Source organism: Falco biarmicus, chromosome 5, assembly GCF_023638135.1.
Source record: "Falco biarmicus isolate bFalBia1 chromosome 5, bFalBia1.pri, whole genome shotgun sequence".
Lineage (NCBI taxonomy): Eukaryota > Metazoa > Chordata > Aves > Falconiformes > Falconidae > Falco > Falco biarmicus.
In genome coordinates, this window is record NC_079292.1 from 68,662,881 (window position 1) to 69,636,985 (window position 974,105).

A 974,105-nucleotide genomic window follows, 5' to 3' on the forward strand; every position below is an offset into this window, starting at 1 on the left:
TTTATTTATGGGTATTGAATATCTCGTAGCAAGACTAAGGCCTTGGGAGGTTAGCCTGGCTTCTGAATCAAATACCTGCCTACTCAAATTCTGTTTGCAGTTTCATATGGATAAGATATTCACACAATACGCTATTATATAGTATGTGCTGGTAACTGGCTGCCACATTCCAACCCTGAAGTCACTGCACTTCAAGGCTGATAGAAATGACCACCCGTAAGTCATGTAAAACTAAAATATTTTGGAGTTAAAGGCACTATGCAAATATACGGTTATTGCAAGTCAGTCAACATCAGCTCCTAAACGGAGCAGAACAGGATGCAAATCTGTCATCATTTTCCAACCAGCTAGTAATACATAAGTTACAACGTGAATGAATGAGGCCTTAGTATTTTCTGCTGCAAGGTAAGCCAAGCAATAGCTGATCCTAGAACAAACAGAAACTTTCATTTGATATCAGTTATGGTAAAAAGATAGTGTCAGGGTTGTGAGAATATTTAAATGAACCTTTTAATACCACCAGACTCTAGGCCATTTGCATTGTCTGCAGGCTCCCATTCTTTGTCCCCAAAAGCTGTGCCTACCTGGAGCTCAATATAACAGAGACTGCTGCCTTTTGTGATTCAGGAAACAGCCAAGTGGAACCCAGATACACACTGTGAGTGTAACTTACACTTTCTATATGGACCCAAGTTTTGTAGCCCGGACAAAGCATGAATGAAGCAGATCTTGTTCAGTCATATAAAATCAAACATGCAAGGGTCTCTCTCTGCTCACTTGACCCCATCCAGGGAGAAGCCTAGTAGGTTTAAATTACGCTGTGGGAGCAGTCATCAGTGGCTACAGAAATATAGACAGTATTTTCATCAACTGACGCAGACATAGAACATCCCAAGGAGACCTTGGGAAATAACTTCCAGTGACTAAAGGGCAATTCTCAAGTGTCTGTCACAAGGTTTTCCAGAACCACCTGCTTATATGGTCATTCATTTAGCTTTTGTTTAACTACATTTCAGGTTAAGTAGTTTCCAGAGGATACTCCACGAAATCGAGTTCGCTGAAGGGCAGGCTCTGAAGGAACTGTCATACAACAGATAGTGAGCAGATGTGAACATAATATTGGATCCCCTTCTCCTCAAATGTAGGCTCTGGCTATGTCTAACCCATGGGACCCAGAGATGCATCCCATCTCCTTGGTCCAGATATGTATCCTGGCCAAACCCTGCCTGCCTGCCTGCTAGGGCAGCGTGGGCACCAATACGCTGTGTGCAAAGGCTGATGGATGCAGAGACCATCGAGTGGGTAGCCTTTCCAGCATAGATAGCTGGTGGCTTTGGGACTGGGCCATGTCATGAGCATATTAGCTCTGAAGTCTAAATATAACCAGCCTCAAAGATAAGCAAAACAGATTTCCATGGCCAACAGGACACATAGCAGAAAGGACAAAAAGAGTGATGATCAGCTGTTGTAAATCTCCAAACAACAGCAGTAAAAACTGTTAATACATATTATTAATTAACTGTTAATACATATTAATAATATAAAAACCCCAGTATAGTAGAATGATCACAGCATACTCATGCCTTCCATCTGAACGACAACTGCAATCTATTCTTTTTGCATTAGAATTCAAAAAGGCATGACCTACTCACAGCATTTCCTCGAAGAGAGACAAAGGGGGAACAAGCAGCAGGGTTGGGAGTTCTCCCTGAGAGCTGGGATAAAATGCAGCAGCCATAAAATGGAGGACTAAATACTGCCCTGTGACACTCAAGTTGGACACCTGCCCTAAATTTCAGTTAGCTCTCCATACCGCCTGCCTAATGCAAGCTGGGCCTGATGGCCCCATGGAGCAGCAGCAGCTCTGTTTGGAACTTGGTGGCTGCAGCAAGCACCAGCCTTCAGCAGTTTGATAGGGCATGGGGTGAGAGTCAGGCCCTTGGTGATTTGGGAGGTGAAGAAGACTGTAATAAGGAAAAATTACAAAGAAAGTGAGCAGGCACTGCTTTACTGGGAGGCAGGGAGATTATAATACCACCCCCAGGCCCTTTCCCTTTTAACATTGCCCCATGGTGCTGTCAAATGGTGGCAGCCATCCTGGAGAATTCAGAAGGAAGCTGCTCAAGTGTGTTTGCCAATAGAGGTGAAGAAGTTTAAAGGCTTGTAGCAATAAGGCATATCCTGAAAAAAAAAAGAAAAAAGAAAAAGGGTGCAGGCTCTTCCTTATCCTAGGGCGGTTATATTCTGAATCATAATTTGTCTTTTGGCTCTTCCTGGAGTGCCATATAGCTGTGTCAGTTCTTGGCATGACTGCAAGAGGATCATGATCACGTGGGATGGACAGGATGAGGCATTACCATGCAAGGACACATTACAATCCTACTTTTCAGGGAAAAAAAAAAAAAAAAAAAAAAAAGATGTGAGGAAGACCCAGTGTCATTTAATGACTGTCACAGTCATTGTGCTGGAGCTAATTGTAGCCCTGCCTTGTTCACAGCCCGAAGGACCTGCACAAGTGCTTGGCCATTACCTTTCTCAGGCTGAGAAAACATCTAGACCAGGTTTTTAGAGCGGCAGCCCTCTGCAATTCACTGTGATGATTTTGCCCAGTTTCAGTTTCATTTACCAGAGGCAAATTTGTTTTTGCTTGCTCAGGAACAACAGCGGAGTTAACTAATAACCTTCCAACTTTCACAAAGTACAGGGCTATGCATGTAGGACAAAAACATTCAGAGATGGAATTAAGGCAGTGAACATTTTATATTAATGCTACAATTTCTAGAAATTCTTTATAAATTGTCAGGCATTACATTACTTAGTTTTAAAAAATGCGTCTTTCTGAATGAATACTTTGCCCCAAATGGCAAAGCACAAATTTACTTTTTGACTTCCAGGCTCCCAAACCTGAATAAACCACCCTAATTCCTTTTATTTAATATTTAATGAAACAGTCAGTATTCCTATCTCAATTTCTCTCTTAACTGGTTGCGTTATGGTGACAGGAAACGACAAACGAAAATGACATGCAGTTTTAATATAATTTTCATCAATGGATCTCAAAATATTTTAAAATCATTAGCACCATTTTAGAGATGAAATACTGAAGACGGAGCAGGAAATACTTCATCTGCCAGGCACGGGGTGGAGCTGGAGCAAGCACTGCAGCTGTTACTCTCCCTGCTGCTGCCCCACGGCTGTCAAAATACATTTTGATTGATGAGAGAAACTGTAGATACATATAATAGTGCAACTGTGCTGTTTGTTAACTACCTTCACAATAATAAAGACTGTAATGAATGTGTGAGATGGGATATATTTTAACTGAGAGAATAGGGAATCAGTTCTATAAACAGTTTTAAGGAACGGGCAATATGTATAAGTTGATGGGTATTAAGAATCAAAACATTTCAAATATTAGTTGATAGGGAAAATTTTGCTTCCATTGAGTATCTTGCTCACAGTCAGTGGTTTGAGCTAAAATTTCTGGGTGTGGGTACAAGTGTATTGATTGGGTTGTGGCTCAGCAAAGCACTAAAGTGCAGAGCCCACGAATTACGGATGGGTTCCTCCCAGGTCGTGCAGTTGTTTTTGGCAATTGTTAAGATTGTACTCTGACTGTATAGTGTTCCCTTAGTGCAGGGGTCCTCAAACTACAGCCTGCGGGCTGGATACAGCCCCCCAGGGTCCTCAATCTGGCCCCCAGTATTTACAGACCCCCCTGCCAGGGGTTGGGGGGGAAACCAAGCAGCCGCAGATGACTGCCTGCCACTGCATCCGCGCACCAGCCCCCTGGTTAAAAATGTTGAGGACCCCTGCCTTAGTGTTTTGACTAGTCTCACCGTACAACATGCAGGCATAGGGTTTCCACCATTTTCTCCACAGATGTGATTTCAGGAGCTGAAATCGCCACGTCACATAGCTTTTCCTGCTGCTCTGCCTACACTTCCCACTACTTCAACAGAGGAACTTCTTGTTCTCTTTGGAGTTCCTCCTCCATGCCTCTAGACCAGACATGGATGTTTGGGCCCTATCACACAAGCCAGGCTTCCAAGACACCTCCAGCACCATCAGGCCTGGTAACACCATCTGGTTTTCACCAGCTGCGGCCTCCCCACCCCACGCCACGCACACCAGCTCCAAGCGTCAATCCCCAGCCAGGGCGGCTCGGAGTTGTCACGACGGGTGGCCCCCTCGGGCCTATTCTGTCAGGTCGCCCGGGGCTTTCTGTGGCAGCGCTTTCTCTAGGAGAGCGCGGCTGCTGCTCTGGGCCCGGAGGCAGCGGTGTCGCAGGAGAACCCTCCGAGGTGCGGGACGGGGGTTCCGCCGTTCGCCGACCCCTCCCTCCCCGGGAGACGGGCCGGGTGCGCTGGCCCTGGCCCTGGCCCGGCCCTCCCTGCGGGTCCGCCGCCCCAGCCACCGCCCCCAGGCCGTGGCCGCTCCCAGCCGGTCAGCGCCAGCTCCTGCCACGAGCGCGGCGGCGCCCGCACGCGCTCCCCCATCCCGCGCGGCCGGGTGCGCGCCCCGTGCGCCTGCGCGGCCCCTCCGCACTACGCTGCCCGAGACGCAGCCGCGCTCGCTCCCCGCGCTTCCTTCCGCGCGCCGTGCGCAGGCGCGGTGGCGCGTCCCGCATTGGCGGCGGGGGCCTCGTGCGATGATGACGGTATAGGGCAGGGAGGAGGCGACGGGGCCGGGGAGGCGGCGGCGGCGGCAGCGGTTGCCGCAGGAGGGGGGCGGCGCGGGGCGGCGGGCAGCACCTCGCGGGCGCCGGCCGTTGCCAGGTGAGTGCCCGGGGGACCACTGGCCCCGCTCCTCACTGGAGGGGCTGTGCGGCCTGGCCGCCGCCCGCGGGGCCCGGGGGCGCTGGCCCGGGGCCGGGCGGCCGCCCGCTCGCCGGGACGGCGAAGGGGAGCGCCCGCTTCCCTCCCGCCGCTCCCCGGGGACGGTGGCGGGTCGGGGGTCGGGGCCGCGGCCGCCCCCGGCGCGGGCGGGTGGCCGGAGGGCTGGGGGGAGGCCGGCGGTGGCCGCTGCCCCCGGCCGGGGCCGGGTTTCGCCGGCGCGGCGCGGAGCGGGCCCTGCGGGCGGTTGGCCGGGGGCAGGGGTGAGCCGGGCCTGCGGTCAGGTCTTCGCTTAGGGGCACGAAGGAGCACTGGGAAGAGCTCGGCTGGAGGAGGCTTTAGGCGCTCTAAGTGGGTCAAGAGCGCTGTAAGTGGGTCTTGTTTGTAGCCTTCTGCACACTTGTTGCTTGTCAGGGCAGGCAAATGTGCTGTTGCTCCTAAAATCTTTTTATGGAGGCGATAAAAATAATTCCTCCACTTGCACAATATGTGTGAACTTTGCTTTGCCTGCAGAGCTCTCTCTGTGTGTGTTTATGTGTATGTATGTATAAAGGTTGGAGTTATTAACAGTAAATAATGTAAATATTCAACACTAGTGTGACCACAATTTGGATATTGCCGAGTGACAGTTAAATAAACTCTTTAAAAGTGGGGTTTTTTTTATTGTTATTCCTGAGAGAATTAGATATTCATGTCTTGTTTGCTTAGGATGTGCAACAAAGACGTTGAAACATATGGTAATCGACTAGAAGACAAAGAAGATATGACAGCTGTTGTTCTCACTGAGCTTTTCAAGCAGTGTTGGTTTCTTTTTATGTCTGCCTTAGACTTAAAACTCAGTTGATTTAGTGGCTGTAGTAGATGTGTGTGTTGGCATTTAAGAAAACCATTAACATTAAAGTATAACTTTTTTGACATATAAGCTTTGTCACTTTGTGCATGTGAACTATTGTATCCGCCTGTCATGCAGCAGAAAAGCTTTTAGGTATTAGTCTTTATTTAAAGATACGTTTTGTTCTTAGTATGGCATTGAAGTTCATGAAACAGTTGTGTATCGCAACTGTGTTGTGTATTTTTGGAAGTGGACCAGGTTTTATAAAATTAGCCAAGTCCTCCGAGAAAACCCTTCTGGGCATAATCTGGTGTTGAGGTCTTAATGTGTAATTCAAACTCTTGTTTTCACTGCCTTGCTGTAGTCAGTGTCGGGGAGTATTAAATTCTTAGTTCTGTTCTGGCTGTGGTCTTCACAGATCTAGTCTGGAAGTCAGTGAAGAGCTGTGTACTGTACAGTCCTCTCTCTCAGTACTGTTCTACAAATCTTCAGCTTTCAGAGGCCTTTTTGTAGTATTTCAGTAGTGAGGTGCTTGCTTTCTACAGAACCTTAATGTGACTACTTAAAGTTTGGTGGTAGCTGCTGTAACAGAGGAAAAGCATTTATGATCAACAGAAGTAGGTGTTATGTCATGGAGTTATGGGTGCAGCACAGTCATAAAACACAGTCTGTTTTCCTTCTTATCTTTGGCAATGAACGAATATTGTTTATGCAAGAAAGGAAGAGATTGTGTTTTGAGTTTGTTTTTCCTTTTTCTGTGGGGGTACTACCCAGTTTCAGCTGTGAACATTTTATGTTGTGGCTCTTATGTTATAACTTACTACATGTAAACTTTATCTGTACTGTGACACTTAATCCTATATGAAGACTGAGTGTGTGTTAGTAGGCAACTTGAAACAAATTCATTGTTGTGTTGGAAGTGTAAGATTTGTTGATAAAATACGGAAATAAGTCCCTTGTCTGAGCTGATGGCTAAATATGGTTAAATAAGCCTGCGGATAAGGTTGTTGGCAGCTTTGTGGCAGAAACCATGGAGAATAGTTGCTAATGTGGAAAACTGAATTGGAATTAGAGATGGAGCAGTTAAAAGCTGCACCCTGACTCAGGCCAGGCTTTCAAAATTATGCTTTCTGAGTATAAATCAGATAGACTCTTGTCCTTCACACTAGAGTTTTTTTGGTTTGGGTTTTTTTTTTTTGGGGGGGGGGGGCATAGTTAAGCAAAACCTTTCATGCTGAAAATTGCTTCAACTGATCCTTATCTATTATATGCATGTTCTCAAACATAAAATGAGATGAGTATAGGAGCTTAAACTGTATCAGGTCTTCAAGAAAGCTAGACACAAACGAAGGGCTCCCCCTTACAACTCCATCGGTGCAAAGACTGGGGTGGGGGTGTATCAGTGCTGTTGAACTGGTGGCATTACTACTGGTTTGCTCAAGTGACTAGTGAGCAGTAGTTTTGGCAATGTGGGTGAGATTCAGACTTGAAGCCTGACTTTTAGATACAAGGTAAAAAGGCTTGAGTTTAGAAAGCTTGTACTTGTTCTAGGCTAAGAGTTTCTGTTGATTTGTCATGAAGGAAATAATTGGGAGAGCATGTAGTGCCAGTGATTTTAATGCTTGGATCTCTGCTGTTATGTCTTCAGTTGCATGTTCAAGGAGCTGTGTCAAGCATTCATGTACAAGAGATAATTAATATTAGACACCAAGAATTTTGCAAGTTTTACAGGTTTCTAGTTGTTGAACTGTATTGACAAAGACACTGTGCAAAGAAACAAGGCTTGCTTTCGGCAGTGGAGATGCTGTCTATGCATGAGGAAAATCTTGATGAGGAAGCTTCAGGAGATCATTGGATTATTATGCAGTCAGCAATTCAAATGCTTAAATAGAAGTAGTTCTGAAATGGAAATAGCAGTTTTGAGTATTTATGATCTGAAAGTGTCTGTGTCTGAGTCATTCAGTGAATTTTCTGGCAGACGGTGTTGGTAGATTTGAAAAGATGTTACACAAGATAATGGTAGCAATTATGAAAAAGTCTTTGGACAGTGTTTAAGGGGAAGAATGTTACTTTAAACTGTATTGATCTCTGATAAAACTGGTTTTAAATACAATGTCTTGTATAAAGGACAAGGCATTTCAGCTGGTTGTACTTGACATGGTGACTGGCAGCCTCTGCTTTTCAAAGCAACATGTTTTTCAAGACAAGTTCAATAAAGAAACTGGTTTTCAAAATTATGAATAAGGAGACAAAGTACTATTTCAGCTTCTTCAGAAAACAGATTTGTGAAAACATTTTAACTTTCACTTGTTTACTTGAATATGCTACTACTACTAGAACATTTTACTTTTGAAGTAGGATGCTGCAGACCATTGTGTAGACTAATAAGCAAGAGGTGAATTGTTTCCACATAGTTCCTGTTGCTTTGAAAAGAACGATCTCCTGCCTTCTGTGTGGCAGACTTGAGAGATTCAGACTTTTATCATCAGGTAACTGTAAAACTGAGCTGGAGTTCTGACTTTCCCAGTGATTACATATGTTTTCTGAAAAGTTTATCTCAATGGTTTTCACATAAAAATAAAATCTTTATCCTAGTCCAGTTTGAAGATGAACCTCCAGGTTTCCTTTCAGGACACTGGCACTCTTTTTGTGTATGGAAGACTGCTCACCACGTTGGGATGTGGCAGCTGCTGCGGTGGTAAGCAGATCGCTCTTAGGAATGGAGGTGCACAACTTACACTGCTGTTTCTTGATTTGAGGAGAAGCAAAGAACTTGAATCAAGGAGGTGTTGGCAAAATTAAGGTGCTCAGAATTGTGAAGAGGAAATATTGTATGTTTAATACAACTTGCCCTCTGATTTAACATGATTTTAATTTATAACTTATTTGGAATTTTCAGAACCTCATGGAAACATCTCTGTCCTTCGCTCTGTTTTAAGTGGCATCTGTTTGACTTACATGGCCAGGGTAGGGAGAAAATTACTGTCTAGGTTTTGCTTGATTACTTTTATTTGTAGCCTAATGGTCTCTTGAGCAGATAATATGTTGTAGGGGTGGTGGGTATAAAAAAAAAAAAAAGTAGATGACAGTTGTATGTGTTGCATGTAGCCATCATTACTCTCACATTCTAGAGTTGCAGGTCTCTGCTGCTCTGTTAGTGGAGGAGAGTCTCTTTTTCTGGCCATGCAGGATTCTTTGGCCTTCTGTGAACGGCATGTGCGTTAACGAATGTTTTGGGATTTCTCACAGCTGTCTTGTAGCTAAATTGCTTGCAGAAAGGTGTCTTCAAATGTATAGGTAGGTAGATAGAAGGTTCACAGGACATGTAATTAATGGTGTAAAAAAATTTGCAGCATGATTCAGATAAATTTCAGTAGCTGTGAAAATGCAGTGGAGTCTGCTGGGATGTGCCAGCTGCTGTAGCTCTCTGTGAACAGGACTAATTAAGCCCTTGTGAGAACAGAAAATAGTCAGGCACTATTTACAGGAAGAGAGTGCTGGAACAGGCAGAGCTATAATCATTGGCTCTAAAGGTACCTTTAGACAGCAGTAAGCAAGAGAGTAGACAATTTACTTGCAGAATAGGTTGAAAGTCAAGCCTGAATACTTAAAATGGGTATTGCAATGTTCTGCCAGCAAATCTAAGTACATTACAAACTTCTGCAGAGACCTGCTGCAGGAAAGTCTACTTCTTCCCCACCCCCAATTCTTTTATTTCTGGCAGTTTTTTATCTCAGGGTGGTTAGTATTCATATTTCTTCATCTAGTGCTGAAAACCAAACTCACACTAGATACAGACTTCATAATGTTACAACACTGTCTGCATTTGAATAGGTCATGTAAAAGTCCAGCTGCCTTTGCCAACATTAATTGTTTTTTCTAAATATAGCTATGATCATCTGTGTGTATTCAAAGGTAAGATGTGGCTAGCCTGACTTTGTCATACCAAAGCCACTTTTCCTATCAGTTTATCCCATTTTCCTCCTTCTCTTCTTTACCAAATTAAATGCTCTTTTCCCCAACCTATTTGTTTCCATCTGCTTAGAGGATTGCAGAGACTGCTGTTCCTTGTTTGAAGCCAAGGTCAATTGTGCTGCTCTGTTTAGGTCTAGAAGATGACAGCTTATATGCTATAGATTTCATTAGGAGATCACTGCTGTGTTAAACAGTTCCACAGCTTTTACGTAAGAGTCGTTTTGTTGGTAGGATCCTTTAGTGGGCTTTTCTCTGTTTTACTGACAGCATTCTGGTTAGATTCCTGTTTTAGCTCCTTACTGATGAATGTTTATTGCTTGACTAGTATGATTTTCTCAAAACGTCATGTGTTTTAGTAAATTGGATTGTGTATGGGTATTTGAATAAACAGGCTGTTCTTCTTCTGGAGGGAACATGCCATGGACCTTCTATGAAATGTTTTCTTCGCATGATTCTGAAGACTTTAATAAAGGCACTTGTGGTCTTTTGATTTCTTGTGCAAACTACTTGGTGAGTGATACTAGGTTTTGGGACCTGTTACCGTGATAAGGACTTCAAGTCTGCCTATGGCTATATGTTTTTTCTGAGTTTTTGTAAAATGCATGATGAAAACGGGATCGTTGAATTCAGGTGGTAAAAGCTGCCTTCTGAGAGAAATACCACCTCTGTCTTCTTAGATTAAATCTGAATGGTAAAATCCCTTTAGCTAATCTTTAACTCATGCTTGAACTATAAATACTTAGATCTGTGTCTCCCAGTGTGCAGTAGGACTTGTTTTAAAAAGGTGTGCAATGCAGGGATAAGTATAGCTGAAACCAGCTGTACTCTCAGTCCTGAGAGTATTGGCAAGCTTTTACCTGCAGGGAAAGGGGTTTTAGCATTTGGAAGTGGATGGCTAGTAGGACTTGAGATGAAGAACCACTGAATGTGCATTTCAGCTTCTCTCAGCTGATGGTTTAGGTATGCTTTTGTTATGGAGAATATTGCGCTCACTGCATTTCCTAGTGGGCTGCTCATGAGATTTAGTGGTTGCCATTCCCTGGTGTAAACTGAAGGATGTACTTTCTCTGTTTTCCTTCCCAATGCTTTAATGTATGTCTTTGTCTCCATGGCTGGTGGTATTTGTGGGCATGTTTTACATAGACAAATACTGGTGGTGTGGAGATAAGTTAGTGGTGGTGGGTCAGGTGCCTTCTGACATGGCAATACAACCAATTTGCTTGTGAAGAAGTGTGTGCTTTGCAAATTGCGTTAGTTTAAGCAATTATTTGTGTGTCTGTGTATTCCCTAGAACAGCATATAGCACTGTAAGGCTGATAACAGCAATGTTCTGCTGTTCTCAATGTTAATCTTGTAGGCATTTTTTATTTTATTTTAATGGAACATGGCTGTAGAAATAAAAGGAAGAGCCTATTCATAATTCTTATTAAAGTAGCTATGTGACAAAGTGCCAGTTGTTGGCTTTCTGCCTGCTGTACCTTCAGTGGGGAGCGAAATGGACTATTTTCTGAAGTAGGTGTCCTGAGAGTTGAGAAAAGCATAATGGAGTCAACAAAAGCTTTACTTAGTGGTTTTCTGACCTTTATATAGTTCAAGCTAAGAGGAGGATGCTGAAAAAAGGCTTGTGTCCTGATGATCTTAATGTCCATGGTTAAGTGCAACTGTTCTGTGACTTCTTAATAAATGGCAACCATATGAATTCTGCAGCATTAAGGACATAGTTCAATAATAAATGTATTATAAAAATACTTTCCTTTTTGCAAGCTTTACTAATGCAGTGAAGGAAGTTGCTAGGTAGCTTAGACTTGATTTGTAAGATACTTCTTAAAGAGCAATTTTCAAATATGTTTTTGGTATAGAAGAGGAATGCTACATTTCTCTGACTACCTGATAATTATGAATTACTCATGTCACTTCTATGAAGGATATAAAGGAATTTTATTTTTTTTGGTGGTGTGGGTTTTGTTCTTAAGTCCTCTTCCAGAAACACAGAATGTAATTTGCCAAAGCCTCCTTTTCTTACTATGATTTTTCATATGTATACTGGCATTCTTTTATCAACTAGAACTGTAGAGAAGGAAGGTCAGTAATAAAACATCAAAACACTCTGAACTGCAGAAATCCAGTGTTTGATTCAGTAGGAGGTGACATTGCTAAAATAATTGACATGATGTATATTGGTTTTAGCTACTGTATCTGTAAAACTCCTCAAATTTGGCCATGACCCTATACTCTGGAGTTTAAAGGTAGGATATTTCCTGTCTTCTCCTGTGAAGGTAAACTCAGGATTTCAAGTTAAGCTGGATAGAGAGCGAGAGAGGCTGACCAAGTTTCATAGCACTTGCATAAATGTTTCTGTCCAAAACATCTAACTAGCGCGTGATGCTGTTGAAAATGCCAGTTATGTCAACTGATTTGGAAGGACTCCAGTATACGGGTCAGTGTAGTGAAATGGAGATGATAACACAAGGCTATCAGAGACGATACTGAAAAATCTCAAATACTTGGATAAGGTCAAGGTTGATATAACAAGTGCAGCTCTGCATGACTGTGGATAACCTAGGTCCACTTCAGGTTTTGAGCAGTGGAGTTTTAAAATGCTGTGGGAAAAGCAGTACAAGATGTTCTCAGGACGACATTGGTTTTTCATTCTTCCATGTAAGCCCTTTCCATCTGACTTTTTCTGTATCAGTTAACCAGTTCAAATACCCCCTTGTTACACATCACAGTAAAGTCATTGTGAAAAACAAAGCATGATCACAGAACCCATGACTGTTTTCCTCTGAAAACTCATGTCTTGGCTCTGTTTCAATAGTTCATTATTATGGAAGTGCCTGAGGGCTAGTCCGCCTGCAAGACTCACATGAATATTTTGTACATTCTAAGGTCATCCTTGAAAAGGTACAGTTCCACATTCCTGTTCTTTTAGCAGTAAGTATGATGTGTCCAGTAGTTCTTGTAGTACCACCTGAAATCTTACCACTCTTTGAGAGGCCTTATCCTATGTAGAGATTAAAATTCCCTGAAAACTCGATGCTTCTTTCTTGGAGATCCGGTTCTGAAGTAACAGAGTATTTGAACACTTTATAATTCCAACCCAAAGGAACTCCTGAACTGGGTTGTAATATAAGTCTTTGTAATAAATGAACAGTTTATGAGCATATTATTTGTTACAACATTCAAAGTCACGGGTAACAGTGGTGGTATTTGGGGTTGACCAATGCATAGTCGCATAATTCCTGTCATAGAATGACGTTTAACCATGCTAATGATGAAGTAATTGAGAATTGCTGGCACTTAAAATTAATTACTAGGCAGACATAAAAAGGAAAGCTGTAGAATGTATGCATTACTGCTGCTTGCATTGGAGACTGCTTCTTCAGGGGATGTGACAGGTAGTAGACCTGTATCAGCATATTGTGCTGATGGCAACCCAGTTGCTATGCAAGCATGTAGGATGTGTACGCTAAAACTGCTTCTCCTCAGTGATTGTCCAGCTGTCTTTATTAATCTTTGAACTTTGGATTTGATTGTGCTGAAAATCTTGGATCATCTGGTAAGTTGTCTAGAGAATTGGTTATACTAGGAGGCAAGTGGTCTGTCAGTGAAAACCAGTTCTATTTTCTGCTGGAAATACCGAGTAAGGAAGCCATACAACTGTAAAACTTTAAACTGTTGGGTGTAAGACTTTGTATAGAAATATTACCAGCACTTACTGTACATGATGTAATACGTGTAACATTTAAGCCAGCTTTTCTGTTTTGTGTCCTATTTGCAGGATGGATGAAGTACGTTGTGTAACTTACAAACCTTCCCTCCTCTGCTTGAGTGCAATGAATGTCAGTTTGAAGTTGGCATGTGAGTGCTGTATGCTTTACAACTCCAGTGACACAAGATCCTAAGATAAACTCAGCCTTCGTTTAGGGAAATTTTTAGGCTCTAACAACATGCCATCAAGTGAAGCAGAGAAAATGGAAATGGGTTACAGGAAAAGTCCTCTGCATTCCTTGCTGTTTTCATGCTGTAATATTTATGTCATAGAGGGTCTCTCCCAAGCTCTGATTTCAAACTTCCGTGTAGATCAAAAGCAACATTATATATGGCTTGACAGAAGTCCTTTCTGACTAACGTTAGGTGACCTGAGGCAGATTAACTTGCGGATTAATGTATTTGACAGTAATAAATCAGTTTTAACAAGTAGCAAAGCAGAGATTTGTTTGGCAGAGTTTGAATAAAATATGGAATCTGGAGTTACATTGAGCATTTTATGGAGAATGATGTAGCTGAGATAGTTAAAAAAAATTCCTGCTTTTCTTGGTTTTGTGCTGATTCCTCTTTATAAAATTCATATGTGTTTTATTTAAGTCAAAGTTGTTATTTTGGTGAGTGAGCCTACAGAAATCAAAGGTTTCTAATTTAAATGGAATGCATGCATTTGTGATCCACTGTAAATGTTTACAAGCTGCTGTATAATATATATACTCCTAAGGACTTTTTTTCCCCCTGTCTGTGTACATTTATTATCTAGTTTTAGGACAACTTAGAGAAACAGCCTTCATGTTGATTTCACATCCTTCTTGTAGGAATCTTGGACATTAACTTTACCAAGCTTTAATTCAAACGTCAAGAACCAGAGGCAAGTTTAAGGTGAGAGAAATTAATCTATGTTTCTTCATAGGTAGCACAGCTGTTTGTCAGAGAGTAGTATCAAGTTAGAGATTAGGAATACTGGGTGTTTTTGAGAAGTGTATTTTAGTGGTTGACTGTTGTATGTTTCCTTATTCATGAGAGAAGGTAAAAATCATTGTGTTTAATAATCTGTATGCAAGAACAAATACTGGGGCACACCGAGTGTTTTGATTTCCTTGAGCCTCTGGAAAAAGGCAAGTCATTCTATTGAAACTTGGAATTCCAAAATAGTTGTAATATAAACAAGGCTGGGTCAAACAAGAAATCCTTCTGGCTCAGGATCCTACCTTCATTGTGGAGCTGCTGCTTAAGCTTCTGCCCCGTGAGACTCAGACCACCCTCTTGTGTGTAACCCAAGCAGACCATGCGGTACCCACCAGGTCTGCCTACAAGCCATGCTACAGAAACATCTTTACATTCTCATGCTTGCTTTGCTCAGCTTTCTTGCCCTTGTGCCCCACCCATGCGCAAAGTGACAAGGCTCCTGCCTGATGAGAAACCAGGAAGCTTTGGACTGGCTTGTGCTCAGCAAAGTGTGTATTTCACTGGGGATTAGTTGATGGGTAGTGTGAGAGTTGTGCTAGGGGTGCACTCAGGGTATGATTCCCTTGATGTATCTCTCTGCTGCAGAGTGAGATCCTGATAAGCATATGCCAAATGTGCCAGGTTGCAGCACCTCCTACTGAGGCTCTTACTGTGTTTTGTCCCTAACCTTTCTATTTATACCCTTTGAGTCTGAAGCCTGGCCAAGTTGCGGGACCACCTACTGGTCCCAGCCAAGCTAGCTATTCAGGGGAGAAGGAGGAAACTTGGCAAATGAGGTTCTGGCAGCTACAGGGTTTTTCTATTCCCTTGTCCTCTTTTGTAAGTTGCTGGCTAAAGCATGTCTCCGATCCCTTTAGGGATTTGTTGGCATTGCTAGGGTGCTTTGCCCGGTGTCTCTGAGAAACGTTCTATTTCAACCCTCATCCTTTTTTCCATGGAGTTTTTCATTTTCTGTCTCATAATCATTTGACTTTTTCCCTGTTTTGTCTTGGTTTTATTCATTAGGCCCCTTGCTGTCCTTCCTTGGAGAGGACCATAAAGTTTTAGTAAGGATGCCCATCCCCTAAGGGAGAAAATAGCTTCTAGAGCATGAATATGCAAGCAATATAGGGTAGACATGCACTGGTATTTAGGGCCTTCTAGAGCTAGCGGTGGTTTCATGTGCTTGATACCCTTTGATGGATTCATCCTGTGTGTTTGTCCAGTTTCCCTGTGAATCCTCATCTTGTAGCAAGGAGTTCCAAGGTTTACCTGCTTGATGTGTCAAGAATAACTTATTTTTGTGTTTGAGGTTGCCATCTGCTAACTCTGTGACCCTACCTTGACTGACAGGCAGTGCTTGGTATTTTAACTTTTTCTTGTTTTGGGTGGTGGTGCTGTTGTAGGCATGGAGATTGGGAAACGTTGTGCTGTGTTGAAATCTTACTGCAACATTGAGTGGTCAGCTGCAAATCCTTTCTCAAATCATTTGGTAAATGTGTAAAATGTGATCTAAAACTTCTGAATTATTACTGATTGAGTAGCATGTGATAAAAATAGATACCAGGTTTTGTATTTCATAAATGCAAGGCTTGGGACACTTTGTACTCTTGTTTTCTGAGCTACAGTTGCTTGCTGGTCTATATAGGTCACGACTTGCCTGGTTGTCTGGCAGATCAGTTGTCCTCGAAGACTGTACTTATGCTCTCTTCTAGTGTACTAAATTCTCAGTGCTGATTATTGACTTTTCTTAGGGCTTAGAAATCTGTTGGTGTCTACTTTTTTTTTTTCCCCGAAAGCTTGCATGCCATTACTGTGCTGTCAATAATGGAAAAACCTTTTGTGCTTTTCATAATAGTATACCTGGGGATTTTAGAAATGGATAAGGCAGTGTTTATGCCTGTTTATATCTGACCTTCTGTATAGACTTCTTGGCTAGGTTTCCCAGTACATACATCTTTGGTATACAGATAAGTGGTTGGCTTCTACATATAGCATTTGGTCTCTACTGAGAAGCGTGGCAGGCATTTTCTCAGTATTGATGATAGCTGGCTGTCTGTGTACATCAGATGAATGTGAAGAGCTGTGTTGCCTCTCAGTCACAGCCACAGGCTTGATAGTCTTTGCATCGAAATTACACTAGATTATTCTCTTTCTGTAAGAAAAATAAACTTATACTATAATGCGATCCCTATTTGCTAACTCCTTGACAGTAGGAGTTTTGTCAGCATAAGGTATTCTTTCCACCTTTCCAGAGTAGTTTATCTGAATAGTTTTACATGTATTAACACCCCTTACAGATGCAGTTGGGCTAGAGTAAGAGTATCTTCAGTGGGTATTTGAAAACTAGGACAAATAACTATTCAGTAGTTTGCTGACCCAATTCTTGCTCTCTACTTGTGTTCCTTCTGTCTGGGCCCTTGTCCAGGAAATCAACCCAAATTCCTACCCTTCCTACTCTTAAAAGTGTGGATGTTTATCAACTTGGCCATGTTTCCTTCCTTTTCTTAGGGTTTCTTAAAGAAATTGAGTGTCTTCTGTGATGTCTATAACTTCTTTTTCAAACAAAGTGCAGACAGTGACTGCTTAGCTCAGTTTTTTGTGTTTAGGCATATATGAAAGGCCCTTTGGTACAAAACAATATTGACTGGGTCACCCTGGCACAAAGAGTTCCCTCTGGGGAAAGAATGTGTTACAAGTTCAGATGGCCCATTTGGTTGCTTTTCCTGGGGCTGTTTCAAACTTTGTTATTATATTGGAATTTTCCTGTGACATTTTAAAGACTAACAGTGCTCTTCAGAGTTGCAAAATGGGAGGAGGAATGGAGGACTCTGTCCACATTGTTCCATTTTTGTTTATGGGTGAAGGGGAAGTACCCGTTGTGTGTTTGTATACAAAAATAATGTGTGAAAGTAAAGCCAAGAATTTATTTATTAGTATAATAGAAATCTTAACAGTTTGACTCAAGAATCATTAGTCTAGGCAGTTCTTAAAGAAAAAATTAACAAGTTGCAGTTAGAGTACTTACCTGCATTTGACAACATTTTCTTGTATGTAAAATTACCACATATACTTTTTGGCTTCTGTCCCTTCCTCTGGAGTTTGTTTCACTCTTCCATTGCTGCTCTGAGTCTTTAAGTTAGCAGCTTTGGACAGCTAGAGAGGATAATGTGAGGTTGTCAGCCTTGGGAGTAGTTTGTTGGGAGGAGTATGATGTTAATGTTGCCTGTTTCTCCTTCCTCCCTCTAGGATGCACTTGGAGTTTTTTTGCTTGCTTGCTAACATGCTTTTACACCTCTTTTTTTCTTTCTTCATTGGTCTCTGCAGCTCCAGGTTATGTCTGAATTTACTAGATACGGTGCCTCTTATGTATGCTGGTTTCTATGTTTCTTGTTACCCCTAAAGTCAGGCTTGTTCAGCTCCAGGTCTGCATTTTTTTTTAACTGACCATTAGTGAATTGTCTATAGCCACGGGGTCTCTGGTGGCAAGCGTGTGCCCCACGTCTTATCCCACAGCTGCACTCCTCTGCACCACATCCCGTCTCTGCATTTTTCAGGGCCCCTGTTGCCATACTAGACCAGTTACTTCTCCACGTCATTGCAAAGGCCTCTTTCTGTGGAGGGTAGCTAGAGCTTGTGGCTCTATGCAAAGCTTATGGCTTGCTGCTGGCACTGGTAGTGCTGTATTTACAGGGCTGCATGGTTATGATTTCCCCCTCTTGTTTGATGTCTGCAAATCCCTGCTGACCACCCGTGAGTCGAAGAAGGGTGTGCAAACCCTCTTACGGCTGCAGGCACCCGAGCAGGACTGAGTGAAGGATCCTGGAGGCATCTTCTCTTTTCCGCTTCTCTTGCCTTGTGGTGACCTGTGTAGGTCTGAGGGTGGACAGTGGTGCTTTATTGTGATATATAGCTATTGTTAATTAGTGTAAGTGCTACACATAGTCTTGTGTCTTCCTTTATGAATTACAGTAAATGCTGTCTTCTGTGGTAAAGGTAACCTGGATGTCTTAACTGCAACTTTTCCTGTTTTATGCGAAATCATGGGTTTGTTCCTGTTTTGTAATAACGTATTTATAGGTATAAATATTGTGTCTATTTCCTTTGAGGATTTTTTTTGCTTAATCTCCTGTTGCTATCTTCTGTTGTGAGTTATCTACTGTAAATAGTTTGACATAACAATCTTCATTTTTCCTTTAATGGTGCTGATTGTCATTCATCCAATGTTACAGCCAATCCTCGTTTTACCAAACAAGCAGTGTAGCTCTGTTATCAAACTGTGGATTACACTTGCATAGTTTAAAGTAGGGACAGTATATATTTTCACTGGAAGTATATAGGAGTGAAGTATTCCTCATTGCCACAGCTCACTTACATCCCCCTCCCGAGACAATTCCAATGTGTATTTTAGGGGGCTTTTTTGGTTGTTTGGTTTTTTTTAGTTGGAAAAGACATGGATTGCACCTTCCCCCCCCCCCCCCCCCATCCACGGCTATCTGAATGCATCAGTAAGTGATATTAAGTCACATAAAACATCTAATGTTTTTATTCCCAAAATGTTTCATGGTTACTTGGAGCATATTTATGACCTTAAACTGTTTCAGACTTTACGTTTTTCACTAGCATAGCTGTGCTGATTAGACTACAGGCTGCAGCTATACTAGCAAAAACCTCCACAGGGAACACAGTTATGCTAGCAAAAGGTGTTATGCCAAGATTGTTAAACAAACCACAGCAAGATGACTTTGTGTGAGTAACTTGGTCTAGGTCCTGTAGATGTGCTTTGAGTTGAAGCTACATCCCTACTTAAAGGGTTTTCATGTATATTGATAATAATTTTGGTTCTTAGAAATTTAGCAATAATCTCACAGGGTATTGTAAGTAGACTGTGGGTGTTTTGCCATCTCTCCTTAGTTATAGGACTATCAAAAGTAAAAGATTAACTTAACATTTTGACTCTTGAATTAAATCAGTGATGTATTGTGATATCAGTGTCCTTGGTCTTGTTCCAGAATTTGAGATGATTTCAAAACAACGTTACTAGGAAAGAAATACAGATCTGAAAGAGTAGTACTAAATGTTCAGAGGCCAAAAGTTCATTTCAGCTGATTTCTTAACTCTCAACAATTATTATCTTTTAAAAAACAAATTATTCTCTGGCTATTGTATTAAGGAACTTAAGATATGTAATTAATGAGTAGCTTTACTTGGTCTTATCTAGAACTTCAGCCCTGTAACTAAATCTGCTTCTGACTGACGGCTTAGGCGTAGTCTAGTTACAGTAGATCTGCCTCTTTTGCTTAAGTCTCTGTTAAGAAAGAATTTGAAAAAGATACTGCACCTTTTTTTGATCTTAGACTGATAATGCTGTGGGTGTGGATGTTGGTTGTTCTTATAATGTAACATTTTTGCTACAGAAAAGTAGCAAATTGTTGGTTGTCTGACTTGTGGCAAAACAACATACGCTGTTTTCAACTGAAGAAATGCCATTGTTGAGCGTAAGTAAAGGAGAAAGTTTTCTTTGATCATAGTTTTTACAAATATGGCAGTGCAAACATGTTTTGTAGGCCAAATCTCTCAGCCAGAAAATAAAACGTGGATGAGCAAGCTCACAACCTCATGAATAAAGCTTACCAACATTATCAGCAAAACTAGAGAACAGGTGCTTTCGAAAACTGGGAAGAGTGTGATGGTCAGCTTTTTGCAGCCAAGCTTCTGAGATCATGGCTGCTGTACTAAAATCAGTTATCTTTGTGTGGTGTTTGATATGCCAGGTGTGGTCTGTGTCTGGTCAACAGGTCATAATAAAGGCTGTGGTATGTACATATATGACAATTAAAGGCTTGGACCAGCTGTCAGTCTGTAACAGGTTAGGCAAATACTGCCAGTAAATTACATAATTAAAACCTTGGGGGTGCGGTCCTGGCCTTTCTGTCATGTTGTCCATGCTGCTTCTCTGATAATGTATTGAGCCAATTCAGTTTGTTAGTCTTGATAGTAATCGGTTATCTCGTTCTCCTCCCTGGGTTAATGTTTTTCTAGACTGCCACCTGGAATGGGTTGTGACAAACATCAGTGCTTCTTGGGGGGGGGGGGGGGGGCAGCCATGAGAAATGAGAAGTGGGGCTGTTTGATCCCCACCCAGGGAAGAGTGGGGGCTGCCGCCTCTTGGCACCAATGAGCCCTTAAGTCTGCACAGTGATGGCATCTACATAAAGAGATGTCCAAGCAAACTGGTAAAAAGTACTGAAGGCATCTGTCTTAAATGCTTTCCTGCTTGAAGTTTGCAGCCTAAAACATGTGTATTCCTCTTTGGTTTTAAAAGCAAAGTGATAGTGTTTGGTTTTGTACAGTTGCTCTAGATCTTAGAGCATTTTCTTGACTCTTAAAAGATCTCGGTTTGGTTTCTAGGGAGATTAAAATTTATGCTTCCTAGGAGGGGAGTGTTGTATCTGCCAGGGCAGAGGAATGTTTGCACTCTGGATTGCGGCAGTTAATCTTGGTGCCATTTACATTCTTATGCATAGATACTTTGTGTTAGTGAGGTTAAATGAATGTAACTTCAGTGTAGTTGCCTACCTCTGGATTTTAGTGCCTGCTCCCAGGACTTTGGTTTCTTCATCTTCACCAAACAGTTCTGTGAATCAGATGTTGTTGAGGCAGTAGTTAAAAAGATGTTGTCTAAATTTTCACTTAAAAGGGAAGTAATGTCTGATTTCAGTCTTTCACTTTTAGACAGTCTGTGATCCAGAGTGTTAATAACAAACTGCATCTTTTTGTTGCTGCAAATGTAAAGTAAGTTGGTGTGAGTTACATGCCATAGAAATAACATCATAAAAGGGGGCAAAGATGGAATGTTTCTCACTTGGAGAAACTGAGCCATTTAATGAAAAATGAACCAAAAGCAAGTTTTCCAGGTCTGGGCTGTGGATTTTCATGGAATGTGATGCAAAAAGAACTTGAACTTCTGTTCCTTGTCTTGTACTGCTTTTGTGAAAATTCTCTTAGTTTAGTTTTACTCTTCAGTAAACCAAATTTACAGCAGTCATCCAGTCTGTAACAACCGGACTGACATTGTGTGCTGGGGGTGGGCCAACCTCTGACATAACACTTTAACCCAGTTAAAAAGCTGGGGTCCAATTTGCAGTACAAATTGGACGAATGTTGTAACAATGTAATGAGATCCTCTGAAATGGAAGCATTTTGTTAATGTAGGCAGGCTGCTGGCTTGTTCCCTTTCTTAGGATCCAAATGCATCAGAATGGGCTTGATTGTTTGCCTCTGCAGCCTGCTGTGAAATAGCTTAGGCTGAAGTGTCCAGTGACAGTTTACAAGTTACAAAGGCAGCTTTTTGGCCACTGACTCTCCGCGGGAGTCTAATCTTTGTTTTGTAGATGTCTCTTTATCTAGGGAAATTACATCTAAGAGAAGAGGTGCTGGATTGCTTCCTCATTGTTCCTCATTGTAAAAAAAATTACTTCCAAAGAATTTTTACAGCCTGGTTTGTACTTTAGGGTACATCAAGAAAACAAGGTTTTCTGTGATCCCCGCCCTTCTCACGTTCGTACATACATATGCTTGTTTGCTTTGTTTTGGGCTGTGGTTCAGGAGATTATCTGGAATGTTGCTATGGATGTTGAACACCTTAACTGAAAAAGACAACTGAATCATTGAAAGACTCTTGGAAAAAAAAAAAAGTTTTAAAACCCCCTTATTTCAAGTAATGCTCTTGAATCTTTCAGTATTACTGTTTTGTTAACTCTTTAGCTGTAGCCTTCTAACTTAGGGGCAATTCACAAATTACTTAAGATGTATGGATTTCTTGTATCTTCTGCTTTGCTCTATGCATAATGAAAAAAACAGCCAACTAGTGGATAGCCCATGTAGTTAATAAGTGATCCAGCATTGGTTAGCTGGGCCACATGTATGGGTGACTCTCAACAGCAGTCTTAAAGCATGTGACAGTGCTTGCTGTCTGAGGACAACTTCTTTCCCTTACCCAGCTGTATATGCCCGCCTTGTATTGGCACTGGTGCTTGCCCAGTTTCCCTGGTAGACAGACCAGGGTGCCATATAGGCAGAAAATTAAAGACCACCACCTCCCCTCAAAAAAAACCAAAAGCACAAAACCCAGCAGCTCGTTGTTGTTAAGCTCGGTTGCCCATCAGTAGTGGTGCTAGAGAGTAAGGGGACCAGATGGGTGACAGAATGATGCTAGTGTCACCTGAGACTAATTTAAGCTTTTGTGTGTTGTTGCTGAATACTGTTGCTGTCACTGTTCCATTTGGGAGGGACTACTTGTGACAGAATCTTCCTACCAGAAGATAGTAGTAGAAATACAGTGTGCTAAGAAAGTTACATTTTGTTTGGTATACCTTATTTCAGTTGAGGTAGTGAAGTTTTAATGAAATCAGCTATTTTGCAGGCAAAAAGTCCCCTCCATAGCTCTAGGTAAGCTCTGTTCTTAGCACAAACAATCTGCCTATGGGATGTGCTGGAAGTGCTTTGCCATTTGTACCTGTGCTAACAGTTCTAGAAATGGAGTTGTGCCCATTTTGTTACTAAGGCCTAGTCTAAACAACTTTGGATTTGGTAAAGTTACTCAGCTCTTGGGTGGATTACTGTTTGGTTAGCTTTGCTCTTCTACTGGCATGGATGTAGCTAGCCAAATAGTGATGCTGTTGTAGCTGTGATGGTGCATGGACACAGGTAAGGCAAAGTTTGTAGACTGAGGTGATATCTCTTACAAGACTTTTCAGGCACTCTGGCCTTTCATTCAACATTAATGAATGTTCTGAGAAATGATGTAGCCTGAGACTTTCATGATGACTTTTGTCCTTTTGATAACTAAGCGCGATTAGGGAGAATAAGCTAATCTTACAAAGATTGATCCAGTGTGTATACATTGCTTATGCTAGTTTAGAGGTGCTTTGAAGAGGACTAGCAAGGAAAGAGCATACACTGGATGCCATTGCCTTCCTGAACAGGAGTTTTTATCAGGCTTTTGGATGAATGAGAGGGGAATACAATTTTCATTCTTACAAATGCTGGCTACAGACAGAATGAAATACCGTTGCAAGGGATCATTCTTTTGCTGCTTATAGGAGGAATGTATTGAGAAGAGTTGAATGCTGGAGAGGTTGCTTTGCTTTAGGGGTAGTGAGAGGTAGTCTGGCCATCTGGGACAGTGTTGTATCCTAAAAAGGGAGTGCCAGATCTCTTGAATTTAAACTGCAAGCATGACCCTTAGTGGGCTTTCTTTGTTTTGCTACCATGTGGCATTGTTTAGTGGGTAGAAAACCAGTGCTCATGCCAGGTGAATTCTGTGAGGTTAGAAGGGCTGTATCACTTTTCTTGGGGAATATCCAGGAAAATTGTTCAAAGAATAGTAACATCATCTTGTGGTGCTTAACTTTTGTGGAACTACTGTTTCCTGTCATATTGAGGAGTGAAGCAGTGTCTTAAATATGCTGTAACTGTGGATGTTGACTCCTCTGACATTGCACAATTGTGGTGAACTTCTGAAATATTATTGCCTTGTGATTCTCTTTTCAGAAAGATGATGAGTGTTTGTCTATGGCCTGAAACTGGCACTGCCTCTCCTCACTGTGGTGGTGACTTCTGAACTGGGGTGAAGCAAGCAGCTGGGAGTGATGACCACTTAGGCTATTGTAGGTTATGTGGTGGCAGTGGCATATTAAGTTGACGAAAGGAGTGGTATGTTTTGTGTTTATATGCTATGTTTAGAACTATGGTAGTAATAAACTGGTATGTCCTTTCTAAAAGCTGACTTAGCCTTTAGAAATTTTCTGTATTAAAAAGAAAAAAATAACCCAACAAACCAAACTCTGTAGCTGCTTCTCTCAGCTGATTTTTCGACATGGCAGAAACTCACTGATTGATCTAGATGCTGATATTATGTTTATTATATATTCAACCATTAAGTAGATTTTAAGTTGTACATGGCAACTTCCTCTTTAAACGGAAGCTAATTTTAATGAAAGTTTTTAGTTTGTTGCATGCCACAGAAGAAGTTAAAGGAATTATATATAAGATTTATAATTGTAGTGGTACAAAACAATCTTTTCCAAGACCTCAAGTGTTCCATAGCTTTCCATTCTCTGGTTTTTGTTTTCATGAGCTGCCTAGTCTTGGAGACAGAATGGGGCAGTAAGTCTCTTCAGTGTTTCAACCATTGTCTTCTGGCTAGATGCTACTGACCACACTTAGGCTTCCTATTTTCTTAGGAAAAGGTAGTCATAGTCATTCAGACCCTTCACTGAACTGTGGAGTCATAGAAATGTTATAATAGAAATTAAAGACCATCTATGCCTTTCCTATTCCTAATCTCAGACTGCTTTCTTTCACTTGTGAGCAAACAGTTCTGGATACTAGCACTTTTCTGTTGGCAACTCTGTGCTGTATTCAGGCATGTGTTTTTGGCTTTTGTAGTACATTTTAAAAAAGGACTAAAACCCAGTAGTGATGCTTTTGGACTCTTTTGACTTGCTTACCTTTGCATGCTCAGTAAGGGCAAGTGTATTCAGTACTAAAAGGATCCTGCATGAAAGTCAATATGGAAACATCTTATTTCATTGAGCAATTCCACTGTTACATTTCTCAAGAAACAACAATTTCTATTTATGCAGACCTCTAAAGTTGAACTCTACTGCTGAATGCAAATCTCACTCACCAGAGGCGAAATGCATCTTTTATTTTAAACCTTAGTGATTGCTTGGCAGTGAGTGCTAGCGAAGTAAATATTCAAGGCCTGATTTAAGAAGTCTCTTGGCATTCTTGTATCTTTGTATATTAGAAGAACCTTTCGCAAGCATTTTGGTCAAATGTGGTTAAGCCTGTTGTGTTGGTTGTTACTGTGTCTCTTTGAGCATTGCTCCCACAATGTCATAGGGGTGATGTAAGGACATGCTCTTAGGCAGTATAGCAGGTAATGCAGCACACAATGGAAATTCTATTGCTTAAAGCTGGTAGAAAGAAAAACTAGTAAAACTTGCTGGTTAAATGTCCAATGCAGATTGAACAATCTGTGAAACTTAACTATGGCTGTTTCAGCTAACTACCTGTTTGAAATGTTGTGTGGAATATCAGGGGGTGTGTGTGTTTGTAACTTGTTTACAAACAGCTGCTCTGCTTGCTTGCATTTTTCTGGGTTTAGCTACATCTTCAAATTGGTACAGTGTACTATACTGAAATTGGTCTCTTGTAAGTTGCCTTTTAAGTTAAGACACCCAATAAGTTTCATTTCAAAAAACTTAGTTGAGTTTTGCCAAATGGCAATGTGATGATGTCTTGTTTCTCGCATAAAAGTAGAATTGTGAGTTGGCTGCTTGAAATACGACAAAAACAGTCAAGATTTTGGTTGTTCTGTGGCTTTCTAAATATTTGTTCTTGGTCTTAAAAACTGCTTGCTCAACTTCTTCATTGGGCTTCCTGTGTAATGTTGTTAAACCTTGGCTTAATTCTCACAGGGTGATAGTCCTGTGGCTCTGTGTTTACCAAGTAAACAGTTGTGGCCATTTTAGATGTTACTTCCCAGATGGAGGTTACTGACCCTGTAGTAGAGTTAGCAGGAAGGTGGGCATACCATCTGCTCTGCTGTCATATTGTAAACTTAGCTTCTTGGGTGATGAAAGCAGTGTGCCATACTGAACTCGGACAACTGAGGTATCATTTAGTTTTGCAAAGTCTGTTACCTGCTCATTAGCAGCTCTCTCTTCTGGGGATTGTCAGGCAGCTGGGAGGATATAATATTACAAACTGCTGCAGCAAAATTAACTATAGCACATTTGTCAGAGCTGAGAATTAGCTTGCAGTTATAATATGCAAATGAGATTAGTCCCTGAAAGGAAGGAGTGCATTATTTATTGGCGTTTTGGATGTGACATTTTATTACAAAACTGCCAATATCAATCCCCCATCTTATAATTTTAATTTGCCCTCCTGCGTTATGGCAAAGTTCAGAATCTTTTATTGGGCACTAAAATTCCAATCCAATTATGCACCCTGGCAAGTTAAAACATGTTAGATGGGTTATCTTAATATTATGTGTTAGTCACATGTAAGTACTTAGATGCTACGGTAATAAGAATGACACCAAGTGATTAGTGCGAAATGAACAGGTCCTTATTCAAAGTGATTCTGAAGCCTCAGCTGAGCACCGATCCATGCTGATGGTTTCTGGCACTCATTGCAGAGTGCGGTGGCTGTTGTGCCTCCCAAGGCTATTGAACATCGCACAGTGACGTACGAGATAAGTGGGTAGCCAACAGTAATCTTGGATAAGGGCTTACATTAACAGGTTGTCATTGGGTAATTTTCTGCAAATTTTAATTAAATCTTTAGCATCTTGAGTTACATTTACCTCATCTTTTTCGCAGTGTTGTAAGCATAAAATATATTTACATTTCGGAGTAGGAAGCATGGGTTATGGGTTTTTTTTGGAAATTACCTGTTCCTGATCGCAGTGATAGAATGAATGGTGTTTAACTCTGGTCTGATTCCTTACAAAAGTAAAGGTACAGACCCATTACTAGCAGTAATTGTGAATATGTTGTTTTAAGCGAGGGAACCATAATCACTGTGTGTACTACTGCCCTCCTTGCAGTCTGTCTAAAGTTAGTTGGTGCTTGAGCTCTGCTTGCTTGCTATTACTTGAGCAGCTGTACCAGTACTTAGTGTTCTAGTTTTGGTGACATCTAAACTAGATGATTGAGCTGGTAATTACAGAATGCCTTTGGTAAGTAGTTTATTTGTAAATAGCATTAACAGCTCAGTTTTTGCAATTCTATAAAAATAAAAATAAATTCTAAAAACATCACTGTGCCTTTTGTGAATTTAATGTTTTATGGAGTTCACTTTCTATCATGTTTCAAAGTTGTGATAGGATATGATAATATTAGTGGTTGCAGGATGAGAGAATTCATTGTCCAGCAGTGTAGAAGTCTATATAATTAATCTTGTGGGAGTTTGGGCACACATAAAAGCAGTTGTCATAGCTGTTCGGTAGCTTTTAAGCATGCTCATCTTCCAGCCAACTCTCATACTCACTCTTTGTTTTAACTTCAGTTCAGTTACACAAACTGTTTGCCTTTCAGAGCCAACACATAATCAGCCAAACTGAATCAAGAGGAAGGAGAATATTTGCGAAGGCTCCCAGCATCTCATGAATGAACTAACGGAACTCGATAATGCTGGTTCTCCAGAGCCAGGTCTACGGCTCAGAAAAGGACACATGTCTGACACTACAACACCACAGACAGCCTTTGAAGAGGACAGCTCTGAGCAGAGGCTTCTTTTAGTGGAGCCACCTCTGTCTTCTGACCAGGAAAATGTAAGTTATATGATTATTTGTCAGATTTGCTAGGAAAAATACGTTTTGACGTTAGTGCTTCAGTGCTTAAATAAGTCCCAGAAATGTGTACTGTGAGCCTACAAACTCTTTATGCCTGCTAAATAGTTGTAACGAAAGCAGGAAGATGCTAGAAATACTCGGTTGAATGTATGGGAACTTCAGTGACAAGACAGGGCATAAGTGTAAGTTTACTAGCTTTATAGTTTTTATTTTCCCCTCAAAGAGATGGGACTTGCACTGGTGTTTGTTCTCTGCTGGGATACTACTCTTAAATTATTTTTTTTTGTAATGAACTTCTGATTAATTATAGTGAAAGGAGAAGATCTACTGACTCTGACTGAATGTAATCTCAACTGTGGCTCGTTGCTGTTGGTTTAGCGATGAGGACAGAAAAACCTGTTTGCAAGCATTCTTGTTGGAAGATTGGCCATACTGGGCTGGACCAAACACACATAGTGCACAATACTCTATCTCGGGACAGTAGCCAGTAACAGACTCATAAGGAAGATTACAAGGATGGGGAATCATGTTGTGTTACTTCCCTAGGACACTATCCCAGCCTTTAGTAATTGGTGGCTCACAGATTTCCTGAGCCAGTGGCAATGTTTTTGAATTTTTGGTGCATGAGCCTTTGTAAATTTTAGCAGTCACAACATCCTGCGGAAAGGCGTTCCACAGTTTAATTAAGTGTTATACGAAGGTAACGTCCAAGCATTGGACAAAAGTACCTTCTGGTTAGAGCGTTTCAGAACTGTAATTAATGCTTCTCCCAGGATATATACAGATGGATATCAGCACAGTTAAGTAGAAGAGGCATTCATCTCAGGCTCACTTTAAATTTATCATGGCTTAATGAGTTTACTGTATCAGTTCAGTTATAGCAACTGTGTGATTTTAGCCAGCAGCAAAAATGTGCTGATCCTACTCAGTGTAGTCTTCTGTGCAGGAGAGCTGGGCTGTTGCTGTAACTGAATTTGCCACAGGTTCTGGGTGTGTGCACGGACAGCTATCGTGGCTCAACTAGCATGAGAACATGTACTAGACTGTTTTAACTGGGTGAGTTTGAGCCCTTCTGGAATTTAGTTTCAAGTGTCCTAGTAATAAGAAATCAGAACAGGTATTCACGGCTAATAAGCCAGGCCAATGCACTGTAAGTTGTACACTGCTATAACTTCTGTAGGGCATTATCAGCAAATACCCAGAGTCTTTTTTTGTGTGTGTGTTATGTGGAAGGTTGTAAAGCATGTATATGAGGTGCAAAGTCTTAGCCCATAGCTCATCTTGCTAAGGTTAGAAAAAAGAAAAACTGAGTTGTGCTAGCAGATATTTTGAACATACATATGTTTATCTTACAGTGTATTTGCCATCATCTTTTTTGGAGGCTGTTTTCCTTCTTGTCTCTGACTTTCCTGGTTGAATAATGCGAGTTACCTGTTGCCTGTAGAATGCTCCTAGAATCGGCTGGAGTAGAAGCCCATAGCTGATTATGTTCCGTAATTCTTTCTTTACATTTGCTTAATTAAACAGAAACTATTTGGATGAGTCAGTGTTTAATTTTAGAATTTTGGAAATAAATTGGTTAAAGTACTCTCATTCTCTCATGCTTTTTCAGACATTCTTAGCATGTGTTAGTGTTTGTTACGGTTTTTTTTTGGTGTGGTGGTTTGGTTTTTTTGTTTGTTTGCTTGCTTGTTTGCATTGATCCTTATGACAAAAGTATGTTTCTTTTTGTTTTGGCTCACTACAGATACTTAGCTGTCTTGTATTTCATGTCTTCTCTCTTTCTTAGTCTCCTAAAATGTTGCCACAGAAATTTTTTTTTGCCATTTATGTGTTGGCGTTCTGTCTTGGACTGTATCACTTTCTCTGCCCTATGTGGCCTCCTGCCTTTTTGACTTTTTCTAGTCTAAGCTTTTATTCCTTTGTGATTTCTTGTTTTTAATACTGTGATACCTTTAAATGTTTTTTCTTCTTAAGGGTTTGAATAATTGATGCTTCAGATGGATCATCCCAAAACATTCTGCTGTTAAAAGTACCAATATTAGCTTCCCACATGGCCTTTATTTTCTGACATACCGCAGTGTTCTAAATAGTCTGGAAAAAACATTAAGCTATATATCCTCTGTCTTGTGTAAACCTTAGCACAGCTGTTACTGAAATCCCAGCTAGGATTCACTTTTTTGCTCTACTGTACATTCTGGCTATGTGCAACTGCCTTAGAAGACATGACATACTAGTTGAAAAGCATGGTTTTCCTCTGGTTTCGAAGAGGCTGTTCTTTAGATGATGGTAATACAAGGTTATTGTTCTGTAGATGGCAGTAGTACTTGGGCACACAAGCTGAACATAGCCTTATAAAAGGACTCAAGCGATGGCTGCTGTGTTAGTATTCTACTGGCTAAATGCAACCAGGTTGAAGCTGATGGTAGCAATCAAGGAATTCCTGTGTTGAAGAAGGAAAGTCGATGGTCCAAGCACCATGATAATTTAATATGCTTTTAAATGCTGCTAGTTTTGACAAGTTAATCATACTGCCTTTCTTGAATATCATAACACAGATGTATTCTAGTAGATACAATACTTGCCCGAAATTTACTGGGCCTAAGACTTGAGGTATTACTGTAAAAATATGTGTGTATTTATCCTGTGGTAATATTGGATTGTTTACTTTTCTGCTTGCCTCCTATCACCCTATTTATATCATTGCAGCTCCTTTATAGAAAATCCATCCCAGACTCTCCTATACAAGATTGCTTTCTGTCTGCCTACTTGTATATCCACTTTCTGCTCCATGTGTAGGAGGAAGCAGTCTGAGCTCTTAAGAGTTAGGAGTTTTGATGAATTTGATGAATTATTTTAATAGCCTTTTCTAAAGAGGTGTGTGTAAGCATACCATTGTTTTGTTCAGAATTATTTTCCATCTCTCCTGGAGCTTGCATTGTATACTACCTGTTTCTAATTTTGATGGGCCAAAATATAGGTCCTCTTTAGAAATAAAGCATCTTCATGGAAAAAAATAGAAATGGTATTAAGAAATCAAATGTAGCCCCAGAAGTTTTTTCTTAGACCTTTGTCCCTGACACCAGTAACCTACCTGGATGGTTGCATAGCTGTGAACAAAAAATTACATTAGATATTACTTTCTGTAAATTTTGCCGTTCACTCAATACATGTAGCAAAGATTTACTAGCTGTGTTGAGCATGCTTATCCAAAACAATAAAACAGCTGCATTCTTCTGCCAGTGCTGTTAATTTGCCAGTTTTATGATGAGGCTTATGAGAAGATACGGATCATAAAATCAATATCCTTTTACACCTGAACCTTTTAGTCTGTGTTTTATCCCATAGCTCTGTCTTCTCTCCTAGAGTGCGTATATGTTCATAGATTATCCCCTCTTCCAAGTCTCTGTTCCAAAGAATAGATACACATCTTGCTATCTTGTTTAAACAATGCAATTAGTGTAGTGGCAGAGGAGTGGTGTACCTTCCGTGACTGAGCATTAGTGATCATTTATCTGAATGTCAAAGATTTTGTGGTGAGAAAAGGACCAGGCAAGCTGCATAGTTCTTCCCATTTTTTCAGCAGTTTAAACTTTTGGTTGTTCCCCTTCCCCCAGTTCATATGTGCTGTGTGTGTGCTGATAAGGCATTTTTCAGCAGATGCTTCCCTTCTGTAGCATGCTGGATTGCCTAGCCTTTGGGACAGCATTCATTCTCCTGTCCTAGAGTTTCTGTGTCTTAACTGCCTTTATAATTCCAGCAGTGATAGTTCCTAAAGAAATCTCACTGTGGCTTTGTTAAGCAGACACAATCAAATGCATGTGACTACTTATAACCTGATAAATGGGCTCTTCGTGCAGCCCTAAAACCTGTGTTTAGTTCTTTCCTTTTATGCTTTAACCTGTCAGTGACAGGAGATGAACAGAACTGTTTTCTTTGCCTTTGTTCCAGTCATCAGACTTCCGTGTTCCTGAATGATGATTTCTTTCATGCAGTTGAGCTGCATTGCGCAGTTGTCCTGTGTGGCACTGAAGTGTGCCCGTGGAGTGGAGACCTGTTGCTCTAAGTGTTTGATGACCTACAGTAAGGGTTTGGGAGGAGGTGTGCATAGCTCTGAAGTCATCTGAGTGGGCAGAAAAAAATTGGGCAAATACTTACCTGGATTGCTTCTTGGGGAGCATGGGTTTTGACTTTAAGTGGAACTTACTTGACCTCTGACAAAATTAATGATACCTGCATGTAGCTACAAGAGTCTTTCTAGAGCATAAATACCAAAGTGACTTGAGGGAGGGAGGCAGAAGGATGTAATGGATTTTAAGGTACGAAAGGATAGTTTTAGAATAATTGAAGGTGAGCAAATGACTTGAGGCTTTTAACTTGAATTGCGAACTTAAAGCCTTTTCTATTACAGAAGTGTGTACCTACTCTTTACAAAAATATGACTGAAAAAATAGTTATGACATTAACAGAAGGGTGTATGTAAACTCGTGGAATTGTCAGCTTGCCTTTATGGTGCCTGCTGAGTGCAAAAGATTTAGGCGAAGTCTTGAAGGTCAGAGATAGACAGTTGTCTTAACGGTCTTTCTGCAGCTGATACTCAAGTTCTGATTGCCTTAATTTTTTTTCTTTATAGATTTACTTGGAAGTTTCTTGCCCAGTTTGAAACTATTTAGCTTTATTTTCAGTCTAGCATTTTACTGTTGGTACTTTGGAGTTATGATTAAAAAACTTGGCATCTGCTTCTGTATTTGCTTTCTTCCTGCATTGCGTTACAGGTTTTGTTGGTAGAGGTTGTCTTTTGAATGTGTATGGTAGAGGCCTGGCATAACAGAATTTGGGGTCCCACCAAAACATGTTTGCTTTCATTTTAAAGCAGACTGTTCAAAATTTGTTGTTCTGTAGACTTCTTTATCACCTCTTCCTTTCTTCCATTTTTGTAACTCTTGGGAAAGAATGTTATTTCTTCGAAAGCATGCAAATTGACATTTTTACTTTGGATCAAAAAATCTTAACGTCTGAATTTCTCCTTCACTTGGTGTTCCAAGTAGTGGAAGTAATGTGTATTTTACTCAGACTGCTAGTCACTGAAGTAAGTGCTTGAATCTAGTATCTTTACAAATAGCTTTTTTTTTTTAATGGCAGAGTGTGGATATATCTCCACATATTCCCACTTAAACAGTATGAAACACGTGATATGTCTGTGGAGATAGTTTACAGGCTCCACAGGCCTGAGTGGTTGGATGCTGATGCGTCCTTCACTGACAGTTGGCATGCCTGGTTTATTAACAGGCTTTTAGAGCTTGAATGTCTGCAGAAAAGGCACAAACTGGTGACCTAGTCAACCGTGAGCAGACAGTATTCTGCACGGAAGTCTGGTAACGTGTAGGAAATGGCCATGTCTCTGTGTCTGCCCCATCTCCCAGAAAACTCTCATGTAAATTAAGAAAGTTGTAATAGGTTGTGGCTTGGTAAGTTGCAGCAAGGTTCAACTGTCTCCTATTAGTCTGAAGAGTCTTAGCTCTTTGAGAGGGGAGGTGTTGGTACTCTGCTGAGTTTGCCTGCCTGCCAGCTGGTTTTGTAACCACTGCTTGCTGTGCTGTGTGTTGAAACTAGGAGAGGGAGGGAGCAGTTTTGTTTATAATTCACTGGCACAACTGTTTCCCTGGCCAAGGGTTAGATTCCACAGGTTTTGCCTTTGTTCTCCTGGAGGTTGTATCAGCCGGATCTGGGCAGCAGTACAGGACATGAGGGCCTTTCACAGTGATAAGAGTGCTGTACTGGTGGGTTAACTTGCATCTTCCTTCAGCTGCTTTAGACTGATTGACTCTTCTCTTATGTTGAGTTCAGCAGTGCACTTTCAGTCTCTCTTTGTTTATTTTTTAACAGAGCACTTTTTTTCCCTAAGCCCAGCATGCTTGTTTTTTTCTGCTGTCAGGATTAACAATGACAGAGGAGCACAAAATGGCACATGTGAATCTTCTGTAGTAGAAACAATTTCTACAGGGTTTGCTCCCGAGTGTATTGATTAGCACATGTGGGCATCGAGGTCCTTGGCCCTTGTCAGGTACTGGGCAATGACGGAAAATCGGTAGTTGCTACAGCTTAGAGATTCAGCAAACCCTTTTCACTGAAAGATAGTCCTAATAAGGGTGTACTAGCAAGGTTGCTGAAGCCAAAATGTGAGTTTGTCCTAGGACTAGTTGCTAAGCGAGTGTTAAAGGTTAGACCTTGTTTTTAATGAGTGCCAGCAAGCAGGCATCTATGACCAGTTGTATAAAACCATTTCCAAGTGCTGTACTAAATGGAGTGTAGCTTTTTATAAAAAGGTGACCTACAAAGGAGAAATGCTCAACTCCAGGAACCTTTGAGTACTTAACATTTTGACCAGTAGGCTGAAAGGGTCTTTGGCACAGTGCTAATGAAAGACTTTTTTTGGTCCTGTGACAGCAAAAACAGCTTTGCGCACCCTGCGTAGAGGGTGAATGTAGTTAGCCTTTTGGAAGCTGTGGTGTATCTCTGTTTACAAGCCTGTCAGATTAAGAAAGAACATAAACTCTAAATGGCAAAGCTGTTATTCTAAAATAACGTGGTATGTGCGGAAGCTGGAGGAAGTCAGGGAAAGTTTTAAGGTGCTGTGCTTTTCCAGTTAATTGCTTACAATCCAAAGAACGTAAACTGATGAAATTCTGAAAAATGTGCAACGAGCTTTTAGAAATGGCATGGCACCAACCTATCACTGCTTTCCCTTTATGAAAGACGGGTTGGTAAAAGGTCAGTTGACAGAATGGGTACAGGAGCTGCTGAAAAAAGCAGTCTGGCTAGCTGAAAAGGATGTTACAGGACTATGGTTAGAAAAATAGCATTTTTATATTACAGCCTTGTGAATGTATCTTGGGCATTATGTTGAATGCTCTTGAGTTACTGAATCTGGCATGCTGCCTCAAGAAATGTTAAATGACTTCAGTGTCATGTTAAACACTATTAATCATTCATCTGATGAGATCAAGATAAAAAAGAGCAAAAATTCCAAGTCTTTGTGTCTTCAGTTTAATATGGGGGGTAACAGTGGTATTAGAAAACTTATGCCTGCATTTACAACTTGCATTTTCAGAATAGAATTGTATACAAGTACCGAGTTGTATGATTAACACCAAGGTGTGGGATATTAAGTAATTTACTTTCTCTGAACTGTCTTGCCTGTGTTACAATGACGTGTTCATACCAGGACAGAGTTCTGGGGGGAAGCCTCTGTCAGCTGAAGGAAGCAAGAACTTTAGAACGTATTGAGACTGCATCGCGCTTTGGAAATTCCTGTGACGGGAGCTTTAGGGCACTGGTGACATCTTGATGGTGAATTGCCATCACAAACAGTTGAGCTTTGAGACATGGGACTCTATGAACTCCAGAATTTAATGCTACATAGGTATGTGCGCAGTCAGTTCGGCCGTCGAGTAACTGAGCAATGACTCTGTCCAAAAAGGAACCTTAATACAGGACAGTTCTGCCCTTTCTGGGGTTTAGGGGACTTGTATTACGGTTACGAGTATTACTGGTTAATGTGTGTACTTCTGGTTCTGCGTCAAATACCTTACATGCAACCAATGAAAACTGTCAAATTTCTGAACGTGTGGTCCTGAAAGCTGTTGGAAGTTCTGTGAATACAGCAGCATTTTGAAGTGATCATTAGTTTAACCTTCCTTAATGCATGCCTAACTAGGTTCTTAGGCTCCCTTTCTAACTGATTAACACTACGCAAAGGAGGCCTGAAGATCATTTTGCATCCAACTAATATGTGTCAAAAAGAAACCTGGCCTCACACATGATCCCCAGAAAGTATTCTGTAGTGGATCTCAGTAAAATGGGAGCTGATGCTCCTGTTGTTTCTGTTGCACTAGCTTGAGCTCTTAAATTGCTTGGTTATTTGAACCAACTTTATTATCTGATAGGAAGGTCACCTAGCAAAAATGTGAGTAATTTCTGCCAGATTAGTATTGGATCAGCTATTCAACCCAAGGATCAGAGGGGTGCTAGAAGCAGTGTAAAGGAAGATTGGGATGAGAGAGAAGAGAACCCCTTTTGCCAGAGTAAGCTTCTTAGGTGGCTTCATTCAAGTGATTTGTTTCAGTTTGCACACTCTAGTAAACACAGGTTGATGACATTTTCTAGCAAAACTGCAGTCTGAAGTGATGAACAAGAGCTTGCTTGTCATCTGTGCAAGTAACATCCACGTGCAAACTCAGATTTGTAGAAATCTTTAAACTGACATAGAGAAACTCGGACCTCAAGAAACTGCTTTTACCATTGAAGTCCAAGTGGGAAAAGGATTTCTGGAATCTTTTTCTTCCATTACAACTTGACTTCTAACAGCCTTTTCCATTGTAAGGGCATTAATAAAAAGTGTGTCTGTTAACAGATTTGAGAGCAGTAGTATAAAAACTGTTTATCTATGTGAGAAGGATAAGCTGTTGTAGTAAACAAGAAGTATATATTGCACTTACTAGGGCAGGTTTTACTGAGATTTTCACTGAAACAGGATCTTTGGCTATGTGATCTGACTTTTGGACTGTATTCAAGCAACAAATTGTACTAAATTTAAACTTCTACAGCAGCTGCACAAGTTTAAAAAAAGTGATATTTTAATGTTAAACTTATTTAATGGTGGGCACTGTGCAATTGGGCTCTTAGGTTTCTTGCTCTTGTTTGCTCTGGTGCTCTAAGTCTTGGTTTAGGCATTGAACGTTTGCATACCTACTGAAGCATGCACCGAAATTCTTGTTTAGAAGATGATCTGTCCCTTGAAGTGTGTTGCGTGGATCTCTGTACAAAGTGGTATAATTAAGTCTGATTTCTACCTTTCTTTTACCTTCTTGTCTATCACTTACTACAAAAGACTCTGGAAAACCTCCCAAAATGAACTGAATATGGATCAACCAGTAAAACTGTTTTCATCTGGCCATTGTCACTTGTCCTTCAGGTTTAGTTTATTCTCTGGTACCATTATTCAACCTACAGATGCTTTTATACTTCTGTCGTGTAATTTCCATTCTTGTTAGGTATCTGTACTATGTTTGTTGGTAGCTTTAACACTTTGAGTTTGCAAAGGGGGTAGGATTAAAGCTGGAAGAACTGTTTGGCATTTTGATGGAACTAGGTGTCCAGACTCTCTCAAGTTTAAGTATACAGAAGCCATGATTTCTGATTTGTATGAGTGATTTACACATCACTGCATATGTGCAGCAGAATGACAGCTGATGATTGCAACAAACTTGCTTGTGAATGTGAATGAAACAAGGGAATGAGGGTTTTTATTTAAAGATACTCTAACATGCTCTAAAGATTTCACAGAATGATTAAGTCAAAATTTGAAGCTGCTTTTGAAAGAAAATGAGTAAATTAGATGACACAAAAGAATCTGAAACGTTAGCTGAGTGAAAATCCTTTTGGTCAATGATCTAGAAAGTACAAAGGCAAAAATTATTCTGAAAGCACTTGATCCAGGCTATACCACACCTCATTAAAAGTGTCAGTATCAGTGTTTTGTTCTGGGCTCTCATTTCTTGCGTGGTTTTAGGCAAGTGAGATTATTTACCCAATGCGTTCCCCATTTTAAAATGTGATTCTGTGGATAGAACTTAGAAATAGTTGAAAACAGGTCCTAAAGCATATGCTTGTTTATGTTCTAGAATTTTCTTGAATTTCTGATAAGATCAGCCAAAGAAGAGAGAATGGGGGGAATCGATACAAAGGAACTTATCACAGTGGAAATCTTAACAACGATATGCCTTCTGAACCAAAAAGTGGTATTTTTTTCCCCCTTCAGTCATTGTCTGAGGAATTGAAAGTCAATAGACTCCCTCAGGTTTCCAAGTGAAAACTGGCATTGGTGTTGCACTCCAACTATAGCTTTCCAGCTTCCAAGAAGCACAGTCTTCTGTTCTTTCTAATAGGATGATAAGGGAAGGAGTTGAGAGAGGGTGTGTATTCCAGAGCAGACCTCATTTTGCCTCCATAGCAAGAAAAGGACTAAGAAGCTGAGCTTTAGGTTTTTTCCTTGAATGCTAATTTTGTGGTTTGATGGCAGGAACGAGATAATAAAATCAGTTCCATTTTCTGGCAGTAATCTGGACTGTGTCTATGATATGAATTATTTTAATCACTAAAAGAAGCTCAGTAATGATTTATTTGTAGGCACGTTGCCAAAATGCAAAATTTTGGACCAGTTCATAAATAGCTGTGCTCTTCGAGCTTTACAGTCTGTTCAGATTTAAACCTTCCCATGATCTTAGAAGTGAAAGTACATGAAGAGGGGGAAATGAACATTTTTTTGGCTTTGAGTCACTGGGCAGACTGCAGTGAATACAGGCTTTGATTCTGTAAGGGACCTTTTTTCATTCAGTCCAACCCAGTTTTGTAAATTGAGGATTACTAAGTTGTTCACCCCATTCCAGCTGGTTATTGTGTGGTGCTGGGGGAGGGAATAGCTAAAAGGCATAGTAGTGCTTCTTGTATCAGGTATACTGGAACTTAAACACCAGCCTTGCTTTTCTGTAAGGTGTTTCTGGAGATGGAAATTTGTGCAGACTATCATGAGCATCTCTATCCAGACTCCCTGGCAGGGGGCTTGGGCTAGATGATCTTTAAAGGTCCCTTCCACCCCAAACCATTCTATGTTTCTATGGTTGTGAATTAATTATTTATAATATTGAAATCTGAGAACCCTAACCAGAGAGATCCATTAGTAGAAAAAGCCAATAAAATTGACAGTGTGGGAAATAATGTCAGTGAATGTTGTTGAGTCAGAATGAAACCAAGTTTGTTTGTTGTTAATACACTTTCTGGTCCAACAGGACATGTGTCTATCTTAGAGGGATATTAAACCTATTTACATTTTGATGTTGCCTGATGCCTTCCATGGACTTAATGGGATAATTTAGGCAATGAAAGTTTATTTAATACTGTCTTATAATGCTGTAGGATCTGGCTGGAACTGATCAATATTTAAATCAATAATCAGCTATAAAATATGAAATCGTTGCCAAGGCTTGCTCAGAGGTGGTGTTGACTGGAGTGGTAAACGAAGGTGAGTAGACAGTAAAAGGGACATGGATTATCTACAAAGATGCTTTTAGTCAATCAAGTTGTCCTAGTGTGGACAAGTGTGAGGTCATACATAAAATGCAAAGGATGTATACTATATATTACATAGCAGAGATCTGCATTCTGGATAAGTAAAACTGGGTCAAGAACTATGGGGGGACAGCTCTTCAAAAGGTGAAGCTTCAGTGGCTACTGCAAGCCTTGGGTACAAAAGCAAGTACTAGCATGTAATTTCTCTCTCTTGGAAAACTAAAACATTGAAATCTAGATAGCTTACTGTAGGTTGGAAGAAGTCTCCTTGTACTTAAAAAAATTAAACCTTTAAGCAATTTGTTCAGTGAACTTGTTGATGGATATAGTTAACAAGGCCTCACTTTAAGGAGGGAGCTATAATGTGGGACAAATATGCAGCCAGATCCGATCTCTGACTCAAAATTCAGGACATTAACCTGAACATTATTGATAATAATTCATAGATAAAAAATGTGAGGGTATATACTAGATTCTCAGCTGCTTTGGCATTTTCAGTAAGTGGTCTTGATTTTAAAGTTGTTAAACTTCATATGCAAATAGAGAGAAAAGTGGTGTGGTTTGTAATATGGAGGAGCCCAGTCTCAGAGCAGACTGTGGGGCTTTCCTGGCTTGGCCATAAGGTGCATAGCAGCTTTCTGTGGCAAGCCTGAAGGGTACAGAAGGCTCATTCTTTCTTTTCTAGCTTTCTCAAACTTGTTTACCTTGGAAGCTGAAGCATTGAGGGGAGTCTCTGATGGGCCATGAGCATTGTAGTAAGCAAATGGCAATCAATGTAGGACTCTTGTGGTCCCGTTGATTTTTTTTTTTTTTTTTTTTTTTTCCTAAACGGAAAGCTAGAGTGTATCATAATATGTATGTGATGTGATAAGTCAACATAGGATAGAAAACTAACAAGTAATTAGTGATGTGTACAGCTGAATATCCAGGCTCAGGGGTTTTATTTGTTTTTGTTTTCATAATTCTCTTGTTACACCTTGAAGATATGAATGTTTCTCCTTATTTGAATTTTGTTTAAAACTCTGAGGTCTGTTACTGCTTTCTTTGATAACTTGCCTTTTGTCTAACCAGCAGAAGTTTCGTACTAGTTTCTGAAGTATCTTGAAAGTCAAACAAATGAGTCAGTGTCCATTACTGGATTATGAGCTGAACAGAAGTGTCGGTTAAACAGAATAGAACCTCAGATTTGAACTAAAAATTGAGGTGAATCATTTGTAACAGGGTAAACTGATTCCTCTCCTTGGCTTGCCTTTTATTATCCTAAAATGCCAGATACATTGTAGAGGTACTAAGGCAGGCATAGTGATATTGAAGCATAAAATAGGAAGTAATCCTTCCCTAGAGGTGGGTAGGCTGCAAGCCTCGGACTCAGTATCTGGGCTTTAATGAAGCATAACATATAGAAGAACACTGCTTTCTCCCAAACCTGGTGAAAACATGTGCAAAATGGATTAGACATGTGAGTTGTTCTCAGATACCTAAGAACGTAATATTTTCTTTTGCTGGTTCTTTTGAATTCCTTCCTCAGTGCTGTACAAGGAAAGAAGACGTCTTTATTTGCCAAGACCTCAAATCGTAGTTTTTCTAGGGAAAACAGCATCACCTTTCTCTGTTCATCTGTCTACAAAGCATTTTCTCTATTTATTTATTTTTTTCCCTCCAGTGTTCTGAGGATTATAAACACAACGATGAGTCACCTCAAGAAGATGAAGGGTTTATGGGTATGTCACCTCTTCTACAAGCCCACCATGCTATGGAGAGAATGGAAGAATTTGTGTGTAAGGTAAGGTTATCTGAAAACTGCTGAAGTAGTTTCCTTGTTTAGGAAGCTCCAGTGGGCAAAAGGCTGCGCTACTAATGTGAGAGCAGGTACACACCATCCCTGCATGGGCATATCATCAAGATATAATATATCTTGTTATCACTAATAACACTACAGCTTCTCAGGATCTCAGTCTGTCATAAATGAATGAATTGTAAAGCATGGAACAAAAGGGATTACAAATGAGACTGTAAAGCTGATGATGCAACTGAGGAGTCTGTCTTGAGAAACACTGGTGAGTGCAAAGCAGAATAAAAGCCTTCTGGTTCAAGGCACTTTGATTTACAAGGTCATTTTTTTCTGAGGTTTCTTCAGACTTGCAAATATTTTGCTTTTCCAGCACCATTTGCATCCATTGTAGAATAAGCTTTGTCCCTCACTCGAAAGGAAATCAAGGTTGTGTTAAAACTAATCTAAATAAATCCATTGTAGATTTTGTAATTGCTGACCTTGGCTCAATTTTTGCTGCTACTTAGAGCCATGGGGCTGTATCAGTGTCTGGCCCTCCTTTCTTAGTGAAAGGAATGCTGCCCCTTTGTACACTTGTTCGTGCTGGTTTTAAAAACATCAAAGAATAGTTCATACTGAGACACCCTAGTTACTTGGTAGTCTTTAGTGTGGGGGCTGGTTTTTTTTGGTGTTTTGGTTTTGGTTTTTTTTTGTTTTATGAGTGTGGTATGTTTGTGTTTTGTGTTCTTTTTTTAAACTGTGCATCTTTTCCACTTTTCAAATATTCTGTAGGGTTAGTTGTGTAAAATTAATTCCCTCATGCTGTTCCTACCTCAATTCAAATTTTTGATTCATGAAGTACACCAGTTATTCTTTTTTTAATGTATTTAAGAACCCAGTCTTTAACTGGGTTGGTTATTCTGATTGGTTTTGTTTTGCTTCCATAAAGGATTTAAAAATTCTGGGTTCTTACTGTTGAAACAGAAATAAGAATGTAGCTTTTTAAACTTAGTGTTTCAGGATTCTTCAGGCTCGCTGCTGTGTTACTAGCCAGATGACAAATCCAAGGAACACTGCAGAAACAACCCCGGTACATAAAGCAATTCCCCGATACACCTCTGCTTGGCAGTGCTGCTTCTGTCACCAGACTGAAGACTCCATGTATTTTACGTTACTGAAGCAGTGCTAAGAACACCTGTGCACGCTTTTCCCATTTGGAACCAGCTGCAAGAATGGATGTGTGCACTTATGTTCTCTCTCCCTTTAAAGGAGAAATCTGATGGAATTGAGAGTCATGGATCTGTTGCGTTTAACTGATCTGTCATCATTTGTTTTGGGAGTGTGGGAGCAGTTGTTCTCCAACCTGCATCAAGGGATTGGACGCTTCTCAGTGGACTCTTGCCACTTCACGCTTTCTGGCCCATATTGGTGCTGATGCGTAGCTTTTTCGCTAGACTTCCCCAAATGCTAGCAGATGTATACTTGGATGGGCTTGTGGTTGGAAGACCAGGCTTTCATTATTTCTTGGAGAGAACTAGCTGCAGGCTTCTTCAATTAAATGGAAAGGATGATCTTTGAAAATAACAGAATGTGGAAATGAATTAAATACTTCATTAGCAGTAAAAAAGCCCAATAGATGTCCTGTTCAATGAAATGCTGAAGTATTTCTTTCTCTGGTAGTGTAGCTCAACTTCATGATATGTTTTCAATAGGGAACAGTGACTTAAGCATTATATTTCAAGTGTAAAGCCTTTTCCCCAGACATGTGTGTCCCATCAGCCCTTTTCTATATACTGTACTTACCGATAAACATTTCTGCTAATAAGGGTTTTTTGACTTTTGCCATACATCAGTTGAAGTCAATTCCCTACATTTAACTATAATCTTCTAACTTCTAGGTATGGGAGGGCAGATGGAGAGTCATTCCCCATGATGTTCTGCCTGACTGGCTAAAGGACAATGACTACCTGTTGCATGGACACAGACCACCCATGCCTTCTTTCCGGGCTTGTTTCAAGAGTATCTTCAGAATACATACAGAGACTGGTAACATCTGGACACATCTTCTAGGTATTTTCAGCTTGCTTTAATGCTAATTGGCTTTATTGCTGTCTGTCTTTGAGAGCAAGATAGAAAGGGATGTGGGGTGGTCAGCATTATCATTCCAGTAGTAACCTGTTAAATTAAAAGGTTGGTAACCCTCTCCTAATTTTTTCCCATGAGGGTTGAATGGGACTTTCTTAATTATGGCATTCAATACAAATGAATGGACTAAAAAAAAAATTCTGAATGTTAATAAATCACTGGTAGGTATTCCCCCCGCAGATGTGTAGGTGTTAATTGAGATCGCATTTCTTGCCACAGAAACACACTTAAATTGCAGCTTATATGAGTGGCTTTCAACTTGCAAGGAGCCTTGAAGGGAGGGAAAACTCTTCTCTTTGGACAGGCATCTTGGAAACCAAGTAAAAATGGAGAGTCCGTGCAAGTCTGTATTGTATCGGTCTAAGATGAAATGTGGTTGGGATGCGTAACTGAAGCAGGGCAGTACTTTATTCTGCATGTGCCTGCTGGTTGTCATGCAGCTCCTATGTTTAGTGCTCCTGTACATGACAGTTACACTTTTAGAAAGAAAAGCTTTCGGTGTGCATGAACTTGACGCCTTTCTGTCTTTCTGTTTTTCAGGATGCGTGTTCTTTCTTTGTCTGGGAATCTTCTACATGTTCCGGCCAAACATGTCCTTTGTAGCACCTGTGCAGGAGAAAGTGGTTGTTGGATTGTTCTTCTTGGGAGCCATACTCTGCCTCTCCTTCTCATGGCTCTTCCACACAGTTTATTGCCACTCTGAAGGTGTTTCCCGGCTCTTCTCCAAGTAAGTGCCTAGAGAGGCAGGGTAGGCCAAATACGAAACAGGTGGGAAAACAGGGTTAGGGTTTATGTCTGGAGCTCCAGTGTAGGAGTTGTTTGTTGCATGATGGCACATACTTTGGAGCAGAGTTGAGCAGAGATTCAGTGCAGCTTCTTCTAATTATTGTTTGTTTCAGCATGAGTTTTTGTGGTGCTGTTTTAGTCTTAACTCCTTCGTTTTCTGCTGTTTGGCAGGTGTGTGCATGCATCTTATTGCTGTAAGTAATAGCTTAGTTGCAAAACGTTGAATTTTTAATGCAACTGTCAGTTCTTGTCGTTTCAACAATTCTGAGTAACTCTGAATCTTAAACTTCTGTAAGGCAGCTCCACAATATGTGTCAGATGTCTTGGTCTTTTTGTTTTACTATGTGTTCTTATTTGGCTGCTCCTAAATATCTCTTACTTTCTAAGATTACTCAATCTAGGATTGTGTAATCTGCAAAACCACCTCTGAAGTAACCCAGCAATTAAAATCCCCTAAAAATTAACTCCATCTTTTGTAGGAGCATTTTGTCAATTTGTGGTAAAAAGCAACTGCTGTAGGAATTCCTTTTCTTCACTGGTGTTTAGAAACAGGGTTGAAAAAATGCAACATTATTCCCCAGTGGTCACTTTAAGCTGATGCCTAACTAACTCCTGCTTCTCAGATACTGAAGTGTTTGTATTGGCTGGCTCTCACAACATTGTGTGTGCCCTTTTTTGTGTTTAGAGGACTCTTTTTTTTGTGCTGCTTTTTTCCTCATCTGGAGCTTAAATCTGAGTTTTCTTCAAAAAGCTTTGGTCTAAAGGCTGCTGTAGGTATTGCTGATGGCTGTCCAAAAATGGCCTTACTAGCTGTCTGTCAAGGTAATCCATTATTGTAGGAGGGGATTGGTGGAAGAGTTGCCTTCAGGAAGAAGGTTGCAGTAGTGAAAATAAATTCATTTTGCAGTGAGAAGTAGACAGTTGGTCTACTAAGGACTTCCAATGGTTCACAGTTCTTATCAAACACTTTTGTTTCCTTCTAGGCTGGATTATTCTGGCATTGCACTTCTCATAATGGGCAGCTTTGTACCATGGTTGTACTACTCCTTCTATTGCAACCCTCAGCCTTGCTTCATCTACTTGATTGTGATTTGTGTCCTGGGCATTGCAGCCATAATTGTCTCACAATGGGACATGTTTGCAACCCCTGAATACCGGGGTGTAAGGGCAGGTAAGACCTGAAGTTAACTGTTTTGCTTCTTGACTGCCTTGCCTCCTTCCTACTTGCCACTTAGAAAAAGTCTCAGAAAGACTTAAGAGAGCATAACTTTGTAGAAAGCTAATGTTCTTGGATTGGGAGCTTGATTGATTTTCTTTCAGCATTTGTTATAGCCAGCTGGATGCACAGATAAGGGCTGGTGCAAGTCCTGGAAGTGCATTCCTGAAATGGACAGTAACACATGCAGTAGGAAAGGTAGTGCAAAGTATTCCTAGCTATATCTAGCAACTTTGCTCTCAAAAAATGATGGGCTGCTTGGTGTGTGTATGTGTACTTCTCCTGTTTGTCTTGTCTTTGTAGTACTAGGCTCAGACACTAGCAAATCATTGAATGATTGAATTAATCTGAGTGATTTGCCTAGATAAAATACATATTTAAGACAAAGAGCCTGAACAAAACCAGATTTGATTTCATGTTCTGAGGTAGGAAGAAAGAGAAAGCTTTAGGGGGTAGCTATGGAATGTGCACACAGCTGGGTTGAATAGTAGTATTTCTTGTTACTTAACCTGCACATGCTGTCTACAGTAAATCTAGATTTCCTGGACAAGCTGTAGGTATACTTTCAGAGAGTTCAGCCTTCCAAATTTAAAATATGTGGATGGGACACGATTATTCTGCGCCCACCCCCTGCCCCACCCCCTTTTTTTACAAGATATCTGTACTTGCTGATAAGATCTAGATGAATAAGCTGTGTTCTCATATATGGCAGATAAGATGATCTGCAGATGCTACTTTTCTGTTCCCTAGGACTACTTGTACAGTATAAGATAAATAATCTCTTTGTTGTCTCCCCTTGCCTTGCGTTTGGGAGATGATGGTAGAATGAGCCGTAGTTCGTGTAGTCTCAGTGCCCTCTACCGACCAACATGTGCAACTGACTCTGCGTTAAAGCTGGCAAACGCAACCAGTAAACGAAATATTTCACCATCTGCTGGAACATATACCTAGGTAGCTTCTGGTATATGAAGGAAGTCTGTGCATTCTTCAACTTCCTTTACAATAAAGCGCTTCTGGGGACCTCCGGCTTCAAGAGTTGTCACCTTTCTGCTGCTTTGGCAAATACTGAGTTTTCTTTCCATAGCTTTTATGTTTTCATTGTCTCCCTTTACCGCCACTGTGTTCAAACCTGACTCTCCCACATTTTCTTTACCTCCCAGGAGTATTTCTAGGTCTGGGTCTTAGTGGGGTTATTCCCACCCTGCACTTTGTCATCTCTGAGGGGCTCCTGAAAGCAGCCACAATGGGGCAGATAGGCTGGCTGGCACTCATGGCATGCCTGTACATCACTGGTGCTGCACTATATGCTGCCCGCATCCCGGAGAGATTCTTCCCTGGCAAGTGTGACATCTGGGTGAGTCTACAGGATGACTGGATGAGGAGACCAACATGAAAGCTGTTCCCCTTGAGGCTGGAGGATGTTGTGTCAATGTTTTCTAATTGCAAGTATCAAACTGCTGCACCAGAAGCATAGGTCTTCAGGGGCCAAACAACTGTGGGGTCTCTGAGCCCTGCTTACCTGGTGCCTGCTGGTCTGAGGTAACTGCTGGTGTGCAAACTCAACCCAGCACATGCACTAGATAGCTTTAGTAGATAGGTAAGCAACTTTTTGAACCTTTTTGTCTGTGTGTGTTGAGAATCCTGCAAATACATCTTAACCATGCACTACTCTGCACAGAAGCAGGGTATTTCTCTCATGTTCACTGTGTTCTCTGGCACCTTCACCATGTCTGGCAGCTCATCTTGTGCGGCCAGTGAAAGTGCTGGATAGAGATGGTAGACTTTGGAGGGATCTGTGGCCCAGAAGAAGGGAAAGTGGGGTGAGCAGGCGAGTGGGTGAAGCTTGGTATGAGGGAAAGGATCATGAAGTCTGTGGAGGAGGGATTGCATAGGGAAGATGTAAAGAAAGGAATAGGGTGAGCAAAAGTAGAGATGAGAGGACGGTGTGCCTTTGGAAGGCCACTGTACTTGCACTAGCATAGTTTAAGGCTGCTAAAAGGGACCAGAAGTGAGAATGAGGCCTGGGTTGTTTGAGTGGTTTTGCATGGCACCAGTTTGCTACGTCTGTTTAAATGGCCAAACAAAGCCTTGTTATGATAATGAGCTAGACTCCAAAAGCGCTGGTGTACCACCAACTCTTCCAAGCTTCCCATGGAGCCTGCAAATACACATCTGTAGAAATTTTTCAAGAGCATTATCCGTATTTTGGTATGGCTGCCCTCAGACGAGGGCATGCTTTGTCATGTAGCTCCCTTCTGGTTTTCATTCTGCTGTACTATAATCAATAGCATCCAGGGCATTCATTCAGAACATCTGGTTGTTTCTAGGTTTTAAAATAATACCATTTTTTTCTGTTCTGTTTCTCTGTGGCAGAGAAATAAAATAATGTTTAAAATCCACTTAGCAAAACTCGTGCTTGTGACCAGAGCAGAGTTTGTATCTTTTATCTGTATGAGAGCCCTTTTTACCAATAAACCACCTGTGTGGTGTGGAGGAACTAATTTTAAGTGTCCTGCTTTAGCCTTTTGCCCAAAGCTCTGAAATTATGCTTGTCCCTTCGCAGAGAGGTGTGACCAGCTGGTTAAGATGACTGAAAGAAATGGATGTGTGTGGGTGTGTAGAACTTGATTATTTTGCTAATGATGGGAGAGGGATGGACTTCAATACACAACCTGGAGAACTTTGCAGCTTGTGGTTTGAGGTACTGCTACGTGTTACTGTGTACTTCAGCTGAATGTGTGGCTTTTTTGGAAACAGGGTAGTGCTAGAACCCAAAGTACCCCGGCTGAACATAAGTGTTTTCTTTTCTGCAGTTCCACTCCCATCAGCTGTTTCACGTCTTTGTAGTGGCTGGTGCTTTTGTGCACTTCCACGGAGTTTCAAATCTCCAGGAGTTCCGTTTCACAGTTGGAGGAGGCTGCACAGAGGAAGAAGGGATGCAGTAAAACCAGCCTTCAGCCCAAGATCGTAACCAAAACAGTACCGCAAGTGCGGTTGAAGCATACAGGCTAGCAAAATGAATACCTAAGAAGAATCCATGTTTCAGCTGATGGGACACGGAGCTTCATGGGGATTCTGACTAACCAAGACAAATTCTATACCTCAAGCAATGGAATGAATCAATTTGAAGACCAGGAAATTCTGAAACCCTAACTTATTCTTGGGATCTACAGATTGAGCTACAGAGGACCCTTTCCAAATCGGCTTCTGTTCAATGCCATATTTATTTGTAGAACTGGGGAGGGATAGCTTAGCAGTTTCCTTTTTTTTTTTTTTTAAAAAAAAAAAAAATCTAGGTTAAATTTATATCCTCTTGGAGGGTTTGGGAGTTGATTTTAGATGCTCTTTTGGGAGAAAAACAAATTGTAAATAAGATTTCTAACTTTCTGTTTAAATAAAATTTATATAAATGTTTTAAACAATGGGATGGGGGGGGGGAAAAGGGTTTTTGTAAAGAATGCAACATGCAAGTACCACACACTGTTTCAATTTTGCACAAAATAAATGATTGCAGGAGGACCAGGTAAAATTCCCAGGAGTTAGGCATGTTGGCCCTGCAGGTTTTCCTGGTGGCCAGCATGCCCTGGGCAATGTGGGGTCCTGGCCAGCACTTGGAGTAGGTTCAGTACATGTGTACAAGGGTAGCGAAGGCTGGATTAATTGTGTTGTCATCCAGGTCTCAGTGTTAGCAAGTTTGTTTATTGAGCAGCTTGAAAGATACGTCTGTGCCCTGCCTAAGCATGTGGGACAGCTGCCTTCCAAGTTTGTGCGGCCTGTGTAGTTCTGGATAGTGGATCTTAGTTGGTTGGTTTGGTTCTCATCATATGAAGTGGAGCACGATGGGATAACTGCACATGAAACGGCAAACAGTCCAACTCCATCAGTGCCTGCCTATATCCAAAGGCCCCCGTTGAGTAGATGGTTGCCATTTGCGGGCCTGCTCTGTTTTGTCTGAACAAGTGATGGTAATACACTTGTCAAAAGATAGTTGAGTGTGTGAGAGGAAACAGAGGTGGGGTTAAGATGGGCTGGTAAGAGAAAGCTGTGCGCTCCAGGACTTGGAGTTAACAGTTACTGCAGACCTCAAGCACATTACCTTCTCATGTGTCAGGCTCCATGTGCCAAGGGAGTCTGCAGGTTTTTCTTTTTAAGAGGAAAAATCCACAATCAGCCCAATGCAGTTCCTTTTATTTTTTCTTTTTTTTTTTCTTCCTTAGGTCTGCTTCCCATCTGTGCTTTAGCAATGGGACTGCTGGTATTTCTTAAACCTAAAACTAAGAGTTCAGTTGGATTGCTGTGGAGCAGATGCACCTCTTATATAAGGGGAGGCATATACCCTTCTCTTTGTAATTGATGTAGCTTGATCTTTGGAGCCCAGTCAGAAGCCAGACTGAAGGAGAATCTTTGGAGTTGTAAGGTAAAACTTGAATGTTTTGTTTGTTATGGCACAGGTATTGCTTGGGGTGTTTAGTTGGAAATTCAGAGCAATTACCTCTCTCACAGGTGAGTTAAACAGCTCATAAAATGCTGTATTTCACAGGGAAGGAAAGTAAAGGGAGGGGTTTTTTTTGTTGTGTACGAGTTTATTTTTAAGACTTCTGCAAGTATGAATTTTCATCAGTCAAGAGAAAGTTGTGAATTGCAGAGACCTTCCCATACCTTGAGTGTCATGAGGAGTGTGTTTTGAGGAGTTACTTTGCCTAACGGAGTCAAGTAGAAGCAGAACGCCTTCCTAAAGTTGACTGGATTTTAAGGCTTCACCCCTTGAATGGAGCCTTTGTAAAGCATCCGAGAGCAAGGTCAGCTTCAGAAAGAGGTGCTGCAGGAGAGTCTGCAAGCTTAGAGGGATGTATTCTCAGTAGGATCACTACACTGGATGCCTGTAGGGCCAGAAGTAGTTCGTCACAGGTCTGTGTGGTACTGAAAGGAAGTAAAGAGCAGTATTAACTTGGATGTAAGAGCTAATAGCACTGGCATCCTGGTCAAAGATGTAGATTTGCTTGGCAGGAAGTATACTGGTGTCTGAGGAAAGCATGATGGTACATATCAGAATCAGAGTTGTCTGTAAGGCACTTCGGGACGCCTCTGTAACAGTACCAGCAGAAGTGGCAGTCTCCATCCTGGATCATCCCACGTTCACTCCTTGAAGGGTGATTGTAACCTGGTCCTACGCAGCACAGAACTATTACAAAAACACAGTATTCCACCTGCTATTCTTAACCCAGTCAGTCTCTCCGTTCAAGAAGTTTGTGTGTTCCAATAAAAACGACCTAGCTGTGCACTTTTCTGTAGCTCTTGCTGAGAACTCTTCCCAGGTTGGCACCTGAATGCCTTACTCTCAGCAGTCAGAGGCTTGCTTGCTCTGTGTGCAGGTTATTGCCATAGAATAGTTAGGACCTACAGCTTCTTTCCTTCCCCATTAAATAGTGGCCTTGTTCAGTATATTTCTTTTTAAAAATTGCTTACTGTTGGAAGCAATGAAGCACATTCTGGGGTTTTGATGGTTGGGGACTCTGGTGATGGTTCCATATAAGATGGGATCTTATTACTTGCTGTATTCTTAACTTCTGCTAATAAAAGAACCAAATGGATTATTGTCTAGTTTGGGTCTTTCCACGCTGTGTGTGAAGCTTGAAAGAGTCGCTTTCACTTTCTTCCTTCCCAACGCTTACAGGCAGCACTTTGTAGGTAAAAGATTTCTGCTGGTGCAGAAACCAAACTGATACCTAAAGGCTTGTTTACCTGTGTTGAACTGATGCTTGCTGTGTGCCTTCTCGAGCAAAAGCCAGTGGGTGGGGGACTTTGCGTGACTAAACATCAGTTCTGCTGTGTGGCATCCTCGTGAATTACAGACATCAAATCAGGTATGTGCCTAGTCTTGATGTAAGATTTCAATACTGTCTTGTGCTTGTAAGCATCGCAGCAGACACAGTTGTCTATGGATTGTGCTGCCTCTTAGTTTCAGTGCTAATCTTGAGGGGAAATTTCTTTTTTCCAAAGTCTAGACTTTTATTCAATGCCCAATGGAGTTGCCAGTTGTAGTATGGGGCTGGATAGTGGTGTGGGAGAAGGAGATCCTGTTAGGTGTGTCTTGTGCCACCGCTTCATGAAGCTGCTTGTCATAAGAACTCCCGTGACATACAGTTTTTTCTGAACTTGCAGAGAACAAAGAGTCTGAGACAACATGTATCCCATCCCATGTCTGCTTGTTTTTTGACCTCTGCCATATTTTAAAACTAACTTGATGAAGTGGGATTGATGTTACTGCCGAGTTTCATCTGTTTTGGAAAGCTTAGCTGGATCTGTGGTGTTAAGTGAGAGCATTAAGCTGCAAGGTGGACTTGGGGATGGCTAGCCTTTGTCTGGTCTCTTTCTCCATCCTCCAAGCCTCCATCCGAACCTAGGCTAGCTGTAGTTTCAAGTTACCTATTTTTGCATGTTTAGAGACACTAATTGTCGGTGGCTCAGTTTTCCAGTTCCTGGTCTTGCAGATTTTAGGGCAGACCATGTGTACTGTCCCCTTCCTTGCTCCGAGGTTTAAAAGGGCTTTCTCTTAGGGCTGCAGGTTGAGTGCCAGGGGCTAACAGGCAGGCAAGGTAAAGGAACAAGCTGGCTAAGGAGTCAAACTGGGTGGAGTGTGGTGAAAGGAGCAGTAACTGTGATTTATGGACAGTATTGGAAAGGTAAAGGTGAAGTGCTGGGAGGTGAGAGTTTGCAAGGAGAAAAATAGGCAAGAGGGATTGAGGGTGGGAGAACAAGAGCTGGGGGGAAGAGGGTGGGTGCTGGAGACCTTGGTGGCTGTGGCTGAATTTTTAGGTGAGTTGAGGTGGGGAAGAACTATTGAATTCCTGGTGTAGAGGAAAATGCCTCCTAGCTTGTACCCATGTAAGGGATTGATTGTAGTCTCCTGGTATGCAGGCTTAAGAGCTGGTAGGGGTGGGAAGGGAGTGGGTTTTGGCTGGGGAGGGAGTGGGGCCTTCTGCTCCTTCATTGCTGTTCCCTGGCTGTCAGCAAACATCTGTGAGCTGCCTGGGCAAGATATGCCTAATCCTCCTCTTGTGTTGGCTCCCACTGAGTCTGGGCATCTACGGCTGTGCTATTTATCAGTTACTTGATTCAAGATACATGTTTTGCAGTGACTTCTAAGAGAGCCAGTTCCAGTAAATGACCTGTGACAGCTTGAGGTCTCAGGATACATATTTTTTTTTATATGCAAAGCAAACTCAAGGGGCGTGGAGAACATCAGCATCAGATTACACACTTATTACACTAAAAGAAACTTGCTGCTTTAAATATAAATTGCATTTATTCTGTTTTCAGAAAGCAGAGTGGTACTTGAAGTTGTTTAGGCAGGCTAAAATTGTACGTCCTACCATTTCTGCTTGTCGTTGTGGCCATGCTTTGTCCTCTCCCGAGAATTACTTGCTCCATTCACTGCAAAGGGTGAACGTACCCTGAGTGTGGATTAAAGTGCTGCAGTGAAGGTGAACATCTAATGCCAGACATTAACTGGAAATAAATGAAGCATATGATTAGGGTGAAGGAGCTGAATTTGGGTTAGTTGAAGCTATTACAGGCTTCCCTGTAAAACTGAGTTCTGTTTTCCCTTTCTTTTCATTGCCTTCTGTGTGGTATCAAGCGATTTGTTTGAACCAAACTCTCCTGTTGGTCAGTGCTTCTGTATTTGTCTGGAGTGCCCAAGCTGAAATACTCCAGGCTGATTTCCAGGAGTGCTGGGCACTGATGTCCTCCAAATGAAGTTCCCTAAAAAGATACGCTCTGTGGAGAGGATTCCTAGGTCTGTATTGCTCTCTATGAAGAAGGAGCACCAGCTTTGAACTCACAGCAGCATCAAGTGCCTCACACCTGATCAGCTATTTTAACAATAAGCAATGTAGGAAAAGCGCATGAGGGAGTCCCCTGCCCAGCCTCACCTGGGCGGTGCTGCAGTTCAGCTGCTGCAAGAGCACCACAGTGTGACCCGTCCGTTGTTCACCATCTTGCTCACAGTCAGGAAGGTGGGCTGCTTGGGGGAGGGGTGGCGGGATGCGAGCCTAGCCCTCCTCTGTGTGTGCAAGGGCATGGTTTGCCAGCTCAGTATTACTTCTGGCATTTCCAGGAACTTTGCCTTTGCCCTTCTCTCCTCTAGTAAAATTCATGTTTGAACAACGGAGCTATTACTGTTCCTGAGCTGGGAAATGTTTGCACTAGAGATTCACGATCCTGCTTATTAGCAGCTTCATCTCTGTAGTGGTAAAACTGGGCACAGAGGCTCTTCGCAGTTGGCATAAAAACTGAGCTGGTCTAGTTGTAAATGAGATGGGAAAACCATGGGCCTGGCTGGGTTCCCAGAACAACAATGCGTTTCCCTGACAGAGGCAACTGATACCCAAGCCAGCTCCAGCAGCTATCTTTTGTTTTTATCTCTAACCGCACTGAACCTGTGCATACGGTTTGCAGTCTGCCTTAGTGTTGGATCAGTGTGCTACCAACGTTGCAACATGTGTGCATCCCTGTGCAACCTGGGCGCTGCTCCTCAGAATGCCAGCAGGAAGGACAGTGGTGCCTGACATCCCTGTTGAGCTCTGCCAAGGCAGAGACAGGGCTGGGTGCACTGGGCTGCTGCTGGCAGGGGCCTGCCCGGGGACAGGCAGCGTGCCGGGGCTGCCAAAAGTTGAGGTGGCGGCGGCAGCAGCAGCAGCAAGCAAAGCAGGAAGACCTGATGGAATTTCCTGCAGGGCCCACGAGGTATTTACTGAAGAATCATGCCTGGTGGCGTTCAAGCGGTGATACTACGGTTTGCATCACGCACTGATGACGAGCTGCATTGCTGTGGCTGATGTCATGGCAGGTAGCAACAGTAGTGTTTGCTGGCCGAGTGACAGGAGGTGTACAGGCTCCTTTCAAGTGCAGGCAGAGGCGGCCTAAGGGAACCTGCAGCTGGGGCAGGGCAGAGGCCTGGGGAACCGTCTGCGCCAAGGGATGGGGGAGCTTCCGAGTGTCTGGGGGGGATGGGAGCAGCAACAGTCTCCAGCGAGGGTCCAGCTGATGATGGAGTCATTCGGCACATGGGAGTCTGCCCCTTCCGCAGTGTTTTTGAAGAATTGCTTTGTGCAAAAGTGCATGCTGCGTTCGGCTGCCCTCGGCCCCCCTGCAAGCGGAGGCCTGTGAGCGCCCAGCGTTTCTGTGCTAAAGTACCATTGGGCTTTATCAGCAGAAAAAGCATCCTGGGAAATACTCCCAAGGAGCTCGAGTATGAGCGGTATGCATGAAACCAAGCAATGGTACTGGTCCTTCGCTGTGGCAGAGAAGAGCACACACACACCTTCCCCCTTAACCCACTTGGAGCATGTGGCTGTTTGCTGTGACCACTGTCATCCCCAGCCCAGGATGTGCCAGGCTTGTGCTAAATATAAGCCAATTCAGGCCAGCCTGCTGAAAAGCTGCTGCTTTTGTGCCTGCTCCCAGCTGCAAACATCTGCCGTAAATCCAGGGCTGATTTTCCTACTGTTTGTAGGATGAAGTCATTCCTGTCTGGCCATACTTGAAGGTCTAGTCATCCAGTCATCTGTCTGCTCTGTCCCAAGGCGTGAGTCAAGGGAGGGCACGTGTACATGGTGTTGTGCAAGGTGCGTGTCGCTGCCCACAGCTCAGACTCCCTCTGTGCCCACCGCAGCATTCAGGAGGCACCCAGGGTTACCTCAGCCTGCAGTGGGGTGTTTCTGACGCCTGTAAGGAGGGTAACAGAGAAGTTTCAGGTCTCTTCCCAACTCCCTCTCCACCTGCCTGGGAGGAAATTGGCTGCAGATTTAGGGCTTGTGAAGCTCCTGATTTACGTGGCAGCCCGATGTGGCTGGGTGGGTCTGACAGACACTCATCACTGCAGAGCACCGCTGGGGACTTCCCTCCCGTCGTGTCTTGCCTTAATAGAATAAACCCTGATGCCTGCAGTTTGCACATTTATGGGGGTGGATGGAATCTTGCAGGAGGTACAGCTGTGATTTATAGTGCCGTATCAGGACGGCAGCAGGATGCTGCTCAGTGGGAAGTGAGAGATGGCTCCTCTCACAGCTGCTCTGCTGCTGGTCACATCCTCTGGCTTCATCTCTGTTTGCTTTTGCTGACCTATTTTTGTCTGCTGTGCCCAGCACATGGCTGAAAAAGTTGGGAGCTAGAGCAGTAGCTCTTCCTGGAGATTTTTCTCTTACTGTAGGGCCGTGAGCCACTATCTGCCAGGTAAGAAGAGCATGTGGTGGAATTTGCTTAACCCCATGCTGGAGATCAGAAATGGGTAGATGTGCTTGGGTTCTGCTTTGCTGGCAAGGAACAACCAAGCCATTTGCCTTCCAAGGCTAAAAGCGTACCTAGGTGCAGCTCACCCCACTGTGGATCAACAGCACCATAGGAAGAAAAGGGCTGTGTTCGCCTCGCAACGGCTAAGACAAACCCATTATGGACAGAAGCAGGAGCTTCTGTAGCAAAACCAGGTGCTGCAGCATGCATGTGCTGGCTCCCCTGGGGAGCGCTGGCATGGGCCTCCTGCGAGCTGCTCCAGGGCAGCTGGGGGGGTGGGCAGGGAAGCTCCCCTCTTCCTCACCCCTTGCAGTGAGCCTGGGAATGGGCCTATAAATCACACTCCGGAGGGGTGCCTGGTACTGTCCAGGTGGTGCTGCTGTAGCTTTCCAGGGACCCTGGGGTCTTCTCCATCCTCCCCTACAGGACCTGGATGAGGAGGGATGCTTAGGACATTCCTATCAAGCATTGGGTACAAGTGTGGGGGCATCGTGGGAGCAGGTGGCCCAGCGAGGGGGCACAAGGAGATGTCTCCCCCCACAGCCCTGCAGCCAGAGGCTGAGGAGCTGTCCCCCAGGATTGGGGTGCCCCCAGCTCAGGTGGTGGGGGCCTGTGGGGTCATGCCTTACCCTTGCCCCCTCACAGAGGCCATTCTCCTCTGGAGACACACCAGAGCATCTCTTGACTATTAGCTGCTGTCTGGTTTCACACCCCAATCCCCAGCTCAAGCCCTGCAGCGGTGGGGTGGGGTGGGGGAGCTGTTTGCTGCAGGGGCATTTGGGGGGCAGCTGGTGAGCGCTGGAGGAGGCGGCACGTGCTGGCGGGTTGGGTTGCGATCTGTAGGACTCAGCCACACAGGCAGAGGTGAGTGCTTGGCACCCGTTGCCAGCCCAGCTGAACCAGCCAGCCGTGCCCACAGCCCAGCTCTCGCTGCCTGACAGGTGCCCGAGGAGCCCCAGCATGGAGGCACCAGCTCTTTTTGCTTTAGCCGGGTGCACCTCGGTGCCAGCTGCATGAAGCCGCTCACGGCAGCGGCTTGACACTTGGTGTGCAATGGTGTGAGTGGCTCTGCGGCCTGGTCCCCAGTGTGCACTCAGGTTTTAAGTCGGGGCAAACCTTCACCCTTAAACCAAAAAATAAGATATAATCCAGTTCTCAGCCCTATCCTATTCCCCCCAGTTACAACCTATGTGCAAATTTGCTGAGTTAATTAAGCCAGGTGTAATTCACATCTTCCCTGTCTCAGTGCAGGTCTCTTTACAGGACTATGTTTATTGCAGATTAATACACCTGAAATCAAATATGGATCGCATGTAGCAGGGCAATGTGTTTTTGCGTATTTTATTTTTTAAGCTGACTGGAGATGGGACTGCTAATCCTTTCTGACAGGGAGGTCACCCTTCAGAGTGGTGCCCCAGGAGGGCAGGCACCAAGGGCAGGCACGCAGAATGGGGGGAGCTGTGCCAGCCAACAGGGGATGCCCTGAGCTGGTGGCTCCTCAGTCTGTGAGGAGCTTTTGATTCCTCAGCCTTGACAGCAGCCCCTTTTCCCTCTGCACTGCCTTCATCTTCCTCGGCTGCTTCTGGCTCTGATAAGGTCACTGCATCTGAAGCCTGGAAACCATCTCCATCTCCGTATGTACTTCAGTACTGCAGTTGTTCCTCTCCTCTTTGCCCAAACACCGCCTCCAGCGAGGCAAAATCAGCCACGGCAGGAGCTGTAATGCCCTGAAAGGTCCCTACCAGGACCTGGTTGTGACCAGTACTGTCCCCTCAGCATCTGGTGACACTAGTGGCAAGAAGCAGCATACTGACCCTAGCACACCAGGGCTGCGTTTGTGGGCTCCTGCTCGTGTGGGGAAGGGGACAGCCCTGGTGCGAGGGTAAAGCCCTTTCCCATACAACTGCCCTTTTCAGCAGCTGCATGTGGGTCTAACGCTGGCAGCGGTGGCTGCAGGAGCGGCTGGCTTGGTGGGCTCAGTAAGGAGCCCTGCAGCTGTGCACAGCCAGCACATGGAGGGCAGCGAGCAAGGAGGGTGTGGGCACTTGTCCTGCAGGAGGTGGCAGCTTGGTATGACGAGTCACACCGCTCTCAGGGGGCCTGGAGCAGTGCAAGAGGCTCGCAAAGTGGCCCACTTGCAGAGGAGGCCAGGGCAAGGTTCTGCCCTGCTGGGCTGCTAGCCTGCGCCCCCGGTGCAGCCGCGGTGTACCCACAGGTGGCTGCAGATGGGGATGGTGCAGAGCTCAAGGTGAGACCCGGTTGCTGTCTGTAGCTGCTGGCTGTGGCATCCCCATTCCTGGCATGTACCCTGCCGGCGTCGGGACCCCCACCCTGCTTCAGAGGTGACAGAGCTGTGGGGTGCAGCTGGCTGCTTCACGGTGTTTGTGCTGTGTGGCCAGAGGCTCTTCTTCCCATGGCAGCACAGCAAGCAGGAGCTCTTCTTGGCACCCCCGTTTTGTGGGGGGAGGGCCAGGCCACTGCAGCTTCGTTTGCAGTCCCTCCACCAGCACCCTGTCCCTGTGTGTTTGGCAGAGAGAGGGTTTTCTGGGATGTAACGTAGTGCTGCGCTTTGTACCAAACATGACATGCTGAAGCTGAAGTATCTATTTAGAATATACCATATATTTGTTTTTAACGAGAGGTATGGAGCAGTTAATACAAAAAAAAAAAAAGGGGGGGGGGGGAAATCAATGCTCCCCACCTGGGGTCCATAAAGCGCTGTGAGAAACAGCCCGTGCCCACCAGCTGGAGATGCCAGGCTCAGGGCTGCTTGCCCTGGGACAGCCAAGGGCAGCTTCAATGAGCACGGCGGTGCTGCTCAGGGGGGGAAAGTGCCCGTTTCATAACCACTTCTGCAGTGAAATGAGCAGGCAGTGGGAAATGTACCTCCTCTTTTGGTGGGTCATACGTAACTCCTTCCCCGAGGTAAGTTCACATCTAGACAGGAATCTGGATGCCGTGCTAGCGGTGGGTCTCCTCAGCAGAGCTGCTGTAGCTGCAGCTAACTAGTCACGCTGTGCTACCTCCCGTTGTTGTCCAGTTAGGTGTTCAGTTACTGCGGTTCAGGTCAGGTGCCGTGTCCTGCCCCTGGGGTCCTGGGCAAGGACCACCCCCAAGACCAGGAGATGCTGCCTCCCTGCTGGGAACCACTAACGGCCCTGTTCTGGCACGGCTGTGCCTGGGCTGCTCCAGACCTGGGTGCTCAAAATGCTGGCGGCTCCCACCAAGGGACAGGCAGACGGTGTACCCTGCCCCCCACCCCGCTTTCCTGAGGTGCTTTCTGCCTCCGGGGCTCCAAAGTGGCTCCACAGGAGGCAGGCTGACGGTGAAATGCCACCCATGCCAATGACCTTGGCTGTCCTGGCTGTGAGCCGGTGGCTGGGAGGAGCAGCTCGGTAGGCGCGCGCCAGGGTCCCGCATGGGCCTCTTGGCGCGGGCTTTCAAGGATCGGCACCACGCTGGACCCTGTGGTGAAGGATGCAGGATGCACTGTGCCACGTCGGTAACACTCTGTCTCCCCAGGGAGCTGCAGTGGGCACCCCAGGATGGCCTGCGCCCCCACCTCCTCCCCTCCTGCCGCTCGGGCCAGCAGAAGCCCAGTCCTCCCGGTTCTCTGCCGCGTAAGGCGCTTTGCAGGCGGCGTCACCGCAGGAGCAGCACCAGGGGCAGAAGGAGCAGCATCGGTGAGACAGACAGCTCGGCAGTGCCACCGCAGTCCTGGGCATTTTCCTGGGAGATGGGAGAGAAGGCATCAGCTTGCTTACCCCCAGGGCGGCTGCCGGCAGAGGGAAGGGAGCCCACTGCTCGCCTTTGGAAGGGGGAGCAATGCCTGTGGCCAGAAGGAAGGGTCACCAGGTGCAAAGGAAGGGACTGGTTTGATGCCTGCAGGCCACGGTGGTCACCTGCAAGCTAGGAAGCCACTTGTGTCCTTGGCTTTCACCGTGCCCTGCCCCACACCCTGAGCCCCATCCCTCAGCCTCAGAGACCGCAGCAGGATCAGCTCCTGCCAGCAGGTCCCCCTTGCAGCTCCTTCCAGAGGCTGCTGCCCCTGAGCAGGTTGCCATGCCTGCTCCTGGCGCCGCGGGGCAGGGACAGGCAGCTGGGCTGTCCTGCACACTGCGAAGGTGCCCAGACCGAACCCCTGCCAGCCTGGCCGGGCGGGATAGCTGCCCGGCTGCACCAAGCCCGGGTTGCAAGGGCTAGTTACAGGGATCAGGGCTCTTCCAGCGGGTGAACCCCCAAAGAAACCCAGCAACCCTGTGATGTCTGAGCTCAAGTCCTTCCCAGGTGTCACTAGCGTGACCGTCCTCCTGCTAGGAAGCCCCTTAGGGAGTCAGGCGGCTGTGTCTGGGTCCAGCCAGCAGCATGGGCACGTGGTACACGCAGCCGGGGTGCAAGAGGAGGTGTGTGCATGGCCACAGGCGTGCCCGTGGTGGACCCAGCCGCGTGCTCTCCCTCCCTCCCGCACTGCCCCAGGGTACCTCAGGGTGAAACGCGTGGCACGCGTCCGGCCGCCGCCTCAGCTTCTGGGACCGCATCCGTTCACACTTCACTGAAGCGTTATGTGCGAGGCTGTTAAGGACACAGGCAGCAGCAGCAGGGAGGGGAGACGAGCGCTGCACAGACCCGCAGGGTTTGCTGCAAGTTGTCTAGGTGTAACTGCAGAGCCTCAGAGACAGAGCAGGGAGGATGAGGGAAGGGCAGGTCACCCTGCATGGGCTGGAGACGTCTCCTAGCACTAAAAGACAGCAAGGAACAACAGGCAGCTCAAAGCGGCGAAAATGCCAGGGCAGGGCTCAGCTTCACAGTGACAAGCTGCACCACATCACCGCCCTTATGAGGAGCAAGGGATGAGGACCCAGCAGGGATGAGTTACGGAAGCACCTGGGAGCCGTGCTGGGGAGCCAGCCCAGCTGCACCCACCCCACTGCTGACCCTTTCCTCTGGCCTGTCCCACCCTCACCCTGTACAGCACATCTGACAGCCAGGCAGTGGAGGCTGGCTTCCTCTTGTGGGGCTGGAAGGCAGAACTGTTACCTCCTCTCCACTGCACTGCAACCCCACCTGCTCCATGTCTCTCCCCGCCTGTCCCACAGTGCCCACCATGCCCGTGGCAATTGCCACAGGAGCACATTTTACACCCTAGCAAACACAGAGATGAAAGGGCCTGTGGAGCTGTGCGTCTCTGCTGTGTGTGGAAGGATATATTTGACCTCTTTTGCATCCAGCAGGACAGGTGGGAAGATGCTGCAGTCGCAGACAGCATCTGTGACGAGGAGCAGCAGGTTACTGTTGGTGATCTGCTGTGCCACAAACATCCTGCAAGAAAAAAAGCAGGTGGGAGAAACCACATCTCTCTTGCTGCAGTGCCAGAGCAGCTGCCCTGGCATCACCCAGTCCACAGCATAGAAATCAACAAAACTTCGGAGATCATTGGAAACGTGATGTCAGCAGAAAGCAGGAGAGACACAGCAAGCAGCCATACGCACGGGGAGGTGGTGTTAGCACACCTCTTCGGCTGCAGGATGCTCCAAAGTGGCTCAGATTTACAACTCCACGCTAGGCACAAAAGCCAAAATCAAACCCAAAATGCAAGAACCCAACCAAAAATACCAACCCACAAACAAAACCCAGCACAAGTCTCTTCCGAATGGGGCAGGATGTCACAGCAGATGACACCTGAGAAGGCCTGGTTTCCATCCAGAGGTGTGCCAACGCCCATTCAACTTACATTTATGCATATGCTTATATAATCCAAGGATGTATGTACTACGTGGCCCTGCAAGGAGCAGAGTTTTGTTAAATTTCATGTTGCTGGAGTGGGACATAGAGGATCCCAGTAGCACTACACGTTATGTTGGTGTGATGGGACTGACCAGCTGGTGCTTGGTCTTGCCTACTGCCACGAAAAACACACAGCTTCACTTTGCAGCCACGATTTTGCCTGCCCCTTCCCTTCCTTGTTGGACAAGCAGACTACGGAAAAGGGCTGGTGACAAGAACCAGCACGTGCCTATGGGGATGTCTCTAGATGCAAGCGTTTACCCAAGGATGTGCACGTGAGGGCTTGTGGCAGCGCTGCTGCCCAGTTGCGCAGGCAGCAGACGGCTTGCATGGGCAGAGCAGGATGAGGGCAGGCACGTGCTTCGGCTGTGTGCAGGGCTTAGGGCATGAGTGTGCGTGCGTGTGTGCATGCACAGGCAGCTCAGACACGTCTCTGTGCTCACGAGGCTGCATGTGCCTGTGACTGTGGGTTTGCACACTGGCACGTGCACGTCTACGGCACCCCTGGGTGCGCACGGAGAGTGGCAGGGGGTGCGTGTCCAAGCGTACGCGTGCTGGTGTCACTGCAAGGTGCCGTACATGTCTGGGCATCTCACCAGCCTACGCCTCCCCCCGAGTCTGATGCCTCGCAGGCATTGCCTGCCCTCTGCCAGCACAGAGGCTGCAGCCACCCAGAGCCAGGCTGACCTGCCTGTGCTGCTGTGCTCCACTGCCTGCTGGCAGCTGTGCTGCTGCTGGGGACGGGGCGGCCGTACAGCCCTGGCAGGGAGCCTGCAGGCTGGCCTGGGGCCACTGGACACGGGGAAGGCCAGGGATGTTGGGCTTGGCATGGCTGCACTGGTGGCGAGGCTGCAACACTGCAGCCAGTATGTGGCTCTGTGCACTCTTGATCCTGCTAAGCGCTTCTCAGCCCAAGGAGAGGGCTTCTGGATTAGAAATACAGGTTTGTGAGGATGTGCCCGCTGCACCGACCAGTCTGGCTGCACTGGAGGACCATCCTGTCTCCTTGGTTTTTCACCACCTAGGCTGGCTGCCTTCTAGCCTTGGGATTTCTGTATTCACATTTTAGAGGTGTTGAATGTCACATGCTGCAGCTCAACCATTTCATTAGTATTCCTGGCCGACGACTGTTTTGGAAGCTCTGACAAGCTGATTTTAACCCATGCACAAATTCAGTAACCAGGATAAAAGTGCTCCGTGCACCGACCTGCAAGCCAACTTTTTGGCCAGGATGGAGCATGCAGCCTACCCTGGCTCCTCTGGGAACCACCTGGACTTGTGAAACATGACCAGGAGAGCCTGTACACCTGGGCCTGCCACTGGCTAACGCGCCACAGAGCATGTGTCTGTCCCAAACACCTGCATGAAAGATGCACAAAAGATACGCCTGGAATCCAGAGGCTGCAGCTACACCTGCAACTAGGAAGCAGCTGAGCAGGATGGTGCAGCTGCTGCTGCCTCCAGCAAGGAGGGGTCAGCTCCAGGCTGCGTTGGTGGCAGCAATCTGTGCAGCAACAGCTCAACACACCAGCAGGGCAGTTTGGGGGACTCTGGATTGGCCCAGAGCTTGTTGCACCTACACAACACCCTGTTGTCCCTAAATCTGCAATCTCTTCTGAAACAACATTTGGCAAGGCCTGGTTTTCCTCAAGTCATGTGGACTAGCGCAGGCTGTTTTCCTAACCTTTAAGTCTTTCCTGCAGTTGATCCAAGACTGAAGTCAGACTAGGTAGGATTGGTTTTGGTGGTGTTTTGTTTTTTTTTTTTTAAGAGGGATTCCAGTCAGATCTGTTTGGATGCCTCATGTTAGGAAAAGCTGGACCAGTGGAAATTCATCCTTCTGTCAGCTTTCCGCACGTGATTGCTGATGGTGCTACGCAACTGCTAAAAACTGCCTGTTTTCACAACGACTTTTCTGTTATTTTGGACTGTTCATTCTCTTAAAATGAAAATGGAAAATAAAAAAGTGGACCTGTGTTTTCATTTTTTTTTCAGTTTATCACTTCTTTTTTCCCCCTTCCCTACTTTTTTTTTTTTCTGTAGAAAAACAGAAAAGAGGGAAAATAAAAAAAAGGAAAAGGAAATCCAAAAGCATTGCGAAAAAAAAAATTCTAAGCAGAAAACTTTTGCCAGAAATGTGAAAAAACAGAAAAAGCTTCTTTCTGAAATCTGTGGAATGGAAAGATCTATCTCTATCTCTATCTCTATCTCTATCTCTATCTCTATCTCTATCTCTATCTCTATCTATCTCTATCTCTATCTCTATCTCTATCTCTATCTCTATCTCTCTCTATCCCTATCTCTATCTCATCTTTATCTATATCTATAAATAAATACATTAAAAAAATGCTCTTTCCCTTGTTCTACAGTCACCTCTGCTTATTAACAGATGGTTTTAATTTTTTTTTCTCTTTTATTGAGAAGTGATAGCTTGGTCACTTCACCTCCTCATTGCCCAGCGTGGCTGTTTAGCTTTGCTCTCTGGCCACAGCTGTGGATGCGGCAGTGGCCACACCATGAGCACAGTGGCAGGGGACTCGTCTCAGGTGCTGTCGTCACCGGTGGGCTCTGTGACAAGGCTTGCATGCCATCAGGACCTGGGGAGCCCCCCAAATGAAAGGGAAGCTGCAATTCTTACTTTTGGCAATCTCCACAGTCAATCAGCCCATTGGTCTCCTTGATGGCCGGCTCATACACGAAAACGGGGTACTCGGTGTCACAGGGCTGCAAGGTGTCGTGCTTCTTGTGCCTGTGAGCTGCGATGGTAAGGAGAGAAGGTGAGGAATGAAGGGCAGAGGATCTTACCGGTGTGGTCTGCACAGATGGAAGCATTTAAGACTGGTGATGTAGGTTACAGAAGGAGCCCTGCATATGTGTGTGTCCCCCGACAGTGGCCAAGAGCAGGTGCCTACCAGGGAAGAAAGGGAAGGAGATGCTGCGGAAAGCAGCCAGACAGCAATTCCTGCTCCCACTAGGTGGTGTGGGAAAACCAACATATGTGAGAAATGAAATGCGCCCAGTATTCCCACTCGCCTTCCCCAAGCACGCCTGGATCCTGCCCTGCCGAAGCCACAGCCGTGGGGCCACAGCAGCCACAGCACCCCAGGGACCCCCATGGCCAGTTAGGCAGGGACATTTGGGCACCGGTACCCCTGAGTTCAAAGGACAGGGGGTGTCTACCAAAGCAGCAGCCTTAATAAAGTCCCTCCTACCTAACCCAGCCCTGGTTCATGCACTTTTTTAAATATTCAAAGCTGTGACTGAGCTGGTCCTTCATGCTGAGGGATCTGCCCCTGCGGGGATCCTGTGTGTCCATGGTGGGGTTCTCCATCAACCGCTGATCCTTCCTGAGCCCTCTGACGTTTCAGAGTGAGCCCACAGCAGGCAATCTGAGGGGCTGAGTATGTGTCACATCAAAAGAAAACACCGCCAGCTAACAGCTCTGGCCTGAGACCACAGGGAAGCAGACAACGGCTCTGGAGGACCAGCAGAGACCCAACTAACACAGAGCGCTGGCTCCTGGAGGGAGCCATCCCCTGCAGAGACAGGGAGCAGCTGCTCCATCACTCATCAGTTGCACTCTGTGGGAATCCCAAACTGATTTGGGGATGAGGGGGAGCTGAACCACTTTGCTGAGCCTCCCTTCAGAAGCAAGGGCATCCTTTCTAGGAGTTCAGCAAAGTCCGTCTTGCCTGAAACTACTGCCTTGGGCCCTTCTGGCAATTATTTTCTGCAGCTGGAGGTAGCAAAGCCAGCTCCTGCCTCTGTAGGACACAGGAGAATGTCGCTGCTGGAAATGTGAGGCTTTGTTGCTAGGGCAGAGGTGGTTGCGGCTCAGCTAACAACAAATATAAGAAATGGCTTTTACATCAGCTTTGGGTCTGAGCACAAAAGACTCACTCTGCAGCCCTGCACCCGCACAGCAGGCAGCCCTACCGGGGGAGCGGGCAGGGAGAGAGTCCTTCTGATGCGGAGGATGACCCTTGCAGCAGTGGTGCTGAAGATTTATAGAAAAATGCAGCAACATGAGTTTTAATCAGTGAACGTATGGTAAGAAGGCACCAAGAGGGCATCCATGATTCTGATGGGTAATTTGTATCACTGGAAAACCCTCACCGAAAGGCATGGTATCCTCTCCCCCGACACGGCCTGAGCACACAGCACGAGGCAGGCACCACCCTGCAGAGCCTGCCATGCAAACAATGCAGATTACACGAGAGAGGAAAGCTGGATGATCTTCTCTGACTTTTCTCTCCACTATGGCAATCGAGTGACACAAGACATCCATTAAGAGCCAGGAACTGCAGCCCAAGCTTCCCTCTAATGCCTTCCTCAGGTGAATATGATGGGTACTCAAACGCTTCCCTGCGGTACAGAGTGCTTGGTAAGTTGCACCTTGTGCTTTTCTTCTGAACGTTCAAAAAACATCATTCGCAAAGCAGCCTCCTACTTCAATCCTTCCGGACTGTGGGACCCACCTTTTGGTATCACGGTTAGGTGCATTTTGCACAGATCCAAAGCACGCAGGGTTTGATTTCAGCATGATGCTTTGTTCTGTATTCACCCTGGATTCACACTAAATTAATCAGCTAAAGTCATGCTTTCAGGGTCTGGCAGAAACCCTGCTGCCAGCCAGGAGCTGCCTGGCTGTGCTCTGCCACCATTTGCCATCCCTCTGTGCAAACCCGACACTGCAGAAGTATGGAAAAGCCTCTCCCATTTTTACTAATGGAGAACACCCTGGGTTAGTACCTGTCACAGGGATGAACAGTCCTGAGGATATTCTGGACGAGCAGTATAAGGCCCTGTTACCGAGGTGAATTTCAAAGGCTTAGACATTTCTGATGAAACACACAGAATGTTTTTTATGCTGTAAAGAGAGAAGCTGCAAATGCTTTCCAGCTCAGACTGGCTACTAACTGTATTCTGGCCACCGAAGTCCCTGATGGGCTAAAGGAATGTGAGGAACAGAGCGGGAACCCTTTCCCTCAGCCTTCATTCACTGTACTAGTGGCTGGGAAAACAGCTCCAAACTCTGAAACAGGTGGCTAGACTGTCATAGTCTGGGCCATGGACAGACCTTCTTAGGGACATGCTTGTGGCAAGACCATGCATTGGTCCCTCAGACACAAACCATCAGAGTCCCATTGGATCCCCCCTGGATTCACAGCACTGAGTGACCAGAGCTGTCACCACAGCTCAGCTGTTGGTGATGGACTGTGCTGGTTCTTGCTCAGAAGAATAGCTGTGATGACCACAAAGGTGACTTGATATAGTTGGGACACATCTGCTTGCAAGAATTTAGCGTGTTCCCCATGTCAGGAGTGGCAAAGGGTCCTGACATAGCAGAGACTTTATCCAGGTCCTCATTTTTCCCCTGTTCCCGGTAAAAAATTACGATCTTCACTAGCTCCAGCTTCCTGGTATAGTGTCATCAAAACAGACGGAGTAAAAGCAATATAAAAACCAGTGGTGTGAAAGACAGGGTACAGAGAGGGGGTGAATGAAACCATTGGCTAGGAAAATATGGGATGGAAGGAGATCTGAGGCCTCCCAGCCTCAGCCAGTGTTGAATCAGGGCTGTCATGCTGGACTTGGAGGGCTTGGAGAACTGAGCCTCAAGGGGAAAGTCAGCTAAAGAGATGGCATGATCCACACCTGGGACAAGCCTGACCTGCACGCAGGGGCCAGAGCTGTACCTCGGCTCCCAACACGGGACCAGAGAGGCAACGCCTGAGCCGCAGTGGCACTCGGAGGAGCAGCCGGTGCATCTGGAGGTGTGCAGTGGGAAGCACACCAGGTTTAGTCCCTTCAGGGGCACTTTTGCCACTGGCAATACGGGCTCAGTCACTCACAGAAGCCACGTTTCTGTCTGGGTCTCGCATGACCGCCTGCGACTTGACTTGCCCTGGGTTAACTTTATCCCGTGCACCAAGCTGTATTTTTAAACTCTGCTAAATTGGCACAAGTCCCCTCCACAGACCATCTTAAATCAGTTTTTGGCACAGGCTAAATGAAAAGAAGCCACTTTAAAATCTCCTAACTTCTACACAGAGACAAGACCTATGACAGAGATTATGCTTAGGCCTACCGCCACTTAATTTGCTCGGAAGCAACGCAGCTGCAGCAGTATCGAGAAGTTCAGAGAAGCCCAGCAGCATGTACATCATCAGCAAAACGCTTGGGCTGAGCCTTTGCATGCACATGCTGGACTTCAGAACATTATCAGCACTCTGAGTCTGGTGGTCAGGGATTAGTAAACAGCCAGAGGAGCTGATAACAAATTGCAAACTTTATAGCAAAGAGTGAGTTAATTCCAGGCTGTTGTTGCTACCATCTGCACTTCCAGAAAGACTTTGTCAGACATTTGGCAACTAATCCTCCTGAGTAGCAAAGGCAGCCGCCGCACCTTGTTATAAACTATACCACCCAGATTGTGAATTCTTTCTCACCAGCATAAATCATGCACCCAAGTCAGCGGATTTACTCTGGGACATGAGACAAAATCTGCCACTTAGTTACAAATACAAACCACAGAATTTAATCAATTATCTTGTAAAATATCCTCTGTGTATACTAGCATGCAGTGAAAAAGAAACTTCCGTGAGCTACGGAATTCTAGAAATAGTCCTTTCTAGGCTGCATGCCTTGGCTGGAGGTATTTTTGGCTTAATGAAAAGCTTTCAAACCTGTGGTGATGTCCATAAAAGCAGAAGCCCTTACAAACAGAAAGGAATGAGATGCTGAGAGCGGTAAAAAATCTGGGGAAGCAAACATGTCTTCCCATCGCTTCTGAAAACAGATTTGCATGATGCGTGCAGTCTGCATATATCATGCCCATATTCCAACAGCATGACTCGCCCTCCCAGAAAGCAAGAGAACTTGGGAAGCAGAAATAGGCTCAGCGCTGCAGAGCCAGAGGTGCACAGGTCAGGCAAGGGTGAGCATTAGCTCCCCGACCATTAATTCCTCTGCACATATCCCTGAATAAATGTGTGCTCAGTTTCCCTCTCGCAAAATGTCTCCTTCTCTTCATATTTTTTGCATACACCAGCCTTGGCATGCAGTCAAGAAAATGTTAACATCTCTGGCAAAAATCTACAGCCCTTTCTCAACAACACGTGCAATCCATTTCTTCCAGCCCCAACAGTATTCTTCCACTCCGCTCCACCCCCTACCCCCCACACCCCGCCACCATGGACACTAATTTTTTTCATCTGTAGACACCCTCTCTTTCTCTTCCTCTTCTTCATACAGTAAGACACATTCCAAATGTCTCTGTTTCTCTATCTCCGTCTCACACATACGTCTTGCTGGGCAGAGAGCAAATCGGCGAATACAGGCTAGATATGGAAGCAGGGAGATAGAGACACAGCCACAGTCTGGACTCTGTCTTGGAGGGATTTCTAACTTGCCTGTAGGAGCGGATTTATGAGCTAGAGCATACACTTATCAGCTGAACTGCTTGAAAGCAGTTCTGCATTATCCTGGGGCTGGGCTGGGATTCATCAGAGGGAGCTGAGCTGTGTAGTGTGGAAAAGAAGACTTAAGTTGCCTCTTAGTAACTGAAGTCTATGAGACCCGTATAGTTTTTCCTGCAAGAAAGCACGGGTTGGTCTTTGGTTTTGGCATAACAACAGGAAAGAATGGGACAGCTGGGAAGCAAAGTGAAGGACATGCCATGGTACATGGGCTATGGGCCCACCTACACTGTAGTTACGAGGGATGGTGGTGTTTGCGCCCACAGGTCTTGAAGCGGCTGGTGTGCCCCTTCTTTTATTGACATCTTGGTGACAGACCTTCAATCACCAGCTCAGCCAGCTAAACAAGCAAGCGTATCACTTGCTGCTTCGCAGTGCAGCGAAATAGAGCCAGGCACTGCTTTGTCCCTGCCGCACCTTTCTGCAAGCTCCCCATTGTCCAAAAGGTGGAAAAAAGTCTTTCCTAGCCTGCGATTTCTAGCTAAATCCTCCTCTCTTTGCTGTTAAGTGGTTCTACTTACAGTGATGGAAGACAGCCTTGGCTGGAGAAGTCGCACGACACACAGAGACACACAATGAAGATGGAACCACGTGAGAGTTGCACATGATGGCAGCGCAATGAAGAGATGAATTTTCATACAGCAGTCACGGGGGTGATGTGGGAGAGAGATGAAGAAAGCACAAAAGGAAATGGTGATGAGCAGGGCCGCAGTGAGAACCCCCCTCCTTTTTCCTCACATCTCCTCAAGTGAAGGCTAAATCAAACTGCGGTCCCCCAGGAAGAGCCACGCTGCCTCCTGCACTGCCACAAGCACTGCCCTTGCTCATCTGACTCTTCCTCACCGATTTCTGCCTGGGGCACTCCCGTTATCCTGATGCGTGTTAAGCAGCAGCCAGGGCTGTGTAGAAGAAGATAGCTGCAACTTCTACTGCCATCTCTGGCAATCTTCTTTGGAGGCGGTGAGTGGGACCTAAACAGCATCCAGACATCGGGCTGGTTCTCTGACTAGAAGGAACTCTTGCTTTCTAAAAATGACTGTTTCCCCATTACACCAGGGGAGTTCAATGCAGAAGACTCAGCGCTGCAGCCAGCAGGGAAGGTACCACTGTCACCACTAAAAGCACCATTAGTGCTGAATAATTAGTCAGGATGGAATAATGGCACCTACATGGCTGTGCAGAGCACTCCTCACTTTCCCCTTTGGGTCAGCTCAGGGCCATGAACATCCCCCCTGCCAGCAGGGGCAGGGATGGGGCTGCAGAGACTCCCGGGACGTTTCCAGCAGGCAGCACTGCAGCTGCAGGGCAGGTCACTGGATTTCAACCCAGACATACCGCTCTGCTGCACTCAGCTGCTGTGCAATGCCACGTGCTATCATCTTCTCTCCTCTAGAGAGGGTCCACTGGCCAAGTGTAGACCCTCAATGTGTTATGGAACCTTACAGGTTTCTGGCTAGCTTCCTGGGACCCCTGCTAGGCTCCGGAGAGCCTGCTGCTCCAGCCTTGCTCAGTCCTGTCTTGTAGGCCACCTTCAGGGAAGACTGGAAGTCATTCCAACTGAAGGGCTTTGCAGTTGATGCTCTTTCATCCCACTGCATGTAGGTTGGGAGTCCTTGGGTAGAAGAGCCTCCCTCACCCCAGCAGTTACCCTGAGGAAAGCAAGCAGTGTGCTCCAAGCTGCACACTCCTCACCCTGACCGCTCTAGTGCTGTGGCAGCCTGAAATGGGGGTGGAAATGGGGGGAGATGGGGTGGTGGTGGGACCTGGAAGCTGGCTTCCAGTGTTTGTGGAGGGAGAGGTGGCAGGGCAGACAGCAAACTCCTTGAACGAGGCCAGGCTCCCCCATACAGCTTCTTCTGCCACCAGTGGCTGTAACACGCACATGCTATGGGGCGGCTGGACTCTTGTGTACTCACCATCTGCCAGGTTGTCTGAGTGCCAGAAGCTACTCATGTTAAACTCCAAAAGGAAGCTGTCAAAAGAGCAAGAACAGAGGATGCTTTTTCAGCAGCCTGGAAGGATGCAGGTGTCAGGGAGATGGCCCCGTCGCCCAGCGAGTATCAGTTCTAAAATGTTTACTAGAAATTTGCTGGCAGTGGAAGTCTGAGGTTTCTTTTTTTTTTTTAATTTTATTTTTTCCTCTCCACATGATAGAGTGTAGCTCTGTATCATGGGATCTGTACTGTGCAATATCTGAATGGGCTTTTTCCTGAAGTACGTACTGTGCGGGGGCCTTGCCAGTGAAGGAAGGAATGAGCACAGCAGCCCCTGAGGCTGGGAGGGGATTCAGTCACTGCGAGACCCACCTGAGGAGCAGGCACGGATGGCCATCAGGGAGCCCATACCCTGGCTACTCGGAGGTACCTGCACATCACATTGAATTATTCTGTACCAATACACTCAAGCTCTAGGAGCTGGATCTTTTCTGCACCTTCCCTTTTGCACACCCAGCCAGCTGACCAGCGGAACTTTCATCCTGATTTGAGCTTGACCTCCGATTCCCCCCCACAGTTTGAGGTGAGCCCGAATCCAGGCTTGATTCAAGGCCTCCCCTCTCTCCTGCCTTGCCTGCCACTCAGCTCTGAGCTCCCTGGCTTCCTTCCTTCAACCTTCACCCCCTGCGAAACGACGGCGTGCGTTTGCTCATCACGGGCAAAGGAGACAGGCAAGAGGACTCGGCATCAAGGATCTGCATGAGGTCCCAGGAGACCCGAGTCCTATTTCTGACTCTGTCACTTTGTACTGAGTGACTTCAGGTAAATCCCAGACCCACTCCAGGCCTCTGCCTCTCAAAATGGGAATAGTAATAGCTTTCTGTCTCCCAGGAGCAAGGTGCTGAGCTGAATGTCAGAAGGCTGAGAGCAATGCCCTCCGCGGGGGGCTCCGCCTGCAGCATTCTCAGCTCTCGCCCCCATTGGTCTGAGCCTCCCAAACACCCCCATCTTTTGGTACTCACATGAGGAAATCACTTATCAGCCATTTCACTGCAGCTAGAAAGGCATAAATTGGCTGGAGAACAAAAGAAGAAATGAGAAATACCATAAGGATCTGGTCAGAGGGTTTATAATTGTTATGCAGGACCCCACGTTTCAGACCAATTCCCTCTACTGATCAGAGTGCTTGAAGACAGACTGGAAATTCAAGGTCTGGGCATCACTGGAAAATGTTCAAAATACATCAAAAGCCAGCAGAGCTGCCTTGCTACTAATAATATCTTCTCACCCCCTCCCCGTCAGGGTCAGGGAGTTTATCACAAATGTATGAAGGACTTTGAAGATGTAATTGCTTGATGATTTCTCTCCAGTATGGATGACCTTGAGAGCTCAGAGCAGGAGAGAAGCACAGCTAAATGGGACACCACCAGTTTAGGATGCTTTTATGTTCTGATAGCAAGTGGTGTTTCTGGGACAAGTGACAGCATTGCCCAGGATTTAGTATTATCTGCCATTGATTGATTATGCTTAACTGGGCTTTCATCCAGCTTTTCCTCAAGATGGCATTACTTCTATGATCTTCCTGCTTTTCAGCTACAAATTGGAAATCCAGCATTGTCCCAGGGACAATCCATCTGCAGAGGATCCTGCTGCTTCTTTTCTTCATGGCAACTGTGTCTAATTTTCATCTTTCCCTCTCATAATCATGCCTGTATCCTCAAACCCAAAACAGATGCAGCAGTCACAGGGCACAAGACAATGTTCCGTAACTTACTTATATTCACCTAAAATAAGTCAGCAAAGAGTGAAATGTATACATTGTTGGGAATCGGACCGATTTTTATGTATGTATATGAAAAATGGACTTTTCTTGATTTCTTCCTTTTCAAGGGTTTTGCTAAGATGGGAAAAAGAGAGAGGGAGGCTGAATTCTCATCTTTTTATTCTCTTCCCAATTCACCTCATTTTTGGCAGCTCATATTTTGTGACATTTCTTTCGGTAATCAGAATTGGAGGATATGATCGAGCAAATATTTTCACTATAATCACAATATTTTATCTATCCAGCTTAAGTATAGCCATTGCAAAGTTTAATTTTTTAATTGTTTAAATGATAACATGTTGTTAAAAAGTAGCATTTTGTTGAAAATTATTTTACTAGAAAAAAATGACAATGTCACACTGTAAGAAGTACTGCCATACCACATTTTAAAGTATCAAAAACCTGATCATAACAGTTTAGGATTGCTTCAACTAGTTTGAAGTGGCCTGCATGTTGAGTAATTACTTCTGTCTGTTCAAGGCCAGGTTAGGAAGGTAGAGTGGGATTAGGTTATTAGCTTGTATCAGCCTAAAGAGAGGTTGCATTTGGGTACTGCAAAAAGATTCACTCTGATAGTTTGTTCCCTGGGCTATCAGCATTTCTCTGCAGCTTTTACCCCTCTCTCTCTTGCTGCAAGCCCACTCATGCTTCCCTGAAAGGCTGACAGTTTTCTCCCAGTTGCTCTGTTCCCTGACAGTGCAACTCTCCCTTTTGAGCTGCTGAGTAAAACCGTGCCCTGTAAAAGCATTCCTGTTCATTTCAGCTGCTTGCTGGTTCCTTGGTTTTTAGAAGAAGCCTGGCAAAGTCTAGTACCTGTTCTCTCCCCGGTCCTTCTGATTTTCAGTGGGATCCTATACGCCAATGGAGAGCCAAATTGGAAACCACTGTCAGTGGCCATCACTGCCTCAGAAATCTGCCTTAGGTGAGTTTGGGCATTCCCATTACTTGAAAGCAAACATCTACTAAACTCTTTTGGGGAACGTGCTACATCCGTGTGTTGGAGATGGCCTAGGAGAAAGCCTCTGCGGCCAAGCCCAGAGAGGGCTGCATGCTGACAGATACGTACGCTGAGCAGAGGCCGGGCTCCACTGTGGTGGTGGTAGGGTACTTTGCACATTGCTTGATAATCATACATGGTCACCCTGCAATCAAAACAAAACAAGTGAGCAGTCAAAAGCAAGCAATGCAACTCCCTATGGGACGCACACCTCAGCTTTTTCTAAAACATTTCCTGTACGGAAGAACTAAAGCAGTGGCCTGCTTACACGTGCCTTTGCTGTTTGGCCCATCCTGGATCTTGCAAAGCGGGAAATACAGGCTCTGGATTAATGTCACTGGGTCAGTACAGGAGGAAATTTGTCCCTAATTCCAGACGGTGAGTAAAGCAGGCTGTGAAGGAGGAGAATTATAATTCTAACTACCTCAGGTTCCCTTAGTGCCTGTTTCCAAGCCACTGAAACTCTGAACTCTCTTTGACATGGGCGGGGGGAGTGGAGTGAGGCGAACAGAGATATATTTAGTAGTGAGAGAAATGTGCTCAGCCAGCTGCAACGCTACATCTGGGGGGCTCTCAGACAACTGCTCATAAAAGGGCTTTCTAAGTGGCAGAAGGAACTGAAGCACTTTATAGCCAAAATGCCAAGAAATGTTTCCCATAGCATCTTGCCCTGGAAAAGACAGAGCAGCAGCTGTTTTCCAGCCACACGGAGATCAGAGTTACTGTCCTTCTTGGTGCTTTGCAGCAGGTGGAAGGGCAGGAGATGAGGAGAAACAGGGTGTGTGGTGATGATGGCTGAGCAAGTCAGGGGAGAGGGCAGGTAGCTAAAGGAGCTCTTGTATCAAGAGAGTCACATGCATCAGCATGTGCATATTCCTCTGCTCAAGTGCTGCTTATGGGGACCAATAAGCTCTGACCCACACACCAGCTGAAGAAAGAGAAGTACAGCACAGAGATCCCCCGCTTACCGCCTGAACATGCCCATGTTTAGCAGCTGGGTCATTACTGAGCCTTCCACTGCACCCAAAAATTTTCCAGTCTGCAAGCATAAGAAAGGAAAAAACCAGAATAAACTGACAACAGTAAAATTTCCAGATTCTCAATGGCTCCAGCCAATCCAGTCTGTCTGGAGGCCTACTACACATAATGAGGGTTTTATAAGGAGGTAGCACCGAGCTTTGTCCTTTGGCTGGCTGCAAAGCCTGAGGGAGGACTTCCCCCATCGCCAGCTGGGCATCCTGCACCATTCCTATAGCACCTGGAAATTATTTAGCCCACGCAAGTCCCTACAGCTTGTGACAGAAAAAGGCAGAGACCCTCAAGCTGCAGAGACCAGGCATGTTGATTCACTGGAAGCCTGGGCTCTCCTGTGGGGTTTTGTGAATCCACGTTCTCTGGATGTGAACGCCTGAATCTCTTCCGCTTAAGCCTCTCTGCTTGCCCACAGCTTCAGGGGCTTCGGACACCCCTGCTCTCCTGCTGCCCCAGGCAGACTGGCTCACCACGCATAAGTGCACCGTACAGAGTTATTTAGGTAGCAAATGCAATTGTACAACTCACTGCTGCGCAAGTTCGAAGCAGACAGTAACCCAAACAACGTGATACAAACAAATTCATCCCTTAGCTTACACACTACACACTGGCACAGCGAGAACTGTAGCACAGGCCCCACCCTAGCAAAAGCTGCATTTGGGGGAGCAACAGCCCCCAAATGATGCTTGTGTGCCTGAACTGAAAGTGCAGCTTGTGGCCCTCTTGTCCCATTCACGTTTCAGAGTCAATAATCCCAATTACAGTCCCTGCTGCTTTAAAGACTTCAAACAAACAACAGTTCTGGCTTTCCTGATTAATAAACCATGACAAATCTATTGCAAAAATGCTTCGGATCTGCCAAGTCCACTGCTTTGTTTGCAAGCAAGTAAGTAAAATACTCATAAATAAAAGTGCAGATATGAGCTGTCCTCTGTCTGTTTTCCTGGCTCGTGGGTCTTGACACGGTAAATACCTCCCATATGTTATGGAAGTGTTTGTATATTGCAGTTTGAGGGGACATTTTACTTTTCCACTGATAGGCCAGCAGTCATTTAGCACGTATTAGAAGATGACAGATGACTTCACTTATCTGACTGGGGCACTTCCACTAAAAAAACCCAACCCTCAGTCAGATTTACCTAAGATCATACGGTAATCATCTAACAGTAGTGTTACGTGGTTATGAGCCTCTTCTCAACAGGCTTTAGAAGGTGTTTCACCGTATAAATTGATAACACAACATCAACTCCCCCTCGAGCATTTAGGCTGTAATCGTCTCAGACATAGTCAAATGTGTCTGAGCAAGCGCTAACTTTTTTCACCTCCCTCGCTCTTTCAATCTGATTAGGGTGGTGAGGAGGCCAGCTGCTTCCATTTAATACCCGTCTGCAGCCCCAGCGGGAGCCAGAGCAGTGGGATTTAGCGCAGTGCAAGCTGCAGCCCGTATGGTGAGGGGGCCACTGCAGGACTGCAAATGGGGCCCACCCTGTCCAGGGACACTGATGTCTGACCAAATTTCTCCAGGTAGAATGTTGTTCCTATAGGTAAAAGTATGAGGAGCTATAAGTGTAATTGAGAGTAAGGACTAGGGAATGTGTTCAGAAAAGCATCAGCAAACTGGCCTTTAACATCAAATCAGGCATTCAAAACTCAGCGCTGCCTTAGGTAGTAACACAGGAAAGCATCACTTGGCAGAAACCAACGTGGTCATATAATGAAGCAACATTTTGCAGAGCAGCAGCTCTTGTTACAACCCGCTTTCTCCAGTGATTGGCCGCTGCTGTCCTAGACATCCCTCTGCTGTGTATCTCCAAATTCCCAGCTCTGGGCAGGTTTCCACAGGCCCTCGCGATTTCAGCGGTTCACAGCACAAAGCATGGCCTCTGACATCCTCGTGACACATGCTGTATCACATACCCCTGCAGCTGAGAGCATACAAGTACACATGCAGGCTGTGCACAGGAAAGAGATGCATCCTGGAGCACACATGTGACTCAAAATGTACATCACTGCTCACATGTACATGTCTATGCTTTGCTGGCTTGTTGAGCAGTTTGCACTTTCGGTACACACAAAAGCAGTAGCCAAACAGGCTCTGCCAAATGGGCCAGGCTTTGGGTGAGGGGCCAGCCTCCTTGCTGCATGGCTCAAACAAAGCCAGCCCTTGCTTCTCCACAAGCTCTGCCCAGCCCTGGTGGGATCTTGGCCTTTTAGTTGCCACTTTGCACCCTGTCCCTGGAGTCCTGCCTGGGCAGAGCATGCAGGCATACCCTGCAAGATGTCTTAGGGAGAAGGCAGCAGTCCTAGAAAAAGAGGTTTAATGAGCCAGGGGACACCTGGATGCAGAAAGCTGAGGGAACTCAAGACACTGATCTGCAGCTGCGCCTCTGGCTGGCAGTGAAAGGTGGCTAAAAACTCAGGGGTGGTCATAGGACCATGGCTGCAAACATCAGCAGAAACCTAGCACGGAGCAGCCCTCGCTGCAGCCCAGCCAGAGCCTGCTATTTACTTTCCCTTCCTCCCCTGCCCTGGATCACCTGGTCCTGCCCTCACTCAGTCCCTTCTCCTGGCTCTGGCTATTAAGTCTTTGCTCCCTCCACGATGAATCTAGATGGGGAGATTAGCTCGAATTAAGAGATTACCCATTCTTCCCCAGGTAATCCTGCAGGGAGCTTCTAACTCGTCACTCATGAAAATCCTGAGTCCCTCTTTCTTCCCGGTGGCTTCTGGCTGCCAGTAAGCTTCCTGCTGCCTTCACATAGAGGTTATTGTAGCCGATCCCCCATACTGATCCCTCATCCCAAGGGCAGAGGAGATCAGAGCCTGAGCCAGGCTGTCCTTAGCCCATTCCTTCATGAAGTCGCTTTGCTTTCCAGCGTGGTCACCCAGGGAAGGTGGTGCGGGCAGCAGGCAGCCCCGGGCAGGCAGTGAGGCTGGGTGAAGCACCGCAGCTCCAAGGGAGTCAGATGGAGCAAAACACCTCAGAGCCCCCAGAGCCGGTCTCCAGCACCAGCTGCTCGCCCCGGGGGCTATGGGGACACAGGCATTTTGGCAGCTCTCCGTTATTCTTAGCTTGCGCTTTGCCCCAGGAGGCAGGTGGTTTGGACATGAAAGCTCCTCAGTTGCCTTCCTCAGGGAAGCAGGGATGCACGTGGGGCCCTGCTTGCGCTGAAGCTGCCACTGCCCATGTGGCTCAGCACAGCATCCTGGCTCCTTTGGCATCTGATAAACTCACTCCCATCCCGGCTGGTGGGGCAGAACAGGAATTGTGTGGGCAGGCTGCCCTTCTCCCTGCTGCTGGGCTGAAATGCTGGCCCAGGCAGCTGAGCCACTGGCATGGGGAAGGGAGGGAGGGCAGTGACTTAGCTGACTTCTCTAGAAAGGCAAAATACCCCCAAAAATCCAGCAACAGGACTTTTTTTGGCATTATGCTAAAGGATGCACTGAGGGAAGAGTGTGCAGGGGGGCAGGGAAGGCCACTTAGCAGCAAGTGATCCCATGCAGCAACATCCAGGTGGCAAGGCTGTGAAACTCAGGGTATTGATTTAATGCTGCTGCTGTCTTGAATTCCCTGTAGGGTTTAACGCTGTGGACACTCATGGTGCCACCAGGAAATAAAAGCAGTAACTGGAACAACATAAAGAAATCAGAAGAAAAGTAGTGGTGAACTCAGAGGTCAGGGAGGTAACAGCTGGAAGAGACCACAGCTGTGGTGCCAGCCAAAATGCTTGCTCTTGGAGGCACGTGGGTAATGTTTATAATTCACCTAAATCTACTATAATGTTATTTTTCTGCTAGTCAGATCTTTCAGAGATGAGATTTTGGAAAAAATTTTTTTCCTTAAGATGCAGGAAGAATACAGAGACAGAACCCAGGAGGGTGGTGCTGAGGACAAACAGCAGACATTAGCTGAATGGATACATGCCACAGGACTCAGCACAGCACCTCTGAAAATGCATGGGAGTCAGAGGAGGAAACAGCAACTCCTGACTACCAGCCCATCACAAACATACAGTAGGACCTGGCCTCCCAGAGTAGGCAGCCAATACAAATTTACAGCATTTTCCTCCCTTATTTTTCAAATTTTCTTTGCTTTTGTTTTTTTGGCACACCGCATCATTGAATGGGCACTTTTACTGGAATGTTCAGTGTGCCAGGTAGGTCACACTGTTTTCCCGACAGAAAAGAGGTTGGTTATTCCTTCCAATATGCTCCCCTTGATATCCGTCTGTATCACCCCCTGGTGCCACTGTGTTGCTGATTCATTTTGCCTTGTGAGTCTCAACAGTTCTCATCCTGGCCTCCCTGAATCCACTGTGTAGTGCCTGCAGAATTCACGATCTCACCTTTTTCTTTTGCCAGCCTGTTCTGAATATGCTAACCAACACAAGCCCAGATGGGAAACCATGGGACTCATATAGATGATGTTTTCTGTTTAAATACCAGTCTAAAAATTCCTCTTCTTTCTTTTCTGTCCCAGCTACTTTGAGGTCTTTGCTGCTACTTCACGTTTCACTCTTAAACCAGAACTTCTTTAACAGCTTCTTGTAAGGGACTCTGTTCAAGGCTCATAGAAAATCTGAAATGCAGTAGGTAATCCATTCTCCCTTATCTCCTGATTTACTCACACTGTCAAAGAACTATAGCTGATAAGATAGGTTTTCTTTCTTTATAGAAGCTGTGCTTCTTGTCCCAACCACATCCATTGGGTGTTCTGTTACTTTATATTTAATTTCCTTTTCATCCTGTTTGTCACATCTTGAAAAAAGTAATTTCTGGAATTGGATCTACTGACTTCTGGAAATACACACACTTTTTTTTACTGAAGTATTTTTTAACTCCAGTACTATGGCATTTTCAATGAAAATCCACACTTCCGTCAGTAACAAAACCACTTCATTTCCCGTTTCTTCTATAAGGCCACTGTTGCTATTGACTTATTGCTTTGTAGTTTATGAGACTGTTCCAACACACTACTTTCTGACATCCAAATCTATGGTCTTTTATTATTTTGAAACAAATAGCTTTGTGGTGAATTTACTGGAGAGCAGAAATGTATAGCTAAACCATGCAGCATTGCCTTTATCCAGGCTGCATGAAATGTCACAACACAAACTGTACTCCTTCATCTCTCTAGAAACGGTCAGTGAGGCACTGGTAGCAGGAGGAAAGGAAGCAACTTCTGTTGCTTATTTTTTATTACTATTCTGAGTCTTTTTCCTTACTCCTTTCACCTCTGTGAGTCCAGTAAATCCTCCAGTTTAGGTGTGCTTCTATTTCCAATTTGCTTAAATGATTTTGTCTTCCTTTTTGCTTTTGGTATTTTTCTCTTACCATCCCCTCAGTTTTCTTTCCTGAAAAGCACCTGCTTCGACTTCAGAGGCACTCAAAAATGCTGCTCCTCTCCCTTCCCTTCCCACGTCAGGGCATGCCTGTCTTCTGGGACTGTCTCTGATCATCTTTCAGTAGCATCTGTGCCAAGGGAAAGGAGTCTAATTTCCTCATTTCTAATAAAAAGATATTTTGACTAGTTTCTTCCTTATCACTGCAAACTTCTTCCTCACCTAGAATGTGCTGTCACTCTGCCTGGAGGCTTCCCCCTTGCTGCACAGCTGAATTAAATGACACCATGGCCACCCTTTTTACACAACTGAACTTCATTTGTTTCAAACAGCTCTGGTGGGTTATTTAGGAACAAGCCAAGCACACTCTCCTCCTTCTCTTATGCTCGCTTACCTCTGCAAGTCTTTTGGAAACAAGTATAAAGCCATTGTTATCAATGAGGAAGCAATTCAGTATCTGCAGAAATGAAAGAGAAGCAACATTAAAGACAGCTTTTTTCATGGTTTTCTGGTACGTACCGCTGTGTGCAGGATGGAGTGGTGTGGGCTTGTGCTTGTGGCAACAGCCTCAGTATTTCCATGCCTAGCCCCACGGCCCAGCTACTACTGGTTTTACACAATTTACTTTTCCTTCTCTGCCTCCATTTTGAGGTATTTAGCTCATGAGCTGTCTGTGACAAAGATTGTCTCCTGCCAGGGCTGTGTGCAGGCCTAGCAGGCTGTGAGCCATGCTTAAGAAGACAAGGCATCCTGCAGGAAGCAACAGTATATTTGGAGAGCACTTCTCTTTAAGTAAACAGTATCTACTGCTTTCCATCTTCAGATTTCAGAGATATAACCACCCATGAAGTAACCCTCCCCTCACTGCTGAGTATCAGTGCTGGTCTTATTTTTATCTTGCAGAGCAGGAAATGGAGGTACAGGTTAGGTCTCGCAGGGAAAATCTAGGATGAAGAGCAATTCCTATGTGAATACAGAACAAAACCTCTGCTGATCCTGCTCTGAAGGGCAGAGGACCTCCTGTCCCAAATATGCCTGAGACCAAGGCTGAAGCAGTGGTGTAAATGCAAAGAGGTATGCATGTCATGCTGGCAGCCACTCTCTTTGGAAGACCTGAGATGACAGGAAGATAGCCTTAGAGGAGACTGACTCTCCCAAGTCACTGGTGGGTATCCCCATGCCCCTGCCCAGGCTCAGCTGATGTCTCACAGCTGAGAGGAAGACCTACACTGGAGGTTTGTCTCAGCAGCACAAGGACCTGCCCCAGCTGTGCAACCTTTTGTGAGGAGACGATAGGCAATACCTTTTTTTTGAGCAGGGGGAGACAGAGACCTCCACAGAGCAGGCAGTCAATCACACCCATCACAGATACAGGGAAGAAATCTGGGCAACTTACATCATCCTGACAGCTTAGTGGGCAGGCACCATCGAAGGCACTACACTGGAGAGGAAAAACCGAGAATTAACCACAGTATGATTTCATCTTACAGTCTCCCCCTTGGGACTGCTGAGCTAAAGGTCTTTATACCAGCATCCCATAAAGCTCTGCAATTTAGCTGGCATTTCCACCAAGACGAGCTCTACAGCACGAACACGTACCACCCCTGACCTTGGCCACTCAGTGGCTCTGCGTGCTCCCCACCTCTCTGAGCAACATCTCCTCTGGCAAGGGCTCTGATCCTGCACCTGCCTCCCTGACATGCTTCCAGCAGTACCTGTGCACTCTGAGCAGAGGTGGCACTTGTAAAGAAAGGGGCAGCATCAAGCTCTGGCTGCGAAAGCAAAGGTTACTGTGTACCAGTGAGAAACCAGCATGCATTTCAGTGTCTGCTAGTATCTGGACTAAAACACATGGCATGGTATTTTAGATCAGGATTCTTCTCAGGCAGGGATTTTTTTGTTGTTGTTGCTGTTGGTTTCTTTATTCTCCAGACAGCTAATGATAAAATAGGATGTGAATGGTGCTCATGTAGCCCAAGGCACCATCCATTTGTTTCATTTAGGATTTCTGTGTACCAGACTTGACATGTGTTTCACAACAGTGAACTGGATGGGGACACGAGGGGTTAAGTGGTGAGTAACAAAGCCCTTCAGGTTGTTCTGAGTGTGCCGTGGCTGCATGTGTCTGTCTCTTTGTGTTATTTTTTAATGCTATTTTCTGTAGCAGCAGAGGGAAGAAATCTGACATGGTGTTGCCATTTCTGTACATGGGGTCCCCTTCCTGCCAGAGGTTTGCTGGGGTCAGGGAAGGACACTGATGTGTCACGTAGCCTGTCTGCTCTCGGCTAGCTGCCCTTTATTTCTGCAAAACCCTTATGCATAAACCTCTGCCCCCTTTCTGGATGATTCTCAGCAACAAGAGATGAATTTGCCATTTCAAATCACAAGACCGTTACTTTCAGTTAGAATTTGTTTCTCCTCTTGAGTTCTGCAGAACAAACCCAATAGCTTCAGGTTTCTGTCCCTCAGCTTCAGAGGAGGCTCAGAGATGCCTGGGTTTGTTTCAAGCCCCATGGTTTGCAATATTGCATGCTCATGCTCTGACTCCAACTGGCTTTTTGAGGCTTTAGGGATGACGGTTTAAAAACATCCCTTTACCCACAGCTGCAAGCATTGTCTCACCACAAACCAGCATTGGGTTGTTTTGTCTCTGTGGACATATGCATAGAGATGGCCCTGTGCTTCATCCCTGGTGGGTTCCTTCCTTTGGTCAGCAGAGAAATGTAGCCACGATGAACAATTATTATGGCCTTGGGGGATAGCAAATACAGCACCCAGAGATTGGAAATCAGAACAGAAACCCAGGTGAACCAAAGTGGTTTCCCACAAGAAGGGCCCGTGTCTCATGGTATCTTCCTCAGCAGTGTGAAGACCGAGACTTGCTGCCACTGCTCTTCCAGACCTGGAGATGCTCCAGCGGTGCCCGGTGCTGGGGTGGCCATGCAGCAGCAGCACTGTGGCGAGGAGCCCAGTCTGAGAGCACCAGCAGCTTGCAGGGAGCCCCTGGCAGGGGCAAAGCTGAACTTGAGCTCCCTGGTTGCTCTGAGACCACATCTACTGCGCTATAGGCACAGCTCCCTCCTCAGAGAGCAGCCTACCTCACAGCATCCTCCTGCTGTCGGTCAGGTCTCTGAAACGCTGCAACCCAGAGCGCTTTCAGCTTTGCCAAAGACACTTAATTACTGTGAAGACAAACACAGCCTACAACAGGCTTGGACTGCCTCCAGTGACTACAGACAAGGGACAGTGCCTATAATATGCTGGCACACAAGTGACACAATTACGAAGCTGAGCTGTGGCAAGGCATGCCAGGATGCCTCCCCATCCTCAGCTTTTGTCTACTTACATCAGTGTCATTGGGCTGGGAGATGGGAGGCACAGTATGGACATCCAGAGTGGCACAGCATGCGGTAAAGCAGGAGAGAGAGAGAGAACAAAAATCTGTTAGTCATTCCTGTCAAATGGTGGTCATATCCTGCGAAACTGTACGCAGGCTTTTTTCATACCAGCACCTCCAGGGCTGTGGCTTGCAGGCACCTGGCACGCAGGCCTCCTTTCAGCTTCTTTAATGAGGCTTCCCAGTTTCACTTAACACACATGCTCAGGCTTTGTTTCTGTGAGAACTGCCCGAGTATGGCCCTCAGGAGATTTTTTTTCAAAATGAAGCGTGCTCTGCTGATGCTTCAAGATGTGCTCACGTGCTTTGCAGAAGTCTTTTTAGCTCAGGTTAGGTTTATGTGATCTCCCACCTGCGAGGATGCTCTTGCCACCACAGCCAATTTTGGGATTTTCTGTTCCCTGTGTGGGCTCGCCTCCTGCCCTCCTATCTTCCCTGTCATCCCAGTCTGATGACAGTTCCCCCTCCTGACAGCAGAGAGCTGCTTCTGCTGTGTGCTGCTTCGGTCCTGTCAGTCTCACCTCCCCTGAAAGCAAAGCCTGGGGGGAAAGCCCCTGGGTGGTAAGGGAAAGGTGTTTCACTTTTCCTGCCTCCCAGGCTGGGGGGGGGCTGTTTTAATTATTCCATTTCTCTCAGTCCAGCAAGAGTGTCCAAAATTAGGACAATGCTGAAAGCTTATCCCTGGAGCAAATGATTTTTGTTTTGGCAAGCTGATAGCGTTTTGTTACCATCATCACAATGCTAAGAGAGGACAGTAGATTTTTTTTCCATGTGCCCAAAATTGCAGATTTCCATGAGGCTTCTGAAAGGCTGAATGAGCACAAACATATTTCCACAATTAGATGTGTCATATGCAGTAGAGTTAATGCCAGGCCAGGATGCTGACACTGTCAACACGGCATTTGTAGAACAGACTCAGGGCTCACATGGCATTAGTGCCGTCAAAGGATTACAGAAATGTGTGACTTCAAACTAATCTACTTCACAGACCTTTTAATATGAATTTCACAAAAGCCTTCCTCAAAATGCCATGGGATGTGATGTAATATAGCATCGACCTAGCTGACAAAGAGCATTAAATTGTCTCTCTGAACAATTGCTGATGCTCCTACCTGTTGCATGGCCATCCAAAACTTGCGTTGGAGCAACTCCAGCTTAATTTGCACACCCACAGCTATGGGAAACAAAAAGGGGGGGGAGATGAAAAGAGGAATGTGCAAGAGAGAGAAAGACAAACACAAGTTAGGAAAGGAGGAGTAAATATTCGCCTGAAGTGATGGGATGGAAATCACAATTGCAACCTGTTTCCAAGTGTGAACGATAAGCATAGGGGGATCAAAGCTGAGTCAGACTGCCAAGTGAGAGTCAGAGGTTTAACAAGGTAGAGGAAAAGAGGACACTGACTGCAATGAGGTACTGACACCTCCCTCCCATTAAATACCATGGAGCTACAAACAAATTAACAAACCAAACAAACAGACAACCTCCCCTAGAATACCACAAAAAAACCCCTCAGGAGATCGAGCATGTGAGCTTTCATCTTTGTCTTTTGTGGATTTGCCTGGCCAGGGAGGATGTTTCTGATCACCCCAGCCTCAACTCCTGCACCACACACCATCAATCAGAAATAAAGTAGGCCAGTGCAAGGAAGGGATTTATTCGAAAACCTACTTGTCTCAAGGGGAGACAACAGTGATTTAGATTGCTCCTAAGCCACTACAAAAGCACAAAAATATCAATGCGCTTGATGGAAAAGTGTCGATTAGAAGTAGCGCTTCGTTACCTAGTCCTAGCCTAGTGCACGCTGGGCTAAGCAAATGTGCATGTGTGTGTGTGTTTCTTAATGAAGTGCGTCCTAATTTCTTGGCTTAATTTCTCTTCTATTCCCAGCATCATGTTCCTGAAGTAAGGCATAGCTCCACAGGAGAAGAAATAGTGCAGGGTCTCCCCGACAGAATAACCTGGCTGTCCCTGGGTAGGTTGCCTACAAGCACACATAATAACCAGTGCGGTCGTGCGCAGCCTGGCACAGTGATAGGGAACAACAGGGCTGTATGTCAACTAGTTGAATCCAAGAGCTCTGCAGGAATTACAGCCTCAAGCAGGACCTTGAAATAGAATATAAAGTGCAAGCGAGAGAGAAAAAGTATAGAGAGGAAGTACAGAGAGGGAGAGTTTGAGCCTTTTTTCATAACCACCAGTATCAGGTGGATGAAGTGTTGCTGTTCCTACAGATTTCCTCTGAATTAGCAGGAGCTTCAAAGGGGGGAACAGATCCTTTAAATCTGAATCATGCCATGTGGGTGCTTTTAAGTTAACAGTATGATCTGATGCTCTAATTCAGATGGGTATGAATTAAAACCGGAGTATGCAATGGTATATTTTCTTTCAGCATGTACAGAGACCCTGGCATCTGGCATCAGCTCTGCCTTTTACACCAGTGTCTGTGTCACATTCCCAGTGCTGGTGTATCTTACAAAATCCCATTCACAGGCACACTTCTTACCCATCTTTCCCTGCTGTAGATTGAATCTCACTGCCTGTACACGGGGGAAAGGAATGATTTTGCAGAGCTGCCTTGCCCTAAGCCTCGAAGAACACAAACCAGACCAGACAAAGAATGCAAACAAAGGAGGAAGGACAGGGCTGAGTCCAGCCCGGGTGAAGATTCATAAGCTTCAGTGGGGCTATCGCAGGCATGTTTTGGCTCGGTGCCCCTGCTGACAAATCGGCAGTCCATGACAGAAGGCAAACAGTGCTGTTGCTGCTGAGTCCAATGAAGCCCACGCATCCGATTCGGTATGTAGCTTTAAATAAATTCATCATTATCCTTTGAAACCATCTCAAGAAAGAGTTATTTCCCTTATCACGGCAGATCACATCAATGGGACTGAGCATTACCAAGGACATAGTTTTTATGAGACTTGAAGAGGAGTTGATACCTACATAACTAACCTTGCAATGCAGAGACTTACTCCATGGCTCATGTTTGTGCCAGTGGGAACATCTAGCTTCAAATTGTTCTTTGAAAGGAGCTTAGCCCCTGGTTGTGAATCCTTGCCTCTGCCCAGGAGGCATGAGTAGCATGTACTGAACTTGGACAGAATTGCCTGCAACATGAAGAAGGAGAGTACCTGGGGGCTTGCACCGGTGGCCAGTGGCAGAGACAGAAAGCAGTCTCCCATTCTCTTTTTTCCTCTCTCCACCCTGCTCACAGCCATGTCTAGCCCGTCTGTGCCATCCATCAGCAAGCTTCTTCCTTTGGATCAATCTTTGCACCCCTAACTTCTCTGCAGGGCTTGTGCTTACTCACCTTCTCTGAACTAGCCCTTTCTTTCCTTCCCAGTGGTCCAACAATTTGCCCATTTTGCTGATGAATAAATCAGGCAAATTTATAATATGGATTTATAATCTACAGAATTGTGTGCCCATCCAGTGAGCACAGCTCTCCACATCACAGCGCAGTCTGAAGAGATCATTGAAAGCAAAGCTGGAGGCTATTCTGTATTGCAGTCAGGTTTGTCTGTCTGGATGGCACCTATCACAGGGAACCATACTTAGCAGGATTGCTCCATGCCAGTCAGTGTGGATTGGCAGCTCCTGGCAAGAACTGTGAGAAACTTCCACACATTCAGGTGACCTGATGAAGACATGGGAGCTGAGGGAGAAACAGGCCACAATCACCCTTCCAGTGCTACTAACAAATAGTCACCTGGGTGCCTTCAGGCTGTTGGTAAGGTCGGGGAGAAAAGAGGAAAGCAGTGATTCAGTCTGAGGTAAGGATGATGCTACAAGCTCAGGTGAGAGGGAGAAAACTGGAGTAAACCCCTGTCTGCTTGTTCCAAAGTATACTGATCGTTAACGAGCCTTTTTGCTCTGGTGGTAAAGAGTGTGCTGCAGGAGTGGGAAGATCTGAGGTCCATGAAACAATGAGTGGCCCTGGCATGCAGCACAACAACCGTAGAGTCCTCAGAGAGATCATGGCTAATAGTTTTACTCCTACTCATGTGCAAACAACCTGTGTAACTGTAGCATCCCAGCAATGAAATAGAACATAAGGTCAAGCAATGCTGCACACCTTGTATAGTTAGATGTTGCTTCACAATGCTGATGAGCTACCCAGACCTGTGCACACCTTCCCACCAGCAGCACTCTGCCTGCAAAGCCAAGCAGTGCCTGCTGCATGGCTGCAGCTGGCTTTCTCAGTCACATGCTGCCATTCACTGTGGAGAAACAAGTCTTCCCCTCCACCTGTTCATCCCTCCGTTGAGCATGTCTGCCTCATTAGCTCATCCTCTGCTTGTCTCGCTTTCGGTCTGCCTTCCCTGGCTTCTTTCTTTGATTATCCATATGCTGTTCTCAGAAGGAGCTTTCCCCAAGATTTAATTTATGGGCCCGCTGCACAACAAAAAAGCATAACAAAGTCTCAAGATTACATCCTATAGAGTGCTAACCAAGATTTACCTTGCCATTCACAACCTGTTTGCATGGCAGCTGGTCCAATGGTTAAATAAAACTCATGATTCAAATGGAAGAAGGTGCCAGAGCAGCAGAGCAGCTCTGCCCATACTGTCCTTTTGCATTCCTCATTCCCTGTTTCTGAAATACTCTCATTTTCCCTTCTTGAGCCAGCAGCCAAGCTGGCACACTCAGATTTCTACTTGAAGTCCCCTAAAAATTTTACTTAAAAAACAACTTCCAGGCAAATGAAAGTGAACAAAAAGCCCAAACCAAGGGCAGCCTGCTTATGACACTGGACCTGACAAAAGAGGCAGTTCAAGTGCATCAGCAAAAGAGTGATTCTCGCAAACCCGAGCTACCAAGGTCCTCAGCAAGCTAGCGGAAGGCAAGGAAGGGGTCTGATTTGGGGGAGGGGGGCAGGTTGCAGGAGCCCATGGGAGAGCACAGAGGAAAGCCTGACAGCGGCAGCGGGCTGGATCTGGGTGCTCACCACACACCTGTACTGGCAGGCTGTGTCAGGGAGGGCAGGGCACGCCTCTGTCACTGCATGGATGTAACTGCACCCGACACTTGTGCTGGACATACGGCTGAGCACGCTCCCCCCGCCGCACACTGAATTCAGTGGGTGCAAACACTCCTCTCTTCCACCCATTCCCCTCATCCCATCTACCCCCTACCAGCACTCCTAAAGTTTTCCCGGAACCCCCAAGGAAACAGACACCGGCTTGTGCTGCATTCAAGCAAGGAAGCATTACAGCAGCCTGTGTGCTCAGCTGGTGGGGATGCCCACTGTGGCCGGGCAGGATGCGGCCAGCCTGCGGGGGCACCTCCCCCCGCTGCCTCAGGAGCACCAGTGGAAAGGAGCTGCCTTGCTCCCAAGCCCCTTGCTTTCTTCCCCGCTGCCTCCACTTTGCTGCAGCCACTCACCTCACCCCTATACAAAACCCAGGGCTCTTCCTTTCTCCTCCTCGCGCCTGCCTCTCCGGCTTTATTGTCATCAGCCATACCAGGCAGGGGAGAGATGGAGGGAGGGGAGGAGGTGTTTGGCTCAGTGCCTCCTGTCATAACCTGTGCCTGACCAATCTGCCTCCCGAGGGGCTGTGAGGAGCTCCCCCCGCTCTGGCATCTCCTCACCCCTCCTTGAGCCCTTCAGCTCCCGGCACCAGAGAGGGATGGTGGCAAGGGGGAGAGGAGGGAGAGAGAAGGACTAACAGAAACTGCCCTTTCTCCAGGATGGGTTAAGAAAAATGAAAACCTCCTGAGCTCTGTCCTCTGGGTGTTTCGGAGCAGATCTTGCCTGCCTGACGGGGTGACTCCTCTGCACTGTCTGTGCGCGCTCCTGTGCGTGTGCTGCTGCCATCGCAGATGTACCCCCAGCTGTCACTTCGCTGCGCGCAGTCGCTCCCTCTCCCGCCTCTCTCTCTCTTTCCCTCTCCCTCTATTTATTATTTACGGAGGATTATAGTCCCTTTCCCACGCTGCCATCTCACTGCACGGCTCCTCTGCCCTGCACACAGGGCAAGCGGCTGGCTAAGAGGGGCTCCTGCCAGCTAGGGTCCACCAAGAGCCCAGCTGGCAACGGAGGGACTTTCTGCTGGATTTGTTTTGGGATTGTACTGGGTTTGCTGGAAGAGCTGCTGTTCTCACAGGAGGGTCCATCCCAGCCCGAGAGAGGTAAGTAAAGACTTCTCTCTTTTGTATTTTCCCCACTCCCCAGCTATGCAAGACCAGTGGAGCTGCCCCCCAGGAACCGGCTTCCCCAGGGAGGAAAGCGGGGGTCAGGGGCTGCACCGCCTGCCAGACAGCACAGTGCAGGAGTCCTGGCTGTGCGAGGCTGACGGGCAGCGATCTTCCCAATAAGGCAGAATGACAGCCCTGCCGCAGAGGCTGCTGGTACTGGTTCCAGTCCAGTTTCAGTGTGGGCAGTTGGGAGCAGCTTCTCCCAGCTGTGAATGGCACCAGCATTTTTCACTGCAGCACAGGCAGCTCAGGTGCAGCTTTGAGGCTAAGTGCTCGCTGCTGTGGTCACTGGGTACCGGCCAGCTCCTGGGGAGCTGTGGCTCTTGTCCCCTCCTTGGTGCCATGAGAAGGGCCAGCATGCGAGGTGCCACTCACCCGACCTGTGGTGGCTTTGCTGGGTATCAATTTGGTCTTAGCTGTCTTAAAGAACAACCTAAAATGGAGAAGCGAGGACCAAAATTGAGCAGGTCCAGCACTCAATACACCGCTTTAGTACGCCCCCCATATATATGTGTAAGAATGTGTGCGTGTGTGCGTGCACATGCATGTACAATTTCACACACAAAGCTCACGGACACGACCACAGGACATTAAGCAAAGGATGCCATATCACAAGTAGAGCCAAAAATAAGTCCCAAGTTGCTTCCAGCATCCTTGCAGGCTGAGCCTGCGATTTCTGAACTTTTGGGCAGAAGGCACAGGGCTGAGGGTGGGGGTAAAATGCAGCACAGAGAAACTTCCTCACCTTTTCTGCCTCTGCCTGGGGGGAAAGGGGGAGAACGAGGTCCCGAATGAGCTGATGTGAAGTCCCCTATGGATAGGGGTATATATGTAAGTGTTAGTGTGTATTTCTGTGTGCGCGCATATGTACGTGTATGCATATATACACATGCACAGACATGTGCACACATACATCCCACACAGGGCATTCTGCTCCCCCCTTCTCCCTCTGCTTGTCCAGTTTCTTACTGCCACTGCATCTCATGCTAATTAAGAGAGACATGTAAAATCAGAGCTCTCCTGGACTGGGGAGAGAGGATGCTTGGAGCTGTTGCTCCAACCAGGTCACGACCGAGCCAGGGCCCAGGACTGCCGTGTGGACTGTCAGGTAGCCTGAATGTGCCACATCCAGTGCATCCCTGATAGCAACAGTAACGCGCAGGGTACAGCACTGCTCTGCTGCTGGTGCCTGATCTGCCACCCAAGGATGGAGGGAGAAACTCAGATCTCATTTTGGAAAGGGCTGGAACAGCTGCTATTGCAGGGTTTAAAGAAGGAAACCCTTAAGAGACAGAGGGACGCTTAAGGGCACACAGGGACTTGTCACGAAGCAGGGGACATTTCTAGCAGTGAGGAGGAGGGGGTGCCTTCCAGAATTGCAGACCATTTTTCTTCTGAGCTTTGTTGCTCAGGTCTGTTGGGGGGCGGGGTGTATGTGGATCTTCCTCTAACTGCTGTGGGCAAACAACATTTGCAAGGGAATTATTCTACATGAGTGAAAGGCTTGGGGGAGTTGACTCCCTGTCAGACATCTGTGCAGTCTCTGTTAGTGTATCTTGCCCACTTGGAGGAATTATGGTAAATCTTGAGCAAAGAGGCTGTTTGTAAAGAGAAAGGGGGGAAGCCTTCTTATGTAATTTTTATACCAGATCATAGCTTCACCCTTGCCTCCAGCAAAGTGAATGCCACACGCCAGCAAGGTGCACTGCCCATTCAGGTACAAACTACTCTGGCTTGCTGCCCTTCCTCTGGCTTTTCTAAGCCTGATGCAGAAAGGATTTTCTAGGCTTTTCAGCACCACAAAAGTCTGATGAAGGCAGACCTGCATCTCGGTGCAGCAGGGAGGGCCAGTAGCAGCACAGGGTCATGAGGATACCTGGGCCGGAGCATCCAGAGAGCAGCACAGGCTGGAACAGGATGGGTAAAGCCTCAAGCCTGCAGGAGAGCATTACTGGGCAGTTCTTCAGTGACTCTTCAGCACTTGCCTGTTGCTGATTCAAAAGAGACCAAACAGTTTCCTTCACTTGCCATGTATGGTTACAAGCATCTGCTTACAGTGCTTGACATCTATCCCAGCTCTGGGTGGCTCAAGCCATCATTCAAGTGGCCATACTGGGACACTCCTGCCAGCTAGGTAATGCTCCAGAGTAGCACACAATGAAACACACTCCAGTTCTCAGTGGAAAGGAGCTGGAACTGGAGTCCTGGGCTGTTTTTGTCCCTACTGCATCAAAATACCTTGTAACACATATCTTATTCCTGCCATGGCTGTACCAAAATGCTGGCTCACAAACATGCTTTGTGTGGCTGAGGGTTTCCTAATAGCAAGATGCGTTTCTTCCCATAAACCAGTTCAATTCCAGGCTGGAGAGATGGAAATAAAAGTTGCTTCATTTGCGAGGGGTGGGATTATGTGAAATACAGTTTTATTCACATTGCAAAACCAAACAGTTGAAAGTTAGGAAACGCTGGGATCGGGGGCAGCGTGCCATCTGCACCAGGTTGCAGTCCTGACTGGTAGGATCACATGCTGTATTTTCATAAGCTGCCCCATTCAGGGCACTGGCTACACAGTGCTCAGGGAGTGAAGCAGGGGGCTATTATTTTTTTTGGTACTGCAAAGTGTGTGCCTGTTTTATTTGTTTACTGCCTGACATCTAAGCCCTGCAGGCAATACATCATTATTCATTGTCTTGTGGTGTTCTGAAGATGTTTGCTGCTATAGTTGCCTTGTAGGTGATGATAGAGAATTTATGCTCCTGATGAGGCAAGACAGACTGGTTATTTTTCTTGCTTTTGAAGGGAAAAGAGACTTCCCTTTTAGTCGCATGGGGAAAGCACGGCAGGTGCAGAACCAGAGCTTGGGGCCTCTTGGCTCTCGGTGGCATTGAGTCCTCGAGACTGTACTAGTTTGCTGGCTAAGCTGCCAGCATTTTGGAAAACAGCTGTGAGTGCTCAGCATTTCTGCAAAATGGCCTCTAGGGTCTCATGTTGGGCACCCGCAAAATTAGGAATGTACAGACTGCGGCCACCTGCCAAAACTGTGGTTTAATATTTAACGCTGACCATATAAAAATAGTCTTATTTATTACAACATCCTCATTGTCAGCTTGAGTATCATGTGTCATTTGCATTGAGTATTGGGCAGGGTCCTGTGAAAAAAAAGAAATAGCACTTGCTCAGGTAAGCAAAGGCTGTGTTATCATGTGTACGTGCAAGTGGTTGAATTAAGGTTGTGCAGGTATTAACTCACATTTAAGTGCTTGGCTTTGCAAGCCAAATGGCATAATTTATCACAGGGCAACTTTTCAAAAAAACCAAAAATGACACTTGGTTCTTTTTTATGAATGGGAAAGCAAGAGAATTTCTGTTAATTTTACATTGCAACGCCCCACACCTGTCACGGGGAGGACTAAGACTTAAGTTTACAGCAGGGCCATACAAGTCCAAACTTCACGACTGCAAGCAAAGGATATTACTTTGAAGCCAGGCCCTGCTACCATGCTCCTCCTCATTCCAAGGAGGCTGGGAAGTTAGGAAGCTTGATTCCCCATGGACCATGCTCTCACATGAGGAATATAAAAGTAGGACCACATCCTGAGTCTGGAGACAACCTGTTAGAGGCCACTTGACTTAGCACTCATCACTTGGGCTGTCTTTCCACTCCTGGTGAGGCTCTCTGCTGCTGGTGCTCCCCAAAGCAGGGTGTGCTGCTGCTGCAATTCTGCTGCAATGTATCTGTATGGGGGCAGAGGGGCTGAAGGTTGGGCCCTGCTCTCCACACCACTCACTTTTAGTGATTTTGATGGGATGTGAATGTTGCCATGAATGTATCTCTTCTGTGCCTGCAAACCCTCCAGAAAACTAAAGTAAAATTTGAAGACCTTCCTCAGCCTTAGCAAGCTCTGTAGAGTGGGGCTGTGATCTGTGTGCTAACCCAGATGCATCCAAGGATCCTGGCTGGAGCTCTGGGTTGTGAGAGCTGTCACCACATCTTGTTGAGCTATGGGCAATGTTCCCAGCTTATAAAGTGTGTAAGTGTGTCCCAGAGATCCTCAGGCATCACTGGAGCTGCAGGCAGCAGTCTGGACCCCATGCAGTTCATGTGGACTTTGCAGGGATGCCCCTCTTGGATGCTCTGGGAAGGTGATAGGGGGGTGACGGGAGCAGAATTAGAGTTCCAAGGTCTCTCTAAGAGGCAGCACCACCGACCTCATGCCACAGTGGCCACCAAGTGAAACAGATCTATGCAAGTCACTAAGGCAGAACAAGGTCTCCTTCAGAGTTCATTATAAATGCACCATGTATGAACAATGAGAGTCAGCCCTTCCTTGGGAGGTTTGCCAGGAGCCGTGTGCACGCTGGGTCACCAATCCCCTTACGATAAGAGCAGAGAGGATTTTTACTGCTGGCATCTTGTGCTCTGCCCCACTGCTGTGGACACATGGATGGTCCCTGCCCCTGTGGACATGCCCAGGGCACAGGCTTGTGAGGTGAGACAGTAGTGAAGTTCTTCCCTTGTCCCACCGTGTTTTCTACCTTCTTTCTCTCCTGCTCCAACTGCCAAAGTGGCAAGCCCCTACCCTTGCAGCCAGTGGTCTCATTCTGAGAGGCTGGCAGCCAGGAAAGCACAGCCAAGGTGCTGGGTGAGGAAGAGGAGGAGGGACTCTCTCACGCAGCAGCTTAGGTGGCAGCAGTTTTCTATCACAATGGCTTCTCCACCAGAGGCAAAAGTAACAAGAGTCAAGTACGAGGAAAGCTAGTGAGCTTGGGGTTCCAGCATATTTCAGAACACAGACTACGAAAAAAGGCAAAGCCACTTCTTGGGCTAACAAACACATGAATGATGGCAAACAAGCAGGTGTGGGACATTTTGTGTGCACAGGATCACCCAGGCTTGCAGAAGTTCACCTGATTCTAGGAATAAGGAAGCACAAGGAGAAAGGCTTATGGCTGAAGTGCCTTGGCCCCTGTAAGATATAACAGGGGCTTCTTGGTATTAATCTGGAAGCCCCTTGAGTTGGCAGTTCAGCTGTACTGTTTGATAGACATCTGGCTTAGCATTCCAGGGACAGACCTGTGAACTGAGATCCTACACTGATAAAAAACCTTACATTTTCCTATCTTGCTGCTAAACTGATGCCCCTCCATTGACTACTCTGTGCGTGTAAATGTATCTCTCATCTCAGACAGGCTGGCACCTTCCCTCTTATGGATCTGCCGCATCTTTTGCCCCCAGTAAGTGACCCACGGAAGGCACTGGGTCATCTCAAAATTTCTGAGCCCTTATAGAATCTTTCACAAATACATACCCTCCTTCTTCAATACTATCCAAATAAAACCAAGAAAGACAATACTTTGGGACTGAGAGCACCATTTGACTAAGAATTGTGGAAAATACCTGTGTGTGGGGCGGGGAGTGGAACGAGGACCACAGAACCGGGATTCTCCCACCAAGCTGCCTTCTCTGCCTGGAGCCTCTCCCTGGGGTGTGCCACCCACCCACACCCCCAGGGTACACTCGCCAGGAAGGGGGAAGTGGCATTTTAAATGCCAGTGAGCTGAAGGATGCTCATGGAGTGTAAAGGAGGAACTGCAAGCAGAAGCCTGCCTCCCTCAGACCTGCTGGGTCAGGAGTGGCCGCAGTCCTGTCAAGGGACTGAGTGCAAGGATTAAGGGCTTGAGCTACTACTGACCATGGGATTAACCCCCGCAGGAAATTAAAGCTGTAGAGAAGGCTCTTCACTCCACAGCTGAGAGAAAAAGAAAAACTGGGATCTGGATTAGAACTGGCAGGGCTGGTGACAAGCCACCACCCACAGCCAACTGTTCCTGGCTGGATCAGAAAATGTTATCTCAGCCTTCATGTAGAACCCCCCTCCACATCTCACTCAGTTACCAATTTTTGCCAACAGTGTGAGAAGAACAAAAACATCACTCTGTGGCAAGAAAAAGAGAAGGAAACTGGGCAGCCAGCTCACGTGTCCCTCCTCTGAGCCTCTCTCCCACTCTCTCACCCGCTTCCCTTCTCAGCTGCCTCCGTTTTGCACGGAGGAAACATTCACGTGGTCTGTCGCGTTCAATAATACTCGGAGAAGATGCTGGCACACACATGGCTGGATTTCTTCCTGTCAACTGCCCCCTCAGCTCTCCTCCTCCTGCTGCTCTGGGCCTCCTCCATATGCCACACTCTTGCTGTGCTGGGACTTTCCTGTCACTCCTGTGTTGGATATCCCAGTCTCCCCACCTGCTTCCACAGCTTCCTAAGGAATCCCACTTCTCCACAGCAGCCTGGGTGTTTCCCATCAGTGTTACATGCCCTGGCTTCCCTTTGGATGTTTTGTGCTTTCTCAGAGGGTTTGATGAGGCCTGATGCCCTTGGTATTTCCAGCCCCTCCAACATCTCCCAGTCTCATTACTGTGCATTGGTCAGGGAGGCTTGGGATGCAAATAACGTTTCCTGGTTAAGGAACGGGATGAGGAATCAAGAAAACTGGCTCCTCTCCCGATTTTGCCACAGTCCTGTCAGGAAACACTGGGAAAGCCCGGCCAAAACTCCTTTATTCTGTCTAACTTTGATAAGCCCTACAAATCATTTCTGCAGGACAGGAGAGTATTTACAAGCCCAAGTGATCCAGTGCGAGCACTGCACTTGGCAGCTTTGAGAATCCTGAGTGGGGAACCAAGGTGGTCTCATGATGAAGTATCAAAAGCTAGGCAGCTGAAATTTCAGCCAGCAAAGCTCAGCAGCCATTTTTACCTGTAACATAGTTTACCCCTCCATAAAATGGGGATAAAGCTGATCTTTCTTGGAGGGGCTTCAGGAGGAAACATTTTTTAATGCAAATCACATTTGTGTTTCAGAGGTGCCTACACATTGTCATTCCAAAGATCAGAAGCTTTTTGACCTCTTCACATTCCAGAGAATAGGGCGAGGTTTTTATTCACACCAAGTCAGGAATGTGGCAGAGTCCTTTACAATACTGAGTGGGTTTTGCACACTTTCTACTTACTTTACTGCTTTCTGTATGAGATGTTCTGCCGAGCTGTGATTGATCACTGCAAGTCAGATGGCACCATTTCTTCTGCAGCTGGGTGTCTAGTATGAATTTAAAATATGCTTTCCATTGATTGTGACAGCACAACACTAATGAATCCTGAACACATGTGTTAATAAATCAGTAAGTGGTGGAAATGAAGCCCCCAGCTATTTAGCTTAGCAGCTCACTGGGGCAGTGATGCAGACCGTACGTTTCTACAGTGCTGCTGAGCCTGGCTGCCACCTCTGGGTGCTTTTCCAGTCCAAATAGAAAATAAATGAGGAACTGCTGCTGAGACAATGTGACTTCTTGTGGTCAATCATTTACAAGACTAAATCAGGTCTGTTGGGGGACTAAGAATGGGCATCATCTCCGTGCCATCTAAACCCACTTGTGGTACTGTCAGCAGCACGATTCCCCACTAGGACTCATCAGCCAGGTTACTTTATGAACTTGCAGCTGCTGTGGTCAGGCTACATGGGTGATGTGTTTCCTGCCCTCCCTGACTCTTGCCCCGCAAAGACTGATGAAGGACCATACATAGAACAACATGCTTTAGTCACTGGATGCTAGGGTGCCACTGCTCCCCTCTGTTATGGAGTGATGGTAATAAAAGAAGAACCTTAAAAGCAACAAGGAAAGGGGAGGCAAAAAAGATAATCTCCTTCAAGTGTCCTCCATTCCCTCCCTTACCTTCCTACTTTTCTGATAAAGGCTGAAGCAATTCAGCATTGGAAAGGGGAAAGGGACTTTGCCATCGCTCGTCAAGGAGAATGTGGGGGAGGGATGAATATCTGTGTGTATCTCCTGATAATTTATCCCTGGCATCTGTTGCAGCCTCTGCTACCTACCCTTTTGTAATATAGGTCACCCACAGGCCCTGCCAATGCTCATAAGCCAGGCTTTTAGCAGAGTCTGATCCCTGAGCCGTGATCCAAGGGTTAGTGCAAAGGACTAGGAAAGAGAATGACAGCCAGAAGTTGCTGGGCTCTGTTTCTGGCAGTGGCTCATTCTAGTTACACAGTCACCTGTCTCTCTAGCCTCAGTGTCCCCATCTGGAAAATGGGATAGTTTTATTTACCTACCTAGAGCAGAAGCACTACTGGCTATGACCTCAGCCTTACTTCTGGGGGTCATTAAACACAAAATAACATCACCTACAACTGTGGTTAAGAGCCATTCGTGGAGCAGATGAAAAGCTTTTGATAGAAGGTACCACAGAATTGGGGAGTGTTACTAAAACAGTATGCGGATGCAGTAAACTGAAACCCTCCCCACCCTCACAGCATGCTCCTTGGGACCCTACTCATGAAAGCTAAAGCTTTAGAGTGATACTGCAAACATTACTGGTGTCTGGGCAGGGAGAAGGGAAGCACAAAATGGATAGAAAGCCTACTGTAGCTTTTATGCCCTGGCAAGTGATGCAGAGTCATTACAATCTCCTGAGCATCCCCCCACAGCAGTAAAGTTCCCTGTTCAAGCTAATTAGGGGAATCCTCATTAGAGAGTCCTCTAGAGTCTGACAGCAGGCCAAATGTCCAAGTGGCACTTCAGCTCAGTGTATTTTTGGCCACTGAAGCCCATGGGCCAGAAATGGATGATTTCATTCTGTTGCTTTGAGCTGAAACTAAAAAAGTTGTCTTTTACTGTCCTATATCAAACAGCAAGAAGAAAAGGCCATCACCAGCCCCACAGGCTACTCTGTTCATTTCTCCTGAATCTGGAAAAGGGATTCAACTCCAGGCACATGGAAGAAAGCTCTGGACACTGTGTCCCATGGATCACAGGGCATTCGGCTGACATCTTGCTCCAGGGAGAAGGAACCATCTAGTAAGCCCAGAAGAAAGCCTGGTTTGTGGAGCCCTTGGGTGACTTCAGAGAGTTCAAAGCTCCAGCAATGCTGATCAGCCTTGAGCCCCCAAACCCAGGCAATGCCATGCTAGTTCAGAATTGACAGCATGGTGCCTCTCCTCTTGCACTGGGGGCATATGGGGACACTCTTAGGTCTGACAGAGTCCTTGCTGCTGGAGAAGTCCCTGGCTGTCAGGCTGAAAACAGCCAGACTGATTCGGTGGTGCTCTGGAGAGCCTTGAGGTGTGGGCAGGTGCTAGTTGCCCCAGGACTACGGGGTTCCCAGTGCCGTGTTGGCAGTGAGCACAGCTGGCCTGGTGCTCTGTAGAGCAGAAGGCGTCTCTTGGGCCACAGTGAAACAGCTAATTAAGTCAGAATTCAAGACAAGTCAGAGAAAACCTTTAAAAAAGACACTCTCAAAAATCCTTTCTGCCTCCTTGCTGTCTCTTGGCTGCAGAATATTAATCACTAAAGGTCTAACATTCATGGGCAATAGATGCGTGGGAGAAACTGGGTTTTTCTGGTTCCTTGGAATTAAAATTTCTCCATAAACATACTCCCTCATGGTATAAATGCAGCAGCTCATTGCCCCTTGCACTTCAGCAGTCAGGAACCTATTCCAAATCCACTGCTCTGCCACCTGAGCATATGTTATACTTGGAGAAGCAGGCAATTTTGTGCAAGACATGGATGTTGATAAATATGGGTTACAGAAGAGTCCCTGGTACATGTGCAAGCGCAGCTCTGTGCACATATTTGTAAATGTGAGCTAGATTGGCAACTACATCTGCATACGTACATGAAGATATCCACTTTTAAGTCTTAGAAACGTGTATAAGTGCATGAAGGGTGGCTGCTATCTATGGGGCAGGGAGTGGTGTGTTTATGTGACATGCTTTTAAAATAACCTTGGGTTTATCAAGGCGCCTCCATCTTTGTGCATGTTGCAGCACAGGAGACAGCACTAAAGCCTGAACAGGTGTTAATCACTATGCACTGTAATAAATTCTAAACATAGGGAAAGGGCTTATTTATACATGGCTGCTCCTCCCACCCTGCACTCTGTACTTGATTCTTGGTGCTGCCTGAGAGAAAGAGGCGCCCGTGAGGTACCAGAAACGAATGCAAAAGCTAGACTTGCCCTGCCAGAGCAGAAGGAGCTAGGGGTAGAAACCCTGACCTCGTCACCGTCCTCACACCCGGGTATGCTGGTCCTGCTCTCAGCCCCCAACTGTTGCCTGGGGATGGCGTGGCTGAATTGCACAGAGCAGTGAGCAGGTTGGGGGACACAAGCCCATGGCCTGAGAGGGGGCCTGGGCTGAGGGGTGATCGCAGAGGGAACCCGTATCACGAAGCACCCAAGGAAGCTGGTTTGGTTTTTTTCTTTTTAAAAAAAAGCTTAGCCCCCCTGACTGGAGCTGAGCCAGCTGATACAGATGGGGTGTTACAAAACAGAGCCAAAAGGCAAGAACACAAGGAACAGAGCTATCTATAACCCTGACAAAGTTAGATGGAGTGAAGGTGGGGAAAAGGGAAAGAGAGCGTGGCAGGCAGCCCCTGATACTGAGAGCAAGGACGCGATTGTTCGGCAATGGGATTTGGAGCTGATTGACTCCCGCTATCCAGCAGGCAGATAAGGCTCTGTGGCTGTCAGCTTAACTCTGCCGTTTATTCCTGTGCTGTAGGGAGTTAAATAGAGCACACGGAAAGCCTGCTGCCGGGGAGTGAAAGTCAAGGAGGGAGAGGGAAGGAAGAGGCTGTAATCGGGCACTGCCCAGGGAGTCGGGTGGAAGAGGCTGTGGGCAGAGACCTCCAGGTAAGTGCTTGCGAGTTTTCATCCTCCTTGTCAGTACTGAAAGCTGGGGACAGGAGACTTCAGGGGGTGGCATTTAGGATTGAGGCATTGATATGGGGGATGCTGGAAGTGTCCTCAGTCAGGGCAAGTGCAAGCACTGAATGGGGACAGCTATGGGTTGCAGCTTCTCCTTCACCAGGGACTGCAGGGTAAGGGCTCCAGCTTGTTTTGGGGAGTGAGGGGTTGCAGTGGGTGAAGGTTGGATTGGTTTTGGTGCCGTGAGAGGTATTCATCTATTTGGTGCATTGGCATTTGGGTAAATGATCTAAATAGCCTTGCAAAATGTACTAGTCCAGGCACTGAACCTGCTCATCTCTTTCATTGAGATGCTACTTTAAATATTTCCTGGTGGTTTACATTCCCATATAAAACAAATCAGTCATGGGAGCCTGGGGGAGGGGAAGCAGCTGGCACGTGTGTGGGGAGAGTGTCCTGGTGGGAGTGCAGCGCCCAGCTAAAATAATGGCCGTGGATGTTGTCAGAGCCCCTCAGAAGAGATGGAGGATGGTTTATTTCTGTACCCTGGTTGAAATGTGTCCATTTACTTGCCTCCGTGACTGCGGTGGCACGTCAGAGAGCAAGCAGGAGACAGGAGGGTCTGTGGTGTTTCCCCTTTTTCTGCTTGCCTGTATCCAAATGGGAAGTGGGAGGGAAGTTGGAACCTGTTGTCAGTCACTTATTGTCAGGGGAGAGTTTATGGTCTTTGGGTTTCTAATTAGACTGAGCATTTTTCCTTCTTCTAATTAAGATGTAATTCCTCTCTTTTCAACACTCCCACTCAGTCTCCCCCGCCCCAGGTCCTCCCTTCTCCTCTGAGGCTTGCTCGCTCTTCAGCTCCTATAGTTGCTGCAGTGTGAAATCCCTGAGCTGAAGCCGTGCTCTGCTAAGCCCTGCTCTAGCCACCACATCCATTTTACCTTAAAAGAGAAAGGACGCACTGGTAGGGCAGGGAGAAGCAGCTTGGTAGCTGCTGGTGGCCAGAATTCAGTGAGCTTGAGCTGTGTGTCAGGGAGAGGATGCACAGGTGGTACCAGCCTGCGTGGAGGCAAAAGGGAATGAGCTGGAGCCTGCTGTCCTGGCAGGGTCACCTCAGCAATTCATCAGGTTAACCTTGAGCTGAGGCTAATGTAGCTACTGTAGCAGGCTACTCAAGCATAGGCTTGTCTCTTCAGCACTTGGGTGAATCAGGTCTTATTTCTGCACTGCGATGTTCAAAGCGAATTAACATTGTGCCTTTGTCGTGCTGCGCCTCTTGAAAAACCCTCCACCTCTCCTCCAAAACTAAGCTGGTGCAAGGCAAAACTCTAGTTGGGGAGGGCAAAGGACAACACTGAGCCCAGCCCTGTGTTCGGTGCCCCGGGAACAGAATCCCACTCGCTTTGCTCTGCTCTCCCCCTCCAGGATCTGGCAGGCAGGCTACAAGGTCATTCCTCCTCCCTTTGGGACCGTGTGCCAGGCTGGCTGGTGGATGTGAAGACACGCTGGAGAAGACAACAATGCTGCCTACAACTGCTGGCCACCAGTGGAGGAGCAGGTTCCTCATGAGATGGCAAGAGGCTTGTCGTAAGTAATGCCTACTCAGGTACTAAGTACAATGATCCTGTTTGTCAAGGGAGTGGAAAGAAAATAGGTCACATCAGGGTTAAGAATAGGGGAGAGGGACAGCTAAGAATGGAGATGTTTGAACTAATTCCTGATTCCTTTAGAGGCCAGGCTAGCTGGGAGGGAGAGCGAGACTCTAAAGCTGAAGATGGGCTTAAAGTGGGACAGCAAGTGATGATTGCTTCTGAATTCCAGTGGGCCTGGCAGGTGAGAAACAGCAAGACAGATACCACTGCACAAAGATTCACCCCAAACATTTCCCAGATTGGCATCCTGTAAGCTGCAGGCTCCTCTCCGTGGCAGGGGTTTATACATAGGTTGCTGAGCAAGGCTCCAGCCTTTCACAGCAGCAGTCATAACAGATCTTAGAAGGGATGCAGGATGCAAATGCAGAATTCTCCTACTGGGCATTGCCACATGTAGTGAAAATCAAGGAGTAAATAAAGACGATCTCTTTTAAATTAAATTGTAGAAGTTCAGCCTGTGCATCTTCCCAGTGGACTGGGGCATCTGCTACAGTATTCCTGAGTGCAGAGCAGAGACTGCTGGGGTGATGTGGGCTTCAGGGAATGTACCTGCACTTCAGAGAAGCATCTGGGGACTGCAGCAGAGGAAAGGGAGCACTTGGGAGAGTGTCCATAACTACTGCATGCCTTGGCACCAAGCAGGTCTGTGGCTTCCCATGTTCCTGTCCCCCTGATCCAATTTGGGGCTGCCACTATAAGAAGCTGGGGGAATTACTTCCTTCTCCAGAAAACAGGTATCTTTGTAATCGGAATCTTTGTAATCCATCCTCACAGACTATACTGCTGTATAAATTATTTATAATGAATGCTACTGAGTCTTGACTTAATCTGATATACCTGGCTCAGCTTTCTTCCACCTACTAGAGTCACCAAACACCCCACAAAGTAACTTCATCATCCCTTAACATAAAAACACATACTACCCATCCTTCTGTAGGGCTGCAAGACAGCTTCAAGTTCTGTCTACTGTTTCCCTGCCTCTCTTCCCTGTAGAGCTGCATCATAACCAGTGTGATGAATTCCTTGGCCTCAGCTCACATCCTACTGGATGCACCTCTTGTAGGGACTGGAAATGAAATCAGACCTTCTCCTCTGTACGATTTTAGTAAAATATTTTCAAGGGCATAAAGCAATATATGGGTAACAGGACATTTTTGGCACATCCTACGCTGCTGCAGAATTTTGGCATAGATCCAGTTCCTGAACATAACCACAGCCAGCTGCCTGGGACTTTGTTTATACCAGCCACTGCCAGCACACATACTGGTGGAACTCCACAGTGACCTAGTCAGGGCCGGTGGCTGGGTAGGCATTTTGAGAGATAAGCCCTGAACAGAATGCCACCTGTATAGCATTACACAGAGTCTGCTCTTGCCTTTCTTGGTGTACAATGCAGCTAAGTGTTATCATCACAGCTGTCAATCTATTATTAATACTGTACTTTTGTTAAGCATCCTGGAAAAGACAGGGTCACTCGAGTGACTCACAGCTTGCTCTCTTCCCCACTCTGGCTCCCATTCTTTTAATTCTCTCCCTACAACAAGAGCACGATGTATTCTGAATGGAATTAAATATCAGCCAGACAGACAGTACCTGCACTGCACCAGTCCACAGGCTATGATCTGCTTTCCCGGAAATCTCTGCTGTTGACCCCAACCTTTGCATGACAAGAGAGCACAGAGATTCTCAGGGTAAAGATCTCTCCTGTATTTCACCATAAGGATCCATAATTATCATTAAAGCAGCACACAGATTGGCACAGCCTGGGCTGATTTACACCTGAGATCCCATCTGTAGGACAGAAAAAAATTCTTGAAGGAATTGTTAAAGATGGATGGAATACAAAAGAGCAGGGACACTCCCTCTGAACACTTATCCCTTGGTCCTTAATGAAGTCACATAGCTTAGGATCCAAACTGTGTAGTTCTCCTTAGGCTACCAGTCCACAAACCTGCCAATTCTCACAAGGATTGCTGGGAACACAAAAAGGCCCTATGCAGGATGAAGGCATTTGAGTATGAAGGCAGCAATGCTGACAGAAGCCAAGCTGATATAAAAAAATGGGTTATGGGTTAGACTAAACTCTGGAGAGAGTGGTGTGAGGGAAGAGGGGAAGAGCATGGCTGACTGCAGAGCTGTTCCAGGCAGAGCTTTTCCAGAGCATGGGTCTCCACCAGCTCTTTCTCCTGTGGCAGTACTTTCACAATTAAGAAACAAAACACCTGCTTGTTGGTTCTTTGGAAAAAAGCAGGACAGAAGAACCTGGTTTCCAGTCCAGGAAAAAACAGTGAGACAATAAATGCATCCACCTTAGCTATAGCTCACCCCTAGAAAGACTCTACCAAGCCCAAGTGACTGCCTTCTCTGAAGAAAAGAAAGGGAAAGGACAGGCCATGACATACAAAGTTGCTTCATTTTTAGTCAAATGCTCAAACTTGTCACCTTAAAAAACAGTGAGGGAGCAGAATTTGCTTCCCACATTGAAGAAACTAATCTCAATTCCACAAAAGGAATTAAGATGAAGGATGCAAATGTTTTACATAGTCTGCTTAAACATAACTCCCACTTCTCTAATGACAGGAGGCACAAAGCTTACTTTCCAGTTGCTGGTACTTCTTTGTCACAGAAATGAGAGTTCTAAAAGCCACTGGCTCCCACTGGGCGTTGGTAACAAGTGCCTTGATGCCACTCACAAGATCTGGACCCATGTCTGGAATGGTGATCCACAACAGCTCTAAAAAATGCTGGTTTGTGGATTATCCAACTTTACCTTTGAGACACTGCAGGAGCAAGGGAGTATATGCTAACAGCTTTCCTAACATCGCTTTCTTCAACTACCAACCTGCAATTTTTATCCTCATCTTACTTGCTATGGGCAATTTTCTTCAGAGGAGATACTTGTGGGGCTATTGCTGTTGGATTTGGAGACAATTCTGAAAGCAATGGCAAGTACCAGGCGTTGAGTGGTTTAGGGTCTCATTGTTACTTTTTAACAGCTTTCTTGGTCATCCCTTTGTAATGTAATCTAATTCATAAAAAAGTCTCCTGCCACAAGGCCCATGCAACACACTGTGGGTACGGAAAGCAGATGATACCCTGATTTAAAGGCTAATCAGACCTGAGTCTAATCTATCACAAAGATTAGGATTCAAACTGCAGGAGCACCACTGAAATATAGGTTGTAGGTTGTTTTTTCATTTTTCTTTAACACTTTTCATTAACATGTCTATTTCTGAAAAAATAGAGCTTCTTAAATATATACCTGTCCCTCCTCTCTCAACCCTGACTGTTTAGAAAGACCTGTCCTTTACCAGAGGTGACACCTCCCACTGCTCTCTGCTCCATCCTCCTCTGACAGACTCCAGTGCTCTAGTATCTGGTGGCAAAGTCCTCTGGGATGCACTGTTCCAACTTCCTTGTGAAACTGGAAGGATATTTACTTGCTTGCTCATGAAGAAAACAGGCTAAGAAGAAAGCGATGCTGCCAGGGTGCAGGCCTGCAGTAAAGGGACGTAGCTGTAAGGAAGTTTGTTACACTGCAGGGCGTTGCAGCAGAGTCTCCTGCTCTGAGGGTCACATTGTAGCCATAGCTGTGCTCAAGGCAGAGATGGGTGAGGATGGGAAAGCACTGCTCTAATCCAGGTACTCTCTCTCCCCTGTTTTTTACCTACCAGTCCTTGGCTGTTGGCTGTCGCTATGCGCCGCTGAGTCCTTCTTTGCTTGTCCTTCCTCCTGCAAGTGTAACAGTGGCAACTTGGAAGTGGACTGTAGTGGCTTGGGCCTCTCTTCCATCCCCTCAGACATCCCCACAAACACCAGGACCTTCCTCTTTCTCAACAACAAACTCAGCATCCTGCCCGGAGCAGTGTTTTCCAACCTCTCTGCCCTACAGAGGCTGGATCTATCCAACAACTTCTTGGACCAGCTCCCTCAGAACATCTTCAGCGACCTGGGGAACCTCACAGAGCTCCAGCTGAGGAACAATAGCATCCGGGCCTTGGACAAGGACCTGCTACAACACACAGCTCTGCTGCGCCAGCTGGATCTCTCCATCAATGGCCTGGCCCAGATACCCTCGGGCATCTTTGATGACCTGCCTGCTCTCCGCTCCCTCTCTCTCAGGTCCAACCGCCTGCAGAGCCTGGACAGGGTGACCTTCGAACCGCTAACCAGCCTGCAGCAACTCCAGGTTGGGGATAACCCCTGGGAATGTGACTGCAATCTCCGAGACTTCAAGCACTGGATGGAGTGGTTCTCCTACAGAGGTAGGTGCTTGCGCAGCGGGAGCCAAGTGCAGAAGTACTGGTCTTCCATGGAAAGGCGAAGGCAGGCAGGGAAGAAACATGAGCAGATACCTCTGGCAGGTCAGGCTGACCTGAATGCCTGACCTTAGGTGTGAGGAGCATGAGGACCACGCTATGATGCTAAAAGACAAGTTTAGCTCCACCACACCTTCATATAGCAACACTGCCAGGCTGAGAAGTCCTCTGCAGCCCCAGATCTCCTATTTCCTTGTTTTGTTTCTAATCTGAAAGATTACTTCTTTTTTTTCTTAGGAAAGAACTCAAATAACACCAAAATTTTATGATTATGAGTTCCTCTCACCCTTTCTGCCTAAAGAGAAGAAATGCTTTTGATGCTTGAAAATAACCATCCAATTCTCTCTCTTAAGCCAGGAGAACTAAAAGCCAGACTTGGCTGTAAAGCATCAGGTTTGCTTTCAACAAAAGAAACATAGGAAACAGTGCCACTTAGGAAAATACTGAAACTAGTATTGGCAAGCCCAAACTAAAGTCCAAATTTACAAGCCAGGCCCCAAATCAAACTGGCTATAAAATCATCATTTCAAACCAAGCAGTTTTTGACAAGTTTGTATTTCCAGCTTTTCCCTGAAATATGGAAGGCTGGAAAGGTACATATCACTTAGCAGGAATGCCGACAGGATGACACGCTTTGAGGAGCTGAGACTCCAAGAAAGATGGCACATTTTACAGGAATGACGACTGAAGGCCTGACCTTCTGTCACTGGAGCCAATGAGTAGGAAAGGGTCTCAAATCATGCAGATAGCAACCGTCAGCTGTCACATCCCTGCTGATCACAGCCATGCCGCAAAGCGATTATCTGCGTCTATGGCTAGCTACACTGCAGTCTGAAATATGCATTTATGTGAGCAGAATCAAACAAGCATATGAGTGCCACTTTCCTCCTTTTTTTTTCTTTTTTTTTTGTTTTTTGGTTTTTTTTTTTTTTGTTTTTTTTTTCTTTTTTGACTTCCATATCACATAGTCTATGGAAAGCACATGGAGTTAATTTTGCTTTTATTTCCCCTTCCAAATAAATTGCCCTAACTTGCTCAAGCATTTGTTTCAACATCTGGCATTATCTTCAAAGAAGGGGGATGGATTTGTTGTTAGAAGATGGGACTGTGTGTCTTTTGCTGTTTTCAGAAGATAAAGCCTGGTCCTATCTTTTTGTTTAAATTTCTCCTTTTCTAAAACGGTTCTGCTGACACTTATATAACTCTCTAAACAGTATGAGGCTGACTTAATAGATGGTTTCCAAGGGCTTTCATGTCTTGGCCTCAAAGATGTCTATGCAGATACTATGCACCATGAGCTCTACTGTCAAATCCAACCTAGGCAGAAGCATACCAACCAGCTGCCGTGGTTGAAGCTGTTCCAGCTATAGAGGGCTAAGGCATGCAAAATGTCTCCAAGTTAGGCAAAACAATCATTTTAATGGATACTATGTGTGCTCCTTCTGCCTGATGCATGGAGGCACAGTCATTCCTCCTGCCCTCCACCTCTGACAAGCACTGAGGATCTGGCAGGCTCTCTTGAATACTCTCTCTTCTCAGCAATGCATTCACACAAGAAGGACTGGATTTTATGGCCCCAATGCTGTAATAAAGCAATTCCCCACTTGATAACCGTAATGCTGCTATGCCTAACTTCTATAGGGCAAAAATTTAGCAGAGTGAATGGAGTCATAGGAACTTATCCCACCTAAGGATCTAGCTCTGCTGTCAGGGTGAAACTGTGGTTCACTCCTATTATCTCTGTTGGGACAGGTGGGAAAATCGACCAGCTGGCATGCACCCTGCCCAAGGAGCTGAAAGGGAAGGATATGCGAATGGTGCCCATGGAGATGTTTAACTACTGCTCCCAGCTGGATGATGAGAACAGCTCTACAGTGCTGGACAATACCGGCCCACCCTGCACTAAAGGAAGCCCAACTCCTTCCAAATCTAAATCAGGACCAGAAACAGAAGTGGAGCCCAGTGTGGGATGCCCTCAGAAACAGCGATATAGGCCTGTGAGCGTGCGCCGGGCTATTGGCACTGTGATCATCGCAGGGGTGGTTTGCGGCATTGTTTGCATCATGATGGTGGTAGCAGCTGCTTACGGTTGCATCTATGCCTCCCTTATGGCCAAGTACCACCGGGAGCTAAAGAAAAGGCAGCCACTCATGGGTGACACAGAAGGTGAACATGAAGAACAAAAACAAATCTCTTCTGTGGCATGAAACTCTTCTAGGAAGGAAGGGACAGCAATGAACAGAGGTACCTGAGAGCAGTCAAGCATGGGGTCCTCCCAAAATACATCTTCCCAGACAGACAGACAGACTGTGCTATCGCTCCACTCACCCAAGTAGTGCAACATGCTTCTGGGGGGTCAGGGAATTTCTGTTCCCCTGCCCCAGCCCCATTTTGTGCCCTTTCACCCTTGGGCCCTCCCAGACAAATAAAGTAGAGTCAGACCTCGAGTGCTTGCTGTGCCTCATGCCCTTGCACAGAGCTTCCCTCGCATGCCTGCTGTGGAGGCAGCTGGCACCTTCTGGGAACCTGTGTCATCCTCTCAGCTTCAGTCCTGAGTCATCCTGTATCCTGTCAAGGGCTCTCTGCAAACAGAGAGCAGCTCTGTGAAAACTTATGTGAGGAGCAGGACATCGGAAGCGTCCATGCCTCACCGTTAGGGCCACTGCTGTTGTGTGACAGTAAGTTGCTGCCCATCTTACAAGTCAGTGCTGCCGAGAGCACATCAGAAGGGAGGGAAGGTCCCTAGGGGATGACAACAGTCAGGGGGAGATTTCCCTTCTCACTGTTAAAGGTGGAAAGATACCTGTATTACTCTAACACACTGTCAGGGAGCATAGTGTCCTTCTTTTTGCTCCTGGCCAAATCTGCAAGCTGACACACATCATCTGCTATAGGTTCACAAATACAAAGCTGTCCTGTACACACACACACTGACTCATTCTGATCCCAACACACACAGAGTCAGCCCCAGCTCCAGATATCCCACCTGAGCATGCACAGCCACACGTGCCCATATCAACCTGCCCTCTGCGTGCAGCCATGAATACATTCAGCCACTTTACCTTACTCTTATCATAACAGTGCATAGAACTTCCTGCTTCAGACAAAATACACGCGCCCTGCCACCGAGGAGCCAACAAAAACATCTCAGCCATAGTGCAGAGTCAGTGGAAACAGTCAGGAGAAGGTGGATAGAAGCAAAGTTATTAAGGTTACAGCATGAGTCTGGAAATAAGTACACAGCATGAAAAAAATAATGTGTGTTCTTGTTATCTATTTTATGTTTTCTATGATAAATGGAGAGGGTAAGGATATAAAGCTTCCCTTTGGAAATGTTTGATTAGCAGAGCAGAACTGGGTCATCAGCAAAGACCAGGGGAGGTGGCTTACCAGCCTCAGTAGTGCAAGCCATGCTGAGGAGTAGTGTGAGCCTAGGGGAAGGCGGCAGGAGAAGACACACAACCCAAGAGCTGGCATGGCTGGCAGAGGAGCAAACATGGTGTATGGAATAGGTTATGCGGCTGGGGTGACTGAAGAGAGGGGGCACAATCTGGAGGGTCATGAGGTGCAGGCTGAAACCTGGACCACAGTGTGGCACAGGTGGGAGAGTCCAGGAAGGGTCTGGCATGGTGAGCAGCACAGCCTGCATACACGCCCTTCACAATCACTGCTGTGTTCACTGCCATCCACAGCTGCACGAGTGTGCCCACACACACTACTGTGCACACTGCCACTGTCACATAGGGTGACTTCCCCCAACCAGGTTTTAAAGTCCTCAGACTGCAGTGCCTCCTATTAGTCTTAGCTCCTTCCAACCTGACAGGGAGGAAAAAAAAGAGTGAGAGGGGAAAAAAAATGAAAGGATCTCAACATACGGACTCATTTTGTATCACTGGAAGTGGGATAAAACACTGTCTCCAGGGGAGAGCACACATTGCCATGGTAACCTGCTCTAACCCGTCACAGTGGGTATTCCTGGGCGAGGAAGACAACACCGAAGGTCGTGCATCTGCAGTGCCTGTGGATGGTGTGATCCCTGCCATCAGGAAACAAGCTGGCAGCCAGCCCAGCTTTGCAGGGTGTTTCGCTAGCAACCTGTGTTCAGAGCCCAGCACGCACTGCAGCGGACCCTGCCAGGGCATGTCACCTCTTCCTTCTGCTCCAGCTGGATTCCAATGCCTTCGGACGTCTCGCAGCCCTCCTGCTCGCTGCCGCTGGATCCCTGTGGAAGCAATGCATGCTGGCTCCTCACCCCCTTCTGGTCCCAGACAGGTGGTTGTACTGACCCGTGGGCACACAATGCCAAGTCTTTAATCAAAGCCTTGAATGGCAAAATCCTTCCTGGCCTATCCAGGGCCACTAGAGGCAAAGAGACAGGATGCTCTGGACTGTTTCAGCATGACTTCCCTTTGACACAGGGATGCACAGGACAGGGAAGGATGTTCTTCAGGAAGCCGAAGACCAGGCTGCCCTGGAAGAAGGACTGGGAGAAGCAGTCCACCCACAAGTGTGTGCACACATTGCATCCCCACTCCTAGCACACTGCTTGTAGGGAAGAGGAGGAGGGGGCTGGCAAGATGTGAGGAGGAAGGACTCTTCCCCCATGCACTGTCTAGCCACTCCAAGCATCCCATCTGCTGCAACCATAGCCTGCTCTGAAGGGCAGAACTCTGAAGGGCAGCACTGCAGACTCCATCTGTGTGTTACTGCTGCTCCACATTCCCAGCAAGCCAGGACTAGATTCTGCCTGCTGGATCCAAACCTCTCCCCAACCTCCCTCTCAGGGGAACTTCTCCCTTTATCATACTGGACTCCGCAATCATACTTGAAATGGGACTTGAGTCAGAGTGGTATATTTATAGATCTATATTTTACTTGCATCAAATAATGGTGAAATATTGCACAAAACAAATGGGATCTATATGTGTGTGTGTGTGTGTGTGTGTGAGTGAGCAAGAGAGTGAGAGAGAGACTTTTTAAGGAGATAGACTAGAAGTAAAATGAGTGGGAGGGAGGCAGGGGACAACGCAAGGGTTGGAGGGTGTGAAATCCTCCTTTCCCTGTACCTTCCCTGTGACCTCCTCCTGCCCTGACCAATTTTTCTTTGTTGCTATTATTTTCTATATCTTGTGTTGTGGGGCTGATAATGACCTTGCCCATCCTTTCCTTTTTGGTTTCATTTATAAGGCAGAAAGTCTGGATTCATTTCAACCCTAGCCAAGGGACTGCTATGTTTAGAAACCCACCCAGGAAAGGAGAAAACAGAAAAGGGGAGGAAAGAGAGTTGCTGAGAAACATGAAGGCTGGCTGCTATGGGAAGTCCCACCAGAAAGCAAATACTGTGCTTGGAAGGACAAGGCCCTGTCCTCTTTCATGCAGAGCATAGTAACAGGGTTCACTGGGAAATGCCCTCTTTATACCACTGCTTGCAAACAGGCTATTAGTCCGTTCCCTAGCACACCTGGAAAACAGGCTGCCCTAGTGTGACTGAGCTGCTGTGCTGTCCACAGGCACTCTGAGGAACATGGTACCCAGCACGGTCAGAAATTCAGCTCTCCTGTGGGATACTGGATACACGAGACCCAGTGCTCCTCGTGTGCCCGGGCAACGGGTCCCTCTGGTGTGTGGGAACAGGGTCTCCCTTAAGGTATAGCTAGGTATGGGGGGAATCCCCCTGAATGCACCCTTGGCTGCAGGCAGGTCTACCAATGCTGCATGCAGGTGTCTGCCCTCAGGAAATGGTCTTCTGGGGCAGACAGGTCCAACATGTGCCAGGGCAATGTAGGGGCTGGCAGGGCCACCAGAAACACCCCTCCTGCTCCCCCCACTTCCCTTCCCCACACACCCACCTGTGGTACAGGCAGGCGTATTTCTTGCAGGGAACAGATGGCACTTGTAATTCCTTTTTCTTTTCCTTACTGTTTGAGGGAGAGCAACAAGATTTTCTAAAATGATTGAATGGAGGTTTCTTTGGCATGAGACAGAAAATTTTTAAAGGTATATTATATTTCTGGCTTGTTGTTACAGAAGAATAATAAAGAATGTATTTTCCTATGCTCCTTCTTGTTTAAATGAGATCTCTAATAGCAACCTTCCCTCTGTCTCCTACCCCCTGCAAAAGCAAACACTGCAGGGATACAGCTGGCCAAAGGAAAAAGCCCCTAAATTCCCACATATGTGTGCTTGCCTGTACATAGTGTTTGAACTTGGAGTGAGCATGCACGGACATACACACACTTAGACTGTATCAGTGTAAATCCTAGAGTAAATACTGCAGTGAGCATGCACGGACATACACACACTTAGACTGTATCAGTGTAAATCCTAGGCAAGCACTTACCCATAGCCAGGGCGAGGCTGTAGGACTAAATGCACAGTTAGTCAAGGTGAGACCCTAGATCTAGAAACAAACACACAGTGCTCCAGGGACACAGCCAGACAAGGGTGATTGTGTAACAAGGATAAGGTACTGTGGCAATCAGCTCATTACATAAAAGTAGAAAGGGCCAAATTAATCCCTAGTGTAAGAATGCAGAAGCCAATGGAGTTATATTCAGGTCAAATCTGATTCCAAAATTATTATTTTTTAAAAATTAGAGCATAATGTTCAATATAACAGTAACAAATAGTGAGCTATGAGTTCCTGCATTTCCAGATTCCTGACCCTCCTGAGCAAGGTTATTTTGAAATGAATGGAAATTGCTATCTAATCCTATTGCACCCCCAAGTACACAAGCTGTCACCCCTACAGCTAGAAGAGTCTCTCCACCAGCTGTTCACTGGCTTGGTCTATCCCACACAGCTAAGAAGTTGAAATTCCCCATTTTTCCATTTTTCCACTTTCAGTGCTAAGCATACACGATACATAACACGCTCTTCCTGTGAGAAAAAGCTCATCCTCATGCATGTGGAACCACCAAAGACGTTAAAACCTGCCATAAGCAAACCCTTGTGCCACCGTACTCACACTGTTACACGCGGGCACACTGTTATACTCAGTCTGATCTTCAGGGAGAAACTGGGAGCAAAACCCAGATACCCTTAATCCAGTAACAGCTGAGGCATCTGTTCTGCTGAAAAGGTATGTGCCGCAAGAGAATCACCATTATTGTTTAACAGTATGGTGTCTATGACACATAGTTTAATCTAATTTTGCCATGTAGGTAGAGGAGGGCACACAGATATTACTAAGTAGTTCATATAATACCAGAAATGAGAACAGAAAAAAAGCAAAGCCAACACACTCATCCACTGACTCTAAGCCTTTTCAGTGCATGTATTATCTGGGAGCAGGCTGTGATTTTCTGTGATTTGATAATTATAATTTGATTATTATTTGATATTGGCAAATGTATTTGCCCTGAATACATATCTACTCACACACATATGTAACACCCTATATATAAACATGTAATTATGTAAATATATATAATACATATATAATATATAAAACAGAATTCCTCCTCAGCATCTTGTTCAGCAGCAGCTTGCTGTGCCAGCTTGAACAGCATTTGCTAGCACTGATTGGAAGCACAGGTCAGAGGGTCAGCTTCTATACTCTGATTAGATAAATGCAGTCCTAGCATGGGATTTCTGCAGACCAAAAGCCTTCCCTCTGAGAACACTGCGTAATACAGACAAAAGTATAAGTATTCCCTGGCAAGTACAGTTACAGAATGGAGTGCAAGTAAATAAAGATTTCCTGTGTCATTTTGGGGAACTCTCCACATCAACAGCCATCCTGCAAATCTGGGGACAAGGCAGCACCATGAGAGCTTTTGTCCCTTTAGAGGGTGGGAAAGAAGCAATCAACAGGGGCTAGACCTCTCTTTCCCACAGCAGGACTGTGCTGCAGCCAGGCAGAGGCCACATGTAGGTCACCTGGAGCCAAGGAGAAAGCAAAGCGTGATGCTAAGAATAACTCTGCCTTGTGTGGAGCTCCTGGGCCAGGACAACAATGTGCCGCTCTTTGCTCAGGGCTCCAAGTTGAGGTTTGGCCCTTCGTATTCGCTTTTTCTGTGTCCTGACTTGGGAATAAACTTGTTTGTTAGAACAGCTGCAGAAAATCAACTCAGAAAGGGCACTGAATGAGACACAAATTCAGGTATTTCATTTGAGGAAATACGCACAGGCAATACACAAATATTCAACCAGCTCTCATAAAGCTCAAGGGAAGTATCCAGAGTAACAACAATGCTTTGCATTTCTATAGTGCTTGCCTTTGGCAGCTCTTTGGGAGCTTGCAAACATTAATGAATTCACAGAGGCAGAGATTCAGAAAGTATAAAGGCCAGAAGGGACTTTAGATCATTCAGTCTGACCTTCTGCGTACCACACGCTACTTGGAAAGTGTGCAGAAAAGAACCACAAACATTATTTGAGGGCGGCAGAAAATGCCTTGCTGTGAAAGGCTTAAAGAGCTCAATCTGTTTAGCTTATGAAACAGAAAATAGAGAAGCTATCCTGTAGAAAGTCCAACAGTGAGTGTTTACATACAGCTAAGGCGAATCTTCCAGAAAGGCATCTGCCTTTGATTTAAAAAACACTGAAGAGATGAAGAACTCCCTTTTCTCCTGGTACCTTACTACAGTAACTACTCATGCTCACCATTAGCATTCATGCTTACTATCTCATTTGAAACTGCTTTCCTGTCACAGGTTTTTGTCATGCTTTTCTCCCTTAGATTGAAAAAACAAATGTTCAGTAACCAGCACCTCTCCCTGTGAAGGTACCTCATACTCTAATCAAGTAATCTCCCAGTCTTCTTTTTGGTAAAATAAGCAGGTTGAGTTCATTAAGTCTTGCGCTGTGAAGCATTTCCTCACCTCTGGAACAACACTGTAGCCTTTTGAGTCAATTTTCCCTTGTCCTGTTTGAAGTATGCTCCACATCCATCAAAATCCGTGCTCTGTATTGTAAATACTACTTAACTATTGCCATACAATAGTAAATATAACCTTTCCCTACTCCTTGCCACCAATGTCTCAGAGCACACTCACCAGGCTGTGTGCATATTGTTCCTACTTTAAAGATGGAGGCATACGGAAATGCTAGGGCAAAACCCTAACAAGTCACTTTGAGGGAGCCAGATTATGGGAAACTGGTTCTGATCCCACTCATAACAACATTTATATTAGTATAAATTCACTGGATTTTAAACAAGAGTCTCCAGATTTTTGCAATTATTGGCAAAAGAAAAATCTAGCCCTTTATTTAAACTGATGGTCCCCTTCTAGCAGTCTCCACTTTCTCATCCACTCATGGTCTTATATGGTTATCTTTCACATCTCTCCCACTAGACATAAATGTCTTCGATCCCCCAGTTATTCTTTCTCTTCCCCTTATTTTCATTCTCTTGTGAGTGATCATCCCCTTTTCAGGGACTGCCTCTGACCAGCTGCTTTTCAGATTCTCCCTTTTCTGATCTCCTCAACTGTCACTTCTCAGCTGCCACAAAACACACCAGCCCCCACACGCCCATCTGCTTTTTAAAGGCTTGTTATCATAAGCAGGGGCTTCTCAGATCATTCTTCTTTACTTTGCAAAACCCAAATCAATCAAGAGAAACCACCACGCTGTCAAAGGCTAAGAGAGGGGGTTAGGTCAGCCCTAACTTCTGGCCTTCCAGGTGCTTGTGCTGGGGCTTTCAGCTGCATTAACAAGCATATTTTTATTCAGTCACGACTAAAATTATGGAGTGTGTGAATTATTCAGTAAAAAGGCCCGGCCTTGTACCCAAAAGGAGTGCTGCGATGAACAGGGATTGCCCTGAGTGACCGCCCTGTATCTTGCTTGCTGTCAACTGTACTGTAGCATGGTGAGACAAGGGACTTCAGCAGTTCCCTGGTGATGGAGAAGGGCTGCAGGGTAGCTGAGTCTCATCTCTTTCCATTCAAGGCACCACCACCTTCTTACAGTCTCTTCTAGCTCCAGCTAAAACCCATTTGTCTTTTTACCTCAGATTCCACCTAAAGCTGTATTACCTTATCAGCCAGAAACCCTCTTCTAGTTTTCTGTCTTAACTGTTTTCATGGCCTGTCTATACTACAGTGTCTTCATACAAGCTGTGTGCTTTAAATGCTTCCTCCAAGACGCGTTTATTACAGCAATCTATCCACTTCAGCCTTGGTTGCATGTGGTTAAACAAACGGGGTACTCCCAGGCTCCTCTCACAGAGTGAGGCTTCCTTTTCCTCTCATCATCTTTCTGGCCTGTGTGTACCCATCTCAGCCTGCATACTTTTGGCCAAAACTGTAACACAAACTAGAGGAGAGGTCTCACGGGGCTCTGTGTAGGAGCACCAATGCATCCCCATCCTCACTGGGAACACATCTCCAGGTATGTTCTAGGACAACATTTGCTTTGCCCACAACTACATCACACTATCACTTGCTATCATCCTACCATCCCCTAATACAGAAGTTCTCAGCATTTTTCTCCTGAGCTTTCTGAGGATACATTTACCACTGAATCTACCCAGTTGCCTTTTGGCAAGGATCCCAGGATGGAACTTGGCAGATGATGAAGGTTCCCTGAAATTTATGTGGGCGTCAGGGGGTAATACACTGAAGATCCTCACTGAGACTTGGCAAAATGGGCCCAACAGCTCCCATAAGACAAGGACTGCCTCTAGCCTTGCTTGCTGTGCTCTCTGCCAGATCTCACAGAGTTCCCAGCTTACAGAAAATTTCTAATATTAGTTCTCAAGCATATGACCTTGTCTGTCATACTACTGAAATTCATTCTGTTGCTGGTACTCCTGCCAAGGTCAAATAAGGCTTTCTCTACTATATCCTGGTCCTTCCCTGTACTAGCAATGCCTTCTAGTGTTGAATCATCTTCCTCACTACCTATTGCTAGCTGAGTGAGGGTCTCAGGTCAATGTAAGCAAAGCCTAATCCATGGGTGACCATGGGGGAGTGCTACAGGTAACCTTTTGCTAGACTTTGATAGGTGATCTTGCTGCTGCCATCTTCCCAGACTGACTTCTGCCTCCCTGCCCCTCACAACTCCTCTGCCTTTCCTGACCTCTAGTTAACTAATTGTTTATGTTGCACTGTATCACGTGCTTTACTGAAATACAGAGATGAAACCTTTGAAATTTCTTTTGTCTTCCAGGAACAATCATCTGAAAGAAAGCTTTTGGGTTAGTCTGGCATGATCTAGCGTTGATAAACTCATATTGCTTGACTCCCTTTCCCCCTAACTGCTTGGTAATAATTACATTTCCCTTCAAGATCTCCTCTAGCGTGCTACAAATGTTACAGAGGTCACACTTACAGGTCTGAGACTGACCAACTTACTTCTCCCCCGTTGTTAATCCTAACTGCTGAATTTTCACTTTTCCAGCCTGCATGGAGTTACCACTGCAGGTAGAGGCAAAAATAATCCCTCGCTACAAGCCTGTTTTCATGTGCCAGCTCTCCCAGGGCTGGAGGGAGGCTGTCAGGCCCAGCACTGTCAGTGCACTAAGCAGCTTGAGCTGCTTACTCCCCGTGGCCAGCTTGTTTCTTTCTCCAAGGACAATACTGCTGTCCTTATCAATAACTTGGGCACAGAGTCCTCTTTGGTTTTGGCCTAGACTACAGACTCCTTGACCTCGACTTCACTTTTCCTGCCCAGAAGTGGCCCCACTTCTTATTTTTCTTTCTATATTTTTTTCAAATAGCTGAAGAATATTTTGCTGTTTTAATCTTTTTAATCTCCTTTGCAAGGTCTAACTCAGCTTGCTTTGTAAGCAATTCTCACTTTATCCCTACATTTCCTGACCTCTAAGACCTCTAAGCTTTCTTTGCTGTCTGTTCTTTTCCCATTCTACGTAGGCTCTCTGCAGAGCCAGCTTAAGCAGCCTAAGCAGTTGCCTGTGGTGGCAGACAGATGGAAGGCAACAGAATCGGGCATTGCCATTTACTGACTCCTCCCAGAAATGTGGGCTCCATACTGTCCCCAAAAGCTGAACTGCTCCCTCCCCACACTCCAGGCTTTGCACTGCTGCCTGTGAAAGCAGTGCCAAAAGCCAGCAGCCAGACCACCCCTCCACACATCCTAGGCAGCAGTGTAGTCCACACCGTAGGTATTTCCTGCACACACCTTTCCCCTGCCTCCCCACTGCCTTGGGAAAGCCTGGCACTTCCCAGGTGTTGTGGTTTAAACCCAACCAGCAACCAAGCACCACACAGCCGCTCGCTCACTCCAGAGCTTCCAGGCAAGGGCTCCCAGCCAAGCACCCCGGGCAGAAGTGGGAAGACTACCTTCCACCCGCTCCTTCCCCCCGCCATCTATGCCTCACCATCCAACACTGAGCCCATATCCGCTGCAACCCAGCCTGCATTCAGCACCTCCACATTTACTGGCAAGCCACGAAGATTTGTTGATATTCCACACCGCAAGGACAGGGAGAGAAAAAAAGAGAATGACTATCAGTACAGCCTCTGCACGGTACAGATGGTGAGAGCACAGTGTAAGAGCATTAGGGAAGAACAAGAAATATTTCTGGGACTATTGGTGTGATGAAGCTCCAAGCAAACTGGTCTGGCCTCATAGCTGACCCTGCTTTGAGCAGAAGGGTGACTAGAGACCTCTTGAGGTGCCTTCCAACCAGAATTATCCTATGGTCCTATGAGTGGGGCTTCTGTATCCCAGTGAGGGAAAGGAAGAGAATAAAAAAGGTCTTAGGAGGGGAAGAGCTGGCAGTAGGAGAGCCATTACACAGCCTTGTGATGGGGACATTTGTGCCTTAGGTGGATAGGTAGGGCAGGAGAAGAACAACTCAGAAAGGAAACAGGCTGAGTTTGGCGGTAAAAGGAATGTACCTCAGGAGTAGACTGGAACTGCCCTCGGATCTGCTAAGTTTCTGTGGTTCTCACCCTGCAAAACTTGTCTGCTTGTGCCTTGGCTGAATTTAAGCCAAACCATTTTACAAGACGTTTCCTGTAATTTCCTCTGCTGTAATATTTACCAACTTCATCCCTACATCTACAGACTTCTTCTGTGATTCCTTGCAGCATCTTCTTACATGACTTTGTTCCTCTGAACTATAGGTCCTAATACAGCTCATGACATCAACCACACCTGTGCTATGGCCTATGGTCCTTGCATGGACAACATCGCTTTACTCCATGTACTTCAGATGCACAGACATGGGCTGTTGTGGGGGGACAGGTGTAAACAAGGTAATGCACTGGCTTTGCATTCACACAGGGATTTAGGTTTTCACCCTACTTGGTCAGAGGTGTTAATGCCACTTGCTTGGCAGTCTGTGGATCTTCACACAGCTCCAAACGGAAGGTCCTGGCCCATTTGTGTCCCTTGCCCTTTGTCAGTCCCCCTGTATGCTCAGTGCATACTGACAGACTCTACACACTGGGTACACTTCCATGTCCACAGGGATTATTCATGTACATACCTGCATGCACACAGAAAACACATGTGAATATGTAGCCCCACCACAGACAGGAGTAAGTGTAAATCACTCCGTGAGTACCTGTACCTGTGCACACCCCTAGTTACACATGCAGACAGGTATCACAGCCACACAACACACTGCAGAGAAACGGTTTGTGTATGCAAATATACGCAGGTATGCACAATTCCCTTCATAAACTGTGCAACTACACACACTCTACATGCAATGTGCTCCCATGGGCCCACGTGGCCCTGGGCACAGATACAGGACCCTGCTGGTGCTAGCTAGGTAAGAGTTAATGCGAGAGAAGCTGGGAAGGAAATTAAAAGCAAAAAAAAAAGTTGAAAGCCCAGCACATGATTCTTCTCCTATCACATCTGTGAATCCTGGAGCGCGAGAGTAATTGTCTGCAATGAGTCAGACCAAAAGGCACAAGGAAATGGTTGCTATGGCAACCTGTGCACTGCTCTAATTCGGCTCAGAATTAAAATGATATCAAATAATTTGCAAGCAAAGGGAACATGGCAAAGGCGCTGGGTGCCAATCTAAAAAATCCAGCTATACACATCTCTCCTGAGCCAGTGTCAAGGGCTCTTTTCCCTTCAAGCGTGACAACCATGGCAATCAGAGGAGCTATAGACGCAGCAGTGATGGATAACCTTAGGCTAGATGACTTCTGCTGCGCACAGGCAAGAACAGGCTCCTGGGCTGGAGCTCCAGCCTGGAACAGGCTCCAGGACCAGGGATGTCCTGGAGCAATACCTCATCAGACCCCACAAGAGAAATCCCATTGCTCACAAGTTGTTTTGGTGTCCCACTGAGAAAATTCCTTGAAAGGGCTGGTGAGGGCACGGTCTGGGCACAGGCACCCACCCACTGTGGGGACATTTGCTCTGTGCTGGGTGAAGAACCACCTGCATGGGCCAAGGAAAAGATGGCTGATTCACTTTTTTTAAAGAAGGTTTCTTCCTGGCAAGTGCTGCACTGTGCAAACTCTGGCACCCAGCTGAAACTACAAGGAAATATTTATTCTACAGAATTGGCTATTGTCTTAGCTTTCTCCCCAGCCAAGCGCTCATTGCAAGGCAATAGGTAACGTCCACACACACAAGGAGGAGGCACGATCCTCATACTGAAGATCTTACAGCCCATGCAGACAGCAGATACACCATGGAAGAAAAGGAAATTGCTGATGTCCAGCCAGGGTGGGCAGAATACTATGAGAGATGTCTCACATACCTATTTTTAACATTCTTTTGAGGATAAAATAAAAGTATTTGACCCCCTTGTCACTAGTTGCTGTCTGTGCATGGAGACATCTATATGGAGTTTTTCAGGCAGATACTTGCTCTCTTCGCCTGTTCACTGACCTGGCTGGAGGATAACCAGCTCTGAACAGGGAACCATGTGGCCCCAGCACTGACACCTTGGCAAAAGGCAGTCTTTGTAAGATCACAGCTAGTGCAAAATCAGGCAACCACCTCACTTTTGTCTGGCTCATAGAACACCTTGTGTCTGTTCCAGAAACACCCCAAAAAGCAACCTTTATGCTTGCTGGTCTCTCCCCCAAGGCTCAGTATGAAAAGTAGAATGCAGTGGATGGCAGGCAGGCAGATGAATGGATGAAGGATGCAAGAGACACTGGTTTTGGCACACCAGTGGCACCATGTAATATTGATACCCTGGCCCGCGGAGCATTGGCTCAACCCTTAGGCCAGCCAAATGTGTACCGACTGATAATGGCTTCCAGACAGGTGTCCTGAGAGGTGGAGAAGGCACAGCTGCTGTTAGTACTAAAATCATCAGCATTTCTGCCTTACTGAGTGCCCCTAACACTTACTATGACTCAGGTCCAAGGCACGGGCCCTTTCAGATGTCTCATTTTGTCATATCAAAGGGATGCCTGAGAAACTGCCTGGGCTTCAGGGATTGCCAGAAGGCAATGGCATCAGGCAGAAACCAGATGCTGCAGGTGATGGGCTGAAAACAAGTTGAGTCTTCCTTCTTTCTACCCCTGCTGCCCCTGGATGCTGGGGAGACTGTCATTTCCATAAAGGCATCTGGTGATGCCTTGAGAGCTCATAGAAGTCCCTGCACTGAGACAATGTTGGCACAGCCTCCAGCATTAAAAGAGGGACAGCATTCCTTCTCAATACTGCAGTGCACATTTATAAGATCAGCTGCTCTCAGGTTTTGTATGGCTAATGTGATGCTGGTTTCCAAGCCAGCCCAGTGAAATAATTTTAATTTTCCAGCATGGATAGAGCTATTCTCATGTAAAAGGTGCTTATGATATTGTAGGTTATTTCCATGCATTTCAGCAGCTTCTGCAGGTGCAACTGTCACTTTCTGGAGAGAAGATTGAAATGTTTTATCCACCCAAGCAACAAAACTGTAGGAATACAGACTTGTGTGTAGATTAGTTTGAAAAGATGCCACAGAACAGAACTGCTGAAAGCCACCTGCAGCTCCTCTCTCTGCCTGCTGGTAACAGACAGCAGGTAGCCAAAACTGGGGACCAAGGAAGAGGGTGGAGAGACATCAAGTTGGCCAATAATTGCTTTTCAAATGAAGAGCTTCCACCAGACTGATAGAGGTTGGATTTTAACCAGAGGTATAATGGCAGTAGTACTCCCCATTATCTATTTTTCAGACTGATTGATTTCAAATACTTTCGAAAAAACCCTAAGCTTTTTTGAAAACCTGCTCCTGCTGTGAGTACAGAGCTCTTCTGAAAATACTAGCCTTTAATAATTCAGTGTCCCAAAACTCTCTCTGTAAAATAAAGACAATATTTTTTTTTCCTCTCACCCTAGTTGGAACTTGCCTAGGACTCTCCCCAAATACATCTTTATATACGGCTGGTGTCATGAGATAATGATTTCAGTATGGTCCAATCACTGCAGATAAGAACTAACAGTAACTTTGAACATAAACAGAGGAGAGAGGTATCATATAAAATAAACCGGCATCTCCCAAGTGCCCATTTGGACCGTATTTTATCTGGCACCACAGACCCTGTGTGTGCCCCGTGGTTTGCTGGTATCGGCAAGGAACCTAATGGAAAGAAACCCCTACCTGTCCCTGGTGGGACTGGCAGCCAGCTGACAGCCACGTAAGTCAAATAGCGATAAGGTCAGGCATTGAAAGAGACGTCATACCACGGCCCCAAGTGACAGCTAAACTCCTGTGCAGATTCCAGAGGTTTCACTGAGGCTTTAAATCACTAAAAGCTTCTGTCAGCAACTACATGTGACTTCTGCCTCACACCCCCTGAGGACCAGAAAGCTCTAGGCTACTGACTCATGGGAAGGAGCAGATGACAGCGCTATCTGGGGCAGGACTTGGCTTGGGGAGAGTGCCATCACAATTCCTTATTTTTCATTTCCAACAAAGTTAGCGTGCGTGAAAGGTACTGGACTGACATCCCAGGAGAAAAGCTGCCTTCTAATTAATTATAATTAATCATTCAGGCATTACTTAATGGTTGCATAGTGCTTTGCAGTGCCAAAGCACAATATAGCAGGTAGATACTATAATTCAAAGATATAGCCAAGACAGAAGCAGAAGCCTGTGTGGCTTCCCACCAAGGAGACCACACCAACTCACGTCGCACAAGTGGACCCTGCCTTGGTTCCACCATGTCCTCTGAGACCTGCAGGTACCTTGAATCCTTTGTGCATCCCCTTCATGCCCCAGGTACAGGGGCTTGGCCCACAGCAGAAGGAGAGGGATGGTTGAAAAGGGGAGAGGGTAGGGCAGGACAGAGGACACAGCTCCTCCCTCCTGAATTTGCCCACCTCCCTATCTGTCCTTGTGTGGAGCAGCATCTCTAATGGTAAGAGGAGCACCTCATACTCCCCCCAAAACTGTTCTGAGCTAAGCCAGACTGAAACGGGAGGAAGGAGGCTCTTGCACTCCCCACCAGTCCCTGCTCTCAGCCCTCTAGCCCGGTCGCTCTCTAATCCCGACTGACTGCTCCGTCATTCCCTGACAGCACCCAGGCCTGTGTCATCTTCCTGGACATTTGATTTTTCTAGTTTGCCTTTCTCTGCCTTGGCTGGGGACTGCTGTTCAGCTACCAGAAGAAAAAGGGCCCAACACTCCCTGTCACTGGTGTCCTCCCCATGGGAGCACTGGGGGTGCTCCCTTCCCCACAGGCATGGCTATAAATCCTAGAGCTCAGTTTTTCACTGCATGCATAGCGAACATTTCAGAGCACTTACAAATCCCCCCCCAAGCACTGTCAAGTCAAACAAGTGACAGTAATGATCAGCAGCAGAATGACAGGCCGATTCATACCGCTTGCACTTTTATAGGGGCACTTAAAAAGTCTCTGTTGTTCTCCTTCTACAGAACTGTGACAGCATTTATCCAGAAACTACTCAGATATGTGGGTTTCTGGGAACCACTGCTGGGTACCAAAGTTCTGGTAGTATCCTAACTCTATATGAACACATATCAATCCCACCGAGGGCTGATGCCATCAAAATAACAATAACAACAATCTGCATCCCATTCTGCTCTGATTGCCTCTTGCTGTGTCTCCACTCATTCCCCTTCCTCCACCTCTCTCCTGCACCCAGGATGGTATTGCACCACTGCCTAGCATCATTTGTGCTGCAGCCTCTGCTTGTTGGGGGAGTTTGCCCAGAATCAGGTCCTAGCCACTCAGGATTATTATGTTAGTGTGAGGGGAGATGAAGAGAGACCTACATCCTTACTCTCAAAGCTGCTATCCTCAAGATCAAGCAGTATTGCAATAGGTAGTGTGACCACAATTATTTCCCTTTTTTTTTTTTTTTTTTTAAATTTAAAATTACTACTGGTACAAAAGATTCAGATGATGAATCTAGACACTACTTGAAACAAAGCAAACAGTAATATAGATATAGGACTTTTTTTGCTCCCTGAAACCTCCAAAACATGGTGTAAACTTACGCCCAAGCCAGCAGATGGGACATACCTCAGCAAACCCTTGCACTCCCACTGAAGTCAACAGGGGCTACAGTTGAGGGCCTGAAGGACTTTGGACCCTTTGGTCCATGCAGCCCATACTTTGGATGAAATATAGGTAGTTTTTATCAATGCATAAGGATTTATCAATGCACACATCCATCTGTGTGTACCATGTGTGGAAGCAAGCAGAAAATGCTTGTGGTCAGGTCACCCAATGTGCCTCCTAGTGACAGAGACCATGATACCTTTAAGGAATAAAAGCAATTGAGAATTCATTTCTGTGTCTCAACTTCTGTGGTTACCAGTGAAGAAACTGGTTTGTTCTGTATCGTTTCCACAAATGACAGATTTTTTATTTTCTTGTTATTGTTTTATCATGATTTCTTTCCCTACCCTCTGCTGCTTTCTCCACCCTCCTCTTCCCTCTGCAGAGGATCCTGCCCCTTCATAGCATGTCTACACAGACAGTTGATTCAACATAACTGAGAGGGTGCAAGTGTCCACAGGGTTTGTGAAAAGCACTGCTGACACAAGAGAAATGGCTCTTTCAGGGGCGTATCCTCCTGCCACTTGTTCTTGCTTCAGCTCTTCCATCCAGAAGTTTCCTTCATCGTATTTATGCTGTGCCAGATGAATTGCTTGTGTACCTCCACTCTAACTCACAGGTCAGGAAAGGGAAGGAAAAGAACCATGAAAAACAATCTTTTTTTAAAAAAGATGTTTTTTCTCCTCCCAAATTCATGCTTAGAGAAATGCTCCAGCACTGCACAGAGACCACTGGTACAGTTTCAACGATATTTCATTCTCTGCTGGGTATATTCATAACAGTGCCAGCTAGTATCAGTTTCGAGAGCAGTTTCTATGACCTAAGAACCTACTTAACATGAACTTCACTGAAACCATCTCTTTTTCACAGGGGTCTCTGGACAGACTTCATAATGATTTCCTGGCTTTGGGCTTGAAATGGTGGTATATCAGGAAAAAGTGCTATTTCATAACACCCCTCCTTCAGCTTGTAAGTACTTTCTCAATGCTCAGGTCATACTTAAGAGAGTACCAGTCTCAACTAGAACTTACTAAAAGCCTGGAAATTAAGGAACGCTTCATCAGATACACTTAAACTACCATAGTTTTACTGACCAGTAGTACTGAAGACCATTTGTTGTATCCCACCCAGCCTAGGCAAAAGCAACGGCTCTCTGATCTGAACGTACCTGTTATATGGCCTTCTATCGACTGGATACTCCTATAATGAAGTCACTGTTTGTATCTATTCTACTCAGTCATTCCTTCCACCATACAGGACTCCATTAACATTAACCATTTTTTCACAAGCAGCTTTGCATCTCAGCATATTTCTGGTGATAATTACTCCATTACCTGTTCCATCAACCTCTTCCCTTAATGCTTTCAGTCTAAAAAAAATTCCACTGAACTACATTTTCTTTTACCCCAATACTCCTAGACAGCATTTAAGTTGGCTATGATGTCAGCATTATTGATTAATGTTGCATTTCACTTCTGAGTTTACAGTACTTCCATAAAGGCTGAAGCATCTGCTGCAGAAAACGGTAACGCTTCAAAAGCTTTGAGGTTCTTGGAAATAACGTGCTTTACGAGTTTTCCAAAAGTAGACACAGAGACTAGTGAAGGTCTCCCAAAAGGGGTTTAAAGCTCACATACAAAGATAAGTTCGGCAATCCATACGTCTCACTTAGAAATCTAGCAACAAGCCCATTCCACCAGCAAGAGTTACTTTTTCAGCAGAGATAACGATGGAGATGCATGAACATGCTGTTCTTCCAAAAACAAATGTCTCCTGCAAACAGTTCAAAACCTGCACAGTCTCCTCAACCTACTCATGCTCCAGAGAAATAGTCTCAATCCACAAATTCACCAGCATTGAAGATGGGAAGCTTCCATTCAAATAGCCAATTTCCCTTTCAAAAGCCTATCTGCCATTCAGTACCTGTTCTAATATTCTTTGTTTAGCCTAGTTTTCAACATCACAAGCTATTGTGGCTCCCATCATTTCCCTTGAGTGACAAGCTAACAGCTCTCAGCTCCCACTCTCAATACAAGATGCAACCATTTCATGCAAGATAAAAAGAGAAAACAGAATGTCCTACCTGCAGCAATACCCATCTTCCCATCCACAGACACAGCCACAGCTGTGCTCACTGTCACCACTTTTGGTAGGCCACCTCCCTCTGTCAAGATACAAATACAGCAGGCTTGGTTAGCATACCACCAGAGAGGAGTGAAATGCAGCGGGAGCAGCTTGTTCACACATTTTCACATTCAGGCCGGTGTGTACAAGTGCCTCAACCATGAAACATCCATGAGCTTGGAAAACTGCATCTTTCAAGAAACATAAGCAACCTAAGGGACTATGAGTAGATTTTTTATTTTTTTTTTTTTAATTCTAGATAATGCCCCATGTTAAAAGTAGCATCCTCAGCATAAAACATGAAGGACTGGCCTCCTCAATTTCAGCCATATACAGCTTCCCTCAGGCCAGAAAGCTCCACCTTCATGCACCAGCAAAACTTTGTACACAGAGGAGAAGCAAGACAGGTAATTCTGACACTGACTCTCACACAGCAAAGGCCAGGCTTACACTTAGCTCTGTTACACAAGCCAGGCTAGCACTACAAACTGGAGAGACACAGGTACTTCCAGGGTTCACTCCATTTTAGAAACAAAGCCTTCTGGGATTTTGCTGCCTAAATTCTGTTATGCCCCAGGGTCCCCCAGTTATCCTTTAGCTGCTGCTTTAAGCGCCTTGTAGGTCCTGTGTCACATCTGCCAGCCCCATGCAGATCTGTTAGCTCCCACAGGGCATCTAAAATAGCACGGCTGGATAGGTTTAAGCAACTGAACCCTACCTCCCCTCTCTTTGTTAGTGCAGTTGTTTCAGCCTGCCATTGTCCATGTGACAGATTCCATTTCTGTATTTTTTTAAAGCGATTAGATTAGCTTCAGCTGGGGCACCTCTTTTGGAACTGCCAGGGGACAGTTTGAAGGTCAGCATGATCGATTTAGTCTGCAACTGATTCCCTCCTCGCGTGCTGTACAGACAGATGGTCAGGGATTCTTTCCCTCCCAAAAGCTCCAGCATTTGTCACTGCTTTCCGTTTCTGCCTTCCTCTATCTAGGTGGTACCCAGTGTATCTAGAGCACAATCCAGTGTCTACCACAGTTCAGTCTGGAGTCTCTCACTTACATTTTTTTTTTTGGACTGAAGCCAGATTAACTTGCTCAAGGACATCAGAAATAGTAAAGCCCTTGTGAAACAAATAACCAGCCAATTTATGCTCACATGCCTTAAGCTTGATATTGCCTCTGTCATGAACTCTGAAAGTCTTGCCCTTCCTTGGATGGGACAAAGAAGCAAAATGAGCTTAGCATGTCTAGAAAAAAAAAAAATCCACCCAACACATGACAGATCTGGGCTGTAAGAACAGCTCTACTTGACTGGCAGAGTTTTCCCTGCTGTCGTCTTCCCTCTGGGACTTTTGGGTACTGAAAGGAGGTGCCCTGGATAAATTATTCTGATGACCTGCAGTTGTTCCTTACTGGTTTCCTCCCCAACAGGGAGGTCTTTGGTTTTTTTCCTCTTACGTGATGAGAAGTAAATCTACCACAAAAACCCCTTGTCACTTGGAGGGGGGGGGGGGGGCATGTGAAAAACATGAAAAGGGGACCTCGGCATCTAATCATCAAGAATTTAATAAGAAACTGGCTGGTGACCTTTTCTGGCCAAAAGGTGGGGCACCCCTGCTTCATCAGACATCAAGGAAGGTCCTGAACTCTGCTCCAAGAGTGAAACACTGTGGCTCAAAAGCACTGAGTATTATTTCCTGGCTCTTCCCAGGCATGTCGTGTGATCTCATGGAACACAGTCTTTCTAAGCCCAGCTGCTCATCTCTAAAAAACTTAGTAATTTCCTTTACAGTTTAGAGCATAAGCCCTTCAAGGCCAAGTACTACTTCCTACAATGTGCCTGGAGGGTTATCAGGTGAATGGGGTTCTGGACTTGACTGAAGCTTCTGACCAATAGCCATGTAATACCAAAACCAGTGGCAGCTACTTGTCTTCTGTCTTTATCCGTGCAAAACTACCTGTGACTTCTAGGGAAGCCACAACCCTGATGTTTAGCCAGCCGTGGTTACTGTGGCCTGGGTAATGGTTACCCTTAGGAAGTCCCACAGGGCATCACTGCCTGGTTTTCGAACACATGACCTATTTCAAAGAGCAAATGTTGTGGCACGCAGGGGAGTAAAAGGTCCCTCCTGCCATGCCACCCCCTCTCTCCACACTTGCCTGTTAAGTGAGGTGTAAGGGTGCTGAGCAGAGAGAGGCTTTCATGGAAGGTTTCAAGTATTTTCGCTTTACATCCTGGTTCATCTCTTGCCTCCCAGTCTGGTTTTCTCCTCTTTGCTACTTGCTTTCCCACCCACCAGCCTCCCACCACTGTGCCACAAAAAGCTTTAACAGCTAAAGTGCTGAGCTCCTGACAGAGATGGAGAACTAAGGGCCAGGGAAGAGCACAGAGGGGATTTCTGCCTTCTGTGTAGGAGTCTCACGAGTACTTTGTTTTGATTGTTTCTTTCTAGGCTCTTCTGCTCTCTTTCAGCCTTCGAGGAGGTCCTGACTGGCCCTGCAAATGCACAGGAACCAACACCCTAAGCAAGAGACACTGAAAAGCCGCTGCTTGCTTTCCTCTTGTGTTTGAGCTCTTGAGTGCCTTAGTTAGGCAAGAGATGCCATATTCTAGCAGCATGATCAGAAGGACACAGGGCACCGATGAGACACTGTCACCAAGATGACGCCATGGAAAAGCCTTCCCCCCTTTTCTTCCACCATCTTCCACAACAAACCCATCCTTTTCTGTCATGGAAAGTGGTGATGGGAAAAAATGACACTCTCTAAAGTTAGACTTCCTGACCGAGTGCTTGCCGATTCCTCACCAGTCACAGCTGTTACTGTCATCCAGTATGCCTGATGGTGCTGCCTCCCAGGCCTGGCCACACCTTCGTGTGTCACTCCTTCTGTAACACCATTTCCTTCCCCTTCTCACAGGTTCACATGTTCTCTAGACCCACAAGCACTTTGTGTTCGCCTACCTCCTGCCTCCCTAAATCCTTAGGTCTACCCAAGCCCTGCATTTCCACGTGTCCTTCACCTCCTCTGCACCCTCATGCTGCGCCGCCCTGCCTGCCTGCCTGCCTTCCCCGCGGCTCGTAGCTTGGTCTTTGGCCACGGGCCCTCTGCTTCCATGCTGGTGTGAAGGTAATGCCAAGAAGCCAGGTCTCAGCACCGCACACTAGGCGGGAGGCGGCGATAAAGGGATCGGGATGCGTGTGGCGTGGGACAGACGTGAGGCGTGAAAAGCTTTCCCTTCCCCTCTCCTCTGCCCTGGTGTCCGGGCTGGGGTTACCTGAATCGTCTTCTGCCACAATGCTGTAGATGAAGCTCCCGGAGGGATGCTCGGCGGCCCGGCGGTACCACAGAGGGAAGTGGTCCATAGTGAAGATGCTTTCCTTGTCCTTCTGTGTCAGGAATTTCCTGCCGGGGAAAAACCCGGGGCAGCCTCTGCACACCGTGCGGGGGAGCGGCAGCCCGCCTGGGGCAGTGCAGCGGGACCCTGGGGCTGGGCACGTTACCTGCACCTCCTCACCTGGGGCTTCCCCTGAGGCACAGGGACCCCCGGGGGACCGACACGTGACAGCGCTTGGGTCCTCGCGGAGCACCCCTCGCCCCGGGGACGCGGGGCAGCGTGCAAGGCCCCCCGTGCTACAGAAAGGCGGGCACGCCGCCCTGTGCTTCGCACCCCCCGGCAGGGGCGGGCCAGCGCCGCACCGCGGGGCGGGCTCCGCGCTCCCACCGGCAGGCGGGCCGAGCCGCCGCCTGCCGGACCCCACCCGCCCGCCTGCGGCGCAACTGCCGCCATTTTCCGTCAGCACCCGGGGGCCCGGCGGCGCCACCGCCCCGCGCCCCGCCGCGCCGGGACCGGCGCCTCCGCCGGCCGCCCGCCAGGTGCCGCTGTTGCCCCGGCCGAGGCCCTCGGCGCCGGCGGCGGCGGCCCCGAGGGCGGGCGAGGGGGTGCGCGGGGCGGCCGGGCGGTGCCTGCCCCGGCTTCCCGCGGCCGCGGGGGCTTCGTCGCGGGGGCGCGCGGGGCGGTGGATGTCCGCCTGCCGGCGGGTTACGCCGTGAGGAACGAGGGGCAGGGCCGGCGGCGAGGCGTGAGGCGCGGGCCGTGAGGGGTGCCAGGCTGGCGTGTGGCCAGCCGAAGGCCATCATTTACTGCAGAGAATGGGGAGCAGGTGGGAAAAGGAAATTAGATAGTCTCCTACAAAAAAACCCCCAAACCCCCAAACACCAAAACCCAACCCAACCCAACCCCAGCCCCACACCACACCGAGGGCCTTGCTGCTGTGGCTAAATGCCAAACTCCTAGAGACGCAGGGACTGAAGTACTTGAGGAAACAGGTGCTCCTGAAGGCAAAAGGATGAGTCCTGAGGGCATGGTGAGACAGGCAGCGGGTGCTCAGAGACACCTCATGAAAATTAGGTGACTGGCTTCCCTGGAGGTCCCTACATCTTGCCTGACAAATCCCCTTTGTTTTCAGGCTCTTGTTTTAATGTACGTTTTGATGTAACAGTAATTATTTATACGGTTCCTTCTTTTCTGGGGATTCCAGAAGTACCTCTGGTGTGATATGTGGGGCTCTGACACTGCAGTGTGGTGACTGTGGCTGTTTAAAAGCACTGAACGATGCTCCTGATGAGCAGTGTGGGGTAGGGAATCATCATATTAGCCTCCTGCAGCACATGTTTTCTCCCTCGTTGCCAGAGCCTGACTATTCTTGACTTCCCATGGCTGTCTCAAAACCACGAAGAGTCACCTTTCAGGCACAGCAGAGCTCTCTGCCTTGGTCAAATGGCTCTGTGACCTGACCTTCCTTACAGCACCATGCACCAGTCTGCATATTCAAAAATGCAACACAAATGCAAACTATACCCTTTCCATGTCAAAACCCTCCACTGAACACACACTTTTGCCTTGAGGGAGAGGACAAGAGAATGAATCATATATGACAGATGTCAGTCACATCACTTAACGCCTCACTTGGGAGGCACTGGGATACTACTGCGATATGGGCAGAACAGAATAAACCTGGAAGAGGAATTGAGACAGAAAAATCAAACCTAGCCAAGCTGGAATATCACTGGAGTGCAGAGCTTCTGCACTGCAAAATGGTCCTGGGGGTATATAATGACTGTGGATATTTTCTCTGTTAGCTGACTGAAGTCAAGTTTTTCAGATTGAAGTTTTTCATTGAAATGAATGCACTTTGGGACAGTGTTTTAAGAAAAACAAAAAGACCAGAGAAAGACAAGGGACCTCTATCCTGACTATAAATCAGCACCAATGCCATCAAAGTGTTGCTTCTTTCCTTTCTGTTTCTGTCTCCAAATACGTTTCTAAGGCTGGCAGTGATTTCATGCTACCTCTTCAGAGACACTGAGAGAAACCCCTTAGTGCGGTTTAGGGACTTACTTGTTGGAAATTTTCTCAGAGCCCACGTATAGGGCACTCCTCATGAGTCCAGCCCGAGTGCCCAGAAATGCCATCTCAATACCTGTCTCAGTCTCCCTGTGGAACAGAAACACACAAGCAGAAGCAAACAGTTCTCAGAACAACCATCTCACTGCCCCAGGGTGAGGGGCTCTCAAACTAGAAGCTATACCTGGAGATGTGGTCCCAAGCTCACTTGCAATATAACCCATTGACACCAAGAGTGACACTGGCTCCTCCCTGCTAACAGCAACAGGTTGTTATTGGCTAACAATTGGCAGGCCTAGACTTGTACCTAGATTCACACCTTTGAGGTTTGCTCATTTCATTCTCTTGTAAGTAGACCATAAGCTCCTCTCCTCCTGCTAGCCCTGCCCCATGCTGCTTGCATGAGGCTGAAGTGAGGAAGAGGAACTGCAGAGAGAGAACAGCTGTATCAGGGATGTTTGAGAATGGGCAGGGTAGCAGAATGACTCTGAAGCAGTAGATTGATTCTGACACATCTTGATGGAGGTATCAAGGGCACAGCTACATGGTGAAGAGCCGGCTGCAGTGTGGTGGCCTTAAAGTGAGAAGGGTGTGTTGGTGTGGTTGTTAAAGATATGTTGATAACTGGGTGTGTTAGCATGGTTGCCACTGGCTTACCACTCTATTAGTGGTAGGGATCCTTGTAACTGAAATGGGGACACGAGTCCTGTGGCCACACATCTGTGTAAGTAACATACTATCTGCTGAAAGAAGATCTGTATGACATGATACTAGATAGTACACGCAACAGGTGTCTCAGTGGAAATAATAAAGTAGAAAGTTGTTTATTGAAGCCAGCCTGTCCACTCCCTTCCTGAGGCTCGATCTGAAGGCATCACCAATAGAGACAAGATCAAACTCCTTTTTCTTCAGCGCTTGTTAAAGAGCAAATTCCTTGCCACCTGAGATGGAAGTTCTGCTGCAGTCATGTGGGAACTCAAGCCAAACCACGCTGCTGCCGTTCAACGGCATAACTGATGCATGGGGAAATAACTCATAACTTTAAACTGAAATGCTCTCAGGTGCTCTGGGATACCAAACTGTCAACTAGAGAGGAAAATGCAGTGCATCTGAGTTAGGCGCTGCAAAGAACTGATGCTGAATACCCCTTGCAGTGGCATATGTGGATCACTGGTGTCCTCCAGTGATATTCAGACATGAGTTGTGTTCATGTTGCTTTACCAAAAAAATCCCTCACCAAACTAAAAGCTCTCCTGAGAAGGCCAGCCTGCTGAAGTCCGCTCCTGAGAGATACGTCTTGAGTTATTTCTAAAGCTATTGAGCTATTTCTATCAGCTTTTTGAGCTATTTTTAAGGTTTCTTATATGCTGTGCAAGGGTCTGTGATGGTTTTGGGCACTGCATAAGCCCATAGCATCTGGAGATGCATCTTCAATGGTGTTTTACCCATATTTATTTCTCATACACTTACACGGACATATTGAGGGCTAATGTTGTCCAGTAGGCCTCCATGGGTGCAGTAACCACTGCATCAAACAGCACTTCCTGGACCAACTCCTCATCACCTAAGAAGGGAGAACAAAAATCAGGAGAGAAAGACATGTTCCTCCCTAGATGTCTTAGAGAGTCCCTTGCTAAGGAGCACCTGCCTAGCCAGGACATTGGAGCGATATGGCACAAAAAGAGGCCACCTGTTACAGGGCTGAGAACAGGACTTTTCACCCTGGATGGCAGAGAGCACAGGAACAGATGTTCCAGCTGAGATCATCAGACAAGTTCCCCTGCAAACTCTTTGCCTTGCCAGGCCCCACATGTCTAGGATGTGTCCAAATCATATTTGATTTTCCTCCACAGCACTTCCAAGTCTTCATGTTTTCAGGCCCCCTGAAGCTTTCCTCCTCCTCCCCCGCCCCCACCCATGCCAGACTCTTAACTCATATATCTCCTCTTTTCAGCCTGCTCCAAACAGTCAGGAGGGGTCTGCTCACACTGTGTGAGAGAGGAACAATTAATGGATTGCACTTGATTTTAGTTTCAAGAGATTCCCATCCTAGTGCCAAAGGCCTGTACCTCTCAGGTGGAGCATTACATGCAAAAGCTTGTACTTGGCACAACTAAGGGGGCTGAAGCCATGGAGAGTGAGATGGGCTGAAGGACAACCTAAAGCTAAATTGCTGTAGGGAGTTTCCATGCACAGCTGCCCACCTCTGCCCCCTGACAGAGATCCCACTCTGTAGTGGTGCTATATCAGCTGCTTGTGTGGCTACACATCACCTGGAGAATGGGACCTGCTGCAAGGGATGAGCAGTGGTGGTGGCAGGAAAGCTAGTAATTCTGTAACAATTTTTTCCCTGAATTAGTTACCAATTGTGTTTGGAAAAGAAAATTAATAATCCATGTTCTGAAAGAACCCATCTGTCTAGATGGCACTGTGCAGCCCTCGGAGGATGCTGGCTGGGGCCCTGGGGAGCAGAGTAGTCACAGCAGCTTTTCTGGCTCCTTCTGCCACTGTCCCCACTAGCCCAGCTGGTCAGTGTGTCTTAAATATGGTGTGCAGCCCCTGCCAGGCTCCAATCAAGCAATCCACTTTTTAGTATTTCCTATGCTGAGACCTTCAGCAAGGCCGAGTTATGTGACAGATTGAAATGGAAAAAAATTTCTTCAACAGAGACAAGGAAGTGGATCCTCAGCTCATTTCCACTTGTGAATTAAGCTGGGCTTAGAGTTCAGTCCTGCCTGTGTGAGCAAGTGCCACAGGAGCTCAGTCTGACACCAATCGGTTTGTCACAGTCCCCTCTCCCCCACTATGGGCACAGGAAAACGCCAACAGGGCCCTTTCAGTGCCTGGGACTCACATTCCAGGTCAGGCTCCTCTCCGGTGAGGAAACGGATCACAGCTTCCAGCTGGTTGAGTTTCCGGTGGTCTGGATCAATGTCAGTGATGCAGTAAATCCTGGTGGGGAGGGAAGAAGAAGCCCACAAGGGCAAAGAGAAACCACAGTCAAGGAAATGCTTCTGGAAAATAATAACTGCAAACAAAAATTCAGTGAGAAACCTTGGGCTGCAAAGATTTTATGGCTGCTGTGTGCTGTGCCTGCTCAAAATCTAACAATGTGGCTGTAAGTCAAACCCTACCAATAAACCAAACACCAATTAATCTGACTGCTGTGCTTAGCAGGGCTGCTGTTATGTTCTCCAGCATAAGCTCACAATGTTACATAGCACTCCCAAATCCCTCCAGCAGTTTTCTTCATTATATGTTGTGTAAGGTGTATACCTGTATCTGTGTATACAAAACAATGTGATGGAGACACCTGAAAAGCAGTCATGTGTAATGTGGGTAAGGCTAGACTGGGAGCAGAAAAAGCAAGAGACAGAAACAAAATGTGAGATGAGGAACGATCTTGCAGTATGATACGGTGGCAATGAAAGCTGTCCCAAAGGGACACAGCTGCAGGAGCCTTAGGACACAGTTTGAGGAGAAGCAGGAGAATATATTAACAAATGCTCTGTATTATAGAAGAAACCAGTCTTCTAATTCTACTTCCAGTTTTGACCACTTCATTGTCAGGACAAGGGAGAGGAAGGGGTTATAAGGGAGATTTACAACTCACAGAGGGGCTGAAAGGAGTGATTTATGAGAGGAGTCTAAGAGAAATGAATATGTAAAGTGTGGTAAGCTGACACCCCAAGTTAAGAGTAGAAGAAGGAGAAGTCACTGCTTGTGTCACAAATGCACTGCCTGTGAAACTTGACAGTGCAATGAGAGGTGTGAAGGGCTGCAGGGCTTGAATATAGTTATTTTGGCTTTGATACAGGCTGGGTTCGTGTGCCTGAGTGTAGCTGAATGTTGGGTTCATGAAAATCCCAAACCTCACAGCAATAAATGGAAAGTGCCATGCTTCACCCTGTTTCATATCCAAACCAAGCAAAACCATAAATTATGCTGGCTATTGAAACAGGGGCCATAAATCACCTCCATGTTCACTAGAAATTAGGTCTAGGCTCAGTTCAGAAGAATGCTAACCAAAAATAAGCTAGGATTTGAAAAAACATTTCAAACTCTTGCCAAGCTTGCAACAAAATTTTCTGACAGGTCTGACATGCTGTAGGTTTTGTAGCACAATTCTGAACAACGCAAGGAGGAACAAAATGAGTCTGAGTGCAGAAGACTGAGGATAAATCTCAGGAGATGTTTCTTAGCAGAGGGATGTGCCAGGCCTTGATGCGTCTCCCAAAGGAAGAGGTGGAACTGAATTGCCTGGAGACAGTCTCTTTGCAGGTACAGCCCCTGAACAGCACTGCTTTTTCTCTCGACCACGGAGGGTGGTGAACTCAAGCCAAATTGCTGGCAACTTTGCCAAAATCTCATGACAAAGTCCTGTGTCATCGACAGGATTTCCCCCACTTACCATTCATTCGCTAAAGACAAGTCTGGCTGGAGCAGGTCATGCAAACCTGAAACCAGATAACACACGGGGCATTCAGTTAGGCAGCAGACAGGCAGAAACATACTGTGAAGGGGAAGTGAAGCAGTGAAGTTCAGAGTAGCTACCTTGTCCCTTAGGACAGCGTAGCTGTTTCAGATTAACCTACCTTCTTCCACTGAAGTGTTCCCCAGCAGAATGTACTCCCCGTGTCCCCTGGACAGTACAACACCCAGGCTGAAGGTAGGAAGAAAACCAGAGGGCTTGTCAGCAAGAAGAGGTGTAATCCCTAAACACGACACTGCGTTCCCTGAAATTACAACCCTTAAAGCCATTAACTCCCTCCACAGCTATTAAAGAAAAGAACATCATCAAAAGAGGATTAAGTGAGATCCAGCTTCAGCGCAAAAGGCCAAGGAACCTGTCTGTTGAGCTATGAGACATTTTCAGTGACAATTTTTTTTGCTAATGTTGAATGTTTAGGACAACAACATTTCTCAAATTTGTGCCAATTTCAAACCATTTCAGCTGGGGAAAAAACATTTATTTTTTTTTGCTTGATTTCTTATGTGATGTTTTATAACTTTCCGTTTATAACAATGTTTTGTTTAGCACCATACACCAGAACATAAAACATATTTAGCAGAACTGCAAATTGAAGATATCTCACTTCTCTGAAATGAAACAACGTGCTTCACCAGAAGTACAGCTTTTGGACTCTGAACTTCAGACAAATTGTAATATTCCCTTTGAGTTAACCCCAAACAATATTTTAATAGCTATAGGAACAAAGAAGTCAGTTATTCCCACTGCTTTACTCATGAGTTGTAGCCAGTTTTACGAAGGGACCAGTTTGCAGACTGTTGGCAGACTTCTAATACACTGTATTGGTGTCATGCGAGTCCTTGCTCACCTGAAGGGTGTGTCACTGATGTCCGTGAAGAAATAATCATTGGTGAGGAAGAGAACTCGTTTCTGGAATAACAGTATGAATAAGAAAGTGAGAGACCATCTGACAGACCAAGAGCATAGTGATGATGGGGACCTGGGATATAGGTCCCCAAGGCTAAGCAAAAGCAGTTGATCTTTACCAATGCTTCACACCCTGCTAGGGCTGGCTGGAGCCAGGGATGAATGTGCAGTATTCAGCATATTCAGCAACTTGTGACTTTCAGGATCCAGGCAGCCACTTTATCTTTCCATCTAGGGCTTCAGTTAAACCGTTCTTTGCTCTAGGGCTCCTTGCACAGGCTGCAGGAAGGGGTGGGGGGAAGCTGCCTTCCCTCCCGCATCCTTAACACACTGGGGGCTCTGCTGCTCTTTTGCTATACAGAGCATCCTTGATGGCTTTGCACATCATCATCATTCCCAGAAGGGGGGCTCAGCGGGGCAGGTAGGAAGGAGAGGTGGGTTGGAGGAGAGGCAGGATAGCAAACCTACCCACTGTGTGGGTGGGCAGTTGAGGCCACGTCTCCCCACTCCTGTGGGAAATGCTGATATTCCTGACATTTGCTTTCATGTCAAACTGGAACAAAACGTTAACATATTCTGATTTTGTTAAAAAATGTCATTAAAAAATAATTAAATTTTCAAATTGAAAAAAAGTGCTGATTCAAATCCAAGCCATTTTGATTCACATGAAAATATTTCTTTCAGACTGACATTTCAACTGAAGTCATTTCAGATTATTGAAAGCTGCTTCAGAACTTCAGCTGTTTGCCAGACTGGCCTTTTCCTGTAGGAAAGTGTTGATTTCAGTGGAACTCTTTTCCAAAGGAGAATAGTTTTTGGAAAGTTTCTATCCAACCCTTATGCCAGTATATGAACCCTAATATGTTTAAAATCCCAGCCCCAGTCTGAAAACGAGGTGAGAGGATGTGTGTGGGAGACAGGGAGTGAACACAGAAAACTCAGTGTTCCCCAGGGAAAGCCGTGCCGGCTCTAACCTGCTCGTGTTGTGCAGCAGTAGAAGTGAAGCGGGGCAGGAAGGGCGAGCCAGTGCCAGCTCCACAGCGTGCCCCAGGTTTGTGCACAGAGCAGATGGGCTGATGGGGATTGGGATGGGGTTATTGTTAGGTGAGGAGGTGGCAGATGGCTCAACCCCTTCCCTCCCTTCTCTCTCCAAGCATGGCAGTTGTGTACTGCTGAGAAACAGGGTTCAAGTCTTTTGCTGAGCTGAGATATTCCCAAAGCGCTGTGATATCCCCAGGGAACATGGCATGGTGGTGTTTTGGTGGCTGCGGGAAGGCACAAGAGGTATTAAGCCTCCCTTTCCTTGCCAGTCTGATCTGATGGCAGAGGTGGGAAGGCATGGGGAAGAACGAGACCTGGGGGCATAAGCCTGTCCCTGAAGGAAAGGGTGCAGTAGAAAATGGCCCAGAGGTGCCACTACTCTGAGACTCTTTCCTTCAGCAGGGCTTGTTCTGCTCATCCTTTGTTCCCGTGACCTGTCCCTCTTCTGCACATGCAGCCACTTAGCACTTGCATCTGGTGGGAGGGAGGTCAAACCCCTGTTTGGACTAGGGGAAGGGATGGTTGGCCAGCTCTCCCCAAGATAGCTGGAGGCATCACCACTTATCCATGGGAAGAAAGAGAAGCAGAGGCACCCTTGAGCCAAGCAGGGCTGAGCATGACCAGGCAGGACTTTTCTACATAGTGCAGAGCAAGGGAGAAGATGAGAACATGGGTGTGTTGACACAGTGATAGCTGACTACCAGCACCTGTGGTCTGGGAACACATGTATTTCCAGTTTTGGTACTGTCACTGTACTGGGCAGCTAGTCCTGGCTAATGCCATTATCAGTGGTTTGCCACAGCTTCTACCCATCTCCTTGCTATTTTGCTTTCACAGTCACAACCGTTTTGTACCCTAGGTGCAAGCAAAGGCATTTTTGCCACTAGATCTCACTAACAACCACCCCTTGTCTTTGGCCCTTGCTTTTCCCTCTCTATCTCACTCTGCTCTCAGTACCTCCCTGGGATCAACCTGGCCATCAACGTTTGTGTGGCTGACAGAATAATTTCTATCCCCTTCACTCAGCCCTTCTCTCTACAGTCTGCCTAACTCATTCTCTTTGTTTCAAATCTCTGTCAGCACTTTCTTTGTTTCAACACCGCTCTGCTTCATCAGCTAGCAGAGTACAAGTGGGAATCGCCAAGTTTTACTTCTGGTCCCCACTCCATGTGTATTCTGAGAATAGTAAAACTGTCACATACTCAGCTTCAGTCTCCTCTTATGCTTCATGAAGCTTGCAGAGTTGCAGAATAAAACAGGTAATATCTCTTACCAAGGCTACTTTTTGTTATTTTTTTTCCTGGGTAGGGGAGTAGAAAGATGTCCCTAAAGTATTGAACTAAAAAGGCATCTCTGGATGACTCAGAAGAAACATTATTGAGGATGCACAGAGACAGAGAAAGAGGTTAAGCTAGCAAAATAAGCGATCTAGGCTTACAAAGAACAGATCTTGCTGGAAAACCCTGATTGCTTTCCTGACAGAATAACAAAGGTAGTGAATAAACAGAATAAAGGATGTGCAATGTATTTGGATTTATATATAGCACTTGAAACAGCTTCTCATGAAATTTTATTCTAAAGAATCAGTTAAAGTGGACTTAAATAAGATGTGGAGTGAGAACCAGCTGCAGTACTGTAAACAAAAAGAAACGGTAAACAACAGGACATCAAGGGAAAAAGATTTAATGAGAGGCAAAGATAGACTGTCTTAGGAGCCTTTATGCACAGTGATCTGTAAGACAAAATAAAATAGTATTTATCTGCACACTGAGAAAAAGTCCCAACAGCCCTAAAAATTAGAAAGACTGGACAAAAAAGAGGAGTGGGATTCATGTGAAAAAATGGCAACTGGAAAAAATAGCTAACACGGAAACCAAGACAGCTTTTCCGGCACAGCTGTGGGAGGGAGAAAAAAAATGAAGGGACAGCAGAAAGGAGATCTGGAGCTCCTTGTTCAGAAATCTCCTATTGCAGAGAACAGATGCTGTCCACAGAGCAACAGGGAAACCGTACTCAAATAATTCAGTGATGCCCTGGTACCTGTGCATCAATGATACAAGAGGCAAAGGAAACAAAAATAATTGCTGAACTGCTTGGACTGAAAAGTGGGCAAGTTTTTCAAATGCAGGTGTTGGCAATGCCCAGGAGAGGAAGGGCAAAACCATTGACAGGTACCTGATAGTTGCAAACACCAAAAATAAAGAGAATTTAGTTACAAGATCTAGCAGTACAACCATTTGGAGGAAACGGAGGGGTGTCTTCACTAGGAAATGGCACCATTTCAGCAGTGGCTGTGAGCAGTTTATTGGAATTGGTGATGGCTGTGGCTTAGCATGGGAACAGTTCAGCCAGCCTGATTGCTGAAAAAAAAGCTCTCTATAAAAGATGGAAAATTTTCCTGAAATATGGAAGTCTTCTGGGCAGTGAAACTTGCAGGACTCTGGAATACTTCCTAACAGGAAATGATGAAAGCCAAAATCTTTAGGAGAGTTAAATAAACCTGAATGAAAAAGTACCAGTGAATGTAAATGTACAAGATAATTTTGCACTGATTCCAAGTGAAGATGTGTAACCCTGCATTAGAGCTGGTAGGGAACATTCAAAAGGCTCCATTTCACTAGGATTTTTCATAAAACGTCTGTAAATATTTGCATAGAAATTTAATCCTGGACTTGGATAAAGGAAATCACATTCTGACAGAGTGAGGGATAAAGTTTTCATGAGTGTTTTCAAAGTGGTTTCAAAACCTCTTTCTGTCTAGGTCAGCTCAACATAGTCTTCCCCATTCTAAACTCTTGAAGATCTCTGATTCATTTCACAGCCCTATAAACAATGAACAACATGCTTTTTGGCTTTGCCTGGAGAAAGCAGGGAGCTGTGAGGCATTTCCAATACCTTTGTAAGAGCAGAGTGCTGGTAGGTATAAAAAGCAGTTTTAATGATGTTCTATTTTATGTCTTTAGCACGTGTTATGTATGCGGTGAAACAATAAAATCCGCACACTCAGAAATGCTGAGAATTAAAACCACATCCTTCGTGGTTCTTCAGCACCCACTTCCATCCCCTCCCTCATGTGACCTAACAGAAGGATAATTTCTTACCCCTTTATCCACAGGGACCTTCACATCCATAGAGAGGTAGCCTGTTTCCCCATTGATCATGGCAGTTCTCAGCTGCAGAGATGAACAAGATTAGCATTAGTGTCTCCAGTCAGGGCAGGATAGGAATTAATAGAGCTGCTTGTCATTAACGTACAGGGGCTGGAAGAAAAGAGTGACTGTGGGTTCACCCCCACCCCCAGCTCTTTCTTGCTGCTTCAAATGAAAACCTGTTCTCAGTGGTCAGGATCCTCATTCAGTCAGGCTAAGTGACACAGGATAATAATGGCTTATGCTGAAAACTTGATATATCTTTTTAGCAAAAAGAAAGGATCTGGAAGCTATGAAGTTGCCAGTCCAAGTTTCAGACCGTTTGGCAGCCAGAAAGCCGTTAGCACAGTGCTTTGAGAGCCTGGAAGAGGAGGCAACCGAGACACCCACTAACTCCCCCAGACCAGTTCCAAAGCTCTTTGACATTTCAAAACTGATTTATAGATTATAAGCTGTATTCTGCACAACTTTTAAGGTGCGGCAAAGCAGCTGTTTAACACAGCACAGCAAGACTCTGTGATAGCAGAGCAGTGAGAAGAGCAGTTTATTCCATCCAGGTTCCAAAGGCAAAATGTAATTTTCACATCGACTCTCAGCCTCTTGCAAGAAAGAGCCAGGGAATTTTTCCACAAGCGCAGAGGCTTTGACTTTAGGTCCAGCTTGCCAGAGCATATCAGCCTATTACTTCAGCTTGGATAGAAAAAAAGGTGGGAAGTAACTTATTCATTCGCACAGATTGCTTCCTTACTTCCAGAGAAAGGCCTCCATTCAGGTGCTGGCCAGTCTCAACTGCATTTGCTTTACAAGGCCACAGTTTTGTTTATGATGACTGCTTGATGTGGGTTATTTACAGACCTAGAATATAAAGCTTGTGTTTCCCAAGGCCCATGCCTTGGAAATCAAAACACTGACTGGTACTATTACTCCTTTTTGGCTAAGAGTGTTTGACCTCCTGCCAGAGCCACGGCATATGCTCATCTGGTCTGACAGCCTGCAGTATTTGCTATGGGTTCTGGGTTTAGTTCAGATATTGTTGTTTCATCCATATCTTCTTGAATGTCAGGTGTCTTTCACTGCCCCATAAAGCAGTGGAGAAGTAAATGAGTGGATAACAGATCTCCTTGGATCTCCTCAGCTCCAGCTAGTCTGCAGGCAGGCTACTTGTCCTCTGCCCAGCCCCCAAGTGACAGTGGCTGTAGGCTGGTGCCGCAATCCAGGCTTGCTGCTTCTTCCTCAACAGCTTCAGCTTCTCTGGCATTGAGAAGTGTTGTGGTTTAACCCCAGCTGGCAACTAAGTACCACACAGCTGCTCGCTAACTCCCTGCCTGTCCCTGCCTCCAAGGGATGGGGAGGACAACTGGGAAAAAGGTAGAACTCAAGGGCTGAGGTAAGAATAATTTAATATAATAATAATAATCATCATCATCATCATCGTCATGAAAAGGGAAGAGAAGGGGAGAGGAGTAAAATCCAGAGGGAAGGGAGAAAAGAGAACAAGGGATGCACTATACAATTGTTACAATTACTCTCCACCCACTATTGGATGCCCTGCCAGTCCCTGAGCAGTGGTAAGCAGGCCTTGGCCAACTCCCTGAAGTTTATATACCGAGCATGACGTTCTATGGTATGGAATAGCCATTTGGCTAGTTTGGGTCAGCTGCCCTGGCTGTGTCCCCTCCCAATCTCTTGTGCCCCCACAGCCCTCTGGCTGGCAGGGCTTGAGAAACTGAAAAGTCCTTGACTTAGTATAAACATTACCCAGCAGCAACTAAAAATATTAGTGAGTTATCAACATTATTCTCCTACTAAATCCAAAACACAGCATTGTACCAGCTACTAAAAGGAAAATTAACTCTATCCCAGTCAAGAAGGCAATTACAATTCTGGTGTCTGGGAGCCCCCATAATGCTCAGTCCTTTTCAGGCAAGACACTTCTGGCAGCGGCTGGCCTCCACTTTGAAAAGTGTGTAGCAGAGTTTGCATGGAGGGGTGCTCTGGTGCATGCTGGAGCACTTGTTCCTGACACCCCGAACAGCAAAGTGTCTTGCTCCAGGGCAATGAGTCTGTGCCATCCCCACCACTGGTAACAAGTGCTGCTGACTCCTTCTCCTGTCTGTTTGTGTGGTTTCAAACCAACAGAGACATACAGTTTACCTGAGGGGTCTCACAACATCTTAAGTGTTTTGCCACTCAGTTTCAACATCTTTGCAGACTAATTTCTTCTTCAGTGGTTATGTCAAGGGTGAAGAAAATCTGTCTGGGTGACAGCTCCTAGGCTGCTGGGGAGGATCTCTTGACCCTTCTGATTTCCCTTCACACTAAGAATATCCTTGTGTTGCTTTTCAAAAGCCCAAACTTCCTTGCTGCCTCCCTCCAGATACTATTATCACGCATCAACTGGTATTTTCCAGATAGTGCCATCTTCCCTCCCCTAGATTTCTTTTTACCAGCTGGCTATATTACACATCATTAGCACTTGGACATATTTTTCCAGACTGAATTTGCTGCTTTTTAGTGTTGCTGAGATTATACTGCAACTGATGTTGAGTCTGTCATTGATCTAATACCATAGCTGCAAATCTAAGTGTTGAAATGTTGGCAGCTTTCTGCTGCAGTGGGTGTATCTTGAGAGTCTCTAGACTTGCTGAAGTCACACTGCAGATATTGATCGTGTCACTGAATGTCTCTGTACCCTCGGTGACTGCAACCTTTCTTTATTCTGGAAGATGCAGTACAGGAACACCAAGTAGCTTTGTTCTTCATGCTTTTTTTGCCTTTTATTTTTCACTGGATAGTTTTACTCTAATTGCCTGTGGACAGAAACCTTGCACTTTGCATCATATTTGCATTCAGGTATCGATGTTTTTTGGTCAGGCAGGAACATGTTAGCCAAATAAATATGACAGCAAAGTCATCATGTTTCCTGGATTTTTTAATATTTTTTTTTAAATAGCAAACTGGCTAAAGAGGAACACCTCTCAAAGTGGCTCCAGAGAGAGAGAAAATTGTAATGGGAGCAGAGCTCCTAGAAGACATCAGTGAACCCACACAAAGCCATTAGCAACCTGCATCTTGGTGGTTCCACTGCATGTAAAGCCTCTTACTTTGTCTTGCTTTCCATGTTTCACACCCAGTTCCATTGTGTTTCATTTGTCAATTTGCCATTCTTCCACTTCCCAGGTTCTTTTGGTGTGTCCTTTTGTACTTGGCCTGCACTGGTAGCAGTAGCTACTTCGATCCTCTTGCTGGGCAGTTTGTTTGTCCTAGCAGTTTAAGTGGATATCTATAGTATCAGATCCATTTATCTCAGCAGTGTCCCCTGTAATCCAGAAGTGTGTGTCCCACGGCTAATTCTATCTTACTCCAAATTCAGTTCTTAGTAACTTAAGTATCTCTACTCCCCTAATTCTTCTGAGCAAAAGAAAACCAGCCACAGAGGAACCTGTCTACCTTGTCATTATATCTGGGTTCCTAGTTGTGCAGTGCAGCCATGTCCAGGTGTTAAGGTGCATGCTGTATCTTGTTTATCACTTTTAAATAATTTTGCTCAAAAGACAGTAGAAAAGGTATTTTCTAATCTTTTCCCTCTGGGAAGCTGGTTTTTTTGGTGCCTCCACACCTGTGCAATAAGGTGAGTTCTGGAAATTTGTTTTTCCTCAAGTGTCTAAATCCCTTGTCCACCTTACCTATTGGTAATAGTGACCACAAGCTTCAGTCTCTTTTTGAATGTACTTTTTTCCTTGTTACAGACCTCATTAGCTGAGTGGCTTCAGCTGTATGTCACATACTATGTGCATGGGACACCACCATACTCCTAAGTTCTCTTGGCTTTGTATTAAGATAGCATCTGGAACAAGTACACACAGACTGGCTTCCTGCAGCACCCTCCAAAGTTATTCCTTCCCCCTGCCAGCGCTTTTCCTGCACGTTCCATGAGAAGGAAAACTCATACTGGGAATGAAGACAAGCACTTTGTAGGGAAGCATCATACTTGTCCTCTTTTAGAGCACTAACCTCTCTTAGGGCCAGTCAGGCACAGAAAAAAACAGGAATGCCTGCGGCTCCCCCACCCCTTCCATACAGGCACACAAAGTAATAGAAAGAAGGAGCTACAAAGGCAGCTAAATTCACTTTCTGATACTCACTATTTCATCCTGGTCTTCCCATTCCACTTCTGAGAGATCTACACTGTTGTAGTTTGGCTTAGGCTTCAGTTTCTTTCCTTCTTTATACTGGCATTTATTAAAATAAAAGAAAAGGGAAAAAAAGAAAAATACCCAAGTAAGTGGCTAGATAACTAACTTTCTAAACTAAGCCTTTAAGAATTGATAAGTAATTTGAAAACTAGGCGTGTCTCATTTATTTTCTGACTAGGAAGGCAGTGTTTGGGTGCAAGTGCCTTCTTGGTCTCATGCCATGTATTTATGCGGGCAGTGCAGGGCTAGGAGAGTTCAAGTGGGAGAGGCTGATCCAGGAGCAAAGGACAGGCAGGAACACAGGTAAACTTCCAGGTAAAGGCTACAGACCTCCTCTGTGACAGCATTCTTCTAAATAGATCAGCACAATACACTTGCCTCCAGGAAATGAGTTCTTTCCCCCAGCTAAAAGTGTAATTCCGTTACCACGATAATACCAGCAGGAGATCTTTTCTGAGGAGAATTAGGCTTTGACTCCACTGACAGAACGGTAGGCTTTTCACCTAGGGCTAGCTGATGCAAGAGAGCTATTTCCCTGTAATCTTCCAGGTAAAGGGAATGGTGCGAATCTGACTAAGAGAGGCCAATTTTACGTGGAAGATAAAGCAGTGCCCTCGCCTAGCTTTGCCGTGCTCCATCCTGGAAACAAAATGTGTCCCTTCTTTTCACATACTGAAGTAACTACCCGTCCGTGCCTGTGGTCTCCCTGTGCAAAGCTGCCTCTTTTGAAGACCACTGCTGTGAAGCCCTGTGGTGGCCCTCTCTCTTGCCAGTAACCACACTAATGCTTATAGCTGTGTGCAGGTGGATTTGTGCCAACAGGCATGTGTATGAAGTGTAAAATCATTGCATGCCTGGGTATCTGAGTAATGAGGCCAGCTGTGTGTTTGCAGACAGATGTGTGGTCTGGAGCTCCAGGTGGCACCATGAGGGAGAAATGTCCTTGTGTTGACTCAAGTTCCAGAAGGTCTTCGCAGCCTACTGGTCTCTAATTTATCTCTGACTTACCATGTTACTAGGGTTTGTGGTACCTGCTAGCCTCAGATTCCCAAAATGTCCAACACTACAGCTGCTGGGTAGCTATTATGGGGTGCTAATCATGCTGAATCTTCTCGTAGGAGATATGCCCGAGCAAGGGAAATTGTTCCTTCAGCCTAGCAGTGAAACCTTGCATGGACACAGATACATGTGCACCCACAGTACAGCAGATGCATACAAATATAGCCCTTGTGCACTCTTATGGAGGACAGACAGGCAGGGTACATTATGCTCCATACATATGTCTGCATATATATATACATCTATGTACGTGGAATTGATTTCTCTGGCCCTCATGCTCCTGGGTGCCTATATATCAGAGCATGGTAGCCTTCACAATTCAATAAAATATAAGAAATCAGGAGCATCCCTGAAAGTCATGGTTTCCAAGTAAGCAAAGGTTTTCAAATTCACAGCTGTACATACCAAAGGACGGAGGTCTGGGTGTGAAAGGATGTATCCGTTGTTGGTGTTAAGAAAGGCGTATCCATGGACACCCAGCTGGAGAAAGAGGCATTAGAATAATCAGTGCTTTAGCTAAAACCACTGCTGTGTAATGGATGCCACTGGTACCCTGGCACCACCAGGATTCAGAAATATTTTCCTTTTAAAGGTATTGACCAGCAGAATGTAGGGTCCATCTCAAACCGTTTATCTCTGGATCTCTGGCCGCTTGCTTTGAGCAGGCTGACTATGCCTGGACGCACAAAAGGATGGGTCAGGTAGTTGATTTGTGTACACATTCAGAAAAAGATGCCCTCCTAACGTCTTTTTGTCCTCGTGGACAATTACCACCCAGAGGCAGAATAAGCTCCACACAGCAGGCACAGCAGTGCTGCACATAAAATGGAAAACGATGGGGAATGTTGTAAACAGTACCGGCACAGTGGTGACAGGTCTGTGTGCCCGTCACTACACACACAGAGCAGTGAACAAACAAGTGAGTATGAATCTCACAGATGGCTTCCCTTGAAACCTGGTGAGTCTTCAGAGGAGCTCTGCATTATGTTTCAGTGTTGGCAAGACCAGACCTAGCCTAGGCCAATTGTACAAGCCTATAGTCTTAAAATGCTTGCTAAGGAATAGCATGATCTAAAGAGAGCAGGCACTGGCTGACCTGATCTGCAGGAGATTTCTGAGAGAGCAATGACTCAGATTAAGCCCATATATAATACAAATTCCAGATAAAACCTGAATTGCTAAAAATCTACTGATAGCCTGTGCTTGCCAAAACAAGAGGTGTCTCAAGGAAAACAAGAATGGCTAGGGTTTCTATCTTCAAAAAAATGTTGCAACTTTATATTCCTATAGAGACAATCCTGGAGGGATAACAGTAGGGAACTGGGGAGGTAAGCCATTTACAATCCATCTGTGCCTTTCTGGAGGGAATGAATTCTTTATTTCACACATCCCAGATAAAAACTTTGGACTCCTTCTATGTGAAACAGTTTTATGCAAAGCACACTGAGCTCAGCTCTGTGTGGTAAGAATAAAACCAAGACATTGGATCAGAACTATAGCAAACTTCCTTGTTGGCCTATTAAAGCTGAAATTTCCCAGCCCAGTAAGTGCAATCATAAATGTACAAGCTTGCAAGGGCTGTAACTCTGGAACTGGTCCTTTGTAACCCGTATGTCAGGGGGTTCAAGTGCAGGATCATAGGTTTCCGAACTGGTCTTATGTTGGAAGAGCTTCTGGAAAGTTGTGTCCTGCTTCTGTTGTAGAGAAATCCTTCAAATAATTTTCCCTCCTTCCGTGGCATTTCTTGGAGGAAAGAACAGTGTCCCTCCTTGGCCCAGAAGAAAGATATCATGATACATGGCCTTTGAGTGATGTGGAGGGAGGAAGGTGGAAAGGTATTGGTCTTATAGAGAAAATAAATGCGTATAAAAATTGAAGCTTCTAGACAAGGTTCTCCCAGATCCAAACCAGTTAGCTTTTGTATGCTAGTGAATGCACCCTGCCACTCAGTTCCTGGGTTGCCTGATGGATCATTTCCTACAGCTGCATGTGAATGATCTGCCCTGCATCCATGTGGGGAAGTGCCAAACATATTCATAGCTTCTGACAGCACTTTCAGTCCTGTGAGTATTCAGCAATCAGATTTTGGACAACTGCCTAACTGGTAGTAGTTGTCTGATAGTTATTTAAGAGAAACCGAAAACTTGAAATGATGGCTCAAATTGCCTGATTTCATGGTGATCCTCAGATGGGCTTGCTGTCTCCTGGTGTGCAGACTGATTGAAGAAAAGGACACTGCACAAAATTTACAGCAGAAACCAAATGAAACAGTGCACCTCTGGTGGGAGTTCCTATGGACGAATGTACTTTTTTAGATATATTGAACATAGAGTTAATGGAAAATTGCTGGACTGACAATTCTGGAGAGCGAATACTCTATCTAGGTACAGCACAAGTGAGTGAGAGCCAGCTTCCTGCACACTGTCCTGCCAAGAAATCTTCGTGCTGATCCGGAGAAAGTAACCTCTAAGCATGACAAAAGTTGGCTCGCTATAGTCCATTCAGTCCTCAGTTTTTCTGCTAAGAATATTGACAGTGAAACTAATTTATTTTTTGCCAGTTGGCATGGCAGCTTTTGTTCACTGGGAACTGGATATAAAACTTAATTCTGAGATAGGCTGTCAGATTCATATCTCTGAGGGATTGAGGTTGGTGATCATCAAGATGCAAGGTTTCCACAATCTGTTGCCAATCTACTGGATCATCCATTCCTTGTGTTTCTGAAGCAACCTAAGAGCTTCTAGTAGTGAATGATTTCCCATGTGCTATATAGAAACAACACATTACCACATCCAACATGTCTTGCTTTATGCTCATAGTTCTTCCTAGAGGCAGAGGGATGATTTTTCAGTCATGCCCACTGAAGAATGGCTAGTGACTTTGCTGTGCAAAATGACAGGTTGCATTAGCTCAGTCTTACCTTATACCGTGGAGCAAGTTTTAACAGCTCCCTCAGTGGTACGTCAGAGCCCACCACACCCAGGAGGATACCATGAGATCGCTTAAAAACAAAGGAGAATCCTTTTTCAGAAGCAAGGCCAGGGTAGTTTTCTATCAGAATACACATTATTGCCTCCCTACTAGTCTCACATATACTCTCTAGGCTTGTATGAATATGTTCATTCAAAACCAACTAATGTACCTCAAAAAGTCTAAAGAGGTGGCTCCAGTGTTTATGGAGAGGAGTATTTCAACCCAATACTAGTCAGCATTTTTCACTATGATTCAGAAGTAATATAAAATCACTGAAAACAAGTTTTGAGTGCAAAACCCTACATTCAGTATGTGTAAATAACAATAAGGACAGGGCAATCATGCAAGACAACATGGATCGGTTGACAACTTGGGTCAACTAAACCAAATGGCAAATACAAAATTGTTAATCTAGGAAAAAAGAATGCAGGAAATCCCCACAAAATGGGAAGCTGGTTGTTTAATAAGCATCTGGGAAGCATGATGGAAAAATGACACACAGGGTCCCAGTGCAGCGCTGTGCTGATACAGGTTGAGGCTAGTCTCGGGTGGAGAGGGCAGACAATTGTTTTTAGGACCTGGATAGCAAGTTTGTCCCTTGTACAGCAGTGGTAAGGCACTTTCCACCATTTTAAAAGGATGCTGAGAAACTAGAACTGGTATGCAAAACAGTGTCTAAAAGGTTTCAAAACTCAGAGGAAATGCCCTTATTTTATCAAAAAGCAGACAGATTTGACTTCATTGAAGTGTAGAAGATGCTTCCCAGGAAAAAATACCAAAAGGGTACAGGCTTTTTAATCTAGTAGAGAAAGCCATTACGACAAGAAGGTGAGGCCAGACAAATTGAAAGTGGAATTTAGACACCAGTTTTTAACAGAGAGTGGGAAACAATAATGGAGAACTTGAGGCTGGATGCCTTTCTTCAATGACACTTTTGCCAAACACAGGTTATTGGGCTCAGAAGGAACTGTCTATATGAAATGTAAAGGTCTGCAATAAAATGCACAGACTAGACAAGGTAATGATCTCTTTCAGCCTGAAACTTTATGGGTCTATGAATTAGGCTCAGTTTGAAAACGGAAGGGATAAAACAGGGAGAAGTGTCATATTTAAAGGGGTGTTTTGAAGAAATAGCATTCAGAGGAAATGACAGGCTATCATGTTGTCAGATAGATTATCAGCTGCCCATCCTGCCAGAGGTCCACCGCAGTCCCTAATGGCCGGCTGTTCTTTCAGAGATCCATTGGCTTTAAAAGCCCGTGAAGGGCTGCTGCATCCTTTCATCTGTGCTGGCTGGAAGGAAAGCGAAGCCTGTGTTGCACTCACCGTCTCGTTCTTTTTGCTGAAGACTGGCATAGCCACTGTTGTCATGAGCAACAGACTTTGAGCCTGAGATGCAAAGAGCTGCCACAGAACAATGAGCTGTGTGTTAGCAAATGCAATACCACAGATAACCCGAACGAGAGGCACTGGAATTCCCAAGGACCCCAGATGCTGATTACAATTAGCTGCCTCCATGCCTCCCACACCCCTTTAAAAACAAGATGGCAGCACTTTCCAATACTCTGTGTCCAAGAGGGTCATGAGATGGATGCTTGCTCGTGTGGGGTGATGAGGACGGGATGAAAGCCAGTGTAATGTGTTGAAGCAGGATAAATTAAAGAGCTGTTCTAATGAGGAGACAGGTACCTGCAGAAGTGGTGGCACAATTTATAACCACCATGTATTGGGAGTGTAGACACGAGCCCTTATACAACAAGTGTAAAAACCATCAACACAAGGAGCACAAAATAGAGAAAAGCAACACAAATACAAGCAGAATCACTAACAAGGTATCTTCTATATTGCAAACACATGAATACCACAAATGAAAAACACCACAGGCAAATATTTAAAATATGCACAAATACACACGAAGCCTGCTTATATATACTTGTTACTCAACCATCTAAGCTTAGGAAAAACAGAAACAAAATCATGATCCAAACAGATAAAACAAGGTGATCTATCTCTACAGAAGATACAGGACATGCATGTGTAATGGGGTAACAGATGCTCACAGTTCTGCAAAAGACAGGTGCTCTAAAAACACACATGAAAGGAGGTAAAACAGGCAAGACATGCAAAGGAATCTCCCAAATACGCCTATCAAAAGGACCTGGTCCCTCAATGCCAGTAGCATCCTCCTCCCATCTCTTATTTGGTCAAGTAAGTAGCAAGGCAAGAAATGACCTCCTGTCTCCATTACTATACATATTGGGAGCCATAAAGGAGCCAGTCAATAATCTATACAGTCACTTGATGAAGAATTGAGCCTGGCAGCTTGAATTACTGGTCTGGATGATTCTTTGTGGAAACTTGCCGTTCACAGCAGCAATTGCACTACCACACAGCAAGTAAACTTCTGTGGTGCTTGCTGGACATATGGAAAAAGAGATCCAGTGAACTAAGCTACTGCACAACACAGGCACCCCTACCTACTCCAAACCAACAGCACAACACAGCTCTCCTGTACATCCAGCATTTCCTCTCTTCTTGTGAGTGTAAGAGGGCTCCTTCAGTGCTGCAGCCCCCACCCCCCTCCAGATGTACAGGCCAGCTGTGGCTGAGTGCTGGCACCAACACACCAACTTGCACATGGGAGACAGCACGCTCACAAAACACAGGGGTGCAGTTACCTCCTCAGACTGTGGCAGCTAGTGAGAGACATGGATGAACAGATGAATGAATACATGATTGGAGGAATGAATCAAAGATGGAGAGGCTGGGGTGGAGGAAGAGCATGGCCAGCCAAGCCAAGAGACAAGAAAAGAGATGCAGCAAAAAAAGTGTAGCAAACAAATCCCTGTGGCTGCCTTGGTGCCAGTGCCAGTGGTGGTGTGCCTGCTAATAGAATAAACTTGCTGGGTAGTTAGTAGCATTTCTGGAGGTTTTGCTTAGCACACTCAAGTATCATGTCCCCAGCTTTCACTTGGCACAGCTCCTGCAGCAGAAGATATCTCCACGTCACCCTCATAGAGCTAGTGTGCCACAGCTGCAGCCTCAATGGTCAGCCACAGCGCAGTGGCGTGGGATGGTCCCTTCCCATAAGAGCCTCCTGAGTATAACATCTATGCACCGTGACAGTGCAAGCCTGGCTGCCTCAGAGGTATTTCTTGGGGTCTGTGTGGTCTAGACTCTGAGCATAACATCAAGCACTGCCATGTGTGACCTGGACTTCCACATTTCCTGCTACAAAGCTAGGCTCAGTACCCCTGGTTTTACTTCAGCTCAGAGAGTTCAGGTTTCTCACCATGGTTCTTAAACTTAAAAACTGTGGGTTCTCCCCAAGGCCATGGCAGACATGCTAAAGCTGCTGCTGGCCACACCAGAGCCAATAACTTCAGTCCCACAGTGGGATTTTGTATGGAAACACTCTCAATATTTCTAAAAGATTTCCCACCTCAGATAGTATAAACAGTCCTGAGACCTCAGGTTTGTTTCCGGAAGAGGGTAATCTGACTTCTGGTCAGCTGTAGCTGTCACAGTTATGCAGACACTTCTCTGGGGTGAAGAGTCCAGCACAGGAAAAAAAAACCTTTATCTCCTTGAAAGCATAGAAAGCCCCAAAAGAACTAACTTTCTTTTTTTTCTTTTGGAGACATAAAAAGAGTTGGGGATTGAGATTGAGGAATGTCTTCTATTTGGGGAGGTGCAGGGAAAGGTTCCTTCAGTGGTGGTCTACTACTTTGTCCTTCCCTTCACTCCTTTGAATTTCAAGGCTGCCTCGGCAACATACCACCGCAACAGCACCTGCCCATGGTCTGAATGCCGTCCAGTAGGGCAGACCTGAGACAAAGGGGGGGCACAGGGGTGCTGACTGTCTGGTCCTTTGTGATGTGTCCTTTACCCACATCTGTGGTGATGTTGGGCCTTGCTAGCTCAAGGAGTGAAACAGTGAGCCTGTTTCCCAAACTGAGATCTGTATCTTTGAGAGGCAAAGCGGTATGCATTTAGCTACTGGGCTGGAGGAAATAAATCTCTGTGACCTGTATCCTGAGCTGTAAATCATCTTTCCTGCGAATAATCCTTTAGAAGGTAACCTGCTTTCATAGAAGCACTACTTAAGTCATGCTGTGCCTGTGTGATTAGTCCTGGGCTCCTGGGTCACTGCAGGTTCAGTATTCAGACCTGAGTGTGCATACACATCTCAACACCAGGAGTGAGCAGAGTCTTAGCAGAGCTAGAGACCAGTAATTTCTATCAACCAACTCCTGGGTTTACATAAATTTCAGGACTTCATTTAGATTCTGATACACATAAGATATTTAGAGGGGAAGCTGGAACAAGTTATATGCCTAACATACTAGCTGGGTGTCTAACACCTTTGCCAGTTTGGCCATAGGCCCTGCTGTTTGCTGACCAAAGACTTGTGCTGTAGGTTCTTACCGCACTGTCCATGTAGGCTTCGGTCCAAATAATGTCATGGTCGTGGTTGATGACCATGGGACGGCTGAGCACATGCAGGTACTCCATCACGTTTTCCTGAACATCCGCCAGCGTTGAGATTTGAGTGTAGTAGCCTTCAGGGAAAAACAGAGATGTGAATCACTCTGCTAATGCATCTTCTGTATTTTTAAATGGCTGTCCGTGCAGAGCTAGAACACTGGATATCAAAGATACTATCTACCCAGACAGTTTACCAGACCTTTACAAAAAGTGCCTTCACATGTCCTGTAGCCACAAGCTTCTGTGGACACATGTTCTGTGGAAATCTAGAGTTTCAAAGCACTGTCTCTGTTCTTCTCAAAATACCAGACCAATGCTCAAGGTGAGAGTCTCGATATAACCAGAATCATGCTGAGCAGATATAAAATGTTGCCATATATATGTCCATAAAATGGACATATAAATGTCCACTAATCAGGCTGCTTTTGGTCCTAAAGGCCAAACATATGCAAGCAAAGTATTCCACTAGGCTACCCACTTGGCCTGCCCAATTTTATGTTAAGCCAAAACACGCAACTTCTCTTCCAAACTTTTTCTAGTGCTCTACTCTTCAGTTTGCCAAGCTTTACATCCAAGGATGATGACTACTTCCATCTACCCATTGGAATCAGAATGTGAATGTGCAAGTTACGTATTTCCACAGATTTTCCCCTGCAGATGGACCCGTAACAGCCTAACACTACAACAAAGAGTAGAGAGGAAGAATGTTTTCAAGTTATCAAAAATTCCTCAAAATTAGCTGCTTAACTGGTTAGAAATGCTAACAGTATAATGACACAAGGATTCTTCTCCTGTTTCTCACTACATGGAACTGATTGGTTGTACTTGGTATAGGATGGAGTATGTGAGATAGACGGAAAACTTTTGTTATCGCTAGGAAGACACTGCCATGTGAAAGGGCTCATGATCTGATAAGCTTTGTGATGTGAGAACAGATTTAGTGTGCTTGAAAACAAGGACTACAAGAGCTATACAATGTGTAGAAATAGAAGAACCAAAATCAGTGAGCCTTCTGCAGAGCTCAAGTCTGGTAAGTGAGAATTCAAGTGCAAAGAGCATATTTCTGTTCTCTGGTTATTCAAGAGAATCCATTCTCACATTTTGTGGCAAACCAACAGCACTGTGAATTCCTTGTCACTAATCTTATGGCTGAATATGCAGTCTGAAATCCAGGTTTTTGTTTCATCTAAGAAAAACTAAAAATATTATGTGTGATTCATAGTGCTAATAGATGACAGTTTGAGCCTTGAACGTCCCCAGCTCACCGACATTCTGCAGGCCAGCAACTCTTATCTTGTCAATTATTTTCAGTAGCAAATGCATCCATGCATTTCTTAGTCTGCTGGAGACACTGCTCAGACAGGAAAAGAGCCGATATACCCAGCCAGTCAGCCCCCAGCTCCAGTCTTCCCTTCCTTTTCCTTTTTTAGCAGGATACTTGATGTAGCAAGCATTGCAGACTGCCTCCAGGCACACTGAGGCCAAGTCATGCCCAAACAGGTAAGACTTTTTTTTCCCCTTCTCTTCCTTTACCCTTGCAGACTCTGATAGGGCTAACTGGACTTTTTAACTGGCCCCAAACGCATAGAGGTGACTCACCTACTCCGAATGGATTTTCCCGTTAATGCCATTTCCTGCCAGCTCAAGAGAATATTGGTTTTGGGGTGAGTTTAACAAGCTATTCTGGGACCTCAGTGAAACCACTGATGCACAAACAATTTGGCCAAGACTTAAGGGTTAACCTGCAGACCTTGTGAAAAGTGCTGTAAAATCTTTAAAGAAGAGATGTTCATTTTACATCTCAGCCAAAAGATGTCAGGCTTTCTGACAGGGTTTTAGACAGGTTGTCAAAAGCCAGCAACTGGGACACAGTAAGCACAGGGACTTAGGTGGACTACAGCCAACATGAATCTCGGTCATAGTGTCCCTTGGCACTGTGACAGGAAAATGCGGTGGCTCAGCACGGAAGGCTTGTGTTAGTTGAACACAGGCACACTTCACGTGGACTAGCAGGATCTGCTTTTTCCTTAGGTTGCCTTCCAACTAAGGGCTAATGGGCCCCAGTTGCAGTGGGTAAGCCTTAGAGGGGTCCAGGGCCCCATGGTGGCAATCCATGTGTGATGGGGGTTGGGGACCCATTTCCATACAGCACCTTTGTTGTTACAGGCAATCCATTTCACGTTGGGGGCAAAAGTGACTTCCCGTCCAATGAGGTAAGTGAAAACCCGGACCTGGGAACAAGAGTGCAAAGATAGAAGAATTAGGCTGTAACGGTAACGTGCTACCAAATCCAAATGGCTGAGCTTTGGCATCCTGTTATACACTGATGTGAATGCCTGTCTGTGGGGCACAGCAATAGCTCTGCCTTCACATGGAGACAGGAGCCTCTTGCTCCATTTGTTTTGCATTTTGTGGGCTGGAACTTAATTTCCAATTACAATAAGCCCAGAAAGCCAAGTAGCACACAGGATCATCTGAATAACAAGGCAGAAGTGCAAATTCTGTTTGATTTTATGATAGCAGCTCTGCCAGGCACTCAGCAACCACATGCGGAGAGGTTTATAGCTCACAAGAATCCTTTACCCAGGGGAACAGCTGGCCGCATGAATCATTTAGAGAAAGCTTCACCATTTCTCTTGTGTTTGACCAACAACAAAAGAGCCAGTCCTGAAATAAACTGCTTTAACAGCCCCATGATCTGGTCTCTCAGTAGGCTCCTTCTCTCCCTTTGTGCATTGCTGCTAGCTGCGATGAGGAAAACAAATAAATCAGGAGGGTTTAGGATGAACTGTGGTTTATTCCCCTTTCACAGTCTGCTCTGCCAGTACAAGCCTGTAATCACAGACCTTGACGTAAATAGGGCTGGAAGGCACCTAGAAGGGTTGTCTGGGCCATTCCCCTGCCTGCCATAAGAACTAGTAATAGCCAAAACTTTTCCAAACAGGACCAATGATATACAGTCCTGGATGGGATTAAAATTCTTTGCAAAAGTTTTGGTGTGGGTTTTTTTTTTTTCCTTTTCTTTTTTAAAATACTTGGGTCAGTCTTCATCATCTTATCAGGAGACTGTTTTGATTGCCCACACCTTTAGAAAACCAAGTGTATGGGGAAAAAAACACCTAACTGACCTGCAGATATCTGTCTGTGATCCTACTACCTCTAAAATCACTGCAGCAGGCTCCTGCCTGGCTACTTTTTTTTGTGTTTACAGCCGGATTCGCATGGGTATCGAAGGATGCGAATGCTCAACTCTGCTAGACGGCCCTGCTCACGCTCTTCTATTCCCACCATAGCAGAATAGCACCTTTCCTCTCCCTTTCTATTTATCATTTCCCAGACAAACCTTCCGATCTGGCCAGTTGTATTTTTCAAACACAGCTTCGTAATCCTCCACTGCTCCGTCTGTGATCAGCATGATAGCTTGGTTACACAAGCCTCCTTGACCAGCGTCTCTGAACTACAATCAGAGAGAAAGAGCATTAGTTATCTCAGCGTAGGCTCTTTGTGTGTAGTTGTAGCGTATTTATTCATGTTGGGCCAGATCCCGAGTCCCTCTTGCAAACCTCACACTGTGCTCAGAAAGAGTTCCGCTTGCATAAGGACTGTGTTTGTATGCTGCGTATAATTTTTTTATTTATACAGCCCTGCTTAACACATGTAGACACAGCAGGCTTTACAGAAGTAAAATAGTAAGGAGAAAATCAGTGCCGTGGAGGAAGGGTGTGATTCCCTGCTGCCTCACCTTTTGCACAGTCGCATTTGTTTATGCAAAATGACTATAGATTGACCATAAACACTGCAATTCTGATTTGACAGCAATAGCTGTCACTTTTTATGGCAGAAAATGCGAGAGGAGGGGGAAATCAGAGTCATTATTTCAGGGTAAATCCATCAATCTGCCAAAAAATAGCAGGGAAAGGCAGGAGCACATGAAAAAAGAAGGCTACGGCCATCAGAGCTGAAATAAGTTATGAATCTGTCAGATAGAAAGGCCATACATTGTGACGACAGATGACTGTCATTATTATCTGTGCACAAGTGATATTTAAGGTAGAGTGGAATTATGCTGGGACTCTAGTACAAGTGTTGATGTGCTCCCAAGGACACATGGAAAGGTGTTGAACAGGTATGTTCTAACATGCAAGCTAGACCCTGCCTGTTCAGCCAGTAAGACCAGTGTTTGAATGCTACTTATCTAGTGCTCCGGCATGCAGAGCCGTGTGCCTCTCATGCCCTCAGGTAAACCAGCTCTAGAGGACCAAGTGCTTTATGCAGCACCAACGCAGGTGTTGAATTAGCAGTCACCAGAGAAGGTAACAGAGGACATCAAGGCACAAAAATAAGCAGCTGCTTTGCCGCAGCTCCTAGCTCAGTGTCAGCATGCACCTTCTCCCTGCACAGCATCTTACTGCTTCTGTGCCCTGAGCAAGGAAAAGTCTAATCAACAAAGGAGGATACAGAAACTGATGCAGAGTGAAAAAATGTGGGAAGAGGAAGATATGTCAACTCTGCACAAGAGTTTAATGAGAGCCGATGGCATGAGATGGAAAGCATATGGGAGACTAACTGAAGGGTGACTAAGGTTATATCAAACACAGAAGCAATTTTAAACTGGAGAGGCTAGTTATATCTTATAAATGTGGGAAAAGGTATCCAAGTGGCAAGACTGCATAAAATAAAAGCAAGCACTGGATGGGAGAACAAGAGCACGGGGTGTGAACTGGGACTTTTTAGATGTTTTAGGCTTCAATTCACAAGTCCCTTCTGATTTGGTAATGCTATGTTAGGGCAGAAGGCAAATGTCTTTACCAACACGGCTGGTACTGTGGTTCCACTGCAAATTAACATCATGACCATCTATACCTGGAAGTCAACTCCAAGTCCAGACTTTCCCAGTCATTTCACCACTCCTACAATTACCTCTGTAAGTGTCCCTTGCAACGAAATTACCAGGTTCAGTGCTAGTATCACCATAATGTCTCCTTCCGCCACCATTCACATTATCAGTCCTGCCTCCTTCAATGTTACTTTTAGTACCACTGAAGTACCTGCTACTGTATTGCAGTAACCATGGACTCAACAGCTTCTGAATGACCACACGTATGAAAGAACCCATCTCTCCCAGTTTCATGATAATCCCATTACTTGTATCACTGACCAGAATCAGCACAGATGATCATGAGAGAAGGGTGGTGTAACAGCATCATTTCTAACTAGCTGTTCTCAGGCAAAACATCCGTGTGAATTCTTGAATCAGGATGAGGTGGTTGGGTGTGCTCATCCTCATTCATAGCAACAGAGCAGCACATTCAGGGGGAGACAGACTGTACTTCCCCTGCTGTGGTCATGGCACCCCAGCAGTGGGGATCTCCCATGTCTTTCTTTACAGAGTCCCCAAGGTCTGACATTTCCAGTGGTCCAAAAAGCTCCTACACCTTGTACCATGGAACAAAAAAAGAACACCAGTGCCAGCTACAGGGTAACTGGAGCTCCAGGAGGGGTCAGAGCACATGTGCCCCCTGTTCAGCAAGGAGATTCAGGGCAAAGGCTGAGGGTGCACAACAGGAACAAGCACGGGATGCTCTTAGGTGCAGACAAAAAGGGAAAAGCAGTTGACAGCAACATGGGATTCTGCTACAAACCATCAGGTTGGAAAAAAACCAAGGAGTCTCAAGTAAGCTACTCCTAGGACAGAGATCAACTGCATGCAGATTAACAGAGAGAATGGCTAGTGTGAGTGTCCATGAGGGAGACAAAGGATTATGATAGGGTGGGGGGGTCTGTCAGAGTGAGGTTCGGATCACAGATATGTGAACCTGCTAGTTACAAAAGCAACTTATTCCAGCCTGTTGCAATCTACGTGTTTTGACTATTATTAAATTAACACTTAATTAAGATCACCCACCATTTCATCAAACTGTTAAGACATCTCTTCATGTAGCTTACTTCAGACCTCATAATACTGAGATACGGAGAAATTAGATGCTGTGCCAGAACCAGCAATCTCCTAATTACAAAAGTAGATGATATTTTCAACAGGGAAAATGCGATCATCAATGTCATAGAAATAGAGATTAAAAAGACAGATTTAGAAAACAAATGAACAAGAAGTAATCCCTGATTTTTAGGTCCTTTTGTGGCTGGCTGCAGCTGTAGCAAATGATCTGACAGCATTCACAGCAAGCTCTGAGCATAATTCCCTATTCTGAAGTCTTGGGAGCATGAAAGAAAGGGAGATGAGGAACAAGATGTCCACAGAACAGATGTCTGTAGAGATGCAAGCTAGAGCTGCAGTCAGTGAATGAGGCACAGAGCTACATATTTTGTATAACTTTGGTCACGTTGCCAGGAGTAACAGGCATGATCTAATTAATTCAGGGTCACAGTCTCTTGTACTTCCTTGTTTGCTCACTGCCATTTACTTTGCAGTTATAGCCTGGCAGACATACTACTTGAAGCAATAGGAACCATCAGCGTAGCCCTGTGATGCGCAGACACGCTTGCCATTTATAACACATCTGGCCAGATGACTGAGCGGCTCCTCTCTGTCTCTTCCTGCCCCATTCTTATGCAGACCTGCCTCCAGAATTACTGAAAATTCATACTTAGTTGAAAGTGTGTCAGGGGTAGAAAATTAGTGGTAGAGAAGGAAACAGAAAGCCAGTGAAAAAGAAATGAGAGATGGCATTAAGCAGAAGGCATAAACTGGTAAACAGAAAATCCTGGGCCTTGCATATCCTGAACAATATGCTGCAGAATCCAGATCCATAAAAATGTGAGTGAAATCAAGAAAATATTTATAAAGGTTCAGAGAAGAAGCAAGAAAGGAACTAAAAAGAGTATGTTGCCAGATGATAAAAAACAGAGGAAAACGGTCAGACAGAGATGCTTTTATAGTCTCCATACCTCATCATCAAAAGGACAATATTGTAATGGCTGGGTACACTCTGAAGTGATAAGAAACAAAGAAAAGAATTCATGAATTACAGGCAGGGTCACAAAGTGGTAGTGTTAAAGACAAAGTTAATTGAAAGCATTTGAATAATCTGTGCTCAGCAGGAAGGGAAAGAATTGCAGAAGGTGTTGCTGAACTACTTGCCTCATGGGCTGAGACCTGACTGGGACTGTATTGAGATCCCAAAGGATGAAGAGGGAATCAACAGAAAACATGTTACAAGAAGGGAGGAAAATAGATGAATAAGTTGTCCTTAAACTTCTAGCACATTGCTAGAAAAATTAGTAACACAGTCCTCTTACGAATGTGCAAATTAAATGCTTCCCTACACAGGTGGGGCATAAGAGACCACAAACTCCTTTGATTGCTCACATCAGCATTATTTTTATCACACCCGTTTGCTCAATTTACACAGAATTTTACATCTCACTGAAATCCAGTTTGTTACATGTTTCACCATTTCTTTTTCACCTATAACTATTTTGGAGTGGCCTATCCATAATTAACCTCAACATTTGTATGATTTCTGAGCAGCAGCAAGTCGAGGCACCATTAAACCAGCTTGGTGTTAAGAGGAGACATTGTTCCAAGGTGGCCTCAGAGAGCAGAGCATGGAATTTCTTTTCCTCCACAGAGAACACAGAAACATCAGCTTTCAAAATACCTGCTTTGAGCAGATGCTGAGAAAGGAGGACCCATAAGAGTCACAGATTTTGTACTATCTCATCTTTAAAGATTCATGTATAACAAATACATGAATATATGTATGACTCTCTTAAGATTAGGGGGGGGTGTTTGCATAGGTATATATGAACACACGTGTATTTGGCATGTCTATAAAAATATACAGGAAAAATCTTTACAATTGAAGTATGTAGGAACAGATAGTCAGAGGCTCAAATACTGAACAGGAGGCTGAATACTGACTGGAGAGGAATACCACAGAGGCAGGTCAGCTGAATAGGAATTAACAATGTGACAGTGTCTGAAGAAACGTAGCTGTTGGCTTATGTTGTGTTAAGAGGACTATGGTGTGTAAAACAAGGAAGGTAATTATTCTGCTCTGCTTGGCATTTGATAGCTCTCAGCTGCAGCACTTCCAGACTGATGGGAGGAGGATGGTGTTTCAGGGAAGGCAGGCAGCTTGGAAACAGCCGCGAGCAGAGCAGCAGCCAGAACAAAGGGGTATAAATCCTACAGGAAAAGGGTGAGAGGACAAAACATACCGAGCTTGTTGAAACAAAGAAGACAGCAGTGAGATAGACTAAAACTGATAAACAAGAAAAGAGCTCAAAAGATAGCACTTGACGCCTGAGAATTTTGAAGCACTTTATAAATGTATGCGGAAGACCATGGTTTCCCTGGGGCACATATTTTATTGAAACCACTTGGTGTGTAGCTAAATTGAAATAGAAAGTTTAAGTAGTTTATTGAGCATGGCAGAGAGGGGTAGGGGAGGCTCTGGCTAACTGTTCTCCTGAAGCTGTTCTGCAAATTGCATCATGGATTAAAATATGTCCTGTCTATCCCAGAACATAATGCAGGAAAACAAAGACGTGAGAGACCATGCTCTTCTTCAGCCCCTCTCTGCTACTCATACCTCATTGAGTAGGTCTCTGCTGGGCTATTAATTCTATGAGCAATTGGACTGAGGAAAATTACCAGGGAAATTTTGCAATCGCTTTCATTACAGATATTATTACTGGCTGTCTATTGTAATCAGCAAAGCCTTTTCATCAGTGTGATGTAGCAATTTTCATTTTCTTGCGTATGCTCCTGTGAACAATAACAGGACAGTCTGTGAGGAACAGCCATGATTACAAGCTGTGAATGTGAATTTTGTCTAATGGGAAGGGGGTGGGCAATTCCACCTAAGTTCCCCCTTCTGCCACCTGCATGACTGCAGCAGCAAGATTCTGTTTCAGGGTACGCTAATGCAAACCCTTTTCCTCCCCTGTTATTCATATAAATGTAAGAATCTCTAAGAAAAGATGTCAGAGAGTCTTTAAAGCATACAAGCACTTGGCAGGTGGCACCCTTTTGCCTTAAGCTATGGCACTTGCAGAGCCTGTGATCATCCAGCTGGTGATATCAAGGCACTCTTCAGATGAGCCCTTGCCAGGGAAGCTACAGTGTGGGGAAGGCTGCTGCAGGACAGCAGGAGTGTTTCTACACTTGCATGCCTATGTATGTGCACCCTCTGGCACTGCTGCATGTGCACTGAGATACAACCTCTGTGTCTTCTGAATGTCACCAGGCAGACAGAAATCCTGGGATGATGCTGGAAAGTGAGTTGCAGGAGGTCCTGCAGGCCTCCTGCCATATGCACAGCCATCTCACAGCTGGCTGCAAACAGGGCTCCCTGCTGATGGCTTCAGTGACCTTGGACTGAGGTCCCATTTTGCTAAAGAGGCAATCATGGTCCACGCTGCAGTGAATGGCATGCTGCGAGAAAGCTGCGACCAGCATTACTGGGAAAGGAAAGCTGGGTGGAAGAGATACAAAGCCCTGCTTCACATCTTTCTTTGACAACAAAGTTACTGTTTCTGAACTCCTGTTCCATGGACAACATTTTCCAAGATGCAAAGAATTGTGACACCAGCAGTCACTGAGACAACAGCCACCTTTCCTCACCTGCAGATGCTCAAAGGAAATATGCTCAAATGCCTGAGTCAGTTGCCCTCTACCCAGACCTGAGGTGATAGTGAGAGGCATGAGGGAAGCAGCACCTTACCTTGGGAGTGACTAACATCAGGTTTTATCACCACTAGGTGCTGTACTGTCTAAGAGCAATGTCAGAGCTGTTTTGAGCTCATTAGCCAAGGGAGAATCAGCAAGGATCAAGATAAGTGATGACTGCTTAACTGTTGACTTCATTTTTGATGCCAAATAGAGAGGAAAAATATTTTCTCTATCTGCCAAACAGTTTCTTCTGTATTACTGCAGTGGAGTTACGCTAGTCCACTGGTCTGCATGGACATCATTCTCTCTCTGGAGGTATTTTTCATCCAGCTATGTCAGTGAAGGACAGTTTTTTCTGTCTCAGCTGTTCCACCATATACCTTCTATTTCCAGTGGGCGTGCCTGGCTCAGAGTATGCAGGGTTTTATGAAGGTCCTGCCTCCTGGAGGCTTGCGGATTGCCTAGTCTAGTGAACCATGCCTGCCAGAAAGGAGAAGTGAGGTCTGCTCATTAGTGGAACCAGACCAGTTTTGGTGTCAGTGCCTGGCATGATCAGCTGTTATCTCAGCTGGGGCAAGCAGGCTTGCTTTAGGGTTATGCTCCATTATTCTCCACTGAGACCTTCAAACCTGTGCCGATTGAGAGTCTGCAGTTGTACTGCATTGGGCTTCTTTAATCTCTTGTCTTGGTACATACCTAGTGCTACATCAGATATTAAGAAATCATTTTTCCCCAGTGGAAAAATTGTTCAAATATTCTGATTCATACAACGCAGGCCTATATAGGTTCTGGATCTTTGGTTTTAAAGATAAAGTTTATCTTACAATAAAGTGCAAGGATATATGCAGACAAATCTAGCAGGCATCTAGCCCATGTAATTGTTCTAGGTTTATATCATTACTGCTTCCCTGGTTGTCTCAGTAACTATCTTCCTCCAAAGATGTTGAACCACTACTACTAGGAGTGTTGCCAATGTATTACTGCAATGCCAAGGCTATACCACACGCTCGTCAGGTTGCCATTAAAACTGTTACGCTTCTATTACAACTGATGAGTCAGCTCAGTTACCACCATCCCTGGGTTCAACTCTGATCATGCTTGCACTAGCTTTAATTAGGAACAGTATTATACCATAGCCAGCAAACTTAAACTTTCAGTTTGCAAAATAAGTAAGAGTGGAGAATCCTTCCCAGAGTGTCAATACCTCTAGCATACTACCTTTAACATCAAAGCCATCATTATGGCCACTAGCATCATACTGTGTACATGTTTTTATCATCGCCAAAGGCACTGGCATCTTTAGGCCAACCCACTATAAACAATGCCATGAGGGGGTGGGAGTGTTCAGCTGGTTCTTGGTCCTTTTTTTGTTAACATTTCTTAAGAAACAGAGTTAAGTTGATGCTTACCTGTTTATTGAAGTCCCAACTGTTCGCATAAGGCAATGAATTACTTATGCTTCTTACCACAGGACATGATCAGGCTGACTGATTAATTCTCCTGAACCTGTGATTTCTTCCCCAAGCACGGATACTCAGCAAAGTAACATTAAAATAAATCTGAAGCCTGAGAATAATTTTTCATGTCTTCATCAGCATCCACTTCCAAGGCTCACTAATAACATTACTTATGACCAGAATTGTTGCCCTCAGCTGATCCATTATATTTTACTGCCACCACCTATAACCAAGGTGCCTGGGTGGTGCCCGGCTGTGGGGCTCATTAAGGAAACGCTCATGAGGCCACAGCTTTGTGGGCTCCTGGCCCCTGCTGGGCAGGGATTGGCAGTGCCAGGGCATCGTGCACAAACTGACGACACCTCCCCAAAGCCAGGTCACCCCTGCACACTGCTCATTGCAAATCTGGGGCCTGTGAGACGAGCTCATACCACCTCCCCCCTGCAGCACCGCCAGGGATGTGCTAAGTCATTAGATGTAGAGGGGAAAGCAGGGGTGGGCAGGGGCACTTGTGCTGGATGCAAGCATCAGCACCAGCTCTCTTACCTCCCTCAGGATTTTGAAGGACTCTGTCAAAGCCTTGTTCACTGTCCCCACTCCTTTTGCCTGCAGTTCATCCACCAGCTGCTTGAAGTGCTGGCAAGAAGAGAGAGCAAAAGGCAGCAGTGAGTTGCAGGCAGGGTGCTCCCTTTGACCGGGGGAAGAAAGGGTAACCTGGAGAAGTCTGTGCCATTGGGTTCCTGATCCTTCACCACTGCTGGCAGGGCAGTGCAGCACCATGATGGGTGGAGGTGGGAAAGTCAAACGGCCACTCCACTGGCAGTGCCATCATGTTGCGCCTCTGCCCTGTCATGGCAGACTGCATTTCTCAGCCTGTGGGCTGGGAACCATTGGCAGTCCATGAAACATCATGCAAGGGACAAAACTCTTAGAGACCGGACTTTCCCTTATCCACGCCTTCAGCAAAAAAAAATATTCCTGTGCATGCAAGAGCCACAGAATTGGGAAAAAAAATTCTGAATGCTTGCCTACTACTTAAGATAGTGTAAAATAGTGTCCAAAAGGCTTGGGGATCCTTTGGGAAACACTGCAGGAGACATCACCCCCTAGAGTCATACTCCATGACCCAGAGCTAAGCTGGGAAAGAAATCTGGTGAGAAATCTAGTTGTTGAAGACATGGCGGGATGTGCTACCTCTGTGGTATTAATACAGAGAGAAAAAGGCAGGAAAAAAACCGCCAAACAGTAGGAAGGTTAAAAATACAAGTCAGGGGAGGGCAGTGGAGCAGCTGGATGCAGGCTGACCACCTTGGGGCTGCTGAGCCCTCCTGGATCAGAACAGCAAAATCCTTCCCCAGAGCAAGCCTCCTGGTGGCCCACCCTGGCAAAGGATCAGGCCGGGCTGAGGATGTATTCATCAGGAAAGGGCTGATTTTTCTCTTTTCTGAGGGCTGAGGATGTGGGGTTGCAGAGATGGAGAAACTTTGCCCCCTGCACACTGCCTTTCCACAGCAGTCTGGGCCAGGTCCGCTCCTGCTCTGGCAGCTGTGGTGCCAAGTCTGTGTTGACACGGGGAAGCTGGTTGCTGCTGTTCAGCTAGCCAGCTGACCCCATGTTACAGTGGCTTCGTGTAAGCAAAGGTTAACCATGGAGCCAGCGCAAACCACTGAACTGGTGCCTGTTTCTGAAACGCAAAGCCACATGCTTCTGGGAGATTGTTGTTTCTTGTCCCTGGAGTTTCCTGTCACAGCATATTAACCCGATGTAGTTCTTGCATTAAGAGAGCTACCTGAATAACATTGATAGGAGCCTGGTACTCACCTCTCTGTTATCTCTGTCTGCTTGGACCAGGATGCCCTTAAAACAGGGTTCAATAAAATGAACATAATCATTATACTGCAAAGAGAAAATGAAAAGAAAGGGGTTGTAATGGGAGAAAATTCACAAAATGGGTTCCTGTGCTAGGTGGATGTTCAGAAAACAGTATGGAGCATTAAGCCATTTTACACATATTTCCCTTTAAGAATTGTTGTAGTGATCAGGGCAAATTCTAATTTTGATAAATCTCAAATTTGTTTAAATAACACATTAATTATGGTGTCTGGCTGAGTTCTATCTGGGCATATCTAAACATACAAAGCTCCTTTTTTTCACTCACACTGTAGAGAATTTCACACTGTATTAGCTTGTGCCCCTGCTTTGCTTCTAGTACTATTTGCACACATTTTTGACTTCCTGAGACTTTGGGAGTTCCCAGTCACCAGCTGAACCTTGAAAAGTGGTTTTGTAGCCCAGTGTCTGATGCCTCTGGAGGATGGCTGAATGATAACACATCAAGTTACCACACATCCACCGAACTGTGACAATTAGTCAGGTGTGTGCTTCTAGCCTGATACATATGTGAGGTAAAACAATCCCATGTAAACCTTTTCCTGCAAGGCTCGGAAGAGCATAATTCATAAGAGCATGACTAAGAGGCCACTGATACTTAACTGATCAACAGGAGTTTAGGTCAGGCTATAATGTGTCTGAGCCGGTAGGTTCCTGGTGTAAGTACAGTAAAGGAATATGCATTATATGTTCTTTCTGGGATTGTTTTTGAAGAACAGATGATATTTCAAACTCCTTAAATGACATCCCTTCCCTCTTCTGCTACACTGTTCACTATTACATCTATCCAGCTTTATAGAGACAGAGCTGTCACCACTGGAGTTTCTATCTTACTCAGTAAGAAGCTATTAACAAAAAGCAGACTTCATATCTCAGTGACAGTGCCCCAGCAAACTCGTATAGAAAAAGGAGCCTGGGGAAAGGTATAGTGCTTGAAGTAGGTTTGAAAATTAGGAGGTGAGCAGCCACTTGCCTTTCACCTGGCACCAAAGTCCCCAGTCTTGGAATGGATCATGGAAAAGTTTTGCTTTCTGTGGTCAGTGGTGCTGGTTCTCTGTGGGTAACCAGCCCATCCGCATCCTGGCCAGGGCTTAAAATGGGAGAGTAACACTGAGGCAACCTGGCCAAACTCCATGCAGACCTGTGCAGGTTGACTCTGAACCAAATTGCAGCCTTGCAGGGTGTTGGTGCACAAAAAGGCATATGGTGGTGATTTTCTGGCCTTGAAACATCATCCTGAGTGTTATACGGCTACCGGACGCAAACACGGTATTATGCTATGCTATGCTAGGTGCATTTATTAGCTCAGGTGTCCCTACAGCACTTTGTTATCTGTTGCAGTCACACTCCTAAGTGAGCAAAAAGATGTAGTTGACATTCTTCATAGTGGGGGTGAGATGACTTAGCAGCCACCCTACTCACCACACAAAGCTGACTTCCCAGGGCAATTGGTTTTAATCTCGCATCCAACGCAGGTGCTAAATGTTGTAGGTACCACCACTGTAATGCCTGTAGTTTGCCAAGGGGACTGAAGAGTTGGTATGAGGCACAAGGAAGACAACTCAGTGCTGGAAATGGGACATACTTACTGCAATGATGTTGACAAAATCGTTTTCTCCCAGAGTATCTAAAATGGTGGTGATGGTGTGTTTGGCAATGGTCATCCGCAGGCCCTTCATGCTCCCACTGACGTCCACAATGATGACAATGTCCTTGGGAGAGGTGGCTGCTTGGATGTACCTTTATAAAAGAAAGAATACAAGGAAGCAGCGTGAGCATATGGGGAGGAGGAACACTGGCTGTGCTGCTGTCACATAACGCTCGCTGCAGCATAACATGCACCACAAGCACAGCTACCCAGCAGGGTCGGGCTGGGCATTCGATGGGTCCCTTCCTACCAACCTGGCTCTCCTGCTGGCCCCAGCATTTCACTCCCCACATTGGCAAGTGCTGGGCCTGCTGCAGACATATGTCCAGATTCAGCTGAGAGTGACAATTGCTAAAGCCTCATTTAGCTGTGCTGAATAGTCTAACTAAATGCCTTGCATTTCTGGAGGCTGAACAGCTCCATCCCTCCAGTTGCAGAATTATAAGGAGGATGGGACTTAGGAAGGTTACACTGGTGGCAATTTCCGTGTGGCACATGTTAAATGCCATATGGAAAGCTGGGGCTGGCAGGTGGTAGGGCTTCCTAACCTGCTATTGCCTTCGTTTATGTACCCTTCATCTCTTGCAGGAGCAGCATGGGACAGTAACTGCTGATCAGCAATTCACCAAGGTGTCACCTTGGAAAAGGGGAAGAGAGGAAGACTGCTTTGGCCAAGTTTCTCCAAAACTCTTACCAGCCACGATTCCTGCAGTCAAAGGAGATGACTCCATTCTCATCTGGTAACCACTTTATTCCTGAAGGGAGCAGCAAAAGAAGCAATCAGCTCACACAGACAGGCAGGCATCTGCTCCCCGCTCCCCAGGCACCAGCACTTCTGCTGTTCACTGCTGAGACACAGCTACCCTGCCAGGGCATACAAGTCTGGCCAGCAATAGCAGCAGCCATTCTGAAGAAATACAAGCAGATCTGCGTGGTCTTTGACAGTTCTCCGTGAACTGTCTATTACATTTCTATTTCTATTAAAAAATGTACCCTAGGCATAGTCTGTTCAAATTTGGGGAGCAGTTGCACTTACTTTGAACTTTTTGCCACTTTGATGTAGTTCTCAACATCTTTTTCTCCCCAAGGGTGGCTGAGAGCATAAAAAAGCAGCAGCAGTGACAGGGATGTGTCCCAGATTCCTTACTAAAGGCTCTGTTCACAGTCATCTCTGCTTTCCCCTTCCACAACACGTGACAGGTCACAAACAAGGGCATGCAGCCATCTGACAAAGGGGCCACCAGGCCAAGCTACAACTGCAGAAGATCTCATGGGCTCCTCCGAGCATGGAGCCTCCCTCTTGTGCCATGACCTTATGTGCCGCCTGCGGTTGGCGAGTGGATAACAATTCAGACTGACCAGCTGCATCTGCCATGTGTGGCCTCAGAGATGAAGAGATGCTGTGGCAACCACTGAAAACCGCAGGGTAGCATGAGGCAGGGAGCTCTTCTGCAGCCTCCGCACCCTGCCTGTGAGATTTGCAGGTCCTACTATGGTGTTTTGTGAGCTTTTTGGAGGGCAGCCTGCCAGAGGCACACCCCTGCACACAGACTCCTCTGGGCTTGCAAGGGCAACACGCCTGGGGGGCTGGTCCACATGGGAAAAAGGGATTTATGCCTGCAGTGGACACTATTTCTTCAGCCTAACCAGCAACAGTCCGTGCATTGAGTATTTTGCTCACTGCATCCTGCCCTTCATGGGGCCATGCTGCCCCCAGCCTTCCCAGACTGGGCTCTTCAATGGCACGGACCCTGTCCTGCAAGGCTACTGCGTTGTGCTGAGAGACTGAAGCTGATCTCTGCTCTTTTACCTGGGTAGAGCCTGAAGAATCCAGTGGAGCTGCCGAAGTACTGCCAGGTCAGCGTGGGATCCCTTTCGAAGTTGTCCACAAAAATAGGATTCAAGGCTTCTGACATGTAAACGCCATTCAGAATGTCAGGGTCTGTGGGGAAAAGAAGAGAAAATGAGGAAAAAAGTGTGCAAAAGAGGGGAGGATACCCGCCACCCCCGATGGAGGAGAGGAATGGGAACAAAGGCAACCCCAGGAGGAATGCAGCCTTGTCCAAAGCTTTGACATTGGGCAGAGAATTGGATGCATCATTCACATAAATCCTGGAGGGCAGGTCACCACCGGCCACTACAGGTGATGATCTCAGCTTGGTCATATGCTATTATCCTCATTTCTCCTTCTGACCTTGTCTGCCCTTGGGCATTATGTCTGGCTGGAAGAGGCTCCAAGAGACCCAGGAAAACCAGCAAGCTGGTGTGCTGAGCACACTGGCACACCACACAAACAGGACTCAGCTGCTACCTAAGAGGGGCCATGTGGCTGTTTAAGGCAGCTAACTGCCTGATGCACCACTAAGTGGAACAGCCTTTCTACAAAGAGTGCTTAAATTTATGCTAGATGTAATTACCTAACACAGAGGAGATCTAGGATTTACATACTGTCTCTTTCTCTCTCCCTCCCCTCTTTTCCTTAGCAATTCTTTCTTTTCTTCTTTGTCTGTGCTTTCTTTCACAAAGCCCAGGCTGTCCTCCCTTGCCCCTGATCTCATCAGAAGCACTAGGAAGTTGCCGATTTGCAAGAACTTGTAAGAGGTAGTGTATATTTAGTGTCTTGTTGACTCATTGCCTCAGGAGACCAAACAGAACAGCAGCAAAAGAAACAGGGAATTATAAGAAACGGGTCATTGTGGGATTAACTGTATTAACGTTGAAAGGGATGGGGCTTTGACCTACCACTTCCTGTTAGTCACTTTACTAAGGGCAGTTTTGTTCAAAATAGGGGAAAAATTGAACTGGACTCCCCAGTGATGAGGCCGAAGTAACTCATGCAGGAAGGGAGCCAGAAGAGTTGTGGAGAGCCAGGCTTGTTGCTGTTTGCAAGAGAGAGAGTGAGTACTGCTGGGCACGGCTCCCAGGAATAGCCCTGGGCATGGAAGCAGTCCTCCTCTTCCTCTTCCATCTCCTGCTCATCCTCCAGCTATAGCCATAGCAGCTGGATGGTTTGTGTCAAGCTGTACAGGCAAGAAATCAGCTAGCTTGGGGAGTGCCTCTCCGCTGCCTCTGACAGCGACCATTTGGCCACCTCTTTCGGTATGCTGCTGTAGCTACCCACAGCCAGCTCTGCTGGTGGTTCTATTGTGAGCAAGATTTCAGTTTCTCCGCTGTGAGACCAGATGGAATTAATTTAAAATCATGAGAGAAATAGAACTCCCTCTATTGTCCCTCTAAATAACATAGCAGTTGTGAACACAGTCACCAGTGCCTGCCCCACCTGGTCCTGAAGATTGTAAATGAGATCCATCCATGAGCGAAGTAATGGTGCTTTTGTTTTCTTGCCAAAACTTATGCAAGGGGAAGAGCTGATGGGGAGGCAGGGAAGGAGCCAGTTCAGGCAGCTTTGAACATTGGCCAAAAAGAATGGTAAACTTAGGACAATTGCAACTGGTGCCTCAGCCTGCAGATGTGGCAGTGTGCTGACCAGCCTGGAGATGGACTGGTTTCTGGTGTGTACCTGGAGTGGTGTGAATGTGCAGGGGGAGAGGACACAGTCTGGGCACAGATGAGGCCATGTAAGCCTTGATGCCTCCCTGGGCTCCTGCAGCTGTCAAGGTGCCAAAGGCTTGCTGAGAATAAAAAATAGCCCAGAAGAGTCATGTCCCAGTAGCAGCTGTGAATTACCCCCAGTCCCCTACTGATATGCTCACTGGGAATAAAGAGTGTCCCTGTAAGGTGTTAGTGATTTCAACTGAAATCAAGGAGATCCTTGACACCTAAAGACTTTGATAGATCTGGCCCTTTGTGCAGAGTAACAATTGCCAATAAATTCACATCACAGTTTGTTTCACAGCATCTTTGGTTGGGCAGATGAGCCCTAGGCAATATACTGCCTGCCTGAAATGGAGGACTGTCCATCATTAGAAGACTTCCAAGAGCAGATTATACCTAAGCCCTTTCACAGTGACAGGCTGCAGCACAGACATGACTGTGCCTTGGGACAATACCTTTCCAGCCCTGTTTTCTTTTGTTAGGTTGGTTTTTTTTTTGTTGTTGTTCCCATCCTTTCTTTCAGTATTATTACTGGTAATTTCCACAGCAATCTACTAGTAGTGAGGAAGTAGAGGCCAATAGAGGCCATTACCTTTGTTGTAGACGTTGGTGGGAAGCTGGATATCACTGTATGTTGTGTTCACCAGCAGGTTATTGAAATGCTCATTTGGCTCCAAAATGAATTCATCTCCAAGATCCACGTAATTGTCATTTTCATCCTTCTCATTAATCAGGACAGAGTTATAGTAATCAAACTGTTGAAGATGACAATGGAAAAGAGAAAGGCAATAAGAGAGAATAAGACAATTACTAGTACTGCCTGAAAAAAGCCACTCTAATAAAAAAGGGACATCTGGAGAATTCAGGTTTCAAATAGGATCAAGACGAGCAGCAAACAAGAGCCATTACCAACTGAAAAGTGCTAAGCTGCCCAAATGGTGGTTTCTGCCCAGTTTCTTATTGTCAGGTGGCCACGTGACTGAAAGTGTGATCATAACCAAGAGCAGAAGAGCTACCTGAGAGCAAAGGGACACAATAGCAGACTCCTGTGGTCCCTCAGAGCTATTTAAGCAACGAGCCAGGGAGGTGGAGTGTCTCACTGGGTCCGGCTCCCAGGTTTGCTACAGGACATGCAGATGCTGACCTTACTTGCCCTGTCTCTACAGCTGTTGTTTACTAGAGTTAACTCCTGATGCACATCCAGCCAGGATTATCCCCTCACTCTGTCACTCCAAGCAGCCGGCACTCGTCAAGAGCAAAGGATAGAGCAGAAGGTGCTCAAAGACAACACAGTTTTTTCCCTACAAAGGCCATCAGGCATTTAGCATCTACAGTCACTTTAGTATCTTCAGGACACTCTCCACCCTTGGGTAACAGATAATCTTCAGATGTGTTGGTTGACTTTATCCGAGGGCAGACGTTATTTAAAGATTTATGTTCAAGCACTAACCACACTCAAGGGGGTGTGAATTGTGGGTGTGAATACAGTCATGTACCCCAACTCACCCATGACCCTTACTCTGACTGCAGCTGACCCAGACAGCACGCCTGTAATGTGATTCTTAAATAAAGAGGTAGGAGAGGTGAAATTGGTATCTAGCTTGATTTCAAAAAGCATTTTCATTTCCACTCTTTCCTAGAGTGGAAAGATGTACTTGCAGGGGTAGCCTGCACTTCTGCTAAGACCTCTGCGCTTGTACTGTGGACAGCAGACTTCCTTCATCAGAGTTTTCCCTCCAGTTCCCTTTACCAGCAATAATTCCATAGCTTGGCTACAACAAACAGTTATTAACAGAGAGCCAATTATCCAAATTGCGTGGCAGCACCAAACTTTCACCTAATGGGAAGTCCTGGCGAGTGTGTGTCTGCAAGGGCAGAGAAAAGCTGGGAGCTGTTGAGAAAGAGGGTGAGAAACTCAGCTCATTGGGATTAATGGTTTGCTGTGGGTATGGGTAACAACATCCTCCTCATTGCTCACACACTCAACTGTCAGCTCATTTTCCAGTCAAGTAACCCACAAAGCACCAGCTAATTTATGCTAACACATCACATAATGACAGTGTTGGTGCAGTAAATGTAATGCCAATAACATCATGCAGCCCAATGTCTACCCAAATCCTTCGCCTCCCAGAGCCATAGGGACTGATCTCCTTGGTGTTACTAGGTTTGGGATCTGCCAAGGCAGTCTCTTTCTTCTACTAGTTTCTAGACAAGCTGAGCATCCTGAAGACAAGGAAACTCCTAACCTGTCCAGGAACCTGAGGTGGCTAAGTGCAGCTAAGCCTGCCTTTTGGCTAGTCTCTCTGAGGATGCGTGATATATTTTGTTACTGACTGGGATAAACTTACCTCCAGTGAGGAGTTGTACTCATGGTTCAGATCTGCATCTTCTGCTGCTTCCACCAACCTCTAATGCAAGCACACAGAAAGAAAGATGAGAGGGTGCTGTGGAAAGCCCCCCAGAAGCTCTTTCTGCTGTATCAGCCATTCACACATTTAGTGAAAAGACACACGACTGCCTCCTTCACCATAACACAGAATCACGGGGCTATAAACTTCCCTCTTACTCTCCTTTTCTGCTGACCTGTCATTCTGCGCTGTAGCTTTACAGCTTGGAAGGTATATTCACAGCTATTTATTGCCAAGTATATTCACACCTACTTACTCCAGAGTCCCTACTAAACCCCCAAACAATCTTAGATATCACAGGACATATACAAAGAGAAACATGTCCATTTAGAGAAACAACAGCCAGAGATTTAATTTCATTTTCCATGGGCCCTTCCAAAAAGCCATGGGAAAGGCATTTCAGACCCAGCCTGTTGTCAGAATCTCATCAAAGGAAAAGGTCTTGTGGGAGTCTCAGTCTGGTATTGTTACCAAGACAAAGACCATGACTTTATTTTGTAAATGGCTTGGTGATGCTGCAGCCATTTATAAGCTCTTACCATTTATGGAAGGTAATATAATCAACTAGTATTCTCCACTGTGGTGCTTCAGGGCACTAATTCTCAACTGGTACAGACTGGGAAGGAATCCAGCCAAACATGCACATGTTTTCAGAGTTGCACAATCAGTGACAGTCTCAGCAAAACTACTTTTTGCTCCTTCACAAAGGATAAGGCAATCCAAACACTGGAAGAGTCTGGCTATGAATTTAATGTTATGGGCCAAAGCTCTGGGTCTGAATATGCCCACATTTCACTTTGAGATTCAAATGATGTGTTTCTGGATGACTTTTCCACATTAGACCTGTTAAACAGTCAAGGCTCTGTGACTACAGAAATATGCTTTTCATAGTGGGTAAATATAAGGGAATACGATAGAACCTTAGATGCAAGAAGTAAGAGGGGCCATAACGATTACCTGCTCTGATCTCCAACACAGCAACAGCTAAAGACTTCTTGTCACCTCCTCCACATTTCCCCATGTACACAGCTGGAAATCCAAGCGCCTTCCTTGTGGCTCATGTTCAGGGGCTACAGAAATTTCCCTTGAGCCACACACGCAGCTGAGACAAGCTACTAGTCTTCAATGGCCAGAGCGCAGGACGAAGTTTATTTTCACTTGTGAGAAATTTTTTTCTCTTTAAACAGCTCTTTTCTGCTAAAGGAGTGTTCCTTCCCTGATATTTATTCCTAGGCTTTGTTTTTATCTTATTTCCTACTTTGGGCTGAGGGAGAAGCCAGCGTTCCCTTGTCTGAACGCCCACATCCTCCCACCAGTGTCTACTTAAAGCTCAGAGTGAGCAGCCAGCTGCACCAGCAGGCATTTGGTTGGGCAAGGAAGTCCTCATGCAACCTCTGCACCCACACACTCCTGGTACAGGCAGGAGGCCTGCACTTACTGCGCCAGGGCTGACAGAAGAGGACTTCCTTCCCATAGCCCCTGTGGTCATACCTCAACGGCTTCGACCTTCCTACGGAGCATGCTTTCCATCTGCTCTGAGAACTTCTTCACCAGCTCCAAGCCATCCACCTCTTTGATCTTCAGAGTTGGCTCCACATCTTTGTACTTCTACCCAAAGGAAAGCAGAAAATCCTGCTGAGCAGGAGGCTTATAAGGAGAGGGGTCAATCTATTATTGTTAGCTGGGTATTGTCTTTGGTGAAGAAAGATGTGTTGAAAGAACTGGTCTCATTTATCGCCTTCTCCCATCTTTGTCTTTCCTCCCTTTTCACACCATAGTTCGGGTGTGTGCAGATCACTGGCCATAACACAAAACATTTTGACTGAGCAACTGATCCAGTTGTGAACCTGTGGCTGTTGAAAACAGCAGTGTACCTGAAGCTACAAGTAAGTGAGAAGCAGAATGCTGCCTTGGAAAAATACACATTGTACGTACATCCGTAGTAACATTATACAGGTGATCCTCCCTCTCTGCTCTGCCCTGGTGAGGCTGCACCTGGAGTGCTGTGTCCAGTTCTGGGCTCCCCAGTTCAAGAGAGACAGGGAACTGCTGGAAAGGGTCCAGCAGAGAGCTATGGAGATGACTGGGAGACTGGAGCATCCCCTTTATGAGGAAAGTCTGAGAGAGCTGGGCCTGCGTAGCCTAGAAAAGAAAAGGCTGAGAGGGGATCTTATCAGTGTATACAACTATCTTAAGGTTGGGTGTCAAGAGGATGGGGCCAGGCTCTTTTCAGTGGTGCCCAGCGACAGGACAAGGGGCAACGGGCCCAAACTTCAACACGGGAAGTTCCATCTGAACATGAGGAAAAACTTCTTTACTTTGGGGGTGACAGAGCACTGGTACAGGCTGCCCAGTCTTCTTTTTTGGAGACATTCAAAACCCACCTGGACGTGATTCTGTGGAACCTGCTTTACAAGAACCCACTTTAGCAGGGGGTTGGACTAGATGATCCCCAGAGGTCCCTTCCAACCCTGACCATTCTGTGATTGTATGCATCACATACCTGAAATTTGCTTAAGCCAGAGGGAAGTCAAGCTGTATGAAGCTGTATGCTGTCATGACATTGCCTCCTATGTCACGTGTGCTCTGGGGCACTAGTGGAGAGATGTCATGCTAGTGCATGTCCTGTCCTCCCACCGTGACATCTTACCTGTAGGGTAACTTGTCAGGTCTGCAGCAGGAAGGGTCTGCTCAGCGCTTAGGTGGGAGACAGCCAAAGGAAAGGTCAGCAAGACAGTTATGATGCTACTTATTCAGCATGCATGAGCATGCTTTAGACCAAGAGCACCACAGAGACGATTCCCAGAAACTAGGAATTACGAGCATGGCTGCTTAGGGATTCCTCCACGGAGAGAGATGCCATAATGAGGAGTGTCTGGATCTGACAGCCTTAGAGATACCAGTTTCTTCTGGCTACATTTCATATAATCTAGGCATTAAAAATCTGAGAGTACTCCCAAACTGGGTAACTGTTATCTACTTCCCTCTATCAGCCCTTTCAAGACTGGATACAACAGCCTTTATTTCTTCTTTTCAAAAAATCCCAAAGCTAACAGAGATAGGCAGAAAGACAGAGTAAAAAAAAAACAAACTGCAGAAGGATGCAATAGCATTAACCTCGTTCAGAAAAGACAGACCCTTATCTCCCCAGCAATGGGGAAACACGAAGGCAACTGATTGAATTTCCCTGGTCCCTCATCATCATTTCTCTCTGCAGTGTATACACATCCCCTCCATCTTCATGTTTATTAGCATCATAACAGCAATCTCAGCCAGAACTGGACTTCTTACGCTGATATAAAATGAGGTGGTGGAAAGGGTAAGAGGATGGCAGAAGCTTTAGTGGCACTTCTGAATTAGAAGAAGGTGGGGGCGCGGGAGTGGGTGGGGAGAGGATTTTGCGTGTCTTTAGAGTGAGTGAGTGAGGCTCCTTTTGTTCAAAAGAAACTCATTGACCATCCGGGAGGGCAGCTGAGCACAGACGGAGTAAGAAATGCCTTGAGGATGGGGCAGGCTGAGGAGGTCAGACAGAAATAGCAGCATCATCCAGCCTGCGGCAGGCATAGCGGGGAGGCTGCTCGCTCTGTCTGGCGTGATTAACAGCGAGGGTTTTACTGGATTAAAAATGCGAGGCCTCGCATCCCCTCTGCTGCGTCTGGGTAGCTGGGGCGGGCAGGGGAGGAGGAGAGGGAGGAAGAGGAGGAGGAGATCGGGTTGAGCATGAAGGTTAGTGTAACCATGCTGCCAAAAGAGGGATGCGCAACAGCAACCCCCCAACTGAAGTCCCTGGCTGCTGACGAGACTGCAGCGCACATCCCAGCTGGTGCCTGTCCCATTTAACTCCATGTCATGCTTTCATCAGGAGGGAAGTGATCTCTGCCAGGCTAGGCTTTAATCAGGCCCTCCTCGGGGGGAGGAGGGTAATCTCTCCCAGTAAAGCTAGTGAAGGGGGGGGACCACATCAGCACAGGCAAGCAGGCGCTTTACAAAGTGACCTGCTGTCAATTACCTTGGGTCACATCTTGAATTAAAAAGAACAGGGCTCTTTTCCTCTCAATTATTTTTTAATGTGCTTTTGACACATTGACAAGTAGATGTTAATAGGGTATAAGTAACCATGAGCGATCATGAGCAGTCTGCTAATACCGAACACACATCTCAGCCCAAGGAACTAGCCAGAGCTGGGAAGAGAAAAAAAACCAACAGAAAAAGACCCCAAACCACCAAACAAATAACCCAAAAAACTTTCTGCATTTTCAGTTGGCTGTGAGGAATACACCAGGTTTGAGTTCAGATCCCCTTTTAGCTTTTTCCTACAAACAATCCAGCAAACCATTCTGTATCTGTATTCCTACCACTAAAATTTCCTGCTACTAATGAATTTTCACGGCAAGAGTTCCTAAAGGCAGGCAACAGAGTAGTTAGTACCTGTGATTTCAATACTGTTACCAGACACCGTGGCTGAAAGTACGCAGCATATGTCAACACAGGTGCTTATAGGCAACCAAGATTAACCTGCCCAACGTGAGTTTAGGGTTCAGGTCATCAGATCATTATGATTTACAGAACAGGAATCAGCGACAGGCTTAGGAGAACTGGCTGAAAGGATCTGATGTTGAAAAGGGGCCACATTGTTAACTCTCATCTAACAGAAAATCTTTTCACATTCATCTAGTACTTAGTATTCCCTTAAAACAGCAGGAGCAATTAATTAAGATTCGCCTTCTGCAGTGATGGGGGTGGTGATTTAAGAGTAGAATATCCAGGATCCAGTATCCTAAATTTTATCTGTGAATAGAGATATGTCACCAAATATATTTTCTTGGTCCCAACTCCCTGAAACTTGGCCCATTGAAGTACACAGTGTTGCATTACTCACTGCTAGTGAAGTTATATTAAGAGTGTGAAAGACATCCCTTTCATCTTCACCTAGGAAAATGTCTTGACTGCACTTCTTGAATTTGTCTGTTCTTTGCTATGTAGTTATTTGTATTGTCTTCTAGCAATTACATAGCTGGAACCAAGCCCTGCTGTCCTTTCTCAGCCCTATCCACCGCGGAAGACAATGGGCGCCTCAGCTACAGAAGGAAGCAGGAGGCAATTCTCAGAAATACTTATGAGTCGTTAACACAGTAGGAGAAAAATCAGGTTTTGGGCCTGCTGAAGATGGTGGTGTTTCTGTCACTTGAAGGCAAGCCCTGAGAAGCACAGAACCACCATGGTATCCTCCTGGCATGGCTGTCATTGGTGGTCCCAGGTCTTTGGTGGCTGCCAGGCTAACTGCAGCAGCACAACTGTGACAAACAGACCGAATAAGCCACAGGCTGAAACCTTCTGTTCCTTAGCTCTGGACAGATGCTACTGTCCTCCCCCTATTCAGCCTTTTGCATTGTCTCTTTACTCCAGCAGTATTGCCCTCAGCTGTCCTAGACCCCAGCCAGCATTTTAATACAGACCCATTATCTGAGCCAGGTTTAAGTGTGCAAGCTTATCTTAAACCCTGCTGCATAATAGTCAAGAGAATAGAATGAATGCTTCGGCCATCAAACCAAAGCCACTCTTCAGCTTTTGCTACCTCTGTGAGGTTTGATTTGACGATATCCTGACTGCCTGGGACTTTCTCAAAGCTCTCTGATCCAGGGTAAGAACCTGCCCTTGTGGATTCAAGAGATGTCTACTCGTTCACCAGGTCTCTGGGAACAATAAGACCTGGTAAGAAATTGACTGGGTTTGCAACATGTCCTGGTTTCAGCTGGGATAGAGTTAATTTTCTTCTTAGTAGCTGGTGCAGTGCTGTGTTTTTGGATTTGGTGTGAGAATGATGTTGGTAACAGATGTTTTTAGTTGCTGCTGGGTAATGTTTATACTAACTCAAGGGCTTTTCAGTTTCTCAGGCCCTGCCAGCAAAAAGGCTGGAGGGATACAAGAAACTGGGAGGGGACACAGCCAGGGCAGCTGACCTAAACTAGCCAAAGGGATATTCCATACCACAGAATGTCATGCTCGGTATATAAAGCTGGAGGGAGTTGGCTGACACCTGCCAATTGCTGCTCAGGGACTGGCTGGGCATCGGTCAGCAGGTGGTGAGGGACTGTATAGTGCATCACTTGTTCCCTTTGTCCCTTCCCTTTGGATTTTATTCCTCTCCCTTTCTCCCTCCTTTTCATTATAATAATATTTGTTACTATTATAACCTTTTTCTCTCCTCTTTTATTTTATTCTAATGATGAAATTGTCTTTATCTCAACCCTCGAGTTTTACCTTCCTTCCCAATTCTCCCCCCCGTCCCTCTGTCGGGGGTGGTGGAAATGCACGAGTGAGTGGCTTTGTGGTACTTGGTTGCTGGCTGGGGTTAAACCACAACACAACATGGTAATATGGTTCTTCTAGGGGAAACAAACAAAAACCAAGAAGAAAACCAAACAAACTCAAAGCCACAAAAGGAAGTTTATGCTAAATATTAAAGAGAAGGTTTACATGGAAAATATTCAGTAACAAAGCAACAATATCTAGTTACCTCGAGTCTATTAGGCACAAGGGAGACATGAAGTAAAATATGAAAGGTGCCATTATCTCTCAGTTTGTATTTCCTTGAAGGCAAAATATACATCGACTCAAATGAGCACCAAGGAAAGAACTGTCTGGGCCCCTTCTGCTGGTCTGTACTTACTCATGCCCACAGAGAAGTATTTCATGTGAAAAAGAGGCGATGGCCCAAAAAGAGAAAGGTGTCTGGGGAGCAGATGTGTTTGGATTTCCAGACGTCAGTGTATCTGGCTCCCCAGGCCTGACTTGTCTGCAGGCTGCACCAGTGTGGTGATCTACATAAAGCTATTTCGGGTCTGCCAAGGTGCATCTCATGGGGCATGAAAATGTTGCCTGTTAGTAAAAGCTTTGTCTTCGTCCTCCTGCAGCTGTCCTGCAGCAGCACTGTCAGGGATGCAGGGGAAGCCTTCCAGGATGGTCCCTGTTTTTGAGATTTGTGAGAAGGTGTCTGACCCAATGCTTGCTAAAGAAATGGAGGCCAAGAGAAGTACTGAAGAAGTGGGTGCTGGGCTGGTCCTCCTCTGTTTCCTTAGTCCCAGGGAAATAAGGGGAAATGAAAAAGCTCAAGAAGTGGGATCTGAGGGTTAAAAGGTAAACCTGAGCTCTTTAAACTGCTTAAGTAAAGTTAAGACAGGGCAGGACATGCATTTAGAAGATGACTCTTTACTGGAGTGTTAACAGAGCAAGGTTGGATCAAGCTCATCTGTACCCCCTTATACAGTGGTGATAGTGACTCACTGAAGGACATTTTCCCTCTTGAGTCATGGGTGACACTGTCCCCCACTCAGGTGTGTCCAAAGGCTGTGCAAAGCATGATCAGTCTGTGCTGCATCCAGGCCTTGACACATGCAAGGGCAAACCAGACGCCTTCCCCTCCCCAGGAACAAAACCATGTGGATGTGGACTGGGGCAGGCAAGTGCAATTATTCTATAAGGCTGTCAGACCGCCACGGAAACATAGCTCTGCCTTAACTCCCCATGACATGAATGCTAGATTGAATCTGGTTACATTCAGGCTTCTTTTTAATCAGAAATTATTTTTCTTTGTTTCCAGTGAATTAAACCAAAAGCTGATTTTTTTTCAGGTTCTGGTTGCCATGACTCTCATTTTTAGTGGCACTACACTAGCATCTGCAGGTCTCATATAACCCCTGCCCCAGAGAGATCAAGATCCCGAGAGACAAAACATGTAGTGTGGACAGAAGAACGTGAAATGATCTCGTGCAAGATCTCCAGAGGGCCAACACGGCACAGCTGTCTTGACATCCACCTCAGCGCCACATCTGCTATCCTTGGCCTTCATTGTTAACTTTCACAACACTGGTGTTTTCAATCTAACCCATGTTCTCCCTAGTCCCGCTGGCTTTTGGACCTTAAGGAACATGAACTCCCTTAATCCACTAGTAGAAACAGCCACAGAAGCAGTGCAAGTTGCCTGTGTTGAAGCACCCCTATACAGCATCAGGCAGAGATACCTGACGGTCAAATAACCCCAGTCTATCTCCTGCCCACTGGAGCTCCAGCACTCACCAGAGGTGCCTTAGCATGACACTTTGCCTCTGGCAGTTATTGCTTGAGGACTCTGTGGAAGAATAGACAATGCAGAAACGTCATCAAAACTGGTAAAAGCCAAACTTTTGCCTGCATGTATGCAGCCCACCACAGCTGCCTCATGAAGTATCTGTATCAGGGCTGACAGTTTTTTATTGCATGGTGGCACATTCCTCCTAAGAAGCGCTGATGATCAGTATAGACCTTTATGATGGATGCTGAAGGCTTTTCTTGGCCAAGCCTAGCGAAGGTGATGCTGCAGGAGATGCTCCCTTAGTCATGACAGAAAACAGCACTGTGAGGGGAGGGAAACTGAGGGCTCAGCAGCAAGGCAAGGCAGATGATACCCAGATCCTTTTGTTTGCACTGGTATATGGATGTTACTACTAATACGAGGACAGAAATTGGACACCCAGAAGGCCTGAGAGGCAATGCATGTTTTGTGTTGAGAAGAACCAGAGAAAGAGTAAAGAAAAGGAACTGGACAGCCACATGAGGTAGAGGGGCAAGTGCACCCCTTCAGATGCACTCAGCAGCCACCAGGCCCCTTGAGCAGTACTTAGGGGGTGCTGATCCACACAACCCTGCTGCTGCAATGCAGAGTTCTTCAAGCTTGAAAGAGGAGCAGCCATTCACCTCTGACTTCAGGAATCAAGGTAACGGGGCAACTTTTCTACAGCTGCAAATAGGACCATTTATTTAAAGCCCCTGGAGCTACACCCTTTCATGCTGTTAGAGTTCAGTGCAACAGTGCCTATCGTTTGATGACCAGGCCACGCAGAGCTCTGCACCTCTGAAGGATCACAACTTCCAGAGCACCTGCCTCAGAGACCCTGTTCAAAGCGGAATGTTAAAGGCACAGTTGGAAGAATTTATTTGTGACTGGAAGGAGACAGATGAGGAAGCAGAAAGGAGCAAGAGTGCCAGCTGGAGAGCTGCAGGAGGGGATGACGGGGTGACAATGAGCAGGTGAGTGATAAGAAGGAGGAGAGGGACTGATATGCACTTAGAAAGTGAGGGGAAACTTGAGGAGTACTGTTAAAAAGTATTTTTTTAAAATGGGACAATTTAGGTGGTGTTTGGTCATGCTAATGAGAGCAGGAAAGGCATTAGATGGATCCCCCTCCCCAGTTCATGGAGAATGGCCACAGGGCATCACTGTACTTATGGGTATGAACCTGCACGGTTTTGAAGGTTAGTTGGAGACCTGCGTATTTTGCTTTTTTCCACCCCAGGGGGAAACCTTGAAGGGCTACGTAAGGAGATGACCCGCAGCTTTTGCCTACCTTCTGCAACAGGAGAGAGCCTGAATACTTAGTCACAACGGAGTACAGCTCCCCACTGAAGGCATCTGCCCAAGACTTCACACTAGAAAGAGGAAAAAAAAAGAAAATCAGTGTTAATAATTCAAAGTCAGCAGAACTGCTTACTTCTTCAGACAGGGAAAAACTCCATCTTCCTGAGTACAAAACCCTTCCACCTGCCCTGTATTTCTCTAAGCCACTGCAGGGACAATGGCAGTGCTTCCTCCCCAGACTGCTAGCCAGACAAACGGTAAGGCAGGAGGCAAGCACTGCTCTTAGACACCCTGTCCAGAACACTGGACAACAAGGAGAAACACTGGGTTCTGCTGGTCTCAATCACTATGTTTTGACTCGGAGTGGAATTTGTCTTGCCTAACTTTAGAGGTACAAAAGTTGTACATTTGGTCTTAGATTATCATCTGGTTTCCTCTACTGTTAGCAAAGTGAAATAAATAGCTCTCTGCAGACATCTATTTGTCTTCACTGACTGCAGACGGAGCCTGGGGTGAAGGACTAGACACCTAATGTCAAGATTGCAGAGGAGAAATAAGTGTCAGACCTGAACAAAGTTGTCAAGATTCACCCCTTGCCTTCAGTTCCTAGAGCTGCGTGGGGCAGAGACTAACAAGCCAGATGAATTCACTGCTCTCAGTGGAGATGTTATGGCTTGATAACACCAGAGTAGATTATGCACCTCATCATTGTAAAACACTACTCGCATTTGTGCCATCCTGTAAATAATTGATGATAGCAATACCACATGGAGAACATAAGGATGTTGAAGAGCAGCCTGAACAGTGAGCCATCCAAATCAAAATAGATGGCTCTCATAACTGACAGAGCACTTCATCAGAAATCTGTTACATGATTCACATTAGGCAGTTCCACCTACATGCAGTTCCTTCTACAAGGATTAATTTAGGAGAGATTTATTTAATGGAATAAATGGTTTTCTTCACTTACCAAAATACACTACTTATTTATGGGGTGCAGAATCTTACCTATGGCTTCCAGTAGATTTCTTCCAGCCCTAACAGACTTCAGGGCCTAATTTCTCAGTGCATTGCACCAGTTTTGTAGCAGAATAATACACCACATACTGCTGAGCTCTGGAGTAAAGCCAGCACAGCAATGGTGGAATAATCACAACAGCTAACTTTAGCCTAGGAAAGCCTGTTTAGGGCCCCCTCTTGCAAACAGGGACAGATAGGCAGCTATAGCAGATGATTTGGAGCATACATAAGGCTTCTGCTCCTAACTGTACCTCTCTCCACTGTCCATACAAGGAGTGTAATGAAAGAGTGGGTGCCTTTGTTAATCACTGCTTAATTGACAACAGGGCATCCATTTCTAACCACTGAGTGTGATCTAGCACCAGTTGAATGCAATAAGAATGAGATTTCCTCTTTCTCTCTCTCTCTCTTTTTTTTTTTTTTTTCCTGGGGGGGGGGCGGTGTTTTGTTGGGGTTTTTTTGGCCATTGTGCTCTGCATTTTATTTTGACAGCCAGAGCTTTTATCTTTACATTTCATTCTTAGAGAAGAAAGAATGTAGTTATTTGCTAGGAGACCAGGATTTATTGCCCCATATCAAAGTTATTCTAGCAAGCCTAGAATAAAAGAGGAAACCAGAAACAGGAACCCCATGGGATGCTTGCCTGTTTGTTGTAGTGACTAACACATTCCCTGAGGTATGAGGATCAACATTTAACTCAATGCCCATCTGCTGCTGCTGGTTTTCTGACTTTTATGTACGAGATGATTTGTGCTGATATTAACTAATATTCTCCAGTCTCCTCACCTTTTACTGTAGAAAGTGAGAACCTAAACGTGAAGTTTGGGATAGTAATTTTAGCAGGGAGGTTTATGTTTACCCCATTTTCCTCCTTTAGAAATGAGGTGCACATGATCTCGCTCTGTTTTGTGTCGTGTCCATGGCCATGTGTGCGCTCCTGTTCCTTCCAGCACTCATCATTTTTCAACACAGCAGGGTGGAAGATTCTTTGATATTAATTTCTAACCAGTGGGTGTGGCTGGGCAGCTTCTGCAGAAAGATGCTCTTATTGAGGTAAAAGGTCCTCGGTACTAACTTAGCAACCATCAGTCAGCAGAGAAGCCAGCCACAGGCAGCTTCACAGAAGCCCCAGCCCTGCTGCTTGTGGATCTGCTCATTTGTGTAGTCCTTAAATCCAGCATGACTTGGGATTCTCCGCTTTCATAAAAACAGGAAAAAAGAAGGTGGGTTTTTAGCCTTTGAGGCTGTGGCAAAAGAAGCTGAAATGTATGAATGCTGAAACTTCCAGTAACAGCTGAAGTCAAGGAAAGAAAAGGTCGGGGCTTGTGTAATTTTGCAATTGCTATGTGGGTGCCCTGTGTGTCAGGCGCTCCCCTGGGAGGGCTCTCCCAGCCCGCCTGGGGCAGCAGCTGCTCCAGCTTGGCAGTGGACATCTCTGCTGGTCTGAAATCAGAGGAGGAAGGAGGCACAGAGGAAGGGGGAGCAGAGAGAAGGCCAGAGGCTCGCATCTTTGGAGTGCTGGTTGGAAAGTTAGGGGGCACAGAAAGGTCCTGAAGCCCTGTGTGACAGGGCTGAGGAGCGGGTAATTAAAAATACATGGTGGCGTTTCAGGGAAGTTGAAAAGAAGGCAGGTGAAGAGGCAGAAACACACTGTCATTTGCATATTTAAAAGACAATTTTTTGCCAGGGAAGGGAGTGACCTTAGAGTACTGGGAAATTAAGGGCAGCCTGCCGAATTTAAATAGGTTTCCTTCTTTTCTTTGTAAACAAGTGAGAGAAAAGATCAGCCTAAAATTCATCAGGTTGCAGAGAAATTTCATCTAAGGTTGCTGGCTTTGTGAACTTAGAAACAGATGTACAGAGGCAATAGGGACAGCCTGAAGAGGCTCCTCTTCACCTCTCCCACCATCATTTCCTGATGGTTCCAGTACCCCAGGAAGCAAAGGCCGAGCAGCCATTCCCAAATCCTCACTATCCTCACAGCTGCAAGCGCTCCTGCCTGTGCCATGGCTAGCTGATGAGAAGAGTGGTGGCCAGGAGGGAGGAGGAGGTAGTTTTCATGCTGAACTTGCCCCCCAGAAGCATTGCTAGTAACTGATTGAGCAGATTTTTGCACCAGTGGGTTAAAGCTGAGTGAGCTTTGCAAAGACGTGAATGAGGTGGCGATGAACTGGGCATGGTGCAGCAAAGCCAGACATGACTTGGGGAGCAGCTCAGCCTCACCTGGCCTTGTGTCACTTAACTGTAATTGAACCCAGCTGGTGTTTCAAAGGCTGGTCCCACAGGATGTCCCACAGGCACTCCCAGAATATCCCTGTGTAATCTATGGAGCAGGTCCCTTTTCTTCTGATTTACTCCCTTTGGTCCTCTGGCCAATGTATTCTTCTACTGAAATTTCATTTCAAAAGGGCAGCTTTTGAGTTTTAGTTAAATTCATGAATGGATTTGAAACATCAAGGTTCAATTCAGCTGTTGGTCTGGTTTTGGTACCAGGGGAGAAAAGTGGGTTTTTTATTGTTTATTCTTCATTCTTGCACATGACAAAGTTCCAAATTGTGCAAAGTGACGTAACTCTTTTCTCAGTAGCAAAGGGCTATCACATTATAACCAAACACATCAGAAAAGGATTTGGTCAGAGATTGCCTGCCTGTAATCCCTGCACTTGCATGCAGTGGTGAAAACAGCAGAAAGGACAGGCTGGCTTCTTAATGCCACAGATTTCAAGGCCAAAAGGTATTTCTGTGCAGTATTTACACTGGGCATGGAAAGTTGATTTTTATTTTGTGTGGTTTGAAATTATCACGTCAGATTTTATGCTGTGAAACTTCTGTGTCCTTTTTGTGAAACCCAAATCAGAAGCATTTTCCCGAGGAAGGGCTTGATAGTGCAGCCAAGAATAAAAAAACGGGTGGCAAAGTTTCCTGAGACCCTGCTGGATAAAGTCAGCACAACTCTTGGTAGTCATGTGGGCTGTAATGGTGAGCACATCTGCAAGGGTCTTATTGGCAATTTTTGAATGTATAACATTTTTTCAATCTCAGGAAAGGGCTTGAGCTGACTTCAGTTGATGTATCAGACATATCTCCTGCTGAAACTGAATGGCAGTGTTGTCTTTTCTCCAGACCAAGCCACTGTCCTGCATAGACAGCTCCAGAGAATCTGCCTCACAACAACTTTTACCAACTGTGGTGCTGACATTTTTACTCCTTAAAGAATTTAACTTGACTAAATCAGCTTAACAAGGTGAAGTTTTTATAAACTAGGTTTGCTGAGAGCTGTTAGCCTGCTGGTCAGCTGCTTGGAGATGCCACGCTGCTCGTGGGGAGCTTTCCAGTAGTGCCCATGCCAGAGGAGCTGCTCGTGCAGAGCAACACGCACATGGGCACGGGTGCCCTGCAAACCCACATCCAAAAAGGTGCATCAAGATTCCCTGCATGTGCACTAGCACTTGAACCCAAATGCAGTGCATGCACAAAACGTGGCTGTGCTTTGTATTGCAGGTCACCTTTTCATTCCTATGCTCCAGAGCTCTGGGAAGGGCTATTACGCCCTGTGTAGTGAGGTGGAGCAGGAACAAGCAAGCAAAGGCGCTGTGGCCTCTTTCCCCTATCTCGCCGCCCCCACCAACATCCCCTGGTGTCCACACACATGAATAAATGTGTGTGTGTATTACCCAGGCTGTGTATGTGCACACCAAGGCTTTTTTTCAGCCATCAGTGTACCAGTAAGGGATCAGAGCTCTGGAGCTGCAAACCTTGCACTGCACAATCTGGATCTCATGTGTGTTGAAGAGATGCACCTTTGTTTGCTCAAACACCCCGTGTGTATGCCTCCCACTGCCAGATCCTGATGAGTGCTAAGCATCCCTGGGGTGTCCCTAGTGCCAGCAGTGTCTGCTGGAGCCACTCTGCTAAACTGGAGAGCTGCTAACCTGAGGCTGCTTACATCTGCCTCCATGGCTGAATCTCCACAAGTTGTATCAGTGATGGGGTTTTATGAACATGTCTTTAAATTGGTTTTGCCTTCTGCTACCCAGTGCATTAAGCAGAGCATTAATAGATGTCAAAGTGCTTAAATAAATGAGTATCATTGCTATGCTTGATGAACAGGGAAAATGAGGCATTGCATCCACTCTGGTCCTGGGAACAGAATTTGTGGCTCCCATGCCCATGTCCTCTCCCAGGAGCCATTGCCACTATCATAAGGGAATGTCACCTGCCCTGCAATGACGTGCCCCTCCAGAGGAGCCTGCACCCGCAGTGCCTGCCACCACCGGGGAGGCACTCCCACCCACGTGCCCATGGCATTGCCCACTTCACAGCACAAATGCCCCACGCAGAGAGAGGGAAATACTTACATCTCCAGTGGGATCTTCGTCTGGGCCCTGGCAGAGGGCAGGAGGCAGAAGAGCCAAAGCGTCATCCATGGGAAAGCCCAGGGCCCCATCCTCCACGTGCCAACCATCAGCAAGGGGACCGGCCGGTGGGGTGCGGGGGTTCTCTGCCCTTCCTGCTGCCCCGGGGGGGGTCCCACACAGCCCCTGCCATGCTGCTGGGCTGGGCACTCTGCCGCTGTGGGGCCGAGCCCCGGGTGACCCCGGTTGCCTGTGCCCCAGGAACGTTGCTTCTGCTGCCGGGTGCTGTCAGGGCTCTCCAGTGCAGGGCGGGCGGCCAAAAACCTGCCGCAGACCCTTGCCGGTGGGCACCCACGGGTGCAGTGTGTCTCCGTGCCCCGAGGAGCAGCCGTGCCGGGAGGGAGCTCCGTGCCGGGAGCCGCAGCAGCTACGTAATCCCCCGCCAGCCCCTTAATCCCCTCGCCAAGCAGCAGCGGCCACAGATTTAGGGAAGTGGAGTGGGATAAAATCACCCAGGATTACTCTGATTCCTGAAGACAGGTCTTGGCTTCTCCAGCCAGAGGTCAGGCCATGCCTGCTTTAAAGGGGGCGCATCCACACCCTTGAAATTTCCCCCCCACCCCTGACCTTTGATCTCCGTGAGCAGAGCCCCCCTGCCGTGCTGCAGGACACCAGTGGGTTGCTCCTGCAGGTGGCCCCAGCACCATCACCTCCCCTCTGGGTACCTGAGGTTGGGACCAGGAGCGTGGGGTGCATGGCAGGCTCCTGCAGGCACCAGCGGGTTCGTGCCATGCCTCCGCTTGGCGCTGAGGTTTGCACAGGACCGATGAGGCTGGGCAGAGCCGGCACCTTGGCAGCATCCAGCCCAGGTCCTGGTGAGGTGCTCATCCTCCAGGCCATGAGTGGGGACCTCCCACAGGTGAGAGGAGAGGAGGGAAAATGGGCAGTGGGAAGCAAAGATGGCATGAAAAAAATTACTCTGCTGGTTTAAACTGAGCATCTCCTAATGTGAGTGATTATTTATTAATAGTCGAATCTTTCCATTTGGGCAACATTCAATTGAGATTGCCATCCTTTCATCTGTGTCTGGAGACCAATGAATCAAAGGAGCCCAATGGCTGAACTTGATGAATAGTAGCAAGTAGCAAACTGCACACACAGATGAGGGGCCTGCTATATAAGCTCATTATCGTCACAAGAAGTATGAATTATAAATAACTACAGATATGTCAGTGGAAAGATTATAGATGACTAGAGTGACCTGTTGAACAGTTTGACTCCATGGCAATGAATTACCCCATTTATTAGAATATCTTACAATCATCTTCTGCATGTTTACAAATGCCTTATTTAATACAAAATGCAAGGCCACGCTAGATCGTTACGTTTCTTGTAAAGATGTGGAGGAGGAAACTGGATGTCAAAGCACTGAAGTAAAACTAAGGCATGTATTACAGATGTGCCACTGAGCGTTGTATTGGTGCCTGTTGTAGTTTTAATTCCAGCTGCCAACTAACCACGCAGGCACTCTCTCACTCCCCCCTGGTGGGATGGGGGAGAGAATTAGAAGAGTAAAAGTGAGAAAACTCATAGGTTGAGGTAAAGACAGTTTAATAAGTAAAGTAAAAGCCGTGCATGCAAGCAAAGCAAAGCAAGGAATTCATTCACCGCTTCCCGTGGGCAGGCAGGTGTTCAGCCACCGCCAGGAAAGCAGGGCTCCATCAGGTGTGACAGTTACTTGGGGAGACAAATCGCCATCACTCTGAACTTCCCCCCTTCCTTCTTCTTCCCCAGCTTTATATGCTGAGCATGACGTTGTGTGGCGTGGAATATCCCTTTGGTCACTTGGGGTCAGCTGTCCCGGCTGTGTCCCCTCCCAGCTCCTTGTGCCCCCCCAGCCCGCTCGCTGGAGGGTGGGTGAGAGGCAGAAGAGCCCTTGGCTCTGTGCAAGCGCGGTGCAGCAGTATCTAAAACATCCCTTACATTATCAACACTGTTTCCAGCACAAATCCAAAACACAGCCCCATACCAGCTACTGTGAAGAAAATTAACTCTATCCCAGCCAAAACCAGCACAGCTGCTCATCAGATGGGATAACAGAAGTGGCAGAGGAAGTACAGAGAAGGGAACAAACCCCTGAAACATGGAATAGAGGTTAAATTACAAGACGAAGAGGCTGAAGGCCTGGGGTAAGCAATTACAGGAATAACTCACCTCAGGATAGGATGGTGTCATCATTTATTACAATCTTTACTCCAGACTGAGTATCATTTTGAAAGTTATGATCTTCTTCAAGCAGAGGTTGTAGGCCTGAAGGGCTGAAATTTCCAGATGATGTTCTTAAGTCTGTGCAAAGGGTTACACAGGAAGGTTGAAATGGTTCTTTATGACCTTAAAATCTACAAAAAATCAATTTCTACACACACAAACACTCTAGAGGCAGTCCCTTCAGGGTACTACATAGCAGTACAGCATATGCCATGGTCAGCGTATGGAGGCAACAGGCGGAGCAGATCTGGATGTCAGCAACACATTTCTCACCTGGCCAAAATGTGCTATGGGGGCTGTTGCCCCCAAGAGGGGCACTTACAGACCTAGATGGCTCCAGGGGGAATCTGGAGGTGAGGGCAATGCAGAGGAATGTCTTCCCACCCCCCCCCACCCCCGCACCCCACCCCCCGAAATGCTCAGTGCAGAGAAGGGATGCAGCATGCTGCCCATGGGAACAGAAGGAGCTGATTGCCCTTCCCCTGACTCCGGATTCACACTGCTGGGACCAGGGGCTGGGCTTCTGCTGCCTCCTCCTTCCTCTGCAGCCTGAAAAGAGAAGATTGCTCTTAGCAGAGCTAGAAAGACTGACCACTAAGGTCTCATTTCTCCATGTTTACCAGGATTAAAAATGAGGGGTAGCATCCAGGGTGGCAGGCTCCCCTGTCTGGATACTTCAGGGAAGAGATGATAAAAATTCATGTTCTGAAAAAAAGCTGAAATGAGGTCTGAAGGCAGGAGAATCAATATTTTAGATAGTATTTTTTCTCTACATTTCTCTACATGCATAAAGCAGCATCAAATAGTTATTGTGAGTGATTTTTGCAGGATCTTTTGACTAACCCTTCCAGCCACTGTGTGCTATTTGCAGCTGGGACCCAGTTTAATCCAGATGGGTTCTAGCGAGAGCTCGTGGTATGTTTGGAAAACGCTGAAACACTGATAGAAAAGGCAATGAGACAGCAACATGCTGAACTGGGGGATCCAAATCCCTTTATTTGGACTTATCTCATTTACTGGCTATATCACACTTAACCCCTTAATGGTCTAAACTTGCAAGGGACTGAGATTTGAAGATGAAATGAAAATAGCACGGAAAACTGAAAATCCCCAGGTGACTAGAGGGCCCTTAATGGGATTAGTGTGCATCCAGTTACTTCTGCAGAGCTCATCCACGACAGCGTGTGAGCACAGTGGGAGCATGGAGAGGAGAAAAACGATAGCAGGATTTGACTGGGGAAAAAAAAATCCTATGATAAAGAATGAAAGTAAACACCTAACAAGGAGTAAGAATTTACATCTACAAGAGATATGGGGTGAGTGAGTACAGCACATTAGAGCTAAATTTTCAAAACCATGGGGCAATAAAAAGTGTGATTTTGTGCTGTATTCACAGGCAGGGGGAAGATTTACCAGCTCTATTTGTTTCTGGTTTGACTAGACCCTGAGTTCAGTTTGGATTATGTTGTTATGAGAATATACTGGCAAATGTCAAGACAGCCAAAGAACAAATATAAGCAAAACAGTGGTGTAAGCAGTGTATGAGGAGAGTTTATTAAAGATGGTAGAAATCCTCATTTGTTTAATGCATTCATGTGGTGACCCTGACGTGGAAATGCCTGAGCAGATTAACATGCAGTCCTACGGTGGGATAAATATAAGGACAACGGGGCAAAATGAAGAAAGGGGAACTCTACACTAGAGCAACAGAGAAAGCTGATAAGAAAGATGTGCTGTGCATGGCACAACCTCTTGAAGAAGGCAACCTCTCTCCATGCAGTACTGGTCAATAAGGCAGATTTTGTGGAAGTCAAGTGCCTCTTTATCAGAAAGCCAGCTGGAACAGGGGATGTGGCAACAACCTTGAACACAGCAAAGAGAAGAGTATGCAGCTTCGTGGAGATGAAGAGCAGATGGGAGAGTGTCTCAGCCTCCTCAAGCATCAAGCTCCTTGTGATACTACTCCTATTGCCAGGAGGTTTACTGAGCTGAAACTAGTCACCAGAGACACTTCTTCCCCCTGGCACCCGTAGTACTCATCTCCCAGCTGGCCCATGTGGTGAGACCTATTTTCTAGGTACTTTGAGGCAGTGTCTTAGGGCCCACATGGAGTGAGCATCAGGGTCCTTTTTGCACTATAGATATTAGGACTGGGGAAGCGGTTGCAAGACATCAGCACTGACTTGTTCTTCATTCTGGAGACACCAGGATCTTGCTGCGTGCCTGCCACCACTGCATACCTCAAAGCAAGTCTTTGCTCCATCATGATCCTGAACTTATAATCACTTAATAAGAATAACTTGTTTTGATTTTGAATAACTTAAAACAAGGCACAATGGGAATAAACTACGTGGTTCACAGCAGATGCCTTGATCTGAGATCATAATCTTGTGCCTCTTATTATCTCTTGGCAGGACTCCTTAGGTAAGCATCTGGGTACAAAAGCTCCTTTCTATCCTGGTCAAACGTTCTGCTTGTGAAACTGCACTCTTAACAGTGTTTGGGCTTGTGTCCTTTTCAGGAGATATGAGGACAATGTCTCTGGGCTGAATAGGTTTACCCATTCCTCGGTGTGGTTTGAAAAACAGTCGTGCAGTGTTTTGCCAATACTAGAGAATCTGATCTCCCTGTCCTGGCAGCTGCCAGGAGGAGGGGGCCCTTGCCAGAAGCAGCAATGGAAAAGTACTTTTAGTCATGGTTTTACTGGCTGGTCATGCAAATCTCTTCTGATCAGGTTTCAGTGCTGTGGAGGGTTAGCACTCACAAGCTGAGTTTGCAGAGGTGCGGATTTAATAGCTGAGCAGGGACAGGGAAAAGGGCTGCAGGCTCGCTTCTGCATGAGTGCTGATGCTGCATGCAGGCCCTGGCTGGGGGCTGGGGGGTGTCCCCGCAGCTGAGTACTACCTTCCCTCCCCGTTTGGTCACACTGGGGCCTGTGCAATACCAGATGAGCTCTGGGAAGCCTCAACACAACAGGGAGATGCTGTTGGAGCTGGGCTGGCCACATGGCTGGCGGCATGCCTGGGAGCTGGGAAGTCTGGGTTGGTGAGACCCGAAAGATCTGCAGCGCTGGGTGGTGCTGGGTGAGCACAGCCCCTTTGATTGACCCTTTCTCATCACAGCCATTGTGGGAAAATGCTAGCTCCCTCACTCCCAGGTGTGGTTTGGATTAAATTAGCTGCTTTTAACACCATCTGGGTGCAGAGGAAACGTTTGATACAGTCTGAAGCTGTGCATGGAAGGGTTCTCTGCCATCTGAGACCAGGCTGATGAGTGCCAGTGGTTGCAAGGAGACCCTGATGTGACTCCACAGAGGAGGCACACAAAAGTCTGTTTACCATGGGAAGGAAACTAATACCTCACTATGATCTCTGTAGAGCAGGAGAGATTCACCCCTAGCATGACACAAGGGGGATATACAGGTAGAACAACTGACATGTAGGCAGACTTTCTTAATTTCAGGTTGACTCAGATGTAGTGAAGAATGGATGAATACCCAGCCTGCAGAGCATCATCAGATGTCAGCAGGATGGCTTGGACCAAATGTGTCCTTCTAGATGCCACATTACACCCAGCTGCTCTGTAAATATCTGCCTGCAGACTCGGTCTTCTGTGAGCCGCATGTTCTCCCTGTTGTTTATAGAAGCAGCCACACAGGTGTCATATTAATTAATGCCTTCGGCTGGTTACTTTGCCTTTTTTCCTTTCTATTTTTTTCCACAGCTCTGCTCTAAATTTAGATTTGTTTAAATACTCCAAGAAGAAACTAGCTTTTTTTTTTTTTTTCTAGCAGCATGTTAAACCCTCATCAGGCAGAGCATTCTGAGCAGCAGGAAATTTATGGCATGGAGGGAGACACCAAGGGAGAGCAGAAGGCACAGGAAACAAGCAGCAGCGAAGCATCTTCCCAACACCTCTGAAGACAAGGCTAGAAAAAGAAGAAAGAAAAAGGAAAAGTAATTGAAAGCAGGTGTTCAGTTTGGGCACTGTGAGCTGATTGCAGCTTTCCTGGATGCTGTCACAAAAGCACCCTGAGTAAAAGTTAACTTCATCCTTATCTTTCCACTCCCAAAGGGTTAAACTTAATCTTTTCCATTTCAAGTTCACATGATCTGAAGGAACTTGATTAGGAGGAAGGGAACCCTCATTATAAAAGAGATTGAAGCCTTTTGTGATAAGGTGGTTGCACTTAGAACAGCTTTTTTGAGGAAGTAGGCTTTGCTTCATGGGGAGCCCCAGGAATTGTGGTGCATCGTGACTAAATAAATTATGTCACTTATGCTGCTAATCTCCACAGCTACAAAGACACTTGACTCTGTACGTGTCTAGCAACATCTTTTATGTTGCAAAATCCTTCATATTAAATGCCTGATGCAATGGCCCTATTCAGAGGACATGCTACAAGTACCTCCTTCTCTCCACTCAGTGTGTTAGTAAGGATTCAGGATTTTGCAGGGTTATCAGGACAGAGGTATTTGGGCCAAATTAGGGCTGCTGTAGTGTGGCTGGGCTAGAAAGAAGGAAGGTCCCTCCTCCCATGTGTTCCCCTGTCAAGGTCAGCAGATGTGGAGGGTGCAGAGAGGAGTTACTTGCCTACGTGGTCTGATGTTACTGCCTCACCTATTTGCTGAAATCCTGATGAGGATTTATTGGGTAACAGTTGTGGGGTGCTTTGGAAATACAGGGTGCTCTCTAATTCTCTGCACTCTTGCAAAGGGAGACGGCATAACCTCTGGGGCTGAGGACCATCTTCTCTCACTTGGCAAGTGATCTACACGGGCAAAGCAGCAAACCACTCCTCTCCCCTGATTTATTTGGATCACGCTGTCAGTGGTGCAGGGGTTGAACTGAGCCTGCAGGGTGGTTTTATCTGTCCCTGGCAATAGGAGCGGGTCAGGAGCCAACAGAGCTGGGCTGCAGCACTCTGCAGACCTCTCTGTAGTGATCCGGGCATTAAACATCTGCCTGTCAGGGAAAATGGCATCAATACAGATGAGCTGACTATCCCCAGTGCAGTGTCTGTGGGCCATGGGCTCTGCAGCTGTGGGTTTGCACAATATATACAGCAGTCATGCCTGGCCCCTGGGGAAGCTGCTGCACTCTACTGTAACATAAATAAAGGCAATGTCTAGGCACAATGATTTTTTTGTTGTTGTTTTTTATTTTTTTTTTAATTTTCAAAGATTTTCTGTTAATTTTATTTGGTTTGATGATGATACTGAGTGTTCACATAAGAGCTATTGTAGAAATCCATATTGGAGTTTCTGGAATATTCAGAACTCAATTAAAAACCTTAAAAGTTTGATTATTTTTTTCCGTGCTTTTGATTTCACAGAAGGGAGCAGCATTGCCAAAATTCTAGGTCACATATTATAACATTTCATGCTTTTCTCCTTTGAAAATAGGAGTATTTTTTCCCCACAAAAATCAGAGGCGATCAGTTTCAGTGTGATTAAAGATAAAAGCTGGGCTTTGGGTACATTCTACCACACATTGATGTAGGTGTAGATAAAAACAGTCCATTCTTTCATGAATATTAATGAAAACATGTTTTGTGATTTTAGGCAACCAGCAATTGTTATTAAAAATACCCTGACAGTTTTGAAGAAGAGAAAGGGGTGGAGGAAGGGTCTGCAAGGCTTTCCACATCTGATTAATACCATGTTGCAGCATCTTGTGTTTTGCTCCGAAACTACTTTGCAGCGGAGTGTGAAAGGTGTTTCCCTGACCTGCAGCTGCTCAGTGAGCTGACGGGGAACAGTCCTCAGCCCATCTGAGCACAGCAGCACCAGCACTGTCTCCTTTTAAATTCTTTTAACCTCTGGTTACAATTCAAGTCACTTCCCGTCACCCTAAATTGCCTCCGAGTCTGTAATTAGCTCAGTCACCTGCCAACTTTCATAACACACACTCACTCTTCCTCCCTTCAATATCTGACAGCATCTCGCTCAGCGAATGGCTTTCAAAGAGATTTCCCCTCCACCCCTGGGGTTTTCGTGCTGTGAGCCTGCCCCAAAAGGATGAAGATACAAATCACGTCGTGCCCAGAAGGATCATTAAACGCCGCCTTTGATTTCCTTCAAGGAGCACAAATTAGCTGAGGAAGCAAACCAGTGCATTTCTTCTTAGCAGTTTTTGCAGATGTTTCTTAACCCCTGTCGGCAGGAGATGACAGACTGGTAGCCCCCTGAGGTGAGGTCTCTCCAGGTTGCAGCCATCTCATCCTGACATGGGTGCTGGCCAAGGAGACTCTCATCCCCCAGGAAACAATAGCTCACAAGGATTTAGCCTGGTTTAGGCACATATGTTATGAGAGCAAATAACCCCTCTCTTACTGCTGGAGCATGTAACGGTGTGCAAAGTATGTGTCTGAAAAAATCAGTTTCTAGCAGCCTCTCTTATTGCGCTGCTTTCTGCTGTTGTCAGCATCTGGGCAGCATGTGGGACAATCAGGAGACAGAGGGAGGGACAGCTCGGCAAACCATTTACCTGCGTTGGGGACAGAGCGGTCTGCAGCACGCTCGATATAAAACTAAGAACTACATTCACTGTCCATGACAAAAAGTTGAATTTAGAATTACCAGAGCTAGAGTTAAATAATTAATGCATGCATATATTGCAAAAAAGAAAATTTGGATTCCAAGTTGTGATGTCTGTCTAAAATCATCTGCTATTTGCTAAAGAAGCACTCCAACTGCCTGCCTTCTGCTTAGTGCAGCATCAAGGGTGAAGTTAACATCTTTCTGAGCCAGAGGCTCTTGAAGTTTCAGACAGAAGCCAAACAGTTGTGTCCCGGGGGATTCCTTCGCAGGAAATCTGATGTGCATAAAATAGGCAGAGCGGCACTGAAATCTCATTAGTGATGGCTGCTTGCTGCAGCTCTGACCTTCACTTAATTCGTTCAAGTGGTGCTGGAGTTAATTGGCATTCTCTGTTTGGAGTGACTCCCTTTTCTAGCTGCAGTTCAAACCGAGAGCTACTCTGCTTGCCAGGCCTATAAATCCCCTACGAAGAACAAGCATTACCTGGCTTTTCTTGTACTCTGATGTACAGTCTCACGCTCTGACAGCCTCTAAGCTACTTCATGGCTGTGTTGGGGCCAAAATGTCACAATAGGCAATAGTGAGACACGTGTTGCAGTTTGCATGTTGGTAATTCTGGTGGAGCACTTCTGCTCCGGACGCTTAGAGCAGCCATTAGACTGTGATGTCTTTGTCCATTTTCAAAGCACTACATTGCAAGAAATGAAGACCACATCTGAAAGACCAGGATGGATGGAGTCAGCAAAGCTGTTCTGGCAATTCCAGTCCAGGAGTGTGCTGGCAAATTCTGCTTTGAAGGGGCATGTCCCCATGGAGGTGGCTCTTGCAGGGTACATGAAAGCTGCACCTAATTGGAGGGACAGGGACGGGGGCCTCTGCCAGCACAGGGGACCCAACACCATTGGTGGGGTGTCTCAGGAGAGCCCTGGGCAGACATACACGATGTTTCCATCGCAGGCCAGGACACCAGTGCTCCTAGCTGAGCAGCCGCAGCCGTGAGGTGACCGCAACCCAGCAGCAGTGGCATGCTGTGCTGCACAGGGACCTGCCTCTTCAGCATTAGGGGCGTACGTGGTCTAAATTATTGCATCAGGCAGGTCATTCTCAGGTTTCCCCCTGCACCTTCCAGCTATATAAGGCTCTACCAGTCTCTGAGTGTCACCTACCTGTGTGGAACCCATTGCTGGAGGGAAACCAGGACCAAACACAACAGCTGGGTTTTACAGCATATGCTGTGATGCAGCATTACAGTTACCCACTCTCTGTCGCTGAGGCGCAGGGCCAGGCACCTCTGCCAGGACACTCCGCTTGGTCTCCTGCACCAGCAAATTCCCCTTAACTTGCACCTCCATCTTGCAAGCTCCGGCTCATTTAGGAGGTGACTTCCTGAGACTGGCTGTGGCTTTCTGCGGGTGCTGGGGCAGTACACAAGGCCAAGACCCAGCACCCCTCATCCCACTCTGGCGATGTAAATGGTGCCCCAGATTTCACAAGCCCTTTGCTGGGGCACCTCCAAACTGTACTGTGGCTATTATTGCAGTCCTGGTCAGTTTTGTCCCATCTTTAAAGTACCATGAGCTCCTACAGGTCTTCTAGAAGTTTTCCAGAGCTCTGCTGATATTTTTGCCTGCGCGCTAATGTCTGGCTTCACATCTACCAACAGCTGCTCTCTCCTTGTCTACCCAAGCAGAAATAGAAACTGCAAAGGTTGTTCACTTCCAAAGCTTTCCCTCCAAGGATGATCTCCAGCAGCAAAGGGCAGGCTGTTGTTCTTCCTCATCTCACTAACATGAACATCTGTTGAGGGTGATCAGGAAGGAAAGGAGCTTGCTGCTTCCACAGTCCTCCCAAAATTCTGGGGCGAGGCCAGCAGGCTTTCCCATACTGCATGCTGCTGGTCATACCCAGCCCAAAACATAAAAAATAAATAACCTAACGCATCTAGTATGGAATAAGATGGAAGGAGAGGAGGTGGATGTAACTAAAACCCCTTAGAACAGATTGCTTAGGAGGACTAGGAAAACTGACAGGCTACAATAGCCATGGAGCCTTTTTCCTGCTTTTTGGCAGGATTTAGTATGGTGCTGTACATGTTAACCAAGTAGAAAATTGGTATTAGCACTAGAAAATTGCAAGTTGTGCATATGGCAGTTCAGGGCCAAGAAAGTATAGAAACAAATGCAGATAATGTGCTTGAGAGCACACAGTGAACTCAATCTCGTGCAGGGGCTCTGTGTAGACAAGGTGAAAAGTCACTGCATTCAGGAGTCAGGAAGATGTTTCATCACCCACAATGGTTTTCAGCATTGCTGAGCAGTGCTGTGCTGGGCCATGGGCTTCCTCTGGAGCATGAAGGCTGGGATGGCAAAGGACAGGGGCAGAAACAGATCTTGATAGCTCAATCCTCCAATCTGTTCTGGCAAAATTGTGTTTGAGGGGAAGTAGCTAACACATGGGAGGTTTTTCCTTTTCTTCTTCCCTCTAAAAATGGACTTCTGGTTAATTCTGGGCTTTTCTGAAATGGTGGTAGCAATTGCTCACCTCTGGACAGACCATCAAAAAACCTTTAAGACTCCCATTAAGCTGCTGCAGTCATCTGGCAGAAGAAAAACATTTCTAAGGAGGAAGCGCAACAGCAGCTTTGTCAGCAGCACATTGCAAATCACATCAGAGACTCTGAGCAAAGAGCCAAGGGAAGAGTAGACGCTAATGAGACAGGAAGGATAATGGGGAACCTGCACTGACTGGCCTCTTTAGTGTCGTCTCTATTACACAGCTGGAGAGAGTACACTTCAGAGTAACAGTAATTTATTTTTTGATCAATACAGGAATTGCATATGAAAATACTGTTGCTGTTCTGTTAATTCCTGCTGGCTTTGTTCATTCGTCTGCCCTACAGCAGCCACAGGGCACACCAGGCTGTCACATGCCAGCCTGCAGGACATTGCAGAGGAATGGGAAGGGGAAGGGATTCCTGCTGGGTCATAATAGCACCTGCAAAGGGAAAAAACATAACATCAGAAATCCCGCATTTGTGAGGACTCACTTTTGGTTGCTAGGCTTCTGCTGTTGTCTCTGTCTGTTCTTTGCTTTTTCCAGTTTTTGCCACCTACACAACATGCTTATCTCTTATGAAGTGCTGCATCTGGGAATCAGAGTAGTTTGGGCTAGACTGAAGGATTTTTCTGTTTGCTGCAAACAAAAATGAAATGATGGAGAGAGGAGCAAAGCCCCAGTGAGGCGTGACTGAGCATCAGTCTCTGCCTTTGCCTTTCGACTTCTTCTGTGACCTCCATAAATCCATTACAGAACCACTCTTCATGTCCATTTTAAATGGAGATAATATTTCCTTCTCTCTCCTTTGCAAGGGTAATTTGTATAAAAAAGCACTTCTAGATACTTTGTCTCTATCTAGCTATTTGTGTAAAAGTACTTTTAAACCAATGAAGACATAGAAAAATATATGTGAGAAATAGGAATCCTTTAAAATCACGTAAGACTTTTCATCCAAAGATGTTTTAGTGGATTATGAAATAATCCCTTCCAAAGAAAGAGCAGATCAGTTTGGGTTAAATATTGACCAGAGTGTTTGTGTCCCTCTGTTCTGTACCTGAAGCTACCCATCTTCCCCACTATCTATATATTCAGACCTGCCCCCCTCAGCACCAGTGTAATTAAACATGTTGTTAATGGCGTGACAAGAAGAGCCCCTAACTTTTCTCTTTCTATCACCTCCTAAGATGGTATTTTATCTGTGACATTTTCCCTTTTCATGAGTTGGTTTCTTCAAGGTATGTGCAGCAGCACTTGCACTGTTACGCTTTGCAAAGCTGAGTCTGCTTTGGCTGCTGCTGCTGCCTCAGAAATGAGTGCTTGCTGTCTTCACCTTTGGTCGTCTGGCTGGTTCAGCGCACTTGACACCAAAGATCTGGATTTAGCAGCCCCCCACAGTGAAGGATTACCTTAGTGTTTCTTCTGAACTTTAATGCTGTCTAAATTTCTGCTTTTATACAAGGAAGTGAAAGTTTTCCTGAACAAAATCATGTTTCATTTGTGCTTTTCCATCTCCCTGTTTCCTCTTTCAGTTTCCACACTTTGACGTCTGTTCCTACAGGTGACTTGAAAATTCCCAGCTTTCACTTCTGTTTAGAATTATTCACTGACCTTTCAAAGACCTTGCTGGATTTTCTTGAGTATATAGCCAGCGTTTCTTCATATCTCCCAGTCAAAGGAGTTAACTGGAGACTCTTCATCTTCTTTATATTTCTACTCATTCCTTCTATCCTTTCCTTGACAAAGCTTGTGTTGTATAATCCCTGCAGGGTCTTTTCTCAAAGATAACAAAGCTTTTATTTGTTATAGGATTCATCACCTTGATCTTTGGGCCTGCTGATATTGACCAGACATTCCTAAGTTGTGGCACATTTTTGATGGGATGTGATGTGATCCACTTGAAAGCAGCACATGGTGATGGCTTGTGCTTGCTTACATGGCAGACAAGGGCAAACAGCTCCCTGCGAGCAGCTGCCCGGAGGAACTGGAGATGGCAATCATAGGAACTGAGGCAGTGCTAGGGAAGAAGACATAAGCACTAAGTTTTGGCCTTCAGGTATAGAATCAGGGGAAGGGAAAGGTGTATCACAGGAGGGCGAGACAGCAGGGACGAGCAGCTGAACCTGCTGGCAAACATACTTCTGACAGAGATGGGAGTCACACCTCTAGTGCCAAACTGCAAGCATTAAGTATGGGATCCCTGAACCATGTTATGATACTACAGCCTGATGGCTCCTCTAATTCAAAGTCTCAGTCACAGCTCACTGCATCCATGAGAGGAGCCAGGAGGGGCAGGACTTCCCTGGTAAGTACCTGAGAGGGGAGCCTCAGGCATTAAAATGAAAGCCTTAGATGAAGGCAAGATGCTGGCACTTTTACTAAGTGGTAGGTCTGGGGCTACTGCTCGAAGTGGAAAGAAGGCTGCTGTTAGTGAGCCAGGCTGCTAAGCAGCAGTAAAAATGAAGGAAAACAGAGCTTTTGTTCCCAGCCCGAGTAGTCCTGTGCTGGGAGTGCTGCCAAAAGCCTGCACGCTCCTTTCCTCTCTTTCTCTAAACACTGTATTGACAGGCAAGTGCTGCAGAAAGACACACAGGTAGGGAGGTTTCCGAAGTGACATAATAATAATATCTCTCTCTGTTTTAGTACCTTTCAGAAGCAGATTTCAGGTACTGGCGGGAGAAACACAGTACCAGTGGCTGCACCCGCAGCTGCAGGGTGTAACAGAGATTTGCAGCAGCACAGTTCAAGGCAATGCACAGCAGCTGTGCATTCAGCACATGGGCCTATAGAGCAGGGTGGCAGTACTCGGACAAGAAAAGCATTAATATTTATCTAGGATCTAATGATGGGATTAGCATCCCTCTATACACATGGTAGCACCTGTAGGACTTTGCCATCATTTCCCATAGTTTCCTCATGGCGTGACAGCAGGCTATCCTCTTTCTGATACTAAGATGTCACCCTTTCTATTTCTTGACTTCAGTTTAGTTACCACATGCCAAAGGGTTTTTCTCTTCTGCCTTTATTGATGACTATATTTATTGGTGGTGTTTGTGCAGACACATTGTTCTGAACTCAGAGCTTGCTTTGCTTTTCATGGAATTTGTGTCCAAATATAGTAAAAAGGGCTTTTACTTAATATATGCCCCAAACGGTTTAAAAAATTTTATTTTTATTACATGTATGACTAAAGCTGCTGTTCTCAAAAAATGTGTAGTGACTTCCTATTGTGTACACCAGATGTTTATTATTCTAAATTCATTCCTTGGAAGCTTTTATGATGTTGCTCACCTTCTAAAGGAAGAAGCATTGAGATCACTTGCAAGTCAATTTTTTTTCCACAACAGCTATAAAGTAAAGGTGTTCATACACTGGACACATTTTCTCCAAAAGGTATTCTTTAAAATTACCTAAAAACATCTCTTTTTTCTTTCTCCTTTATCTTTCTGCATTTCAGCAGTTTTTTTCAGCTACACATACAAAAGCAATCTGGTTCCTGCATTTCACATTCACTTCCATGCTGGGCAGATTTACATCTAAACAGTCTGTTCAGATTTGATGGTACAATCTTCATTAAATAAATATTATTTTTTTTTTAAAAAGGGAACATTCACTCAAACATCTGCTGTATTGTGAAGAAAGGTAGGGGCTGTACTGGTTCACTGCAGTATGGGGCGGGGGGGGGGGGGGGGGGGAAGGTGTTTGCAAAAGCTAACTTTAGCCCAGTCAATCTAATCTGCCAAGCTAAATTAGGTTTGTACTGACACTTGCCCTCAAGAGGATCCTGTCTTTCCACTGGCTCTGCAGACAGCCTGGAGAGATTGGGCTCACGAACAGTAGTTACCCTTTGTGGAGGTATGTGCAAACACTTGCATGGATTTCCACACGGAGCCAAGGTAGGGGCTAACAATGAAGTCACATGGTGGTCTTTGTGACATCTTCTGAGTCTCAATGCCAGGCTAGGGCCTCCAGATCACAGTTTCACAGAAGCTGCAAGTCAGTCTGAGGCAGCGCTGCAGCACATCCCCTGCCTCACTTCCCTCTCCCCACATCCCACCCCCTTACCCTCACGGCTACACACCCCTACCCACACATGGATACAGGTGCCTGGGCTCCTGCCCACTGAACTCATCCAGGTTAAAACCAGCCTTGGCACGGAGGGGGTCTTAACCTGGACTAATTCTGCTGCATTGCATTTTACCATGTAGCCATCTCAATCAAAATAAAAAAGGAAAAAATAAAGGAAAAAGGAAGGAAAGACTGGTGTGGGAGCAGCTAGGAGTGGGTGGCTGGGATGGGCTGCCTCTTCAGCAGCAGAGCCAGCCTGAAGTGTTTATAAAGCTACAACCTTTGTTTCTTTAGTGTCTTGCAGAACCACGTTTTCCTCCTCCTGTTTGTATATGCCAAGCTCCCTCCCTTCTGTATTTACAACTCGGCTGCACACACATTTACATCTAGAGGCCAGAACAAGCTAGTTAAGAGATATCTGTAGCAATTTGGAAAAGTCCTTAGGATTTAGAGCAGTAAAATTTACTATGGGTTGACTGAGGATTAATTTATTATTATTTAGTGCATTATTAATCTCCAGGACTACAATTTTGTCTTTTCCTAAGTTTCAGGATCCCTCTGGGTAAAGCTGCTGCCTCATAACATTTTCTACATTACAGCCTCAAATGCTTACTGGAAAATGTCTTTTAATTTTGCTTTTTCTTCAGCAAAGATCTCCAAATTTGCTACAATATTACATCACAGGTTAATATCCTAAAGGGACAATGATATCTCGGATACTCACCCCTTTTATTACTGGAATTTCAAAGCTCCACATGTTCTAAATAGATTGTCAGAGGAGACGAAGCATCTTGCTCCTGGAAAATTTTATTTTGCTGTACAATTTTAATTATCTCCTTTGCAGCTACAACAAGGAGGAGTAAATAGAGGAGCAACAGAGAGCTAATGAATAAAAATCAAATTAAGGATTTCAATTTTCTGTGAGAAGGGCCTGAGGAAAGATTTGGATGCCTTCATTGAATATTATAGATTTACATGATAAACACTGACAGAGATTATGCTTCACTGTTTCACCGACTTTCTTCTCCTTGTCTTCTCACTGTAGTTTAATAGGTGTGGAATTCTCTGAGGAAGTGGACAGTGGTTAGGTGAAACTGCACTGAAACCTAGTATCAGTTCAAGGCTGAGACTGGGATTAATGCATAAAACACTGCTGCAACTTCTGGAATTCTTGCTAAACCCCAATTTACAAGGTATTTATTCTACTGGCAGAAAAAAAATCCAAACCCTACCCAAAACCAGCAGTATTAAAAAATACACAGACAATTTAAAAAAAGCATTACACATGCATACTGTGGAAGCATCTGAAGTAGAGTTAGTATGATTCTTACATACCTTCTGATTTTCTGCTTGCTACTTCTTTTCCTTTTTCAGATTAAAAAAACAGGCCCAAAGAACGGCAGTCCTAACTGCTGTGGCCTTTTCTCTCCAAAGGCCTTGCTAACTTAAGGGCTCCCTAGTTCTAATAATGTCATAAAAAAATAAGGCAACCTGAGTGTTCAGAACCACTCTAGTTCAGAGGTGATCTATCAAACCTGAAATAAAACATTCTGATATCATGCACAGATCTGGCTGCATGAAGAAACAGTCGCAGCTGATAAAAAAGTTATTAAACAAAACACAATACCAAAAGGCAGAGATTAAGTTTTCAGTATTACGTGAGTATCCTCCAAGCTTTTCCACGGTACTGGAAGGCTCCGACTATATTTCTGGAAAAACCCTTTTTCTGAGATAGATACTTTAGTTTGCAGTAGAAAGAAGAGAGAAAGGTCTGCAGTATGGTTTTGCACTCCAGTATGACTCCAGGTTCAATTTCCAGTTCCCAAATGCCTCTGATGAAGCAGATCTGCCATTTGAAATGGAAACCTAGACAAGAAGTTTGGCTTCATTTATCAATGGAATTCTCTCACTACTTTTCCTCTTCTGTTCATTGTCACAAAATTTAGTTTCTTTCTAAGCCTTTCTATTTTACCTCTGTTGTTCTTGGTAAGCATGCAAATCAGCTAAAACAGCACCTCCCTTCTTCACTCCAAAAAGGCAACTTTACGCCTCCTGAACAATCCCAGAAATCCCTTATAGCATAATACAGTGAGATAAATCCAACTCCGTTGGTGTTACTTGATGTAAATGTAACCAGAAGGAAGGGCAGTGAGAAGAAACCCTGAATTAGCTCTATCCTTGTCTGTTTTAAGATAAGCCTCTACTTGTCAAGCATAGTACCAATACGACTGTTGTCGTAAGCATCAAGAGTTAGAAGATGTTTTGAAAAAATATGCCTTTAATTCTTGAAAATGATATGTTACTCTGAAAAGCAATAAATAAGGATGTTTTTTTTAAATTTCTACTTGCCTTTTTTGTAAATGTTTCCCCCAGTGTAAAATGTATCCCACATGACTAGAAAACCCATCACAAACACAGTTTGAGATGCTTAAGGATTATTTTTACCCACCAATTACAGAAGTTCTACATGTCAAATGAGGTCTTAACTATGTGTCCCCATGATCTTTAAATTGCACTCTCAGATAATGCAGCATCACAGACACCAATTATGTACATATTTAGTTTCACACAAACTCTCCTGTGTAGATTCCAATTTCTTCCACACCAGTTCATTCAGAAATAATACCAATTAACCCAGTAGAATCCCATAAATTATAATGGCTATATGAATTATTGTGGCTACAGGATTAGAATTAGGACTTGCTATCTTTAAAGTCTGCCCTTCCTGGTTCTTTTCACTGAGTCTGGAAGAACTGTAAGCAATTTGGTAACAAAATGGAACTAGAATACAACTTGCTCTCCATGAGCTGTAGGAAAAGTCTAGCAGTTTTGTAGGCACAAGTCTCTAGGGGTTATTCACTTGTGTATAAAGAAAGTAGCTCAACTTTTTTTTTAATTGATTTAGGCACTTTCCCAAGGAATGTGAGCAAATTCCCCCTCCTTGCCACCCCACACCCCCCCCCCCCCCCCCCATCACAACATTAGAGAAAGGCCAGATGTATGGGGGTAGGGGCAACTGTTTGCATCATTAGAACTATGGTAATTGAAACCAGCATCCAAATTTACACTGAAGAACCTTCATAGATGAGGCTACTGAGTTGTGCCTACATCACTGCCCACAGTAAAGAAGAGTGTACACTCATTTGTGGATTACAATTAGATTCTCTGCACCCACAAAAGAAATACTTCCTCAGCAACAACTTTGGGTTTCCTGAACTGTAGTAAACTGGCATTTTAGCAGCAGATGCTAATAAAACTACACATTAAATTTCTTTCAGTCATTTATTCTAATCGATTTAAAACCTCATGTGTCTTCTGCCAAGTATAAAACCATTTTAAAGTCATACAAATACAAGTGACCCAACAATTCTAAATACATAGTCCATGGTACAATTGAAATCAGCACATAGTAGGGATTATTCATTTTATTTTCTTTAGAAATGGATCAATGAAATCACTGTGCTCCAGGAACACATTAAAAAAAATTTAATAGGACTTTTACACCAGGTAGCTTTCCCCTTAACAAAGTTGTACATTGCTTGTAATAATGCAGATTGGATCTGGAATAATAGAAACATGAATCCAATGCCACCCCAGAGCTACACTGAGAGCAAGTACATTCACAAACACCACCCCCTCCCCCCCTGCCCCTTTCCTCAAAACACCTGCAGCGTCCCGCTTCTACAGCTAGCTAAAAAAATTCTTGTTAAAATAGAAAAAGATTTTTCTACAAAAATTTGGGGGAAGTCATGACATTTCGTCTAAACTGCTTTGCAGGCAACTAAGCACGATGATGCATCAGTCTTCTCAAGACTTTCCCTTCCCAGATGTCACCCGGATCTTCCCGTTCCTAAACCCGGTCCCACATTGCCACCATGTGGTCAGAGGTGGCCACGTTCACCGGGCCACCTGGGTATGACGTTCCAGAGAAAATCCATGACAAATACCTAGACAATGAATAACCACGCTGCAAGTAAAAAAGAAAACTGAATTCTGAGAAGTAAGTCCTTACGCAGGGAAACCAATGCTAGGTATGGAAAAATATAAGAAAAATAATTTAAGATATTTTGTGATTAAGTCTTCAGTATCATGACGCTCCCCTCCCTAAAGGCACAATCCATTCCCGCTCACTTCTGTCTCAATACGGCATGTACTTGCCAACAAGCAAAATCTATGTGTATGCAAAACGCTTAAGACCATTCATTTCTTTAAACATAAACGTACTTGAAAAATGTGAAACCTTTTTCGTGGAGTTCAGGAGGCAATAGAAACTGAATTTTAAAATCATCTTTCACATAGACTTTTTCATTGCTGCCTTTCTCACACTGAAGAGATATGCTTCATAAATAATATTTAAGAAGTTGTCGTCGTTCTGCAAAACAAAACAGATAATTGTTAGTGCATAACAGGCGTTTTGGGTAAAGACATTACAAGGTTTCTTCATTTCATGGACCAGGTGTTTTTCAACCTTACTGTATTTTAAAAAGTGAGCAACAGGAAGGTGATTTCCTTTACCGAATATATGTATTATTTCCAAGCCTTGCTAGTAGTCTTAGAAGAACTGGACATGAATATAAACTTGACTGCAGCAAACACGACTGTATCTCTATAAGAAGTAATGAGCACACAGAAAACAGATTTCCCAAACTCACAGTGGATTTAATTTGCATCCACTACTCTTGCATGATAGTGTGGTGATGATACAACCCTGTAATTTCTGCTCTTTGCCCTCATTTACCTAGGGATTTCCTTCAGTAGTTTCCTCTATTAGGTCAGTGATAATTCCAAGCACATCTGAAGGAACAGTGAAACACCCTGGGTTTTTATCCTGTACTAAGTCCTGCGTAGGCATATCCTTGCATCTTGTTTAGCTCTTTTAGACTTAATGCTCCTGACTGATGCTGCTCCTTTGGCTCTGATGCTTGTTTAACTTTTTCTTTCTAAGGATCGTTTTGCAAGAATGGGTCAACCCACATTAAGAAAGATGTCCTAAGTAGCTCACATAAACATATGAGTGTAATTAAAATCAAGATACTATTTGAGGAAAATCAGGAGCATCTGAGGTTGTAGTTTTATATAATGGAAAATAACAGGTAAGAAATTGGCAGAAAATAATTTCCAGGTAACTGCCACCAAAAACAGCAGGGTCAAATACACATTTTACAAGTAAGTTTCAGAGGATAAAATTCAATTTTCCTTGACTAGTTTCCTTTTTCATTTCATATATGGATTTGCAACTATCCAGATACTCCAGGTATGTAAAGACAGGATAATGTGGTATTTTATTTTTTAATCCCAATCTAAAAATATGGGGTAAAATGAGAAAAGCCTCTGATTTGTTAAAGATTGTATTTTTTTCCGGGTCTATATCTTAAATCACATTTTAGGTAGCTTTAACATTCTAATAATTACTTTTATTTTTACTCCAAAGCCACACATGCACATAGTTTTGGCCTACAAATTGCATCCTTAAACCTCTGCGTCTATTCCTTGTACTTTATAGCCAGGTCTTTAGTTATATAATCTCTCCTCAACTTCTACTGTTCAGATATTCATCACATGGCAAGTTAAGGAAAAAAATATTCATCATCACTCATATCATCCCAGAGCAGTAAACAATCATCTCATACATAATGTTAATGCTTTGTCACATTTAAACCTGAAAAACTGCAGCAAAAGGAATTTTAGCATTTTAACTAGAGAATTACATTGCATACACCAAACTAGTATATTTTTAGGTTATCTAACCCATATTTTAAAGTTGCTCACAGTTATTCTGCAATTTTAATTTCCCGTCTGAATTCCTCTTATTCCTAACATGTGTCTCTGAAATATTTGGCAGCCAGGATAATCACCCATTATTTAGCCTTAGCTAAAAATATAATAGATATCTCTCTGGCTTATAGGCCAACCTTATGAAGCTTTCAGTCATCTTTGTTCTTTTCCATCAAATTCATTATCTTTCCCGAACCCCAGAATCAGATGCATTAATCAAAATGCAGTCAAGCCAGTAGTGTGAGAGGCTATCACATCCCCAGTCTATCCCATAGTGCTCTGTTAACATGCAGCCGTAAGCAGCACAACCTCTAACGTGTATTTTTATTATTCATTTGGCCTCTAGACAGACAGATGCAACTGATTATAGGGTGCTTATATCAAAATGGGAAGCAGGATTTTAGGCAAAGTAGAATTCTTAGTGCTTTACCTGGATCAGGTGCAGAAGTGTTTCCTGCAGCTGCATCTTTGTCATTGAGCTGCTGTTGACCGCAGATGGCTCAGGGGTTTGCAATGGCAGAAGAAGGCTAGCTGAGCTAGCAGCAGGTTCTTGGCTTGCTCCTGCTAACCGCCCACTTTCATTTGCTTTTGGTGGAGCCGGTGTAGACTGAGTGAACACCATTGGGGACATCAACAAGGTAGGAGTCACAGTGGCAGGAATGCGTTGAGGTGAGATTACCTGTTCATATAAAAATGAAGTCATCAATTAAACCTATCTACTTAAGTCTATGGGAATAAAAATGATGAAGGCTGCAGAACAATTGATTGGCAACATGTACAGAGACTGCTGGAAATTCATACAGTTACGTGAAGCTCCAGCTCAGGACCACCTACATGATCCAGGTAAAAAGGTCTTCCACCCAAACTGAGATTGCAGCAATGGATTCAAGTCTGATTAAGTCAGATAGGCAAACGATCTTAGGACAAGAGCATTTTATTACAGAAATCAGACTACAATTACGTATCAGCAGTCTTAAAGAATGCAGCTGTTAAGTCTTCTACATGGGGACAGTAAGTCATTAAGTCTAATCTTTGAGAATATACTTACATGCAAATATCACTATTAAAGACAATCTTTATACCTAATACTAGAAAGTATTTTCCAATTATAACTTCCAAATTACTTTATAAATATATATGTGTATATATTTTTTACTTCTCATTTTCCTTAAGGAGAGGGGAAGGAAAAGATCTGAACAGCCACAGTGTGCTGGTGGCACCGTCAGCAACAGAACTGACTCCTAACCAACACGCAGCTGACAAAATCAAAAAGGCCCTCAAAGAGAAGGAAAACCTTGATGCTGCAGTAGTTCTGCAAGTTCTCTCAGTATCATATCCATGCCAACCTGCAAAGATGTGTCAAAAGAACTTTTACTTTTAAATTTCACAATGCATCTTAGAACTGCAAAACATGAAGGACTAGCAAATACCATCAGAAATAATATACAACATAATAGAAAGTTTATTCACTCAGTTTGCTGATATTAGAGCTCTGTCCAGGTAATTCTATTGATAAATCTTAATCCTTAATCAGCCATCTCCTCGCTATTCAAGTATCTGATTTTTTTTTTCAAACAACAGAACATACAAAGGAATTGTTATGAGTCACCAAAGCTCCTCTCTTTTGGACTGGAGCATGATTTATTGCTGCTGTATGAAGGTGAAAGGCTACTAAATCCCATCACTCTGTGTTCTGGGTTACATTTCAGTTTTGAAGAAAAAAATAAATTAAGAATAAACCTCTAAGGTTTATCTCCTAGGTATGCAAACTGAAGTAGTTTAATGTTAAAGAACATTCATATTTTTTGTAGCTCGTCTCACTCCCAGTTATGATTGTTCTACCCAAGACATTTCTGAACAATGTTAGTTAGACTGCAATACAAAGAGAAAAAGAAAGAAACAAAGAGGACTGAGATCTCATGCTGTTTTATACAAAATTTAAGGAAGCAGAAAGACCAGGGGTCAGGAAAGACTCATGGATATTAGAAAGTATGCAATGTGCACCTAATGCAAAAACCTCCCAGTTCACTTTTTAGGTAAATATTGTTTCTCATATATAGAGTACTACTTAAAAACCAAACTCTTGACCTACAGCTTTTTTCCTGCCCCATGGCATGTAATCATAACAGCAATCATCAGGTCTGTGTTAAAAGCTCATGAATGAGTTAAGGTATTCCTAACTCATTGCAGGTTTGCTTCAAACAGTAAGGTAGTGCATATGTTTGTGCACCTATGCTTGAAAAAACAATGTTCATTTTAGGAGAAAACCAATGTAAGTCCAAAGTGACATCCCTCTGTGGAACGAGACCTTCAGACTGTGCACAGATGTTCTCCTGTAAGTGAAAAGGTTGTTTTCCTGTCTGTGGAAGACTGACCAGCTCCACACACTTAGTACAATGCTTCTGCTCTATTCATCCATGCAGATGAAGTAACTCCTTCTCTACCTCAAGGAAAACTGGCAGGGTTAGCTTAAACGAGATGATTCTTCCTAATGTGATTTTAAAAATGCATATACAAACTGCTCCTCCAAGAGCTGGAACCTCCACCAAAGGGATGGTGGTGAGCAGCTGGAAGAGATAAACGGTCTCACTAATGTAGCTGAATCTATGACAGACTAGGTCAAAGACCTAGATGACACGTCCTTCAAAATCAAAAGACATTTCTCTCTAGAGTCCAAGGAAAATAAACAAAACCTGAGACAAACTGTGCTCCTAATAATATACAGTTACTACTGTCAAACACGTAGACATGTTGTGGTTTAAAAGACATACAAAAAATTATTTGTTTTCCCTGGACAGACACAGCTTTTTGGTAGGACTTGCCAAGCATATGGGAACTATATGGAATAAGCAATATTGCCATCTACTGGTGACACAGCTAACATATACAGGTTACTGCAAAATGAATGTGTCAGAAGAGTAGAAAATATATGTGTCATTTTTTTCAGTGCATAGCATTTGTTTCTGTAGGCAAACATGAAAATGTATTTTTTGCTAACAGCTCATGCTCAAAGCTTCTGCCATTTAACAAACTTTTACATAAACAACATTTTTTAAAAAAAACATACAGGCAGATTTCATTTTAGATTTAGCTCGATCACCTTCAGTCACTGGGACAACTAACACTCACCAGAAAATGGGATGCTGATCTTGGCATTACTAGTGCAATTCCTATAACACCATGCTTTTGCTGAAAGCACTAAAAATGCTCTGCAGGGACATTAATAGCCTTTGGGGAAATCTTTTAGCTTTGAGTAATTTCTCAGCAGACATAACAAGCCCTTCCAAAATTCTGTTAATCAACTTCTTTTCCACAGAATCTAATCTGAGTTGCTTGTTCATCCAGCCTGTACTGAACTACCTTCAGCTTTATCAGGTCAACACTTAAATCTCTGAGTCACTAGTAACAGAGTAGGAGTCTACCGTCAGTGGTGCAGCAATGAAGAAAGAACACAAGGAAAAATGTGCAAAATAATTGTTGCAGCATATAGTATTCCTTCTCTGCAGCACAAATGCTCACCAAGATATCTGTTTGATATTCTGTGTGGCTGCTGGCAGCTAAAGAATATGATAGCTGGCAAATTCACATAACACCATGAACTAAGGAATGCACTGGATCTTCTGTAATGCAAACTGGCAGCCATTCTTGCTTCCTACGCATGCAGAATCCCACATGCATCAAGTGCTCCTCTGGAACATCAGCACCCGGTGAGTGCTGTGGGCCTCTGTTTTTCATGGCATTACTCAAAACTGAGCACATTTAAACTAAGAATTGTTCAGGAACTTTAAAAAACCTGGCTACAATGCTAACATCACTTTATCTTTCAAGTTTAATTCAGCATTTTTAAATGTTGTTTAACTACAGAATCTTAAATTACTTTTCAAAACAAATTTAATGTACCTATCTGCATTCCTCTTGTGCATTTTTACAATCTCATGCAGAAACTGCAGTCAGGACAATTGAGAGGTAATGGTGTGATGCTCATACTAGGTACCATGCACATATGCAGAAGACGTAACACTACGTACAAAATACGTTATTGATGGAAAATGCTCTAAGAAATGAGAAAAATGGGAGGCAAGATACATGGCCTTCCGAAGAAAAGACAAATTTGTGTCAAGGTTATTGTAAGCACTTTTAAAACCATAATTCTGATTAACATAAACACTTAAGCATGCATGTATCTATAATCAGGGTAAGTCATGCCTAATACTAAGCATATGCCTAAAAGCCCACTGCAGATTAATGCTTTTTTATTGCACCTTAAGCACACGTTACTCACTGTCAGCATAAGGAATACTTCACAGAATAGGGCTGGCACCAGACCAGACCGAATGCTTCCGAGTATTATTCTTCAGCTTTTGCTTTTTTGATCCTCTCCCCCCCCCACCCCCACCCCCCTTTTTTTCTTTGTAACTGGTCTCTTCCTTTCCATGTGGGAGATCACAGTTCTTTTACACCATATGGAGATGCAGCAGAAGCCAATTTAAACTTGGACTTGTAATGTGTCAATTGTGGAAAAGATTGTTGCTTTCATTTTCTTAGTGCTGCTGATGGATTTAGGGTGTTCCTTTAATATGATCTTTTCAACAACGGACACTGTCCAGATACCTCTCTACTCCTGTCAGACTTTTTAGAATTTTCTTTCTCTCTATGCTGAATTGAAGATGCAGTATCAAAAGATAAATAATTACAAGAACAAACCTTTTGCTGCATATGTCAGAATCTGCTTTGATCAATTTTGCATGAGCATGTGCAAATATATTAGTGCCAATGCAATTTCACTCGAATGTCTGTCTGCAGGCACCGCAGCTCTTAAAGCCTCTGGTCTACAGCAAGGATGGTATTATAAAAAGATCAACATCGGTTTTAAAAGTTGTTTCAAATTTTTATTTTCCCTCCCCCCCCCCCCCCCCCCCCCCCAAAGTAGCCATATTTCATGTGGCTAATTCATGGCATTCTACAGGAATACAGGCTTGATTATTCATTTTCTGCCTCCCCCCCCCCCCCCCCTTTTTTTTTTCTTTTTTTGGCAATCTGCTGCATGTGAAAAGAGGCCATTCCTTACAGACTGCAGAGCTTTTAGGTCTCCTAAACAACAATTAGTCATACTTTTGTTATAATTGTTAGTCTATGTATTAAACCTCATAAGCAATACTAAATGTGTCAGAAGAACTGCATCGAATACTGTTTTGATAGCAGCTGTGGCTGTGTCAGTCCCTGAAGCCGCTCCCAGGCAGTCTCAATCTACCTGGTCTGCTCATGGCCATGCAAAGTGAGACTCAGAGTCTCCTGCTTTTTTTTTTTTTCTTTTAAAGCAAACTTGCAGCAATAATCACAGTGAATGCAGCGAATGAGACTTATTACAGTGAAGATTCTTCTCTTCTCACCAGCTATTGTTCTGTTTGTACTCAAGCAGTAAAATTACTGAAATTGCATTATGTCAGACCTCAGTAATTCCCATTCCATAGTGCAACTAATGCTGGCATAATTTTTTTCAGATAAACTCAGACACTAAGTCATTAGCCATATCAGCATCTATATGTATTTTTAATCTGAAAATATATCAGCATACTTGCCATTTTTTATTTATGGATGCTGACTTAACAATGTATAGCCTGGCCCCTGTCTCGTTTCACTTCCACCTTCAAAGTAGGAATGTTTTATGCCTCCACACTATTGGTGCATGTACCAGTGAATCAGATAATTCCTTTCATTTATAACAGGCGAGTTCCATTCCCAGTGAAAACAGAAGTAAATTTTGTGACTCTGGATCCTCTTTTTATTCATTAGCACTCCACTGGAAAGTCAGAGCACCATCTGTAAGCAACTGATCCTGAATAATTTCAGTGACTAATCCCCCAAAAACTTTCACACACGTTCAAAGTCATGCTGCTTTAATTAAAAGAGTAAAAATAATGATGGTTATTTGCTGTATCAAATTAATCTTCTTGTGACCTCTCTCATGGAATTAGAAATCTTGACCTGTCACAGTTTTAGTCACAGATGTGGCCCTTAGTATTAAATGACTGTTTTGGCCTCTTCACATGTAGGATAACTTTTTAGAATAAGGAGGATTCTTGGAGCATGCTGAAGTATTCTGTAGTCTCTCATTCAGGTTTTTAAGAAGTTGCAAAAGAAAAGCGGCTTTTGAACTTTACAATAAAAAGCTAATGCTTTTTCATTTGGATAAATAACTTCTAGACTCCAGCACAAGGTCAGACTCCCATACAACACAAGTCTTGTGGACAGTCTGTCCATAATAAAGGATGTTAAAAGGGGCTTAGATGCATCCCAAACAAGACATTTAAAGACATTCAGATGTAGAAGATCCTACAGAAAATAAAGTTGTGAACAAAGACACTAGTTGTCCAGGATGGGGCATTTTGTAATTACATGTGAAGCTTTTCCAAAGAACAGAGAACAGCAGCCACCAGAGACACAGTCTCTGGTCTCTTGACATCTCCTGAATTTTATAAGGTACAGTCTGACTTTTAGGGTTATCATCATCAGAATTAAGGGGTTTGGGTTTTTTTGGCACAAGTCCTTTTTTCAGAATAATACATAGCAAATAAAAAAATTGCTAATGAATAGCTAGAAGTAGTAGCTATGGTACAAGATAGTTAATTCACTGATACACAAATACTTTAAAAAACTGCTGTTTGAAAATAAGTGACCTTTTAAGAACCTTCAACAACTGGCATACAAAGGGATGCATACCTGCACAAAGAAAGCTACAACTAGTTTTGTGAGAAAAATTATTAAACCCAACATATTACACTCTGTAACCAGCAATTATACCCAACAGCCTGAGACCAAGTATGGCAACTGAAAACTACATGACTTTTCAAAGTGCCTCCAGAAAAACCCCAAGACTGCAGTATTTGTGGTCATTACTGATGTGCAAGTGATACAGTCTTCAGTATTTACAGTATCACAGCTTGGTAAATTAGAACTTACTTGATGTTGTTAAATCACCACCTGCAGAATGAATGACGTGCAACATGTAGTAAGAGAGTAACAAGAATATACTGGACAAAATTAAACACAGAGTAACCTTACAAAACACCAAGTTCAAAAGATTGCTATATTTTTATTTATTTTAAATGTTGAGGTTTCCCATTTACCTGAAAGAGAGCGCTCTGTTTTTCTGTACCTGGTGCCTTTTCTATCCAGGAATCCAGTGGTTTCAGCGGACTGGTATTCTGAGTAACAACCGGAAACTTAGCTGCCAAGGTTGGTCTGCTGGATACATGTAACTGTTGTTCTTGTTGCACTATGTGGAGTTTTTTCAGTAACTCTTGAGGTGAAATCACCCCAGAATTGGCTGCTTGATTGCCCGAGAGAGAAAGTGGCTGTCTAGGAAGTTTGGATTGTTCCTTACCAAGTGTCTGAGAATCTAAAGTCTGGCTTGGTAGGGAACCATTGAAATATACCAAAGGTGGCTGGCTCATATTATTTACTGTTGCTGCTGGTGCTCCAACAGCAGCAGGAGTCCTGCTGAACACTGAAGCTGTCGAGTTCACAGATCCTGTTGCGCTGGGGTCCATTTTAGTCACTGACCCTGACTGACTCTGTAACTTCTGTAATAAGCTCTGAGCGCCAGCAGTATCCTGAACTACATGAGATGTTGCAATACCATGAGAAGTCACAGGTTGGAAGAGTCCAGTGAAAGTCTCACCCACAGGGTGGATATTGCCATTTTCACAGAGTCGGTTCTCAGGAAACTCAGCAAGTGGATGAAGGTCTGTCCCACGCACCATAAGCTTCTGAATGGCGGGGCAAAGTTGTTTCTCGGCAGAGGGTGAATGCCTGCTGGGTTCTTCATAGGATAGGGAACGTACCACACCCTGCCTAACAGGAAGATTCTCTTGATGCTGCTTATTAAGTGGTTCTGAGACATCCGGCTTTTCTTGTTTTCCAAACAGTGCTGTCAAAGACAAGTGCTGTGGTTCAGGATCCACGTTCTGTGAGGGGACAAAAGAAAAAAGTAAACGTAGCTTCCTCACGCATAAGTTACATTAAGTGGCAACAATATTAAGCCAGCAGTATTCAAAGAAAAGCTGAGAAAACTGCTATGCTCTTTTCTCCCAAGAGGATTTTTAATAGTTTTGTCACATAGGAAGGGCAAGAAGACAGTTCTCAAGCTGCTAATGTGGGAACAGTGAATCTGAGATAGCCATGGCTTCACTTTAAATACCAAAAAAAAGCATCTTCCCTTTCAGTCATCAGTACAATGTTAGTAAGAGAAATCTCCCCACGTATGAAGTAGGGCCACTTATTGTGCATCTTCCTGTCACAGATGAATTCAGCTTTTAGGATTTTGCAGCGTGATTTAGCTTGAAAATATATCAAGAGACATTTCTTTATTTAGATTAACTCAATTCACCTTAAAAAAGGGACACAAAAACTGTGGTGCAGTAATTGACTAGACCAGCTTGCAACCAAAGCAACATCTGAAATTTGAGAGAGAAGTATTTCTTTGTTGCATCAGGATAGTAGGCCTGTAATTTAAATGCTCCCACATCATATGGTGGGGGTTGTGGAGCTTTTTATACAACAGATTAGTTTTGCATTTAAAATCATTCCTTACAGTGGTTCCACCACCAATTCTTGCACTGACCTTCCGACTCAAATATTCCTACACAGTTACTCAATCACAGCAGCACTAGTCAGAAAACAGGCAAAACATTTTACCTTGCTTTGCTGAGATACTCGTTGATGCTGATTTTCACTAGGCTTCACTGGAATTGGTTTGATTAGGTTGGGGTTGTTATAGATTGCTGAGGAGCTGGTTATTTGTTTTGGCTCTGAGCAGGTCTTGCACTGCAACAGAAAATAAGTATTTTTTAGTAAGTGTAACAGTATCTTTTCCCTTAGTTCTCCACTACAGTAAAATACAGGCATAGCCAGGTATTCAACAACCAAAAATACTACTCCGAGCACTCATTATGAAATACTATGCTACTGTCAGAACTGTAACAACTGCAACGTAATTTTCTAAAATGACAAAGCACATGTCCACTTGATTTCAAGATTTCCCAAGTATGAGGCTTCCCTCTAATTTAAATCCCAGTTTTCTATCTTCTGCTTTTCCCACACTTAAAAAAACATAAAATCATTTTTAAAAAGCACCTTATAAACCAAGCAACAGACGTGCTTTTCCTGCATCAGTAGGCAGCTAGAAGTAGTTTAGATACATGAAGGATTAATGTGCCCATAAAGAACATTTTAAATGCTTTTCATTAAAAATTGCAATTATAACTCACTCTCTTACATAAATATTCCACATTGTAGGAATGTGGAGGATGCATATACCCACACAGAAAAATAATTAAAGATTTAATCAATTTGTAGAATCAGTATGTTTCCTTATTAAATATGACAGGATTAATAACAGTATTTATAAATAAAATGGGCAGAGACAGATGACTAGAAGTGATCAGGGACATGAAATGACTGATATACGAAGAGAGAAGGGCATGACTTAATTCAGAAAAAACACAGAAAATGCAGCACAAAAGAGAAATAATGAATGGAATACGAAAATGTGAATAAGATGGTCTTATTTACATTGTACAAAACCCAAGAATACAGTTAATGAAACTAAAAAAGTATTGGGTATACAAGGAATACAAAGGAAACAGTATATTGGAAGTCATTGTTGCTCGATACAATTGAAACCAAGAAACTGGGAAGAATTTTTAAAGAATTATCTAACAAAAAGTTAATCCTATCTAACAAGAATATTCATAGTTAATTACCTGAATTTGATGGGCTCTATGTTTTATACTGCAGGACTAATGGCTGGGTAGGGAATGATCGGTTTTGGTTTCTCATTCTTTCCTCCAAAGAGCCCAGTCTCGTGCAATACGGGGGACAGAACTCTGGACCGAACAGACTGCCATATGGACACACAGCAAGAGCCAACTGCTGTGCAATTATGACAATGTCTGTGTCCTTTCCAGAACCTTCTGAGATAAACTCCTTAGGATGAAAATGTGTTAGGTGAGAAAATAACCCCCACTCTCAAATATACAAAACTGATCATTTAATCAATTTCTGGCACCCACCACAACAGTGAACAAAGACACATTGGTTCCAGGGCTGATCAGTAAAACACAACTTGAATTCTCCAAGGGATTCAAGGGACTCTAGGAGGTACTCAGTGCCTTCTTTGCAACACTGGTCCTCATGAATCCCAGGCCCTTGAGGCTGGTGGGACAGTCTGGAGTGATGAAGACTTACCCTTGGTAGGGGAGGATCAGGTTAGGTAGCATGTAAGCAAAGTGGACGTACAAATCCATGGGACCAGACTGGATGCACTCATAAGAGCAGAGAGAGTTGCTTCTGTCACTGTGAAACCACTATTTTTAAAGGTAATGGCAACTGCGGGAGGTTCCCAAGGACTCGAAGAAAACAAATGTCAGCACCAGTACCACCTTCAAGAAGGGCAAGAAGGAGGATTGAGGGAACTTCAGGCCTGTTTGCCTCAACTTGACAACTGGGAGAGTGATGAAACAAATGGCTTTCTAATGGACACCATTTCTAGACATATTAAGGATATGAAAGTGATTGGGAGTAGCCAGCATGAATTTATAACAGGGAGACCTTGCTTGCTCAACCCCGTAGCTTTTTACAGTTAGATGACTGGCTCAGTCTATGATGGAAAAGCAGTGGATATTGTTTACCTTGACTTTTGCAGAGCTTTTGACACTGCCTCCCATAACACTGTCAAAGACAAACTGATGAAATGCAGACTAGGTAAGTGGACAGTGAGGTGGATAGAAAACCGTCTGATCTGCTGGACTCAGTATATTGTTGGCGTGAAGTCCAGCTGGAAGCCAGTCACTAGTGGTGTACCCCTGGGCTTGACATTGAGGTCAATACTGTTTAACATCTTCATTAATGACCTGAATGATGGGACAGAGCAGGCTTGCAGACAATATAAAACAAGAATGTGTAGTTAATAGACTAGATGGTTCTGCTGCCACAGAGACCCTGACAGGCTGGAGAAACCAGCTGACAGGAACATGAAGTTCAGCAAAGGGAAACTGAGGAAGAATAACCCCTTGCAGTACAGGCTGACCAACTGCTGCTGACCAACTGAAGAACAGCTTTGCAGAAATAGATCTGGGTGGACAAGAAGCTGAATACGAATCAGCAACATGCCCCTGCGGCAAAAGAAGGCTAACAGCATCCTGGGTTACATTGCCTGGCAGAGCATTGCCAGCTGATCAAGGGAGGTGATCCTTCACTTCTACTGAGCACTGGTGAGACCACTGGTTAGACACTTCTACTGAGCACTGCAGTGCTAGGTCCAGTTCTGGGCAACTGTCATGGCTTAACCCCAGCTGGCAACTAAGCACCACAGAGCTGCCACTCGCTCCCCATGCATCAGGATGGGGGAAAGAATCAGAAAAGTGAGAAAACTCATGGGCTGAGATAATGGTAGTTCAGTAAGTAAAGCAAACCCCCCCCACACACAAGCAAAGCAAAATGAGGAATTCATTCACTTCCCATGGGCAGGCAGCTGTTTGGCCATCGCCAGGAAAGCAGGGATCCATCACGTGTAATGGTTACTTGGGAAGACAAATGCAGTAACTCTGAATGTGTCCCCCTTCCTTCTTCTTCCCCCAGCTTTATATACTGAGCATGACATTCTATGGTATGGAATGTCCCTTGGGCTAGTTCAGGTTAGCTGTCCTGGCTGTGTCCCCTCCCAATTTCTTGTGCCCCTCCAGTTTTTTTGCTGGCAGGGCCTGAGAAACTGAAACCTCCTTGACTTAATGTTAACATTACTTAGCAACAACTGAAAACATCAGTATGTTATCAACATTGTTCTCATACTAAATCCAAAACACAGCACTGTACCAGCTACTAAAAAGAAAATTAACCCTAACTCAGCCAAAACCAGGACAGCTTCCCAGCACAAGAAAGATGCAAACACACATGAGTGATTTCATTGGAAGTCTATGAAGCTGATTTAAGCACCTGTCAAGCAAGGAGAGGCTTAAGTCTCCAGAAGAGAAGGCTCAGGGTATAATATCAACATGTATAAATACCCGATAGGAAGAAGTAAACAAGACTGAGCCAGACTCTTCTCAGTGGTGTCCAGTGAAGACAAGGCAAAAGGCAAAAAACAGAATATACAAAATCTTGCTTAAAATTAAGAAAAAAACTTTACTTTAAGGATGTTTGAATGCTGGAACTGGTAGCCCAGAGAGTTGTGGAGTCTCCACCCATGGAGATATTTAAAATCTGACTTAACATGGGCCCTGAGCAACCCACTTTAGCTGATACTGCTGTAAACAGGGAGGCTGGACTAGATTATCTCCAGAGGTCTTGAAGATTTTGTGAGTCTCTGCTGAAAAAACATCTTGTGGGTGTTCGGACAGTCAAGGACTCCTGCAATGAATTTCTGAAGACATGATCCTGCTAAGTACAAGTGTAGTTCCACTCATGTACCTGGCTTTCTTCTATTGTATGACAATTTTTGTTTCAAATGTTGCTCTTAGAAATAACTTTAAAGTATGCACAGACAATCATGCCATAAAGTGGTTAGCTATTCAGTTTGAAGAACTTTGCCTCTTCTTTCCTGCTATACCCCTACTGCATAATGTGAGAAACTTCCTCAAGCACTAGACTGGAAAAAAACATGAAGAACAAAGTACTGACTTTGCCAGTAATGCAGAGCTTCACAGCAAAACTGAATTTCAGTTAAATATAAGTGCCTCATGGCTAATCTGAGTGGGCTGCATTCAAGATGTAAATATATTTAAACTGTATTTAAACTCAGCTACACTTTTTGCCCTCTCGGGGCAAAGGGGGAGAAATAAAAATCAAAGAAATAATTTTACTAAAATGTGGTATCTCATTCATCCAGAGCCTTGCTACCCATCTCACAGCACAGTGCAACGCTGATGACTAAAGATGTCCTAAAATTCAGATAAAGAACTAATTCCACAGACTATTCACCGTAAGCACAATAGTTTTCTTCTAAAGCTAGTTTAAAATCCCTTTTCTGTGATTCAAAGTCTGATTAATGGAAGCACTCAACAGAAACTGAAGTTTCAGTTTTGCCAAGCAATTATTATTTAAAATAGTTATGAATGGAATGCTATAAAAAATCGTAACAGAAAGAAGTAATACTAGGCAACCCACAACACTAAAATATCTATTAAAGCTTTTACACTACGGAAAAGTTCCCTTTGCATTTATTAACTCAGAGTTAAATTTATCAATGCACTGCTCAAAAAATTGTTTTCTTAGGTTCTTCCAAGCTTACACATTGTTTAATGTTGAATTTGAATAACATACTTTTTTGTTGTTTTCTACAAGCTTTATTTTCTCATAATTTCCAGGCAGTTCATATGGATTCTCAACAATGTCCTAGTATGGAGCCTTCTGCAAGTTCATCAATTTTAAGCTTTAAATACACCAGGGCAAATGACGGAATTATTCTTAATCACTTTGTCACTGAGTTTCTGACTGGTGACTTATGTTGTCCCTCATTCACTTAAGGACGGCTAAGCATCTAACCTAATTAATTACCAGATTTTTTTTTTTCATAGTCCAAGTAAGTGCTTCCTTTAGCCCCTATCTGATCTATACTAAAACAAATAAAGATAATTTTCTTTTTTAGATTGGACAGATCCTACATGATACTACACATACCAAAACCACACCAGTGAAATTAAATGGCTTTTTTCTCCCGAACTGTTTTCTTTCTAATGATGCTGACTTTTCTTCAATATACCTCTTTCTTGTTGCTATTTTTCAGCATAGCTTTTTTTGGCCAAAATACATATAAGCCTATATTTAAACTTTTTTCTTTAACATGATGCATAGCATGCTCTTTGCATATTTCACAGTTAAGTCCTGCAGAATTTGAATAATACCATTATTTCCCCAGGGTATTTTTATAGGCTGAACTCATCAGAAACCATGAGTACCTTAGATGCCACTCTCATACTCTGCATGATCACAGAACTAAGCTTATAAAAATGAGGTGAGAAGCAGTACAGTCTAATGGAGTTATCACTACATGAGTGTTTTTCAGACCAAACTCCTCAGCAAAATGAACAGCAGCATACACAAAGGCCTATTAGAGAATGCCATTGACCTGTCTCGGTATCATCCCCATGATTTGATAACATAGCTAGTAGGCTGGTATCAAATACAAAGAAGAATGTTGAAGAGTAAAAAATCTTGTGATGATTTCAAAGGGATCTGTAACTACTGGAGCTCAGAATATAAGGTCATTTTGGCAGATGGGTAGCATGGCCTTGCTGATGAGTAAGTTAGCAGCACCAGAATGACATTTTAAGCAATTGTCAGGTGGACAGGTAAAGAAGATATCAGATGCCATCATCAAGAAACAGCATCAAGCAACATGAAAGAAATGTCACCATGCTCTTGAATGATAGAACCAGAAGAATAGTCATCAGCTAAAACACTTGACGATTACTACATCTTGCTTCACAGGTCTGTCCTTTAGTCACGCGTCTTGTTCAAAGCAATGCTCCTACAAAAGATTAGTAAGAAATCAAAAGGTTCTAAGATCAAGTCAAAGAAAGGCTAAGCAACACTGGAAAAAAAATAGACATAAGTGATCAATGTCAATCAAAAGGAACAAGACCATCACTGAGGATGTTTTAGGCAAGTCTGGTATAGTCAGAGACATCTGAGGCAAACAACTGCTCTGTGTTGTCAGATTTCACAGTCTACCTGTACAATACGAAGCTTAAGCTGAACTCGACATCGTCAAAGGAAACACAATGACAAGCACAATAACAAATGGACAAGCGCAGTACCTCAGTATTGCAGTTCTCCTGAAGCAAATACCATGCCACATCCCAATCTCATGTTCTGTGGCAAAAACCTGACTTTGAAACATGTGAGCTGCAGAGACCTGCCAAGTTCAAGGAGATGCTAGAAGGAAAGAAGGGTCATCCAAGACCTGATAGAACTTAGAAGGGCTTTGCAGATAGATGTCTATACTGAAAGTGATGAAAAGGACTTTGAAGTTGTCAGAGCTCGAGTGCAAAGCTAAAAGCCCTGGAAACTGGGAATTTCTACCTAGCCTATGTAAAGCAGCCACAAGATGACATTAATGAACCATCACATGAAGGCGTACAAGGTGCTCAGCAGAAGAAAGGAACTAAGGAGGACAAGAACTGTCTCAAAGAAGAGCAGCACCAGCAAGGATTTCCAGTCAGAGCCCTGCTTAAGTGAGACACACAGAACCAATTCAGACTTTTTAAGAACAGTAGCGTAGGCTCTGCATCATCCAGGCTGAGTATGGCACAATGCCCTCAGGGAAGCTAGGCCTTCTGGATCCTACTATCAAGTCTTTCACACAGCTAAATGAAAAGCACCTGAAAACTTAGAAACTATATTCCTGTTTGGGCAGGACAGTGCCATTGGAACAGTTTGCTGAAAGACAGTGAAGAAGTAGTCAAAGTACAGAAACAGAAGTCCAGAGACCATTCTTGCTTACTGACAGAAATGATGTTCTTATCAAATGGTTGTGTGTCCTTAGTAATGAAGAAGGAAGCTTCAGTTATTCTGGGCACATCAACCAGACAAAGGACATCCACCTAATCTGAACTTTAATAGATCAAAGATGGTGTGGTAAATGGGTAGATGTTGTAGAACTGTGCAGCACAGACCTAAATCCAGAGCTTGTCTTTAGTATAAGACATGGACAATGGTTGAAGAGAAACACATTTTATCATGCTTTGTTCTGTACCCTAGCAGCTCTTCAACTGTTTATCTCCTTAGCTATCATTATGAAGCCAGCTAATACCACCTCTTCTTACCAGAAATCAAGAAAAGGCAACTGCGTACGTAGTACATTTTCCAAAAAATACTTTAATGTTTTAGCAACTCAAAGCTCCATTAAAAAAAAAAGGAGGTGGAGGGGTGGGCCTTTGTATTTTATTTTACATGTAACCTCTCAAAGTGTAAATTAATTAGGGAATAAGATATACCCTTACAAGTTAGTTACACTCTAAAAAATAAATCTCATCATAGGACTTAAAAAAATTGACCAAAATTTACTCAGATGCTTTGAAAATTGATGTTCTTATCCTACAGCTCCAAATACTTTAAACTGCAAACACTCCTTTTTCTCCAAAACCACACAGAATTCCAAAAGGAGAACACCATATTTCATAACTGATTTCAGATGCTGACATCAGCATTATAAGTTGTATGACATACTCTGGCAAGAAAGTAGATATCATAAAGCAGGCAAAAAGCATGACCGCTCTGAAACATTGACATTAACATACAAAAAAAAAAAAAAAAGGTCATTGCCTTTATTTATCACACCCTTCTTAATTTTATACTTCTAATGAAATAAGAAAAAAATTTTACAGTTCTTAAGAGGTCAGATACTCCTAGCACTCATCTCCCAAATGAAGAGGAATTTTGCATGTTACTTCCTTAGTGAACCCTTAAATGCGGAAAGATTAAAGATTAAGTAAGAAGAAAATTTGCAAAAGATCTTAATTGCAGGGGGAAAATTAAAAAAACCCCAACTATTATTTAAACAACAGATCTAGAATTTCCTCTCATTTGTCTTGATTTTCTGTGTGCTATTCTGTGTGCTAATGTAGAAATGGAAGGTAATTTTTTTTAGATCTATTACCTCCTTCTCACAGAATCCGAAGACAGCCTAATCTCCAGTTTTCCCTTTTACAGTATTTTTAAGGTTATTTGATGCAAACTGCTTAAATATTTCATAATATCTCAAATCACACTCTTTTACACCAAGACTAGATACTGATTCAGTATTAAAACATAGAAAAGATACCAGGTTTTGAAGGTGTTTGCCCACTATAACACATTAAATTCCTATTACAGAAAATATGAAGATCCTAAGATTCAAAAAAAGCTATACCACAACAAAAAGTGCTACATTTCACCATAATTCAAATAGTTTGCTACTACCTCTCTGAGGATCTTATTAGTAGCCACATTTCAGAAAAATAACTTTTTCTTTCTTAAATTGCTTATGTTAAGATATATATGTTTCTAGACTCAGACCACTTATGAGCTTTGCTATTGCATGACAACACATATAAAATACAGGGAACAGCAGTAGGAACCTGCAGGCTCTGTAATAATTTGCAGCATATATATGAATAGTTAAAATTATTAGATTTTTATTCCCCAAAGTAAAATGTTTTTGATTGCTCAATAACAGAGAATGTTATTAGTCCATTAGTTACTTGTTTATTTAGAAGCCTCAGAAGACCAAAACAGCACATGGACTGAAATCATGCTACATTTCAACCTTTTCATTTCCTGCCATTAGTGTTTGAAAGTAGCTAACAACCGCAATTAAAAGCAGTAACTTCACTGCTAAAGGTCTTCTCTGAAGGAAGTTACTTCTACAACCACAGAAACTATTAGCAGGTTTGAATACTTCACCCACACAGAAGACACAACTTCCAGCGGCTACTCAATAAGCACAAGAGCTTCACGGGTCAAAATGCAAGCCAATTTATACTTATTCTTACCTGCTAGCATTCAATAAATAATCAACCATATACATATTCTCCTTTCAGAAGATTTCATTGACAGCATTAATTTCTTTTGAATCTTAACCAAATTCTGACAAAACTTTTCCACCAGCCACTTCTACACAGAATGAAAGCACCCTGTCCAAAATCAGTTTCACTTTGAGTAAAACTATTTAAAAACAAACTAAACCGAAACCTTTTATGTTTTAAAATGTAAAGTGTGAGCAAGTTGGTATCATAGTATCACCAAAAAGAAATGTCCTCTTTTTATAGACAGCAAGTCTCACCTTGGTATACTCATCTTTGGCCTTGGTAAGCATCCGTAAGATATCCACTTCTTTGTTATTAGCAGAATTCATTATCATTGGGGACAGTCCTGTTCCCGTTCCCTGCTGTGCTTTGAATTGTTCCTGCTGAGTTAGGCTAAAAGTTGGAGGTGAGAGGAGAATATACAAGACAAAAAACAGATATAAAAAGTTTAACCACAACTACATTACAGTAATTAATAAAAATCGAAATATTTTCATTTCCCCCATCTACATTAAAACATGTGTAAAAAAATCTCTATGAAAAGATCTATATTAAAACAAAATTTGACCAGGCATGAGATTCATTTTCTCCAATCTTGAATACACTAGGCCACAGACTAAAATTTCCATAACTCAGTCACAATTTCTATACCCAGAAGGGAAGGAGCAGGGAATTTACAGTGTTATTCAGTTCTGCTGGTGGTGGAGGATGGCAAACATACACAAATCAGTCATTAACTACTAGCAAATGACCAATTTCCTGCCCCAGCTGTTTTATCATTATTGTAGAATGCTGAGAATTAAAACATGCAGCCAATTGGCTGAACGACAGGGTATTTTTTATCTATATGAAACACTGCTATTATAAACCACTACACGTGGTTTACAATTGCATGAATCCTCTGAAAACTAGTTTTTATTGTAGTAAATTACTAGTCTGAGATTACTAATCACCACCGACTGAAACTTGAGCTAGTTAACTAAAATCAGCTGTCAAAAACCTGCGTTTCTCAGGGTCCATTGCTTATTTCTGTAAATTCATCCCCATCAATTATTTCTTGGGTCACAACTGACTCATTGTAGAGCTGTAGGATATACAGCAAAACCAACGAAAATGCCTAAACAAATCCCCACTACTGTCACAGTCTGTGTTTCACAATGTTTTGTCACTGCAAAATGAAAACCAGCAGGTATTACTTTAGAAAGAGATACTGAGGAAACATGATTACCCTCCCATCCAGTATTTTATAACAAATCCTATCTGGAACATAGTAGTAGAAGAGTTAAAGCACTTTGCTATGGACTGAGCTGTGCGAGGATAAGCCTTGTTTGGGCTTGTACTGCAGGGCACATAAATGGGCTTTTGGGCATTCTGTAACTTTGGCAATCAAAATTGATGTCACTTCCTCAGCATGCTTCTGGCTACAGAAGCTGTTCAGACTGGGACAGATGACCTGAAAAGGAGAGATTCACAGGTCTGACAGTGCCTTTGTATTGTGCTCTGTTAGTACCTAATGCGGTCATCTTGACTGTATCCACCTCCCATGGCTTTTCTTGGGATGACAAAGACCTGGCTCTACATCATCCTTCCTCCTGTCCCTTAAAAGAATTGTGACACAATGACATGTCCAACCCTATATACCACAGGCAACTGGTATAGCCAATCTCTGCCTGTTCCAATCCAGCCCCTTTACTATCCTCTACATTATAGCTCTGAAAACTTCAGATTGCACATGTTGATAAAACCCTTAAGACTTCAGCTCCTTCCTCCTCCAAACAAACAGGAAAACCTGCACAATATAGTCATAAGAAACGAATCACTGCAAACAAGCCCATCATTAGGCCAGTCAGAGGGTAGAGCAGAAGAATGAGCCCTGTCCATCCCGGACACAAAAAGAAAGTACTGACAGTGAAAAAACTATCCATGACCTTGTTAGATTAAAATACAGCTGAAAATACAGTTCTGCTTGAAATTCTAATCTTTGATTTGATTGCAAAATTAAAGACTGTATAGCAAATCTAAAATAATATTATGTATGTAAAAGTAATGATTTCAAAGCTAATTAAAGTCTTGCTTTATATTGCAAAACCAAAGTGAATTTTGTACATTTTGCCAAGAAATGAGGAACAGGAATTCAGCCATGATGTAGAAACAGGATATAAACCACAGAAACTGTGTTATTACAGTATGCCTTCATGATAGCTCACACTTACATTGACATAAGGAAAAAAAGGTTAACAGCAACATTACAAAAGAAAACCTCCCTAAACTGAAAAATATACTAAACCCCCAAAGAATACAATTCTTCAAAACAGATCTCTGAGTCATCAGGAAATAAATAAAATGAACTGTTACACACTGATGTAGCTGGACAGCTGCACAGCATATTATGTAAAAGTATATTGCAATACAGTGACTTCTGATTATACGAAGTGCAGGTGTGACAACTTTACTTGCAGCAAACTCTATAAATACAGGTTTAAAGTAGAAAGGTATGACCATCCTAGTAATGTAATGTGCATGTATGTACAGAAATACATACATAAAAAAAGCACAAAAAGTCTCGTTTACCCATCACTTACTTTTTCATGAGCTCTGCAATTCTTTGGCATTCTTCCTTATCATAAAACCAAATCCCATATATGGACACTGTAAATGCACATCAAACACAAACTATGAGCATCTTCTCAAACAGCAATTCTACCTGGTAGATATTAAAGTGACCTGTAAAGGAATTTTAAAATTTATTTATTCTTATGTTTTCCCTATCTATAAACATAGGAATGACACCTCAGATCCGCCAAAATAAAAAAGATCAAAACCATATTTCTAAGGATGTAAATTACAAGCTCTTGAACCTTCAGTAAAGGCAGAGGTATTTGATTCTTTTCTTTAGAATACTAAACTAGAGGGTTTTCTCTTTAAAACTTGTCCTCTGTCATATTTTTCAGTTGTTATGTCATATTCATTAGACTCCAGTGGCTAGCATACTATGGGTAGTGTGACATGCATTATGTAAGCAAGCAAGATCTGTTTAGTTTTCAACAACATTCAGGTCTATCTTAAATATCATCAAAGTTGTCAGAGTAGTATGAATGCACCTCTGCCTCCCTGCAGATTTCCTATAACGTTCCCCGTTATTTTCACTGCCAAAGAAGTAACTATCCATAGCCAACCACAGGGTATCTAGGTTCAGACCTCCACTAAAGTAAGCACCTGGAGCTTTGCCCAGCAACAACAGATTTAAATTTACTAGTAGTTCAAGATTCTCAGACATATACAGCACTAATGAAACCATCACGATGGCAACAGCTGTACTGGAACTGTAGTTAGTGTAGGTTCCACAATCATCATAAACAGGGAGCTTTTTCCACTCACAACCATGTTATATAGCCCAGGTAAGACAGCCTGGGAATAAATCTACAGCCTTAACACAATCTGTCTACATTTGTCAGGGTAACTATCCTAGTTTTAACCTCAAGCACAAATCTGCTATGAGAAGAGGAAGGGAGAAGCACTTAAAGGCTTAACATGGATCTTTCCCTCTCTGTCACCACAACCTTGTGTAACATCCACATTCGTTTTACATGACACAGTAGCAAACAGGTAGTCCCTGTGTTTCTTCCCCCTTCCCTGTCCTACCACACTGCAGGCAAGAGTTTTCCCTTAATCTTCCTAAGAAATGGCAACTCCTAACATGTCTTCAGACACCGTAGGGGCTAGATTTTACTTGAAAGGCACATAACTGGATTAAATACCTGTTTAAAAGCAATCACAACACTGACCCTGATCATGTTATATTTCCTTCTCTTAGCAGAATCCAAAAGCAATCACTTCTTCAATTCCACAGAACCAAAACCATGGCATATGAAGTGTAAATTGGCTTTGTTAATGTTTGGAAAGAAAAAAAAATGTACAGCTGTTTGTAAGGCACAAGTGTAATACTTATCTCCATTCCTCCTCAATTTTTCAGCCATGTGTTGTCTTCTCCATAGCAAAAATGGTTCAACTGTCTAATACATTATACTGGTGAAAGGCTTAAAAAAACCCATAAACCAACAGCCATATTGTAGACAAACAATAAATAACTTTTACAAGATGTACAGGCCTTTTTACGATTAACTTTTTAAAACTGTGATGATGATTTCTATTATTCACCTAAAAAAAGCCAAGTAACACAGTACGTGCCAGTGGTTCTACAAAAAGTGTAACATAAGAGCTGATCTGAACTGCACAAAAAATCTGTTTTGTAACATAGTTATTAAAATATGCATTTAAAAGAGACATTAATATTCTAAAACATTCCCATAAGCATCCAATAATAAACTGCAAACCTGTAGAAAAGTGTGCGTATGATTCACAAGGTTCCAAAACACTGACCTATTATGCAAAACTACACATCCTTCTGACAAAAACACCTTTGAAAACATGTTGCCCATGCTACAAGTTACCCTAGTGTAATAATATAGCAAGCAGACCAAAACCTCCAGACAAGTCAAATTTGTTTTAATCAAGTTTCTTCTTTGTTGTAATAGAATCTCCAGTGCAGTACAGTACTGATGAAACTTGGGCCATCTGCTCCATCTTCTCAATTATTTTTTTTTGTCTGCCACAGCTGGTGGCATCACCGATAGGTAAGGGAGGTTGAACAGCTTCACCTTTTGGCTGATTGATCAAACATGTTGTAGACTACTCATGAATATCTAATAAATTTGAAAGCTGAAAGTCCCACAGAAATACTGCAGTGCTTCTGGCCATTAGAAGTCGAAAGAGTGGAATCAAGAACAGAAGCAAGCTAGCTTACCTCAACTCAGTGAAAAACACAAACTATCTGACTACCAGTATAAAAGACCATTTCAGATTTTACAGAACTACAACTAATATCTTCAAATATAAGGGAAACAAATGCACAGCCATTTCAGATCACAGAATAAGGACACTAATTATTGCCTGTCCCACCATACCAAACCACCACTCAACAATACATCTCATCTTAACTGAAGCTTTAAGTCAGGATATTGCAGATCCAGAGACCTTTAGTGTAGATGTTACCTGAGCTTCAAATCGACTCACCCACATTTACTTTCTCACCTCAGTTAAATGGTACTTTCAACCTAGACTAGGAAGCACCGCTGAAAGCAAGCTAAGACCAAAACTCAACATCTTCTGAGCTTACAGTTCTCCCATTCAGCAGTGAATTCATTCAGAAGTGGACAGTCCCCCTCTTCTTCCTTCCACACTTCTTCCATCTGTCCAGAACACATGAACACTTCAGAAATACACTAAGAAATAATGACACAGCCACTCTGTTTTTTGCAGGACAACGTATCCCAAGCTTTTTCATGCATGGGAGAACAATGGACCAGTGAGAAGGCAGTAATTTGGTGGAAATCTGAGATACCAGGTATCAAAGTACACTAATGTATGTTTTCAGATTGATTGCTCATCATGTGGAGTAACCATTGCATAAATCCATACCACCACAGTATATTCTGTTATAACCTACATTTAAGGAACAAAAATGTAAATAATAGTAGTAAAAGTGTGTATTAATGGCCATCTTTCTTGCTTAATGACAAATACAAAATGGCAAAACATTTTTTTTAATGTGTATGACAACACACAAAACGCCAGGACCAGCAAAAGAACCTGACACAATTACAAACTTTAACTGTCAAGCTAGGAAGCTGGCACACTCTCCATCAATAAAAACTAAATACACATACAATACAAATTTCACTACAAGCTTTCTTCCAGCATGAAAACACTGAAAATCTTACCAGGATTAAATCTAAAAGGATTACTTTAATCCGTCTTCCATCTCTATCAGACTGTTAGATAAAAAGGAAATCCTGACCTAAGTATCATCTGTAGAGTAGTAATTTCACTAAAATGTTCATGTTAAAAATGAATCATTTAAACAGTGGAGACACAACTGAATCACTAAACAGCAGAGGCACAAAGCAAATTCTTCTACTGCCACACAAAAGAGGAAAAATTAAGTCACTTTTAGGCCCAGCTTGAGCGATAAAGTTAACCAAGAACAGATTACTGTAAAAAAACAGAAAAAGAAAAAACAAATTGAAGTCAAGTATCTTCTGCTAACCAGCTGAGCCACTTACATGAAAAGCAGCTAACAAAAGCCCCAAAAGGAGAGCTACTTTTATACTGACAAGATAGTACACATCTGTTCATCCCTTTCAAAAGTTCCAAAGTAATTTACTAAAACAAATTAGATTTTGTAATGAATTGATCACATTAAAGAAAAAAAAAAGAAGGCACCAAAGTTATGATGTTGTTAACAAGATTACGCAAAACTAGAAAGATGTAATACAGCTATCAAATCAACAAGATACAATTAATATTGAACAGGAATAAAATAAATAATGTGGTTGAAATTATTAAATATTAAGGGATATCAGTCTTTAGAATTTTTAGAATTTGAAAAAGGTAGGCTACTCATAAATCAAAACTGAAAAATTTTAATAAAATCTGTGGTGCTCCTTTAATATAGCTCAGAGATTGAATTTCATAAAGTATACTATTTAAGCTTTAAATCATGACTTCAGAGACGATCCTACAGCTTCTGCTTTACCAATTTCATTTTTTTTGGCTATGGATATCTCCTGTCCTCACAACACTAGAGCACTCGATACTACTTATAAGCAAAAGCTGACAGATGTTATCTACCAGAATTACAGATGACAATTTCTAACCTCTCAAAATCCAAAATGTATTTATTTATTATTATGATGAAGAATATCTTATTGATTTTCATAATTATGCTAAGTATCCTATTAAAAAGGAAGAAATTTCTCTTAGATTATTTATTTTACTCTTCATTTGTCTAGCTTCAACTTCCAGCTATTAGGTTTCTGTCTTCTGGATAGATGTTTCCATTTATCAGAATTTTGGGTTCAGTGTACCTGCAACACATTATTTTTAAGCTATTGCTCCACAGACTGCATACAGTATTTAAGCCTGGTAAAAATAAATAATTATTCTTCAACTTCCATGGTTTTTTCTTGATATCATGCTTCTTAAGGTACTTTATTCCCTACCTATGGCCTAGACTTTTGCTCCTGAATATGTAAATCCACTCTTGGCTACATTAAAACAGTTTCTCTATGTGCATCTTACAAGGTAGCCAGACACCTTTATGCTGGTCATCACTTCTCTTGGCTGTCTACCATTCATGTAATATTTGACTCTTCAGCACACTATCAATACCCGCATTTCATTTTCTAATACTTTCTAGAATATTGCAGTCTCCACTTTGCAGGACCTAGTGAAAAAAGAACCAAAGTAGGTTATATCCACACTAACAATTTTGAATCGATGAGTTCTTGACTTAAAACATGAATTAAAGTATGCCGTGTTAATTTTGTGCTCGAACCCTTTGTCCATGACACCGAATTTACAAGTAAGATACAAACATATGATGTTCCTTCCACTGTGCTCAGGCTCAAGTAGTGGTGAAGGAGACTTGTCTGTTGAAGCTCTACATCCTGCTCTCCAGCATAAAGCAAGAGAGGACTGCAACAAAGGAAAGAACACACAAAAGCAGCTGCACGCTATCTTGGAAAGCTGAATTCCATCTCTGACACTGCCCCAGAGATATTATGCAATGATACGTTAAGCTGTGAAATGTCATCTTAAGTGGCTGTCATTGACTGTGTACTTTTCATTTGCCAGTGTTTGATTCAAGGTCTTAGGCCTGGGTGTAAGATTTGAGTGCATGACCTCCAAAACCACCCGTTACTTTTAATCACAAAGTCTCTAAGAAGTGTTTTTGAACATATGAATGATAAATACATTGGAAAAATTAGGCCCAAGTAATTAAAGCCAGACACCCTGCATCTATTTGATCTCTGTAATTGTAACTACTCTGCCCTAGGATCCCAATTTGTAAAATGGGAAGAATAATACTTCTAATTTGAGCAAGATACAACAGTTCAGCTTATTCACAAGTTGTCAGCTATTATACTGATCAGTATCACTGAAAACAACAAGAAAAAAGCAATATTGCAAAAGATTATGATCACATAATTTAAAATTCCATAAGTAAAAAAAAAAAGGGTGCACAAGCAGCCGTAATTTTGGTATTTGCTAGTTTAGGAGCCTGAAAGTTCTTTCAAACACAACTGATGATCAGACACGGAGAGTAAAAAAGCTGTTTTTCAGCTTGACCAGTCAAACTCAAGTGAGGAGGGAACTGTTCAAGCAACTTTCTTAAATAAAAAAAAACCAAACAACCCCAAAATAACAAGAAAATATACAACACCCCACAATGAAATGCAAAAGCCTCTCAACCCCCCTTTCCCCAAAAGCAGATGGTTTTAGAGTGGGCAATGCTGATTGGCAACACAACCAAAGTCAAGAATAAGTACGTCACCACCATCTGTTTAATCGTGCCTGGAATTATGTCTTAAAAATCAACACAAGAAACATTTTTTGTTAATGGGATGAACCCTGAAATATCCTTGCCATCTTCTACCAATCATGAAAGCTGGGTGAACAATTTGCAGAATTCCAGATAGAGCCAGTAAATATTTCACGAGGCAAAAAAAGGGACAACTCTGAGATGGTGGATTGTTTATTAAATCATGTCTGTTGCTCTACTGTGATAGCCTGACTTCAGGCAGATTTTTAACCACAATTTATCAGAAATTCTTTATGAAAGAAACATCAACTCTGTAGCAGACATAAACAAGATCAGCTCACTGGAATGCCCCTTAAATAGCCTCATAGCTAAAGTTATGTTAGTACTGTAGGAAATTTTAAAGCCCATTGATCCATTTATTTCCACAAAGTTCAGCAGATGTAAGAGGCCATCAGCAGGTTCTTTACTTTTCGGTAACAAGCCCAAAAGCAAACTGAATTTGCCAGATTTCCCTTAAAATTGCATTCTGTTGATGCTACAAGAAATTTTTAGTCACAACACAGGAATAGCATCTATGTTATGATCCATCTGGTTTAATGCATTTATTTTTTTTCCTCCACCACTGGTTCTCCAGTCATATCCCCTGCCATTGCATCAGTTCCAACTGCTTTTTAAATCACGATGATGATGACACAGATATTAAGGCAGGAATTCTGAAGATGCCAGACTATCAAGTTCTTAAACAACAAGTTGTTCTTAATAAATGCTTTATTGTTCTTTTTATAAGTTGTTAAACAACAAGTGGTTCTCATTACTATTTCACAATAGACTTCTGAAATGTCCACATCAGACCGGAGCTCCAGTGTCTTTTGCAATGGAAATGATTAAACAGTCTCACCCAAGGAGTGTAAAAGCTAGGTGAAGAGGCATTAAGATAAACAAATGGTGGGAGAAAGTACTGTTCCATTTTCAATATAGAAAAATGACAGACACTGACTTTAAAAAATTGAGTGGAAAAGTCTGCAGGAAGGCTAAAAACTAAATCCAAATATCCTGAGTCAACAAAAGCAACCTTCCTGTGAAAAAATTCCATCAGAGGATGGGCTAGTGGAAAAGAAACAACTCCTCTACATCTGAAACTATTACCTCTATTAGTATTAGCTTACCAGTAATCTATATTCTCTGCTAACTTTTAAAGCAAACTGTAAAACATGTCTTCAATGCACTGAATTGAAGCCAGGCCCTGATCTACAGGAATCATCTGAACATAACACAAAAATGCTATTACATAAATCTAGGCTAAATATCTGTAAATCCTACTAGCAGAAAAGCTAACACTAACATAACACTATCACAAGTGGAAGAGGTTAAACTAGAAACCATGCTTTTGATTCTGTGCACATCACATTGTACCTTGTAGCTAAAAGCAATGAGAACCCTCCTCCATCAAGGAGAAGGTGACGATACTGCCTTTCCAGCCTGGAGGCAAAAAACCAGTTTGCTTTTATTTTCAAGAACAGGAAGGAGAAGCTGACTTTACCTTCTCTGTATTTCCATACTGCCTACCACTAGGTTAAGAAAAGTAGCAGCTTCTGTTATGATTCTTATGGAGTATCTGGGCTTCTAGTCCTGTGGGGATAAAGCCTGCTTTACTGCATGTGATATACACGGTTGGTAGAGGACTCATCAGGACTTGAACATCATTGTTTTCATTTATTATTTACTCAAATATCAGAATATGTTCCCAATTAATTTTAAAGTGCATCTCTGAGGTACTTGACAAAGGTCAAAGTACTTCTCTAATTCCAGGACTATAGTAAAGTTCAAAGTCAAGTTCTCTTCCAACCTCTGCTGATGCCGTTTTTTCAGGGAAAAAGAATATTTTAACCTCAAACAGGTGTTCAATAATATGTTATTTTATGTTATTTTTTTCCTGAAACATGAATTTTTACTATAATAATTCTGATTAGCTGTCACCCCAAATGGTTTAACTCCCACAAAGTAATGAAAAACTTCAAAAAGGGCTTCATGAGGAAAATGGACAACTTTAACTATAGATGATATTTCTACTTTTGACTGTTGTGATCTCATCTCTTATTTCTTCATTGCATATCTTCAGATCCTAAGTAATGGAAATACATTTGCAGATCTGGACTAAGTTCTTAACCTGCAACAGCAAAAATCTAAGTTGCTTGTGTATACACACACACTTGTTTCTGTAACAAGTTACACCTGAGAAACACCATCAGATTACAGAATTTAAAAAAAACCCACCACCTTCGTATTTTTGCATTTGTATACTCTGTACACGCCATCATTTTGCAGGCAGGCAATTACTTCATTTTTCCTACACTATTTCTGAAATGGTTAGGAAAAGAATAAAAAAAATAGAAAATAGAAATGGGCAAAGTCAACTACTCTTCCTGAAATTTCAAGTGCTTAGTTATTTACAGCATACCTTATGTATTTGCTTTTATTGATTTACCACAGCCTGTTAGTGTCATATTCAACACATTAAAAAGTTTTTCTCTACTACTGTATAGCCATTCCTTCTCTTACAGTCAGCTGTTACATTGCCTTCAACAATATCTGCTTATCTGTAGAGTTGCTATTGGAAATTTTTAAGTACATACCATTTTTAGTGATACAATACAATTTCATGGGCATAGAAAGGCCTTTCACTGCTCTCATGTAATGACAGGTAAACACTAATAGGTTTACAGTGTGCTTACAAGCTATATTTCAGTAGATGGCTGCACTGTGGCCCCTTTTATCATTCACATATGGTCACTGAAATTTTACATGCTTGAAAACTGAGGGATCATTAGATTTAATTTTAAAGTATCAAAAAAATGTTAAAGATACATTTTATGACCTACTTTTTTCTTGTGAAAGTTGCAACTTAGTTTCTTTCATGAAGATACAAATACCACCTCTTTGAACTACATTACTGCTTTTTCCTTTTGATTGCTGTAATTTTTTAATGTATTTGTGTATCTTTTTTTTTGGTGTGTGTATCTTTTTTAACTACTGATGCTAGTGTTCAGATTACTATGAACATTAGCAGTTTACTGACTTTTCTGCCTTCTCGCACACAAGACATTCTGTGTGAGTATATGGACAGAGTAGAAACAGAATGTACTCCTAAGATCAAGTTTGTCACCAAGAAAATGCAGTTTAAGCAGTAAGCATTTCCTTGTTTTAAAACCTGTAATCCAACAGAAAAAAACCACATTTATCAAATTCATTTGATATTAGCAGCTAGACATTTCACAATAGGAGCACTGGGAGGTATCCTGCAATTTTGAATCCCTGAATATAGTGATATATTTAAATCCAAATAAAAAATTGGAATTTTGTATTGGGAGATTTTCATTACAGCAATTGTATTATTTTCACAGAGAAATTAAAAGCATGTATTTCATTTTGCTTTACAAGTCAGCAGTATTTTACTAGCTCATGAATAATCCTTCAGGAATAAAAAAATATCTGTCATCATCTGCTTCCTCAGTCTCTCCCCTCCTTCAGCTTTTAAATCTCTCAGTGCAAATCTGAACCTCTATTTTTTCTGTTTGAGACAGATGTACAAAATATTCATGTGAGAGAAACCAGAATAAAAACAGAAAAGAGATGACAACAACATAAAAAAGGCAGCAAAGCACTGAAGGCAGGCATATGATACCTTACACAAAAATCCAATGTTATTTCTCTCCTTTTCTAATCACTATGATTTGTCATTAACCTCTTGAGAGACGCTACACATTCCTGTGTAGAGGATTTAACACTCTTACGTTGTTAAGTAAGTTATACTGAAATTTTACAGAAAGGCAGTTTGTGGGACAGAGACAAAAGAATTGGTGGAGCTCAAACTGAATATCCATATCCCATCTACGACATTGAGTAGCACCAGATGATTCACAGGAAGAATCTTCCTAGTCCATTTATTGTTGACTTCTGACCTGAAGCGTGTGTCTTACATCACTTACATTTTTCTTCCCTTGGCTACAAGATCTCTGGTTGGTTTTATTCATATCAATAATATCTCTGCTATGCAAAAGGATTACTGAAACAGGCTCCAAAAGACCTAGGAGTACATACATCCAAAATAATGAAGCTAGCAGGTAAAACCACTGTCTTAAAATTAATCTTAAAAAAAAAAGACATTATAATAAGAGGAATTTGTATTTTATTACATTTCATTAAAGAAAGCTATGCATTGCAAAGCCAACAACTGGGCTGCAGCTGCAACCATTAAAGCACAGCAGATAGCAAATATTAAGCCCAATGCTGTTGCTAGTTTGTACGCCAGTTAAGATGAAAAAGCAACACTGCATTTGCAGTCTTAGTGAAATTCCACTGGAGCAGTTGCACCGTGTTTCTGTATAGAACACATTCCTTGTCCTTTAAAGGGTATGCTATCTTATACTTGAGAAGGGTTTCTTTCTTTTTTCCGCCTGTAATTGAAAAGTATTGTTTACTGCTGATTTAAGGCTTGTTTTGACAAAGAGAGAGCTGATGAGGCACTCAAGAGCTTGTATTAAATCAGTATTAGACAGAAGTGAGCAGCTTGTATACGCACTGTGGGATATACTTGCTCACATATTTATCTTCCATGTTTTGAGAGAAGGTTACAAATATTTTTATATATATACACACATATAAAAGAGTGCGAGTGAGCAAGCTCACATTCCAAGAGAAGTTTTCTGGCTATGTCAGGAGTGAAGTTCACCCCCTCCTAGACAAACCTATTTTTTTCAAACACAAGAGGATATTATCAGAGAAGTCCGTGCTGATATACAGAAACCAGAGATCGTCATGGCTCGGTGAGGTGATGAGCTGACGGGTGGATGGCCCTCATTATCTTCACTTCTCAATCCAATTTTTCCTGAAAAACCACAGGAGGAGGAGGAGGCTCCAACTGAGCATAAGGCACAGAGGACAAGAAAAGGATTAGGAGTGAAGAGCAAGGAAAGGAAGGATAATACAAGAGATACTGCAGAGGTTTCAAAGAGCTAGAAAATAGTTTCTAGATTAAAAGACCAAGTTGTCAGTAGTGTAAAGCAACATCCAGGTTTTAACTTCTGTATAAGGCTACTACATAAAATAACTTTGAAGTAAGAAACAACTGACCAAAAGGAAGTTACCTTTACTATATATAGAAAATATACTCAGGTTCAGCTGTTTCAACGTTCCTTGGAATTTTAAAATGTTTCAAGCCTTTGTCCGGCAAGCGTATCACCCACTACCCAGCCACCAGCCAGGGGAACCTGAAATGAAGTATAAGGGGAAGCTGGTGCATGAAACTCAGCTTAACTGCTTCTACATCAAACCTGGAGGTAAGACAACATTGCCCAGTTGTGTGCATGCAAACTATACCGGTATCTACCTGTTGGGGTAAGTATTCCCCTTCTATTTAAATTGAACAGCCTGTACAATGTATGAAACTAATTACTTATAGCAATAGTTGGCATACTGTACTGTGAAGTCCTGTACGTGTCATCACACTACCACAGGATTTAGGTAATTCTGGGAATTCTCAAATCTGTGCAGTTAAGTAGATGGATGGCTTCCCCTTGTAATATATTGTCTTTCAAGCATCTAATGAACATCACTTTCTGACTTCCACTTCCGACAGGAGAGAAAAAAAAAAAAAAGGTATGTAAGCATAAGGAACAGGAAAGAAAAGACAAAAAGGCTAACAAGTTTAAAAGCTCAAAATATTAAATGCATGTGTGTGTGAACAGACTAACCTGAAAAGATTTCCAAAAGCAACAAGCTCTGTAATATTTTCATTTGCTGAAGAAACACATAGGCATTCACGTACATATTTACACTGGTCTGAAAACATCTTCCATTTAGGCTTTACAAGGAGGTGGGTATGAAGTAGAGGGTATACAGGTAGTCACATGAAAATAACCTCTTAAAAAAAATAATTATCTGTTCTAACTTGAACTCTTGAGCTTTACTGCATCATATGCCTATCTTATCTTGAAAAGATGTCCGGAATTCCCAGCACTGGCAGTACACTCTCAGCAGTAAATGTCCAGACAAGCTATTATGCTGCTTATATGCTGACATCCATAAATGGGAAACAAAGACTGCGTCTAGCAGATATATGAAGTACTATACTCCTTCCATTCTATTCAGAAACTCACCCACGACTGCAGGACACTCGATAGGTACTTTTAAATCTATTCCGTATACTTTTCATACCAATTTGTTTGCCCAGGCAGGGATACAGTTCTACCATACAGAAAATAATTATCAGCCATTAAAAAAACTGCAGAGCTTTGTTATCTTAGCTCCGTAGCCTGTTTCTTCTCACATGACATATAGTTTCTCTGACTTTCAGATTGGACTCCATCGGTCCACATAACTGAAAACCTATGTTAGTATTACTGCACTTCTTTTCCTTACACATTTTTGTTACCACCTTCATTGCAAAACAGAAACACATCATTTAGAGCGAAAAGATGGCTGCGGTCATCATAGTTACAGTTGCAAAAAGCCACTTTACAAATGCAAAGCATTCTAAATTGTTTGCTTTGCTAGCCAAAGACTTCCACAACTGGTATGAAATCCTCAGGGTAGGAAGGGTGAGGAAGAAACAACAAAAATATCCTTTTAGGAATGTACGAATAGAAATAACTGTTATAAATTGGGCAGGGTGACAAGGGGCATGGTTTTACACATCAAAACTTCTATCTTAATCTTAAAGCCTTCACAACTGGTATGTACAATTTCCACTGAAAAACATGTATTTATTTACGTTAAAGGAAAATATGAATAATAAGGCAGCCGTGGAAAAAGTAAATTTAGAAATATTAGTAACAATAATTTCGTTTAAAAAAATGAGCAAAAAAGGGATATTACAGTTCCTCTCTGGTTTTTGTTTGTTTGTTTGTTTTTTTAATTATTTAAACCCTAAAAACCTAAATCACAGAATTACATTTATCCACACTCTGAAGCAGAATTAACCAATACCTGCTAATCCTAGAATCGCATTAATAATTTAGTTTGGCTGGGGCCTCTGCAGTTCATTTAGTCCAACCTTCTGCTCAAAACAGAGCTAGCTTCAGTAAGCCAGAGTTAGGAAAAGAAGAAATTCTGATCAACCACTAGTTACCATAGAAAAGTATATTCTGTGGCACTTTTTCAGTCTATTTTTTTTTTTAAGTAATTCTCACCTATGCAGACTTCTTTGCTCTACAACAAATTATCCAGTCCCTTTCACTACATTAAAGATCTACTCCTGCTTCCATAGACTCAAGCAGAGTTTAGTTACAGGTTTCAAAACCAGCAGCATCAAGTTGTATACTCTAGAACAGGCAAACCAACTATTCACTAGACAGCAAGGTCATGATTCCTGATCTTAAAAATCACCTGCCTTGAACCAGCACTGCTGCATGTCCATCCACACCCGACTGCAAAACAGCATTTACTTATGCCATCAAAATACAATAATATTCAACAGGCAAGCTTTAAAGATTTTTAGGTATCCTTGAAAATTAAAATGAGAGACAGAAAGCACAGAAGTCTAAAATATAATGTACTTATTTTATGGGTTTATTTATAAAAATGAAAATAAATATCTATACCATTTCCAAGGGGCAGTTTATTATTTTTCCTGACATTCTGACACAATTTTTACCAACTTCTAAGCACATTAAAATCATTAGACGATTGAAGTATAGACCACAAAGGGAGATACCACATGGAAAATGTAGTAGGAAATTAGTAATGTTTTTATATATGCCTTATAAACTGGTCTAAGAACAGATGATTTCTGAGTGTAGGTACAAGGAAGTCTGTAAACTAAGCGCTTTACAGAATCTCACATTAAAAAAAAATAATCATAATCACTATGCATTTGATAAGCAAGTTTCTTCCTGCTATTTATTTGCTTCTCTCAAGAAAATTTGTACATGACAAACTATAAAATAATTAAATTGGACACAAACTGTAAAACAGGTTTAAAAAAAATAAAAATGCATGTAACGTGACAAAGCTTATGCTATGATGTTAATTTTCTGGGCTTAGAATCAGCTCTCTACAACATTAGTATATTTTCAGTATGTATATTTTCCTTTTAAATTTAGAAAAGAGAAACAGTATCTATGCCTAACGTGTTAGCATTCTAATGCTCTCAGCAAAACTGAGTTTTCACTTAAGGTCAATAACATCCAGGCAAGATAATAGTGACCTCTGCTGCTGTTCTGTCTTGCTGGATGCATGATGAATTTTTATAATGCTGATCAAAGGAGAGAAAGTAGAATCGGAAGAAGGAGGAGTGAGTTGTTTATTTCTCTGAGACAAAAATGTTTCCACGGACATAACCTCAGGTAAACCACAAGCATGAACAAATGGCAGTAGTCAGTCCAGGCAAGATTTTAAAAAACAGGCTTTAGCCAAATCTGTTTAGTAAACAATAGGCTGAGAAGAACATACTTCTAATGAGGGCAGGGTCCTTCTGCCAAAATTACTTCAAATTTCTGTAGTTTGAGCTTTCACTTTTCAAACACTTTTTTCCACATTGACAAAAATTTTTCAAAGAGTTTTACGCTACAGAAATATTTTCTTCAACAAATCGTGCAGGTTCTAGCAGACCAGAATAATAATTCTGCAACCAAACTTAATCTAAAAAAACCTGTTTTTAAGTTATTCAGCTGTGACAAAAACACTGTGTTTTGTTTAATGATGCAGCAACAGAAAGCCACGTAATATTTCTGAATCAGCAGACCACTGAATTTAAAGAAAAATAATACAAACTGAATGAAATTAAAAACATCTAAAGGTATTTATTTCAAAATTCAAAAAGACCAATGAGCATCTGGGGAATAATCAACTGAACACACATTTCAATTTACTGTGTTCATCCTGTTTTGGTGTTTGGGTTTTTTTGTTGGTTTTTTTTTTTTGTTATTGGACCAGCTACTGTATGTTGCCCCATAGGAGGCTAATAAATAAGGCTCTCCATTTTAAATTGACAGTTTTACCAAAACCAAAAAACAAACAGCAACTCTATTACATCATAAAAACAAAATCCCGAAATATCTATTTTGCCTGTCTCAATGGAAACAATTGAGCAAGTATTTGTTTTTTGGTCAATATGCAGAAGGCTGAATCTAAATATATACAGAAGTAAATTTAACCACCAAATTCTGGTTTCATTCTCAAAAATCATTTCAGAAAAAAAGACGAAATTTAAAATTCTGAATTACAGAATATATAATGTAGTATAGATTTAAGAATCTATTTCAGGGTAAAAAAAAAAGACACTATAGTATCCAAAGGAAGACTGTTTTTCATGACATTTGTTTTTACGTATCACACAAATTCTACTGCTGTAGTCTCCTGCTTTCCCTTCAGAAGTAAACTTCTAATAGTCTTCAAACTAAGATGTTCTTCACAAGAGAAATGCTATTGCAGGGTAATGGGTTTTCAGAAACACCTACAGAAATGGGACACTTGTTACCCATTTAGTATACTTTACCAGGATGTATTTACTTAGAGGGGTGAACTGAAACGAGACACAATCAGCCTCCAAGAAGATGAGCTGTTCTATTTGAGAGGGCTCTAGGATGGTGTAACATAGAACTTAAGAATGAAAAATGTTAGTCTGAGAAAATATACACCATTAACTTTTCCTAAACATTTTACAATCACTTGCCCCCAACCATATATTAAAACTAAATTATTATGACCTACAGGGGAAAAAAACCCCAAACAACCCACAAACAAAAAACAAAACTTACGCTATTTCTTTGGACAGCTGGCAAACTTCCCTCTCTCTCCCATCCCATCTAGTGGATAGCTTTGCAGTGTGGGAATCCGAGAAAATAATACTAAATTTTTAGGGTTCTGACAGACATATGATGGCAGGTTAAACTGGACAACTGAAACTAGTGTGAGGCTATATATGTATCACATGTGTCTAGACAGTTTTACCAAAACCAGGCATGTCTGGTCTGCTTTTGTACCACTTCCTGAACCCCTGCAAAATCTCAAGTTCAGTGGAAAAATGTCGCATCTGACTAGGAAGCTTCATTCCGTTTCAAGCTTAGGAGATGACATGATCAACCTTGCTACTAACATGGCACAGAAACAAAAACTAACTTCTATGCCCAAATAGGTACAGAATCTAGTCAGATATAGAGTATTCGTTGATCTGTCACACAATTTCTTTCTCCACTTGCTATAGCATAAAATCACCCAATTACCCTGTATCAGATCATCATCATCATAATTAGCATACTAACTATTATAAGGTAGGATCTTGTATTTTTTTTTTGGCAGCTGAAATGCTCAAGGTGAAGCTAACTCTTGCAACTTAATATTCAAAATTCTCTGTGTCCTGTAAACACAAAAAACAGTATTCAGTGATGAAACAATAAATTAGTCAACTCAAGAAATAATTCACTGCCCCAAAACACACCCATATACAGCTGGTACAATATATACTTGGGAATAGTTATGAGTAAATTATTATATAGCAGATCAGTGCTAAAAGACGAAAATGAAGTTATTTTTACCAGTAATTTACAGTTGTGCATTTCTTCTGAACTTTTTGATATTAATCAGCATAGTCTTATGCAACAGGCTCTAAACACTGGTTTTCACAACAAATATCACCAAAGAATAGGGAAAAAAGTAGCAATTATGTAGTTAAGATTACTCAAATACAGAACTCAGGAAATTTTTTAAAACCTTAAAATCATTAGATGATCTAAACAAAAACAGAACTATTGTTTTGCTCTTAGAAAGAATCTGAAAGAACTTTAAACAGTTAAGATTAAAGGTCACATTGAAAATACCTATACGATCCATAAACCTTCTGTTTCTTGGTGGACATGGAATTCTCCTGGCATTAAAAACCCTAATTTCAGCTTCCCTCCTGGCTTTGAAATTAATAACTTTAGCTCTAGCCTAACATACCTCCCAAACTAATCTTTTCTGTGAAAATACTGGATCAGTGCAAACATTAACTGGCATGGATCTCAAATCCAGCCTGAAAAATCCTGGGATTAGATTGTAGGTGTCTGCAACACGGTGTTTAGACAGCATTTCAGCTTCAGATGACCAAGATCATATGGAACAACAGAAGTAATATAAAACCCAGTAGAGTAAAACCTAAGATCAAAACATTCCTTTCCTTATTTTAAGAATTCATAAAACTTGTATTTGTTGTGTATAATTTTGGAAAGCTTTTTCTATTGTAATCATATACTGGATGCAAAGCAGTCTTCACAAAATGATAGCTATAACATGACAACAGGTTGGTGGACTTGTCTGGTACAGAAGTACCACCTTTTCCTGCCAAGAGCATTTATTTTAGACTCTGTGATACAACCAGACATAGCTACTCAGCTGTACTGAAATGAAGTTGATTTCAACAAACATGCAGAGTATTGGAAGAAACAAAACACTGGGCAGGACACTTCTTTATTCCTCCAAATACTTGCTTTTGCATTTTTCTGAAATTTGCATTGTCACAAAACCCAAATGTAAGGCCTGTTATATGGGAAAGCAACTACACCGATTAGAAAAAAAACACAGGAAACTGCTATGTTATATCTAATATGCAGATATGTATGAAAAATAGAGTAAGAAGTAACCAGGTCAAAAAAAAGGTTAGGAAAAGATAACTTGTTTCCAGATCCTGTTAAGTATTACTGCCAAACTGTCCACTGTTTTTCCAAGTAAACAGGTATTATTGAGTACTCCTTGTTAGTATCTGGAAGCAGGAGATGAAAATAATAATTGAAGATTAGGGCCTAAAACCCCCAGTTTTGGATGAAAACTTCTTTTCATAAGGCAGAAGCCTGAAGCCTTAGTTTTGCAAAAATTATAAGGATAATTGTATAATAAAGCAAAACACAAGGAAAATATTAATATAGAAAATTCAAGATGGAAATTCAGAACTGTGTTTGGATGAGACCCTGGTGAAAACAAATACTTCATGTTGAGAAGGTTCCTTTATTTTATGTAGCAAAGGCTTTGAAATACACAGTAAGGAAGAAACAGCTAGAGGTATTTGCATCTCGGTGGACAAATCACCACGTGAACGATCTGTAGGGACCTGAAAAAACCCCTGGAGATGTCAAATGAGGTGGTAAATAACTTTTCTTCTATGGGTCTGTAATGCCAGTTTGCTCTGGAAACACAAACGATTCCATGAAAATCTGAGAAAACAACAATTTTTCCTTTGAAGTACCAAGACATTCAATTTTCTTGAAGAACTACAGATTAAGCCTTTGTAAGAGTATTTTAGGAAGATAATAAACTAGGGGTAACACAATTGATACTAACTGAAATCCTAAGCTAGTGGATCTATTTAGCAGAGCAAATATGAATCTTCTCTCTTTGATCAATCATCTCTTTTGATGAAAAGACATAAAAATTCTTAAATAACAGATACAGATTTATCCATGGTTAGATCGAACAGCTAACTGTGGTAAAAATCAGACCCACAGGCCCAGGCTGAAGATGACTTCATAAAACCAGGAGTACACTGGCTGTGGATGTTATTTCTTTTTTCATGGTTACACTTAAGGAATGATACAGTAAAGAGTGCCATGAGGTCAAGGAGCTATCAGGTCTTGTGGCTGAGAGATCCTAAACTGAAAGAAAGATCTTGTTACTTTCATGTTGCCACTGGCAAATGTCAGCATAGGTGTTGAGGTTTCACTCCAGCCTGCACCTCAGCCCCACACAGCTGCTCACTCCCTCCCCTTGGTGGGATGGGAAGAGAATCAGAAGGGCAAAAGTAAGAAAACTCCCAGACTGAGAATAAAGATAGTTCAATAGGCAAAGCAAAGCTGTGTGCACAAGCAAAGCAAAACAAGGAATTAAATCGCTCCTTTCCATCAGCAGGCAGATATTAAGCCATTTCCAGGAAAGGAAGGTTTCATCACATGTAACATTTACTTGGGAAGACAAACACTGTAGCTCCAACATCCCCCCCTTCCTCCTCCTGCTTTCCCCAGCTTCTATTGCCGAGCAGATGTCATATGGTGTGGAATATCCCCTTGGTCAGTTGAGGTCAATTGTGCCCCTTCTCAAATTCTTGTGCACCCCAGCCCCCTCACTGGTGAGTTAGTGTGAGAAATAGAGAAGGCCCTGATGCTGTGCACACACAGTTCAACAGTAACGACCCTAAAAGAACAACTGCTTAGACAGAAGAACCCAGAAAAGAAGCTCTTCTGCATTCTGCTGTTGCAAAATTAGCCAAAAAGACCTGGACAAGGACATAGGCCCAGCGCAGAGAAGCACATGTTAATACTTATATTTGAGACCCTGCAAATCTAAAATTCTGCCAGCTCTTGGGGAACAAACAGCTTACACCCCCCAAAAGCCCCCAATTTTTCTCCTAATAAAAAGCCAAATGAAACACAGTTTACATGTAGTAATCAGACTCTTACTTCATGCCAGCATAAAGTTACAACTTCTAATTATTCTTTATGCCAATTGTCTCAACAAAAATGAAAAATGAATACATCACATTTCAAAAGGTAGATATTAGCATATACATACATATACTCCTAATGGAATTTCAAAATGAGATAAAAAAAGATTACATATACATAGGAAAGACTCTTCAAAATCAGACAGGGTAACTAGGTCTCATGGTCCTTAAAATGTTAATGTCTGGTCTAGTCTAGGTTTGCCTAGAGATGTCTGCATTTCTTTTCAGTTTCTTTGGGAATTTCAATTCTTTGTCAGCCTATCAAATACTCTCAAAACCAGAAGTTTCATTTAGGCTATTTAAAATGTTAATTTTCTGTTGTTTCTACCACACAGTGTTTGTGAACAATAGGATTCCCTCTTGATATACTTTCCAACTCCAAATTAGTTTATGAAGTAAAAAGGTCTATCAGATTATCAAACTGGGCTGCTTTGCAAGTCAAAAATTTCCTCTGCTTTTACTTCATCCAGAGGGACCACTTCTGCATCACAGTTTACATAAAACATTTTTGCAATCTGCTTTTATGCATCAAGCACAAAGTATAGATCATACTACAGCTCTGCTTCTAAGTACAGATATAAACTCTGTATTTATAACTGCTCATTCTCATATAATTGAAACATTGTAACATCTTTATGTATACCTGCATGTAAAAGCACAGCTTCCTCATGTCTTCCACTTATTTCTGAGTTTGCCCGACACTTGCTAATTCTTGTATAAAAATAATAATGCAAGATAAACACAGAGTCCAAAGCTTTGTCTTTCATGAAGGTTTAAATTAGGCTCAACACTATGTTGTCAAGAGTTACCCCTAATAGTTGAGAAGTAACCTGCCTTCCAACTTGCTGTAAGGATAGTATTTTGGAGCTGGAACAGAAGACAGGGTTTGAAATTGGCTGCATTTGTCTATTTTTACGCAGAAAACCAAGACTACAAATATTATGATGACCCTCAGTAGATCTGCTTTATGGCAAGACTTTCCGACACTGACTAGGGCATATTCAGAACACACGCAATATCTCTGTGAAGTCTCTAAGCTCATTACATACACACGACCACAAAAGTCTACTATTTCTTAGTTAAATGAAGAGATTACTGTTAGAGCACTTTCTAATACTTTCTTCAGAAGTGCAGCATTTTAGGAAGCACTGCACAACTCTTCTCTTTCAGCACATCAAAAAGCAAAATGTATTCCTTCAATTGTCACTCTTAACCAGCTAGTTTCAGCCCTTGAAAGCTGTGGTCTAATCATTTGGACTGCCTTAACCAAGAGACTGAAGAGGAACCCAACATATCACATACTTACGTCTGGCATTTCTGTACAGTAGAAAAGGGTCCTGCAGCTGGAAATCAAGGTCTTTAGTAATAGGTTCTGTTCGATTTTCCATGCTTAGCCTGTTCATAATTGTGAAACCATGCCTGGGAGAAGCCGATCTGAAAATTATCAAGTAGAAATCAAATCAAGTCAAGAAAAAAAAGATATTACTAGAATTTCTTCATCGTATAGTTCTCCAAAATTGTGGTTTTATTTCTAAGAGATACTAGAAAAAACTAATTTTGTTGCCAAGGAAGTAACAATTGATTCTTGCAGTGTTTTGTGCAATCCTTTTAATTATGGCAAACCCTACATCATGTATGAGAAATAACAGAAGCACCATTGGTCTCACAACAGCTAAAGAGAGTATGCCACAGTTGCAGCACTACCATTTGAGGTCCACTGATTTAGTCACCGCATAATCACATCTGCATGTGCACTCTCCAAGTTATAAGGCCTACAACTTCTGAACAGGCAAGATGTTACAAAATGCCACTCCATCCCAGACCACTACCATCATGTTGTTCAAACACCACCATCTACCCTGTAGTTTCTTGCTGGAGCAGGAAACAGCAATTAGAACAATTCAGGCATGGGCCAGAGCAAGTGTATTTTTTAACACTTAGGTTAATAATTGCAGACAGTCATCCCAGACAGGATTTTTCCATACTCTCTAAAGCATAAGAACAAAAGCGAGGGTGGTGAGACACTAGAACAGGTTGCCCAGAGCAGCTGTGGATGCCCCATCAGTGGAAGTGTTCAAGATCAGGCTGGATGGGGCTTTGAGCAACCTGATGTAGTGGAAGATGTGCATATGGCTCTAAATCATTATGTTCATTCATGGGTGTTACACTTCAAGTCACTTAAATGACTTTTATTAATGTCAGCTGTTAAACCTATCATGATCCTGAAAGGAAACATTACTTTCAAACCAAGTATGACAAAAAAGGAAAAAATGATGGCTAAATGTTTGGGAAAAGTGTCGTCTCTGGTAATTGCTAGTGTATGGATTTCTCTATGAAATCCAAAGCACAGGAACCAGCATTATAGGCTTGGAGTCAACAGAAAATTAAACAACAGTGGAACCCTTAACAAGAATCCTTGTTTGCAACAGTCAGTACTTCAAACAAACAAACAGCCCACTTCCACTGGTGCTAACCCAGTTGGAAGTCTGAGTTTTTGACCATTCCTCAGAATTTGCAAAGATGAGAGGCAATAAATAAGTCTGCTCAAGTAAAATGGTCACATTACTCTACACTGTCACAACAGTCATGAGAAGCAACAAAGGCAACACCCATGGTCTCCAACCTACGGTCTATTGGCATTGTCTTTTCCACCGGGCTTTCTCTGTTCAAAGCCACAGAAAATTAAAGTTAAAACTGATGGGGATGGCAGCGTATGATATTACAGCTCAACCTGTTCCATACTGTTGCCTATAGGGCATCCAGGGTAGCCAACCTCTGCTGTAAATGGAAACTTCCTCAGGCAATAAAAAGAACAATGAAAGATCATAGATGCTACAAGTGCCAGGTTACATGTTGTCAGTTCCAGAGTTTTAAAACCAACATACCAGAAAAAATACTACTTCTGGTTTTTGGTACACAACTACTGCTCCACTGCTAGCACAACTAAGGGCTAGTTATTTCCTCTTGTGCTGGTAATTATAATAGCATCTTATCTCCACTTACCTGAAAGCAGCTTAGAAAAATTACTGATGACAATTCTACTGCTGGTACAAAAGAGCTCGAAGGATTAAACCCAGCATTCCCACTTCACACAAAGCTCACAGTCTCTTGGGCCCCTCTATCACTTAACACATAAATCTCTCACCTTCTGAAAATAACCTCTTGCTTTCCGAGTTCTCCTACCAGAGAGATGTTGAAGAAAAAAGTTTCTGCTTTGGTGTCCCATCCCAGCAGCTACTGCAAGACCTGCTTACCTTACTATATTATTTTCCAATTTTAACAAGAGTCACAGGGAAATGCTAAGGCACTAACTTGGAAGACCAAACATAGGGCAGGCTTCACAACAGATCTAACATACATGCTAGAATAAATGCTCTGAAAAGCCACAACCAGAGCTGCTGCTAAAAGCATTAAAAAAAAACAAAACCAAAAAACAACTATCCAAAATGTTGGATGAAATATGCATAAAAACTTAATAGTCAGACACATGCAGTATGGAAGTTTCCTAAGTAGGGAACACAACACTTCGTAAGTTTTATCATTCCCTCACTTTAAGGAATATCTTTATTTATTTCACTATTTGTTTCTTGGGGTCTTTTTTGTTTTTGTTTTTTTTTTAACTGCAAATGCTACATCCTACTTAAAACAACGTAACAGTTTTCTATGGTTTACCCACATTAAGATTTAAATCACATTTGGAAATCTTCCCAGTGTTTTCTTCCCTGTATTTGCTTCTGCCAGTTTCAGTTTCCTTTCACCCTTGAACAAGGGGGAACATTTTACTTCATTCAGCCATGCTCCATCCCAGCTAGCTTTTCCATATCCACAGGTTTCACCCACAGATGTTAAAACATTATGTCCTCACCTTGTGTAAACAAACAGTGTTCCCTCCACATCAGTCTTCTCCTGAAGAAAAGGAAAGTCAATGAAGTTGAAATCAGGGCAGCATTTTGCTAGCCATCAGTGTGCCCTCCTTTAGCTCTGTCTTACCAATATCATCAGTTACACCTCTCTCACCTAAGCCATGAAAAAATAACTAAACTCAACTTCATCGGCTGGTGGCAAGAGACTAGAGCTAGCACAGGTCACCAGGCAGCTGACCCAAGTTTTGTGACAAGATATGAAAAGGCTAAAGGCTCGACATCATGAGACTAAACACTGCGCTCAATTAATTCTCCGCTACACCCGAAGGTGTCACACAGGCCAGATCCAGGGAGAGGATTTTCCAAACGGTGCCTGCCCTCTGGGGTGACCCTCGGTGCCCGCCCTCCGGGGTGACCCTCAGGCCGGGTGAGGAAGAAACCAGCAACAGGCAGATTGTGCAGGTTCTTCAAACACAGGCCCTAAGCTGACCATCACAGTAAACCACGAACTACCTGCAAATAGCCAGAATGTTAAATTACCAAAAGATTCCCCAAATTAAATGTTTTTAATTTTAAATGGTCTTTTTAGTATTCGTAACTCCAACACTCTTTTACACTCATTTTGGTCTGTTAGAGATGTTTGAATGGCAGACGAGCTCCTGAGGCCCATGCCCTAGTTTAAACCCCAGCCTGTACAGCCCTAACATTTACGATAAAATTTTACAGCCCTGACCTTCACGATGGAACTTTTACAGCCCTGCAAGCCTTTGAAAACCCACTTCCCAGGCACCACGGGACTTCCCACAGTCCCCAGACAGCCTGAGCCAGGCCCAACCCCTCACCCATCTTGAGGGCTACCAGGGGCACCCCAGGACACAGGGCCAGGCCAACACCTGGGGCAGCCCCTCAGCACAGCCCTCACCGCCACCCTCCCTCACACCTCAGCCATGACAGCACGCACACCCCACTCCCTGCCCCGAGGAGAGGGGCGGGGCCTCCTTGCCGCCCGCCCCCTGCCCGACGCCCCGCCCCCTCCCGGCACAGGCGGGGCCACTTCTCGTCCCGCCCCGCCCCTCCCGGCAGAGGGTGCGGGGAGGGGCGGTCTCACGTACCCACTCGTTGGCGCGGTGCCCGAACGTGTAGAGCGCCACCTGGCTGGCCACGTCCACGATGCTGCTGATGTAGGGGTCCTGCTGCTGCAGCGCCGCCAGGCTGATGTCCAGCCCCTTGCCCAGCAGGGCGGCCCCGGCCACCGCCGCCGCCATTTTGCCTCCGACAACAACACAGGGTTCCTAGTAGGCGCAACTAATCCAACGCCGAGAGGAAGGGTGGCGGCTCCCACCCCCGCCTGCCCAGTCGGAGCCAGAGCGGGCGGGAGAGTCGGAGCCCAGCCGCCGCAATCGAGCGCCGAGCGCTGGCGGCTCAGGATTGTTGCCGTTGGCGACGGGGCAAGCTGAAGGTCGGCCTGGCGGGGCCCGCCCCGGCGCGGGAGGCACGGAGCGCCAGCCGGTTTCGCAGCCCCTTCTCCGGCAGCGACCCGCGTGCGGTGGCTGGTGCCCCCGCCGTGCTGTCACTATTCGTTTCCAGGCCTCTCCCTGCCACCGGGGAGGCCACAGACCGGCTTCCTTTCCAGAGTGGCAGCTGCGCGCCCGAGGAACAACATGGCGGGAAGCGCGGCCGGGGCGCAGGGCCTGCTCGCTGCGCCGAGCAGGGCGCTCCTGCGCGCCCCTTAGCCTGAGCAGGAGAAGATGTGGGGTGCACCACAGCACGCGCAGCCTCGGGAGAGCAGGGGGGCATACGCAGAGGTGGAGCCGAAGGCACATAAGCTCGGCCTTACATGTGCATGGAAGCATTTGAGTACGCTGGGACTGTGCGAAGTTAACATGTGTGTCTGTAAGGACATGGGTGCTCCCTGTGCCCTCAAACATGCACCACTGCAATGCGTGCCTAGCACCTGGCGCAGAAAGAGAAGCTGGCTCATCGATGAGTATACACAGCCTGTATTTGCTAGCATACCCTCACAGACTTCTGTAGGAACTTAAGGGAAAAAAAATATGAGTGCAGATTAAGCCATCATACAACCCTGGTACATATATATACACACACACATGACAAGCAGCTGAAACACAAACAAGCTCCATGATATGGAGATCCACAAACAGCAGAGGAACAGATGGACAAGACCATGAATTTAGTTACCATATTTTCCTGTCAGACACACATATTTATTATTAATATATTGATATCAACAGTTTACAGAAAATACATGAACTTTATGTGGCATGAAGATAAACTCAATACATACATTTAAAAGATTTGCTTAACCATTCAGCCTGAACCCTCACAGAGATTTTTTTATTTTTTTATTTTTTTTACTTCATCACCTCAGACCAACATAGCAATTTTAGGAGTTATCACTTTTTGTATATGGAAGCAGCAGAGCAATGTATTTCCTTCCAGAGAATGGAATAACTAAAGGCAAAGGTAATGGATGCTATCTTGTTTACTTGTAATATCCCCGATGCAATATATTTAAAAGGACAGAGAATTGATCTAGGGGATGAATACTGCCATTTTGTTTTCTTCCCTCCTTTTCATTCTAGGCCAGATGGAGCCTGTGGGATAGAGTGAGCAGTAGCATCTGCTCCAAGATCAAATGGGCAAGCCCAGATGAAGAAGCTTCTATAGTGTGAAATGGCGATAGGAGAGAACTGAGAGACAGCAAGCTGGGAATCATAGTCTTAAATGTAGGGAAAGCGAGTCTCTTGAGTGGAGTTAAGAATGGTCATGCTCTCAGAAAGGACAGAAAGATAGACTGTTCTTTGGGACTGAGGATAGAATATGTAGGTTCTGTGCAGCCCAGAAAGTCACTAAAAATTGGAATAAGGATCGACAGCTTCCTCTGCAAGCATACTGTGCAAGAGGAAACCTTTATACATACCCTTTTATTATAATCTGCCTCACTCTTCATTCCTCTTTTTCTAAAGCCACCTTGTTTCAGTTGGGGCTGTAATGAAACACAGCTTTAGAGTTTAGAAGTTTTAAAGTGGTTTTGGTATACTCGTGGAAGGAAAATGGCTCTAAGCAGTTCCATTGCAGACCTCTGGCTGACTTACAGATCCTGTAACAACAAGGAAGATATATGGGCTCATGATGAACAAGAAAAACTGCTGACATGCTATGGAAATGACCAAAGCAGAATGGCAAAAAAAGAAAAAGTAGGAAGTAGGAAAGTCACATGGCTCAAGTAGTGAACAGATGCACAATCATTTCTTTTTGCTGATCAGATAGTCCTCAATTGCCAGTTTCCAGGCACACCTAACTACATTCCTCCTTGTGTTGGAGTTTCTCATTCCCATCTCATATCCAATTCTTTGGCAATTCTCCTGCTTACAAAAAGTCCGGACTTGTCACCAAGGCATAGAAGTACCAAACTCTTGTAGTCCCACTCCTGGAGTTTCCCTTTTCAGATGCCTTTGCTCCCTCTAACAATAATACTTACAAAAAACGGTGCCCTGGGGTATGTTTGGTGGGGTTTTTTTTGTGATGGTGGGGAGAGGGTATTGCAAAGTCCCATAAGGAAAAATGTGTTATAGAAAATACGTATTTCAAAAGCTTTTAATTTGAACTGGAAATAGTTACTCATAACTGCTGTTGGGTAGGAGAAAGCAGTATACAGAATTTAGAAGATGTTATCAGCCCTGTTCCAACCAAAAAAGACGTTTGATGCAGAAATAAGGTGTCTTTCAACTTCTTCAACTTGCCTTGTTTCTGTTGTTGCCCTTTTTGTCAGGTCAAGCACTAACCAACACTTGAAGCCTTGCACGTTTGTGATCTTAGAGAGACAGACTGGCTCAAGTGTGTCTTCTGCTCCCTTCTCTTGACATAGAAAGATTGTAGTGTACTGTTTCCTTGAGCTCCATGGAAGGAAACCCAACTGTGACGTTAAATATCTTGAAGTAGGCCTGTCAAAAATTTGCCTGTCTGTTTTTGGTGCCCTGTTTCTGGATGCTTCTTCAGTACTACCTTCCTCCTAGATTACTGCACCCCTTTTTGACATAGCTAGACAGACAGTTCCCTAGCCCTGTATTTTGAGTCAGTGAACCTGTCAAGCTTCTGATCAGGCCTTTTTATATTTTCTGTTGCACTGTGTTGTGGCTTCTGCTGGTTCCAGCTGTTTTGCTATGTAAGTGGGATGTAATTTCTCCTTCCATTTAGCCTGAAGTAAAGGTACTTAATAAAGCCATTAGTTCTGCCCTGCTTTATGGAATCACTTCATAGTAGGCTAAAAAATTTCCAATGAAACAAGATCTTGTTAAGAGAAGCAGTGTGAATTCTCACTGCAACTAAAAAGGTAAGGATGTTTTAGCAAAAATGTCACAGCTTAAACAAGTTAATTCTTTAAGCTGCAGTTATTTGCTTACAGTCAGTAATCCAGTAGTCCATAATAACATAATATGTTTATGAAACAAAATAATTTTCTAGCTTTCAAAATGTCATAATTTCATGAAGTATATAATTATAATGTTGCATTTCTGTCTTCCATCCACCTGGATACTATTCTGTTAACCCCCCCCAAAGACCTATGCCTTTGACATAGTATGAAAGGCATTTTGGGTAGGTAATATCCAGACCAATTTAGGGCAAAATCCATGCAGCGTGATGTTCCTAAGGTCTCTGTTAATAATAAACATCAAGATGGTTAGGCCAAACCTTTTCACAAGAATTGTTCAAACAGATATTAAGCCTTCACATTAAAGAATCTATGGTACTTGTAAAGACTAAGCTGTGCCTCCTACAGCAAATTACCAACACTGAGGATATTTTATGTGAAAATATTTGGTGGCACTGCTGGTCATATGCAACCCCTGTCGCAGGTCCCAGCCGTACAGTCCTGTCATTCTGGCACCTTGGTACTTTACTGGTGCAGGTGCATATGTGGCCACAGCGTGAACCAGTCAGACTGGGTAAATGAACTGATTGAAAAACAAGCATTCATACTGCTGCTGAGATCACAGCCTTGACTGGCTGTTTTCCTACCTGTTCACATTCAGTCCTTTCTCTGAGCAGCAATTTTTTTAATAAACAGCAGGAATCACTTGAGCAAATGTAGTGTTGAGCACCTCATTTGCTTCCCTTCCTCATCTCCAGCCCCTTTGGAGCTGTTACTGCATGGTAGTTGCCTTTTCCTTTTTATTGATTCCCCAAGGCTGCCATAATTTTCTTCTCACTGTGACTGGTGGCATCACTGCTGCCCTGCTAGCAGAAAGGGTGCTGAGGCAGCATTAATAAGCTCCTCTTATCCATACAGGGCCACTTGAATATCTTTGCGTGGTACTTTCCAGCATGCAAGCTTCCTGGGGAACAGTGGGTTGCTCTTGTGGAGCCAGGGTGATCCCACAAGGCTTGGTTACCATGTTCCACATATTTCTGGGGATGTACTTGCAACTTTGCAGCATGGTAGCTCTCACCACTTGGGAACTAGTGCCCCTGTGGTTTGTGCTGAAGGCTAGCTGCATCCCTTCCCAGACACTTGAAATGTACAGTTTTTCCTGCCCACATTTATTACAGCCTCTCAGTAGCTAGCATTAGAGTGCTTTCCTCATGCTCAAAACTTGAAATTGCTGGTTATACTGTTGGACCACTTCTGAACTCCAGTCCTAATGGTTAAAGCAATTTTAGTCTTTTTGTTAGTGATTTATTACTTCCTAAAGGTTCCTTAACGAGTATAGGGTCAGAATATATAGTTTCATCTGGTGCAGTTATTAAAAAAATATCTCTCTGCACTAAAACTAAATCTGGTTACTTTCATTCCATTTCAAAACAACTCTCCTTCCTGTCCCCAAATAAAACCCAGTGCATGCACATATGTGTCTGTAATGTTGCTCCCTGGTAAAGTTTATGAGACCATTTTGAAATTTTCTGCAAATGTTGGTCCACACAAGAATGAGATAGTATTCTTTGGCATTGTTTGTTTTGAAATTCTGATATTATACATACCATGTATGGAATAATTAACTATAATTTACAATGATTCAGTTGAAGGTTGGTTTTATTCTGCATACAAGAGCCTTACCAAAAAATCATTTCTTTCCTTGACTTACATTTTGCTAAGTGATTCTCATAGTAAGAAACTCTACACTTTTTCTTTTGCTGTACATTTATTTGCAAGATACTGAGCTTTGCCTTTTTTGTATGCCCAGCTTCTGCTACTGGCCTAGCTGGAGGAGAACTAAAGGAAAGTTCCCTACTATTGTTAATTGAACTATAGTTTTTTCTTTCTAACTTCCTATGTAGATATTCTTCTGGAGTGAAGATTTATTTTTGATTTAGCTTTAGCCACTTTTCAAAGGGCATAATCTGAGCTAAAAAAAAACCCAAAAACAACTTAATACCAAGAAAAGACTGTTTCAGGAGGAGGAAGGGAGAAGCTGTACCAATATAATTGCTTTGAATGATAGTGTTATACAGAAAAAAAAATTGTTTCTTGTGTACATTTAATCAGTAAAAACTCTGATTTTTATCAGCGTTAGATTTTCAGTGTTTTAGGTGACTGTATGATTTCAGTGTCTTATCTTTCAGTGTCTTATCTTTCAGTAGAGCAGAAATGAAAAAATGATAAACCTAAAAAAGACTCTTCTGCATGGAACATTTTTTCCCAGTTATACTAGTTGATAAAATACAAAGATGTTACCTTTATTCACAGACTTTGCCTGACTTCTATAACTATACAATTATGAGTATGATTCTGTCAGATCTTTTAATAAAATTCTAGATTACATCCTCCAGCCTCTCCCTAATGCTGAATGTTCTAAACATGCGTTGCTGATTTTCCTGCTGTACAAAGTAAAAATACTGTCAAAACTTGATGGCTTTTTTTCACCTTCTTTATTTATTCAATGTAGCAGAAATCACTGACTTCCTTCAGTAATATTTCTCATAAGGTTTAATTTCACAAGTTCCTTTACTTTCACCCACACACAACTTTACAGGTAAAAAAATTGAAACTGGATTTTACTATGAGAAGACAACCATTTTGGGGTCGGTATTTGAGTTCTTCAGTGATTTTATTACCACAACTATATGTGCTTATAATAAATAAAATATTGTTGATAGCCAGTATGTTATTGGCATCCTGATAAACTGCCATAAACTCTTTCTATCCATCAGCTTCATTCTTTGCAGTTGATCAGCTAGACAAACTACCAAAATACTGATGAGGATAGGGCATTCCTGCTGTTTCCCATAGGTTAATAAGATGTAACAGTAATTATATCTTACCAAAGATAACATCTTTCCAACCACTTCTTTCTGGTAATCACCATTTAATTTGGCAGAATCAAACACCTGTAGCTCTAAAAGAGCTGTTTTCCAACTAGTTACAGAGAAGATGGCCTCATTTAATTAATTCCTAATATGAAAAGTTCCATTAGATAATTACATGAAGTCAGGACCTCATTTTTACACCTCACCTGGCATAGGAGCTCTTGATGTATTAAGGAAATGGCATCATGACAAAGATGTGCTACTGTTGCTGCTGTGAAGAAGCTGGTAGCAAGGCTGGAGGAGTACTGGGGCTGAGACTAGCCAGGGGGGCTGGGATGGGGTGCATAGCGAGTTGTGCCTGTGGTGCTAAAGTATCTTATTAGGAAAATGAGTTCTGTAGGTCTAAATCAGCTTTTCTTTTTAGTTAATTGATGAAGTGAGGAGGAGCTCTGAACAACTGTTACACCTGTAGCTGTTACAGTGTCACTTTATTAAAAGAATTTGCATTATTACTGTCTCTACCGACAGAAGTATCTTCTTGGGTTTTGTTGGGGGGTGTGTGTGTGTTGTTTTTTTATGAATAATGTTCGTGTTTATTGAAGACTAATGAAGGATTTCATAGCTTTAGACATAGCATAAGTGAATGAAGTTAGAGTGTTGTAACAATACTGAATTCTAGAGAGCTACAACAGATAAATGATGCTATAAGGAAGGATCCTTAAAACTAAAATAACCAAGCAAGTCAAGTGGGGTTTCTGCATCAAATATTCCCCCAATATTTTTGTATTTTTGATAGCTGCTCATGAAAATTGCCATGGGGAAATTCTTGTGGTGCTGATGGCTGTTTCATATCTGTTCCTGCAGGTGGTAAGAGTTTGTGAAGGTTCTCACAAATGTATCTTTTGCAGTTAAAGTTAGGCTTAAAAGCTATGGTATATGTCTTTTAATGTGAGATCACCTAATTTATAGTACCATGATTTTTATGGTTTTGGTATAACACTTTGGATGATCATTTTTATTTTTTACTGGCTCTATTTGGCTAGAAAATATCAATGATCAATGAAGTAATTGTTTTAAAGTAAACTTCTGTTCAAACTGATAACTGACTTTTTTCTTTTGTTATGCAGCATGTTGTAATAAGGATTCACGACTACCTCCATGCTTTAAATGCAATTACTTGCTTCTTCCTGAAACTTAGGAATGCTTTGTTTTGATTTTATTTCTTCAGTATGGTTATTATTTGTGCTGCTTGAGGCTTCTATGGGAAGAAAGGAGCTCAGACTTGTGTAGCAGAAGATAAAACTTGATAACATTTGAACTGTTGGAAATAATGAATGCAGTCTATCCCTGGTTTTTAGGAGGGATGGATTTGGGCAAAGACACCTTCCAGCAGGCAACCAATAGAATATTTAAGCACTTTGAACAAGATTTTGAAGTGGATACTAAAGGTATTACCACCACAAACCTCCAGTGGCTATCTGAGTCTGGGTTTATTACACTTGTGTGAATTTGTTTCTTCTGGTGAATTCTGAGAGCTGTGAAAGCATTTGGTAGTCCCTTTCCTACAATCTGATCTTGTCATTTTCTGGTGATTCTGTGCTATGTCTTCTGTCAGATTAAATTTACAGGCATATTACCTTGCTTGACAGAAACGTGAAGTACTTGAATTTTTCAAAGAAAAACTTCCACAACCAGTAACAGGCTGAGGCTTATTTCTTCCTCTTATTTTTCCTGCTGGTTTGCCCAAATGTGTTAATTTTGTTGTCATCCTAAATTAATTTTATAAATATAATCCTCAGCTGAACTTGCTTTGTGATCTACAGTGAAATTGCTGTGTCACTTAAGCACTAGTAAACCTAACAAGACCATGTAAAACTGAACAGGTTCAGGATATTTTTGTGAAGGTGCTTCTGGTATTTACTCTTGACTTACTACTCAATTATAAGGAAAGATCTTTCTGAAGCAGTTTTATGTGACTTTGTGGGAGTTCAGTTATTAACTTATTAACAGATCAGATAATATAATGTATTTCATGGTGCTCTCGCAATCACAGAATGTTTGAGGTTGAAAGGGACCTCTGGAGGTCATGTTGTCCAATGCCCTCAAGCAGGGCCACCTCGAGGAGGTTGCCCAGGACCTCTGATACTCCAGTTAGGGAGATACTGCAACCTTCTTGGGCAGCTTGTGCCCATGCTTGGTCAACCTCACAGTTAAAAAAAAAAAAAAAAAAAGTGTTTCCTGATGTTCAGTGTGAGCCTCCTCTGTTTCAGTTTGTGCCTGTTGCCTCTTGTCCTGTCGCTGGACACCAGCAAAAAGAGCCTGGCTCAGCCTTCTTTGCACCTTCTCTTCAGGTATTTATATATATTGTTAAGATACTCATGAGCCTTCTCTTCTCCAGGCTGAACAGTCTCAGCTCTCTCAGCCTCTCCTCATGGGAGAGATGCTTCAGACCCTTAATTGTCTTTGTTGCTCTTTGCTGTACTCTCTCCAGTATGTCCATGTCTCTCTTGTACTGTGGAGTCCAGAACTGGTCCCAGTACAGCAGGTGTGGCCTCATCAGTGCTGAGCAGAGGTGAAGAGTCACCTACTTTGACCTGCTGGCAATACTTTACCTAGTGCAGCCCAGGATACCACTCACCGTCTTTGCAGTGAAGGCACATGACTGGCTCATTCAACTTGGTGTCCACCAGGATCCCCTGGTCCTTCTCTGCCTAGTTCCTTCCATTGTTGAACTTCATGAGGTTCTTGTTGGACCATTTCTCCAGCCTGTCGAGGTTGCTCTGGATGGCAGCATGTCTCTGGTGTGTCAGCCACACCTCCTAGTTTGTGTCACTTGCAAACTTGCTGAGGATGCACTCTGTTAAACAGGAGTTTTACATCTTAACTCCTTTAGTCCTTATTCTAATTAATATGATTCCCACCCCTTTCTGGTGCAAGGCCCAGGATGTTTGGTTTCATCTCTGACTCAAAAAGAAAAAGGGTGTGTAGGGGGTGGGGAGGGGAAGGAGGGAGAGAAAATGCATGAGACAACTTGGTAGTTTGGATATTAAGGAGAGAGAAACATTGGGAAAGAACTAGTGATAGTATTGCATTATTGTTGGTATGATACGTGAGCATACAGGCTGGGAAAGCAGGGTGCATGTGCAGTCACAGCTGATGAGATGAGAGGACAGAAGAACAAGGAAGAACTGGGATGGATTACAGGAAGCAGAGCTGAGCTGGAGCAAGACCTGCCATGGTGGAGTGGAAAGCAGGATTAGCATGTGGGCAAAACTGAAGGAGGCTTGCAGCTGGAATGAGACACCTGCTAGGAAGAAACTTAAATAGGAAGGACAGAGCTGTGTAGATCTTGGGGCAGAAAAATTCAGGTAGACTTTTATAATTGGAAATAGAGTAAGAGGAGTGTTTAGAGGTTTTGATAGAATGAAATGCTGATCACAAGGATAGGTAAAACAATGTGCCATAGTTACTGAAAACTGCCCTTCTGTCTGCCACAACCATTTTTTAGGTCACTTTAATTGCTACTTGTGACATGACCTAGTTGGAAGTGGTTGCTGTTATGGAACAGAACGTATAGAGACTCTTTCCTCACGCAGCACTGAGCAATTAGGAACCAGATACAGCATCACATACATTTCAGTGGCTCTGTCACCGAGTGGTTTCTGATAGATACAAAACAACAGGCCTGCTTGAGGAAGAAAGGGACATGGATTTAAGAGTTGTAGAAGTTGGTTGACTGTCAAGAGAAATGTTGTAATGATTGATGAAGCGTTTAGGAAAGGATAAAACCTGCTAGAAAGCATCTCTTTTCCCTACAACTTGGCAACAGTTGCCACAAGATGTAAAAGCCCCCTGTACAGTTCCAAAAGAGATAACAGTCTAACATTTTCAAATGTTTTAGTAGCACTAATTCCCACTGATAAACAGCAGTTACATTGTATCCTAAAAGTAACTGTATCTCAATGGAGACTGCTGTTTGAACGGTGGTTTAGGATATAGGAAGAGGAAAGGGCACTGGGTACTACCTTTAAAATTCTATCTTGGATATTGCTGTTTGCAAAAATTATATAAACTAAGCTGTTTTGTCTGTTTTGTTGAGCTTTAGGTAGTATATGTATATGTGTTTGTATTTAAAAAAACCACCAACAAAAAGCCAAAACAACAACAAAAAAACCACAAACACCAAAGAAAAGGCAAAGGAGAGGGGGGCTCATTTAACTTGTCACTAAAAATTTCAAGCAACGAAATGATGTAAAGCTTTTCTGAAGTTTGATTTCCTCTAGCATTTGGTTATCTATGTTAACTCCATCAGTGATGGCACAATTTTCATTCAGTGTAAGTGAATAAGATGGCTTAGCTTGTGGATTTTTCTTTTCACATGGCAAATCCATCTGGCTATGCTAGGAGAGAATTATAAATGTGTTAAGTTTGTAGTTTCATTGATTCTCAGGTGTCCTGTGGTACTGAGGAATATGATCTTTGTTCTGTGAATGAGAATACTGTTCTTAAACTGCTACAGTAACAGAAAAAAAAAAATTATCCGAAATTTGCCTTTTCCATGAAAGTGACTCTGAACAGATCTTTGATTTCAGTCTAAAATAGTAGCAACAAGAATGAAGATTCCACAGCATTTCTGGGCAACCTGTTCCAGTGTTTTACTACCCTCATAATGAAAATTATTTTCCTTATTTGTAACTGGAATAGCCTTTGACTGGTCTGCTGCCTTTCATCCTCTCACTATGTAACTCTGGCAAGAGGCAGGCACCAACTTATCTATACTCTCCCCTTGAATACCTGAAGACAGCAACAATGTCTACCTTAGTCATCTGTTCATCAGGCTTAACAAGCCCAGTTCTCTCAGCCTGTCCTCATATATCATGTGCTTCAGCCCTCTAATTTTCTTAGAGGCTCTGGACTTCCTCCAGTATGTTAATATCTAGTACTACATGGGGTACTCTGGTTATGGTGTCACAGAATGACTTCCCTGTGATATGCTGGCAACATTATTGCTAATTAGGTCCAGGATGTGGCTGGCCTTCACAGGCAGGGCATGCTACTTTCTCATTTTCAGCTTGTTGTCTACCAGAACACTGGGTCCTTTTCTGCAAAACTGCTTCACAGCCTCTACTGGTACATGGGACTATTCATTCCAGGTGCAGGATTTTGCACTTGGCATTGTTGAACTTCATGTGGTTCCTGTCTGGCCATTTCTTCGACCTGCTGAAGTCCCTCTGGATAGCAGCTCTACCTTCCACCATACTGACTTCTGCCCCGGTTTGGTGTCATCCAGAATCTAGCTGAGAGTGCATTCCTTCTGATAGTCATGAGTGTTAATAAAGGTGCTACACAGTATTGGCCCCAGTTTCAATACCTGAGGGACATATGCCATTAGTAGTTGGCCACCAGTAGACTTTACACTACTGAGCACAACCTTTTGAACATGCCAGTCTGGAGAAATTTTCATCCTTCTTACTTATCCAGTCCACATCTCTATAATTTGACTACTAAATATTATGGCAGACTGTCAAAGGCTTTGCTAAAGTTGAGGTAGGTGATGCCCATTACTCGTCCACTTGTTCATGGAGCCAGTCATCTCACCATAGAAGCCAGTCGGGTTGGTCTGACATGATTTGCCTTTGGTAAATCTAGTCTGGATGTTCCTTTTTGTCCTTCAAGTGTTTGAATATGGCTTCTGGGATGACTGACTCCATAATCTTCCCAGGAATTGAAGTTAGGTTTACTGCGCTACAGTTCCCTGGGTCTTCCTCCTTGGACATGGGTGTGATGTTTGTCTTCTCAGTCATCAAAAACCTACTCTGATAGTCATGACCTTTCAAAAATGAGTGACCTTGCAGTGATGTTGGCCACCTCTCTCCATACCTTCAGATTCAGCTTGTGTCATTCCAAGGATCTGTGTATGTCCAACTAGCTTAAGTGCTCCACTTCTGCAGACTGCCACTGGGCTCAGAGACCTGGAAGGCCTAAAGACAAACCTTACTAGAAAGGAAAAAAAACCCAAAACACAATAACACTCCAAAAATGTAAGGCAAAACAGGTATTGAGTACCTTAGCCTTATCAATGTCCTTTGTCACTAGTTTCCCTGCTACATTGAGCAGTGGGTCCAAATTCTTCTCAGCCTTCCCTTTGCTGCCAGTGTGCTTACAGAAGCCCTTCTTGCCTTTCATATCTTTCACTATTTCTAGCTCCCTCTGAGGTTTCGATTTCCTGACTCCATCCCTGCATTCTTGGGCCTTCTCTGTGTATTCCTCCTGGGTACTCTGTTGCTGCTTCCACCCTCTGCGTACTTCCTTTTTCGCATTTGAGCTCAGATGGGAGTTCCCTTTTCATCCATGCTAGCTTTCTGCCATGCTTGCATCACTTCTGCCTATCAGAACAGCCTGTTCTGGTGCACTGAAAAGGGGGTCCATGAGGACCAGCCACCTGTCCTGGGCCACTTTGCCTTACAGAGCAGCCTTCTGTGGGATCCCACATAGCACATTCCTAAACAAGCTGACATTTATCCTGAATTCCAGAGCTGTGATTCCAGTATTTCCCTTGCTCACTTTTTTTCTGGATGTTGATCTGGGGAATATCATTTGCTGCAGCCTTAACCTTCACATCACCCAGCTGTTCATCCTTTTTCATGAGCAATAAGTTGAATGCCTCTCCTAGTCATCTCATTGATAATCTGCATCAAGAAATTGTCATCAACATCTTAACATGATTATTCATGAGGAGGATTTGATTTCATGAAATGTCTAGTTCAAAATTACAGACTAAAGAAGTCTGAGTAAGTTTCCAAAACTACTGGATAATTATCCAGACAGAACCGTTTAAAGCTCTCCCACTCCGTACATTAATAGGAGCCACAATATTCCCATGCTGGCTATGAGGGGAAAAATCAATATCAGCAAATGTACATTCATATTGATTTATCTTCCCTTTTGGTTTTCTAATTTAGTAAAGGCTACTAATGCAACATTACATAAAGATTCTCAGGAGAGTAAAAAGGCTAATAAGATCAGGTATCACTGTTTATTCTGTGGAAGTGAACTGACTACTGTACGTAGTCAGCTGTTGAATTGCCCAATACAGGAAGGCCACTGTGTACTTTTGAGCCATGTATCAGAGGGCTTCATTACAGGGAAGTGGACTAAAAGGAGACATCAGAATGACTTTTTGGAATGCAGGCCCAGCATGCTGTTAGGATATGCATGTTAGAGAGGAGATGTCCAAGGAACCAAATTCTAAGAATTTTTTTCACATAGTATTCCAAGAAATGTTGTACTTGTATTTGAATGTCCTATTATACACATCTGTTCAGACCAATTAGTAACCTTTATCAAAGTAGGATGGAAAAGGGTTTTCTGGTCATGTCCAAACTCATATGCAAATATTTGATTTTTAAGATATTATTTCATGTATTGTATGTGGAAAAAGCAATGCATTAAGAAAATGATGTTTGCTTTGCTTAATCATTCTAAACAAATTGAAGGGGGGGAAGTGTTCTTGTAATTTGAAAACTGAAATTTATGACTGTCCAGAACACCAGAAAGTTGTCTTGTGGGAAAATAAGTCAACTATACGCATACATGTCATATACTTAGAGATGAAATTAGGACATGATATAGTGCAAGCTTTTGGTTGAAAGGATATAAAACTTCAGAAACAAAAGCTGTTATTTTCACAAGCAGTGTACACTTCACACAGCCATATAAATCTTGTAATGCTCTCTCTTGCACTGAAGATTAAATGGCAAGATATTTGACCTTATAATTAAAATATATATTCCTTGTTATGTTACAAACATGGAAGTGCAACAAGTTATAAAATAAAAACTGTATTATCTATGTTCTTATTGTACATCATCTGTATATACAGATTCATGATTGGAAGTACTTTTTGCATTCCACATAGCTGGGTTTTCCCCCACCCTCTCACCCCTTTTTGAGGATAAAACATTCATGAGGGCGCTGTCCAAAATTAGGACATCTCCTTATCCTACCAAAGGACAAGGAAAACAGGAGATTACTGAAAAAAAAGATTGAATAATTAGGTCATTGAAGGCCCAGGTTCATAGAGGTATTTACTGTCCCAGAAGAACAGCTGATAATCTGCAGCTGAGAAATCACATGTTCAGGATGATTGTAAAAGTTGAGTTCTGTCTCTCAAGCCCCAAATTCCTAATTTTTCCAACCTTTAATTAATTTGGCCATCAAGGCATTCTACTAGAGATGTAAATGCAAGAACAGACTTTGTCCCACTATAATTGATGGAAAATTCATTTTCATTAGTCACTTTCATTGGACCATCAACAAGTTGTTGCTTATGAGGAAGGATTACATCTTGATTTGGAGTACCAAATCAGAAGGTGGCTATCTCCAAATGGCCATGACATCATAGTTTAAAAACAACTGTGTTCAGACTGCTTTTTCCAGGTTGTCCACCAGCAGAGTGTGACTTTTGCCTGGAGCTACAGTAATAGTGGCTTGTATCAGTATAGAGATGTGCCTTTTTCCTAAAGGCAGAGATTTTACTGTGAATATGACCTCTTTACCAGTCCTTTGGTTCCAGAGGCAGAGAAAATAAATCAATATCACAGAAGCAAGGTATTCCAGTGGCCCTATCAGAAAGCACTACTCGAACCTAACTTAAATATTGTAAGACATAACTCCATGGAAACAAAATACAAGGTTGCTCAGCTAGGCTTAATTCTTGTTTCTTTCACAGAGTCTTTTGGATATAATTTTCTTGTTATGTGTCTCCCGAAACACACAATTTCACCTACCCATAAATTTAAATATACAAAATGTTATTACTGCACAGTTTATTAAAACAGCTGAAACATTGCTATTCATAGCCCTTATTTTGCCATTTGAAAAACAGGAGTAACTGGTAACAAGCGTGAGTGATCATACTGTTATGTCAGCCCTGGAAAGAAAACAGGGACTAAAATTGCAGAAGATGTGGAAGCTGCTCCCTCTGAGCAGAACAGTGCTAGACATCCAGGCATGGAGTATCAGTCTAGCTTCTGAGGTCCGTGAGTCTAGGATGTTTCTGGCCCTATAGCTTGTTCTTTTTCCATATTGAGCATACAGAAGCCACAATTCCACAATTCTTTTATGGAACCTTAATTTGACAAGGTTCAAATCATGTACATGAGAGAAGGCCTTGAAATCTGAGCAATTTTGCTTGTCATATCACAAGTTCTAGCTCTGAAGTATTTATTACCCATTTTCATTGGGAATTTCTCATATATGAATTTTTGAATATTGCAAGAAACAACACTTCTTACCCTTCTCTTGGAAATGCCTGATTTTGATTTTGATTTTTCAGAAACTTGTAGAATAAATTCAACCTGTAGCCTGAGAAATTTGAATCCAAACAGTTAAAACTTTGCTATCAAAACCTGAAAAGAATGCTTTGTAGTAGATGCCTTGTACTTATGTTGTGTAAAAGACGGTTATTTTAAAATGAAAATCAAATTACAGGGTACCATTTAGTAATACCATAGTTCATGTGTACTAATATGGCTTTTCAGCTCTTTCACTACAAGATCTCAAATAACTTCAAAAATACTATCTCAGTGAGATGCAGAAATACTATATTCATCTTATTTTTAAGTAAAAATAGGGGGCAAAGGCTGCAATTGGTCAATATGAGTGAAGAGGCAAGATACATTTGAGGTTGAAATAATTTACCAAGTCCTTCCTGTTAACCTTTGAAACTGGAGCTCTTCTTTCTGAAAGGATCTTTGGAAAAAACTTAGTAGTTCCATCTTTGTTTAGGATCACTATATTATTCATTCAAGTCAGTGTGACTCTTTGACTGCAGTAAGGTTTTGATTAGGTCTCATTGTTGCTTGCACAGTCACAAAATCTTGCTTAGTGAAAGAATCCACATATTTTTTTACACACACACACCCCCCCCCATGTTCCTTTGTAGGTAGTGTTCTGCATGTGCTGCCGAAGTACCTGGTCAGTGAATTAAAAAGTATTTTAGCTATTTACTTCCATCATTTTTGTCTAGTTAGTGCAAAACCGTGAATTCCCATGACATCTTGTTGTCTAGAAAAGTGCTTGTCAACATACAGACTAACTTGGAAATAATTCTGGATAGCTCCTATTAAAGAACACTCTTGGTGCCCTTTCTTTAAATAAAGTCTATTGACTGTAAATTAAGTGGACACTATCAAACAAAAATTTGTATAGGGAAAAATTTTAATGCATTTTAACCATAGGCCTGCATCTTTTAGAAATAATTTTTAAAAACTCAACACTGATACTTTTTATCTTTTGCTTTTCATTCTTATTATAATGATCAGTGTCATTCTTCATTTTTAATCACTTCCACCTTTTATTTCTAATGCACTAGTCAGTAGTTCTTCATCTTATGTAGATTGGTGAAGTTATTAATTTCTTTTCAACCAAGGATTTGCCCATATTAATGAAATACATCTGAAGATACCTAATACATCACCTGTCTGGACAAATTTCTGCTGGTGATAAAACAATGAGAATTTTTAAAAACCATATTTCCAATATTCAGAAAGTTTGCCAGTAGATATATTGCCAGTATTGCATGTAAACGATGCAGTTTCCTTCACTGAGATGTCAATGAATTATTAGCGTCTGCGGGGACACCATTTTCCCCAAATCATCCTCAGACTTCTTCAGAGGTTTATAGCATGTGTTACTTTCCTGAAAAATATATTTTCTAATTATTAGTTTTCTAATCTGAGGAATGGAGGCCTACGTGTAGTTTTCCCCTGTCATTGTTTATCCAAATGCCTGGATGACATTAGCAAAATACTTGAAACAGATAAGTCAAAATTCAGTCTCAGAGAGTGAGATGAAGTGATGGATGGATGGGAAAAGTAATACAAAGAAATCGTGATGCACACTGCCTCCTGTCATGAGGAAATCTGCCTGAAGATTGAAAGTGTTTGCAGCCTTATGTTTTCCTAGGTCTTTCATTACTTCCAAAAATCCATAAAACTTTTACTGCAAACCAAATCTCTTCCACCTGAGGTTAGCAGGAAGAATGCATGTCCTCATGTGAATCTTAGGTTTAGTCATAGAAAGCCACGTGCATGCCATGATCAGGTTTCATTCTTGTAACTGTCTCCCTGGTGCTCTCTTTGCCTGTAAAATGTGGAGGCCAGAATCTTTGGGGAGGGGAACACAGAGCACAGAAGAAAGATCGATTTGATTAATAATGTTACAAGAGGCTAAAAATCTTGGGAGTATACCTAGGCAGAGATACAACTAGAAGTCTGCAAGATGTCAAGTGCTTTTTTCCATTTCTGCAAGTTTTAATAACCAATTACCCTGCACTTACAAATCTACTCCTCCCACCCCTAGCTGGGAACACACTAGCTTCCACAGTGCCTCTCAGATGGAGCGGAAAGGTGGGAAGAAGGTCAGTACAAACATCCTTACTAACTGTATAGTACAAACGTCCTTACTAACCGTATGTGGTGGCTGGGAAGTAAAGGGTGGAGGACATGACAATTTGGCTAAATCAAGATATGTCTTGAAACCAATATTAAGAAAGAAATTGTCTTTCTCTCTTTGTAGTACTTTAAATGTGATTTGAACCAAGAAAGCTAAGTAGGGATAAGAATGAAGAATGAAAAACTAAGAAGGAAGTATGCAGAAGATGCTAGGTGTTATGATACTTTAAATAGTGCCAAGTACTGAAGAATCAAAAAAAAAAAAATGTTGCACATTCTTTTTTTTTTTTTTTTTTTTTTTTTTTTTGAGGGGGAGATGGGGAGAAGAGCAGGGATAGCTGGTACATCTCCTTTATTCACATACAGTGTATTTTAGGATATACTCTGGCTTATCCTCTGGAACCTGAACAGTTTTCATGTGTTTAGTAAGCCACTGAATAAGAGAAAGTATCTGTAATAACAAAGATCTTTAGTAAATCAGAGGTCATTGATCTTTCTCTGATTATTCAACAGTCATTCTCACTTGGGTATTAAGGATGATAACACTGTCTTCCTCAATATTTTGTTATCCGGAGAGTAAATGATTCAGGAGCACCTTCTTTATCTACCACCTGTAGTAACTTCCATGTGTTGGCCCTTCATAGGCCAACATTTTACTCAGTGAGCTCATGTTCACCAGTAGTTTTCCCCTGACCTTATAACTCATGGCTCAGTTCATTTGGTGGGTGTTTTTTCCATTCAGAGCTGAAGATAGTTTACTTAGAGAGGGGAGTGCAGAATGCTTTTTGCTTTGCCAGACAATCTGACACAGATAGCTGCAGGTAAGTGGTACCCTCAGTCCCTCCCAGAATCGCTTCTTACATTCAGAATAAATAAGGTGGTGGAAAACATCAAAACATCTTTGTTCCCACCCTGCTGCATGCATGTTTTCTGGTGCGAGATGGTAATTCAGCTGGTGATGCATTCATGATGTGCATTGTAGTTTTTCAGGTTCAGTTCTGCCAGATATGCAAACCATAACAGGCCAAATGCCATCTTTTACTTTTGTCTTCAAAGAGCTGAATTTGGCTCTGGCATTAGTTTTAACTGTTTAAAGTTACAAAACAACTTTTTTTCCTTTCTTTTAACCCTACACAAGCGAGAAGGCTACTCGTGTTGCAAAATAATTGAGTCAGAGCCTGTTGCAATCAAAAGATGATTAGTTTCTTGTGTTTATGTGTGTTCTGATGTGAACCAATCTATTATGTCTGTTTTGTGTTCCCAGGGATGCACTATTTTTATGTGGAACTTGCAAAAGCAGACACAGTTCACTGATGTTTATTAGTGACCTTGTCTTGTCCTCTGAATTATGGACAGTCTGCTTTGAACATGGGGAAATGCTACCAGCAGATATTATGTGGATGTTCAGGTTTTTTGTAGTTTAACCTCTCCAAGGCCCTGCTGCAGTTCTAGATGTAAAAAAAGAGAAACTGAATTATGGGTGTTTAAAGCTGAAATATTTATAGAAGCAGTTTTTTATTTAAAAATAGCATTTGTGCCTGAGAAGATCAGATGTACCACTTCAGTATGAAAAACAAAACCAGATTTTAGTTGATTTTATTAATAGAAATTGCATGAAATTTGATAATGTAATTTAGCTGAAAATATTTTCTTCTAGTCTAGGTTTTGGAGTGTTTTTGTGTTGCTAAATGTTAAAAAGAAAAAAATACTATGTATTTTTTATAGTTAGAGGTTACAAAGACAAATAGCTGAATTACTGTTTATGAAAGAAGAGAATATACCAAGTATCAGAATAATGCTCTAGAAATTAGATCTTAAAAAAAAAAAAAAGAGGTAATTGATATCAGAAAAATAATTTTGCTTACTAAAGAAAGGCAGGATTCCCATCTATCACCAACAAAATGCTACAAATTAAGATAAAACTGTGTTCTAGAAATAGATTAAAATTAAAAACTGGATTATCTAGGATCAAAAGTTTCCTTAATTGTCTGTGAGGGAAGCTTATGGGGACTTTCAGAATCCATCCTTATTAAAAATGAAAAGCAACAGTACATGGAATCTTTATTGATTTGAAGTCACTATTGAGGTTGATTAACATTTTACCTGAATGAATGTCAAGTACCACAGAATGTGGTCCAATGGATTTTAAGGTTGTGGCAATCTTTAGTGCTCCAGTATCAGAAGTGTATCCAGATTTGGTCATTTGGAAATACTTCCTGATTTGAGAACTCATCTACTGATGGGATTGAAAGAGTAAAAAGGTATCCTATGTTTCTCTTTCAAGGCTCAAGCAAAGAATGTAGCATACTGTGGTGTTTTTAAAATGCTAAATTGTGACAGGGAGTAAAATGAATGACTCTTGAGTTTTCAAATACTATCTTAGAGCAATCTGAGGGGAAGTGGAGTGGCCTCAGAGCAATGATCCACAACTCCAAATAAAAAGTGTAAATTTGAATGCGTTTTGGAAAGTTTTGCTCCACTTTCTTCAATATTTGAAAATACTCCCAGTACTGTGACAACTTTATTGAATAAAAATATGAAGGAGAAGGTCTGCCTAGGACTTTGGGTACCAATGATTGAAACCAAAGCCTGTCTGAATGAAGAGAAAATTCCTGTTTCATGTTTCCTTAGAATGACCAATCTCCTTGGCTCTGCAGCCCGCTCTCCACAACCAGCATGAAGCAGCACTCTTGATTAGTCAAGAGAAGGCAGCATGCAGCCATTAATATTAACTGTATCACATCACACCATCTGGCTCCACCAGCTTGGAAATGATGGCCTGTATTTTTTAGTCACAGCTGACAGAAAATAGCAAATTAATTGGAAGTACAACTGTGATTTACCTTTTACCCCTTACCCTTGACCCACCACGGTCTACCATTCATTTTGCCTTTGAAAGACCTAATACTTCTAACTTTATAGGTTGTTCTATTAAGAAGAGTATATTTATTGTATACTAGAGCACGAAGTATATAAAGAAAAACAAGAAGTAGGTGGAAGCTGGTGTAGAACTTAAGTTTTATTTAAAAAAAAAAACCAAACTTTTTTTTTACTAAGGACTTGAAGGAATATACTCTTCTATGAGGCTCCATTTAACATGTAATCTCAGAGGTATTTATGGACAGAGAGAGGAATGTCAGCATGTAAGAATACTACTAGGCAGCCACCTACTCACCTTTTTATTTCCTAACACATAATTGACCTGATACCCTTGCTTTATCTGAAAATACATTTGATCTTACTTCCATAAGTATAGTTCTGCTACAAGGAAAGTTTCCAAGATACCTGCAATTTAGTCTGGTTGAATTTGAGCATAAAGAACAAGATCTTATGTGCTGTCTTCATAGATGCTTTAAAAATTAATTAGCCCATGCTTTGCAATGCTTTATATCATTAAAAATGCTATGTAAGCATTATAATTTGGTTCATCACTAGAGTGTAGTTCAGCTTTTAATTGCTTTGTTTGCCATATTACCAGGAGTTGAACTCTTGCAAAATAAGCAAAACCAGTCATAGTTATTAATCGAATGAGACTTCAAGTAGAATTTAGGGTGACACCAGATGTAGTAAAGCTAGTGAGCAGATTGCATTCTTCTCCTGGAATAAGTACTGAGCCAACAAAACTATATGCTTTGGGTATCACTGTGCTGCCTAATATCTTACCATTCTGTAACTAACATACATCTCATAGCTCAACAATTTATGGTCATTATAGATCTCACTGAACCTTTTCATAAAGTTTAGAGGACAAAGCCAATTTCCCATTCTTACAATTATATTCTGAGCAAGTTCTTACAATACCTAAATAATTTCACATGGCATTTTTCAATTCCAGTCTCAAAGTATGGTACGTTGTTAATTCAAAATGAAGCTTTAACTCAAATGTCAATTCTATCTTTGTGACTAGTAAAAGTATTTTTTTAAAAAAAATTGTGCTCTGAAGTTTTTTGGATGCAAGGCACTCTGAATATCATCAGTGACTGTATTTGATGCTGCTGCAGACTATGGGAGCTTCATCTCAAGGACTGAGAAACTTAGAACATGGGAAGTCACGAGTATGTTCTTAACTAGAGCCAGAACATCAGCTCAAGCTGATTGCTCCTTTGTGTCACTCTTAGGGCAAGAGTGTGATTCATCACAGCCATTTTGCTGAATACTGAACTGCAGATGCATCTTTATGGGTTAGATCTTACTTCCATTGAAGACTAAATGGCATCCTGATCTCATTTGTTATAATGTAAGTTGGGAGTAATTTAGTAAAACTGATTGACCTACATTGGTATAATTCTTGTGTGAGATCTTGTCAGATTCAGCAGCTTCACTGGAAATAGGCTTGGTCTTAGCAAATACATATATTTAGTTCCTTTGAAAAGCATGTGGATTTCCCATGCACTGGGGAGCATGTCTGGATTCTGACTGGTATTGACCAGTATAGTATTAGTAAAATAAACTCACTGAACATGTTTAAGCCATGTGTTTTTCCTGTGTGAAAGTCCAGGCATGATGTAGCTTTCAATGAATGACTAGACCACCATCTCACTTCCATTTTGACAATAATACCATCTGCCATTCTTTCATAGTGTGCTTGTTCCTCTATCTTTGTAACTGCTGATGACTACATTGTTTTGATATGCTAGGCCAGTTAAGCTGCAAAAGTCTAGTTTAAAAATAGCTGTATGATTTTAAAATGATTTTTAAAACCTGGAGGAGCACAGAAGAAAAAATTGTTTATATATGGTTATAGATCTATTTCTGTAGTTCTATTTCTGGTAAACTGAAGCTATCTGATACACTAGACTAGCATAGAAAGTAACTTTGATGTAAGTATAGATATGGATTCATTTTGGCCTGTGGTCAGGATGATCTTACTGGCATGTCTTTGGGTCACTAGGCCAAGGAAGGTTTGTTTTGGTTTTTTGTTTTGGGTTGGTTTTTTTTGTTTGTTTGGTTGGTTTAGGTTTTTTTCTCTTTTTTTTTTCTCTGTAGCATTCTTCTATCAACTTCTTTTATTTTGAGAACAGAATTTCCTTCCTAGTTTCTTCATTCTTCAATGAATAGATGTCTTTCACTTCTAGACATCAGCTAGGCTGCAGAACAGCAGGACAGTAATGTACAGCTAAATACAGATACTCAAAACGTGAAATCTGTCAATCCATCCCCTGGGCACAAGTCTGTGCCTATTCATGTTACAACAACAGTCACATATCTTATTAAATGAGTTACTCTTTGTGAAGCCCATGTATTGTGGATTTGCTCTTCTATATACTGCATAAGCTCCACTGTTGTGCTTGTGCTGATAAAAGAGATCCTTCCTCAGGCTGCAGTGAAAGCCAGCAGCCCCTGCTGTGCATGGTAGCAATTGCCATAAACACTACAGACTTGAATGAAAGAGAAATGGAACCAGAGGGGTGTAATAGTCCTATATTACTTAAAAATTCAATTTCTAAATTCTCAAACTCTACTTATCCTGAACTTTTAGACTACCCTTTTCCTTTGGGATTGACAGGCAGCACTGACCAGTAGAAAGCTCGGAATGTTGATGACTCCATTTTCCTGTCTTCCTCCAAAGTTCAAGCTGTGTTTCTTCAGGAGGTGGCAGCAGATGATACAGTAATTGTAAAAGTCAGAGACTCTCCTACGAGACCGAAGAGGGGAAAAAAAATGATCCTTATTTCTGTCCAACAGTTACTCAATTAAGTAACAGAATGATCAAGCCTTTTGCATTATGATGATACAGATGGCACTAAGATTTTGAGCTTTTTGTGTTCCTTTGACACAAGAGAAGTATCCCTCAAACTAAAGGAAGATAGTAAAGTACAGCTGAAAGTGAATGAACAGTTTTGTTTCACCTGTTCTTTTTTCATAATTACAGTATATCAATAGACATTTTATACCAATTACAATAAAAGAAACACCAGCAAAGTCTCATAAAAAATTTGGCATTATTACCCCTTTCAATCTTAGAAACAGAACAGCTTATGTTGGAAGAGACCTCAGGAGGTCACCTACTCCTGCTTGAGGCAGGGACCAGGTTGCCTAGAGTTTTGTCCAGTTGACTTTGAAAACCTCCAAGAGATGCCCTTCTAAGAAACTTGCTCCAGTGCCTGACGGCTCTCAGGGTGAAAAAAGTTTTCTTTCTGTCAAGTTGGACCATTCTGTGTTTTAGTTGATGACCATTGTCACTTGTATCTGCTGTAAAGAGCCTGGCTTTGTTTTGTTCTGGAAGTATAGAAGAAGAAACTAAGGAACTGGATAGAGAGACTTCTTCAGGGATTTGGTCATTAAGGAGCTAGGTCTGAAATATTCATCTTGCTTTCACTCACCCAGTCTTCTGAAGTCAGAAGGCTCAAACTGTCTAATGGAAACACAAGTAAATGAGATATAAAGGACATCTGAAAAGGCAATCAGAGAACTAAGTGGGAAATGTGTCCTCTTTTGTTCTCTTTACAGCTTGTTGCTTGCACAACATTGGGTCAGACATTTATTCTGTTTTCCCCAGTTTGTAAGATTACTTATAAGTATTATATTTTATCAGTTTATTGGTTTAATGTCAAAAATTCTGGATCAGGATCAAGGCCTGAGTTCTTTATAACTCCTGTTTTTTCTGATTTAAGAAGAAAATACAGAAAGTTGAGGAGGACAGGACAGCAAGGAGGCATAATGGCAAGGAATGTAATGATGCAATTGCATATTCCTGCTATATGTCTAATGGGCATTCACTTTCCATTCTCTTTTGATTTCATTTTTTCTTATTAGAAAATTATTAGTTTTTATTCCCATAGTGTAAAAGGGGAAATTAAATAAAGACTGAAAAATTCCATGGTACTCTGAAAAAGAGTGAGTTATCAATAACATAATCTATTCTGAAACCTGCCTATTTTGTTACTTTTCAGAATAGTGTAATCTTGATTAGCTGGTGAGGAGGCAGCAAGTTTTCCCCTCAGTGTAAAACTATTACTATTTTAAATTCCAGCAAAAGGTGGTCTTCCTGTAGTTCTTGCTTACTCTGACCTTAAATCAAAAAGTATATGGAACCTGATATGCATTTATTTTAGATAAAACTGCTTCCCCACCCCCCCACACCCCCTTTTGTATGTGTGTCTTAGAATCTTAGCTTGGTCATTCTTGGTCTCATGGAGTTCTTGAGAGGCTGTTCTTATAAACTAACGTACACATCAATGTCATTATAAAATAACTGAACTCTTACCTATTTATGTTAAGGAAATATAAATCTTTCCTTCAGAACATGTAGAACTAGTGAGTAAAGATTTTAGAGTTGTTTATTTGTTTCATTTTTCTTATCTACATGTTTAAGCAAAGATGGGAAGAAATGAAGGGGGAGACATAAATAAACTTCTGATTGCATGCTGGAGGGGTAGTTTAAATAACAGTATAACATTTTTCTCAGCTGCTAAAGTTTTTTTGAGAAACTGCAAACATAACCAAGATTTCTTATGCTGTTGACTCAGAACCTACGTTACTGTATTATCCCCCAAATCAAATAATGCTCTCAACTTTGCTGCCTGCCACTTCACCCATTTTACTGCCTCTGTTCCATCAAGGTTTCACTGCAGCTAAGGAAGCTTTGGAGGGCACATGTTCAGGAAACTACCCATTACATATTGCTACAAGTATTTGGAATATTCTGCAGCAGTCATGGCGTTCACAAATAGTGACAGCCACACAATCATTTTTAAGTTAAAGTTATTTGAATAACTGTTGTGTACAAGCTCAAATCCATGCAATTGAAGCACATTTAATTTATCCAGTATTCAGGAACCTTTCCAGGATGCCTTTAATATCTCTCCAGCAAAATACACTTTGAAACACTGTTTAACACTTCTAGAACTTCTGTAATGTTTTAATGAAATCCCACTAAACGAGCTTTTGGATGTCCTAGGAGAAAGATCAGTCAAGATGGAACCATAATGAAATATACAGTTTTAAAGTTGATGATATAACCAATTCAATTAGGGTTTGTGTAGCATTTGCTTATGGTGTTTTGATGATGATCTTTATGGAAATAAAAAGAGCTATTTTGAGCAATCTATTGGAACTAATTTTGTTTTAAAGGGTAGTTTGGAAAGAAGGGCTTTAGATCACTTGAATGCAAGGTTTAGGTGGTACTGAGATAACCCTGCATAGTCTGTAACCATACAATTCTGGAAACTGGAGTTGAAATCAAACATTGCTACGTGTGGAAGTTGTCTTTAACTTACCACCCATTTGAATTCACCACAAAATCATTATTCAGCTAAACACAATTACCAGCCATTTTAACAGGAGGCAGTGGGTAAACTGCAGGTTGTAGGACAGATTTTAAGATCACGTGAAATAAAGGTGCTGTAATTAAAATAAAGGCTGATTTCTGGGTGTTATGATTTTCTCCATTTTTGAAAGAAATAATTGTGAAAAAAGCCAGAAAACCACAAAGATTGCATTATAACCAGGTACACTTACTAAGCAAGTTTAGTCTTTCAGTATAGAAAAACCCGTTGTTCAAAATGAAATGTTGACATTGTGTGTAAGGCCAATGTCACAGTAACTGACTATACTAACAAACTAATCTAATCATGTTTCTTATGGCTGATACATGAGACCATGTATTTTTAGACCATTGTATCTCATTAGTGATTATTGTAGATCCTCAAAAATCTGTCAGAATTCTAAATTGTTGGCTTCCTTGAGTTTGTCAATAATTTTCTACATTGACAAGGCAGATTTAGAAGTTCTGAGACTTTAAATGCCAAAAGAGAAGGAAGGAACTTAGTCTTAAAGCTCACATTTATATTTTTTTATTATTTTTTAGCTTAGTTTATGACTTTTCTACTTGGAATTAGTTGTACTAGTTAAATATATTTTTCTGCATGGCCTTTTCATTTTGACTTTGTGTAGTTTTCATTCTTTAATAATCAGATCAACTGAGGTTTCCAAATGCCAATGTCCTTCTAGTCACTGTAAAGTCTTCCTTGACAGCTTGCAAAAATTTACTCTTTGAAGAATCCATCCCTTCCAAAAAAAGTCCATTTTGTACTTGCCCTAAATCTCAATTTACATGTGATACTTAGTTATGAACAAGAATGAAACTACATATTCCAGAATATTTTGTAGAACTATGTTAGAAGATTAGAATGGTAATACTTTCTTCATTTTTGTTGTGTAAGCAGTGGCAAGTATCTGAGATCCCCTGAACAGTTTGCATGAAGATTTTTTTTTTGCCAAAGTGTAGGCTGATTGGGTTAAAAATTCATTTTTCATTGTAGATCTCCATGTAGACATTATTAGGTCATGTCTTTTGTCTGACTGATGATTTCAGACTATTATTATTGTTATTGTTATTATTGTTATTATTATTATTACTATTATTATTAAGAAGTATTATTTTGCTTTTTTGTCTGGTTAGTTTTGGGGGTTTTGTGCTTTTTTGGTTTTTTGTTTGTCTTTGAATTGGTGGTAGCTAATGATGAACTGCTGAGTTTAAATCTCTTTGTACCAGTACATATCCAGTCTAGATGGGCCAAATAATTTCTTATCTAAAATAGAAACAGTGCAACACTTTAATTGTCAAGTTCAGGTCTTCCCTTTATGCTTTTATGGCAGAGTCAACAATTGACCTTTCCCCTTCTTGAGGAACAGGAGCTACTTCTGTATTGAAATTCTGCAGAGGTGTTAGACCTTCTCAGAGTGCTAATTAGCTCTGTGGTCGGGTGTCTGTGATGGCAATGGCACAGTGAAAACTGCCACAAGTTCTCTTCAAGTCTGATAAGCATACCTGTGTTTGTATTTCACTTGGGCTAAATGTGGATTGTGTTGTTTCAGATTGTTCAAGTATTTGTTTGCTGCTACACTTCAAATCTGTGCACAAATTCATACAATGCTACCAGTAATCATTAAACACTAATCACCTTTTTACAAGCATAAATGGTGAGCTCTTTCATTTCTGCAATTGGAATTTAAAAAGCACCACTGCCACCACCCATCGAAATCACAGATCACAGCTGAAAGCTAAGATAGCTAGCAACATTTGAATAAAATCACACTTTCAGCTATCCAGGTTATTTTCTAGAAGTTCTGCAGTCTAGAAAATCAAACCCTTACTTAAATGCTATCAATTTAATCTACTTCCTTCTCTTCTGTGTCTAATGACAGTTTATTCTAACTACTAGCTACTTTCCTACCCAGTTGTCAATTATTTCATTCTTTTTTCCCCTTAGATCTAATATTTTCTATTGTTTATCAATATTAGGCCTTAATATGCTCTAGTAGACCACACGGATTTCTTGATAAATCTTACCATTTTCCTTCTAACTTTTTGTAGTTGCTTGTTGACATTTGAATGTAAATATAAAGCTAATGACTAAAATTTCAAAGCCAAGTAGCCACTCCTATTAATTTCAATGTGAAAAATACAGCTAAGTTTTCCAAGTTGACTTTGAAAATCAGTCTTTCTTACTGTACAAAAATTTAAAAGTTTCTGTGCATATAGCACTGTTCCAGATTTTAAGAAATTAAATCACCTAGAAATCTTGATCATCAACCTTCCTTTTCTCTTCCATCCCAGATTTCTTTTTTCTTGAGAAAGTCCCCTATGTTCTAGGTAGTTGATAGTTTTGAAAGGTCTGTAGTTTCCTGACCATACTTTGAATAGCTTTAGATAGGACTATCAATTGCTTTCATTCCAATTAAAATTAAGCAACCAAACAAAAAAGTAAAATAAAGAACATTTTTAGAATCCATACTCATATATGTGAACAGGTATTATTCTTTTTTAATAACAACTAGGGAGTTCAAATGGAAAGGATGATACTCACATTTTTAGATTATATGTAGTTCAGAACAATCAAAAATAACTTTGAGAACAATTCTGAAGAGAGTAGTCCCAAAATATAAGAAAAATTTGCTATCATCAATATTTGATTTAAAACAAAAATTACATTGTAGTCATGGAACACCAGCAAGTACCAAACGACCCAACCCAATCTGTTATGCTGTGTATGGACCAACAATGCATAAGTTGTTAAGAGTATTATGTTATTAATACACAATGATTCTTCTAACGCACCTAGGACTGATCAAGCTATTGCTTTGGGTTTGAATGGTCTGAAGGAAACACACACTAGACAGAAACCAGAATTATTTACATGTTAGCCTTTGAAAAAGGAAGGTCAAAGTCTTCAAGCAAAGACTGCACTTTGTTTAGATCCCATTTATTTAAATCAGTGACAAAAAAAAAATATCATCCCATAGTTTTCAGTACAAGAAAGTGCTGATTCTTATGGGAAGCCTTCTCTGTTGGCAGAGGTGCAAAACCTTAAATCTTCTGGGAAAAAAAAAACACCTTTCAGCAAAAAGAGCTGACAAATATAAAAATAATATAAAATAAAGAACTCTGGCACTACTTCTCTGAGCTGGCCCTGGAAAGAATCACATTTGTATGTGAGATGTGAGCCTTAATACTGTTTCTGGGGTTAAATAAATTTATTTTCCACTTTTGAATAATTTACCTTTTTATTTTACAGTAACAGACATTACTGCCAAAATAGTGTGAACATAATCTACAGCAATTAAATAGCTAGACAAGTTATGCAGTAGGCCAGATGAAAACCCTAGATAATTTTAAAAGTACTAAGATTGCTTAAAAGAGCCTTTTACATAATTTTGTTATAAAGACAGTTCAATGCAGAGTTATTGTATGCTCTTGTCTGTTTTCATCTCACTGCTTTCTAGCCCCATCTTTAAATACAGCATGCCAGTAACTCTCCCTTTTTGAATCAAGGAGACATTCTCCTGAGAAACCTATTGAGGTGATTTCTGTTCTGAAGATGGATGTAGGTTTTGATACTGGATTTTGAAAAAGCTGTTGTGCCCAGTATACTCTATATATGGCTGGGTAAATGGGAATGACTACTACATTGTACACAGAACAAAAAATTCCTGACATGCAGAATGGACTGTTGCATGTTCACATCATGCACCCTACAAATCATCTTTGACACTTTGTAACTTTAAATAGCTGTTTTTCAGAAATCTCTGTCTTGGTACTTTATATGGCCATCATTACTATTGTTCTCAGAGCAATTGGAGAACAATTTATCTCCTCTTAGCATTCCTGTGGGGTCGAAAACTAGTAACTCCACTTTAGAGCTGGCTTAAGGCTGAACATACATTGGATCAGTTGTCCGATCTATAGTCGTCTGCTTAGAGGAAGTCTACAAGCACAGATTCAGCCTGGTGTGAGATACCCTTGTTTCTGATGATTACACTGTCCATCTTACCTCCAAATCTGCTGGCTGCTGTATCAGGCAAGGACTAAGAACTTTCTAACTATTTTTTGTATTAAAGGAATAATTCTTCCACAATTTTTTTCAAGATCTCTCTCTCACTTGTATACTCACCTTTGGGCTGCATGTGTGTGGATCTAACTCTGAAGAAGGCTAAGTGTGCTCCCTCTTCAGAAGGCCTTAAAGCTTTTCAGAGTATCGGTCATTCAAAAATAATAGAAAGCCTTCTAATTTACTTAAGCTGTATGTTCTACCTTGAGAGTCCTGGCCCAGAATGTACCTGATTGAAGAGCACAGGATTCAGAGGCCATGCAGGGAAAGGCAGTTGTCCTCCCTGATGTCTCCAAGCTGCAGCTCTGGAATCCCTAATAAAATCCCTTCTCTACTACCTATATGAAAAATGGAAAAAAAGTGTAAAGAATGGAAAGAAACAAATTTTAGGCTCATTGAATTTTCCTGTGGAGGGCAACACCTCGGGTTCTTTCCTGAGAGAATTATTAAATGTGAGTTTCAGTCATCATGTTATTAAGAAAAAAATATTACAAGCACCTTTACTTCAAATGCCACATCTTTACCAAACCTGCTTTCATGGACTTCATCTTGTAGTGTACTTTGACAGTACAAATGATTTTGGGGAAGCTGTGATGTTCACTCATGCCACCTGATCCTCCTTCATTAGCAGGATCTTTCCATCTTAATCCTACAATCGGTTTCTTTCCGCTTCTCTGTATAGAAAACTATTTGCATCAGAACTGCTGAGTAAGGAAACCTCAAGTTATAGTAGAATTTTATTTATGCTGAAGAAATTAATGCCAGCTAATATTCTTGTTTCTTGTTCTATTTTTCTTCTGTAATTGATTTTTGGTAATAGGCCCAACTTATGTCCTACTGTGGGAGCTTGGCAGAGAGAGAGGGATAAAGAACAGAGGAAAAGATTTGTAGGTGGCAGGGACAGCTTGTGTATGTGGCTGCATACATACGTGAGCTGGCATAAAGCAAGGCTATGTGGATGTTAAGTATTTAACTAATACTGTATATAAATCCTTAGCTAGCTGAGAATGTGACCCAAAGAGGGCAAAAGAAATATTTACAGATGCCCCACTGGTGTTTGATTTCTGTACAAGAGTGATCAGCATGCCCTTAATTACTTCCCCAGAGATTATGTCCATGCAAGGGTGAATCATGCAACTCTTGGTTGACTCATGGCTGGAAAAAAATGGAGTTAGCACAATCCAAAATGGCAAGGTTTTATGGTCACAAGGAGAAAAATAAAATATATATTTGCACAACAAATGTAGGCAGCGAAGGATTTGCTGTTCAGTCCTTCTTATAATGGTGAAGCCAGGACTTTTTTTTTCAAGAAAAAGGCAACTCAAATTAAAAATGAAAGCTAATGTATTGCCATTCCACTTCTGGCTCTGATCTTGCTTGATCTGGTAAGTTAAACAGGGTAAGTGCATGTGACATTATTAGAGGAAAAACTAGGGAATAGAGGACAGAGTATTTTAATTGCTCAGAGGAACTCTTCCTCCTGAGTCAGAAACAAAGCTGCATCTCTACATGCTGTCAATGGCAATATGTTGTTGGTGAATTACCCTTTGAATAGCATCTAATACAGAAGTTGTGATGATCGGTGGTTATTAGAAACCAAAAAGACCTTTTTTTTAGGAAAAGTGCTTTGGCTGCATCCAGTTTTCGGTAAGTGCTTTACATCTATTCCAGTCTTTTTGTAGTTCTGAGTGGATGTGTTGTTTTCTTGTTTCTTTGCCTAAATCTGTTAGGTGGTGGTGTTTTCTATTACAGTTTGAGTTCCATCCGAGAGACAGCTCATTTAAAGTGGTGGGGGGAAAGCCTCAAAAAGAGACGGATATTTGATACATTGCACTGAAATCCATGTGAAGGGAAGGCACTAAGTTTGTTTGAGAGTAATTCCTTTATAGGGGTATTACCAACTTTAAAATACTCTTTTTCTAGTTGAAATGGAAAAACACTTGAAAGGCAAGAACTACTGTGTTTTAAGTTCCACAAGCAGTATTGCATGCATGTGATGTTAAACTGGTACTCTGTTATCATGAGAACTGACAGCCACGGATTTGCATGTAGGACACAGCATTGTAGACATTCACCTCCACGGCTGTCAGAGCGGTTTAGTTTCTCAGGTTGTGGCAGTTTCTGCAGTGGTTCCTGAGGGGTGTTTTTGAACTCTGCATCTCTTGTTTAACATGGCAGCTCGGAGAGTCCAGATATGTTTAACATGTACTGCATTCAGTTCACATTTCATCTTAAAGAAGTCATTTTTGCTCTCTGTGAAGGCTTCAATTACAGAGGGCCAAATGACAGGCATAATAATTAAGGCAAGTGGTGGGATACCAACAGAGCACTTTGGTGTTTCCACCAAGGATTTTGCAAATCCTAGATTGATTAATCTGTTTAAACATCTGTGCATCCTCTCGTCTGGGCAACTGATCCCTGGGTATCTCTTTCCCTTCTGCTGCCTGCCACCAGTGCCGGTCTTTGCCTGCTCGTAACGGAGCAAACGCAGCCGCAGCCCGTTCTTGCCGTTTCGCTAAACGCTCGCACGCGATGCCGCCGGTAACGCTTCGGCAAACGGTGCCGTCCTCCTTGAAATGCAGCGCACAGTCGCGTTCGGTAGTTGAACCGCAGGGCAGAGCCCACAGCACCGAGAAACCGGATCGAAGCGGGGCCGGCGGACGGCGGCGCCGGCTGCCGCGGGGTGCTGGGCACGGGCGGGCGGCGAGCGCGGCTCCGTGCCGCCGTGCCGCCGTGCCACCGTGCCGCCGTGCCACCGTGCCGCCGTGCCACCGTGCCGCCGTGCCACCGTGCCGCCGTGCCACCGCCCCCGGCCCGGCCCCGCCGCCGCCGCTCCCCGCGCCTGTCCCCCCACTTCTCCAGCTCGCCTCCTTGACGTCATGTCTGTAGCAAGGCTCCAGCAGGCGCAGTGAAGGCAGGCAGCGTGTTAAACTTTCAGATCAAGTCCGGCGGCTCCTAACGCCGTGCGCGGGGGGCTGCGTGCAGCCACCGCAGCTGGAACATCTGGAAGCGTTCAGTGTGTCTGTCTGTCGGCAAGAGAGCGGGGAGCGAGCGCGCTGAGGGAGGGGAGGGAGTAAGGGGCTGGGACTGTGCTCTCTTCCTCTGCAGAAACAGCTCCCTGCCAACACAACGCGCTCAGAATGGCTTTGAAGAGGAGGAGCAGCAGCATTTGAACATCTCTCTCTTTTTTTTTTCCTTCTTCCTCCTTTTCTTACTCTTGTAGTTGGTGGATTTTAAAAAGACATTTAACCCTCAGAGGTTTGTCCTGGATGCTTTTGCTTTTGCTTACCCCCCCCGCCCCCCCTCTCTCGCGTTTCCCCCCTTCCTGTTCTTTTTTATGGTTTAACAGCCAGAGGTGCTGTGCTAAATTCTTGGAAGGGGCCCGGATGTACTGAGGATGCATTGCAATTTCACTAAAGGAGGCAGTAGTGGAAAGGATCAGTTTTTGGTGTTTGATGCAATAATGGGAATCAGGTAATAATAAAAGGGGAAATTCTACAGCTCCATTCTTCCTTGAATTTTACCAAGCCGATTTTCGGAGGGATTAATCTGGACTCGTTTTAAATGGTCAATGAAAACAAGAGGATGTACATTCCCGAAGAAAACCATCAAGGTAAGCCTGAGATTCACCTCCGAGAATGTAGCAACCATTCTCTCCCCTACCCTTTGTCCGTAATCGCTCGGTTCAGTTCAGCCGCTGCCGCCTCTGTCACAGCTAGCGGCAGGCGGAGGGGCCGGGGCAGAGCAGCCTTTGACACCGGTTTCCACTCGGAGCACACGGCTCCCCTCAGCCGGGTGTGCTGCAGAGAGACCCCCCCCAGCCCCTCGGGAAAAGGATGTTTCGTAGGAAGCCCCGGCCAAAGAAAAGTTGCTTTAAGTCCCCGTCGTCGCCTTCTAAGGCGGAGAGGCGCCCGGCGAAGGCGCTGCGCTGTGGCCGGGGGCTACGTGAAACCGCGGAGCAGCCCGCTCGTCCGTGTCAGAGGAAGATTAACCAGCAGCGCGGCCGGGATTAGGGGATCTTTCCCAATTAATGTCGTCCCGGTCCTCTTAACCCCATCTGGGTACGGCTGCCTAAAACACCGGGAGAGGAGCCCTTCCCTTACGCTATTCCTAATCTCTCACACGAAAGGGGAGGGGAAGGGGGAATTATCTGTTTACACACATATACGCCATACACGCGCACATACCGGGAGAATGAGGGACACCTCGTGAGGGGAGCGCCTGCATTAAAATTGAAGTTGGGTTTTACTTGGGGCAGCGATTTCTCGCCCAGCTCCTCTCAGGGTTGCCCGCATCATGGATACCAACGCGTGCTGCTGCTCCTCGGCATTACCAAATGTCCCCCCCTATTCCCTGTAGTAAAACTTTGTTTGTCCAAACTCCAGAAGCCTCCCCCCCCTCCCCCGCCCAACCCAGAACTGCCGTTCCTGAAGTTATTTTTAGCCTGTTACCTGCATGTTGTCACCCCCTCCCCTCCCAGCCCTGGCTGCACACACACGTCGGTATTGCAGAGCAGACAGAGCCATTTCCATTCCCTCCCTTCGGCAAGAGAGGAGCAGTGCTCCAGCGGGAGCGGGCTGCCTCTCCCTTGCCAGCAGAACCCCCCAGCCACAGCCAGCTTCTTCCTCACCTCCCTCCTCACCCTCGGCCTTGCCCTACAGGGCAGCCCCTCCCTCGACCCGGGCTAGCTTGGCAGCCTGCAAACGTGTCCCCACCCGCCGTGATTGCACACCTGCTCTGGGTGCGAGGGTGCTGGGGGCAGCAGCCTGGCAAGGGCCCCCAAACCCCTTGCAGAGGTGGCCGAGGGTGTAGCTGGGGCGATGCATTAGCACTGTGGCAGCCCTTAATGGTGGGGGAGCAGTGGGTTTCAGAGATAACACCACCCTCCTTCCCATTAATACAGATTAAAAAGAGAAAAAAAAAAAAGCCAAACAAAAACCAAAACACCCAGCAACCCTAACCATAGCCACTCTATCAAAATGAGGTGGGAGGAGAAAGGAAGCAGCCCCTAATCCAGAGTGCTCCTTCCAAGTGGGAGCGAGTCTGCAGCACATGCATTCAGCAGTCATAACTGGGCTGGTCTTCCTGGACTAGAGCTGATAAAGTGGACGAAGAGCTCAGCCTCCATAGCAATATACCAACACTATGGCAACCTAAATCCAGCTCCCTCCTTATCAGCTGCAGTGATTATATAATTGGAGGAACAGTTTTGCATCTGTCACTTGATGCAGAGTGTCATTACTCACAGGTGAAAGCAACTTCTAAAGCAAACAGAAAATCAGCTGGGTAGAAGAAAGTTCTGTTCCCTGATAGTGCTCAGGCTGCCATTATTTACAATCTATTTTTATTTTGTGCAAACAGCACCTGAAATGTTAAATTCATCAGTAGCCAAGAAAACCTGGTGGCAAGGAGATGGGAACAAACCAATCACAATGTGGAATGGAGTAATTAAAGCAACCACAGATTCCCAGTTGCAAGGTAGAGATAAGAAAGAGGAATAGAATGTAAAGCTAGGTCTGTGATCCTAGTTTGCTCCTTGGCTATAAGAGGGGGGGGTTGATTTAGGTAAGTCCTTACTCTTGCATTATTTTCATTTGCTGGTAGCAAGGTGAATGTTCCAGGTACAACCGATGCAAGACAAATTTGTATCTGTTCTTCAAATGTGACTGACACAGATAGGCCTTGGCTGGTAGTTGCTTTCTGCACGTATTTGTTCTCAGTTAGCCCCTTACCAGCCCACCTGAATAGCCTTATGCTCAGGAGAACTGGTGTAACAGTGGCTTAGCTAAATGAAGTGTGCTAGAAGCCATTAGATTGCAAGGACTGTGGGGAAGAGGAATTGTATTTGAAAGTGCTTTGTTGACTTCTTCACTCCTAGTTTGGGTAGGCTTGTGATATACTTGCTTTACACTTTTGACTATGACTTGGTAGAACTAAAAACCTTTCATCCTGAAATAAGAATTTCCTCATTTTTTTGGATGTTGAAATAGAAGTCTACTGTGTCTTCATTGCAGTCTTCTATCGCACAAAGATGCAGGAGCGATAGTATTATTTGTTGATGCCGAGATGCTTTTCAGTGTTTATTTCTGCTACACAATGGAATGTATTTTTATAACAATTAATTATTCATTATTACCATAGAACATGTGTTTATCCAGATATTTTTAAAAAGCCACCCGACAAGCACCAGAAAAAGCTTTCAAAACTCACTACATCCCATTTAATGCACATGTGGGATGGGGTGGAATCCTAGATGGGCATCATTAATGCGCTCCCTCATAATACTTTGAGAACTTGCTCTCGCAATGGAAAATCGGTTTGCAAACCCACGCTCCGCAGCCCTCTCACGGGAGGCACCGGGATGAGTCACCCCGGCCTCTGGCGCTGCGAGTTCCCAGCTGCGCCTCGTTCGCACACCTCGTTACGCCGGCGCCCGGCGGGATGTCTCCCGGTGCGATGCGGTGACCAGCCCGGAAATGCAACAAACCCGCCGTTCGGCCGCGGCGGGCAGTTCCGGGGGGGGCGGGCGGGGGTCCCGGCGCCCCACTCCCGGGAGGTGGCGCTGCAGGGCCGCGGGCCGGGCGGCGGGGCGGGCGGGGGCGCTGCCGGGAGCGCTGCCGGGGCCGCCCGCGCCGCCGGGAGGGAGGGAAGGCCAGATGTAGCACGGACAGGTGCGTACCTATCCCGGGATACGGTTCGTTGGGCGTGAGGAGCCCCCGATAGGTCGCCTGTTCCATGTAGTGCCGATTCTCTGGGTGGAAAGGCGTTTCTGATACCGTGCCTGAGCCACCCTTCCTGCAATTCCAGATAATGACTTTGGGCTTTGTCCTTACCGTGTATTTTGAACAGACTTCTACCTGCTGCTCGTAGAAAAGGACTCCCTTGGGTATTTGTCAGCCGTAATTAGGTCTTCTTGCAACCTCCTTTCCTAACCTGCACGCACTCTGTTCTTGAAATCTTTCCCTGTAAGAGAGTCTTTTCATAGTCCTTTTATCTTCTGCAGCTGTTAAATTAGGAACTAATTAGTATATCCGTTATTTCTCGGAAGCCTACTGACAGCGAGAGGGTCAAGGCACAGGCACAGTCCCTAATGTGTTTTCTGACCTGAAGCAAGGGTCGAGCCCACAAATATTCCCCTTAACTTTGCAGGTATTGATACAGAGATGGTTGTGTACACTTTACAGCTGATTTCAGTTGAAGGGTTGAAATTAGTCCCATGCTGTGCTACAAGACAAAACCATTGGCGATATAGACTAGAATTTGTTGGATGTTTGCTTTAATTTTCTGCTCTATTTTCAGAATGCCGGTTTTATTTCCTGTAATATTTTTAGGGGCATGCTTTTACGTGTAGGAGAAACCATGCTCTTTCCATGGTGACAAAGTGATCAGATTAGCAAACCAAGCCTTAGGTTTTAAGTATTTGTTTTTGTGCTCTCGTTTTGCTGTAAACGTTTGTCAGAATAGGCATTAGTTTTGGGCATAAATAATGCAACAGCTTATCTTCAGGATTTTCAAGGGAAAAAAAATCTGAATCAGTTTTAAAATGCAGCACTAAAATGCCAACCCTGATGGATTTAACAATAAAAGCTTGTGTTTATAAAGTATGATGTTCTACTTCAAAGTACTTGGAATGTTCAGTAAGTGTAAAGCATTTAATTCAATATAATATGAAATAGCAGTGTAATGTAAAAATATTTAATGTAATGTTAAATAACAGTACTTAAACATTCTGCATAATACAGTGCACTGCACGCACTTGTGAAAGTTGCCAGTAGTCTTCAGAAAAGTATTTAAGTACTTTCGACTATTTCCTAGCCTTAAAAGGAGTATTTAAGTGTCTTGCTAAAGGCATGGAATTTAAGGCATATACTTTTGAAAGGTTTTCTTTGAAATTGTCTCCAGTCATAGAGACCAGTTTGGGTTAGGTCATCAGTGTTCCTATTGACTGATTCTTCCTGAAGTTTGTGAGCTTCTGCCATCACAAGCACTTACTTGTGAAGACCTAGCTACTGCTTGCTCTGCAACGAAAACACCTTTATGAATCTCTCTCGGTTGCATCTCTGCTCCACAACTGAATATATTTTTTGGGTAACGTTTGTGCAGTTCACTGCAGCAGATGTGACACACCCTTGCCATGTGGAATCAATGTAGCCTACCGAGATACTTATTTTTAATTATTTGTCCTCACCTTTCTGTTTTGTTTCTTCAAAACACTTTAGAAAGCGTGTCATATAACTGCAATATAATAACTATGTATGCTTAGGTTTGGCTGGCTTGCTTTCACTTTTGTGGAAAATGAGTCTACATCTGTGCTTCAGATAGGATTCACCTGAATGGCAATCACTCTTAAATTTAGGTTTCGTGGGAGTATGAATTGTCATAATGGCCATTTGACTTGTTAGGAACTGTCTTGTTTAACCCTTTCTGGGAATTAATTCAAGGGAACAGACTTACTGAAGTTCAGGAACAGCAAATACAAGATCTTCTGAGCAAATGTGTTCTCTAAATTTATTGTCTATCAACCAACATAACAGATGTGACTGCAGTAAAAGTCCCTCTTAAATTATTGAAAACAACAAATCAGATCAGCACTGAAGAAAGCTTTTATCAGTGGCAGATATATGCTTTACAAAACATAATGTTATTAAATGGTTCAATTGTGTTTTTTTTTTAATTTAAGACTGTAGACAAACCCGATATATTTGAGTCAATCATTTATCTGAAACACTGTTTTTTATTTTGATAGTGGGGATGAGATGAATTTTAGAGAAAGTATATAAATCAAAATGTTTATTATTGGATTTTAGCATAATCAATTTCAAGAAAAGAAGACAGTATTAACCATTCAGGCATATTGGTTACAACTGAATACTTTTCCTTTTAATGTAGTTCATCTATTAACTAACACAAAAGTGACTTTTTTTTCCCCTTGTAATCTTACCAATGGAAGTTTTTTTTTAAAAATAATGAGTATTTTTACTTTACTGGAGTAAAGGCATTGGGTGTTTAAGCTCCTCCTTCCCTTTTCTCTTATGGAAGAGGAAGTCACAGTCAGTCTTCTGTGCAGAGAAGATGGTGATGAGCTTAAGGTGCTTCTGCCAAAGAGTAGGTATAGTTTTAGGTGGCAGAGTGCTCCTGTTGGGAGCTCTGAAATGCAGAGATGAAGTTATATGATCACAAGGGCACCTGTTGCTATTGCAAAGTTGTTGTGGAATAAGTAAGGGTGTAGTCAATAGTATATATAAATCTTTGTCTGAAAGAGTCCTCAAAAGAGTTTCTGTCAGTTTCTATGAATGGGACACAATGATGAGAGTGATATAAACTTCATTAAGGGTCTGAGAGAGATTCAGGATAGCTCTCTTTCCACTGGAATAGTCACTGTACTGTGTGTATAGATTTCTAGAACAAAAGGCCTTGCTAGATTTCTTCCAGAAACCTAAATATAACTTCAGAGGTTGTATGGTTTGGATCGTTGAATTTGACAGTCCATGGTGGGGTGGGGAAAAAACAAGGAGAAAAGATTAACATATGTGTCATAGAAAGTGACAGAAGATCTGATGGGATCACAGTTTGTCTTTATTTTGTCATATTTGCAGTTGTCAAGATACCAAGGTTGAATTATTATGATCTACAGTTGAAAGGTCATTAGCACGCTTCATCTTCAAGAGAAGCTTAGATTGAGGGGAACCCACTGATGATGGTTTTGAAGGTGGTCTGCTCTGTATGTCACCTTCCCAGGCATGTTTCCCAGAAAGGATAGTTCTAGGAGACACTGCTCTCAATAGTAAGTGGTTCACTGCAAAGAATTGCAATTCTAAGGAGCAGGGATTGGATGGAAGAGACCTGCAGAGGCTAGGTAGTTCAATGCCCTGCTCTCAAAACAGGTCTAATTAGATGAAGTTGCTCAGGGCCATGTCCACTGAAGATCCAAATCTTAAATGTCTCTGAGGACAGAGCTTCCATGAACTCACTGGGCAGCCTGTTGTGGTATTTAGCTACCGTCACATTAAAAAGCAAACACAAAAATCAACATTTTTTTTCCTAATATTTACTCTATATATTTATATGTGTATATTTTAAGATGGAGAGTTAAATGACATATACCAGCCAATAGATAAACTGCTACCATGTTTCTGTGTTTAATCAGACATAGTAGCTAGCCATTTGTGGAACCCGTGAGATTAAGTACTTGAGGGACTTCTGCCTCCACGCATCACATGAGTTTCAGAGTAGTTCGCTTGGTTTTTAGAAATCTTGTCAAAGTTTATAGGTGAGATGAGATCTGCCTGGAGTCTCAATTGCTCCGATAGACATGCTGTGTTTGTAAGTGGGTTGTTTTCCTGCACTGTACTAGAATAGCTTTCATGCAGAATTGTGGCTACAGAGACTGGCACATGTAATGATGAGGTAGAAGAAATCTATGAGTCGTTCACATTAATGCTCTAATACAGGGGTCCTCAAATTTTTTAACCAGGGGGCCGGCACATGGATGAAATGGCAGGCAGTCATCTGTGGCTGCTTGGTTTCCCCCCGCCAACCCCTGGTGGGGGTTGGGGGTGGGGTGGGGTGGTGTCTGTAAATACCGGGAGCTGGATTGAGGACCCTGAGGGGCTGTAGTTTGAGGACCCCTGCTCTAATACATGTTAATACAGCAGGTCAATAGATGAATCCTGCTATAATCTACAAACGTTTAGCTGAATTTAATTACTTACTGTTGGGATATATATACCCACACATAAAATCGCCACGGGAGTGATGGCTATAGGTCTTGAATCCAAACAAGATTAGGGTCCTAACTTTGGTTTACATCCCTTTTTCCCTATGGACTAAATAAAATTGCGATAACTGTTAATGGATGTTCTCTGGGGTATTAGAAGCTTATATAGGAACTCTAAGACTATGTATTTACAGAGGAGTTCTGTACTTTTCCTTTTTCTCTGTGTGTGGTATTTTTAGTCCCAGATATTAAATTCTAAATCACAGTGGCTGTTTCAGCAGGCAAAACATTCATAATCCATGAAAAGAGACCAGCAAGTTGAATCTCCTTCAACAGCTGGGAGGAGTTACCAGAGTACCAGTTAAAGCCTTGTCTGTCTGTCTGTGTGTGGTGGAGGGGGCAGGTGGGTGGTATTTAACCTGGCACCTGTAAGGAAATAAAATAAATCCACAAGATTCATCAGTCTCCACAGCTGGACACCAACAAACTTAGCACAGTTAAGAGACAGGAAAAATTCGTTGCTTTGATAAAACCCGGAAGATTAGAATAAAGTAATTCTTAAGGGTGACTGGAGATTTAGCAGTTTACAAACCAGACCTAGAAATGACCAAAAATTCTGACTAACCCCATGGGAACATTCTTTGCATCTTGTACATAAATCTTAAGAGTTAATTGTTTCAAGGAAGATATTGTTTGAGATCCATCAAACCTTAAAGGATGCTTTATCATATGTTTAAAATACACTTCTCTAAAAGGTATTGTTATTTATCTTAAATTTTTCAGGTTTTCTGCCCATGATGTGGATGGTTGCCTTTGGGTATTTTGGAAAAAACAATTAAATATGACTGAACATGACATTATAATTACAAAGTAAATATGCTCTAATTGAGTAATTAACTCAACATTTCTTCCTAAAGGCATTGTAGGAACGAATGCTGTTACTGAGCAGATTTCAGATTCTTTATTCCAAAGGAGAAAAAAAGACTTCCATTCTTCAGTATGGCTGGTTAGTTGTAAGACTTCCTAAGATTTCTCAGTTTTTGAAATTTAATAGGTATGGTTTTTTTTATACATCAGATGTTCCTCTAATGCTTCTTGTCACATGAAATAATCTTTTAAATATACAAAAAGAGTACCTGAGTCTCTTTGCTTGCAAGTCTGCCCAACTCTGTCAGGTACCAGCTATATTCTGCTTCATGCATTATTGACCAAAATAATAATTCTGAAATTGAAACTTGTATGATATAACAGTAGTAGAGTTCATGAATTTGATACTGAAACGCTACAGTGGACGTGTGAGAAGCAATGGAATCCAGGTGAATTCAGGAATTAAAATTGATGTTCGCTGAAGATAGAGGGAAAATTAATTACTGTACTTAAATACACTGTATAGTGTACGTATGTTGAACTTATGTTTAAATCTGATACAGATTGACAAATATTGGGAGGCTGAAAGGTAAGACTGATACACAATGCCACATTTCACTGTGTTTTCTATCCTGTAGCTTTCAAGTGGTTCACAAAATAATGTTTTCCATGCAGACCCTTTATGTAAATATTAGAAATCTGGATTTAGCTAAGTATGGGGGAGTCTATTTGCTAATTTTGCCGTCAATATGTTACATTCATCCCAAGGAAATCAAAGTCATAAGCTCAAGTGCCATCAAGAAAACTGAGGAAATCCAAAGTGTCCATTACTTTCTTGAGTTGTAAACAAATAGACTTATGTAGGGAGGAAAGCTTCACCTATGTGCTGAAATTCTCATATGATACTTAAAATGCCTGTTATTACTGTTCTATAAATTTTATAGATGTGCAGAGTGTTTTCAGGTGTAATTTAAAATTGATTTGGTGTCTTTAGAGAGAAAAAAAATGCATTTATAGAGTGACAGTTGAAAGTGATCAGGCTTAATTGTGGTTTGAATGGAACTTTCCTGTGACTGTATTCAGGAGCAACAGGTAGGAGTAAATTAAATAAACTTTTTACATCGCTTTCACCTAAAAAAAAATTTAAGTGAAAAACCTGAGGCTTGCAGACATCAGTTAGGTTTGGTGCAGGCAATGTCAAAATTGAATGGCTTGAATAATACAACTCTAATACCTTTTGTCTGTCAGGTTCTCTCTGACTTTGGCTCAACTGCACAAATCCTGTGCGTGGGAAATGTTTGTTAACAGGTGTTTGGGATGTGGTAGTCCTCTATATAGCAGTACACTATCTGCTCTGCTCTGAAACACATTTCTCTAACAAACAACTCTCTTCAAAGGAAACTGTAATGAAGCTTATTGCTTAAATCAGAAGTGGGGGAATCCCAAATTCCTGGCAAGTTCATGAGGGACTATGCTGAAGCCTAATTTCTTAATTTGTTTTTTGGATGTACATTATGACCAAAAGAGTTACAGTTTAATTTTGGGTTTGGAAGCAAATGCAATGGAATAATGGTGACAAATAAATAGAGTATCTCTTGTCAATTTGACCGTTATAGCAGAAGTCAGAAATAAAAGCAGAGTGTGAAAAATTAAGATGAACGTGGCTTGAAGGCTTTTATCTGCTTTAAGGCAAAGGGTGTCAAGAAAGATCATAAGAGATGAAAACTTGTGTCTTAATTAGCATGCAGTGATAAAAGCTGTTATGCATGCCAGGAAGTCAGTCAAAAAATAACTAGAGGTACTTGCTATTGACTGTTCCTAAAAACAAGTAAAGTGTTTTAAAATAAAACAAATTAAAAAAAAGTCAGATATCAAGCTTCAGAAAATTTGAGCATGGAGCTCTACAGGTGCTTGGCTGAATCTCCAGGCAAGTATCTTAGCACATGGTCAAACCTGAAGCGCTTTAAAAAGGATCAAATATTAAAATATGAATAATTCAACAAAACATTGCAAAAAATTTCAATGCTGATAGTGCAACTTCTGTTACTGCCTATAAAATATTATGCTTGGACATCTTAAGTGCTTTTAGTTTGCAATGTGAGTTACACAACTTAAAGAGTATCTCTGTCAATAGATATGTAATTGACTAGAACATACATCCTGCTGTCTTAATGCAAAGTTTGTATTGAATTAAGTTTTTTTCAAATTTTACAGTACATATGGGTCAGAAGTTTTCTATATATTTTTCTAGTATGTGGCATTCTTGTTGAGAACTTTACTGTTACCTTGCTTTGCCCTGATTTTGCTGTTATTTCACCAGAACACCTTTTACTTCTATTTTGGGGTATGCATTTCTTCTGTTGTGCTTTAAGGTGGTTTCTCATGGAGAACATTAGTGTGTAGAATACAGAGCTAGGTTTGACTGGATGTTGCTAAGGATTTTGGCATGCATGCTGTAGGGCCAGAGGATGCACTATTTACAAGAAATACGGATGGGAAAACCCTTTGTGGAGTCAATTCTACAAATATCAGAGGGTGGGAAATTTATTCTTATAGCACATATCAGTAGTGTGTTGATATTTCAAAAGGAATGTGATGTAAGCTCATCCAGATGGCTTAATACATTGGTGAATTTTGTTACTTGTCTCCCTGCGTCAGTGTTGAAATACTATTTTAAAATACTATTTCAAGACAGAATTACTGTAGAAGATGGAAAGCCCTACTTGTCATCTTAGGATTTAAACCTTTAGTTCATGTAGCTAGTTTTTTTTAATAACAGCAATAGAAAATATATAAACCTGATTCTGCAGCTACTAAACACTGAACAGAGAGATTTGACAGACTGCCAGGTGCTATTTGGGAGATTAATGTGAAGACTAGAGTATGGACATTTAGAGGATCAGACTGTATTTTAATTTATTTCTGTGTTAGGATGTGGACTTCCAGAAAGTCTGTCATACCTCCACAAAGGCTATATTTCCTTCCTTCTTGAAGGCTGGCAAAGAAGTGTTTTCTCTGAAGTTATCTACCTACGTTCTTATATATTTACATGGTCACGATCCCTGTAGTATGAACATTTCCCAGTGTTAAGAAGTCTATTGCTCTTCCCAACATGCCAGGTCAACAGGCTTGGAAAATTAATTTTCCTCATTAACTATTCTGTTTGTGCATATGTGAAGATATGACTCTGGGAGGTACAGGCAAAGAAATTAATTTGGCATTTCATTTTAATAAGATGTGTGTTATGAAATGGTGTGTAGTTACTGAAGTCATCAAGCCTGTAACAGACACAGACATGGCAATACTGGGATGCTCAATCCACCTGGGTGCAAGCCTGGGAAAGCAGCACCTGCCCTGGTGGTTCTGACTGCACAAGCAGATTTGAATCTTGTGATATAGTCAGAACAACAGGTTGGTTTGTTGTACTGGTCCAGCTGTGGTGCTCAAGTGCAGGGCTCCTGATGGGTACCCCCATACAACTATTTTCTCATGATCTGCATTATCCCCTTTCAGTTCTAATGACTCTCCTTTTCTCTGACTTTGTGCTTCCCTTCTCTCTCCCTGTCTTCTCCAGAATAAACAACTCAATCCTAGTTAGGTTTATTTTTTTTCCCCACTAGTCTCAGCTTTTCTACATCTATACCTAAATTTGGTGGTTTTGATACTGGTACTCAGTAATCCTGGCCTTATTTGGAATCACTGTCACAGCTACCTGGGCACTGTTGGCCTTGCAATACTCCCCAACAGGACTCCAGTACTTCCCTTCAACTAACTGTGAAGTTTGGTCATCTCGGACTCAACTGTCTCTTAATTGTGTGTGAAATCTGGCCATTCCTCACAAAGCTACCTGTAACTCCCATCAGCTTCTCACTCTGTTGTCATGTCTGGTAACTTCTCATGTCATATCCAGTAGTTTTCCATGCCCTGTTCGTTACCCAGGCCAGGACTGAGTCATCTGCCTGCAGCTAATACCTAATGCCATGTATTCCGAGTAGTCTTAACTTGGACAAGTGGGTGCTGTACCTTAATAAGCAAAGAGGATTCTCTTCTTTGTACTTAACAATATTTCCCTGGTGATCAGCAGTTTTACACCTAGGAGATGTAATGGTCATGGAAGGAGATCAGTATCTTAGGTTACCTGAAACAAATGATCAGGCAGATTTGGTTAAAGATCTACAGGTTTATGAGGAGTCAGTGCAGGATCTTGGTATGAATTCTGAGCAAATACTTCATCATCAAGGGGTGTGTGTGGGGTTTCACTCTTGGATCTAAGTTGCAGAGATAAAGTATGCTGCTCTTGAATGTAGATGTTCCCATGATGAAATGTGAATCTGATGGAAAAGGGGACTGCCGTCTGGCCTCTGGGGACTGCACATGGTAGCATGTGGTGTGCATACAGTGTACTTGGTGCTAATAGATAAGAGCAATTATGTGTCTTTCTTCCTCCCAACTCATACTTATCAGTAGGCACCACCAGGGCTTCAATAGCAACCTAGGTATGCAGATATTGCTGATTGTATCTGCCCACTTTCCAGTATGTGTACCATGAGGCGTATTTATTTTTTGCTTTCAAATAGTTGGAAAAAATTTATCTGTGCTCTGGAACCATTAGAATGTCTCAGAGATGTCTGCAGTTGCACTGTGCCTACACAGTTGTGTGTCTGTATGTATGAATCTCTAGGCAGAAGTATAATTTGTTTAGTGGACCAGAATGAGTAAGTGACTGTGATTGGAAGGATCTAGCTGTGTTCTGAAAGATTTGGAAAGGAATAAAATAGTATGAAATAAGAGAGAAATGGTTTATGTTTCCAGATTGTCATTCTTCATATAGTAAAACTAATAATTTCATTTTACCTCACTGTAGGTGTTTAAATTGTCTAGTTGGAGCTAATCATGTAGAGTTCCTGTGTAGTCAGTGGAGAGGAAGGCAGCCATGGCCACAGAACATCATAGATACCTAAAATAGGTGGACTGCTGCTGTTTTTTTTTTTTTTTTTGAGGTACTTAACTCTGTCTTGAACATATAGATAAAGCTTTGATGACTAAGTTAGGCTAAATGTCAGATTTTTAGAATGCTAGAACTGGTGACGTTAATTCCACCTTCTGCATCTGTGTTGATTTCTAAGTCAGCAACAAAAGTGCCGTGTGAAGAAAGGAGTTATGTGCCTTTAACAGGTTTTAGGAAGTTACCTGTCTTTTAGGTGACCGGTGTGAATGCAAATATTTGAAATGTATACTTCCTGCCTGAATACATGCCATTAAATAAAAGAGATTGTTAAAGAAAAGCATGGCGAGAAAAACAATAACTCAGGAAAAATCCCTGTTGGAAATTGAGGGAAGCTGCTTCTTGAGGAATATCCCTGGCTCCATCTGGAGTGAGAACAATTAATTTTTCCCAAGACCATGTTTAGGAGTGTAGAATATTGTGAATGTAAAATAGGTAGCGTCAGGAAGGAGATGGGGCTTTCCAGGCAGTGTCAGAGAAGGATGGCAAGCATGCCAGAAGACTGTGTCAGAGAAAACCATGCTTTAATCAGTTCAGTCTGGTTCTCCTAGCTAGCAAATGTGGTTAGCCGGACTGGCTGGAATATACAAAATTTGCAAGGAAAGATTAATAGTTAGGTAATAGCAATGTAGAGAGAGTTCTTTACACTAATGCTTTGGTTTGTGTGTGGTGTTCACCCAAAATTTTGAAAGTGCCATTTTGGAATCATTGCAAACTTAGTCACAAGGTCCCAAACAGAAGATAAATTAAGGTGCAAAATTCATTTTGGCCTTGTTAACTTGGCAACTTTGTTCAGTTTTGGATGTGTTCTGCCTGTCAGAGCCTCAGTACCAGACAAAGTGTGCTGGGTCAGTGCCTTCAGCAAGAAGGATGCAGCCAGAGGAGGAATAGAAGGATATTTCATTCCAGTGACATCAGGAGAAAAGGTTAACACATCAGCAGGGCAAGTTTTTATTGTTGTAAATAAAGGGTGGCCAACACACTTTCTTTGTATCTTTATAATACTGTATTATCTCAAAGAACATGTATCTTCTCAAAATTTCTTCCTCTAGCTGCCACAGGCAGGGATATGAAGCCTTTATGTATCATCCTATTATCTCTTCAGAGCCTCTTTTTCCAGAATTTATAGCCTTGACTCTATCAGGCTTCCCTTTGCATAAGCTATATAGTGGCTGAACACCTGCAGTGCCCTGGAGGAAAGGCTGTGCTGCAGCAGCTATGGTATGTGAAGCAACTATTATAGTTTCCTGAAGAGCATCAACAAGAAATTCTGCTTACAGAAATTGTCATCTGCAATGAGGTAGACCAGTTCAAAGTGATACTTGCCCTTCTTATGAGGTTCTGGTAAAATAATTGAATTTTTTGAACTCAAATTTGAAAACTGAATTTTGAAAATAGGAAGAGATATTTTTTATGAAATAACAATTTTGAAAATATAGTATTTCCCGTCAGTGGCTTCTAGTTTAAACTTTCTATAGAAATAGCAAACATGCTATGCCTCTGTGGAAACCTATTCTGTAATTTTGCATAGAGTTGTCTATGATGCTCTCTGTCATCATTTCACCATTTGCTTTTGAATGCTCTTTCACTGCCTGTGCTTAGTAATGATACAGTGACTCAAAATTTGAGACAAGAGAATGTTTCAGGAAATGTATAGATTGAAGTGGGAGTAATTTACTTAAAATAACATAACTGTTTTTGTAACACTACTTTCTGATTAAGCCATTGTGCTGCAAATAACTTGAAATAAGGACAACAATGGGGATCCCCAGTCTATGTGTGAAAATGTTGCATTTATCCCACTACAGGCCTCAATATGTTCTAAAGGATACCATTTTACAGAGAAATTTCCAACTGATGTATTTTAAATATGAACATAACAGCTTTGTGTTTCCTACTGTCCTTGGGTTGTCTGCGGGTAACAGATTTTTGATGGCATCTTGCAAGCTGAAGAGTCTCACCCAGCAGTTTCTGAATCCTGCTGTTTGAGCACCAGAAGGGACATTAGAAAACATACCTAGACCTGACCTGAGGAGACAAAGTGGAAGTGACCCCTAACATTACACAGTTAAGTTTCCCACTGGTTAGGCCTCCTCATTGTTAGCCACGTATATATATTTAACTTCATAAGAGTTATTGCAGTTAGTTGAAGTGGTCATGTGGTGTCAAAAATCTTTCACATGCTCACGCTGATAAATTGCAATGAATTTTTTTTAACTGTCTCTTATATAAGACTAAATGATTCGGATATCTTTAGTCTCTAGTTGTAAGGTATTATCCCACTATATTTTCTTGTACCTTTTTTTCTCAGTTCATTAAACTACTACTTTTTTTTTGAGGTGTGGATTCTAGAATCGGGACCTGCAATGTTGTGTTCCATAGTGATGCTCTGTACAGCTATGTTACCTGGACTTTTAGGCTCACACATAAATTGAAACTCATTGAAGTCCATGTTGTCTTTGCGTCGGCTCACTCTGACCATGAGTTAGAGCCAGCCAACTGGCTCTTGGGACAAAGCAGCTCAGACATGAGAGGAGCGTGTGCTCTGCTTCCAAACAGGGATGGCACAATACCAATGGCAAACTCCAGAGGTGACGAGAGCCTGGAAGACTTGGGTTTTCAGTTTGTTTTTCATTCTTCCTCCTAATGAGCAGTAGAAATGTAGAACTTCCTGAGAAGTGTTCAGACGCTATCAGAGTATATGGTTTGTAGGAAATTTCTCACTACTTTTGTGAAACTGATCCTACAAAGTGCAGAGCACCCCAAGAAAGGAACAAAAAAGCCTCAGCTTTCAGAGTCTTCAGGGTGATCTGAAAGCTATCAGAAAGGCAGAGCTGGAGCAGTGGCTGGAGCACTAACTCAATGGCAGTGCTAAAATATTACCCACTGCATTCTAAGCAAGTGCTCTACAAACCTGGTGTGCATCTGCCTTTGCCACCTTTGCTCTGCTATATGTAAATTCAGTAATGATCAATGAATCCGCTTTTATATAAGCAGGATATTTTATTTTTAGAAAGAATCTATAAAGACTGTCTCAAACATTTGTCTGCATCTACTGCAGAAAAGGTCACAGAGTAACTGGTTAATAATGTTTGTATAGACAACCAGTGACATAAGAATCATTTCAGGGTTACAGTGCTCAACCAAAGATGTAAGCCAGATGCTGTTTTTTCTCATACAGGTGCTTACCAAGATTCTCTCTTGCCAAGTTTTGCACCTTTTATCATCTCCCCCCCCCCCTTTTTTTTTTTTTTTTTTTTTGTTACTTAGATTTTGAAATGCTTTTAACTAGCAGAGCAAGTCAAGAGTGCTTGGTTTTGCATCTGGGTATTACACATCCTTAATATCCAGACTTGGGACATTCCCTAAGAGGATACCAGTAAATAGAAAATAATGCTAGAGAAAAATCTGCATGCTAGAGATAGAACATATTACTTCAGATAATAATAAAAAAATCAGTAAAATTATTTTCTTCTATGTAAAGTGACTGTAAAAATATAACTCTAAATCTGTTAATGCTGCAATGCCTCTAGAACAAAAATGTCTAGTTTGTGTAAAAGTATGGGTGGCTGTTTTCCCCCAGACTGCCTTTTAATATCGCCGTGGAGTTGAAACAAGCCGCTGTTTTCCTTTGTTGTATAGCATGGTTTATATTCATGTGGTTAGTAATTTTCTGTGGGTTTGCTTTAATGGAGGCTTGCAAGGACTTCCTTTTTCTTGCTTTGCAGAGCACGTTGCATATGGAGCATCCTCTTGAGATTCTGTGTATGAAAGGAAATAGGACAGGACTGAGGCAGCATTTTTTTTTTTCTTTCCTCAGTTCAAATTTTGCCATTTCTCATTATCTTTTTCTAGCACCTTAATGATGGCAAGTTACATATAGCCCTCCTGTTCAAATACTTCTATTTTGTCTAGAATTATTTAAAAATAAGATAACATCAGATGACTGAAATTAGGAGAAATCCCAAACTTATGCATTCACTTGCTTAATTCTTTAGATTTGTAGAAATTTTTGTATAGTCTTGTTTTTCAAAACTTTCTTCTTCAGTTGCTTTTTCTGATGTTTTTTTGGCTTTACTCCAAGCAGCAGGGGGAAAATAATCACATTTTAAAAATAGAAAAGTGTGGTTTTTAGAACACTAAGAATAATAGCTGAAATCAAAGTCAGCTTTGACACTTGAAACATCTTTTAATACCTTTCCTTTGAAACTGCCTACACTTCAAGCAGGGAGTGCATCTTTAATTTAGTAGGATATTGCATACATAATCTAAAATTAGGTGAATGTAGATTAAAATAAATTCTAAGTTTTGCCTTTCTGAAAAGCAACAAATAGTTTTTAGGTGACTGTTCTCTGGGGGTGCTAATGATACAACTTACAGATGTCTGGTTTTCACAAAGTATAAGGTAGTAGGTACCTCTTAAAATTATATGTTCTCTTGGTATTATATTCTCTTAAATTGTATGCCCAATACCTGAATGAACCTTTGATTTGGGTGCCTACTGTGGTCAGTTCTTGCAATCCTACATGCAGACTCAGAGACAGTAGTGGTGCAAAGTAGGGTGCTGGATAGCCGAAGAGGTTGGATGAAATTTTGACCGCTTTGAATGAGGGGGCTAAAAAGGAGCGATGTGGACCAGATGGCCTTCAGAGGTCCCCTTTAACCTAAGGTATTGTAGATAATGTGGATTAGTGGCTTTCTGATGTGGATATCACCACTGGGAGTGAGGGGTGGCAGGGAATACTTACAGCTTGTATGGGAAGGTTAGATATATACTCTCCTTTTATACACTTGCTAATCTCTTTCCAACAAATTGCCTGCTCTCTGGAGTTGCATAGCTGAACACTGACTCCATAAACAGCAAAAAGAAGCAAAAGAACTCAGCCTGTAAGAATTTCCACTGTCTATCTTTTGTCAGGGCTGATCTCCATTTAGATCTGGATGCTAAAGGTGGTTGTTTGTGTTTTGAATTTATTTTTCTTTTTTTTTTGGGGGGGCAGTGTTGGGTTGGGTTGTTTCTTGGTTTGTGTGTGTATCTATCAAAATTCATATTGTCTGTAACTCGGATACAGACCTATACAGAGATCCCTTTGTGCTTTTTTTTGTCATCATCTGATGTAACTGAGAACAGGCTGCTATTTCTGGAGTGAGAATACTATGAGTTGTGGAAGAATTGTGATTGATTTTTCTAGGATGAAGAATCATTGAAATTGCAGGCTTTGAATTATTTAGATATAATATATTTGTACGCTTCCCAAATTTTGTCACATGTTTTGGGCCAAAAGCAGCTACAGAGTTGTTTTGTACCTTGTACACAAACACATATGCATGCATGTACTCTCCACACATAAGTGGAAGTAATTTCATCTCATTCAATCCACTAAAATTTGATGTGCAATTAAACTTCTGTTTTTGATTACTTTTGTACAATCTGAAGATAGAATGGTACTTCCAGCAGATGGTTTCACTTGTATGTCAGACATCTGTCTTACGAATGGAAAAAATGGTCCCGTGCATTGACTATAAAGAGAGGTTAGACAAGATCCGTTTTTTAAAATGGTTTGGGTAGTGTGATGCAAACCACTTTAACAGGTTTGTGTACTGATTTCTATCCCACTCTGCATTGTTAGACAAAGAATCTGGAGACCATTTAATAAAGAGTATTTTAAACCTTTAAGAGCTTCATTTCTGTAAGGAAGTTATATTTAGATTACCCACTAAGAGTAATCATTCACCAATAAGAAAATGATTAGTTAAGTTTGTCAGAAGAATCCAGTCTGATGAGTTACAGTTAATCCCCAGAGGAATTTTACTGAAGTCAAAGAAATTTTACCAAAGATGTGCTTGATCCCAGGATCCTTAATGGTGTTAACTTTAATTAATTGTTGAAGGAAGGAAAGTGTTCCCTGACTTGACCTCTGAAAGCTTAATCTAGGTGCCACCAGAAACATGTCTCAAGAAACCAGAAAGGATTCTTTGTGAGTTTCTTTGCATTTTCTTGTAGCTTGACAGCCACAAGAAAATGCACATGCTTCAAAGGCAATTGGCCCTTTAACACACATCCCCCTACCCCTGGCCTAATAAATTTATCTACTAGAGAATTTGTAGTCCAGCTGAGTTGTATTATAGACTTCTCTGGCTCTCCTGATATCTACATCAATTGTCAAACTTTTAATATTAGACACTTGCCTTGGGGCTTAACATTTAGTAGGCTCCATGCTTCTTTACCCCTTCCTCCTCCCCAAAAGAGACCTTAACTCCCAATCTAGTTCTCTTGAATCCATAGTTACAGAAGAGAAAATTAGAAGCTAGATGGATTTTTGTGACTGCTGAAGATTTTCAGACTTGTGGCTTTCTAGATTCTTCTGAGTCAGATTTGACAAGATGCCCCTTTGGTGAAGGAGGCAGAACAGATTGTTGCTTTACTTCTGTTTTGTTTAAGAATGGAAAGACAAAACTACAGAAGTAAAAGGAGGGACACTCAAGTGATGAAATTTTAGATGATAACTTATCACCTGCTAATTAGAAGGAGGCAGAAGGGGAAATTCTATCATTAGTAGTATTGTAGGCAGCTGTAAAAACCCAAATTTGCTCTCTTCGTTGAAATGGACTTGGTTTTTTTCACATTTCTAGCTAGCAGCTCACCACATCTTATGTTAATGGCATGCAGCAAAAGAAAAACCCAGCTCTGCAGGGGGGAGATAAAGAAAACAAAGATCTAGTTGCAAATGAAGTATGGTTCTTGAATAAGATTTTTTGTTTATATTTAAAAAAAATGTTTAGTCTCAACTATGGCAAATGAATAGTCTTAAATCACGTATTTTTTATGTGTGTGTTCTGAAGCCCCGAAACAATTTACAGGAAAAATTCTTTAACTCGTTTATCTGGGCTAACAACTACACACTGAGTTTTAGTCTGACATGATGTTTAAAAAGAGTATGTGTGTATTATAAATTGTGTTATAGAAAAAGCCGTAGTTTGGGTTGAAATCCAGCTTTCATTGTAACTCCTATCTCTACTTACAAATTAACTCCAGAAAAATCTTTTTTTGGGAAACACTAGTGTCACTTTAGATGTTAGCTGTCAGAACTAACATCTTATCAACTTTTTTTTTTTAAAGGCAAATAAGGAAAAAATCATGCTTTAAAGAAAGTGAGTTTTGTATGTCTGCAGCCCTGCATTCATTAGGGGAAATATTCAGGGTTGTCAGCTGAAAATTTAATAAAGATGCCTGGAAAAGTCTGCTTTTTCACATAAAGTGGATTTATTTCACTTCAAGGTTTTAAACTTTGTGTGTGGCTAGTTGTTACTGTCCTGGGCTACTGAAAGACTTTTAGAAAAATATATGTGCAGAATGAAGTTTAAAACCAAAGAAACTGAGTTCAGAGTTCTGGGTCAGTCACTGGACTGGGGGCCCTCACCTCGCCACCCCCTGCCTCCGCCCCGAGTGATGAGTGTGCGGGGCAGAAGCCTGACAGTGCTGTGTAATGTCCCTGCGATGGCCTGAAAGTTTGACTGAGGCAGGGTTTACTCGGAGGGGGTCTTTTGGTAGATTAACTGATGGAAGAAATACATAAGTTTTCTGTGGTAAGGCCTTCCTTCAGGTCAAACTTGCTTTAGACTAAGAAAAGAAACTAATTCGCACTATAAATCTTGCCTCATACGTGTGATTCCAGAGAAATGTTTTTTCTGGCCTGGTCTAAAAGACTTAAATTGTGTGGGAGGTACTGCCTCCAATCCAGGAAGCCAGTACATGTGCTTCATTGTCATTACAGTTAGAAAGTGTTTTCCGAAGGTAAATCCTGATTTTTTTTTTCTTCCTGCAAAAGCCGTTGCTTCTACTTATTCACTGTGACTGTGGTGACAGATAGTTCCTTTTTGTTCTTTGAAATAAAATACATGTGCATCTAGAAAAATATATAAAAACATATATATGTGTATAATATACACACACTTAAAGACTGTTATCCTACCCTCCTCACCCTCACATCCTCGGGAGCAGCAGTCAAAGTTCTGGCATTCCCATTTCTGTCTCTGTGCCTTGTAGTTTGCGTTTTTTAGGCCTTTGGTTGGCCTCTCTGCTCTCCTCTGGGCAACCTGAACGGAGCCATGTCTGTCTTCAAGTGTGGAACCTGAAACTGCTCCCTGTATTTCAGCTGAAGCCCTGCCAATGCTGAGCTGAAGAGAAGGATTACTTGTTGTGTCACATAGATTTCATCCCTGTTTATATACTACATTGTGATGATTGCCTTTTGTGGGAAGAAGGAAGTATGACAATATCAGCTCCTGTTTTGTTGGGGATCTAACATAACCCACAAGGCTTTTCTGAAAATAATTTGGGCAGATGACTCATTTTGCTTAAATACTTTGCATTTGTCCCTGCTGAACTCCATTCTGTTTTTAAGACATTTCCTCCAATTCATGAAGTTCATTTTGAATTAAAATCCCGTTCTTCAGTGTATTTGCTTTGCCTCCCAGCTTCACAGTTATGTGCTCATTTAATACCATTCACCAAGTCATCATCCGGATCATTACTGGAAACATTGAACAGAATCAGATCCAGGGCAGGCACTTGGGTACCTCCATGTGACACATCTTCCAATTTAGATGGTGTACCAATGATAACTGCTCTCAGGCATACGCTGGTTTCATACTCATGTTTTATAGCAATTTCTTTCTTGCTTGTATGTCCTCAGCATCCTTGTGAAATTGTCATACAAGACCTCATAAAATTATTAAAGTCAGAAGATGTGGCACCTACAGCTTCCATCTTGCCTGTGAATTCTGTTACCCAGATCTGGAAGGAATTAGTTTTCTTAGACACAATGTATTCATGACCGATCCATGTCTGCTCTTTTTTTCCTTGTCATCCAAGTACTTGCTGACAATTGTTTATTTTACTTATTCCAGATTTTTTTTTCTGGAGACTGAAATTCAACTGGATTTAAATTTTCCCCCCTTCCCACTTTTTAACTGGGAGGTCCATTCTCCCTTTCTCAGTCCTCTGAGATCTCTCCTGTCTTTCATGCATTCAAACCAGCAGCTAAGAGCTTTGAGATTACTTCAGAAAGCTCTTTAAATGTTCTGGTATGTTCTAGGTTGTGGTACTTAAGTAGCTGAAACAATGAATGTTGTCTAAGTAGTTTCTAACTTGTTTTCCTTTTACAGTTGGAAATGATACCTGTTTTGGTTTGGGGATTAATTATGCTAGTCACCTGCTCTTGATGGGTTTTTCTTTAGTAAAAATGGATGCCAAAAGGTCACACAAAACTTAAGCCTTCTTACAGTCGTCTGTCAAATGCTCTTTTTCCATTGGTTAATGGATCAATCTTTTCCACATTCTTTCTCCTATTAACAGATGATCTCATACACTGCCTTCTTGTGTGTGTGTTATTCTTCATGTTTCTTGTCAGGTGTCTCTCACTGCAGAGAGTTTATTATTTTTTCTGTGTGCTTGAACTGGTTTTACACATGATCTTAGTGTGACACGTTTCCTGCTTTCTGTTTGTTTTCTTTCAGTGTTCAGTTAAGACATTACAATTTAACCAGTACTGTCTTCTACTGTACCCACCTTTGCTTTGGAGAAAAATACAGTTGTGCAACACAATTTCAAGGTTTGAATTTTTAGGATTCTGATGTGTTTTAAAGTGATGGCAAAAAAGAACAGTGACGCTCCATATTGGCATAACTCTATTTTCATTTAAAGAATTAATCTAATCACAAATTCCTCAAAAATGTGTGGCTAGCTAGATGAAGTCAAGAAACTCAAAAGTTACAGTTCCATTGTGTCATTAACTTGCCCGCTTCTCATATAGAATGGTCATGTATCGTTTGTTTTTTAAATGATGCTTTTGAGATAGTTAATAGGTGGTATGATAGATGTTATTAGAATGGAAACAGCACTTTTTAATAAAGGTATTAGTGGTCATCATTGTATATTTTAGTAGTGATTATGGTGAAGACCATTTTGGTGATTTAGTTGTAAGCTTACAATGTCAGGTGTTTTGTGCGACGTTGTTCATTTCCTATTGTATAGCAATGTTATGTGTTGCTTTTTTTCTGACTTAACTGATTTTTGAGACCTGTATTTCTGTTGTTTCTCCATTTGAAGTACTTCTGCAACTTTGCATTTTTGCAGAAATTAAAGTCTTTTCCAAAGACTTTATAATCAAATTTGTTCACTTACATGGACTTTTCTGTTTAATTACTATTCAAATGTTTAAACTCATGATCTGTAGCACAGAAGAGCTTTGTGAACCAGCTGCACATAATCACCAGTACAAATTCTTGATAAAGGGTGGGTAGGGATCAGCAGGGTGATGATGCTGTGGATCATCATGCTTAGTGCGTTACTGCATTTGGGTGGGTGCTGAATCTCCATTTCCCAGTTCTGGTCAACTTCCAGCTTAATAACAGTATAAACAAATACAATTAAAGTGACTTGGGTTTCATGAAACTTCATTTGTAGTGAGGAAATAGAGTGAAATATCTTAACATTACAAAATGAAAACAGCAAATCCAGTAACTGCAGCTCTTGGGTTACAGCAGAGTTTTGTGGTGGGAGAGAAATGAGTGCCATAGGTGACATTTAGCATGATGCTGTACAAGATCCATATGAATTGTGTTCTGTCTTATTCCTAGGAATTAACACTAAACATTTAGATTATAGGGTAGATTTTTTTTTTTTCCTGAAATTTTGGCTATGCTGTCTTTGAAAATATTTTGCTCAGTTCTTGAATGTCCTTTCTGTGAAGTTGCGTGAGCTTCATTCTTCAATTTGAGCTATTTCCATAAACTGCCTGTAGATCAAGGGATTTGTCACTGCCATTAATTACTTAGTATAGTCTGCAGCCTCTGAGCTTCATAAAACAGACAGATCCTTATCAGTAATCAATATTTGTTAATACAAATCTGTCATTACTGACTCATCTTTTGAAATCAATTTGAGACAAAGCACTTTATTATGAAACTGGTGGTCATGTTAGAAGCAAAAGCAATGAAACCACCAGAAGTTGCGTCCTTACCTTTGCTGGCACATGAAAGTCAAAATGGATGGACTTGAATCCTCATGTGAAACCTAACTAATAAGCAGTAATAACAAAGAAGCTTGACACATTCCCAAATTGCAGAAAAGTCTTCATTAAGATGCAGCAGCTGTTAATTTTCAGGACCACATGGTCTAGTCAGCATGATAAGAACACAGGGCGATGGATCAGCAAGTTTGCTTTTACTGGAAACCACACACCTCTTATACATTCTAATGGGTCAGTATTAAAGAAGAGCTGGAGAATAATTAGAGTAATTTTCCATTTATTTCTCTTCCCAGCATGCCTCAGGCTAGGGAGGTCAAATAGATGCTAAAGAGAAAAACTGCATCTGGAAGTAGTCTGAAAATAAATATGTATCCTATGAGTAGTGCTGTGTACAATTTGCTTAGCTTTAGAAAACTAAGTTTGTCTGCCAGTTGATTACCAGCTTCATCTAGGAAATCTGCTTAGCCTGTGTGATTCTGAAAGCTCTCTTTCTTCCGTTTCAAAATTTGAGGGATGTGAATTAACTATTTCCCGCTTCTTGTTTCTTTCAGCTTTCCCTTTCACATATCGGAGTCATATTGCTCACCAGCTTCCTTTGGCTGGTTTGCAGCTAGGAGTTTTTTCAGTGAGCAGAGACAAGCTCTAGATTTTGCTGCTGTGCAATAAAATTGTAACAACCTGGAAATCTTATGGTAATGCCTGACATAAAATAACATCTGACCCCATCATGTCCTTCCTTGAGATTCAGTGAGATAAATTTTAAAATCTTGTATGCTTTCTAGGTAAAGGCACATCCTGTTACACTCTGTGTGTCAATGTAATTGTATTTATTCTACCTGCTTTAATTCATTTGTAGTGCAGTCATTGCTGTGATATCTTGGCACTGCACATCCACCTATGAAATATGCATCTTGGATAATTACTTTTGTTCAAAAACGGCTTGCCAGTTCCCCAGTTTAGAAAGTCTGTCTTTAGATATTTTAAGAAAAAAAAAACAAGTGTCATGTGGTCTTCTGCTTGTTTTGTCTCATAGTCTATAGAAGCCACCTGGTCTATTTAGTAACACTGTATTTCTGTTAAAGTGGAACAGTCAATAGCAGACTTTGAGCCTGGTTTGAAATAAAGGTGATCTAACTCCTTTGCTGGGTTTCTACTGTGTGCCCCTTGTGTGTACACTTTTTCAGAAGCATAGTCTGCTGTTAAGATGTGAGGGGAAACATAGTCCCTTGAGTGTGCAGTGTTTTGAAACTGAACTCTGGTTTCATAGCCTGTGAAGGAATAAGATCTGTAGACTATTTGGGCTTCCTTTTACCTGCATCTGAACATGTGGGCCACAGGCAAACTCACAAGTCCACAAAAAAGATAAGTAGTCTCAAAAATCTTCTATAGGATGTATCTAAACAAGACTTGCTCCCTAATAAAAGTTTGCCGTTGTGACTTTCTGTGGATTTTATGCTGCACTTTTCTAACATGGCTTATATTTTGTTCTATGAAGTGTCTGTGGCAAAGTTTGGTTAATCTTTCACAAGTTCTTGAATATCTCGATTGAAGCATACTCCAAAGAGTAAGGGAGTCTGTTCTGAAGTTTCAAAATTCACTCATTTTGAAGTGATTGAAGCTTTGAGTTGCTGAAAAAGTCTCACTGAAGAGACACCGGTGACTTAACTGTCTTTACTGAAACAATGGAACAATTGCACTAGCTTGAAAGGGTGACTTTTTTTTTTAAACTACTAAGACCTTCTAAATATCAGCCACATGTCATCTGAAATACCTATTCTATCATCATGATTTGGCAAAAGCATATACTTCCTCACTTTTGGCTAAAGAGGTGTAAAACTTGGAACTGCTAGGTCTTAGCATTCTTGTTAATACTTTGAAAGTAAGTCTTACTCCATTGATTTCAATAGTTCATCTGTCTTAAAATCAGTTTATCAGGATAAGGACTCTGTTCCAGTTTCTAAATATATGTTGGTTGGCCTAAACTATCTGCACAGCATCCTATAGAGCACAAAAGCTACAGTTTCTGCTTTGGTATACCTTGTAGTCAGGTTATTCTTGGGCTTATACATACATGTATATTGCAGAGAGAATTAATCTCGTTGTTAAAAAATTATTTACCTTGAGGTAATCTTGAAAACATAAGGATTTTTGTGATGGGGTTTGAATATCTCATTTGGGTGCTTTGCTATGTACTAAATAGCATAGTGCTGCATGTCTGTGGTAAAGTGATGAGAACTAGCCTCATCTTTTGAGCTTCCAAACAATCCAACTTGCAAAATGTGTGGGTAAAAACGGACCGTTTCTTTTCTGTGAATCCCTGGAGACTGTATTGATTGGAGGCACTTCTAACAGCTTAGTGTCCATTGGGTCTTGTTGGGAGACTGTTGCAAGACAAATGCTTGCATAGTAGCATTACTTTAAAATGAAGAACTTGAATTGGAGGAACAAGCTGGTAGTAAGTGGATACCCTATACTTAACCTTAGCTCTTGCTTTTACGGATGCTTAAGATTACTGATACTTAAGATATTAAAAAACACTACTTCTCTTTTCTGTTGCTTAAAAAATATCTTCACAAATTTCTGGTTTGTTTGTTTGTTTGTTTTTTTCCCCTTTCACAGGTTCCAACTATGGGAGTCCCCGTCCAGCTCATGCCAACATGAATGCCAATGCAGCTGCAGGGCTTGCCCCAGAGCATATCCCTACTCCAGGGGCAGCGCTGTCCTGGCAAGCTGCAATTGATGCTGCCAGGCAAGCCAAACTGATGGGTAGTGCTGGCAATGCAACAATATCCACAGCCAGCTCCACGCAGAGGAAACGGCAGCAGTATGGAAAACAGAAAAAACAGGGTACTACCACAGCTACACGTCCTCCCCGAGCACTGCTGTGTTTAACACTGAAAAATCCCATCCGGAGGGCATGCATCAGCATCGTCGAATGGAAATATCCTTTTTGATGTTCTCATTTGGAAAAGAGCAAATTGTTTGTGCACATCAGGCGCTATTCATAAGTGTGAAGAAATCAATACATTAAGTTGAAAGGCACCACTGGGAGTTTAAAGTACACAAATAGTTTCTGATGTCTTAACTGAGATCATTTATGTTGGGGTTAAAAAAGTAGTTTAGGACTGGAGCCTTAACTATACTTTTGTGTAAGACGCCACTAGAAATTTAAATGATAAAGGTTAGATATTTGAGGCCAGAATTGAACTGAGACTATGGGATTGACAGCAGCTGCTGGCTTTCCCCTTTTTTTTTTCTACCCCCCCCCCCCCCCCCCCCCCCCCGGCACTCCAATAGGTGCCACCAGTTAAACAGCTCTGATACTTTGAATCATATACTTTTTTTTGTTAAAAATGTGGCATCACAATTTCTACAGTATGGAGAAAAGAATGCGACAAAAGGAGGAGAAGAAAACCCAAACGTACGCATAAGATCCTGAAACAGGGCTAAGGTCTGTTAATTATATTGGAATTCCACTTAAACTAATAAGGCTTACTAATATATGGTAAGAGATAATGGTTATTTAGAAGCAGGGGAAAAGACAGGCAGTAAAAGTAGTGCTGCAACATGTACAAATGCAGTACAGGGACAGATCTAGTAGTCTGAACAGAGACAGACTGCATCACAGGTGATGGATGATAACCACTGACACACAGCTGCAGAGTCTAAGGGTCAGTGCTGCTTCCCTGGAAAGTCAGTGAGAGTTTGGCCATTGGTTTCATCACATGGAAGGAGCAAAGCCTTTTTATTCACCCCAGTCTGATCATCACAAGCTGGAATTTGAGAATTTGGTGTGAAACACAAACTGAAATAAAATATACCTCCCTGTCCTCCCCAAAGAGAAACGAAGACTAAGCCTGAACAGTAATTGTCAGTACATCATAAAGCTAATGGGGTCTTTCAGCAAATGCAAAAGAAAAAGCATGTTGTTAGGCATAGATAAGCATGTCAAGGGAAGGCAGTACATAACTTGGCAGTAGTTAATATGATGAAAAATGAATGATGGCATTTAAGACAATGTGATAATATTGTTCCTTTGGGGTCTGGTGGGATGTTAGAAAGATGAAAACAGAATATAAGTATATTAGGTCTTGCTGATGTGGACGTATTTTTCAGATGAAGAACTTGTTAAAAATGCTCCTGTCAATTCTTAAGTGTCCTTAAAATACCTGCCTGCCTATTCCTTTCTTCTTCAGATGCTAATTTTTAATCCCCCTGATTAAGTTTGCTACTTTTTATCCCTTCTGGCATAGCTCTGATACTTTAAACATAAGATGATGGATGATGACTAACAGGATGAAGCTGAATATTGGTTTACTTGCCAGCACCCCAGTAACCACATGTCTTTAAAGAAAGAGCACAGAGTGACATTTGATAAATGAATAAGATCAGCAATGAATGATGGGAATAATGTGTTGTAACACAGGATACAGCACTGCTGAGATCAAGAGAGGACCAAACAATGCAATTAAAGCAATCCAAAGGTTCTGATGCTTGCATTTTTTCGTATTGTTTTAGGTGAGTTGATGGAAGTATTTTTTTCCATCAAAACCTCTCATTGGACATGTAGTGTTTATAAATGTGAAACACTTCGATGACAAGTAACGATGTCAAAGAATTGTGATAAGGTTTAATTTCATTCTGCACTCTGTCTTTTCCTAATTGCTAAAAACTACTGAGAATAGCTTAGCTTAATTTGCTGAACCACTGAAGTCTAAGCATAGTAGATATTAAACAAATATCACATGGTAGTTTTGTTGTGTTTCTTACACGAACGTTATAGAGTTCAGAGGCTGGAGGTGCTATTGCATATAAGAAGTGAAATGAAGTAATTGCCTTATTTTGCAAAGATTTAGTTGTGTACTTAATTTTCTGCTTTGTATGTACTGTATTTATAGATTTTATACTATTTTACTGTGCATAAAAAGAAATAAAAGAAAATATGCATAAACAGTGATATGTTAATAGCTAATAATCCTGTCAAAACCAAAAAGTCTAAGGAAAAAAGTGATTAAGAGAAGGAAAGCCTATGGAAATTCAGGTCTTCATGCAGCGAACACTATATATACAGCCTGGGGTTTCTGAGAAGTCCCTTTGATTTCACATGTAATCTCCCTGCCCTAATCTGTTCTTCCTCCATATTATCATATATCTCCTACTATTTGAAGGTTTAAGCATGGCAGCCTGTCAAATTTGGAACCCTTTGACTTTTCCATATGTGAAATGTAGAACATATCTGAGCGTACACAGTGGTCAGGTGCCTGGGATTTGTGTATGTCTTGCAGTTCAGGCTGCTGCACATCCCAATCTCCAATTCTTTCCTGCTAAAACCTGCTGAGAACAGTAGTCAGCTGACCAAAACCATACATGCTGTGTTGACATTTGCTGCAAAGCCAGTCCTATGGTAGGTAAATTCATGCTCAAATGCACCCGATGGCGCAGGTTAAACTTGGCAATCTCCCTGTCCTATCCTGCTCTTCATTTCCCTCTGGAGTACTGACGAGTTATCAGAGAGCTAGCTTCCAGGATATTCCTGAAGGCAAGTAAATGTTTCCAAACTCAGACTGGAGACCAGACTTACAGTCTGTCTACATTTCACAGCAATTAAGGTTAAGGAGTCCACTGAAGAAGATTAAGTACAGTGCAGCAAACTGGTCAGTAGAAAAATGCCCTTTGATTCCAATGGACAGTCCAGTGGAGCATCAAGGTTGTACAGGATTTGTTTGTGGAACACCCCAAATGTTTGGGATTTTTTCCCTAACAAATTTGATGCCTGGCTGAAATGCTTCTGAATTGGTGCTAGTTTCTCTGTTATAAGGAACTCTTAGGTTCCTGGTGTCCCTAATATACTGTGTGGGCACATTTGTTTTCCCTATGATGCCAAATAAAATGCAAATAGAAAAAGAAATGCTCCTTCAAATAACTTTTAAGCAAAACAAGTATACATGGCAATGTGCATATTTTTGACAAAGGCGCTTTTTTAACTTTGTCATCATTTAAACATCTTCTAACTGAGTCTATGCATGTATTTCTCAGGCCCTTGCATTAACTTTGAGATATGAGAGACAGAGAGATTGAGAAAGGGATAAAAAAAATACAAACCCAACAACAACAACAAAAACCCCCAAAACTTTTGTTAAAATTATTTTAGGGTTTGTAAATGCAGATGGAAGAGACCAAGAGAAACTAATTGTAAGATGAAAGATGACAGTCCAAGAACAGGCTTCTGCTATTAAAAATAGTACAGCCACGCTTGAAGGAAAATAGGGAAAATGCAATCTAAATAAATAAAAGAAGAAAAAACTTATAAGAAATCTGTGTTTACTCTGGCACGCGACTGGCCTACACTGCTTTTGACATATTAGGAAGATTCTTGGCTGGGAGCTCCTAAAAGCACTTAAAAAGGCATGTGTTTCTTTTCAGAATATAAGGGGCTTGGAATGTCTTCTTTAAACAGAATTCTTATAAATCTTTTTTGTTGGTGGTTTTTTTATTTTATTTGTGTGTGCACATTTTGGAACAATTTCCTTAACTCCATTCCTCAGACCATTTGAAATAATTATATTACTGACTATTTTTGCCAATTGTGTGGCCTTAGCTATCTATATCCCCTTTCCAGAAGATGATTCCAATGCCACCAATTCCAATCTGGTAAGTCCTTGATAGTGTTTAGTCTTGCTATTTTGAAAGTTCTTTTTGAATGTGACCAGAGAGACTGTTGAAGTTAGGGAACATAAATATATTCACCAAAGATGAGAACTTAATAAAGTAAAAATTGGTTTTGAGTGCTATGTCTCCTCTATTCGTGTTACCACATGTTTCAATTGAGTTGGTTTCAGAAAAGAATGTTCCAAAAATTGCACAGGTTCTGTATGTGATGTTTTGGTTAACAAATTTCTGCATGCTGCAAAAGTGCTTGGTAAGTTTTAAACTGCAGGTATTTGTGGAAGTAATCTTTTAATCATGGATTCTGTGGTGGTTTTTTGTCTTAAAAAGTGCCAAAGCGTGAAATTATACTGTCCTCTCAGGTGATACATGAGAGCACAGCTTGACGACTTATTTCAAGGAAGTACATTAATGCTTGCATTTCACAGATCTGTGTGTTTAATTGAACAATGTTTGTGGCTTTGGCATTTTTTGGTGGTGTTTTTTCTCCTTTTCCCCTCTTGTTGGGGGATTATAGCATTTCCTCTGTCACCACTGATGCTAATGTTGGTACTTTGGGATAGAGCTGTTCATGTACGAAAGTAAGAGTGTTTAATTTTTGGCTTAGCATGAAGTCATAGCAAAGAATTCTGTAAGGGCACAGCACAAACCAGCTCTGAATGCAGTTAACTGAATTAGCAGAAGACATTTTTCTTCCTTTCAAATATGTTAAAGAATCTCCTACTCATCTGGCTGGATCAGGATGAAAACTTGCTCCCAGAGTTTAAGAGTTGGGATGCTATTTTCTGATTAAAATTTACTGAGACGTTAGAAATTTTAGAGCAACAGAGGAGGAAAACAAAAGCCATAGTTCTATAGTAGGGATAACTGGGATGGCTGACAGACATTGCAATTAAAATGATCCATGTGGTTCTTCTAAGTCAGTCATTTGATTAAATATCTCTTGAAGTTGTATAAAACCAAATTGTGCACTTCAGGACTTTTGGAACAGTACTTCTGTGTTTAAAAAGAAAAAAACCCAACCAAAATCCCAAAACAACAACCACCCCCCACCCCCCCAAAAAAAATTGTAGTGTAGTGCTTTTCCACTGTAATTTCTTTAAAGTTTAAAAATAGGAGCAGGAGGAAATAAGTTGTTGTTAACTTTTAATTATTCTCTATATTTACAGAATATGTGAGTTGGTTTTGTTTCTCTTTTATTGCTGTCTCTTTGTTAGCTTGACATAGTGTTTAACAGTGATGAATTGTGTGGTGTGTGTGTTTAAATTGCTTCAGTATGGTACCTTTCAAAAACAGATATCTTTTATTAAAAAAAGCAAATTCAATTGACCCTCTAGCAATGAAAGACAGAATGTTGTTTATTGCACGTTCTGACTTGCATGGTTGAAGGAGGAAAAAGAAGCAGAGGTGAAGGTCAGAGGTCTCTTAATTTGTCTTGAGTTTAATTGGGTGTGGGTATTTGCCTTATTTCAGTAGGGAGACTGCTGGCTAATACTAAGTTAGGAATATATTCATAATTGAATGAGGTGTATTGAAACTGTTCTACTATAAGAAAACATATGCACCTTGTGAGCAGAGCTGGTATTCCGCATCTGTTTTCCAAGATATCTTTTGTATCGTTTGGTCAATCTATCAAAACACACCTGTTATTTGTGAGTAGGATTTAAAAAATCCCAGCCAAGCAAGAAATACTATCTTGGGAAAGTTTAGAAATGTTATAGCCTTAAGGATGAGGAGGCATTGTTAATTTATATAAATAAGCTATAAGCTATTTCACAGAAGTAAGGGGAAAAGAAAGTAAAATGGGGAGTCTGCTTGACTGCACTTTTTTCCTTGGGTCTTAATGCAAAAAAGTAATTAAAAACAGAAAATGGGACTTGCACTAGGGGAATTAAAACTTTCTTCTACACTGTAGATCAAACCCTGGAACTCTGACTGCTCAGTAGCCTTTGGTCCTGTGATCTCCTGTTAGTCCCTGTTTGTGGTTGCTGGATTTTGTGTGTTTTGGTTGCGGTTTGTTGTTGTTTTCTTGGGGTGATATACATATATCTTGGCATGTATATACTGCTGTTGGGAAACACACTTCTTGAGTGTATGTCATGTACTGCATTCCAAAACTTTTCACAGAACTGTGAAGAGTTGTATGTCATGATTAGCGAGTAAAGTACTGAGTAATAGGCTGGGGAAGTAGAGGCAAATGGGCAAGATAAGGGTGAAAAAATGTTAGTTGTGTTTTGGAATGGTGTTTTTGAATGGGATGAAAGAATAGATGAAACTTGGAGTTAAAGAAAAGCTATTTCAGATGGCAGGCACTGCAAAAGAGTGGGACTTGGCTCTTAAAGGGCCAAACTATACGTGGAAGGCACTAGAAAGAAGCTGGGGTTAATAATATTTTCCTGTAAAAGGTTATGTACTCACATGATTATTTTTTTCCTACCTGTGAACATGTATTTTGCAATCAGATTTACTTTGTAGCCATGAAGTATAGAGCTCCAAAGGTTAAATCTGAAATTGAAAAGGAGTGTATGTCTGCGGTGTGTGCACTTAGTTTAATAGTGTGCACAGATGTGTGTACTGTGCAGAAGTGTGAGTCTGACCAAATGTATACAGAATCTTCTTAGCTGCCCAGAAGAAACTTTCACTTCTGTAGGAGCTCTTGATTAATTTCCATTCTGCAATTTAGTTTTTTTTAGGGGTAATGCTACCACAGAAACTCCCACATCCCTGATTTCCTTGAATCATCCCTAACTTCCTGAGACGTGGAGAATCTATCTACAGAAAGCATATGATCAATAGTAACTGTTTTACAAAGTCTGAAAGTGACACAACAGTTTTCCAATAAGCTGCACTTTTCCCTTAGGGTCCAAGTATTTCTGCTCTAAGGTTTCATCATAACTTTAAAAAAAATGTTTTCTTTGGGGGTTGAGGTGAAAATTCAATCGATGTTTTTAACAAGCTAATGGAGTAGAGGGTGGGGAGACAAAAATAAAGGAATTCTAAATTGTGCAAGTGGTTTCCTTTCCTCTGTAAAAGCAGAAAAATGATAGCTAAATAATGTTGTAATAAATAATTGCTCTATACAAATTTCAAAGATGTAATCAGCCATTGGTCAAATAGCGCATACTTATTACTGTATGTCTTCTATGGAAGCCTTGAAGAGATACATGCCTTATTTGCCTGTACAAAACCACTAACCTATAGCCATATCTCCATTTCAGTAAGCCTTGTATTTAGGTGCAAGACCTATTTGATATGATGCCACAGTAATGAGTATAAGCATTGAAACTAAATACAGAAGAGTCCAATAAATAATTCCCTCCCTTTTTGTGTTAGTAAGGAATTGTGATTAGCTGTTATGTATTACAAGTTTAGGCCAAATACCACACAGATGTTCAGACTGCTTCTCTGCAATCTGGCTTCCTATAATAATAATTCCTATAAATCCTCAAGCCATTTTTATCAAGCCTACAGATTGTAACTTGGACTGTGAAGCACTTGCATTTTTCAAATGTACGCTTATACTAAAACCCAGATTTTGTGTTTTTATGCTCACTGCAGTGTCTTTATCACTGGCTTCAAGAAAAATGCATAGTAATAACAAATGCTTGAAATTGGCTTCAGTAGTTTTTGTTTCACTTCTGCAGTGTACTCGCAAAAATGGAGAGGAGTTGCACCCAATGGTGCAAAATTTTTTTTGGTATTAATGAACTCTGCTGAGATTTTGCATGAATTTAGAAGTAAAGAAAGGTCATGTGTGACCCTGTGCAAAGAACAGTTATGTAGTCTCTTCATGCAGTCAGGAAAATTGGAGCTAGTTTGAAGGGAATTAAAGTTAGCCAGCTGTAACTGATATAGAGGCTTTCTGCTTGTTATTCCTGCAATTATGCATTAGAATAGAGATAACATACATTTAGGAATAAAACTATAGACTGCCTAAGAGAGGAAGTTGAGAAGAAAATGCTTCTGTCACTTTACTGGCAATTGTAAATGGCACAAGCCTGGTCAACGTCACGGCATGGCGACAGCATAATGAGGTTAAGACCAAGGTTTACAGTGCGATCTGTGGAAGATGACTCAGTCAGTTGTTTGTTTTGGAAGAACAGCAGGAGAAGATTCCTTGTGTTGTTTTGATAGCTCTGCTTTCCCTCCCTCATCCTTACAGGAAGGTCCCTGCCTCATCCTTATTACAGGAAGGAAATCCTGTTGTACACTAGTTAATTTTTTTTTTTTAAATCTCTTGTGTTTATAGATGAGCTTATAATGGGATGTCACCTTCAGACTAATTTATTAAACGTGAAACAGGACCCTGTAAAAGATGAGATTTCTGCTTGATTGTTGGTGTTTGTGTTTGTGGGAATGCCTGCCTATGGAAAAGGGGCTTGCCCTTCAGGAAGGTATGGCTGCTCTATTAACTGGTGATTATGGTAGTATCCACCTGAGCAGGTGGTTCTTGTACAAAAAAAAAGAAAGTGTTTTTGATCTTTCTGCATTTGCAGCAGACTGATGCAATAGGTGTGGATGTGGTGCTATATATATGTATTACGTTTCTAGATACTGGTATAACAAACCAGTATTTTTTTTTATATCAGAGAATTCTGGAGTCAGTATATTGAACAGTCTCAATTTTTCTTGTGCAAAGTCAGAAATTGTTAGAGAGCAAAGTGGGGGTGAAGGGGTCAGAAAAAGAAAGAATGGGCCTTCTGGATAAGGCTAAGGAAGACTACTGCACAAAAGCTTTTGGTTCTGTCATTGCTATTGCCCTCCTTTGTGACAGTTCTCAACTAGTAAGTGAATACAGTAATGAGCTATAGGGGTGAGGTGCAGGGCAGGACAGAGTGGATACCAAGATAATAAGCTCTGATAGGTTTATTAGCTTGGGCCTCATGCCAGGATGGTTACAGCTGGGGGAAGTTACAGAATTTGAAAAGTGAGGAGTAAGCAACAGAAGCTGGAAGAGAAGAGCTGAGGAGACTGGAAGGGGACTGGAATCAGGACAAGAAGAAAGGTGTTTGTTCTGAAAAATCCTTGAGGACTTTCTCCAGAAAGATTGCAAACCACTGACCTGTGGGATGCTAAGGAAGTTGAATAGCATAGAATTTAAGCTTAGCATTTCCCAAAGTCCTCAGAAGTCCTGCCTCTGGCAGAGAGAGGCTGATTCTCAGCATCTCTAGCGTAGTAAAGCACAGGGTGGAAGAATAAGCATTGGGTTTGAGAGGAAGACATTCAAGCTTGTCTGCTGGTTCTGGTGTTGGCAAACTATGTGTCCTTGGGTAAATTGCTGTCTCAATTTTTCCATCTGTAAAGTAGGTTGGTTACTGCTTTCATGAAGGTAGTTAGTGCTGTACATCACGCAGACCATTATAAGCAATGCTGTGGAAAAGACTGTCAAGAAAAGAATAAAATCTGTAGCAATCATTTTCAAGCTGGTGGTCACCAACTGAACAAGAAGGGTAAAAGGTAGGATGGAGACCTCATTTCTTTGTGCTGTCGGGGGCAGAATTTAATTACCGCAGAGAAGCATGTAGGACTGCATTGTCACAGTTTGCTTATGTGTGTTGAATTAATTTGAAGGGGACTCAACTTTTGGTGCTTAAGTTTGCAGTCTTTGTATCTTTAACATAGTGGTGTTACTTTCTAGGTTTTGTGAAGATGAAACTGGTAAAGCAGAGATTAACACCTATATGTGTTACTAGCAGGACCAGACCTGTTATGTTTTCTGGGCAGATCTCTGCCACTTGATTTGTCTGGGTAATCAGTAGTGGTATGAGGTGGTTCTCTGTGTTGACCAGGTGAGGATAGGATTGGGAAAGTTTGGCAGAGGGATTCAGAGGTGTTTGCCCACAACAGAGGAATAGAGGATTCTATTCCAGGGTCTGGACATGAAGGTACTCAAAAGGCTCTTCTGTATTGGTATTTTACTGTAGAAAAAGGATTTTTTCTGGCTCTTTCTTCCAATAATGCTTCCTTCTGAACCTCCTCCCATCTCAGCTGTAGTTGTCTGGGCTATAACTCTTCCTCAGTTCTGCCATTTCTGTTGTTTTTCTTTAGTGGACTTAGAGTCCATATGTCAGGTTTCTTATCTTTCTACCACTTCATTAGCAGTTTTCTGTCCTGCACAGGGCTTGCTGTTGAGTCCCGATCAAATCCCAGCCTTCTGCTTCTCTTCATACCAGTTGGTTCCAGTGTCCTCACCCAGTCTGTGCTGATTGTTTACCATCTCTTGATCTGCTCTGAGATTTCTCATGTCTGTGTGACCCATTTTTGTCGCTTTTTTAATTCACTATCTTTGCCAAGTAATTTTTCTCCTTCCAGTCCAGCTTCCATCAGACCTGTGTTTTTGCTTTCCCCTTTTACTCCTAACTGCAGTTTTCCCTCCATAGTGGTTTCATTTGTGATTCATTTGATCTCAGTGCTATCCCCACTTGGCTTCAGCTCCCTGACTGCTGCTCTTGCTAATTCTAGTCCACTCCTAAACCTGGTCTCTCTAACCCAGTGCTCCTTCCAGCTGCTGCTTTCTTATTTTCTAGGTCCATTCTCAATGCATTGGTCTCCGTCATCTGTTAAACTGTTTTGCCTGAAACATTGCACAAATAGTCACCCTGAGACAGGAGCCAGCTTGAACTGTAGTATTTAATTGGTAAAATCACAATTAAAAGCAGTGCAAAACAGTATCTTAATAATGGAAAGTGTTGTGTAGTTTTCACAGAAGTAGTGCTAGAGATTCACCTCTATTATTATCTTCCATATTAAAATGTAAAACAGTGCTTCACTGAATCAGTGAGATACTGGAAAGTGGCATAATAGGCTTTCAGAATTATATATAATGCTGTAACGATGTCAAGTACATTTACGTTATGCAGTATGTAATGTAGTAAAGAGGAGAGGATTTAGAGATACAGACCAAGGGTAAAAAGTAGGTTTCAGATAGAATTTGAAAGAGAAACATGTGCCTTGGAGGCAAAATTCAGCTATTCGGGAAGGTCTGTCCTGGTTTGGAGGAGCTGCAGAGGAAGGACCTTTGTACAAACAGCTACAAGATTGGTAGAAGAAATGGATGATTATATTTGCTTACAGTAGGACTGTAAGTTGAGCAAAAAAAAAAAAAAATTGTTACACAAACTAGTCCAAGGTTATAGAAATAGTAGTTTAAAATTTGCAGGTTGTATGTTTCTGTGTAAGTGATTTTGAAATTTTAACTATATATTTTGCTTTTGATTGATGGCAAGTTTATTGGTTTAGTCCAAACATTAAGCCATTTATCCAGTTTCTTTAGACAGCTCTGATTACCATTTTCCCTTTCCTTATGTGTAAGCTTTCTAAATCTCTGACTTATCAAGTGTGTTTTATAATTTTTTTTTCAGGTAGTAATTACTGTTGTTTATCAAACATTAAGTTCACTGTAAGATGCCTTTTTTTTGTGGTGTCCTCTTTTGTTTGTTTTTTTTTGTTTTGTTTTGTCCTTGTTCAGAAAAGATAGGAAAATTGTGGAAGCAGGCCAAATAAGAAATTTTAAGTACTGTTGTTTACACTGTAGTCTAATTCCGGCCCCTGCAAAAGTAACACTGTCTTTTAAAAGCAGTGGAGACTTCCAAAATGGCAGATACTTTTTGTATTGCCTTTTTGGTACAAGTATCCTTCTTCCTCTGTAAGTCTGTGGGATATTAGCCTTCTGTTAATGAGTTCATCAAAATCCTTTTGATGATGTTAGGAAATAGAAATTCAACAGATGGTTTTACATATGATCTCTGGATTCCTTTATGTATAGTTTGTATTATACCATATTCTCAGGTATATATATGTCAGGCAAACTTCCCGTTGACTTCACTGCAGTTTACTTGACTGTCACCAAAATGCATCCACTAATTTAGTGCATGCTATTGACAAAAAATTGTTGAAATGTGGGGCTTTGCTGACATCTACAAAATCATTGACTCTAAAGGCAATACTCGTTGTGCTTGTGCAAACTAGGAAAAAACCCACCAACTTTTCATAATGCCCTTAGAAATAAAAGAATGGATGTGCTGCTTGCCAAGGGGCAGAATTGCCAGAAGGAAAGAATGTTTTGTATGTTCATCAATGTTTGGACTGGTTATTTCTCTCGAGGACAATTCCTATTTTTTCATGTTTTCCAACTTCTAAATCTTGAGGGTCCCTATGTCATAACAGCTCTGAATGGCAGACAGCCTGTACTTCAAAGCAAGCTAATACCATCCTTGAATTTCACTTTTGAGTAATGCTGGATGACTTACAAATGAGTTTGTCTACAACAGGGGTCCTCAAACTATGGCCCGCAGGCTGGATACAGCCCCCCAGGGTCCTCAATCCGGCCCCCGGTATTTACAGACCCCCCCCCCCCCGGGGGTTGGGGGGGAAACCAAGCAGCCGCAGATGACTGCCTGCCACTGCATCCGCACGCCGGCCCCCTGGTTAAAAAGTTTGAGGACCCCTGGTCTACAACCTCAGGGAACAAAATCTCTTTTCTTCTGCAATAACCATGAAAAGCCTATACTTACCAACGATATTTCTCTATTAAGAATATGGTGTTGGAAGCTCACCAGTTAGGGGAAGGCTTCCAGTAAGCAGCAGGAAATACCCATTAACATCTCTTCAGTATGTTGCATTTCTGGCAGATGCTGGGAAGTTGGCACAGCAGGTTATCTCCTTAAGGCATCCTTAGCATGTTCTGTTTCACTTAAGCCTAGGCAAGGGAGCTCTGGGCCATCTCTGGGCTGCAGTGTTTTTCTAACATTTTGCTAAAACCTTAATAATTTGTGATGGTCTGTGGGACACTAAAGAATGCATATATTCCTTGGTTGAGACACTTCAATGATGTATACCTATAAAGTTTTGTACATGCATGATGTGAACAGATGTTCCGATGCTCATAGTGAGCTTACCCATGCAGACCTCAGGCTCTAATGCAGAACACCTGGCCAAAGGAGCATACCTGCTCTTTGGAAACCGTTACCACCCTGTGGTTGCTGGTAGAACAGTTTCTTTAGTCTCTCTGACAGTGGTGTCAGCCCCTTTAGCCCCATGCACTAAATTTGGATTTGGCAATGGCACGAGCAAGATGCTCAGCTCCCACAGTACAAGCTTTCCAAAAGGAGCACGTATGTGGTTCCCCAGCTTGCTGCATTGGCAAGTGTGCAGCTGTTTTTCAGGCTGTCCCGATAAACTTGCACTGATGGAGAATTTGGGGTTTTGAAATTCTTCCTCTTCTGCCGGCTTGCTATTGTCTGTTGCTTGTAAAGTTTATATTTAGGTAGCTTATATCGGAAATTGGAGCAATCATATTTTGCATATGATTATCTACATCTGATATATTGACATATTTTTTCCAGTTAGCAATAAATGTGCTTAATCTCTTACTGTTACTCTTTGATCTGAAGCATGGTGAATGCTTTTCATGTGGACATTTTAAAATGTTTTAGTTCTATTACATACCCTCAAATATAAAACCTCACACAAAAGCGGAACTTGCATGTTATTTTATTATTATTATTTTTATCCACTGAATACCACTTACAGTGCTGTTTTCCTTGTGTGGCCTTATTGTTTGTTAGTCACTTAAAAACAAGAATCCCTTTTTAAATGAGATTATGCAGCCAAATGTGGTCACAAAAAGAGTTCTAAAGATCTAGTTGCATAATTGTTTCACAATCTAAACTTGTATTTAAAAACAAACAAACAGAAAGCTTCTCCTCATTATGGTCACCAAGATAATGTCTGAGTCAGAACAAAAGGCACATCAATGCCCTTCAGGAGCAGCTGCCTGAGACGAAAGACTGCAAAATGAAATGACATCAAAGAGAATGAAAAGCTCCTATTCACCTCCTTTAGCTGTTAATGCTAAACCATAACAATGACAAAATAGAATCTCATATGCACATAAGATTTTTACTGCTGTAGTGAACAGGTATTGAGGTATTTAACTGTTAAGGATTGTTTTTCTCTAGAATAAGGAAATCTGCTGCCTCTGTTCTTTAAAGCCACTGCCGTCCTTTCAACAAAGGGACAGAACTAGAGGATTTCCAGCTTCCCAGTTCTATTAAATGTTTCGGATGCCTCCTGAGTCCAAGAAGCGGTTTGCACAAATCATGAATAATCATGTGCAACTATAATAATGGAGCACTACTATATTTTAATCTAGGGTTTTCTATAAAATCTAGTACTCTATGTCAAAGTAGGTAAAGTTGGCATCTGCATGTAGATATCTGGGCTGGAAGTGCAGCTGTGGTGTACACCTGATATTGCATTGATTTCTATCAGCAAGAAACTGATAAATCTCCTTTCAAACCTAACAACTTGTATCCTAATTTCTATAAGTCATTAACCATGATTTATTCTTCCCTTATTCAACCTGAACCAGGTTTTAGCTGTGAATCAAGGCACTGACTTTTTTTAGATCTCTTATTTAACATTTTTATTTTATCCTACTTATCATTTGACAATTATATAATTTTTATCCAACTCAGGGGTGATGCTTTCATCTTGACATAAATAAGCTCTTGCTTATAGCCGTTCAAACTCCAGCATTACCTTGTACTTACTCAAATGTTTAACACATTTTACAGCTCACTTAAAAATTACATTCCAGTTTCAGCCCCTTTTTTTATAGTGGATATAAATATTAATGTCCAAATCTATTTTTTTTCTCTGATTTTCATTGTCCTTATGATAAAACCAGCCCTGCTGCTACTTTGTTTTCCTTTTTAAGCATAAGACTGTTGCATGCAAGTATTTGACGACTGTCCACAGGGGAAAAAGGAAGAAGCAGATGAAGCAAAGCTGAATATTTTAGCCTTTCAGTGGCCATAAAATATGAGAATGTGTTTGAGTCTTTCAGATGATTGTTCTGTACTGAAGTCTTATGGAGTGAAAGAAAAAGGAGGAAAAAATATATGCTGAAATGTTTGTAACTGTCAGAATGTTTCGCTCTCCTAAGTTTTGAGCATGTACATAGCAGTAACCTCACAGAGGAAATGGCTATATGAGGGACATGGTGTTTTAAAGGTTTAAGGAGCAGGAGCTAACCTAGGGAAAATACAATGCAGTATTTGAGAGACTTGCATGCTGATACTACTATTGAAATATTTGATAAATAACTTTTGAAATTAATTCAGTCCTGGCTGACAGGTCCTTTTGGAAATGTTTACCTTTGCTTTCACATTTCAATACTGTATTGAAAAAGGATACCACAGAGATATTGATCCCCCTTCCAGAGGAAGAGAGATCACAGCTTGTATTCAAGCAGCTGCTTGTGTGCTTTCCTTCTCTATTCATCTTGGTTACTCAAGTAATTTTCCACAGTAGGCAGGTAACATTGTTAGGCTCTGGTATGAATCTAAAGGAGTATGCTTAAAACAGTCAGCATGTTTTGTGGTTCATTCCCCTCCCTCCACCATCCAGACCTGAACTAACGTGGCTTCCAGCCTGTGTGCCCGCTGCTGCTCTTCAATAAAATACAAAGAAAGGTTTCATTGGATAATAACTTATTATAACATACACATTTTTCCTTTTCTTTAAAGAATAGTACTTTCCAAAGAAGGGGTTTTGAGTCACTGGTTCATCATTATATCTTGGCTATTTTAAAAGGCTCTGTTGAACTAACACACTGAAGCAGAACTTGAAGAGCATGGTTCCACCTTTGCTAGGATCCAGTTCTGAGACCATGGGGGCCTGGGTTATGGATGTTTCTGGGTGGTGCTCATAGGAACTCACATCACTGGGAGGCTGTGCAGTTGTCAGAGGTAGGCCTTGTCCCTGTCATTCCCTGTTTTCACCAAAGCACACACTCATAGACACAGACGTTCAGGCTAACAGGCACCAGTCTGGAGGCACCTCCCTTGTCTCTGTGCAGACACAGCAGCAGCTGCGTGTGTAGGAGTGCCTCTTCCTCTTCCTTGCACCTTCCCTCCTGTCTCACTGGGATGGGTAGCAGGTCCATTTCACAGTCTGTGCAGGAAAGGAGGCTGTTCCACTTTTGAAATAGTGGCAGAGCAGGTAAGGCTTTTCACTGTTCTCCTATGGGTGACTTTTAAGCTTTTGATCAGGAGAGTGGTGAAAATTGCCTCTAACCAATGCATCTGCATATAAGGACAGAGGGCTGAACGCAGCTAAGTACAGTGATAACCACGTTGCTCGGTGTGCCTCTGGCTATAAAAACTGATGTGCCTTTACTGTTCCAGCCCAGAAGGCAAACTGGGCTCAGCAGAGCCTTTGACCTTTTGAAAGCATTAAAATCCATAGGGAGCTGAAAATGATTCCTTATTTGTTGAACTGCTTAAAATAAAGTGGCTTATGACCTCCTGAAAGTATTTCTGACCCTGTGGGACTGGGAAGACACCAAATGGACTATCCTACAGCAAGACCCAGAGGTGAGCGCAAGCTCAAATTTGCAGGCAAACTCCGTACGTCAGACTATATTGTGAAGTGGGAGATGGTGATCTCAAGCATCTAATCTTGCTTTCCACTTGTTATACAAATTCATGCAGTAATTCCCCTATCAAGAAAAGGGAAGATGTGTATAGTGTATTTGTAAGGGCGACCACAATTCTAATTTAAATCCGCTTGAGAATAATGTAACCTGAAGAAAAAACCTGAAAAAGGTTTTTCTCTTTCCTCCATACATTCTTCTACTACTATACAAATTTACATCAAGAATGAAAATGTCCTTCCTAACTCCATGCAAATTCTAACAGATTATGCTTGAGTCATGGCTTAATTATCCCTATTATAAGGACCTTAACTTTTTTCTGTGCTTTCATTGATTCCTGATGGTAATTCTTATAGGTTTTTTTTGTCCTGAAAATAATCAACATCATCTTTGAAGGATGGACATTAGGGGTAGACAAAGTTTTCAATAATGCTCCCACTAGCACAGCATAGAAAATTAATAACTCTTCCCTGGTTCAGTTTTTCTCCTTGGGCATCCTAGAATTTTATTAGTCATTTTATCCAAAAACGTTGCCCTGATGCTTGTGTTCAGTTGACCTTGAATGTGACATGGAAGCAACCCTGGAGAGCTGTTGCTCTCCAATATGTAATGACAGTTTGGCAAGTCTAGCCTACATTCCTTGATCCCAGGCATGTGCCTTTGTTTTTAGCTATGCTGAAACACATTGTTCAGTAGTTCCCATTTCTCTGACAAATACACCTAAGCTTGCACTGCTTTAGCAAAATTGGAAGCATCCGGACTGTTCTCCAGTGGTGAGTGTCCCTCAAACAGCTTGCAAACAACATGTGTTTCTTCTGCTGTCTTATGTATGTCTTCTCTTTGTCATACCTGCTGGAACCCCATGTCATATACAAGTAATTATGCAGTTACTCTGTTCTGCTATCAGTAAATAAGTTTTAATTGGACTAGAGAGCAAGAGAGACCAATTGTGAGCTTTGAGAGTGTTGTATTTACTTGCCATATTAAAACTTGTTATTTTAGATCCCCTGGTCTGAATCAGAAAAGCAAGAACTAAAAGCTTGTAAACAAATCCAGATCCTGCTTCCTAAGACACAGGTGAAAACATATTCTCCCCCATCATACATAAGTGAGAAAAGCAGTGATGACTGTAAAGCAAACATTAAGGGGAAAATGGCCCATGGAATAATGTACAGAAAAAAGCACCAAGTGAATTTTAAAAAGCCCTCATCTTATGCCTGGTCAGCAAGGATTGTACAACAATTTGTTCAGACATTTAATGTCAGGAAAAGAAATCGTTTCTGTTTCAGGATATTTGCCGCTTTCTTTACAATAGTGAAATGCTGTATACAGTCCTAAATGTTTTGGAATCTAATCGCATCATGTCCATCAAATGACCATGCTCGAGGTATTTATTGATGAGGCTGGATAAATCCTAGCTGAAGAGAACACCACTTGTCATGGAGTGAGTAAAATCCTGGGCATGATGCCAGACTCTCAGGGACGATTTTGCCTTGATGGCATATAGTGATTTATACTTGTCTTTGCTTCCATCACTGAATGCTGGAACAGGGAGAAGGGAGGAAAAAGGAAAGCAAAAGCACTGTATTTTCACAGGGATGTTATTTACTTAAATATTAAAATCTTCTCATTGCCTCAGTATTTTCTGAGGGGGGACAAAGTAGACTTCTAACTTAATTTGAAATTATATAGTCTGTGCAAAACATGAATTGGATATGATGGTTGTGATGACTTTTTCTCACCCTAAATTAATTTTTTTGATGCTGAAATACTCCTAATCCTGTGACACAAGAGGCTAGTTTATGTTAAATAATCGTAGACTGGACTGCTGATAAATAGGCTGAGTTCTTGGTAGAATTTTTCTTGTTACTCAGTGATGTTTTATTTCAGTGAGAAAAAGTTCATTTTCCAGTCTGCTTTCAGTGAATCATGGTGTCATGGTTTAACCCTGGCTGGCAACCAAGCACCATGCAGCTGCTCACTCACTCCCTCCTCACCCAGAGGGATGAGGAGGAGAATTGGAAAGTAGAACTTGAGGGTTGAGATAAGAACAATCTAATAGGTAAAGCAAAAGCTGTGCACACAAGCAAAGCGAAGCAAAGCAAGGAATTAATACACTACTGTCCATGGGCAGGCAGGTGTTCCGCCATCTCCAGGAGAGCCGGACTCCATCATGCATAACAGTTACTTGGGAAGACAAACGCCATAATACCAGATGTCCCTACCTTCCTCCTTCTTCCCCCAGTTTATATACTCAGCATGACACCATATGGTATGGAATGCCTCTTTGGCTAGTTCGGGTCACCTGTCCCACCTGTGTCCCCTTCCAACTTCCCCTGCCCCTCCAGCCCTCGGGCTGGCAGGGCCCAAGGAACTAAAAGGTCCTTGACTTGGTATAAGCATTACCCAGCAACAACTAAAACCAGCAGTGTGTTACCAACGTTGTCCTCACATCAAATCCAAAACACAGCACTGCACCAGCTACTAAGAAAATTAACCCTATCTCAGCTGAAGCCAGGACACATAGAGAAGTCTATACAGCTTAAAGATGGAAAATGACCAACACGTGGAAGCCTTTTATAATTTCAGTAAAGCTTTTTGTTTTACTAGCTTATTAAAATGAATTTTTGTGCTTGGGAGCTGACTGACTTGTACAAGGAGCAGGAGTTTCCACCTACTCCCTGTAACTTCACAGGAGAATAATGTTCCTAGATAAAGGTTGAGTCAGGAGAGAGAAATGCCTCATTCTTTGTACTGTTACCCTCTGATATTACTTCGTGAACAATCAAGAGGTTTAATCTGAAGTATTAGTGTTGTATAAGAATGCAGAAAGTTTACGTTAACTCTGGGGTCAAAGGAACAAGAATTTGGAAGAGAGGGCCATTGAGGGTTAATAAACTGTATTAGGCTGAGGAAATCCCCTGAGCTGTAAATAATTGAAGGATGGGAGAGCATGCAGGAGATGTGCATGCCTGTCCTGTGACAGGCATGGCTTTTCCTTTGGCTTTTGATTATGTTCGGTCTTGGAGACATGGTGTTGAGTTAGATAAACCCATTTTTTTTTTTTTTTTGGTGCAGTGGGTGGGTAAGCCGGTAACCCAGAATGTTGGGATTGAAAATCCAGAAAGAGTTCAAGACTTCTCATTTTATGGTTTTGTGGCCAACCTTCTGCTGCCATGGAGGGGTAGGGAAGAAAAGAAACTGATGTATTTTGAATATGTGGGACTCATAATGCTGAAACTGTCCTTTAAGGTCAGTAGTCTTTGTCTTTTAGTGAATTTGTTTTAACAAAACATAATCATAAGTGAAGCTGAAGGTTTGTGGCTTGTTATTGTAATTAAATCTGAGGAAAGAGGAAGGTTCAAGGTTGTCAGCTGAGAAGATCATTCTAAGACTGGAACGTAGGAGCCTCCAAGGCTAGACATCTGAAAATGCACTTTTACCTCAAATTGCTAATTCTGTTGATAATAAGCTTTGGCTTCGTATATATTGTGGATCCCAAAATAATTTGGGAAATGAAGTCTGAATGTGACTGGCAAAACTGTTCATAGGGAATTTTCTTTTTTCACATGCCTTCACAAGGGAGAATTCTTCCCAGGATCATCATTTTAATTGCCTCTTAATTAGGCTGGTCATCAAAGCTATGTTTTTTAAATCCAGAGCACTAGTGATTCCTGCCATGAGATAATACTGTCCAGATATGTGTAAGGTGGCATTGCTAACAATAAAACTGAATTCTGTCCTTTCCTGAATCTTTCAGGATGCTGTCATGGATTGTCCAAAGCACTGAAGGTGAAAGTGGTATTCCTGTTGTATGAGGAAGTCTTCATTTTGGGAGTTCAGTAGCTGTGAAAGAGTATCCAGCAAAAATTCCTCATCTCAGGAGATGGCAATATCAGCTATAAAATAAGGAAGGAGACAGATAATATCACAATATCAGTTTGTTCATTTGTGATACAGACCTCTATTCAAAACATATCTTTTTAAATCTAATTTTGTTTTCACACTGCAGTTAAGCAAGAGAAATTGGAAATCTGTGAAGTGACACCACACATCCAGCATTAGAGTCTTAGCAATGTAGTGTCACAAAGAAGCTGACAACTCATCATCAGACTTGTGACACTTTTTTTTCTGTTCACAATGTCCTTCAGTAGCTTTATTCAAGGAGTTTTCGGTGGAGAGTCACATACAAGGACTATGAAGGAGATGGCAGGACCCAGGACATTTCAGCCTCTCTCCAAGGAAAACAGACCTAGCAGCACGGTCTAGATACTGTCCCTATTTTCATCAATTCCCTAGCAAGTTTGAGCCCAGATATAAGTGTCCCAGATATTAGAAAAATGGATCTCTCTAAGGCCTCAGAAACCTTGCCTGAACAGAATCTTCTCAGTCTTTCCAATAAAGTTCCTGACTGGGGAACTTTCTTAGAAGACAGCTTAAAGAAACAGGCTATGCTTACTGCTTACACACGGTATCAACAAGTGCCAGCTCTAATCACACAGGGGTATTCTACCCATTTTTAGCAAGGTATCTGCTTCCCTTTTAGTCTTTTCACTTTCTACATAGGGGAAGCACAGCACCAGTTTGACATTTTCTGGAAGTGATGTAGCCAGTTTACCAACTATGCAGAGGTCGTACTGTAAACCATTCAAAACTGGGTGTGCAGGAACTTTGAGGCAACTGTGTTCACTCTGTATTAGTAACGGAAGTGAATGTCTCTGGGCTCAGGAACTAGCCTGGGATGATCTCTGTGGCACCTGGGTCAGTCTCTAGTGTTGCCTGAATTGAAGGTCTCGATGCTGACTCTTTATCTTGAAAAATAACCTGCTGGTTTTGCATTTTTTGGCATTTCTCAGATTCTCTAGGAAGACAGTTTGGAAAAATTGTTCTGAAAGCCAATAAGAAGAGACTGAAAATCTTTTTGGCTTGGGTTTTCTGCGGGTTTTTCTATTAATTTTGCTTTGTTTTAGCACACTAGTGAATCACCAGGATGCCATTAGAATCCACAGATTGATATATGACCAAGTCAAGGTCCTTTTCTCTATACACACGCCTCTGTTAAATTTTGCTGTTAAATTTATCTTTTGTTGATAAGGTTTCTTTTATGGACCACTATTGGTTGCTGCTGATCTCCTGAGGATGCTAATCTAGTGAAACTTGGAATTGCTGTTCTGAATTTCTAAAGATGGGCAAAGTAAAACTGCTGGGTTACATAATCTGTGGTTGGATCTACTTGACTTCTAATTCGCAATTGTTCTCTCTGAATCAGCAGATGTGGAGGGTGACTAGCATGAACCACTTTCTGGTTCAGTGAACTTTTGGGAATCTCAGATTCAAAACAGGACAGAAACATAGGAACTCATCACATAGGGTCAAGAGGGTTCTATAATGACTCTTCAGGTCACCAATTCCTCTTTCTGAACTTACTGGAGGTTCAATCTCCATGTGAAAATGTTGATGAAGCTGCTTTTTTTTTGTTTGTTTGGTTGGTTTTTTTCAATGGCCTAGATGTCTGACCAGAATTTGAGTTAGGTGCCTGGATTTAGGAGAGGCATCAGCTCCTATATGATACTTACTTCTCCAAGAGAACAATTTTAACAAATATAAAGAGAACATCGCAGAGCCCATAGAAGTATCATCTGTTATAGTATTTTCCACTTGTAGATTATAAGTGTACATATCATGACAATGCCTTTATAATTTTAATAACAGTTAATACACTGATTTGAAGAAAAGCAGTTCAGTTTATTAGAAACACAAATACACATTTGAAAAGGCTCCAATAGTACATAGGACAAAGAAGTTATAAAATGGTTATGAAACTCCTTGAGTTGAAACTTTACAGTAAGTGATTCAAACTGATATTCCTAATTCAACTAGCACAAATAAATCTAATAAAAATATATATGACATAAATTATGTGAATAGCTCTTACTGTAGGCTCTGAGAACGCTCTGAGTATAAACACTGATAACCACTTTTGAAAAGACTTAATTTAAAACTGCAGAAGAAAATGTTTTTATTTTCCTCTCTACATTAAATTGTCGTTAGCAGAAAAATAGTCACTAGCAATTTAACTTATGTGTTTGTTTCTTGAAAGAACTTTATCAGAAAAAAATAAGGAAGTTATAGTCACTAATATTTATCTGATTTTTTTTGAGCAACATGGAACTATATAAAATAACATGAGCAAGATAATGTGTAAATACTGATTTTTGAATTGTTACCAATTGTGAGTTGTTTTGTGGTTTTTAAGTGAAATTGATCTCTCAGAGTTGCTATGTCCCTTCCATTACAGGTACAACTACTTGTGGTATGGTTGGCAAGACGTTAGTTCTGAACACATGTCAGTGCTTGCTGTTTAGGAGAGCATGTCTGCCTGTGTGTTTGGGAGGGTGGAGGACGGTCTGTGGTCACCACTGTTCAGGTGAGAGCAGTATAGTAGCGGTCAGCTTCTGAGAGGGGTTTGAGAATTGGAGTAGGTTGAATTTCAATAGGCTGGAACTAATTCTAGAAGCATTGTGTGTATCCTTATGAAAATATCTTCAAATATAGTTTTAGATGAAGCTGTCTTCTCTGGTTTGCTATCTTGAGTAAGTACAGCCACACAGTGAAATAACACTTGAGTAGCACATAGCATTTGCATTAGCAGCACAAGAGTAGTGCATAGATTGATTCGTACCATCTGTGCCATTAGACTGCAGTAAAATTATGTAAAGAATCAAAGCTGTTAGGAGCCTTAGTGGTAGGCCAGACCCCATTGTGCTATAGATTATAGAGAATAAAAGATGTTCCTTGCCCCACATCCTTTGGCGTAGTGCTTGGAAGAAGCAATCCTGTGTAACCCAAAGTGCTAGGTTCTTTTTCCTGAGTCTGAACAGAGAATGTATATATAAATACAGGCTGATACCTGAGTATCAAGAGCTGTCTCAAAGCAAGAGACATGTATCATAGCAGATTACTGCTTCACATGCCTATGTTTAAGAATGTGTGAGTTTGCATAGCATTTTCAGTTTCTTAAGCTGTACAAAGTGACCAAAACAGGAGGAAAATGTTTAGGACTACTCTGTCATAGCGCTGTATCTGTCAGTGTAGTACTGATTAATTTTTCTTTTTAAGCTATGTTTTCTTAAATGGTACAATTGGAAGAAGTGTCTGTTGGCTCTTGCATGTCTAGAAGTACAGTAAAGTACTATTGCTATTTGAAACAAAATATATGAGAATGTAAGAATGTCAGTGGGATTTTTCTGTGCTTTATAAAATTAGTTCTGAATTATGATAGTTGTGTTTCCATCTGCATCTAATGAATGTAAAAACTATGGGGAAGAAGTTTTTAATAGAAAATATGCAACATTATTCCAATGATCTTATAGTATTCTCCGTAGAATAGCTTGTAGGCCATGTCAGATTCTCTTTGTTTTGTGAAGAGAGAGAAAACAAATGGTGCTAGTGTTATCTTCAGGCCATGTTTAATATTACTTTGCTGCTTTTTATTTTTTCACCAGAAGATGAATGCTTAACAGTTGCAATATTGGATACCCCACCGTAAAAGTTTTGTGCCACCTTTACTGCATGTCACATTTAAATTTAGGGCAGCAGGCTGGATTCAACAGATGGAGTTGCTTCCATGCAGTTAGGATTGTTGTCCTGAGGTTCCAGTCAGTGGCATGTGCAGGTGTTCCTTCCTGTCTTACTGTGAATAAAGCTAGTTAGGGCTTTGAAACTGCTGATACATACTTGTGGGATCCTTCTCTCCTGCGTGCTCTCTATAATGTTTAATATTCCAGTTATCAACTATTCTGAAGGGCATGATACATGTGGCCACTGATTTGAACTGAGTTTTGGCAGAAATGGGCAGGCTTTCGTTTTAGAATTTCCTTGAAGTACTTTACATTCTTATTCAGTTTATGTAAGGGTAGGACAACATGACAGGACTAAGGAAGAAAAAATGTCATTTACTTTTCAGAACAGGGCAAAGTAAATTTGAAACAAACTAAACCAAACCAACCAACCAAAACAAAACAGAAACAAAAAAAACCCAAACCAAAACAAACAAAACCAACCAACCAACCAAAAAAAACCCCAAACCAAAACACCCCATAAGGTGGGATTTTGCCCAGGTTTTACTGACCCTTTCCCTTTGCCTGGAATAAATGTCATGAGACGCCACCATATTACATTGCTGACAAATGTTCAGAACCTGTGTATTCAGCCCCATCACTAAGGATTTGAAGAAAAGAGCATTCCCACTATAATTACTCAGTCCGCTTCCTACAAAATTTCTGCTTAGAATTTGTATTCAGGTTCTCCTTGTGCCCAAACTTCCTTAATTTTTGAGATTTAATGTTTGAGAACTGTCACAGCTTGAATTGGTTAAGCACCAAGAATCGTGGATATAGCCACAGTATTTTGAAGTTGATCTGTGAGTCGTTGGTTTGAGACTGTGGCTAAAAGGTTATGTTCTTTAATTTACCAAAAGTTTCCAATCTTGTACTGCTGGAATTAAAAATAAATCAGGAAAGTGGTGTAGGTGGAGAGAAGGAACAATAGGCAATGAGGACAGTAGTCTCTCACTGCCTTCAGATACTTCACAGGTGGATAACAATTCCAGATTGGAATGAAGCACAATTTCTTATGAACTATGGTTATGATAACTACGTTAAAGAATAGTAAAAGTGTCTGTTAAGAAAAATATGGTTTATAACTAGCAATTTGGAATACAGTCATCAAAATAAGCTGCATCATTATTCTGTGGCCCTTGCAGTTCTGCTTTCTCCTTCCTTCCTTGACCTCTTCCAGCAAATGCGATATAAACACTTCAAATTCTGCATTGCATTCCTGAAGTCTAAAACAGAGGGAGATTTGTTGTTACATGTTTACATGCTATAAAGCATTGATATAGGACCAGGACAGAGAATGAGAGATTTCTGCTAGATACAGAGTGATTCAAATTGAATAAAAAATGTAATAATTCAACTTCAGTCATTGTAGTGAGTCACTGTCCTGAAGACTTTATGTTCTAAGGCAGACTCTTCCATCTTTTCTTTGTGCACAACAAGTCATTTGGAAGAACTGTGCAGCTGGCAGGGAAGAAGTGTGGGCATGTCTATCTCCTTGACAGGCCTGACACTCTTCCAGCTACATTAGGTAAAATTAACTGATATACTAGGGGCAACTTCTAGTTTGTGCCAGAACAAGGAAAAAAGAACACCTTGAGCATGATTTACCTTCATTTTGTTTTCCATAGACTTTACAGTAATTGTATCAAGGCTAAACATACTTGCTAGAAACACAAGTAATTTTTTTTGTTCACATATAGCTATGTGCAGAAATTTGTGAAATGCATATAGGTGTTAAACTGTAGGATTTACTGATAAAACAGTGTGGTAGATGGACTTCAATGCAATAATGTAATGGTGATAACAGTTTAATTATGCCATATACTTTGACATAAGAGGTTAGCCTGCGGTAATCAGTGAAGTTCCTTGCATCTCTATACTTCCCACAGGTTCACAAATTTTTAGTCTCATCCAAGGGTATGATGGAGATTTTGTGCTTTCCTATGAAATTTGAGAAACTGGCCGCTACCCAATATAGGTTATCACACTAGATTCATTATTTGACTGTACCGGATGTTACAGGGATTCTTAAGAAAATTTATCATTCTCTGACGTCCTATGTATCAGGGTGGTGGAGCTTTCATTGTGTGGTTGTGCTTGAAATTCGGTAGTCTGAGTATTGTTGTCTTTAATCTGGAGTATCAAAATTTGTATTCTTGATAAACTCATGACTATACAGTGGTATTAAGACCAAAAAGGAAGAATGTAACTATTTTTGTGTCCATATATGGTGCAATGTAAGAGGGATCTTTTAACTTCAGAATGTGAACATGCAGTTTTAAAGATGAGAACAGAGTAGTGCTGTAGTGAGCTTTAGGGTGTTTCATGAGAGCATTGCTATTGCCACATTACAAATTAGATCGGCTTTTTTGTTTACTGTCCTTCTTTTGGTGGAGGACTCATAATGGTGTCTGAATAGAAGACTGGATGAAGAAAAGCCATTATAATGTGCAAGCTTATCTGAGAAGAAAAACATTTTTCCTCATACCAGTTGGCTTAGGCTCTAAAAGCCATTTTATTCATGTGCATTCCTTTTAAAACCTCACGGAAGTTCTGAACTCCCTCATTTCTTGTTGCAGTGAATTCCAGTATTGATATAAAAGTTTTTATTTATTTACTCAGGCTTTTTTCTGCTTCACTTGTCAAATTTTCTGGCTGTATCATGAAAAATAAAAGCAAAACACCAAATAAACTCTAAAAAACACACTTTAAAAAAATAAATAAAATCCACATTTCAGTGGCCTTTATTCTTCATCCTGAAAGTTAAAGTAGGAGCTGTATGCTCAGCACTTTTCAAAAAGTAAACCACTGCTTAAGATACCCAAGTATAGGCATAGAATGCTAACTTCGAGCAGTCACTTTATGAATTCTTGGCTTTGGTTACAAATATCAGTGAATACAGGTAATAGCTGAAGCATTACCGCATCATGCCAGAATCTAAATAGTGAAAAGACCTCTGTGATAATAGATTGAAATCTATTATGAAAGCATGAAGGAATTATTATAATTAACTCAATATCGAATGACTGAATAACACGTGAGGACATATTTTAAATAAATACTTTTTTTGCAACACAATAAATATTTGGCTTTGGAGCACATACAGGAAGAGGAAGGACTTAGAAGTTTCTTTTTGGGACTGATGGAGGCAAAGAGGGCATCACAAAGGTTACCAAAGGGTCTCAATGATGTGCCATTCCCTTGTCTGCCCATTTTAGTTTGGAAGGTAAACTCACCTGCTTTGGGAATCATGCTGTTGTACTAGATGGTGGAATGTGACTGCTGAATCACTGGCAGACGTTCTGCATGCTGCTACCCAAGCTCTGTGTATGGATATCCACAGTCCTGTGAAATGACAGAGCAGACCACTTGACGCAGCAATTGTTTTTACACTGGATGAATCCAAGTTATTGCCATATTCAACTGTCTCCAGGTTTTCCCATGAAATCAAACTCTTCTTCCTTCCCACCCATTGCATTGTGCAGCAGTGAGCACAATGCACCTGTCCTCCAGTTGCTCCAGTCCATGGATGGGTGCCCCTCTGCTACTCTCAGCTGCCCCATTACCACTTTCTTTTCTCTGTGCTAATACTGCTGCTGCCGGGATCACAACTTAAAGAACTGTCTGAAGAGCCGGAAATAGTAGGGTGGTAAATATTTCTTATAATGATGGTAATTTTTACCAGTTTACAATGGCAGGAATGCATAGACCAACCCTTTTTACACAGGGCTAGGAGTAATTCAGCTATTAAGTGAGGGAATTCTAATTTATTAGCAGAGGTGTTTTGATGGCAATTTACGTGGTTTTATTATTGTGAGGCTTGAAGGAAAATATTTAAAATGTGGTTGAAAGTTAGATGGAAAAAACAAGAGAGATGTTAAACTATAAAATCATCCTGAAGGCGGCCATTTAAATGCATTTTTCTACAAGAGTAAAGGGAATAAAAAATAAAGGTACTAAGTTTGACACAATAAATCATAAGAGAACTAATTCATTAGAGCCTGAAAAAACTTTTAAAAACCAGAAATTCTGTCCAAACACCATTAGTAGATTGGAGCACAAGTTATGACACAACCTGAAAATAATATTTATTGAAAGACAAGAAGATAAATACAAACAATAAAGTGCTCTGAATATATGATATAAGGTAACTGAATATATAAAGAGTCATATCTGCCCTGGTAACAGATGACCTAGAGAATCCTCAGTGTTGCAGCAAATATTGAGGAAACGGCTCATTTAAAAGTATTTTTTTGATAGAGATATTTAGCATGGCCTCAACTGAAGATAAAACTTTAGGAGCAGAGTTCATGTCTTTTAATGTATTTGCAGTTTGATCTGCTTCTTGACCAGCTCAGGACTGACTGGCGTTTTTTGGATTGGGGTGATGGCAGTTTGATGATTTTTAATTATCTTTTATTTAAATACCTATAGTAATAATCAGAATACAGGGGGAAAAGGAAAGCACCAGAATCAAATTACGTTCACAGAAGCATTTCAAACAGATGGACGACAACTGAGAAGTTTGGATTTGTATTCCAAAATCTGGTATGATTTAGCATATTATTTTATTTCCAATCAGTCTCTAGATCTAAAGCATGAAAAGAAATGGCAGATATGGGTGAGGAAATGTTATGCATCCACAAAAACAACTGTGATCAAAAGACTTGAACTTGTCAGAAAAAAACCCACCCGACAATCCTCAAACTGTTCAGACTCTGAAATTGAATCTATTTAAAGACAGAATTGTTTAAAGACCTGAAATCTCTTTTGACCCCAGAGCCTGCTTTTGAGCAGGAGGCTGGATCAGATGACCTCCAGAGGTTCCTTCCAACCTAGGTTTATTTTACCATTCTTTGATTCCCTCTGATCCGTTTTACAGTAAGCACAGAGAGGTAAATTTTACCCTGTACTTGTGCCAGATAACTCAAAGGCATTGCAGCACTCCAGGAAATGCCTCTTTTATGGTACAACTTGCCACGCCCAAGTATCCCTCTCAGGGAGCATGTTGGCTGGCATGTATGTCAGCAGTGGGCCTGGCCCCTCCTGGCAAGGCAGCACAAGGTGGGTAGGGTCCCAAGGTGGTTGGATGTACAGCCAAGAGCTGCAAAGGTGCAAATGCTACCAGGAGTGAAGTGAAGATGGGTGGGTTAGGATTTGGATTCCCATCCTGCAGCAGATACTTTGCAAGTGAACCGCTGAGCTTGTGCTCAGTAGCAGTCATGAATGATATTTAATCTTCCTCTATTTGGGAATTAAATATGGCAAGTTGTGTGTTTGGAACTGTCATGTAGTTCATGTTCACCTACATGCGTATTGTACCTGTTTTGTAAGAGTAAGCCCAGATAAAATCATTTTCCTTTTTGAATAGTCTGGGCAAAATTATTTAAAACAACCCTTGGGTTTTGATGACACTCTATGTTCATTAGGACAATATCTAAATCTGCTTGAAACCTGGCTTGTTGTAGTCCTCTATGCATTGCTTGGTGCCTAGCAACCATGATCAGGGCCAGTATTTTCATCCACTTTTCCTCTGAAGTGTTTTCCAGTTTCTTCTAGCTAGGGTATGAAATAAAAACAGCCTGAGAGACACTTATCTCTGTACATAACAGCAATAGTTGGTTTTATGTACTTCGGGGCAAGCTTACTGTGGTAGGAAGCCCTCCAAATCATTCTTCATTATTATAATATTATGATTTTGGATCCTTGAATTTAATCTCTTGGAAACCCTTCCCATGCATGTGGTAGGAAGATGCAAGAGTCTGTGCACTCTGTCACTCAGAAAAAAAAAAATCACAGGTCATCTGCAGGGAGAAAGAGAAATGAAAAAAATAGACCAAAAGGTTCATTTTCCTGAAGTTGTTTCTCATGATAACACATTTGAAGAATAGTCTTGAATGCTTTCTAAATAAGCAGACAGCTTGCAAATACAAACATTTTTTCATCTCCGTGCTTTTTAGACAATAATCTTATTTTCTCAATATTAGTAACTGCAGGGGCTTTAGGGGAAAAACTGCTCTTGCAGCAGATGTTAAACCAAAACTGCATAGCCTAGACCTGATGTGCAAACTATTGCTTTCTTGGCGAGGTTTCAGTTGGAAGGTATGTTGTTCAAGCATTGTCCTTTTTTCCCGTCTATTAGGAAGGTATAGTGCCTGCGTTACTTGAGTGGTATCGTGAGACTTGTATATGTATTTGCAAGTGCCATTTGTCTGTTGCATAAGCCTGCTTTCCTCAGTAGTGGCTTAGAGCAATTATTTCTCTCGGCAGTAAAGTAAAAGAAGGCAATAACAACTATGTTTGTTCTTTCTTTTAAAGCAAGTAGCTTTAAAATTGACCATCAACATTGCTAGATGTAACATTTAATTTCTTTAGAGTTTAATAGCTCAGCTAGGGTATGATGGACCTTGTAGTTCACGAAGGTTCATCTGAGGCAGTTCAGGCCACGCTGCCGAACTCATGGTTCACTCGGACAATAGCAATGCTTGCTTTAATGGAAACACGGTTGAAACCAGGCAGGAGCCTCTGGACTTCTACTATAAGTTATTTGATTACAGTTCATGGGAAGCTAGTGAGATGAGATAATTTCTGCCCATAGGAGACTCTTATGGTGATGAGCTATTTGTGAAGATGAAATGGTTTACAATAACAACAACAACAACAAAAGCACCAGTCTTCCAGTCTTGGAGCTGGATCCTCAGACTCTGTAAACTGGTGTAACTCCACAGATTTCAATAGGACTAGGTTATAACTGTTTGAAAACATGGCTGTCATGTTAAAACCATACTTAACTGTGTTGGTGGTGGGGAACAACTTACCTATAAGCTCCTCTTCCCTTGGTCTTTCCTTATTTTACTACTTTGCTGCAGTCTTCCAACCTACATAATCTTCTTTTTTTTCTTTAACAGTCATACCAAGAAACAAAATCTATTTGTGCAGTTACAATACATTTCAGGAGGCTGTCCTCAGAGACTGGTTGATGTAGCACAAACAAACTGAGGGTGTATTACCTGAGTCATATGAAGTATGCTGTTTGAGTGAGAAAAGATCTTCTGCAAATATTCTTTCAGATGGTGACTGAACTTTGCCTAGAGGAGCTTTGGGGTTTCCTATCTGATTAACTCACTTTCCTGAAACATTGTACTCCAAACTGGGCTTCAGTATCTAAGCAAATTTAATGCTTATAACTTTGAAATTAAATGTTATGGATTAAAGTCTGGTTGTCTTATCTAATGAGAAATACATGTGCATTATCTCTTGCTGAGTCAATGGCTGTTCTTTCTCAGATGCACAGGCACTGTATGCCAGTATGTATTTGTAATTAATTTGGTACTTACTGCTGCTCAGTCACATCCCAGGTGAAATTTTAAAATATTAAGCTTATGTATATAACAGTAGAAGGTCATCTGGGACATTTGTTGTGTTTATTTCCTTTGAAGTACCAGTTCCGTTTCAGAAGCACCTTCAAGTGTTAAAAAAAAATGATATATATAGCAAATTATGTAACATAGTTAATGATATTCCTTGATTTGATTGCAAACTTTAGTTTTAGAATGGCCTACTGTCCCAGTTTTGGTTGTAGGGGAGAAATAAGTTAACAGTAGAGGGATAGGAGATTATTCTTTTTGCCAGCTCCATAGTCTGTGTGTTCCTCAGAGCATGAGGAGCAAGGAGATTAGCAACACGATCATCAGAGTGTGCTTGTTAAAATGATGTGTGGAAGGAAGGTGGTTGAATTCGCTTGAGATGGCATCATCGTATTTGTCATCATATTTCCTCATGTGTGCTAGCTTTTTACTTGGGACACCTAGGTTCTTGTGGTAGCCCATTTATACAGAGATGAATGAACCAAGGCAGCGGGTGAGAATTTTTTGATAGAAGCCTCATTTTTAAGAGAGCGAACAACAAGCAGTTGTGTCCTCTAACTGAGATGCAGCCTGAAGAAACATGAGTTTCCAACATATAGGCTGCATAAATGACAGACTGAAATTTTCTGAGTAGCACATGTGTCACAATAGGCACTTTTTATAGCAATGTACGTAACCAGTTTCTGCAGGAAAAGCTTTTTGAGTTCAGGGTGGAATTTATAGTTAAGATGAGAAAACACACAATCTGAAACAGCCACTAAGAGCTCAGTGTCAAGTGCACTTATTTGATGGGGGTGATTCAGATTCAAGTCTTCAAACAGCTCAGCAGCCTTTTTAAGTGGTGGCTCCTCTACCCAGCAAATGTCCCAATTATCAGGTTACAGAATCATTCTTGGCTTTTTACCTGTCAGAGATATTCTTGGTAAACATAATTAAATGCAGTGTGGAAAAAGTGAGGGGACTGGATCTGTGTCCACATTTAGGACAACCACTAGAGATGTGCAAAAGAGATTCAAGCCTGGTCTGCAATCATTTATATTTACATACTTATATATAATGTATGTTATATACTTATATACAATGTAGGTTACCATTATACATATATATAAGGAGGTATCTCCAATAGGAAACCTTGGGAGAGAATAATTCCATAATCTAGTTGCTAAGACATTATTTTAAAAAATTAAGATTCACATCCTTAAATAAGCAGAGTAAAGATCTGTACTGGGATTTCCCAAACCTCATATAAATGCTGTAATCACCTGCAGAGCTACTGGTTATGCTGTGGGTAAGGGCTCTCTGTTTTTTCTTGTAGACTTTAGAACACCCTCATCTGTTAGAAGGATTTGTTTCACTTAATTTCAAACTCTTGCATTAGGAAACTACGGAACTATTTCATGCTTAGATTCAGTTGTTTGGGTCCAGATGGAGCATTACATGGTGCCTCAGTGTTAAATAGGCAGCTCCACTCCATTGTGTGTATATATATATATGTATATTCTTCTGTTGCTGCTGTTTCATTATGACCCTCTGTGGATGAAGGATGTGCATCTCTTACCAAACTAACTATAGCTGGCTTCTCTTTGCAGTTCCCCATATAAATGGTCAGAAAGAATGATGAAAGCCAGTAACAGCAGCAATACCATTTGCACTATTAAACTGCCTTCATTGTTTTGAAATGCCTCAAGTGTATTACAACAGGAAAAATTTTAGCAAAACGCCTGTGCATGTGTCAGTGGGATGTTTCAATTACTTTAACCCTTATTTAATGAACTACAGTAAACTAAGTGCTTAAAAGCCTTCTAAATAGTCACAAAGGTTGTAAGCAGCTTTTTTGAACCCAAAACAGGCAGATGAGAAACATTATTTAAAGGAACTGAATAACTTTGGCTCAAATTAGTAATGAGATGAGAGAACATTTTACTGCTTCAATAGCTTGTGTGAAATGAATTGGTGGCCCCAGTCCAGTTTCTAGTAAATGTTTCACTGCTACAGTAATAGTCTCTCTATAAATCATTAGTAGTGCCCACATCAGAAAAGTCACCACTAATATTTGACCGTAATTGGCCGAATGAACATGTTCATGCAGGATTGTCCTCAGTGCCTTTCAAAGGAGTTTCTCTTTGCTAATGTTAAGAGGCATTGGCAAGGAATTTGGGTGGCGGGGTTTGGTAAGTGCTGCTGCAGATGTTCTTTGGGTTAAATGCCTTGATTTCTAATTCTTTAGAAGTTCTAATTCTGTAAAAATGGAGGAATGTAAAGAAAGGCATTGGTCTATACAGTCCTGACTTTTTTCCTGTTCTGATGGCTGATGATTCGATTATTCTTATGCTGCTGCCTTTGCAGTAGTATGGACAATAGTATCAGTAGTAGTAATTCTATTTCTGGGTGTTCACAGAAAATGTCTTCTGCAATTCTTTTCTTTGTTCTAGCACTCACTGCTGTTTTCTTTACCTTTAATACAGTAAACCTGTTGTATACTCGAAGAGTTGCTCTGAGTTGGTTGCTATTTTAAGTTTTCCTTATGAGAGATACTGTCTTGCCTGCTTGTCCCATTGTTTGCCCTAGGGAATCTCCACAATATGTTCCTCTTAATGGGAGCTAGTAAGATGTGCTTGGTCAAGCTGCCAGTTTGTCGGCAAAGAAACCTCTTCAGGGTCTTAAAAATCTGACATCTGTGTAACAGTGCAGCTGTAAGAGCCACAGGACTGTGTTATTAGAGCACGTAGGACAGCCATTACAAATAGGTGAATCAGTCTGGATAAAATTAGAACTGACTCTGTTCTTTACCAAGTCCTTGAACAAAACCTAGATCAGATTACTTTTAAAGTAACTGTCAATCTCTCACAGATTTTTAAGTGGAATCACTCATTCAGGACTCTGATCTTTCAGTTTTGTTAAGCTCTTAAAGTTAATCCTCTTTTGTCTTATTTTCATGCACTCCACACTTCCTTGTTCTAGTGGTGGCCCTTTGTGCAAAGTCTGCATCATGAAAGGGTAGCTGTTCCAGCCAGACTAGACTTGGAGGGACCAGAAACTTCCCCATGGAAAAATAAAATCAACCCAACCAAATACAGCAAATCAAGAAACATAAATTCCCACATCTGCTCTTGAAAGACTTCCTTCTCTGTTAAAAGACCAAAGGGATTTGGTAAAGGTTTGGGTAATCAGCCGTTTGGTGTACTTAACAGAACCTCAAGCCTCAAGTGGTTTAACTGTCACTGTTGAAAGTTAAAAAGGCTTTCCTTGCTTGAGTGTATGATGTGTATCTATCAGCCAGTCTCTTTTTTTTTTTTTTTTTTTTAGTGTGCTTCAGACACAGTAGTATGCTACAAGCATTAGCAGTCTTAAAGGTCAGATGAAGTCAGAGAAAAATATTCCTCCATGATAATGAAATAAAGCCAGAGCTGACACTTCAACAGTGCCAAGGAAAATGCAGTCTCTTTGCATGCGTGCGCCGCACCTGAATCAGAAAGCCAGTCACTGCATTCTTTCAGAACACCATAATAACTTCATAAAGAGTTGGTTCCACAGAGAAACAGAATATTGACTCCTGAAATGAGAGTTTTGTTTGGTTTTCTTGAAACACTAATTAAGAAACATCAGTGATCCACGTATTGCAGCTAGGAAACCGGCAGCAAAGCCTATGCTGGTTGCATTTGTATAATCTTTTTGCTTATAGTAGGCTAAAAGAATAATATCATTTGAGATCTGAAGACTAATTCATTAGGAAGGTGTTGGATAAAATCATGGAACTTTTTGATTTGTCTCATGCTACTTTATTTCCATATGCTGTTCAAGATAATTGGTAAGTAAGACTTCAGAGTGGCATGACAGATGATGCTAGGAATGGTACTTTGAGGTTATTTCAGTATTTACTCTACAAACATATTTAGTGTAACTGGGGAAGCGTGGTAAAATCAGAAAAAACAGAAAAAAAAGAATGGCCCAAAGGCACTCCCTCCACAGCAAATACTTAAAGGTTGGATTTTGGAAGGCTGTTTTCTCACTCAGCCCTACTGATCATGGAGTCCTAACTTGGAGTAAACCGCAGCAATGTGACTCAGTCATGTCTGCTGGGTTATAATATAGCCCTTGTTCTGTTATGAGTTAAGAGCCACGGGAGTCTCCTGCAGTGTAGAAGAATGAAGCCTGGGAGGTGCACAGAGCTGGACATGAATTGCACACCAACTGTACAGAAGCATCAGTGGAACAGAAGCAATCATGTAGTGGTTCTCACACTGGAGGTAGGTTAGCAGTTGTGTGCCTATTGACTGTTAAAAAAAAGAAAAAAGAAAACCAATTTACTTTAGAAAAATATTTGTTTACATTTTCTGGAGCCGCAGTTATATTATCTGCATTATGATCATAACATTGTTTAGGTTGGAAAAGACAACCATTTCCCTGAGTGTCACATCTACAAGTCTTTCAAATACCTCCAGGGATGGTGACTCAACCACTTCTCTGGGCAGACTGTTCCAATGCTTGACAACCCTTTCAGTGAAGAAATTTTTCAAATGAATCAATCTATAAGCTCCCCTGGCATAACTTGAGTCCAGTTCTTGTCCTATGACTTGTTACTTGGGAGAAGAGGCTTGACACCAACCTTGCTGCAACCTCCTTTCAAGTAGTTGTAGAGTGTGATAAGGTCTCTCCTCAGCCTCCTTTTCTCCAGGCTAAACAACCCCAGTTCCCTCAGCCGCTCCTCATAAGACTTGTGCTTTAGACCGTTCACCAGCTGCATTTCCCTTCCCTGGGCACACTCCAGCACCTCAGTGTCTTTCATGTAGTGAGGGCCCCAGAACTGAACACAATAGTCAAGGTTTGTCCTCACCAGTGCTGAGCACAGGGGGATGATCACTGCCCTAGTCCTGCTGGCCATGCTATTTCTGATCCAAGCCAGGATGCTGTCGGCCTTCTTGGCCACTTGGGCACACAGCTGGCTCATGTTCAGCTGGCCATCAACCAGCACCCCAAGGTCCTTTTCCACCAGGCACTTTCCAGCTGCTCTTCCCAAGCCTGTAGTGTTGCATGGGGTTGTTGTAACCCAAGTGCAGGACCCAGCATTTAGCCTTGTTGGAAGTCTGTTCTCCCTTCCCGCCTCCATCTAATATATTGGCAGATAATTCTCTTCAGAAATTAAAGCTGCTTCCTAATTAGGCTAATCTTTGGAAGCTAATGGAGTTTCTAGAACATTGATGATAAAATATATTATTTGTAGAAAAGTAACTGTCACATCATGTTCACTGGCCATTTTCAAAGTCAAGAGTAAAACGTCTTATTACATATAATGAGACCTTCAACACTAAAAAGAAAATAAAATTTCTATGAAATCTGAAGAGACCATTGGCAGAAGGTCCTATGAATGTATATCATTCCTCCCTCTTGACACACAAGTCTCTTACCTCACTCGCTTGTGACCTCCTCAGCTAGTTTCAAACTCCTGATCTTCTTACTTCTGCACCTACGTATAACCCATTTGAACCACAACACGGAGATGTCAGTTCTGCTCCTGAGTCTGGTGCAGAGGCAATTGGCTCAATGGGACAGAAGCACAGAAGCTACCCTTTAGGCAAAATTCCATTAGGGTCCTTCCTCCTTCAGGACTTTAGGGTGTGTGAGATGATGGATGCTCAGAGAAAAATGTTAGAGAGGTTTGAAATATGTGCAAGTCTAGATATGACTGGCCAGGGGGAGGTGATCATGCAATGTAAGATCTGCTTTGAAAACAGGCCTTGCAAAAGAACAGTGGGTGGAACAGTAGGATAACTTCATCCTGTACTCATGAGAGTTGTAAGATGCTTCTGTCCTTAATTTGGAGAGCTTGACCTTGAAAATAGACTCACAGAATAAGTTAGGTTCATAGGGACTTCTTAGGGTCATCTGGTCATCTACTCAAAGCAGAGCCAACTTTGAAGTTAGATTGAACTTCATAATCAGATTGCTCAGTGCCATGTCCAGGTGAGTTTTGATCATCTTCAATGATGGCGATTCCACAGCCAAACAGTTTGACCACGTTTGTGATGAAGTGTTTTTCATAATATCTTATCAGAAATGCTGTACTAAGGTTTTCTATGTATGTAAAGTCTAGTCTGAATTACATCCTGCTATGACAAAAAGGATATATATGTAGTTTGAAACTGTTTGCAATTTATTCCAATCAGAACATTTCAATACTAATTTCTTTCTGTTCTATTCCATCTTTTTTGTCCTGGCAAACTCTAGTTACAAAAGTAGAGGAAATACTTCCATTCTAAATAATTTTTAGGCACATAACATTAGGAGAGAAAGCAAACGAGGTGTATGAACTCTGGGAACTAGATAGCTTTTTCTTTCACTCTTAGTCTTCAACATCTGTATGTTTCTATGGGGCACCAAAATGGAAGGTATTATTTCTTAAAGAAAAGTTTGATTCCTTTTCATTAGATCAGGTTTTTAAATGAACATATAAAGTCTTGTGATACCAAAATTACACTAAAAAGATGAAAAAAAATCCAAACCACTTAATATTTCTATGTTAATATATACCTGTGAAAATCATACTGTCCTCTGCAGCAGTAAAACCTATATATAGAGGAAATAAGTATCTAAATGTCTTCTCAGTGTGCCAGGAATTAAAAATCTGTACCCTAGAAACACTTCCCTTTTTTGTGTTTTGGATGGCTTCTAACAATGTTTCACGTTGTTTACCATTTTCTGTGGGGTAAATGTGTTTATTATGTGTAGGTATTTCTTCCGTGGTTTTGCTTTCTTGAGTGAGACTTTTCTAGCCAAGCAGCTTTCCTTCCTATATAGGCATCTTTTGCACTGGCTCCTTGATTTGACCTTTGTTCACCTGTACTGCTGCTTAATCTGACTTAATTTTGCCAAGATGTGCCTGCTCGCTTTGCCCTTCCTTTAGGGAACTAAGCACTCGCATCTTGTTAGTTTTATTTCACTTCATAGCCAGGTGGTGTCCATGTTCAGACCATGTTCAGACTCCTCCTTTCTGTAAACCTGAGTAACAATAATTTTCCTGCTGTGGCAGGGACACCTTCCACTAGACCAGGTTGCTCAAAGCCCCATCCAACCTGGCCTTGAGCACTTCCAGGGATGGGGCACCCACAGCTTCTCTGGGCAACCTGTTCCTGTGCCTCACCACCCTCACAGTAAAGAATTTCTTCCTAATATCTAATGTAAATCTACTCTCTTTCAGTTTAAAGCCATTCCCCCTTGTCCTGTTGCTACATGCTCTTGTAAAAAGTCCCTCTCCAGCTTTCCTGTATGCCCTCTTTAGGTACTGGAAGGCTGCTATAAAGTGTCCCTGGAGCCTTCTCTTCTCCAGGCTGAACCCCCAACTCTCTCAGCCTGTCTTCCTTCATAGGAGAGGTGCTCCAGCCCTAATTAGAATGTTTTAACATGTTTGTAGTTGCCAGTACATCATTAATCAAAGATTTAGCAGGAGTTTGTGGCCAGTACATTTGGATGTGTATAAGAGAACCAACAAAGTCTTTTTGGCTTTTGTGAATTCTTTTTTTTGGAGTAGGCAATGAAGAAAACATGCAGAGATCTAAAAAATCTGATCTGGGAATCAAAATTTTATCTTCCTTTGGGGTCTGACATTTAGTTAGGGAGTAGTCCTATCTCCATGGTAAAACGCCCACAAAACAGGAACACGCTTCCAAGATGGATGTATCAATTAATGCTTTCTTCCTGTTAGACTCGAACATAATTGATTGGTTTGTGGAGCTCTACTGGCCTTAGAGATCTGTTTCACCCTGAAAATTGCTCACTATATACACAGCTTGTTTTTGTGATGTGTTTTTCAAATCAGATGTTCTTTGCTGGAAATACTTCTTGTCTTTATGTGGAATTTATATGTCTGTTATGCTTTTATACTTGAAGATACTTTTGTTTAGAGACTAGCAGGGATACTGTTTCCTTTGCAATAGTGCATAGCATACCCTGGGCTTGTATATAATCGTTTGCATCAACCACATGTGAGGCAGGAGTTAGTAGCTGGCTGCAGACAGTGCCTAGGAGATACATGGCAGGTTTAGCAAGCTTGTGTCGTGCAGATGGAAACTAAAGACATGTTGTTGATACACTAAGGGGTAAAGGAACAAGCTTTTATTTTCAGGATGACTATGATAGGCAAACGTTTCTCACTAGATGTACATACAGTTATGGATATCGATATAGGTACACAGAGCTATTCAGAACCCCAGATTTCTACAACAAATTTTGATTAAAATTAATGGTTTCACTTTGTTCTCCAAATTAGCATGCAACCAGAGGAGGGGATTTTGTTTGATTTTGGTTTTGGTTTGGTTTTGTTTGGTTTTGTTTCCCATGATGGAAGTTGCCTGAAAACTAACATGTTTTGTTAAATGTTTTCTTTGTCATTACTGACTTTGACTAAAAAAAATTAATGACGTACTGAGGAAAGTTGCTGGTCACTAATGAGGCATTATCACTGCCAAAGAAGAACTGATATACAAGAACTTGATGATTAGACTAAAGTAGTAAAAATCAGATATGGTCTTACAGCACAAAACACAAGGTCATGCCTTAAGTACTAACAAGATGAAATTTTTAGTCTCCTCTGGAAGAGCATTTTTGGGGAAAAGCTAAGATAGTTACAGTTTGACCAGAGGATGAATACGATTTTACAGTGTAACTTAGCAGGGAGGGAAATTAATGTGTCACTTGTGTCAACAGAAGTCCAATAAATTGGAAGAGGTATTAACCCTATTGTACATGGTACTTCACAGATGATGATCTTTAATGTTAAATGTTAATGAAACAGAATATGGGGAAAGGTTAACAAGAGGAGTGGGAGAATGGAAACCATTATCTATCAAGTTGATTGCAGTAGTTTCACTAGTCCTGCTTAACAAAAACCAAAGCTGGAGAGAGGGTACAGTTACTGCCCACAATTTCTCAGGAAATAAGTACCAAGGAGAAAAATACTTTGTTTAAAGGATAATTTAATAGTTTATAACATTCCTGGGGAAGTAGTTTATTACACTGTTAAGCCTCATTTTAAATTTGTGCATGCTTTTATATAGAAACAAACAGACAATTTTTTTTTCATTCCTCACTAACACCCAAACAGCCACCACTTATTTTGAAGCAGAGAAAGTAATAACTTAAACGGTCATGAATAGCAATGTCTTCTATATAGAAGTGTGGGATTTGTAGTGACTGTAAATACCGGAGTGCCCCAGCTGTAAAATGGTGCCTATGTGAGCAACAGCACGGCACCCTCTAAGAGTCTGTCAGATCAGTCATTCAGTTATTGATTTATCAATACTGGCTTTTGTAAGAGAAAGCCATATGCTGAATCATGGATGAGGCTTTCTGCAAAGATCCTATAGAGATTCTGCTGTGTGCTTCCCCCCCAGTATAACCCCAGTATATATTTAAATAGCCAGTATAACCACAGAGAAGCTCAGGAACAGAATTTTCCCTGGATGCATGTTTCAAGTTACGCTACTGTGCAATAGCCCTTGTGCTAGCAGAATGGTGGAGGCCGAGCAGAGCAGAGGGTGAGCATCTTGGGGAAGTGAAAGAGGCCTAGGTCTATGACTACTGAAGAATGTTCTGCTGTTCATTACAAGTGGAGACAAATTTACATAATTTTCACAGTCTGTCCTAGTTAGATTGATGTCCATGTTTCTCTTCAGAGCAGCAGAAAGACTAAGAATGTAACATCATACATTTGGAGTGTCCCATTCAAATATTGTGGACAGCATGACTGCTTTTTTTTTTTTTTTTGCTTTTTTTTTCTTTTTTAATACCCTAATAGAGTCTAAAATCCATTGCATCTGCAACTGTGGCTTGAAGTAGGGTTTTCTGGTTTCTCAGGGGTTGGAATAAATTGAATACTGGTCACAAGTGAAGCAAGCTTATCTAATAGATTCTGTAGATCTGTAAGTTTCCACAAAACTGGTTTGATTATGTTCTCCAGTATCCCCTTCCTTGTGATCAATGATAGCATCCCTGAGGTGCTAATATCTCAAGGTCAATTTGCAATTTTATTAGGCTTTTCTGGTCCTCTCATTTTGTGAAAAATATGGCTAGTGTTAAAGAAGCAGCAAAGGAAATCTAAACTTAGCAAAGTGCTGAAAAATGCTTGCTTTTTGCACTCAATTTTTTCACAAGGGTCTGCAAAACCCTTAAAAACAATTGCATAACAACTGAATAGGGCTGGTCTGGACTCTTTCAGCTAAATGTTTCATCTGAAAATGAGTTCAATGAAAAGAAAGCTTTTGTAGGGACCTAGCACTTTTGACAAAACTTAAATCAGGAGGGATTCTGAGATCTTGGATGGGATTCCTGGCTGAAAGCAGGTCTATGGGCTATAGTTTGCAAGTCACTGGTTTCAGTACTGGTCATTGTAGACCTCTTATTGGTGCTACAGCTGGAGAATCCACAAGGACAGAGAGCAGAAGTAGCCAGAAAAGAGTTATCTGCCTGAAATAACAGAATTGAAAGCAAGTAATACTGCAACAAGTGCTGTTAAAATTACACATTCTTCAGAAACCATATAGCTATTTGAAATGAGGTATTTACCACACCAAATAACTCTACATCAAAATGAAATCTGTTGCCATTCATCTCTCTTGCATTTGATGTATATACAACAAAAATTTATCAATGAGGTTGCAGACTGTTTTGCAAGGGCATGAATTTTATGACCTTCTCATCTGGCCTCATTCAAGACTCTGAGGTGCAATATATTCCATCAAAAGGGGGTCGGTGCTGCATGTTCAGTCTGTTGAAATACGAGTCAGCTATTTGGAAGAGGGACTACTGTATTTTTATTTTTAACACATTGTAGAGAGTTTTGGTAGAAAACTAACAACGTTTTTAATTGTGTATTTATTACTTTTATGCGGAATTATTAATCAAGCTGTTTAAAGGTAACAATTAATAGAAACAAAATGCTTTATCACATTTAGGATAGAAAAATCACATCAAAGAAGTTACAGCAGCATTTCAGTTATTTTAAAAGCTTTCCCACCATCTGCCCTTTACAAACTGCCCTAATAACTAGAATGAAATAACTTTCAGGCAAGTTTGTTCTGTTTTTTCCTACACATTCTTAGGTAGGTTTGTTCTATAAAGAAGGGAGAAAGTGATGCAGGGCCAAACCATGTGTTTTCCAGTATATTCAATCTAAACCACCCCTGGTGCAACTTGAGATCATTTCCTCTTGTCATAAGGCTTGTTGCTGGGGAGAAAAGAACACCCATCTCACTAGAACCTCCTTGCAGGTAATTGCAGAGGGTGATAAAGTCTCCCCTCAGCCTCCTTTTCTCCAGGCTAAACAACTCAGAGTGTGAGTGACAACACCCGCTTGTGTGAGTGACATATTTTACAACCTTGTGCAAAACGCCTTTCAGTTTCTTGTAACACTGTATGAAGCTCTAGCCGACTTGGTCAAGGAAAAAGGTGTAATATAACAAGAAAAGGTATACTGAATCTGAGATGAGGTTTTTGACCTCAAAAAGACCGCCATGAATGATAGCTCTTTGAACTGTGTTTTTTGCATAGGTTCTTCAGGAAAAAAGCATAAGTGATAGCGCTTTCTGTCACTCCTCTGCTAATAAGTTTTGAGTTTCCTGGCAAATTTTAATCAAAATTAGTATGTAGACAGAGTTCTCAAAGGTGTTCAGTTCCTAGAACAGTTATCAAAAAGGGTGGCTGATTAGAGGACAGAAAACCTGTTAATGGCCCCACTGAGAGAATGACAGAGAAAACTCGACAATTATCCATTGAGTTTGGCAACAACCGATTGGGCGGTCAGCACAAGAATACAAGTCAAGCAACCAGCATACGAATAGCACATCAGCAAAGAGCATGTGTGGCTCCAGACAAACTCATGCTGTGCCTTTCCCAAACAAGAAAGGCCAATGAGGTTTGGAGCAAATGAGGAATATTGCTGCTAGGAAATCATTTAAAGGAACATGGAACATTGAGAACAGTATGGAGAAATAATGCAAATATGGAGAGGAACAGAAGGTCTTTTGTGGATAGCTGGTATCGCAGGTATCTAGGGAAACGTAGAAGATATAATGGAAGTACAACAGGAAACGTGATGAGTTGAGCTTCTTGTCATAGAAGCAAAGGCGGCAGAAGATGTCTGGTGTAACTCTGTTGGAACCCTGACTTTATTAGTTCTCCTGACTCAGGAGCTGTTTTTTCCCGTTTGTTTTCGGGGGCTGTAGACTGTTCCTCTTTTTAAGTAGAGCTGAATATGGTAGGGATGCTTGCATCTCTCCATAAGGGTCCTCATCCCAAAGATGGGTTTGAATTGTACTGGGTTTATTTTAAATGTTGTGCATATTTGCAGACTCCATTATTGAGAAAGAAGATAATTTTTAGGTTTAATTTGACTCTGTTTTGTTTGTTACATTCAATATTTTTTTTAAGAGATTTGTGCTACATCAGAAACCCTTCAGGAGAATCAGAAATATCCATATTCAAGAACCTCATGTTCTTTGGATGCTGATCAGCATCTCTGTTTTCCCTTTTGCACTTCTTTTTAGTTGAAGTAAAAGAATGTGTCATGCTACCTTTATTTTCTTTTTGTTGTAGTTGTCGTTTTAAATGTTTGAGGCTGTCCTTGGAAGTCAGTGTTTAATTTATCATCTCATGTTGGTTTATTCCTCACTTAAAGTCATAACTAAAGCTGATTAAATCTTTCCTTTTCTCCCAAAGAAGATGTTTCAGTTTTGATAACAATTACATAAAATCTTGTTTAGAATTTCAGCAAAACAGGTACGGATTAGTGTAAATCGATGCATACACAAAATATGGGTGATACATGATCAAGTCCTTCATCTGCTGATCAAAAAACAAAAGAAATCAAAACTTCAAACACTTTCAATATGTAAATTTGTTGTTTTAATGCCAGCCTTACCAATATTCCATATGGATAACAGTTGTTTGAAGGTGATGAGCCTGTTTCAATGAGGTGGTCTAGAATAATTAAAAAAAAAATATGGTAAAAACTATAGATCTCTATGTGATCTTGTGATCTTAGCCTTTCCAAATGGTGTATCTAGTTTTCAGAATTCATTCATCCCTATGTATTAGCACCCTGAATAATTTTGAGAAAAAAACAGTGGAGAACTGTGAGTGTTGTGAAGAAATTAGGTTGAAGCACTAGGGTGGAGAGACAGGAATGAGGCTGGCTCGGGGCTGGCAAGTCTCCTGGCCTCTCTTACGAAGTAATTCTCAGAAGGAAAATGGTGCAGAACTCCTGCAGCAGATCAACGGGTTGATTTCTAGCCCATTTTGAGAGCTTCCCAAGAGGTAGGAGATGGTGATCACTCCTGAAGAACAAAGTTCTGCTCAGTTCCCTTGTACATATCTGAGGAAAAGGCACCCTTCCAAGGGGCATATAAAATGACTGTCTTGAATCTGAAGATACCTGCTGGAGCTTTGCATGTTCATTATGCCCACTTTCTACTTTCATAACTGACTCAGACCTCAAAGCTTGAAAGACTCCTTAAATTGCAGTTCTTCTCAGAAATGCGACTTTGTTTAAAAAGAAAAAAAGATGTGATAGGTTGTCATGTTTCTCTCTATATAACTTCAGATCAAATATATTTAGATTACAGATATTTTTGCTGTCAACCTTGCAGACTTAGCAAAGACAAGCCTGATTCTTTCCTACTTGCACATCATCACCAGTAATATTCTGCAGCATAGATTTGACTCTCAATGAAACCCATTGTTTCAGTGTAGTTTTACAGGTGCCGTAAACTTCCAGATCTGACACTTCAATGGAAACTTACGAATCGATATATCAGCCAAAAATGAACCTTTCTGACTTTGATCTGCACATTTCTTCCTTGTTGATAGAAAGAAGAAAAGTAAAGCAGCACCTAAAGCTGGTATAACAATATTGTGTAGCTAGCATTCATGTTGATAGAATTACTTTCATGGGTTGCTTTGTAAAGGAGAAACCATAAAGAGATTTGTGAATCTTTCAAGTATATTTGAGTCAACTACAAGTTTTTAGTGGAAATTAGCAGCAATTCAGTGGTTCTAGGGAGGATTTTATTGTAGGTTTTAGGTTTAATTAGAGTTAACTGTAAAAAAACCTGTTCACACTGAAATGTATATGCATTAATGAAAAACCATTTTAGATGTGTACTTTTGTGTCAGAAATTCTGCAGTTCTTACCCAGCCAAGGGACAAGAATAGTGTCCTGTAACTTATTGAATTTGTTACAACATAGCAAAACCACAAAAGAGTCTAATGAAGGAAAAAGATAAATATGTCCTCATGTGAAGGTATTCCAGAATATCTATTTTATTTTAAATTGATACTTTGCTGCTATATTTCATATAACTTCTGTACATAAATGATGACATTTTAAAGAGATTTGGCTTTCTAATGACTAAGTGCTCCTTCCTTCCTAACTAAAGGTGTAAGAGATGGTCATGTTACTTAATTATTCAGAATGGAGAGGGTGATACAGGAGGCAATTCCAACACATTTAGAACAAAAAATACTTCCTCAGATAACATAATAATTTTATAGTGCATTTAAGGTGAAATTTTCTCAAACTGAACAATGGTCCGGTAGAATTTGAGAGATGAGATTGAAGCACCCTCATTCTAGTGCTGCACAAGAATGAGATCTGTGTTCGGTTTGGGTACAGGTCTCATCGGCAGTTCTTCCTTCAGCGTGCAATCTCTGAATTTTGGATTAAGAGAGAGATATTTGTTGTGGTTTGCATGCTTCTTGGTGTGGGACTCCAACTAGATGCTTTCTCCTGCTTGTCTCTTGGGTTTTTTGATCTGAAAACAAAGCTTTTATTTCTATATTGCAGTGAAATAGGTTAATGTTATTGCAGCTTTTTTCATGTACCTCCTGGAGTAGCTATTGTTTAAACCATAAAATATAATCTAGATTTTAAAAAAATAATCTTGAGGCTAGAAGAAGGATATATACAGAATTGTTTGAATTTAAGTGATATTTTAATGCCAATATTTTGGAGGAAAAGTAATAATCGGGTTTTCTTGAGTGTATTCAATTCAGCTAATGCTTCTGGGCTGCAACTGTATTCACTGGAAGAGTCATGTGAATGAATGTGAAATGAAAACTAGACAGTTTCTTGTGTCTAAAATACCAGATTTTCTCCTCCATGGGAAATTCCAAAATTTGAGTAGAAAATATTTTCAAGTTGGAATATACATCCAACATTTTTTGAATGAAGATTCAAAATATAACAATCACTTTAGTGGTATCAAAACATTTTGATTAATTTTATTTCCCCTTTTATATTGTACCACTTCACTAAGTATAATATATATTATTTTTATATATACAATTACAGTTAATAGTTTAACATGAGGAGGAGTAGATTAATTGCTACATTCAACATCTGAAGTGGGAAGCTTTGACAATTTTCTGTCAAAAATTTAGTTGATATCAACATGTCTGCAAAACATTGCAATTCCAATAAAATTATTTTTATGCAAAAGAGAACTTTTATGCCATTGTGGGGATTTTTTGTTGGTTTTTGGTAGTTTGGGTTTTTTTAAGCTTTAAAAGATACCAAAAGTAAGACTTACTGTAGGTAACAGAAGTGCAGTAGAAATAAAATAAGAAAGACTTAATGAGACCATTTGATGATGGCTGTTCCATTATTTTCCATTAGTACTGTACATCTTAGAATTAGAAATAAGAGCTCACCTCTCCCTTCTGCCTCCCCCACCGTGCAACCCTCCTGACTGCCTCTGTGATACCAAGTGAGGAAACCATGCTCTAGCGTTGCTAGCAGCCGTGGCTGGGCTTTGCTCTGTGTACCCAAGGCAGTGTTCAGGCCCCCCGTTTGGGTGTTGCTGAGGGACTTTTCCATGGAAGACTTCTTGGGGAAGCTTCCCCCTAAATAGTTAAGCTCTGTGGAGGCAAATGGAGTCTCGTGCGTGGCCCAGAGAACAGAATGTCTTTATAAAGTCATGCGGCTTCATGCTCCTCTTCAGGGGAACTGCTAATTTGCACCTCCATATATGCAAGAATTTGGCTCAGGCTAAGGAATCCCTAATTATATTTTAGAAACAAAACTAAGAAACTCAGAGAGTTCAAAATAACTCTTTTGAACTGCAGAAAACATTGTATCTCTGGAAACCAATGCTGGAAGGGTATTTGTGTTTCCTGAGGGTATGCAACAAGAGGGAAAAAATCAAGTCAGATTTTTTCAGTATTAGAGTTTGTGGCTTCCTTAAAAGTTATCATTATATGTGCAGTTGCTTTGTGTTTTCCTGTGAGTTGAAGCCCATCTGGACAAAAATCAAATTCTAGGCTGAAATCAGCAGAGTTAAGATACAGTTTCATTAAGTGTTCCGTGTGTCTGGCTAAATTAATCTTATGTGATACTCAGCAAGTCAAAATGTATAACATTCAGTGATGGATGCCAGAACAAAGGGAGATGGATAAGAATGATCCTTCTAACTAGAAGAGACATTTTAATTTTAAGTCCTTTCTGAAAACAAACAGTCATTAGTAAGAAATCCAGCTGCCCTTGTTTTAGCTTTCTTTGTATTGTTCTTGTTCATTTTTGGAAGTAATTTTCCACTCAAATGTGGCCCTTTTTTTTTTTTATGTAGCGCCTTTGTAGGGCGTGTAAAGATGTATTTTTAGAATATTCTCAGTAAATCCACTGCTTCTTTATGTCACTGTTTCAAAGGTCCTTGTGCACAAGGATGTTATTCCAGTTTCTCAGATCTACCATGCTGCTATTAGGTGTTTATTGTGACATTTTCCACTTGCCATTGATTCCTAATATACACTGAAGAAGATACAGTATTTATTGAAACATGGGTGGTGGAGGCAGAGGAAAAAAAGAGAGAACCTTTTTCATTATAGTGCAGCTGATGTGTTATGTCTTTCTAAACACTGGGTCATGTACAGCATAGAATTTAGGGGGAAAATACTGTCTGGGCTGGGTGCTTGAAGTAGAAGAGGACTGAATATTTTCATTGAATTTTACTGAAACATACACATTTTGCAACATCAAGATGTTTTAGAAGTTCCTTTTTTTTGTTGCCAAGTTATTAATTTGAAGCAACAATGTTCAAAAGCCACCAAATGTTTCAGTTTAGCATCTTCAGCATTGAAAGTTTACATTATTTTAATCTGCAGTTACTTTCCATTTCAGAATTCCTTTTTGGTTTATGTCATTACATTTTGTTTTCAGTTTACAAAAAAAGAAGAAAAAATGTTTACTAGTAAAAAGAATGAATGTTTCTTCAGATTTTCCTTAATTGAATGAAAACAAAAAAAAGTAAAATTCCTTTTTTAGTTAATGCAAAAGAGTTTTTATTTTATACACTGAAATGTACTCAGACTTGATATTTCATCCTTTGTCTAGTGACATTCCTCTTCTTGTGAAAGGAGTCAGCTGGACAAGCAATTTGGCCCAACACTGCTGTATTTCTGCCATGGGCTTATCCCTTGAAACCTCCAAGGAATGGTCCCGGGGAATCCAGCAGCACAAACCCATGCAGATCTTGGAGTCAATAACTGTAAACCACTACTGGTTAGGATCAGACTTGATTTTGATATTTTATTTTAAAGGGACTCTTACAGCTTTCTCTCCTCTAAAATACTTGCCGCCGGGAAGAAAGGTGCTGCAGATCAGTCCCTCCTTGTGACCTTGGTGTGAGTAGTGGTTGGGGTTTTTTTGGAGGTTTTTTTGGTCATGTGTCCATGTAGTGATGAGGAAGAAGCAGTGAAGGCCACCTTTTGTTTTCTTAGTTGCAACTTTTATTAACTTCTGTTGGAAAAAGGTTTCACTTCAACAGCCTTTCCTTCCATGGTGATGAGCCTTTGCAGCGTTTGCTTTCATAAACCCTGTTACAGCTGGACGTGGCATATCTTGTATTCCCATCATGTCCTCGATCTGAGAATGCCAAAGCCCTTGATGCATTTGGTTGCACAATATTCTAAATTGCATTTTCTCTTACTTTATAGGGTCCATATGCATAGGGAATGTTTAGGGATGGAAATGAAATCTAGTTTTTCTCTCATCCCTCAACTGCAGGACAGTTCCCACACAGACGATGTAAACCAGCAGAGCTGCCACGCTTTCCGACTCTGCTGATGTAGAGATTAAGAAGGTTTTTAGTCTTTTATCTGTCAGTTTCTTTGAATATTCAGAACAGTTTATCTCCTTTCCTGCTTTTTAGTCTCATGTTTTCATTGATTTGGAAAATCTTCCCACTGTCGTGTTTTGGTTGTTTTTGTTGCTTAGAAAAATGTGCTAATTTTAAAAGGTGATCAAAGCCTGCAGAATATAAACACCCCGTAACTGCAGAGATCTTGAGGGAGTTTTATTATTATTTTGCCTGTTACACATGAACATCTAGGAAAAAAACCCCGACACCTTTATTTTTAGGCCTTGCTAATTCTCAGTCTTCTCTTAGTTGCTGGCTACCCGGCAACAGCCAATTGCCATGGCAACGCCTCTGATGAGCCAGGCTCAGCCTGTCTGTCTGGGTCCTCTGACAGATAGAGCTGCAGTGGCTTTATGGCCACCGAAGGGCATAAACCGACAGACTGCCTGCTCACTTGAGATGCTGCAATCTTGCCCGGGACATCCTGCTTGCTGTAGAGGTGGAAGGAGAAGGAAGGGAGGAACTTGTTGCCTTGGGGGTCAGATTTTTGTTGGGAAAGAGAGAGCTATTCCTGTCATATTCATCTCCTCTTTTGAGTCATTATCCAGACTCTTGATGCGCTCATTATCTTTGTTCAGTTCACAACTGCAGTTGCACTGGTATCTGTTTGTGTTCCTTACTCTGCTTACTGAAAATGGTTTTTCTTTTACTGTTTCTGTTTTTTTTCTCTTAGCCAGAGGCACCCAGCCCATGATGCTAGAATATGTCCTGATTACATTCAGATGGTTCATGCCTGGCGTTGTACCTTCTGCAAAACACTGGTGGTAGTTTTGTCACTGATGCTAGAGTTCTGCCTAGGGTGTGGTGCTGAGGTTGCAAACCAGAGCAGAATTTTGACGATGTAATGTAATTAGGTTAAACTAGCCCAACAGGAAAGAGCTATTCATCCTTTTGTAAACTAATGTGATACTTAATGCTAGTTCAGAGGTTAGATTTCTTATTATTGTTTGTGTTTATTCCACTGAACACTCAAAACATAAAATTTCTAGTTTCTGGGACCTTGGCATCAAAGTTTGCTAGAGGAAGTTGTTAGACAAAGGCCATTCTCTCCCCTGGATGTTAGGACACATTGCTTGCTAGCTTTGCTGCCTGCTTTGGATTGCTCCAAGTTCCATACCTTGGTTGTAACTCGGTGGAATATGACTCAGGCCTGACTGCTTTTCTTTGCAAGGTTGATGCAAATTTGAAATGATTGGCACCTTTGCATTAGAAAATGTTTTTATTGACATTCTCCTCATTGTGACTTGAGGAGTGAGTGGATCCTGCAGGTGAACAACTGGTTGAACAGCTGGTTTTGATAACAGATTCTGCTTTTATGGCCATGGGGTCCTCCTTAAGTATCAAGGACTGTGAGGGAGGGATGGGATCCACCATACCAAGTGGGTCAAAAGCATCTTTGCCAACAGGCTGGCCAGCTGGGTAAGAACTTCAGGCTAGGAGTGATAGGGGAGAGGAATGATGACCCACAATCAAGTGACGAAGGTGTGGACTGAGTTCATAAGAAAAGGGTGCAGTGTTTTCCAGACAGGAGAGAGCTCTTAATCCATAACACTGAAGAGGGTCCGCATCAAGCTTATGTATGCAATAAAGAAGTGCTACAAGACAGCATTACAGGGAAAACTTTCATAACTTTTCTGGAAAACCAGCAGGTCCCAATCTGAAGAATCTACTAATGCACATAGTGTAGGGAACAGGCAGGAGGAGTTAGGGGTCTGCAGTTTCAGAGCTGTGATCTCATCTGAACTGCAGACATGGTGGGAGAGCTCACACAAGAGCAGCACCATAATGGATGCATACAAGCTCTTTAGGAAAGATGGGCCAGGACAGTATGGGAGGAGTTACTTTTCGTGTGAGGGAGTGGTGGGAGTGTGTGGAGCTCTGCCTCTGGAGCCAGCTGAGACTTTATAGGTTAGAGCTATATGGAAGCCCCATGTGGGTGACCTTGCAGTAGGGGTCTGCTGCGTACCCTCTGATCAGGATTAAAAGGTTGATCAGGACTTCTTCAGGCTATTGAAAAAAGCCTCATGTTCAAAGGCTTTGGTCCTCAGGTGGGACTTAAGCCACCCCAATATCTGCTGGAAGGGCAATACAGGAGGCCACAAACAATCCAGGAATTTTCTGGAGTGCATTAGTGGTAACTTATTGCTAGAGGTGATCAAGGGCTGACAAGAAGAGGACACTGATGCACCTCATGCTTGCAAAGCAGGAAGAAGTGTTCAGGGATGTTAAAGCTGGGGGCTACGTTTGCTGCAACAACCATGAGGTGGTAGAGTTCAGGATCCTGAGAGAGAGCTAGACAGCAGGATCATAACCCTGGATTTCAGGAGAGCAGACTTTGGTCTGGTCAGGGATCTGCTTGGAAGAATGCTATGGGAGACAGTCCTGAGGAGCAGAGGGGTCCAGGAGAGCTGGTTGTTTGTTTTTTTTTTTCCCAAGAATTGTCTCCTCAGATCTCAAGAACAGTTGATCTCAACGTGCAGGACATGGAAGGTGGCTGGAGGCCTGCATGAATGAACACAGAGCTCCTGACAAAACTCAGATTTTAAAAAGGGAGCAGCCGATAGGTAGAAACAGGGCCATGTGACCCAGGAAGACTACAGGGACACTGTCCAAATGATGAGATTTAGAAAACCAGAGTCCACCTGGAGCTGAATGTAAAGAACAATGTGAAAGGCAACAAGAAGTGCTTCTACAGGTATATCAGCTGTAAGGAAGTGGAAGGTAAATGTGGACCTGCTGATGAATATGGTGGGTGACCTGGTTACAAAGGACAGGAAAAGGCCAAGGTACTTAATGCCTTCTTTGCCTCAGTCTTTACTGGCAAGACTGTCTTTCAGGAATCCCAGGCCCCTGAGACTGGTGGGAAAGTCTGGAGTGACGAAGACTTACCCTTGGTAGGGGAGGATCAGTTTAGGGAGCATGTAAACAAGACGGACGCACAGAATTCCACAGGACCTGATGGGATGCATTTACAAGAGCTGAGGGAGCTGCGTCTGTCATTGCGAGAACACTTTTTGTTGTTTCTGAAAGGTAATGGCAATAGGGAGGGTTCCTCAGAAGTGGAACATGCTGTGTTGTTTTTTTTCTCTGTGAAAACAAAGTGTGAAAACAGAGGGGTGTACTAATCATAATAGAAGAAAAAGCAGATTCAAGAATGCCCTCAAAATGGTATTTAGAAGCTGAATTTCTTTTGGTTTTCCAAAAATCTGAACCTACTAAAACATTGTATGTCAAACTAAATCAATGTCACTTACAGAAAAGCAGACTTATTTTCCTGGAAAGTTCACTTGTTTCAAAACTTGATTTTCCTCACAGAAGTTTCTGTGGGAACCAAAAGGCTACTCTGTATACTCCTGATTTAAATATGGTACCTGCTGGTTTGCCATTCCTTTTGGGTTGATGTCAGTGTAACCAACTTGATCAATAAACATGTCATGAAGTTCTTTGATGTTGTCACTGCCATTTTGAACATGTAAGGGAGCTATGAAGTATGCTCAAACACAGCAGGTACTATGTGGCGCAGAGCAGAGCCAGCACAAAGGCAGATCTAGGACACCGATCACCCTCCAAAAACATTTGTGAGGGCAAATGCCTCCCAGGGCCTGCTTTCAGAACTCAGTGGGAGCCTTTGCCTTGTGCTCATGAAGTGAATGATAGCAACGTCTCTTGGGTCCTGCTGAGTTTCCACCAGCATATTCAAATATTCAACATCTTGCCTGGGAAAGAAGCATGCCATTTGATACACTGCTCTTGGCAGGTAGATCACTGATGTTTGCCTTGGGAATTTCTCATCTTGAATCTGGATTAGTAGTTTTGGGACTTTTTTCTTTTTTTCTTATTATTTGTATTTTCATGTCTTTGCTTTTCTAAATATTACTATTTGTTCGGTTCAGTAATACCACTTTGAGGGTTTTGATAATATAGAAGTGAAACGTTTTTGATTTTTACCCAATAATACCCAAATACACGCTATTAAATATGCTTCCTGTCACGTTGCTTTGAGGGCTTGTGTTGCCCATAAAAGCACTGATTGATATGCTCATTTCCCTTATCTGTCAGTGAATAGAATACTCTGTGACTGGTCTGGTATTTTAGTAACTGTCACCTCATACCACTGTTAGTAGAAGTAAAATACCAAGTGCTAATTCTCAATTCTGTACTTGAACTTGACTGAAATTCCTGGGTCGGTACAAACTAGGTAAGTAATGAATTTGTAGAATACATGCCGTGATTTAAAAAAATTGGGCATTACCTCATTTTGATATTTTTGAGGGAATTTGAATGTATATGTATTACAAGAAATGATGAAATCTAATATTTTTACCATTTACTTTGCTTTCTACACCATTCATAATTCATGGACGAAATGCTGTATTGTTACATGTGAAATATGTTGATGATTATATGCAGCTGCACTTACTATTTTAGATTGAGTTTAAAAAAAAAAAAGATTTGCTACAAAGCTACAGACAAAACTGATTGATCCTTACTGATTGAGAGTATTATGTTTAGCATCAGTGGGAGTAAAACCAGTTTCTTGGTCTTGGTGGGTGGGCTCTGCATTGTTGAACTCTGTGAATTAAATGATTTCCCAAACCAAGGTACTGACCTACTTGTGGGAGAATAATTTTTAAATAAAACCTGTGTTTTGAAGTTATTGCATATCTTTAGCTATGTAATACAGCAATCATTACAATCTCATTCCATCAGTAACTGATCTTTACTCTGAGTCTAGATTTCACTGGTAGATTGCTGAGGTTCTCATGTAAGGATTTGTGGAAGTCATAATAAATAGGAATTTAAAAAGAATTTAATTAGTGCAAAGAAATTATAAAGGTTCAATCAAATATTTATAAAAAGATTCCTTTTTTTTTTTGATCATAAAATAACAGTACAATTTGGAGCTACTGCGTGGCCTTTGCAATCCGTGGTAGTTTTCAGGTCACTGAAAATGTTAAGGTTATCTTATGTTAAAGACACATTTTATTCATTAGATACCTCCAAGAGGCTTGTAATTTTAACACTTAAAAGCTGAAGTTACAGTATTTGTTGCCTATACTTCAGTTTTAGGCCTCCAGAAGTCAGCCCAAGCCCTTAACTTAGCTTGGGAGCACTGGGAGTCATCTTGGTATCTGTGGAAGTTGTCCCTGGAAGTCGTAGACAAACTTTGTAGCAGAAAAATGTGTGTCTCTTGCTATTAAGAGTGAGGAAGCTATTGGAAAGAATACATAGACAAAAGAGAAATGAAAGAGAAACCTCTAATCACTCAAATGCTCTTCCAGTATGAGAAGTTAGCAGCACTGGGCTGCATTGTGTTCATAGTGATAAGATAGAAGATGACTGACACCTTTGGAAGATAGGGAGGAAACGATATGTTGCTATGAGCTTTGCAAGAGGAACTTCTTTTAAAGTTGAGATTATTCATACAGCCATCATTCTTTATTTTAGCTTATAACTCAGTTTTGGGGAGAGACTTTATAAATGTTCCCATGGGGTTTTTTCCAGATGTAATTACCCTGCTGACACAGTAAAACACTTTATTTTCTCGATAACATAATCTGTCCAACAAACTGTCAGCAGGATGGGGGATGCTTTAGAATACATCTAAGCTACAACTCTTTTTGCAATCATAGCATTGTTGCAGGTGGCTGCTTGTAGTTCATCATTCTTTTGGGAATAAAAGCCTTAAAAATTTGCAGAAAAGTGCAGCTATTACAAATAGCACTGTGTGTCAGCGGGAAGGACCATTGTCCAGGTAGGCTTTTAGAAATATATTCAGAATTGTAATTGTGGCTGAGCTACAGTTTATTCTCTCTTAGCATCCCAGTTCTTGAAACTGGATGTTTGAAAAATAAGAAATGCTGCTCCTCTCCTATTTCTGTAGGCCTGGCAGTACTTTTCTGTTAGGAGTTTCCCCTGCCAGCCACATGCAATTTCCTCCCAGTTCTTTCCAAATTCCGTTTTTTCCCTCTCTGCCTCTCTTCTCCTGAAGCCTCTCACCATAGCTGGGATATAAATACAACTTGCAAATACACAGCACTTCAAAACTGTCGGGAGCACTTAAGAGAGAGAAGGGCATGTGGGAAAGTTTTGGGTCAGAAACAGAACCTAAGATGCATTTCACCAGTAGCTTTGAGGGGTGTGCCAATAGTTTTCTTTAACTTCCCGTTGATTGCCTTTAAGCAACAAAAGCAGAAAACATTTAGATTGATTTCTCCCCCCACCCCCCTCTTCCTAATCCATTAAAGTTACTGGGTATGTAACTTGCCTAAAGAGAGAGCCAGTGGGCTTTGATGATTCACGGTGCTAAAAAGAGGAATAAATACTGAAATTCTTTAGGAGAACGCATCTATGCAACTCGTCATTGTAAATTACAATTATGGAGGAGAGCCTGAATCCTTTTATTTTTAACTGTGAAGGGTTGACAGTGTGTTATGTAACTTCAAAATATTGCCCTCACACTTCCCTTGAACATCTTACTTAAAATCCAGGAACAAAAGCATATGAAAAAAAGTACTTTGCTGTATCATATCATCTGTACTGTGTGCTCTGTAAGCATCATCAGGCTGGACTGAATGTACAGTGCTGTATACTGTTGCTATCACAGATGCATTTTTGCAATCAAAAGTTTCCCCTTTCACCAGATGAAAAGATACTTTCTTCATGTTCATTACAGTGTTTTAAGACATTAGTGCTCAGATCCCTTCAGTGCATTAGACAGAGCATTGCCATTCTTTTTTTCTCATCAGATGAAATAATCAGTTCTCTGAAATTGCATTACCTTCAGATAAAACAGGGAAGAATATGAGCTCAAGCTTTGACAATCAAGGCTTACTTTAGGTAATGCAGTTAACCACTTGAAATAGCAGAGGGAGACATCTGAGCCATTGCCACGTAGCAAACCAGCAGAAGACAGGACATTACTTTTGACTTGTTCTATGACACTGCATGCCTATTTTGAGACAAAACATAAGGCAAAGGTCAGTCCACTTGTGATAAACTTTCAAGCTGACTTAGCATTAATAGGTGAAATAGAGATGAGAAGCTGTCAAGAAAAGAATAACAACATTATATTTTCATGAATTTTTAGATTTTATATAGAGCCACAGATGTTTGTGGCATTCTGCAGGCAAATAAAACAACAGCTCCTGTCACTGAGGAATTAAGAATACAGTGAAATGTTACACAGTAAGGGATGACAGTATCCACAGGGAGATTAGCAGAAAATGTTTTCATAGGAGTGAAGTATCTTGTAATAGGTTTATTACACACATTTTGATGTCTATCTAATAAAATGTCAAAGCAAAGCTATATTTAATACTGTAAGATTGCAATTGGTGTCCCAGAATAAGGGTTGAGCTGAAGGTCATTGATGGAAAGATGCCTGAAAAATTTAGAGCCATCAGGTGTCTGAAGATGAAAGTCTGGATCTGGGAGAAAACTGCAAGCAATGGGGAGAGCATGGTTGAAAAAAATATGTATTCTGCTAATTGCCAGCAGGTAAGACTCAGACTAATTATATGTCCCTGAAATTTAAATTCTGGTTGCCATCCCAACCTAAGGAAATGGATCTGTGTCTTGGTGCGTAGTCCAAGGCTATTCAAAGGCCCCATTCACCTCCACTCTCCTATGAAAAAGTGTCTTTTCTCTCCCACTTTCTTGTGGGTGAAGGGATAGTCTATTGCAAGGTGGTGGGAGTGACCAAGCAGTCAGCGGAGGGAAGTGAATAGCAGGAGACAGCGGTGGTCTAGATTCAAGCAATGAATTGAGGGAGCATTTAGACCATTTAGGCTCTACGGAAATAAGGGAATTAAGCAAAGTGGGAGAATTTTCTTGTAACGGCCTACATGGCTAATCAAATCACACTAACTTCAGAAAGCACTGGTTTGGGGAAAATACCCTCTTTTTTCTTTCAGGCAACTTGTAACATGGCTTTTCTCAGTGTGCTGTGGAGGTAAAGATGTAGAATTTGTTTGGAGGTGTTCAGTTGAGCCTTCTGTGTTTTATGACTAAAATGAACTTGCTACCTCTGCTTTTGAAGAACAGAGAATATTTTCCAAGAAAGTTTGAATTTTTTCCTGTTATCCAGAAACTGAAATAAACTCTGTTCATAGAGAAGAGAATCTTCAGCAGAGACCTGCTGTTTCTTAAGAAATACTGCTTCCTGTTTGATAACTGCAGTGTTGAATGTCTTAAAAGAGACTTCATGGCATGTTGAATGTCTTAAAAGAGACTTCATGGCAATGTGTAGTTTGCTTTTTTTTTTTTTTTTTTTTTTTTAATCCAAATACGTGAAGATCAAAGTTTGAATTCAAGGTATTTCTGCATGACTTGTAGATATTTGGATTTGGACAAGAAAAAAAGTGAAATTATCCATTGGCAGAATTTGACATATCACAAAATTGTTAGCATTTGTCATCTGCTTAGCAGTACCTCTGTTTTGAAGTGAGAGATGGGGAATGGAGTAATGATTGCATATTGCAAATAAAATTCTGAATTTAAGTGGACTTTGAAAGGCATTGAGGACGGACTATTGGGTGTAGTTTAGTCAAAGACATTTATCAGCTTTAGGGGGCTGTGGTTAATATGTGTGATTTTTCAGATAGGAGTGCTGAACTGGAACCAAATAAAAACATTGTCATGAGTGTGCTTTTCCAAATGCATTTTGGACTTCTGAATCTTTTAATGAATCTTGATTATATTTTTTTTTTCTTAATCAATCTATAGATGATTAGATGTCTAGAGATGTTCCTGAAGATCTTAGGAATAAAACCATGTGCTTTCTTTCTTTGAGAGGCTTAGTTTTCTGAGTTAATAATTTTAGCTATTTTTAAGCCTATCTAAATACATTTGGCATGTAAAATGACAGCTGGAATGCACATTGTGTGCTGCTGAGAGGTGTATTTCTTAACAAAGAATAACCAAAATCTACCAAATCCATTTTAGTGCAGGATAACAAAGATAATATCTAAGGAAGGTCATTTGCTTCCCCCTCCACATGCACAAGAAAATGCTACTTTCCTGGCTCAATCCAGGTTTCCTTAATCAGTTTTGACTTGGTCATTATTTAAACAGGCACTTTACTAACTTCACATTCACTGAGGAAGGAACAAATAAAAATACAGGAACTTGCCCCTGGAGGCTTCTTCATGGTAATTTAATATAATGAAAGTGTGTTTTGGGATTAGAAGAGAATTCCATTGGAAGGGATGATGTGCTTTTGAAGTGAAGAAAGTACAGTTAGCTGTCACAGAGTCATTCTAAACAGTTTGTGTAATAAAAAATTGTTTACACTTCTATAGGTCCTTTCAGTCAAGAATCATGAAGTGCTTTATGAAAAAGGTCACATACAATTATCCACAGTTTGTAGATAAGAAATTGAATTAAACAGTATTTGAAGTGCAAGTCGAAGGTCTCAAATGAAGCAGGCATATCCAAGTTCACAAACAAACTTCCTTTTTAAACTGTAAGACCATTCTTCTAATCCTCATGACACTTCTTTTTAGAACACAAACTTTAGCAGATTGCAGTGAGATTTTTCTAAACTGACAACAATTTGGGCTTTATGGTGACTGTTCTTAATTATGCAAATTTGCAATTATTGCACAAACTGAGATTTAGGACTAGTTGGCAATTATCTTTTCAAACTGCTGTTGGCCAGTTGTCAATGCTTTGGATTGGCTGAAGAGATTCACACTTGGGTGATTGATTGACCTCTATGTGAGCTGGTGAGCTGCCTGGGGTTTTTTGTTGTTTTGGTTTTGGGTTTTTTTTCTCTTCTCCCCTTTACTGTCCTGGTGGCTCTTAGGTTTACTCAGGACTTTTAAATGCATCTTTTATGAATTTGGTATCTTAATGTACAATTTAATTTAGTTACATATTTCAGGCACTAATTTCCACACAAGAAAAACTGCATAAATTTTACTTTACCTAAGAATGGCTGAAGTTGAATCTGTCAAGGAAAGTTAAATTCTTGCTGCACACTTCCACTGTCCTTCTAAGCAATTGTCCAGCACTGCATTTGAATGGACATTTTCAGATTCAAGTTCATGGTTCAGTATTAAAGACAAGAGATCTACTTCCTGAACTAGCAAAAATTAGGACCCAAAATTTAAGTCTCAACTTTCCAATATACCTTATTTGATGTCAATGGGAAGGCACAAGAACAGATTAGCCTTCCTTTCTGACCATTAGCATCCTTCAGTTCCACTCTCTTCTTTTGGCTGGAAGCATATTATATGTCTTTTGTTTACATTCTTCCAGTTCTGTTTCTGTTGGTGGTTACTTACTGTTTTATGTCCCTTGGTTCTCTTGCATCTGTCTTCCTTGTCCATTTAACATCATAATGTCTTTGAGACAGCGACTGTCTCAGCTGATGTAGAAATATGATCTCTGAAGTGATGGGAATTGAACTTCCATAAGCACTCTCAGTAGTAAAAAAGTAAAGCTTCAGAAAAAATAATAATTCCTGCATCTTGGCTGATATGGAAGAACATTATGCAGACTAAAACTTTTTCAAAACCTACCCAAGAAAGTACTTAAGCATTTGTTTCAGTCTCTTCGTAGGACTGCTGCACAGGCCTAAAGTTAATCATATTCTTATGCATTCTTCTCTATCCAGAGCCTGAACTATATTCTGTTGCTGTGTGATTATTTGTTCAAATGAAAACTTGCATTAAGATGGGAGTTTTTATTACTATTATCCTTTGTTTGGCAAATTGCATAGAGAAGCCACTGGAGAAATAAAAACCAAAAGGACAGGTAATGTGGCATAACTGGCCAAGAGAGCCCCACTGAGACTAAATCTCATCAACATTGTTGTAGAACTGGACTGCGTAATCTCTTTCCTGATTTCTGTTTTGCATGAAGAGATAGTTGTCACGTACATCAGTAGTAGAGAAGAATCCCATCCATGCAGTTTAAGTATTTTTCTTTATTAATCTTTGAGAAGGTCTATTTATGCCCTATTTTGTTCACTTGCATCCAGTAAAGTAACAATGAAGGAATCACTTCTTAAAAACATCAAACTTCAAGCAAGAATCCCTCCACATCACTGTGGAGGTTTTTGAAGCCGGGGATAACCTTTGTTCTGAAGCCAAACTGAACTGTTTAACCTATGCATCAGTAACGGCTCTTTGCTATTAACTTTGCTATTAGCCTGTTAGTTTCATGAACTTCAGAAATGAATTTTATTGGCTATAGGCAGGCTGCAAGATCCAAGATCTTGATGTGACCATGGTTAGCTAATCCGATGGATGACATAATTTGCAATGATATGATAGTGATTTGTTAGATGTTTTGCCATCTAGCTGAATTGTGCCATGTAAACAAGGCCCTAGTGGTTTGAAATGTTAAAACAAAATAGATCAGTATGTAAAAAATCAATGACACATCTGAATAGCATCTGGATATGCAGTTTATCACATAGATTTCAATTTGGTATATGCATGAGCATAAAATATAAAATATGTATGAGGCATCCTCCTAGACCTGTAAACACAAACTACTTTGTCTGTCATTAGATAAGCATTAGCAGTCTGCATCCAATTCAGAGAGAAACCTGATCTCACTTAAGATTAGGTTATTCTTAGTGAGTTGATAGCATCTGGGATTAGGCATTCTTTTTCATTCGTGGAAAACTGAAAGGAAACATTCATTCATCATCAGAGAGGATGGCTTCTGTGGTGCTGTATTATTATATAAACCTACCAGAAATTAATTCACAAAGGATGCCTGCAGAATATTGTCACAGGAAATGAGGACCAAGGAGACCTTCTGCATGGTTCTGTTCAGTTAGGGGTGCCAGGAATCAAAACACCACACATCTCTGCTTGTTTTTGTTGGGTGCAAATAGAGAATCTGCTGAATAGACCTTTAGGTTTTAATATGATCTGTCCCAGCTTTTATTTATCTGTTCCTCTCCAGTCTACAGGTAGCGAGTTGAATTTGCTGCTATGGTAACTTGGGATCTAAATCCAGCAGAAATTTTTCTATTTTAAGTATTTCCTTTTGCCATTCTCTCCATACTCTTGCCAGAGTCATATTCTGAAGTTGTATTAACAGATAAGTAAAAAAAACCTAAAATTGTATTTTTTTTCAAGTGAGAATTCACTGTGCCAAGAAACAGCTGGATAAATTAGTCCAGACTGAGGAAGGTGAGGTACAGAAATGCTTGCTATATGTCTCCAGTGCTGTGTTGTTGTGACATTACCAGAAAACAATTCAAGCAGGATACTTTCAAAGGTCTGCAGAGGGAAGATGACACTAATTATATTTGCAGATCATAAGGATGTCAGTAGGGACTGTATGGCGCATGTACCGAATTGCAGGGCTTACAGGATTGATGTTGTGGTTTAACCTCACCCAGCAACTAGGTACCACGCAGCTGCCCACTCACCACCACCACCACCACCCCTGGTCCCCCGGTGAGATGGGGAGGAGAATCAGGGGAAAACGTAAAACCCATATGTTGTGATAAGAACAGTTTAATAACTGAAATAAAATATTATAATAATAATAACAACAACAACAACTGTAATGAAAAGGGAGATGATGACAACAACAACAAAAAGAGAACTAGAACCCAGGAAAGACAAGGTATTCACAATGCAATTGCTCACAGCCTGCTGACCGATGGCCAGCCAGTTCCAGAGCAGTGATTTCTGCCCCTCCCTGGCCAACCTCCCTGTTCATATACTAAGCGTGACATTTTACAGTATGGAATATCCCTTTGGCTAGTTTGGGTCAGCTGTCCTAGCTATGCTCCCTCCCAGCTCCTTGTGCAACCTCCTCGTTAGCAGAGCATTGGGAAACTGAAAAGTCCTTGACTTAGGGTAAGCACTAGAAAACACACTGATGTTTTAGTTGTTGCTAACAGTATTCTGATACAAAATCCAAACCCACAGCACTGTAACAGCTAATAGGAAGAAAATTAACTCCATTCCAGCCCAAACCAGGACAGTACCCACCCCTTGCTCTATACCATTTGCATCATGCCCAGGTCCCACGCTTTCTAATACATCCCAGTTAACCCCATCACTTTTCCTGTCATTTGATATACACACAGAGGTATCATTCCCTTAGTCTATGGGCTATCCCTATAAAAAATCCATTGAGTTAATTTAGTCCATGACTTTGGGCTGCATCTGTCATAACAGTCTTTCAGGGCAGGAAAGATGGTGTGTGGTGTTGGATTGTTGTATGCTGAAGCCAGTTCTGATTCCATCATCACTGTGCTTGTCCAGTTTCATCAAAGTTCATTCATCATTAATCTGTGTGACTTTTACATATGGCATATAGCCATCACAGAAGTGATGATATACTGTATTATATAGCAATTGTCATACAATTTAATTCATTGGCTATTCTCACCCAGAATCAAATCCCCTTGATGCACACAATGGACTTCCCCATCCTCCCACATTACCCACCAAGTGCACCCAAGTCCTTAAGCAAAAGTGATCCCACAAATGCATTTGCCTTTGCCCGAGGCACAAATAACCCAGACTGTTTTTCCTAGCATATTTTTTATGTGCACTATGGGAACTTTATCCCCTTCTACAGTTATGTAAAAGTTTTGATTGTGCAGGGCCATCCTGACTGGCAGATCCTCTAGTGACTAACCAGTGGCTTTTGCTAATGTGTATCCCAATGTCTGAAGATCCCACCACCATTGCTCTCAGTGTAGCCTTTAACAGTCCATTGTATTGTTCAATTTTTCCAGAGGCTGGTGTGTGATAGAGAATGTGATATACCTATTCAATACCATGCTTTTTGGCTGAGGTGTCTATGAGGTTGTTTTGGAAATGAGTCCCATTATCTCTGTTATCAATTCTTTCTGGAGTTTTGTGTCTCCATAATGTTTGCTTTTCAAGGCCCATGTTCTGGGTGGTGGCATGGAACACAGGGTATATTTCCAGCCATCCAGTGGTTGCTTCCACCACTGTAAGCACATGGCACTTGCCTTGGCAGGTTTGTGGGCGTGTGATATAGTCAATCTGCCAGGCTTCCCCATATTTATATTTCAGCTATTTTTCTCCCTGCCAAAGAGGCTTTAACTGCTTGGCTTGCTGAATTGTAGCATATTTTTCACATTAATGAATAACCTGGGCTATAGTGTCTATGGTCAACTCCACCCCTTGATCATGAGCCCATCTATACATTGTATTTCTTCCTGGATGGCCTGAGGTGTCATGGGCCCACTAAACTATAAATAATTCCCCCTGATGTTGAGTGAACCACTTCAGTCGTAGAAGCCTGATCCGCTTGGTTGTTTTGATGTTCTTCAGTGGCTTGACTCTTGGTACCTGAGCAGCTAAGTAACATACCTTCCCAGCCAGGTTCTCCACACAGGCAGCAATAGCTTGCCACAAGCAGCCCAGATGGGTTTGCTTCTGTGCTGCCAGTTACTCTGCTTCCACCCGCCCAGGGTATTTTCCACCATCCAAGAGTCAGTATAGAAGTAAAGTATTGGCCATTTTTCTCGTTCAAGCAATGTCTAAAGCTAGCTGGATGACTTTCTGCTCTGCAAACTGACTCAATTCACCTTCTCCTTCAGCAGTTTCTCTGGCTTGTTGGAGGGGGGTCCATACAGCTGCCTTCCATCTCTGATGCTTCCCTATAATATGGCAGCACCCATCAGTAAACAGGGCATATTGCTTCTCATTTTTTGATAATTTATTATACAGTGAGGCTTCTTCAGCATGTGTCATGTCGTCCTCTGGTGACATTCTGAAATCTTTGCCTTCTGGCCAGTCCATGATCACTTCCAAGATTCCTGGACAACTGGGGTTTCCTATTTGAAGTATCTGAATCCACTTTCTCCATGTAGAATCAGCTGTATGATGTGTATGGGAGACCCTTCCTTTGAACATCGAGCCCAGCACCAGCAGCTGGGGTGCCAGGAGGAGCTGTGCTTCAGTACCAATCCACTTCCAAAGCAGCTCAAACCCCTTCATAAGCTGCCAGTATCTCTTTTTCAGCTGGAGGTACAACAAGCCTCAGATTCTCTGTATCCTCGACTTCAAAAGCCTTGGGGTTGATGTTGAGTCTGCCCTGGAGCTTTCCGCTAGAGGTTCCAGGTAGGGCCATTCTCCCTGGCTGCGGCATAGAGCACATTTTTTACATCTTGCCCTCCCCAGACTGGCCCAAGGGCTACTGCATGAACTATCTCCTGTTTAATTTGTTCGAAGGGTTGTTGTTGCTCAGGGCTGACCTTTTTTATCACAATAAGCTTAAAAGCAACTATGTTAGCATCTCCTCATTTTGTTCCCTTTCCTAGAAAAGTAAGTAAGCATAGTTCATAGATTCCTTTGCAAAATCTTTTCAATTTAAATTGAAAAAAAAAAAAAGAATAAACTTGTTTAGGAGATGGAGAAGTTCAACTCTTTATTCTGACCTAAATCATACACACACACACACACACAAAAAATTATCTATAACGACTCCCTGGAACTTGTTAAAAATAAGGGATGAAGTAAAAGAAGAGCAAAATCATACAAAAGTGTACTAAAACACATTCCCTAAACAATTATATTTTAGGGGAGAACTGATCAAGAAGAATAATCTTAACATTTTATTTATTACTTGATAATTTAAAAATGGGTGATGATAAATTTAAACGTGAAATTTCAAGCACTGTATGCTTACATTAGCATGAAATTGAACCATTTATTCCCCCCTGCCTCTATTCTGTCTGTATTCTCTACAACTAGATTCTCTTAGTCAGACATAATCCCCATCTCATAATGCTTTCCTTGCTGTTGTACAAATCCTACCCCACTTCACAGTGAGGTGGAATTTGCTGTAATTCTCATCTGCTGCTGGAATGCTTGGTGGAGGAAATAAGCCAATTTTATTTTGCTTTTTTTAAAAAAAAATAAACATCCTAAGATACAGATATAAGTTTTATATTAAGACAACTGCTCCTCTATCATGACAGCTTCATTTATCTTTCTGCAAATATTTATGGATATTATTTGATCTGGACTTCAGAAGCACTTAGTAGAAATGGGCAGAAAAGGCTGTCTCCTGTCCTGTGAGATGCTGCAGCACTGAAAATATTGATTCATTTTTTTAGATGGACAAATGTTTCAAAGTAAAGAAAGATGCTCCTAGAGCAGTAGGACAGGCACTCATTTACCATGTTAAGATCTATGCTTGCTTGGAGCAAAATTTTAAACTTCCCTCTCCCATTGGAATATGAGTTATTTTCTACTTACCTAGATTTCTCTAACTGCCAAATTGAGCTTGGTTGAGCCATTCTCCTTTTTTGGGTTAGAGAATCCATCTTTGTTGACACAGGCGTAGATGTTAATTTTAAGTTTTTATTTCAAGTTATCAACATCTTTCTGAAAAAAAACCCAACCCCAAACCATTCAAAAATCTTTAGCCGGCTTTCAGAGATGCTATGGTTGAAGTGCCTTCTGCCTGGTGACTGAAGTCAGACTTTGGACAGGACCCTTTGTCTCAGATGTTTGCCCTGTGTAATGGGAAGCATAACACCTGCCTGCCTCACACAGGATTTGAGAGGGTGAGCAAATTTATGTTTGTGCCTTACTAGGTGTTCTTCCTAACGCTAAATGCTGCCTCAGAATGAGAGTGCTGACCTTGAAACTGGATGTAGTACTGTTATAGGCACAACTTACTACAGAGCAAATGTGCCACCCCCCTGTTTATCACTTAGCCAGCTGTTTTGCTAAATTGCAGCTCCTTTAAAATTACACTCTAATTTATCAATAATTCACCGGTAAAGTCTTAAGAAGAAAACACTAGATGCCATTTTGAATAGCTCCACTATCAAATGATAAGCTATTCAGAGAAAAGAGTGGGAATACTGCTGGGATGCTGTCTCTCTGTTACCAAGGGAAATTCGGTTGACATTAGAGAAAGCTACAAGACAACAGGACTCGGGAGATTATTTCACAACAGACCTTTGGTACACACGTAACAGAATGACGGAAAGGGAGAGGGAAGCCTGTGGGGTAAATATATTGATGCAATCTTCTTGCAGCTTTGCAGGCTTATCTGGGTATTTAAAGCCCACAGAAGAAAAGCAGATCAATGCATAAACCAGTGTACTGCGCATGAGCGCAGGGGCTGGCATCCTGCCACGTTCTACCGACACTGCAATTAGTCAGTGTGTGCTAAACAGATGTGTGTGTGGTATCCCTTTAGATCAGTGCTAGGCTTAACTCTTTCGGTATGGCTGGCACAGCACGGGGCCTGAGCACAGGGTGCTGGTTCTCTGCGCTTGTATGTGGGTCTGTCCTGTCTACCGAGTGTCTGCTCATCATGCAAAACGCTGTAGAGGGGAGGTTGCAGCAATGCGTTTACTTTCAGTTTTGCTGTGATAGAGTAATTTCAGTAGGATTTATTGGTACCTTGCAAGTGGGACCTCTCTCCTAACTCCTTTTTTCTATTCGTGCTTTACTGTGTGACAGAACATTTTTAATTATGTATCTGGATACGGGTGTGGATATGCTATATATATGCATTAATGCTGTAGTAACACTTAATGGCTGAGATAGTGCATGTTAAATCATGGCTAGATCAAATGGATTAAATCATTGCAAATGATTTAACTTGTACAGTAATTTACCTGCCTTCATTTTTGGTTTGCACTGAAGTTCTGACAGGCTTTTAAGCATAAGGGTACATCCAATATATTGTAAATTTTCTTCTAATGAAAACATATTAATGAGATTATGAGAGGTCTTTGGTCAAAAATACTGTATGTTTGTAGCTCTATCCTTTTGTATGACAGAAGGTGAAGAAACCTTCTCACAAAACAGTTTCCATGCAAAATATCTGGACCTTGGAACACACAGTTCCCTGAAACACTGCAAAATCAGCCCCAAGCTGGAAGCTGTGCTGCTCATGGCATATACAGGGCTGGCCACCCCCTTGCAAAATCTGAGATCATACAGAAGCCAAAGTTGTCTTATTTTTCAGTTCTGGTTATGCTTGCTTGTCTGCTTGGTCCTGGTGATGCTGGTCTTCTGCCAGGTTTATTTCTCTCCATGCCTTCCCCTTAAGTCCCTGAATTTTTAAAATTTATCTATCTCTTTTTCCCTTAGGCTTCCCTGGGGATTTGCTTCATGTTCCATACCTTGAGACAGCAGCCCTTAGAGTCCCTGAATTGGGTAACAGCTCCTTTTCTTTTTCAGGGACCACCCGGTAGCTCTGAAATGAGCTGCTCTGTGCAGGTGCTCTTTAGCTCTTAATAGGAAAAACTCACCATTGCCTCAGGGTCTTGGGGCCACTACTAATGTTAACTGTGGTTATTTATACATGGTAATGCCCCATCCTGCTCAGACTGTCATTTTGATGCCAGCAAAATTAGAATAGTGTTTGTATTTATAAAGCACCCTCCATTTCTTATTTTATTCTGTTTGTTTAAACAAAAAATTGTTCATTTAAACATAAAAATTCAGTAATACTAAATAAATAACATAGTATTAAAATGCAGACAGATTAAAAACAAAGGCAGCATCCTACTATCCCTTTTTCTCCTACACATTCGCAAGCTCAGAAGGGAGACAGAGTAAGATGTAGCATTAATAAACATAAGGCCAGAAGCAATCATTAAATAAATAGCATTAAAAATTTTCCCTTGATATTTAAAAAATGCTGAAGGCTTTTGTTTAATAAAAAATGGGTAGGAATATAAGATGAAATGGGTGTTGTAGAGTAATGAATTGCAGTGTCAAGAAATCAACCATGATAATATACAAAGACCCACCACTTCAACAGGCAGCAGTGGAATCCCTGGAACAAGGATGATGTCAAGTCAGTACAGGGGCTTGTATGTTGTATAGGGTCCTTCCAGTTGGGGTTTTAAAATTTGAGGTCACCTCCAAGTCAAAATACCACTCTGAGCAGCCCACAGAAAGCACTCACAGCAGACTAAATCTGATGGCTCTCTGCTGAACAGAAGAGCAGACGAGCTTATCCTTTCTGAACAAGCTGCAAGCTTCAGAGCTGCTCTGCAAAGACACACAACATCTCCAGCCATGTGGTGGTCAAGGCACATGTTGCTGATGTGAGGTTGCCATGGGATAAGTAAGGGCACAGCATATGCAAACTACGCAACAGGAAAAACATTTTCAATCATATATTCACATCTCTTTCCAGAGAGAGTCAAAACTGATGTCAGGATTCAGCTCACTTGATTTCAGCTTCTGTGAAACTTTGGAGGACCACAGAAGCAGGAGCCAGCAAGGGAAGTGGTAAATTGTCTAGTTCCAAACTGAAGTCTAGGCCTGATATGTTCAAATCACCAGCAGCTTTAAAGAAAATACCTGTTTCTACACATACTGAGGATTGTAGAGTGGGAAGTATTTTCCACATACAGACAATGCAAAGACTCTTGGCAGTTATAAGACTCTGAAGAAGCTTCTTATTTAATCTGAATAGCTGACATCTCTGAACTATGATGTACGTAACAGCAGCTTGTACAAAAGTAGTGGAGCTAGCTTTAAAACTGAATAGCTTGGCTAGCAGTAGCTCTTTAAACACAGCAGCAGAGAGGTCAGCAAAAGCTAACTGCCCAAGTATTTTCTGAGCTTCTCAGGAAAGATTTGCAGCTTGTTCAGCATTCTGGGATTCTCCAGCCATGCTGGTAGCAGAACATCTGTAAGCACTGTTTGGGCTTAACTGTGTGAACATAGATCTGTGTGTATATCTGCATACACAGAAACTATTGTGGAGATAGATATTTTATCTATGTCTGAAAACACAGTTTATAGATTTAATGTAGATTTAAGGGTAGGATCTCCATATATTGAAACAGGCTGTCCAGGAAAGTGGTTCAGTCACCATTCCTGGAGGTACTTAAAAGATGTGGTGCTCAGGAACATGGTCTAGTGGAAGCCTAGGGACATGGCAGTGCTAGGTTAACAGTTGGACTCTCATCTTAAAGGTCTTTTCCAACCTAAACGATTCTATGATTCTATACCCATTCACTCTCTACAGCAAAACCAAAGTAGTTTATATTGTTCGTTTCTCCTCCTGTGAAACGTAGGTCAGAATATTTTGCATATAGTGGAAACTCAAAAGTTCTTCCAAATGAATGTGTTGATGGTATTCCTGGCATCATATAGAAAATACTTGGTAATGAAGAGCATTTTTGTTCATAGATGGTGTGAATCCAGACCATTCATTACAGACCTCTTAAATCTAATTGACTTTTATTGTACCTACAAAATGGAAATGCATTAAAGAGCATCTCCATTTCACTTATAAGACCAATAGCCAATTTTCTATCCTATGTCTTCTGAAAATTCTTAATTGTCTTCCATAATCAGATATTAGGAGTATAAACAAATATATGAGATGGTAAGAGTGTTTTTTTTAATGCAAGGTATGGTGTAAGCATCTAGGAGTTAGGTTGCCGCAGCAGTGTTTCCTATTTTTCTTTTGCATTGAATTTTACTTTTGTAATTCCTATTTCTTGTTCAGTTCTGTATAATTTCTTAAAAAATAAAACATTAACAAAAGTAACAATTTCTAACAGTTGCAAATTATGTGGTCCCCACAGTTTTTACTGAGGCAGTAGGATATCAAGACACCCCAAAGGGGGTTCACAGTTTTTCATGTAGAATAGTTAGTGTTCTGTAGCATCTGGAGACATCAAAACCCATAGTTTTCCTAATTTTTCTCTTTCTGGCTTCCTCGACAAAAATTCCACGAGCAAGATCACACTGGTATGCTTTGCAAAAAACCTTACTTGCCTGAACTATTCTGCAAGTCGAGGAACATTTATTTTACCCTCCAGAGCAAAACCAGGTAAAAGCAGAACTATCACAAGGTATTTTTATTGAAATGCAGATTTCATACTATTTGATCTATTTGGATGCATGCAACATTTGAACTCCATAGTGGTTTGCCTTGAGTAATTTCATTTGCAATGACAGTGGCTCTCATTTCTGTCTGAGACTCATTATGCAACTGGTGGGAATCATCATATTATGTCCAGTCTCGCACATACTCCTTAGATGAACTATCAGCTGGGGGGCTTAGATACAAGTCTTGTGTTCACACTCATTCATCTCTGCTGGTTTTGAGGGACTAGTAATCCATCAGTCCATCCCATCTTTTCCAATGACTAGGTCATCCAAGCTTCAGAGCTGTAGAAGAGTTACTCAAGTAGAATATCAGATAATATTTGGACAGCCATATGATACCACTTTGTTCTGAAGAACATATTCAGCTATCGGAAGGAACAAATTTGTTCAAATAAGCCTTAAAATGGACTTTATGGACCACAGACATAGATCTTTGTCCCAAGGTGCTTCACATTGTTGCTGTTGCTTTATAATGTATGCTGAAGTATGCATTTTTGTCCAATTTCTCTTCTCTTATTCTCATCTTCTCCTCTGGGCTTAGCAGTTGATATCCATAGTAGTTATTAGGGATGAACAGGGAAGACTCTGAGTCTCATAATGAATGGGCCAGTGCAATGTGCAAAGCACATGCTATATATCACACTTCCTCTCTTCCACTTTTTCCCCTAAGTTCCTTTCTGCTGTAACAGTTTTGCCATATTTCACTACAGTTAATAACATGCTTTAAATACAGCAGGCCCTGCTTGCATCAGTAATAAGACCTCCTTTTTTTTTTTTTAAAGGGTGGTTTTAATACTAGCAAGTGGCTGCTCCTGTGATGTTTTCAATATGTTGTTAATCCACAAGTACCTGCTCCTGTCAGTGGCTGAGGGCCCCCTGTGTCGTGGGTAGTGTGCTTGGCTTCCCTTGATTTCAGCAGAAGCCGAAGGATAATCAGTACCCTGCAGGACAGGCCGTAAGTGAATGCTCCAGGCAATGGCAGCACAGAGGGGTAATCACAGAGCTAATGAAAGCAATAGGTGGCTGTCTGTGAAATAGTGCTTTTCCTGTTGAGTTTGTCTTGAGACATTAAGAAAAGTTTTGCTTGAATTAAGTGTGTATAACAACAGCAACAACAGCAGCAAGAAAAGTAGGAGAGATTATTCATATTTCAAGTTTCTGTTCTCAAGCTGCCATGCTAGGGCTGCTCAATGGAAATCGCTGGAGTTCTTAGATACAGAGGAAAGAATATTTTCCCATTGGCTAATAGCACAATTATTTTTACTGAAATAAAAAAAAATAAAGTATCCCTCCAAACTCAGCTTAAGACAGGATGAAAAATTTCTAGCAAGACAGTTACATGTCAATAATGTGCAGTGGAAAAGAATATTTTTCAATATGTGGCATTTAACAGCCTTAAACTAGATGTTGCTGATGAGTATTGCTACCTATGGTAGCTTGTTTGTCCAATAGCAGAGAGCAAGTGGGGACACAGTAGAATGATGTAAATCTAATACCAAAGAGAACATTTTTTTTAGGCTGGAACTAGAGGGTTAAATAGAGATAATGACAGGAAATTATAACAAGGTAATTTTAGACCTGAGGGGAATAGATTGTGGAACAGAGAAAAGATGGGAACCCTAGCTGTTGACACATTTAAATATAGACTGGACAAAATGTTAATAAATGTACAATAGGGAGTGATTTGACATTGTGCTGAAGGAGATGGAAAGGATGCAGTAATGACTCTTAAAAAGAAGTGTCAAGTTCTCTAATATACTTTATTATGAACTTTGTTTCACTTTAAACATGTTTATGTTTGATATAAATACAACAGAATCTGTCCTATTATTGAAGGAAATTTTGCGCTGTCTTTTTTTTTTTTCTGCTCTTTCTCTGTTCAAGCATCACACTTTTGATACCAACCCACTGTCCTTCATTGTCTTGTAGGGCATAGGGGGCTCTGCTGACTTGCACCTAGTAATTGCATAGACAGTAGTCATTTATCTTTTTTTACCTTAAAGGCACTAACCTGTTCAGTTTTAGCAAATTGCTCAACAAGTAGCTCCAGAGAAGTGAATGGCATTCAGGTATGGCCCTCTGAATCTGAAAACCCACTGAAACTGTGGAAAGGAGGAATATTTTTATGGGAGCAGTCAGCAGGATCTGTGAGACACTGTCTTGATATTTTCTGAACCTCCTGTCAGTATCCCACAGTCATAAATCACCAATACTAAACCATTGAAAACAATCAACAGTATCAAAAAGATAGTTTTTAATTTGCAGGCAAAGCAGTGTGAGAATGGTGGAGCTGCCATCTAAGGAATACATTTTTTATATGATTGAGTTGTGCTAATTTAGTTTATCCTTTTAAGCTCAAGCAAATCTTCAGAAAATTGTGTTTGCTTTAGTATAACATGTTGAAAGATAATTAACGGTCCTTGACATTGAAGTTGTAGGTCAAGTGTAAGAATTTAGCGTAAATCTAGGGAAAAGTACCTTTCCAATGACAGATAAAAATAATTTATATTTGGTACTTTTTTTCATCCTGGAGGAGGTCCAGATATTTTGCAGCTACAGTACACGTGATAAGGTCTTCACTTCTCACTGAGAGGAATTTATTGTTTACAAATTGTTGGTTTATAAAATGTCCTGAACATTCTATAGATATAGGAGAAGTCGGTCATTGTCCAGAGAGTTTGTAAGCTAATAATAATCATGGTGCAGCAAGGGAGACATGATAAAATGAGGTCAACAACCAGTCTTAAGATTATAACATAACTGAGTAAAAGTCTTGAATGTAGAAGTCTAGTAAGAAAATATTTCTCTGTACTATATTTCCCTCAGCTTACTAAAATGATTTTAACTTGAGAATATCCTTCTTACTAATTGTCACTCCTTACTCTGGCATTTCACTTCCCAGAACATTCTTCCTTCTACTCCCCTCCCTTCTGCTAGCCACCAATCTGGCTGCTTCCTCTGGGGCACTACCACAGGCCTTGTTGAGTGAGGAACAGTACAGAACATAGGTGAAAACCAAAAGTGAGGAGTTGAAAACAGATTATAAAGTATCCTCATTATTTTAATGTACACCAGAATTATGCTGCCTTTCTGAAAATACATGGCTTGGCTTGACTTTACATTCAGATGAGTTCATGAGACAGCAAGTAAATTATATATTTTGTTGGAGAACTATATAGCTAATCAATTACCTTTCTGAGATATTGTATGTTTTGAGGTTCATAGTCACATCAATTAGGAGGAAAATGTGTCCTCCTGTTCATATGTAGTGTTCATTATCTTTAAATTATACATAGCAAAAATGTATTTTATGCATCTCCTGTCTTTCTTAAAAGAATTGACTAGATTATGTGGTAGGAAACCTCCTTGAAATTCTGATCAACAAGAGAAAACAAGTCACTTATCAGAGGTGTGATAGCATAATTTTAACCCAGGCAGCAAAATAAAGAAACGTAGTACGCTACTGAGATTTTTTTTTTGAGGAAACCAAGCACTGATACAGTTCAGTATTATAGTTCCACTAACAGACAGTCCCCTGGAAGTGGAAACCCAATATTCTGTCTCTCACTTTGTTTTCTTCACAGTGCTCCTTCCCTTTCTTATGGTCATACTATTTCATAAGAGAATATTAGATGAGTTCCTGTGAATAAAATTAATGGTATTGAAGAGTTTTTCCTTCTTTTAAACTGAGTTGAGCATTACGACATGAGTTGCTCATCCTAAATGGAAAGTAGTGAATATTCAGCTTTTTTTGCTTCTCAGGATGTGAGCATCCCATGCCTCAGTTCTGAAGCAGAAGGAACATTTTTTGTGTTGGAAGGGCTTTGGATCTATAAACATTTGATCTATGGTCTCTTAAACAGTTTGAGGTCCCAGTTGATGTCTGAGCTAATGGCTCATAATGGCATGTTTTCAGCTGGGACATTCAGTATTGAGGGCTGAAGGAGGATCTGCCTCACCAATGTCACACCTACATGGTATGATTTTTTCACTGAAGTGCATGTTAGTACTGCAGCTATAAAGGCTTTTTTTTTTTTTTTTTTTTTTTTTTTTTGAGGGGTTTATGGGGATTTCTGCTTTGGCAAGCATGGAGGGAGAGGGTATAGGGCAGGCAGTTTAGCCTGCTCTTCAACAAGTCCAATGGAGCTGGGAGTGTATCCGTGATCATATACTCCATTGATTTTGATTCTTTTCTAGATTCACATAAAGAGAAGTTTGAGGATGCCTTTAAGCTCAGGAGCAGTAACTGTCAAGTATGAAAGATATGCAGGAGGGAAAAAAACTGAGCAGTGAAGAGCATTTCTGCTCTGTGAAGGCATTATGTAGGAAGAGCAAAAAGGTTTGGCCATGGGTGAGTGTTAGTAGCTGTAGTTAAGGAAGGGCAGGAAGTTGGGGGCATCCTGAATTCAAAGTTGGGGACATGTGGTATCAAACAGGGCAAGACAGAATAAAAAGCTGTCCATTGCTAAATAGTGATTTTCGTAGCAGGGACAGAAGTATGTTGAGGAAAAAGTAGGAAAGATTTAACGTTTATTTTATTCTGTACTTTACATTAATTCTAAAAACGTGTGAAAGCAACTGTGTAGCAGCCAATTCTTTGTGTCACCTCCTGTTCACCTGCCCTAGAAATGTTTTTATTAAATGACCCAGATATCTCAATAATATCAATTAAAAGTAAGGGAGAGGGAACATAACTGTATGTGCAAATTCCTGAGCTAACAGGGAAGGGACAAACAAACTTACACTGCGTACTCAGTTTTGTTTTCCTTTTTGATGGAGTAATTGCCATTTGTACAATCTTGTTTGAAAGAACTTCTGCAGCTCTTAAGAACCTTGTGATAATAGGCTTTTTGTAGCACATTGGTTAGACACAGCTTTGTTGCATTCATGTTTGCATGTTGGTCAACATTCAGGTGAAGAAGACAACATCAGTCTGTCAAAGCAAATCCACTGTATCTCACTCTGATTTGCATTCTACATGCCATGTTTCAATTTTCCATCATTAAATAATAATTTGTAGCTATGTAGAATCTTTCATTAGGGATCTCAGAAAGCTTTACGAACATCGTGTGAATGAATGGAGCCTTGCAACATGTCTCTGAAGTACAACTGGGTAGGAGTCATCTCTATTTTATGCAGGAGCAATATAGGACATTAAAGCGTAGGCAGATAGATTAAGGCTCTGAATTTCACCCCCAAGTTGTGAAAGGACTATCTCATACCAAACCAATCAACTGTTGAACATGTATATTTGCAAAAAGTTGATATATGTATATGCAGGTAACTTGAGTGCAGTTTCAAATTAAAACCTTTTTTCTTCAAGGTCATGTAACGAGTTTAATCAGAGCAAGGAAGAGAACTTCTGTCTTAAGTCTCCCTGTACTGTGCTTTAGACATAGAACTATTTATCCTCCTTGAAAGACTGAAATTAACAGGGAAGTTGATATATCCCAGTGAGGATTCATCCTACTTAGAGCTTCATGTAGGCCTCTCTGATTTGTTTTTTCTGTTTGCTAAATGTTTTTTTCTCACGTTGTCTTTTCAATTGGATTGTTCCCCACTGAGCTAAAAATAAATGTCAAACAATATGACTTAAAGAAAAATCTGTGTGTTCCAGAACTGTCTGCTTTCCCCAGGAAATACTAGCCAATTAATAAAGCAGAATGAGGGATTTTGCCTAGGGAGCCATCATGAAATAAGAAGTGTGTATAAATACATGCACAAAGAGACACATACAAACCCATTAAAAGAGCATTTCATTTGGACAAGATCTACTTATCAGCGTGGAAATTTATGAGGCACTGCAGAGCATGGACAAACACAAATCATGGGGAGGATGCTATTTTGAAGGGCTGATGAAGTTTTCCTTCTATATTTTTTTGTTACTGCAACAGGAAGCATCATGAAGACCTTGAAGCTGTTACTGGTTAACTCTGTGCTGCAGAAGTTTTGAAGTAGTTGTTTTCCCCCCAAACCCTTAGGAGGATGTTACAATTTGGTTATATACTACCATTTCCATACTAGAAGAAATTTCCCTATGTCATACAGCTTGAGTGTCTCTAATCACCTCCAGTAAGAGTTTTACCTTTCTCTACGGAGATCTGCTCTAATACCCAATTGCACTTAGTATTAAGATAGTTCCTTATAGCTAATGAGACATCTGGCTGAGGTTCAAAACCAGATTTTGTGTGTTGACTTTGTAAAACTTGCCTGTGTTGTTTCTACGTCATCTGTGCACATTAAATGTAATGCATATTCATCTCGCAATTACCCATACTTGTCTTGACCTTTTCCACCTAGAGGCTTGTATGTGTTCTAAGATGGAGCTATCACAGCCATGCCAGGTGGGAAAAAAGGCTCCTTAAAAGAAAGACTTACCATTACAAATGCCAAATTCTTAAAAGGAATATCTCACTTTCTGAAATCTTAGGGATTACTAGTGGCAGAGGCAATAAAAATCTTCAAAGTGATTTGTGAATTATTAAATAAATTTCTTTCATACTGCTTTATTACTCATAGGAATTGTATCAATCAACAGTGAGAGCTAAATTACTAGATCAGTCAGAAAATATTGTTGCTGCTGAAGAATCAATGCTAATTGAATCATTAAGGCATTATTATATGAAACACAAATAACTCAGGATGATAACTCTTTGCTCTGCTTGATCTATAGTCTACAAAGGAGACATAATACCAACAATCGTAATGCTTCATTGTTCTCCTCCTAAGCATTATCTTTTCTCAATACAGTATTTTTCTCTATAATTTTGCTTGTAAATCTCCTACTAGTGAAAGGGGGGGGGGGGGAGTGGGGGGAGAGGCAAAAAAGCTGACTTAATGCAGTATACATTTACACTGTAGTTCAAAGGTCAAACTTTCTTCAGCCAGACTCCCACTGATTGCGTGAAGTTCAGAGCTGGGGACATTTTTTTGCTTGAACTGTTTTTGCACTTTTGAAGAGCCTTTTCAGTGCTGCCCTTACTATGTTGTTTGAAGCAAGGTTGGATCTGATGGAAACTTTTGACAATCTATGGTAAGACTAAGGGAACTTAGCACCTTGGATCTCATCTATGTGAGTGTTTTGCCCTGGTTTACTCTTCACTGACAGCCAGAAAAGTTTGCTATTAATGCAGGAGGTGAAGGATGTGGGTGTATCAGTATCCATGAATTTATTAGGTTCTGGTCACATGCGATGAACAAGGATGGTGTGGTATCTTCTGATTGCTGCCCAAGCCTTCTAACACATAAATAACTACAGTCAATTTGCTAGACTTCTCTGCTGTGAGATTCAGTGAGCATTTCTCTGTCTTCTAGCTGTCATAATATCATTGTATCATGGCAAAAGTATAGTGACAGTCCGGCAGCCCATGGATTATGTATGTATATGTGGGTGAGAGAGGAAGTGAGTATATATGAGTGTTGGTGCATATGTGCTAGTAGAGGTGATGAGGATAATAGATGGAGGTTTGCTGGGGTAGATGGGAATAAGAGCATCTATGCAAGAAAGGAAGTGTGTGAACATGTAGGCTAGAGTAGGTTTGAGATGGTGTTTTTCTTTTGTTCTTCCTACTCCCTCTATTTTCCCATGAAAAAAACAACTTTGGGCTTAACATATGTGCTTGCAGTCATAGCAGGATTTTCATATATGGGGTATGCTTTTTTTCCATCTTGTCCTAACAGTAAAACCTGCATCTTGTGTGCCAAAGAAACCCATGGTGTTTCCAGCCTCTTGATTTCTCATCCTTCTGGATCAGGAACATCATTTTTATGTATAAGATAATACCTTTTACAAATTGACACCTTCCACACTCGTCAAAGGTTTGGAGTAGTGTAAATGCATATGTATGTGTGTATATATAGTGATCAGGTGAAGAGCTGTATGGAGCTGGAAAAAATAAGTCAAGGAATCACAATATTCTTTAATTCTAAAGTTCATTGGCTGCATTAAGATTAAGGAATAAAAGAATTTGGTGCCAGCAAAGGCCTGGAGTGCACCTTTTGAGTGTCTGTTAGTGTAATTTAATGGGCAGAGCAACACAGCTGCATCACTTTTCTGTTGTGGTTTTTTTTATTATTATTATTTTAAAGTAAACATTCTGTTTTGTATTCATGCTGATGGCTCTGCCACAACCTTTCCAGGCAGTTTGCCTGCCAGTCCAATGTATCAGCTGGGAAATTTATAAAGTGCTTTTTTTCTTTTTCTGCCTTTTCCATGTTTCTGCGCCTCATGAGTACCCCAAAGTGAGTGGTCGCCAAGTTCTGTAATCACAGGACTGCAGATGCTCATCATTATAGGCTGGTGTAATACGGTGCAGGATGGAGTGGGGAGGCAGAAAACATCATGGAAAAATTTTTATTCAAGTCAAAAGGTATCTGAAGATTTTTTCTTGCCTTTTTTTTCCCCTTCCCCCACTAAAGTTTCCAGACATACATTCACACCTCACCCAATGAAATCCTTATCTTAACCACTGTTTGCAAAAATTGGGTTTGTCTGTTTGGTGAACAAACAAATCCATGTGAAGTCACCTCCATAGTGAAACAGAAATTGTTTTAAAATACCCACAGTTACAGAATAATTTTAGGGGAGACATTTCTGGGCATATCAGATAGTTAAGAAGTAATTTCCTAGGTATTGAAATTCAGCTGAGGTACCAGGCCAACAAACACATGCTGTGAATATATGGGGTCTGTTAGGAGAGACAGAGATCTGATACAAAGCTATTAGTGGTCCCTACCTACAACCACAAAATGTTTCAAATGTAGCCACATTCTAGTACTAATTCACTAACAATTCTTGCAGTACTTAATTTTTTTCTTTGGTTAGTCTCCATTTGTAAGTCACCTATTCCCACCTCACTCAGCTAGAGGTGCTACTAGCTAATACAGTGAAAACACTACGACTGAATTGAAAGATTCACAGCCATTTGGGGGATTTAAGTGATTTGCTATCTCATCTGTCTTGTGCGTTTCTTTTTTGGCTTTCCAATAAGGACCTGTCAGCAGTTTCTTCAGACCTCTGAAGTTTATTTCATGGGGTCTGTGACTAATCCTACTGACATTCTTGAGGTTTATTCCATGTTTTTAGTAGGGACAGGATTTGATCTATAAAGAGCATAAAATTTTTTTTAAAGGAAAAGAAAGTATCCTAAGCTCTATTTCACGTTAGTTACACGTGAAAAGTTCTAACATATGGAAAAGTGAGGCCAAGGATAAAATGGAAAGAAGGTCCTGCTCCTGAATACTGAAGAGTCTAAAAGTACCATAAACATCTAAAGATAAAGACACAGAAATCAACAAAATCTTTTCCATCACTGGTGATTGTGATACATCTCAAATCCCAAATTCCTTCTACAAGTATGATTTGATACCTTCTTGGCTCTAAAGTTTATTAATTTGTCTTACTAAGATAAGTATATTTCCCAGTTGATTTCAAGAGATTTTATTCCCTCCTGCATTGCTCCGTGTTTGAACAACAGGGCTTAGAAAGATTTTCCTTGTTTGTACATGAAAATCGAAAAACAACTAAGGGTAGTGAGATGCGCTTAATAAGAATAATGAACCTAAGTCCCATTTTGGAGCTGCACCTTCAGAACATCAGTCGCTCCATGCTTATATTTCAAATGTGCACTTAGGCCATGCTTACTGTCATTCACGTGAGAGCTGTGGGGAGGATTCAGACCTCACAGTCAGGTAAAGCTAGAGATGGTCTTGCCTTTTAATGAAGCCTAACTTTGTGAACTTAATACTATTCCATTCTCCCTGCTGCCTAGCTTCTGTTCAAAAGGTACATCATCTGTTGATTCCTGCCTCTAGAGGTGTATAGTGTATGAGGTTTTGGGTTTGACATATCTGGATGATGGCTAGCAGACAACATATGAATCTAAGAAATGTTCAGAACAGAAAAAGGACACGTATTTCTCTATATCTGTTTTCACCCTGCTTTTGTGATTTTTCATTCTGTCCCTTGGTAGTCCTCCAAAAATAAATTTAGACATTTCAGTTTCTGAAATGCTTTGATTTTAAAGGCTTCTTCCAGGAAGTAAATTTAGCTCCCTATCATAAATCCTGAAGAAATTATCAAAGAAAACAGGTGATTAAATTTTTCAGTGTCAGATTCTCAGAATCTCTTAGACTGCAAACAGATCATCTAGGCCATGCAAACTGAATCTTGCCTGAATTAAAGCCTAGTTTCTAGGTAGTTTGAAAATAGTTGTTGAATTCTCCCACCAAGTGGGCAGCTTCTGGTTGTGTGTTCCATAGGACCTTGCATGCTATCCTTCCATGCAAAATTTCTCCTACTGTTAAAAAATCTGTTGACTGGGATCAGTGGCAGCAGCAGACTTTCTGCTCGGTCTGGTGCCAGTAGTTGGCTGTGTTGGGACCTAATGAAGCTAAGTTGAACACAATGAGATCTGTTTGGAAAGTGGCCTTTGGACTAGAGGTGTGCCGCTTATAATGGTTTGAGAGGAATGTTTTGAATGGATCGTGAATGGAAAATAAATTTACTGAACTGAGCCTGATGGTTTAGTAGTGAAATATTCATATTGGCTTCACTATCATGGAGAGATAATAGGAAGCACTGACTCTCCATTTGTTTCCCGTGAATGTCCCATTCTGAGTCCTGTAAGGTTACTTACTGTCAGTGATCTATGCAGCTTTGTCCCTTCCTAGCTGCAGCTGTATTATAGCAGTGGGAGAGAAGTCTGCTCTCTGTTCTGCCCTACTTTCTTCCTGGGCTATGGAAGTCAGAGGGAGAATATCACTTACATCTTCTGGGGGCAGTGGTGCCTCTGCCGAAATGTAGTCCCCCTTCTCCTCCAGAGGCACTTGAAGCAGCTCAGGGTAGGAAAAAAGGGAGAACAGACTGATGATAGATAATGTGAAATATCAGAAGCAGTTCAGTTTGGCTTAGTCAGACCAATAACTGAAACCACAGCTGGTCTGCAGACTGTATCCTGAGCGCCCTAGCTTCTGCTGCTGCTGGCCCCTGTCTGCAGAGGTCTGCCCAAGCACTCAAGTTAGGGAACTTCTCAGTCGTACACATTCTGAGCCCAGCCCTCTGTGTGTTTGTCTTTGCAGACTCCCTCTCCCTGCCCCGGCTTCCTGCACCCCTCTCCCAAGCTGGATGATACTGCGTTACATTCTCTGTGTCCCTGAATCTTGGCAATCTTGCTAGAGAATGTAGCAGCTCTCCAGCTGCTCTAGCTTGACCCTGTTAGCTGTGATTTGTAAGGGCTCACACGCTATGTGGCATACAGCATCCTGCAATTACTTTCTTCCCCTCTGCTTGCTGCAGCTCAGACCCCTGGCTGGCTGGATGCTGCCCAGGGCAATTCTCTGCCTGCTGGTGGCTTCCTTGTTTAAACACTATTCTCAGCAGAAGCACAGTTTGGTTGTAGAGAGTCTGTCCCAAAGCATTTACTGTGAGCTCTCCAAATCAGTTCTTTTAATACTCGCTGTGAATTGATTAGCTTCTGCTTTTTTACGTGATGGTATGACAGTGCATCATATTGATGTTGGGACACTGTGATGTTTCATTATGCAGAGCTGTATTTGCAGCCTTTGTTGTTGAATGAGTATGTGGTTGGATATCGCTCACAATCCTCAAACTCTCCAATAGTTTTTGCTTTGTTGGAAAATGGATCCTGTGATAGTATTAATTAAAACTTACAGGTTTCAATAATTTAGGTACAGATTCTGCCTTCAGCTATCTCTGTACTTTTCACAAACAAGTAAGAGCTCTATGTTTATTTTAGATCCATCTGGCCTCATCTTCCTTTGATTTTTCAGAAAGGCAACTGCTACTGAAATTCGGTGTAAAAATAAGGAACAGAAAAATATAGAAACCTCCGTTAAAATTCAGCTCTGGATAAGGCCCTGAGTTTTCCCCTTCTCAGATTTTACCAGAGCATCCCTTACTCACAGAGGCTCAGCTCCTACAATCCTGTCTCAGGAAAGATTCAGATTTAGACTTTAACACTCCTGAGCTATTTTGAAATCTAAAAGCACCTAAAATGGCTCAGGCGGAGTCTCCATTTCAGGATAATCATCCACGCATTTTACATTCCTCCTCAGATTGTTTATGATGAACATTCTCTTAATCTTGCTCACTGTAGTGCCATCTTCTTTGTAAGAAATAATAAATCAAGCTCATGGTGTTCTTTCCTCTGCCCCCCACCTTTAGTCCAAGGCCTGTGCAAGAATGAGCAGACCCAGCCCTGGTGATGGTGCAGGAATGCCTGGAATCTCTCTAATCTGTTTCCAAGGAACATTTCCCAGTGGCATGGCCAATGAGCAAGGAAACTTTCCTTTCCTTTCCTTTGTAATAAAGCTGAAGCCCTTCCTCCACTCATGCTCCTCAATATGTTTAGCTTCTAGCTGCAAGCAAAGAGTTGGGTCCTTGGTACCATAGAAACTGACAGGTGATAAATGTTGCTGGTTGGCATCCTACATAGGAAATAGATCATAATGGAAAGGTGGTGGCACTACCTGATGAATGAGAGTTGTTTTCTTTTACTGGCACAAATTCTGTTACCCTCATGCAGGCTTTACTCTGTCCCATGAGAGTTACCAGTGATGCTCAGGCTGTGCCTTTGAGCTCTGAACATTCATGAAAGTGGAGTGTGACACAAGGAGTAACAGTAGATGACACTTCCCACCCACTGCATTAAAGTCAGAAAGTAATACTGTGTTATGCCCTTGGAGGGGGAAAAGGCTCATTGATTTTTGAACGTTCATCTGTCCTTCTATGCAAAGTGAAATATTTGAGATACTCAGATGATGGAAAATTCAACTCACATAATTAGAAGAAAATCTAGGTCCAGGCCTCAAGTAAAGTCTAAAGGCGTGATGAAAATTAAGCTTCTGCATCTTTCATCACCCCAGATGGGGAGCTACTGAGATCAGTGACTTTTGAAACCACACTGCGTTTCTAAATATTCAAATATGAGTTAGTGGCTTCTTTTCAGGAACCTGGTTATTGAAACACATAGCACAGTGATACAAACATTTTTCTTACTCCTCCTCCTTTTAATAAAGATGGCACTGCTTTGCAGTTCTTCAAATTATCTATAATGTCCAGCAGTTTGACTTCAAAACAAACTTCAAGTATTTTACTCTTTTTAATGCATAGAGCCATATCACATCCTTGTTCAGCAAGCTAATATTATAACTTCTGTTTTGAGATTAAGGGACGGAATGATTAAGATGATTGTCCAAAGCTGCTGAGAAAGTCTCTGGTAATGCTTTAGATGAGAAGAAACCCTGGTTATCAATTTTATTATTTTTAAGGCTTTGGTTGTCTTTGGCTTTAGAATATTCTAAATGATATGGTGTTTTTTTTTATAAAAAAATGATTATTTGTGTTACTTGAAAGAACAACAAGGGAAATGGTTTCATTACTTTGTTTAACATTTCAATTGCATTTACAAGTATAAAAAACATGACTACTTTAGGGTTTTCTCCTTGTTAACTACTGAACACTTTTTTTTGACTAAGAAACAGAGAAGATGATAGGAAGTCAAAAAGTACAGCTAGGAATTTTGCATCAGGGAAGGGTAACTCCCCATACTTGGGCAATGGAAAAAAATCTAAGGGAAAATGTTAAAGCTTATAAATGAATTACTTTCTCTTATTCAGTTTGGATTCTTATGATGAATGAAAATTTGAAAGTTTCTTCGGTTTCTTTCTTATATTAAACTTTCTTTTCCTTACAGGGAAGTTAATTGATAAAAAATAGTGAAAAGGCATTTAAATTCCCTTTCCAAAATTTAAAAATATAATTATAAAGAAAATGTTTTCTAAAAACAATGGCACTGAGTAAAATTAGGTTATCAACCAAAATAATGAATACTTTTTTTATCAAACTTTTTTTTTCCCTAGCTGAAGCCTGAGGCCTCTGTCTAAATCAAATCAGTAAATCTGATTTTAAAATTAAAACTTCTGTTTCAGCAAATTAAAATTTTACCTAACCATTGCCTTTCTGTCAATATTTTGTACAATATTAAGTAGGTATATTGTTGGGTCTTAGCTTTGGTGAATGTTCATGCAACAAAAACCGGTATATTAAATGTTTCATTTAAAAGCTTTAATTTAGCTGCGTTGAAAGTGGTATCATATCCATGGATTTGTTTTTGTGATGGATCTTTGAAATTAAGCAGTTTTCAGGGGAGTGAGGGACCAGAGAGTTGTATTTGACCAGAGAGGGATCTATTGGAAAGTCTTTAAGCAATATCCACACATGTACCTGCTACATGTGTGAGCCTTTGTAGTGGGTTTTCCATTTGTAAGCTCACCAGAGTAAACAGTAAATGAAATAAATTTTTGAATGTGGGGAAATCCTAGCCCAAAACGATCTAGATTCAAACTACTGAAAAATGTACTTGTATTTGTGCTGGATTTGGTAAATTTCAATTACATTTCAATTTAAATTTCAATTTTAAGCATGTAAAAAAATAGTTAAAGTCAAAATATTTCATTCTTTTCAAAATTGATTGTATGTATTTTGATATATAAAATGGTAGGAAACACTTCACCCAACTTGCAAGTTTTCAGCTTTTAATTTGGCGAGGGAAAGGGAAGTTGTTTCTCATCAACCTGAAAAAAACCACCTTTTCAGCTCTTGCCTAAGCCAGAAAAAACAGTAAACATTTGTTTAGCTCTAAGGAGAAGTCTGCTTTCTGTATATCAGAAAAAAATCTGAATTAGGATTCAAGATCCATGGTGTAATTTCACTGTCTCCCAATACCTCTCCTCTCCAAACTTGTGATTTCCTTCCTCAAACTGCTATCCATGCTTTCTGCTTTCCCATGTAATTCAACATAGTTATACATATAACCAGCAGGGCAGCTGCTGGCGGGGGACCTGAAGGCATTAAACCAGTTTTTTCACCATGTCAGATCCTCACCATCTTCACTTTGTGGCCTGTTGTGGCCAGTTGCAACTTCAGGGTAATGGCTGAGAACATCCTGCAGTAAATTTTGCTGTTCCAACAGCACAAACCACATGAGTTAAATGAGAGTCTGTCTCATATTGATGGAAGTGGAAGGGCTATTGCACACTCATAAAAAATTTGGGTTCTGTTCAACGGAAAGCAATGGTGTAACGTACACATTAAGAGCCAATTAAGGACAGTGTCATTATAAGTAATCTTCTTGTTGGATAGCTGACACAGCTCTGTGACTGTGTCTTATCCTCTTAAGTTATGTTGAAAACCTGATTATTCTGCTTCCAAAGGATAAAATGTTCTGGAATTTAGTCCATTTTATCTTATGTCTGAAGTGCCAGTGCCTGGCTGCCACCTGTTTTGTGATATTTGGCATTCTGCACGTATGGACTGTTTCAGAATCAAAAGCATGCCCCTCAATAAGTGATAAAATAGTTCCTTGGGCTAGGCAATCTAAGTGCTCTGCCAGCTGTAAGGGTTTCATTTTACATACATATAAAAATAATGTTAAATAAGAATTTGTTAAAATGAGCTCACAATCATTTCCAAGAATGGGTGTGCTCATGCCACTGGAGTACTGAAATGCAAAGCTTTGTACCTGGTCACGTATTCATAGAGCTATCTGAGCAGGAACTCACCTTCTCCCAGTTTACTAGGAACTAAACTTGAGATGGGCAATGTAGGAGCCATATGTTCCCTTCTCATACATACATCTGTACTGGAAAAGTTTTCTGAGGGATTGCATGGAGCTTCTAGACAAAAGAGGAGGGAAAACACAGATTCAAGTTCCATCTCTGTCTGCTAAGGACTATGTACTTAGACCTGGGTGTCTCATATGCCTGTGACTGCTATAATCACAAGAATTGCTGCTGAAAGGGGCTATGTTTTGTTCTAATCTGGGACACACACCAAAAAAAAAGAAATACGAGAATTTCCTAATAAATTGAATTTATACTTTCCGTCTGTCCTGGTTAGAAAATGGAAGAGAATGTCTTATGATATTAGAAAAGTTGACTTGTGTTTAAATGTGACATAGAAATGAAGTGGAGGGAGCATGAGCAATACCTTGTGTAAGCATCGTGAACTCTGTAGCTATTTTGTTGCTCCAAACTGAAAGTTTCTAAGAAATGTCAAATATGCTTTTAGTTCACAAAGAAAGTGTCACTGTTTCTTTTAGGAGAAAGGAAAATTTTTGGTCAGGAAACAGAAAAATAGGGAGAGATACGGAATAACAGCCCTTTCAAGAGCCCAAAAATAAACATTTCTGTTCACGCTGCTCTCAAAGGGCATGTGCTCACAGAAACTAACAAACACTCCTTTGGGAAAGTTAGCAAATGAGTACATTTTTGTGGAAAGCTTATATTTTTTGGCCCAGGTTCTGATCTGGCACCTGTTTGACCTAGCAATTTAAGCTCCTTTCTGAAGAACAGGGTTTGTCTGTTAACTATATTGGAAATTGGAATCTCAGTGGGAATTTGTGATCTCAGTTGCTTGTAAACAGCCTTTGTCCTTCCACATCTGTCTTCCTAACCCCTGTAGAATTTAAGACATACAGAAGCCTCCTAAGCAATGACTTGTGCCATTTCACTGATTTTTCTTCTGTCACCACAGGTAACAACAAAAGCAGTGAAATGAAAGCTGTAACAAGCTGCTGCTTTGGCATAATAGCTTGGAAGTACTTTACCCGTTGTTAGTATGCACCTGGTGCACTCTCGGATAACACCCCAAGCAGGGACCAGAATAAAAAATGTACCCAAATACGTATCTGAAAACAATACAAATTATCTTTGACATCGATAGGATCCTGGATACACTGTATGTGTATTCCTCACATCTGGAATGTGTTGGCTGTTGGTTGTATTGCTGTGAATCTCGTCTTCCCTAGAGATTTTTTTAAAAAAAAAATCATCTTCCTGCAGTTCTGAGAAAGGTAAAGAAGAGAGGCAATAATTGATTCTAGATGAGCAGACAATGACCTGTCAATTCAGTGTCAGGGATCTGGATCTCATACCTCCTTTACATTTTAATTTTCAATTACTTTGTAAGAATTTCTGAAGAACGTAGGGAAGTTATGGTCGGATTTGCCACCCTGAATCAAGTTGTTGGTTCCTCAAGTTTAATACCTTTCTGCGAGTGGCCATCATTTGAGGTATCAGAAAAACATAAAAAACCCCAACCAACCAACATTCAAGGAATGCTTGATCTTTCTGGGATGAGGCATAAGACTCCTGTTCCCACAGAAGTCCATCCTGGACACTGAAAATAGCTTGCATTGTTCCAGATGCTATTGATAAAGTTATCCAACTCTACTCCATATCCAAATCAAAAAGGCCTCCTCTTTTGATTTACTAATTTCTTAAGTTCACTATAAAAAGAGAAAGAGAAAATAAAGTTTCTTTTTAATCTACTGAATTTTAATTTTAAAATGGTGTTTGGAGTTGTGTAGTTCCTTCTAATTTTTGTCATGTCTGTGGTAATACCTGGTTTTGCATCCTGTACCTCACAATACAGTTAAGTTGAACTACAGATCTGGATCAGTTTGCATCAGACCTATGGATTTGGGCTAGTAGGCTTTCTTCCTTGTAGACATGCATACTTTTTACATGCCTCTGTTTCTAGTGCCCTTCCTGACTGCACTTTTGAACTGGTTTGTCTGCCTTAAATTGTTATTCAATTTCTGTATTTCAGTTTATAGTTCTAATTTAGGAACCAAATAGATTATTTAATGTCTAGAGACCTCTGAGTTCTTGTAGATGTTTATTAGCTTTTGGTGTGGAGCAGACAACTTAGAATTAAAAAAACCTCAGCTGGAACCAAAGTGCAGCGTAATCTTTCACAGTTTAGTACTCTGTTGTTTCACCTCTCTTTCCTCCTTCTCAGAAGGTCATGTTACAGTGTTAAGTGCAAATTTCAACGTAGTGTTTCTGTCATAATGGCTTTGCTTAGTGATTTGGTTGTGCCATATAAACAGAATGACTCAGATATGTTGTACTGAGTGTAGACTTTATGGCAAAACTGTCAATCTGAAAAGTTGTTCAGCCCTTTTTTAAAATATTTTTTTTCAGGCTTCTGCAGGTTATTTGATGAGCCAAACAGAAGTGGCTGCCTGTTGGCAGCCAACCTAAGGCCTACATATCACACCCACCCCACTTACAATGCTCGTATTAGAGCTGAAGAAGTGCAAGGGCTCAAGCTTTATGCTAGGCTTGCACACAAAGAATTCATCTCATCATCCCACTCAAAAGGAAACTTGCATTAGCACTTCAAATGGCCTATTTAATGATATTAGTACATATGAGTTAATTTCAAAAGATCTAAAAACTGTCTAATTTTCTGTTGAAATATTTGTGTCTATGGAAGAATGTGTTAAGAACTGTATCATCTGAATTACATTTTCCCCATCCTGCAGAATCACTGCCAGTCTTTTGAGGGTATAAGAGTATAAGAATACCATTTACACAAGATTTTGCCCATTCATAAAATCTGAAAACAGGAGTCTTGACTAATGTTTTAATATACAAATAAAGGGACAACTTGACCTGATTTTTTTTTTTTAACAAAAAATTTTTTCCATGTTCATTTTATTGCTGTAATTATTTCTAAAAAGAAATAATTTAATAACTCGGAGGGTGAAAAGACTTCTTCAAACAAGAATATTTTTGATAGATACTCCTTTTAGTACAGACATTTCTTTTAAAATATTTTGGCAGATAGTAATTCCCAAGACCGCAAATCACTTCCAAAACTCAGCCAAATTATTTAGCTCTCACATACCACGATGTCTTAGCCCATCAGGGTTGAATGCCCTTAGCAAATATTACAGCTTTGTTGGACTGAAAAAAATGAGCAAGTTTGAATCTAACAGGGTTGAAAGCTGCTGGATCACAGACTGGGAAAATATTATTCCCATTAATTAGCATATTCAAGGGACTATAATAGTCGAGTAGACTTTCAGGTCATAGAAGTATCTCTGCTGATCATAAAATGATGCAGGACATGTATTTGTGAAATTTTGTATGCATCTCCTCAGATAGTACTTTTCCAGCTGAAAAAATGGGACACAAAAATAAAGAAATCTGAGGTCACTGTTTATACTGTGACAGACAAAATAAGTGAACCGTACCTTACGATTATGTGATGCGCCCCAGGTTTCCCATGTGATATGAATAAATCCATGCAGTTATCACAGTGCTGAGGCATAAGTCCCTCTTTCCACAGCTCTACGCCTTCTATGTTCCGTATCAAATTCAGACTTATTCCCATTAATCAACTGTTTTTTTTTCAGTGATATTCGTTTATTTTTAATTATTGCATTACAGCCAAAATGAAAGGTGGCTCTATGTTAGCATTTTAATACAGAGAAGCAATGCAATTTTGAAACCAGTCCTCTGATTGTCCCCACTTATTACATCTTAGTGCATTTCTCTTGTGTGGTTTTTGTTAATGTTAAATAGTTTCTTCTTAGAAGAACTACAACCAAAATCTCTGATCTGGGTACATATCATGAGGACTTAAAATCCTAAAGGGAGCATGAGGATCTGAACCAAGGATTAATCTGCTAGAGAGCTTTACACCACATACATAATGAGGATGTTTTGATCCAGGATAACAGATTCAATTTAATCTGAAGTAACAGTGGAACTTCATATGGTGGAGACATAGAGGCCTGAATACCAGCTGGTCTGACCTACTGATCCTCTTCTGTTGTGTTAGAAAACTTCCCCATGTAGACATAGTCAAAGAAACCAGTTTTTGCATCAGTGGGTTTTCAGTTTTGTTTTAAAACTATCACCAGCCATTCTCTTTCTAATTCTTCTTTCTACCTCAACCTGTTGGGATATTGTACTGTGTTGTAGAGCCATACTTGATGGTTGGAAAATAAGGTATGCCACAGAAGATAAAAATGGGAAATACTGTCATAGGACAATAGTATTTCATGCTTCCAGCTCTGCAGGCAAAGAACAGTTAGCTGCTGCTACAAAACAAAATTAAATGACATATAAAATGCTAACGTGTCTTCCTAGTGGGAGTGCTCATATTGGTAACAGGTAATTGCTAGTACTCCTGCTCTGGCAGATCATTCAGGATTGAAACACAGATGCTCCTATCTCGTCCTTGGTGTGAGTACAGTTACAGCACGAAGAACAGGCAGCCTGGTTTAATGGGAGCCTGCTGCTACTGAGCACCTGCTAAAGGAAATTCAGGATAATATGTTTCTGAGTGTTCTGCTACTATGAAAAGAAGATTAAAGGATAAGTGGCTTATACTGTTACATTGACTTGAGCCTACAAAACAAAGTGGCAGAAATTTTTTTCTGTGACAGTTTTGATATGCTGTTTATGAGTAGTGTGTGGCTTCCATTTGAGAATTACAGTATTAAAGAAATAGATGGGGAAATGTATTTTGCCCTGTAGGGAGGAATGTATTCCAGTGCAAGAACTGTGAGAAACACAGAAATTGGTTTTCTAACTTGCTCCAGGACTTCAGGTAAGACATACTTTCCAGGTTTTTCAAGCAAATTAGGTAATTGCAATATTGAAGCTTGCCTAACTAAATGAAAGAAATGAAGAAGGGTCTGAGCCCTGCACATGGAACATTTTTCAGGTTGACAACTTCAGTTGTCAGGAATCCACACCACTGGGGAGAATTTGCTGCTTTCAGAAAAATCAGTGGTTTTATGCTGTTGTCTACTAAGGGAGGCTTTTTGAATCAGCTGATTGAAAATCCTATTATAAAAATGCAGCAAATTTCCTATGTAAGATAGATGTGAAGAAATACTAACTTCCTAAATCATGTAGGGAACACTTCTAATCCAGTTCTGTCACCTAAAATTAAGAGGACTCTTATCAGCCAGAGAGTGGAGACACACATAATTGCCCCAAATCACTGATGATTTGCTATATAGGTAAGGGGCAGCATGCATAAATGACCGTAAATGACATTGCTAAAAATGATGCACTTCTTTGATGTGCAACACCAGCTTCCTTTTGCTAGGATACAGGCATGTGATTTCTGTTTCTATCTGTGTAGTTCTGCTCTGCTGGAATCTACTTACAAATCCCTTGCTGGTTTTCTTGCAGGGCCAAGATAGATTCTTTTGTTAAAATCCATACACAGACTCTCAAGATCTCATTCTTTGAGATCCAAGCATGCTTTTCTTCTCCATCCAAAGATCTGAGTATACTTTTCCTATCTTCCTTTCTCTCACCAGGGATATAAACATAGATTTAGTTCTAAAAAGGCACACAAACTCTATTCTTTCTGCCCTTGTTACCAATAAACTCAGTGCTGTTCTGTGGGACTAGACCTAAAGCTTTAAGCAAAATTCTTATGGAAGCTACAGTTTTGTGTCTGTGGACAGCGGCATGTGATCCTTCCAGTCTCTGTTCATGTAACACAGTGAACTGAAACTTTCTTTATATCTGGACTTTTTGACCCATTTTTTCCTTGCTCTCCTGATGAGTCCTTGGCCAATGTGCTGCAGGCTACTGAGAAGTTTAATCTCTAGGGTAAGGACAACATATAATTGAATGCTCATGCACTGTCAAAATACTGACAGTTACAAAATGCTCTAACCAGTAACTTTTTGGAGAGCAAGCAATGAGCAAAATGACTTCAATATGCAGAAGAAATTTAGATGTCCTGAGGGAATTTTAATTCAGAGAGATAGTGGTAGGGATTACTGCTTGATTTATAGTGTGGCTTAAAAGGAATCAACAAGACCAGACCTGCTGCCTGCATGTGCACTTAGCCATACAGTCACAATTCAGAAAGGAAGATATTGACTGTCCATCTTGCCTTAATGCTACCTTCTGCTCTTCTGACCTCTTCTGCTAAGACACAGGTGGATTCTTTTCTGTCTCTAGTTAAATAACTTCTCTGTGACTTCATCTGTCCCTCCCCTTTTCACCTTGTACCTTTTTTTGCTTCACCTGAACACTTAGTTAATAATTTGGAGCTGTTGCCCCAGATGCTGCCTCCTCATGTCTGATAACACATATAACCCACTTCAGTCTGTTTTTTTTCTTCTCTATTCTGTGGTAGCTTTACTCATTAAGGTCTAGAAGAGTTTCTTTGTAGATGAATTTCCTGTCCTCTTTGCCACTCTGAACTCTTTTTGCTTGGATGTATCATTCATAAATAAGTTTTTCTCTAGTCTTCTTTCCATTCCCTCCTTTATGTTTTCCAGTTACTGTGGAGTTTCTTCTGGCCCACAACCTCCAGTCTGGAAAAGGAAATTGCACTTTGGCATGTCAGCCTGGAAATACTGCTGACCCCTCATTTAATTTCAGCTGTCTGACATGCTTCATGCTCAGCCCTCCGCTCTTTTGCTTTGCAGTGTTTCTTCTGCCACATTTTATGGAAAAGAGTCAGAAGATGGAAGGATCATCTGTGAGTCACTTGTGCAATGATGACTTGCAGATTTCCTTCTTTCCTTCCTAATTTTCTTTCCATTTTGCCAATATTTTATTTCAGTTTCTTCTTTAAAAGGAGTAGAATTCATTTATAAAATACATTGAATGCCTCAGTTCTTATTGCAAAGCATTTTAAAAATATTATCAATACTTAGAACAGAATTTTTCAACTTTCATCTGCAGGGTATATTTAAAGGATTTTTTTTCTTTTTGTCAGAAAACATAATCTTATAGATTTTAGAGCCCTATTCATGACAGCTCAGACAGGGAGATTATATACCCTTTGAACTCTGGTTCTCTTATTAGAAGCTGATTGGAACTTCTTGGTTGTGTGCTTGTGCTTTTTGTGTCCCGTCCCCCCGCTCCCCCCCCACCCCCCACCCCCCAGTTGTTTAAACTATTCTGGACCATGGAGATACTGTAATCTGATGATTTAGGATACTGAAAACTATGAAATTTATTATTTGGGACCTGGGATGTCTTATTGTGTGAGTGGCTGGTTGAGGGCGTAGGTATAATTTGGTTTTGCTCCGGACACTTTTGTACTGAAGTGATTCAGTATTCTGGAAGTCATCTGAAGTTTCTGGCTGGGGTATACAGTTCCCGTGCTGTGTGTGTTTATCAGTGACTGTCTAGGTGGGGAAGAAAAACTCACAAAAGAGAAATGAGAAAGAATATTATATAGTTTTATTTTAATGTGATTGCTGATAGCTTTGTTTTGAATATATCATTTGTTTTGATTTATTTTGATCTGCCCATGAATTAGTTATTGCCATATGCTCTATAAGTAGAACTTGTGTCACTGCTCAACAGTCATCATTTGACTATGAAACTTGACAACATTTTCAGGTTTTCCTCTTTGACATTTTTAGGGTAAATATGTTTTTGCAATGGCTTGGGTTAATACGTTGTTGAAGCTGCTGTCATAGAGCTACCCAGGCAGTTCATCCACGGGCTGCGACAGCTCATTACTGCAGGCCTGTGACCTTCACCCAGCTCTGTCACTGTCTCTCACATTCTGATTTCAACTTTCCTCACTTCTGCAGTTCCAGATATGCACACCACCTCTGCCATATGTGATTTGCAAAAGCCTTTTCTGTTCCTTTTAGAGTTTCTCACATAATCTGCCTAATGCGTTTCACTTCTGACCTGTGTAATAGCTTTGCTTTTTGAATCACAGCCCCTACTTGAAGAGACGTTGTCACTCATGCTGTGTCCTGCCAAACCTGGTACTAGTCCCGAGTCATAAAAGAGTGTATCCCAAAGCACACCTCCCTAGCAGAGCAATTCCTGTCATGAACCTAGATCTGAAGCCATCTCTAAAACCTTGAGTTTGTAAAATTCATACTTGGAGATGAAGACAATACCATCAGAGACTCCTTCCCTTTCAGACACGCTACATGCAAAGTCTCGGTAGGGAAACTAACTCTTTTGGTCTTGTGATGTTTAAGCAGAACAACAAATTGAAATCCTTTTTATCCTGATAAATGTCTTAAAGCTTTGAGAGGAAGCTATAATCTTATTCTAGTTTCCTGGGATGGTATAATGGTTTTATGCTACACAGGTTCTGAGTTTTCTTAAGGAATGCAGGAGCAGATCTATGAACCCACAAATAATTGAAAATTGTGATTTAAAAAAAAAGGAAAAAGGTCAAGAAATTAATGTTGTTATTAGAATAAAGGGGATTATTTGCAGCTGATCTCAGAATTCAACATGTAAAAGTTCCTGGTTTGAATAAGATTACTAAAATGGGAAAGATCTCAGAAATTATGGACTGGGAGTTAAAAATTGTTAGATGACTGATAGACTGACATTTTATCATTCTTCAAGAGAATATGGGAGCTTTCACAGCTCATAGAGCATAAATCTGAAAGGCTGCTTAAGTCTTTAATATTTCTTTAAGAAAGTAAGCTATGAATAATGAAGGACACAGTCAACCTCCTATTTTGATTTATTTCTGAAATGTAATATATTTTATGAGATTCCATAATACATATTGCAGTTGGAGTGAGATACTTCTTTTTTATTTTTTTTACAGACTAGTAGTATTAGTCACTATCATAAAAATGAAATATGTAACTACTAACTAAAGAAGCTAGCATGTTTATGTTGCTAGCAACATGTGCTTGCATGGAAAAAGTTGCTGAAAGCTGACCCCATACTGGGAAAATTACTAATCTCCAAACAGAATTCTAAACAACTTAACCATTTAACTGCATGCATTTTTAAGGTCATATCACATGTTCTGAGACAGAGTTTCATTGCATATTGGCAATGTGAATAGTCTTGTGCCTCTAAAACACTGCTGATTTTTTTTTCCCCCCAAGGAATCTTGTCATCCGTGTGCTGTGCCACGTTTGCCCCATTTAATATTTTCTCAAATGGAACACATCAACCCCAGCCTTGCTTTTGTTTTTTTTTTGTGTGATTTTTTTATTGATTATTCAACAAAGACATCTTCTCAATTGTCATGTACTTGGTGAAACTTGGTTTTAGTAGAGCTCCAAAAGGATTCTCTCATTTAGAATTTCTTACTATAATCTAGTTACAAATATACACGTAATATACATATCTGTATACATATATACGTATATTAATATACATCTATATGTATTTAATATGTATGTATGTAATATACATATTATGTATTTAATATACATATGTGTATATTCTTAATATATTATTATTATTATAATATACACTTAAATATGTTATATGGATATATATGCACACACACACTTTCAGAAGTAGTGAACTACACCTTGTATCTCTCTCCTGTGTCAGAATGACTAGTATGATCTGAAGCCCCACCAGATTATTAGAAAAGATGCCCATCTGAAATACTCCACTGTAAAAACCAGCAATAGCCAAATCGGGAATATATCCCCACTTTGGTCACTTGGGTACAGACAAATAAATGGAACAAGCTGAAGGGCCAGATTTGATACAGGTGGGTGCCCCTCAAGCAAGAGCCAAACTCCAGTGAGAGACTTCCTACAGAGAGAAAAGAATCAAAACCCAAGTGTCAGTAAGCCAGCGGCACTAAGAAGCCTCTAGCTTAGAAGCAAAACAAAGTGCTGTTTGTTGTCTTCAGTAATATGATTATCTCAAAGTCATGCTGATTTGCAAGTCTTCGTTATGTCTTTGGGAAAAATGTGCTTCAGTTCATCCACGAGGACAGATCTGATTACCGTAGAAGTTTCTTGTAGCCTCACAGGACTGAGTAAAATCCTATCTTTGATTGGAATTGGTGACAGAACTACTGAGCTCAACACAGCCATGGCTTCTTCATCTGAATCCACTAACTTTATATACATTAACTATTCTAAACACAATAATGATTCCCTCAATTTATCTTCTTTAAATATTTGAACGGTTTCAGATGAAGGCTACTTTGTAGATATGAAGTATTAGTCTTAATACTTAAGTGTACATCTTAAAAATATGTCTCAATTTCTTTTGTATTTACTTAAATGAATGTGATGATAAAGTCTCCTTACAGCCGTGATGAGCCTTCACTTAGAACATCTTCCCACATCATTCTAGAGAAAGTGGATGCTCTTGACCTGGATGGGTGTACTCTTTGCTAGGTAAAATATTGGCTGGATGGCTAGGCCTGAAGAGTTGGGGTGAATGGAGTTAAATCTCGTTGGCAGCTGGTCACAAGTGTTCCCCGGGGCTCACTGTTGGGCCCAGTTCTGTTTAATATCTTTATCAGTGATCTGGATGAGAGGATTGAGTGCACCTGCAGTAAGTTTGCAGATGACACCAAGCTGGGGGGGAGTGTTGATCTGCTGGAGGGTATGAAAGCTCTGCAGAGGGATCTGGACAGGCTGGACCAATAGGCCGAGGCCAGTTGTATGAGGTTCAACAAGGCTCAGTGCCGGGTCCTGCACTTGGATCACAGCAACCCCACACAGCACTACAGGCTTGGGAAGGGCGGCTGGAAAGTGCCTGGTGGAAAAGGACCTGGGGGTGCTGGTTGATGGCCAGCTGAACATGAGCCAGCAGTGTACCCAAGTGGCCAAGAAGGCCGACAGCATCCTGGCTTGGATCAGAAATAGCATGGCCAGCAGGACTAGGATCATCCCCCTGTACTCGGCACTGGTGAGGACAAACCTTGACTGTTGTGTTCAGTTCTGGGGCCCTCACTACATGAAAGACACTGAGGTGCTGGAGTGTGCCCAGGGAAGGGAAATGCAGCTGGTGAATGGTCTAAAGCACAAGTCTTATGAGGAGCGGCTGAGGGAACTGGGGTTGTTTAGCCTGGAGAAAAGGAGGCTGAGGAGAGACCTTATCACACTCTACAACTACCTGAAAGGAGGTTGCAGCAAGGTTGGTGTCAAGTCTCTTCTCCCAAGTAACAAGTGACAGGAGGAGAGGAATTGCCCTCAAGTTATGCCAGGGGAGCTTTGGATAGGATTGGATACTAGGAAACATTTCTTCACTGAAAGGAACAGTCTGCCCAGAGAAGTGGTTGAGTCACCATCCCTGGAGGTATTTAAAAGACTTGTAGATGTGGTGCTTAGGGATACGGTTTAGTGGTGGAACTGGCAGTGTTATGGTAGTGGTTGGGCACGATGATCTTGAAGGTCTTTTCCAACCTAAATGATTCTGATTCCCCTTCTGTATCCTCTTGTTTTCATATTTTTGTGAACAGTATTTTGTGTAAAAAAACCTGTACTCTGTGGTGTGTTGTGAAGTACCTTGCCTTGTGAAGGTCTAAATCCAGATGAGACATCTAATGTTACTGTACTATTAATATAATCAATAACACTACATTTTACCAAATGCTTATTTAGTCCTGCACTAACAACATTTAACACTCACATTACATCATTGACATAATATTTATGTGAAATAAGCTACAAAAAATTTCTAGTTCTACAGTATAAGTAGAAGTCAGAGAAATGGCTGGTGAGGGGTTGGGACTTTGTGACAGAGCTGCATTCACAGACCCTGTTCCACCTTCCAGGCTTATGCTGAATTCCCTGGGCAGGCTGCAGCAGGAGCTGTACCGCTAGGGTTTTCCTTCTAAATGGGAAGCACTCAGTTTATAAAATAATACTCTACTGGCCTGATGGTCTGCATCTGGATATTAAGCTAATTAGTTTTGCCTGTCCAACGTTCAGGTTACAGTGGGTCTGGAGTTTGCTCTATGGCTTATCGCCTCTCTCGTTAGCACATTAAGACAGGCTTTAGATTTCTCACACTTTAATTGTGTTCGAAGAGAGCTGTTTATATGAAGCCCCAAAATGGATTTGTTTTCCAGTGCTTCTCCTTTGTTGCATATTAACATTTAATTAGCAAAAAGATCCTATTACCTCAGCACTTGAAGTGAAAATAGCTAAGGGACCTGCTAAATATAAAATCAGATGAACAGTCAACCTTTAATCTGGTCATAATGCTGTTACCTAAATATTATTATAATTCCTATCATAAGCTATGATTTGATTGATTTTGAAATGTTTATACCCAGAGTGTCTGGCACAACTTGTTTTTGTGAGTACACTAAAGTCAAAATGTCTGAACTAAAGAGACAGCTACCCCTTACAAGCTTTTTTTGGGGTTTGCTTTGCTCTAAGTGGTTGGTCTGTAATGTCCTTCCTTCAGAATGGGAACTGAACTGGAATCCAAGCTGAACTTAAACCAAGAAAAACAATTCTCTAAGCATACTTTAATCACCCGTAAATGTTCTCATGGCTCTGACGACCATCTTTCAGTGGAGTCTGTTTGAAGGAATAGCAGGCTTTTCCCCTATGGTACTGGCAATTGTGGGTGCGTAACTAAAAGGCAGATGTAACAAAGAAATACATAGGAAAATGTATTCGTTTTCCAAGAATTAAAAAAAAAAAAAAAGTTTTTGTTCTCGAGCGAGAAGCATAAAGCCAAAGATTAGATGGAAGTTTTCACAATGGGATGCATAAGGAATGGCAAACGAAAGGGCTTCTAGTATGCCTGTCCTTCTGTGGCTTTAAGGAGAGCTTTTCTATTTATTACAACTATTACCACAACAGTTAAAAAGGCTTTTGGTAACATGCCCTCTGCAAAAAATCTTGACTATTTTTTCCACTTAGTTTTTGTTGCTAAGTTCTGTTTCTATACATGACATCTTTGTGTTTTGTTTTGTATTATGGTGTCTCAGCAGCAATATTTCATCATGGACAGTTGTTTGGATACATATTAATATAGCAATGGGTCTCTCTCACATCCCTCTATTTTAAATGTGGGCCTGCTGTTAAAAATCATGGTTCGAGAACACATAGTAAGGTTGCTGGGATGTTATGTGGCAAGACACACATCTGAAATTTTCTGACAGCATGTAAAATATGTTTGATCCATCTTAGAAAAGAATAAAAATTGAGATATTGTTTAACTAAAATTTTGATTATTTTTACCGTTAGAGCTTCCAATTTGGAAAATATCTTCATTATTTTGGTTTGATCCTGGAAGCTAAAATAGTTTGAAAATCACACAAGTGATTTGTTTTTGTAATTTAGGAACAGGATATCTCTTGAGAGGATTAGGTTTTGTGATGGTTTCAAGCAGTTTGCAAATGAGAGAGTATTTCTTTAGTTTGTATTACTATTTATTACAAGATTTTCTACAAAAAAATTTTAACAAAAACCTTGTCTTTTGAAAAAATTTACATTTTTCTTCAGAAATTTTTACCAGTCTTTTCTTTTTCTTGAAAGAAAAAGCAAACAACGTATTTCATTTTGAGCCTGGTTAATCTGAAAAAAAAAAAGTTTTTCATTGTGTTGAACTGAATAGGAACATTTTCCCATTGAGTTTATTTGCCTTTAATTTCCTGAGCTGGTTTAATGCCTCACAAGAGAGGTAGTTGAGGTACCTGCTGCCTGCCTCCTCCTGTAAGGACCAGCCTTGGTCTACAACATACTCGCAGCCTGTTCTCTGGTTGTACACTGAGCATTCATCATGGGAGATGTAATCCCTAGAGCATGGCCTGTCATGTGTGACTGACATGAAACACATCTAAGACCAGATGTGGTCTTAGATGGTCTAAACAGCAGAAACACATCTAAGAAGCAGTATGACAGGTTGCAAGAGTTTACATTAATATTAAATCAAACTTGAAGAAAGAGATTTCTTTTCAGTGGATGGCATCAAACAGAAACAATTTCCAAGTAATTTGAAACAACTGCTGGAAATATTTAATTATTAAAGCCTTATCCTTCAGCATGTTTTACGTACTAAAGTTCCTGAGAGGTGGTTCTTGGTTGTGATTCTGAATGGACAAGTATGAAAAAATAAATACAAAACGAACCACATTTCCTGGTGTGAAATCTTGCAACGCAGAGTAGAACACCTATTAGAAGACTATAAATATAATTCAAATCCCTTTGACCACCATGCCTTGGCAGGTAGGCTGCAATTTCTGAAGCACACAATTGCTGTTAGTATATTGATTAGTATATTGATTTTTGTGGTTAATTCAATGACTAGCTACTCTTGGGATTTTTCTCTTTCCTCAGATATTTGCTAGTGTTATTTTTACTGCATATTAATTAAGTTATCTCATTTATTCAACTTTTCAACTCTGTTGCTGGGACAGATCTAAAGCTTTTCCACTAGATAACAAAAAGAAAGTCAAATGAAACTGCTAATTCCCTGAGAATACACTAGGGACCAGATCTGTATCCCTTTCCAAATAGGCTATTTGGTAAACAAGAACTTTTTCTGCTTCTCTAAATATTTGAGAAATGGGGAACCAACTGAGAAACATTTCAATTCACAGACAAGAAATTATTTTGGTGTTTGTCTATATTATGTAAAGATCAGATTTAATTTAGGTACTTGGAACGAGAACATCATCCTTCAGGATAGTTTAGAAACAACGTCCTCTTTGACATTACAGCTCTCCAAATGTTCAAGTTGAATAGAAACACCTGAGAATGGACCCTAGCTTTTAAGTCATTTCAACTGAGCAAAAGAAGTTATTAGCCCTCCTTCTGAGCGAGACAATTTAAATGCCTACTAAAATTAAAAAGCGGACAAAAGTTGTCTAAGGGATTTGGAGTTCCAGAAAGGTGGCTTTGAAAACACTATCCAAAAAGTTGTTTTAAAAAAAAAACAAGAGAGAAAGGAAAAATAGTGCGAGAATCTGAGTAGGCCTAGTCCTTCAGGCTTCACCTTTATATTCCTGGCTTTCTTAACAGATCTTTTTTCCATTCAGATCAGTGCTGCAGCAGGACAGATGGCACTGGAGATGAAGCAGGATCCAGCAAGTCCCTTTCTATCCCCTGCCTCTGTGAGACCTCTTCTGGCTCACCCTCTGCCCTCTCCTTGTGTTTCCTAGCTGAGACCTGAGCTGTTACATTACTGTTGCATTGCAGGAGCTCCCTCGCTGTTATATTACTAATTTGTGTGCAAAGTCCTAATTACAATTTACCAAAATGTTTTTCCATTTTCTATCTATCATGTTCTAAGTCTATAAAAGAGTGGGTGAGAAGACTTGTCAGTAAGTCACACCTCTTCCATTTTTTATGCTATATTTTTAGTTGACTGACTCAGATGGACTTGCTGTCAGAACATCAAAAAAGCCTTACCCAGCATGTGTTTCTCTTTCCACGATCAGTCATTTTGAATTCAGGATTTGAGTTCATGAGGGGATGTATTTGTATCCTCAACTTACTGATTAATTTCAACTTACATCTTGTTTCAGTCTTCTGAAGACTGAAGGTAGATTTCATGAAGCTGTAAATATCACATACTGCAAACTTACCAATTGCTTCTTCCAATAGTTTCAGAAGTAAGCGTTTGCAGTATGCGGCCTGATTGCTGTTGATATGTAACCTGAAATTTAGTGCTAATTATATGCATGTACTGATGAGTCTGTGGTCCCTGCAATGACAGTGAACATTTTCATCGATCAGATGGTTTATGTAGAGGGAATAAAAGAACTTGGATGTGCAATAGGATGTGGGAGATCAGTTGCTGCTCTTGTTTAATTGGTCTCATCAATCCTCCACGTCTAGCACTTTTTACAATGCTGCTGGGTTTTCATTTGTACTATTATCATAGGATCATTAACGGTTTGGTTAAGAAGGGACCTTAAAGATAATCTGGTTCCAACTTCTCTGCTGTGGCAGGGACACCTTCCACTAAACCAGGTTTTGCTCAAAGCCCCATCCAGCCTGGCCTTGAGCACTTCCAGGGATGGGGCACCCACAGCTTCTCTGGGCAACCTGTTCCAGTGCTTCGCCACCTCACAGTAAAGAATTTCTTCCTCATAGCTAATCTAAATCTCTTCCAGTTTATTATGTGGTATTCTTTAATAATGCTCAATGTTACTGAAAAACATCTGTAAGTTTAAGTTGTTTTCTCTAGTAATAATATTTTTTTCTTATCTTTTCCTTGCCTGCTTGCATATACCCACAGTCACCCGTGTGCTCATATGCCCACCTGCATACAGCAAACGCACCTACATAAGCACATGCAAAAGTCTTTTTGTGGAAGCTGAAACTGCTAGAGTCTTCCTTATCTTTATATGCCAATCATTCCGCATAATGGTGTACCATCTTTTTCCGAGATGTATTCTAAAGAGCTGCTTCAAACTGAAAGCCCAGCTCAGAACACCCTGAAACTGGAAAAACTCAGTTTCTGAGCTGAAACTTTGCAGCTAATGTGGTCTTCAACACAGAGGCTTATGGTAATGCCCTGGTGTGAGGAATTGTCTTCCCAAAGTGTATGTCAGTCTTAAAATTTAAGTCACCCCTTTATGGTCAGAGTGCCTTAAATGTAAACATCCCTAGCAGGAAATAATTCATTCCTCATTGATCTTTTCTGGCAGCTTGCTTCCCCCCCCCCCCCCCCCCCCCCCCCCGCCCCCAGTGGAGTGGAGAAGTGCGCCTTTGGGTTCACCTGGCTATTTCAAAACCAGTATTGATATTACTGAGGCTTTATGGAGCCTACCCACCAAGGGGAATTAAGGCTGAATGTTTCATATCTCCTTAGTGGTTGTTACAAAGAAGAATAAAATGCTGACTGAGTGATTGCAGGGACAGACCTGACCCAGCTGTCCCAGACAAGGTAATAGAAACTACATAATATCACCATATCGGCTTTGTTTCTTTGATCTAATCTTTTCACAAGCTCTTACAGAAACCAGTGAAATTCCCCTTTTCCTCTTATTCTGCCTTTGGTATCAAAGTTATAGCAAATTTCTGCCCAACTCTATATTATCTCTCCTACGTACACTTTTTCTCATGTTCATATGTGTTAAGAAATTTCTGTTACTAGATTCTTTGTGGTCATCTTTGTTTCACAAGGTTTCTACAAGCACATCACTAGCTTTGATGTCCAGTAAAATACATAAGTACAAGTCCAGGGCACAGGCAGTAGCAAAAGAACTGAAAACCAGGGTGAAGAAACTTCTGTCTTCATTTCTTCTGGTTCTAGGCATCACAGGTCACTGAGGTCATCTTCAGAGGGGCTCATTTATAAGTTGAAATGAACACAGGAGTTAGTGCTGATTTGGCCAGCACAGGTTGCTCTTTTTAGAGCAAATTGCCTCTGAGAGGGGGCATCTGCTGCAGGTTCTGCCCAGGCTGGAGCAGGGGGAGCTCAGGCTGTTGTGCTGAGGATCAGAGGGTTGCCCATGTGTTCTCCATTCCCATTAAAAATGTGGAAAAGCTAGTCTTCCCTGGGGCAGTATAGGATATAAGGGTGGCCTTCTTTTCCTTTTTATGTAGAGATGAGCTTTTTTCCCCCTCCCCTAAGACAGTCATCTGCTGAGTGGCAGCTCCTAGTCATCCCTGGCCCCTCTGCAGAAGCACCCATGTTGAGTGCAGCATCTGACTGGTAATCTCTTGAGTGAGGATGTTTTCTGCAGTTTGTATTCCTCCTCTTGAGATTGCTGATCCTTGCCTGTTAGCAGCCTTTAGTTGTTATTTATGTATTTCTGGTATATATTTAGTTTATGGTAAGCCTATATTTTTCCTGTGTTGTGTTCCATTTACAAGTATAGCTTTGTACAGGCTGCACAGTGGATGTTAACAGTACAGCCACTTGCATATACAACAACTGGATGGGGGGAGAGGATACTGTACATACTAATGAACACGCTGCTTGATTTGCTGCTATCTAGTAGCTCTCATAGCCTTTGTTGAGTAATATTTAGTGTACTTAGTTGGAAGAATGGTGACTGTCAAAACGTAGTGCTAATAGGTACATTTGACCTGAAAATTATACTATAAGCTGCAGGGCAGTGTATGTAGTATAGACAATTTTAATTAAACTCTGTTCAAAAGCTATGGAGCTCATTACAAGGACAGGATGCCAAGTTGTCAACTTGCCAATCAAACTAAAAGGGGTTTCCTTCTAACAAAGTGGGCCCATTTGAAAACTCTGGTTTACTGAAATTCAGCACCTCTGAATAATTACACACTAAATACGTCTGCCCTATGAAGCAATGCCACAATGGATGGAGTTATGCCTGGCAGGCTGAAGCTTCCTGAGTAACAAAGAGACTGAGAGACAAGTACAGTTTGTGTGTTAGGAGCGCTTGAAGGTTATGGCAAGGGGGGTGATACACAGTGGGCTGGAGGTTCAAGACCACCACTACATAGATATCTGCTGATTTAAAGATGTCTATTCAGCCTGTAAACTTTGTGATTTCTGCTAGACATCAGGGATTTTGTGCAGCCATGATTGGGCCATTTGAGATCATGGCTACCTAATGTTGTAGTTGGGTTTCTTGCTAAGTCATTTACATGAGTATGACCGTGCTATAGATTTAAGGTAATGCAGTGGGGGTGTCTGTACTAGATGCATTTTAACTGTGCTATGAAAGTGCAGGCTTAAGCCATTACCAATTATTTTCAGTTTGCTAATTAGGCTCTATGCAAAATAGTATTAAAGCTGACTTACAAAGAAGTCTAAGGAATTAAACAGCATAATTTCTTAATTCAATTAACCCATTAGTAATGGAAAACACACTCTTTGTTCACTCTTGCTCTTCCAAGGTCAAGGTTATTCATAGGCCCCGTGTTAACAGTGTATCCAGTATTCTGACCATTTTGATATATTTTATCTTTACCACACAACTCTGAGGGAGAATAATACTGTCTGCTCTGATAATCTCAAGAGGAAGGGGCTCTGGAAAACTGTTCCTACCAATAACTTGGAAGAAAAATAAAAGAGAAATATGCCCGTTGTACTTCAGTAACAGCTTTTGCTGTTGGTGGTTCATGTGAAGGATATTCTCAGGTTTGCATGACTCTACTGTTCATTCTAAAGACAGCAGGGAAAGCAAGTGAGCAGAGTTGCACAGAAAGGCTCTAGAGTAGTAGACAAATGTGTTTGTTGTCCTAGATGACTGACTAGTATTATAAATGCTGGACCTTCCTTCTTCTCCAGCAATAAAAACACCAGCCAATTTCAGGGATTTGGTTTGAAAATGCTGCTGGGACAGTTTCAGGCTATCAAGAACATCTGAAAGATGTCAATGCACTCGACGTAAGTGAGCTAGAGCCATTACAGCTGTGCAAAGGATGAAGTATGGAACAAACCAGGAGCAGTATGTGTTGAACTTATCTTGGCAGGTCTTGGGTCTGTTGTCCTGCTTGTGTTGAGTAGGGGTGAGTTATTTTTGTCTAGTGAAAATACTGCCGGCATCTTTCAAATCCCAAAGGAAATTACTGGGAACACTGAAGGAAGCTGCTTTGATTTGGTAACTTTGCAGCATTTCCACCAGCATGTAACTTAATCACGTAATATTGTTGGGTCACACTTCCTGTATTTATAAGCAAAGTCACATCCTTGTGCAAACTATAATTCATGGCTATAAGGCAGGCAGTAGTTCTGCTTCCCATGGTGTTGGGGACTTGTTACTGTTTCCCAGAAGGGCCCAGAAGTAGCCATGTAGGTGCACAACAGCTGGGCAATGTAGTAGAGATCAAGACAAATGCTTTTCTAGAACAGTGGTGCAAAGGTCACATTATGTTGCAAACTTGAAGAAATACTGAACAAACTTGAAGAAATGTTCAGGATGTTGGGAGTGTGAAAAGGTTGAATCGTAGGGCTTTTGTTTAGGGACACTAGACAAATAAAAGCAAAACCGTGGTTTTGTGGTCCTCACCATAGAGGTACTCCTGCCCTTTTCTTGCCTCTGACTCAGTATTTCTGCCATATCTCTTGTGCTAGCACTTGCTTTTGAGGCTTTGTAGTGAATCAGATCATGGTGAAAGGTAAACTTGCAGGAGAGCCATGACTGGTTTTCCACAGAGCTGATCCCTCCTGGGAATGGGAAAAGTCTGGGTATGTGAGACTGGGGATGAAGAGCAAAGCAGGCAGGACAACTGCTCCTTTGGATACCAGCAAGTGCTCAGATATTGGAATTAAGCTTCATGAACCATAGCTTCAAAGCTACTGTGTTCAACCTGTTTATAGTCAGAAATGGCACTTTGTAGGATTTGGGATGTTAATCACTTGAACTTTAGGAAGGGTATTCCTCTTTTCCAAATCACTCTTCTGGCTGGCTAAAATAAGCTTCACAGACTGGCTTTTATGTTGTTACAAATACTTTCTTCTCCCTCAATTCAGGTGGGGAGGGCTTCAGCAATGGGTGAAATACTTATTATTTCTTCCTTGCTTCTTGGGAGGTGTTGTGATGCTAATGATCCAAGGGTACTCAGAAACTGTTGGATCTAAAGCAGTATAGGAGGCCAGAGTGCTCTTAGAAAATGCAAGGAACTTTCTAATACAGCTTTCGCTAATTTGCCGACAGAAAAATGATGGTTTTCCTGCCCCTTTTAGCAAAAATGTAATAGCAGAATGCTGCAGTGAGGTTTTTTATTACTTTAAGACTTCATTGCTTTTAAAAATATGCCAAAGGACATTTAGTGTTACATTATGAAATATTATTGTAAATAGCTAACACTATAGATGACATTTGGAAAATAAATGATCAAAGTACTTTGTGTGATGCGTTGTGCTTGCTTTTGTGTTAGTGTTATTCATTTACTTAGAACCTAAGAAAATTCAGGAATTTTCTACCTGTTTTATAATGAAAGATCTGAGAAATGACAACTAGTGCATAAATTTAGAGACGGAAGGCTATAGTTTAGCAACACAGACAAATAACTCCACTGACTTCTGTGAAGTTGTACTTAAGTGCCAAAAACTGATGTTGAAAAAATTATGAAAACAAGTGAAAATATTATAAAGAATGTAGTTTTGTGCATGGCAAATAATGACTAAGTGAAAAAAAGACACTTTTTTGACTTCCTCAAAAATGGAAACTTTTGTATGCTGAAGTATTGCATTATATATATTGTAGGCTTGATTTTTTTTTTTTGATGAAACGCATTTTTAAAATTTAATGATAAGATGAAAGATTCTATTCTGAACACAAGTATTTTGATATCATCAATTTTTTTTATTCTTTCAACCATCAAGGTGTTGGGTTTTGGCATTTTTGTTTGTTGTAATCCAGTCATTCTTGGAGTATTTTGCCACAAACCAGCTCTACCTGCAAGTTCTGTCATTTCTGGTTGTTTTACCTCTATTTCTCACTTCATGCAGAGTTGGTTTTTTTTCACTTGTGGTGCACAGCTTACATGGAGATGTACCTTAGTCTTGCCCTCATCCCTAAATGAATACATACATTTTGTTTCTTGGAGGAAAGATGAACAAAATGAGAAGACATCTAAAAAGAAGTGAATTGGATATTAGTTTTCCCCGTTTCATGCATTCCTCCAGAAGCCAGTTCCTGTTTCAATAATGTTACAAATGGAAGATTAGAAAAAAATATGGGGCCTTGAAAGAGGGAATATAATATCACTGTAGCAGTCTAGAGATCAAATTTTGTTGCTATCAAATTTCCTTTCATTTTAAGGAATAATGGGCATATGAAAAAGCAGCAGAAATTTGGAAGTGGAATAGCTATTCACTACTATACATGCATGCAGCCACACACAAGCTGATGTTATCAGATGCACTTTTGCTGAACATATTGGAGAAATTTTTAAATAAGTGAAACTCGATCATTTCAAAGGACAGCAATGATTCTAAGATATTAAATATAGGCGTATTTTAGAAACCTGGTATTGACAGAATATTGGGTTTTGTTCTGCTTGGTAGGTCGTCATCTGTTCTTTTGGTTTGTTTTTTTTGTTTTGGTTTTTGTTGTGGTTTTTTTTTAAGAAATACATCAGCTATTTAGATAACGGGAGAACTTGCTAGCACAAACTATTGCATGCAAAATCCTTCTTAAATCTAAACTGTTCCTGTTAATTTCTGTAAAAAAAAAAAAAAAAAAAAAAAAAAAAAAAGCATGTATTCATTTAAAGCTGAAAAATCTCTGAACAGACCACTTTCAAAAGGCCATTTCATTTAGTCTGTCTTTCAATAAATACAGTAATTTAATAATTAGTTGCCAGAACTGAGAATGATTAGGGTTTCATTGCTATAGGCTTTCTTATGCTGGGAGTATGCCTAAAGCTGCTGACTGTTTAGAAAACCCTCAGGCTGAGCACACTAATAGTATAGCTGTCACTTTGTGGGGACATGAGGAAGTACTTGGAGCTTGGTGCGTCCATTATTTTTACCGAAAACTGCTCCTTGTTAAACTGTTTGTACTCATCTTCTGATAAATAAAAGGTATTCAGGTGGGAAAAAAACCCACCAAAACAAAAACAAAACCAAAAAACCACAACTCTCCTGCCTGAGCTGATTTCTCTGAAAAACCCTTATGCTGAGCAAAAGCTTTAGCTGTTCAGGAGCTATATTTAAAATAGAGCTATGCTTTTCACTTGTTTTTATTTTAAATGGATTATTTATCCTTCCATATCCACAAACACAACTGACATGAAAGGCATAAAGAATAGTTATTTATTTCCACTCCTACTCTCTTGTTTCTTCCCTATTAACATTATCTCCTTGGTAACACATCCCATGAATTGTGTCTATGATATGTCAGTTACCGCAGTTCGTTTTAGTGTCTTGCTACTGAAATGTATTTGAATTTTGTCTGTGAGATCCCACTCTAAATGGTGAACTTAAAATTTCATTCTCCCATCTTTCTTAAATATGTTTTTCTTCATATTTTTTTATCTTCATTGATCCCAGATGTAAGATTACCCCTGCCTGTGAAATGAATGACACCCAACCTAACTGAGCCAGAATTTCTGAAAATATTTTTCTCTTTTAATCTATTTTAATATCTAAAAATGTTCAGATGCATCTTTTTACTATATAAAGTAATACCTCACCCAAACGTGTGTTTGTGCATAAACCTAACAAAAAAGACTGTGACATCTGTTTTTTTCCTTTTGGGAAAGAACCTACTGACTGTTGTTTTAAATATTTGATAATGTATAAACAGAATCCATCTGAGCCTAAAGTGTTACTACTTTTAATACCAGCTATAGCTGATAAGGTATTCTCTTTTGCAGGGGGCTTATCAGACATGTTTATATGTAAATTTTGGAAAACTATGGAAGTCTGCTGTTTTTCAATAACGTGTACATTCTATATAGGAGTCCTCACAGCTGCTGAAAAACTAGTTAGCCATTTGGGATAGGATAATATTAAATTCTGTGAATTTCCAAATTGACTTTGATACAGGCTACTTGAACTTGTTAGCTTCAGCACCAAAGAGAGGACCCCTTAACTTCCTTGTCAGAATAAAATTAAATTGCATCCTGGAGGTCTTTCTCTTTCATCTATTAAAAAGTTATTAAAAGGCTTTCCCGAAAAATCAAAGGACACAGAAATTACATCCAGGCCCTAAAAACCAGTCCATTTGGAACCAGCCCTCTTCACAGAATCACAGAGTGGTCAGAGTTGGAAGGGACCTCTGGACATCATCTAGTCCAACCCCCTGCTAAAGCAGTTTCTCTTCTATGAAAAATTTTGGCTTTGTTGATTCAGAATTTTCTAGTAATAAGAAAGACTACATTAGCTAGTTAAAAAATGACTTATTTCTGCTAAATATCTCAGTAGATTCCCTCTTTTTATAGCAATGAACATAGCCAGAGAAGTGAAGATGCTATATTCCTGGTTCTGTGAAGCAGGAGTTCTGGCTCCCATGGCAAATGCTTCCTTTGGTGTGTCCTGTCCCACCACGCAAGGCAGAGATCTCAGCAATGGCTTCGGATACCTCTGAAATACAGTCCAAATGAGTTCGCAAAATTACTGGTCATTAGCAGCAATGCTGTCTGTAATATATGTTTTATAGTAGAAATGGAGATAATAACGGAATTAATCTTTGTAAAATACATAAGCATTAATATTCACAAAGTGAAACTCTAGCCCGTGCAGGCTTCAGAAATGCAGTGTCAAAAATATGCAGTAGTGTGCTGGAGATGTTGCAGAGGATGACTTCCGTAATTTAATGCAGAGATAATCCTGGTGAGATAACTGAGTATTGGCTGTGTTAGGGGAAATAAAGCTTGGCATGAATAACTCACTAATAGGACTTGTGTGTCTCAGGTGTTAAAAGCAGCTTAACAACCTTCATGTGTGGCTGTGCTTCTGTGTGGGTACATATAAAAATGTGTGTGTCCTGGTGACAGCTAAGGCATTGCAAATACAAATGAATAGGCAAACTCTGTTTTTGTCATCAAGAAGATCAGATTATGTTGAGCTACTCCATTTGTCTCTCCTGATTCATTAATTGGTGATAAAACTGGCACTTGTCTGTATGTGAAACATCCAAAAAATTGCAATAGGTTTTTGGCAAATAGATGAAGAAATCACTCCAATTCCAACATTAAAAGGTTGGGAGTAGTGTTGTCAGTCTTGTGTATCTGAGAGGTTAGGTGCTCATCCATGTAGAATTAGAGATGTTGTACTTAAAGGTACAGTTTTGATAAATTAAAGGCTATGCATTTATTTGCTTTGTCATTGTCAACACATGCCAGGTGGTGGTAAGATCCTTTATTCCAGTAGCTTTTACAATGAATGAACCCTGTGGACACTTTTCACTAAGTAATCCTTATTTCCCTAGTGAAACAGGGTTTAGTAAAATAGGGGCTTGCTTCCGAGTTAGTAGAAATGTTTGCCCAAAATATGGGTGCCTCAGTCTGCAAATATAATATTCAATTATCTTTATCCTTTCTGACTGGCATGGTGTTCTATGTGCATGGGAAGCAGAGAAAGTAGAAACAGCAAGACTGAGAAAGAAAAAAAATCAGGCTTTTTAATCATTGTTCTGCTATATAGCTTAGAGAAGATTAATAAACCAATTTGAAGACAGGTATTTAAGTAAGCAGTCCTTGAATCTGCACATCTGAATAGCTAGGAAGCCCAATGCTTTTGCTGCAGCAAAGCTCAGAGGAGGAGTGTCAAGAGTCTTTTGTTCTCAGAAGATTTCTGAGATACATAAACTAAGCTTGTGGCTGCTGTGAACCTAGAAGAGCCTAAGCCTTTAACGTTTCTAGTAGGCTGCCCAAAATCTGTGCCAGTACTTCTCAGGAATGACTTGTGAATGGCACGGTGATCTTGCAACTAGGAAAGGGATGGGAGTGGAAAGAGACATGTTAGTTGCTGGGAGAAAAAAATGTTGATAACGTAATGTAGGCAACTTGAATTTTGATTATATTTGCAAATTTTCTGAACCCGCTTATTTCCTCTTGGTTGACATGTCTAAATTCTTAATGTCAGTTACCCGCAATGACGAGGAAGGCGAGAAGGGGAAATTACCCTAGCTGTCAGCACAGAGAGCTGCGCTATTGACAAGGAGCATTTACCAGAAGTGTTTAAAGGTTGTTTGCGTTATCAGCCACATTGGCTGTGTTATAAAAGAGATACAGCAATCTTTCACACAAGCTAAAACTGACAAATATAAAGCCTTTGATGGAAACAGACACTGTTATTAGGTTACACATTCGTAGCAGGATTTTCTTATTATGATATCACCTATTTCAAGAGCATAAAGGCTGCCCAGACGACAGACTTAGATTATAGGCTTTACTCCCTTTCCCTTGCCAGGGCAGGAAGGTGGTGTGCAGAACAAACCCCGAGGAGCTGGGGTTTGGCGAAGGAGGAGCGCTGATGTAATGTGCTACTTTAGTACACCTTCTGGGTATGAGAGAAATCTGACCCCACATCTCTGTAGGAGTCCTTATCATGGTTTCTCACTTTTTTTTTTTTTCTTTCTTTCTTTCTTCCCCCCCCCCCCCCCCCCCCCCTAAATAAATTGCCCTCAAATTTCAGGAGTCCCTTTTGGTACAAGGCACAATTTTCATTTTTATGATTAGTTGCAAGGGAAGTTAGAAATCTGGCCTTCTGACTTCACGCATGCAAAAGACTTGCAGTGTACTGAGCTGTGACAGTCACCAGACTTTGCTTGTTTTATGCTGGGCTTAATTTCAACCGTTCAAGTTGAGCTGTTGGGTATTATCATTGAGACCATAAGTTTGACCTGTCATTATTTTGTTGAAGTCCAATAGGAAATGTCCTATGGACTTGGGTGTCGTGATTCAGGCAAACAGCGTTATACCTGTACCTGAAGGATTTAGCCTGCAAGCACATCTAAATTTGGCAAGCTGTCTGTGTTTGCGCGTGCGTGTCATCCATGTGGATTTTGCATATGTTTTTATATTACTCTGGAGGTGTTTGGATGAGTGAAAAAGATTTACCAAGAAGCCTGAGAGGATAGTTTACAGGGATACCATAAGATTATAGTCTGCATGAGTGGCAAGTGAAAGGGCCCATCCAGGTGTCAGGGAGGATTTAAAAAGCATTAATGGTAATGAAGAAATTGGGTCAGACAATCTGCAGCCCAGGCAACAAGGACAAGACATTTTACTGCCTTCCAGCTTCAGGATCTGTTCTGAAGGTAGGGCTTTTAGAGCTAGGGATTTAATCCAGCGTGATGGTTTAACCCCAGCCAGCAACTAAGCACCACACAGCCACTCACTCACCACCACCCCACACCCCCACACACACAGTGGGATGGGGAGAGAAATGGAAGGGTAAAAGTGAGAAAACTCATGGGCCGAGATAAAGGCAATATAATAATAAGTATAGCAAAAGCCACGCACACAAGGAAAGCAAAGCAAGGATTTTGTTCACCACTTCCCATGGGCAGGCAGGTGTTCAGCCATTGCCAGGAAAGCAGGGATCCATCATGCATAACGGTTACTTGGGAAGACAAAACATCATCACTCCGAATGTCCCTCCCTTCCTCCTTCTTCCCCAGCTTTATATGCTGAGCATGACGTTGTGTGGCGTGGAATATCCCTTTGGTCACTTGGGGTCAGCTGTCCCGGCTGTGTCCCCTCCCAGCTCCTTGTGCCCCCCCAGCCCGCTCGCTGGAGGGTGGGTGAGAGGCAGAAGAGCCCTTGGCTCTGTGCAAGCGCAGCGCAGCAGTATCTAAAACATCCCTTACATTATCAACACTGTTTCCAGCACAAATCCAAAACACAGCCCCATACCAGCTACTATGAAGAAAATTAACTCTACCTCAGCCAAAACCAGCACATCCAGGCAAGATAGTTAATGGTTTTCATCAGCAGTCCCATCAGCATGATTGTGCAAACATGTTTCCCTGGCAGAAATTGCACTGGTGCTATACAGGAAAATACTTAACAAAGGGTAACAATGGAAGATTCACAGAAGCCTGCTTAGAAGGCTACTTAGGGGACAATTTGGGTCAAGTCCAAAGTTGCGTTCAAGAAAAGTATATAAAAGAAATAATAGCATAAGTTAGTGTAGGCCTAAATATTTATGTTTTTCCTTTTTAGTTTTAAGATATTTCTAGCTGTGTACAGTCAAGCAATCTTAAATCCTGTTCTGCTCAATTCTCTGCTTAGAGGTATTCCCCTGTTACATAGCTATATCTGAACACAATAAATTGTCCAAGTTCACATCCTTAGTGGACTGAAATAATTGCATTTTCGAAATATTTTAAATACAAGCAGAAAGTGCCCTATGGCTTACAAATTGTCCTCAGATTAACATCAGGACATGTCAAATAAGTGTTCAGAAATGGTCATGATTGGTTAAGGTATGTCATGAAGGTAAGCAAACAGAGGCATGTTGGCCTGTGTATTGCAGGGAATGCAGGAAGGCAGTCAGTCCTCTTAAGCAGAATAAGAAACTATATAAGAACTTGTTTTTCAAATTTTTCACTACGGATAGCAAAATATTACACTGTTCACCTGTCGATGCATTAACTGCAGCTGTGTCAGTGACAGCTTTCTTGTCAGCTTCACAGTAATGTGTCTCTGCCATTTGGACATCCTGAGTTACTGGAGACCAAATAGTACATAGAGATGAGTTTCTGGCTGTAAGTGATACCTTGGAACTGTTCACAGGGATAGAAACTTTGTACATATATATATACACACATATGCCAATCACATTCTAATTCAGGAAAGTAAATTCACCTGTTTGATTTTTTTTAATTTCTTTTTTGTGACGTTACAGCTCCCTACTGTATTCACTTCTAGTCCTGGAATGCTATGCAGTGTTCATTCCCGGTGCTGGTTTTATGGGTCAGGTCCCCTATTCTGAGTGCATCCTCTTCCTGGGAAGGTCCCCATGCCTGGACCTCTTTTAGAACCTTGCAGTTCTCTCTGCCCAGACTCAGCACAATACAGCTTTTGTTGCTTCATTTCCTGAATTTTACTACCCTTCTATTCCCCCTGTTCATACTATGTTTCTAAAATGAAGACTTTTATGAAGAAGAATGATGTATAATGTAAAAGGAAGATGTTTTTAATAAATTATGGTATTCTTACACATTGAACTTTCCTAAGCTTCTTCAAGCCTCTTTACCTTTAGGAAGGGAATGTTTTTCAAGAATCCTCATGAAATGTCTGGGGACATCAGCCTGTTACCTCTGCACATGTCCTGGAAATTGCTCTCTGCCAAGATCATGTGTTTTGCATTAAAACCTTCCTGTAGCCTTTGCCTCTTCTCATGTCTTTTGATAGCTGAGTAGCATATGGGTTAGCTCCATACAGGGTTAAACCATGACCTCAGTCTTTTTATTATCTCAGGTATTTTTGGAGATGATGTTAATGAGGTTATTGACCTCCTTCCTGCCAGTGTGCAACTCAGTCTGTCTTGAACCAACTCCTCATGTATGTACAGTTAATCCCTGTGGTAGGTTGACCTTGGCTGGATGCCAGATGTCCACCAAGCTGCTCTGTCAGTCCCCGCCTCAGCAGAATGGGGTGGGGGTGAGGAGAGAAAATAAGATGAAAAAAACCTTATGGGTCAAGATAAATGCAGTTTAATGAAGTAACAGCAAATACTGCATGTGTGGAAGCAAAGGAAAACCAAAGTTGTTATTCCCTACTTCCTATCAGCAGGTGACGTTCAGCCACTTCCCGCGTAGCAGGACTTCAGTACACTCCAGAAGACAAATGTCGTAAATAATGAATGCCCCCCCTTCCTCCTCCTTTCTCTGAGCTTTGATATCTGAGCAGATGTCATATGGTGTGGAATATCCTGTTGGTCGTCAATTTGGGTCAGCTGTCCCTGGCTATGTCCCCTCCCCAGATCTTGCCCACCCCCAGCCTACTGGTGTGGAGCAGGGGAAAGGCCGGAGAGACAGCCTTGATGCTGTGCGAGCGCTGCTCAGCAGCAGCCAAAACCCTGGTGTGTTATCACCGCCTTTCCAGCTACCAATACAAAGCACAGCACTATGGGGGCTGCTAAGGGGCTCAGCCAGACCCAATACAATCCCCTTTACTATAGTTATTTTGCGCCCTAGAGGTGATATATTTCAAGGAAGAAGACAATGATTTCTGAAAGTGTGTTTTGTAAGGTAATTTGAAATCTTTTGAAGTAAAAGCTGTTGTTTATTCTGCAGCTAATGTTACTGCTAACATAAGTATTAGAATTCTTTCTTTTCTTTCAAAAACCACTGGTAACTCTTCGGTCTAGGCATTACATCACACCAATTTTTATCCAGTACAATTACAGTTTTTTAGGGGAGCATGAATCCCTCATATTATGTGGGTTTTTTTCACTTTTGGCTATGCTGCAAATCGATTCGGTATGAGCAGTATTTATCTGAAAGTATGCAAGATCTTCTGAGAATATCTATAAATCCTTCTCTTCCCAGCATTGCTAGTGGAGCTAGAAATAGAAACTGAGGAGTGTGGTCTACTAATGTCTTTGTCGCATTGAGAGTAGTCTGTTTTGATGAGCTCTAGGTGAGGCTGCATCTTAAAACTGTTTGGGGATTGCAGTGATTTGCAGGCAGGAAGGGCTTTTGTTATTTCTTTAATGAATGTATTAGCCCTGTCCTCTTAAGTCCAAACATTCTTTTTGGTTTTCAAGATATATTTGTATATGGGTTTTTTTGTGAAAATTTCTTTAGTTTGTGTCTACTGCCTAAGAAACTAACTCTCTTATCATAATGTTTTGTTATTATATGTAGAAGTGGTAGAAAGGGGGAGGGAGGGAGCAAGTAAAGGAGCCTGGCTGGCCAGACTTGCTTAAGTTTCTCATTCTTCAGTGTGCATAGCAAAAAGGTGCCCTTTTTTCACTCACTGGTGAGGTAATACATGCAGGTCTTTCACAGGAGTTCAGAAGTCTGGGAGTTGTGTGGGGGGATGTTAGTCCATTATATTTATATTCACAGATGAAAGATTAAGATCCATTGAGAGCATTTACTCTGATCTCTAGAATTACATGGGCTGCAGAATTTCACTAAGTGATTTCTTCTATCAAGTCATTAAACTAGAACATACCTTCTAGGAAAGGAGTTCATCCTTGATGTATGACATCAAGGGGCAGAGAATCCATTGTGCCTCAGTAGTTTGCTTCAGTATTTTATGGTTGGGGTTTTTTTATGTTTTCCTTGGTTATTTAAGCTGTGGCAAATGCATTTTGTGACAAGTCCAGAAAGGGTGTCCAGGGCAGTGGTTGAATCCTCTGTAGAAATTTGTACCAATCTAAAGACATAATTATTTATTCCAGTTTGTGGTCACTGTTCAGTTTTTCATCTACATGAGATGCATTCATGCCTGTAAGAATATTTGTGATACATTTCCTTTTGTTGATTAATATCCATGTAACTAGAAACAATGGCTCCAAACTACACCCAAAATTTTACATTAAGTTCTGTGTGTCATTTGTCTGGATTTTGACAGATTTTTTACTACTGATTTTGCTTCTCTTTTGACTATTTTGACTCTTGTGTGACTAATGACACCTGTTTCCTTGGGCAAGAAACATCCTTTTATGTCCAATGGCATCCTTTTAATAGGTTATACAGATGCAGCAAGCTAGATTAATTTGTTCAAGAAATACATTAATGAGAGTAAGTGGAAGATTATGTATACTTCTTCCTCCAAATGCATAATGCCTCCTTGGGGGGGGGGGGAGGGAGCGGGGGGGCTTATTTAATTTCATTGTGGTATGTTTTGGTAGGGTTTTTTTGTTTGGTTGCTTTTTGGTTTGGGTTTTTTTTTTTAAGTAAATGGAATTAATCTCATATTGTTGGTTGACACCTCTGGCACTGAGATGTAAATCTCTATGTAGCATTCTGCTTATATCCTTAGAAATATTGCTGTTTTCCAGACTGTTAGAAGGTGGCAAATAAAAGCTGCAGGAAGTAGGCAAAACATGCGAAGTCTTTAATGGGTTAAAGAATAAAACTCCAAGAAATACTGTGAATTTGCTCCCCAAAGTTTTTCAGACCTATTTTTAGTTGTTTAAACATATTGACTTTTACACAAGATTCATACAGAATATATAAGCTATTCATTAAAAATTCCCAAATGTGGAAGAATCATATTTTATTTCTGTCTTTCACAAAACAGGCCATGGGAGCATTTCAGATACATTTCTGTAATAGCTGCATGGAGTTCTACCACTGAATCACAAGCATATATCATATATTAATGATGTTGTAAGAAATTCAGGACCTGGGCAAAGAGAGATAGGCTATTTGAGAGGTGTGTGTATATATTTAAATAAGCTTTGGATCTTGATAAATTAGTGTGGTGCTCTTTTTTTCTCTCAAGTCTGCTACATTGCAAAGCTATGGCTGTGCTGATGAGCTTTGCAATACAGTTAACTTGATCACTGAGTTACTCCATGATGTATTTAACCATGGATGTATCTGTACTGCTTTTGGTAGCTGTGCTGGAATTCAGGCTTGGCTACACAGAAGTTGAGTTTTATCCAACTGTCCAGAGAGGCAGAGGTTGTACTTGAACCCAGCCTTATGTTCCTGAGTTTTTTTGCCAATAGAGGAAAAAACAGAATCTGATTAAAACCTATTAAGGAATTCTGGTCTCAAGTGCAAGACTGAGCTTTCTGGTAAAGTAAGATAACCACGTTACCTCTCTTGTTATAAGGTGTTGAGGGTGCAGTAACAGTACTTGGCTTTGCACAAGTGTAGCTCACTCTCCTTATGTGGGCAAAGTTATGGCTTCCAAAAAAGGAACTTTTTCCCCCTGACCACTGAAAACTACTGAACACTTAAAGGTTATATTATGATTTATTCAGTCTGCTACTTCTTGGCTCCTACTAACTTTAGGTATAACTGCAGTGTGATTATGCATACTGTTGATAACCAAGATTCTGAGACAACCAGGGGTGTTGATCTAAGGAGGTATGACACTGGGGCAACAGATTCCACTCTATACTTTAATGAAATTTTATGTCTGAAAAACTGCAGTGTAATTTGGATTAGCCTGGTCTGTTTAGGTTAAATATCTTTTGCAATACTTTTTATTCATATGTAGCAATTTAAAGTGAATGGAAAAATATATTGACATATCTCCCTCTTGTTTATGAAAAAAATCCTCAGCAGCTATTTGGTGACAGTGCTGAAGAAGGATAAAATAAATGCTCTGATACCCAGACCTTCAATCTGACCACTATCTTCCCTAAATTCTATTGATCTGGAGCACTGCGTGAGAGTAGCTGCTGTGTCCAGTAAGAGAAGAAAGAGATGTCAGATCCTGTACTATTTGTCTCATGTGCTTCTTCCTGCAGGCAGAATTAAGAGCCAGCCTGACACAAGTGTTTCCAAGCATATGCAGAATAAATAATAGAGAAGGGGAAGTGTTGGAGAGATTTAAAACAAAACACAAAAAAAGCTTTCCAGCCTTGCCAAGCTAAATCATTTTATATAGTTTTCTTTTCAAGAAACAGAATTAAAGACCAGCATTGCAAATGAGTAAATGTCTCCTGAATATTAATCCCTGTTCCTATTTCTCTCTGCTTAAGAGAGGGAGGGGGGAATTACTTCTTCTGTTGCTCCCCCTGCCCGCCATTCTGGAAGTGGTTGCAGCTCAATGCATAAATCCTTTTCTTTGACAGCTGTGTGTTTCCTGACCTGGTTCTGCAGGGTATTGCGGAATATGGAAGAGCCCAAAACTTAATTCCTCTTTCCTAAAGGACGTTGCTTTACTTAACAGCACGAGTACTCTTAAATTCACAATGTCTCCCAGATGTTGCCAGTGGTGGTCAGCGGGACTGTATTGCTGCCAAACGTTCCTGTACCGTAACTGTACTTGGGGTTGCATGTAGCCAACCTGAAGGTGATTTGCAGGGTGATCACTGTGTGGCATGTACAGGATTTAATTAGTGCCACCACCACCACGCCTTTAAGCCTGCAATTAACAGTTCACATTAGTACCAAGCGAAGCAAATCAACTGTTACAAGAACAAACACAACTGAGTGACTTTGTTCCTTTACCTGCAAGGCAGAGGGAAATCACTGATGATTTGCTATTGTGGATCTTAACAAAAATCATCTTACTCTTTCCTTGTTACCATAATAATTTTGACTGTTACACACTGGGGATGGAGTGCTGCATGAGGAAAGCTGAAGTGCTGGGATGTTTCATTTCCATTATGAAGTCAAGACATATTAATCTGTGGGCTGATATGATCTGAGATTACTTAAGGGGGGTCATAACTGGGCAAACACCACTAAAGCTAATTCTACTTTAACAGAGGGCTCACAACCTCCAATTATGTATCCTAGACATAAACGAACCTGCCTAGGAACCTACACAATCCCAACAAGTAGTGTGTTGCTCAGGGGAAGCAATACAGGGTTTCCACAGAATAGAAACACAGCAAATCTAATTGGAAAAAGGAGGTTAAAAATCTTAAGATGCAGGATAAAATAGCATGTAGTGAAAACAATGGAAAAAAATATTGACAAAAACCAGGGCTTAGGGCTAATTAACAAACATCAGCCTGCTTCTGAAAGTCTGCACAAGGAAACAAGCTGCTGTGTGACTGAACAGTATGCATCAGATGAAGCAAACTCCAAACCCATTTTGCTGGTACATGGAGATAAACTATTTCAAAGATGACAATTTTAGAGTCACACCCTGCATAAAGGAGGTGCTCCAGACAGCAGCCACCTCTTGGGGAAGATGCTGTGCCCGGAACTGGCAGCACCTGTGGCTTGAGTTAAGGCTGCACAGTGATGCTGCGCGCCCCCCCCCCCCCCGCCCCACTGTAAGGAGAGCTGGCACCGCCACAGGCAGTGTAGTAGGGAAGGACAAAGCAACAGTTCCTTCAATATTGTTGCCAGCCCTGCTTCACCCTTCTCTGCCACCTGCTTCCATTCCAATTGGGAAACTAATCGTCTGTGTAGATGTTGAGAAAAATGATAGCTTATGTAGGGAGTTTATCTTATAATATGCATATTAAATACATAAATGTATACACACACATTTCTTTCCCTAAGGCATTAGCAATTTTCTACTAACATGTTTTCTTATGGGGGAAACTACAATTTTGCCCATTCTCCTTGTTTTTTTTTCCTTTTTGGAATTAAAAATTATTTACTTTATGGATTCAGGCTACTGAACCAATGGATGTCATGTCAATTGATTTTAATCTTTGTTCACCTGAATTGCTGTGATTCCTTGCAAGTGTTCCTGTTCCAGTGGTGTGTGTCCCTGTTCTCTTCCAGGACTAGGCCTTTCCTTGGGACTCTCTCTGTTGTGATACCCTTTGTTTGACCATTACAGTATATTATGAGACTTGTATATGCCATGCAAAACAAAATGTTTTTATTCAAAATATAGCTTTGAGTTTCAATTTGACATTAATGTCGAAATGAAAAATATTGGCACATCTAGTTGAAATTTTCTGGTACTTCATGTTCTACAAAAATATGTATGATGTTTTGGCTTTTTGACTGAGTTTTGGCACACTTTGATTAAAAAACAGTGCTGAAATATCAAATGACAGTACTGAACTTCCCATTTTTGATTAGTTCTAGCCTTTGTTTACACTATTCCAGCTTTAGTGTACTTGATCTGCTCTGCAGCATTACAGAAACCCATATTCCATACCACTCAACTCCATCAAGACTTCAGTATGTCAATAACAATTTTTATATACTCCTACCAATCCTACTGAAACAGAAGGAAATATGTGTTGCCCAACTAGTAGTAAGCAGATAGTAGTGGATAGCAAGTGCTGGTAGTAATGGCATGACAGCATCCTCGGCGCAATGTTCTATCAGTAGCATGGCCGTGCAAGTGACATATACCACATGTTCTCTCTTTAATCAGAAAATAACATTTCATAAATGTATCTGTTCAAATAGCTCTATCTACATCATATTTCATAACTCTTAAACCAAAATGCTGTTCCTTTGGTAGGAATTGCATTGTATTTTCTCTTAACCTCTGCCTGTCACTTTACGTGTATTTGTGAACCAAAGGGAAGCCTTCCGTGCTGAGTCATACATTTTCCTGAATATATTTTCCTGAATATTTGCATGTTCTCATACGTTTCAGCCAAGGTCACCAATCTCTGCTTTAATTGCCACCATATTTTTTTTTTTTTGTGAAATGAGAGTTCTGCCCAGATGGTGATATTTTTTTGTGACTAGTACATTTTCTACCTTTTGAATTAGACGTGTAGCAGCAAAATAACATTTAGCTTCTAGGTTCCATGCAAAATACCCACAAGATACAGCTGCACATGCAGTAAAATATGAGAAATAAATGCTGCATTCTCAGTTTCTATTGCATCTCTTTATATATTATCAGTTTGACTGCAATATGTTTGTAAAATTGAGATCCTCTCCTGTTGTCTTCATTCCATTTTACGAGTTTTAATTAAAACACAACTTCTCCTGAAAATCCAAACTGTCTTTTGATGCTAGTTCACAATTCAGTTGACCTAGCTGTAATATGAGACCAGTTTAAAATAGGCAAGAATGCCACCAAAACCCAAGGTAATATCTTTAAAAAGTTTTATTCCTGATATTCCAGAAAATTAGCCTTATATAGAACAGTTGTCCAATAAGCTAAAACACAAAAATTCAGCTGATCCACTTAGCGTTTCTTTTGAATGATTACTGAAATCCCAATCTTTTAGCAGTCTTATCTAAGCAAACAGCAGAACTAAGCACAGATGCCTCCATAACCCAACGTGCCCATTTGGACTTCCTTGGTCAACTCACTTAGGGTAGGATTCAGCAGTCCATATCTAAAAGGAGATCCATCTACTTGAAGGTAGATGTCTCAAATAGTGGGTTGAATCTTAGCCTAGAACTGTGTCTTGCTTGCCACCAACTTTAAATAAATAAAAAAATAAATAATCCGGTTGACTAGCTTGAGTAATAAAGATGCATCCTCTCTCTTCTCTACCAAACAGCTGGGAATCTCATGATGCATTTTATATAATCCCTTATGAGAAAATGGAAGAATACTTTCTCCTGGAATAAAATAGCTATGATTACATATGCCATCAGGCCTGACTGCTGGTGGAAAACACTTCCATTCAATTTACCAGATTTTACTCTGAGGGGACGGGGAAGAGCCATTTGAGCAGAACATGTTATCTGAGCACTTCAGCACCTCTCTTACCTGCCTCAGTGTGCTGTCTGCTACTGCTGTTGCCATTTCTGCTGCAGCTCAGAGACAGACTTAAAAAAGAGAGGGCAGATGCCACTAGGGGAAATGGTACCTCACAGCATCAACAAACATCCCCTATGTCCCCAACAGTGGCAGAAGTGGCAAAGCTCTGCAATGTTGTGGGAAGGAATATGTTTGGCATCTGGTTATGCTTGACACAGATGGGAATAGGCTTGGGAAGGATAGGTCAGATGTCACGGGGAGGGATTGTGGATGGAGCAGGGGTGAGTAGGGGGAAAGGAAGGGGCCTTAGACCTGCCCTCACGTGGCTGGAGGACCCTGCTGTACACTGTGAGTGAGTCGTGGTGGTCACTGCCTGGCCTTCTTTTCCAGAAACACAGTACTTCTGGAGAAGAGAGGTGGCTGGATGATTGCAGATAGGTCAGGTATGAGCTTATGTCTCCATTAAGTGAAATACAGAAAATATTGACAGCTTCCTACAGTTTGCTTCTCCCTATTTCTGCGCTGCAGCAGGGTAGTGTTTGGAAGAGCAGGGCTGCTTCCGTTCAAATGACCTTTGACTAGTGATTTGGTTTGCAACTGTATGGATTGCTACAACAATCAGACCATTTGATGAAATGATCCTCTTCAGCTGCTGTTAAAAGGAATGGACAAAAGCCTTCTTCCCCATTTAAGCATTGTTTCCCTTAAGCTGGTAATGGATTTCTGGCTCATTTAGCAGTTTATACTGTAGTTTCTTAAAACACACGGGTCATTTTTGTAGTTCTTAGAGTTTTTAGAAATAGTTAAAGGTATTATTCAGCTACAGGAGGATATGAAGCCATGAAAGTTTTTTGTGGGTGATGAATCAACAAAAAATGAAATTGTATGTAGCCATGAACAGTGTTTCGACTATGTGCCAAGACTAAAAAAACAGCTAACACAGAAGAGAATAAAAGAAGTCTCAAGAAAATAAAATCTTTTTCTTACACTGTATATTTTGTACAGCTACTTTTATAGGTGTTTCTCTTGTTCAGGGTAGAGATTATACTTCTGACTTAAACGTTATTTTACCTGCAACACCATTTTTCATCCTTGTAAGATCTCTGTTCTATAACAGAGAACTGGCTTAACTACAGGCAGAATCGTAACAAAGCAAGAACATACGGCCCCAATCCTGAATGATAACTGTCTCTTGATGATGACTCTGAGGTCCTGAATGTTAGAAGCCTAATTCTCCTTTGACTGACGTCAGTTGGTGTTTTTTTCCACTGGATTCTGTTCAACAGGAGCCAGGCTCCAGGTGAATGACAGTCTGAGGATGGACATAAAAGAGGGCATGTTTTTCTTTGCTGTGACTTCTTGAGGGTTTTCTTAGCTTATCTTACAGTGTCATGGGGGTTTTAGCAAAACTAAACTCTATCTGCTGCCTAATCACACATTTTTAAAAAAACTGCATTATGGAAATAAATTATCTTATGACATTTAATGTCAATGTGACAGCATAAGCCTCTAATATGTGCTGGTTTTGGTGGTTTTTTTCAAAGTGCAGGTTATTTTTTTAAAGGGCTTAAATAGTAGATAAGATAATAGACATTCTAACAGCATAGCTTTGAAATTTGTTTTTTGACTAAAAGTGATTTTTATTTCTGGAAATTGAGTAAAACTTAAAGTTTATAATGTAGGAAATTGATGCCTCCCCCCCCTGCCCCCTTCCCCCCAAGTGGTTAAAAGATTAAATATTTAAAGTTGAATTAGTGCATAGTTTGAGGTAGCTTTGTTATCCATATAATTAGCATATACTGTACCATTTATAGGTTATATCGATAATACCACTGTCATGCTAATTGCAAGCAGTAAAACTACTAATTCTTTTCAGTACCTTCTCTTTGCCTTCTGCACATGAGGGAAATGCAGGTTGTGCATTGGCATAATCAAAAAGATTGGGCATCAAAATGTGTTTTGGATTAGCGAGTTGTAAATGCATTCTTACAGTTTTAAAACACCCAACGTTGTTAAAGGGTGTATTTGCCACTGAAGTCAGTAAATACTGAAACTTGTAACCTATCTTCTTATGTTAGTAATAGGATATAAGGAAACTGCTTGTGTACTATTTAAATGTAGCCAGCTGTCTGGGGTGCAAAGGAAAATGAATATGAAAGCTTCACAACAGCACAAAGCAATGTTACCAAAGAGTTTGGGAGGTAAAGTTGAATACCATTTACAGCTGAAACTGCAGTGAGGATTTCAAAAGGCACCCTCTAATCAGCTGGGTGGGAACGGTGAATGTGCTGCCATATACAGAAAATATTGTCACCTCCTAAATCACCAATGCTATATGTGTTCTTTGGAGGACTTCCACTAAGCAGCTGACCTAATATAACTTTGTGCGGCTCCTAAGACCTGGTGATATAGCAGTGTCAGAAGGGATGGCTGTAGGCTCTCAGTAGTGTGCTGAGATACTGGAGTCCCTGTAGCAGGGAAGGTGCGTATCACCTTCGCAATAAAAATCCTTTGCAGTAGAATGATACAGGTGAGGCAGTTTTTGCCAGGGCCCATGCACACATCAGAGGGGGACAACAGATACAGAGCCCTCAGTCAGTTAACAGTGTGCACTTTCCCACTGAATCTGTTCTGCTTTTAGCCTCCATAATTTGGTATTGTTGTTTTTGCCATTCATACCCACACAATCAAAAGTAGTTTCTTTAATGCTGTAGAACATAATTATAGGCCTGACAAGCTCTGACAAGTTGGTAGCGACGTTTATTCTTGCAGCCGGCAGATGCTTAAATGATTTTGTATTGGAAAATACTGCCTGTGAAATGTTCTGTCTTAGTCTGTTACTAAACCCAGATTCATAATGAAGTCTAGCATCAAATATTTATGTGAAATTACTTTAATCTGTAAATAGTTTTATCTATAAAAGATAAAAACAGCTGAGAAAATTAGTAAGGGGGGGTTTCAGAAGTTTGTGTTACAAAACAGTGATGTGTTTTTTTCTGGTCTCTTAAAATTGTTACCCAGCTGGCACTTTACAGAGAGAGAAGTCCACAATATCCACTGCTGCATGAAAGATGCTCATGTTCTGTTGTATTAATAGCACTGTAACCTATCCCTCTTGGGGTCACTATTATTAAAATCCTCTCACAAGACCCATTTGGAAGAGCAGAAGGCTTTATATAACAACCATGAGTCTGTCATAAATAAAACACTTTGCCACAGAGTTGTCCCAAAACCAGATTGGTTCTCATCAGGAAAAGCCAAATTGTATACACTAGTTGTACCTGTGTAGGCCTCCTAGTTTAAGCTCCATTATCTTTGAAAATAAAAACAAGCAAGCAAGCTCTCATTTGCCATGAACCAATTCCAAGTACTTGGAAAGCCACAAGGAAGAGAGGGATATCTTCAGCTATTTGAGTTCTTACTCAGAGGTTTTGACAGTGACTGAGTTTCTTTTAATGAGTTGAGTCATTATTTGGAAGCTTCGGTAGCTGGCGGTTCATCCGCAGCATGGTTGAGTCTGAAAGTGACGGAAGCCTGGTCCTATGGAATTGCACATTCCCTAAATATTTTAATAACAGCAAATCTCCTTGGGTCTACTTTTTCTAGCTTGCAGGCGCTCTGATGAAGGGCAATATGGAGGCTCTGCTTATCCCTACCACGAGGGACGCATAAATCTCAACCACTGACTCTGCTTACAACTTTGTTTTTCATAAGGTTTCTAAAAGTAATCCCTTCCTAGCCACTAATCTGACCTAGTTACTATAAACTGATTTGTCTAGGATGAAAAGGCCTGTCTTTCCTCTGGGACTACTGCAGTGGGACTCACACAGATTACTGAATGAGTTTTATACTCTCATCTATGACTGCATAATTTGGAGACTATCTACTGAAGTTTTTGTATAGCCTATGTAACTGGGATATCTGTATGTCTCAAAAATATTTAGAAATTAATGGCCTCGGTCAATTCCTTTCCAGTTTGGAGAAAGGAACTGCTTGTTCCAGTCACAGGACATTGTTTTTATTTGCTCATTTGTTTGTGCCTGTGGGTGGGCAGAAGTATGTCAAGGGAAAGCTCAACAGGAAAAAAAAAAAAATTCTCATTTGAAACTAATGAGAACGTGATCAGTTTTTTCTCTTGTAAGTGTAATCTTACAAGATAGACTTAGCTGCTCTGAAAGTTGTGACATCATTAGTTGGTGTTTAGCTGTGTCAGTGAAAAATATTTGTGTGGGAAGGCTTGGACCAGGGAAAAGGGTAGTTCTATGATGGTCAAGAATAACACCAAGAAGATTTGTTTTTCTGAACAGGGACCTCCACCTCTGTATCCAGCAGACTGTTGGAATAGGAAGCAGAGTATTGCAGGAAAGTACCTCTGTTTTGTGTTTCCAGCTGCATAGAGCTCCAAGATAAGCACAGCAGTGTCTACAGATACTTGGGTGATAGTCTCCTCTCTGGTCCTGTTTCTTTCTAGACATGCACACAAGTGGGCTTTCTTGCTACAATGGCTATTTGGGTGATGTCTTAAGGAATCCAGAGGAGACTAAATAAACCCCAGTTATAAAATCTGAGAAGTGTCTTTGAGAGGAGAGGAAGAAGCTGCTTCTTACCAAAGTTACAGTCTTGTGTAGGTTGTTCAGCTGTAGGTAGATACCATGCCTCCACATGCTGTTTTCATAGAGGTACTGAGAAAGCTGAGGGATGGAGCTGTTTACATGTGATAAAAAGGAGACTTAGAGCTGTGGGTTGGCTCACAGACTGCCAGCATGGCAGTGTTTGTTATTTTACCAGCTCTCCCAGCAGCTTTGTACAGGCAGTGGGTAATGTGGAAGAAAGATCTGATTCTTGAGGACTCCTCAGATGAGGACTCTGGAAGTGAAAGGGCAATTTCCTAGACCTCTTCTGCTCAAGTGAAGCACAACAATATTGCTATTGACTGCTGTTCATTCTCTCCGGCAAAGGTCATGGATTAGGCATGAGATGTAGTGCTTTGATTTCTTTATTGAGGTCTTGGAAGGATTAAAGCTATCAGGCTCTCCTTTGCTGATGAATGCATTAGAAGGAAGCCCAAACCTTTCCTCCAGAACAGTAATTGTTTTGAATTTTGAGTCCTCCACATAGTGCTTATTATTCATAAAGGTCTCATAAAGCTTTTGGTAGAAAATAAATTTTGCCCCAAACTCAGTTAATGGAATCAATGCTAGTATTTCCCTGCACACTGGAAGTTACCAGTAATAAGAAAATACTCCCTTGGATTGTATGGAAGAAGGAAGAGGCTTTCTTTTTTTCAAAATAAAAAAAGTAATGGAGACTTGAAAGGAGAATTACAGAATATCACTTCTTGTCGATGGGATTAAAGCATGTAACTGCCAGATTTACTCCAGCTTAAACGCACATTATAGAAAGGTGTTTCTTATGCTTTATTGCTGAATCTGTTGGATATCTTGGAGTTCTTATACTTCTGTAGGCACCTGTGAATTAGCTTGTAAAGAACATGTTTTTTCAGGGATCTGCCTTTAGTGTCTGCAAAGTTCACTAACAAGAACAGGACTAGACAACTCAAAAAGGAATTGCAGAATTATTGTAATGTTTGCTTATAAAATGCACAGTTCAGGTTCCCACCATTACTTGCAATATGCAAACACTCTTGATCCTCATGCACTATACACTAACATCCCATGACAACATTTACCTACCACGCAACTCCGTATTTTCTTTCAGAAACTAAAAAATAATTATGTGGTCATTTCACTGAATTCATGAGTATGAAAATTTTTCTACAGTCTTGACAGCAGTCATCCCAAAGGCTTAGTCAGGGCTATTGAAATGTTTCCATTTCTGATGGGAGCTGCAGCTAAACCTCTTAATGTGATAAAAGGCATTAAGAATATAAAAAGGCTGTAGCAGGTATTTAAAGTATTGGAAGGTCAGATTTTATAGCCTGTAATCATATATTTACAGTGCTTCATTACTCTAAATTAAAGGTGTGATAAGCAAAGCAACAGCCACGTTTCATAGACATCAAGAGAGGGGTGCCTGCCTTGGCTGAGCAAATAGCTATATTGTTCAGAACAACAAGCCAGAAAAGACCTATTTGTTCCACCCTCTGGGAAAAAAATAAAGGGAAAGAATTAAGGAGAGAGGAAAGGAGGCCAGGGAGCGAGGAAGGGAAAAGGAGAAGGAGAATACGTATATATTGCCAAAGCTCATATTAAGATTCCACAACTGAATACAGCAGGTGAGGAAATATAGACGTTGTTTTCTATTACAACATCAAGCTCACTGCACAGCTGAGACTAGATGCTAACTTGCATCTTTCACTTTAGTACCAGTTATCCAAAACAAAACATGTAGTTAAGGTCAAATTACCTTAATATGGTTATTGTCTGTATTTTCTAGCAAAGGAATGTTCAATATTGAAAAATAAGATTATAGCATCCTAGATTTTTGCATTTAGTTTCCCAAAAGCAAATGTAAAAGAATTAGATACAGAAAATAATTTTTAAAAGTTTGCAGCATTAGTTTTGGGAAGTTACACAATTGCTATTTTGGCATTTCTGTAGCCTGTATACATGTGTCTACTGTAGATATAAGAAGTACACAACCAACCCAGAGCTGTATGACTTACCATTTTATTTGCCTTGCAGCTAGAGAAATGCATTAGGGAATAATGTACCTAGAAACCTGCTGATGCTTTTTGCTGTTGATGGTGGCTACCCATTCAGGATTAGGTCCTCCACTGCATTCTAGGCTGTGCTTGCTCAGTGCCCTTAGAGGACATAGCTAAGTTGTGGTGTAGGCTGGAAACTGTTCTAGTTGCCAGTGTAAGAAGCTCACAGCAGGAGTAAATTATATACACCTAGGGACCCAAATGGCTGTTCTGGCATCCAGAAATTGTTGAGGAAAAGGCAAGATGCATCTTTGACAGGAAAAGCAAGGAAGCTGATACTAGGAAACCCGCACAGAGCTATATAGCCCATTATGCTATTATAAAGAGAGTAGATGCAATCTTGGGGTGCATGAGCAGGAGAACAGGCTGCAGAAGAAATGACAGAACCCTTCAATCTTAGTGAGCATTGGTAAGACTAGGTGGAACACTGAAGCTAGTTCTGTGTAGTGCATGTTAAAGGTGTGCACCGGCCACAGGGAGTGCAAAGAAAGAATGACCACATCTTCACTTGCAGCTTTGGAATATTTAGTCTAGAGATAAGAAGTGCAGACTAGATATTAGGAAAGAAATTTTAACAATAAGGGTGGTGAAACTTTGAAATACATTGCCAAAGAAGGCTGTGGAGTCTCTTTCATTGAAAGTTTTCCAAAAGACTAAGGAAACATCTGTTAAAAAACGATGTAATATATTTGATTCTCCCTTGGAACATGGAGAAGGAGTAAATTATGCTTAAAGGCATGAAATAAACTAGTGGTTTTCAAATTCTGGGTCATGCTACTCTTGAATTCAAAGGAGTCTTAAAGTGTTAGCAGTGGCTACATCTAATAGCATTTGACCTTGAAGTTTCTGGCCCCTATTCACATAATTGTTGCAAAAAGATATATAATCCAAAAGGGAGCTGTGCTTTTCAGAAGATAAAGATCATCGTAATAAATGGCTTTTGAAGGTTTCTCCTGTCCTTCTGACTCTGTGATCCCACAGAACTGCCACTAGAGCAATGCAAAGCAAAGTAGGCAGAGCAGATCTGAAATTCAGATATCAATTTAGGTTAATCTCTAACTCATTTTTAATGCATAAAAATATATAATGGTCATTGCTGTCAAAATTTAAGCTAAATGGTCATTGGTGTTGTAGTAATTATTTTTATAGCTGCTCAAAAACTTTCTGCAGAAAGACATGCAAAAATATTGTATTTTTCTCCCTGTGTAATTTATAAAATGGCCAGAAACATTACCTCACTGCTGTGGAAAACAAATAATTATAAAATTTTATACCCTACAGACATTTTTAAAAGGCTTTTGTATAAGACCAGGCATGGCAAAACACAGGAAGTATTGAAAATCTACCATGAACAAAATCTCTCTTTTAGTTTTGGTAATAGAGGAAGGCTGCTAATTCTGAAACTGGGGCACTAATGAAAACATCTGTACAGTGCATGAGTGAACCATGAATTGGTCATTTCGTTTAGCAGAACACTGCCTGAGTGAGAACCACTGCCCATACCTTAGGAAATGACCATGTATTTACATCATTTAAATCTGGGGTTTACGCTAATGGCTCATCTCTGTTACTGGCTTTTAATATCTGTCTAAAGAAGAAATGTGCTTCTATGAGGAAAAAAAAAAAAAACCAACAGAAAAAGAAAAACTAAGAAATTATACAGTATAACAGAAGCACAGAATAATTTAGATTGCAAGGTTCCTCTGTGGGTCATCTTGCCCAACCACATGCTCAAAGCAGCGCTGACTTCAGTTAGATTATCTAGCTCAGAGGCTGCTTTCATTTGAGGTTTGATGGAGATCCCACAGTCTCTGTAGGTACCTTATAAAGTGTTTGTCTATGCTCATTGTAAAAAACAAACAAACAAACCCACCAAAAAAACCCAAACAAAAACCCCACCAAAAAACCAAACAAACAACAAAAAAATCTATATTAGAATTTTTATTTCTTGCTATAATTTGTGTCCATTGCTTCTTGTCCTTTTGTTGTGTAGCTTTGAGTACAGTCTGGCTCCACTGTCCACCCACCCTCCCATTAGGTAGCCGCAGCTGAAGGCAGTAGCTAGATCTCCTCCACATACTACCCCCACCATCTTCAGATTTCTCCAGGCTGAGAAAACCCAGTTCTCTCTGCTTTACCTCTTACATCATCTGCTCCAGCCCCCTAATCATCTTGGTATGTCAGTATCTTGCTTGTATCTTTGGTGGGGACCTGATGTAGCCTCACATGTACTGAATAGGGAGAAATGACTGCTTTCCTCTAATTTTTAGCATCATTCCTCTAAACGTGACATCTAGATCGCTCTGTTAGCCAGGTGGTTCATACTGCTAGTTAAACACCTGCTGTGCCTGGGTTTGTGTCCAGGTGATGAGTAGCAGAAGGCTTCTAATTTCTGATGTTTTCAAATTATTTGAGCAGTGATCAAGGCTCCTTCTAAAGAGTTGCCTGTTTTTAGCACCAGACATCAATGTCTAGTTGTCTCCTTACCACAGGAAAAAAAAAAATTGATAATTGAGAATCTACTTACACTCTGATCTCGTGCTTAACCACATACAACTCATATTTTATGTAAGGGGCATGGTTAAAGCCTCTGGTGTATTCAGAGTTTAAGAGGATGTACTGACAAGTGTCTAAAAAACACCACCCCCCCCCTAACAATGCAAGAGTTGTTCTCTCAGTTTAAGTTCATCGAGGTATTTCTGAATATAGGGCTCACTGTCTCTCATCTGTTAAGGTGAGAAAACTCTGTATAGGTCTAAGCACAAAGATCAGATTTGTGTTTCTTCAGCACTTGAGTTGTTTGGATCCACCATTATTATTTAGCCCTGTTCAAATGAGATTAAAATCATATTTTGCCTTTTCCTCCCTCCTTTCTTTTCTCTGTTTCAGAAGGCTCTTGTTTTAATTTTTTGTTGTTGTTGTTTTCCTAAGCTTATCCCTTCTTTCTACACAGAAGAATTGCTGTGGTCTGGTATCTTAGATGCATTGGTTGAATATTGTTGTACTGATTAAAAAGAATCATGGCTTGCTTTACATGTATTGATACACAGTATCACTGAGAAACCAGGAGAGATTTTGTATAGAGCTACTGAGGAAAAAAGCTGACATGGATAAAACTGATGAATGAGTTCTTTTTTGCTTTTTTTGCTTTTTTTCTGGATACCTATCATAAGGTATTTTTCTTGGTATCTTTGTAAGATGTTTATATAAACTCAGACCCTAGTAATGCCATTTGAGACTTACCCTAGGCAGAGAAAGAAAAAAAAGAAAAACATTTAGTTCGAGTTGAATCAATTTTTTTAAAATATATCCATTCAGAAGGCAGAACAATGGGGTTTTGCTGGGTTATATATATATATGTATATATATATACACTTTTATTAAGTTTTTGTCATTGTTCTATTGCATCAAAGGAAATTGCAACAGGGAAATCGAACAAGCAAAGCATTACTGCACTGCATGGCTAGGCTTACTGTCTTTGTGTGCTCACATGTGCATGTGTATACAGGCAGATCCAATAATTAGTTGCATCTGGGACTCTGCCCAAGATAATTATGGGTCAAAGTTCCTAATGGATGTGCTGAAAAGGAGTTGGAGCAGGTGTAGAACCTACACAGGGCTTGTCCCAGGTGGAAGTACTTGCTGAAGTATGACACTGCTGATGATCAGATCAGCGCTCCCTTAAATGCAAGATTCATGTTTTGTATCTGAAACAGGAAAAAGCTACTGAAGTAAGATGGCACAAAAATTATCACTTCAATGCTATAAAACTATGGTCCCAATGAAGATAGCAGAAGCTGTTTTTTAATTGTTTTGGGACACAACAAAGTCTTAACTGTTGAATGTGGAAGTTCTGGCATGTGGACTATAAACTGATTGCATTTTAACCTAGTTATATCTATCAAAACTTGAACCCCTTTAGCTGCATTTGATTCTTGTCAAGAAGAGGTTCATAATTTCATAGATGCATGTTTGAATCTTTATTATTTAAGGGTGTGCTTGGCATAATTATGTCTGGTTTAATTTTTTTACAGAGGTTCTGTGGAAAATCTTAACAACAGTGTTTCTGCCATTATTTGGATTTGTACTCTAATGCAGTGATAAATACAGCAAAGACTTCATTCTATAGTGATTTTTTTAAAGTAAGATTCCTTAAAGATCAAAATATATTTTAAACATATATTCTGAAGTATGCTTAGTACTAGGGCTCAATGTGAGTTTTTCATATTGAACATATGCTTTTGCTAGGATGATGGACCCAGGGAAAATATGCAATAGTACAAAGTGCCTCAGCATAAATCACAAAGAAAGTAGCATTACTAGCTTAATAAGTCTGTCTCTTGCTAAGATTGCCAGGAAGAAGGACATTTGGCAGTAATGTTGACTGGAATATGGATAACTGTGGTAGGACCTGAAATGAGATCAAGAATTCAACTTATTTCTTTATGGTAATACCTCTTTAGAAGAACCTTTTGTAACAGATTAGATCTCTTTGATACATGATCCAGACATAGATGATGATAGGAAGTAGCTCAAGTATATTCTTCCAAATGCAGTGTAAGTCTTGTCGGCAGAATGATGGTGCTTCTTACTGTTTCCAGCTATCAGTTTGTTTTCTGTGAATGACCAAGTAAGGTTTTAATGTGGACCTTTTTTTTTCTTATCGTCCTATCACTTTGTTCAACCAATGTCAAATTCACACATTGACACTACCTAATAATTTCCACAAATGCCTCCTCTTGTTTTCTTGGTTGTAATTTCTGTGAGTTTCTGTAATTTTTATGAGCTTTCTCACAAAACAAAAACTGGAGAGAGAGCTGGGGGAAAGAAGAAAAAAAATAAATATTTCACGTTCACTTGGATATCAGGCTGCCTGGTAGTTTCAAAACCTGAGAGCATGCTCTCAAGTGTTAACAAGGACTGTGCCAGAATGAGCAAGCTTTAATTCCTGTATTTAATTCCTTGAGTCTGTGATAAAGTCGTGGGTTAATTCATAAGGATTATAGTTGCAACCTAAATTCCATCTAAAGATGATTGAAAGCTGATGTTCTAATCAACTATGAATGCTCTTTACAAATGTGACATTATTGTCTAGGGTAGGCCAACACTTTAAGAAAGAGCACTTCATTTTTGTTACTTGTGACATAAACATAATAACTTCTGCTATTGCCAAAGGTTCTATGTCCAAATAGCTGTCTACTTACATCTCTCAAGAGCCAGTTCAATGGTGCATTGAATAGAAGCAATTTCAGTCTGTTAGTCAATCTTTGATAATTTTTGGCAGCCATATGGAGTTTTCGGCACTCTTTTACAAAGCATTGTTGCCTAGACTTGACAGGAGTTAAGGCAGCAGTCAAAGACTGGACTGTTTGGGTTGCAGAACTCTTTTCTGGCATTGAATCACCATAATCCCTGCCAATCTTATTTCATTTTTCAGAATTCTATGGATTTTTTTCCACCTTTTCTTCAATATCTGTTTTCCAGCTTGCTGGCTGTGCATGATCGCATTCTTTCTCTTTCTCTCTAGCCTAGCCTCCTTTAAAATGCTACTCCAGGGACCAGCAAAAATGGGTTGCCAGACAGAGCATTACCTCTAATTACGGCCAAAAAATACTCCTCGAAACAACATGGAATAACTATTTTAAAAAGAAGGCTGCCCGATTGAGGCAGTCATGAGCACAAGTGCAAGTACTTAGGGTAAGAAAAAGTTTAAATATGTTTGAAGAATGTTTTTCCACTCTACAGGTTTTTTGGTTGTGTTGTTTGAATTGTTTTGGTATGGCTTGATTGCAACTTCAAATATAGAACCTGATTAAAGCACTGCTGCCTGTTGAATTCTGAAAGTTTTTTAAATCTTTTTTTGAAGCCTAAAATTTAGTTTCTAAGACTGGCAGTTTGATAGGATTCTTTGGAAGTTACTTAAATTCTTATACTTCATTTTTCTTTGAGGATAGTAATATTCTAACCTTCCCAACCAGTAAGCTGGGCACTCAGATACTGTTTGACATTGATCATAGTAGTTTTTAAGTAGTCCGTGTGGGCCATTTTACAAGATAGGAGCCTGCAGCCTCTGTCAAGAATATTGAAGTTGCTATGCAAGAAAATTTCCTGATGCAGGAGATCAAAAGTTTAAGCTTTAGGAGCTCCTGTTGATCACATGCCCCAATTCAATATTTGAAGATAATTCTTTCATCATATCAGCTCAGAAATCAGTCGCAGTTTCAATCTGTGAAACTGTCATACAGGTAGGCTACTTTTTTTGGTTTTTAAAGTAAGTGTAATTGAAATACTAATAAAAATTCATCATGCTGATGGCCAAGTTAATTATTGGTCTCGGCATCAACACTAGATGCAGGATAAAAGACAATATGAATAGTCTTTGTGCCTTTCATGATGAATCTTCCTGGAAATTTTATAGGACTACATTCCAGGTTATGACGTTTACTTTGCTTTTATACCTTACATCACAATGATCGCACCATTTAAACTTAGCAGCAAGATATGCGTATTTTATAAACAGATCACTTTTTTCAGTGCATCCTTCTGAAATCTGTCCTTCTGATGAATTTAGGAATGGCTAACTTACCAGCATAAAATAAAGGGAAAAAAGAAAAATTTAGGCAAAGATACTTCTTAGATGTTTGAGCATTGGAATGTGTATTCTGAGACACCTGTAAAAAGCACTGAGGTTTAGGTGGCAGGATAAGGCATCCCTCCATTACCAGTTCAGGCATTCCTTCTTAAACATAATCAGGTTACTTCCAGGTATACAGGTCAGAAGGACTCATGGTCATTTCTTGAGATGTCTTTTCTACTGACGTTTTGAAACAATTGCAGAGGCAGTTTGAGATCTGATTTTCTAACAAAATGAATGAAATGCAAGTGAAGAAGCATTATGTGAACACTTTTGTTCATGTTTCACTGATTGCACATATTTAGAGGAAATTGTTTATTTCTGCCTGCGTTCAGTTCAAGGGTCTACAGTTCCTATTTTTAGCAGTCACGCACTATTGTTAATCTGAGATTTTTGACTATCCAATGAGTCAGAAGGTCTGAATGCCCAGAGATACATGAGTCAGACAGGCAGGAATAGTCTGTTCTTCTTCAAGACACTAGGAGACATAGATTTAAAAAGGAGATTTCATACTTAGTGTACAATACAAATGGAAACATAATGTATAAATAGAAATCCTTTTACCCTTCACATTGGATTTTTTTCCCCGGGAAACTCTTGTCCCAGAATTGTTACTTACTACACTATTTGTATGTGAAAAGGGATAGCTTGGCACCCTTCTTATTCTTTTCCTATCTCCTGTCCATTGCTTTGTTAATGTATTTCTAGGACACACAGTCCTCTCACTGTGACATAGTTATTCCCACAGTAATAGATGGAATATGTAAGAAGCATAGAGAAGAGGTGTGGGTCAGGGAGGAGAATTTCATAATCATTTAAATTTATCTTCTGAAATTGTTTCTCTGGGAAGGGGAAATTCTGTTACAACAGCAAAGCACAGATGTGTATGTGGTCCTGAAGTGTCCTTCTGCAATGTATTTTGGTTTTATTTTCAAATGCTAATATGTGAACCTTCCTGGCAAATAGCCATAGGGCTACATATAACATGTAATCTAGGTATGTAACAATAGTCTGCAAGATGATGAGTGTTACAAATTGACGTTCAGCCCCAATCTCTGCAGAGTTTCCCTGAGGAAGGCAGAAACATCCAACCAGCTATAAAATCTGGTGGATTCTGAGCTAAGAATCAAGTTTAATAAGCAAATACAAGATACAAATCCATACTGGAATGCTTAGTAATGGAATAACAGTTCTTTGGCAGCTCAGCAGTTCAGGAATTAAACAAAACTATTACTCAAAGGTCATTGGCTTAAAAGCCATATAAATCACAAGAGACTAAAAGGCATGGTGGTATTCAGAGGAACAGTGGTGATCTTGGGTCTAATTAGACCAGATGGGAATACATACAGAACCAGCTAGCTGCCTTTCGGTCAATTTGGGCAGAAAGCCATAGGATAAAGATTAAGTTACCTACTCTTTGGGCGAAGAAAGCACATGAATCTCTAAGAATCCAGAAATTATTTTTAAGAATGAGTTACTAAGTGATGCAAAGAAAATGCATTTTCTATCTGTATGTTTCAAAAGAAGTTCTGAAGATCTCCATGGGCTTCTAAGTTGAGTGAGAGCTTAGTATACTCAGAGTCCACTTCAGATCCAGTTCAAGACAAAGTAGTTTCATGAAGTGATTTGGACAGCCAACTCATGGAGCTATTTAGAGAAATAGTGGCCTGTAAATGAAGCGGAATTGAATTAAATATGTAGTAAAATAGTTCCAGTTATTTTTTTAAAAAACAAAGGAAATTGGCTTTTTATTTAGCCTGTAGTTTGATGTATGTAATATTAATCTCTGTTAAGCTCTCCTAGGACTTGAAGTGGTGCATCATTTCTTTTGAGCCAAATATCTTCCACGTGACTAGGAGATTAGAATAAAATAGTTCAATTCAAAGGGGCCTACAATGATTATCTAGCCCAACTGCCTGATCACTTCAGGGCTGACAAAAGTTAAAGCCTATTACTAGCAAGAAAACCTGTTTGAACTACCAGCATGCCTGGCGCTGTCTGTTCTTAATATGTCAAGAGCCACTTCTGTCCCATGGTCACTTGGGTGTTATTTCCAACAGCACAGTTAGCTCTGCAGTTGACAGTGCAGAAATGTCCCAGCTGAAAGGCAGCCTGAATAAGGGCATTGTCTAGTAAACAGTAATGAGTACATCAGTTTTCCATTGCTGGAGGCATCAAGATGTATGACAAAATTGGTCCAAGTTTACTATTTTCCCACATAACAATAGGGAACATGAATCCAGACTTCACTGGATATGGCTTATCTAAATTTCAATTGTCTCTTCCCTCTCAACAAAAGTTCTAGAAAGCATTGTCTTTGTCAAGAAAACTAATCAGAGCCAACGTTTTCACAAAGATATCGCTGAGTGTGTTAAGTCGACCAGAAGAGCCTGTACAAGTTAATGACAGATGTCTGTATTGTTCCCAAAAATGGAACTTTTGTGCATTGTAATACATGCAGGTTTTGGCACGTACTTGTTTCATGAAAAGTACCTTTAAAGATGGTAGTCATTTCAGTTCTTTGGGCCAAGGGATGCCAATTCTTGATGATTGATCAACATGTGATATGCAGAGATTAATAAAAGGAAATTAATTTTGCATAATTGAGTGGTCATTTCTTTGTGTGGTCAACCAATCTATCATCTCACCACAAATACGTTGTCTGACTTCACACTGGTATAACTGGTAAAAGGAATATTAAAAGTTCCCCATGGCTTTTACACCAAGACCAGTTACATTCTTGTTTTGCTTGACATTTAATTATCTGGACAACTTAAAAATTATTGCATTCATGTGACCTCCTATTGATGTTCTCCTGTTGATCTGTGTCATTCAATCTCAAGCCAAAGCTACTTAAATCGCAATATTGCCCAAGCTGAAGCCAGGCTTAAGCAAAAACAATCATTAAAGCTAGGAAAATGATAAGGATTATTCTTTAAAGGTTCTTTTGAGGAGTCTGTATTTAATTTTGATTAGCTCATATTCACCCCTGAACTGTACCCCTTCATAAATTTATTAAATAAAACTAATAACTCTTTTAATAGTGGAATTTTATTCATGAGAACATTTGAAAAAACTAATTTTGGATCCAGTGCTAAAATTAATTTCTAAGGTGATAATTTCAGGTGGAAGCAGAATAATAGATTAATCTACTTATGAGTATATGATTATAATATTAATCCAGGTGATCTGGGAATAGAAACAACACAAGTTCATTGATATTAGATGTCAGGATAATTTTGAATTGAGTTCTGACGCAGATCAGCAAAAATAGTTAACCACAGTCCAAGGATTTTAAATATACTAAACTGTTAAGGAAAGTGTAAACACTGTGATCTGTAAGTGGCACAATTCATAACAACTGCTCAATTTATTGAATAAATTGTAACAGTTCTGTGCAGTACTGTAGATTTGCAAAAGCAGTCAGACTGGTATCACTGTGATTTCCAATAAATGTGTGATTCCAAGCTATGTTGCTTTACATATAGGGCTAACAGTTAATAGTTAAATAGAGAAACCTTTTGCACCTCTTCAAAAGAGCTGTGTACTTCTTTCAACAGAGCAGTAGTGAACAAGGTCTGGGGAAGTAGCAATAGTGAGTTCAGGACTGTGGTACTTTGGAAGAACAGTATGAGTGGGGGGTTGGAGGTGCAAGGGTGCTGCTTTATACCCCTGGACAAATTTTAACACTACTATGATATGGCACAGCAAAAAATGTTAGAGGAACACCATCTAGAAGGCCAGAAGATCTGGCACGTTGTGATTTAATGCTTTAGAGACAAAAGTTTGTGGAACTGAGCCATCACTTGCCTATACTACACCCAGGTCAAGGCAACAACATGACCCCTTTGTTTTTGTGGGGGAAGAAATCCCCCCAAAACAAAAAACCAAACAAACAAAAAACCAAAACAATCCCGAAAAAAACTAAAACCAGGGAAAGAGGACATACGGGAGAGAATGAAAAAGAGAATGAACATGTTCAGACCAGCTCTGGGAAAATGAAAAATAAGGGCATGGACTCCAACTCAAGAAATGGAGGGAGAATCCCTGGTTAGGGCTCACTCCTCTTCCTTTGGGACCCCATCGTTGCGTCCTTTGGTCTGTTTGGTCTAGTGCGTGTGTGCTGCCTGTTCCTTCAGCAGCAAGAAGCCTGAATCCATTCCAACACCCACAAGTTCCCTGAACAAAACTATTCTCCATCCAAAGCGAAGAAATTTGAATAGTGGTAATAACAGGAACCAAAATATCTGCTAAAGAGAAGACGACCTAATAGATTATTTTCAAATATTAGACAAGTAGAGGATTACTTGCTATTAAATATTATCGCTTACGTCTCTCCTTTTCTGTCCATCAAGTGTTACTTCGTGACAATCTGTAGCTCAGAGATAATTGTTAAGTTTTATTCAAATTACATTACTAACCCTGTAACTCATACTGTGTGTAATCTTAGCTATCTGAAATTATTCTGTGGGAGGGATGGTTTTCAATTTAAGCCAACATTTCTAGCCTTTTTTACCCCTCCATTGTGCAACATTTAGCATCAAGTCCTAACAGACGTATCAGTGATTTGAGGTAATAAAAATTCTTGCTAAAATATTTCATACTTCTCCTCTTGAATATGCTGTGCTAGTGTTCTTTAGAAATTGTTAACTAATCTGATTTGGCAAATGCGTCTTCTGGAAGTTTCATTATTATTTGATTGATGTCAATTCAGTCTTTAACTACAAAAGCATCTACTTTCCATAGTTTTATCATGATGTGTAATTTCTTTTCCATGCTAAAAGAGATGAAAGATTTTAGAATTTACAGTTATGACCATTAATACTATTTTCTTTTACTGGATCTGCAGTCAGTTACATGAGCAAAAGAAATTGTTGCTAAATTTCTCTCACTATCTGCTTGCCAAAACTTTATAGTCTCCAGCTGGAGTTACTCCAGTTTTTCACTAATATAGATAGAATTAGAGTGAATGGCAAATGTTTCAAGATGGAAAAAAAAAATCTTCAAACTTTAAATCTGAAATATAAGGCTCTGATTTTTATCTACAATGATGAAGATTAGAAACACCCCTAAAAAAACTAGCAGAGTTAACACTAGTGAAAAGTCAATGCAAATGAGGTTAGAATCATGTGGAATGGAAATGATCCTTTTCTGTCAGATCCAAAATCTGGTTCAGACTTAATTTATGCCTGGGCTAGGAGCCAAGAAGATCTTCCTCATGAATATACAGGCATTGGTTATGGGTTAAGGAAAGTAGAGGGCTCGTGAACTGCTTGGAAGCAGCTACCTTGACCATGAGTAGTTGTCAGTTTATTTTGTAAATCTGTCCAAATAGGGCAATTCATATTGTGAAGGATAATGCATATCAATCAATACAATTATTATTCAGTTGCTAATCTGGAGAGAATAAGGTGGAAGCTGCAGGCAATAAGGAGATGTGAAAGAAGCACACTGATATTCAACCCCCACAGAGAGGGAGTAAACAGAATCAACAAATATATAAGAAGTATGTCTGATGAAAGGAGCAGGATGAAAGCTTTCAGCTCTCCAAGAAGTATTGACTCTTGTTACTGAGGCTGGCTCCACCACTGATGTAAAAATCAGAGTGGATTTTATCCTCCCTTTTCTTCCATTCCCATCGTACAAAGGTATATCATAGCATTGTTTTTTACAGTGAAATTTTGTTGTAGGTCTTCATAAATCTCAGCATGAAACAGTGTCTAGAGCATTAAAATAATTTTATAGCAAGACCACTTAGGATAATTTGATAAGGTGCTCTGACTCCAGAAGAGTAAAAGTCCTTTCTGCGTTGATCCTTAGCAGAGCTTGAGTAAAAATTTCAGAAAAAGAGGAAGCCTGGGGAAGAATTCATACGGGATCTACTTATCCACCATGCTTTATTTCAGAATCCACTTCAGTGGTCTGACATCTTGCACACATTGTTCATAAATCCTGATAGCCACATGGTCTGTATTTGTAGAAGGTTTGATGCCATATGGAGAAGATTTAAAAGTGTGTGCTAAATGCATAATCTCATATGATATTTCATAACAAAAAACGTGAAGCTTCTCCAGGGAGGAAAGGAAAAGCTTTGTCCAAAGGTCTCTTAGAACATTGCTGCTTTTACTCCTGTTGGCATCTGCGTGCAACTTCGATAGGAGTCCTTTACTTAGGCATTTTCAGATAAACTCCTCCTGAAGGCAAAAGTTAGTAAGAACTCTAAGATTCCACTAAGTTTTGCTTCTTCTTTTTCTTACTAATGAGATTAATATTATCAAATGTCTAATTTTAATTCATATTGTTTTGGCTTCTGCTTCCAAATCTGAAATTTGCAAGGTATTTATTGTATGCTTTTGAAATGACTGTGGTGTCCCAGAAGTTTCTGATTGTAGTGAGGATAAACATGATTAAAGGAGCTCCAGAATAGGTAAATGATCTGTTTGTCAACAGATTAGCTAAATAAAGATATCTTAAAGTCAAGCACCTTTTAGTTGCCAAAAAACTTGGTTTAAAGATGTAAATTTAAAATTGTATTACAACCAGGAAAGCCTAGTTGCCAGTTATATAATTAATCCACTAGATCATGCCACCACTTAGCTCTACTATTAATAAATGTGTCTGTGTAGCCTCTCTGAAATGGGGCCTCCTGATGAGATAATGTATTAGAAAACAATGATGGGTTGTTATATAATGAAACCAAACTCCCTGTAATCTATGGCTTTGCTGGTTAAACAGGTGAAAAAAAATGCTGTTCAGTCTATTATTTTGAGAGGTATTATTCTGGGCTTAGTCCCTCCTTTCAAAAGCACTGTAAAATAACTTTCCAGGATCCCTTTTCCAAGGTCAAAAGCTGACTGCATCTTGTGAACGCCTAGATGTAAGCAAGAACAGGCAATAAGTAGATAAAAAGTTCAATTGTGAGAGAAAAGAGACCAGAGTTTCAAAACATACAGGTATCTGAAGATGCAGATACATGCCTAATGAGATTTTCTAAAGTGCCTAACAGGTTAAGACCTGGGAGATGTGTGCCTTACTTGGCTAGCTGTGTCTGAAAATCTCACTTGGCTCTATTAGCCATTTCAGTCTCCTCAATAGCTTTGAGAATTTGGCTAAGGGAGCTGAAAATGTTTTCTCTGTTCCAGAAACCTGGCAAGCCCTGTATGCCCTGGGTGTTGGGGAAGTTCCAGTGACTTTCAACAGGTAGATTTAGTTATCTGTCCTCTTGGTTTATAGGCCTGTGTTCCAGACAGGGAAGGCCATTACAATAGCCAGGAATTCCTATTCCTTTTGTATTTTTATAGTATCTGTTCAATGTGGTAAACTTTTGTGAGGTACGTATACTGCTATATGAACCAATGTGCAGGCACAAGAAAGTAAGATATGCTATTGTTTCAGTAACACTCAGTTAGCAAGCATCATACATATATGTGTTTGCCTTCACTTGTTTCTGCACCTCAACAGTTCACAGGGAGTCTAAAACCTGGGCCTTTCCAAGCTGTTCTTGCCTTGGCTCCTGCTCAATCCAGGGAGCAAAGGCAATTGTATTGCTCTGTTTGGCTTCTCCAGTTCTGAGGTTGCTACCTGGTATAAATTAGTTCTTTTCCCTATTTTTCTAAATCATGGGATCAATTCTGTCTCCATTCTTAACACAGGCTTCTGTTGTCATTATCTCCTTGTAACCAAAGAGGCCCATCTGATATTTTTATTGTATTTTTTATTTATTCTACTCCTTAAGATGGCTAGATACTGTGTGCTCCTGGTCCAGAAGAACTGGTCAGGGATATCCCTTTATAAAAGGGAGTTACATGGATGACATGAGTGCTTAATTGTTAAAAATAGAAGGCACTAAATAGCAAATGAAAACTGGAAGATAAAACAAAATCACTTTTTCTTGGCCTTTCCGTGAGTTTGCAAGTCAACAGAATTAATATGGTAACTGCAGAAGGCCTAGTGACAAGACAGGCCTTCAAGCCTCCCTCGCTGTTTCATTGTGCTACATTTCTCTAATGCCTCGTGTATGCTTTTCCAATAAAATCTGATTAACAGAGACAGAGGGAAAGAGACAGAAAGTAATCCAAAGCCAACCCTGCTTTATATAGGATTTTCTAGCTGATTGGGTTCATAGTAAAGAGGACTATAGAGAGAAAAAGAAGCCATTTAGTAGCAATTATTTTTAAAACATTTTATGGTGGGGTGGAGACTATCAAGGCAATAACCCTATAAAAATCAGATTAACACACACACACCAAACACAGAAAAAGGCACTTGATTTGTGAGGATTGAATGTAATTATAAAAATTCTGATCAATTCTAGTCCTGAGATGGTAATCTTATTATCATAGATATAGAGGCCTGAAGCAAGAAGGTAACAAGAAGAAAATATCTGTTCCTTTACCATATTTTTTTAAATCAAAACATGTGGCTTAAATGGGTCTTTGGGTTGTTTATAATTAAATCTTCCTGAACAATGCAGGAGTTGGCCATTTCTCAACTGTCTGGGGCATCTGTTTTCACATACTTCAAATACAATAAAGATTTTTGTGTGGGTTTTTTTATTCTTTTTGGACTTCCTGTACAACACAAGTAGGAATGGATGTGTAATTGAATACGCCTTTTCGGTGTAGACAGCTGGAATAAAAACTGCATGAACCAAATTTTGCCCTTAGTTATTCTTAGATAATCTCATAGAGCTTAAATTCTACAAATGTGGAGAAGAGACAAAACTATTCTTAATCATTCTGTGTAGAGCAGCTGTCTTCCAAGGAAACACTGGTTTAGCAATCCTTAGTCAACCTGAGCTTAGTATTTTATTTCAATCTGTTTTGCAGTCAAGTTCTGTCTCTGTCGTTTGTCATAGAGTTGGTGTCAAAATATTTTTTTCATCCCTCTTCTGAAACTTAATTTTTTTTTAACTTTTCAGTAAACTGCAAATTGCTTTGGTAACATGAAAAACACCCACGAAGTTGGGACACTAGACCCTTAACTATTCAAGGAGCTGAAAGCTCTTAAACTTCTGTTGCACAAACTCATATTGGCTTAGTGTCACAGACTCTTTGGGTTTTTTTCCTGCTGGTTTTCATAAACTCCTCGTGCTTAGAAACAAGGTTGGTCACTCTTTTCTCAGAAAAGGCATTTAGTATCAAGATGTTTATCTTCATTTTACCAGTCAAATAGAGCTTGATTTATTGTTCTTTTTACAATAACTTTGAGCTTTTCATGTTAAATCACTGTGAGGAAAAATTGTACCATTATATTTAAAGCATTTCAGCAGTATTGCAGCCTGCTTTTTCTCTTTCTGCTTCTGTAAAAGGCTGCAGTGGGTGTAATCTTTTTATTTATCTGTGATTCAGAAAAGGCATGTTCTTAATGAAGCAGCTCTGATCATTTAAGAAAAATGCCCAATAGCAGCACCGTGCTACCACACACTTTGTTTTTTGTTTGGTTTTCTATATATTGGAAACGGTACTATTTATTACAGTAAAGGCAAATCATGTTTCCAAAGGTGATTTTTTGTTTTTAAAGCACTTGGCTTTGTACTTTCCTGGAATTTCTCACATTTTAAACTTGTGCCATTATCTGGACTATTGCTTCAAAAAGTAGATTTTTGACTCTGAGGAGAGGATTTTTTACTTTGTTCATGAATACTGATAAACTGCAAGGATTTGGGATGTACCTGCAACACTTCACTCTACACAGTCTGACTTACCAACAGAACTATGCAGCAGATTGCATTGTCAGTGTTTCAGGTTTTTTCCTTCACTCTTCTGACATTTCCATGTAAAATTCTGTCATTTTAGGCAGTTTCTAGATAAATAATAATCTAAAACCTTTTGGATTTTTTGGGGTTTGTTTTGTTTTGTTTCTTGGGCTTTTTTTCCAAAAAATGCAAGAGTCCACTTTTCAAAGACAGTTTATTTTCGGATAAGCTCAGCAAATCTTTTTCAAGAAAAAAATGGAGTGTGCAGAGAACATACCAAACTAGATGAGCAAGTCTGTGTAATAGTGGGCTAATGCAAGGAGTTAAATATTGCTTATATAAATTTCTTGTGGTTCCACAATTAGTTCCTCTTTCACTGTGAATTTATAGAAGGATTGTCTTTAGAAACACAGTAATAGAATAATTTCTTGTTTTCAGCCAAACTGTTCTTTTATTTCCATTGTGTGGAACAAAAAATAGATCATAGAAAGTTTTTATATGACAAACTTTCTTAAGAGAAGGTGATTTGGCCCAATATGATAGCTTTTTTCTCCTTTCTTCTCTTCAGTTCTATATTCCTTTTATTTCCCTGGTAATGTATGTCACTGCACCAGCTTTGGTTTGAGATTCCTCTTCATAATATGAAATTCCACCAGGAACATACACATCAATATCTCTGTCTAGGAGACTGATCTGTCAGGGTTAGAGACTTTTTTCCCATAACTTAAGTGTTTTTATGAACTGATGGTTATCCCCTCATATTTTGCATAATATTTTAGTTCATTTCTCAGACCCATGAGCACTGCTACAATTTTGATAAGCCATGGAAAAATAAGCCCATCTTGTAAGTTTGTATGAAGTCTGTTTTGCTTGAGTAATGTTTTGAGTATAGTCCAGGGGGTGAAATTTAGTATGTGAATGGTGGAATAAGAATCGTTACTATTATATTCATTTTGTGTCTTTGTGCACTGAGCTAAAGGCTGTAGAAGTCTTTCTGGCTATTTCTTATTTTTCTTATAATCACATGTTGTAATGCCTTGCCCACATGTATTCTTTTTCTTGATTCACTACTATAAGACTTAGGATTTCACTATATTTTTATTCCCAAATTAAAAGAAAAAAAAAAAGATAATTACTGTGACCATTTTTTCCCATCCTTTTCCCAAAGCAGTGAAATTTCTCAGCCAGCACACACAAAAACATGTGATTTCTTCTTTGTTTTTCTGTATTAAAAAATGGTACTTCAGAGTTTTGAAAGATCAGGTTAGAATCTGATTAAGGTAGTGTATGTAGCCTAAAGGATGATAAGAGTTCCAAATAGTCTGGCCATGAAAGCAGTTTAGGATATATAAGCAAGTTTAGATAAAATATGAGCGAACTGCAGTCCTCCCACAAAACTCAGATGGAGCTCTTTTTGTAAATCAAAAATGTTCAGGCACTTTTTTGCCTAAATTTTTCATATCTGCGCTTTGTGCAGAAGTGTCAAGAAACCACAATAAAGACTATTCTGCAGACTCAAGGGATTATGATATACATCAGACATTCTGAATGCCCATCTGAACCTTCAAGGTGTTTGTGGTTTGCCCATGACTAATTTCCAACTGGCTCTGGAGGAAGTACCTCAGGATAACAATTTTTCCATAATAGTGTACCTGGAGGTACTATTTTTTTTTCACCGAACAGGCCTTTAAGAAAGTTTTCTTCCCCTTTCTAGTTTGCAAAACATTCCTTTGATTTTTCTGCCACAGGATGGAGGGGAAAAAAATCCCCCTAAGCGCTCTGTCATTTCTTTTCTTTTAGCTGATGCCACTCATTTGCTTGCTTAAAGTGATGGTAGGGATTGCTAATGCATAATACAGGGTCTGCCAAGTTGCCCTTTTGCTGTTAATACAGATCTTAACCTGTTTACACTAAATGCATGTTAATTGTTAGGGTAGCTGAAAATAAAAGAGCAGTGAAGTTAGTTAATTTGATGAAACACAAGGGAAAATCTACCCTTAGTCATACCTGACCAAGCTCCCAGGTGTCAGCAGGATTTCAGGTGTAAATGGAGGCAAACCATACATGAATGTATTTTTCTGAAAAGTCGAATGGTAATAGCGTCCTCTCAGAGGAGACTGTAGTTACAGGCTTCTGCTGTTGTCACTATGCTTGAAATCTCAAGGGAACACACTTCCCTCTGATAACCTGGGAAATCACCTTTTTCTAAGAAGGCTAGAGTGTTTTGACAGTAGCATTTTTTGTGGTATTTTGAGGATTAGTACAGAAGTGTAGAAGCTTGCAAGTAGCATAGATGCAGGGCTCCTTACTGATAAAAAAAATAGCTGGGGAATATATGTGTTTTGTTTTAGATGAGGACAAAAGTGCAGGTAATGTCTTTTTGGTTATGACAGCATTTGTCTGTGCCAAAAGGACAGCTCTTTAAAATGAAATTTCTGTGTCTTTAAAGTGAATATTTTCATCCAGCTCTTCCTGACCATCAACTAGCATTGTATTTAGTCAGGAGAGAAGGAAATGGACATGTCGATTTTTGTTATTAATCTCTTTGTTGGTCATTTCTCTCACATCTGAAAAGCTTCCACTTGTAGAACACTGGTAGTACACAAAGAACTTGAGGGCATTTCCCCACGTAGCTACAGCAATTCAGGATGCAGGACATTTTCAGAAGAGTATGTTTGACTTTACAAAATGATAAAGAAGAATGGGGAGCTATTTTCAGGGACAGGCGTAATTCATCTGTCTCTGTTATTTAATTCTGAGTCTCAAGAAATATAATCTATGGTACAAAATAAGACTTGGTTTCTGTAGGTTCATTAGTGAAGCACAGATCCGTCCTCCCAGCCAGTATTTCAATATGTACTTCAGTCTGATATGTGCTTAAATCTCTTACTAGTCATTTGCTTTAAGACAAACTTAACTATCATCCTAGACAGGTAAAAAGAAAGACACCCAAAGTGATAATTTACCTTTTTTTATATACATTTGAGGATGTAATTATGCATAACAGAGGATAACGACTAAAAGTTATCTCTGGAGTAACAGCGTACAAATTATTGAGGTAATACTACATTTAAGCATATTTAGGCCTTGTGGTAAACCCTATGCTTAGACGACTTGTCTCTGCAATGTGGAACCCCTTTGAAGAATCTAACACTAATGCCTATTCCACAATTTTGCTTTCAGGGAATTGTTTAGAAAACCTTTTCTAAATAAATTGTGCAGCAAATACAAGGCAGACAGAGTATCAGCTGGAGATGGGAGCGCATTCTCACTTAGTTTGCTTTTTCTGCTGGCTTCTTCTTTTTAAGTTGCCTCTGTAACATGTTGGGATTTTTCCTCTTTTGTTCTTGCTTCTCCTTGACTAGCTAGCTGGTTTGGCATCTTATACTTGTGAGTATTTTTAGCATCTCTTGAAAAACTCTGAGATGGATTCCTGCTGCTGATCAGCTAATGCTGTTTTATCCAGTAGTTGCCATTAAAGTATCTTCTACCTGCTTCTTTGGCACTTTTTACTCACCTATTTTTTCCCTTCAATATCCATAATATGTATCTCCTAGCAAGTGTTACAGGCTTTAGGGAAGGAAGTCCTGTGAATTCTAGCTTGTACCCTGGATGTCTTATGCCCAGACTCTTGACTTGCAACATGTTTACTGTAGTATCTGCCTTGTATGTTTCTTATGTAAGGGGTCCCTTTCTCTCTTTGCATGTTTTTTTGTGACACTACAGGAATGTGCTTTACATTCATTCTGACAGAATAACCTTTCTCTGTATTCAATGCAATGGATTTTTTTTTTATTATTATTATTGCAGAATAACTAAAACTAAGAGAGGAATTGTCTTCTGAACAAAGACAGACTGTAGAGGTGTTTTTTTTAGTCCTACCCAGTACATCTTCTCCTGATGCAATAGCTGCCTTATATAGAAACCTGATTTTGCTCACTTTAAAATCAGAGGAAATGTTCTTAGTTATTTCGGGCTGTTTATTAGCAATGGCAGTCTTCATATCAAAATTTCCAGATCAGTGTCCTCCTGCCAGGCCTCTCTCATGACACTTGCTGGGAGCCTGGAATGGCTGTGCAGTATTTACTGCTGTGTTCCAGGGACATGTCTTGCCGAGGATTTTTCTGGGGTAAAAAATGAGTTTGAAGCACAGACAAACAAGTAAAAGGCAATCCTCAAAGTGAGGTAAGATTGGGTTCACCTCTCTCATTACCTGGAGTGCTGTGTGACTGCTACTGCACCTGCCCCCTTTTCAGTCCACAGCACAAATGACCAGGTATCCATTCACAAGTGAGGTCAACTGAGGACATTCTTTTACACAATTTCGGTAGGAGAGTTCTGCCACCTACATCCCTGAAATGAGCACCATGTTCTTTATTCCTTCATAACTCTTCTCGCTTTTAAGGGCCAGATTTCCGACCCCCAAAATACATGAATTGGACTGAAATCAAATTTCTGAATTAGCAGACTTTTCTGGGAAGCACTCTAGGAAACATGGGAACATGGCTGTTGACATGAGCTCTCTTCACCTCAGTTTATCGAGACAGCATTGCAAACAGTGCATGTGGCACTGGCAGGTATTCCCCAGGTGTTTCTAAAGCCTTTTCAGCATTAACCTGGAGAATGTATTGTTGTAGATTTATTACTTGTCCTGTGCCTGTCCACTTTCACTATTTCCTAGTCATGTGGGAAAGTTTAAGCCACGTTATATTTCTTGCTTACTAACCTGAAGCAACTGCACCTAAACACTGCACATTTGTCATTAGAGGACGGAGCAGCATCTTGCAAACTCCTGGTTTATCAGTAGTAACCTTGTGCAGAAAGCCCTGGATGTTGAGTTTCACAGTAAGGAGCATATGTTTGTGATGCATGTGCTTAAAACGGGAAAAGAAAAAAGAAAAGAATGGAAATGCCTACTGATGATATCTGGGTGTTTTCAGTCCACTAATGTCAAAGCATACTGTAAAGAGAGGGAAGAATCACTGCTCACCAAAGTGGGGAAACAGAGGCACAGAGAAGTCAAAGGGCTGATTCAGCATTTCCATTTTGACTGACGTGGGTATGCACGCAGCTGATACTTGCTGTATCATGTCCAGCTGCCGTCACACCTTAAATGTTTTACCAAAACCTAATTTGTTCTCCTCTAGAAGCTTATTTCTTGTCCATTCAAAACTTCCAGTGAGGTCAAAGACTTGGACACACAAAAAGTTACAGCATTGTGCCCTAAGGGAAGCTGGTTTAGAGCTGCTCAACCCCTTCCTTCTTCTAATGCAGTTTATATATATAAATTGAATTTCTTATGTAAAAAGATAAGGCTTTTGTTTTTCAGAAACAATCAAATGGACCTCAGTAATGTCCCTAAGGTTTTGCTTTCTTCTGTTTTGCTAAGAAAAAAGATACCGACTCGTATATCTTACATTTTGACAGTGCCTTTCTTTAAACAGAAACTGATTTAACTGAACTCTCAGTTAATTGGTTTAAAAATATGAAAAAGCTCAACTAGGGTGTGCAGTCAGCTTTTCATAGCGCATCCTGGAGTCAGTTACCATGGCACTGTGAAAGATTTTGGTCTCCATGGCAACCACAGGTTGGCTTGTTGCACCTTTTATGCAGACTGAAAGCAGCAGCTTGTGGTATCTGGAGTTAATATGTCGAGGAGGAGGTAGATACATTACCAGAGAGGTGTTTGGTTTGTTGGGTTTTTTCCCCTGCTTTAAACTCAATCAGTCCCTTAATAATTGCTCATCAGGCTAATGGCAGTAAGGGCCGAGTGGAAGCGGCGGCGTGGGGAGGCAGGGTGCTCCAGGGGGCCTTGCAGCAGCAAGGAAATCTCCCCCTGTCCCTCCTGGTGAGCAGCCAGCAGAGCTGGAAAGCCACGGCTCCATGTACTTTCTGGGACTGTTTTGCAGCCATTTGTTCCGGGCGGCTTTTTGCTAAACCCACAGCGAGACTGGCTGTGCCTTTGGTCCCCTGTGTGCAGTGTCGGGCTACTTTGGCTAAACACTGGCTATGGCCATGCAGGGCCCGGACCCTGCTGTTAGCCACCCTGGTGTGCAGCTGTGTCTCCTGGCCATTCAGTCCTTCCTCTCGCTGGTGGGCTCAGCTCTGGCTGCATCTTGATACGGGTTTGGCAGGGCATTTCTTGCTGCTGGGGTGCTGGGGAGGCTAGGGGTGACCTTCATTCAATGAAGCAGGGCAGGACAGAGGGTAGGCACCAACCAGGGCACTGGGATATTATGCTTCAAGTACACTCTCTCTGAAATCACTTGTCATATAAGTGTTGGGCAACTTACATGGGGAGGTGGAAGCTGGCGGTGTCCTTCAGCTTTCTGGTCCAGCTGTGCAGACTGTGGTATATGCTTTTGTGTGATATTTTTGCTCATGCTTGCTTATCTCTGTTTCAAGTGAAGCAGGATACACATTTAGGTGCAGCTATTACTGGTGCTGTCGGCCCTCTGTAGCTGCAGGATCTGGGGCTGGAGGGAGAAGCTGCATCCTTGCTTTTATGGTCCAAGGACTAGCTTGCAAAGCAGGGCACAGGAACATGCAGTCTCAGCACTCCTAACCTCCCTTGCCCTCCCTACTTTCGCACGTGCTTCACAAGCATTACTGTGTCGCCCTGGTAGATTGCCATGGTCAGGGGGTTGCTTTTACAGAAGATAGGGTGGTGTAGGAGGCCCCTAGGAAGACGACCTCTACTCATTCCTTGGGCTTGTCTCGCAAAAACGTGTTGGTGGTGTTCAGGTCCTGTTGCTGGAAAGCATGGAAGAGTTCCTGGAATTGCAAAAAAGGAAATGTAACTCTGGCAAATTGGTGCTCAGAGCTGCTTTAAATGGGCTTTCATACACTCACTGCTTGTTTACCCTGAAATTGTAATGGCAGAGAGAGCAGGCTGGTGAGGAATGCTGGCAACAGAGGGAGGAATTAAGGCAATATTTTCTAATTCCAGAACATACTGAAAACTTTCTGTTGATCTTTTCAGGGCATTGTCACTCTCAGGGCAGCATGGCTCACAGAACCAGAAGATAGTTGTTTAGCAGTGGGTATACGTAGTTAGAAGTTAAGCCTCTCTAGTTACACTGTTGACTAAAAATAGCTAATGCTTAAGTCATGTTAATAGTGATTTCTGAATGTTTTGTCTACCAGAAACTTCCTTAAAGCAGAACATATTACAAACAACAGAAGCAAGTAAGTGTTGCTTTCAATGATGAACAGACCATCTTCATGTGAAACTGGCAGCCCTGAAAGTCCTAGGTAGCTGGTAGACAGATGAGCATTACATATTTTAAATGCCCTATGTTTTTTGTACATATTGTTTTGAATTCACACAGCTGCCTGTATTGGGTTTATGTGGCAAGGTGGGGGGCGGGGAAGCTACAGGGGTGGTTTCTGTGAGAAGCTGCCAGAAGCTTCCCCTACGTCTGACAGAACAATGCCAGCTGCTCCAAGACCGACCCACTGTTGGCCAAGGCTGAGCCCACTGGCAATGATGGTAGTGCTTCTGGGATAATGCATTTTAAGAACCAGAGGGGGGTGGAAATTGCTGGGCAAGAGCAATTGTAGCTGGAGAAAGGAGTGAGAAATGTGACAACAACTCTGCAGACACTCAGGTCAGTGCAGAAGGAGCAGGAGGTGCTCCAGGTGCAGAGATTCTCCTGCAACCTGTGGTGATGACCATGGTGAGGCAGGCTGTTCCCCGGCAACCCATGGAGGTCCACAGTGGAGCAGATATCCACCTGCAGCCCATGGAGGACCCCGTGAAGGACCAGAGCAGGTGGATGAAGTAGGCTATGACCCATGGAAAGCCTGTGCTGGAGCAGGCTCCTAACAGGACCTGTGGACCTCTGGTGAGAGAGGAGCCCATACTGGAGCAGGTGTGCTGGCAGGACTTGTGACCCCACAGGGGACCCATGCTGGAGCAGTTAATGAAGAACTGTAGCCTGTGGGAAGGAATCACATTGGAGAAGTTCATGGAGGACTGTCTCCTGTGAGAAGGACCCCACGATGGAGCAGGGAAAGAGTGTGAGGAGCCTCCCCTGAGGGAGAAAGTGCAGCAGAGACGACCTGTGATGAACTGACCGCAGCCCCTAGTCCCAAGTCCCCCTTTGCTGCTGCAGGGGGGGGAGGCAGAGAATTCTGTTGTAAAGTTAAGCCTGGGAAGAAGGAGGAGGTTTGATGGGTTTTTTTAAGATTTGGGTTTGTATTTTATTACCCTACTTTGATTTGATTGGTAATAAATTAAACTGATTTCCGCAAGTCAAAGCCTGTTTTTCCCGTGATGGTAATTGAGTGATCTCTCCCTGTCCTTATCTTGACCTATGAGCCTTTTGTTATATTTTCTCTCCTCTGAGTGGGTGATGAAAAAACCTCAGGAGGACCATAGATTTGTTTAGGAGGCTTTTATTAAACCTCATTTGGCCTATATGCTGCTCCCTTAATGTGTAAGGAAAAAAAATCCTCCTCCCTCATGTTTCTCAATTTTGTTTCCAGTTCAAGACCATTGGAATGAAAATCAGGGCATATGGAATATTTTTAGGCCTCAAAATAGATTTATATTTCATATGGACACAGGCTTTGGTTGAGTCTTATCATCTGTTCTTAACCTAATGATGAGGCCAAGGAGCAAAGTTTGAATCCAGTTTTGGAGGAGGAAAGTATGTGTTGCAGTGAAGACTGTATTTGTGATGGTGTTAAGCTTTCTGGCTAAATTTAGAAAGTATGTTTTAAGATTCAGAAATGACATTTTTTCTATAAAGCATTGATACATAGATCCATATGCTTTTAAATATATGAATTTCATTTAGAAATTTGACAGCCAGAATTGAAAACACTTAGCTATGACAGAATATTCCCTGTTAAATATCAGGGAGAAAAGAAGGATTAGTGAAGATGGGAACCAGGTGTAAGAGCATGTTTTAGGTTGATCCCAGCATTAGAGCAGAGTGCTTCTTTTCTCACCCGTGCACCGGCCATTCTGCACTGGAGTCGAGCAGTTTTCCTGCAACTTTCCCAGCAGGCAGCTGCTCTGACAGCATCACAGTCCTGCTGCCTTGAGAAGGCAGAGCTTTAAGGATGAAGCTCTTGTTTACATTTCAAACATTGCTCTGCCCAGTACATTGAAAGATGGAAATATATACACCTGTAAAAATCCAACAGCTTTTTCAAGTTGGTCCTAACAATGGAAGCTTCCTTGTTTATTTTCCCATCGCACTTGTCTTCCACAGAAACTGGTGACTGCTGTAAGGGGCAATTACTTGCTCTGACTGTGATGGTTTTCAGTGCTTAAAACAATGCTTAACAAGTGCATAACATCCCTGTATGGTGTTTTCAGGAATTGCTCAGTAGCGACAGAGGGAAGGAACAAGCAAAGGCAGAGCACGCTCTGCCTTCCGCCTGACTTGAGATAAATGACAGTAATCACATAGACAGTAATCTGGCCTTTTCTGCTCTGCCCACCTGCTGCTGCTGCTGTCATGCTCTGCACTCTGCTGCCATCCTCCGTGACAGCGGCGCCTCCAGCTTGGCACTGCTGGGAATAATGAGGGGTGGCACAACTCCGCAGCTGCTGCAGTGGTAAAAGGGGGGTGCTGGCAGAGAGGGGGTGAAGAGCTGGGCTGGAGCCAACATAGTGGGAAATTAGCTGAGCTGTCATTCCTGCAAACAGCGAGTGCTTTAGCTCTAGTGTTAGCAGAGGGCGTGAGAGGGAAGCTTTTCTATCTGGAAGTCTGGCTCACAGGGGAGAGTAGAGGGCATCATGCAAAGTCCAGCCATAGCTGAAAGTGTAGGCTACCATAATGCAGCCCAGAGGGCAGGCCTTGGCATCTTTAAATACGGTCACGATCATTTAAAGTTTCTCCTGCTCTTCACAGGGCAGCTCAGGGCTTCAGTGCAATTGTACAGGGCAGAAATCCTCCCCTGGACAACAGGCTGTTTGAAAGGGCAGGCACGATCTGTCTTTCAATACAGAGCACATCTTAAAACACTTCAACACATCCCAGCTGTAATTAATGAGGAAACAAAAGCCTATAAGTGTGTATTATTTTTTAAATAACTGTTAATGGTGAATTTAAGAATACAAACCCTACTGGATGTAGCTAATTGAGAAGAATATGGGGATGTGGAAACTAGGTAATGAGCAAGCTGGTGAAGAGAGCAGGGTAAAAAGTGGCAGGTTGTAGGACATGGAGTTCACAGACTGAATGTTGGTGTAACGTTAGGGCTAGAGCAGTGGCTTTTGATCATAGGGAAGTCAGGGGACAAGGCAGAACTTGTTTCTAGAGATTTGAGGTTTCCCTGTTAATGGGATGTATCAGCACTCATACTTGGCTCCATCGTGTGAGGTCATTATTTTATCTAATCTAGCTATTTTAGGCTGACCCTCTATAGTTCAGCATAAATAAGGACAGTTGGAAGAAATATAAAGGAATTAGGCTTGTTCTGAGGACGTACTAACCTACATTTTTTGTGTGTATCTATGCATATATTTATATGTATTTATATATATGCACACATACTTAATAGTGTAAAATTGTACACTGCTATGACAGTGTCTAATCATTTGGGGCTGATTAACTGAAACGCATGTAACGCAAAAGTTTAATTTTCCACTGTAGATAAGAAAGAACTGATCTTAAAAAGTGAAATAAATAGGGATAGTTACTGCTTTTCTGTATCTTTATTGAAAAAAGGAACTTATTACTATTTGGAGACTTCTGACATGAAAGATGCTTAGAATCTATCATCAGTGCCAGTGCCTTTGGTAGGCCTCTGTGGATGGTGGTTTTGAGTCCTTGCATATTTTCCATTGCTCCCTTTCTTTAATCAGTCCCTATGTGCTATGCAGAAATGGGCACCCAGACCTGAAGCCTTCTAGTTGTTCAGTAGAATGGAAGGATAATTTTACATGTTACCTTTTCTTATAAATATATATCAATATATATTGTTTGCATATTAGGAAGTAATCTCTAAAATAGCGTTCCTACCAATTTGCACCTATTTTCATCCATTTTCTAGTTTTCTACATTTATGGCACGTAAGAGCATGTTACATGTATTACTGAAGTCAAGATGTACAACATCTAACGTCTTTCCTCTCTCCCCACAAGGCCTGTTACCAGGTCCTAAAAGGAAATTAGATTGGTGTGACATGATTTTTTTCACAACCAATCTCCGCTGGGTGCTAGTAATTACCTTCCATATAGTTACAAACGTTTCATAATTTGTTCCAGAAATCGGAGTTAAACTGACTGTTGCTAATTCCCTCGCTTCTCCTTTCATGTCTTTTAAAAAAATAAAAAACTAGAGGAAGGTGGATGTGATGTCTAATACCTTGCCTAGTCTTGATGACTTCTCAAAATATCTGCTAAAACCTCTAGATTTTATCAGCCCTTTAGGCTTAGGCTGGGATGAAGCTCATTAGGTTTGGGTAATTTGAAAACAATTGAATTTAACTAATACTTGTTAATCTATGGAGGTTTTTTCTATTCAGAAACTTAGATCTTGCTCTTTTGTGACTGGAATTAGATATGATAGCCATCTGGTGGAAGCTTCTCTTTTGTGACGATCAACGCACAAAAAAGCATTACACAACTTGACCCTTTTGACATCAAACATCAATAACTTTCATTCTCGGTTTCACGGCAGACTACTCTTAAGCTTGTCTTTATTGTTAATGTCTTTATTGAATGATTTCTTAATGTTTCTTGGTTACATCCAACTTTGTACTCTGGACGCTTTGTGAATAACACTGTAATTTGATGTAATCTTGGTGGACTTTTGTACTTTTGCTTGGTAATCTGACTTGGTTTTCACTGCTGGTTTGCTTCTTTTTCATGCTGCAGGTCAATGAAGAGCTCACAGTCAGGTTCAAGGTTACTGTGTGACTTGTCTTTGTCTTTTCTCCACAGTGAAACAGCTGGCACATAGGACCATAAGAATTATTTCATTAAAGATCTTCCATCTCTCTTTAATGCCTTATTCCTTAGACCATCCCCTGGACTGTTCCCTGATAATCCTCTGGGACTACTGAAATGTACTCTCTTGGGATCCATTCCTTTGGCTTTCCTGTTTTGCTGCCTTCCCATTCTAAGTTTTTAAGAGTGGAAAAATGAAGAACTCTGAATACTTTTTTATTTTCTCCCTTCAAGTGATGCCACCAGATTTTTTTCCCTGTTTGTTATTATTTGTACAAGCCTCCTCCAATTTTCCCAGGTTTGATACACAAAAGGGTATTCATTCATGTCACCTGCCTTACTCAGGTGCCCAAGGTCAGAGGTTGGTCTTTGTAGGCACTTGGAATATTTGATGGAAAGAGGTGCGGTATGTGTGTGTGTGTGTGTGTGTGTGTGTGTTAGCAGAGCGTGATTCACAGGCCACTTCAAATCTTGCTTTGAGTTACTCTCTAGCAGGGCCCCTTGCTTTTCTAGAGAATGTAAAGGGAGAGTGAATACCAAATTTAGGCATTTAAGTTTGGTGCCCAAAATTAGGTACATTTCCATGTGATGCCTTTCTTCCTAAATGCCATTTTAGCCTTATGCTGCATGGCAGTGTCTCTTTAAAGATGGAAATGGAGGATCTGTGGGGAAGTAATGTGATCTGGAAAGTCACCATGCACTGTACAATTTTCTGCATTCTGACTGATAAGTTATTGTGTCCTCAATGTGCCCTGGCATGCAGTGCAATTTGTCCACGTAGCAGTGATGATAGGTTGTCCTGAGCTAATAATCAAGACCCCTTTGTTTAGATTCCTCAGCCTTTTAGGGAGGTCTTAAAAAAGAGTTCTTATCTATTTGTCAGATTTTATTCACGTTTTATCATAAATGGAGCAAGGTTTTAGCTGTGAGAGTTTTACTGTGATCATGTTAAAAGACAATCTAAGAAAAGAAAAATAATCAGCACCGTTTGCAGTGACAGATTGTCTTTCTGCATTGCAAGAGAATACAGTTAATTGAATGTTGCAAAACACTTAGAAAAGGAAAGCTGCCTTTCTTGTCATAGGTTTGAGATCTTTGTGTCACCAGAACGTAACAGTTTGGCTTTGCTGCATTTTTCACACTGTTTGTACCCTGTACCTAGTCATCTTCTTTCTACCTCGCAATCAGGGTGCCACCTAGAACAGTATTCCAGCATATGCTCAGCAGCCTGGTACCCTGTCCCCCACTCTCCATCTTCTATAGCACTTCCTCACCATATGAGCTGAAAGGTTCATTTTAGTTTAAAAATTGGCTGGCAAGGTCACCGGCAGGGGCAGTTGCAGTTTGCATGGAGAAAAATGTTGGAAGAGAGTTAAGCTTTAAGCCTGCATTATTAGTGGCTTAAATGTGATCATTTGCACCAAAAATATTGTGTAGTCTCTCATTCTTGAGGGATCAGGACTGTTTTCTCATGGCAGAGGGACTATTGATGGAGCAGGAATTGTTCCATGGCTCTCCGATGGCAAAATTAAAGGAGGTTGAATGTGGGTTGTCTCCTCTCGAGTGCTTGTGATAATAGAATGCTTTCCCCTTCTCAGTGTGACCTGCAGCTCAGCTGTGTCATCTTTCATTGCAAAATGTAAGGATCTCTTATTGATGTATTAATTAAATTTAAGAGTGCTTAAATTTTGTTTTCTTGACTTCATTTAATGGTAGAGATATTTGGGCCTCAAGATTCCCCGGTTCTTGCTTCGGAAACTTGCTTTGTCATGTTAGTCCAACTTCATGACTATGTTTTGATATCAGTTTTAAGTAATCAAATTTATATGGAGGCAATTCAATGGTTTACCTACCTAGTACTTCTAAAGGGTTTTTACAACTGATTTCTATGAAAGTAGCCATTCACTTTACTGGGAGAGGACAATTTAGCAAAAACATTTTTATTTTCCAGTATCTTAATCCTTCTTTTTTTCCTGTGTCAACAAAGCATAGCCTACCAAGACTGATGACTCCAGCCCTGTGAGACATTACAGCATGTACTCTACTACTAGTGACACCGTGGAACTAGTCATTAATATTTCCATAAAAATTACATTTTTCAGAGCAAGTGGATTCATCAAATCTGAACCAGTTCACATCACAAGTTAGTTTTGATTAATTTTTCAAGACAAATATTTTGGGAGGAGCGGAAATTTTCCAAATTTGCAATACATCGATTTTGACCTTTTTTAGATTTAAAAATAGTACTTTTTCATTTTAAAATGACCTTTCTTTTAGAAAGCCAGGCTAATTATCATTAAAACCCTTTCAAAACTAAAAAGTGTAATATTAAATCTTTTCAGCAGTCTTAATGGTTTTTTTGTAAATCTTTCTAGTTCTTCTGGGACAGAAAACTACATTTTGCACAGCCACAGTGACCAGCATGGAAGCTAGAAGCCTGCATCGAAGCAGAATACCACCACTTTCTGGTGGAGGTTTCATAGGGAGAAGCCTGCAGTCTTTTCCAATTCAATTACATTATCTGGAAAAAGCCAAGTTGCTACACAACACAATAACTATGGTAGCCTTTTTATAGCTGTAGATCGGTCACCTGTTTAACACAGCTAGCAACTTCTTCAGAAACAATCCTGACCCTTAAATCAGGAATTATGCTTGCCATAACTGCAGCACACACATTCAAGAACCTTTTTACTCCTCTCCCCCACTTTCTTGTGAGATTTCATGTGTGTTTTGTGAGTGAGTGCTTACCAGGTTGTGGACTGAGGTGGTGTACTTCTATATTAATGTTCTGAAAAAATCCTAGGGAAGATCCAAAAGAATTGCTCATAGTCCATGCAGTAAATAAGTATCAAAAAGATGTGCAAATGTTTATTGCAGAATGAGCCCTTCTAAATGAACTCAGCTATCTTCTGGTAAACACCACACCTATTTTTATTATGCTCTCCAAAATTATGTACTTTTCAAGTAATATCTGCCAGAGTGAAGAGTGGCTTGAGTTTTCAAAAACACTGTGTCTAGAAGATACAAAACTTCTTTAGCCCATCAAACTATGGTTATTCAGTCATATATTTTCCTACCAGGGTGTCGTGGTTTAACCCCAGCTGGCAACTAAGAACCACACAGCTGGCTCGCTCACTCCCCATCCTGCCCCAGTGAGATGGGGAGGAGAACTGAGAAAAAGGTAAAAGTCATGGTTGAGATAAGAAAAATTTAGTAATTGAATTAAAATAAAATAAAATAAAATATAAAAATTGTAATGAAAAGGGGAGAGAAGGAGAGAGGAATAAAATCCAAAGGGAAAAAACCCAAGTGATGCAGAATACAATCACTCACCGCCCACTGACCAATGCCCAGCCAGTTCCTGAGCAGCTCTTGACAGGCCCTGGCCAACTCCCCCCAGTTTATCTACCCAGCATGACATTCTATGGTATGGAATACCCCTTCGACTAGTTTGGGTCAGCTGTCCTACCACGCTCTCTCCCAGCTTGTTGTGCACCTGCTCATTGACAGAGCATGGGAAACTGAAAAGTCCTTGATTTAGAGTCACCATTACTTAGTAAACTAATGTTTTAGTTGTTGCTATCAGTATCATTTTCATACTCAATCCAAAACACCGCATTGTACCAGCTACTAAGAAAAGAATTAACTCTATCCCAGCAGCAACACACCTTTTAAGGCCTCAATTAGTCCTTGCTACAGCTTCCTCATCTGAATGCTTACCAGACTGCTGTGTCTTGATCCTACCACCTAGAGCCTAATTGTTCATCTGTTCTTACTTTTCCTGATAACAGCGCTAACTGAAGTTGCGAGCAACGCAGTACTTACTGGGTAGAAGTTTGCTGTCTGCTGGTCCTCCTTGTAAAGTGCAACTCATTTGCTCTCTCTCTTCAGGATCTGTGCTGACCACTTATCCCCTACCTTCAACCCAGGTCTGCAAGTTCATAATGGGCTTTTTGCGTGATATATAATAACTGAAGCGTAGACTCTTATAATATGTATAGATTCTTCATGGTATTTATCGGGTCTCTTTCTGCCCTAACTAGCCAGGCTTCTCCTTTCTCAGTAGGTTTCTTAGGTCCATGAGACCTCTGAGCGATGAAGTCAGGTCCAGCCCTGCTCAGGAGTCTTTGTGAGTCTTTTTATGTTTCTTGCATATCTCTTGGGCTCCATGATATTTAAGATAAGGACCAAATTTCTGAACTCTTTGCTTCCTTGTGTGTATGTTCACCACTGTTCATACGCAGCATTCTGCACACAGTTTGGAGGAAGCTTCTTTCAGCCATCCCATCAAGAGAGGCATCAAGGTTTAACGAGTGCCCATTTTCCTTGGCCTGGGGGGTACACAACAGTATAGATGACTCTGTATGCTGAAGCATCCCATGGATCACAAATTACAGAATTAATAAACTGTACATGGATAGATTCCTTAAATGTTCATGAGATCTTAAGCCTGAAGAAGCCAAGATTGCTAATTATATAGATAAAGGTCTGAATCTGTGTTCTGGAGTAATCACCAGCATCCTGGAAGTAGGATGAAGAGATGGGGATGATGAGGCTTGACAATAAAGATCAGAACTGGGGGAAAAAAAGAAGGGGGAAAAAAAACCAAAAAAAAGGGGAGGAGAAGGAGGAGGAGAAAACTGCTGTGAAATCCCCTTTCAACAGCATAGTTGGACATCATGGCTGTAGATTCCACCTTTTTGCTCCCTCACCCATGACAGACAAGTTTGATTTGTGGAGTTTACTCTGGATTTTCTTATCAGTTGCAGTACATTTGCACTGATGTTATGAAATTAAGACAGAAATCTCAGCATCAATGTCAGGTAACAAGAGAACCCACTAAACTCTAAAGTCACTGTTTTCGGTATTGTATTTTTGCATGTGGTATGATATTGAGGTTCATACTGTCCCACCAGCTAGTCCTCATTTCCATAGCATAGCGTCTTCGGTGATAACCTTGACATACCGTCTCTGTTATGCAAGAAAACTGAAATAATGTATACTACCTTTTTCCTGTCTAATCTTGTCATTTGTTCCGTTCAGTTCTCCTTGCAGCTTTGTATGGATGCTATGTACATCAAGAATCTGTAGCCCAAGGGGGAATATATTTAAAACAGGGACATGGAATAATCCAGTAGAAATAAATTTTATGTTACTGGGAAGATACTCATTCTGAAGTCATGTGGCAGAAGACTTAGGAAAGCAGGTAGAGGAGGATCTGCTGCAGTTATATACCTTAATACACAATAGCATGTCTGTCAACAGTGCTACTTGTGACAGATTCCTGCATTACTGAGGGGATCACACAACTTAGCATGTCCAAAAGTGATTTCATCACAGCACTCCTTTTTTCCAAGAGACATTAGATTAATTCAGTGGCGAGTGTCTGGTGCTGAAAAAATCAGGTCCCAGGTTTGCAGCTGGTTGGCTTTGTCTTTTAGGATAAAGACGTCTAAGTTCCCTGAGCCTATGTTTAACCATCCATAAATGAGAATAATTCTTACTCATCTTCCAGGCTGCTGAAATGTTTAATTAATTAGTGTTTCAAAACTGTTCTGGACTATGCAGATATGAGGAACAGTAAAGTGCTGCTATTATTTCTTTAGCACTACATTCATACCTTCCTTCTGGTTTTTTGTAACCGTAAAAAACCCCTCTGCTGCAAGCTACTGAGGCCGCATAGTGTTCTAGTCTATCATGCTATACTAACCTTCCAGCCAGAAAAAAAGAACTGAGCCAGACACTGAAACGTTTACAGACACTTTTTGATAATCACTGCAGTTAATAGAAACTCCAGTTGCTTTAAGAGAAGTCTCAGTATACGTCTGCGTTTGAATTTAACGTGCCATGAAACCACTCTGACATGCACAGAGCCTGAAGCTTTTGCTGCTCAAACCTTTCTCCATGAAGCTGAGAATCCTAATGAGAAATGAAGGCCCCAAGCCAAGGATCTCACAACAGGCTGTTGCTGTAAACAGAGCAGAAAATGCACCCCAAGGTGAGAAATCCTCTTTAAAAGCTTACTCTGCTGTGGAGGTGGAAGAATGCCAGAGCTTCCTTTAATGACCAAATAATTTGGAGCCAGGTAGGTGTTTTGGCAGCTGCTATTTGATGAAGGAAAACCCCAGTGCACCTTGGAATATATCTGCAGCAGTGCTCTGTGGCTGCTATGAGAGCACCAAAGAAAAGCCCTTCTGCTATCAGACCTTCTTTTTCCTGACAGTTTATTTAATTGTCCCATCCACCTACCCTTTCTTCCCTCCTAAGTATACATCGACTCAAAGGTTGTTGGATGTACTAGTTGACAACATTTTGCAGAAGTGAGCCAGGTCAATATTAACTGTGGCGTACCTCTGATATCAGGGAACATTTGAGATTGAGGTCTGGACTCCATTTCACTGGGCATGTTGTGAGAGCCAGCTCACACAGAGGGCAACGTGGGCAGCAGCACAGCGGTGTCCTTCCTTCATCTTCTAAACAGGCAGGTGAATCCTGCCACCTGCATCAAATTCAGAGCAACCAAGTTGCACCCAGTCAAGGTCTATTTCTGGTATTTGGGTTATTTACAAAGAGCGATTCAGTGCAATGCAGCAAATCTAGCCTAAATTCTTGGTTTGTGAAGTTTCTTCATAAAGCTGGCCCTGGTCTATGATAGGCCATTTTTAGAGGGATGGCTGCCGCCAACCAGGTATGAGCTGCCTATCTCAGCAACACCCACTCTGTGTTCTCCAGAGGAATTAGTGTGAAGTTTTTGGGCAGGTTAAGGATGGGAGGGTTAGATGCAAAAGGCTAGTTTATAATAGCCTCTGTTACTCTGCCCAATATAATCTTGAAACAGATCTATGTAGTAATATTGTGGAATTAAAAATTCATATATAGGTAGAATGTGTGGTTTCTCAAGGCAGTAGCAAAATCCATGGACTGTGTGCAAATCTGATTAGTGGCAATTTAGTGAGGGTGCAAAACTGCTAACTTACCCCAGGTGCTTGCTGCTTTACATCAGGAACATTGGGGATGATTCTGTCTTTGCTAAATGAAAAGATTTAACAAACTAGAATGTGTATAAAAAGATATATAACTATCCACACACATAAATAAATGAATTAATGTGTACTAAATACATATAAAAGATCTATATAGAGAGAATTATTTCTCATTTGTGTTGATGTTGCCAAAACTGAATGAACACAGCAAATTCAACAATGCTCTCTGATCATTGTTGTAATCACATTGAGGGTAAATGTTTTGGCACAGACTCTAACTTCTGTCAACAATTATTAGTCAAAAATATATTTGCTCTTTGACTGAAAAACAATTTTCATGTATGTCACCAAATTTAGCTACTTCAGAGCATATTTTCATTGTTAGGTGTGTTTGTGCATTACACCAACTGCAGAACTTCCAGTTCTCAAATAAATAAATGTGAATTATTTAACAGTTGTTTGAATTTTATACCTATCCTATCTGGTTGCTCAGTGTAGAAACGGTCATCTTATTCTGTAATTTTTTGTATCTTGCTATGTAGTGGTAGATTTGGGAGAAGATAGCACCATATGTAATTGCATATGTCTGGAAAACAATTTGATGTTTATTCTGATCACTTATTTGGGGTTTTATTTGCCTCATATACTCACCTGTTGTTTACTTTGAATGCAGATAGCACAAGTAACATAAACTGCTCACTGACTTTTTGACTGATAAATATTAAAATCATTAATGGTCACCTGCAGCCAGAGAATGTCCCTGTATGCTGGGCATTGATCTCCCATTTTACCATGCTGCCTGTTCCAGGGCTGCTCCTCTACACTCTGCACTGAGAATTTCCTCAGTCTGGCCTTGACTGTTTTCAGTGTTTAGATGATTTAATTCAGCTGACCCACAACATATAATCTCCTCTTACATCCTCCTTCGCTGGGTCTCTCAGTTGCTTGGCAGAGCAAAAGAGCTCATCAAAGACATTTGAATTCTTGTTTGGTATAGACAGCTTATTGAAAACAGAAGACAACATTCTCTCAAAATAAATTTTGCAGGTGTTTTTGACAAATGTGTTCTCAAAAAAAGAGTACAATGCAAAAATAAATTCAAATCCCTTTACTTTTGTAAGTTGTTTCTAGTCCACAGGGAAAGTTCAGAGTTACACAGTCGGTTTTACCAGAGGCTGTGGGGTCATTAGTAACATTTTTGTCTTTCTGAGGAGAGAGGAAAAAAATCAGTAAATCAGATTATCCGTTAGTTGGGTAGAAGATTAGTATTAGAAATTGGGTTTTTTCAGCCTTCCTTTCATAAAGAGAGAACGGGGTTTGGGAGGTGGTAGCTTTGAACACCTAAGAAAAGTGTCATGAATCACCTCGTTGCTCCTGAACAGGGAGGTCTGGGTGGTTTCAGGCATGTCACTTCGCTATCAAAAATGATCTCTTGTCAAGACTGTTCTAGTAGCAGGGTTTTCATCTGGATTTAGAGACACTGTGTGACAGATTCTCTGTAATCTGGAGGATTCTTTTAGCTTGGTTACAAGATATGATAGAATTTGTAGGAATTCCTTAGGAGGATCTTTGAGTTCATATGCAACATGGCTTCAGAGATTTGGCAGGGGGATGGTCTGTTGAGAAACCTGAAAGTGAGTAACATGACAAACAAAAGGAAATGAAAATGCCCTTTTTCTATTCAGCAATATGGGGTTCTTCACAGACATGGCAGAGCAGTACTGTAATTGAAGCTGGAGAATTGCAGCAGCTTTTACAGGCAGAGCATTGCTTTTTTTGCCAGTTTTTGTAATGTGAACAAGCACTAGCCTGTAGATGAGGAATGGACATTGTAAACAATATTGCTGAGTCACTTGATAGGACATTTCCAAGAGAAAATAAACCAAACAAATTGATTATCCATCATTTATCAATGGAAATGGTGAAATACTGTACCGAGAAATCTCTGAGCTCTAGTAGCCTGTCGGCTTTGTTAGCAATAAACACATAGCAGATGCCACGTTGTTTGTTATTGGTGACACCTTTAGAAAGCAGAGAATAGGGAACAGATTTTCTCTGTACTAGTGGGATTCAAAATCAGTCTCTTGCAAGGTTTATGATAGCAAAGTGTGTATTTGGCACATATGAGAAGAAAAAGGAGTGTTCTTTATGTGCGATCACCGATACCCCATTGAGAAATGCTGGCAGGAGTAGGGTGGAGTCTGCGGTGTAAGTAGAATGGAGGAGAGCATGTGAGCCTGGTGGGCTGCGTGAAGGAGGGAGCTGAATAACTGTAAGGCGACTGCAGGAAAAGGGTATTCTGGTTTAAAGCTGTAACAGAATGAAGCAGAAGAGGGTGAACGTCTGGGGGAGGTAAGATGCTGAGCTGAAAACTGTCCAGGGGGAAGTAGAAAGGTTGGGGCATCCTTGATTTGTAGGACAGACTGTAGGCTTCATTAGTAATTTTGCTTATTATTATATTTTTTGGAGGAAGGTTAAGATATGTCATTGTTTCAAACAATGAAGTGCTGGAGTAGTCCTGCAATCAACAGTGTCCTGCGCAGATGATGTTACACAGAGCTGGCCCACCTCTGCCAGCATTCTTTTTCTTTTTCAGAAACTGCCGTTGTCTCTGAGGCTTAAGAGTATCCTGAAAGGCGTGAGCAGTGAGGGTTTGGTTTGGATTCCTTTCTGGTTTGATTAAGCTTAGCCCATTCTCTGGGCCCTGAAACACAGGCTGGCTCTCCATGACATGTGGCATCACATGGCACCATCATCACTGCCAGCCTGAATTAAAAAATACTTGGTTTGATGGGAGAGAGGTGTGAGCATGGATGGATGTCCTGACTTAGATGAAAGGAAGGAAATTTAATACACTAAAGCAAGATACTTTCCTGTGCAACATGCAATTTCACCTGTGTTACAAATTGGCAAATAGGTTACTGAGAGAAGATTGGACTTGTATTTGAATAAAAATAGTGATTAATCTGGTGCGGATAAGATTACAAGCATGTCAGTTCCCTGTGTTTTAAGGAGCTTTCAGCTGGCATCAGAAAGAAATCATGCATGTATGCAGCTGGTTTACAGTATCAAGATACTCGAGGCTTTGTGGAGGTCAAATACTTAGATCTGGATTTTCTATAGCTCTTTTATTGCATTTGCATACAAAGTAGCTCACCTTGTTGGAGAGTTTCGGTCTGCATCAATTTATTTGTTATCCTTGGGAAAGAAAGACTGAAGGCAAAATTTGGGAATGTCACAGACCTCCCTAATCACTGAAGCCAAGTCTCCTAGTACTGCAGGCAAACCATGGAATAACCCCTTTTATAAACTGATCAATAGGTTTTATTATTTGAGAGGCTGTCCCAGAACCTCACTGCTTTTCTGGTTAGAAATCTTTTTCTAACTCCTGCCTGAAACACAGGCATGCACTGTTTCTTGAGCCACTGTGTCCTTCTGGTTAAATAGGTCTTCTCTCCCTCTCTAGTATTTACCATGATTTATGTATAGATGGCAATTACATCCCCCCAGTATAATGTTATTCCTGACTAGCCTCAGGTAAAGAGATTACATACCAAACTCGCCCTGGCAGTGGTGGAAATGCATTCCCTTACAAGAGAAAATAATGTAGCCCTATAATTTGGAACTGTGTGCTAAAGAATTTGAAGTGGTAAAACTTTCAGTGTTGATAAAGCCCATGTTTATTTCATTCCTCTAATCAGAAGTGATGAGTCATTCTTCTGTGCAAACCGAGTCCTGTGGCATGTCAGCAGCTTCTAGGAGAGAATAATTTCTGAAGAAACATTGTCACTTCTGTAGTGCTGCTCATCTTGGTGAATCCAAAAGCTGTTTGCAGAATGATGTTTAGACTAGATAGGAAGATTATCTGTCCACTCCTGAAGTGAAGCCTTGTCTCTGTGGTGGGATGTAGCCGTTTCTTAGCAGAGTGTTTTATTACCACCATGAGAACAAATGAGGTGAAGACCAAATTTACTTACAACTGCAGGGTAGACTTGGGAGTTTGGAGGAGATGCTGGGACAGCTGGTGTACCTGCTTCTGCACTGAGGCCTGCGAGGTTTCTTCTTCCTTCTTGCCATCATTTTTGTCTGTTAACTTTACAGCTCCTTCAGTCATGTCTGTCATCCCTGGTGGAGCAGGAAAAAGCCTTAATGGTAGTGGTGGGTCTGCTTTCCTTTCTTTTTGATTAATTTAGGCTTTTTGATTAAGTGACAGTTTTCATCACTTTCAGCAGTCACTCTCTGACAAGGCAATTTATAGATGTATTGGTATTATATGATAAGGACAAGCAGAGTAAATAACGAATGAGTGTGATTTATTTTGAAATCTAAACAGATCCTCCTCCAAAATTCAACATTCATGCTGGTTTTGTATACAGAAATATATTTTATTTGTTTGCTGAGCAATCTAATACTCAGTGCACCTTTCAAGGATAACTGCTGCCATGCAAGGATGAGCACAAAAGACAAGATATTTAATATCACTGCGAAATTTGGGCTGTATTTCTGCAAAATCTGAACTAACTAGATTTAAAGAAGGAAAAGTTAGCATTCAAACCGCTATTTTGGTGTTTCCATCTTGTGCCAAATCAGCTGATAATTAAATGTCATGCTCTGGTTAATCAACAGCAGTTAATCTCCAGCTACCAATGTAACTATCTCAAACTCACAGCTTACAGTCTCTCACCGGGTGTCTTAACCCAACTGTGCAGAGGCAGACAAGGACTAGTGATTGACACAGCTGCTGGAATTGGTTAGACGTTTTCTGGAAGTATTTCACTTCTCAGAAAGTAATTACAGCAAACTTGAAATGCTTAAATGTGTGTTAACTTAGACAACATAAATAAAACACAGAAATAAAAGAGGCAGAACATTCTAAGATTTTATTTCCAGATTTTTGGAGTGGAATATTTTGATTTTTTTCATTTTGAAATGTTTGTTTTATTTTCAACAGCTATATTGATGTTATACAATATAAAGCAAAAAGATAAAAATAGAATTAAAGGTTTAAGTTGCTCTGATGAGACAATTATTTTTTTAAGTGTTGGAAGATTCAAGAGTTTCAGGGTTCCTTGATTTTGTTGAGGATGTTAAGTGTTATGGACTAGGATGTCCCTGGGAGCTGCAGGTAAAACCAGCGCTAGCTGCAGTGTGGTTGTGTACAGTCTCATGGGGACAAGCTGAAGGATGACCAAGATGAGCAAGTAAGTTCCTGGGCTTATATGATGCTACAGTCACTTGCAAAATTTTATTCAGATGTGATACCTCCTCTGGAGAGGCAGTAATATGAAGCACACAGGTCCCAGAGCGGTACATTTTGATAGGTATATTTTCAACCAAATGTTGAGAAGAAGGAAGGGCAAAAGAGTCACTTCAGTAGTAGATGTTATAGGTGCACATATCAGAGTATGATCAGTGAATTGTCATGTATCGGTGCCTGATGATGGACTAATTGCAGCTGTTGATACTCTAGCAGCTGCTGCTCCAGCTCTCAGACTACCAGCCCAGGACAAATAGTAAGGTTTAGAAGCTCATGAAGTTCTCAAGACTGAAGCCAAAACTTGCTCACCTAGCATATTACCTTCTCTGGGAATATTCTGAGCAGATCTTATCCTTGTCTTTACTGCAGCAACTCCCTCAAATGTGTGGTTTCTTTGCACTCTAATACTAGTTTTGCTTTTTTGGAGGTGAATGTTAGAGCAGCATGTAGTTGTCATTTGGTAGTTGGTTATAAAAATAAATCTTGGGTCTTCACATGCCTCATGAGAGACTCCTAGAGAGGCTTCATTCTGTTCTCACTTTCATTTTACATGTCATACTAATTGCCTTCATTTCGAAAAAGGCTGTTTGGTCTATTAGTCTTCTATTAGTTTGTCTCAGGCATTTAAGCCTGAGAGAAACAAGCAGGCTTCCTTATTTATTTTGATAAACAGGTGTGGATTTGAGTAGAGGCTTGCATAGAAATAAAAGGTTAATGCAAGACTACTACCAATCAAAAACAAACAAAAAAAAAGGCTTGGTTGTGGTTCTTTTTTAAGATAAGATAATAGAACACTGAAATGTCATGAAAGGGCTGGCTGAGACATCGCACATAGATGGCTGTGCATGTTTGTCTGCAGACACCTACAAAGGTCACCCAAAGTGCCACGCATGGATCCAGGGTTCTGCAGTTCCAATGTTTTTACACTGGTTCATGAATGTGATTAATTTATTTTTGAAATTCCTTGAGATCCCTGCTAATGACAAATTCTTCTTAAAAGCATTTTTTTCTTCCTAGATAGCTCCAGCTGATACAAGACTATCTCTCAGATTGAGTAACATTATGTTTTAGACCTTGTTCAGAATATCTTTAGACCTCTCCTGTTCAATCTTGTTAATAATCCGCCCTTGGTTTGCAGCCACAGAACTGGACAGCAGAATTCATCATCTTGTTACAGTGAAGTGCATGGTGCAGCCAGGAATTACTTAAATAAATATGTGTAATTTCTATCAATTGAGAAATAGTATTTTCTGTGCGCTGGGGTGGGAAGTCATGGTGTGGAAGATGACAGTTCCCTGTGGGGATTTAACTTTCATTCACTGAAGGGAGGGACAAAACTCTGCCAAGTTTAGAAGTCTGTTAGAAAAGAGGTGGGGTTGATAGATAAATAACCTAAACCGCAGATGTCAGGATTCAGTAATGCTGTTAAAGATTAAATACCATGAACGTTAGTAGCTGGCTTTCCCAGAGTTTAAATGCAAGGGATGGTGTTGAAACTTGTCCCTTTTTCATGCACTGATATTTTGTAGGTAGACCATTTAATCGTAAAGCACAAATTCCTGCCCAAAGCTCCCTGCCAGACTTGGTGATTTCTAGGGACGATCTATGTAGAGGTTTCCCTGTGGTGGGCGGGGAAGTGACGAGCCCACCTGCTGCCAGCAGTCAGGGATGCCCTGCAGGGTTCTTGCAGCTTCTGACTCAACAGCTCAGCCAGATAATTCTTCCTCCCTGCTGATGTGAGGCTGTACCTAGGCTCAGAGCTCTGGCGACTACTGGAGCTCAGCTAGGCTGAGTGTCTCCAGGAATGCTTTTTCCTCTAGCACACACTTCACTGAACAGCTCTGTGTGCTCTAAGATGCTTTGTCGACCTAATACGCTGACTCTCAGGTTAGCCACAATGGCCAAAAGTCAAGTGAGCCCTCCAGTTTTTCCTGGTAGGCTGCAGCCCTTCCTAAGAACTGGCATAGCCCTCCTGCTTGGAAATGTTAACCCCTCTAGGTTAAGCATATGTTAATTCAAATTCTTGGGAAGCTGTAAATTGAAGGATGCATTTTTGTCCTGGATTCTGCCTGCCTGTCTTCAGGTTTTTGCTTCTGTGCTGCTGCTGTTGCTATATGTGTTGGTTAGAGGCACTCAGACACTGGGACATCCGTGCTTGAGAGGAGAGTGTGGGTGTATTGACAGAAGTACCAGGAGGTACTATACATGCTAAATCCCAAGAGGCTGGAATTAAAACAAATTGCCGCATGAGAGCAAATGAGTTGAAATTATGTGCTACTTAGAGAGCAGGCATAAGGATTTCTTTTTAACTTTTCTCACATATCTCATTCCAATGCACCTTTTTCCTTTGTGAAGACAGGAATTAGTTATAGCTGTAAATATTAAGTTTATAGCAGTCATAAATCATGACCAAATTCATGGGTTTAAAAATTTGTGTACTTGTGGAATTCTGGATGCATTGTTAGCAGATAATTCTTTTCCCTTTCGTATATAACCACCACCCAAATTTAGACAAGCCAGGACATAAAATAGGGACATAGATAAATTTGGACCTTTTGGTCCAAGTTCGTTTTTGCTTTTCACACTGACTTTTTAAAGTCTAGCAATTAAAAACTAGCAATTTCTGCTAGTTGCCAAAACTGAGCAGAATGTCAGTGGCTGAACGTGCTTGCAGAGCAAAGCATGAATGCATTCAATTGCATGTTTGCACATGAAGAGGCTATAACTGTCTCTCCAGATACTAGGTAGGTGTAAACAAGTGGCAATTTCTGCATATGTGAACCGAGAGCATTTACAGATACTGGGAAAAGTGGATTTTCTGGAAGCTGTTAGGAAACATGATTTTGGATACCTCATTAAGACAGCATCGTCTCTGAGTTGAGCTTACATCTTCTTTCTCTATGAAAGCTCAGTAAGAACTGACCTACTCCAGATTTCTGGATCTCGTGCTCCTGCTTTGGAGATTGTATTGAAAATCTTTTTCTCTGTCATCTTCTGTATTATGTATCCTTGAGTATTGCAGTGTCAGCCACAGCAAGTGGGCTCTACACCTCCCCGGCTCCTGAGGTGAAGCAAGTCCCAGAACAAGAATGTGCAGGCAAGAACAGAACACAGGCAAAATTTGGCTTGGCTGCTCGATGAGATGGCCGACCCAAGAGCCCAAACCAAGTCTTAGTCTTGGTTTCAGCCCCTCCATCAGTAATTAAAACCCCGTGCACCTCATTTCCCCTATCACTGACTAGTTTTAAAATATGCTGACATTTAAGAAAGGAGCCCGGGTTCTTGGGGAGATGCTTTCCAACTCTAGCTCTGCTGCAGATTTCCTAGGGCAGGTTGCAATGGAAATCCTAATGGGGAAACTGAAGGGATTCAAGTTACGTTGTGAGTTTACCATTGCTGCCTTCTTCTGGCACGGTTTTTGTACACATCATGTTTCTTAGATTTGAGAACTAACCCGGGCCCAGTACATGCCGATAGTGATTTCTCCGAAGTTTTTTAGGAATTATTGGTTCCCAGTAACTAATATTCAGTCCATGTTTTGCTGATGCTTTGTACTGTGTTTTGAATAGGAGCAGCATTGGGTAGTATTTGCATATAAAATGAAAAGGATTAAAAGTTGCATTGTATGGGTTCTATACTGTCCCTACTCCTGATCTGATCTGTAAGTGGAGAAACATGTTTGTTTCTGCCATAGCAGCCAGTTCTGAAAATATGATCTGAGAGCCAAGCTGGGCTCTTCGTGGTTCAAGTAGAATGCATTGTTCTGAGACACAATTACACCTTGATTAACAGTTTTATTGCTCGTGCTTATGACACAGGAATGCAGTTTCCTTTCAGGATGCAAACAGATGGCCTTCTCCATTGTATTTTAATGAAAAGATTTCAGATTCATCTGATATTTTTTAAATCATTATTATTTTTACTGCATTTCACTTTAAGGCATCTGTTTTTCAAAGTACTTTGCTAGTCCAACTAGTCTCAGGTATGGAGTGAGCCTCTCTGCAAACTGCTGTTACTGAAGACATGATCACCTACAGCTTTGTTAATGTCAAATGAGATTTCTAAGTGCTTAGGGACCTTGTAATCAGGTCAGGGATATTTCTTTTTCTATTTTCTACCTGAGGTGGTAGGTAGACTCAAACAAGCTTTCTCTGTTGTGGTCCTTAATTAGGCAGACTTCCTACTGTGGCTAGAAGTGGTCTAACCAGCAAAGATTCGGGGCCTAAGGCTCAGTTTTAGGACCTAGTTGCAGGTTGCAGTCTCCTTTGCAACGTAAGGAGCTGCTTGCCTCCTCCCCTCACATAGCAACAGCATATTCCCACAAGAGAAAATACTTTTCTCAGTTGCTGGCCTGCTTGTGTCTACAGCCTTTGCCTGGCTTTTTATTTTGGTGCAAAAGGAGGTAATCTGTAATTTGGGTTGCCAGCTGCATTCAATCACAGCTGAACTGTGATTTTCAGAGTTTTGCTGCATAAGCTGCTGTGAGTTTTCATCGATTCTGCAGGCAACTGCGTGGAAAATATGTTTGGTTTGGGTTTTTTTAATACTTTTACGTAAGTTTGGCTCTGTGTATTGACACTCTTAAGCACTGCACATAGCAGTTTATCACCCATTAGGAAATGAACAAGTGTCACTTAGGTTGATACACATATCCAGGGCGAGCTCTGACATGGTTTGCTACCAAAATAATGTTCAACGCTGATGTAAGTTGAGCTGGTGTGATATATAAGGATAAACATTGCCCAAGAGAGCTGTGTAGGAACACTGCCTTAGAATGGGAAGAATCCTTTTCGTTCTTACTTTTCTTGGGATGAAACACCAATCCATGTTGTGTTGTAGGTTCATTTTTTTCTTCTTGTCCCAGCTATTTTGAGCAAAGAATGCAAGACGTAAGTGCAGATGGGACGTACAGCTAATGATAATGTCTGTGGAACCGAGTGTGCTATTTTAGCCCAAACAAAGCACATTCAAATATGAGTAGCTGTAGGTTAAGGATTTCAGTGGTAAAAGTACATCTTCATATACTTCTTTTCATCACTCATAGCTTCAACAAATGTGTTTCATATTGGTTTATACAAGGTCAGCAGCTTTACAGAACACCAGTAAGTTACGTCTTGCCACAACCACGTTTCCTGAGTTCTGTGCAGTCAAAGTCTAAACTTTATGCCCACATGGATTTTTAAACTGTTACATGCATATGGAATGGTTTTAAAAGGTCTCCCACAGAGTGGTTGGTTGGTTGGTTGTGTTTTGTTTATATTAGTAGTAGTAGCTGACTAAAGATATATCAGTGTCTTTGAGCAGACTTATCCTTTATGCGCATATGTATTTGTGCATGCATAAAAATATACTTTTGTCTTATTTTGTAACTCTTAGGCTATTTACGTTGCTGTTCATATATTTGTGTTCACACCCAACCTTGATCTAAAAGCATTAAAAATTTTCCCCTACTATAATTCTCCAAACGTTGTATATAGGCATTAAACAATACTCCTGATGGATGTTTTTAAGTGATTTAAAATTGTGGGTTTCTTTTCTTAGCAGTGCAAAAAACCCAATCAACTTTCCTAATCCAAAAAAAATCCAGATTCAGTTACCAAAGCCGTAGCTCTAACTTCAGCTCCAATATGCTGCCTACAGTTTGTCTTGGTAAGAGATTGTTTTGCAAATGGAAATGATTAGCAATAAAATGTATTGTAATAAGGAAGCGTGCTAAGGTTACATAAGTGCAAAAATGCACAGTAAAAACAGACTGTCATTCGCCTTCTCATACAGTTGACCCAATTAAAAATGCTTGCTGTGCTGCATTACAGGAGCAGCTGTCCTCTCAGTTTTCTCCACTTTTCTCCTTTTCTTCAGGTTCCTTCCATTCTTTTTCCTCTCCTCTCTTGATCTAGTTCTTCCCAATTAATGTTTGCATGTCCGATCTTAGCCTCTGCTCTTTTATTTCCACAAGAAATACTATATTCCTTCTTTATGGTTCTCTGAGAAGGGAAGTACAGAAAAGACTGTGCTGTGATTCACCCCGAGGTGCAGGCGATGCCAACTAAGCGAGCAGTGCTGCTGCATGAGGCTGGGAATACCTGTATGTTGATGTGGTGGCAGGCATGAAGGTTGCCCTTTGTATTTCCTCCAGGAATATCCAGACAGCAAATGAATCAGTGTAGACGGCAGGCCTAGTTAATGACAAATCTTACTTTTCCCTTCCCACCCAAGACATAAGGAAAGAACTTCTCTCCCACAGCAGGAAAAAGGCAGGGGCGAATGCTGGAGCTAAGGAAGATCTCCTTTGCCTGGCAGTGCTTGTAGCAGCTGTTCCCTTATCCTCTGTTCAGGATGGCTGCTGAGGACAAGAGCATACGGGTACCACAGACAGTGTATTGCACTACAGTAATCCTGAAAAAGCCATTTTGAATTGGGCTGCTTTAGTGAAGTCTGTGTGAAGCTGCTCAATGAAGTTTGTAGTTAAAAAAAAGGATCAGTTCACTGAGGAGGGGGAATGTGTAAGAAAACACATTTAGATTGCCTTCCCCCAGTTTGCTTCATCAAGTATGATTTTCTGAATACCTTCTGTCATGTTAACAATGTACAGTAATGACTGTACAGAAGAAAAAGATAAGCTAGCTTTCTCATTCAGGGAAGCATGAGTAGGATAAACACCAGAGCTTCTCCATGGATCTTTGTGCTTTGTTTTTAAAATCACAGCTGGCACCAGGTGGGGATATAGGGAAGTAACTGTCCACCATCTTTTCCTACACATGAATTACGGAAGACAAAGGATTAACTAGCAAGGGATAGGGCAGGATCAAAGCAGTCAAAAGAACCTGGCTTTTGCCGTGCCTTGGGATTCATCTGTGGTGCTCCTTCATGCAGGGTGTTGTGGGTATCAGAGTTCACAGAGGTTCAAGAGAGCTGGCTCAGTCACAGAACAGAAAGCCACCAAAGGCTGTTGGGTACAAAGATCCTACTTGTGGTTCAGAAAGTCCCTCAGCTAACATTGTAGTGCTACAAAAAGTGCTCTGCACTGGAGGCTTGCCTTCATTCTGGACTGTTCGCTGAGCAGCAGTTGGCCGCTGTGAGATCCGGGATAAGGGGCTAGGCAGATCTTGCACTGAACTGCAGCCTAATATGGTTGCTGTATTTTTATTCTGTCTCTTCTTTCCTAAGCTCTCCTTATTGCTCTCAAGGATTACTCCTATTATAAGAAATATGAAACTGTATTTCAAATGTGATGGCTGGTTCTGATTTGAGCTGACAATTTTATAATACACTCAACCTCACGTGGCAGCTAATTGAACCAAGTGATCTTTCTGCCCCACCCTTTGATGGGTTGCCCACCTTTGTACAGTAGCGGCTATCAATTTCTGCACAGTTCAGGCTCTTTTATCTCACAAGATTGTTGGAGAATTAGAAGATTTGATGCTGTTTGTCCTGATTCTCTCCTCCTCTCATTGGGTGTCTGGCTCTACCTTGTGGTCTTCAACATTTAGAGTGCAATTCAGCTGCCAAAGCTTGGGCATGTTGTGCCATTTTAGGTATCCTGCCTGGTCTCCAGGGGAGCTTTGTTCTCCATTAGATTTGGTGTCATATCTACCAGCCCAACACAGGTGCCTCAGAAAATTTAAGTTTTTCAAAATGTCTCTGTTCAGAAAACTCAAACCCATCCTTAAAACACGTGTTTTTCCTTTAGCAGTTTTTAGTACCTTCACATTGCTTGTGTGCTTTGAATTCTGTATTTCCTTCCTTTCTTAATGTATTTCTCTATCCTTTACTTTTAATCTTCATACCCCTTCCTTTTATACTTTGCCCTCCCTTCCTAGTTTTTCCTTCATTCCTCTCTTTTTCTGAATTTATCTTCTTTTCGCTTCCTATCAATGTTACCTTCTCTTCATGCCCTCCCCCTTTCCCAATTTTGTTAATGTGGTTTTCCTCCCTTTTCCATCCACGTTTTCATCTTTCTATCCAAAAGGCATTTTGGAGTGTGGTATGTTTGTGTGCTGAGACTAGCATATGGATTGTAGAGTGAGCTCTATATGCATGTGTGGGACTAGAAACTGTTGGGAGACTGGCACCTCCCAAGGAGTTAAATTACAGAACAAAAGAAAATCACTTCAGCTTTAACCGATGACTTGGGGCTTCTCACATGCCGACTAGCCAAGCTGCAATTGGGATAATTCATTAATGAAATCATCTTCCAATAATAGCTGTTTGTATTGGATCAGCAGCATCTCTGTACCTCTTCCTTCCGCCTGCCTGTTGTTTAGAGTATGACTCAAAGCTGTAGTGCTGAGGCTGTTCTGATTACCTAGCCAAGCTTATAGGCTCCGTTACATGGTGGAGGCTGTGTGAGGTGGCTGTGTCAAGTGTGCCATCTCCCCAGCCCTACCGCAAGTGAGGTCAGGGCAGCCTGGTCCTCGAGCAGGTGGGAGCCCAAAGCCCCTTACGAGGCATCCCCAGCAGCTGCCCGGTCCTCGCTCGCATCCCTCCCCTGCCTCCTCGACCCTGCCAACCACAACAGCAAAGCCGTTTCAAACCCACATGACCAAGGAACGGGTTAAAACGTTGAACTGGGAGAGTGAGCGTGTGTAATGCCTCCACAGCCACCCACCGCCCGAGCCCCAAAGGGAAAGTTTGGATCTCCTTATATGGGGATCTCTGGTGGGGAGCTGAGCGTGCGGTGCCTGTCTCCATGTGTGTGCAGCGCTGTCACCTACTGCGTGGTGGCTCTGGGGAGCTCAGCACAGGCTTTCTCCAAGGTGATGGTGGGGAAGCAGGGGCTTCAGGACCGCTCACGTACTGCTGCTTTTAGTAGTGCAGCGCAGTTACAAAGGGACCTGCTTGGTATGCTTTTTACTTTTGTAGATTTTTTTCAAGACCGGTAAATGATTTCCTAGTTTCATTATAGTGGTATTATAGATCTGCTGCTCCGGTACTACTGCCCAAAATTATTAATACATTCTGCTCTGATTTTTTTTTTCTCCCATGACTTTCCAGGAGTGGGCAGACGTGTGTGTAAGAACACCCGCACATGCACTCAGCCCGGTAAAGCTGGCCCGCTCATTAGCTCAAGGATATCGGAACGTACAGGGGGCTTGGGATGATTATTTAAATTTCCTTATACGGGGATCTTTGTAAGTGTAGTTTTATGGTGATTCATGTTTTGGCCGAGGCTTGACCTTGAGCCATTTTCAGCTTTTTCATTAAAAAGACTGTTGCATTTGGGTGGTACAACTATCAAATGAGAAGTGGTATTTTGCATTTTTCCCTCCTGCCTGCCTTGACCTGTGCAGCTCTGCATGTTGCACTGCTGGGGAGGAGAGAAGGGAAAGCAAGCTGGGACATGGGGGTAGCTGGTGGGTGCAAATTAGGACTGTGGGCCAAAGACCTGTCCAGTCGTTTCCCAGTGTTCTTCCACAGAGTGACAAAGACAGAAGCTTCCACCTTCCCTTGCCTGTCAGTCAGGGCCCCCAGCTTCTTGTTTAATATTCATGCTGTACCCAGTGGGAGAGGGGCTGTGCTCCACACACAGGCTCATCTCAGAGCCATGGCCACCCTTAGCTATCTCTCCTATGACCCTGCTCCCCCTCCTGCTGTCTGGGGTGGCCCTGGGGTGCGTCCTGGCAGCCACAAGATGAGCTGGAGTCTGGCTGTGCCAGTCAGGTCTGCGCTGGAGGGAGGTTCCTGTGGCTGCACATTTACAGGGTGTTTCTCTGCTGTGCGTTTTCAGTATATTCACCTTGAAGTAGCTGCATGAAATAAAAGCGGTGCTGTAGCCTGTCCTACAGGCTCAGCATGGCAGCTGCCTGGCCCCATGGCATTGTAAAGAATGTGTGTGAATGCGCATGCTTTGGAGTGGAACCTGAGGATGAGTACAAGTAACAAGACATCAAAAAGGAGCTGACAAGCTGTGTGGCACACCCATGGCTAACCCTGGACTCTGGCGTGTTAATGACTCCAACAGCTCAGATGCTTCTATTTGTTCGTTTGGTTTATGCAATAGATGTAAAAAATGCTGCTCCCTCCACCACCCATCCTTTCAGCTTCCCTATAAAAAGTGCAAAATTGAAGGAAAAGGAAGCTTTTGCAGAGACCAGAAAACCTTTAAGTTCAAGGCCTGAGCTTCTTTTCCTGGGAGACCTCACCTCTCAAAGCAGAGAGCACTGTGAGGATGGGCTCTGGGGAAACTGCAACCAGTCTTTCCTCTGTAATCTTAGTCTCGTGCCTGGACAGGAGGGCCAGGGAGCCATGTCTGCCCATGAGACAGCAGAGTGTTCCCATCTCTCGGGTATGAAGGAGAGGCATTGCCCCCACGTTGGTGGTTTGACTTTAGAAGCCATAGCAGAAAGCCTCATCGTGTGGAAATGCGTATGCCACGCTGTGGGCCAGCAGTCACATGGTCACTGTGCCAGGTATCCACCAGCAATACAAGCACAGTACCACTTTGCCATTAGAGATACAGCCGCTAAGTTTTCTTTCCTAGGTGAGATTACAATTGGATCCAGTCTACCCTTCCCCTCCCCGTTCCTTAGGATCCCGCAATAATTTTCTGCTGCCTTCAGCTGTGATAGTGTCCAGCAGTGGTACTTGCACAGCATCAGGTTTACTCCTGGAGACTTAAACACCGCATGAAAGCTGCAGGCAACTACAAAGTGATCCAGTGGGATCCAGCTGCTGTCCTTCATTTCCAACAGCGAGCAGTGACTTCCAGCTGATGCTTTCCGTTTCCAATGGTGATGCAATTGCTTCATCCCTTTAGAAGGACTTGAATTAATATCTGAGGGATTGGACTCTTCTCATCAGCTTGCTTGTGACCCCTGGCAGTACTAATACTGCAAAACCAGACTTGATTAATCATTAAGCTTTTAAAGAAGATTTCCAAGTCTAGCTGCCTGGACTATCTGCAGCAGCCATTGCTGACACTGGCAGACGAACCTTTAGCAGAATGGGACATAGCTGATGTTCAGCTGTGTGTGCAAGCATGGTATCTTCTCTATGACAGTACGGTTTGGGAAGTGCTTTTTAAATACACTGAGTCTGTTTTCACTAGTACAAAGCAGAAATTACCTCATTTAAGGTCAGAAAGGTCTCTCTCCAATTCTCCACAGATATAAATTCACCCATAATACCTGAATGAGAACGTGTTTCATGGATTCACACTTGATCATGTGTAACATGTACAATTCTTTTACTTTTGACCCTTCGATCTATAAAGGTCCTGTTCATTTGGAAGGTGCTTTTAATACTTCTAATAGACACATTTTTATATTTCAGTTGTCACATTACGTTAATACAGCTAAGTGTATCCATTCCACCATGTGACTGGTTTGGAGCTGAACATTTCTTTCATTTTCTGTGATTGCTAGCATGCTTCTTAGTACCTCTTATACCTTAGATTTACTTAAAGTACGTTTCTTTTAGATGCAGTGATGTCAGAGTATCCAATAAGCAATGTATAATACTTACATAATTTATAGGCCCTCTTTAGCATGAGAAGACAAATTAACTTTCACCATCTTCATGAGCTAGAAAATCTCATTCTAATGTTTCGTTTCAAAATAGATATTTAGAGAAGTCACAGTAAGAAAAAAATTACTAAATCATGCCACTTCTCTGGCTTTCAGTATGGAATAGTTTCCCTACAGAGCACTTTCAATTACTTGTCAAAAATCCTCCTAAAGACCCAAAGCAATGTATCTTTGGAACTTTCTGTTGGAAGACTGCTTGATATCATACTAGAACTACTTGTAAAGACAAATTGATGTTTCAATGCAAGTTTATCTTTTCTTAATTTAAAGTCATTACTCACAGGTTTACTACTTCTTGCACAACTCAAAATTCCTCTCCTTTCTTGGTGTTTATAGCTTCAAGTATTTGTCATTTCTGGTTGTATTCTTTTCTTCATTGTCTCGGAGCCAAGGTCTGTGTATTTCATTTTCTTAGTGTCTCCTTTTAAATCAACCCCCGGATGTTCTTGTTTCTCCTCTGCTTCTGCTTTAGCTAGATTTCTGTTTTAGTTAATGAGATGTCTCAAAGTGAATTAAATATCCCTGAGTGTTCTAGAAATAGGCACTGAGTCTTCCTGTTCTCTGATGTGCTAGCCCCAAATGCAAAACTATTTTAATGCATGAGGTTGTGAGGTCAAAAGATCCCTGAACCAATGTGGGAATTCCCAGATACCCTATTTATTACAGGATTTACCATATACATAAATGTCTTGTATAATAAGTGACTTGACATGATTTTTCCTCTGTTTCTGAGGAAGCCATCACTCACAGCTTGCAAAGGCTGCTAATGTACTTGTGCAAATAAATTGTGCATGTAGTGTAAATCTGGTGTGTTGAGTTTGGTGTGGAGGCTCATCTGAACTCTGTCCACAAGCTGTGTGGATGTAGTCAGACTTGTCTGTCTGGAGTTGTAGAGACAGTTAATCATAGTTGTGTCATGGGCCACCAAAATCCTTAAGACCAGCCCTACCTTATCCTCAGCTGTACTGGGGTTACTTTGCACATCTTGAGCCCTGAAGCTATTTTTCAAGGGACAGATTGGAGGGACAGTTGCATTCTTACTAGGTATGTAAAGAGAATCTGGCAGTGGCATTTTTGCACTGTTGCAATCCACAGCACCAGATATGATCCTTGCAGCCAGTCTGTGACAGTGGCTAATGCCTTTGTATAGAACTCCTTTCAATCTCGTTTTCCAGTTGTGGTTCCAGCCTTTAAAGCTACCTTTCCTCTCCTTTTCTGATTTCTGATCTGACTAATATTTTTTAAAAAAATTACTTTATAACCATGTCATTAATTGTTAACAGACACTGGAGCAATGGCAACGATGTTAGGCAAATAATGGACTAACATATTTTCCTATAGTATTCCAGTAAGTTAAGTGTGCAAACTTTATGTAGTGCCAAAACCTGGATTTTGTTTACCGCCATTTAGTCTGTTCTTGCTTTGATTGATTTTTTTCCATTGAGATTGAAGTGCATTAATTCTGTAAGTAATATTTCCTGAGATGCTCTGTCAAATGCTTGAAATTCAGATATATCATATATACTATATTCCCTACAGACACTAATTTTACAATTCTGTAAGAGATACTCAGGTTTTTCTGGCAGTCTTTATTCTTCAGAAACTACTTCAGCTGAAAAAGTTGCTCTATTATTCTCCAGATTAGAGCTGACTGACTGTGGTCTGCAAACCCTAGTTTTGTGTTTCATGTGGTCTGCAAAGAATTGTCTGGTCACAAAGTGCAGTCTTTTCCCCTAGACACTAAATTTTGTTACAGGCAGTTAGAGTACATTAAACACATCTCTTAATACTAGTCATGTATATAAGCTGTTCTTCTATTTGCTGTGATCACCAATAAAAGGGAAAATAATCTGTATAATAGCAAGAAGAAAGGGTGTTGTGTCTTGATTAGAACAGAATATATGCTCTGGTTAAGAAAGCTCAGCATCTCTTTGGCATTTGAAGATGTACACAGGGAGCTACAAAGGACGTTCCCACACCTTTTATACCCACTGCTTTTGCTGGAAGTCGTTGCAGTTCCAGTCCTCCTATGCATAGAGGAACTTTCTCCATCTGTGTGGTGCCAGGCTTACATATTCTTCTTGGGGGACTAAAGAGTAAAGAAAACTGTAACGCAGACCACTGTACTGGCCTCTCGCTAGCTGGTCTGGACATACCTCCCTCCTTGAGTTCTTGCTGCATGTCTCTTGTTCCCTGGCGAGATGCGATCCTTGTCCTTGTTGGTTTTTCCTCTTTTAGTTTAGACTTCCTGTTTTGATCTGTTCCAGTTTGTTGCCATATGAAACAAAACAGATAATCGTCAGTGCAACTACAAAGCTTGTGCTTTTTAAGTGTGTAAGTGCATTGCCCGCTCAAAGGGTTTATTGCATTTGTGTGTTTTCTGCCCCGATGAGCAAACTGTGTTACTCGCCCACCTCCTTCCAGCTCTGTCCCTTAGTTCCCTTCTTGCCACAGGCTCTGTGCATCTTTTTGTACCCTTTCTTCCTGTCTGTAGTTTTGCACCCCTGGTTTCTCAGAGGCCAGGTTGTTCCTTTAGTCACTCTATGCTGGGGCTCCAGGCTTTCCTTTCTTCTGCGTGGGGGCCCACAGCTCATTTCTTCCCTTCTCATGCCCTCCATTCTTCAGCATGGCGAGGATCTTTTATCTTCCCAAATATTTACTTGCCTCATACCATCTTCCTCTTTCCCCTTGATTCTTTTTTATCATGGAGAGAAAAGTGAAGCCTTGCGGAGAGTCAGTGTTACGATTCCTAGATGGGAGAAAGGTTAAGGGAAGGTAATACTGACTCTGGTGGTTCTGTGTTTTTCTGATCTGGAGACAATTACTGAGGCACTAAGATGGGGGCTTTCTTAAGCTGTAGGTATTCTTCACTACCCATTTTTTGCTTTGAATAATTCTCTTTTCTTTTTCCCCAGACCAATAAATTTCTTCCAAAAATGCTTCCTGAAATTATGGAACCAGATTGCTCAGTCAAAAGTTCCCTTACTAAATAAAGCAGGGCAGCTTGAATATGAGATCTCCTGGTCCATTTTTCTACCTTTTCCAGAAAACAGTGTGAGAAACTTCAGACATTAGAAATTTTGCTTTTTCATACCTTTCTACATGCTCTGCAGTTTTTTGAAGGTGTTTTTTTCTTTGTCATTTTGGCAAAAAATAGTTGCTTTTTTAATTCTCACATTACAGAACATAAATATACTTTCTTTTCTTCCCCTTACCCCAATATCCATACAGTAAATATTTTATTCCATTTCACCAAAGTGGAAGAGGGTGGGGTTTTTTCACAGAGGGTGTTTTTTTTCACAAGGTCCGTCTCCTCCAAATAAATTGTAATCCCTTATTTTATTCAGTAAGTATCCTCACAAGAACAGTCAGTGAAATGCACTGTTAACATTAGTTCTTTAAATCTATGTTTGGACAAATATCAGTAAATTATTGACCTAGGAAAACTGCTGTAAAAATATATTAGATAAGCAAAAAAGTCTTATACCATGATGATAAATTTTGGGACATGGAGAAAACTATTTCTTAGCGTACCTTTGTCTTTCATTAATACCAGTAATGTACAAATTCTTTCACAAGTGATGGCAGATAAGATAACCACATAAAGTATATCTTTATATGGCTCTGACCCAGTTAGCTGTCCTCAGATGGGAACCAGAATGCTTTTGTCTTAGTTTTTGCCGGCCTGTGTTTTTCTGAGCAAATTTTTCACCTGCTGGTATCTCTAATTTTGTATTACTGCTCCTGCTACTGCAATCCTAAGAGATTTATCTAGCTCACATTAGCATCCTCTCCTGTTGAACTTTTAACACCTGTTGAGTTCCCAGTGATGAAAAGAGCCATACTTCCCCAGGTTGCATTTGGCTAGCAGCTGCCCCATTTGCTTAAGCTCTGTGATAGAAAGAAATTGTCCTCGTGCTGTTTCTGCACCAGCAAGCCAATTTCTTTAGTTATTTTTTTATACACCATTTTCCCACTCTCCCCAACTTTTGCTGTTTCAGGCATGTATTTCACTGAGCTGTGATTTGCAAGGGGTCGATAAAGTCAGGAGATACTGGATAGCTTTTCCAGCTGGCAGGAGCTGCGGAGAAGGATATTGTGATGATGGGGTATGATATTTTGGGAAGGACAGAAAGGGGGCCTTTTGCGAGACAAGAGGAAGCAAAAAATGTAGCAGACCAATAAGATGATCTCAAAGCTGTAGTTAAAAAAGAACCTTGAATTTCCTTATGTGCTACCTCAGAAGATGCTTGTGTTCCTGTACCAGCTGTTTTCCCATCACGCCAGTCAGGATTTGGGGAGGAGCGGGGAACCCGTGCTTTCCAAAGTGCACCTAACTGATCACACAGCTGCCTGGTCTCTACTATCTAAAGGCTGATCTGAAACCTTTCAACATCTGACATGGCTGAGTTGTCTCAGATAAATTGTGAAGGAGAAGGTCACACTGGCTTAGGATCAGGCAAGCGGGAGTTAAACAGCTTGGCTTGTGAAATGTCCTAGATCTGTTTGAACAGTCCTGAGAAAATTCCCTCTGTTACAAGATTGACTGCAGTCACCCAGCCACCTTGGGACAGCAAAAGGAGAACAGCGTGCCAGCACGCTCTGCCAGTGCAGCTGTTGGGGTCTGGTATCTCTTGTTGTGAGGCCTGGCTTGGAGCTTTCCCAGGATTAAATTGCTGGCACTCGCTGCATTAGCAATGAGCCAGAGAAAAGTCCAGGTTGTGTCTGCTTTGTGCTACTTTGTTTATATCACCTGAGTTCCCTCCCTCCAGGCTGCACCTTTTTGGTCTAAACTTAGAGACTCTGCATATTGCATTTTGCTGTCCTTGCGCTTGGTTATGTTGTCCTTCCTCCTGCTGACATAGGTGAAGGTCACAGATGAACATGCTATTCCCTGTGTTGGTCACTGTCATCAGGAGCTGTGATGATAAGCCAAGTTATTAGAAATAATCTTCCTGCCTGTCAGCTGCCTATTAAGAAAATGTTGGAGAGAGTGTGCATGTTTGTGGAGAGAGCACACATGTACTTTTAGCCAGGCCACCACGGGGAGTGAGCTCACCAGCTGTGACAGCCCCGGAGAGTCAGTCCAGAGGCTCCAGATCCCCCAACACATGGTTTTTGCCAATGAGTGCCACCAAACCACCTACTGAAGTTGGTGAGACAGTTGGTGTGGATGCTGGCTTGCACGGAAGGCATTTCAGAAAATGTGACCACAGAGTGGGAGACCAGCAGTTTCCAGCCGCCTTGGCAGGCCTTAGGTTAAGTGAGACCTCACATGTGGGACTCCACAGAGTCTCTTCTTTTAACCTTGAAAAACCATGAGCAGCGTTTCAGCTGAAAACAAAGCAAACTTTAACCTCAAGGCAAAACCCATTTTCCGAATTGTGTAGAAGATGCCTCATCTTGTCATGGGAAAACGCACTCCTTTGACAAATGCACCAGATTTCATGTCACTGCAAGTACTCCCCCATTGGTGTGCAAATGACACATAATAATCTTCTCTGGTTAATTTTTACCCCCATCTGGAAGCCATAAAGACTTTAAATCCAGATTCTTGCTTCCTTTGATGACTGAGTGTCCAGAACAGTCCAGCTTGGAGAGGCTAAAGACAAGCTAAATAACTGAACCCTGCCCCTTTTTAATCTCCTTGCAGTCCAGTAGTAGCAGTCCATAAATCCCTGTGGTTAGTTATATGACTTTCTCCAGCCCCATCTTCTTCAGGTTCCAAATTAAGTGGATTTCATGCAAATGTATGATGGACGGCTGCATGGAAAAGCCTTCTTTTATGGGCTGAGTGTCTTCTGTCCTTTTATGTACAAGCTGTGAGGTGTGTGTACCTGAGTGATTAAAATTTTGAAGTGCTCCTGTTGCTCACCTCAGAGAATGCAATTTGTCACCTCCAGGCCTGGGCTCCTGCAGTCTTCTTTGAAGAGGAGGGATTGGCTTCAGAAGGAAAAGGTTGATGCACTTACCTATAAACTATTGTTTTCATCTCATCTATACATAAAAGACTTGTACATTGTACATAGCAGGCTTCATCTGCAGCTTCATGTGTTTTCCACGTAGGAATAACCCAAAATAATGAGTTCTTAGGATGCAAAAGTACAGAGAAATACTTCCTAGCATAACCATCACTCTAGACTGCACAACAAGCCTTGATCTAAAGGAGTCTTGTTCTTTTGGGAATGGGAGGGTGAGGGGAAGTGCACTGGGCAGAATCCCAGTCCTCAGGGAATTGCTTAATGCACATCTGTCCTTGTGTTCACTCCAGCTATAAACAAATGGTGAGGTCCAAGTGTGCTTTGCACTGTTTGAGTCTAAATGTATTTTCTGGATACTTCCAAATCCTGTGTCTGGAGGCATATGGTCTTTCCCTGGGAAGGAAATCCAGGCTCAGGGACCGACAGCATGCTTGTGGCATGCCCTGATGTGGACAACAGGGGACCAGAAGACTGAGACATGCTGCGTAGTGCATCACAATTTGGTTACAGCGCAGTGATCGAGCCTTATGTGGTGGATCCAGGCTGCTCTTCCATCCTGTCTTTATTGCAGCCCCGTGGCTGGAGGGTGCTTAGCTTCCTCCAGCTTCAGCAGCAAAACCACTTGTGTTTTGGTCTTGCTTATCCTGTCACTGATTTCACCCTTACACCAGTCAACGAACCTTGAGCTAAGATGCAATCCTGCGGCCCTGCTGCTTGGGCAGAACTGGGGTCTTCCCTTCAAATTCCATTCTCCCTCCTCACTGAGAGGTGGGCTGCCTCTCTGAGCAGCCTGGGGGCAGCAGCACCGTTTGCTGTAACCCATCAGGCTGGTAAGACTTGGGCTGGCCCACAGGGTTGCTGGTGCTCTGTGGGGTGCAACATTCATATATGGACGCTAGGTTTGGGGATGTTAGTACATCCGATACCTTATCCATTTCTGGTTATAGGCTTATCGTGCAGAGAAGCATGCTGTGTTGGTAAGGAAATGGTAACTTCTGGTTAGACATCACAGGGCCACATCTCTAATGCTACTGCAGTGTGTGATTGTGTAATTTGAATCAAGGTGACTTTATTTGAGCTTAATTCACTTTTCAATCTCATTTCTGTTTTGCATACTCTGGGGATGCGCCTGTCCTCCCTTTCCCGCCCCAGTTTTAAAAAATCTCTGAACTTATTTTGGTAGACTTCTTTTTGCTACAAGGTACTGAATAAAAAAAAAAAAGGGGGGGGGGGGGGTTGATTTCTTAGTGCAGAAAAAAAGGCCACACTTCTGAAGCATTTAGTTGGTGGCTTTTTTCCCCAAAAGACTGAAAAGAGAACTTGTTGGGTTTGGAAGCTCATTTGGAGGAAGGAAACGGAGTAAAAAGTAGCAGTATTTGACAAATAAAATGATGACTGAAGAATTAGGAAGCATTCTAACTGTGAGGCAACCTGGCTTGTAGAAAAGGCTCAGAAGAGAAATAGTAGAAGCTCCATCTGTATAATATAAACATAATAAAAGTAGACTAGACATTGCAGGGGAGAATATGCTGTAGAGCTCAGTCCTATTTCTTCATCTGCAACTGTTAAAACTTTTGTAACTTCCCTTTTCACGCTATTTGTAGCTTTACTTCTGCCAAGATAAGAAGTGTGCGTCTGTGTGTGATGTTAACCATCAGTTGAGGAAAACAGGATCCCTCAAGGCTAGGGGTAAAAAAATGGGTAATCTCTCTTTTCTCTGTTCATCTCTGAAGGCATTCAACCTCCTCTTGCTCCCTCATTCTCCACTATTCTTTGTTGACAACAGGAACAGAAATTTAAGTTTTATATATAGCATTTGTGGGGCCTCTGCTCAGCAGCACATTCTTTTGTGGTTTTGAGGCTGGAAAACAATGGTTAATGGGGCATGATGGAAATTTCTCTGTCCTTGGCTGCCAGTGTTAATATCTGCAAGAAATAAAACTTGAGAGAAATCTACAAATCTTGGGTCATAATGACTGTAGCAGCCGGGCTGAAACATGAAGGATGCTGTGGCCATATTGATTAGACAGAACAAGAAACTTTCCTAATGAAGGTGAAGATTTTAAAAGTTTATATCATGAAACATATGAGTCTTCCTGACTCTTGATCACATACATATGTTGTTGAGAGAGATCCTATTTTGGATAGGCTTCCAAATGTTACAACATTGTTTCTCCAGCTCCAAAGTGATTTTTTTTCCAAACATACAAGTAGTGTTACTGACTTAAAATGCAATGAGCCTGCAGACATCGGGGGCTCTGCACAAGGCAAGCATCATTATTTGATTCCAAGGAATTTTAAATTTTGGAGGACTTTTCCCCAGCTGTGAACAAAACTGTAAGCTTGCAGCAGTCTTTCACGGCTCTGCAATCTGACCAACCCTTCAGTGAACATACCTCCAAATTATCGGGTGTATGCATGTGTTGTTTGCATACTTTAGCAGCTGTCACAGTGCTGTTGATCTTGATGATATATAACCACAAGGTGTTTGATAAAGTATTAGCCTTTGATATTCATTAGTCAGTTCAGATGTTTATACAACTGAGGGAAGACCAATTATTGATAATTAGAATATGAAAACGTATATAAGCTAGGTTTTAAAAGTGTTTAAGCAATAAATGTTGTTCGTATGGCCAAGATACTAATTAACCATGAGATGCTGGAATGAACTCTGCTCTCAATTTGTAACTCCACTCCAGGTTAATAAAAACAAAACAAAACACAATTGTGAGAAAGTGGTGTAAGGATACGGAGCCTTGAGGATCATACATGTAAGTTCACTGCATACATGTCATTATTAAACTGTGAAGCTGTGAATTGCAGTGATATGAATACCTGAGAGCAACTTTCTTCTCACATGATACCAAGCCACTTGAAATTCACTTGAATGCTTTGATAATAGCCTCAAGGTTAAGGCAGGATGAAGCTGATGGCGGGTTATATTTAGCCCAGGACCTTGACTCCAGGACTCACTCCCTTGCTGATGCAATTGGACCCATCTCTAATGACCTTCAGTTCACATTGCAAGGTGAATTTAATTTTGGAAATAGGAATTGGGCATGGATGAATTCTGGTGGGCTGTGATTACTTACATGCTTAGCCTTAATCTGCATATCTTGCTAAATCTCACAATTTTACCTTGAGTTTCACAGTAGTTGATTATTTTGTAATAGCCCAGTTTTCTGCAGTTCAGTTGCTCTCAGCTTTGGTCTTTGGTAAAATTCTAGCCTGCATAGTTTTTGTAGTAAAGTTTGAAAATGTCCAGTAAAGCTTCAGAAACTATAAATCAAAGAAAAAGAATGATAAGCACAGTAATGCTGTTCTTAATAGGTCCTTTTAAGGCAAATGCAGGATTTGTGTATTTATTCACTGTTGTATTATGTACCAGTTTGAAACAGATACAGAGTCCATAGAAAAAATATTTTTTAATATGGCAATGAGCAGTATACAAGAAAGTGCAAAATGGCATGCGAAAGAGCTGATTTATAATCTTCCCTAAAATTTGCTTGAAAAGGAACAAAATAGGGGACAAGTTACAGGACAGTTTTGATTGGGATTTTTAAAAAGAAATTATCCTTCTTATCCATTAATGAAGCTGGAAGCAGCGCTACTGAAAACTGTAGGAGCTGTGCTGTTTTTTTCGCCACTGGGAATAGAAGTTGGCTTTTGGAAGGAAACTGAACCGTAGATATCCTACAGGCATCTCTTCTTTCTAGGCACTCTAACAAAAAGTACACTGGCAGGGACATGTTGTTTCTCTCACCCTGAGTCAATGCACTAAATGTTTTGCTCTTTGTTTTGCACTATCAAAGACTTAATGCTTCTCCTGTCATTGTTTCCTAAGTGCTTTCATGGTGTGAGCTATGTGGTACAATGATGGAAGGGGCTCCACCTGTGACAGAAGCCTTGCTCTGCTGACTCTGCAACTGGCAAATGGAGTTCTCAAAACCATGCTCAGTCAAGCTAGAGTGTCTGAGTAATATATGTTTCTCAAGTTGAGAGCTTGAGAAATGGAGTAAAAGTCTGAGGGAGGCCAAAGTCTTCATACTGTATTGTTTCTGCATCATTCATCTCATTCCATGCTGTCTCCCGTTGCAAAGGAAGGATGAGTGCTGCAAGTAGGACCTGCTCCTGGGAATTAGCAATATTCAGAGGTACATCATAACTGAGTTCATGTGGTTTTCTTTAGTCCTGCTTCATAGTCTGTGCCTTTTAAAAAATACCTTACTGAGACTGCTGAAATCTGATGGCTTGCCGTTTGTGGCAGAGCAGAGCTGCAGCCGATGTGCTGTGGCCCCGCTCTCAGGATCCTGCTGAAAGGCAAGAGTTGAGTGTCAGTGTCTGTGCCTCCACTGCCCTTGCCCATTCCTTCCACTTAGGCCTGCTGCTGTTTTCTGGCAACCTGTCTTGTTTGTTAGTGTCAAGAGAATCAAGCAAAGCATTCCTGTATATAGAGCTTCTCTTGGGCTCACAAGATGAATGTTGACTTTCAAGTACAGCTGCTGCATACAGATCACAGGGACCATAGAAGATCCATTTAGATGCTTGCTTTTGTCTATACCCTTGAAGGGGGAGGAAGGATTTGGAAGCTGTTTGTGCTGGCTTTGATGGCAGGCAGGTGAATTGAGTATTCTGCAAAGCCTTCAAAACGCAGTGAGGAGGCTTTCTGTCTGTAACTAGTGTCCCTTTCTCGACTGCTCTTTCTACATCCTAATAAGTATATCCAGATCAGTTATACTAATGATAATACACCAGAAGCCCAAAGCCTACAGTCATGGAAATTTACTTCCCCTTTCAGTGAACCAAGATATAAGCAAATAATTATGTTTTTAATATTTGGTACTGTCACCCAGAAAAATAATACTCATCAATTTCCTGACACCAAAATCAAATGCAACCCACTTAATTACTAGCAAGTAAACAATGATTCTTCCTCCTTAAAATACCCAAACACGTTCATAATTAGCTAATTAAGCTACCATATAAATGATTATTCAATATAAAAGAGCGATTGAGAGGCGGGCAGAGGAGGCAAAGCAGTGAAATCATTACCCACAGACACACTTCTTTCTCCAAGGAAGCTAGTGAATCGTTACAGGAGAGATGATGGGTGGAAAATAATAAGAACAGCAGCAATAATTAACTTGACAATATCTGCAATTTGGAGCCAACCAGTATGTTTGTTTTGCTGAGAGAAGGCCACATGTGAGAAGATGTTTACCTCTTTCTCAGCACTTTTGCAGCACACATTGCAGATGGTGTTGGCAGAACAGGGTAGTGAGAGGGGAGCTCTGGGTTGTGCCCTCCAATAGCCTCAGCTCACTGTGTATGATTTGGGTAAATCGCATAGGCTGGAGTTCTCATTGTTGAATGTCCAGCTTTAAGCAACAAATTCCATGTTTGTGCAGAGATTCTGAGTGGGCCTGAAAAACTGCCGAAGAGTTACTCACAAAACCAGTCTTGCAGTTGTATTTTCTGCTGTAGACAGAGTAGTTGCCCTAATTAAGTGCTGTTGTGGGCCGAGTGGCCCATGTAAAACATCACTGTGCTTGATGAGCCTTCACTCATTTGCAGTCTACGACAGAAGTAATGCCCAGCTTCTCCCTCCCTCCTTTTTAAGATAACTTGAGAAATCCTTGAGGTTATGAAATATCTTAATATTTTACTAAAGGGGGCCATTAGAGTAGAACTACAATTTGATGTCTTTTCTGCAAATTGGTGAGAATGGTTAAAAAAAAAAAAGGTCATCTTTCCCTGGTGACTGGGTGTCAATGCTGAGTTTTTAATGACACCACTTCTAATATCCAGGCAAACCAGCAAACTCCTGCTGGTATGTAATTTCTTATAGACAAATTTCTTCATTCAGGTGCTCTTGAGATCCATAAAGAACAAGTGTTTTGCTGCAAGGAGATCCATTGGCTTCAAAATTGATTATGTAGGTTTAATTTCCAAAGGCATACCAAAGTGACATTCCTTACTTTCTGCATCTTTTCTGTGTTTCCACAGCCACTCTTGTAGCTGAACATTGCCTTTCAGCTTCAAGATGGTTGTGTTTCTCTCCTCTTTCCCTGCAGGAATCAGGCTGAGGGAATTCCAGTGATATTCCTCCATCTCATACCTCATGTATCAAATATCCTATGCAGGTGTTATATTTCTTTTTTTCAGTTGAATAACAGCTAAAAAACAACTGACTGAAAGGGCTATTTGGTAACAAGGCAAAGAAAGCAAAAGTTGGGAATACTGTTCAACAGGATGAAAAATGTGTGTGCCTACTGGGTAATGGAGACAAACGTCCTTTAGTAATTGTATGAGTCAGATTAATTATTATCCAATGTTGTAAACCTGTCTGCTGTAGTCTTTTTCCTTTAGCAGGTTGGTGGAAGACATAGATCTATTGGTTCTCTTCCCTCCCTTAAATCTAAGTAATCTTTGTAAGACTCTTCTATATTATGGTATTGGAGATGCTGCTGGTTTTGTGATCACTTGTGATGTACTAAAGTGGTAACATTTCTGGACAAACATTGCAGAGGTGAGGTACAGGTTTTGTGCCCTTCAGATTCTGTTTCCCAAGAGAACTGTCTGGAGTGTGTGGGCCTTGGTAACTTCAACTGGGCAATAAATTGAGGGATATCTTAATTGCTGTGTGGTTTAGCTTTTCTGCCTTGTCACTGAGATGTTTGTAATGTTGTAAGGGGAAATGTGCATTTTGTTTAGAGGCCACTTAACAAGAAAACTACCTGGTGGCTAAGGAAAAAAGAAAAAATGGAAGTGAAGCCCAGGGATAGGGAGCAGACATGAGGGATGCCTGCAGAATTGATCAGTCTTCCCCAGAGCACTCAGCAAGCAGCAGCTTCTGGGCAGCCAGGTGAACAGCTGGGCTGAAGACCAAGTGGGCCTGTTTGGAACTGCTGCTGGAAATTACTCATGAGGAGGAACCGAAAATAATAAGATGCATATCTGCCACAAACACAATAATTGTAAAATTTGGTATACAAAGTACAAAATTATTGGCTTACTTGCAAAATACAACCCTGTTCCTTTCCCTGCTGAAGACAGTAAGAGCTACTGAATAACTCAGGAAACATTGGTAGGTGCTTTGGCACAGACAGAAGAGCCAGAATTTGGATGGGTGGCTTTTGAAATTTTTGTCTCTGGTTCACTGTTGTGCCAATTGCAGGGCAAGCAATAGCATAAGGAAATGTGACTGTGGGATTCTGGGTTCTTCTGTTTTCTGGGAATTGCTAAGGAGTCATTTTGTCCATAATGCAGGTTAGAAGTTTAGTAGCTCTTGCCTCCAAAGGTCCAGACTAGCAGTTGGAATACTTGGCTCTCCACGTACCTGCTGTTCAAAACCCTTGATGAACAGTAGGATGATACTTTTGCAGCATTTCTCTGCAAGTCAGGAGGAGAGAAGTAGAAATCAGTCTTGGGGCCAGCAGCAGTGGTTGCTGCATGGTCTTAAATAAGAGCCAGAGCACCACAGATCCTCAGACCACTTGTTTTTCCCCAAGCTGAGTCTGGCTTTGTACCTTATGCTTTCCTGGTACTATCTTGTTTGGACTTTTCATGCATCCCTGTCAGCCTCTGATGACTCCTAAGAAATATAGTTTTCTTATAGGTTTTCATTAAACAAAACTAGTCTAGGGATTACAAGCATCCTTTACCATAGGGTGCTTGTAGTGTTTTATCAGTGTCACGGGAATGCTGGCAGTGTGACAAAAGGAAAAAAACAAACAACCAAACAAGAAAACAAAAAAACCCAGCCCATAAAAACATGTTTTTAAATAGGGTAATAAAGTAGGATGAAAATGGGAGAAGTCACAGGAAGGAGGAGAAGAAACAAAAAAAACATCTAGTGTGAGGAAGAAAAACAAAGGACTGAAGTAATAAGCAATTAATTTGTAAAACAGTTTCCAGGTTAAGCTCTGCTTCTATGTCTGCCCTTGCTGCAGTCCTCCATGTTGTCTTGTGTCCACTTCAAGGGTCTCTGGAGACAGCAAGCCGCCTCCTTAAAATAGGCGTCTATCCTCTGTGTGTTGCAGAATGCCATTGTCCTGTTATGCAAAGCTGCCTTGACTCACTCCCTGGGGTAAACTGCCTTCAGGCCTTTCAAAACCATGTTCAGCTGTCAAGATCTTCCAGGAGAAGTTAGCCAAATAGCATTTTTTTTTTTTTTTTTGCTTTTACATATCCCTTACCTTCTTTAAGCATCCTGAGTTCAAATACCCTTGCTTACAAGAGCATCTTATTTTCTGATCTCTTCTTCCATCTTGTCTATGTAGCTTTGTCTTTCCTGGTTAAGTTTCACAGCCAAGTAATCTTACTTAGATTTTTATTGTTTTAACCCATGAAAAAGATAGTAATTCTTCAGAGCAAAACCCTCAGGCTAAATTGTGTTTTCATTGACATTCATGCCCCACCATTGAATACAGTGCTGTAATCATCTGCTTCACCTTGAGACAGCTTGGCTTCCTCCTGTGTGCTCTTTTGAAAGCTGTCTGCTGTGTTGACTGAGAGCTAACTGCTGTAATGAGAGAGGGAAAGGAGAAATATATATTTTCATATAGGGATATTCATGCATATCCCTTATGCAACTGGAGGCAGATGTCAGCACTTTCAAAACAGGCAGCAAAAGTCATGATTTGGTGCAGAGATGGCTGTCCTCATATACTGGAGTATTAGGGGCGTTTGGGAGCTAGGTATTTTTGAGGAAAAATTGAGGTGTAGAAAGATTGGCTACTTTAGGGTAAAACTAGACACACAACATGAAAAGGAAGTTACCCTGAGCTTAAATTGGTATAACTGAGAGGAGACGTACAAGTGCCCCAACAGAAAAATCTCAATGTGAATTCTTTCTTCCTGTGCCTTGGGAGTCTGTTTCTCATTGTGCTTTGGTTTAGCTTTTCTTTCCTCCCCCTCCTTCGCCTCTATCATTTTTGTTTATCATTCTCTAGCCCTTCTAGCATTAGCATCCCAAATTAATATAGCACAATGTAAATACCATGCACAACTCTATTACCTAATAAACAAGTGTACATGTTAAATATTAGAACATGATTAAGCAACAGAATACATCCTGTGTCCTAGATCCTGCATGACTCATATGTCATGGCAGTTAATAGCCAATCAGCTATAATTGAGTAAAGCAAGAAAAAAGGATAATACTGAAAAGGAGGGGGCTTGGTGTGTTTTGGCTTTGTTGTGTTTTGGTTTTTTTTAAATAGTACAGGATTCTTTTCCATTAATAAAAGAAAATAGATTGTTGTGTTGCCTCCATTTAAAGGTCTGGGAATACTCTGTGTTCCTTGCAGGCAGATTGGGAGTATACAGAGGGATTAAGCAACTCTCCGCAGGAATGCAGGCATGCTGGGCAGAGATACAGCTTTTAAATGAGGCAAAGCCACTTAAGATCTCAGGGTACAAAGTAGAGAAAGCCTCACCAGTCAGAAAAATGCAGAACATGGGAATTTCTCTAATCAAGGTAGGCTCTATTTATCTAGCAGAGATTAGTCAAAACAGAGAGAATGACACTTCTAAGTCATGAGGGAAAATCCCTCGGGATGTTAATATCACATTTTATTAAATTGTTCTGAAAGGAAAGTTTCTTAAGAAAACCTGGAGTTTCTGGTTACGGAGCAGTGCAGATGACGTGGTACATTTTTAGATCTTGCTCAGACGTGGAAAAACTCAGAGGGTAGATATAAGAGAAGAATGTATCCATTAAAATATAGGGATGTTCATAGGCCTGTATGTGTGACAGCACATATTTTTTTCCCTTCCTAACTGGGCTGAGTTTCAAAGAGTGAAAATCAGAAACTGATAGTACCTGCTACTCTTGGGTTCTTTTTTTTTCCTAAACACCAGCATATTCTTAAATGTTTAAGAATAACTGCTAAAACTGCAGTACTCCTCTCAGAAATTACCACCTGGTAAAACACAGCCCCATAAAGATTATTTTAGAAGGCTGTAAAGCTCCCTTTGGGAAGCTGCGAAGTAGGAGCCCTGGTGAGGGAAGGGCATTGCGGGCACAGCTGGGGCTGGGACGAGGCCACATCCCTCTTTCTGGGGACACCACCATCCTACCACTGGTAATTAAAGGACCCAATTTCCTTCCTTGTGAAGGTCTTCCTTGCTCACACCACAACGGCCCAGAGCACCAGCCTTAGCAAAAGCTTTACAGTACATGTTTGTAAGGAGTGTGGTGAGTTTACGTTAGGAAGGAATGCTTGCTGTCAACATAAAGCCAGTATTCTCTCGTTTTATTTATGACCTGCTCAGAATTTGATCTTGGATCTCCATTTTCATCAATCTACCCACTGCATGAATTCTTCTCATTGCTTTTAAGGAGTGCCATGACCTTACCAGCGAGTTATACTGTACCTATTGTACAAGAAAGACCTAGAGATGTACGCCTCGTTGTGCACTCAGTAGGTGCGCCATCTTTTTATGTAATTCGGTATTGTTCTGCATTTTAAAGAGCAGAGGCCTACTGTGTTACTTCTCGCAGTCCTGGAGAGTGCATCCTGTCAGATACTGGTTTAGTTGAACTGAATCGCAATTTTGCAAAGGATGTTTTGGTTCCGCACAGAAAAAAAAAAAAGCAACAGTAGGAGGAGCGGCAGGTTCACGCACAGGGTCTAACTCAACTTCATTAGGACGCTGGCAACTGGTTTAAGTTAGGGTTCATAAACAGAGCCACGGAACTCTGTTTTGGGGAAAAGTATTAAAGATCCCTCTCTGGTGAGTGTCAATGCAGCTTACCTGTACCGTACGAGGCACACTGGCACCTGCTGCACCCCAGTTAACAGTCAATTGTGGATTAAAGAGCAATGAGGTTTTAGCAAATGAAACCACATAACCACTACAATACAATAAATTCATTATGCTATGATATATCATATCCTCCATGCTTTTAACCGGTGTGTCAGCAGATGGCTGCTAGACTGTTTTTGACATGGTTTTTGTTCAGATATAATTTGCTGGCTGAGAGAGAATTTTGATGCTTCTGGTCCGCATTGGCACTGTGGTTGCATTTGCAATTGTGACGTTACAATGCAAATGTTATCAAATAATATGTGTGTTGCTATAATCACTATATGTCAGAGTAGTTTACAGAAGTGACCCCAAAAATATCTTTCTCAGATAATGAAGTTTCTTTGGCATCTCGCAAAATTGCCTGGTATGTACACCTTATCTGCAGCATAGAATAGCAAAGTGTCCCCTCAGGATTCCACCACCCCACTCCTGATTTTGTCATAAGGTGGTAATCAGGTAGGTCCAATTTCCAAATGTGCCGCTCAGTTTTGAACAGCTTGTGTTTTGGAGATGGAGACCCAGACACCTGCAGTTTCAGCTGAATCTATGGAAATCTTTGTACACAAGAAGAAAAGTGGAGTGCAAAACAAAGTAACAAAAAAGAGACAAAAGGATAGAAAGATGGCAGAAACAGAGGCAGGAGGTGGAGTGGAAGCAACCGAGTGGGACAAAGAGGGGGAGAGACAGCAACATCTCAGTTTTCGTCCACCAGGAATTAATCAAAGATTTCTAAACATTTAGACAAGGTCTTTCCATGCTTGTCAGAGGTTTGTCTTCTCTAAATTGCTATTAGCTCGTTAGCTGGTTAAGTCAGCCAAGTCAGTGTGCCAAGCTCCTATCCCTAGAGGCATCATCGCTCCAATTAGTCAACAAACCACTTGGTGTCTCTGAAAAAAAATAATTAGGCTGTCATTGTCCAAAAATGGGTACTTAGAAATGGAAGACCTCAAATCTTCAAATACCTTTATCCTATGCACTTCTCAATTTTCCCAGTTGTGAAATGGAGACAGTTTCTCTTTTGCCCATGTGGTATGTTTTATATTTTAATTCATTCATTAGTGTCTATGAAGTCTATTGCAATCCTTGGATGAAGGAGACTCTATTTATTCAAGCTGGTAGTATTGCTGCTTTGAAGACTTCTCTGATCTATGGAAATCAGTAGGTTCAGAGGCCTAAGCCAAATTCTCAACAAATGCCGACTCTTTCTCTGCTGCCTTTAACGAGGAAACTCCAGTGTTGCTCCAGAGACATAAGGAGTTCAGCAATCCGCTAATCCCCAAATTTCTCTAAGTCCAGGATTAATTACAAATATGATCAACAAAGCTCATAGATTTTTGCTACAGGGCCTCTAAGGACCCAAAGCAAAAGAGATCAAAAGAAGACTAAACATTCACAAGGTCATGTTCCCTAATGCCCTTTGGAGGCAGATCCACTGAGGAGGAGAAACTTCTGCCATAAATATCACCAGCCTAGATGAGAATCGTTCAGAATTATAATGCTTGAGAGTCTTAGAGAGGGGAAATCCTTCCACTTAAAACTCAGCCTCTACAATGTAATCTTAGAAAACTCTGAAACTATACTGTAAGAACAGAAAAACATACTTTGTGGCCAGTGTGATGGCAATGACATTTCTAAACCAATCAGGCCTGGGGTGAAGCCTGAATTCTGTTTCCCCCTAGAGAGCTATTGATCTCCTTTTTCAAATGATGGCATATGAAGGCATTCCTTGAAATCCCAAACGACTAACAGATTTCTTGCATAGATCTGCCATAGCTGCATGGGTGTCAAAGATATTTTGAAAGGCTATTCAGTCATGAATACAGAAGGACTGTCCCCTGGTGTTTTTCTGTCCAAAACCAATAGGCAGTTGCCTCCTTGATGAGACAGATCTGGCTGGATCTTGTGTCCACGAACATCTATGAGAACCTCAGGAATAGGAAAGCTAGGGCTAGAAAATACCTGGAGGGGGGCATTTAATCATTCTGCCCCACAGGACGATTCAACCTCTAGCGATTTCAAGTCTGTAACTTCAGTTGTAAGTACTGTAAGCAGCAAAGTACTTGGCACAGCTCTGTCACCAATACCAGCATCCCAAGGAAAGGTTTCCTTAATGTCCATCCTAAACCTTCTTTGTGCCAGCGTAAAGCCATTAGTTCCTGCCATATCCAAAGTGAATGCAGGCAAACAGGTTATTCACCACCTCTTTGCAGCAGTCTATATATAGCCTTGTCTTGTCTTGCCTTCTCTATCCTGAACAGCCTCACAACAGTCTTTCCTCTCAGATCATTTTTCTGCACTTCAGAAGATCCTTGCTGCTCTCCCCTGGTTCCTCTCCAGTCCATCCATGTATTCCTTCATTCACAGAATTTCAGCAGAACTTTCACTCCTGCTGTGTATAGCAGAAGGATTTTTTCTTGCTTCTTGTGGTTTGTACGTTTGTTTACACATCCCAGCATGTTGTTTGCTTTTTTTGTTTTGCAATAGCATGACATTGAGTCACATTCAGTCTGTGATTGACTATAGCCCCTGGAGCCTTTTATGAAGATCTAAAGCACTAAGGTGGAGAGACAAACTTATCCCTGGCAATCTCATCCTTTCAGTCAGCTCTAGAAGACTTGTGGAGTAATTTAGCCCTACTTGTTTCGTATCTGGCATGTTATACAAAAGATTTCACTGTCATTTCCTTTTTCTGTGTAACAGTCCAACTAAACATATTATACTACAGTGAATGTAACGACATCAGTTCTTGGTAATTGAACTTTTCATGAAGGGAATGATTGCAGAAAGGAAGCTAATTAAAATTAAAGAATTTCTCTTAATTATTTTATGGCATTTGCCACAGCCCAGTGGATTCATAGTCCTCCTGACTTTTTTTTTTTTTTCATCTCCTTGTGAAATCTGGTTGAGTTTGAAATAAAGCAGTGAGACACCATGGGAGAGTGAAACAGAGGACACACAAGCAACAGGTGTGGTTGCAAGAGAAGTTATGGAAAGCAGCTTGTGGAGTCACACTCAGGGGCTTGAGACAAGTCCTTGTCACATGCAACCTTACTGTTTTTCTACATCTTCATGAATCCTGATGGATCCTATAAGGAGGGAATGGCTATGAGAGAAATAAAATTATTTTGGAAAATTTTGGTTTAAACTGATGGACTAAAATGGGAAGATTTCAGCAAAACAGAAGTATTTCCATCCGTAAAATGTTTATGAAAAAAATTTTAGATTGCTGTGTTTGTTCTTGCAGTCTTTCAAGGCATCAGAACAAACTGTGGACTGAGCAATGCTTATTACCTGCTAAATTTGTTCTTCTTCCATCTGTGTGTTATTAAGGGCACCAAAGAGAGTCAAAACAGAATGAAAGAGTAATATAAAAATTATTTTTCACCCTTTCTGTGTTTGTTCCTTTTTACAGCCTTTTTGCTGTTCTGTAACTAATAGCATCTTATTGCGTTTAATTATAGTTTTTAATCAGTTCCACCATTGAGCTCAAACATTAGCACAACAGTGCCTTAGCATGGTTTATAGACAATTAGAAAACACTAAAATCCCCCAAGTCTGTGCAATTTGATTTAGTGTTACTACAGGAGAATATTTCTGGTAATACTGGGCCTAAGCTTACTGTACTTTCTCAGTTTTTACTCCATTCTTGCTCATGCAGACCTTCTGGAGGTTGGTGGATGTCCAAATGAGTACTTCACTTAAAATCCGTTCTGTGAGAGATTTTTAAAATATTTGCAAACTCTGTATTTTTACACTCTTCTTCTTCTTCTAAAGTGAGTTTAAGCTTATTGTGCAATAGATCTTAAAAGCTTTACCTGCAATGCCTTACCATTCATTGAAGATACTACTTTTTGCAGTATTAAATAAGTAGTTTGATTTGATGTTTCTGAATTTAATGTGGTAGTCTTAGTTAAACACAGGAATCGTTGCATGTTTGACTGGGAAATAACAATATGGTAGGAGAAGAATTGCCTTAAAACAGCATGCAGGAGTTCATCCAGCTCCTGGCACTTCTGCGCTGGCAGCAATGAGTCCAGCTTTACTATGTGTGATCTATAACGTACAGAAAGCAGAGTGGGAAAATCAGGGGGGAAGAAGCCAGAAAAAGTCATGGGATGACACTATACAGAGCGTGTGAGGCTATGAGGGGTATATACCGAGCACAAGAAAACACTTATGCCCCACCAAAGTCCAAGTACAGGCATCAGCCGTCTTTTATTTCTGTGGTGTGAGCTGGGACTTGGCCAACAGCAAGGCAAAAGTGATAGGCTTAGTGTATTACAGATCAGTCAGAACAACTAGTCAGGATGAAAAACCTGGAAGACATCCAGTAGAGCAGCCAACAACATTAATAGCATTAAAAATAATTTTCAGGCAGATCAATATGAATCCTGTTTGCTTAGAGCCCTGGGGTGATGGAAAAGAGAGAGAGCCTTGGGAACAGAGTAAGTGAAAACAAAGTGTATAACATCTTATTTTCATCAAGTAAACACAGAATCTTTGAAATCCAAGCCTATTTGGCAAAACACTTGCCAGCCCCAAGCAGTAGTCTGTCTGACGTAGGGGAGATCTGGCTGAGTTCTTAGAGATCATTTCACTGGGAGTGACCTCCTGAGTGATGGATGTCATAAGGATTTGACTATAACTGATGAAAGGGAATTCTGGTTGCGGGTTGGGATTTAGATACTTTTTTCAGACAGGCCAGCTGAAACCTAATTTTCCCTTTAGACAGAGATCCCACAGCCTGCAATACTTGTAGGAGATAAAGCCACCCCTGAAGCTAGGGAATGTAAGAAGAGCATGCCTTTTTGCAAACTAGCCAGAAGCTAACCAGGCTGAGTTTAATTACAGAGCATTATAGGACATTAATAACATTCCTGACCTTTCACTATTCAGAGTTTAATATTTTTCTTAGTTTTTATTTTAAGTTTATCCTGATAAGAATAAATTCTGTCTTAAGGGTTTATCATAGTAAATTAAAACACAGGTACATTGGCTGCCTGTCCTCTGGCATGAAAATTAGTAGCTCACTATAGTTCTTTACAGACTTTTCATTTGCAAATAGTGGCATGGGTGCGACGTTCATTCCTTATTAATGCCTGAACTTCATCAGAAATCCTTCTTCCTTATTTTTAGTGAATTAGATGTGCTAGCATGCATTAACCCATTTTGAAGCTGTTTCTCTTCTTTCCATTTTCCCTCCTGCTGGTTTGCCAGTCAGGCTGGTGGAAATCTAGGCATTGCCTGGGAAATTCCAAAATTTTGAAATTTGGTTTTATTGAATATTAGAATAAAAAGGTTGAAGTAGTCTATATGTGATATTTCCCCTCTTTACAGTCCCTAAAGGAAATTTCTCAGACAATTCCAGTGCAGAAATAACAGTTTTATTATGTTTAAACATTTTTATTGAACAAAAATGTTTTAACATTCTCAGATCCATGTGTTTGGCTTGCTTGAAGCAAATCCAAATATTTTGTTATGATGTGACCTTGCATTACTCTGCATCCACCCAAATGCAGCGCTGTGGGCTTCGTGAGGGTGATCTAGCATCCTGCAGGCTGAGTTTGCACCAAGTAGACACCTAGACCCAGACTAACCGGATAGAAGGTGGTGGCATTTGGGAAGATTATTAGTTTGCCTCTACTTTGCATATTACCCCTGCAATACGCACACCTATGAGGGTGAAACACATGCTTATCTTACAAGAAATGAAAATACATGCCCCAGTCTGACAGGGAAGTAGGGGCACAAGAATCCAAATTCCATTTTCCAGCTTCTTGTCCCTGGGTCTGTTTCAACGTAGAAGCCACTACAGTGAATGCTGGCACAGTGGCTGGTGGGAGTCAACCGAGGGACAGAACTGGCAAAGAATATCAGTTGTTTGGGGGGGATTTTTTGGTTAGCTTACTAGAGCATTTCTTTCACTTCTCCTTGCCCAGAAGAAATCTTCCTACTCTGCAGAGCTGCAGCCTTGTGAGCTTGATCTGTTTACAATGAAGTCCATTTCTATTCTCTGGGTACTGCACAGGTCATAGTCATGTTTTTAATTACCAATTAGACTTCCATTAAGGAAATAAAATGAGTTTTATGTGCTGGTTGTCAAAGGTCCTTATAGCTGCCTCATTTCATGTGCCCTGTCCGTTCAAGCAGCAAGCAAAGGAACAGAAACTTACTCAGGGGTAGTAAACAAAAACTGGAAACCTTTGCCCCACAAAAGGAAAGATAGAGGCTGTGATGGAGAAGCTGCAAGGACTTTCCGTTTTCCGTTCCCTTCAGTTGTGTTTTTCGTGTCTGCCATGAGCAGTGTGAACAGAATGTTAAATATGCCCTTAAGTTACTCATGGAAAGAAAAGGTCACACACACGTACACACGCTATGGCTCTCTCTTTCTCTCATGTATGTGTATATATTGTGTTTGTATGAATGTGTACAGAGAGACCGCAACCCTAGAACATTGAACTGTGGGACCAATTTATTTGCTTAGAAGTTTCAAGAAGGAGAGGTTATAAATAGTCATAAATTCAATTTATTTATAAAGCATTCCCTGTCAGGCATCACTGCACTGCACAAACAATTTTAAAAGAATTGTAGTAGATTAAAAACATAAATTAGAGCATCATAAAATGCACGAGAGCGATTGGATTAAAATGCATTTGACAGAAATGTTTTAAAAGTGGGATTTGATGAGCTCTTCTGGGTGGCCGGTCAGAGAAAAGTCTGTGCTCAGTGGCCTGTTAAACAAAGGTTCAGGGCCAGATTTCCACAGGGGTTCTCTTGTGGCTCTCTAGTTTTTAGCTGAGTAGTTGAGAGTAATTCACAGAGGGCCTAAATTGTGCTGGATTTAACTATGGTTTGTCAAGGAGCCAATGTTTGCTGACATCTGATCCCATGCTAGCTCCCCAAATACTTTCTTTGGCTGTTCGCTTCTTTCTCCTGCTAGTCCTTTTCTCTTCTAAAACCGTGCCCTGTGCCAAGGGCTTGCGCAAGAGAGACAATACCAGTCATTCTGTCACCTCGGTATGTGGTGGTGCCCCCTCCAAATTGGGGTTCCTCCTGCAAGGCAGTTTAGGAAAGGTTTCTAATTCTTTAGTGTTGCCTGAGAAGTTACAAAGAGGATGAAGAGAAACAGGGAATTCAGCCTGGAGACAATTACTGACTTACCTAGTTGAGAAGATAATACTTTCCATGTTAAAATTAGTAGAAAAATTCTCCCTGATTCAGACTGTATTTTAGTCTAACCTGGCATGTACTAGAATTACTCAAAACCTTGTAGGATCAGATCATTTGAAAAAAAATAAAAAATGCTTTCTGAGAGAAAAGATGCTTCATTAAATTAAGTGTATGGAATGTAACTCCTCCACACCCTTTATTCATGAGGGCATTGTAAAAACCATTGGCACACAGAAAGTCTTGTTATGGGTATACTTCCAAAGGAACTCACTATCCTCATGTTGAGCTCTGCTGGAAATTCAGTCCTTCATTTTGGGGCCAAATTCTTGGCGATTTCTTAGAGAAGATGGCTGAATATGAGCATGAGCATTCCTCAGTGTGTTTGTCCATATGACAACAGCCTAAGTTTACAAGGCAGACAAACTACAGTTGTCCTAATGTTGACTCCAAGCAGTTAAAAAGTCATCAGCTCCTGAAATCATGTGATTGACTTGAAATTAATAAATCTCATGGGGACAGGGTCACTTCTTTTCAGCAGTCAGACACTTGGGATTTGCCTCTGTAAAGCTTTTTTCCTACCACTAAGAAGTTTATAGAGTTGTTGAAAAATAATGCACTGAAAGCACTGATTGTGTAATGATGATCAGATTAAAACAATATAATGAGAACAACTGCAGACCTGTGACTTTAGGAACCAGCTTATGGATGGTGCAAAACAAAAAAATGATTAGAACGGTTATTGCTGAGGTCATGTAGCTTGTTTCCAAAAACAAGCATGCTTGTGTATGCTGCTTAGATGATGGGCTGTAAAGAAGACCTTTTAGAAACTGTCCTAATGAGTCAATATTTAATTAGGTCGGTTTTTTAGAATTCCTCCTAAAGTGGGATATATATTTACTGTTCTGTCTGGCAACAAAATGCTCAATATTTAACACTAACATGGTTTTGAGCATAGAAAGGTTAGGTTGTGCTAGAGAGGACTGGTTTTTTATTATTAATAATAATAAAAAATAATAAAATGGAGCACTGAAATATTTTATGGTTAATAGGCTTGTATATCTCATTGCATACATGATCAAGTTCAAACACCTGAGCATGGTGAGTAACCAATTTCTAACTTATTTGGGTCATTTTGGGAGCTGGATGAGACATGATATGCCTTATGATGATCTGTTAGATACAGCTGTCATACTGGGGCTGCTCTGATTTAAATGGATTCTTCTGGTACCCTGTCCTTAATCAGCAGCTGGTAGATGGACAATGTGATGTTTCAAATGGCTGTATTGACTTTGTGAGAAGACGCTGGACTGCCTCACTGCCTTTGAAACTGCATAAAGGAAACTAGTAAAAGCTTTCTTCTGGGGTGAATTTAATTCGTAATCATGGGAAACCCACAACACCTAGCCAGCTTTTAATTTCTATCCAGAGATCCTAAATGAGGTACTCTAGGTCATAAGCCTTATGCTGCCTTCCCTAATGTTGCTTCCTCCTAGAAGAGTAATCTCTTATTGGTCTGATCAGAATATAAAGTAACAGTTCATTTCAGTTTAATCAGAGTAGTGAACCAAAACAAAAGAAACTAAGGTATGACATTCTTTGCCTCCAGAGCTGTTCAGTTTGGAATATTTATACATGGCCTGTCTGAATGGCTTTAATTCTTGGTCATGCCAAAGAAAAACTGAGCCCATAAGGAACACATTCTCTGGGTTTAATTCATATATAGGCAGGATCCTATTGTTCTGTTTCAGTCCAGAAAAGAAGAAAACTTGAGAAACGACACCCAAGAGATTTCTGCTACTGCTAGACAGAGACCATATAGAAAAATATTACATAAGTTAGACATTATCTAGTCAGCATTGGAGTCCAAATTTTAAGTCTGAATGGATGCATAATCCTTTATATGAATCCAGAAAGGCACATGGTTGACCATGTCTGTTGTGGAGAATGAGGCATCCCACTGGGAAACATTGATGTGCAATGGAAAGGAAAGAGTGAGTTTGCTGGATTGTTCTGAGGAATAGAGGTGCATTTAGAATTATAAAATATGCATATAGTCTTAGAAAAAATACAGGTTGAAAGGGACTTCTGTGGGTTGTCTAGTCCAAATTCCAACTCAAAGCAGGGCTATCTTCAAAATTAAATCAAGTTGCTCAGAATCTTGTATAGTATGAAGGTTTCAAAGTAATACTCCTCTTTTACTGTGGTCCAAATGATATTGGTATGTCAATTCCTTCTGAAATGTAGCATTTCAAATAATTACATGATTATGTATAGCTGGAGCTTGTTTCTCCACCTAATGTTAGTAAAAAATGAAAGTGACATGATAGTACATCAGAACAGTAATGTCATTCATAGCTGTACTTTAGTTTGAGTGAATAAGGAACATATGGCTCACTGAAAGGGAAAGTGTGTTTGTACAAGGTACTAGCACAGGGGGTTGAGCCCCTTGTGCCTTGGCTTTGTATTACAGTTGGACTCTGACACAAAACATAATTCCACTGAACCCATAAATAAATTCAAGCTGATCCCTGCCAAAGTGCTGTAAGAAAAATACAGAGCTTAGTCTAGATCCCACAAGAGAGCTATGGATGAAGTATTCATTGATTCGCTAAGGAACTCTTGAATATAAGGCACGTGTATCAGGTCTGTAATCATTCAAACCTATTAATGTCTTCTCTTCTACAAGTTCTTTAAATGCATCATGGGCAGTACTGAAGGCTAGCCTGCACTACGTTCCTTTTTTATAGTTTTTTTTATTTCAGATTAGTGAGATTTCTGGTTTATTCTTCCCATGTTGGACACCTTTAAAGTAGCTGTATATAAAAGTATCTCCCATTCACAGGTGTTAGTTAAAAGGTTTTATTTCTTCAGTGCTTGGTGTGAATTAAACTGCTCATTGTAAACCCTGACATTATATAGACACTGCCTTTAGTTGGAGAGAGGGCAATGCTGATCATATTTGGAATGTAACCTTTCAGAAGCTGTTCTGACTTCTAACATGGTGGGTTTTTATTTGAATGCTAGTCATCCACTTCCTTTTTGGGGCTTGTTTTATCCTTGTCAGGTAAAATCAGACAGTGTTCTTTTGCTCAAATTTTAGGAATATTCTTTTTGGGGAATGTTATGTTTTAGAATCAGCAGTAACAGCAAATAGAGTTATGTTCAACAGCATGCTCTCTTATCATCCCTTTCTATTTATCAAAGAAATGGATATGGCCACTTGTTTCTGCAGTGGCATTAATTTTAAGGAGAAGGAAGGAAAAAAATCCAAACATGTTCTCTCCTTTAAGTTTTATTCCTTCATGTGTTTGTGTACTATTTTCACACATACTTAGCTGAAAATGTTTCCTGAGTAACTGAGTACATTCAGAAGTAACTCATTGTCAACAAACCTGTCTTAACATCTGCTTTATTGAATTAATCCTTTTAAGTGCACACATGTGTCTCTTCCTCACTGAAGGTCAAAGTCACTGATGCTAATAGCAGCCTCCAGGTCATCGTATTCACACAGTAAGGATATCCATATCTCAGATGTGATGATAACTAGTAACCAAAAAACATGGAGCCTTTTTTCATAAACTTCTGGGCCATGTTTTCCAGCACTGCAGTTTAGTCTCCTTACTGCCCATTTTCCCTACTAGGAAAAAATCTTGAGCGCTTCTACTCTGACTTTTATCTTTCAGAGCTATTACTGCAAAACATCCTATATGACAGAGGCCCTTAAAATACTACTGTTTTCCTTGGACTGCTGAGCATTTGTGTTACTGAAGAAATGTATTCTCTTATGTTTAAGGAAGCACTAGGGAATAATAACTCAGACACTGACATAACGTCATGTAAGGTCAGACAGGCAGCTTCATAAAGGTTCTAGCTGTGCAGGGCTTGCTGCACATTACTTCAAATATGTAAGCTCTAGGTTTTGAAACATGGTTTGTAACAAACTGAGAAGAGTGCAAGCAGAGAGAGACAGCAAAGTCTGAGAAAACCTTTAGTGACTGAATTTGAGACTGTAAACTCTTTAGAATGGAGTGTATGAGGTGTAAGAACCTGATGTTTATTTGAGCCTTGAGTAACTCTTGCACAGAAAATTATAACCTAGTTGTGCTGCTGGGTGAGTAAGGTTTGGAGAGCTAGGATCAAGATAAAGTGAATCATTCTGAGAACCATTTCTCAGAAACAGCACTGGTCTACTTACTGCTCTCCTGACAAGAAAAGCCTCATGGCACCTTACAGTAATTTCCTTGCATTTCCTGTTTTCAGATTCCTTTTATGAACCCAGGATGCCATTAGGTACAGTTTAAAAATTATAAACAAAACAAAATCTATGACTTCTTCAGAAGGCACATGGGATTTGAGGGATTTTATACTTAATACAGTATCCTTTTTCGGAAATATATCTTAGAGCCTTAACGGTAAGTTAATGTTTGTTTCTTTGTTAAGAGTATGATGATGTACAGTTTGTTTCTTGGCAAAGTTAGTGACAACTAATCTATCAGCCCGAGTAGCTGACGCTCATGTCCTGTATCTGTACAAAACAAAACAAACACAAAAAACCAGTGGTAAAGCCAGTCCCAGAACATGTGTATGCTCCAGACTGGCCAGTTTTCTAAAGCTTTTGTCCTTCCTCTTCTTCCACTCATATATTGTTGGGGGTTTCTCTCTGGTTTTCAAAACATCATCATCACCGTTTCCCAAGCAGGAACTTCCTGCTTTGTAATTCTGCCATGTGCAGGATGCTTCACGTGTCTCAGCCAGTCAGCATGGTTCCCAACTCTAAGACACAAATAAAAAAGATACTGTTCCCCCTTTCTTACAGCTCCAAAGTAAGCTCCCTCTCTTTTGATGCTGTGGCTTGGATTTGTGTTTCAAGGGGCAATGCTGTTGCTGTCTCCTTTCCCTCCCACAAAGCTAGTGGGCAGTTCCCTCCCTCCCCATCAGCAGGGAACTCCCTCCAAGAGAAATGTCAGTTTTTATCTGGCTTGGTTTCTCTGGAAATGGCACCAAACTGGCTTCTCAGAGAGTGCAGGTTATGGATACTTTGCAGTGCTATGTCACTTGGGAGCTTGAAACACTGGGGCCCTGTCTGCCTAACCTGTGAGAGCAAAGCTTCAAATGAGCAGCCAGAAGCGTAGATGCCCATTTAGCAAAGGCAAATTAATCATTCTGCAGCTGCTGAGACAACAAGTCTTCCTCTCATTTCTAACCTGAGGCAGGGGTGGTTGAGTCAGGTTGGTAAGTTCATCAGGCTGGGTGGCATCAGAACTGGGACTGCAGCCCAGGTTCTTGGGAACGCAGTTATGCTACATCATTATTGAGTTACGCTGTGTTCATAAAGGCTCTTGAGTTTTATAGTATAAGGAGAAAAGGGAACACAAATTAATTAGCAGGCTTTTCAAATTCTGCTCGAGTCTAAGCAGGAGTAGCTGCACTGAAATGGTCTTGAAGTAGCTGCACTGTTTAATCTCGGCAGTATTTTTCCTTCAGCTTTAGATCCTGAAATCATTAATTTAAGTGCAGAGGATCATAAAATCTCTCTCCTCTGCTCAGCTTTCTGTATCTTATGTTCATTTCTGGGGCTTTTAGAGAATTTTATTTTTTATGGATCTTTCCACCTCAACCAGATATTGTAAGGAATTTATTCAAACAGCTTGTAGTTGTATATGGTATAGGGGTGGGTGGGTGTGTATATGCACGTGTGTGTGTAATATTTTGTCATATTATTACCTCAATTACATGGTTCAACAAACTGCGTTATTACAATAACAAAACAGGAGTCTGTAGTCCCATAAGCATCTTTAGAGTCAAAAAAGTATGAAGCTCCTAAACCGAACCAAATGGAACCTGTTAGTTGTTGAAAAACTGCCTGCTCTGTGCAGTATTAAATATTAAATCAAAAAGCCCAAACCAAACCAAAACAAAAAAAGTTGTTCCAGAATTTTCTTGAGTATTTGCTTTCTTGGACTTTTGATTGCATTAGTACAGATATTTCAATGAAATTTGTGGTGGGAAAAGGCTGTTCTGGCCAGGCAGGCCTGCACAGCCCTGTGGCCGCAGAACCACAGAACCAGGCAGAGCTGGCAGCAGCATTTGTCCCAGGGTGCCCAGACCTCAAGGGCAGTGTTTGCTGTTAAAACACTGAGCGCAGGATCAGCTCTAGGCCTTCCTCTTCAATTGTGCTGCCAATCCCCTTCAGATTGGACCTGGAGTTTAATTAAACAAGAGGGTGGGGCTCTCAGCATCCCCTGGCACCAGTCTTGGCTGTGACTGCCACGGAAGGCTTTAGGGGAAGGCTGGTTTTTAGGGTGTGCAGCATTTCTCCATGAGCCCACGTCTCTGTTTACAGAGTGGGATGATGGATGAATTGAGTGCACAGGGTAACCTAGAAGGCAGTCCGAATGAGAGCGTGGTCTTGGACCTGCTGTGGCCCTTCCTAGGGGCGGGGCGGGGGGGGGTGCTGGGGGGGGAAGGGGGCTTGCCCACAGCTGTGGGAAGTCCTTGGCTGAAACAGGGAGTGAGGCCCACTGATGGGCTGGGTTGCAGTGAGAGAAACCTTTTGTTTCCATCCTAAAATATATTCATTCATCCCTAGTGAGACCATCTCTATCCCAGGCACAGCAATCCCTACTCCCACCTCAGTTCAGGGCAGGTATTTCCCCCCCAGAGTCCATTTCCACCCTTCTCCAGGCTCTGAAGAGGCCTGACCTTGCCCCCTCGGCGGGGAGGCATGGCAGCTGCAGGCCTCTGCGGGGTGGCGCCCAGCCTCGCGCCGCGCTGGGAGAGGCCCGGAGCAGCCAGAAAGGTGTCGCATAGACCTCCCAGCACACAACTGTTTTGTGCCTTGTTTTGAGGGTTTTTTAAGAGGTTTTGTGACAGCTCATCTGACTTGACAAATGTGCGCATAGAGCTTGATTGTTTGGGTCTGTTTGACTTGTATGATTTGTACATCAAAGAGCACCCCTTCAGCTGTCAGCAGCAGTGGAAGGTGGAGGGCTGCCAGGTTAGTCCCTTCTAGGAACACGCAGGCCATTTTGGAGCTTTTTTCTGTGGCCAAGCCCGTGGCCAAGCCCATGGCCAGACTCCTGGTTGTTAGCACTTACATGCCAATTCCTGTGCTAAGTAAAATAACGCATATACTGTTTGTAGAGCTGGGGACAGAGTAGTCACTAGTATTGTATACTGTTGTTTCCTTCCCTGAGTTCAAGGGTAGGGAAATGCTTAGTGTGCTGACCTGTCTCCACTTGGGACAACGATGGACAAATTCGTGCTGTGGGCATGTTCAAAAGCTTTACGACTGGATCACATAACTACAAAGTGATACTTTTTCTTTTTTAGGTGTTCCCCATACTAAGCACTGGGGAATACTGCAGGCATTATGAAACCATTGTCTGAGGGAAACCAACAGTATTTTAAAGCACAAACATGTGCCTGCTACTGTCAGATGGAAATTCTCAATCTTGTAAAGTAATATGTTATTGTAAACATGCAGATGAACTGGAAATTGCCTTTTTTGATCAGTGGGTTGCTATTGAGTTGTTAATTACCTGGAGCTGAATGAAAGATGTTCAAATGGGCAGCTGTCAAACAATGGAATGATTGATGGAATACATTTTGTATTGCTGTGTCATATGAAAGTGTCATACATGCATTCAACTGGCCATAGGAACAGAGCAATTGCAGTTCGGAGCTGAAAAGAAAAACAAAGTAGTTACCTGCCTGATAGACTTGATGGGTATCCTGTAAGGATATGACCAGGAATGCCTGGGATGTTTTAATTTGTATTTATCTTAGACTTCTATTTCTTTAATGTGAACTTTTAATAACTTTGTAGTTTAATTTTGTAGGGATCTAGTGTTCTTTTGCTGTCATCTACTTTTTATGTGGTTTTTTTTCCCACTCAGCTTGCCATGCAGCACTTTTGTAGTGATTACCTAATGCTGCAGTTTCCCTCCTACTTACGTGGACGTTCCTACCATTTCTGCAACACTGCTATTCTTATTCCACACTGGGGCTAAAAAACCAGAGATGAGAGACAGTGAGCCTATGTACCAACTCCAAAAGCCTGCTTGCTTGTCCTGAATCAGACTGTACTGTCACTGGAAGTGACTTTGTTTGGATATGCTTAATTGCAGCCTGCATTTCACAGGGACATGTACATTTCTGGTGGAATGACTAAAAGCCTCTGGCATTAGTCAGCCTGATCTGTAAATCATTTATCACCAATATTCAGCCTACCTATTCCCCAGCAACAGAAAAGGGAATCCCGAAGGCGGCACAGTTTAACACATGCGTTAGTCTCAGGTGGGCCCTTCTCTTTACTTCTCCCTCTCTCTCTCTGCAGTATTGCATCCAGCAATGTTTCCCCTTCAGAGGCAGAAGAGGACTGGATGCAGTTGATTCTGATGGCTGACAATATTTGGCAATGTACTCTGTAGAGAGCTGAGTGCTCGAACATGCCTGTTGACCATCTCCCCTCCTCCTTCACACAGGACTCTGCAGTGGTCAGTCCCTGCCAAGGCAAGGGCAGCAAATCTCAGAGCTTAACCAAAATTTACTGCCACTGTCCTGTCAGACTGGCTGCACTGTGCAAGGGTTAGGAGAAGAGCCCTCTGGCAAGCCATGCATGTTAGATGAATCCAAGTGGCGAGTCAGTGAGTTGGAGGCTGCACAGGTGGACTGTGACAGAAGAAAACATCCTTATCCATGGTTTGTCACTCTTGCTAACCATTGTCTCTCTTGTTCTCTTCCCCAGGAACGAGTGGAGTATCTCTTTCTCATAATTTTTACAGTGGAAGCATTTTTAAAAGTAATAGCATACGGACTTCTCTTTCACCCCAACGCTTACCTCCGCAATGGCTGGAATTTACTAGATTTTATAATTGTGGTAGTAGGGTGAGTACTGACATTTTGTCTTTGAATGCACTGCCCGCATGGGGATACTGGCAACATTTAGGAGCCTGAGAGTGGGGGAATGCCTGGTACATTACATATGGGTGATGTTAGAGGTTGCTATACATCATGCTCCTCCTGCAACCACCATTTGTCCCTCCTTTGTTAACACCCCTATGAGTCTTTGCAAGTTTAACCAAGTTTTACTGTGTAACCTAAAAATACAGTTAACCCGCTGGTCTTCTGCAGGTGTAACTTGATTCATGCTAATTTCAGTGTGTAGCGATGATTTACCTTGAGGTAAATATTAAGGATTAGCAATCCGTTGATGTACATTTTCTGTCTGGTATTCCTTGCTGCTTAGCCTTTTCCGAGGCTTTTAATGGTTTGCAAGGCATGGAAATGAAACTGCTTTTTTACAACGGGGATAAAAAGGGGAAGCAGCGCAAGGCTGTTGGATAAAGTCAAATGCCTGAATGTGCTTAACTGGAAGAAAATCCCTTTGTTTGTAAATCTGTGAGAATATTAAAAAAAGAATATCTAGATGGGATCCTTCAGTTAAGATTGGATTGGATGACAAATAAATCTTGCCATCTTGTGAACATTTACTGATATTTCTCATTCTCAAAGATGGATGAAAAATTTAAATCCCAGGTTTTCATACTTTTTCATACAAACAGATACAAGGTCTTCAGTTTGATTGCACTTTTCTGCTGGTGATTTCAACATTTTTCATTTTGACCCTTTTAATATTTTAACCTCTTTAAAGACTAATTTTACTATTGTAGATCAAATTGCCACTTTGAGCTGCAACCTTTCTAATCCCCTTATTCCTCTCTGTGTTTTTCAAGCTTGGCATTTAATTTATTCGAATAAAAGCAAAGTCAAGCTCCTTCTTCATTTTCTACCTAAGAGTAAGAGATAAGCAAGGGGTTTGTATTGTGATTGTTGAAGGGAAGAGGTGAAGGATAAACTACCCCTGAAGACAAAAAGAACAAGTATTTCTTCACCTGAGTAATTTGTCCCATCCTCCTACCACTCCATTGTCAAAGAGTTTCATCGCCCACAAAAACTTGCAGTTTTTCACTTCTTTACCAAGGAAAGCCTGCATCAGCTCCTTGGGAAGCTGTCAAAAGGGACACTCTCAGTCATCAAAGCCTCCTCATAAATTCTGCCCCATACAAAAGTCCATCTAGCTTCTTGACCATTTTTGTGGTGGACCCGGAAAGCTAAGTCAGTAAAGTGTGCTACCCAATCCCTCCCACTTCCCATCATCATGGGGAAAAGTGGGTGGAAGGAGAATTCCCAGTGAGGGGGAAGGAGGACAAGCTGGAACCTATTCTTAGTCCCAAGACCTCTCTGCCTCCGCATGGGTGTAACACTTCTTATGGCAGTGCCCAGTCATCTTTCTGCTTTGTTCCTGCAGCCAGAGGATCCCACAACAAATTAGTAATTGGAAATTGTAAAATCCCAGCCCCTCCACTGACATCAGTGTCCAATTCTGTAGCTGGTTCTGCCTTTGAATGCCCTCAGATATCTCACCCACTTGGGAATTGCTGCTTGAGTTGAAGAAAGATTGGAGAAAAAAGTCCTGTGAATGTGGTTATTCTCATTTCATTTTTATGAGAAAGAGACTTTTTAAAGAAAGGACACATTACCTCCTCTTCATCCATTAGAATGTAAAAGAACGAGGCTCCAGAAATCACAGGGCAGCTTTATATCTAGTTTAAGTACAGTCCTTTTCAATTTTCCTACTAGGGCAGTTAATCAGCAAGATGATATTCATACTGAAATTAATTCCATTGCCAATGACAGAAACTGGAGCTCTGAGCTCTTCTATCTGCTCATGCCTCCAGCAGCTCTCAGTGACTTGATGGGGAACAAAAAATGTAACTGGGGAGGGATTACATGAGAATAATAAACGTGGCCAAAACCCCAAGGTCTCAGTTAAATAGTAACAATCTCAAGTGACAGATTTCACTTCAAGGCCAGATGGGTTTCTTTGATGTTTATCTGTTTAAAATCACTCGCACAGTGCCACAGCCTAGGCTGGTGCACTGCTTTTTCTTTCCACATCCCCTCTGCAAAATCTACATGGTGATACCATCTGTTCCTCTTCTGCCCTGTCCTCTTTTCCTAGGGGCTATCTGAAATCCCTCAATGACATTATGTTTAAATTTCAGTGTATTTGAATATTTTGTCAGGGGGGAAGTCCCATGGAAAAGGTTTAAAATAAATTTTAAAGAGAGAGAGAGGATAAAGAAACAAGTGCTGGTAACAACATTTCCTTGAGGTATGTTTTTCTGCCTATTGATGGAGCTATTGGAGAAAGCTGAGTGGTTTGGACACAGCTGTAGCACTGGGCAGAGGGATTTATTTAGTATGTGGGGCAAAGGATAGTGTGGGACTCATACTGGAAGCATCAAGTCCCAAAACGACTGTGGTAATTGCCATTTGTGCTTGTTGTGCCTTAGGAATCATCTTCATTTCCAACAACAATTGTCCTTGCTACAAAAAAAATAGAAAGGCTAGGTGGGAAGTACTTCTCCTGTACTGTTGGAAGTCAAAGGAGCATAAAGAAGACAGGTTTTAATCTTCCATTTGTCTCAAAATCCACCTAGTATACATTGCTTACCACATATATCTTGAAGAGATAATACAGCACAGTTGGCTACCTTTTTGTTAAAATGTACAAGTCAATAGAGTAAGAGGAAAATGGACGTGTGTACAATCAAGCATAAAGTCTGGAGGGGAGCCTCAGTTTCTATAAAAAATTTTTATAACAATGTGCCTGTATACTTTCCGCTACCTTCTGAAGATAGGTTCTCTGGTGTCTGAAGGGATTTTAGTGGCTCTAACAAGGCCACAGGAATACACAGCAGCAGCAGAGGGTAGCACCGAACACAACTGTTACATTTTCTGGGGAAAGGATGGACTTTAGACCTGTCAGCTTGTAACAGCTTATCGTTCTTGCAGTGTGGGAGATCTGCTTATTCATCAGCTAAGTCTTTTAAAGCTTGATTCTAGCTTATCTTTAAATAGCCTATGACCCTTCTATAGCAGCACCATTAAATGCTGCTTTGAAGAAAAATGTCTGTGTGAGGGTATCAATCAGAGGCTCTGTGAATAAGAACATTATTAGTTAAGAGTAGAGATCATACCCCTAAGCTGCCTAACGAGGCACAACCCACAGACTCTAATGATTAGTCAAATTGTTTCTTGTTTTCTTCAATTTTACTGTTCCTTTTTTGGAAAACATTAAAACTTTCAGATATAACAGTGATATCCTTTAATATTAGGCTGTTGGAGGAAATTTCTCTTGAGAGAAGACTAACTTGACAATGTTGTGGTAGGAGAATATCTGTCTTTCCTGGCAGTGCTGTGGTTTTTCTGCCAAGCACAGTCATCCTCCAAGGGCCCATAGCTTCTGCCAAAGGCAGTCTTACTTGGGAAGGTAGGCAGTGAAGGTATTTGGAAAGGATCTGAAATTCAGAGCGGACTGGAAGATGTGGTCACAGTGTATGTCTCTCTGAAGACCTGTGGGGAGTTTCTAAAGAGCAGACCCAAACACTTTCACACTCACAAATCCAGGTGAACTGTAAAACACTGCAAAAAAACGATCATTGTATTTTACTATTTCTTTATACCTATGAGGATTCTTCCAGCTACGTTTTTCTGCTGAGATTTGGTCTTAGAAATACCAAGCCCTCTGTTTTCTCTTTATATTCTGGAAGCCCTTGGCAAGTTCTTTTCTTGTGAGATAAAAATCAGTGTGGCCTCCCCACAGAGGAAGAGATGAAGAGCTGTAGAGCAGGTTACAGCCTGTTACAGCCTTATCATGCTGCTGTTGGGGTCATCTAGCAAAGCAAAAACCTTTTTCAGATTTCAGATGTCAAAAGGGAAACAGTAAAATATAAGAAAGAAAAACAGTGAAGCTAGCATCATACTTCACAAGTAAATGTTAAAAAAAAAAAAAAAAAGGTGGATGTAGTGGAATGAAGCTGGGTTAATTAACATTGATAATATACAACTGTGGGTTGGCGATGTAGATAAGATGCAGGTGTGGCTGGTTAAGTTAAGTGGTTGAGAGCCAATGAAGAGAGAGCAGCCGAGGAAGAAGTAGGGAGAAGAGAGAGAACATACATCCTGGATGAGGTGAAGTCAGCAGAGAGACTGGTATGAAGAGTATGCTGGTATGAGATGGTAAAAGACCTTGTTGTAGCTGGTAGTTTGGAGAGTGCTGTGACAGGTGGAGGGTGTCCATCCATCCATCCATCCATCCATCCATACAGGTCCATATGAGCCAAAGATTTGTTTTCTGCTTTATCATTCATGTCTGTCAGATAAATTTAGTTTAGGTGTAGTCATATCACAAGTGAAATTCAGAAATTGAGATGCTGTTAATTGTGCTTCATCCATGGAAAGTACTATTTCCAAATGAAAATAGGGCATGAATTTAGACTGGCAGATAGCTAGCTGGAAGGAAGTAAGATTGATTTCTGTATTTAAAAAAAAAAAAAAAGTGGTGAAATTTTTAGTGCCCCTAGAGGTTAGCCCTCTTGCATTTTTATACCATCCAAACTTTGATTTCTCTGTTAGCACAGCATTCTCTTCTACCATGCTTGGAGCATGCATTTCAGCTGAATCGCCTACTAAGAAGACAAGGAACGAACCACTCCACCATACCTACTGTAATCTTTTCCCAGAGGTTTTCATTGAAGAGCAGATTTTTCCCATGTAAATATAGGGTAGAAGGACTCCGGCTTCTACTGTTTTATGTCAGTAGCTTAACATCCACCTAGATCTTTTACAGTTGGAAAACAATAAGCTGAAAACCTAGAAAGAGTCTATAGAAGAAGCTACAAATTTTATATAGGTTGTGGGCTTTTCCTTAGTAGAGGATAATAGAACGGTCCATCAGAAGCCTTTACCTTTCTTCTGTGTCTTATCATTGGCGATATTTCTGAACAGGCTTCCCCCCCTTCCCCCCTGCCCACCTCTCCAGGTCAATAATGAGTTACAGCCAAAAAAGCATATGGTACTTGTAGCCTCTGAGTCATAGATGTCTGCCTGTGCCCTGACTCAGGAGGCAATAGGGACAACGAAGTAGGATTGGCAAGATGTACTATAAATTTGAAGAGTGGAGCAGAGATTCAGGCCAGATTGGGCACAGTCTAGACCCCCGTACAAAAGGGAAAGAGAGTGAAATAAATAGAGAAATAAAAAGTTGTATAGCATTGATAGAAAGAAGGATTAGTACAGGGGGAGATATTACACATGGAGTAAATGTGTTAAAGCAGGATTAGAAGGAGTAATACAATTCAGATTTAAATTTAGGTTTTTAAATTAGGAGTAGCAGGAATTACTGCAAATTATTCCTGAAGTACAGCAGGCAGATGACTGTGGATACCTCAAGGCAGTGTGTTTAGAAGTCAATGCTCAAGCACACCAACAGGGCCAGCTGGCCTATGGTGGAGCTGCATCAGACTGGGAAGGCAGGTGCTAGCTCCAGTGGAGTGAGCTGTCCTACTGATTGCGTTTCTGCTCCTCCTGAATTAATTTAGTAGTGTACCTTGTCTCAGAGTGCAGAATTCTAGAGTAGCCAATGGTTTGCTCATTGCATGGGTGACAGGAGAAGCGCTCTTAGTGCCAGCTGGCAAGAATTGCTGTTTGGTAAAACACAGGGCCAGTGATAATGGGGACCACAAGAATGGACCCTCAGTTTTGCACAGTTACTGACTCAGAGTTCCTTGAGATGTCTCGTCTTCAGCATTGTGAGAGAGCTGAAAAACAGCATAAGAAACCTTTCGCAGTGAATTATTTTTTCTCCAGAGGGTTCCAGGAGACTGGGACTGTTGCATAGGTATGTCACTCATCATCTAGTATGGGAATTCTGTTGACTAGGAAGATAGAAATGTTTGGGTAAGAAATAGAGCACATTTCTAGAGCTTAATCATTAGTTTACTGAAAGTACATTAGGACAAATTTGACCTACAGTGTTTCTATTATGAAGACCAGCAGAAAATTGCAACTGTATAATTTGTGTACACAGCTCAAGAAATACATACATTCCAATAATTCATGTTCTTTGCATCAGCCCTTGTTTATTTCACTCTGTGAGATCTGTAGCCAACGGCAGTATTTCTCATAGGCTCTGTTTTTGTCTTCTCTGCATCCTGCTTCTCAGTCTGCAACACCTACAAACTCAGCATCCAACCTCCCCACACGCAGTTTTTCCCACGCTTGTTACCTAGTTGTTAAATCTTTCTGCAGTGCTTGAAGTTGAGGCTTTGAATAGATCCAGTTAGGAGTTCCTCAGTCACAGCTGACAAGTTTTATAAGACTCTTTATATGAATTTAAAAAAAAAAAAAAACAACAAACAACCTGCTTAAGAAATTGATTTCGCATTTGTACTCCCTTAATCCACGATTTTGTGTGGCTGTAGTGCTGGGGAAATGTGTTGGTTTAGATGCTTCAGTAAGTGAATCCTCCTGTTTCTATTCAGGGCAAGCTCCCTATGTTTGTGGCCCTATCAGTAAGCTTTAACTGCAGACTGCAGGCATTGGAGCTCATTGTAAAGCAACCAGGCAGCTCAGGCTGTGCTTGATATGCAGTTTGGGGGCTCTCTGTGGAATATGCCAGTCAGGGCGTATAGATGAGATCCTGACAGAGGCACTGCAGACTGTGAAGTCTGAGAAAGAAACTAGCCAGGCTGAATCCAGGCCACGCCAACTAGGCTGTTTCTGCCATCCTAGGCAGCTTCTTTAAAGTTACCTCTGGTGCCTCCATGGCATGCTACAGACCAAGGGGTCTCTGCCACTCCCAGGCAAGCATTTTCTACAGAGTGCCAAACATACATTTAGGCTGGAACAGCTTTTAACCTCTACTGAATTTGGCTGGGTTCAAGCTGATGACTTCAAGGCTGAAAGCAATGTTATTAGAAAATTCACAAGGAATCCATCCTCCCCCAAAGGTACTAATGTTTTAACAGAAAAAAGGAAGGAGCTTCCTGAAAGCTAATTTATTAAATCAAGTTCTTATTAACACATAGGGTGAGCCTTCAGCTCTTTCACAGAAGAGAGTTGTCTTTTCTGCCTTGCTCTGCCTTTTCAAACGCTTTCTGAGACATCTCCTTAAAGCAGCTACTCCTACTAGCCAAGATAAAACATTAAGACTAGTATAATAAAATATTCTGATAATAAGACTCCTACAGTTTTGCACTTTCTCTAGCCAATGCATCACAGGATTTACAAATGGATATACAAGCGCATAATCTGAGGATACTCCCTCATCTAAAAGTTTGCACCTTGAAGGATCCCTGAGTTTTACACCAAGTTCTACCTGCAGTGACCTCGGTGCATCTTAATTCCTTGTAAAATGAGTGACAGCTAATTAATGATTGGATTAATTATGAATGTTAATTTTTTTCCCAAGGTGGATTATTGGTTAATGAAACAAGCAAAGTATTGGAAGCAGAAAGAGCAAAACCTAAAATTTGTGATTTCTTGCCTTTATGTTTATCCCCTACTGAATATGTTCAGACTGGTAAAGCCTGGAGGCTGCCTTCAAAATCTGATCCACATGCTCTGCTATTGATGACCCTTTAAATTTGGCACAAAGTATTGCCAGAATGGCCATTTTGAAGCATCCAGTATGCCCCAGCACACAGGACAGGGAGCACAGCTCCACATGCTGCCAGGCAGGCTGGTCACTGTGGTAGTCTGTAGCTGCCTGCAAGGAGCCATTAGGCTGAAGGAGGAGCATGTCTTGTTTATGTCTGCTCCAGAAACAAGTGTTTTGCAAATGGTATAGACATCACCATTAGGTTATTGCATATGGGAAGAGTCTGTCTCTCCTCCACCATACGTGAATGTCGACTGAGATGTGTGACACTCTTTGCAGGTCTGTGAGATAGTTTGGGTGATATGATGATGATGATCTCTGTTCCTGTTTAGCCCAAGCCTTGCTGTCTGCCTACAGATTGTTTCCTCTTTCTTTTTGCAGGCTTTTTAGTGCAATTTTAGAACAAGCAACCAAAGCAGATGGGGGGAATTCAATAGGAGGAAAAGGTGCCGGATTTGATGTTAAAGCACTGCGGGCTTTCAGAGTATTACGTCCATTACGGCTGGTGTCTGGAGTTCCTAGTAAGTAACATCATTGGTTTTCTTTTGTGTATGTCTGTGGTGTGGCATGGGACATGAGTAATTTATGTAACAATTTTGAAGATGGAGTGTGGTGAAGATTATTTTTGGTGTGTGTGGGAGGCCTTTTTTCAAATGAATGTGTTTGTGGTAAATGTGATGTTAATCAAAGGATGACCAAACCAGAACTGAAGAGGGAAGGAAGATTTATGGTATGTCAATCTGATTGTGCAGCCATTGTAAACAATGAAAGTGGGAGATCCAAGGTTGTCATGATTTCAAGCAAAAGATCCTTTAAAATTTTTGAATTCACAATGCATTGTTGGTATTATAAATATTTGACCTTGATGGAAATGCTGTATGGTCATTTGTGTTGATTTTGGAGGGAGAGGAGCATTTTCATTAAAATTGCATTGTCTTCTTTGCATGTGACGTTCTGATCAAGAGTGCTGTGAACAATTTAGAACCAACAGGACATAAGGCAATGGCACAGTCATGTTGTCTGTTAGCCTTACTTGCTTAAATTATTTGTAATGCCTCTGAGAAAATCCTCAAGCAACTTCTGATAGTCTAACATGCACTTCCTTATTTACAATGAAGGTATGAGTAACTGGAAGTCTACTGATTCTGTTGTGGAGGTGGAATATGGACATCACAGTATGGGAGGTTTATATCATTTGGCTTGAGAGTTTGTTATAGATGGGACCTATTGGCCTTTTGGAGAGAGGGTTAGTTGAAAGTTGTCATTGCTTTCCGTATTTATAGCAATGAGAGATCTAGTTAGCAGGAAAGGAGTTAATCTTCTCCAGAATAGCTGTGGAGTGAGCTTTGTTTAATTCTATTTGGCGAGCTTGCTGGTTTGATATCTTAAAGTACTTCTAACTTTAGTCATTCAAAAACCTTGAGTCAACTTACCATAAACTTGGTGAGATCGGCCTAAAAACCATGATTTATTTGTTAGGAAAAAGGTGTGAGGTTCTTTTCCTTTGGTTTGTTTTCTGACCCACTAGGTTATATCATAGCTATGTATGCAGGCTTTTCTCCACAGCCTTGAAGGGTAGGAACTTTTTAAATGATAGGTGAGAATCTCTGTGGGAGGAGCTTAAGCACAGACAAAAGCAAAAAATACTGAGGCAATTGACAGCACTACTATTTGATCTCACAAAGAGCCATGCTTGGTAAGCTGTCTGCAAGGCCTCAGCTTGTGCACATCTTGGGGTTACTTTGAGCATCAGTGGGCAAGAGGAAATATTGAAAAGTAAACACTGTCTATTAGCCAGCTAAAGACCTTCCCCTCTGATTCAGAACTAACATCCACTGTTCATGCCACCTCTATCGGGGATTACTGCAGTGGGTTGTTTCATGCAGGCAATAGTGTACCGTGCAATACCTTCATTCAGTCCATGCAACTCTGCTTTTGGCCAGATTTATCTCATGAAGTGTATTCTGTCTGTGGTCTTCAGTCTGCACTGTCATCCACTTAATTCCTTAAGGTTTTGTTGTTCTTTCCTAGTCCTTCTCTGATGAGTCTTTTGGCACTTTCTAGTTTGGTACCCACTGTATGGTAAGGGTAAGGTACGGAAATTTAAACATCTGTGAACTGGAATGTTCTTGGTAAGATGCTGATTATGCTGAGAGTTGCTCTGACATAGGCTGAGCTTAACTGTGCTTATAGTTCTTGCTGTTTTGGAGAACAACATGTGTTTCCCAAGACAAAGGAGGTTTGTTACTACTGTTCAAGTCTCTTGGCTCTAGTGCTCTTAGAAGGCTAGACGAAGCTGAGGGAGCCAAATCTGACACTTCATATCCACGTGTGTATATGATCTTGGTCCCAGTGTAGACTATCTAATAGTCCATTTGTGGGTTTTCTCATCAAGAGAAGTATTTAATTTGCATCAGAACAGAGCTAAGGAGCCTGGTGCATGCTAACAAATATTTAATCTAGACAGTGAAATGCCAGTGCAGAGTGAAGCAAGCAAACCATCAACTTGACCTCACAGACATTCTCTGTTATGTCTTTATGGCTCTGACTAGGGACATACTTATTGAAACAGCCTTCTTTGGGGCTTGCATGGCTTTTGGAAATCCTACTGAGGTCTGTAGCTAATACAGCCTCAATCTTCACTGGGCATTTTTTAAATGCACAAGTGCCTATTGATTAGCATAGGTAGAACTTATCACATCCCTATGTGTTAGGGCATAACTTTTCTCATGGGGCCTTTTAGATAAGATTGCCTCAGACAACCATAAATAGTACATGATAGGATTACATTATTACATGATAAGTCAGTGCAGAGGTTTAGAAGTCAAAGCTCTGGGTCCCATTCAAGTTCTGTCCCCAAGACATGATAAACAAGAGTGAGTGAGTTACCAACATTGCACTTGCTGTGTTTTGCCATCCTTAAAGAATTGCCTTTTGCTTCCTTCACCTTCCAAAATGTTGTAGACTTTTCCACTGTGAGGAGGCAACCTGCACAGATTTGTCCTAAAATTACATGAATGTAACATGCACTGTAATTTCTTCTCACTTAACAGACTCTGTAAGTGTATGGAAGCAGCATCTCATTAGTAAGAGGGGATCCTCTGGATCATTGGCAGCCACCTTCTGCATGGAAATCCCAACATCTGCTGCTTGGCTTGAGGTCCAGATCTAACCACCACTATTTGGAAAAAAAAGTATAAAGCACAATGAATCTTACAAACTAAATTTATGAAGCACGTGGTGAATTTTTGCATGCAAATCTTAAATTCATCAGGATGGGGTTAGGAAATAGGTTGTCTGAGGTGGAGACATTGGCTTGCAGCATGGAATAATTTTTTATGATGTCAAAAGGAGTTTGGGTGGATTTTGTTTCTCTTTGGCTTAATCCATAGGAAATAATCTAATTTAAAAAGGATATCTTTTGTAATCAGCTTTGGGCATTTAAAGATCACTTTCAGAATATATAGTTTCCACATAAGTATGATTAGAAGTAAGGAAAGAACATATGAAATGCCCTGTAAAGTAAACTACTAGTGTTTTTATTTTGCAGATAGAGAGACTGAAGCAAAAGTTCAAGGTTTAACACTTTCATAAGTGGCTTCTAATTCTGTATGTTTCATATTGGCTGCCAGTGATAGGTAGATCAGGGTCAACACAGGTATCTGAAAGCTTCAGATGGTCAAATGGAGGATATGAGCCTCATATGTGAGAATCCCTCCCTTTTCTCTAAGTGCCTTAGGTCCTGGGACTTGGGTATCTTTTGCCAGAAAACATCTCAGCAAAGGGGCTGTTCAGCACAGGAAGTGGTTCATCTGCAAGCAAAGTTGATTCACCAACAGGCAGATGAGCAAGGGTGCCTTTGACAATCTTTGTTAGGATTGAACTGTCCCAAGCCCCAAATTACTTTAGTGCCTCCTAAAATCAAAAGGGTTTGAGGTCACGAGTTCAAAAAAGCCTGAAGACTACATTTGGGTGACTGTCATAGGCACATAAATATTTCATAATCTTTAAGAGAACAGATGATACTTTTATTCTTTGCAGTTATATGGACATTTACAAGACCACTTGTCATAAGGAAGGACATAGACATTTTGTTTAAAAGATGAGACAGACATCTTCTACTCATGCCACAAAAACAATTGTAGGCACTGAATTCAATGTCTTTGGGTTACCATTACACCTTCAAAAATTGGTGTTAAGTATTTACACATTTTCAAGAAGTGCAATAGGGATTGATTGGGTGGTTGTGGGTTTGGTTTTGGGTTCTTTTTTAAAAAACATAGTTTGAGTTGCTTTCTTGAAAACGTTTTTTGGAGTGAGTAGTTTTTGTTGTGACTTTGAGGTATATGGCAGAGCAGTAGATTGTAGATACTTCTCACAGCTCTCATCCCAGTGCTGACAGTTGCTTTGTGAACAAAATAAAATTTAATATGGATAATTAAGCAAATTCTTTTTTAAATTATTATTTCTAATACTTTTTAAAGTCATATTGCTTCTGGAAAAATTGTCTGCTCCCAGTCTGTTTAGCATGGCATTAACTTGTAAATTAACGGGGAATATTTTCAAAAGCACATGGATGATTTAGGTTTCACGGTGGTAAGTTACCTTTGAAAATTAGACATAAGCACTTTATATCATTGATACACAGGCCAGACTTAACGCTTCAACTATTCTGTTACTGTCATACTAATGTAAGTCTTGTAGCGCATACTTTATTTCAGTTGCTGAAAAAACTTTACTGCTGGTGTACCAATGCAGTCTTGTAAAAAAACCCAAAACTTCACCTGTAAGTAGAGCACCCGTCTTAATATGGCATTAAGATCAATATATTGTCTGAGAAAGGAGAGAGAAGGAAAAAAGTTCCCTTGATGGACATAAGTAGACAAGTGCAAAATCAGCATTTACACCAAAACTTAATCACTTCAGTGTCTTGGAAACTGTTACCCAGTATCTCTTTGGCAGGAGTATAAAGCATTGCAAAGTTTTCTAGGGACAGAATCAAGGCAGCCCTTTTGTGTTAAGCCTTCTCTGTTGATTACTCTTCTATCTCCATTTTACATTATTACATATTTTAAAGACTTGTTTTAAACATTTTGTGCTTGAGGAGGGCAAAAAGAAGCATCCAATTTGGTAATGAAGAAGCATCATCCAATTAAAAAAGAAAATCACTCCTGACTATTGGAAAGGGCAATCAGTTACTCCTACACATGCTAACTCATGCCCATTTAACTTATTAAATTCCATTTATATCACCTTTATTCATGCTGCTCAATTATACCACCTCATACATGTTGTTCATCCTCTTTATGTTGTATTTTGTCTTCACGTAACTGTGGTGTTGCCACTAGTTATTGCCTATCTGATATTTGCCAAACAATTTATAAGTTCTTCTAGATAACTTGAAAGCCATATAATTTGAGTAGATGTTGTGTTCCATACTTGTATTTTCAATGAGATCTCTGCTGATCAACCAGAGTTATATGGGCAGAAGACCAAGCTAGAGAGGACACCTGACTATTCTACTAGAACAAAAACTTTTCAAAAAGAACCACAAAAAGCTAAGCCTGTGATGTCTTTGAGCTTCACTGGAGTCTCCTAGCAGGAGAGAGTTACTCAAAAGTGTCGCAGCACTCTCCAAACTATCAAGCTACAACAAGGTCTTTTACCATCTCATACCAGCATACTCTTCATGCCAGTCCCTCTGCTGCCTTCTCATGTCACCTCATCCAGGATGTGTGTTCTTTCTTCTCTTGCTTCTTCCTCGGCTGCTTTCCCTTCATTGGCTGCCCAACATCTTAACAGAACCAGCCACAGCTGCACCTTACCTACATCAACCAACCTGCTGCCCCTGAAGCCAACCCACAGCTGTATATTATCAATACTAATTAACCCATCTTCATTCTTCTACACAAAGGTAGTGTAGGTACATCTCTAGCACCAGTTCTTACATGGTGTACTGGAGATGCAATAGTCACGCAACTGGGAAATGGAGGGTATGAGCAAAAGAACCTAAGCCAGATCCTCCTCATGACAGTGCAATGTCTATCAGTGAAACAAAGGTGTGTAACTGGCTGAGTATATCTTTTTTATTTGAAATGAAATAAGATCAGAATTTTCATCCATGAATGTCTAGAGATGACTACCTTTACATGTATTTAAATAACTTACTAGATCAACTAATTTTTCAGAATGATGCTACTCTTGAGGTCTGTGATTGCTCTGAGTTCATGTGAAAATTGGGCACCTTCAGACAAGGTTAAGGAAAAATTTAGACATTTTTAGATTTTGGACTGTCTTGTTACAATTAGTCCATGTTTGCCCTGAAACACTCTTCTCTAGTAAAACTTACAATGCTTTCTCAGTCCCAGCAATGGTCTCTACCCCATATTCTTTGCAGTGTTTTCTCATCGTCACAGTCTTGTTCCATCCTTTTCCCAAACTCTCTGGCATTAATCAGATTGTTAGTATGTAGGAAAGTATCCTGTCTTAACTTGCAATGTCCTGATAGATCTGAGCCATTCAGGTGTGTATACATGACGGCATATTCACCACAGTCAGCAATGAAGATGAGAAGTAAAAAAGCCACTGAGGGCTCTATGAGAAGAGTAATGCACAAGGAAGTTTTTGCCCATTTGAAAGATGCTGGATTGGCAAAGTCGTCCATTTGGGTTTGCTGTTAATTTGTCATATTGTTGCAGGTAGGTGAAGCAAGGAAATCCCAGGGGTGATAGGACTGGATGTTTTTTCTGTCTAGATTTTGTCTGTGTGGGACACTGCCTAAGTATGTTGTACATACTAAGTTACAGTAAGGTTTCTGGGAGAAGAAAGAGAAAAAGGCTTTCAAATCCTTACAAGGTGTTTAGGCTATAGTCTACATTTTCCAGTGAAGATTGTTCTTGACTCTAAGACTGGCAATATTTTTTTCAGTTATCCCATTTTTTCACTAAATATGATCTAATCTAATAATTTCAGATCATAGGGAAACTCTGTATGATCTCATAATGCAGAGTTTCCCCCCAGAAAGAAAAATATGGGGGGACATTTATAGCAGAATATAGAGTAGCTTACAGAGTTTAAGACAGCAGGCACATGTCAGACCATGGTAATCCTCCTAATGTAAGACTTATAAGCAGATCAGCCCTCTATCTCATGTTTGATTCCAGGACTCTGCATTTGCTCTTGAATGATTTATGAAAAGTGGGGATTTGATGCTTGCTGCCTATCAGAAGGCCTTTTAGTGTTGTGAGATAGAAACTGGTACTATAATGAAGACTTAGTCTTCAATGACACCCAATTTGGAGGTAGCATACCTAACCGGGGGGCAGCAGACATAGCATTTTCTCTCTTGTATAATACTTCTAAAGCTGAATTTTTCTAGAGGCCAAACTGAACTCAGGTGTAATTGAGGCATCCTCAGAGCCACTCTACCAGATGTTTGGAGTAGGTTAGGCCAGTAAATGAGGATTAAGCACCACACAGAGAGCCCAGTTGTTGCTACAGGCACACTGCTCCTGAAACCTTACATTCTGCCTGTACTGTATAAAGCAGGGAGAATGAAATGTGATTTTTAACTACCCTCAAATGCCTTCTCCCAGGGGAGATTCACTATTCTCATTTATAGCATCATGTCAACTTGGGTGTGCCAAACCACTTTGCTGGAGGGTGAGGATGGGATCTAGAGCAACTGTGTATGTTAGTTCTTTCTGTATCTCAGTGTGCAGCAGTGATGCTTGCCTTACTCCATCCCCAGCACCTGACTGTCTTGGCCTGTGATTGCTCTTCTGCTTGGGCATGCAATGCCCTTCCCAGCCACTGAGACAATACCGCTCAATCTATTGCAATGATTCTGTTTTGCAGCCATTGAAATAAACACACCCAATGCAGTTATTTGGCTTGTGTTTAGGATTTTTAAATTTTTTTGTAGTGCACAACCAAAATTTACAACTGGAATTTCTCATTGTTTTCTGCACAGACCAAGAAAATGAACACCATTTTATATAGTGAGGAAGTAATGCAATTGAGGTAATAAACACAAAGAATTCAAGAAATCCAAAACCACATTTTATTTGAGAATTTGGAAAGTGGTAAAAAAATGTGAGCCATTACCTGCTTCTATATGTTGAATAGCACATGTTAAGTCTTAAGTTTTAAGCAAATACTAACTGGAAGTCAGAAAGACAATAGTTTTTCAAAATGTGTATGCTTCTGGCAAAGTATAGTTGACAGTCATCTGTTTTGCACATGGTTCGCTTTTTAAACACTGTCACTGGTGGAGCTAGGGGCTTAAATTTACCCTCCTGATGCGTGTGAGGTTATGGCATAAACAGCACACCAGTGGAGAATTTTGACTTGCCTTCAGTGTGAGGAGATAGGAGAAGTGGCCTCATCAAGGCTTCCAAAATGTGTAAGATTTATGTGCAGGTACAAAAGAGTAAGCTGGTGGAGACAATACACTTGGCAGTTTGCTGTCACCAAACCCATGTGATAAAGGTCGTTGACAACAGAAGGAATGGCTGCAAATATATATGGGCAAAATTTAGCTTCCAAATCTTAATTCTGCCTTAAACTTTGTTTTGTTGCATTTAATAATGCCAGCTTTTGCCAAGTCCAGTTTCTTTCTTTTCTTTTGGGCTCTAAAAGCCGTAGGAAATGTGCTCTCAAGCAGTTTTCTTATGTTCTCCTTCATTCTTGAACAAGACTTCTTGACCATCTGTACCATCTCTCCAGCACATACAGCACCGTTGAGGACAAGTTGCACCACCTTTCCCATGTCATTGCCTAGCTGTTTTTAATCTCAAGTGGCCAATTTGTTTTGCTTTCCTTACAAATGGGAAGGGAGTGGAGAAAAAAGGAGAGAACAGTCTGAACCAAATGTCCTCATTAAGCTTATTTCTTCATAGTTAACTTAAAACTCTACACATGCTTGCAAGTCCTTTATTTACTTAGGTCACCATTACTCAAGGGAGTAAACTGACTCCTGCGTAGTATCTCCCATAGGTAAAGATCATTCATGTGAGAAGGGCTTGCACAATCAGGAGCAAAAGCATGTTTCCTTAAGTGGTATAACCTGCAGAATGATGTAAATTATGGCAGAAGAGTATAGCAAAAGAGGGATTTTCTTAGTAAAGAAGAATACTCTGAGGCACAGACATCTTGTAATAAAGATTTCTCTCATATTTAAGGAATGCCAATGAAAACAGGGAAATATTTGTTGTTTGATCTTGGCTATGTAGCTCTTTTAAAAATAGCACTAACTACAAATGTACCCAATAACTGTGTCAGCTTTTATCCTACCAATTACTGTGAGTGCTGGCATGATTATTCAACATGTCTTCACAACAGAACAAAACAAAAAATCCCAATACCGTAATGTGAGACCACATCAGGGTGTAGGCAGCCCCTTCCAAATGAAGGAAATAAAACCCACGCTGACATCAAAGAGCAGACATGGAGATAGTAAAAAAATCCTGGCTTGGCTTAGTGAAGAGGTTTTTCAGAAGAGCTCTGGATGGATCAGGCTTTCTAGCACCTTTTTTTATTCTTCATGTAATGCCCAGAGTTCTCATTCAGAATGCACGTAGGGCATGGCTCTGAGAGAGAGCCCATGCCATTAAGATGCTTGTCCTAAAGCAGCTGAAAATCTAGGAATGCCATCTGCTGTCTCCTAAGAACAGTTTGAGTTGTTTAGAAATGCTTTTGTCTGGACCATAAAGGAACAGAAGTATACATACAGATTGTAGCTAACTGGTATCAGCAGGAGTGTGTTGGGTTCCCAGTTGCTCATTTGTAATTGCCTCATTTGTTGCTGCCTCCATGACAGGCGAGGGAAGATATTGCTGTTCCAGATCAAAATAGTAAGGATATGATCTAGTCTGTTTTCTTCTTGTGTTCTCTCCCAGATGACATCTCTACTGTATCTTATGTAGTCCCAAACTTACATCAAATGTTATTTCATACTTTGGTTCAAATTGGCTAAATTTTGCATTGCTTATTAAATTAAGTTCTGGTAAGGAATGATTTGAACTCCTTTGTTCATTTTCTCTAAAGTGAATGTACATCTATTAATTTGTTACTGAACTGTTGGGACTTTTTAACATGCCTGAAGCTTTCTCATCCTCTCTTGAAGAGGTGACTAACACACCAAGTAGCATTTGTTTCAGAAGTGGGACAACAGAAAGTTCACAGAAGAGTGTTTTCCTCAGGACACAAGGCATGCTCCATGACTCTAGTATCATTTGAATTGACTCTGTTTGTACCGGCCTTCCAAAAGCATTGTTAGATGCCTGTGGTCATTGTGATTTTCACAAAGTAATATCAAAACATCAGCAAAGCACAGAGCAGTGGACCAGTCAGATAGTTCTCTCCACCAGTGAGTACATTTTAAGTCTTGTTTAGTCTCCAAATACAGTATTTTTTTCAGTGATTATCTGAATTTGTAATAATATTGCTTCTTGTACAAGTGCTATAGGAAGAAAAAACCCAAAGCACACTGAACTGAGAGGAGGCAAATCTGAGGAAATATATTTTAAAATTTCAGTGGCTACATAAATCTATTGGAGACCTTCCCTCTGCTCTTTAATCAAGCTTCTCCAATATCAGCTACTGCCTTCTGAGTTACATCTGCTTGATATTACTGTGCTAGCTGAGAACACAGAAATATTGGCTGGTATGAACAACTAATAAACTTTTCTATGCTTAAGATGTTCACTGATGGAACAAATCATATGTTGATGTGATCATAGGGAAGTATTGACCAAAGGCAAATACAGCCCACCTAACTTGCCCCGTCTCTTTATATTTTATCGAAGTTATTTTATCAAAATTTTCTTTCTGCAAGGGAGAAGGGAAGATCAGTCATCTTTCTTAATCTCCCTTTTTCCCAGAAGCAGATCCAATTCCTGTTTAACACATGTAACAATAACCTATCCCATATGTGTTTTGCCCTTTGTTGCAACTATTTTCCTGAGTTGGCTGAATAGCTATGCCTCTTATTTTTTGAGTTTTTATCTTTTCCTGGTTTGCCTTGCCACATCAATCACAATTCAGAAAACATCTGCTAGCCCTCTGCAAAAAATCTTTTTTTAAACTTCAGTAATGCTAAAGCTGCTCAACATCTTTACATCAGAAGCATTTTTGACAGAAAATAGCTGATGAAATAAAATAAATAGAAGAAAATATAAAAATTCTATTTTTGTCACTTTTTTCATATGGCGTACTAAATTTTGTTTTCCTCAAGAGTGGAAAGATCTATAGAAATCCAATTTCATTATCAGATTACAAAACCTCCCCTCTAAATTTTCTTCAAGAACCTAATCTTTCAATCAGATACCATTCTTGCAGAGGACTTCCCTTTTTTGAAGGCAGTAGTACACACCTGGTCTGAGAATTGGGACATATCAAATGCTCTGTATCTTAGATGTAGAATCTGTTGGTTTGTTTCCTCTTATATTACTGTTAACACATTAAACTAGAAGCCTGGCTAACATTTCTGTCTTGTTTTGTGTTGGTTGTTGTGTTTACTGATTTTTTTTTCTGCAGTAACTGTTGCTTCTTGTTGTTCAGCACATTTCTGCAATTGATGTTTTATCACAGGTTGTTGTTGTATATTGGTTTTTTAATATGTGATGGAAGTTACCAAAAGGTAAATTTCCTTTCAATCAGGTTTGATTTCTTGGTCAGAAATCAAACCAGTATATCCATGTATCCATACACACAGGCTTTACAAAGGCCTGTTTTAGATCTAACAGTTCTGTTGTTTAGTATAAACAGCACCCAATGAAAGAATTTAGGGTTGAATCTCACCCCTATTCTCAAAATATAGGTGAAAATTTAAACTCAAGCTTTAGCCCATCTTTTTCTTTTCACATTCCAGTGTTGACACTGTTATTTCATTTAAAATCCGTAATTTGGAGGGGGGCAAATACCACTCAGATTTATATTTGTAGACTTCTGTATCATAAGGAATTTAATTTAGCTGTTTATTTTGTAGCAGGAAAGCCTTATTATTCCCTCTTGACAGCTTATTATATGTAAAAGGAAATTCAAAATAAATAAATGTTTAGTTCCAATGCATTCCAGCAATATGCACGCAGTCTGTACTAAAATCTTTGGAATTGTGCAAGTCATAAAGAAAGTTACAAAGGAAGTAAATATCAATAAAGAACCATTCTTTTGTCTGACAAATACATTTTTGTGAAAACTGCAACCATTAATTTTTCTGTCCAAACAGCTACTTAGTGAGCTAAGGGAGGTTTTGCTTATTATATCAGAAGGCATTTTTCTCCCTAAAGCTGTTTTATTATCTGATGCCTGCAAGCAGAGCTTAAGCCTAATCAGGTTTATAAAAATCAAAAGCAGTAGTCTTACTAATGTGGAAAATAAAAAAAGCTGGAGCTTAGGTAGTCTGAGTTGGGACTGATTAACCACTGAATAGATGAGTCCCTAAATCCAAACTCTCTTCTTAAAACTAAGAGGCAAAGTTGTTCAGATTTATCTGGCCATGTCTTTTCAAGGATTTTGCCATTGTACCATGAATTTTCATTAACAGCATTTTCAGTAGTTTAAAAAGAGAAAACAAATCCCATGTGTGCATCAAGACAGTAACATGGCAGTGGTCACACATCATGTGGTTCACGTAAATTCTTTCTTTACCTGATCAGGTAACTTTCTATTTTTAGGTTCTCAAAATTCTCCTGAAAACCCTGTATGACACTGATTTTGAAAACGTCATGCTATCTATGTCTCTCCAGAGCTTAGTCTAATCTAAGCCCATTAAGCACTATCCGAAGTTAGGAGGTGGAGTGAGTTTTCCTCTCCGGGGCTATATAGCCTGTTTTTGTCACATACAACGCTGCAGTTCTAGATAGATAGCTATCTAAAGAGAAAGTTTTAGGGTTTATCCAGTATTTTGTTGTACTTTTTCTATCATGAGATGGTAAAACTTAGCGTAGCTCATGGTATGCCAGTTATGATAGGCTTGGAGCATTTAACCTGCAAGATCAATTTTTGTCATCAATGTATTTTTCTCCAAGTACCACAAAACTGTAATATTATCATCTCTGGGTGCACTTCTACATTTACAGGATCCCTGTTAACATCTGTTACCTTGCTAGCTTTTACCTTTTCTAAACCTGTTCACAAGTGGTAAGTTAGAAAGAGCAGCAGGAGAATGAGCTCAGACAGCTAAAAGACTCTTTGTAAGACAGGAAGGATTATTTAGTGATGAAAAAAAAAGGGGCTAATGTCCACTTACCTGGGGAGCTATGAGAATGAACAGTTAAAAATAACGCTGTTCATGATCCTGAGGTTCTGGCAGCTTTACAAAGGCATTTGTAATCCAGCAGTCATTAGTCCTCCACTTAAATGCTGGTACTGTCACAATTGAGACCCAAGTGCTTTGAAGCCCATTCCTGTTACCATGATGCTTTAGCACTTACAGGTGTCCATAGTTCCTTGTTTCAAAAACTACATCCTTAGGACACAGTAATGTGTGTAGTTATTCCTCAGAGCTGTGTACAAACAACATCTGGCATTCTGAAACAAAGCTCTTTCATCATTTCAGTTTTCTCAGTTCGGAGACTGAGATATATTGGTTTGGGGGTTTTTATGTTCACTTGACCAGACTAAAGATGGTACAGCATTTTGACACATTCCTATACCAGTTATGTGAGTGAATCCGGTGGCACAGAACTGGATCAAAAATTTGCTCCGGTACTGCAGCTTGCAAGATTGTCACAGCTGTGCTTGAACATGAAGAAATTAAAAAAAAGGTGGAAGTGTGATGGATCATCTCACTAAGAACATGCGCAGTCTTCTGGCCAGACTGACTTTGGTTTTGCATAGCTCCGCAGGGAGAGGGGCAAATAAAAGTTCTTCCTATTTGTGATCATTCACAGTGATTAGGTATAGATAAAATGAGCCCAAGAACAGTTTTCTTGGAGAGCCCATGATTGTCCATCAGCAGAAAATTAAAGCCATTTCCTAGGAAAGCATGACAGCTGATTCTTGCTGGCCTAGGAACTGCCAGGACTCCTGCATGCCCTTTACCTGCCTTACCTTCAGCCCATCTTTAGGAATCCCTGTCGGGCAGTGAATGCCTTACCTCACCCTCCCCCATCTCAGTGTAAGACTGCTTTACAGCACACTGTGGTCCTTGTTCAAAACAGCCTCAAAGTAAACTTACTGAACTTCATTTGTGGTTTTGCTCGAAATGGTCTTTTTTCTGTGATGTGCAGTTTTCAGCAGATAGGCAGTTGCCGCTTTTCTCTCCATGCTCCTTCTCTGTATGCAGGTAGCTGCATGGGAGGGACACTACACCTTTTTTTTTTTTTTTCTTTTTTTCCACTTTTTTTTTTTTTTACATTCAAAGTCTGTGTATCTTGTGTGGACCTCATCCTCAGCTGAAATGAGCTAAGATCAAATGGCTGGAAAATAAAGTTGAGATTGTAGGAGCCATCTGATGTGCTGGGACTGGAAAGATGGCAAGGTCTTCTAATCAGCAAGCAACTTTGTAAGAAAGCGAATACTTACATACTTTGAAAAAAAGCTGCTAAAAAAGGTTGAAGTCCCCAGGAGGGGAGAGGGATGCCTCTGTGACTGGTAATAGAGGTTTCTTCCAGCAGAGAGGCAAAAAGCCTAAGGCAGTGTGTACATTTATCCAACCATCTTCCTCAGGCACCCAAAAACTGCAGCTGAGTGGCCACCATGCTGAGGGCAAGCTGTATTGTCTGGCTGCCTATGTTAGGTCACTGACAAGCAGAGGACATTGAAGATTAATTGCTTCCCAAGAAGAAAGGATCCAGAAGAAAGAGCTGGGTTTTGTTGTGGCTTTTGTTTTTGTTCTGCTATTCCTTTCTCGCCTCAATGAATGAGGCAAGGGCAGTATTGCAAGACTTGACAAGTACAAAACAATAGTATTTGTGTACACATGCCCATTTGTATGAATCTGCTTTTGTGTGTGTGCATGTATTTCAGTTTGAGAAGTCAATGAAAACATGGTTTGAAAACAGAAGAATGAGAACGTTGGGAACAGATGCCAAAACTTTCTTTTTTTATGCATTCCAGCACATGGTTTTGAATTGTATATTTGTATATGTTTAGATGGCATTACCTTCTCCAAAATAGTCACTGTTCAGCTTAAAAACTGTCTTCCCTGGTTTTTCTTTCTTTTCACTTCAGCTGGTTTTCTAGTCCTGCGTCATGTCTTTCCTTCCTATTCCAAGACCACCTTTATTATTCTTGAAATAGAAATGACATCTGCAGCCCCAAGAACGCTGCACTACACCCACAGAATTTGCTTTATCTAGCAATCTGCCACTAATATTTTAAGACTCCAGCAAGACAGTAAGGGGCTACCTCCCCAAATTGTTACTGTACAGCTGTCCTTATCTGAACTGTGCCATATGAGTTCCCTTTGCAACACTGCTGAAGAATGTCCTTGTTTTCCCTCACAAATCATTGCAGAATGTACTTATCCAAGATATCTTGCCATGACTGTGGACAGTTTTGTGATAAAAATGTCTGTCTTTTTCCAGGCTTCCTTTAAAATTGGTATAAAGCCTTTCATATTTATGAATATTTAATATTTTTCCATTTTCTTAGCCAATGCCTATTTTATTAAGCAATAAACATCCACTTTGGGGAATATTACTGGTTATATTGCTTGTGCTTTGGAAATAGAGATAACTGTAGTGGCAGTCTCTTAGTGTATCATCTGAAGTAACTGTGATTTGTGGGTAGGCCTAGCTTGTGGCTGGGGATGCTGCATAAACTCTACCACTTAAGAGTGGTTCCCAGAAGTGATCTGACTCAGGCGCTGTGCTGAGTCACAAATCCTCCCCTGCTTCCTCCTTGCTTGCAGAAAGTAGTATTTTTCTTCTGAACTATATTAGCAGAAAAATAATTACCTCCCACACCTTTGGCACTGGCTTAAGTATGAAAATCTGTGTGTTTGTGTGTGTGTATCAGGAGGTGGAGGAGGGATGGATGGAGTCGAAAGCCCTCTCCTTTCCCTTTTATTCCTACTCATTCCCAGAAGGTCATTTGTATGAGACTGTGCCTGCTCATACTCCTGATTCAGGCAACACCGTGATGTAAGCAGAACATAGCCCTGCAAAACTAATGAAGGGTTTTGACTTAGGATATGCTTTCTCTGAATATCTGTACTACTAATATGATGAGAACAGGAAACCACCCTGTCCCGCAAACCAAGTTTTATCCAAAATTGAAGACACTTGAAAATGTGAGATAGAGCTGTGCTTGCAAAGGCTGAAATGTTTTTTTCTGAGACCAACCTACCATTAGTTTCTTTGGATATGTTCCACAGCACAACAATGCCAAGTGCATTTTAGCAGCTGGGCCTGGTATACTTTTTTTTTTTGTTTGATTGTTTTGTTTTGGTGCCATCTTGCTGTGCATTGGTTGAAGTCCAAAAAAGCTTGTAAGTACACAATGGGGTGTGTAGGTAATCCCATTGCTTTAGGTGCAGACACTTACATGCCTAGAGATAAACACGTTCTTCAATAACTGCCTGAATTGATGATACAGCAACCAGCCTCTCTCATGATTGTCTTCCTGGAAGAAAATCAGCATCATATAATAGCTCTAAAATACCTGCAGCATTCCTAACAGCGTATTTCTCATAGCTTTGAGACCGATCAGTGTTGCTTCCTACAACCTCTTTTCCTTCTTTCTTCTGTATTCCTTGTAGTCCCCAGTTGTGCCCTAAACTTTTGGGTTGACGCAGTCCTCTAGAGGCTGAAAAGGGCTTGACCTGGTATAAAAAGCAATGTTGTTCCCATGTAATAAATATTTAAAATGTTTTATCAGTGTAAATAAACGCTAAATTCTGTAAGCCCAGGGAATGGCACTAACATGTTTTCCTTACTAAAACATTTATGGAGTCAGTGTCTGCCAGCAGAATGCAGCCAAGATGGTTTTTTTTAAAGGTAAACTGAAGTGCTTTTAAAATAAATACTAAGAGCTGTTTAAGATCTTCAATTATTAACAGAAGAAAAACGCGGGCTGAAAAACTGCAAACAGTCCCTTTTGTGGCACTTTCCCTAATCTCTCTGAAGTTTTCTCCTTGTCCAGCCTGGAGTGAGTTCCTTAAGGCAGATGGTGTGCCTTCACAGATGTCTGGAGAGGGTCTAGTACATGAAGAGAGCTTCCATGAATGCATAAGTACATTTAGAATACCAGATATTTGAAAACCATTTATTTTTATATTTTCTTGTCAGAACATAAGTTCAGGAGACTGAATTTATGTTGGTCAACGATGGCATTGCCAGCCTCTGTAGAGCAGTGGTAAAAAAACAGCTCTTCACTCTGCTGTGGGAAGGCAGTTTTGGCACCACCTACCTGAAAAACAGCTTTGCAGCCTGATCAGGTCACCAGGCATTCTGATTTAGTTATGATTATAAGCTGCACAGCCCATTGCTAGGAGCACAAGCCTTACCTCCACAAGGGAGAAAATGTCAAAGGTGTGCAATGGTGTATTACAGGAAGCGTCAGACAAGTGGAATTGTATTGCCCCCTGTATGTGAGCACCCATACTGGCTGATATCAGTGTGTCACAGATTAAGAGCATGCCTGAGACAGGACAGATAAGTCTTTTTCATATCAGTTTGACACTCTTTTCTGCCTCTGCTCAAGGAAAGAGCATGTACAAGTGTGCAGAATTTCTCACCATTGGTTAGAAAAAGCTTTGTGGCTGCATGTAAGGGCATAATTTGCCTTGATTTACCCTGATTAGAAATGCATCCGAACATCCACAGACACTGATCTGCACCTCTTAGATTTCAGAATACAGATTTGATGTGTTTTGAAGCGTGAGAGTTTTTTAATATAAAAGTATCTCTCTTTGTTCGACCTACCCATGGCTTTCCCCAGTTCCTTTAATCCTTCTTTATCTGCTCTCCCTGTTCTCCCTGCTTACTACCACACTGACTTTTCTGATTGTCCAGGCTTGGTTCTTCATGCCATTCCTTGCAACAGCTTTTCATGCTGCAAGTGGCTGCCTGAACTGAGAATAAAGTAATTTACTAGCAGCAGCTATATTGCAGCAATAACCTTGCTATAATAACAATGCGGGGAGCGTGGTGATGTGTATATACCCCTTGCCCTTCTACAAGTAGCATTCATTACGTCTTCTAAGAGGACATTTCTGAAGTGGTTGCATAGTTAGCAGTTTTAAACTTTTAGAAACTCTCTGAATACTTTAATGGTAATGTATTTAAGCTTGCTAATCAGTGGAGTCATGTGGATTTAAAAACGGACTGCCCTAACGGGGTACTGCACAGCACACATCGGTTCATGCTAACAGTATTCAATAGCTCTAAGTTGGTTTACTATCCTCAAGAAGCTTTTCTCTAATTAAGCTAGCTGAAGCTCCTGTAAATGTTCTGGTGGTACATGTTCCCCTAGACTGTCTAAAACTCTTGTCATCTCATGGTTAGGGTGCAAGCCTTTGATTTCACAAACACTGCTTTGTTAACACAAAGGGCATTGGTTTGTGCGGGTGTTATCTTCTCTGGACATCTGTAGTACACTGAAGCACTTCCATGGTGTGGGTGATAATGAAGCTGTATTCAAAATGAAAGAGCTTTTTGTTCAAAATTGTGTCTGTCCTCAGTACCCTCTCAAGAGCACTGGATATATCCTATGATGAATATTAAATCAATTAATAACAATAATTAAGGGTAAATTACATCAGACATTTTATTAGAACTCTTAACTTTGTAATCTTGGCTACATTTTGGATTAATAAGACTCCTAAAATCACTTAAATTAGAGGCCTTTCTTCACTTTTGTGTAGATTTATTTGAACTTACAAATATTTCAATCTGCAAAGTTTTTGGGTTTTTTCAGGTTCATAGCCATCTGTAGTCTTTTAACTTTCTTGTATTATACCTTGTTTGGGAGAAGGTGGGACATCGTTTTAATTTTCTGGTGAATGTAACATTCTCAACTGCTGTAAAGTATTGGAGTGATGTTGATGTGGACTGCAATCAATCTTCTGTATATATTTAGAATTAGTAGACTGAATGAGGTGACTATCTAGGGAGAAAGGCTGACTGCCTCACGTAATCACAGCAATATTATTTCCCCAGAGACATTGCTTATCCAGAATAAGTTACCTAGAGGTAACTTTGAGCAAGCAGAATGGCCCACTCTTGCACTGGATGAGTTTTAATCCTGGCAGTATTGTACTTCGTGCAAGGATCTCTTTATGAAAGCCAGAATGTTTCATACTGAATATCACTCCCTTTGGATAGTAGCATGAACCATTAACAGGTGACTGAACTGACTGCAGGCACCTAAAAAAATGTTCTGACTAGAGGGATGCTAGTAGCCACCTTTGGATTAATAGAAGTTAGTGAATGATCTTACTGGCCTGGCAGCTGATACCACCTTTTGGTTGCTTCTGCTGCGTTCCTACATGGCTGGGGAGAAAATGCAAAGGCACAGCCTTAGCTGTGAATTGACAAGTAGATTGTCTACAAGTGGAAGTGCTTGTCAAGACATGCGTCATCCCTTTTAGAAAGTATTTAAATTATTTTTTTTAAAAAAAAGCAATAAAAATGAAAATGTAAGATCTTAGATGATAGATTTTAAAAGTTAATAGTTATCGCAAACTCTCTTGGCAGATGTATAACAGACATTCACAACTCATGAATCACTTTTTTCAAAAATCACAGCTAATATCAACTTCCCTGAGGAGATGACAGCATTTGCAGGAGACATTAATGGCTTCTGGTGCTCAATCATTGCAAAATCATGAGCTCGTAATTGTTCTGATCTGGCTATTTGTAGAATATAGAGTTCTAGAGGTCTCTCAATACTTCCAACATTAATAACTTGCCAGTGACAGTTGTTGCCATCACTGCTACCAGTGATAACAAATTTAAGACATTTGTAAATGCAAATCCTTACTAAAGGTTTGTGATGCTGGCTTTGTTATTCTGGTTTTACAAATGAGGAGGAGACAGAGGCAGGCCCATGCATCTGCAGCTTGAGTCAACTGCATCTGAGGGTAGAGCTGCTTAGCACTTCAGCAAACTGGTACAAGTCACCTTCCCTATGCCATTCTGGTTGGCTCGCTCATGATTGTGTCTCATACCAGCCTCATGCCTTAACAGCCATGTAATAATATTTTGTTCATACCCCTTTCTAGGGACCTGGACAATCTCTGTTACAGAGTGATCCCTGAATCTTGGGGCAAAACCAGCACTGCTGGTTCTGACTTTCCCTCTGTTCAGACTGAAGTTGGACTGCAGGGAGATCCTAAGAGGGCTGGGAGCTCTCAGTCGGTATGGGTTTGATGCTCCTTCAGCATCTCAGGTGCTGCCTGACACTGGTTGGACCTCTGGACAGACCCAGAATCAGAGTAGGGACATGGTTTCAATTTGGCATCTTTCCCCATGCTCTGGAGTGCAGCTCTATGGTACCCCAGCACTTACCTACTTGCGTGTTCCCACTGTCCTTGTCCTGCTTCAGTTCTGGTTGTTCTTTGGTTTTCCCATGCTTTAACTCTCCTCAGTACCATCTGGGGAACACCTTAGGTCTGGTTTTCAAGAACAGGCAAAATAGCTAATGTGTTCCCTCCCCAGGGCAGTGGTATTTTGGTGACAGGTAAGGTAATAGCTGCTTTACTTTAGTCTGTGATCCAGGGTGCAATGGTAAATTTGTGAAATGTTGGAGATCTTCTGGAGAAACGTGATACGTAAATGTACATCTTATAATCATCAAGATAATGAGTTCAGTGAAGGGGAATGAGATAAAAAATGACATATTATTTATAAAGTCTCTAAATTCTGTTTCTTGCTGGTAAGTGCTTCCTTCTGTTCTCTCTGCAGGTCTCCAGGTGGTTTTAAATTCAATTATCAAGGCCATGGTCCCTTTGTTGCACATTGCCCTGCTGGTGCTGTTTGTCATTATTATCTATGCCATCATTGGACTGGAGTTATTCATGGGGAAGATGCATAAGACCTGCTACCATGTTCAAGGGGGACTGATAGGTAAGGGAAACACTGTCGTGCACACAAAGACTTTCTGAGGGAGGCTTTCCTCATACACAGTGGGGCATTTGTGCTGGCACAGGACACAGGCGGCTGTTGCTCTGTGCTGTGTACTTGTTTTGGGGTTTCACAGTGGTGGTTCCACTGTTCTGCTTCTTGGTTATGAATCACCTTTGATACAGAAAGACTGTCTCCAGCACTGAGTTTAGGTTGTTCATCTTGGGCGCTTAGTTGTTGGCCTGACTGTAAAGGCTGTATGTAAAACTGTCTGAATTCCTGCCAAACACAGCAGTGGACTTTTTAATGTGGGCCTTTGGTACTACAAGCCAGCCTAAGTTCTTTAACAAATCACCCAAAGGCTCAAGCAACACTAAAGTAGTGATGTTCACCACTAGCAGACTGAGCTACAAATGAGATGGCATCGGGAAAATGAACAACTCTTACATTTTATTATTAATCTTGTACACAAATACATAGTCATTGTAAACCAGTATCACTGTAAAGGAATATCTAATTGAGGCCCAGTAGTATCCTTTTTTTTAATCACAGACTGTGACTGTGGTTAGAAGTGCAGCTAGTAAAAAAGCAAAATTATATTAATCGGAAAAAACTTTTTGCATGAAGTCTAGCAAGAAATAACTTTCAAATTATTTACAGAAAGAAATATTCAAATTTCAAAATAATTCAATTGTATTGTCACTCACTTATCTAATCATCTGCTCTTTCTCCTTTGATTTACTGAACTTGAACAGCAGTGATTTCCCATGTGGTCGTGGGTGCTAATGTCTAGGATCCAGTTCAGCTCATAACCAAAAAAAATATTGTATCATAGGAAATTGTTTCAGAAGTTCTGTATTTTCTGGGTTTATAAAGTCAGCAGATGTCATTTTCTGGAAATGATGCTAGAACTATAATGAATTGTCAGTCTGGTTTATACCTTTGAAGTGTATCTTTCCCCTTACTGTCTGGAATTATTTACATTACAACCTCTAATTCTAATATTGCTGTTTCTGGCATGCTTTTTAATAACGAAAATGTGATCATAACTCTTGGAAAACTGCATTTTTTTGCCATGTAAGATGAGAAACAAACATAATTACCTGCTCCCACACACATACATACCTGTATCTGTTATAAATGTAGCACCAAGCTCTGAAATATGTGTATTTAAAAAAATCCTATTGCAAGAGGTTTTATGCATATAAAAATGTCTTTTATGGCATTTTTCATATATCAAAGCATTTAGGCAGGCTTGGTGTATGGGTTCTCAGACCTTTAGAAACACCTGTACAGAGTAAGGGGTGGATAATCGAGCAGTGGTCTTATAGAGCTTCTGAGTGCCGCTGTACTAATGATAAACTGCCACACAGCTTCTAGACTCTGAAAGAGCAGAGCCCCAGACACTCTCTGCTGTAATTTAGCAGTGGCTCACCACCATATCAACCTATCTCCAGAGCACTGAAGCCTGTCTGCCACAGGAGTTCAGCCTCCTTCAACGCAGCGCCAGTGCGTGCTGGAGTTCCCTTCCAAGACTAACCCAAATGCCAGTGACTGAAGTATGAAAACACTGGTCATAACATGCAGCCTAAAGAAATGTAACGCACTTGATTGAATATTCCCTCTCAAGTTGAAAGGCATGATTTCTTCCTTATATGAGGATATGCTTTAAAAAAAAGTCCATCTCAGTTTTGACTGTAAAATTTGACAGCTTGGCCATTAGTTTTACAAAAAGAAAGTGAAGCATAGCAAAACATCCCTCTGCCCATTAAAATGAATGTAGTTGCTTGTGTATTCCTAGAAAAATCTGTCAAATCAACTACAAAATGAATCTGTTAAAATCAGATATACTTCACTCACTTATCATAGTGTGTCAAACAGCAATTAGTTCTCTTCATCTCCTTTTTCTCCCTCCTCTCCTTTAAGATACACCTGCAGAAGATGATCCATCTCCCTGTGCCCCCCAGTCTGCGCATGGGCGGCAGTGTCAGAATGGCACAGAGTGCAAAGCAGGCTGGGAGGGACCTAAGCACGGCATTACGAACTTTGACAATTTTGCTTTTGCCATGCTGACGGTGTTTCAGTGCATCACAATGGAGGGCTGGACAGATGTACTGTACTGGGTACGTATCCGAAAATGATAACCTGAAAGGCCTGCTTATCTACTACAGCTATGTTGAAACTTCAGGGCTTTTGCTTTCTTTCTTGTTCTATATAGTGAAGGCATGGTTGCTAGCATGGAGATTTAGTTAATTAATAATATTAGTGGGGAAAATGGGAGGATTTATCTGGCAAAGTTAAATCAAATGTAAATTTTGACTTTCTGTTGATATTTTAATGTTGATAGATGGCACGTGGCTTATTGGTTTGAAGATTTGCAATGTACCTTTGTTGAGCAGAATGTCATGTAAAGACTCTCTCTGCAGGAGTGGAATATCTCGTACATCTCCAGATTACTGATGTAAAAGTATTTGTGACAGATAACTGCGTGCTCTACCCATGGCATTAGTGTTACAAAGGCACTGCGCTGATCAGCTCATAGGTTTTACAAGAAAGGCCTCACAAATCCCTTTTCATGATGGTACTGCCCCTGATTAGGACTTTTATCATAATAGTATTACAATAAAGTCTTCTAACTCTGGTATTGATACCGATCACGGTTACACATTTAGTCAAAACATTATATTATCTTTAATCTAAATACAGTCTCATCTTGTCCTTTGCCCTAATTCTGGAAGTTTCAGTAGCTTTAGTTGCTACTTTGTAATTCCTAATGTTGGGAAATTCAGCAGCAATACAATTATACTGTTGGAGTTAAAATCCTGCTTAGCCTTCACCTGTAAACCAGATATAAACGTCTTTCTGGATTCCGCTCTTGCCATCAACTTTTGCAGCAATACCTTATGGTTCAGGAATTTAATTCACACACCGATCAGTCTTGCCTGTGAAGGCTAACCTGGACTGTGACTAACTTTGAAGACTGGCATATTATGACACCTGGTTCTCCAAGGTGGTAAGATGTGCTACAATGCATGATGGAATTTAACTCAAGAGGACCTAAAGCACACAAAAGGATAATCTGGACTGAGGCAGCTTGCACTGTTAATCAACATCAGCTTCTCTCTTAAACATGAGCCAGAAGCTGCCTTCTACCCACCAGTGAGTTAGAGTTTACAAGATTTCCCTTTGAAGATTTAGCTTATCTGCAATAGATATTCTCTGTGTGGAACAGCAAGCAGTTGTCTCTTTATCCTTGTAAATTTAGATTAGAATTGTGACTCTAGCTTCCTTCTAATGCCTAAGATAAAGAGTAGAGATTAAGCCACAAGAAGAGTCTGGGTCTCAGAGCACAAAAATTGCCTTTATTTGAAAAGAGGGTATAGATTAAAAAAATAATGAGGAAGAACAGAAGCAGAGTCAGAAAAGGAACTGGGCAAAACCACGTCACAGCTCAGCTGTGACTATATATATCATACTTGTTTTTTATCACATTTAGCTCACATTCCTCCAGTCTTTTTGTGATTGAGAGGATTAATAGGTAGTTCAGGGGAAATAGGAGAGTGTAAAAGATATCAGAAATAAACACGAAAATATTGGCAGAGTATACCATTTAATATTGTGAAACCTGTCCACAAGTTACCATCATTTCCTCCAAAGGCACGTGTTATGAAAGACCGTGCCAATCCCCACCCTTTTGGGTCCATGCGTCATTTAAGTGACTGTATGTGAATCATGCAGAACTCAGCTATCAGTTACCTAATAACAGGAGCCAAAAGCATATACTCACTGCTAAATGATTTTCTATCATGACTGCTGCAGATGTTCTGATTATTTTATGGTGTTCCTGCAACAACCTGGATTTTAACTGTTGGTTTTTGTTTGGTATTGTCAGCTTTTTTCACCGATTTTCTGAGCTTTTTCTTTAGAGACAGTGTGATGAACTGAGACCTGCAATTAATATACATTTATGGTCATTATTGTTAGGGGCATCCATATATTTAGCCTTTTATAGTATGGCTTTGATAGAATGCTTGCTTTGGAAACAAAAGGCTTATTTGTTATCAGCAGTTCCCAGTTATTCCTAGACAAGACTATAAAAGTTAAGAGTTAGCACTGCAGATAAGATTTCAGTAATTAAGGAGGTGGAATTACAGTTTGTACAGAAAAAGATATATCACTTGCGTTTAAAGGCCATGAAATACAAAGTTTTAGTAAATACCTGAACACCTGAGCTGGCAGACATTGTTAAACTGCTGTAAACAATCCTAAGAGCACTATTGTCTCATGTCTTTTTGCCTCTTTGTGTTATATTGACAAAGTGGATAGAAGTCAGCTCTGATCAGTGTTTGCCATATGGCAAAGAAGGTATCTGAGATGCGATGCATATTTCCTTCTGCAGAGGGGTCTGTGCTACTCTGGGGGCAGATGTTGACTGGGCAATTACTACAGGGCACACCTATGAGAAGCATTGTGGCTTTAATACTTATATGTAGAAGCAGTCTGTAAACATTCCCACTGTAATTGTGGCTATTTCAAACCGTATCTATTCTGGTTTGTGCAGTAACCTTTCCAGTCCATGAAAAGAGCATTCTAGCTTAAGCTAGCCAGATCAAAAGGAAGAGTACTTCTGGATAGTAAAGAATAGAAAAGATGCAACATTTCAATTTCTGAGAGTGAAGGAAGAATTTAGTAAGTGGGGTAGGATATAAATATCTATTTTAAACTTAGTGTGAGCCCCTTCATTGTTTCTTTAGTGAAGTCTGATTCAGTTATAACTCTACTCCCTGGCCTTTGCCTTTTCAGCCAAGGAAGAGTGCTTGTAGACAACCCGTTGGGGGCTGCATCTCCACAGGAGTGCAGAAATAGGAGGCCATTTTCTTCTCAAGTAGACAACACTTTGAAAAATCTCCTAAATCCACAGTGAGGTCATGGAAATTAAAATTTACTTTATTAGGAAATAAATCTGCACAGCTTATTAATTTAGAAATCCAGACTTAAAGATCCCCTCTCTCCAACTACATCTTGAGATACTTAGTTGTCCATTTTACACTGAAAGCAAAGTACAGATTAAAGAACAGTGTAAGGAAATGTTGCCTGCAAATCAGTCAATTTTGTAGCTGAAAATTTTAGGTGATGATTTTCAGAGGTCATTCCTTAAACTTAATGATGTAAGCTACTGGGTTAATATTAAAAGTACTGGCCATTCAAATTTCAAGCGGACTGTTAGGTTCTTAGCCCCTCTACAACACAGGGTAAATACTAGCTTTGAGTCTGGGGTCCTGCTGGGGTCAATGGTAAAATTCCAGTTAATTTCAAAATGTCAAAATCTCACCTTCTATTTTGTTAAATCTTGATCATGCTGTTGAGATTTTCCACATGCATTCATGGGTACAACATGAGAGCTTACAGATGCCTAATCAGGGCCTTGGTGTCTGTTGTGATAGAGTCTTCCAAGGACATACATGTGGATGTAGGGAGTTTTGTTTGCTCCCTCCTTAAATGTGAAAACAGGAGCCTGACCTAAAACTCAGCAGAACAACAGATAAAGCTCTGGGCTGAATTACTTGGCTGGAAATGTATGGACAATGGAGCAATTCCCTTGGTTTGAACTTTTCTATAAGTGCTTTTCAATTATATCTTCCTATTTTCTGAAAAACAGCTTTTGAAAGGTACCTCAGTCTCTGCATTCCTCTCAGTGGGAATGGAGAGAGCTTAGCACATTTCAGCATGTTGCCCTGAAAAATATACTAGGAATTTCATGAAACCTATGTCTGTCTTGTGCCACACTTTGCAAGGTTAAACCTGCATGTTTAGAAGTTAGAAAGCTGTATGACCTTCCACAAACCCTGGACTCCTAACCCACTTAATAGCTCTTCCAATTTTACCTTCAGTTTCCTGTTTCCTTCTTTATGCTTCCCTTCGTGCCTTCTCCAGCTTCTTAACTCTGTAGTGAAGCCTGTCTTCTCTCTCATGGAGTACTATTTCCCAGCTTGTGATCCACATCCCCACAAAGAGATAATCAGAGACAGGAAAGCAGTAAACTTTTATTCCCTAGAAGGACTTGACATCAATAGGATCAATACACTTTTCAATCTCCTCTCTCACTCAGCTTATAAAACTTGTGAGTAGATTGGCTTCTTTTGAAATGTGAAAGAAAAATGTTAGGGAAAACAGTTTGACACTGCTACAATGGCAAGTAAGATAATTACTTATAAGGAGCCAAATTTTTAGTGTGAAATAACTATATTGGACAGGATGAAAATCTGTGCAAAACAGCCTTGCTGACTCTTCACTGAAGAATTGATCTTTGTGGAGGGAGCGTTAAGTGTTTACAGAAGCACGTCTCCTACACTGCCTCAGTCTTACGAGGTTTACTTCATCCCAGTGTAGCTGCCAGGTGGCTTTGTCTCATACACAGTCAGTTTATAGAATCATTTGAGTAGACAAGCACCTTTTATGATACGTCACATCATATTTTTTCCTATGCATTGTAGAAAGATCCAGCTTACTATTCTCAAAACTCTCTTTAATGTATGGTCAGCCAGCATTAGCAGCTTGCTCCATTGTGCAGGCACCAAGGCCCATTTCTGAAGACCCCTCAGTCTTGGAAACTTCCAGCAGCAGATGCAAATCCAAATGTTACAAATTGGGTCATTTGGTATTTTGTAATCTGTCTCTGCTGCAGTCCATTATTTCTTACTGTTTTGTTGACTTAGGAAGAAAATTAATCCCTATGCAGTTTGTAACATCCTGTTTAAGAAATTGTAGTATTCCCTTAATCTTTTTCTAATCTAAGCCAATTCAGTACTTTCAAACTTCCCTAATGGAGCTTCTCTTTGATTATCTTTAATCAGTTTGTTACTGTCCTTCAGGGGAAGCTTCGCTTCTGAGTTAAATGGAAGTCGGACAGAGCCCTGTCTCTAGAAAGGCTTTCATCTTTGTGTGGAATGTGCTTTCAGCAGCTGGAGCCCTGTGACACTGCATGCAAAACTGCCCACTGCAGCCTCAGTTTTATTTGCCTGGTCTCTCCACTCCCCTGCGTCTAAGAAATCATATATATAAATGAAAACAGAATGCAGAGCAAGTGCAAAATGCAACCATACGTTGTTGCATTGGGCTATTCATGCTGCTGGGCAGTGGAGAACCTGATCCTGAGATGTTCTGCATACAGCTTGCTCATTACAGCTTGAATTCTAGGATTAAGTAATTCTACTTGATCTGCTTGATGATTTTTAATAATGAGCAGCCTTGAGCCTGCCATTGTTTTTGAAGTATTGGCTTTGTCCCATGTCATTTGGACAACACGTCAGAATATTGGTTAAGTCTCTGAAAATAACATGCAGTACCTCCAGGGAGAGTTTACCTCAAGGTCCTAACTGTAAACTAAAGAGTGTGCTATTATTACAGATGGACAAAAGCCAGGTCTGGATGAGATCCAGGGCAGTAACCTGTCCCTGGAAGAGATGCCTAAACTGGCACAGAAGTTGACTCTCTCAAATTTAACTGAACGATCCTTGGTATTGCCCAATCCCTAGGCAAGAAAACATTTTAGTAGTCTAAAACAGTGCAGTAGAGCCACCACAATGTAGTGAGAGCCACAACGCAGTGAGATTGAATCAGTGAAAATATTCAGAAGCATCACATCCCCAAAGACAGAGTAGCATATGTAGATGTAGTGGCTTAAACAGGCTGTCCTAGAAGGTCCCTCCATCTCTGAATCTGTGAGATCATACTTCCAAGTCACTAAAAAACTTGAAAATTGAGCTTACAGTCACCTTTACAATTCCCATCATGAAATCAAAATGGAACAAACTGAACAACAGATATAATTTACTTTGTTGACAGCATTGACATATCTTGTAGCTTTTCTCATCCCCCTGCAGCCTGTGCAGCCAATGAGGAAGATGATGTGAGGAATACAGATATTGCCACAAAGTGGAAGACATTAAACGCAGAGCTGCAACCCCCAATTTTCACCAGCTGTGTTTTTCCTTCTAACCCTTTATTCTTGCAGCACTTAAGCTTGAATTAGTAAGGCTTTCCACACAAGAGAATGATCTGATTCTAAGAATATATCTGTCTACATGTTTCCATGGTATTTATTCTCCATCCACCCCCACCCCTCCAAGAAAATGCTGGGCTTTTATTGTTGTGGGGTTGAGGTTTTTTAATCATCTTTTTGGCAGGGTTTTGCATGGATGTGAAAAATTTACAAAGAATAAGCACGCAAGTATGAGCAAGCCATGTGTGTGATTGCAGAGGTTATTTCAACTCCATCTGCCGTAACAGTGTTGGCTAGGGGGAGAGGACCAATAGTTCAGAGCACTGAAGGGCCACAGCATTAATGCACTGAAAAAAGCAGTGACCACACTTAATTTGCATAAATGCTGACCTAAACCTGTTTTTCTCATGAACAACTGCATGTGTAACTGTCCTGGTTGCCTGTACTGCTGCCTTGAAAGTGACTGACAGCGGTGACTTGCTGGTTGCCACCTGCCATAAAAAACTGCTGCTGAACGTTTGTCCAATGCAAAACAGGCACTTGCTGCGTGGAATTAAGCTTTCATGAGCCCTTCAGACCTCAACTTTGGACCTCTCAGTCCTCCTCTTCTATATGGAAAGAGACTTTCCATTAAAAATAAGCTTCTTTGGGTTGGTTATGGGGAGATGTTAATGGAGACCCTCTGCCCAGTGCTCCTGCTTGGGAAGGACCTCTTTAATATCCCTGTCTTTCTGTTGCCCTTTCTCTGTTCTTTCTTCTTTTGTTCTTCCTTAGACTGTTTCCTAATTGCTGCTGTCTAATCACCACAGAGACCTTTCTTATCTTTAATCTTTTATCCCAAAGCTATAAAATTAAGAGCTAAAATACTGGGACACTTATATATGACTTAGGATTTTGAGTGCCTATGTTTGTGGGTGCACTGCTTGAGCCCTACTACTAGTTTTTCAAAAACTGATGAATATTGGCTTCTGAAACAATCATCTTCAGAGTTGTTAAGTTTGGACCCACATCCACTAGCAAGTTCACAAATAACAGACTTTGGTTCATTATCTAGACCCTGGGAAAGAAAAAGACAGGGAAATATGCCCAAGGTCAGAACACAAGTGATGGCTCTAGAACTGACTATAAAACTCCTGTTTATTTTGTTTCATCATCTTATTTTCAAGACAAAGGGCAATACAACTAAAACCTCGCCAATCTTCCTGTAAATAATAAGTTTTCCTGCCTGCAAACAGAATTGGTCTACTAATACTGGCTTTGTTCATTGATTTCAGTGGATTTTCTGCCTGAACAGGACTTGAGGGCTCAGTATGATGGGTGATCATACCATTATAAGTCTGGCAAGTTTAGCTATGCCCGTGGCCTCCTCTAGAACTGTCTCCTTCTAACTCCAGTCATCTGATCTGGACCCAAATTGGAGGCCTAAAACCAATATTGAGCACATGTCCCTAAAGATACAAAGTGACCAGAAGTAGAAAATGAAGGGTTTAGGACTCAGACAAGTATTTACCACAGAACATCCACATTGTGGAGTTTTAAAGAAAGCATATCTAGAAGAAATCAGTCCTGGACGTTGTGCTGATCTTGCCTACTTGGTGTTGCTGATAAAACTCACAAGAAAAAGAGAACTGTTGATAATGCAGTTGCATCGCATTCAAGCTCTTTGATAGTAGTCTCTCCAGTGAACATCTAGTGCTTATACATTATCTGCAAGTGGCTAGTGTGCCTATCAGATGAATGTTTATTAGCTGTTTGCCATGATTTCTAGATGTTGTACATTTTATTTTACAATTTCAGGGGTGATTTCACAACTGAAAGCTGGATTCATCATCTAAAATGTAGAATGGATTTCTAGGAATATTATAGATTAGGAGCTGGCTACAAAGGAAACTGGGATATACTGATCAAGTGCAAAAAAAGAATTGATAGTCAAGCCTTCAGTTATTAAAGAAGGTAGTGATTATCTACAGTTTACTGTACCGTTTTTCATTATCTTTATTTTTAAGGACTTAATTGACTATGTAAATCAATGAACAGTATGCACATGTGTATTTTTGTGCATGCAGTAATCAGTGCTGCTCTGAAATACTCATGGTAGAATTTGCTATCAGTCTGCACTGAGATAAATAGAAGCAGTTATAAAATAGCAATACAGTAAAATAGGCAGAAAATCCTTTCTGGATAATCAGCCATGCAAATATAAATACAAAGTAAACAGAGACAGGAAGGGATAGCCCAGAATTCTAAGATGAAATGAAATCTTTGGATTTGGAAACCTACCATCCTAGGGGATATTTTCTTGCTTGAAATCAGCACTTTATTCTTTTGGAGTGGATTTCCAAAGCTTTTAAAAGATGAAAAGGTTTTTAAAAAACTGAGCAGCAGTAAGAGATGGAACTGCTGCAGTAGCTATAATGAAAGAACTATCAGCCCTGTGGCTAAATAGCCTTTGGGCTTTTGGATGACTTTTTCAAAGATCAACCTTTTCCTTTTAAAGGGGAAAAAAGGCTATACACACTTACATGGGAACAAGGCAACTCACGTAAAGCTCTGTGACTTTTGCCTCTGGAGACCTGAATTCAAATCCTGATTAAGTTGCACAAATCCAAATAATTTTTGGAGGTCACTACATGGCATTTCTGCAAATTGCAAGTTCACCCAACAAGCTAACCCACTCATGTCATCAACCACATGAGGGAACGGAGACCTTAAATGGGTGCTGTTACCTGTATAGGGACCTGACTTTGGCAGAACACTGCAGATGGATCAATTACATGAATCCAAGTAGATCTACTGTTCAGGAACCAAGGAAAGCAGTGTAATAGGAAGGCAAAAGTAATGTCACTAGTGATGTTAGCTGTAGAGCAGGGAAGAGGTAGGGAAGGTGGTCTGTCAACCATCTGTATCAACAAGCAGAATGGATCAAGAGCAAGGGCTTAGCCTACTAGACTCCAGGCTGTGTTTGTGGAAAGTCCTGAAGACCTGCTCAGTCTGGGCCTAGTGCCTTTTCAGTCTGGGCCTAGTGCCTTTAAAAGCTCTGCCTGGGTCAGTGTATGGCCTGTTCTTTCACAGCTGGTCTGTATGATACAGTCAGCCTCAGTGCAGACAGACAGTGACCTGAAACACCACTGGGGGGGAAAAAAACAACAAACTTTTGAGGGAATAGTTTAGAGGGAATTATTTACATCCTCAAAGTGCAACAGTTCCAGCACACTCTAGAATGTGAGTTGCTTTATCGCTTGGCAATAGATGAATTTCAATATTTTACTCCTGGGTGACATGTTCTAAACTGAATTGAAATACATTTAATTATTGTTTTCTCTTTTACCTGTTAAACCTGGAGAAAGAGAGTGAGGTAGCAAAGCAGGAGGCTTATTGGAGCTCAGAATTTGTCTTTGATGTAAGGAATTCTCACTATGTAACTAATGTTTTCAGTGGGAGTTCATAATCCCTGTATTGCCAAACATGCTGCAGAGGTATGTAATCCTCTCCAGTTTTCACAGAAAAATAAAGAAGTCCCACAAGAAAGCACAAAGCATACAGGTGGGATGGGTGGAGGTGTAAATAGTAGCTTCCTGATTATTTGTTTTCCCTCCCCTAGCATAGTTAACTGTAGGAATTTCTCAGTGGTACTTGCACTAACAAAAATTTAATATGTTGAGATTTTGTCGGCAAAATCCACTTTTCAGATAGCTGATTTGCCATAGTCATCCATGTCCCTTTGGAACAGTACTAGTGCTAATAAATGTTGCAACTTTGTGAAAACAAAGCCCAGTTAATGCTGCTGTTTTCTTTAAGTCAAGGGAGAGCCTAACTTTTTTCCTTTGTTTTGAAATGAAAAGTGTGAAGTCAAATGCCAGTGGCCTTTGCCATCAGTTGCAGTTGTACAGTAAACTTGTGTGAAGGTCGTTTTAAATTGCAGATTTAATTAAGAGAGTGGGAAACACACCCAAGTCAATATTGCCCCCCTACCTGTCTAGCAAGCACAAACTACTGTGCTGTAGAAGTATGGGATCAGCAAGCATTTTCAACAGAAATAGCTTGCACTAGAAAAACAATTCAGCTCAATCGGTGTGTGCCACAGACATTTTGACCTGCTGGTATTTGAATGCAAGTTTTAATTCTCTTCCCACTCTCAGACAGGGACCTTACATTTCTTATAACAGCTCAGTCTGTTAAAGAACAGCTGACTGCAAAAGACAATGTGCATCCAAAACGAAACCAGCTAAAATATGAATATAGAACTTTACTAAAGAATGAAAATGTTGTGGAGTCCGTTGGTTATATCCTGGGGGCTAAAAAACACAGTGGAATGATTCAGTGTCAGCATATAGTACCGATATTCTGGGGCTAGGTGGTTGAAAGCTGGGGTTTTTTCTATGTGTCTCAGACTTTATACAGTCCTTCCCAGCTGCGAAAGTGTGTGTATACCTGAAAAGGTGGGGCCAGTATTTAATGAGCAATGAAAACATGACTTGGTGCTGTTATAAAGAAGTAAGCTTTGCAAATGCTACTGGTAGCAATGCACTTCCCTCATACTGTATGCAAAAAAAAAAAAAAAAAAAAAAGCAAACAGCTATTTCACAGGTTCTCACTTTGCCATCAAGCAGCAGATGTGGTTATAAGGCAGTTCTTCTACATCTCTGCTGTAGTCCTGTTCTTGCACAGGTTGCAGCAGTCTGTTAGGGCTCTTCTGCAGGACTCCTGCCTTTACACAGTCTCCCCAAGAAGTTCAAGTCAGTCAGGATGTATCTTTTGCAGGAGTGTGTGTTCCCATGACACCAAGGTTGAGCCCAGCACTACTTTCACTTATCTTCACTGTAGTGCTGTGTGGGAAGCTTGGTCCATTTTGAAAACTTCACCCCCTTGTCAGGGAGATCAGGCAGCATAACAATGAACTATAGCCATACCCACAGTTTTTCTAAAATAAATCAGGAATTACGGTTCACCTGGTTCAGTGCAGGTGTACTTGGGTGTGGACATCTACAGGAGATTCAACATAAGTCTTTGTTAACAGGAGTGAAGAAGCAATCTCTGCAGTCTTCATCTTCTCAGATCTGTCTGCCCCCTTCCCCTTCTCTCTTCTGGACACATCTTCCATTGCTGCAGTTTCTTGATTATTTCTCAAAGGTTCTCTGTTGCCAATTAATCTCTTCCCTTGATGTTTCTGTTGTCCTCATTGAGGCAGTCCTTTCTCAGTTAATGGCCCCATTTAGCTCCTGCAGAGAGTTCTGTACAAATTGCCAATATTTCTAGCTCAGAGTGGAATTTTAATTTGCTCTTTCCATCACTACAGAGCATACAGAATAATTGGGGAGCCAAGGTACACATAGGAATCTTATTATTCTTCCCACTGCCCACGTATGACAAATCTTGCCTACGTTATTTGCTTTTATCCTATAGTGACCATATAGCAGAATAACCTGCCTAGAGCATTCTCTGCCCTGTCTCATGAACCCTGTGTGCTTCTCTTCATCCAGATGTCTTGCCTTTCTCCTGAAGACACTCTTTAAAAAAAAGTTACAGATGTCTATATGTACATATAGAATGCACATATGGAATTTGTAAAACTCCATAATTGAGGCAATACAGTAAGAATAGCCTTAAAAATAAGTGCTTGGAGAGAACAACCAACTTTAACATTTGCCTTCTCCTTCAGTACTTCAAAATAAAAGAAATGTGATTATCAAACCATAATTTTTAACAGGAGCAACTGATCAAGTGCTACTCCTTCCCTTGAGTGTCATCAGTTCAGATTGAAGCTGGGTTGAACTCTCCAGTCTCTCCTTCGCATCCATCTGATAGATACAAAATGCAGAGTATTTCAGAACAGTTGTAAGGAACAGCTGTGGCTTGGAGTCCCTTTAAGACTATTAGGATGTTGATGTTTAGGAAAAAAAATCTACCCAGAATAAAAGAAAAGGCATCTGGAGTGCTTTGCTTATATTTTAAGCCATTCAGAAGCAATTGTATTACATCGTTCCTAAGTCCATAAAAGTAAGTAGTTTATTTTGGGGTTTATATTTTTGCTTATCACAAGGCTTGAACTTTTGTATTTTTTTACCCTCATCTCTGTCCTTTTGCCTTGAGTCAGCTTGCAGACCATAAATTCCCACTTCTCATCACCTGTCTTAAAGACTCTGGAAGGCTGAAAGAGTATTTCAGGTTGACAAGATAAATTATAATATCTCTCATGATACACTTGAATGTCTAGACTGAAATGCTTAAATCTTTTTGTCATTTTTTAGTGACTATGTACATTAAGCATCTGATTTTTCCCAAGAATTTCAGAAAATGAGTTCCTTATCATATATTTCTCCCAATCCTGTGCCCCATTGCATTCAGGCAAAGCACTTATGCATATCAGTTCATTTCTGCTGGTGACAACAATATTGACCGTTGACTTCAGTGGAATTATTCATATGCTTTAAATTATGCACATATATGAGTACTGGATTAATAACCAGCCAAGCAAAAACAACTAATTAGATTTTAGATTGAAGGATCTGCAAGGTGGAATCTTCATCCTTAGGATAGCAACGTACTAAGTCTAAATCCAGCTTTAAGGATCTATGATGGGTAATAGGAAACATGATCCTTTTCTTGCTCCTTCTGTGAATGGTGCAGTCAGATGGATGCATGCTGTGTATAGGCTTACTTGAGGTACATGTGAAGACCAGCCAGGAATTCCTCAAGTAAAAATGTGTGGGGTTTATGTCTTCATTGACATGATATGCAGCAGCCTCACACCATTCAGGCTCCAGACAAATCAGCAGATTCAGGATGTGTAGGATTTCAGTGCTAAAGAAGCAGTCCCATGATTTGTCCCACAAGTTGGAAGAAGTGTCTATGAAGCCTAACATACACAGAAAGTCAATTTCAGTACTATGTCCCTTTTTATTTTACCTTTGCTTCTTTGTCACCTCGTTGAAATCTTTCTGGGGCTTCTTTTAAGCATTTATAATTTTGTGAAAAAAATAGAAATTGTGAATAACAATGAACAGTTTCCTTGTTAAAAGCAATATTAAGAGCAGTAGGGCTTACGACAAGTCGCAAAATTAATATATTTATCAAAAGTATTACATGAAAAAAAACAGTATGCCATAAGCAGTGTACTGTTTAGAGATCAGAGAAGATACGATGTGCAGGATTTGTTACCAGAGCTAACCAACAGTATTAAATGTTTGCACGTTTAGAGGTTGGTTTGTTTGTGTCACAGTCTCAATAGTCCTGGTCCAGTTACCTAGCCCAAGTTATTTAAGAGCATGACAGCTAAAGAGACAGTTGTCAAGTGTCTTAGATCTGTAAGAAGAAGCTGAGAGAAAGGCGTCAGTCCTTCATATCACAAGGCCTCTGTCAGCTCTGTCTACTAGCAAGACCTTCCAAGGCAAAGCCTGCAAGTACTGCAGAGCCAAGGTGTTCTTAAGCCCAAATCAGCTCTGCAATTAAGCAGTTAACTAGAAGAGAATGTTTCATTGAACAAATAGTTTCTTTCTTGTTTGCTGAGCAGCCTCAGAAATCATGCTATCACCAGTTACAGTTGTTGGATGTTCTTAGGAACTGCCAACAATATCCCTTTTCTTATTTGGAATGTTTTGTTTCTTAGCTATTTCTGCTGATGTAATGTACCTGTACAAGGAAAGGTAGAAAAATGGATCTTTCAAATTAGTTTTACTTCTTCACTGGACAAATTTATCTGGACGCTTTCTGGGAAATTCACCCCATTAGTTACTTCTGAAGAGTTACATTGGTTTTATGAGACCTTTTTTGTTCCCTGAATGTATGAATGCAAAGTCTTTCAGTCAGTCTGTGAAGTTTCAGAAACAAAGCAAAGCTTTAACTATCATGAAAGCAGCTCAAAGATTTAAAGGAAGCCAAAGAAGTTAGAGTAGTACTTTTCTTTCTAGGCGACATAGCCCTTGCCTGAGATGTAGGACTTACTGACTGTCTATAATGTAGGTTTATTATTATTATTTTCTGTAATATTGTCAATGCAGCTGCAGCTGTGAAGGGTGAAGTTCTATCTTCTGTTTATTTCAATTGGTTTTGTACCTGAATTCTGATTAAAAAATTTGGTGGAGAACATTTTTCCCTCTCAGTGCAAAACAGTGCCTCATCCTATATAAAAAGTTTCTGGAGTTGTTTAATCAAAGTTTAAACTTGTAGTTCCATGAGAATATGTGTGAATGAAATGCGTTCACCCAAATATTCATAGGAAGAGAAGGAAAGAGAGAGTGGAAAAGAAAAATTTATGTTTCAATGCAAACCTCTTTACTTTGCAATAGATCAAGGGCAAATACCTAAATCTCACATTAGTGTATACGTGTATGTATCACGTGAGCCATGCCTGCTGGTAGGCTACTATTTGATCTTCAGTCTGAGCTGAGGAAATAACTTCTATGCATCCTTGAGATTAATAAGGCGCTTAAGTGCTTTGCCTGAAAAGGATGGTTTTTGAAATGAAATCTTCAAGCGGAAGATCTATCCAGCAGCAATGAAGTGTTACATCTTCTTTCTGCTGTCTCCTGCTCCCAACATTCTCAAATTTTATATTGCTACAAGAAAGACTTGGTTTCAACTAGAGATTTTGCTACTGGCCATAACCATTACATTCGGCTAGATCATTTCCTGAGGCAGTGAATTCCACAGATAGACTGCATAAAATAGCATTTCCACACAAAATTTCCAAATTTACTGCCCTTTAATTTTGTTGAGTACTCTGCTCCTCTTGATTAATGTTACTCTGTGAAAGGTTATACACTTCATTAAAGAATACTTGAACCACTTGACTTGTATTTAAAAAAGGCTATCATAACATGCTATAGTCATTAGGAATCAATTAGCAATTTACTCAAGAAATAGACAACTAGCTCTGGTGTCCTAGCTAACTTACTTTCCCTCAAGCTGCAGCTCTCCAGTATTGTGCACTGAACAAGACAGACATTTTTTTTTCTCTTCAGCTTGCTGCTTTGTAGTGGCAGCTGCCCTTCTGTGATGGATTAAACTTTTCCTGTAACTTTCGGTTATTTTTAAATGACATTTGGCATAAAGTGTCAGAGTGTGGCTGTGTGAATTGTAAAATCACCAGAATTTAGTGAATTGTGTCTACTCCTCTCATGAAATGACTAAAAGACCTCCACTATGCGCTTGGTGATGTTCAACCATTATGCTAATAGATAATATGCCTTGAACATTACCTTTGAACTATGATGCCTGTGCAGTGAATGAGATAATTGCAAAATCTGCAAGACTATTACCCCGGGGGGGGGGGGGGGGGGGGGGAAATCTCTAAACAATTATAGCATGCATATCTTCTGTGGCTTTACCAATAAGACTTCATCTATGTCTTCTGAAGAACCAAAGGTCTGTTTACAGAGATAAATAGACTTTTATTCCTTGGCCCCTACTGAAACTGATGGTTGTAATTGTGATCAGCAAATAACAGCATTAAAAATCCTGGTGTTATTTCTAGGAGATTATCTGTACCATTGAGAGAAAAGCCTTCAACTGGACATTGAAATCCTATAGTCAAGGTAGCAATTAAGGATGCTTGGCAAAGGAAAAGCTTTTCCCCAGTACACAAGGTCCATCAGACCTCAAATATGCTAAAATACCCTCTTTTCATCATGACACCGAGTGGTTTATTTGACAATAGCCAGTGAGACAAGGTAGTATCCCACTTTGCAGATTGGAAAGCTGAAGCATAATGAGCCAAAATTATGTCCACACAGTGCCAGATAGGGTAGCAAATCATCAGGAGTCTAACTAAGATCCTTATCTCTCAGGTCTCTGAGAGATGATGTGTTAATCTTAGCAATGTACCAACTTTCTCACTGTTGACAGTAGTGAGATGTGAGTGTTGAGATGTGAGCTGTGAAAGGTCAGGCAGTTTGACTCAGAAAGCAGAATTATTTCTATAAATGACAATCTGCAGATTCCCATCAATGCTGTGCTTCCAACTGACCTAACAATTGCTCCATACATGCTTATATTGACATCAGGTTGCAATCACCTTGGCTACTGTAGCTGGAATATTGTAATTCAGACCTACACTGGCTGATAGTCCTTGTTCAGAACTGTAAGTTTAGATGATCCACCTTTTCTGCTGAGATTCATATGGTTAATTCACACTCAGGGAGAAGCAGTGCACTCAGTGACCAGGGAGCTGAACTCTGTGTTAAGGGATGTACTGTTGTCCTAGAGAGGTAACCTACAACTGAACTGGTTTCTGTTCACTGCAGGCAACCATACAAAACGTATTTTGCAGACCTTGTTTTCTGCACTCAATAGTGTTCAAATGGTAACACTCCTGATCTTGTCATGACCCTCTGCAGCTTCTCCACTTCAATAGCATAATTAGGAAAAATCAGCTCTACCACCTAAGTTACACTTGCAGTGAAAGTCTTCAGCTGCAATTAACAGGACACGTGCATGCATACACACATGATTAATAGCTACATATTCCCAGAATGTTGATAATGATAAGTTTCCAGGAAGTAGTTTCACTCAAACACAGGTACAAGGTTTTTAATGATATCATATGGGAGCATTCGTCTGTTGAGGACAGTCCTGGATTTTAGCATACTTCCATTTTGGAGGAAGTATTTCCAGATATTTGGAAGGATACAATCTTAGCCAAGAATTTAATGGTTTTTAAATGTTGATATGTTGCTGTTACTGTTTTGAGTAAGTCTGTTTCCACACACACCCCGCCCCAATTTCTGCCAAGCAGCTTTCATCTGCATTTCTCCTGCAGTTGTTTTTCAAGAGCAAATAGTAAGCTCACAGTGTACTGTCTTCTTATCCCAAGGGGGTTTTAAAGATAATTTTCCAAATACCTAATGTTATATCAATATATAACATACATTCCTGTCACCTGTAGCTCAGTCCTATGATGTATGGAATAATCTTGCCTTCTACTAAAGAAAATGAGATGTGAGAGCGCCAAACACAGGGAGCCCAGCAACAGAGAGAGATTCAGCTGTTTGCCAGATACTGATGGTTTCTCTACACTTGAGAAGCTATCACCGTCTCTGCCTCTCAGCTTCTCTGTTACATATATGACTGGGCAATAAAAGAGATGAAAAGCTGACCTCCTAACTGTTCAGTCTGAGAAGTCCCAAATGCTCTGCTGTAGCAGAATGCAGGTCTATTTTTCAAAACCAATTTGTGCTGATGCTAGCTGGTACAATCACTATGCAATTGTGCAGACTTTGGAAATAGCCAGAGTACACTATACTGTAGTTATATGCTTTACCAGGCCAGGATGGAAACTTATTGCCATCTGGAAATTTCTTCCTGCCAAAGTACAAAAGGCACTGTGACATGCACCTGAATTCTGTACCTGGCACCCTGGCATTTGCTGTTTAGGATTCACTTGCACCACAGCTTTGAGAAGTTCTACTTTTCCAGCTGACTTTCCCAGCTGACAAAAAAAAACCAAACCACAACCAACCAACCTGTCGATAGATGAATACCATACAACTGAGGCTTTTTTATCACCACCTGTCATAGTTAGAGGGAAGTTGAGTCATCATTGTACCTGCACCGGTAAATTCTTATAGCAGTTTTTCAAAGTCATCCATACTCATTGTTTCTGTGAATTTCTTTATATAGATAGTGGGTTTCTTTGTAAAAGTCTCATTATCTTCACTTAAATCCAGCTTGGGCAGTCACATTTTGCCTGCCTGATTTCTCCACTGTGATTTCAGGTGAATATTGCTTCCATCTTTATATACCATGTTTTGTTCTCTTTAAAACACTGACTTGTTTCACACCAGAGGTGTCTACTTTTTGGTCATGTGGGATGAGATGTGGCTTGCAAACATAAAGAACTATTACTTTATGGTTTTAATTTATATTTATTTATATTTATCAACTAAACAATTCTACAAAAGTATTAAAAGGAAAGCTGGTTAATATGCTTAGGGAATGTTAGATGTTCATGTACTTTGTTCTGACAGCTAAATGTATTAATCCTGTGGAAGGAGCTCATGAACTGTTTTCACAGGGGCAGATTTTGAGCTTTTTTTTTTATTAAGTCCAGTTCAGTTGCAGGTGAAGGAGCTCTGAGATAGTGTTTTGGACTAGCCCATTGACTATGGACTGTTGCCAGACAAGGACTTTAGTGACTGCACCTTGAAAGAAAAATGGATAATGGACTTCCATCCACAAAGAACTGATTATATTAGTGTTACTCTCCTGCCTTGTCTTACTGAAGGTCTGAAATTCCTCTCTTGGGTTGTTATGAATCTTGAGTCATATTGCCTTCCCTGAAGTGCATCTCTGTGCCCATGTATGGAAGAGTGTTTCTTCTGTGATCACAACAAATGTTTAGGTTGCAAAGGAGAGAGCGTTTTCCTGGAAGGAGAGGACAACATATGATAAAATTTTCAAAAGCATGGAAAACAAAGGAACCTAGAGTGCTTTATGCCTTTAGGTACTTTCAAGTCTGCAATTTATGTTCATAAATCATTTTAGTGCTGCTGAAAATGGTAACCACCATCTGTTTCTTTAATGATGCTATGTCTGACTCAGAAGATGAATGTTTATGAAAAGTAAAGAAGAAGAGACTCTGATATTTTTGATACCATCATGAAAGCAAGATTCTATTAAGGTATCCAGCAACTTTCCAAAATTTTGAATTTTGAAGGAGACTTCAAGATAAAATAGTGTTTATGTACTACATGCTTTTAGAATATATACAATATCTTATTATGTGCAAGAATGACTCTACACACAATACAGGTTCTGTGATAAAACAGTAGTCTGCCTGCTTCGTTTGCACATGCCTATAGTAGTGTGAAAGCCAGACCTATGTTTATGTCATTCAGTTTACAGTCTAAAGTTCTCTGAGTATTCAGTTGTGTAGGAATTAAATTTTGAAGGAGATTCATCCTTCAAGGAGAGAAGTTTGTGAGAAAGCTTTAGAAAACACTTGACTAGGTCAGAACATGGTGAGCCTTGAAAGGACCTTCCTCAAAAGCATACAGCTACTGCCACTGTGGGAAACTATAAAGATGACCAGAGCATTGCTAGGGGAAGATCAGTATTTGCCCATAGTTACCACATGCTTCTCTCTGAGGTACGTGTACCTGTGCTACACATGGGAAGTAAATGTGAGCTGACAACACACCGTGGAAGTGCTTAGCAAAAACTAACAACATTTTCACTGGCAGCAGAGAGTCATACATATGTGCAGTGGTTAGAAGTTTTGAAGTCATCGGGTGGACCCCTGTGGTGCTGTAAGTAAACAGAAAGTGACAGTCCACAACTTTGAGTGTGCAAAGAAGTGCCAGTGCAGCACATGCTTATATCTCAGCCCATATTAATAACTGCCTGTAAGGAAACAGCTAGAGGAAAAACGCAGTTAAAGGAGTGGTCACATCACAAAGAACATACAGAAACACTTGCTATGATTATGTGTAAACCAACTGCAGGCTCTGTTTACATACCTTTCCATCTGTTCCTTTGCCTAATCATTTCTGCTTTCCCTCTCTGTCTTCTAACTTTCCTTCATCTTTCCAGATGCAGGACGCTATGGGCTATGAGTTACCATGGGTGTATTTTGTCAGTCTGGTCATCTTTGGATCCTTTTTCGTTCTAAATCTGGTTCTTGGTGTGTTGAGCGGGTAAGCTGACAGTTTTGGTGTCCTTTTTCCAATGCTACAGGGCAAGACTCCATAATAAGGGTTCTTCCCTGTCACCAGGATTCTTTCAGAGGGGTTAAAAATCTGAATCCAAGGAAGCTTCACATCAGCTCTCAAATAATTTGACAAAATATTCAAACATTGCAAATAACAATACAGGTAAAACAAGAGGTGTAACTCTCTGACAAAGAAATTCAACCTCAGGGCATTCAAAATCGCTAATGTCAGCCTGTCATAAATTTCCAGAAAACTGGCTATTGAAAATCTTACTGCTGGTGACTTGGGATCTCTTTGGCTGGAGCCTTGCGGTGCTCAGAATCTGAGCTTGTCTCACTAATTATCATTCCACTCTTCCAGGTCAATGATGCCATAGGAAGGGACTGGCCCTGGATCTATTTTGTTACACTAATCATCATAGGGTCATTTTTTGTACTTAACTTGGTTCTCGGTGTACTTAGCGGGTAAGCAGTACCAGGAAAATGTTTTATTATTGTTTATTTTTTAAAATTTGTATTTCTATTCCTACTCTTTTGTTACCAAAACAATGGGCAGTGATGGGCTGATCTCAAGAACCTTAATAGAAGGTCTAGGCTATGGCTGTGCCAACAGCAAAATATGGCATTCCTAATGGCATGGAAGGAATCTTTTGACTAAATCAAAGGAATACAAGACAACTCTTTGCCAGTAACATGTTCATCTATCTAAAACCTCTACCTGTACTCTGTTGGATGAGGATAACACTATGCTCCCCTGTGGGTGAAGCATACCATTCACCATAGAGGAAGCGATTTATAGTAAAATTTCTGGAAGAGTCAGTGGGGCTGAAGGAGGAGTGAGAGCATGAGATAAATCTTTTCACATTTGTGGGGTGAGATTCCTGCCAAATTATGTCTTCTCACATAAGAAATTTTCACATTGCTTAGTATCTCTAATGAACAGCCTAATGGGAGACTCTTTTTCTCTGAAGAGTGTCTTGTGCACCTTTCTTCTTCAATAAGCACATCTTCTCTATTGTGCAAATTGCAAGCCTAGCATGATGCAGGGAGAAAAGATCATTTCCCTCTGACCTTTTCTAAAGATGAACAGAGAAGCTGGAGAAGTCCTTTTATTGTTTAAACATTCCTAAGACATCTAGACATTTAGCTGTATTTCAGTTCTGCAATATAACCCTCACTGCAAAGCATCATTTTAGTAGCTTTGATTAAAAACAATTGATATTGTCCCCAGTAGTCAAAAATTTTACTGCCCCTGGGGAGCCACATAATTAGAGGAATCAAGCCAGCAAACATTCCTCGCAAGATTTTTAAAAAAAGATCTCCTAGAATTAGGCTTCTAATTCCATGTTTGGGCATGACTGGGCGCCTACAGCTATTCCATGTACATGGATAAATATGGTATGAGGACTTTTATGCATTCTCTTTTTCTTTGTTTCTAACATCCTACCTCCTTTAATGAGCTCTAAATGAATTTGGTCAGAGCCTGTACCTGTTGCCTGAGTGGGGCAGCCCTGAAATCCCCTGTCTTTTGATCATAAGAGAGGGAAAATGATCTCTGAGCAGGAGAGGACTTGATGCCTCACATAAATTATGTCCTCAGTATTTAGGCCAACAACACAGAAAGGGCAGTAGTAGGACTGGAGAAGAAGATCCGCCATTGGCCATCCTGCAAAGAGACAGGTAATAGCAGATCTACAGGAGGTATTACTGCTATCTTCATTACTCTATTGAAGGAGACATGCCACTAAGTCAGCTGCTGCAAAGAGAAGTGTTTCCAAGCAATAATAGGAGCGGGGGGAAATCCCCAGTAATGAAATGTTAGGCAATAGTCTGTGTTTGGATATCTGGAGAGTGATACTCTGGGTACAATTTTAAAACACAAGCTTCTCATTTCTCCAGGTGGATACATCGATCAGCAGATAATGATGTCAGCACTAGTGGAGGATGATAACCAGCTGACAGAGGGAAGGTGATCTGTTGTACCACAGGCACCCTCAAGGACCACAAGACAGTGGTTAAAGAATATATAGTATCTGATTGGATAAACTGCCTGTGAGCCCAGCTCTGAGGAGTGCATACTGATGAAGCACTGCTGAATTCCATTTACCTACACTTGGATTTGTGTCTGTACATAATTAAAAACTGAATTTCCTCTCTTTCATTTTTCAACTGAAGAAAGTGTTTTGGGGCCTAGATCTTCCAGCTCCTGACATACTGCAGCTAGACCGCCACAGTTAGTAGTAAGAGATGGAAACAGTCTGTAGAGAGAACTGAAATCAAATATGAAGTTCACCTTGTTTGAGCTGTGAGTCACTCTTTCTGGATGTGTTCACAGTGTTATGACAGCTGCACTGTTTCTGCAAAATTTTTCCCAACTCGAGAAAAGTAAAAAGAAACTTAAGAATTTGCATCCATGAAAAAACACAGAAATTATGGGAGAAATGTTCCAAATTTTCTTTGGGCTAAATAAGCAGTTCTTAAACAATTAACTTTCTAGAGCAGTTCTAAATTCTGCTGAGTTGCAAAGTGTCTCCATTTTGAAGATTTGGCTTTTTTTTTTGAGACTTGCTATTGCTATTAGTCTGATCTGTGTAGATGATCCACCTGTCTGTCCTACATAGATACAAAGCAGCATTCACAGGCATCTTTGTATATCCATTCTAGGCATCTCTGATTTCTTCCCATTTATCTATTTCAGGAACTTCACCAAGCATGTCATGTAGGTACACTTCATCAATGACAGATTAGCTTAGGTTTTTTTAATCACTTCTAAGTATGTAAGTGTAATTAATTGTACTCACAAAGACACCCTGATTGCACCTGCAAAATCAAATGCTGAGTTCTGCTCTGCTAAAGAGCTCATTTGTATTTTGTTTTTCCTCAGATATGTCATCCATTCATGGTTCTACTGGTGAATATACTAGTCACATGCTAAGCTAAATAGTATGACAGAGTATTCATGTGCAGAGCTATAATCCTCTTCCTGTCTTGACTGAGCACAATATGAAATTCATGTATTCCAAAGCAAATATCCAGTCAGCAGATAACACAGTAGACCTCTTCAAGCCCAGGCAAAAGGATTCTACATCATTGCTCTGAGCAGTGAAGCCCCTCTTAGAGGTATCTTGGGATCAGAGATGTTCACATCTGGGTTGTCTATTTCAGTCAATTAGTGAGAAAAAGATGGCAGCATGGGTTCAACTTTCAGACCTGCACACCTAAGCGTATAGATTCACATTTCTTTTATATTTTGCCTAGCAGTGATCCAAATCCCAGGACACAGACCAAACAAGCAGTTGCCTAGGGCAAATGGAAGGCAGGAGAACAGCCATTTCTTCTGCTTTGCGGGGATCCTGGAAAACCCAGCTGGCTGCTTTTGATGCCCTTACTGCCAAGAAAGAGGTCAGAGTGAATGGGGGCTGGTTATGATTGTAGCTGCTCCTGGAGCAGTTTTATGACCTTTCAGGGCCTTTTCCTAGTCTTCTCTCCCCTCTTCCAACCATTCCCATTCCTCGGTGTACTTCTCAGGGTGGATGAGATTTGAAGCCTTGTGCTGCACTTTTAGTAGTAAGCAAGAGTTTTGAACTGCTAGAATTCTGCTGGTTTGCTCATTTTGCATCACTTCTCTAAATGTGAGAAATCATACTGAGATCAGATATAGACAAGAATTACTTATATTCCATCATCAGGATGGGCAAGAGAAATTTTCTTTTGCAACGGCACAGGGCACAGAACTATGTGTTTATGTTTATGATCTTGACCCACTCTAACCTCACACAGAGAAAATATCTCTTCAGAATGCTCTGCTTTTTGGTATTCCCATTGGCAGACGTATCTTAGAATTTTCTGGGAAAAGACAGGAAAGTGAAGCAAACTGAAATCTGATAAAAGCAGCCAGATTCACTGACTCTTAAACTGATGTTCTCTTGTTCACTGAAGAGAGACAGATTGCTTGGTAGTTCTGCAACCCTTTGTCGACCTTACCCAGACATGATAGTGCAATCTGTTTTGAGAAGACCACCTCCAGATTCAAAATGGCATTTCCATCAGAAAGCTCATGTGGTTGTTGGCCTCCCTGCTGAAACTGCAAACAATGACCATTTATTGCCAACTGTGATGGTGGCAGAGGTAATGTGCACACCTGCCTGCAGTAGGAGCTGGACTGAAGTCACCAACTCATTTCACATGGGATGGCAACTGACCATTGATATTAGTTCTTGACTGTGAGCTACGTTTGCCTGAGTACAGGCTGGCATTCCACATGGGAGGTGGTTTGAATTGCACTAGCAATTTTCCTGAGCCACCTGTTTTCAATGTCTTAATGTTAGTAGAGCATAGAAATTAAGATAATTTAAATAAGTTGTCTTCTTTGGAGAGCCATCTGACATGTTGAGTATCATACATTGTACAAAAGAATAAAACATGCAATTGCAGATCATTTAGACTAGGCAATCACAGTATTTCCATTTGTGCCATTAAAAAGGTAGGTAACAAATTCACTTCTATCAGATGGTCAGTGTAAAGACATCATGCTAAAATATCACATTGGTTTAGTCACCTCTCTTGCCAAACCTGAGCACCCTTTCAGAGAAGACAGTAAGTGGGGACTGAAAGGACCCAAGTTGGTATGCAGCTTAGATGCATCTAACATGAACGATCCACTTCAGTGCACAGTAGGAATTTCATCTGCTGTAGATGGGGCTGTTTCATGATGTTTTCTACTTTGGTTCCGAAATTAGCCCCTTACAAGTTATATCCATGCAAGTATAAATAGTTCTCACTTGAGTTGAGGGCTCAGTCCCTTTCAAAATTGGACGCATTTGTTGTAGATTATAAAATACCATCTTAGGAGCAACAATTGGAATATTGGGATTTGATTTATCAAACAGGCTTAATAATACATAGCTTCATTCAGTAATATTTTTTTTTAGTTAATTTATTAATTTGGATAAAGCACTATGTCAAACCCAGAGGGAAGTAGTTATTGGAGCAGAAAATATAACTGCTATTGATTGATTTTTTTTCAAAAATTCTTTGTATGTTTTTTATTATTGTTGGGGATTTTTTGTTTGTGTTGCTCCCAGCATGAGAAAATTTGATTTTTCATTCTTGCCATGCTTGCAATAGCTGTCTCTGCCTTGTGGCTAAGTGTGGTCCCAGGGCTGACTGTGATCTACCTTCAGACCTGAGAAGCCAATGATTCTCTGCCTCATTTCCACCTTCATTATTACATTCCCATAGGATGGGCAGAACCCTCAGCAGTGTGACAGGGGTGAAGATCACACAGGCATCCTTGGTCATGTAGTTGAAATGAAGGCATCATCCTACTTTCACTCTGTTGCTGTGCAGGTTTCATGCACAGCTCATGATATTGAAAGCCTGATCCAGAGCCTGTGAAGTCAATGGAAATCTTTCAGAGGGAAGTACTTCACCATCACTGTCAGAAAAGTACCTCCATCTCAGTTGCTTGAGAACACTTCACATGGAACTCATTAACATTTTGAGTAAGATTTTCATAATCCTAATATTATCCCACCAAAGTTAGTGGTAGGTTTCCTGTTTGATTTTGCAGGAACAAACCTAAGCCAAATATTTTGTGGATTTTTTTTTTTTAAAAAAGCAGTTACGGTCATCAGCCAGGGTAGTGGATAATGCATTGGAGAGTGACGTTACCTCTCATTTCTAGAAACAGTGGGCCATATTATTTGCTGTGTGTGCCTTATGTAGTGATCTGCTTCAGCATATAGAAGACAATGCTTAAGTAATCTTGGTCTAGCACTTTTCAGAATCATTAAGCTTACTTATTAAAATACAGGTGTTAAAACCTGGCTTGGAACCAGAGGAGAGTCTCTAAATACAGGTAGGTCAGCATTTCTAGGAAAAAATGATACAGTATAGGGGTGTCTGAAAGAGAGGAAGAAACAGCACCACAGCCAAGAAGAAGGTAAAGCAAGCAGCCAGGTTCATAACTAAGCAACACAAAATTCTTGTTCCTGTGCCCTCTGTTTTAAGCCTGTATTCCCAATAGTGGTCTTTCATAAAACTATCAGATGTCTACCATAGTTCACTTTCTGGCAGAAAAGTTTGTCTACCCATAATTTCTTATGGTTTTCTACCCAACCTGATATTTGAAAAATATGTTTCATATCAGACAACCTCAAATACTGAAAGTCTGCAGTAAAACATTGAAGTTGGATTTTTTAAAATATATTGTCCAGGTGAAATTGCCTGCAATTAAATGTGTACAGAATTGTGAGTACTGCTAATTTCACTTATTTCAATTACACTAATTACAGTTAGCCCAGTTTAATTGTTATTACACTTATAATCTTAAAGACAAATTGAAACCTGGCTAAAAATTAGAGCCATCATCTCACTCTCCAGATGTCAGATTATTGTCAAACAGTTCATCATTGAATTAAATTAACCATTATTTTTATAGATGTTTATGCATAACTGTTGGAGAATATCAAGTGGTAAAGAATATTAGAAAGTGTATGGTATTGTACATGAATGTTACATATGCATTTTATTTGAATTGTCCATCAAATGTTGAGAATGAAAGGGTTAAAGAAGGTATTCTTCTTTTCCTAAGTATTGGTAAGAATGTGGACACTCCAGCTGTTTTACATGTGTATCTAGCAAGGATACTTCATTCATGTGTCTGTCTTAAAAGAATAGAGAAAGCTGGGTGTGCTACACAGAATGTGGAGACTTTCTAGTGGACATCAGTCTAACCCATTGTTTTTCAATCTCTTCCTCCCTCCGCCCATGTCCTGTCCCTCCCTCCCTCTTGCTAGGGAGTTTTCCAAAGAAAGAGAGAAGGCTAAGGCTCGGGGTGATTTCCAGAAGTTACGGGAAAAACAACAGCTAGAGGAGGATTTGAAGGGATACTTAGACTGGATAACTCAAGCAGAAGATATTGACCCAGAAAATGAAGATGAAGGCATGGATGAGGAGAAGCCTCGAAACAGTAAGCAATTTTCTTCTCTCTTTCTCTCTTTCCATGCTTTTAGCAAGAGAGCCCATGCCCACCTGCTGTAGTGCTGAGATGGCTTATAAGGAAGAACAACTTCTTCCTAAGACTCTCACTATGCTTATACATGATTCCAGTGTAGTATCTGTACAAAACTGTGGGAGGGAGAAATATGTGTGGAATAGTTGATATTGTTCTGCAGATCCTCAGTTTATTGTCTGTGATACTGACATAAGATCATGGTATTAAAGAGAAAAAAACGATGAATACTTGCTGTTAAGGCCCGCTACTGAGATAAGTTTTAAAATATACATCTGTCTCCTATTATTTAATTGCAGTTCAGTGATGCAGGCTGTTTACACATGGTTAATTCCTTTGAATGCAAAGGTTTCTAGGCAAAGCAGTGCTACAGTACCGGAGAGGGGCCAAATCAGCCCTGTTGTACATTAAGTGGGCCGTCTGTAACTCCATTGAAATCAGTAGCATTGTGTTTGCTTTTGCCAGGCTGGAATTAAGCTGTGACGTTTCGTGTAAGGGAATTATCTCTTTTTCTTCTATTCTGGAGTTAAGATGTTTGTGCAAAGTGAGAATTCACCAACTGTCTCTTCTTATTAGAAGTCCTGAAGAAGGAAGGGCTTGAGGAAAGCAGCAATTCCCTAGATTTCATTACCTTCATTGAATCTTTGCCTTCCACCTCCTTTTTTACCAATAGAAGCTGTGTAACACTTCAGAAACACCAGAAATTATCATTATGGATTGCGCATTTGGGAAATGTCAGACTTGGAACCTTTAGACAGTTATATAGTAAAATGAGCACTGGCTCTACTCTTGGCTTTCATGACCAAAATGTGCATTTGCCTAGTCTGGTTTTGAAAGAGAAGACATGAGACATTTCCCTAGTGATCACCCTTTCTACCAGGCAAGCAAAATCCACAGGATTCTCCAATCAGAAATGTATATTCTAGAAACAGGAAGACTGGACATGGGAAAGTTTTCCCTACAGAGTAAAGCAAGGTTTGTATTAGATGCTCATTCTTTTGGAGAGTAAGCACTACTCCCTATTGCTGCCAGAACATTTAAGTTATTTTAGAAAAAAATTATAGGGTGATTAATATCAGGTTATACCCATGATACTTAAGTATCTGGACCTGAAGGACTCACTCGGATGTCTTGCTCAGACTTTCCCCAAATCAGGTTATTTTGATCTTTATGCTGGTGTCTTCATAGCTTGCTTTCACAATTTAACCTTAGTAATCACTCAGAAGTTAATTTATTATTCATGGTCAAAGTTTGAAGCCCTGTGGTGTATAATACATGGAAGGTGATGTCTGGTGATCCAAATTAATTTGTATGTAGACAGAATTGCCTATTAAAAGAAAAAAAAACCCCAACCAAAACACTACAGTAGTGGGCTCTGGTTGGTATATTTATGTGATGTCTGAGTGGAGAGGACAAGGGCTGGGTTGCACACAACTCCACTGAAGTCTTCAGAAGACTTTCCATTGACTTCAGTGGAAATTGGGTCAGGTTTATCACATATCTTCTTACAGACATGCCTACTAAAGAGAAATATAGCCATAGTGATGAAGTAGCGTGATGAGAACTTGCCTTGGTTACTCACAGATCTGAAGTTTTTCCTTTTTAATTAGCATAAAAATAATGCTGCTTTGGTAACAGCATTAGGGAATACGTCCGACTTAGGTTCATTGCATGTGCTGTAGGGTGGAGTCAATCCACTTTTGAGCTAACAAGCTCCTTTTGTGGGTGGTGATGGTAAGAACTGAAAGATAACGTACCTTCAGCTTGTTTTCAGTTCTTCCTGTTCAGTTTAAGGTGAGCTTTGTAAGGCATGGTTTACAAAATCAGTCCTCTTACATCTGACGGGTTGTCTAGAGTTTCTCACAGTAGGCTGTTAATGGCAGAATTATATACTAGCAGCAAACTCACTTATTACCCATTTCTTTTCCAAACTATTAATGAATAGAGTATCTTCAGTGCCGTTGGTTCCAAGTGTGAGGTCTAAGGGCAGTGGTTGCTGACTAGTCCCTAGCACACAGCACATTCTCTGCAGCTTTGGGTCACTTATCCACTTCTGTTCCATGACAGACCAGGCTTGGGAACAGATGTCTGCAGTGCCTAGCATTGAACAGTAGAATTATGCATCTGTTGACAGGAATTGCTCAGGATGTGAAGGAAGGCTGTGGACTGATTTTGGCCATGTACTGGGGACAATGGTCATGCTAACAAAAGTCTGCATAAGAGAATAGGAGAGACCAAGCAACTGGCTCAGTCCATGAAGTTTATTTACCTGTTCTTTTGATGTGTGTGTCCCATCTAGAGCAGGCTGTTGATAGCAGTATTCTTGTCACATATGGCCTGCATCTGTGAATGCCAAATTAACCCTTCTAGCTTTGGTGTACTGTCCAGTGCTGTACTTTGGTCTCCCTGCCACAGGCTTTTCTGACAACAGAAGTAAAGGGTCTCAGTGCTGCTATGCTCTGGTAAGGAAGCAAATAGCCTCTGGGTCAGATGGTAAAAAGCAACACTCCCCTGCCCCACCCCTAGGCCAATAACAATACCTGGATAGATGTCCTAACCTGGCAGATTTGTGGAACTTACATCTTGGCCTTTTGTATTTCATAAATCGCATTCATTTTTCTTTTCCAGTAGGCTATTGTATTTACTTTTGCACAATTGCAAGTACCATATTGTTTAAGCTAGATTGTATTTCTTGCTATTTCTGAATGTCAATCCTTACTCAAGTGACAAGTGAGAATGTATTTTCAAAGCCAAATGGCTTGCAGATGTCCTCTACTAAGATGTCATATTCGCTTATTGGTTGTCATGCTTATCTGTCATGTATGTCACATGGGAAGAAAGTCCTGGTATATGTATTGCACCTAGCTATCCTACATCTCGCTTATCCTACTGCTTATGAATATACCTTCTGCAGAGCCATCTCAACCCATTCAGGTGCTGGAGACGAGTTTACTAACCAGGTCTGACAAAGCCTGTCTGCTCTCCCGAAGCTGAGTTGCGTTGCAGCTGTACTGCTCTTGGGGCTTGGTAGATCGGCTAGAAAATGGGTTGGATGAACACTGTGTAACAAAATCAAACTGAGAATACAGATCTTTTGCTTAATGGCTTCAGCTTAAGGTAATACCACAGGAAAGGTACCATGAGTAAGTGACAGAGTGTTTTGTTTAGGGTTTTGTGGGTTTGTGTGTGTGTTATCTACTGTGTTGAATGTTTTGGCATTTGTGCAGTCAGTCACTAGTAGGGTTAAACTGCGGGAGATAGATGGTATTAATTCTCTTCCAGAAACCATCTACAAAATAAGCTCGAAGTATAAGGGACAGATGGCATAGTTGTAAATTCCCTCAGGAATCCCTTTGGCTCGAGCGCCCCCAAGATGTTTAAATCCCACCTAATAGCAGTGATGAGCTTACATCACCGAGGCTCCAATGTCTTCCTTGTAGTCTTGTGTTTAGCTCTTGCTGAAAGAGTTCCATTGCCTTCTATGCAGCTTCGATGTGTTTTTCTTTCAAGTGCTCTTCAAAGCTCACTGCCTTCTGTCTCTAGTGCAACGTCCTGAACTCCACAGAAAAGTGTCCCTGCCCCTCTCCAGCGCACTTTTTTCAGTCATTGCTTAATGAATAATGTTGATTTTTAAGGTATCAGCCCTCAGCCTTTCAGATAACAATTCGCTGAAGTGCACAGGGCAGTTCAGACCTCCTTAAGCTGTTGGTTTAGCTCAACAAACTTTAGGGGTTGCCTTTGCATCAGTTATTGTACTGATTTTCAGGAGATGTGGGCTCCTGCCTGAACTCTGACAGTGATTCACACAGTTACTTTAAGGAAGTCACATCATTTTTTGCTTCTTCAGTCTCCCTTTGGAGGTTGTTTGGGGTTTTTTATAAAGAACATCAGAAGATTTCAGAGATGTCATTAAAATATACTTACTAAACTAGAGTGTCAGCTAATGTAAACTCTGAGATTCAGCAGTTTACACCATCTGGGCTCTGACCCAGGTAGTCTACCTAAACTGAATCATCCCAAACACAGAGAACATATGTTCCCTCTTCTCTGTCTTTGGCTGCAGATGCAGGTTTTGCTGTCTTCTTACTCCATAGAGGGGGCTGCCTGCCTGTCAGCAGTGAACTGCCTCCTGTAAAACAGGACACAAGGTGGAAGAGAAGAAAAATTCCCTTGCATCCTTATTTGGTTTGATTGCCTGTGCCAGCCTTTAGGGCAACATCAGTCACATTTTGTATATGCCACTGTATATTGCTATGTATATGCCAAACCAAGTCTTATTGGGTGTTTACAGCCCTTAATGAAATGGTCAACAAGTCCAAGCAATACAACAGCAAGGACCTTAGTGGAAGAAAGAGTAAGAAAGGAAGATAAATGAAGTCAGAATTGGACAATCTGTGCAGCCTTTAGCTGATGCTCTGCAAAGCAGAGGTCTTGGCATTCTTCTGGGAGTTTATTACCAGGCATCTCTCACATGCATTGAGAGCATTCACAGAGCAGGCTGAATTTATTCTCTGTGTTTTGGGAAGTACATGTTTGATGCAGTTTTTCCTTGTTTGCAAACATGATTATGCCATTATGGCAGATGTGAGGTGGGAAATGTGAAAAGGCTTCTGGGGGCTCTTTGTGTTGATGGTTTTTTTCTGTGTTCTTTCCCTGATGGATTCCACATGGGAAGAAAACATTAATTTGACAGAGGAGAGAAACACATGTCATGGCACAAAACAGTTACTGAATTTCAAAATTACATGATAGCAAAGAGAGCTGTCCCCCCTGTTGCCAGGGTAACTGGGATTTTGCCCTTTTATTTCTTCTTGAGAGTGGTCTGGAATGCATCTGTTTTGCAGTGGGCAGAAGCAGGAAACCTCAATCCAACCCAGATTCTCCTCCTATTGAAATTAGTTGGCAAAACTCCCATTGACTGCATTGGGGTCAGGAAATAGCTGTGAATGAGCAGGGAGAAGTAATTTGATGTTTCTGACTGCTCAGATTTTGCCCTCCCTCTGTTTCCTTCTATTTCAGTTCTATTTGGTGCTGCTGTCTGCAATGTGAGTATGACCACTTTAATATCAACCAAGTCCCTAAAAGTAACAGAGCCCACTGCTTGGCCTGGGATCTGATAACAAAAGCATTCTGTGATTCAAGACAACTCATTCTTCTAGTTAAGTCATATCCAACATAGTACTGTAAAGAGCTGATTTGTAAGTAGCTACCCTACAGAAATTTAAAGTCTAATCGTACTCCAGGGCTCTATTGTAATGGGACTGATGGCTATAGGTAATCAGGTTTTCATGTAACAGCAGAAAAAGTACAAATCAATGTGTTGCCTATCAAAAGCACATAGCAATATATCAGATACTATTAAATAATGAAAGGTGTGGGAAGGAGGTTGACCGTATGTGCATATTTATGCCCCAGCTAAAGTAGGAGTAGAAAGTGCCCAGTTGAAGTCAGAAAGTGCAGAAATACAGGCAGGTTCTAAAATATATGAAAACCTAAGCTGTTTAAAAATAGTGTCTTGAATCTTCACCTTCAGAGCAGTTGTGGTAGTGCGTTAGTGGCCTTTGGAAATGTTTGCTAACATCTCAGTTCACTGCCTCTAAGGAATCAACTGCAACCTAACTTTTTGGTTGACCACAGATTTTCTCTCGCTCCTACAACTGGTGTTACCTGTGAACTCCACTAGTCATGACTAGGCGGTAGAGTGCATTTAATCACAAGCTTCTAAGAGTCTTCCCTAGAAGAAAAAGGTTTTGAGGCAAGGAGGAAGTTTTCAGCTGCAAAAGTAAGACTTTTAGAAGAAATGGGGACCTCTTGGACCATTAGAACTTTTGGAAATTCTGTGTCTTTCATGAAAACGCTTTGTGCTTCTGAACATCAGGCCAGAAATGAGAACAGGAGGGCTGCTGGTTCAAACAGGAGAAGAAAAGAATTTGAGAACTCCAGAAATAGAAGCCTCAGTAATTTCAACCCAAACAGGGTTTTATTCCCAAGAGCTCCAGTAGTAGTTTGACTGTATTACATAACAGGGATGAAAGCATGATCACCTTTCTCTGAAAGTTCAGGCTTTTTAGGATTTATCTATCCAATTTCTGTTGACTTAGTTTTGCAAAGTCAACTTACATACCACAAAGAGTCTCTGCTGGTTTCAGTGAGGCCCTGTACCAAATACTTTCCATTGACTTTAATGAAAACTGACACAAAATCCTGTGCAACCCTTTGGGAAAGTTAGCGGGTTTAAGTTGTTCGCTAGAGAGAGTTTTGTGTACAGATCTAATCAGGATACCAAGATAAAAGAACACCAACTTGTTCAATTTTTATATTTAGTAATTTGATATGTCAGCTTGCCGTGGCTTCCAATTCGTGTGCTCAGTGTACTGGTAAGGAAGAAGCTTATTACTTTCTGTCTAAGAAAATAGCATGGTTCTGTGGGATAATGTCTAAGGTAGAAAATATATAACAGGATTTTCAAAGACTTAGTTACAGGCCAAAATTTCAGGATGACCTAAAAAACTCTTGGTCCATTTTCTATGATAAAATTTAATGGGGAACTTCGCAGCTAGGGAATTAACATGCAAGATGCAGAAGGTAAAATGAGAGAGAGTATTTTTACACAATGCCTATTTTAAATTCAATCTTGACCATCGCTGCCTTAAAACTTACGTCTTTTTACTCTGTGAACAGAAGGATGGCATACTGAGTTAATTTTTGTCTCCTGTTTAACACAACACACTTGAAACACACTTGAACTTGTATGTTGACAGCAAGTCAGTTCACCCTCATTTATTCTAGTTTCATCCACAGAATTTGTCCCAATGTATCTCACAGACACATGGAAGGACATGGGCAACCACCCCTTGACAGGCATGTACAGCTTGGTATTTTAGAGGATTTTTGCCTATTGTCAAAAAGCAGTTAAAAAAAAAAAAAAAAGCAGAGTGCTCACACGGGATTTAAGATCATCTAAGCAAAAGCTGTAAGAGGCACAGGCTGGAAAATGAAACCTTTATCTGTTTAGTTCCTCTAATACCAGTTGGTGATTTGAGAATGGTGTCATACAACCTGGTTGCATTTTGCTTTCTGTGCATAAATACAAGGAAATAAAAGCCAGGGAATAAAATGATTTATTATCTGTCAAAACCCCATCTAAAGAGGAAGAAAGCACAATGTCATCTACTTTTCTCATTGTCCACTGATGTGGAAAATAATCATCTGGTAACTAAGAAAAGATTAACTGCAGCGCCAACAACTGTAGGCCTTTCAGAAGGGCACCTGATACGTGTTTCACAAGGAGTTTAGTAGCCATGATAGATTTATTCTCTTTCACCTGGAGACAGAGAGACAAAAGAAGTGCTCTTTGGTGTTCACTGCACCACCAGTTTCTTCTGGGGAAAAAACTCCATGTACTCAGCTGCAGAGGTTCCAAAACATGGTTTGCTTGGACAGGAGTGACAGCACTTCCCAGCTGTGCGCTGTTCCCCAGTGCAAGCACAGTCCCAGTGGCTTTTTTCTACCTTGCCTTCTTTTGAAGTAGCTCATACACTTACTAAAAGGCTTTTGTAAATGATAAGTCAGCTTTGGTTTTGTTGTGTGGTTCTTCCCTTCCTCACAGAGAAGCTCAGGTTGCAGAATGTTGCATGGATTTGTGCTACAGATGTCAAGCTTGAGTCTATAATTAGCGTGCTGCCTAGAAAAAGTTTCTGGGACATTAGTTCTCACATTGGGCTGAATCACTCCATCAGTCCTCAGGCAAAAATCCTACTGAAGTTGCTGGGGATTTTGCCTGGGTAAGGACTTGGGCCCCAATCTGTTTCATCTGAGGTCAGTAACAAAACATGCAAGTGTCAGCACTTGAAAATGTTGCTCAACATGAGGTCTTGATGCACCAGACGCTTTGTACTCACACATGACTTCAGTATTGTGTAACTGTCATCCACCAAGGGGAAACCATGAGATATTCAGGATGTGAAATCGCATATAGGACTGAATAGTCCAGATAGTAGTGTTGGCCCAGCGCATAATTCCACTGGCATAAATTTGACCCACTGTCATTGCAAACATTTTGCTTCCATAACTGTACTTAAGGAAATGTGGGATTGGACCCAGACAAACTTTTATAATCTAAAAAGAAAAAACAGCATATATCAGAAAAGAATGAGAAAGCAATTGTGAGGCTTCATAGTGACCTGTAGGTAGCTGCAGTTGCAGAGTACCTAGCACAATGATACTCACCGCTACAGGTGAGAGAAAGCGAAACTGCCATTTAAAAGTGTAATTTTTGTTGTATAACTCTCCGTGCAGCTGAAGTAACAAAAAAAATATATCTTTTAGGGTGATTCTGCTTCCACTTTTGCCTCATCAATGTCAACAAAACTATGATGCCAACTTTTGACTTTTTCCTTTTGGAATAAAACCAAAACTGAGAGTAGACTTCCCTCCTGACTCTCTTCACATGTTGCTTTCTGTTTTTTATTGTGAGTGAGAAAGCAAGGAAGCAGCAAGGCCTTATCCTTGATTGTTTTGTCTTTCTCCCCATTTCCAAGAAAAGAGGAAATACTTGGAGAGGAAAAAAATTAGTTTTCTCAACAAAGTGAAATTAAAAACTGAGCTTTAAGTTAAGCTTAGAAATGCTTCATATACAACACTGATTGTTAAAAATACATATGCAGATTAATATTTGAAGAGGGGAACAATGTTGTTCTGAGCTCTTTTGTCTAATTTAAAGAAAAAAGCACAGGGAGGCTAAGCAATTTTCTTCAAGATCACCCACCCTCTCAGTGCCAGAGTCTCTCACACCATTCTCTGCCCTATAGACCAGAATTTTGACCTTGGATTGTATCACATAAAGCATTTACAGGTTTGATCAGGGTGATTTTGAACTATTTTCCTTCTCTTGGAATTCACCATAATCATCTCAATCACTTTAATAGATAGAATTTTCTTGTTCCCCTGAATGTATGGATGGTTTACCCTGTGTAAGCTATTCAACAGGTTTGCTTTTTATTAGCAATATAATTTAACAACCCAGCCTTTATGAAAAAGCACCATTTAGGTTCATTGTTCTGTAGATTTCTCAGCTTCCCAGTTTCTTTCTGGCTGAAAGAAAGCTTTGATCATAAAAAAGAAAAGTGAGCAACCACTAGAAAACCTTCTTCCCCTTTCTCATCTGCTGAATAGTTACTGCTGAGGGTAGATAAATCCCATCTAACCAAATGAGATATAGAAACAATTTAGCTGAAGTTTGCATTTTATGTCAAAGCACAGTATGGAGAAAACTAATTGTTTCCTTGGTTTGAATGGAGAGCAAAAGAAAATAAAGCTGCTGGTATTCAGGAAGCCTCAGGACAAAGCTGTGGCCAGTGTTACAATCTGTAATTCTGCAGTAGTTTATTCCAACATAGCATCGGGAGGCCTGATATTGTTTGCTGAAGTGGAAAAAACATTTCTAGAAAGTAGAGCAGAGTAACACTTCAGTTTGGGGAAGGTGGGCCAAATTCAGGCATATGTGACTCCAGCAGCCAGCTTCTTGAGTGAGTGCTGGTGAATAGTGACAGCTCTGAGATAATAAAGTGACCCTGAAGCGGTCACTGCAATGAGCATCTACCAAATCTCCGTGCCGCTGCTGCCACTTTTGCTTGGAAGAAGAGAGGGCAGTGTGGAGAGCAAGTTCCAAAACCGTGCTGGTTTCTGCCCACAGGCTCAATTTTTCTTCTTGCTCCCTTGCAGGCATCAAAAGCTACATAAATTAGATAAGCTCCCAAGCTGCTGTATTTCACATCTGGGAAAAAAACTCTTCCTATAATATCCTCTGTGACTGGAAAAGTTTTTTTGTGATCTACATACACTCTTGCTGTCTTGTAACTGAGGGTCTGGCTTGTGTTGTTAAAACTTACAGTTTTTTTCCAGCTTGTCCCTTCCCTGACTCTTGTAACCTGGAGCACAAACAACATTACAGTGAGAACTGCTAGAGCAGTGATGTGTGACCAGCTACAGCATATAGAGGCTGACATTAATGTTGATAGGGCATTCAGTTTATCTGCTATAAAAGCTATTTCCCTAGCGAAGACTGTCTGGTGAGATAACACCTCTGTTTTGCCTGCTGGAAGAGACTTAGGTTGATGTAGGAATCCTCTTAGAGTACTAATATGTTACAGAGGAATATCTTTGAAGGTAAGGCTTCAGAGGAAATCCATTGTTTATATAGCCGCAGAAGACACCTTAGAGCAAATAAATTAATCTCCATCTGCCCTGTTGGGAACTACTTCTTGAAGCTGTCAAGATTTATCCATTGACACTGTGATTCCATTTCTCAAGAAAAGACATTAGAGGAAACAGTCTGTGAGAAAGCTGCCATTGCCATACCTTCTGACAGATCAAACATGTTTATTTCCCATGGTTAGAGAGGCATAAAAGGCATTCAGTACCAGGATCTCCACAGGAAATTTTGGGTAGAAATGCCACAAACCCCCAAGCTGAGCATTTATACAGCAAGCCCCTCCCCCCCTCCCCCCCCAATAAGTAGATGCCTAAAGTGTGCTCTTAAATATTTTAAGTGTTTTTTTAAAAGCTGTGGAGTATTCAGCAGTTCCTGCTGAAATCAGTAAGAACGACCTGTGGTAAGTGTTTGAAAATCAGTTAACATTGCAAACGTAGTCTTCAGAGTCTCTTCACTGAAAAGAAAGCATTTCTGAGCAGGACTGATAGCTGCTGAAGCCCCAAGGATTTTTTTTATGTGTCATAAAGAACTGTTAGGAGAGAGACTGTGGTGTTCTGTAATGGTAGCTGAGGGACATGGAGCATGTGTTTGGAGTTAGAAACAACATTAGCTGTATTACAGTAACACCAGCTGAGATCAAAGCCACAAGTGTGTCTGGCACTATATATACACAAATTAAAAGTATGTGTATGTACTTCCTTTTTACAGGAAAACAAAGCTAGTATAGGTGGGGTTGAGCTGTCTAAACATATTAATCTATTGCCAATTTACACACTTCATGGTACCAAACATCTTCATTGTGGACTGGCAGATCAAGTGTAGCAGCCGAGGCTTGTACTTTTGCAGTGTGATAGTTGGAAAGGCATATACTGGGTGGGATGTCAAAAATGCCATCCAGTGCCTCAGAAGAGGCAACTGAGTGTGTTTAGTCCAGAGACATGTAGTTTAGTACAACTAGAATCTTCAATATGGATCTTGTAAGCTGAGTGCAGTAGGACCAACCGTAACAGAAGCTGTTCTGATACAAGCTTTTTTCCCCTCTTGTCCTAAGTGTGTATTCATCATAACCTATCTACCTTTCTCATTTTCTTCCCTTAAGTATTTTATAATATACCTTGAAGATTCATGTGCAGGAAGATAAATACACTGCCCAGACCTTGTATTCCTTGGCCCAGACCAAGAGCTCTGTGTGGGAAGGGGTCAGGCTGGGAAGCCTCTAAGAGACCAGGACAGGCTGAGGGAGGCAGGGCGAGCATTAGCAGAGCTCTTTCTGGGAAAACCGTCATAACCTCCACCTTCCCTGCCCCTGACTGCGAGGTAGCTCGAGTAGTCCATCGCTTGCTTAAATCAATTCACAAGCAAGCATACAAGAAGGTAAAGATAACAGTATTTAGATTTAAATGCAAGTAGGGTTAGAAAGCTGACCCTGCTGTTGAGAAGGCAGTGCGGTGGAACAGTGCAATGAGCTGTATCTGGCAGGAGGTCTGCTGCGCTGTGATGTTTCTGTGGCAGAGCTCGGAGGCAAGGAGCCTGGGCAACCTTACACAGCTGAACTAGTATATATGTTACCAAATTGAAGGCCAGTGCTGGTGCAGCTGAGAAGAACCGACAGCTGTGAATGGCACCCAGCCCTTTGTAGCACTTTGGTGGGAAGCCTGGGAAGCTTGCAGCACGACCCCAGGACAGGCATGGCTCTGAGGGAGCAGCAGTCACGCTCTTGCTCTGTGCCTGCTCACTTCTGCTTATTGGGTGAGAAACTTCCCATCCGCTCCAGTACAGTCAGCTAATAGGATAAAAACCTCCAGTTCTATTTGTGCCTGGGAAGAAAAGCAGGTCTCTCTATCCCAGTTATCTCATAAACAACATCAAGCCTGGTGAGGTGGCGGGGGAAGGAAAATGTTTCCAACTGGGGGACCGAACTGAAAATAGCTGTGGCACTGAGTCTGCCTGCTGATTACAGCAGCTCTTCACTTAGCAGGATTGTGGAGATAAATCAACAGATTAGAGAACTGGCCTTTCAGATCTTGAGGCCTGAATTCAAATTCAGCTTTAGGGCCCATGGGTGTTCATAATGCTGCTGTTATCCTCATTTCAGTTTACAAAGTTCACAAATCACAGCATGATGCATCTCACTTCTCCTTGTCCACTGGAGGAACGACTGAAGTCAGACATGTCCCTCTATGTGCAGACTACAGAGGTCTTGTAGTGGACCCAAGGATAGATAAGGGGGGCCACTGGAGATCAGGATGAGGATGTTACCAACTACATTAAAATCCGTAGGCTGAAGTAGCACGAGGGTTAAGCGTCAGAACAAGGATGCAGTGGCAGAGCTACATGGATCCTCACAGATGTGCAGATCAAAATGTATTTTCTAGCTGTTTGAAGAACCATGAGCAGAATAACAGGGCTATACCAGGTCACGAATGACTTGTTTTAACACAGCTGCGTGAGGGAAGCTTGCATAACACCTGCCCACACTAAGCTTAGCTCAAGCTGTTGTTATCAGTCCCTCACTCTCCTGCCTGCTGGAAATATTTGCAAACTAGGAATCTTATTTCAAGGCCACTATACAATGCCTGTTTGTTTGGCTGGTGGTAATTGACCTATTCTCAATGCCCTACTCAAGAGGTATAAAAGGTTTAATTACAGGTATTTTAAGGGCAAAAACTCTTTAACTTCAGTTCTTTGCTTTTCTTCTGGCTGCACAGTAACACACAGCCTGCCCAGCTAGTATGTCTCATGCTTCTGACTCATATGATATTGTGATAATAGTGTCTAGTATCAGACTCGTCATTATGTTAGCAAAAGTGTCTGAAAGAACACCACATGCAGGAGCTGCACACAAAATCACAAGCATTTTATTTACCAGGCACAGAAGAAATGTAGCAGACTAGGTTTTCAAAACAGAATTTTATGCACATTTCTGAATAGGAGAGGTCAGTTCCATTTCAGATCATGAAGCTGAATAGAATCTGTTCGGTGTTGTCCATGAATGCAACTATGGGGTCCAGTGCTTTCACATAGCCCTGGCTCCAGAGTGACCTAGATCTGATGTGTGTGTTGCTGTACCTGTCTATCACTGAACTGTATTGCGTGATTGTTTACCATCGAGGAAGGCATCATCCAGAAGCCTTCTAACACATCCCACGTGAATACTGCTATTAGAAAATGTCTGCACTTGCTGAGAATTAATGTCTGTCAGACGCTGCCTGTGCAGTGGGACTGCCCTGATGGACAGGGCCTTGCTGCTCTCTTTTCTTGATAATATTAATGCTTAAATGTTTTAAGCAAGTCACTCCTAAACTACGTCTTCTTAGATGCAGGAAGCCTACACCGCTCTTCCAGCTTGCAGAGTGGTATTTCAGATGAAAATATTCAGTCACTTGTTCTCTCCCACAGTTCCTTCACCTGTGTCCCAGCCTCTACCCAGTTGCCCTGTCTGTCCTTTGAAATAATACAGCACAATTTCCCCCTCACATTCACTGTTCCTTTTTTTGTGATGTTCTGCCAGTAAGGGCCAGCCTCCTGGAGAAGTTTCCTTCTTCTATACCACATCTAGTCCTCAGAGAAATGTACCTTCTTATTGGCACAACTCCTGCCTAAACTCCCTGTCTGCAGGGTTGTATGAGCTCCCTCTGGGGAAGATGTCCTTTGTGAGCTATCAGGGCATGACTCCCCACCCATCCAAACAGTCCCTGAGGACCTGACATATCCTCTTATGTGCTCTAGCTCACAAACTGTCGGCCACTCACTGAGTTTTCAGGCATCACCCACCTTTGAAATGGCTTGTGACAGGTAGGAATGTCATAAAACAGCCAGAGCTACATCTCAGTTACTTTGAAGCTTAGCAATCTAGGTGGCAAGCAGCAGCCTCCAGAGAGTTTCTGATGACCTAAGCAGATCAAATTGGAACTAGCTTCTGTAATTTTTTTGCTCCTTCTGGACTCGGCAGGGAAGATGAATTCACAGGGCTGTGAACTGAAAGAACAAAGATGCTTTTGCTGAAGTAGAGATCCTCATCAAAGTTACTGGTTCACCACACAGTTGTATATTTGTATGGGTGGGCAGATGGGAAGTTCCCCCATGCACAAGAATTTCAGGAAACACGTGGCCTGCTTTAAAACCATATTTGTGCTTGCAACGTATGTGCTGGTTGTTTTCATTAATAACAATGGTAGTGAGCAAAATATGAATAGCATCGTGATTATTAAGAGGGACAAAAATGATCAAAGCAGGAGAGATTTTTTTTCTTTTTGTTGTTGATTTTACTGTCTTGAAGGCACTTTTTGTGGTTAATTGTTTTGCTCATAATCGATGTTTGTATCACTTCCCAACACATTATCTACAGTGTTTGCAGTTCTCATGCCCCCATTTCTAAGGCACCTGCGAGAGCAGCCTGCAATAATAGGATCCTTCTGGTTTTCAAGTGAGGTGCTCCTGCTTGTTGTGCCCATGTACCATTTTGCGGAGCAGATTCAGGCACATTTGATGGCATTGCTGCTTGTGCTACCTTCCTCTGCTAAAAATCTTACAGAATGAGAGAGAAACCTTGCAGAACCATTCAGGATGTGCTATTGTGATTTGTTCACCATCACAAAATACCATTGAAGGAGTCATGGAGCCTCAATTGTTTTGCTTTTCCTTTTTTTTTTTCTTCTTTTTTGTCCTTTTTTTTTTTCCCCCTTTTTTTAATGAATTGCTTCAAAAATTTTGGGGGAACCAGAGGGGCTGCTGAAAAGTATTAGATTGACACCAGAAACCATGTCCTGGCAAGTAAATGCCTTGCACTTTGGCACATTAGTCGTTGCTCCTAGCAAGGCAAACAACACAAGTCATTTATCAGACAAGAAAACCAGTTTAGGATGTCATAGGAGGATCCAGATTCAGGATAGAGACATCTTTCAAGATCTGTTCTAGTAGCAGCTCTGTCACCCTGTGACCCAGCCCATCTGTCCTCCTTCAGCTGCAGAGATTAAGAGTTACTTCCATTGCATTTGCAGGCAGATGCTCTGCAGTGAATGGACTCCTACTGCAAACTTAGATGTTTGCTCAGCAGTACACCCAGTTACCAAGAGACACTGCCTGTCTTCCCCTCTTTAGCATAAAGTTAGACTCCTTTCTGTAAAGTCTGCATTTGGGTGAGTCCCACATCCTGTGCTTATGAGATATATGAGATACCACAGGTTATGCAAAGAATACTTTTGCCCCTCAGACAGGGAATTGCAAGGAGGATTTTAAGTTCTTCCTTTCCGATACAGAACAGAATATGTGTGAGGCTTGCAAATGCTGTCTCTTGGCAGGGCCGGGACTTTGTGCCCATTATGTGGTCCTCTGTGCAATGTGCATTCCACTCACCAGCTGAAATTAACAAATATTTGTGGAACATGGCATATTACGGTCAATATCACTATAAAAAGAAGAAAAATGACAGCTGTTTAAAGTAGCTGAGGGGTTTGTTATACTACAGTAAGTCCCAGCAAGATTAGTTATTAGCAGGGTAATGCATTCATAGGTGTGCAGTGATCTGCACGTGGTAATGACAGATCTGTTAGTCACATGCCTGCACAATTTATACATATTACTATCTCTCCTATTCCACTTTGTGGATGGTATAAATTTACTTAGCCCATGGCTATATCCCCTCAACATCACAGGATGTGTAGGTGCATATGGTGACACTCTGGACGGGGAGAAGGTCATGTAAAAGCAAGCCTTTTTATATAAAATATATACATTGTGATTTATATTGTAAAATATGTAATTTATCTGTGAATTAAATGTTTGATGATACAATACTCCATCTCAGTATTGGCAATGTTCCTACTTTTTACTGCTTCATTCACTAAAATAGAGCTACACTGCATCAGTCTTCTCTGATGCAGTCCAATGCCTTGCCTGGTTTTACTGTAATGACAGGTCTTGTTACTACATACCAACTGCAGCACCTTTGCTGCTGGTTCACTGGTGTAAAGATCTTTTTACTGAAAGCCTTTTTCTGTTTGACTCAAGTGGATACAACTGGCAATCATTTTATGGCTCTTTATTACTCTCAGACTCTGTGTCTGACCTTGAGTGAAAGTGTGAATCAAGCTTCCTCTCCTTGCAATTGCAGTCATTTCTACATAACCCAAAATTAGTCTATGCAAAGTGTATATTTTATGTGTATTTAATATATTGTATGTAAAATACTGCCCATATGAGCATTGGCCTCTGAGCCCTTAGTAAGCATTTTCCAAGTCTTTTGATGATTTTTCTGCATTTTCTTTACTGTGCTAGATTCATTGATGCATTCTGTCTAACTTTGGGAGGTATGTAACCACCAAGATCCTACATTTAGTTAAAGTTCCCTTTCCACTTCTCCTGTAGAAGCTTTCCTATTGCAGAACTCCTTTTCACAGAAAACACAAATGTGTTCCCCAGTCATATCTAATATATTTTCTTGGCAAAATCAGAACGTCTAAAGAAAACTAATCATTTACCTCTGCACAGTTTACTTACTGCATGCTGTTTGCATTTAAGAACTTTCTGATTGTTCCCCAGACGCTGTATGCATGTAGCAGAATGAAAGCTGTATCTTATTTAAATTAATGAATAAGATGAATGAGTGCAGCACTTCCAAAACCGGCAATGAGAGGAGGAAAGCTAAGCAATATTCACATATTAATTAAAATGAGAGCTCTCCACCAAAAAAATATGAGTCGATTGATATTCTGACAGCTGCCGATAGACTCATTCATGAAATGATGGGCATGAGAGGCACCATGAGAAGGAGGGTTTTTACTGGAGACAAAGTCATTCACTTGATGCACATTCTGTTAAAAGAAGCAGCCTGGATATTACAGTTTATTCTTGTTGTGCTTGATGGAAAAAGAAATTTTAAATCCCAGCTGGAGAATTCACGGGACTTCTTTGCTCTTTAGATTTGCTTTATAGTTCTGCAGAGTCCCGCTTGGGAAACATTAGCATCAGTGATAACTGTAGTACTTAGTGCTTATTGTAATGTGTTTCATCTGCAGGTCTCAGAGAGATTTGCAAGGTGAGTGCAGAATTATAATCCTTTTAGAGAAACTGAACAGATACGTAGAAAGGCTTGGTCATATGGCCAAGGTGACACAATAAGGTGAAATAAATGGTGGTGGAGGTCTTCAGGTCCTCCTGAGCTCAAATGCAGCGTGGGCAAAAGGGGTTATTTAGACCCATATTTTGTAAAGTAATTCAATACCAATAGAAATTGGAGTATTAGAAAAAATGGAGTCTAAGTGAGCATATTAGAAAGCACAGTCAAGTGGGTTGTTGCTTTTCTTCATATACGAACGAACATGCTGTTGGATAGTCACACTGTTTCAAGGCAGGTACCTAACCCAGAGGCACAAGGTAAATGCCAGCCTGTCCATACAGTTGAGGGAGGCATCAGTATGGCATTCAGAAAACCTGTGATAGGAATCTATCTGCCTCTGTAGCCTAACTCAAACAGCTAAATCAGAGATGTGAAGTCAGGCAATGTGAATAGCCTCTGGCATATCCAGTTCTAAAACTAGTGCCCAGATCTGCAAAGTCATGTAGTAATGTCTCATTAAAATCTGTGAAAAGTTTATGCTTTGTCTAGGTTTATGGAACTGGGCACCCTTTGCTCAGGCATGATCTTCTCTGCATCTTAAATTGTCACAGTATTAAAGTGAGATTCAGCAACAAGTGTGGCAACATTATATAATCCATGGAGATAAATCTGAATATTAGAATTACTTCCACTGCCAAGATATAAAGCATGTCATAAATACAAGATGCAACAGTGGTAATGATACTTCTGAACTGGGAGCAAATATTATTCTCCAAGTGTGTAAAGGAAAAATTATCTCAGGGTTACACAGAAGCGTATTTGCTTGTGCCAGCTTTCTGTTTCAGTGGTTGCCTGTCTTTGGCAACCTGCCATCTAATAATTCATTGCATGTCCATGGGGCATTTCATTGGAGGAGAGACATATGTTAGTGCAAGAGTAGATCTGGTATCAATGCTTGATGCCAGTGACATGGAACAGAGGCTCTCAAAGGGTCTTGCACATCTGTCTGTCTAACCAGTCACAGACTGCAGACTCTTTGTCATTATTTCTGTCTGTTGGGTCTCAGAGCTAGAATTAACATAACATGAAACATTTTTCAGATTTATTTTTCAGAAAGCTGCTACATAGCTTTTGTTGCTGTGTTAGCTGCTGCGGGGATGCTATGTAAGTAATGTGAAATTAGAGTTTAGGTAGTCCAGTAGAAAAAGTCTGCATTCAGAGATGAGCCACACTGTGGCAAGATGTAAGTGCAAAGGCTTCAGAAGCAACCGTAGAGTATAAAACGTACTGATCCTTATAGTTTGCCTTCTGTTGAAATCATGAGATACTTGTATGCCTTTAAAAAGTTTGTTTCATTTCCCTTTAAAAAAAAATGCTGTGCTACCTAGAGAATATGTAACTAGTGGGAGTTTTCATCAACCAGAGTGAATTATGGATGTGATGATAAGTTGGGAAAAAAAAAAAAGATCCCCATGCAAGCAAAGCCACTGTGATTTGCCACAGGAACAGGTACACTGGAACAGGTTGCTCAGAGAAGTTGTGGATGCACCAGCATTGGAAGAGTTCAGGGTCAGGTTGGACAGGGCTTTGAACAACCTGATCTAGTGACAGATGTCCCTGCCCATGGCAGTGGAGGTGGGCTACATGATCTTTAAAGGTCCCTTCCAACCCAAACCATTCTATGATTCTGTGAAATATATAATGTCTTCTATGGGACCCGTTCCTGTGGTTTTTGTGGTTTATGGGACTGGTTTGGTTGAGGTGAGCTGCCCACTCTGTGTACTCATTGTCCTGTTAGCTGGACTGCTGCTCCTAGTCCAGTCAGGCAAAGGTAAATTCCCTGGTGGAAGTGCCTTCTCACCCTTTAACAATCCCCTGTCACTTAGGATGGATAGGTGTGGGGACAGAGTTGTTCTCCACTGTCAGGAAGTCACATATATACTACATCGGTATTTAGTCACTTGACCAAATACTTTAGGGTATTGAGTAGGCAGTTGAATAGTATGCCCAGGTGTCAATCATGGCCTTGTCCATGCTGCAGTTTGGACACTGAAGTGCCTTCAGTGCAAAGTATGTGGTAGACTGAAGATGTACTGGTCTGCTTGAAGCCTGGGAAGAGGGGAGATCTGGGCCCTCTACATCTGGCAGAACCAAGCTCCCTTGGGATCTCTGATCTGCTTGCAGGCAGTGGATCTTTTGAAGTTGACAGGGAACTACTCCTGTAAGAGGGCATGTCACTGAACACACATGGCACAGGATGCAAAGCACCAGGATTTCCACTGCTAAGTTGCTGTGTGCCCAGATGGGAGGAAATCTGCATTTGCCTCTTTCTTGCCTTTGTCTCGACTCTTGAAATTACATGCAGGAAGTGACCATTGAGATGGCATGGTCTGTATACCGTGGTCCTAAACATAACTCTGGTCTGGACTAGAGCCCACTATTTAGAAAAAACATCTCTTCCAAATTAAAACATTCCTGTGGTGGATTTACCACCAGCATTCTTGGTACGTGGTTCCAGTAATTAATTACCTGGACTGCAAAAAATGCCTGCCTTGTTTCTAGAATGGAGCTGGGGTGTGCGCACAAGGCCTGTGTCTCTGAGAACTGAGTCAGATCATAAAGCTATCTGGGCAGTGTTTGAGCTACTACCTCTTGTATTCATCCCCAGTTTATACACAGCTCTTCTGCAGCACCTTCTGTTTTCAGGATTTGTTAACTGGCCTGAATGAACCTCACAGCATCTGCACACATCATTATCCCTATATTGAAGGTGATGTGAGGTGCTAGGTAAAGTGATTGCCCTGCTGAGAGCATACCACAGTGCGGATTACAGTCCTAATCTCCTGTCTGACCTTTCACTTCTAGGCCATCATTCCTCTAATACTTGATACCATTTTAATAGTTTGTATTGTCCTTAAGTTTTCCATCAGTGCAGTGTAATAAATGCCTGTGAGCTAGTGCCAGCAAGCTAGCCTGAACCACAGGAGTCTCTTCAGCATCTGCCACTGTGCCCGCATCCCTTACTTTACTTAAATTTGGCTTTCTGCAGCAGTAAGATTTGGGAAGTGTGAAGTTGTCTATGTGCATGCACCTCTAATCTGTGTGAGCTGAGAAAGTCTGTGCATAATAGGCAGAGGATCAACATTAAGTAATGTCATGAAAAGCCAAGTAGCAGGAGGACACCAGAGGGCAAATGCCAAATGTAAACTCAAATGCAAATTATGAGACATATTCTAGGGGTATCCCAGTTAGGGTAAGGCAGTGTACATCCAAGTGCTTGATGAAGGTTGTTACTCTCTAAAGATGGGGAAAGACAGAGAAATGTGATTACCTCAATAACTCTCCTGTAGCAGCTCTGACAGTTTTGGAAGAGTTTCTAGATCTTAGAGCAGTTTAGGAAGAAAGCCAAGAAACCTCACTGAAAAATAGGCTAGTCCAGATTCTGACCCTAAGCATCAGGGGATAACCTCGGGACACATTGCCATTGCCTTCATCTCATCAATTTCAATAGGTCAGACAGTCAAACAAGAAGAGTTTTGTGATAGACATCACTGGAAAAAGGATTTGACGCATAAACTTAAATTCAGCAAGTTCATGTTTTCAGAAGCCAGACACAAAAAAGAGCAGAAAGCTCTTTTTAAGAAGAGTTGTCCTCTGATGATCTGTTATGATATTTCATACTTCCGTGTACCTTTGTTTTTCATTTTGTACTTTCAATTCACATGATGAAGTTTTCAGACAGATGTGGGATGTCATGTGTAAGCTGAGTTCCTTGTTTTTTTCTTTTGCCTGTCACTGGCTGCATGTTCTCTATTGATGTCTTGTTCCTGGTACTTGACACTGACCATCTTGTCTGTGAAAGGAAGCACTCCAGCTGGCTTGCCTGATAAGAAGAAAGGAAAGTTTGCTTGGTTTAGTCACTCCACAGAAACCCATGGTAATGTTCCACTGCACTCTGTGTCCACACTGCGTATATCTGTGTGTGTGTGCGTCTATATATCTCTAAACAGACTGACATATAATATAGCTTTATATACTTCTGCATGTGTGTGCCTTGCTTTTTCTATTGCTTGTGCAGTGTCTTCTTCATGCATTCAAGATAATAAGCCGCTCTGCAAATCAGTCTCTTGCTAATGTCTTCAAAATCGTTTTCCATTTGCAAATAAGCTCAAATATGTCTTGAAAGTGCTTTACCTCATCTTCAAAGATGACTTGCAAAATAGTAACGGTTTGGTTTTTTTCTTGTAGGGCTTAGTCTGGACCAAAAATTTTAATTATGAATGTTGTTTTTTCTTACAGTTTGCTTAACTGTTTCATGTACATCAAAATATGAATTCAGTTGACTCCTTAAATTGTCTTTCCAAATATACTAGATTAATAAAACGTCTAGTCTTTATAAAAGAACAGGCACTATTAGAGTAAATATTTCATAGTTATATCAAGAGTGCTGGACAGTTCATTATTTCATATGGTCCAAAGAACACAGGACAAGAACTTTAGATTTCCTAAGACATGTGTTATAGGCATGTGAATTTTTGGGATGGGATGTTCATTTTGAGGGACATTTCTGCCATGTTTTCAAAGCAGGAACCCTGGACCTCATTGGAAGAACCTTCTGATATCTTTCTAGCCTCTAGACCTGGTCCCATGGCCCATTAAACATCTGCCCAATTGAAAGGCAGAACTTATTTATTCTACATTGCCTCCTTTTGTGTTAAGGACCTACAAATAGATGTGTTCTGAGTATTGAGTAACGTATCCTTACAGGCTATTAGAAGGCTCTCCAACAGCTAATAGTGCATGTTTTCAAGTCTCATCTAAGATATATATCCAACTGCTAATACAGGTCATGTTCTGAAGTTCTACCAGGCATCTGAGAGATCTATTTATCTCCTCCATTGTTCAGTTTTAAGTATCATTTTTTCATTTGTTTTGTGTATTTGAAAAGGGGGCAGGAGGGAAGAGGACACATATGGGATTCTGTCAGTTGTCCTAACCTATGTTGAATGAATTATTAGAGCTCATACAGGAGCTGGAAGCAACTGGTAGAATGGATATGGTGACTATTATTTTTTTTATGATCTGTAGAAGCAAATAAAATACTGAGGTTCGTTAACAGATGTGACAGGTCCTCACATCCAGGTGATATAGGTTCACATCTAAGGTTGCTTTCATTTTATGTTTATTCCATGATACTTTTGCAAAAGCCTAGGAGATACTGTCCAGTTCTTAGCTGCTGAGTGTCAACATTAAATCTCCACCATAGTCCATATTCATTCGATGCTTTGTGGGTTATATCTGAATGTCAGAGATTCAGAATTCTGCTCTTATCCCTATAGGTCTGGTTTATAGGTTTTAGTATATGGCAGATGAGCCATCAGTATTATTTATGTAGTACTTGCTATCAGGGTAACAGAAGCCATTTCTCTGAATATGTGTCAATCTGGTACTTTGTATTCTAATCATTGTACAAAAGATTGGGGAGGGCACTGAGGATGTTGGGCTGGTGCAAATAAAAGGGCATTTTTAAAAAGTGTTCTATTGAATCTTGTTGGCTTTGCCAGGTTCTCTAATTTTCAATGCTTCTCATTCATAAAATTTCCAGAAACTGACTCTTGAAAGAAAGAGAGCAGCTGCTTCTTCCCTTTTCTTTAGCATTTGAGTAACCTGTGTATGTTCCTGAAGTCTACCTGCCCAACCTGGCCTGTGCAGGGAGGCACTAGACTTGCTCAGCAAATTGCTTAATCCTTAGGAACTGCAGCTGAAGGTCTTTTCATTAAGCCAGTACCTTCACTTATGCGATTCTTTAACACATGTGCCAGGTTCTAATGGCCAACCCTCTCTTTTTCTTCCCTTTGACTCTTACAGTGAGCATGCCCACCAGTGAGACCGAGTCCGTGAACACAGACAACGTCCCTGGAGCAGATATTGAAGGCGAAAACTGCGGTGCTAGGCTAGCGTGAGTACATATACACAGATATATGAATGTAAGCGTTGGGTTTAGCTTGGTGGGTTAAAGCCAGGGCAAATGTCAGGCTTTTTAAGGGGAAGAAAACCCCACAGTGTGTGAAAGGAGAGGGTGCAGAAGATCTATTGATCCCAGTTCTTATCTTAATTGCAATGTAAACTCACTCTGGACATTAGTGGAGAGCCTCTGGGTTTATATAGATGTAAATAAAGCACAGAATGCCCTGGATAAGCAGATCTGGTTTTGCATAATAGTTAAAAGAACTGATGGATAACAGTGTTCTTATTTTAAAATTCATCTTTGGAGATAGATAATCAAATCCAGTATATGTAAACCAAAGAGTGGAAATTTCCGGTCTATTTTAATTTCTCTAATGATTCTTGTACACTTTACACTGCCTTGTAATAGAAATACATGGATGATAACTCCCATCCTGTGGCCTGAATTACACCCTTCAAATGCTGAACACAATACTGTAGCGACAAAGAAATATATAAGTTAGGAGGCAGTAATACTACTTTGAAATTGCACTGTTGTAGTTAATAGATATGCTCAAGAATGTGTGAGAGAGCACTTATGGAATACCATATTATATGGTATATGTTTTATCATCACAGAAAGCCAGAATAGGCAAGAGGAGTCCTTGCTTGCCTTTTGCATGATTTAAACACAAGTGGACTTTATGCTGTGGGAGAATATGTTAGTCCCTCTAAATTTCCTTGAAAAATCAGCTAAGCATATCAGTGCTATAGCTCATACCATGCTGGAGTATTTTGAGGCTCTGTCCTGTCCTTGGGCATACCTCAAGCCCTTCAGTGTTAGTCAAATGCTTATCACAAGTGCGTAAGAAATGCCCTGTTTTATCAGACCTGTGTTCGTGCTGGCTCCGTGTCCATGTCCTGACAGTGACAGAAGGGCAAGTGCACAAGTCTGGCCATTTCCTACTTTCCAGTCCCCTTTTGCTGCTCCCAAATTTGTGATTATTGGATTAGAGATACTAGAGGGCACACTTCTACTTTTTGCCTTTAGTGGCAATTTATGGACTTGTCATCCATGGATTTATCTGAGCCCACTAAGGCTGTTGGCTCTCACAGTCTCCTGTGGCAGCAAGCATCGGAAGTTCACTACCTGCTGTGTAGACAAGTACTTCCTTCTATCTATTTTAAGCTGATCTACTACTACTTTCAGTCAACGTCCTCTTCTTCTAATACTGTGAGATTTGGTGATCAACAATTCCACATTCAGTTTATCTATCAATTCCATGACTTTGTAAACCTTCATTTTATCTCACGCACACCCCGTCGGTCCTATTCTCTACAAACTGAAGAGGAGGAGATCTTATCCATATTATAAGATGGCTGGAGAAAGACTTTTTACAAGGACATGTACACTTTTTACATAGGACAAGGGGGAATGGCTTTAAACTGAAAGTAGCTTAGATATAAGGAGGACATTTTTTACTGTGAGGGTGGTGAGGCACTGGAACAAGTTGCCCAGAGAAGTTGTGGAAGCCCCATCCCTGGAAGTGCTCAAGGCCAGGTTGGATGGGGCTTTGAGCAACCTGCTCTAGTGGAAGGTGTCCCTGCCATGGCGGGGGGGGGGGTTGAACTAGGTGATCTTTAAGGTCCCTTCCAAACCAAGCCATTCAATGATTTTACAATTGTATAATATCTGGAATATGTTGTAAATTCAATCTGCTTTCCTGTGTCAGTCAGCAACTTACAAACCTTAGAAGAAATTATTTGTGATAGCTTTACTTCTGCCTGCTGTTGCCTAACTGCTGAATCTTTTAGTTTAGATTATGAACTCTTTTCTGAAGGAACCAGGCTAGATCTATTCACAGTTCTGAGGCAGTTGTAGCCCTTCCTTTAGCACCCCACCAAGTTGCTTGTGCTTTTATCGCATTACAGAAAGCAGCAGCTGGATATGTGACCACTTCTTCCAGCTGGATCCAATTTGGAGAACTATCTTTGTTCTGCAGTTATGGTTCCCAACACAATGAGTTCCCTGGTGCTACACAGTGCCAACAACAATGGCAACTGTTACTATAAAGTTGCATATATTTTTAATATTACTGCTTGTATTCATTTATTGTCCTTGATCCCAAAGGATCCCAAAACACTTAAGGGATTGTTTTCACGGCATTCGAGTTCAGCCATCTTCAGGGTAAAATGTGACAGGTGTTTAAAAACAAGTGGCACAAGTGTATAAGGAGATGTATGAGGATGGCTTGTTTTGCACTGAAGCTGCATGGGGAATTTTGGCAAGCTGAACATAATCATCTTAGCTGGAATGTAGCCAGGAGAGCTGAAGTTAAACCCAACTCTAAACATAATCATGACTTAGAATGGAGTTTACTTCAAATAGCTCAACATGTGCTCACAGGAGAATGGCAGTAGTATGGTCTAGCTCTGCAATCATTATGGTCCTGACATTAGGAGAAGGGATGGCTATGTCCAACATATTTGAGGGAATAAGACATAGGAAAATGATGGGAAAACAGGGCTTAATTTCTTCTTCCCGTGTTGTAAATGTTAAAATAGGGCCGTAAGTTTCACTGGAGCAGGACCTGTAAGATTCAGGGAGATAACAGTCTCCTTGCCACTTTCCACTTCATTTGAAAATGGGTGATGTATAGTAGAGGGACTGAAGTCTGTTATTGAGAAGGGTTTTTTACCCCTTACCCAAGGACAGTTAAAATCCTCAAGGCCTCACTCAGATTGCTTTTCATCTCTAAGAGATGGATAAGCTCTTTCATCCAGGAAAATTAATGGCTGTATCATTGTGTTTGAAATACTGGAGTGAGATACAAATTTTGCTAATGCTTCCTGCTTTTGTAAAATGTTTGTTTCAAACTTGTTTTTTTCTGAAGATTCCTTAGTTATGGGTAAATTCAGGTCTGCCTTTGATTCTGAGGCTTGGAATCCTTTCTGGTTTGTTTTCTTACCTGCATCACACATTCAGACAGAGAGAAAACAGCTTTTCTGGTTTCAAGAAGTATTAAGTCCTTCTCTTTCTGAGCCCTCATTTAAACCCCCCATAGGCCAATATTCCTGCTGGGACATAAAAAATGTAAGCAAGAATTTATTTGAATTAGTATCTTATTTTATTGAAACCTGACTAAGATAATCAGGATTTGGCCCAGTGTTCCAGAACAGAAGTAATTCATATGTGAAGTCAGTTGAGCTTTTCAAGTTCCTCATCTAGTATTAGTGATTTTGAGTAAACATTAATAACTATACTCATGCCATCCTGATTTACTATAGTTGAAGATTAGGCCCAGACTTTTGAGCAGTCACCTGCCCTCTGGATTTTGGGTTTACAGTTGGAATGGCTAGAAAGGTTTTTTCTCAGTTGAGTTTCATCTATTGAAGATGAGTCTTCATTTATACCAGCCTGCTAAAATCACCTGGTGGCCATGCGTCCACATTGCCTTGCTATAAACGCTTTTTTTCCCAGAGGGCAGAGACTGCACTGAGCAAACTGCAACCAGACATGACTGAAGCAACAGGGAGATATCAAGTTAATATATTTATTTATTTAGTGGCATCAGGCAGCTAGGGCATTTAACCACCCCAGCACCACCACCATGGTTAAATACTGAGCTTGCCATCAGAATGCACTCATGATAAAAGGAAAAAAGTACCCAGGAGACTGAAATAAAAAGTATTTTTATTGAAGATAACTTAGAATTACTGGCTGTTCTTTCTGTTCTTATAAAAAACTGTAGAGCTTTGAAAGGCTGGGTCTGTGAATGACAGATCTGCTTGAGAAACCAGGCTCAAGCATGCCTTTTGGAAAAGATCTTCCCTGACAGCCTTTCTCAGCTCCACAGAGACATATGCTATGTGAGATGAGGAGAGTACCTCTCGAACACAAGCTATCTCCTAGTGATGAATTGTCTCAGAGAAGCTTTTATTTCTATAGTATACATACTATAGAAACTGCCTTCATCAGCTGTGCTGTCTGGAGAAATGCCAGTCTTCAAACCAGCAGAGGGAGTTTCAGGAGGAATCTAACATCTAATCTCTCTTCACTTATTGTGTAAATCCGGTTTCTTAGAACTAAAACAACAACAACAACAACAACAAAAACCTGATTCATATTCATTCCTTGTGTAATTCTACTGCTATCAGGAGAGCTGTGGCAGCGAGTAGTTCCCTTCCTAAAATGGGTGTTAGCTTTAGCAGGCATCTGAATTTGAAAAAGGATTTTTGTAGGGTTCTAGGACACTGAAAAGCATCCCACAGCTTCTGCAGTATATCATCCGTGTCACGGTATTGCCTTGTACGGCACTGACATCTGCCCTGCAGTAGAAACACAACAGCTTGTATCCTCAAGGACAACATTTGGAAGTGGAACTAATCTTACTTCTGATGTGTCACAGTTTTAATAACCTGTTGCTTCTGGGTACAAAGAAGTGTGTTTCCTCTGCAGCAAGCATCAGTGGGATAAACCCAGAACTAGGAGCAATGGGGTTTTATTTGCAGGATAGCCTTATACCCAGGACTTCCCAATTGCGAGTAGTTTCCCTGAGCCTCTGTGGTTACTGCTGTGCAGGACTTAGATTCTGAGGACAGGCAATTGCTCATAACCAGCAGTAATATGTTCTGTATGGGATGTCAGCATATATAATCTTCCAATAGAACCAGAATGTTAATTTTCTAAGACAACCATACAGATCTGGAGTGCCACAATAGAGCTTGCTTTGATACATATGTATTAGCTAAAAAAAAAATAGACCTTTGTGGAAGCTAATGTTCCATAGAGCCTCATTAGAAAAGTGAAGCCCTTGAGCTCAAAGGGAAAGAGAGCTTAAAATTATCTGCTTTTGTTGAAACAATAAGCCACTTGGCATTTTCACCTTGGCCAGGATTTCCATACATTTGGGGGACAGTTCAATTGCTTTTCCACCAAAGAGGGTTAAAACAATAAAACAGGACAAACCAAAATGAACAACCTACACTGGCTTTCCAACTGAAAACAGTGTGTGTGTCCTGAAAACTATGAACAATGGAAGCTTTCCCTGGCAGCGGAACCATCAATGATTTTCCCTTGGTGCTTTTCTGGCTGGGAAAATAATTCCTATGCAGTTCTTGCAATAATCAGCCTAGAGGCCAGTGGTAAAGGCAAAAGAGTCAATTTGCTTGCAGGTTTGCTGTAGTTGCTGCTGGTTTGCACCTAATGAGAAGATAGCTTCCTTCTGTGAGGACCAAAGTCCCCATCACATCAGGAGCAGTGGTAAGAAAAGTCTGCCAAAAGCTCTGAAACTGCTGCTGACTTCAGCAGGAAAATACGCAGGATCAACCCTTACTTGTCGGCCTCAGCTGCTGCTCTCCAATTTATTATGAGCAAGGTGCTTTTGATATTCACAGTCAGCTCTATATGTGTCTAAAGGACAACAGCATGCCCTTGTGGAGGAGGAATTATCTTCTTTCTTCCGATTTTGTGACAGCCTTGCCTGTGACTTGCCACAGAGAGCACAAGATTATTCACTAAATGCTGAAGTGCTGGCCTATTTTCCCAACCTGTAAGAAAGCCTGTTGAATATCAAACCAGATCAATTTTAAGCTAGACAGATCCAGTTTTCTTAAGGATGTTCTGTAGGTTTTTACTGCTGCTGGCCAACAACTGCCTCTCTCTTAAACCCAGCATCAATTCCGTGAGGTCAACAGGCTCTCCAGTGCTTCTGCAAGAAGGGCAAGAATGTAAAAAAAGAGAAGAGGCACCACGGTGTGGACTCCACTGAAATTCAGTGATTGCCTCAGCAGGAGGATCGCAGTCCACATCAGAACACAAGTTCTTCAGGGCACATCATCTGTTCTGTTTTGCTGGAAGCTTTTAATTAATGGTTAGAAATAAGAAACGGTCATTGCATGTCCCTGTACATTTTCACAGTATTAACTGCATTGTGCAGAGGATAGCAGGCAGAAGAACGGAGTCCCATTGCTTTGGTGTGAATCACAGAGGCATAGCTGAGGGTAGAATTAACCCTAACACTTCATTAAGCTTAGAGATTATCAGGTATGTAGCATGCATACCTCAGAATGTCATGTCACTGTATGCTCTTGTCCCAGTAATACCTGGGAAAAGGACCCTAAGGTGTGCATCTTCTCTTCAGGATGGCAGCATCCTAACTAGAAGCAATGAAATGGCAACAGGGATAGAGGGGAAAATGTTGTGCCACTTGACCAGTAACTGCATGAATGCAGTATGTTGCACCAAAACAGAATCAATATCACACCTGCATGCTGTTCTTACAGTTCTAAATCTGTAAAATATGCACAGGGCAGCTCTTTGGATGTTCCTCAAAGTTGTGTGTAACCTAGAAGCACAGTAAGTCAATTTCTGCATTACTGCTTTTCTGAGAGCTTTTACTAGTATCCAAGGGCTTTGTAAGTTATCACAAGGATAGTTGCCTATAGGTGGGATCATATACCGTAAAAGTAGCTGTGACCAGCATGCAAGATAATTTCACGGTTATGTTTAGTAATTTCTATACCCAGAAAACAACTGTAACATGGCCTTTGTGTCGTGCTTGGAGACTGACAAGTTTTCTCCAGAGTTGTTTGTTCAGTGTACAATTACACAAAGTCCTCAATCCCTGTTATACAAGAGTGTTATACATCCTTCAGAAGTGTATAGTTTCTCTTCTCTGGTGCCCACCATGATAAACAAAGACTTTATTTCCCAGAATGTGGCGTATCTCACTGCATTTGAATTGTGCCAATTATTCTGAATTTATGTTGATAAAATCTTTAAACTTCACTGTCTTATCTGTATGTGGTACATAACTATGTAAGGTTAGAAGAGTTTTAGAGTAATTGAAAGATAGCTAGTCCAGCAGCAGAGGTCTGATTTTTGTGTTTGTCTTTCTAAAAGATCATTTGAGTTACACGGTTCCTATGATAAAAACACTCAGTAGTGAGCTGAAATGTTTGGATAGGCTCCTATACCATGATTTTAAACAATAGTTTCTAAAGACATTCCAGAGCTGGACACAAATGTGGACGCTCTCTTTCCTCCAATGGCATAAAGTTCCCAGTGTACCAGGTGTGCAAAAGATCCATGTTTAAACTCAGCAGAGAATCTGGTCCACTCTGAACTCCTGGCAAGCACCAGTTTGGAGAGTGACAAAGAAGCTATGGCAAGGCCCCTAACCCAGGCTATTTGACAGCCCTTAGTGATGACATAAAAGAATTTTTTTATATGATATAGTTAACCCTGCTTCTGAAAGACAAAAGATAATTGATCATAAGGGTCATTGAAAAATGTGTTTCAGGTTCAGGCATAATGTTTCCAGAATCAGTTATTGTGCAGTTTGTGTTTCCAAAATTCCATTTCACTCTTGGATTCTGCTCTAAATATAAAGCTCTTCCTCCTTCCTTGTCCTGTTCTATATATATAGCACACCCACATGTGATAAAGCCTTCTGCCATAGCAGTAAGGCAAGGTGTGGGGTGGGGGGAGGCTGTAGCTAACCTGTGGGAGCACTGAATGCACTTGGCTGCTGCTCATAATGCTCCAAAGATATAATTATCATATGCATGATGAGTACTACACCTGCTGCATCTCTTTTGCTTAAATAAATAAAAGATTCCTTAAATGCCACAGAGCTCCCTTACTGGGAAGCCATTAGCCAAAGAGGTCACCAGAGGACATCACATTCCCTGTCCTTCACCTTCCATCAGGCAGGTTCCCCATGACATGTCTTTTGGTCTCTTCCCTCCCACCGCCAGCCTCTTCCTGTGAAAGTCCTTGCCATCTCCTTTTCAGTGCCCAGCTTTCTCCTTCACTGTGATTTTTTCTTCTTTTTCTTTCCCCTGTCTTTGAGCCTTCTTTCCTGTTGCCTGTAAATCTGATCCATCACGGTTTGTAGGTAGCACTGATAAAGCAAGAGTTCTCAGTGAGGAGTTGGGATAGCTTTAACATTAAGGATGTGCTTTGTAGGTGCTTCACTCATCACCCTTGTTAAAGCTTACTTTGTCTCTGCAGAATAATTTAGCATGTTCTTTTCAGCCAGTGCCAACAGTGCCAGCTCTTTACCAACAGAGTTCTTGCATGTGTCTTTAACCCCACTGCTGCCTAGTATGTGGCCTACAAAAGCTGCCTGTGACACAGCAGGAATGATATATTAGTGCAAAGGCTTTTTTTTTTTTTTTTTTTGGCTTGAACCATCTGCTGGTGAAATGTTTCTTTCATTAAAATCTCTTCCACATAAGGAAACTGACCCATCACTGATTACTTGTCAGTGACTGATGTCCTCAAATGGGGACATGACCATTTTTAAGACTGCTACAGAAAGTGGTGTTAGATGCTTTTGAGAATTGTTTTGTCCCCTACTAACAGTGAAGCCATTTTTAAGCCAGCACAGTAAGACCTTTGCTGACTGTTGTCAACAATGGATCACTTTTGTATCATGGAGGGAACCTTAAGAAATGCTTCAACCCAGCAGGAGTATCTTCTTCGTAGTCACTCCCCAGATTCTCATTTCTTCTGTTATTGGTAGTGAATTTTGCCACTTCCTAAATCACATCTGACTGATGTCATTGCATCCACATACGTTTATTTCTCTCTGTGCACCATTATGTATGTACCAAAAGACAGCCAAAGAATTCACGGGCCTTGTAAGATGATGTGTCAAGCAGAGCAAGGTAGTGGTTAGAGATTTGAGGTCTATCTCTAGCTTTCCCTGTGACTTCTCAGAAAAAGCTAATGAGCTTGTTTAGATGAATAAATCCAAGTGTGTGGAATTAGATATTTAAACACATATATAGTGGGAACATGGCCAAATTTTCAGGAATACTTAATTCCCAAAATTTCATTGATAGCAGCAGAATCTGTCATTGCTCAGACCCTTTTGAATTCAAACCAATTTGCATAGTTAACAAAGACAAGTGTTAGTTTCCAAGTTTGAAAATATCCACCATGAACTGTTTTTCCTTCAAATGCTGGAAAAAAAAGAAAGCATTATTTTCCCCCTGGTTTCATAATGTGCTTATATATGTGACAGGTGATGTGTGAAAGCAACAAGTCCGTCTGTATAAAGTCATACATATTTTAATATAAGAAAAAAACCCCAAAACTAGTTACTAAAAGAAAAAAGAGTCATACTTAAAAAATAAATGTAACAGATGTAGAGTGCCCCTAGCATTAGGCCTGCCTTTTACCCAAGCGAAAAGCTAGCTCACTGATGTCTGTAGGTGGTAGAATCCCGTCATGGCATGACTCCTGCTTCATGACTTCTGCCAAAAACCAAGATTTGTATGTCAGGGAATTCTAGTCATGCCCAGTGCCTACACTGACTTGCAGGGGATTCAAGAAGAAAACTGCATGCATTAAAAAATTAATTGAGCTTAACTTTGTTTCTTTCTCTTGTTGTTATAAAAACCTGGGAGGTATGGGACAGCTTCAGAGACTTTAATGGCAATTCTTATCTTTCAGGCATCGGATCTCAAAATCAAAGTTTAGGTAAGTAAAACTGACTTTTACTTTTCCTCCTTTTCACTGGTTTTGTTCCTTACTTTATGAAGTAAGGATGCTCATGCATCTGTGGGACACAGTGGTGATTCTAGAAGATACTACCAAACTTGTCAGATTTTAGTCAGTCATCTCCTTTTTCTCAGTTTCTTACTGAAATAAAGCACAGAGACTACTAACAGTATTTGACTCAGAAGTACCTATCTGATTGCTACCTACATATCTCAAGTCATAAAATATAAAAGCAGAAGGGAAAAAAAGTTCAACCACATAATTATACTACATCCATCAACATCAACCCTGTCAGCTCAAGGTTCTCTTCCCTACATTTTATTGCACTACTCTGCTTTGCTTGATTGTAAATCTTTCAACTGATGAAGTTTGCATCTTATTTCTGAAATTCTCCCTTTCACCATGGGACATGAAGAGTTTTCATGGTGGTATTAGTTTTCCTGTTAACTTAAGGCTTTTGAAAATGTGAAGTAGTCCCCAGGTGGTCATCAGTGGGCTTCTGATGGAAAGGCTGGCTGAACTCATGGAACTTGGTAGTTGAGGTTCCAGTCCATTTCTGCCTCTACAGTAGGAGGCCAGCTGCCTTCATAACTTTGATTTCAAAGTCAATTTTGTAAAAAACTAAATTAATTTTCAGAATAACTGAAACAAGTGAGAAACTCTGTTCTTTAGCTTACCTGAATAATGAACAGTAATGTAAATTCAGGAATTCACATATGCGTACATACTGCCTATATGCATCCCTGTGCAGAGCTGCATACATGCTCACATTCCTACAATCTGTAGAATTATTTGTGTGTAGATGTAAGCACAAAAACCCACTCATATCATCACATGGTCATATGCATGCACATTTGTGCACAACTACACACAAAAGTGTATACAGGACTGCTAATGATTTCATGACAACACGTATGTCTAAGTCTTGTGCCCATTTTGAAAATTGGGAAGATCGTTTCTTGTCCCAAATCCACTGCAAAACACACAACCCTTATTAAATGTTTGTGGGTGCTAGCATGGGTGCCTTTATAAATTGCATAGCTAAAACAGCTTGGATTTGATTACCTGTAAAAATGTTGTCACAAAACTCTTGGCCAATGTGGAATTTTCACACCACCTGGCTTTTGTTCATATAGGTGCTGAACCCTGACCTCAAGCATGGCCATAGTTTATCACTGGAAATAATACATAAGGGAAGACTAGCCAAGAAAAATTCTTTCTTCCTGTAGTGTTGTGTATGCGCACACATACACACACACACATATGTATAATATCTATATAAAACTATTAGATTTATTATACAGTGGCAAGTGTTGCCTGGAAACTGGTTGCTATGCAAGTTAAATTCTGAAGAGTAGGAGGTGTGTAATTAGCTTTAAATATCTTCTGTGGTTATTAATTACCCTCAGAAATCAATGACACGAGGGGATGCATTCAGGGAAAGCAAACTTTAAAAGGTCTGTTGATTAGCAAATGGTATCCTTAGTTCCAGGCATGAAGGTGAGATGCTGAGGTCCCCTAAGTTTTATTTTTCTGTTCAGAGTCCTTGTATGTATTGGGCTTACTCCTGAACATTGCTGAATGTCAGAAATGTTCCACAGATTTTATGTGACCTCACCTCTCCAAGGACTTATTCCAGAGGTCCATGGTATATTGAAAGTATCTTCTCATTGACTATCCTGAGGCTGGGCAAGGTCCCATTGCAGGCCACAAGCATTAAATACAAGAAGAATAATTATTTTTGTGGGAACTGGGCTGAAAAGCCTCTCAGGGTAGCTGCAATGGATGTCTTAATCAGATTAAGACATTGCTTGAAGCGGTTTATTTACCCCTAAATGTTGCAAATTGGCTTATGGCTAACTTTATTCCTCTAGCTAATGGACGGATGATCACAACTGTTAACTTGGATGAGAATGAGAGAACATTTCTCAGGGTGAACTTTAAAGTTATTCTCAGCCATTCTTGAACAATAATCAAGACTAGAGTCTCTCTTGACAGAGATTTGCAATAGCCTTAGGATCTCTATCTGAAAATATCTTCTCCTTTTCCAATTTTTCAAGTCGCTACTGGCGCCGATGGAATCGATTCTGCAGAAGAAAGTGCCGTGCCGCTGTCAAGTCCAATGTTTTCTACTGGTTGGTGATCTTCCTTGTGTTTCTCAACACCCTTACCATTGCCTCTGAGCACTACAACCAGCCAGACTGGCTCACGGAGGTCCAAGGTGAGAAGAGGCTGATGGTTCTGTTTATAGTGGTCAGTGTCAGAAAAGAGGCCTCAGGGAGGAGCTGATGCATTAAACCACACAATGTAAAAGGAGCGTACACAGCTCCAAATAGTCCTCTCTCTGTGGAGGATCTTAGATAATACAACAAAATTTTTGCCTGCAATGGGAGGAGTTTCAGCAAAAACGCAACTTCCTTGTTTCCAGCCAAAGCAGTGTTCACTGGGTGTAGGTGAAATCAGGAGCTTATGCTGAATATATATTTGCAGCAACTGGATTTCTGGTATATGGATAGCCACTGGGAGCTATAGGTTCTCCAAGGTTTTCCCTGAAATGACATTTGTGATAAAGTCTAGTTACCGGGGACGTGAGGAAGAGTGATTATTTTATAACGTTCTTCTGTCTGCAGAACAGTTGAATCCTTACTGGAGGTGAGAGCAGCTGAAAGGCTTAATTAAGTAGCAGTAGGTAGCACAGCAGCTCTTCTATTCCCACTCTCATCTGCAGATGACAAGTGTGATGGGAGGTTGTGCACAGGAGGGCATGTCACTGCCACGGAGGTTATATGGTTGTGTAATACATCGCAGCTGTATGTGCAATACATAAGAATCACTGTAAGCGTCTTTGTAAAACATTTCTGTGAATGAGATGCCCACGCTTTTGAAGTCCATTCTTTGACCCAAGCTTGTCTGAAGTTAACCTTTCAGACTGATCCCAGAAGGAATTTCTTACAGGCAAGGGCCTATGGTTAGCTGTGATGATCTTTTGACTAAGTTTAATTAATCTGTTTGTTTTTCATGAGACACTGCCAATAAGGTGCTGCTAGCTCTGTTCACGGCAGAGATGCTGCTGAAGATGTACAGCCTTGGTCTCCAGGCCTATTTTGTGTCCCTCTTCAACCGCTTTGACTGTTTCATTGTATGTGGAGGAATCCTGGAAACTATTCTGGTTGAGACAAAGATCATGTCACCACTGGGCATTTCGGTGTTGAGATGTGTTCGACTCCTAAGAATATTTAAAATCACAAGGTAGGTTTGTGCTTCTTTGGGAATGAAGGAGGGCTACTGCTCAATGCACAACATATATAGGTACAAGTCACTCACATTCCTGTTTTTTCACTTTTTCTACCACTAAGTGGGTAGTGAGAGTGCTAGGCTGGCAGTCCTCATCTTCTGACGTCTGTGGCAAGATGAGGAGGGCTGTGCAGGCTGGGTATCCCTGATGTGAGTGGTAAGGATTGGTGAGGAGTCCAGCTTAGGGGCCTGGAGACACTTGATACCATGCAGATTATTAAACTGAAATCTGGAAGGACAGTGTGAGCTGAGCTTGGGGTCTTACAGTTCCCTGCAAAAAACAGAGTGAAAATAAAACAGCAGATAGCCTTGTGACCTTTTCTGTTGCTTTATGGTGACAGAGAGGAGCCTGAAAGACTGCTTTGAGCCAAAACAACATTTGACTGAGGATCCCATGCCAGCTCCAGTAGATTCAACAGTGGCCTGTATGGCAGAGTGTCAACACCAGCTGCTACAGGCAAAGGACGTTGCCACTCTTCTTCTTCAAAGGAGTCCAGCATGAAGCAGCAGCTTTACAAAGAAACCAGCCTTTTCCACATTCCAGTCTCCCCTCTTTTTCCTTTTCCTTCTTTCTCCTCTCCCTCTGCGTAAAGGCACAGTAGTGTCTATTAGAAAGTCACTGCTTCTTGCAGTCAGGTACTTCCAAAACACCAGCCTGGTGGCAGGGGATGTTCAGCTTGTGGGGAGGTTGTAGGAGAGATCAGATCCCAACTTACTCATTTGGGAGTTTTTGAAACAAATCTATCCAAGTGCTCACACGAAGCAGCACAGGGCCTGCCTTTTCCCATGTGGGTACCAGTCAGCACCTTATAGAAAGCTTGACTGAGATGATGGAAGAGTGCATTTTCTGCAAGTTCAGCTATGAAAATGTCCCTAGAATCACTATGAACTCCCCCAAAGGAAATTTATGACAAATTTGAGATAAAAAACACAGCGCATGACAAAAACAAGACCAAAACTGGAAGACAGTCAAGATGGCAGAGCTGAGAGGCATTAAAAACCAGCAGACTTGGACTTACACATCGTACAAGATTTACCCTTAAAGCTTCTGAGCCTCAGCTCTCTGGCAGGGTGGATAATTTTCAGGGTCAGATGTCAGAGACAGAAAATCAGTTTACACTCTCAGAGAGGGAGGCCAAAGCAAGCCTACAACTATTAAAAAAGAAAAAAATGGTGGTCTGTTTAGACTTGTGATCATAGAAAAGGGAAAATGTTCCAGCTACAAGAGTTTCCAGCAGGAGAGGCATCTTTGCCCTTTCAGAAATAGTGGGGATCTCTGGTCTGGTGACTGTTTTTCCTGGACTTTTGGGTCTGAAAGCTGTCATCACTGAGTCCCAGGCCTGGTTTCTGAGGAAACCAGTAGCTGTTTGAGGCATTGGGTAATCAGATACACCCAGGGCAACATACCAATAGTTATAAACGCGTAAGTTTCAGCATAGCATCCTGGAGAGGTCATTGTTTTTACAAGACGTTTCTCCACTCCTACACAAAATATATAATCTAGCTAAGAGAATTCTCTAATAGAAAGGCAAATGCTGAGAGGATATCATTAATGCTTTAGGAAGCTTGAGCTATTGGAGTACTCAAATATTCCTAAAGCTTCTGGCAGACACGGAATGTTCAAACCAACCAGCAGCAGGACTAGGTATATTTACTTTCATTCTGCAGCAGAAGTAAAATACAATTTTGCATGGATGCAAATGTTACCTGGACTACATCTCCTGAAATTTGTAGATGGGTCTATGTATAAAGCACAGAGCTGAGGAATAACTCATAATGAATAATGTATTCATCTGATTTTGCCTTCTTTCCTGTTCCTAAAATATTGGCAAGTAGGTGGCAGTAGTCTTAGATTTATCTGTTTTTTAATTACTCATAATTTTCTTCATGATTTTTCCCCTCTGTGGGTGAAGTTCGCCCTCATAGGGAAGGCCCTAGCACAAGACTCCAAAGCACTGGTTTAGGCCCACTCATGTCTTACTGCAGGAGAGAATTAAAGCAAAACTTTTACCTCTGGTGTTCTCCAGTAAAATACAAATTTTTCCACTATTCACTGAGTTCTAAGTACAATGATGATTTATTGACAGCATTATCTATACTAGTGGAATACACCACCTGAGTGCAATGATAATACAGAAAAGGTACAGTCCTAGAAAGCTAGGAAGGGTAGGAGGGATGACAGTGGTGTCCTCGTGGTTTCAGCTGGGATAGAGTTAATTTTCTTCTTAGTGAATGGCACAGTGCTGTGGCTTATGTCAAATACATATATTCATGAAGAATACATGGGGGGACACAGTGGAGATGGAAATAGTGATAACCAAGGGCATTAAAAAGACACAAAGGAGGAAAATTACTCTGGTGAGATTATATCAGTAGGTAGCCTAATCTTTATATATTTGTATGGATTTTCCACAGTGAACACCAAGCACAAACAAAATCTGGGTGCATCAAGATGATACACTTTTAGGAAAAACACAAATACAGCCCCCTGATATAATAGAAACAAATAAAAGACACCATCAGATTAACAATGCATCATTTTAGAAACCACATTTACAATTTCAAGAGCAAATGTTTCTTCCAAAATTATGCTCTTCAGAATCATTTAGTCTTGTATATGAGACAAGCAGAAAATATAATCTGTTTGGTTTATTCTCTCTAATTTTTACAGGGCTGTGCAGAAACTCTCCCTTTGCTATGAGAAGACAAATTACTTTCTCTTTATAAATAGTCCTTTACTGCTTTATAAATCCCTGTATTTAGTCCTTTATACTTAAAAAATAAATCAATTTATTGGCAACAGCATACTGAAAGTTGATATTTTATGCCTAATCTCGCCACTAGATATGTCACTGTTCATAGGGAGGAAAGACAGGGCACCTTTTTTTTTTTTTTTTGTACCTGCTTTCAAAGTGGTTTTATATTGGATGAACAGTGTGGGAACTTTCCTACAATGAGACTGCCAGCTGTTGCTACTGTTTTAAACTCTGCATCTGTGATTGCCAGTGTCATAAAGACATAGTGGAAGGCAATGGAGAGGAGAGGGAAGAGAATAAAAGAACACATTAAGTTCTAATCTAGTTCTGCAATTGATTTTTTTGTGAGATGTTGAATGAACCATTTAACTTCTCTGCATCATTCCTCCATTTTGAAACAGGGATCATAATCATGTCGTACTCACTGGGGTTTTGCAGTGCCTCATTCACTGGCATCCTTAAGGGTCTGAGATCTGCAAGTGGGAGATGTTAAAAAGTACATTCATTTCCCTATAAGTCTGAGGCAGCAGCAGCACTTACTCTTGTACCTCCCATTATATGCTGCTGCCTGGTTCAAAACCTCTGATTCCATGCAGCAGTGCCATGAGATTTATTGTAATTATTTTTATTTTGTAGTATATTAACCAAGGAGGATGAAGTAGCAAGAAACTTCTTTGAGCTTCATTCCTGACTTAAAAGCCTTATGTTTCATGGAGTAACCCCAGATCTCACTTTGAGGGGGTGTTCGTGTTAGTTCTGTAACCACCTAATGTGACAGATGGTAACCTTAGGTCAGGCTTCTAGGACACTAAGATAAGACAATTGTTATTTTCACATCCTAGTCAAGTGAAGCTTTCCTTATCCTCTCCATTTTCCTTTTTCTCTTTTTTTTTCCCCTCTGATTGGTTTGTTTACTTTTCTAATGGTGCTGTATTTCTAGCTAGCCCTCAGTGCAAAGATAAAACAGCACTAATCTTATCACGAGGTCATCTCAGTTAATAGCTGTGAGTTTGATAGTTACATAAGAATCTGAATCTCAGGTATTGAGCCTTTTGTAAGAAATGCAGAGCTGATAGAACTCTGTGCTCTGAGATAGCAAGGCATTTAAGCTTAAAGTGAGTCACTGAGACTATTCAGATGTGTAACAGCTTTACTGTATGCCTTTTAAGGGTACTGCTAGAAAGACCTAGAAAATGTGTGTCCTGGCTGACACTGGAGGACTTGGTGAGATATTCTGGACCCCATCAACTTCTGATTTAAGGATGCTAAAGTCAGTCAAGTTTCATCAGAGATTAATTTTTCCCTTTTCCTATGTCACTTTCCCTTCCTTGCAAAGTGTGAAAGTATGTGAGCTGTAAGCATAAATGCAAATACAGTGAGCTGTTACATTGCACATTCAGTGCAGATATTTGGTGGCACTGAGCCCACAGCTTCCATGCCCTTACCTTTGCTCTGTAGTGTTCCATTGCTCATGTCCTTAATTGCAGTTAAACTTTAAAGCATTCTGGTTTTCTCTGAAGTGCTGAAGCTGGGCTGGAGGGAAAACATCACAGTTCTCTTTGAAGCTCAGTCCTTGGAGATGAACTACTTGCTGAACTTCAGAGGACATGGCAGTGTCCCTCTGCAGATCAGATCGCTAACCTTCACAAAGTGATTGGGCTGCTCAAACATGCCTGTCTTCCATGGGACAAGAAAAGTCTTCTTTTTACACTGACATGTTAAAAATACTAATTTGACTGGGATTTTAAGAACCTTTGTCTCTAACGTCTACACTACTTTCAGAAAAAAATTGTATGTTGAAGGATCAGGCTTCCTTAGAGGAGCGAGAGCACTAGACATGTCTGCCATCCTTCTCAAGTGGAACTTTTGTCTGAGGAAAATATGGCTAGAAATTCAGAGTCCTCTAAGGAAAGAAAGGTTCAGTGTTCAGGGCTTTGGGAGAAGGGAGCAGAGGACATTGGCCATAGTGGAGTCTCAAAGCATGGTGGTAGACCACAAGAGATGGTACTAGAAGGAAGTCTTGGAGATCACAGGCAAACATTACTGGCTTGCAGACCTGTGAAAGCTGTTGAAGCTTGCTAGTAATGTGCATTCAAAATGAGGTGACTGGAAGATGACAGCTAATACTTCAGCCCAGTCTGAAAGCTCTGTCAGACTCAAAACTGCATAAAAGAGAAATGGTCGTGATCAGCTAAGCAGTAGACTAGGAGTGGTTGAGCAGGTGCAAGACCAAAGTGGAAGATGCTTCATGGGTGATGTGGATTCTTTAGCAATTTTTTCTGAAGTCTTTCTCCGACACATGACTGCTTTGCAGGCTGGCAAAGAATGCAAGCAAACTGACACACTGCAGCAGAGCATGCTGCTGGCATCTCTTTGAATCCTAAAGAGGAAACACAAGAGCAAGAAGGTCCTTTCTCTACATCGTATATCAGTCTGATCTGGGCACAAGCCTGAATATGCTGGGAGAACAGGTCTTAGGTGTCCTTTCTCTTGGATGGATCCCTTCCAAAATGTTCTGCAGCCTGCTCGAGGAAGTATAGTGGGTTTGATACCCAAAAAAGCAGTGATGGTGTGCTCTTCCAAGAGCAAAGGAAACTCTGACCTTCATGGATGTAGCTCTGGAGTCTCTTTTAAGGTCCGTGTAAAAGGACCTTTAATATCTTTCTCATTCCTCTCAATCCCAGAAAGCTTAGCAACCTCTATCTGTGAGTGAGCCCAAGCACACACTCACACACACCAGATTTTGGACAAGTTTGTATTTGCATCCAAACTGTTTCCCCATCTGCTCTTGTTAGTTATTACAGGCCATTCTCTGGAGTGAGATATTCTGGCTGCCATAACATCTGTGAGTGTTGTAATGAGGTTGGTTAGAATGTAACTCACTGAAGCAGCAAGAACTAATCACTGTATATTGATAGATTTGCAGAGCCTTAGATGGAGAGTGCTGCAATAATCTTCTGGGTGTGTGTATGGGGTGGGAGGTGGAGAGAATTGTGTATGTACACGTGTGGTAGTAAAATTACTCATTAGCTGCAGTAGGTCTCATTATCTTAGGGAAGCACATCAATGATTCAGTGTTTAACAGGGTGGTTGGAAGTGCCTGCTTATACACAGAAGGCAGCCTGAACTGATATCCTGTACAGTCCATGAGCACCTGTCTTGGATTGAAGGAATTTTAACTGCTTCTATTTTCTTTCCCAGATACTGGAACTCCCTCAGTAACCTTGTGGCTTCACTCCTGAATTCAGTCCGCTCCATTGCCTCCCTGTTGCTGCTTCTCTTCCTCTTCATTATCATCTTCTCTCTCCTGGGGATGCAGCTCTTTGGGGGCAAGTTTAATTTTGATGAGATGCAGACCAGGAGGAGTACATTCGACAACTTCCCTCAGTCACTCCTCACTGTGTTTCAGGTAAGGGCAAAAGTGGTCCCAGCGGGGCCAACACATTGTGTTCACATGGTGAGACAGAGAACAGGTCCTGCACCCTTCCCCTGCAACCTGACAGTCGCTGAGACTGGACATCAGGCTAAGAGCTCCAGGAGCAAGGTGCCATGCTGTGCTGCCAGCACAGGGGTAATTCCTCCCAAAGTGGGGAACCAGAGCCAAAGCCCGTGTGTAGCAAGGCCACCAGGACTTAGCAGGGTCTAGCAAGGGAATGGCCATTGCCATGTCCTAGGGCAGCGCCTGCATGACAAAGCCCAACTCTGCAGCTGTCCTCCCCTGTCCCACAGTACTGGGGAACAAATATCTGCAGTTTTGAGAGTAATCAACCAAGAGCGTCAGGATGATGATTTTACATGCAAGGTGAAGGGAAGTGGCAGAGAGGGCTGGGCTAAGGGCTGTCTTCAGTGCTATAGGTTGTGCAGCCTGTCTGAAACAACAGGCACATGGCAGGGAGATGCCTGGGAGAGGTGGGGAGACTTGAACAGGGTTGTCTGGGAGAGCCATTTGGCTGCAGGCATCATCTTCAAGGGGACATCTGGGATTTTTTTTACACTTTGAGAACAGTCTCTCTTTGCATTTTCCTTGTTCTTTTTTTGGTTGGTTTTTTTTGTTTGTTTGTTTTCTAGATGGACACAGCCAGAGTCTCCAATCATCCTGGGGGAGGGGGGTTTCTTTAGGATCAAAGATATCTTTATGTTTATGGGGTTTTCAAATTCTTTGTGTGGTCTAACGCTGTATCCCTTATTGGTGGGAATATGTCATTTAGATCCTGACTGGGGAGGACTGGAATTCGGTGATGTATGATGGGATCATGGCTTATGGCGGCCCCTCTTTTCCAGGAATGTTGGTCTGTATTTACTTCATCATCCTCTTCATCTGTGGAAACTGTATCCTTTGATGCTACCCTTTTCTTCAAGTGGGGCTGAATCTAAAGCCACCCTTTACTACTTTATATCAGAAAATAATGAATTTCATACCTTACATTTTTACCTTTTCCCTAGGTTTGAATTTTGACTTTGCACTGCCAAAAGTTAAACAAGTTTGTTTAATTTTAGCTAGTGCTAAGGCATATAAACAGTTGTAAGAGCCAGCTATGTGCCAGTTCTGCATGCTAGCTTTTATTTAGTATCTTTACATGTTTAGTGTTTTTATTTTTCATTCCTCTTAATTCTCTCATAGGTTTTTCTTTCCTATCTTCTCCAGAAACTAATCTCTGTGTGTACCTACTGTACTTAGTGCCTATTTTTGCTTTAATTGCCTTTTCAGTAATATATTCCATGCGCTTTCATCTAATCCTTATGTGGAATAAAAATATGTATAATCTACAATATGGTATATACAAATGCTGTAATAGAGGTAACATATGTTTGACATAATTGATTTATGTGAGATCATATATTAATTCATGTATAAACTAACAGGAACCGTGTTCCATTTCAGTTACCGCAATCTGTGTGTTCTTCGAACAGAAAATCGTGTGGTCTGTCATATTCCAGCCTGTGCTGGTATTAAGTAACTTCAGTTCTCTCTGGCTTCAAGGTGAAGTGAGGGCACTGTACATATCCCAGGAGGTCCAAAGCACACTGCACGATTAGTCTATGAGTGTCTTTTCACAGTATTTGAATATAACATAGAGCTTTTGTTCTATTCCATATCTCAGTTTGCTCCAAATTTGTTCATGTTTAGTTTCTGCTTCTTTAGTGGCCCTCCTGTGTCAGAGGTGACATTTTGTTTTATAAAGGTTCTTCTATAAAGCCACATTGTAGTCTCAGCCTGGATCTTCTGGCCTTTCCTCGTAATTCAGATCTCTCAAACCCTGTTATTTGACATTTCAGTTGACCTGCATGCCTTCACTTCAAAGTGAGACGGTGCAATTCCACTTATCTGAAGGTCAAGGTAGGCAGTCTGCCTGACAGCTTAAAAAAGCTACAATTTGGACCTCCTTGTGAACTACAGAGGAAAATGTGAGCCAGCTCTACGTGCTGGCTGACTTCGGAGCCATTAGACCTTGGAGCCCAGGGAGTGGGGTGGCTGTATTTCCAGACTAAGCCTTGAACTGGGGTTTACTTAAAAGTTATCATGGTGTAATAAACCCACTCTCAAGAAATTTATAAAAGAAGCTGATGTTCAGATTTGTAACACGAGATCCAGCAAGACAAGAAAAGAATTGTAATTCCTTGCCCTTTGGCTACCTGGGCATGACTGGCCATGCACGGACTCTCTGCTAGGAGATGGCAGAGTTGTCAGCTCAACTCTTCAATGCCCAGACTAAACAAATTTCTTTCTGGTTGCCTCAGAAATGCTAATGAGAGTGCTATACTTGCTGTCCATAAAATCCACACATGTCTGTGGGAATACCTGTCATGAGGTTGTTCAACTCAAGTACATAGGCCAAAACTGGAAATCCCTGGTGCCTTATGGTATGAGGCTCTTGAATATGAGTGTTTAATAAAAGTGCCTGAAGCTGTCAAAGATGCAAAACTTTCAGCACTCCCTTTATCTTCAGGGGGATTTGTTGCACAAAGTGAGACTCTTTTGGGAAATCGGAAACTAAAATCTAAGTCTGGACTTCGGTGTCTTTTATCAGTCATTCTGTTGTGAAATTCTGGTAATGGTACACAGTATGTTAGCCATTTAGATCGAAGGTGTAGGTTTGTGCATGCTGGATATACACATCCTGAACATCTGTGTGAGATGGAAGTTTGGAAAATCCAAGAGATCTGATGACAGGTTGCTAAAAATTTTCAATTAAGAAACCTTTGGTATAATGTTGTTGTGCAGTTTTCAAAGCCTGTTTTCTTTAAGTAGCACACAAACAGATATCTTACTGAATGTATTTTTGGCCATTGCTGTGGACAACCTTGCTGATGCTGAGAGTTTAACATCTGCACAGAAAGAGGAAGAAGAAGAAAAAGAAAGGAAGAAGCTAGCTAGGTAAATCCATTTGCATACACCTATCTCAACTCATATGCAGGCATTCCTGTGAGTGTAATTACATGCATTATGCACATACATATGTGCAAGTATGTGTGTATATGTAATATATGTTTATAACTTCTCTGTGGGTGTGTATAGATTATATATGTGATTAATGTAATTATATATAGAATTATGTATGTATATATTTTTATGTAAAACAATTCAAACTAAAGGACAGAAGGTGTCATGAGCTGGGAGTGCCCACAGCTGCAATGCCATGAGCAGGGAAAAGGAGATCTGAATGACAGATCAGCTTTCAGGGCATCAGCAGAGGATGAGTGTGGAATGCTGTCAATGTTACAATCCCATTTGAACCTCCCTGTTACCTTCTGGTTGCTTTGGACCTCAAGGCGTGTTTTCAGACTGTTGTTCCCTCGACAAGATTCAGCAGCTTCCTTCTCTTTTGATGCCACATGCTGTTCTCTTGCCAGTTTTTTTAGTGTTTCTGCAGACTCTTGGGAGGCACAAGCTGGATGTAGAGCTTCTTTGTCATTCCCAGCTGCCAACAGCAGAGAAGCCTCTTCTTACTGGTTATTTCTGTTCGCTGTCTTCAACGCTACTTGAAGGGGATCTCTTGTGCAGATCTTTCTGCTTCGTGCTGCATGCTAGTCAGCAGGTTTCCATGGCCCTGGGAGTGCAGTGAGGGGCAAAACTTTGTAGGCAACCTAGTGAAAGTCCACAAGATATGAGTTGAAATGGTTCATGCCTTTGTCATTGGGTGAGCAAAGAGATCTCTACTGACAGACCTAAACACATACTTCCCCCACATGCACATGCACCTACCCACCCACAAACACAAACACATGCCATTGAGAAAGATATAAAATAACAGGGTGCTATATAAAATTAGAACAGAGTCTGTGGTTTTGCCTGCAGATGAGGACACGGTGGAGCCACTGGTATGTAAGCTGGACTCTGAATGGAGGTGCCAGCCCATTGTTCTCACGGTGTGTGCTGTGCTACATGAAGTTAATGAAAAGGAAACAACTTTTCACCTTTGTAACTCTTCACTTTTTATCTTGTAAAATTGTTAGGACTGCTAGTCCAGAAAAGAAACAGGAGATAGAAAAAGCAGCTGTGGAGGAGGAGACAAAAGAGGAGAAAATTGAGCTGAAATCGATCACTGCTGATGGAGAATCCTCACCTGCTACCAAGGTAAGGTCTGCTGCCAGCCAGCACTCTCTGTGCAGTGATGGCATGAACAGCCTGAGTGTCTGAGGGAATGAAGAATGTCTGCCTTTTCTGATAAAGGCTTTGTTGCTCCTTCTTTATTTTGTCAGATCAACATGGATGATTATCAACCCAATGAAAATGACGAAAAGAGCCCATATCCCACATCAGAAGTGCCAGGTATATATCTTCTTCCCCTTATCCCTGATTCGACAAAGAGAAGCTCCAGTTACTAATGTACATAAAGCCAAACTGTGGCAGCAGGTATACTGAACATGTAATGCTTTCGTGATGGAACAGTATGATGTGCTTGTCTGTGTTTGCACAGGTATGGACTTAGTTCTTTGCAGTCCCTGTACCAATTAGTCTGATTTGATTTGATTCTCTTTAAAGCATTACAGAGAACCAAATCAAATCATATACAAATCTCTGTATATGAAAATATACATATGACCTTGTTTTCAGTCTGTTTTTTCAGTACTCAGTGATCAGAGGAGACTCAGAACAGATAGTCATGAAGGGTAAAGTGCTGAATGCCTTTTTGCACTTTTTTCTAATCAAAAAAGGTAGTGAAACTTATTAACATAATTATAAAGGCATAAGATCTCAGCCTAGAATCGGAAAAAGAAAGCTAGAGCATTACTTAGGCTAGTTTTCAAGTCAGTTGGACCTAATTAACTTCATCCTCAGATACTTAAAAGATTGGTTGAAGAACTTTGAGCAGTTTTTCCTCAAGAGATCCTGAATGGGGAGGGGGATTGGAGCAGAATTACAAGCTAGTCAGTTCAACTACCATTCTTGGAAAAGTGCTGGAACAAATGATTAAACAAACTATATGACTGCAAGATAAGGAGATGACTAGCAGCCAGCATAGATTTGCCAAGAACAAATCACGTCAAACCACCCTTATTTTCTTCTAAAAGGATCTGACTAGACTTGTAGACAGGAGAAAAGAAGTAGATGTCATATTCTTTAGCTTTTCTAAGGCTTCTGACTGTCTCTTATAGCATTCTCATAAGCTGGCTAGAAAACCATGGTCTAAATGATTGGGAAAGTTGGTCAGACCCTTTGTGTGGAAAGTAGTGATGGCCCAAGTGAGGTTCTACAACCCAAGAGCCTGCTCTGAGTTCAGTTCAGTTCATTGCTAGTGACCTGAATGATGGAAGAGGAAATATGTGTATTACATTTGCAGATACATGAAGCTAGGAAGGACAAGAAGCATGCTCGAGGGCAGCATTAGAATTCAAAGGGCTCTTGAGGAACTGGATAAATCGTCTAAATAAAATGGAAAGTCATAGGCTCTGCATATAGGCAGGAATAAATAAAGGATCTGAGGTGACAGCTAGTTAGGTAACAGTCTCTTAGAAGAGAATCTGAATCTTGTGTTCACAAGCTCAACAGGTGCCAACAACATTTTGCTGTCCTTCAAATGGCAAGCAAGTAGTGAGATTTATAAACAGTGAAAACATGACCCTTTAGTCCAGTTATGGGTTTCTTCTAACTGGCCAGTGAAAGCTAACCAGAGCAAAGCAATTGGTTTATTCTGTTCACTATTAATAAGATCTCAGCTGGGATATTATATCTCATTTTGGATGCTCTGCATAGAAGTCAGGCTGAATTGGAAAGAGTGCAGAAGAGCATGGTGAAAGCAACAAAAGCAACGCTAGCAGGAAGCAAGAACTAAGATGGAAAGAACTGCGGTCATTTGAGCTAGGAGAGGCAGGAGAAATGCATAAAAGCCTGTTACAGGTAGGAGGGGAATTATCTTCATTAGGAAGAAGTAACAGATTTAAGATTCACACCAGGGGAGAATTTTCTAATAGTGAGGCTAGAAAAGATTGTGAAGATGGTTGTGGAAGCCCAGCATCACTGAATATTGGCTGTAATAGGTAATAAACTACATTCTCTTCTACTCCATGATTCCTAATAAATAGATGTCTGATAATAGGTTGATGTGATAGGGTGAAAACAGACACAATAGTTAATTTTAAATAGATGGACAAGGGTTTCAGACAAGCAAAAAGGAAAACTGTTGATCGCATTTGATTTTCAGTACAAAAAATCCCCACATTTGCTATACTTACATTCATCCATATTTATAGCCCATTTATCAGGAATAGAGTGTGCAGTACTGTTTTAACATTGCCTGGGGCAGGTCACTCTGGCTTTAATCTTCCCAGTGCCTTTACAGGCCCAGGCACTTACTGGACACACATCCCCAGTTTCTGAAGGGTTTATGGGAGCCTTTAGTCAGAAGCACAAATTAAAACAGCTTGATAGAGTTCTGTTTTGCAACTGGCTTGAATTTGAAGACCATTATATTTTTTTCCAAGTGACAATACAGTCACCTGTAGATCAAATTTAAGCCTACTGGTAACAGAATTGTGTTTTAGTTACCTTCTGTGAACAGTTTAGAAAGTCCAGCATGTGAACTGTATGACAAAAACTACATCTACAGTTTGTGTCATGGACATTTTATCTGCAGCTATGCATAGGATTAGAGTGTGGAAAATTAAGTAAAAACACTTTTAACTCCTGCCTTGGAGTGCTAAGCCGTGGCTTGGAATTCTTGAACTGAACCTAAAATTTGAATGGATGGTCAGGTTTTCTCCCATCTCCTATTAGAAATGCAAAGGGAGAGCATCTTGGTTATTTGCCATTGTATGATGCCTTTTCTAAACCAGCCTGTTCCCTGAATTGTTTATTAATTCTTTGTGAAGTTGATCTTTAACAGCTCACAAAATCACCTGACCACTTTCAGGGTTCATGGAAGTGAACCGTATGACTCAAACACAGTGAAGTTTTGTAAATCCCTTGTTAGATCAGCTTTACCATAGTCATCTATTCCATTCTGCTGTATAAAGCTCAGGAACACCAAGGTCCTCTCAGAGCTGATGTGGCATGTCACATCGCCTTGTATAGTCAGTATTGGGGAACAAGGCTCCAAAGCTTTCCCTGGCATTAGCAAGCAAGAATTTCCCAGTCCCCACATGCACCCCTGTCCAGTTCCCTTGAGGCCATCTGACCAGTCTGGAATCCTGCTGATTGCTGACTGGTCCAGCTGTAGTACAGGAGATGCTGTGCAGACATATAGAGGGCATCTCAGAACACACCTTTTCTTGCCCACTTGCATGTGGATCCATTTCAGTTGTGCTTTGAGTGAAGCATCCTATTGCTTCTTAGATGCAGTCAGCTGGTTCTACCTATTTTCTGTTTATGGTTTACTTTGTTAGTGCCTGTGACCTTTCCATGGGTGTGTACCATTCCATCCTCTGAAAACATCCTTCATCTTAACCCAGTGTTCAGAAACAATTGGAGGTTGTCATTTGTTTTCCCTTTATTCTTTCAAGCTACCTTTCCCAGTCTCCTATTTTGTTTCCACTGCCTCGACCAGTTTTCTCAATAACCTCTTCCAACGCTGTTCACTATACAGTGTTGCTCTTAGCCCCCAGAATACTCTGTGTACTTGCAGCTCATCAGATCACCTATCCACTTTGTTGGAAGGAGAGACTAGTTCTTCCAGAGATTTGTGTACACTAGAAGCATTATTAGGATGATATGTTTATTATAAGAAGACAGGGAGCTAGTCTTGCAGTCTAGTACAGAAACAGACAAAGAATTCAGAATGTCAGATGAAGGTAAAAGCTTGGAATGATTCATGGGAGCTTGAATCAAAGCAATGTTCTTACACAAGAGTTCTGGTCTTTGTACAGTAAAAAAAAAAAAAAACAACATCCTCATCATTGAATTTTTCACTGATGTTGCACTGTAGCCTGTGTGTGCTTATGGCTTCACAGCTAAAGGACATCACCAATCTAATCAAGCATAACTCAAGGTGACAGTCCCAGATTTGAATTTCCTTGAACTTTAGGAGACTTCAAACCTAGATCTAAACTTGGCAACTCTGAGTCATGTTTCTTTATGATTTCGTGGCAAGCTTGACTAGAAAGGTCACTTTTAAAACACAAATATACCTTAGGTGTAGAAAACAGTCAAAGAACAAGTGTTGGATTGCTGCCTATGTGCTGCCCAGCCCATCTGTGACCACCATGTTGACCTTTGCTTCTACAAATGCTGGCAACTGCCCAATATACTGGTTCTATATGTAAGTAGATAGCTTAGGTAGTGACCTTTGCTGAGGCTGTTATCATTTTATACTTTGCATATCTGGGCCTCAGTGTTTGCTTTCTTCTATGCCCTGGACCCTACTTTAAATGAAAAATATTTAGAACATTATTCCTTATTTATGTCTGCGGAACTGAACATGCTTTCCAGTCTGAAGGTATGTGGGTGCCAGAATCATCAATATATTTCTTGCTATATGGCAGACACAAGAAAAAGAGGAGAGAAACAATTGGCTTTCACAGGGCTGATCCTTCTGCTAAGAGTCCATTTTCCTGAAGCATTGTTCCATACCCATTTAAAAGTGTTTTTTTTAAGCATTCCTCTGAATAAAAGAAAGAGAATGATCTCATAATTAAGGCACAGAACAGGGCCTCAGAATACTAGTCTTTTTAAGTCACAGTCTCAAATATCCCATGTGATCATGGGTATTGGTGTTTCGGACTGTTAAAGAAGAAAAAGTATTTGCTTACCTCGCTTATTGTCAGCACACTCTGAAACCTCTAGATAAAAGGTGCAAGTGCAAAGTATTGTAATATTATACAAATATTGCCATTACCATTAACACCAATTTTACAAGTACTATGCACAAAAGTACTTCCGAAAGAACGTTTCTTTAATAAAGCCTGTAGAAGTATTATAAAATATATTGCAACATGAAATTGAGCTGTTAAAAAATAGACTGGCTTTAAAAGTACAAACTTTATGTACCAGCTCAAACATTTATGCAAAAATCTATCAAGTGAACTCTTGCTACTGGAAGTGTAAAGAGAGAATCCTATTTGCTTGTAATAATGGCATGCACTGGAAAGGCCACTTTTCTCCTGTCTCTGATTAGGATCTGTGCTGATTCATCTATTCTTTCTGATGTGTCCATTACCAGATCAAGTACAGTACCTGACCCTAAAGGAACAGGCTTTTCCTGGAACTTATGTCACTCTATGGACTCAAGATAAACCTTTTAACTAGAGTTTCTTCCTTTGCATGGGCTGAAAGATGAATCTGTTACATCTAACCTGTCAGGCTCCTTCTTAAAATATTTTTTCCTGTCTTGCTGATTAAGTGAGAGGATTGAGATCTTTAAAATAGCAAAATCCTATCATGTAATGTACAAAACAGCATCCGACTTCAGCAGGTAGAAGAAATCCTAAAAGGTGGAAGTTTCTCTTTCACATACCACTTATCCTCCATCTGCATTTTTTACCTTGAGGAGGGCGCTCACAGATCTGCACAGTGCCTGGAGATCTGCTCCATAGGCATCAGGTTCAAGAGCTCAGCCTTGTTGCCACCTTTTCAATCTTTCCCCCACTGAATTATGAAAAGGATAATTTTAAGAATTTCTGATTGGTATAAGTCAAAGTGGCCATGCTCCATGTTTGCTTCAGGATATACAGGCACTCATCCAGACACAATCCCAGATGTGGCAGTGGCTCCATGGAGAGCCTTACAAAGAGGACAAAACCAGATCTTGATAAACTGGAGGAACAGTCTGGAGAAAATAAGATGCAATTCAATTAGAATGAGGTCAAAGTGCCACTCTTGGGAAAACTCAGCAGCACAAATGCAAAGGGGGGAGTGACAGACTAGGCAGCTGTTCTGTGGTAAATAATCTATGCTTTGTGCAAATCAGAAACTGATGGCAAATTAATGCCAGAGTGTAATACAAACAAATGCCCATGAAGGACGTTTAAACAGGAAGGTAGTACTTAAAGATGTAAGAAGTAATCCAGCTGTCCTCTGCACCAGGAAAACATCAACTGCAGGTTAATCCTGCAAATAATCTGGAGGAAAGTAGCAAGAATGGTCAGAGACCTAGGGAACACAGCACCTCAGGAAGGACTCTTGGTTTTTTGCTCTAGGAACCAGAAATCCTTGCAGAGGTGTAATAACGATCCTCAATATATAAAAACCTTCTGCAAGAGGAAGGGAATTCTCTATTTTCTGTGTCCATGGAAAATAAGAAAATAGACAATGGATTTAGACCATAGCAAGAAAGATTCAAGTCAGTCATTAGAAGAAGCCTTTTTTCAGAAGGGGCAGTGAAGCATATAAGGAGACTGTTGTGATGATATGGTGGGTTTACAAGCACTAATGGTTTTACAGAGAGATTAGATCAATGTCTGCCAGGGTGAGCACTGGGCGGTGGGTGCTGCCTGGGAGAAAGCAAGCGGACAAGGAAATTCAAGCTTTTGTCATCCTATTTCAATGATTCTTAGTTTTTAGCTCTAGTTATGACAGAGAAAAATGCTCCAGCACTCCAGAATAGATTGTATTTTGCATTAAAAGATTAAAACGCTTCTTGCAGCAGAGGAAGATGAGGAAGAACCCGAGATGCCCGTCGGCCCTCGGCCTCGCCCGATGTCTGAGCTGCACCTCAAGGAAAAGGCTGTGCCTATGCCTGATGCCAGTGCTTTTTTCATCTTCAGTCCTAACAACAGGTATTTAAGAGACTGCTTAGCTGGAACAAGGAGGCGGAAAGCAGGTACCCTTTTCAAGCTGGGCCCTAAAGATTATGTGGTACAGAGCTCCCTTCCAGCACTTTATACCAGCAACCTCTGACCGGTCTCTTCTCCAAACACCCCGGCATGAAATTCTTATGAAAGCACAATTGCAGGGAACTCCCAACAATATTCAGTGGGAGTTCATAGAACCTGCAAGGCTGATTAAAGGCACAAATCATGAAAGCTTCAGAAATAAGGGACTTGGAGGCAAGTCAGTAATTGGAATCCCCCAACATACTCAGGTCCAAATTGCAAGCAAGCCATCATGCAATCAGCCAAGCGTGATGTAGGAGCTTCCTGTTCTAGTGGCTGCTCAAAATCCACTCCCAGTAGGGACTTGATGTGTCTCTGCTCGTTCTCTACACATCAAAAACAAGTATAGAAGGAAGGGAAGGAGAAAGAGGAGAGTCCATAGCTCTGTGGGGAGGCTGATGGGAGTAATTCTTCTCTCATATTCTTCCCTTGGGCTCCTGCAATGTATCTTCACATTGCCCCGTTTGCCTTTCCCACACAGATGTGTGAGACCAGTACTGCGAGTGAAGGGCTGAGCTATGACACAGGGGATTTAATCTTTCCAGGGGTGCAGAAATGAGATCACTGCCCAGTGTTCTGTGCAGTACCATGTATCCCAACGTTTTCCTTGGGGACTTGGCCCCAAAACATGGCCCCAAAGTAAGGCAGGGCTGTAAAAGCACAGCTGAATTCAGAGCCAGTCTTTCCACAGCAGGGCTTGTGCCACCCCTCCTTGGGTATGTGCAACAGGGAGGGACTGATGGTGATTGGGACTCATGGACTCTAATGCCAGCTTTGCCACCCACCCGCTGTCACTTGTTGAAGAAGTAAATTAACCTCTGCAATCATCTGTAAAATTGCTATAATAGGGGCTTGGAGGCTTAACATCCAAAAGCAGAGCTAAATAGATTAATGAAGTGCCTCTGGAATTATGCATAGGACTGTTACGAGGTTTAACTCCTCGTATCCTGATAACATATTGAATGTGCTGTAAAGTTCTCCAGTAAGCATGCTGCTGTTTAATGGGAGACTGCTGCTTCTTTACCTGCTGGTTTCCCACTAAAAGCACCAAGCACTTTTTATACTGGGCTGAAGTTTAGCAGACAGCCTGCATGGCAGGATGTCCTTCCAGAAGCCCTTTGCACATGCCAGCCTGCCCTATATCGGTTTGGCCAGGTCTGTGCCCTGTTAGCAAGGTAGATCCCCCATAGCTCCTGCTCAGTGACACTCCAGCCCCAGCTCAGAAAGATACTGGCCACCCCAAAGCCCATTTCTGCTGCTTTCCCCCTAAGTGAATGGGGAATGGTTCTGTGAATGAAAGCAAGGGATATAATTTTAGGTTGGCAGGTTTCAGACCACATCTGAATGACAAAAGGCTCTGTCAGGAGGGAGTGACTGTTCTCCATTCAAATGCACCAAGTGTGAGTCCTGCAGGCAGCGGATCACTCCATGTGCATCACTGCATGACCTGTATGACTTGGAGAGCCACGGCTGCCCAGCACCCAGCACAGCTTCCTGGGCCCATCGTCCTCCCTGCTGCTGGGGCAGAGGGAAGGTGCTCTGCAGAACAATCCTCCAGGGCCAGTCCTGCTGGCAAAAGAGGAGGGGGGAATGTTTCCCAGGTCTTGCTGTTCTCTGATAGATAAAGTTGTGCCTCTCCTCTCTCTTGCAGGTTTCGTGTCCACTGCCATCGAATCGTTAACGATAACATTTTCACCAACCTGATCCTATTTTTCATCTTGCTCAGCAGCATCTCCCTGGCAGCTGAGGACCCCGTCCGACACCTCTCCTTTAGGAACCAAGTATGCTTCCCATCCTCCTTCCCTTGCTGTGTGGTAAACCTGTGGTACAAGCAGATCATGAGTTGAAGCCAGGAAAGGCAGAGAAGACTGCATCAGAGGCTTTGGGAGTGACTCTTTCCTGATCTGTGCTTTTTGTAGGCTGTGTGTGAAATCATTGGGTTTTGCAGGGAACATGAGTCAGTGCAGAATTTGGCCTCTTGTTCATTTCAGAAGTGTGTGTAATGGAAGGAAAGACAGGAGGCTGAAGACAAGTTATTGTTCCCTGGGATTAAGGCATTAGAAATGGGCTGGACAAACATTGATTGGTATGCAGATAATTCTAATTTAGGGGATTTGCAGGTTCCCTTTGGAACATTTGCTCTTCTGCCACATGCTTTCTTTTGAACTAAAAAGCCCAGAGCCTGATTTTCACTTTGTTCACACTGGTGTAAATCAGGAGTGACATTCTTCAGTTTGATGCAATCACTCTGGAGGAAATTGGTGTCATCAAGGTTAGAATCACACTATTTGAATGCAAGCTGCAAACCTATCATTAAATTTGAGATAATCCTCAGAAAATATGCTGTGTTCCTCTCCTTACCAGCCTGGGGGAAGGAGAAGAAGGCATTCAGCATGAATATACATTCTCACCTTCTTTTCTGACCATTCTTATTAGCCTTTTGAAACATTCAGTGCTCCCTTAACTTTGCCAGTGGTTGTTTCCATTAATCTGGGGTCATTGCAGGAACCAGAAGTGTCAGCTGTCACATGTGAGACTTCTGATTTCTGCTGTCTGCAGTGGCATTTTGGTTCCTTTATGCTGGAAAAGCTTGCTAGGCTTAAAGAGTGGGACAATTTTTTTGTTGTTGTTGTTTAATAAAACCTTAATTTAATGCTCAGTGTTCTATCTCCCTGAAATATCCTGGCCTGAGCATGCATTTAAACACATATGTGCATGCAGAGAAGGTGTTAGTGGAGGTTTATTCCTGATCTTATCTCAGAACTACTTTGCATTTTGTCCTGAAGGAGGGTGCTAAATAATGCAGTCAAACCTGTGCCACCAATGACCCACTTGTGCACAGCTGAGTGTGCCCACCATGTAGAGATAAACGTATGTCAATATGTATTAGTGCTGCAGCATGATGTCAGCTGGCATATGGGCTCCTGACATGCCACAGAAGCTGCTGCAGAATCTGCAGCAGAGGGGTTTAAATGAGAAAAAAAGTAGTCAAAGCTGGTTATCCTGAAAGAGCTGAAAGTTTGGGGCAAAGTGTTGTCTTGTGTATTTGTAGCTACTGATGTTGCATGAAAATCTGTGTTTAGTTTTTGCAGATGTAGATGTTTAAAATAGATCACACAAGGGGACACTGACAAGATGTTTTAGTTGCAGATGGGATCTGCCTTTACACTTTTGATGGTAGAACAGTAAAATTGTGTCCTGCCCTGTTGCCCACACAGAGGTCTGGGAGAAAAAGAAAGCAAGCAAGCTGAAAGTGAACTGCCTCTACCTTCCCTTTGGGACAACATAATCAGGCATTAACCTGTGCACAAGGACTTCTGCAGACTAGTTGCTGCTGTTGACACAAACTGTCCCAGAGCAGGAAGGCAGGAACAGAGAGCCCAGCAAGAGCTAGCAAAGAGGCTTGGACACTGCTTCTGTTCCAGGGCAGGCTAGTAGCTGCATCTTTCTTGTGTCACACATGGCTCAGGCAGCAAGTTTTTGGAAGTGCCTCCCCAATCTGATCAAACAGCCTTTAAAGCCCAAGCAAGTCCTAAGACCTTGCATGCTCACAATATTCTCCTGTTTGTACCCTGGCAAGGTGCTCATTCATTTTAATATATTCTAGAGTAAATTCATATTTAGATAATAATTAATATGCCTGCTGACAAACAGCCTGCACAGGTGGAGCAGTGATCATTTTCATTAAGCATGATTTCATCTGTAAGGGACATCTTTACTAGCTGCAGCTTTGGGGCTAGTTTCACCAGTATGCTCTAGCTGCTTTGCAGTGCTCTAGTGTTATAAAGCAGCTGCAGGTACAGCTTAATCATCCACTTTAATCAAGTTTATGGCTGCTTTATGTTGGTGAAGTCATGCAGAGCAGCCTGAGAGTACCCATGAATCTGGCCCATTGACTGTAAAATTATTCCATTGATATAATAACCAAATGTCAAGACCTACAAGGCAGCAATGCAAGGGGACATTTCCAGTTATAACATGTCTAAATTAATACAGGATGCAATTGAGATCTGGCCATCCTTAAAATGGCCTATTTTTATTGTCTAAGTTGCAAAAATCTACAAGGCCCAAGACAGCCTTGAAGAAGTGAGAACAAATCGGGGTCAAAAATTGAGCAGTGACCTGAAGAACTTTAAGTTACATGGTAGCAGTGATACGGCCCCCCCACGTGACATTCAGTGTCTGCAAACTAGTTCAGATTCAGATTGTGCTTAAATAGTGCAATCTAAAGTAACCTTGTAGTTTGCAGTAGCTACCCCACTGCCCACGGCATACCAAGCTGTAGGGATCTAGCCATCTGCAAATCTGAGTTGTGGTGTGGGCACTGAGATACAGTAAACAGCTGTGGGATGAGAGGGCAGCTTACTGCTGTATGTTTATTGGTGTTTTAGCAGTAAAGGTTTAAATTTCACAAATTATTAGTTTTCTACAGCTTCAATATATTGGCCTTCTGGTTTAGAACTTTGTTATGGTGAAACAAAAGTAATTCAAGGGCACAATACTTTTGATTTTGACCCTTTGTAGTGTAGATAAGACTAAAATGTCTTGGAATATTGGAATACATTGGAAACAGAGTTTTATTCTGGTCCCATTAGTCAATGAGAAAGTTCCTATTTGCTTTTGTGGGATGTCATTCGATCAGCAGGAGAAGACATTTCTGTCCTTGATGCTGTTAACTTTGAAAATCACTTTACACTTCCAGACTTTCTGTTGCCTTCTGTGACACTCTAGGGCTACTTTTTGTGGTCTGCTATGCATGCCACCAATATCCCCATCACCAGGTCTTAAGTTCATGGGAATGATGAGTGTTTCAGCTTGCCTGTTATCCAGGATGCCAATGGAAAGATGCAAAATCTAAGTTAGGCGCCTTTAGCACACAACCAAATTATGGTTGCAATACAAGACCTGGGATTCTGTTCAATTGGCAGAGCCTTTGTTATTCATCCTAATCCAGGGCAAATCAGGACAGAGAAAAAAAAATAGCCAGAGCATGAATTTGCAGTTTGCTTTTCTTCCTTTGCAAGAGGCACAAGAACAAGCCTGAATGGAAGTTAATAAGAAGGAATCTTATGTTTTCCACTGAGAGACCAGGCATCCTTGTATTCTCACTTTGGAAGTCTGTTTGGGAAAACCCTTGAATCATCTGTTCTTTATCAGATATATAGATATATAGATATATATTTAAAAAAAAAAAAAAAAGGAAGAAAGAAAATAATACTGCAACCAAAAAGTTATTTTGCCTCTAGAGCCCTCGTGGGATTGTAACTTGGAAAAGCTATCATGTAATGTGCTTCTTGTCCTCTGTGCCAGGACCTTCACTGTGTTCAACAGGACGTTGTTACAAAACCATGTCCTCTATAGTCTTCCTTGTTCCCTTGTTAAAAGGCATATGTATTTGATTTTGAACTTTGATTTCCCATTCAAGTGATCAGTCACTGATCTACCCTCCCCAATCCTATTCCCTTTTGTTTTTACAGATTCTCTTTTATTTTGATATAGTTTTTACTGTCATTTTCACCATTGAAATTGCTCTGAAGGTAAAGTGCCCATCTTCTCTACCATTACTTGTTCACAACCTTACTAGTTTTCTGCCACTATCTGTTGCTAACACACACGCCTGTTTGTTCCTGGGTCACGCTCAGTACCACTAACCCAATTGTGCTTATTTTTCAGATCCTAGGCAATGCAGACTATGTCTTCACTAGTATCTTTACATTAGAAATTATTCTTAAGGTAACCAATCTGAGCAATACACTTGTTTTCTTCTTTCTTCTTTCTTTCTTTTCTTTCTTTCTCTCTTTCCCTCTTTCATTCTCTCCTTCTTTCTTTCTTCCTTTCTCTCACTCTCTTTTTTTTAACCCCATTATTATCTCTACACAAAGGTTTGTTTATCTTTTGATTTTAACAGTTTTATAGTTGCTTAAAAAGTCTTTTGTGAAATTTTGATTTTCCAACTTGTAATTCAGGCCCTGTATCAAAACAGTGCTTTTTAGGGGAATCACAATGGAAGGATGATCCTGTTGGGAAAAGTAAAATGGGACTAAGAAAAAGTCCATCACTCCATAAATTTCTCCCTCTACCCTGGCCAGTCTTTCCAAAACAGGTTTTGTTTGCTGTGCAAGGAAACCTGAGCACATAAACCTCTTCTTACACATGCTACAACCCAAACAGAAGGTCTCTGTTCTGCACAAGTCATGAGGCCGGGCCAGAAGGCAGCTGATGACTTCTGTGAGGTTACAGGGTGCACAGTCAAGTAAGAGACAGGGAGCACAGTGCCAAAGCTCACTTTTTAGGTGTGGAGAGGTAACCAAGAGTACGAATCACTGAAACACCAAGGGCTGTAGCTGTGAATGAAAACTGCTGCATCGCCTGTTTGAAACTTGGCTTCCCATTTCCCAGGAACATGCTCTATACCAAGGGAAATGTGCAGGAGAATGGTTTAGCTTGAAAGAAAGTAAAAATAGGCTGCCTTGTTCTTAACTCTAATTTTCCCAAATTGGTAGGCTAATAATTTAAATAACAGTAATTGAGCAAAGTGCTGGCTTTCTAAATGCTAGGTTCACTTGGCAGCTTGTTTTTTTTTCTCAGCAAGCTAGTTCTAAGTGCTGGCAGGCAGTACCTTAGAGTTGCTCAAATCTTGCAGCTCAAGACCCTAATAACAGTATCCATACTAAAGGCTGGCAAGCAGGGTGGCCTCTGCATATTTTTGTAGAGGAATGTGCTTTTTGATATAACTTAAAACTCACCAGAGCTGTCATGTTCTCCAAAGAGATGTACATATTCTTGTGTGCAGTGTGCATCTGTTTACACAATAGATCTGAACATGCACATACCAAATGGCTGACCAAAAAGGCCTGTCACAAAAGGAAAACATCTCAACAGCAACATTTAAAAACAAAACCATGGTTCAAGGCACCTGTCTGAACATACAATTACTAATTCTGCTCCCACTGAAGCAAATGGTAACACTCCTAATGACTTCAGTGGAAGCAGAACTTAACCCAGCCTGTTGGTGTGTTGCTCTGTTTTCATCAGGGGAGTGTACCGCATAGTAACTGAGCCTTCCCAATGTCCTCCTGTTAACTTCCGTGGATTTATTTCGACACTCCTGGATATTCTCTGGGTTAAAGTGGGAGAGGAGTGCAAAAACTACAGATGTTTAAGAAATTCTTCGCTTCTTATCCTGTCAGTTCCTGCATCACAAGTTGCTTAGTTTCTCAGTGTGTGTTTCTCTGCTGCCTTGCATTAAGCACAATGTTTTGCACAACAGCAAGGTTAGTTTAAATGGTAAGAAACAGAAGAATAAATAGCCATAGGATGTTCAAGGCTGTAGAGAAACAAGCTTCATCTGCCCTCATGTTGCTGATGACACCTGCAAGCCTCACACTGCCGTGGTGGAGCCTGGTGAATGTTACCAAGGTGACCACCAGATTTTTTTTAATTGGCATCCTAAAAGCTTGTTTAATGCCCTAGATGGGAGGCAGACATAGATTATACACTCTTTGAGAGTCTCTTTTGAGATAACAAAATCTCTCAACAGGCTTGAGAGAACTATAGTTTATATAGAACTTAAACTCAACAGACCTTCCCCTCCTGATTTCAATGGTGTCTCCTTTCTTTCAAGATTGCCATACAAAATCTAACCAGTAAAGGGCATCTTTACCACCTTTGTTATGGCAAAAAACCCTCCCTGCTTCCCCAACTGAATGTGTCTATAAGTATAAATTCTAAGCCAAGACCAGAGTTTATACTTCCTCCCCTTCTAAGTTCTGTCTGATGGATTGATAGTCAGTTCCCTGATGTCATGGATGTTTGGTGAAAAAAATAATCTGATATACCATGTGCTCTTCCGCCCTCCTCTGAATAAAGTTGTCACATGTAGGTATGACTGGAAATCACTAGCAGATATGCCATCCTGAGCTATTAGTGGGAGCCACAAAACTCCAGTTTGAACTTCTAGTTCACACTTCTCAGCTGGGAGGCTGGCTAGAGCTCATCATTGAGGAACAGTCTCATGGTGTCCTTCACATTACTTTAGACATCTAACTTAGATGAGATTCAGAGGACCAGATTTAGAAGCCTGTGTTCCTAACCCAGGTAATGGAGGGAAATAGCAGTTGTGGGGATGGGCTTTCTTCAAAGCAGCTACATTAGATTGCTCGCCAGGTCTAAGGTAGGTGGTACAGATTCCCCCATCACCTCCTCTTCCTTAGCCATGCCAGACTCATTTAGTCATATTCTGTAACTGAGCTCAGTTTAAATTTCAGATTCTGAGCTCAGAAGTGTTCAGGTCTGACAATTGTGTTTGAGACCCATTCCTGATTACACTGTCACTTAACCCAATTCTGGAGCTGTGACATCCTCCTCAAAGCTAGCAGGTATTCAGTACCCCTCCATACCCAGATGAGGCAGAAAGTCTCTTGTAAAATATGTAAAGTTTCTCCTTTCCTCTGCTGGGTGATGTTCATAATGGTTACCTCCATGAAGAAACCACTCTGTCTTGAGATAATCCTACCCTGGGCTTTCTAAGGAAAACCAAGGGTAAAATGCAACTGCATCTAGAATAAAAATAGAGGAAGATGGGTAGGGATAGGAAAAGGGATACAGGATTGAGCTGAGCAGAACAGGCAAATTTAAAAGAGAAGGAATTTCTCCTGTTGCTTCGGTTCAGCTCTGAAGAACCAGATCCCTGAGGGATCCTGTTTTTTTATTCACGGGCAGAAAAGAACTCAATTGTCTGCTCCAGCTGGTCTAAGCATTGAAAAACATTACTTATTTAATTTTATATTTTTTATTTCATTTAGCTAAAGAGACTTTTAATAATCAAAGCTACATACTCACAAGTGTCCTCTGCCACTGAAGAAAAAGGGAAAAGCATACAATTGTAAAGAGTAGTTTCTGTGAACAGTTGTTCTGCTGCTTTGCTGATTCTAAATGTTATGTACTCAAAGTGCATATTTTCCTCACTGAACCTAGTATTGGCTTTCCCTAGTTAGGTCTTTCATAGCTATCTTACTGTCTTCTTCACTTTCTTTTCTTTCAATGGGGACTCAACTTCTCCTTTGGGGTCTGGGGGTAAATTGTCTGCTATGTTAGAAATACTGCCCCTCCCCAGTTATATACACAATCAGATGCACAACCAGATGGGTTTGGCTTCTGAACAGATGCTAATGGCAAAGTGTGTTTGTGTGTTCATGTGCCTTCCTGCAGATGACTGCGTATGGGGCTTTCCTCCATAAGGGCTCTTTCTGCAGAAACTATTTCAACATCTTAGACCTGCTGGTGGTCAGCGTTTCTCTCATCTCCTTTGGGATCCAGTGAGTGAGCTATTTTTCAACTGGCTTTTTACTTTGGGATCATAGGGCTGGGTTGGGAAGTGATACCTCAGGCTCATTGTCTTATCTGTGTAAGATTTTTCTCATGAGCCTGGAGGTATTTTTCTCAAATGATTCAAGACCATTAAAATTCACCCTCTAGAAGGGAGGTAATAATTGGTAAGTGCTATACTAGTGACCTGGAGGGGGGACCTTACAGAAAAAACAAATGAGAACAAGAAACTGGGTCCATTGGGATTGATGACATTTAGCTTTGTTCCAAGATCTCTGATTCACTGTATCAGTTCAAGACACTTGAGTGACTTCCTGTTCCCTCCTAGAGCTGTCATAAACTCTTTGGAAAAAGGGGTGATAATGTTTTGCTACTTCCTAAGATATTGTGGGTCTAGGTCAATGGAAGACCGTCAAGCCCTTGAAGACCTGTGTGAGAATCCATAGAGTACTGGTGACAGTGACAGCTGATCCTGCTTTTGTCGTGCCACTTTGTGTTGGCTGATCTGTTAATTTGCTTAATAAGCTTATAGATTTACTTGATTATATGGAACTGTATGTGTAGAATAGGGAGTTTTCTAAGCAGTATCACATCTCATAAGAAATCAGCTCCCAATCTTTACCATTACAGATTAGCAGCTCCTGTACATTATGTTCCAGAGCTAAGCAAGCAGCAGGATTTGTCAGGTCCATTGGGCTTTCAGTCAGAGTCTTAAGAATGGCACAGTGCTCATTTTGACATACTGTTTCTTTCTTACAGACCTACCTAGACTCAATACATTAGCAAAAAGCCTGTTCCCAAAATCAGTAGGAGGGCCTGATGTCATACAGCATGGAGAAGATTCTCAGTCATAGTTTTAGTCTTGGAAGATGCAGAGAGCTCTGTTGTAGCAGATAGTTTGTTCAGTACTTAAAATTAAGTACATAAGTCATCCTAATCAATTCAGTGGGAGTTTCCTCATCCTTAAATTTATGTACACACTTAATTAATTTGTGGGATTAGAAGCCAAACACACTGCAGGATCAAACTCCAGGTGGACAGTATACCTTTAATGCTGGAGTCATCTGGAGTTTCCATTCTTCTATGAATATTTCAGTGGAGTGCTTCTTTGAGCCTTATCTGAAAATGTCTTGTGATGACTACATCTTGGCATGATTTCCATATCATAGATAACTACAGAGTATTTGGCAGTTTGCCTTGCTTAAAAAATACCCTGCCCATGTTCCATTCCCTTCATTAATACAGGAGAGATGGTGAAAGCTAGGAGAATATATACTGAGCCTGTCCAGACCAGGAAGCAAAACCTATAAAGATAACATCAGAGAGTAGTTTCCTTACCCCTGAAGTGCCATAGCAGAGTTGACTAACTATCCTAAGCAGTCTAAGGCTCTAAGCAGTCTAAGGCATGTCAGATTTCAGACAGGAAAGGGTGGGTGAAATCCATCTGCCCTTGTGGCACACTCCCTATATTGCTGTATCTCTCAAATGTTCTAGTACTTTCTTCCAGGTCCAGTGCCATCAATGTGGTGAAGATCCTGCGTGTTCTGCGAGTCCTTAGACCTCTGAGGGCCATCAACAGAGCCAAAGGACTAAAGGTTAGAAGAGTCCCAATGCATTCTGTAAACTAAATTCAAGTTATTTTAGGCTACAAGGACTTTTGTAATGCTTCAAGTAGTGTTTCAGCAGAATCACCAAATAGTTGAGGTTGAAAGGTCCCTTCCTCTGGAGGTTGTCTTGTCCAACAACCCTGCTCGAACAGGACCACAAGAGCAGGTTTCCCAGGGCCATGCCCAGATGGCTTTTGAATATTTCCAAGGGTGACACCACAATCTCTCTGGGCAACCTGTTCCAAAGCTTAGTCACCCTCACATTAAAAAAAAGTGTTTCCCAATGTTCAGATGAACCTCCTGTGTTTCAGTTTGTGCCCGTTGCCTCTTGTCCTGTCAGTGGGCACCACTGAAAAGAGCTTGGCTCAGCCTTCCCTGCATCCTCCCTTCAGGTATTTATATACATTGACAAGATTCCCCCAAGCCTTCTCTTGTCTGGGCTGAAAAGTCCTATTTGTTGTCTTTGCAGTGAGGACTCATGTTCAACTTGGTGTCCACCAGGACCCCCAGGTCCTTTTCTCCCAAGTTGTTTTCCATCTGGGTGGCCCAGCATCACCACTGAGGTTAAGTGATGCACTTTGCTAGGTTTACAGACAGGCTCACAAGCCTGTTTAAACGTAGCCTTTCTGTATTAGATACACTCCTTCCTGTGGGCTGGTGGGTGCCCAGCTGTGTAAGTTGGTGCTGCTGGAAGTTTCACAGAGCTGAGCTCTGGGATTTTCCTATCCCTTTCTGCCTGCTTCTAAGAGTACAGTGAGGAACGTAACAAGTTGGTCTTCTCTCCCCTTTCCTGAGTCATTACTTAATGAGCAATAGTTAAATGAAATTCTTTTATTTGTATTTTTAGTCTTGGTCTTCTCCCTTAGCCAAAGCAGCCCAGAACAATCTTGCAAGTTACCTTTGTTCCTATCTTCCATTTGCAGCATGTGGTCCAGTGTGTGTTTGTCGCCATCCGAACCATCGGAAACATTGTGATTGTCACCACTTTGCTGCAGTTCATGTTTGCCTGCATTGGAGTTCAGTTGTTTAAGGTAAAACCATTGGGCCCATTCATTCATCCATTACAGGAAGCTATATTATGGGATGGGAAGAAAAATATCATGAAGAAGCTTGAGGAAGGAGAGATGGTATCTTCTGTGTGAAAGGCAAAACATTAGAGGCACTGTCAGTGTTACCTGGGCTGCTGCCAGCAGTTCCCCAAAACTGGCCCAGGCACATTCAGAACTCCTGCCCTTCATCCGTAACCATACAAAACCATCAGTAAAGTCAGTAACCCTCTTCTTCCCTAAATAGCTTGTGGCGTGACTTAGTGCCAGGGAAGTGAAGGGGGTTGTTCTAAAGGACTGTTACTTGCAGGCTGTCTACCCACCATCTTGTAGAGGAACGGGCATGCCAAATAAACATGGGAGGTTATTCGTTCACTTCTTTATGTCTGCTTTTATTTCTTTGCCCTTCACCATGCTTCTGACAAGTGTTCTGCAGCACTCAGTGGTCATGCACCTCAGGACATACACATGAAAGTACTGTGCAAGCAGATGAAAAAGCCTGTACTCTGAACTACCCAGATGCAGGCAACTCTCAATCCAGTTTCCTCATATCTATCTGCAAAAGAGCATGTAAACATACTCATATTTAGTTAAGCAAGTAGTAAGCACAGTCTCCTTGCTACACGATTTGCCCTAACCCTTGCACTGTCAGGAAAGGAACCTTCATTCCTCTTTCTTCCTTTTCAAGGGTAAGCTGTACAGCTGCACTGATAGCTCCAAGCAGACGGCAGCAGAGTGCAGGTGGGTCTGCCTTTCCCAGTTAGCCCCCTTCACTGACCACCCTCTCCCAGGGACTCATACTGGAAGTGCAGTTCTGCCATGTTCTCTCTCTGCTCTCTATCCACAGAGGGTACTATATTACATACAAAGACGGTGAGGTCAACCAGCCGATGATACAGCCCCGGAGCTGGGAGAACAGCAAGTTTGACTTTGACAACGTCTTGACTGCCATGATGGCCCTCTTCACTGTCTCAACCTTTGAGGGCTGGCCAGAGTGAGTGCTTCTTGGACCAGTGCAACGCTAGCAATGTCCTCATTCATTTCAAAAGAGAAAATTCAAATGCAGAGCATAGTCTCTCCCATTCTAAGTATTGAAATAAGTCTAAAGCATTAAATGTAGCAATAGTAACAGCAGACATTGTAGTATTATGTACTTTGTAAAGTCCTCAGGGCCTGCAGGAATTGCTGTTCCTGTACTTGTAAACAGTGCATAGCACAGTCTCTAGCTCTTAAAAAATGATTGCCAGTAGTAACAGTGACAGCAATATTTGTTACAAATATTATGAATATAAATGGATATGAAATGCCTGTCAGGCACTTACCAGTATTGGTAGGTGTTGCAAGTTTCCCAACGGAGCCAGCAGGGCAGTACGAAACACAGCAGTGCTGTCTTTGCAGTATGGGCAGACACAGAATGTCTTACCAGGCTGTGCTGTCTGTGCCACTGTGCTGGCTGAGGACCCCCACGCCTCCACTCTGCCAAAGTGACACGAGCATGCAGGGTATCAGGGGGTTGACCCTGACCTGTGTACCCCAGTAATGCTAACAGCAGCGTTAACAAATGTTAAAAGTGATGAGAGCCCCTTTTCTCACAAAACTCAGTTCCCAACGACACAGACTCTCCTGTCTTCTGCTAACTGCAGGGCACACTTTTGTTTTAAATTTTAATGGTTCAACTATGAAAGCAATCCACCCCTGAACAGGTTCAAATGTGTAAAATTAGTAAGAGCCGTGTCTTCTCTTTTGCAAGAGTTTACACTCAGATCAGTGCAAGTCTGCACATCTCTGAGTAAATTAATTTTGATACAAGTAGAAGAAAATCACAGAGTTAAACTTTATACCATCACCTAAAAGGCCTCAAGGCAGTGGCAGATTTTCTCTGCATTGGGCTCCTGTTTGCTTTCAGGTTGCTGTATAGGTCCATTGATTCCCACATGGAGGATGTGGGACCCATCTATAATCACAGGGTTGAGATCTCCATCTTCTTTATTATCTACATCATCATCATTGCTTTCTTCATGATGAACATCTTCGTTGGTTTCGTCATCGTCACATTTCAGGAACAAGGAGAACAAGAGTACAAGAACTGTGAGCTGGACAAAAACCAGGTAATTTATAACACCTTGTTGCCACTAAAGGTAGAAAATACATCAAGAATAAGCATTTAAGGGAGAAATGCATACAGAGAGGAATATGCAAAGATTGCCAAGAAGATAGAACACTAATCTGGCTTCACTGCCACCTTTCAGGACTCAGATAAAAATGATCATGCTGTAAGATTTGCTCAAGGAACAATATTTACTTAAGAATGTGTGCTGTACCGTTTGGTTCACTGAGATTAAATGAGCATGACAGCATTGTCTGGCCGAAGTAAATGCAAATGAAATGCTTCAACAGGTAGAATATGCACATTTATAGAATATATTATTTTATATAGAATATATATAATAGAATATGTTATAGAATATGCACAATATACACACAGATTACAATCTAAAAGAGATTCTTCTACCAAGCATTTTCATTTTAGTAAAAAACTTGAAACAGGTATTTTTATTATATTTGGAGGTAGCTCACCAATCCTGTATTTTGTTTTTGATTTTTAAATCTACCCTGCCTCTTTCACAGCGCCAGTGTGTAGAATATGCCCTGAAAGCCCGGCCTCTGCGGAGATACATCCCTAAAAACCAGTACCAGTACAAAGTTTGGTATGTGGTCAACTCCACCTATTTTGAATACCTGATGTTCGTTCTGATTCTGCTGAACACCATCTGCCTGGCCATGCAAGTAAGTAAGCAAACAGAAAACCGTACAGGTGATGAATTATTAGACTTTGTTGGGGTATACATAGAAATGGCCAATGTTGAGACCTACTTTCATCTTCACACCAGGTATTGAGGGAGAGAGACAGGGACATGATAAAAAACATTGTACCATGTTCACTCCTGATGTCATTTAGTTAATATGAGGAAACTGCCTCTCATTTTCTTCCTGCTAATATCTGACACTTTCAACAATTCTTTTTTAACTCCTTAAAAACAAACAAATGAAAAAAAAAAAAAACCCAACAATAGTTGCTTCACAGACCAATTCAATGGCCACTATAATAACAAGTGATTTCTCAATTCTGACTTGTCTTCTATGAAATGCAGCAGTAATCCCAGAACTGCCACTCACCTGAGAGCTGAATTTTAAATTTGGGGCTTTTCTGTGTTAAAAAGTGGAGAGAAAATATTTCAGAAAACAAGGCAATCAAAGAAACTGGGGATAGAGGGCAGGAAGGCCCTAGTATCTCATTTATTCTGTGTTAAGAATCATAGAAACTGTATAGAAATAACCTCTAAAGGTCGTATTGTCTAGCCCATCACCTAAAGGCAGGATTAGCTCCACCTAAAGCATTTCTTCATAGGTGTTTGCCTAACTTGCTTCACAACCGAAGCTTGTGCTACTGATGGCCTTACCACCCACTGTGCTGTGCATTCATTTGCCTTACTGTGCAATGGTTTCTAAACATCAAATGTGAATCCACTAAAGAAACATTTGTGACTGGATCTACAAGAATAGAAAATAGACGCAGTAGATTACCATGGGCAGGTGGAACAGCACTAAAGGGGAAGGAGTCAAAACCTTTACTAAGTAGCCAGCTTATAAAACAGAAGTCTTACATTCCTTTCAGTCAGGAAATGGGCCCTCATAGACACAAACTGTTCTGTACATTTCCCCAGGTCTGTACTTTCCTGGCTTGTTCCTTCCAGCCTGCCTCACTCACCTCCATTTCATTTCCAGTCAGTCCCAGACTCCACCTGTTACGCCTGTCTCTGCACTCCCAGTTTCCTTGGCCTCTTGAGCCCTGTTCTCTTCTACATTCTGTCTGCTTAAGAGCTAGTCTGCCTGTCACTCTGCTCCCTAAGACCCAGCCTTCCTCCTCACCCAGTCTGTCTCTGAACTCTCTTCCCTGATCTGTGGCCCAGACAGTCCAAATCCCCTCTCCTCAACCCATCCTTCTCACTACGCAGACTCCCAGTTGCAGTTACTCCTCCATGGACCTCCTTTCTGGTCTCTCTCAGCCCTTTCTATTCGATTCTCTGCTATACTTTGTTCCCTTCTCTAGTTTGTTCCCTTATTGTGAGTCCAACTCCCCATGCACTCCCACACCAACTTTCCTTTTGACCTTAGCATCGCACCACCACATTTTCCACTGGATCAATCCCAGTCTGCCCTATTCCCAGCCCCCCTTCAAAACTAGCCTCTCTTTCCTATCGCTCACTAGCAGTCTGTCTATATTCACAGTCAGTTTTCACTTTACTTTCTCTCACTGTCTCCAATCCCACCAGATTTCTTGACCTCCCTACTTTTTCTTCACCTTGTCTAGCTCTTTCCCATCCCCATTGAAAAGTCTTCCTCGGCTGTCTTGCCTAAGGTGCCAAAAAAGGAGTGAGGCAGCATGAGCACAGGAAAGTGCTCTGCTCTCAGCTGAAGTATCTGCTGCCCTGCTGTCATGAAGACAGACCCAATGGAGAGGGACTATTATGTTCACCCTGAAGCATGCTCAGTTGCTGTGACAGTGGTCATGTGAGATGTTTGTGAGCCCACAGGCAGGACAACATCTCTGGAGATTCCAGAAAGTATATATATATATCTTGAGAAAAGTACAGTTTTTCAAAGGATAGGTTGAGTCAAACATCGTAACAGACAGCAAACACAAAAGCCAATTTCTGGTAAAATTCTAAGTTTTTAAGCAGAGTCCTGCAGGTACTAAATTCTTTCAAGGAAAATACTACAAGCAATTTTGAAAATGCCTCAACAATTATTTTGCCCTGACCCAACTTTCAGCTGCAGCTGAATTGTTTTAACTAAAACTCCTTTAAATAAAGCACCCTGAGCCAATGCAGAATATGAAAATTCATCCCACCTAGTTAAAGTTTATCAAAGTTAAGCAAATACAAATGCGATCTTATAACGTGAACTGGAAGATGACCTTAGAATAAGGCAGTGCAATCAGTCTCAAGTATAATGATCTGGACACAGGGATAGGAAGAGTGTGGTGGTAATGTTTGCAGAAGACACTACTTGAATTAATCAACAGAAGACAGAAAGTAACTTCATAAAATCTTAATAAAGTTAAGTGAATGAGCAGCACGATTGCAAATTTAATTCAGAGTTGAAAATTGCAAGATAATGCATATTAGAAAGATATGATTTGAGCTGCTCATGTAGTTTGCAGAATCCTGAATTAAGTGTAATTACTTGGGGAATGGCTTGGTATCATTATGAACAGCTCAGTGAAACCCCTGTTCCCTGTGCAGTAATGATCAAAGAAGTAATCCAAGTGTCAGGGAAGGGTGAGATAACAAACACAATTGGACACTGTCTTGTACCATTATGCAAATTTATAATGAGTCCTCAACTGGAATGGTAAGTGCAATTTTGGTAGCCACCATTCAAAACTTTTTTTTTTTTTTTTAAAGATAGGAGATCCAGAGCCAATGCCAAAAATGGCTACAAGTATGGCAATGCTTATGTGTGAAGGGAGATGGGAATTCTAAATTGAAAAAATGGAGTATGCTGGCATTTTCTTTAGAGAACCTCAACATATAGGCAGATCAGGAGGGGCCCTGTGGATTCCGAACTGGCTGGCATGTCCTTTCCTCACACTGCTGCCATGATGCTATTTTTCAGCACTACGGTCAGAGCTGCATGTTCAAGGAAGCCATGAATATCCTCAACATGCTCTTCACTGGCCTCTTCACTGTTGAGATGGTCCTGAAATTAATCGCTTTCAAACCCAAGGTAGGTGCTATAGGCATAGAGTTTCCTGGCATCTGTGTGTGTGTGTGCATGTGTGTGGGGCAGCTGTGAGGAGAAGGAGGAGGTGAAACTTTCTGATCTGTTACCCCATGAATAACTGAGCTGGACAGTTGCTCTCTGGATTGGAGTCTCACATATATTTAATAACTTTTTCACTGGAGAGTAGACACACTTGAGAAAAAAAAAAAAAGGCAGCACCTGTCAATAGAGAAGGCTCCTAGTTCTCTGTTTTCATTAAGTTATAATAGTGACACTATGTTAAGGCTATAGCATGTTTTCCATTCTGAATGTTAATCTAATGCTCTCTCTGACTTTCCTTAAATTATAAATAGCATCCCATGATTAGTCTCCTGGCCCAAATGAAGTTAATCAAGAATGACTCATTTTGAGTTATGAGCTTTGAAAAAAAATGTTTCTTCTGTGAGGGCTACATCTCAATGATGGTTTGGATTGCTTTAGTTTTGAATTTAAGACTTCATTGATAATATTCAGTACCCCAGCAGGTCCTGTCTGAAAGTACTGTCCTGTCCTTTGGGCCACAGCATTCTGCTAGTATAGCTGCATCATGAGATATGATTATAACCTATAAGCTCTTCCAACTAAGTTGGCACAGCTGCTGCAGGACAAGGACAAAGATTCTGACCTCATGTAATTTCAGATTACACAAGGCTTTCTTCTTTGGGGCTTTTTTCTTCTTTGGTTTTGGTCAGCCACGTGGCATAAGGAGTGGAATCCAAACACCTACATTCAGGCACTTCATGCCATCTCGTGCCTTTTTGTATCTTCAATGATACCTTGACACATGGGGTTGTGTCTTGAAGGATACTTTGAGACATTGGGGTTGACAAATACTGCCTGAAGCATCAGTTATGACATTGGTAAAGATGAGAACAATCATGTCTGACAGTCATGCTTGTCCTTCATGTTAAACATTTAGGCAATCACTGAGTTAAGTGCTTCTCCCAGCTCTAACCTAACATCTTGCTCATCCTCAGCTCAGAAACTTTGCTCTCCAATTCTACTGAATTCAGTCTTACTTTTTCTTGTTAATTCTGTGTTGACTTTACACCCGCACACACCTCTCTCTTATTCCACATGTTCTAAGACTTCTTCTTACAAGAGTCACAATTCTATTTTTTTTCTGAGCCCAGTATCACTGTCCTATCTCAAATGTAGTTTTCTTGAAATTCAGGAGCAACTTGTGCAGTCCTGGTGAAGGACTGATTTTTATTCTTTTTATTTTTTTTTTTAAATTTTCAGAGGAATCTACCTTTCATTTTTGAGATTTCACCCTATCTATTAGCAAGCAAATCTTCTTGCACTCTGTAAAAAGATTATCTGCACACTATATACCCAGAAATGTATTTCACAAGCTTTGTAACATTCTTCTGATTTCATGGCTCTACTTTAGAGGAGATTCTTAACTTTGAGAAATACGAGGTTCTCAGCAGAATTTGAGTATTTAGACAAAAAGTTCAGCCAGTTCAAACGGGCTTTGTACATGTACAAGGAAGGCTTTACCTGACGTGGTTGCCCGTAACAGTAAGGAATTGGCATTGATGATATTGGAGGCCCTTTCTACCTCCTGTCTCTTACTTTCCTGTGCTTAGTCTCTTTTCAAGTTTTACTGCACAACAAAGTATTAAACAATATCAGGTAAATATGTATCTTCTGGATAGCAAAATGTTGGAGCAGATTGCCTAAAGAGGTTGTGGAATCTCCATAATTTAAAGTTTTAAGATTAAGTTAGGGAAACCTTTCATTAGAAACAGTTTAGTAATGTATGATCTCCATTGAAACAGGGGAATTGACTAGACCATCTCACGAGCTCCCTCTCAGCCCAATTTTTCATGATTCTGTAATTTCCAAACTAAATCCCCAGCAACTACACTATAATGAAAGTGAGAATATAAAAGTTTTCCTTGTGACCAGAACAGTAGAGTCTCAATAAAGTCTTCTTAACTAACGATCAGACAGCAACCTCAGGTTGGGTCCTGCCCATCCTGAAAGAATAGCCAGTGGAAAGAATCAATCTGTTTCAAATGCTAGCCTGGCCTGTATGCCAAACACAGTACTAACTCTTAAACTGCTATTTGAATTAAATACCTTCAGGAAAATAAGCAATTTTTTAAAAAAATGGAACCACAGGATTTACAGGAAAGAAAAACAGGAATGAACTTGTGAAAACGACTAATACAGCAAAAGGACTTGCCTCCAGCAGTATATTCATACTGGATTGTTGAGTACCAGTTCAATGACTCGGGTTTGGAAACATCAAAATCCCTTGTGTAACTTGCCATTGTCTGCTCAGTACAAGGATTTGGCCTGCAGCCTTCATTTACTGCTCCATGTTGACTCAACCTGATCTCCAAAGAAGGACACCCCCTCTCCCAGATGAGCACTTGGACTGATGTGGACCAACACTGGGCGGCACAATCTGGTTCCTTTTGGGTTGCACTTTGGGACTGAAGCTGAACTTGCCTTGAATATGTTCTCATGTGAGAGTCTCCTAGCATGGAGAAAGTTGTTACCTCAGCCCTCTGCTTGGCCAGATCTTGTTTCCTCCTGTCACTCAAGGTATAAAACCAAACTACGTCTGCAGATATAGGTTGTCCTCAGGAACACCAGCTGGAAAAGTCTGAAAGGATTTCATTGTCACCTGGATGAACATCATTACAGCACAGCCATCATCCTCTCCCCTCTAACCAACCAAGTCCCTCAGACAAAGAAATTAGATGCTAAGTGATATTAGTGTTTCCCAGATGTGAAATGGTATGATTAAATGCTCATGAGATCTCAGCTGAAGATAGATTGGTCTGCCATTTCCTGAGCAATAAAACACAATGCTTTGTCTTATTTTGAATTTCTGCCCAAACATCACTCTTTTCTACCTGAAGAGTACCCTAAAATGAGGGAGCTGCAAGATTTATGACTGACAACAGGGAAACTTTGTTAGCTGAAGGTGTTGTGTCCTCACTTTAGCAACAAGCCCCAGGAGAACGTGGCAGAACAGAACTGAGCACAGAACTGACGCTGGCGAAATGCACTCTGTTTTTTCCATCTTTGTGGTGCTTAACCCAGCAGTTAGTCATTCAGCTAACAGCAACATGATAATGGACTTGTAACTCTGAAGCAGCCACCCAGAGCTCTCCCTTGCACAGCCGCTTCTTAAAGGCACCTTGAAATGAATGGTCTGCAGCAGCAACAGAGGATCATGGGTTTCTCCATCTGTGCAAGGTAGAACAAGCTGCTATTTATTCATGCCTTTACCAGAGAGAATTGCTAAGGGAACTGGAACAGATCCCCCAGGTAATCAGAGCTGCTATCGCCCTACCTTCTTGCAGAAGTCACCACAGGGACGTTCCCATGCAGAACAGCTTTGGGGGAAGCCTAATATGCAAAGTACCTGCTGCAGGCAGTGGTGTGGCAATTGCTGTCATCTGAAGTAATATAATGCACTACAGTGCTACCTGTTACATGCTACTATGTTACATGCATAACAGAAGAAAAGGTGGCAGTCTCTGACTGAATAGATTTTTTTTACTGTGTCCAGTTTTTATTTCTTCACTCCCATTTTGTGAGGAGACATATCCTTCTTATTTGCTACTCTTGATAGTAAAGGTGAAAAAAACCAAACACCATCAGTTACACAGGCATTAGGCAGGATCACATATCTGCCTGACTGCAAAGAATTAGCATGGATAATACAGCCCTGCAAGTTGTTCTTGCAGTAAGAGCAAGGATTTACTTATTGAGAGGCTAGCTATAGGAATAAGGAGCCAAGTCTGAGTCAGGGCTCATCTCCTAACACTTACCTAAAGTATGCAAAGGGAGTAGAAAGACAAGGGCTTTCCTAACAAAAAGTACTGTTACTATTGGATTGGTTGCTTTAGTCAGCAAGTCCCCTTGGTACGTGGTCTTTATATTGGCCATCTTCTGTGAACAGTGTTTTGATTTGTTTAGTCTCCAGGGAGGCTATAGGGAAGAGGGGTGGAGCAGCCACTGCTGGTGTAGGCAGCACATGCCAGGTGGCGACAAGGCCAGCCTCTGAGAGACCTGTGTCTCTGTGTGGCACATTTTCTGGATGAGAAGATCAGTTATCCCAGGTTTTTTGCAGGGTAAAACTAAGCAGTGTGTGAGACAGTTCCTCTATCTCTGATGCGGTCTTGACAGGAGGGTGTGCTAACAATGAGCAAGAGAGATTTGGGATGATTAGAGCTGCTGATAAAGAAAACATCCAATACATGCCCTGCATCTCCTTACAGAGTATTAATGTGCTGCTCTGAAGCAAAACTCCCAAATGGACCTGAGTGTTTGTCTTGGCTGATGCTTATAAACTGATTCAAGACTAGTTACTTCAAAGAGACAGACAGTCCAAAAGGGACGCTGTCGAGCCAAGGCCTTTTGCTCCTTTGTTTTTCTAATTTTATAAATTCTCCAGCCAGTCTGGTGAGCTATTTTCCAGTTCCTGCATAGAGCAAGCTGCTGCTGCTTCATGCTTTTTCCAGAGAAAACTACTGAAGGACAATGCTGTGCTGTCTGGGGTGTTCTGTCTGGACAGCTACCACTGTCCTAGCTTCTTAAAGAAATCCCCACAAACACCAGTCCATGAAGGACCAGCTGCCTTACAAAACCTGCTTGGGGGTTTTTCAACTCAAAGGCAGCAACTTAAAGTTCCTATTCATATGAAGCTGCACCATCTGTCAACATGCATGCTAATATGGGGATGGATATTCCTCCAGCAATTTCAGATCTTTCCAACTCCCTGGAATGGGCTATTTTACTGAAGAAGCACATCTACTTTTTCTTTCAGGAACGTTTCATCTATCCCCGTACTAGCTCGGGCAGGAGGGCAGGACTAGTAATCCAAGAACTATGAATTCTGCCGCCGTCCCTGTAATCTCAGACTAGGGAAGATATATCAGTGGAACTAGTCCCATGCATAAAGTAAAGCACATGTTCGTATATTTTGTCAAATCCACAACGGGGTGTGGAAAGGGAATCTTGGGGATTTCCTCTGCGGAATTATGACTATCAGAGAGACTACAGATCACAAGTCTATTCCATTTCCCAGACACTGTCAGCACCTCTCTTCCCTGGGTGTTTATGGATGTTACTTGTAAAGCAGCCTGTAACAACACCATCTGTCCTGCCTCTGTTAGTTCAGTCCCTCATTTATCACTGCTACTTTACTCTGAATTCTTGACATTCTTTAATGTTATTTTCATGTAGCAGAGTTCAGACTTCTGTGCACTGTTTCAAACCAGTTTCACATTCAGCACAAGGCCTGTAATCCCATGTGATCCCAGGAAGAGCTATGACCCTTTGAGTAGTGGAAGACATGAGTGTTACCCATGGTTATTTCTTAGCCTCTATTTACTGATGGATCTATGTCTCCTCAGTGTTTCATTCTCCCCTGATGCATTTGCCCTTCTTTATTTCTCTTTAAGCTCCTCTCAGTCAGCTTTTATCATGCATTTAATGCAGTGATATCTCTTCTCAAACCTGCAAAATGACTCATCTGGTTTTGTTCCCTTTTAACTACTCCATTTCTTGTACATTTATGCCTATAAACAGACCTTTGAGCAGTCCTTCCTAAAGTCACACTGGCTGCTTCATACTACTTGCATTCTTCTTTCTCACCATAACCACAATCTGTCATTCCTTGGTCAGGTTAGAGGCTTCAGCATTTTCACAAACAACTGAAATTTATATCCAGTCTATACCCTTTCAGCCCAGAAACCAGGTTGTTTAATTTTGGAAATCTAATGCTTTTTGTACTTCTTCATTCTAGTACTTTTAGCAATACCTGAATAACTTAGGATGCTGCCCTGGCGTCATTCATCACAGTGTTTTATTTCTCCAGCTTATACAGAGAAAGCAAAGTAAAGACATTCTGCACTGATGTAAAAATGTCAGGAAAAGTGGTTACAATTGAGTGGTCTTTTGTTCAATGCAGAAAAACACTCCAGGTCCATCCAACAGACATGGGAATCATATTTCATTAAAAATCACATGGTCTGGGGTGAAATATAGTGGTATAAATTAGTAGTTTAAGTTGTGTAAATGTATACATGAGCTCATGGTGCAGGCAGCTGCCTCCCTTTCAAAGACTTTGGCCACACAATTCTGATTGTCAAATGGCTCTTATTTTGCAGATTTTCTCTGCTGGTTTTGGCAGGTTCATAACCTAAGTAATTATCTAATTGTTTCCTCTCCTCAGCTTCAGTGTTACCCTTTCTGTTTTGGAGGGGCAGTGTCTAGACATGGAGTATTTTCTGACTGAGTCATCTACCCAGTGCAATAGGAAGGGCAGTCTCCAACCAACACCCTGCCTTTGGTTGGAACAAGTGTTTTAAAAGGCAAAAGGAGGGGTGAGAAAGCTAGTTGGTTTGTGGGTGGGGGAAAATATACTTCATTCAACAAAAAGGAAGAGTAAGCTCTGCTTGATGTTGGGTAAGAAATAGTGAGCATGGAGAGAACTGGGAATAGTCAGGTAAGAGAGTGTGTGAAGTGATGAAAATGAGAGAACTAAACAAACAGAAAGGACCGTGTCTGGGGTGAAAAGAGAGAGAAACCAGACCTGGAGGAGAGGAGAAGCTGTACACATAATGGAGACAGAATATTCTTAAAGACAGAAAGAAATAAACCAAAGACCCTGAAAGAGGAGAGTATTAATAAAACAGAGAAAGAAATGATTGGACAAGAAATGATGCAAGGAAAAGAAACACAGAAACAGGGCTGAAAGGAAAAGTAAACATAGAAAGGGACTTTTAGAAAATTAAAAATGGAATTAAAACCCATAGCTTTTAAGCTAATTAACATCTTTTTGTGATTCTGCATTTTACTGAAGTTCCCTGGCAGACATCCCAGGTCTCCATGTTCAAACACATCAGTATCTCAGCCACAGAGCCTCCCTGTGTACTGTCTCATCAGAAGAGCTTGCAATAAATGTCGGGTGCAATGTATTTCCCTACTTCTGTGGATTCATCTCAGCCACCTTGCAAAATGCATCAGCATGTTACCCAGAAATGCTTTCCTTTTTCACCCCAAATTTTTTTCTGGGTGGAGTCTGAATGTGTTGTGTGTTCCTCTGGACCTGCTACAGCCAGTAGCCCAGCTGGAATTAATCTCAGCTACTCCAACAAGCCCAGCAGCTGTATGACCAGAAATCCCTGAAATCTCTGTAGTGCACAGCCAGACACTGCACTGTATGTGTGCAGTCGGTCTGAGGCTCTCAAGGAATTGCTGAATCAGGCTCAAGGGTTTTGGAAATACACTAGAAAAGGGAAAAAATCTTAACCCCTTGTTAATCACTCCTCTGCTTTCTCTTTACTGTGATTACCTGTCTGCCAGGAGGTTCATGCATTTTGCATAGCATACCTATCATGTAGGGATTTGACCACATGTTCTTTCATGTCTACAGGTCTGGGAGGAAGAATGAGCCTCTTTTCTAAGCCCTTTCTGCAAAAGTAAATACTGAAAGTACTATGTCAGAGCAGCATGTTTAGGTGACTTTGATGTGAGGAAATACTTGGGATAATTATTCTGGACATGGATGATCAGGTCATCCCAGTCCTTTATACCCATCAGTGGGTTGGAACAAGAGTAATCAGGTAACCTTGCTCCTGGATGCTGCTTGCCTGACAGAATTCGTATCTGCCCATATGTCCAGGAGAAAAAAGAAAAAGGGAGGCTAAGAAAGTAACTGAGCCTCATGTAGCACAGTCTGTGCCACAGTACTCTCACAGCAGCTCGGCATTGAGACTTTCTCACAGAACATGGAAGGGCATCACACTAGCTGAGGGCCAAAGCAGCTGCTTTTGTTATTCCAGGCCTTAAATCAAAACTACTCAGGAATCTGTGCTGCCAACATGTTACAAGGCTGTGGCATTAAAAGAAAGAGGAACAACATCCTGGTGTTTTAGAGTGCTGGCCCTCAAGTTAAACAGTACACCTGATGTAACTGTAGAGCCTCAAACAACAAATCTCCCAGTTAATAGAGAAAATGAAAATTTGCAACTGAATGCTCAGGGATGAGGTTGGTTTAGCAACAATTTTCACAAATGAGGAGTTAGCAAGCAAATAACTGCCTTCTCTGTCACATGAAGGTAAGGGAATCCTCTTTGATAATTCTAGATTTCACTGAGTTCCTCACCAGTTCCTGAGCATGTGGGAGGGGAAATCTGGCCATTCCTGACACTTCAAAGGAAAAGAAAGTAGTGCCAGGCTAAAGTTTTTCTATTGTGCATATGCTTATATTCTGAGACAGCATAGGCGTGACACCACCTAAACAAGTCATGCAGTGTGAAAAACATTTGGTAGGTGAATGTAACAGAAGAAACTAGACAGATGATGAGAAATGGAATTTCGCAGTAAAACCTAGCTCATACATCTAGTTGAATCTGGGTCAGGAAACATCAAAGCCTTCTGAACACTGGTTGACCTCCTGTATGAAGTATACTGGTCTCTTTCCTGTTTCCTCATGGAAAATGTCTGTTGCAGGAAGGCTCATGAGCAGAGTGGATCTCAGTTGGTTTCTTTGTTGGTGCCCCGGAAAAAGAGGCCAAGAATGAAATGAGTACACAGAACAAACTTCCCTCTTCATGCAAAAAGCTTGTCCTTTCATGTTGTGATGGAAGCGATTGGTGAGGGACAAAAAGGCTGTTTGATCTGCTGCTTCCCATGTTACATTTGTTGTTTTAATGCAGGATGTTCTTCCTGGAGGACAAGGCCAGCAATTTTCTGCACACAGATAGATCCTCTGATTACTATGTAGAATGTGTGAAATTTCTAACACGGATCAGCCAGAGCTATGCAATCTTCCACTTTTCTGAAGGATTAAAGAAGTTAAAGAAGTTGTATAAGAGCTTCAATGAGAGAGGACCTTTTCCTTTACAGCAAATGTACCCAGGGAATTTGCATATTGCTCCAACATTGTGACAGATTTATTTTCAGTCTGGCACTTGGGGGTTTTAATGTCATTATAAATGATCAAAAATAATTATATGACTGCACAATGCAACAGTGTGGGAAGTACTGTATTAGCTATTACACGTAATTATTTAATACAGAAAATTATTCACACAGTGTTAAAAGCCCAGTGGGATGGTGAACTGGGGTCTCACTCACAACAGCATCGACAGCGTCAGCAGCAGCATGTAAAGGGAACAGTTCCAGGGAAAAGTGACTTGCTTTCACTCTCAGAAGAAAAATCCCAACCCAACCTTCACATGAGGTTGTTTTAAAGGGTCAAAAGTTCTCTACAGATGTGAATCTTCTCCTCACATAAGAATGATACCAGATAACAGCCTGTGATACAGGCTCTGTTAAGAACTGTTCATCGTGTCAGGAAATGACATTTCCACTGCCAAATGGTCATCTGGCTGAGGTCTAAGAGAGTTATTTCTCTTCTGTATCGTGCATCTGGCTTTTGTAGGACCTTGGAAACTTTAGTTTTCCAAATTTCTGCTTCCCCAAGTGTAAAATGAGAGTTACTATCCTCTTTTGGAAAGTTATGATTGATGGATTACATGAAAGTAATGAAATTTTACTAACTATAATCCTTAAAAAAGCAAGACTTTTCTGAAAATGGAGATAAATTACAAAAAAAGGAACTATTCAAAAACCTATTGCTCATACCTACCAGCCTGTTTCTAGAAGATGTGCCTTTCTTCCAGCGAGTATCCACTATCCACAAAACAACCATGTCAGAGCAATCCATAGCCTTTTCCCATGGTATGTATGGAGACAGGGAAGCTATTCCAAGTCCAGCCCCATGTTCAGAATGCTTTTTCACCCATTACTTGCCACTGTCTCATCCTCCCACAACAGTAGGTGGTTCTTCACTATGAAAGATGTGTCACTTCTGTTATTACAGGTTGAGTTTTACTTCTTGGAATCATTCTTCCCTGGGCTGGGATGTCAGTCCAACTTTAGAAGATAGACTATTAAACAGTGAAGCCCATCCTTTTACTCTTTTCATAGGACTATTTCATGTTGATGGTTTGATTTTTTGCCTTCAAGAGTTATCTGTTGGCTCTCATCAAGACCTGCTTTTTCTAGATCTTGCAAAGTCTTTGAACATTTACAGCTTCTTCCTAAAGGAATCTGATAGCAAAATTCTCACGGAATGCATTTTGTGATAAATGATCTGTTCAGATGTAGCAAGCCATCACATTCACTTTCCAGTCTTTCTTGTAAGACCGGTGTTGATTTTGTTTCTGTGCTGAGAGCAAGTCTGGTTTCTGACTGCAGGGCAGTCTTTGTTAAATGTTTGCAATATAATTACTATTTGTGAGGAAAAGGACCCAACTCCTCACAGGGTATCACTGTGCCACAACATGCCTGTAGGAAAATCAAAATTTTTATCTTATTTTTCTAGGCGGACAGCAGATCTTTCTGTTGCTTTGCCTCCATCTTCATGTATTTATACCAAGGAGGCCTTAGGCATTGCTGTTCTGAGGCATTACTCACCCTCCCTTCAAAGGCAGCTAAGAGCAATCCAGGCCAAAAATTACATCAGGGTCAGCTAGTTGAATCATTCCGTTTCAGCATGTTTTACTTTATCATTTCCTCAGGCCTTCTCAGCATGATGCCTTGAAATACAATCTTTGCCACGTTAAAGAGATGCTTCCGTAATAAATGCTTCCATATTGCCTTTGCCATGCTTCTTTCCCAGTCTTTAGAGGACCTGGGACCATAACATTACACCTCAAGCCTTCCACGTGGCTGAGTGCTTGTGTACTACTAGCCATTTTACAGTAGAAGAAATACAAAGAGATGCAAGAGAACTGTACCACCATGTAGGTGGGCATGGAGGAGCTCATGGGACCATCTAGGAAACACAGCTCAACTCTGGTGGAATGAACTGGGTTGCAAGATCTGGAAATGGGAATTATCAGTTCACAGAACAGGTATGATAAAGACTTTTCTTGGCATGTCCCCCAGACATTGTCAATTATCAGTAGGTGTAGAGAGCACAAAAAAAGGTCTGTTGTGATACAAGAGATTATAGAGTTCCAGCCTCTGTAAATGTTTAAGTTTGTCAAATGGGGGCTTGGGGACCTTGATTCAGGGAGGGCTTTTTCTTTCTGTGATGGAGAAATTTGTTCACTAGAAGTACAGGTGAGACCCATAGTTTGCTTTAGGACCTATAGGCTCTTTCTGTGATGGAGAAATTTGTTCACTAGAAGTACAGGTGAGACCCATAGTTTGCTTTAGGACCTATAGGCTCTCAAATAATAATCAGAAGGTGGCCACTTCTAAACAGTAGCAAGGTACCCCAGTTTTATACCAGTGACCTAGAAATAAACATTTGGGATCTTTTTCCAGATCACAGAGCCATTCAAGTCCTGCAAGTCCTTTGTTTCTGTCAAGCAAAGTGTCCATTATGTCCAGGCAGGCCCTCAGACCCCTGAGGGACATCTGTCTGCTTTCACCTGTGTCCTCATTGTGAGAGACAGCATGAAACAGAGGATAAAGGAAAACATCTACATGATTAGGCACCTATCTTGGCCTACAAGTTGGTCTTGTGTTCTTATGCAATGAGCAGAGAGAGGCAGGAGGCTTCTTCAGAACTGACCAGACCTTTAGAATAGTCTGGGGATCTGAAAAGTTATTCTCACTCTCTGTCTGCAGAAAGATTTGACGGAGTACAGGGGGACCTTGAAGAATTCCCTGCAGCAGTGACTCATTACAGTGACTGGTAGGTGAACTGCAGGGAATCTGTGTCTCAGAATTAATCCATCAATGGATGAGGGCTGATAGATAGTATGCAAATAGATGCTGTTTTGCTGGAGCCTGTCAGGAGCTCCAAGCACCTGCATCCTCTACTTTATTCCTTCTCTGTTAGGTTCTGCTAATTTCCCTGATTGCTGTTATGGCTAAATGGTATCTTAGCATAACAGAATTTGCATCTGACACAAATCTCCATTTGGTGTCAGGAGCTATTGTAGCTTTGTAAGATTGTTCAGGATACATGCAAATCACTCAGATCTGCTGTGAGAAGGTATGCCAAGAATCATGGTACTGTTTTCCAGTGAAACTGTCCATTTTGCAAAAATACTTTCAGGGAAAGCCTCTTTTTATGAAGTCTGAGAACTGATTCTCACAGCTCCAAATAGCCTGCAGCATTTTCAGAAACAAATTCACATACTAAGCAGCCATCAACCAAACTAGCAGTTCATCCCATTTTGCAAATCCCCAGCAAAGTCTGCTTTGGTGCCCTTTACAATCAGCAGGAAATTTTTGCTAAGAAATCACACTGAATATCAGGGTATCAGCCCCTTTCTCTCTTTCCTATAAACTCTTTCCAGCTGATTGAGGCTTCTTTTTGTGGTTTTAACATGCAGGTTTATTTCAAGTAAGCGGTAGCAAGATTCTCCTGTAGTTTGTTTTCCTCCTTTTAGGGTGTGTAGTTATTTACATGTCTTAGTTTCTCCTCCTTGATGCTTCACTTCTCTGTTCATACATGCATGCATGCATTCATGCATGTCTTTCCCTTTTTTCCTATGACACTGCAGCATTTTCATCAACTGGGGACCATCTGACCTACATTCTGATCCCACCCAGTGAATAGCCTTGACCTTTGCTGTGCTCTTCATCTTTAGAGACTTTTCTCTCAGAGGGGTTTGTTAAATTTTGCCACTCATCATGTAAGAGACAGAAATGAAAACCTGGGACTGAGCAGATAAGTAACAGCACATCAATTAACACACAAATGACCCTGCAGCTCCCACAGGGCTGGATGCTGAAAACCCAGCTGGTACCATGACTCAACAGCACCCTTTCCCTGAGGATTTCTATGCTTCAGTGTAGGTGCCTAGCACTCTGTCCACCACATGTTCTTATTATGGGCCCCAGGTGACTCTGAGCTCAGACCTTCAAATAGACTCCAGTGGGCAATTTTCCCTGCTGTTAATGAGGCTTCTTAGATGCTGCATTTAGGGTCTCATATTCACAAAAATTAAAATAAATGGTCTCCAGAGATTTCAATGGCTCCATAAGTACCAAAACAAACCCTGTCTTCTTTGATAACTAATCTCAGCAACTAGGAAATCTAAAAATGATTGGCATACTCATTCTGAAATGCTAAGATGTCTGCTCCCCTTGCACAAATGAGATTCCATTCCAGTCAGCTACTGCATATTTATGCTCAGCCTTTCATTAACTTACTGATCATGTGATGATACACTATCCTGTGCTACCTTTGGGGAAATAAAAAAATGGGGGGAAAATGTGCTCTAATGGTGGGGCTATTTCATGCTTCCTGAATATTCAATCCAATCCTCCTGGTCTCTTTCTGTCCTCCTTTCTCCCCAAAAGCTTCATGGATCTCCAAAGATATCCCACAAGAGAGGGTGACTACCATTCCCCAGTAAACCCTGAGGCTGCCATTATGTGGCATGCAATTATACAGCTAAATCAGGGTCAAAAATCTCCCTTTAAGGGTAAAATATGGTATTACACTCTAAATTCCTGTACTGCAAAAACAAACAGTGCCATCAATTCATTTCCAGTCAGACCTCCACCCCCTTGGGAAAAGTATACAGAACTTTCTGGTGGGAAAAATAGTTTGGAAATACAACCTCTTTATTAGACTGAAAGCTTTTCCTTCATTCAGCTTATCTTTCATTAGCCACCCTGGTACACTCCAGTGAGGAATGTGGCTTGAAGAGGTACTTGGAGGTCACAAGAGGCAAGTCCCAAAGGGGTGTAGTTCACTCTCGATGTATACTCGTAACTCCTGACAAGATTATGAGGTCTGATCCAAAGCTAAGTAACCACATGGCTGTTCATAGGTAAATGTCTTTAAGGAGGATGGCTTTTTAAAGAAGAATTCCATTACCTTGCACACAAGTGAAGCACCTATGTTCTCTGTTCTCTTTGAGCTCTCTTACTGTGAATAATATCTTCCTGTTTTTCACCCTTCTGTTTGAAACACAGAGGGAGCAGGTGAGGAGGAAAGGAAGGTTTTAAAATTCATGTGTTTCCTTAATTCAACACTGGCATATTGGATGTTGGGTTGAGTAAAATTGCATTCATATCCATGGTTCTGCTCTATCCCTCATCTAAGAGGTACAGGAGGAAGAGAAGAGCTCTCTGAGCTCACCTTACAGACACACAATAACAGACCACGATGCTTTTTCTGTGATTCCAGAGCAGACCTGCCCATGACTTTCAAGCAAAGAGCTGGCTGATGAGGCTCAGCAGAGCATCCCAGGAGAAAGACCTCACAGTCTAAATCTGGAGCGACACTACCAAAGTTAGTAGAGTGACTCCAGATATGCTGTGGTGTCACAAAGGTCCAAAGCAGCTATTTGTGATGGCAATGAAAAAGGGACCTTTTCTTTCCAGGTCTGAATCCCTCCTGAGATGTGTCAACTGTGTCAGTGCAGTGTCATTGCTGCCAGTGAGGTTGCATTACTGCAAATGGGAGCAAAATTTAATTCACTGGCTTCAGCAGTCGCCTGAGGACAGGATTCAATGCTACTGGTCACCTGGGTTTTGTACCAACAGCAAATGCTGGTTTACCAGCAGCAGTGGCTATTGGGTTCTATGCAAGAAGTTGCTGAGTAAAAATAAATTGTGAATTTGGTTACACCAAAAACATTCTTTGCAGTATGATGCCAATCATAGTAAAAATATCCACCTATCAATCACCATTGATTTAAAAATAGATAGTCATCATCTTGCTGGGCACAACCTGAACAGTTTGTTTTGGATCTTTACCCTTGCAGCTGCCCAAAAGCAACCTCTGATTTTTTGGAGTTGTTTGGGTTCCTGCTGAAATCCGTAATAGTTCCTAAACTATGCCATTTTAGAAGGAACTGGAAGATAGCCATGCTATTGAATGCATGTATTTGTTTGGCATGTGAGCAATGCCATTGCCTTCGGCAGGACCGTGCACATGAACAGGGGCAGGAGGATTGGGTCTGTTGTCTGTCCGTTCTCTCTGATCCTGCAAGTGTACTGTCTGCCAGGGTCGCATCAGGCTGCAAAGGCACTTTTTGCAACTCTGTATGGTCTGTCTGTCCTTTATTTATTCAAAATGCATTTGCCTCTACAATTTAATCTGCTGTTCTCTCCCTCCCCTTCCTCTTGGTGAAGTCTAATTACAGTTTTATTCCAGGTCCATCTGGTTGCTAACGATGCTGGACATCACTGCTGAATTCATTCTAATATTTGTTGTGTATTTTCTAGGCTGGATGCTGAATAATAATATTCTCTGAATTTGCTTTTGCTTCTGTTTCCTTCCTCCCTGTTGTAGCTAATTGCGTAGTAATATGTAGCCATGGGATGACTACTCCTCCCAGTGTAGATCTGCTAAGAGTTGCCTATTTCAGGCTGCAGAATAAAGGGGTTTTTCTTCTGGTTTTGAGGAGATTTCAAAGTCCACTTTACCAGCTTCCTTCACTGGTGTGGAACCAGCTGGGCAGTGGCTTTCTCTGATTCATCCTTTTTTCTTTTTTTTTTTTTTCCCTGCCCCAAGTGTAATGCAGTTTATAACTGTGAGTCTCAAAGCATCCTGGAGGCAGTGTTTCAGCATTTACAAAGACACTTTTTGCCAGTGGCTTCTCCACGTGATGGTTGAACCCACAGTAATTTCAGGTTCCCAAGCATGGCTTGTACAGTGCCAGTGCTGGGATTTTTTTTTTTTTTTCTTTCCTTTCTCCTTTTTGCTTTCTGCAACACTGCCTGGGAACACAGACTCACACTTTACCCATGACCTGCCTCTCTGGCTAAGAATAGCAGTCACAGTGCAACTTGGGTTCAGTCTCACTGGAGACATGCTGCAGCTGGGAAACAGGGAGGTCAGAGTAGCCCATGCTCACAAAACCAAACACATAAAAAGGAGCATGGAGGATTTGTATGTTCGCCTCCTTTTAAGACTGCAGAACAAGGGGAAGAAGTTGGCACAGGTGTTCAGTGAGCCAAGATAAATTTTCTTTGCTCATGACATTGACTTGTACAGGAAGTTTACATATAAAAGCTCATTTTCTGGGCTGAACAGAACCTTTTCCAAAAGGGTCCTATATCCTTACAGCCTATCCAGTGAAAAATCATGCAGGATGGGGATAGTAAGCAGTGTTGATTAGCATCTCCTGAGCTCTGCTTAGGACCATGAGGTGTCTGAGATAGCCCCCGAAAGTGATTCTGCACAGCAAAATGAAGGTGTGAGTTTAGCACATGCTAGGGGATCTGCCACAGCTTGTCCTAGACAGCTAATGTGACAGTGATGCTGTGGCACTATCTCTGGCCTGAGTGAGCACTAAGTCTCACTCTGAGCACATGCTGAAGCTGACTTTGCTCTTGTTCGTACCCCTTCCTGGCAGGATGTGCCAGCACATGCTACATTCACACCTTCATTTTGTGATGCAGACGTGCTTTCAGAGTAAAAGAAATACCAGTCCTGCTCTGTAGTTTTAAGACAGGAGCTAAAGCATTAGTAATAGAAACTGTTAGGCTGCTGACTGTCATAATACTCATTGTGGCCGCGTAAAAATAAAGGTGATAGCGAGGTTTAAATAGCACATCCCCAGCTCGACTGTGCCCTCTGCTCCACCAGGACATGGCAGCTGGCCATTCCCAGTGCCAGCGCAGGGCGTTACATCTGGAATATGGACTGGTGGATTGATATTCACACTGGCAGAAGGGGAGCTGTTTCTTGAGAGACCTGTATGACACCATTCCTGTACTCTTTCCCCAGCCAAACCTAAATCAAATGGGGAAGGGCGCTGTGTTGCTAGGAGTCGGAGATATCTGGAGGAGCTGGTCCTACAAGCCCTACTCCTGTGAGCAGCCATGCTCAAAGTGATCTGTGGGGCTTCCCTTCACTCCCCATCCCACAGCTGGAGGGGAGGGATGGCTGCCTGGGATCACATTAGCTGGAGAGTGGCTCCTCACACAAGTCAGGGATCCCAGGACTGGGCTACAGCTTGAGACGCAACAAGTAGACTTAAGAAGAAAACCCCTTGAGGTATCAGGGCAGTAATTCTAATGGTAATTTTGAACTGTTTTTGTCTGTCTAACATTCCTTTTTAATCCCCATCCTGCCTGCCCCTTCCTTATGTAGGGTTACTTTAGTGATCCTTGGAATGTTTTTGACTTCCTCATCGTAATTGGCAGCATTATAGACGTCATTCTCAGTGAAACTAATGTGAGTATTACTCTACCCTCCCCAGGATACCACCACCTCCTCCTCCTCTGCTGTTCCTTCTTTCTTTCTCTCTTTCTTTCTCTCTCTTTTTTTTTTCTGGTTTTTTTCCCTCTAGTCATGCTTTTATTGAACTTGCCGTCGTCCTTCTCCTTCTCCCAGGGAAAAAAAAAGGAGGGGGGGGAAATGCCTCCTTCTTTTTCACTTGTCATAGCTCGCCCCAAGGCTGTGACTGGTGAAAGCGCACAGAGTTTGGGGCATGTGTGCTTTTTTTCCCTCCAAAAGGTAGACATGCTTGAGTGTAACTTTCTGACTAACCAGGCTTTTGTTGATACCCTCCATCATGTGAAATGTTACAGAGGTTTGAACAACCAATACTGTAGAGTGGTAAGAGACTATTTAATATGCCCACGTAACCTCTTTCTTTTCTTATTTTTTTCCTCTTCTCTCCCTCTTTCATGCTTTTGTTTTGTTTTATTTTGGTTTTTTGTTTTATTTTATTTTATTTTTTACTTTTTTTCCCTCTTTTCTCCCTTTCCCTCTCTCTCTCCCTCCCCCCCTCCCCCCTCCTTCATTCTTTCTTTCTTTCTCTTCCTTTCTCTCTCTCTCTCTCTCTCTTTCCTTGGCTTCTCTGCCACATGCAGCACTATTTCTGTGATGCATGGAATACATTTGACGCCTTGATTGTTGTGGGTAGCATTGTTGATATAGCAATCACCGAGGTGAACGTAAGTAGCTGGCGTCTGTCCATGATCGTGCCTGCTCTAACATTCATTTGCCTTTCCCGGGTTCTTTTTGGTTTTTTCCTCCCCCTTCCTCCTTTCTTTTGAGTTTGTTTTCAGAGCTTTTTGTTTAGTTTTGAAGCGCTCTCTCTCTCTCCTCCTCCCCCCCCCTTTGTTTGTTTTGTTTTCTTTTTATTTTGTTTTAATTTTTGGAACGACTTAAAGGACTTTTTGACTGTTGCGTCATTTTCTTCCCTTCATAACCCGCCTGGCATGAATTAAACTGTATAGCAGGAAAAGTGATGGGAAACGTGGAGTGTAAGTGAAAAAGCTATTTGTGCCATGGGAAGCTGCTAGAATAGTCCCAGGCCAGCACTTTGGTCTACTCAGTGTAATGCTTTGCTTCCCATGGCAGTTCAGTACTCTCCACCCCACAGAAAGCTAAACGTCAGTTCTTTCGAGGTAGAACTGCGGGAACCAAACCAGGAATCCTCCCTGTGCCTCGTCACCCAGGCTTTCTCCAAAAGAAATAAAGACCAAATCATCTCTGTTTAGAGGAACCTGCTCCTAATGTTCCATTACTTATTTGAAAAAAGGTAAATCAAATAAAAACAAAACAGAAAGCCCGAAGAAAAACAAAGTTTCAACCCATTTTTGGGGGGTTTGCAACCCGGTTTGCTCCATCTCACAAATTCCACCGGCACAATTGAAACTCATTGGCCCCACTAGCACCCATCTCAGCAGACAGGTGAAGGATTGAATGAGCCACGGAGACTGAAATGAGCAGCTGGTGTTCAAAGAATAAATCACATCAGGCAAACTTTTTCCTCTGTCTTTTTTTGGAGGTGGATGGATGTAGAATTATAGAATAAATAGACAAAGGACAGGCAGGAAATGCACAGATTCCCAAAAGAAAGACTACAAAGGACCCACTGGGTTTGTGAGCACAGACAAAAATTGCATGGCAAAATTCAGCTTAGCAAGGCCAGGAAAATAGAAAGATTGAAAGAAAATTGCTGTAAATATGTTAATGAAGAGCAAATCAATCATGAATTGCAAAATGATGTGGCTGTTGAATAAACATTCCAGCTTGGAATTGTTATGTACTGTAGAGGCAATCCATCGCAAGTAGAAAAGTGATAGCATAGTTTTCACTCAGTGCTGAGTTTAGGGAAATATGTAGGCAACATTTTGAAAAATTCAAAATGCCTTACTTAGAACTTTCCGAACAAAATATTTTTTTATCTTGGTTCAACCACTTTTCTTTTTTTTTAATTCTGAAACAGGGACATTTATCCAAGTTGTAATATTTTGATTTAGAGTAAATGAAATATTTTATTTGACACTAGTCTATGTTCCTTGTCTTTTTGAGAGAATGGAAAATAGTTTCTAACTGAAAATGAACTTTTATCTTGCATCTCTTAAATTTTCCACTTTCCGGACATAGAAAGTTGCTTACAAAATTTCCCCTAGAATGTTGTAAACAATTTTGGGTACCCTTTTATTAGAGAGATATTAGGATTGGGCTGACTTTGTAGAGGGCAATTACAATGATCAGCAGGCTGAAGTTGTTAATTTTAAAGAATGAAATGAAAGCTTTTTGTATGCCGTACTAGTTGCAAGAAAACTAAATGGGGAACCTGGCAATAGCCTTCAGAATGTGGAAAAGGTCAGTTCTCATCCATAGAGGCAGAACTGTAAATGGTAATTGAGGAAATAAGTACAGTTAACTGGAGATGAATTAGGCTAAATATCAAGAAGACTTTCCTGACTGTTGTATTTGAATCTATACAAAAGTCTTCCAAGCAGAAAGGAGGGAAATCCTTGTGCTTTGATAAATAAATGGAGGTCTATCATAGTCAGAAACCCTGTACTGGAGGGAAAATCTAATGGATCCTTTGGAAGAAATTCACAGTAGTTTCCTATAAATTAAAGATCTTTTTACATCATGGGTTCAGTCACTTTGATATACATCTCATTAAACTTTAGTCATCTGAGAGGAAGACAGATAGTCACTCAGGCCTCCTCTTACTGTCCATGGAGAGAAATGCATCCCCCCCCAGGCCAGCTGGTGTCTCCCTGTATGTGTCTATGACAGGGGAAATGAATTGCTCTTTGGAGGTGCCCATCCAGTGACTGGTGAGTGTCTAGGTTTGTTAGGTTCGTCTAGACACCCAGTGCTCAGAGAGTAAATTTAAGTAGGATAAATCACATTTGTTCTTAGTAGGTTGTCAAGAAGGTCACGCTGCTGCTAATTGTGCGATGTTCTGATCTTCAGTCTCCAGGGCTATCCATACTGGTGTGCTTAATTACCACTGACAAGGCACTCTCTCTTTTCTGTTCCCTATCTAAATTCAGGTTTGTGCCAGCCAAGGCCCAGAATCCAGCTTTTGGTTATAGAAGTCTATGAAAAATGAGGGTGTGCCTCTGTCCAAACAACCATCACCTGTCTTAGTTGAGGAGGCAGCAGGAGCGGCCCTGACTTTTAGGAAGGGTTATGAAGAGCATTGCGTGATGGTCCCTCTGTTTCCTCTAAAGAATCCTTTCCTTCTATACAGTTTTTACAGATTTCTGCACACGTCTTTTTGTTACCTGGCATGTTTAAATCTTCTCTTTTTATCTAGGCAAGTCCTTTGCTACTAGTTTCTAATGTTTGTTACTAAAAACTTGCACAATCTTTTGATGCACTGATAAATGAGCAGCAGCTATGGATTGAGTTTGTTCTGAAATGTTCTGAAATCCCTTTGCACTTATAACCCTTATTGAATAAGAGAATGTTTTGTATGTTGGTTTGTCCTGTTGGATTCCCTTCCTGCTAGCAGCACTTGATATGTTACATCTGTAGCAAACGGGCTTTGGAAGTAGCAGCCCATCTTGGATGGACAGTTGTTATCTTCCCAAGCAGTGTGAGGCAGTTTCTCAGATATACTCCTCCCCTTCTCCTCAGGAGCTTGTTGCTTTCTTGCTGTTTGTGGGTTTGAGCAAACCCTGCCTTGTGTTTCTGTATACTGTCTTGTCTTGTTCCAAGACACCTGGCGTCCGAAAAAGAAAGAAAAAATAAACCCTAAAATGCCAATAAATTCCACTAATTGGAGACATTTAGCCTGGTCAGGTGCAGGTAAGATGTTTCTGTCCAACTCCTTAGAAGCCGAGGAATATTTCTGGTAGGGTCTTGGAAAGTGCTGCTTTTGGAGCTAAGGGACAGTTTTCATTGCGGTCAGTTAGGGGAGATGGAGGTACCTGGCACAGGTTAGTCTGACATGGCCATAGAAATGTAAGCGTGAAATGTCTGTGAGGTTCACCAGACGTTTGCATACAGGGGAAGCATACCCAGCAGGTGCTGAGCTGCGATAGCTGTAGTTGCGGTGGGAACCCTGACTGACAGGCTCCACAGTGTGCATGTAGGTATGCGCTTGCATCTATTTGTGCATTTCCCCATGCTCTGTTTTTTCCTTTTGACAATTATTTTTGTTTCTTGAAAAGGAATTTCCCAGACTAAAATCTTCGTTAAGATATATGTGAGTGTGCATGGGTGGATCTTCGTGTGTGCACTCCATCGGCTGTAGTTAATGTTCCTGAATGTGTTTGGATGCCTGTGTACGGGCTACAAATCCATGGGAGAGTGAGCAGACATGAATCCATGTGCGGGGGAAAGAGAGAGTGAATGCAAGCCTACGTATTTCATACATATTTGTGTTGTGAATGGTTATTGATGGAGGCACATAGGTTGTTGTGTATGAAACTGAGTCTCTAAACATGTTTTCTGAGCCAATGTGGCTATCTTACTGTGCCAGTTTGATCTGCTTATGGATGGGTGTTTGTATCTGAGAGTTTCCTGTATGCAGGCATGTTCATCTGCATGCCGGTGGGTGAGTGTACGCTTGCATGTCAAGCTCAGCATATTTTTGTTAGCATGGCTGTGCATTCAAAAATAGTGAGAAGGCATGTACTCATGAGGTAAGCCCCCAGTTTGCCTTCAGCATTTCTGAGTCCTTTAGGAAGCCTCCATTTAAAACACCTCCATGGTGTGGAGATTGTCAAGTGGTAAGTCCAACAGCATCACATTAGGCCCACTTGCTTACTGCAACGTGGGAACATCTCCCAGGTCCCCTAGTCCCACCAGCCAGCTCCCTGTACAGACACATGGATGTGCATCTCACACAACTAAGTGCATGCAAAGGGCACAGGGCAGGTTAAAATCTGGTGGGTTTGAAAACTTGAGAGAGTGGCACAGTTTCCACCAAATTCACTTTTAAATTGCCTTACTTTCAGGCTGCATTTTCAGAGCCTTGCTTCTCACCGAGTGTTAAGATAACTAATTTCCTAGTCACAGAATGAAGATTTTTCAGAACTTACTGGAAATACTCAATTGCTCTGTTTTGGGCCACTCTTAAGCCACTTCATAAGTAACTAAAGAGGGAAGGGAGGACTTTTTAATCTGCTGTGTAAAAAATAATTTCCAAGTCAGAGACCACATCTGAGTGACAAGAGTGTCAACTCTTTTTAAGTGCTAAGACCAAGAATGACTTTTGGGAAACAAGATGGAAGATGTTGTAATATATAGTGCCTGGAAAGCAGGGCCTGTGGCTTGTATTCCTTGGACTTTGACTAGATTCCTATACCTCAGTCTCCCCATCAGTAAATTGGAGATTACTTTTCCCAATGTTAAGAAAGCATTGTCATTAGTGTTTACAAAACCCTTTAAGCTCCTTAGAAGAAAACATTAAGGTGGTAAAAATCATCATCATCATCATAATAATAGGAAAAAAACATATTACGGGGGTTGAATAAAAGCCAGAAAAATTGGAATGTATTATCGCAGAAGTATCCCAAGGCACAGGCTTGCATTTGCTTCCTTTTCACATCAGCAGACAAAGCCTGGAGTGCTGTGAAGCTGACTGACAGCCTGCTGTCCCCTCCTCCAGGCAAAGAAAGTTGCTCATTACTATTTGTTGCACTGTATCAAAGGGGGAACTCAAGTTTAATTTGTGCTCGGTGGTACAGTGCCCAAAGTGATGGACTAAAACCAGTCAGACCCTGAGTCACTGGGAAAGCTGCTAATGCAACCTCCTTCCTCTCAGTCAGAGAGAAAAGCTGACACCTCTCTGGTCCCATGGCGTCCTTTTTCATTCACCCTTTCCCATGCTGGTGTCAGAGCAAAGATGTACTGTGGCTGAGGCTTTGTTTGCCACCGAAGCGATGGCCATAGAGGTGCCTGCTGAGCTGGATAAGTCCCTGTGGCCAGCCAAGAGGTTGGCCCATCCAGCTGCAGGGAGCAATTCACAGCATGCAGATGTGTTTGAGTTACAGAGGCATGTTCAGGTGGGAGCATGTGTGTCTCCAGAGCACCAGCATAGGTACCAGTGACAGTGTGTTTGATTGTCTGTCTGTCTTGAAAGAATGTCAGGGAGGAAGGGGTTGTGCCTACTTGTGAGCCTGGTGCCAAGGGCTTCTGCCAGTGCCTCTGAGCATGTCTGCATGTGCGGGTACCTCGTGTGCATCAGCTGTGTCTGGGAGTGCATGAGGATGACTCAGCAAAACCATCTGGACTGGTATCCATCCTGCCTGTTCCACTCAGTGACCATACTTGCGTGTCTGAGTGTGTCTGTGAACACTGCAGGACAGAGGGAGAGATACCCATGACAGGTATGCAGTGCAGTACAGGAGACATGACAAGCCAGGGGGGTGTGCATGGATATGAGATGAGAACTGTCAGGGACAAGGGAATTGGTGACTTGCGGGCTTTTGTGAAATAATGGAGTATTTCCCTGCCCTCCTGTTGTAGCAGCACACATTTGCCTAAGAGTGAGCATTGCGACTGGTTTGAGGGTTGATGGAGATGGTGGGTTTTTTTAATGGAGGAGGTGACAGGAAGAGAAAAAAAGGAAAGTACAATGTTATGTGAGATATTTGATCCAGGGCGGCATCTGGGAGACACAGGACCTGGGTGCTTCAGGAAGTAGCACCTCTATGAAGAAGGATAGAGAAAGCCAAAAGCCATCTTGCCCTATGAGTTCCCCTAGAAAACATCGGTCAGGTCTATAGTTCCCAGGTCTGCTGGGCAGTGGTTTGGTGTTTGTCTATCAGATATTCAGGAGAACTGAGTACTTCATATCTTGCACTTCTGTAAAAGTTTCCAGATTCTGGTAGGAAGTCAGCAGAGGGTTGCAGCTTGGTTGATTCCTGAGTACTGATGCAGTAAGGCCAGAAAAGTACCTAAGCATCCAGCTCCCAAGAATACTTGGAGACCTGTGCAGTGATCTCTCCTTTAGTCATTTTTATTTCTGAAGTAAAGCAGCTCAGGCTTAAACCTGGCGCATGGGGCCTTTCCTTACAGTCATCTTGCTTTTGATGTCGAGAGGCTTCATATGATTTGTCATGGGCTCCTGCTCCCATTCTTTGGAATAGCTGACAGCCTATACTCAAGTCTCCCTCTCACCTTCTGCTGCACTTCTCCCTTTTAACCCACCCCCTGCCTTTCTTCCTTTTCTCCCTTGCTGTCCTCTCCCTCGTCTCCAGCCACACTAAACCTCACAAGTTCATTTTCACCCTCAATCAATGTGTCTGAAGGCAGAGAACCAGTGGCATAAATCCTGCGGTCCTTATTCAGGCAGAGCTGCCCCAGGGCATTTCACCTGTGCAAGGACCAGAGTGGTCGCCCCCTGCGACACAGTCCTATACACACACACCCCCGCAATGGGAGCAAGGATCGGTGGAAGGACGACATACATCTAGCCTGCACCTCAGTTGGGACTGGCATTCATCTCTGTCGCTGCGTCTGTCTGTCTTTCTGTCTCTGCCTGTCTGGTTCTCTCCGCTTCCGTGCCCTTTGCTGCTCAGATTTTGGCCATCAGCTGCCACTGGACACAAATCTTTGCAATTCCTGGAACGCACAAGTTCGTTTACCCAAACCTCCCAGAAGAGGTAGAAAACATCTCCCTCCCTCCCTCTCTCTCTCTCTTTCTCAAATGCTGTCTGAGTAGCAGAGGCCTCCAAATTATGTAGCAAAGGGCTGGAGAAGCACAGTGGCTTCTTTTGACATCTTGTGTTGTCATACCCTTACTGCTGCCATCCTAGAAGTTGTGCGTAGTCCTGAGCTATCCCTGTGTGCGTGTATATGTATGTATATATGACTTGTTTTCTTTTTGGGAAAACTACTGATAAAATTGATGGGGGTGGGGGTGGATTTAGTTTGCTTTTTCTAATATCTGGGGGTGATTTTATCATAGGAATAATCCAGGTAACACACCACGGTGGCCCCAGCTTCTGTATGTAGGAAGCCAAGTTGAAGCATGGTTGTGAGCTGTAGCAGTGGCAGTTACTAGTGCTTTATTTTGCCTTTGGTGAACATCAGGAGAGCTTCTCTGAACTCCTCCCCAAATGAGTCTTAGATTGATTTGAATTTGATCACCTACCATGCTTAATCAAGAATTCTGCTGCATGTTTTTCACCCTGTGTTGGTGAGAAAGAAGTATGGTAACACTATCTGACCACAACCATGTTTGAACAGGGGTTTTTTTGGTTTTATGTATGTACATTTCTGTCATGAAGATGGGGCCTCTTTTTTTATTCTCTTTTGGCTTAAAAACGTTGATATTCTGAGTGCATTTCCAGAGTTCATGATGTGATTTGCCCATTCAAAGTTAGGTGATTTTAGTAACTGTGCAAGTTTATCTGTAAGGAAACCTATATGAAACATGGGCAAACAGAAAAAAGTACATATTTTTTGCAGAAAATGGAGATAGTAAATGCAGATGAGTCCTTCCTCAGTTTACCTGAGTATTTGAACTGTTACTGATGACTAGCAGTATTAGCACCATATGAAGAAAGCATGTAGCTCCCACTTTGAAAGACTCGCCATACTACCCAGTTTTGAGGAAATACCTCAATATTGTGATTTCCACAAAACTACTTGTTATACTTGGCTTCCAACATTATTCCAGGTGTGTGGAATAATCGGAATGTATTTTAATGCAGGGGAGATTTAAGAGTAGCATAAAAATAAATCTGCCTTATTGGATAAATTTAAGAAAAAGAAAGTTATATAGCCCTATAGCTGTAAGACTTGATGCACAAACCAGTCTGGAGTCCTTCTGAGTGAAAATGTTCAGACCTCTCTTTAAAATGGTGGGGCACAGTGTCTTACTGACTGCACTGAGGAGTGACTCGTGCTTGTAATTACTGTGGGCTTTCACATACCCAAAACCTTGGTGGGTTTTAAGACTTTTAAAGAAGGAATCCTGTTTTCTTGTTGGACTGTGATTTATTGCTACAATAACAGTAATAGCTAATAGTAGGAACAAAAAGTACCACAGGCCTTGTCCTGTGTTGGTTCAATGGTAAAATGTGTGATGTATATTTCAGTACAAAGAGCTCTTTAAAAAGCCTACATCCAGATTTTCTGACCAGCACTTAATTTTTCTTGTAATTTTTCTACCACCTCACTTTAAAAAAAAAATACTACAATGTTCTGGTATCAACATTTGTGATATAATACAGTTGTATTTCATTTTCCTTTTAATTCCAGTATGTTTTCCCACAAAGCTAGTTAAAAAGCTCAAAAGAAAAAATAATAAAAAACACTAGAACTACCCCAAGCTGGTTATATTTTCCATTGGCTTGCTAGCCAGGATAAATCATTTCTTTTTGCCTAGCAAAAGTTTCTTTTAACTTTCCCTGAACTCTAGTAGAGATTGTATCTTTATATGTATCCATAGAAAAATCTGATTCCTTAGATAGCCTCTGAATATATTAATGTTAATTAATGATAGCTCCCTAAACACCATAAGTTAGATGGTCAAAAAAGTGCTCAGGTGAGTTCAAATCCAGCTAGTTCTGTCATCTAAGGCAATTCCTTGAAGAAGTGAAAGATGTTTTCTGGCATTTAATTCTCCTTTTTCTAAGACCTACTTTGACGAGAATGCCCAAGGAACTTTCCAACATTGCTGTTCTCCACACACAGACTGCAGTAATAAAGTGTGCACAATCCCCTGTATTTCACTCATTCAGTTTTTCTGAAAAAGGTTCTGTTCTTCATCCAAATTACAAGACCTTTTAACATTGGGCCTCCAAGACCTCACTGCATGCACCATCTCGTACTATTATGCATATTTAGAGATCTGCTAACTGGTTCCAGATTGCCCTGCCAGTTGCAATGAAAGCAATGAAGGTGACAGAAGAAAGGAAAACACAAGTATTTTACTTGTTTTCCTCTTTAACTTTCTCTTCTCCCCTATCTTCTTATCCCTAGTGACTTTCTCCAAATTTTGCTGGAATCTTGGGTGGCAGAAATCATGTTTCCCATTCCCAGGAGCACTAGGAATAGTTTTCAGCAAGGCAGTCATTAGTTCCCCTTTACATACTGTATCAGTGATTTTTCTTGCCTGTGTTCAGCCCAGATACTGTTAGTCCAGGAGAAAGGCTGCTTCCCTTTGTGAAAGTTTTTGTGCCAGGCACTGGGCAGCAGTTAAGCATGGTCATGGGTACCATTTTGCAAACCCAAATGCACATTAACAGGAATTTTTAAGGTTCACGTTATATAAAGACCTGATTGGAGTTTTTGCTGGTAGGCAAAATAATGTGGCCTCCAGGCCAGGTTTGTAATCAAAGGTAAACATGTTTAAACTAATCCTACCTTTTCTAATACAGTCAATATATCAACCTCATTTAGCTCCTGCCCTGCTCCTTCTACCCTCATATGTACCAGCCAAGCAAACATAACATGGATTTTTTTATTTCTCACTAGACAACTCTTTTCAAAAAGGCTGTGCTCTTACCTTCCCTCACTGATCTGCTCTTTGTGGAGACTGTTTAGCACAAAATGCCAAGAAAATAACTTCTGCTTCATATATATTCCTAGACATCTGCTAAATGGGACCCATTCCCTGATGCATCCCGATGACCTAGCTGTAGAGACTGAATTGCTGCTTACGGTCAGCTGATTGATGGCCAAAAAAGTGGCTCCAGCTCTAATTGCTAGTAAAACTGTTGCAGAGTAATGGGACATCCCAGCTAGTCACATCCCAGTATTCTCTCACTTTTAAACTCAGAAATAACAGAAGTGCCGTCTGCTGAGCCTTGTCTGAGTGACTGGGAAAAAATCTGCTTCACCCAAAGTCAAATCAAGTGACATCTTTTCCTAATATGAACAGATATGAAGGCAAAGATGCCTCAGTAGTAAAGAAACACTGGTCAATAGAAAGACACTTGTCAATAGAAAGACACTAAAAGAAATCGGTATTTAGAGCTAGGGATTTTGAGGCTCAGCTGTTTGCCCAGACTTGAACGGGGTAAATCACACACAGTGAGCGTTACATATAATCCAAACTATCCCTACTATTTTTTTTTAACCAAAGAATTCATCAAATCAATAATCATTTGTCCTTGGAAAGAGGTGTAGAACAAAAAAATGTTGCGCAGTAGCTTTGTAACAGCTAGCTGCAGTCTCCATATGATCACATCTAACGTGCTCTGATAATGCCTGTGATTGACATTTCCAATCCCAGAATGGCTCATAGGCTTTGTTGTATCCCATATTAACATACAGAAATCCAGTATGGCTCTGAGGCTGCTGTCTTCCAGGAAACATTCTGCATCAACATTAAATAACTTTCTAATTTCAAAGGCAATGAAAAGACACAGCCTCGGAATTAAATACTAACTGCTACAAATCTCACATGAAAATGGTCCACAAGAAACTCTTTCCTTGGGCTGCTGGTATCTCTGGCTATCCTCCTTTGAGCAGAGATTCATTACTCAAAAGTAACAGAGGTGAAGAGTTCACCTGTATCTACTGTTTCTTGCAATCCACATTCCTGTTGCATTTGAATGAAGGTGGATTGGGTTTTCTCCTGTTTTCAATGGCTTGTGCAGTTTCTTTCAGCACCTTCATCAAAGAAGAAGATGGTTCATTCATCTTCACCCTGTCCCAGAGTCTCTGGGCTTGCCAAAGGAAGGGTCCCGGCAAAGCTGCATGCAGAGTCTCTGATCTAATGGACTGCTTGTCTTCCTCCCTGGAAAAACCTGCTCATGAGCTAGTCACCATCTGGCTCCATTATTCCCCAGAAGAGTTACCATACTAAGGAGTGGGTATTTTGCTGCAGACCACAGCCCTGCCTCTGACCCTAACACCACCAGTGTAATTCCCCATCAGTTATACAGGAGCTGCAAAGATGCTGCTGAAGCTTCCTTCTGGATTCACGTTCTCCTGCCAACCACATCACAACAAACCTTTCGTACTGAGCTCCCAGCAAACCTCTTCACACATGGAGCCCAGGAAATTCCAAAGGTCTCCAGCCTCCTTTCTGCCCTAGGCAGATGAGGCTGCCCAGAGAAACCCCAGTAACACCAGTACACAGAAGGCACCAAGTTTCAATCTGTTCTTCATTTTCCCTTCTTCCTTAGCCTTTTCCCAAAGCACAGAATCCTATCAGCTAATTAATAAGTAATTAACAAATAGCTGCGGAAGTACTGAAATGTTCAGTGCACTGAAGACAAGCACAGCCATGACAGAGGGACATGCTTGTGGGAGTTCACTTAATTCCTCATCAGCCCCCAGGGAAGATGAAGCCAGTAGATGTTACTGAGCCTCTCAGTACTAATGGAGTATTGCAAGGTGTTGGAGACAAGGAAAGCTCCTGCCTACCTGTGTCTCGGGAAATTCATCTTAGAGAAGAGCTCTGCTGCCATCATCCTTTCTGAGACAGGCTGTGGGATGTTATAAGAAATGGCAAAGTCAGTACTTGAAACAGCACACAACAGCATGTCTTTAAAGTAACCAAGACTGCTATGAATGCTTTGAACAGTCTCTTCTTTTTCATTTCAAGATCAAAATCAGCGGCACGGTCTTAGTACACAAGAACCTTAGCTGGCCAAGCCATGTCAGAGATCGTCTCCCTGCATGCAGCCTTCCAGAGCAGCTGTGCTTTCACAATACTGGTACAGATAAGAAGTCAAGCTGGTGGATTTATTTGGGTGTTTGGGATGGGAGAACCTGGATATGAAAAGAACTGACATTCAGAATGAGTCAAAACCAGATACAGCCTGTGCTTCTTTTGGAAGACCAGCCCCACAGATTTCTCTTCCCTCTGTGCCTCCCAGACAATGAAAAAAAAAAGGAAAAGAGAATAATGATCAATGTAATAGAGAGCTAAATCTTCCTAAAGAGGTGGAGGAACAGGAGACTGCCCTTTCCAGCACAGTGATAAACATACTGCTGGGTTTGGTGTTTAAAAGCCATATTAACTTTGCTATAGGAAAGGCAGTGAGGCACATTTGACTACTTAGGAACAGCAATGAGAAAACCATTGGCATGGATGGTAACAGAGATGAGGAAAGCTGGAGACCTGGGAACTCTAAATTTTCACACTTGCTTTCTCTCTGTCTTGCTTAGTGGTCTGGTCTGTTCCCAGGGTCACCCCCCTCAGTCTGCTCTGGGCTGGGACAGCCTGATTGCCTCCTTCGGGAGCCCTTGCCCTGTGGATCAGGAACTGCTCAAGTGGAAAGGCAAGCTGAATTAAACCAGTCCAGTTTGTCACACATGGCTTCTGGCAGAGGTATTCAAATCAGCAAAAGCTCTCCTCAGATGATACTCAAACCAATCCTTAAGGTCACTTCAACTGTAAAATGAAAGCAAAAGGTCCTGCACGCGAGTAGTCTTTCAACATTTATTTTCGTGGCTCGGTTTATCTTCAGAGCCTTCCTAGCCAGATGCTCTAGGGCTTTTTTTGGCTGCTTGTCCCACAAAACACAATAAAACACAGGCGAGCTGCACCTGCCTCTCAGAGTCAGACCAGGACTTGTACCTGAAAGATGGAGCACTACATCTTTGATAGTGTTTAATATCTACTTGTTTCTCAGGAGCCCCCCAGGCCTGATTACCATAAGACTTGAATTCATCATTTGCCCAGAGCTAATGACAAGTATTATTAAAACATCCTGAAAATTGAGAATAATTTGCATAGATATACTTTACCAATTGTTCTGCTTTTCTGAAAGTCATGGGAAAAAATAGAGCTTTCCACTGTGTAAAAAGGGACTCTTCATTAATTGTCCAGTAATTGTCAGTCTAGAGTAATCTGCATAACCAAATTAAAGCAATTTACTTTCCTTATATTTACCTTAAGCACTTGGAACCATAAGATTACTGTCTGACAATTTCATGGATATATATATATGAAATTAATTAATAAGCTATTCAAATTGGTATGATTTGCATATTTGAAGCTAATTAGAAAAGCGAGCTCTAGAATTTCAAAATCTTAGAATATATAGGAAATGAAGGGAAAAAACTGATAGCTGCAGGACTCATTTGCTTTAAAAGTTACCTTGACCTTATTAACTGTGTTTGAAATAGGCTTTTGTTGCATACGGATATGTTAATATTTCCACTGAAATCTGAAATCGTGTGGAATCTATGTGAAGTATAAATGCATATATATTGCATTTGTCTGAGCTGGCACTTGTTGTCTGTTGACCCACACGAGTAAGTGCAGGCAGAAATGTAACGGCAAACTTCATTGCAGGTGTCACGTTTTTCCTAATTTGCCTTATTGCACCAAATAAAATTTTAATTCCCTAGTGCAAGAGATTCAGTCTCCTCTGCAGAGCTTTCTGAGGATTAGCATATTACATTGCACTGCAACAACTCAGGGCTTTTTCCAGAGAAATCAACAAGGTGTTTACCATTTGCCCCAGTAAAGGCAGCATCATACACCTTGATACCCTGTTTTCCTGTAAGATGGCACCCTTTTCTAATGGGCATGAAAATCAAACTTCAATTTATGGAAGTGATCAAAAAAGCCTCTGGTGCTTCACCCAGATTAGAGGTATAGGAATGCTTGGGGGTTTGATCCACAAAATACTCTTGTAACATTTTTTTCTGTTTTAAAATAGAATAAAAATTTAAAATTACCATATTTTCAGTAAAAGATCATTCCAACAGAAATAAATGAGGAAAATTGCTTAAGTAAAGTAGAAACAGTTTAGTCTGGGATAGATTTTTCATAGTTATATAACATTTCTAATGGAAATGAAAACTCAAAATGTGCAAGGACAAAACATGAGATTTCAATCTTACATTTCTGAAATGCTTTTTTTCAAAATTGACATGTTTCTACAGAACATTTCACTTTCAGCATTAGCATTCTGCTAACAAAATATTTTTGTAGGAAAAATAAAAATTCTGGCTAGTTTTATTCAAACTATTCCCATAAATTCTCAAAGAAGAAAGCAGAGTTTGAGCAGATTGACTGGCTTTTTTATTATTTTTTTTTCCTGCTAATAATTTGATTTCACTGTAAGTTGTGGGAATTGAGAATTATGCCATCTGCAATCCAGTAGTATTCCCTGTCAGCAAAACACCAGATACATTTCTGCCTGGTCTTATAATAACCTCACACACTTTGGTGGCAGGTGGATTATTCCTAGAGTTCTTGTGATTAAAACCACACGCAGCAGTGGCAGACAGATGATTCTGGAAGGGATTGTGGTAACTCCCCAGCGTAACAGCAGGCTATATCCTGCCAGCAGCCAGGTTGATTTGAAACCCTGACTTTTTCCAGTGCTCCACAAAGACTTGTGTTAGCCAGCCTCCTGAGGTCACTTCAGACTTTTGACACGACAAGCGCAAAAGAAAGTCTAGTGTCTTCTCTTTTATCATGTCTCCATGGTACCGGAAAAATTCTAAGCCTCCCTTTCACCTATACTTTGGTAAATTCTTGTTCTCCTTGAAGTTCAAGTCCTTGCAGATCCTATCTCAGTGTGACCCACATGTGTGAAAGAAAAACCTCCAGAACAGTAGTGCTGTTGGCTTGCTGTTGCTCTATTTGTGCCCTCTACATCCAGTCAAGATGAAGTGGCCAAGCAGCTGAAACAGCCCTTCAGTTCTTTCTCACTCCCCATAGCAACAAAATCAAATCACTGTGCTCATCAGGAATACCTTAATGAAACTGGTTTTAATTCCCTTCAAAATCTTTGTATGATGTGCTCATTTCCCCAGAATGTCTCTTTCCACCCTTCATTTTGTGCCCAAGAAGGTCACAGTTGCAGTATGACTAATGTAGGCAAGACTCTTGGAGGGCCTGAACTTGAGCTTGAAAAGACCAGTATCCTAGAGCTGCAAAGGAGCTAGCTACACAGCATTGCAGCCTGCTCAGGCAGACTCTACAGTGTGGATTCTCAGAGGCATCCTTCCTGCAATGAGTAGAAAAAAGTAAAAAGTGAACATCATACTCACTCACTTCCTCACAGGAGAAGGCTACCAGACCAATGGACAAGTTTCCAACAGATACAACATCTTCATAGGTAACTTTTCATCTCCAAATGTCCACAGCAATGAAGGAAACATCTTAGCAGACATCCATCACCAACAACCAACTACTGCAAGTGGTCTTCTTAAGAGCTTCATCCACAAGCCCTATTTTGCTCAGTGGAGAAATGCCATTATAGATTGTTTGTCACAAAAGGCAACATAAGCATATGACCATTTGTTTTCTTGAGGAATATGAAGATACTCTGTCATATCATGGTGCCAAAATCTCAAACGCGTATTGCCTCTCATATCCTCAAACCTGGGGCTACCAGGCAAAATTAGAAGGCTGCCATTGTACCACTGCATTGACTGAGACAGCTGTAACAAAGCAATAGTAACACTGTGCATTTGCCTGCTTAAATGTTCCCCAAATTAAGGCAGGACAAGTTCTTCACAACATAAAGGCTGGATTCTGTCTTGCAAAAAGATTCCTCTCTAGAAATGGAAGAAGTCTTCTCAGAAAGTAAAAATCTATCAGCAAGGAAGTTTTACTCCTCAAATGCTGGGAAAAGATCAGTTTGGATTTCCTAGGAAAGACTGGATCCTCTGAAGAAGCTGTACTCATCATCTTCGGTGTGTCCTGTGGTGTAAAAACATTATTAACAACAATGGTGCTAGTAGTGGGAATGCCACCTGCCTGTACTGTCATCTCAGTGGCAGTCAGGCTTCTACAACTACTGAAACATACTTACCCAGCAGTCAAGGAGCCTCATTGGATATATTGTTTAAATATACGTTGTGCAAACCTAATGGAGCTCCCCTTCAGGCATTTCTAGGTGCTCCTTCTCTGGATAGCCATTATAGTTGTCAGCAAACCAGCCAAAAGCCCCAGGGAAGTCAAATCTCTTAACATGATCCTCCATCTCCAGTGTTCCACAGGGATGCGGTGGGATTGATATCTCTTCTCAGGACTTTTCTACTGAAACTTACATTTCAATCTATTTATTAACAGACCTTATTGTTTTCTTCCAAATCTTTATCTATCCAGAAGATATTCTAAGCCTTGCATATTTTCAGGGGGCTTTGATACTAACATGATGATACATTTTTTAGTCTTTTTGCTCATATTTTTGCTCCTCTTTTTACAGCTCTGAAAAGCCAAGTCATCCCTTCTCAGAATTTCAGAATGGATTACATTACAGCATAAATATTGTATGATATTGACTGTTACATATTGCCCTTGAAACATTGAAACTGATTCTCCTGGAGTCCAAGTTTTATCCTTTCCTAGCTTCCAAAGCATTCATGCTATAATCAGGATCTGGAAACCCATAAACACAACTGTTAAAAATTATTTCCTTGACTTGATGGCAAGATCAGACACTAAATTTGATATGTGAGTCAGTATGGAGGTTCAGGAGACACTGATGCTCCTTGTATCCATCTGGAGGTGGAATGTTCTTTGCAAATAGCCACCAGTAGGGCTTACTCCCATCTACCCAGGTGGAATATGATTAGCAGGAACACAGTGCTATCAGTTACCTTAGTTCTGTGGTCTCTGAGATTTTAAGTATGTCTCCATTGAGTAAACCTGTCTTCTTTCCCAGAGACTTCCTTACTTGGGATGCTGAATTCATGATGGGCTTAAGCTGTGCCTTTTGTGCCTGTCGGGGCTTTAAGGATGCAGACAGGTTAACAGCAGCTTGAGCAATGGATCTGTTTAAAATGTAGGTGTTCTGGTACACATTGAACATAGTTAAAATCAGATATATGCAGGCAACAATATTCTGAGGAGCTTTTCAGACATGCTTCAGGGATCCCTGTCTTTATCCTACTGAATCTTTACTTTGGCTTCCAGAACTTGCTTTTCTGTTTCTTGACTTTTCTGCTCTTTAGTATCTTTATTAGTTTTTTAAATACGGTGGCATCAAGAGGAAAAAAAAAAGAAATGGCCCAAGCAGTTTCATTGCATTCATCCCCGTTGAGTGCCTTTACACAGATGCACCCTGTCTCAGATATTTCTCTTCCCACTAAGCCTGCAGGTTACCTTCTACATCACTCTTAATTTTCCCCCGACTTGTTTGTGATTTAGACTTCAGGACCCTCTTCTCTATGATGGAAATTGTGCAGAGCATGACCTCTTGACTGATCTCATTGTTGTTGCCCTTTCTCATTCAGTTATGTGCATGCTATTTGTGCCACAAATGACAGAAGCAGGGTGGAATACTTGAAGTTCCTGTGCAGGTTAGACCACACACAAAAGAGATGGCTGCAAGTAAAATAGTACAGCCAAGGCCATCTTCTGTTAAGTGGTGTAGCTTCTCCAAAAGCTCTCTCAAAGACATCAAACAGATGAGAATTTGCTTCTGTACATTGATTTGAGATTTGAAATGGAATCCTGTTCACTAGAGATGGACATTAGACACTAGCTTTATTTCCGAGTACCTATCACCATGCCTCCATCCCTGTGAACTGATGTGACTGCTACGTTCTCAGGTGCTTGTCCTAAAATTGGCATACCCACATCACTTGCAAGGTCAAAGATTCTCGGACAAACTAGCAATAGCTGTCTTGAGTTTATAGTTAGGAATGGCCACATTCAAAAGTCCCAGTAGCAGGTTCTCAAATATCTGTGCTCAGGTCCATATGGTGACTTCTTGGCGCAGGTGAAAAACAGTAGGATTTGGCTCCTCTCTGAAACGTCTGTGGATATCAGAAAATGTATTCAGCAACCCACAGCTGGGGGTTGATTTCCCCCTCAAATACTCACACACAGAATACTGTAGGCACAGGCAGATCAGGAACCTTAGCCCACAGTGCTACAGTTTGTACAAATACCACCTGCCAGCATTAACAGCAACTTTCTCATGCTGCTTTTGAGCCTTTACTCTAGGTTGTGATATAATTTGCTACATATTTGACCCCATGTTAAAGCACAAACCAGTTAGGTCAGGGAACTAGAGAGGAGTAAGTCAATCTCTACTTCACTTTCTTAACAGTGCCAAGATACTCAGAACCTTTGGTTTCTGGTTTTTCAGTGTGATGCCATCTCCTCCAAGTTGAGCATCCTGTATCAACAGTGCTTTATATAGTTATACCCTTTTATACATATTTTTTTTAGCCTGTTACATTACTATTATCTGTACTTTCTGGTGAAATACTAATGATAATTAAGGTATAATATTCCACAGTAACTTACAAGGCTCCTTCAGCCAGTCAGTCACGGATGCACCAACACTGTCAGCCAGGGAAGGATGGAGAATCCTGAAAGGTGCTGAAAATTGTTGGGCTTCCTTCAGTTATTTGAAGGGGCTTTGTATCTTCTACCAGGAATTCAGCAACTAGCAGAATAGGGTCCTCCTATTGTTAGAAAAGATGATTTGCAAAACTGCAAAGAGAAAAAGGGATGGGACAGAGAAACTCTGCTGGAAAGGAGAAGTTTGTCCAGCAACACAAAATCAAAGTCTATGTCTGGTCTATAAGAAATGTCTCTATGGGCACTGCTCCTTTATTTCGTATTCAAGCCAACTTTTGCCGGTATGTGATCTGAAAAGAAAATACAAGAGCAAATATGTGAAAGAGCAGGATAAAAGCAGTGAAAGCTGACACTACCAAACCAATGAGTTAACCCAAAAGACTATGACATGATTAGGTGTACCTTGGGTTTTTCAGTTGTTCTCATTTGCCTATATCACCAAATATCCTGTGCCTCCAAACTACCATTTTTATTTAGGTAATACAATGCCAGTTTGGTTACTGCAGTGTCCTTGGTGAACAGGAGCACACTCCATGGCACTAGGGGTGAATTCTGCCATTGGCAGAAGAAGAAATACATCAGTTTCAGCTTTGCTAATGTTGTCACAGGGAGTAACGAGAGACAGGTTTGGCATGTAGGGCATATGGTAGAGGTTAGGCCTGAAGGACTATGTTACTATTGAATTGAATGGCTCCCGATAAATCTGGTTTTATTTAATTTTCAATTGTGCTTCTTACATCTAAGGATATGTGTAGCTTTGGGTGTTTTTTAGAATTGCTCTCAGCATTGGAAATGGCCCCAGAAGTTAATCAAGGCATGTCAGGCAGAGTGTTCACAGCAACTAGACTCTTCCAGGCATGAGCAGGGCTCAGCTCAGCTCTGTTTGGCCTGTAAGGATGCATCCATTGGGTCCCTGGAGCTTTGCTGTGAGGAGGGTGAAGGTACAGCCAGCTAACCAGCTTTACCAACTCACTTTCCACAGCTGGTAGTGGGTGTGGTAAGGTTGCCAAGAGCTGATTAGACTGTCCCAAGCCATTGTCTTAGTGACAACAATGTTATTCCCCAGAACTACGTGTAAGGGAATGGGGATATATAAATAGAAAGTGTTGCTTTAGCACTGGGATATTATGGGTTTAATAAATCAGACTGATGCACTAGAAGCTGGCTGGTCCCTGTGCAGACATGGCCTGGATCTGAGTTGGGGAGCTAAATCGGCCCCCATATTGAACTTGATAGTAGTGATGCAAGAAACATTTTAACAACATCAGTACGTCCACTGCCTGGATGCCAGGATGTCTAGCACTCAGGAGATACTGGGTGCAATTCACATGTGGTGGTAGTGGATACAGCATACATCAAATTCAATGGGAGTTGTACCTACTTCTGCCATGGCCAGCTTTGATCCTGGGCATCCTAGGGAATAAGCCCAGCCTCTTGTGCATTTCTTTCAAACTCCCTTTTGCCCTCTTCTGCCATTTTGTTGCTCCTGTGTTAGCCAAGACCTAGTTTACTAGGGCTCTTGATTGGAGACTTATTACAGCTTATTTCTGTCTGCCTTTCTTTAAAGCCAGCTGAACATACCCAATGCTCTTCCTCTATGGTAAGACCGAAAATACAGACCACCCTCCCAGCTTCTGTGACACTCTTTCTAACACACTCCTTTATTCTCTTCCCCTTGATCACAAGTTCTCTCTCCAAGCCCAGCCTAGTTATTTGTGCATGAAGCTGCCATGTCGTGTATTGGTGTGAGTCTGGTGTTCACATGAGCTGTGAATATGCTGCACATGTGTATTTCTTGTGCATCCTGAGCTTTCCTTTGGTCAAGTTAACTGTCGTTCTGCCTTCTAATGAATCACCAAGAGAGAACTAGACCTGGTAAGATTTCTTGTTAGCAATGAACTGTGTCACTATCGTGATACTGAATGAGTTTGCAGTATGACTTGATGTCCAAGCCTCCAGACTAGAAAGGACTGGGAGTCTGAACTTCCTCTTCAATGAGGGGATTCACTGTAACATTTGAGTTCATACTTGGCACACAAAAAAATGTGTGCAATGGTGCACACATACTCTGCTGCCTTGGCATACAAGGCAGTTCTCTCACTATCCCAGCAGAATTGCAGTAACTAATCTCTTGATTGCCACTTTGCAGAACCTCCCTCCCCTGGCAAGGGTATGCCTTCAAAATGCTGGATGAAAGCCAGGACAAAGCAAGCAAGGCTACTCAAGTACTGGCTAATCTGTAGCCACCTAGTCCTAAAATTACTGTAATCTCCCGAGGCATCACTGAGTGGTTTTGGCTGAGTGCTTTGATGCTGGTAAATTGTAGATTTGCGTCAGGGAGGAATTTGTTCTATTTTATCCAGTGCTTAGACTTAACCTGCTCCAGGACTGTAGGAGAACAGGGATAATTTTCTGCCTACAGCAACTGCCTCCTCTCAGCAAGGAAAGGCAAAGGAATGCTAAAACCTCTGTCCAGACCCACGTCCCAACTTGCTGCCATCTAAAGGGCCAAGCTGACAAAAGCAGAAGCAGGTAGAATAAGAAAACGCTTTTTTTTCCCTTTTGTTCACAACCACAGCCATACTGCTGTCCTCACAACCTTTAAATTTGGACCTCAGCTGTCTTTTAGGTGGCAGTTCAGCTTCTTAGGGAAAATGGAAGGGAGGCCATAGGACTTCTGTTGGATTGGGAGAGATATGTGACCTTATAGTTAGTCCTCTGGGACTCTAGTGTTGAGTGTAGTGAATGCCATGTTTTTTGATTCCTTGGAGGTCCAATTCCCTCCTGCACCTCAGAGCAATTCCCTCCGATGCACTGAAACCCACAGCCTGTCATCCAAGTCAGAAAGTTAGAATGATGCGAGACGTAGGGCGCACTCAGGCTTTTCCTTGCCACACAGCCTGTTCCTCTAATCTTTTTCACCCAGTTACTGCATGGGCAGCGAGCATCAGACTTTGCTGCAGACTGCAGGAAGCTACCTACGATATCCACTGGTGATTCACCAGAGAGGCCGACAAGCTCGGGTTCAATCCTGAACTATTACACATAGCGCTGGGCTTTCTGTGCCCACACACTAGCAAGCAGCCGTGGCCCCTGTGTGCCCCCATGGCTGCACAGCAGGAGCTGGGGCTCGGGCCCCACTAGGGACCGACATTGCTGAGCACCGCTCTGCTCATCCTGGGTTGGAAACAGAAGCACACACAGCACACAGGTACACATCCTCATCTGGAAATTTAATCCCAAAACCATACGTCCGGGCAGTTCCTGTGCCTTGAATTTTATCAAGAGCAGACAGGCAAGCAGCTGCTGTTTTCACTGCCTGATGACAGGAAATCCAAAGGGTCTGTTCTCTCTTGGTTTACACAGTGGTGAGTAGTTAACAGCAGGAGTGATCTGCACTGTTTCTTCCTCCTAAATGTTGCTCTTTTGGTGGTGTTCAGACTCAAACAGCTGTCTTTGCAGCCAGCATGGGGACAGAAGGGGGGTTTCTGTGCCCTTCTTTGCTCCATGGCAGGTCAAATGGCAGGGTGACAGTGTTATCTCCCCCTGTGACAAGAGGTCACATTCCCACAGTCCTGCAGCTAGAAGCCACCAGCTCCACAGGCTTTGCACAGTATTTTAGGCGGTTAATGAACTGGGAAACACAGATTTTCTGGGCCTTGCTGCCCCTCAAGCTAGGCAGCCGGTCCTCTGCTGAGGCCCAGGTGAGCCTGCCACTGCAGCAGTGCTCAGACCCATGTTGCCTTCACACGTGTGAAGGCTGAGGAACGTCAGAGCTGGTTACAGGCCCAGGGGAAAATGCTTAGGGACAAAGCAGATGCTGTGAGAAAAAAACAGGCCAGAAGAAAGACTATTTTAAAATACTGCAAGCTTGAACAGTAGCAGTGAAGCCAAAATAAAATGTCTTTTAAAAAACAAGCCAGTGCGGAGACTGTGGGAAATACAAAGGGGTCATGAGAAATGTAAAAGGCACAAACACAGAGCAGCAGGAGCAGGCAGCCGTGGCCCAGCCCCCAGAAGCGTGGCCACAGCAGCGCAGGGATAGCAAGGCTGCCAGTGATGCCAGCAGCCGGGCAGCAGGCAGCACACATCGTACCCCCACGGGTTTTCACACCCTGGAGCAGACCTGGGGACTGATACTGTTTCCCAGCAGAGCAAGCGGCACATGGCTGACACCCAGCACCAGATTCACCAGAACTGCTGGCTGAGGCACCTGCTGGGGTAAAGCATCCAAGACAGGTCAAAATGGAAAATATCTTTCTCCTCCAGTACAATGTCAAAGGAGAATTGCATCTTTCCAGTGTGCGGAGTAGGTGTAATGGAGGGATTTATAGCATAACATACTCCTAATCCCCAAAAGTGCAGGCAATCTGAAGGGAGACACTGAGACACCTAGAGAGCCTCCATAGAGTAGCCTCACCACCATGGGACAGAGGACATGCTTTACCAGCCTCAGCCTGTCCCTGGGGTGCCAGGGCAGTGCAAGCCCAGGGAGTGGTACCAGGACAAGGAACAGTGCAGTGAGCTCTTGGCGTAGCGTCCTCTGTGGCCCAGGGCCCCCATTCCTCCCGTGCTGTTGTAACTCCTGCCTCTGTGCCAATGGCTTCCAGAATGCAGAGGAAAACTCTCGCATCTCAATCACCTTCTTCCGACTCTTCCGCGTGATGCGTCTCGTGAAGCTCCTGAGCCGAGGGGAGGGCATCCGGACACTGCTTTGGACCTTCATCAAGTCCTTCCAGGTATTCTTTCACTTAACTCTAAGTAAGACCTATCTCCTTTTTATTTCCCCTTGGTGGCCTCTTGGGGTGGGGTTTCAACCCAAGTGCCTGAGCTCAAAAAGGCTCCTGGTCAGAGCTGCCCGCACCAGTGACAAATGGCACAATGACAGTCAAGTAAATGCAGCTCTCAAGGGATGACTGCCTGGGTATGAGTTCCATCTTTAAAACATGAGTAATTGCTTGAGATCTTCCTGAACAGCCTTAATAGTTCAGTTCAACTCAATAACCACCTGTCTATAACCCTTCAATCTCCTCTTGCTTTTTTTTTTTCTATTTTAGCAGTATTTTATACCTGTCATTTTAAGCAAAATACACAGCTGTGAGGAAGGTCTGGGTCCCAATTAAGTTTCCCTTAAGCCTTGTTTTGAGGATTTCCAGTGAGTATTAGAGTTGAGTGGCCTCCATGCTTTCATCAAGGAAGAATTTCACCTTTTCAGCCCCACATCTCTGACCCTGGTAACAATGCCAAGATATTAAATTGCTGCCGCTTTTGCCCTGGAGGCACGTTGCATTTCAGTGGTAGGTAAAGTACCAGAGTAGATAGGGGAAGGTAAAGGAGACCAGACTGGATAAGAATCAACACGTCTAGGGGAAAACAAACACCAAGAGAGAGCAATTTGCTAGAAAAACTGCTTCCAAACCAGCCCCTAACTTAGCAACATATAGAAAAATGGTGGTTAGAGATGAAGCATAGCATATTCCTGCATTTTAGAAGTATTTGACCTGGATTTACTGGGCCAGTGCAACCTGGATGTTAGCTGGGGCAGGTCTGGAGGAAGCATCAGGGACAGGAATACAAATGGTGGTCTAAACATGAGAAAAGATGCAGGACACCGGACAAAGGCATGGAAGGGTAACTTGTACAACACACAGATCTTGAAACAGCAACCATATATCCCTCAGACTGAGGCTTTAAATGGTTGATGGCATTTGTATTGACTCAAATGGGAAAGAAGCTCATCCACACTTCAAAACTTGAATGTCACCAGCTACAACACAAGCCGAGACCAAAGCCTGCAGTGCTGTGGATCACCACAGCTCTGTCTCTGTCAGCAGAAGTAGCACATGTGTACACCAGGGATCAGTCTGGACCTTTTCCAGTGCAGCTCTCAGGTGGTCTCAGTGGCCAGACCACCAGGCTCATGCAAGGGACTCTCATTTTGCACACTTCTTGACTGCCAGAGGATCTAATATTGCACAGCAGTTTTCTGACACATCCATGCCACAAGCAAATTTTTCCATTGCTTACATGGTTGCTAACTTCTAGGTTGTTATTTGAGCTCCAGTGGGAACCATTTTGTCTATATGCATAGGAATGAGATTCCCTTGGCACAGTTTAGGCATCCCTGATGCAGGGGACAGAGTCACACTTTCCAGTTCCTGCTTCCCCTCCCATTGCTCCTGTGCCCCTCCAGCCTCTTTAGCAATAGCTCACTCTTATCCTGAGCTCGGCTTGCCACAGCCCTTGGCTGGAGAGGATGAGAGGGATGGGAAAGGGAGCGCTTGGTACTTCCCTCCAGTGACCTTCAGACCTCTTTGATTGGAGAGCCACTTTTAGGCAGGGTCGTAGGGTGATGTGAGAAAGTCTCAAGGGAGGTATCTTCCACGGTGGGGGGCAGGGGTGGGGAGCAGGCTGGGGGGACAACAAGGCACTGCAAGCAAGTGCCTTTTCCCTTGCAAGCCATTAGCCGTTTATAACATGGCATTCTCTGCTCAGAGCTCCTCCTCTTGCGGCTACTGGGAGGCTCCTTCGGTAGCTAAGAATAGCCGCTGTGCAGGGCTCTGAGCTCAGCCACTCCCACTGTCAAAACCTGGGACCCCTGCAGTCCCTGGCACAGGCTCCTCTCTGGGTCCCCACACGCTTCCAGGGAGCGTCTCTGCTCGCACAGGGCAGCCTAATGAGCAACGATCCCATCGCGACTGCCATGTGCCCTGTGCATGGCGCATAGTGCTTCCTTACATGTTAGGGCACCAGTAAGAGGATCATGTGGTGGGAAAATGCTTAGTGGGGTTTCCGCCTGCAGAGATAGCAACAGAGCTCAGGCTGGCGAGTGGGAGGAGTAGGAAGTGAGAGGGGTGCTGAGAGCAAGGCAAGGCCGTGGGAATCACAAGGACAAAGGAGTAAAGGCAGGCAAGGACAGGGACAGAGGAGGACAGAGCCAGAGGAGTGGAATACAGGAGATGGGAGGCTGAAGGCGCCATGGGGAATAAGGGGCAGAGATGAGCTAGAAGGTCCATCAGTGGAAGGGAGTGGGCTGAGCAGAACATGGAAAGAAAGCAGAGGGCCAGATGGCCAAGAGAGAAGACACTTTTCCCATCCCCATTTGAAAGAGAGAAGAACTGGTAAGGTTATGCACCTCAGGTCCTGTCTAGACACTATCCCAGGAACTCTTTTTAGGTCTTGTGTGTATCAGGTCCAAACTAGATCATCACAAAACGTTTGAAGCCCAGTTCTTTGCTGGTGTATGTCCACTGACATTGTGGGGTAACCATACAGAACTCTCTGACCCCATAAAACACAGAGGAATCTGCCACTGAGCCTCAAGACAATGATTACATTGTTTAAAGGTTTGAATTTTTGCCATTTTAATATTCAGATCTCATGAGATCTCCGTCAAATTTCCATAGTGGTCAGTGATTTTTTTTTTTTCTTTATTCTTCCTATAGGATTTAGCCCTGTTGAATTTAGGCATGAACTTAAAATTTGTAAATAGTCTTACATTTTAAAAAATAATGAATCTTTAGGCTTTTTGTACTCTGTGAAATGGGGTGTTCAAAATCCAGATCAGGGACTGTACTCACATTTTGAGGATGAAAGTGTCTGTCCATTGCCTCTGAAGTAAGGTCTGGAAATCTCTGGTCTGAGCAATATATATTACAAAAGCAACAGAGTAGAAAATTCCTCCTCAAAAGCCTGAGCCTGTGACATCCCAGGCTGTGCCCTTGATTCTTGCTAGTGGTGGAGGAAACAGATAGCACTCAACACTCTGCTGATTGCACTGGCCTCTTCCTTACCAGGCAGCTCTGCATATCAGGGCTCTGCATTTCCTCTTCAGCAGCTGATCACAGACACTTAGTGCACTGCAGACACCATCAGAGACACCTAACACTGAACATGGAACACAGCTGATGCTGCTTTAGGTACTTAGGATAGTACCAGCCATTGTAGAAGAAGCCTTGAATTTGGACCTCTGCAGCTGTTGCATTTTCTGTTACACCAGACTGGATCCAGAAAAAATCCCGTTGCCATTAGTGTCAGAATAATTCTGGTTATGAGAGTTTTCTCCTCTTGGTAAGCAGCTGTAGACACAGTTTTTGGCCTCGCTTTCCTCACTCCATCAAGGGCAGGACTGACTTGAAGGCAGCAGAGCTCCACCATCACGAGTGGGAGCAGCCAGCGCCTGCCTGAGCTGGGTGGCAGCAGCCTGGTGGCGGGAGGGGCAACCAAATCTGGGCCTGTAGAGGCATCTAGTGGCCACCTGGCAAATTACAGGCTCCATGTTCGGGGCCAGCTTCTGCTGTTTCCCAAAGCCAAGAGCATGAACCAGGTTCCAGTGTGCCGGGCTCGATGGAGACACAGTGTTCTCTTTTGTTTTTTTCTTTTTTTTTTTTTTTTGTTTTTTCCCCCATTTCTAGGCTCTCCCCTATGTGGCTCTTTTAATAGTGATGTTGTTCTTCATCTACGCTGTGATCGGGATGCAGGTAAGTGATGTTAAAAAGCTCAACTATGCTCGTCTTCTTCTGTTGGAGTTTTGGGAACTGACTTATAAAGGAACTAGATCAATGTGTGGTTGTAGGGGTTTACAAGAATGTTTTTGCCCAGTAAGGTAAGATGGCAACTAACCTTGGTTGGAAAACATTGCCTATGCATGTCAAACAACACACTCCAGGGAAAAGAAGAAAAAAAAAGAAGAAAAAAAGAAAAAGAAAAGAAAAACAAAAAGACACATTTAATGGCGGAATGCAATATGAAAATAATAAAAGGACTGTGCCTGTCCTCCACACTTTCAAAGGAATACCCCGCAGTGGTGGCAAAGGAAATTTACTGCCTCGCTTACTGGTTCAAAATACTTGTTTCAGTGGGATTATGGCCATGGTGCACTGAACAAAGCCAATTTTTCTCTCACATCGCTTTCATACTGGCATAACTTCCACTGAGTTGTAAAGAGCAGCTTTTGATTCACACCCGTGAAGGTAAATACGGGATCAGACTCAATGTACCGACGCTCTGTATTTGTGCCAGTTCTTCACGATGCTGCATCAATACAATATCCTATTCAGTTTGCAAAATAAACTTGGAACCAGCTTGAGCATTCACCTGTGCAAGAACTGATGTTGCATACAGACCATTGAAGAAAGCAGGTGATACAGGCACAGTCTGTGACAGTCCCAGCCCCACTGGCTCCTCTGCTTTTCAAACTAAGCTTCACTTTCCACTTTGGTGTTAATCAAAGATCTCAGAGAAGTCAGCCATATGGGACCAGAGACCAAAGTATAGAAAGGCATGGCATAATTGCTTCCAGAGGTCTTCAAACATGACAGGCTTCTTGGTTTCACAATGCCTGCAGAGTTTGTAACAAAATTGATCTGACCTCTGTGACCTTGTTTTAATTTATTTCCTGTTAATATAATCAGATCTTTTCACAGACTCCATCTACCCTTCCCTAGCTTGAAAAATAAAACTAATCTTTTCTTGAATTATTGCAGGTTATCTCAATGTCCCCAGTAATTACAGTTGCCATTTAGGCTCATACTGTAAATTTGCCGGTTTTGCCTTTAATACCCATCTAGTTCAAATGGCCAGGACCTTACAGGATTGCCTGTGCTACGCTGAAAATCACTTGAGAGTATTACACTAGTGTTTTGTAGCTACACAAAGCATTAAAAATTACTTCCAAGCACCCACACAGATGGGGTCTGCAATGATCGTGGCACTGCTAAGGATGGATATTTTATTCTTTAATTCTATTCCCTTTTCTGTCAGCTAGTTCTAACGTAAGCTTTGGCTTACATTCAAACCTCTGTTTAAATCATCTCAGCAGCCTGAAGACCATACACCTGTCTTTCACGCTGATCTAGATTACTAGATCGCTTCCTGCCCTTTTGTCTTCCAACAAGAAAACCAACTTTTCTCTTCTTCCTTCTTTGCTTTGGGCCCACAGACCTGTTATCATCACTTTTTGTCCAAATGGCATCTCAGACGTCTTGTGTGCTGCTCTCTTGAACCTGCTGATGCAGCATGTTCCCTCACACGTAGGGACAAGTAGGAAGGAAAATCCTTCCTCACTCCATTAAGCAGCTACCTTGAAAGACTAGCTGTACCAGGTCTGATGAAAATATAAGAATTTCCCACATAAAGGACACCGACCACTTTATCTCAGCTACTGTCCTGGCTTGGAGCGTAACGATGTTCAAGGCTCACTACCTCGCGTGCTCAAGCGGAAAAATCCAAATTGCTGCTGATGGATGAACCCACTCGGATCATGGCCCAGGAGGCACAGGCTGGAGAGGCTGTGAGAGAGGGATCTCTGCCTACAACTCCTCCTAGGTGCCTAACGCAAAGCACCCGTGTAGCAGCTGCCACCAGTGTCTCGTGTGTAAGGGAAGTGGCAGGGTTGAAAGGAAAATCGAACTTCCAGCATGGGAAGTTCCCTTGCCTGAAATGAAAAGTACGGGCTGCCTCAGCTCAAGCTGCCTCTGAGCATTAAACTGTCCTTGTGCTCCTCCCCGGTGCAGCTGGGGCTGTCACTGCCACCCGTGGTGGGGGGCGGCCGGGGCTGGGGAAGGCCCCCGTGTCCATGAGGAACCCCTGCAGAAAGCCTGCCACATACAGACACTCCCTCCCATCTGGCATGGCCTCCCCACCATTGTCCCTGTGCTGCTCTCCACGTCGTTTTTTCTCGTGGAGTGTTAATTATCAGTGACATTTGCTTGAAAAGAAGCTCCGTGTTCTCTCAGAGCTGCTCTGTTCCTGCTGCTTGTTTTGGCTACAAGATTACAGCTCTCGGTCCTTGAGATCTCTGTCATGTTGCTATCGTTGGGGAATAAATAGTCCTGACTGACTATGCTGTGCAGAGGCCTTTCTGCCAGGCAAGACTTGTTAAGCTCTCAGTCCCGGTGCCTGAAAGTACCAACGCTACACAAGACTTTTCCAAAGAAGCCTGAAACTCTCCAGCAGTGGGGACTTCACATCCGAGAGCAGGCCTCTCCAAAGGTTTGCTGATGGCTGCAGGCTTCGTGCCGTGGCTGGACGAACTAATTGCTGCAGCGACAGTCGGATGGGCATGGAAGGAAGCCGTAAGCCATCCTTGTCTGGGCAAATCTGGTCAGCTTATTCGCACTGCTGCATTCTGCAGCGGGGGGGGAACGGAGCTGAAACACCTGCTGGTGACAAGTGTGGCTACTAAAAGGGCAGGCATTTGGACAATCTCCAGATCCAAGGCAACACACTTTACATTGTTTTGGGAAGCACCCCACAGAGTTGGAGGCTCAAGACTTTGCAGCTGCTGGTCATTTACTATCATTTCCTCCTGGTGAAGACAGATAAGCAATGAAGGAAGGACCCTTTTCTTGTTAGTGATTTTTTCAGCTGAACCTCCTCCCCGTATGAATGCCTGTTAAAATAAGGGCCCGTATCATGTATTCACAGCATTTGAAATAAGGAAGGATGTCTTGTTTTAACAAAAGATGCCTCTTGTTACAAAATGAATGCTTTTCTGGTGATAAAGCACAAGCAAGGGAAGGGACAGCAAATATGAAAGACCTCTGGAAACCAATTTTAGGAGGAAATCAGATTCGGTTAAATATTAGAGTTAGGGTGAGGCCAAGAGCTACAGGTGGCAAGAGGTTTGGGGATTTTGCAGGGCTAACCTGAAAAGACCTCTGCTTTCTGCCAGGTGTTTGGTAAAATTGCGCTGAATGATACCACAGAAATCAACCGCAACAACAACTTCCAGACCTTCCCCCAGGCAGTGCTGCTGCTTTTCAGGTGGGTGTCTGACAGCGCTGGATTGTGTCAGTCTGGGAGCACAATTCCTCTGCTCTTGGGCACAGCTTATCTCTTTCTACCGTGTCATGCTCACGAGGTGAGTAGAAACATGTTGTCCCTTAGCAGGGGAGCCTAAGAGTTATGTCAGATGAAATAATCAGTCCGTTAATCTTTGTACCCTGCCAGCTGATGCAGGCCAACACTCAGTGCTGGGGAAGGAGGCAAGTCCTCCTACCCAGAAGGAAGGTAGCCAGTTTTCAGTGCTCTCAAATGTTGATACGCACCACAAACTCTTCCTTTTATTCAAATCTAGCCAGTACGACTTCCACCTTATTTTAACAGGGAAAAGGACATGAACTCATGCTTTGGCCTGGCCATGCCCAGCTCAGCATAGCACAACACCCTGCTCCAGCTGTGGCCAGGTATGGCAGGGCCAGGGAGGGGTGCTGAAGAGGTGGTCTCAATGACTCTGGCTGGTTGGAGTGTGACAGCCCTGTACCCAGACCAGCCAAAGCCAGTCAGAATAACACGCTGATGGTGGCAGTAAAGCCAAAAAGAGGAGTAGGGTATGCCAGTGTATGTCAAAGCCTGGCCATCAGCCTAACCTGCTCTTAACAGACCTCAGTGGCAAAATTCCCGTTAATCTTCATGGGAGCAGGAACAGGTTGCTGATGTGCCAGTCCATCTTACATGGAAAGTCACTGCTGTATTCCCTTGCCCTTTGCCATGCCCAGGTGTGCCACCGGTGAGGCCTGGCAGGAAATCATGCTGGCATGTCTCCCAGACAAGAAGTGCGACCCAGAGTCGGAGCCAGCCAACTCCACCGAAGCCGATCACTCTTGTGGCAGCAGCTTCGCCGTTTTCTATTTCATCAGCTTCTACATGCTCTGTGCCTTCCTGGTGAGTCTGCCCCAGCAACCAAAAGCTGACCTCTGTCAGACTGAGCCTCCCCATCAGCACTGCACTGCAGAAGAATGATCTTAAAGAGGGGAAATCCCCCCATGGGGTCTTTCCCAGCAGCACTCTTTCAGTGACATCACTGCCTTGGTCAGTGCCATTCCTGCCTCTCTCCAGCTCTGGGGGATGCTCTCTGCTTCCAATCCCAATACTTTGCACACAGCAAAGGAGCACTTTTCCCCTTCCCCCTCAATGAGAAAACCAAATTAGCATGTTGTGGGCTGTGCTGAGGCTAGCAACGCCTCAGCCACACTTCCCACCTTCCCTCCTACCTTCCTTCTGGCTGCTGAGCAGGTTTTTCTTCCCATGCCAGCAGCAATGACTGTGAGAATACACATATCCCATTTGCATCTGCTCCATGTTGGCAATGCGGCATTGCTCAGAGCAACAGCACATGCTCTGCAGCTGGCATCAGTGCGCAAAACTGTCTCGGTGAACAGCAGCAACATTTTGAAAGTTTTGGTCTTGGGCCAGAAGAAAGGACATTTATCTCAGCCCCACTGCCTATAGAGGATAAATTCCAGGTTCTCTCACCACTACCCATCCTGCTGGGCAAAGACACAGGTAAATAAAAAGCCATCACAGCAAGTCTAAGCATTCAGCCAAATTGGGCCTCATCCCTGTAGTAGGGAAGAGAAAAATGCGACCAGCTGAGAATATCCTGCCTCTGGGATGTTCCTGTTGTGGAAACAGAGAACCCACGCTCAATGGCTTCCTAGTTTTATGAGTCCAAATCCAGACCTTAAGTGGAGAACCCAGTAAAGTCTATTGTTAACCTGCCTCATCAAGTTATCTCTGTCCTTTTTTGCAGATCATCAATCTTTTTGTAGCTGTTATAATGGATAACTTTGATTACCTGACACGGGACTGGTCCATTTTAGGACCACACCACCTGGATGAGTTTAAAAGAATCTGGGCAGAGTATGACCCTGAAGCCAAGTAAGTAACCCAGCCTGGATATCAGAGCTCCTCAGGAGAACAAGCCCATTATTTTCTGTTCTCTAGACCCAGTGCAGTAAGTGCCATGTTTCTCCTGCAGGAACACTTTTTTTTTTCTGCAAAAATTCTAAAATAGATGCCTCCACAAGGTATTGCTGGTGAGTCTGTAAGCCAGCAATGCAAGGATACACACAAAAATCTCAGCATTTAAGCTGCTTTGTCACCTGACAGAACATTGATTTGCTTTCGGTCAGGGGGAGATACAGACTGTTTAGGGAGGCGCAGCAGGAGATTGAGCAAAGGAGGTTAGAGGGTTGGTTTATTGTTGCATGTGTTTGGGATATTGAGCTGTGACTCTTCAGTTTGACTTTCTATTTACAGTAGAGCTGCTGGGCTCAGCTCTCCATTTTGTCATATGTCATACAGGTCCATCAGAACCTGTACCTTCACATGGCTGTGTTACATTGTCTGCATGATTATTCACATCAGACTTGCAGGGATTTTACACAAGAACAACTCACACAAGGGCTTAACTGACATTCAGTATTATATGCTCTGTTTGACACATGCTTAGGCTTAAAGTGCATTTAGATCCCATGGCATTACAGTACAGCTGACAATTGTAATTGCAAAGCCCCCTTCATAATGCAAAAACTGTGGAAAGAGATATTGGCGTAAACTCAAAGCGGATCTCTTTAGGAGACATAGTGTCAAGATAATTTGGACTCAGGTTCTGCAATATGTGAGTCCATGTCACATTATCAGAGTGATATGTAAATTGAAACCCTTCTTCCCATCCATGGTGACTTTCCAGAGAGACTTTTAATATGGATAGGGGATAAGCACAGTATTCTAATAAATATACTGTTTGTTAACAAAACAGATGCTGCTATTTGTGCTTGTTTGAAGGCAAGATGGCAGTGGCTGAATCCATATAATAGGTAGCCACTCAGTCCAGATGACGGCCTGTTCTTCCCATCTATAAATGGGAAGCTCTGTTTTTCCTCTTCCTCATCCATATCCCATGGTTGAAGCCACACCCCTGGCTCTGGTAGCTCTTCTCCCTCCGTGAGAGAATTCTTCTTTTGAGATGCCATTTACAGAACTTAAAAGAAACCCAAGTGCTGCTGTGCAAGAGTTTCAGCACTTTGTTTTGGACTGGCTTGTGACAGCCCCAAGCATAAACAATTATCAATAATATTATAAATAGCTTGGGGCTATTTATATGGCAGGTAAAGTGCTGGGAGGAAGAAGAGACCCTTTGCACCTCTGTGCCTGTTACAGCCCTAAGACCAACAAGTAAATATGCAGCCATAAATTTTGAGCAGGTGGGGAGACGACCCCAAACTGTTCATACACTTAGAAACTGCAGCATTTGGAACACTAAGTCGATTCTTGCAAGTATTGACTCGTTTATGACTAACAGCCAGGTTTTCTGTACTAGCAGGAGTTATATGAATGCTGGGCAAATCCTGAAGAATGTACCTAATGCAAGAGGCCTGAAATAATACCTTAAGGCTTAAGCTATGTCTGAGCCACTGGCAGTGGCAGCGTGGGGCTGGAAGGACCTCGGTGATACTTGTAGCTGCATCTGCACTCTGCAGACGGGTCAGCAGGTCACCCCACGGTAAGGATGCGACCCTCACTGTCCTTTCTTCTTCAGGGGACGGATCAAACACTTGGACGTGGTGACGCTGCTCCGGCGGATTCAGCCCCCCCTGGGCTTCGGGAAGCTCTGCCCTCACCGGGTGGCTTGCAAAGTAAGGCACGCTGTGGCTTGGGGAGAGCTGGGACTCACAGCAGCAGAGTAGCCCGCGGTGGCACGTTCTAGCAAGCGCTGCCGCGCAGCCGGGCCGCCTGCCGCTCCGCTGCCCGCCGAGCCGCCCCGCTGGCCCCGCCCGCCCCGGCGGCGGCGTCTGCTGCCCCGCTGCGGCAGCGCCGGCAACGGTGCCCCGGCCCCCCGCCGGCGCCGCTCGTCGCAGCAGCCTCGGCGGGGACTGGGGGGTCACCGGCAGGCGGGCTGCCCTCTGGTCAGAAAGCAGCGCACCGCCAGCCCTCTCCAGCTGGGAGCGAGCATCCCTGCTAGCTGCACCTGTCAAATACCGGGCACTGAATCAGCCACGTGTGTGTTTGCGGTAGCAAACGCACTTCCCAAGACAGATTAGGACAGGCAGAAATAACGCTGCAAGTAAAAATATCTCTGAGATTTTCTTTGGACTAAGTGGTGCACCAGAAACCTCTCATTCTTGCTTAAATAACTGATGGGTATTCAACAGCAAGGGGAGTGTGGTATTACAACACACGAAGGGCAAGGGCAGATGTTCTGTGAAAATGTCTCACTCCTTTCTTTGGTTGTGAGACCTCAGCTATGAAAAAGGACTCTCTTTAGTGAATAATGACATGTTTATAACCTTCGTGCTTCCTTCACTTGAAGTTCTGTGTTCATCTCCTCACAGGTCCCAGAGTTTGTATGTGACACTTTGTAGTTGCTTTTTACGTCAGCCTCAAAGCAAAATACAAAGCCTGGGGCCTGTACACAGAAATATGACTTCTGCAGTCTCCTGCCAATCCCCTGCAGTCGGCTGTCTAGCAACTGTTCGTAGTCTTGACCTGGTTCAAAACCCCAAGTCTATGACTGGCGTGGTAGTGATGGGGATGACACCCTTTCCTCCAATTTGGTACCGAACCAGGCCCGTTGCATGAAAGGGGCAGAAGACAGAGCTTGAACAAAATCAACCCCCTGAAAGCATAAGAGTTCAAACCGAGTCCCGGGTGTCTCTTACCTCCTGAAACAGAAGTAAGGATGTAAGATCTGGCAACTCTGCTACATCTATCTCGGATAGATGTCTTTGGTCTCACTGAAGTTCACACTGCAGCTGCAACAGTACTCGCACTCACTCTTGGTCCTACATAGCTTTAAAGAATTACTGCTAGGCAGACACAGCCTTGTTTTAAAAGGGAGAGGGGGAACAGCTGGATAAAGCAGACCGGCTTTCAATTTGGCTAATCCCCTTTCTTCAAGCGTGTCACCTAAAAGAAAGATTCTGGCACTCTTTACATACATTTGCAACAGGCACAGCTTTAGGACAGGCAAGTTTGAAATGCTTCATGAGGTATGAAGAAATCAGGTTGCTCCTGATAAGAAAAAAAGGTGTCATTTAAAAAACAAAATGGTTTGGGGTCTGGAACAAAACTCTGTCCATGCAATACACTGTGGGCAAATGCTCAATGGGGAAAACAAAAGTTAGAAAATTATAGCAACATTGAAGAAAACAGAGTATCTAGCAATGGAAGAGACTCCAGGGCAAACACACCATGGTTGGGACCATCAGTGGAAACAAGTACTTATATAATCAACTAAACCCACATGCCATGGATGCTCTCATAAGAGGGGTGGCAGGTCTAGAGGGCATCATGAGGGCATAAGGAAGAGCATGCTTCAGTCCATGTGTCGGCAATATGATTGTTCTCTTTCTTGTCCTTATCCCGTAGCGCCTTGTCTCCATGAATATGCCACTGAACAGTGATGGGACCGTCATGTTCAATGCCACTCTCTTTGCGTTAGTCAGAACAGCATTGAGGATCAAGACAGAAGGTAAGAAGCTTGCTGACTGCAAAGGCACAAAGGTAGTTGAGTGGTGCTCACACCAAAGTGTGCTGAGCTGGAATACAACAATAAGGGCATCTTGTGTAAAATGATCCTAGTTATTCATATGCAGCACACAGTACAAAAAACAATGTAAAGATGTTTGGAGGAATACTAACTTCTAGGGAGAGAACAGTGTTTCCCATTACCTAGAAAGCTGGTGCTTCCCATGGTATCATTTCAGGTTATTATCACGTTCTTTACAATGGTCTCAAAAGTTTTAGATCGTCTGCTCAAACAGCAATCAAGGAAGGAAAAAGGGCAAAGAGGCCTCTCCTTGTGCAAACTGGCCGCAGAGCTGGGGCGCTTTTTGACTGCTCTTGCCACTGATCTTCCAACCCAAGGGAGGCAAAAGAACTTGAACTCGAGGATCTCACCTCACTAAAATTCCTCCTGTGCTTCCATTAGCATGATTTGACATCATATTGTAGTGGCAGTGGTGGTGTAGGCCTAAAGACAGATAAAAAGTGAAGGGACTGTTATATAGCTCTGCATAGACCAGCAGATAAAGTTGGGGAAAGCAGTCAAGATTTTTGGTTTGCCTCCGGGGTACAACCTTTGTTGCACTCTGTCACCTGCTGTAACGAAAGGTGTTGATCCTGAGTCAAAACCTGGCTTCATATATTAATGAGATGCTCTAAAAGAATGTGTAGGTCTGTGATTCACAGCTAAACACCTCTGCCTCAGGAGTGGCTGCATTACATTTCAGGCATGGGAAGGCAGAGACCAGCAGAATCCTAGCTCACTGTGCCAGGATTATACTGACAGCTGAGCCAGAAGAAGTGGTAAAATTAAAAGATTATGTTAAGGCCTTGAATGTTGTGCTAAACAGAATTTGACCGTAGCCAAAGAGGCTCTCCTGAGGAAAAAGCCAACCTCAACTCCTGTAGGACATCTTATGTCTTATGAAACAGAGACCCAGAAAGGACTCAATTTTCTTGTCTGTCTTAGCCTCGAACTCTCAGAGTCATTGCCAGTGAACCCCTGGGAAATCACCTAAAGCCTCAATCTGCTTGCTTCCTTGCCTTAGCAGGATCTTGTAAGTGGTTAGGGCAGGAGTTTGGAATTGGCCCTCCTGAGTCAGATTTCTGCCTTTGATGCTGTCTACCTAGTTCATCCTCAGCAAGTTACTCAATGTCCCTATTTTCACTGCATCCTGATAAGAGAGATACTGCCATGCAGGGCCCTGTGCAGCACACAGAGGAGCCTTAGTGCTGGGGAGCAATAAGAAAAGCTGCAGGAACAGCACCTTTAGGAGGAGAAGGTAGTGGTTTCACACACCTAGAGTCAGAAGAGAGCTTCAATTATAAGGGGTTTGAATGTACATAAATCAAGAAATAAAATTGATGGTGAGTCGTTTGTGAGGAAATGGGTATCTAGAAGGAAAGGATATAAACCGAATCTGCTTCACTCACTCTCAGAGGGGTACTGTGGCTTGATTAATATCTCATTTTGCTCAGAGCCCCTTGCAGGAATATGTAGAGTCTAAGTTCAGACAGTTACATAAAAGGCTTGTTATAGCCTATGCTGTTCTTCTGAGAATAAACACAAGTACCCTGGGACAGTCCCCTGTGTCAAGTAATGAAAGCCTTGCACATGCCTGTAGTGCATTGTTAGAGTGCTGTGCAAACTCTCCAGGGCAGACTCTTGGCACCATGTGAAGAACTTGGTATCTGCTGGGAGGCAGTGATTGCAACAGGTAATTCTTGGGAAGTGCTGCAATCAGGCCGAGGTCTTCAGATTTCTAGATGTGTCCTTACCACCAATTATTTCTGTTCCCCAAGCTGTTCCCATTAACTGACCTCTATTCCCATCATGTTTAACCTTCTCTGGATCTCAATTAAAATTTGAAGCTTTGGATGAGATTGTTACTTTTTAGGATGAAGTAGCACCATGGTTCTACTGTTTCTGGCTGTTGCACACTATCAGTCAGCAACACAGTCACCTTCCTACCTTGACTGTGCATATTTAGGAAGAAGACCTCTTACTGTGAGGGGGCTTTAGCAATGGTCAGAGCATCTCTTTGCCCAAAATTTTCCACTATTGAAAATGCTCTGGTATTTTCCTCCTAAGATTTCCATGCCAAACGTGAAATTGCTCCTCTGCAGGGTCTGCTTAATTCCTGTCTCTGATGTTTTTCACCCTGCAGGTAACCTGGAGCAAGCCAACGAAGAGCTGAGAGCAATAATTAAGAAAATCTGGAAGCGCACCAGTATGAAGCTGCTGGACCAGGTGGTGCCCCCCGCAGGCGGTGAGTGCAGGATCTTGTTGCAGTCTCTGAATCTGTCTTTTTCCCCACCCGACATGTCCTACTGCAGCTCATGATCATCAGGTAAAATACAGGGGACAAACTTTTTTCTACAAGTTGTTATCTGTATTTCACCAGCCTGAGATCTGCTTCTGCCTGTACTAATATAAATACCGTGTTCTTACTGCTGAGAAAACAGGGAAGGAAAAAAGGTGCATAAATAGGAGTTAGAAATCTTTATTCCTAGATCTTGCCCCAGTTTGTTCATAGGCATTTGCTCCCCTGGACATTACCTGGTGCCTTCTGGGTACAAAGGAAGCAGGCAGAGCAAAGTAGCTTCAGGGAGGATGATGTGGACTTTGCCTAAGAAATATGGCCTTATGCTCAAGCTAAGGATGTAGCCCCATTTCATAACCCCTTCGTATTTAGCAAAACTACCTGTATTATGGCATATAACTTTTTTTACTCACATAACTGCTTTCTACTATGATACCTGTCAAAGACTCATGTACCTGGGGACATACCTCAGCCAGTTTGAATGGGTGTAACAGATTGCTGTAGGTTCTATTCAGCATCCCTGGTAGGCTTGGGATTCCAGGTGCCTGGGAATCCAATGTGGCCTTCACTGACCCTCCAGGTGGCTCCAGGGGTTATAGCACAAAACAGGACTTGGCAGTTAGTTAACAGCTGCAGCCAGATCCTGAACCTTGCTTGGCCTGCTCTGAAACCAGTGGACTATGTCTCATAAAATTTCCAGAGGGTTTGGAGAAGGGAGGAGAGCTACCCGGACAAAAACTTTGTGCACATTTTGGCTGACTGACTGTATCGAGTGAAATATGTATGTATTGCAATGACTGTATTTCTGGAGAGAGGTGATCATTTTGCTTCACTCACGGCCTTGCTAGGCACAAAGAGACAGAATTTCAATGCAGAGGAGAGCTACATCGGGTCTGGGATGGACGGTCAGTCAGATGCTGTTGGTGAGCACAAACTCTGAGTATGAGTTACCCCAGGCTATCATAAGACAGAGTAGCATGCGTTGACCTAGACTGGGAGGCTGCTGCTATAGCAAGATCCTATGTGGTAAACCAATACCAGAGATTGCAAAGATTAGAGGCACTTCACCATAAACAATGTACATCCAGAGGTACATAGCTATAGAGTTCTCTGCCAGCAGAGCCAGTCTATCCAAATGCCACATGCACCTCTCCTCCTGACTACTTACAGCAAGCTCTGGCTGTGGAGCAATCCCTTCCTTCAGCCCCGCATCCTGATGCCATAAAAAGCAGAGATGTATTGCAGTGCCTGTTGTTTCTGCTGCAAATTGCAAGGCTCACATTAGCAAATACCCTGTTTAAATTCAGTTGCTTATTTAATTTATTTTTTTTAATACCCCTTTGCAGATGACGAGGTGACCGTTGGAAAGTTCTATGCCACTTTTCTGATTCAGGAGTACTTCCGGAAGTTCAAGAAACGTAAAGAACAGGGGCTGGTGGGCAAGCCCTCCCAGCGCAACGCACTGTCCTTGCAGGTGACAAGCGGGCACACGATGGACAGGGGTGGTACATTAGAGACATTTGACCCCACTTCCCTCTCAACCATTCTGGGGGCTGCAATGGGCTATTCCCACTGAAAAGGAGCTTGTAGACCCCTTGAATTACCACATCAAACTTTTTGAATAAATACGTATGTACCACAGGCCACATCCCTTAGCTCTGCACATGGAAGGCACAAGTGAGCTATATCCACAGTTTATCAATCTGCTGGTAATATTTGAAATTTTGGGTTGTTTGAGAGAACTGGCATGAAGTGTCCAGCAGATGTTTGCTTATTACCACATTCAGTCTGCCCTTTCTGAAGGGAATCACTATAACAGGGTCAGGGAGAGCTTGATGCCAGGAGGCAAATTCAGTCGAAGAGCAAAAAGCATACCTGGATGCCAGGCCATCCAACAGCTGGGGCATCAGGCTGTAAGACATGGGATCTCTTCACCCCTGTGCTTCATGTTCACTGGGTGGACTGCCAGGCTGTGTAAGAATGAGAAAGCCCCATTGACTGTACAAGCAGCACCATTTATGTCCCTTGCGTGTACAACAAGGAAGAAGGGTGAATCTGGAGTTCCAGCAAGCTAAAAAATGCTGTGACACAGGCACAGGTACAGACATACCCATAACTTACCTCCCTGGATGGACTCCCGGAATGGATTCCAGTCAGTGAGGGGTTTGAGGACTGTCCAGGTCCAGATGCCAGAAGTTTAGCTATTAAATCCATATTTAAGCAGCTGATTTAAAACAAGAGATTCTCAGAGACATGAAGTACATGGTTCAGCTGGAATTGTGGCTGCTCTAGGGCTTCTGGTTGCAGATCTGAGAACCCAAAGTTGAAAGCCTGCAGACTTGCTTAGTCAGGCCTGTGGATTTATGTCTGTGTCCTGTTGTGATGAAGCCAGGGGAGTAGCAACAAACATTCCTGGGTTGGATTGCTAAGAGTTTCTCCTTCGAGAAGCTAGAGATTAAAGAACAGAATTTGTTGGTGTTTTTCTAGGAGCTGGGGACGCTATATTAAGTAAAAGGGCTTCACAGTGCTTAGGCAAAAATAGTACTGCTTTTATTTCTCATATACCCACTCGGAGATATGAAGCTCTATAGTTTGCTGTTTTGCAGGCTGGCCTGCGCACACTTCATGACATTGGGCCAGAGATCCGACGAGCAATTTCTGGAGACCTGACAGCTGAAGAAGAGCTAGATAAGGCCATGAAAGAAGCTGTTTCTGCTGCCTCTGAAGATGATATCTTCCGGGTAGGTGCTGAACAAGTTTGCAGGCTGAGGCTAGACTGGTAGCTGAGCTCAGAGTGCTACATTCTCTTTTATGCACTCTGTTTTTCAGCTGGGCCCTCCTTCTTTGTCTTCTAGCCCCTACTATGGTGGTGAACTCAGAGTGCCGGGTCCTGAGATCTTTACACAGTTTTTATCCCATTTTCTTCTCAATGGAAGTTTCCCTCATAAAACCTAAATAAAATCAGAATGAGGATGAACAGATCAATTCAGCCATCTTACAGTCTGCAGAGCAGCAGCCCAGCACACTTCAGTGTTTTGTTCACTCCTCCTTTCAGTGGCACAAGTGGCATCCTCCCAAAAAGTACAGCAGAACCCAACAGAGCCCCTATGGAAGGAGGAAATTTTCTGAGCACATTACCTAAATCTTTTCTTTCTTATTTTATTCCTGTTTTTTGTTACTGTCCCCTCTGGTAATATTTCCTCTACTTTGGCATTTTCCTTCTGTCATCACAGAAAGATGCTGCCAGTCCCTTTCATTACTCATCATCTAAACAGTACATAACTGGCTCATTAAATCTTTCTTCACTTGTTCCTCCAGGTGATTAATAGTTTCTGATGCCCTTCTCAAATTCCCTCTCAGGTCTAAATGTTTCTTTGCAACCTCACTGTGAAAACCAGAGAGCAGTTACCTGGTTCTTGCATCCCTACCCCGTCCTGCACTCCTAAGACTGGTGGGAGGTGTAGAGACACCTTTGCCTCACCTATGCACCTGGCCGGTCCTCTGAAATATCTTAGAAAGCTAAAGCTTTCACAGCCTGTATGTACCTAGTCTCTCTGACAGAAAAGTCCGTGCACCATCCTCTAGAAGAGAGAACACTAGTGCTATCATGTACACTTTGGTCCTCACATTTTCTTCCTCAACAACAGGCTAAGCAGGAAACACCAGGGGCCTTGCACGTCTTCTCACTCAAAGGGAAAATCATTCCTGTTTCTCTGACAGAGAGCTGGAGGCTTGTTCGGAAACCATGTCAGCTATTACCAAAGTGATGGCAGGAGTGCGTTCCCCCAGACATTCACCACCCAGAGACCTTTGCACATCAATAAGTCTGGCAACAACCAGGGAGATACCGAGTCTCCATCTCACGAGAAGCTGGTGGACTCCACCTTCACTCCCAGCAGCTACTCATCTTCAGGCTCCAATGCCAACATCAACAATGCCAACAACACTGCCCTGTGCCGGTTCCCCAGCCCACCCAGCTACCCCAGCACTGTCAGCACAGTAGAAGGCCATGGGACCCCCTTGTCACCCACCATATGTGTGCAGGAGGCTCCTTGGAAACTACCTTCCAAAAGGTAAGCTTCACAGCAGAGAGTGAGTCAAGGGGCTAAGTGTAGGAACATGTATGCAAATGCCAGGGCGCTGCTGCCTAGCTGAAGTCATCCACAAGGTGCTGCCCAGCCTGCAACCTGGATTGAGCCTTCTGGTTCTCCACTTGTGCCAAAGCTCGCAGTGCAACAGATACGCATCAGCTGACCACTGCAAAGCAGCAGCGATATTACTGACCAACACACTTGATTTCTTTCAGCTTTATCATGAAGAAACCTTTGTAAGAACCAAAAGGAGCCTTATTTATTTCTCCTTCACCACAGGGAGGTGTTTTATCAACTGGTAACTGAAACAGACTGCAATGCATCTCTTAAGCACCCAACAGGGACCTTTGTGGAAGTCAGTGGTTTTCCATTCAGTGGGTCACATTCCTTCAGAGGTCACCAAAGGCATTCTGGGGGGACAGAGGCAAGGTTTTCAGAATTGCAATACTGTGCAAAGCAAAGAAAACTGCCTTCTCTGGAGGGCTCTGGAGAGCTTTCAGGCTGTCTACACAGAGATGACTAATACGAAAGGAGTATCATTTTTATCAGTGAAGGATTTTCTTTAACCCTTTCAGCAAGAGCAGGAAGGAGCTGGCTTTTTATTTTTAGTGCAGAGAGCAGGCAATGTGAAAAGGTGGAGAAATGCTGCCACAGCAAAGTACAGAATAGGACAGTAAGATGGAGGAAATTCAGTGGGTGCAGAATTGCCTAAGAGTCCAATGTTTTTTCTATTTCATGCCTTCCTGAGGGAGGCCACAGAGTTGCATAACATGTGTTACCATCTGCCCTCCCCGTTGCTGACTTGTGCTGATGTGACACTGCTAACATGGTGTTCTTTTCTCTCCTTGCTTCCTTGGGCACCTTCCTTGAATTAGGACCCATTACTACGAAACACTGGGACGGTACGTGTTCTCCCTCGTGCTCTAATGCTTTCTGGGTGTAAGACCCATTGTTTGTCTCATTGAAAGTCCAAATCCCCATTAACGCTGAATATGAGCTCTTCTTTTTGGTGTCAGTAGGGCTGAGAAAGATGTAATGATCACCATGACATCTCCAGAAAATACTCCCAGCTGAAGGCTTTCCTGCCCACAGGCAGGTAGTGATGTGTGGGCTGTTTCTAGCTGCTTTCTACATTTGGGGTTTTTTTAGAGTTTCTAGCTGGGCTCACACATCTAGGCACTCTCTGATCACAGCACAGTGAAGAACACTGTCATTTTCATACAAAATTTCTGTATGGCTTTGGCTAAACACAGACTGTTGAACGGGAGTAGCTGCCATATACCGATTTTCTCCCCTCTGCACCTTAGCAGTTTGACTTGCCTCCCATCTCAGGAGGAAGGTCGCTCCAGCACTGTCCTACAAGCTGGTTTATACTATATTTATGCACATTTCTTCCAATGTTTTTTTTAAACCAAATGATAAAATAATGCTTCCTATCCAGTCCCTGAAAGATGAAAAAACTCTGCCACGCTGCTCTCTTGTGCGAATGCTAGTGACAGACTGACATTGGCTCCAATAGCTCCATGTCAGTATCTCAAATTCACACTACCTTCAGATTTTATTTTACTTCTCAGAAAACACAAACTCAGAATGAAGTGAAATATGAGGGCCAAGACATGAAACAGAGGACAAAGAGGAGGCAAGCAGGGAATTAAGGGCTGTCGCAACTAAGCGTTTGAACAGATCCTACCGAATTCAGTAGAAGCACTCTGCAGTTAGTGATGAGATAAAAGGACCAAAGATGGAAAAGTCAGCAAGAAACAAAAGCATGAACAGGAGGCAGAGGGGAGAGATGGTGCAGAGTAAGGCATTTGGGAGGCAGAGATTATACACCCCAGAGCTGAGAGGGTTACTGTTAGTGTCTAGGAGGCTTCTGTGAAATTCATAACCAAGGCTTTTGCAACAAGGGGAAAAGCTGTATTTCCAAGAGCCCATCTCAGTTTTTACTTTGAGTTCAGTGAGGTATGTCTTTGGAAATGTGATCAGTGAGATGTGCATATTTATAGGCTACATGCAGTCACAAATGACAATAATATGTGTACAGTATTGTTCAGCATTAAGAAACTCTTCCTCTGAAAGTGGACGCAGGCAAAGGTTAATGTTTTGTATTTGTGAACTCTGCAGCTCTGTTCAGTCGTTGATTTTTCTATGACAGCTCTTCAACATTATGATAAACTGAGACAGATGGAGCCTGTCATTCTTGCCTTTATAACAGGTTGTCTTTACCATCTCCATATCTTGACTTATCTTTTTTGCTCATTAGCTCCAGTTCCAGAGACAGCCAGCTGGCAATTGTTTGCCAAGAGGAAGTGTCTCAGGATGAGGCTTACGATGAAAATTTGAATGAAGACATTGAGTACTGTAGTGAACCAAGTCTGCTCTCTACCGAAATGTGAGCTTTGCTGCTTTAGTCAAGGTGTTTGGGTGGTTCTTTAATTAAGGGGGAGAGGTGGGAAGAGGTGACATTTTTCTACAAAAATTACAATTTATGGGGTAAGACCAGAAGACCTAGTCAGACAACTAAAATGTCAGAAAATAATCTTTGTAAGATGCAGTTCAGCCACGAGAAGTAACATTGAAAACAAGGAAAAATCTTTCACCTTCTCTGAATGAGACATCTGGATCTGCAGGGCCTCCTCCCACATTCATTTCTACCACCTAACATTCCCAGATCTCATCTTTAGAGCATTCTCCGTCTCATGGTCTCTTGTTACTGCTGCTTAACCAGTTATAGCTTGAAGCTGGCTCACTGTTGCATCCATCTGATAGCATGATCTTCCTGGCTTCCTTGCTGGAAGAGGGGTTATCGGGTCCAATATCAGCTGCTTTTCTAGAATCCCTCTATTCTCCTTTTCAGGCTTGCATACCAAGATGATGAAAACAGACAACTTACTCCACCAGAAAACAACAAAGGAGAGGACACCCGGCACTCTCCGAAGAAAGGGTTTCTGTGCTCTTCAGCGCTAGGTAACCTCCCAGCATGAGCGGCGGGCTGTGCTCCCCTCTGCCTCCACTGAGTTCTCACATCTCGCTGGAGGAACCCCAGCGTGTGTAGGCAAGGGTGTTGCTGTTTGCTGCATTTAGCTCGTGAGACCAGAAATCCCACAGCATGCATACGAACTTGATCATGCACATGACTCTACTGTCTTTATGCTCAGTCAGCAGATGAAACTGTGTGGCTGTTTGGATAGTTCATGTGATCTGTTTGATTAAGCCTCCCCTGAATTAGGGGAGTTCATTAGAGCGCTTGTAGACTCTCCAAACAATCACCAGGGAGTCACCAAATGAGTGAGCCTTGAGTATATGGTGTTCTGTTCTGTATGTACTCAGCATGGAGAAAGGAGATGTTGTCTCTTTCGTCCACTATGAGGAAAACAGTGGATTTCAGATTAAGTTAATACAATACACATTTGCTTTCTGCTGTAATTGTACCTGGAGATTTTCAAGTGCTTGAGTGTCAGGCTACGCTCAGGTGAAATCCATGAATCACAAGATTTTATGAAAGTATCAGGACAAATGTGAGAGTCTGGAAAAAAATAAGCTCTTTTACGTAGAACATTTTTCAACCTTTTTCCTGATTACTGGTATGGAGAAAAAGGACATTTGGGAGAGGGAGAGCAACCAAAAGAATCCTGTATATAAACAATATTCCTGCAAAATGAAAGTGACAGACTAGGTAGTGTAATGTTTAAAGTGAAGCTACTGAGTCTTCACTCAGAACCTTCAGGATGCTTGTACAACTGAGCATTTTAAAGCATTTACTTAATTTCAAAACTTAAAATATTAGGCAGTGACAATTCCTATATCTATCTGTAAGGCAAAATTTGCAGTCAGTCCTTGATACAATGCTTCATTACCTACATTCTTGTGAATATTTATACAGTGATTCATACTCGTTTTACTAGTTTTTTTTCTCTAAAAGAGGGAATACTTTTTATCTGCATTGTAGCACGCATTCTCTGGGTTATAACACTTGTTTTCTCCAATCCCTGAGAGGGCCTTTTCTCAATAAATCAATATTTTAGATACTTACTCTTTTCAGAATTCTAATTTTCCTTTCTTCTTTAGAAAAATGTCAATGGGATCACAAAGTCCATGAAATATTTTAGTGTGCCATGCAGCTCTATCTTTAATACTGCATTTATTTGCCATTCTTTGCAAGTAAAGCCTCTGCACTGGTTCATAAACGTACTTTGCAGTAATTTTAAATTCCTGCATAGACTTTCTTATATTGATAGAAGTAAAGTTTAATTTTATAGCAAGTATACAATGCAACTGTTTCAATAAATCATAATTCCCCCTCAAGCCTTCCCCCCCCACACCCCCTGCCCCCTGCCCCGGCTTTTGCTTTTTTCTCTTCCCTTCTTTCGAAGTTTTGAAAATGCTACATGTTTATATAAGCAGCCTTCCATTCAGCAGTGAATTATTCAACCATTGATTAATTCACTTCCACTTGACCTTGCTATAGACACAGCCTCATAAACTGTGGTATGTCTGGCAGCTAAGGGACACAGATCACATGCAATCAGGAGGCCGATGTCACCTGAGCAGCCTGACATCCCCTCTTGCACATTGCGTACAGCCAGGCACAGCACCAGAATCTCAGCTGCAATCATCAGTCCTGCTGAGGACTTTACCTGAAACAGAGGTGTCTAACAAAACTTCCACTGCTTAGGAGTGAAATCAGTTGCATAGTATCTACTAGGACAGTGTTTTAAAAGAGGAAAAATAAAAATCATCGTCCAGAATTTTATCTGGCAGCTTGCTTGGAAGGTAGTGCTGGTTGGTTCATGATGCTTGACTGCTTTTTGTAAATACAGATGCTTTGGAAAGGGCAAGGTGTTAAGGGAAAGCGGACAAAGCCTAAAATGTGGGTGTCTTTGCTGTATCTCTAATTGGACTGCACTAAAAGAAATTGAAAACAGATTACCTGTAGTGTATTATGAGTGATGAGCATAGTTGTGTCTAATTGCCATTTCAGGTCGAAGAGCATCTTTTCACTTAGAGTGTCTGAAAAGACAGAAAAACCAGGGTGTAGATGTCTCGCAGAAGACAGTTCTGCCTTTGCATCTGGTACATCATCAGGTAAGCATTAATAACCACAAAAGGCCCAGCAATGTAACTGAGACCCTACCATCTCCAGTGCCCCCCCACTGTATCCCAACCAACTTTTTAAAAACCATTTGGGATAGCTTCTCACCTTATATCAAAGGTCCAATTTTTAGAAATCCTGTTGGCCATCGTGGTCATTCCTGCTTTCAGGATTTTTATCATTCCTAGAAAAATGCTACAGGAACATGTCCTTTGGAGTCAGCAGAGTTATCACTTTCTGATGTCCATGAAAGAGTAAATTAAGAAACCAGCTAAAAGATGAAAATAACTATCCAAACTGCATGCTGCAGTGCAATTACACTGGTTTTGATGCTAGTATGCATATGAATAAAACGTGCAGGGTCTACTCTCATATTAATCAAAGGTAACCAGTAACTGTAATTAATCATTTTAAAACATAAACTGATTACATGTCATTAATCACCTTCTTAAGTCCTTTGTAACTGCATTCAGCAGCCTAGCAAATGTATGCTTAGCCACGTACCTAGATGATTAGCCAGCTGTCATAGTCCAAAGTAGATTTCTGTCTTTTTCGTTTGATGATGCTGTGTTTTGTCACCATAAAAGAAACAGGCGCAGATGGTAGTCCCAGCCTTGCAAGTGGAGTGTCCTGCTCTGTGCAGTCCCCCGGGGCAGGGCAGAATGGCTTTCCCACCTCCTTAAGCTGCCACAGGGGCAGAAAATGCTGCGTGGGAGGAGTCAGAAGTCAGAGCAGAGGAGTGAGAGATGAGCATCCTTGAGGCTCCCTGGCTTTTTCACCTCCACTCCTAGCCAGTTACCCTTTAAGGATCAAGCTCTAGAAAGCAGTGGTCTGCAGAGAGTCAACAGCTGTGGCAGGGATAACCAGCAAATGTGTTGGGCTAGGGTGAGAGTGGGCAGGAAACACCTTCCCACCTTCCCCACAGCAACAGCCCTCTTGAAACTTCCTGCCCTCCCACAGTAGGCCAGGCAGAGGGGACACATGCCTCCCACCTTCTCAGCCCACCCAGAGCTACTTTACCCTTCCCCATCCCACCATGCAGCTCCAAACCTAGAGGGATGAGACTCTACCAACCCCATCGTCACTCAGCCAGACTGAAGGCGTCTGGCCTCCAGCTGACAACACACAGCAGTGTTCATATGTTCACAAAAATGTTAGCTTACAACAGTGCTTAAAACAAGAACATAAAGTGGAAAGGTTGCCTCTGCTAGGCACAATGGATTCTGCTGCTTGTGAATGCTGGGAGGGGTATTCCTATGAAATACTCATATATCACAATATGCAAATACATGCAGCTGAAGCTCAAAGCAATCCCTAAGAGCTTCTTTCAACTTCCTCACAACCTTACATTTTAGATATAACATCTTGTATATGTTTCTGCCAACAAGCTGAAAAACTGGTTCAGTTGTCCTGCCTGACAAATCTAGGGCTGTCCTTGAAGTCCTGGCAGCTTAAGAGATGTGCTGAGGCCACCATGGCCTGCAGGGCATGACTTGTACAGAAGAATTTTTGAGGGCTTTCTTCCTTACTGAAAATTGATAGGAGTCTGACACGTAATTCCGAAGAAAATCTTAGTGAACCTTGTAGAAGACTAATAATTCTTTTGTTCATCTGTCACTGAAATCATCACCACAGCATGGTTGTCAGTTCCTAAGGTTTTCTGTGGTGGATGGACTGAGTTTCACTTAACTTTAGATATCTTAAAGTTAGCTCTCTAGTTTAAATCAGTTGGTTTGGTCCCACTGTGGTCCACAGAGGGAAAGAGCATCTCCAAAGGGCTAGCGTAAGTCTTGTCTGAGTCTCGTCCTCCAGATAGCATTTTCAGGCAGGTATTGAAAAGAGGCAGGAGGCTTGCTGGTGTCTTAGCTAGCTTAGACTAAATATATAGCCTTCAGATAGCTGAAGCTGGGTGAGATTAACCCCAGCCCAAACAAGAGGATTCTCTGTAACACAGTCCACATGCTTTTGTATTTTCTATGCATTTATTTCTTTGCTCATACTAGGCAACAGTGAGCTCTGTGAGATGAGCTTATGACTCTGACAGCAGACTCTGCTTATGGAACAAGGCAGCAGTCTCCATGAATAAGGCATCAGATCAGCCCTGTGCAACGAGGGGCTTCTTGAGAAATGTGTAGTAAAAGGAGGCTGGATGACTCAGACATTGCGTATATGATTACAGGAAGGACTGGATGGCTCGAAGCATAATCATCATTTTCCACCAACAGCAGACACCTTAAAATCCAGTGGTGGATTTATAGTTGTTGCCAACTGCAGACACATCTAAAATTCACATGTGGTATCCACTCAGGTTCCACAGTAGACACACAAAACACAGCAATTGGCAGTAAAAGCTAGTGGTGTGAGTGGTGGCAGTGGTGGGAAAATGCATTGATGTCTCACCCATTGGAGGAGAGGTGGTGTTTCTGGCAAGGCTGTGGGGAGCGGGGCCACATCCCTCCCGTCAGTGCAGCGGCTCTAAGGCTGAAGAACTGCAATCATGGATGTTTTCAGTCTGGTGCTTGGCTCTGGCTAGTGCAGGATACGCCATTCAAAGGAAAGCTTGCCAAATGAGTTTACAGCAAATGCCCAAACCGTTCCAGGAGATGGCAGCTGCTTCCACAAGCCTTGAGACCCTCCAAGTCTTTCTCGGGTAGTTTCTCCAGAACCTCCTTGTTCCAGCCCTGCTGCTAAGAGCAAGCTCTCACTCATCTTGTTCCTTTGTCCACAGGCATTAGCAGTGGCCGGCCTGAGTCCCCTACTCCAGCGAAGCCATTCCCCCACCATGTTCTCTCGGCTGTGTGCTACACCCCCTGCTACACCCTGCAGCCGTGGCTGGCCGCAACAGACCATCCCGACTCTGCGCCTCGACAGGGCAGAGTCCAGCGAGAAGCTCAACAGCAGCTTCCCGTCAGTACACTGCAGCTCTCGGTACCCTGACAACACCGGCTGCAGCAGCCCCAGGAGAGCCAGGCCAGTCTCCCTCACCGTCCCCAGCCAGACTGGAGGGAGCAGCAGGCAGTTTCACGGCAGCGCTGGGAGCCTGGTCGAAGCGGTAAGACTGCAGAGTCACGAAGGACACGGGCAGTGTCAAGGCCAACTAGAAATGCATCCCTGGGAAGAGCAGGGCAACACATATATTGCTGCCTGCAGTGCCAAGGGTAGGAGAGCCCGTCTCGAAGCAGGGGTTAGCAGTGTGAATAGGAAGATGACCACTGGGGAAAATACAGCAGTAAAGAGGGTTGTGTTAGGGGTGCAACAGGGCTGATGTTGCAGTGTACTAATGTGTGTCTTTGTCTCTGGTCCCCTACCTGCTTTTGAAGGTCTTGATTTCGGAAGGACTGATGCAGTTTGCTCAAGATCCAAAGTTCATTGAGGTCACAACCCAGGAGCTTGCAGACGCCTGTGACATGACGATAGAAGAGATGGAAAATGCAGCAGACAACATTCTCAATGGTAACAGCAAGCAGAGCCCCAATGGCAACCTCTTGCCTTTTGTTAACTGCAGGGACCCAGGGCAGGACAGTGCAGGAGAGGAAGAGGAAGAGGTGCAGAACCCGGATTGTAGAATAAGTCAGGAGGAGCTCAAGGACAGCAGGATTTATATCAGCAGCCTGTAGTTGCCAGGGCTGGAAGCGATGCTGGTTTTTTATTTGTTTCAATGTTCCTAATGGGTTTGTTTCAGAAGTGCCTCACTGTTCTCGTGACCTGGAGTAACCGGAACAGCGTTCTTCATTCATTTCTGTTGGGACGAGTCGCAGAGTTGGGTGGTGTAAGAAAGCTTTTCAGGAGTGGATATAACCCCAGCACGTGTCCATGAAGGAAGAGTGAGGAGGATGAGGAGCAGGAGGAGGAAGAGGAAGAGGAGGAGAGCCAGCTCCCTCTTTTTTTCAGTCCCTGCACAAGGAACGAGGACTGCCTCCCAAGCGCGAAGGGGAACCTCAGCTTCCTGTGGATGGCCCTAGCCAAAAGGACCCTGCGTCAAACGGGTGTCTTTCAACTTTGCTTGTAAAAATCATTTTGCACATATTCTGTATGAGCCTCACCGTCTCCATAAAGCCAAGGCCCTTTGATTCGGAAGGAGAGGAGGACTTCTGCTGGAGGAAGCAGAAGAAGCCCGTGGGCGCCCAAGGGGCGGGTGGCAGCGCTGCCCAACCCTGCCAAGACTCCCAGGCAGCAGTCTCTGCCAACCAATCCACACTCAGGCAGCCACTCCTGCCAACCAATCGGAGCTCGAGCAGTCACTTGCCAGCCAATCTGAGCTCAGGCAGCCTCCTGCCGACCAATCAGAGCTCAGACAGACAGCCGTGCCAGCCAGTAGGAGAGCGGGGAGCAGGCTCTGCGGCGGGGCTAGGCCAGCCTGCCCCGCACTTGCTGAGGTGGTGGTGGGCTTGTGTAGATCTCTCCTTGTTTTGCAGTTTGGTATTTTCTTGAAAGCATGTTGCAGTTTTTATTTTGACTGTTTTATTATTATTTTTTTGGAGGGAGAAGGGAGTGTTTACAACGTTTTGTAATCACCTACCTTTTTGTTTTGGTTTATTTTCACCTTTGCAAATGTTAAATTGGTTTGATCATGTTGTATTATTTAAACTGGGTTTTTTTCTCCATTGAAATTTGGTAGAAGTATAATGATAGACGAGTTTTACCATTATGTACACCAAGAATTTGTAATTTTATTTCCTAGTAATTGAAACCTCCTTTTTTTGTTGTTGTTTTATAATTTAAAGATAGTAGGCAATGCACTCGATATAGTCTTGCACATTTGAGTGATTGATTTGGGTTCTTTTTAGTGCTAAGTGTATCTGTGAGTGTGGGAGCAATACCGAGCGAGTGTGCGTGCACGCGCGTGTGAGTGTAAGTGCATGCAGTTCTCCACATCCTGGTTTGAGCTGCAGGAGATCTGTATCTGGGGCCATTTGAATGCAAAAACAAACCACTGTCTCTGCTTTTGAAAGGGGAATCAGTAACTTTGCATTTTCTGTTCCACAAGATATGCAAAAACAATGCAATAATATTAATTTAAAAATACAATTGTAAGTTGTGTTGGCATTAAAACTGTATAGAAAAAAATTGCGGGGGTGGGGGGAAACAACAACAACAAAAAAAAAACCAGAAGGAGTTACGCTTCGATATATTCCGTGTGATGTTTTATTGCATTGATAATGTTTCTGTTGAAGAAACCGTTATACTTGAATTCAGGTCAGTTTCAGTATTTTTCAAATATTTTTTTAAAATGAATTGCAATTGTGCCAAGCAAAGATAATGAATTGAATTAAGTTTGTTTAAAAAAAAAAAGAAAAAAAATAATCACTTCTTGTATATTTGCTGCATGTCAAGTGAATCATTTCGTATTTGGAATGTGCCAAGCTTTACCTTTGAACTTTTAAGTGCTTTTCTACGTGTGGTTGGGGAAAGGGGTACTATTTTTTTTCCTTTTTTAATTTGTACAATGAACAAAAGTGTACCTGGTGTAAGTAACTATTCTGCAATCCACTGACAGGTTGAACGTTACTGATTTTGCATATCTTGTGTTCATTTTCCTTCTTCCTCGCTCCCTTTAAACATGCACGATGACTTTATTGGTAGAGAATCTTTCTTCCTGAGACCGGGACATTTTATTCAGACTCTGTTCTCTTTCCTTTTGCTCAGCCTCTCTAAAGGTCTTGTCCCACTTGTAGCAAGACCCCCCAATCCCATTTGGCAGATCCATCCTATGTGTTCAGTTGGCACCAGCAATTCAAGGAGCGGGGAAAAAAGTCTGCTTTCAGATTTCTTTTACTAAATAGCTAACCCTGATCGATTATAGCAGGATCCTGGGATAAGCAAATGCAAGAGTCTAAATCACTGGCAAAGTTATTTGACTCTCGTCTGGACTGAAAGCAGAAGGTAAGTGAAGGAGAGAGCTCTGGATCGTTGCTTAGGAGAATTGCTGCAGTCTGGTCAAGATGCAGATGTTAAGTGACATTTTTGCATTCCTATGCACAGTCTCATCCCCCTTTAGTGGATGGGTCAGATTCTAAGTCACAAAACATCTGACAACACATTGTGTCCTAGCCTCTCTTGACTTTCCTCACACCAATACTTGGCCCTAACCCATGAGAGGCTGAAAAATTGTTAGGTTGTGTGCAGCTGATTTTTGTTTAGACTGCTGCTCATTTTTCTCCCTTCTCAAGATGGTTCACAAACTTGCAGATCAGTGCTGAGCTAGAAGGTGTGATCTGACTCAGAGCTAAACTTTCATTCAAATCTTGAGCTGCTGCAGATGTCTGAGAACATTACTTATTGCATATGTTGATTACATTATTTTCGTAATGCCTTTGGCTTTCTTCTTGATTCTCTCGGTCACAAAGCAAAAATAGCAAAGGGTATTTTTGGCAGTGCACTTTTTCAGTGTCATTTTCAACTGGCCAGTAGCAGCTCAAGATACATTGACAAAACCCAAATGCTTTTAAACTAGAGAAATAAGAATCCATTTATACAACCATCTGGCATCGAAGTTCCAATTCAAGACTTCCCAGGAGAAACTAAACAGCTGATGTCAGTCAGCCTCATCCTTTCCATCCTTCGTCCCTGTATCGAGGTGGGCACACAGGCGTGTTTCCCTTTGAGAGTTTGCTGCTGCTAGGGCTGATGTGCTCCAAAGCTACTTGAAAAGAAATAATGCTGTACCTGACTGCTTCTGAAAATGAAATCAGTGTAAGGGCTCCCTATCTCATTTTCTTCTGCTAGAAAGTCCATTTGCACCAGGGGCAGTTTAGTTTGGTTATTAGGAAAAAATTATTCACCAAAAGGGTTGTCAAGCACTGGAACAGGCTGCCCAGGGAAGTGGTTGAGTCACCATTCCTGAAGGTATTTAAAAGATGTGTAGATGTGGTGCTTAGGGACACAGCATAGTGGTAGACTTGGCAGTCCTGGGTTAATGGCTGGACTTGATGTTCTTAAAGGTCTTTTCCAACCTACACAACTCTATGACTCTGTGGCCCTCCCAGTGAGAGACAGAGGTGTTCTCTGCTCCCGAGAAACAACATACTGATCTAAATTAGTGGTGGCAATGGGCATTTTGGATGCTTAACAGCCCTTATCATCTTTTAGGATTTTTCTTGATGGGAAGGAAAATTATGCCCCACACATTCCCGGCAAAAGCTGTGACTCCCTCACAGGTCAGAGCCTACAGTGGCCAGGGGAAACCACACTCTCTGCTGGAAGACCCCTTAGGTCCTGCAGAGTGGCAAACATGTGGCTAGCAGAGAATGCAGATGACTTGCAGTTTGAAGGACAGGTGTTAAATTTCATAATTGCTGGTGCCAGCTGTGCAAATTTCTCTTCCTGGGGAGGGTGGCAAATTTTTCTTTTTCATTTGAGGTATTTCCACTGTGCACATTGTGACAGGTCTGAGCATAGAGCTACTGCCTCCTTCAGGTTAGGTAGTGTCTGGGGGTTGGTAGGAAGGCAGGGGCAGGTTTAGTTCCTGGATTGTCCTTCTTTCCCTGTGTATGGGAGTGGATGGTGGGTACAATCACTGTGCTGTGGATGGAAGCTTTGAAGGAACCAATGGCTGAGGAATGGCATGGAAGGAATGGAAAGAATGGGGGAAATGATCTGCTGTTTGCCACTGAGCATCTCTGACTTGCAAGAGTACGCTGCAGACTAAAGACATTTCTTATAAAACAACAAACCTCCTCCCTGTATCACTCCTGCTCATTATTCCAGGCAGTACTGGGCCAGCCACACCGGGTGCATTTCTTTTTTTCTTCCTTATTTCTGTGTGGCTGATGTGACAGGGAAGAAAGTGGAACTCACAATCCAGAGCTGGAGTTTCGTTATCCACAGACCTTTACTGCATCATCTGCCTCTTCAGCTGGACATGTGAACGATGATGGTGTAGATGTTGCTGCTACTGCAGGGGTCCCGCCTGTTTTATTACCCTGCCCACCACACCCCAGCGTGGAGGAACAGCCAGAGAGGCGCCATGTACAGAATCGCATCTATTTCTGCTTTGTTTTCTGACTCAGAACCCTGCCCCTGATGACTACGACAATGATGACAACAACAACAAAAAAAGGGCAAATGCATTTTTTACATTTCTTGATAATTTCCAAAGCAATGTATCATTGCTTTCTTTAGACTGACGCCAATATAAGTTGTATGGGTCTCAGCCAGGCTCCTGTGTCTTTTCTGCCTGATAGTTTCAGATTGCTGTATGAAATGTATGCGCGTTTGCACACAGACACAATCGTACGAGGTGACAGCACTGCAAGCCCATGGGGTTGTTCACCTGTGTCATAGATGAAGTTGGAGGCCTTGCTTCATACGTGTAGATAAGAAACCCCAACCCATTGGTCCAGTGAGCTGAAGTGAAGCAGCCCTACTGAGACAGAACTGAGTATCCTAAGATATATGCACGGTCCCGTTGTGATGGTCCCCATGGCAGGGGCAGGGTTGGGGAGAGGAACACTGAATGGGGAATTTGGAGCGCAATAAAGTTGGTAAAATAAGTCGAATCTAGTCAGGGGCTTCTGGTACCAGTGAGATTTTATCTGTTCCCATAATGAAAACTGTAGTGCATATAATATTCCAGGCCCCAGTTCCCATCTTGCTAACATGAGGCTGGAGGACACTAGAGGCCAATGAGGTTGTATTGATGCAAAGAATGTGGAAAACAGAACTGGGTCCAGAAAAATGTGATTATATCTTCCCTTCAATTGTTTTCTTCTCCAAAGAAGTCCAAGAAATATAAATGTCAACGGCTGCACAGGTTTGGGGTTTTTTTTATTTCTTTTGGATGCTGCAAAATTTTTGAAGTCTGATTCTGGGTTAGCAAGCCCAGGGATCCAGAAGGCTTCCAATGGGATCTCAGTCCATGGAGCTTTGCTCTCTGTTGCTGCTTTGTTTCTGGACAGCTGAAACCACTACGGCCTTGCTTCTACAGTACTCCGAGATAGAGCGGGCAAGGGCAGAAGCACAGCTGAGAGATATGTCCTATACCGAAGACAGTCTGGGCTCCAATTGCTTTAAGAAAAGTCAGTAGCATCACACTGGAATGGGAAAAAAACCTCTTCTGACATGAACTTTAGTGTTCTGGTTAAATCCTCCATTCTTCCCCCGCCCCTTACAGAGGACTCAACGCAACTGTTAACACTTGAGCATAAAAAGCAGGCCTTCTTTAGGGACACAGGGCTTGACTCAGTTGCCTAAATGTGGGCATCTACTGGCTCTTGAGATACACTACAGTACTCTGCCCAGCCTGCATCAGCTGGTCCAGAAAGGCACAACTCTTCCCCAGAGCTAGTGTCACAGCTACCAGCCCCACATGCATGGCAGAGATCTCAGGTGGCAGGAGACCATTAGGCAACTTAATCAAGTCCCTTTCTAAAGGGCTAATTGAGAGGAGCAGCACCAATGACTGATGTAATAAGGGAGTCTTCATTAGCATTACCAAGGGCTTAGTTAGGCACGATCAGGAGTTTGCCCCCACACTCCCATGCTGTTGTTTTTCTACCCCACACCAGGCAGACAGCCTCCACTCCTACCTACAGCCTGAAGTCCATGGCACTCTGCCCAGCCCTTACACTAGGCCAGGGTTAGCGGCTGCATCCCAGGCCCAGCAGAGCGGGAGCAAGCCCAGGCGAGAGCTGGCATCACTCTGCTCGCCCGACAACAGATTTTTCTGCCAGCATTTGAAGAGCCCTTTTCCAAAGCATTTTCCTATTCAAGACAGATCCGCAAACTCAGACACCATTCATGAGCCTCATCATTTGGACAATGAAATACCCAAGTTTTTCTGTTGCGTTTTGCATTTTGCCCAGCCAGGCAAAATGCATGCTCTTTCCCAAACAGGCTGCAATGCTTTTAATATTTCAAGCATCCTAAGCCAGTCTGCTCCCATTTCAAGCACCTAGGTAGACTGGCAGCCAATACTATCTAAACATCATCAACTTTATGATTGCTCATAGAAGTGATTGTTTCAGGCTTATTCAGACTTGACAGTTTAAATGTGGGAAGATTTCAGAGGAGGAGAGAGATTGTAAATATCTCTTTGACAAACATTGCTGCATCACACACAAAAAAAAGGGGGAGATACTTTTTAAAACTGCCTTAAAAAACAATTCTGAATGATGAAACCTCCCTCCAAACCATTGCCGCTTGGTAGAGCAAGGGTTAAGTCGCTTTGGGTGAATTCTAGCAAGAAGTGGTTGGAATCTAGTCTGGTTTCAGGACTGAAAGTGTAATTTAGGAGCCAATCTCTCCCTCAGTCTGAATTCACGTCAGCACCAAAGACTGAGCACTGCAGGATCAAATCTGTTTAAGGTCTGGGGGATACTGTATCTGGCCTGCATCTGCAAGGTTTAGGTCTGGCCCAGCAAAGTACTGCATACCTGTGTTTCCCAGTGACTTCAGGGAAGATGGGGTTCCTCAGCACCTCTTAAGTTCAGGCCCTGGAGCACCATTTCCTGCTCTGATCATCAGCTATAAATGTTGATAAATATAAGTGTTTTGCCTTCATTTGAATTGCCCAGAGCTGTAAAATGACCTCTCTCAAGTATAAATCAGTCCAGATATAAGCCTCCTCTCCCACTCTTCCCTACACTCTCTTCCCACCCTCCCAGCCTTACCTTGCACCTCAACCCAAGCCCTTTCCCATCTCAATTCTTTACCTCCTTCCACAATTTTATATCTAGTTTTCATGAACCCACAGAAATGCTTTTGTAAATAATGCTGTACAGTTTGTAACCGTCATGTAAGCCTGTCATCAGTGCCAGAGTCCGTCTTGCCCTCTCGCACGTTTTAAAATCAACAGAGGAAAGTTAGAGCAAATGGCCCACCAGTGAGCTATAGGGTCATCTCTGTGTGGGACAAATGTATATTCCTGTAAGATTGCATTTTTATCTAAGGAATGATGTTATTTTAAAATTGCTAATAAATTTCTAAACAATGTCCAATTTGTTTAATATTGTAAATGTTATCAGAACTCCTTTGACATTGGTCCCTGCTCTCAGCAGTGGCTGAAAAGTAAGACAGCTTCCCGCAGCCCCTTATTTCCCACCAGCAGTCCCACTGCATTCGTGGGCTCTCTCGCGTGTTAAAGGGGTTGCAGAACAGTCTTGGACAGTCACACCCTGCCCTGTTAAACAGTAACTAAGGAAATCCAACCACTCTCTGTACTGTTGTCACTACAGAAATTCTGCCATGTCATGATGTCCAAAGTGTGACTCATGCATAACCACACACTTAACATTTTCTCCACAGGATTCTTTTTTACCAAGTGTATGCAACAAAAAATGAATGCCCGCAGCCTAAATATAGTGTAATTAGTATATATATATATATATATATATAAGCCATGAAGATAACGGGACGATAGTAAGTAGCATACCATGCATTTACTTTTTGATTGAACAAATTTGTTCTACCATGGTTATCAAGCGATTATGCTGCAAAGCCAGCTGAGCACTGTATTTCCTGCCACAGCACGAGAAATCATAGTGTACTCAGTCCAAGTACATTGGTATAAGATTGAGAAAAATAATGTCTAAAGAAAAAAGAATATTTTTCTTCATGTGTTTATTTTTTTTTCCCTGACTTGCACGCAAATGTCAGACATGCAGGCTTTGCTGCTACTATTAATCAGTGGTGTCACAAAACGGTAAAACCCAGGAAGTGGTTGAAACCTGTGGGTGTCATCAGCATGAGGTGTGGGAATGGCAGAAAGGGTCACCAGAAACCTCATTATCTCCAAGCTCAAACCAACCCCCAGTTAGACGTTTACTGCCACAGAACCCTATGAAACTGCCATGCTGACGGCTGTCAAAGCCCAGCACACGGTCCAGCTTTGCTGAAAAGCTCACTGAGCTGGAAACCCGGCTGAGCTCCCCAGGGCCGGCCTACAGCTTTGTGTGAAAAACCATGAGGTGAAAACCATGGCAAAAAGCGGGTGAAAGCCAGCTTGGGTGTGCTGCGGTATGAAGAATGGTGTGAAACCCCCAGGTGAAACTTGTGAGACAGCCAAAACGCAGTGAGCATCAGGAGTGAATGAAAGGTTTGCACAGCCTCCTGTGAACTGGGTGCATTTAGAGTAGCCACACGACAGGAAAAATACAGCAATACACCTGTAATGCTTTTTACTGGGTAATTGCAGACCGCTGCTGATGTTGGCTTTTAAACCTCACGGCATTCACCCGGAGCTAGAGGCGTGCGCCAGGGAGGATGAGCTTGCAGGCCCGGGGGACTGCTGCGTCCGCTCGTGACCAACAAGACAAACCCCGGGTAAAACCAGGCCTGGCTCCCCGGCCCCGACCCCCATCCAAGGAGCTGCCTCCGGCGGGGCCGCACCGCCCGGCAGGCCTCGCTCGGGGCTCACAGCAGCCCGAGGCAGGGTGGGAGGCCGGGCCCTTCCCGGGTGCAGGCCACGGCCGCCACCAGCGCGGCCCGCCCGCTCCTCGCGGCCGCGCCCTGCCGGGCGAAACGCGGGTCACACGGGGCGGGCGGGCAGCCGGGGCCCCGCCCCCCGCAGCCGTAGCGCCGCCTCGCCGCGGCGGCCCCTCCTCAGGTGAGGGCCGGCACCGCCCCGCGCCCAGGTCGGAGCCCGGAAGCCCCGGGGCGCTGGCGGTGGCGGCGGGGCCATGGCGGTGCCGGGGACGCGGTGGCTGCCCCTGTTCCCTCTGCTTCTGCTCCTGCTCGTCATCGCCATCCCGCCCGCCGGTGCGGCCCTGCGGCTGCTGCTGGGCGCCGCGCCGCCCTTCACCTGCTCCCAGCCGGTAAGCGCGGCGGGGTGGTGGGCGCCTGGAGCCCGGTGGCGCCGGGCAGGGGCACGGGCAGGGGCCGGCGGCGTCCCCGCGGTGCCCGCAGCGGGCCAGGCCCGGCCGCAGGGATGGGGGGGCCGCTTTCCGCGCTGTCCCGCGCCGCCGACGGCCGAAGGGGCGGGGGGCGCGTTCCCGCGGGGCCCGGCCGGGGACGAGGAGCTGGCGGCGGCGGGAGGCCGGGAAGCCGGGGTGAGGGAGCGGCTTCCCGACTGGGGCGGCGCGGGTGTCAGCGTGGTCTCCCTCACCCGGGAACGGGTTTGTGGGGAGGGGGCGCGGTGCCCCCGGCTGGGGCCGGGGTCTGGGCCCGTTCCGCTCCCTCCCGAGCGGGGAGCGGAGGGGAGCGTGTTGCGGGGCAAACGCCCCGGAGCCAGGGCGCGGGGGCACGGCCCGGGCCGGCAGCGGGGGGGCCGTGCCTGGGGCCGCCTCCGAGCCCTCTTGGCCGGCCCCGGTGGCCTCGGCCCCGCCGCGGTCGGTGGCGGTTGCGGCCCGGCCGCAGCCTCAGCCAGGTGTCCGCTGCGCTGCTGGGTTAAGAGCCGGTACTTGGTTTTGAACGGTTTGGGGGCTTGGTTGTGGTTGATGTGGGCTGTACGCACTGTGTGCAACTGCGCTAACTTAACGTTAAACCAGAATTATGAGTACCACAGAGTTAGCCTGGCCGTGTGATTGCTGCCAGGAAACGCCTGCCACTGACATCTGTGAGGGGCCGTGGCTGGGGCTGAAATTTGCTTTTAAAACTGCCTGAAGTTACTGAGCAGGATGTGAGTCTTCGCTCATAGCAGAGATTGCCTAATGTACTCCATGTTTTAACCTCTTCCTTGCAGCCCAGAGGTTTTTAGGAGGAAGCAATGCATCTCTGCTGGAGCAGTAGATAAAAAAATACTGTATGTATTTGATACTTTGAATCAAAGGCAGATTTTGATTGCCTTTTTTCCCTGTGAAACCAGCTGGAGAAGATCCACATTAAGAGGTGCAGATGTGGTGTCTATATATACGAAGCGAACTAACCAACCTGAGCTAACTTTGGCACCCCAAAGTATGAACTCCTAGCTAGTCTCTCTCTCTCTGGGGGTTTGTTTGTGTAAGATACACGTAAAGAGTGTGTAGAAGGGGGAGGAAGTCTGGTTTTAATTTTGTTTCTGTTAACAGCGGTGCATGTGTGAACAGGATAACTGCCTTCTAAGCTAGACAGTTGTATATGTCGTGACGCACTCTCAGCAGTCTAGTGAAGGCAGCTAGTCAGATATAGTTGTAGGTATACATAAACCAAAACATGTCCTTTGGGATGAAAGCTTCTATATTATTTTCCTGTCCTTTGTCTATTCTGCCTCCTTTCCTAAAGTTTGACCGTTAACTTACCCCTGTTTTACCTGACCTCTGGTGTCTTCACTCCTATTTAAAAATACCACAAGAAAACAGACCACTTCTGCAATTTTACTTTAGGCTGGGCATTGTGGAGTACAAAATGCAAAGTCTTAGAAAAGGGGAAAGAAGACATTATAATATTGCTTAGGCATCTAACATAACCATGAGTATCCCAAACATTGTTAGTCACAGAGAGCTTGAAAGTAATACATCACAGAGTTTCTTTGAGTCCTCGAATGCTTGGACGTTGACTGACTTTCTCTTCCTGGCCGTAGCTCCTGTTTTTTAGGGAACGTGAACCACAGTAAGTTGATGGGGGGTTCACCAGTACATCACCAGCTTTCACTGAGGAAATCTGTTGCCCCACGCTCTGGTTGTACTCATAGATCAGTGAATTTGTAAGCCTGCTACTTTGGCCTTTTCTTTCAATGAGCCGTTTTCTAAAATGCAGACAAACTTAAGCCCATAAGCAACCTCTTTAGAAGCAATTGTGAAGCTGCTGACACATACATGGAAAAAGTACCATCAACTGACTTATGACAGTTGAAAACAATTTCCCCTTCCTTTTATCAGCTGCAGTGTTTTCAGGGGATGATTTGGTAACCCTTCCAATGAGTGACTGCAGTGTGGTTGAAAAGGGAAACTGTTGCTGAGCAGGGTTGGTAAGACCCACTTCCTTTTTGTAACCCACCACACTCACGCTGGTGTGGCTGAACTTGTAAGTAGGTCAGGGTGAGCAATAGCAGTTTTTTCAGCCAAAGTCTCACGTGGCAGAGGCTGTTTTGGAGGTGGAGTGGTGGAGGGGAAATGTAGGAAAGTGTTGTATCAGTACTGGTAGACACTGAGCATTTAGTTTCACTTTCACGTTAACTTATTAATGCTCACATCTTATTAAAATGCCAACAAATGCACTTAATGGGCCCTGTTCACCACCACTCCATCAAACCTGCTCAGCTGCAAGGCTGAATAGCACTGCTGCAAATCCAGTTCCTTCTAGTAACTATTGTTTGAATATGTCATCTGCAGGGAGGTGGAGTTCAGGGTGTTTTCTATGCACAGGTGAAGAACTTCCCACAGCTTAAATACCCATCCAGTTGTTCACCATCAAGTGTTTAATCACTGTGTTCAGTCATTGGGCTATAACTGTTTCCTGACATGGCACACCTCAGTGTCCTGAAGGAGTGCAGTGTTTATAACCCTGCTACCTTTAAGGGGCTGGATAGGTGTACATAGTTTGATCGTAGAAATCTAGTTTGCCAGCTTGATGGATATTCACTCAAAGTATCTGGAGAAGAATTGATGTAACATGTCTCATCAATATGAGCAATGGCAATGCATATGAGAAAGATTATTTTTTTTTTTTCTGGTCCTCCTTGACAGATGTGTTCATTTTGCCTTTTGTTATTGACTAACTTCTCTTTCCCCTCTGTGGCATAGTTTTGCTGTGTAGGATGTTACCATAAACCATGGTCACACTTAGTGCCACTAAAATATTTCCTGGACTTCTTGGTGTGAAAAGCATTGGTGACCAGAACTACCAGACATCAGCATAAAAAAGATTAGTGATCAAAACTACCAAAATGTGATAAAGAAAACTTTTAAACTGATTTTTGTGAAGAAACATCAAGTTTTGAGTTTGGATTCGAGTTTGCTGATAACTTATATGAGGGCAGGAGGAAAAACGTAGAAACTATAGAGAAAACAGCTTTAAAAAAAATCAAAGTAATTTTGTAAAAGATGGTTGTTTCCTAGCAGCCTTAAACAAATCAACTTTCTGCAGTTATTCCTATAATGTGTTCATGGCCTGTTTATCTTTCCTTCTTTTAACTAAGGAATCAGGAAAGGGAAACTGCAGTAAACTTCAAATATGCCAAGCCTCAGAAGATATGTAGAATGGCTTATAGGTGAGAGACAGATTTTGGAAAGCTGGAGCCCTTCCTGATCAGCAGCCGCTCTTTAAAGGAAAACTGGACGCTTGCCCAGCTCACGGCAGTTTTCTTGCTAGTTACCACAGCATCCTGCTGGGAAATCTTGGCCTCCTATTAATTTAATTGAATTGTTATGACATGGTGCTCTTAATCAGTTTCCTGTTTTCTTCAGATTCATATGATTCTCCATGGCATATGATCTGTTGGTTTTTTTTATGTCAAAAGCAAGAACAATCTTAGAAGAAAAGAGTGAATGAAATGTTGCTTAGTTTTCTGTGAAAATATGGCAAGTAAACAGTAAGAGTGACCGTGCCTGTCCTCTTCTGCTAATAATAGTTTTGGGCACCACCTCACAATCATCTTGTTCTCATATTTATCCCTCCCACGTCTGTAGCTTTGCTTGTTTGGCCTGAAAGGCAATAGGAAGCTGATGAGAAGAGAACATCTCAGTTTAAGCCCCTTCTGTAATAATGTGCAGAGAATGTTGCCTGGCTGTGGGCTCCATCTTCAGCTTTTCTGCAGAGCTCTTCATTTTTGTTCCTTCTCTTCCTGTTTGTCTACTTGTCTGTTGCATGTGGACTGACATGTCTCAGTTCTGTCAGTGCTTCTTACATGCTTCTAGCTCTATGTGGGTGAGCAGAAACAATCGTGGCTGTTAACTATTTCTATTGTATAATCTAAATTTGTGGTTGCTGAAGTAGGGAAACTAAGTTAAATACTTCTGCTGACCACAGCTTTGTTAATGCACTCTGAGCCAATGCATCAGATAAGGTTTTGGTTGGTTGGATATTTACAAGGGAAAACCAGCAAGTATTCCCCCTGGTGCTGAGGAGGTAGCAAATCTGGAAGTAGTTGACTTATTTTACTGAAAAAATGACTTTTCCTTTAAAGCTTCCTGGCTTTTGAATATCATTCTCTGGAGTTGCACTTTCTTGATATAAAAGTGTGCCTTCAGCTGCAGTCCAGCCCACCTGAGCAGTATCCAAAAAGGAGGTGAGGGTTTTCGTTGTAACTGCTTCCTAGGTATCCTTTGGGGTTGTTATATCTGCCTGCATCATGGCTTTATCTTTTCCTGTTATCTTTGCTTCCTTACGCCAATAGCAAGGACTTCCTGGCTGGATTAATTGTTGTTCTGGGCATTTTTGGCTCTTAGGTTATCCTTGTAGTGGTTTGGGAACTGGGAAGGGTGTGGACCAACAAGTGAGTTTGTTCAGGCTGATGTGTCGTGGGAGAATCCTTTCTGCCTTCTTGTGGTAAACCTGCTAAATTCATGACCAACTGGTGGCAGCTTAAAACAATCCAACATAGTCAGCTACACACAAAAAATGGTTACTGGCACAGCAGGTAAACAGGCTAGTGTGGAGTAGGAAAAAAGCGTGTGTAGGTAGCCCCTTGAAAATCCTGAGTGAGGTTGGGAAACAGTGAAAACACCAGAAAAACTATTGTTGTTTGTCCCTGTAGAAACCCGGTGCTGAAAGGTAAAAGATGTCTTAACTGTCAAGTTTCAGTTCTGAAACTGACTGATGGCTCCTGATTAAGCTCTTGGCTTTTTAATCAATATCGGAAAGGGCACAGCCTCATTGTTGCTGAGAACGTAATTGTGAACACTTTCCCTGGGACAATAGACCTGGAGGAAGAAAGAATCCGTTTATAAGCCGTGCTGGTTCAATATTCATATTGATCATAAACCAAAAAAGGTGAGATGTAGCACTTAACCATGTCTTGTCTGCTAATAAACAGAAACACCAACACTCAAAGCAGATATTGCCTCTCCTCAGGTGAATAATGCCTTATAATTAAGGGCTTTATTGTGATGCAATTTACAATAATCGCTGGTAACTGCAACAGGAGGAGGACAAAATGACTGAATATTAAGTCGTAGGTTTTAACAGAAGTTATTCAATTACAAACAAAACCCCATGGTTAGTAGCCTTTTGTTGTTGTTGCTTGTTGTGGGTTCACCCCATAACTCCACACAGCCACTCACTCTTTCCCTCAGTGGAACGAGGAGAGAATTGGAAGGGTAAAAGCAAGAAAATTTGTGGATTGAGATAAAAACAGTTTAAATAAAGCAAATGCTGTGTGTGCAAACAAAGCAAAATAAGGGATTCATTCACTACTTTCCATCAGCAGGCAGGTGTTCAGCCATCCACAGGAAAGCAGGGCTCAGTCACATATAATGGTTACTTGGGAAGACAACCACTGTAACTTCAGATGTCCCCTCTTCCTCCCCCCAGCTTCTATTGCTGTCACATGGTTTGGGGTATCCCTTCAGTCAGCTGGGGTCAGTGGTCCTGCCTGTGTCCACTGCACCCCTTTATACAAGGGGCATTGTCAGGCTAAGTAATTCACCTAAGAAAGCCTGATTAAGCATTTTGGAGTGTTAGGAGTAAATTTTTTTCATAACTTAATATGCTTTTCCATACTAGTTGTTAGAACTTTTTTTTTTTTTAGTGATTGTTAGATAGTTAGGCGGGAACCTGATTTGGGAGGTACAAAACTGCAATAACATTTCTGTTAACTGTACTTGTAACCAGTTTTCCGTAAGTCTGATAGGATCTAAATACTCAATGGAGGATGTCTGCAAGTACCTCTTGCATGTCCTTACACAGTGACATTAAATTCATAGATTTAGTTTGCTCTTGGCTATGTTAGAGCTCCTCTGCCTTGCACAGGGCACCTGCTACACAGCTTTTGGGGCTGCTTATCTCAAGGTTTCTATCTAGCAAGACTCTGGGTGTTGCCAGAGTTGTCAGTGCCACAAGGTAGCACTGAAGCTGGGGATCCAACAGTGAGGTCAAAACTTTGGGAAGATCCAGAGCAAAGATGCGGGTAGAGGCAGGTGGTTTCTGCAAGTCACCTGCTTTCTTCCTTTCTCCCCTGACCCCCAGGTGTGAACAGAGTGGGTGAAGGAGAAGGAAGGGTTGTGTGTCACTGTTTATTCCCCTTCCTTCCTCATTTATAATATAAACTTTGATTAATAGTGAAAAGTAGTCGGAATATTTGTTCTGACTGTGGGATGTTGCCTTAGTCCTAACTTAGTGCACCAAAGGAGATTTCATTTTGAAAAATCAATGTTGCTAGCTTGCTGGTAGGAAAACAATTCTTCACCAAAGTTCAGTTCTCAGCCAAAGTGCTACATACATTTGTGTGTACTTAGGAGTTCAGGATGGCCAATAAGGCAGATACCTTCCTTTGACTGGCTTGAAGTGTTTCCTAAACAATAACAAAGTTGGTCAGTATTACATAGCTTAAGTGTTGCATGAATCCTTCTCAATATACCTATTGTCTTGAGTACATTTGTAGTATATTGGGGCGTGGTTGTGTTTCTTGTGAAGGGTGCCTGAAAACTGGATTTATACCTGTGTGTTGTTTTGACTTGTGTAGCAAAAGCCTGGAAGAGATTTTTCAGGTTTTATTTTTTTTATATAAGCATGAGAAGCTTAATGCTAAATCTTGCCTGCTTTCGCTCAGGTTTGTCAGAACATAGATACATTAGTTGAAATGTGAGCATTAATGCCTGAAGTATTTTTTTCGTAGTCACTGGAACTCTGCTTGTTTGTTTGAAATCAGTTGCTTGGCGCAGCTTGTGGTACCCGATTTCACCAATTGCTTATACTTTTTATTTCCCTCAAATAAGAGAAAGCTTATTAATTGATGTGATGTTTTGCCTTCACTAGGAATGCTTTAAAAGTAGGATGTAATTCTACCCTGTTACAAGCAGACAAAGGCCAGCACAGCTGTGAAAGAGCAGTGCCCACCTTCATCCTCATGTCTGGTGGCTTGTTCCCTACCTCTACCATACAAGCAGGAGCAGAGGTGCAGGAGGGCAGAAGATCTGTTTCACAGCTGACCTCCCTTCCTTCCCTTGAGGCTGCTTCAGGCTGTAGCCAGGTGCCCACATGGTCACACACATGCTTGTGCCAGCACAGGGCAAGCTGCAGTGCTGGTGTAAGTGAAGGGAGGTCTGGGGCTGTGCCTCTGGCAGTGATGCTGTCTTATGCCAACTCGGTGTCTGTGAACTTCAGCTTTCCGTGCCATGCTGGAGGGCATGTTCACTACCAAAAAGGCACGGCTGGCTTTCAAGCATGCGTCCCTGAAAATGCAAATACAACCTTGGATAGCAACAGCTACACAGCATTAATAAGCTAAGCCCCAAATACACTTGGAGTTTACCTTAATGAGTTGCAGAGAAGCTAAAAGCCCCACTGCCTTGCCTCCTCCACTGGAATGAATTATATTCTGGCAACAGTGTGACAATAACGTCCACCTTTATGTGTCAAGGTATAGGAAGTGACTGGGGGGAAACCTAACCCTCATCTTGATTTACGAAGTCAGTGAAAACTTCAGACTTCCTTGTCACTAGGACTTTGCATCATATTAACCAAGCAAGCTTACATGCTTTTTCCTGGTGACCATGAGGTCTTACAGTATAAACAATATATACCAGGGGGAAACCAGGCAGAGTCCACATAACTTCTGGACATGCTTAATTTAATTTAAAGAGAGTCTAATTCTGATATTTTTTTTTCCTTCATGGGTTGCCTCTCAAATATATTTCTAGGGATAAAAATAACCATATCTGCTTTCAAGCCTGGCACTTATTAAATGTTGTCTTTTCCCCTGCCTGCTTCTTAATATGGCATAAGGAAAAAGACCAGCCGTAACTGATGTAACTTTCTGTTCAGGGGATGCCCTGCAGTAGGCAGCACATAAGGCAGTACTTCAGTGGCAAGCCTAGCTGCAGAGAGCTTGTGCTTCCAGTCAGGTGGGCTTAGACCTTGCAAGATTTGCCAGCATGATCACTGCTGGGCAGCAGTAACTTAAAGCATTTTTGCTTAAAAAAACATACCCATCTACTTCAAGCAGTCTCTCATGTCACACATTGGTTTCTGTTTTCACAGTCCTGGATCCTGGAAGTTTTTTTCTATCATCATCTTGCATTTTTGACTCTTCAATTTCTTTCTGCTGCGGCAACTACTGCTGTCACATATGCAGTTTCGGTGTGCACAGGTTTCATGCCCTGTGTCCTTTGGTTTTGTGATTAACAACTTTGTGCAATGTTTCCTGATGGTTCCAGGTTGTATGTATCACTATTCACTGAACTGTTTTCTTCCTACCACCAACCAGAAGCAAATTACTGTCAACCCAGTTTCTATTCTGAGTAATATTCTTGTTTCTTTTCCCCCACAGGATTTAAACTGCCTCGTAAGAAATAGTAAGTAACATTTTTCTCTTTTTTCATCAGATCATGCATTATTTTGTTTCAATCTGAGTTCACGCAACAAATTCTTCCTGCTAGAATCAGAGATGTAAAGTGAAGCACTGCTATCATGCCTTGCTTTGAGAGTGTGTGGTTTGATCCATAATCAGCTCCAGCTAAAACAAGAGTGGGAAGTTGTCTTTTTCAGGATAGAGTTTGGGGGTGGGTTGGATAGAACACAACCCAACTTGTTTAGTTTCTGTTTAAAGCTGGGATGGTCAGTTTATAAAGAAATGGGAATTTTAGGACAAATCTGTTAGTAAATGTTCATTACAAGCTATTATGTATGATAGTACTTGATGAAAAATTAATGTATGAACTAGAATAGAAAGGGCATAAAGGGGTGCAGCTGAGAGTGATGTAAATTATTTGGCATAAAGCCCAGTGAATTAACTAAATGATCTTAAAGGTCTTTTCTAACCTAAGTGAATCTATGAATTGGAAAAGGAAACTAGAGTTACTCGTAAGTCCCACTGAACAAATAGATTGGACCTATTAAGTGTAAGAGGTTGAGTCTTAGTGATGGCACACATCTGAAACACTTTAAGAACATTACCCGTAATTATGCTAAAGGAGACTGTTCTGCATTTGTCAGTTTGGTACGCAGAGGTGTCTGGACGGTGCTACAGAACTCCTTGGCCTTTCTTTGCAGTTGTTCTAAGCAGGCTCATTTCTGCTTCAGTGCCCAATCCTGTATCATACTGGCACAAGTATTTTTGTAGCTAGCCATGCTTGGCATGCCAGATTGGGGAGATAACTGCTGAAAATAATCAGATTTTAAACTTTTTTGGCAGGAGAGGGATTGGGTGGGATCAGATTGGATCATATACCCCACTGGCAGATGGCCATTGGAATACAGCTTGACAGCACAGCTAAGCCAAACTGCAGCTCTGCCATTAAAATGCTGCCTTATTTGAATATTTGGTTTAAATTTTGCTTTATGGTTTTTGTTATGGTTTTCTGCTCTAGGGGAAAGATCAGAGGTTTTTTTAGTGCTTAGTACACTCTTTTCTGAAAGGTACTTTAATCTTACCAGGTTTTCTATAGATATTATTTGGTAGAATGAGCATTTGAGGATTGTCTAATTACTTCCTAAGCATAAAACTATGCTGTTACAAGAAGGGATAGTGCCCACTTTCTACTGTTCCCATCAATGACCCAGCAAAAAAGACTGAAAGTGTACTTTGGGGGTGGCCTAACTGTGCTATTTTTAATATGCTCTGATAAGTCAAATGTCTTACAAAAGTCTATCATGTCTGTCTAATGCCTGTCATACCCGATTTCATTTTCTGATTAATTACAGAACCAGTTTTCCCTAACACTGTGTTAACTAGCATAAATTATTTTTCTGTCCAGAAAGCTCATTAATTTAGAAAAAGCCTAACAGGCAGTTGTTTGAAGCTAAATTCAGATGCATAGGCAAATTAGAAGTAAGGCAGTTTTGAAACAAAGTAATAAACTATTGGAACAATTTCCCTGGGCAGCTTACAGACGTTATCATTGGAAGAATGGTCGGTCTTCTGACATCGGTCTGCTTCAGCAGTGAAGTATGTATGGGCTTGCAGCAGGAGATACTGAGTAAATTTACTTGACCTGTTTAGCCTGACTACATTGATTGTGGCAATTACTAATGGATTTTAAGGAAAAGAGGAAGTGTGAGTTCGTAATATTACAGAAAACTTAACCTGCTTGCTGAAAACTGCCTTTCTGAACTGTGAAGCAAGCAGTCTGTTACCCAGTTTTGCCCTCTTAAGTAACCCTGACCCAAAGGGCGGACCATAATTACAGTTAAGCAGAGCTTCCTCGGCCCTGCTTTAAATGCTGGTTTTCATTTGCTGGACAGGTACCTGCATGGAGGCAAGCTGGCTGCAGGTTACCACGTGGACTCCTTCTGCTCCAAGCAGTCTTCATGTCTCTTCTGACATTTTCCAACAGACAGATGGAAAACTGCTCCCTGTGCTTCGAATAGAATGGAAAGTGGCCACTGATGGTAAGTGGTGTTGTTTAATGTGAACATGGAGCGGAGCAATTGGGTATGATCTAGTAAGGATATGGAGGAGAATTATGACTTGAAGTCTTTCACTGATCTAGTCATGAAAGCAAACCTTTGAAATCTGGGGGTTTGGCTGTTTCATGTTGTTTGGTTTGGGGGATGCTTTTTTATTTTTCTTAGTGATTGAAATGGGGCTTTGAGTGTGCTACGTATTCAAGAGTTTAAAATGTTTCCACTAGTACGGGGTAATGACATTTGAAATGGGAAAAGCAGGTAAAAATGGAATCAAGTGGCCCACAGCTTTACCACTGTAGTAAGGGGAGGAAGGAGGTTCACACTGCAAGCATCACCTTTTCAAGACATAGTAATGACTGCAGCAGTCTCGTGCAGGGGAATTGCATCTACAAACTGAAGAAATGAGAATTAATTTGAGAGTGCATAAATAACGTATACACTACTAACCTAGTGCAAGTTCCTCCCATTTCAGGTAATGTAGTCCTTGTAGCTTAGGTTTCCTGTATGCACATGTGTCTTGACAGAGGAATAATTGTCTCATTGCTTGGAGCCTAAATGAGGACCAGTAATTCACATTTTCTCACTGTACAAACTGTTTGTATATGGTGTTTCCCTTGTTTGCTTTTGTCCATGGTTTTGCACTGATTCAAGACAGACTTAAACACATTCATTTCTTCCTTCTGCAGGGCCTGTGTCTGAGGGCTATACAGAGTTGTTATTTCGGTATAGCTATAGTAATGTAGAAGCAGGTGTGACTCAGGTACCCAGTCATTTTCTGTAGCTATGGTTATAAACTTTCTCATTGGGACTGTCTGTACCAAAACAAAAGCATGTTTGCTTTGTTGCCCAAAGTGCACGAAGCAGCCTTGAGAGGCAGAGCTAAACACAACACTGAACCTATGGAACTGCCAGTGTGTCTGGAATTACGAAGTTGCCTTCTACTTTACCCCTTCATTTGCACAGATGGAGCTCTTGCCATGCAGGGCAACCCTTTAGCTGAAAGTGCTGTTAGTCAACCTGCACGTGCACTTTTTCATTGCTATCTTTGTGGGGATCCTCAGCACTTCAAAGGAGTAAGACTGTGACAAGACTAGGCATGGTAGTAATCTCTGTGGGGGTTGCAATCTCTAGATGTGCAGATGACATATCTCTCTGTCGCTGTGCCTGCAGCTAGCATCCAGTATCTCCAAGGGGCAGAGCTGGCTGTGATGCAAGTGAACAGCAATCAACAAATCTGCGCTCAGTTTGACTTCCAGAACAACTTGCCACTTCAGGTCCGTCCAGATGGAGGCCGGGTGAGTGCAAAGGGCTCCAAACTACTTTTTCTAGTCCATGGGTTTGTTTCTGCTTTCACTGCCCTATACAGTGAGGTTATTCATTTTATTTTTTTAAAAAAAGTACAAACCGGTTAAAAGAGTTGATGAAACAATAGATACTGGGCTTGAGACCTGCTGTTTCCAGTTTGTTTTACTTTTGTGTGTAACTGCATACAAGTTGCTTATCTTGGTTTCTCTTTCACTCTCCTGTTCCTTCAGGTCTTAAGAATTACTGCTCTCTGTGCCTAGCACGTGGCATCATTTTGGTTGTTGCTTAAAGCAAATAATTGTAGGAGGGTTTGTGTTCTGCTTGACAGCTGTGACATTTATAGCCTTTTTAACCCAACCCTTCCTTTTACTTCCACTTCTTTCTTGCACTCTCTTGCGGTGGAGGGAAGTACCAAGCTTGGGGGTGGTCCTTCAGCTTACACTCAGTCTAGGAAGCGCATCAGAAAAATGCTGAGCATCCACAGCTCCCTTTATGAACAATAGGAATCTGGAGTTCATTGCTTACCACACAGAATTTGGCCATAGTTAGCTTACCATCTGGAGCTAGTGTCTCTCTCCCAGAGTTTGCACAGTATTGCTGATGTGGAAAACAGTATAGATATAAGAAAATATGCATGGCATGGCCAGGTACAGACTATGTATATATAAGTGCAATTTTAAATGCTTAGCACTTGCATAGCACTGGAAGATTCATACTAGACTCAAATTCCCATCTCAAAAACTACGTATTTTAGCCTAAATCTCCTTTTAGTTCAAAATGTAATTTAGTAGAAACTCCACACAGTTGTTTGGTATAAGACTGTTGTATATCAGCGTGAGGATTCCAAGGAATAACTACTTTTCTCCTTCCGAACAGAAGAATTTGGGACAGACCAAGGGACTGGTATACTTGAGTTCCATTGACTTTTTTTTTTTTTTATAGTCAAGCTTCAGAAGAAGGGTGGGTCATATGGGATGAGCGAACACAGTGGAACAGGGCCAACTCAGCCGTTAGTTTCAACGCCTTTATAGAACAACATTCTCATTTTAAGTCCTTATGAATGCATTTTGTTTTCAGTGGAATTTCACTTTTGACCGTTTTGAAGTGGAACCTGGCCAGACTTACCACGTGACTGTCTACCACTTGCCCAAACTGAGTGTAGATGGAGACTACAATTGCAAGTCCATGTCTCTCACAATACCTGGTAAGAGATGCTCTAGCTCACTTAAGCCTTCCGCTTCGGACTGCGGTGGTTTGTAGATCTGTAAGTTGCAGGCTTTGTTCCAGACCAGATCCATGAACTGTGAGCGTGTTTGGCAATAAGGTGACAGTATTATAAAAACCTGTCGTCCTTTCTGAATATTGCTGTTTGGAAAGTCCATGGTGCTAGCCTTAGCTACAATACCCTTGCAGTATATATCCAAAATGCATATATCATTTGTGCTACAAGTCACCATCTGTCCAGAAGTTTATCAAATCTCTGCTTGGAATAAGGTGCATGTGGAGGAACTGTTCTGTGAAGGACAGACTCTTTGACTCTGGTTGACTATAGTGGATACATGGAAGACACTGCTATAAAATTTTGTATATGCTTTCTGGAAAGCTGGACAAAGCTTAGGACTTGGGCCTCTGATTTCTGAGAAATTGTGTTTGTAGTTTGTCAATAATTCTGCTACAGCTGTGGCTAAAGAGAAAATCATGGTTAAACCTGAAAACTCATATAGGTGCCCCTCTGAGGGGCTGTTTGAAAGTAAGTTACAGCTCCTGGATTTTGTTTCTGAAATGTTCATCAGGGGAGCAGGCACAAAGAAACTTCATCTACATGAATGGGGCTGTAGAGCAATCTTCCATGCTCTCTGCAGACTATCAGTGCTGGTTTTGCTCACCATGAGATCTTTCAAAGTTACCTTTCTGCTTGTGGAAGCTGGAAGTACAGGCCAGAATTTCCAGAGTGGAAGGAGTAAAGTTTGGCTTCTAATATTAAATCTTAAAGTTTGATTTCAAAGGCGCAGTTAGGCATAATTTACCAAGAAACTTGATAGAGCTGAGTGCCTGACCCTTTCTTGTGTACGTGAAAATTTTCCTATAACTAGAAATAATTTTTGTTGTTTTCCTCAAAGATGCTGAGCATCTGCAGTGCCCTCTGGCTGTGCTGCCTAGTTTATAAATACTTGGCACTCAATACAGAGCTTGAAAACTTGATCATAATTTTCTTCTTAACTTGCTTATAGTTGTCAATGTGACTTTGTAGTTACAGAGTGGCAATGTGGTCTGTCAGTCAATGTGAGCTGAAAAAGAAGGGGGCATTTGGTTTTCAGCCCTCTTATCCTTTCTTATACCTGTCGTTCTTAAGAACTTCCTGTCTTTTATCCTCCACTGTTGTTCAGAAATCTAATGCATTGTGTCAAGCTCAGCAGTTGCAGGGAGCTTTGCTGATTAGAGATTACACGTGAATTACAGGGGCACTGTGAATTTTCAAACTTTGAAAGTTGGAAATCTAAGATACGGAATGTTTAAGCAGGGAGTTGTTCCTTTTCCTTTGTCCAAACCCTGGAGGAGAAACATAGTTTAAGCTGTAATCCCACATTGCTAAATGTTGAATGTGTAACTCTGGATTTGACTCCGAAGAAAGTCCCAAAGAACAGGACCAATCTGTTAAATGAAGCAAAGAGAATTATAAACTGTGAAGTGTGTTTTGTGATCAAGAAAGATTCCAGCCTCCTGGTCCTCCTGGGGCAGAATGCTTTCAGAGGAATCTATTGTAGTGGCATGATTACAAGGTCCAAAGGTCAATATGAAGTTTTAATTCCACTGTGACCCTCTTGGCTCAAGTCTTAAAGTAGCAAGGGTTGTTAAATATTACTGCTGTAAGTATTGTATGTTTTCAGTCTTTCTTATTAGTAATCTTGGTTCTGGGGGGAAAAAACCCACCTTAACATCAGTGGAGGGGCTAGTTTATACACTGGAAACCAGTACTATTCTGCTGCAGAATTTTGCTGCTGCTTTGGATCAAAGATCTCTACTGACCCAGGAGGGCTTGGTTAGGTGTCTGGCTTCTGGTAAGGTAAATGGAGATTTTTTCTGAAGTGGAAGTGTAACATTCCTGACTACTCACTGATGGTCTTTTTTGCAGACTGCAAGGACTCTCTGATGAAAAGAACCATCCCATGTATAAAGACAGGTAAAAAAAAAATTGTTTGAGTTATGTAGACATGGGTGCTCTGAAATATTTCTGACAGCTGAGAAACTTGAGAATATCTGCACTACTTCCAGGCAGCTTGTGGGAGCCCAGGATCCAAGGTAGAAGTCTAGATGATACAACTCTGCTTGTGAGCTTTAACCCGTGGATGGAATCAGCCCGATACCAAATTCATGTGGCCAGTTTTCTGAATGAGAAGAAGTGTAAAATGATCACACGTGATTTCATTGAGGTAATTGCTTTCCTAAATGATAACCCATGTGGTAATTTAGACAAACATTTATTTAATAGTTGTTAAACAAGGACTTGAACCATTATATTGGAGATGTAACAAATGCACTTGAACAGCAATTTCCAAGATTATTTTCACAGATCTTTAATTGCCTTTGGAAAGAGGAACTTTTATTTCAGGAATTTGGTCAATAAAAGATCAAAAAGAGGTTTTATAATGCATGGAGCAGTCTGTAAACATCTGCAAAGATAACCAAAATTTGATATTTAACTATCTGGGCTTTATTACCTTTGTCAAGACAATGCCTGGGGGATAAGGCTAAATCAATCAACCAAAACTGAGGTGCAAAGTTTCAATAAATTGAGTAGTTCATCAAACGTGATGGGGAGGTTAATTAAATTTTTTAGATCATGAATGAGTGATTTTCTAATAATGTTGCAATCAAACTGAGAATAAATTCCTGTAGGTCTTACAGCCGGTGTTGTGGAGAAGTTCAAAGTAGATCCAGAGTGTCTTCTGATGTAAGAAATGTTCCCCTTCAGGCATCTGAGGGAGGAGAAATGCTGAATGCTTAGGACACACCGCCCTTCCTTGGGCAAGGGGAGATATATTGGCATTCATTTATTTAATCTTTCCATTCCTTCCACACTTAAAACCCTTCATACTGCATGCACTGGTATGATACAACTTATTACTGGCACAGCAAGTACAGCTGTGTGCATATTTTCTTGGTAGAGGGGAATATACCTCACTTTGGAGTATGTATCTGCTAGTCATTGTAAAGACTAGATTTAGATTATGGTGATACTGATTGTATGTAGCAGGTAACAAGGGCAACTTGCTTGTTCTAGTGTCAGAAGCAGCAGTGTTGACAGCTGTTTTTAATTAAATGAGAAAGGTTGTTAATGTTTACACATTAAATAAGTGAAGACATTTACATTAAGAAACTGTAAGTTTAAGTTAACGCATTTGAAGTTATATGATGTACATCTTTAATTGTTTCCTGTTACCTGTGCAGCTTTAGCCTGCTGTCTTAACTGTATTGCCGTGTCCATCACACAAGATGTGCTGTGATGCTGGCTAGACCATTTATCCATTTTGTTCTCTGTGGACTTCTTGTTCCAGGAAAAAAAAAAATCTGCTTCTTTGGGCTACTCTGTATTCTCATATCAACTCCTTTTCTTTAATCCTGCTTTCATCTGGTTTTCTTCTTTTATAACTTGAATCTAATTTCTGCAGGATGGACTACAACAGCAAGTGAATGTCACAATCAAAATAGAGAAGAACATAAGAGCTTGCTGCAATTACAAAATACAGGTAGTGTCTCAGTGTTGTCCCTGTGTCCTTCCTTCACCACAAGGTGTTGAGCAGTTTAGGAAGGTTATGGGGTTTTGCACAGTGTTTTGTTCTGAGATTGGCTAATCTCTAATTATTTGCATCATGAAAACAATGATTATGGCTGAAAACTATTTTTTTCATAGGTATTCTATGCAGACAGTGGCTTTTCCTTAGTACAGGGTTGCCAAGTCAGAGACTATGGAATGAGAATGGCAAGTGTTCAGCCTCAGGAGCTCACTGCTGCCTTAATATATAATGCAAGAATTCTGTGTCGCTGTGCAAGGCTTGTCAAGGCAGGGGGAAAGTAAGGTGGGGAGCAGAATTGCTTTTAAGAATAGCTTCTGTTTTCTGAATTTTTCAACTGCAGATTCAGCCATTCTTTGCGAACTGTGGCACAGACTGTCTGAGACACTCTGCTTTCATCCCATGTTCACCAGCTCCAAGTGAGAACTGCTTTTCTGTAAATTAGATTCCCATTGTCGTACGGATCAGAGCTGAATTTTTAATGTTACTCTTGTCTTTTGCAGGTGCAGACCCATCAGGTAAGAAGTTCTTCCAATACTCTGAATCTTTTTTTGCTGCTCTTTTACCGTTATGTAGAATAACAAATGATCCTCCCTGGGAACAAACCAATAGGCAGGAAATGTCCCCTTTTAACACTGAGTTCAGAATGAATTTTAAGTTACTTCATGATTTAATGAGGCAAGTATTTGTATGCAGTGTGAACCTTAGAGCAGGTTTTTGTAGAGCTACTTCACTTGCATAAAATTCTTTGAGGAACAGTTTTGACAAGAAGAGTCTTAATATAAAATACTTTCTGTCACTTTGCTCAGTGTTAAAACATTTGCATAATACCAAGCAGCTTTTGGAGATAACAGCTTGCATATATTCATTTTTATGAATGTCAAGATAAATCATGTGCATAACTGTTTGCTGGTGGGTTTTTTTTGCTGCAACACCTGTAAGGAGCTAGTTTGCCCAAGATTTAAAAAAAAAAAAAGCATCACCCAAATTGGTGATTTTATTTATATTTTTTTTTAAGATGGATTACATGAACAGGCAGGACATGGGTAGCATGCCTGTCAAAGCTGGATAAACATTGCTGTTTAGAGGAAGGTTATTGATCTGTGTGTTCAGTGTGCTGCACATACGGTTCTTTGTGGAGCAAGTTTATGGTGTAGAGCATCATCATGGAAGTGGGAATTCATTTTGAGAAGTGGCTGTGGTATGTTGTAAAGGGGAAGTGCTGGACTACCCATGGTTTTGGGCAGAGCCAGGGTCCTTCTCCCTTGGCCTCTGCTGCTCAAGAAACTTCTGTTTTTCAGTGAAACTGTTATTTGTGTAAAGCAATGTCTGAGCACTGTTTTTGTACTCCAGGCGATATGATTATATGGCTTTACTGGTGCATCACTGGGATCTGTGTGTTACTGGTGGGATCAGTCATAGCAGGTGTGATTTGTATGACCAAAAAACGAGCAGGTAAGACTCAAACCAGCTAGGAAGAAAAGATTCAATGTTAAAATATATTTTTCCTACTTCTGTACCTATTCCTACTACTGTTTTCTTCCTTGCTGTTCTGATGTCTTCCCACTGAGCTAATTCCTACATAAATACCTTCTGTTTTACATCATAGGACTTGTAACATCCTAATACCATCCATCTAGTTAAGTAAAGCCTTCCATGGGTTATGCCATCTGATACTCCATTTTCATAGTGCTTCAGAGCTCATGAAGCAGGGAAAAAGGAACTTCATAATTCAGTGTTGTTTCCTGCAGATTGCTATAGATATCTTTTCATTTATTGTTCTCCTGCATTGGGTAAGAGTTTTGCAGGACAGAATCTTCCTGTTTGTCCTCTACAAAATTCATTTTTACACAATTTTTGAGCTTAAATAATGTTTTTCAATTAATGTGGAAGAAGAAAAACATGGCACAGAGGTTGACATTGAGCAGGTTGGAAAATTGGGTACTTAAGGACTAATTCCTAGGGGGTTTTGTGCTGCAAACATGAGACAGTTGTCATAGAGAAACTGCAGCTTGCCGGGATATTTTTTTTACCCGAGAGGAGGAGTAATTGGAAATCTGGAAAATTTCTTAACATCAAACTTAGCTATAAGGTGCAGCTAGGGACATTTTAGTCACGTCTTCAGAGAAGCCTCTTTAAAAAAAGCTATTTTTAAAATATCCTCCTCTCTTTAAGGAGAGGTAGCAAAACAATTGGGGGTTCTGTACTTCTTGAGACTGGCCAGATCTGGGGAAGATGGAGAAAACTGGGTTTGAGTGCATTCCTTCTCCTCTCAAAGGAAAAATATAGTGCAGTACACAGCAGAATTGGCAGTAGAAGAGTCTTCATTCATTTAGTATATATATTTTTCATTACGCTTCTCCCTCCCCATGGTTTTATCCCTGCATAGTTAAAGATTATGGGGTTTTTTTAACCTAATCTTTGGAAGGTGTTGTCATTTTAAGGGTTTAATCTTACTTCATGTTTTCAGAACTGACAGTGACTTTCTCTCCCTTCCAGGACACCTGCGAGGGAAATGCAACCACAATGATTTGCAAACTGGTAAGATGTCCTGCCTGTGTTTTATCAGACAAATGTAATGCTCTCTGGAAGTCTCACACAATTGTCCAGAAGGGGCTTTCATAGGCTTTACTACTTTGTAGGTGCTTCCTAAAACTAAGAGGTAGCCTTAGGATCTTCCTGTTTAACTAGAAAAAACTTTGCATGTGGAATTTGGAATGCTGTATTTGCCAGACAGGGCACAAATGCTTGGTAAAGTGGTGAGGCTTTTGACCCAGCTGAGACTGCACTGGCAAAAGAACGTTTGTTAATCATCTAAACAATAGCAATAGGAGATTGTTTTGGGGTGGTTGCACTCGGCTCTCCAGCAGATGATATAGCAACATTTGTAAGCCTCTTGAAGCTGGTGCGTTGTTGGATGGTTCAGGGCATTTCACCACACAAAAACAAGGCATTATTATAAATCACAGATCTACTGTCTGGACTTTCATATTAAATTTATACAATGAGATGTTGTCGGCATGTGTTGCCAAAACAGCTTCAAAACCAGTAGTTGCTAGAATCTTTTGTTAATATTCTCCTATGTTGATTGCTGCTGAGTTGCGGCATTACAGTGTTGGGAATGCAGCTGGGATTACTATTTTTCTGTCTTCCAGCAGCACCATACACCAACCTTCCTCTGCCACCCCTGAAGCCCCGAAAGGTTTGGATTGTGTACTCTGCTGATCACCTGCTGTACGTGGATGTGGTGCTGAAGTTTGCAGAGTTCCTGATGACAGTCTGTGGCACTGCTGTAGCCTTAGATCTGCTAGAAGATCATCAGATTTCAGAGTTAGGGGCGTTACCCTGGCTTACTCGACAGAAGAAGGAAATGGAAGATCTGTCTTCAAAGATCATCATCTTATGTTCACGGGGCACCCAGGCCAAATGGCAGGCCATGCTTGGGAGTGAGCCTGTGTGTCTCAAGCAAGATCAGCAAAAGCCAATGGGAGACCTGTTCACCCCAGCCTTGAATTTGATCCTACCAGACTTCAAGAAGCCAGCCTGTTTTGGAATGTATATAGTCTGCTATTTTGAGGGAATAAGTAGTGAGAAAGATATACCTGATCTGTTCAACGTCACATCCAGGTACCAACTGATGGACAAGTTTGAGGATATTTATTTTCGGATTCAGGATTTGGAGAAGTTTGAACCTGGGCGCATCCATCGAATCCAGGAAATCACAGCTGAAAATTACATCGATACCCCTAGTGGGAGGAAGTTGAAAGAGGCAGTACAAAAGTTCAAGAACTGGCAGACTGAGCACCCAGACTGGTTTGAGAGAGAAACCATCTGCCTGGATAATGATGAAGAGTTGCAGTCCCAAAACAGAGAGAGCCAGGTGGATTCATTGCTACATGAACCAGGTGGAATTGTGAAACACCAGCTGCACCTACGGGAGCCTGACCCTAACGGCTATGTCATCAACCTCCACATGCATGAAGGTGAAAGCAGAGGCTGTAAACTGCAGCCTCAATTTAATTCATGTGGGGATCCAACTTATCAGACTATGGTCCTTCCTGTGGATGAGGCTCCTCTAGTTCAGGTAGTGGAACCAGTCTCTTCCACAGAAGATGGAAATATACTTGGTCATCATGTGCTGAGTAATGAGGACTGTATGGAAGGAGTTCCTCTTCTGGAAACAAGCTTTCCAATGAGGAATGTCGTCCTCCACAATGACTCTGAAGTTTCAGCAATAGATGACCAGGGTCCTGCAAACCTCTTAGGTGAACTGAGACACCATCTGAATGGACTCATGTACTCTCTTTATCAGCAGAGTGTCATTCCTTCAGAGCGATCTCTCTGCCAAGAGGAGGCGGGCAAGCAACACCAGTTGGTCTTTGATGACCAATGCAAAGACCAAAGACAGTCAGTGCAGTCGGACCAGGGCTACATCTCTAGATGTTCTCCTCTGCCACCTGATGACCTTGTGGAGGAGGTGGAAGAGGAGGAGGAGGAAGAGGATCAGGAAAAACAGGTGGTCTTCAATGAACTCTCTCCAGAGGTCTTGAACAGTCTAAAGAGCCTCCAGCGGCAGCTGTTTTTCCAGGATGTTCAACAGAGCTCTGACTGGGGGTGTCCAGCTGAGGTGGTGGATGTTGGCCAATCTTTGGAGGATTGTTAGGCTCTGTCTAGGACGTGCTCCATTTGAAATACAGGGATGGAAGGTGGTACCCTACACAGTGCTGAAACTGCATTTCCAACACCGCCCTTGTCCTTGTATTATAAAGTACTTACTGGGCGGATCTTCCTGTCTGCTGCTAGGAGGCAGGATTGCCCAGTAGACTGGTAAGGCTGCTTCTAGTCTCTGTGGAGAGCAGTAGTGACTATTAGCCACCCCCGTGAAAGAACAGGCAGCAGTTCTGTTCCTTGGGAAAATGTATTACGTTGAGTCCTCACCGATGGACGTCAGAAGAACTACCGTGGCTCATCCACTTGTGCCTTCCAGCTGTACGGATTCTATTGCACTGGATAGAAGTCATGCCCAGGGTTTGGGAAGCAGATATGTGGCAAAATGTGTTGCCATTTTAATACACGTTAAATATTTTGTTGAAAGTACTGTGTTAAAGATGTGCCTTAAACTTCAGTTAGGTTAGGGCTGTCTCTACCTGGTCGATATATGTATCTGGAGATTTTTTTTTCTCTTGCCACTCATTCGTTTGCAACTGCATTTCCATGGCCGTTCAGGAAATCAAGTGGAGTAACTGAACAGATAGTTGGATAAACTTTTAAATTGGGAGTCTCCATAATTCTCCCTACGGGGAGGTACATGCTTGAAAACCAGCAAGAGGAGGAAAAGGGAGAAGGGGATGGTGGACCAAAAAATGGGATTCAGGCTCATAATACAATTACAAGAAGAATCTGGGGCTGAATACAGAATTACTGAATCAGGTGAATCTGGTGTATTCTATAACACACTGCTGCAGTGCTGTTTGCTTTTGGATATCTTAACACTAGGAAGACTCCAATTGAAGATGTAGATGGTGACCACAATTAAGGAAATGAAAGACTTTTGGTGGAGAAAAAAAGTGTAGCTTCAGTAGATGCTGGTTTAGAGTGGAGACTATAACTGAATTAGGGGAGGCTGAGCTAAAACAAGTATAAGATGTACTTATGTGGGTATAAACTCAAGTTCAGGGTAACCATTGTGAAATACTTAATAGACTGAGTTCATCTTCCAGGAGCAGTGATGGTAACTCTATCAGTTCCAGTGTTTTTTAAAAAACGGGGTTTGATGCAGTAGAAAAAATTATTCCCTGCAAGTGACTACATGTTGGCCTGTGTAGCACCAACGGGGTAGCAGATTAGTTGGGGCTGGTGTTTACCCTGTTTGTTACCAGGATTTCTTCAGTCCAGCCCACTGGATAACAGCCTGTGAGATACAAATACATCCAGGCCTTTCTCCTTTGTGTTCAGACAAGCTTGTCATCTTCCTGTCCTTCTAAGTTTACTTGTCAAAAATCTTAAGATAATTTTGTTTCAGCTGTTTAAAGACCTGGTACCTCAGAAGATAATCTGTTCTTTTGACTTGCAACCCATATTGTATTATGTATATTTTATAATTGTATTTGTTAATATCTTGTTTTGTTCCTTAAATTAAAAAGCAAGAATACTTTTTGGCTATATTTACTTAAACACTTTTACATCCTCAGTTCTGCCTAACTCCTTATGTTAGTATTTCTTACAGCAATCTGAGGCAAAACTGAGAGCCAGAACTGAACTGGCTGACATGTCAAAACATTCCTGCAAAGTGTTGCAGCTGTAACCCGTTGCGCTGGATACAGCTGAGGGCCCTCACGTGTGGGAAGTGCATGGTCCTTCAAAATGGGTGTTGAAGAGGGGATGTTTGTAATTTCTGTGCAGGACTACTCAGTGAGGCAGGACTGTTAAGACAGCTTGCTCTCTCTGTGGTCTCTAAGACTAACAAAGGGACAGCCCCTGCGCGGACCCAGGTGTAAGACTGGGTGCCACCTTTGTTTCCTGTCTGTGCAGGACCTAACCCACCAGGAGCTGAGCAAGAGGCAGCTGTGATCTCGGTGCTTCTCCAGTGAGAACCCATTTCTCAGATTATGTGAATAACTGTCATCTTGATGATCCCACTTAAAAGTTTCTTCTATCTTACAACAATTAACATGTAAATCTGATATTTTTTCCCCCCCTATGAGCCTTTTTAAAGTGGTATGAATGACTATAAATCATTTAAATAGGAAGCTCAGAAGCGTTATCTGGATTTTCTTGCCTTAGTAATTCCCTTCTTAAATAACTCCCTTGATGCTACAGCTTTCAGAATTCACTTTCACAAGAAGTTTGTTGCAGGGGAAAGATCCAGACACTATTTTAGCAGTCTACTATGAGGAAATCAAGTAACTTTAATGCATCTGTTGGTCCCTGATGGAAAAACCGAATAGCCCAGCAACACCCAAAGGAGGCAAAAAAGAGCAAAATCAGTCGCAAGTTTCTAATTTTATTGTGACAATCTTGCTTTTTAAAAAATACAAGTTCTGATTAATGCCTGGGGGATGCCAAGTGTCTGTTGGCCACAGGCCTTATCTCTTACCAGTTTCCCCTCCTGAGAGTAGTCATCTCTCTTGTCAGGATAGCAAACAGAGAGCAGTAAAATGCTAAATAGCTGAGTTGCGTTATACAAAGCTTGTAACAGAATCCCAAGGGACATATTTCTTACTATGGCACAACTTCATTTAGCAAAGTGTTACTGACCTGGACCAGTAATTTAAGATTGGCAGAGCATACAGTAGGTATGCAAGGTGCATCGGGTGAGGTATTGTTTGCACTTTAATGGTACCACTCTTTCTTTCCTGCAAATGGATCTATTATGCTGTAGAAGGGTTTAAATACAAGTGAGAGCTCAATTACCAAAAGAGAAGAGAATTCAAAAGGAGAAGCAGGCTTATAAACAAGACATTGAAGAGCTTTAAATGTTTCTCTGTAGTAATTGAAGTGCTGCCCTTTTAGTTGCAAGGGGGCTTCTGTACAGCCAGCTCCTACGAGAGCTTTGTACTCTCTGAACAGCACATTTACTAACAACCTAGAAACCGTGGCACTACGAAGAACCACTTTTTCTACAAAGGAATACTATGCAACAGAAGCTTCGTTTTGCAGGGTCATCTGTCCCAGGCAACCTTTGCATCCATGGACAAGTTTGAACTGTAATTTCACTGTGAATGGTTTAAATATACTATGGCTAAATAATTTTCAAATATGCCATTTTCTCAATAATGTCCTAACTGGAAAAAGGCACTACTCACTGTTGAAACAGCAACTTTGTTATGTGTAATGGAGGGGTACTGAAGCAAGGTTTGTTAGTAATTCTGCTGTGATTCTTCTAGTGTCAACTATGCTTATGCTTCAGCACATGAGGGGTTAGCACTTTGGTGCTCTTGTGAACTTGGCCGTAGGAGTAGCAAAACATAATTGGGGGTGAATAGCTGCTTTGCCTTCACCTTGTTGTTGGCTAAGTTATTTAGGGTTGGTTTTTTTTATTTTTCTTCAGCTGTTTGACTGAAGCATGGAGTACTCTTACGTACAGGTACTATCTCATTCTCTCTTGAATAATTAGAAAGAGTAGAGCTTTTACTATCAGTTCGGTGCTGAAAAAGGAAGGTGCAAGGAAACAACTATCTGCACAAGCGTAGCATACCTGTAATCACACCTCTTTTGGCCAGGAACTTGGCATCCCCTCAACACATCTCACATCACATAGGAAAAGTTCACAGTACCAAGTTTTACAATCACAGTCACTCACAGCACCAAGATTGTCCAGACAAAAAGAACTTACTGAAGAGAAAGGCCACTGGCCAAAATTCACACAGTTGCCCATGTAAGGGCTCAGATTAAAAATAAAGCACTGGTGGGAAAGTTAAGCCTAGCCTTTGCCGACTCTCCATTTGGCATGGGGAGAGCAGCAAGTCACCCATCCTGGCTGCAGCTCTGAACAGAGCAGCGCTATTGCCCCATCTTTTCTGGGGTGGGGTTTCTAGCCCCTTGTAACTCATCAGCCACTCAAGAGCTGGGGGAGAAGAGCCCCATGGCACCCCCACTTCTACCGGTGGGAGCTGGAAGTTACCAGACTGTAAACATTTTGTTGGAGCAGTCCACTGGAGCAGGCAGTTGATCTCACTCTGTGAAAAGGGAGGTGGGACAGAGGCTCGGTCCCACTGAAGCCCGAGCCCTGAAGGAGAGAATGGAGACGTGTGTGCAGGAGAAGTCTGGGCTGTGCCTGCAGTTGGCTCTGGGTAGCGGTTGTGCTTTATTTCCCCTTCCCGTCGGGACAGCTTGGAAAAAAGCTTGGGACAGGAAACTGGCATTTTTCCCAATGAATGCGGCCTTGCCCAGACAACAAAATATAAGCCTGGGAGGGGCAAAGTCCTTCCTCCAGACGTGGCCTCTGTGCTCCTGCTCCCATTTGGCTGGTTCAGGGAGCAGCCATAGCCAGGCAGAAGAGCAGGCCTTAACCCCCACCAAACATTCATGGAGTTTAAAACCAAAGATAACTGTGTTTTCATGAGAGGTCACTAACAATTAACTTTAACCCCACCTACCCGTAACCACATGCACAGGGAGGACAGGATGCTGGTATAAGGGCTTTCACCAAAGCTCGGGAGCCCCTCTGCCTCGAAGGCTCCTGCAGCGCTTTGCTTTCTGCACCGAAACATGGGTTTCGCCGAGCACAGGGGCCACCCCGAGCAGCGCTGACATCCTCTGCTTTTTTGAGAGGGGGCGGTTGGCAGGCTTAGCCCCCTCTGCTCCCTCAAGCGGACACAGAAGGGGGCCTGAGAAAATCTTTCCAGCCTTCCCGGCCTATGTAAAGGGAGACCCTACACGCTGCATAAAAGAAAACCAATGCTGATCCCATAAACATGCATATTCACAGAGAAATGAGAGCCCCAGCACCGGGGTGCTGCTGTCTGAAGCAAGCAGTAGGCTGCTGTAAACCCTGTTCTCACCAGAAAGAAATTGTCTCGGCGGTAGTGAAATGGGGTCTAAGCCCCTGGATTGTGTCCTTGCCAGATTCACGTGTTTCTGTAGTGTCTGAAGTCAACATAAGAAGCAAAAGGTTGAAGCACAGAGGTAGACATTTTCGGCTTGGAGAAAGTGGCTCCTAGGCTTGAAATGACCCGACGGGTGGCATGCTCCCAGAGGTTCCCCCGCCAAGGCCCTCGGCGGCTCTGCTGCTGGGAAAGGGGGGCGGCAGCCTTGCAAGAGCTAGGAAACCAAAGCGTGCTTCCCGTTGTCCTGAGCACAGCCCGAAGGCACGTCTCTGCTGCTCAGGCCCCTCTCACATCTCGTCCTTGTCGTGGTCAACAGGAGTTCTTAAAGGAGGGGACAAAATCCACTGGTCCCTGTTGTTTAGGAGGAAAAGGAAAAACTAAACCTGTAGGGTGACAAAACAACACGATGTCCTGGCGGGGAGCAGGAGCGGGAGCGTGGGACCCTCCGCACAGCGCGGAGTGGCAGAAGTGTGAGAAGCCGACTCATCGCGAAGGGCAGGTGCGTTTTCCGGGGACAAGCGTCGGCCGTAGGCTCCTGCGAGAAGCCAGGTTGGCGCTGGGCTTCTACTGCTGGATTTCTCGGCGGGAGAGGGAGGAGGAGAGCGAGGGTCCGGCGGGAGCCCGCAGCCCCTTCCCCTGCTCGGCCGCGACGGCGGGAACCTGAGCAGAAACGCAGAGAGACTCTGCCGGGAGCGGACCCAGAGGCGGCAGGAGCCCCCCGGGGGCGGCGGCCGGGGGGACTCAGCCCTGGGCGGTGACCGCCAAGGCGTTCACGTACCCGTGGGGGCCCACGTCGGCGTCGGAGAGCCCGTGGGCCAGCGGGGCGGCGGCGGGGGCGGCGGCGACGGCGGGGCCGTACTTGGCGGGCGGCGGGGCGGCGGCGGGCCGAAGGAGGCAGCAGGTCTCCAGCGCCTCCAGGCCGCGGCAGGCCAGGAAGAAGAGGTTCTTCAGCATGAAGAGCGAGAGCGGCTGCTGGTAGCGCAGGAGCAGGAGGCAGCGGAGCGCCAGGAGCGGGGCGTCCAGCAGCCCGGCGGGCAGCAGCAGGTGCAGGGCGAGGCGGGCGGCGCCGGGCGGGCGGGCGGCGCTGAGCTCGTAGAGCCACAGCACGGGCGAGGCCAGGCAGAGGAAGTAGACGGCGATGAGGAGGTAGCGCAGCGGAGCGGGCAGCGGCGCCGGCCGCCCGGGCTGCAGCACCAGCTCCAGCAGGGAGAAGCTGTCGAGCAGGTCGAGGCAGGTGGCGAGGAAGGCGGCGGCGGCGCGGTGCTGCGGCGGCGGCTGCGGCGGCAGGAGCAGCTGCCCGGCGCCCTCGGTGCCGATGGCCCGCAGCAGGCAGTACAGCAGCGGGGCGGAGAGCGCCAGGGTGATGCGGAAGCCGGTGGTGCCCAGCGGCAGGCGCAGCTCGATCAGCTCCAGGATGGAGGTGCCCAGGATCAGCGCCGCCTTGGGCGTGAAGGCGATGGAGTAGATGAGCCAGGCGAGGTGCGCGTAGGCGAAGTCGCCGCCGCGGGGGGGGGCCCCGGCCCCGCGGCCCCCGGCCCCGCGGCCGCCGGGGGGGCCGTGCAGCAGCAGCGGGTGCGGCGGCGGCGGCCCGGGGGGCGGGGGGGGGCGCTCCCGGCGGCGCGCCCGGCTGTTGCGGCAGAAGAAGATGCCCCAGCCGGCCGCCAGCACCAGGTCGGTGGCGATCCAGCTGCACCAGTACAGGTCGGTGACGGCGATCAGGTAGAGGTCCAGCAGCGCGCCCTGCCCCAGCAGCAGCACCAGGGACAGCGCCTGGAAGCCCCAGCGCCGCCCGCCCGCCGCCCCGCCGGGCCCCAGCAGCGCCCCCGCCGCCGCCCCGCCGCCCGCCGCCCCGCCGCCCGCCGCCGCCGCCCCGTACAGCTCCGCCGCCGTCATGCTGCGGCCCGGGCTCCCGCCGCCGCCGCCGCTGCTGCTGCTGCTGCCGCTGCTGCTGCTGGGGAGCGGCGAGGCGGCGGCGGACAGCGGGGCGGCGGGCGGCGGCACCAGGGGCTTGCTGATGCTGATGCTGTCCTCCTCCTCCTCTTCCTCTTCCTCCTCCTCCTCCTCGGTGCTGCTGCGGGGGCTGCAGGGGCGGCGGGCCCGCGCCGAGCCCGAGCTCGACCCCGAGCCCGGCCGGCTGCCGCCGCTGCTGGAGCCCCCCGGGAAGAGGGGCTGCCGGTCGGCGGCGTGCGGCAGCGGCGGCGGCGGCGGCGGCGGCGGCGGCGGCTGGAAGGAGCCCGAGGAGGAGGAGACCGAGCGCTGGTTGGAGGCAGCGCGGTGCATGGTCCTCCCCGGCCCCCGAGCCGGCGCGCCGGGCCCGACGGCCGCGCCGCGGCCCCCGGCCCGCCCCCGGCCCGCCCCCCGCGCCCCGCGCCGCCGCACCGGCACCGGCACCGGCGGCAGCGGCGGAGGCAGCGGTGCGGGGAGCCCGAGCGGCGGGAGCCGGCGGGGCGCGGCGGGGGAGGCGCCGAGCCGCAACCGCTGCAGCTGCCGGAGCCGGGGCGGGCGTCTCCGCTGGCGGCCGTGGGTGGGCTGGGGGTGGGGGTGGGGGAGCGAGAGCGGCTGTGCGGCCGGGGGAGGGGAGGGGGGGGGCGGCAAGGGGAGGGGGAGGAAGGGCCCCCCTCCCTGTCCCCGGGGCTGCGATAGAGCCAGATCCCGGGAAGCGTGGCCTGGCTGCCTCCTGCTCCCCAGACCCCCGTGAACGGAGCCGGCCGGGCCTGGGCGAGTCACCCACGGGCGTGCGGCAGCCCTCGGCACCCCCTCCGGGAAGAAGCACCTCAGTCCGCCCCGACCCTGCAGGCTGCTGCCCACCAGGGCCGGTGGCCTGGCGCAGAGCCTGCCGCGAAGCGCTCACTGGTGGCTCCCCATCTGCGGCGCTGGACGCGTGGCTTTCGGTCAGTTGTAAGTAATGGTACATCAAAGTAGGTGGCTTTTACCCCACCGATTTCCTGAGCTGAGCCAGGCCACATGCTGAGGGCTCTGCCCAGCTTGCTGTGGTGGCACAGTGGCTTTAAACTGATGTGAATAGCCCTAAAGTTCCTACCTCTACTGAAGGCACCAGCCAGGGCCTTCATTGACCCACTAGTAATGGCCTCAAATCGAGCTTGGCTGGCTGGATCTGCCACAGCACCGCCACTAGTGACTTGGCACATCATGTTTCGAAGTGGCTTGGTGCTTGGCATCACCAGTCCCTCATTCCTACTAGTACCCGCCGGTGACGAGCCAGGTGCTGCCTGTCAATGACGTGAAGTATACTGAGTAAGCTGTACCCACAAATGTATTAACTAGACTAGATAAAGATCCAAAATAGCTTGACTTTTGAGGGTGTTGCTAATTAACACATGGGGTTGAGCAAAACCCAGATGCTTAGTACTGGGAAAGGACATCCAGGACAGCAGTGACAAGCATCTAATAGAATTTGGTGCAGGCTGCCTGAAGAGCCCCACTCCAGTAAATGTCACTGGCTGCTCTTGTCAACAAGGAGAATCGGTCTGGGGTACCAGCTTAATCCTGAAACAGATAATTGAGAAAAGGAAGGGGAGAACTCGAGGTGGGTTGACACAAAGATTTCTTTAGACACAGCAGTAATCAAGAGGAAAAGCAGGGGAAGAAGAATTACAGCAAAAGCATTACTGTCAGTGGAGACTGGAGTGAGGGGGTACAAATACGTTAGTTTTCTAAAAGCACGGTCAGAAGAGGAAGGGGGAGGTAACTGGAGGCTATGCAAGCTTTAATGTAGTTATTGGGCAGCACAGTACTGAAGTGGTACAACCTCTATACTGGGTCACACCTAGGATGGGGGACACCTATTTTCTGCTATACTCACATTGTGTTTTCAATGCTAGGGTGCCCTCACCAAGATTCACAGATTCAGCCTTGCATCAGCACTACTTGTGTTCATTGCCTTCCTCTAACTCACCTTGTCATGGTACGTAGCATCAGATGAGACAACACGCATGTGCTCTCTTGCTGTCTAAGGGTCCTTTCTCCCTAATTCCACATTTTAATTAGCAAATAAAATTACTTCACTTTAAGAAGGTCGGCAGTTATAGCATATCACAAGAAACATGACTGTTCAAAAGAACAGTCCAGCCTGGAAGGCGGTGAATGGGCTGGTGTGTCCTAGCCTGGTGTCAGGATGAAGAACAGGAGGCTTCGCCTCAGGGAAAAACAGGCAGGACACCTATGCAGATGCTTACAAAGGGACCAGGATGCAGCAAGCAGCACTGCTAGCCTTGTAACTGTGACAAGTGTCACTGGTATTCACCAGTTTAAGACCAGGTGAGTCCAAAGAGGGCTGCTGCCATTTATTTTCCAGCAGGTGACTCCGTGGCAGCCTGAGGCTGAGGACCTCTCACCGCAGGCTACCAACAGCCCTGTATAGTGCTGCTCACATTCAATCTGGGCAGCTTATGGGCCTCTGTAGAGGCACTTGGCCCAGGCATCACAGCTCCAGCATCCCCTCTGCCATACGGAGCCATGGGGCTGCCCTTCCCCAGGGGCTGCTCCCCACGATCCACATCCCATGTCAATGCCTTGGAGGCGCTGCCACATCGCTACCTCCAGAGTGACGCAGGGGACACTTCGCTCTGCATTGCTGGGCTGTGGCACCAGCCCACAGCCACCCAGCACAGCAAAAAGGCAAGCTTTTGCATGATAGAAGCAATGCAGCACCACTCTCAGCTGAGCAGCTCAGTCTGAGGTCACTCAAGATGCAAGAAGACAGCGAGCGGTGAGGCACCTCTCCTTTCCTTGCCAGATACGCTCCCATTGTGTCTGCTTTGCTTTCCAGCCTCGCAAAGCGTTTGGACTTTGTCAGAGATGAAAGTGCTGTGCCTGGGCTCTGCCGCCGAGTGCTGTGTGTTTCACTGGCAAGGCTTTCTCTTGTTGGCAGACTTGCCCGCCAAAGAAAAAAAAAACCACGGCCAAACAATTGCTTTGGCTACAATTTTTGTAGAGCTGCACAAACACCTTGCTTAGAGCTCTGTTGAATGGTCTCTTATGAGCATAAGGCTCGAGGCCACGGCCAAGAAGGATGTTTGCTGTCTGTGTTGCTCTTTCAGGTTCAAGCAGGGCCCAGTGCTACTTCTCTTTGACCCGTACCAGTTCAGGACGGCTGAGGGTGGCAGCAAGGGTCTGTGAATGACACCAGCATTCTGTCTCCTAATTTGGTTAAATGTGTCTCCTAATTAGGCTGGGTTAGATGGCAGTGTGTGTGTGATCAAGGGTAGAGGGTAAAACCACATTCCTGTGTACTGGATCCTGGCCTTTGTCGAAGGTGGGTACAGTCACCTGACCCTTCTCAGGATAAGCCAACGCTGGTGTCGCTGGCATGACTAATGTGTGGTCAGTTGTGAGGATTAGCTAAACCGCTCTTGCTCCTACCACATCAACCTATTCCACGGCAAGTTTTCCACTTCTGTGAGAGGACGTGGAATGAAAGCCAAGCATCCATCTGGGCCGCTCAGGGCAACAGCGCTTGCACAGGAAGGGTTGCTCCAGCCCTACCTGGGCAGTAGACAGCGACAGCTTTGCCTCGTTGGCTTTCTTGCTCCAGGTTTCCTGGGCAATGTGCCTCCCTGTGCCCCCGGCATCATAGGCTGGAACACGCTCACTTAGCTGCCCTGGCAGTCTGCCCGTAGCCGCTCACGTCCCCTCTGCTTTCAGTCCAGAGGCTCGTTGCACAAAGCAGCCTTATTTCCCAAAGGTCTGGGTGTGTTTCTTGCCAGGCTTGCATCTGTCTCACCTGCTGGGGTAAGTGCACTTGGGTGGGGGTCCCTGGGCCTTGGGAGGGACGGGCTGTCACCTGCAGCTAGCCTGCCCGCCTGGGGAAATGGGCTCTGACATGCCAGCCGGGTGATGTGGCAAGCTCGGCCCAAGGGAACGGGGAAAGTGAGAACCTGGGGGGCAGCTAGGGTGCCAGGCGGGCCTGCCTGGGCTAGCACGTGCTTGGTGGTGGGGCTTAACGCCTCCTGTACCCTGGGGAGTACAGTCCTGCTGGGCTGAGGCTGCATGAGCAGGGTGAGAGGAGTCTTACAGAAACAGTTCTCCAGAGACCAAAGGATCCCTGCTGGAGCTGGGAAGGTCCCTGCATCCAAGGTAAGCAGGTGGGAACAGGCACTGGTGGCTATAGGGCAAGAGGTGCTATGAGCAGGGATGGGGGAGCACTGGAAAGGAGGGTGGGAGCTCAAGATCTACTTGGGCTGAGCATGGGCTCCAGCAGGGCAAGCACAACGCAAACAAAGAGGTAAGAATAAGAAAAAAGCTTATTTGTGGGGAAGGGAGCAGAAATTGTGTCTGTACCTTAAAATGGGAGTGAGGGGAGAAACGTCTTCTACTCAAGAAAGCACTGAAGAGCTTTTTGTAGCACACTGTAGGATGAGATACGACAAGCTGATGCTTCCCGTGTGATCCAGTTATTTAATGCAATGTGCAGCCCTTGGAAGTGTTAGTGCTTAACCATTACTGTTAAAACATTAAAAGGCTAAACTATAAATAGCTTCCACTCTTCAGCAGCTCCAAAGCTATGTTTCTGGCATCTTTATGTATTTATGTGTATGCATAGATGTGTGTGTACACATATATTTAAAGGCAAGCAGCAGACAACAGAGTTTTGTGAAACAAGTCATACTAAATATCTCAAATGCTGCCATTTCTAGTTTACACTACTAGTGGAAACAAGTAGTGTGCCCTCAAAAATACCCCTGCTGGGGGAAAGACAAAACTTTCTTGAGGGCAGAATTCAAGAGGAAACAAAATAATGATTCAATTTCTTGGGGGAAGGAAAAAATAAAATAAAATAAAAAAGGCAAATATATGCCTGAAAGAAAAACCAGAAACTAAATCCCTAATTATACCCTGCAGTAAGCTGTCAGAAACTGGCAGCAGTGGGAGGGAAGGAGGCAAAGCTCATCTCAGTGAGTTTGAGCATAATCTGCTCTAACCATACTTAAAATGCCTTTTGTGTGGGAAGGGAACATTCTGGGATTCTCTGACACATGCTTTGTACTGTACTTATCTAATCGTTCAAATGTCGGTTAAACAATGAAGGGTTGAAGTTACAGGCAAGTATAGAAGAGTTTCACCTGGCCAGCACAAAAATTCAATTTTGGTTTGTCTGCCTCCAAATGCAGTCTTTGTAACTAAACTGCTGATCTGGCATCACAGTTTGGGGAATACAGATGCTCTTCAAAAGGGTATAAAACTGTAACAATCTATTGCTTGTAATTACATTTCGGTTCAAAGAGCTTTTGATACCAGCATAAAATGCAAAGACATTTTTTTCACGCTTGTAGTGGGGTAGGGCTTTGGAGAGTGAAGCAGATTTGGGGTTTGCTCTTATTACTTTGTACTCAGTCTTAGCACACAGCGTGTATTGGAACTGACCTTCAGGAGCAAGTAAAAGTTCTCAGCAGTTGAACTGACTGAAAGGGAAAAGCAGGTTTATGATAGTGGATTAGAGAAAAGTGCTTTCTTAATGGAACAATTTGGTTCCTAGAGAATATGTAGCTGCCTTGCTGGTGTGGGGCTTTAAACCGTGGCAGACTGGATTGACTGTGTGGCTGCAAAAATCTGTAAAGACTTGTGCTTTTATAATGGAGGTTAGATAGATTCGGTAAAGGAAGGGTTTGGGCATGCCTCTAAAGAGCCAAGGTCTGTACCAGGTAACTGCTTAGCTTGTGTTCAACGCCCACCAGAATCCATAGACTACGCACATCTTGGGGATTACTCTGGTAGGCGTTTCTCACTGCATCCACCCTGGAGCAAACTCCAACCTGAACAGGGCTCTCAGTCCCTCTCGTTCAAGTTGTTCCTTCCGCAGTGTTTCACGATGCCAGTGTTTAACTCTGCTCCTTATGTTGGTTAAGGACTTCTATGGGACTTCAGCTTCCAGCTAGAGCTGTCTCCTACAAGGGACAACTTAACTCCAGGCTGCCCTTTTGCTTTGAACAATGGTGTAGTGATTAAAAGCATTCACCTGGGGACGTTCAGGTTTTAATCTTTCTGCCTAACTGAACCTTGATACGCCCTATCTTGGGCAAGTGCTCCAGCTGCCGGAGTACTGGATAAAAGGAGAAAGCTGGTTAATGCTTTTTATTATTATTTATTAGAGGTCGGGGCCGTAGGTCGCTTCTCCTGGAGGTAGAATACAATTCAATTCCTCTCTGCTGAGAATGGGAATCCTTGTCCAATCCCTCCAAAACTGCTTTTACTGCTTTATCGATTGTTCCTTTCAACATCAGGTTCTCAGGACTCTGAATCATGCTTGTTTTGCTGTCTAATGTGCCTTCTGTAAGCCGTGAACTCTGTAGACGGAAAACCTTCCAATGGAATGTCTTATAAGAACAATGCAAGTGAATTGGCTGTTTCTAGACCACTAAGGCTGATGGTTTTCACCTAGTAGGATCTTTAATTTTCCATTTGCTGAAATCAGTGGAAGCTTCTGGCTCTAATCTGAAAGTCTGCCAGTTAGTATGTGTCTTCCTAACTCCACTCGCCTTTTTCAAAAGGTACCAGGGCATGACTCTTGTCAAACAAATTGGGTTTCTTTTATGATCACAAAGGGTTTCACACAGAGCCAAGTAATAGTGGTAAGGATGGATTTCCATATGCCCTTAGGCTTGTTCTTCATCTGCAATAGCAGATTAAGTTGGTGGAATCTAGCTTGTAGCTTCCATACCCAGTAGACATAATCACTACAAACTGCTTAGGTCAGGTCACAACTAAATGCCTACCCTGAAATGATCTCATGCACAGGTGGCATCCCAAAACTAGCCTTGACGGTGAACAGACTGTCAGGGCATCATAGCTTGTGATGTGTCCTTCCCACACCACCCCCAAGTTGGAATGGTCAAAGTTATACTCATCTCACCTGACTATGGCAGATGTGGAGCTTACAGAGAATTACAGTTTGGCTTAGTCAAAAGAACTGCTGGAGGGGTATCTTTCAAGGTGGTTCCCTCAAGAAAATCTGAGAATGGCTTGATGAACAGAACAAAAGACAGAATTTGTCCTGATCGTCTTCTAGGGCAAAGATATGAAAAAGACCAGGATAATACTCATGAAATGTACACACAAGAAGTTAAAATTTATTTCAAAGAAAACATTTTTTATTATTTTATATATGTGCTAGATCAAAGGAGCAACTCTGGAACTAAGCTGAAATTAATATGAAATCTAAAATAATCACAGCTTGTGATTTCTTTGCATGATATGTAATCACTCTGCTACAGTGCACATGACATAATCTGAAACATTATGAACCCATTTATTGGAGGGAAAAAGACACACCAGGATTAAGATTGGAAGAAAGGGGACATTAGCGTCATATGACTCCCTGAATGCCAGGCTAGTAGTTGCATGTGTCTTGTGGAATAAAGGAATTTACCTCTCTGGCCACCATGTTATTGCATGACATAAAAGACTACACTTTAGGTCCAAAACAAGGTCTGTCCCTCCTTCATTTCCCCCCTGCTATTCTCAGTTGCCTCACCTCACTGCATACTCCCTTTAGGCTTGACTAAAACCCATCCATCTGTGGAAGATGGGAGTCATTAGGATCAGGTCTTCACCGTGTTTGTTGTATAAGGCAGTGCACCGTATAAATATTGAGGTATTACATCAGCAAGTGAAGTCTCCTCTCTGCTTGGTCCCATAATCTGCACAGAAGTACACTTGCTCCAAATGAGAGAAATACAGCTTCAGAAATACCACTTCTGTGCAATACATGAGACAAAGGAAAAGTTTTGTTCCAGCCATGCTTGAAGCTAATTCCAGGAAGCTGCAGTTCCTAGGAAAAAGGACTTCACTGAATTCTAGCAATAACAGATGTCCACAAATGAACTGCAGATAAGCTAGAAGCCTGCGCAGCACTCTAGCACAAAACTCATGGAATGGAGGAGACATGGCAAGCACTTTTGTTTGTAGAAATCTTCCATAATCAAGTCAGTATTCAACAGCAGCTGAAGAACCCAGATTGCCTACTCCATCCACTGTGTCCATGCAGTTCCTAGGCAGTGACTTGGACAAAGTGCACTGTTTCAAGGAGCCGAGCAGGGAAAAAGGGGAAAGGTCTCCGTATTACTCAGACCAAGGGCAGCCCATCTGACTCATCAGTGCACAGACCAACAAGCAGAGCCTTTTATGCAACCTTACTTGGTAAGAATTGGGGAAAGGGTACAAGATTCTTCTAGATTCCTTCTGCTCCCTTCTTCCAGTTTCAACTCGCAAGTGAAGCATTTCTTAACTTCCTTATTGCTGAAGTTCCTCCTACACATTTTTAAGACTCCCAGAATGGTGAAAAAACAAATCTGGAACTAAAAGCAGATCTGGAACCTGAAGCAGACTCACATCAGTCAGCTCATCTCCACTGCTGTTCCAAAGACGGAGATGCCTAGATCACTCTCCATGCAAACGCAAACCTCTTGCTTTCTTGAAGGAGGTGCTACCTCCTTCCTTTTGCTACCTATCTGACTTCTGGCTGAGATGTGCTGTGCATGCTGATATGAAATTACAAACCAGTTGTGATTTCTCAAAATTCTTCTGCACGTTCCTTCCCCAAAGCTATGGCCATCACTGGAGAACAACCAGCTCCCTGAGGTCTATACAGTCATGGCCTAGAAGCCTGTTCCCAACTAATCCTATGGAAGTTATCGCTCAAGTTAGCAAATACTACAAGGAAAGGGAGCATTCCTCTTTCTGCATTGGATGGCACCTCTGAAAAGTGAGCCTGAGGGACACCGGAGCTAGTCTGTGAATAAATGGGGTTTGGACCTCCAGTTTCAGGCCATGCACACTGGGTCCACAGCATAACTGTGCCTGTGGAGATGCGCTGAAAGCTAAAGGACCTTCCCTATGTTATATGCATAGTCCTTCCCTGTACTTACTCTTCTGGAAACTGGAGTCAAGCCCTTGTCTTATGCAAGTAGATGAAATGGTAATTTCTCTTTCTCTCCATTGAAAGGCAAAGAATTCAAATCTAAGATTGTGTTCCTCGCACCCAGATGCTTTTAGAAGCAGCCAAGCAGTTCTTGTCCTGGTAAGGCAAAGGAGAAGAATCTCAGCTAGCGCTAAGGGAGGAAGATACTGCTTCCCACTATGGATTTCACAGGAGGGTAATTTACTCAAAGAGGTATTTTTCTGCTCCTATTCAGAAAATAAGGTATAAAGAAGCCACAGAGAAGGACCTCATTGCCTGGGTCATTGATAGGGCACCAAGTCCCCTTCAGACAGTGAGCCTGGCATAATGTAAGAACAGAGCCTGTTCTTCAGTGTGCCCTTCCTAGGAAGATGCATCAGTGTTGAGAGGATGGAAAGCTGCTGAAGCAGAATGTCAGTCCACATATATGCTGAGATATGAATTAAGAACAACTCAAACTTCTGTGCAGAACATCTTGTTTGTACCCTGTGTGTGGAGCTGCCTGGTAAAGCAGGAAGGAAAGGAGGCAGAGTAGACCTATTTCTGATCTCTCACTGTGGTGTGAGCTGAGTATAATTAGGAACACCAACTCAAGCTGTGTTGGCTCCAAAGGCTCTCCATCAAATAATCAGATTTATGCTTCCAAAATCACGGTGCTTCTCTGGAATTAACATACTCCTTGCTGAGCCAATCTTTCACATGTAGTTTCTCAGGCAATGCTTGTTTAGCTTCTTTGGACTGTCTAAGGAGACACAGGTCTTGATATTTCCCTGCATAGCCCCAACTAGGGAGAACAGGGCAACAGAAGATGCATGTCACTAAGGATATGGAAATGTTCCTGGGCAGACAAGTCCCAGCTGCTGCTTCATGTTAGGGGGACTCTACCTGCATGTTAAAGGAAGAGGAGGGAACACTGATCAGACTGTATGGGGTATCCCTGAGCTGCAAACCACAAGAGGGAAGAGAGCAAGAAAGGAAGTGAAGGACAGAGACATTTGTATTCTTAAAGATGAAGACTGGGGATTTGGGACTCAAGTACCATCCTGGCTTGATGATCTCCTCTTTCAATCCTTGCATGCAAGGAAGGAGCAAAGGTGTGCTGTGACTTTCTGGTTGGCCTGAGTTCCAGATGGGGGCCCCTCTTTGGAAGCTGTGCCAGCTGGAGCAGGAGGATGTTCCTTGCAAAAGCTGGGGTCAGGGTGGGTGCCAAAACAGCATCTTGCTGCAGCATTGAGTTCTGGACAAAGACAGCTCTGGAAATTCAGACTCCATGGTGGTTTCCTCCGATACTGAGCACAGGCTGCTGGCTCCCTAGCAGGATGCGAAAAGCCAGAAGTGTTCAGAGAATACTAAACAGGGGGGAGGGAACAATGTAACTTTCCCCTCAGCCCTGCAGCGAGTTGCTTTGGCTACTGCAGCTTCCTTTGAGGGGCCCTGCCTCTCTATAGCTGCCGGAGGACTGCAAAATGGGACTTTGTTTCAGACTGACAGTGATGCAGTGGCAAATCCCCAAGCAAACAGAATTTGTTATAGTCCATAGGCACTTATTCTTCACAAGGACGCTGTTAAGACTTAAAGCCTTCCCTTGGCACAGTGCCACCACAACACAGTTTCTGGTGTGCTCATGTCACAGGCTGGATGAATAGTACACTGGATGAATGGCATGTTGGCTGATGGTGACTCCTTGCACAGGGAAGAGCACATTACGAACAGGAAGGTGGGCTTGCCTGATTTTCACACACAAAGGGTGGAAAAGAAAGAACTCTGATGGCTGAACAAAACTGAGACTGCTGGGACAAGCCGTCTCCTTATACCCTGTTTCCATTATGGTTCAATTATTGATGGCATCAACATACTTCACAGTTGAGAGCCTGCTGGCAGCTTGTCAGGATTGCAGATAAGTTATCAATAAAAGCAAGGGGATTTTTGTACTGGGACGGGGAACTTTTTTTCATGTTGGCTAGATCAGATCACCCCAGGTCTCTCCCCGTTCCTCCCCTCTTCCCTTCCCAGTACATAAAATCCCTAACAGTAGATCTTTAGGCACACATGTCCTAACCCTAGCTCCAGTTCTCTTTCTTGAAAGCAAGCTGCACAGCATCATTCACATCCTGCACTATGTAAGATGCCTCCACCAGGCTGGGGTCAAAGCAGAAGTCCCGATGGCCGTGGAACACTGTTTCCGTCATGCACTCCTCTGTTTTACTGGGAACATCTGCATTGTGGCGGTAGACCCCAGTGCACACCAGAATCGACTCACAACTCTCCACTGAATTGTTGCGTTCCTTCCTCAGCTCGAGATCCTCAGTTTGGGGACTGGCTGCCTGCGGGCTCCTCTTCACCCCAGCCTGGACCTGGTTCTGGTGAGCTGACTTGAGGTAGTTGTTGTACAGGTTTGCCCCATAGATATCGGACATAGGGTTATCCCTGGATAAGGTCACAGTGTGAAACAGAAATGAGAAACTAGCCCATCCATCAGTTTCTGGCTCTGGTAGACTAGGATTAAGGCAGCACAAAAGGAGGAAAGGGTGCAAGACACTTGCTAACATCAGGAGAACCACCCAGATTGGGCCAGTGAGTTCATCTACTGCTGTGTCCTGTTCAGCTGTGGTGAAGGCCACATGCTTCACAAACATCTTTCAAAGGGGAAAAGACACGTCCAAAGCACCCACAGCAGTTTCAGCCATTACTATAATGTATTCCCTATGATCCCGAAGCGTTTGGCCTAACTGGGTTAATGGTACTACATCTGGGCCTCTTTTTCTTTAATCTGGTCATGCTACATGCACTCTGCATCCGACAGTAAACAGCTTTGCTAGGGTGACAGGTCCCTTCAAAGTATTAAGTGTCGAGTGCAAAAAGCTAGCAAGCCTCTGTTCCAGGATGTGATACTCCAGAGACACCATGGGGATTTACGTATTCATTTTTGAAACAGCCATTTTAAAAAACACTTAAGAGAAGTCAGTATGCAACTCCCTAAGGAAACTAGTGGGAAAAACAGTCTCTTACCCAACTGCATAGAGGCGTCGGATGGGAGACTTCCAGCCCTGTTTCTCTGCCTGCTGTTGTATCAAGTATTCGGCATAGCGGTAGGTGACTGTGCTGGGTTTGCCAATCAAGGCTTCATACTTCAGTTCCCGGCCTGTTACTTTCTTGTAGATGTTCTCCAAGCAGAGAAGGAAAGTGCCATGGCCAAACCTGCTCCAGAAAGGAGATCATCAGTATCCCCAGTCACACCACTTTGGCAGCAAACACCCCCTGGTGAGGAGGAGCATCTGCTGTAGCCAGGCTACCACCTAGTTTGGACACCGCATCTACCCACACACACCTCCACAGGCAATCGTTTAGCTTTTGCTTCTTGAAAGTTTTAGTCTTTGTTTCTCATGTAGTTTTCATCTCTCTGCTACTAATTACACCACACAGTCAAACCCTAAAACAGTCAAATGCTAAAAAATATCGTAAATAAAGATCATCTGCAGGAGAGATGTATGAAATAGGCTAAAACAAGTATCACACATGCTTTCACCTGGGCATCTTGGCTTCAGCCATCCACAGGAGATCCATGTTGCAGGCAAGGACAGGCAGATGGGGGTATGGTATATCTCGCAGCTCTGCCCCAGGGTTCCCGTTGCTCAAGAGTACATCAGTAATAAGTTGCAGGCTTGTTTCCCACCTCACTGGCTCACCAAACAGAATCACCCCTGAAAGATTTCAAGAGATGCTTGGAAATTCACAGTATCCAGGTACAGGACCCATTATTAAAAGCCACCCACTAGCGAAAACACTCCTCTGCTGGGATGCCCTGGCCAATACAGCTACCATTGGAACACGCCCGGTGGCAGGGCTCCAGTCTGCATATCCCTGCACTGCATGCACCACTGGTCCCAGATACTGGAGCATGGCACAGAGAAAAGTTGGCTTTGCTTTTATAGAGTTTGTGCTTCACACTGCATGAGCGCAGCAAGGCTGCCTCCTGACTGCATCCTCTGAATAAGCTGCCTGTGGATACCCATGAGCCGACAGCACGTCATTAGCTCCCATCCCAGCTGGCTTGCCTTGCAGTTATTTCTGCTTGCTGTTCATATGTAAACAAAGACTACTGCTTACCTTCTATAGTGGGAAAGCCAGTGGTTGGAGGAGGCTGCCAGAAAAAAAAATGAAGGCTGGGTTAGTAATACAAAACCTAATGCCATCTCCAAAACAAAACTAAAAAGGCTTCCTTTGAACCTGCCAAGGCAGTCCCATAAAGAGGCAGGACAAGGCCACCTGGAATCCTGAAGAAAGATTTCCCCTACCCCCACCTCCCAGATTGAATTTCACAGATCTTGCATTCCTGTCTCAAAGCTGGAGATGTCAACAGAACCATCTTACCACTCACTGCAAGGAACAGCAAGGGAAGACAGGCATGGCATGTGAAAAGAGAGGGGAAAGGCACTGCCTTTCCTGCAGAAGCCACCACTGGAAAGAACAGCAAGCTGCTGGCTGCTCAGTACCAGTCCCAGGCTCTCGCTAAAGTCACTAGCAGCCAGTTTCTCTGTGTCTTTGCAGCTTCTCCACCCCATGCTATATGCTACAAGTACCACCAGACCAGACCACCCGTTCCACTGATGCTTCAGGAAATTACCAGTTCTTTTGGCCGCCGGCTCTGATCTACCATGTCTAAGAGGGGATATGCCTTCCTCAGTGCCTCTATGGTGACCACATGCTTGAACCCCAGGCTATTTCAGACCATCAAGGAAAGTTGCGGAGTTTTTTAAGTTACTTGCAAAAGCATCTACAGGATTAAGGAATACAAGTCCCAGTAATAGTTATTTAACCTGGTAATGCATAACCTCATGGCTTTCAGTCAAACCGTATGCAGTGCTTCAACCTACAAGTGGCCCTAAAGTTTACAAAAAAACCCCAGATGGGTGATTTAGTTTGTGATCAGCGATCCCTGGCACTAGGCAAAGAGCAGAGGCTGCTCCAAGACTGAATGGATGCATTCCGGGAGACCTTTAAGGCCAGGGTTCTCCTATCAGTGCAGTGCAGGTGTCTGGTCAGGCCTCTTGGTTAGAAGCCGAATCAGTGAAGCTCTGATCAGCTCAGCTGGTGGAAAGAAAATGGTCTGTGCTATAAAATTACGCAAGTGGAGAATGCATCGCACTTGATAGCAGAACAGCTTGCCCTTACTCACCCTACTGGCCTTGGGGAAACAGAGACGGGACAAAGTTTTGTACCAAATGAAGTTAAATGTTAAGTATAGGCTGTGACTCTGTGTGTACAGGCTGAGATGTCGCAAACTCTGCATTCAGTTCTTACCTCCTTGCAGACATGGGGTATGTCAGACCTGCTGTGCCCTCACCTCAGCCAGGCAATACACATGTGGGGTTGTCATTTAGACCTGTACTGGGACGCTCTGACTCTAATGATACTTGAGTTCCTTCAATTGCTGTCAGATTTCCAGGGAAAACCTTAGCTTTGGGAGAGCTGGGAGCAATCTCTAATGCACTTTGCCATGAAAGAATGGGAAGAGCACAATTTTATCTCAAAAGTGAGACAGACCCAAAGCTGATGGAGTCCTCGCAGTGACATCCCACCAACAGGAACAGCAATTACAGGAGAGGTAATCAGCATTAGAAGCCAAACACAGAACAAGGACAGCCAGGAGGTAAGTGAGATGGAGCAACAGTTAGTTCCCACATGCGAGCCTTTCCATGAGGGTGCATGCATCCCCCTAAGATGAGACCAGTGACCATTCTGTCTCCTTGCGCTTCTACAAGCTGACTGATCAAGTGGCAGGGGTAGGGGCAGGGCAGAAGCAGCAGCGTGTAGCTGGGAAGCTGCAGCAGGAAATGCAGAGCACCACGAGATGCGCAGCAAAGGATACTTCTGGGCATTCTCCTCCACGGGCCCCTGCCCGGCTACCAGCATGCACTTCTGGTGGAACTGGCTGAAGAGGCGCAGGGGGCTGTGGGACAGGATCACCTGTTCTGGAGACACCTGCGGGAGGGAGGAGAGGCTGACAGGGGATCCGCAGGGAAGATTCCGCGCCCCCCCCGCCCCCCCCCCCCCCGCCCTTCTCCTTGCGGTAGGGTAGCATCCCTTCCCGTGCCGCCACCTGCCTTCCTCCACCCTCTTAGGCTGAGGCAGAGCCAGTCAGTCGCTCGGTGGTGCTGCCACCCCCAGCCCTTCACTCCTCCCGGGGAAGCCGTGCTGGGTGGGCTCCCTCCTCCTCCCGGTGCTCCCCTCCAAAGTCGAGACACCCGAGCCGGGGAACGGCGAAGCAGCCCCTTCCCAGCGGCGTGGGCGCTCCGACCCTTCCGGAGGAGCCGCCCCGTCTCCGCTCGCCCTGCGGTCCCCGCCGGGGCACGGCCCTGCCGCCGTTACCTGCAGCCCCAGGGCCTGGGTCAGCTCGTGGGCCTTGGCCGACCTCAGGCAGTTGCCGGCGTTGGTCAGGAAGACGACGGGCACCCGCAGCCGCCCGCTGCTGTCCGCCAGCCTCCGGAAGGCCTGGCGGGCGGCGGGCACCGCCTGGCTGCCCCGCACCAGCACCCCGTCCACGTCGAAGAGGAACCCAAAGGTCGGCGGCTGCAAGGCGAGCGTAGGGGACGGTCACCCGCCGCCGGGAGTCCTTCCCGCTTCCCCCCCCGCGCACCCGGCCCGCGGCGCCCTTCCCGGCCCGCCGCAAGGACGCGGGCGGCGGGCCTGGCCCCTCGCCCCCGGCGCCGCCGCTCACCCGGCCCCCGGCGCAGCCCCCGCGGGCGGGCGGCCCCCGCGGCCCCGCGGCGCGCAGCAGCCCCCCGCCGGCCCGCAGGCAGCCGCGCAGCGCCATGCCGCGCCGCTCCCGCCCGGCCCGACCCCGGGGCCGGCGGCGGAGCACGCCGGGGCTCGTAGTTCCCGGACTACAGCTCCCAGCGAGGCGCGGGGCGCGGCGGGGCGGGCCCGGGGCGGGCGGAGGGGTGGGCGCGGCGGAGGGGTGCTGCCCTCAGCCCGAGCGGGGCCGGCAGGCGCTGCCCCGGCGCGGGCGGCGGGTGGCGGGCGGCTGCGGGCGGCCGGATCGGGCTGAGCCGCCGCCATCGTGGTGCCGGGGAAGGGTGCTGCCGGCTGCGGGGGTGCGATGTCCTCGCCCGCTTCGGAGCAAAGGGTTGCAGGTTCGGGGAGAGCTGGGAGAGAAACTGGAAGCGGCGAGGGGCTGCAGAAAGCAGGTGTCGCAAACAGCGGCGAGGCTGGCGGGGCTTGACATGGTGGAGGAAAGGGACGTACGCCGCGGGCACGGGTACAAAGAGCCCTGCAGTGGGAGAGGCGTGCAAAATCCTGACGGGAGAGATGTGGGCAGGAGGGAATGAAAGGCTTAGACCCCTCCAAAGCAACTGCGCCGAATTTATCTAACCCGTTCACAAAATCACAGAACAGGAGACTCCTGAGTGAAGCTGCTCCAGTGCTGTATGGTCCAGTCCTCACAGCTGCAAAGGCATCTCCCGGGATATCGCCTGGTTTCAGTCTAAGGTGGTTACAGCTCACTGCCCGCTATGCACATGCAAAGGATCTTCACTGCAACTTTTTACCTCTGCCAACCGCTGCCCTGCCTTTGCTCAGTCTTTCCTACGCAAACCCAAACCTTGCAGTCTTTTTCCTACAGATCGTACAGTTTTCTAAGACGCTTGATCATTTTTCTTGCCCCCTGCGGCACTGTGTCCGGGGGGCTCCCTCTTCCCTGCGGCGTGGGATAGAAATTTTGGTGCTGAATTCAGCTGAGGCCCTTCCAGACTTGAGGAAAGCAAAACGTTCACTTCACCTCCATGGAGATGAAACAATGTTTGTTTGCTTTCTGGCTAGGCTTGAGATCTGACTCCTGTGATACGGCAGGTTTAACACGTATGACTTTAGGCATCAGTTACGCAAACAGAGTAATTGTTTGTTTTTATGCTTCCATTGCCATGAACACCAACCTTGATTCGATTTTGATCCACTTGAACACCAGAGCCCTTTCTGCAGAGCTATTAAAGCACTGGCGACTCAGGGTTATACACCTGTACAGATGGTTATTCCTCCTTAAGTGCTTTTGCCTTAAACTGAATTACCTACTATTTATTTTACATAATTTCCTCAACTTGTCAGGATGACTTTAATTTGTTAGAAGTGTTTGCAGCTTCTCCCGCTCTGGCAAAATTTATGCTGGCCTTGGAGACATTACTGAAAGTATTTAGTTCCCTGCAGAACTGGGCTTCAAACCTTCTTCCACTAGCACAAGGGAGGCAGTTACAGCTACTTGCATGTACGCCCTTCTCAACTACTGACACACCTGCTTATAAACCGGGGACCTCCAGCTCGCATTTCCCTTGGCTGCTGGTGAAAATACAGCCAGAGAGAGAGGCGAGGGCTTTCTGAAATTAACGACAAATGCAAGAACCTTGTCTCGAGCATTTCTCAGGTGTCCACCAAGTGGAGAAAAAATTTGATTGGTTTACTGTGATTTCTGCCTGGAGTATTGGCTAACGTGGATTTATGGCCTTTTAGCAAACCTACTACTTGCAAGTTAAATGGGTTGGTTTGGTTACCGGCCTCAGCACCTCTCGCCGCTGCAATCAGGCTGTCCGAATTGCATTACCGGGGTCAGTCAGTCCCTTCTTTTTAACTGTAAGGATACTTTTGCCCTTTTCCTGTTGCAAAATAGCTGTGAGAGACACCTAGCCAGTTCCCTATCGTAGAGAGGATTTAATTAGCTTTATATTTATCTAAGGATATTTATCTAGATATCTTTGAAGGGGGGGGGGGATTCTCCCCCCGCCCCGGTTACGGGCGGCGCTGAAGCCTGAGGCGGCACTGCGGGGCGCGGGGCCCAGCCGCCATTTCCCCTCGCACCCCCCGCACCGGGCGGGCGGTTTCTCACCTCACGCTGTTCGCGCCGCTCAGGGGCGCGCGGCGCTGCGCGGGACGGCGCCTCCCGGCGAGCCCGGCAGGGGGCCCCGCTGCTCCACGGCGCGGGCGCGCGGGGGGGGGGGGCGGGGCGGGGCGCGCGGGGGGGGGGGGGCGGGGCGTAGCGGGGCGGGGCGTAGCGGGGCGCCCGCCCCTCACCTGCGGCTGCAGCGGCCCCCCCCCCCCGCTCAGCGGGTAGCAGGGCTCCGGGATGGGGATGGCGATGGCAGTGTCTTACTGGATGGAGGGGGTGTTGTTCTGCTCCAAAGTGAACTCTGGCAATGCGGAGCAATGGAGGAGCAATTTCTAACCTTCCCCCCCCAGGTGAGGTGCTGGCCCTGCTAATGCCGTTTGCATGCTTGGCAGCATTTTTCCTCTTGCAGAACACTCGTAGCAGAAAGCATTGGTGTGGTTTGTGCCACCACAGCACAGGGCGGGATGTTGGAGGTAGGACCTGGGGTTGGGGGGGGATTTTATGGCCACTGTGACTCCGACACACAAGGGTTGGTGGACAGGGCAGCCATGTTATCAGCCAGGGTACCCGCTGTTGAAGGTGTGCCCCCAAAATATGTGTCTGCTCCAGTGAGCATTCCCAGTAGGCTGGCAGAGCAGCTGTATTTGTTTTTGCAAGGAAGACTGTCCAGCAGGCTGAAGTTCTTATTTTTAAACCAACACGGAGGGATTTTGCCAGTGGTTGGGCACAGGCGGAGCCTGGCATGCACAGAGGGACCAAAAGCAGCATGGCTGCCAAGCACTGCACCTGACGGTACCTGCTATGGCTGCTGAGCCCCCATCTTTCCAGCAGCAGGAGGCAGGCTTTAGCCCATCATCCCTATGCTAAATGCCTGCCCATGTAATTTTCCCTTCAAGAGTCAAGACTTTTTCTGGGACTCTACTAGGAACTTCCCATTCTGCATGTTATACATGGACAGACCACAAGATTTCTTCTGCAGGCACATCTGGCAACAGCCATGTCCCTTAATACCCCTAGAGATGGTCTGTCTGCTCTTCTCACACCAGCCCACAGGAGACTCCCTCTTCTTCCCCTGTCTACACCGTACTTAGATGTTTCCTCCACCCCCTTTCATAGCTGCCTTTAAAGACAAGCAAAACAGGCGGTTGCCCACAGCCTTCTCCCGCGGGTTCCTACGTAAACCCTGCATCTCTGTTTTCCCTGGACTCACAGCCCTGTCATCACACTCCCCCCACCCCCCGCCTTCCTGACCTTCTAACATCCCCCTCAAAAGCAGCTGTACCTTCCGTCTCTTTTCTTACAGCAGAGGCTCTAATGGCCTGAACCAGCCCTCCCCCCCTCAGTTTATCTCTTCTCTTTCTCTGCTGCAGCCTGCTCATGGAATGATGGACAAGCTAAAGGTTGAGAAAGAGAAAATACAGTAAAATGCCTTTCTTATCCTGTAATGACCAAGGGGGAGGACACAGCCTGATAAAAATGACAAGCAAGAAGAATCAAGAGCTAGACCCTTCACCTGCCTGTCTCTCAGAGGACAGAAAACACTTGATAGACCTGCCATGATTGCAACTGCTGCAAGCCTGAAAGAAAGGAATTAAGTTCTGAGTCAATTAGAGCTACAGGTTTCTGGCCAAAGAAATGTCCTTCTGCTGCTACTTGTGAAAAGACTAATCCAGAGACTTACAGGAGAAAAACCTGAAGCAGGCTGAGTGTTGGGACCTAGCAGAACACACATCTGTAGCCCTGTGTTCTATGGCCAGAGGGCTTTGCTTAGCATCTGGTATCTGCATCGTTCTGCTGCAGTGATGGAGGCCCACACAACATTTAGATCCAGCTGCTGTCTTGGGCCTATCTCTATTTTCAACCAGCTACTTCACTCCTCTGTTTTTACTGGCATGAGTTTTGACAGCCACCACTAGTGCTGGATCAGCCATTTCCTGCCGGTGAGTGACCAGGAGGCAAACATTTCATTTGTTAAAGTGCTCCAAAGGCAGCCTAAGCTGCTCCGCGACAAAACACTGCTAGACCTGTGTGCTTCGAGCAAAGCCCCATCCACCTCCCCTTTAAACAAATGGAACCTGAGGATGCCACGGGGAGAGGTAGATGGGGGAGATAATAGGCATAAGGCTTTATGTATTCCTATGGCTGCTTGAAGTAACCATCACAGAAACTTCCATGGATTTTCTACTCTCCTTCCTTGCTCCTTAATCTGGATGGAGACTGAAAGGGGGCTCTTTCTGCTCCTTTAGGTCTGCCCTACTCAGCCTCCCACCACCCCTGCGGCTGTCTCTAGCCCCCCTGCTTGTCCGAATACCTCCTTTACCAGGTTTGCAAGTTCGCTAGCTGGCCCTTTCTTCCCATGCTGACCACCAGTACTTCAGGCAAAGAGCCTCAGGTTGTACCATGTAGTCAGCTGGTGCTGCACGAGGCACTTGCCAGCTTCAAAAAGAATGGGCTAGTCACTCTTCTCCTTGTTTCCCTGGGTTAAAATCATGCTAAGAGCAGGTAGAATGACCTTCAGTAGTTCCTTTTACTTTCCCGTGCTGTAACTGCCACAGATACGGTACTAAACTGTAACAGGAGAGGTACCACAAGCAAATCATGTCTGTCTGGTGGTCTCTGTATGAAAACACAGCCCTTGAGCTGGATGCAGCTGCTGTGTGGTTTGGGGAAGGGGGGGGCTGGAGGACTTGTGTCTTGTCTCTGCCAAGTGGCTTGGGCTTGACTCCACAGCGTGTTAGCCCCATGGATCAAATTGCCCTTTGCAGCATGCTGTGAAGACATTTCAGACTCCCTGATAACTGTACTCCAGGTTAAGTGATGTGAAACATCCCCCTCCAATGCACACTCCAAATTAAAACCTCACGTCAAACACAGGCATCCCCAGTTCTTTTTAACTGGGGGAGGGAAAATAAACCCCACAACTTAAAAGAGGTTTAAAAATTTAAATATATACTATGTTCTGAAAGAGACAGGCAAGAAAGCATTATGTGTGCAATGTATTTCCCAACAAATGTGAGCAGGGAGCCAAGGTACTGAGGATAAAGGAATGGACTGGAAGCAAAATCCTTGAAAAGTTACTGCGAATGCTCAAAAGCTGAGTCTCAGTGAAGCTCCGCAGCCAAATTTACCCAAAGCTTTGAGGATATCTGAATGGATTGATCTTTCTTAACTGCTGCGGTCCAGCCTAAATCCCTCCTTTTGTGAACACCTGCAGTCAGAGAGGTGAGAATGCCGTCTGGGTTTCTCCATTTGTACCTTTCTCCAAACAAAGGCTCAGTCTAAGGCAGAGTTGATCCCCAGCAGTAAAGCAGGCTGGCCCTCCTGTCAGACTCACTAAGGCCCTAAGAATGGTTAAAGCCCAGCTACTTCCCACGAGGACTTTTGGGAAGCCCCAGTCACCAGACATGGCAATGCCCTGTTCAAGGAGGAGTACAAGGAAGGCTACGCCACTGGAGTCAGTCTTGATCCATCCAAGAAAGATCAATCCATTCAGATATTCCATTGTGGTTCAGGTTCTCATTTAAAAATATGTGATCAGGATGGAAAAGCTTCTGCTATCTGACCAACCCCAAGAGGAATACCATCAGCAGAAGCAGAGTCACTAGGCTAGTCACAAAACCAAACACAGCCCTGTAGAGTCAGGCCTCAACTTTCTGAGGTTTTCACCTTAAGATCACCTCAGACCTGTATGATTTTAAACCCCAGTGATTTTTGTGCTGTAATTCCAAACAGCGTCACCCACTGATGGCTCCAGACACCGGGCCACATCACGTCGCAGTTCCTGATGCAAAGTAGGTAAATGGCCAAGCGCACAACAGGCTTTTCCTGGGAAGGCAAGAACAAACTGGGCACAGCAGGTAAACTGGACCCAGCAAATGTTTGGCAAACAGAAGATCTAGTCACGCTGCTAGCATGGGTTATGAGGAGGGAGCACTACAGGTAACCAAAAAGCCATCAGTTGGTCAAGCCCTCAAGAGACCGTGCTCGGCAAGAGCTGAAACCTTTCCACAGCAGCAGAAGAGGAAGGGACATGGGTCAACCCGTATTGAGGAACCCAGCTTCTCCCACACTGGCTCTGTAATGATTAGCTTCACCTTGGCAGCAAAGAGGCTTACTTAAGGGAGAATCAACTCAGGGCAAGTAAAAGTTCTTCACCCATCCACATATAGCAAAGGCAAAAGATCAGGGAGCTGAGAGGGACATGGCTTTGGGTCACTAGTTAGCAGCCAGTCCACCTGTTTGCAGCAGTCTCCCTCAGCAGCATTATAATTTCCCAAGTCAGCATTTATAATCTGACCATGACCAAAGCCTACCTTGGGGACTTTAGACTGCGCTCTGTACACAACATCCGTGGAGGAGGAGGGAAGGTGGCTCTACTCTGGCTCCTCCTTCAGTATAAAGCTCGTCAAACCTGCATCAAGGCCCGGGATTTAAGCCTGCAAAGAGCAGCTGCTGGTGCTGCAGAGGACGGTGTGGGGCATGTGGGCAGAGAGCTGGAGCAGAGGCAGCTGTGGCTGTAACAGGGCTGGGGGTGTGAGGCACTGAACCCTGCGGGTTAGTGAGGTCTGTGACTGAGTTCTCGCTTGTTGCTTTCTGTGGTTTGTGTTGCTGACTTTTGCAATATAGAGACCTTTGGTTTCTTGTGGTTTTATTTGTTCCTTGTTGTGGGGTTTGTAGTGTGGGTTGTTTTGGTTTTTTTTTTTTCCCTGAGATGACTGGAGGTGAACTTGCAGCCTGTGAAACATGGGCAATTTAACATGGGCTGCGCAGCTTGATCTGCTTCTGTAGTGAGTATATTTGCCTCCTGCTAAGGTGTTTTAAGCAAGGTCAGTGGAAATAAACACTATGGGCAGCCAGCTTGAGACAATTAGCAGAAAACAGAATGAGAGCCAATTTGCCCAAGCTGGTCAGGTCAGGAAATGACAGTCCTCACAAGCCTGTGGCTCAGAGGAGGGAGATGTCTTTCAGCGGGAACTTCTGTAAATTCTCCCCTGGCTGATGCAGACCAGCATAACTGTACTGAAGTCAGGGAGAGACACTGGTGGATCCTGGCTGTGTACTTGGGATATGTGTGCCAAAGGATTTTGCTGAATTTATTTAGAATCCTGATGAAGATTTTTTTTTTTAATCTAGCTGCAATTAGTTTTTTTCCTGATATTTTGGATGATGTTAAGAAAGGGAATTTGCTTGTCATGACACTATTTATTCTGTGTTTTCTGCAATACCTTTTTGCTAAAGAGCTGGAAACTACAGAGGTCGAAGTGACCACTATGGATATCCACAATGTGAGAGTAGCTCTCTACCAGGGTGAAAATCTGTCTAACAGGCTGAATGAGGGCACATTTGCACTCTGAGTTAGGCAGCAAAGGCTGGTAGCAGAACCCCATGAAATCAAAAGGTGTTTCCTATAAATGCAGAGGCCTTATGGTAATATGGCCCAGTGCAGGGGGACAGTTTCAATTAAGCTGGATGGAGGAAGCCAGGATGTTTTTTCTCAGCTGAAAAGTGTTTTGGCTTCCTTCTGACCAGAGGACAGGAAAAGATTTTGCTTTGGGAACTGAGGCACCTCTTCTTGGCTTTATGATCACTGTGCAACCAGGCTTAAATGTTCTGGGAGCAAGTTCCATCAGCTCGTTTCCAGCCATGGTAGGTCCTGAAATAGCAAACATCAGACCTATGACTGGTTCTTCGACCTAGCAGTGCTATTTTGGCAGCAGGCCCAGGGTTAAACATAACAAGAGTAATTTTCAGTCCTTACTCTCATGAAGGTCAGTGTCCCAAATGGTTGGATGTTTGTCTTAGCTGTTTCCGGACAAGGTCTGCATTTTGTAATGATAAGGTGAAATTCAGAGGTCCTCATGCTGGCAGTCTCCTGCTAACTCTAATTAGAAAGCCTGCTTTTCCTAAATAAGGATGTCAGGATTTTGGTCATTGCATTGCCAATTTTTAATGGTTATGACTATTTTGAGTGGGGTGTTCTTTTGTTGTTGCTGTAAGGGCTCACTGTTCCCTTTTACCTCCAGCCCATGACTTTCACAGGATAGTTCAGCCCATTCTTAGCCTTAAGCCTAGCTTACCAGAATCGCCCATTGCCAGGTGAGACTTTGAGGTTCATTCATCTGCTCAGGTCACATGGAGGAAGCAGTCTCCCTCTTAGCAATAAGCCTGGCTCGCTCTGGCTTGCCAAATGCCTTCTGAGATGTGTCTCCTCCCCTCTAAAGCTCCCTCAAAAAGCTATCAGAGAGGTCAGCCACAAATTGGTCCCATTTTTTCTGCCAGACATCTTTGGCCTTGGCTTTCTCATCTGGTAGCATGGCACTGTATCTGTGAGGAGGAGAAAAGTCAGTATCAGGCAGGAGACAAGGGGGCAGCTATTTCAAGATCAGTGACCAAAATGAAAAGGCAGGAAGCAGCAACAGATTAACCCTTGCAGGGCATGCCTACACTGCACAGAGTAACGTAGTGTAAAGAGCTTTGCACTCCTGCCAGCTGGGCTCGTGCTAGAACAAGAAGTGTCATAGCCGGATCAACAGCTACCGAGTCCTGCACCATGAGGACAAACAGCTCAGTCTGTGTAAGCTGGAGATCGCTGGGTGGCACCCAGTGACTAGTACAGAAGAGACAGCACTGCTGTTGCTTTCAGATGTGCCTTGGGCTGGGTCCAAATTAGTAGGAAATAAGAGTATTTGTTCTCTCCCTGGCCATGCGGAGACTTGGGATTGACACAAGGACTGTCATGGGATTTGGCAAACAGACAAAGCTCTTGGAATGTGTAGAAAGGCCCTGGGCACCACATTCAAACTATTTTGGGACATTCAGAGCTATCCAGATAAACAGAAGAAGTGGCTAAACACACACAAGCTACATGCTGGTAGATTGTTTTCCTGTGTTTCCCCAGCTGGCCATGGCAAATGCCACAGCAAGCCAAGTTTTGGCAGAAATAGACAAGCGATACGAAGACGTGAGCTTTCTCCCATAACCAGAACCAAGTGCTGGAGGCAAGTTTGCAAAGGATGGAAAAGGAGGAATGAACTGAGACACCGAGTTAAAGAAAGGCACTCAACGGCATGGGCAGGGGAGCCTCAGGGGCCCGTGTGTCCTGCCCTTGGAGGAGACATGCAGAGGAGACTTTGGGTTAATGGCAGCCCAGTTCACGTGGCAGAGGAGACTCTGGGGCCAAAACCAAATACAATGGGTTTCCAGGGAGCAAGCTGATAGTCCCCTTAGCATTACTATGGCTGGATGAGAGAGGCAAGGAACTTACTTTATGGAGTTGAGTGCAAGTTGTTTTAAGGTCCTCAGGTCGGCACTCATCCCTCCGATGGCCATGAACACCTCATAGAAGTCATAGGAGACTCCCTTTGCCCCAAAGATAGGGGGATCATCGGGGCTGATCACAATGGGGTGTCCTTCAGCCATGAGGACAGCTGCAGGGTGGCTCCGCAAGTCAGCTACCAACAGCAGGACCTTGGCGGGGAAGGGTGGGAGACAGCATCACATCAGGTTATTGCTGTAGCCATGTTTGCATTACAACACTCGTCGTACTTCATACCTGCTATAGCCGCTTCTGTCAGCAGGTAGTCATGAGGGAGGAAGAGCCTCCAGAGGGCTGTTCAGACTGTGTTAGGCATTCTGCTCTGAAAAGCTGCAGAGGGAGACTACTTGTCTCCACTGACTATACAAGGAGATGAGTTTCTTAAATTAATCACCTAAATCAAGGCCAGTGGGATGAATAACTTCTGCTTATTTATAACAATTTGACTGTGAGCATTTCAGGAACAGTCTTCTGGTTATGTATTTGCCATGATGCCTAGCCCAGGGCATCTGGAGCTGGTATCAGGGGTTCTCTACCTCAAGGCTCACACCGGTACATATCTAGCCCAGGGCATCCTTTCTGCTGCATCCAGGGGACAATGGGCAGCACACTAATGTGTTGCAAAAGAGTTCTCCATGGTTATGAATTCTACAAAACCAGAAGACTTCCAGGTACAATCCCAGCTTCTCAGCCTCTGGCTCTCCTGGCTTTGAAGTATTTTCCACTATGTCTCTTCAGGCACCTCCCTGGCTCTGGGCCTCATCTCCCCTAGGGAGGACTGCCTTCCCAGGTTCCTCTGGACAGGAATTTAAAGGATTTTGAACTGACTGGCATTACAAACCTTATATATACACAGCATGTGTCTACATAGTAGGCTGCAGTGTGATGTTGTGCAAAGGAAACTGAGCCAGCCTGAGTGCGACAAAACGTCTAGCTGCCCCCAGCTCCCTGCTGGTCCTCATTGCTATGGTAAAGTCCCATTCCAGTGTCCCAGCCCCAAGACCTAAGCTTTTACCAACATACCTGGTTGGAGATAGGACAGACTTCTACAGGAACATCCCTCTTCAGAGACAAGCTTTTGGCTACAGGGTGTTTAATGAGGGCAAGTCCATGGCCAATCCGACTGGTATTCAGTAGCAATGCATCCAGCACATTATTGTCTACAGAGGTGCCCTGCCAGTCTGAGTAGAGGCAAGTAAGAATCACTGCAGTGCTATGAGCAAATGTATCTTCTCAAACAGCTAGATTATTTTGTTAACAAATGTCCCAGTTGCAAGGCAAGAGGGTTGCTTAAACTCTGAGTTCCCACTTTGCATTTTCAGTGAAACAGGAATCCAAATTTGCCCAGGACATTGCCCAGCACAGAGATACCCACTCATCTCACCTGGCTTTAGATGTCGATAGTATTGCTCTTACAGCTAAGCTAATCATGCTCATCTCCATTCATAGCCAATGGAGAGAAGTAATAATTTCTGGGGAATAGCCTGTGTATTATGATGAGATGCATTGTGCCTTAGAAGTGCTTGTTACTGTCCATGGCTATAAAGTGAGCCTAGAGTTACAGTTCAGATGTAGACATCTTCTCTGTAGATGCCAACATGCAATAAGCATAACACAAATTAGACACAACTGTCATGCATGGTTAGGATAAATCCCACCCACACGGACTGAATAATATATTGCTAATAATGCATCGCCCCAGGAATGAAGGGTGACAGTTACTTTGATGAGTGTATTCAGTTAAGACCTGAGGCTGGCTAGACATTCCTTCACCTTAACATATAAAATAGTGGTTGAGGAATTCTGCTGCTGCTGCTGTGGATGGGAGGTGAGCACAGCTCTGAGGAGGAAACAGCTACCAGCAATAATTCTTGCAGCATGACTCCATGTCACACAGAGGGCAAAGACGCTGAGCAACATGAAGCCTACAGTCAAGAGCAGGGAGCAGGTAGGGGAGGCGCCATGTAGGAATGCTACAGCAACAAGCTGATATGGGGAGAAGCATAGGGAAGACCACTTATATATACATGTATACAAACACGTATCATCTTGATACAGCCAGGTTTGCTGTTTCTGTGCTTTGCAAGACTTCTTGCCTCTGCAAGCAATAACAGGCCCTGAGTCCTCATGCTTACCAGTCTCGCCAGCATGGAAAAAGTATGGCAAGTTGACCCCCAGGGAATATGGCATGGTCAGGGCATCCTTCAGGTCCCATAAAGAATGACCTTCATCCTCATTGCCAACCTGGGGGAAAGAGGAAAGGTGGTTTTGAACATGCTCTGGAAGATGGTGGGACTCACAGCTGTATATCACCAAGTGCCAACTGTACTGAAATTATAGTGCTGTTGGGTAGGGAGTTGATTCAGGGGATTTTGTCAACTGCCCTCAACAAAATCCTTAGTTGAAGGATTTGCGATTCATTTACAATGATTTCAGCAGAGAAGTAGAGGATTTGGTTCTGGTCTAAAATGTATGCCATATTATACATGTAGTTATAGTGCATGTCTAGGGGTTAACACAAAGCCACAGAAGAAATAGTTACCAGGTCGAAGCCTGCCACGGTGTCTGGGAAGCGGGCTCTGAGAGCCATGGCAGTGACGATGGCTTCTTTAATCTGGGAAACATTCAGCATCCTAAAGAGCAAGAGAAAGAAAGCGGTGCAGAGGCTCACTCCCACAGGCCTGCCTTGGGTTTGAGTTGTGAAATGGGGCCCCCAGGGGTATTTCCAAAATGCAAGTTGCTCCTGAATCTGACAGCAGCTTCAGGTCTCCAGAGTAATAGCAGTAGAAAATTGATATTGTGAAAGGAAACCCCTGAATGACCAGGAAATGCCTGGCTAGACCCTGCTGTCACTTGAGTTGAGGCATGCTTGTCTGACTCATTGGCTTTCCCATATACCAAGCAGGGAACGCAACAGCATGGAGAAAAAATGTTTAGATTTTTTTTTTCCTCTCAACGGTTTTGCTGGGAGGTGGGATGGTAACTGCATTTCAAGAGAGCTTTACATTTAGAATTCTTCCAGTCCTATTGAACTTCAACATCACAGTGCTTTTTGCAGACAGACTCTGTCCATACCCAAGTTGGCCAGAGGCAAGCCAGCTCTGAACTGGGAACAGCATCGTGCCGAGCTGGAGTGAGTAAGTGCTGCTGAGAGGTCTGTTATATTTGCTCAGGATCACCTCACATGACTTCATAGCATCTGGCTGACTTGGAGAACAGCCTTGTGCCCGCCTGCGAACAGCAGCATGAACATACCATACAAAGGCTGCCGGGAGAACCGCATTTGCAGGGTTCCACAAGGACCTTTGCAATACCGAGTGCCCACACTCGGGTACTGCCATCACTGCTTCAGCTTCCGTAGAGAGGGGGAGTACCTCTAGGCTTGGGAAGAGAGCGTGCACAGCTTGGACACGCACACACTCGAGCAGCCCTCCCCTTGCTCATTCCCGCACCTGAGGTTCACAGACGCTTGTCTCTCTGGCGCACGCCATGAGCTAACCCTGGTCGCTTTGCACGTATGCAGACTTATATAGATGATTTCTCATCCTTAGCCTTTTACATGTGCCAGGGAATGCTCTGGGACTCGACACCCTGGGTCTGATGACACGTGGGCACTGCTAACCGACTGTGGCACTTCAGCCCAGCCCTCAGCATCGCTTCTCCTGGCCTGGACCCCTCTCCCCCACCACCACCTCCACCATAGCACAGCCAGCCATGCACAGCCACTCTTAGCCTCGCTCAGCCTCTACCTGTGTGCTGTAAATATAATTTTGGCTCCAAGAAAGTCAGGGTGCTCCTTCGTAAACTGCCTGATCACTTCCTGGTAGGTTGCCACGGACCATGATTTATTGTGCCGGGTGCCATCCAGTTCATACACCTGCAGGATGAAAAGCACATGGCAAGCAGAAGTTGGAAGAGGTGTTTCACTGGAGGGTGAGAGAAATGAACTAAAGAAAACCTTGGGAGAAGCAATGTGCTGCGGTCCTGGCAACAGGGCAGAAAAAAGCCGTTAAATCTGTGCAGAACATTTTCTTCTTGAAGCCTTTACCAGCTGGCAAGAACCAAGGAGTGGTTTTCCTCCCTCCTATGTGATACAAGAAACAAGTTTCTCCATGTTCAGACATGGCAAGCGAGTGCCCTTGAGTACCCAGAGGAGACCATGACCCCTTACTCACATCTATATCAAATGCTGGAGCGTTTTGTCCAGCCGCCTGGCAGCTCACATGCGCTCTGTGCCTTGCAGTGGCAGTCTGTCAGCCAAGGCAGCCCCAGGGCATGCAGAGGTCTGAGCTCCATAAGCTACCAGCTGGGCTGGGCTTCTGCTCCCCTCTGCCAGAGGTTTGCTCCGTGACCTTAAGTCAGTCATTTAGTCTTGCCATGGTTTCCCAGTTCTCTGGCTGCAAACTGGGAAAAATAATCCTTTTGGCATGCTCTGTCTCATCAGCTTTGTGAGTTCCTCACTACCAGGGCTATACACAGGGCTTTTGCCCTGATTTCAGCGGGGCTGTAGACCCTGCATGCCCCAGTTGATACTAATCCACAAAGGCCCTGCCTGGAGTCACTCACAAACAGTGGCTGAAATCACTCCCGTCTGTTCCCTTCTTATCCTTTTTTTATCCATATCTTCTCTCTTTCACCCTTGTCCTCCACCCTTCAGCTGGTACACTCCACCTTCATACTTTCCCTTCGGTGCTGCCCCTTGCAGTGATGCTCCTCACTAAGCCCCCACACCCCATCACGCTGTGGCATCCCCCTCGCAGGCACCAGCAGCCGTGGGGTGGCCACAGGCGCTCAGAGGGAATTTTCCCCTGCTGCAGCCCATGGGAATGTGAGACTTTGCACAGCTGAATTTGCAAACACAGCTGGGTTTGGGGGGCTTTTCCACAATGTTTGCTGTTTCGCACTAAATCTCAGCTTTCATTTACTTTACTTCAGGGGCTGCTTCTGGCGGGCTTTGCTGTGAGGCGAGCTTTTGCAAGTGTCAGCGCTGTTGGCCAAACCTTGCAGAGGATCTCCAGCCAGACAAGCACCTCGCTACTCCTGTCACACCCTGCTCACCTTGACTTTCACAATGAAGTGTTTCCACTCCCTCTCCCCTGCTCCAGCCCAGCTGGCACTTCCCTGCCGGCACTGCCCATGGGAGCCAGCAGCCCGGCATGCCCACAGCTCCTTGCAGCGCTACCTGGGCTTCAGGCAGCCTGCCCGCCTGTACCTCGCAGCACCTCAAGAAAGCCCTGGGGCTCTGGAAGCTCCCATGCCTGAAGCCAGCATTAGGGGCTGGATGGGAAGCAAATCTTCCCTGCCAAGCCTCTCTTCAAAAGACATTACAACCATGTCTAAGGGCTGCCGGTAAAGGCAGGGTATTTTCCAGTCAGGCCCACGCGCTTGTATCATTGCAGAAACTCTTGGCCCGGAAACCTGTGTAACCTGGGAGGATGCCAGCACTCACGCTGTCTCACAGCACAGGAATTTTGACATTGTGTTATATTCTCTTTCCAGGTACCCCAAAGACAGATGGTAACTGAGTTCCGAGCAACTGGCCCATAACCAACCCCCAGCAAAGTAAGATACATATAAGCTTTGTGGTTTTCTCCACCTCTTTTTTTTTTTTTTCTTTCTCTTTTCAATAAACCCTTCTCATCTCGGGCATGACAGAGTGCCAGTCTGCAGCCCTGACACTGAGACCTGTTTTGCTATGGGGCCAGACAAAGCCACAGCAAGGCAGGGTTAGCAGCCCCACTCTCCAGCTGTTGGGGGGAGGCATGCACAAAGCTAGATCAGCCTCCAAATTTGTCACAGCACCTGCCTGTCTGCTGATAGGGTGGCTGCAGAGCTGCCCAGCAGCAGCGGTTCTTGCTGGGGTGCAGACATTCATCTGCAGTAAGCTGGAGCCCACGAGCCATTGCATGCAAGGGCAATGGTTTAAGGAAGTTGCTAGCAGGCACGTTTGGGAGTTGGGCCATAAGCAGGTCATCAGTATGGCTGTGGTGCCAGCAGCAAGCTGCTACCTGCATTCCCACACACAACCCATCACCACCACCTTGTCCTTCAGCTGCTGCTGGATGGACCTTGCACAGCAGCTTTGCTCCCCTTGCAATGGACTGTTAAGAACGTGGGGGTAGGTGCTATGGTAAGGAGCAGCAGCCCCGGTTCATTTGATTTCGTAAGGCATTTGCCTCTCTGACAGAGCTCCCACCCCCATGGTGACCCATTTGGAGCTGGTCTGGAGAAGTGTATGGAAAAGGTGTGCCTGTAGTGTCAAAATAGCCACTGGGAAAGTGGGAACCATCAGAGCCAAAGAACAGTGGTGGGGTCTGCTAGTGCTTGGGAAGGCGGTGAGGCAGTGTAGGGCTGTAGGACAATCTGACCAGCTCCAGCTGACATGCAGAGAGAAAGGCCTAAACTATCACTACCGGATTTTAGCATTAGTGGCAATGAAAGGAGCAGTTGTATTTCACGTACATAGCCAAATTTTTATGTTGTCTGCATAACTATGGAAGACTGTGCTTTGCCAGTTGGTTTACTAGCCTGCTCAGAGAAATCATTCTGAAATAAGCTGTGGATTTAAAGTAACTATTCCAGAATAAGTCTCTGTTCAAGATGGGAAATTGTTCCAGAAGAGCTGCTACAGAACAGGTGATTCTGGTGCAGACAAAGCCGAGATAATCTTCCCAACCAGCAAGTTTTCAACACAGCTCTCAGTCAGCCTTTACAACGCAGTTTTGTGCTGTTGCCACAGTAGGTATCTTCCTTAGCCATTAAGAACAAAGCATCTCTCACTTTCAAGCCCTTGCCTATGCAAATCTCCAACAAAGACCTTTGAATATGATCAAGGTTTTCCAGCATCCTTAGAAAGGCAGGTATGCAAACATCCAAAAACTAAATTCAAGATAGGGCTTGAGAAAACTTATGGAAAAATAAGGATTTAAAAGAGTACTAGAGAAGCCAAAAAATACGTACCGGAGGCAGGATAGCTCTTATCTCGACATACTGTATGTTATCTTCATAGAGCTCCAGCAGCCCCTGGTAGAAATAGGCCTTGAACACAGGTGCATAGCAGATAAGTCCAGAGGCAATGAGGAAGACTTCTTCAAATCTTTTCCAAATGAAAGTCTGAGAAGGGTACGCCAGCTCAGGGGCATCCGTCACCAGGGTCAAGTTTCTCAGCAAGCTGTACAAATGGAGAAAGAGAAGAGGAAGAATGAGAAGAACAAACAAGACAACTGGCTTTCAGTATGCAAAAAGCCGCCGGCTGGCAGCTGGGTGTTTCGTGCAGGAGGAAGGAGGTTTCATCCGAGACAGGTGTGAGTTTTGTTGTCAGAGCCCAAGCTTTGTGGACGGACGTGACACCCTCCCAACCCACCTGTTCCGGGGCACAGCAGGGCAGCGGCAGTGCTGAAGGAGGCACGTGTTCTTTGCGCAGGACTAAGAAAAGGTGCAAGGCTGTTCCTGCCACAATAGGGGCCCAAGGTCTAACTCTGAGCCTGTTGCTGCTGCAGTGCAACCAGTGTAACAACAACTGGTGCAGCTAGGAAGCATTCAGGTCATTTTTCTGACACCTGTATTTACTCCTCTAACGACTAGTACAGGTAATAGCTGACAGGTAAAAAGGCATATGCTACTTGTTGAGCTACAAGCAGGGTAAGACTAGGTGTTCAAAACTTGCCCCTTCCTTTTATGAGGGCAAAATCTTGAGGAGCAATAGGGTTATGAAAGCAAGTATGATGTTTTTATATTGTAAGAATTGCACTCTGCTACCCAGGGGTATCCTTAATCCAAAACTAGGCTAGTACATTACTCCTGCAGACAATATATTCTCACAAACATCTCCAATGCATGTAAGGAGTTATGACACCCAGTCCTCTGTTCACCACCTAAAGGCAGACTGAGTCTCCAGGAGATGCCACGTACTGGGAAACCATCAACCTACTTACTAAGCCTGTAACTTGCCCTGGTACCTTCATATTGTCAAATTATGTAACCTAATATAAGCAGGGGGTAAGCGGCTGTGAATCAAAAATCCTTTTCCCCTGCCAGTGGTACAAGCTGATATCCTGCCTGCCTTGCTGATAACTTCTCCAGATTGTCTGCTGGCAAACAACTGATAAGAATCGAAGGTCCGGGCTCTTCCTTAGTGGGACGGAAAGGTATTTATTTCCTCCATAGGCTCAGCTGGCATATAAGCCTCTTTCAGAAATCCAGAGATGCGGTGGGTAGTTTTATCAAGCAGAGTTTAAGGAAGCCAGTAATCGCAAGATTATCTAGTGGTGGGTGACAGCTCGCACCCTGTGGTGAGTGCCTGTGCCCCAACACTGTCCTCTGACAAGCTGATAGCCTTCATCCTGCCCCAAGCCTTGCCTCTGGTAACAGCTCTCCTCCTGCTGCTGGTGGCCACCTGAAGAAGAGTTTGTAATACATTTCTCAGGCCAGTAGGCAAAGCCTAAATGGCAATACGGGGGCGATCACCTTCATTCCTGGGTGGACAAACTGAAGCCATCACAGCAAGCTACAGAGCCAGTTGCTTGCAGGCAGGTGGGTTTACCAGTCTGGCCAGGCCTGATGCTTATCTCGTGTCAGGGACTAATCAGATTCAGATAGAAATACCTTCAACCATGCTTCATCTTTCATCTGAGTATATTGTTTCCCCTCAGTAACAGCTACTGATCTTTAATAATGCTTCATGTTTGAAGTTTTGGCCCTCATCCTCATGCAGTGCTCTGCTCTGTTATATGGGAGGTGTGGGTTTGATTTGTACTCCTATTATCTTCTTCCAGGAGGCTTCTGTGGATGGAATTAAAAACCTCCTTCCTACAGATGTAAAATGTGATCTGGTCCAAACTCATAAACTAAGACATCCCAGGCAGGGACATCCCTTTTGAGTTCCTCCATCCTGCCCATAAAACAGAGCCCATTCCCCCAGCATTTGCCTCTCTAAGGACCCTCTCCCAGCGGCCGCAGTTTCATTTAGTCTTCACTCTGTTAATTTCTTTTCTGGGAACAATTTTAGAAGCAAAACTGTACATAAAGAGATGCTCATACCATGTTAAGGATGAGATTTTCAAATGTCAAACAGGCAGGAAAATTCAGAGTTCAGGTTTCCACAGCAACTTCAGCTCTGCCCTCCCGCACATTACAACAGGGGCTTTGGTGACATATCACAGGACATGGGGTGACCCCAGCTACTGTTCAAGCACTCCATGCAACCAAAGGAGACCAAGCTGGACCACGGCAGGGGCAGGTGGCGTTTCGGGTGGGCAGCAGGGAGTACGCAGCAGTGGGAGACACCACAGCATCACCCTAGAAACCAGGAATGCAGGAGCCAGGGGCATCTGGAGGCGCTGATCCAGCTGCCAGAGCTGCGGTGGAGGCCAGCCGCCGGCAGAAAGGGTGTGCTGCAGCTTAGCAGGGAGGGGAGAGGAGGTTTGGTGTGGGAAGAGCTGGGGAAAAGAGACTTTTCCCTCCCCTCCTGGCCAAAGGGCAGTTCCGTGCCAGCCCCGCACAGCGGCGGAGAGCACCTGCCTGAAGCCAGGAGCCGAGTGGGGCTGTTCCCACCAGCCCTGCAAGCACCGAGGGAAAAACCTCCCCATGGATCAAAAGGCCGTGCAAGCCCGTTCTCGCCACCCCACGCAGCTTTGTTTCAGATAAGGACGGGCGGTTAGTCGGGCTCCCACCGCATTCTCCCCTTGTCCTGTGAGAACTCAGCTCCTCCAGCAATGAGTGCACACAGGGCTCCGCTCCCTGCCTTTAAATCTAGCTGTACAAACTTGTAGTTGTTTACTTAGCCTGTGCTCTTGGGCTAGAAACAGCAATAAATCCCCACACTGCCCTGCTCCTAAAAGCACATAAATCAAATCGTGCATTTTTTATAATCCCCTTTCCTTTGAGACTGATTATTGATCCCTATAACTGTTGAAGATTTATTGCGTAATAGTGATCCATCCTTGATAACTGGATAATCTCCTAAGGGTTCAGGGGCTTTTGCCATCAGTAGCTCATGCAGATGAAGCAAAGCTTTCTAAATACATTTTTTTGCTTCTTTTCTGGAATGGGCCTTCACCAGTGATCAGGTGCAGACTACAAATAGCCTTCCGTGTCATGTCATATATGCACTGAACAATGCTATTGCAATGCATATGCCCAAAGGGGCACAGCTAAAACGACCAGCTAAGGATTATTTATTTTCAGCTGTGGTTTTGCTTTCTCTTTTCCTGTTCTTTCTCCCCTAATTCCTTTACTTTCTTGTGCTATATAATGCAGAAGTGAATGGATTTGTTGCCTTGTTTTTAAAGGGATTCTTTCTCCTGCTTCTTTTTCTTTCTCGATGGGTAATTATAACCCTCTCCTCACCGTAGTATCTGAATGTCTTCCAGTGGTGCATTAAATAGTGTGACTAACATCTGTCACATGTGGTTCATTCTCTTTCTCTCTCTCTCATCCCTTCTTCTTCTCCCCAAGGGGAGACTTGTAGAGGGAGTGGAGTGCTTTGTTTCTGTAGTGCATTTTTACTCCTTTTTTTTTTTTTTCCCCCTTGTAATGCACACACTGCCCTATTTTTCTGTGAGATAAGGCAGTTGGAGGGCACGGAGGGGAAGGTGATGGCGGTCTGGGCAGCCACTAGTGCCCAGGGGAGTTGTCCCCGCAGCCTCGGCCATGGTGTCAGCTCCCTCACAGATGACTTCATCCCGGTGATAGAGAGCTCCATTGGGCCGTCTGAGCTGCGCCGTCAGGCACGGTCTTAATCCTCAGGCTACTGATGGGGGAGTGTGTGCGGTGGTATTTTACAAATATCTGGAATGTCAATGCTGTTTCCCTAAATATCTAGGGGCATACTCTTGCTTTGGAGATGCTGGACAGTATATTACATCTTGAGGAAAAAAATGGCATTCTCCCATATCATAACTGATTGTGAAGTAAATAAGTGAGGAATATTTTTTATTTTAAATCTCAAAGCAAAATTCTCTTCCATTTTCTGTCTCCTGGCCTGTGGTCTCCTGACACTCATAATAGCATCCTTCTGGAAGCTTACCAGTAACAGAATACTCCAGGGTCTTGACCCATAAGACGTGTATTTTGAATAGGAATGATTAAAGCTTCTTTTGAGGGAAACAAACATAAAGACTTCCATCCATAACACGTATGTATATGTATGCATATGTACCTAAAAATGCAAACAGCAAAAATGTAATGCAGATACCTCTCTCCCTTACCCCTTCCTGGTCAGGAATGCAGTAAGGTGAAAGAGGTGCAGCCTCTCGGAAACATTTCCATTGTTCCCTTCACATTTGCTGATCCACCCTGTCTTGCATGAGAGCCCTTCCCTGCTGCCATATTCCCTTGATACTTCCCTGAAACCACCCAACTATCCATCCGTTCCTTCCTCTGACATCTGCTTTCTCTCAGCTTGTCAGTGCTCAAGGGCAAAGAGGAGTGCAGGGAAGAGGTAGCCTGGGATGCACATGTTCAAGAGACTGGGAGAGTTTCCAGAAACTGAGAAGCAGAACAGATTGGGGCCTATTCCTGGCTAGAGACCTATTTCCAGACAGCCAAAAAACATTCCTAACCCCTAGACTAGTACCCGGGGATTAGATGAAAATAGGAGGGGAAGCGCTTCAATGTGGCTGTTGTTCATGTTTGCACATTATGTGAAATGACTCCTCTGCGATGTTGTGGTGATAAGCACAGAAGGGCAAGAAATGAAGGACAACATACTCATTTGAGTAAGTCCGAGCACCCAGGATGCAGGACATCCAAGTACGTACTTGGCTCTGGCAGGCGTTTGCTGAGGAAAATCACTTCATTGGTCTCTGCCTCAGTTTCCTATCTGCCCTTGGGGAGACCCCTTGTAACAGCATCTGTCTTATGTCCCTGTGCAGTGACTGCCACCCTGAAGTCCTGCTCTGACTTGTGACTACGAGGCATTGTCAGACAACTAATACAAAAGAAGAGGAATGTGATAACACTGCCTCTGAAAAGAAGTTATGTTCCCAAACAGGAACATCAGGAACCAAATAATGCACAGCTCCACCATCCCAGGTGTATAGGATGCCATGGCCCCTAGCCTCAGCCAGAAAAGGACATCACACTACAGAAATGCAACCAAAACCAAATATAATGAAGCATTGCTCCTGATACAGTTCTCAAATAGCCAGTGCAATTGCTTGGGCTTTAAGAAAGTGAAGCTGTTTCAAAATGCAATCTCTTGCACATTATTTACTGGTCTCCTGGTGGGGTTGAAGAGAGCTGGTGCTGTGGTTTTCCCTCCTCATTGCTCCCAGTAGAAACAGAAGGGAGATAATGGGGAACCAGTTTTCTCTCTGGAAGACATAGATAAGTGACTTTTCACTGGATCTTATTTCTTCCATCATCTGTCAGGGCAGTTGAGCTTCAGGATATAAAACATCAAGAGTCCTGGGTCTGGCATTACTTTCCTTCTGGACCTCTGTAGGAGAGGGGTGGTGGGTGCCCTGGCGAGTCAGCTCCCTCTGCCCTGCCCCTTGCTGTTGTTGGGGAGGGAAGGCAATACCATGCCAGAGGTCTGGCAGCTCCTTAGCTTCCCAACCTGACCTCCTTCCCAGATCTCTAGGGCACAGATCCCAGACAGCTTCCTTGTGGAGGAGATACCAGCTCCCTAAGAGTTAAGAGGACTCTATTTAAGAGCACACACCCCCACTGAAGAGCACTACAGTAAAACCCATCAAGTTTCACTTAGGAAATGCTGTAATTAGGGTCACCTGCATCTCCTTGATCCAGCCCTCTCCTCATGTGTTGGCGTAGTGACACTGTCTGTAATTACATGACACCCCGTACTATTTTTTTACGCAGGATCCCAGCCCCTGGAGCGCTGTGGATGGCAGTGCCCTCTGAATGGATCACTACTCAGTATTATCCTTTGTCCTCATCACTCAGTGTCTGACTTCATGCATTATTTAGCATGCTCTCTCCAGCCCCCTGCACGCCACACAGAACTACGTGCTGTCTCCTGGCCTTTTTGGCAGCACTTTGTCCTGGGATCAGTGGCTCCTGGATGGGGAGACAGGGCTCCCTTTTCCTTGTCAGCACCGGCTGGAGGGGGAGCCAGGCTAATCCCACCCCTAAGTGGGATAAGTAAGTAAATAAATGGTAGGTGGCTGCTGAGCAGCCAACTAACACCTGGTCCTGGTCCTAGGCTGCCAGCAGTGAAGGTAGGAGTTGCCTGCAGGGAGGGAAGCTCCTGCAAGGGAGCGATGCCTTGGGGAACCGTCTGAAGTGTGAGCTCCTGGACAGCTGTAGGAGGTCTCACCTGTAATGGGAGAAGCTCCATCAGCAGGAGGGTGTTGAGTGGGGGAAAAGTGTTACCAGGCAGAGGACTTGTATGTAGGGCTCACTGGCTCAGCCAGTGCCCAGACTGAGACCTAACCCCTTACCTGAGGGCAGGAGGGCATGCTGCGGTTCCTGGTGCCTGAGGGTCCTGTTGGGAATGAGTGCCTTTTGCTTCAGTATGGTGAGTACCACTGGGGTTTCAAAGGTAGCCCTCAGAAAACAAGGTTGGTGTTTGGAGTAGGAGGTTGGGTTGGTTTTTCTTTTCTTTTGGGTTGTTTGAGGGGGGTTTTGCTAGTGTAGTAACTAACACGAGTAGTTTGCCCAACTTCTTGCTCTGAGAGAAAACAATGACTTTACAAATTACTTTTCTGATGTGGGGGAGAGCCTGTCCATCAGCTACCTGACTTCCTCATATCCTGTTCCTGGGTACTTCAATGAATGAGGCTAGTCCTTTCACATACAGCCCTGTCCCCCATGCTAGGAGTACATCCAGCCTGGCTGCTGAAGAGAGGTGGGAGCAGGTGGCGTAAATCTGCTTAAATCAGTCTTCAACATGTCTATACAAAGGACCAGAGTGAGGTTGTACAGAAAACTTCAATTTTGATGGTCTCTCTGGTGTACTTAATGCTTCAACCTTCAAGCTCTTACATTGCTATTTGCTTGTTCTATGTATGCAGCCCTACATGGCGTTCCCCACTTCCAGAGCAGCAACCAAATGGGAAAGCTGGACCAGAATGGTCCTGCTGGCTACACAATGCTATTGTGAGGTACTGGTAGGCTTGCAGCTCTCTCCACTCACCTGCTATCAAACTCTGTCACATTGCGCAGCTGTTGGCGGTAAGTCTCCAGCAAAACCCACTGGGAGCACTGGGCTGGCACTGGGTGAGGAGGGTGAGGCTTGGAAAAGTGAAACCGAACAGTGCCCATGTGGGTGAAGCAGATGTAGCAGTCAGGGAGGTAGGTGGCATTGTACACCAGCCAGTCCATGCTCAGGATGGCATAGTCATGCAGGTGTAAGACAGCACCTGTTGGGGGTAAAGTATATCCTAATGAGGCAAGGCAGCTGAGAAGAAGGAACCAAAGTTTAATGAGACAATAGTTTGAGTTTGCCCATCCAGGGGCATCTGGAAAATGCTTCTAGATGGCTGTGAGTGACCTCTCCCAGCAGAGACTATGGGGCTGCTCTGCCTCCCTCATGCTGGGGATGTGGCCCCCTCCACATCAAACACAGGGCAGGCAGAGCATGACAGCTCCTGCAAGCAGAGGGAGGGGGGGGGAATCAATAGGGAGCTCTGCTTCTCCGCTGGGATGGAAAATGCTCAGTTATTAAAGGTCTTTCAGACAGACTTTGCTGTGAGCTGGCTCAGGCCCCACTGATTTAAAGAGGAACTCGCACAGTAGGTGGCAGTTTACAAGGCATGCTAGCTGACTGGCAGACCTGAAGCAAGCTTCTGTATAGAAGCCATTTGTATCCCAGCCTCAGTTTTTCCACCTAGTCTGTGTCTATCCTTTCATCTCCTTGAAACTCTGGCATATACCAAAATCCCAGACCATGACACACCAGGGAATTGCACTCAGATGCAGAAGTACAATCTACTTCTACGCCTTATCAAAAGCATGCTCACTTATATCGTACATCTGCTGCTGGACAGCATGAAGGGCCTCTGGGATGCTCCGTTATTGTGCAGTATGTTGGCAACTGCCAGTCTTCCTGGCATAGGAAGCATCCTCTGCATGCTCACCTTCCTCAGCCCATCCTTTCTCTTTGCTAAAATCTCCCCTCTTGTGGAGCTTTCTTATTGGTGCTTGAACTAAACTTCACATTTGTAAAGAGAAGTTACAGTGAGAGCTGAAGTCTTACAGATTATGTATTTTGTTAGTCTAGGGGAGACATCATAGTCAAAATAGCTTTGGTGTCCTTAGGGATAAAGAGAGAACATAAGTAGCAAGAACAAAACAAAAGACTGATATGTTTGTGACGTTAGACAAACTTCAAGGCTATAACTTAGAGTGGGCTAATATAATACAGACTATAATGTCTATAATCTTCCACTACACAGGGTCTGACTGTTAAGATGTGAGTGACTGTGGTTGCCACTCTCAACAGAGCTAGTGTAACAGAATGGGCATGCCACAGCTCTCTAGATCTGACCTTCCTCTCACTGGCAATGCCATCCTCTTTCCTATGTGAGCAGCAACAGAAATTACAGTAGTGCATGAAACAACAGCAATTTCCAGGGGCTCTGATCAAGACCGAGGCCTCTAAGACTAGGTCCTACTCAAGCAGCTACAAGGATGTGATCTTAGCTTTAAAAACTTATGGCTCTTACAAAGATTCTGAGAACTCATTTTAATATATGGATTAAAAAGTTCTAATTTTTTTTTTTGATTCCTCCTTGGTATCAAAGATATCCCATTGGAGGTGAAGAGGAGGGTACTTTTAAATTCCTTACTGTTCAATTCAGTAATGGAAGTGATTAGTATATCAGAATTGTCATTATCCTTATGGTAACATAGGATGCTGCAAGCCAGGGTTCCTCATCCCATACCAGAGGCTGGAAGGGACAAGCTGGGAAGTGAGAAAGATTGTTCTTATCCACATGCCAAGTGTCAAGCCTTGCAAGTGAAAAATGCCGTTATGGAAAAGCTGACCCGCAAATCTTCCAAAGCAGGTCAGCAGCCATGTGGGCAAGGCCATGGGATTCTGAATCTAAAAAGGGACCACCTGGAAGAGTGAGCATAGTGGTCAGAGTCGCAGGAGTATTGACAGTGTTTGCTGCAACTTTCTTGTATCTTTAGTTAGAGAAGGCACCTTGTTCAAATACTTCCTTACTGAATCAGAGATGCAGAGGGAGAAAGCAGTCAGTCAGGAGTCAAGGTTTCCTCCTGTGATCCCCTCAGCCTCCTGCCTCTCTGCTGAACTGCCAGCAGGTCAGGTACATGGGGACATTAGGCTTCCTGCTACCCAGCCTAAGTGATTTAGATTTCACCTTGGCTAAAAATATCCTCTCCCCCTCTCCATTGCAATGCAGAGTACTAAGCTCAGACGCTGCTGTGTCCCAGCTGCTCATTGGAGGATGTGCCATCCTGTGCAGTGAAGGTATTGGACAACCTCATGCTGCTATCTAACCTAAAATGGTCCAAAGGCCTTTAAAACTGTGTGTGTGCTTCAGAGTACAGAAACCTCTTGGTACAGGGCGTGGGAGCCCATTAGCACAGCCTGCTGCACAACAGGGGAGAAACAACAGCTCCAAAGATGAGAAATACCTGCCTTTACAAGCAGAGATCTCCCATAAGTACACAGACCAGAACCTGATTAAGAAAGACTGAGAGAATACAGTAGCTTTTATATCATACTCTACAGGTCACATCAACACAGGCTTTGACTTGCATTCAAGTAAAGAAACTTGTACTGCTGGAGACAACACCTTTCTCTTCTAGTGCCCCCAGACTTTCTAGTAGACTTCCAAGTCTGCTACAGGACCACCTGCAGAAAGACTTACTGGGGAATACAGCATTTCTGGCTAAGATGTGGGCTAAGACAAAGGTTTGTAGCATGTCTGTGGTATGTGTATGTGGAAAAAGGAAAAGCCCTGGCTGGAACATGCAGAGCATGCATCTGATGTCGTTTTCTCTTTACTTCCTCTGCCCTTTCTCCACACTTGAAAGGCTGAAGGATCCGTATTGTGAGTTACACCAAATGCTACAATTGCTGGAAATGTGTATTCATCCAGTCCATCCCCCTCTTCCTCTCTCCCACTGCCCCATCCCCAAACTCGGAGGCAAGGCTCTTCCTGGAACACAGCAAGCACGATTTACAGCTCTTGTAAGCTTGTCTGCCACACCTCGTGCTTTGTCCCAGCTCTGCCATAAAAGCAAAAGGCAAGAGGAGGATGAATAAGATGAGCGACTCTTAGGCCAAGCCTACCTTTTGGCATGCGCTTTAAGATGCTGAACACCGCACTCTGATCAATGAGGTCTTTTGCCCGAAAGAAGTGCATGCTTGGAGGAAATCGTCCCATCGTTATGGCTGTCGCAACCTCCTTCTTCTTGAGGTTTACAAGCTTTGTACTGAGCTGCTGTTCTTGTCTACTCAGCACCAAATTGCCACCTGTCTGACAGGCTTTCTCCTCCTGCATTAGGGAGTTCCGATCCTTCCAGAGTGGGGTGGGAAGGCAGAGGGAAGCCAAATTCAGGAGAAAGCATGCCAGCCTTATGCCTTGCCCAGATGGAGGCTTCATCTTTGAGCTGCACCTAGGAGTAGGAGAAGATTGGAGCATTAGCACAAGTCAGAAGCTGACATCTTAGTAATGACCCATTGGGATATTAAACCATTGGCCCATCCTGCAGAAGTAGTGGGTTAATTGGATGCTCAGTACTGGGGGGAGCATCTGGTACAAACATCCCTCGTATTTAGGGTCATGCATCTGTACGCTCCCTGTGATGCTGATTGCACACAGCAAGGCTGTGGGCAGGGTGGAGAAGAGATACTGCTCCCTGGATCAGGCTGGCAGCACATCATGTAGACCTGCACTATGGCAAAGGTCTAGCTCTGGGATGGGGGGATTGGTGAGGTCAGGACTCCACCTTGCAAGCTGGGATGGATCCCCCTCAAAAGAAGGGGTGCTGGTGACAAGGTGCTAGCTGTGCTGTTAGTGTCCCAGGGAGGGAAGCAGGGGGCCATAGCGCCTGAGGTGCTTTTGGTTTTTGCTTGAGCTAATCAGATCCTGATTCCCTACAGTCAAGAGAAGACCTTGTTGCACCCTTATAGTAACATTCCAGCTATCAGAGGGGTTAATTTGCAGGGAGAAAACACAAAGCTTCCTCTGCAGTGACCAAAGTGTGTCCCTTCCCTGCAGTTGCGGAAGAGAGAGGACAGAAGGGAGACCACGGCAGTAGTAAGAGATCACAGGAGACGGGCACATGAGAACTCTGCCTTTCCCAAAAAAGCACAGCTGCAACATAATCCTCCAACGCCAGGCTTTACTGACCCTCCACACCAATCTCTCCAGATCTAAGCAGGCTGGAGAAAGCCTCAACATTTTGAAACGGTCCCCTGTGAATTACATAGCAAGTCCCTGCTTGTGCACGTATCTTTTGCTTCCAGTCTCTCCTCCACCCATGGGGCCACCAGGATGCCCTCAGCCCCATCAGTGGGTCCCAGGAGACAGGCATGCTGGTGGAGCAATCTGCTGGGAACAGAGGGGGGGTAGATGCAGCCCTGCATCAGGCCTGACTCTGAACTTAGAGAAAGAAACATCCTAAAAGGTGCTATCTTATCCCTGGTGAGACTGACTCACTTACTGTTAACTTTCCTTCTCCTTGCATCCAGAGCTCATCCAGCTGCTGCCCGAGAGAGCAGGGAACAGTTATCTCTTGCGAGCCAGCACTGTTCCAGCAGAGATAAAGAGGCAGGATCCGTCACAGCGGTGCAGAGAGGCACCCGCCAGCGCAGACAGTTCCTCTTCCTGTGCTGCTGCTCTGGCTTGCTCAGCTTTTATTTCTGTCACTACTGCTTCATGAATATATAAAGAGGAGGAGGAGGCAGGGGAGGTTATGAGAAAGCAGGACACAGGCACCCAGGCAGGCAGCTGGAGGGAGCTGGGCTGGGAACTGGGAGGCCAGAGCAGCAGGGTCACCTATGGGAACCCCTCCAGTTCCCTCACAGAACAGAGGTGGAATCTGCCCTATCATTGACTGCCAGCAAGGCAATCAGGGGCTTGTCTGTGCAGCCCTCCCACGTACCCCTGATACGCATATAGAGCTTTTAAATATCCTGGAAGAAACACTTGGGCATGCATTCCCAGTACGGGGAAACTCTTAAGCCCCGCTCAGGCTGTCCTAGGTAATCCACGTGAGCTTGGGTATCTAGTCTGATGTAGAGCACCATGTATTTAATGCCAAAAACACTGCAAACTTTACTTACTAATGGTTTGCATTTTTTTATCTGAGAAAACAGTAATTTGTCAAAGTAGTTTTAATGTGCGAACCAGGCAAACATCAATCCAACCAGCTGCACCAGGGCTGCACTGGGCACACAGGGCTAAGCTCATGCCTGGGGAGTAAATCAGGTGGAGGTGGGTACAGCCTGATTTTTGTTTTTTTTTTTTAAATCACAAATAATATTGTAATTTCACTGTTTTATTTTGAACAGTTGAATGGACTGAGTTTTAAAGTTATTCAAAACAGATGTCACATAAACAGCTTCCAGTGGAGAACAAAGTCCATTTGGTTTAATTTAATAAAAATTTTAATGATTTTAATTTTTTTAATAAAAAAAAGAAAGACCTTGTAAACCAAGAACTATTGAAAACAACCCACAGCAGTCACCAAGATCGTTTTCAAGGTAGAGAAAGTGCAATCTGGTCAATAATATGTTAAATTTCATTAGCTATCACCCCCGCAACAGATTGGAAGCAGAGTGGACAGGCCCCCCCGAATATTCCAGCTGGACATCTGCCAGCTTTTCCTCCTCTCCTGGTCCCTTCACCCTTTGCTGTCACCAAGATCAGTAGATCAGTCCCAGCATCCATGCAGGGATCACCCAAGGTTCCCCAGCGCTCTCCAAGCCCCAGCCAGGGCAGCATGTCTGGAAGGTGGCTGTGGCCCATTGCCTGCTCCTCAGCAGGACGGGGTTTTTCTTGAGTCTTGAGATGATCCTGCTCCCAAAGGGAGATCAGAGGAGCTGAAAGATGACCCAGCTATATTCTGCAGTAACTATTAGTTGATAAAAGCAACCTGAGGATGGGAGGGACCACAGAGGGAAGCATGTGGAGTGGAAAAGGGACGGTTCAGTAGGGACAAGCATTCTGCCTACAAATACCTTCAAGGGAACAATATAAGCAAAGGAAGGGAATTGCTTTAATTATCTCAAAGTAGTAAAGCCTGGTGTTAGGACCATAAAACCAAATTCAGGCTAGGCAGTTAGAAAACTGTCTCTGCGGTGAGCAATTGGGCACTAGAGACATGTTCCCAGGGAGGAGCATTGAGAGGGGTTAAAATGCCGTGCAAAGGACCTCAAATAGAAGCTCAGAGCCAGGCAGGGGTCTTGGAAATGCCTGCCAGAGGGCTTCTGAGATCTGCAGCACTGGTTCATCCTGTCAAATTGAGTTTGAAGGCCAAAACCAAAGTCCAGTGCTAAAACACTTCTTTAATGGGACTCTTTCATGTTAGCAATCACACCCATTGCCAGGAGAGTGCTGTACTTGCTGTTGCAAAGGTTGTGCTAGGAAATAAGAAAGTACTCGAGATGCTTTGCTCCCTATCAAAATGTGGTGCATGCTCTGAAAACAAAAATCAAGGGAGGCCAGCACTGGTGAAATAAGACTGCAATTGCTTTTAGGCAGGATCTGTCTGGATGTGAAGGGTGGAAGGAAGGAGGATGGGACAACTCAACTCAGCTTACAGTTGCCACTAACCAGGAGCCCCATTTGTGGAAGGACCTGGGTTCCTCTAGTACCTGCAGACATTCCCAGCTCTGGCTTCAAACCTCCCTGGGAACCAAGGCACGGTATAGCAAGACTTGTCCTGTATAAAGGACCAACAAGGAATGTTACAGGGGTCATTTCCACACTGATGCATCTCTCGGCTAGTTTGAATTCTTGCTGAGAAGTGCATAGCCTGTCTTGAGGTTGTGCAATAGCTCTGTGTGTCTGTCCACAAGACTGTCATTGCAGTTCCTGTCCAGTCTTGACTGGGTCTTGAAATAATCTTAAACACCCTAGCTCTGGTCCCGCTTGCTGTTTAGCTAGGGCTGATAAGGGCACCGGTCATGCCCTGCTCCTACTTCAAACATCCCAGCTATTCCCTGGTTTCTTGAGTGGTTTCTAGCCCATGCTGACCTCTTGGCTGCTGCAGCTGTACCTAGCAGTGTTCAAAAGCCCTGTTTTAAAGCTGTCAGGGCCATGTCTGTGCAAGCTGCAGGCACGCCCTTTCTCTATACCCAGCTGCACATCACATGCATGTGAAGCTTTAAATAGCTGGTGGCCACTACTTAGTGCTCTCAGTTAATTCCCCTTGGTACAGTTTCAGTTCCATATGTAAACCTGGGTGGTTTTTTTCAAACTCTTCAAGCTTCTCAGAGGTGACAACTACCATCTCCTCCAGCATGTTTCCCCCTGCCCTCCCTTCTGCATCTTCCCTGTTGCTGCCACAGCTGGGTGTCTGCTCCCAGTGTTCAGTCCCTTGGCTGCAGCTGTGCTGCCAAGGTGAGCATGGACAGTCCCCGGTGGTGGGGGCGCAGGAAGGGACTGCAGAGGCAGCGGCAGCATCGGGGTTGGAACATGCAGGTTTCACTTCATCTTTCAGCTTGGCATTTCACACAGTGCCTTACAGCATCCTGTAAAGTCCATCTTTCTGCAGCAGCCTCTGCACGGAGGATCAGCTTGCTGTGTGCCACCGCAGATCCCAGCCCCAGTTTAAAGCCCTGCAGCACATGTAGATGACAACAAAAGCTACAGTGATGACAAATCCAGCAGAGGTTAGATCTAGGGGTGGTGCAGACCTGGCTGCGTTTCTTGTGTTGGGCAACCCATTTTGCATAAGCCAAATCCAAACCAAGGAGTGTTTCTGGTAGTACAGAGGGTCGGGGTGTCTTTTAGCTTCCTAGCTTCTCTGAACATGCTGAAGTCTAAGCCATACTCTGGAAATAGCACTGTAAGGCCAGGAAGAGAAGGCTGGAGCTGGGAAATATGTTCACAGGTCTACCAGTTAGCTATCTTTTCTGTGCCAGCTGCCTCATTTGTGAAATGGGACCAATTCCCTGCCTAGCTGCCCTGCCTGACAGTGGTGATTATTTACTGTATCTGATGGTGAAATAGCCACGTTCCCTGGGCCAGTGGCTAGATGGCTGCAGTTTTAAAGCAAATCTGCCTAAGAGACATACTCCAGGTTTGGGAGGAAGACTGTGAGGTGGGACAAGCAGCTGGAAGACAGTCACAGGTGGGCAGGCACAGCAGTGAATGAAGGCAGGCTGTGGGAAGCCTGCTCCTTGAACCCCTACCTCTTTGCTACGCCTGGGTGAGACAGCAGTGCCAGTCCCTGCTCCGAAGTGGTCTCAGTCTCCCAGCCCCCAGTTAATGCCTGCAAAATGCTTAGAACATGTAAAAGTGCTAAGTGCTATAAATCATTATTGAGAATAGACTGGCCCAGGATGCTTGGGATGATTAAAACCTCCCCACTGGCCTGCTAAATAACCTCTGCTTTGGTCTGGCTGGGCATAGGTGGTTGCTGTCTTCCCCCCACACCACCACCCTTGTGTCCAGCCAGGCAAAAATACGGGCCATCTACCAGCCAAGCAAGGAGGTCAGTGGGAGCCCTGCAGCAGAGAGGATGCTGGCAGCATTGGTCCCCAGCCTACAGCTGAGCTCTGCTCACCCTCAAGGTGCTCCGCCCCCCTTCAGAAACCCTCCCTCCCCTTAGCTGTCCAACCATGCCTCCTTGCATCTGTCCTGCTCCTCCTCAGCTACATCCATGCCTATCTGATGATTTTAAATGAGTAAGACACTCAAGATGCTACAAGAACTGAAGCTGGCAATGGAGAGAGCCAGGGTAGAAGCTAAATTCCCAGGTTAACGATGAACCACTCCAGGAGTTGGAGTCATTGATTTGTAATCATTGTCTGGCTCCCAGATATAACAGCCGTGAATTCCTCTGGCCAGTGACCAGGATGACGTGCTTGGAGCTATTCCCAGCACACCTGCAAAAATTCAAATCCGTCTTTATCGCAAGAGCAGGTCTCATAGCTCTGGGAGCCCAGCAGCTCCATTGGTGCTCATCTTCTGACAAGTGGAGCGGGTGGCACTCAGCAGCAGCAGCCTGCACATGCACCAGGCTGTCACTGTGCCGCTGCTGAGCTGAGCTTGCAGGTAAGTAAGTCAAAGTGCATAATTTCCTTCAAAATCCTCCTCCTCCCCAGGGTTGTTCCCTGCTGCTGTCACCCTGCAGTGGAGGGCTGGGAAGGACAAAACGAAGCGAGTCGGTGTGTATTAGCACCTTGTTGCTTTGGGAGCAAAAGTCAGGCTGCCAAGGGCTCCCAGTGCAGGAGCTGAGAGCCCTGGATATTTGGGAAAGAGGCTTCAGCACCATCCAGGGCAGGTCCCAAGTTGTCTCCAAGGTTTCTGTGCGAAGGTTCCCTGAGAATATCAGCACAGGTTTCTCCCTCCTGTATCTACTAGGGACAAAAATAAGAGCAAACCAGAAAATTAAAACATCCTGGATTAGCAAGTGTACTTCACTCACTCTCTCTAGGGAATGACTTTAGGGCGGGAAGAAGCCCAGTGCCACTGGGGGAAGTGTTTTCTTGCTTTTTGCATTAGTCATATTGGGGTTTCTGCATGACCTGCGGTGTCTATCCTTCGCCAGGCTGTGGTGGCTCCCGTGGATCAGCACAGTTTTGAGGGGGTTGGCCTTAGTATAGTGAACAGGGCAAAATTCCTGTTCCTAAAAGCTATATTCCATCTAAACATCATCCCCACTCCTATCCTCCTACTCCACCCACCTGACTTCCCCAACTAGAACCTAAAGCAAACCACATCTCTGCCCTAATCCTTCCGCCTCCGCCCCAGGAGTTGATCACACCTTGATACAGATGATCTGAGTTCATTCCTTGTCGCACAGCAGCTGTGAGCATTCCTGTGACCTCTGCCAGGACACCCTGTGTCTCCACACCAACCTTCTGCTCATCTCACTGGCTCTCCATTTCTCTGTATCTACATCACCCAGGTTGCTCCACCATCACACAGACTTCAAGCCTGATCAGTAAAAAGTACCAGGCGTTGCAGTGGCACAGCACCATGGTTTCTCTTTCTCTCTCTCACCCTGGGTTCTCACAGAAGTCCCACCAGCAGACACATACACTACTGCATCCCAAAGCTATGACTCTACCCAAAGCTATGACTCTACCTTATACTCTAACGGTCCAGAAATCCTTTGGAAGAGAAAACAGCAAGGGCTGGGGAGCACACTGCAGCTATGCCCAGCCTTCAGCTGCTCAGAAGTCACCCCATTGTGTGCAGTTTCTTTTCCTCTTGTGCATGAGGCAAGCAAGGCAGCATTTAGAATGGATTTATACTACAAAATTAACAGTAGTGAGGAGCATTTCAGTTAAAACCTGACTGCCCAACAGTGTCTGCCTTGTAGCCAGGCTTCATCCTGCCTAGGCAAACCTCCAAACTTTATTAAAGCCTTGAGATGTCAAAACAAGGCTTCTGCCTCATTCCCTTTACAGGTACCTCTATACACCATCACTGCAAATGCAGACACTGGCTTCAAGCCAGCTGGCAGTAGCAGCGCTGCCAGCAAAACTTCATTGCCCCCAAACATTACCAGCTTCTTAAGCAGAGTTGTGCTCTGTGTGAATGTGTATTGCTATCAACTGTAGCAACACCTAAGCAACAGAGCTGAAAGCAAGGTGAAGGGTGATCATCACAACAACAGTCACCTGCCCAGGGTACGCACTCAACAGCAGAGCCCAGCCACTTGGGATCATTACAGAAACAGCTCAAGGCATTTCTGGCATGCCCAGACTTGCTAATCCTGTTCTTCAGAGGTATTTCAGCCCAGCCCATAACACTTTGTCTCTTGTCCCCTGGCACCTCCCAACCCTGTAGTGCACATAGTGATAGCTGCAATCTTACCTTTGCCTAAATCACTGCATTGCCCCAAGAGATGCTCTTTTACTAAAGCACTACAGCACCACTTGCATCACAACAGCAAGCAGAGAAATCCTCAACGCACCCACCCAAACCTGGGTGACAAGAAAGGCACGAAGCACACAGTTAAGTCTCACTTTTGCAAGCTCATCAGCTATAAGCTACAATATGAACACTGACCTCACAACGTGAAGCACAGAGACTGCAAGAATATGGTTTGTAGGGTCTTCAAGCCAAACAACTCATGTCTTTTGGTAGTCATGGGAAAACAACTTCCCAGCCCACCCCAGGAACAGATAGCTCAAGCCCACCTTCTTTCAGTCACTGGTGAACAAGCCTTGGCTCTTGAACCTCGCTGTCAGCTCTGAGAATGGCTCCTGTGTGAGTAATACACTGTGCGACGGGACAGGGAATGTGCTGCTATGAGGTCTGCTGTGTAACCTGAATCATCAGCTCTGAGAAGAAGCATGACTGCAGGGATGAGCCCCTCTGGCTTACCCTGGGATCCCACTCCACATCTAGCACAGCTCCCTCCAGAGTGACATGTTAGGAGCCCTGGGGAGCCATTATCACCATCTGCCTAAAACTCCCCGTTCCCATGGCCTTCTTCAGTTTGAGAGACAGCCCTCATGGCTCTAGCACACATTAAGATTTTGGTATGTGGCACACACGTGCAGGAATGCTGCCCATCACTGCTTTGCATTATAATGTGTGAGAGCTGCTGCCTTTTATATTCCGCCTGATCGATATGTCTGCTGCAGATGAACAACTCTATTTCCCACTGTGGTTTCACTCCGTTGGTGACAACCAAGGCAGAATCACAAGCAATGTCAGGGATGTAGGCATCAATCAGCATGTCAGCTGTGAGGAGGCAGCAAGGGCCAGCTGCTCCACGGGAGAAGGTGAGCCTGGAGCTGAGGGTGACAGCAAGGCACACTGGCAAAGGCACAGCCCCACAATACCCAAACAAGAAGAGCAGAATAGGACTGGTGATGGTAACCAGGTTCAGCCAAGAGTCCAATTATTTCTCCATATCACAGTGATTGCCAGGCAAATCCACAATGACAAGACAGATCTGAAGTTAAGTCAGGGATTGAAGTCCACAGGCGAATGTCCACATAAACAGGGTACGTGGCACAGGCATAGCTGCAACTCAGCTGCAAGGTAGCCCGGCTGGGGACCAAGTGCAAGAGCCTCAGCTTACAAGTGAACAGCAAGACAGGCCCTCGCTGAGGCTTTTTAGCAGAGCTTTCTCAAAGAGCTCTCTTCAACATCAGACACCCTGCATGACTATCTAAGTCAGTGCTGAGCCTGGGGAGCCAAACCCCCAGGGGATGTGCTCGGGGCCCTGGCACGTGTGGTAGCTTACAAGCTTACAAGCTACCACGCTGCATAAGTCTTCTCAAGTCAGGTACAGATGCCAAGGATGAATATAATTCGTTGCCAGTCTCCAGATTCAAGGACCACACCTCCTCAAATGCCCACGGTAACAGCAGTGGGCATTTTAAGTAAAAGATCCTTACCAGACAGCTCTCATCTGTATCCCAAGCTCTCTGCCTGGTTGGGACAAGCCTGTGTTGTAACTGGTGTTCATACAGCACTCTGATCCTCAGTTCTGTTTCCTTGAACACCACCGACCCCTGCCATAATACCACCTGATGCAAACCACACAGTAATTAATACCTGTGTTCTGTGATTTCACCAGGTCTTGCCTCTGACTTTTTTAGCCTCTTGCTTTTGGTCTGCCAGCAAATGCCACTTAAGGCTGGCTGCCATTTCTTTTCCATTAGTGTGAGTTCTCTACTGCTATGAGCTCTAGCTTCCCTGCCCATCTGTGCCAGGCACCCCCCGCAGAGTCAAAGGCTGGGCAACACCAGTGCCACTTCCCCGGCTTTCCAGGAAGGCACAGGGCAGCGGAGGGAGGGATGGCTGACAGCATTACACCCAAGGCGTGGTTTGCCATCCCTGTGCCTTCTGCAGCAGTGAAGTCCTCCACTCTTAAAAAGATCCTGATCACATCGAAAGAGTATGGAAAATTGTTGTAAAAGAAAGGGAGTGAACAGAGAAATTGCCAACTGCGTAAAAATAACTGTGTTTTAACAAAGTTTTAGAACAGTTCTGGAGACAGAAAGCAGTGCAGTGCATAGGAGGGAACCCTGCCTCAGGGGTAATGTGTGCACACATCTTCTTATGCTAAAACAGTATTAATAATAAAACTCTGGAGAGGGAGAACTATAAGCCAAGCTGAATTTCTGACTGACTCCAGTGCTGCTAGTAGTTTCTGTTTATTCACCCTGTTGTGAGTTGGACCTGAACCAGATCCTATCTGCATCTCTTACTGGTGTTCAGAACCCACCTCTGGGAGACAACAGGAAAGATGAGATGTTCAGCATTCATAGAATCATAGAATCATTTAGGTTGGAAAAAACCTTAGAGATCATCAAGTCCAGCTGTTAAGCCAGGACTGCCAAGTCCACCACTAAACCACGTTGCCAAGCACTGCCTCTTATGTGTTTTTTAAATACCTCCAGGGATGGTGATTCCACCACCTCCCTGGGCAACCTGTTCCATTCTTACCAGTCTGCAAGGAGTAAAGGGGGCTAGCAGCCACCAGCACCCTTTCTGGACCAAGATGAAGATGTATCAAGGTACACTAGTGTGCGAGGTTCAAAGATTTTGATCAAAACTCTGCATCCAGCTTCTGCCCTGGCGAGGCCCTACTGCAATACAAGAAATGAGGCTTCATAAAACATACAGAGGGCTGTGCTGCAGGCGCTGAGACACAGCCAGGCTGCAGCTTGTTGGAAGGGACCATCTCCATTAGCGTGAAGAAAGAAGATCCAACAACTGCATTTAGTCTGTGGACATCTTGATGTCTCTGAAACGGCTGGCCCATCTCCTCCCACCACCAGCCCAGCCCAGCACGCATCACCGATCGCTGCGCTGATGTAAAGCTGTAATTGCCAGCCCAGGGACTGGGGCCAAGGGGAATTTGCTGAAGCAGTCGGGCTCTCCGGCAGCCTGTCAGCTCCTAGGTCCACAATGGAAATTAATCACTGAAGCTCAAGGAAGCGCACCTTAAAAAAAATAAACCCACCAGCTATGCTGAGGAGGCAAGGCACGTCCAGCCTGTTGAAATGACATTGTAATTAAAACTTAATAAAAAGTGGCATTTATCGATGAGTTGTATTAACCTTGTCTAAAACCATTTGGACAACTTAAAACTCCTCTCAGTCTTTCCTGCCACGTTAAAAGCAGCAAGGCATGAAACAGATCAATAACACTAGCCACATTGGCTCTTTGTTCAGGGCAGAAGAAAGCTTTGCTGTTGGAAAGCTTCAGCTGGCATGGCTTCAGCCACCGAGACACTGCCTCCTGGCCTCTGCCAGGGCCCCTGCTGGTGAGCCCCAAAAGAGATTGCCAGGGTACTTACATGGGCACATAAAGAATGCTCCCAAAAACGCTGCCGGGGACCAGCTGTCCCACTCCGGGGGACACTTCCAGGTTATTTGCATGAGCAGATATAAATGTATGCCCCCGAGAGTGCTGCCAAGGCCCCTGCTGGCATGCAGCAGGGGCTGCTGCCAGGGTACTTGCCCAGGCACAAAGCAGCACAGGCCTCAGGGTGAGGCTGTCACGGACCCCGTGTGTGCACGTCACACCCCTCTGAGAGCGCTTCATGGCACGGCCCCTCGCGGGATCATAAGCACCCAGAGCCCTGCATCCCAGCTGGATTGCTCTCCACTTCTTCAGTGCGGGCTACAGACCTGTAAGGCAGAAAGACTGCCAGACCTTGAGCTCTTTCCTTCCCTCGCCCAGCTGCGTCCGTCTCTCTCCAGCCACACAACAGCTGAGCAGCTCAGCACCGTGCCACCTGCTCCCCACTTCCAATCCCCCCTCCAAATCCCATGTGTGGCCACCCTGGGGACGCTCAGCGCTTTGCCCCTTTGGCTGCACCATCCTCCCGCAGGCGCCGTGGGGCCGATCAGTTGGTCCGCAGCAGCCGGGAAACGAGTGGGCACCTTGGGAGGAAACTAAATACACCCGGCCAAGGCAGGGTGGGCAAGGCAGCCCCATGCATGCCTCCTCCCCGCACAGCTAGGCGGGGTGGGCAGCACTGTGCAGGAGAAAGGCACAGGGACAAATGGGATGTCTCAGTCTCCTGTTCGCTGTTGGGCTTGCTCTCAGTTAGACACAATCCACTTGCTGTGAGCAGTTTCTGTAGCTTCTGCTAAAAACTAAGTGCATGCTCACATTTGCTGTTAGGTTTGCTTAGGCTGTGACCCTGGTGCTTCCTCCTTTTTGGGTTCTGGCAAGTCCTTGGTCTCTGTTACAGTTTGCAGCCGGCAGTGACGCAGGAATCATGCTCTGGCTGCCAGCAGTCCTTCAGCAACTGCTGTTAGTGCATGCACATTGCTGGCATGATGCGGGCACCCTTTAAGGATGCTTAAAACAGGTAAAACACTTTTAAAGAGAAAACATTTAGGAACTTTCTGCTTGGAAATGCCAATGTTGCAGCACAGCCAGTGAAACCAACTTTTGGGAGAAATTAATCTGATAAAAAGGAAGTTTGGTTTTTTGCTTCCCACCTGGGCGGGTAGTTAAGCTGTGGAACGTGCTGCCCCAATACATCTGTTTAAGGCAAAGGATTTTTTGCACCTCTTCACAAGCTACTAGCGCAAGCCCTTATTGGATTAAAGACCCTGCAGGCATCACCCTTGAGCCATTCCACTATCCTTGCATTGGCCTTAGGACTGGGCAGGATTACAGTGGGCATATTCAGTGCTCAGCAGTTTAAGTAGAGGAACCGGTTTGTGTTGGAGCAGACTAACTCTTCCTCTCTTCTAGCACCCCATTTTTGCCAGGAGTCAGTGTCATGGGCAGGGATGCAAAAACCTTTAGTAGGCAGGAGCAGAAAAACATCCCTACTGATGAAACGCTTCCCAAACTCCACAGGTGAAGGTTGAATTCAGCTTTGGTAAGCAGGGCTTACTTACATCATTAGAAGCTTTTGTTATTTACATTATAGGTTTTAATATTGCCTGTAAAAATGTTTAAGACCTGCTGAACTCTTCTGAATCCTGCTAAGACCCCTCAGCTCCATCGCACATGGCAGAAGCAAGTTCCACGGGTAAGATGTGAACAGCATGAAAAGATACTGCCTTTAATTGTCCTGATATGATTTCTAATGCCATTGAATATCTCTGGATTTCACACAATGAAACAGGGAGATGAGTTCCCAGTGAATCTTTTTAGGCTGCTCATTCTTTTATGGAGTTTTATCAAGCTGCAGCCACAAAGGAGGGGAAAAAAAGACTTTGGCTCAATGCTGGCTGGGAAGGAAAAAGCCTTTGTTTTTACTGTGGGGTTCTGCTTTCCATTTGCATTCACAATTCAAAGTACTCTGTCCAGTGGCAAAAGTAAGTTCTGGATGCTTTTCCCCTTCCTATACCTTGGTTTCGTCCGCTCTCCTTGCAAAAGCAACACCGGCACAGGAGATTAATATAAAGGGTTAGCAAGCAAAATCTGCCACGTTGATAAAGCCATATGAAGAGGAAAACCAAGATAAAGCCTCAGGCCTCCTGTTTAGTTTGCAGGGTTGCAAAATATAAAAAATTCCCTGTTCAGTAAATTGGGCAAACATGGTCCAGAGCAACTGAGAGACAGATGTGGAACCCCACGATGCCAGTGCTACAGACTCGCTTTTCAAGCTAGAACAATACTTTAAAATGAAAAATTCATTACCCGGATCTGTGAAAAGCAAATGAAGCTCAGCCTTTCCTAACCTTGACATTTTCCAGACTGCTGGCCAAATCCACGGGTAGGACACACACACGCACATCCACCCCCACCCTTCAAAGGGCTAGCTGGTTCACCAGAGAATGCCTTTCAGATGTGACTTATCTTCTCTGAATGAGCTGTGACACCACGGAGTCCCAGCGTACGAGGCACTGTGCAACTATACTTCTAATTACTGAAACTGGTGGTGATAAAGGCTGTACAGATCTGTCTGTGCACTGCTCTGGTGTAGTCCCCAAAGATACAAACCAGAGAAAAAGTGGGTGAAAGCAAAGTGCAACAATTAGCGAGTTCATTTGCCAGAAGATCATTTGCGCGTGCTATTGCCAGTTGCTGTTCCACTTAGCCATCGTGAGCTGTTTTGGCAAGCAGGGTCTGCTCGCTGACGTGAGGCTATCCTAACACCGCCCTCCTTGCTGTGTGTTTTGTCCCCGTCCTCCCCCGGCTCTGTCTGTAACGTGACAGTTTCTGCCAAACAATGTTAGTGCATTAGCCACTTTTCAAACGATCGCTTCCCCACTGGGTAGGGTCTCTTCAGAGTGAGAGGACGGAGACCACAAGCCTTGCAGCTCCAAAGAGATTTTCTCCTCTCCGGTTAGTGGTATTCCCTGAGCCCTGCTGATGAAAGACACAGATGTGTCTGCAGAGGAGCAGCTCTCAGTGCTTGCCTCATTCCCCAGAGCCCTCTTCAGCCAGTTTGATGTCTAAGTGGAAGGGAAGAAAATAAGCTGACAGTGGGGTTACCACCCAGATGATTTTCTGAATTGATTAGCTGTTTTTTTCATAGGTCTCACAGCCATACAAACAGCAACCTCGTTGGATCTCACAAGCTAAGTAATGACCTCGGCTAGGAGAGCTCTAGAGAAAGACCAGCCATAATGATGTGCTGCTTCCCTAGGAAAGAAACAAAGGAAAAGCCAGGGGAAAACAACATGAAGGGAACTAAATAACAGCTAGAAAGAGGCAAGGGAAATGCAGCTTGCAAGAGTGAGAGGAAAAATAAGCACATTTCAGCAGCAGCTGGTGTTTTACTCCAATTTGTATGTAAAGGGCTGGGAAGGCAAGGAAAAGAGCTCGGACCACAACTTTTTGAGATCAAGCCTGTGAGCGGCGGGGCAGGCTCAGCAGCACCAAGGGCCTTCTTAGAGCGTGTTATGACAGAGGTGATGTAATAAAATCCAGATCCCTCCAAGCTGTCATGTGCTGGCCAGCCCACCACCAGCCACATGTGGGATGGCCAGGACCAGCGGCAGCAGCTCCAGCCACAAAGTCCCCGCCAACACAGCCGAGCCAGGCGGGGTGAGCATCACCCCTGAAGCCAGGCTCCTGCACCCCAAACCTTCCGGGACATGTGGCCTTCCCTTCAAGTGGCCGACCCCCGGCGTGGGTGCTCGGGGAGAGGCCGCGGGGGTGGCCCCCCACAGGTGCTGCTCCCCGCAGGTGGCAGCCTCAGCCCCATCGCAGCTGCAGCCCCTGGGCTGGGGGCTCCCCGCAGTCCACGGGTGGGAGCAGAGGCGCTGGCTGGTGGTGCACGCTGGCTGCCTGTGGCAAAAGGCAAAAGCACTGGGGTGCGCAGGGCTGCCAAGCCCGGTAGCTCTATCAGGGCTGCCTCTGTTTCTGTCACCGTTTCTGAGAGGGAAGGCAGGCTCTCCTTCAGCATCCCTGGGCAGCCCTGCTCGTGGGGAGCTGCATCACAGCAGGGAGGGCGGGGGGGAGGGCGGGTGGGTGAAGCCCTCTCTGACCAGACTGCAGAGCGCTTTGGGGTCCATAAGCATGTCACCCAAAGCGTGAGCTGCACATGCCTCTGGGCAGGGACAGACTTCGGGACAGCTGCCACTTAGGGCACTGTCTGCTGGACCCTGCAGAGACAACGTGTGGTATAAGAGAGGTGAGTTGTGGCAGTGGGGAAACTTAGGCTGGACTCCAAAGGACTATGCTAATTTGGATCAGATACTGAAAAATCTGTCTTTGAAGGGGAACAAATGGTCCAGCCTTCCTAACCTTTTGCTCTTGCCACCTCCTCCTCCTCAAATCCTGAAATAATGCAGATTAGAAGAGGGAGGGCAGGAAGGGTGCTATGGAGCCTCAACTCATTGCTCCTTCCCATCTGTGCTGTGCTAGTCCTGCCAGAGGTTTTATTTGATGACAACCCCTCCCCCCAAAAAGCTGGAAATAAAACCCACCAACACTATATTCCCTCTGCAAGAGCCCCATGACTAGAACTGCAGGCTGCTGCTCTCAGGGCCTCTAATTAGCTAAGCAAGGCAAGCACTCATTAGCCCCACCTGGGTCACTCTGCAGCTGGGAAAGAGGAGCATTAACTCCCACATGGCTCCAGAATAAATAGGTGAGAGGCAGATTCATTCCTTGTGGCTGCCTGTTCTGGTAACAGGACCTCAGACAGCCTGGTCTTATAGCAGGGCACCTTTTGGGTGGTGGCTATGCTGGGAGGGATGTCAGTGCAAGGAGGCTAGGCATGCTGACAGTGCTCCTCCACAGAGTCTGACCTCCCTGTGAGGTGCTACTAGCTGAAGATTTGGAGGGGGAAGGATTTGTTGCAGCACCACAAAGTATAGCACTGCAATTTTAGCTGTTCTTGTGCTGTAAATGCTTTGCTGGTAGCATCTCCTGGAGCACAAATAGAGGGAGGCTCTGGCATGATGGGCACAACTACAGCGACAGAGCGCAGCTTGGCATTGATCTGATGTTTCATAGCCATCTTATTCTCATACAGAGAGCTAAGCAAAACCAGCACCCAGTCTAATAATAACAATTAAAAAATAATCTTAGATGTGTGTTTTTGTTCAGGATAGGGCACAAGGGGTAAGAGAGCACCAAAACTATTCCCTGTGCTACGATACAAGTATTCATCTGCTATGTCAAGGCTTCTCTCTGATAGATCAGGTATTTTTTCAGCTGTGGTAGTGCATCAGGCCCCAGTCTAGAGCCTGAGTGCTGGCTACAACACATACGTGTAGGACAAATCAATCACTGCCTCAGGCTGTATATAGCCTTTAAGTAAAGGCACTTATACACTGGATTAATCCAAAATGGGCAGGCAGAGTAAGCTGGAGAATAGGAATAAGTGTGTGGTTCCTTCTTCAGCAAAGTTTATTATTTTTAGGAAATTGGGTCTAAACCATAGAAGGCATCTGCTTGGAAAACGACAAGACAGGAATAGGAGCAACTGCTTTGCCTGCAGACAGGAGATAGTGAGGAATATGAAGCAGCAGAAAGTGCTGAAAAGAAAATATGCCTGTGTCCTGCTCTCTCTGTTACAAAGAAACAGCATGGGGCACAGCAGCTGCAGCAGCAGGAAGAGGATGGAAAGTGCTTAAAATACTTCATGACTCTGACAATCTTGGGGCTGCAGAGAAGTTCTGCCTTTGTCTGTGTCCCCCACCCTGCAGGTGGGAGAAGATTTGGGGCAGAGAAGGCCAGTGGTGGAGTCTGGCATGAAAGACACCCCTTCCAGGATCAGGAATTATGCTAGGTATACTAAAAATATGCTATCCTGCCTCTCGTTTATCTTTGGCAATCAGTTGTGAACAGCTAAGAGACCCCCTGAGTTCCCCAGGGCAGGCTGCACAGATGATAGTACAGCAATGAGCCACTGAATCAGCAAGTGACCAGTGACTTCAAGTCACCCCCCAGCTACTGCTCACGGACTTCTTTTTCTAAGGACCATTCCTCAACAGGCATTGATCAACGACGTGGAGGTATCAGAAACAGATGTAACAGGCTGACAGCCATCGCCCTGAGCTACCTAGTAGCCTTCTGGGTACAGCCAGCAAGTAAAACATTCCTCTCCGAGCCCTGCCTTCTCCCATGCTGCTTCAGATGAAGGGCCAAACATTTGGCCTGAGCTGCTAGACAGATCTTCGCTCAGCCGCTTTGAGATTTCCATGCAGTTTCCTAAGCAGAAAGGTTAAAAAGGCATGGTCTGTATAGGCTACATGTGTACGTACGCAGGTACATGCTCATGCACACGTGGGTCTCCTCACATTAGTAACACTGTAGGAATTTCTTGCCTATCCTAACTGTGCGGGCTATCAATACAGGCAATAGAGCCAAAGCACAGCTATTAGCAGCAAGGAGTTTGTAACACACAGTTAAGCAGATCTTTTAGTGAACAGTGACATATTTGGCAGTTCACTACAGCACTTGTGTCCCTCTACAGTTTTCCACCTATAGCATCTAAGGGCATTTAACAAAGACTTGTTAATAAAATTGCATATAGCTACAACAATATGTTAACATCTTCATTTCACAGACAACGATCTTGAGGCATAGTGATCATTTATACTAACAGCAGTCTGAAATACTAAAACTGATAACATTAAAAAAAAAGGGTTACTATTTATGCTAGTCCTTTTCCTCCTGTATTTTTTCTCAGCTGGATCAAAGAAATTACTTTGGCTGGTTTCTCTTCTATTTCAAGTCATCTTTACTTTTCTTTCTGTTTGTTAATCTTCCCCAGCATGGTCTTCAACGTCAGGGTTGGAAAGACTGCAGGGGAATATTGACTGTCGGTTTGGTTTATATTTAATATCACTGTTGTAATGGTATCTGATTTTTTTCCTAAATGACTTTTGGCTTGGTTTTGCTTTCAACTTTACTCCTATGGTGCTGCTTCAGAACAATGGTACCCCTCTCTCAGGGGAAAGAAAAAAAACAGTTGAGAAAAGCACTTGCTTTGGAAAGATGAGGGTAGAGTTGTGATGGGTATTTAGAGACTCTACATCAGAAAGAGAAGGGAGGGAAAGAAAAGCAAAAGTAGTGAAGTTTTGCTTCTCTAAGCACCACCCCAGGAAATGGTGGCCTTATGTGGGACCCCTTTCTGAAGCCTTAGAAAACTGGGCACACAGAACCAGAAATCGTTTAGGTGGTCACCTCAGCCTAGGGCTCGTGGGCAACCTGGTACTTGTGGCCACAGGGCTGACGGGAGAGCACAAGCCAAAGGTGAATGTATATGCCAGCGGACCAGCTGATGGACCTGGGGAGGAGATGAGCTGGGAAGAGGGCTCACTTCTGCCAGATGTAGTGGCTGCTTAGAAGCTTAAATTAGAGAATGCCCAAAAGATTGTATATTGTCATCCCAACCAGAAAGCTCATCGAACAGGTGCCACAAAAAATCAGTTCTTCAGATGTTTACAATGAGCAGTGCTTTATCTCTTGTTGGCAGTGTTCTCACTTCCAACAAAGGTAGCAAAGCACAGTGTTGTTTGCTACTGCTTGTGCCCTTGAGCCAGCAGAGTGGAGACCGCTGGTATCGGGTGTGCCTACACAGTCAAATGAGAATGACTCCAGCAAGGGCAGGCACACCCACACTAGCTGCCAGCTCACCAGCCCAGTAATAACAGGAGTGAGGACACTTGTCACTGATAAACCAAATTCATACTTGAGTGGGCTGGTCCAGTTCGTGCTGAAACCTACGCTACTGCCTCTCCACCACCGCTCTACATGTGCTGGCTCAGATACACGCTTCCCATCCCACTTTACTCCGAAGACATGCAGGCATTTGGCTCAACACATGCACGCAAAAAACAAGTGCCCAGCTCCTGCTTCTTCACAACACTTGATCAAAGAGCAGTAGACTTAAACATGAAGTATATGGCTGGCAGCTAAGCGATGCTTCCTGACAGATGATACTCTGCAAAAAGAAGGGTGGCTTTTGTTTCTCTGCTCTTTGCAGAGTCTTGCCCAGAGGAGCAGCAGGATGGGCATGAACTCGTGGTGTGCGAACTGCATGCCATAAATGTCCCAGACATAGTGGGCAAGAGGGAGCTTCTCTGCCATGTCTCCCTCACACTGGTGAGGGTTTTCTCCCATCTAATTGCTTCACAGAGAACACAGAGAACAAAAGCAGTGCATTTGGGGAAGAACAGGCACTGGAAGACAAATGGGCCAGGATAAGTTGATCTGCCCCGTCTACACATTGCAGGACGAGAGCTGTGCACTGCCACTTCCCTTGAATGGGGCCTTGCAGGACTCGTCTTGTCTCTGGAGACCGGCCCCTGTCTACTCTGACCACTGATCAAAAGTACAAAACATGTTCCATTCAAAAGCATCTCCACAGTATACACTAACAAGTTGTTCTCCCAGCAGTCCAGCTGCCTCTAGCATAGACTGTGCACATCAGGGCAAATTTCACCAAGGGAAGGGGATGATCAATTCTTTCTCCAGCTGAAGTTGTCTGGAATTGCTTTAAGGCCAGCAAAATGTAATTGGTCAGGTTGCAATGTGCCCAGAGCACGTGTGCCAGGGGATTTTTAACCACCAGGACTGGCTAGAACCTATATACAATATAATGCCTTAAAAGATAGAATCTCTGGAAATTCCCTCACTCTTCCCTCCCCAAATGCACCCTGCCCTCCAACACCATGCCGCACTTGGTTCAGCAGTGACCCATGGGGAACACTGCTGACTCTGGACATGCTTCTTGTACTCTCCTGGGTCTCCCCAGAGGCCTCCCATCCCATACAGAGCCAGCACACCTCACAAGGGCTCGCACGAACTGAGCTTTCCCCTCGTGGAGTCCATGTGAGGTAGCACGGTTCATGTCACTGATAGGACAGCCCTAGCTAGGTGTTCAGGGTGACAGGAGGCAGTGGGAGGATTTGCTGTTTGCCTGACATGATGGCTTTCTGATTTAAGTTCCTTAACCCCCTCAGGCTCAGCTGTGACTCACTGCTGGTTTTTGATCATATTTTCAGAGCAGGATTAATTACGCTTTATTGGCTTGTTCACATAACAGATCAGTGTCATAGAATCGTAGAATCATTTAGGTTGGAAAAGACCTTTAAGATCATCAAGTCCAACAATTAGCCCAACACTGCCAAGTTCATCACTAAACCATGTCCTTAAGCGCCATGTCTTTCAAACACCTCCAGGGATGGTGACTCAACCACTTCCCTGGGCAGCCTGTTCCAGTGCTTGAAAACCCTTTTGGTGAAGATTTTTTTCCTAATATCCAATCTAAACCTCCCCTGGCACAACTTGAGGCCATTTCCCCTTGTCCTATCACTTGTTACCTGGGAGAAGGGTCAGACACCCACCTTGCTACAGCCTCCTGTTGGGTAGTTGTAGAGAGCAATAAAGTCTCTCCTGAGCCTCCTTTTCTCCAGGCTAAACTCCGGTTCCCTCAGCCGCTCCTAAGGCCCATTCTTTGGAGGAGGAGGAAGAAGACATGCCCTGTAATTTAGTGACCATTGCTTCTACATGAGAAGGTTAATAGCTTGACCGCTTCATATTTTAACCCTCAAGCCTTTTCCCCTCCCTAACTGTAAAGCATAAGTTTTTTTATTTTCATACAGCAGTTCCCTGTGGGGCTTTGTCTAGATGTATAAACCAAAGCCTTGCTGCTATGTTTTGGGGCTCAGAGGCAGATTCTGCCCTCACCCAGAGCATAAAATGGGGTCATCCCCACAGCTGCCAGAAAAGTTGCCCCATTTTGTTTGCATATTGCTTGGAGAGGCCCCTGGGAACAGGCAAGGGAACAATGGCCACTCAGATAACCAGCAGGATGGTTGGGTGCTGAGTGCTTTTACAGATTGGGCTGTTTATCTAGGTGATTACATACTGCATTAACTTCAAGCAGTTGACTTTTTGGATGCCATGGTCTAGCGGGGCAGGTGGCATCTTGGGGGCTGAGGTGGACAGACAGAGCTGCCGGCATACATCCCTGTCTTCCTAGCAGGAAAATGAGGCTTAGACATATGGGTGAAGCAGGAAGGTTGGATGTGGGAAACCTAAAACTTGAAAGTTATTGCGCAGAAGAAAGCATAAATCAGCCAGCCCTTCCTCCTGCCAATGCAAGCCTTTCTCCATGACATAGTTTCATCAAGCCACAGGTTTAAAGCAATTCAGGTGCTTTCATTGGAGCAACCATTTCACCAGGTTGTTTGCAGCAGAATCCTCACCTGCAATTTAGGGGAAGGTGGAGGTGCATTGGCAGAGCTGTTTGGGGAGGTGGGAGCAAAGCCCAGAGGTTCCTCTGGCCAAGACGGTGATCCATTTATCAGATGTCTGTTCAGGAGCCTACAGCATCCCTCCTGCATAATGCCTGGCTGTACAGGGTGCTAGCAGCTTGCATTAACCTCCTGTAAGCATGGGAAACCCTGGAGCTGAGCCTCAAATGCTTGATGAGTGGTAGTAAATGAAAACCAGCTGGAGGACTCAATGGATGACAACATCACTAATGGTGCAAGCAGGTCTTTCCACTGCTACACTGCTGGTTTAAACTGGACTAGTGACTAGGAGAGGTGACCAGCTGCTGTCATTGTGTGGCCTGTTTTAAATACATCACATGGCCTAAGTCCACACCTCTGAAAGCCTCTGAACAGTAGAGTTGCCATGGAGGACACAAGGGCTCCATCAGCCAGGCCAATTTACTTCCCAGCAGACAGTTATTTCACCAGTAAGAAGACCACTACCATGCAAATTATGTCCACAAAACAATCCTTTGGATAGCTTCAGAATATTGATTTTCATGTCAGCTGGAGCCAAAACCTTGCACAAGCACATGCAAAAACATACCAGTGGCCCAAGCTTCATGGACTTGGTATTAGATCTATGTGCAAAGCAGTGTGCTGAGAGGAAGGGAGAACCAGAAGGTCTAAGGAGACAGTAGCACTCCACATCACTACTTGTACTGCTCAGTCACCCTGTGCACTGCAGCATGCGTAATGGAAGCAGCCGTGCTGCCTTGCAGCCCCCCTGCCCCCATTCACAGTGTGGTGCTCAGACAGCATCAGACCCTGGGGAGGACTGTTTCTGGGCTGGGTACCAGGCTGAGGCACAGGGGTGTGCTGCTCGTGCCTTGGAAGAATGAAGCTGGTGTCTGCAAAACGTGAAACTATTTCCCAGCCCCAGTGGAAATGCAGCAGGAAGAGCAGCCTGCTTTTTCTGGGCTGTTACCCCTGGGCTAGCCAGGCACCCCCCCACCTCAGTAGGCACAGCTGCTGGAGAGGCTGGGGTGAGAAGAGGTGAAGGCAGCTCCTCGGCCCCCCTGCCAGCATCTCAGGTCTGTTCTAATGCACATTTGGCACTAATGGAAATAGCCCCTAAGGTCAAGACTGTGCTCCTGTGGAGAGTCAGGCTTTCCCTTAACTGGTCGACAGAAAAAGCTCAGTATCTTAAAACTCCCTAGTTACAAGCAGGACTGTTCTGGGAAAGGTCTGGAGATGACTAACTGGATTAGTCACTAGCTCTTTCCCTTTGAGGCTGGGCACTTAAATTCCCTTCACTCCACGAATCTGCCAGCCATCCCCCACTTCAGGCTGACTACAATCACTTTTCTCTGAGTGACTTGACATCCTAACAAGTTTTGAAAGTCTCTCATGGACCTTGTTCTGATGGAGACCTGCCTGGATTATTTATGCCAGAGGAAGCGATCCTAGCTGTTTTCCTTGTGCTGGAACCAAAGATGTGTCTAAACCAATTTAAATTGTGTCTGTGCTGGGTGAGTTTGATTATACATATTGAATTAAGGAAACCAGTAAAAGTGCGGCTTAAACTGGTTCAAGAGCAGCTACATTAGGAATCTGGAAATAAATAAATTCTGTTATATGTCAATGAAACTTTTCTCCAAGTAGGCCAGACCTCGTACCAAAGCTGTTACCGGGAAGGTCAACTCCCTGCCTTTGGTATTTACAGGGAAACTGGATTAAGTCTCTCCACCTCATGTAGAATAATAATGTTTAGCATGTAAGCAGCATTTTACAATTTCAAGGCAATAAACGCTGAGATACCATGGTAATGAGAGCTGACAAGGCACTAGTATTAACTAATTAAGCCTTCCAACTTCCCTGAGGTATCTAAATACGACTGTTCCCATTTCATAGATGAGGAAAATCTATATGAATTTATTTACTCAAAGGCACAGAGCAATTCAGTGCAAGAGCTGGAACCACAGCTCAGTCCTGCTGGTGTTTGGATGGCTATTCAGCCCTCCATGAAGCTCTGCCTTATTTCTAAACTTGTGCATCAGAGTAACCTAGTATCCCATTCTCAATAGGATTTAGAAATAAATTACTTGTAAATTCTGTTGACTGCTGTAGAAAGAATGGGATTCAAATACCTCCCTAGTCAAATGCAGCAGCATCAAGGGGAGGTATTGGTGAGGTTGAAAACGGATGCTGGTGAAGTCACGGCAAGCTAGCGTTTGCCAGTTGCACTCACCACAGAAGTAGCATAGCAGAAAAAGCAGCTAACAGGTGGGTGTCAAATGAAGCATTGGAAAGGACTGTATTAGCTTAAACTATCCCAGGTCTTGCCTTTCCAACACCCACCATAGCTGCAGTAATCAATACGCAGACAACCATACCATTTTTTAATTTATATGGACTTAGTGGTTTACGTCAACACTGAATCTGGCCCATAAACCTCTGTGGGGAGCACAGCTTTGGCAGCAGTGCTGAATGGGAACCCTCTTGCTCTGCATAGGTAGGTACCCAGCAAAACCTCTCGCAGGTGTAGAGATCTGAGGCTTTAGACAAGACTTCAAGTGTTTTGTCATATCACGACTTAAGATCCAGACTACGGAAGGTTGATAGCAACAAAGAAAATTTCAGCTGCGTTGCCAGAGCTGCTTTGATACCTCTAATCCCTGTCTAAGGTGTTGAACAGAGAACCAAATCATTATGGGTTGTAAGCAAAATGGTCTTTTAATTCCCCTCAAGGAACATATTTTTTCTCTCCTGGGGTGACTGATAGGGAGTTTCTCTGTGCATGGAGCAGTGCCCTGCTGTGAAGCATCCTCTGCATTTCATCTGGGGCTGTTCTCTTTGCCTGTGAGTGCCTCGGCTCCACAGCACGCTGCACCTGAGCCAAACAAGCTCAGGCTGCGGCAGTGAATCCCAATGAGCCTCTCGCTGGGTGTTCAGAGGCAGTCTATAGGAACCAGTACTGGAGTGCACAGTTAGGCATATCAGCACCGTTGCTAACTGTCGGTCTGGAAACAATTAAAATATCTCTTTGTCTATGCCGTAGCAGAGCTGCCTGTAGAATAGCTGCGGACTGCAAAAGTAGAGACAGCAGACCTGGAGACACAAAAGCGTTTGGGTTTGCGGGTGTCTCCACTCTGCCTCCCACCAAGGTTTCCAGGGCAAATCGCTAGCTCCCCATCTTGTTTTGCGGCCATTCAAGCCAGCCAGCATCTGACTTGTCTTTCTGCCAGATGTACAGACCAGTGCTCGGCAGCATCTGTGAGCATGGCTGACCACAAACAAATGCATGTGCAGTGGGCCCCTCTCAGTGCTACTCTTTGGGGAAGATTTGGAAAGATCCAGACTCCGTGGCTTTAAATCCATTGCCACAAATTATCGTTCGCCTGTTGATTGCTCTCTGGGGAACAAAACATCAAGTTACAGCCTGTGGTTTTCAGCCCCAATGGATTAAGAGCAGAAAGTCTGTTGAGATCTATGGCTTAGATCTGTTGGTTTGATCTGTAGTTCAGTAAAGCACACAGGAGAAGAGCCATGATGGAAGATGTTTTGCCACATCAGTGCTAGCCAAATTCCCAGTAGGTAGATGTTTTTTGACCAAGAGAGCCAATGCAAGCTAAAAATGGCATGATGTTACTAATTTTCTGCCTAAACTGGTGGTGATGTGTGTGACTGTTATGCTTCATGGAAAGAGTGGTTACACTTCAGTACCATGAAATTACTTCTACTTTCCAATGGTTTGTGCAGCTGCAAATAGTGTTGTGAAGTAAATATTTGGGATATTACAAAAAGCTTCGATCATTTTTTCAGATGCTAGATGAGGTTTGCAGGAGTGACTGCTTTCACATGAGCTTATACATTGAACAACTTGAATGTGTACATCCAAGAGATGAAACGAATAGTACACTACACTTCCACAATTGCACCCTCCATGGCATAACAGCTCAGGTCTGTGCATGAGAAGTTGAAGGATATACTCTGACCAAGCAATAGGTTCTTTAGCACATGAGCCTCAAACCCACATTGCCCACCATGCGGGCTGCAGGAATCACGGAAAACCTCCTGATTACTTAAATCTAAAGGGAAATATTTGTGTCCTGGCTAAATCTGCAGCCCTGTTTATCTTAGCTGAAGTTTAAATGTAGCTTTACTGTTACCACATACCCGACTTCAGCAACAGACCTTGTGCAAGCTGGTTCACTGCAGCACAGTGCCAAATGAGTGAGAATGTCAGTTTTTTCTTGCACTGCTCCTGTTTCCAACTCCTGCCTCCCATGCTTTCCAGCACTGTCCAGGCAGACCCTGTTCTCTCATGCCTCCACTCAGCAGCTGTTGTCTGTGCCCGCCCATCTCTTCCCCATTCATTCTCTGCCTTAACATCTGGCTCTCCTTTTTATTGACTCCCTCATCTTTTCTCTTGATAACTTAAATTTTCACATTGTTAGGCTGCTCAGACCTCACATTTTGTACCTTCCTCATCTCACCTTCTTATTTAACCCTGCAGCATCGCACTCACCAGCATCGCCTCCTGCTTGACGTTGCCTTCACTGTGCATTTCTTCCTTTTTCTCTATTCAGCTTCTCCCTCCCTGACTTTACCATTTCTTTCAGCCACTCCCTGCTCTTTCCCTTTCTTCTTTACACCATTCCTGCTCCTTCCACTCCCTGAGTGTTTGTGACTACAGGCTGTTCCATACTCCCTCCTAAGTAGGAAGGAGATGTATAGACTCCTCCACTTAACACCTGTCACAGTATTTACGTTTCTCTCATCCCCTGCTTCACTTGTGTCTCTCTCATCCTACATAGTCTCTTGACTACACTGATGTCCTCTATTCCAAATGTTTCCTTCTCCTTCACCACTTTCTGGCCAAAGAAACCAGAAAAAAGGACTTTCCCTGTTATTTCACTCTTGTTGGCTTTCATGCTTATTTCAGCCCCTTGTGTGCCACTGCTGACCCTGCTTACAAAATCACAACTAGTGACTCAAATGAAGTAATTATCAGAATGCAACATGGCTTTCTCCTCTCAGCTCTCCTGGTTTAGTTACAGGAAGCAAAGTTTCTCACCCGCTTTCACACCTCTTCTGTGATGCCTCCAGCTGCCTCCATGACCTCAGCCCCACAACTACCCAGAAAAACCTGTGCCCTCACTTTCACTGCATGTTCCTTGGTTTCCTGGACTTGTTGTCTGAGTCAGAAAGGCAGATCAAGGTATTAAAGCCAGACCCCTGGATGCGAAGTACTCCAGTCTTTGCTCTGTTCAGGAAGGTTTTTCAACCATCCTATGTAAACCACAAAATCTCTTCACTCCAGAGGCCTTGAAAGGGAAACAAGGAACTGAAGAAGGATCAAAATACAAAGTCCTAGAAGGTAGAAGTGGCTTGGGGTGCAAGTAGGAGGCTAAGTCACAACTGCATTCTACTTCATAACTCAAAGAGCAAAAAGAAGCAAAAGCAGTGAGATTTTCTGGTGCTAGACTGCTGGGGGAGGTCAACACAAACAAGGGACCAATAAAATTCAGGCTAATGCTAGAAAAGGGAGCTGAAGCAATTCACACAGCAAAACGAAAAAGTTCTGTTTTGAAGAAACATTGGGTTTAATCTGTGCTTAAACTGTTTCCCCTGAATCAGGAAAACCTGAACCTCCCAAAGCCCTGTGCTTCTGAGAATGTGCTGCCAGTGAGAAGAGTCTGAGGTTTGGCTGGTCCTTCTGCAAATGCTTTTGAGACTTTACAAGGGAAGACTGCAGGTCCTCCTTTACCTAGTTTATAGAAACCTAGTCAGTGGGGCTTTAGCTTAAAGCCATGAAGTAGAAATGCAAGGAAGTTAGGAGTTTTTTAAAAGAGATCCTTACTAATGGTAATATCCTTCTAGCTGGTGAAGAACTGACTTGTACCTGTCAGTAATGCATTCTCTTTCAGAAGTGGGCTACAAGAGATCTACCTGTCATTAACCTAATATTCCATTTAAACTTTGCCAAATTTGACACATATTGCTGGTCTTCCTGGAGAAAGTGGAAAGCATTCCTCCCTCCTTTCTGTTTCCAGGTGAAACTATTTGTCATACAGGAATGGGGACATTCAGTCCCTGCATCTCCTACAACCTTTTTACTTCCTTTTGCCACTTCGAATTTGGCATTTTTTTTCTCCAGGAAACAAGCTCAGAAATCCGGAGATGACCTCAAACAACAAAAACATGAGGCTTTGACATGGTCCATCAGCCTCAGAGTTCTTTCTTAGTGTGGCTCTACATGGTACAAACATTCAACTTACAGCCAGTTTGGGAAGAAAGAAAGAGAAAAAGCACAGAAGATAGGGGAGGAGTGCAAGTATGGAAGGCAGTGAGCTCCCAAGGTTGGATAATGAGCTGAAAAATCTGTAGGTAGGTGAAGTCCTACCAGTAGCCTGGAAAAAAACCAAAAGATGATCGAGAAGAAGAATATAGCATACCTGGAAAGGACACTGGTCAGAGCAGGCTTTGGTTCTGTTAGTTATGAACAAGAAACTCATAACCAAAGGTGGCTTGGAAGGAGAGAAGCACACGGATTTGTGAATGGAGAGCATTTATCAAAGAAGAGGAAATGGCATATTGTATTCACTAAGTCTTTGCCTACTAATGAATAGCAGTGAGAGAGCTGAGATTTTTTGTGCTTAATAGTAAGTGATTTAAGAACAGTGTAAGAATCTGTCAAAGTGAAGCAAACTTGAGTGATCACGGGTAGCACCCAGCATCCTTGCAAGAAAAGAACAATATAAGAGAAAACACAGTCCAATAGAAATAATGGGGACGATAGAGGGAGCCAAATTGATTCAAAAAACTTTAGGCAACATTGGGACCATAGCTCTTCTGACAAAAACAGAGGTTAGGAATCTTCATTAAGGTTCACAAAATTCTTAGTGGGATAGAGAGTGGGGATACTACAAAGCTATTTGACCTAGTGTCAAGAATAAGCAAAGATGCAGCAGTAAGAAAAGCCATGACTGGACATCACAGGAATTCAGGGAGGAATGTTGGGACAGAGCAAGGCAGAAATGTAACATAAACTACCCTTGCATGACCAGAGGACAAGAAGTTTGCTCCAGGGAAGGATCGAGCATGAAATGATACTGTAGAGTTCTGTAACTGGCCTAAAGGAAACTGTGTCAGGATTTGTCACCCCAAGATTTCTCACACAGAGCTATTGTTATTTTACAGTGATCCCGTATGTTGACAAAGTACTTTAAGTTAGCCTGCACTCTCCTTTTCAGCAGTTACTGTATTGTAGCTAGAGCTGGTTTAATCCAGTGCAGGCAGATACAATACACGAGAGATCAGATACTGTCTTGCTCAAGATCAAGTCCTGGAGTCATTGTGCCTTGAAACAGAGTCAGGGTTTCAGTATAACATATTGGTCTCCTGCAAACAATATATTAACTAAGTAAAAAGGAGTTTTTTTTGGAAACAGATGCAAAGGCTGTACTTAGAAAGATAACCAAAACCCAATTAAACAGTGCACATTTTGGCAAAAACCTTGGTGGAGAAGGTCTAGGAAATCTATGCTGTGGGTGGGAAACTTACAGTAAAGGAGAGTGAGGTCTGTGTCTGAGGAATAATTTAAGAGGTCTGATGCTACCTCTTGTACCTGATCTTCTTTGCCACTTCATTTCTCAAGTGACCCTCACAGCCCCCCAAAGAGCCCAGCAGTTGCCATACCAGATCAGCCCAGTAGCCTTCCTAATCCTGTCTTCTCCCTTCAACAGTTGCCACTCTGATACTTCAAAGAAAAGGTATAAGAAAGCCCGTAGTGGAAAATTATAGAATAACTTGCCCACAGGGGAAGTTTCTCCCTAATCCTTTGCCATCAGTTAGTGGTTATGTTGTGTCTTGAAGCCTGATGGTTTATATCCCTTCTAAAATTTATTTATATCCTGTCTAATGTGACCATGAATGTTCTCAGTATCCATATAAATGTCTAATCCTTTTCTGAATCCTGCTAATCTCCTGGCCTCAATGAAACCTCATGGTAACAAGTGCCATGTGTTAATTACACACGGTACAAATATTTCCTTGCACCATTTTAAATTTGCTTCCTTCCAGTTTCTCTGGGTATCCCTTGAGCCTGCCATATGAAAAGGGGCTATGAAATTAGAGCTTATTCATTCTTGCCAAGCCGCACCGCTGTCTCTCGATTTGTTTCATCTCTAAACTAGCTGTTCCCACCCTTGGCCAAAGTTTTCTTGGGTCAGACTGTTAGGCAGCAGCCAAGGGCACAGCACCGAGCTTATGCCTTCACCTTATGCTCTGTTGCCAAGTTCATTTTGAAGGGAGGTGGGGACAGGAATCCCTGAAAGTCTCAAAAGTCCGTACTTTAGATTGCAGGCTCTGAAATCAGATTGCTGTGCGTCAGCCAGTATTAGCTCAGCAGCAATACGATGACATTGACAAATGCCACTGGCCTTTACCTCTATGATGCCTTCAAGTCAGAGACAGAGCAGGACATCTGCAACGTGGTTTCCCATTAACCTGATCCAGCCGATCTTCAAGCTGCTCCTGAAAGGGGAGGTTCCACTCTCCCTCCCAGCCCATCTCAGGCATTTCACTGCTTCCTTGCATCTTCAGTTCTGGACTAATTGCCCTCAGCCCCAGCCCAAGCTCTGTGTGTCTCCACTCTGCCTCCTGCGCTGAGCCCACGCACTCACAAGCAGCACTGCCTGTCACCCTCGGCCAGTCAGAGATGGCACTGGAAACAGCAAGGGAAAGTGAGGCGTGGAGAAAATTAACCGCATAACGGAAAGGAAAGGATAGAAGTGGGACTGGTGCAAAACCAGCCCTGGCCAGGTGAAGGTAGGAAGCAGTGGAAGGAAGGAAGTCCTAAACTGTTGTTGAATACTGGCTGTACAGCGGTTTCACTGGAGGTAGGATCCTAAGCTGGTACAGCTGTGCACAGCGACACTTTGCAACCGTTTTGAAGCTAACTGTGGAGGCAAACCAAGAGGTTCTAAAGTGACACAGGTGACAGCATGCAAAGTTACAGCGGCTTGGTGTTTCACTGAAGCGCTCTCTGATTAGGGCAGTCCCACAAGGAGGTAATAGCTATCTGTTACTGAATGTTTTTCTGCAATAGATTTCAAAACAGGGCGACGTTACCCTGTTCATTTCAGGGCCAGGAGAAATGGAGGCGCTGGGTGCATGGTGAGGCACTGAAGGGCCTCAGGAAAGAGGAGGGCACCTGGCTCTCCGTGGCAGTTGCAGCAGCAGGTAGAGAACAAGCACTGTTTGGGCTCCCTCACTCAAAAATACTAAGCGAGAAAAGAAATCCTGGGGGGTTCCCCCCTCACTGCACCCAGGAGCCAGTCCTAGCAGCTCCTCACCACACCAAGCAGCCGCAGCCACCCCCGGTGACCAGGCAGAGGGCCCGGGTGGGGGGACGCGGGCCTGGCACCGGGGCTGAGGCACTGTCCTGGGCAGCCCGACAGCCAGCCCCCGCGCCCGGGGGACCGGAGCAGGAGACCCACCCGGGCCGAGGGGCTGAGGCCGGACACCAGCGAGGCCCGAGCAAGAGGCAGGGGCGGCTGAGCCCTCAGGCGAGGGCAGGCCGGGGCTCTCCGGTCAGCGGGGACGCTCCCCGTAAGCTCCCCGCAGTCCCCGGCACTGCGTCCCGCCGCCTCGGCCCGACGTGGGAGCGGGTGGCGCGGCCAGGGCGCCCCTCCCCCGCGCACGGAGGGGAACCCGGGAACAGCCGCGTGCTAAGGGACAACGGCCGCCGCTACCCGCCTGCCCAGATCCCGGCAGCGCCCGGCCCCGCCCACCCCCGGTGTCTCCGCCCCGTAGGCGTGGCCAGGCGGGCGCGGGGGGCCTGTTGTTGTGATGAGTGCCGGCTCCGCCCCCTCCTCGTGCACGGCCGCGCTGCCCCCCAGCCGCCTAGGCTCCGCCCACCCCCCCCCTCACGCCTTTTGTCCACTCCCTGCGCCCCGCCCCGCCGGGCCCGTCCTGCACCGCCCCCCGTCCGCTCCCACCTCCCCATTCGCCCTCTCGTCCCGAGCCCCGCCCCCCCACGCGGGACCCCGCCCCCCCGCTTGTCCCCCCCGCCGCCCCGGGCCCATCTGTTCCCGGCGGCGCGGCGGTTGCACTGCAGGGCGCGGGCGGCGGCGCGGGGAGGCGGAGGAGGATGGGCCCGCGCAGCGGCGGCCGCCCGCGGCAGGGGCAGCAGCAGCAGCAGCAGCAGCGCCCCCGCCGGCCCTAGCGCCCCCGCGCCGGCGCCGAGCCGCCCCATGCACGGGCGGCAGCGAGGGGGCAGCGCGGGGCCGCCGGGGGGCGGCCGCTGAGCGGCGTGGCGCCGGGGGGCGGGCGGAGCCGGAGCGGCGGCGGCACGCAGCCGCCCGCGGAGCGAGGCAGCGAGCGGGCGGGCGCGCAGGCAGGCAGGCAGCCGGCGGCCGCGGGAGATGTGCCCGGAGGAGGACGGCGGCTGCGGCGGCGGCGGCGGCGGCTTGGCCGGCACCGGCGGCCCCGAGGCGGCGGTGGCGCTGGACGAGCTCCGCTCCTGGTGGGAAGTCCCGGCCATCGCGCACTTCTGCTCACTCTTCCGCACCGCCTTCCGCCTGCCCGACTTCGAGATCGAGGTGAGAGCCCCGCGGCCGCCCTTCGCGTCCCGCCGGACAGCCGCCGGCCGGTCGCGCCCTAGCCCGCCGGCCGCGCTGGTGCTGCAGCGCCGTCACCGCTGCGCCCCCGCTGCCCGGCGGGTCGCGCGCGCACGGTGCTCCCCGTGCCCCGCGCCGGTGGGCGATGTGGCGGGGAGCGCCCCCCGGCCCCCCGCGGTGCGCTGCTGGATCCCGGCGTGATGCGCAGCGGGGTCTCCCCTCCGCTCGCAGCAGACACAGCAACTTCCCCGTCCCTCCCGGCCGCGCTCGCAAACTTTCGGCGCGCCCGTCGCAGGGCACCGGCGGGCAGGGCCGCCCCCGGGCTCCGGGACCCGGCGGGGCGCACGGCGGGGGCAGCCGCGGGCGGAGCGGGGCCGGCCGCCGCCGGGCCGCATTGTTCCGCCGGGCCGGTGTCCGCACACAAAGGTGGCGGGGGGGGACGGTCTCGGCACGGAGCCGGCGGTGGGTCCCCCGTGCCCAAAATGGTGGCGGCGAGAGGCGGGCCCGGCCCGGTAACCCCCCACCTCCCCCGGGGGTACCCGCGGCTGTTGTTGAGGTGGGGGGTGGGGGTGTCCCAGCCCGCTCAGCCCGTACCCAAGTTGGTCCCTTTTGTTGGGAGGAGGAGGAGGTCCCCCACCTGGCCGGTGCCGCTGCGGGGCGGGGGGACGCGGCGGGTCGCGGCCGAGCCGGGCGGCGGGGGCTGCCGCCTTCCCGCATCCCAGCGAGCCGCGCCCGGGCCGGGCTGCCCCGCGGGGCACCGCGCCGCTCATTGTGCGGCGCCGCCGAGGCTCCGGGGCAGCCGCGGTGCGTTCGCCGCCGCCCTGGCCCCGCCAGGACAAAACTCTCGGCTCTCGGTACATTTCTACCCGTTTTCGTCTGTAACTTTCTCTCATGTGGTTTGTTTTCTTTTCTTTTTTTTAAGTCTTACTTTCGTGTGCGTGCCTAATGTTCCGTAAATATTGTGTGCTCTGGCTACAAATGTTACAAACAAAGTGTGTCCTGGTAGGAAATCTTTTGTGCTTGCTGTGAAAAGCTATTCTTGCCAGCGCGTTGGCAATAAACCGGGTGAATAACGTGGTGGCGTGTGTTTTTTAAAGACAGTAATTGCCCCGTGAATGCGAATTCCAAAGATGCTTAAAAGTTCAATGGGATGCGCGAAGCCCTGAAGAGCAAAACTCCTCGAGCAGGATGTGAATTTCTGAAGAGGGGGAATCCCTTATGCGGTGTGAAATCTTGAAAGGGGATAAGGTCTCTCAATGATGCAACTTCTTGCGAAAGGGAACTCCCCTCCCCCTCCTATTGATGCCAAACCATTAAAGGGGAGGCTCTCCGGGCCCAGCAGCGCAAAAGTCTTGAAGGAACCTGAATTTACAATGATAAAAGGGACAAGGCACTAGCCTTTCACCTTTGGAGGCAATTAGCATCTGGCTTGCTTCACAAATGAAGTAAATGTGGGCTCCCCTTTGGTTCCCGCAGCACGCTTAGGGTGGGGGAGCTACCATCACTCAGAACAAATTAACTTGCCTTTTTTTCGGGGGGAGGTGTGTGTGTGCTTGGGGCGAGGTGCGGGTTGGTGCTGGGGTGGCTCAGAGCAAAAGCAGCAGGCCGAAAATGTCGTCAGAAAACTCTGTGTGCATAGATGGCCTGCAGCGCATGGCAGAAATGGGTTTTCAAGGCAGGCGTTCGTGCAAGGAACAGTGAAAATCCCAGTTAAAATTGGGATGCTGTGAGAGGATGGATGCAGCTGTCAGAACTCGGTGTCTTCAGGCACGTGGAGTCAGTCTCCTTCCCTGGCACGGTGTGAGCAGCACAGTACAGGTGGTTTCAAAACTTGCTGTTCCTTGAAGCTCACCATCTTGTTGCCCCTTGCCTGGTGTAGTCGTTCCAGTCTCACGACTGGTTTGAGGGATATCTAGGAATGGTGCTCTGCACAAAGAGGTTGCCCAAACAGTTCATGGTGTGAAATGAATGGCCAGCAATGGGATTTACAATTCTTGAATTTTTTTAAAGAGTACTGCTCTGTGGTTTTTGATTTGTACTTTATTTGGCTGTGTAAAGAAGGCCTCACCCCTTGGTTTTGGACCTAATAATGCCAGTGCCCATTCTGGCTGTCTCACTGCTACATCTGTGGTGGGCTTTGAGTTTCAGGGGTGTCTGAATAAAATGGAGGTGGCTGTCCTTGTAGGAGTTTGGGGAAATGCTAGGACGTAAGGCAGATATTAGGGGGAAATAAAACCCTAGCCAGCCACCAAAAATTGAAACGGTGCTCATCTACAAATAATGTTTTCTTGCTTTAGCTTTGGTTGTTGTGGGGCGGTGTGCTTGTGACTGAATGATAACGGCTGAGAAGTTAATGCCTCTTCCCTCACAAGTTCTTGCCCTTGGTGGGTAACCCAGGGGTGAGTGCCCTGGTCCATTTGGATGCAAAGTAAAACAGGTGGTTTGAGTGAACCTGTTTTCTTGTGTGTGGAAGCAGAGATGGAGATCTTGGGCTCCGAGGGTTTCAGCTGGAGGATGTTCATGCTCAGACTCCTTGAGCTATGCAGCAACTGTTTGTCCAACTGCTGGGTATCTCTGGATGGCCTTACTCTGGATGCAGTCAGCTCTTCTTGGAGGATGTTCTCTTCTTAGGTGGGCTGAGCTTCTCTCAAGTTAAATCCTGGTTGGTGGCTGTTTTTTTCTTGTTATGACAGTAGTGTATCTCCAGCTGGGAGTTTGGTGCTAAACTCTTACAACATCATTACAAAATGCAGAAATTTTAAACAAACATTAATTGTGCTTGTAACAAATATCCCCTGCTTTCTCCCTCCCTCTGATTTTAGCAGGCAGTGAGGTTAAGGTTTCACTGCTACAGTCTCTGCAGTCCCTGAATCAGACAAAAACTATCTGCCAGTATGTTTTTGGTGTTTTGGTTGGGTTTTTTAAAGCTGTAGTTATTTTTTGGTGTGTGTCCCCAATATTTTATTTTTTTTTTCTTTATGTGGGTCTGCCCATAGCTAGCTGGAAGGCTCTGTAATAATAGGCCATCTGGACCCATCCCTCCTTGTGCCGAGCAGATTTGCTGGTGGTATTTGAGAAGTTTGCAGGCTTTAGTACAGGGAAGCAGCACGGAGCTCTTTTTTTTCTTTTTCTTTTTTTTCTTCTTTTTAATCGCAAGCCGTTTGCCCTCTACTTATTGGCCCGAAAGAAAGTGAAGCTTCCAGATGCAGGGCTGCCGTCAGCAGCTGGATGTCAGGAACCTGGGAAGCAGATGTTTTGTTTTTCTTTTTTGCTGGACCAGTGCGTAGCCAGAGACTACAGGGAAGGGGTGTCCAAAACTGAAAGAAAGAAGCGCATCCATCAGGCTGGGCCCTGGGCATTGTTCGGGGAGGGGGTGGGCGCAGCCGGCCCCCATGCTGGCTCCAGCAGATGCAGGCGCCTGAGCGAGGCACAGGGCTCCTCTTTTCAAATCTCTGCCGCAGCATCACCCGGCGAGGGACTCTGGAGGGGTTCAGCTATCGCCAGCGGGTCAAAAGTTCAGTGGGCCAGAAGCGGGTGCTCTGGACGTGTTCAGCTTCACGCCGTGTTTTTACGTGGATCTCTGAGGATGGCAGAGAGGCTTTTGCCTTCTGGGATGTTTTGTGGTTTTTTTTTTTTTCTCCTCCTCCTCCCCTTTTAAATGGCTGCCTTGTCGGCCATCTGCTGTGCAAAACTTTCATGCCACTTCAAAAGTGGGCTTTTAGTTGTGTTGGTTTGGTTGTTGTGGCTTCTTTTTTGGTGGCTAGTACAATCTGCACCAAGTGGGTTTGTCCTTACCTACTCTTAACAGTACTCCAGCAGGAGAAGGTCTGGCTGTATGGGGCACATAATTTATTTTTTTTAGTAGGCATTGCCTTGATGGACAGAAGGGATGCTTTCCACAATCAAGTTAGTACAGGCGATGATAGGGAGTGATTTGTTTCCCTCTTTAAGACTGGACTGTAATGTGGGACACCTCTTGTGACAAAGTGTCTCCTGGCCATGTGCCTTCCCCTCTGCAACAGAAATATCCTTCTAGCAACTGTAGGGATTGTTTGCTTCAAAAATATTAGGAGAATATTTAACGTTTTCAACCGTATTTCAGCACAACTTGAAAACACTGGATAGAAGCCAGCGTGGCACGGCCACCCAGCTCTTTGGCATGTGCTCCCAGGAGCTGTGGACTAAAACATTTAGTAACTTCTGCCTGGGTAGGTCGAGGGGAGGTGACTTTCCAGAACGTGCTTGAAAATAGTCAAAACATTGTTGTTAACTTAGTTTATTTGGAAAAGGGGGAAAAGCCACATTACACAGGGAAAACATAAATCTTTTCCTGTGGTTTTTAAAAGCGCCTTTGGGCAAATTGCCTCCGCTGTTAACTTCACTACTGCTTTAAGATGCTTTTCCTCACCTCTTGCCCCTTCCTAGGGCTTCAGGTTCTGGCTCTACCTTTAGGTACGTTCCTCCCACCCACAGGCAGGGCACTGCTGGTCTTGCCCACCTTTTTCTTCCTGTAGTGTGGTATCTGACATGTCAGTCCTTGAACAGGCTCTTTCTGTCAGGAATATTATGTGGCTGTTACAAACCAGCGGCTGCTACAGCTCCCATGGGTCTCCCAGGAGGAGGAAGAGTGTGGAGAGAGGCAGAGCTGTACAGCAGCCCTGTGAAGGAGGGAGCAAACAACAGGGTTTCTTCTATCTGTGCAAACTGGATACAGCTTTAAAAGGAAAACATACCTTTTAATGTGTTAAATTAAAATTAGTTAAAAAAAAATCAGTTTTTCTTGTGAGGACAGGATGGTGAATATACTTTGACCTCTACTCTCCTGTCCTGCTGAAATTTCTCTGTGAAGACCCTTGCTCTGTGCCCTCTGGGTGCATCCCTTGTGATCCATGACACCAGAAAAGCATAACCTTCCTGTTCTGTCAGTGGTTTATGTGGGGTTAATTGCACAGGCAGTGTGGTACCTTACCTGAGTGCTAAGCCTTCACCGCTCTCTTTAGCTATTCTGGTCTGGTGCTGCATTATTATTTGTATTACAGTAGCATGTACAGCATCCACTGATGCCTCATCATGTTGTATGATAGCTGAGATGGCTAGGTAGCTTCTGATCAGAAGAATTCAGATTCTAATTAAGATCAACATGACAAGTAGGTGCTGCAAGCTGATGAAAATGTCAGTGAATTAATGTAAGTCAGCTGTACTCATAGAGGGTAAGTCTGAGTTGGTTTAAATGCTTTTTCAGTAGAATAGCTCAGGCATTAGGATATCCATCCCATTGGTGGTAGGCAACATTACAGTTGAAGGGACTGGGCATTAATTGTCTGAAATGAGAGCAAGCAATAGATCTGCTTACTAAAACTTCACTCTCATGCAAAGCACTCGGCTTTAGAAAAAGCAGAAAAAAGAGGAAAGGTAGAGTAATTGGCAGGGCAGGGAGAGGTGCTGTACAGCAAGTAGACAAGGTTGGAAAAAATGGTGGACTTCAAACATACCGAAGTCAGTCCCATTGTGCAGAGACCCATTTATAGACTGCGGTGTGAATTTGGGTCTTATACCACAGTCACTCCCTGGTGGCTCCGCTTCCCCTGGGCAGCATTGGCTTCATCAGAGTAGAGGGTGCAAGCTGAGTATTTTTTGTTTGAAAATCAAGTTTAAGTACCCAAATGAAATGAAGGGTTAGTACTATTTTTATTGTTCTTTCTACCTGTCCCACCCACTGTTTGGTTTAGTTGCTTTGGTAGTGCCCCATCCCTCTCCCCATGTCTGTTCCAGTAGCAGTTTTGCTGGTCTTCACTTTTGCTGCCTTAGTTATTCTGTTCATAATAGAATCATTAACACTCTACATGTCAGTACTAGGCTCTAGAGTTCATTGAGATTAATGGAGGGGGAGGCAGAGAGATACTTCTCAGAGCTGTTGTTTCAAGTGGTCTGCAAATTGGAAAGCATTATATCAGTTTCTATTTCAAATGCAAGTCACATCTCTCCCAACTGTAGATCTTAAACTTTTTAACAAGTGTTTACATTTTATATAATAAGACTCTAGTGTAATTGGATACAAAAAGAAGGAATAGGTAGTTCAGGAAGCTGATATGTGAGTTAAAACATTAACTTAAGCCTATGAAAAGAAACAAGAAGTGACTGCATGAAGCCAAAGGGTGTCTGAACAATGGATACGGAAGGTTATTTTGACAGCAACATTTTGAATGGATCTGCGTTAGGTGACAGGGGAGTTGGGGAATGACTGTCGAAGGAAGAAGACAAAGAGGAACATGATAAGAATTTCAGAGATTTGGATGGGAGTACATGGGGCTTGATATTACAGGTTTTCTGTGGTGTTAATAGTTGGAGGCTGTTACCTCTTCTGCTACCTCAGCGGACTCTGAAAATCGTGTCTGGTGTTAGCCGAAGTGTTTGCGCACCCACGAGTTTAACATTTTAAGCTGAACTTACTTAAAAACCCGGTAAAGATAATGTGCAAGTCTTTCCCTGCTAGAAAAGAAGTTTTGTGTAGTAGCTTAAATATGACTTTTAAAGCAGTTTGCTTTGTTTACAGAGACTGCCACAAATGTGTACCAATTCAATGCAGCTGATGTAAACTTCTACATAGTGCATCTAAATTAGGCTTCAAAAGTTTGTTCCTTTTGGAATTTGCTCTAACCAAACCAGCTAAAAGTAACACCTTTAAAGTGTTACAGCTTTATATGTAGACCTGCTTAACTGCAGTCTTTCTCTGCCAGCGAATAATGCCGGCAGGGCTGTGCCATTCTGCCCCTGGCATCTGTTAAGTGCCTGCATGAAGGGTGAAGAATTAACTTTTGTAATGGCAATGGATGCTTTCATAGACTTCTTTCAGGCAAAAAATCTCAAGAAAAGGGCTATAGGAAGAAATGACAACAGCCAGGGAGTTAAAAGTGACTGAATTAAAAGTTTATCATGTAAACCTTATTTTAGGTAGGTATGAAAATTATTTCCCCCCCCCTCCCTCGTTACCAGAAGCAACAGCATCTGCTGTGGTGGTGGGAACAATGCAGCCTAGTGATTCCTCCTTCCTTACAGTAGAGAATCCTGTTAAACACACAAGGCTGTGCCTCAGAGTGTATCCTTTCAGCAGGCTTGTTCCTTTTAATGGGTGCCCATTCCTGGGGTCTCCATTGTTTCACCAACAATAGCACTAGGGGCAGCTGATTTGGTTGACAGAAAATGCGTTAATTTAACAGATCTATTCCCTTTAGCCGGTCTCCTTCCTATTGTGCCCCAGTTCTCTCCCAGTTCCTGGGGAGGAGGGCCCTGAGAGCAGGGTCTGTTAGGTGGAGGGCTCCTGCAATTAGGAGGGGTTTGCAGCCTTTTGTGTGAGGAACAGAAAACAGCTGATGGGGGCAAGTGGTGCTAGTGCAGTTTGCTTACTGCCAGAACACACATTTTTCTGGGTTTTTTTTGGGGCTTTTAAGCCTGCCTTTACTGGGGACAGGGGAATAACTTGACACTACAGGCTGATGGCAGTCAAGGTCTTTGCTTTGCTTGGAGGTGGCCTCGCAGCCCAACGTGGCAACTTCTTTCAGACCTGGCTCAACTTCTTGACAAGCTTTTTATATCCTATAAATGCTTAGCTAAAACACATGCTTTTCACTGAAAAAGTTATGCTGCTGTTATCTAGAGTAGGGCTGCTGAGGGCTGGCTGGAGAAGGCAGTGTGTAGAGCTAATACTGAACTATTTGAAACATGAGGGGTATAAGGGTCCTCCAGGCCACCTTTGCCCTAGGCCAGACCACCAGTTTAATGTAGTTTTAGAACTCATCTGGTTTAAGCAGTGCAAGCTCTTCACCCTAGATGTACTTATGCTGGTTCAACTCTTCCCTATATTAACATAGCTTAGTTCCGCAGCAGTGTGTGTGTCTTTGCTGGTTTTTACATTGGTGTGGTCAAGCTGGCGTGTTCAGCCTGGTGGGAAGGAGGGCACATGCACTGCTGAGGGAGCAGTGAAATCCAGAGCTTTGGTTTTGGGAACTACCACAAGGAAGATCTCGCTCCCTTTCAAGCCCTTGCCACACTTTGGACTCTTGTGGTCTGCCCTTCCCTGGCACCAGCCTAGTTGCTCGCTGCATCCTGGCTGGGCTTTTGAGGGTGTTGTAGTCCTGTGATGGGAGCTGGACCTCATGTTTTTGGTGGCCACAAGCTGCCAGGTCAATCTGCCATGGCTCTTAAGACTTTAGCCTTAGCTTAGTTCTGGTTGCTGGGGCTGGTAATGTAAAGGAGCTCTGGAGGGTCTTTTTTGACCTCATTGGTAAAGCCATTAATTCTCTGGCTCTTTCTCTCCAGCTAAGGCTGCTGTAAAGGGGCTGGAGCTTTGCGTGGTCAAAGGGTTGGAAGGCAGAGCTAGTTTTCTCATTTTTGGTGAGCCCCATACACAGGCAGTTGTGTGGCACCAAAAATATCTGTATATCCATAACACAAGGCAAAGAGGGTTGTAGGGTTTTTCATTCTTGCTTGGGGTTTTTTTGTTTGTTTTAGGAGGCAAAAGGGTGAGCATTCATTTAAAGAGCTTGACTCTTAATAGAGCTTGTCATTGTTGCTAATATAAAACAAATGATGAGCATGGGAGAGGAGTCAAAGGCTCCCTCTTCTGGTGTGCTGGGAAGGTTCAAACGCTGAAAAATAAGCAAGAGAAAAAAAAAAACCCAGCAAGCAAGACCCCTTCCATGCTTTTCTGTAGTATTTTAAGACCTCGCTTAGGCCTAACCCTTCAGTGCATAGGTTGCTCCATGACTCCTGAATAAATAACATTAAAGGCGCTCTGTAAAAGTGAAATGTATTTTCAAATGCAAACTGCACTGTACTTGCGAGTAAAAGTGAGTCCTGTTTTCGGAAGCGTTCCCAGTCTGAATGTGGAGGATGGCAGCCCTTCGTGTCTCTGTATCTGACATTTCTCAGTGCCTCCCTTTACTTTTTTTTTTTTTTCCTGCATTCCCCTCTCACAAAGATCATGCCTTGTTCCATACAGCTCCCAGGCCGCATGTGTGCATTGGCATGTAAACATGTTTGGGATGATTGCAGGGGCCAAGTATGGTGGTGAGCACTCTATAGAAACTGCATGTCTAAGACTCCAGCGCTCCTCTTGCTTTTGGTTGAGTCAGCCAAGAATTCAAAAGTTATTAATGGGTGATTGATGGAGAAATGTTCACAAGGAGTAGCACTTGGTTGAGATTTTTAGGTGAGTTTTCTAAAAAAACCCAAAAAACTTGCATAAAGTGCCAGTTGTGAGTACCTCTGAAATTAATAGGATTTCAGGGCATTAGTGAAGTGACTTTTTTTTTCGTTCCTGTTTTTGTATTCTTCACTGGAGTATTTGACATCACATGGCCATTTTCCCCGTGTTGTTAGTGTGGACTCATGAGCAGTGTCTGGTGGAACCCAGGGACATCAATTCTCAAGCTGCCTTCCCACGGCAGCTCCTGCCACCCGTCACGGATGGCAGTAAAACTGCTCACCCGGATTAAAAACCACAACACTTTTTCAAGTGAGCTATGTCTACCCAGGAGCGGTTCTCCCGGCCGGCTCCTTCCACAGCCCCACAAAAGGGTTGTACCAGCATGACTGAAGCAGTGGCACAGGAATGGAAACAGGCAGCGGGGAGGGGAAGGACTTTTTATAGCTGACACTTCTGCTGAAAGAAATGCTTATTGCACTGCAGCCGTGGGTAGCAGGTGGAGTGAGACTGCACAGGTAACGAGGTCATGCAGCAAGGGGGGCACCTGGGGAAGAATTCCCTTACCAGCCTCTGTGAAAGGGTTTTGGGGTTTGTTTTTGGTGCTATATCAAAGCTTGCTATAGCTCTTCTTTCTTTTGTAAGAACATTCTGGCAAGAAGAAGTTTAAATAGAAATTGGTGATCCTTTAAATTGTTCCTTCCAAAGTCAAACCTGATTGTAAAGGTGAAGTCAATTAAACTTCACTGTAGCTGACAGTCTTGCACAAAACCAAAATAGGGTAAAATTTTATTAGCTTTCTTAGAAATTTAGGCTTTAAAAAAAAACAACAGCACAACCAAGCCATTTTCCCCAGAAAAGTTTCCCTTAGGCTCTGGTCACCCAGCAATGCAGGTATCTATGCATCAAGATCTGCTTGCTTGTGCTGAGGAGGCTGGAGCAGCTTGCCTTGTCGGACAGGGCAGCCATGTAGAATAAACAGAGAGTAGCAGTCTCGATTTCCTTTCTTTCAGCCCAATACAAGGTGCCAAGGCACAGAAGACTATTTTGCCCTTAAGATAATTGTGTGTTGGAGAGGATCAAAGAGCTTGAGGGGTTGTTTTTTTTTTTGGTTGAAAGGGGATTTTCTCCATGGACAGCTGCAGTAGTGCATTAGTAGTGCAATGGATTATCTTTCCATGATCTGTAGGATCTCAACCAGCTATCGAGGGGCCCCACTGAAGGCTGCTGCTTGGGGGAGGCAGAGTGAAAGTCTCCTGTAACAGGGAGACCTGTAATGCCTGGGAGCTCGGACCACTTGGCTCCCTGTGCCCCAGCAGGGCAGGTGGTGCTGGATATTCTTAGACTGCAGATAGTGCTGCAGAGCATGGGGAAAGGCAGCCCAGCTCTTGGTTATGATTAACTGCAGCTGATGCCCTGCATCCCCCCTGCTCTCCGATGGAAGTGCTTATTAAGGAATGTGAGAAGGGAGCTGATTCCAGCTGCTGCGGCATCCCGTAAAGGGCAATGTGTAATTTGGGAGGGTGTTACGAGTCCCTCGGCAGAACAAACTACTCACTGTAGTAAATGTCTGACCTGCCAAATGCCTGGACTTTCTCATTTTGGGAAGTTTTGGATGATGGCTGAGCCGCAAATAGCAGTGGCATTGAGAGGGAGTCCCTTCACATTCGTGGGTGGGTATCCTGTATCCTTGCTCTGTGCTTGTCAGTGGGGAGGGGTGAGGTGGCCCACATGGCCTGACTGCTGCAAGGGTGGCAAGAGGGGATGGGACAGGGCTTGGTGCTATCAGAGGTGGAGATCAGGTCATGCTGTGCTTCCCTGACCTGGTATCGGGCTGGGAGATGAGGGGGCTGGAATGTGCAGGGCGGTGGAGCTGTCAAGGAATGCGGGTCCCCAGGTGGCCGCTTCAGTCGCTTCTGCTTAAGTCAGGCTCGAATTGCATCTGCGCTGGTTAATAAGTGTCGGGGTGGCTCTGCTGTGGCAGGTTCTCCTGCGTGCGCCTCTGGAAGTTAGCGGGATGCCAGAAATACGGGGGCGACAGTAGCATCTTCGTAGGCAAAAAAACTCACCCCCTTAGCATTTTTAGATTTATCTGCTAAATTTAATGACACAAGTTTGACCACTTTTGAGGGTTTTGGTGGTTGGTTTGTGGTTTTTTTTTCCTTCTTTGACAAGTGAAGCACAAGCTGGGATGAATGCAGCTTTGGATTTCAGGGCTGAATTTTCTCAGGACAGGCAGTTAGAGAGACTTGTCTTTTGTAAGCGGGACTGGTTTGAGAATTAAAGGATGAGCATGGACTGCCATATGATGTTGTGTTGTTTTTCCTTGGAGGAGTAACTACAATTTATAATGATTGCCTAGTTCATAGCCAGTTGGCAGGAAGGCTGTTGCGAAGGGATTGATTATTAGTGGATGCTTCATTGTGCTGTCCAAGCCTGAATTTCTTGATCTAACCGGTTTCCTTCATTTGCAATGGCTGTAGTCAGCAGAGAGGAGAGATGTCTCCCCACTCAGCAGCACTGTTTTTTGTTCATGGGATATGCTCAGGAAAAAAAGGGTCAACAAAAAGTGTCAACACTTAAGTGTTCTCATAGAAAGCCAGCTGGCTGGCTGGCTGGCTGGGGACTGCTTGCAATTTTTCTGCTTCCTCTTGGGATTCTCTCTGTATTTGTTTTCAGCATAGGGACTTAAACAAAACTAGTGATGTTTGGTGTGAGTGTCCTGGTGGCTCTGCTCTTTTCCTGGTAAATGCGCCGGGAGAGTGGAAGTGTCACCGGGAAGGTGATCTCATGCTCAGAAATGCAAAGGCACGCTGACAGCTGTGGCAGTTGGAGCTGAGTTAGCATTTAAACCGGCAATAGAGGACACACAGCAGTACAGATGCAGCAGCACAGGCTTGGACAGCAACATCTGTCGGGCTCCTCGCATAAATGCTGGGATGGTTTGGCTGTGCTGAACCACATCCTGCTGCAGCTCCTCTGATAAGCCTGGGCTAGGTAATTAAAAGTTTGCATGTGTGCAGCTATGCAAAAAGCAGCCGTGCCACTGCTGAGTGGTGGAGTAGCCAGTGCTGCTCTTTGGGAAAGGGGGTCTCTGAGCTGGGTCTGAGCAGGAGCAGCCATGTGAGTAAGGGCCCGTGGAGGAGGTGGTGTGGTGGGCGTGGGCTGGGCTGCACCCCGGCTTTGCTGCCTTGCCGGGCTTGGGCTGAACGGTAGCAGTTGCAAGCGGACAGCTGAGCTAATACTTGAAAAGGGGTGGGAGACTCCATGCCAGGTCTTGGAAGTTTGATACTTAACCCTCTGCTTGTCTGCTCCTTTCCTCCTCCACTCCCAAAGCCCCTCTCTGGCTCTGTGTAAGTGTCCCAGTTCTTGCAGCTGCGTTAATTGTAATGGGTCATTTAGTCCTGAAATCCCTGTTTAAAAGGGGCAAGTCCTTGCCTCGTGTGACAGCTGCCGCCTTGCACTTTTCCCCAGGCTGGAAATAACTGCATATGACACAGGAGCAGAGCGTGGTGTGGGGGAGGGAGGCGGGTTTCTGGCTTCCTCTTAGTGCTATAATGGCTTTGCTGTGTGACTCTTATCCCATGTGGACAATAGCAGAGCCATGCCCCACATATTTAGCAGATCTCTCTATTGGCAGTGCCTAGGCAATTCGCTTAACAGCCTGGCACTCTTAGGGCTCTGGTCGACTGAAGTCTCTCTGGGCATCTGGGAGCGAGAAGAAAGGGATGCATCCTGGGGGTGACCAGGACCAGGATGCCTGCCTGGAGCATCGAGGAGCCTCTCTGGAGCCAATGTGGCCACCCATCTGGAAGGGGTAGCTGCACTGTTCTGTGCAGAGGCAGAGAAAACGAGAGGGAAGGCAGAAAGGTTTCTACTCCCTGCTCCCATTCCCTCTCCAAAATCCAAAGCCTTGAGCCCATGGAAACCTGGCCAGCTTTTCCTTCTAGCTGAAGGGCTGTCTCCTGATTGGAATGACAGCTTTGAACTGGAAGACATTATTTCATTAGCGTGCTAATCAGATACAGAGATTACCTGATTGGCTACTTAATAATTAAATGAAGTTGCCTGTAATTCTTTGAGCACACACAGAACTAATTAAATTAACCCTTCACTGCCCTGCGTGCCTGGGGTGCACTTTTGTGAAATAGAGAGGGCAGCTTCCCCAATGTGGGGATTGTGAGCAGAAAGGGGTGTGATGGTCACGAAGAAGCCAGTGCTGGACTGCCAAGGTGGTCTTTCTTATTGAGAGCCTGGAGAGGAGAAGATGACACACTGTTACACCCTCCAGTTCAGTTGACCTTTGATGTACCTGATAGGTGATTAGTATGTCTGGCAATGCTCCACCAACAAATCTTGTCCCTGAAGAGCCTAGAGAATGCACTGGGCTTATGGAAGTTGGTGCCCCACCGCATGCTGTAAACCAGTTGCTGGCTTTGTATTGCCTAATGAAGAGCAAAGTATTACTGGAGAAAGATGCACCTCACAGTTCTTTAGGAGAAACAATGAAGTGGAGAGCTGCTGATGTTCTTCCCTGTCTCCACTGGCACAAGGCCCCAAACAAGCCAGGATGTCTCCATGCATTTAACAGAATTCCACTAATGAAACTTGTTGACCAATTTCTCTCTACTGCTTCAGTGGCTGCTTGAGGAACTGCGTTTTGCACAGGCTTACAGGAATACAAGTGTGTTTCCTATAGTTTGAGGAGGACACGAAGTTGTATCGGTGCCCTAACTTTCCTTTACTACAGATTTTTTGAAAAAATGTGAAGAGTAATGACCAGAAAGCTTCCCTGTGTTTTCCAACCTCACATTTTCCAGCCCTAATGCTGTTGCCCAGGCTTTCAGCTTCTGTAATGCTAGAGGTGTGGTGTAGAGTTTGAAATTCACAGTGAAAGGCTAATTTTTATAACCTGTGAGAATATTGTTATCATGTTAGAGACACTCTGTGTTCAATTATTTCATCGCAAGGATGGAGAGTCACATCTATAATTTTTTTGTGTCCCTTTTTAGTACTGAACACTAGGTTGAGGCAACAGGAAAACTACCTTGTAATAATCTAACTCTGTTCCCTTGCTGCTGCCACAATCTCCTTCTAGACTTTGCCCATACATGTTAAAATGAAACTGTCAAATTAAGCACATTTCACTGTCATCCAAAACTAAACTTGGCAGAGAAGGGCTCTTGGACCTTCTGGCCTAAGTTACCCACGGCTGGCTTCAGCTACCCCAGTAAGAAATTGCTGCTCCTCCATTCGTGGCATGCAGGATGGCTTTCCCCGTGGTGTGTGTTGCTGGATCTGTCCTCTTCTCCCCTGAAGACTGGTGGTAGCAGCAGTGCCCTTGGGAGTCAGGGCACCATCAGCAGTGATCCTCAGAAGCTTCTGAGCTACTGCTTTGTCTTTAAAATCTGGGTTCCGCATGATAGGCAGTCCAAAATGCCTGCCAAAACAGGTCAGGAGACAGAAGAAAACAGGGAGGATGGGAAACAAAAGGACAGCTTTCAGGGTATTTAGGTGGTTGTAGTGCTCCCTCCAGGAGGGAGCATTTGTTGGTGAGAAATGATCCCATGTTGACTCCATAGAGATGTGGGTATGCCAACAGAGTCTGAAAGAAGAGCAGGGTAAGCAGAGAGGAGGCTTGGTGAGTCTTGATCATGTGTCCCTGTTGACCCCTGAGATTTAGTGACTCTCCCTCTAAGGGAAACCATCGGACCTGTTCTCCCCACCGGCTGGCCTTTGCTGTCCTTCCGACAGGCCCCATGCTGTCCTGTGGCAGACCCAGAGCTGTGGTGCCCACCTCCGAGTCCAGAGCTGGGGTCTCAGGGAGGGTGCTGCTGCCATTTTGTGAGCGAGCGGGCAGCCATTGCTCTTAAAACCGTGGGTTTGGGGGAGGTGGGGAATGTGCGTTCAGCACACACAGGGTCAAGCTGGAGCCCAGCTGCAAAAGCCAGTTAGGTTTTAGTATTATTAATATTTGATGGTGTCCTGCTGTAAAAGGACAATAAGTAAGGCTAGCAGGTCTGTGCCTGGCCTGTTGTTGCAGTAAAAAGCTGTTTTTTGAGGACATTTCTGAAACAAAGGACATTGTAGTGTGTGGTGGAAGTGGCCATTTAAATGCATCTGACCATAAAGATGCTTGCCTGCCAGCAATTTTGGTACTGGCGCTCATGGGACCCACTCCTGTGGGTAAAATCATGCTCGGTAGGACAGAGCCTGAATGCCAGAGATTCTGTTTGGGGATGGAGTTCAGGGAGGCTTTTTACCTCTTGTGTCCTCCTCTTTGTTTTTGTTTATGGGTTTACAAAGTCAGATTAGCATTTCAATGTTGGAGGTGAAGGCCCTTGGGCTGGGGTGGAAGGCTGGCTGGCTTATCTGGTTTGGGATTACTGCTCCTTTCCCAGCAGCCAGCCTTCCCGAGCTCTGGCGAGGAGCAAAGCCTGAGGCTTCTCCCTGTTGGGAATGTGCCCAAGCTGCAGCTACTCCTCCAGCTGAAGCGTAAGGTAGATGGGCAGTGTCACCGTGAAGGGTAATTAGCCTTCTTTTCAGGCAAGGATAATTTTTTTTAAAAATTGAAGTTGGGGGGGTGGGGACAGATGACGATGACACACTAAAAACCAAGAGCGCTGAATCCAGAAGCTGTTCACTTATTCGGGTTGTAGCTGCTGATCTAATAGAATGATGCCAGTCCACAAGCTTGGCTTTGCTTTGATCCTGGGAATCTCACATCCACAGTCCTATTACTTTAATAAAACAGTGTATTGAATAAAGGAAAAGCCTTTGCCCTGTTCCTCTCCCTGTCAAGCATAATGCTGTGTTCGGTCACAGCGGTGCAAATTTGGAGCAAGTCCAGTGGGTGCAAGTCTATGTACTCCAGATTTATGCTGTAATTGCAGAAAGCAGTGTCTAAACTGAAATCAAAGTTTTCTTTTTGGGATATCCGCTGTTTGTTGAGTAGAGCTGACTGCTGCTCCATGTGTTACCCAATCTGTACACTGAATATGGAGTGCTATAGGAACAGTCTTACATGCTCCTGTAATGCAAGACTGTTGCATGTGGTTGAACTTGCAAACTTAAGTTTACACAAAAAGGTTAAAGAGGTAACAAGTATAAGAACTTACTTGTCTTTACTGCTTCTTTATTCTGAAGAAAAATGGAAGTTTTTTTTTTTTTTTAACCTTCCCCCAGTTTGATTAAACTGCTCATATGTCTTTCCCCCCCTATTTGAAGAATACAGGGCACTGTATTTTTTGGTGAAAGGTCAGTCTAAAAAAAAAATATCTCAGCTTGTAGCTATTAGCAAAAAGTGTTTTGAGTCTGAGTAAAAAATCTTTCCCTAGACTAGTTTCATCTTATTGGCTGTCTCAAGTCAAGTCCTAATTTTTTTATCCTAGTACAAGATTTTATAACTGCCAGTACTTCGTGCTGCCTCTCTTCTCAGGCTTGGGCACTGTGTACCCCTTCATTCCTTGCTGCCCTCCATATTGCTGTTTGTCTGCTCTCTGGGAGAGAAGTCTTTCATGGTGCCAATATGTTAAGCTGTTGAGAGAATGGGGAGAGATGAGATGAAGGTATTGTTATACTGGAAGGTGTAAATTGGTGCTATCAACCACTTGTTTGATTTCTAGACAATTACGACAGTGCTTGAAGTTGTGTCTGAGCTGAACAAATGGCTGGGGCTCTGCAAGTTCCCCATCTTCTCTGTTTTTTTGAGTGCTTTCTTCCCTGCTGCCACCCAAAAAATTTAGTAGGGCTGTACACGCTTGAGCCAAAAGGATGTGCCTGCGTGTTGAGGAGTTAGCTGGGTGTACTACAGAGAAGTTACCACATCACATGTTAGCCCTGACCTAGCCTGGTGGCTTGGCAGGGGCAGGGTGAGGAGCTAGGGCATGGGTAGGAGGTGCTGAACAGTGTGGTCTTTCTGTGTTCCTTAGGAGCAGAGGGACAAGTTTACTTGGGTGATGTTTTCTTCTGTGATGTTTTCTGGTTAACAGGTGGATGCTTGACATTACCTAGGGCAGAGCCCTCTTGTAGGACAAATACCCAGCTGCCACAAACAACCTCTTATTTGTAGTCTGGGACTTCTGCTCAGAGAGGGGAAGTGAGTGTCTCCATTCCTCCCCCTGTAGGAGGGATGACGAGGTCTGACCTGTGGCACCAGAAGAGTGGCTTGTTCCTCTGAGCTGAAGAGGAGGAATCCTTTGCTGTCCTTTCTCCTTATAGCTGGGAAGTAAGGAACCTTCTCATTTTCCTGATTTATTTTTCTACTTTTTCCTAGCTGTAATAAGAAGCGGGATGGGGAGTGGCACCTGCTGCATCTTGGAGACAGGTTCATTCATTAATGCCACCTCCTTCCATCAAAAGGTCCAAGGTGTGTTGACTGTTACTCAACTGCACCTTTGTGTGGAGCTCTTAGCATTCATATAGACACATGCATCCATCCCTAAATGCTTGTTCATCACATTCCTTTGGTCACGATGGGTGGAGTATTGCTGCACTGGTGCCGTACCCTGGATGTGATGGCTTTGCTCGTTGCTTTTCCCGGCCGGTTGTGGTGTGCGCCTGGTTTTGTGTTATGCCATACATGGAGAACAGAGCTAAAGAAGGCATCTGAACAGAGAGAAGTAACACTAAATGGAGACTGAGACCTTGAAGGTGTGATCTGTGAAGACCATTATGAAAGGACAGCCAGTCAAGACTTGATTTCAGGAAAGGCTGGTGAGGAAATCCCAATATAAAGTAATAAAAATATATAGTCAGAAGGAACCTCTGGAAGTCTCTAGTCCAACCTCTTGCTTGGATTGAGGCTGTCACCCGCAGCAGGTTAGGTTAACCGTGGTCTAAAGAATGCATAATGCTCTTCTCGGTTCTTTTTCCCACCCCTCAAAAAAGAGAGCAGAATTCTCACAAGAATTGTTTTAAGAGGACACTTAGCAAAGCACAGTCTAAAACCTGTTTGCTGAAATTCAGCTTGGGCAGAAGGGGAACTGGGAAGCAAGGGTGCGAAAGGAAGGCAGGGATACACCTTTTGCTGGTGTGTTTTTGAAATTCCACTTGAACTGGTAATAAGACAGGGTTGGAACCTGCCAGTTGTTTTTCTCATTCTGCAGGGAATAGTTTGCCTTTGAGGGATGGTTGTTGCCTGTGCACTGATACTTCAGTTCAGGAGTTGTTATGCAAGCCCTCCAAATGGGACCTGTGGGTAAGGAACACACAAAATAGCAGCAGTTGCCTTGACAGAAATGGCTTAGACCAGACAGGAAGATATTTTTGTTTTTATTGAGAACAGAGAGGCCAAGAGTTCTGGCCTTTGGGTTTTTTTAAGATCTTGGTCATTTCATCTACTTCTGTGTGCCTGAAAGCTAGGTGAATATTCAGTCCCTGCATCCTTATCAGCACTTTCTTAGGTGTGCCAGCACAACTCTGTGGGGCCACACTCAAATAGGTCAGGGAGCTGATCTGGCCAGTGGATAAAAAAACCCAAAACAACACCTCAACTCCCCTTTTCTCCAGTTATTTTTTTGCCTGGATTACTCTTACGAGCTTGCTTATAGAGTGGCCCAGCAAACAGTTGTCAGCCATATTGTGGTGTAGGAGTTGGAATGAGCAGCAGGGATGAGGAGAGGGGCAAGAATAATTTAGCATTCAAAGTGGACTGTCATATCAGACTGATCATGCAGGGGTTCATCAATGTCAGTAGAAAGCAATTGATCTTTGAGAAATGAGAGGAGTCTATTTTAGACTGGCTTGAATCATTCTGAAGGTGTTTCTTTCTCCATGTGTGATGGAGAGGAACTGAGTGCATCGGTTCAAAACAATACATCAAACTTAAACCTCATTTTTTGACTTTCATTTTAATATTGAAAATATCAGCATGCCTAATTAATGTTCATAATGCTTTACCCTCAATGCTGTTGTAAGTAGAGAAAATGTCAACAGCTAGAAGCAGAATCTCAGACTTCTTAACAGGGCAATTGTGAGCAATAGCAATACCATGAAAATTCAAATGCTAATCATACCGTAACTGGGTGAAGAGCGATCTGTTGGCTCTGGGGTGAGAAAAACTACTTTTAACTGCTTGCTTTTGGGTAGGCCGTCCATAAAACGGGGCAGTTCCTGCATGGTTTTCATGGTTTCTGTCAGGCAGTGAGGGCTTCAAAGACCAATATTGTCTGCTTGCCTACTAGGGTATTTTATACTTGAGCTCAAGTGGTAGCGGTGGTAGAGAGGGTGGCTGCTTCAAACCACTGCCATGAAATGATAGTGAGGTGTGTGTTGTACTTTATTGTTTTCTGTGTTGAAATGATGCTAAATGATTACAAATTAAATTACTTGACAGGAAACTGTAGATTTACAGTTGTCTGTGCAGCCTTTAATCCATTGCCTTGTACCTGCAGATGATGATTGTTTTTAATCACAGGGTTACTTGCTTTTTCCATGGGAGAATGGCAGTGCTCACTCTGTAAGGCAAATGGTGTAACCCAAGGCTGTGCACTCAATGAAACTGCTGTCCGAGTGGTTCTCACCTTGTTTGCTGAAGAAGTTTGAAGGTGGGCAGGACATGAGAGATGGGGCTGCTATGGGAAAAGAAAGGAAGTATTTTGGTTAAGTGAGGGTGTAGTGCCATGTCTGTGGCAAGGCAGGTGTGAATTCTTTGGCTCTCCACTCAAATAAGTGGAAGAGGTGTAGGAATAGAGGAATAAGGGTAGGTTTTGCCAGCAGAAACATGCTGAATTAGAGTTGCATGTTCAGTCTCAGCATTCATCTTTGTTGCAGAAATCCAGACTGACTTATGGCTCTGGGTGAGTTGCTTATGCACCATTTCTCACAAGAAGTCTCCATGTAACCAGCTTGGTAGCAGTGCTGTCCTCTGAAGCAGCTCGGGACACGTGTTTCTCCTCAGCTGTGGCAACACAACTGTTCATGAGCTATTGTGGGAGCTGGGAAAGAGCATAAGTGAAGCCAAGGCAGACTGCCATGCGGTCCCAGATTGTATCATGGACAGGCCCCACAAGTTATTGCGTCAGTTGAAGCACAGAAGGCAAAGGCTCCTTCGCCCCCAGTTTGTGCTCCAGAACTCCAGGTTGGGGCCCTGGTTCCTTCCGTGCATCTCCATCTCTGGCTGCTGGTTATCCACATGATCCAGATAAGGACATGTTTTTCATGTGCTGAATTAGCCAGCTGAGGAACAGCCGTGGGTGCCAGCCAGTACAGAGCTAAATTGGGGAGAGGTGTTCAAAATGGCAGAGCTGAATTTATGCTCAGTAGTAGTCTGTGGCATTTCTGGTTCAGCACTGAACTGCCTTGAAGCTATCTTAACTGTATTGCCAGACTTTAGCTTTAGAAAGTGCTGAGAGCTTGGTGCTGAAGTTGAAATTGGTAACGGTGCTGGAAGGAAGAGCTGGCCTCTGCCCCAGGCTCTCTGAGCAGCTTTGGGCAAGGCATGTTTCTCTCCCTTGCTTTCCCTGTCTCCAGGGTGTGTTGCTACCTACCCACCTTCTTGTAGTCCTGGGAACAATAACAATTAAAATTCTGCTTTGTTTTAAATGCTGCCCTAGAAATGCCATGCATGGGGCTTGTGGGATTCTTTTTGCAGGTGGAGAGAACAATCTCAAATACAGGTGTAGCCACTGGATGCTGAAATGAAGTGGTGAGTTTTGCTAGCACTGGTAATTTTTTCCCCCTCCAATTTCTCATTTGTCAAATCAGATTAAAAATCATGAACTTGTAAATAGGTTGAGAAAAGAATTAATGCTTATTGGATTGAGATGCTACGTGGAGGCCACCACAGAAGAAAGGTCTGTGAAGCGATTAATAGCTTATTTGGTGTCTGGGCTTGGAAGCAATGTAGCAAATTAGACATAGGGGTACATAAAGAATAAGAAGGATAAAAATCAATACTGAACAGCTGTCTTTACTTCCTAGTCTCACACTCCCATGTACTGAATGAAGTGTAATGGAGATGTATGTGATTACTCATTTAATAACTATTATAAAGGGTTTCAATAACGGGACAGACCTCGGGTTCTTTTTACAGTCCTAAATGTAGCATTTCCTTCTTCACATGTCATCACCTGAACTGTTAAAGAGAGTCAACGGTCTGCACGGGCAATATGAAAGTAGTAGTAATAAGTGAGGCCATGCAGCAGTGTAAAATCCAATACCCCAGTTAACAATGAGTGAAGAGTGAAATAAAGCTTGGGTGTCCTCTTTTGGGTGAGGACAGGGGGGAAAAAATGAGCATTAAAACTACTGAAATTGGTAGAAAATGAGAATAGAGGGAATTGTCTGGATCAGCGATATGCGGAGTGCCATACTGGTTATAGGTTTGAACTGTCTTAGTATCAGCTTTTTGACTGTGTGATTACCAACAGACTCAAAACTGTAGGCTACGCAGCTCTGAGTCAAAGACAGCTGATTTTTTTGATACACAGCCCTAAGAGCTAACTAACAACGTACCTGTTGTAGTGTCAACAGATCTGTGGTTTGCAAAAATGCAAATTTCTGTATGTCTGATGAGGTAGGCTGTATGGAGTGGATGTTGTCAACAAGCTGGCTGGTGCTGGTGCTGCTCCATTTCTTCGGGGATAATAGAATCTGGGAACGATTAAGAGGCAGTGTAATCAGTTCCTGGGGGCAGGAGCATACCCTCTTGCTTTTCAGCATTCCCTTGGCTGACTCATGAACTCTGTTGATTGACTTGGGAAGCAAATGAATCCAGCTCTCCTCCACAAGGAAGAGTTATGGAGGCAAGGTGGTGAGAGGAATACATCAGATCTGAGGCAGCTCCTGCCCTCTCTGCTGTGAAATGTGTGGAATTTACAATGGCTACTTAGCTGCTAAGCAAGTAGGATTTCTTTTTTCTTTTTTTGACCTTTAAGGCTCTGTCTATCCTTTAAATTAAGGACTACAACAAGCTATAGCCGGGAAATGCTCACACATAAACATAGAGGACGATCTTGGCAGCTTGCTAGAAAAGAAACTGTAACTAACTATAGTTGTCCAAAAATAAATGCAGCCATAAGATTTGCAAACACTTCATGTGCACTTTGGTAAATGAAGGAAACTGTGTGTTTGGATTCACAGCTCCTTGGGCTACCCTCTTGTTATTCAGCTGTTCCCAAGCAGGTAACTGAGAACTTTCCTTTGTGGTGCAGGGAGACATCCATGCTTTAATGCCCGCTGTATTTCCACACTTCCTTCCACCCAGGATTCCCAAGGGCATTAGTGGCTGGTTAATGAGAGCAGGCAGGCCGGATCCCTGGGAGCTGAGCAGCACCCTGGCCTCACAGGTGAGATGCAGCGTGGTGCAGGGGGGTTAGGTGACCTGCCACAAGGTTTCTGCATGAGTGTGGGCTGTCTGCAATACAAAACAGGTCATCTGTGTTCCAGTCCTACATGTGGAAAACGCAAGAGTAATTAAAGCATGATAGCACTTGAAATGTTTCTTTAGCATTACTTAGTTCTTTTGCCAAATGGTCTCTCTCTTTTTTTTTTTTAATACTGTATTTTGATAGTGGTATGCTATAGGTAGTTACTCATCTCCCAGGCACACAGAGAGGGGGCATAAAAGCTTGCAATACACCAAAGTGTGAATAAGGAAGAGATGGGCTGCACGAGCAGGACTTGCCTTTAACCAAATTTGGTTTATGGTATCTTACATTCAGGGATGAGAAAAAGGCCAGTGGTAAAAAAAACCCTCCCAGAGGCCGAGTGGGCTGGTGACAGGCGAAGCTGCTGAGGGGGAGAGAAGAGACAAGCACATGGAAAATAAGCTCCTGCTCCCTCAAAAACATCCATGCAGAATGATAGTGGGGTGGGTGTGGGGGCGTGTAAGCAAGTAACATCCCAGAAGCTGGAAGAATAAAATGAAAAGGCAGCAGGATCAGCCCGCAGATGAAAGGCAGCCCCTTTAACATTTGCTCCCGGACTCCGGCAACTCTCAGCAGTTGGCTGGAGACTAAGCTGGACGGTCCTGTGGAGCTCCAACAAAGGGACGAAACAAACCCCCGTCCCCCAGGGCCCCCCTCCCCGACAACGCGTGAAACAACTTGATAAATGATTGCTCTGTCAGGGGATGAGGGGATGGAGACGTCTGGGAGCGCAGGGGGAATGTATCTAATTCAGGCATGAGGGGAGCGGGCAGTGGGATGGGGGTACGGCGATCCCCTGCCTCAGCAGCAGAGTCAGTGAGTATGGAGAAGCGGGAAGGGGTGGGCAGCTCTCCATAGGGGTTTCGCGGGAGCAAGCTGGTGTGCTCCCCCCAGCTGGCCGGGTTGGGGGGGGGGGGGGGGGCAGTGGTGCCCTGCCTCCAGCCCCCCCCAAGCCGCCGGCCCTCGCTGGCATTACCTCATGTAATGGGGATGGCAGGAAATACAAACCTCCCCCCGCCGCTCCCAGCCCAGCCCAATAAGGGCTGCTGATAGCATTGAAAGCTGCAGAAACAGGAGCCCATGCCCTGGCTCTATTCAAAGGAACATTAATTACTCTAAAACAAAAACAAGAGGAGTTCACAGCTGGGGCCCAACACTTCAGCTCCCCCTCCCTCCCTCCCCTGCTGCTCCTCCAGAGTATGTGCAGGCCAGCTATTTATACAGTCTCCCCTCCCAAATGACTGATATTGGGCCCGGAGCACCCTTGGTGCTCGACCCTCTGCCACTGGGATTTATAGGGATGGTGCTGCACAGGCATCTCGGAGGCAGAGGCAGTCCAAGGTCTGGATCCATGCTGCAAGAGAAGCTGTGTGCCACTGCCACAGACCAAAAAAAGGGCTATGTAATTTGTGAAAAGCTGTGGCAGCTGGAATAGTGAGCTGTCCTGCATAGTCCAGAGGGCTGCCGATGGAAACCTGGGCTTATCTCGGCAAAGGGTAGGAGGGAGCAGTGGGGAAGCTTTGGGGGGAGTCCTGCTGGAAGGAAGTAAGGATTTGGTGGTGGTGTATTTTTTCTCCCTCCCCCTCTGTGGGAACTGAGCAGAGAACTTAATTTAGAACCCTCCTGAGCTGCTGGTTAATAAACGCTTGATCCAGGAGGCAGCTGCTGCCACCACTTACAAGGTGACCTGGAGCCCTGTTCCAGCGTGTCCCAGGCCACTATGTCATGAGTACCAGTTGCCAGGAATAGAGAGCATGACAATGTGTATAAATAAATAAAATGGGGTTTGAGTGCACTTCTGTGTTCAGCTGATGAAGAGGAAGAGCATAGCTTCAGGACAACTAAATGCTGAGTTTGTTGTTCTGGTTGCTGTCATCCATCCAAAGATAAGCTGGCCCCAAGCCTTGCTCTTGGGGCAGGTTGGCAATAAATGTTAACAAAAATAGGTAAAATATGGAGACTACCCGTGAGGAGGAGTGCTCTGAAATGTGGAAGGCAGTGTTTGCCAGCTGTCAGCTCCAAGCATGTCTTCACTGGAGAATTTGATCTCCCCTGGGTATTGCCCTTCCCCTTCTCCTCTATGCTGCTGCCCCAAGGTCTGCAATGAGCTTAGCAAGTGCTTTGGCACAGGGTGAGGTGGCTCATCTGCCCTGGAAGCAGTGCGTTCATTTAGGCTGCTAACCCTCTGACTGTGCAGTAAAGATAGACACTAAAGCACCTGAGTGCTCAAAGCCCTCTAGCACTTCTGTGAATTCATCTTGTGTTTCCAGAAGATTAACAAATTCCCCCACAGTTCATAGGAAAGTGATTTTGGAACAGCTACACACATGGCGTGAGAGCTATGAGAGATGCCCCTGGAAGTGCTGGTGTGGGCAGCCCCTTCAAGAATCCAGCAACTGGTGTATAACTGCAGGGTAGCCACTTGCACTCATTTTAGATGAAGTTAAATGATATTCAGCTGAGTTAAATAGACCTATTTATAATGTGGAGTGGCCTGGTTCAAGCACAGTTGCAAATTAGGAGGACGGAGATAGGAAATTAGTCAATCCTTTTAATGCTTTACCTAGCACTAAGGAGAAACTGCCGATGGCCATGCCTGCTCTCCTCTTGGTCCTGCAAAGACCATCAGTGCTTTGGTTTGTTACAGAGATAGCTGTCAGCCCTGATAATTCCCTTGGGCTTCACTTTTGGAAAGTTTGCCAAAGCCTCGCTGTATTGGAAAAATCCAACATCTAGGAAGACTGTGCTATTTTGGATTGGGTTGGATTATTGAGAAAGGAGGGGATAGTAGAAAGATGTTTCATATGATATTATCTCTACATTCTTTCTCTATACTTAAATTTATTTCTTGTGGACCTGAAACACTGGCATTAAATAACCGCTAAACCCATAAAAATTAGTAATAGTACAGGCAAGGCAAAGAATGATGTTCTTTGTGATCGTTTGCACTGAGCTGCAGCACAAAAGTTATAGAAGTGTAACACAGGAAACTTTTTAGAATGCAGACTTTTTCTCACAGTCTAGCAGAGAACAAGTCTTGTAACGCTGGGTATTTGCAAGTGCATGCTGCGGTCAGAAAAGTAGGCAGCCTGTTTGTTTTTCATTTACTGCAAGTTCCCAGCTCTTATAGGACCATCATCCACCACCATCATGTAGCACTTCACCTTGTTCACCATCAGCCTTGTCTAGTACTCTGGGCAGTAACCTTCTGCTGAAGGTGGGAGAGGACAACTGAATGCCATGATTTCTTTTAAAGCCCCTGCAGTGTACTTTACCAGAACTTGTAGTCTTACATAGTGGTAGTTGTTGGTTGGTGGGTTGTGTGTGTTTTTTTTTTAAAAGGAAGTAATTTCCGACACAAAAGGGAAGTATTTTTTCATGCAAGACATAATTAAACTGGAATTCATTGCCACAGGATGTTGTGGATGCCAGAAGTCGAGATAGGTTCAAAAAGCAATTAAGCAAATTCATGGAAGAGAAGTTCATCGAGGGCAATTAAGCACAAAGATATAATCTCTGGCACAGGAAGTCTTAAGCCACAGTTTGCTGGAAGCTGGTAAGGGGGAAGCCTTATGGTATGCTTGCACCAGTCCTACCCACCCACCATGTATTTGCTGTGAGTCGCCGTGTTGGGCAGGATATTGGGCTCCAGGGACCTTTGGTCTGACCCAGTCTGATGCTTATATTCAGCTATTGTGCTTCAGACAAAATTTACAGTGTCCTGGTTTTGCTAAGGAAATGCTAACAGCATGTAGAAGTGCATGTGACCCTTTGGAGTCCCTTTTGTGTCCTTTGCAAGCAGAAACAGGAATCAAGGCTAGGTCTTCTGGTGGCAGAGGACAGAGCTGGGCTCACAGGTGAGGGAGGGGGGCAGTGGAGAAGGAAAGGAAACCAAGCTGCTCAACCACTGTCCTGCTGGCACATGGCATGATCTGCAGACCGCCTGACTTGGTGCTGGTGAACGAGCTCCAGATGCTTCATGTGCTTCCAGAAAATTGTGTCTGCCTGAGTCCCGTCTTCCAGTAACCTGCCCTTATCTGCCAACTGCTTTCTCTGGTACATCCAAAACAACGGTGCCTTTTAAAATGGACTTAAAGTGAGACTTCATGCTGATTAATAGCATGTAGATATGTAAAGTAGTTCTTCAGATGGAGAATAACTTGATTTTTAGCCTTTTCTTTAGTTTCACGCTTCCTGCAGTTCCCTTTGGTTCAGAAATTTAGGTGAAGCACCTAAATATGATGTTGGATTGCGCTGTCATTCAAGGTAGGTAACGCATGGTTATTACTTCAAGATAAATCAAGTGTTTTCTGATAACAATAATGCCACTTGATTTATATTGAGAACTGTAAAAGCAGTAACCAATAACCCTCAGGTCCTCCCTCCCCACCCGGGGCAAGCCTGTAACTGTGAGCTGCACTGTGAGAGGATGCGTATCAGGGTGCCACAGGTATCAGAAGTAGTTTCTGTCTCAAATTCACTGGTGATTCTGGGAAGGAAATAGGCAGTGTATTAATTAAATTCATGGGTGTTAAAAATACTAAAGGAGTACTACTAAAAAGTGCAAGAGCCTAGAGAGAGATTAAAATATAAAGAAATTCAAATTGGAAAGCGTATGCATATCATATCTGGACATAAATAATCTAAACCAGAGCTAGTTGGTGGGGATGTTCGAGATGTGAGAACAAGTGTGCTGTCTTCCGACTTCTGGCCAACATCAGTATTTCATATTTTACTTGAACCTTCAGTTCTTGAAGATACTTTGAAAATATGATCCAAGTATATGCTCAGTTTAGAGAACCCAGCTGAGCCTAGTGTTCATTATAATTTTTAAAACATTGTGAATCCACTAGGTTGTATTTTTCGTGGGGCCGACGCCATGTTCTAAATGTTTTAGAGACTAAAACAGACCACTAGTTCAAGAGAGGCTATAAGAGTATGCAATATTTTGCATGATTTTCTTCTTAAATGTGTGCTAATACAAAGGAAAGCTACTGACTGCATGTAAAGGAATGTTATACCATAAAACGTATTAAGACTGGCAGTAGCCTCTACCCTTTTGTGTAACCTTGTTTCTGAACATCTTAATACCAAAAAAGATTTTAAAATTTTGTGGAAGTCATAGAGTATCAACCAGAATTACAGTGGGAGAATGATCCTATTGTCCAGAACGACTGGCAGGCTGAGTATATTGGCTGTTTACCTGTATCTAAAGGACACAGACACCAAGAGAGCCAAGGGAATTGGGCGATAGAAATAATAGGAGAAAGCAAGAGGTGAAAATTGATTGAGCACAAGGATTGACTCCTAAAAAGGAAGAGGAAGCTCTGCTCTTGAAACACCTATACTGGACTTGTACATTGGAGGGTGGCAGACTATCCACCGAATGCTCCAGGGTTAGAAATAGGATCTTGTATGCATGCCATTTGTGTCTCTGTGAATTTTAACCTCAATAAAGTCCACTGGAAAGCAGGAGGTGGTTAGTATCATGAATCAGTAGTGAGATCATCTCAGTAACCAATATCAGGATTATTTGACAAAGTAGGAGATTGAGGACACTTTGGATACGCGTTCCCTTGGCAGACTTGGGCTAAGTACTAAACAAGCCACTCAGGATTTGCCAGAAGGTGTAAGAAGGAATTAGATGGCAAATATACAATGATCTTGCTATGCGAGTCAGTGCTCTGGAGGCTAGCTGACTGCGCTCAGCAGTCAGTTTTTGATGGAGATGTTATTCCTCACCGATAGGGAAGAAAGATCGGCGTCTCCTCAAATACTGCTTTTCTTCCAGTGGTGGATGGCTGTCAGGCTGGTAATCTCACACTCACCTTTCTCTTTGCCTAAATGATGTGGTGTGGGCCATGTTGTGTGACCTGCAGGGCAGATGTGCAGCCCACCTCCCCTTTAGCTTCACAACAATATCTGCTCTAGGTTTTGTCTGCATATAGCAACAGCTATACTACTTTTAAGTCCTCACTCTAATCTGAATGGCTGTGCAGGTGTGGGCAATACCTAGGCAAAAATCCCTCCTATTTGGTTTGGATGGAAGAGTTGGTGGTAGTAACTGTAGAGTTGATACTGCCTCCTACCACTTTTCAGAGAAGGCTGAAGGTTTTGGACCTGAAAAGCCTTGTTTCTCAGCATTTTTTTTTTTCGCTGCTCTTGTGGTGACTTGAACCATCTTTTCCTTGAATGCAGCTCACACAATGAAGTTAAAGTCATGTCTTCCCTGTCTCCTTCCTCTTTCAATTTGACCTGCTTTCATGTCCAGGGTTTGTCCACCTCCTTGTATTGAACCTTCTGAGCAGGTTCTGGATGAGAGCGCTGGCCCAGCTTGTTCTCATTTCTTGTCCTGAGTCATGCTTAATATTAGATACTTTGAAAGAAAGAGTAAAATCCTGCAAAGACAAGTGGGAAAACTGCAGAATTGTCTTGACTCCAATTGCTGACATTGTTGATGTTTTGTGGTTTTTAATCTTATTAGGATTATTGCTTCAATAAATACCTTGCAGAGAAGAGTTCTGTGGGTTAGTTCTGTCTGTATGGGTGCAGCAGTGTTTTCTTTCATCACTTCCAAATCTATTGTCTTATTTATTTGGATAGCTCCTTGTTCCTGACTTATGGGGAGAAAAAGAGGGTGGGAATAGAGAATAGGTGCATCCAGATGGCTTTCTCTGCCTGCGTTATGTTTCATATGCTTGGATCATTTTACCTCTTACTTATCGCCCCTTGAACGTAGCCCAGAAATTCGAAAACCATTACAGTTCTTATTCAGCAAACTCTTTACTGGACTGTAGGCCAACCAAAATCATGCCAACGAGAGTTCAACGAGTCTGAGTTCAGTAACGTGTGTGTTTTGTAACCGAGTTCTTAGATGAGCATCTTTCTGGAGCTCTAATGCATGTCAACTCTTTCTGGACTTAAGTTTCTGATATTTTGTTTTGTTACAAAGACAAACAGGTTGAATGCAATGTTAGAGACTGAAATTGTGTTTTCCATATTATTCTTTATCTCTCTTTAATGCAAAGCTCCACATCTGGTTTGTGGTTTTCACAATGACTGGAAACTAAGCAGATGTTTTCCCTGCACTGCCCATGAGGGCACTTAGATCTTTCTCCGAATGGTTACAATTAATGTGGAACCCATCCATGTCTACAATTAGTTCAGACTCTCCTTGCCAATTTGCATAACCTTGCACTTGTGTGCACTAACATTTATTTGCTGTAACTTGGGTGGATCCTTCAGATTTTATTTTTCTATTTCACACTGGTTTTAACTAACCTATAGAGTGGTATTGTCAACATTTTTTTTTCCTATTTCACATTGTATATGCCCCTTTCCAGATCATTTAATGTATTAAATGTTGATCATAGTATCCGCCCCTGGGACTTCCCCCATTAACCTTCTGGAAAACTGGCCATTTATTCATGCTGTTAGTTTTTTCTAAATTAGCTTTAATCTATTGACAGATGTTTACCTCTCACCCCATGACTAGTTTCCCTAATAGGCTGCAGTGATTCATATTACCAAAGGCTGTTTGAAAATTCAAATTAATTATATCTACCAGTTTTTCTTTAACTGCTGTCTTGACTCTCCTTACAGAAAATATGGAGGTGCCCATTTTTCTTATGGAAATACCATGCTAATCTGTGCCTCCTGTATGGCATTAATCTAACTTTCATAACTGCTCAGTTGAGCCATTTTACCAGGTACTAAAATAAGGTTTACAAGTGTCTGTAATTCCCAAGCTCACCGTTGCTTTTTATACACGAATGCACGGTATTGCCTGCCCTGCAGCTTTGCCACTTCCTATTTAATTTTAATGATCAAGCTGCCAGCAAAATAAGTAATATGCTGCTTCACTCTTAACATTGTTTGAAACTCAGGCGAGTGCTACTCGGGCTAGTTTGTTTCCAATTTAAATTAATTTTATGTGACTCCAGGCATCAGTGGGTTTTTACAGCGCCTGCTCGTTACTGGCGCCCATCAAGGGCTCCTGCAGGGTTCAGCTCTCTGCGGCTGCAGTGCCCTCCTGTACCGACCTGTCCTGTGTAGCCCCTCCAGCCTCTCCCTCTGGAGACACACTTTGAAAAGGTCTTCCGAGTATGTTGACACCACCTTACCTTCAGACTATTGGGAAGCTTAAACAGGTTTGTTAAAATCAGAGATTTTCACTTTCTAATTAAAACAAGCAAGCAAGAAATCAGTGTTTAAATACGATTTTAATATTTTTTGCCTTTTATATTAGTAAAAGTTCTTGCTGCTATCTGGAGATTTGCAGCCACATTCAGTCTTTACATTCAATTCAGTATTTTCTTCTGTATGTGTTTAAGCAATTTACGGCTTTACTGTACATTTACTTGGATTCATTTTAATGTTTTAAGTTACGAAATTGTAACTTTCTTCCTGTTTACAGAATAAACTATGTGCTTATGACATATATTAAAGTGCTTTTAGTTTTAAAAAATGAATTTAAAAATGCACTATAACTTTCTAAAATGGTTTGATGATGAAGTTTAGTACTAAGTTGTGTTAAATGAGATGCTTTGCACCTAAAACAGATTTACTGCAGGTAGCCAACTGACCTGGGTGATTTCTGATCCTTGGGTCCTCTGGGGTTCTATGAAGTCAACATCTCAGCATCTTACATACGGCTTTTATTCAGAAATTGACAAGGGAAAGTAAGTTTTTGTCTGGCAGCTCAGTGCTCCCCAGTGAACCAAGGACTGTGCTCGGGTTGTAGGTAGGTGCTTGACAGCAGCCTTGTCCTCCCATGCGCTGTGCTGCAATGCCATGAGTGACTACGAGATGGGCAGAGAAAGGATGATCCACTTGTAAAATAACATGGCAAAGAAAACTCAACTGGCTAACTGGATTTAGGATTAAAAATCCTAAAACCTCCCTGTGCCTGGTCATCTGTGATGCCCAGGAGCTGCTGCAGACCTGTGAGTGAGCAGAGGGGGGGACGCAGGTAGGGGAGCTGGGCACCAGCCTGACAGTGTTGCTATAAAGTTACCTGTGAAATTCACATCCATGTGAAGGGAATAAACAGAAATGAAGTGCATACTGTTCGTTGCTCGCAGATGGGCTCCACACATGTCAAGGCTCAATTTATCCTATCAGTAAAGGTCTATTCCGGGCTTTTCAGTGCTCTTTGCCAGTTCAGTCTGGGAGTCATTTTACACCTCTTGGCAAATATTTGGTTTGGATGTTTTTAAGTGTGATTTAAGTGATTGATTAAAAGTCAGAGGAAGCTTCAGCTTTTACTACTTAACAGTAATTTCATATTCAGTTTTAGATAAGTTTTTAAGGTATTAGTGTATCTTAAGCAATTGAGTGTAAAATTTCAGTGGATCTAAACAGCACATACTGCTGTTTTTGTAGACTTTGCACTGGTGCTGGTATCCCAAGTCAGATCCTGTTCATATCTCCTTTAGTGATATCGTTAATATTCCAATGATTTGTTTATATTCCTGTTCACAGGGGTGGAAGAAATTTTCAGTAGAAAGCCTTGAAAATGTTAGGCTAAGCATTATTTCTTTATTTCTAAGTACTCAAGTGCATCTTGGATTTAGTAGACTCAGATATTGCAGAAATGGCATGTTACACCCAATCATCCTATTTATCTCCTACCCTTGTAGTGTCATGCTGATTCCTTCCTATAGTTTGCAGCATTGTTCTTCAGAGGCATTGCAAACTTTTCGGCTCTTTAAACATGCTTTCTGTGTGCTATATTTTGACTGGCTTTGAAGCCTCTTCCCCTCATACCTTATCAGGTTTAATTCCCCTGAGCTGATTTCCTGCAATGGAATTATTTCCCCTGCCACTGTGGTTCCATCCCGTGCTGCACCTGGTCCCAGCAGCCTGCGGAACATGGTCCTTGGCATGCGAGTGCTTGCAGTTTGCTGTCCTAACTGTGCTTCTTCAGGCACCACAGTGCATCTCAGATGTTTAAAGAATTCAGCCTTGCTGCTTTCCTGTGCATTAAGAAAATATTTTTTCAGTTTTATAGAACAACAAAGTGAAATGCCCAACATTGTGAAGGAAGTCTGTGGCACAGCTGGGAAATGAACTCTGATCTCCCCGTGTCTGTCCAGTACCTTAATGACACAATTGTCTCCGCTGCCTCGTCTCAGATTTGTCTCTTGAAGTTGAATGAGCATGTCAAACTGCATTTTTCATCTCTTTTCTCTTGCCCCTGCTTATAGCTTGAGGCATTGGAGGAGAATGGAGTTTTTACATGTTGGGAGTCTTCTTCAATACTGTTCTTTTATTGCCTTTTTTTTTGCCTGCTTTTTTACACCCCAAGTCGTGTGAAATCAAGTCTCTATTTTCTCTTATGTCTGAAATACAGTTTTGCGTATTCGTACACATACTTGGCTGTTAAAAGTTTCGTCTTTGGCCTCCATTTTAATGATGTAACAAGATATTTATTTATTATTTTTTTAAGGACCCTTACATTTTTCCCTCCTCTGTGAAATTCAGCTCTAGGCAACCAGTGTTTTCTGCGTTTGCCATCTAAGTCACGTTTTTTCCTGTTGGAATTTTACTATCCCCAGCCTGATTCATTGTGGAATACAAACCCTTTTCTGCCTTGTACACAAAAATGGATGTACAGGGTTAGATCAAAGGTCCTTCTAGCCCAGCATCCTGTCTCTTGTTGTACAGCGGATACCCAGGGAAGAGTGTCAGAACAGGGTAATCGAATCGAGCAATGATACTTCCCTAGACTGTGCTCCCAGCCTCTGGCTCGTATTTGTAGTTCAGAAACTTTGTTTTATATTTAACAGCCCTTGATAAATTCACACACACACGCACACACACCCAACACACCCCTTCTGTGAATTTGCTTGTTTCTTCTGTGAACCTGTGTACACTTTTAGCATCCATAATATTCCACGACAAAGAGACAGGCAGATGAATTATTCCTTGTGCAAGTAAGAGTCTCCTTTTGTTTGTTTTTATCCTGATAATTTCATTTGATGCCTGTCCTTTTTTCAGAATGGGCTACAAGCACTCATTCTTCATACATTTCTGGGGTTAGTCTTTGTTGCTTTGCATAATTGTTTTTCCTGCAGAAGCTGTTTCATGTGTTTAATCCCTGTTGTTGCCCTGCTCCAGCTTTTCAGTTCTTTCCCACCCCCACCCCCCCAAAAGTGGGACCAGAACTGCATATAGTGTTGAAGGTGTAGACTCATTGTGCATTTATAAGGAGATACAATGATTTACGTCCCTTTCCTTGACATGTTTACTAATATTAATTCTTTTTTGACAGCTTCCACTGTATTACTTCTACTTTCAGGGTTCTGCATGCTGCTGCCCTAGCTGCATCTCTGCTGAGCTTTTCCCCGTGCACTTTTGCTTATGATCTGGACCCTGACAGTTACTGTTGCTTCACCAGAATTTCCCTTTTCCTCTTGCTTCTCCCTTTTTATGCTTCCACCATATCAGAAAGAGCTTCCTTCCTCCAGTGCTCCTACCCACCTTGATCTCTAAATTCCCACTGACGATTCATACTACAAAGCCCTTCAAAGCATCTGCTCTTTTTTCCCCTTATCTAGTGTACCAGCACTGTCAGGCAACTTTCTATTATGCTGGAAATAAAAAATGCCTCTAAGATGTGTGCCAAGCTCACAGAATGTAAATCCACATATGTATATCCAATCCACTCTTCTTTCTCCTTTTCCTCGCCGCCATCTGTCTTCTAATCTGGTTCCTGTGTGCATTAAGGTATAATTTTACACCAGTCTGGTTAATTCCAACTTTACTTCTAGTTTGCACTGTTTAAAAGTGTCGTACATTAATAGAGTTTAATCTGCTCGCACCATGCGCAGCATCTCAAGGAAAGCAGCACTGCAAGACTTTAAGAAGCAGTTCAGGGAAGTCTGGGGCCTCCTCTGTTCCTGTCTGGGAGCTTTTGGATAGAAATCACTCAGATGATCTGTGTAACTTCAGCATAATAAGCCTGATGTTCCCTCTCAGTGTTGGACCCGCTGCACCACTGATGTGCAGATGTGCAGCCTGTTTGCTTTCCAGATGTGTTGGATAGTATACAGATGGACACACACACACACAGGGTTGGAGAGGGACCGAGCACGTCATGTTTGCTGCTTACACTGTACGCTGGGTCAGCATGTAAGTGTTAGTCCACTGTTGTCCTGGATGAGTGGTCCTGGCTGGATCTGTAAGAGAGGAATCTGCCGTTGGGTTCCTTTCTGTGCAAGTCCTAGTACTGCTGTCTGTTTTAACCACAACCAAGGGAATATAGGGGAACTCTGTTTTATAGCAGTATAACCTATAGTTGCTATATCACCGTTACAGATTATTAACTTACCCTGATTTGCTCTTTCTCCCCTGAAAGTGTAGAGTCTGTTACAGTTTCAACAAAAAGGGGCTGTTACGGGCTCCAACCATTTAAAAAACTGGGAATTGTGTTCAGTTACTTCTGTATGGACTTTGGACCTTGGTCGGAGCTGGGGATGCACATCATTCTGCAGATGCAGTGAGGCAGGATCAGCGTCCTTCTTCTGTCCTCCACAACCACAGAGTCTCGCTGCAGTGTGGTTTGGCAGGTCAGCAGCATTTCAGGTCACCTGGTTGTGGAGGTGCTGAGGATGGCTCTGTCCTTAAGGTCACATCATTGCATTTACCTGTAGAGTTGTGATTCACAGAAAAGTCCAAATCTCTTTCTCTAATATATAGCTCCACACCATGTAATAGTGGGTTGGAATAAATCTGTTAGCTGAGCGTTAAGTTGTTAAACTAAATTAGAAATGGATTAATGCTGTAATGGTCAGAGGTCTAGTCTGAGAGTTGTTAGGCTCAGGTTTAGTGCTCTGCATTTGGGCTTCCTGTGTGATCTTGGGCAAGTCACTTAGCTTATCTGTGAGAAGTCCACATAGTTGTTGTGAAGTAAAATGCCATCAGGATGCATGCATGAAGTCCTCTTGTGTAAATGTTACTAGGCTTATACAGAGATTGAAGATAAAGTTAGCAAAACCGGTCCCTCTTTGTCAGCCCTGTGTCCTAAAGGATCTCTGTGGTCGGAACCCCCCCACGCTTAAAAGTTCCCATATAACCAAATCTTACAAATATACTTGCATAGGATGTTCCTAAATAAATTATGTTGCACTTAAATGATTAGCTGTTGAATCTAATGCTTATGATTGTATTGGCAGTGTGATCTGCTTCTGTAATGAATGTGGCTCCAAGCCATTCTGATGTTAAAAAAGGGACAGAAACAATCAGTAACCCCTGCTGCCAGGCAAAGGAAGGATGAGGGCCAGAGCTGACAAAAGCTTAATCTTTCTCCCTCTCTGTTTTTCTAAGAGTTTGAGCTAATCGCTGATAACCAACACTAAAACATCTGAATCATAAATCTATTCAGCTACTGTGTGACTCCCAACAGCGTATGAACTGTTTGTGCCTTAGCTATTCCCTTCCCTGCTGAGCCGTGCCTCGCATCTATCTCACATATATAGTCCCTCCTCATCATCTTTGCAGTTTTAAAACAAAATTCTCGTAACACTTCTTACATTTAAGCCATCGGGGCACCCTTTCCATGGTAGCTCCCTTTTAAGGTAGCTTTAGGCAGAAGATGAAATCACAGCAAGGAAGTCCAAAGACCAGGGTTGAAGCCTACACGCTCATCTTTTTCCCCCAGTCACCCCCACCCCCTCACGAGCTGGCATCCTGCTTCCCGCTATTGTGAGAATTAATCCTTCAGTGCTCCTTGCTGCTTTACCTTCCATATAGCCAATAAGCACAGACTGAAAGGTTGGATGTGTGTTCGAAGGAATGAATAGCAACGGATCAAACTGCTCTAGCTCTCTTGCCAAGTGCTATTAGGAAAATATAATCATTTGCTTTTCATCTGAAAAATAATTATGATACCTCAGTTTATACAGAAGTGAGTCTGGGCATTTTGGCAGGTTTTTTTTTTCTTCCTTCTCAGATCAGTGGTCAAATTGGGGGTGTGTGGGGGAAAGCAAATTCCTAACTTTGCACTCCAGCTGGAAACCAATACAGAGGTAGTCCTGCGTGCTGTTCCTTGATTGCTGGCTGTGGATGTGCTCCTGTGTTGACCGAAGCTGCCCACAGTAAATGCGTAGGTGGAAATTTTTCAACATCAGAATTTATTTTGGAGGAAAAGAAAGTGACATTATGGTGTTTGTGGTTGGATAACTTTCTTCTGTGCAAGAAACCCTGGAATGAGCAAATTTTGTAGTCTGCAGAGTAGGATGTGATTTTTTTTGTTTGCTTTTTCTTCTTCTATTTTGACTGGGTGGAAGTGACATGGAGGTTATTGGGTTAAAATGACTTCCTGAAATTTCTATGTGCTGGAAGGGAATGAGTTGGGAAACAGTCGTTGGAACTCCTCTTGCTAAAGCTTTATCAGTGAGGCTGAGTCATGGGAAATGTTACCACCCGTTAGCACAGTGGGATTGAGCCCTCTGGGAGTGACCAGGTCAGAGTCATCTGTGCTTATGGGCAAGTAGGTGTTTCAGAACAGTAGCAGCATGTGCATGCATTGATCAAAATACTGGGGTGTACAGAAGAGAGCTGTGCTCAGTCTTGAAAGATGTGCGTCTTTGGCATGTGTAGGGCATAGCACAAGTAAGGCTCGCGTGCCCTCTTATAAGGAGGTTTGGAAATCATAGGATTGTATTATACCCAAATGTTTTATATGCATTTTATTTAAAAGTTTGAAGGAGATCAATGTATGGAAACTAAAACATGAAGAGTATGTAACTGATGGTTTGGGAGGCTTGGCAGGCACCTTCTGAGAGGAGACTCTTAAGCCAGTATTGGTTTTCAAAGTGGAGATGTCTAGGATGAATTTGTTCTTCAAAGGAAAGTAGTGGTCCTTGTTCTCAGCACTGTATGTTCTGTGTCGTCTTGCACTTTTGCTAGATTTCTGTGTTTTACCTTTGAAATACTTAACTATTATTTTTAAATCTAATTTACTTTGTTGTCTTTAAGTTGGTTTTAACATTCTTGCAGTGAAATCAGATCCTGCAGAGGAAGGCTGTTCTTTGGGAGTTGCTTAACCAGCATGGCTTTCCCTAAACTTGAATTTTTCTTAGTTCCTTAGTTTTGCTCCTTTTAAGCACCTGCTTTGGACAGAAGTGCTGGACGGGATGAAACATTTCCTTCACTACTGAAAAAAATGTAATTGGTAGTGTTGTAATTCAGGCTTCTTGCCTGTGTGAAGTGCCCAGTGCAGGTGTCCTTGCTGCTATCTGTGGGACTTAGTGTTTGGAGAGGTTTGAGCAAGCCTGTCTATAAAAAGGCCTGCCATCCTCTGCTGGTCCTTGTTGTCTTGCAAGCATTAAGCTTCATGGGAAATGTAGGCATTTGTCTCTATTTTGTGTGTATTGAAAAAGAGCAGAGAACAGACAAGTGGGTTGCCTGAAGTCACCTAGCCTGACAGAGCTGGGAATAGGTTTCCTGGCTCCCAGTACTGTACTTTAAATCACAAGATTAGTCTTTTTTGAAAAGGATAATCTGTATGTTCAAAGAAGGCTTTATAAAGCTCCCATTAACCCTGGTGCTGTACCTAGTGAGGAATCTAATTTATGTTGTGGCAAATGAAAGCAGTTTCGAAGACCTTAGTGCTGCAGGTCACTGTCAGACCTTCAAGGTCTGTTGCCACCAGTTTAATTTTTCTCCTGCTTGGATTCGCCTCTGTCATTCCTGAGAAAGGAGGCGCAAAGCTGTACTCCTGAGGAAAGATTTCCCGAGACATTCAGTTGTGGGTAACTGAGAACAAGGTCCATGTGTGGTTTTTTGCTATGCATAGTTAATATACAGAATGGCTAATGTTCCCACTCCTTCCTTGAGAGAGACACCTTCTGGCAAAGCTCTTTTTTATTGCGTTTTATCACTTAGTGAAGATCGGAAGATCTGAATTCCAGTAGCCAATGACTGGAAATGTCCTTTCAAACTAAAATGTTGAACTTTAGAGTTTACCCCCAGGTCCTTAAGCTACCTTATCTGAATGGCAGAGGGAATTTTTTTCCAGTTTTCTTCTGTTATCAAGGTAGAACACAGCATCTGAATGTTAGAGAAGTAGCAGTACGTTAATCTCAGCCTTGCTTTTACTCAAAGATGTTTTGTGAGTGGTGTTTTACTCAAAGTGTTTTACAGAGTTGGCTAAAGATTATCTAACTTTTGGGTGGGTGAGGAGAGGGAGACAGACAGAGGTTTAGCTTTCATCACTGAGTGCGTGAAGTGAGAATAAAAGCCAGAGCTTTCCTGATCCCTTGCTCTACTAATAACAGTTTTACAAGCTGGTTATATAATTATCTGTTACCATGGATTTTTTTTTCCCCACTTCAGGCAGATCAGCTATTTCATCCAACCAAAGCATTTTGTGTGGATCTTTGGATAATCCAGTGTCATCACTTCTATGCTGAATTGCAGTAACAAAGCTGGCTATTACAGTTTACAAGATGTAACAAACCTTTGTGGGTTTTTTTAAATGTAGGGAAACAGGTCTGGGTTTTTTCTTTTTTTCTTATTCTGGATGGCAGGAAAGAATTTAGGGGAAAAAGGTACTCCAACTAATGTCTGTAGAGTAAGTGTTATAGCAGTAGACCTGGTTTCCTCTGTGTCTGGGCAATAGTTTACTGCGCTTCCCTCAAATTACAATGCTGTTTATAATATGTGTTTTAAGAGTGCAGTTAGCATTAATATTTATGAACATAATAATAAAGGTAATTAACATTAATAATAATTCAGCATTTGTGACAGATGTAACTATTATTGCATAAATAGCCAAGTGTTTGTAGCAATCTGCAAATTTATTGGCTTATAAAGACGACATTAAATTAAGCTAGAGAAGAATTCCTGTATGGCGTATGTGTTGAAGAAGATGTTAATCCTGCGCTCTGGAAGGAGAGCTACAAGCACTCCATCACCTTTTTTATGGAGCAGCATTGCCAGATGTGGAGTCAAACACGGAGCATCTGTCTCCTAAGCACATGAAGGGCTCTGTATTATTTCCCTTGGCAAACATGTGTGAGCTGAGCTCTTTCCAGACGCGGGTGGAGGGGTGGTTCGTGGCCACCTCTGGCTGAGAGGCCTTAGGACAGTTGCACCATGACACTTGTGTGAACATGGAATTACTCACAGTGTGTTGCAAGAAGCAGCTCCTGAGATTTTATCCTTTACTCAGCCTAAACCCCCTGGGACTGCCAGCTTTTTGTTTTGTTTTTCTGAGCAGACCCTTCTCCCCCTGGCCTTTCCCCAGCTGCAGGGAAGGGAACGGGAATTTCCATGGGGCTCCTAGCTCATCTCCCGGCTGCTCCCAGCCCTGAGAGCTGTTACCAGACAATCCTGTTGGGTCCTGTCTGAGTTTTTACTAGCATCCTGTGGAAGATGCTGCCTCTGGGGGACTTTTCCACATATCCGATGAAATACAGGGGTTTTTTTTGGACAGGGCTGAAGGTACATTGTGAGTACTGGAAGAGGGAACAAAAACAATTTATTTTGACATTAGACCCCATGGTGATGTGCATTACAAAGCTGGGGCTGTGTAAGGAACTGACTCACGTTACAGTATTTAACAGGCTTGAAACACCATATTCTATGACAAGCCTATCCCGTAATGCATATATGTCTCATTAGGGTGGTAGCATCTGTGTTTGTTATAATAATTTAAAAAAATATATAAAACTCATTAATTTGTGTGTTGAAGTATGTCTGGACTGTGTAAGTTTGGAATAACCTCAGCGAGTGTGATAGATAAGAAAGGTAATGCTTTTGGTTCTCCAGAGTAGTGCAGGCAGTTATCTAGGAGTTTGAAAGAGACCTGTTAGTTATGATTCTACAAACTGTTACGCCATGGAATAGATGTGCATTCTTAAAACTTATTTTCAGACTTGAGACCAAGCCTGTTGCAGACAGGCAGCATACACATCTGAGTAGCTGGCTGGCTGCATCATAAGGGTTGATACTGGTAGGCAGCTATTTCATACTTTTGCAAATTCTTCTTTGCTGAATCAATAGGGGGAAAAAAAGTACTGAAACTTGGATTTCACTGTAGCACTGTGGTGGAATTCACCCACCATTCATCTTGGCCACGCTTGGTGGTAGAAACCTGCGGGGTACCTGTGTGTGGCTGCGGGCTCTCTCGGTGGCTTCTCTTTTGTCTGACCCAGAGCGAGAAGGAGCAGTTTTTAGTGCCGACAGCACTTTAAGGCCTATCACCCCGCTGAGCTACCAGCCAGGGTTTGTTTGTGGTGGGTATGCTGTGGGCTGCACTCCGCGGGGCATCCAAAGGGGAGGCAGAAGAATGGCTGGCTGTGGAGATCAGATTAAAGGGAAAAAGCAAGGCTTTACAGCCTTTTCTATCTTAATGTATTTTACCGTTTCATCCTGCTTTTTCAGGCAAGGGTGACCAGGGATCTTTCTTCCCCCATTCAAAAGCCAGGTTGTCAGCTTTGTTTGGAGGGCAGAAGGGTTGTAAGGGAATCACCTGAATCCTTAAGGAGCAATCTGGGCTTTTTGTTCATTTTGACTCCTGTGAAGATAGTTTTCTCCTAGCTTGCTTATCAACTGTCAGCTAATAACATCCTGGAGGGGGCAGTGATGTAAATGCCAGAGCACCACTCTGTTGCTGTGACAGAAGTTTGGTGGCAGGAGTGCAAACCAGCCGCATAGCTTGAATGCCATGGTGCCTCAGTAGTGCACGATGGCAGTGAGTAAATCCCCTGGAGCTGCAGCCGGTGCATGAACTAGAAAAGTGGAGGTTGGCTTGGATGGGGCCAGTAGGGCTATATCAAGAGCAGCAAAAACCCCCTTAAAAATTGTTTTCCCAGTAAGTCTTAAATCTTTGCAGAAACTTTAGCCAAGCAATCCATTCCAGATTTTGGCACTCATCCTTTCCCTTCCCCATGCTCATGCTGAGCAGATGAGCATGAGTGCAATGGCCAGACCTAAAATGAAGAGCATCTACAGTCTGATCTCATCCTCCCTTGCTGCCTTTGGCTGGAGAGGAGGAGGAGCTTTGAAATCGGATTATTACTTCGAGCCTCTTGGCTTTGGAGCTACAGACTGTTCCCCACGTTGCCAATGGGCTTAAAAGCTTAGCAGAACTCCCACTAGGTACCCAGGAAGCCTCTTACCGCAGGAGATGGTGACACGGCAGGATCAGCTGTTCTTTATTTATCATGCAGCTGAATCGTCTGGGGAGGGACCATAGCTAACCCGGTGATGTTGTTTCCAGAAACAACATCAAGAACAGGTAGAGCTGGGCCGATGCTCTTCCCCACCAATGTGACTGTGTTCACCCAAGTTGCTGTGTAAAACAGCTGCTATAGTTTTTAGTCTTCGGCTGCTGGTAGTACTTAGCCCACAAATGGGAATGCTGTATCCAGCATTTGTGGAGAGAAGGAGTTTGGGATTGTTTTGTTTTGGTTTTACCGGCAAGGTACTACTGGCATGGGACTGTGAGAGCTTAACAATATGTAATCTATATGGTATTATGGGTTAGCTTCAGAATGGTCCCTGTCTCTAGCTGTCTGCTCACCACTTTTCTCAACCTGTCTTCCCAGAAAAAAATCCAAAAGCCTAAACCAGCATAATCTACAAGTAGTTTAATGATTTGAATGCATCTGATACTTCGTACAAGCGCAGCTACTGGGCGAGGTCGGTTCTAGGTGATGATAAATAGTATCTTTCTGAGGGTGAGGCAAAAGATACAATTCAAGCGGATTGTGTTTCCTCTCACCTTGTGTATGTAGGTTATTTTCAGCTAGAGGAGTTGAACTTGTGGCTTGGGCAATAGTGGTCAGCCACTTTGTTGGGGGTGTTGTGGTCTGGGGTTTTCTTAAGGGCATGACCCCAGTACTTTTCCCGTAAAGGCGTAGACCCCTGATTAGAAATTTAAGCAGACTGGTGTTAAGCTTGCTTTTCTTAATTGCCCTTTGCAGGCCTCTTGGAAGTCTTCCACAGGGTCTGCAAGACGTCTGCAAACCAGAGGCTGGAGACCATTGGTTATACTGAACCTGAAATTTCTGTCCCTCTCCCATGTAAAGCCAGCTCAGTGCCCAGTGCGATGCTTGCCCCTCAGCCAGCATAACTGGCTTATGGTAAACGGTGTAAATTATGTGGTCTGAAGGAAGAGGGGATTATTTTGAAAGGGAGAAATGATCATTTGGAGGGAGATAGCATGATCTCCAAATGCTTTGGCTGTTAATAAAACTGCTGAAAAAGAATGACTGCAGTGTCATCAAGTGTCAAGCCTTACGGCTTCTCTCAGCCTCGCCACTGAGTGAAGCATGGCCCTGGTAAGGGTGCTTGGGTTTGCGTTAGTTCCTCCATCTGTAAAATTGCTTTGCATGTGGGTGTGTGCATCCCCTCCCTTCTCAGGTGCTACAAGGCTTTACTGAATATTCTTTCAATGCTTTGATGCTCTAGGATGAAAGGTTCTCTAGAGGCATAAAGTAGTAATGTCTAACTATTAATCAGAAATTAATCACTTGTTACTTCAGAGTTTCATATATACCCTGTCCATCTTGAAGGGTGCTTTGCAGGGGGAGGAAATGCAACAAGTAGCAGTTTTACATCTTTTAAGTGCTGACAATGCGTAAAATTCATAACGAATGTAGTTCCTGTCCCAAATCACTTCCACTGCAGGCAAGACAAGCTAGGAGGAGACCGAAACTTTGGGACGGGAGGGAGACTGGATTGAGCCGTCTGAAATCTCTTTTTAGCCACCCAGTGTGAGCGGCTTGTATTTGTTTGTATTATGTAGCAGTGAAGAATTGCAGTTGGAGAGCAAGTGGCGGCATGCTGTGCAAACAGGGGAGGGTCCCTGTCCCAAAGGAGAGATCAGGCAGCAGGTTAACGTGGATGAAGAACAAGAAGCCACAACTGTTCTGGTAGGTGGGATAAGTGGTAAATAGATAGCATGGTGGTCTCAGATTTGTAAGCATCCTGATAGAGAGGCTAAAGGGGGACAAAACCGGAGTATGCCTATAAACCAAGCTTTGGAAGATTCTAACCTGACCGAAAATGTCCATGGGCATTGGGAAGAGTTTGCATTTTCAAACCTACTTGGGCTGAACTGAGCAGAGTTCAGTGTTTGTTCATCTCCTTTGGTAGCTGAAGGGAGCTGCTGCAGGAGAGGAGGCTGATGTTACCCGTCGCACGGCGGGGAGCACGTGGGGTTTGTTCTTTGCAAACAAGTGCAATGTGGAGGCAATACGATAAATTCTCCCTGACTTTCTGTTTATAACCATCTTGCTCATACAAAGCTGTCATCTCACACCTCTGTTTAGTCCTGGAGTAACATTATGCCCCTATTTAAAACATGCTTGAAATAGCCTTCAGTCTGCACACAGAAAGTCGAGGTAGGTAGGGACCTCAGAAGGCACTGACAGACATTAAGGGGGGACCTGAAGAAATGGGAAAGGGAATACCTTAGCTGCTCTTGCTTTTTTCACCCCTCCCCAAATGATAGTCCTCTTCTGGCAGGGTAGCTTTTCTGCTCAGTCAGGGGAGTGTTCTTCATCTTTTGCCCTCACATACACCAGTCTGGTGGCTCAGAGAAGAGCTGGGACCACTGTGGTGCTGGGTGTCACTAAACCTCTTCTCGCACCCCTGAAGCCATACCGTAGAAGGCCAGCTTAGCTCCCCCTGAGTTTGTGGTCCCCAGGCCTCAAGGTGAAGATGATGATGTTTCCTTGAGGAGAGCTGCTGACTTGGTCCCCTCTGCCAGGAGCACAGGGCATTGAGCGCCCACTTTCATTGCAGTGGAAGGGTGGAGTGGAGGAGTCAGAGGCCCTTTTGGCTCAGGAAGCCGTAAGGCCCTGGAGCATCTTGTAGAGAGGGCAGCATGCAGGCTCCTGCAGGACTGTGGGGAAGCTGGGAGAGATGTGTCCAGCTGCGGGCTTGGATAATGGCTGGTGTCTGCAACTAGCTGCTTAAAATTAAAATAATGTGGCTGGAAGAATCCATCTAGATCAGGAGCTGTAACTTCTTTCTGACTTTATGGCAACCATCTAAACCCACTGCTGTTTGCTCTTTTAGGGTATTGTGGCCCTAGGAATAGCCCTAACTCCCCACAATACCCTCCTGGCTCGTCAAGCAGAGCAGGGCACTCTTGAAAACTATTCCCATGTGATGGAAGCAATCACGAGCAGGGAGAGCGTGGCACTGGGCTGCAGGAAGCACTCTAGCTGCTGGGTGGGGGCATGTTTTTTTCAGGCGTGCCGAGTATGTTCTAGGGGCTGAGTGTACCAGCAGACCAACAAGCTGACTTGTGAGAGCTGGCAGAGGAACTGGCTGGTGGTGCAGCTGGATACTGTCACATCAGCTTCGGGACTGTGTCCCGCTATTCATTGCACTGGCCTGCTGCTGCTTTTCATGACTCACCTGGGTGTGTTCTTCAGCTGAAAGGTGGGTGCCACGCTTTCCTCTCTGGGACATGTTGGGGGGAGCAGTGGTCCCTCCCCAAGTCCCTGCATCCTCCTGGGGTGGCTGGCTCTTTGGTGGGGAGGAGAGCAGGAGCTACTAGCCAGAGATGTGAAGCACGCACACCGGCATCATACAACGCAGGGATAAATGGTGCTTGTTGGAAGCATTTCAGACCTGCAATTGACTTCCCACCTTCCTGACCAATCCCAGTAACTGTACTCTCTTGCACGAATTTGCCAGAGTCTTGCTCGGGTACCTGTAGTCATTAGTTATCTGTGATGGGAAAAGAATGTCCTGGCTTGATTCGGTGATGGTGTTGGAATTTCAGCACATGGGTTGGGGCTGGCTCAGCCCACTGGTAGCTTTTGGTGATCTCCTAAAGCCTCTGCAAAAGCCTGTTGAGTCACTTGGGAGCATTGCAATGGAAAGCTGATAATGGCAGCAGTATGGAAATAGAGCTGAAGAGATTGGGGTTTTTAAACTGATGGCTAACTTGGACGAGGCTTAGCTGTGCTTAAACTGGTTATGTCCATCAGATTTGGTTATAGATGATTCAGCTCCAGCACAGAGGAGGAAGCCTTTAAACTGCAGTCCTGTACCTCAGCGCCCAGCCTGCTCACACCAGGCTCTTGCATGTGCTGGGCTTCCTGCGGTTTTGGAGGAGCCTTTCTTTGAAATGAGGGCCCCAAAATTTGTGACACATCCTGCCAAGCAGACAGCTTGCTAGGAGCTGGAGGCTGGCCAGCTGCTCTCTGTAGTTCAAAAAGCCAGCACATGCAGCAGCCCCGCCATCACGTCTGCGCTTGCGTCGGTGACAGTGGTGTCACTGCTGTCACAGTTGTGGACTCATTTGTTTACTTTTACCTGGGTAGTTGACTGTCCTCCCTCTCAAAAATCTGGGCAGATACCAAGAAGGAGTATACTTTGGGCAGCGTGGGGCTTGGGTCACCACACATCCAGAGGCCGCAGCACTTGCATGCTGTCAAGATCAGAGAAGAAGCAGCAATTGCAACAAAACGCGGGTGATACGGGGGTTTAATGCATGCTCACAGCAGCTCTGGGGGAGCAGCGTTTGTTTCTGACTCAACCTTTGGCCAGCAGCATACTGGTGGGGTGAACCATGCCTGGCGTGGGACGTGCAGGCACAGACCCTTCACCCCCAGCCCACCCCTGCCAGCTATTGTCCCAGGGAGCGGGGCGGGATGGCTTGGTGCCCTCTCGCCCGCTCCGGCTAACCTGCTTCAGGCCAGCGCTTCTCCCGGGCGAGGTGGTCGCCCTTGCTCCAGCGGCTGCCTCTTCCCGACAGCCCTTGCCTGACTCTGGGGGGATTTAGTCCCGGGCTGGGGGGAGGGAAAGATGTTAAACAGGCTTTTCCCTAATGAGGTGTGACGCCAGCTGGAGAGGGGGAGAATCCTGCTTTTCTCCTCTCTGTTGCTCTCCAGCTAGAGGAGGAGATGTGTCCGTCCCCCCCTTCCTCTGCTGATTTGCTGCCTCTTCTGTTTCCTTTCTGTGCCGTCCCCAAAGCATTTTGGCAAGGTTCAGATTTCTGTGCTCACAGCTCAGTGCTCAAAGAGAAAAGGGGACAAACAAAAGAGTTTGAGGCGTGGGGAGGATGGTGGTGAGGAGGAAGCCCAGCCGCTTGCCCTGGGCCAGCCCAGAGGAGCGTAGGGTCAGGTGCCCAAGGCAGGGTTTGCCCTGAGGACCAGGGTGGGGTTGGTGGCCTCTTTCTCCTGGGAGTCCCTGGCATCACTTCAGCCATCTCTGCTCAGATGTGCTGCTCCAGCATTATGCCACTTTGCTGGCTGTCCCTTGTTAGAGGGGAGGGCTAGAAAAACAAGGTTTATTCTTCCTCCTGCAAAGCATGGGCTGAAACATTAGGTAAAAACCCAAGAGGACCCCAACTCTTTGTTAGTGGTCCTGAGATGTTAAGATTTGCATTGCATCCTCCTGGTCCCTAGTGTTCTCACAACACCCTGGGTGTGTGGAAAAAGTCCAGGATTTAGGTGTTCTGGGGCAGAAAGCTGGAGATTCCAGCTGGACAGAAAATTGTGACGTTTGATGAAACAGTGCCGGTGGACCCAGCCCTAGGAAATTAAAGCACCTCTCACTGCTCTTGCCCTATTGCAAGCACTGACAGAAAAAAAAGTAGACAAAAACTTTACAGAACAATGTCAATGTCTTTTTTTTCCAAGACAAGTAATCACAGTAGTATTTGGACTGTGCCTTTACCATAACCCACTGGCACCAGGTGTGACTGTCGGCAGGGACCAGAGGACCACAGTGGTCTACGGGCAGCACCCGTGGCATTGGGGAGCACGGTTTAAGCGCCTTGCTGCAGAAGCACCAACAGCTTCATGCCTGCTAATTGTGGACCTTCATTAGCCTGGTGCTACGTGTGTGCTGGCTAACCCTGACTTGTGCCAGAGCCCCAGAGCACAGCGTGTCACTGGGACTCTGCACCCAGCCCTGTGTCAGTCTGCGTGCCCAGTGCTCCTGTTAGCCAGCGGCCACAAAGTCTGTCTGCGACGGGGTCAGATCTCCAAATCAGTGCTGCACCTGCTGTGAAGGCAAGGACAAGGGACACCCATCTGAGAGAGAGGAAAGTCAGCAAGAGAAGGGGAGAAACTACCTGGCCACATGCTTTGGGGAAGGCTGGTGGGTCCCTGCCCAGGAGACAGCACCTTGCCCAGTGCCTGAGGAATGTCCCCCAGCTCCCGGGGTGACCTGTTGGCTCCAAAAATGTAAAGGTCACTCCTGGGCCTGGAAAACAATGGCTGCAGATAGGGGCTATCTGAGCCTGTTGTGGCCACTGCTTAAGGAGTGTTTAGTCAAACAGCAGCTGAAAAGGCTCACGGGAAGCACTTCAAATATCCCTTCACACAAAAGGCTGCCACATCCTAGCAGAGGCAGGCTGCTGACAGACAGCTTCAGTGCACAACTGTATGTGGATGAGGGAGAGGCTGAATGGTGGGGGGGAACGTCCGGAGACTTACTTTCCCTCTGCCATTTATTCTGGGTCCTAACATGTCGTTTTTCACAAGCTGCAAGTTTACTCTGGTAGCACACCTGGGATGTTGTAGCATATTGCATACTTTGGGGTTTTTTTGTCTCCCATCTCGTATATTTTTTGTTAGAAGGTGGATGTCCAGTAAAGTAACTTACAAAACAAAGTCAGTCAGCACCTCCAAAATACTGATTGCTTATCAAGTGAATTCACTCGGTAACTGCTATGTATTTATATAACATGATTACTATTTACACAACAATAATATCATTCTCTCCCAGGGATGGCAAGCAGCAACTGCAGTTTTTGTATTAACTTGTCATTAAGCAGGGTAGTCATCTAGAGGCCAGAACAGAGATTCTTGGGGCTCTTCCTCGCCCTGTGGCAGGGACACTATGTCCAGCTCTGGCTGCCTACCACCCTTTCCTTGTCTTGGGTTTCCACATACAATAGATGTGTTTAGTACATTCTTCATAGGGCAGGTGTCAGGCTGCCACTCGTGAAGCATGTTTTGGATGTTGCACAAGAGGTAAATAAGAGCGGTGTTGATAATGAAAATATGCCATTAATACATTTCCATTAAAAAACTACAAGCAGCATTTAATCTGCGATCTGTTATCAATAATTTTATTACTGCAGTTACTGTGGTCTAATAAAAAAGCACTTTCTCTTCTTTATTGGGTAAGTGCCAAAACATTTATCCTTTATTCTCTGACCATTAACCTTTATTCTGCAGCCATTAGCTTAGCCATTTGTGTAACAGTCTGTTGAGTAACATTCAAGTAGGAATTTGTATTCAATCCATTATTTACTCTGAAACCCAGAAAGAATAGCTTCTTATGCCTCTGTTGTTTATCCATATTAAATCTTGTTAAATGCTGTATACTACTGATGATAAGCCTTATAGGAAGTGGATTTTTCTTACTGTGAATGATTTTCTGGCATATAAATAAAACTGTATTTAACCTAGTAATATTTTTGAAAACAAAGCTTGAAATTGCTAGCTGAAAACCAGGTGTTTCTTACATGTGTGAAATTCATAATAACTACAGTTCAGAAATTTATCCTTTTTGTGGATCAGTTGCTGCATCACACCTTTATGTGAATTCCATCGTGCTGAAATAAGCCATGATATTCTCCACCTCTCCATCAGGGGTTGAGGTTTGGGGTTATGAGGTCTGACATCCCTCCATCCCTTCTTTCTGTCTTACGGGGGGTGGGGGGGGTGGGGGATGGGACCCAAATCCAGAGAGAAATAAGTTAAATAATCAAAACGCCCACTTTTCTTTGAGGCATTTGCTTGCCAGCTTTCAGTCATTTCTGGCTATCTATCTGAAACTGCTACTTCTCTGTGTAAGTGGCTTTTAGGGCCATGCTTTCTGAGCACATCTTTTAAATGAACTCATCAGCCTTAGCGAGTGGAAAGCAAAGCAGGAGAATGAAACTGTTGATTCCTGCCCATCAGCTGAACATGGCAGAAATCATGGCTTGCTTATTAGGCTGTGGTATCTCAACCTTACTGAACTCTATTTTTCTGTGTCCAGACAAAAGCATTAGTCTTCTGGCTGGAGAGTGACATTCAGTAAAAGCTTTTCAAGGTCTTCCCATAAACTCTTGCAATGAAGAGGTAGTAGTAGCAGTATTTTTAATGAAGGGGAAGGTCAGCTTACCCAGTGTATGCTCTGCAGCTGTACAGGTACTTGGGGCTGCTTGGGTCTTTTCGGTCCTGATCAGCTGGCAGTAAATTCTAAGGAATTAGTTTGATGGTTGGGATTTTTTTTCTCTCCTTTCTGCTCATTAGGAACTGGAAGCTGCTCTTCACAGGGATGATGTGGAGTTTATCAGTGACCTGATCGCCTGCCTTCTTCAAGGTTGCTACCAGCGCAGAGACATCACGTGAGTAACCTCGCTCTATGGCTTAAGCACTTTGCAACGGGAGCTAATTAACACATTTGCGGGGATGTTTCATGGCATTTAGAATGATGACATGGCAGTGATCAGCAGCCACCAGCAATCAGGCCAGATACTTCACCAAGTGGAAGAGAATTCCAGCTCTTCTTGAGCTGAGATGTAGGTTTTAAATTTTACAGACCTGTTGTTAGGCAAACTTCATCGTTCAGATCCCATGCAGACATGTTTGATGCTCTGCTGTAGCACTAACACACACAGTAAACATTTACATGTACTGCTGCGCTTTGCACTCTTGTTTGGTCAGATTAGTGATCTCACACAGTCTTTAAATCATCACATATGTTTTCAACGTTTTGTATATTGCATAGAAGAATACTTGCTGCTCTGCAGCCACCTCACATACATGGAAGATCCCATTGCTTTACAGAGGGACAACTGTAATTATTTTCTTAGAAATAAGACTATTAGAATCAGTTCAGTTGCAGGATGTTGGTAAGTGATTTGACACATGCCCTTGATGTTTCGACATCCAGAGACAGTTTGTTATCATCCACCAAAGTAGCCTCCCAAACTGAGACCTCTGTAGAGCATCATTCTTCAGAGGATCGCCACTCACACAGTGAAATGGGCTCCCAGTGATAACAAAGGCTTGTTGTAGTGTGTTTCATTTGTTCTTCTGTGAATCATGTTAATAGCAAAGCATAATTGTGGAGATGAAGACAGCTTGGCAACACTTGCAGTTGCTTAGAAGAGGTGTTAAGCAATCCTGCTCCCAAGATTTCCCTGTGGTGCAGAGGCTTAGGCTGTTGCATAGGTATAACCATAGGTACTTGCATTGAAAGCTCTATTTCTAAAAAACTGTTTATGTTCTACAAAATGTATAGGTTTTTAGATATATATATCTGCCACTTAAGTAAGTTCTCTTGTGTTGCTGCATTGACATTCAGCAAAAATGGGAATCAGGACCTGAACCAGGCAGCTGCACTGCATTTACTGTCTCTGAATGAAACTGATGTGATGAGAAGCTTGATTGTGAAGGGACTGCAATCGTGTCCCTTCTTCATCAAAATAGCCACAGAGCAATATAACTTTGCTTGTAAACATGCAGCGAGTTTATTTCTTCATACCAGAAATGCCAGAAAGTAGTGGCTTAAGTATTTTGCCCACCTTAACCAGCTCACTCTTGTAGAAGTAGTGCAAGATTTGTGTTTGGTACATTTCATAAATTCCATATTGTGAGGTTCTCCTACACTCCAGATCTAAGAGTGTCCACTTAGCAATTGCACTGTTTAATTTCCTCCCCTTTCTCAGCTGTTTTAACTAATAAATTTCAGGGATGAATCACAAGTGAGTCGTTGGGCATTGGCAAGTTGTCTGTCTGGGGAAAGGTGACACATGTACAAATGCATATACACTCATGCACAGTTAGGTGATGCACTTGGAGGCTCAACAATGTGTAGTTATTCAGTATTGCACGTAGGTCCCAGTTTGTGCCTGTGCCTTGGTTAGCTCCAAGATGCTAAAAAGCTGCAAGGAGGTAAGGTCATCGCAGAAGGAAGAGCTAGTATCACAACTGTGGTTTTGTGCAGCCTAGTCAAGGTGCGTGTGCAGCATAGGTAGGTACCTATGTAGCTGTTGCTATGTGTCTGTCCGTATACAAGAAGTGCCATAGAAAATGGAGAAGGGCAAAATCACCCAGTGAAGTTGTGAGAATTACACCTCACCTGAACGTTTGTACTAGGGAAAGCATGAGGTGCCTGAGGGAGAAACCAGCTGCACCCTTTCCACAGCACCTCCTGTGGAAGGGGACTGTCTCATGGGCAGGGGAACAATGAGAGAAGTCATTTCTGCAGAGATGGGGAAAAGAGCACAACAGGAGCAGCACGGTGGAAACAGCTGAAGGAATGTATCGGCAAAACCACCTGCAGCTGCTGAGATGTTAGGGAGAGGTGCTCTGAAGCACTGCGGAGGAAGCGATGGGGGAGGCTACCAGGGAACAGAGGGAAAGGTGCTGTGTGCAGAGAGATGTCGGAAAGGAAGAAGCATTAAGATGTAGTCTAAATATGGAAATCTGTAGATAAATAAGGGCTTGAATACATTTCTCAGAAACAAACTTGCTCCACTGTTTGTTTCATATTGTACAAATCAGATGTGGAATATTCATCCAAAATGAATGTGTTTTTAAAGCCTGAAATTCTCCTTGTGCATGTAAGAGGTAGAATTTGTGTAGAGTTTAGATTTGGTTTTCCACAATGGGCGAGGACTCCCTTTTTTCTGTTGCAGACATAGTAGGTATCTGTCTCACGTGGGAAAAATCAGCCGTTTCACAGATCATCACAGTGGTGTTGCAGCAGCAATTTTTCCAGTCATTTGTGCTCTGCATCCCTCATGCCGAGGCTGTGAGCTGTTAATCTTTAGGCTGTAAACTTTGCTCCCTGTTGCACCTCAGAGGGGAGGGTAGGAGCTTGTTCTCATTGTTGTTCTTGGGCTGGATCTCTGCGGTTCAAGCACAAGATGCTTCATATGACTTCCTGTAAAACACAGTTTACCTACCTCTCCGAAGGGTTTTGAAGTTTCATTAATTTTGTATCATGTCTTACCTCTTTGATGGCCAAAATGTTACCTGCCTGTTTTCTCACAGTCTGTCTAGGAGCAGCTTGTAGTTCTTGTCACATCTGTTTTGACAGCATGCAGAACTTGCAGTGGAGCTGGCTGCCTGGCTTTAATCATGCATCATAGAGGGGTATAAAACTGTCACATACCTTTGCTAATTATAATGTGCTCTTGAGTAATATTGGAAGTGGAACGTAGCTGAGACCCCTTCTAACGCACAATTTAACATACTCTAGTTTAATTTGCTTTTTATTTGTTGAAAAAAAAATTAGATTAATACTTTTGTGTAGGGTTCTGTGATTCTTGGTTTTGAAGTAGAGCGCCTTTGTCCTGGTTTTGATATTCTTTATGACAGCCTTTTTACAAAAAAGGAATCATGCAGGAGAGACTGTTTGGTATCCTGCTTGATGGCTAAGGAGTGCTGAATGTCTGGTAACTTAAGACCTTCTTTAAGTTATAGATATCTGTGTTTAACTAGAGTCTGCATAATGGGATGCCACGTGTTCTTCTCCAAATTCTTATTTATCATAACTTATCATAGCTGTTAAGAACACTCTTCACTGACCTGGTTTTTGCTGTGTTAAGCACTGTAGAAGTACAGAACAAAGAAGAACGGTAGTCTGCATTTCTGGCTTCTAGCATCTTTAGTGATGACCTCATAGCTGTCCTTGCCTGGCACCGGGTGGTTTGAGCACTTGGCCAGGACAGTTTCCCTGTTGCTCTCTTTTTTTACTGTGACCCAAAATACTTTTGTGCCATGATGTGCAGCTTTATAAATACCCTTCATAGTATTAATACACCATCCATACCATCTAACTCCTAACAGTGCAATAACTAATACTCTTGAAGCTTTTTGCTTGATCTCTTGGCTCAGTTTTGTGCTATAGGCACGGTTTGGTTTGATGCCAGGGAGTTTACCCATACATTGTTCCTGCCTCTAGCTTCTGTGCACAGACCTTAAAATGTCTATGATTTCTTTTAATTGTTTCAAAATGCAAATGCCTGGAAAATGAGGAGTGGGGAGGGAGAAAACTCAGAATAGAATTTGGGGTTTATAAAAAATAAATAAATAAAAATTAAGCAGTTTGAAAAAATAGTAGGGATTGCTTCAGACTCTCTCTGGTATAAATTGGGCAGCTGCACAGTCCCTAGGGGCTGCCACTTTAATTCCAGCAGGAAATGCGACTTGATGACTTGTATCAAGACAGGAAGATCAGAGCTTCAGCTAACGGCAGCGGCCGCAGCAGGAGCCTTCTGCAGCTGTTTTTAAGTAAGAAGTGATGGTGTGACATGGATGTGTACACTCAACTAAAATAATCCAGAAAAGCTTCTGCTGTTCAGCATTTCTTTGGGTGAAAGTCATTCTCCACTGCTTTGTTACTGCATTTTTGCTGTTTTTCTAATGTGTTGGCAATAAGAAGTTTCAATGACTTTATCATATTTCTCACTGGAAGGCATTTTGTATGCTGCTATTGTCTCTTGAAAAACATTTTAATAGCTTTTTCTTATAACATGGTGGTGGTTGGTTGTTTTTTTCAACATGGACAAAGGTGCCAGAAGGCGAGGAGGAACAAAAACAATATCTCTGGTCTTGCCTATGACCCGTGAGATTCTTTTCTTATACCCCAGGAGATTGGTCCATCGCTGTAGCTGAAAACTGTCTAATTGACTTCTGTGGCATCACAGACGGTATTTGCTTCCTTAGGAACCTCAGGTGGTTTTTTTCTTGTTATTTCTTCCCTTAACGCGTTGGAATTTTTTCTTCTCAAGTGGATTGTCTGGTGCACCCACCTTAAGCTCTTTCTGGATCTGTGAACTAACCTTGGAGTCTCTGGCTTGTAGTTTGTGCCTGGTTTGTTCTAATATGGATAATAAGAGGATAGTCCTTAACTTCTCTTCCCTCCCCCAGAATTGTCTTAATTATTTATTTCGTATCCTTAGTGGTGGCATTGAGAAATACTGTCAGCAGGGCATCTGAAGAGCTGTAATCTCTACTTGTTGACTTGCCAATCAAGAATACTGCCTCTGTTCTGCTTATTTTCTAATGCTGGTTCCGTAATCACTTATTTGAGCTTTCATCAGAAAGAGATAAGGGATAATCTGAAATCTTCTAACCCATCAGGGCAGAATGCCCATTTCTGAGGACTGTGTTTAATAGCTCCAAGTATTCAGCTTCTTCCTTCTGCTTTGCCACTTTTCTCTGTCCTTGTCCTTTATTCTGTGGACTGTGTCTTTACAGGCTACTTTGGGGGTTACCCCACGTCTCATGCTTTGGTAAAAGTGACCTCAATGACATGCTTAACATCTTAAAATTGCCCTGATGCATGTGACTACATGAGCCTATGTTTAGGAACTGCTGTATGTTGTCTGGTCTAGGGAATGAAGTGGCAGGTCAGCGGCCAGGGATAGTTGGCAAAATCAGTGCCAAGTTTTCAGTCTTGTGGACACTGTGGTGAACTGGGATGTGGGAATAGCTAAGCTAAAGTACTAAAACAATCTGAATGAATTCAACGCTTCAGTCTGTGCCATAACATCTGGGGCAGCCAGGCTAAGCTCAGTCACAGCAGACCTGGGGACCACCAACTTTGGGAAGGAGCTGTAACAGCCAGCTTGTGCGGTTGTGCCAGTGACCTTGATTATAACAACTGTTTCAATGGCCCAGCCACAAAGCACCTCACTAACTCAGAATCAGATTCATGAATGCCAAGTCAATATCAACAAGATCAGCATTATTTACGGTCTGACTTTTAACAAGTGCTGCCTTGCATACATCATGGAGATTGGTAGATGGCCTCTGGAATCGACCCAGTATCATTGGCACAGGAGATACCATGAGGGGGCAAGGGAGATGAAGTGGCTACATTGCTCATCTTGAATCTAGTATTAATATTTATTATAATAATAGGCAAACCATGCAAGGTGAGCCTTTTAAAGGGTAAAAAGTGAAAATGAGGCAGCTGGCAGGTGTTGGGAACGGATGGATGAGATTACAGCAGTAAAATAACACAGTCATTCAGAGATTAGTGAGAAGCACAGTGGAATAAAATTACATAGTTCAAGTTTAAATAAAACTAGGTAAATGTCTTTGATTCTCAGATGGATAAAATGAATCTTTAAAGAGTAATTTGAAGAAAAGTTGGTAGCACGCTCTGGAAGTGCTGTTCCTTAGACGTGGTGGTGGAGCATAAGGACTGAAAATGGTGGAAGAAAAATAGAGCATGGAAACTGTGCTCTTATTGTTAGGGCAGACAGGTGAGAGACAAATCGATTTTGGATAGCTGGGGAGAGGGAGTTATGCAAGACATTGGCAGGGAGGAGTAGGTGGCTACACTTAAAAGAGCGAATGCAGCGAAGAATCCTGGAGACCACAGTGATGTCGTCATGTCCATGTCATGAGTTTGAAATATGAAAAGGACAGCTGTATTTTTAAGTTCTTGATGTTGCAAACCAAGTACTCTGGAGATGAAGAATAAAGCAACGATGAAGAAAAAAATTGAGAAGGCAAGTGAAAACATCTTCTTCGAAGGAAGAAGACAAAGAACGATGGAGAGAGGGGGACAGGATGTGGAAGTGCCCTCCATGTGAAACCTTTACCCTCACTTTTGAGATGTGCGCTTCAAGATAGTGATGCTCCAAACCACTGGTGCAGGATTTTTGCTCCAGCATAGTTGGCTTTGCAGGCCACCTCCCAGCACCTCAGCCAGGTTCAGAAACAGATTTTTAGTCCAAGGGTAAATATTGAAGAAGCTCTGAAATTACTTTCACGGAGCCTTTTAGCCCCAGTGAGCTTGGTGAACAGCTGGGGCAGCTGCTGGGCAGCTGCTAAACCACTATGATAATTTGGTGTGCCATGTCAATCTCTGTTCTGTGTCACCTATACTTTTAATTTTTCTCTCACTTTATCTTCCATACTTCCTCAGTTTCTTTCTGGCTCAACCAGTGTAGTGGTTTAAGCTTTAGAGAAAATAGGAGAAAAGACCTCTTCTGAAATGGATCCCAAAAGGGATGATTTTAGCACCCATTTATTTATCTGTAAAAACTTGTTTTTATCTTTTGGCCCCAGAAATTTGTAATGTGTGGGCCTGCTTCTAAGCAATGAATTTCCTAAGCTTGTTTGCCTCAAGGCAACCCCATGCTAGGTATTTTTTGCCTTAGAAGGGACTCTTCCTCCCCCATTAAGCATATTTTTCTATGAGCAGCAGGGCACATAAGGACTTGTTTCATATGGATTTGTGCCATACTACATGCATGTGTCCTACTTCCCCATCCTCACCAAGACAATGACTCTAGCTTCTTCCCCACAGTGCTCATCATCACTGTAAGGTCCTCTCTACAGCCCCTAAACAATTGGAAGAGCTTATGGCACAGCAATGCTGTTGTGTTCCTTTATGGCTATGGATTGGGAGCATGCTTTCTTTTGATGGGCACTAGGAATGAACAATGCTGCATTAAGCTGGCTTCATTTGTTCTTCAAGGATCCAGAAATGAATAGTAAGTAATGATCCTCTTCCAGTCTGAATGTGAAGCACAGTAAGCCTCATTCCTATTTGCTCTTTCAGAAAACAGGGAGATGTATTTGGGTCTTTTGTAATTTAATTGGCTCCAGCTCCCAAGGGTTGATCTGCTTCTCTTCTGAAAGTGTTGCCATCAAATAACAATAGTAGAAAGAAAGAAGCATATGTTGGTTGAAAATTGTCAAGCAGGTATTGAAGCCTGGTTAGATGTAGGTGAAGGTAATTGATGGGAGAAGTGAAATGCCATCACAGATGGACCAAAGCCCATGCTGTCTTACCAGGTCAGTTCACAAGGTGGTAAGTTGGGCTCTAGGTAAGTTCCTTTATTCTGGACCATCCAGAAGGCTTTGTTCATCCTTGAGCTAGAGACTGCTATGGCTTGACCTTCCTTTCATCACATCTGGAGTGTCTTGTCGTTGGGCATATGCTGTGAGGCTTGTTGTCAAGGTCACATAGAACAAGATACAAAACAAAGGAGAAAAAACACCATGCCTTAAGAACCAAAGCATGCACGTGGAAGCAGCGTGTGGCAGAGGATGCAGCAGTGGTTCTCACACTTCATTTTGTCTTTGTGGCCATCAACACCCCTCCTTGCATGTCTTTTTCAGGTCAGATCAGTATGCGCTGGCTGTGCACCCAGTGTGCATGAACCAAAATATCCCATAGTAGAACCATTCAAAGCAGTAGCTAGCAGCCTGCATCTTACCAGACCTCTCACTCCACACCAGTATTTCCCAAGTCCTTCCCGCCCACCTCCCCAGCTGGCGGAGTTGGCTTCCCCCAAGGTACTTGTTTCCCTCTTGAGCACCCAGATCCTTCTCTCTCCCTTTTTATTGTATCAAACAACCTGTTAGTTCTTGGGTTAGTTAACAAATAGTTCTAACACTGGTTCTTTTTGTTTTCCTTTTTGATCCTTCAAGAGATTGCCTTTTGTTATTCAAAGACAAAAGTACTTGACACAGGAGCAATGCAGAAGCCCCCAAGCTTCAAAAGCTGTCCTGGCTGTGGGATCGATATTCAGATATTCACTCAGATATTCATGTCTTAAGTGTCTGATGAGCCTTGGGGAAAAACTGAGCAGAGAAGAATGCGGCAATGCAAATTCCTGAGGGGTGCTGGGAGGCATCCATCCATGCAGGGACTGGAGGAGTTTCACCTGCTGATCAGGGCCTTTCAGGATCAGCATTTCACCCTGCCCAGGGACCCCTCTGCCTTTGTCTGACTTCCTCTACAAGGCTGACAAAAATCTGGCCTCCCGTCTGTTGCAGTGAGAAAGGTACCTCCCTTTGTTAAGTTGTGCTCAGAAATGTCCAGGTCAGAGGGTTTTGTTTTGAGGCCCAGAAATTGCAGCTCGAGCTCTAAAACTGACCCCAGGAACTGCTGTGTCTCAGACTTATTGCCTCATGAGCGTGTGCTCTGAGGAGAACCTAGGTACTTTGCTTTTCCATTGCATCCAAAAAGTGGCATAATTTACTGATGCCATTGAGTCTGTCAGTGTCGTCAAGCCTGCTGCTTGCTGATGGGCCTGTAAAATCTCCAGTTTGGCATCAGTATTGCTTAATCTTCTCTTGGTGATCTTATGCTTCACTGGGGGACCAGGTGCGCCCTGCAGGTCAGTGCATTCTTCCCTCAGCTGGCTCTCCTACTCTGCGCCTCTGTCTCGTGCACCGGTACCACCAGCTTCAGGACTGATCATCATGACATCTCATTAGTGTTGCCTTCCTGGCTTTTAGTACCAGCATACGTTCCAGTGCCTTCAGTACACACCTCAGTGTTGGCTCTGAGGCTCAGGACTTCTCTTCTGCCTCCTGCCATTCTGCCTTTGCCAGTGGCGTCTGTCACTTATTTTCTGATTTTGAACTTGACAGGAAACTCTGCATTCAGGGTCTCGGGAGATTCTTACCACTTGATCTGAGCATACTGTCAGGGAAAAATGTGTGTTCCCAGTCTGGCTGCAGGGATAGATCTCATTGGGTAAGGAAGCGCTGGGCTCCGACTCTCCTCGGCTCTCTGATGCTATCCACTAGCATGCTAAGGAATTCATGGCTTACTGAAAGCTATTTTCCCTGGCCCTTCCCCAGCCAAGATCAATGTCATCACATGGCAAGAGGTGACATACGCCTCCCTTGTATCCTCCCACAGTATCACTTGCCAGCTTGACACCAAAATTTCTTTAGGCACAATAGAGGCATTTTCAGTTCTACCATTAATTTATCATAGGTGCTTGGGGTGAGATAACTTCTTTCCTTGGTCCTTTCTACCTCAGACATGACACGTGATGGCATCAGCACTGGTACCACCCTGTTCCAGTACCACCTCTGCTTCCCTTTCTGGGTAAAGTTTCAGTAAGTTGATATTGCCTCTTTCTTGGGCTCCCTCAGCTCAACAGATTGATTACTCAAGGCAGGAAAAAAGTGGCTGGCACTGCTGGGGACATGCATCTTGTCTCCTCTATGACTGATGGACTGTCCAGTGCAACCCCCAGTGAAGAAGCAGAGGGCACTTACTGCTTGACAGACACTCAACTCTTCTTCCCACTCAGATAGCAGGATATCTGACAGACCATCTTACCAGGAATCTTCTGGAGATTCCTATATATTTCCAGATACACAGTATTTTACAATTTCAGCCATATCTCAAAGAACTGTAGTCTCTATTTATAGGCAAGAAGAGAAAAAGTAGCTGCAATGTCACCTGGTTTCCTCTATGCTGGAGCTGTAGCACATGTCTGAACATGATGGTAGGTAGACAAATACATGTTAGTGGCTGATGACAGACCTGTTTGTTCTTGGAGTTTAAACCTCCTCTTACTGCTCCCATGGATCGTACATCACACTGAAGGCAACTGATTTGTTACTGCATCTGATTTGTTACAGTATCTTAAACGTAAAATTGAATAAATGGTGAAGTACAGAGTATCTGTGGGGTTTATATGCTGGCAAAGCCGGGTAGGTATATTTAAACACACCTTCGGTGTGGACGTGGTCATCCGAGTCAAACCCAAAAATGCCCGTAGAAAATAGCATAATCACTTGATTAATCGTATTTATGCAGTTATAATTAAGGAAAAAGACAATTTTTAAAATTGTCTCAAATCATCTCTTCTTTGTATTCATTCAAGGTAAATAATCCTTTCCGTTCACCTATTGCTACCTTAATTAATGTTTTTACAAACATATGTAGCTATACTGTTTGCTCACCACAGTGATGTTCCAGGATCTTTTAGCAGAATTATTTCCCCCCCTTTTTAATCCAGTTATCCAACCCATTGATTTGTCATTATCAATTTTCACTCAAATTGCAGCATCAGTAGTGGGGGAGGGGGTTCCTGCTTCTCTGTCCGTGCCACTGCCCCAAAATGCTGCATGCTCTGATAGCACAGATCTTCCTGTCATGGAGACTGTGCAGAGACTTACTGAGTTTGAAGGAAGGGTTGAGCTAGCATTGAAAAACTGACAGTCATCACATTTTAAGTTTCATTTTAGTCCCATTAATGTTCTCTGAATCTGTCTGGGCAGCATACGCATCCTCCTGCCCGTCCCCTTTGCCGCCAGGACTTTCCCTTCCTTTGGCACCAGACACCTTTAGCTGTTGTTTGGGGTGTTTCTGGCTGCTCTGGTTTTATTGCTGTTCATATTCCTATTTCTTCCTTTCCTTAATCAAACAACAAAAACATGCAAGCAGCCCTTGCTCCTACCTAAAAATCAAATACAGACTCAGTGTGCATCTAGTTAACCATATGTGTCTTCCTCACCCTCCAAGTACTGCATGATCCACCAGGCTTGGCAAATTCAACCTCTTTCATCCAATGCTTCACATCTCTGCACCACTTGCTTTCTTGCAGTGGCTTACTTGGCCAGATAGACTGCTGGTCTCTTGAGATGGGGAGATGGATGCTGGGCATCTGCTTACTGCTTCCTGGTATCATGATGGAGACGGAGAGGGGGAGCAGCAGAGAGGCAGATAAGGGCAGTGAGGAGCAGCTGGGTGTAGGTGGAAGGAGGGCCATCAGTGCTTTCAGATTGCATTTCCTTCACCAAAAATCACTTTCACCTTCTCACACAGAAGGAGAAGCAACAGCGTGCCTCTTTGTTGCCTCCCTGTACTTTGAGGTGTTAGAGGTAGGACAACCATAGAAAACACTTGTGGCCCCTCCTGCTGATCCTGGAGGTGGTGACGAAAATAGAGCAGCCCTGGCTCACAGAAGGGTGCTTGGAGCGCCTGCAAGCAGGGAGACAGACAATGACAGGACAGTTCAAAGTAACAGGTATGTGTGATTTCTCCTGCCGGTGCTGCTTTTCTCTCACACAGCCCAATTAACAGGGGTCACAGAGCACTGATTAGCTGCCTTGGCGTTTTGTGAACATAAAGCAGTGAAAGAGCCAGGGTAAATGGGGGAGAGCAGATCAAATAGACACTTATCTCAGCACTCCTCCTGCCTGTCCCTGGCATTTGCCAGCCTAAGGGAAGAGTCTTTTCAGAAGAGGCCAATGCGGGACAGTGCTGTATCTGTGCTGGTATCTCAGCTGCTTTTCTGCCTTCTCTCAGTAAAATAACAAACAAGTCGCCCCCAGTAGCTATGTCACGTGTGGGGCGGTTGCTAGATAAAAGCCAAATCACAGGAGCTGCATTGACCATAGGCAGCTGGGGAAGATCAGAGCATGGCCTTGTGCCACACAGGCATGCATGATGAGTTCAGTCCCTACAGCTGGTGCCTCCTTTTGGAGGGTGGACTTGCAGCCTCCTGTTCCTTGTGTGATGGAAAAGGGGTGGAAGGCAGCACATAACAGCTCACAGCAGGTAAAAAGGCATCTCCATCTAATTCAAGAGTTGGTGAGTGTGGTCTGGTAGTGCTAAAGAGCCCAAGCTGGAAACTTTTTCCACCGTGGCTGGGGGGAGAAGTCTGCACTTGGACTGAGAACCTCCTGGAGGTTCTGGACCTGGAACCTGCCTAAAGGGTGGGCAGCTGTGGTAACCTTGTGGCTTCCCCTTCTTGCTTCATGCTCTTCCTTTTTTGGGGGGTAGCAAAGTAACACTCCCACTTCAGCTGTCATACCCAGGTTAAGTGGCTGCACTTGCTTCTGTCAAGCCAGCACATGCTCCTGCGGTGTGATCCCTTATTAGACTAGACAGCCCACATCAGCTCTCCATTCTCTCAGCCTCCCTGGAGACACTGCCTCGCTCCATAGCTGTTCCTATTCTCCTTCTCTGTGGGATACAGCATATCTGCCAGCTCCCCTTCCAGCTTCCCCAGTTTTTATTGTATGGAAGATCACTCGAGGTAAGATGGAGGAAGACAGAGGGAGCAGGAGTGGAGTATTCTTAGCTGATGACAGCTTTGGCTTTGCTTAGCTGATTTTTTTCCCCCCTCTCCTAAACATGAACACTTCAGGAGTTTAGCTGGGAAGGCAATGAATTCCCTGGCATCTAACCATGTAAATTAGATTTCCTTAGCAAGATGAAGCAGCCCTTCTGCTGGAGAAACTCCTGTCCTGACTTCATGTTGTCATGTTGGAGGAGAGGTCCAGAAGCCTGATGTCTTCTCTAAGCATCTCTTCGGCATATTCTTGGGGGTGGTCTCGGTGCCACAGTTGAGCTCTGGAAACAACTTATGGGGTGGACAAGTGAGGGGCAGGGAACAGGAATTGCTAGGGTGCTGAAATTACTCTGCTGTCCTTTACCTCTGTGGAAGACTTGGGTGGATCTTTCGTGGATGTGGAAACCTCTATCATTCATGTTTCAGACTGCCAAATCCAGGAGTTAGACCAGACTACTTTAGAGAAGAGCTACAGCTACATTAACATTTACTAACCAGTTTTGGGTGTTTTTTTGTCCTTATGCTTTGAAACAAAACCGTGGTTGTAGTGTAGCAAGAATGTCTTCCCCTGTTCAGCAACAGTGAAAACAAAGGTCATTGTCACGCTCAGTGCAATCCACCCCTTGACTCTTCAGGTGTCTTTTTCCTCCCCTTGCCTCCCAGTGCTCCTGATGGCCACACAGGTAAGTCACAGAATTACTTGAGGTTTGGGCAATGTCTGCATTCAGAAAAGTAGTTCTAGCTAGCAGTGAAAGACAAGAGGCAGGCCTGTACATGCTTGGTGATGGTCTTGTACTCCAGCAATCTCTGCTGTCTTTCTGACTCTAGGAAGAGAGACTTCACTCTGGAGCTTTGATCAGTCCAGTTAGATTGTATCCCTCTCCCCCTCCCCATTTTGTGGTCTGTTTCAGGGTCTGTTCATGTCAGCTATCCTCCTTTTGTTCACAGCCGCTTGTAGGGCAGGTGGTTTTCTCCAGGCATGAATCAAAAGAGAGAGGGCACTGAAAAGCAGGATGAGCCTGGGTGTTTGTTTCCTCCATCACTAGGGCTCTGCCAGGGATGGACCTTGCTGAGGTCTGTCTCCAGTTTGGTGTGGCCAGGAGTTACTACTCCGCTTGAGAGTGTTCCTGGCTGGAGTTCATGAAGTCTGTCCGCACCAGTGGTGCAGAACAGTGGTGCGGTTAATGGCGCTGCTAGCTGAATTGGAAACGAAATGTGGTTGTTAAAGCTTAAGGTCATGATTCCTGCATCTCCAGCTTCTTGGTCATTTTGCTCTGCCACAGTGAAGTGTTTTGAGGAGAGACTCTTCAAGGTGTTTGCTGCCCTTGAGCCTTTGCTAGTCTGAATGCCCTGCTGACAAGTTGGCTCATGGTCTGAGGAATGTGTGCTTTCTGTTGGCTTGCACACCTGAGTGAGCAGCACACAGAGGGCTTGGAAGAAAATGGGGAATATACCCACCTGGCCCTTTTCTCCCCCAGAAAGATGGGTTAGTATCTTTTTTTCCCCTGCATCATGCCTGACTTAGTTTCTCAGTAGGGTAAATTGTTTGAAGGTGAAGTACAAGCTGGTCCATAAGGCTTCCTCCTCCACCTCAGATAAGAAAGCTCATTAATACAGTAAAAAAAAAAAGTCTCCATTGTTACATGAGAGCTCAAGGTCAGGCTGGTAGTAGTAACTCATATTGCTTCTAAGGTCAGCCTAAGCTTTCTCTTTCTGACAAGCCACGATAGATTGATCATGGGGGCCCTTACATTATTTTTTTTTCCTTCTGAAATAGGCTTTGCTTCTCCTGACCCTGTTAATGATGTTTGACTGAGGTCATCCCAGCAAACCCTGAATCCTTCCCATTACCTTCTAGAGGGCTTGCCTTTGTGCCAAAGCATTGTATGCTTGTTAAGAATTAAGCTTTCCTGATCTCTGCTGTAGCAAAGAAGCTGTCTTCATTGGAGAGGGGAGAAATATCTTGAATGCCATCTGTCAGTTAATGCTCTCATTAACACCTGAGTGACTCCCAACACCAAGCTGGTGCCTTTTTGCCAATTCAAAACTTAAAAGGTGCCAGCCCATAAGGTGAAATATCTCCAGTCCATAAAATTAATTCCATGATAAAACATCTGTTCTGAGAAGACCTTGATTTTTTTTGTTGTTTCTTTTAACTGGAGTGATCACAGAGGCAAAACCAGTTCTGTTGTATGCTGTGAATTAGATGCTTGAGAAGTCTTTTTTTCATTTAGTACTGAGAACCTTGTAAAAGCAGTGCTTGTGCTGGGTGGATGAGGAAATCCAAGTCTTTTTCAGCTTTTAAAGCTTTTGCCAGGCAAAAGTATCACCTCTGTTATTTTTCTTACTGGTTAACTCTTTAAAAGGAACTGCGAGAGTAATTATATTCCTGTTTAAACAGTCTTTGAGGGAAACGCTGAGCTCCCCCAGTCTTATTTTCCATGGTCCTCCCACATACTACTCCTGGGCAGGAGGTGGAGGAGGTCTGTCGTTTTTCCTGCTCTCTGTTGTCCTCTGGTTTTGTCAGGGTTCTTGGTTTTAATCTCAAGTACAGAACAATATACAGTCTGGGATTAGACATAGGTCAGACTTGCCATTTTCCCAGCAGTTTTAGATCAAGAGCATTCCAGTATTTACTCTTCTGTTGCATTTTGTAAATTAAATGAAACAAGAGACTTAAAACATTGTCAACATGATAGATATTCTAGCTAGTAGGTCCAGGCAATGATTTGGCATCTGAACTTTCTGAAGGCTTATTTGTGTGTGCCAGCAGTATCTGAGCATTGCTGAAAGATTTTTGTCTCCAGTATTTCCAGCTCCTTACCCTAATGTTTCTTTTAATCCAGTATTTGCTCCTGTAGCTGGGGAAAGGGGGGGTGCTGGGGGTGTGTGTGTGTTAGGGTTTTTTTTTAAGGAGAGTGGAGAGGGGGTACCCATAACAGAATTGGCAGCAATAGACCCGATAGGAAAGTGTGCTGTGACAGTAATTCCACACTCGGGCCATGGCACCCTGCCTGTGGGAAGTGCAGATTGACAAGGGGACTCTCTTACTGAATCAGTGTTTCGTTTTGCTTTTGTTTGTTTGGCTTGATTTTGTTTACAGTTTCCCAGCCAAGATTTGATTTACTTTGGAGACTTTAAAACTAAAAGCACAAGTGGCTCTGCTTCCTTTGGGCATGAGGATAAAAAAAAGTGTGTGTGTGTGTATGCGTAATTCCACCCCCAATGGCGCTGGGCTCACTTAGAAGGAATTTCACATTGAGTTTGCCCTACAGGGTGCCTGTGGGGCTGGGGTCTGTAGGTGCAGCTGTTCCCTTCCAAGTGTGCACACCAGAAGCTCCAACCAAATTTTTCCATATATCCCATCAACCCTGCAAAATATTCACCCTCTCTTCCAGAGGTCCCCAAAGGAGCCCGCCTGGGAAGCTGGGCAGAGTGACGAGCGCGCCTGGCCCCGCAGGATAACAGCCCAGGCGATGGGCAGGGTGCCTCTTCCGCAGGCAGGGGAAGCCAGGGCGCAGGCAGACTGCCGGATTGGGAGGACTGGGATCTGGGATCGCCAGGCGGGGGGAGGAGTCCTCAGCTCCCCTCTCCTGGAGCACAGAGAAACCTCCCTCTTTGGGAGGCAGCCGGGCAGCAGATGGCCGGGCTGCGGCGCTGAGCTCTCAGGGGGTGTATCATTTCTCTGACTGTTCTGGACGCGGATACCCATGTTGGAGAGGAGCCCCTCCTTCGGCTTGTCTTCTTTATGCCCTGATTTTTTTGCAGCTGCTCCTAAAGGTCACAGGCAACTTGAGCTGCAACCTGGCTGGTGCTCTTGTGGATTGTCTCCTGCTATTCCTCCCCTTTGACACCGATGTGCTAGGTTGCATCCTTCCCTGTGCCCCAGATTTCCTTTCGTGTATGTAGAGGTCCACAATGTATGATTAAAACTTCAAGCCACAGGTGCGATTCAGCTTTGACCTCCTTTCTAATCATTGCAGGAAAAGGTAGGGACCGCTGATAACGACACTGGGGTTTTAGAGCAAAGCCAGGGACAAGGCTAAGAACTGCATTGGGCTCGCAAGAAATCACCTGCATCATCCATATGGGATGTACCACATAGAAACACATGTACTATTCCACCACTTCCCCCCTACAGCTGTCCAAATTGCTTTGTACATCGGGTGGCAACTGCAAAGTAAGCAGTGTTGTGACAAGGGAGGGAAAGTTTGTCTCAGTTTTCTGTGATATTAATGGTGCTAGTGAATTTGGGGTGGAAAGAAAGTCAGTGGGAAGGCTGAAGTTTTACAGTTACAGAATACTCTGAGGTAACTTTTCTGAACTCTTGTAGGTGAATTCTGTAATACTTTTCCTTGGTTAATGAGCTGTATGGAAGAAGCTTGTGCTGTACAGCAGGGGGGAAGTAGAAGTGGTTGAGATGTGCGTGACAGTCGTGGCCCATGGTCCCAGACTTTTTTGTAAATTGTTTCTAGGACCCCCAATGTACTTTCAGGAGAGAGTTGTTTTTCCTTTGGATACGTGTGTCCATGTACCAGTTCATCCTCCTTGGGAATACTCTGATTTGTAGAGAAAGGACTTTGCTGACCTAACATTGCCTCTGTTGATTGAGTGTTTTTACAAGTCTCAGTGATGCTGAGAACCTCAGGAGAAGAGATACACCTTTCTCAGCTCAGTGATCTCCTTGCTGCCTTCTTCCCACCTACAAAAGGGTTTTTGGAGGTTCTTAACTGCAGCAGAGGCTCTGTAGGACTTGCCACACCTGCAGGTGTATCACTGTCCTATTAGTAAGCTTGAAAAAAGGGTGTTTGAGAGACTGCATCCAGGTCTTTCCACACCTGGACCCTGTCTGTCTGATTCTTGGGTTTGTATTTTATGGATAATGCTGAATGAACAGTTAGTCCTGAGCATTTCTGCTTTGTGTGGGGAAGAACTCCAAGGGCAGGGTTCTCACAGATTGCTGTGCTCCCTGCAGATTTTCTTCTCCAAACCAAGGGGGATGTTTCAGAAACCTTTTTCAAAGGGAAATTTAATAGAGACAGGCTAAGTGAGGCTAACCATAGGTGTGGCAGACAGGTTGAAGACGAGCACCTCAGATTTGTCTGGAGAAAAGAGGCCGGCCCCCATTAAGAGGGAAAATATAAATTGGGTAAGATTGAGAGTGACTGGGAATGCCTTGAGACATCTGGTTCCCATCTCTGGTTTTCATTTCTATCGTTATTCAAAGCGACAAATGCACAGTAGCTGTCTTTGAAAATTGATGGGGGTAGGAACTCAAAGTACTCTTGAGAACAGAGCTTGTAATGTATCGAACACTGGGTGGATGACAGAAATTTCTAGTGTTAGCCACTTATGTGAAAGTCAAACTCAAACCAAATTGGTTAAGTCAACAGAGCCAGTCCCCAAGGGGAATGAGAGTTACATAGGCAGAGATTTCAGATGATCTTCTGGAATTGAGGGGCTTCCTGGATCAATTTTCTTTGAGAGCAGCCAGAATGGTAGAGCAAGATAAGTGAACTCATGCAACGGGTGCAAGTGTCTGCTCCATGCCTTTCCCTTTATTTAGTTAGGGAAATAAAATAACCAGAAACATAGGAGTAGGTAAAACCCTGTTACTTTTTTTGCTTCTTCTTGGCATCCCACGTCACCCACTAGTTTCACAGGATCTTAGGGAAACTGGTTTTTTCAGTCAATTTTATTGGAAATAGCCAGAGCCTCTGTGTCAGATCTGATAAAATAATGTTCTGCCTTGAGCTCTGAGAGTTGGACAACTGACATCATGGGGCTGGAACTCAGATGCTCTCTGAGAGCTTACAGTCATTCCCCACCTGCAATGGACTAAGCATCCAAATACGGGTATTGCTTTCCTTTCAGGAAAGGATGTTCTCATCACTGTTTCTGTTCTGAAAGCTAGTCAAATCTGTCTGTCTTTTTTTTTTTTTGTTTTAATCCAATGGCTTCAGTAAATATCTAACATTTAAGCAGTGTGTGATCAAATAGCACTTTTAAAGATAAAAAGTCTGTGAAGAGAATCCAGTGTCATACTTTGAAGTCTTAGCTGGAGACTGGATTGGGTCTCGAGGTACATAAGGAAGACACTGTGGGAATGCAGAGCTACTTCAGGTGGGTGTACTGTGCACTGAATAGTTCGTTTTGAAAAAGGATAGTTGCTGTAGCTTTTACCCTAAAATTAGTACTTGAGGCAGCACAGAAATAATTTCATAAAACAGCCAGTCCTTTGTCGACTGAACTTCGTCAGCATAGGGGACTGTTTCAAGTTGCACTTGATTGCTTATATTGGTGGGGCAAAACAATGATACTTGGAAATACCAATGCGTTGCTCATGTCATGCAGAAAAGAGAAAACACCAGGCTGCAGAAGGCGCTTGATCCAGGTGCATTCAAGCATCTCCTGTTACATACAACCGGAGGGCTGGTAACACTCATACCGTGAGAGGATTTGTCTCTGGGAGGTCAGCTTGCGTTTGACGTCAGAAAGCAGCAGACTGCTGGGGAGTGATCTGCAGGGTGGTAGCATCAACTTCTCTCCACTGAAGGAGGAAGGGGAATGCTGCCAGGTGGACATGGCTTGGGGAATCGTGTGGCATCTGTTCCTTCGCTCTTGCAGTCACTGTCCAGTCATGGTCCTTGCAAAGGTGTCCGGTCTTCACTGAACATGTGAAGCCCCCAGCCTAATAGCTAACTTCTTGTTGACTTTTAATGATCTTTCTTCAGCTGGATTGCACTCCTCTGTCTCTTTGTTAAAAAATAATAGGTTTTGTAGTAGTTAGCAATTTCTCAGGCAAATGCAATTCTGTAGCACTGGCACGGTTCCATTAATCATATAGAGTAATCTGTTTGTGCCAAAAACCTATCAAGTTGAGCTGCCTTTTTGAGAGCTGGTGGGAATGTGTACCCAGTGGTGTTCTTGCTGGCATATGGACTTCCCGTGTGTGCAAGAATGACTGGGCCATGGAAGGGTCCCCCTTTGCTGTGCTTAGGGTACACAACTTGAGCAGGCTGTGAGAGAGCCTGGCAAGTCTCAGGACTCAAAGTGATATGGACTGATCTTAAGAAAGTTTTGTATTTAGGGACAGGTGGCCCTGCCAGCCCTTTTTCAGTCCCTCCTCTGAAATTTTCAGCAGTCGAAATAAGGACTTAAGTCTCATTAAAATATAAACAGGAGTTCTTCTAGCCTTAAGCAGCAATCTAACCTGTTAGATGGGGACGTTTACCCTCAATGCCAGATGAGGGTAAGAAATGTGCATTTCCTTGGGCTATATGATGAACTGCTGGGAACAAAAAGGAGGCTTAAAGTGGCCCAACTAGAAAATGAGCAAGATTGTTTTAGTAGCAAAGTTTATGATAAAGCTTGAGTGTTCAGCTTGATCATCGGGGAGACTAGAGTAGACTGAGCTGAATCCTGTTTGGGAGATACACTCGTGTTCGGAATGAGCCTTGTTGTGTTGCAGGGGTCCAGCCACATGCATTAACGGGACTGTGCAGATGTCCTGCTAGAGCCACTGGTGGAGGAACAGGCAGAAAGTGGCAGCACCTTTGGGTATGGAGGGAGAAGAGAATAGGGGCCGCAACAGGAGTATGGGAAGCATACAGCAGCAAAGCCAGGAGGAGACGATCAGCTATGGAAAATTTCAAGGCTGAGTTGGCATCCTAGTTAGTTTGTTCTTTCAGCTTGGAAAGAAACAACAGTAGCAGAGTCCTGCAAGCTGTATGTGTATAGCGTGAAATCCCATGGTGTTGCAATGAAATTGCTGTGTTTTGGGAACCTGAGTTACAGAGCTGCACCTAACCATAGCTGCTGCGGGGCACAGTTTTCCTGTGTTAGCTGTCTCTGTGTTGTGCTTGTTCGAGTTGCTTGGTTGCACCAGGTGTTTCTGGCATGGCAAACTACAGTAAGTGTGTGGGACTTTGTTTCCTTGGCTAGATCCCAGACGTTTCACAGCTACCTGGAGGACATCATCAACTACCGCTGGGAGCTGGAGGAAGGGAAACCCAACCCCTTGCGGGAGTCCACCTTCCAGGAGCTGCCCCTGCGCACCCGGGTAGAGATCCTGCACCGCCTCTGTGACTACCGCCTTGATGCAGATGATGTCTTTGACCTCCTCAAGGTGCTTTGGGCAGCAGGGATGAGGGAAACTGTGTGGCCGCAAGAGCTGAGCCAGCTCAGATTTTCCTGGGAAGAGAAGGGTTGATGCTACCAAGTGTATTTTAAGGCCTACTAATCGGTGGCAGTGCAGTGGGTCAGCAGCTCCCCATCTCCTCCCCTGCCTCGCAGAGGATGCGAGGCAAGCACTCAGGACTGCTCCTGGGGCCCTTGTCCTGTGTGGATATATTCATAACGTGGGGGCAACTAAGAAAATTGGCTTCATTGGCTGCTCTTCCTGCAAAGAGTGAATTTGGAGATGCTCCAGTGGTAATGGCAGGGCTGTGAGAGCCGAGACTGCCTTGCTGAGGGATGGTGTGAGATGAAAGGATGGGGTTGAAGTGTACTGGGGGAGCTGGGGGAAGGGTGGGGGTGGGGAGGGAGCTTCTCAGGGCTGTGTGTGACTGTCGCCAGCACTAATTAGACCTTCCCTGTCAGGAGCACCAGAGATGAAATGTTAAAATGAGAGAGGCCATTCAAATTAGAGATGCCAATCTAAATCCCTCCCTGGACAGGGAGCAAACGTCGCTTTCCCCCTGGAGTAACATTTTCCCAGCTCAGCCCGGAGGAGCAGCTGTACTGCTGCTGTGGCATGGTGGGAGGGGAGGAGGGAGGGAGATATTTGTGGAGGGGTGTCATCATGTTTTGTGTGACAATGTGGCTGCTTTTCAACTTGTCACTGTCTGGCGGGGGGCTCCCGGCGGGCGCAGGGCTTGGATGCTGACAGCCTCCGCGTGGAGCCGCTAGGTGAGGACAGCAGTGGTGCCCTGTATTGGTACTTCTATGGCACGCGGATGTACAAGGAGGACCCGGTGCAGGGGAAAACCAACGGAGAGCTGGCTCCAGACAGGTAACAGCCCCCACACATTCCCCCCGTGTCTGGGTGCAGGGGGTGACGGGGGGGATGGCACAGCCAGCCTGGCTGGAGGGGACTCCGCCTGACGGCTGTTGTGTTGGAGGGCAGCAGGGGGGAGCGTGCAGCATCTCCGGGGGGGCCTGGGAGAGGGCTGGGGCAGTGTGGGGCGAGACTGGAGTTGCCAAGCAGACTGCGAGCTGCCCCACGTCGTGCATTGTGTCAGAGCCAGCCTGCAGCCTTTGTGGCACCAGGAGAGCCTGCTGTGGGAGCGATGCTGCCTACCCCACTGCATTCCTCCCCGTCTGCCCCGCACCGTGCCGGCGGCTCCCAGATCAGGCTCCCAGCCAGTGGGAATCCCTCCTCTCCTCCCCTCCCCGTCCCGTTGCTGCTTGCTGCTCTGATTTAATCCCTCCTTTGGTTGGGTTCCTAGCAGCTGTTCTGATTTCCCTGCCCTTCTCCCATCCTGCCAGCCACAGTTCCTTTGCTCAGCAGATATTTCATGGTGGTTTTGCCATTTCGCAGGGGATGTGGGGGCCCGACAAACACCCCAAATGTTCCTGGGAAAACGGGCAAGAGACGAGGGCGACCCCCAAAGCGGAAAAAACTAATGGAGGAAAATCTGCTGAGGTATGGAAAGGTTGTTCCTGCAATAGATCTAAAATGCATATGTTCCCAGAGGGAAGTATAATGTACTTCTGGGGTTCCCCCAATAAGTATGTATATACCATGCAGCCATAATTTCAATGCATCTCTGAAGTGAAGCAAGCTCAGACTTGGTGGATGCTTTGATCGCTCTCCAAAGAAAATTCTGACTGAGCTGGAAGCCAAGTTTGGTGAAACAGTGGGTATCACTCTTCCAACCACCTCACTTCAGATGTAGTTCCTCCTTGCAGTGCTAGGGGATGTGTGTCTGATAAAGAATGCTTGAAGCCAAAACTCCTGGCCACTTGAGCGAGTATAGATTTTGGGATGCTTCCTCTAAGAATTTAAGTACTGTCCTTGCCAAACTCCAGCCTGGACCCTTCACTTCACAAAATTTTAAGAAGCTCCGATAAATATTTATGTGAAAATATATCTCGAACGTGTGTTCTGTATGGTGGTTTTTTCATGGTTTTGCTGTGCATTGAATAGTTGCTGTGTCCCCCATTCTTCTCCTCAGAAGCAGCTGCATTTCAGTGATGTGAAGTAATGTATTTATTGTATCACTTCTCTTTCTTTTTTGGTAGGGAGAAGGCAGAAGAGAACTTGCTAATCCATGAGACTCAGATAAGAAATGGTAAAGAGATTTCGCGGGGTCAGGGTTGATACAAGCAGCTAACATGGCTCTTAAATTATCAACGCCCAGAGAGATGCCTTCCTCAGGAATAGGAGAGTCTTTCTGCCGGTGGCTGGGACAGAGTTTGGAAGGAGGGGTTGGCATTACAGAGTGCCTTCCAGCTTGGGAGCCTGGGCACCTACAGGCTTCCTGTCTTATTGTGAATTAGTTTGGGATGAAGAAACCTAACCTATTGGGTTACACCAGGCCTTGGGGGCCCACCTACTCGCTGAAGTTGATGGAAATAGGCTGTGAACGGCTCTTGCTCTTACGGCAATGAGGTGAATGCAAGCCCCTGTTTGTAGCAGGTGTGTTTTTTCCGACTGGGAAGAGAGTGGTGTCAGTGATGCCAAGAGAGGGAAGGAAGAACCTTTTTCATTATCCTTACCATTGGTTGGGTGGCTGAGCTCAGTAAATGATGTCTTGGGGATACCCACCTAAGGGTTAACAAGACAAGCAGAATAAGCGAGTTGGCAACATAATGTGAAAGTGAGTTCAAGGGAGCTGGGACTCATCTGTCATACATGTGGATCCATTGGCTTCCATATAACCCAGGGGCTCAGCCTACTTGTTGCCCCACAATAAAAGGCGAGGGTGGCATTGTCTTTCCTATGCCTCCTTCCTTCACCCTTTGTCTTCAGATTTCCTGGTGGCTGCTCCCGAGCAGGGTGGCAGAGCTGGAGCGATGCGCATGACGCGATGGGGGTTTTATCACATCATTGTCTTCCAGCAAATTGTGTCACTTCAGAGTAATCTTCTGGTGGCACAAAACAGTGCTTCAGTCCTGGCTGCTATTGAAACAAGTCCCCCATAGGCAGCTGGCAAGGGAAGGGTAAACAAGGGTGCAGGCTCTGGGGGCATTGTGCAGGTAAGCTCCCTGCTGCGGGTGAGCAGGGGATGGCTTCGCCTAGCCAGGGCAGGAGAAACCAGCACATGGTTGATCCTTCACCACCTTGGTTACCAGTCCCCAGTGCATTAATTTGAGCTGAAGCCAAGGGTGGGTTAAGCTGTAGGCTGGCCTGTGACCTGAGGCTAGCACACGCTCACTTTGTGCCACTGTTGTGGCAGGGAGGTTTCTGACAGAGGGCAGGTGGCTGGAAGGAGGTTGCAGCTTTCCAGTCGTCCTGGGGCAACCTGATAGCTTGCATGCCAGAGCCACTGGCAGCTCATGGCTACAAAAGGGCCCAGAGTTGGGTTCAGAGAGAAAGGGGTTTTGTTTTTTGCTTCTGTATTTTTTTCATAGTTAATTTGCTTGAAAATGCGGTGAGAAGCTGCATGACATCTGCCAGTAGGGGTGTGACATTGCTTTCTTTCCAGTAGCCAGTGGTTAGCTCTGGAAAAGTCCAGAGGGAGCTGAGAACCACTCAGTCTTGAAGGGGTTTGAACCAACGTCTTCCCCCTCCCCAAAACTGGCCCACAACCTTTTCTGCTTAGAGAGAATCCCAGGGCAAAAGCATGCAAGTTGCAACCCTTGAGGCTTCTCTGCTCTGTGCAAACATTTACAGAGCAGGAACCACATTCCCCCTGTCCAGATGGGTGTTCCAACCACCATGCAAGAGAGTCTTTCCTCTGCAATTAATATTCAAATGTTTCACACAAGGCGGAATAGCTCAGAGTGTCTTGGTAGTTGGGACATGCTTCAGAGCAGTGGGTGATCTGCTTCAGATCCCACTCTGGATCAAGCAGGGATGGAATGTGAACTTTTGGAACTTCCCCCTCATCTGGCAGCCCGATGAACCCCATCTTTCACTTCCTCTTCTGTTCTTTCAAGTGCCTGCAAACAAAATGATTCGTTAGGGAGAATGGGAGGATTTATTCACCGCAGCAAAGGTTTGCAATGCTACCAAAAAAAAAACCCAGAAAAAAATGTGCTTGTTTCAAATAACGTTAATTTTTAATGGTTTTATTCTGCTGCCAGACTAAACCAGACATTTACATTGCCTTATGTATGTCCTGCTCTGGCTGACAGCCTCCATTACAAGAAACAAACTAAATCCTTTTCTCTGGTCCTTCATAACTGGAATGGAGGCTTGCTACAGGGATGTCATACTACCTGTGTGTTGCAAAGTGCCACCGTTATTTCTTCACCTGTGTACTTCCTTTGTATCTTGGCATCAGTTTCAGTGTCTGTAGGGGAGGAAGCAGTGCTTCTGGTGGATGAAGAGAGCTTTGGGTCTGTGGCAAAGAGCATGTTTCCCATAACAGTGGCCATTGGCAATATTTTTTGCTCTTCCTGAACCCTGAGGAGGAATAAAGAGAAGTTGTTAGTCATAACTGCTGTGGAGATAACATCTTTCATGTTGTTGAAGGGTCCCAAGGGCCTGGCCGTGGGACATGGTGGCTGCTGTGTCAGACGGAAGAGGAGTGGAGGCAGGTCACAGAGAGCTTCAGAGAGAGGACTTCCCTTAGAGAGCGGCAGCTCTACAAACTCCTGAGTGAAGACTTCCTGCCGGAGATCTGCAACATGATTGCACAGAAGGTGAGGAGACATGATATCCTGTTTACCTCTCTTTGACCGCTTCCAAGAGCATGGACGTTTGCTGACTGAAGGAGAGCTAAACCCAGGCAGCCTGTCACCCCATCCTGCTCCCCCCACCTCCAACCTGCAAGTGTTGTGGATGCAGGGGCTGTTCAGCTTGTGTACGGGGAGCAAGGCTCTCCCCGTGGAGTGGCAGGGCTACAGTCGATACTTAAGGATCTGGTTCATGATTGTATGGCAGCATAGGTAGGATGGCTGAAGGGGTTACTGTCTTCAGCCGTGTTCCGTGTCCCTTTTCTGCTAGCAGGGAATCTCTGTCTGCTTTTGAACTGCTGCGATTTACAGCCTAGCTTTTCTATGCAAACTGCCTGTGATTCCACTTTTACTGCCATTTCTCAGCGGTCTCTGCTGAAGGGGCTGATGGCTGCTTTAGCTGTCCTAGCTAAGTCTGCTTGAGCTGGTGTGTCAGAGCCCTGAAACTCCGAAGGGCATTGTCCATCAACTGAATGTTTTCAGGTGAGACAGATTTGCAACGTGATCATTTGGCTAGATGGCTTTGTAAAATGGGCTCTGCAGTCAGCACGATGTTCTTGGGCTGAGTTCAGTGTGCTTGTTTGCTACCCTTGTAAAGCTAATAGGGATTTCATGGTCACTTCTAGCCCCCAGAGTTTCTCCTGCCAGTATCACCAATGTGCCCTAATTTCCTCCACTCTCTTTTTCCTTCCCTCAATTCTCGACCCTGTTTCAGGAGAAGCGTCTGCAGCGGACAGAGTTTTCTCCCAGGTGGATGTCTGACCATCAGCCCATCAAACCAATCAAGCAGGAGGTGAGGGGGGGTGCGAGGGGGAGGATGACAGAGGGAGGCGAGAGCAGATGCCTCCTGGGGGAAAAAATAAACCGCAGCATCGCTATTCAGTGGGAAGGAGTCGTTTGAAAGTGTTTGTGCTGAAAGAGAGATGGGTGGTAATGCCCGTCAAAGGCAGGCTGACACTCGGGGTTTCTATGGCGAGCAGGGAGGTGCTGCCCTCTGGATCGCAGAGGTAACCGGCCTCGCCACAGACCCCGGTGCAGCTGCATATGGAAATCTGCGCTCAGTCTGGGGAATTCCACTTCAATGAAAGTGCTGGCACATTCGAGGCAGTTCAAAGAAAAGTTGAAGAAGGATGAGAGGGCTAGAAGAACCGGCTTACAAAGGGAAATGACAGAAATTCAGCCAAGGGGAAAACGTGAGGCTGCAAACACATGAGGGTGTAGATAGTGCAGAGGGAGAGAAGAATGACTGATGCAGTGCAGAGCAGAGCTAGGAGGGGGTCAGCTGGAATTGGAAGTCACAATTTAGACTGCTTAAAGAAATGCTTATCAAACTGCAGCCTTGTCGGCTGAAATGGCTCTTTCCGCACCTCTTCACCTTCATCTCCTCTCCACCCCATCAGCGTAACCGTGCTGCTGCTTGCGGGTCTGTGCAGTGAACCAGACCCAGGAAAATGACTGGTGTTAAATATAACCTTTTTATTTGGTCAGGGTTATTTTTGATGTAGATCAGCTTTCCAATCCAGTCCACCACGCAGCCCCCAACAGTCATGCTGGCACAGCCAGGGACATGGTACGGTGGAGATGGGGGGTCTTTGAACTGGCGACTGCTACCTAAAGCAATCGGTCAGGCAACATGGGATTAGCTTTGGAGGAAAAAATTGGCTTGATTCTATCAGGCTGTAGCGTAATCTCTTGCTGTAGATGTAACGAAAACGTAGTTACCTGGTGTTTTGTCAAACCCTGGGAAATTAAACTGCAGGGAATATTCCACGTGAGCCAGGGTCAGGGGTTCCCGCAAAACAAAGGAGAAAGTACAGTTCCCCACAATAAATACAATTACTTAGAACAGATAAATAAAAGGAAGGAAGAACCTCTCATCATGCTGCAGATAAAAGCCTGCTGAGAGGAAAATAAGACCCCAGTGATGGTCAGTTTGGGGCCAGAATTGCTCTCTGCAAAGCCCACCATGCAGGAAGCGCAGGGACACGTGTTTGTTCACAGGCAGCAGAAATCCCAGAGGAGGAGGGGAGTGGGAAACACATGGAGCCTGAATGATGCTAATCAGTACCGCAGGTGCTCCAGGTCTGTGGCAGCAGAGGGCTGTTAATTGCTGCCTGTGGGCCAGTGAAAGGTTTCCAGCGAGCTGGGGGCCCTCCCAGCACCCGCTGCGCCAGGGCATGGGGAGCCAGGCAGTGGAGGGTGGCGATGCTGGCGGCGCTGGCTCCCCAGCAGGACCTGGCAGTCGTCCTGCCACAGGGGAGACAGGGAAGGTGCCAGCAAGTCTGATGGTTTGTTTGCCAAGAGGGGTGGGCAACAGGCAAGTCTGGGGGAGGAAAGCCCCAGCTCAGTGCAGGGGTGACTCCTTCCTTCGGACTCCACGAGCTGGATGCTGGATGCTGCTTTGGTCCGAGATATAACTGCTCCGTAGGCTCCTAATCCTGTGGGGGATTTCTTAACAGGTGGTTCAGATTAGCTCCTCATTAAAGAGCCGCCTGAGCAGCACCCTCATTAGGGCAGTGCTGCGGAAACCGGAGCAGGGAAGTTTTGGAGGACAAGGGGCCAGGGCACCCAGGGCACCCGTGTCTCCTGGCCTTCTGCCCCTGAAGTCTGATACCCACTGTCTGGAGAGGGAGGCAGAAGGCAGAAGTTTGGCCCTTTCAGGGTCTGGGGCAGGGGGGAGGGGGGAGACAGTGATGTTGTGTCCTGGAGTGCTCTCTGGCGGAGGGAAGGAGGCGGTGATGGCGTGGACGGAGAGGAGAGGGATGGGTTTTATCCTCCAAGTGGGGAGGAAGCTGGAGAAACGTCCCTTTGCCACCTCTTCAGTCAGGAAGAAAGTTTATCTTGTGCTGGGTTCTTGTTTTTATCTTTCCTGTAGGTGTCTGCTTCCACCTCATGTAGTAGGAGCTGACTTGTTTGTGTTTGCTTGTTTTTATAACCCTCGGTTGAGCGCACTCATCCCCAGCGGGCTTTAAGAGGGACAGAGGTCCCTCTGAAAATAAGGCTGTTTCTGTGTCTGGCATGGATGGAGCAGCCTGTGCCGGCACTGCTGCTGCCCTGCACTGCTGAAGGGAGCAAGTGCAGCTGTGGGTGTCTGTGGCAGTCCTTGGTGCTCGCTATACTGCGTTTGGGATTTCTGATTTTCCCTTCTATTCCTAGATCTGCTAGGATGATTTCATTTCCTTTACTTAAAATTGTCCTGTTCTTTGTCGATGCCGTATTTGTGGTGGGTTGATTTGGAACGTGCTATGGATTCTGTGTTGCGCCATTACAGTTTGGGGTGCTGAATGCACCCTGCAGGCTTGGAGAGGTCCTGGTGTGAACACTGCAGCTTGGATGTTGTGTTCATGTTTCCATAGGACATGAATGGTGGAAGCTGTATGAATCCAGGGAAAGGGAATGTCTGACCTGTGTACCGACAATCGAAGAAATTAGTGTGGCACGCCAGGATGGCTTAGGTCTACTGGCTGGAGAATCTAAAGGCTGATGGTCACATCCTCAATAAAATATCTTGGTGTACCAACTTCTGGTGGCTGGTTCGTGCTCACCTCTTTCTCTTCTAATTGCTGCAGAACTTGACTTCTTTGGTTCCTACAGCAATTTAAAGATTGGTCAAGAAAGCTAGTGGGACACTGTTTGATGATGGTCAGAATCAGGCCTGAAATTGTTTGCAGTGCATGAGCAGAAAATTGGATGATAGAGCAGTTGAGAAAGGGATATGAAAAGAATCAAAAGTGGAAATGTAGAATCCGATTCTGTAGGTTCTTGAACTCTCGTACTTGGCATAGCAGTTTCAGTCCTGGGCATCCTGGTGTTTGGATATTGATCAATTGGAGGAAGGATCTGAGAGAGACAACAAGAATGATTAGGGAGCTGAAAGGATTTCTTTATAAGGAAACATCTAACCTAATTGCAGAAACATGGGCATTTCATGTAAGTTTCTGAGGAAGCCCATAAAAGCTGGAATGTGGCTGAAGAAGAGGGGAATTTATGTTCACCCAGAAAAGCATAACTGGAAATAATTGGGTGGCATGAGGGGGTGAGAAATAAACTTTAGGCTGAATGTGAGGAGAAGCTGGCTGACCTAAAGGCATGTGGGCTCACAGAATGGTCCTCCTAGGAAAGGGGTAGAAAAGTGAAGTACTAGTATTTGGCAAAGATCTAAAAAGGAAAAGATAGACTGAGTTCCCTTGTGGTGAGATCAGTTTCACTTTAAAAGATCAGAATAGGGCTTTTCCCTGTCCAGTCTGTCCCTAAATGCAGGATATAGTCCTAATGTCGTCAAGACATCACCCTCTCTTGGACACTTCTCTGTGGCTGTCGGTGGTTGCAACATAATTCGCTTCATGTTGTTGCTGCTGGAGAGAGGGAGATAATACACAACACTGGTCTGCAGAGAGCTGCAGGGGGAGATTGCGGGGCAGTGCTGTGTAGAGGAAGGGAGGCAGAGCAGGGGGAGTGAATGTGCAGTGCAACCAGACAGCGTTTCTAGGTATTTATCAAAACACCCCGAGGTTCCACTTCTAGGCAATGAAACAAGGACAAAATAGTAATCGTGGTGCCAGATTTTTTTCTGGGGATTAATAATGGGCCTGGAGAAGTTGATGGTCTGAGCAGCAGCCAAGGGACCCCAGCTGATTGCTAATCCTCAGGAAATGCCTTCTGCCTACGTAGTGGTTGCTGGTTATTCCCTGAAAATGAAGGTGGAGAAAACTGTATACACATTGTTCTTTCCTGGTTGATATTCCCTGCTGATAAGGCACGCTTATCTTGGTCTTGCAGAAGTCAAAGAGGTGAGAGTGGCTGGTGGTTGACCAATTCATTTGTCTTTATAATTAAATTAAGCTAAAAAAGGTAATTCCACACTGCCATATGCATACCTCACACTTCATTGGAGAAATTTCCTATCTTAAAAAGTAGTCCTTTCTGCTCACGATTCCAACTTGGGGCTCTGCTACCTGGAAGGGGTAGAGGTGTTGTGTCAGGGTATCAACAGCCCATATCCTTTATGGGCAAATACAGAAGGCAGATACACGTGGTATGTCCCTGGCAGAGTCACAGCTTGTCTAACTCATCACTTCTCTTTCCTTTGTCCCTGTATCAGTAGGACTTCATTGCTTGACAAATAACTTTCATTTACATGTTGCTTTTCATCTGAGAATTCATATGTAAAAATCCTTTTTTTCCCCCCCCTTTTTTTCCCCCCAGCCATTCATTGTAGGTATGCTTTAATACTTGCTCAAAGTAAACCTGCCTCTGCTCAGACTTCGACAAGCCAATGCTTTATAGTTTTTGATGCACCATTTTGTTGCAGGTAAACCCGAATGTGCTGAGCTCAATGGAGAAGCAGAGGCGCAGAGAGGAAGAGGAGGAGCGCCAAATACTTATAGCAGTGCAGAAGAGGGAACAGGAACAGCTGCTAAAGGAGGAGAGGAAGAGAGAGATGGAGGAGAAGGTCAAAGCAGTGGAAGGTACATGTGACCAGTGTGAAATGGGTGGAAGCTTTCAAAGCCAAGATTGAGATCTTGAATTGAGAGCTGCCATTCACATTCCTGCCCTGTCAGACCTGCTAACAAGAATATCTTTTCTTGCGCTTACCTTGGATAAATTGGTCTGACTGTAGCTGCTTTTCCTTTGTCTGTCTCTCTTGGTGTTGGTGGCTGTTCTCTACTGCACCCTTCAACTGTGTCATCTTCCCCAAATCATGCTTATTTTCTCCTTTGCTCCAGCTGTTCCTTTTTTTCCTGCTATTTGTGTTGTTCCTCAGTTCTCTTCTGTCTCCCCGTTTGCCTCCTGTGGCCTTTGTGTGCAGGATTAGCTGTCTTTGCTCTTCCTAAATAGCATTTGGTCCTTTTGGCCCAATGCAGAATGAAAGAAGGATCCCATTTGAGGAGAAAGGGAAGGGCACAGCATTGGAGTAGAAAGAGTACCATTTTTATATTGTTACCGGCCTTATCAACTGAAAAACTAAAGATGAGGGGACCATGCTAAACAGAGCACCACGGGTGGCAACTTCAGGTGTTGGTCTTGTGTTTGTGTGGGTTTGACCTAAATGCTGTTTTAATCAATTTTGCAAGAAACAGCCATATTGTTTTTAGTAGGTCAGATCACGGCACAGACAGCAGGCGTTCAGCCAGTACATGTAGGCACTGGCATCTAAGAGCAGGCTCATTTCTGACCACCTTCTCTCTGGCAGCCTCCCTTACAGGGGTTCCTTTATCTGCTGCTTTTCACGCAGTGGCTGGCTGGGCTGTTGCAGTTCCAGGGAAAGGCCGAACATCTTCAGAAAATGGTGGTGGTGGTAATGTGTGGCAGTATCAGTATCGCGGATGCTTAAGTGAATAAAGAATCAGAAAAGGAAAAAATATTAAGTTCGTGCAAACGTTGTAAACTTTCCAAGATGAAACAGTCTGCTACCACATGTTTGGTAGCAGACCAGATGTTATCTAAGAATAGTTTCTTTTACCTGCTTACCTTTCTAACCTTTAGAAAATCCAATTACTTGCTTGGCCTTCATATATATTCCTGGTTGCCAGTCCTAGCTAATCCAGTGCTTTAAACTGAGAATCATCCAGCTTCCATATCTGCCACAGATATCTGTTTCACCTTGGCAAATTGCGTATTCGCTGTGCTTTATTTCTCCATCTGTATAGACAAAATTAATCTTGAAGTTCCAGAAGAGCTGCAAAGATACATGTACCTGGAAAAAGGTCTTGTTTTGGTATAAGCCATGTCTTTTTCTGAGTAAATGCAATTGTTACATCATCTGATGCAAAGGCACCAGAGTAGCTCAAAGAAACTGGCATGGGATTGGGCACTAAACTGTTTTAACCCAATTTAGCATACATTCATGCTTTTCTTGGGCAGAGATGCTTTTATTTTGGTTTGTACAGTTTCTTTCAATTTAGTTTAAACTCATCCCTAGTCAGTTTAGGCTAAGTCAGGAGAAGTCTCCTTTTAAGCTGGTGCAAATGCTGTTTGGAAAGGTTATTTAAATGGCTGACTTGTTCAGTTAAATCACTGCAGTATTTTTCTACCCTAGAAACTGCAGCTATCCAGGTAAAACTGGCTTCTTAACCATCTTTCCTTATTGCCAAGCATATCTGCCATTAGCATTTACTTCCATGACAGTGGAAAGTGATTTGAAAATGAAGTCATTTGTTTTACTTGGTTCCGACTTGTTAAAACTGGACACCCATTGACAGAGATTTTAGAGTAACAAATATATTCTTGCATTTTGCAGTCCGCTTGGGATTTAACATTAATTTTGTAGGGTCTTTTGTCAAGGGGTGATGTGAAACACAGGGTGAAATATCTGTTCTCTGTTGAACTACAGCACTTCACCTGCTTCTTGGTTTTGGACCATATGCCTGTCTTTAGATCACATTCCTGTTTCCAGTCTGGGATTTCACTTCCCCCTACTCCAACACACACCCCAGGTAGCAAGCCTCCTGCTGAGCCCATCTGTACTTTCCTGAATTTATGAGTTAAAGCAGCTTTCTAGATTTCTGTCACAACAGCAGGTTAGAGTTTCCCAGATGCTGTTCCAACATTATCTCTTGCACATGTGACTTTCTAGCTGTTTGAGGTACTTTTTAGGGCATTGGTTAGATTTTGAAAGCTGCTGGGTAGGACTCAACCCAGGCCAACAGCATGACAATGAGCTCTGCCAGTGATCTTTAACATGCTGTATTAATCACTTGCTGTGGTAGAAGGACCTGCCATTAATCCTGACTGAAGTCCAGTCTGGTACCAGGGTAGTGCTCCCCAGTTCCTGTCTGTTTACCAGGTCAGATCCTTGGCAGGCCTGGATGGATTTCTAAAGAATGTACCGCCTTACCTCTTGGCTGCTGTTGCCATGAGATTTCCCTTTTGCAGTCCAAATCATCACCTCGTACCTCATGTTTTCTCACTTAGGCATCCATTACAATGTCATCTAAATGATGCTAATTTTATGAAAGAACCATGAAGTACTGAACTGTGCTTGGATGGACTCAGATAATCTCTGTTAACTGCAATTTGATGTTGGACTCCTCATCATTAAATGTTGTAATACATGTTGTTAGATTCTGTAGGACATCTTAGATACAAGCCTTGTCCTTCCAACTTTCAATACTACCTAGATTCTTCTAACAGGAAATCTGGACTGTCTTCTGACATATATGGCCATGGACCTCCCTGGAAATACCCACCCTTCTACCAGAGCTAGTGCTTCTTGAGTCTTTCACGTTTTCCACAGATGGACCGTCTGCTAGAGGGTATTAGCCCAGTATCTCCCCTATTTCTTTCACTCTGGGTGTTCCCTGATGTGGCCTGTTTTCTGGGGTCTTACTCCTATGGCATCTCTCCTTGAGCATTACTTTCACAGAATTCTGTTCCTACAGAAAGTTGGTATGACCGCAGGTGTTTAGCAAGTCAAATGAATTCAGATTTCCTATAAGAAAAAGGAAATGAGGTTCATAAGAGCCCATAAATTTTCTATTATGAAGCAATCTGTTGGCCAGCTGTCTGGTTGCAAACCACAGGTTATATTACTAGCGTTGCTTCTTCCTGTCTCTCGCCTCTTAAATGAAATCTGTCCCAGTAGCCCTCCTGTGTGGCAGCTTGCTCACGCTGGCTGCAAAGACTTACCTGAGCAGTTGTCCCAAAGCTAGCCATTGTGGTGGAGGGTATTAATGACCTCAGTTACTCATTGCCACCCAGCTGGTAGAACTTCACCCTTGCCTTGACACTGGTCTTCATCCGCTTTAGTGCAAAACCAGCTGCCTTGAGTTCACCTGCCTGAGGTGAAGCATCTGAAGGATGGTAACTTAACAAGCCAGCTCTTTCCATAGTGCTGATCTATGCCTAGGTGTGTGCATTGAACTTATCTTTGTACCACACCATTGTCAGGAATTTGTCTGGAAGCTGCCTAGGGGAGCATCTGTATCACAGTAATGCTTCAAAATCAATAATTGTAAAGTCAAGGGAAAATGAAAAGGCATGTTGATGGTGCACTATCTTCTCACCTCCTCGGCTCCTGTGCCGTTGCTGCTTTTGCTGAAAGAACAAGAATGTTTCATTGGAGTTCTTGAGTGCTGCGGGAGCTGCCTTCAATTTCCCTGCAAGATGTTGTTGACAAGGAGTGCTGAATGTTTTTTCACCTCTTCCCCCCCTCCTCACTGCAGAACGGGCCAGGAGGAGGAAGCTTCGTGAAGAGCGGGCCTGGCTGCTGGCACAGGGAAAGGAACTGCCCCCTGAGCTTTCCCACTTGGATCCCAGTTCCCCTACCAGGGAAGAGCGAAGGACCAAGGATCTGTGAGTATGCAACTGGGCATGCAGCACAAGAGTGCGATGAAGTAGGGCGTATGGGAAGGAGTGTGAGCATTCACAGGAATGAGGAGGGAGAAGTGAGGGTGGAGAACAGCGAGGAGTAAGCTGAGAACATCTGCATTTGGTCCATGCTAGAGGAGAGTTTGTGATGAGGCCTGTTCGTCAGCATTACGGCACTGTGCCCGAGGTGCAAGGGAAGATGAAGTACGAGAGCATGCCTTAACATGTCCTCAGCGTGTGTATTCACTGTTGTGCTTCCCATTACAGCTTTGAACTGGATGACGAGTTCACAGCCATGTACAAAGGTTAGTCCTGCCCCAGCTTTCCCCTTTGCGTGACTTGCGTAAAGTGAAATACTCCCCTGGGCATGTGTGTGTAACTACCTTTCTTTTGATACTGCCAGTTCTAGATGTGGTAAAGGCTCACAAGGACTCTTGGCCCTTTTTGGAGCCCGTTGATGAATCATATGCTCCCAACTACTACCAGATCATTAAGGTATGGAAAGTGGTCCAGCCATCTTGACTGGTGCACTTTGTTGACTGGTTTTTTGGAAACGTTTTGAAGTTTTGTGGGCTGTGTTACCCTTGCAGTCCAACTGCATGCCTCCAATAGTCCCTTCTAGCCTTACAAATCAAGCAAACCAAAAACGAGAGGCTGCCTCTCCGGAGAGCAGCCTCCGCTCCCCATCCCCTCTCTGTGAGGAAGCTAGCTATGCAGCTTTGCAAGCCCTGCTACACTTGCTGCAGCTGAAGGGAGGTTTTGCTGTGTTTCAGGCCCCCATGGACATCTCTAGCATGGAGAAGAAATTGAATGGAGGTCAATACTGTACCAAGGAAGAATTTGTGGGTGATATGAAGACCATGTTCAGGAACTGTCTTAAGTACAATGGTGAAGGCAGTGGTAAGAGCAGTAAGATGCTAAGTTTGGCTATTTGCAGTGCTCAGTCAAAGCAAGCAGTGATCTCTTCCTACTCACCAGTACTTGATTTGTGCTTATTCTCTTTTGGGGTATTTCTGAACTTACTCCTTTGTGTACGCGTGTGTGTGCGTGCCCCTTTTTCCCATAATATCTAACACAGGCTTCGAAAAGCATTGGAGTTTGATTAGCTCCCAGTGTTTGTTGAGTACCACAGAAAAGTGAGGAACGAACCAGGCTTGTAGTCCTTTGAATGGAAAATGTAGTTTTAGGTTTCTTGCCTATTGAATGAAAAACATGAGTCTGCAAATGGGAAACCCTGGGTTGAATTGCCATGCCAATTAAAATTCTACATGTTGCTTAGGTAAGAAATCAGTTCCTATACGGTGGGTCATCACTGCAGACTGTGTCTCACCAGCACTATCTTGAAAGGGCAAAGTTAGAGCTACCTGGCTTGTTGCTGCGGGCCCCAAGTAAAAGCATTCCTGCACTGTCACTGGGAGACCTGTTTCCTGAGGAACTTCAGAGTTAGTTTAGTGGAAACAACTGGAAAGTCACTTGCTTCAAACCCTTGTCATTAACACCTCTCACAGGTCTCTTCCTTCCTATCCACTCCAATGAGAAGCAAGAGCCCCTCTGAGCAGATCTGTCCTGTGGAAATGACGCAATAGAGACACTGGTGTTGGCAAAACCTTTTGTGTCAGGGTCAGCAAGTGCTTTAGAAACTGTAGATGGATAAATATGTGTGCTGATTTTCCTCTGTCTTGTAGCATACAGCAGAGATTTGAATGAGTCCAAGAAAAGCCTCTGAACGTAATCAAATAGCATTGCTGGAAGTTCACATTTCTCCTCTCAGAACTCTGCTGGCTAACTGTGCAGGTCATGCAGCTCTGTGAGCAGAGGTGGTGCGTCTTACAATGTAATTCTTGGCACTATGCTGGAGCACTGAGTTAATGCTGACTCTGCAGAGTACACCACTAATGGCACTTTGTCATGCCTATGTGCCTGTCCTCTGGTGGGGTTACTGAACAAATCTGATGCTGTGTTGCTTACTGAGTTTAAGAACATAAACCAGTTGACTAGTGAGACAAAAGTCTTCCTCAAAGAAACTTTGTTTCTTTTATCTGATGGGGAAAGTCTGATGTTACTTAATTGTTACTCTCTATAAGGCTCTGTTCCTGATGATATTGGGTTTTTTGAGTGCAGAATATACCAAGATGGCTTACAACTTGGAGAGGTGTTTCCACCGAGCAATGATGAAGCATTTCCCTGGGGAAGATGGAGACACAGATGAGGAGTTTTGGATCAGAGAAGACGGGAGACGAGAGAAGAGGAGCCGGCGGACTGGCCGCTCCAGCACAGGCAGTGTTTGGACTCGGTCACGAGACCCAGATGGACCAGGCAAGAGGCAGCAACGCCTGGAAAATGGAGGAAAACCTCCACCATATCGAGCTACTTCCAGGGCTCCTGCTTCTTCTTCCTCTTCCTCCTCCTCCTCCTTCTCCTCGTCCTCTGCAGAGGATCCAAGCGGCAACCCAATGCAGCCTTCTCGAGAAGTGGGCCCTTCCAATGGGCGAGGCTTCCCTCGCTCTCTGCAATATGGTGGCATGCCCAGCCCTGTGCCACATCCCAGCCAGATGGTAAGGAGCAGTTTCTGCTGTTCTTCACCCATCAGGCCTGCGGAGGGAGGGAGGTAAAGGGGAATGAAGCTCTCTACTGTGAAATCCCTGTGGCAACTGAAACTTTTCTGCCCTTAAACTGGTACAGTTTCAATCTTCGCCACATTCACTGGGAACAGTCTCCTAATGTTTCCCATGGCCAGCATGTACCCGTGTGGGCTTGCACCAGCCTTGGCTCCCCCAGTTCTCTTCTCTCCTTAGAGAGTTACCCCATTGTGCAAGGAAAGCAGTCACGTTTCCTCTCTTAACATCTAGTTTATGATGCTGAACAAGCTGGTTGTCTTTCGTCTCAATAGTTTAACAATGCCTGGTAACTTTGCACTACCTGTGTGCTAGTGCATTTCATGCCTTGAGTATTTACAAAAGCAGTAAACAAAATCGAACACCAGGCCACCCTGGACTGCAGCAGTGACCTCCCTTTAGCCCAACATTTATTCTCTGGATGCCACCTGTTCTGCCTCTCCTCTGGGCTGTTCCTCACCCATCCTTCACTGCCTTTTCCATTTTAACCAGTGATGTCTTGTGGTGTGGTGTATCACCTACTCCTCTGAGACTAGGCTACCCTTGCCCTTTTATCTAGAGATCAAATAAAATTTTTAGAGCTATTCCTGTGGTGCAGATAGTGGGAGGCAGTAACTGGAGAGCTGGAGTCAACAACTCTTTTGAAGGAAATCCAGCACGTTTCCCCCATTGTCCTGCTTGCACACCTTTGTGGTCCGCTCCGCTCCTTGGAGTAAATCACTTGCCCCCTCCAGTCTTCTCACTTGCTCCCAAGTAGTTGGGTGGCAAGTCGAGTGTATTGCAGCCTTGAGCACAGGGATGCGTAGGCTGGAATGTGAGAGAGTGGCTTTGTTTGGCAGGGGAGCTGTGTCATCCCGTAGGAAAGCCTACAGGTTTTTCATGGTGCCTCCAAAAAGCCCATCTCCTCATCTGTGTGGTTCTTCCAGCCTTGGCTTCCCCTCACCTGCAGCAGCTCTGCTGCTTTTCTGTGCTTCACAAATTGTTTTATTTCTCCCTCCCACACCTCTCCCTGTTCCCCAGAGACCAGCTGTGCCAGGAACATTTGGTCCCCTGCGAGGATCGGATCCTGCGAAACTGTATGGCTCGCCACGAGTGCCTGAGCCCCATCCCGGAGACCCGGTCCAGCAGCACCAGCACTTTGCCATGCAGGTAAGAAATGCTGCAGCCGAGGGATCCAGCACCCTGGGACCCATACGTCTCCTCTGCTCCTCAGTGCGAGACCTACCTCATCTCTCTCTCTCCCCCTCCTCCCCAGCCGGCTGTGGGACTGAGTGAGCACCGTGGGCACAGGCTGGCCACCCCAGAGAAGCAGGCATGTGCGGGACCGACCCACATCACCAGCCTTGGCCCCCGGCCTGGCGCCCTGCAGCTGGGGCGCATGAGCGGCCCCCCACCCGACACCGTCTACCCGCCGGCCCAGTTCCAGCAGGGCTTCCTCGCGCCGAGGCACAACGGCCCCCCTGTGAGGCCTTCGGAGGGCTCAGAGGTCCCCCCAGGGCACATGTACCGGCCCTACAAGTACCTGAACCGTGCGCACCCAGCCCTGTGGAACGGCAGCCACGGCCCCGCTGGCCAGGGCGCCGTGGGGCCGGAGGAGAAGGTGCCCATGGGGCCGGGGTCCTCGCTCCAGCCCCGCGCCCTGGGTCATATGATGGACCCTCGGGCCATGAGGCCACCGCTGCCTCCCAGCCAGTGGACCGAGCAATCAAATTTCCTACCTCACGGGGTGCCTCCTTCAGGGTATATCAGACCGCCTGGGAAAGCTGCTGGCCAGAGGATGCCACAGCCACCGACCTCTCTGTTTGGGGGACCACCTCAGGTTCAAAGAGGGTGCCAGGGCGGGGACTCCATGATGGACAGCCCAGAGATGATTGCCATGCAGCAGCTGTCCTCCCGCGTGTGTCCGCCTGGTGTGCCTTACCACCCTCGCCAGCCACCCCCGCCGCACCTCCCCGGACCCTTTCCTCAGCTGGCTCACGCAGCCTCTGCTGCTGGCGTGCAGCCCCCAAAACCGGTCATGGGGAACGGCAGCTCGCAGGATCCAACCGGTCAGACCATGGAGATGGAGAGCAACCAAGGTAACCCATCGAGTGCCTGCTGGTAGCATTTGACCTTGCCTGCCTGCATCCCCTACTGCCTTCCCTTTTCCCATGCCAGGGCAGACCCTCTGCCTGCTGGTGTGCACGTGTGGGGTGGGTGCAGGAGCCCCCCCCAGGCCAGCTTTGTTGCTCTTGGGTGTAGGGACCCAAACCTTAATTGTCACGCAGATGCACAAAACCTGTGTCTGCAAATGTGGCTTTATTTGGATTTGTGCCACTAGGAAAGTGGAAAATATGCCCTGACTTTCAGGCTTGCCAGAGTAGTTTTTAAACAGTGGCTGAGGCTCAGCAACAAAAGCAGGGTTTTTTTCTAGAAAATTACTAAAATCTTGATTAAATAGTTATGGGACACACAGTTTTCACATGTGTATTCTTATTTTTTTAATCTAAATTGGCATATATTTTCTACTCCAGCTTAGATTTTTCTAAAATTGCTTTGTTTGACAGTAGCCTGCCAGAGGTCCCTTCTGTCCCAGCTCTAAGTGCAAGTTATCAGCTTGCCATGGGGTACAAATGCAAAGCATAGGCTGTGATGCTTCTAGAGCTCACTTGGAGTTAATTTAAAAATTGGATCTGCAGAGAGTTAAGTAAGAAAAGAAGATGTTATGTGAATAAATGGTTTAAATATACTCCTTTGAGTGTATGTCAGTATGGCTTCTCTGAAATGCACATGTGCCTTGTGAGCTCTCGGCATCTCAAAATCTTCACACAACAGGATTGCCCAAAAGCCCCTGAGCAGCCATGTCCATTCAGGTGGGATGGCAGCATGTCATGTGTGCCATCACAAGTTTCTTTCTAGTTGAATTTCATCATTCGAGCTGGTAAAGTAGAGATCAAAAAAACCCCAACCTTCAAATAAAACAAACCTAAAGTAGAGATCAAAAAAACCCAGAGATCAAAAAAATATTTTTTTTCATTAATTCTAGCTGGTAAACTAGAGATCAAAACCCTTGCATCTTTTATCGATCCCTCGTGTGCCTTGCACTAAGAGGAAACTCTTTCCTTGTGTGACATTGCTTAAAAGTCGTCATCATTTAACTGTGCTGGATATAGAACAGAGACTGGGGGAGGATGTTGAGTGATTGCAGGGCCAAGTAGCTACATCTCCAAATCACAGTTGGTTAAAATCTGACTGCAATAGGCTCCACAGCATCTCAGTATGTGGTAGTGCTTCTGCCCGAGCTGTGGGCAAGTGGAGTTTGTGAACCAGGAGGGGCAACAAAGCCCAAAATCAAGCTGCCGTTACCCTGACTTCTTATTTTGCTGTCATGTGGACTCCACTGTGGTATTCCCCAACTCTGCCTCTTCATTAGGCAGCCTCTGCACACCCATGTGTGAGACTAAACCCACATATGCAGTGTTACTCCAGCGGAGATGTGATTTATTGGTGGCTTGCAATCAACAGTGTGCCTGTATCTTGAGGGTTCAGTCCATGTGTGCCATATTTCCAAGAGAGGTGCAACCTCATGGGTAGTTTTTAAAAGAGCTCTTTTAAAAGAAGCAGCTACTAAAAGCCACCTGACGTTTCAAAGATGCACTTTGGAATTGCTAAAGGTCTCTGAAGGGAAGACTGTGATGGGTGTGGGAAGGAGACTGCAGCCCCCCAGAAGAGCAGTTGTCCTGGTGCCACACTCAAACCGTCCTGTAGAGAGGTTTGAGTAGGGGATGGGATATTTTAGGCTTTGGAGTACTTATAACGAAAGGGCCTTCATGGCTTTAGAAAGTCACTGATTTTTCTCTTCCATTTGCACAACAGTGGGATGCTTCCTCAGTCCAGGTGTTAGGTGCTTGTTGGGCAGGTCTGCCCAGCAGCAGCAGATGTTGAGTGGCTACTTTGATAGCCCTGGTTAAGCTGGCAGGAATTACCCTTTGGCACATGTGCTTTGGGTCAGCATCAGTGGGTGTGTGTACGTGTTGGGCAGGGAGGGCCAGTTCCCAAAATTAGACCAGTATGTAACTTTTTCCCAATCTCTTTCCAGTGGAGCCACCAGCAGGCGTAGACGAGAAGGCTCAGTGCATTGGTATTCCCGACGGGGCCTATGCCAAAATCCTACCTCATCCCAAGCCCCCGCTGCCCATGGAGTGCACCAGGCGCGCCTTGCCCCTGGACGGGGAGGGGGACAGCTCCAGCGTGAAGGGTGACATGAAGGCAGGGCAGGGCAAAGGCGCGTGGCCGGTGGAGAGTGGCTACACTGGCGGCCCGGGCTGCATGAGGGACCTGGTTCCTACCTCCGAGAGAGGAGGGGGTCCCCTGCCTGAGAATGGGGCAGCAGGTGAGGGGCCAGTGGCCACCACCGAGGGGAAGGGGCTAGCCGCCAACCTTCTGGAGAAGCCCCTCTGCAGCAGTGGGAAGGCTGTGCCCGAAGCAGCTGTGCCTTGCATGGGGCAGGGCACTGGCCTCCCCGGCGTGGATGCCAGCTCCATGGGGGCCACCCCCAACCAGTTCCACCACCCACTCTACATGCCCGGTCTGGAATACCCGAATTCAGCTGGGCGGTACCACATCAACCCAGGCCTGCAGGGGTTCGGCCCTGTGATGGGGGGGAAGCCGCCTCCTCCTGCCTCCCACCCCCAGCATTTCCCCCCACGGGGCTTCCAGCCAAGCGGCGCCCACCCTGGTGTCTTCCCGCGGTATCGGCCCCCCCAGGGCATGCCCTACCCCTACCAGCCGCAACCTCAGCCTTCCTACCACCACTACCAGCGACCACCCTACTATGCCTGTCCACAGGGCTACTCGGACTGGCAGAGGCCTCTTCACCCCCAGGCCAGCCCCAGTGGGCACCCCACCGCCCACCCACCCCTGGCCAGACCCCCTTTCCCGGACCGGGGGTCTGCCAGCGGCTTGCAGGGCTGTGAGGCACTGAGCGCCGCCCTGGCCTCTCCCAACCGCATGGACATAGCGAGTGCCAAAGAGGTTTCTCCAAGTGATGGGCAGGATCTGGGGCCTGAAGATGAGAAGTCCGAGGAGTCCCAGGAAAGACCAGAGAGTCCCAAAGAGTTTCTTGATTTGGACAACCACAACGCGGCCACGAAGAGGCAAAGCTCGGTGGCAGCAGGGGAGTTCCTCTACGGAGCTCCTCCACCACACCTGGGTTCGGGGATGGGATTCGGCCCATCAGCCTTCCCTCCCCACGGGGTCATGCTACAGACTGGCTCTCCTTATGCATCCCGCCATCCTGCCAGTCATTTCCAGCCCAGGACGTATGGATCGCCCATGAATGCTCACTTGTCTCATCATCCAGCCCCCAGCCAGGCCAACGGCCTCTCTCAGGAGGGACCCCTGTACCGCTGCCGAGAGGAGAACGTAGGTCACTTTCAGGCCTTGTTGATGGAGCAAAGAGGCAGTGGAGGTGGCATGGCGGGGCCACCCCAGGACTTGTATAGACCCTCGGGGTAAGATTGTGTTTTCTGCAAGAAGGCAAGGCGGGAGGGGGGTGATGATAAGTGTTGGATATCCTTGAAAGTATATGGCTTGAAGTCAGGGGAGATGGCAAGTGAATTGGAAGGCTAACAGGTGACTCTTACGACGCTTGGAGTAAGAGGTCCCTCAAGCTGGAGGGAGTCTCCTTGCAGCTTCTTAAAACAAGTAGCAATCACTATCCTGGAGACCAACAGCCTGCCCCATCCACCCCCACACCAGAGCTTTGTTTTATCTGACGGTGTTTTGTTAATGTGTCATCCAGGGTTGTGCATCTCTTAATCAGATGGACTCTTGCCATTTTCTTTGCAAGTATTTTATTGCCTCTTTCTCGTAGCGAGGCATAATAGCTAACTAAAAGTGGAAGTTAGCCTCTTGTTATGAACTCCTTTACTTTAACATTGCCCTGTTTTCCCTTTGCTCTTGCTTTGCCCTTCCTCTCTGTCTGATATTTCCCTAACAGAAAATTACTTCTCACTGGGACTGTGCATATCACATTTTATTCCTGAGTAGAAAATCCTGGTACTCAAAAAATTGCCTGTTTAGATTTTATAAATGTGCTTCAGCTGTTACTGTTTTGTCATAGTTCCAGCATGACAGTCCTTCTTCTAGTATTCAGGGAGCTTGGCTTACAGCTGAGCCACTGGGGGAAGTGGCATGGATTAAAGGCTGTGTTTTGGAGGGAAGCCGGGAAGAGGAATACATGAGATGCATGCTTGTATATGAATGTTGTATATATGCATTCAACAAAGTAGACGGGATTTGCTCTTGATATTCATGTGCTAAAACTCTCTCCATTCAACCTGGCTCCAGAATGCAAATGCATCAGGCTCAAGTTCCTTTCCCGAAGATGCCTACAGCAACCATGTCCCGGGAAGATTTGACGTCACAAAAACCATCAGCATTGCCTCTGGATCAAGTAAGGGCTGCTAGAGAGGGCAGAGTTGAAATGCGAGTCTGTCTTTTCCCACTGGTTAAAGGGGTGGAGTGTTTGATGAGAGTGGGAAGCACCGGAGGAAGCTGGGAAGTGAACTGCTGCTGTGCAGAGGCGTTGGGGATGTCTCTATAGCCTTAGCTGACTGTAAAACATGTCCTAGGTGGACTGATAGTGCTAGCTTTGCACTGGTTGCATGCAATCATGAGGTTGTTACTTTCTAAAGCTGCCAGTTAAAGCCTCCAACTCTTGTTCTTCCTCTTCCAGAGCTAGTCCGAGGAAGGAAGGACCTCACAAAGATGAAAGCCACGCGTGATTTGGACAAGGGGGAGGAGGTGCAGGCCTTCCTCCCACCCTCCCCTCGCCCAAGCAGCATGTAGCTTCCTGGGTCCGTGGAACATGGTGCCGCAACGGCTTTTGTGTTGGAAACCTGGAGCGGTGCTGGGCCCCAGCCAGCCAAGCAGCTGGCTCGCCATCACAGGGCGAGCATCGCAAACTAGTGGCTTTCTGTGACCGGAGACTGCGTCTCATTCAGGGTTTGAGGGATTTTTTGGGGTGGGGAGGGCGGGGGTGGGGGCGGAAACTTTCATTGACTGCTAAACTCAGGTATATTTTTCAGGGTGGAAGAGGACGATGATGGAATTTTACTTGTAGTATTAACGTGTGTGTTTTGGAGCTGGATCCAGTTTACAGAATTTAACCTGTTGCCTTTTTAAATAAATTTCTGTTGTTGGTGAATGTATTGTACATAATGGGGGAGGGGGTGGGCCCAGCTTGTAGTGGGCTTAGCACTGGAGGAATCCTTAACTGTTTACAATCATATCACACTGAAATCTTTCAGGATAGGGTTAGAGTTTGCGGGGAGCAGGGAGAGGTGAGGGAATGTGTGGTGGATGACTTGCTGTCCTCCTTCCTGTCCTCTGCAACCAAGACACGACCCAACAGTTGGTTGACTTAATTGCAGGAACTGCTCAGGAGCATAATGTGTCCTCTTTCTCTTGTCTTCTTCCTCCTTCCCCTCTCACCCCCAACTCCACCCCTCTGGATCCAGGGCCTGAGTGCACTTCCAGCTCCTGTCATCATGGGGGAACAAGGAAACCAGGACCAGGAATTGAAACCAGGACAGGACATTCATGGCATTGTCCCTTCTGCTAGTATAGTACCCTTCTCCCTGCCTTTCTGATAGGAGAAATGTATGCTCTAGAAAACAGAAAGTGGCGTAACTGGACATCTTAGACTTCTTTCAGTGAAACCGGTGCAGCTGGGGGTAGAGCAGCACCTATCCAGTAGAACAAATACTGTGCAAATCTGTACTGCCCTGCTGCCCAAGCAGGAGGGGCAAGTCCCCACCATTCTTTCTCTGACCCTTGGCTATATTCACTTCTTAGCAGCAGCAAAGTAGAAAGTACCCTGGGGTTCCTGACCACTTTTGTTCCTGTGGAGGGAGGACCATGAGGCTGCTTTGTGGGAATGGTTGGTTTACTGCAGTGTGAGCTGTTTGTTGGCCTCTGGAGTTGCATTTGGTGTTTGCAAGTTGCAGGTGAATCAGAAAGCACTGATTCAAAATCAGATGTTGAGGTGTCATGGCTCAGGGATAGAGGGATGAGAGGTCTGCATGCCCAAGTTGAGTTGGTTTGACTTTGTCATCATTGATAATGTAGCAGCAGGTTCTACAGAGCTAGTGGCATCTTCCCTCAGAGGCTGTGTGCAGTCTGCAGGGGCTGTCCTCACCAGCTGCAATACTGCACTGGGAAACCCCTGCATGCCAGTGCTTTATCAGCCACTGGTGTTCAAGTGTAGGTTTGGCAAATGAGTTTAGTAGGAATCTCATCTGCATTTATTCACATCTTAAAAGCTAACAAACACACACAGTTGATTATTCTTGGGGAAGCTGGGGTGAAAGGGGAGTTGCTACGCTACAAGACAGGGCAGCAAGATCTACTGGGACCGTAGCCCTGCTGGGCAGGCTGCTGGTTGCACTGCGGGGGACAGCGGTGTGGTTAGAAGGAGGATGTGCCAATCTGTTGGACAAACTGTGCTAGCAAGAGCACAAGTGGCAGCAGAAGTGAGGACAGAGCAGCATGCCCTTTAGTCTGTGGTGCCAGCTAGGAGAGGGTCTTTGTCTCCAAGTTTCTGGAGAATTTTTCTGGCTGCTTCATTGTCTTGGATGGTGTCATCACCCGTATTTTTAGCTGAATTGCACTAGCATGCACAACTGCACCACCTTTGTCCTGCTGTGTAGATATACTGTGCTGGCAAAGCCATTTGAGCAAATGGCAGGTAGCATCTGACTGAACTATTACTCCTTCTGTACTAAGCTTTTGGAAGCACAAAAAGCCTAAAAGGTGAGAAATATTCTTTCCTGAAATAGTTGGAATAAGAAAGGACTGCCACGTTAGTGCCCACGTACAAATGAGTCTCACTGCACTGTTGCTGCAGTACTTTAGCCTCTGATGAGCTGAGTCAGGCCAAGCTGTTTTCCAAGCCTAACAGGAGTTAAACTTCTTCGTGCTATTCCCACAAGCATGCTTATAATCACAGTTCTTTTTACCCACTGCTGCAACTAGCCTATGAACTATAGCTGCTGTCTGCTTAGTCCAGTGAGTTGCCTGGGACAGCTGGCTGCTGTCCCTTTGCTTCTTTGATTGGCTTCTTTGCAAAGCAGGAAGACTTCAAAATAATGGGAGTTACTTACAATGTCTATCTATAGATGTCATTACATTATGAAAGGGAGATTTTTCTTGGTGGGTTTGGGGTTTTTTTTTTTTTCCATTTGTATTCATCTGCCAGGGAGCAATTGTCACTGGTGGATTGGTATAAACTGGAATAGATGATCCTGAAGGCTGTCCTTGGACTCGGAAGCAGATAATTGCTTTCCCCAGCCCAGAACATCATGCTATGGCTCATCCAAATTTGTCTCACATCTGAGGGTTTGCTGTTGGCTCATTAACTGGCAGTGGGTGTTCAGAGGTGCCCCAGCTGCTCCGAAATGCAGGTCTATATCCTTCACTGAATGGAGGTACTGAAGGAGCAGTAGGTATTTATGAAAAACTCTGCAAGTATAACTGCTCTTCAAGACAATAAACCTGCAACAAATGAAAACATTGTTGCTTCTTTTTGTAAAGCATTTAGTTCATTGTAGATATAAAAACAATTTGAAATACCACATTTAAAAATAGAGGAACTGTAAAATGTAACTTGTAGCAAAGTATTAGAAATTCTGGAAATGTGAATGTAGATTCTGCAGCCAACCTCTGTCATACTTCACCCTGTGTCTTCTGCATCACAGACGTTACCCAAATATTTGTAATTAAATACCTTTAATTCAGCTCATTTGTAGAACAGGAGGTTTTAGAAGCTATAAAAAAACCCTAACCAAGCTGAAGCACTCTTAGCCTTCACCTGTAACTGGCACTGAAAACATGGTCCTAGTGGTCGTGGTATCTGGATGAGTACCAAGCCCAGATCAAAGCAGAGGACAAATAAGAAAGGCAAGAATTGCTTGTATCTGCCTGGAGAGTGTAGTGGAATGTTAGACGGTGACAGAAACCCTGAGGATCCTATATGAGGTGTGCGACATGAAGATATTATCCCTTACCTGACATAATGCAAATCTGAGAGAAAGATTTGACTTGAGGATGGAAGATGAAACAGCATAGTGAAGCTGACCCCTCCTGGGAGGGTTTCAAGGTAAATGGCTTTTGGCGTAGTCAGTAATTCTTATTAAAATGACTAACAAGCTGCTGTTGTGACAACACGTGGTTTATGTTAGAAAAGTACTAATATAGCGTAGGGGGAACTATGGCTAGGCTACAGGGATAGGGCTGTTCTGGGGACAGGACACACTAAGAGGGAGAGCTGCTTGTGGAATCTCAGTTTGGAGTTTCCAGACTTTCAAATGCTTTGTTCATAAGTGTCTGGGGTTTGTGGTTTTTTTTCTCTTATAATGATATCTAGGAATGCCCCCCGAGAATCGGAGCTCTATCTTGCTAGGTACAATCTGAGCAAATCACAGAAAATTGGCACCCCGCAGAGGGCACAGAGCTGGGGGCGGATTGATGGGAGTGGAGCACCAGTGGGAATGTCTGGGGAGGAGCAGAAGATGTGAGCTTTCTAGTTTATGGTTTCCCAACCCTTGCTGCACAAGGCTGCTTTGTAGATATTGTGAAAGAGGCAGGTTTAAGGAGGGATTCAGAAGAACGTAAAATGGCAGGTCTTTATGGAGGCAGTGGTACTTTTTTGGCATGGGTTGGCATGCAGTGCAGGAGAAATGTGGCTGCATTATAAAATATCCTGGGTTTTGAGTGCCATACTTGTATCGCTATCTTAAATGATATTTAACACAACACAGAGAAATTGTAGACTCTGGTTGGAAGCCCTCTTTCTCAACCTCCAGCGTTGTTGTTGTGTAATATATTACCAGTTGGTCCTTTTTCAGAAAGCTTCCTGAGCTAGTGACTTTGCAAAGTTTCCTGTAGCTATTACTTTTTCCATACGGAGGATGTGTTTTGCTGTAATTACGGATTTCATGTTAGACAAGACAATATATATATATTGTGTGTGTATATATATATATATATAAAAAAATATGCTGACCATGCTTGAGCATGCCAAAAACTTCCAAGATTCTCAGAAGAGTTTTGTACACTACTCTGGCTTTTAGCCTTTTGCTCTCCCCTCCACTGCCTCCTTTGCAAGTGATACATGGTGTTCCCAAGTTCCCGAGGTGTTCAATTGCCATTATAAATGCCACTGTATAAACTTCCCATAGGACTCTTTAAGCTTTGAGCATCTCAAGTACTACAGACCCTGGCAATTCTACTAAGTATTTTGGGAAGGCCAGTCACTGAGACTTCACAGTGATTTTAGCTCTTTCTAGCAGAAGTTTGCCGTCTATAAATTCCATGGTGTGACCCAACAAACCACTCGGTAGCAATCCAGGGCACCAGCCTGCAATGAGGAGGACAAAATTGCAGCTTCAAGGCCCAACTGGTTTGATTTGTGACTTTAAAGTACATGGAGACACTTTTCTTGGAATGGCTTCTGATTTTCTTGTCTGCCAAATGCCTTTCCCATGCAGACTTTTTCAAACAAATCTCCTGTGTATATTTTTGTAAGTGTGGTTTCTCGGGGTCTTGGAGAGCTATCAGCTTCTTGATGTCTTATCTGAAAGCTAGTCACAGAGACTGTCTTTCATTCTGCTGACTGAGGCAGTTCTCCTGCAGCTTCTCACTCCAACACTTCTCCATTTAAAATGAAAGTATAATTAGAAAACAACCTTCGTTTATTTCCTCTACTGATCTCTGTTGGTCTTCTGTGCATCTCTGTGTTCAGCCAGGGCTGTTGCTTTGTTCTTGATGGCTTTGCTCTGCTTTCCTTTTCTGAGGAGATGGTGTTGCTGTATGCATTGTGGAATTTTGGAGAAGGTGCTGAACTGTGTGGCAGAGAAGTGCCATTGCAAGGGGTGGCTTGGAGAAGACAAACGGGAATTTGTGATGGTGTGGTTGCTCCAGGTTTCCCCTCACTGCAAAGCAACTGCGCAGCTTGGTCTGCACTTAATTAGAGTAACCCCTTTAAAAGTTTTTACTGCGGTGCATTGGTGGTAGAGGAGTTTGCTCTTGCAGAATTCCTGTTTTGCTTGAAGTCCAGCACTGGTGGTTGAAGAGCAGGTGTGTGAGTACCGTAGCCTTTCTGTAAGGCTGAGATTGAGATAGCAGGCTGTGAAAGTAGGGTTGCAGCTGCAGGCCATGTGACAAGCTTTAAGAGCATGTGCTTATTGTAACCAAGAAAGCATCTCAAAGGTTGACCTTCCAGCCTTTCCCCATCTGTACCTGTTTAACGTACAGATGAGGGTAAAGCATATTCGGGCTTGGCAGGACCCCTGCCGCCCATGCGGAAGGAAAACACTTTTAACCAGCACATAATGAACTACGCATTCTGGTTTTCACTCTCCACTGCCCACGTCCCTCTCTGAAAAAGAGCTGGGGAGGGACCCATTTCCAGCTGTCTCCAAATAGGAGCTCCTGGGATGACAAGAGCAAGGCTTGGTCCACCCCTAGGCAAGGAAATTCAGGACAGGGTTTTATGTATTTGAAACTAGATAGTAGCATCCAAGCGTACCTTCAAAGCGCAGATGTAGAGAGCTGTGTGGTGCCATTCCCTTTTTGGCTGCTGTCCTGCCTCAGCTCGCATGCAGGATTTGAGAGACCATGGAACGTTTTGTAGTTTTAACACTGCTGGCCTTGCATTGACTGAGGGGGTTTTTTTCCTTAATTTGCAGCAGTGGCCTAGATTTCTTTTGGCAAGGGTCTTCCTCTTTTTGAAATGTAGAGGTCAAAGTGGACAGTGCATCCAGGAGAGAGCAAGAGCTACATCCACCAGTGGAAGAGGGATCGAAGCATTAATTAGGGCTGAGGATTAATTGTCATTTTCACCAACTCTAGCAAGTCCCTCCATTCTTTGCCCCTTTTAGTTGAAAACACTTGGTTCACTAGCAGAAGGGTAGTGGAATATCTTCTAAATAAAAGTGGAACTGACTCTGTGTGGGCAGAGTTCCCTTGCTGTGGACAGAGTTAGACCAGATGGCCTTCAAATCAGCAAGAGGCAAGCAGCCACCTAGTGCACTCAGACACTGTGGAGTACATCAGAGGAGCGATCTCCCTTTCTGAAAGGGCCTCAGCTTTTAGTCTGGCAAGTCCTCTGATCCCCTTTTGTGTCACATACTGATACTTCCCCTCTCCTTGCTTCCTAGCTTTCAAGTTTCTTTCCCTCTGCTCACTTTGCTGCAGTCGGTTGCTGTCAAGTGCAGAGATGAAAGCTCACTGCCCACGCAAAAAAGGGGCAGAAGGTTGGATTTGCCAGCTGACTTCTCTGTACATGCATATAGAAAGCAGGTGGGGTGTACATATTTAATCTCCCCATGGAATTAAGGTGTCCTCAGTGGCTCACTAGCATTCTCTCGTGTGCCCCTCGTGTTTGCCACCCTGGCATGGTGGTGTCTGTCCCTCTGCCAGCACAAGGGTTTGCTCCTGGACCCTGTGCAGGGTTCCCGCACGTGATCTTGGCATGTCTACCTCCAAGAGGGCTTAGGTTAAAAATACATACTGTCTATAATCGTGAAAACTGTTGCTTCTCTCCCTTGATAGATCAATGAACACTGCTGCCTGATTTCTTCTGAGCAATAACATGCAGCGGTGTAACGCTGACCTTCCCACATTGTTTCAGGGAGCGGATGGCTATGAAACACGCTGGGGGGCTTCACAGTTTGAGTGGGAAGCAAGGTGCTTTCTGTGGCCCTGCATTTTATGTGCACCATGTTCCTGCTTTCCCAGTGACCGTTGGGTTGATTTAGGTAGCCAGGAGAGAGCTGGTTGCTGCTTCTGTGTTTGGGAAGGTAGAAAGGAAAGGGAGCAAGTGGTGAAGTTGAGGCTTGTCCGCAAAGCAGAGCACAGGGAAGAGGGGTGCCTATGGCTGCTACGGAGCAAGGGGTGGGTGGGCCACTGGTTTAATGCCTCTGAGGGAGAAGAGCAACCTGCTGCTGCTTCACTTGGGGTTGATAGGGGAGGTAGCGGGAGAGCCTACGCCACTACATCCATTTTTCTGAAGTTGGGTGACATTGGGGGTTTTTTTGTGTTATTGTAAGTTTGTAAAGAATGTAATCTGTCTGTCGGGGGCACAAGGAGAAAACGGGGGCCTTTCTCTTTTTGGGTGAGGTTGTTCTTATGTTGCTGTGTTTTTTGTTGTTGGGTGGGGAGGGTGTTAGCAGCCACAGGGGCAAAAGCCTGGCCCTTGTCAACTGCTTGCAACTGTCCCAGGGCAATGGGAGGGTGAGCTGATGCTGCATCAGAGACCTCCCACACCAAGCTGTGAAAATAACTCCTGCCTGCATCCCTCTGTGGGGGGAATCTGACCTGCATGGGGCTCTGCACTGGGGTGTTTTGCTGAGTGGTGGAACGTAATGCTTGAGGGCTGGTTCTGCTCACCTTTGGCTTGGTTAGAAACTGAGCTGGATAGATGCTCATGCTGTTTAGGAAAAGTTGGATTTGATAGCCTGAATTTCTCAGTGCAAGAAGGAGTTCATGCTGGAATTGCTCTCCCCAGAAGAGGCTCAGGTGCTGCACCTCTCCATCGGCTGCTGTCTCACTCCCGCCTCCCTCCCCATCCCGTAGAGCACAGTGTCAGGGATCCTCTTCTCTCTCCTGCTGCTGCAAAGTTGTGTGAACTTTCCTGGTCAATACTGGAAAGGGGAATGCTATTTATTTTTATATTGTGTATATTTTGTCTTGGTCTGCTGATTACCTTTGTTCCCCAAGAGCGACAGTTACCTCAATAGTTAGTTTAATACTGTGTGTTGGGTAATTTTTTTAAAGAACTTTTTTAAAAGCTTGATCCTTGGAGGTCTGTAGATTTTATTTCCATATGAATTGGTTATTTTGTATAAAGTACATTCTTAAAATAGCAATCATCCTTGCTGTATGTGTGTTTTCTTGTCTCCTGGATGGTCTCCCTTTTCCTTTGTAAAGGGGGAGCAGACGGGGGTGGGAGGGAAACACAGAGGGCTTTTTTCAGAGAGACAAAGCCCTGGACTGCAGTCAGACACGGTTGTACCACCTGAAATCCATTTACAAGAGAGCACCTGGAAAGCTAATTGGGATCATTTCCCCTCCTAAACGCAGCTGTCTGCCTATGAACAACACAGTTGTGGAAATGAGATGGTGTCACTGCTTTTCCCCCCAAGTCCCTGGTGGGCTGTGGGTTTTTCTGCAGCCCAGGTGTGCTGGAAAGCCTGCCTCCCTCCCCGAAACACCATGTGGTCTGGGGCACAGATAGTCTGTTTCCCCCGAAACTCCTCTGCTTTGAAAAGGGTGATGGCCCTTCAGTAAAGCCTGCATAGTGGTGCTGCTATGAGGAAGGAGCTGGTGTAACCTATGTGTTTTCCCTTTGTGCTGCTTTAATGCTAAAGCAGCACAGGTTGTGGCAGCTCTCGGGGGCGGTTAGGGGAATGGGAAGCCTTTTGAGCTCATGTGCAGTGGTCCGAATCCATATTGGACCCAAAATGGCACTCGCTGTTTGCTGTTTATTAAATCTTCCACGTGAGACGGGGCACTGGTTGCAGCCCTCTCAGCATGGAAGCGTTTAAAGACAGCATAGCTGTTCCTCATGGGCCTTCCAGCATCAAAACTGGGAGCTGGCTGTACTGTACTTCATGTGGGAAAGTGCCTGCTGTAGGTGCATGCAGGCAGCTTGCGCTTGGCCCATAGCTCAGCTGGTCCCTGAATAAAAAACTTGCTCGATTTTGCTGATTCAGCCGCTTTGCATCAGGACAAAATCGAAATCAAGACAATTTTCCTTAAAAGTTGGTGCCAGCAAAAGGGGTCATGGGAGATGAACGGCAGAAGGCTGTGGGCACGAAGGCTCCCAGGTGCACGCTGCATGCTCCTTTCCTTTTCTCCCCAGCTCTAGCTGGTGAAAGCTCCCTCCAGGGAATTTTCTTGAAGTCTCCTCCAGGGCTGGTAACAGATGCTCTTGCTCACATCTCCTCCTGCCAAAACAGCTTTGCAGCATAGCCTGCTTGTGCCACAGGCTCCATCTGCCCCTCCTGCAGGAGCCTCGCTGGGGCCAGGGCATGCTCCCCTGGCTCCCAGTAGCAAAACTGCCTCTGCAAAGAGATGCTCATGAAACAGCCTGTGACGCAGGACCCCACACTTGCAGGCCAAACCAGGGGCCTCATCCTGTCCTCCTAGCTGCCCTTTCCCTCTGTGTGCAGTTCATCCCCTCAGGCCACCAGCATTTTACAAAGATGCATAAATAAGCCCCAGTTCAACAGCTGACTAAAACCTCAGCGCATCCCTGCTCCTGGTGCAATTCAGGGACTCACTTCACCCTCCATGGCTTGGTCTGAGTGACTTACCCTGCCACACACTTACATGTTTTATGCATGAAGACACACGCAGGAGCGCATGTTGGCACCTTCTGGATGTTTGGAGGAGCTTGAGACATGATCTGTTGCACCTTGACACCTCGAGCACCCCAAAACCACCAGCCAGGTGCCAGAGCTGCTCCTGCTGCCTGGGGCAGGAGGGTGAAGCCAAGCATCCCAGTGGGGGCTTCCCAGCGTGGCCGCGGCTCTGGGCCCTGCAAAGGCTGTTCGAGGGTATTGCCTCCCCCGAGCCAGGGCAAGGTAAGTTGCTCCTGGAGGTGGGTGAAGGGCTGTTGTCTGTCACATATCCCCCTTCACCCCACAGGGGCCAGAGTTCGGGGTGGAGAGCAAGCTGTTCAATTTAGGAAGGGGAGGAATTTGGTCACCACATCAGTCCCAGGAAGTGTTTGGGTCAGAGGGGATTGGCGGGGGAGATTTCTAATCCTGGGGCTAAGCCGTCGCTGTGCGGAGCCAGTGCTAATTGGAACCAGTCCTGGGGAAGGGGTGGAAAGTAGCTGCTTTTAGAGCTGCCTTGCAGCCCAGGCAAAGACAAAGCTTATCTGTGCTATAGGAAATGCCACGTCCTAACCTTGACAAGATGCTATTGTGAGTGTAACAGGCGGTATCAAGCTAGGCCACATGGCCCCCTAATTTTTTACCTTTCTTCCTACTTTCTGCTGCCCACAATTCTTGTTTCTTCTTTCTTTCCTCCATGGGTTGGCAAAGCTACCCCATTTTACTAAGAGCGAGCTTTCCTGAACTGAGGCGGAGGCTTTAAGGTTGTGCCTTCCTCTCTCTAGCCTCCTTCTCCCTGAGCACCAGGGTGCTTCTCACCTACAGCTTTTTGCCCAGCTATTTCAGAGCAGCCCACTAATTCATGTAGGCTTGATTGGGGGATGGGTGGATTAATTGGTTTCAATAGGAACCAGTAAAGTGCCCAGTTCAGGTGTGAAAAAAAATGGCAGCCCCTCACCCCGCCCCCCGTCATGAAGCAGCCCTGGGGGAGAGCTCCGACTACAGGAAGGCTCTGCTAGAGCTGATGGATGGTGCATCTCTGGGGGGTGCCTAACAGTGAGGGAAGAACCGGAGTGCCCTTGGCACCCATCAGCGTTTGGGGGCGGTGGTTTTGTATACTTGCCTAAAAACGAAGATTCTTGCAGGTAAAGTTCCCTGTTTTAATTTTCCTATTAGTCACCACACTTTAGCATGGGAGATACCACCTCACACAGAAAGGCAGGACTAAGGCATTTGGGTAGCTCTAGAGGACTCAGGTTTAGGCTAAAATGAATGATTTCTATTCACAGAAATGTTTAGTTATAGGTATTAGGAAAAATATACGCACTCATAAATTCAAGATTTTTATTTTTGTCCCACATTGAGATGTAAAACACAACTTCTCCAAGCAGCCATGGATCTTCCAAGGGGTGGGACCCCCCTATATCTCATCCAGCCCTCAAAGCTGCAATTTTTGTTTGGTAGAGAAGGCAAGACACAGGAAGTCGAAGCCAAGCCACTTGCCTGGCAAGGCAGCGCACATCCCTGCCAGGTGGTAGCAGACCCAGATGCCTTTCTCCCAGACGTAAGCTCAGTCGGAGAGTGCAGTGGTGTTGTACCTGTATTTATACACACACATAACAAATGTTAGGGTCTTCTAAGCGCTAACAAAAAAAGCAGACTTGTTCTGGACTTAACAAGCGCCCTAAAGGCTGGCCTCCCGACAGGGACCCCCAAGGGCCCTGTGCTTGTCCAGCAGAGAGGAGACAGAGCAGCTTTGCTGGAGGAGGAGAAGGTGGGAAGGGGTAGGACTCACCATGGGGCTGGAGCAACGTTTCAGGGCTGCCCCCTCCTCCCCTGTCAGCACCAGGAGGCCACATGTTCCCTGCCCGCTTTTTTAAATTCCTTTCCCAAAGAGGCTGCCAGGCTGGAGGGATCATAAAAAGTTCACCCCCTTGTCACAAATGCACCCGTTCTTCCGGGGCCAGTGGGCAAAAGTTGTTTGCAATTTCCTCGGGCCATGACCTTTGTTTTGACCATGGCGGAGGAGGGTTGCAATCCATCAAACCCTTGCCTAGCCCGTGCCGAAGGTGGGGGAGAGGTCTGCCTTTGGCTGGTGGAAGGGGGCTGCCTTTACAAGGGGCAGGGGGGCACAAGGACACCACTTTGCCCCTCGGGTTTGGTCCAGGGGCAGGGGGGATGCCTCACTGCTGGCTCAGCTGGTGGTTCAAGCTTCCTGATGCGGGAGGGGATTCAGTGAAGGAAACCGCACCATGTATGCTCCTGATAGATTTCAGAGAGAGCTTGCTTTAATTTTCTTTCCTGAGAAGGATGCTGGATTGCAATTTGCTGCATCAGCAGAGTGGGGAAAGATGTCTTGCAGGGCTTGTGCCTAGAGCCAGCTCTGCAGGCTGGCCGGCTGCACCAGGACTACTTTTAGCAGGAGCCTGGGCAAAACGGGACATGCCAGCAGATTTACTGCCTCCACAGTCCTGTCCGCTAATGGTCCCTGACGTTTCCAAGCTGCACATTTTTTTGTGGATGATCCCGCAGCACCACGTTTTGTTAGGAAAATCAGCAGCAAACTAGAACCATCCCCTGGGAAGTGGCTCCCATAGGCGTCTGCCTCTCCAGTCAAGTTCCCAGGGGGGCAATTCATCCCAGAAGCACATGTTCTGCTGCATCCGGGTGTCCCCTTTGAAGACATACCTGCATATGAAACGAATCTCCCCCGAGGAAATGCAGCCTGCGCATACCAGTCTACCCCACTTCCCTTGGCTGCCTGCCCCCGTCTCCTCTCCCCTCCCTCTGATCTCCGCTTCCCTAGGGAAATGCATCCTACCGCACTTCCCTGCTGCTAAATACAGATTCCCTTGGGAAGTTACTCTGTCACGAATCCCCCTTGATCAAGCCCTTGGAGAGCCTCTAGGTTTTGGCTTCAGAAGGATGGTTGCAATATTTCACCTGAGCTCTGATGCCACACCAAGCTTGGCCTTGCAACATCCAGATGGTCCTTTCCAGCCTGATCACGGGGACCAGGGCACATTTTTTCCTAGGAAGGAGCTGTGTGCTGTTTTCCAGGCACAGCAGACACTGATGTGGAGAAATGTGCTGCTCTGTTCCTTGTTTGATGAGGATCTGTTGAGCTCAGGGAGGAGGAGAAGGGAAGGGAAAGACCTTTTATGCCTCAAAAACCTTATGCTGGGGGAGGTAGCTCCTTGGACTAGGAGGAGGAAGATGGAGGCATGCATGAGTCCCCCAGAAAGTTTGTAGAAGACAAACTAGAGACCCCTTTGTAGGTATCACCCTTCTCCCCTATGTCAATCACTGTCATGCTTTGCAGCCTGCGTGCCTGGATGCCAGTGCCACCTCTCTGCAGCTCTCTTCTCCCCCTCTGATTTTCCCCTCTGCACCTGTATGCCCACTGCCTGACTCGAACCAAACCCAGACCTGTTCTCCACCCTTGTCTGCATGCACATCCCCAGCACCCGGCTCAGTGCCCAGCTCCCTGAGAGCCAGTCCAGGCCACCAAACCCCACACCCCCTCCCCTGGCTGCCCTGCCTCTCGCCTTTTGCCCTGCAGGTCCCAGTGGTTCCTGGTGGGGAGAGCCCCAGGTGTGAGACAGCTTCGGTAGCGCCCAACATCTTAGGGCTTTCCTCCAGCTGCCAGGAGGCTGTTACGGACCAAGTACAGTGGTGGCATGCAGTGAGAGCGCTAAGGCCCACCCTCCCCACCCCACCACCACCACCACCACCCCCCCCCCCGCCCCTAAGCACCCCACCCCCCAGCCTCCCGCCCGTCACCAGTCTGTCACCTTGAGGGGACACTCTAGGCAGGGCCAGGGGCATCTTTTTCTCTAGGTGGAGGGGAATGAAGCCTACCACTGAAACAGCCTTTTTGTAGGGGTTTGCTTTGCTGGCGCAACGCACTGCAAGACAGATGTTGGGTCCCAAGGAGGAGAAGGCAGTGACCTTTGCATGGGTGTACGTGCTAGCTGCTGTCCCATGTGTGTGACCGATGGGCACATCTGTGGACATTGAGCAATGGGGATGCCTGCGATTTGGTGGCACGGAGGGGGCGGTGGTGTGAAGTGTGTCACAGTGGGGCATGTGCTGCTGCAGTGGCTCAGGGAAAGCTGGCCTGGTTTGGGGGCCTTGCAGGGACAGGGCTGCTCTTAGCAGGGATGCCAATCCAGCCCCCTGCAATGCCAGAAACCTGCCAGCAGTGCTTATGGGCAACGCTTCTGATTCTGGCATGAGTCCAGGCAGGGCTGGTTTCTATGTTTGCCAAGTGCAGGTGATATTACTTGACATTCATCTTCCATTTAAAAATGTTGCCTGTAAAGAAAAGCCTGAATGCCCTCCCTGCTCACGTGGCAAGGGGACACAAACCCTTTTCCCTTGCAAGCAAATCTCTCATGGGTTTTTTTTAAAGTGCTTGAATCAGCAGCACTGGGGCTCAACATCTTTGACATCCCACCATGTGGTGGCCACCGCTGCAGCTGACCGCCAAAACATCAGACACGGCCCCTACTCACCACCTGTCCCGGGAGGCGTGTCGTGCCATCTGGGCTCAGAGCGCCCATTTTCAGGTCTCACTGAAACTAAACACGGGGCATGCACCCCAAAGGTCGCTCCTCTTTCCCCAGGCCCTGCTCTAGCTGATATCCCTCCAGCAGCCCAAGAAGCCCCTCTGTGCCACGGCTGCAGCTCCCACGTTGCCCAGAGCAGTCTGAAGGGCCGAGGCCAGGCACCGCAGCGCTCGCCCCAGGGCACTGCCGGGCGTGGGAACGCAGGGAGCCGGGGCTGGACGCTGCTTAGCTCTGCCAGCACCTGCCTTTTCTCCAGGGCTGATGCCACCTGCCTGCTTTGAAGAAGAAGGTGCGTGGAGCATGGGAAACAGCAAGCATCTTGCTTTGGATTTTCATCCCCCTCTCCCAGTCACGCATGTCTCTGGGCTTGCCCTATAGGCAGATGTATGGCGGATGCCCACATACCAGATGTCCTGGGAGATCAAAGTTGCTGCTCGCTGCATCCTCCATTCACGCATGCACACACCCACCCCTGCACCTCCCAAGGACTTATAACTTATGCTTTCTATCTTCTGCCCAAGTTATTTTCCTTCCCTTCCTTTGTTTGCTTTCCAAACCCCCTCTCGTCTTTGGCACTCCCTGCAGCCCAGGCCATGCCAGCAGGGAAAGGCACCCATCACTCCCACTAACAGCATCCAGCGGCGGAGGGGGGTGAGGGTGGGGTGCCTTGCGGGTTTTCTGTCCTCCTTCCCTGCCTCTGGGATTTGCTGTTTCTTGAGGAGGGAGGCGAAGGGACCCATCACCCAGGGCAGGGAGCTTTGCAGTATCCCTGCACCTCTGCCCCCACTCAGTGCTGCTGAGAGAAGCTGAGAGTGTTAAAGCTCCACAATGGTGACCGGGAACCAGCTCCCCTGCCACCCCAGATACCCACCTTTGCCCCATGCAGGTTTCTGCAGCCCTCTTGTCCCCTCATAGGCCTGTGAGGTTTCCTAGTCTCAGCCTCTGGGAAAGCCCCGAGACCCTTGGAGATGCACAGGGGACTGAGTGCGATGCAACATCTCTAGCACAGAAGTTGCTACACCCACTGGCACAGAAAGCCTTTTTGGTACATCAGAGGTCTCCAAAGTGGGGTGCATGTAGAAGAAAACACCACTGGGGTGCAGGAAGAAAATACTGAAATGAATGCACTGTTGATAGTATTAATGAATAAAATAATATTTCTTTCATCTTTATATCATCCTTTTTTAATTTCTAGTTTTGCTATGCTTTATAATGTACATAATGTTAGTACAGTAGTACATGTATATAATTATAAGTTAACATACATACTGGGGGTGTATGCCCTGTAGGGGTGCACAACCAAAAAAGTTTGGGTCCTCCTGGCCTAAGTCACCAGCCAAAAGGTTAGAACCAAAGCAAAGGGGGATACCCAAATGCCAGCAACTCACTCACCAGTGTGGAGAGTGCTTTACAGAAATAAAGCAGCCTAGCTTTGGTCATCCCCAAGGATTCCAAGGGTTTGCCTCGCTCCTCTTTCCCCCCGCTGTCACCTAATGAGGGGCCAGGAGGGTTATGGGGACCTTGGGCACAGAGGCAAAGTGAGTGCAAACTTCCCTGGTAGGTGCTGCAGATGGAGGATTCCCATCTGGGGTTGCATGGAGGGGGGAAACACACACTTTCCCCGTCTTCCCACCGTGTCAGGTCTCCCCTACACCTGAGCTAGTGGGTAATTCATAAGTTAAGCAAGGCTTTTCTTGCCCAGCTCTTCTTGCAGAAAAGTCGTGGGCTTTATTGTGCTGCACAGCCACCTCCTGCCTGGAGGACAGACCTGTTCCTGCCAGCCATCAGGCTGGAAAAGCTGACCTGTAGTTATAGCTGTCGGGGACACACAGAGGGGTGAGCGCCCTCAGATGCCTCTCCAGCCCGCTTCAGATGAAAGCTGCCACCCACCAGGCACAGCTGTGCCCCTCCTGCCTCCCTGGTGGCTTGAGGCAATGGCCAGGGTGCCCTGGTGGGTTCCAGGGAGCATGAGGGGCTCTGGGCCAAGGGGTGGACACCCATCTGCTGCCAGCCCACCACGGCAGCAAGGCAAGAGCCATCTCCAGCCTGGCTACCCTGCTGGCACACACAGCCATTGCTTCCAGCTGTTGCGTGTAGCTGGTGCTTAATGAAGAAGGGAAACACAAGATGAAAAAGGAATGATTAGTACAGAGCAATAAAACCTATCAGATGCAGGAAGATATGGTAGCAATATATTAAATAAGGAACAGAAAAAAAGCCAGATGGTTGCTCCAATTTACTTTACAACTCCAGATGACTTCACAAGAGGTCACTTAGTGGAACTGAAAGGCAAATGCTTCAGCTTGGATGAAAGCAAACACTTCGTGCCTGACGATGACATAACATGTATGAGGCTGAGGAATGTCCTGCTGCGGAATGGCATTGACAAAGTTGGAATAATAACATTTTTAATTGTTTTTAATAGGTTAGCACTTCTAACCTACATCACAGCAGTAGTTATTGTTACACTAGGATGGAAATGTCAAAATGTAAAGATTTTTAGAGCATGAGTGATGAAGTGCTCGTGCTCTTAGTCAAGAATGGTTCCCCCTGGGCACAGCGCAGCAGCGTGTTTATCGCCACAGGCAGGACACGGACATCCTCCGTGGTAACAGTTCTCTGTGCCCATTCCTAAAGTGCAGTGATGCTGTGGACTCAGGAGACCTTGTCACTCCACCCGCATTTCTTCTCCTAGAGACCGTTTCTGTGCAGGGACTTCTCCCACCCCAACCAGCATTTGTGAGGTAGCCGAGGGGCCGCTGCAGGCGTTGCGGGAGCCCTGGCCATCAACCCAAACTCCTGATGGCTTTGTTCTCCCACCACGTCATCCTGCTGACAGGCTGGGAGGGCTCTGAGAGCGGCTGCTTGGAGCAGCACCTGCTTAGCAAAGCCCGCACAGTGTACACGCTGGTTTGACACGCATGAAGGCTGTGCACGACTTTGGGGGAGCAGTTATTTGTATGAGATTGCCCACATGCATTTTTAATTGCATCTGTGCCTTTGTGCCACGAGCGTGCCATAGTGAGCAGACGTAAATATGCCTGTACAGCCATGGGGACAGCTGCATGCGCTTTTATGCTTTGTGCAGATGGTGTGTAGGTATCTTGGGTGTCTCATCTCTGCCATTTGTGGATCCAATAGTATCACCTCTCCAGGGTGTTTGAAACATTGATCAGTACACGAATATGCAGGGAGTGCATGGGGCTGCTGGCTATACATATAGGGTGTGTGGAGTCTTCTCCGTCTGGACAGCATTTAGACCTAAGAGTATAACCATCAGAGAGTAAATGATTAAATAGTAGCTTTAGTGACCCAAATTTATCCTGCCATGAAAAAATGATGTGATCCCTATAGGCACATCTATTATAAAACTTTTTAAACCAGTATATAAGTACATAAGTAATCTGTGGAGCTCATTGCAGGATATCTGAGAAGCCGCTTGATTTCTTCATTTGAACAAGGAAATACCTCTGTGTTTCAGAGCAGCATAAAATAGTACCCCAGTTCTAAATGCTGAAAACCTTCCCAGAGGTATCTTGAGCATCATGGCTCAAAGCCAATCACCAGCTGAAGTCAGGAGGGAATTTCTTTGTCATACAGGCCACATTAGGACCGTTTTTGGATTCTCATGTCTTGAGACCATAAACGTTGCTGCTGCTGGGCGCCCTTGGGCTGGTGCACACAGGCAAGTCTGTTTTGGGAGCAGGGAATCACAGAGGAGACCTGTGAGTGCAGGGAGGGGTGGGTGCTGCCAGCACGGCCAGGAAAGCAGTGTCTTTGCAGTCAGTGTGCCAGTGTGTGCACACACGTCTGTGTCACCACACTGTGGTCATGCCTAGGCTGTCCTCTGCAGAAAGTCGAGGCGGTCGTGGTTGGGAGAGGAGCTGGGACTTACTGGCTGGGATTTGTTTGTCTCCTGAAGATGCTGGAAATGCAGCTTCAGGATCCCAAAGGGTGGGATGAGACCTGCTTGGACTGGGGAGGCACAAAAAGACACCCAGGCTGTCGCTTGGTGCAGCGTGATGAATCCCTTTGGTGCAGGGAAGCACCTCAATAAGCCCTTTGTGTCTCAGTGAGGGCTCTGCAGTCCTGTCCCACAGAGCTCACGGGTGGTGGCAGGGGCGTCTGGGAACTCATCCAGGCAGCAGGTGAAAGGAGCTTCCCAATTCCTGCCGTCCCAGTCCTGGACATTCCTTCAAAATGTTTGGTGCTGAGGGAGAGTGTGGAGAAGAAGCTGTGCTTAAACTGTCACGTCTGTGTGGGAAAAATACTCATAATTTCATTTTAAACAGAGTAGTAATTTTCTTGTGCTCCCACTCAAGAATTGCTTTGGGACTAACTTCTAGCATTTTGCTGCTGATAGTGAGGCTTCCCTCTCCTGGAGGCACCAGCCTTTCTCCAAGAAGGTTTTGCCCGTGGTGGGTCCCCACTACAGGATTGCTGTGACCATCTGTGTAAAAGTGACCTTTGCTGGGAGAAAGGTGTTACAATCGCACTGTAGGCAATGGTCTCAAGGAAGCTGGGTAGAGGCTGTACCACGTGTGGATGAAAGAAGAGTTCTGCAAAACCTAACTGACCCTCCAGATACCAGGAATACTTCAAGGTGTCCCTCTCTCCCTCATTTGTGTTCAGTTCACCAGCTAGGGCAACCTCAAGACAGTTGTTCCCTCATCCTCCTGTCCACCTCCAGCAAGTCGGCAAGATGTTGCCTCTGTATGCGATATCCTGTGGTCACCGAAAGCATCATGGGGCTGTAGATACTCAAGGGTGGCAGCTCTATACCAGCACCTACCTGCTAAGGGGAGAAAGCCAGAAGGTGGGAAAAGGAATGGCCCTGCTAATGCACAGGGCTGGAGAACCCGTATGTGCAGCCAGGAGAGAGGAAGGAGAAGGCAGCACGAACTTCCTGCATGCCCTGCAGCTGGTTTGGAGGCAAGTCTTACAGACTTTAGAGGTTCACGCTATAAAGTCAAAGCTTCTCAGAAACCCATAATCTTCCAATCCTTCTGTTAAAAGACAGAATTCTAACAGCTCTCTGTGTGAAAAACAGGGATGTTTCTGCAACAGGCAGATGGATGAAATCCAGGATCCTGAACAGCCCCAGGGATTGCAGCTGGTGCTAGGTTGGGCATGTGCAGTCACTTGGTGTTTAGGTAGGGGATGTGTGAGCTGGGGACTGTCTGGAAAAAAAGAGCTGACCTTACAAACACTCCTGGACACAGGGATGGAAAAGGGCCTTCAGAAATGCTGGGAGGGTCCACCCTTAGTGGTTTCACTGTGCAGACTCCCCAACACACCAGCCTTGAACTACCTAAAATAATGTGGCAGCCTTGATTTCCACAGCTTCTGGTTTCCACCACGTGACATGGGCTGAGAAATGACATTTCTTGGCACAGTCAGTATGATTCTTAACCTGAGAATGCTCCTGTACAGATGTTTTTCTTGCTTTCTCTAAAGCAAAGCCAAAGAAGTGGTGTGGGATGCTCTGAAAGAGATGCCTAGGAAGACAGATTTGGGGTTTCCCATCCAGCTCTACCTTGGCTGAGAGCAGCAGGAACTTCCCCATGACTTCTTGTCATGGCCTGTTCCCTGCAAACATGTTTGAGAGGCAGGATGGGGGCCCCCACCTGCCTCTCTGAGCTGCTTGTATCAAACGGCAAACGTAGCCAAACCGCGCTGCAGTCTGTCTGGGCTCTCACTCAGGGCTAAACACCTTTTGCCAAGTTGCTTTACTGCAGTCTCCAGTCATTGCTCCCCAGAATAGCAACTCAGAGTTCACTTAACCAAGGAAAAGTTTTTTGCTTCGAATTTTCTTCTGGGGAAGTTCACTTTTATTTCCAGATTTTTCTGTTCCTCACTTACTGCAATTTCTTTGGAATTAAATAAATGGGAATTTTCTCTTTATCTCCCAAACTATTTTAGGTACAGACTGTGGGTCTATGGAGATGGCTCCAGCCTTATTGTACTGTGTACGCTTACTGGTCTGTGAAAAGCGTTACCTAACGCTATTCTACTTCCCAACAGAGATGCATATTCTTCTGTTACTTACTTCCCACTGCTTGCTAATGTCAGCAGGTCAAGACAGGGGCATGCAACCAGCAAGGTACCCTCCTTCTGCCAGCTTGCCTCCAGCTGCAGCTGGGACCTCCGACCTGCCTGGACAGCAAGCACCCAAAGGCCTGCGGCCAGGCTTTCATGGCACAATTCACCCAAAAGCCAGATCCTCATCGCTAGCTTTTACCAAGGCTTATGGTATGGAAGTCACGGCCACGCTTTCCTCCAAGACAGGCTCTCAGCAGGGAGCTGGGCACTTCGACAGCTTCCCTGCAGCACGCTCACCCTGTCACTACCAGTTTTCTGATGGGTAGCACTCACCCCCTGACAGCCAGCTCAGAGCTTCCTTTCACAAGTTATCACTCTATCAACTGTTACCAGTTTAATAAAGACATCGAGGCCTCAGTTCTCAGTACTTTCTGGTTGTTTTCTTCCAGTCTTTCTCTCACCTTGACACTTGCGTGTACCTCCAGGGATCATTCGTACGGCATGTGTCTCTCTGATTAATGTTAATACCTCTCAGTGTGAAAACCAAGTACTAAAAAAGAGGTTGTGACTCAGATGTGCAGTAACATTTTAAGTCCTCTGCTGATCACTTAGTGTCAAACCTGCTCTTAAATTTTCCATTGCCAACTGTACAGAACAAGTGCAACATTATCCATTTCCCTAACTCCTTTTCCAGCACTAGACAGAACTAGCTCTGCACTCTCCATTAATCTGCAGTGCTTGCCTCTCCCATCACAGTTCTTTTACCTGAACCCTGATTTAATGCCTCCTTTGTTCCCTGTATTTGCCCAGTTTCTTGATGTGCTGATCTGGCTTAGGGCTTGTTTACTATACCCAACTGCAATATTTTGCATGCTTATACAAAGATGAATAAAGATCAATATCCTCATTGATTTGCCCTAGGTCATCAAGTACATCAGTAAGAACTGCATCCTACTTCATTTGCTTAAATCAGCAGTACAGTTCAAACTATAAAACAGTGCTGCAACAATGCTCTAGTAGGAACTCTGAAATCCACCTGAAAAGCTCCTTTTCTGTCACATTTTACTTGTAAACCTGGACACGATATTCCATTTTTCTCTGCATCTTTAAGGTAATAAAATTTGGTAACAGCCCCTATTACCTGGGGATAAGGATGTTCCAGGCAATGCAGATGTTTTTTGTAATCAAATTCTCTCATGTGGTTGTCCCAAGATTACAGTTAATCAGTGCCTCCTTGTAACACACTTGCAGGGAGCTGCTGGTGCAGGAGGAAACTCCTGTCACAGCAGACATGGTTCACACTAAGAGTGCCTTCAATTCCACTAATAAACTCTGTAAGCCTAAATGCTTCAGTTAGCTTTGGGGGACAGGGTGCAGAGGGGTAGAAAACCACTAGTCTCTAACTTCAGATGTGACATACATAAAGCTCAGACCATTTCTTAAGGATCTGCTTTGAATTACCGCTGCCCACACTAAACACATTCTTGAGGACACTAATTTTTGTATGCAAATATGACTGGTCACTTCTTCCTCTTTCCTGCACAGGACGATATAAGAGGAGATACAAAACTGACAGAAGAAAGCAAATGGTAAATAGCAACTTCAGTAACTTCCACTATGAGATCCAGTCAGACACTTAACTAGTTGGTATTTTGCTTTTCAAAAGTACACAAGATCTGGATTTGTGAAGGTCTCGCTACATGCATGAAGGAAGCAGACCATCAGATCCTGTACAGAGAATCCCTTTTTCTCACAGCCAAGCCTGTTTGTTATTAGTATCAGAAAAGGTCTCAATAACTTTAATACAACTTTTTTTTGTGACTAAAACCTACCTGAAGATAATGTTGTAATATGGCCCATCACTGCCGAATGATGTAGAACAGAGCCATCTGTATCTTCTGTGTTCCAACCTTTAAGCTTATTCTGCCTGTGACTTTATCTACATGCATTACACATTGCTTGTATCAGTTTCCCAAGGGCAACAGTAGCACTGGGACAACAAAAAAGCTACACTTTCAAATGATGACAGACAAATCTAGGCCATTCACTTCTTCAGATACGATCTTCTGAAGTGTTTGAAGTCTTGACAAATATTCATAGTGCACATTACCTACCAAAGACGAGTAACCTCCTCTTGTCTCACCCCTCAATATTTTATTTCCATACACTGCCCTCTATTTCAACATTTATTGTTTCTGTTCCTCGACATAACTGTAGAGAAAGTAAGGACCCAAATAAGTTCAACTGCATTTTCAAAACACTGGAAGACAGCTTATTGATGAGCTGGATGAAGCCATCAGAAAGGACCAAAAGACACAATACAATTAAGCATGCATGTGCAAAGGCTTTTACTTTACTACAGGTGTGTCACAAAACCAGAGTCCAGTGCTTAGGCAGGAAGCTTGATCACTGACAGTTGCAAAGATGAAAGCTGTAACAGTTACCCAAAATCTAGAAAGAGTAGGACTTTAGTTCAGATACACTTACTGCCCAGACATAGAACCAAGCAAAAAGCAAAGCACTAGAACAATAAATACCATAACCACCTATATGGAAAACAAGAACTGATACCTAAACTTAACAGCAAGAAGCAATAGAACAAAAAAAACCCAACAAAACAACCAATAAACCACCAAACACCAACCCCAAAACAACTTAGCTAAAGAATCTTACTTTGTAAGAGGAAATCAAAAGCATTTCTTCCAGAAACAGAATGCATAGGTTTGGATTCAGTATTTTCTTAGCAGTCAACATCCATTTTAGAGAAATGAGGCAGCAAAAGGCTTATCTAGCACTTAGAGTCTACTTTACATGAGGGCATGCACTTCAGCTTGAGAAGAAAGGGCCTCAGATTAAAAACACTGCATAAAGCAGCACTGCTGCAGCTTGGCAAGTATTCTTCATGGCACAATGTAAAATTCCTATCATTCCTGAACCACTGCAATACTTAGAGAAGATTATTTCAAGCTGTAATTCATCAGTTTCTTACTTCCATGAAGCAAGTTTCAGAACTGAGCATTAAGTAAGTCAGGTATTCTAGCAGAGGCTTGTAGTACGGAAAGTCACCTCAAGAATTTTTCTGTCCTACGCCATAAAATGTGGAGACAATACTAGTCATCACAGCAGAAGCAAAGTAGTAAGCATTAGTAAAACTTAGGTAATTATAGTTGCACTACTGTTATTTAACTTAATAGTTACTCTAACAATAGAGAGAATAGCCGCAACAGAGTGAGCTGTTGTCCTCAGGTTCTGACATTTAATTACTACATTACTACCACACAGCTTGGATCCCCTGCACAGAAGCAACAAACCTGTGACTGGATTTAAGTAGTGCAGTTGTGTTACTCTGGTTGTCTCCTGTGAAAGAAAATGGAGGGAGCAAAACTACTGACCCATTTTTCAGGAAGAATGAAGTTCATCAAGCTCATCCTCGAGTCCTACTCAAAAGGCTTGCCTACAATCCAACATTATTGAAGCAATAGCTTGACAGTACTCCATGCACTTGAATTCTAGCTTCACAGAACAGTTATTACACACAGCCCTCAAGCAGTAAGTCCTTATGCACACAAGCCCACTTTTCAAACGTTGCTGCCAGTCCCCCCGAGAGAAGCTACAAAGAACTCCATACACACACACACGCATTTTTATTTTAATAAATAAAAGTTTTACAGGCTCAGGCTTTTGTTTTTTAATTCACATATACAGAAGAGAAATGCCTGACCCAGTAACATGAACTAATCTACTAACCCTGGGAAGGAATGCATGCCCTCCATAAACTGAAGACCTTAAACAAAAAGAGAGTTCCCATCGGCAGCACAGTAACTTGCTTCACAGATTAGACAATTTGAAAGAGATGTGGCCAAAGCAAAGAGAGTGACCCTAAACGGACCACTTGTCTGTACAGAGCCACAACAGTGCAAGGAAAGCCAAGAGCCCAAACGCCTCCATTTTCTAGTGTCACTTCTGAATGAATATGTATGCCTTCACATCCTTTAAGCGATACATTCTAACCACAAGTAGAGAGGCTAAGCACAGCAGGTATGCAAAATTATTCCATTGAAGAACAGATACTGGATGACACAGTAATGTTATATTTCAAGATTTTTAAATTAGCAGATGCTTTTGCATCCCCTTCAGTATGGCAGCGGAACAGATCCCACCTTCTCTCATAGAGGTTTAGTCCAAAAACTTCCTGTTGGCATTAGCACCAAAGAGAGCCACTCTGATTTCTGGCATCATCTGTTGAGAAAGAGTACATCAGTCAGATGCAACAGGCAATGCAATTGCTGTACATTCCTCATTGCAGGCACTGTACAATAGCTAGGCTAGGCTTCAAAATTAGCAAGTCAATTCATTTGAGTTTTCTGAAGCCTTTATCTGATCATTACCTGCTACTCTATAGACTTAAAAGGACTGCCTATACTGCAGCATAACAAAGAGATGCCAGAGCTAGTTTTTTCCACTAGGGTATAACAGGTCTCACCCAAAGTTTCTAATACTCAAGCTGGCTTCAGTAATCCGAGTTAGCCTCAGCTTTTCAATGTCTTGACTGCAGTGCAGTCATAACAAGTCTTTCAGTATCATAATTTCTAGAGTTTTATGCTCATGCTTAATTCAAAAAGGATCATTCTGAGGAAAGCCATGTTTGCTGTAGAATAGCACAAACACTAGGGAATTTGCTTCTTCCCATTCAAAAATAACTTCTCGTCATCCACATTGAAATCTGATCCCACGCTATTGTGACACATTGCAAACACCAGGATTTTGCTACAAGACAAAACTAGTTAATTATATCTTGTCCAAATTGTTGTTAGAGAAACTCACCTGCTGGGCTACAAGGTCCAGCCGACTTTCCAGGGTATTGGAAACCTTAATTTTACCATCACTGTTATAGATTTCAACACCTCCAGCACTAGAAAGTGGGGAAAAAACAAATAATCTGTGGAATCCATCAGACATCTCAAAGTCAGAATGTAGCAGAGATACCATCTCAAATCAGTACAAGTCAGATACTTGTAGGTAAGATTCTTATGCTTTAAAAACCAAACTTTTTTTGATCACATCCTAATAGGAATCAGCACAAAGTGATCCAGTGAAGCAGCAGCGCAAAGCATCTTTGGAGTTATCAAAGACCACAGCTACATACAAGGGTCCTCATTAGCATTATGTAAATGCAAGTGGAGGTATGAAATTTGTCACTTCAAAACAGCTTCAGACTCTGTATTTTATTATTAATAGACAGCTTTCAGATTTTGGGATGTGAGGAAGAGTGCTATAACTTCTGGTTTTGGCCCATACATGAAAATTGCTGACTATCAGAATACACGGATTTGTGCCATGTTCTTTGTCACACTATATGGAAACAGAGCTTTGAAGACATAGCAGACATAAACCCCATTATGTGATCATCCTGCAACACCTTATGACTCAATTTACTTCACCTTGAGATAGAAAGCGTGACTGCATCTATATTCTCTCTCTTTAAAAGACCAACAGTGAAGTTTATACATACAGTTATTCTCTGCTTCAGTACTGTGAATCAGTCTGGAGCTTACGCTAAACTTTTATTGACATTTTTGATTGAGACAGTGCATGTCTGGAGGAAACTCTGGAGTCTGCGCTTGATTAACACGAAGAAGTGCCAAATTCCACTAGAGCAGCAGCAGACACACTGTGAGGATATTCCATACATAATTTTCTGAGACTGTTCTAGTAAGAGCTGTGGTTTGAAGAGTTTCATTAAGTTAGTGCTCCGTACAAAAGACTCCCATTTTCCTTACATTTCCTCTGGCAGGAAGTTGTCTTGGTCAATGTGAACATCCACATCCCTTTTTGTGGCATTTTTGTAGATGGGAATGCTCTTCTGTACAGCAGTCTAGGATACAAGATAAACCTCCAATCAGCACGGATAAATGCTAGTGCACCACTTTTTTTTTTATTATTATTATTATTATTAAGCAAATGTATTTCAGTATGGCTTTTGAGCCAAAACCAATTACTATTCTTAATATTGCAGCAATGTTAAAAGTTTTCTAGGTAATATCCAAGCAAGCAAATGATCCTCAAATTGCAAAGTGCACTTGTTCTCTTGCATTGTATCTGCAGCAGAAGCACAGCAAGCAAAGCTTGTTTTCGTGTCACACCGATGGGATCTGAGCAGCAAATATTTGCAGGCAGGTCCCAGCCTTTGTGAGCAGGATACTGTCAAACTGTTCCAGGTGTCTTACCTTAACTATAGGGAGATCCTGCTTCCTGCAACGAACAACTATTCTGGGCTCAAGCAGCTGGTAGAAACCCTGCACAAAATAACCATTACAGTATCAGAAAGTCAACTTTTTAATTGTTTTAGAATTATTTAATGCCCAGGAGAGGAAAGGAGCTGATCAATTTGAAACCCCAAACCTGGCAGTATTAGCCTCTTTTATTTAGTTCTTTGCTCGCAAGTTCACCTCACACAGACGTTCTGAGAGGACAGCACCAGTATCTGGGAAAGAGCCTAGAACTATGCATTACGTGTTTCTTTGTTAGCTTCAAGTTTGGAACTCAGGTGCAACTAAATGTATGTATCATAGGATTGAGGTGCCCAGACAATGTACATGTATACATAAGGAACATTGCTATCTAAGTAGAATGAGCAAGCAGCCAAGCTGTATTCTCCTATGCATCTCTTGGAGAAGACATGCAGTAGTTTCAGATGCCTTTTCTAATAATTCCCACCTTGCAGTTCCTGTAGTAACACATGAGAATAGAATAGGTTTAATTCCAGTTGAAAGGGACCTAAGCAATCATCTAGTTCAACTGTGCGTACTGACGAGTATAGGTCCCTCACTGGATCAAATACAATGAGCCAAGACAGACGTGGCCAGCTTGCAAGAGGGAGACAGGTTTGTGTGATGTACAGCAATACCAGACCTAAGTAACAAACAAGCAACGCCGAATCGGAAGCACAAGCTGGTAGCAAACACCATTAAGAAAATCCTGCCATCAGACTGCGGACAGGAGAGCTGGTGGCTGGCTGCTGTGAATTTCCAGTAACAGGGCCAATCCACATCAGAAGGTGGCACTAGTGGTCACACCACTGACCCCGGCCAATGCCGACTGGATTTTAGCACTTGATTTCTGGGGCTTGAGGACCGTATATTCTGGGTAAGCAAAGCTTTGATTTCTGCTTTGTCTGTCCGTCACAGACTCATGCCATACTACAGCAAATTTGTCAAAGCCAAGACTTACAAGTCTCAAATGCCGAAAAGATTTTAAAAGCAGGTAACTACTGACTTCTAGGTTTGGAGAAACAGCTTTTGACAAAGGTGCATTAGATCCAATTAATTACTATGGAAGCTTAAAGTGTGCATCCTAAATGCACATTACAATGTATGTGTGTGCATCTGCAATTATTCTTACAAGGGAACTGCTGCTTGGTATGTCAGGTTTTACACCTCAAAACAAGATGCAATCTTATCTGTTCAGAATCCAAGACTGACAGGTATAGTAGAAGTGATGTTTGAAATTCAGAGGTCACCCATCAACATTTCATCTAGACTCCAATAGAATTCTAACTTCTACTGGATTATATTTGAAGAAAGATACCTAAGAGGATAGGGATGTGGACCTCTACTTTTTAAAATTTAAATATTTACCTGTAGAACTAGTCCGTCCAGCAGTGTCTGGTACCTGGCAGTATCCTTCACCACCTTGGCAAGTCTCTGCTTGGCCTCATTCAGTAAATCCTACATTCAGAAGAAATCAGATCAGCAGAGCCCATCTGTTTGGCATTTGGTTTCATGCCTACCAACTTTCTGTACTCCTATTATAGCTATCACACCCTGCCAACACGTAAACGTACACTCCAGCTGGTGTTCATCCAAGCTAGACCTTCATCTCTGTGCATGGCACAATATCCTTTCCAAACAGTTCCCTTCTCCCTGCCCTGATCTGAACCCTTATAACCTGACAACAATTCCTTTTTCATGAAAAAGGGAGACCTCCACAGTAAAAGGACAGTAGTTATAATATTAATTCAGACAGACAAACTAAATATGTTGTAAGTCATTGCCTAATGAAAACTAATCAAGTTGCCCAAATAACAATTTTTCAGCTTTGTGGCTGAGCAAAGAAATACTTTTACCTTTTTATCAAACAATAGTCAGGTTAGGTATTTTTTATTTGTAAGTAAATGCAAGTCAAAATTTAAAAGTGAGAGCTCATTTTTAATTTAAAGTAGCTGGTTTTGATTATCTTCATTCAGCAAATTAGTATCTGATGGGATTGAATTTTTAAGAAATTCAAGTCAACTCAAACATAGCTCCAACTACTTAAAATAAAGAAACTGCATGATTTGGTGTAAGCCTTTCTTTACCGTCCTGCCTCACAGCATTTAAAAAAAGAGTGCATGTTAACACTATCAGTCCTAGGATGCAAGACTATCACAATTTAATGCCACGGTCAAATCTAGTTAAACTGTTTACCCTAGTGTATCATAGCATTTCTGGAACTGCTCATCTCTCTTGTTCAGGAAAGAGGCCAAAGATCTGATACGGGAAGAAAGAGCTAGCAGCATGTGATTTAAAATGTTTTAAAATGAGGAAGAGTGTTATGTATTACTCAGAAGCATGAGGTTGAGTCAGCTGATAAATGAGAAAGATTATCCAGCAGAGACTGCCACAATAGTTAGCTCTTTAGCCACCCACCTTCCTCCTCTCTGTGAATATAATCTAAAATTTGAAACTAGGTTTAAAGAATCAATAAACTGGTTATTTTCTTCTGCTAACTCCCCTTTTTCCCCGGTAGCATCAACTTGAACATTATCCAGTTTTTCTTTTTTGACTCCTACAGGTCTCACAGCTTTTCCAATAGCTCAACAGCACCATCTAGCAGAACATGGAACACTCAAACTGTTCCTGAGACAGGGTAAGAGGTAACAGGAAACCTGCAAGCTATATAATCAGCAGAACGAGAATACACTACACATGGTGTGAGATAAACATAGTGAGCCTGAACTAGGACTAAACGTAGCCTGCTCTGATAAATGATCACACAGACTATATGTCAACACACAGACTGGTCACCTACTAGAACAAGAAACAAAACTTTTCATATACTAGGGGCCACTAAAGGAGACAGAAAAGCCTGGTTAATGGCCTTATAAGCCTACTTGCTTAAGCCATGACAGCTTGAATGCACAAATGTTGCTTCAGGCAAACAGCACTCCACAGTTCTACCAACCATGCAAGACAAGAGTTCCTGCTCTTTAAAGAAATAAGCTATTGTCCAAATGATAGATACAACCCTGCCTGCAATGTTCCTGGCAGAGAGAACTGTATTTCCCTAAAAGAGTAGGTAATATAAACTGTGAAAACAAGCTGAAGCAGATTAGTGAAGCTGGACTAAATCCTTAATGACTTCCCAAAGCAACTGGGAAAGTCATTTTGGTATGTTGAAGCAAACATCACTAAATCACAAATCATTACTTTTCTTTAGAGAATGGTTAAGAACACTTCCTAACAGATGGTAGAAATAGAACCTCTGTGTCTTTACTACAGAGATACTCACTGCAATAAGGTCATCCCTTGCCTTAAGGACCTTCAGTCTTGCTTGATTCATCAGGTTGGACATCTGACTGCAAGTTGAACGACAAGAGTTGAAGCAATCCATCAGACTTTGACAGAAGAACTGCAATGTTTGACTGTATACTTTACATTTAAGGATAATACTACAACATTTAATAACAAAGCCTGTTCACCCACTGGCATGTTTCGGAACTTGCATAAATGACTACAATGCAGACTATGCCCTCCAGTAAAGACCCACCAAAACTAAACACGATATGATCATTTGTCCCAGTCTAACAGACCAGGGTAGAGTTCTAGACATTAACTACATAAAGAAGTATGAGATTCTTTCACCACACTTACTAACAGTTACACTACCATAGCTCACCTTTGATAATTTCTCCTCAGGAAAAACTAGAAACTCATAATTAGGACTAAACAGATTGGCTACGTTTACCTATTTGCCAGGGAAGAGCAGTTTTGTATAAAATTAGCTCAGGCTCTGAAGTCAGCCATATAACCCAAGCAACTTACATTTTCTTTTGCTGTTCGATTTGTTTCTCCTTCTTTTCATAATACTCCATGATTTTCAGCCTCTGTGTCTGAACAAGACGACCCTTCTCAATGTTGAATTCTTCTTCTGCCTACAGTAAAAATTAAATAACTGAAGTGGAAATTGATTCCACGGGCTGAAAAAAACAGAATCAAAATGAAACAGCCACACTTTCAGAGCACATTCATAGACTAGGATGATACAATTTATGGCTTCGTATTAGCAAAACATGTCAACCAACACTCAAGTCAAAGGCAGTAGAAGACATGTTCTGCTTAAATAGAACCTTGCTAACTGAGATACAGCTTATTTTATCAATTAACTGATGCTTATTTCCTTGCAATATTTATTCCTCAGACACGAAATTACTATTATATACTGTTAAGCAAAACTCATTTTATCTGAGCTTCAGGTCTGATTTGTTATTGTAGAATCAGTCTCTTTTCTGGCTACAAGAGATTCCACCTAAAACAAGCTACCCAGCCCTCAGTGTTCACAAACTTAATTACTTTAAGCAATTCTCACACAAGGAAAGGGGCAGTATAGCTATTACTTTCTTATAAAACCTAGCCAGATAGCATGTGAAAACACAAGGCAAATTTTCCTATTTATACCTGAGAATCCAATCTCAACTTCTGACTCATGTTTGCAGATAATCAGCAATACCTGCTGTTGTACTGATGAAGTATTTGTGTACATTTAAATGTTTAGGGGAGATTAAATATTATTACTAATACATATGCCGAGTCCAATACCAACAAGATATTTCATTATTGCTATAATGCAGATTGTTAAGGTTGTAAGGCACTATTAATCCTTCTTTAGTAAACATCTATATTCTATAACCGGATTAATATTAAACTCAGCCTCTTGTGGCTTAACTGAACAATTCTCTAAGTAATTCAACTCATGCCTTTAATATGGATTTATGTTTTAGTTCCCCAGGATACCTACTAAATCACATCACAGAATTAAGTCTGCATATGGCTACACAGGTTTAGGTACAGTTATGAACCTGCTTAACAAACAAACTTTCACCAACGTAATTCAATCTGTTTAACTTTCATCTTTTGTCATTTTAGTACATGCATGTATGCTTGTGCAAGATTACAAGCATTAATGCTTTTATTTACTACTAACGTTTCTGCCTGACATGCTATGGAAGTCAAGCAAAAATTAAAATTAAGCCTTCCAGTAATAGCTTGTTATGACAAACCTTAGCAGAATTCATAATTATGCAGAGAACTCCCTTAATCCTTAGTGATGTCAAGTTATATATAGAAGTTGTAGGAAAGTGTTTCACTGAATCCAGTCTATTCACATTACCACTCAGCTCTCCCGATTTCTTAAAAAAATGAAAAAGTGAACTTGCATATGAATAAATTTATATTTACGAGCCACTAAGAAAATTTTGATCAAAAAATAGCTCCAACTTGCCTTCATTTGTCAAAAGCTAACAAATATCAACTTTATTTGGTAGCATAATTTTTTGCTATGTAATAACTAAACGTGAAGTAAGCTGTAGCTTACAAAAGTGTTCTAGGACTGCTCTGACTGCAACTACCAAAACAGGATGTCAGACGCAGTTTTCCTTTTGCACTTACTGACATTGCACTTCCATTTTTACCTTTGCATCTATTTCTTCAGCCTTTTCATTGGCTTCCTGCTCAATGAAAGCCATCATATGCTTGATCTGTAACAAGAGGGAGAAAATATTTTCTGTTAGAAAGGACTTTGATGAGAGGAAGTACATATATATTCCTCATTTGTACAGTACGGCCTTCCACATCCATTTACTAATTAATGTAATGTTGTTTTTCAAGGAAATTAAATTGAGCACACAGGTCAAAGAGTCAGTTCATCTTAACAGAGATTACAAGAATTTTTTTTCCCCAAATAATTCTATATTATTCTGTTTCACTGTCGTTAGAAGAATGCACTTTAGATATGCAACTGTACAAAAAAACCCCACCTAACCCAAAAGTAAATTTATATAAACGTAAGGCTGGGTATTTTCATTCTTCACTAGTGAGAACAACTTCTCTTCCCCCTGGGATTAGTGAAAAAAGAATAAAAATCCTCACACAGTAAAATTAAAGTACTCTGTCTGTTATGACATTTACATGAAACACAGAAGACTAACATAGAATCCCTGCTCTACATCAGGCATAGATGGCATTTGAATGAGCCTGCACCTTCCACACTAGATGACCAGTGAAGCAAAGTGAAGGGCTACTGACCACTCCGGTCAGATCTGTACAACCAGAAGCTCCTTTACACACCCGAGAAATCTTTCTTGAAAAAATGTAATACATTCTGTAAAGACTTACAAGGTTTTTAAAAAATGCTGCTATACGGTTCAACTCAAAATGATTTTATAAAGCAGCTGCATGTTAGTTTGGAGGAGCTGGCGAAGGAGACAGCAGCAGTAGTTGATCAAGACCACACCAAGTATATCACATACTGCTTTAGAGCTTGGTATGCACTAATACATTCTACTTGAAGAACCTTTCTGAAACCACCTCAAAACACTATAAAGCACAGGCCCAACAGCTTAAAGACAAGGAAAGCAATTATACTCAGCTCTGCTTATTTATCACATGCCTTTCTGTGACCAGGCCTATGTTTAGGTTCACATTTCAGGCAGACTGTAAAGACTCATGTCCAACCAAACTGCAGCTTTGAACAGGTAACAGCTATTTCCAAGGGCAGATGGAGTGCACCATACTTGAGCAGACTATAAAAACCTACTGACTTTTTGCTTGCACTTAGTGATGACATACATTTTGTAGACAAGCTGGTCTGCATAAAGTTGCACAAAAGATTGTATTTAAATAATGTCATATTAAAATGAAGTATTTTATAGACATAAGAAAGTGGCAATGTGAAAACTGAGCCAATGTGCAGAACAGTACTATTCCCATATAGATGAAAAAACAGAAGTGAACAGACAAGTAGAAGATTTTAAGCATACGCAGTCAGAGAAGCAAACAACAAGAGCTACATCGATATGATATCGAATCAGCAATTTTTCTTTCAATTCCAGTTTGCAACACTTCTAAGTGCATGTCTACTTACAGGGTCAGTTTCCTACCCTGCTCGCCTGATTAGATGACTGGTTAAACCAAGCTTTAGATCTACCTGCATCTCAGAAAGGACAAGAAAAGCATATAGAAAAAGTAAATTATTTTGCTGAATAGCCTACTGTTGAAGGAGACTAAGAACATTTGTGTAGCAGTAGTAACCCTTGCATTACTGAGTCACTTCCTCCAGTTTGGTTTGGTTTCTTCATTTTCAAAAAGTACTTTAAACAGTTCTGGGTGTTCAAGAAACATCCTCTGAACAACAAAGAGGAATAAGATGGAAGCAAGCTAACATGGCATCCACTTCCCCATGTCTGATAAGATTGAACATAATTTTTTCCTTCAAAATCTGTTGTACTAAAATCCCTTTTTGCTTTTCATGGAAATGAAAAGACATCATAAGTAAAACTTTCACATCTATAAACAGGATTAGTATTAAAAACATTGATTAATTTTAAAGGAAGTTAATAACTTTAGTAAAGCAGTATTTCCAACAGAAAGGAAGAGAGGGTTTTCCCCATCAGTAGCAGTGTGATTATCTGTTCCATGGAAGTTCTAGATGTTAGACTGGCTCGATGGAACAATCTATTAAACACCTTTAACAGAATCAAGAAAGCAAGTCTATCAATGGCAAGAACTCTTAACGAGAGATTAATTTTAAAGTGAAAATTATTGAAAGTGCCATGGCAAGTAGTTAAGGGTTCAGAGGACCAGCTGGACAGTTGATACTGGATTTATACATATGCAGAACTGTCATGCCATTGGCAGCATTCTCTTTTCCAGTTAACAGGATCACCCTAGGCTCAAACGTGTAAAACAATGACAGGAAAGTTGCAGATGTGAAATGATATTGGCATTACGTGTTTGCTATACCAACAGATCCTGAACTATAACCTTTGAAGTTCAGGTCTGTGGTGGCTGAGCAAGACCACCCCAATGTCAGCTTTCTTTTTATTATCGGAAGAGGCAGAAAAAAAACCCCAAGCTTTGCAGATAAAAGGCAACAGAATGTAATTACAATTCCCCTTTTGGAGAAAGGCAACCTACTTATTTTACTTTCAATGTGATGCTTCCTTGCCAAGAGACTATGTTTACTGAATGAGAAAGTGAGACTCGAAGCACTTGCATGCAAAGGGCAAAGGGAACTTGGCTGATCTGCTCATCACCTGTAGGAAACTCCACAGACCAGTGCTAACTGGATCTGTGCTGTCTTTAACATGGCACACGATTTTCAGCCCAACTCAAAACAGCTTTCTTAGGCAAGGGCAGTGTTTACTGTCAATAAGGACAAAGTGTCCCGCCTCACCAAGTGTCCACAGACTTCAGGGTTGTAAATTTCCATTGCACGAGAAACCCAGGTTGTGCTACTCTGCTTTGGTCACAGAATTGAAAAATGTATTCAAGGATGCTATACAGCCCACCCAAATGCTAAGTTACAGTCAATGAGATGGAGTATAGTTGTAAGAAAAAACAGAGTAGAAAGTCCTTAGACAGCAACATCTAAAAAGACAGAACTTAGCCAAGGCAACGTATTTATCTGCCTTAAAGTGCAATTAAACACTGCTGACAGCATAAAGGCAACTCGTGATCCCTTTCATTCAAATCTGGATTCATACATCATCAAAATGCCTCAACGAAGTTCCCCAATGGGTGGCTGACCAGTCCCTCCAGGGAAAAAAATAATTTTTTTCAGGGACTTCTCTTTCTTACTAAGATCCCAGGCAAGATCCTTCCCCTTTCACCCCTGCTCTCACACGAGAGCGCCACTGTGGAGCAGCAGACCCTGTTCGCAACCCAGCCGCAGCTGACAGCGGCCGCTTCTGCTGATGCGGGGCTTGGGGCGGCCACTGCCCCTCCCTCTCCGACTGGCCTTTCACCAGGCAACAGCCCTGCAGCTCGGGCTCACCTGAGCCCCACACCTAGCACGGCTTCAGGGCAAGGACGCTGCCTGGTGCCGCCCCCTCCGCCCTGCCCTCGGTGCCTCCCTTCCCCAGGCTGGCTCCGTCCTGTCAGCTCCCCGCCGGCCGCGCCGGGCCCAGCGCAGTGCGGGGAGGCAGACCCAGCAGCGGCCCTAGCCGCTGCGCTGCCCGCTCCGGGGCCGCAGGCCCGCGTTCGGGCTGGGGCCCGCGGCCCTACCTGCTTCTGGACGTCGGCATCGCTGAGCGCCATGGCGGTGGCGTTGGCGGCGTTGGGACGGGACGGGACGGAAGGTAAGGCAGCCGGGGCCGTCGGCGACAGCGAGCGGAATCAAATCCGGTTCGGGTCACAGCCGGCTGTGTCACGGCCCCGCCCCGCCGCTCCTCCGGGCCAATAGAAACCCGAGCTCCGGCCGGCGTCACCGGGGTGGGTCTGTGCGCGCGGCAGGCTGCCATCTTGTGGCTGGGCCTGGCCGTGTCTCCAGCGCTCGTCGTGACGGACGGGCGGCGGGAGGCCGGGTGCGGCGGGCCGGCGTGCGGGGCGCCCTCGGCGCCTACCCCTGGTGGCAGAGGCGGCAGCCGGTTCTCCCGGCGCCGCGCAGGTGGCAAGCCGTGACGGGTACCGGTTTGGACGGTCAGGGCTTAGCCTGAGGGAGCAGGGGTGCTGCCGGCCCGGGCTTTCCCTCATGTGTATTGGTGGGAATGCTGTGTTCGGTTTCAAAACGAGCTGAGCTACTGCCAAGAAACGCCGTAATGCGTTTAACTGGTAGCAGAGGAAGAATAAACACTGAGAAACTTGCTTGTAAGGCCCTAAAGCAGGCTGGTTTTGGCAGTGCTTTGGCCTCCCCATCACGGGGAGCTTCGATATTAAGGTCAGTGTTAGCCATCGATTATATAAAATTGTGAAATGCTATTTATAAAATCTCACGGTTCTTCCCAGTTTGGACTGGCAGAGAGAGATGAAACCCATCTTTTTAACCCGCGCCGGAGATGCGGGATGGCGTGAAGGAGTGCAGGGAGAAGCAGGAGGTGGCAGGGAAGAGCCGGCTGGAGCGGGGGGGCAGGGCGGCCGGGGTGGCCGCGGGAGGCCTCAGGGCAAGGCTTGTAGCAGCCGCCTTGCGCTGGTCGTGCTTTTATGATGAACAGCCGAGGTACCAGCATTTCGTTGCAGGAATACGTGGTGGGGCTCCAGAGCATGTTTATTATTATCGATTACCTTCTGCGATGCACTGATTCTTTGGGAGTTCTCATACTGCCTCCATTCGTGACGGTAAAATTTGAAGCAATCCTCATAACCTGTAATGCTATTTTATTCCTGTTGGCGGGAAGATTCCGTTTCCATTCTGTAGGTACGTTTACTGGAAAAAACAGAACTGTTCCTTGCAAATCAAGTGTCGGATGTGTTATTTGTCATATCCATGCTCCTCAGCTTCTCTTTTGTCAATTTTTACTGGGCCTTTTTTTTTTTCTACATGAAAAAGCTTTTTACCAAAACATGTAGCTTTATTTCTTTTTTCACATTGTGATTATGTTACAATGCAGGGAATCAACTTGTATTTTGGGGTTTGAGAACACTTTACTATTACTTTGGGTGCCATCTAAATAACATTAAAGCAACTGGAAGTATATTCGTTCTTTCCTATGCCCCCCCAGCCCTACGGGAGGTTGCTGCGGGGGGCGCTGGCCCAGCTCGCTCACACCGGCGATCATGCGAACCGGACGAGGGCCGCGGAAATCAGCCGCCGCCCGTTCTCTTCCTCAAAACCTGCGAGGAAAACGCGAAGGGGTTAACACGAACCCTGCGGCCGCCGCCGCCTTTTGTGTGTGTGCCCCGGAGCGCGGGAAACCCGGCCAGGCCAGGCCCGCCCCGGGAGAGGAGCTGCCCGCGTCGAGGCCCAGCGGCGGGAGGCACAGGACCGCCGCCTCACGGCCGCTGCCCAGACGGACAGGACCGGCCCCGCCCCCTCCCGCCCCGCCGGCCAGTCACGCGGCGGTAGAGGCGTCCTGCCGGGCCCCGCCCCTCGGCGCGGGCCGTGACGCGCGGCACAAACCGCCGTGACGTGCGGCCCCCGCCACCGTCCCCTCCTCCCCGCCCCTCCATCATGGCGGCGGCGGCGGCGGCAAATTAGGGCAGAGCTCGCACCGCCGTGCGCGCGCGCGCGCCCACCACCCCCGGCGGACCGACCCGGAGCAGCGCCGCTCCTCGCCCGGCCCGCCCGCCCCCTCCGCTCCCTCCTCCTCCCCGCCCCCTCCGCGCCCCGCGGCGCTCGCAGGTGAGGAAAGGGGTGGGAGCGGGCGGGCGATCGAGTTATTTATTTATTTGTTTGTTTACCCCCCCCCCCCCCCGCCGGCGCCGGCCGGGAGCTGGGGGGGCGGGCGGGCGGGCAGGAGGACAGCGCGGCGGTTGGGCAGCTCGGCGCCTCCTCCTCCTCCCCACCCCCCCCCGCCGCGCTGACCGGGAGGGGAGGGGAGCTGGGGCCGCCGGCGGCTCCCCGCGGGGTCGGTAGCCGGAGAACTTCCCCGCGGGGGCGGGGCGCGGCCGGGCCACGCCCCTCGGCGGCCGTTGCCCCCTCCCGCCCCCGCTGTGCCTGCGGCTGAAGGACGCGTCCCCCGGTCCCGGCGCGTCCCCGGCCGGCGGGCTGTGGGGCGGGCGCCGCCCTAGAGCGGGCCCCGCCGTGTGGGAGAAGGGGCTGCGCCCCCGGCGGGACCTGAAGGGCGGCTAGGAGAGCCGGCGGCTCCCCCGCCGCAGGGGCCGCGGCCTGCCCGCCCGCACCTGCCCCGGTGCGCGTAGGCTGTGGCTCCCGCGCGGACCCCGCCGGCTGACTCATCCCGGCTTTTTGCTCCCTGCTGTTCCTGCCCGGATATAAATATCTCATTCATCGTCGTAGTAACTGAGTATAAGCTACGCTCTTGCAGGCTGCTCGTCTGCCCCGGCTCTGCGTTTGTCTGGCGCTGTGGAAACTTTGAGCGAGTGCCGGCTTCTGCCTCACCTGCCCGGCCTCCCTCGCCTTCGCTTTCCAAACCACGTAGCGCCTGGCAAATAAAAAAACGAAGTGAAATTACAGCTTGGTAATGAAAGCTGGGTTTGTCATGATTTAGTGTTGTAAGATGGCTTAAAGCTGAAAGGGACTGAGAACCTTTATGGTAGGTAACTGGTATGGGTTTTATTTTTCTTCCGAGAAGAAAAATAGAACCGTTTGCCTAGAATTCTCACTCACATTTCTCTCTAAGGTCAACTAAAACCTGTGCCCAGATAAACAACTGCCATACTTTCCAGTATTTATATCCATTAAGTGCCACCAGAGGATCAGTAATGGATGCAATATTCATTAATTTCCAGTAAAAATTGACATGTCTGAACTTGGTAGTTCTTAGTTTATTAAAAACAATCTCTTCGTCATACTGTCGTATATTGTTGGGAAAGTACTCTGAAGGATTTATCTTCCAACTTGATCTCAATTGAGTGCTTTGGAAAGTCCTACCTGTTACATGAAGTGTTTTCAGAGACAAACTGCTGCAAGGCTAAACTAGTCTGCACATGCAGGTCTCATCCAAAATCCCTACACAAGCCACCTGGTAAAGTGCAGAGCACTTGGATATTTTCCATCTTGTTGATATGGGGTGTGGTTTTATAGACCTGCAACTCCTTGACGTATGGTATCGGGAGGATGACCCAAACCTGTGAATGTATCAGTGGAACGCCACCCTAAGAGCGGCTTTGACTCTGGTGCTATGGTTTTGTTGCCTTGCTACATCTCTTTGTCCCTGCTTGGGTGAACACTTGCTAACTGGGACTACCCGTGCTTTGATACGGTTCTCCAGCAGCAGGAAGTGTTCTGCTACAGCGGCTGTCTAGGATGTTTAAGTTTGTAGTGGGTAAGTGAGGCTTGGTAACCCCAGGCTGTAGGTGGGAACTGCATCCAGCCCTATATTGACTCCATTTTCAAGTGGAATTTAGCTGCGGTCACGGTGGTGGTATTATTTGTAAAAAGAAGGCAAACTGTGACTGTGCTGTTGTTTCTGAACCTGTGTTTTTAGTGTGTTAGAAAACGGTAGTGATATTGATCACCTACTGTTTTGTTATAAACATATAGCAAAATACTTTGTAAGGCTGCAGCTTTAAATGCAAAAAGCAAGTCTCAGACCTGCAACACTCGAATAGATGTGCAGTAGATTTTAGTGTCAGCTGGTGAACTGTTCTTATGGGCAGCATCATAATGCTGTTGCATTTTGGCTTTTGACCAACGCACAATAAAAGCAGCTTGATGCATGGTAGGATTTTGCAAGTAAGGACTAAAACAGCAGATCCTCATCGCTGGGGGATTGCATTCACAGTATTCATTGGTAGACTTGCATTGCCCGTTGTCTAATGTATTACTCTTCTGTGGATTAGGATGTGACAGATTGCATGAGGAAATGTCAGTCTGACTGGAACTCCTGTTCTCAGGTCAGTTGAGCAGCTCAGCCCACATGAAACAAGCGACAGCAGGGTCGGAGGAGTAACAAGCTGAGTAAAGCTTCAACAAGGCATAGCCTTTTATTCCTCCAAGGGTGCAGGAATTGAGAAAGGTGAAAATTTTTGTAGGGAGTAATTGGTAATAATTCTGATCTCTTTAGCTTTTGAAGAGGCAATATTCTTGCAGTAAACCTGTTATACTAGAAGTAGTAACTCTCTTGCCCTTGCTTTGAGGCTTATGTAGTCTGTAAAAAAGCCTTATTTCCTCTGCTCCATTACATCTCCCATACAAGCCTTTGTCTTATTCTCTTAAACAGTTTCTGGACTCTGCCATTTTGCTCCTGTAGCGGAACATTCTCCTTCCTCTAATCTGGTCTCTCAAGCTGCATGTCCTTTTTTAATCCCACTCATTCCTGAAAAATGGCCTTTTCTGAGGTATTTACAGTATCTGAGTCAATGTTTCTCTTTCTCTTTTTGTAAACAAAACCAGTCATTCACACTTCAAAATGAGTAATTAAGTGGCTGTGCTGCGGGCTTCTCTCAAAGGAAGACCAGTGATTCTGAAGCGCATTTCTAGTCTGACATTCTTTTATATGAAGCTGAAGATACTTCTTCCGTTCAAGTTCTTACATCTCCCTTCTCATTTCAGTATAAAACTGCCTCTTAGACTGTATCAACCAAAGTGATTACTTTTTTTTTTGTCCAAAGCATTTTTTCTTCATTCTTTTCCCAGGGAAATATTAACCACTATTTAAATAAGCTGTGGTCTGATTCTCTTCTGTCCTGTCCCCCCTCCCCCCTTTTTTTTGTCCTCTCCTTCCTCCAGAGGTGCTGAGCTAAGGATGCTGAAATTTTCGTGAATTAGGCCTCACTGTTGCACATGGATAACTGTGCTCGTATGGAGTCTCATGCTTGTTTAGATAAGCTGGTTTTTTCTTTAATTTTCTGTGTTGATTTGGAATTACATTTTGAAGAATAATCTTATATATTCAGATCTGAATGTTGTTTCTTCTTTGATCCACACTGTAGTGTCTGGATGTCTCTGGACCATCAGTCAGACTGATTCTTTCTGGACAGATCAGTTCAGGTTGTCTGGAAGGGCTCCCATTCATTGTGTAGGCATTGCGAGAAGCGTGTTGATTTCAGGACTCTGGATCTCTACTGAACAAACCAGAACTGAAACATGCTGGGGAGCTTTTGCTTTTTGGTGAATAGCATCTTTCACACCTGGTGATGTGAACATGTGATGTGGTGATGGGATATGGGGATCTAGTCTGAAAGGCAGAGCTATTGTTAAAGGAAGTCTTCTGAGTTATTTTTTTTCCAAATCTCCCTGCTTTATGAAAGTCTCGGTTTATAGAAGCAGCTGCAAGGTAACAGTGTATTGTGCAAAAGCTGTGCTTATCTGCTATAATTTCTTACATTTCTGAAGCATGATACATTGCCTGTAGAGCACTCTGGGATGGAAGAGACAACATAAATGTAGGATTACTACTCCAAGGGAAAAAGGATGAATGTTGACTCTAAAGTTTCAACATTGGTTCCTTCCTATATAAATCACTACTTTGGTTCAAGCCATAGCAAAGACTCAACCAAATCTTTCTGGTAAAGGATTTCAGGCGTTTTGAAATACATAGCAAAGGACACGGCTTCCAGAGTATAGTCTTCAGGAAAGAGTCCTCTTCTGTTTTCAATACTGAATGAGTTTCACAAACTAGAGCTGCTAAAGACTAAAGAAGGAACATTTAGCCAATTTTACACCAACTCTTTCCCTTTTGCAGCTTTTAGTTTGCTGGATAAATTTTTCTTTGCCAAGCTACCTACTCTCACAGTAACCATGCCCCAGCACAGTTAACAGTTGTGTTTATCCTCAGGAGCCAATGTACAACTGCTATTAATCTTTCCTTTCCAGGGAGGAGGGGGATTAGAAGTTAGCCCAGACATCTTGCATAGCTAGACAGGTCAATGCTCTTTGTTTACTTGCTCCATTTATTATTTTTCATCTTGAGGCTTTGTTTGCAGATTGTGCTTTGATTTGGGAACCTAGTTCTCTCTTTCAGTCTCAAGGGGTTTCCAGTGTAATTAGGAACCCTCTTGAGATGTTCTGGCTTCTGTTCCCTGTATATAACATTTTTCTCATACTAACTCCTTTAAACTTGGTTTAAATTTTTCTTCTAGATGCAACTGCAGTCTCACGCTAGTAAATTGTCTAGCCCCCTCAGCAGCTCTTCTTTAGCATGAACTTTTTTGCATGCCTTTCATTTAGATATCCATTCTGATGGATAAGAATGGGCTACTATTTGTTTGGGAATGACTCTCTGAAGTGACGGAGAACCGAATTTGGAGAGTTCATTTTAAAGCTCTAAATATTATCATTTGATTCATCAGGTTGATAGCATATTGGAAGTAGTTATCCAGACT

The 974,105-nt window shown here is 43.1% G+C and overlaps 11 protein-coding genes and 3 long non-coding RNA genes across 22 annotated transcripts; 8 read left to right on the plus strand and 6 right to left on the minus strand.

Annotated features, from left to right (window-relative positions):
• Positions 1 to 4,648: 4,648 nt before the first annotated feature.
• Positions 4,649 to 48,042, plus strand: ADIPOR2 (adiponectin receptor 2). 3 transcript variants are annotated; one of them, XM_056338978.1, is made up of 8 exons: positions 4,649 to 4,778; positions 27,471 to 27,706; positions 40,518 to 40,637; positions 42,524 to 42,695; positions 43,311 to 43,497; positions 44,540 to 44,727; positions 45,933 to 46,126; positions 47,586 to 48,042. In XM_056338978.1, exons 2-8 carry the CDS (start codon positions 27,539 to 27,541, stop codon positions 47,715 to 47,717), a joined length of 1,161 nt encoding a protein of 386 aa, XP_056194953.1. In that variant the 5' UTR covers positions 4,649 to 4,778; positions 27,471 to 27,538; the 3' UTR covers positions 47,718 to 48,042. The 3 variants fall into 3 exon arrangements, with proteins under 3 accessions (XP_056194953.1, XP_056194952.1, XP_056194954.1); XM_056338977.1 differs by lacking the exon at positions 4,649 to 4,778 and adding an exon at positions 14,227 to 14,289; XM_056338979.1 differs by lacking the exons at positions 4,649 to 4,778; positions 27,471 to 27,706 and adding an exon at positions 38,726 to 38,807.
• A 10,468-nt stretch (positions 48,043 to 58,510) lies between these two features.
• Positions 58,511 to 189,812, minus strand: CACNA2D4 (calcium voltage-gated channel auxiliary subunit alpha2delta 4). 2 transcript variants are annotated; one of them, XM_056338976.1, is made up of 39 exons: positions 189,356 to 189,810; positions 183,968 to 184,049; positions 176,076 to 176,192; positions 174,525 to 174,584; positions 172,769 to 172,931; positions 170,432 to 170,563; positions 169,316 to 169,376; positions 168,563 to 168,713; positions 166,905 to 166,979; positions 165,630 to 165,719; positions 157,333 to 157,446; positions 156,142 to 156,220; positions 153,930 to 154,063; positions 150,828 to 150,905; positions 149,449 to 149,529; positions 146,934 to 147,008; positions 145,419 to 145,505; positions 141,226 to 141,297; positions 137,025 to 137,086; positions 136,281 to 136,348; positions 136,097 to 136,142; positions 134,540 to 134,637; positions 133,156 to 133,249; positions 131,680 to 131,775; positions 129,556 to 129,683; positions 126,242 to 126,322; positions 83,967 to 84,028; positions 82,804 to 82,818; positions 80,854 to 80,898; positions 79,852 to 79,914; positions 74,052 to 74,122; positions 73,153 to 73,228; positions 71,287 to 71,339; positions 70,247 to 70,302; positions 68,852 to 68,872; positions 63,488 to 63,605; positions 60,272 to 60,384; positions 59,547 to 59,629; positions 58,511 to 58,794 (listed from the first exon to the last, which is right to left on the minus strand). In XM_056338976.1, exons 1-39 carry the CDS (start codon positions 189,460 to 189,462, stop codon positions 58,708 to 58,710), a joined length of 3,294 nt encoding a protein of 1,097 aa, XP_056194951.1. In that variant the 5' UTR covers positions 189,463 to 189,810; the 3' UTR covers positions 58,511 to 58,707. The 2 variants fall into 2 exon arrangements, with proteins under 2 accessions (XP_056194951.1, XP_056194950.1); XM_056338975.1 differs by lacking the exons at positions 58,511 to 58,794; positions 59,547 to 59,629; positions 60,272 to 60,384; ... (8 more) ...; positions 82,804 to 82,818; positions 83,967 to 84,028 and adding exons at positions 109,571 to 109,970; positions 152,180 to 152,197 and having other exon boundaries at positions 189,356 to 189,812.
• Positions 88,032 to 108,195, plus strand: LRTM2 (leucine rich repeats and transmembrane domains 2). 2 transcript variants are annotated; one of them, XM_056338980.1, is made up of 6 exons: positions 88,032 to 88,989; positions 97,760 to 97,925; positions 99,632 to 99,762; positions 101,203 to 101,364; positions 105,104 to 105,694; positions 107,501 to 108,195. In XM_056338980.1, exons 4-6 carry the CDS (start codon positions 101,298 to 101,300, stop codon positions 107,953 to 107,955), a joined length of 1,113 nt encoding a protein of 370 aa, XP_056194955.1. In that variant the 5' UTR covers positions 88,032 to 88,989; positions 97,760 to 97,925; positions 99,632 to 99,762; positions 101,203 to 101,297; the 3' UTR covers positions 107,956 to 108,195. The 2 variants fall into 2 exon arrangements, with proteins under 2 accessions (XP_056194955.1, XP_056194956.1); XM_056338981.1 differs by lacking the exon at positions 97,760 to 97,925.
• LOC130149408 (uncharacterized) lies at positions 170,585 to 184,052 on the plus strand. Its single transcript, XR_008821913.1, has 3 exons — positions 170,585 to 170,764; positions 182,216 to 183,650; positions 183,917 to 184,052. It is a non-coding gene; the product is annotated as an uncharacterized LOC130149408 (long non-coding RNA).
• Positions 189,813 to 208,190: 18,378 nt separating the features above from the next.
• Positions 208,191 to 255,468, minus strand: DCP1B (decapping mRNA 1B). Its single transcript, XM_056339743.1, has 9 exons — positions 254,946 to 255,468; positions 253,836 to 253,876; positions 251,277 to 251,404; positions 230,705 to 230,771; positions 228,380 to 228,515; positions 219,256 to 219,384; positions 217,686 to 218,525; positions 210,989 to 211,237; positions 208,191 to 209,155 (listed from the first exon to the last, which is right to left on the minus strand). Exons 1-9 carry the CDS (start codon positions 255,096 to 255,098, stop codon positions 209,075 to 209,077), a joined length of 1,824 nt encoding a protein of 607 aa, XP_056195718.1. The 5' UTR covers positions 255,099 to 255,468; the 3' UTR covers positions 208,191 to 209,074.
• Positions 239,765 to 726,681, plus strand: CACNA1C (calcium voltage-gated channel subunit alpha1 C). The gene is made up of 50 exons (XM_056339744.1): positions 239,765 to 241,841; positions 315,129 to 315,452; positions 319,057 to 319,160; positions 529,157 to 529,296; positions 537,299 to 537,438; positions 557,773 to 557,934; positions 559,858 to 560,054; positions 579,940 to 580,043; positions 586,379 to 586,551; positions 609,732 to 609,822; positions 619,276 to 619,302; positions 621,384 to 621,544; positions 622,347 to 622,572; positions 628,575 to 628,782; positions 629,582 to 629,702; positions 631,635 to 631,749; positions 632,829 to 632,949; positions 633,075 to 633,144; positions 639,392 to 639,524; positions 641,272 to 641,401; positions 645,098 to 645,157; positions 645,294 to 645,353; positions 648,831 to 648,937; positions 650,455 to 650,542; positions 651,478 to 651,585; positions 652,289 to 652,341; positions 652,448 to 652,594; positions 653,507 to 653,708; positions 654,229 to 654,387; positions 657,280 to 657,390; positions 674,486 to 674,569; positions 675,211 to 675,294; positions 695,362 to 695,394; positions 698,405 to 698,533; positions 702,209 to 702,274; positions 705,469 to 705,560; positions 706,295 to 706,460; positions 707,329 to 707,456; positions 709,120 to 709,216; positions 710,949 to 711,051; positions 713,252 to 713,353; positions 714,754 to 714,881; positions 716,014 to 716,148; positions 717,128 to 717,480; positions 718,374 to 718,400; positions 719,762 to 719,890; positions 720,356 to 720,465; positions 722,480 to 722,583; positions 725,319 to 725,642; positions 725,911 to 726,681. The coding sequence occupies exons 1-50, from the start codon at positions 241,712 to 241,714 to the stop codon at positions 726,205 to 726,207; spliced, it is 6,663 nt and encodes a 2,220-aa protein (XP_056195719.1). The 5' UTR covers positions 239,765 to 241,711; the 3' UTR covers positions 726,208 to 726,681.
• An 8,388-nt stretch (positions 726,682 to 735,069) lies between these two features.
• On the plus strand, positions 735,070 to 758,200 carry IL17RA (interleukin 17 receptor A). 2 transcript variants are annotated; one of them, XM_056340643.1, is made up of 13 exons: positions 735,070 to 735,342; positions 743,871 to 743,895; positions 745,784 to 745,930; positions 747,119 to 747,243; positions 748,331 to 748,457; positions 750,387 to 750,434; positions 750,527 to 750,684; positions 751,924 to 752,001; positions 752,390 to 752,465; positions 752,550 to 752,564; positions 753,400 to 753,501; positions 754,546 to 754,587; positions 755,205 to 758,200. In XM_056340643.1, the coding sequence occupies exons 1-13, from the start codon at positions 735,208 to 735,210 to the stop codon at positions 756,707 to 756,709; spliced, it is 2,583 nt and encodes an 860-aa protein (XP_056196618.1). In that variant the 5' UTR covers positions 735,070 to 735,207; the 3' UTR covers positions 756,710 to 758,200. The 2 variants fall into 2 exon arrangements, with proteins under 2 accessions (XP_056196618.1, XP_056196617.1); XM_056340642.1 differs by having other exon boundaries at positions 735,111 to 735,342; positions 755,202 to 758,200.
• Positions 758,201 to 760,090: 1,890 nt separating this feature from the next.
• TMEM121B (transmembrane protein 121B) lies at positions 760,091 to 764,078 on the minus strand. The gene has a single exon (XM_056340645.1). It carries the CDS (start codon positions 763,872 to 763,874, stop codon positions 762,336 to 762,338), a length of 1,539 nt encoding a protein of 512 aa, XP_056196620.1. The 5' UTR covers positions 763,875 to 764,078; the 3' UTR covers positions 760,091 to 762,335.
• A 117-nt stretch (positions 764,079 to 764,195) lies between these two features.
• Positions 764,196 to 770,893, plus strand: LOC130149719 (uncharacterized). Its single transcript, XR_008821992.1, has 2 exons — positions 764,196 to 764,849; positions 765,437 to 770,893. It is a non-coding gene; the product is annotated as an uncharacterized LOC130149719 (long non-coding RNA).
• Positions 770,659 to 779,379, minus strand: HDHD5 (haloacid dehalogenase like hydrolase domain containing 5). Of its 2 annotated transcripts, XM_056339672.1 has the most exons (8): positions 779,228 to 779,378; positions 778,879 to 779,079; positions 778,379 to 778,491; positions 777,134 to 777,227; positions 776,617 to 776,650; positions 776,036 to 776,210; positions 775,519 to 775,707; positions 770,659 to 774,936 (listed from the first exon to the last, which is right to left on the minus strand). In XM_056339672.1, the coding sequence occupies exons 1-8, from the start codon at positions 779,321 to 779,323 to the stop codon at positions 774,570 to 774,572; spliced, it is 1,269 nt and encodes a 422-aa protein (XP_056195647.1). In that variant the 5' UTR covers positions 779,324 to 779,378; the 3' UTR covers positions 770,659 to 774,569. The 2 variants fall into 2 exon arrangements, with proteins under 2 accessions (XP_056195647.1, XP_056195648.1); XM_056339673.1 differs by lacking the exon at positions 777,134 to 777,227 and having other exon boundaries at positions 778,477 to 778,491; positions 779,228 to 779,379.
• A 269-nt stretch (positions 779,380 to 779,648) lies between these two features.
• Positions 779,649 to 787,692, plus strand: LOC130149718 (uncharacterized). Its single transcript, XR_008821991.1, has 2 exons — positions 779,649 to 779,997; positions 782,752 to 787,692. It is a non-coding gene; the product is annotated as an uncharacterized LOC130149718 (long non-coding RNA).
• Positions 784,309 to 807,470, minus strand: ADA2 (adenosine deaminase 2). The gene is made up of 10 exons (XM_056339671.1): positions 807,300 to 807,470; positions 805,924 to 806,249; positions 802,795 to 803,020; positions 795,657 to 795,867; positions 792,446 to 792,573; positions 791,239 to 791,329; positions 790,832 to 790,940; positions 789,720 to 789,877; positions 788,646 to 788,848; positions 784,309 to 787,705 (listed from the first exon to the last, which is right to left on the minus strand). Exons 2-10 carry the CDS (start codon positions 806,234 to 806,236, stop codon positions 787,597 to 787,599), a joined length of 1,548 nt encoding a protein of 515 aa, XP_056195646.1. The 5' UTR covers positions 806,237 to 806,249; positions 807,300 to 807,470; the 3' UTR covers positions 784,309 to 787,596.
• A 30,008-nt stretch (positions 807,471 to 837,478) lies between these two features.
• Positions 837,479 to 940,042, plus strand: LOC130150084 (chromatin remodeling regulator CECR2). Of its 3 annotated transcripts, none has more exons than XM_056340639.1 (19): positions 837,479 to 837,986; positions 887,807 to 887,901; positions 908,305 to 908,488; positions 909,234 to 909,373; positions 909,902 to 910,006; positions 910,606 to 910,655; positions 913,004 to 913,173; positions 913,922 to 913,999; positions 918,518 to 918,674; positions 922,371 to 922,500; positions 922,783 to 922,820; positions 922,919 to 923,010; positions 923,289 to 923,415; positions 924,637 to 925,070; positions 926,151 to 926,279; positions 926,386 to 927,208; positions 929,209 to 930,622; positions 931,461 to 931,566; positions 931,849 to 940,042. In XM_056340639.1, exons 1-19 carry the CDS (start codon positions 837,810 to 837,812, stop codon positions 931,852 to 931,854), a joined length of 4,455 nt encoding a protein of 1,484 aa, XP_056196614.1. In that variant the 5' UTR covers positions 837,479 to 837,809; the 3' UTR covers positions 931,855 to 940,042. The 3 variants fall into 3 exon arrangements, with proteins under 3 accessions (XP_056196614.1, XP_056196615.1, XP_056196616.1); XM_056340641.1 differs by lacking the exon at positions 837,479 to 837,986 and adding an exon at positions 850,241 to 850,329; XM_056340640.1 differs by lacking the exon at positions 913,922 to 913,999.
• A 15,707-nt stretch (positions 940,043 to 955,749) lies between these two features.
• Positions 955,750 to 967,592, minus strand: ATP6V1E1 (ATPase H+ transporting V1 subunit E1). The gene is made up of 9 exons (XM_056340898.1): positions 967,449 to 967,592; positions 963,857 to 963,922; positions 962,211 to 962,320; positions 961,678 to 961,744; positions 959,766 to 959,855; positions 958,356 to 958,424; positions 957,909 to 958,003; positions 956,953 to 957,040; positions 955,750 to 956,367 (listed from the first exon to the last, which is right to left on the minus strand). The coding sequence occupies exons 1-9, from the start codon at positions 967,479 to 967,481 to the stop codon at positions 956,305 to 956,307; spliced, it is 681 nt and encodes a 226-aa protein (XP_056196873.1). The 5' UTR covers positions 967,482 to 967,592; the 3' UTR covers positions 955,750 to 956,304.
• Between the last annotated feature and the right edge of the window lie 6,513 nt (positions 967,593 to 974,105).

Coding starts and splice junctions, on each gene's coding strand:
- ATP6V1E1 (XM_056340898.1), bottom strand. CDS start 967,481: ATGGCGCTCAGCGATGCCGACGTCCAGAAGCAG. Junction 963,923..967,448: donor ATGCCGACGTCCAGAAGCAG/GTAGGGCCGCGG, acceptor CTCTTGTTACAG/ATCAAGCATATGATGGCTTT. Junction 959,856..961,677: donor CAAGGGATGACCTTATTGCA/GTGAGTATCTCT, acceptor TTCTGAATGTAG/GATTTACTGAATGAGGCCAA.
- ADA2 (XM_056339671.1), bottom strand. CDS start 806,236: ATGAAGCCTCCATCTGGGCAAGGCATAAGGCTGGCATGCTTTCTCCTG. Junction 792,574..795,656: donor TAAGAGCTATCCTGCCTCCG/GTACGTATTTTT, acceptor TTCATCCTGCAG/GTGTATGAACTGGATGGCAC. Junction 791,330..792,445: donor ATTATATTTACAGCACACAG/GTAGAGGCTGAG, acceptor CTTGCTCTTTAG/GATGCTGAATGTTTCCCAGA.
- ADIPOR2 (XM_056338978.1), top strand. CDS start 27,539: ATGAATGAACTAACGGAACTCGATAATGCTGGTTCTCCAGAGCCAGGT. Junction 27,707..40,517: donor TGTCTTCTGACCAGGAAAAT/GTAAGTTATATG, acceptor TTTTCCCTCCAG/TGTTCTGAGGATTATAAACA. Junction 43,498..44,539: donor GTTTCCCGGCTCTTCTCCAA/GTAAGTGCCTAG, acceptor GTTTCCTTCTAG/GCTGGATTATTCTGGCATTG.
- HDHD5 (XM_056339672.1), bottom strand. CDS start 779,323: ATGGCGCTGCGCGGCTGCCTGCGGGCCGGCGGGGGGCTGCTGCGCGCC. Junction 779,080..779,227: donor GGGGCTGCGCCGGGGGCCGG/GTGAGCGGCGGC, acceptor CTCGCCTTGCAG/CCGCCGACCTTTGGGTTCCT. Junction 776,211..776,616: donor TGGCTTTCCCACTATAGAAG/GTAAGCAGTAGT, acceptor GAAATCTTTCAG/GGGTGATTCTGTTTGGTGAG.
- LOC130150084 (XM_056340639.1), top strand. CDS start 837,810: ATGTGCCCGGAGGAGGACGGCGGCTGCGGCGGCGGCGGCGGCGGCTTG. Junction 922,501..922,782: donor GAGCGAAGGACCAAGGATCT/GTGAGTATGCAA, acceptor TTCCCATTACAG/CTTTGAACTGGATGACGAGT. Junction 923,416..924,636: donor GTACAATGGTGAAGGCAGTG/GTAAGAGCAGTA, acceptor TTTTGAGTGCAG/AATATACCAAGATGGCTTAC.
- CACNA2D4 (XM_056338976.1), bottom strand. CDS start 189,462: ATGGTTGGCACGTGGAGGATGGGGCCCTGGGCTTTCCCATGGATGACG. Junction 172,932..174,524: donor AGTACAACTCCTCACTGGAG/GTAAGTTTATCC, acceptor CATCTTCAACAG/TTTGATTACTATAACTCTGT. Junction 169,377..170,431: donor ATTCTTCAGGCTCTACCCAG/GTAAAAGAGCAG, acceptor TGCTCCCTTCAG/GAATAAAGTGGTTACCAGAT.
- IL17RA (XM_056340642.1), top strand. CDS start 735,208: ATGGCGGTGCCGGGGACGCGGTGGCTGCCCCTGTTCCCTCTGCTTCTG. Junction 750,435..750,526: donor CATCCCATGTATAAAGACAG/GTAAAAAAAAAA, acceptor CACTACTTCCAG/GCAGCTTGTGGGAGCCCAGG. Junction 754,588..755,201: donor CCACAATGATTTGCAAACTG/GTAAGATGTCCT, acceptor TCTGTCTTCCAG/CAGCACCATACACCAACCTT.
- CACNA1C (XM_056339744.1), top strand. CDS start 241,712: ATGTTTCAAGCCTTTGTCCGGCAAGCGTATCACCCACTACCCAGCCAC. Junction 319,161..529,156: donor ATGCCACCAATTCCAATCTG/GTAAGTCCTTGA, acceptor TCTCTTCCCCAG/GAACGAGTGGAGTATCTCTT. Junction 557,935..559,857: donor TGTTCAAGGGGGACTGATAG/GTAAGGGAAACA, acceptor CTCTCCTTTAAG/ATACACCTGCAGAAGATGAT.
- TMEM121B (XM_056340645.1), bottom strand. CDS start 763,874: ATGCACCGCGCTGCCTCCAACCAGCGCTCGGTCTCCTCCTCCTCGGGC.
- LRTM2 (XM_056338980.1), top strand. CDS start 101,298: ATGCTGCCTACAACTGCTGGCCACCAGTGGAGGAGCAGGTTCCTCATG. Junction 101,365..105,103: donor GAGATGGCAAGAGGCTTGTC/GTAAGTAATGCC, acceptor TTTACCTACCAG/TCCTTGGCTGTTGGCTGTCG. Junction 105,695..107,500: donor GGAGTGGTTCTCCTACAGAG/GTAGGTGCTTGC, acceptor CTGTTGGGACAG/GTGGGAAAATCGACCAGCTG.
- DCP1B (XM_056339743.1), bottom strand. CDS start 255,098: ATGGCGGCGGCGGTGGCCGGGGCCGCCCTGCTGGGCAAGGGGCTGGAC. Junction 253,877..254,945: donor GGCACCGCGCCAACGAGTGG/GTACGTGAGACC, acceptor CCTTTTCTTCAG/GAGAAGACTGATGTGGAGGG. Junction 219,385..228,379: donor CCAAAGATGAGTATACCAAG/GTGAGACTTGCT, acceptor TTTCTGTTGCAG/TGCAAGACCTGCTCAGAGCC.